Source organism: Marmota monax, unplaced genomic scaffold (genome assembly GCF_021218885.2).
Source record: "Marmota monax isolate L192 unplaced genomic scaffold, Marmota_monax_Labrador192_F-V1.1 WCK01_AAM20220418_F8-fsc00042, whole genome shotgun sequence".
Lineage (NCBI taxonomy): Eukaryota > Metazoa > Chordata > Mammalia > Rodentia > Sciuridae > Marmota > Marmota monax.
Window position 1 is genome coordinate 11,475,199 of NW_026693008.1, and position 1,138,377 is coordinate 12,613,575.

Below are 1,138,377 nucleotides of genomic sequence, written 5' to 3' on the forward strand. Positions count from 1 at the left end.
TTGCAACCTAAAAATAGGTTTGATCTGTCCACTGGGGGCCACTTCAAGTCAATATGGAATTTAATTAGATCGCCTCAAGCTAGGCAGCTATTCTCCAAGGCTTTTGATACTGGCACTAACTCCAGGACAGAAGCCCAACCTACAAGTGCCTGCTATAGCGGAGGACACTATTTTCTATAAAATTCTGACTCCAGAAGAGTCTGGAAGAGAGGCATTTATAACTGACTTCATAATTATAATTAGTCTACCAGGGTCTTAAAAATTCAGTAATTGGTGATCATGAATACATTTAACCCATTCACTTAGAAAGTATCTGATAGGCTGGGTGAAGTGGTGGACATCTGTAATCACAGCAGCTCGAGAAGCTGAGACGGGAGGATCACAAGTTCAAAGCCAGCCTCAGCAACTTTGCCAGACCTGAAGCAACTCAGTGAGACCCTGTTTCTAAATAAAATATTTAAAAAGGCTGGGGATGTGGCTCAGTGGTTAAGCATCCCTGGCTTCGATCCCAGGTGAGAAAGAAAAAAAAAAGTGGGGAGAGGGAGGAAAAAAGAAAGAATTTGCTAGACTTGAACCCCAAGTCAACTCAGAAGCAACAGCTGTGTGCCCATCCATCTACCTGATGGAAGAGAAACTCTGCATCTGCCACGCCATGCCAAGCCACTCCCTCGGGCATCATTTAAATGAATTCATGTCAGTTTTGTCAAGCAACTGACCAGGCAATTCATTAAACTGCTGGTCTTTGGGCAGTCTTGACTCTTGATATTTACCAACATATCACTGATGAACGTGGAAAGTGTCGCAAATGTTTTGATGCTCAAAACACTGCCAGGTCCTTGGTTTATATCTCTCTATATTCATTTACCCATTTACCCATCCATCCTTCTATCCGACCAGCTCTTGTCAAGCACCTCTTAGGAGCATACAAATGGTGACTATGTCAGACCTAATAGTGATGACAACCAAGAAAACTCTCTAAATATTGCCTGAATCTAAGTTTCTAGAAGAAGAACTTGAGTTCAGGGCTTTGGGTGCACACGATTACCCTGCCTCGCTGATGGCTGACCACACACTATCAAAGTCTTTTTGATCTTTGTCAGCTTCACAGGTTAATTTGTGGGGGGTTTTATTACTAGAAAGACTGAATAATTTTCCAAATATTCACTGACTAGTTGTATTTATTTTGTAAATCATCCTTTATGAATATTTCCATTAACACACAAACTCACATACACACCACCACTACATATTCTATATATTCTCTACACCTTTTTCCATTGGTTTTTCCCCGCTCAGTGATTAGAGGGTTTCCTACATTAAAGAATTAACCCTTTGTTAATGAGGAAAATTATTTTTGATCTTTAAAAAGGAGAATCAACCTTTCAATTTCACCTGGCATTTGTATCAGTTGTAATCCTTTTGATCCTCATCTCTCTTGACTGCTGAGAATCTCAGCCAGAGATTCTCACTGGCTGCTCTTCAGATATTCTATCTCTAAAATTTGTTTTCTTTTGTTTCTTGTTCCCTTGCTCCTGGTTTATAAATAATTCTGTGAGTCTGTGGTTTCTCTTCTGTTCCTTAGCTTTTTTTTTTAATTTTGTACAATCAACTTGCTTTCTGTTTCCATTTTAGTAATCTGTTCAGTTATATTCATATCCCCCAAATTATGTCTTTTCAATGTCCATCAATGTTTTCTTCTGACTTAAATCTAATTCATCCAAGCTTTTGAGATGAGGTGAGAGGTAAGGGTTAGTTATATTTGTCCCAAAATTCGACCTGTGGCCTGAATTTTTTTTTAACTTTCCAAATGTTTCTCCTGCTGTCCAAAGACACAGCCCAAAAGGGGCCTCACTGAGTGGCCCACAGCATCCAATGACCAGCAGTACAGTGACCACAAGGCAATAAACAGTTTCCATCATAAATTATGGAGAAGAGCGCCAAATATTTTCCCTCTGAGAGTATTATTAAGGAAAGTATTTTATGTCAATGTGATTTCAGGGGGACAAACACTATTAGAGAAATCACAGAAATAGTGACCAAGCCAGCAGTCAAGAGAGATGAGTAACAAAAGGACCCTATACAAATGCCAGGTGAAATTGAGAGGTTGATTCTCCTTTTTAAAGATCAAGAATAATTTTCCTTATTAAAGTACTGAAACGTTAATGTACTCAGATGTCAACAAAGCACCCATGACCTCTCCCTGCAATGGGGTTCTGAGAGTCTGGCTGACTGTCAGATTGGAGGACTGCTCACAGGGAGCTGGGGCTTCCAGCTTGACCTAGAATCATCTCTGGGCCCTAGAAAATAGAGATTGTGCATGGCTGGTGGTTGTTCTAGCTAGAGGAGAATGGTGGACTCGGGTCTGGAGATTCTCATTGGCTGCTCTTCAGATGTCCTATCTCTAAAATGTGTTTTCTTTTGATTCTTGTTCCCTTACTCCTAGTTTACAAAAACATGATTGTCCCATGTTTGAGTGATTTTCTAATAAGCTCCACATATAGCCTTCTCTCCTTTCATTTATTTAAGCATCTAGAGAGCATTTGCTATCTGCCAAGAATTCCAGCACAGTTGGAATACTGTAATGGAAAAGATAGACTTGACCCTAGACCTCAGGGAGCTTACATTTAAACACAGGTTGGCCAATTACAGCCTGAAGACCAAATCCAATCCACTGTGTATTTCTGCAAGGCCCCTGAGCAGCAAATGGCTTCTATATAAAGATGTTTTCTTAAAAAAATCAAAAGAATAATAATATTTCATGATATATGCAAATTACATGAATCTCAAATTTCTGTGTCCCCAAATGAAGTTTTATTGGAACATGGTCAGACACACACATTTACACATTGTCTAACTGGAGTCCTTCATACTGAATTGGAGAGTTGAGCAGTCATGGCAGAGGCTGTACAGATACAAGATCTAGAATGCCTTCTGTCTGGCTCTTTACTGGAATATTCAATATTATGGAAGGCAGCAGACAAAATGGGAACATTAACAAGAATGCAAGAGACCACAGAACACACTAGGAAGGACATTATCGAAATGAAAAGACAAGGAGACACTGATGGTGGAGGTCAGAGAAAGCATCACTAGAGAGATGTTACTTGAACTGAGATCCACAGAGGACAAAAAATTCACACAGTAGAATTGCAAGGACTGAGACCCTGAAGGAGGAAGAGCCAGAAAGCCAGAACCTGCAGGGCCATGTGAGAACAGGAGGGAGGGTGAGTTCAGAGGACATGAGCAGTCCTCTAATCTGACAACTCAGCCAGACTCTCAGGTCCCCCTTGCCCAGGGACAGTGGGGTTTCTATGACCAGCAGCAACTAGATGCTCCAGCAATACCCCATCCCTCTCAGCCTGATACACCTCTGTTATGGTTTGGATGTGAGGTGTCCCCCAAATATTCATGTGTGAGACAACGCAAGAAAGTTCAGAGGAGAAATGATTGGGCTGTAAGCCTTCACCCAATCAGTGCATTAATTCCCTGATGGAATGGAGTGAGTGGTCAGTGGAGGAGGCAGGGCATTGGGGGCAGGGCTTTGGGGTATACATTTTTATCTGGACAGTGGACTCTCTCTCTCTGCTTTCTAATCATCATATGAGCTGTTTCCCTCTGCCACATTCTTCTGCCATGATGATCTGCCTCACCTCAAGCCCTGAGGAATGGAGCCTGCTGTCTATGGATTGAGACCTCTGAAACTGTGAGCTCCTAAATAAACCTTTCCTCCTCCTCTACAGTTGTTCTGGGTCAGATCTTTTCATCACAGCAGTGAAAAAGCTGACTAAAACACACGTCCATCTGGCCATCTGAAAACATTTATAAGAATAATTTTCATTATATTATCTTAAGTAACACATGTCAGTCACTGCCTACTGTCCCCAGGCAGGAAGCCAGTGCATAAGGCAGGGTTCCTGGAGGGAGGATGAGTTTTCATTACAAGAGGTCACCACACCTCATTATGTAAGGCTCATGAAAAATGTCTCCTGCCCAAGTTGAAACCACCCTGGGCCTTGGAAAACCAGTTCCCTGGTTTAAACAGGAGGGCTCTGTTTGAAAAGGCCAAGGTGGCTAGGGACATAAGAGGGCTTCAGAGATTTCTGTGAGCATTTTGAGTCATTTGGGTCACCTCTTAGGTTCTCATCTTCCTGGCAAGGATACAAACACAGAATTAACCAAATCATACCACAGATACCCCCTCTACATTCTTTCGAGCTCAGAGACCTCCCAGATCAGTTTTACAGGAATGGCTAACTCACCCCGAGGTACAGAACAGTTCAAAGGGCCTGAATCCCCCGCCTCTGCTCCATGGCATGGAGGACAGCCTAAGTATCAGGATACCATCAACTGGCAGTCTTGACAAAATTTTAAGGTTTTATGCACTGCTATGGAGCCACCACTGGCCCAAACCTGCAAGTTGGGTTTTGTGGGCTGGTTCTTCTGCCCTGTGGCTGTCCCCCTTCACCCTGGTCAGGCTCATCTATGACATGCAGCAAGCTCATGCCCTATTTCAGAAGGTATTTTATGAGCATGGGTGGGTGCTATGTGAGGCCTCGGGGCACAGATATTTTAGACAGCTCTCTCCTGTTAACAAGCCTCGAGTAGAAGCTGGATGCCAGTTCAGGGTGGCACAGGCACAAAGGCGCTGTGCTGGGTGTGCTCAGTCTGGCACAGCATCCGAATCATCTCGTTTCACTCAGCAATCCTATGAAAGAGGCACCATTACTGCTCCATTTTAACAGATGGGGAAACTGAGGTTGAGGAGAGCAAGGGACATGCCCAGTGAAGTCACAACAGCAAGCACAAACTTCATCCCAGAAAGGTCACATTCTAATGTCCTTGCTGTGTCACGCTCCACAGGGACTCTTGGCCAGACCCAGCTCACCAGGTATAGGTACATCCTGCAATTGCAGTGCCAACATTCAGCAAGCCCATAACTGGACAGCTTTCAGCAGCTCTGTCTGACGCTTCTGTGCCCAGCCATTTTCTCAGCCTCTCTGGACTGCAGTAGCTCTGGATGCTTAACCTAGGAAGATCCTCAGAAGCCTCAAGGCAAATCCTCTCATGCTTACAGATGGGAGAAACTGAGGCAAGCAGTGGGATGGCTTAGTCCAAGTCTCTCCAAAACTTGGCAGGAGAAGGACTGGGAGTGGAGCTCAGTGGTACAGATCCTGCCTAGCATAAGCCACCCCTGGCTTAGATCACCAGCACCAGGGGGAAAAAAATAGAAAGCCATACTAGAATCTCAGGGAAGTCCAACCTCTCCTGATCTCTTCTCCATCATACTTCTTGGAAAAAAATATTTTTAGTTATAGATGGACATAATATCTTTATTTTACTTACTTATTTTTATGTGATGCTGAGGATCAAATCCAGTGCCTCACATGTGCTAAGCAAGCGCTGTACCACTGAGCCCCAACCCCAGCTGGGTTCTTATGCTTTGTTTCTTTTTTCAATAGGTGAGAAAAAGGGGGCTCACATAAAGGAGTTGGCTTAACCAAGGACCTCCAGCCAGAACGTAGCATAAATATAAACCATTTACTGCCATAGGCAACAGGGAGACCAGTTGAAACCATGGACTTTGCAATCAGTTGGAGACGAGTTTGAATTTTTCTGGCTATGTGACCTTGAGCAACCGACCTCACACCTGCAACTCAAGAACAGGCATTGAGGCGCCCTTGTTGGACCATCATGAGGATAAGGGAGACCAACACACTCATAGGGTTGAACATGCTGCCTGGAAAACAGCAAGTGCTTCAGAAATGATAAACCCCAGGGAACATTTATTGGGCAACTACTGTGTGCCAGACACAATCCCAGATGCATTTATTCTTCTTTTATTTGTTCTTTTTAGATATATATGATACTAGAGTACATTTTGACATAATATACGTACATAGAGTATAACTTATTCTAATTAGGATCCCATTCTTGTGGTTATATGTGTATTCATCTAAGAACATAGGAAAGTTATGTCCAATTCATTCTACTGTCTTTCCTATTCTCATCCCCCCACCCTTCCCTTCAATCCCCTTTGTCTAATCCAATGAACTTCTATCCTTCCCTCTCCCACTCATTATGTGTTGGCATCTGCATATCAGAGAGAACATTTGGCCTTTGGTATTTGGGGATTGGCTAATTTCACTTAGCATGATAATCTCCAGTCCCACCCATTTACTGTCAGCATTAATTCTTCTACAACCTATTGGGTGGATCTTATTATCCTACTTTTGGGGAGGGCAAATTATACTATGTAGCTCACCCCCTCCCCTGGCTGTTGGCAGGTGGAACCAGGATGCAGACCTGCAGTCTGGCTCCTGAACTCCTCCCTGCCAACCTCTACTCCTGTCTCCTTCAGTGTTGGGGTCAAACCAATCTTGGGAGGGCATGTCATTGGCATTCTTTCCCCCACACAGCAAGGCTGACCTTCAAACCAAAACTGAGGGCATGAGCAGAAGGAAGAACCAGTGGGCTGGTGGATGACCCTGGGTTGACAGGCAGGGAGCTGCCATCTTGGGGCTGCCAGAGCACTGAACACATCCCTGCCCAGGTGAGGATGCAATAGCCCAGAAGGCCTGAGACCAGGCCTGGATCCCCATCCCCTCAATCCATCTGCAGATGACCCTACTCAGGAAAAAGCACACCTGTGTTTGAGTGGGCTCAGTGGTGTGGCTGAGGCGTGCGGCGGAGCCTGACTTTCGCAGATCCCAGGAAAAAGTCTTCCAGGATTGAGAGAACCCAGACAGGTCCTTCTCTGCCCAGCAGTGGCAGTGTTAGAAGGATCTGCCTCTTCACCTTAAATGAGAGCTCCTCTCCTCTGAAGCTACAGGAGCAGCCTAGCCTCACTCAGAGCCTCACCCACTCCCTTGCCAGAGCATTTATCACAGCAGCGCCAAACAGGAAGAGGATATGCTATGCCCCTTCGAAACTGCCAAGAGGGAAGAGATGCACTGTGTTTGGTGTGTGAAAGCATCTCAATGATTTTTCTAGGGGCAGGAATTTAAGAATGATGTGGACGGGATCACAGTAGCCCCAGTGTACCCCAGACAGAGGACTCATGAGGTCTTCTTTCAGCTCCTCCAAGATGCCATGTCCACCCTCACCACTGGACTTTTACACATGCTTTGCCTGTGTCCAAAATGCTTTAATGCCCTCCTTTTTCATCTGTCTTCCTATCTCCAAGCCTGGATCAGGTTACCACGTTTTAAGCTCTCATAGCCCCTTGTACATTTTCTTTGAAACGGAAGTTCCTCAAGTGTGGTCCCCGAACCAAGATCTTTTCAGAGAATCCACTACTTTTGTAAGCTATTAATCATTAAGAAAAAACAGCTTAAATCATAATAGGTGCTCTATAAACATCGAGAAAATGAGTGAGTCAAAGCCCCACTGATGGAACTGAGGGCAAATGTGTATGTGTCAAACAAATCCTGTCACTCTAAATGCTCTTCCCTGGGGAAGAGCATAAAGGGAAGGAAAGGAAAGGAGGTAACCCCTCCCTTGGAACAAGGCAAAACCATCTGGCCCAACATGGAACTAAAATGTGTAACTTCCTGCTCGGCCCTGCATTGTTTCTCATGAATGCATCTGGAACACATTAGAAAGGGGTCAGGCTGGTTTGGAAAATATCTGGGTACCTCTGGACAGGGAGGTGGAGCTGGAAACCAATAGAGAAGGGGATGACTCTTCAGTGAAGTTCATGATGACAGCCCCATGGCAGCCCAGGACAAGAGCCCTGGGCTGTGCCCCCACATTTGTCCTACCCATCTGGAGGCCTCTGGCTGTGCTCTCCTCCCTCAGAGACCCCCTTTTAGTCTTGCTTTGGTAAGGAGACCTCCCCACTTCACCTTCCTCATTAGACCCAAACCACAAATCAAGCCAGGCCCTGCTCCATGAATAATAACTGTAATAACAGTAATTGCAACCCATAAATGATTTCCCAAGAACTGGGACCTCATGTTCCAGGTAAAGACCTTCATGCACATTCTCTCATTGTATCCTATGAATAAACCCTGAAATCTTCAAGTATTCATGTTCCCATTTCATAGACAAGGACACTGAGGGGGCGATTCCTCCCTCCCAAAGACATAAAGGTGAAACTCAAACCCAGAATTACCTAATTCCAATTGCGTTTCCCAACATCCACACCACACCAGTCTGCCAGGAACCAAATATAATCCAAACCAAGGAGACGCAGAAGATTGGCATCAGAGGTCAATTCCTACCCACAGCACCTGGTTACCTGTGACAACCAGCTGCTGATGTTTTAAATCAAGTCTCCTCAGAACTTCAGCTGTAGCTCCCAAATCAAATCTGGCTTTTCAAATTAAATCTCCCACCCTACCTCCCACCTCAAGTGAACATGGCATAGAATTCTACAATAGACTAAAAAATCTACTTCCTCTACCCTGTCCAACTCCAGAATCAGGAGTCTTTCAGAATAGAAATTAATTTTTTGTTTTAACAACTCTTTCCTCTGGAATATCCCTGAGAAATCCGAGGTGAATCTTCAACTCTGGGAGTGTAATGGAGACCACCCCAGGCCACAAGTTAGTAGAGCAGTGAGGAAAGATAATGGCCAGGGCCCCTCCTGCCCTGTCTCAGAATCAGAGAACACGTCCAACTCCAACCGCAGTCAAAAAGGGACTGAACTGGAACTGTGAGGAAAGGGCATACCCGTGGTCAACATCACATAGACTTCTCTAGGTCTAAACCTGCCCTGTCCAGTACAGCAGCCATGAGCCACCTGGATGTGGCTTGCCTGAACTGAGATGTGCTACATGAAATGCACCCAATCTCAAAGACTTACTACAGGACAAATATCTCAATAATTTTCACACTGATTCAATATTGGAATATCTTTGATGTAGTATGGTAAATAAAATATATCATTCAAATTTTGTTGTTAGTGGCTGGGCATGGTGGTACATGCCTGTAATCCCAGCAGCTCAGGAGGCTAAGGCAGGAGGATCTCGGATTCAAAGCCAGCCTCAGCAAAAGCAACTCAGACTCTTTCTCTAAATAAAATACAAAATAGGGCTGGGGATGTGGCTCAGGTGCCCTTGAGTTCAATCCCTGCACACACACCCCCGCCCCCCAAAAAACTGTAGTTGGTAATAGGCTATTGGAGAATTTTCAGATTGCTTATGTGGTTAGCATTGTATCTGTATTTGACAGCACCATTCTGGATAAAGGACAGGTAAACCCTAGAGCCAGGACCCAGTCACAGCCACACCTTGGGATTTCTTCCTCCATCCTCTCAAGCCTGGGCAGCACAGTCACCAGCCCCACCAGCCCCACCTCCCTCCTTTCTTTAAAGCTGGCCCCTCCCTTGCTCCGGAGCTCCCCAATGCTCCCCAATACAGGTCACGTCAAGCCCAAGCTCAGGTCACCCTCCTAGCCTTCTAGACCACCATGGTTGATGAACCAGCCCCATTCTGACCGGAGTAAGTAACCCTGGGAGCCATCTCCTTCCTCCTTTCATCCCTTCTGCCTTCCTGGCACGCCAGGGCCCCAGGTAGAGAACAGTCCCCTTCAGCTCCCACTCTTCCAGGTCTTTACCTTCAGAAGTTGGCAGTAATTGTTCCTTCCCCTCCTCTTTAATGAGCTCCTGGCTCCCGGGTGCAGGGAACATGGGCCCAGACTTGCCCCTCCGTCTGGAGTTGGTAGCTGCCTGGCCACTCCCACCTCGACTTAGTGCTAATGCCCAACAGGTGTGGGCCCACCGAGCCCAGCCTCTCACTCCCGAGCCGCACACCTGTCAGGCGTTGGCATCCGGCAGAGCCCTGGGGACTGGATGTTCCCTGCTCCCGCAAGTTCTCCCCCGAGCTCTTTTGGCAGTGCCCACTCCCTGCTCTGCCTCTCAGGATGCGGGCTCCACCTCCAAGGATGCAGGCTCCGCCCCGTCGCCCCCCATACAACTCAGTCTTCCCTTCCATTCATCAGTTGAGTCCAACGCTTTTGGGACTCCAAGAGCACTTGAGGCCCAGCAAGGAGCCCCTATTGTCTGAGGTCACTTGCTGTCCACATAGCACTTGCACCTGCAGTGTTGAATTCATGCAGCAACTGCATGTGGAAAGAATCATCCCCATTTTACAGAGAAGAAACCAAGAAGGCTGAGAGACAGAAGAACTTTCTCAGCATCAGAGCCAGTCTCTGAACCCAAGCAGCTGGTCTCTAGACTTCAGTGATAGTATCATGAGAGCACAGATGAGCAACGTTTTGAATCCCACTTTCTAGCTCTGTGACTTCATGCAAGCTTCCTTTTTTTCTTTTTTTTTTTTTTTTTTTTTGATTGACACATAATATTTGTGCTTATTCATAATATGAAGTACGATGTGATGTCTTGATTCATGTATTTGTTGAATAATTATCAACTTGGTCATGAGCATATCCATCACCTTAAACTTTTATCATTTCTCTACAGCGAGTTTATTCAGAATTCCCTTCTCTATTTTGAGATATATATAGTGCATTATTGTTAACTATATTAACCCTGCTGCGCCACAGAACACCAAAACTTATTCCTGACCCCTAAGCACTGCATGACCAACCTCTACCTATCCTCATACCCTCTGTTCCCTCAAGCCTCTTAGAACTACCATTCCACTCTCCATTTCTGTGAGAGCATTTTTTTTTAGGTTCCACAAATGAGTGAGATCATGGAGAGTTTGTTATTCTAGGACTGACTTATTTCATTTAACAGGGTGGCCACAGGTCCCTCCCTGTTGTTGCAAATGACAAGGTTTTACACTTCAAGGCTGGGTAGTATTATATAGATAGACATATGATAGATATGGATATATATATACAATCACATTTTCTTTATCCACTTTCCATTGATGGATATTTAAGTTGGTTCCATATCCTGGTGATTATGCGGAGAGCTACAATAAACAGGGGAGCACAAATTTCTCTTTGACATTTGGATCTTATTTCAAACTTTTTTACCCCTCTATGCCTCAGTTTCCTTATTTGTAAAAGGAAGTGATTATGTTGGAGTTGTGAGGATTCAGTGATCAGTGTGAGTGAATATATATATACCATAATACATCAAAGGTATTAAGAGAGTGTCCACAGGTATTGTGGAATATGTGTTCTGTCAGTGGTAACTATTGACATAAATAATTACCCAGCCATGTCCTCCACTCGGCTGTGAGAACTTGTAGTATGAGTAGTGGGCCCTGAGCCATTCTCAGTCCCCCTGATTAAGTACCCGGCAAGGTCCATGAGGTTGCAGGCTACAGGATAGAAGGGTTTAGATGACAGTGTTAGGACTGACTGTGTCCCTCCCAATGTTCAAATGTTGAATCCCTAACTACCTTCAACTGATGTTTCTTTTTATTTTTTAATTTGTTTCAATTAGTTATACATGAATGTAGAATTCATTTATGCACTTTGATATATCATATATAGATGGGATATAATTTCTCATTTTTCTGAGTGTACATGTTGCAGAATCATATTGGTCATGTAAATACAGCACACCTTCATGTTTGAAACACTAGAAAAACTAGGGATAGTAGAAACATACCTCAACATTGTAAAAGCTATCTATGCTAAACCCAAGGCCAGCATCATTCTAAATACAGAAAAATTGAAAGCATTCCCACTAAAAACTGGAACAACAAGGATGACCTCTTTCACCACTTCTATTCAACATCATCCTTGAAACTCTAGCCAGAGCAATTAGACAGAAGAAAGAAATTAAAGGGATATAAATAGGTAAAGAAGAACTCAAACTATCAGTATTTGCTGATGACATGATTCTATATTTAGAAGTTCCAAAAAATTACACCACAAAACTCCTAGAATAAATGAATTCAGCAAAGTAGCAGGATATAAAATCAACACCCATAAATCAAACACATTCCTATACATCAGCAATGAATCCACTGAAAGAGAAATTAAGAAGACTACTCCATTCACAATAGCCTCAAAAAATAAAAAATAAAAATAAAATACCTGGGAATCAATCTAACAAACTACTCCATTCACAATAGCCTCAAAGAAAATAAAAAATAAAAATAAAATACCTAGGAATCAATCTAACAAAAGAGGTGAAAGGCCTCTACAATGAAAACTACAGAACACTAAAGAAAGAAATTGAAGAAAATCTCAGAAGATGGAAAGCTCTCCCATGCTCCTGTATAGGCAGAATTAATATTGTCAAAATGGCCATACATCCAAAAACATTATACAGATTTAATGCAATTCCTATTAAAATCCTAATAACATTCTTCATAGAAATAGAAAAGGCAATCATGAAATTTATTTGGAAAAATAAGAGACCCAGAATATGTAAAACAATCCTTAGCAAGAAAAGTGAAGCAGGAAGCATCCCAATACCAGAACTTAAACTATACTACAGAGCTATAGTAACAAAAATAGCATGGTATTGGCAACAAAATAGACTTGTAGACCAATGGTACAGAATAGAGGACACAGAGACAAACCCACATAAATATGGTTACATCATACTAGACAAAGATGCCAAAAATATTCACTGAAGAAAAGATAGCCTATTCAACAAATGGTGCTGGTAAAACTGGAAATCCATATTAGTAAAATGAAATGAAACCTTGATTTCTCACCCTGCACAAAAATCAACTAAAAAAAAAAAAACTGGATCAAAGACTTAGGCACTAGAACAAAGACCTTGTAGAAGAAAAAATAGGCCCAAATCTGCACCACATTGGCCTAGGATCGGACTACCTTAACAAGACTCCTAAAGCCCAGGCAAGAATCAATAATTGGGATGGATTCAAACTAAAAAGCTTCTTCTCAGCAAAGGAAACAATTAATAACGTGAGGAGAGAGCCTACAGATTGGGAGTCAATCTTTACCGCATGTACCTCCAATAAAGCATTAATCTCTAGGATATATAAAGAACTCAAAAAACTTAACACCAAAAAAACAAATAACCCACTGATGGTATTTTAAGATGAGACCTTTGAGAAGAAGTTAGGGTTGCATGATGCATGAGAGTGGGCCCCCCGTGGTAGGATTAGTACCCTTATAAGAAGAAACAGCAGAGAGCTTGCTGGCCCACACTGTCACCCTCCATCCCCCCATGTGAGAACACGGTAAGAAGGCAGCATATGTGTTTTAGTCACCTTTTTCACTGCTGTGACTAAAAGACCTGACCAGAACAATTGTAGAGGAGGAAAGTTTATTTAGGGGCTCATAGTTTTAGAGGTTTCAGTCCTTAAAGAACAGGCTCCATTCCTCAGGGCTGGAGGTGAGGCAGAATATCACGGCAGAAGAGTGTGGTGGAGGGAAGCAGCTCACATGATGATCAGGAAGCAGAGAGAGTCTCCACAAGCCAAATACAAAATATATACCCCAAAGTCATGCCCCAATGACCTACTTCCTCCAGCCATACCCTACCTGCCTTCAGTTACCATTCAGTTAATACTGTAAGGGAAATTAATTCACTGATTGGATTAAGACTCTCAGAACTCGGTCATTTCTCCTCTGAACTTTCTTGCATTGCCATTCATGAGCTTTGTGGGAGACACCCTAATATCTAAACCATAGTAATATGCAAGCCAGGAAGAGAGCCCAGTTACAAGAAATAAAACCCACACTGGCACCCTCGTTTCAGACTCCTGACCTTCCCAACTGTGAGAAAGCAAATTTGTGTTGTTTAAGCCACCCCGTCTACGGCATTTCATTATAGCAGCTCAAATATACAAGTCAGTAGACTCATCTGCTTCCATTCATGGCTGAAGAAAACTTTAGGGAGGGAGGAATGGTGGAGACCAGCCTCACGGGAATCTCCAATCCTCAAGGTTCCTCAGGTTAAGGCAGGAAATCAATCTCCCCACCACCTCTCTTGGATGCCTTAGCCAAGAAAGGGTTGTAGGGGGTTGTGCATGAGCGAGAAGTCTGGGGGCCTGCTGGACACTGACCAAGCAGGAAGCTCTACTGAAGGCTTTCACCCCATGGAGTCTGAAATGCGCTTTATGGGAGGGAGGAAGGGAGGAAGGGAGGGAGGGAGGGAGGGAGGAAGACCACCACAGCCTACCTGCTCTTCCCCAAAACAAAAGGAATAGTGCACACTGTATAAAAAAAGAAAATACATGCTAATCCTCCCCTTCAGGAATGACACAGCATCCGTGTCTTGTGCATTGCCCCCATGTGAAGACAGAAACCTGCTTCAAGATCCTACCAGAGCCGAGCTCATGCTGCGCATGCTCTTTCGTGGCCTGTCTTTCCCTTCGATATTATATCAGAACCATTTGCCTTGTCATTAAAATTCTTTAAAAACCACATTTTAAGAACAGAGTAATATTTTATCATCTGGTTGTGTCATAGTGTATTTAGCCATTTCCCTATCGTTAGACATTCAGGGAGTTTCTAATAACACACAACCATAAATAATGTTGCAATGAACTTGCTGCTACATAAATTTTTATTCACCCACCTATCCCTGATGACTTCCTTATGGTGGCCTCCTAGCAGCGGGAATACTGGAAATGACTGCATGAGCCATTTTATGAGCGATGTATATGTAAGAATACCCATCTCGCCATATGCTCACCAGCATTGTGTATTATCTCTTTTTAATCTTTTGGTAAGGAGTTATGATACTTTTTTGTGTATTCCCTTGAATTCATGAGAACTAATCAGCACCCAGGTTCTGATAATCTGGCTTTGGGAAATTTTTTAAAAAGTGGGAGGAATGTTCTAATGGATTTAACCCCAGCCAAAATTAGACATTGGTTTTCAAGAAATGTAGTGTGAAGTTTTACTGTAGTTTGTGATACTGACTTGCAACTAGCAAAATAAAACAGAGATTTGAACAGCTTTACAGAAGAGATAAAGCAAAGGGGAAGCCAATGCCAACATTTGTTGTTTCCAAACAACTTGCTCTTTACATGCATGATCTTATTTCTTATTTAATCTTATGAAATAAGTTTACTCCTAATTCTGTATTCAGAAAAACCAGGACTGAAGGAAGGATTGTAATTGACGCAGATCACTCTAGCAATAGCTGTGTGGACAGAATTGGAAATTAAGCTCCTCCCCGTCAAACTGCTAAACAGCTTCAGTAAAACTAATGGGTAGAAATACAGGTGACTCATTATAGGACAAAATAGTCCCATGCAAAATGCTTATTTGACTACATTCTTCATGGAATAGGGGAGGAAACTTCATCTAGCAGTTGACTAAATGACTACCTACTGAAGCAAATCACAAACCACCTTGTATATTAGTTACCATTGAAGTTTTTTATTTTATTTTCTTTAAAACTAATCTTTTTCTTTTTAAATACCTTTATTTTATTTATTTTTTTTATGTGGTGCTGAGGATCAAACCCAGGGCCTCATACATATGAGGCCAGCACTCTACCGTTGAGCCACAACCCCAGGCCCCTCTATTGAAGTTTTTTAAATGTTTACAAAAATTAAATGTTGGCCGGCAAAGTAGAGGGAACTGTGACCACGCACACAGCAGGCCCAGCGGCCTGCTGAGGGGCAGAGCTGCCCCCCACCCCCCGCGCCTGCCAGGTAGGTGGAACTGTGACCACGGACAGAAAAGGCCCAGGGGCCCGCGGCGGGACAGAGCTTCCAATCACTCCTGCAAGGTAGGCGGGCCTGCGACCCACCTGCAGAAGAGGAGCAGCGACCTGCTGAGAGGCAGAGCCGCCCCCTCCCCCTGCACTGGCAAGGTAGAGGGAACTGTGACCACGCACAGAGCAGGCCCAGCGGCCTGCTGAGGGGCAGAGCCACCCCCCACCCCCCGCGCCTGCCTGGTGACCACCGACAGAAAAGGCCCAGTGGCCCGCGGTGGGACAGAGCTTCCAATCACTCCTGCAAGGTAGGCGGGCCTGCGACCCACCGGCAGAAGAGGAGCAGCGACCTGCTGAGAGGCAGAGCCGCCCCCTCCCCCCAGCGCCTGCAAGGTAGACGGAACTGTGACCACCATCAGAACAGGCCAGACCTGCAACCGAGAGACAGAACAGGCCCAGTGGCCTGAGGAAGGGTAGAGCCGCCCCCCCCCACGCCTGCAAGGTAGGCACACCTGCGACCCACTGGCAGTACAGCCCCAGAGGCCTGCAGAGGGGCAGTGCCGCTGCCTGCGCCTGCAAAGTAGACAGAACTGTGACCACCGACAGAACAAGCCTAGCGGCCCACAGAGGGACAGAGCCGCCACCCACGCCTGCGAGGGAGACTTTGCAACTATACAAGACCAATATAAATATATAGGGGGAAAATTCAATAGCACAACAGTTTCACCAAGTAGAAAGGAACGCGAACAGTATGAAGAGACAAGGAAAGAAAGGACCACAAGCATTGCAGGTCAACTCAACGTTAGAAGAGGTAATAGCTGCAGCAGATGGAATGTCAGATAAAGAATTCAGGATATACATGCTTCAGATGATCTGGAGTCTCAAGGAAGACATCAGACAGCAAAATCAGACAATGAAAGATCACTTCAACAATGAATTACATAAACAAATCCAAGAAGCAAAAGATCAACTATACAGAGAAATAGAGGTTATAAAAAACAAACAAACAGAAATCCTAGAAATGCAGGAAGCAATAAGCCAACTTAAAAACTCAATTGAGAATACTACCAGCAGAGTAGAACACTTAGAAGACAGAACATCAGACAATGAAGATAAAGTATTTCAACTTGAAAAGAACATAGACAGCTCAGCAAGACTGTTAAGAAACCATGAGCAGAACATCCAAGAAATATGGGATAACATCAAGAGACCAAATTTAAGAGTCATTGGGATACAGGAAGGGACAGAGTTTCAAACCAAAGGAATGAGCAATCTATTCAATGAAATAATACGAGAAAACTTCCCAGACTTGAAGAATGAGACAGAATCCCAAATCCTAGAAGCCTACAGGACGCCGAATGTGCAAAATCATAAGAGACGCACACCTAGACACATTATAATGAAGATGCCCAACGTACAGAATAAGGAGAGAATTTTAAAAGCTACAAGAGAAAGGAAGCAGATCACATTTAGGGATAAGCCAATCAGGATAACAGCTGATCTTTCAACACAGACTCTGAAAGCTAGAAGATCCTGGAATAACATATTTCAAACACTGAAAGAAAATGGGTTCCAACCAAGAATTGTGTTTCCAGCGAAATTAAGCTTCAGGATGGAAGATGAAATTAAAACCTTCCACGATAAACAAAAGTTAAAAGAATTTGCAGCTAGAAAACCATCTCTTCAAAACATCCTTGGCAAAACATTACAGGAAGAGGAAATGGAAAATAACAATGAAAACCAACAGTGGGAGGTAGGACACTAAAGGGGGGAAAATAATCAAAGAGGAAAACAAACCATGTTTAGTAACATAAATAAACAAATATGGCTGGAAGAACAACCCATATCTCAATAATAACCCTAAATGTTAATGGCTTAAACTCACCAATCAAGAGACACAGGCTAGTAGAATGGATCACAAAACAAGACCCAACAATATGCTGCCTACAGGAGACGCATTTGATAGGAAAAGACATACATAGGCTGAAGGTGAAAGGTTGGGAAAAATCATATCACTCATATGGACTTCGGAAACAAGCAGGAGTATCCATACTCATATCAAATAAAATAGATTTCAAGCCAAAGTTAATCAAAAGGGATAAAAAGGGACACTACATACTGCTCAAGGGAACCATACACCAACAAGACATAACAATCATAAATATATATGCCCCAAACAATGGTGCAGCTATGTTCATCAAACAAACTCTTCTCAAGTTCAAGAGTCTAATAGACCACCATACAATAATCATGGGAGACTTCAACACACCTCTATCACCACTGGACAGATCTTCCAAACAAAAGTTGAATAAGGAAACTATAGAACTTAATAACACAATTAATAACCTAGACTTAATTGACATATATAGAATATACCACCCAACATCAAGCAGTTACACTTTTTTCTCAGCAGCACATGGATCCTTCTCAAAAATAGATCATATATTATGTCACAGGGAAACTCTTAGACAATATAAAGGAGTAGAGATAATACCATGCATCCTATCTGATCATAATGGAATGGAACTGAAAATCAATGATAAAAGAAGGAAGGGAAAAGAATACATCACTTGGAGAATGAACAATAGGTTACTGAACGATCAATGGGTTATAGAAGACATCAAGGAAGAAATTAAAAAATTCTTAGAGATTAATGAAAACACAGACACAACATATCGGAATCTATGGGACACATTGAAAGCAGTTCTAAGAGGAAAATTCATTGCTTGGAGTTCATTCCTTAAAAAAAGAAAAAACCAACAAATAAATGATCTCATACTTCATCTCAAAATCCTAGAAAAAGAAGAGCAAAACAACAGCAAAAGAAGTAGAAGGCAAGAAATAATTAAAATCAGAGCTGAAATTAATGAAATAGAAACAAAAGAAACAATTGAAAAAATTGACAAAACTAAAAGTTGGTTCTTTGAAAAAATAAACAAAATCGACAGACCCTTAGCCATGCTAGCGAAGAGAAGAAGAGAGAGAACTCAAATTACTAACATACGGGATGGAAGAGGCAATATCACAACAGACACTTCAGAAATACAGAAGATAATCAAAAATTATTTTGAATCCTTATACTCCAATAAATTAGAAGATAGTGAAGGCATCGATAAATTTCTTAAGTCATATGATCTGCCCAGATTGAGTCAGGAGGATATAGACAACCTAAACAGACCAATATCAATTGAGGAAATAGAAGAAACCATCAAAAGACTACCAACTAAGAAAAGCCCAGGACCGGATGGGTATACAGCAGAGTTTTACAAAACCTTTAAAGAGGAACTAATACCAATACTTTTCAAGCTACTTCGGGAAATAGAAAAAGAGGGAGAACTTCCAAATTCATTCTACGAGGCCAACATCACCCTGATACCTAAACCAGACAAAGACACTTCAAAGAAAGAAAACTACAGACCAATATCTCTAATGAACCTAGATGCAAAAATCCTCAATAAAATTCTGGCCACTCGGATACAAAAACTTATCAAAAAAATTGTGCACCATGATCAAGTAGGATTCATCCCTGGGATGCAAGGATGGTTCAATATACAGAAATCAATAAATGTTATTCACCACATCAATAGACTTAAAAATAAGAATCATATGATCATCTCGATAGATGCGGAAAAAGCATTCGACAAAGTACAGCATCCCTTTATGTTCAAAACTCTAGAAAAACTAGGGATAACAGGAACATACCTCAATATTGTAAAAGCAATCTATGCTAAGCCTCAGGCCAGCATCATTCTGAATGGAGAAAAATTGAAGGCATTCCCTCTAAAATCTGGAACAAGACAGGGATGCCCTCTCTCACCACTTCTGTTCAACATAGTTCTCGAAACACTGGCCAGAGCAATTAGACAGACGAAAGAAATTAAAGGCATCAAAATAGGAAAAGAAGAACTGAAATTATCACTATTTGCAGATGACATGATTCTATACCTAGCAGACCCAAAAGGGTCTACAAAGAAACTATTAGAGCTAATAAATGAATTCAGCAAAGTGGCAGGATATAAAATCAACACACATAAATCAAAGGCATTCCTGTATATCAGCGACAAAGCCTCTGAAATGGAAATGAGGACAACCACTCCATTCACAATATCTTCAAAAAAAATAAAATACTTGGGAATCAACCTAACAAAAGAGGTGAAAGACTTATACAATGAAAACTACAGAACCCTAAAGAGAGAAATAGAAGAAGATCTTAGAAGATGGAAAAATATACCCTGTTCATGGATAGGCAGAACTAACATCATCAAAATGGCGATATTACCAAAAGTTCTCTATAGGTTTAATGCAATGCCAATCAAAATCCCAACGGCGTTTCTTGTAGAAATAGAGAAAGCAATCATGAAATTCATATGGAAAAACAAAAGACCCAGAATAGCAAAAACAATGCTAAGCAGGAATTGTGAATCAGGCGGTATAGCGATACCAGACTTCAAACTATACTACAGAGCAATAGTAACAAAAACAGCATGGTACTGGTACCAAAACAGGCGGGTGGACCAATGGTACAGAATAGAGGACACAGAAACCAATCCACAAAACTACAACTATCTTATATTTGATAAAGGGGCTAAAAGCATGCAATGGAGGAAGGATAGCATCTTCAACAAATGGTGCTGGGAAAACTGGAAATCCATATGCAGCAAAATGAAACTGAATCCCTTTCTCTCGCCATGCACAAAAGTTAATTCAAAATGGATCAAGGAGCTTGATATCAAATCAGAGACACGCCGTCTGATAGAAGAAAAAGTTGGCTATGATCTACATACTGTGGGGTCGGGCTCCAAATTCCTCAATAGGACACCCATAGCACAAAAGTTGATTACTAGAATCAACAAATGGGACTTACTCAAACTAAAAAGTTTTTTCTCAGCAAAAGATACAATAAGAGAGGTAAATAGAGAGCCTACATCCTGGGAACAAATCTTTACTCCTCACACTTCAGATAGAGCCCTAATATCCAGAGTATACAAAGAACTCAAAAAATTAGACAATAAGAGAACAAACAACCCAATCAACAAATGGGCCAAGGACCTGAACAGACACTTCTCAGAGGAGGACATACAATCAATCAACAAGTACATGAAAAAATGCTCACCATCTCTAGCAGTCAGAGAAATGCAAATCAAAACCACCCTAAGATACCATCTCACTCCAGTTAGATTGGCAGCCATTATGAAGTCAAACAACAACAAGTGCTGGCGAGGATGTGGGGAAAAGGGTACTCTTGTACATTGCTGGTGGGACTGCAAATTGGTGCAGCCAATTTGGAAAGCAGTATGGAGATTTCTTGGAAAGCTGGGAATGGAGCCACCATTTGACCCAGCTATTCCCCTTCTCGGTCTATTCCCTAAAGACCTAAAAAGAGCATGCTACAGGGACACTGCTACATCGATGTTCATAGCAGCACAATTCACAATAGCTAGACTGTGGAACCAACCTAGATGCCCTTCAATGGATGAATGGATAAAAAAAATGTGGCATTTATACACAATGGAGTATTACTCTGCATTAAAAAATGACAAAATCATAGAATTTACAGGGAAATGGATGGCATTAGAGCAGATTATGCTAAGTGAAGCTAGCCAATCCCTAAAAAACAAATGCCAAATGTCTTCTTTGATATAAGGAGAGTAACTAAGAACAGAGTAGGGTCGAAGAACATGAGAAGAAGATTAACATTAAACAGGGATGAGAGGTGGGAGGGAAAGGGAGAGAGAAGGGAAAATGCATGGAAATGGAAGGAGACCCTCAGAGTTATACAAAAGTACATACAAGAGGAAGTGAGGGGAAGGGGAAAAATAATATAAGGGGGACAAACGAATGTCAGTAGAGGGGGTAGAGAGAGAAGAGGGGAGGGGAGGGGAGGGGAGGGGGGATAGTAGAGGATAGGAAAGGCAGCAGAATACAACAGACACTAGTATGGCAATATGTAAATCAATGGATGTGCAACTGATGTGATTCTGCAATCTGTATATGGGGTAAAAATGGGAGCTCATAACCCACTTGAATCAAATTGTGAAATATGATATATCAAGAACTATGTAATGTTTTGAACAGCCAACAATAAAAAATTAAAAAAAAAAAAATTAAATGTTAAAAAAAAAATGTCCAGCAAGGACATTTATATGTATATGTTAGAGGGAAAGGGAATTCTATTCATAGAGAGCTGAAGCCCTCTCCTCCCCCCAAAAAAGAATCCCTATTGTAGGGTAGTCAGTGGTTTATGAAATCCCCAGTTGCTATAGTACATGGATATGATTATTTACAATATGCCAAAGCATGTAAAACTCTGTCTTGAAAAAAAAATTAAATTAAAATAAAGAAAATAAAATTAATTATCTGAAATAATTTGGAACTGCCAATCTGGTACTGTGCTCATGAAAAGTTACATTCACAAGATGGAAATGATAGATTCTAAGGTTGAGATGAGGGGCTTTCTGGGGATGATTTAGGCAGGAATGGAGCAGGGAACTGAGGGAAGAACACAACAGGAGATGGCTGATACTGACTTACCTGCTCTTCTCCAACCAAATGGTTAGAGAGTTCAAAATATGGCAATGATGAGAATCAACAGAATGAACTAAAGTCCTCAGTTAACAGAGTGTCAGATCAGACTCTGGATGTTTAAAAGAAATGCCAAAAACCTACAGAGACACAACAATTGAATAAAAGGATTGAAAAAGTCAAATACCAACCAAAAGACCATTTTTATAGCAATATTAATACCAAATCCAATAAATTTTGAGGTATAAACATTAGGTGTAAAGAGAGACACTATATAATTAAAGTTTCCCTTCACCAGAAAGATACCAAGTGCCCATGTAGGCTGGAGGAAGTAGGTAACTGGGCTTGTGCTCTTGGAGATTAGATTTTGCCCCTGGCTCCTCTTTTTTCTGCTCCCTGGCTGACATGAGCTGAGCAGCATTCCTATACCAAGCCCTTCCACCATGTTGTTCTGCCTCACTTCAGGGTCCAGAGCAAAGGAGTCGGCCAACCATGGACTGAAACCATGAGCTGAAATAAACTTTTCTTTCTCTAAATCGTTCTTGTTGGGTATCTTGGTCACTAGGACAAAAAGTGGACCAATAGTCTCTTTCTGACCCAAGTTTCACCATGTGAAATCATGAGTCCAATTTAAATTCTTGAGAATCTTAGGTTCATCACTCATGGATTTATTCAGTCAATAACTGCACATTTACTAGGTGCTAGGTACCATTCTAGGTACACAGGAAAAATTCCTTGTGAGTACCCAGTTGGATTCTCAGGAGCCAGCCCAGAAGATTGTTCTTTTTATTACATCTTAGGGAGTGAGGTGTGAGATTCCAAATTGCCAAACTGCTAAGCAATCCTGGACCCTTAGAAGCTTACCCTTTTCTGGGCTTCAAGCACAAAGATATTGTTTCCCAAAGTGTTCGGGTGGGGTAATTACAAATATGTCAATCATTAATTAATGTATCCTTTTTTTATACCTTTATTTTATTTGTTGATTTTTATGTGGTACCGGGGATCGAACCCAGTGCCTCACACATGCTAGGCAAGCGCTCTACCACTGAGCCACAACCCTGGCCCTTTATCATAAAAATAACTTATGATTATTATTAAAAACTAGGAAAGACGATTCATAATTAAAAACAAATTCTACCACTTACAAGGATTACTGGGAACACTTTGGTGCACTCTTTGTTCATTTCTATACAGATATATGACCGATTTTGCCTGATCCTTTCAGCTATGAAAGAGGACATTACATCTGGGTGCAAAAAGAGAATGAGGACCCTTGCAGTCCATCAAGTTAGATGGTTGAAGCAGCCTTTAAAGGTCACATGTTCACAGGATTAACTGTGTTTTATTAAAATGTTGCAAAACCAACAGCACACCCAACAGTAAGAGAGATGCTTTCACACGATTCCCCCGAAAAGGAAGCAAACTCTAGCTATCAATTGTGTACTCTATGTAACGAATTTCTTCACTGCTCCCCTAGAGGTCACAATATAAATGCAATGAAAATGGCATTACCCCCAAAGGAAATGTGTTCGCATGTCTGAACACTTCATTAAAATTCAATCTCTTTACTCTTCCCCTGCCCCTCCTCTCAGAACACAACATGAGATCTACCTTATTACACTTTTAAGAGCACAATACAGCACTGTTAACTATAGGCCCAATATGGTCCAGCTGTTCTCTGGACCTTGGGGCGTTTCACAAGACTCTAACCGTATACCTGCATACTCCTGGCCCCCTGGGAACCACCTTCCTACTGTTTCTATGAGTCTGTTTTAGATACCTTATTGTTTTAGTCAGCCTTTGTACTGCTGTGACTGACTAAAGGACCCAACCAGCACAATTCTGGAGGAGGAAAAGTTTATTTGAGGGCTTACATGGTCTTAATCCATAGAAGGCCGGCTCTGTTCCTCCGGGGACTCCAGGTGAGGAGCATCATGACAGAAGAGTGTGGCAGAGGGAAGCAGCTCATGTGGTGATCAGAAAGGAGAGGGAGAGAGAGGGAGAGAGAGAGGAAGGGAGGGGGAAGAGGGGGAGAGAGGGAGAGAGAGAGAGAGAGAGAGAGAGAGAGAAACCAAGAGGGGAGGGGGGAGGAAAAGAAAGACGGAGAGGGAGAGAGAGGGAGAAAGGGAGAGAGGCACAGAGAGAGAGAGAGATCTCCACTTGCCAGATACGAATATATTCCCCAAAGCCACACCCCCAATGGCCACCACCTCCAGCCACACCTCACCTGTCTCCAGTTACCACTCAGTTAATCCCATCAGGTGTTGAATTCACTCATTGGGTTAAGGCTCCCTTAACCCACTCATTTCCCCATCTGAACCCTCTCACATTGTCTCACACAGGTGCTTTTTGGGGGATACCTCACATCCAAACCATAACACTGATATAAGTGGGATCCAGCAGTATTTTCCTGTGCGTGGCTTACTTCACTTAGCATGACCTCCTCCAAGACCATCCATTTTGTCTCATATGGCAGCATTTCCTTCTTTTATAAGACTGAATAATATTCCATTGTATGTGCAACCCACTTTCTTATATTATCTGCTTGTCCATTGGACACTTAGGTGGCTGTCACTAACCTGAGAGTGTAGCTACCTCTTCATGATGTCCTGCTTTTAATTCTTTGGAGAATATGCCCAGTGGAGGGATTGCTGGATCATAGGGTACTTTCTAGGAGCTCAGCAACCAGCAATCTGACTTCAGCAGGGGAGCTCCCTGCCTCTCCAAGCCAAACTGTGCTGACTAGACAACAGACAGACAACTGGACCACTCAGATCCTCGTGCTGGGAAGGCCAGTTCCATCTGAGAGCCAATGAGCAGGTTGACCGGGAGCACTGGCAGGAGCCCAGAGCTCCAAGTGGCTGCTTCAGGCCTACCTGGGGAACCCGGGAAAAAGACTCCCAGGACTTACTCCAAGCATAATGCATCGGCACATCCAACCGGAGGCCCTAGAATTGATATTCCACGAGTATCTTAGTCAATTCTGAAGAGTTGTCAAATTTGGAAACCACAGCCAAAGCGAATTCATGAATTCTCGCCCCAAAACCCCCAGAGTCACCTTGATTCCTTTTTGGATTTCAAAAGACCTTGAAAGGTTCTTTCAACAACTTTGTTTCTGTCATGTCCTTCACTCTTGCCTCCTGGGCCTCTGGCTCTCCGCATACCTGTGGCATTCGGCCGCTGTTTGCACTCTGTGCTGTTCTTGCAGTTCCTCTATCTGGGAAGAGTTCTCTAGGGTGTGGACAAGAGAGTTTAGTTACATACAAGATGGGGAGGGGGGTCCCCAAGAATAAGACAGCTCTGCTGGCTCATCTGAGAATTCCAAATTTGAAATTCTAAGAGAATGTCCCTCGGTGATGTCTATTTCTGACAATTTGTACACTAGTGAACGATAGTGAAGGCGACACTTTCTTTGGGGGGTGTTTATTGAGTACATAGTGGGTTCTGATGTGGTTCCATGGCAGTGCTGTCCAGAACCTTCCAATGATGGGGGGGAATCCTATAGCTACACTGTTCTTTTCATGATTATAAAATGTGGGTAGCTCAATTGAGGAATAGAATCTTTTTATTAATTTAAATTGAAATCGCTCTAGGGGGTTCACGGTTCCATTATTGGACAGTGCCGTTTCCGAGGCTTTACCTAATTAATTCTGCAAGGCAGGAAGCACCCGCTTAGTTTTATAGATGAGGAAATCGATACTTAGAGAGGAAAAGTGACAGGCCTGTGAGGACTCAAACAAACGCCAATTCAATCCAAGTTACAATAACTGCTACACACACACACACTGAGTAAAACTTTGATAGGGGATCAAATAAAAGGGAATGTCCCATCTCTTAGGCATCAGTTCTGTTTTAGTTACTAAGCCAAAACAAAAAGGCAAGCCACGAAGCCGGACACACACTATCAATTCCGCCTAACCATGCAGACGATCCGGCCAACCGGCTTGGCGTTCAACTCTAGCTGTGCTGGCTCAACATAGGCCTTGTGGTCGAGGATGTTTTATTGCATGCCGAAAACTCCAAGATAGCTCAGCCTCCAGGAACAAAAGTGATTGCAGGGTGAAGAGGGAAGGAGGCCAAGAGGCCAGTCTCTCCCATTTCCCAGGGTGGACACCCCGTCCATCAAGCTGTCTTTAAAATACAGCACCCCTGTTGTGGGGAGGGCCTACTGCCTGAGAAGCATCTCCTGTTGCCTCCCTATTCACCACGCCCAGGGGACCCTTCTTTTCTAACAGTTACTGTCAGCCATTCAAATCACATTACATCGTAAGTGGATATACAAATTGTCAGCCCTAATGAAATTTAAGGGAGGTGAAAGCACTTAGAACTGGTTTCTTGGTTCTCAAGCCCCCTATCCAAGTGGTTTAAACTACTCATTGAAAATGTACATGGAGGATGGGTTTTCTGCCAGCCTAGAGAGGCCAGTTCAGCATAAGGATTCTTTTCTGGTTCCCCCTGGAATTGCACTTATTAGTAGATCAGCTCCTCCAAGAAGTGGCAGGTCATTCTAATTTCTGCACCCAGCAAAAGACCTGGTATACAGAGGCACTGGGGACATGTGAATGGAAGAATAAACCCAGAGACCCATGCATAGGAAGAGGCCATAGCAAAGGAAATCCAGCTCCATGCCAGAAATTCCTCCATCAAAGACTTCCGTGGCTGGGACCAAGGGGTGAGAAATGCCCTCTTCACATCTATTCTCTAAACGAACACAGGCTCATGGAGACAATGAGCCAAGCAGCATATTAGTCTAGCCACTGAGTTATCTGCCTCTAAGTAATGTATCAGGTGGCTTTCTCCAGGGCAGAAAGGGGTCCCAGCTGAAGAAAGGGCTAGCAGATTAAGATGATAATACAATACTATTGTCAAATGATGACAGGGGCTGCTCTCTGCAGAAATCACTTCCTGTGTAATTCTCCCCAAGCCCCTGCATGGTAAATAGGTTTGCTCCTTTTACAAATGAGAAAATGAAAGTTCAGAAAGGGCTGGGCATGGTAGCGCATGCCTATAATCCCAGCAGCTCAGGAGGCTGAGGCAGGAGGATCACAAGTTCAAAGCCATTCTCAGCAATTTAGCGAGGCCCTAAGCAAATCAGCAAGATCCTGTCTCTAAATAAAATATGAAAAAGGGCTGGGGATGTGGTTCCATGTTTAAGTACCCCAGGATTCCTTCCATAGTTTAAAAAAAAAGTTTCAGAGAGGTCAAGAAACTTGGAAGGTGTTTCTGATTCCACAGCTCCTTGTTTTCTGGTGCCCCACCCCATGCTGGAAAGGACAACTGGGAGGGATAGTGCACACACATGGGTCTGGGAAGGAAGAGGACCTGCCAAAGAAGTGCCTTCTCAACATCCCGCCAGAGCCAGGCTGAAGCAATGTAGGCCAGGTTACATTTACTCTCGTTTTATTCACAAAGACAAGAGTTTTAAGGTCCTACTTTTCATCTCAACCTACGATCCGCTTCCTGAGGTTTGATTTCACTGATGTGACCCTTTCCAAACCATTGTGCACATGTCCAGGAATGGCCCAGAAAGGACAAAGGATTCCCCCAAAGCTACGCAGCAAAATGGTAGACAGAACCCAGACAGTGAAATTGTTTGGGGGCCAGACTCCAAATCTGGGTCTAGGATTCTCTCCACCTTGGCTCAAATACAGAGATAGACTCTCTTGCCTGATAGCCATTACAGCCCTCCAGTGACTTAAGAGTGAGAAACTCTGATATGACCTCAAATGGAAAAAAGAGGCCAGGTAACTTTGGGTTAGGAGTAGAACCTTAGGTTGTCAGCATGTCTGGGCCTCCGTTTTTCTCTCCCCTGCAAATCACTAGATCCTAGTGAGCAAACACAGGCTATATAATCAGACAGACCTGGCTTTGCTTCCTGCTAGCTCTACAGTTTGAGGAAAGAATCTTCTGGAGCTTCTCTTTCTTCATCGGCAACAAAGGAAGAGTTACATATCCTTTTTCAGGTGCCACAGGTTCAAACAAAGCAATGTGACACCTATACCTAACACGGAGCTCCGTAGGTGGATGGGTTTAGTACGTGGGACCCAATAAGCCTGCATTATGGTTGACAGGTGTTATTTTCCTTTTATGGAGGAAACTGAGGCCCAGAGGAAGCTTGGTGGCTTGCTCAAGGCACAGATTTCTACTCCAGGAAACACTCTGGGGTCTAGGGCTGTGCTGAGGCCGCTGGTGCAGGACCACGGAGCTGGTCTCACCTCCTGAGCTTCATCCTTTCTCTCTGCCCAGCCTCACAGGCTTGCTCTGTAGACAGGAGGGAAGTCCCCACGCTGCCAGTGTTCTAGATCTCTCCTGAGACATAGAAAAACATTCTGCAGCCTTTCCCATGGATGGGGAGGAATTGGCAAGTCAGAGCTGGGGCCAAATCCCTCCTTAGCTTCCCTACCTTGTGCTTCTCAGCCTGAGCCTCATCAAGACCCCTCCCCATGCCTTGAAGGGAGTACCCTGCAATTTACTCAGTCAGAGAACTTCATGAGGCATTGGAAGCCTGTGATGAGAAGGTGGCTTGTTCCTCCCTGGATACCAATGATGGCCACCTCCATCCTTCTCCCTATTCCACGCCAGGCCCTTTATTTATGGGATTAGCAACCTCACCATCACCCTGTCACATTGTTACGGCTTCATATTATAGATGAGAACACTAAAGTACAGAGAGGTGAAGGAACTGGCCAAAAGACACACAGCTAAGTAGAGCCAAGCATAGAGACAGATTGTTTTTGACTGCAAATCTTCATCATGCTTTTGGAGATTTTGGGGGGGGGAGGGGTGAAGAAGAGTATCCTGTGGGTGCTATCCAAGGTAGGTAGAGCACCACTTGTAAACTGTAGAATCTTTTAGCCCAGAGGTAGATTACACAAGGATGGTTGGGTATCCCATCCTGTCCTCCTGCAGGGTGACTTTATCATTCCTCCCACTGAAAGGTGGCATTATTTTTCGACCTCTTTGAATCAGAGCTGTCCTTAGACTTGCTTTGGACAACAGAATGCAGTGGAGGTGACATAGTGTAACTTGCAAGTCTCAGCCTCAAGTGGCCTTGAAACTTAGTCTCACCTTCCTGGAATCTGTTACCACAGTGTGAAAGGATCCAAGCTAGGCTCCCTGGCAATCACAGTCCACATTGCAAGAAAGGCCCAGTCAATAGCCAGAACTAACCATTGACCTGTGAGTGAGGCCTCCTGGGTTGAGAGCCCCCAACCCATGTGGGGCCCCAAATTGAGAGCAGCAGACTTTTCCCACTATAGCATCCCAAATCATTGACTCACAGAATTGTAAGCAAATACAATGGTAATAGTTTCCAGCCACTAAAGTTAGACATGGGTCCGATGGTGTGGTTTTGTCCATAGGTACCTGATAAAGTGATTGACATTATTTCCCCCAGCCTCCGTTTTCTCATCTGCAAACTGGGGACAATGTTGGATCCATACTGACAAACTTGTTATGCTGAGTATATAAGATGAAGCATGCAGCATCTGGCATAGTGTTGGTGCCAGAAGCTCCAAGTAGGTCCTGTAAGGCAGTTATAGCAGTTGACACTGGTATAGAAGTGGAAGCAAGCATCTGGCTAGGATCGTCTAGGTCACAGGAACATGAGGACCCCAAGTTTGGCTGGAAGCCTTGAACTTGGGGTGGGGTTAAGTCAATGCAAAAAACAAAATGTCCCCAAGATCATAGAGGGTTTGAAGTTATATGGCCAAACTGAGGGTGCAGGAAGGAAGGCACTGAGGAGGCAAGCCCTTCACTGGGTTTTTAAAGATTATCCTGGACATGCCCAGCCCTGCTGAGAACCATTGTCAGCGTCTGATCTCCAGTAGGAAGGCCAGCCTCCTCATCTCAGGTGAGGCCTGCCTGCCTCAGAGCTACCATGTGCTTGGCCTCGTCTCTACCCACCCCCTGCACCTGTACTCCCCAGCTACCCTCAGATTCACCTCCTGGGATGACCATGTCCTCTCCCACCCTCCTATGCTCAAATGTTCTGGCCCAACTTTTCCCTGATAACCTATGTGTGTCTTTCAAAGCTCAGCCAAACACCTCTTTCTCTGTGGAGCATCCTTGATTCCCCAGGTCTGGGCTGGTCTTTCCTCCTTGGGCCCTCCATGCTACCCGGTCCTTCTCTGAGCCCTTGAAGTCATGGCAACTGCTGTTTATTGAAATGTGTGCTCTGGGAGGGCAGGTGTGGGGTTTTTTTTGCTCACCTCTGTAACTCCATCCCCTAAATCAGTGCGCAGCACACAGTAGGTATTAATTAAATATGCCCTCCTACTATGTAAAGGATGAATTGAGAATAATTGGAGAAGTCTTTAGAAGGAAAAAAAATGACAACCAAAAGGAAATCAGAAGCTCAAAGAGGGGAAGAGATGTGCCCAAATCACACGTGAATTGTGTCATAGTCTAGGCGAAGAAGGATCCATCCACCTTGACAGAATGAGCCCCATTTTCCCAGGTTGATGGAGGAGGAGAATTCTGGCTGATTATTTTGCACCAGTTGGAACATGTCCAGCTTCCCCAGGGGATGAGATTGAATGCAATGGCATGCTTCTCAGGGGCTGGCATCCCACAGGAGTGAATACATGGGTAGGAGACCCCCATGGAGTTTGGGGACTCCTTGACAGCCTCAGGAAGTACCAGGAGAAGCAATGTGTTGGAATTACTAATGATTATCTCAGATTCCAAAATCTTACTGACTCACAGTAGAAGTTATAATACAGCCACACCCTGGGATAAGGAGAGAGTTCCTGGTGGGTCCTTGGCTCTTCTCCCTGTAGTGAGTTAAGAATTCGGGTCTCTCCAGGATTGTGGCTCCATCAACCCCTAGAACTTCAAACTGGTGGAAGCAAAAGACATAGTAGAGAATTTATAGTGGCTTCTCAAAAACCTGGGCTCCAAAGCTGACATGCATCTTCCACTGGTGACCCATGTCCAGCCACATTGGATTGCCAGGAGCCAGGAAATGCAGTCTCTGGTCAGGCTACCATTTTCCTGTGACAAACCCACATCTATAGAGGGAGAACATGAATATATGGTGGACAAGGGTCAGACCAAAGCTCTCCAAACTCCCATTCCTTCAGCTATCAATTAAGGGTCAGAGATTCTTGGGAATTTAACTTCAGGGAGATGAAAGATAAAACCCTTAACACTTGCCAGACAGGAGGAAATGCTTGTCAGATATGACGTTCTTCCAGTGCTTTTATTTTTTAAGTTATTAGAAATGAGATTTGTTTGAAGACAATGGTCAAGGACAGCTGGATCGCTCTTCCCTTCATCTGCCTCCTCCATATTTGACATCTTTCCCCTTTCCCCTCTTTCTATCCTCATTCTGTTTTTGTGGTCTGTCTTTCCCTCCCCAACCTCTTGGTGCAAGTTTTAGGACTCTCCTTTCTGCCTCCCAGAGAACTAGCTTCTCCATCTCTTTATGGTTTGGATATGAGGCATCCCCCCAAAACTCATATGTGATACAATGAAAGAAATTTTAGGGGTGAAATGATTGGGTTATGAGAGCCTTAATCTAATCAGTGCATTAATCCACCTGAATGGATGAACTGGGCAGTACCCAGACAGGTAGGGTGTGGCTGGAGGAGGCAGGTCACTGGGGGGTGTGACTTTGGGGTTTATATTTTGTCCCTGGTGAGCAGAGCTCTCTCTGCTTCCTGGTGCCATGTCCTGAGCTGCTTTCCTCCACCACACCCTTCCACCACGATGTCCTGCCTCACCTCAGGCTCTGAGCAATAGAGCCAGCTGTCTATGGACTGAGACCTCTAAAATCGAAAGTCCCCAGTAAGATTTTTCCTCCTCTAAAATGGTTCTCGTCGAATCTTTTGCTCACCATCGTGAAAAAGCTGACTAAAACACTATCTCCTCACCCAGGCTGTGAAGTGGATTAGCCACCCCCAAGGTAGCCATGTGTCCATAAGGAGGACAGACAGATCCCAGCTCTCCAGACAGCGTTCCCAGGTAGCACCCCCCTCCCTCTGTGGTCACAAGCATCAAGCAAGTCAGACAGCTCTTGACATCAAGGAAACACATGCCCACAGAACCTGCCAAGGAAAGGGGTGCTCTGCACCAGCACCTCCCAGCCGCCAGCCTGGGGGACGGTAGCAAGTGCTCAGAGAGGGGAAGTGAGGAGCGTCCTACCAAGTGGGAGTTCAATGGCACATTTCCTTCCTGCCGTTCTTTGATTATAGTGCTGCCAATATGCTAATGAACATCATACATCTCTCAGCAGGGCAATGATCCATCATTCACCATTTCCCCAACTTGTCTGGCCATGAAACACTTCCTGCTGAGCATCTCCCAGGGTCTGAGAGCAATGGAATGCTTTCTAGAAACTGCAGCTCGGTGTCAAGTACTGGAGAACAGAGCTCATGTTCAGCTGCGCAGGGGCAGGCCGGCTAGGAAATTTAGCTGATGATGGATCGTTTTAAAAAACTAATTCCACCTTTTATGAAGTCGATACTACTGTGAGCCTTCTGTAGATTATGTCATGTTATTTAAATGTCAACCCAGGTGGGGTGGTTGCTTTGGTCCCCATGCTTCAGTGGAGGATGCTCAGATCAGAAAGATTCAAGAACCTGGTGGAGGGGACACTGCAGGTGAGGGGTGGAGGGAAACCAGGGGAGGGACGTGGCTTTCATACACTTGTTGAGTACTCACTGAGCCGTGATGGGTATTTCTCTGCACTGAAAGATGAATTTGTTTTTGTTCATTTCTGTTTTAAACTCCTTGGCTAGCATATAAATGCACACCTTTTTGGTTGAGACCAGTGGTCTTCACCCCCAGGGTGATTTTGCGCTCCAGAGGACATTCAGCCATGGCTGGAGACATTCTAGGTTGTCGCAAATAAGAGGATGCTATTGTCATCTAGTGTGTAGAGGCCAGGGATGTAGCAAAACAGCTTACAATGCACAAGAAAGCCCCCTGTCCAGAGACTTGTCCAGCCCCGAATGTCAACAGTACTGTGGTTAAGAAACCCCGACTGAAAGGAAAGACACTGTCAGAGACCATCACAACCACAAAAGCCTGCCGAGGCCAGTTAGTGACATGATGACTGGCTAGTTGGGCCTGCCTGGCCCTGTCTAAAAAGGACCAGTTGCTGTTTGGATGCAGCTGGCTGTCGCTCCTTGGGACCCACAACAGATGTATCCAGGTAGCCAGCTCTTTTCATTTTCCAAGCCCGAAACCCACATTTGAATGTGGAAATACCCATTGTGGAAATGTTGGCAAGTAATTTAAGTCTTTTTTTTTTTTTAATACTATGCCTGTCAAACAAAACCCTTCTGGAAGCATTGGACATGTGATGTAGACAGCAGGACACAAGTTTGCAGCCTCCCCAAACATGAAGGGTGCCTCCCCAGCACGGAGCCTGGGTTAGGGGGTGTTAAAACCAGCAGCCCCAGGAACCACAGGGTTTTTCTTGTGTCTTTCCTTCCTTCTCCTCTTCACTAAAATTTTATTGAGCTCTTACTTCATAGTAGAACCTACTGGAAACACCCATTTTATCTTCAAGACAATCTGAACAGGTAAATAGTCATACCCTCTCCCATTTTAAAGACAAAGGATTCAGAGGCATAGAGAGATTGTGCAACTTTCCAAGCAAGTAGCAGCACTAGAATCTGAGCCTAAGCTATCTAGCTCCAAAACCTGTGTCCCTAACTACTAAACCAGTCCTGGACACCATGCTGGATCTGCAAACTCTTTACAGTGAAATTCAAAAGGGCCTTCCCCCACTCGTAAGTCAACCTAGACAAGCATAAGTCACCACTGTAGTCAGCCTGGATACCTCAAGTGGTCTGAACCTCAGTTTCTCCATCTAAAACTGTGTTGTTGTTGTTGTTGTTTTCAAGTGGGGTGATTTTGCTACCCAGGGCACATTTGGCAATGTCTGGAGACATTTTTGGTTGTCTCAGATGGAACGTTGTCATTAGCATCTAGTGGGTAGAGGTCAAGCACACTGCTAAACACTGCATGGGACAAGTGCCCGCAACAAAGAATGATCTGGCCTAATATGTTAATAGTGCCAAGCCTAAGGAACTCTGCTCTAAGACCCTCACTGGCAACCATTGCAACATGAAAGAGACAACAAGCAAAATATCTCACACAGTTTTCTTTCTTTCCTCAAATCCTTCTGTCTTTCTTTTCTTGCCTTAGCATTGCATGGCAAAACCCATCTCTCTGTGCTAAAAGACTACATTGAAGAATAACCTCCCACTACAACGTGTACATATTAGCAGCAGCCACAGAGCAAACAAGAAATAGAAAAATTAGCAACAGGAAAAGAAAATAAGAGTATTAAAGTACAAAATGAAACCTTGAGATTCAAACATAATATTGTGTACATGCCTGAAATGGTAGTGTTTTGTTCTAGACGCCCTAAGCCATAACCCGGGGCCCCCATCAAACTTCAATGGGCACCTCTGTCAGCTAAACACACACACGTGACTACGCTGGATTTCATAAAATGATTTTAATAGAAAAGTACAAGATATGAACAAAAATAAATAATCTTTATCTCATTTCTAACCCAGCAAATGGTACACTGTATATAAAAATGGTCTCAGATGCAATTTTTCTTCATTCCTTTTGCTTTGGAAATCCTAAGACAGCATTTTAATTCAATCTTCTAGATTCAAATTGATACATTAAAAAAAAAAACTCAACCCAACCTTTAATTTCTCAACATCCATTTTTTGCTGATGTTTTTCTAAAATAAAACATTATCCAGTCATCTGATTGAAGTGTAAAAATTTGTGTCAACAGGTAAGTTTGAAGACGTCTAAGTTTTCATTCCTATGTCTCTGTTTCCTAAATAAACAATTTATTTCATTATCGTTCAAAACACAGCATCTTGTGTTTACCATTCCATAGAGAGGAGACTAGAAAACACTTATTTTAAAAAAATAAATATTTTAAAGTATACTTTTTACAGCAATAATGCACTATTTAGTTCTGTGCCTTGGTGCTTATTTCTATTAAATATATGTTTCAAGTTATAAGCAACTTTTCTATCTATCTCTCTATATATTTATATTATGGGCCACTCCATCTTTGGGGACTGGTTTTGCTAATGATCTACAGGAGTCAGCTACTACCAGTCTTTTCTGGAGAACTCAGTGTCCTTCTATCACGTCATATCTGGGGACACCAGTGGTTTGAATAATGTTTTGTAAACACAAATTGAAAACTGGTATTGGCAAAATCATCTGAGAAAGATTTTGGAGAGGCTACTGACCTCAGGAGGCCAGCACCTCAAAAAAACTGAACAGAGACGCTGGACTAAGACACAAAAATCTTGCTTTTACTTAAGGCCATAATGATCATTTTGAACACGGCCCTGTTTGCTGCTGCCTGTATATAAATTTTTTGTTAATTTTCCTGTATTGGGAAGATCTTGAATGCTCTCCAGGATGAGAAGGAAAAAAAATATGCTGACGCTGCTACATCCAGTATATGTTTTTGCAATAAAGAACACTGGTCAATATACAACTGAGGAAAAACTGAAACAGATGTGAGTCCTAGAACCACAAGCGTTTGAATTTGCCCAGAAATGCTATTTTAAACACTCTATATGTTGGCCTACTGTTTTTTTGTGGAGTAATGTATTCTTGGCGTCCATAAAAGGTTTCAATATGTTACAAGGTTATCCAGAAAGAAAGGAAAAAAGAACAAAAAGATGCAAAGGGCTAAGTATCAATCTGTGCGGGACTGGCCAGAATTAGGTGTAATTTCCATAAAGCACAAAAACGTGTTCTAATTGCAGACTGAGGCTTTCTTTTCATAAAAACTGTTTTCAAAGGGGCATAGAGATATCACACCTGCTCCACCTCACGCTCTAACATAAAGGTGCAATAGTTGCAGTGGTAAACATAAAGCTATCTTTTTTTTTTTTTTTTACTAAAAATCTGGTCATGGATAAAAGCATGTGCCTTTTTGGTTCTTCTCTGGGATGTTACAACAGCAACACGCTCTAAAACAATTAAGTTATATGCATCATGCTAAAAGAATGTGAGCAATCCTATAACCAGCTTTAAGCCATCTGCTTGCTTTTTTTTTTTTTTTTTTTTTTTTTTTTTGAGGAACACATATAGGAAAAGAGAATTCCCCTTTTGTTCTGTTACATATAGAAATCTTTTGAAGCTTCCAAATAGTTTGGTTTTGGTAAAAAAAAAACCCTCTCTCCTCTTCCGTTATTTTAACATGTAGTCATCCTAAGCTATCCCTCATGCCCTTCTCCAAAAACCTCCTCATGAATTAGCTGAAGGACAACTGAAACCACTTACCAATATACAAGTAATATTTTATTTATTCTATCTTCCATTGGCATAAGCCTTTCAATGTTTGTTTGTTTGTTTTTTTAAACCAGTGAAATATACAAATCACACAAGACGGAAATATGTACATTAAAAGTACAAAATAAAGGCCATAGAAGATATACATAATATCTGAGTGACACTGTAGAATATCTTACATTAAATAGTTTCTTTTAAAAGCTAGGATCATTAAACTCAACTCTGTTCATAAACATGAATCACTAAAAAGGAACACAATCTGATTTAGCAAATAAAAAAAAAGTACTTCATGGTTTTTGAAGAATAAAAACCAAAAAAGTGACATTTTAAACTCATTAGTGCTTTTTTTTAATTTCAAGATCTTTTCTTTCAATTCACTGCAACTAAGGGGAAGTGAATATCCTTGTGCAATAAATTAAGAGCCATAGCTGGCTGAGGTGATGTGCAGGCCACCAAGCCTACAAAGGGTATGGGCGATGTGCATCGTCCCAAACCTTGAAAACCATGTGAGTCTGAGATAGGGACACACTTGATGGCACTTTGGGAAAAGAGGTGTCCTGGTTTAAAAAAAAAAAAAAACTAGCTATCTATATAGTGGACTGGGTTTTCCTTAGGGATTCAAATAAGTGCCATCAAGTCTGACAGGTACCAGTTTCCACTCTGCAGAATGAGCTAAACACAGTGAGAAAGGATGACAATGTTTCTGGGCTGTACCTCTTACCATCCATACCTGCACTGAACAAATAATGCCCTCTCCACACAGTCTACAAAGAAAAGGAGGCAGGAGAAAAGAAGTTGGACAGGAAAGAGGAAAACAATCTCCAATCAACATGCACTTCAGCCAGTCAGACTGTCAAGCTTCCTCAGAAACCAGCTTGCTTCCTGGTGCTCGGCAAGGGCCACAGGCCAAGCTCAAGACTCAAAAAAAAAAAAAAAAAAAAAAAAACTTTTGGAAAAATCCCAACTGGATAAATTGCAGTGAAGGACGACAATGCTCCAGACAGAAAAATAAGCCCCGAGTAAACAGTAAATCTAGATCACTGGCTGCACCAAGATATAATTATATTTATATTTATATATGTATATATATATGTTATGTACAAAAGACTTGAGATATCAGGCACCATTAAACCACATCCCCCCCCTTATAAATGCAACTGTTCAAGTATATTAGGAACAGTTTTGGGGTACACCTGCAGAACAATAGGAAAAGCACGGGTGGATAGTCTCAACACAGGATTATAACAGCAAATCACTGGGACATCTCTGTGGACTCTGTTAGCCGAGTAATGTCATTGAAACATACGAAGTTACTGCACTTCAAAATAAAAGTTTTAGAAAAAAAAAAATCCCTAAGTAGCGCACTGTTTTCCAAGTGGAACTCCTCATATTTCATTTCCTGTCCTATAATCAAAGGGGACCCAGCGGAGCTGCCGTTTGGAAGCGTGGCCAGCATCACATCACGGCACAGAGAGAGACCAGAGAGGGCTTGGGGTCAAGTGGAAGGTGGATTTCACTTTTTTTTTCCCCCTCAAATGGGTTTTCTGTTCTGGTGCAGTGTGGAACTCTATGCAATCAGCTTGCTGTTTGGCCTGAGGATCTGTGGATGGAATTCATGCATTATTTTCATTACTAGCCTTTATGAACCAAGTATCCCTAAGAAAATCACAAGATATTTTTTTCCTTATAGTCAAGCTAATGCTCCTTCCCCAAACAAAATATTATGCAAAATCATTTGGATCAAAATAATAGCCAGAATCATTTGGGGAGAACACCTTCCAATCATGGCCTCCATTGCAATTTTTTTTAAATTTCTGGGGACTTTCCTCTCTGCTACCCAAGTTGCACCAGCTATTAGAATAAGACCATCTGTACATGGAATATATGAGAAGAATGAGATATATGATATACCTTTTTTTCTTTGAAGATCAAGAGTCTTGCTCTTATATTTAACATGATCATTTTGGAAATATAAAAGCAGGCTGGCAGCCCCTGGGAAGTGGCAGGAGGGGGCAGTATCTCATTTTCTCTCTTTTTTTGTTACAAGACCTTTTATTTTGCACCAGAGCATTTACAACTCATTTTGGTCACAGAGGCAGAATCTCAAGCAGACCTGCACCATCCTCTTCCAACTGATCCTAACCCACCCCATATGACTCCGGAGTTGAGAAGAAAAAAATGTATTTACTTTCTGGATGCACACTACCTAAGCAGCTAAGTTGGGTGTGTGTTGTAATCCCCTCATTCTATATTAGCAAAGTCTTGTATTACCTTTTCAAAGATCCACAAAATAAATATTTTTTTTCTTGGTTCCCACCCCCCACTATTGCCAAATAATAATTATAATATTAATAATAAACCACAGAGTTCTTAGATGGTAACAGAAAAAAAATATGGTTCTGCTTGCAATTCTTGGGGAAAAAAATAAAAAATATTTTTTAAAAAAGAAAAAAAAAAAAAAGAACCAGAATCACTGTACTTTCTATAAATAAGTGGGTCCTGGGAGTGGGGCTGGGTGACGGGCAGGCGCCCACTATTTGCACACAAACTGGTCCACGATCTCCGTGCACTTCTTGCACTTGACGTAGCAGCACCAGTGGAACTTGCAGTGGCAGCGCTCGGTCTGCACGGTCTTGAACTGGTCGTAGCCACGACCACAGCACATGAGCTCGCAGCCGTCCATGCCCTCCGATGTCTTGTTGCAGAGACGGCCCTGCGTGCCCAGGGAGCCAGTGCTCTCGTTGCGCACGCAGTAGTCCGGGCTGGGGTCGATGTAGACCAGGTCCTGCGTGGTGGGTGAATTGAAGCGGCTGTTGACCTGAACCAACTTGCCTCTGCTGTTGAGCCGCATGGCTGCGGCGCTGTCATACTTCTCCTTCAGGGCGTCACCCACCTTGCGGAAGTCCGCCAATTGCAGCCAGCACGTCTTGAGGCTACATGAGCCAGACACTCCGTGGCATTTACAGGCCACATCGGCCAAGTTGTACACCGTCTAGGAGCAACAGGGATGGGAGTTAGTGTGCGAATTCATGGAGGACCCCAAGACGTGGGTGTGGGTTGTATTAACAAAGCTCTTCACCTTCTACTGGAGCTGGTTTCAATTAGGGGCTGTGTTACTTCTTCTTTCTCCACTACCAGAAGGCTTGTGTTGCCTTCTTTAAAAACAAAGTTTTTAATGAAGTTTTTAATGATGGCAAAGTTTTTGAATGGGAACGGGGGTGGATAATTCCATTTGCTTCTTTTTTAGGGAAACCCAGTACATGTGAACATGCATCTCAGTGACTTCACAATCCCTTGTCTGCATTCCCTGAATGAATCCCGACTGCCATCCCACAGGGCACATGCTCTTATCACCCCCATTTTAGAGAAGGAAAGTGAGAACCAGAGAGATGAGTTCCTCCAGCCACTTGGAAGTGGAGGAGTAGGATTTGAACCCAGGAATTTGGACGCTGAGCTCATGTTAAGGGACTTGCCCATGGTCACCCAGTTGGTAAGTCTTAAATTTAGGAGTCCATCCCCACTGGGATTGGGGTTTGAACCTTTATACAATCCTACTATCACTACTGTGTGCCAGGCACTGCCACAGGAGCCCTTGTACTCTTGATCTCATTCGATCTGGGTTAGATGACAACAGAGTGACACAGAGACAGTACGTGACCTGCACAGGCCATATAGACAGAATGTGGGGAGACTGGGCCTAGATTTCAGGTGTCTCCATTCTTGCTTTCAGCATAGTCTCTAACCTGCCCACTACCCCACAGGCCAAAAGCACCCACCCTGGAGCCAGGTAGACACAGATTCTGTTCCTGACTCTGCCCTTGAACTTAGGCAACTGGCTGCACCTTGCTAAGCATCATTTTCCATCCATCTAGGAGACTGTGAGGTACCAATCTCTCAACACTGTTAAAAGGATAAAATGAGGGAAGGCACAGAAAGTGTTCGGCACGCCAGACAGAGTACATCTGGTCTTGCTCCAGGGTGATGGGGGCATGGCGTCTGGGCCCTTGCCCAGTCATCTCTGGCCTCCCAGTAGCAGTGCCCATGGGTCTGGCCCCACAGCACTGTGCCCAGCAGTCTGGGAGGTGGTGGTTGCCTATTTATAGTCCCTACTGCCCACAGTTCCTTGTGCCAGCGACCTTGCAAAATCTACATGGCGTGGGTTTGCTGGTGAGGGCCAGTCAGGAACCTGGAGGCCGCTTCTACCCGACAGCTACCTTCCTCCCCCAGGGATTCATAAGGGGCTTTCTTTTAAAAGGGGCCAAAGTGTACTCTCGGCATAAAGACTTTCAGGCACTCAGCTAGTCAGAGGAAGGTTTTGCAAACATATTTAACCTTTGCTCCCCTTTGAGGAAAATAAAAAGCTAATGCCCTGAGGAAATTCTAATATGACTTCCTGGCATAGTGCCCAACTTCCCACCCTTACCCCCACCATCCTGGAGAAAAGCTGTCTTCTATGTAACCTCACCCACCAGGATCTAAACTCAGCTTACTGCCCCAATGATAGAATATGCCCCCAATAAAACCCACTATTAAAAATGTGGATATTGAGTGAAATTAAAATATGAAAGGTACCTTTCAAAATCTCCTAAAGTCCCCTCTTGTCATCTATAAATCCCCCAACCCTCTCTCCTTGGTTGTCAAGCCCCTGATGATTTCTCCAGGGCAGGGGGTGGGGTGGGGGAATTTTAAGAATGTTCTAAAGATGGCTGAGAGCATGGAATATGGGTGCACAGTCAGCCACACCTCTCTCCTGGAGGTGCTTCTGGTCAGAGACACAGAGTAGAGTGAGGTGTCCCTGATAAGGATAGGTGCCAGGTCATGGGCTTTCAGAAAGAACAGGGCTGAACCCAACCATGTCAATGAATAGTTCAGGCTCTATGGCAAAGGAGGCCGGGGAGGAGACTACATTTCAACTGGAGTGATTATTTGAGTCCTGAAGGCAACCACAGGCAAAAATTGGCAGAATTTTATCTTTTCCTGACACCCCCAAATGTTTAATATTTGAGAAGAAGATAAGTTAGCTGGATTTATCTACGCAATCTTTGACTTCTCCACATCCTTTACTCCATAACATTTAATAATTAAGTGATCATTTATCAAGCACTTACTACTGGCTGACACTAAAACTAAAACCTTAGATTGAATCAAATGAAATTATCATTTTGTCAGTCAAAAATGGCCACGGATTGCCAATGTCATATGGTTCAACCTACCACATGATCTTGTTTAGTCCTTACAACAACCCCAAGTGAGAGTCACTGTCATGGCCATTGACAGATGTGGAGGTAAGGGAACGGAGGCTCAGAAACCAAAAGGAACAGACTGAACTGGAATGAAACCTACAGTTCTCTAATTCCAAAAGCTCTGGCCCTTCACCCCTAACCTGTGATGCAAGAGTTTAATACAAATGAACCTAGACTTAGATTTCGATCCGTTAATTTTCTTCCACAGTCCTGAAGTGGTTCTCTTGGCCTCAGTTTCCCGATCTTTGAAATGAGGGTGTGGGCCAGAGGGTTCTAAGGCTCCTTCCAGTCCTGTATGATCTACTCTGTGATTATCTCTCTTTTTCCTCACCCCAAAATACAGAAGAGTGAAATCTCTGACCAGAAAGTTCCTGGCACCTACCTTGGGTTCTGTGAAAAAAAAAAATAATGGCCCTGGTTTTCACTGCTGCCAAAGTTAAGAAAAGTTTTCACCCCTTCATTTTAAAGTAGCCATAAAGTGCCATGTGTTTAACCGCAGGAAAAAAAGGGTCTTTTTAACTATTGTGGAGTAGCTTTTCATATCCCCACCAGGAGAAGGAGAGAGTGGGGTCCAGGGGATTCAAGAGGGCTGCAAGACCAGTCTCACTGGGCACTGCTGCTGCTCCCCTCCTCTCCACAGCCACCCTGTGATTGGCCCGATGGTCAGCCCTATAAAATTCCATGCTGCTAAAAATGCTGTCGTTTTCCCTAGAAAAGCCCTTTTTAAAAACCCTCAACCCATCGGGCTTGCTATCTAATGACATAAGGAGGGCAGGGAGAAGGAAAGGAAAAGAAAGAGAAGGCCTCAGAGCTGGGGTGAGGCCTTTCTCAGTGGGGCATCTACTGAGGATAAACACAAATTCTCTCTCCAAATTGCAACCCAACCATAAACATGATCCAAGGAGGAGGGAGAAAATTATTAACATTTTTATTTTTAAAATTGCTCCGGGGACTGGCTAACAAGGAAGGGGAGATCTAGCTCCTCCAGCAGCTGGCTGGGATGGGCAGGTGGGATGATTCACCCCTAGGATCCCTCTCAGGGGTGTGCACCCCTCTCCAGAGACGGACGACGTGAAGGGAAGAGATGGGTGGTGACAGGAGGACAGGAGAGAGGCGGAGAGACACAAGGAAAGATGAATGAGACCAGGAAAGAGAAAGAGATGCGGAGCCAGAAACAGCCAGGAGGCGGTAGAGGCACCGGAAGCCACTGTGGCTGGGGACAGCAGGCCTGGTGGCGGGGCAGGACGCGCGGGCAGACTCACCCTTCGGCCCGCCTCGTTGTTGTGCAGGTTCATGAGGATGCGCGCGCTCTCGTAGGAGCCCTTGGCGTGGATGCGCTCCCGCTCGCGCGCGTCCACGAACTCCTTGGCGAAGCGGTAGCCATAGTCGATGTTGTCACCGCAGCCGCCCCACAGCCAGTCTCGCGGCAGGTCCTTGGGGCGCGCTGCGCGACTGCAGCCGCAGGTGGACAGCTCGCCCTCGCGACACGCCCGGCTCATGGCGTTCACCACCCCCGCGGCGCTCACCGCGTACGTGAAGGCCGTCTCGCGGCTGCCTGCGGGCGAGGACGTGGAGTCACCAGGTTGCCTGCCCACCCAGTAGGCCTGTGACCCGCTGGGGGTGCGGAGAAAACCCCCGCTGGGTCTCCTGGAGAGGGCAGAGGGAGGCCCAACACATGCTAGCTGGGGTGGGGAGCAGGGTGAGCCCCAGCACATCAGCTGGGAGGCTGGGGTCAGGGGAACAAGGAGAATCCACCCCCCCACACCCCACACCCAGGTGTGTAGTCCCTGCTGAGGGGCAGGGTGAGCCCCTAACAGACCAGCCCTGGTCCACTGAGCAGGGCAGAAGAAACCCCAGCACATGCCCACCCTGGACTACCCTAGGGGCCAGGGCCAGGCAAAGCCCCCAACACACTGCAAGTCCTGCGGAGATAAACCTCAGCCTGGCTGCTTACACAGGCCCTATCCCTAACTGACACTCAGGCTCTGGGCCCACCTCAAGGGGGAGCTAAGAAAGAGCCTCAACACAGAGAGAAGCAACAAGTAACAAAGGAGAGGAGATCTTTGGTATCTTCTCTCTGACATTTCAGAACCTAAGGCAGCAGTGCTGGATTGATTTTCTCTACTGCTGTTTTGAAGATATTCAAACTTCTTATTTCCCAAAGTGTCCATGAAAGAAGTCATTGAAGGAAAGCTTGGAATTGGGGTAGACTTGTTACCCTTATTCTAATGTTTGGTATTATTTTCATTTCGCACAGGAGCACAGAATTTGCTAGACTTGGAGCCTCTACATGTCTTAGACGCCCCCAACCCCATCCAAGACAGATTATTCCTGTGGCCACACAAGTTGTGGCCATACTGGTTTTTGCCTGGCACGTCCTCCTTTGCCACTTGTAACCTCTCCTTCCGTCCCATCATGCAGCACAAAGTCTGACTCTGGACAAGGCTCTTTAATTGCCCAGGGGACAGTTCTAAACCTGTTCATAAAGAGTGATAAATGAAAACTTGCATTTTAAATCCCAAACTGATTGGCCTGGTACTTCTCACTCAAGAGTACAAGTGTCTACTCATATTCTTTTAAAACACTGCTGTTCCCTACTGCCACTACGACAGCCATCTTCCTGCCTCTGCCTCAGAGTGTCACATGCACACACAGCCTAGGGGGAAGGGGGGGGGGAGTTATTCTCCTTCCAGTTTAAAAAATATATATATATTTCCTCATAAAAGTTATAGGAACTCTATTTGTAATAAAAAAATGGAGGCTATAGTAAGCCACCTCAAATTCCATTTGCATATGGAGACACTTCTATGTGTAACAAGAAGCCACTTGATAAAAAAGGTGTCCGATTAGAGAGAAAGCCTTCAACTCAGTCAGCTGAAGCTGGGACCGGGGCTTAGGATGAAGGGCCTCACTTTCCTCAACTGTAAAATAAGGGTATTGAACGAGATGCTCAGGGGGAAAAGGCCCCTTCTGGCATGGAAATCCCTGTATCAGAATCAGTTTCTCCTGCACTTACTTTGAGAGCTTGCTAACCACCTTTTTTGAAGGAATGAGAAGTCAGCAGCAGGACAGGTGACAACAGGACCTAGCCCCATGCAGGAGGATGGCTATGCCAACTATGTATCCAGCAGACCATTCTGTAGGAGGATGGCCATGCCAACTCAAGCATCCGGCAGACGGCCCTCTCCTGGGACATCCCTGCTCCACACTTGAGTTGTGGCCATTTGTGATATCCCCTTCCAGGAATGGTGGTGGCTCTGATTCACCACAGAACTTTCCCCTCCCACGTTTTAAAAATGAATAACTCGAGGAGTGCTAGTGGTTGGCAGGAGGATCCAGAAAGTTCCTGCATGTAATCTATCTAGCTCAGATTAGAGAGGCAGAGAACATGGAGGGAGTGGAAACAAATGAGGAGAGCAGACAGATACCAGGGAGTTATTTGAGGATTAACGCTGATAATACAGAAAATGTCATGGCCATGGACAGGAGACTTGTAGAATAAAGAAACTGTGGCTAAAGGAAGAGGAGATAAAGTGATCCTCTGAGGACGGAGAGAAATAAGACACTGCCCTTTGAGTACACAGAGTATAAAGGGGCTTTTACACAAAACACAAATGTTGCTTTTTTCATTAAGTCTATCTTGAAAATACAAATAGTGCTTTTTTTTTTCTTTTTTTGTCTGTCTTCCTTTTTTTGCCCTAGAATGCAAACCTGGTAGACATCTCTAAGCTGATTGGTCACTGCAGCAAAAAATGTCAGTTTGAAAAGTGCTCTTTGGCTAATGGCCTGTGGATACAGTCGTCCCCCAGTTGGAATACTGCTAATTCAGTGAGGTTTCCCTCTGTGTGAAATCTACATCTGCTTGGATCCTCACACCTCTTAAAAATGGCGCCCTCCTGACATATCTTTTCACAGTGTGGAAACAAAGACAAGACGGGGACAAAAGCTGGATGGGAAGGGTTAGCATGATGAAAAATGAGAGTTTCCAAAACGAAGAGCGGGCCCTTCATGAGGCAATTGTGCACGGTGCCTCCAAGCCAACTGGCACCTTAGAAAAATGAGTTGAGGAGCGGGTCAGAGGTGGCAGCTGAGCCTCTCAGACACTGGCCCTTCACACAGTCAGATTGGCTGAGACAAGAATTAACTCTCACTGTCCCTGGGTTACTAAGTGCTTTGGGGACGGGTGCACCCACACCCGTTGGGCATCAAAGGTCTTTTAAATTTTCTCTGAGCTGATTCCCTTCAAACTTCTCCTGAAGTGGAGAAGTAAAAGCAAAGAAACTTCCCCCTCCTGGATTTGGGTCCATGTTCCTATTTCATAAAAACTGACTCTATTTTTTTACTTTTCTCTATCTCTTCATTCTAATAAGCATGAAAGAGAAGGCCCCATCCATGTCCCACCACAAGCCACCCAGCAGCAGCCTTCTGTTCTGAGATACCAGGCACTGTGGGACTTTGGCCAGGAAGGATGCGGCATGTGCTCTCATCTTCCAGGGACATCAGCTGACTTGCCCACAACATCTAGGAGGGCCCCTTCAAGGCTGTCTGGAGGTTCCCCACCCACTCACATCCCAGCGACACAGCTGAGGGAGGACCAGAGAGTGTTCTTTCGAGGGACAATTAAATGTAGGCCTTTGTCCCAAGTGTTCTGCTTATTCCCTGAGGAAATAGCCTCTTTGAATCTTGGATCACATTTAAAATAAATCTCCAGCAGAACTTAAATTCACTTAGCAAATGATAGCTTATTCTGAGCATTTTGGCCCCAAACAGGCCATGTACGAAGATGAGAAGAGGACATTAAATCAAAGCTGTGTTCAAGTGACTACACAGAAAAACAGTTCCAACTGCGATTTTTCTTCTAGTTCCCATCAGAGGTGTATGATTTTTTTGCTAACTCATATCCATGTGGGAAAAAAAAAATGGTCCCATCATTTAAGAGGCCAGCAGCTGAGGAGAAACATAAAAGAAGGTGGGGGGGACTGAAAACTTATTTGAAAAGAGTCTGTTGCTCTCACACAGTATCAGAATGTGGAATTAAGTCTCCAGCACATCCTAAGTTAACTCCATCAGATGAATCTATATGCAAGGACCACTCCTATGTTCCTGAAGCTCAGTCCCTCCATCCAACCCCGGTGTATACATTAGCACATTTCAATCATTAACTGAAAGAACAAAGGCCTATGAAGCTTGCAAGCTGGGGCTCCAAGCCATTTTCCCATTCAGTAAGAGGAATGGCTTCCAATTTCGTATTATTTTAGTTTATGAAGCCCCTTGGCTCAAACATCTACTGACAACTCTTTTTTGTTCTCAATGAATGCACTTTTCAGCGTTTGGTTTTTTGTTTTTTGGGTTTTTTTTAAGCATTTTATCCATCCGTGATGGATATTAAGCTAACTTTTATCTTCAGTCTGTATAAACAGTTAATTGCTTTGATAAATAGCTTCTTATTTTCAGTCACTGCAGTCATATTAATTATAAGGTCTTGTTTGCATAAAAGTAAAGAGACCTAAAATATTCACGCTAGGAAACACACATAGGACCACATCTGTCAAGTAGGATCCTAGACTATTAAACCAAACCACAGGCAAACTGATTTTTCAATTTTTTTTGCCTTGAGTTCATTTTAAATGCTATCTCCTCCCTGAATGGAATAACAAGTTCAACAACGTATTTAAAATAAAAACCCAAACTGTAAGCAATATACCTAAAACTTATTTTTTTACGTTCCTAGGTTGAGAGCCCAAAGATGTGCTTTTCTGTCAATTGTCAAAATCATCCATGCAAATTGCATCATTTCTAATTAAAATTCTTTCTAGAACCAAAAAAAAAAAAGTTTTTAACATATATATCATCGTGGTCTCAGGACATATCTATTTTAAGAAAATTAAAACCTTGTTCACTTGCAACTTATCCAGCATTCTGAAAGATGACAGTTTTTAGTTTGATGTCTAGTCCTTTGAATTGTGGCTTAAGAAACTTCTAACAAAAGAGTTTTTACATTTAGAAGGTTCTAAATGACTTGACTCCCCCCTCCCCACCACCATTTACTTCTGAGAAACTAGAAGAAGTTTTCTGCTTCTACTTTCAACAAAATGCATTTTATAAAAAGTAGGTGTTCAGGAAAATGGAGGTGTCCCTTATGCTCCCCTTGTGATCTGGTTAAAGAAGTTAGAAACTTAGGATCAGATGTGGGACCACTGTAATGACAAAAATCCCCAGGCCATCATCCAAGCTGGAAGATGCCCTCCTCATCCAGCCCAGGAGCAAACATGGAAGACTTTTTCTATGAAAAAAAAAAAACAGTTCACATATATTTTAAGTGGTTTCCTACCTATCTGCATAACCCTGCCAAAGACAGAGGTGTTATCCACAGTGCTGCAGTTCCATCTTCGATGTCTGAACTGATACTGGCATTCTTTGATGCCTGTCTTCGCGCCTTCTCCAATGTATTGCATGTGGTCCTGATACAAGTGGCAGAGTTTCTTCTGTCCTTGAGAAAGTCCTGCCAGCTGGCTGCAGAGAGGCTGTGCTCCTATGATATATACTTCTGACATCTGAACAGGGTTATTCATACCTAGCGACCTGCAAAGGGGGGGGGGGGAGATGTGCATTCAAGATTTACGTGAACTCTGGAGGTGGGCCCCCTGAAAGCATGTCAGCAATACATAGTTTTAAGCACACAGATGCTTTTTCTCTCCTGCTTGTCCTCATGACAAAGTATGAGGAGGGCTTCATAAAACTCTTCTGTTTAAACTCCGCTCAGAAAACGGAGGTATTGTGCAGTCCCCATCCTGCCAGCTGGCTCTGTAGTTAGCGCTTTCACTCCCTTTCTTGCCCTCATTTGCCATATACCTGAACCCATATTTCCAAAATCTACCCAGAAAAGGGAGAAATGACAGTTTCGGGGGGACTGCCTTTGACATTAGAGAAAAGTGACTCACTTTGCCCCACAAATTGGATTTGCCTGCCTTGAAAACATATGAATGCTGAAAGTAGACACAATTAGACATGGCTAGGAGATAGCAGTTCTTTTCGACTGATGGAAGAACAGAGGGACAAGTATACGCACTGAAGAAAATTCACCACGTTTCTGGATACTTTAAAAGAGTTCCTTATGTGATTGTGAAGGACTCAGCACAGGGTATCCAGTGAACAGAAGTTATGTTTGACAGACAGAAAAATGCTATTCATTTACAGGGGAAAAAATATCCAGAGTCCCGTCAAAAATAATCCTCTGGATATATTGCAGTCTACAAGGCCCTTCCAGAAAGAAGAAAGAAACCCCCACTACGGACATTTGACTACTTCAAGTTCACCTCCTTTTGATCAAATTTCAAGCCCAAACACTTCTCCACTTGGTGTAGAACTGTCTCCCTACCACTCTGCTACTCTGTAGGTTAATAACCTCAAGTGACAAAAAAATAAAAGTTGAGACTCATTTGTACTACCAAGAGATGGCAAAAAAATAAATTTTATAGATAGGCTTACAATTATTAGAGAAGTGAATTTCTGTTCCCTTTTATTACATGATGTTCTACAAGCGCAGGTCTGAACAAGGGCCTTACAGACAAAAAGGCCTAGATTTACAGGTTCTGATTTCCTAAAGAACTGAAGATAAAGCTTTACAATATATTAACAAGTTAAAAGAAAATACTAATTTTAAAATATGTATAAGTAAAATAGATTATACATACATGGATTGGATAAATGAACCTACATTCACTACCTAGCTTTAAATGTTGCAGCATCTTACAAAAGAATTTCCAATTTAAAAAAAAAAAGAGGAATATACACATAGAAATGAACTTACCACCAAGAATTGGCTTCTATTACAACCTGGGCGAAGGAGAAAAATATGGCCAGAGCCATTAGGAAGAACTTGGAAGACATTGCACTTCCAGCCGTCCTCAAAGCCACTCCTGGGCTTAATATTCCACTCTGGAGAGGAAAGAAAGGAGCAGATGTTTATTGCCTCTCAGATAATTTTCAAGCATACAAGTTTAAACAACGGAAGCATCCGGGGTCTCTTAAGTTTACTGTTGATTGACTGCGCTTCTTCTCCTCCGTGAGTTTTTTTTTTTTTTTTTTTTTTTTTTGATGGCAAGATATAGGCAGTTTCTTTTTCCAAATTAATCCACCCACGCAACCTCACCAGGAAATCTGATTTCGCTAGGATCCTGCACGCGGGGCACGCCAGCGATTACAAACATGTCTCAATGCTGTTGAGTCAAAGCCCCGGTGCCAGGCGCTGCCTCCTTCCTGCTTGCTCGAGTCCCGCACCCCCTCGCTCCCCTCTAGTTCGCGCTGAGTTTGGTCCCTCCTCGGGAATTCACTCGGGAACCCGCCGCCACCCTCGTCCTCTCCCCGACCTGGGCCGAGCAACAAGTGGAGCCAGAATTAATTCCATGGGCGGGCGAGAGGAGCGCGAAGGCTAGTGGAGCGCGCCGCAGGCGGCTGCGGAGGAGGCGGGGTGGCCAGCGTGGGGGTGGGGGGTGGGGGCAGGACGCGGGAGGGAAGGGCAGGGGGTGGGGGGCGAGGCCCCGGGGACCAACGCGCTCGAGAGTGCCCAGCTGGGAAATGCAGCTCAGAATTAACTTCGTATGTTTCATAATCAGTTTACGGGCCGATTTGGGGAAAGCCACTTCCAGATGGGGAAGAGCAGCCCCGGGTTTCCTTTAGGACGCTCTTCAGCCTGATTGGGGCGGGGAGAAGGAGATGAGGGGGCCTAGGGAGAACAGGGAGAGAGGTCTGCTCTCCCAACCAAAGAAACCGGAAAATGGTGCCCCACCACCACCACCCCTGCCTGCGGCCTCCTCCTCAGATTCAGAGAAGGAATGGAACTCCTGAGGAAAGAAGAGGTTCTGGGTCCCATCCTTCTGGGAGAGAACACTTTCCCTGCCCTTCTCACAACCTCCCCCCAAATTGATTTTTTTTTTCATTGTCTCCTCCTGCCCCCATGCCCGGCAGCTGCTGTGGAGAGAGGGGACAGGAAGCCCAGAGGGACTCCAGTTTCTCTTGGTCCTTCCCGGTCTGGGGTTGTCGGCCACTTCGCGATCGCGACACCAAGAGCCTGGCCTTGGAACGCTGCCACCCCGCCTCCAGTCTAGCCTCTCCAGCCCCACTTAGATACAGTTAAGTCAATTCCGAAAGGCAGGGAAGTGGGGAGAGGACAGGACGAGTTGAGTTCCTGGCAGGGCCAGAGATGCCCAGGCTCCCAAGCCGCAGCTGTGCCCCAGAGTCCAGGTCTCAGGGCCTCGGGCGGCGAAGGTTCCTTTCGTGAAGAATTTCAATGGCAGGAGTTGGCCTTGCAAGCTTCCCCTGACATTCCTGCCCACTGGTGACTTCCCCACCTGTAGGCGGCGGCGGAGCTAGGCGAGTGCGGGTGGGAGGAGCGGGTTTCCAAAATCCCATTTTACATTTCTGATAAGCGTAATTCTGTCGCGCTGTGCCGCCCGCAGCCCCAGAGGGAGCCCCTTCTTCGGGAAAGGAAAGAAAGGTGAGCCTCCTTCAAGCGGCGGAAGGGCCCTGCCTGGAAACCATGGTAAAAGGGATGGAGGGGACCCAGGCAGCGCTGAAAATGCTAAGGGGCTCTGGAGCGTGCCGCGACTTTTCCCGGAGAGCCAGTCCTTTGGGTCCAGACACCTCCGGGCTTCTCGGAGAGGAAATGCTTATGCATTCTCCAGCGCCAGCTAACCAGGGCTCCGCGCCGGTGGCCCAGTCCTCCCCCAAAGCACCGCAAAGCTGGGGGCGCATCCTGGAGAATGGAAATCTGGGGTTTCCCCAGCCTGGGAGATAGAATGCTCAGGCTCCCTCCCCACCCCCGACTTAAGTGTCAAGTTTCCTCCAGGGGAGGGGGTGAGCTACAAGGTCTGCTTTCCCGCGCGGCCCACGCTGCAAAGTCTACTTTGCTCCACCGCGGCCAAAGCCGCGCGCGCGCGCACACACGCGTAACACGTTCACCCTCACGCACATTTACACACTCACACTCGTGCACAGACACACAGGTTCCGACTTGCTTTTGAGTCGGTGACCCAGATCTCTGCTGGCTCCGCGCACTTTTGGAGCTTCGCTACGGGCGGGGCGCGTGGGGCGGGGCACCGGCAGAGGAGAAATTGATAACAGATTCGGCGGATTACAGCGGATCTCTTTGTTAGAGCCGAAACCCCACAAACCGAACCTACTTGTGGCCCGACGCCCCGGGACGAGTCCACCAGTTCCCAGAACCGGGGCCAGCTAGGAGTGGAGCCATCCGGTCTCCAGACTCGGGTCTCTCTAGCTCCAGGGTAGGGTAGGCTGGGGTGTCCCAACCGGGATCCAACAGGAGAGCCCCAGCGAGTAGCGCCTCCACTTAACCCCGCGCTCTTGCCCGGAAACACCTTGGCCTTCTTCCCGCTCCAATTGCATCGCAACCCAGAAAAGGCCCCACAAGTTTGAAAGACTCGAGGAACCCACAGCGAACTCACTAATAAATACATCCACTCTGTAGGGTAAAACATCCCCATCTGTTTACCAAAAGATCTGATCCGAAAAGACAGTACGAAATGAGACTTCTCAGGAGACTGTCACACCAGGGATAAACAAAAGTTCTGGTCAGAAGAATGAGCTAAATGTTTTCCAACAGAGGCCCAGGGAAGCCGACACTGTAAGGACCCTGGGAAGCTGTTCCTCCTGTGCACCGAGAGGACGGTTGGGGGCATTTGCCAGGTTCAGCGCAAGGGTGGGGTAAGGTGAAGGGAGGGCGTTCCTTTCCAATCCAGAGTAGCTCTATCTATGTCGTGGCTCCCGCGTTGAGTCTCTCCCCCAAAGTCTCCGCGTTAGATCAAAGGTGTCAACTGTGGGGGATGTTGAAGGGTAAGGGAAAGGAAGATTTGATGAGGAAAACTGATCAGAGGATGTTCCAGGACTCCAGCCAGGGAGCTTCAGAACGCGCGCGCAAAGGCGCCCAGCACCCTAGAGCAGCCACAGGCGGTGGCTGCTCAAAAGAAATGACGAAAAGACTGGGCACGGTGTCCGAACCTCCTCCACTGGGCCCATCTCAGTCGGTCTGGGCATCCCCTTCTATTAGATTGTACATCTAGGGCCCAAGTCTGGGAGTGGAAGTGATGAGGGACGCCAACTAGGCGGAAGAAGTGAGTTTGATTCGGGCTCCCGGTGACGAAAAGGAAGATGGGAAACTCCAAGAAGAAACTCGGCTCTTGGTGGGGGAGGAAAAAAAAAAAAAAAGCAACTGTTTTCTTCCAAAAGCAAGAAGAGAAATGAAAAAACTTGCAGAGAAAAAACTTTGTTGCAACCTCAAACCTGGGACTTCCTGCCTAGGGAGAATGCGAAGAAGAGAGAGAAGAGATGTGATGCGAAAGAATGGGCCGACCAAGGCCAGTAGGGGTCCTCTTTGGGGGCATCAGACGAAGGAGCCCTTGCTCCCCATACCCTGTGACTAGGAGCAGGGGAACTACAGCCATCCCACGCAGCCTGGGGTAACTATTCTCACAGGGCTGTGTTGTGTGCAGGAGCGCAGCGGGGGGGTAGGGAATAGCCAGGGAAAGAAGGCAGAGGTAGCTCCTGGAGCAGGAATCAGTGCAAAGAAGGTGAACATCCTTTGACCACCCTGGTTTTAGAACCGATGGCAGGTTAGGGGACTGGAGGCTCCAAGAGAAGAAATGTCTGTCACAGCTCTCCTATTTTCTGCCATACATGCATCCCCTCCACAGGGCTCTTCAGACCCCAACATACATACATTCCTCCACCACCACCACCACCACCACCATTTACCCTTTCTCATGCAGTTTGTCTTAGTCTCTCTGCAAACAGGCTCAACTCTGCCCAGAGGTGAGCAGAGTCCGTGGAGAGAGAAAGAAAATTAAAAATCAGTCCAACCTCCAATTTTTAGAGACAGTTTTACCCCCACTTTTGAATAGACGAAGAAACTGAGGCCGAGGGAGGGAAAACAATACTTGTGAATGATCATAGAGAAACCTGGTGAGACAGCTGAGACCTCACTGGAGTCCTCCTAGGGCCACATTCTCTCCTACACCCAGAAAAGGTACCAACACTTCAACCTGAAGCCCCTTTTGCTTGGGTTAGACCACAGCCCCTTCTTATTGCAGCGGCTGCGCAATGCATTAATCTTCTGGGGACTTTAGAGGTGCCATGCTGGGAGAGTGGGGCCCAGTGGTCGGAAAGGATGGAGGGGTGCAGAGGTGGGGGGGAGAGAGGAGTTGCAGCAGGCGGGCTCCAGGAACGGAGTTCGGCGGCGTCCTACCTCAAGATAACCAACAGGGGGCAGTCGGTACCGTCCAGCGGGGGAAGAAAAAGCTCAGGGTACCGCTCCGAGTTCTGCGCGCACAGGGCTAACCCCTTGTGCACCGCAGCGTTCCCGGGGAAGGGAGGGGAGGGGAAGGGTGGGTTGGAAAGAGAAGACAAGGGAATCAGGCTGGGCCTCCCTGGGAGGGTCATCCCTTGGGTGGGAGGGAGACTAGGGTTGGTATGTCAAGTCTTGAGAACAACTGATCCTTTACCACCACCACCCCCCCCCCCACACACACACACATGCAGGGCAAGAATCCACACACTCCGACACACGCCCCACTTTCGGTCGCTTCGCGCTCTCAGCTTTGCCCCCTCGGGAACTCCCCTGGTAGAGGCTGTCTAGAAAACAAATCTCTTGGTGATTCCGCAGTGAATGCGAATGTTGGTGAGCCAGCAAAGGGCTGTGGAGGTGTGATCGCACAGCAGGGCCCAAGTTACTTCCAAACAACGAACTGTCCATTTAAAGAAAGACGAAAGAGAAGTGGCCCCGATGTTAGACTGGGATTGGAAAGTAAAACAGGGCCGTGTGGATTCGAGTTTTATTTTATTTTACCTTTTTTGTGGTGTTGGGGCGGGGTGGGGGGGGGAGAGGGATGTTGTTTGCTTTTAGGAAACATCTTAATTTCAATTCTAACTTTATGCTCCAGAAAACTTAAAATGGGAAAGACGAAGAAGAATAGAAATAAGGATCTAAACTTGGAAGGCAGAAAGAGGAAAAGTTGTTTGGGGGAAAAGCAAAGTTATATTGTAAGAAGAAACGTTTAACTTTTCTTAAAAGTGAACTCTCGTTGACCCTCGGAGTGTGTGACTCGGCTTTAACAGACAACTGACAATTAAAACAAACACGAGTTCACAAACTGGCCCCCGCCCGCTCTCCCAACGCGGAGGCCCAAGGGTTTCTAAAGAACCAGGCAGATTGCGCTCGGGGATCGGGGCGCGCTCTCTCAACCCACGGGATTAGAGCCACCAAGACCACTACTCCCCGCCCCCACCACCACTGCAAAGTGCCTGAGCTCACCCAGTGGCGGCTAATAATGCTAATAACGCGACCCTACTCCCCGCGCCGGGGTGCGCGCTGGCCCCCAGCCAGGCACTCTTAAAGGCACAGGGGCCTGTAACCTCCCTGTTAGTCGGCGGAGACTAGCCTGCAACCTGGCCTAGGTCGGGAGGGTGGGGGTAGAGAATGCGCTTCTCTGAGTAGCTGGCCTCTAGTCCCATTGCCAGATCTCCCAGCCAAAGAGTTCCCTTCCCCTTTCGAGCCCCTGCCACACATCCCCCTGGTGCCCGCGCAGTGGACGCTTAATAAATATCTGTTGAATTGAATCATTATCCTGTTCCTGAAATATATACACAGTAAACTACACTCGAGAGTCTCAGGGTAAAAAGAAAGTCGTCCGTGAACTACACTCAGTCTTTCTACCATCGATCGTCCCCACTTTTTCTCCAAAGTTGAAAAGATTTGCAGAATACTTGATGCAACGAGGTCTCTGGAGTACGCAGAGGCAGTAGCGGGAGCGTTGGGGTAGGGGGTGAAGAGGTAGGAGACCCTGCCAGCGACACAGGAGTTCAGAGGGTTGATGAAAGGGAGAAATAGGAAGAAGTGGAAGGGACTCAGTTAACTTCCAAAACAAAAAGAAAAAAAAGGAAAGAAAGAAGAGAAGAGAAGAAAAGAAAAGAATGAGTGGCGAACGTCCGCGGCGCATAGAACACCTACCTTCATGGCGAGGGGGAGGGGGTGCGGGGAGGAAGTCGCCACCCGAGCGAGGGCAGCCAAGGAATCCAAGCGGAGCGGCCGGGTTAAGCCTAGGGGGACGATCTGGAGCAGGGCTGAGAAGTCCTACCGGGCGCGTCGGGTGGGCGCAATGAACCGGAGCCGAAGCGGGCACTGGCGCCCGGGCCTGGGCTTCCGAGCTGGGGTAGCGCTGAGATGCGCCCAGGAATCGAGGAGGCGCAGAGGAGCTCGAGCCAGCAGCCGAAGCAGGGCCGCGCCGGGGCGCAAAGAGGGAGCCGCGGGTCCGGCGAGGGCGCGCAGACTACTGCTCCGCGGCGAGGCGCTCCCTCTCCAACGTCCATCAGCGACGGCGGTAATTAGGGCTTTCCAACCCCAAATGTGGGCGTGATTGTGCAAAAGACTTTACAACAAATAATAATAATAAAAAAATTCTTCACAAGAGAGTGAAAAAAAAAAAAAAACCCACTACTCAACTCTGGCCCGAGGCGGGGGAAGGGGGGCCGATCCCTGCGCCCAGGTGCCCCCAGTTCATTCACACCACGGATTCTGCAAACTTCTGGCTGCTCACGCCTCCTGATCTCCAGCTCCTCCTCTCTCGGTTTGTGGCCGAAACGTCTGCTTCCAGGGGCTGATCCTGCAGCCGAGCTAGTGTGCGGACGTCTGTGTACACACAGAGACACACACCCAAACACACACACCCACTGCAGCCTTGGGGCCACAGAACAATCAGGCGCGCATGGCTTTTTCTCCAGGAGATGCCGCTGAAAACGCACAAGTCGCCATCAGAGCTGCAAGAGTCGGAGCCAAATTTTGTCCTTTCATTTTAGGGTCTGGCAAAAACTGGGCGCAAAATGAGTGAAAGTCGGCCCCTAAACTTTCTGCCGCGCCGTTTGTTGAGAGGGCAATGGGAAATTGCCTCTGGAGAGACGCTGGCTTTTCCCTTTTCACCCCCTTCTTTCTCTCTTCGGGTTAATGTCCCTCTTTTCCCCGCCTTTCCAGGGCGAAGGCGAAAAGGAGCTAGGGCACCGCGGGCTCGGGGCTTGGGAGGAGAAAGAGCTCAGGGCTCCACAGGCGACTCAGCTCCGGCGGTCCATGGCCGGCAAGGCTGCCCACCTCCTGGTTCGGTGCCGGTTGTCCGAGGGGCGGGGGGGGGGGCAGGCGACCGGTCCAGGGCACGGTGGCGGCGGCGGAAGGAGCTCGCTGGGCAGCAGCGGCAGGGAACCGGACTCTGGGCGGCGGAGGCGGCGCCTCGAAGCCTGCAGCAGCTTTCCACGCGATCGTGTGCCCCAAAGACAGACTGACCGACCGCGGGGACCGTTCCCCCCACCCACCCACCCACCCCCCGGCCCTGCTGGCCAACTGCCTTTCTCTTTCCCTCCCTTTCTTCGGACTCCTCTTTTCCCTGGTGTTCTCAGGGGAAAAAAATTATATATATATTATATATTATATTATATATATATATAATTTTTTTTTTTAAGTTGCAGAACCAAAGGCGGCTGGAAAGAGAGAGGGAAGGCGGGGGTGGATGGGGGGGGGAGAAAAACTCTAGTTTGCCTATGCGCATGCGTGGTGATACCGGCCTATGACAAACTCGGCAGGATTTTAAAGCCGTATTACGGGCTGGGGTGCTGGGAGGCGGGGTACACCACCCTTTGGGCCCCCTTCTCTAGGCTCCCCATCCCCCAGGCATCTGCTGAAAGAGAGATCCACTCCGCAGCCTCTGCCTGCCCACCGCCTGCCTGTCTATGCTTCTTCCAAAGCCTCTGGCCCACGGGAGACTGAACCCCAACTTTCCAAACTGGACCCCTTGGCTTGTCCCAGACCGCTCCCACTGGGGCTCCGCAGAAACTGCTGCCCTGACGCAGAACATCGTGGAGGACCTCCTCCTCATTCTTACCCCTGGGGGAGGGTACCTAAGCTCTTCGGCTAGAGGCTAGGGTGGAAGCAAACATCCTACAAAGCTCCCAGTGTAGGAGGGGGTTCGGGGAGGGGGCACGATTGCTCGTCTGGATGAGACCCAGTTCAGCTAGGCGCGACGAGTGGTCCTGCCGCGCGGATCTAGGTGATGGTTATCAAGTGAGAAGACTGTGAAGTTTGGCGGAACAGGGCTCCCGGAACTTCTAGACACTTTCAGATGCCCGCAGTTGTTGGGACTCTGGAGGGGCGGGTTTGTAGGATGTGTCCCCCTCCCTTCAGCACTCTTAAGAGCGCCACCCCCAAAACAGTGCCTCACACTGCAGCGCGATTCTTGTTCTTTGTGGTTCCCATCCTCTAGCGGTCAAGGGTGAAAGACATACACACACACAAACACACACACACACACACACACACACACAGGAAACGATTTTCATCATCTGTGGGCATGCACTTGATCTTAAGGGGCAATGTCTGTGGCAGTTTTGGTTTGTTCCTCCAGTCCCCCATTTCCACCCTCAGCTAATTATCCTTGGGCGTGCAAGCTGGGGCTCCAGACCTTATCCTACCTCCTACAGCCTCTTCCTGGCCCTAAATTCCCCACCCTAAAGGCCCTAAATGCCCACCTGGCCCTAAGGGCCTCCCCACCCCCATTCTCCTTTTCCTGGAACCAAAAATGGTGGTGGAAGCTCTCACAAAACGCAAAGAAATAGATGCCCCTGCTCAGTTTGCCTTGCTTTCTTTCATCTAGTGCACGTTAAGGGAAAAGAGCCTTAAGGAAAAAGAGCCCAAGGTTCTTAAAGCTCCTCTTCACATCCTGTGTTTCCTTTCCTCTAACCCTCTCTAGGTTTTGATCACTTGGTGACCTGAAAGCTTTTTATGCTTTCCCCATCTAGTTTGAAATCTACCCATGGAACACAGGGATACTAAAAAGAGGAGTCTCTGAGTCTCTAGAACTGCCTCTAAACAGTGTCCTTCTGCCCTTCCCTATCTTCCTAGATATTCTGTCCAGTGGCTGCAGCCTGAAATTGCCCCTGGCCAGTGGAGTCCACATACCCCCTCAGTAGGCACCCCAGCTCTGCCCTGGGACAGTGGATGTGGAGCACCCAGCTTTCTGTGGCATAACCGAGAGGTTGAACAAAGTTAGTGGCTATGAAAGGAGAGGTAAGAAGGCATGGAGTCACCTGGCACCTAAGTGCCCTAGAGTCCAAAGGCAGTTCTCCTGAAAGAACCCATTCTGTAAAGATACAAACAGTAAAGAGACACTGGTTACCCAGCCACAAACTTTTTTTAAAAGTTGCTGTTTTCTGAATTATCTGGATAATTCCATGCTTCTCTTCAATTGCCTTTGCATGACAGACACAGCCTCAACAATTCTGGGTTCTTTGTTTTGCAGTTTTCCCTCTAGAGGAAGATGGTGTTGGCTAGTGGTTAAGAGTGCCAACACTTGAGTTGGGAGTTCCAGTTCCCTGACCTGCTGTTCTCTAGTAAATCCCTAGATGAGTCATAAAGCCCCCTTCTGAATCTCCTTAAACACAAGCACACAATAACAAACAGAAACAGCATGATACACCTTGTAGGATGCACTGAGAATGAAATGGAATGACCTTGCAAAATCAGGGATTGGAGCCGGGCTTGGTGGCGCATGCCTGTAATCCCAGTGGCTCAGGAGGCTGAGGCAGGAGGATCTTGAGTTCAAAACCAGTCTCTGCAACTTAGTGAGAACCTAAGCAACTCAGCAAGACTCTGTCTGTAAATAAAATATTAAAAATGGCTGGGGATATGGCTCAGTGGTTAAGTACCCTTGGGTTCAATCCCTGGTAGAAAGGAAGGAAGGAAGGAAGGAAGGAAGAAGGGAGGGAGGGAGGGAGGAGACCTGGTTCAAGGGAGGGAGGGAAAAAGAAAATCAGGGATTGGTGAGAAGAACACACCATGATAATCTCAGTGGCACTGAGTTTGGGTTGGGCACTCACTTGGCATTGGATACCTGCTCTTCTAAAAAGCAGCTCTGAAAACAGAGCTTTTCAAACTTCTTTGGCGTCAAAACTGGACCTCACCTGACAAGACCTTTGTAGTCTTGAGTTATTCCACTTGTGGTAGAATATGAAGAAATACACACGCAATTGCAGGGTACTTTCCAGACTTCACTGGTTTTGAAAACCAAGAATCATATTTCAAAATCTTCAACAAATCTATCTGTTCCAAGGTCTTCAGATAAAAAGGTGTGGATTTTATATACTGATATTAATAATGGTGTTCTGAGGTTATAGCTCACGAGTAATCAGCTCCTTATCATTAGGACTTCCTCTGTGTTTTCCATGGTTGTGGCCCCAGTAGTCTGAGCTATTCCTGGCACTTATGAAATACTCACTAACAACCAAGTGAATGAATGGGTGCAGGGATGTAAGAAGCATTTCAGTGAGTGATATCAAAGAGGACCAACTGAAAATTTCCTTGAGCCTTCAGTGGGCATGGGTGGTAGGGGCTGCCCTGAAGAGCCAGGCTCATTTATAAGAACACATCAGTCCCATCGGAGATGTTGCCTGGTTTGGCTGGGAAATGAGCAGACAGTTGGAAGGAGAGAAATTGATGCCTCTCTGTTGAGGGTTTGTGACCAACAGCCCTCCAATATGTGGCATGTCTCCCCTTGCGAACCCTGTGTGCAGTTGGGTGTGTGCTCTTGGATTGAGTCATCTGAAAACACACTGGCAAGGAAGGCATCGCCGTTCTTCTCTCATTAAAAATGATTTTGAGCCTGTGGAACTAATAAATCAATATTTTTTGGCTGCTGTCCCAACGGGGTTATTTTACAAAGAGAGGCGCAAGATAAGGAATTTATGAACGATTGCATCCCTGTGTCGCCTTTCCCAGCGGGAGAAAGCCCGGCCTGGGTTGTCATTCTGGGAAAATCTACCCCCTTTTTATGCCCAGCAAATAATGTTTTATGACCCTGGTTTATGGTGGTGTTTTAATGATCTGCTGTAGAAAGCGGTTTTCTCTCCAGTCACTAGAATTTGTCAAGAAAGGCTCGAGGCCATAAAAGAGGGACGGGCCCCAGGGACAAACAGGCTCCATCTTCTGAAATAAACTAATAAAGAGCCCCAAGATGTTTACTCCTTCACCTCAGAGTCAAGACCAGCAGGGCTGTGTGAGAGGGGCCCCACAGATGGAGCATTAAACAGGACAAAGGGGCCGGAAAGGGTCGGGGGGCTTCCTCACCACCACATGGCCACAGTCAAAGTAATCCCATCACATTACACTGCCACCGGCCACTGGTCTATGGGGGACAAAGGCTCCCTTGAAGTTGCAGGACAGTTTTGGACTCTGGACAGACTCAAGGAGGCTCCTTCAGAATCTTGAGCTCTCCTTGGGCTGGGCTTGATCTAACTCTGAAGCCCTCTTTGTTTTGAGATTTCAGTGATGCTTTTTTGGTGGGGCCTGAGTGGATGCTTTGATTTCGTTTTGGTTTGTTTGGATTTTGCTTGTTTTGTAAAGGACATGGGGGTTAGGTGGACGTGAGTTTGAATCACGGCTCTGCTTCTTGTGGATCGAGCTGACTTAGCCTGTCGAGCTTCCGTTTCCTTCCCTGGAAAATGGAGAGAAGAAGCAAACATTAGCTGGTTCTAGCAATTGGGAATGTACAGAAGACCTTGGTGCAGCCTCTGCCTTGGGTGATAGCTCTGAGAATGGGTGGTCACTGTGATTATTTCAGCACTGGACATGTCTGTGTACGAGTCTCTGGGTGAAACCCAGAGATAATTGAGGAGTCTGAGGAAGATGGGGGGTACCTGAAGAGGAAAGAGATGTGACAAGCAGTTATGTGATTACCCATCCTGGCTGCAGGATGGCATACAATAAGAGCAAGGCTGGTATGTGTTGCAATAAGAGGGCTGAATAATAATAATTGCAGGCGATGTTTATAGAGCTCTTTGTATGTGCCAGACACTAGCCCTGCCTAATGCTTTACATTCGTTGCCTGGTTTCTCACTCATTCATGAGGTAGATTTTTTTTTTTTTTTTTGTATTTTATTTAGAGACAGAGTCTCACTGAGTTGCTTAGAGCCTGGCTAAGTTACTGAGGCTGGCTTTGAACTAGCAATCCTCCTGCCTCAGCCTCCTGAGCTGCTTGGATTTCAGGTATTCATCGCCACCCCCAAGGTAAATCTTATTATTGTCTGCATTATATGGAGAAAAGTGAAGTTTCAAAGGTCATAATCCCGATAACTCCAAGCTGTTTTAGTGGGGCAGGAGCTAGAATCTTGGCAGCTTCTGATTCACTCAGCACTAACCATACAAACCCTGGGAACACCTGGCTCAAGTCCAATTTGACAGAGTTGTCAAAAGATTTGGTCTTTTTTCATTAATTGGCTTACTTTGAAACCAGGACTCCCCTGCCCTAGACCTACCTCTACCATCAAGATGGCGACATCCTTCTGGGGTGGGTGGCTCACTGGTAGAGCACTTGCCTAGCATGTGTGAGGCACTGGTTTTGATTCTCAGCACCACATAAAAATAAATAAATAAACAAATAAAATAAAGATATTGTGTCCATCTGCAGGGGTGGGGGCAGCATCCATATTTGGTAGTTCACCCTGAATTCTTACCTTATAATGGGCAGTGTCCTTGGAATTCCCTGTCCCCTGAAAGGAACTTGGACTGGGGCTTCTCCAAATGAAGATATGAGGGCTCTCTCTCCTGGGTGCAGCTCAGGCCAAGCCATTTCCCTGCTTAATGTCCTTCAGGGACACCCCCAGAGCTTATCCAAACACGTCTAAACATGTTTACCCAGCCTGCGGGTTTCATCAGGTTACATCCATTATATCTGCTCTTCCCTGTGCCTGAAACACTGTTCCCACCCCGGGTACCCTCAGTCCCTTTGGGTCACCTCCTGCCTGTACACATCAATCTAAAGCCACCCCTGCTCCTCTCCCCATGATCCGCTACCTGCTGACTATTAAAATGTCCAACTTTCATCATGACCTAAAGTGATCTTATTTCATTTACGTGCATGTAATTTTGTTCCCCCTCATTAGAAGGGTGGGCATCTCTTCTGTCTTGTTCAAAGTTGTGACTACCAGTGACTGGCACCAAGAATGTTCTCAAAAAAAAAAAAAAAAAGAATGAAGCAGTGATCTTATCCATGGCTACATTACTGCTAAGCCAAAGTTTGAAATCTGACTCTAAATACCAGGGACTTAACCACTAGACTTTACCTATAAAGAAAGACAAAGCAGATTTCTTAGAAGGTGTCTCCGTGGTTCCCCCAAAGTGCCCTTGCTTTTCCCCTTGGCCCCTCCCACACAGGGTTGGCCTTAAGTGGAGAGAGTCTGATAAAAGAAATCATTTTCCTCTGAAGAAAGGCAGTATTCCATGTGTTCTGCCTTTTCATGAAGTGGAATTCTTCAAACTGGCATTTTCTTATGAAAGGCAGCTGGAATGGTCGGTCCCATGAGGCAGCTCAAGACTGTGAGCTCCACATCTTCTGTGTGTAGCTGGCAGTCCACAGGCTGGATTCAGGAGAACAGAGACTGGCCCTTCCTAGGGAACACAAGTCCTTTTACCCAGGGAGAAGCTGATTTTCTTAGAGAAGCAGGAAAAATGACCGGGAGTTTGATTTTATTTTATGTTTTTGTTGTTATTATTGCAATCATCCATATTCTGTGTCTAAATCTATGTACTCGGGCTTTGGATGTCCAGCTGAGTTCTTCTAAATAATTGTTTTTATTCTCAAACAACCAACCCAGTACACAGTCATTTTCCTGGGTATGTAATATCAAGTTGTTAGACCGTTTAACTGAGTTCCACGCTCTGGAAGGGAAATCTAGAGAGGTGTTTTTTTCATGATTTGGACTGAAGTCAGCTGGGAAATTAACTGGCAGAAGCCTAAGAGCTCACCGGAGAGCCGAGCTAATGCTCAGATTTGGTTCTCGATAGATTCTAATAGGGATCAAATCTATGCCTTCCAGAGAAGAAGCAGTCCTTTCATGACCACTTAGGAAGCTACCTGAGGACACATTTAGACAAGGGTCAAACCAGGATTTGCCTGGGAAAGGAAAGCTTATGGCATGTCATGACTGCTTAGGAACATGAGCATCTCTCCTTGTAAATTTCAGACATGTAACATAGCTTTTTAAAAAAAAATTACAAATGAATTATTTATTTTTAATTGACAGAAATTGCACATATCCACGGTGTATGATATAATGTTTTCATATACATATACATTATGGAAAGGCTAAATCAAACTAGTTAACATATCCATTACCTCACATACTTTGTGTGTGTGTGAGTGTGTGTGTGTGTGTGTGTGTGTGATGAGAACTTTGTTTCTTTTTCTGTGCTTTGCTGGGTATTAGACCCAGGGCCCTGAACATGGTAGACAAGCACTCTACCACTGAGCTACACCTCCAACCCCCACCAGAACTTTTAAAATCTGTTTTCTTGGAAATTCTCAAGTATATGATACCTTGTTATTAAGTACAATCGCCATATTGAATGGTGGATCTTTGGAACTTTTTTGGAACATTGAACTCAGGGGCATTGACCACTGAGCTATATTCCCAGACCTTTTTAAAATTTCAAGTCAGGCACAATGGTGCACACCTCTAATCCCATGGCTCATGAGTTCAAAGCCAGCCTCAGCAAAAGCAAGGTGCTAAGCAACTCAGTGAGACCCTGTCTCTAAATAAATACAAAGAATAGGGCAGAGAATGTGGCTCAGTTGTTTAGTGCCCCCAAGTTCTATCTGATACCCTCCCCCCAAAAATTCAAGACAGGACCTCACTAGGTTGCTGAGGCTAGCCTTGAACTTGTGATCCTTGTACCTCAGCCTCCAGATTTGCTGGGATTCCAAGAATGCACACTGTGCTAGATACTTGAACTCATTTCTTTTGTATAACTGAAATCTTCTATCCTTTGATCAATATCTCCCCAGAACCATCTCCCTTCAAACCTGATAAATATCATGTGTACTCTGCCTCTATAAATCCAACTTCTATAAAATTCCACATATAAATGTGATCATCTTTCTGCTCCTGGCTTATTTCATAATGCCGTCTAGTTTCATCCATGTTTTCACAAATGACAAGATTTTCTTCTTTTTAAAAGTCAACTGGTACTCCATTGTGTACACACTCTACACTTTCTTTATTAATTCATCCATTGATGAGAACCGACATCTTGTCTATTTTTGCTCCAATAAAGATGGGGGTTCAGATATCTCTTCAATATACTGATTTCATTGCCTCGGGTTACTAATTTCCATTCTATCTAGAAGAGGAATTATTGGATTGTAATTATCTTTAGCTTTTTGATGAACCTTCCAACTGTTTTCCATATTGTCCATGCTAATTTACAATCCCACCAACAAATATTTAAATCCCCACCAATAAAATGACATTTACTTTCTTATTTTTAGCAATGATGGAGAAACATTTTAAGTAAGAGTGTCACATGGCAGCAATGTTTCTAAATGAAAAGGACAAAGTTTAGCCCTTTGGTCAGTCACTTGGTTTTCCTGAAACTAAGCTGTACACAAATTAACCAGGAAGCCGACTGCATTTGTTTTTAAAATTTTCTAGGATGTTCTGACATCAGAGTAGTTTCCCCTTATTGAATTTTAACTTAAGTTAGCCTAGTATAATTTTTTCTCCTATGCAAATATCCCCAACCTTCTTAAAAGGAAACTCAATTCTAAATAACAGAATTTAATCCCAACTCCTTTTTATTTTGTATACTTTGCAATTATAAATATCAATGCCAAATGATGTGACTCTGTTATGACTTCCCAAATACATCTCCATAAACCGGTGATTTTTGGATAAAAGCTTCGTTTCTCTGCTCAGTTTAATCCCCCATGCATTGATCTCTAAATGTTCCTTAAGGTCAAGTGACAATTCATTGAGTTTTAAAAACATGAGAAGCACTCCGAGGGCAAAAAGATCCCCGATGTCACTAAATGTATTTAAAGTAAGTGGTTTTGACTTAAGCAAAGATTTCTACTTAACCCAGAAGAAAAGCAGTCACTCTTTGGAAATACCACAGAATTCAGGAAAGTGAAATGAATAATGGCCAAGGATTAGATTTACCTATTCCGGCGGGTACATATATCTACCAAGTATATACAGGAACACGATGGCCACACTCATGCTTCATCTGTGGACAACCCTCTTCTGCTCCTCCAAGGGGCATGGTCCTCCCCCTCCGTAGCCCTTGCTCCTCAGTCATGCGGATCTGTCATAACAGAGATTAGCTGGTACGCAAGCGCCATCCCTCCCTTGTTCTGCACACGCTCAATTCAGGAAAGTTTGAAAATATCTCTTGGCTGTTTGAAAATGAAATTCAATCCATAGGACATCATATCTATTTCAAAATGCACCAACAGAATGTAAGAGCAAAGCATAAATTTAGTTTGTTGGGACCAAATTATAGGTACAAAAGAAAGAAAAAGAAAAAGAAATCAACTGGCAGTTTAAAACATATAGAAAGTAATGGTAACAGGGATGACCCATATGCCATTCAATCATTCACTGAGTGTTTGCTCAGTTGACATGTACTTATGGACCACCATGCAGTGTGCATTCAACTATTCATTTAACAAGCATCATGGCAAACCTACCTGTTCATTTTTTCGTATTGTATATGGCAGACCATGTTGGTTTGCCCGTTTTAGTCAACAGATAATTATTGAGCACTTACTAAATGCCAGACCTCAACAGACTCAAGAAAGTCTCAAATGCGTGGATGAGAAAGAGAGTCCCCAAGATGTATGTGAAGGTATTCTGGGTGTTAGTGTTGCTTGGGTAAGGTCGCTAGGCTTCAGGTCTTCGCTCCCTAGTTCTGGAACAGGTTTTAAAGGGTTTACAGCCCAAGTTCAACATTAGGAACACCCCCCACCCACCCACCTTGGACTGGCTGGTTAACCCCAGAAATTTGTCCAAAGAGTTCCCAGCAAGAGAGTGGGTCTGTCACCCATCGAAGATAAACACTCTATGGGGCTGTTTTATTGCTATGCATCCAACAGAAGGGGCAGAGAACAGAGGCGCTTTGGACTCTGTTAGAGAAGCCTGGGTTCAAAGAGAGAGAACTCCTAATCCAAATGGTCTCTTTTTTACAATCTTGACTACTTCACAGAAAATGGAATTGTCCCTCACCTCCTTTGAAAAGTACTTACTCTGGTCTGTGCTGAGCATTTGACATACAAAGTATCACTGAACCTGACCTGAATGTTAGTAAGGAGGTTGTCATTGCAGTGTTACAGATGAAGAAAGCAAGCTGGGAGAACAAGGAAGCAACTTGCCCCAAGGTCACAGAGGCAGAATTTAAATGAGACCTTCCATTCAGGAATCAGAATGCCTGGGGGCAAAAGCAGAAGAAGAGGAGGAGAAAGATATGGAGAAAGCAGAGGGAAGGAGGGCAAGAAGCAAGTGGAGTGAGCAGGGTGGAGGAAAAGGATTGAGAAAGGAATTAGAGACAGACAGCAGAAAACACCAAGACAATTCTCCCTCAAGATGAGTGGAAGCTGGTGCAGCGGCACTCATCTGTAATCCCAGCAGCTTGGGAGGCTGAGGCAGGAGGATCCCGAGTTCAAAGCCAGCCTCAGTAATTTAGCAGGGCCCAAAACAACTCAGAGAGACCCTGTCTCTAAATAAAATATAAAAAAGGGGCTGGGGATGTGGTTCAGTGGTTAAGCACCTTGGTTCAGATGATGAGCCGACAGGCCATTAAATGTTTGTGAATTGTAATCATTCACAGGTTGCACACACCTGGTAAACCATTCCTGAGGCCCAAATCAGATCGTTTCTTTGTTCTTTTCTGTTTTGAACCCAGTCTTGGAGTCACAAACATTCTTCAGTTTGGTTCTGGTTGTCATCCTTTCATGGCATCTGTCTCTGTTCATGATGAAGGGTTTTCATCTGGGCCATAAAACCATATCCAACTGGGTGACATGGAGCATTCCTGTAATCTCAGTGGCTGGGGAGGCTGAGGCAGGAGGATCTCAAGTTCCAGGCCAGCCTTGGCAACTTAGCAAGGCCCTAAGCAGTATAACAAGGCCCTGTCTCAAAATAAAAAATAAAAGAGCTGAGGATGTGGCTCAGAGATTAAGCACCCCTGGATTTAATCCTCAGTATACCACATCCCCCTGCCCCCCCAAAAAAGGAGAAAAAAAATATCCATACCTTTGAACAGTGTCACCCAAGATAAGGACTTGATTCTCAAGTTGCTCCTCTTTCCTTCCCTCCTTCCTTCCCTCCCTTACTTCCTCCCTTTCTTTTTTACTTTGTTTTTTCATGATCTCAGTTTGTGCTGGATGTTGTCACCTGAAATTGAAAGAGTTCTGAGAATACCACAACGGTTGTTTGTTTTATAGAAATTAATATTTAGTTCAAAAAGGCAGAGTAAGATTTAGGGTTAAATGGCAAATACCTGTTCCCTGTTGGGGTTTGGACCAGCACCACAGAGACTAAAGGAGATTTGACCTCAGACCATCTGTAGATTCCTTGGGGCAGAACATCTTGCCAGGCCAGAAAGAGACTGGAGGCAGTGCACGCCAAGGTAGGAACTCTGCCGAGTGCGGGGTGACTCCGTATGTGAGGCATGCAGGGTCCTGGGAGCCTGTGAGGATGTGCTGCTTAGATCTGAGTCAGGAATACAATGGGAGGGGCTTGTCCTGGGAGCCTCTGAAGCTGAGTGACAGATGATGCAGCTGTGTGACCTGCAACCACATCTACAGGACATCTGGCTTTGACATATTGAGACTATCGGTGGTAATGTCAGCAACCATCTTTTCCGTGGAGATGCTTGGTCTCTGTAGTTTTTCTGATGCTATTTCATTTGGAATCATAAATTAAATGGCTTAAGTAAACGAAATCCATTAAGGGGTTGTCTTTGGGCCTTATGATCCAAATTCTCAGACAGGAGAAAGAAGTTGCCTTATGCCAATGAGAAATAAAATTTAAAATATTCATGTTTAGCTTATCCACATGGCTCTAAAAATCTATTACACACACACACACACACAACACACACACACACAAATGCTTTTTGTAAGAGCTGAGGATTTGACTCAGTGATAGAGCACTTGCGTGGCATTTGTGAAGCCCTGGGTTCAATCCTCAGTCTCACAAATATACACACACACAAAAAAAAACCCCACAATTTACCACAAGCCCCCTACGTGCCAAGTGGGGCTACAGAAGCAGGCAAGAATTAGATTAAATATATGTATCTTCCCTGCCTCAGAGATCTTCCTCCCTCACAGTAGTGAATCTATTTGTTTATTAATTTGTTATTTGCACAAACTTATAGAATATATGACAAAGTAAAAACTCAGGCAGCAGAATGTTCCAGAAAAAGAGCTCTTCTTTGAGGGCAAATTGTTTCGCAAATCAAAAAATGTAAAAGTTAACATGTTAAACACTTAGACACCTCCAACATCTCCTCTCATCACTTTTGCTGACCATGGAAAATCTGTGAGTTTCTTTCTCAGTAAATATACCCTGGTAAACCCAGTTGGTGCGGATTTCAAAGACAGCCTAGCAGTCATGGCCACATGCCACATGAGGAGCTGAGGCCTTGAACTCCATGACAAGCTCCAGGTAAGATGAGCCTGAAGTGTAAAATATTAAAACTGGGTTCCAAAGATAGCACAAAAAATTGTAAAATACCTCATTCACAATATCCATATTGACTACAATAACATTTTGGATGCATTAAAGGAGATATAGTGTTGAAATTAATTTCTCCTGCTTCTTTTCACTTTTCAAAGAATATGTCTCCTAACAAATTTAAAACTACATGCAGGGCTGGAGTTGGGGTGAGTCTGTACTGAATGGTGGAGTGACACTGGTCAGCTTACTACCTCAGGAAAGCTTTCCCTGTTGTAAAAGGGGTTTAACAGCACCCACCTCCTGGGCTGTGGAGAGAGGACATGAGAAGGTCTATTAGCAGTGGTTAGCATCATGTTTGGTGTTCTCAGTAAATGTCACCTACTCCAAAGCTTCCCAGCAATGTTGCGCCTGAGCTCAGGAGACTGGACTAAATCAGTTATGACAGAAAAATGTACTATGGGAATTTGCATAAATCCCTGACACAAAGTTGTTTCCTTTTGATCTGTCATTTTCCTAAATCTACAGTGCTCACAAAAACGAGGCTATGCTATCGTCAATGTCTGGCTGTGGATGGCCATGTTCTGGTTAAACACAAGCTCTGATGAGTTGGCCTTTGGTTGACTAAGAACCCAGTATGCATTATAATTCTTCATGAACTGAGCTGAGTAGATGCCAGAGCTATTATGTTACCATGGGCAATACTTCCTGGCAGCCTGCCATGTCTAGACATGGTGTAGGAAAGTCAAGTGATGTGCTCAGGGTCACCCAGAAAGGAAGTGACAGAGACAGGGTTCCAACCAAACCTGTTTGACTCAGAAAAGCAGCTGATGTGTTGCTAAAGCTGAAATGCTCTGAGTAATCCCCAGTGGCCATGAAACTGTAGTTCTTTCCTCAGAGCTCCAGGTATTGCTTAGAAGAGAATATTTGGTTCACCTTGGGAGTTCCAGATTGTTCTACCAACAACCAGATGGGAGATTTCATAGAAATGAAAATAAAGTGTCCTTAGCTGTAAGGAAGGGGAGAACATCCCTCTGAGATAATGACTCCATTTAATGCAGACCTACCCATCTATGGCCCTAAAATATTACTGGAATTGCCAAAGTGGTAGAATGCTTTCTCTCTTGAGAATTTTCCAGGGCTTTACAAACATGACCCCATTAATCCACTCAATACCCAGACGAGATAGGTAGTTGGAAGTTATTATTATTTTCACTTTCAAAATAGAAAATCTGAAGCCAAGAGAGATTAAGCAATTAGTCCAAGGTCAAATAGTGAGCCAGAGACAGACCTGGGAATGAAACAATTATCTTCTGAAATTCTAATCAAATGCACAAACCAATTGGCTGCCTCCACCAGGTGCTCAAATCCAGTTATATTCTTCAGCATAAAATAACCAGCTTTTAAAGGAGATGTCTATGGCTGCAGCTGGCTGGATTTGTGTGGACTGATTTAATACCTATGTCCAAATTGACATCAGATTTTTCCAAAGTATTAGCTAGAACAAAAAAAAAAAAGTTCTTGCTCCTTGCTGCAAACATGGTATCCATTTTACCTAGATCTGCTACATTTTATCATACCTACCAGGGCAGTTTGGGAGGATGAGGGGAGACTGGTTTACAAAGAAGCCCTGCTTGTGTGTTCTTTTCTTTAGAGATAATCTGTAGCACATAAAAAGGTTTAGGGGTCATTTTGCAATTTCTTTGATGTTGAGACAGAGGAAAGATGAACATAAACTATTCTTCGGATTGTACAAAATCTGGAATCCAATTACTCACCTTTGAGCTCAAGGTCACTCTTCAATACCCTTTACTCTTTCAGCTCTACCCTTTTGACAGGAGGTGAAGTTGTATGATCTAAAGTCATAGACTGGGAAGAGAGAAAACTTCTAGGTGAGCCAGGAAGAATCTGCGCTTCAAGCTAACAATTCCAAGGGCATGCACATAGAAAATAGGCAGAGGGGAGAAAATGCTCTGCTAATGATCTCTCTTGTCTCATTTTGCAGAGGCTCACTCCTTCAAATACCTGGAGCACATTTTTATTCCTTTCTGCCTGCATGAGTCTTTGATGATTCCAAATCGACTACTCTTATCAGTTTTGACTGGTATGGAATAAGGTGAGATTTCAGTGAAACTTTTGTTATTGGAAGGAAAATATGGCTCAATTCATTAACTTGATGGGGATAACCCACTTTACAAATGATGATACACATGCTCTGGGCTTATTCTGTAAGTATTTCCAGTGGCCACCTTTGGATTTATTGAATTTTAGTTTCATTGACTGGCCCAATCAGACCCTAGAAGAAATTCTTTTCCTGTGACTTTGTGATTTCAGGAAGTATAAGAGATTTGGGCTTGATCACCCTAAGTAATAATAATTCTGTCCCTGTACTGTTCAACCTCTTCTCAACCCTTGAGTCCTGTGCTGCATGGTTGGCTCCTTTCAGAAATAAAATGTGATCAACAGCTACAACAGAAATGCTATCTTGCTAATATACAGACACTACAAGGGGAAAAATTTTAAAGCATATTCATTGTCTTCTTTCCAAAAAATTAAATGCTTTGGAGGAATCCTAAATCAAGACAATTCCTTCTCTGTAACCCACCTCCACCTAATTTTCTATAAGCTAAAAAAAAAAAAAAAATGCTCAGAAGCCAGAAAGATTGGGGCCCAAGTCCAACAATATGCAAAGGACTATCTTGAACATCTCCACATGGAATTATGCTGTTAAGATGCCAAAAGTTTGAGCTGCTGTCTTGGGGTGTTTCTGTAGAACCCATGAAGCTAGCTTGTTTGACAGTTGTTGAAGAGCATGGCCCTGTTTGAAAATAACCATGCTGTAAAAATCAACCAGGAAAGTCACACCTTGGTCTCTGGCCACAAGCAAAGATACTGGTTCCCAATTAACCCCTGGCTCATCCTAATGCCTGAATTCTTCTCATAGGCATAGGAATATGCAGCATTCAGAAAAGGTCCAATCCAAACCAAAGACTGGTGCTTGTGCCACACCAGTGTCAGTCCTATTTCTGTTTTTTTTTTTTTCTTTTTTAACTGTGCACAAATCTCTTATCAGATATGTTGGGCATATTTTTCCTGCTTCTTAAAAAGCTTATGTTTTATTGTCCAAAATCCTTGCTCTTGACTCAAGTTCCTGTGTCTGGTGGAAGTACAAGGCAGTAATTACACAAGTCTTTCCTTAACTTGTCATTGGCCACAGTCACCAGGGAAATTTATAGCCCTCAATATCCAGAACTGGAAACTGGCTATTAAGTATGGTCATGGAAGACCCTGATGCAGCAAATGGGACCCGAACAAGGACCAGCTCAGCAGCAGCTCCTCTGAGAGAATGGCCAGGAGTCAGTCAGGGACCATCCATTTTATTTCATTAAACACTATTCTGACTTGTGATATTAGTGCTGCAAATGCTAGCTTTGTCATCTCCACCTTATTTTCAGAATTTGTTATGTGAGTGGCATTGTGTTAAGTGCCCATTTGGTCCATGTTAAAACAAAAACGTCAGCTGGTTATAGTGTGCACACCTGTAATCCCAGTGGCTTGGGAGGCTGAGGCAGGAGGATCATGAGTTCAAAGCCAGCCTCAGCAATGACGAGGCGCTAAGCAACTCAGTGAGACCCTGTCTTTAAATAAAATACAAAATAGGGCTGGGGAGGTGGTTCAATGATCGAGTGCCTCTAAATTTAATCCCCAGTATCTGCCTCCGCAAAAAAAAAAAAAAAAGCCTTCTAGGATTGAGTGATAATTTGAGGATGAGAAAAAAAACAGAGAGCCTGAGTAACCAGCCTAGAATGACTGCTTGGCGTGTGATGGAATCAGGATTCAAACAGAGGCTGTGAACTCAAATACATTCAAGGTCAGGCAGGTAACACATCATGTGGTATTAAAGAGAGAAATTGCAACTCTACCCCGCACTTCCCCAAGCTCCTAGACTCTAAGCTGACTACTACTGCCCTGTCAAATTATTTTATTTTCATTTTTTTACTTTGAAATCCTTTCAAACTTGCAGAAAAGTTGGAAGATCAACGAAAACAACCTCCCTGCCTCCCTTACTCTAGCCCCTCTCTGTCGTTTCACATGGATTTCTCCTCTTTCTCATCTTATATATGTCCCTGTGTGCGAGTGCATGGGTGTGTCATCCCATTATCAGTTTTCCTTCATCAGTTTTTCTGAACCATCTGAGAATAAGCTGCAGATGTTGCCTCAAAATTCTCCAGTGTACATTTCTCCTAAATAAGAACACCCTCCTATACAGAACCGCCACCCCACCCTTTAATTAAGGAGACCAAACCTGATGCAATGCTGCCATCAAATCTAAAGACCCTGATTGAATTTCACTATCCTTTTTCAACAGGTGGTCCATGACCTCATCCAGGAGGACATACTGCCTTTTTGTTTTTTTTTTTTGTACCAAGGATTGAACTCAGGGGCACTTAACCACTGAGCCACATCCCCCACCCCTTTTTATATTTTATTTAAAGACAGGGTCTCACTAAATTGCTGAGGCTGGATTTGAACTCTTGATCCTTCTGCCTCAGCCTCCCGAGCTGCTGGGATTATAGGCGTGTGCCACCATGGCTGGCAGGACACAGGGTATTTTGTAGTCGTATTTCTCGAGTTTCCTTCAATCTGGAACAGTTCCTCAGTTTCCAAGTCATGGTGATGACCAAAGGAGAAAGATGTGAAGCCTTGGTTCATTCCACCAGCCCTAGCTTGCCAACCTCTGTGATTTGGAACCAGATTAATGCCTCATGGCATCAACATTTTAAACACTTTAAATGAGATACAACAGACTGGCAAAACAGTGTATAAAGTCATGAGTACTTCACTGATGGATTTTGACAAGCTAAATGTAACTATGCAACTCACTTCCAGGTCAAGAATCTCAACTCCTAAACCCTTACATGAATTTTGTCTTCTCCTGAGCTTTATATGAATGAGGTCACACAGTAGGTTCTTTTCTTGTCCGTCTGCTCTTGCCTGGCATTATGTAGGATTCATGATGGCTTGGCACATGCTCCTCATCATCCCACAGCGCTTCTGTTCTCAAATCTACCACTGGATACCTTCACTTGATGCCTTATACCTGAGCATCTAAGGAAGGAGATGCATGGAAACAGGCACACCAGGACTTAGAGTTATACGGAGAGTTACTTGTTAAAAAGCTTTTCCTGAATGTGCCCTCATTCTTACCTCTTTTTATAGGCTGGCATCCCGTGTCTGATGGTGAAGAGCCATACACCACACCCAAGGGTGATCCGAAACAGAGGCCATGTGCGCATCCCCAAGAGCAGGGGTGGAAACATAAAGCTGAAATTTTAGTTGAGATGTCTCGATTGCCAGTCTGATGCTGTGTCTACCTGAACACACATCCTGCTGCCCCTCTCTGGCCCAAAACCTTATTCAAAAGAAAAACAAACTATGCCCAAATGCTGCTTTGCTTTGAGCATTTTGTATAGTTGTGTGCGGTCAGCGTCTGCCTTCCCAGTACCCATTTTCCTTTCTTTCTTTGGGAGCTGACTCTTTTCCCCCAGGCCCAGTGGGGAGGAGTCATGTCCCCTTGGAGAGGGATACAGAATCTCAGGTCTCACCTGAGACATTGAGAGTACCCAAGAATGTGTATGTGTGTGTATACATTTTTGTGCTTGTGTTTGTTTTTCTATTCTTTTCTTATGTGGGTGGACTCAGTCCTTGCAAAGGAAAAGACATCCTAGCAGATTCACTATTCAAATAAAAAGGCCTAATGCTGCTTCCAAATTCAGAGCTGTAACATCCTCAGCCAATGAGTGGCACCTGTGCAGATGTGGAAACTTTATGTGGGTTTCATGCAGGGACTCTCTCCTGAGTCTTCCCTAAGTCATATCACAGTGTCCTCATAGACAACAGCCATTTTTAAACTAGTATAGAAATACTAGCTTTCCTCTGCACTCAGGAAGGGACCTTCTTCGCTCCCATCCATCATTCCTGATACAAATGCTCATGTCATCCATCAGGGAAGGGCGAGGCTAGAGGGAAAAATCTATTCAAACCATGAAGCTGTTGATGAGGTCATTTTTTAAATACTATTTTTTAGTTGTAGTTGGACACAATACCTTCATTTTACTTATTTATTTTTATGTGGTGGTGAGGATCGAACCCAGGGCCTTACACATGCTAGGGGAGCGCACTACCGCTGAGCTACAACCCCAGCCCAATTGGGACATTTTTGACCTGAAAGATTTTTGAAACTTTTTCTTCTTTAGCTAGTGCATAATTTGTACTTCCACCAGAACATTCTAAGACAGATGCAATGACTTATCTCATCACAAGTGAGGGGAAATTATAACCATGGTGGAGAAAATTGACAAACACCGCCTCAGCCAGGCCACGGAGGTCAGTGTCAACAGCAATGGACGAGTCCTGTCGATGGTACACCCCGCCTTGCCGTGAGGTCAGGACGAAGCACTCCACCCGTGGGGTCTTCTCCCAGTAACCTGTAACACCAGCCTAATCATGAGAACAACTTCTGCCCAATGTCAGGAAAATGCATCCCAAAATCTATCTGGTAAGTGCTCTCCAAACTCTCAAGGTCATTAAAAATAAGAATAGTCCAAGCAACTCGTAGTCAAAAGAAGCCCAAGGAGATGTGATGACTAAATGTTATGTAGTACCTTTGCTGGGATCCTAGGACAGAAAAAGGACATTAGGTTAAAACCAAAGAAATCTGAATAAGATGTTGTCTTTGGTTAGCAATGTATTGACATCAATTCAACTAATGACAAATGTATCATGCTAATTCAAGATCTTAACAGGAAACACTATATACCTGTGGGAAGGGAGGGTATATATAAACTCTGTGTCAGATGCTCACTTTTTTCTCTAAATCTAAAACTATTCTGAAAAAATGCCTGTGAAAATGTGTATTTTAGAATTAATAGATTCCTGTAGCTGCAAAAGGGTTTTCTATATATCAAAGACCAGAACAGATCCTAGAAATGATTTTAGGTGGTGCATAGACATAGCCTTCAGTGACTCTGAATCTCAGAATTAGACATTCCTTGGTTGGTAACTTTTCAGCCCTTCTGACTCAGTATCAGAGAGGAACTCTGGTTTTTAGTTCTAGGAATCCTTCTCTAACCTTTGCCAGTCTCCTTAACAAGGAAAGAAGAATCTTAGCCTCAGAACTTTGCTTTCATTATTTTACTATCTCTGTTGTTCTTATTTTTATTTTTAAAATTTGTAATACTTGGGCTGGGGATGTGGCTCAAGCGGTAACGCGCTCACCTGGCATGCATGGGGCACTGGGTTTGATCCTAGGCACCACATAAAAATAAAATAAAGATGGAGAGAATTAAATTACAGCAGATGGGATAGAGAGAGAAGATGGGAGGGGAGGGGAGGGGAGATAGTAGAGGATAGGAAAGGTAGCAGAATACAACAGTTACTAATATGGCATTATGTAAAAATGTGGATGTGTAACTGATGTGATTCTGCAATGTGTATACGGGGTAAAAATGGGAGTTCATAACCCACTTGAATCTAAAGTATGAAATATGATATGTCAAGAGCTTTGTAATGTTTTGAACAACCAATAAAAAAATAAAAGTAATGCTAGTCTGAATTAAATATGCTCCTTTAAATAAAATAAACAATAAAAAATAAACAGTAAAAAAACAATAAAAAAAGATGTTGTGTCCACCGAAAACTGAAAAATTAATATTACAAAATTCTCTCTCTCTCTCTCTCTCTCTCTCTCTCTCTCTCTCCTCTCTCCTCTCTATCTTTAAAAAAAATTTTTGTAATACTTGAGGAATGTCTGTTTATGTGCTGCATTTGATCCTAGTTTCTTATTAATTATAGTGGCATTTTTGTTTGATATAAATTTATCTTAAGTTAAAATAAATAAATAAAACTTAATTTAAAATCCTTAAAAATTAAGACTACTTATGGTTTTCAGATATAGCAAACATCAGGACAGTGGTATTCAAATGACAGATGCTAAGAACCAATGACCAATACCATTATGTCTATAGCCCTTCACATGGCACCCAAGATCTTCCCCACCTGAGGGTCCCTCTTCAGTCCCCTGCCATCAGATGCTCCACCTGAATGCTCCCACCCCCAGGGTGACCAAGATGCCAGGAAGTCAGTAGTGTTATGCCCAGGCACTGTGGGCTAGGAGAAATGCAAGAGACCCATGAATAGCCAGGTTAAATCCAATGTATAGGTACTGCATTCTTACTTCGAGAATCCCAAATCAGTTTTGCTCCCAAATCTGAAACATTAAAGAGCAGGAAATAAAAATGAAAGTGGAAAATTTCATATGTGGCCTCATGTGTATAAGGCGTAAACGAAATATATTGAGTTTTGTGTTTAGATTTGGGTTCCCATCTCCAAGATATCTTATTATGTGTATACAAATATTCTGAAATCTGAATATCCAAAATCCAAAACACTTCTGGTCCCAAACTTTTCAGATAAAGGATATTCCACCTCTCGTGACCTTTATCCAGTTTTCCTTTCCTCGTGTGGCTTGATTTCCCCTAGGATCCACAGCCTTACTGTGCTGCAGACGGTTCTCATATGGGTCAAGTATGGCAGTGAGTGTCGAAACAACCAGTTCCCTTGGGCTCCATGGGCCTGGCCAGGTCAGGAGTCAAATGCAACATGAAAGTACTGCCAGGTAGGTACAAGTGTGATCCCAATCCCAGGCCCTGACATGTCACCCATCTGACCTGGAGCTCCATGTAACCCCTAAGCAGAGGATCTTGCTAGCACTGGGTTCAAAGCCTGGGGGATCCTGGGGGAGGCATGTCAGCTCTTATTTTACTTGTCTGCCAAGTGAGGGTAACAACAGCCCCTGCTTTATGGGATTATTGTCTACATAAATGGGTTTGTATCAGTACAGCATTTAACACAATGCTAGTTCCAAATAAGTGCTCAATAATCACAAACTGTTTTCTGGTCATCTTCTGTGTACTTCTACTTCCTTCATTGCAAAATGTAAATGTGAAAGTACTCACCTCCTGAGACTGTGTCAGGCATCAGGAGTCAATGCACATAAATCCTTTGTATTCTGACCTGGCTGCTAGCAAACACTCAGCAACATACAAATATTTATTACCTATGTTTACTTATTATCAGTATGATGATTTTGATGGACCAGCAGTTCCAAGACTTAGGAGGTCTCTCCAGTTCTAGTATCTGTTTCACAGATACTAGAAGTGGTCAGGATAGGCTTGAAGGCCAGAAGCTCAAGTGTACCTAAATCATGTCTGTGTGCTCAATGGGACTGAAGGTACACGTCGGCCTGCGGGTGTCCAGCAGCATGTGAGCTGCTCCTTCTCCTAACAAGGTGTCTGCTTGTGAGTAAAGAAGCACAGGTTCTACCTGGCCACTAGATTTGCACAACCAGGCCTGCGTGCAAGTCAGCTATTTCAGGAAGCCTAGGAGGAAAGGAATTCTTTCTCTTTCTACAAATAAGCAACAATGAAAAGGGCAAAGGACTTTGCAGGTCCCCCAAAGTGCACCTGACTGCAAGGGAATGTAAACCCATAAACTTAAAAAGTACAGAAACCAAATGATATTTTCTCTGTGTTTCAAGAGCTAACTGGACAAATTTTTTTTTTTTTGTCCCTTTCTCTCCTTCTTAGAGAGCCTTCAGGGATGCATAGTCCTGTTTATGGAGCTCTGGAAGCAGTCCTGAATTGTCATTGAACTTACCTGGCTGTCTGGATCAGTCACTTCTGACTGGACCTCAGTTTGTCCATTTGATAAATGAGGATGTTGGATTATATGACATCCAACATAGTGTCTAGCAATCACTTATTGATTTTAATCCTGGTAAGAACTGGAAATTCATTCTCTGGAGTCTAATTCAACTTTTTTTTTAATATTTATTTTTTAGTTGTAGTTGGATGCAATATTTATTTATTTATTTTTATGTGGTGCTGAGGATCAAACCCAGGGCCTCACACGTGCTAGAAGAGCACTCTACCACTGAGACACAACCCCAGCCCTTTGATTCAACTTTTGGAAGGAACCAAGAGTTGGTTCTGTAGGCTCCAAAAGGACTTTCAGACCAAAGGCCATTCTCTGTGATCCACGGTAGGTTGTCAAGGCCAGCAAATCCTTGCATGGACAACTGTGTGCATCCAAGTGCTGGCAGAGCTAGCAATTGGTTTCCCTGCCTAGTTTTCTTGTCCCTCTCTTCTAGAAGAGAATCTATTGTTGTCCCTATTGGGAACTACCTCTCCTGCAAGCTGTGAGTCTGTCAATCCCACAGCCTCCTGCTCCAGCTCCCTGAAATAAGGTCATTGGGTGTATGATCTAAAAAGGATCAACTACCCCTTGAGGAGACAGATGTGGATTCTGGAAGGTCAAGAGGGTCTCTCTAAAAATCCCCCAATACTCAAAACTATTGGGAGACAAGCCGTCAATGCCATTCATTGAGGGAGCTTAGAAGAGACCAGAGCCAACCGAATGGAAAGTTCAGGGGAAGAAGACAGGGAGAGAAGGAGGAGAAAGAGGGAGGGTTAGAGGAAGAGGAAGAAAAGACGGAAAGGAGAAAGAGAGGGAGGGATAAGGAGAGATGGGGAAAGAGGGAGAGGGAAGGACCAAAGGAAGAGAAAGAGAGGGAGGGAAGAAGATTCTGCCAATGACTTAATATTTTGATTTGAACCTCTATAGAGCTAGCCAGACATGATGGAATATTTATAGTTTGTTTTTCCAGTTTATATGAATCCATGACTTTTTTTGTTTTTTTTCCTTCCAAGTCCATAGGATTCTTCCAGTGGGTATTCATTCCCCCCAAATATTAAAGCCGCTACAATTGGAATATTAGAGATGGAGTGAACTCATTTCAGAAAGAAAACAAGGTTTATTTGATGAATATAAATAAGGCGATCAGCACAAAGTACTTCTCATACACATGATAACAAATTTATGGAACTGTACATACCTTGTACATTGTACTTCTACTAGACACAAGGTTACAATGACTGGCTAATACATGCCCACTGGTAGTTTCCAGGGTTCCTTATTTTTATTTTTTTTCATATCGATGTCCATAATCACATGGTCAATATCACAACCCACATGCCACTCACTTGAAGAAATATTACAAGAAGCACTATCAAACGAGGGTCTCAGGGAAGTAGATACACTGACCCCTGGCAGCATTCAAACGCCACTCTACACACAAAAAAAAAACAAAACAAACAAAAAAAAAAAACGTCGCAGAGAGAGCTGATGTCAACACGTTTGAGGTCTCATCAGAAACACTGTTTAAAAAGTAAAACCCACTCTCAAATGGAAGTTGACACGCTGTTAAACGTGCACACTGGATACACAAAAATCATTAAATACAAAATTGAGACTGTACATAGAAATCAAATGGGGTAGAAATCACAAGCCTGCGTCTGCCCACAGAAAGACTTAGACCAACTTTTCCTAAATGTTAGCCCAAACTTTTTTTTTTCCAACTGCATTATGATTAGAAGGGAACTTGCTAAAGTTTGTGCAAAGGAAATAGCTTCCCAACTTCACAGTGTTTGTTGTAAACCCAGAGGCTATTTTCAATGTGTGAAAGGTATTTTTGTGTGTGTGTGCAACCCCCAAACATTAGAGAATATGACATGAAATGAGAAAAAGATACTGTAGATAGAATTTAATTTTAAGAGACTAAATTAGATGCTTGCATATAGGTAAGGTCAATCATACTTTCAACCAACAAAAGTAGGGTCAAAATGATCCCCCAAACAATATCTGTGACAAAATTGGCACGGACATAGAAATAGCTAACTATTATGGTCAGGTGTATTTATTTGTATTTAAAAAAATTTTTTTTTCCTATTTTAAGGACCCTACTTTCCCTACTGGATTTCGTACTTCCTACTTCAAGTATTCAGTTGCAGAGTTCAGGCCAGGACCTGGTTACAGGAGGCAGTGAGGACAAACTGTTCATGGGGATGTGTCTGTGGCCTGTGGTTTCAGTGTGACATTGTGTCAAAATGTACTAAAGAAGCTTGCAAAGAACTCTGCTCACTCCTCCAACTGAGACCTAGATCCCTTGAATAGTTAAAGGACAAACTTTTTAAACATGAATGTATTTGGATTGTTTATGCAACACGAAAGCTTTTACATAGTTTGCTATCCTGACGACAAGAACAAAGCCAGAAGCAAGAAACCAGCTTGAATATATGACTCCTAATGCACCGAGAGGGAAGGGTGCAGCTTAGAGACGGTTTTATCTTCCCCAACAAATAAGAAGTTTGTCTTTTAATATCTCTATGGCTCACGAGAGAGGTCCAGAGTTAATTGCACCAACATTTTAAAAAGTAATAATGACTAAATTCAATGCAGGACTTCAGGAACATCTGTTTAGAATCCTTTCCACAGCAGCAAAAAAAGACAACTATATTTATTAAGGCCACTCATGCTTAAATTCACTGTTTGTCCTTTAAAAATGCAGGTTTTCATCTCCCACTTGCATCCACGTGGAAGGGTTTCTTCCATCGACAAGAAAATGGATCAATACAAGAGTTGCAGGTGTTTTGCCAGACTCAGTCGTGAGTTTTACGAAGTTACTACAACTTTAATTTTTTTTTTCATCTTCAGAGGAAGCAATAGGAGTTGAATTCTCCTTAGTACCATGTCACTATATGTAAAAGACCTTGAAATTGGGTCTCTTTCCCTGGCATGTGCTTTAAATAATGACTCTGTATCCACATACGTGTTGTGTCAGGCTATATACAGATACACAGCTTTGGGGATTATTCCTCATTCATCAATGTTTTCGTGTTTGATGCTGAAAATGCTTTGGAATCCATGTTGCAGACATTTAAAAAAAAATGAGAAATGACCCTTCCTGTCTAGAAGATCTAAGCTTACACTGTTTGCACAGCTTTGGGATCTTGAAGTGTGAAGGCGTCCCAGCTTCTTCATGGAGACCTGGGAGTATGGGAATGGTAACAGCCTGAGGCTGGATCAATCCCAGCCCTGGGGTGCAGGGAACACAAGGAGTTGATATGCAGGCGCCTCAGGCTGTTGCCACTTCCAATACCTAAGCAGGGAAAGAAAATTATGAATGAACAATTTAGATGTGCCATGCATTGTCAGAGACACACACCATATTCTCATAAGGCGATTTCTTGGCAAGTATTAGTGGTTTAAAAAATTGATATCATTTCCAACCTGGCCCAGAGGTAACTACTAGTTTGTACCATCAAAAACACGGTTCTTCGAACAGCGGATTAAAGAAACAGAGGAGGGTAAAGGCTCGCCCTTTTTGGTGTTTTGGTTTCTTTGTCAAATGCTCCATGCACCGTGGTTGACAAACACCGCCAACACCACTCACTCGCGCGTGACAAATGTACACTGTTTGGTAATCTAATGCATCAGGAATGACCACTGAGACGGAACCAGCAGGATAACTGGAGATGAAGCTAGAGGTCCAACAGAGGCTGAATCCATACTTAAAATCCCATGGAGTTCCAACATATCCAATGAAGGTAAGTAACAGAAATAAAACGCTATCAAATAAAGCATTCAGAAGAGATGGTCCCATGTTCAATGCCCAAATCCCAACATAAAATAGAGGATGTGTCTTTTTTCTCCACCTGTGTTTTCTTCCTTTCCAATCCAAATCCATGAGAAACGACATGAGAGGATGAAGGAAATACCAAGTCGAACAAAATTTCACTGGAGAATGAAAGTGAAAACTCCCCTTTGGTTCTGCTGAGCCGCTCCCGGTGGTGGTGGAGGACAGTGACATGAGCCCACTGCAAAGGAGTGTCAGAATATTGCCGCAGAGCTGCACTTCCCCTGGGTTCAGCCCTTCTGATAGCTGCAACAAGAAAGGGCATGATTTAGCGGGGAGAGAAACAGGCTGCAATATCTGAACTAAGCCTGGCAGAATTTCTCCCATCCCCCACCCCAGCATTGCCTCTTTGCCACTCTCTTGGGGAAGGGACAATGGGGAGGGAACACAGAGAAGGGACAAAGTGAACAGAAAGTTAAACCATGTCCTGCAAACGCAGCTGAGAAGACACCTCATTCAAGCTGTGTCACATTATAGGTTCACAGAGAAGAGAGATAGGCCAAAAGGTTTCAGTGATTATTTCTGTTTTCTTTTTTTGGTACCAGGAATTGAACCCAGGAGCACTTAACCACTGAGCCACATCCCCAGCCCTTTTTATATTTTATTTAGAGACAGCGTCCTGCTGAGTTGCATAAGGGCCTTGCTAAGTTGCTGAGGCTGCCTTTGAACTTGCATTCCTCCTGCCTCAGCCTCCCAAACTACTGGGATTACAGGTGTGCGCCACCAGGCCCAGCTCCATGATTATTTCTATATGACAAAAATTTGTGTCTCCCCCCCCACCACGGCCTTAAATTTTTTTTTTTACAATGACTCTGGTTTTAATTTTTTTTAAAACTTGTCTCTTAGAGATTAGAGAGTTAAATACAGTTAAGATACCAAAAATACTCTTTCACATACACCATCAACAGCAACCGTTTGAAAGAACGTTGGAGCAGTGATTCCACTCATAGGTAGATAGCCAACAGGTCTGAAAATAGGAACTCAGATACTTGAATATAATTATTCAAAGTATAATTATTCACAATAGCCATTCATCCCCAGATGAATGGAGAAATGAAATGTGGCATGGGGGTATAAAAAGAAATGAAGTTCTGGGGCAATCCACAAATGGACAGATCTTGAAGACATCATGCTAAGCGAAATAAAATACACCCTCTGCCCCCAAAAGACAAGTACTGTATGATTCCTTTACATGAAATATACAAAATCGACCAAATCATAGATGCAGAAAATAGATTATAAAATTACCAGAGGCTGGAGAGAGTGGTAGGGGAAATGGGGAGTTATTTGTCAATGGGTACAGAATGATTTGGGGTGATGAAAAAGTTCTGGAAGTAAATAGACTAGTACAATCTGATAAAGTTACTCAGTGCCACTGAAACATACTCTTAAAATGGTTAAACTGGTAAACTTCATGTTATACAAGAGAAATTTTAAAAGAATATTGACATCTCCTTAAATAGAGATTGCAACAGAGTTGGCTTCCATTGCCACATCCCGTGGCGCGTGCATATCCTTCTCGCCAAACATAGATGCAACAGTCATCTACGTGCCTTCTTCATTCCCTGGGGATAGGTGTCCAGAGTGCTCCAAACTGTTATCACCATCCAGGGTGAAGAAGAGGGCACCGCACAATTGTCCTGAGCTGAGTGAGCAGAGGGGACCATCCACACTGCTTTCTTCCCTGGCTGATGCTCAGTGTGTGTGTTTCTGCCATTGTTATTCACATGGGGTCTCTGAGTGCTTGGGGAGTTTCCAGACACAGGGCAATGGCACAGTGATCCATCTGGGGACCACTGCAGGGAGGAGAAAGATAGAACACACACACACACATCACACTCATGCCACGCGCACACACACAGACGCACGCAGACACCACATTTTTCAGATAGCCTGAGCCATCTGATTTGGTGGTTGCTACACCACATTTCTCAGGTCATACCGACTAATGAGAATGCCAAAGACCCTGGTGTCTGCACAGGTAGGCAGCTATTTCAAGCCATCATTAAGCAATGCAAATGAAATATGTGGCTTGGATGAACTCTGCTAATTCATACTCTGAGGAATTTGGTGTAACTCTTCTGGTTAAGAAACTTGAATCGGGGCAAAAAAAAAAAAATGACTTTTGCAGAGCCAGAAAGTTAGGGAGTTCCTAGAGCAGATCATATTACTCATTCTGGCACATAAAATCTCTGCAAACTTTGTATGAAAATTGTAAGTCAGAGCACGCCTTCTGTTTCATGAGCTGTGCATAGCTCTAATTCTTTTGTGCATTAAGCATTTCTTAATCATCCTCTTAAAGGGCTGACCAATATAATAAGAGGCCACATGATTAAAAGGTAAAGAGAAACCCAAAGCAGTATTAAAATGCACAGGTCATTTTTTTTTTTTTTACATATGGGGAATCGAGTGAAAAATAATTACAATGAATGTCCAATGTCCTTGATGTTATTCCAAGATAAAGTAGCAAAGAACAATCATTTATTCAGTCGTGAGAAAGGTTTCCAGCTGAGCAACAGGTCATGGGGCAGAATACGGGGGCCTCCTGAGTGCAGCTTCGCTGTTTGGGGTAAGGTTTACTCTGTGGAGATTTCTTGAAAAGTATTGCCACTCCTCCATCAAAAACTCCATTCACTGAGCGGCTGAAATGGGCTGGTGGGGGGGTCCTCAGATGATCCCTTGTTGAGGGCCACATGAGATTATGTTTTTAAAAAAGGAATCTTGGCTTTGGTCAATGAAGCAATGGGGCTGCTTCACCCATTTGGTGGTTGCTAGACAGCATTTCTCAGGTCATACCTACTAATGAGAATGCCAAAGACCCTGGTGTCTGCACAGGTAGGCAGCTATTTCAAGCCATCATTAAGCAATGCAAATGAAATATGTGGCTTGGATGAACTCTGGCCAGTCCTCCCTCACCTGGATGGTCAGGCCAGCAGCCCTAACTACCCCCAGCATCCTCTTTGACAGCACCCAACTCTGCAGTCTCTTGGAGCAGCCAAAAATGCTATTTCCAGGGGACAATAACTCCATCCTACAGTCCCTATTTATACTTTATAACCCTGTTTACAGCCCGTTTACAGTCCTGTGGCCCCAGAATGGCAGACCCATGCCTCAGGCCACGCTGGAGAGGCCTCCTTTGGCCTCTCTTTCGAGCTCAACTCTCAGCCCTAACATTCGTCTCTTCAGTTCCACCTATGCTGAACTTGCTGTTCCTTTATTCTCACTGCTTGTCTCTCTAACATGCACCCACAGCAGCTGTCAATCTGATTAATACCCATTTCTTCTTCAGTCTCCGCCTAGAAGTTGTGCCTTCTAGGAATCCTTCATTGCAGGATCTCAAAACTGCTGTACATGGGTGGCCACTGAGAACTTGAAATGTGGCTGGTCCACACTGAGATGTGTTGTGAGACTGAAACACACATCAGATTTTGGAAAAAAAAAATTAAATCAGCCTTTATTGTTATTTATTTATATGTGGTGCTGAGAGTTGAACCCAGTGCCTCACACATGATAGGCAAGGGCTCTATTACTGAGCCATGACCCCAGCCCCGATTTTGAAAATTTAATATTAAAAAAAGGTAAATAATCTGTGTGACATTTAAAATTTTTTTTGTTGTTGTAGTTTGACACAATACCTTTATTTTGTTTATTTTTATGTGTTGCTGAGGATCAAACCCAGTGCCTTGAAATGAGCTAGGCGAGCACTCCATCACTGAACCACAATCCCAGCCCCGTGTGACTTTTTTTTATACTGACTTCATGTCAAAATGATATTTGAGATATACTGAATCCAATAAAATATATTACCATCCAGTAATACTTCTGCTAAACCGTCACAGTCTAGACTGTAAGCTCCATGAGGGCAGGGCACAAAGGCCAGTCTTGCTCACTTAGGATCTCTCGTTCCTTATACAGTTTCTAGAACAGGTCAGTTTACTCATTCCTTCCACAGATATTAGTCATTAGAGGCAGAATCCTAATGACTACCTTCCTCCGTAAGATTTCCCACCATAAATCCCTAACGCTGGAACTAAAATGATATCAGATGACCATTGTACAACTCTACAAAGGTATTTAATGGCACTAACAGTTGACTTTTAAGTTCACCAAAAGGGAGACTACTGTCTGAATGGATCAAATGTAATGACAGGAGCCCTCATTAGCAGAGACTTTCCTCCCACTGTTGCAAAAAAGAAAGTCACTGAAGTCTGGAACACTGCAGAGGTTCAAGTGCTGACTCAGAGGGAGCCATAGGGTAAGAACCTGAGAGCTTTGTTCAGGTTGTGAGGTAGCTCCCAGCTTTCCCAAGCAAGAAAACAGGAACCCCGGTCCTATAACGATGAGACTCTTCAATCTTCCAATAACCTGAATGAGTGTGCAGGAGGATGCTTCCAGAGCCTTCACTCAGCCAATGAGCCCCATCCCCAGCCCTATTTCATATTTTATTTAGCGAGAGGGTGTCACTGAGTTGCTTAGCACCTTGCTGTTGCTGAGCTGGCTTTAAACTCCTGATCCTCCTGACTCAGCCTCCAGAGCAGCTGGGATTACAGGCATGCACACCTCACCTAGCCATCTCTGTTTTTTGATAGGAAAAGATGTCCCCAACTTTTCAGTGAAAAAAAAAGGCAGATTACCATTTTATAGGAATAATTCAACCTTATTTTTACATCTACATACGCATAAATGTAAACATTTGCAAGTGTACATACCAGAATATTAATATTTTCCTCTGGGGGGTGTTTAGAAGTTTTCTACTTAGGATTATTTTTTGGCATCATTTTGGATATTTTAAACTGAAGAATGTGTGAATAGTATCTTACTAAAATAAAAAGCTATTTCCTTTGTGGGAAAAAAGAATCAGTACTGGGTGGATGGTGTTGCTTGGCTCAGGGGCGGGAGCAGGAGGGTCGGTGGGCCAGGCCAGAACAGCAGTGAGATTCCACCCCAGGACAAGCGCCCCCAGGAGAGCAGGCTATAAACCTGTGGTGTCTCACAAATATTCCTTCAGACTGTTTTTCTTTGGAATAAAGACACCTGCCCGATTATGGCTTTCTTCTCCTGCCCTTTCAGTAGTGATTTGCAGGAACAGGCTGGGAGAAAGGGGTCTTTGGTAAACACGGAGGGGTTAAAGGGGAAACTGTTTAATAACAGTAGTAAAACGCAGGCTATTTTTGACATCTGGGCTAATGTCCATTATACTCCATGTGCTTTCCAAATGTGTGCAGTACGCCCCCAGGTACAAAAACAGACACCCATTCACAGCAGCTTTGGATGCCCCTAACGTATTACACATGGTGCCCACATAAAAGGCGAGCTCCTGATAGACTAATTAACAACGGTCGTGGAAGGAAAGCTGCTCCTGCTGGAGGCTGCGGGCATCCTGCAGAACAGCTCCACCAAGCAACTCTGCTCACAGCAAAACCCAATAGAGTCGTTTCTGCTTAAGAAAAAAAAAAAAAAAACCTATAACTACATCTGTGTTATTACTTAACATCTTTTTAAAAACGGGGCAGAATGGGTTTCCCGTTTTCCCCATGAAGATTTATTTATTATTGTTGTGATCAAAGTGGCAACAAATTATGTTAAATCATTTAATTTTCTTGATAGGAGCAACCACCTTGAAGCCATAATTCAAAAATATGAGTGGAAAGCAACATTTTTACCTTGAGAGTGGCCTCCTACAGCGGCTCCATGGGGCAATAAAATGTAACACTTCAGAGCCCAAAGGGCTGGGGGCGGGGCGGGGGTTTGGTGAGCCCAGCCAGCCCCGGGCTCAGGACTGCAACCCCTGTTAGGATGACAGGGCTTGCCAGAGGAGGCGACCTCAGGACTCAATTTTGCCCTGGGTTTTTGTGCACTGGGCGGAACTCCTCTGTAATATTTTCGATGAAGGGATTCTGATTGATAGGCGATGTTTACATGGAAATGGCAGCACATACTGCTATGTCTCCTTAGGATTTATTTTTGTCATTATTTTTGTGGTCAGAATTATTAATAGCTCACATTTGGGACGAGCTATCTGCTACCGCACTCTGCTTTTACATGAATTATCTCAAACAAGTTTGACGGCACCATGGCACTGACCTGGTTGGTTAATAGCCCTTGAGGCAGATGAGGGAACTGAACTTGGGGGGAATTGACTGGGTCTCCTTTGAACCACATTTTTTTGGCTCCAGAGCCCCACTCCCTTTACAGTGGGACCAGGATTTCCTAACCCTTGGTCTCTGTGTCTTACTTTTCCAATAACTTTTCCATAACACTTGAAGCATCTAATATTTTTCTTTTTCTCTGAAAACATAAATTTCTTTTTAAGGAAAGATTTATTTTAAAACTATAATGGAACCAATACCTGTCTACTACACATTATAATAATTGTGTAGCTATTGAAATATAAGGGCTTATCCACAAAATGACTGCAACGATCTCGTGGTCATGCAGCACCCCATCTACCACTAGCCTTGCCTAAGAGACCATTCCCGGTGCCCTGTAACAACCTTCACCCCGAGGACAGGGCTTGGCACTCTATGGCAGGTCTTGTGCCTTCTCCCTCCACCAGTCAGCCCCAGCAGCACCTTCATCTACATTTTGGGCCAAAGTATTATGAACTGAACTCTTTTCTATGCAAGGCATCAGAAGCAAAAATTGACATCTGTCACTCAAACAATGTTAGCTACTCTATGTAATCTTTAAAACACTGGTTGATGAGAAATGTGTTTGGTTGCCATTTTTTCTTCAGAGAATATATTCTTTATCCCTGTAGTCAAATGTCTTTGCCACCCTACTCCAGTGTTTCTCAATCTCAGTGCTGTGGACAATTTGAGGCTGAACAATTCTTGGTTGGGGGAGGGGCTGTCCTGTGCATTGAAGGATGTTTGGCAATTTCCCTGGCTACTCCCCATGAGATGCCAGTAGCACTGCCCCTCTCCCAGTCTTGACAATCAAAATGTCTCCAGCTATTACCAAATATCCTTGGGGCGGTGTGTGTGTGTGTGTGTGTGGGGGGGGGGTGCACACACACAAAACCTTACCCAGCTGAGAACCATTGGTCTAATTGATTGTTTTTGTACATAATTGGCTGTTTTGTTTTAAACAGTGCTATTTTGGTAAGCATGTCTATGCATCTACCTGCCTGTGTAAAATATGAACAATTCTGCAGATAAAGGTCTATTTCTAAATTGCTTCATATTATATCAGACATGGTTTCATAGGTTTAAGAGTCCTGTGGAAATAGGTACAACCTAAGTAATAAAAATAATGAAAATGTACAACCCATCTGACATAAAATAGAAATGCTGAAATCCTGAGATAGCAAGACACCTAAGACACTTGCTGAGCTAAGTGAAAAGGTAAAATCTAGTTTAAATTTATAGCATTCCTTCAGTGTCCCTCTAGGAGTTTGGCATTTTGCCAGGGTTCCTTGTTAAAAATTTGTTAAACGTGTTTGGCATTAATGCAAACACAAAGTGGTCATTTGTTACAAATTCTATTGGAATGCATTCATTTAAGGCAATGAAGTAGTTACTAGAAAAGAAAAAAAATGTTCATTAAGTACATTTTAAAAATACAATGATGTATGCAGTGTGTAACTGTGGCGCCCTGGTGGCTATATAAATCGCTGACAGAATAACCACACATTGTGTTTAGTTTGAAATTGGAATCTTTTAAACATAACTGATAGAACAAAAACTGGTTTTGTTTGTTGTCAAAACCGATGTTAGTCTTTCTTTCCTCGACTAGTTAAAATAACTGAAAGTTTGTCATACAATTTCTAACATCTTGAATCAGTGAAATGTATAGGTGAAAATAATGCTTTGGGAATCTTCGGGGGTGCTGCTAATGACATTGGGGATGGAGGCTGATTCAACAAACAAAACACCCTTGCTCTGGAGACAGGGAAAATTGTCCAAGTCATCATGGAGAACTCCACTTAGGTAAAGCTGGTGCTTCTGTGTGTTCCTAGTCAAAGGAGGTCACTAGATTACCTGCACAGAGAAACCATCCCTTTCATCACAGAGATAATGGAATTCTACAAGCAAATATCCTACACTTGCACTAAAAACTCCCACCTTCCTGTCCCACCCCAAACTGTTCACAGGAAGGAATTATTGCTGAGTAATAGCAACTCCTTGACTGAGTCAAGAAACAGTTGGGAAGCTGAGCTTCAGTAGAAAGCAGCTCTTTGCCATTATGTGACATTTGGCCCTGCAACAGAGTCTGCTGCAGATATTAACATGGAATCCGTCACCTCAGAGATTGTTGATGCTTGCAAAGAAGTCAATCTATTTTTTTTTTCTTTTTTATTTGCAGGTGGACACAATACCTTTATTTTATTTTTATGTGGTACTGAGGATCAAACCTAGCCTCACACGTGCTAGGCCAACGCTCTACCACTGAGCCACAACCCCAGCCAAAAAAAAGTCGATCTTAAAGTTGAATAGAGCCACGTGCAATGGCACACACCTGTCACCTCAGTGAGTCAGAAGGCTGAGGCAGGAGGATCGCAACTTAGAGACCAGTTTCAACAACTCAGCATAAAAAAATTAAAAGGGCTGGTGATACAGCTCAGTGGTACTGTTGTACCCTGGGTTCAATCCCCAGTACCAAGAAGAAAAAAAATGAATAGAAAACTTGTTTTTCCAAGGACTATTAAGATATTATTAACTACCTTCTTCCTTTTCCTTCTCTATCTCCTTTAACATACTGGCTGCCATGAAAGGGTCTGGATAATAGTATCTCTGCTCCTGTAGCTCTGGGACAATCCCCAATTTTTTATTTTAAAAAATTTAAAAAATATATATGGACCTCTCTTAAGGTTGGCCTCTTTGACTCTCTAAGTTTGGTATTATCTAGGCTGCCTTGGAAGGGGATGGACCCAGAGTCTCTTGTTCTCAAACCCTTGAAACATTTTCCAAGTTCAAGAGTAAATTCAGATGAAACCTAGTACCATGCACATGGCCTGAAGATGTTTTCGCTTCCCTTCCCAAATGCTAAACAGGACCAAGAAGCAAGAAGTTCAAGAATAAGGAGGAAATATTATCTCCACAAATGGTAAGCATACATGATCAAAAGATAAGAAACACAGCTCAGGAGAGTGGAGAACTCATCTTGGTTTTGTGTGGCCCCATGTTTCTACCCTTGGGGAGGCCATCTTTAGGAAAAAGAATATACAAACTTTTTTGTATCTTGAGTGCTTCAAATTTAACAAAAATATATGGCCTTGGGCTGGGGTTGTGGCTCAGTGGTAGAACGCTTGTCTGGCATGTGAGAGGCACTGGGTTCAATCCTCAGCACATAAAAATAAATAAGTGATATAAATAAAATAAATAAAAATAAATATATAAAATAAAAATAAATAAATGATATAAAGGTATTGTGTCCATCTACAACTTTATATATATATATATATATATATATATATATATATATATATATATATATATATCCTTGTGAACAGAACATTAGGGATCCTCTCAGGGTCTTGCCCAAGATCTGTGTACTTGTGGGGCTCCAAAACGGAAGCCCGATTATCTTCAGGATAAGCCCCTTCTATCTGCAGTGAAAGTTTATTTTGGAGATGCATATTCCTATTCAAAAGAGAATAAAGCAAAATATATTTTTAAATCCCTTACTGACAAGAAGTCCCTTTCAGGGTGAGTTTGGCAAAGCACACACGAACCACACAAGAGACACCTTCCTATACTGGGTGCTAAGAAGGTGGTCATGTTCAGGAAATAGACGTCCCTTCTGAGAAAAGGGGCCAGAGGGGCATTTGGGAGAATTTGAAACATGAAGGAACAATTTGATATCTCAAGTTTACCAACCAGAAGTGGCTCGGATGACAAGTGTTTACAACAGGATCTTCATCGAGCCAATAATGGCAATTAGTCTCCAGGATTTGAAGGCGCCCTTCCCGCCTCACAGAGGTGGAATGCCATTTACTCTTGGGCTGGCGACTAATTAGGGGTCTCGTTTGAAGATCAAGGTTTTGTGATCCCTGCTTCTTAATAACATGGTTTGCCTGTCGGCCACCTGGGTCTAGGCGAGACCTCCTTTCCCCCTCCCCAAACAGCAAACCCTGCCTTAGGCCAGAGCAAGTGTGGGCAGGAAACCACAGATCCAGCCTTTTGAGCAATTTAACCTCTTCACCGCCAAGGTCCTGCAACCCCAGTGATGCATGTTCCCATTCAATGCGTAATGTGGCTGCCCAGAGATGGAGGTGTTAGCCCTTGTTTCCCAGGCAGGGCTGAAGGCTTGGCTGTGATGCTGAGAAACACCCTTCAAGGTGCAAATGCTATGCTTCATGCTTTCTTAAAGTGGGAGGGACAGAGAGAGAGGCAGGAAGGTTCCACTTTTCCCCTTGAGTGGCAAACCAAGAGGCTCTTCACATTTGCTTCAGGTTAGACCATCTCCGGAATGCATGTGAGAAGTTACTGGCTCAAGAAAGCAGGAGGCAGAACCCCAATCTCACCAGGTCATGAGACCTCAGAGGCTAAGGTGCTGCATCTACATCCAGACCTCTCTCCAGGGCCTGGTGGCCTTGCTCTATGAGCCTGGGCTGGCTGCAACCCTCTTTAAACAGGGGAGAGGAGAGGCCAAAACAGCAGGAAAAATAAACTGCAAAAAATTAAGCTTGTAACAATTTGGGCAAAGCACAAACAGTGACTGAGGTTGGTCCTTTGGCTGTTGACACACTCTGGCCTGGGTAGGTTGTGGTCACTAAACCCATTAGCGTGCCAATGTGGCAACAGCCAGTGCAGCAAGTTCAATCTGTTTTTGTTTAATTTCTAAATGCTGGGTGCACGCCGCCAACCATGGCCGGCTGCAGGCAGGCGAACCCGCTGCCATAAGTGCAGTCATCGTTGTCAGCGATCTGAAATTCATTTTTAAAATAATTTCCTTTTGGCAGATAGAAACCGATGGAGTCTTGCATTTGATTAGCTGTAGTTTAATTTCCACTGGCTGCACACGTGGTGTTTTCTAAGCAACCACCAAATCATTTTCCTGCAACCAAAGGAAATGGCCCTCCCCAGGAGGGGAGCATCTCTGAAAAGGAAGTGGACAAACACAAGCCAGCCTGAGGAAGTCCAGCCTTCAAAGATATGCAGGGTCTCTGAGGCCTGATCCTCACCAAAGAAGACAGGGGAAATGATGCCTACTCTTGGTCTTTAGAACTGAAAGTGAAATGAGTTCTTAATCAAGCTATAGAGAAAAGGTCAGTGTGCATTTTATGTTGCCTTCAAGTTATATTTGTGGAAAGCGCAAGAATCTTCCTTCCCTCCCTCCCTCCCTCCCTCTCTCCCTCCCTCCCTCCCTCTCTCCCTCCCTTTCCTGCTTCCGTCTCTCACTACCTCCCACATTTTTCAAAGCATCTACCAGGAGCTAGACTAAGTGCTAGGGATACTGGAATTGAATAAGACAGCCAACAGCTCTGACTTATACGATGCTCATCAAATGAGTATGTCAGACATTACATTAAAAAAATCATTAAAGGATTCAACTGAGCATGTGATTTATTAACATCATGCTGTGTATCAAGGATGAGGATGACCTGCCGACATCTATTGAGCATGGACACTTTTGCTTTGCTACACCAGTCCTTACACCTTGAAGACATTGCTGTTATTAACCCATCATCCTGCCTGGGGAAATGCAGCTCGTGGGTGGTGGGATAGCAGTGCGACCCTTGCACACAGAGACAGCAAATCCCCAACTTACAGGGTATCACTGGGACTCTGGCCTGACCTAACAGGAGGGTAGGCAAGACTTTTCCAAGGAAGTAACATCTTTAGGAGTGTACATATACATACTGGAAGAGAACGACCTCTTTATTTACACTGCACTGACTGAAAAAAAAAATACTCAATTTCTGCACATTTTTGTCTTGACTTTCTGCACTTTCTAAGGCATTCTTAGTAGCTTGGGTCTCCCATCGTAAGGTCATCTACAGCCTCCTTCCAAAACCTCCACTTTAGAGGGTCAAAGTACATGCCTCCTCTCTCCCCTCCAAGAGTTTATACACTATGGCCTCTGGCTTTGTGGCATTTAGGATGATTAATCACTTTTAAATATGAAAAAAGTGAACATGTCTAAAGCATTCTGCACCACTGTCAAATGTTTTTTTGCCTTAATATAGATTCAGAGTGTTTCCCATTCCCAGGGATTCCAACGCAATACATTTTCCATTGGAAATTCAAATGCAGAAATCCCATCCAGAAGCCCCTAGCTATATATCTGAACATCTTAATTTCATTTAGAAGGAATGCAATGATTGATCATTTATCATTCTGAGATTCAGTGAACTATCTGGAGGATTCCAATCTATTGCTTCCACACAACTGATGGGATATTCACATGTCTCCTGGCTGTAAGAGGGCTTTGGGGTCCAAGTTGCTTTTGAAGAAGTGGGATGCTAAAAAGATTACTGAGGGAAGGTCTGCCTCTGCAGGCAAAGTATAACTCTAAAGCTAGACTTGCTCCAGATTAGAGCCTCCCCCAGTGATGACCGGGATGTCTGCTGCTGGGATACTCCCACTCTTCCTTTCCACCTACTCTTGCCTGCCTGCTCTTGACCTTCCAAAGGTAAGCTTGGAATGCCTGGGGGAAACTTGACATGAAGCTCACCAGCATTGGCAGAGGAGCTTCTCATTCCTGAGTTGTCAATTAAACCCAAAGCCTCTTTGTCCAAATGGAATTTTAACGTAGTACATCAAAAGGGCACTTTCCCAGGACATTGGGTCCAGACCGTTGGCATGGTAGCTGCCACTCTGTTTCCCACCCAGGATATCATGATAGTATCTTCATGTTGGATACAGATGCTTGGTCAGCAGGAGGATTGGCCATGTTGCTATAGAATGAAGCTTTAGACATATCCATAGTATCACTGACCTAGATGTGCGGATGGCAGCAAGGTTGACAAAGCAACAGATAAGTTCATGATGGAAGATCTGAACTGAGGACCTATTCTGTGTGGGATGTTCTGGTGTATGTATTCAACACACAAAGAACAGGGTGGCAGCTGGGTGTGGTGGCTCATGCTTGTATTTCCAGTGACTCGGGAGGCTGAGGCAGGAGGATCACAAGTTCAAGGCCAGCCTGGGCAATTTACAGAAAACTTGTTTCAAAAGAAAATATTAAGAGGGCTGGGTGTGTGGCTCAGTGGTGGAGCACCCCTGGTGCTCCAATCCCCAGTACTGAGAAGGAGAGAGAGAGAGAGAGAGAGAGAGAGAGAGAGAGAGAGAGAGAGAGAGAGAGAAGGGAGCAGCTTGCTTTCAGCCATCCCTGTGCACACATGCATGCACTGTGTGCTCAGGAAGCCCATTGCCCAATGGACCATCTTAAAGGGAAACAATGACATCTCCCTCCAAAGAATGAGGACTTTGATAAAAGCAGAGGTTATTTCAGGGGGAACCTAAGGCCAGCCACATTTGCATAGTGCCAGAAAGCAGACCTGCTCTCTGGTTTGAATTTACATTTGAGTCCCATGACGAAGTCTGCCCTTGTAGGTCTGCACAGGAAGCACAGAGATCCAAGGCTGCAGCGCCTGGTCTCCCTTCTCCACTCCAGGTCAGGATCTAAAGGAGCTCTGGGACCATCACCCAGGCCTAGCCTCGAGGCTGCCCCAAGTATAATCAAGCATGTTAAAAATGGGCTCTGTCCTGGGCCCAGGGCTTCCACAAACGTTCATGACTTGGACACGGAGGTGCCCTGAGAGGGAATTCTTACATTGCTTTTGTCGCTGGTCACTTTGAAGATTGAAGAGGGGAAATGCATTCTCATAATACATGAGCTGGCTGGCAACTTCCCTATGAACTCCCCAGATCCTGGCAGGCAGGGGCTGGGCTTCACTCCTCTCAGACGGAAGTAGCATCTAGGACTTTGGGCTGGAAAACACCGGGGACTAAAACTGGACCAGAGGCCAAGGGGCTGGGGCATGACATTGCGGGCACCCGAGGCATGGCACCAGTGCTTCTGGGAGCACCCTCGAAGCCACTGCCAAGGCCCAATGCAGCAGGACCTCTGACAGCCTCTGCATGCTCGTGGCCAGCACCCTTGGCTTTGCTGCAGAGAACTTCCTTGGAATCTAGTCCCATGAGCAGAAGTGGAAGCGCCCACACAGGTGTCCTGAACCCCTGCGTGGTGATGCCAGCCCCTGGACAGGGATTCCTGCTGCAGGAGGCGGCACGACGCTGGGTCCCCTTCACGGCGTTGGCACCTTCAGTTCCCTTACCTTGAGCACTGCCCCTTCACCCTTGCCTTGCTGTCTGCTGCTAATCTTTAGATGTCAGCTTCAATGTCCCTTCTTCAAGGAGCTCCTCGTCAAATCCCCTTGCTAAACACTTCCTTGGCTCTTCCTTTCACCTGTCCCCCATGCGCTCCTGGTCTGCACAATCCAGCGTTATCCATTTGTGTTAGTATTTGGTACCTGTGTGATGATGTCCTAGGCCACCTTCATGATGACAGACTGTACAACTGTCTTGCTCACTGCCCCACATCTTAATTGCCTGCCACATAGTGGGGCTCAAAATATATTAGAAAAGACTAAGGAGAGAACTGAGTCCATTGATGATACAAACATTTGCCGAATGCATCCCGTATTTTGGGAATAGTTCTAAATATTGCACAGCAGTGACTTTAGACTTCAGCACTGTTGACATTTTGAATTGGATAATTAGTTGTTGCCATGGCAGTAAATATGCAAGCATCAGAGAGGACCCAGATGGAGCTCCACACCTGTGGACCAACTATTATTTCTTCCCCTTTCTAATTGGGTGAACTTGGATAAATCATTTGACCTCTCTGAGCCTCAGTTCAGTATTTTATTTTCAAAAGTGAAGATAATAACCCTAACCTCTCTTATCTCCTTTTATTTAAGTAGATAAATAAAAGGAGTCCTGCCCATAAAGCCCTAGATGAGTGTCTGACATATAATAGGAGTCCAATAAGCAGTACTTTTTATTGTCTCCCCTTCTACATAAGTCCATATAGAGCAGAGAGCTGGACATCAGGACCAGCTTGATCCAGGGTGCAGAAAGGTTATTTATGAATGGGACCAGGGACCAGTCATCTTCATGAGAAGAAGTGTGCAGAGTAGAGAGGAAGCACATCATAGGGGCCAGGAAGGAACAGTGGCAGAAGGAACCCCAAGCTTCCTTCAAACAGCAAATTCCATTCCTCCAACCTGAGGCACCTCCAGCAGCCAGTCTGCAGCCTCCCACTCGCCCTTGACTCTTCCTGTTGGCACAGCCGAACCCGCTGCATGAAGCTTCAGTGGGTTTTTTATTTCACGGCTCCAGCTGGTAGATAAACTTTCAAGGATATTTCTGTGGCAGGTACAAACCTGGACAGGAAGCCTCAGGAAGAAATCCTAAATTAATTATATGTCAACATTTAAGCCACAAGAAGGAGCAGTTGTCATAAATTTTGGGGAGGCTGGAATCTACTTTTCGTTGTAAATGCGAGCGGGCTCACTGACTCACTCGTGAATGGGTGCCAACAAAATGATATATTTTACATTCTTTCACAGCTTGTTTTGGCTAAACACAATGAAAAGAGAGAGAGAAAGAGAGAGAGAGGAATTGCAGTTCTTATTCTTTAGTGGGCTGAGGCGTTTAATCATGCAAAAGAGCTACCCCACACAGGTGCCAAGGGAGAAAATAACAAGCTGAGTTTATCTAATTTTTCACTTGCCGTCCACCTTTACTGAGCAAGGAAATGGGACTGAAAACTCAAAAGGAGGCCACACATGCCACAGTGTGGTCCTTAGCATGGCCCAAGGCAGGACATTCCTGATGACAAATGAAGTCTCTTCCAGAAACTGCCTTCCTGGTTTATATTCAGTCCTGACCAAGCCCTGGTGAATGAACTGGTCTCTACAAAATAATTCTGCTGAGCATGTGCCTCTGACTGAATTGGGTGGAACAGATTCGTTAATAGAAAGGCAGAAAAGTCCCTAAATTTCACAACATTAAGGAGGCAGCTGGGCTGCTGTTGCTATGTTTTTTTTCTGTTTACTGTCTCATTCATTCATTCAATTGGTTATTCAATCCAACCAGCGTTTCTTTTTTCTAGCCAGGAGATCGGGTTTGGGATTTGGTGGGACATAGACCCTGATCAAGGCAGGATCATAGAGAAGACGGATAACTGCATAGGCTGCCATGTGTGGGTAACAGGGGTGGGTGGGGAGGGAGAGCAGGGTGCTGAAGAAGCAGCCCTGGAGGCACCAGATAGTGTCAGGAGGGTCAGCAGAGGTTCCCCACAGGAGAAGACTTCCAGGCTGAGATAAAGAGGGGGTCAAGGGGCTCTCTGAGTAGAGGAGTGGGGCCTCGAAGGCCTGTGGTAGAATCATGCCCGGGACTTAGGCCAAGCAATGCAAGTACTGAGGACAGATGAACAGGGAATATGAAGGAATAAGTGGTGGAAAAGGCACACAGGCCAGCAATGTCGGGTCACACAGGACTTGGTGGCTACGTTAAGGAGTCCAGTCACTTCTCACCAGGCAGAGGGACACTGTAGAAGCAGAATCTGGCACAGGGGCTGGAGGAATGAACCTGGAGGCTACACAACCCTTTTCTAAGGAACAAACAGGCATGGGCAGCATGGATTGTATGTGTACCCTAAAAAGATACACTCCAATCCTTCAAGCACACTGGAGTCTATGAACATGGGAACCTGGTGGAATTGGATGGTATGGCAGTGAATTCGTGGAAAGGCAGAAAAGACTACAATTTTCAGAATATTAGGAAGCAGCTGGGCTACTGTTCCTGTTTCTGCTTCTTGTCATTCATTCATTCAGTTCTACAAGCAGTCCTTTTTTGCCCATCCCGAGTCTGTGAAGGTGACTTCATTGGGAAATAGGATCTTCATAGATGTAATCAAATGAAATACAAGACAATTAGGGCAGACTTCAATTCAGTGACTGATGTCCTCAAAAGAAGGGGAAAATGTGACCACAGAGAGGCAGATAACTCATACAGAAAGCCTTGCTATGGTTTGGATGGGAGGTGACCCCAAAAGCTCACATGTGAGACAATGCAAGAAGGTTTGGAGGAGAAATAATTGGATTACAAGAGCATTAATTCAATGGGCGACTTAATCCCTGATGGGATTAATTGGGTGGTGACTGGAGGCAGGTGGGGTGTGGCTGGAGGAGGAGTGTCCCTGGAGGTGTGGCCATGGGGTATAAATTTTATATCTGGTGAGTGGAGTCTCTCTCTCTGCTCCTGATCACCATGTGAGCTGCTTTCCTCTATCACACTCTTCCGCCATGATGTCCTGCCTCACCTCAAGCCCCAAGGAATGGAGCCAGCTGCCTAAGGACTAAGGCCTCTGAAATTGTGAGCCCTCAAATAAACTTTTCCTTTTCCACAATTGTTCTGGTCAGTCTTTAAGTCACAGCAGCAAAAAAGCTGACTAAAATAACCACATATGCAGAAATTGGAATGATCCACTTACAAGCTAAAAAACACCAAAGATAGTCAGAAACCACCCCAAATTAGAAAGAGGCAAGGGAGGATTCTTCCCCAGAGCCTTCAAAGGGATCATGGCCATGCCAGCACCTTGATTTTGGACTTACATCCTCTAGAACCACGAGCCTATAAATTTCTGTTGTTTTCAGTCACTGGTTTGTAGTTCTTTATTGTAGCAGCTTTTGAAAATGAATACAGGAGTCATGGTGGAGTCTTGCTGTTTTGCTACTAACAGTACCAAAACTCCAATTTGCCTGGGTGCTGAGACCACCAGGCCCAATGGGGGAAGAGCCATCTGAGACCCAAGAGGACTCCTTGCTTCTGCCTTCCTTTACCTGGCTGAGCATCCTGTCAGGGCTCTCCCAAAGTGGCCACACACAAGAGAGCTAGTACCAGACGTCAGTATCTGTCCAGCAATAGTGTGTTTGCATTATGAAAGCCCCAACAGGTTTTTTCAGAGATTTCAATTTGTGTGGTCTTTAGGCCACAGAGTAACCTTGTCCCAAGAAAATCCCTGAAGATGAGCCGGGAAGGATAAAAGACCCACATGGTAGGCTCTGGCAGGCAGCACTCAGGAAGCTCCAGGGGATGGGTCCTGGGCCAGGGTCTTCAGGGTGCAGCACACAATTGCTGTGCTGTGCTGCTGCGGAACTCAGCTGTAGCTTCCCCGCCTCCCTTGGTGCCGATCAGCTGTTCCCAGCTGGAAGCGGTAATGTCATCTTCTTCCCCAGGACACTAGCTGACACAGCTGATAGGACTGTGGGCCAACAGGAGCACACAGGTCCTCACATCTCCTTCAGGAAGAAGGGACATCCCAGTCATCCAATTCTGGGACTGGGGGTCAGGAAGTATGGGCCTGGATCTTTGGTGTCTAGCACAGTGCCTGGTACCAGGAGGTTCTTTTTTTTTTAATTTATTTTTATTTTTTATTTTTAGGTAGACACAATATCTTTATTTTTATTTTTATGTGGTGCTGAGGATTGAACCCAGTACCTCCCGCCTGCTAGGTGAGCACTCTACCTCTGAGCCACAACCCCAGCCTATCAGGGGGTCCTTGATAAATGAATATATGAATGGACAGGATCTTGGGATCTTTAATCCAACTGAACTTGAGTTCAATCCTGGCCTAGCCCTGGTTAGCTGTGCAACCTTTGACAAGGACCTGCACTTTTGGGGACTTCAACTGCCTCATCCATGAGCTGGAGAGGGTAAAAATGCAGATACTTCACAAAGGTGTTAGAGGATTAAAAGAGACTATGTACTCGGTGGCCTTAGTGGAGTGTCACATAGTAAAAAGGGCTCAGTCAATACCGGTCAGTATGAGTTCCATTTTTTTATCACGGAGTCATAGGCCAGCATACCAGAAGGGTTCATATTTGCTGGCTCCAGATTTGGTGGTGGGGGACAAAAAGAGAAGAAAAGATGGAGAAAACCTCCTAAGAATCCAGATCACAAATCCCTTCTAATGCCTTGGTCTCAGCTGGCTGTCCTGACAACTCTGTGACATTGGGCAAGGCTTGTTATCTCCACTTCTGATAAGAGAATCTTCAGTTCAGAGTGATTAAGGAAACTCTGGCAAATGCTTTCCAGTGATAAGCAGTAGAACAAGACCCTGGCCCAGAATCTTCCCCTGACACCAGGCCATGTGCTTGTGGACTCCTTTCTGAACCAAAGAATGAGAGATCAATCACGAAAGGAATCTCAGATACAGGTGGGGGTAAGAAGGCTGAAAAAGGATGAGAGTGTAAGATGACAAGTGACCTCCCTTTCTCTGATTTCTGTCCCTAAATATCTTCCAGTTCTTGCTGGGCCTGGTGGTGCATGCCTGTAATCTCAGCTACTCAGGAGGTTGAGGCAGGAGGATCAAGAGTTCAAAGGCAGCCTCAGCAACTTAGCGAGACCCTGTCTCTAAATAAAACACAAAAAAAGACTGGGGATGTGGCTCAGTGGTTTAGCACCCCTGGGTTCAATCCCTGGAGGGGGAATAAACTGAACCCAGAAGCTACTGACTCACAGTCATTTTATTTCCTGAGCCTTAGTTTCCTTATCTGTCTAATGTAGAAGGTAACACACCCACAGACTCACTCTGGGGCTCAGGCGTAATGTGTACATGAAAGGGCCGCATAAGCAGCAGTGGTATTAGAAAGGATAAAGCAAAATATGATGGCAGATTGGAAAAGAGAGCCGGAAGGAAATGGTCCAAGATAAAAATGCATTAATATTAACCAACAGGTTCCTCCAGAACAACAAAGCAATGAAACAATAATTTTAGAGAAACAAAACTCTGCCAGAAGGAGTGGAAATGAAGGCACAACCAAGTGGCCCTTGGCTTACCTATCTGAAAAACACAAGATGAAACAGATTCTCCATAAACCAATATTTGTAAAAGCCCCACTGGGCTTTCTGCCTGCACAGGCTGCCTATTATCTTGGCAAAGGATGAAAACCAGTGAATTCCTATTTAAAATGAGCATGAAGCAAATTCAGGTAAATGTTATCAGCATCACCGGGAGCTGCCATTTACTGAGTACCTACTATGCGCTGGACACTGTGCTAGGAACTGTGCACAGATGCTTTATTTTGTGCAAAAAAAAAAAAGTACTTTTATAAGACAGGTCTAAGAGTCAATCATTCACATATTCAGATATATTTCTAGAGTGTCCATTATGTGAAGGCTTGATGGTGTGTGGTATGGACACAACAACAAACAAGGCCTAGTTCCTTTCCGTAAGACAAGGTTTCCCAATCTCAATAAATCTGACTTTGGGAGCTGAGAACTTTGTTTGATGATTTCTGTTGTGGGGACCATTCTGTGAGTTATAGGATCCATACCCACACAGATGCCAGGAACACCCTACAGTTGACAATGAACAATGTCACCAGACCTTGCCAATGTCCCCTGAGGGTAGAATAGGGATGGGACTGCTCCTGATTGAGAACAGCTACCTTAAAATAAGAGATGAGCAAGGTGAGTGACTGAGAGGCTAAGGCCAAGGCTGCAGTCTAACAAGGTCACATCTGAAGCAGAAGCCAGAGCTGATCCCTGAAGTCTAAATGCCTTTGTGTCTGCAGTGAGACCCATGGGGAGGTAGGGGTCCCTGAGCCAGAACCAGTGGGGTCCTACCTTATTTAGCATCAATGCACATCCACCCTTCAATTATACCTTTGGAGTCTTTGGTTTTCTCCTCTCTCTCTGTGTCATATCACATCAGTCACAAACATTTAATTCTCGAGAGTTGGAGGAAACTTGATTAACCCACATTCTGAACCCCAGATGTCCTTGCTTATTGCCATGAATGTGAGTCGATTCTCCAGTGAGCTGCTGGATTGCCTTTGGAGCACAGTTTCATGTTTTGACTCTTTAAATGTTAAGTCAGTGGGGGTGCACAGAAAGACTCAGAGGAAAGAGGCTTGGGATTATTCTATTCCCCAGATATCTTGGAATTCTTCAACTTCAAAGTTGTGTTTCAATTCCAAGAGTAGCCTAACCTTTGCAAAGGTTACTTGGCAAATATATGCAAGATAAAGAATTCCCTGGGAGAATGACTGCCAGGCTCCTAAGCCTACATTCATATCTAATTTATAATCACCCTGGAAAAAAAAAAAAAGGTTCCTTTTTCAAGGAGCTCACATTACCCTTGGTCTGGTATTGTGCAGAGGAGTGACAGGTGCAATTTATGTGAATAATCACCATAATCTGCTGCACTTAAGAAGGAACCAGGGACGTGCACTTCAGGGGAAGGAACTGCTGAGTCACACAGTCACCCTGAATGATGCCAAGGCCACCGATTGCTACTGATAGAATACAGAAGAAGGAATATGGTCATCTACTGGTTCTGGAGTGTGCCAGACTAGGGGACGTAAGTTCTGGTCCTAACATTGCCATTAACTCCTGTGAGACCTGGAACAAGACCTTGCCCTCCACTGGGCCTCAGTTTCTTTATCTGTAAAGTTGGATTATTGCACTAGGTGAAAACAAAGGATTCCGCTTGCTTTAAAAGCCAATGATTTTCTAAGCAGTGTCACCTTCTTTGAGTCAGTTGTGCCCTTGAAGTCTGTGAGTTCCTTTGGTGAAGAGACTATGAAATTAACATTGTGTCACACCAGGAACCCCATGAAAGAATAAATCAACAAATGAGTATGGTTTTCCTGAAACTAAATCACTGAGCTGCCTCTGCCATCTTTTTTTTTTAAATTATTTTTTAGTTGTAGTTGGACAGAAATACCTTTATTTTATTTATTTTTACGTGGTACTGAGGATCGAACCCAGGGTCTTGCACATGCTAAATGAGTGCTCTACTACTGAGCCATAACCCCAGCCCCTGCCTCTGCCATCTTATTTGACCCAAAGCTAGGTATAACTACCAAGTGAGGTGGTGCACGCCTGTAATCCCAGCAGCTTGGGAGGCTGAGGCAGGAGGATCACAAGTTCAAAGGCAGCCTCAGCAACTTAGCAAGGCATTAAGCAACTCAGCAAGACCTTGTCTCTCAATAAAATATACAACAGGGCTGGGAATGTGGATCTGTGGTAAAGCACTCTGGGTTCAATCCCTGGTACCAAAAAAAAAAAAAAAAAAAAGCTAGGTATACTTTGCTCTGGGACATACACCATTTATAGGGTTATGAAAACCACATTGTGGACCAGGGCTCAGCAAGACACTAGAGGGGCTAGAATGTAAATTCTCTGGACTTTTGAGTCTTGTCTCTGGCACAGTCACTCCATTCTGCAATTATGGCATGAAAGCAGCCACAGAAAATATGTCAATGAATAGGTATGGCTGTGGACCAGTAAAACAAAACTGAATGACAGGTCAGATCTGGTTGTGGCCCCCAGTGTGGCTTGAAGCATCTGACCTGTGCCTGCTCCATTGTGACCAGCGCCTGGTACTCTGGACCTGGAGAGTGGTAGGTATGATGCCTAAAAGATCTGCAGTAAGAACAGCCCTTCACACACTTGGGTCATCTTCCTGTAGTCGTAGTCTACAAAAATCTCCCTGCAAGAACCTAGTTTGCAGCTGAGAAACAAAGGGTTCCAAGATCATTGGCATCAAAAGCCACACTGTCTCTCTGCATTAGGCTGGGGCCTCAAGAACAGGGAAATCAGAAGGAAGGGATGGCTGGAAATACAGCACCCATCACAGGAACTTGGCTCGTCTTCCCTGGAAAATCAAATCCAAGTGTTAAAAGAGTTACGAAGCCCAATTATTGCAGGCAGCCGTTGGAGGTGGGGGGTGGGCTTTTCTCCCACCAGAACACCTTTCCGGCTCACACATGAGCACAATTTGGATTCGAACAGAACTATGAAGGAATAACTTGATCGTGAGGTCATCACACGGGGCTCCAGAGCCCAACTGACCTTTTGAAGTCTGCTCAGGGAACCTCATTATGTTGCATTTCTGAGTCAATCCCTTCTCTGATTTTTTTCCAAGTCTCCTTGCCCCTGCATTCCTTTGATGGTTAGATTTTTGCCTCGATAGAGAGGCACAGGCTGAGGGGAGGGAGCACCATGGAGAGAACCAGGAGGAAAGACCTGATTATTAAGTGAATAATCCACTCTGGGGGCCTTGGCCTGCTGCTCCTTGGGCTGGACTTGCTGGCTCGGATGTCTTTAAGGAGTAGTAATTCTCTAAAAGGCAAGACTCCCATCGGTTACCAACACGATTTGGAATGAATTGATGCAACCCTCAAGTCACAAGTGGGAACCCTTGCCAAAGCAAGCACAAAGTTTCCCATCTTGTAAAGCAGTCACTGGGATCCCTTCTAGAGAAGGAAAGCTGATCCCTCCCCATGACAAGCCACCCCTCCCCTGCCCCCTGAACACTAATGTGTTTGCTCAGCCCACTGTCCGCCCCTGATGTACATTTGTGTCCTTGCTGCCATTTTTCATACTAATGAATCTCCACTTCCTGCTAGCAGAATGTCAGAGCACAGACAGGTCCCCAGAGATTCTCAGTTCCCTTTAAAAAGATGATAAAGGGTGGCCTGGCGGATAACCGCATGCACAAATCACAGATGCTCATGATCCCATCAGGACAGGAGGTAATTCTCCCGATTTCAACCTGCTGACGGGAACACTCAGCCAGGCCCAGGAGCCCAGCTCAGTGCTTGCTGCGCGGATTCTCCCGCCCACTCCTTTTCCTGGAAAGATCAGTTTCCCGAGGGCCACCCCTGGCAATAACAGGACACAATTTTCCTCTTCTCTCTTTCCAGCTTCAACATATTTGAGGAGTTTTAAGGCACAGAACAAACTTGGGGAGGGGAGATCTCACTTGTTTGTAAGAAACACTTGGAAACGTCACAGTCATTAATCATGATAGTAAAGAGACTTGGGCAAGTACAATGCAAAGAAGTGTCCTCGGATTGAGCCTTAACACACCGAGTCCAGATCCAAGGCAGCTTCACACCAAGACTCCAGGAATACAGGAGGTCTTTTTGCTCCAGCCACATCATCCCCTCCATAGGACTTTCTGATCTCTTTTGAGGCTTAAAGATAACAAGGGCCATTTCAAAGTAACTGATAAAGAGAATCCCTCAGGTGACTGGAAAGAACCCAGGGCTGCCTTCTAGACAAGTCTGGACATTGTGTCCTTGTCCCAGCGTTCACCTTAGCACACAGAGGGGCCTGGGTTAACTTGCTCAGCTTTGCGACACCTTGATCCAGGGCCCCTCCAGCTCAACAGTCCCTCCCTCTGACCCCAGTGACCAACACAATGTAATTGCGATCCTTTTACCACAACTGACAGCATCAGCAACAGAGGCCACTGCCCTCTGCTAGGCAGGGGTAGTCCTGGGGTATGAAACCCAGCACCATCCTTCATGGCCCTCAAACCAACAAGCCAACAAACCTCTCTAATGGTGTCTTAAGTATGTAATCACTGTGACCATGTTAACTGAGCACAAGCCAGGTGTCAAGAGTAGTTGCTAAGGCTTTTTCCATATATCACCTCCTTCTGTTTTCCCCAAGTCCCTTTAAAGAACATACTGTACTCTTTTCATTCTCATTCAAGAGATGAGAACACTGAGAACCTAGCGGGTTGTGACAATTGTTCAAGGACACACAGGTATAAAGTGACAGAGCCAGGATCAGACCCAGCCTGTTTACAGGGCCCTTGTGAGCTGCCTCCCATATGAAGGATTTAGGGCTGGTATGGGGCCCGGCCTCCATTGTGTTGGATTCTCGGTTGAACAGCTCATTTCCTCCTATATTCTTGTGAACACTGGTAGGAGATGGACCCAAGGCTGCAGGCGAAATACAGCAATGACTGAGAAAGACAAGAGAACCTGCTCTGTCTTCGAACCCCAGTACATTTCTCACCTAACGGGATTTTTCTAGACCTGCCAACTGTGTGTTCCAGAGGGGACACAGTGAAGTCTGGCAGAGGCGTTACAGACAGGAGTGGTCAGGCTGTGGTGGAGGACTCCTGGCAACTGACACAGGATCCAAGAAGGGCAGATGGGTTTGGGCAGTTTGGGAGCTTGGGGTAGAGGGAGAAGAACGTGACCAAGGATTCTACCCAGGGCTCAGGATTCTTCAAGGCTCTGTGTCCTAAGTGATGACAATATTCACATTAATCTTGGGAGCCACCATTTGTGGCTCAGGAGCTCGGTCTCTTGATGTGTACTTAGCATTTAATGCTACTATCGCCGTGTGCCACAGGTGACCATGCTCCCATCCCAATCCCAAACCTACTCCTGACTCAGGCAAGAGGAGCAAAGGAGCCAAAGATTAGAAGTTTACAAAGAAAAGGAGAGAGAGGGCTGGGGATGTGGCTCAAGCGGTAGCGCGCTCGCCTGGCATGCATGCGGCCGGGGTCCAATCCTCAGCACCACATACAAACAAAGATGTTGTGTCCGCCGAAAACTAAAAATAAATATTTTTAAAAAATTAAAAAAAAAAAAAAGAAAAGGAGAGAGAGAGTGGGAGGAGGTGAGAAGAGAAGATGTGGAGTGAGAGGAGTAGACAGGAGAGGCAGATGCAGTTTCCACCCCTGTGGTGGGTCGGGGGCAGGCAGGACTCAGATAACAACGCAAGACAGTGCATGTGGGCTTCTCTCCTGGAGGAGGAGGCTTGGTTGAGAATCTTGGGACCCTCTCCCTTCTTGCCCCCCAACTCTCTTGTCCCCTCACATTATCTAGGACAGTTCTGCATTTTCTCTCCTCTGTATTTGAGATTCCTTATAAGATTTCTTTTGAATTGTGGGCTCCACGTCATTTTGACGATAGAGAAAGTGAAGCCGACTGGGTGTGGTGACATGCGTCTATAATCCCAGCGGCTCAACAGGGGAGGTTGAGGCAGGAGGATCTCAAGTTTGCAAGGCCCTACACAACTCAGCAAAGGCCTGTATCTAAATAAAATATATAAAAGGGCTGGAGATGTGCCTTAGTGGTTAAGTGCCCCTGAGTTCAGTCCTGGTACCAAAAAAAAAAAAAAAAGTGAAGCTCAAGAGCAGGTCACTCTAATAGCCATAATGGCACTATACACTGGCTAAGAATATGGCTGCTACAATCATATGGGTCCAGTTTGAATTCTAGCTTTGCCACTTACTGACCAACTGCCTTGGGCAAGTTCATCATCTCATGGTGCCCAGGTTCCTCCTCAGTGAAAGAATGACAGGAACTCCATGCTATAGATGCAGATTTGATGAGATCATGTACTAAGGAACCCAGTGCAGAGACTGTCACAGAGTAATAGCTCAATGAACAATAGAGAGTAGGATTTCTCAGTCTTACTCAAATCCTTAGTCTTTTTTTTTTTAAAGTAAGACTGTGATCTGTGAAACCACCAGGTAATGACATGACATGCTCCAGTTATTTTAAAACCAGCACCCAAACAGAAGAGTGCTGGTCTCCAGGACTTGGGAGAGGAAAGACTTGAGTGAATGGTCAATGGAAGATGTAATGGTAGAGAGGCAGGTCTCCCCAAAGACCCCAGTGCATGGAGTCTAGCCTCTGAAACAGCTGGGGCTTGTGTCACTGACTCTCTGCTGGTCATCCCCACCAGGGTTCCTCTGTGCCCATAACTCATTCTCCTGTATCCAGGGAATGGCACTTCCTCGTGTGAATGAGCTCAGCATGTTATTTCAGTGGCTGGAGCTTCATTTCCTAACCTGGTTTCCTAGTAGGGCTGACACCTTCCTCCTTGTCTTGCTGATTTGTTATTTGGCCAGGCTCCTGTTCTAAGTGACAGGAGAAATATCCCCAGCAACATTAGAAAGCAGGAAACTTGCAAGAATAAGTGGGTACTGTCAGCCAACTTTGTGAAATTCTACTGCATGACCCTCTTCCAAATTCAGCTATGGCCAAGAGTGTGTGGCAGCGTGTGCGGGCTTGGGAGTATTATTTTTGGAGAGAAAGGCTGGGAGCAGGGTGGGGGAGATAAAGTGAAAGTCTATCCTAAGCCACAATTGAGGGGTCCTGCCAGAACAAAAAACATACACCCAGGAGACAAGCGTTTGGGGAAACTGAGGTTCTGGTGTCCTGTGTGAGTCACAGCAGGTAAGGGTGGACATAAGGCTGACACACTGACTGAAGTTGTCCTATCCTCCTCCCCCTGATGACATGGTGGGGGGGAACTATCTCCCCAACCCTACCCTACATGAGCCCTTTTTAGCAAAACAAACAAATAAAAAAATAATACTTTAAAGTCCTGAATTCCAATTCCTTGCCCCCAGTATATCCAGAGTGAGCCTCCTAAAACATAAACACTATTAATCCCCTTCTGCAAGGCCTGCTTTTGTCTGGAGAAAGCCACAGACCAGTCACCTCTTCAGCCGTGCCCATCCTCCCATCTGCCCGTGCTCTGTATAGCTTTCTTCAAGCTAAAACTCACCTAAGACTCCTCTGGGAAGCCCTCCTATTTTTTCTGGTCCAGTTTAAAGACCTGTGCCCTCAACTCCACAGTGCCCATTAACTCCCCCATCCTGGTGCTTTCCTGATGTAGCTGCCCAGTGTTCCCACTGGACCATGAGCTGTATGAAGACAGGGATCCTGTCCACTCAGTCTATGACTGTGTCCCCATGCATGGTAAGAGCCCAGTAAATTCATGTTGATCCTTTGAGCTGACTTGATCAGGGCCTAAAATAAGGTTATGGAATCTAAGTTTGTCAGCCTCTGTCAAAGGAGTTGAAGTCATAAAGTGAGAAATGGTGAAATATAAAAACTGAAAGTTATTGAAAGAGTTTGGGACCGATGAATCTGAACTTCTTGCCACTGACAGGCCACGCTGAACACAGGGCTGTGGAAGTAGCTGAGGGTGGGAGTCCCCTTCCAGATATCCAGAGACCCTGCCGGAAGTTGGAGGCCAGCCCTGGATGGCTCTCAGTGTGCTGACAGCCTCCCAGCCCCCTCTGCCTGCCTAGTGCCTCCACCCTGCCCCACAGGAAGGGGCTCTGAAACCTCCAGCTTTCTCCTTGAAATTAGAGGCATCTAAACCTGTAGCTTAAGAACATTTTGCCACATATAATTACTGACCCGAGACATCAGTCACCTTCAAAAATTCTACACTGACAGAGGGCAAAAGAAAAGCGTCTAGAATATCAAAAGGGAGAGGGTCCAGATTAAAAAGGGAGATGTAAGGAGGGCTTTTCCCAAGTTGCAGCCTTTAATTGACTCCAGTCTCTGCACAGCACCTCGGCCGCCTTTGTCAGCACACTGGGGGACGGGCTGGGCCCCACCGACACCGTAACTCACCGCAGACCTGCGGCCAGCCAGCCACGTTTCCCTGAGAAGTCACCCTTCACTGCCACTCGGGGTGCCATAAGCAGTCAGTGTCTGGAAATGATAAAGCTGCTGAAATAACAGTCTTAGAGGCTGGACAGGTTCAAAGCAGAGAGGTGGAGAAAGACAGGTCCCCTGCCAAAGTGACAGATAATAGGAAGCATCTAGACTGTCCCAGGGGGAGATGCCAGGCCTGAGAGTGGACAAAGTATGGGCCGACTGGCCTTTTTCATTCAAACTTTGTCAGCTGAGTAAATTTCATATTCAGTTCATTTCTTGGGGTCCCAGTGTACCCATCTGTTCTAGAAACCCATCGACGTCTCTGCCCCCCACTCCCATGTTAGAGCAGAGGCATACGCTGAAATCAAGAAAGCCTCTCCTCTTCTTGTAAAGGCTGCAGAGCTTGCCCCCACCCCCACCCCCCCCCCCAGTTTGGTACCAATGCAGCTTGGCTCTATTTTAGATAGAAAGAAATTACCAGCTGCCTTGGAAGGAAATGAGAAAGACAAACCAGAGTAATTCCTGCAGAAAGCTTTAGAAACCAAAGTCCTGCTTATTTTGCGTGGAGAACACAGGCCAGGGGATACGTGTTTCAACACCTTTTTCTTTTTTTCTAAACTTCCTTCGAATTTTACTTTTCTGCAAAGAAGTCCAAACATGGACCAAAGAGCTTTTGAACCACAAATGAAGGCCGTGTCTATGGCTCCGCCAGCACAGTCAGCCCTCCCCACCAGAGAGGAGCCCACCACCCTTGAGTTGTCTCTGGTAGGCATGTGGGAGGCAGTGGGGAGGACATGCTCTGTATGATCCGCATGTCAAATCCTTTAAGGTCATTTAGGATAAAAAAACTTGAGTATCAAAAGGAATGTCAAGCAGAGAAATCTAAATAATTAAAATCTGTTTAGCGGCTACAGACCATCATCTCTTCCTCTTTGGGTTTTTGTCCTTAGCTTTTTCTTTTTCTCTGAATTCCCCACCAACCCGTGAGATTTTGCTGGGCAAAACCCCCCACTTCTCCTCCGGTTGCTGGGCTGTGCTTATTAAATGTGGATGAATGTCAATGTCACCCAGCTCATTAATAATTGATTTGCAGCCCTGTCTCTATTTGCAGAGCAGAAGCCACTTACAGAGTCTATTATTCCAACTCTGTGTGTGGGTCACAGGGCCAAAGAGGTTCCACCAGGGGTAACCTTTGTTGACAGCAATCACCATGACAACTCCACACATCTCCAGCCTGGACTCTGAGATGCCCGGGAAGGTGCGGAGCAGAGTCGCCCCACACTGGGGACGGGGTTGGAGTTTGCCGAGCTCAGTAGCTACATGAACAAGGCTGCTGGCAATACGGGATTTTTCCGTTTTAAATTTTGGTCTTTGTCGAAAGCATTGGGTTCTTTAGCGAACTCTTTTGGAAACCATCTTGGAAAAGGGCATTTTTGAATTCAAAAAGCAAAACCCTGTTTTTCTTTCTGTCTCCTCGGGCAATAAAATAAAGAGGAGGTAAATCCGCCTCTGGCTGCTGTTAGGTCATTTTAAGTCAATGAGACCTATATAATCCCGGAAAACTGATTGTTTCTTTTCCACCCGACCAAAGGCTGCAAGCTTAGACGAGAAGAATTATTGTTTTACTTTTCACCTTCTATTAATATTCTGTCCTACCAGCCACGCTTCCTCTATCCTTCTACCTATTCTTTGAAGATTTCCCCCCAACTAAATTAATGTTTAACAATTAAATGAAGCCAACAGAGGGTTTTGAAAGATCCACACAATTACGGATTGGGTGGGCGTGCAGAGCCTTTAATTTAAGTGGGAAATGTTTCCCAAATTATGGCCCCAGACCTCACAGCTAATTACATAATTTTCTGCACCTGAAAAAAACATAAGCTGAGAAAATGCAAACAGAATCACACTGATAATGAGAGTGAAAAACCTGTGAGTCTATCCATTATTTTAGAAAATAGAGCTACTACACATAAAAAAAAAAAAAAACCACAATGCTATCGCAAAAGGAAAAAAAAGTTCCAAACCACGTGGTTTGAGAGATTATCTGTCTTGTGTTTGTCAAGTTGAGACCGGGCGCTTGATTAAACAAGACCATCGTAGCAGATACGAGTGAGAAATGGTGTCTATTTCATCCATGCTAAGAGATTTTCTAAGGCAGCTTCATCCTGAAGCCTCTGCTGAGTCCCACAGTCGAGCAACACATTTAATTTGGTTTGGTCCAGAATTGGCCAAATGAATGAAGTTACAGTTTTTAAAAAGAATTTTTTTTTTTTTTCGAGGAAAGTTTACAAGAAGAATAAAGATCACTTACTGTGAATCATACAGATTTAATATATATCCCTGAGGGGCATCTTTCTTTCTTTTTTTTTTTCTTTTACTTTTTTTTGGTAAACTTTTTATGGTCCCTTGGAACCCATGTTCCTCAGAATGTACTTCGGGAAGTGTCAATCAAATCCAAATTCCATGCCTTATGGGAAAAGATACTAAGACGAAAAAGTATTGCTCAGGGTTCCAAAGGCATTTTCAGATATTGGATCACTGCAGTTCCAGGGCAGTGCCCTGTGGGTTGGACCTCATTTATGCCCTACCTGAGGTTATATCCTCCCTGAGAGGTGAGAAAAACAAGTGAGGCAGATTCAGCGCTCTTTTCCAAGCCCTGATCAGGATATGTCAATGCACATTTCTTTCTGGCCTTCATAAGAGCTGCTTCATCAGAATGCACTTGGGGAATTGAGGTGCTAGTTCATCAGAGCAGGTGCCACTATGCACACATGCCAATCATTTCATACCTCAACCTTTTGTTCCAGCTTATAGCTTGGTGTGGTAGGAATGTTCTAGACTTGCAGCCACAGGACTAGGTTGGTGAGACTTAATAAACTATGGAGCCCAAGGTGGCTAGAGGTGAGCAGCTAGAGGTGGAGATAAGAGCCTGTATTCCTTTGTGGAGAAGAAAATCCAAGAGTTAGCAAAGGCTCAGCCACTGACTTCTTGTGGGAGCTCAGGACGTGCCTTTTTCCAGGGGCCTCGCCTTCCCCAATCTGTAAAATTAGGGAGCTGACCTGGAGTTATCTTGAAAGCCCCTCCCAGCCTTAACATTCTTTATCTTCCTCTCTCCTGGGAGTGACACTCAAAGCTGCTTTCACACAATGACTATGAATAGCTGCTTTTAAAGTCAAAATCCTCTTCTCTGGGAAAGAAAGTTCTTTGTTCCTTAAAAGAGCAAGGTCAGATGGGACTGGCACCCCACAGACCAAATGCTTATGCAAAGCTGATGCCATTTCTGGTAGACACCTAGGGCAGGCTGGAAGGGCTGGCTGTTCTTTACTCCCCAGGGAATGCAGACCTCAGATAACAGCTTCCCTTGTTACGTTTCTCCCTATGCAGAAAGCAAAGGGTCAGATGTGCAGGAGCCAATAAATCCACACAAAAATACACGTGGACACACTCATTCACATGCACACACAGACACACGCACACACAGGCACATGCAAATAAAAGTTTTCTTTGGAAGGGAACTTCAGAAACTCAGATAAGTTAGGTCCAAAGTTTGGGTTCAGTTCAGGTCTTCCTCCTTAACAAAAGTCCCCATTCCTGAAACGCTATCTGAAAGAAAACAATTTTATTTGGGACATCAAGCCATGAAGTCATCAAGTTTTCTAAAACATCAACCTCCCAGACCACCATCTGTTATGCAAGCTACATGCAGTAGACAAGGTTGCTGATTTTTTTGGCCAGGACTTCAAATTCCATGCTTGAAAAAATTAATATGGCAACAAGTTACTTTTACAAAGACCTTGAGCCGGCTAGAAACAGTCCGGCTTCCTCTTAGGTCCCCGCAAAAACTACAGCTTTGAGAAGAGGCCTTATAATATCAAGTCACATCACCGGTGCCTGCTGAGGTTTGGATCCTGCATTCTGCAGGACAAGGGCCCTAGTGGTGGGGATCCTAGAGGAAAACTCACTGATTTTTTCCATTGTAAATAAAAGCCAGGAATGGTCATTCCCTTTCTTAGCTCTTATCTGGCTTGTGTATCTGATTATCTCTGGCAAAGAAAGTTCATGAGACAGTTTAACGATTTCATCAAGAGCAGTTTTCACGATCTTTATGTTGCCTTCTCTAACATAAAAACTTGTCATTCCTCTGTAGATTCCGTCCACAGAATCCCAACATTGTGAGGCCAAGTGTCTTCACATTTGTCTAAAAAGTCAGACAAGGCCTGTCATTAGATTCCAGATAATAATCTAAGCAGGAATACTTTTGCCTCGTTTTGGTTTCACAAATGATGAAAATAGATAAGTCAATGTGTTATTGTGACAACTCAATGTTGTTTGAACCAATTCAACCCCAAACATACTAGTTAAGTGATTAAAATTGAGTCTGAAGGATTTTTGAAAAGTTTGCCAACCTACCCTTTATTGAGCAGCTACTATGTTCTAGGCACTGTGAAAATCTAAGGCACTTTACTCTCTTTAATCCTTATAGTAATCCTGTCTCGTTGATATTTTAAAATCCATTTTAGAGTTGAGATTTGGAAAAGCTAAGAAATTAATTCAAGGTCACAGGGCTTGTTTATGGTGAAGCCAACTTTTGAGATTTGGAAAACCTAAGAAATTAATTCAAGGTCACAGGACTTGTTTATGGTGAAGCCAACTTTGAATCCAAGTCTGCAAAGCTTGGCTCCTTCCCCTGTATCCTGCAGAAGATGTCAGTTCTCACTGTTTTTAATGTAGCTGTAGCAGAAGCCACTACTCCTTGTGCCACTTGAACCCCAAATTCTGAGACCATAGAAGATTGTATCAAAAAAAAGAACATGGCCCCAGATGACACGTGCATCCTATGGAGACGGCTAATTGAGCCCTGTCTATCTGGAAAGCAGCGCTTCCCAAGGATCCCTGCAGAGAGCTGGAAAGCAGTGTGAGGCCAGCCCCAGGGCTGGAGAGTGGTAGCATCTGGATCATATAGTTCTTATCTCTAACTATAGCATCTGAATACTACCAAGACCCAAACTCCCTTCATTTCACATCTTGAAATAACACTGAGCCAGGTGTGGTGGTGCCCGCCTGTAATCCCATCTGGAGGCTGAGACAGGAGGATCGCCAATTCAAAGCCAGCCTTAGCAACTTATTTGAGGTCTTGAGCAACTCACTAAGTCTCTGTCTCTAAATAAAATAAACAAAAGGACTGGGGATGTGGTTCAGTGGTTAAGCGCCCCTGGATTCAATCCCTGCTACTACAAAAAAAAAAAAAGAACAAAAGAAAGAAAACACAACACTGTGATTCGATAACACATGGCGCTGATCTTCCCCAAGGACTTTCTCTAGGGGTGAAATATCTGAGAACAGAAAATAGAACATGGTACAAGATCTCCTTTGGCAGAAAATGGAAGAGACCCCAATACCTCCAAATTTAATTCTCCCACCTTGCTCCTTTCTCATTCACAGCTGCTCTAGGTCCCCCCTTTTTCACCCAAATTCTTCTCTTACTTCAAAGTGATGCACAAAGCAGCCCAAGGGTTGACCAGATGTCTCTGCATGACACTGAAAGAGATGCCCAAGGCCTCCTTCTCTAAGCCTCCTAATAAATTCCACTTAGCCAACGTCACCTCCCCTGTGCTTCTTACTTTCAACCAGAATGGGTTCTAGCTCCCTGTAGTTGTGTGCTCATTCTCCAAAGTCCCCCCCACACTCTGGGAAGGGAATCCTCGACAGGGAGAACTCCAACTTTTGCACACTAGGTTGGATCTCTAGGCTCCATGTCTGCTCAAAGCATCTAGACTTCTCGTTCCTCTGAAAATCAGGGAGTCCCCTTCCCCTGGCCTGCCCTCGTGCCCTCCTGCACCCGCTGTGTTTAATCTGCCCTTCTATCTGTCCCTGAACTCCACCAGACCTTGTCTCTGGGGGGAGTGGAGGCGCAAGGCTGAGACAACAACAGGGGCTGTGGAGGAGTCTTTCGGGAGGGGAGCGGTGGCGAAAGGCTGTCCACGCGTAAGCAGTCAAGTATCTGAACTTGGAGGGAGAGCTGGAGGGAGACAGGGTTTATATCAGCCAGTGATATCGAGGGCCAGAGCTTAGACTAATAGGAAGAAATAAAAAATGGGAATGTTTCGGCCGGACATCAAGAAAAACATCCTGATGAAAAGAAAAGGCTCCCACGTGGGGGATGTTCTCATCAAGATGAGCGAGTGGCCAGGTCACTGCTGCAGGCTCCCCCAGCTCGGCTCCAGCGCAGTCACAAACAAAACCTGGCTGCCTTGGGCGGATGGGCTGGAGCTGGCCTCCCTCCAGGTTCCCTTCCCGTGGAGAAGACCTCAGAGGTGGCTCACGTAGATGACACAGAGAACAGTTGATGTTACCCATGAGTCTTCCTTAGTTGGGAACCACATTAAGAACACAGAGTTTGGGGCCAGATTTAGCCAGTCTACAGGAACTGGAGAAGTGTCAGGAACTGGAACAGCACAAACCTCTTCACCCCTGCTTCTGCAGGCTCTGTGAGCCCCTGGCTTCTCTTCCTCACACACTCTGCTTGGTCCTGCCCTCTTCTGGCATCTCCTGGCTCCCTGGCCAATGTCTCCTTTTCTCTGCAGTCCTGTCTCTCACAGCTCAGAAATTCTACCTCTCTGTGTTCCTCAGTTCAGGTTCCCAAGAACAAGAACCTGACTGGCCCACTTCATCCCTTCCCACGGGCCGCGATGCAGGCGACGAGGTTGTCTGCCATTGGTCCAGGTGCTCAGCCTCTACCCAGTAGTGATGGCTGGGGCAGGGTGGCCTGGGGCGAGCATGGCTCCCAAGGTGGCAGCAGTTATGGATGGGAGGCATTTCTTTAGAAAGTGACACGAACCCTCAGCTATCACCAGGCCTCTCTGGGCTCTCCCTCTTCCCTCTCTGATGCACATAAATCTCAGTCCTCCAAGCTCCAGGTCACAGCCTCCCCATTACAGCTGGATACCCTCCTGAGCTCCCAGGCCTTCCTGTTTGGGTTGGGTGAGTGCTCAGCAGACAGAAATAAGGCCACCTTCTCACTGGAGCATGTGGCCTGGTGACCGGCTACTGTGTTTATTAGCTCTTAACAACAGCCTTGTATTAGTGACTGATGTGCCATTTGTCCCCCACGTCCCAACTCCATCCCCAATTCTATCATTCCACTCTTTGCTTCTGGCTGTGAAGAGGACAATCCTTCCCAACTTATCATGTACCTTCACATCCATGGTGGGGGGTGGGGAAGGGACAGTCCTTCTACAAACTATCCCCTGGTTCATTATTATTTTTCACTCACTTACCAGAGTCATTTGAAACATTTGTTTTATTTATTTGGTAACAGGGACAGAACCCAGGGGTGCTTAACCACTGAGCCACATCCCCAGCCCCTTTTTATATTTTATTTAGAGACAGGGTCTCACTGAGTTGCTTAGGGCCTTGCTGAGTTCCTAAGACTGGCTTTGAATTTGCAATCCTCTTGCCTCAGCCTCCCAAGCCGCTGGGATTACAGGTGTGTACCATTGCGCCTGGCTGAAATAATAGTTGTTTGCCAAATCCTGACTCTATACTTGGTTCTCCTTAGATTTCTTAAAGAGTTCAGCTTGATATGGGAAAGCTTAAGGCAAGGAACCACTTCTGAGAGATTCACCAAGGAAAGGGACGATGCTGCAGTCACCATCACTCAACACAACTATATACAAATCATCACGCTGCCTCTGGAGGGTCAGACACGGGGCTAAGGCTCATCACCTCCTCAAGCAATCCCACGGGCTGAACTTCATTAAACAGATGAAGAAGTATTTCTCGAAAGTTGAAATTCCCTGCCCAAGGACTCGCGACTAGTGTCAGACATGAGATTGGACATCCCTTTGAATCTTTATTAAAGGTATAGAGTCCAAGACTCTATACCATCCTCTTACTGTCACATAATCTGTCACAGCTCCTGCTTTTCTCATCTACTGAACAGCACCTTCACCTGTGATGGCGGCTACCAATTTTCTGGTCCTGTGAGTGCTTCTCCAGGGGACCTCAAGTCCTCTCCACGGACTCAGTCACCAGGTCTACTGATTTCGCCTTTAGAACAACTCTGCAAACTGGCGCCTGCTCTCCATCCTCACCGCCACAATGGCTGCATCTCTCTCCTGGACTCCTGCCCTGGTTTCCCAACTGGATTCCCTGCCTGGCTGCTCACTCTGGCCACACTCCATGTTCCCAAGGGCAACCAGAGGGCTCCTTCTAACAGGCAGATCCATTTAAGTGACTCCTCTAGGGAGGGATGAGGACAGAGTGGTGAGAAGCAGGAGCAAAGCTGATGTCCTGCTGTGTTTCTGGAGAAATGCAGAGGGCATGGGCTGCCATGGGTGGGATCGGGTGGGATTGTGTGGGATCTCATGCCAAGATCACGGGAACTAAGTGTTGGGCCTCCTAAGTGGGAAGACTGATCATTGGAGCTTGTGAGAAGCAGTCATCCTCTGGTTGGGATTTCAAGGTAACTGTTTCCACTGAACCACTCCAAGAAGCTCATCTCTGCCCTCTGGGAAAGAATCTCATGTACGTGTCCCATGGAGCAAAAGCAAGACACAAATACTGCCAAGGACAGGAAGGGGCGAGGGAGCCCAAAGAAGGATGGCAAGTTGTGCTCACATCTGCCGCACCAGGTGAGACCCACTGGGCTGGGTCGGGTTGTAAAAGGAGCCCAGAGTTCCACTCTGGTTCAGAGTATGGCTGGGTGGACAACTGGGAGCCCCATTGCTATTACAGGAACCCAAGGGACAGGGAAGTGAGAGAGTCCCACTTAGAGGCTCCAATTTATATCAACTTATTAGGGACCTGCCTTGGGGTCCAGAGTGTATGCAGTGGTACTCAGACGGATGGGAAGCAGAGCAGGAAGGAGCCATCGGCTAGGAGCCAGAGAGCCCCTAGGCAGGCAAGGATAGGTTGGGAAGGGCTTCGGTTTGGAGGGGGGGTTTCTGGGCGCCTGCTCCACTGTTAATATAATGGAAAGAAGAATCGGAGCCTCAGCAGCTACCCAGGAGCCAGCTACTGCCATGCACTTTATGGGCTCCTCCAGGCATCCTGGCCTCTCTGTTGTTCTTTTCCAGCCAGGCCTGCTCCTGCCTCAGGGCCTTTGCTTCTCCTGTGCCCTCCTCCAGGTGTGATCTTCCCTCGCCCCTGTTTACTCTTTGCTCCAAACTATTTCCCAAGAAAACCCTCCTTGATCACCCTACAACCCTATCCCTCGCCCCACCCCACCCCTTCTCAGTTTCATGTTTCTCCAAGGCACACAGATCATTTTCTGACACACGGCACCATTTCCTCGTTTATCATGTTGATTATCTGTCTCCTCCACTGGGATCCACGTCCTGTGAGGGCAGAGATGTGGGTCTGTTTTGTTCACTGCTATGAATCCAAGGCCAAGCACAGAACCTGGCACATAGAAGCTGTTCAATAAACACTTGTTCCATGACTCTTTCTTATCCATCACAATGACACTCATTAAAACTGTGTGTTGTGGTTCTTTCCATTCCACAGATAAGGAAGCTGAGGCTCTGTGAGGGCTGGAAATGGCCTGAGCACAAACAGCCGGTAAGGAGAGAGAGAGGAGGACATGCACACTCTCCCTACTTCCCACTTGGCCATTTCCAACTTCTGCGAAAACGGGGGAGTTTCGGCTCAATGGTTTACTTGATTTATTTCCAAGGCGCTCTCTCCTGAGATCTGGAACTCAGTTCAAGTCCATAACCCTTTCCCCATAGGAGGGGAGTCGCAGGTGGTTTGGGACACTTTCTTTGGAACAGAGTTTGAGTCCTGGTTTTCCCACTCAGCTCTGGGACCTTGGGATACTTCTCAACGTCTCTGAGCCTCCATTTCCTTGTTGGCTGCAAACTAAGAATGGTCACGATGCGTCTCTACGGGGTGTCAGCGAGGCCACGGGGGCTGCCTGTAAAGGGCTCCTTCCGTGCTTGGCACATGTGGCCGTGGGCTCCTGGGCGGGGACCGCCCTGTCTCCTTCATCCTCAACATCAGCCAGGTCTGATGGTTCAGCCTCCAAGAGGCGGGGTAGGGCGCAGCGGCCCATGTTTGCAGCCCGGCAAATGTTCCCGGAGCCTTGTTTTTTGTTCTGTTGCTGGGCCATTTGTTTTTATAGCTTATCGTTCCTGCAGGGGGGCTTTGAAAGGCTGCCATTGCTCCAATGGATGTTTCCGGTTCGCCTCCATCAAGCCACATTTAATGAAAACCAGTTTAAGGTCTTCTTTCTCATAAAATGTCTCACTGTTGCTCCGGCTGCTCCTCTATGGGAGTAATGAAGATGAACGCTCCCTCTGTGGGGTAGCACACAAAACCCCAGCCACAGGAGAGCTCCCCTCAGTCCCTGGGAAGCAGGAGAGAGGAAAAAAGCAAGTGCAGCCTCTACCAGGAAGGAGGGGGAGTGGAGGCTCCCTGAATGCTCTCCTCTGGGGAATGGAGCGGGAGTCCCTCAAGACCTCTCAAGAAGGAAGGAAACAAACAAAAAAACCTGTTGAAGGAGGTCCTTCTAAGTCCCTTAACAAACATTTGAAGTCCAGAGAAGTGAAGCACCAGACCTAAAATCACACAGCAGAGCTGGATTTGGTGGGGCAAACTAGGAAGAGAAGCAGTTTACTTGGGTTCTCACCCAGAGCTCCCTCCGCTCTAGAGGACTACATGAGACAGGGTCAGAGACCTTCTTCCGACTGCCAGGCCTGGGAGGGAGATGCCTGATAAGCATCTGACTGGTTTGCAGTGGGCACTGGGGAAGCAGTTGGTGGTCACTTCCACAGAGAGCAAGAGGCCTCCTTTAAATACAAAACACCTTTGCAGCATGTGCCTGAATGCCAGCACACCCTGTGACTACCAAGCCAGGCCAGCCAGGCCAGGGGCCCTGCACTTGCACTGAGAGGGAGAGAGGTCCTCCCCAAACAGGCCACATGGAAACCATCCACACAGTGTAGCTGTCTGGAAGGGACATAGTGATTTTCTCCTTTCAGATTCTATTTGTGATAATAAATCGTTTCAGCATTACTCTACTAATTGATTGCCACTTCCTGCAGAAGATTAAAAGGGTTAAATGCAATGGATCAATCTGGGTTCTTTGCAGTTAGACATGGATTTTTCTAAAAGCACCTACACCGTTACCTCAATTCATCTGTCGCTCCAGGCACCATATTTGCTCTCACTAAAGCCCTTCTCTTTGGGGCTGGAAAACGAGAGCAGAGGAGAAATGGCTGTGCAGATTTCCTTCATTGTGAGCCTGACATTTATGCATCAGCAAGGAAGAGATGAGGGCCCTGCTGGGGAGGGGCAAGGGCTGAGCGGGGCATTAGGGGGTGCAAAGTCTCTTCCCACTCCAATTCTGACATTTAAAAGATGCGTGTCCTTTGATAGGTCACTTGACTTCTCTGAATCTCCGTTTTCCTTTCCAAGCAAGGTGCTCTGTTTACTTGGGCACCAGGTAGGCAACAGTATCATCATAGGAGAGGCAAATTGGGAGAATTCTTGCACTAACTAAAGGAACAGTGGCAAATTGGGAGAATTCTTACACTAACTAAAGGAATAGTCATCTCTCTTTCTAGTCAATGTTGTTCTTAAGAAATGGAGCTCTTCAGTAGTAAGAGTCCCCCCACTTCCCAAGAGAAATGGAAAGACTGGATTTTTATGTGAACTACCAAACTCTTCAATCTTGGCCACAAAATCAGATGTATGGGATACTGTGCATGCAGCTTGACCAAGATGATTTGTGGATCTCTGGTCATATCAGTTTTAAAACTCCATGATCCTTCCTTAATTTTAAAGGCAGAGCATTATTAAACAGAGAACTGAATTTGACAGTGAAGGGAAGATCTTGAGTTCTAATGGACCACTCACTCAAAGAACCTGTCACCTCCAGTGTTCGATGTCCTCATTATGGGATGGGGACTCTATGCCTGCCCTAAGGGTCTACCAATGTGTGTAGGGGGTTAAAATGAGGTTCCCTTTGCAATAGGACTCCATAAAGGGCAGAGTATCCATACCCTGCTTATTCTCACTATCTAAAAATTCTTGTCTTCACCACCAGGGACCCTGAAGCCTAAACCTGGAGCTAAGCAGCCCTCCCAAAGCAAAATGCCGGAGACAATATGGAAACCAGATGCGGAGCACACACCGCCTTACCTTTTTTTTTTCTCCCCCTCCCCTGTGCTTTTGTAACATTTCAAAGTCTTTCCACATTCATGAACTCTGATATCACTAAACTCACAGCTGCCCTGAAAGACGGACTGTCAAATCAGGTATTATTAAGTTCCAGAGAACGAAACTGAGGCTCAGAGATAAGAATGATGAGGCCGAGGTGGCAGAGAGAGTGAGTGGCGTGAGAAGGACAGCCGGAGCCTCCACGGCTGCCCTCTGACGATCCTTTCTGGGTAGCTGGCTGCTTGCAGAAACACAGGTTTAATGCATGGGGCCCTTTCTCAGCACGCTTTGAGACCACTGCAGCATCTTTAGTAAATGTTATTTTGGGTAGCAGTAATGATAATGGCAAAAGCAGCATCCGTTTCTAGGCACCGTGAGCTCTCTAACATATACACAAACATATACACATACACACACACTCAGACACGTTGGTACACAGAGCCCTGTTCTTGGTCAGATTCATGTGGCATAGGACTTGCTTTCCTCTGAAGCCCTTATCTCCACGGGTAGATCTGTGATGATCTCATTTAGCTCCATCTCTTTCACTGAAATCTAAGTTGATCTAGGTCAGAGGCGTCATCTCTCTGGACTCAAGGTCACAACTCCAGCATCAGAGATGATGTATGGTAAATATTTGTTGAGCCAATGCATAAATAAATAGGCTAACTAGGTTACACCCACTTATGTGATTTCTCCAAATCTGATGAGGTAGACATTACAAATTGTCTCTTGCTCCTAGTGCAGACACTGAGTCTGAGAGGGTCAGTTGACTTGCCCAAGGTCACACAGCTCATGGGAGATGGAGACAGATTCCTCCAAGGTCTGCCTGATTTCCAAATTTTCAAAGGTACAATTTACAAAATGACAGAATGGGTCACTGTATTAGTCTGTGTTCTTCAGGGAAACAGAATTAAAGGGACATATTTACAAAGAGAGAGGTTTATTGTAAACCTCTCAGGAGAGTTGGAGGCAAGTCCCATATCTGATGGGGGTAAGCCACAGGGATGGAGACCCAGGAAAGCATTTGATGCCAAAGTGATTGGCGGGCGGAATTCATTTCTTGCTCAGAGAAGTCAGTCTTGGTTCTGTGAAGGCCTCAATTTGGAGGCCCACGGATATTTCAGGGCAAATTTGCTTTATTTAAAGTCCACTGATTATAATGTCAATCTCATTCAAAACACACCTTCACAGAAACATCCAGAATAATGTTTAACCAAATATCTGAGCACCGTGGCCCAGCAAAGTTGACACATAAAATTAACCGCCACAACCTCTATCTACCCATCTCTCAGATTCAACCACTATCAAAATGCTCTATCTACTAGCCTGCTCCTGTTTTTTCTTTTCTCCTTTTCTTTCATGTTGGCGAAATGTTTTGAAACATAAACCAGGCCCCCTATCTTCAAGCCCCAATCTACCTTCTAAATCAAGCTGCTGACTTCAATGCATACAAGAGTCCTGCACCTGCCAGAGCTCTGCTCCCCAAAACCCTGTTCCTCCAAACCCCACTTCTCCATGCAAAGAGCAGGCCTCTTGGCACTCACGCCCCCTTCTGCACCACTACAAGGGAGCTCTGGTTTGCAGGACAGTCTCCATGATCTCAGTGAGAACCTCCCTCTCTGCTCAGGCAAGACTGTACATTAACCTGACCTTGGCCGGGGTGGGGGTGGGGCAGGTAGCAAATCAGTCTCCATTTGTCAGAGGCCACGTGTTGTTTTCATTTTCATGTTGCGCCTGCCTGTTTTCCATCCGTTTATTGCTTTCTCCTCTCTCTTTCTTCCCTTCTCCCTCCCCCTCATTCTTTTCTGTCTTTGAGGGGTCTGGACTTTTGCACACCAGAAAAAGGGACCTATTTAATCTACTGTATTTACAAGCTTCATAAACAAGCTACAGTGAGTGAATCATGGAAAAAATCCACTTTATGTGAAAAAGTTCATTAGAGGACTTTGTTCTATTAAAATGCCTGGTGTAACTAAGCGACCCAGCAAATTAGGAAAGAGAGAGAGAGAGAAAGAGAGAGAGAGAGAAGAAAGGGACTCCTGAGCAGCATGCCCCTCTTGGCATATATATCCCATAATCCCACAGTATTCCTATTGTTTCTCGTAGTTTAAACTCACTACAATGGAGTTTTCCTTTAGGGAAGAGATGCAGGAGTTATTTCATGTATTTTTTTTTTATAATATTCTCTTTCTTAAAAAAATAAGCTTACATTTTAAAAAAATTGTGTAAATGCATTTAGAAACTGAGGTTAAAAAATGGAACGAATGGATTCTTCTCTTAAGGGGTTGAATAATTGGTAATTATTCTTCTAGTTGGGCATAATTTTGTCTGGCTTTTGTAACTTCCTGATTTTGTGTTGTTATTATGGTGGGTTTCCCCCACCTTTTTTATCTTCTTGATAACAATGACAAATCACTCTGAATGCACCAGCACTGTCCTGAATGCCCTCATAATTATTAATTACAATGATAATTATGTTTGATCCTCACAAAAGCCCCAGAGGACACAGAGGCTTTGCAGGGTTAAATCTCTGGCCCCCAGGTCACGGCTAGGAAATGGCAGCAATGAGACTCTGACCTCACAGTCAAAGCTCTGCTCTGAAGCCTAATATTTTTCGCTTAAAAAAAAAAAAGAGGATTGGAGACCATGATCATAATAATAATCTTGTCTTTAGGAGGTAGAAATATGAGAGCCTTGGAGGTTCTCTTTAACCTTTATTAAAATGTACAAATCTTCTATAGTGCATTATGGAACTTTGCTTTTAAAACTGTTTTGTGGGGAAATCATGTAATCCTGCCTGGGCTCATCTAAGGAAGACTAAGGGTTGTGTAGTGAGAGGGCCTCATATAGATCTTTGCATGATTCCCTGCATGCACCGAGGTAAAATGCAGTGTTCCAGAGTGCGGGGGACTGGGCCAGTCTCCTTATCATCCAGAAGATGAGGAGCCCTCCCTGGACCTCAATTGACCTCTCTGTAGAACAAGACTGACAGACTGAAGCAGCTTCCAAGAGCCCTTCTGGCTATAAACTTTTATGACCCCTAGAATTGTTTATGAAAAAACTTTTTTGAAGTCAAAGATGGCCTATTCGTCACCAAATACTCAAAGATTCTGCTCTGTTATGGGGACTCAAGATGTCCTTAAGGGTAGGAAGGACTCCCAGCCATCTCCTGAACTTTTATGATATCTCCTGCCTTCAAGACAGGTGGGGGAGGATGGGAAGAGCCAGCAGCCAGGCAGAGGCTGGCCTCTTTGGAATCCTGGGGAGAGACATGGGCCCATGTTCAGGAGACACCAAATGGATGACACCCTTTCCTGGGGTATGGTAGGTCTCAGGCTGCTGAGACGGGCCCTCTCCTCTCATGTCCTGTATGGCAAAACAAAGCCATTTGCAAACACCATGGCTGTGACTCCTCCCTGCTGCTTCCCAGGGACTGGGACTCCATGAGCATGCCCCCTGCTATAGGCTGTCCTTGTTTTAAACTGAGAGTTAGGGCTGGGCTGGGGGCACGGCTGGCCTCAGCTTGGAGAGCCTGGGTTTACAGGGCTGGCAAGCATCCCTCTGCGAGGCCCCAAGAGAGGGTACAGCTGCTGGGCCTCCTCAGCCTTCAGCTCTGCAAAGGAAGGAAAGGGGTCTTGGGCTACAGCCCAAAGCTCTGGCTCCTATACAGACACTCTGCCAGTGACCCCGAGGATCCCACTTCCCATCACCACGCCCGGCCACCTCGGGGAAGTCAGCACCAGGCGCTGCAGACAAAAAAATCAAAATGCTTGCACAAATAACAGGAATAATCCTAATAATCTTAGACCCGCCGCCCTTGCTAACAGGACCATAAAGGGCATTTGTTTCTAATTAAACACCAAAACCCTAAACCTTTCAACTCTGCATCCACAACTACTGTAAATGTTTATGAAAAACGGGAAATTCTCATTTAATTCAAACCATGCCAAAAATGCGTTTTCGTTGTCTCAACCCAAGGCGCAGCCCGGGGAGCCCCGCTTGTGCACATCCGAGCTTTAAACTGGGAAAGGCCACAGGCCTGGAGCCAGGCCTTCCGGGAAGAGACCTGGTGAGACAAGGTCTCCTCACCTCAGCTGATCTCAAAGGGGATAGAGCAAGCTCCAGGCAGCTTCCAGAAAGAGAAAGATCACCAGGGCATTCATGTTTTAGAGAGAGGGTCGCAGAAATCTTAGAAATAGATGAGGCTGCCCAGCAAAAATGGGTCAGAGGGGAAAGTTCTAGAATCAGACAACAGGGTCAATGTCTTTCTTTGTAAAATCGTTGCACTTTCCTAGTTTGGGGTTCTTCTGGGGTCATGGTGACAATTAAGTGAAATGAACCCTTAGCAGGGTGATGAGTGAATCTGGCAGTGTCCCCGTTCTCAAGAGAAGTAGATTAATCAGACCCTCAGACCCAGCTCTGGGGGGTCTTCTGGGAGCCCTTCTGTACCCTTGTCAGTAAGTACCCTTAGGACTGCACTGCTCTCTCAGAAGCTTTCGCAGAAGAGAACAGTCCCTTCAATAATTCCAATGTGACTGTACCCAAGGACCGAGGCACCTGGAATGCCTGTCCTTCAAATCCCAGCCTCCAGTCTGTAGCACCCAGAGCCCGTCACACTGATAACCACGAGCGGCTGTGGAAATGCCCAGAGAAAGAGGCAGCTCTACCTTTTCATTAAGTCCCAGGTTTTCAACTCTACAAACATAATAAATATCAATTATTATTTCCAGTTACGCTAGTGGTATATTTGTTGCTTGATTAGTTTTTATCAATGTTTCCTACCTATCAGAGGATGGCAGCTGCCTGACTAGAGACATTTCATTTTGGGTGAGAAAGAGAATAGGAAGGAAGCCCCAAGGGTTTGTTTGATTGCCTTGCCTCACTCTTCACCCAGCCTTAAACATGTGAGGATTTACTTTGCAGGTCTTTGGGGAGGATGGTTAGCACCAAAAATCTGGCCCTGAATAATTCTTTCTCCCATTTCCTGGACATTCCCACTAACAGTGTTATCAGTGCCCTTTTTTTAAAAAAACAGGGAGGTCCAGCCTCCCAGTGCCCAAAATGGAGCCACACTGCTTCCTGCTAAAGGGGCACAGGGGGTTTACTACATATCATCCATTTGTCCTCCAGGAAGGAGGGCCAAACTCCTCCACTTTCTGTCCATCCCCAGCTCCAAACACAGAGCACATGAGTTAGCTTGTCCAGTCACAGGAGCACACTCCTTGGCCCACAGTGACCTAGTCAGACCCACTGATCTGAGTTGAATTTGGCTACACAATTGGAAGAAAGGTGTCTTGTCTTTGAAAATAAACCTGAACCTGGAAGAAAGATGGCTGCAGCCATCTTGCTACCAGGTAAAGTCCAAGGAGGTGATCAACACACAGTTGAAAGTACAGATGCAGGGTGAAGGGAAATCTGGTCCTGACTGCATCATCTGAACACCTGGACTCCACCAGACCTGAAGGTGGAACTCAATCTTCTAATTCTACATGAAAAAAAATCCTCTCATTTGTTGAAATGATTTTGATATTTTTCTTTCACTTGTAACCAAAGGATTGCAAAATATATCAGCAACATCCAACACATATCTAGCCAAAACTGCTCTGTGTCAGGCACTGTGATAGTTATACTGGGAGATACCAGGACTTTCATGCATACACACATAGACCTAGAGATGAGATGTGCATCCTGATAAGTGCTGAGAGGGAGATACCAAGATCTCACAACGTGAAGATGAACAGCCTGCTTCTGGCTAGAGACCAGGAGCCAGGGTCATAGAGATGGCAGAGAAGCACCACTTGGAAGAGAGTTGGAATTTGACCAGTAGAATTTGGGGTGGCAAGTGGCAGATGGCATGCTGGTGGAGAGGCAGCATGAGCAAAGGTGCAGGGGACGTGCTCTGGAACACCAGACATCGCGTTGACATATGAGAACCGGGGAAGCAAGGGCGGACAGTGAGAAGGGCCCACCATTTCGCCCCTCAGAACACCTCGAATGTCTTCATCTCTACCCTGCAGCCATTCTGCCTGAAATTCTGCCATGTCTGGCTGCTGAGGGCAAAGGTCTATATAATAGATCTGTCTGCAAAGGATTCGCTTCTCCTCATTACCCTTGGGGGAATCCTTTATGGGAGAAGCAGTTGCCTCATAAGCTCTGCCATCACTAAAAGCTCAACAGCTCAGTTGGCATCGACCTCTATTTCTTGTCCCTTGGCTTTTGCATTCCCTATGGCCTCCAGCCACAGGGCCTTTGCCCCTGCTGTTTCCTCTGTCAGTAATGTTATCTCTTTATCTAATTAACTTCAATTTGTCCTTAAGATCATGACTGAAGGGACGCTTCATAAAGGGAGCCCTCTGGGGTCTCTAGGGCTCAACTCCTCTTTGTGTAGAGGTGAAGGCTAAGGGTTCCAGGGACAGAATGGCTAGGTTTGAATTTTGGCTCCAGAGCTTACCTTCCTGTGCCTGTTTTCTCATGTGTAATGTTGACACAATGGAAAGACCTGACAGTGACAATAGTGTTGGCATATAACAAACACTAAATGAACAGATGCCATCACCATTCGCCTTCAGAGCAACCCATCTCATCTGCCTCTTTACAGTTGCAATTTAATGCCTTCATGTGAACCTTGATTCTCACCTGTCTTTGCCAATTGACTGAAAGTCCCACGAGGCTTTGTCCCCCACAGTATCTCTAGCACTTATTACACTGCCTAGCACATAATAGGCACTTGATAAATATCTTGAGAATACAGGTATGAATAAAAGAAACCAGAGTGGGGGAAACGAGGCCCTGAATATTCTTATAACTTGTGAAAACCCTGACCTAAGAAGGTTTCTCCAAGCAATCCAGGAGCAAGATCTTGAAAGTTTCAAATGTCTATGGTTTCAAAGAAAACAGGATCCAGAAGATGCTCTGGTCACCCATTTACCCTTCAGTAATCCATTTCCTCCTTAAAAATGGATAGAAGGCTCAGAGCAAATGTGGCTGGCCAACCAGATGTAACACTCCAGTTAGCAGAAGTCAATCTGATGTGTACCAAATGACTCTCATTCCTCTTCCAGCAGAAATTTCTTTGAAAAGAAATTTCTGAGTTTGTGACCTTTGGTCTAGATTTTAAATAATATTATGTTTTGCTCTGAAATGCTATTGTCTAAGAGTTTACATGTTTGGGGTCTGTTTAAATGTGTTCCTTATACCATATAATGGGCCAGATTTTCTTCTGAGATCTAGACTGGATCTCCAAAGTATGGAATACATTACAGATTTAGGGATAATCTAGGGATAAACAGGATTCCAGGCCAAACATATTTATTTATTTATTTATTTTTGGTACCAGGGATTGAACTCAGGGGCACTTAACTACTGAGCCACATCGTCAACCTGCTTTTTATATTTTATTTAGAGTCAGGGTCTTGCTGAGTTGCTTAGGGCTTCACTAAGTTGATGAGTCTGGCTTTGAATTTGCAATTCTCCTGCCTCAACTTCCAGACCCACTGGAATTACAGGCATGAACCACTGTGCCCAGCTCTAAGCCAAACTTTTGATCCATTTTTTTTCCTTTGGTCTTCTAGAAAGCAGGGCTGGGGCACAAATGAGCAAAAGTGGGCATGCTTTGCCAGGAGACATCATTAGCATGGCCCCTGCAAAACCCATCAAATTAGTCCCACAGCGAGGTCTGCTAGGAAGCCTCCCTGGAGTTTGTTTGCCTTTGGATCTACTGAGGCATACAGCTCCTACTGGGTGTCAATTTTCCCTGGAGCAGGGTGCAGCTCCTTAGCCAGCTTCTCTCGTTCCACTCACCTGAGGCATCCTGGGATCTCAACCACAGAGATGCCCTCCTCCCTGATGCACAGGCTTCTGAAGGTTGCTTTTGCATCTTTCCTCTTTACCATAAAGAAATGGTTCTCCAACTCTGGGGTTCTGATTCCATGAAGCATCCATTTGGAGTGTAATTCTGAACCCTTATGATGGCTTCTAAAGAGGATGAAAGTGTGGAAGGCATCCAGTGCCCACAGGCCTCAAGTGCTCCTGCCTCCAGGTGCCAAAGAATCTGGCCCCACCCCTAATTACTAACCTGAACTCCCACCTCCCTGGGTCCTACCTCATTGCCTCTTCTAGGTCTCCATCGGTATCTGTTTGCCAGCTAGGTTGTTGGTTTCTAGCATGCTAGAACTCCAATTATCTACATCAGACAAGGCATGTGTCCCTATGGGGCCTAGCCTGTGAAATGAAGATGGAAGTCCAGGGTGGCTGGGGCCTCAGTACTGAGGTGTGCCTGGTTCTCAGGGGTGTAGCCTTGATCTCTGCAAAACTCCACCCAGAGAGGCCTCAGAGGACAACACTGTTGGTCTATCCATCAATGTCCTCCTTGCCTCTGGCCTCTCTTCACTGGTGATGGCAAACAAAGAGAACAAGAGAGATTAATTTCTTTTTAATCCTTCCTTTCTAGCAGGGGGCTGACCCGCTGCTTTGGCCTGTTTCAGCTTCTCCCTGGGCAAGGCCATATTTCATGTTGAATCATCAGTTTCTAGGGGAACAGAGCACCACCCCATGTATGGACAGCCATCCTATCTCAAAGGAGTCCACGGGGGCCGCTCAGACATGATCTCACCCATCCCCGCCCTGAGAGCATGGTGGGGGCAAGGGACGCTATCTTGATTGTGTTGCCAAAGGAACTTGGGCCCAGGAGCAATGCAGTACCAGGAGCAGTAAGCCATCGGCTGTCCAGCTCTTCACCTGGGGCGGGAGGAGAGTATGGTGGCAAGAGACTCTGGATGTTGACTCCCCAGCTCTACCACTGACGCTCAAGCACAGCCATGGGTAAATGAATGGGTGTGGCTGTGTTCCAATAAAACTTTATTAAAAGCAGGTCAGGGGCTGGATTTGGATCATAAGCCACAGTTTGCTGACCTCTGTCTTGGTATAAGGCCTGGCAGAGACAGAGTTCCTGGAGTAGAGACCATCTCAGAAGGTCAGTTTGGAGCAGGGTTTCTCACCCTCAGCATGGCTGACATTTGGGCCGGGTAACTGTTGTGTGGGGCTGTCCTGTGTACAATTCAGCACTTTCTTGGTGTCTGCCCATTAGATACCTGCAGCACTGTCATACCCAAGTCAAAAATGTCCCCAAACATAGCCAAATATCCCCTAGGGAACAAAATCACATGCAATTAAGACCTACTGAGCTGGAGAAAACTTAAAGAGACCCTGACATTTGACAGCTCTTGATGGTGTCCCCACCTGAGGACGCTTGACATTCTCATTTGGAACAATCACTCTACCTGGGACCACCACCTGCTTAAAAGGGGGCTATGGCTGCCACTTCCTGAATATGTGCTTCATGCAAGCCACCACAACAACCCTATGAAGTGGGCACTGCCGCCCACCCCACCCATCAGAGCAAATCTGGGGGTGGGCAAGAACACGCAGCCAGGTGGAGAGGCTAAGAACCTGAATCCAGGGACTGGAGGCCGACTCCCTAAAGTGACCCAGCCATTCAGCTGCCACATCAGCCTTCCTCACCCAGTATTAACACTGGCAGAGGCTAGGGCATCTCGAAGCCACCTGTCCTTCTAGAATATTCTACTTTCTGCCCTGCAGCAAGGGCAGTGTAGACATAGAGATAGACCCCTCCAGGTTCATGCTCAGCTCTCTCACTCTGAGCAAGCAGCTTCTTCTGCTTTAGCCTCAGAACCCTTGTCAGCAAAGCACGAACAGCAGGAGCACTACCCTTGAAAAGCTATTCTAAGACCAAAAAGGTGATGGGAGTTCAAGGTTTCACCAGCCTTAAAGTCCTCTAGGAACATTGGTGCCATTATCGATACTAGCTAGAACTGATGCTCTCTTTCTTACCTTCTTTATGCCTGGATTTATTATTTAGGGTTCTGAGACCCCTCAACCCTTCCCTGAGGTTCTTTTGGGACTTTTTTCGGGGGCAGCAATGAGCCAAATCCTATGTCCCCTTCCTTTGCCCACCGCAGCACCTACGGGGTTCGTTTTTGTACCTAGAGAGCCTTAACTTGGGATTCCTTCCATAGAATTGGCTCAGCTACTAAAACAGAGCTAAAAGCCATCGCTGTAAGGTCTTGGTCCCTAAGTGTGATCCTTAGGGACCTGTGAGATTCATCAGGCTTATAGAATACATGGCCTCATCTCAGAATCTGCCTTTTCACAAGAGCCCCCAGAGAAGCAAATGCCAGGGAAGCTTGAGTAGCCCTGCTTTAGGGTCCTCTCATGTAGAAAGCACATACCTGTACCTGCCTGGGAGGCCATGGCCAGATAGCTTCTGCACTGGAAATGGAACACTGCTGCCTCTAAGTCCATCCTAAGCTGCAGCTGGCTACGTGGATATAACCATAAACTGCAACAGCACTTGTGGTGACAGAATGGATTGGATCTACAGTACATTACTGCATGAATTCAAGATGACCATGAGGAGGGGGCCCGTTTTTCAGCCCCTTGAAGCTTCTCTGACCTATGACTCCTTGGATCAAAGCAATCTGGTGGAAGTTGTGCTGTGGTCTAGCTCTGTGAAGCTCGTAGCTTCTGCCTTGGACTTCTGGAGTCCTAAGCCATCCCCTAAGGAATCAGGCTGCCCAGGGAGACCATGGAGGCAGCACGCAGCCTGTGGTCATCCTCAGCAGAGCACCAGGCTGGACTGACACCATCTTAGGCTCTCCAGGCCAGCACTGAGAATCACCGAGTGACCCCACCACATGCACCATGCATTCAAGCTTCCAGCTCAGCACTGATGGAAGAATTTCTGACCCACAAAATTGTGTATCTATGCCACCAAGTTTCGGGTAGTTTGTTATAAAACAAAAGATAACTGGAAAAAGTACAGAGATGAGGAATATCTGTCCTTGGGCCCAGAAATGTACCAAGCCAATTTAGAAACATGATCAAAGAGGTACCAAATATCTTTAATAAAAGCACCCCCAATTTCCTCTGGAACCCCCCCCACACACACTGTACTCTCAGTTCCTGTCCCACGGAGCATGTGACTAGACTCGGTCAACTGAAATGTTGTAACCCCTTGGGCCGTGACAAGAGTGCTTAGGAATAGAAGGGAACAGACCCAAGCCATCCCTGGACTTTCACTGGAACTGTCACCAAGGTGCCCATCTGTTCATAGAGTTGTAGAATGCCAGGCTGACCTTGACAGCAGCCTCTGTCACCTCAGTGTGAAAACCAAGTCAACAAAGGAGCCACCCAGAGAAGAGGTGAGCCAGGAGATGGAGAAAGATGGCAGCCTGATGGCAGCTTTTGAGCTGCTGGGCCTTTGGACCTTATGGTTTTTTTTAAAGCTAAGACATTCTCTTTCCTCCCCTTCTTTTTAAATTAAGCCAATTTAAGTTGGGTATTTGTCACTTGAAACCAAGAGTCTCCACTAACAGAATAAGTTAGTACAGCTTAATTGAGTTTGGGGATGTCATATGAGAAAAGTCCAAGAGCTCGACATTCCCTGCCTGCAGAGAAACAACCTCCCAGGTCGATGGCCTGCGGGTTCGTGTGACACCACAGAACACATCAGGCACACCAGCCTCCCCCCCCCCCCCACTTTTTTTCATTTTTCTCCAGCTGCACCTATTTTTATGGGGCTCATCTTTCTCCAGCTCAGACATCCCAAATGACAGGCTATTGGAAGACATTTCTGTCCATCCTTAATACCTGTGATTAAATTTTTTTGTTGTTGTTTAAAAAAAAAATGATCATGATGTGATAGCAAATGAATGTTGGCAAATTACCAACTGACAGGCGTAAAATTTTATGAACATGCACATTCCAAAGGAATGTGGAAATAAGCCATCCACTGTAGTCCAGTTTGGCAGAAATATTACAAAAATATAAGTTTGGCATATATTGTAATTCATTTAAAGATGCTTAAAAACCCATCCATCAACCTTGCACAGGAGGTCAAAGAAACATGAATCCCCAGTAAACAGTAACTGATGTACAAGGGAAGGCTGAATATGGGCTCCAGATATTGGAGAGGACACACAGGTGAGTGTGTGGCACAGTATGTTTGAAGGCTTGGTCTCCAAAACCTTGACAATTGTCCCTTAACAAGAAGCAAAGTGAGTGGTTCCCCTGGGAATGGCCACATCAATTTTTCTCAGAGGGGCTTTGCACTAATGAGTCTGTGTCCTGAGAATCTTTGTATGTCTTTACTTAAGGACCACATCTATAAAAGGAACAAAAGAAAATTACAACCATTTGTCCTTTTGGATCAGGCATTGGAGATGAGCTCTCTGTCATGATGAGCTTGGGAGTTGTGACACTCCTTCCCTGCCACAAGTTGGATTCCTGACTGGGACCTAGCCAACCAGATTACTGAACTCCTGGTTATAGCAATTGGTTCAAGGATGGGCAAATGTCCCATCTGGGTCTTCTGTAAGATCTGATAAGTGAATGCTGAGAGACAGCGAAGTGGTGACAGAGACCATGACAGAGAAATGGACCCTTTCCCTCCAGGACCCTGAGCAGAAAAAGCAATGGAATGTGGAGAAATCGCTGCCTTCCCCCCTGGCCACGCAAAGGAAGCTCTATGTAGAAGGAGGCGATGAAGCTAATACTGCAAGAGAGGAGAGAGGAGAGAGGAGAGAGGAGAGAGGAGAGAGGAGAGAGAGAGAGAAGAGAGAGGAGAGAGAGGAGAGAGAGGAGAGAGAGGAGAGAGAGAGAGAGAGAGAGAGAGAGAGAGAGAGAGAGAGATAAATGCAATAGGGGTGAGAGAGAGAGAGAGATACAGAGTCAGAGAGATCTGAGAACCAGCTGTACCTACAAACAGAACCACCCCTGGACTTCTCAGTAACCTTAGCCAATACATTTTCTTTTCAGCTTCAGCCAGTTTGAGCTGGGCTTCTGCCACTTGGAACTGAACTAATTTTCACTGATACAGTTACCCACAATATTTGCAGCATGATCAAGACCATAAAAGAAGTTGGACAGTGGGGAAGAGGGACACGGTTCTTACTTCAAAGGAACTCACAACCTAATTGTGTTCCATTTAGTAATGGTTTACAAAGCATCTATTCTGTTTCTGGCCCTGGTAAGGTGCTGAGCAAGTGATTCATGATGGATATGACACGCACCTCACCCTACAGGGTCTTCCTTCTTGATATTTTGAAGATGGGGAGGTCTGTGGTATTGGGGACCAGGAAAGCGTCATTTTGCTCTTGAAGAAACTATGCAAAGCTTCAGAGAAAAGGAAAAGGCTCCGGTGATATGCACTTGGAAGCCCAGTTATGGTGTTTTAGTACAGCAGGGAATCATCAACCAGAGATTGCAAAATGTCCCTTCTTCCTTGATGTCTTCTAGTGCCCCAATTTTAAGTGCCCCCCCATCTTTTAATTGCTTGTGAAACTGGGGTGTGATTTTAAATAACTTACCCAAGTGCTTGAGATTCACATTCCCTAAATGCAACACAGGGATGATAATACTAGCGTTCAAGACACTTGTGACAGAAACAGGGATAGCCAGCTGGTCATCCCACTTTTCATTCACTGTCCTTCTCAGTTAGGGGCTCTTGGCTTTTCAGCTGGACTCACAGCTCTAGAGTAACTAGGACTTTTCCCAGTCTCCCTTGCAGCTGTGTGTGCCCATTTGTCTCCATCCTGATGAATGACATGTAAGCCAAGGAGTTGTATACACTAAGAAGGGTCTATAAAAGCCCCTCCACCTTTTATCTTCCTTCATTACAATGGCCTAGAATATAGCCAGAAGGCAGGCACCTGGGCAGCCATTTGTAATCAGAGGCAGAGATTCGGTCTTAGGGCAGGGATCAACCAGTGTTTTCCATAAGGGGTTAATAGCAAGTATTTTGGGCTTTCTGTAGCAGCTACTCAACTCTGTTTCTGTAGATGGAAAGCAGTCATATACAACACATAAATCATTGAGCAGGTCATGTTCCACTGACTATGCTTTACTCACAAAAACATGTGCTGGGCTGAAGGCCATAGTTTGCTGACCCCTTTCCTAGGACAGAAGAGCAGCAAGTTAAAGAACCTGGATGTGATGACATCATGCCACACATCACCCTGACATGGGTAGACTCTCACCGGGCTTAATTTTTTTTTATAAGAAAAAAGATTTCACAATTATTTTCGAATTTCTATGATTCTTAAAAGAGTTAAGAAATGAATGAATAATGTGTGTAAAATAGCCAGCATAAAATTTCAGAGATAGGTAGATATGAAATAAAATAGGTATTTCCTCATAATAACCAGAGAGCTAAAAAAAGCTTTAACCCAGGTCCAAGTGGAGAACTTAGTGGCTGACAGGTGTGTGAAGCCTGCGGGGCACACAGGGAAGATTCCGAGCCACAGGCAGGGCACAGAGTTAACCCTTCCCCACTGTGCAGTGCCCCTGGGGTGTAGACGGGTCAGTGAATCCACTCTCTACCTCCATGTTGCCCTCTCTTAGATGGGGCTGGTATCCCTTCACAGCTTGCTGAGATGTCGCTGTCAGGACTATAATAAACCTCTCAGAAAAGAAAGAGTGCTAAGCTTTATTAAACATCATAAAGAAAATGTGACTGCCGAGATCCTCACAGGCTCACTTGGGCTACAGCTCCCAGGCTTGGCCGTAAGTCACCCTCTGGCAACTGAAGCCGCATGAAGCACCGTGTTGAAAACTTGCTAAATCATTTGTCACTCAAAGGCTTTTAAAATAAAATACTTTCAGAAATAATCATTGGAGTTCAGACTCTGCAGTGCGGCCTGTGCTGAGCTGGATGTAAATGCTCTATGTACACAGGCGTGTCCAGCAGCCAGAGCCATCAGGGCCAGTCAAAAGCTTCCCATAGTCAAGTTCCAAATCCAAAAGTACACTTCCCTTGAATTCCAAGTTTATTCTTCCTATGTCTTGAGTGAAATTATTACATCTTGCAGGGAGGCAGAGGTCTCTCAGCCTTAGGGAAAATGTCCTGGCTACTGAGTTTTCTGGCTCTGAATTAGGTAAACTTGACTTTCAATCCATGATATCCACTCATTGAACTTCTGTCATATGCCAACGGCATCTGCTCTATTTTGACTGTATGGGTTCAAATCTCAGCCTCATCACTTACCAATTGTGAAACTGTGGGAAAACACATGATCTCTTATCTTAAAATGGGTTACGTGAAGGATTAAATCCATCTATTCATCATAAAAAATGTCTTTGAGCACCTACTACATGCAGGCTCTGTTGATGTGCATGTGTAAAGAACAAAGGAGACAAATATCCCAAATATCTGGCATGCACTAGACTTGGTGCAGAGCAATTATTCAATTAATGCTTTGCTGTTATTATGCTGATAATTCATTTACACATACACACAAGGTTGGAACATATTCCAAATATTAGAAATCCAAAGAGAAATATGAAAAAATTCCTATTTCCTTTAATAAAGGAAATTATTTCCCTTTAAATCCAAAGGGAAATAAGATAAATTCCTATCCCCATGTGTATAGCACTTAACACGTGGTGGGAAAGGCAGGTGATATATAAGACAAAAACAAGACCCTTTCCTAGGATTTCAACGACCACAGCTGGAATGGCAGTTCCAACTATGGAATGGTCGGGGTGTTATGAATCAGGAGAACGTTGCTTGAACCCCCATGTGCAGGTCTAGGGGAGAGTGACCCAAGCAATGAGCTATAGGCCTATGCAAAGGCCCTAGGGCCAGAATAGGCCTGGTGTTTTGAGGGACAGACAGAGGCCATCAAAGCAAGGGAAGATTGACACATGGTGGGAGGGGTAGGTATGTCCCTCATTATCCAGAAGTTGGAAACCCTAATGAGACATTTAGACTGAAATGAAATGAGACTCCACTGGAAAGTTTTAATGGAGAGCTTGACCTGATGTTCATTTTAAAACCTGATCTTTCTGGATGTATGAAGACCAGAGTGGTAGCAGGACACTGCTGGGGGACTGTGGTTCCTCACACTGCTGGGGGGTAAGAAATGGTGAAAGAGCAAGAAATGGACAGGGTTGGGATTGGCAGGAGGTGAAAGAGAAGGAGAAGGTGTGGTGATTCCAAGGTCTCGACATCTGGAAGGAGGAGACATTGAGGAGGTGTCTCAGCAACGGAAGGCAGCAGGGTCTGCAGCCCTGATCTGGGCTTTAGAGTCCTCAGAGAAGGTGAAGCCACAGGGAGAGATGAGGTCACTCTGGTGATTAGTGGAGCAACAGACAACAGCCTGGAAAGTTTCCTTCCGGCCTTCCCCTCCCAGCTGTTTTATCGCTACCTGGTGAGTTCCACCCCTGGTGATGGCCTCCCTCCTCCGGCCCTTCTGATCTGTTTCTTTTTAGAAGGTGGCTGTTTTCAGAGGTTTTTCATTTCTTTCTCTGGACTAATTTTATTGCTCATAGCCTTCTCTTCGGCTGCCTTGGCAGAGAGATGCTGTATATTAAAATAGTTATTATTTTATTTTATAGCTCAGTCGAATCTATGTTCAGCTCATTACAAGTGCAGAGGCCTCACTGGCCAAGCACATTTCATAATGGTGAGCTCTTACTAGAGGGAACTCTCCTCTCCTCTTTGTATCTCCCGGAAGTCTGCACCCCCCACGCCAATGATGATGAATCCCACATGGGTGCAAGAGCCCATGGCACACGTGGGTCAGTGCCAATGAAACCATCCCCTATTCCGACCTGGTGACAAAACTGGGACCCATGTAGTGGTGAGGCCCAGAGTAGGGAGGAGGTAGAAGAATCGCTCAGCAAACAAGGATCGCCTGCATCTCAAAATGAAAATGTCCACCCAAGCTGAGCTCCTCCCACCCTCTTCCCCATTCCACAAAGCGGCAACTCTGCTCTTTTGACTGGTCAAGCCAAAACTTTGGAATCAGCTTTGACTTCTCTTTCTCTCACACTCTGCATCCAATATTTCAACAACTATGACCATCTTGCCATTTAAACAGAACCCCCCCCCCAAAAAAAAAAATCCATCAATCAACCTCCCTCCACCTCTCCTCTCCTACTGTCATCTTGTCCACACCTTCTAATGTCTACCTTCTGGATTTATTTTTAAGCCTTCATGCCTTTGTCCCCTCACCCTCCTGTCTATTCTCAAATCAGCCAGGGAAATCCCACTAAAATGAAGTCAGGGCATCAAGTCACAACAAACATCTGCCCGTCTTTACAAATGACTTCCCTTTTCTCTCTTACAGCAAAATCAAAGTGTTTGCTGTGGCCTCAGAGGCCCTCCTCTGTCTGAGCCTACTCCCTCTCTTACTCATCCCTTACTTGTCTACCTATGCTCACTATATTCACATCCATTGCATGAATGCACACCAGACACAGCTCTATCTCAGGGCCTTTGCATGTGCTGTTTCCACAGCCAGGAATGCTTTTCTTCAGAGCTTAGGTTTTCACACAAATGGCATTTTCACTAGCATTTCTAATCTAAAACTGTAAAAGCTTCCACACCCTTTATAGCTTCCTCTTTTCTGGCTCTGTTTTTAACCCTAAGCAGAAGCACTTATCAGTAATACATACTACATAGGTTTATCTTTTACAAATTTATCTGTCTCCCAAAACTAGAACATAAGCTTGCTGAAATCAACATTTACTGAATGAATGGATGAATTAAAAGACTCTTTAAAAACTAAAGTTTTCTATGTAATTGTCTTTAACACTATAAAGGGCACTGGTCATATATTTGTCAGGATATGCCAAGGTATGCTGCAGTAACAAACTGAACTCTCAGTCTTTTTTAAAAAAATTATTATTATTATTATTTTAGTTGTAAATAGACACAATATCTTTATTTTGTTTATTTATTTTTGTGTGGCGCTGAAGATTGAACCAAATGCCTCACACATGTGTGAGAGACAAGCACTCTACTACTGAGCCACAACCCCAACCCCAAATCTCAAGTGCTTTTACACAGCACAGTTCAGTCCTTGTTCATGTGTTTGTAAGGGTTTCTGCTTGTCTTGGTTACTTGAGCTCCAGCTCATCACGAGTTCCCAGTCAGAAAGGCAGGGAGGAGAGAGCAATAGGAGCCATCTGTGACTCTTAAAGCTTCTGTCTGGAAATGACACACCTTATCTCTATTCAAAATTCATTAGTCAGAGCAAGACCCAAGCTCATGTCTGACTTTAGGAGCAGAGGTGAAATCCTGCCCTGTGCCCCAGAGCAACAATAGTAAAGGGCCCAAATGACATCCAGTTCCTCCCACCTCCTTGTCCTCTAAAGCTCCTCCGACTCTTTCCTTCAAGAGAATGTCCCTCTCCCAGCTCGGCTCTTTCCCACAATGTACATGCATACAGAAGCCAAAGACCTGGTTCAGCAGGACCAGCCCCACAGTGGTTGAGGAAGAAGATGGCAGATGGGGGTGGAACTCAGCTGGCAAAGGCAGGATGCCCCACACAGGCCAAGGGACAGGGCTGGAGGAGTTCACAAGTCCTGCTGTGCCAGTAGCACCAGCACATGGCATCCCGCCCGCTGGCCAGAGTATAGCGCTGGCTGATTTCCACATTAGTAACACCAGGATCTTGAAATGACCAGATGAAGACCTGGCCCTTTGACATTCTGTGCCTTAAGGAAAATTCCATTTAGATTATTATTATTTTTTAATGCATGGAATTTAGGAGGGCTGATCAGACGATCTAACACAAACACCCAATTCCTTGATGATTCCTTTTGATAGAGATGCTATTTGATCAGTGATTTTATGAATACTAGAATCTCCATTCACTGTTTCAACAAATTTTTACTAAGTATCTACTGGGTGCCAGGTACCTAGAAAATGAAACAAAGATGCCCTGGAGGAGACCAAGTCCTATCAGGGTGACAGATATAATAAGAAGTCTCTATGATGGTGGCAAGTGCTAAATGACATGGGAGAAGTAGAGGTGGAGCCGAGGAAGGGGCTTTCGAATGTGTCCAGAGATGGGTCTTTATGTAGAATGTGGCTAATACAGTCGCTCTGTAGGATGCTGAGGTGATGGATCTAGTTGGGGCACCTGTAGCCCAGGAAGCAGATGGAGAACTATTGGTGTTTACCAATGTCTAGATTCTTCCTCCTCTTCTTCCTGGGGATTGAACCCAGGGACACTTTATCACTGAATGACATCAATCTTTAAAAATTTTTTTTTTAATTAAAAAAATTTTATCATGTCATGTGTGATGTCCTGTCTCACCAGGTTGCCCAGTCTAGCCCCAAACTTGCAATCCTCCTGCCTCAGCCTCCGGAGTTGCTGGGATCACAGGTGTGCACCACTGTAACTGGTTCCACTGATCCTCTTCTTTTTAGAGTTGCAAACACAGGCCTGTTTTCCTCACTTTTCATTTGTCTCTGGGACTCTTCCAAGGAATGTGATAGAAGGGAGGGGCTCATACTTGCCTCCAGGACCCACTTCCAGGAAATACCAACCAAACTTAAAACTCACTACACTTCGGGGAACGGGCATGCTGGTCTTTTACCCTTTGGGGAGCAGGCACTCTGGTCTCTAATAGTCCTGTGAGCAACAACCTCGACCATCAGATTAAACAGATACACACAAAGACCACATTTGGCAGCGACAGTGGATTAGAAATCGTTCCATGGATACCTTGGGCTAACTAGGAAAAGGCATCTGCACTCGTTTTGATAACATGTTGACGTTCAGTGGCTGAAGAATATGCAGAACAAGCTGGGTCCCTGCGCAGAGGGGTGGGGAAGGAGCAGGCACCACTCTGCCAACAGGAGGGGGAAAAAAACTTTTAACGAGGGCAAGATAAGAGCCAGACGTGTGGAAATATTTCTCTTTGAGGATATTCTTTGTACCAATAACTCTTCAAAGATATCACGTTAGCGTTTTTGGCACAACTTGACAATTAAATTAGATGAATGGTTTTCAATGTTTTTGCATCTGCTTGTGCCCGAACCGCTTCTTAAGCTAACATTTTCAGCCCGTCACACACATTTTTAAACTTTGGCAAGTCGTATAAACACTGATTTCAATTAGGTCAAGAATTTTAAAACATTTCACTATTCATCTTTTGAAAAAATGACATGACAAGCCATTAATTGGGCTTGATTATCATTTTTGTTGGTGCCCAAAGTTTGGGGATGGAAAGAAACCGTCCATAAACTTCCACTTTGAGATGATGACTTTCAAGACGGCTTCATTTCTTGGATTTATTGATTTTTCCTTTCCTCCCAAGAATGAGTGGGACACTGAATCACCCTCCATTTCAATTTCCTTGCTCCAAAATAGTTCTTGTCCTGATACTTCCAGTGCCAGCTGGATCGCGGGCAGGGTAGGGCAGGAGAGGAAGTCTGGGATGGACATCTGAAAGGAACCCAGTCCCTCCAGTGTGGCTGGGGTAAGAAAGGAGACCAGAGGAGAAGCCAAGGCCCTGGTTTATCTCTATGGTTAGAATTTCTCATGTGGCATGTGGTGAAGTGACAATGGTACTTAAGGAGACAAGCACTTCCAGGTTGGTTCCAAATGGCCTGGGATTGGAAGGTAAGTGTGGATGAAAGGCCCTGAGGAGCTATGACCACCAGAGGAAGCCTGGATGGGAAGAGGTGGCTACATTGGAGGGCATCTCTCCTGGGGGTCCAAAGCCTTCTGCTAATGTTCTCTAACCCACCCACCATGGACAGGCCCAAAACAATGGCCTATGTTGAGATAAGCCTCCGGGCCTGGGATGGGATTAGGAAGCCCAAGGAAAATACCAAATCCCTTTCTCTTCTGTCCTTCTCCTACTTCCGGCCTCTCCCCTTGAATACATCTCACTTTCGACAGGCTCCAATCCTTAACCAGTTTAGCTGACCTCAATAATGATGTCCCCAATCTTGGAGCAGAGAGGAGGGCTCTTTTCAGGCCATCAAAAATAATTACTTATGAAAAATGCCACAAGTTCCTTCTCTTTCCCCATCTGATCTCTCATATGTTTAAAAATAATTCATGATTTGATGTCTTCTTCCTTGCTAGAGGGAAAACTCTATGAGGACAGGGATCGGGTCTCCTTTGTGTGCCAGCATATTCTCTGGAGTTCTGCTGGTGTGACCCAAGTCTTTATTAGGATGCTTGGACATCTAGAGGGACCACCATAAAAGTTCTTGCCCATGTTTTTCCTTGCTCCCTCTGCCTTCTGACCAGCACTCCCCACATGGTCCTGCATGTCACATGGTGCCTCCTGCTCTGAGAGACTTTGAGTCACAAACTACCTTTATAATGGCAGTTGTCTTCTGATATGTTGGCCTCACCCCCACCCGAATAATAACAAAACCTATATTCTAAAACACTAACAGAGTGCTGGCACATAGGAGGTGTTCAATTAAAACCCACAGTGCCATTGTTTCCTCCCACCTCTTCCTTCCTCACAAGATCATGTCAACATCGGGCCACCCGCTAGGAGGGAATTCAGGTAGGCTTTCCCTCCAGTCTCAGGGAGTGCTGTTCCTCTGGCCACCCACAGGGTGTGTGTGGCTCAGGAAGGCGAGACTGATGGGGCTGTTGAAGGGAGATGGCATTGGCATCGAGGGGGCTTTTCCTGGTTGCCTGTCACTATGAAACATTCCAGCTCACAAAGAGAACAAAGACCACAAGCCAGGGAGCCTTGCCTTTTATGGTTCCATCCGGGCAGCGCTTCAGGAACAGCCTAGAAAGTGAACTGGGGGCCAGGCAGGCCTGTCACCCATTTATTTGTACCTCGGCCGTGGGGCCAGCAGCTGGAGAAATGCCCTGGTGAATTGCTGGGCCAGCAAGTAGTGCAGGGGTTTGAAGTGAGAATTCCATTGTTGAGGGGACATCATTTCTGGCAATGAGCTTTCTTGGTGACCATCCCCAATCACCTCCTATGTATATTCATGAGGTATCAAAAAGAAAATAAATAACACCAGCAGCCATTATTTTTGACCCTAATGGGATATTTGGAATTTTCTAGAAAATAGCAGGTATTGTTAATTGAGCAGTCACTTCTTGCCAGGTGCTACACTGAGCACTTTGTATGCAAAGTGTGATAGCCACAGTCACAACAACCTTGTCCCCATTTTCAAATAGGTAGGCAGCCACTGGGGTGAAGGGACTGGCCCAAGGTCACACAGTGAAGGGTGGAGCCATATTTAAAGTCCTGCTCTCTAGTTTCCCTTACCCCATATAGCCTTCGTCAAATAGTCACATTCTATTAAGTGTTCAATAGTTTTACTCTGTTTCCCTCTCTGTACTGTGAGGAATTTGCCTCACATGATTTCACTAAGAGGTGTTTTTCTGCCCTCTTATTTTTGATTCAACAAGCAACATTATATACTGCAGATTTTCCTCCAGGAGCTAAGAAAACCACAGGGCCTTTGAAATTCCTTGAACTTACAGACTATGCAATCTTTTTTATTTTTATTTTTATTTATTTTATTCATTTTAGTTGTTGATGGACCTTTATTTTTTATTTATATGTGGTGCTGAGAAACAAACCCAGCGCCTCACACATTCAAGACAAGCCCTCCACCACTATGCCACAACCCCAGCCCCCAGGCTGTGCTATCTTAAACATGGCGCTTTACTTCTCTAAGCCTCAGTAGTCCCTAAGCAGTTTTGACTCCCAAATTCCAGACTCTTTCCAAGTATTCTACACCTGAACCATATCTTTCCCTACCAGTATTCTTGTCCCAAAATAAATATTTCAGTTATGTTATGGAATTACAGGACATAACACACATGGACTTGGCAAAGGAATGGGCTTTGATATCAGACAGCCCGACCCTCATTTCCATTACTTACTAGCAAAATATTTAGTTTTCTCTGTGCCTCGGTTCTCTCATCTGTAATATGGGCACAGATAAAAGCAATCTCTCATAGGGTTCTCGGATAATTGTCTGTGAGATGTATTTTGCAGGGAGCCAGGCAAGAGCAGGCATTCAATCAATGTCAGCAGTTACGATGATCATTGAACTTTATGATTCATTCTGTTCCTCGCATGCCTCTGCATCTGGAATGACGTTGTGAGGAGCAGCAGATGCTAGAGGAGTCAAAACCGGGGGTCCACAGCGCAGTGCCAAGCTGGCTGGAGGCAGGCCATAAACGGGAAGGCTGGGGTAGCTGCCTGACCCACTGGGCCAGCCTTCTTGGGGGATTCACACTTTTCATTACTTTTTCCTCCATTTGCACTGTCAAGGCCTGTCCTCCCCACTGGTCCTCTGTTTGCTGTAGTCAGCTTCCAGGATCTTCCTGAGCCCATGTGCCTTTGTCTCAGCTTCAATTTAAGTGTCGCTGTTCATGGAACAGTGAGACCTGCCACACACTATCATCCTGAATAACAAGTGTGCCCAGAAACTTCTTTGGAGTGAGGAAGAGCCAGGAATTTCCAGAGTCCAAGATTGTATGATTTTCCTACCTTTGACCTTTTCTAAAATTAGAAGATAGCTTATTTTTGGTGATTACAATTGATATAAAGCATTTCTCCTCCTCACCGAAGGGCTGTTCATTAATGGAAGGGCATTTTTGACTTGAGGGAATATGCTCGTCTATCTGTGCATTTGTGCAGGGATTAAATACTGTCTCATTGGGGTTGGTGGTTGCAATTATAGCAATGACTGCTTTGATTGGCAGCTACTTTGTGTCGAGTTCTTCCAATGGCCAAAGACTTTCCATGTGCTCTTTTTAATCCTTACAAGATCCCTCAAAAGTAGGCTCAGTTTTTTCCATTTGGCTGATGAGGAAACTGGTCCACAAAACAAACATGACCCACTTATCCGGCTTAAATAAGGGACTGCACAGAATGGACTTTCCCAGGAGAAATATGCTCCCTGCCACTAGATACATCTGAGAGGAGGAGGATGCCTCAGGAAGATTCCTATGCCCTTGAGAAGAACGGCTGGCTGTGATTCAGATCTGTCACCTATGAAGTATATGCCCTTGAATGTGTCACTGGCCCTCTCTAAGCTTCTGTTCCCTCAGTATTCTGCATTTATGCCATGAGGAAGGGTCTCGTAGAACATCTGGGGATTTGAGATGTTCTCAGGGTGACATAGGAATGCTAAAGGGATGGTGACTCTGTGAGTGTGGCTGCTTAGCCCTGAGTTGATCAACAAGCCTGTCTCTTCAAGTTCCAAAGTCCATCCAGGTCTCATCAATGAGCCAGAGCCTAGATTAACTTAAGTCTCCCGCAGACCCAGGCCTGAAGGGACCCTCTGTCTCCAAGAGCTGGCTCTACGGCTCGCTCCATCACCATATGAGTGCACACCCAGCCAAGGTGGAGAAACCACACACCAGAGTGTCAGCTTCCAGGTCTTTCCTCTGAGCTACTGGCTCACAGGAGGCATACTGCCCCATGCCTGTGGTGTAGCCAACCCAGGGTTCTTCTGATCAAGAGTACAATGGTTAAATCAGGATCCTATTACCAGGCTGCTAGAGTTCAAGACTCTGCTGCCTCTCCAGAGAGATAGAGACACGTAACCTCTTGAAAATCAGGTAACCTCTCAGTTACTTATCTGCAAAATGGGGGTGACAAAAAGCAAGCTCCCAGAAGGGCAGTTACAGAATCCTTTGGAGAAGATGGACATGTGCTAAGTAGGACATGGAAGTCAATTGCTGTTGTTCTGATGCTCATCAACCAGGATGCCTAGCCTGGTTCCTGGCTTTGGAGGTCCTCCACACCAGCCCCCCACTATGACCTTCTAGGTTGCTTGGACTCAAGGGCTTCCCTATCCCCACTCGGGGCTCAGCACAAGGGGTGGGAAGGACATAAGCATGGGTGTCAACTTGACTCCCTGAATGATAAAAATCAGAATAGCAAGAGCAACCTGACCCTGGCAGGAACCGTGCTAAGCCCTGGGCTAAGCATTAGACATACCTAATTGCATCAGTCCTCACTGTGAACAAACACTTTGACCATCCTTATTTGTCAGACGAGTAAACTTAGACTCAGAGAGGCTGCTGGGTGATTTGCTTAATGACCACACAGTTAGTTATAAGTAACCTAGAATTCAAACACAGGTATTGGGAATCCAGATGCTCATGACATTGACCTCTACAAAATCTTCTCCAAAAGAGAAGCTTTCCTGGAGGCCCTACTATGCACCAGGAACTACTGCAAGTTTATACAGATCAGCACACTTGGTGCCCCAAATTAACACTTTGGGGGAGGTATTAGAATGTCATTTTATAGACTAGGAGACTGATGCACAGAGAGGTGAAGGGTCAGCCCCTCTCTGAATGAAGAAGAAGGACTCGAACCCATGTCTTTGGAGTACGTGGGGCCCTTGGCATCTGGGCACTGCTACTTCATGGCTTCACCTCTTGTCTCTAGAGCAGAAGCAAAGAGCCTGGATTTTCCTCTTCTCTGTGCCCGGACAAGAGATAGAGAACCAGCCGCAGAGTTGAGTCTCCTGGCTTGCAGGAGGCCTTCCTGCTGGCTGCCTTATGTCCCCCTCCTCCCTTCTCTTTATAGCCTCTGGCTGATGGCTTCTTCCTGGTTTCAGCCTTTAGCTTCCCACTGTACCACACCACTTCAGAAAACTGCAGCTATGAAGTGATAACAAGAGTTCGACCCACAGAGTCACGTGAGGCTCAAGGGAGACTCTTCTGAGGGCGAGGACAGGTTCTAGGGCCCTGTGTCCTTTCCTGAACCCTGTTTAGAGCCCTGAGACCTTGGCTCTGGCCTCTGTGTCCAAAGGAGGGACTTGCCATGCTTTGTTCTAGAAAAGTTGGGGTGATAAAAGATCAAAAGACAAGTGAGAGTTTCTGGCTTGCCAATGGGCTATTGTCTACCCTGTCCCCAGAGCTGCCTTCCGGGCCCCAGAGGCCTCCAAGCAGCCCCTCTCCAGCCGACCACCTTCTCTTTCACAACTGATTTAAAAAAAAAAAATCCCCTCCTGCTCTTAATTGCTTGCTGTGTGTTCAGATTTCCTGAAGTTCATGAACTGCTGTGAAATTTAAGACAGGTCTGCATTCCCACTGCATTGCTACTTTTTAATTCTAAATTCCACCCACCCTCCCTAGGAAAAAAAAGAAAAAGAAAAAAAAAAATCCAAGCTGAGTCAAAGAAAATTTATGCCAATTGAAAGGAGAAGGCCAGTCCTGAATAATTCTACTAATAAAAGGGCAGTGAGAGATGAGGTAAAAATAATAAGGTTATATCCTCATAAAGCCCCTTCACTGTGATTCCCCAGGCACTTGGCGAATGTTAGCTCACCAGGGCAGGTTCCCAAATAGAGCCTCTGCTCCCCATGGAGGCCTCCATTGCTCTGGATGCTCCATAAACACTGAACTGCAGTAGGCACGAGCCTTCAAGGAGGGCTGGTGGGAAGTGCAAATCAGAGGAATTTGATAGTAGGAAAAAGAAGAGCCAAGAAACCTTGAGACTTCCCCAGAGCCACCAGATGAACCAGGCTGAGCCCCAAACAGAGCCCAGGCACGCACAGCACTCTGGGCCTTGGAGAGGAACCCACTGGGCGGTGGCCACAGGCCATTAAGAGATGCTCAGTAATAACAAAGACCATTTCCTGGAGTGCTTCCTGCAGGCTCTACAGTTCTGGGAAAGAGGAAGAGCACCTCTCGCATCCACTGGAGTGAAAGGAGAGGGGAAAGACTGGATAGGCCATCATGGCGTGAGCTGGAGTCAGAAATTCAGAGAGGAGCTTTACTGAGGTAAGTGTGGCCTAAGCCCCTGGAGATAAAGTCCTAAAGGAGATGCAGCCCCTGAGGCAGAAAGCTCACCTTCAGGCAGGTGAACAGCCAGAGCTAATGAGGAAGGACAAGGGCTGTGGCAGCAAGGCAGGAAAGGGGTCTCCCAACTCAGGAGCAGCCCCGTCTGAGTCCCAGCCTCTCTCTTCTGACCTCTGAGGTGACCTACCTGCTGGGTTTCCTGTGTCCACTCTTGCCACCTCACAACAGCCAGAGAATGTTAACAATACAATGTCACTCTCCCATATCAGTGTCCTCCATGGTTCACCCTGCTCCTGGACCCAAATCCCAACTCCTCACTGTAGCTTACAGAGCTCTCCAGGGTTTGGCCCCTGCTCCTCTCCCAGACCTCTCTTCCTACTGTTGCCTTCCTGCTTCCTCATTTCCAAGCCCTGTTCTGGGGCCTTCAACATGTTCTTCTCTGCTCCAGGAAAGTTCTTGCCTGGCTCTTCCTACCGTCAGCATCCTTTGCTGGTTCAGGTCTTGGCTTACCTGTATCCTCCTCAGAGAGGCTTCTTATTTAAAATAGCCTATCCAAGTGATGCTATCTGAATTCTGTCAGTCCCTATCAGAACTTCTCCTCCTTATGAATTTATTTGCTTTCATATTTCCAGTTGTCTTGTATGAGGTAGCTATTGCTGTGTAACAAATCACTCTAAACCTCGGTGGCTTAAAAGCAACCACTTATTATTGCTCAGGAGTCTACAGGTCAGTCAGTAGGGTGATTTGTCTGGTCTTGGCTGGGCTCACTCAACATTCTATAAATGTTGACCAGGTGGCTCTGCTCATCTTCACTGGGCTCCCTTACAGGTTTGGGGGTTGGTTGGCTATGACCTGATCTAGGATGGTCTTAGTGGGGACAACTGGGCTCTCTTAGACATGGCTAGTACATGGGCTTGTATGCACATGGCTAGGCAGAATTCTGGGCAATGGGAGAGTGGTGGAGTGAGTATGAGCACATGCTCACACAGGAGTTCATAAGGTCCCTTGAGGCTGAGGCTCAGAACTAGCATACTGTCATTTCCACTGCATTCTATTGGCCCAAGCATCAAAACCAGTCTCCATTCAAGCAGAGGGGAAACCAAATTTCACCTCTATGGAAATAGCTTTAAAATCACATTGCAAAGAGCATAGATACAGGCATCCTGAAGAAGTGGGGACAATTTTTATAATCAATCTACATTCTCCTCTTGTAATGTATGCTCCACAAGAGGGAGGATCCCAGTGAATATTTCCTACACACCATTCTCTTACGTAGTCTGTATAATTCATCATATTTTTTTGGTATGGTTCTCAATTTGAAGGAAAAAATGGCACAACCCCTTTTATAACACTGGATTCTGGAACAGGAGTGTGTTCTGAGTTAGACAAGTTACAACAGGCATCTGCTGCATGGAGCTGTTCTATGCTGGGAGACATATTTGCCCCACGGGATATCAAAATCCACGTAATAACAGGTCACATTATAATGAGGTTTCGCTGCACATGCTCGCTCTCAATTTAGACAGCAGGCCCTGCCAGGTCTTCCTCCAGCTGCTGGCTTCAGACCTCTCTTTCCAGAAGGATAAGAACTACCTGTCAAAATGCAAAGCTCTAACAATGAAATATACAGCGCATGCTGTGGGAAAGCCCTCGGTTTACTTCCACAGGCTGCAGCTGGTGTGCATGGCTGAAATGATTCATCCCTCTACCCAGCAAAACAAGTTGGTTTACAGGGTCTCCCAAACAGAGCACATCCTCAACCTTTCACATGCTTGGCCTTCGGCTCATGGTTCAACCTCCTTGGGTTGAAAAGCAACAGGCTCGGTGCTGGAAGAAGATGCTCCTTCTGCTCCAAGGCAATATACTGTTACATTTCTAGGAAATCAGAACGTCGTCTAAATCCTGTTTCAAGTATCTACACATTCCAGGCTAAGCTGCAATGCTTACTTTATATCTCCATGGCAGTCGTAAGGGTTTCCAACAAGACAGTCCACAGCCAGCCACAGAGGCATAAGAAGAGAACTTAAAAGGTGATAAAATAGTTTAGGGATGACTGTACATTTGAGATGAGGCAAAAACACCAAAAAGCAAGAAGAGTGAATGTAGAGTGAATGTAAATGTGACTTGACAGTAATAGGAAGGATTTTTTTCCCCCTCTTTGGGAAGCCTGCTTCCATTTGGGGAGGGGGCAGTGCTACACCAAAGAATAAATGCTGAAAATATGAGAGGAAGAAACCTATCAGTCTCTCTCTCTCTCTCTCTCTCTCTCTCTCTCACTCACTCACTCACTCACACACACACACACACACACTCACACACACACACACTAGCAATGACTCTTCAATACCAGGGAACTCTGGAAGAATAGACAGAGGCTGGAGATTAGGAGAGATCAAATTAATTACCTTTGAAACCACTGATCTGGACCATGGGTCCTCAGGGTGTTACCACCTCCCACAAGAGCCTTGAAATCATTTCTTCAAATCAAGGGTGCTATTTGCTTTCCTAAGGGTACAGGTTAGAGCAGGACCCAAGAGCTTAGCTAGTGCTATGCTCTTTCTCAGGGCTTATGCAAGCCTTGTGGTTTTGGAAGGTGAGCCTCTTGACTGACCACATACCACATACATATGATCCCAGAGGTGCCTGTCTTCTTTAAACCCACACAGGAACATTATCAGTCCACTAAATTGTTAAATACGGGATGAATACCTTGGATAGAGACCAAATACTATTCTAGGCTCAGTAAATGAAACAGCCTATGTGCTTGCTTGTGTGGGGTTTATAAACAAAATCAATGATGAGGCACAGTATGCCTGAAGATAGGTGCCAATTAAGCCAGGACAGGGGTCAGGGCTACTAAAAAGACAGTCATTGAAAGAAGACTCATCAAGGAGGTGACATTAGAAAAGGGGCTTGGATGAGGTGAGAGATCAAGCTATATGGTTATCTAGAAGAAGAGTTGTCTAGGCAGAAAGAAAGAGCACCACTGCAAAGGCCCTGGGCAGCAGGTATCTGGCCTGCTTGGGGAGCCTCTAGGAGGCCAGTAGTAGTGGAGAGGAGGGTGGGAGGGAATGAGAACACACTGCATAGGGATCTTGGGTGGCACCAGTTTTCAGGATGTGCTCCTTTGACCAGGAGGCAGCACTGGGTAACTCCCCCCGGAGGGATTACATTTTAGGATGAGCAGCTCAGAGGGGGAAACAAAGGTCTTTCAGAACTATCCATCTTTCCCTTGACTGACAATTAAGCTCTAGCTGTCCCATTGCCACTTCCTTTAAAGAAGAAAGTAAGTGGGAAAGAAAGCCAGGTGTATAATAATAAGCAATAATATCAGTTAATCCTCCCAGGGGGAGAAAAGGTAAGACATCTTGGGTCATCCATCAGGGTGAGTTATAGACCTCACTTCTTTAAAATATTAATTTTGCCCATAGCAAATTAACTCAGGGGCGTCATCCAGGGATAAGAGCTTTGGCTGTGTAAGGCAAGGTCTGTCCATGTGGGAAAGAGTGAAAGGGTTTATACAGCAGTTGATTACTATTTGTGGCTAATACCATTAGCAGTTGTCAAGCAGGTGCCCACTCCTCCTTGTATCCCATGTTCATGGATAGGCTTCAGGAGATGCCTGTGAACTTCCTGAAAGGACATGCAGAATTTCATGTGTGCTTTTGCTTGGAAAAGCATCCAGAACTTCTCAGAAATTTTCATGGCCTCCTCCAATATGAAGAACTACTGTCTTCACTCTCACTTCTTTTCCAAGGAGGTAAATCAGTAGATCCCCGTTCTACCCCCAGAGAATTCTGCCATTAGGGAGAGTGCACCCAAATTATGTTATGTGAGTCACAAGGCAGATCATTTTTTAACCCAATACCAACAGCTTTGAAATACACATGCATGCTGTCCCCTCCCCATCCTCCAAAGGGCCTCAAGCATTGTTCAGTCCTGCAACTGCACACAGGTTCTCATTGACCTCCTGGCCTCCATACAGGCTGTCCCCTCTGGAATAGTGTTCCCTGGTTTTCACATAGCTAACTCACACATTGCTCAGATCTCCGCAAAACTACATGTCCTGTAGGAGGCAATTCCTGGGAACTAGATTAGATTGATGGGCCCCTGTAGTACCCCCATGTTCTCTGTCAGACCCCATAAGAGTTTACTGTGAGCTTTGAGTTCACAAAAACTTTTCCTATTAGAAGTATTGGAAGAGCAGGAAGTGAGACTTCCTCCATTAACACAGAACCCTTCACTTAGGAGGCACTCAATAGATATCTCTAGATGGTTGAATGGATGGATGTGCTGATCAATTCTCTTCACATACAGGCAAGTTTGTCTGGACACCAACCAGTGGCCAGACCAGAAAATGGCTTACCATGACCAATCCTGCAGTGTTACTCCTACTGCCCATTCTCATGGACCTCTTAATTATACTCAGAAGTTGATTATCAATCTCTTGAAGTAAAATCTTAAAATTAAGGGCTGGGGATATAGTTCAGTTGGTAGAGTGCTTGTCTTGCATGCACAAAGCCCTGAGTTTGATCCCCAGCACCACAAAAAAACAAACAAACAAAAAAAGAAATTGTGGATCCATCTCAATGACCAGATTTTGCATGACCAATTGAGTTCCATTTCAATTAGTTTTTAAACCAGCCCAAAATACTGATTGCCTCTGTATCCATCCATCTCTACAACATCACCCAGCCCTTCTTCTATAGGGTTCCATGCAGTGCCTGCCCTGGCTGGAAGGAGAAAGCACTGTCAATCTTCTGACTTTGAGAGGGATTCTCAAAATAGGATGACATAGACAGCCTGAGTCCTAATTCTGACTTAATTACAAACAGCTGAAGGACTTGATAAAGCCATCCAGTATCTCTGAGACTCAGTTTTCTGGCACATGATTAACTCCATGTTGGTTAAGAGTGGGGATCTGGAGGGGAAGTTTGTTTTGCAGTGCTGGGTGAGGGCGGAGGCGCGGGGGTTGAACCAGGGCCTCACATATGCTAGACAAGTGCTCTATCCCTAAGCTATGTGCTCGGCCCCAGAAGTCCTAGTTTGAATGATAACTTCACACTTGCCAGCCAAGTGGCCTTCTACAGGCAACTTAATCTTTGTTAGTTTTAGTTTTCTCATGTGACTAATAAAGGTTTGCTTTAAAAATATTGACTGCTTTGCACAGAGACTAAACATAGTAAGTACTAACTAGCTATTGTACTAGTATTGTTATTGTATTAGCTTATAGTTGTTATCTTATGTGAACCAGAACATGATACAGATATTCCTACAACTAAGCTAAAGAGATGTCTTACTTTAAGAGTTTACTCAGAGGTACCCAGATTTTTCATCAAATTCTTACCCACCAAAGGTGGCCTTCACTCTGTTTGCACTAGTGAAAATGAATCTAGAAAAATCACAAAGTGAAGTCAGGCATCTTAGCTCCTGGCTAGTTTCCAAACCATTCACTCCATCATTTGCTCTGGAAAAAAAGGGCAAGGATGTACTGGGTGACATTAGCTTCCTCAACAACTTTTTCAGTACAATTCCTCGCCAGCAATTCTGCTTGGTGGTAAGCTGGTATCAGACAATATGAGCTGGTGGAACCCAGGGGATCTACTCAGCTCAGCTGTGCAGTGGTGGATGATAGGAAAATCCCCACTCTCCCTTGTATTCAAGGGCTCACTGAGCTGCCTCTCCTGCTATGGACTTCAAAGGACCTAGAAGGAACCCTTGCTGGCCAGTCCAACCATAGCTATCTAAACCTCCTCCCAACATGGGCACAGGAGTTAGGGGTCTAGGCTCCCAAGACCTCCTGGGCTAGAACCTTGACTCCTCCACTTACTAGCTATGTGGCTCTAGGTAAGCCAGCCAAGCCTGTTTTCTCACATGTAAAACAGTAATAGGTACTGCCCCAGCCTTGGAAAGTTAACTTCAGGCATTAAAGTGACTCCAGGTAACACTTCCCTAATAGCATCTGGTACAGGAAAGGTACTCAGTAGACGGCTGTTGGTATTATTATGAGTAGTAATGGTGGCCTCAGAGATATCACAGAAGCACAGTGGGTAAGAGCAGAGGCTCTGAAGCCAGATGACCTGGGCTTAAAGCCTATGCCTGCCACATCCTAGTTCTGTGACCCCTTGGGCACGGTATTCATCCTGTCTCAGATACATCTTCCCCATCTGCAAAATGGAATCAGTAAGAGCACCTGCCTCCTGGAACTTTGATAAGGACGCCATGAGCCAATAACAATGAAGTCCTAAGAGCCACACCTACTTTATATTTAATCAGTGTTAATTAATGTTCAGTCAATGTTCACTAAATGACAGCTGCTGCTACTCCCAGCTATTTGTGCTAAGTAGCCAGGATGTTCTGGGGTCACTAGCCTGTGTCCTTGCCTCGCTGAAATTGAGCAGAAAGGCAGTTCCCCTTGCAGAGTCATCATTGGAATGAGATTCTATAACCACACCTCTCCTACCTTCCCACTCATTCCGATGAATGAGAGACCCAGAGGTACTGGGACAGATTTGCTTTGTTGCCTAAGTCTGGTAGGCAGAAGCAGACATTGCTCCTCACATCTTCCTGCTAAGACTGTTTTTCTTTCTTTTCTTTTTTTTTACCAGGAGACCCCCAAAATAGGGTGGGGATAGAAAAAGAGGACATGTGCAGGAAGTATAAATTAACACAGAGAGCAGCAAGTCCTTACCCACTAGGAAGATTGACAGGGGCGCCCACCAGCAAATTGGAATCACCCACATAGCACTCTGGCATTCCTGTCCTAAGAGGGAGGGTACCCAAATGAATGGCTTGTCTCATGCTAAGCAGAGGCCCTGATTTTATCACAGAGTCAGTGGACAACGAGAAACAGACCTGCCTGCAAAATACCCGGGGAGTTACAAATCCAAATATGGTCTGGTCTTGGCTGTTTCAGGAAGCTGATGTATGTCAGTCCATTTGGTGGGGAGGAGCTTGCGTGGAAATGGGGCCCTTTCAGGCTGGCAGCTCCTTCCTGTGGTCCCTGAGATTCAGTTCCTTGGTTTACCATAGGAACCCTGATAGTACCATCATTCAGTCTGAATTTTCTTGCCTGTTTTCCCCAGTATGATCTCCAGAGCTGTTTGTCCTGTCAACTGGGCAGCACTTTGCAAGATGGGTTAACAGCTTTAGAACTAAATGTCTAAAAGGGGCCTCCATCAGAGGGCTTGAGGTTTAAGTAATAGTAATTGCCCTTGGATATCAAGTGACCTGTTGAATGGCCAGACATGTCACCACTGAACAGGGGCTTCATTCAGGTCAATGCCCCCAACAAGAAACCTGATAATTGTGACCACAAGTTGTTACTGGGTCCTAATAATTCAACTAAGAGTCCAGTTATTAAGCTATGAAAAAAAAAAAATCCCAATACCCCTTTCCAACCCATCTCTATAACCGCTGGGGTTCTAGACTCATAAACACAAGATCTTTGGTATAAAGTGTTACTAAAAAAATGACAAGATTTTCATTTGACTTTTGCTGTGAGAGAGAGGTCTTTGGGGGAACTTCACCTTGGAAGATAACAAACCCATGTAATGGTTGTTCCCTGTCACCCAGGCTAAGGGTAAGGTTACTGAGGGCACTCTGCGGGTTTGAGGTCTTCATGACCCCAGTCCTTCCTTTGTGGCTATGTGAGTGACCACCTTCTTGATTATTAAGAACACAGAATGACCTAGAAAAATCTGCAGGTTTCATGGAAATGAAAGATCCACAAACAAACACAGCTGGTTTCATCTTTGATGCTGATAAACAAAGCGAAGCAGAGCAGAACCACAGAATGAAAATCAGAAAACCAGATTGAGAAAAAGAAAAGGAAATTCTTTTTTTTCCTCAGCCTGTAGCCACAGGGGGAGAAGGCTCCAGGAAGCTTTGGAAAGGGCAGTGTTTGGGAGCAGGGCTTCCTGGAGAGGAGTCTGGGAGCCTGTGGGCTCTGTCCTGGTTCATGCAGAGGTCCCCTTGGGAGGCCTCACTTGGAGACATACTGGTGCACCCGAGCTGACCTGGGCCAGAAAAGGAGCAATGATTATAGAGGAAAGAACCAAGAAGAAATCAAATGGCAGTTGATATTTCTGCAAAGAGAAAGGATTGGGTGGGCGGGACCAAAAGAGGAGAATAACTTGTTCCTATAAGGGGAAAAAGAGAGGCCCAAAAGCCATTCTGAAATGCAAGAGGAGGACCCTGGCAATTAAATGTCCCACAGAAGACCAAGGGAGACATGTGTGGAGTGGCCCTCGGAAAAAGAACCTGTCTCTTCATTTTCCTCAGAATTCTAGCCATGGTGCTTAGAGAGATTCTCTTCATAACTCCCATGATACCCTGGGGTAAAAATTTTATAATGAAAGTGTAATTTTATATTGCTGTATTTGACTATAACAGCAAAAATACAATTATTACTAGAAAGCTTTTTACAGAGAAACATTTCCATTCTGAATTTACAATCACAGAAACACAATCTGAGCTTGTGATCAAATTGGTGATCTCTTTGGCCATTATTAATTTATTTAGATAAGTATTCTCAAAACAAATATAATTCTATAATTCTAACCTTTTTATTTTTTAAAAGACTGTATACTTTTGAACTAAATACCTTTATTTATTTATCTATTTATTTATAGTACCGGGGATTGAACCCAAAGGGGCCCTTCAACTAAGCTACAGTCCCAGTGCTTTATAACTAGACAAGGTCTTTCTAAGTCACCCAGGCTGGGCTCAACCTTGCAATCTTCCTGCCTCAGCCTCCTGAGTCACTGGGATTACAGGTGCAAGCCACCATGCCTGGCCCTAAATATCCTTTTAATTCTCTTTTTTAAATCTTCTAATAAAATATTTTTTCCACATTTGTGAGACACCACAAAGCTCCTTAGCTCCATCTCTTTCTGTAAGATAAGATACAACTTCTTGAAAGAAGTATTTTTATTATTTCATCATTCCTTCTCTGCACAAGACAATTTTATTTACTAATTTTTTCTTATGTTTCAAGTATTCAAAGTATAATTGAAAATAATAGCAAAAATACTTAAGTATACCACTATCCAGTGAAATAAATCTAAACATTTGCCATAGTCTCTTCAATTTCTTTTTTCTAAGAACAAAAATTAGAGATCTAATTGAAGTCTTCTTCCCACTCTTACCTATGTTTATTTTACTCCTATCTTTAATCCCTAAGAAAATGCTAAACTAAAGTGAGGGTTATCATTTCCATTCATATTATTACTGTCATATTTTATAAATCATTTAAAAACATACTATAAATCTGCAAGTTTTAAAATTATAAACAAATGCTATCATCCTTTATGTCTCACCATATAACTTTTCACTCATTGAAGATTATGTGTTTGCAATTTATCTATGCTAATGCAGTTGCCTTCATAAAGAGTGTGCTTTAATGCTGAGAAGTATATTATTGCTTGAATACAGCAAAACTTTTGTTGGCAAACATTTGTATGGTATCCCAGTTTTTGCTATTATGAAGTTTCAATGATCCTAACTGCACATACTTTCCTGTATATAGGTACAAGTATGTCTCTGGAGTACACACTTTGAGGTTGCATTGCTAACGTCATAATGAATGTCTAACTTAAACTGGACTAGTTACTGATGAATTACTCCCCAAAGTGGTCATAAAACCTGCACCAGCAGAGTCAGGGCACTGGGCTCTCTGTGGGGTAGGGTATTTTTTACTTTGACTGCTGAGCTGGTGGTCACATTATTCAAAGGTTTCCGCGTGCCAGGCCTGGGGCTAAACTATTCATATGTCCTATCCCATTTAATCCTAGCATTGACTTTATAAAGCAGGTTTTATCAATCCTATTTCACAGATAGAAAGAGGCCGGGTCATGGGCAGCCACTCACGTGGGGTCACCCTGACAGCCAGTGGAGGGTTGGGCACAGTTCTTAAAAAGGAAATATCAAACTACAAAAACATCCTTTTTCGATGACCAGACACGAGTTCTAATTATAGGTAAAATTAAGTTATCTGAGAAACAGAAAAGTAGGTACATGTTCCTTATCCTGGAGCTCCTGCCTCCTCACCCCCAACTCAAGCCTGATGCAAATGTCAAAGTTGTTTCCTTGTTGGTTTTCCCCAAGGGACAGGCAGAAGGCTCCAGGCTGGGCGGCATCCACAGCAGGCACCCTGGTATCCAGAAGCTGTTGGGAGTGGTGTTCACAGACCCTCCTTCCCCTCCTAGCTAGGGCCTCCTCACCCTCAATCAGGATATGGCAGAGGCAGCCTTTGTGTGAGCCACTTGGAGCATTTTTTCAAGGAGGGGGGCAACCTCCTAAAGCCTTGGCCACTGAATCAGAACAAATGGATCTTAAAATTGACTTTCAACTTAGGCCCCCATAAGCCAGTGGAATGTTAAAAAGACAGAAAGACAGAGGAACCTCAGATGTGAAAACAGAGAGAGAAGGAAATCCACCCCCTGCCCTGGCTTGATGAATTGGTTCCAGAAAAAACCTCTCACCCATTCCCATCCATCAGCACCAGACTCAGAGGATGGGAACTATCGGCTCTGACTCTTACACCTCTGTGTTATAGTTATCTACAGTCTGAGTGAGGTCGGGGAAAACTGATCCTGGACAGAGACCAGAAAACCCTGATCAAAATGAGAGAACATCAAAAGTGTGGGGCTTCCCCTTCCCACCAGGTGATCCAGAGATGCAGACCTCCTGATGAAGGGCTGTTGGGCAGGAGCTCTGCTTCAGTGCTGCTTTAGTTTTAGTTCAAATTCATCCTGCCTCTACCAGCCCTTCTATAATGTGGTGGGAGGAAGGTGGTGGACAGGCCAATTGGACTCAGAGCTTGAACCATAACCATGGTTTGTGCTGTTTTAGAGGACCCCTGGTAGGGGGGGCGTGGAAATCAGATCCCAATGCAGACAAAAAGAAGGCTTTGAGTCTTCTGGATGTGAATTTGAATTCACTTATTAATCTGTGTCTTTTGGGTGAGTGACTTAACTTGTCTCTGACTCAGTTTCCTTGGATACATAGAGGGAAGTCATATTACCAACCTCAGCTGGCTACTGTTAGGGATTAAAAAAAATAACGTGTTTAGAGCACTTAGCACAGTGCCTGGCACACAGTTAATCCCGCCCCTTGCTCCTATGGTGATTCTGTGAGAATTAGAAACAAGTCACCCTTCTCTAAGACACTTAACTCTGATTTGGCAGAAGTAATTGCCTGTCATTTGTCAGAAGTAATCCACAACATGTAGGTAACAGTTAATATTGCCCCTGGAGTTGTGCGATGGGCAACCTGCAAAACCCTACCCACCGGGCTTGCAAGTGAGTTTTGCATAATAAGCCATAACTAGTTTTCATTAGTAAGAATAAAAACCAGTACCAGATGAGGCTTCCATGAGCAGTCTTCAGGATGGCACTGAATTCCTGAGGGGTTTGTCAATGAGTTGTCAGGCCTCCAAAACATGTGCAGAGCTCACAGATGGGGGCCTTGGGAGGGACAGTGTGGGGAGGTAGGCAAAGCTGTCAGGCAATAGTCTCAGCAGGAGACAGGCCAGTGGAGGGGTCAGGAGTCTCAGGTCAAGCCCAAGAGGCAAGCCTCATCAGTCAGGGCAAGTTGAAGGTCTGACAGCCAGGAGGTCATTGGGAGCTCAGCTGGCCTCCTAGGACTGCACCAGAGAGCACACGGGGCCATAACACACAAGGAAGAAAATGCCCACCAATTATAAGGCATGCTGAAGGGTCACTTCAACTTTGGTTGTTTCATTTTGACTCCCTGAAACCCTGGTGCTCCCCACATCTTTGAGAAGGTTTGCATTCTAAAAGATCCCTATAATCTCATTTTTTTAAAAAAAAGTTATTACAAAAACAAGAGATTAAAAAAAAGGTCAAAGACATAAATGGGTAATTCTCAGGAAAGAAATGATGAATGGATAAAGAAAATAAGCTAAATCTAAGGAAGGAAAACAAACGTTCCAACAGAACAAGACAATTTCCCACTCATCAGATTGGGGCAAAGTTAAGATGGATGATATCCAAAGCTGGTTAATTATGGGAGGCATGAGCTCTCTTACCCTCATCGTGGGTGCAGAGGGTAGCTTTAGAACATTGTAGAAACCAATCTGGAAGTTCTTATCCAAATATAAAGAGAACACATTCTCTGACTCAGAAATCCTACCTCTGGAACTTGATTGCACAGAGAAAAAAGCATCAGAATGTACAGGAAACTCAAATGAGGTTCTCTGCTGCCTGCTTTGTAAAGACAGAAAAAGTGGAAATGACCTAAAACTTAGTGTGTTTTTTCCATAGCATAAAGAAATAAGTGGCATTAAATACTGGGGGTGGCTCCTATGTACTGACCGGAAAGGATGAACTTGATGCAGTACCAGGTGAACCGCAATGACCTCAGAATGCAAATTCCAGTCCACAATTCTATAAAAATTATACTTAATGTGTATGTTTATGTGAAAATGCGGAGCCATGCCCAACTGTCAACAGTCATAGCATAGTCATAACAAACTCCCCAAAACAGCAGGGTGCAGGACATTAATTTTCTACTTTGTAACTGTACACAACTTTAAGGAGAAGAAATGTGATTGATTTTCATTTGCGTTGTTTAGCATTTTTTTCCACACAATTTTTTTTTTAAAGCAAATGCTCATTATGCAGAAGCTTGGAAATACTGAGAAATGTTTTTTTTTTCTTCTCATTTTTTTTCACTTGTCTTTTGTTTCTTCTCTTACTTGGGATTGCTCTGTCTCATGTATCACTTTATGTCTCTACCTCTATGGGACCCTGGGTTGTGATCAGGAAGAAAGGTCTGGGGTACAGAAAGCATAAGGGAATCATTAGCTATTAGGACTCGAATGGAACCCTGAAGTTGGCTCAAATGAATGAAAGTGGAGTCACACATTTTATCTCCTAGCTGTGAATACCAAGACCCAGGGAGTAGGCAGAGCCTAGAAGATGTTTCTCATGCAAACCAGGAGCAAATTACAAGGAGCATGACTACTTAAAATGTAAGTGTGTATGCATGTGGTTCTGACTGAAGAAGCAGCTGACTGAGGCCCAAACCAAACATCTGCAGTGAGGATAAACAAACACAAATCTTGAGTGGGTCCCAGGGATCTCTCCAGCCAGGTTCACTGCCAATCACTGATCCTCATTCTCTTCATTCTTGTTATTCTCATCCTCAGTACATCCTAGGAGACAGTTTATCTTTATCCTGTTTTGCCAATGAGAAAACTGAGGCATAGAGCTCGCAACCCAGCTGGGGAAGGTCACATAGCAGGCTGAGGCAGATTCTGAATCCAGTCATATCTGGCTAATGCTCTGACATACAGCTTCCAAAGAAAAACTACTTCTCTGTCTCAAAGACATTTTTCATAAAGATGCCTATAGGAAAGAATAGTACCCCCCAAAGATGCCAGCTCCAAGCACTCTTTGTGACAGAAGGTTCTCCAACAGTCCCAGGCTGTGTACCCAGGAGTGACAGTTGAGGCTCTTCCCTTGGGAGCTGATGCTAGGTTACCCATCAAAATGGGAAGAGTGATTGGGCCCACCTTCCTCAAGCTTCAGGGAGCTCACCAGTGCATCCTGCTAATGCAGAGCATGCCACCAGAGCACAGGGAACAAAGGCCGTGTTTGCTGACTCGACAGCTCAGGCCACAGTGGGCATGTCCTCATGTCTGCTCATTCCATTCTTCTCATCTGTGAAAAAGTACCTGATCAGTAAGCTGTTTTGAGAATAAACACCCTGCTGGATTCCACATTTTCCAGGCAGGTCTCTTTAGTCTTTATGGATGCTTCTGGCTTTCCCCGCTGCCCTCTCCTTCTCAGATGTTTTTCTTTTACTCTTTTGGGATTTGGCTGGCAATTGATTTCTCTGTGCTAGTAGAGTCATGGAGAAAAGCCAGAGAAAGAAGGGGAGGGAGGAGGGGGCTGCAGCAAGTGACTGAGAAGCGGGCTCTGCTTCTTTATCTGGAACCTGTTCTCATCTCTCTTGGCCTGACGAGGACTTCAGCTTCTTGTCTACAATGACGAAGTATGTTTTTTTTTTTTTTTTCAACAGTTTCAATGAAAAACGACTAAATCACCTTGGATCAGATTACTGTAGGGATAGGAGCTCATTCATCTAAAAACCAAACCAATAGGTGTAGACACCTGGATGGTTCAATCAGAACAGCTTGGGCATCCCTGCTGCCCCCCCATTCCAGCTCTGCCGAAAGTATGTTCCTTCTCCCACCGTTGGCAGCTGACATTCTAGCATTAGAGTATCATTCAGTGCACTGACATTGTGCCTGTTAAAATGCATATTTTAACATTTGCATAGAATGACAGGGTGTTTGAAAATTTTTCGTATTTCGCACCAGTCACTCATTCAAATAAATTCTATGATCACCTAGCTTGTGCCAGCTTGTGGACAACATGCTGGTGATATAATGACAAGTGAGAAAGACATGATATCCTGTGGCACAGAGGGACAATGACAGGTTAGTCAACTAAAACTGGAATTACACTCATGCCCTTGATTCTTGCTGTGCTCCTTCCACATGGCTCCCTGAAACACTCATGTCTAGGTGGGATGAGCCGTGACACCTTAGCAATTGTCAGTTTATCATTTCAGTCTTACAGATGATAAAATCAAAACTCAGAAAGGTGCATTAGTTCATGAGTGACTGCAAAAGGCAGTAGGTTCTAGAACCAGAATGCAAATGCTGACCTGCTAGACTCTGAGACTTTGCTCCCTTATGCCAGGCTGCCTTTCTTGAAAGGTGAAAGTAGACAAACCTGCCAATGACATTCAACAAGGGGAGGGTCCTTTTTAAAAGAAGCCAGAAATCTTGCCATAAATTGCGAACATGTGGATGCCAGGAAAGTTCACATCCCCAACCCCAGCTGTATTGAGACAGGATTGTCCTTCAGCACACATGTTTTCCAGATCATTAAATTGAGATGACTCCATGTTGGTTCATGAAAAATTTGTCGTCTTTTAAAAAATCTTCTAAAAACTTGTTGAAAATATATCTGAAGATAAAAGTCCTCTCTCTTCTTATTTGCTTAAAGACCTGGTAGTTTAAAATGTTTTCTCTTATAACATACACAAGAAAACTTGTATCTGTTTAAACGTCAACCAAAAGATTGAGGTCATCAATACTAGATATGACTTGCTTATCTTTGAAAGGACATACTGAAACCAAATAGTGATTTAATAGCATTTCTCCAGCATTTTGTCTCCTAATGGACTTTACAGGATGATTTTAGCTTCAAATTCTTCGTCCAATACCAAAGATCTTCAGACTCCATTCCCATCCCTTACCCCTTTGGGAGACAGTGGGGGAGAAGAAGGGAGGTAGAAAAGTCCTCTTGTAAATCCTTTTCCAAAAATCGTTGGCTGAACAAAGACTTTCCCATTTAAGAGCAGGTGACAGAAAGATTTCTCCCATAGGCAGCACATTAAGGCTCTCTGCAGAAGTAAACAAATCTGTTATGATGAAAGCCGGGCATTCCTCAGGGCTGGGACCTAATGAAAACGTCAGTGTTTTAAGCAGTTTAAAAACTGACAATTCAACAGTTTTACAGGAGCTATTTAACATTTATCATCACTTACAAGAGCTCAAATGCACTCAAAGGAAAGGGCAACAGAAGAAATCAAGTGACTCTTTGCTCAGAAGCCACCAGGTTAACCACCACCAGTGAGAGCTGTGCAGTTGTCAATCACCGGGCAGCCTCTGGCAACAGGTCCTGGCAAAGGCGAGTTGGAAATCAACACTCTCAGGTACAATGATGGTGGTGTCCACCCTTTGCATTGTTATTTACATCTCACCCCATTGAAGACCCAGGCACTGGGGAACCAGAATGCTAGAGAAAGCCCCTAAGCCAACCTAAGGTGACACATTAAGAGCTTCTGAGTGTTTGCCAAACTCTGCTTTAGATACTATCTAGACCACTAAAAGGACAGAATCTGTAACTCCCAAACCAATACAAGGGAAAATAGAAATAGGAAAGTATAGTGAATTCAAACAGGCCAATAAAAAAGAGAAAAGGAAGAAATAACCCCAAGATACTAAAATATGCACAATAACACAGAGTTAGGTCCATATAGATAAGTTACCATAAATACAAATAACATCAATTCACCCATTAAAAGAAGAACACACAAAAAAAGTCCAGTTTTATGTTGCTCATAAAAAATAGACTGGAGGCACACGAAGGCTAAAATAAAAGGAAAGAGAAAATATGCACTAATACATATAAACAGAAGGGATGTTGCTCTGGCAAAATTATCAGATAAAATAAAATAAAGGTAAACTCGTTAATAGGGCAAAAGGGAATATTAATTAAAGATAAGAACAAGTTGTGAGGAGCTGTAAAATTAGATGAAGAGACTTCATACAGTTATTGAAAGCATATCCCAGGACTAGAGAAAACAAAAATGGATAGAATTTCTAAGAAATGGCATGAGGATTTTAAATTGCAGCTGTCAGAAACGGAACAGTTAACCGTTAAAACTTATAGAGATCTGGAAGATTTTAGTTGCATAATTTATAAGCTAAGGAACACCCAAAGAACATGAAGACAGAATACACATCAACTCCAAGTACACATTAAATGTTCACAAAAAGTTAAACATGTGTTTAGCCCTTAGGAAACATCAATGAACTAAAAGATGTAGCAAGATGTACTGGACATCTGAATTTCTCTGTTAAAAGAATAGTGCAATTTTAGAACCCCAGACATCAAGGCCAATTCATCCAGCTGTCTGCTTAGAAAAAAAAAACGGTTCTCATTTCCCAAGACTTGTCTTGGCATTTCACCTGCTCAGAAAAAAAACCTTCTCTGACCACCTCAGATCTGGGAGTTCCTCTTATTCCCAGTCATTCCTTAATTCCTCTACTGTATTTTCTTCATGCAATTTACTAGTCCCTGAAATCAGACTATCTGTTTGTTCACTGGTTTACTGTCTCTCACCCCCATTTAAATGTGATAGATTTGCAATATTCTAGTTCCTGGACTGAAGCCTGGCACATAGTAGGCACTCAGTGTTTACTGCTAATGTCAGCCTGACTTGGCAGCCTGAAGTGGCCATTGTTCCTCATAGAGATACAGACCTCTCTTCTAGAACAGATCCTGTTACATTAGGATTATCTGTGCTGTGGTCTCAACAAGAGATAGCGAGTTCGTCACCATATCTTGCAATGTACACTAGATGTCAAACAAATGGCTGTTGAATAGTGATTAAACTATGACCTCCTCTGTGTGCCAGAGGAAGCTTGAGAAACCACAGTCACCTGTTTAAAACTACATCTTGTTGATATAAGTGCCTGACTCCTGACAGCCAGTGTCATTCTGCTTCCTTCCATGTGGCCTCCACGTCTCCCACATCATAGTGTGGAGGCTGCAAATGAGGATGGGGAAGACTACTTGTAAATGTCTTTTTCAACAAACTCTGTTTCTGTTACTCTTATAATAGATATTGGCCTTTGCCAAATCTATTAAAATTGACCAGAATAATCTTTTCTTATAATAGCTGCATTGTCTAATTAAAGAGACTAAAGATAGAGCTTAAAATAATAGCTTATTAACTCAAAATCAGCAGTGTGGGCTTATCATCAGCTCAATGGTTAAAGGAGGAGGAATTACTGTGTGATTCTGGACAAGTTGCTTCTTGGCCTCAGCCTAGTTTCCATATCTATGAAATGGTCAAAATTTCACAGATGCTCGCTTCATAGTAAGTTATGAAGAGTAATTAGATGACTGTTTAAATATTGAAAACAGTAATGTGCCCCAATTGTCTCGATAAATGTCACTAACATTTCAGGCTTTTGCTTTGACAGTTCAGTTATTCTGCATTGATTTGCCAGTTTTTCTCAAGAAAACTGGGTAATCCATTTCCAGAGCCCTTCCAGAGATGTACCTCTATTGTGGAGAGAGTCTTAATGGCCCTTTGAATCTGATTAAATCCATTCCTTGTTGTGAAAGCACAACTAGAAAAATCTTGGCCAATGCCAGATGTACTTGTGAAATGGTCTTTTTACTGAAGATTTCAGGAAGATGGGGCTGCTAGAAGGGCAGCCAACATGACACCATTGATTAACAAAGGGACAGATTGTCTGGGGACATTCTTCTCTGACCTAACCCTCCTCCTTCCTCGGAAGGAACTATTCCAGAATGAAAAGTTCCTCTCACAGGCATCTGCTTGCCAAATCTGCCCCAACACTGTAGCCATCAGGCAATGAATTTTTTCCTTGGATTGGAAACTACCTGAAGAAGAGTACAATTAAACTTCAAATTCATCAGGGAAGACAGGGAAATGCAATTTTCGTAGCAATTTACTTTAAACATCAGAAAATTCTGGAGATGCCTCCACCAAAGTTTAATTTTATTTCTCTTTTCCTTTGATTCAGAAAAGTACCTGATAATCAAATATATTAGAACTAAGCAGTATTCTTAAATGCCTAAATGTTTTAAATCAAGTAATATTTTTAATTTCTAGAAGTCACAGTAATGTCTACACATATCAGAGAAATGGCCACATGTGTTATTTATAGGGCATTCTGTCCTGGTCCAGGCTTGGTTGTACATGTGTGAGATCACCCAAGAGTCTTTGAAGCTACTGATGTAGAATGTAGATTTGGTTCCCTCTAAGCCAGGTCTCTAAACATCAGCATTACTGACATGTTGGAATGGATAATTCTTGGGCATTGTTCTAGGCTTTGCAGAATGCTTAGCAATGTTCCTGACCATTGCCCACTGGACACCAATGGCATACCTCCAAACACATTTGAGTTATGATACCAAAAAAAAAAAAAGTCTCCAGAGATTGCTAAATGTGTCCTGGGGGAAAAACTGTCCTGGACTGAAAACCATTGTTTTAAACTTTCTCCTTATTAAGATAATTGAGCTGCTTATTGAGATAAGCAAGGTATTCTACAGAAAAAGAAGAGCAAATATGGGTAGAAATTCTCAGTTGGAATACTCATACTCTCTGGATCTCAGTTTCCCCATGAGTGAAGACGTTTCTACAGGGCACTGAGGCTGAATAGCTTAGCCATGATGAAAACTGGAAGGGAATTTCTACCATCCAACACGCATTAAAAATGCACTCATGGAATCAGAGCCAGCGTTAAAAGCAGCCAAGGGCATTATTAACAAAAACATCATCAGTGAAATAAGTTGCTAGTTTATCCCAGAATATAGAGATATAATCTGTGAGGGATGAGATGAGAGATATAGGAACCTGAAGATAACAGATAACTCCGGAAGAAAAGGCCCAAACTAAGGAAAGCAGCAATAAATTTATGTAGATGAAAAACATATGCAGCAGGTTAAAAGGGCTTAGTGAATACCAGGAAAATGTAAAAGAGGCAAACACTAGGAAGAATCTGGCAAAATGACTGACTTACCTACGTAAAGAAAAAACAGCCCACAAAGTTCCTATAAGGAAACAACAAGTGCCTACAAGGAGCACAGATCAGGCGGGCTGCAGGCACCAGCAAGCATGGACGCGCCTCTCCATCATCATGCAGAAGATGACGCAGGGGTCTGTTCCCTCCCCCATCCCCAGTTTCCCAGTTTCAGTTGACATATCTGTGATTTCAAACCAAGATGCTATTTTTATTTCTTGTATTACATCTCTTTTGAGAGTCTCTTTTGACACCTGCGTTTTGGTCCAGATTTATGACAGTGGTTTGCAATGCTCAAGACTGATTAGGAAGAGGAACAGAAGCCTAGGAGGATGAGCTCGGTACACTGGCCCCAGATAGCAGGTGAGCCGTGCACATATCACAATGAGGTCCTTCCAAAGCTGGGCCCAACCTGGGATCTGCGTCCAGAGTAAGTCAGAACCACCAAGTCAGGGCCTGGGCAACTGGCCACTTCATTCTCATGAAAAGCCTTGGTGGTGAGCCACTGCCATCACCCCTTAGCTGGGCCACATGGCATCTGGACAGCAAGCTGGAGTGGCAAACCTGAGCATCATTTGGCTTTCCTGCAGATCACGGCAAGCCAACTACAAGGCCCTCTCCTGCAGGTCTGGTCAGGGTCACACACTCTGCTGATGGGGACCAGGGAGGGAACCCCAAAGAGGGAGTGAGCCAGGTTTGTAGAGAGAGGGTTTGCTTGCTCAGTATATCTAGATCATCTGATTTCCCCTCAAAATACAGAAAGCCAGAATTGTATATTTTAGGTTTTAGGAACCCTGTGTAGGGTTACTAATGCCATCAAGGCAGAATTGACCTGTAGGCTCTGCCTGGGACCCCAGCCTCAAACTCTTCCTGTCTGTGGAAATTATCCTTTTGTTTCAATCACAAAAGTCTCCCTTCTCAGAAACAGCTTAGGTCTTCTTCAGCAAGTAGAAACCTAGGTGCCTCAATGCCCATCTTCATTAATTTGTGACTTTTTTAAAAGCCACTCAGACTGCCCTGAAGTTTACCACTCCCTGTCATTTTGTGTTCATCTTGGCCATGTGTAGACAACCAGGGACCTTGGGCACTCTAAAATATCAGGGCTCATGTCACCAGTTAAGGAAGCACTTGCTTCCTGTGGGATAGCTCTGCTTCCCTGAAGAGAAGCAGACACCCAGCCCAGCATCCTGAACTATCAGTCCTGGGTCAAGAAGGCAGAGGGGGAAGGCAGTCCCCCAGCTGCTAGAGCTGTTGGCCACACCTGGGAAGCTTCCCTGAAGATGCTCACAACATTTCCTTGAAAACCATGGGGATGTGAACAGCCCCAGCAGGCAGCTTTGTGTTCAAAGACCAGGCCAGCAGAAGTTGCTCCCAAATGGAGGTAACTCAGAGAGAAGTGAGAGAAGAGTTGGAAGTACCAAAAAAATGGATCAGAAATAGGCACCAAGACACTGATGTCATGTCAGGACAGTTCATCTGCTATCAGCAGACTGAGAAGTAGTCTCTGCAGGCAAAGGGACCCAACCCTAGAGTTCACTCCCCAGTAGAGTTTCTGACCATTTGGTTGGTACCAAGAAGCTTCCCTGCTGTGGTAGCCTGTGTGAGCAGAATCCTAGCTAGTGTGGGAAGTGGTGCCAGATCCCTGGAAACACTGTCCCTTGCCCCCTCCACACCACCAACCTAGACACACACCTAAACCAACACCTTATCATCTTAAGGTTCAGTCTCAATCTCATATCCCCTGCTGCCAGCCCCAGAGGGAGCCTGTTTCCCCTGTTCTCTGCTCTCCTAATTATCTGTATTTATGCTTTAGAGGGTGTTTCAAAGTATAAAAGTGCGGCTCCTCACTAAAGCCTCTGTGCTTGGGTTCCCAGAGGGTGGGGACATGGCACGTCTGTCTTAGACAGGGCCCCTCCAGAATAGAGAGGCTTCAGGTAGCAAGGAATCTTTTCTTTTCCATTCCCTGGGAGAGCTTTACAGTGTGAAGGGACGCTAGGGGCTGGAAGGGAAACATCCCCCAAGGCCATGACCAACTCTCCATGGCATCTCCAAGCCGACCTTTTGCTCTTCTGCAGAAGATCTCAAATGAGAGGCTTCCTAATGAGAAGATGATGTCCCAAACCAGAGTCGCTACATTTATAAAAACAATAGACTGGTACTATGAAAATGAGAGCTTGGGATAGTCAAAACAAAAACAAACCAAAAAAAAAAAAAAAAAGGGCCTATTCTCTGCCTCAGAAGTCCTAAATTTTCAAGAACCCCTTTGCTTCAAATAAAAAAAAAAATCACATTTTTAAAGTATCCCCTTTTCTCATTATGAAGAGAATTCTGAGATATGATATTTTCACATTCCATAAAAATCCAAACAGCTGCTTTATTTCCAAATCACATGGTGCCTTTTATATCCTAAGGATCTATATTGGCATTCACAGTTTTAAAAAGGCAAATCCCAACAGATGTGGTCACCATCTTTCCTAAAACTAAATAAAGACAGTAAGAATCATTTGTCAGCTCCATCACATTCTGGTGTAATGCAATTTCACACTCAAATCTCTAGCCACGTTTAGTCAGTTCCCACTGTGTGACTGAGCACCTGTGCCTGACTGGCCACCTCTCAAAGGCAGAAGTCAATAAAAATACCTGACATGAGAGAAATCAAATCCGTGCTTAAGCCCGGAGTGGTGGGGCACAGCTGAAACCCAGCAATTTGGGAGGTTGAAGCAGGAGGATAGCTAGTTTGAGGCCATCCCAGGCAACCTAGTGAGCCCCTGTCTCAAAATAAAGTCTAAAAAAGGGCTGGGGATGAAGCTCAGAGATAGAGTGTTCCTGGATTCAGTCCCCAGTACCAAAAACCCACCACCAACAACCACCAAAAAACTCTGCTTAATATTTCCTCAACAATTTGGCAAGTCCTTGTAGGAGTTGGCTGTGTTACAATGTGAGGCCAATAATACTGACTATGATATCAATATATTGTCACATCTATCTGTATATTAACCAATGTGGGCGGGAGTTTAGAGATATGGTATTGCATGAAAAAACACTTTAGTGACCAGGCCGACTAGTGTCCCTTCACCATTCTCTTGTCCCTCCTTCCCTTTCTTCTTCCACTAACACCATACTCATGGTTCGGGATCAGAAAGAACCCTGTTGCAGTGTGACAGAGCACTGGGGGGAGGGAGGGAAGGGTACCAGATGCAGCTGGAGAGGTAGGAAGGGGAAGAGCATGCCAGGCCTTGCAGGCCTTAGCCAAGCATTTATATTCATTACAAGAACAAAGGGAACTGCCTGCAGGGGTTTAGGAAGTGAGTGTATGATGTAATTTACATTTTATAAAGATCACTCTGCTTAACTGTCTGATGAATTTATGCCTTTTGCCCTTGATCAGATCACAAGCTCCTGGATGGCAGGACTATAGTCACACCCATTTAATACCCCACTTCATACACAGGCAGAATTTTAAACCAATGGCTCTCAGACTTTCGAGTGCATCAGAATCACCGGCGGCTCATTCAGACACAGCTTTCTGGACCCCACCCACAGTTTCTAATTCATAGGCCTGGGTGAGGCCTGAGAGTTTATATTTCTAAGAAGTTCCCAGGTGATTCTGAGATATAGGTTGCTGGACCAGGAACTGCACTTAGAGAACCTGTGTTTAAATCTCTCTGTTGAATAAAGCAATCAAAGAAGAAACATGGGAATATTTTTTAAAACAAAACAATAGAAGCCATCTGTGGTTTGGGTGTGACCTAAAATAGCAATCATTTATCCTAATTTTTCTTTTTAACAATTATTCTCTTTGCTATATTAGATGATAACAAAAGGATTAACCCATCCCATGCAGAGATATTCAGAAAGGAAATAGATCATTGTGATTAGACAAGATGAGACACTTTAGAGACTGCAGTGCCAAGTTCAATTATAAATTAAATGTCATTTGAAGATTTTTTTTTCCCAAACGGATGTGATTTGTGTAGGCAGTTATTACCTTCCTCAATCCAGGAAGGCTATGCGGTGGTAAGGTATCCCTTGGTGCTATTCCAAAACTGCAAAAAATTTTCTTAGAACTCAGAAATAAAGCTCACCATGACCCACAGCTGTTTGATTGAAAGTACACAATGTTTGTGAACACACCAACCATAAAACAAAGTAAATCCAAACTCTTCCTAGAAGTAAGCCCTAAACATCCCAATTTAGGTGCTTATTATGCCAAAATAGAAATGCAACTCAACAATGCCAAGTGCATCGAGACTCATAATCAACACAAGGAGAACACACTGCAGACCTAGGACAGTGGGGTGCAGATGACAGATAAGAATTATGTGGCAATTGTCCTCTGTCTCTGTGGGTTTACTCTGTCCCACCGCAGGTGAGACTATAGTTTCCAAGTGCAAATGTCCATTCACCCAGAAATTTTTATTTCAGGCTAATCAAAAACAGGCAGTTCAAACTCAGGGACAGCTTGAGTATTGGGGGGTTCAGTAGGAAGCCCTCTTGCCTGAGGCCAATAAGGTCATAGGTTCATGATCTGATGAGGGAGGAAGTTAGTTAGAAATACCACAGGATTGTGCAGGACTCTTCTTAAATACCCAGAGGTGAACCTAAGTGAAACTCATCTATTCTGTAGTTATTCAGGATCTCAGGATTTAAGATGTGAACTGGAGATGGAAGAAACTCAGAATATCAAAAAAGCCTCCTAATCAAAACAAGAAAGGCTATTGAAAATAAGAGACATTCACAAGCAAATAATAGTCATTAAACAGCAACCAATGAGTCCTTCTCTGTTTCCCTGTAGCAAGGCACAAACAATACTACGTGAAGCCATTGTGAGGCAGATGCAGCTCAGGTCATGTGGAAGATGAACCTGGATCCTTGTCTATGCTGGTGGGAATCATGGGACAGTCTGTCTCTGAACTGAATACAGAAATAGCAACCCCTACACTTTAACAAAAAGATGAAATACACATGAGCCCCCAAATCCAAGGTCATTATGCAGAGTCTCTCTGAAACCCAGCACCCCAAGGCATTTGCAATTACCCACCTCCAAAAGGGTAAAAGTAAACATTGGACCTGCTCTGCTGTTAAACTGCCACCGGATCCTCCCCGCTGTCTCCCTCCTCCTCTTCTTCTTTACAGACAGGTAAAGTTGGATCTCTTGAAGGAACTGGGGGCTCCCACTCTAGGCAAAGGTTGGACAGGTGATCAATGTACAGCATGAGATTTGGCTGTGCCTACGTGCCTCTGACAGAGCTGGATCATCTAGGGCAATGAAAATTGTAAGCAACAAGAAAGCAGTATTAACAGCAAGAGTAGGGCAACCCAGGCAGCACACACAGTTCCCCAGGACAGCCAGCAGCCATTCCTTCCCTTTTTCATTCACTCCACATGCTCCAGGCTTGGCTTAGAGTGAGAGTCGTGACAAACAGAAACACAGGCCCTGCTCTTGTGGAGCTTACAGGCTATTCAGGAGACAATGAGACAATTACAGGACAGCAGGTATGGGAACCTACAGGGTGCTATGGGGTACAAAGCCAAGGCAGCCAGCCCAGACTGAGGGTGGGGGGTGGGGTGAGTGGATCAGGGAAGTTACCAGAAGAAGTGACATTTAACACTGAGCCTGAGGACCCCCCGGAGTTAGCCAGACAGGCGAGGAGTGAGTCAGTATGTGCAAGACTCCTGAAGCCAGAAAGCAGGGCTGGTCCAAAGTTCTTTGTTCTTAGCCATTTTCCAGCCCAGGATCCTATGCCCATCCGGAGCACCCAGACTTGGAGTCAGCATCCCTCATCACAATTCCCAGAAAGCTGCTGTGCTTCTACTGCTCTGTTGGGATCTCAGGAAAGAAAAGGACTTAAAAATTGCTGGTTTCATAAGAAGTGAGAAGAAAACAACATGAGGTTGAACAGCCCTAAAATAGACCCGATTGTAGTGATTGGTTTTATGGACACCAGCATCGGGGGTGAGATGCCATCTCACTCTGGGTTGTCAAAACAGACAACCCTGAGATGTGGGATTGCAGCGGGTCATCACTCGCTCAGGATCCCCAAGGCCTCTTTGCTTTGACTCTCCCACCTTACCCCTTTTTTTCCCCTCCAAGTCCCTGGGAAATTGCTGAGGGAGCATTTTGGGCCTCTTCCCCTGGCTGTTTTCATGTCTATAAGGCTATCGCAGACATAATACCTCCCACTTGCCTTATGCAATTAAGGGAAATCAGATAGCTGATGAAGCCAGTATTGTCAGGGCCTCCACGTGGGGAACAAAGCAAAACCAAACAAACAGCCTGCGAAAGTCCCAGAAGTCTAAATGTTGCCCAGGGTTCTAGCTGCCTGTGCATCATGAAAGAAACCATTGTAAGGGATGGTTACAGAAAGAGAAATACGCACATGGTCATTTTACCAAAAATGCACAATCCAAAGAAGCTTTCCTTCATGTTTCAATATTATCATATAACTCAAGTTCTGCAAACAACCTCTGATTGAATATAGAAAGAAACAAAACCCCGACTTCTAAGAAGCAGAGCAGGCAGTTATTTTAGAGACAAAGAAAGGATGTCTTTTTAACCTATGACAACACAAATTTGTTTAGGTTTTCCCTCCACTAAGTAAGTAAGCAATTAGGTTTTTTCCAATAAAAATATCCCCATGCATGTGCAAACACCAGGGGCAATCATATAATTACCCTGCCCAATCAGATTCAATTGCTGACAGTTGAGTTCCCACTGCTCATTAACTTCAGATCGCAGTGAGGTCTTTACAGAAGCCCTTTCCGTCTCCTTACAAAGGTTCCTATGACATCGGGAGCAGCCTCGGCACTACCTCATACAGGCTAATCATCCCCAAATCACCAGGGCCAAGGCCGGCCTACTCTGGCTTCCCTCTGAAAAAATAAAGAGAGAAATGCGAAGACACGTTGGCTTAAAGGCCCTCGGTTCATTTGGGGATCTCACTTCTAAATATAATAGTAACCTTTCACCCCCACACTTTAAGTGCCATAATTACGTAATTAAAACCAATTATGTCATTTAACAGAGACTTTTTCAAGCCAATTACCTCAATCATTGACCTCAGAAGATTTCCCACACTGACCTGCAACAATGAGGATTGGGATAAATTTAGACACTGGCTTCCGAAGGCTGGCACGGACTAGTTGGTCTAGATTCTTCTAGACCCCAGAAGCTGAAATGAATTCATTTGGTTCTAATAACAATACAATCCTTCCAATATGCTAAGGCCATTGATTTTTTCATACCCACCCGGATAGTAATCTCCATGTTGTAGATGAAAAAGAGGAGGCAGGGAGAATTATAAACTTCTCTCAAGATATGCAGCTAGTTAGCTGCAATGCTAGAGCTTGAGAACCAAAGTATTCTACTGTAAAATCCAAAGTTTCTCAGAGGCAAGTTGTGTGTGCATACGTGAGTTTGCCTGTGTACACGTGTATATTGGGTTTATTTTCCTCCCATTTTAATTTTCTTACTCCAATTCCCCTGTGTCTCATTTGTATCACATGAAGTTCCATTCCAGCTCAAGGGTGTGCTGTAACAAAAGCCACAGCCAATCATTTCCTGGAATTGGTACTGGGATGAGCACATAATCCCATCCAATCCAATGATACACACTGAGCCTTTGCTGAGAATTATGGGAAAGGGTCTCACTCTTCTGTGTTTGCCGGTGACAAGGGGTAAGCTCTGGCAGTTAAGCTGCCATCTTGCCACCAGCAAAGGAATGAGAGAGAACGAACCGAGAGATGTGGAGAGAGAGATTGGTTCCAGGAAACAATCCCTTCCTAACTCCTGGTTGCTTCATATTGAAAGTATGGGTTAGTTCAAAAGTATGCTAGAGAAAATATAAAGATTTGTTACCACCTAAGTTTTGGCAGACTTGATCACAGGGAACAGAACTGATTGAGCATGGCTGTGAGCAGCAATCTTGCCTCCTGCTCACAACATAGTTAAATGCCTCCAATTTTTGAGTTATTTAAAGAACATAGCATTTTATGGGCAGGAGGAAGCACTTTAATCTGCAAAATGATTTTTATCACAAACTAAACATCCTTGTAACTTTTTGGTCCTCCACTTTAGTCAAAGTTGTCTTTCCTTGGAGCTGAGACAGCTGTTGGAGCTGAGAAGATCTCCCTCGACCTTGCACTTTGCCCTGCTCAATGGTACTCTTGTACTCTCCAATTCCTGGATCCATGTGGGATGTAAAAGCTCAGGATACTTGCATTCATCGAAATAGAGCATTTCTTTCTTTCTTTCTCTCTCTCTCTCTTTTCCTCACTGGCTTTTAGGGAAGGAAAAACAAACAAACAAATAAATAAAAGCAAGAATCCCTTTAAGGGCAGGTTTCAACCTTGGCATTATTGACGTTTGGGACCAGATCATTCTTTGCTGTGGGGACAGCCTTGTGCACTGTAGGATGTATGGCATCATTTCTGGCCTCTACCTACTAGATGCCAGAAGCACTCATTTCCTCAGTTTGGGACAAAGAAAAAATGTTTGTAGACATTGCCAGATGTCGCCAGGTGGGGGTCAGGATCACTTCTAGTTGAGAACCACTGCTTTAATAGAATATTTGAGCTATTCATTAGGTCTTCCTTACGGCACCTGTGAAAATGTGATCCCTGTAGTATATCCATGTCTTGTACTTGAAGTGTGAAAGTGAGGGAACCATCACTTTCTTTAGAACAAAAACTATGTAAAGTATCCCCTAACAAGAGCTGACAAGAAAACAAACAAAAACCAAAAAACTCAAGATGGCAACACTGTTGACTATCACAGCTATGAAGCCACTAAAACTGGCTCACCCATTAAGAACCGGGGTGGAGGAAAAATGTATCAGACACAAATAATTTTACCTAAAAAACCAGCAAGAGAAAAAGGATGTAGAGAAGAAAAATTAGAAACAAAGAGTAGGGGAACAAAGAAAAATTAAATACAAAGAACTCACTGCATTGAGTTTCAAAGTGGGTATTTGGTTCCTTGCTTCTACAGGAAAAGAAAATGAAACCTTAAGGCTATTGTTATCGTTTCTAGATTCAAGTGTAGCCCAAAACATGAAAGAAGCCCAGCTCAACAGAAACCACCCCTCCAGCAAAAACCAAAACTCCGCCACTTGGTAGAAAAAAGTAAAAAATGGTAACGCTTCACTGATTTGGACAAATGTGGGTGCAGACATTTAAGATAAGCAAAATTGATGGGTCTGTAGCATATTTTTTAAGGAAAGGCATTTACTTTCCCTGCAATGCCAGCGCATAACCAAGAGTAGAGTAGCAAAAGTCCTTCCTTCAAAGAATCTGAATGAGAATATGCGATAATTCACTGAATTAGCATCTGCCTTGTTTGGCTGGGGAGAAGGGCTTTGAATTAGTTCTTCCTAAGGAGGGCGATTAGTTGTACCTTCACACTGCAGCCAGCCCAGGGATTCCAGAATAGTGGGTTTCCAGAAGACTTTGCTTTAAGGCACTTCTGCCTCAAAGGTCCTGAGTTCTGACCTGATCTTCTGACTAGAAGATCCATGTTGGTGTGTGTGAAAACTGGGCTTCGTTGGGGCTTCCTGGTATGAAAATATTTGGGTTCTATGGTTGTCTAGCTACAAGTTCTAATGCCTTGGGGGTGAAGAGGTGTAAGGGAAGGTCAGGTTCCCAGAGATGAGACATCCTGCTTCCTCCATTCCCAGGTGCCTCCCCTCTGGCTATCAGCTTACTCCTGCTGTCCCATTCTTCTGGCCCCACATTCTCCACCTGCCTGTGCATCTCTCTAGTGAAATCAGACTGCTTAGGGAGTGGCATGTCTCAACTGGAGAAAGAATGGGAATAAAGGGATCTCTGAGGGGCCTTGGCTTTCCTTTCATTGTTCTTGTAGGCATGTTGGCTTTTCTTTTGGTAAAGAGCTAACATGTAGAACAAATAGAAAAAGAGAAGTGCTTGTCCTGAGGTTCTAGCCACAGTGACTCTTGTGAGTTGCATAAACAACTCTTCTTTATTAAACCTGGAGCTAGACCTCAAACTTTGATAAATGAAGAGTTTCTCAGGGCATGCTCTTCCTATGAGTTGGCATCCCCAATCCACACACTCTCTACCAAAATCCTTCATCCTGGCCAGTGGGTGTTTCTCAGAATATCTGGGTATGTCAACAGAGAAGAACAGCCCATGTCCCTGTTCCAACTGGCACTGGAACCACAGAAGGAGTTGTGTATGTTTTGATGGAGGTGCCTCCTGACTGAGTCTACCATGCTGGCATGCCAACACCTTGTTTGACCAAAAAGTTAGTCGAGGTAGGAAAATGGCTCTGCTTGAGCAGGCCTGTGCCTGTATTTCTATAAACAAACCAAACCAAACCAAACCAAACCAAGGTTCTACATACATGACAAAACAAGTACTGCCTTCCCCATGTCCTTTTAGCAAGAAGTGGAGGAGATCTCACTGGGGTGGCAGGAGTCCCAAGAGGTTGCCCTCACAGTCAAAAACGAAAGATTTTCAAAAACAGCAACTCTGTGCTTTGGCCTGGGATAAGCCTTATTTCCAACACAAGGAAAAATATTTTAACAGTGTTTAGAATCTCAGTTAAGGTAGGACTTGGCATCCAGAGACGAGCTTTGCTAGGCTCAGAAATTTTATGCAAAATTTGATGCAGGTGCTTACATGCTTTCTTCTGAGGAGAAGATGAATGGTTTCCATCATATTTTGAAATTGGTCTGACTCAGAATCAAAAATTAAGCCAGCTATCCCTTAATTTTTTAAAACAGTTTTTTCCCCAAGGAATCATTTATTAAGTTCACCTATTTTAAATATAAAGTTCAACAATTTTGAGTAAATTTATAGAAATGCAAAACTATCACCACAAGCCAGTTTTCGAACATCTCCACCATCCTCCAAAAGGTCCTGTGACTATTTACAAAAGGCTTCTGTTAATTTTTACAATGAAAGTTCTAGGGTTAAGAGAAGATTCCATCTGCTTTTTTTCCCTTCGCAGGCATTCTCCCAAGAATTATTTGTTGAGTATCTGAAATTCAAATATAACGAGGTATCCTATGTTTGTTTTTTGGTTGTTAGTGGTGGCACTAGAAATTGGAGGGCCTTGCGTGTGCTAGACAAGCACTCTGCCACTGTGCTATACCCCAGCCGTTCCTATATTTGTTGAATCTAGCAACCCTAATCTAACACCAAGGCAGAATTAAGAAGTAAATAAACACTCCACACCTAGAAAGAAATGTACTGGTTTGGAGCATTATAAATAAACGTGTATTATTTTACTAAATCTGAACCATCTCAGTTCTAAGATGGATAGAACCTGGTTTGAGTTAGAATTCAGGCTGAAAACTAAAGCTGCAGAAACTTCCTAAACAATTCACAACCCAATTGCTGTTTTACAAGCAAGCCTGGAACCTCAGGCGTTCATAGGATTATATGCTACATTTGCCTTGAAAGGTTAAAGTGGATGTAATTGTTAACCTTGCAACTCACAATCATAACTGGAAATGTGACTTTTAGGGGCACAGATTATAGGGCAAAATCATTCTTAACCCTTTTGTGGGGGGTGTTACAAACTCCTTTGAGAGGATTTGATAAAATTATGGATCTTCTCTGTAGAAAAATGTGCACATACACATTATACCCTTTTGCAGAGAATTGTTTTTTGAGGAGGGGAAAGATTTCATTGATTCTGTGACAGTGTTCATGAACCACTCAAGGAACTGAGAGACTAGGCAAATTGACTAAAGCCATTGTGAAGTCTTTTTAGTTTTTTTTTTTATTTTTTATTTTTTTAAGAGAGAAAGAGAGAGAGAGAGAGAGAGAGAGAGAGAGAGAGAGAGAGAATATTTTTAATCTTTTATTTTTTAGTTTTTGGCGGACACAACATCTTTGTTTGTATGTGATTCTGAGGATTGAACCCGGGCCGCACGCATGCTAGGCGAGCGCGCTACCGCTTGAGTCACATCCCCAGCCCCATTGTGAAGTCTTATACCTAGTTTTCCTTTCCTCTTGGAGGAGTGGTGAAGAAACTTGGTAAAGCAAGATGGCAGGGGAGGGGTGCTCTCAATCCTCCATGGTGGGGTGGGGGTAACCTCCCTTGATTCCTTGGATTCATGTTTCAATGTCTATGAAATGAACACATCAGTCTGTTTTCACAAGTTAAGTCTCATGGATCTAGCAGAAAAGTATCTGGGAAGGGCTCTTTTAACTTCTAGAGAATTGCACATGATTTTGTATTTATCAACAACAACAACAAAAAAGTGTTAAAAACACTGGATTCACGGTGACTGAAGTCAACAAAGCACTCTAAGTTCCAAGTCATTTGATGATCTGATCTCAGATTCTTCAGATCAGAGGTTGGGAGACAGCTGAGAAGGACTTGGACACTTCTCTTTGAGTCCAAGAAAAAAAAAAACACTTAGCAGGGACATGAGAGAAAGTGACCCCAGCCTTAACCACTCTCCCATTCTTCAGCATTTTTTTTTCCTTTGAGCTGTTTTCTCTCCCTTCCTATAGAAAACTGTGTACAAATATGGCCACAACCTTGCCCAAAATGCCACCCACTTTTCCTCTTTCTCTGGACCCATTAAAAAAAAAAATCCCTCAATTTTGTGACTTTAATTTTCCTTTGGGTAACAAAATTTCCCAATAATCTATTATATCATTATATCCAATTACACCAACCATAATTTTCCAAGTGGAAAAAGGACAGGTATATACAGCACTGAGCTTTATAGGTGAGGTGTCTTTTGTGCCTTAAAGCCACCTATAAATTAGGTCCTGGTATTATCATCTCCATTTTTTTTTCAGAAGAAAAAAACCAAGGGAAGAAAAGTTAAGCGATTTAAACAAATTTACCCACCTAGCCAATGACAAAGAGGGATTTCAGATCACGAATCCTACATTCATACTATGTAGAGAGATTAATCAAACAATCCACAACTAAGAGAGCAAATAATATATGACTTAGCCATTCATTTTCTCTCAAAAACCATCTACCACTTTAAGAAAGTTTATTATCATGCCCAATGACATGAACCATGAAACTATTTTGAATGTTTATTTGATACTTACTGATCTATGTTCACAGTTATCATGTCAAAGGAAAATAAATAATTTAGTTTTAGGTTTTATCTTATCCATCCTTGGTCCTTGAAACAGCATGAGAAAAGCCAACACTCTGTTCTTACTGGATGTCCTAGGACATTAGGAACCTGCTGAGAAGAGCATGCTGGGAAGTAATGTTCTGCACTTTTGTGTTAAGACTTAAAAAAAAATACAGAGCTGTGTAAATCACAGACAAAGTTGACAAATTTCACGGCTTAGTCATGGTTAACATATCAGATTTCATGGTTTGACAGAGATTAACAAGAAAATCATATTAGAGTTACAACTATTAGTAGATTCTTAGATATTTGGTAAAGAAACTCCAAGCTCTCCAAACTCCTCTACTCTTGGCTCACCACTCTCACCCTCTGTGAGAGGTTGCAGAGCCTCCACAAATCCCCGCAGAGCAAATGGGCTCTCCCAGGGTCCTCAGAATCACCTCCTAGTTACAGCAGGCCTAGGGGCCCCAGGGAAAGGTCTTAGCCTCCTTGGACTAAAGCTAAACTCTTTAGCTTTTATAATCCAATTCATAAAACAGTAGAGAGAAAAAAACCACACCCCAATTCTACATAACCTAGAATTTTGCCCTAACACAGAATACACTAAAGAGAAGAATTAGTTATCATTTTGAGAACTATGATATTTTAGGTAATAATAAGTTTTCCTGTCTTTATCAGGAGGTAATTCAGCAGAGGCCTTGTTGTTAGAAGTGGCATGCAAGCAGGGACTTCAAAAAGCCTGCTGCCTGCCTGCCCAGCCATTTGGCCCCAGGGCTATGCATATCCTCTTTCTGGTAAGAGGCCGGCTTGCCTGTCAACTTTGCATAAAAGACAGCCAATTTGTCAGCCATTTGCTTTAATTCCTTTCCCCAGTCTTCCCAATGATAAACTCTGTATACCTTCTGGTCTTCAATATCATATATCTGACTGGAGGATGGAAATTCACTCTGGTCCCAGGAGGGTTTCCTTCCCTGCCGTCCTCCTGGGTCTTATAGGATGTCCTTAATCAGAACCACATTACTCAGCTAGAGGAAGTCCCTGTGCAGATGCTGGCAAGACACTAGGGCAAATTAGTTTCAGAACGTGGAAGGTCAGATTGGGAATAAAAGCAGCAGTTATCTATTGTGTTTTCTTTAGTTGAAAGAATTAAGGCAGGGTGCCGAGCTCTTAAGAAACCAAGATTTGGATAAGTAGCAGCCACTTAGGAAAGGAGTTCAATGGTCGGTTGTGGAAACACAAAGTTCTTACATTCCAGGTATTTAGTCAGGACGTGAGCAAGGATTTTTTGCATTTTATACACATTGGTTTTTATATTTCAGTAGCACCCTCGATGGACAAAATAAAAATAGCTACGCTTTGTAAAAAAAAAAAATAGAATTGTCCCTTAACTGTGTATGTTTATACATAAATTTATATACATATGTTAGACAAAGAAGGCATATTTTAATAATAACAACAGGTACCATTTTCTCTCCCGTTCTTACATGCCATGGTAAATATTTTCCAAAACGGTTTCATTTATCTTTAAACAAGCTAGCATGGTAGAAACTATCTTTGTCCCTATTTTATAGCTAGGAAAAAAAAAAAAAAAGCCAAGGTTGACCTGAGCCACCAAGTTGGACATAGAGACTACAAGTTGAACTTAGGAGAGCCTGACTCCTCAGGCTGTGTTTAAACCACTGAAGTATATCAGGGATGGAAATGTGTACTGTTTCCCTCAACAGGAGAGCCCATGATGACCCCGAAAAAAAGGGCAAAATTCCCTGGAAGGAATGGGGATGAGGAGCCCTGTCACTTCCCTAAGGTGTGAATGGGAAGGAGTGGGCATGGATCTAACCCTGTGCCTCCCTCCCAGGAGAGCATCCTTCAAGGTATTGGGCAGAGGGAGAAAAGGGTTAAAAAAGAAAGAGTTGTTGTAGAAAGCTAAGACCTGTTTCCTTCATAAATTTTTCCCAGGACCAGCCTGGCTTGGGAGACTGAGAATCAGAGCAACCCGGGTACTTAGTGGAAATCTAGCCCTACCTGTTTCAAACTGACAGACTTCCCTGCTCACTCGTGGGCTCGCCCTAGAGACGGGGGCAACGAACATTCGCAGGGCGCCCCTACATTCACTAACACCATGGGGCAGCTAACAATTACAGAAGGAATGAACTTTTTCATCAAACGCCCTTCCATAAAACCATTTCCCAGGAAATGGAACACAGCATGGAGCTGGCCAACTGCAATTTTCCACCAACAATGAGCATCGTGGGGCACAGGTACTATATTTAAACGATTTTCCTCCAGCTTTTTGGCAAGGCTGTTTCTCAAGGAGACTTACTCAGAGTTGGGCTGAGGTCTCATTCCCCTCCTCCGGCCAGCAGGATCGGAATGTTTAATATGGCCCTGTCTCTTCAACACCCATGTGTAAAACGCCAATAAACAAGCGAGCAAAGACCTACAGGCCTAATTGCCTTTTAACTCCGCCAAGATGATAAACTCCCAGAGCAAGGAAGGAAAGACTCCCAGGGATTTAACAAGTTTATCTGCCTGCCACTTGAACATTTTCTGTCTGCCTACACTTCAGTGAATTCACCAATAAAAGGATAAAAGGGTCCCGAACCTCAGACCCTTCAAATGGCCAAGAAGGACCAGATTCAAAATACATGACCTGCAAAAATTAACCCATTAACCAAGCTTTGTTTTAGGTGTTTGTAAGGACTGGAGCTAGGAAAGCAGGGCCTTCCGCTGGTTTCTAGAACTGGTCATTTCCCTTTCATTGATTAAAGTCATAGAGCTTCACCTACATGGAAGAAAACTATTCTCACCCTGACACTGACAGGAGGGAAGCCATGCCCACCCTGGTGATAGGGAATGGTGGGTGTGACCGTGGATGCAAGTTGTGAACATCATGTTCACTTCTTGTTTTACATGTTGATTGCTTTTGTGGGTTTGCACCCCGCCACTCAGAAGAAATTAGACTCTGTGCCTATTTAATTGGCAAAGCAAAGCAAAGCAAAGCAAAGCAAAACACAACCAAAGGACGTGGGGCCAGTGCAGAGAGGAGGTGCCATTCAAGACGGAAGTGGGGAGGGATGAGCAAAACCTCTCTGGGAGGGGGTTTCACAACACTTATCAATATCAATGTCCAACTTCTTTTTAGGAATATATTCTAAAGAAAGTTTTGGATACATGAATAAAGGTTAATAAACATAGGAACTTCAACATTCTAATAGGGCACACTTAAAAATAATGAAATGTTCACTGCTAAGGAAAGGCTAAAAAGTAAAGATGATGTGGTAGGTATATAGTAATATGGAAAGGTGTCCAACATACAATGTTAAAAAGGTGTTCTAATGTTGAAAGGTGTCCAACATATAACATTGGGTTCAAAAAGCAGGTTATAAAAACATTTATTGTATGATGCCATTCTTTTTAAAAAATACTTTGTTCACTGAAATGTCAACATTTCTGGATAGTGGATTAGAGGGGATATTTATTTTTATTTTTTATTTTTTGCCTGTAGTCTTTTTTTCTGGTGCTGAACTTTGAACCCAGGGCCTCAGGTACATTGGGCAAATGTTTTACCATGGAGTTAGTTACAACCCCAGTCCCAAGACTTTTGAATTATTTGAAAAATTTAATAGTAATTTTTAATAATAATCAGACCTTTAGAAAGCAACTGAAACACTAAAGCAAAATAAACAAACAAACAAACATCCCACTACCATCACCACTCCTCTGATTGACAGGAAGAAAGTCACATCTGAAATAACATTAGAGAAAGACCCAGCTTCCCTCTCTCAGACATGAGTAAGGGACACTAAAGGACTGATGTTGGATAACAGGCAACTTTGGTTCAATGTACTCTACAGTGAGATAAGAACTGAAGGACAAGGCCAAGAGTGGGCTCAAACCCCAGTAAGTATACTTCCCAGGTTTTTCCTGTTTCTCTCTTCCCTTAAATCAGGGTGCAGATGCCACAGGCTTCTCCACCAAGCTGACCTGTTCCACTTAATCAAGCAAGAGCAGCTCTAGAGCCAGGCGTCTGCCAACTGAAAAGCCTGGAGCACTATTTTTCTATTAAAAGCGTGTCCATGTTTTTCCTATTGGAACCTGGAAACTGGACAAATTCTGAAGGAATCGAAAGGAATTTCTTTAGAAAAGAATTCTGTTAACACCAAAAGCTTCCCCAAGTACTACTCAGAACAAATGCTAGGTTGCATTAGGCTGAAATGTAAAAGCAGGGTTCCAACCCCCAAAACAATGTGTCCTTCACACCGGTCTTTGTGTACATCAGAGATCATGCATTTGTACACTGATCCCTGCACATTTCTGCTTCTCCCTGCTTTGTAATTTCATAATCAGTTCCAGATTTCCCATTTCTTCCACATTGTAAGGCACACAGTTCCAGATTAGCTAAGGGGCTACATTTTAAGTGTGGAGTACGGTGGAAAGGACGATAAAAATAAAAACCAAAGTGAAGTTTTGTTTCATTTCTACTGTTCTACTGATAAGCAACAAATGGACAACCCATCTTGAAAACCATCTGGACCTTGAAACTGGTAGAACATGGACACATGTAAAAGTTTCATGTGTAAAATAGACATTTGGTTGGAAGACCCCTTTACCAACAAATGGAGCTAGGGGAAGTGAAAAGTAATCCTAAGAGCAATAATACATCTGTGTTTTAGGTATGCCTGCCAAAGCAGTATAATGCTTCTCTCAAAATGCAGAACTCTGTCCCTAAATTACAAAACAGAGCAAACTGAAAGATGGGGTTAATCTAGGATAAACTTCATCTCTCGAGTTCAAAGACAAGTGGCCTTTCTCTATGGGTTTCAATCGGAGCTTTCTTTGAAGAATTGCTCTCAAATTCATTAAAGAAATTTCAGACTTCACAGTCGTTGGCATTAAATAGATAACCTGAGCTCTTCATTGCTCTGCAAAATGACCGTTCACCTTTGAAGCTCTGCAAATTGGGATTAGGCTGGCTGCCTGCCTTTTACCTTGAAGATGACTTGAGTCCATTGATCGGCGAATCGATGTACAATCAGCTGGTTGATCAATGATATTAAATTCATCTGTGTAATGTGTGTCTTTTAAAACACGCCTCCCTTTGTGGATTGGATTGTTTACTCTCAGTGCAGTCATACTGCTCAATATTAACACTTCTCCTCCCATAAAAGAATTCAGGAAATGAACCAAGTTATAAAGTCCAAGTTTAATTGTTGGATTTTTAATTAAAAGATAAGTGGAGTTCTTAGTACATAAGCTCATTTTAAAACTCTGCCTTGAATTTTACCTAATTCCAGCACAGGCTAGTACCAGAGTCCCATCAGAGCCTGCAGCGCTCTCTGGAGCCCTATCTACTCTCTTTCACAATGACTCTGCACATTCCAAAGAAGACTGGGCATAAACACACGCTTTTACCTTCTCCCCCCACTGTCTGCTTCCTCTGTACCCCATAATCTAAACCATCTCTTTTTCGCAGGTATATGGTCTTGGATTTGTCACGGTGGACGTGAGACTTTACAAGGCCAATAAAATGACAGCTGCAGAGAGGGGACTGGGTGGCTCTTACAGACTCTGCAATACCACTGCCTTTAACTCCCAGGGATCAGGAACTTGAAAGCACTCTGATTCACTTAGCTCTGTGTCTGTCATAAAGTTAAGACTAATCAGATTTTCCCCAACTTATAGCCTTATCTCAAATCCTCCAGCTTCGCCTATGCAGACTTAACTGATGGGCGATGTGATTATGCTTTCTCAGGTCATAAATTCAGATATTTATAACATAACTGTTGTCATTTAGGTCAATTAAGATGCTGTTACTGGCTCGGTTCAACCACCTATGGGGCTCGTCAAATACCCTGATGGTGGTTTATGACCCTTGATGGTGATTTTATCTTATAGGGATATGAAAGATAGCTGCAATGTGAGAATGGCCAGGAGGCCTTGGAAGCATTGCCCCCTTCATGATCATCCATACCCTGTTTCCACTCTGTCCCCTTCCTTAGCCACAAAAATCACGATTTGACTCTAAAAAGAGATACCTAGAGTTGGTGTCTTTGATCACCTTTTCTGCTCCAAGGACCTAAGATATCTCTTGTGATGCTCTATGATTTGAATATAGATATATACTTAATATGTATACCATGTCCCTGAAGATGAGTGGGTTTACTTTTTTATTTTTCACGTAGGGAAAACATTCCCTCATGAATACAAAACAGAGGGACAAAAAAGAATGGAATCTATTGGGGGATTCCATCCACTAAGTTTATAGCTTTTCCTTTGAAAAACATCACTTTCTGTGGTACATTCTTCCAATAGGACCCCCACTATATACCAGGCACTGTGCTAGGCCAAGGAAATAGCTGAAGGAAGCCTCAGCTGGCCAGACACACAGACATGTTAATAATCAAATGCAAAGTGTTAACAGGTTCCAGGAAAGTCATGGACACAAATTCTGAAAGCACTAAAAAGTAGCTTTCCCACTTTTTTTCAGGGAGGAGAGGTGATCAGGAAAGATTCCTTAGGGGGAAAAAATACCTAGTTTGATCCTTAGAAAGTACAAGGAGACAGCTAGGCTAATTGGGGGAGAACAGTATTTCTAGCAGAAAAAGCAAGCGTAAAGACACGAACTTGAGGAGGTCGAAGGATGTGCAGAAATTGCCAAGCAGGTCACTGCTCCATGTCCCTGATGAACGGAGAGTTGAGACCACCATAGAAAGCCAGGGCAAGATCCTGTAGGGCTTTGTGTTCATGTGACATAAACTACTACCTTTCTTGTTTAAAGCAGACCTGGTACAATGGCACACTCTTCACAAAACCAACTGGACATAATTGGGTAAAATCTATTTTTCCCACACCCAAATCTGTTTTTGTCATGCTTCATCCACAACTGGCCCTGCCAAATCGGCCACCCTCCACTCTTCTGTCATCTAACTTGACAAACATAACTCTTTGAAACTCTGGTCACACTTCCCTTGGTACAGAACGCTTTGCTTTTGGTTATCAAAACAATACTATTTGTAGAAGCAGGTAAGGCATCCACAACTCTACCTGGTAAACAGGTGCCAAGTGCTGACTCCACAGGAGACACTGTCCAGGGGAGGAGTCAGGGTGTGGTGGAGAGGCGTGGCTCCAGCAGGCACTGTGATTTTGAGGTACACAGCGACACACTCCGGGTCTTCAAATTTAATGGTCTTTAATCAGTTCGTGTTCCTGTCCCTGCCCTACCACCCCATTTCCGATAATGAAAATACAGTTTCCTGTGATACCACCCCCTCAAAAAAAAAAAAAAAAAAAAAAAAAGAAAGAAAAATCTTCCAGGCAAAAGAAAGAAGGTAGCATAGGAACTGTACCATATCACTTGAAAATCTGCAGTATGGGAAAATGCATGCCACAAGCTACCAGTAATTTCTCCAGATTTGCTGCTTAAATGTGATACGGAGACCCAGGGTCAGAAAATGATAGTGTTTGGCCAGGTGTGGTGATACACACCTGTAATCCCAGCCACCTGGGAGGCTGAAGCAGGAAGATCACAAGTTCAAGGCCAGCCTGGGCAACTTAGTGAGACCCTGTCTCAAAATAAGGGATGGGGATGAAGCTCATGGTAGAGTACCCCTAGGTTCAATCCCTGGTCTCTCTCTCTCTCTCTCTCTCTCTCTCTCTCTCTCTCTCTCTCACACACACACACACACACACACACACACACATACACACACATATACACACACATGCACATGCAAAAAAGGTGACAGTGTTAACCCAGGCACTCAGAAGTTCCCCCAGTGGATCAAACTGTACCTTATGAAAGTGTTTGAGGCTGTTAAAAATTTTAAATATTCAGCTTTGTTTGTTTATACTCTACCTTGTTCCAAACAGGATTAAGCCTTTAATACCAAACAGAAGAGTATTGGGATACTGAGGAGGGGGGCGTGGGCTGGAGTTACATCCACCAGGCAGTTGTCAGGCTGGTTCTGAATGGGACATGGACTGTGACTGCTCGTGCATATGCTAAAAGGGAATATTCTGATTTAACACACAGCTCCCCTGCTGCTGGGCATCAACAAAGGAGCTGAGAACCCATCACTGGGAGGAAGTCTGGGATCCGTGAGCTTTTTACCAGCTGAACAAAATTCAAATAAAGTGTTTGTGTTCTCTCATTTGTCCTCCATGCCAAGGCACATATTTCATTCTCTGTGACCCTGGGATGGTGGGAACTGGCTGAGCGCGGCATGGAGGCACAGGTCCCGCTGACTCTCCACTTGGGCCGGTCAGCAAAGTTTTCCGTTCTCCTCATCTGAAAAAGTACCTAATAGGGGTCTTTATGTTAGAGGCGTGTTGTGAAAATGACAAGAATTAATGCATGTAAGTAGTACCTGGCGTATCCCAACTACTCAATAAATACTAACTGTAATATTATTTTCTAGTTCTCTGCACAGAACAGACTGTACGACAGGCACAAAGAGCATTGCTTTCCAGACTATCTGGAAAGAGGATCACCCTAGGGGACATTGTGGAGACCAAGAGAAGGAGAGTCTGAGGACAACTGGGCTAGGACTGCAACAGCTTCGAGAGATCAGGAGAGAGGGAGATAGTGACATTTCTGAAAAATATAGAGGAGGCTTCCTAAGGAAGCATTTCTGGGAGGAATCCAATAGGTAGGATTTCAGCAGATAATAGGGCATTTCAGATAATGGCAAGCCGTAATTACAAAGACATGGAAAAAGCAATGAACAGCTATTTTTAGAAGAGGAAAAAAATACCCTATTATCAGGGAGTGGTGGAAAACTCATAAAAAATGTGCAGGGGGACCCATTTGGGCAGAATGTGAGGACGAGGCAGAAGTAGTTGAATCCGACGTGGTTTGGAAATATGGAGGAACTGGCAAGCTGTCGCTGGGGAAGGGACGTGGAGGAAGCAGTGTTTCAGGAAGGTGGACCTGGCTGAGGCATGGGATCTGATGGCCAGGAGAGTTCTGAGTCACAAAAACCACCCAGGGGACCCTGGTGGGGAGGTGCTGTGGCTCACCTCAGACCAGTGGTGAGAGAACAGGGAGGAAGTGGTGGAGGGGGAGGCGCTCTGTGGGGAGGACCCCTGGCCTCAGCCAGTGACTAACCATTAGTCTAGCTGCGCCAGGCCTGCAGTCTGACAGAACGGGTGTTATGCTCAGTCCTGTCTCTTGATAGCCTTGGCCCAGGGCATGGGCTCAGCACAGTCTAGGCTGCTTCCTATGCAAGATGGGAATAAGAGTGCCTACTGCACAGGGGCATCCAGCACCATGCCTGCCTCACCTCAGATTGGTCAAAAGATGGTACCCATTTCTGTGGTGTTGGTAGAATAAAGAAAGAGGGAGGGGGAAAAAAAAATGAGAGGCAAGAATCAGAGGTTGTGCACATGGTCCCAAAGTCACTGACTGAGATGCAGTGCCTGGCCTGGCCTGGCTCCTGGTCTTGGAGACCTCATTAACATTTACTCTCAGCCCTTTAAGGCCTCCTCAATGAATTCAAGTGTCAGAGTAAGTGGAGACTTGTTAATTGTATCCCTTGCATTACCTGTCTAACTCACTTCCATCTCTCCATGGAAACCAAGTCTTTCCAAAAATATAGGACCAAAGGAAAATGGTAATAACTTTGTCTCATTTAAAAGAAATATCTTAAGGTGTTTTTATTTTTATTTTTTTTTTCATTTTAAGGCGAGTACTTTGCACTTTATTTCATAAGAGGGAAGAAAAAAAGATGACACATCCTGCCAGTGATTACCTGCCCATTTTAAGCCCTGTCAGCCACACAAAGACTTAAACTGAAGCTAAATCCAGGACGCCTTATCCCTCTAAGCCCCTGTGTTAACTTAAGGGAACTGAAAGGCATGTCTGCATTTCTGCAGGTTTTGTGGTAGGTTCGGAAAACTTTTAAAGAAGTACCTGATTATTTCAGGTAGGTGTGTTCCAAAGCTTTAGTTGCTGAAAAATGTCTCTCAGCCACCTAAGTTTCCCAAAGTCCACCTTGCACAATACAAATTGCACAGATAGTTGCATTTGACCTAGAAAGTCTGGAATGGATGGCTAAGGAAGTGAGTAACACAGGGGAATATTCTTTCTGAGCATGCTTTTGTGATCTTTGTAGAACTGTCCTTGATGGCCCCAAGCATGCAAACCTTTGCCTCTCCACTAAGCCCCAGGCACTTGGAAATGGTTTGCAGAAAAGTCACAAAATCAAGCCTATCAGGCAAATGACCACTGCGATGAATACCAACGATTGGCCCTGGTGGTTACAAATGTAAGAATTTCAGATTCTTCAAGAAACCAGCAGCTGAGAAATGCTGAAGTAACTTCCCTAAGTTGGCTGAAGCGTATTCCTGGAGGACATGCCAGTGCACTTAGACCCGGCAATGCTGAGCAATTACCACTTTTTCCCCCCATTCTTTACTTATTACAACACATTAGCTTTTACTAGCCAGCTCTGCTTCCTTACTGAAAAAATCCAACACCAGCACTTGCTTTGATTATGGAAGGAGATAAATGTCTTCCCAGGTCCTTGGATAAGATGGTATTGAAAAAGTAACCTCCTACAGATGTGTGGCACAAAAGAATTGCTACAGCTCATCAGAGAAATAAAACCCAAAAGATAAATGCCTTCACCCACTGCAGAAGCTCCACAAGCCCTCATAATTCATCATCCATGCATAAGAAGACAGGTTTAGGGAGTTCTTGGACATGGTGTTCTGTGCAACATGTAAGAGCCATGTGACCTTGGCCAAGTAAAGACATCTCTGATCTGTTTCTAGCTTTTAAAATGGAGCCAATATCTACCCAGTTCACAGGACATCATTCAGGTCCAAAGAATGAGTGAAAATAAGGAAAACATTCTGTAAATTTTTGTTATTGTTATTAATGTGAATTTTCTTTGACAAAGCATAATCTCCATTCCTCTGGATAGTGCTGTTTCTCAGGGTTATGAGTAAATTCTTTTCCGTGGAGAAATCCTCCCCAAATGAGACAGGAACAAATTAAAACTCAGCTTTAGTTCTGTGGTACTCTTGGGCCAACTGTTTTAATAGAAAATTTGCTTCCCTCTGGGTCTACTTCACAATCATCTTCAGCACAGTAGATCCAATTGTCCATATGGGTGACAATGTTGTCACTTTAATACTTACAACCTGCAAATTGTCTGGATAAGATTAGTGAGAAGACCAGAGTCTTATAGTCAAAGAAACACTGGACAAAAGAGCTTCCTAGGCTCTGAAAGCCTTTTGGTTTAACTGCTTCATGGTGGAGGGAAAGTGTCCTGGCATGGGCCATAGGTCATGGAGGGACACAGGGACTTTCTGGCCACTTCCTCTTTTAACTAAAGAGATTAGATGTTCTGTGGACTTTTAAGAAGAACTTGACTATAAAATCATCTATTCTTGGTACCATTTTTTGGTGGGAGAAACGGGGTAGCTAAATCAATTCAGTTCTTCTAGTGATTACTGATATAGTCAGGCTTACATTTTATATTTGGAATTTATTTTTAACCAATTGTTCATTTTATCTAATTTTAAAATACATTGATTAGAACAACACTATTCAAAATACTTTAATGATAAAAGATCCCTATGATATCTTCTTCTAAGGAAGAAGTTTGTATTTCCTCTACTTTCTTTCTCTATAACCTGAAAAGAGAAGGGCCATGTTGCACAAACACAACTTTCTATAACAACAGAAATCTATTTTCTGCATTGTACAATAGATAACTGTCCCATATGGTATCATTAGCAACTAGCTCACCATGGCTAGTGAGCGTCTCAAAATTCAACTAGTGTGCCTGAAGAACTAAAGTTAAAATTTTATTGAATTTTACTTAATTTAGATTTACATGGTCCTCTGTGGCCTGTGATCACCGTGTTGGATGGTGCAGATCTAGTACAGTCTTTCAAAAATTCAGCTTTTATTTTTATAGATCATTTCTTGTTATTATTACTGTTGATAACTTTCTATTTCATTCACCTTTTGCCTTTAAAAAAAATCCTTCTACTTCTTTATGTTTAGTCTGACTATTTTTATGAAGTCCAGTCATAAGCCAAGAGACAGACTAGGGCGGGATTCTATTGAGCCTGACTCCCCTCTTCCTTGGATTCGAGTCCCACAGGCTCGGTAGGAAAAGGCCTGTGAAAAGATGATTGAAAAAGAGAAGATGAAAAGCCAAAGGTTCCCAGATGAAAGTCAAGCCAGGAGCCTGGCTGTTAAGAAAATTTTCTCCCCTCCCCAGAATGAATAAGTTGAATCCAATGTGACACTGAAAGGAAAATCAAAATGCCTGAAGAGCAGGTTGTGGACTTGAACTCCCATGTAACTGGATTCCTCCTTGGGACTTACTGCTCGGACACATGATACTTTGTAGAGAGTGTCCTGCTAGCCCTGCTGAAATCTGGACACCATGGGCCTTTTTTATATGGGGAATTTTTAATATGAATGGAGTAGAGAGCCAGAAGCTTAGTTATCCGGGGATTTTTGCCATTTGGGACTATGAAGTAGGAATGAAGGCAGCAGGAAAAAGCAGCAGGCAGACTACTATAACAGAACCAAAAGGAAAACTCCCTCCACCTGGAGGGAGTCTGTCTTCAGGCTTGAAGATGAGAACCACCCTCCATAAAACAAGAATTCATGACACTCCCAGGCCTTGCTGCGCACTCTGAGCCAATGAGCAATATATATTGGGAAGCTCCATATCAGAAGGGGTGTCAGACCAGTGGGGCGACCGGGAGGCCATGGCTCCCACAGACAATCAGAAGCTCTAAGTGACAAACTCTGGAAGTCTCAGGATGTTTCTGCTTTGATGTCTGGACTTGGGATGAAGGTGATAGTCTTACCCCAAAAAGGACTCTAAAAAACATCTGAAGTGCAGGGATTGAAACTAAAACACACTGAAACTTATAGTGACATGGAGAACATGTTAAATTGGACTTAAGATTGTGAGCTTTCCTGGTAATTTGACTAGAGAAATTTAAAGTTCCTCATCTCTTACTACTTTTCATTTGTATTCTAAATGACCAGAGAATCCTAAACACCTGTATTGTGTAATGATACCCAGAAAGCCACTAGCTATTCCCTTATCATTTATTTCTTGAAACAATTATTTGCAGCTCTGCACTCCACCAGGGGCTGGGCTCAAAGTGGTAAACCACAGAGGTAAGGCAAAAGGCTTTTCATGGATGGATATGCTACTGAAGACAGGCAGACATGTTAATAAATAAGTGGCATGATTCCTATGGTGAAAAATGGTATCAAGAGTACAAAACAGGGAACAGGGACAGGTGACAGAGGGCCTTGGAGGGTAGGAGACAGCCTTGGGATGGCATGGTCCCAGAGGGCCTATAGGGGGTAGCAACTAAGCTAAAACTGAATGATGGTAAGTAGCCAGGTCTCCAAGATGGTAGAGGTTTGTTCCAAGCACAGGTGCAGCAGGCTTAGAGATCCTCATGTGGCAATACACTAGGCATGCAGTGGGGAGAGGAAAGAGGAAGATGGGATTCGAGGAATTGTGTGACCCAGTGCATGGTGGCCTAACAAGACAGGGAGAGGGACACAGGGGCCAGACAGGAAGGGCACCTGCAAGCAACAATAAGGACTCTCAATTAATTAAGTTTTCATAAAATACACAAGGCCACTTTCCTAACGTATATTATCAGAGATGATTTCTATACTTCCTGACTGACTCTCCAAGAACAGGAGACCCTGATCAGGGTGAGTTTTCCTCAAAGAAAAGGGAGATTACATTGGTACTTTCTCTTCAATGAGTCGGGCAAGAAACCAAGTTCTTCCAAGAACTCCCCATGTGTCCCTAACCATCAAAGACACTACTGTAGGGGCTTCACAGAGTACAGGGCCTTCCTGGTGGGCACACAGTCAACTTGGGTAGGCCCAAACCCCTTGGCAACTATCCCTGCTTCCGCTCTGGGTTTTACACAGATGGTGGTTTTTTTTTTTCCCCTGCCACTGGGAAAAGTACATAAAAGTAGGTGTGCCACTTGAAAATTAAACAGAGAGTAAATATCCACGGCAGCTGGACTGTGATCTAGATAGCACCGGAGAATCTAAGAGTGGGAAGTCACGTAATACAGAAATAAGAAAAAAAGAATCATGGCAGTAATGATTGGTTTGGAAAAAAAATAGATGGAAAGAATCTGGAAGGTAACAACTTCCAGATGGTCCTGGTGGTGAAGATAGCTATATATAGAGAAAGAGGGGCTAATTAGTTCCTGGGCCGAGGCCCCAGTTTCTGTTAAGTGAGTGATTGTCTTGTGGTGGTTTAGTTCAATACTAGGGGACACACCACATCATGAGTAAATTAAGTATCTGGGTTTTTTTTTTTTTTTTTTTTTCCTCCTCAAGCAATGGGAATTGCCCAACTTTAATACAATTAATTAAGATTCAATGAATGTTTAATCTAGTTCTGGTGCCTATACCAGGGACACAATGGGCTCTTTGTCTTGGCCAAGGCTCCTCAATATTGGGAAAAGAGAAAGGCTGAAAAAGAGCAAGGGTTAGTCAATACCTTCCCCTAAAATGTTCAGATGTACAAGTTGGTTTCCAAATGTAACAGCCAATTCAGGGAAACCCAAGAGATTGCCATTGAAGGAGACCGTGGACCTTCCAAAAGGAAAGGAAAAATATTGCCTCATGCCTCCAGGTTGGCACTGAAAGTTACAAGGTCGTTTTCCAAACTCCCCCTTCAAAATTCTAGCTCTGCTAACTAAATGGACCATCTTTACAGTGCACGTTCAACTAAACTCTCCCTTGGTTTCTTTCTATATTCAAGTCAGAAGCTCTCCACAGAGAGAAGGTTGAGAAAATTTAGGAGATAGGAAGAATCACTGGAATGCTCTTTCCAGAATGGTGTGGCCCAATGGACAGCTCTTGGACAGCCACCAACCATCACCTGACAGGTGAATGGACAAAGATGTGGAGATTTTATCTACACAGAATCTGCACTACTGGCTCCTGAGAGAATTCCACAAAAACAGCAATAAAAACTGCTTCTGCTTACTGTGTATCTATTTTGCATGAGCCCTGTGTGTGGTGTTCCATTTACATCATCTCGTTCAACTTTCACGACAACGCTGAGCCGTCAGTGCTCCCATTATCCTCCATGGAATACAGGCGGAAGCTGAAGCTTTTGAGATATTAAGTCCTTTGCCCAAGGTCTCACAGCTAGTAAATGGAGGAGCTGGGATTGCAACTAAAGATGCTTGATCCTGGAGTCTGCACTAACTCTAGCTCACACCTGATACTGTGCTGAGTTACTCTCTAAATGAACTCCCATTGGGTGGATGAAGGATTGCCAAACAGCTGGCTCTCTCCATGAACACCAATAGATGAAGTCTTGCTCCTTTAGTCAAAAAAAAAAAAAAGTGTGCTGTGTGCCCATTTATATACCAAACTGCCAGGCTGGTAAGGATGAGAAGACCAGTGGATCCATAGAACGTCTGCTTCATATCCCAGTCAAGTTAGACCTGAGAACTCACTGGTTGGAGAAGAAAAGCAAGGAGGCGCAGGGTATGGATAACCACAAGTTCAAGCCAAAAAAATTTTTTTAAAATCTGTTCTTAATCCACTCCTGGAAAGCTGTCAGGCTCTGGGAGACCAGGTGAGATGGAGATAAGGAGGCAAGGCCCATTGGCCCAATCCCCCATCTCTCTATTCTCTTAAATTTGGTTTAAGTGGAAGCCCAAGGGGTAGCCTCAGGACATCTGGCTTGGCCATGGTTTAATTATCCTTTATCCAGATCCCATCCTATAGGATTTTTAGCAGCCTGAGGTGATTACAGTGTCCACCTAGGCCTTTAAAACCACACAGTAGATGCAACTCATCTAAACAACCATTACATCATAGAATTTAGAGCTGGCAGGACTCTTGGGGATCATTCAGACCAATACCATCTCCCTCCCAATTACCACCCACTTGCAGCCAAGATCCTCAATAAAATTCTGTGGAAAAAAGAAGAGAAGGAAGAAGGAAAAAAGGATGTTGGTTAGTTAGCTAGCTAAATTTCCAAGAAGCTAAATGGCTTATGAAGGGTCCCAGGTTAGTCATAAAATCAGGACTAGAACACTAGTATTCAAATTCCTAGACTATGTTCTTCCTTCCCATTTATTGTCCTGCCACTATTTTTTTCTGCTTATGCACTAATTGTCTATCTCTCCACATCTTTGTCCAATCAAGAGAGACTTCTTATTGCCCACCATCTTCTAAACATTGGAAAAAAAAAAAAGCAAAAATAGTAACTTCCTTCCTTTGTGAGCTCTAGGACAAACAACCAATGTCTAGGTCTGTGCCTAACCTACAGAAGCACTCAATAAATGTTTATTAAAGAAATGCATGAAAGCATCCAGGTATCATAGTCTAGGGAAGACCGTGGGGAGCTAAGAACACTCAAAAACTAGAGGAGTGCTCGGTGCACAGAAGCACTACATTGTATTTTTTAAATGAATGAATGAACAAATAGAAATCAGTCCATCAAAATCTGCACTGCTGGGCTTTAGGAACAGTAGGCAATAGGATCTCTAGAGGAATAACTCCTTCATGCAATCTTTTCTAGGTGGTCTTGTTTTAGTTCAGGAGCTAAGATCTTAGGACTCTGGAATCAGAAGGACCTACATTGGAGTCTTGCTGTGCCACCTAATCAGCATATGTCCTGAGGCAAGCCCGGTCTTGATCCTCTCAAAGAGGACAAAATAGAACATCCCTGATTGGGTTGCTTGGAAGGTTAGAGAATTTGGAATGGTCAAGAAATCCCACAGGAATTTCTATCAGTATTAACTAAGAGCTTTTATTTTTCATCCATCCATCTCTCCTTCCTTCCCTTTCCCTCCTTTTTCCCTCCCCCCCTCTCTTCTTTCCCCTCCCTCCCTCCCTTCCTTCCTTCCTTCCTTCCTCTCTTGCTCCCTCCCTTCCTCCCATCCTTCCTAACTATTTACTGACTTTACCTTAGCACTACAGAAATAATATTAACATTCAATTCTCATAACAACACAAGCAATCAGGTATTACTATCTCCCGTTTTGCGGATAAGGCAAGTAAAGAGTAAATAGGTTGAACAGCTTGCCAAAGTCACACAGCCAGGAAGTGCCTCGGCTGGGCTCTGTGCAGACAGCCTGGCCCCAGAGTCCTTGCTCACTCTCTTTCCCCTGAAAACATGAACAGTGGTTTTAACACTATTCCAACATGGTTCAAAATTCAGGGACAGTAATTATATATTTTACAAAACGTTATAATTAAAAAACCAAAAATGTGATGATCAAAATGGTCATGTCAATATGATCACGTCATGTTGGCATGTCATAACTGAACCAGAGTAGCAGAGGAGGAAACTCAGGACTAGAGAAGGCGCACGGCTCACTCAAGCAAATGGGATACCAGTGAATGCACAGTTCCTGCCCATGCCACCAGGCTGTGACAATGTGGTTTCTCCACGTCCCCAGCCCTTTTTTATATCTTATTTAGAGACAGGGTCTCTCTGAGTTGCTTAGGGCCTTGCTAAGTTGCTGAAGCTGGCTTTGAACTCTGGCTCCTCCTGCCTCAGCCTCTGGAACCACTGGGATTACTACAGGTGTGTACCACCATGTCCAACTAAATTATTTTATATTTTACAAATACACCAAATCTCTACATATTTGAAAAGTAATCAACTGATATATATATACACACACTTTTTTTTTTAACTCATCAATCCAAGGGACAGACAAGGGACAGACAAGACTATTTGGGAACTTCATAAAATAACTCCATGTCCTAAAAGATGGGAGCAATTGGTTGGTATATCTATCTCCCTCTACTGGCCTGTGAACTCCTTGGGGGCTGCTCCTTTCAGTGTCTGGCACAGAACAGGTATTTAATACATCCTGTAATGATAGAGCAGAAACATACGTGAACCCTCAGTGGCCTTTCATGCATTCCATGAATATTTATTGGGTGCCGACTCAGTGCCAGGCACTGGTCTAGACCCTGGTTCTGTAACAGTGAAGGAAATGGGTGAAGTGTCTGTCCTTATGGAGCTTATGATCTACTGGGTTGAGGAAGAATTAATGTACTTCTCCTCTTATATTTCACTCAAAAGCAAAATAAAAACCTTAAGGAATTCTTTCCTTGATTCTTTTTAGTCAATATGAAGATGACTCCCATGTACCTCTTCCCAGTGGCCTTGACTTTCTTATTTGGAAATATACCATGCCTGGAAGTCAAGAGTCCTGGATGAGAGAGCCTTGTGGTCTGCCCACCTCCCATATGGCCTCCAGGAGGTCCATTTGGGCTCTGAGACCTGGGGACTTGCTACTCTAAAGGGGCCCCCTTCAGATGCAGTTTATCAGCATTTATCAAATGCAGCCAAGACCTCTGCATGAGGCCAGCTTAGCATGAAAAGGTCTGGTTACCTTCTCTTCTCAAGTTTGTGGCTTTACAGTGGATCTGAAGAAGCAGCTAGGAATTTAGGTCATGGATCGTCCAGACATGAGTTTATAAGAATCTATTCATGCCATAAAGTAACACACAAAAATCAAAGTCATTTATTTTCTCTGAATATTACATTTTATGTATCCATGCCTTCTCCCAGGATATCCAACACACAGACTGCCCTGAAACTCTTTGGGATATATGTGTGCCATACATCCATGTTCCTACTATTTATTGGGACCAGCGTGCTTCATTTCTATGATCCTGCCTGCATTCTACCTATTAAATATTGTCAGTCCTTACCGTAACATAATCCTGGCTGAGATTCACATGCGAGATGTAATCTTGACAAGCCATTTGGAATCTCTTCTGAAAAAATGTCAAAGCCAGCATTCTTCCAGAGGAATGAATCAGTCTGATAAAAATGTCTACAGGGGAAGCCTAATCAGTTCATATGAGAACTTGTCAGTAAACCTCTAGTGAGACGGTAAGATTAAACCATCTTCATAAATTGTCATTAGAAGGAAGTGCGCTCCATTCAGCTAAGATGATCCTCTTCTATTTCTAGTTAGACACTCTGATTCGCATTTATCATGTAGAAATCCTGGTGAAAACCATGTCCAGAATGAGCATTAAAAGGATAATGACATCTCACTTCTCACTAATAGTGGTTCATTTTTAAATGCTAAAGCAGGAGGGCAGATCCTTTCTCCCTCACTGCAGTTGAGGGCATTCTCAAAGGGAAAACCTGATTTGCTTTACTATTTCTTTTTTTTTTCTAAACATCCTTCTTTTGACCTCTTATCCAGATAATCACCCGCTGACTATTTTAAAGGTATGCTAATATTTAGACAAATCCTCTAAGATCTCTGTCAAGTTGAAACAGGAAATGCTGTATGTCATTTTAATGTTTATCAACATTAGTGGTGAAATCATATCATTATGAGGGAAAACATTTTCAGATGATTTTTTGATATGGTTTAAAACAATTAGAGAGTGAGGTCAGGACTGTGCACAAGGAAGAACCATCTCTCAGACTCAGCACAGCTCTGCCAAAGAAGTAGCAACTTCTCTCACCCATTATTTTAAAGAGCATGGTTATCAACAGAGATTTTTTAAAAATTCTTTTCAGTATTTTTATCTTTTTTTCCTTCTCACAGTAACCCCTACTGATGGGGGAGAATAAGATAAAGGCGGCCACACTGTCAAGAGAGCAGTGTTGACACCATAGGATTTGGAGACTTGACAGGCCTGGTCCCAGTCCCAGTTTGGGCCCTTGCTGGCTGATGACATGTGCAAATTATTCAGCCTTTGTTTCACCATCTGCAAAATGGGATAACAATATCATCACCTCACGTGGCTCTTGAAAGGATTGAGCACAGCACTTGGAACACCAAGAGCCTAGACATCTGCTGGTCTTAAATGATCAATAGTTATTTGTTCCATAAATGAATGAATCAATGTATCTATGAATAGTCTATTCCTACCCAAACTGAAACTTTCTAAATCAGGGGCTGGGGCAAGTTCTTCCTGGAAGGGGCAGCTAGTAAATACTTTAAGCTTTGCTGTCCATATGGTTTTCATCACAACTACTTAACCTTGTGTTGTAGCAGGAATCCAGCCACAGAAAATAAACAAGTGGGTGTGGCTGTGCTCCAATAAAACTTTATTTACAAAAACAGGCTGAGGACTAGATTTGCCCTGCAGGCTAGAATTTGCAGACCCCTGTTATGAAGGCCTCACTTGCAAATGACAAATCAGAACTGTGTTGGTCAGCTTTTCATCAAGGTGGCCAAAATACCCAACCAGTACAACTTAAGAGGAAGAAAAGTTTATTCTGGCTCATAGTTTCTAAAGGTTTAGTCCATGGTTGATTGAGTCTATTGCTCTGGGTCCATGGTGAGGCAGAACATCAGAGTGGAAGGGCTGCTCCCCTCGTGGTGGCCAGGAAGCAGAGAGAAGGGAAATGAACACTTCAAGGGCATGCTCCCAGTGACCCACCTCCTTCAGTCGCACCCCCACCTACTTACAGTTACTACCTAGTCAGTCCATTCTAGCTGCTTGGACTGATTAGGTAACAGTTCTCCAAGTTTAATCATTTACATCTGAATGTCCCTGAATTAACACAGGAGCTCTTGAGGACACCTCATGGCCAAACAAGATCTGATTCTCAATGTAAGTGTTCAGTCAGGATGTACAAGCCCAGTGTAAGACCAGATCAATCAAAGGGAAACTAGGAGGCAAGAAGAAGTCACATTCTCCCATCTTCATGCCAACCATTTACTGTGCCCTGGCACACCTGTGTCCTCACAGGTGTGCCAGGTCACTCCTGCCTCCAAGTTCCTTTCGTGGAGAGTCTCTCATCCTGTAAGCCAGCCTATTAGACGTGGTAGGCCCTCTTGGAATGCTCCTCTTCTTTTCCTTCTCAAATCAATGATAGCTCTCCTGTGCCCAAATCCTCAGAGATGGGGAGAGGAACTTTCTTGCTTATGTCTAGGCAGAGTAATGGAAAGGCAATTCCTTCCCCAATACTCTTCATCTGAGGAATTCATCATCACACTGTGGGAGATGGAAGGACATGAACGACAGCTGCTAAAAGGCTGGGTTGGGACTTTGTGGAGGTGACACTCCGAAATGCTGAGAGCCTCCCATGTTCCAGACACTGCCAAAGTCACCTCAGAGGGTGAAGCAGAGCTCAGGAAGTTTGGGGGACTTGTCTGTGAACAAATAATGGGAACAAGGACTGGAGCCCAAACTGGTCTGACCCATGTCTGACCAACTTTATTAAAGGCAAAATTACTAAAATTGATACTTTGCTTCTAGGTGCAAATGGTACTCTCTCTGGGGCTAGACCTTCAAATTTAGTATAGTTTGCCAGCATTTTATTTATTCATGCATTTATTGTTTGGTTTTTTTTTTCCATCTCTCCTAGTAGATTATAAACTCAAAGGAAACTGATCTCTATATGCAACATGGTCTCTGGCACATCACAAGTGTTTATTATGTATCCACAGAATGAATTAGTGAAGAAAAATGACAAGGATGTTAGATAGTAGGAAGTATCTAGGAGCCCGACTAAGAACTTGTCATACATTATCTCACCAACCCCTCCAACCCTACAACTTAGTTGCTGTCATTTCCTACATTTTATTGATGATAAAACCAAGGTTCTGAAAAGTTAACCCTTCTAGCCCAAGGTCAGATAGCTAACAAATGGCAAAAGCAGTAACTGAACCCAATTCCGTTAGGCTCTTAACCTAGATTCCCCTTATTCCATTCAGTTTCCCCCATACAATGATCCCCCTTGTCCCAAACCAGACAGTGAACCCACTCGCCCAGGGCCCCATTCTTTCCACAACAAAAAGTCGTGTTTTCTCTTTCTCTCTATGTTTGTTCCTAGTGTCTGGAAATTGCCCTCACCTATAAAACCAGGATAATTTTCCATTGTCAACTTACATCCCAACGTCCTCCATGGGGGTTTTGTGAGAATTAACTCTACTTGCAGCCATTAATTAAGTTGTTAAAAGTACAAGTAGCTTTTTCTCCATTTTTACATGGCTTCCCAAATGCTTAACGCCGAGTTCTTTCTTGGTGCTCGCATGAGGAGCTCATAACTTTTCCATGGATTATGAAAGTTATTCCCCCAGGGGCTCAGCAAAGCAGTCATCGCTAGGCATAGCTGTAGCATTACGTCAGTAAATTCAGTCCTTCCCAAGCTAATGGTGGTTCTTAATAATATTATTGGAATTATTATTACCTTCAATTAAAAGGTTGGCCATGAACGACTTACTACTTCAGAGAGTTTCCCCAAAGAGTCACGTTAGAGTTTGCGGTCTTTTTGCCAAAGGGCACCATATGAACAGGAATCAGAGTCCTCTCCCATCCCCCAAGTAAATACATTAATTAATAAATACACAGCATTCAAATACTTTTATGTTGTTGGCTGGTTACCAGGTTTTAAATTGACTTCCTTAAGGGTGGATAGGGCTGGCTAATCACTACCACTTTGTTCTGAAAACTAAAAGGAAATCGGGAAAACGTTAAACATTTTTCTTCACTTCTACTCATCAAAGTAGATTAGAATAATGTTAACAGTATAGTTGAAACCTTCACATGATGACCCCTCTTATCTTGCTGGAGATGGTGGGCAGCATGGGATTTGGTTTCAAAGACAATATGATGAATGGTTCCTGGTAAAAGAACTACCTATCACATCTCCCTTGACTACACCAGGGTGTTGAGAGCAGGCCGGGGGGAATACCTTGGAAGTCAGGTGAACTGCTCATTAGATTTAGGGTCAGTGAGCTCTCTGGAGGAGAAACAAAAACAGGCACATGTAGTGTTATGGTTTAGATATGAGGTGTCCCCCAAAAGCTCATGTGTGAGACAATGAAAAAAAGTTTAGAGGTGAAATGATTGGGTTTAAGAGCCTTAACCTAATCAGTGCATTAATTTGCTGATGGAGATGAACTGGGTGGTAATTGTAGGCAGGTAAGGTATGGCTGGAGGAAGTGGGTCCCTGGGGGCGTGCCTCTGGGGTATATACTTTGTACCTGGTGAGCAGGGCTTTCTCTGCTTCCTGATTGACATGTCCTGAGCTGCTTTCCTCTGCCACATCCTTCTGCCACCATGTCTTCCCTATCAGGCCCAGAGCAATGGAGTTGGCTGTCCAGGGACTGAGACCTCTGAAACCATGAATGCCAAATAAAATTTTCCTTCTCTAAAATTGTTCTTCTCAGGTCTTTGGGTAGCAGTAATGAAAAAGCTGACTAAAACATGTAGGTAGGTTGAAAACTTTTTCTGTGCCCAGAATCTGATGCTCAGAAGCCACGGAAATAGGTCGCCCACCTCTAGGAAGACCAGGTTAAGGAGCTAGGAGAGTAGTTGTACCTTCATCCGCTGGGAGAAGTAGTTTTAGCAAGTCCCCAGACAGAATGGACTAAGAAAAAAATGATCTCAAGGGTGAGACAATGAATCTTAGGGATTCAGGTACAGAACTGTAGGGGAAGAATCTCTGAGGTGGGAAAAGAGAGTGTATTTATTCATAGCCAGGAGGCCAGGAACCAGGATATCAACCACAGAGAAGCCTGGGTAGCTTACAGATAGGAGAGAAAGCACAGACTAAAGCTAAACATGCAAGAAGAGGCCGGTATACAACATATGATTCATAATAGACATGTAAATATTCACTGAACCAACCAACAAATGAATAGTGATTGAGAGAGACCTAACATCCTGCCTGGGCTGAAAAGTTCTGTCAATTTAAATCTACATCAGCCAAGAAAAATTAATGGTGTGCAGCACCTAGGTTAATTTTGACACTTATATTTAGTAAAACTCCCTATTGTTTTTAACCCAGCCAACCCCCATTCAATCAACTTGCGTGGCTTTATGGTACTTTTATTCCTGCAGGGTGTATACATGCTAATAAAATTATCTACCTAGGCCCCTAGGCTGCTTATGAGTTATCAAGGGCAGGAAGTGGTATTTTCACACCTGGACTAAGGTGGAGGGAGCAAAGATGGTGTATCATGCTCATCACTGCTACCCTTCCTAAGGAGGAAGCAGATCCACAGAGGGCTGGAGCCACAAGCAGCAGCTTTACCAGGGCTGCCTGGGAAACCTGTCACTGCCTGATATTCCAAGATGCCCCAGTTGACAGGTCCTGTGGCTGCATTTTCCCTCTCTGAGAGGAGGAATCTGTGGCTGTGCTGAAGCAGCTAAGCCTCTGCCTCACTTGTCTGTCTCCTGCTAACGAACCCCACTTTCCTGCTTCCTTTACAGCCTACTCCTGTCTTTCTCAGGAATGAAGAGTCTGCATTTTCCAACCAGGCTCACATACCAGGAATGGCCTTGCAGCCTGATTCTGCCCGAGTCTCTGCCTGTTCTTGACATATATTATTGCTTTCTTTCTAAATGTTCTACCTTAGCCACAGTCTAGGAAGGAGAAACCCACAAACAGCTCAATCTGCCCTAACTTGTAGAGTTGATTGCACCAAGCCCTGCTCGGGGCAAATACACTGGTGAGGTTAACCAGTGACCCATAGCTTGTGACCTGGTTCTGAGATAAATCAATGTGCTTCTCTCTCGCTAGGGATTGAGAAAGAGAGCTTTCAAGAGATTGGACCAGTCTATGATAAGGTTGTGGGGACATACAGGCTGTAGCCAGAGCATGATCAAGGTGGAGGAGGTTGGATAAGAAGGGACAGAAGAACAGATGAAAAAAACAAGCATCCTGACTCCCACTCCCCAGATCCAGCCCTGTGTGGCTCAGCTACACATCTGGCCCTCCAGCTCTGGGACAGTCCCTTGCATGTTTTCACCAAATCCTCTGCAGGAGGTGCTTTCTGCCTGCTCATCATGGACAATGGTATCTTGTTTTTTCCCTTTGGGGAAACAGACTTCCCCATTCTGGGATTCTGGAGAAGAAGCACGACACAGGCCTAGTCAATTAAAATATTCTACTTCTTATTCACACAGTAATTGGTTCCTGGATGGGAACATTAGAACAGTGAACATCTACCCTGGGGGGATTTTATCAGAACTCCTTGGGGAGAGAGGCTTCCATATTTGTGTGGTATCCACACTGTTACATAAACATCTAGGAAGGCGAACAGTTGCTTTTCTTGCTGTGAATCTCACAGGAAAAGTCTACTAGAAAATGGGATCCCTTTAAGGAAGAACAAGGCCAAAAGAGGCTGGGAAACAGAGTCCTAATAACATTTTTTAAAAGCGCCTGGATCCTGCCATTACTGAAGCCATTCCACCTTGACTTTCAGATATAGGGACAAATATATTTCCTTTCCTCCCTTTAAAAATTAGTTTGAATCGATACAGAAGTCCTGATAGTCATGAATATCATGTCAGAAGTCATGACATGTCACTTTTGGATTTAGATAGTCTACAGAGGTTCCTATTCCTTGTTGTTCAGGAACCTTGCCCCTTGATCCCTGCCCCTTTTTCCTTCCACTGCTTTCCTTGTCAGGAAAAAAGCAGAAATGTCCAATTTCAGCGACCGTGGTGCCTCTGTAAGCCATGCACTCACCACCTAGCCATCTTTTAATCCACCTTGCTAGCCCGCCATGTTCTTCAGGTTGATTCAAGTGGTCTCAAGTGTCTTCTAAGGGCATAAGCAGGACCATGAGGGGTATTTCATGGTGAAGAACAGAAGTGGTGCTCATGGCTTTCACTCAGAATGTGGCTGTATGGTGGGGAAACGTCCTTTTTCTTAACCAGGAGGAAGAGCCAGCCATGGTGAGTAGACACTTTCCACTGGCCTCACACACCCTGATGCACCCTGTGCATCACCCCCAGCACAGTAGTGCCCACAGCAGGCCCTTGGTGCCTGCTAGATATTGAGTAAACAATGGGAATGTGGACAGTTGGGTTTTGTGGGCATTTCATTGAGATTCTGCCTTAAACTTTCAGGTAAAGGAGAGAATGCAGGGATTCAGAAAAGCCTTATTCCACTCACTGTTAACACTTGGCTGAGGCTTTTCCTTGTTCAGTCTCTCTCCACAGTTACACATTTTTGCATGCCAGCCACAGAGCACAGGTTTAATCTCAGTATACTCTCTCCACAAAATTAGACTGTGCCATTCCTATGCCACCTCGAAGTGTGCCAAATGTCCCATTGGGTGGGATGAAGAAGGGAGAACATGGGCGTTGACTTCTTCAATTTGTGTTTATAATGTGTTTTATTCTCAAGTTCAAGCAGCTCAGAAACAGATAAGGGGCAATGCTTGCTTTGACTGGAAAGAAGTGATATTTTTACACTGAAAAGTCACACAATATTAGGTATACGGGTGCCTCTACCCACAAAAAGAGAAAATTATTATGAAATCTTATTACCATTTTACTGAAATGGTAAACTGGGTTTATATTTTCATGAGCAAATATTATGACAGGTCCTGAGAAAAGTGATATATGTCTCAAATATTTTTGCAAAAGTCACACTTTTATTAACTGCACTGATAGGAGTGAAATTTAGTCTTGAAAATTTGACAGGGAGTGGCTACTTAGTTTCCAGAAACTTCTTCCACTGGTCTATCTGTGCTCACAGGTGGACTCGGTGACAGGTCTTTGTTACACCATGACTGATAACCAAGTGGATGTTAAGCAAGAAGTCACTTTTGTCACAGAGTATAAGGCAGGTCTGACAATGCTTGGTTTTATTCTTCACATCTACAAGTGTCTTTTAGTCATGAATTCAGTCTTTATATTTAATGTATAAATATTAAATATTTTTTTTTTGTCTAAGTGAACTTTATCTTTAAAAAGATTGTCTTGTGAAAGACAATGTCAGTTTCTCCTTAGATTCTTATTAGGTAAACACGGAGATTAAAATTAGATATAAATTTATACAATAAACTCTTTTTCAGTAGGGGCAACCTGTTTTGTTTAAAGAAGTATCTTGAGAAAGTTAGAAAACAAGTTGAAAAAACTGGAATAGCAATCACCAGAGACTTAGAATGCAACTTGTAAAAGATAAATAAATAAAAGGCTTGGCGAACTTTCCCCTGAATACTTCTTTGATATTGATATTTCATCGATTGTCGAGATTTTTCAAAATCTTAGTCTGCCTTGAGGTAATCGCTGTGAGCATCAATCATCATGTGGACACAGAATTCTGGCAAATACAATGTTGGATAAAAGACTCTCTAATCCTCCTCTAGGGTGTGGTTCTGTTTTCAAAGGACTTGCTGTTGTATCACTGTGTTGGGTTTTACTGGACTTGAAAGAATTACACGCAAATTCCTTATTAGTGCTCCAATGTTGGGCGAGTGACCCCGTACCCTGTGCTTTGGTTTTTGCATCTGTGAAACCGAGACAATATCACATTCTCCATCAGGTCACCATCAGGAACAAAAAGGGATTTAAATATAAAATGTGCCCTTGCAGTTTATAATAATGTTTAAATGGTTGTGTGTGTGCGCGTGTATGTTCTATATGCATACACATCTATACATACAAATACATATATGTGAGATATATGTGATAAAGAATATATGTTGGGAGCCAGGGTTATAGATCAGGGTTATTTATATTAATGACCTGGTACCTATGATCCATGGACCAATACCAAGAGGATGTGTGAACCCCTTAATATTTATTTTGTGCTTGTACAATTTCTAGGGTAAGAACCTTCAGTTATCATCATGTTTTTCATTTTAGGAGAAAGTCCATAACCTTGAAAAGATTAAGCATCATCAGCACACACAAAGAGATGGTTAGACCCCTGCCATATTGCACACTGCCCTAATCTAGAACATCCAAACCGTGGCTGTCCAGAGAACCTTTCAATTCACATACATAAGGTTCTCCTTCTTGGAGGCAAACTGAGACCAGAGCACCTGCCACTTTGATGGGGATTAAAATTTCATAGTAAATAATGCAAAAGATATTTGAGTTTTTAATCATTAAAAATCAAACTAAAATTTTGGGAAATGAGCAGACAGACATTATTTTAAGTAAGGTATAGGTTATAATTGCAATAACTCCCTAGTTATAAAAAAAGAACAAAGAATAAAATAAGTGTTGATTTATTTGGGGCTGTGTTTTTCCTCAGTCAGGTTGTATGAGGTCATGATGTGACATTTTTCACTCCTATCAGTGAGGTTGATAAAAGTGTGACTTTTGCAAAAATATTAGAGACCTATATCATTTTTCTAAGGACTTGTCATAAGCCTCTACCATCCAATTAGTCACTCTGAAGCCCTCAGTTCCCATCCTACCTATTAACTTTCTCTTTTTAATTTATAACAAATTATCTCCATTTGTTAATTTGCACATGACATAAATATAGTTTCCAATTTCCTTTCCATCAACTTAAAGAAAACCTTGAATCTTTTGAAATTTTTGCTACTACATTCTGCAAGGGTTACGCACTCTATTTTCCTGTGCTTTTGGTTGCTGGAAGCATCTAGATAATCCAGAAAAAGATGCATTAAGTGTTGACTCTCAACATGGTGGGAGACCCAGTGTTAAATGGGGAAGGAAATCCGGGAGGGGTTAATTTGATAAGTGGTCAACTTGTGACTGCTTTAACAGTATAATGACTCTGGTTTTCCTGCCACTTTTTAACATCAGCCCTGGACCATGAATTAGGGGATAAGGAGAAACCCTCTATAGTTAGTACATACTGGTTCCACTTGGGTGCCGGAAGGAGGACCCCCTTAAATGTCTTCTCCCACAAAAGCCCTGTTGCGCGTATTGGCTGGTGAGGGGGAAATAATACATTTCAAGCAAATGTAGGTTAAATAAGCCCTTGAGGATCAGCCCATGAACTCCACTCTAGTGGAAAATGAGGCCCACATTCCAAACCAATTTCACAATGTCCTCTCCCCTCCGCCCCCGCCCCCGGCAGCATTTTAATAACAACCCATTTTTATGTAGGGGATTGCCTATTCCACAATTCTGTAATAGTGAATTTTTGCTTATTGTGTTTCTGGATAACAAGGTGTGCCTGTTTCTTTCTTGCATATCAGTTTGCACAAAGTAATCACCCTGCAATTCTTAATCCGAAAGTTCACGCATTCCTTTCTGCATTGTTCCAGTTTGTCATGTCTGCGCTGTCACCTGAGAGCTGATCTTTCCCTGTTAACTTCCATTCAAGAAGCATCTTTGCCTTTCGAGATGTCTGGAGCAAAGATACACTGTTTTGACTGAACTAGCAAAACATTTATGGAGCATTTCTTCCCAACATATTCTTGTGTTACTTCCCAAGAAAAAAATCTGTTTGTGAAAAAAAGTGGCAGGATAAGAGTCATTACTATTTGGGGCAGGGGAGGGGTTGTCACTTTGTAAATATAATCTAAAGAATAATAATGTTCATATTTGTTCCTTTTATGCATCACATACCGTGTGAGGCATTTTATTTGCACAATCTATCTTAATCCTTATGAAATCCTTCTCTGTAAGGTCCCCGAGCTGACCCCACCCTACCTCCGCCTTCCGGTGGAAAGTGAGTTCCATGAGGACCCGGAATTTTGTCTTTTTGCTTATTGCTGCATCCCTAGTATCTAGAACAGTGCTGGGAATAGAGTAGATATCTGACAAATGTTTTCTTAATAGTGAATTAACCCCATTTTACAGATAGAGAAACAGAGGCACAGAGAGGTACGTTATAAACAATTTGCCTAAGGTCACAGAGGTAAAAAGTGAAAAATGAGATTTCAAACAAAGCACAATACTATAACCTATAGCCTTAGAACAGACTCCCTCTTCTACACAATACCCACACACAAAACCACACTGATATGCACTGACACCCTCCCCCCCACACACACACACAGAGGACTGCCCCAGTCCATCCGTGCTTGTGCTTAGCTCACAAGGGGCCAATGGCTAAAGGACACGTTTTTGTTCCCCATCTGCCTCCTGGACCTGTCCTCCTCCAACAAAAACCCCCTGTGGGCCCTGGTATTGGCAGTCCTCACTGGTATTTGATGACTTCCCTGCTGGGGTCCCCTTCTGTGCACTACACCCCCACCCCCAGTGAACTGTTAATTATAACCACCCCAGGTCTACACCAGGCTGCGAGGGAGGCTGTTTGGCAGCAGCTGCGAAAGCTGAACGAAGTTATTTGGGAATTAATCCGCTGTTGAATGTAGTCTTACCAGTAAGGCTTTGGGGGGGAAAAGATAAAAGGAGCTAATGCTGCTGGTATAAATGTGAACTCACATGTAACACACAGAGGCGCACCCACAAGCCCACTGACTAACAGTTAAAATACGATCATCAAAGGATAAGAAGGACTTACGACTGTAATGTAAAACATTAAGAAATATGTCCCGGCTTTCTGTGTTCTCCAGGGCTACAAGTGTGCTCTGAGCCAAAGAGAGTTGAAAAAGAGAGCGAGAGAGCAAATTGAAATATCTTTAGGTAGACTTAAATATAGCTTCAGAGATTATAATTCACATCAAGGCTAGAGCTCCATTTCAACATTCCTTAACTGCTGGTAATGTAACAAAGACCTGCAAATTGGGAGGTACGTCTGCCTGGGAAGGGATGCTTATCTCATCTCAGCCCATCTTTCTTCATGTTTCAATCCCAGAACAGCTGCTCTCCTCTTGCTGAGAAAGGCAGTGGCGGCAACACAAGACCCAGCGGGCTGAAGTATGGCCGCCTGCGATCAATGGCAGAGGTGTGTACACTGGGAAGGTGTAGGAGATGGTCGGATGCACTGGACTGCTGGTCGGCAGCAACCCTCTCCCACAGTGGGGCACTAAGTGTCCACTCAGACTCTGATGGGAGGTGATGGTGGGACACAGAGAGAGCCCATGGGACCACAAGATGGGGAAGGCTCAAAGGAGGCATCTTTCCCTAGGACCAGGCAAGCTTCATTCATTCATTAGTTTATACATTTGTTCATTTCCTCCCCTTCCTTTCCTTTAAATAGTAGCAGAGCAAAACAGTGCAATAGTCTAATGTACTGGCTTGGGAGACAGATTGGGTGGGACATCTGGGGAGTGACCAAGCCTGATCAAGGAATAGTATATATAGGAATAGTATATATACTAGGAATAATAACAAGGCCTGCATCTTACAGGGCTGCTGCCAGGATCACAGGAGTTAGTGCCTGTAAAGTTCTGTATACGCTGCTGGTGCAGTGTGTAGTAAGCACCTCCTAAAATCAGCCACCAGGATGAGCAGGACGGCTCTGCGAGGGCCATGGGGATGCCTCTTGAGATTCCCAGCCTGCATGGGGGTCTTGAAGCAGAAGAGTCTTAGTCATGAACAACAAGGTTGAATGTAAAAAGTGAAAATGTTTCTAAAGAAAGGTCCAGAGAAAGCCTCGTGGACAGAGAGAGACCAAGTGGCCTAGAATCTCTACTAGAGGAGTCTCCCTTCCTCTTGGCCACGGTGGCTAGAGTGTGGGGCGGGAGAAGCAATTTTCCAAGGAGAGGGAGCATAGGAAGCGCTCTGAGGGGGTTCTGGGGGATAGAGGCTATTTCTGTTGATCATGCTTCTTCCAAAGACAGCCTCTGTGGGTCACTGGGGTGGGGGGGCAGGAGAGCGGGGGTGAAAGTGGGATGGGGAGGAGACATTGGGCAACCTGTTGCTCTGTGCCATTATTGAACAAGGCCGGGTAAGGATATGAATGAAGGTTCTCTTTTAGAACCTCAGGTGTATCTCATAGACTAGCTTCCTAAGAGTGTCCTGAGGAGCACAAGCCATAAGCATTCCAAGGCCACATGCATAAACACATCTGTGATGTGCATCAGACTGCTCAATTGGTCCTTCCTAGAGTCTGATGGTGCTCATTAGCATATGAAAGGCTCGGAGAAGTCCTGCAACAAACTGTTTAACTTGTTTGGTTCAAAACTCTCTCCCACCCTGGAATAATGCTTAGGTTCCCGTCCTCTCATTTTAAACACAAAGAAGTGCAGGTCCAGGGTGAAGAAGACAGGAGTTTCTCAAGGCCACACAGACAGTCAGGAACAAAGCTGAACCTACACTGGAGCTCTGGTAAACAGCTCTTGGCCTTTCTCCTCTTTTCCCCATGGAGCCAGGGCACTCCTGTCATGTGCCACTGCTCCTTGGAATAGGTGGTGACAATGCTGACACTTCTGTCAAGCAGAAGTCATTCAAGGTGACTGCCTTTTAACACACTACTAAAAACAAACCGTAAAAGCCCTCTCTGAAATGTCTGATGGGGAACAGATTTTAAATGCGAGCCACTGGCAGACGCGCAGGTGGGTAAAGAGGCAGAGAGGCAGGCGTGAGTGGGGAGCTGGGGACACCGAATCCCAGACCCGAGTGTCGGACCCACCCTCCCACTGCACTAGCTGGTCTCTGTGCTGACTCTCCAAGCCTCAGTTTCCACATTGAGAAACAAAAAGATTGTGTTGTCTTTTACTTCGGCCTATTTATGATCCTAAAGAAGGAAGGCTTGGTGGAATTCAGTTTAACTGCCTGGCATTCTAGGAAACCCCCAATCCGCCAGGCCTGCTCCCATGTTGATGATTTTGATGCTTTTCTGACTCCTCAAACATTCCTCTGCTCAAACACCTCTCATGGCTCCCTAGTTCTCCTACAACATCCATTCTGCTTGTTATAGGCCTGCTGGCCCTGTGCCATTCGGCCATGGCTCACCTCTCCAGTTTCCTCTGCCCCAATCTTTCCCTTTATTTCCTGGGATTACCACCACTTTGGTCCACTTGTGCTGGCTCCTTCTCAGACCAGGGATCACCTTCTCATATCAGCCTTTCAGACCACTTTATCTGAGGCAGTATCCTCACCCTTGATTTTTTTCCACTTCATTTTCTTCTCCACTTAGCATTATCTAAAATCATCTTATTTGTCAATTTACCTGCTTAGTTTCTCTTTTCAAAACAACACATTTGGGCAGAATGTTGCTTATTTCTACATATTGACTGCTTATTTGTCTGACACAAAGACTGGCGAGAAGAGGTGCTCAGTAAATTTCAGGCAATGAATGAATAAATGATTCTGCGCAGGGAAAAAGCTGGCTGGCCCCTTTGAGACCCAGGTGAAAGAAAGCCTTCCTGAGTCATCTTAGCAGAACTGAAAAGCCACCCCCATTGCCACAGACCTTTGTGCCTGCCTCTCAGGGGACACTATGCAACCCTTTCCTCAATGTTTTAAGGGAAGGGTCCATTCTGTAAGTTCTAGGTCTTTGCTGGAGGCAAAGGTCCTCCATGGTGCTTAGAGAATGAATTGCTTTTCTAAAACTAAATCACCTCTGTACTCACACAATTGGGGATTTGCTTCTTTTCCAGGAAAGATCAGCCATAAGAGTCTTAAAGCTTCTATTTAAGTTGTTTACATGTTCCTGTCCATGCGCATCCCTCAAGAGGAAGATCATCTGGAAGGGACCTGATCTTGTGGAAATTTAGTGAGAGCCTTGCATCCTGGGTTCTGTTCAAAGGTCTTGGGCTGGGGAGTTTGGAGCTAATCTTTTCTCCTTTCTGAATCGTTATCTCTTTAGTACATGGAAGGGGTTGAAAATCTGGCATCAGAATATCTTCCCAGCCCTTACTTGTTTTGATTTTGTGATTCAGTCCTTCATAGTCTCCCTCCAAGAGCCCATACATGTGGATTCATAAAGAGTCTGATAATTATAGGCAAACAAGTAGTTTGCCAAGGAAACCTTATGCTCAGAAAATGAGGAGAGCATCCATTACTCTCTAATTGGTGTTTCATTCAGACTCAATCTGCCATGCACAAGCTTGTACTAAATGAGGGGACTTTCATATCTGTTAAGGACGCAGGCTTTTCACAGATTGCAAACAAGTCGAAATCACAGCAGTCGAAATCTAAACTGTATTGCATTCCATTTTACCTAGGCTTGCAAATTAGCTTCAGAGCCTGTCTGGTCAGCAGGCATTTCTGCTGGCCTGGAAAAGCTTCTCAGCTCTTCCCAGTCCTTCCCAGGACCACAATGCCCCAGTGATGAGGAGGAGAGAAGCCATTTTTCTTCCTGTGAACATTTCGGGACTAGAGGCCTGCCTTCTTTCAGATTCTGTAGGCTTTTGCTAATTTGTATGACAGCTTCAATGTAAATAGGACACATCTGCATGGGTTAAAAAAATAGCCACTCATTGTAAAGGGCAATGCACTGTGTTTATTTATCATCTACAACTGGAAATCAGGTTCTGTTTCTGGTTTAGGGCAGCTGATGGTTTGTGACAAGCTTGGAGGCATTTTGGAATAGTTTACTTGGTTGACTATTGGGCTTTAAAAATTATTCTACATTCATTTCATTTTGTATTACTTTTTTTCCAAGTACCTGGCTGGGAGAAGACAGTGAGCACCTGAAAAGGTAGATATTCCCAGAGTAGGACCCTGCGGTACACGCACCTGGTGAGACATCTGCCATCCGCTGATGCTGGAAACCCCTTATCCCACTTCTATTAATCACCCCTTGCCAGGCAGAGACGTACTGCTTACTAAAATGCTGGGTAATGCAAGGCTTTCCTAGGCTTTCTCTCTGATCTGCTTAACCCCTCAAGGAAGCATGTGTCATTGTTCTGCTTTGAGATGTAAGGACACTGAGGCAGAGAGACAATTAAGCACTGTGACTAAGAGAAGTATCAGTAGTACTTCCTGAGAAGTATCAGTAGTAGTATCTGATGCCACGGCCGGCATTCTTAACCATCTAGGAGCTTGAAGAAGCCTCATGCTTAGCTCCCCAGCTGGCCTTCCAGACACAGAAAACATGCAAGCCCACAGTTAAGATTGGCAGTGGGTGAAGGGATTCATTTAAGAAAAATTAACTCAGGTATAGAAACGATGTCTTTAGTTTTACTCAGCCCATTACCTCTCTTGAATTTCATCTCACTAGACGTGTGTGTATGTGTATATATATCTCTATTTATATTTCATGTGCATGTACATGCATTTAAAAATCACTATTTCTGAAATAATTTTTCTTCATGAATTTCTCTGTAGTTAATTTTAATACCACTAAATTCAACTGGTAAGAGAGTAAAAGATTACTCTTACTAGCAGTCATTATAGTAGTATCAACTGCTAACATTTTGGAAAGCTATTTGAGAAGCCACTTTGATTTTTTTTTTTTTTTTGGCAGCGGGGGGCGCAGTACCAGGGATTGAACCCAGGGGCACTTAACCACTGAGCCATATACCAAGCCCTTTTTATTTTTTATTTTGAGACAGGCTCTTGATAAGTTGCTTAGGGCCTGGCTAATTTGCTGAGGCTAGCTTTGAACTTACAATCTTCCTGTGCCACTGGAATTATGGGCATGCACGACCACACCCACCTTGAAAATTTTAACAAATCACTGTAACCTATCAAAACAGCATGGCAAATAATAACAAAGATTGTATTGATGTGGAAAGATATCTAGATTACATGAAGTACAAAAGAGGGAGTTAGAGAATAATTTGTATAATATATGCATAAACCTTGTAAAAGTGTGTGTGTCTGTGTGTGTTCTCTGTAAAGACACAGATGGGGTGATTTGGGATGTTGTAGGGGAACTTTCACTTTTACATTCATGTATTCTAGTCTGCTTAACTTTTATAAGCATATATTTTTAATTTAAAAAGTAATAAAGATGATATCTGAGAGTGTTCCCAGCCAACCAACATATGCAGCCTAAGTCACCATTAACAAACATTATGTGGTAATTAATGCCACCAAAGCCATGTCTGCTCTCCTGGATCTCCTGTGTGGCTGGGGCAACACTGTCTCACAATGCCCATGCCATCTCAGGGCTGACTCAACTAGCTAAAACATGCCCAGCATCTTTCTTCCTGGTTTTGAGTCTTCCAGATCTCCCTCCTGTTCCTCTCTTTCCTGGTTACACAGCCCCCTGGCCTTGACCTCTGCATCCAGCAAGGCCAAAATAGCTGGGAATGGTTTGTACCACAGAAAAAACTGCCAAACTCAGCCCTGTTGATGAGGAAGGCTCACCATAGCTCATCCCATCAGAAAGTGGTCAAGAGAACACAGGTCTTAGCTTCTGGGCCAGGCAATGCCCCAAGCTTGCTTTTCCCTCCACCTTGCCTCTGTGGCTGGGCCATGCATGCTAAACAGGCATACTGAATGCCTGGGCACCACCTCGCATACTCAGCATTTCACAAAATACACCACCTGGCATATCAGTAGGACACAGATCAGGTGTTGGGTGGCGACACCTGCCAATCAAGACTTTTCCCTGTGAGTCCACTTCCCCCAGGCTTTGAGAGTGCGGTTTCCAATCTGACTTTCATGTTTCAGGGCTGAGGTTTCAAGGACACATCTGGACAAAATATGCTTTCCATATAGGCCAGCAATTTATTTATTTATTGCTTATGACATTGTACTTGGCAGCTTAGGAGATAGAAAACAATTTGAACCTCTCCACAGAAAACAGTTGCAGGTTGCCACTGGAGACCCGGGTGGAAGATAATGGAGGCCAAGGAATCACACAGATCTTTCTATAATTGACAAGCAGAACTTGGAGAGGCAAGTGCGGTGAGTGGGCATTCCTGCCAGGAGTTCACATCTCTCTCTGCCTCAGCTCCCACTTTGGCACAAGAAGAAAGTCAGAGGCCTGGGTTAGAGGCCTCATCTGACAGGACAGAAGAGGCCAGTGCCAGGCCTTTGTATCACCCCACCCCATCACCAGAGTGAATGGATGTTTAAATACTCATCAGCGCAATGCTAATTCTACTTCCTTCTGTCCCTTTCCCATTGACACAGGGATGTCTCCCACAGCTGGTCCAGCCTGACCATTTTAGGGTACACAGCCCAATCTTCCACTGCCCAGCCTCACCTGTCTTTGCCTAAGGACACCTCTGACCTCCAAAGCTGGCACTGCACAGGCTTGTTTCAGGTGAGGAGTGTGAGGGTACTGATACCTGAGAGTAGCCCTCAGCCAGTAACTGACAGGAGTATGTACGTATCTACATATCCTAGCTCCCTCAGCTTCAGGTGAATGACCCGAGGCTCTCAGAGTATCCTAACAGGACTAAGCTGCACCTCATCTAGTCACCTGCAGTGGTGACTTGACAGCACCCCTGTATTCGTTGCCTTCTCATTTCTTTCTTACTCCCTGGCCACCCCCAAGCCCCAGGATCACATCCCTGCCAATGCTGCGTGTGCTGAATCTTTGTCATAGGATCTGCTTCTGCGGGAACCCAAACTTAAGATAGAGATCATAAACTAAAGCCCCAAGATTGCTTCTTGCACATAGGCACGTGGGCCTGCACAGTGTTTAAAAGAATCCAAATCACTTAATATCATGTCAAAAAAAACAAAAAAAAGTGGGGAGGGCCGAGGGGGGCAGAGTTCACGAAGAAATCCAGATTTTTGGCTGTTATTGAAAAAACAGAGATATGGGTAAACTAGGCCTGCATCCCATATGGTCTTAGGAGTGGGGCCACAGAACAGCAGTCACTTCTCCAGGCCTGACTATAGCATCCAATCCATCTCACCTGGGCCATCTCTTTTAGTGACATTTCAGTTTAGACCCTGAGGCCACCTGGGTTGACTTGCCTCCCTGTAAGACTGTATGGTGTCTTTCTCCAAGACACTCAGCTTTTCTGAGGGCCAATGTCACTTATGGAACAGTCAGGCCTGGACCATACATTGAAAAGTACTGGGCAGTAGGCCATGTTCGGCCAGGGAGGCATGATGTCAGCAATAGGAAACTCTCACAGCCACTGAGTGCGACTATGTGAAACACCCTGCATTCTCCTTTCCCTTTTTTCCTTTTAGACCTCATAGATCCCGTTACACGAGCAAACTGGGCCTTAGAGAACTTGTCCTTAGAGAACTTGTAGCTAGTAGTGGTGGTGAAGCTGGGACTCAAGTTCAAGCTCATTTTACTCCAAAGCACCTGCTATTCTTTGTGTCTCTAAAGCTACTCAGTCCCTCTCATTCAGGGCAAAAGTATACGTACATGGGAGAAAGCATTTTAAACTGTTACTAAGCTGTCATCCTCCAGGCCTGGCCTTGAGTCTGGGAGGTTCTGAAACTGACCTTGTCAGTGCAAAGAGGAAACCTATCTCCAGATGGAAGCCTCCAAAACAGCCAGACCCTGTCACCAGAAGGCCCTGGGACTATTTTATCCGGAAAACTCTAACAGATGTGTGGACCGAAAGACTTTCCAGCTTCTAACCAATGCAGTCTCTCCATGTAGGAACTCACAAGGGAGTGCTGGTTAGACTCTAAATGCCAGTTTAATTTGCAATGACTAAATCATCACTAGAGAACCTGGAATGTCTAGGTGTGGCAAGTAGAGTCCTCTCCCTTCAGATGCATCCTCTGAAGAAGTAGAGGCTTAAAGTGGCTTAAAATGAGTGTAGGGTAGAAGGGGTCATGATGAAGAGGAGACTATCACCACCAAACTAGCAGTGCTGTGTGAAGCAAGTATTTGAGAACACGAGGTTAAGAACCCAGTGTACTAATCCACAGAGGGATGGTGATTTTCATGGGAAGAGTCACTTCTGGGTTCTGTGGCCCCTGCCTTTTCACTCACCTCCCAATAGTAACAGTCTGGCCATTGGGAGGTCCCATGGCTATGGTTCCCATCTCCTCAATAGTGCTGGGATGCACATCCCCTAAATTATCTTCTCTGATCTTTCTGCTCTTTGCTTCCATGGTAGATTGACACTTCTTCTGACACAACTGTTTCTTTTTTATTCCCAACATTTTATACAACTTAGCTTGGATGGCTGGAAACCACTTTTCTTTAGGAAAACTTGGAAGGTTTCTATTCTAATCCATTCTTGTTTGCTTTCACAGGTGTCTTATTTCCCTTATTTCCAAATCCTTGAGGTGGGAGGGAGTAACTTCACCTGCCCACTGTACCTAGTGTTTCCTTTATGTCTTCTCTGACCACAGTATAAGCCACCCAAGGGAAGGAGGCAAGACAGTAAGATGGTGAGAATCCAGATGATGGGGCCACAGTAGACCATAACAACTGTCCTACCTCACTCAATAGCTACTATTTATTATTAACATTACACTGATCATATTTCTTAATCTGAGATTCAGAAAATGTAGATAGTTACTACTGATTCAGAGATTTGCTCAAAGGAGCAAATGAAATAATGCATATTGAGAGCTAAGGAGCATCTAAAGATAGAGGAGATGTCCAACAAATAGAATGGCTCCGATGATACCATATCTCACATCAGCAAATACTTGTTCAATTGACTTGAACTAGGACTCAATAGTGGATGCAATATCTATTTATCTAGGATCAAACTGGCTTATGGAAAAAAGTATTTAACTGGCTCTTGTAACTAAATCTTTCAGAACTAGGCTGGCTTTGGGCATAAGTGAATTCAGGATTTTAAATGATGCCCCTAGGAATCAATTTCTGCCTGCCTTCTGCCCCCCTACCCCCCCATCACTCATGTCTACTATGCTCTTTTTTTACATCATTCTCTGACAGACTTCCCTGTATGCTGTGGACCTGTGGCCCCAAGTACTCCAAATTTCATGCTCCCTCCTTCCTAGTCCACAAAATGTCACTCCCCCCATCCTCCCAAGAAAGTCTTATCACAAAGTCTCAGAACTGAGACTCATTGGTCAAGCTCAGTCATCTGCTCACCATGAACCAATCATTATGGGCCAAGGGTAACTTCCTCTGAATGATGGGGTATGGGGAAAGAAGATCTGATTGGCTGGTTTGAGTCACATGCCCATACCTCACACAATGTTAGCCAAAAAGTAACTTCTCCAGAACTGCAGAAGTTGAACAGAATTCCTTCAAGAAAACCTGGCTGCTGGTATCACAGAGGGAGAGACAGATAAGAGGTAGGACAAAGTACTAATAACTGTATACCACTGTTAGCTATTTTTTTTTAAAGAGAGAGGAGAGAGAAGAGAGAGAGAATTTTAATATTTATTTTTTAGTTTTCAGCGGACACAACACCTTTGTTTGTATGTGGTGCTGAGGATTGAACCCGGGCAGCATGCATGCCAGGCGAGCGTGCTACTGCTTGAGCCACATCCCCAGCCCCACTGTTAGCTATTAAATGCAGTTTCCACACTTGTTCATGAAAATCTCCCTCTCCTTTCTGATTGAAGGACCATCACCTTGTAAGTGGATCTGAGTAGTTCTGAGCTGTCAGCCTGTGACAGGGCTCAGCCATGGGGTCAAAGAAGCCACAGGTGTTTAACCAAGCAAGTACTGTGAAGTCCCTGACCCTCTGGCTCCAGCTGACTGGCAGCTGTGATATGTCAAAGCCAAGATTCAGGACACCTGTCAAGACATCACTGAGCCTCAGGGCACACAGGGTAGACAGGTTGCAGCTACAACGACCCTTCTGCAGACCCACGGAGCAAACTGCACCTGCCACCTTCAATAGCAAGGCATCCCTCTGCACAGAAAACAGGGGCACGGGAAAGAGGACAAGCATTTCCTGTTTTGGAAAGGGGTTGTTTCCTTGAAAGCTTTTGTTCTGTCAGAGTATTCAAAACAACCAAGAGGAGTTACCTGCTCTAACATCCCCATGACACCTGTCCACAGAGCTGCTCTCTGCTACCTCGTGCCGTGCCACAGAAGGAAAACTTGCTTCCTGGCTGATGCCCTCCTCCTCAGACTTTTCACAATCGCAAATGATAATCCTCAAGCTTCAGCTGACCATAGCTGTTGACCCAGAAGGCTGTGTGGATGATCATTTGGTCAAGTTAGGCCTGGCAGGCACCTTGGACTCTTTTTTCTTCCTCTGCTTCGTGACAAAACCCCATTCAACCACCTTCCCAGATCTCTCTGGAGTCCAGCTGTCCTTCTCCACCCATTCTTCATACATTGCCAATTCCAGTGTCCCAATAGTCTCCTTGCCTTTATTCTCTCTCCTCTTCCAGTCCTTGACCTCCACCAGAGGATGTCTTCTAAAGCCCTCGTGTCTACTCATGTCACTCCTCAGCTTTTCTTCCAGTGGTTTCCAAGTTCCCTTATAAGAAAGTTCAACCTCCTAAAAATAGCAGAAAGCCTCGCTGACCTAGTCCTACTGTTGTCTCCAGACTCAGCCTTGGACATTCTGTCTCTTTGACTTCTCTAATGCAGATGTGGACATATGTGTGTTTCCAGATCAGATCTGCACCATGACATTCTCTTGATCTAGGACATTATCCACTACTTCATAGGTGCCTAGCCAACTCCTACTTTTCCTTACACTCCAACTTAGGGGCTATTATTTTTAGCATCTGAAATCTCTCCTGTATGCTCTTCTGGCATCAATAAGATACGGCTCCTCCATTACAGCACTATTCTGCCATCACTGGCTTCTCCATGTTTCCTCCACTAGTTTGAAACATCCATGAACAGGAAGCTCATCTGATTCATCACTGTATCCTCAGCATCCAATGCAAACTCTGGCACATGATAGATGCTCAGTTCATATTTGTTAATGGTTGATTATGTGAATGAATAAATAAAAGAAGGCAGTACGTGTTGAAAGCTCAGACTTTCCATTGGCTAAATGTGAGGTCACACTTTCTCTACAGACAACTGAGACTAAATAAGCACATCCAACTCCGCCCCCCGGATGAAATGTCAATTATGCAATGTGTTTGTTCCACTTAATATTCCTTTTGGCTCCTGATGTTTGTGTCCAAGGTATAAAAATGTCTCCATTACAACTTTCACCTCTGGAATTGAGTGACTGTGTGGGGAAAAGGGCACAATCTTTGACACAATCTAGAGCCAGCAAGACCTCCAAGGATTTAAAGAGAAATATAAGAGTGTGCACTGTGCTTTGGCTTGGAGAACCTGGAGAAAGGGGGTGGGAAATCTCCTGTTTCCTGAACCACTCAACTTTGATTTTTTTTTCTTCCTTGCTCAGTGTCTGATGGTATAGTATTCCAAGGGCATTAAAATAAGGTCAAGGGGCTTTATGTGGTGAAAGGCATTTTTAGCATGACTGTTTAGCTAGAGTTTAAATACCAGCAATTTTGTGTACAGAAGGATATTAGCTTCATATTTAATTGGGGTAGTAGTGTTGGTGCACTATGAAGTACAGTTTCCATGTGCCTGGACTTGGACATGGGTGTGATGTCCCATGGGTGAGTTCAAGTTTTGGTTCTGCCATTAATAATCCATGTGACTCCTGCTTAGGTACCTGATTTCTCTGAACAGGTCCTTCATTTATAAATGGGGATAATAAAGTTTCAATGCTTGTGAGGCTGTTGTGAGGAACAAGATAGGAAATGCACTTTAACACCTTGTACAGTACCTGATATACTATATGTGCTTAGAAATGCTAGCAGCTCCTTCTTCATTGTATAACATTGGCCCTCCCTGCTTCAGATGCTAGGGAGAGAGAAATACACCTCCCCTATGGTCCATCTCTGTTGTGTCCACACACTGATGTTGGTTCGTCCCCTGTGCATTAATTAGTTTGCTGTTGCTGTGATAGCAAATTACCACCTATTTAATGACTTAAAAAAAAAAAAACATTCATCATTTCACAGTCTAGTTAGCATTGCTCAGTTAGTCCTCTACTCTGGATCCTAAAAGGCCAAAATCAAGGTCTTAGCCAAAGTACAATCTTTTCTGGAACTCTGAGGATGGATCTGCTTCCCAGCTCATTCAGGTCATTGGCAGAATTCTGTTCCATGTGTTTGCAGGACTGTCACTGCTGGTGGTTGGCAGGGAGTCCTTCTCAGCTTCTAGAGGCCACCCACATTCCCTGGCATGTGGCCCCTTCCCCTATTTCCTCCTCCTTCCCTTGGAAATTCTCTGACCTTTTTTTCTGCCTCATCTCTCTTATTCCTTCCTCCTGGGGTGCACCTCTCTGACTCTTCTGCTTTCCTCCTTCACATCTTTATTTCTTGCATGCTGGGAACTCAGGGCTTCACACATGCTGAACACATGCTCTACTACTAAGCTATACTCCCGACCCCCAACTGCTTCCTTGACTTTTAAGGGCCAATGTTATTATATGGGGTCCATGAGGACACTCTCCTTGTTATAATAAGCTGATTAGTAACCATAATTTCATTTGCAAAGTCATTATACCCAGTTTCTGAACGGGTGACTTGGGGTGACATCTTCAAAACTTTTGCATTTAAAAATCTGAAACAAACTCTATCTTGACACAGCATACACATTAGGTGTTTAATTTTAGTTATTTATGGAGTTGGCTTAGCTGGAAACCATTTTTTTTTTAAGTTTTCTAAACCTTTTTTTCTAAACCTCATTCTAAAAAAATGAGCCCGTATCCTTTCCTGGAAGACTAATGCACTATTGAATATGAAGTTTTTAATCTACTTCTCAGGGAAATTCTCCTTCTTTTTTCTATTTTCTGCTCAATAACATTTATAACATTTTAAGGTATTTCAGTATTGTAAATACAAAGCTTTTATCTATGAAGCTTGACTCCCAATCTCAAAATGTCAGCCAGCAAAGGGCCGAATATGGAGGACTCTTGGGGAAATCCCAAATTAATTCAAATGGGACAGCGTAGGCTGAAAAACTCAAGACTCAAGTCTGAACATATTTGCCAATTGGCAACTGATCCTGTTCTCATCAGCTTATCGGATCCATTTCGTGTAGAAAATTAAAATTCTGGGCCTCTCTTGTATAGAAATACTTACACACACTTTCAAAGGCAAATACACAAATTGCTCACTGCAGTCTTGTTTGTCATAGAAAAAAAAAATGACAAACAATCTGAATATCCATCAACTGTGAGTTGTTAAGTAAACCTTGGCAGGGGAATTCGATGGAATACTTCTGCAGTTATTAGATAATAATGAGTTAGATTCAAAGGTACTTGGAAAGTTTAACAAGACATAAAGTGAAAAATGTAAAACTACAGAAGAATCTGTATGATAGGATCCAATTCTTATCTAATGTGTAAATAAATGTACGTATATTTGTATATTCATACAAATGGCACACTTACAGATTAATTGAGGTATATTGTTTCTGGGAAGAAGTGTAGAATTGGGGAAAAGGAAAAAGACATTCAGATTTAAGCCACTGACTTCAATATAGCTTAAATCTTTTACAATGAGAATTAAATCATAAATTGACGGCAAACTGAAAAAATACTGGGTGAAAAATGTCACATTGGACACACCACCAAGGGTGGCGGGAGACATTTAGGACTCCTACAAATGGGATTTGTAAATGATGCTATTTGAAAGTGTTTCAGAAACAAAAGCCTGCCAAAAAAACTGAGATTAATTAAGGGAAAAAAATCTCTGAGCATTTCAGTTGAAAATTCCATACTTATTCATTGCTCCAGCAGAGCCAAGTCCTGAGGAGACACACTGGGCAAGAGAGTTATTTGTCCTTAAAACCTGTCTCATAATAGATGTTCAATATATTAACTAGATCCTAAAACAAATGGCACTACTAATTTGGAAAAGCATTTTTCCCCACTGGTTCTGCCACTGGTTAATGAAATAAAGCCTCCTAAAATCATGGTAGACACATATACAAGACTCCACCCAATCTGGAGAATGGATGGTCAGAAAGGCAGTGTTCGCCTCTAGCAAATACAAGCAATCTTGGTGTATTTTAAAACAGAACAAAACCAAGAAGCCCCTGAAAAACCAGATCTAACCACTTGTGATTCCCTGGGTTAAACCTCTTATACTGCACATGCCACAGTGGCCAGTAAAGAAGAAAGGGGCTCAGAGTAGGAGGAACCTGCTCTCTGCAACTAACCCTTCATCAGTGGAATTCAGGGGCTAGAATAAACCATGGCTAAGCTCCCTTCCAGCCACCAACCTTCAGGCAATCTGTAAGTGGCTGCTCTGGTGGCCCCTATCCTCAAAGGAACTGAAATAGGTTCTTTCAGCTTCAAAGGAAAAGAGTCTTGGGTTTGCATTTCAAATGTCAGTGTAAACCTGAGCCCCAGCCCCCACCTCTCTGCAGGTCACCTGTCAGGGGATTGAGCTGCAGGAAGCCTCATGGTAGCCTCTTCATGTTGGAGGGGGGATTGGAAAAGGAGGCAGAATATGCCAAAATACCATTCCAAGGCCCTCAACATTTAACTTAGTATTGTTTTTAACTTTTTTAAAAAATATTTTTAAGTTGTTGATAGACCTTTATTTTTTTTTAGTTTATTCATATGTGGTGCTGAGAATCGAACCCAGTGCCTCACACATGCCAGGCAAGTACACTACTGCTGAGCCACAGCCCAGCCCCTTGTTTTTAACTTTTTAAAGATTAAACTCTTTTGCTTTTATAGTCATAACTTCACTTTGGATTTACTAATATCAAATAGTGGCCAAGTAAATAAATAAAGCAAACCTGAGTGCCACATTGATCCCCAGGACCCTAAGCCTAGGAACGCACAAACCAGGTTCCTGAGAACACTGGTTGCTGCTATTGGTTTGTGTCTGCAGAGTTACATTTTGCAGTGTGACTATCCTGTAAACCACAAGCTTGTTTCTAAATTGTACCAGATGCTCATCCACTAACTCAGCCTGGTGTTTTCATCAGATTTTTATGTTTTTCTGATGTGTACCCTTGCCACTCAAAGTGTGGTCCACACGCCAGCAACATTAACATTGCCTGGGAATAGAGCTGCCAGAAAAAATATAGAACATTCAAATTAACTGGGTGTACATTCTCTCTCTCTCCCTGTCCCTCCCTCTCTTTCCCTCCTTTTCAGTCTGGCAATACTACCTGGGAGCCTGTTAGAAATGCAGAATATCAGGCTTCAGGGAGACCTGGAGGAATCAGAATCTGCATTAAACAAAAGATTATGGTTGATTGTAAAAATCTACCTGGGCTTACTTGATTCCTATGATTTTAACATTTTAAGTTCTGCTAGCAAATTCTGATCTCACCCCACACCAAATGCAGAAGAAAACAGTAATCTGTCTGCAAGGGTGATGTGTGTGTTTCCCCCAACAAGAGTTTCCTAATGTTTTCTATTTGTGAGTATGAGCATTTCTCCACCTGGGCACACAGGGTGCCCCACCTTCAACCAATGGTGAAGCAGAACTGGTCTTGAGCAGGAGTTCCCCATCAGTGCAGAGGAGACGCCAGGCTGTGTTAATTGCTTGCTGGGTGGTGGGGTGGAGGGGCGGGGCTTCCATCTTGCCTTTGATCAGGAGAGAGAAGTAATGGTTTTACTTACATCCTGCTTTGTCTCTGCACCGGCCTAGAGCTGAGGATCCATTTCAGGCTCTCTCTTTCTTCCCAGTATTCTGTTACTTGCCTACATACCACGGCACAGGGATTGGGGGGAGGCAGGGGGGCAACCGAATGCTCTTTGTGGTACACCCACATGACAGGCTTCAAAATGGAAACAATATTTAAGTTAAACCTGGAAGATCAAGTTTGCTCAAATCTCGCAACACAGGGAGCTTTTGAAAACTTCAGCAGCAGGTCTGCATTTGATGGAGAGAGACAAACAGTGATAGAGCAATGAGGCCCTGTTAACAGACGCCAGCTCCCCACGTGGCAATCACCATTTCACTTTATTCCTTATAAATAATGTGGATAGTAACAACGCACCCACACAGAGCCTGGAGAATTTCAAGGTGACTTCATAGCCAGATTCTTCTTCCATACACAGGATAATTCCTTTGTGGAGAGATGAAGGTGTCGAAGGCAGTCATTGTTGACCCCATAGGACACAGAAGGCATGTGAACAAGAAAGCAGATTTTTTTAAAGTCAAAAAATAAAGACACTTCTCTCAAGGAGCACATTTCCCAGCTCCTAAAACAATGGAACAACACTGCTCGCACGGGTGCGTTTATGTGATTGACCTAAACTATTCAGACCTCAATGATCTCTTGTGGAATTTCAGAGCTTGGAGAAACCTTTAAAAGATTCATAAACTTTTGTTGAGTTCCCTCCAAAATTTGTACACTGAAATCCTAATCCCTAGTATTTCCGAATGTGACCATATTTGAAAACAGGGTTGCTGCAGATGTCATTAGTTAAGAATGAGGACATATCAGAACCCTAGACTGATAGAGCTGGCATCCTTATAAAAGGGAGAATTTTTTACACAGACACGCACACAGGACGGACTCTTTATAAAGATGAAGGCAGAGACCAGGGTGTTGTGTCTATAAACTGAAGGATAATAAAGATTGCTGACACATCCCCAGAAGCCAGGGAGACAGTCCCAGGAAGAAGCCCTTTTGCCCACACTTGGAGCAATGGTTGTGGTACTTTGCTACAGCAACCCTAGGAAAAGAATTTGGATCATAAGGAGGGAAGCACTGCCTTGGTGCTAATGCTGACAGGGTTTCTTGGGTGCCAGGCACTGGGTAGAGGGCTCTGCAACCTCTCAGAGGACCCACACATCAATTCTCCGAGGCACAATCCAGAGATAAAGATGCTGAGGCTCACAGAGACTGAACTACTTAGTCAAGTCTAGTATGTGGCCGAGCTGGGGCTGTTCAGATCCTGTTCCTACAGCCACTGTACATCACAGCCATGGGTAGAGTGGCCAGGACAACTGAAAAGTGTCCACGCAGCCCATTCTCTAAGTATGCCCGCAGTGCTTTTAGGAACTCACGATATCACCATGGCACAGACTAACATAGCCTGCATTTTATGAGAGAGAAAACAGAGGCACTTACATTAACAACTGGCCCAAGGTCACAGAGCTCCTTCCTAAGTGGTGGAGCTGGGATTTCAAACAGGCCTGTGGACTGTGCCAAGAGCTCTCTGTCACTGTGTGGGAGACCAGGGGGCTCATATGTGTTGGACTCTCAGGTGTGTGTCCCTCTCCAGCTCAGCGTCCTCAAACCTCTGGACCTCTACCTACCATGCACATCCTCACTATGGTTCTCCCTTTTATGTCCTCATATGCACACAGGCATTTAAAAAATGCTCACGAGCCTTCCTTCCCTTGACAAGGAAGCTCTGCTTCTTCTAAGCAGTGTGGAAGGTGGCTTCATGGCTGCAGTCTGTGAGGTTGCTTCAGTCTGTGGGGCAGAGTTTGATGATGTTCTAAGTCGATTCCAGGCATTCTTCCAGGCCACACATGTAGATCACATCTGCATGTGGAGCAGTGCTGCTCAACCAGGGGTGATTTTGCCCCCCCTAGGGGACATTCATTCAGCAATCTCTGGAATCATTTTTGGTTGTCACACTGGGGGGCAGGAATGTTAATGGCATCCAGTAGGTAGAGGCCAGGGATGCAGCTAAATACACTACAATACACAGGATGCAAGACCAAGAAGTATCTGGTCTTGTTGATAGTGCTTGCTGAGTTTGAGAAATCCTGGCACAGAGTGGGCAAGCTGCCCACTTAATCCAGCTCCGTCACTCACTAGTGCCATGATTTCTTTGGTTCATAAACTCTTCAGGGTTCAGTTCTCCTAGCTTCAAAATGGGACTGAAAAACAGTACCCACCTCATGAGTCTGAGGATGAAATGAGTTTCTCCACAGCAAGGCGCTAAGTAAAGTGAGTGGCACAGTGTGGTTATAATGTGTAGCTCGTGAGAGTCGCTTTCATTATTTCCAAAGCTGGGAAGTTAAGCCTAAGACCATGGGGCTTCAGTAAGTGCTGCCCGGTTGTACTATTTGGCAATTTTAGCTGTGACAGGGAGTCTCAGAACTATGAATGGCAAGGTACTTACTGTGTATACACATAGCAAGGTGTGATGTAGAAGGAAATTCTGGTTTTAGACTAAAATCAAACAGAATAAACATTTTATGGAAACCTCTTTGAAATCCTTAAATGTTCAGAAATTTCCTTTGGAATCTTTTTAAAGTTCTCCAACTTAGCTATGCAACTAACATTTACATTGCTTTTATAACACACTAGACAATTCACATGTTTTAACGGATTTAATTCTCAAAATAATCTGGTTAGATGGGTACCACCTTCTCTTGTTATTTCTAAACAAGACTACTTCTCATAAAGTATCTGGGGCCAAGATCAACCAAAGCTTAAGTTTCATTCAATGTTATTTATTTATTTTTACTGACACTGTAACTATTATCTTTCATTATCCCCACCCTCACAATAGATCATATATATATATATATATATATATATATAGAGAGAGAGAGAGAGAGAGAGAGAGAGAATGTGTGTATGTGTGTGTGTGTGTGTGTGTGTGTGCTTGTCCTAACCATGAGTCAGCTGAGCCACAAACCTGTGGAAATTAACCTGTTCCGGGACAGACTTTGGCATGTGGCTTGCTATCTAATGGCTGCTGGTTGCCACATAATAATGAAGATGAGACACAGGATGTGGTTGGTAGTGAATGACAGAACTGGGTTTCAGGTTGGGTTCCCCCACTTCCTACTTGTGTGACCTTGGCAGCAGGAGTCAACCTCTCTTCTGTAAAATAGGTAACTTAAGACCTACGTGCTGGGACAGAAGAAGAGGGGTGTGTGGACAAAGGATGCCCTCAATGACTGCTGTTCTCTGCCCCTGGACAAATAATATTCATCATTAAAACTTGGATTCCTTGGCTATGAGGCTCACAAGACTCCACTGGGGTCTGTTAGCTGACTGCAATTCCATATTCCAATATAGAATATGGTTGTGTCACTTTTCCAACTTCCCTTTAGTTCCTTTGTGTCTTACTCCTCTCTCCACTGCTGGCCCTTGTGTTCAGGCCACATGGAACAGCTCTCAATGCCGGCCACTCAAATTGCCCATGCTAATCTACACCTACACAGAATTAATGAAAGTTGCCCTTTGCTAACTGCTGAGTCCTTGAATTCTTCTTAGGACCAGTACCTTATTCTGACAGATAATGAAAACTATACTTGGGTAAAATGCTCAAAAAGAACAGAAAATTATCTGTCAGTTGCTGTTGAATTGCATATAGTAGGCACTCAATAAATATTTGTTGAACTAATTACTATAATGAGGAACGTTAGTTAAGCGCCACATAGTGTGATAGGTGACACTTTCCCTCCCAAGGTCTTCTTTCACTTCTTTTCAAATAATCTGAATAATTTGTAGGCAGGAGCACAAGAGCTTAGTTTTTAATCTCATCAACAAAGAGACTTCCAAAGAGGAGACATTCCTTTGGCCTTGGCTGTCAGCATTTCAGATATAATTACATTTTTTTTTACCTTAAAATTTCCCAATGAGATTAAGAGTCACATACAAAGTCTTGTTAACCCTCTGCTAAGAAGTTTGCACAAGGAGTTCTGCCCACTTTTCATGTGATTTCTGAAAGATGCCAGCTGCTGGCAGCCATGAAATGCGGAACACAAAGGATTTGTAATCTCCTGGAGCATACCCTGCTTGCACAATGCCCTGCAGTCTCTCTAAGAATACGCACAGGCTGCAAGCATGCACATGCTTTTCTTCAGGCAAAGGAGGTGTGATGTGGCCTTTCTCAATAAGTTGTTCCCAATATTTCCTTTATCTACTCTGGACTAGCCAAGATAAGAAGTCAAACATCTAGGAAAAGTGTAGCTTTCAGATTTTCTTTGTGATTTCACTTGTTATACTGTTTCTGTCTTTGTCTTTCCCAGTTTCAAAACATGGTGATGTTTTCTTGCAATGACTGAAAAGCTTTAAGCTTCTTTCTGTACCTAATACCAACTGGGGCTATTTGTTGTGCTTTTTTATTGGAACTGTGTATTACAGGCTTTTGAATTTGTAGGTATGCATTTTTTGTTGTCTAGACTGTTTACTTGCTGCTAGGAGAGTTATATCTGACTATTCCAGATAGGGTGGGGGTGTGGGGGGTTGAAAAACATGAAGATCCCCAGGGGGAGAATGTTCCACTTGCCCCTTTGGCGATGTGTGATCATGCAAGATGGTCTCAGAGCTCAAGCTGATTCAGGAGACTTGGAGTGAGTAAATATTTAGATCTTTAAAACACTTGATTCTTGATAAATAATTGCTGAGATTCTGACACTGTAAGACTCCGAGAGGTGACAGCTGGACTGGGATCAGAGGAGGTGACAGTGGAAGCAAATATAAAAACAGCAAGGGGAGTGTTTATTGAGGTCTAAGAACCAGCTCTGCATTAGCATTGGACATGATTAATTCATTTTATCTTTACAAGAACTCCACAAGGGGGGAAAATAAAACACAATTTCCCCCATATTGCAAATTAGGACATTGAGGATGGATATGTAATTCATAAAAGAACAAGAAGAGGAAGAGGTGATGAAAAGAATGAGGAGAAGGAAATGAAGACAGGATCAATGGGGTAAAAAAATCCCAAGATGGAGAAAGATGGACAGAGCCCTTGTGGGCTTTCTTCATGATCTCAGAAGAACAAGCCTATCTTCCCTTTCCCATCAGGGGGACCAAGTGGGGAACTTGAAGACTAAAGCAGAGACCTGGGAGGCTGGCCTTGGGGAATGCAATGTGAGCCCATGCACACAAACAAGAGCCAGACCCACCTGGGTTGGAATCCCAGCTCTGAGGTTCAAGAGCTACATGACTTTGGACGAGGAATTTTCCCTCTCTGTGAGACAGTTTTCCCATCTGAAAAACAGTACCTGCCACATAGGGAGATGGCAGAACAGAACAGGATGGCCCTGTGAAAGCACTTAGGATGGGGTGGTGGCTGACCGCTTAATAGGTCAAATCCAGCCCACCATTGGCTTTTGTATGGTCTGTAAGCAAAATATGGGTTTACCTTTTTCGACAGTTGCAGGGGGTTGGGGGGGGGGTCCAAAAAAGAATACGTGTGACACATGAAAATTATATGACATTTAAACTTCATTCTTTAAATGGCATTTATGTTGGAATGCTGCTACACCCATTCATTCCCTTACATCTCTGGCCCTTTTGCACTACAGGGGCAGAGCTGAACAGTGGCACCCAAGACCACAAGTGACATTCTCATGGTTTTGTGTGTACAAATGGCAACAAGGCTGTGACTGACATACAACTTTTGGGGTGCCAAGTGTATTACCTGTCTGTGTGGACAGATATTTTTAAAGATAAGTCACAAAGTTTTCCCCAAATATATGCTGTGCCTTCAAATTCTACACGAGGGTATGGGGAGAAAAAGGCCCATGAGAAACAGGCACAGCACCACCTCTCTTTTTCTTGGAATGTGACAACTGATCTGATGGCACTGGCCTATCAAAGGCTCTGAGAAGGACTGCGATTCTGAAATTCAGAATCCTACTGAATTCTGTTGAATCTAGCTTTGCTCAAATTTATTGAACACAGAATGCCTTTAATATTATTTTTTAAAACCCCCAAACAATGTCCTTTAATATCCAACACCATCAGTGCTCTAAGAAACACCCATAGGGAAAAACTGTGACAGCAGAAGGAGCAGTGGACCAAGAGTCCTGGGTTGGAAGTTCATGTCCTCATTCTCCCAGGTCCCACCTCTACAGCCTTGGCTAAATCTCAACGGTTTCAAACTCACTTTTTTGACTCTGCAAAAGAGGCATGGTGTCACCTGCTCGCCACCTTCATACAGCTGATGGGAGATCAAAGGAAAATTGGGATGTGAGGCACTTTTTGTACCCGAGCAAGGGAGCTATGTGAGGGAGACAGACATAGGAGAGGCAGCCAGGTCAACCCTCAGCTTTATGGCTTTCTTTGAAAAGGAGAGGACCAGGCAGAGAGTCACTGGACCGCAGGCCTCCTGCTTCCTACTGATGGGACAGCAGTGACCCGCAGATGGGGTAATAAGACAGCCCAGGCTCCACCTCAGGTAAGAGGCTCAGGCTTGTCACAAAAAGCCACGCCAGTCACCTCAAACTCTGCCAGGTGCTTGAGTCCCAAGTCCTGAGGTTCCGCCAGGCGCTCACACCCAGGAAGCAAGAGGGGAGATGGTTTCACAGTCTGGCCTCCAAGAACAAGTTAGTGTGTTCATAATTTTCAAAATATAATAACAAGGAGAAAATTTATCTGGCACATCTCTGTGCACCCTGGCACAGGGTCCCCTCCTGATCATACATATAAGATTTCACCAAGTCCCAGGCCTGTTGTATAAGGAGAGACAAAGATTACTCTATGGCTACGGAGCACTTCCTTGTTCTCCTTTTCTTCTTTCCACATTCCATGAGAGGGAAAGATAATTCTTTTCTGTGACCAATTATACTGAACAGCCTGTGAGCCTGAATCCTGTTTCCGATTGGCTGGTGGAAATGCTGTTAGTTTCACAAGCCATTCCCTCCTCAGAAGACAACAAGCTTGTTTCTAGATCCCTAGGGTATCACCTGCCTTCAGACAAAGAGGAGTGAAAACGCTTTCCTATAATGTGATCTTTTTTTTTCATCATACTCCCAAGCCAATGTCCTGGTATCAGGGGATGAAATTACAACAAATTATTAAAATCAGAAAACCAACTCAGAGCAACAGCAACCAAAGGCAAACCAAATGCAGAATCTATTCACAACCCAATGTCGTGGGGAGACAGACCCCTTTCTTAATCACAAAGGACTTTTTGGTTTTGTTTTTTATGGGAAAGGGATTAGTACAGCACTACTTTCAAATAATGCAGTGGCACTGGAGGTCAAGGTGTGGGAAAGGAAGGATGAATGTTAGAGAACCAGCAGGGCTGTAAATTCTACCACATGCTGACTCGAGGTAGCCACAGGCATCCTGACATCACTACCAGGGGAAAAAAAAAAAAAAACCTAGGTGGCATTTCCCTTCTTACTCACATACCCCAGGGGATCCAGTGTGCCCACCCTGGTGGCTTCCCAATGCAGGGCAGATATCAAAATCATAAACAGATGCTAGTCTACCAACATGGAAACAGTCATGTGACACTGAGTTAATAACGAAAATAATGGTCTTCACTACTTTTAAAGGCTTGAGGAAACAAGTAAGGATGGTGAATCCAGAATTTGAACTTGGTCTGTGAGACTCCAGAAGCTGGGCGCTTCCCAATCATTCTGGACTCAAAACTACGTGAAGCCCAACTCCTGGCCCCATCAAGTATGTGCTTATAAGACCACATCTGTATAGGAAAAATATGGCAAGCTGTGTACTGAAAAGTTAAAAATGGTACTTTTTTCTAAATGAGGATTTTAAGAAAATTTTTTTCTTGATTCCTCATTAAATCTTTTAAGTTTTCTACACTGAACATAAAATTAATAAGTGGCAAAATGAGGTGGTGGCTCTAGGGAGCTCAGGTTTCCCAGTGAAAGCAATCTTGGCAATTTGTATTTCAGAGCCTCATCCTATGTTTTCTTCTAGGATGAAGATAAAATGTAGAGGGAGGGGTCTTTGGCCACATATGGAAATTTCTCCTTTTTATTTTGGGTATAACAGGTTTAATGGGTTCATTGAAAGAAATGATCTTCTCTCAAAGAGATTTTACCGACCTTTCTTCTACAAGAGCTTTGTTTCTACCACTTTGACAGAGGCGCAAAGGAAATGATTGGGTTCAGGCAGGATCCAAAACTGCCTATGTCAGTGACTACCAATACAAATACAATACGAGAGGCCTGGCTTACTAGGGCACATAGTAACAGGGCACATAGTGCAGCTGAAAACAAGCCAGGTTGACCCTCTGGTTGCAGGCAAACTCACATAAGGCTGGAAGGAATGACAGGGAACCTCCTTATATAAACTCAGCACTTCAGTGACTTTTGTCATCATGGGCACAGGCCTGTGAGCTCCAAGGCAAGTATGGCCCAGTGTTTACAAGTGGAAGACCTACTTTGGAGATACAGGTGCTTGACACCCGTATCTTTCTTTCTTTTTTTGGGGGGGGGGGCAGCAGGAACCAGCTGCTGGGATTACAGGCTTGTGCCACTGCGCCTGCTGATACCCAGATCTTTCTGCACTCCATTCTGAACACATGAGCCAGTCAGATTAGGCCCTGGGGCAGGAGAAGTTCTCAGTTACTGAATGCTCTTGTTTTTAGCATTTGCACCGTATATTCTCGAGAACAAAACTAGAGGGAATGTACGTTCCCATTCCAAAGTCTCTGACAGATGTTCATAGGGAAGGCTAAATGGGGTCTGCAGTACCTGCTTCATGAGAACATCTGGTAGGTGCCTGGTGGAACAACAATTTTCCTTCATATGTTTTGGTAAGGCACATATGGAGGGACCTGAGGATAGAGTGAGGTACACCTGGGTATGGCTAATGGCCTTCAGCCAATTGATGCCACAGTGGCAGAAAGGAATATAGCCATTCTAGCTGATACACCTAGGGGTGGCCATAAATTTGGATTGCTTAGATGTTCTCTGGTTTTTCCGTTTTCTGTAGAGATGTTTGAAAAGAGATGGGACTGGGGTTTCTCTCCCTGAAGCGTCAAGACAATTCTGGCTCAACGTGTTACATTGCCTACCAACTGTCTAACTCCTAAAAAGGACCTCTGAGAAGGATCTACTTGCAGTGTAGATGTCTAAGAATGAGAAAATGAGACTTCTCAAGTCCACATTTACCCTTATTGCAAATTCCAAGAGGAATCTCTTATGCTCTCCCTTAAAAATGCCATTCTGACTCCATGTTCCAATGCTGATGCTTTTGAGGAGTTTTGAATCTATGTCCAGCATTAAATGGTGCCCTGCCCTCAGCTAGTGGTTGCCTTCTTTAAAAGCCCTTCCCAGCCAGGCATGGTGGCATACACTGGAATCCCAGCAGCTCGGGAGGCTGGGGCAGGAGGCCATCCTCAGCAACTTAGCCAGGCCCTAAGCAACTCAGTGAGACCCTGTCCCAAACAAACAAACAAACAAAACCAAAAAAATTACAAAATAGGGCTGAGGGTGTGGTTCAGTGGTTAAAAACTCTTGGGTTCACTCTCCAATACCAAAAAAAAAAAAAAAAAAATTAAAAAAAAAGGCCCTTTGTATCTTTCTGATAACTTGGGATCCTCTGACCAAGAGTACACATCACATGACTGATGGGCAATACTGTTACAAATGTTCATGCCTATCTTTCTCTGGTACCTACTAACATCCAGACAGTGCTACCTGCCATTGGCAACTAGCAGGGATGCTCTGAGCCATGGCTGGCCTTTGGGATGGATTTCTTAATGTCCACTCGGCTTTTTTCTTTTCTTTTTCTTTTAGCGTTCAGTTTTTCATATCCTTCCCATCCATTGATATCTGTTTCCCAGATTAATTTTCACCAGATGTTAGCGTCTGGACTTCTCTAAGATTTGTTACCCCTCCCTCCCCATGTTCTTAACCTTCTCAGGGCCACTTGTGTGATTTCTCTGAACTCACTAGTGTTTCCAACACCTCCCAAATTAGTGTCATCTGTGATTTTCCTTCACATGTTCTTTCTTCCCCTTTTACAGATCATTAGTAAAGAGGTTAAACAAGACCAGATCAGCATCACACTCTGGAGCAAATGACAAGGGATTGGGAGGGCTGGAGTGCTCCCTGTGCACCAGCTCTGGCAAGGGGAGCCTGTAATGTAATGCAACAACACTCCGCAGACGCCTCCTGCCTCTGGCCCATGGTCATTTATCACCACTGTTTGTTTGTGATTTCTTAGCCAGATTCCAAGTCCTGAGAGTGTGGTCATATCTAAGCCAACATGCACTGCTTTGCCAGGCAACCCTTAGAGGCTCCAGAAAAGCCCACAATAACAAATTCAGTGCTCTCTATTCTGCTTCAAAGCTTCTAATCAGCTCCCAAGCCCACCACTCTTGAGAGCAGAAAGAGGTGGACTAAGATATTATTGCCCCTTTCTCTTTTCCAATTCATCACCTCACAGTTGTTCATTAAATATTCATTGCTTTTGGGGTGGGGTTGTAGCTTGTGGTAGAGCGCTCACCTAGCACGTGTGAGGCACTGGGTTCGATCCTCAGCACCACATAAAATAAATAAAAAAGTAAAGGTATTGTGTCCATCTACAACTAAAAAAAAAAAAATCAAAAAAATATTAATTGGTTTTTCACATTACTCATTAGATGTCTATTTTGGCTAAAGGAAACCCTCCTCTGCACACATGGGCTAATCCATGGTCTCCTGCAGTCAAATCTTCCTTTGCCACACTCAAGGGTCAAAAATAAATCAAACTGGAGAGGGTGTGTTTTAAGGGAAAACATGCTTTAAGACCTGCTAGAGAATAGGAATAGATTTCCTCTTTTGATTTTCTTTCCTTCAGCCCTTTTTCTCTTACTTCCCAAATGCACCAACCCCACAGCATCAACCATTTTCCTCAGCTGGCAGTTAGAGTTGGCTTTATCCAGCTTACAGGTCATAGTGATGATGATATTGTACCCTGCGCCACCATCCAGCCATGCCAGCCATGTATGCTCAACTCATCTCACCTGGCCCCCTCTATAGCCCTGAAAGGCATACATAACCTTCTCCAAAAGAGAAATAGAGGGGCAGAGAGGAAAGGATGTTTATTCAAGGTCACTCAGCCAAGTAGTGCTGAAATTAGGATCCAAATTCAGCCTGTCTGAGTCCAGAGACCACACTATCAGCTACCCACCCAGTCTCCCCCAGATGAGTGGTTCTTTACCTTTTATACATCACTGATACCTCTGAGTGTGTGCTGAGAATCACAGATGCTCTCTATGGGGAGATGAGCACATAGAGTACTTGCAGACCCTCTGGGGTTCATGGACACCAGCTTAAGCATCTACTTGAAAATCCTTTGATAGAATTATACTTTGACCACTGCCTTGACTCCAGTAATAAAGAAATGTTTTTTGAATGAACTAACCAATTGAAAGGACTATTGGTAGGATGTTTAATTTGTAGCTCTGAACAACAGTTTAAGAAACTTGGGATAGAAGATGTAAATATTTAGGTACTTTCCAGAAGGAGGGGGAGGAGAAGGCAGTGGCGGTGGCAAAGGCTATAGAGATAAAACTATTGCTGAGATATTTTCATTTTTATATGATATTTATTTTATTTTTACATTTTATATATTTTTATATCTCACTTTGCCCCAAAACTGATTCTGCAACTAGAAGTCGACTGTCATGGTGGTTCTGAAATATCTCATAGCTACTTCTGATGACTTCTCATCTTAACTCTTTGCCTCAACAGAAAATAAAACCAGAAGTTCAAGATGGGAAGCCAATCATCATGAGTAGCCAAAACCTTGAGGCGTCTTAACTGACAGAATCTTTCATGTTTGGTGATCTCAGGGGAGCTAATGGAGTCTTCCTCCTCTCTCTAGGACCTTTTCAACCTCCTACAGCTTCAGAGCCTTGTTTCTCCCTGCACACATCTCCCTAGTCTATGATTACTGTTTTTTCTTTACAGACTTTGATATTCAAGTCCTGTACTTTTCTTTGAGAGTTGGAGGAGCCACATGATCTTGGAATTGGACTTTGGCCATGCTTTAAACTTGTTAGTCTGCCCATCATCTCAAGAAGAGGCCAAAGATTTCCCTGATGACATATGGGCAACTGGGAAAGGGCATAAGTCAAAAGTCTGTCACCTGGCCAGCCCAATTGGACCACTGGGGAAAACAGAACCTTGGATTCCTATTCAGCTCTCCACCCTCAAACAATGCCTGCCTTGGCTTGGACACCACAGTGGAAATCTGGAGGCATCCTCAGCTTCATCCTTCATCTCACCTTCCCATCCAAGTCCTACTAGCTTAGCCTTCTAGTCTTATCTCCGATTTATCTGCTTGTCTGTAGCTCTACTGTTGCCACCCTGGGTCAGCACCCTCAATTAATTCCCTCATAAACGATGGAACGGCTTCTACATTTGCTTTTTCTGCCATAGAACTTCACCTTCTACAGGCAACAAGGGTTGTTCTACAGCAAACACTGAATCATGTCACATCTTTGTGTATGATCATCCAAAGTTTGCTCATTTTCTTAGGCTAACATCTAAACTCCCTATTAGGGTCTTCAAGGCCCAATGTGATCTGCCTCCCCACTCACCCTCCTCATCTGTTTTGTGCTCTACCTAAAGTTATGATTTTCAAGCTTTTTTATCCCATAAAGCTCTTCCCACCTCTAGTCCTTAATGATCGTGCTCATAACCACTTTCCAAGCACATAATTTGACGTGGTACCTCCTGACTCTCCCCCTTCAAGACTTTGCTTTCAGAACTCACATACTTGAAAATCTGCCCAAAGAACATGTTTTCTTAAGTAGGTTCCTCTCACTGATATCAATATCTCCTGTTTTCCATCAAAGCAATGATCAAAATATATAAGGTTACTATTCATAGGTTTAATTATTTATATCCTATTTCCCTCAACCACACAGGAAGATTCATACCCATGAGGGCAACAACTTGCTGGAAATGTAATCCCTGGGAATCTCTAGAAGAAAATCAGAACAATAAGGCAAGACACAGGTAAATCCTAGGGTAGCAGCCACTTGTCTTAGTTATTGTTCTCCCAGCATCTAATCAAGGACTTAATCACCTAATGAAAGAATGGGTAAACGAGTTAAGGATGAATGAATAAATGAAAGTCTTAGTGGCCAATGGCATAAGGCGGAGGCATATTAGATTCTTAGACACATGAAATCTAGGTTGAATCTAAACACCAGCAGGCATCTTTATACAGAAGGTGTAAAAGAAGACCTCCACACAGCATTAGAGTCCAGGGCTCTTTCTTTGAATTCTTTCTTGGTCAGTGGATATTTCCTTCCCCAGGACAAACACAGGCATAGTGTCTAACACCCTGTCTTTTGAGGGAAGGCAAGGACCATAACAATCCCCCAGTTTCCAGGTGTGGTGGTGCACCTCTGTAATCCCACTGGACTGGGAGGCTGAGGTAGGAGGACTGCAAGTTCAAGGCCAGGCTCAATAACTTAGTGAGGCTCTAAAGCAACTTAAGTGAGACCCTATCTCAAAATAAAAAATAAAAGGGGCTCTAGATGTCACTCAGTGGTTAAGCACCTTTGGGTTCAATCCCTAGTACCAAAATAATAATAATAATAATAGCTATTATTATTATTATTATTATTATTATTATTAAACTAACTCCCCAGTCACAATGAAACATCCCTTCCCCATTCTTCCTGAGGGTTCTACTGGCAATTCCAGAACTGCTCCTATGTGTGAAAAAGCTCTTCCTGTGTCTACATGTCTTGATGTTCTGGGATTTAGACTTGCACTCACCAAAGCACTGTCCGTGTGCTGCTGGCATCCAGCTATAATTCCTCATTCTGAACAGGATGCATCTACTAGCATCCTGGCTCCATGCCAAAACTTGTTAATGCCACATCTCTGTTTTTAAGAATCAGGTCCTAAAAATTTGCATATGTTTCATTAGAAAAAGATGTATATCTTGCTAGCAATTTAAGAAATAAAAATGCTCTTACGTTCTATGTCTGCTCAAATACAAGACTGCACAGTAGGCACGCAAACATTCCAAATGTCAGGGCAGATGTGGCACTAGGTCTCACATGATGCCTTGGTTTGGTTCCTTGCTGCCCCATCTCACTGAAGTTCAAGGACCAAAGCACCGCTTGGGTAGTAGGGGTCCAAGGAAAGCACCTTTGTTGGATGGAAATGAAGTTATTTATTGACACAAATGACTGCCACATCAAATGGATTTTCCAGGAAGAAAGTTATGGAGAATTGAACAGCTGCTTTTCTTGTATATTTTCAAGTGAGAAAATACAGTTAGGGCTCCAGGAACACATTTTCACAGTCAAAAGTTGTAGGTTGGGCTGGGGATGTGGCTCAAGCGGTAGCGCGCTCGCCTGGCGTGCGTGCGGCCCGGGTTCGATCCTCAGCACCACATACAAACAAAGATGTTATGTCTGCTGAAAACTAAAAAATAAATATTAAAAATTCTCTCTCTTCTAAAAAATAAAATAAACTAAAATAGTGCTTTAGAATGGCCTTTGGCTCTGACAGCCTAAGTTCTTCTTTAAAAAAAAAAAAAAAAAAAAAGTTGTAGGTTGAGGGGCCACGGTGAGAAGGCAGTGATTGGATACACATTGTTAGTATTCGCATGAAGGCAACTACCTGATGGAAATGTGACTCCATGCATGGAGTCTTCAGAAGTAAACTAGAGCAATAAGGAAGCCACATGTATATCATTGGCCTAGAAAACAGAGATGTGCATGAGCTGAGGAGGAGGGCAGTAGAAAGCAATAAAAAGCAAAATCTAGGAATATGTGCTGGGTTTAAGTAACACAGACTACATAATTTGTGGGGCTCAGAGCACAATGAAAATGGGGGGCCTCTTATCTGAAAAGTATTGAGAATTTCAAGATGGTGGCCAGAGACTTAAACTAAGAGCAGAGCCCTTCAAACCATAGTGTCCTACGAATTACAGAGGCCACATACTGGGATGAGAGTCACAGTAGGGAAAAGCTAGTTCTAAATTCTGTACAAAAGCAAAATTCTGTAAAAAAAAAAAAAAAAAAAAAGCAAACGTCCCCCAGTTCACTTTGCTCTCAGAAAATACTATCCTTGAATGATCATAGTGAGACGGATAAATCATGCCAGCTTGGCATCCAGAAGTGGCAAAAAAGGGAGGAGTCGTCAGGGTTGTTATGCTAATTCCAAATTGTTGTAAATTTTAGAGGAACTTTTTCTAAATTATGATTCATTTTAGCACCAAAATTCCAGATTCAAGTCAAGCCTTCTGATGCTATTATGAGCACATTACTAATGCCTAGTAAAATAACATCTTGTAATGTTTCTTTTATAAGGGCCATAAATCAAAACATTCAAAACAGTTAATTTTTAATGTACCACTATTATCCATCTTTAGTTATAAATTTAATGTCTCCTTAGGCCTCACAGATTGTAATGCAACTTAAAACATGCAGTGGCTGTTTAAAAATAGAAGGTTTCCCCAGTTATCTCGTTATTCAAATCCTTAAAGATACAGTTTTAAAAGCCTGAGGATATCTGAGCAAACTTGTTTAAAGGAGTCATAAAGAAAGATAAGTAGTTTTCCTCAGAAGCCAATAAAATTTATTACAACATATTAAAGTAGGATTATCTATTGACTAATTTTCTGTAGACACTTGTTTTCTGGGGTGCACAGTGTCTGGGGAAGTTCATGTAGAAATAAAGAGGACAGGGATCAACGCCATCATCTACCTTTGCCTTGAGCTAGGCAAGATTTTCTATGTCTCTTAGAGCCAATTCCTTCCTAAGGATGATGACAACAATGGGGATCATATCTCAGGGAATGGCACAGTGAATGTCATGAATCTTGAGAAAGAGCAATAAAAATCTTTATTTTTCAGCAGGAGACACAAATGCAGCTTTGCACCCTGATGCTTGCTTACAGCAAAGAAGTGACTTCCTAGAAGGGCTCTACTTCTTAAGGCAATTCTCAAACTTAGAACCTTTCTTTGTCTACCTAGTCCCTACATGTTAGGGGCAGGTTTTATATGTTTGCTTTTTAACGTTTTAAAATTTTCTCATTTAACATTGATTGTCTTAGGTCAATTTACACTTTCATTAGCAATGCAATGCTTCTCTGAAAGTTATCCCTAGACCGTGAGAACCTCAAGGATTTCTCTGGTTTCCCCACTTCCACACATTGACAAACTTCCCTTTGGAACCACTCTGTATCTGAAATTGTTGATTCCTGTGCTATTCCCTCTTTATCAGGAAAGGGAAAAGTGGTGAGTACCCAAAGGGAACACGAAGCAGCAAACGGATCCAAGAGGCATTACATCTTTGCTATGCTCTATCCAAAAACCAACCCTTGAGTGTTCCCTGTGGTCCCAAACACAGCAATCTGACACACTCAGGGGACCTACAGCATGTTCAACTAAGAAGTGAAACACAATAATGGTGCTGTCACCCATAGGCCAAACATTAGTTCTTGGTGAAAATTCTCCTGATCTCTCTAGCAGGTTTGAGAAAAGCAAGACTTGGGGAAGGGCATACATTTTTCAGTTATCCCAAAGAATTGTCCCAAACCTGTTGATTCTCCAGCAATGTGACATTTTATGTTTGTCTCAGAAAAAAAAAAGAGAGAGAGAGAGAGACAGAGAAGAAGAAGAAGAAGAAGAAGAAGAAGAAGAAGAAGAAGAAGAACTGCATGTGGAATACTTTCTGAACAACAACAACAACAAAAAAGATCCTCATATACAATCTCCACAATTCCTTGTTCTGAACCAAATGTCATGGGCAATGTCAAGTTTAAAAGTATTTTGTGTAACGATATGAACATTGAACTCCAGGGCATTTGTAACTTTGTGTTAAACACCCAGCAATATATACAGGATAGGAACAATTCCCAGCAGCAAAAGCTGCTGGAGCCCAATGTCCCATTTATGACCATGTGGTAATTTAGACGTGTCACTATTCAACTACGCAGAAAGGATGGGAATAAAGGGTGGCTTCTTACTAGCTCAAAATCAGCTTTTAAAAGAATGCAACTCTGTTCAAAATGCAACATGTGTAATTTAAAATGCAAAGTTCCATAGAATTGTGAATTTTAAAGAAAGCAACAGATAAAATGTCAACAACGAGGCCTGCTAAAGTTAACATATCTGATCTAATCCATTTAAGAGTTACAGTTACCCATTCACCATTACTATGCCTTGATCCTTGTGTTTTCTTCAGCACTGCATAGAAGAGATAGCATAATCCATTAAATGGGCTTCTTAGAGGTGACAGTTTCAGCTCCATGAAGAGATAAAGTTTTATTTTCCTTATTCCTTGCCAAACATTTGACACAACCAGAAGGACGTGAGAGTCACACCACACTGGCATATCTGGTAAAAGCAAGCAGTTGGCTGAAAACCACAACTGGAGAATTCCGACAATTTCTGAGTCCACAATCATGCCTTAAAAAGTGGTATGCATCCTACTAAGGGCATAGTTTGCATCTCAAATAACACAGAAACACTGGAATCGTGCTAAACCCAGCCCAAACAAGGCAGAGCAATAATGTGGTTGGGGAGGTGGGGAGGTGAGGAAGGATGGATGGGGCTCTTGGGAATGGTGAGGGTGCGCGGACATTCTGCGCTCACAGAACACAGTAGCAAACACAGGGCACAATCACAAACATCAGCAAGCACAACTGAGCACGCGCACAACACAACACTAGAAATGCAATTTTTCTTTTGCTTTTTTTTTTCTTAGAAAAATGATATAAAAGATGGTTTCTCACCCCTCAAAACAAAACTGGAACTTTGGTTTACAGGCCCGGCTATGCCCATATGCCCTCCTCGTCATCCTGCCGCCGGCCCGAGGTAGGGAGGTGCACAGAGAGGAGGGGAGCACCAGAATGAAAGAAGAGAAGGTTAGTTACACAGAGATGCACTGGAAAGGCACATGAATCTTCACTTTTTTTTTTTTTTTAAATCTTAAAGAGCGAGGACCAAAATAAATAAATAAATAAATAAAATCCGTAGTAACTTAAGTTCCACATGACTGACTTGTCAAATGCATAAGCAAGTTTTGTATCTACAGCAACCCCCACACAAAAACATTCACCCACCCAGTTCTGACTCTGTGTCAAGATTGGATTAGAAGATTAAAATTAGTCTACATTAGCAGATGATTATTTTTTGGAAAGCATACAATCTGAATTGCATATGCCTAAGGAGTAGATTAAACCTTTAAAGTAAGCAGAGAAGTAATTATAGTAATCAAATACCCTTAATTTCTCTTAAGCTTAAAGTATCAATAAAGACTGAATATGAACTTAAAAAAAAAAAAAGAAAGAAAGAAAATCTCCATCTACCCGGGTAGAACAAGCTTTTTTTGCATGCAATAATTCATATTGGTTATTTCACAAAGACTAAAGAATACTTCAATCTTATTTTTCAAGTTCTATTTTGCTGTCAGCATTAAGGAGGATGTGCATGCCATGGAATGATTATACATTTGCATGAAATGATTATACATTTGCAATCAAATAAGTTTAAAAGAGAGTAAACGTTCAATTCAGTAGAATGCTTATAGAAAGGAAGTTTTGTTTAACTTAACATTTTGTTCAACTGTGGATAAACTGAAACTAATTTGGTCTGAATCCTTGCTTAAAATGTTTCCAAAATGGCCTGGCCACTTTCTTCTCTTAGTCCAGAGACCAATATGCAGGAAAATGGAATCTTTGAAGACAGAAGTATATTCACCATCGTAACATCCCCATTTTGAACAATTTTTCCTGTTTACCGGGAGAACTGACACAAAGTATATAAGACTGTGTGGTCCATATCCCAGTCTCACACACACAGTTTGGAAGCAGTGTTTGTTATTTAATAAATCCCAATGAAACCAGAATTTACTATGATTTTCTTCTTTGTTTTGAAAACCAGGGACAGGAAAAAAAGAATATTTTTTCACATAAATCCTTATTACTCAAGCTGTTATAATATTAGATTGAATCATATGAAAATGCCAATATTTAACCATTTTTGACCTGGAAAAACAGTAATTTCATATAGTTCAACCCAATCTTGCTAGTAAGCCAAGGTAATTTTTATCTACCTAAGGATTTAGATGTGTGGTATTTGAACTGACTCAATATAATTTCTTTCCTTTGTCACTCTATGTATTTTACTTTATGCTTTTAAAAATGTTATTCTAAGAAGAGATTCAGAAAGTTCACCAGACTGCCAAAGGGCTCAATGGCCCACAAAGGGACTTGAGTTAATCAAAGAATTTATACAGAATCTGAATTGGGCAATTTGGGAAGATTTTTCTCTTAAGAGTTTGGGTAGAGATATTCTGGGGGAAAAAAAAGACACATTCATGATTTTGGCTAGGTCATCTTACATAAAAATTACTGTTTGTTTGTTACTTGTCTAGTAATTGCTCTTAGCAATAAACTTTCCTTCTCCTATATGACTTGAGAAAAATGTAATTTTACATGCATTGAACTTCCTCCCTATCTCTGGAGAAAAGCAAAGTTGATGTTCTTTTTATAGTCATAAAGAAGGAAAGCATAGGACTGGGGATGTGGCTCAAGTGGTAACACGCTCGCCTGGCATGCGCGAGGCGCTGGGTTCGATACTCAGCACCACATAAAAATAAAATAAAGATGTCGAGTCCACCGAAAACTAAAAAAATAAATATTAAAAAAATTTATCTCTCTCTCTAAAAATAAATAAATAAATAAATAAAAAGAAGGAAAGCATACATAGCATGAGACCCAAGAGCATCCACAAGTGGGTTTCAGGGGGTCTAGAAACCCCCTGAAATTCAATGTAAAAAGCTATTGAGTGTGAATGTAAAGATACTTCTCTGATTAAAGGCCTGAGCTTTCATCAAAGGTTACTGAGCCCCAAAGGGCTGCTGTAGGAAAACTCCAAGCACAGAAAGATGCTATGATTTGCCAAAATCACAAAACAGGAGGCTTTCTCTAAAATGCAGCCTATGGCCCCTGCTGACCCCATTCTAAATGGCTGTAAAACAACTTTCCTTTCAGATCTGTTTATTTCATTGTGTATTTATAACTCAATAGCATATATACATGCAGTTTCTTCCAAATTCACTCATATACGTTTTTAATTGAATAATTAAAAAGTAGGAAAAAGAAAAGCTACTGCCACCAAAATCTACTGCTACTTTCTTAACAGTGAAATGTAGTCTAATGCAAGTCACTTTTAGCAAATTAAATATATTAAAAAGTGGTAATTAATTATGATTGAATCAGACAGGAGTTGTAGCTTGAAAATATACACTGCCAATATCACTACTGTTCCTAGTCCAACATAGGAATAAAAAGGAGCTCCCACATGTCGAGGGTTATTAAAAACCAGATGTTGAGATCGACGTCTTGTACGCTGGTGAATAAAGTAAAGAAATATGACAGTCCAACATAAACTGTGCTAACATTTAACATGGCAGAAATGTGGGTGAATTCCTTTTGTGAACTCAGAATATTATGCATTTTTAAGAGTTTTTCATTTTTAAAGTTGAAAGAGTTCTTAAAAGAACTAGAAAGGGAGGTAGAGATCATTTCTGGTCTCTCTAGTCTTCAAAGTGTAAACATGAATTGACCCTCATCACCAAGTGATTTGGGTCAGAGTGAGTGTCCATTTGGGGAATAAAAACCAAAAGTGCAGGAGCTGATCAGAGAGGCAGCTCCAAGTCTTCCAAACATTTGCAGCTGTCTCACTGCCCTGCTGCCTGCATCTCTGTGTGCAAATATTAATTTCTTTAGCAACCTTACCACACAGAAATGTAAATCTGGGAACCCCCAAATAAGAAACAGATAAGTATCACTTGCTCTCTCACTATATGCCAAGTTATTTAGAAATACTTGGATTTTTAAAAGGCATCTATCAAACATGGGAGAGTCTGTTTCCTTTCCTTGTTTTTCTGTTTCCAAATCGACTCTGTAGCAGTTCTTCTGGATGCTGCCTAGTGCTTGATCCCTTGTGTGTCCTTTGAGAGTCACTGCTCTGCCAGAAGTTGCCAAAATATGTGGATGGGAAGAAAGGCTCTGGCTCAACAGTCATCTGTGTGCTTTTGTCCACAGCATCTGAGGCTGAAAACATCCAAGGTGGACTAAAGCCCAGAGCACAGCGTCCACAAAACAACCAGATTAAAGAGGAAGGCAGGCTTCACCATCAAGTAACCTCAGGACATATCGATAGCTCAAGGGATGATGGGATGGACAAGAGGCTGCATGGAAAGCCCAGATGCTGGGCTCTAATGAGATCCTCTAAACGCCAAGATAAAACAAAACTCCTCACTGATCAACTGCTCTCAGTGGCTGTGTTGATGACAAGATTGAAAAGCAAAGGAACTGAGTCATTGCTAAAGAGAGTACTGCTGTTGTGGGCGGCATTTATTAGCCCCAGCAAGAAAGTTCTGAGCAGGAACTCTATAATAGGACATTATAAACAGTATAAATTGATATACACCTTTCATTGATCTGTATTTTGATATATTAGATACAGCCAGCAGGCAGACCCAAGTCTTTCACTGGATTTGCTTTTCAAAACACCTGCATTTCCCTTTGAGTTAATAGCCTGACTTTTTCCTTGACATTAGGAGGGCCATATGTCTAATGAGAAACTTAGAGTCACACCTCTCCTAGGTAGAAAGGAGGGTAGAATCAGCGAAGTGTCATTTTCAAATAGCCCACTGCCTTTGTGGCAACTCAGTGGCTGTCTCTGTCAGGAGGTTCAACCTGACTTCCTTGCAGGACAATTAGGAAAATCATAACTAGGTCTGAGTGGACAGAATCCAGAGCAACTCTCAGTTCTCGTGGCTTCTCTGAAATTTCAAGCTCTGAAAAGCCTTCCTCTGCAAATCACGAAGCAGGACCACAGTATGGGATTCATGATGTGCCCTGAGGCTGGATTCAAGCAAAGCAGATCCTCTTGGCATTTCTAACTATAGGCTTGGCCAGCACAGAGAATGGACAGACATGTATGAAGGAAAATGACAGGCTTAGGTGTGAGCCTGGAAAAGAAAGGCAGTGACCTCATCAGGACACTATATTTTCTTCCAAGTTCAAGTCCATACTTTCCCTCTAGAGATTACTTATTGGTGTCTTCCATCTCTCCTACCCCCTGCATAGCTTAGCCCATGGATAAATGTTTTTGTTCAGGTGATGGGTCAGGTATTACCTGACTTATATTTGCTATATCCTGCAGGACCCAAAAAATAGGAAAGTCCTATCCAGGTTCAGATACCTGCTCATTGAACTTTTTAAATACCCAGGCCAGAAAGAGCTAACTTGTATTAGTGCCTCCTCTCAGAGAGAGTTCTGGCAGCTGTACCTGTTTCTTCACAAGTCTCACCTTGGCTCAGAGACACAGGTGAGGGTTCTTGTGCAGCTGTGGGAAGAAAGGTTCAGGGACAGACACCTGGCCAGGAGCTGTGGAGTGAGGGTCAGATTCCAACCTAATGGCAAAAGTACACACACCCTTTTGACTCTGCCATATGAGCTGCAAAGTCACAGAAAAAAAGAGCTCTGTTTGCCCCCAAATGGTGTTTGTTGGTCTGCTGAGCTCAGCTCTGAAGGACTCTGAACTGTGAACTGCCCTTTTTTCAGATCTCTTTTGAACCTTGGTAGGAGGGAAACACTACAACTTCAGCTGGGTCCCTCTGTGCTTTCTTGAAAGAAAGGGGTCCTCATGTGCTACTGCAAGCGTACATGTATGGATTATCAGTGGCACCTCACCAAATTTTAAGGACCTTGGGGGAAAAGGCAGCACCTTTACTTGCTTCATTCCACCCCATAAGATCTCAGTCATGGAAGCCTAACAAACATTTCTTGATGAATAACTAAATAAGGCTTGGTTCTTGCTCTTTTGAGTGACTGGGCTCCTCTGAAAGAGGGTGCTGCTTGGATTTCAGAGTTCCTCAGAGTTGTCAAGATTGTGCTGACCCTGTGTCCTCAGAATGACTACTTACCCTTTCTAATGTACCAGCCACATGCCTGGTTTGTTCTTCTATTACCATTTGGGGAACACGGAAACTTCACTAAGCTGAGCAGGGAGATGATGGATGTTGTCTGTATTTTAAGACACTCAGGGGTGTCTCTCAGATAAAAGGCAAAGACTGGATAAGTTGGTTCTATTCTGCAAGTTCGCTTCACAAGGACACCCTGAGGCCAGGCAGTCACCCAAGACCTCTTTGGGGAGCAGGTGAGAACATTACAGAAGTTTTAGGGGTAGTCATCTTTTCATTTATATTGAAACATGTGTATGTGCTCTTCTCAATTTTTAAGCACTATCATTGTGGGGCATCTTTAAAAAATTAACTTTCCATTTCCTTAAAGCAAAAGAAATTCTGACAAACTAGTCTCTGGTGCATGGCGCCAATTCTCTCAGCTAAAGAACACAAGATACCCAGCTGAAGATGAAACTGCTGGAAAGCTCTATGTTGGACAACAATATTGTTTGGGAGCTCAAAGTCAACATCTGCTAAAATCTGAGCCATCGCCAGATAACCATAAAAAAGGGGTGGGAGTGAAGACAGGCTTTATTTTAGCTCCCTCATCCATCAGTCATTAACACTTGGCTTTGTTAAACACAGTGAAAATTGGGTTTTTAAACATGACTCTGGTTCTACTCCTGGCTGGTAAGCAACCAAATCTCCTAGCCTTTTGACTCTTTATTTCATCAGTTGCTTAAAAAAGAAAATGGGACCACATATTGATCCTGACACTTCATAGGATTGTTATGAGAATTAAATTGGAGAATGTAAATTAAACTACATTGTAGTTGCTGAGGACTTATGTAAATATAAATGGGCACATCATTCATAATGGCAGCATTCAAGAGTTTGTTACTATGTATTATTGCAACAAATTATTTGATAGCACACTAATGCAAAGGCAAAATGATATGAGTCAAAATAATCTGATATTGTGTAAAACCATTCTTAAATATTTTAGCTTCTCTGGGATGTTCTAAGTTAGAGTTTATCCAGATCAATAATAGATGCCAAAAAAATGTTAGAGTTCCAGTGATTCATAAGTACAGTGATTTTTTTTTTTTTTTAGCAAAACTAACAGAATTTGTAAACAGTATATGGAGTGCATATTGAAAAGATATTTCCGAGTCCTTTTCCTCTGAGTGTTTCCTTATCTTTAGAGTGTTGCAAGTGCTTGGAGGGTGTAACTCAGACACTACCCTTATTAAATCAGTTCAAGAAAGTAGGGGGGGGGGGAGTGGCGATAGTATTTAGCAATATAAAATGGATTTCCCTGTTTCCCAGCATTTCAAGGTTGGCCACCCCCTTTCAATGGGGGAGCTGAAATACTGCCTCTTAGACAAATGTGACTGGATTAAGGCAGCAAGTTGAAAAGAAATCAAGCCTCCTATGTTGCCAAGAGGAGTTCCATCTATAAGCTGGGGAGTACAGGCTGTCTGGAAACCCCTGTGGACTCCAAAGACACTGCAACAAATCTCTTAATGAAACCTTAATACTGCAAACAATGTGTAAAACTTAGACAAATCAGTTGAAGGGGGGAAAATCTACTTTACCCAAAATAGAGTAAGGCTGAAATCTTTAATAGGCTCAAGCCTTCTTGATGGAAAAATCCTTTTCTAACCAAAGAATCTTGATTCATTAAGAAGCTCTGCCTTTCTCTCATACATGAAGACCCTACCCGGCAGGGTTTATCAAGTCATGCCCTCATGTGCTTACATGTAAAGAATAAACATCACACCCAGATTAAAGAGCTTTGGCAATAACGTGCTCATCTGCAAGGCAGCTTCCCTCGCTGCTATGCGGCCTGGCCCCTCCTCTCCTGCAGCTGGTGATGGTTGGGTGAGCCTGTAACTGCTAGTAAGGAAGGAGGCAGTTAAATACCTCCCACAACAGCAGTTTAGACATTTGTCCCCATTTCCTTCTTACCTGTGGCCTCACAGAGGGTTATTCCAGAGCTTCTGCTCTTAAAAGCAAGCAAACAAATAAATTGCCACCTTATTTTCCCAGTGGTGAGAAATCACATAGGCCCTCTGGTTTACATTTCAGTGGCTTTGGCAATGTTTAGTAATCTTTGGGGAATAATGAAAAAAAAAAAAAAAAAACGGGGGGGGCATCTGTCCTATATATTTTTTTTTTGTTTCTTCTACTTTGTAAAAATAATGAAACTACTGAGTTTAAACACAGTATCTTCCAATCTACTTGTGACAAAAGTACTGGAAAAGAAGCATGTGGCTCACAAGATTTATTTCCAAATGCATGCCAACATATTATTGGCTTCTGTTCTGAGAGGACTGGCCCAGGAGGGGCAATGGTAGAAATCTCTGAACCCTTCTCCCATTCAATAAATATCAGTACCAACAAGAAGTTTCTTCATGGGTTATTGAATTCAAAAGTTTCATCCCTACATGAAGCTAAAATGCAAGGCTTCTTCCAACAAGTGGGCCATGAAATTAAATTTGCAATGCAAAAGAAGAAAGAAAAAAATCTATTCTCTCTTATTGAGGCAAGCTTTGGACATACTAGAGTTGATAGAAACTGATATTAAAAGCCTAAGATACATAACTTTTCTTATCAGGTTACTGTCATGGGGAACTAGAAATTTCTGGGTTTTGCTGTTCTTTATCTACACTTTGATAAGCTCTGACACACATGGCTAATTTTTTGCCTGTGTAAGAAATGTGAAAATATATTTACATGCATATATACACAAACACATATATATAGGTATACATAATGTATATTCAGACACACTCTTGGGAAGCTAGGGAGAGAAATTTCCAGTTAAACATGATCTTGAGAAATTCTTCCATATGTGGAAAAGTCCTCAGTTCATCTGACATATAGCAATACATACATATATACACACAGGACACTATGTATACATTTATCCCACATTCATTTAACCTCAAAACATAAAATAAATTCTTTTTTTCCCCTCCCTAAGCAAAAGCTAGAAATAACAACTCTACATATAGAATCCATCTTCTGGGGGCAATGGAGCAAGTTAAACCCCTCGTCTGTTTGTTACAATTCAAAGGGCTTCATTTTGGCTAATCTGCTGGTGAAAGTGCAAGGAAAGCAGGACATCAATCACAAACCCCTCCAGCACTGCAGAAAGAGGGCTGAGGGTGAGAGGGGAACTAAGGGTCTTGCACTGGCTTTCTGAGAAGCCCCAGGACCCAGGGAAGCGCAAGCTGGGGACTGCTTCATTCTTGGGACTCTACCAACTTCTTATTGACTAATCACAAAATGCAGGACCCAAGGACGAAGAAGAGCAAGAGGAGGGAAAATGTTGACAGGGTTTAGCAGACAGATCTGGAACCAGGAAACACGGGGCCTAGGGGCTTTTACCTGCCTCTAGCCATGATGTCAATGAGGACCTACTTGTAGGGATAGCTGGAAATTTCCCTACCACATGAATGCTCTTTAAGACAATGTCTAATTCTACCTGAGAGCAGGTACCCAAGACTCAGGTATGTGCAGAATGGATGGACAGAGGTGAGAGGGTAAGAGGACAGGAAACCTGTTTTTACTTTCTGAGCTTACTGGACCTTACAGATCCAGTAGGAACAGTGGGGAGAGGATGTGTTTGGGGACCATTAATTTCATAACCAAGACAGTGAGCACTACATCCTCTGAAGCAGTTCATAGGATCTCTCCTCAGCCCTGGCCTGCATGTTAGAACCCAGGGTCCCTACACAGAAATAAAAAACAGATTTCTGTAATAATTGAGACTTGGGTCACTGAGATCATTTTATTGTATCTTGAAATACAATCTGTATATGTGTCCCATGACCCCAGTTTGAAAACAAGGCTGAATCGGTTCTGAGTTCTTTAGTGACCAAGTCATTTGATGGCTTACGACAAGAGTTCCAGACAGAATTCTATGGGAATTTTTAGCAGAAAGTGGAAGTGGATGTTCAGTGCTCCCAGATATATCCAGTGATACAAACTCACACCTCAATTGAGAGCCAGTGCATGCTGGGACCAAGAAGTAACCAGGAAGAACAGAGAAAAGAATCAATGATCACTATTTATCTTCAGACAGATTCTGGAAACTGCCAAGTAGAGTAGGTAATATTTAGATGTGTACAATCAATTTTCTAGGACTAGATCAATAGAGCAGACCCCCTAAAATTAAGAATGCAAAATGGAAAACTCAGCTTCTGCCAGAGGACAGTGACTATCCAAAAATATTCCTGACACCCTGGGTGCCCTGACCAAATGAAATACCTTCTGTTTCGCTCTGGGATCTGGTTTGTTCCAGGTCCTTGTGTGTGCAGAGGCCCACGGGTAAGTAAGCAAATAGATGTGGGTACTAGCAATTCACTGCCACTAGCCTCCTGTGACCCAGAGAGAGCAATTTCCTTCCCTTTCTGGGCCAGAATCCCTATTCACTGAAGACCTTGCTCTGCTGATTCCATGGTGGTTGGGAGAGTTTTCAAGTAAGCCTCATTTTTATTGGCCAAGGGAGAGAAAGAATTGAGAGGAATAAATGGGGACATGTGAAATGGAGGGGGTAGGAAGAAAGGAATAAAGGCACAAAACAGAAGAATGGAAATAAAGACAACAACGGTTGGACCAACTGGAAAGAGAACTCATGAGATAACATTTTACTTCAACACTGGAAAGTCACAATAAGATAAAATTTAATATAATTCAGTGTGGAAAGGAAGAGCACATTTGCATTTTAGGAAAGGTGAATGGGATTTGGTCATGCAACCTAAATATACATAGTTGCCCAGATATATCCATACCAATATCCAGAGAGGTTTGCCACCAACATCCCCACTCAAAGGCTTATTAAGCCCATGGAACCACTGATTTTTAGTTTTGTGTCTTAAGATCATTAATAATATTAAAGGTGGCAAAATCCTGTGAGCTCCCCAATCCAGTGAGTGAGCATTTTCATTCAATGAAGGAGGGGGAGAAAAGACAGAGGAGATTTCTCCTGATCACCATTAGTGGCCAGATATACTCTAGTGGCATAGAATGCCACTTGGCACCAGCCTGTGGCAGATATTTTAACAAATACAAATGCATTTTGCATAAGAAAGCATGCAGGCCCTTAAAGACCCAACTCCCAATCCAATACCCATCACAGAAATGCGAATCTTAGATGTGAAAAGGACAGCTCGGCATTTTACTTTGGCTGCAGTGTGGCACTCACTTTCATGCTATGCCTTCTTATTAATGAGGCTGGTTCATATATGGGAGCCACTAGGAGAAGCTTACTAAAATATGACTTTTCCTGGGACAATAAAAATCATAAGATGCCTACAAAAAGGAATGTAGAAAGACTTGATATTATAGATATGACTAAAGGCAAGGAAGGATAATATTTAAAAGAAATAATATATGATACTGATGATGAGAGGCATAGAGGGCATTTAGGAGAAGCTGAGTTTCCACTTGGTTTTGTACAATCAATCTTGGTTACCTCAACAAAAATCAGATCACTACTGTGTCTCCAGCAGGTTTCGTTCACGTTTTGACCTTTATTGTGTCATGGGAAATACTTGTTGTCTGCCCATGTGACTACTACTTTGTTTGAAGGAGTTCTTAAGTCTCTACAGGGATTTTGTCTACAGGTATAACCTGGACATATTTAATGGCTGTCGCTCTCCTGGGGGTCACAGGCCTTTGGCTATAAACTGTTCCTTTCTCAGGTAGGGAGTTAGACTGTGTGACTGCCACATTGTAGCACTAACTACTTTTATACTTTCTCCAAAATCCTCCTCTTGAAATTCCTTTGCAATCCCTACGTGTTGCAGATTTATGACTATTGTTGATTTCCTGGGTCCTCATTCTTGAGGCCTCTTTTAGTTCAGGGTTCTTAGTGGGATATCTCATTGTTAGGTATTATAGGCTTTGAGAAAAGATCTCAGGAAGTGAATGGAAGAGGGACTTTCATCTTCTCCTATACAAAGTGTAGGGCAAACTACCTAAAAACTCTACCTTCTGGTGAAGAATGCTGCTGGATACTAGATGTAGGTCGGTCTTATTTTAAACTAGGTAGTCTCTTTTCTTCTGATACTCTGAGAACACTATTTCTCCAAGCACAGATGTTATTAGAAAAGGGGGGGGGAATCAATGATCAAATAAGTCTGGGAAATGCTGGATTAAATAAAATTGGAGAGTTTTCCTTCTTATATGACTTTTTAGATCCTTTGATCTGCTAAATGCTTGAGGATGCTGAAAGACAGAGTTAAAATATGCAGCACTTTCCCAAAATTCTTTGCCCACCTAATCTTTGTCTCAAGACTTTCCTCCGGGGACTAATGTTCTGAAAGTTACTTTGGGAAATGCTAGTCTAGACTTATAATACTTGGATTCAGTTCCTCTCAAGGAGAAATCAAAATCATAGTAAAGGAGAAAGGGACGGGGAAGAAATGGAAAAAGAATATAATTTTGCAAGGGCCTGGCAATACTTGAATTTCCTAAGGAAAAATGAGTTTCTCTGGGCACATAGCAAAGTTTCGGACTGTTCATATTTCCTCATTTTCATGTATTCTGATCTCTTAATAAAACTCAAGAGGCAACGTCAATATTTCATAACCCCTCTAGCAGAAGACACTGTGGCTCAAACTCTGGAGTTGCAGGAAGGTCAGGGCTGGAAGATTCATGGGAAGTGGGCCAGGAATCCCTGAAAAGATCTTTCCCTTTTAAGTGATCTCAGCTAACTTGGGTACATTAATTGAAACCCACCCAAATCAACCCATGATTAAGATTCTCACACTGTCACAGGCTGACATAAGGTTGTTATTTTCTCTTAACAAGAAGTTACTACTCATACATATTAGTATATGTGACTTAACAATTACCTATAGGGCTTATAATCAATTGAGAAGAATTTCCTAGTCTTTAATAACTGTTACCCTCTGGGACAGAACTTTATAATAACTGTTATTAAAGTTATTATAACAACTGTTACTAGGTCCCAAGTCTCAAGTATAGAGGAGGACATCATTTTCTAACTCTGGAACAATGTAATCTAAAAGGGCATCTAGCCCAAAAGATCTAGCCATTTCCATTACTGGAGTCAACCAAATAACCTACCAGTGTTCCTTGTTTAACTCTCCTTCACTAATTGAAAGGGTATGGCAATAGAGCCTATAGCCTTCATGACTACAACTGAAAACAACAAAATTATCTTCCTGGTCAAGGGAGTTTCACCTTTACCATGAAAGCCACTGCAGAGTCAGTTCCTAAACCATAGGAGCTCTAAGTAAGTTATAGTTACCTTCAATCCATCTTGCTCTTATTGACATGACCCAGAAAAGATCTGAACTAGATATGAGAAGACCTAGATTCTTGTCCCAAGACTGGATAGCAAACTCCCTGAAGGCAGTATCCTGTCCTGCTCATCATGCTTCTCCCCAGTCTCTGCATATTGGCTGGCACAGAATTTGTGCCCCAAATATACTTGAAAAAGCAAATAGCTAGCAGCAGGATTCTAGTATCTCACCCCCTCCCCAGGGCAAGGATTTCTCACCTGGAGAAGGGATGAGCCTGCCTCTCTATCCATGGGTTGCTGAGTGCATTCACTGAGGTGGTGAATGGGAAAGTGGAAGACCATCACCGTGTCCTCACAGCAGTAGTGAGAAAGGTGTGTCCTTCCAAGGACACACCGTATCCAGACACTCTTCCAGGAATGCTAACACTTCAGAAGGGCTCTACCCTGAGCAATCATTTCTGCCCTATGGCAACCTCTACTATCTATGGACAAACATAAGACCCCCATCCCAGTAGATAAGATATTCTAGCCTGTGATTACAGGTTTCTGGAATAGCAGCAGAAGGCCATTTTCATAGGAAGTATCATTCGTGATGCAGGTAAATTTGACCTGGCATCCAATTTCCAACATGACATATTAGGACATGTATCTCTATGATGAGACAAACCATCTGTTATCCTGTGTGACCACTCCTCTAATTTAGCTCCTAATGCTTTCTGCCTTTATTGTGCTCTCTGCTCCTGTCTCTCTGGTGGAGAGGGGAAGCCTAGAGTGGCCTCCTGGCATGTGTGCTTAAAGGAATGGCTACCATAAGGTCTACAGGCTTCCCGCCGATAAAACCTCACACTGACATTTGATGGGAAAAGGTAAAGAGCAAAGAGCATGAGCCAAAGAGCTGGGACCAAGAACAAGAGTGAAGAGATCAAGTTATCAGATGCCAGGTACACCCAGTAGGTGAATGTGGGAGGAGGTAATGGTGGTGAGAACCGAATAAATAAACCCAAAACCAAATAACAGTTCAGATACAAGATAATGACATACAGTTAATATGTCTCTACTTTCCAGATGTCCAAATCAAGATTCATTTTTGAGAGCAAAAAAAGATAAACTGGTGCCTAAATGTAGACGTCTTCTGCAAACACTTTCTGCAGCGTTGGGGGCTCTGAGGACAAATGCTTCAGCATGCAAGGGTCTGGCCAAGCCCAGGGGATAGGGAGCCTCTTGGTCTGGCTGCCTCCCTGTGCAGCACTGAGGAGGGCTTCTAATGTTCTGCTCTATATAAATAGTGCCCCCTGGAGTTGTACTCCTGGCAAAACGACCTGGAAACTGAATCTTAACTTCTCTGGGATACCAGTGACAACAAGATGAAAACAGAATCATCTGAAAAAAGTTTTAGGAGCATAACAAGCCCCTCCTTCCCCCAACAATGAAGCCCCCTCTTCACACAGGTAACTGTACCAAGCCCTGTCCAAAGACATCCACACTTACTCAGAGGCTTCCATTCCTTTGCCCATCGCCCCGCCCCTACTGAAAGGTAGTGTAGAAAGTATACTGGGATCACCAAGCACAGTAAAGGAAGAAGAACTGCCTATACTGACTACATTATCCTGATAGTTTCATTAATTTTCTAATGTGCCTAAGATTCACCTTCAAGAGTTTTAATACCATACATTATAAATAGTTTTTATATTTGGTGAATGAGTGTGAATATAGTGGAAAATTAGATGATTTTTATTTTTGTCAATTGAGCTTTTCAGTGGCTTCCCTGAGTGAAGGGAGAAGATAGGGTTCAAATTAAATAAACCAGACTCTTTGACTTCTCCAGCAAAATGGATTTCTCTTCTTGTTGTTTTACCCCATCCTTAATTTGCATCACTAAAGAATTTACTAGGAAAGTGCTCAGCAAACTGGAGGCTTCTCTGGTGGCCAAGCTCCAGGAAACAAAGTGCTTTCTTTTAAAACTCCGAAAAAGAGAGACATTCCAAAGTAACCTGCCATGAGATACCAGCAATAGACTCTTAACTCTATAAAAGAAGAAAGGAGGAGAGGAAAGAAAACGCCTAGCACAAATGAGAAAAGACAAAACCTTAAAGAGGAAGGAGAAAGGAAAACATTTAGATTCCTTGAGTGATGGAAATAAATACCAAAGCTATTAGTTTCAGTTCAAAGAACGTATCACTTTATGCTGTTTATTATTTCTTGGGGATTATTTATTTTATCTTAAAATATCCAAAGGGTAAAAGGGGTCCTGGAGGTAAGCAGCAATGAAACTGACCTGGTCCGGAGAGGGCCTGTGATTGGAATGTTGCGACCTCCCAGGAGATCGATGGTGGTGGTGGTGGTGGTGGTGGTGGTAATGGTGATGGTCTTCATCATAGTTGTCTGCCATCAGCTTCATTCTGTTCTGGGTCTGTGCAGAACAAAAACCAGGAAAGATTCCATCAGGAGCTAGAGGACCAGTCAAAGAGACTCAGGGCATAAGGACAGCACCTCTAGGACTCCCTTTGCTCTTAACCCAGAAGTTATCATTTCTAGTTATATTAAAACTCAATAAAGAGAACCATGCCATTAAATTGGTGAAGGAGGCTTTTGTCACACCCTTGAAGTTACTATGGTACATCTGTAGATATCAAGGTACTTCCCCCTTGTGACTTAAAAGAGAAAAAAATGGACATATGCTAAGGCACTTGTTTCACATTATCAAGCAATGACAGAGAACCAGAGTAAGCTTGCAATTACAAAGTGCCAACACTCACATCCTACACTCCAGAGCAAGCCAGAGAAGGAAGCCTTGATGGAAGAATGGAAAAGGATGGATGGAGACACAGAGCTACAAACAATGGAGTCACAAGACAAGGCAGGGAAATCCACTCGAAAGCTGCCAAATGTGAAAATACAGATGGAGATGGTTTATTGCTATGATGACTTCTTGGGAAGGGCTCTCTTTGGACATTTTAACTGATATTATCCCTTGAGGGAATTGAGCAAAAGGTTCAAAGTCCATGCAAAAAGGGCTGAGCACTTCAATTTACACCTCATGAAGTTCGTCACATGAGGCAAGTAGGTATCATAGTTAAACAACCTCCTGTCCCCCGACACTCATAGAATTATATTGCTCTGTTATGCAGGGCAAGAGATGGACCAGAGGGAAGTGACTTCACAGGGCCACAAAAATCTAGAAAAATTCTCAAGGACTATGGGGAAAAAAAAAAGTGTTAAAATTACCCAGCCCAGAAAGTCAAGAAATCTGGGGACAGGTCTGCCTGACTCTTTGCTGATTGTGTTGCATCAAGAAAGTTATCTCAATGCATAAATCTCAATTTCCTTAAGTCTAAAATGGGAGTAATCAGTCGTCTCTCCTTCAGGTTGCTGTGAGGAGCAAGTGAGATGAAGGGCTTCGAGTGTCAGTCCAGTACCTGATATGTAATGAGCTGACAGTAAAAGCCAAATACCATTACTACCATTATTGCTGGTATTCTTGATTGCTGTATGAAATTTCTCCTTTCTGCATGCTCCTTTGCTTTGCCTCTCCTCCCAATACCTCCCCTGGACCCTTTCTTTCACCCTGTGTGTTACTAACTCCTATCATTTTCTCTAGGAATCTTTTTCTTTTTTGGTGCTGGTGATGGAACTAACGTAGGGCTTCACACATGCTAAGCACATGCTCTACCACTGAGTCACACCCCAGCTCCTGGAGGAAGCTTTTCTTTCCCCCACCCTTTACGCTGGGTGGCACGTGCTTCCTGCTTACCATAGCTCTCTGACCATGGATTTATCTGTCCATCTGCTGTTAGACCTCAAGGCTGTTTCTTTCATCTGCATCTCCCCACAATCTAGCACAGGGCCACGCAGAAGCAGATATTCAATGCATGCTGCTATAATGAGTGACTGAAGAATGGCTTTGAAGGATGCTGCCATCCTAGAGAAAAACTGCACGTGTTGTGCAGGGGAGGTCATTGAGAGTTGAGGACACGGCATGAGTTTCCATAACCGTCCTGCTGGAGGCCCCAGATGAAAAGAAGCCATCAGCACCTTGAAAGAGCCAGAAGTCAGGGGTTGGCAGGATCACCAACTGGTTGGAGTTTTATTATGTAATATGAATAATTCTCTGATAAATAAAGAGAACTCTGGCCCTAACATGGAGCATTTTTACAGTATTTCCCCCTACAAGCTAACTTACTCTCAAAACTTTTCTGGGAGGAATTATTAATTATTATCCTCCTTTAGCAGCTAGAAAAGTAAGGCATAGATTTTAGAGTAATTTTCTCACCATGGGACATGGAGATTTTCTGGGTCTTCCAATCTTCAGACTATAGGTTTTTTCCCATGCCTTGCTGCTAGCAGAACAGGCAAACAGCTCGACAGGTAGAAATAGCTTTCCCATAGATGATTTGGTTCTGTTAAGTTTTGGAAACACCTCACAACCCAATTCCACCTGCCAAAGGATGTCTCATGATTTATTTGTTCCATCTTTTAAAATGTGTACAATATTTGGAAGGTCCCAGAGTGAATATAAAAAAAATGCATGTATATGATAAAAACAATAAAAACATAGGAAAAGATCCACTTAAAAATTAAAAAAAAAAAAATCCCAGGCAACCTTTGGCAGCTGATAGCATTTCCATCTTTTCCTTGTCCACTTAATGTGTCAGAAGACCCAATGGACAAGTTAGGCCTTGTGAGAAAGAGCAGGGCCATGGAGCTCTTGGGGACCAAGTGCCGAAGATTCCTCTCAGTCCTGCCGCCCTTGAACATGGGATTCTGAAGTTCAATGTTCACACCTAAAATTCCAGTTTTGTCACGGGAGAATGTACTTTTGAACTCACAAACTAATAAATCTGGAATTGTTTCTTCTAAATAAAATTGTGAGAGCCTGAAGGGAGCTGTGAGATCTTCGATGGTCAAGGAGGAAGGGACTAGCCCAGGCATGAATGATGGAGCCCAAATGAACAAATAATAACTCTGCTATTGTAAACATTGTAATGTCCTTATCCTTTGGGGAAGCTCCTGTGATTTCATGAGATTATTTTCTTACCAGCAACAAGCCTAAAGTTCCCTACCTTTGAACTGTATCCCATAAAAGAATGCACAAGCTAAACAAGATGCTATATGCAGTCCTAAATGTGTCCGCTGAAACGAGGTGTTGGAGAGCAGGCATGTCATGGGATAAAGACTGTAAATGAATGATGTCATCTTTCCAATTTGGTGCTGAAATATAAATAAACCATGTTGTTCATGTGAATACCAGATCTGGGGGAAATGTACACAGAGCAATTGTGAACGGAAGAGGCTCCTTTTGATTAGTCTGGGCTGGGAGAGAAGAGTGTGAAACAGAGATGAAAAATGAGGGTTTGGTCTGATACTCTGGACCATTTTTTATTTATCTTGCTTGTAACACATCCCCTAAACTGTGACTGATTTCTTACAGGCTGGTTGCTAGTGTTCTCTCTCTCAAAACAATCTGACCAATCTGGCTCCATTAATTCAAATTGCAATTGGACCTCCTTTTGATTTTTTTAAATTTTTTTCCAATCTGTACTACCTATCCTCACCTCCACCCAATGATATTGGTTTCCTAGCATATAGAGAATGATCCGGAAGGATAGGAAGTCACAAATAACACTCCCTAGTAGTCAATGGAAGAAAAACTGTAGAAAGTTTTAACAGGGATTAGAATAAAGATATTATCTGTAGTTTGACCAGGTGACCCCAGATATAATGGGTCACATCTCTGAAGCCATCAGACTTACATGAGACCGGACAAAGCCTTAAGCAGCAGATCTTCAGGACTGTCCTCACTGAAAACCTAAGAAAACTAGTTGCAAGCTGTAGAGAGACAGTTTCCCACAGCGTAGCCCCTGGACGGTAGGGACTCATTTAGTGATTCAAGAAAGTCCACTTTTGCCGGGTGTGGTGGCTACATGCCTGTAATCTCAGTAGCTCAAGAGGCTGAGACAGGAGGATCATGAGATCAAAGCCAGCCTCAGCAATGGTGAGGCACTAAGCAACTCAGTAAGACCCTGTCTCTAAATAAAATATAAAATAGCGCTGCAGATGTGGCTCAGTGGTCAAGTGCCCCTGAGTTCAATCCCCTGCACAAAAAAAAAAAAAAAAGAAAAGAAAAGAAAAAAAGAAAGCCTACTTTTTCCTTCTTCAGTATCCACCAACCTGCTAACTTGATGTTTTTGCCTTTGGTTATCTCATTTAATCCGGTTTCATTCTCTGTTTCCTCATTTTTCCAGGCAAAGGTTTGTGTCTCCAGGGCCTTGACCTCCTAAGGATGCTCCTGCTGCACTGTTGCCTCCCTTCAGATGTGAATGTTCTGCAGCCAGAGTAACATCACATGCTGTGCATTTGGCTCTGCAGAGGCTCCCTGCTGTCCTCAGGAAAAGAGCCCTGTTCCCCAAGTGCTTACAAGTCTCTGGCAGGTGACTGCTATTTCCCTCTCCAGCCCCACCTCTCTCTCTCCTTCCTCCTTCCAGCCTTGGGACAAGTCTGTTCTCTGTTTCCGCTGTGCCCTTCATCCTCTAGCCCTTAAACCTAAGTTAGACTCATTAGTTCTTCAGGTCTTAGTGTCAACATCATGACCTCTACACACACCTTCCCTGAGCCCACCTCGTGAGGGCTTATGTGATCTTCCATTGCTTCCTAGGGAATCCTTTACCACACACCTCCCCGCCCCACCACCACCCTTTGCCTTACAGTGCTTACCTCTGAGAATGGTAAACAATTGCATGTTTGCTTGGATTTCTCTACCACCAGGCTGAAAGTCTCTCAAGGGGAGCACTATGCCTGGATTTCCCTTGTACTTGCCACCTGGGGCAGAGCCTGGTGTAAAAGCAGTAAGGAAATGTGTCTCAGCAGTGCATGCAGGTAGGAAAGAAGGAATGCAGAGGGCACCGGTGACTTTGGAACAGAGAGGGAAAACCATACAATGAGAGTCTGTGATGAACCAGTTCAGTATTTAACTCTTGATGTGATAGTTTAACTTTTCCTGTTGTGTATGGTTTTGGTGGCTGTTCTTGGGAGTGGGGAGAGCAGGGTGAAATGTGTAGGGCAAGCCAAACTGGGCTTCTTCAAGAAATATTCTATTCCTCAGTAAACTGGATCCGGCGACTTAGTCTTATACTTGCCCACTTGCTCATCTCATTAGGAATAAGGGGAACTGGTGTGCTCTTGGTGCATTTTCTTACTATCCCCAGCCTTTGGAAGAGCAGGGGACTTTGGAAGGCTTTTGTTAAGTGCCAAAAGTCAACCATGGAAAACAGAAACTTTATCCATTAACTAAAATTCCTGATAGACAACATCTGTGAAAAGATGCCAGAGACTGCATCTCTTTTGACATTTCTGAAGAGTTTATCCAAGGAGCTCTTGAAACTAAATTAAAATCCTTGATTGACTAGTAATTGGCTCAATAGATTAAGGGCAATATGTAGCTATAAAAGTGTGATATTAAAATGGCCTTTAAAATATTTTAGCAAGGTGGCAATAAGAATCTATGCTTTGATAAGTCATCTGGATCAAGTTAACAATAAAATCTTCATGAATATGGTTTAAATAAGAAAAAGAGATGTATAATAAGATTTGCTGCCATGGGATATGAAGATATACTATACAATAGCAATTACACTACTATCAAAGTTTTATTCTCCTTCTTTTCCACCAGGGACATACAAACATTCCAGGACTCCTCTACTTGTCTTGCTTCTGCCTAATCAGAGCAAGGTAAGCAGTTCTCATCTGCAAGTAAAAGATGGAACGCCTGACAGGAAAGAGGAGAGGTATTTTCTGAGCATCCAGTAAGTTCCCATGGCAATGAATCATAATCAGGTAGACTGTGGGTTCCAACGCTCAAGTCATGATTGGAAGACAAAATGAAGCAAGAGGATGAAACACATTAGCATGATAGTCTCCAGCTTCATCCTTTTACTGGCAAATGCCATAAGTTCATGCTTCTTATGGATGAGTAATATTCCACAGTGTATATATACCACATTTTCTTTATCCACTCATCTATTGAAGGGCACCTAGGTTGGTTCCATAGCTTGTCTATTGTGAACTGAGCTGCTATAAACATTGATGTGGCTGCATCACTGTAAGATGCTGATTTTAAGTCCTTTTGGTATATATTGAAGAATGGGATAACTAGGTCAAATGGTGTTTCATTCCAGATTTTCTGAGAAATTTCCATACTGTTTTCCAGAGTGGTTGTACCAATTTTCCACCTAAAGCCCCTGCTTCTCTCTCTCTGCCTGAGGTCTTCTTTGGCCACAGGTACAGACTTGGAACAGGGTCCATCACAAGTGCTGGGGAGCTCAGGCCCCTGGATTAACTCTTAATCTGTGAGGGAGGGAGGGATGGAGAAATAGCATCCTGGCTCCTGAGTGAAACAAGACTGTGCTGTGCTGCAAACTCTCTGATGATCACGGCAGGAAATCGCCCCTAAGGCTCCCTTCCCTGGCCTTTTCTCCTTCCCTGTCTCATTTCGCCATTTTCTCACTGTGCTTTGTGTAGTCACCTCCCAAATACACTTCCTGCATCGAATCCTTGTCTTGGGAACTTATTTGCAGGAATCCCATCTAAATCCCTTGTTGGGTGATTTTCAAACCTGTACCTAACTTTTGCATAGGACAAACATGCCTGTAACTTTCAGGTTCCTTTCCATAGAAACTCATTGAGATGCCTCATCGTCCAGGATGATAGAACTACCACATTCTCAGGAGAAGTAACATCTTCCTGGCACGAGTTCTGTCTTGACAAACATTTCCTCTGAGACTCAAGACTGAACTACTTTTCCATGAGCCTCAGTTTCTGTGTCTATCAAATGGGCAACTGAGGGAAGAAAGTCTTCAGCTTGGATCAAATACCATATGGGGAGATGCTATTCTATTCTTCTTATTCCTGACTGAACATTTTGGGCAGTTTAATTGTTTTTTTCTTTTCTTTCTTTCTTTTTCTGCTAAGATTAGATTATTCTGTTAAATTGCTTCCTGCTGCCACCTTGGGAACCCAAGGAGTTCCTTCGAGGTTCATGGACAATGATTACAGCTGGAAGCCTCACCTTCCCTATTCCGCCACCAGCCAGTGCAGCTCGAGGGGGCGGGGAATTATTTATATAGAGAGAGTTCTATAAACTCTGTTCTAATATGGAGGTTAGGTTCCTTGACAGTGGGCAGAAAGAAGACTGGCACTATGAGATAGAGCCACCTGTTAACATGGACTGTATCAACCAATGCTTACCCAGCCCCTGATGGGTGCCCACAGAGCTCTGCTGTGCGTTTAGTCAGTCACACCAACTCTACAACATAGACTGGGGTGGGGGACTGTACCCAAAATCTTTAATAGCTGCTGTGACAGGTGCAGAAACCTGTGAGAACAAAAAGCTACATGAAACATAGGTCCTGAATATCAGCCTGGTGGAGGCTGTTATCCCCGCTATAGAGGCGAAGAAACTGGGGCTTTGAGGGACTAAGAAACCTGTCTGAACTCAATAACTGGTAGATTTGGGATTCTAACTCTAGCCTCCTATACAGTACTGCACCCTGCTGCTCAGATCCATGAGGACTGGCCCCTCCACAAGAAAAGCAAGATTGATTTGGAAATGGGCACTCTGAGCACTAATTCAACCAGAGCTTAAAAAAGAAGCAGCTCACCTTTGATTTCAAAGTTCTCTGTGAAAAAGTTGAAATTCACATTACAAAATCTCAATGGAGCCCCAGAGGAGTCCATGTTGCTGACCAACCCTAATATAAATTCAAAAGTCATCATCTGCAATGCACACTAACTCTTCATGCTTCAACCAACACTACGGTTTGGGCTCTGGGCTAACACACTAGCAGCTGCAGACAACCCAGGAATTTCTAACATCCTGAGCACCTCTGCAGGTGGTGGAGTCCAGGGGAGGGGGAAGGCCCTAGAAGTTTCCCCCAGAAAGTTACTTAGTTAAGCACAGGTCTGTTTAATTAAGTAGTGGGCAGCACATGCTATACTTAGCTTTTAAACACTTGTAAAGTCCTCTTCATTCATTTATCTTACTTGTCACTGACAAGCTCCTCAAGGACTGTAACAGTATGCAGAGCATGAAGAGCCTGGGTAAACAACACATATTTTATGTGGAGTCTAAACTGTTTCAGCTCAGAGAGTCAATAGAGGGTCTCAGAAAACCCCAGAATCTTCACTAACCCTTGCATGGTTTGTTAGGAGTTCTTTTTAATAAAGCAGACTTGAAATTATAATTCTATTTTTTTAAACCAAAGTGTGTGTGTGTGGGGGGGGACACAGAAAAAGTAAAACAGGGAAGAAAGGGGAACAGAAAGGAAGTAGAGAATGAAGGAGAACAGAAAGACGGAAGGAAGGAAAGAGGGAGGGAGGAAAAAAGAAGAGAGGGAAAGAAGTGAGAGAGCAAGAAAGGACACATCAAGAGGAAAGGGGAATGGAGAAAATAGAGAAAGGCATAAAAGGAGGGAGGAAAGAAAAAGAGAATGGTACCACAGATGCTGGATTCAGACTCTAAACCTGTGCTGGAAAAGGAGGTCAATATCTTCATTCAACACATAATTCAGCAAATATTAACTCATTATTCCTGGCTTGGGAAGAACTGGCATCACCAAATCACCTTCCTAACTAACGAATGGAAAAAGAAAACACCGCAGGGCCTGGCCTAACAGAACTAGCGAGCAGAGGGTACACTGACAGTGTACATCACTCTTCTAGGAGCGCTTGAAGTTGAACAACCCAGGAAGGCACCAAGAGAGCCTTAGACAAGTCAGGGATTCATGCAAACGTATCTATGGATCCTTGGAGGTCAGATGATTCACAGGAAAGAGATGGACTTTCCAACAGTTTTGTATTTATTTTAAAATGTATTACAATACATCAAAGAGAAGGTTCATGGCTATTATGTCTTGGGACATGGACAAGGAGAAGGTGGTGTCCTCAAAATGACTGACACTTGAGAAGCAACAGAGAATGGATGGCAGACAGTAGAGACCAGACACGCAAAGCAGCCCAAACACATCCTAGGGACCATTACAGGACAGAGGAACATTCTCCTACAGGGGCTTTGGTCTCTGCAGAAGTGGAAGCCAATGCTATCTGGGTTTGCTTCCAGTTCTGAAGCTCAGGTGAAGGGCATGAACCTAAGACCTCTCCTGCACCTCACAAGCTACAAAACAAAACCAATGACAGCAAGAGAAGGAAAGAAGAGATGGTGTGAGCATTGCAAAACACGTGGTGGGGCTGCTGGTCATGCTGAGCACCACTCAAGCCCCAATCCCTGGGAGAGGGCTAAGGAGACAAGGAGGAGAGGTCTGGCAGGGCTGAGGGGGCCTGGCAGCCAAGAGAGGGGCAGGCATTCAGGAGAAACCGCTAGCGCCTGGGACAGGGAACAAATCCTTCTCCCCAGCTGTTCTTCTGCGTGGGTAAGACAACTGGAGAAAATGTAAACACACTCATTAGTCGTTTTCCAATCAGTTGAAAAACAAATGGGGAGAGAGAAATGGCAGTGAGCGTCCCAAATTCCAAATCTCTGAAGCATTCCCTGGGGCATTTATCTTCTCTTTGGTTGCTGGCGCTGGCTTGCTGTGCTGTCCTCCCTCTCTGTTTGGATCGCAGCACCCTGACTGGCTTTATATGGCATACGCTGAACCTACCCTAAGTGGACTGATTTAGCTCTACATGGAAGGAGAGTCTGAGTCACATATTCCACTCAAGACAGGTCTCCACCCCCCACCCTGCAAGACACCCAGACAGCTCATCATCTGCAGGTCTCCTCACAGGCTCCTCCCAGCTGACATCCCTCCAGCACGCGAAAATGGAAGCTCATCTGTAACCACCACCTCTTCTCTTGCCAGAACTTGTCCCTGAAGAAAGGCAAAGAGGAGCTTCTAAGTTTGGGAATCTCACAGAAATTCAATTGTCAGAAAGGATGGATTTCTAACTTCAGCTAGAAACATCTAATGTGTTGAGTCGTGTTGTTGTCCATGTTGCTCCCACCAACACATCAGACTGAATTCACAGAATGGGTACATTTTTAAAGGAATTTCAGTGATCTTTTTAAGACAGGATCAAAAAAGTCTGACTTTTTATGACATTGCCATTGACATAGCACAAGTAAAAAAAAAAAAAAGCCCAAATCTATTTAAACTTGAATCTAAATAAAAACAGGTATTAAAGTACATATTGGTGTTTCTTCATAGCACTAGGAAAAGGTTACTGGAAAGCTGGACGGATCTCCTTGAAGATTCTTGAGAATTTTAGCAACTTTGTCAACCCCTACAAATGAGGAATTGGCAGAAGAATACAGATTCATAAAATGTTAGTGTTAGGCAACATCTTCAATCAATGACCCCAATTCACTGTTTTACAGAGGGGAGACTGAGGCCACTAGAGGGTGAAGGATAGTCTTGACAGACCCAGCACTAAGCTCCAGAATCCTCCACTGCGGAAACTAGTCTCTATTCCTGTCTCTGGCCACCTTCCCACTAATTTCAATGTGTGGATGAGTCTACTGTACCTACCCATGACCTGGGTACCACAGATCCCCTCAGGCCACTGGTTTTGTGTGCCAAAGAACAGTGGTATTCACTTCCATTCTTGCAGTCTGAATAGCATCCAACACTTTACCATTTTGGTCTTCAGGGCTATAGATAGTTAAGGAATTTTCCATTTTCTTTGAGATAGAAGCCTTAGTTCTGGAACAGAGCTACTGATTTAGCTTTATAATTTTCTTCTTTATTTATAACATCTGTAAGTTTTTTTATTATAGAAATCATATATGCTAGTTGTAAAAAATTAAACAGTACAGAAGACATTATTAAAAAGAAAACCGTGCTGGGGGTGGTGGCACACCTGTAATCCCAGCAGCTCAGGAGGCTGTGGCAGTAGAATCACAAATTCAAAGACAGTCTCAGCAACTTAGCCAGAGCAACTTAGCCTGAGCAACTTAGTGAGAACCTGTCTCAAAAATAAAAATAAAAAGGGCTGGGGATATGGCTCAATGGTGAAGCACCACTAGGTACCAAAGAAAAACAAAAACAAAAACATATTCTGTTTTCCCCTACCCTAATAGCCACTCCTGATATTAAGGTTTTTTGGTCAATATTTCTAGAAAAATTTTATGCATAATGCAAGCACATACACACATTCACATTCTTCAAAAATAGAAAGTCCAATGTGTCTTCTCAGTCCTCTGTTGATGTGTTAGAAGAGAAGCTCCATGAGGACAGGTATCTTTGTTTATTTTTTCCAAAAATGTATTCTAAGTACCTTAAGCTTTGCCTACCACAGAGTGGGCACAAATGACTATTTGTTGAATAAGTGAGTCAATTATGGATATTTGGGTCATTTCCAGTTTTTTCCTTTTTCAACAATGCTTCAAAGACTGCTTTTGCAAGGGGACAGCTTTGCTTGTCCTCATATGTTTGTTCTCAGCAAGAACAAATGCTTAAACATGTAATAGCTGTTTCTATAATGTGCTAAGAAAAAAGAGATTCAAGAGATATTCCTGGCATAGAACATAAACATTTTAAACTTTGAAAGATATCGCCAAATCCCTTCAAAGCTGTTGACCAATATCCAGTCTACACTTCTCTCCTTATGCTGTACTTACATGAAATTTCTTCAAACCTTTGAATCTTCAAAAAGCCCAGAGATGAAAAATCGTATCCCATGCATATTTCCCTAATTATAATTTGAAACTGAGCATATTTTCATTCATTCAATGGCCATTACTACTTCATTATTTGTAAGCCTCATTTTAATGTCCTTTGCTCCACATTTCTTTTGGGTCATTTGGGAACTTGTTATTTATTTATTGTGATAATACTTATTTATATTAAGGAAAATAGCTGGACAGGGAGGCAAATGCCTGTAATCCCAGCAATTCAGGAGGCTAAGGCAGGAGGATCACAAGTTCAAGGCCAGCCTCAGCAACTTAGCAAGACCCTCAACAACTTAGTAAGACCCTGGCTAAAAATAAAAATTAGGAAAAAAAAAAAGGGAAATTAGTGGGGACTCATTTCAGGAAGAGATGAGCAGAAATAAATGTGGGAAGAAGAAATATCAGAGGATATTATTGGGGTGGGTGTGTGCACAGACAGGTGTGATTTGAGAATGCTAGGGAAGCCCGATCATTGGAACACATTGGTATCTGCTATGTTCACTTAAGCGGGAAAGGGGGAGGTCTTTGCTAATTGACATGAAGAGAGGCACACAGAGTCAGCCCCCTTTCTTCTATGCCACAGGATTGGCAGGTAGTGGTTGGTTACTGGTAGACCATTAGCAGGGGTCGGAGTGCTAGCCCTTAATGTGGTGCTTCACTTCTCTGCAAAATACTTTTTGGTTTTATCAAAGTCTAGGTCATCCATAGTAGAGAGTTGGGCATGTAAATGCCAAGCATTATGCATACACTGGAAAAACAGTCGAATTCAACTTACTTTCCTTGATAATAGTCCTGGTGGATGGATCCAGTCCTTGCCTCATACACTCCATCATAGAGATGGAGACTCAACACTTCATGAGACAATGGATTAAATAGCTTAAAGGGGATGCCTCCTGCCACACACTCATACTCTGAGCTTTGTAGCTATAGTCACCTATAGCTACAAAGGTGTTCTTTTGCAGGGGCGGGGTGGTGGTGGTGCATACATCTTCAGATATTTGAATACAGCTATGTCTCATCTCCAGCTGTGCTTAACCTCATCATTCTTAGTCCTCTTGACTAGTCATACCCACTTCTCTTGTCCCTTCTCTGTGCTCCATCATGCATGAGGTCCCTACAAGATGTGATTGCTCCTCTTAGAGAATAATTCCTGAACAGAATCTGAACCCAAGTCTTCATAGGTGCCCTTTACATGTGCTCAACACTATTTTAAAACTTCGATTCCACTGATTTTTAAGCATCTGCTGTGTGATGCTAAATATTCATATTTGCAATCGATTCCACTTCTATCCTGGTTGCTGGGTTCCCTGACAAATATTCATTCGTATATACATAAGCACATCAGAATTTTAATTCTACGCATAGACTCCATTTATTTCTTTACTGGATATTTTCTTTAGATTTATCCTAATTAAATTTGGGTCTCTAGTTCCGTTCTGCTGAGATGTTTCCCAATTTTTCTTATGTCTGCCACTGTTCCAGCTCCTTTCCCACTGTGAGACATCCCACTTTCAAAAAGTCTGTTCTCAAAGGCTGTATGTAATTAGTTCCGTGCATGTACTGGGAAGACACAGCCCAGCCCTTCCAGCAATCTCTCTCTAAAGATGACAGGATTTCCTTAATTAATTTGCATAGGGTAGAGTGTTCAGTCAACTATAAGTACATTCATTCAGTCCTTATGAGTTGGTCATGTCAAATATTAAATACCTATATGATATCTTGGTACCCCGTGACTATGCCTTCCTTTGACCTACCTTTCCATTCACCTTATCAAAAAACAAAGTGAGTTTAACATCACTTAGACAAATAAAATCTTCATAATAAAATCACTTGAAATAAAATCTTAAATTTTATTTAAGATTTAAATTTTAAATGAAATTTTTACTTAAAATTGTTTTAAACAAAATCTTAAAGATATCTTCACGATTACCAATTTTATTCAAAGTTTTATAAATACTGATTTAATAACTTGCTTTGGAATATGGGTGAAAATATTCATATCCTAAAGGCCAATGATCTTTTCATGAGAAAAAAAGTTGGGCAGGTATACAAAATGAATATGAAAAGATGTCAATATAAAAAGATATCACTGGGACATTAATCACAGCATCAATTAATGAGAAGAGAAATGTCCACAGATCAGGATTTGATTTAACAAATTATTGAATATCCATTATTCCTTACTGAAATACTCATAAGCCTTCTAAAGAATAATGTATATTTATATTTATCAGAAGGAAAGGACATCACACCATACAGGTGAATGGAAAGAAAAGCGGACTATAACATATTCATAAAAAACAATATATAAATGTCTACATATAAACATATTTTTGGGTTTATCAGGCATTTATGAGAAAGGTCCAGAAAGAAAAAACTCATAAAATGTTCATGCTTATTGTTGGGTGCTTAGATTTCAGGAAGTTTATGTTCTTTCCTTTATTTTCTTCTATAGTATTTGAATATTCAATCAATGTAAGGAAATAGAAATGAAACAATAAAAGAGATTTCTCTGTGCCATATATAAAAATGCTGATGTAGAAATTATTAGTAAACTTAGGAAGAAATGCAGTTTAAATCATTTAGTTCTGGAAAAGAGACTCCTAGGACTGAGGAGTTTGACTTCAGGTGACTGAGACTACTGTTGTCTTCTATTTCAGTGAAGTAGACAGTCCAGGATTAAATGGAGCCCCATGACTTACAGCTTTTCCCCTTTCAGCCAGATCTTTTCGAATTCCGATTTCTCTTAGCAACCAGCATTATCCATCTCCCTCTAGTTTAGCAAAAAGTAACAGGGCTCAGTTAACAAACCTGGCCCCTTTCAAACACTGAAGAATGCTTTACTTCACAGCTACAATCAGAGGCTGTGGCTGTGCACAAACAGCTGGATAGAGAGGAAGAGCTCCCAAGTCCCTGTCCGGCTCTGAACCAAGGCACTAGTGCCAAATTCAAATCCTCCCCCAAGCACCCAGGGGATCTCAGCTGGAACAAGTCACTTTCCATCTGAATTTAGCATCATAGGCCAAAGACTGGGAGTATCTCACTGCTGGGTCTTTTCAAGCTGAGAGAGTTAATAGTTTGCTCCAAGTTCAGGAAATATCTTGCGATAATACAGCAATGCAGTAATGTATAGGCTAAAGTCATGCAAAAAACATTCCTCTCATTCCCATTCACTGAACTGGGCAATTATTTAGGAGTTTGGATATTAAGGACCCAGACATAAAAGAGTTGGTTAAAAAAACTAATTATAGCTCAGAAGCAGCATGTGTTTGGGGACACTTCCCCTACAAAACAAACAAAAGAGGAGCATCCTAAAATCAAAATCAAATGATACACTGTTCCCCCCACTGCCACCATTTTGGGAAATAACCCACTAAAAGAATAATGCACCATCACGATCATTCAGAAAGAGGCATGAATTGGAATCTGGTATCAAATTAGATCTTTAGTTCTGGAATTTTAAGGTTAATAACCCAAGGATCTCGACTCTTAAGCTTTATAAGACACTTTACTTGAAATTAGTTACATAGAAAAGACTTCAAATTTCCGGGTCTCATAAGTTGGATAATTAAAGGAGGCTGTTATTTTATTCTTGGATTTGATGGTGAGGGGTGGGGTGCATTAATGAAAGACCCAAACCATAACCAACTTAACTTCTGTTAAGTATGCAGAAAACAAGAACATGCTCCAGGAGGTACCCAAGATTTATCAAACACAAGGCAAGCACTCATGAACAGAAATGACCCAGCCATCTAGCCTCGGGAGACATTTTAACATTAATTGAAAATTCTGGTTCCAAGCTTGCTTCGTGTTGACAGTTTTCAAATCACACTTGCTTAGGAAAACATAGTGACTCCCTATTGTCTTGAGTATCAGATAGAAACGGTTTAGTCACTGGGCAAGGCCAACCTCTCTCCCCCTTTCCCCCTGAACAATCCACCTCCTCCCAACTTCCTTCAAGAAACCCTCCCAAAGATGGTCTGTTTCTAATCTGAACACACACAGATTCATCTCTACCCTGGGGCTTCCCCGGGCCAGGAATGACACCTCCCTAGAAAACCAGACTCTCTACCCTCTACCACAATTGAGCTAAAAATGGACTCTTGTTAAGAAAATGTCCATAACTAGAAGTGTCCTGGGGAGTAAAGAAAACCAAAAGCGGGGTCAGGAGGCTTGGACCAAATGGTCAAAGTTAAGTCATTTAACAGCTGTGTAACTACCAGCAAGTTATCCCACCTCTCTGATTCTGTGCAAATGATTCTTTGCAAAGGGCATCAGCAGGCTGCCAGACAGGAGGGTACTCTAGGTACTTGTGCTCAGTTTGTCGCTTCTGTTCCCCTTTTGTAGCCTTAGAACATCTGGAACAAGGCTCAGACTCTCTGTTCACTAAATTCTGTTGACCAATTGTCTCCTTTTATGCATCATAACCGTACCCTAAACTGACAGGCTTACTCCACCCACACCACCACACCCTAGTATACCTCTTCTGGTCACAATTACAGCAAACAGCCACCCCAAATCTTGCCATTTATTTTGGCAGTACCTAAATCTGCAAGACTATATGTATAGAGACCAAGTATTTGGAGGACAGGAGTCTCCCTTTTGGGGGTTGCTGACCTGTTTCATTAGATCAATGCCTCCCAAATGCTGCTCTGTCAACCAAATCCATTGGCTTTTTGGTGTCCCTCCTCTTGAGATTCTGAATGAGTAGATCTGCAGAGTGGTCCTGGAGCTGGTACTTAGTGAAGAAGGGGAAAACAACCTACAGAGCGACTTTAGATTTTTAGGAACTGCTGCTGCAGGCAATGGAACTATTTTAAATACTAAGACTCATATACCTTGTTTTTGAGGATTTTGCCTTGAAATAGTCAGATATTGAAAGTTAATTGTGCCATTTTTATAATTCTTTCTTTTATTTCCTACTCTTATGTGGCTGTCCTTTATCTAATGGTGTGGGAATGATATGAAGCATTTTAGAATTTCCAGCCTGGGAGTCACTGTGTGCTTAAAAAAGGCCCAACATTTCCATCTCTTCTCAGTATGCCTCTGCAGAGGAATAATGAGGAAAAGGTTCTTCCTTCCTCCCCTACCAGTTTTTTACCCTTCTTCCTCAGGTTTGCCTCTATGAGGTCCAGGGAAGTTTTCATGCCTATACAAACACTGTGGTGAGCCAGGCACAGTGGCCTGTAATCCCAGTGACTGGGGAGGCTGAGGCAGGAGGATTACAAGTTTGAGGGCAGCCTCAGCAACTTAGGGAGTCCCTGATTCAAAATTTAAAAAAATAAAAAGGACTGGAGATATAGCTCAGTGGCAAAGTGTCCCTGGGTTCAATCCTCAGGACCCCAAACAAACAAACAAACCCCCCCCCCCCAAAATCCCTGTACTTTTTGTCAGTTCTTTTCTCTTATCCCCTCTTTCCCTCCCCTCCCCTCCCCTCCTCTTCTCTTCTCTTCTCTTTTTCTCTTTTTTTTTTCCTTTTTTTTAATTTGAATTTCGCCAGTGTAAAGATCTGAAAAATATCCTAACATTCTGGCAAATAGTCAGGAAAATCTTGTGTGCAACTGAGAATGAGGCTTCTGATCTCCCAGAACTTTGCTTCCTCTGAGTTTGAGAATAAAATATAATAGTTAACAAACCATAGAAGTTAGATCCAAGATTTTACTTCAGATGGCTCAAGGTAAGGGGCATAATCTACAAATCAATCAACGGATTGCACAGAGAATGGGGGAAAGATGCTGTGCTGTTTCCTTGATCCCTATCTGGATTCCAGAGTTCCAAGGAACATTCCAAAAGTAATTTGGCTTTGTGCACAGTGCATGGGGACCAACATTTTTCAACAGGATTTCATATGGAAACGTGGGGATAATTTTGGGTCCTGCTCTCAGCAGAAGCTGAAGATTAGGTGTGGCTAAGAGGACAAAAATCAGACTTTCCAATGTGACCCCTCTTCTGACAAAGCACACAGGAGATGAAAAGTCACCTGCCCTCTCCCCATGAAAAATTTATGATGGATTTGCCCAAGAGGATTCCTGCTCATAAAAGACTGCAAAACAGATCTGTTAAAAGAAACCTGTAATTATGAACAGAAAGAGAATCCCACTTAGATAATTTTGTACCCATAATGCCAATTGATTCAATACCCTTCAAGTCCAGTCAGAAACTTCAAATTTAACAGATCTGAGTCCACTAAAGGTGGTTATTGAGCATGCATCACTACCGCTAAGCTATGTGAGATGCTGATAAAAGAAAATGAACAGGATGAGTTTCCAATGCAAGTAACTTAAAATACTCAACAATGGTTTTTGACCTAAAACTGCATGGTGGCAAAACAGGAAGACCTACCTTTAAGTGTGTTTTCTGGATCCAACACCAGAAATGGAAATACGATGACAGGATGTGCCTGAGGTCATGCATATGTGGGTGACCTGCTGCAGGAACCGAGAATACCTGACTTGTAGCCAACATCTAGCTCCTTCCACTTTGGAGGAAGTATGGACTAAGGTCAGAAGGATGCTCTGTCTGTACTTCATAGGATTTCTCCATGCTCAGTGGGGTTATTATTAAACTGAAACATCACACATCACTCTAAAATTTTCCTCTGAGAGACATCTCAGTTTTCTACTTCCTCCATTCTCTTGGTCTTGGTCAGAACATTACTATTTGTTGAACAGCATGTTTATAAGTGGAGAGATTTTTCAAAAATCGAATATTCTGTTTTGTCTCAAAAAAATATGTTCTCAGCTAAAGGCTTGATACTTTCTTCCTGTGGGGGTGAACCACAGTTGGCCACGATTCACCAAAGTTTCCACCGGCTAACAATAAAAAATTATGTCCCATTCTGAAGAAACAGAAGAAAAATTATAGTGAAGTTGTGTATTTCCTTTCCTGTCCCCAAAGACAATCTGAAGAACTGATTCAATATGCCAAATTAAGCCATGAGAATTTATCCATATCTAATAAGGATTAGTAAATGATATAACACTGAACATGACTTCGACATAATTTATATTCCAATTTCTCAGGCACTGGGTTTAGTGTGGTCTCATTCTAGCCCTGACATGGGAGATATGTAGAGCACTCATGCTGTGTCCTCTGAGAATCCTTATCACGTGTAGGACAAGCAGGAACACATGACAGAGGGAAGTTTCTTTACACAACAACAGGACCCGTAGAACCAGAACCTGGTAACTGATTTTAAAGAACTAACCACCAGAGAAAGATGCAGGAATTTGTCCCCTCAAGCCCAAGTAAATTGTTCTGGAAACAGAAACCCTAGTGATGGAACCAACATTGCCTCTGGCGAAAGCTAGGTGTCCACCTGCACCTTGGAAAACATTGGAAACAATCCTGAATTACATATTTGCAGTGAGTAAGATTAAGACTCCTAAACTTTTGGGCTAGCCAGCTCTGGTTGAGTCTGCTCATTCCATTTCTCATCCATACTTGCCAAAAGCACAAAGAGGCAACTGGGACGTTTGCTCATAGTATCTGCTATTAAGATAAATCAGCAACACTTAAGTGTCTTTGGTTCATAAAAATTAATCCCCTGGAGATGGTTCTTCCCTCTCCAAAATATCAGCTTTTTGTTCCCTTGCCTCACTAAGGATTTCATCACTAAAAAGCTCAGGAGCACACAGGCTTGGAAGCCAAATCTCATCTCAAGAAGGCTCAGAAAACACTGGCCCCAGCAGACCCCCATCCCCAGGAGCCTGGAGATGCAAGACCAGGGCTGGGAGGTGTGAACGCCCCTTTCCTGGAAGGAATATGTCTGAGCTCGCACTGAACTGGGTTCTTTCAAATCAGTGTTATCTCAATTCGCATTATTTCTTTTTTCCTCAAGAATAAATTAGGATCTGGTTCCCAGAAAATGGGGATCTCCCTATGAGCACCCCACTCAGGCTCATTATTCCTTGGTCAGGAAACAAAATGAGTGGATGAGGGTTCATGTTGAGGGATTATCACCAGAGATGGTTGAGGGCCATCATTCTTCAAAGTACAGTGCAACCCTATGGGGAAGAATAAGACAGCCCCACTTTTGCACCTGAGAGACCAACATCCTGTACATGTGTATAACCCTCGGGGGTTTCAAGACCTTGTTCCAGAGAAGATGCTTTCTCCATTTGCAAAGTGAGCATCATGATGGTAGTACCTCTTCAGGGTTTTGTGAGGACTGAAATAAATGAACAAAAGCATACAACTGTGCCTGTCATATCATTCCTTCAATATTATAGTGAATCATGTTTATGTTCTAATGAATGATGCATCTTCCCTATTCCACTGGCTATTGCCTGTGCAGCTTCAAAGTCTTTGTCATGAATTGGGTACTCAGCGAGCTGTGTGTGCCTATGTGTGCCTGGATTAGGCTCAGACTACCAAAACACCTCTGGGCTTAGCAGGCTGTTAGTTTTCTCTCTTTATTTTACAGATGGGGCTGCTGAGCCTGTGAGAGAGAAGCAGAATGAGCTGTCCAAGGTTTCTCAGGGTGTTATGGCCAGAGCTGGGCTAGAAGTCTGATTCTTAGGCCCACTCTCAGATCCTGAACCTTCTCTTGACTACCAGGACTTCTGGGGCAAGGTGGGCTGCCTTGTTTTGTTTGAACATTTTGACAGAGGGTTTTCAAAATGGCTTTTGCAACAGATATCTTAGAGGGCACTGTGCCTCCAGACCCAACAAGAGGGACAACAGAAGCGCTGCTTGGCTTTGGGAACCACATCCCTTCCTCCTTCTCTAGTATCCAATGGCTTTGGAACACCCCAGGTAGCCCAGAGCAGCAGAGATCCTGGTGGGTTTCTGAGCTGTGCCTGTAATTCTAGGGGTACAGGCTCATGAAAAAGAGGAAATAAAACCAGCTACAAGATGATCAGTTAATAGGAGGTTTCTAGGGCATAAGAACAACCCTATATTTTTGGCTGAGTTGCCATTCTTGTGGATTTTCTTTGTTTCTGGGATGATAGTTTCTCTGTCTGGTCTGAACTTATAACCTCTTTGCACAGTTCTCTTCCCAGAATTTGTCAAAGATCATCTGGATAAAGATTTTCTGGCTGTGTCCAATGGGCATTTCCCAATGGCAGCCATATCAGGGCAAAGATAAGACCATGGGGGTGGTGGTGGTAGTGTGCATATATTTTTTTAAAAATAATCTCATCTAAATACTGGTGTTGTAGGGTTCTGGCTCCCCCACCTTGTCAACTTAGCAACTGCACTTGGGGAGTCGCCCTGAGAAGAAAAAGTTCCAACCCTTCAGGCTGAGATGTGTCCCCACTAGCACTCCTTCCCTGTAGGATAATGCTCCCACATGACTCACCCCCTCACCTCCTGAAAGTCTTTGCTCTTCTTAGGAAGGCATTCATGAACCACCTTGTTCAAATGGACCCCTAAATCCCTCCCAGAACATCATCTTTTTTCTCCCATTGCCTTTATTGTCATTTAACATGTCATATATTTGATATCTTAATTTTATTTCTTTGTCCCCTCTACTAGAATGTAAGTTTCTTCAAGGCAGGGATTTTTGTGTTTTGTTCACTGTAGTACCCCCCATCCCATGTCTAGAACAGCATCTGGAACATAGTATATGCTCAATAAATACTTATTGACTAGATGGTCTACTTGTCTACATGCCTATCCACTCAAGGACTTTAAAAATCTCCCTTTGCCTCTTTCTTTTTTCAGCTTACTGACCACTTGCATTACCTATAGCAGTATTCTGTCCCAATCTGTAAGTAGAATGTTTTTAGAGGGTAGCCTGACAAAGGTAACACAAGCAGTTGACATTCATTTAAAATTGGCAGATATAAAATACCTTTGTAGGAGAGCACTATTTCCTGATTCTCTAAAATCCTTAAAAACAGCCATAACTCCAATGATTCAACTTTTAGACATTAAGAAAAATAACAGAAAAAAAGACATTTTAAAATGTTCATCACAGTGTAATTATAAAAGTGAAAAACTAGAAAATCCCAAGAACGGGGGCATGATAAAATTAATTACAGCATAATAACAATCATAAACCAAGAAATGTGTTTGTTTTTGAAGACTTTGAAGGACATGAGAAAATGCATGCAAATATTAACTGTTAAGAAGGCTAAAAAATCTTCATTGTGTACTATGTCATGTATTTGTTCAAATAATGCCTGCAGACAATGGAATGTAGGACACTATAAATCATAATGACAGTTAATTCTGAGTGGTGGGATTATGCGTGATTTTAGTTTTTATTGACATTTTCCTAAGTTTCTATAATGAGCATGTATTTCTTTTATGATAAAATATTTATTAATGTGCTTTCTATTATGGAAAAGTTCATTTGCATAACAAACCATTTGTTTTTAGTACAGTACGTTATGGTGCAGTAAATTTAAAAAAAATAACAAACATGAGAGATTCTGGAAATTTTAATACTGACTTTAGCGTGTTGTAGAGAATGTATAAAAAGAAAGTGGCATGTACTCAAAACGAATGTTGAGTCCAGTAGGAGCAAAGACAGATTGCTGGACATTTTCCGTCTGTGTCTAACTGACTGTGATCAGGAGAGAGGAGGTGTAAAGTCCTTTCCCTCTGAAATTATTATTTGCAAAAGCCAGGAAAGGAAAACTTGGTTTACACAACATTGCTGATCAATGAAAAAATCTGCACAACTTGAATACAGTTATTCAAGGGGTGGATGAAGTCGAGTGAAAAGGGGCTTTTCTTTCCTTCTGAAGTTCAGCATCAGGAGGACACAAGGGCAGGAAGTCGGGTCTTTTTTCAACTCATTTGAAATGATAAGGTGAAGACAGCCTGAAAAGACTTTTAATTATATGATGAGAGGAAGGGAGGGAGGGAGGGAGAGCGGGATAGAGAGAGAGAGAGAAAGGGACCAGGAGAAACCTGTTTTTATACATTAGATGATAGAAAAGAAAATGGAAAATGAGAGAAAAAAAAACACTTTCAAGCAAATATCTTGAGAATGAAACTCTCAAGCCACAGACAACAAATGGCCACTTTTCTTAGAAGAGGTTGACACTTTGATAGAGTCTCAGTCCCTTCTCTCCAGTGGCAGTGATACCGCAAGAAATAAGGGGCCTCCCCAGCCTGCATGCTGTGGCCTCAGGACAGGGCAGGAGTCAACTAGGGCCTAGACCAGGTGGGTGCTCAGGGTCACAGAATAAAGCCTTCTTTATTTTGTCATCATTTGCTGGGGACAGCTCTGAAGAGCTTTGATGTGAGATCTCCTTGGGCTCTGGTTCCACTCCTCACTGGCTGTGGCCTTGATGGGACCTAAGATTCCTCATCTCTGAAACAGGATTATTAACACCTAGTTTTCAGGATTGTTGTCAGAGTTAAATGAGATAATGTATTTTAAAGCCCTTGCCCAATACTAGGTATACAATAAGAGCTAAAATAATTGTTAGTTCATCTGTCTAAAATGTGAGTAGAAAAACTGCTCAGAAGAGCAAGAGCTCTCTACACAGTGCACCCACACGGAAGCCTTCTTGAAGTAATGTCACTCCAAGATCCCCCCAAGTCCACATAGTGCAAAAGGTAGATTTCTCCTTCCCAAAGCACAGGGGCTTCCTGGTGGCCAACATCTCAAGAACTTTCCCCAAAGTATGAAAATACACTCTCTTCTTTGGTGATGGATGCGAGTGTTCTTGGCTGTGGTAAGGAACAGGTTAAAGTCAAGGGGATTTCAAACATGTCTAATCCAATAAGAGGCTTGGTAAAACATGCGTTATCACTTAAAGAATAAATGTTTAAAAATAGAGCACAGATGTGAAATTTGAATAAAAAAAAAGAGAGAGTCAGCACGTGAGAGATCTTCTTGGCATTGGCATGCTAGTCTCTGTTTTGGTCACCTTGGGCTAAGCCTATTATTCTGATGTGCTCTGCCAACTGCTGGATGCTGTTGGGGTACTTAAAATTACTGAAGCAAAGTTGGTGATTTGCTTTGAAAAATCCAGACCCATCTCCTCTATTATTTATTTCCAAAAGCAGGGGAACACAATGGTAAAGTTTGTCTTTTTAAGTTTTTTTCTACCTAAAAAAGTTATACTTTAAAAAGCTACACTTTAAAATCAAAGAGTGAGGGTTTTGTGGGGTGTTCCCCCCATAACTAGACATGCTTATTCTAAGATCCTTGACAACTTACGGTTGGAGAGGCATTTGTCACAAAAGACAGGTGATCAATTTGCCAATCATAAATTCATAGGAATTTCTATTTCTTCAAGACATGCTCTTTGACTCCTGGGGCAAAGAAAAGAATTTTTTGAACTTTGGAAATACTACATCAAAAAAAAAAATGGCAATTTGTCCTGTTGTCCTTTTCATGAACTAATATCTATCTCACTGTTGGTATAGACCATAAGACCCTGAGGCTCGAGGACAAAGTCAACATCTCCTACAGCTAAAGAGTATCCATCATACCAGGTGTTCCATGCATGTTGAGGGAAAGGAGCTAAAGTAGTATTTAAAACATGGCTTCCAACAAAGCAAGACCTTTAAATGAAACCCAGAAAGTGGTCCATCAGAGTCAGCTTGATGCTCTGGGAAGAGAGGAATTTGAGAAACATATGGAATCACAGAGAAAATACTTTGCCCTCCAAGATCTTCGTGCAACTGGCAAACAAATGGACTCCCTGAGTATTGGGGTTGAGGCAACAGAGGACCCGGGGCAGGAATGTTTCCAGGCTAAAAGAGCAGGCCAGCATCCCGTCCAATTACTTGGACATTAAGAGGAAACTGTTTTCAGTAACATCACGGAGCTCAGATTTTACCTCCATCAGAACAACCTGCCCTCAGACTGCTGAGAAAGGATCTAAGCATTTCTTTTTAAAAAGGGGGTTCTCCAGAGCACACTGCAAAGACACTTTGCAGTACAGTCAAAGATAAATAGAGATGTGGTTAGACTCTACCAGGGGCACAGGAACAGCTTAACCCATAGTGAGTCTGCTGTAAAGACCAATGCATTTGCATCTCAGCAATTTGATCTGAAGCAAGTCTGCGATGCATTACAATGCTGGGATCAAATCAAGCTTTTCTGGAATGCATCCAAACACAACACAGGGCTATGGGAACCCTACTGCATGGGGCTCCTCCACTGCTGGTTAATTGTGCTCACCTCCTGAACCACAAAGGGTAATTAAGAGTTATCAGCATACAATGCAAGGGAAGTGTGAGTGGGAAGTGCAGCCATCTGGCCTCACAGAGAGGGACAAGAACTGCATGGCTAACTACCACACTCAGTGCTTCTTGTGTTCCCAAAAGGATGGGATATCTGATTTTGACTAGGATCCCATCCTTACAAGTGTCTCTTCTGAGCACATTCCAGGGCAGCCTCTGCTTTCTCCCATCCTTAGCCACATCTGTTTGGCTAGTCCTTTAAGACAGTTAGGACTTCGACAACAGAGGCCAAGGAGGCTCTACCCAAGCAGATTATGCCATGTTAACCTGGCACAGTCATCACGATGTTTGCCTAGAGATAGGACTCCCCCCGCCCCTTGCAAACTCTTGGGAGAAACACAGGGAACCAGTGAACTTATCTCTTGGTCTTAAAATCTAACTGACTTTCATGTTTCCTGGTGGCCCAAAGCAATGCCTGTAACTGGTAGAAAAGAGGAAAGGAAATCAAGTACCATGTATCTCCGATCTCAGAAGTATTCTAACCGGTTCTAAGAAATAAGCTGCTTCTAATTTTAACTAAACAATAGTGTCTGGCCCTCATTTTAAAAAGGCATTTTTATCAAGATGTGTATATCACTACTTCAGCAACAGGGAAGCATTTGGGAATAAGGCTTAAGGGGTAAGATTTAGTTTTAAGCTTTCTTCAAAAACCCTTTAACAGCAGGCAAATCCAATGACTTCAGAATTAATTATTTTGATGTCAGTCCTTTCTTTAAGCATAGAGGGACCGTTGGGGGGTGGTATCCAAAACACCAAAAAAAGAAGGAAAATAATTTTTAACAATAATTTCTAGAACTAGTCCCCCTAGAGAAAAACAAAATAAAACTGAACTCATTTCCAACTGAGACACTCTCCCAAAACTGCACAAATCTGGAAGCCAGATTTTTTTTTAAGAGGTGGAGTACAATGTCAAAGGTGTGTGCTTATAAAGAAATGAAAATGGGAAGAAAACAAAAGTTAGATTGACTTAGATGCCTACTATACCAAACTATGTTCAATCTTTTATCTTTCAGTGAAACAAGAAGGTTAATCTGTTTTACTCTCTTACCTTTATATCATGCTCAGCCTAGAAACCACCCAAATGTCAACATGTGAAAAGCGTCACAAAGATTCTTGCATCGTTAGGCATAGTTGGAATTTCTGAACTCATCTCATATCACCTCTGGCTTCCTCAACAGATGTTTAACAGGAGTTAAGGTATTTCCAGGCAAACTGATTTATGAGATGCTCAGAAGTTTCCAGGGATGGATTGGAGGGGTTCCCTTCATAATGAGAATTCTCTGCCATACCTGAGAATTGAGTGACATTTTATTCAAGAAGAATCCAAGAAATTGGAGAGTATTTGAAGTAGAATAAGATAAAAAGACTTAGAGAAAAGGTTCAAGTTAGCTACCATCTTAACAAGTCCAGACTGAGAAAATACCCCAGTCAAGTGACCTCCAATGTGATGAGAGAGAGAGGGCAGGGTGTCAGTGTAGGGTCATTAATTGGCAAACAGACTTCACTCTTCTACCAGCTCCTATGGATTGGGGTTGGGTGCCTAGAATATTAGGGTGAGAATTATGAGGCTAAGTCTTGTCTTAAAGGGAACAAGGTCATGACTGAACTGCTATCTCTTACAAAGATGCCCTGATGATTCCCTCTCACTCATATATTCAACTAATATTTGCTAAGTGCTAGGCCTGGAAATTAGGTGAACAAAAAGAAGCCATGTTCTCATTTCTCATGCAGTTCATATACAAGCATGGCCGATAGTTATTATTCAAATCATCACAAAAACAAAAACAGCATTTCATTGATTATAAGTGCTATAAAATAGACATACATATGCTATGAAGGGCCAAGTTGGAGGATTTGATCCAATTTTTCTGGGTCTTTTTCTAGTCCCAGAAATCCTCCCTGAAGAAATGATGTTGGAGCAAAGTTGAATTGAAGAGTAGGCATTAACTATGTGAAGAAAAGAGGGGAAAGTGTTCCAGGCAGAAGGAATGGTATGTGTAAGGTGGAGAGTACACTGGCTTGAGTTTCCTTCTCCTAACACCCAGAAGAGCCAAGGAAGTCTTTTTAACAGAGAGAGCTGGAGTGCGATGAGTGTAACCTGAGACTCCTCTTTGGAGAAGATCATGTTTCTGTTCACTGAAGTCTGGAAGGTGGGCCTGGCCTGGAGGACAGTTATGCTTCGCCTAGGCAGAGCCAGCAGGGTACATGGGCCAATGGGATGAGATAGCCACAGCAATCAGCCTCCATACCGCCTTACACCAAGGAGGGTGCACATGAGGACTCCTGTGGCATGTGGCTGAGACTGTCAGGAAGTTAGGGAGAATGTCTTATCAAAGAGCTTTGCTTTTACACTGCCTGAAAATCTCATTAGGTATGACAGCAGATTCTGGCAGAAGTGGTCTGTGGCACCAAAGAAGTGGCAATGCTTCTTCAAACTGCAAATCAAGTATCAAGCTTGGGGATACAGGGAGTGGGCTGAGCAGGGTGGCCTTACGCAGGCAGTCCAGAACTGCCCAGAGGGAGTCCTCTCTGTACGGAGGCTATGAGGCTCATGTATTATGCTTTCTAACTGCAGAAAATTTGTGCCTTAGAACATACCACTCTTGGCAGATCCAATATTAGAGAGGCCTACACAGCCCAGTCCATCTATTACTGCTCTGACAACTCATCCTCTTGTCACCCACCCAGCCATATTGACCTCTGCGCCGTTCCACAAATACACTAAGATGCTACTGCCTTAGATCCTTTACAAAGGCTGTTCTCTTTGTTAGAACATCCTTCCCCCAGATGTCTACATGACTCATTCCCTCACCTCCTTCAAGGTTTTGCCCCAATGATTCCTTCCACATGAAGCTCTTCCTGTCCACCATATTTTAAATGATCAGCAGTCCCTCAATCATATCATTATTCCTGTTCTCTCTTACATTGATCTACATTTTTCTTTTTCCCTATCCCATAATTTAGTTATTTATCACACTCATTGTTCATTGTCTTTCTTCACCCACTAAAAAGCAAGCTCATGGAAAGGGTTTTTCCTTTTTTTGGTCACTGATGTATTCCAAAAATGCCTGGCACTATAACACAGAGTAGTCACTCCATAAATAATTGTAGAGTTGAATTCAAATGCTGCATTTGGTCTTACCAAGCTACCAATCCCTCTCTCCCCACACCCCTGAGCAGGCTGGCAGTCATGAGCTGCAGCATCAGAACTAGGCTTTTCTGATGACATTTGTGAAGTATAGGGATGAATACATGACTCACAGACTGCATTAGGGATGCAGTCTTCAGTTTAGTCAAGGGCAAGACCTTAGTATTCCCACATCCCTGGGACCCAACTCTGTACTGCAGGAATGAGTGAGATGATGGTAGTTAATCATATGGTCTCTTAGAGCCTTGGTTTGATTAAATAAAAAATGAGGATGATTTTTTTTTCTCATTGTGGCAAATAAAACTGTCAAAGATGAATCCCTAGCAGCTGGCAGACAGCCTGGCACATGGAAGGTTGGTGGATTATCAGCAAAAAGTGAGATAATGTTTATAAACTTACATATACATAAAGTACTTGGCATAGTACCTGTCATGTTGTAATCATATATTCACATAATGAATGTTTTTTGAGTACCCACTATGTGCCTATAAAAGTGCAACAACTGGTGGTTGTTGAATGAACTACTCATTTTCAGTCATCAGGGATGGTATGGACAGTGATGAGACTTTCTACATAAGATAAGCCGAGCTCAAAATGTATATATGTGACTGTATGACCAATATGATTCGCAAACATGTACATTCAGAAAAAAAAAGGCAGCCTAACAAATGTGGACATCCCTCAGGAACCAGTCAACCTCACCATTTGTGCAAAATCAGGCAGGGCAGATCCATTGTCTGCCTTTTCCATTGATCTGGCCCCCAACAGGGTTCTGCTAGTCCAAGTTGGCCATGCAGGTGAAGATGACTGATGTCCAACCATGGGGCTACATATGCAAACCAAGCAGGTTTAAGCCCTATGCACCTCCTCAATGCAAGCTGGGAGCTGGGATCTAGGATTCCTGATGTATCTGCTCACCATTTCCCAACTACTTTAGCTTTAGGGGAGGAGGACTAGGAAGGCTTAGGTGCTGACATCTGTCTGCTCTGTCATAGTCCATAGTATGTTTTCAATGAGTTGTAACTCCCAGCTGTGTATAATGAAATAAAAATTAAACTACCTCCGAAGCACCACATATAAATAAATAAAATAAAGGTCCATTGACAGCTAAAAAAATATTTTTGAAAAAAAAAAAATAAATAGCATTTCACACATACAAAGCACCTACTACGATGTGCCCATTAATGTGCAAAGTACTCTTGTCAGCATTGCACTTCAAAACAACGCTTTAAATCAGGTTATTAGCCCATGTATAGATGAATAAATTGAGGTTCGAGGAGGTCCCCAAGATTACCCAGCTAACAAGTGTTAGAAACAAAATTTCACCCAAGCAGTTTGATTTTAGATGGCATTTGTGAAACCCATTTAAGATTGTTTGGCAAAGGGTTCCCTTAAGCATCATGGTATGTCCAACCATGAGGCCTAAACAGGGAGCTCAACCTCTTTGATCTCTGGCTTCTTCTCTATGACAGCACCAATCCCTCAGTTCTGTTGGCAGCTGATGAGTTGATATATTCAAAGCCCTTAGACCCATGGCTGGTGTATGGTGAGAGCTGACAGATAGGAGGAATTACTCTTGATGTGGTCAAATAACCTGAGCTTAAGCACTCCAGGTAGAATCCACTCGTGAATGTTTGGAGTCTTTGGCACCTTAACTAGGATTTGGGGCATCTATGTCAAACTTAAGGGGATAAAAGAACCTCATAATTTTGGGGAATATCTTTGGGCCTGTCGCTCTGAATTCCTTCCTAAGCCTTCTGGGTGTGTGTGGAGTCAGACTATGACTGACTGGAGCCCTATCACAAACTGTGTCTTTGGGCTGGTAAATTCCACACTCTGAGCCTCAGGGATGCCCCCCTCAGAAGAGGCTGCAGTGATGGCTAGGGGACAACATCCTGAGGGGCCCTGGGCCCAGGGTCAAGCACACAGTAAAAACGCTCAAAGGGAGCTGCTTTTATAAGAAAATCAGCTGTTATTCTTAGAATCATTATCATTTGTAACAAAGATACTTAAATTTATGGGATTTATCTTGCTCTTTGCTGGACAGGACGTCGGGAAGGATTTCAAACCTAAACCACAACACCAAGGGGCCCACCCTCCTCCTCTGCTGCCCTTTCTCCACAACAACCTTTCAGACCCTGCCTCTGACCAGGCAGGAGCCTCACTCTGCACGGCTGGGATTTCCCAAATGTGCCCCTTGATACCCAAAACCCAGGCTGACACAAAGAATGAAGGCTTTGTGCAGTTTCCCAGGAGCAAACCGAAGGGCTACACTCAAAACTTACTGGAATCTAGGAGTGAATTTTCAGGATGCTGAGAAAGAAAATGAAGCAGCTTCAGGAAAAAAAAAAATCTTTATTGAGAAAAGTAGATGGGGATATGGGGAGAAAAGTATCTAAAAGGTAAAAGCAAAAAATAATTCACTTTGACTGGTAGCAATGCCTCTAGCTGTTTTGGCTTTGTAGTACTCTCAGGTTATTTCAGAATTCACCCTATAGGTGGTCACCAAGTTTGGAACCTTTGGTAAGTACAAATAAAATGAAATAAATAATAACTACATTGCAAATCCTGATCTGATGCAATCACCTATGGTCTCAGACTTTAGGACCAAGAAGTACTAGAAATCATCAGAAGAGGCGAAGGTCAAGATAGGGTGTAGCTTTTATGCACCCCAACCCCCATGGTGGGGCAATTATCTCCTAAGCAGCTGACTGACCTGAGACCTTTGGCTCACGTATGCATCGTAGCTGGACCCGTGGTACTTGGCCGTAATATCTGGGCTGTAGCCAGCATCACAAGGGCATGGTATATTCGAGCTCAGGGGATGTTTCTTAGGTCTATAAACCTGTGGGAGAAAGCTACAATGGTTAGGTGCAGGAGGGGAGGACACAGGGTGCACAGGGAAGGACTTAACGGAAAGCAAAGAAAGAGGCTCATCTTGACTTTCTATGGCCAAGTGGGTGGAAAATCCAGTATAAAAGATGCACAGCTCCAAACAAAGAGGTCAGATGGAAGCAGTCCCCTTCCCCAGGGGCCAGCGATAGCGAGGCATGCCGCTCTGTGGAATGACCCCAATGTCTGGCAGCAACTGAGACCCTCCCTCTACAAGGAAAGGGTGCTCAGGCATGGCGGCAGTCTCTGTCTTTTCGCAAGGCAGTCCCATGAGAAATGGACTCTGGTTCAGGGCCAAAGGATGCCTTTTCCTTCCCGAGGAGGAAAAGGTTTGCCCCGTTATAAGGAAAGGGGGCTTATTCCTTCAGGCTTCCCTTCCACTTACCCTACACACTATGCTTAGCATATTAGCAAAGATTACCCTAGCAGGCAGGGAGCCAGTCCCAGGGGTGGAAATTGATGTGGACATACTACATGGTAACCACTTGCCATTGAGAAAGCACCAGAGTCACATGTGGCCCTAGCTAAGATGTGGCAGCCACATTATGAGGCCATAGACAATTGAGCTGAGTGGATTTCATGATGAAGTTGTAATCTGAGTGAACATCTTTAAGTATTGCTTTACAAAAGTTCCCAAGTTCTATATGGTGGAGGAATAACATCTGTAAATTGTTTTAGGGATGATTTTCCAACATGCTTCAGGTATAACTGTTCCCATTTAAGTCACTTCCAGAAAAACCCTCAGAAAAGCAAAGGACTTTCTGCACAAATTAGGTCTATGCCTCTCCTTCCCCACCTCTCAAAACAAGTACAGTGGTCTAGAGATGAGGAAACAGGATTACTGGGCAAAAAATAGGTGAGTAAAAAACATTAGACCAATAATATCTCAGAGGTCTCTAAGCCTAGTCTAGCAGTATTATGGGTTGAAAGATGTTCCTTGACTGAAAAGTCCTGGGGAACTAGTTGAAGAACCAAAGTTGGAAATATAGAGAGAAAGGAACCCAAAGAACTGGATGAGGGGAGTTATTTATAAGGACCAGGAAGTGAGCAAGACAGAAGGTAACAGGTCTACCAGGGAAAAGGTACCCAGAATTTAATTAGGAGTTTTTAGAATTTTACTAGAAGTTGAAGTCCACTGGAAGGAAGAGAGCAGAGAGCTATTCCTGGGGAGATGATGCTAATATAAAAGAAAGAAAAACAGCACTGGTTGCAAACCACACAAGCCCAGCCACATGCACATAAAACAGAAAAGCCATAAAATGATGTTCCAGCAACAATTCGGGCCATTTTGTTCCTACCTGGTTTTAGCTGCTTGAGGCTGAAGGATGGACATGAGAAATGAAGAGTGGCTAAACACAGAAGAAGCACCCAAGACCCCAAACCCAGAAAAACACACCTTTGGTGCAGGACGCCCCACCTGCTGCTTTAACTGATGCACTAATCGGTCTTTCTCCCTCTTGAGAGCCATGACTTCCTCTTGCGTCTTTTTCTTTTTGGAGGCAGACAATTCCAGCAAGGCAATATTTGCATCTTTTTCACTGATTGCTGCAAGTAGTGCTTCCTGTCTGGTAAAATAAAGATTATTGTGATCATTTTTTATATAGTAGATAAAAAACCCCTAAACAATTGTCATTTCTACTTGAAATGAGTCACCAACTATGATCTCCATGGGAAGGAATTACAAATACTGCTTAAAATAAGCTGTGCCTTTAACGCTCACGATGGACCAAGTAGTTTGGGTCAGAATCCCTGAGACCTGTGCACTGTGTCTTTTTAAAAATTTTTCTTTTTTAGACATGGATGGACCGTTACGTTATTCATTTATTTATATGCGGTGCTGAGAAACCAACACAGTGCCTTACACATGCGAGGCAAGCGCTCTACCACTGAGCCCACAACCCCAGCCCCTGCACTGTGTCTTTTGATAGAGACATTTTTCCATGGCTTCACAGGAACAGAAACAAATTAGAAATAAAAAAGGGGATCAATCTGAGCATTCATTTCTAAGATACCTCCATCCATCTATCCATCCATCTATTTGCCAAGTAAGACTCTGTGTATTACTATTACTTTTTTCATGCAAGAGTTTCTTTTGAAGGTAGATGGAGATATTTACTCCAGTCCCCTTTGGGTTTTCAATTCATTTAGTGAATGTACCCCTGTTCTCATCTCATAGGCTTTTCCTTTGTCACCCAACTCCTCATCTTCCAGGTGTCGGCCCAGATTTATATCCCCAGAAAAATCTCTCTTTGGCTGCTCATTCCAACACTGCCTCCCCCACTTCCACCTTGTGTTCAAGTTAGGGGTTTGTCACATAACTCCGTTTATTTTTTTTATGTCTTTATTTATTTATTTATTTATATGTGGTGCTGAGGATCGAACCCAGTACCTCACGCATGCTAGGCAAGGGCTCTACCAATGAGCCACAACCCTAGACCCCAGGATCTTCGATATGTGTTATTTATTTGCTTTCTAGACTTGTTGTTCTATGAAATTGGGACCTCATCTATCTTGTGTGTCACCAATTTTCCAGCATCTAGAAGATGCCTGAGAATATAGGAGGGGCTTAAAGATGTTGCTTTGAGGAATAAAGTTCACGTTTTACTTCCCCCCCACAAAACTTTTTAACGCATCACTGTCCTCCCTCTTAATTTTAAAGAATTTGAATGCTTTTCCTCCTGTTTTATCTATGATCATTGCCTACTCAGAAGTCTAAAGTTACCTAAGTTTTGTGCTCAAATTTGTCACAAATTTCAACCTTGGGTCATCACGGATAATTTTTGACTAGGAAATGACTCCCTAGGGTGTGTTTCATTTAGTCCTCCTTTGGTCTCACCACTTGTCTCGGATGAAGTATTCTAGATTCTACAGAGGATCCCACAGCTCCAGGGAAGCTCCACATTGGGTACTTCCTATGCATACAAGTCTCAGGACTAAAACCTGGTCATTATCCTGTTTTGCCTTTCTTTAATCCCCATCACCAGACCAGGCTCCCTCCAGATGTTTGGACAAGATGGTCATTAATTGGATCTTAGATTTTTCCCTTTCACACTGAAGGGATTTACATGGACTTTTCTGGGCCCCACTAATGCCAGGCAGTATGAGCTTCTGTCTCAGGCTCAGGCAGATGGGTGAGCAGCAGAACATGTCAGGAAATATCTCTACTTTCCAGAAGAAAACCAGGGCAGCCTGGACTACCAGCAGCAGCATTAATATCCAGCTTTACAGGGCCTGTCTCCTTCTGGATAACATCTTGAGACAATAGACATGCTTTCCGCTCATAGCCATGCATATTTATATAGAAGGCCAAGCTCAAGAGGCTGTACGGACTTTAAATCAGGGGCAGCCCATTTGCTATCTGCTCCACACTTAGCTACAACACACAAGGTAACTGTAATATTTTACCTCCTTTGCCCCAGTGACATGTGTAAGTGAAGCTTTTTAAATGGAAACCACCTAAAAGACCAATATTAGGAAAATTGGGAAATAGTGGTAAATTGTGTCACATGCCAATGATTGATTCTTTACAGCTATATGCAGCCATCTTAAGTGGTGATTTTAAAAATCTTAATGGCATTTGAAAACATTTAAGTTTGCTGAGAAGCTGTTATCCATGAATCTTTCATTTCTGCACATTCTACAAGCAAAGACATTATCTTCTTTTCTGACAGTCTTCCTAGGATATTTGTATAGAGACAGGCCTTGAAAGGCAGAGATATCTTCCTTTGGATCTAGGAGTAGACATGTTTACTGCCCTGCATAATAGTGTCTTCTTCTGGAACAAAGGGCAAGCATGTTACTGCCAATTATAATGTATTCAAATTCCTGAAGCTCAGGGTTGCTCTCCTGTAGTGCAACCAACTGGGTGTGTATGTTCATCTGAGGCATCCCTTTTGCTTCTGTGAGTCTCTGGAGCAAGAGGAACCGATACAAATATGCTAAACTATTCCTTGTGCTATAAACAATAAACTCTTCTATCTATGCCCCAGAAGTCTCTTGCCATTTGCTGGCATCTGTGAAACGAAGGCAGACTCAACTGTTAGGATGCTAATAGGAAGGTTTCGGGCCCTTCACAGTTCTTAACATGCAAGAATATATTCAGCAAGATCACTTTAATATAGAGCTATATTCATAGGGAGAAGTAAAACTGGAAGAAAATACACTGAGAAGATAATAGTCATCATTTCAGGAAGGTAGAATGGATGAAGTTATCTTTACTTCTCTTCTGTTTATACTTTTATGCATTATTGCTGCCACAAAATATCCTAAGAGTAAACATTTAAAAATTAGAAGTGAAGGTTTTTCAGTTGCCAAATAAACTGCAGGTATATGCTTTAAAAGCTTAGCAAATGTAAAATTTGCTCAATTTTTCACCAGGTTATTTATGTTCTGTCTCTCCTTCCCATTTGTTAAGCTAAAATAGGTACCAACACACTTATATGCACAAGCACACAATTTCTGGTATAATGTACTTAAACTTCCACTTGGAAAACTGCAGTAATCTCCTAACTAGGTTCCTCATGTCTTCTTTTAGCCCCTTTAACTTACTTTCCTCTTCTAAGTCAAAATTATGCAGCTTTAATAACTACTAAATGTTATCATAAACCCAAAGAATGATCATTCCAAACTACCTGCTCCCTATGATCCTATAATCTAGGCTCTTAAACTTATTTTTCCTCTTAAAATACCATCAAAAATCCTAATAAATTAATTTTTAATTCCCACTTTACTATTAGTAAAAACACAAATCAATTTCTAATTCTTTATAAATATATCACCAAATATAGCTCTGAATCAAATTATTCTTAATTACTAAACCTCAAAATACACTTAAAATAATTTTTATGGAGTACATTTATCTAGGCACAGTGGCACATGCCTATAATCCCAGAGACTTGGCAGGCAGAGGCAGAAGGATGGCAAGTTCAAGGCCAACCTAGACAACCAAGAAGACTCTGTCTCAAAAAAATAAAAAGGACTGGGATGTAACTCAGTGGAAAAGCAACCTTGGGTTCAATCTCAAGTACCAAAAATAATAATAATGATAATACATATACAGCCTCTTATTAACATTAACATTCATATAAAATAATCTATTTTATTTTTTATAAACTTTTTCTATACAACATTTTTTTTAACTTTTAGTTAACAAATCTATTTTATAAATATTGGAATTATACAACAATATAACTCTAAATAAAATTATTGTAATGGGGAATCATATGTATTTTGAATCCCTCATTTTCCTTTTAGCCATGACTAATGATTCCTCCTTAATAAGGCCTTGACTAAGATCAACATTCAATAACTTGATTCTATTTGAAACAAACAATAATTTGCAGAAGATAACGGATAGAACTAGAGAAAAGTGAATATTTCACACTTTTGGATAAAACAGAAAGGTGGCTGACTATATTAAGTTAACCTGGCTGTCATCTATTTGTACAGGGGTGACAGGTTAAGTTAGCCCTTAGCCGTAGGCTGACAGAGCCATTGGATTTGTTTTTATGCAACAAACCTTTAAAAATGAGTCAAAAACTCTCTACAAAGCTGATGCACTATAGCTAATAATTTAAATCACTGTGAGCTAATTCTGTGAAATGAAAAATTTTTATCATCCCTGATTTAAAGGCCAATATTTTTTGAGAGTGGGCAATACTGAACATAATTTTATAATGATTAACTCCATTTTATGGACCATACATCAGATTCTACACTTTGACAATTCCCATGAGCCAATTTACTGATACATTGACACAGAGCATCTAGTGATATATACTTTAATAAGAACACATAAAGGCCTGTTTTTCAGAAAATGACAAACACTAGAATAGATTAGAAAACTTAGGTGAAATATCCCTCTTTTTTTCTTCCATTGTGGGGAATTTGGGTCAGCCATTTAAAATTGGGAAAAGTGAAATATTTGCAGTTCATATACCATTTTTAAAAAGGTTAAAGTATATAGATTATACCAGTAACAAGACACTTGGATATGAATTGGAAAAACAAAGAAAAATTCTTATTATTTTCTCCAATAAATTACCTTTTAGATTCAAGGTCAAATTTACCTTGTTTCAAAAATTGTTACTGTTCCATCAAGCTGAAAAAATTTCTACTAAGTCTGAAATCACATTCAACACTTAATTTATCTATTTGCTTATTCTTAGACAACATGAGAAATACATGTAAATGCATCCTTTGACAGTTAGTGAGGCTAAGTATATATTGAAGGCTTGAAAAATTATCCTTAGAACATTGCTGTACTTCAGTGTACAATTACTAAGGTGATCTGTCTATGCCCAAAAATATAGCTTAAAATATGAAAAGGAAGCCCAAATATGCTAGGAAGGAAGATAAGAAAATGCAAAGAGAAATAAATCTATAGTAGTCTGCTGAATGCCAAGCTAAGAAAGTGGATCATAGACAGCATTTTATCAAAGTGCAGCCTAAACAAACGTCAAGGGGAATAATTTCTTTAACAAATATGGGCAACAATGGAGGAAAAGAGGGGGGAATTCTGTGCCCTCTCATACATTTAGTCAGGGTTAACAATGGATAAAAATATGTGTAAGAACACATTTAATAACCCTAAGCTGTCATTCAGTTTGTAGGAGGTAGTCAAGACACAGCTAATAAGATACCAAAAAAATGGTTTAAGTCACCCTGAAAAAAAATTCCTCTAGGGACTACAACAAAAGAGGACTGAAGGGCATCTTCTGCCAAGATGAATGCCTCCTTTTGTGTGTCGTCTGTGGCTAACCCCCACAAAGAAAGCTCCAGGATCCACTGATGGTTATACATTGCCGTGGCACTTATCACCGTCAATTTAAAAGGGAGCTTTGTAAACATTTCTGTTTCACTCCCTGTTGCAGTCTTACTATTAATGGTGATTCGAGCTCAGAGAGGGGATCTAAAATTAATTTTAGGAGTTGGGAATGAAATGAGCCAATTAAGGTCTGTTAGATATTGGATTAGGGCAGAAGCATGAAAAATATATATATATATACACACACACACACACACACACACACTTTTCTTGTTTGGTTCTTGTTTTAGTTAGTTGACCCATCTTTAGAAACACATTCAATTACAAAAGCAGATGCTTGAAAAAAAAAATGCCTTCCGTTAAGAAATGTTTGGATAATGACATATGAGGGTGAACCTACATTATGTATGGTGCTCAGCCCCAGGCAGTCATGTTCCAATCAGACTGTGGGGAAAAAAAATTCCGCTCAATCAACTTTTTCCAGTTAATTACTGTTTTCTTTCCCTCATGACCCTGAATCTTCAACCTTAAGTTCAGTAGGAGGTGACTTAAGACAGACGGTGACGAAAGATCTTGTTCAAAACAGCCTCTCTCTCCCCTGAGATCAGGGCTGGGGGGGAGCTTAGCTGTGACTACCCTGGAGATAGATGTTTATTTGCCTTGATTTTAAAGGTGTATTTTCAAATAGCATCTTGAGAAAGTAAAAGTCTTTGATATCCATTAATATCAACCCTATCGGCACAAGGATATATGGTATAAGTAGAAGGGCCCACGCAGAAAGCAAAGCAGCTAGTGTGAGGTGTGGCTCACAGGGTGAGAGATGTTTGAACAATCACAAGTTTCAGCAAGGACGAAGAACAGACTAGATTCATAAAGGCCAGGCTTTGGCAGTCCAGACTCCTGAATGCGGTTTGCTCTCTGTCGCCCATCTAAAACTGACCTCAAAAAATAGTTTACTTCAATTACCAAGAATTCTGCCTTTGAAACCTAATGGCATATGCTTGGAATTTCCTAAAATGGGGGCCACAGAGACTTGGGGAAGTTCTTTGCTCTACACATCAGCTTCTATCCAAATCTTAGCTTTGTGTATGACCCAGGGAGGTAGCTAATCCATTTGTGGGCTTCCCTAAGTGCTACTAGACCAGAAATATGGCTCTCAAGGGCCAGCTCCATGTGCTCTGGGACACTGAGAGATGGCAACTGCCAGTACCACCTAGTAGCCAGCTACAAAGGGTAAGTGTGCAGCCAACTAATTTCCCCACATATGGAAAAGGTCCACAGCCAGAGGAGGAGGTACGCCAGGAAGAGCTACTGGCCCCATCCTAGGCCACCCTCTCAACTCATATCCCTTTGAAGAATTGATGAAAAGGTAATGGAGGATGGACATGTGTGAGCGATGACTGATTGTTGTGCACTGCATCTAAAAGAAAGGAGGAAAGAAAGCAGGGAGGGAAGGAGACTTCTTTTCAGTAATAGCTTATGATTTTTTTTTTAACTTTCTCATACAAGTAAAATACCACTCATGTCTTTCAGAGAAGGTACTGATGCTTAGCTCTTGGGTTTGAATCTCAGTAATACTTTTTGCTTCTGTGATTCTGAGGCAAGTTACCATCTCTGAAACTTAGGTTTTCTAATAAATGAACTAATAATAATTATAATAACTCTCTCTCAGACCCTGTCAGAATTAAATGTGACAAGGCATGTAAAGAATTTGTTCAGTGTCTGACATGATCACACAATATATGTTAGCAATTACCTATTATTACATAACATGGATGCCACCAAATGTAAAGACTTGAAAGTTTTGCATTATTTCATACTGGGCTCCTCTTTGTGTTAAATATATCTAAACATGCTAATGAGTCTCTTACTTTCAAGACAAACTTTCAAAGAAACCTCTAAAATTGGTTTCTGTTAAGCTGCACATTTGACTTTCATGAGCTGACATCTGTTTCACAAACAAACTGAAAGGAGAAAACCAATTTTAAGTGTGGAAAAGGGTCTGTTGACCATAGAAGAGTTGCATCCCAGACAGCCAGGCCTGGTTTAGTCAATAACTATTCAATACCAGTTCAGCCAAAAGGCCACACAGAATGTGACAGGATGTGATTTTGTACTGTGTGTGCAATTGAGAAATGGAAACATTCTGAAAGGTAACCCTTTAGAAGTCAAGGTCAAGTGCACAATCCAACCAATGTCAAACAACTTCAAAAAAATTCTTTCATTAAAAAATCCTTTACAAAATAAAATTGGAAGCAGAGAGGGTAAGTAAAACTGGCTTTCAGGACCCACTATGAGACCCTGTGTTAGGGTGCACTGTTAGATGATGATGCTTGGTCTTGCTGATCCCATTCAGTGATGAGGTTGTTTCTCTGTTGGCCATTTGACTTTGTCAAGGTGGCTGTCTATGTGAAATGCACCCAACCAGAGTCCCTGGGGGGCTATCAGTGACTGATAATGAGAAAACCAAATACATCTAGCCTTCACTGTGGGGTAGAACTTTGCCCAGTGTCCACCTAAACTAAACTTATTGTCCATGGGTGATCAGTTACTGTCAGGAGGCTTGTTCTATGGCATGAACTTTTTGGTTGGAAATGAGCAGTTGTCAGAGAATAGGTTACTAATTTCAAGTTATAGTACCCAGGGCATCAGATCAATTTTTTTTTCTTATTGGTAAGTATAGCATATTTGTGTGTATACATATGTGTATGTATGTTTCCCTAATGATAATATATTTTAATTTTTTTCTACTACATATTTAAAATTACTAGGGTTGATTTGTCAATTTTTACACCAAGCAGCAAATTGCTCTCCTGTATCCTGAACTAGATATTTCCTTTCTTAATCAAAATATTTTGTATTAAATAAGTCATCCCCTTGTTTATATTTACATGGAACAGACTATTTCCATATGCTAAATTGTAATGAAGAACAAAGCAGATTGTCATGATGTGAGAGGGATATGTGCAAAAATGGACATATTTTAGAATGTTGTTAGTGCAATACTTAAAGAAAATCAAATTAAGGTTCTATGGAATAGATTTTTGCAGATTGAAATAGACAAAATTGAGTTTTCCAGAGGCAGTTCCGTTGAGGGAGTTTCTATTTATAAGGAGGAAAAAGGGCAGTTGAGCTTCTGCATAGAGGAAGGAAACAGCAGTGGTTGTGTCTGTTGTGTGTGTGATGTGGGCGACGGTAGTGGCCAGGCAAAGAGCAGGTTTTTGGGAGGAGCAGGAAGGCGAGATGGCCGCAAGGGAGGAGGATGGAACAGATGCCCATCCACTCAAGGGTGTTTTCTCTTGCGGAGCCTGCCAAAGAATTTAGACATTAATTTAGGATAACCTGAAAAAGTTTTCCTCTGGGAAGCTAACGCCTTTAAAGCATTCTCAAAGATGTAATTCCTCATGCTAAGTGTCTCAGCTACTTTGAGAAGTCTGGATTTTAGGTCTGCCACCTCGTGGCCACTGCAATAAATACTGCCATTTTTCTTCCCCCATCCCCCAAGTAGATAATCTGTATTTTTAAAAGGTACCAAAAGTGAGTTTTTATATATGGAAAAAAAAAATTAAACACAGTTGAGATTCACCATGCAAAGGGACCTAGGCCATTTTACATTCTACTCCTTCTGCTGATAGTTTTTACTCTTTGATGAAAAGTATAGATTCAAATGATCATGCATCAAATCATCGATTTATTAATTTAGGATTGGGCCTGCTGACCAGTCAGTAAAGAGGTGACAGGCATGCTTTAGGAACTGATTACTGTATCCTTTTATTTTTTTTAAAAAAGGAGGTCATTTAATGGATATGCAGTTTGTTTCAAATGAATAAAAGTCTCAGCCTTTCTGTCCTTGCAATGAATTGGCTAAGAGAACACCCAGAAGAAAGCAGGCTATAAATCCAACAAGGATTGTATACCTGAAAACTGCAGGGAAATACTTTTTTGGAAATGACTTAAAAGACCAAATGACCAAGATTAGAAATACACACTTCAACATTGTAAGAAGAAGTAGTGAGACCAAATTCATCACAGTTCTGATAGAACTAAAGAAACTGCAAAACCACTCCCACAAAAACACCAAACCCAAGTAATGCACACTCACTACCCATCTTTGCTTTATGGAAGAAAAGGCAAATGCACATGGCCATTTTCCTGGTGAGTTTCTACCAGTGTATCATAGCCTTTACCTAAAAGGAGGTGTAAGAACATATTTAATGACCATAAATTAACTTCAGAACCCAACTTAAAGTACAAAACCATGTATCCACACACATACCACTGTAGCTGAGCAATGATTCAAAAAGATCTCCATGACAAAGAGCTGCAGAACCCAGCTAGTGAACCCAGAAGCAATGAGAAATCCTATCTATTAGTTATCTGAAATTTCTGGATTCATGAATACAATATGTAGGACACAACCATCCTTCCTTCTCAGAGGGTGAGGGAATGTGAAACCAGACAGCGGATGCAGAATGAGAGAGTCTGGTAAACTACCTGAAAGCACTCCACATCTGGAAAGAATCGTGAGGGAACCAGCCCAAGACACAATGGTATAGAAAGCAGTCTCAGATTTACAGTATGGGTGGCCTTGTGGCTCATGGAAGTGAAATTTCCACTCTGGGAGGAGCAATCACTGGAAGCAGGAACAATTTTGACATGAAATTATGAAGTCCAACCTGAAGCAACTGAACTGAACATGCTCCTCTGGAGTGGGTGTTTACTGGCCATATAAGCAAGACTAAAACAGGCAGATAATCAGAGCCCAGTTCTTCTATTCTTTCAACTCATTCCCCATGTTTACTGATTTCCCACTGTGTACCAGGTACTGGGGATGAATGTATAAACAAGATGGACACTGTCCATGCTTCTGTAGAACTTATTACACAGCAGATCCCAGACAATCCATATAGTAATGAGACAAACTGATGGTGTGGTAATACGACAGAACGTGAAGAAATACCTTTCTATCACTATCAGAAGCAAATGCCAGATCATATGGAAAATCACGTAGAGCAGGTGTCCATGAATCTTGTTTACAATATAAAAGCTGGGCATAAGCAACCACAGGGTTCCATCTATGTGTGCCAAGTGCTGGGATAATCAACCACAAAGCATCCTATTACCTATCTTTTCATCATGAATGTGCAGCACAATTCAGAGTCTCAAAAACAAATAGGTGATGTGGCACATGTATGTAATCCCAGCAACTTGGGAGGCTGAGGCAGGAGGATTACAAATTCAAGGCCAGCCTTGGCAATATAGGAAGACCTTCAGCAATTTAGGGAGACCCTGTCTCAAAATAAGAAGTATAAATAAAGGACTGGGGAAGGAGTTCAGTCATAAAACACCCCTGGGTTCAATCCCCAGTACTGCAAATAAATAAATAAACAAACAAGAAAATAGAAAACTGAAGCCTCATATTCATAGATGGTGGGGTGAGTCATATGATACTCACTTGTTTTGTGGGTCAGAAGTAATTGAACAGTGACAATTTTATAAGCTTCAATCTAAGAGGGGTTTTTCCCCAAATCAAAGCAGCTTTATGGCTTTCTTTGTTGGTTTACCTATTTATAACATATGCCTACAGATAATTTTAATTCTTTATCCCTTTATGCCCTTAAAGACTTAAAAAGACTGAGGCAATTCCCTTCCCACAATGTCCAACTATTATTCCACTTGCACCCAAGATTGACCACTAGTGGCAATTAACTCAGTGTGCAGGGTGACTATTATAGGAATTGGAGGGAGGAGGAGGGAACTAGAAGCCAAGAAAGGTGATAGAACCCATCATAGAGGCCCCTAGACCTAGAAAACCACTTAATGAGAAAACATCCTGGTGACCAGACTCCAATCTGACACTGATTACCACTCTCTGAGATACTGATCTGTTGACTGATTGCTTTAAAACCAGACCATCTATCTTCCTAGCAGCCTTGAGGCTGCCTAGCTCCACTGAACAGAAACCAAGGACCCCCATTTAGATTTGAACTTCAAGTGTCACAGGACAAAAGGCAGAAGGCAAAGAAGAAAGAGGCTGCAGAACATTAAGGGGTCTCTTCAAAGTCCAGTGGAAGAGAGGTTCAATAAAAAAAGCACCCTGAAGGATAACTGCAAACATATAGGTATTATCTTAAAAAAGTAGGGGCTCAATATTGTCAACGAGGGACTTAATGTCTCCTCTTATCCAGACACAACTGACTATGAACAGAGTACTGTGCTAGACACTATGATGAATCAGCAATGGACAAGACTTGCAAACTATTCTGGTAAAGAAGCAAAAGCACATGAAAATAAATCATAAAACAAAAAATAAATAATGACTGATTAGTGACTCCATTATTAAGGTAGAGGATAAACAACTGCTAATAATTATTATTGTGAGCTTTATAAATATGCCAGGGAAAAATAAAACACATTGTTTTATTCAGTCCTCTGAAAATGGCCTTTGAAGAGAAAATTAAGGTCATCACTGTAAAACTGAGTAAGCTGAAAAATTGTAGTAGCTTGCCCAGGGTCCCATGCTTTTAAGGATAGCAATGCAATTTGAATCCAAAGCCTAAATTCTTGGCCATTTCTTAAAATTCTTGGTTGCAATAAGGAAGAAGAGTCTCTTTGGTCTGGGAGGATAAGGGCAGGGTTCATGGAGGGCAAGGGTGACAGCTGGGTGTGAAGAAAGGCAGGATTGTAGGGACTCAGGAAGAAAAAGAGGGGCTTCCACATGGGTAAGTGTATGAGCAAAAGCTGAGAGGACTGGATTATTTAAAATTGTTTCTCTCTTGATTATTTACACCGACTTCCAGTGCAATACTTTAAGGGATGTTGGAGTACAGCTGAAGAAAAAGTGTGATCAAAATAGGTGATTTCTAAGTGTCAGCTCAAAGACTGAGATTAGCTTACACAGATGTTTTTCACACACACAGGCATACATACATAGGATACAGTCACATATGGTGGGAGTGAGATGGCTAATTATCTTTTTTGGGAAAGGACAATCTTCTATTTTGAAATTTAGTAATGTCCTTTCTATTTTTTCATATTAAAATGTTCTTTTCTTAAGTTATGTTAAAAGTAGTTAACATTTTAACAGTCGGATTTAATTTAATATCACACGTTGTTTTCAAAAATATTTTTTCATATTATTGGTCCATGATATCCAATATCTAGAAAGCACTCATTTGATTGCTGAATACTGTTATAATTCAGGTGTGTTTGAAAAACATATTTGGTCCTCCTCTATGCTGACTAGATAGGGGCTTGTCTTTCCTTCTGAAACGTGCTTGGCATTTTCCTAATTGCTAAGGCTTCTATTGTTCCTTTCAGTTGGATTTTTAACGCAATGGGTACAATGATGAACTTAGGAACGTGCAAATAATCAGGGTCAGAGAAAAAAAATTGGAGCTATGGGTGGTTATTCCTTTGCCTACCTGCTAGAATGAATCCCAGGGAGGCTTGCTCCCTTAGATGTGAACTAGGACTCAAGGATGGCAGTCATAGGTAGGTAAGGCTGACAACACTCAATTAAAGGAGGAAGTGCAGCTGAGTCAGAGCCATCCAACAATGGGTTGGGCTTCCTCATGACCATCTCTGAAGGAAAGCACTGGTGTGAGGAACAGAAGGCCATGTTGAAGAATTCCCAGACAGCTCTAGCAGTGTGGTGCCACTCAACACATATTTTGGTTAGGGTTCTTTGGACTAAAGAAAAAAAAACCAACCTGATTCTGGCTAATTAAAAAAAATTAGAAAGTATTATAGGGATACTTGGATAGATCAAGGAAAAGAAAAAAGCTAAGAAGTGAGCTTTAGGAAAGCCAGTGAGAAAGTCACTCCAGAATCTCCAATAACAGGAAATCCCAAATCTTTCCTGGCAAGACTTCCCTATCAAACTCTGCTACACTCTCCAAGCTTCATGGAAAAAGAACAATGTTTGACCTTTCTGGAATAAAAGTCAACTGACCCAATGTAGGTGAGTTGGCTATGGTCTGGGGTCCTCATCACCAGATATCTACTTGAAATAACAGGGTTACACTAAAACCAAAGGTGACAGCTCTGAGTTATGGGCCATCCAAATTAGCAACTACTCTAGGATTCTTACAGCCCACAGGGTTGATCTTTTTCTGCAGTATGCTGGAGCTGGTTGCTCTGAGGTAGTAAGAGTCAATTATGGGCATCTCCTTTGATTCCTTCCAATAGCATATACTTTGGCCATGGTAAGAGTATTTACACCATGGAAATTGGTGATCACTACCAATCAGAACTCCCCACATTCCATTGACCTGGTTTACCTGGTTTACCAGCTCTTTATTAAAAACATTTCTAAATAATTGATCAGTCTTGCCAAGACTGCAAAACACTCAGAGGACATGTCATAGATCCCACGTTAGAAAATACATTGTGAACACACACCATCATGTTTTCGGTGTAAACAGAAAACAGTATCTTGAGTTCTTTCCATGTAACTCATTCAATTTGCAAAACAGTCTAGTGAAGTGGGCATTATAATGTCTCCATGTGACAGACAAAGAAGCAAAGGCAGTGAATTAATTTGCCAAAGTTAACATGTCTACTAAGGCACAAAGTGCAAATCTGAACCCAGGTAGTCCATAAATTTATAGGTGCCCCCAGTCAAGATAGATAATGTCTACTGTTTTGAGTTGTTATATCCTTTGCTTGACACAGAAAAAAAAAAAACACAACACATTTACTTTGAACCCAGCAAGGACTTGGCTGAGGTCCAATAAGAGGATCATACCTCAGTTACAATACTACCATCAGTGAGAATAGCCCAAAGCAACTCTACAATTGCAGCTTGGATGTTTATTGCTCCAATACTTGGGATGCCGAAGGACTGAAACCAAATCTAAATGTTGCTAACTAAATCCACAGAAAAGAGAGACTCACAACATACAGTACCAGAACTCCCCAAGTGACCAACAACAGCATTTCAGGACTTGGTGGACACAGCATATCGCATGGTGTTCCTGAATGCGCTGTCTCAGTACCAATGAGAAAGGGAGAAAAATCTGAACCTTCACCCTCCTTTTCCTACTAGTACTAATAAGCTATCGGCATGGAAAACAGAAAGCAGGAACATAAGAGATGCTCGTCTTGGAAAAGTCATTTAACTTTATGTATCTTAGCTGAGGGGTCTGTGAAATAAAACTGATATTATATACCACTACGGTCACATGAGATAACTCACAGGAAGGCATGTAAGTAAACTACAAAATCCCATGATTGGCTGATGTTACTGTTGGTATTCCTACCCAAACAGCTGTGGCCTTGAAAATCCAAACAGGGATTCATCTCAAACAAAGGTGGTCTGGACATACTACACGGTAGGCCTGCTTCCCTTGATTAAGCCAAAGTAAAAACATCAGTGCAAATGACTTAAAAGACATTTCGATTGGGAAAACACAAATCTATGAAGGGAAAAATGACCATCTGAAGGAAACACAAGACAACTTTCCTTTTCCAGTGGTTCTGGGTCATCAGAATATGACCACAATCTATTGGTGGAAAGACAATAACTATTTCTAAATGAATAGTCTTGAAAAATGATCGATTTTAAAACTTTACCAAACATGCAATCATTGAATGGGATTCTATAGATCTGGGTTCAAATCCTGGATGTGTGCTACTACCATCTATATGATTTGGGGAAAGTTAATTAACTCTATGTATCTCAGTTGCTTCATCTGTAAAAGCTGAGCAAATTTAATCAGAAAACCTAAAATCCAAAATGCTCTAAAATATGAAACCATTTTGAGCACTAGCATGACACCAGGAGGTGGAAAATTCCATGCCACAAAACTTTGCTTCATGCACAAAATTTTAAAAAATATTACATAAAATTACTCCTTGGCTATGTGGATAATGTACAGTTTATGAAACAAATGAACCTCATTTTTTGACAGGTCCCATCATCAAGATATCTCATTATGTATATGTAAGTATTTCAAAATCTGAAATCTAAATTCTAAAACACTTCTGGTCCCAAGCATTTTGGATAAGGGTCAATCAACCTATGCGCACTCTTATGGAGTACTATATGGGATAAAATATGTAAACCATCTAGCACATTTAATTGGGTTTGTTACAAGCAGATATGCCTATTATAAAAACAAACTTTAGTTATCATTACCATTATTATTCATGTGCTTTATAAATTTACTGTTATTAGCTAAAAGATAAATGCATTAAAATCATCAGTCTCTAGAGACCCCAAAGCAATGCCATTATTAAAATGAGGATTTTGAGTAACAATATTTTCAGTATTTTTATCTACAAGTTTAGTGCATTCCTAGTGCTTACAAACAGTATCACAGTTATACTCAAACAAATAAAAGGTAGAGTAATTAATTTTTCTGATAAAATTATAAAGAATTTGCATTATAAAATGTATAGTGTATCCAAGATATTATCTCCACTATGGACTCTGGCTTTGTTTTTTAGCAGGACTTTTTTTTGAATGACTAAACTCAATATTTCAATGATCTTCACAGCCAAAAAACTTTCTACAAAGGATTAGAGTAGTAAAATGTCATTAAGACTATGAATTTAATTGGCTGGGGAAACAAAGAAAAGTACATGGCTGTGATAGTTACCCATGTTTACATAAAGAATTTTAAAATCTCCTAAAAATTAAAACAGAAAAAAATATCAACAGTGTTGTAGTTAAATAAGCAAAGGTCCCATCAATTTATTTATAGTTTCTTTTAGAACTGCAAAGAGACATAGGCACTAAATGTCTTTCTTTGTTCTATTAGAAAAGTCTGAAATTCTAACGATTTTATATCCTGAACAACTCAACAAAAGCCATGACAATTCTGTGCTCATTCTGAATTTAGATTCTATCTTAAAAAAAATAATAAAATATCTCTAACTCTTGAGCTTAATTATATAACAAAATAACTATTACATTTTTAAGTGAGAGCTTCATTCCTTACTTAACCAAAAGTGGGAAGCAAGAGGAGACAAAGTAATTGTCCCAACAGGAAGACAAAAATTAATCTCCATTTTGATGCATTTTAGAAAATAACTACAAGCAAAATACATATAGTTTTAGTGATTGGTCGGTTATCATTTTTTTTCATTTGTCATTTCTTCAAAGATCCATCTGCACTTCATTCATTTATTTCCCCATAAAGATGCCTTATAATTCGCTTCTCCAAAATTTGAAATGCCACTCTGTCTGTTAAGACAGAAGCCTAGAAGCAGCCCTGGTAAATGGGCTTTTAGCTGCCCACTTAATCTTGCTTAAATTACCAGCGTTCATGATGTGGAATGATGGAGAGGCACAGGTTGAGAAACCACCAGAATGGCAATTGCTGTGGATGAGGTTAATAAAGATTATCGTCAGGAATCCTGATGATATTCCAAATCGTGAAAACCAATAAGTCACAAATTAAGAGCACTTGCTAACTAGAAGCAAGGTGACAGCCAACTACGGTAGTTAAGACGTTATTGCTTCTGTAAACGCTAAACTTGAGTATAAAATAGACATGTAATCTTCAACTCCCCAAACACCCCAATTTGGCCACTAAAGATGCTGTTTTACATTTCCAAACATTTTCCCCTGTCACTACTTTTTATACTTCAGTTCTCAGGTTGTAAGTATTTGTTGCTTGCAAAGCAGCCCCCTTTGAACACTGAATCATGGGAGGCATTTGTAACTAACTGCCAACGCCGCCTGCCAAACAAAAACTCCCTGCTGGTGACATGACCACCTAGTGACCTCTAAAAATGTTGTAACAATGTGAAAAATAGCTCCCTCTTGTAGGAAACAGCAATTTTTTAAATTAAACGTACATCGAACGTTCGCTTATATACAGATAAATGGTGTTCAGAGTCACCTTCTCTGTTTCCAATTTCAATCTTTTGAAACCTAGCCCAAACCTAAATAAATAAACGTTGATACTAAGAAGAAACTAAGAGCTCAAGAGCCTTGTGATTTCGCAAACAGCTTTTTTCCATTTTCGAAAATCTAAACTCTGGGCCAGGTAATGAGAAGGAACAGGCTTGGCAGTCCCTCTGTGGTTCTAAGCTGAAAAATACGTCAGGCAGCAATAAGTGGCTATAATTTGGCAGACTTAATGTCTTTAAAAGTTTGCAGCTTGCTAGAGAAAAAAAAAATTTAAACAGTTATAACATTTACAAATTGAAATACAATCACTAAGCTAAAAAGCCACCCTGGCATAATTTCATTATCCTCAGACTTTTAAACATACTTTTATCATCTTTAAGTGTTTCTGTACTTAGAAGGCACTGATAATTACTAACACTGAGGGCACCAGGAGGCTCTTTGATGCTAAACATGATCTTAGTGACTGAAATATTGGTACGGTTCCGTTTATACGGCTGACATCAACATATTCAAGGCTAGATTCATATTAAAAGGTGCAATGGCTTCCCACATGTGCCCTATGAGACACAAGAAAAAGGAAATTGGACATGACAGTAAGTATTTTTGAGGCTATGGATTGCTGTTTTTCCGGTTAGTTTATCTTTCTAAAATTTCAAAATTAAAAATCTCTGAGCAACAGAGGGAGGACATGTCAAAGGCTGTTGGACTCTAATGTATCTCTTGTTCATCCTGACATCTTCTGATGAATTATTTCCAAACACTGGCCCAAGTTACAAAAAATCAAATCCACTCAGAAACAAAGTGGCAACAGCAATTGTTTGTTTCCAAGTCATGAAAGCACCTGGAATATCACTCCTGATGGAAAGGGTGTCAGTCCTTTATACCTCTGCATCTTTCTCACTTTCCACCCTATTCCATTCATGCCCCTATTGAGCAAATAAAACACCTAGAGATTCCTCCCTCAAAAAGAGAGAAAGGGAATATATATTCTCTGAACTGATTTTTAAAAATAATGAGATTCAAAGAAAAAAGAGTACCCTCAAATCCAAATTAAAATGTGCTCCTACCTTTTCAAATTTAGCTTAAACCTATTTTATTAATATACTGACACACCAAATTTAGTACACTGTTTCTGAGACTGCTCCACAGGGAACAAATGGCATCTCTTGTACCCTAATTGCATTTTTATAATCAGAAAAGAAACATCATGCTCATCTGTAGGCATACTGAATTATTGCCATTTCAGCCGAGGAGTTTCTTCTTATTTTGTGATACATCCCTAAGCTTAAATTAAAAATTCTATAATATGTAAATTGGTCTGGAGACCTAACAACTACATCTACAGATGAGCACTGAGTATAATGCAAACTTGGATTTTTAAGGAAACCCAAGAGGTAGTAGAGAATCTGCTGCCTAGACTAATATCTCTATCTCAGAATTTGAGGTGAGGAGGTTCATAAAAATGATAAAATTTGATCAGTGTTAAATCCAAATTCATGTAGTAAAGATATCATTATAATAAAATCAAACAAGGGAGATTCATGTAATTGTCCGTTCCAGATATGCTCATCCAACAAAGATGGAAGCATTGAAAGATTCAACTTAATAACAAAGTATCTTGCTTTCTTAGGAATTTAGTTCAATAATTTATCTTATAGAATTGCTATGGAAAATCAATGAGATAGGGCACACAACAGACTTCACATAGTCCCTAGTACATGGAAAGCACTCATTAATTGAATGGAGAAGGAAGTGGAGGAGCTATAAACCTATAAATACTGCTCATTTTTAATATTCTGATATTCTAGGCTCTTTCCCATTACATAAGCAGAAGTAATTTATCAGATAGTTTGCAGTTTAAGTAATCACAACTCTTAGCATTAACAGTAATATCTTTAATATCTCACTATAATACCTTTAAAAATCAATTTTATTTGAGGCTCAAGTAGCATTTTTCTTTTAAAAAAGATTATTCTATCAAATCAATTATATATGTATATATATATATATAAATATACACATATGTTTATATAAACACACACACACACATACATACATATTCATGCCTTGAGTTCTAATTTTTGTATTCAAATAACTATAGATCCCATTTTCTCATCAGGAGAAAATTACATTTGATGACTACTATTAGAATGACTATAATATTAATAACTTTTTCAATTTCATTGCTACCCACTATTTCTTAGCAAGTCTCTGAACTGTGCCAAGTGATTCTTAATAATCTGCTATTCTCCCCAAAAGTAATATGAATTGTTCTAAAATCATGAAAAAGAGTCAGAGCTCAAGTTTTATCTAAAACTCTTCTGTGCAAAAGCTGTATCATACTAAATTATCCACTTTTGAGAGATAATTAAGGGCCTGGTATCTGTGGCTGAGATAGTTGAGGAGTTGAGGACTCTGACATGAGCTGAGCTGAATCATGTGACTTTGGTTCCCTGACTCCAAACAATGAGCACCAAAGCTATTCCATTCACACCCAGGAAGAAAAGAGAAACCTCTGCCTCTTTTCATTTTGGGCTCTTCCTGGAAATTTGTCATCCTCAGAACCACTTTTCCTCCACTATGCCCTTCCACCATGATATTTTTGCCTCAGAATATGCCAACTATGGATTTAAACATATGAAATCTGAGACAAAATATAATTTACTTTCTCTAAGTTGTTCTTGTTAGGTATTTTTGTCAGTGACAAAAAGCTGACTAACACAGAAATGGGTACTGTGAAGTAGGATCATTGCTGAAATGATACATGACCATGTGAGTTGGAAGCCTTTGAAACTGGTTTGTGGGAGGAGTTTGGAAAAAAATTTGGAGATGCAGGAGGAAGAAGCCTTAGAATGTTGTATCTATTACTTAATGGAAACTTCTGATAGGAATGTGGAAAGTATAGACCATCCTTATAAGGTTACACATGGGAACAAGGATTCTATTGGAATTGGATTAGAAGTCATACATATTACATTCTGACCAAGACCTTCTCTACATTTTGTTCATGTCCTGAAACTTTCTGTGAGACTGAATTAAAAGATGACAGACTAATTAATCTACTAGAGGAAACTTCAAGGCAGAATAGAATTCAGGTAGTGGCATGAGGACTACTAGTTGCTTTTAGCCAGATTTACTGTGAGAATCAGGAGAAAAAAAAAACAGAAAAGATAAATTTGAAAATCTCACGATTTGTCCAGAAAAGAAGTGCTTATGAAATTGGGGTCTTTGAAGATGTAGAGGCTGAAGAGATTAGTACCATTAAAGAGAAACCAAGTACTTTGTATAGAGACCATAGGAAAGATGCCTTGGAGGCATCTCAGGGGTGGTATGCTGTACCTATCACAGGCTCAGTGGTACAAAAGTGAAAACTTATTTGAATAACTGCTTTAAGAAGAGACTAAGAAAGTGACCTGCCTGCACAGGGTGCCTAAGAGGTCCTTCCCACCCTCCAGGAGTAGTTTTACTCTGCTCACCTGCCCAGACACTCAGAGGCTACTGCAGACATGGTCCAAGGTCCACTACTGCCAGAGTTGGTGGCAGACCCTGGCATTATCCACATGGTGCTATTCTGCAAGAATGTAGCATGCTGAAGTTAGTGGGTTATGGAGGCTTCTACCAAGGTTTCAAAGGAAGACCCAGGAGGCCAGGCAATGAGTGGCAGGGTTGGGATCTCTGTAGAAAGTCCCTGAGAGAACAATTTGTCAATATCTGAAAATGAAGCTGGAACTGTAATGGAGACCTCAGGAATGAAGAGAGGTCAGGAATGTGCACCATCTGCAGAGGAAAGCTGCAGGCAAGGAGTGAAGCCAGCCTGAGAGACAGACCAAGTGTGTTGCAATTGGTAAAGTGATAGGGGAAGGGCTTTCCAAGCTCTTTGGGGCCCACATCTCACTACTACATACCCCAGGTGCTGGATATGCCCAGCTGAGTTTTGGTTTTGCTTTGGTCCTGTTCCTTCTTTCTTTTTATTTTTTAATATTTTTAATTGTTGGTAGACCTTTATTTTATTCATTTATTTGTATATAGTGCTGAGAATTGAGCCACAACCCCAGCCCTGTTCCTTCTTTCTATGCCTCTGTTCTTCTCTTTGGAAATGAGAATGCTTACTCTGTGCCATTGTAGATTTAAAGCAAGCATGTAAATTGCTTTTTTTTTTTAAATTTTTATAGGGGCTCATAGCCAAGAATTTGCCTTGAGCCTCAGGAGATTTTGGATTTGCACATTTGAGCAATGCTAGTACTGTTAAGGCAATGGGGACTCCTGAAGATGGGCAAGCACTTTTGGGGGTCAGGGGTGGAGTATCATGGTTTGGATCTGCAGTGTCTCACAGAAGCTCATGTGTTGAAATAATAGTCTCCACTGTAACAAGGTTCAGAGGCAGGATTTTTTAGGCAATGATTGGATCATAAGGGCTCTGGCCTCATTAACCCATTTAATGGATTAATCCATTAATAGCTGAATGAACTATTGGGAGATCAGACCTAATTGGAGGAAGTAGGTCACTGGGGGCATGTCCTAGAAAGGTTTATCGTGTCTTTGGACCTTCTTCTCCAACCCCTGCTCTCTGCTTCCAGCTACCATGAGCTGAGTAGCTTTCTTCCACCAGGCCATTCTGCCATAATGTTTCTGCCTTAGAGCTAATTGACCATGGACTAGACTTCTGAAACTGTGAACCAAAATAATCTTTCCTAAGTTGTTCTTGTTAGGTATTTTGGTCACAGCAACGAAAAACTGACTAACACAAAGAGTCTGACTAATTCTTGATATTTTTAGTTCTTTGCAGTGGAATTTCAATTTGGAATAAAATTTTACTCCCTAACAATTAAGCCCAACCTCAAAAGCAAGTCTGTTTTACAACATGTAAGCCTCCCCCAGTTTATGTATCTGGACAATGCCTCCTTTTGTACCACTGCAACAGAGTGTAAGTTAGGCACATTGTATATAGTGCTCTAAAGGACACAAGACAACCCTGAGTTGGTGCACTGCTGTGCATAGCTGCTTGTCACTGTGAAAACTACAATGATGTTATAGTTTTAAGAAATAGTTTTCTAAATTGTTCACAAACACAAAAAGATGAGAGTTTCCACAGTTCACTTCAACCATGCAGGTCTCACCCTTGCATTTGCACAGGAAGGAGATTTGCCATTGTCTTCTCCCTCTCATGAGGAGTCAGACCAGCTGGGACATTTTAAGTCCCTTTCATTAAAAAAAGAAAAAAAAAGGTTAAGGTCAAAATAAGTATCATAAACACAGTAGTTTCTATTCTCTATACTCAAGGATGAAAGACTAAACAACAACAACAAAAAATGTGACATTAAAATTCACTAAAGTATGATGAAGATTTTTCTTCTCTTGCAACATAATTAAGGAGGAAAAGAGGGGGTTTTGGAAAACAATAGATTTTACCTTTAGTAAATTTGGTGTTTTAAATGAATCCAGTAGTTAATTTTACAGCTGCACATTCCTTAGATTTATATGTTTCTAATTATCTGAATGACTGACACTTTCAAGTTTTACGGTTGATTCTGAAGAGCAGTGCACTTAAACTCATAAGAAGTATATTTTTACTCACAAGAAAAATAGTAATTAAGTTGCATTTTACTTTAATGAGCTCATCTTTGTACTTTTGAAGTTTTAGCCTTTTGGTTGAAGCTTCTTTAAAAGTTTCTAAATTCCAACACTGTGACTTTCCATAAGACAAACTTTGTGATTGGACTTAACCTTTTTACCTACAGAGTGTCAGTACCCCTCTCTGATATAAACTCCTTACCAAACAGTAGTTCAGGGTCAAGGTTATCACATGAAAACAGACTGCAGGTTTCAGTCTCTTCCTTTTCCTATGGGTGAACACGGCAAAGTCATAGCACACTGACATCTGAGAGCTGCAATGCCACAGGTAAATTAATGTGCTTCCCACTGCTCCCAGTCAAGGAGCAGACTGGATTCTTCAGCAACACATTGTGAAGCCATCTTATCTTCCAATCGCCTTCTCCCTTAAAGGTAATAGTCTACTGTCTGTAGTGTAAGCAAATAACTCAGTGAAGTTGTGAAAAATTGATTAGGAGCACTTGGAGACCCCAATCCTCTGTTTTTAATAACATATATATTTTTTAAAAAACTTTTTTAGTTGTTGATAGACCTTTATTTTATTTATTTATATGTGGTGTTGAGAATAGAACCCAGCGCCTCACACATGCTAGGCACTGAGCTACCGCTGAGCCACAGCCCCTCATAACAGAGTTTATTGATCAGTTTTTTGATATCTGCTACATTTAGGGACACAAATATTATTTTACTTCTGTTTAGAAGTAGACTTGAAATAGACTAAAGAGCAAAACTTCATTACACAATCCAGTTGCTACTCAGTACATTATGAAAGTATTTTCACATATACTTTGGGGGAAGAAAGGTAGGTGAACTCTGCGGCATAATTAATACATTGCTTCACCATAGGTGACAGGATCACAACAATAGATAGTTGGAAGACTGCCCTGAGGGAGCATGTCCCTGTGAAACACTCATTCATTACAAAATATAGCTTCCCAAAGGGTGTCTCTTGTCTACACACATGTGGTTTCGCACACTCAGATATGCTATGTAAAAATAACTCTCAGATAAAATAATCCAGAAATAATGCTACAATTATTTGACATGTATAATCAGCATATGGAGTAAGTTAACCAAATGATGGAATGAGCACACACTAGTGGTTCAGGCATGACCTGTTTTGATTCTGGAAAAAGGAGAGCCTTAAGGGAGTGGGATATAAACCTGTGGGAAAAGAGCCATGATCACACACAAAGCTCTCTCCAAAAAGGTAGGCAGGCTGGGCTAGTAGAGGAGGACTGCCCATTGAGGAAGCAGGGATACAGTCTGAATCATCCCCCTTGCTCAGTGTGTGATGCAGAGCTGTACCAAATTTAGGATAGATGCTTTGGGATCAACTGAGTGGTTGTTATTGTTATTATTCTTAACTTTTGCTCTTCCTATCTATATCAATGTTGTTACTACTGTAGCTCAAGTGACAGCTAGTGTTTTCTATAAGGGGCTTGACAACATATATTTTAAGTTTTGAAAGAAGAGTTGTCTGACTCAGCAAATTGGAGTCTAGCTATATTTGAATTTTTTTTGTTTACAAACAATGAATTTTTTTAAAAAAAATATTTTTAGTTGTACATAACTTTATTTGTTTTTATGTGGTGTTAAGGATTGAACCTAGTGCCTCACATGTACTAGGCAAGCATTCTGCCACTGAGCCACAACCCCAGCCCTGAACAGTGAATTTTTAAAGTAGTTATAAGTGTGCCCTACATGTATCCACACTCATAAAAAAAAATAAGTGTGGTTGTGCTCTAATAAAACTTTATTTGGAAACAAAGATGACAGCTGATGGTAACAGCTGGCCCATGGGTCACAGCTTGCCAACCCAGGTCAAAGCTCAAAGCTGAGTCTACGCTGAGAGAAATACTCAGATTTAATGAAAGCATGGACTATTTTAAACATGGTGAATGTCACATTTTCTTTCATTTGTATAAACAGAATAAGCCTTCACCACCGCCTGGACAATTGTGGGCCTTCTCGTGTACTACCTTGCTTAGGAAAACATCCCTTACATTGTAATGTACCTGATCCCACAGGCACTGAAAATCAGTGTTTGACCATATGTAAGTTTCAGGGTCATACAAAATATAATAGGTACAAAATGAATGAGACCCTGTCCCTGCCTTCAAAGGTCTCCCATCCAGATCATGAGGTTCTATTTTTAAAAAGTATTATCAGTGTTAGATAATATTGTAAGCTAGCTGGGTCAAGCAAACCCTTGACTGAGGTTGGTAGAAAAATGACCATCTCAAAAGATCATGGACAGAATTCCTGCTCTGGAGAGATTAAATTTGTGAGTTAAGGTGCATGGGGTGTGTTGTCTGGCATTAAACAAACCCAGTTTTGGAGAGGGATTCTCTCTCCTACCAACTGGGTGACCTTGGACTTCAATTCTGCCATCTATTCCATCAGCAGGGATAGTTTTACTGTATTTGCAGTTTTTGTGAGATGGAAAATTGATGGATACTGAATACCAAGGGTAATTTTTTATCACATAGAAAGTACTTAATATATAGATATAGTCTGACTTTAAATTATGAACATTTTCAAGTAATTTCAATTTTTACCTTTGCATTTAAAGCATGGGGATGTGCCATCTGTCATTGAGAGCCCTGCAATGTTCTCCAAATTTAGAAAAACTGTTTACTTCTCTGAAGACAGACAGTTTTAACTTAAATTATGTCTCTTCAATAGCCATAACAGACAAGAAGCACATTTGTAATTACTGGTTCTACTTGAAAGCTATTTCTTTTCCTTCTTAAGCAATTTTTATTTCCAGGTGAGCACAGACACTCCCTCTTTCTTTTAAGAACTGCTTTCTGTCACAGCTTCTGTGACTCTTGCAATGTGTTTGCCTTTTATTTTTAATAATTTTTTTAAGAAAGAGAGAGAGAGAATTTTTCAATATTTATTTTTTAGTTTTTGTCGGACACAACATCTTTGTATGTGGTGCTGAGGATCGAACCCAGGCGGCACACAGGCCAGGCAAGCGTGCTACAGCTTGAGCCACATCCCCAGCCCCATGCTTGCCTTTTATCAGATTCTTTTCTCCTGGATGGGGCACACACCATCTGTGTTCATCGCATCTCCGGTATCCACCCTGGCATGTGGGACATGAGAGGTAGCTCAGTAACTACATGGATGTAGTGGGTGCCTTACAGCTCTGCTCATGCTGTCATTTTGCTCATCAAACATTCCTATGCTAGAGCAAAAGCTAAGTTCTGTTTACATTATATCAATTTTAAGTCTAAATTAACAGATTCCAAACTAATAAGGTTTTCTGATAGTTCCTGATATAATTGCATATGCAATTTTTGATAACTGTTGGAAAGAATCCTCACTTGTATTTTCTCACATGTCTCCCTTGAATTTGTCTGATCACCTGACACCCAACAAAATCGAGAGGCTACAAATAGAGATATGAGGGGCTGGGTGGTAGAGCACTTGCCTAGGTGAGGCACTAGATTCAATCCTCAGCACCACATAAAAACAAATAAATTTTTAAAAGGTTATGCTCTTTAAACAAAACAAACTAAACTAAACTAAACTAAACAAAAAATAGAGATGTCAGCTTTCTCTTCACTTTCTCTTAAATGAGAGGAATACATCTCTACTGTATGTTGCTCAATGTGACTACAGACCACATAGCACATGCCAACAAGGGCCATTTTTCTTGGAGTTTTTCTTCTTTGTGGCAATACCCAAGGTTAGAATATGGCTGCCAAACTAGAGCCCTTCAACTCTGTGCCAAGACTTTGTCAATTTTAAGAATGACCTCTTAGAACAACTTTGGGGGGATCAATTTAAATCCAACTCGAGAGAGTGTCTTAGCAGTTGTCAGTGTATTCCTGGTTCTTCCAATGGTCAGGAAAGTAAATCATAATCAAATCTCCCTGTAAGTTCACATTCATATTCATATTCATATTCTCTCACAGCTTTTCTTTTACTGAATGAAACTGAAACTCCTGAGTTAGAGAACACAGAATTCAGACGAAGGCACATATGTGACTGCTGTAACCTCCATAAATCAAATTATGCAAAACACATACAATTACCCCCATTCCCTGCTTGAATAAAAGGAGACTTTTCCCCCTCCCAAGACACAAGAATGATCTGAAATCTACTTTTCTTGGCATATTAAGTTGCCCATCCATCTCTAGCTATTGGTACTTGTTCAAACTGGTGTAATGGTTCTGCATGGGCTGATCCTAAAGGGTCCCTGAATTTATATTTAATCTAGAGAAAAGTGCAGTAATCAATCTTTCCCAGGGTCTGAGAGAGCTATTGTATTCCACCTGATGACGTAGCTTTTGCAACTATTGTTATGGCTTTCTGCCCTCATGACTCAAAAATGAACACTGTTAGACAATCTGAACTGGCAGAGGCATCCTCTGACAGAGGGAGCTCGTGTCAGGGAGTGGGTCATTACTGGAGAGTTTTTCCCCAAGGTTGAGGCAGCAGTTATCACTGGAGCCATTGCATTCTGCAGAGAAAGTATCAATATAAAGCCCTGCAAAGTGCTACCGACTGAACCAGGAGCCCAAGGAAATCTTGCCCTCTGCTGTAAGACCTCTATTCCCTGTCTGCTCCCAGGAGTTTGACTCCAGTCATTTGGCTGGGAAAAAAAAAAAGATTAAGCAACCTCCCTGCCTGTTTTATTCTTCATAAATCTCAAGAAAAAGAATAATAACCAAAGCCTTCCAATAGAGTAAAGGTGACGGGGTGGAAGAGCAGGATGCAGTCTTTTAGAAGAGCTGGTTCAAGGCCACGTTCCTGGTGGGAAGGAATCTGCTAAGGGGCTCTGAACCCTCATAAAGTAGGTCAAGGTTCCATGTCCTAGAACACAAAAGGAACCATGTGAATCTACCACCTAGGAGCCAGAAGAGCAGCTGGCTTCCTAGGCCAGACCATGAGCAGATCCACTCAGTCCTAGCATATCACAAGACTTCTGCTGGGGCAGGACTAGCAATAGAAGGAAAACTGCCAGTTTGCAGAAGGACACCTGCCCCATTCAAAGTCTCTAATGCCTGTCTCCATTACAAGGAAAGGGAACAAGGACTCAAAGAGAACAAAAGGAGAATTGACATACAAATTTCAGGTGGATGATTTTAACTGAATCCAACCACAATATGAGAGCTGTTTAGACTTGGAAATAACCCAATGAGGCTGGGCAGGTTGGCATTTCAGATGAATATGGAAGAACCAACCTGCAGCTCATCCCAGGGACAATGATAGGAGAGAGGGATAAGAAAAGCTTAGGGGACAGACTGAAAACTGTTGCAGGTGGGTTATCTTGGAAGGGAGCATGCACCTTCTATGTCATGCACAGGTGGGGAAGGGTTGGCCATCCTCTTGGATACCCCAAGCATACTGGGATGTGGTCATGGACAAAATTCTGGGGAAACCCCCCAGAGCTCACCTTATCTGAGAACCCAGCATTGGGGGAGAAAGAGCTGCCCAAAAGCATGTTGTAGCCCTTCCATGTCTTGGCATCTTCACTTCCTAGATCAGTAATCCTCAGAGTGGGTCCACCACACATAGCCTGGTTTATCATGTTCTTCTTGCCACCTGTGTTTCCCAAGTCATATTAACTTGGGCTTTAGAAATCCTTCCATACAAAACTGCCCATAAAAAAATCCCTCATTCACTCAATCAGCAAATATTTATGGGACTCCTGCTGTGTTCCAGGCCCTGTGCTGAGCTATTGGGATAAAATGGTGAACAAACACAAGCAAGTGTCCTGCTGCATTGATGGATCTATAACTTCACGTGGATGGGGGTGGCTAGAGAGTAGAGGTGCTCATTAAATAGTTATGCAGAAAAAAAATGTAAAATGTGCCACAGAGGGAAAACAGAACACCTTGCATGTGACAGATGTCCCACACTACTCAAAGTAGCTCTTCCCTCTCAAATTTTCTTAACTTAAGACACTTTAATTTCAGGAAACAAAGTTGTTCTGCATTTCTACAGACCTCTAAGAAGCTTGTCTAGCTAGAGGATGCCAGTTACACCAAGACTCAGCTTAAGCCAGGGATGGCAGAGGTTCTCCTGTCAGCTCTGATCCATGGGTGATGGCCTCCAAGATTACTAGGTTGAAAAGAGTTTGAAGATGAGCAACAAATGCTGTGAGTGATAAATGTGTGGAAAATGAATTATCTTTCCTGTATCCAACTAAAGTTATGAATACTCTCAATGCTCACTCACTCAGCAGAGTATCTTCTATGTACTAAACGCAGAAGTGGGAGAAAGAGGTTGGTTTGCAAAGAATACCAGCTCTAAAACAAAGCATCATCTAGGTGTCTGTAAGTCAGCACTTCATCTTATTCATTCATTCATCCAACAAATACTTAATGATCACCAACTCTAACAGTCACTGGGCTTGGTGCTGAGGACACAGTGGTAAGCATGATGGACTGGGTTCTGCCTTCCTGAAATACAAAGTCTCATGGGCGAGAAAAACAATATACTGGTAAACATATGTGATTTAAGATAAAGATAATCTAAAGGAATGAAGTGATAAAGAATTACAAAGGAGAGTGTATAGTTTATAGCAACAGAAGGAAAGCATCACCCCTCTGTGATGAAGACATTTGAACTTAGCTCCAAGGAATGGAGGAAATCAGAATACCTATGGGCAGACCATGGGGAATGGCATACTAGATAGGGGGAGAAATAAGTATAAAAGCTGTGAGCTTGGAAGAAGAAGAAAACTGGTCCCACCTCAGGGGCTTTGCATTTGCTGTTCATTCTGCCTAGAATGTTCTTTTTTTCCCAGATGTGCCCATATCTGGTCCCTTCAATCTTTCTTCAAATCTCACTTTCTTTGTGAGTTGTTTCCTTAAATTCTAACCTCATTATTTCCTGTTTCCCTTTCTTTCTCCTCAGTACTTGTCATTATAAAAATATTATATGCTAAAGTGAACCACATAAAATTGCCCATTCAAAAAAAAAATCAACCTATATGAAGGACAATTTCATAAGGGTCAACCTAACATTTCCCTTTGTAGATTATTCCCCCAAACCCATCTAGAACATCAGTTCTCTGAGAACAGGGATGTTGATTTTGTTCACTATATTTCCAGCACCCAGAACAGTACTTGACACAAAGCAACCTCAAGGTCAATAGCTCTTCAATGAATAAAAAAAATGGGACTCAGAGTTTCAGTTTCAATTAAAATTAGAAAAAAAAAAAACCCAAAAACCTAACTGCTAACAGGTGCTCCTGGGAAAGGCAATTTTGTTTAAAAATATCCTGGGCCTCTTTGAGAATGCACAGGAAAAAACTTTCAGTATATGTTTTGGTTCACTGAGCACCAGGGATATACTGTAAGGAACAAAGATCACAGAGGGAAAGGAGGAGGCCTTTGTGTATATACTTATCCAATTTGAGATTCTTGTCATTTTATTCTCCTCCCCCCAATTTGGGCTGCTACCCCTGCCTGATGCCCAAACTATTCTAACCAGAAGCCCCATAATCATAATCTTTTCAAAAAACATCCTCTGGTTGCCCTGCTTAAGTTCAGAGCAGTAATTAACCCCCACAACCCTCTGCCTTTTGAGACCCTCATTTAACATACACTTCTAATCTGATACATTCAGCCTCCTACAGGGCTGGATGAAACACGGAAAGAGGAGACAATGGGACACAACCCCAGAGTGGAAGACCCACCTCTGCTGGGCTGGGAAGAAAGCCCATGGGAACTCACGCAGAGAGGCATTGTGTCAACATGGGTTCTAAGAGCATGTTAACTGAATTCCACAGCTGAGCTCAGGGCCAGCATGCACTCAGACACCAGGGAAATGAACTTCCCAGAGTTGTGGCCTGGAGCAGGATACAAAGCACTCTGGGACTCGCTGGCTCTGTGGTCTTTCGTCAACTTCATGATGCTGTGGTATTCCCCTTTCTCTTGGTTGGCTCTCAGGGTACTGAGGTCTGGGTCCTGCTCCCTGGGCGCATTAGCAGTTGCCCACAGCCTTGGCTTACAGGTGATGACATTTATGCTCACTCAGCAGGTTTGGCTGTGCAAGGCCAGGCCTTCCTGTAGAGGTTCTCATCTCCCCTGGACCCTTGGCCTTCAGCCTGGGTGGCTGCCACCAGGTAAACAGCACAGTCTGGCTCAGTGAGGTGACCCATATGGGCTTTCCTTAGCCTTGGCCAGTCATGGGGAACATAATATGCCTTTCCAGTCAATTAGCTTTATTTTTTTATTTATAAAAGAAAGCCCTTTGTCAAAATAATAAGCCATTAATATTAACTAATTACTAATATTAATTTTAACATAGTTAAGAGAATGGCACATTTTACAAGTTTAAGAGACATAAAATACAAGCCTAGTTTAGTTCTAGTTCTTGCCTCATTAAATTTTAAACTGTTACAGGTTACTGCTTATATCAACACTCATTCTCATTTCAAGGTGAGAACAAACTAGAGAACAAATCTTAATCCATTGGACATTTTAGAAGAGTCAATAGCCCTACTTTCTTCGGAAGGGCCCCAGTATGTCCTCCCACATTTAATCTCCTTACTCAGTGTTCAAAAGACCCAACTGCAGGGGAAAACCCTCCTCTGTCTTTAATGTACTGTTTCCTCCTACTTTCCTTGCTTATTGATATAGGAGAGAGAGGGCGGGAGAGAAAGAGAGAAAGGACAAGGGAAGGGATGAGAGAGAGAGAGAGAGAGAGAGAGAGAGAGAGAGAGAGAGAGAGAGAGAGAGAGGGAGGGGAAGGGAGGCAGGCAGAAAGAAAAAAGAAAAGATAGATAATATGAACAAATGAGAGAAAATGAGATAGAAAAAAGATCCAGAGAATGCTCCCCTCCAGGCCTGGCTAATAAAATCCAATGGGGGAAAATCCTTTCTCTTCCTGATCCTCTGATAATTATGGTAGCAGTTAGTCATGACCCCCAAATCAATGTTTCCCTGACAGTTTGGGGGTGAAGAGCTTTGTTGTGCATGAGGCCAGCCAGCCCTATTGGCTTCCTCAGGGAAAGTCTGTGTGCTTGTGTAATGTACAACTGCTTTCCTCTAAGTAGAGGATAGCACATGTGAACCTGTGCACCAGGTGAGGAGAGGGACTGAGAAGGTAGCTAGGAGGTGGCCTCAGCCTAGCCTCCCTGGGCTGGGACAGAGCACCCAGAGATATGGCTAGAAAGGGCCCTGCTCTAAAGGCCTGCACATCAAAACATCATGTAATATTCTTTTTCCCAGTTATTCAGAAAGTTTGTTGTTGTTCTAAGTCTGGTAACTGACCAGATAAATAGGAATTACAAAAGACAGGCAAGCTATTGTTCTAGGCCCTAGACATGTAGAAGTAGGTCTGTCTACCGGGAGAGGAGACAACGGCTAAAAGTGAGGGAGAGTATTATGGTTTGGATATGAGGTATCCCACAAAATCTCACAGTAGACAGCACAAGAATGTTTAGAGGTGAAATGATTAGACTGTGAGAACAGTAACCTCAACAGTGAATTAATTCATTTGATGAATTCACAATTTGAAAGGACTTCTATACTGGGTAACTATAGGCAGGTAGGGTGTGGCTGGACAAAGTAGGTCAGTGGACGTATACGCTTGGGGACTATATTTTGTCCCTTTTAACTCATTCATACTCCCACCCCCACTTCCTCACTACAAAGAGCTGAGCAGCTTTCCCCCACCACGTCCTCCTGCCTCTCACCTCAGCCCAGAGTGATAGATTCGGCCGACCATGGACTGAACTTCTGAAACCATGATCCCGGAATAAACTTTCCTCCTCTAAGTTGTTCTTGTCAGGCATTTTGGTTGTAGTGAGTACAGTTGACTAACCCAGGGAGAATATCATGAAGAGGAGTGTGGGACAGACTGTGATTTACCTCCTTTGGTACAACATGTGATGGAAAAGGTAGACACTCTCTCAGGGTTGGAGTCAGTAAGTTGCTGAGTCAATATTACAGGACGAATGTGGAGCAGGGCCAGGGATTCACTGGGAAAATCCACTGGGGATTCTTGAAACCAGGGGAGGCAAGGAACACAGAGAAAAATCCTTAAAAGAAGTGGGCTTGAGTCACTTAAAAGAGTCTTGGAGGGACAGAAGGGGTCTGTTAAGGGACAAACTGTGAGTCAGCAAGACCTGTATTTTAATACTGGCTCTAGAATACTCTGAAGGTTATTATCTGTAACCCTGACCCTTTAACCTAGGTCTCTCTCACTGTCGGGTTCCTTTTTGTAAATGATACTCATCCCATAAGGTTACTAGAAGAGGAAAATGAAAAACCACATACAGAGTAATAGCACTATACCTGACACGACAAATATTAAGCATTAGTACTATAGTTAAAATTAGCATTAGCTTTAGTATTGGTGTAAATGATAGTCTTTCTGTGAATTTGAGTCCATTGGGCTGAAAGAATCTAGACTAAACAGTGGGAATATCTACAACTTCCTGACTTTTCTGACCCTCTTTTTACAAAGATCTACCTTTTGATTATAGGACCAAGTGCCCTCCTCCTCTCTTTCCCTTTCTCATCACATGAATAGTTAAAATCACATTAAAACAACAATAATAATATGAGCATCTCATGAAAGAACGTGTGATTCTTCCTCAGGGACACATGGCTTCTCCAGGCAGAAGCACTAGGTGCTATGTGGTTCATACCTGGAGTCAATGTTCCTTGAAATCCAAGCCCTTGGGGCTTCAGTGCAGCATCTGAAGGTCCATGCAGCACTAGGTTTGGGGGCATCCAGCTACAACAGGAAATAACCTCAAACTGTGCTATAGTGAAAATGAAATTCAGGAGATGCTCTCTAGACACATATCTATATCTAGCTATAGATAGATGCCCTTAACTCACACCCATTGACATACCTTTTAGGCCATCTCTACATGGGAAGCCCAGTAACAAAAGTGGGCACACAGTCCCCCACCCAGCCTGGAGGAAGGAAGGGAAAACAATACTTTGTGTCTAATCTGAGCTTATTTATGGTAGGCTTAAGCTTTAATAGAAATCTTGCTCATTAGCCAGCAAGCCAAATTTGTGCGAGTTAATTTACAACTTGAAGACGTAATGTTATGGAGTAATCTAGACTTTGATTTATAGTAAATTTCCTACTGGCATGAATTTTTATACACCAGGCTTTAGCTGATCCCCCTAACCGACAAATAATGCTCCGCAATTAAATACTATTAGACAAACATGTTGTAACATACACTTTTACCCTTAATCCTGTATATAAATTTTATTCTTTACACTTGTGTGGTTCTCTTCCACATGTGAATTTCAGAATACTGTGCCCATTTGGTGTACTGTTTATCAGGTCAAAATCTGACATAATTGACTATTTCCCCGATGAGGCAATTTTTGAAACATCCATTTTGCAAAGTTTCATTATTTTTTAAAAGAAATACTAAACTTTCAGGGTACAGGAAATTTCCCGATGATATTTGTATCAAACTGCATAAGATTACTAAGGTTTATTGATGGTTGATAATGATTCCGTTTTAATAAAATAAATCCAAATAGCTATGAAAAATTATATTTTAAAATTTTCACAACAGGCATTTCAAAACTAGTGCTTATGCATATGCCTAAGCACAACTAAATGGACATACGTGTATGTATATGTGTATGCATGTAGATTAGAAGCAGGTGTTCTTCAAATCCTCAAGGGCTACTGATAGTGGCAACTATGGAGAAACCAGGACCTACATTTGGGTAAGTCTGGCTGGTCCCAAAGACTCTATTTTTGGCACTTTTATTCCCAACTAATGGTGGTGTGATGCACAGGAAGAAGACCAAAAAGAGGGTGAGAGGAGGTTGAGCAGGAGCATTGGTAAGTGTGCATTATGTGTCATGGACCTTGCTAGACATATTGTCCAGTTATTTATCATTTTTATTTTCAAAATCTTGATGTTGAAAAGATTTTTCAAAAGATATGAAAGCCAGAACCGGTAAAGAAGAAGACTGAGACTCATACAATTACAAATGTTAAGTAAGCAAAAAACAACCACCCAAAATAAAGAGCTTGCTAGACCCCCTACAAAAGAAGAGGTGTAAAATAAATGACAATTAAGTAAATACATTTTAGATAAATATTTTGATACATAAAAGAAGAAACCACAGGCCAATTCCATTCAAGACTGTGACACACAAGCTGTAAGCCATTACTCTTATAAAGAAAACTCTAGCAGCACAGTAGAGGAATGATATAAACATGGACAAAGTAGGGTTTATTCAAGCAAAGTAAGAATTGTTTAATAATAGGAATTCCACAATATAACTCATCATTTAAAAAAGTCAAAAAAGGGAAAGATATATGTGATCATTTAAATCAATACCTCTTAATTATTAGTACATATCAAAATCATAGGTCTGAGTACTATCATGGCTAATCGTGCTTTGCTTTAACTGGAGCAAGTATTGGTCTTTGGGAATTTTTACATACATATTTGTTTAAGTGCTACTAATTTTAAATCCAACAATTCCTGACATAAAATCATGAGAAACCAAGAATAAGAACATTTATCTTTAATATAACTTATCGCCTCTGAACAGTAAATATGGTAGTAGTGAAGCAAGGGCAGCATCCCTATGAAAACTAGGTATAAGACAAAAATACATACTGTCAACATTAGAATTTAGTATTGTTCCAGATATTCTAACTAAAGTAATAAGACAAGAAAAATATTAAAATATAGCTATAGCAAAACAGAAGCCCAGTTTATAGATCATATGATTATTTATTCACAAAGTATAAAATTTCAACTAAAAAACTACTTAAACTAAAAAATAATAATAATTCAGGAAGTTGACAGGTTAAAAAAATGCCACAGCTCTCCATTAACCTGCAAGGGCAACTCAAAAAGACAAGGGAAAAGCTTCAATTTATCATGGACAACAGGAATGTTTAAAAAATCAATAGAAGACATAAAAAATCAATTATGAGTTCTGATTTTATAAATATCAAAATGGGGAAAAATGCATCTTAGATTTAAAACTTCAACAAATGACTACAATTACCATAACAAAATGTAAAAGGATAGCTGCAACATCTTCCAGTCTGTGTGTGATGATCATTTTACGTGCGTATTTAATTTCCTACTCTGAAAAATCTTGTGCGGTATGTGTCAAAATTATACCCATTTTACAGATGCACATTTTGCCCAAAGTTGGTAGGAGGCAAATCTTGGATTCCAATCTAGCCAGATGTGCCATTCTCCTAACCATGGCTCATGGCAAGTATCTGCCTCCACTGGGGCATCATATTCTGCAGTACTGTGTTGTGCATTATTAAGTGACATGTCCGAAGAACTCAGCTGCATGAGGGTCAAGACCTTTCCACGTCAACATTGACTAAAACCTCCTTGCTGGGGAATAGTAACAAAGGCCTTTGGAGGAGCTGTGGCTGATGTCTGGGGCCTCAGCTTGTGGTATGTCACCCAAATACATTTGGACATTCTGTTATGGCTGTTGATTTGGGCTCTTGCCCAAGACTTTGCATGAGACCTTGGACAAAGAAATCTGTCTCTGCCATACTGAATACTCTGTCAACATTCAAAATAGTGCTGAGGCAGTCACAGAGGTTCAGAAAGGAATATTCACAGGGCTGTGACATTTTGCAGAGGACATCCCATATTGCTCACTGTGTTTCACGTTCAGACCTGCCCTTGAGACCTCTTCCATTGCCCTGCATGTGAAACTGAAAGCAACACTAGAATTGTTGGCGGAGAAGCACTGGGAAGGGAATGAGACCCCATAGCCCTGAAACCACAGCCCCCTCCCCACCACTAGCCCTGCTCTCTAGGGTAGGTGCTCAGAAAACATTCCTAGACTTCTCCATATGATCCTAATGGAGGCCTGCAGGGAGGAGCCATTTGTCATCTGTGAATTTTCAAGTTTATGTAACGCCTTCATTTTTTTAAACACTTTTTTTTTGTCATGCCTTGATTCTTTGCTTCCTTTACTTCTCCCAGAAAGTATAAAGAAATAAAATTTCCCTACATAAAAAAAAGACAAAGGCACACAGGGTGGAAGAACAGAATGAAAGAGAGGCCTGTAAGATCCTTAGCTTGAAGTTACTAACCTTTCTAACAAGAAGGATAAAGTTGTAAAGAGAGAAGGGCAGAGGGGACCCCTCTCTGCTCTGCTCCTCTCAGGGGCATCCCATATAAATTCCCACTGTGAAGTCTGAGACAGTCTTTTGTAATCTTAAAGTTTCCTCACAGCTTGGCTGGAATTCCTCTCCTTTCCACTTTTCCAGGAGAGACAGCCCACTGAGGAGGTTCTGCTGGAGCCAGGCCTACATTCTTGGTGATGGGTGACCTGGAGTCTCATCTACAGGGGGTGCCAGCATTTCCCTGGCTGCTGTAGTCAGTGTCATTGATGTTTCTGCCTATTCCCAACTCCCTAAACCCTCACCACCACTTCCTCCTGCATCCTTTGATTTCAGGCACCATCATCCGGCTGTTTAATCTGACCAGAAAGGCTAGATTTCTCTTATGAGGTTCACTCCATTTATTCACCCCAAATCACTATCCCACATGGCAATAACCCCAATAAGCTCCTTACTGACTGTTCTACTTTCATCCATTTATTCAACAAACACTGAATCCCTACTATGTTCCAGGAACTATTCTAGGTGTTGGAATCAAAGCAGGAAGAAAAGAAACACACAATTAAAATATGAAGGGGAAGTGAGGTGGGGGACAAAAAGCACTGTGATCCTAAGAATAGGGTTCTAGGGGGTGGCTGGCAAGAAGGAGACTCTCCTGTTCCCATCCTCTGCTAGCTCCTCCCTTTCTCCCATGTTGTAGTCAGAACCATCTTTTCAAGGTACAAATCAGATCAAGTCACCTACTTGGAAACATCCACTCCTCAAATGATCCTCAACAAATAGTACCCAGAGGGTTGCAGCAATTACTCATGAAAGCTTGAAGTGAAGGATTTTTATTTTTACAAATACCTGGACTTTGCATGGAGAAAGAGTGCTCAGAACAAAGAGTCACAGGCTCTGCAGATGCCTGCATGGGATCCAGTGCTAGCTTGGCCATTCCTTGGCCCAGGGACCAGGCTGTCTCAATTTCCACATGGATAAAAAAGAACAAATATTTATAGTACCAAGATGATAGCACTAAGGACTAAACGAGACAAGCCAAGGTAAACATTCATCATGGTGCCTAAAGTACTTATTTTTTAAATATGATCAAATAAATAAATACCATTTTTTTTGGCACTTGGGAGTAAACCCAGGGACACTACATCCCCAGCCCTTTCTATTTTTTTATTTTGAGACAGAGTCTTACTAAGTTATTTAGGTTCTCATTAAGTTGCTGAGGCTGGCTTTGAACTTGTGATCCTCCTGCCTAGCTTTCTGAGTTGCTGGGATTACAGAGTGCCATGTGCCTGGCAAATACCTTTCTTGATCCGACAGCCCACCTGTGATTGTTAAATTTACCTGTGCTATATTAATCCAAAGTGAAATCTACTTTTTAAAACTATTTTTCTTTCTCTTTCTCTTAAAACTGATGATCCTAAAGAAAAACTTTTCTGATGGAACCATTTTATAATATTGTTATTATTTACAAACTAAATTCAGAGACAGGTTGATGGTATCTTCTGGATACTCCTATCACCTGGGCTGACTGAGGAGGAGAATACCCAAACTTGACCAAATAGGAAAGGTTTCTTGGGTGACAAAATGTTATGATTATGATGGCTTGCTCCTCCAGGTGATCATGTGAAGATCACCAAATACACATTTGTAAGGCAAGGTTCGAACACTGAAGGCCACATGGATATTAAAAAGATAAAACAATGACTAAGAAAATTTGGTTAACTGTCAGATACCCAAAATGGTATTGTGTTCCACATGTTCATGTCATTCATCCCAACCACTTAGGTTACCACATTCATTTCCTTCAAAGATTTTAAAAATTAATTTCACATGATTAAGACAACTATTTTAAACTAGAACACTTTCTTTCCAGAAGAGAAAGAAGTACTTTTTTATAATAGATAAAATGCATTGAAAAACAGACTATGACCTTTTAGGAAAACAATTCTCATGAGACGTATAAAAGGAGGCAAAATTATTTGTCTTTGTGTGCATATGTGGTTTTCATTAAAAAAACAACAACAAAAAACTCTGATGTCATTGTGATTTTCCCCTACATTTCTACAGAGGGATAGAATGAAGCCCGAGAAGGAACTCAACTTGTTTTACAGGAGATTTAAAATATACAGATATGGCACAGAAGTTCATCATTTTCCATCTTTTCTGGAAAGTAAAGAGTTTCAAAGAGTTTCTACAGAGCTTGTCAGGTTTCTTCATTTTGGTTACCAATTTATGGGACTGTGTGAAAAAGGCTGCCTGGTGAGGTCACAGGACTCAAACCGGTCATATCAACAAAAGGACTCTGTGAGACTTTGAAATACTTCATATAAACTCATAAATTACTCCTGTAGTTAAAAAGCCTCAAGATGGTCTGTTCAGTGTTTTTGAGTCCCCTCCTAACATGGATGGCATGGAAAGCTTTCTTCACCCTTCACATTTTGCTACCGACCATACCCTTCCTTTTCCTCTTACATTTTTCTTTCTTTTTTTTTTTTTTTTGATACGGGGACTGAACCACTGAGCCACATCCCCAGCCCTTTTTATATATTTTATTTTGAGACAGGATCTCCCTAAGTTGCTAAGGCTGGCTTGTGATCCTCTTGACTCAGCCTCTTAAGCTGCTGGGATTATATGTGTGCACCACCAAGCACATCTCCTCTTGCATTTTTCTAGTTTTTTCTAGGTTCTACTAAAAAATAATAGAAATCCACAGAGTTACAATAACTTAGTTGAAATCTTCCTTGATGTTCAAGTTATGCTTTAATCACCATCCACATGAAGCCTGCAGGGGAAATGTCCCTGAGCCTCTTAGTATTTGTTGGGAATTAGTTCTTTGCTCATGGCTGGGAATTGCTGCTAAAGCCAGAGTTTCCTGAAGTGCCAACAAAGGAAAGGCATTTAGGCTTTCATTGTGTATTACTCAGCCATTAACATATGTGGAGACTCTGGCTCTGAGAAGAATAGGGCAGATGGACATTTAAGCAAAGATTCAGAAGAGAAGCTTGATAAGGGCAGGAACCAAGGGCTCAAAGGGATAAAAGTTCCTTTCACCTTCCTGCACATCTTCTTGGAAAAGGTGTCTGCAGGGTTAGTCCTTGAAGGGACAGTACAAAGGGCATTTGCCTCACAGGGAATGCAAAAAGAACTACCTGGAGGGGAGATCATTCAGGGCACAGCTGGCAAACCTCAAAATAAGTCCTGAGCTGAAGGTTCCAGCTCACCCTTTGATGGTTTAGATGAGGGTGGGCTTCATAAATTAACCAGCATTATTATCCTTTGATTTCTCAGTAAATTTCACTTTATTTATTTTAGAAAACAGATGCTATGAAACTTGTAAAGTTTAAAAATTTCTGTCCCCACTTTCTCACTTCCTTCTTTTAGGTATCCTCCATCCTTTTGATATAAATGGAAGTTCTACCTTCTTGCTAACTCCATAGGCAATAGCTGCTTACTGTGGTTCTTACAATGAGTGTCCTTCCACCTTGCCCAACCCCTCAATGCCCTGCATTCCCCAACCTCAACCCTCCCCCACACTGTGGGCTTCACAAGGTAGTGAAAGGTGCTCCACCTGGTGTCAATGAAAAGTCAGTGCAGGCCGCATCTTAGGATTGCTGTCTAGATGAGCCCTAGACTATTACTTGGGGTTGGTTCTCTACTGACCTATACAAAGCCAGTTCTACACCACCTTCTGCTCACAAAGTTTGTTTTTGCTCTGCCCTTCTGAGTTCATGCTGATTGTTTCTGATCACTTCTTTAACATTTCAAGGTCACAAGGAATTCTAATCCTTTCCTGCAAGGTGCCAGCTACTTCTGAGTGGGTTGAGTTCCAACTCAGTGGTTACAGAGACTTTGAAATTAGCCATATGTTTAAAATATTGAACAAAGACTTAGATCTTGAAATGTGCATTTATCCTTTCGTCTATTTTCTTAATTCGTGAATTGACTCCCACTTATGGATCCAGTCTGTACATCTGTTTTAGATGTGAATTTTTTTTAAAATTCATTCGTCATTTAAGTTAAACTCTCCATAGTATGTCACACATAACTTGCAATATGCCAACTTACTACAGAACAATTATCTTTTCCTTAGCAAATCTAATAAAAAATGAGTGAATTCCTATCCTGTGGAATGTGTGTGCATGAAGATGGGGCAGAGGGGTAGGGGGTTTCCAGAGAAAAGCAAAAGCCTGGCTTATTCCCATATTTTGGAAGGGATTTTAAGGCCCTCTACACATTGAATCTAATGCTATGAAAGTTATTCAATTGCCCACTTGGTGACAAGGTCCATACCTATTGAACTTATTCCAAAAGGATGAAGATTTTGGTCTCAGTTTTCCATGCTAAAGTCAGATCTCACAATCAATTCTACGTGTAACACTGAATGTGTGTGGATGTGGATGTGTGTGTGCACGTGCATATGAATGCAAGAGGCTTTCTTGTTGTCATTGATAATACAGACACATGATTGTAACTATAACTTTGCAATGCTTACTATGAACCAGGCACAAGGCCAAGTGTGTTACATAAATGTCTCGTTAGTTTTCTCGGTAAACTAATAATGAGTAAATACTGTTGAGTAAGGTACTGAATAAGTACTATTATTATTCCATTTTACAGATAAATAAAATGAGATTTGAAAAGATACAAGTCATGGAAACCAAAATCTGTCAACTTCAATTTGGTGTTCTTGACCAATACCTACATACATTCAGAATGTCAATGTAGGTAAGTCAGAGTCCTCTGTCAAGTTGGTCCTGGTTTGGGCTGTGTCTGGAATGGAAAATGAGTTAAATGAGCACCATCCAAAGTTATCACCATCATCTTCCTTAAGGTGATGAATAATGAAAAACACCCCTGGCCTGTGTCCAAGAGGAAACATCTCCTTAGCTAGTGTATCAGCCCTTACGAAGGTCATTTCTAGAACTTCACAGGAAAATACAATACTGTGAGTCCCTCCCCTGGGATACAGAGGGATTCAACATTAATTATGGACAGACAGCTTGGTTTTAATACCAATTACTATCTGTATGACCTTAGGCAAGCTATGTTGTTCTTGAGCCTCAATTTCCTCATTATAAAGAGAATAAGAATAGCATGTATCTATTAATATCTAGTAGAATTATTATGAGTAATATGGTAGATAATGCCCAATATATGCTTGCTAAAAATAACTACTATTTTCATTGTTGTTAGCTGCATTCAGTCATCTCCATTCAGATATAGGACTTGACTTGGAATCTCAATTATTTCTTACATGGCAAAATATTTCACTATTAACTTTTCATGCATTTTACCTCTTATGGGATCTTTTAATTACTAATATTTTCTTATAAATGCAAAATGGGAACAAAGGAAAAAAGAAGCATTCTTGCATACCATACCATAAATCTACCAAGACTCAAAACAGATCTCTATTGATACCAGAATTCACTGGAGAAATATTAGTACTCCACATCTTAGACCACTATTCCTATAGGCTCAAAAGGGTTTCAAGGTCAAATACTGTAGAAAAGATCACAGCCCAGCCCCAAAGAATTCTCATGGCAACTTCAGAAACACAGGGACTTTCCAATTCCCAGGACCTTTTAGTCCTTACAAGAAGTCCATGTCCTGGTAACCACCTCTGCAACCCTGGGAGATTTCTGCTGTGGATCCAGCCCCATGTCACCAGTATTACAGACTAAGTAGTCAACATATCTGTACTCACTGGCCTTTCATTATGAGAAAATGACACAAAATAACCCAGTGCTCCCACATTAGATTTACTAGAATAAGCATTCTTAATTACTAGATAGGGTTCTTCACTAATCCCTAAGATATTCAGTTATTCGCCTCTGTTATTGTTTAGACCAAGTCTTTGGCCCTCCCTTCTAGCATCTGAAAACCAATGAGAATTCGGCAGGAGTTGGTCCAATTCCAATTAGGATGAAGAGTTTTGTTATGTATCTGCCTTAAAAGATAGGCCTGAATCTCTGCTGATGATCCCAGTGTTCCTTTAACACTGGACAGCTGGGCCATGACTTGTCCATAGCAGGAGTCAGTCCCAAAGAGAATCTTGAGTTCAGACTAATTAGGAAGATAATAGAGTCAGGATCAATAGCCTAGAAAAGGATCCCTTTGGGCACATATTGCTTCTGTGGTTGGTTGTTTGACTGGGGTCTTGAACACACTACCTCTTTCTTCTCCAGGGCCTTGGTTTTCCGATGCAAACATAAACACGCAGGACCAGATGGTCATCAGAGTCAGCTATTTTAGTACTGATGGCCTAAAGTTTCCATTTTCATTTTGTTTTTAAATAAACTTATTTATTGACAAACAACATGTATACAGAAACTTTCACCCATCATAAATTTGCACAAAGTGATCATACATGTATAATCATTAGTGCCAATCTCAAGAAACAGAAAATAACCAGTACCTGAAGGAGATCTTGTGCCTCTTCCCAGTTATCTATCCAATATGGGTAATCACTGTCCCAAGTTCTATCACCTTAGTTTTGTCCATTTGAACTTCACGGGATTCTATACACTTTGTCCTTTGTCCTTTCTTCTTTTACTCAATATATTAGAGAGATTCACCTTTGTTGCACCATGTTACAATAGTCCATTCTAGAGTGTTCCACTGCATGAATACACCATTAGTCTAAGTTTTAATATTTGAAGTTATTACCAGGTGTCCCCAACTTTATTCTGTAATTTATGACTCTCTACCATTGTTCTTCAAAAAGGCAGAAAAATGAAAGAATCTGCCTGGAATAGCCCAAGAAAGACTTCATCTACTACTTCTGGAGCCATGGATGTCATGTTCTTTTCAAGTCCTCAGGGAAGCCAAGTGCCTTCTAAAACACCCAGAGATGTTGAAAGAAAAGTATAATACCATCAGACTTCCTTAAACAGCACCTTTCTGTACTTGCTACTACACCACAAGATTTCTATAGCTAAGATCCTAAGTCTAAGAGGCTGTTCTCATGGCCAGATGGAAGGCAATGACTTATCTTCCCTGGCCTTGGTTAATGCACAGTCCTAACTGGGCTTCCTGTCTCCAAATGTGAGTCCTCCCTCCTTTCTCTGAAGTCCCAAGGATCTTCTCCAAACACAAACCTGGTCACTCTATGCCTCCATTTTAAATCTTTCCATGAATCTCTATTGCTTGTAGGATAAAGCCCAGATTCTCCACTGGAGCTTTCAGGGCTCTGGAGATCTGACATCTGCTTACCTAGCCTTGCTTATCTCTCATCCCGCTCCAGCCACATAGAAATTCTTAAGAGTTCTCTCTGCCCAGAATGTTTTCCCCTCCATCTACATCAGGCTACTTCTGCTTGTCTTGCAGACCTCAGAGTTGGGCCAGGTTCATTGAAAAAGCTTCTCTGGTGATCCCTTTGTGTTCTGGTAGCTGGCTGCAATGTATTAATCACTAATCCTGCTGTGGCAGCCTGGTCAGGGCCTCATTCTCAATCCCTTAGCACTCAGGAGCCTAGAACTTATCAACAGAGTGGACACCTACAGCTCCATCTGAGAACTTCTTTTTGAGTGGCTTCACACATACAGGCTAGGAGCACTGGAGGTGAATCTTCTTGGGAGCACCTCTCAGGTAATGGTGAAAGGAAGACACAGGGTGAATACCTCTGCTTTCTCACCTTCCAGATAAGGTATTTACACTCAAATCCTTGTCTGAAGTCCTGCTGCTGGGAAAAAATCTAACCCAGACACTGGCCCAACTCCCAGCAAGACTGTGAACTCAGTGAAGCTAGGACTTGAGGTCTCTTGTTTATCATCAGACATCACCAGGGCCTGGCACACAGTAGATAAATATTTATTGAATGAATGGGGTAGGACACTCAATGAACACTTGTTTCATTGGTGGGTTTCTATTTAAAGGCAATAAAGTAGCACAGGCTCTAGAGTCAAAAGACCTGCCTTAATTTAAAAAGTGGGATTCCTCACTTGTGATGGGTGTGGCCATAGGCAGGGGGCTGGGTGAGACGCCTGAGCCTCAGCATCCTCTTACTCATGCAGTCTCATAAGACTCAGCTGATAAAAACTGTGGCAAGTTACACAAGTATAAATAGTGCCTGTTTTAGGCACTCATGTAATTCTATGTGACTGAATTGGGCAAGTGATTTCATTCTGGACACGATGGTACTTACAGTGGGAATAAGAAGGGGGTGAAAATCCGAGTGGGTAAACTGGTAATTCTATTTGGGGAGCCTTTAGAGTTGACATCTTTGTTTGATAAAGATCATTTAAATTCCCAAAACTCAGAATGGAAATTAGGGAGTAAGTCAATTTCTTAAAAGTCCATAAGTAAGACATTTGCGGGAAAATAAGAATGTTATGTTAAGCAAAATAAGTCAAACTCAGAAGGTCAAGGGTTATGTGTTTTATCTCCCATGTGGAAGCTAGACAGGAAAAAGGAAAAGAAAGTTGGGGGCGGCTCTCATGAAAATCAAAGGGAGATCTGCAGAGTAAAGTGAAAGAGAAGGCAAGGAAAAGAGGAAATACTGGGGAGTGATATTGTCCAAATTATACTGTTAGATTGTGTGCATGTATGAATCTGTAACAATGAATCCCATCATTATGTACAACTATAATGCACCAATAAAAAGCATGGGGAAAAAGTCCATAAATAATTGCTAAACACAAATAGGCATAGAAGATATAAATGTCATCCATCTCTCCCACATATGACAGCAGACATTAATGAATCCTATTAAATATGAATAATCTCAGCATGTTTTTCTCCTTTAACTGCTCCAGAATTCCAAAGCACAAAACACAGACATGCTGAGAAACATCTGGGATGTTCGCAGATCAAGTAACAGTCGTATTTCTACAATATCTTCTATTTTCAAGACACGCAAAAACCTACATGAACCCACCAGATAAAAATTTTGAATATAGGACTTGTGTAATAAAAGAAATAATAAAAATTAGAATATGGTATAACACAGTTGAATTTTCACTTGTGGTTGATACTGAATTAACTAAACATCGTTTGACACCTTTTTAATTTAAGGATCAGCATCAGTAATCAAAATTCAGAAATGGAGCTGGGGTTGTGGCTCAAGTGGTGGAGTGCTTGCCTAGCACACATGAGGCACTGGGTTTGATCCTCAGCACCACATGAAAATAAATAAAATAAAGGTATATGTCCAAGTACAACTAAAATAAATAAATAAATAAATAAATAAATATGAAAATGAATAAATAAAATAAAGATATTGTGTTTACCTACAACTAAAAAATTTTTTAAAAATTTACAAATAACAGGAGCACAGGTAAATTTTCCTTCTCCTCATTTAACTGTCTTGTGATTCGGGGTGGAAAAACGGAGAAAACAGATCCATTCTCATATTGCTTAGTGCTCTGTAAGAGTGAAAAGTATGTGAAAATTTTTACCCCAGAGTTCTCAAAGTTAGTGCTTCCAGGGCTGGGCTTTCTCTCCAGACCCTCACCCACGACTGTGTATCTTATGTATCCATGCACATGGAGGACATAAAATACATGTCAAACAAAATAAAGCAAGTTATTAAGTACAACAAAACCCTAAATCTTGGTGGAAGTCAACAGATAAACAGACTATAACAGTAGAATAGTCTAAATACACAATGCATAATTCATGGCTAAACCAAGGCTGGGCTTGTGCAATATTTCACCAGCTCTTCTTTGCAGTCTTTGAGGTTAAGACTGGGCAAATGGAACTGCCTTTGCTAACTCAGCAGAACTCTGGACAATGGAAAAAAAAAAAAAAAAACAACCCCATTCTTTCCAATAATGGGAGCAGGCAAGAAGACAGAGGACTGAGAGATTGTCATTTAGCTCTTGAAGCTAGACATTAAAAAAAATCTCTGCATATTTACTAGGCTACCCATTAGCTTATTAATAAATCACTTAGTGTTGACAAATGTTCATGCCATCTTTAGACTTTTGTGCTGCTAAAATTAAGAGAGCTGACCAACTTCCTTTCTCATACCCCAGCACAACCCCTGTGCTCAGTTCATAGTAGGCCTCCAATAAACATTTGTTGAAGGAAACTACCTTATTTATTTATTTTGGTTGTCCATGGACCTTTATTTTTATTTACATGCAATACTGAAAATCGAACCCAGGGCCTCACACTTGCTAGGCAAGTGCTCTACAAGTGAGTCACAACACCAGCCTCAGGAACCCCCTTTTGATTTCCATTTGTTGTCTACTAGACACAGCAAAGAGATGTGCAGGTGAATACACAATGTCCAGTAACAACAGTAATGGGTAGGTAAATCAAATTCAACACCTTCATGCAGACTGGACCTAGACAACTTCTCCCATTTACTATTTCACAAAATGAAGGGTGGGCTAACAGATGAATTTCCCAAAGCTAAGAAGGCAATGCGTAGTCCTTGGTAGTTCTCTAATGTCTACAAATGAGGTTCTTGGCTGTCAAGGACCACATGTCTTCCAGAGACTAGAAAGCTGAATGAGTTTGGGGATACAGTACAGAATACAGTGGGTTTTTGTTTGTTTGTTTGTTTGTTTTGTTTTGTTTAGCAAATAAGAAATGAGAGGAAATCTAAATGTCAAGTTCTCACTCCAGAAGTTTACAGGATTTCTCACAGTGTGGGTACTATGCCTGGTGATGCTTCAAGCCTGAGAATTGGGGAATAGATGAACCTGTCCAAATAGCAATCCTGGGGTTAAGATAACTGGGGATATAATACAATTCCTTGCAGGCACTCTACAAATACTTGTAATACCTGAATTTAAAAGACAGCTATAAACACAAAAAAAGTGAGAACTCCCAGTTTAACCTTTCTAAGCTGATGGATTCAGCCATCGTTAACATCATATTCAAATGTGGTAAGGTTATGTTTGCTGATCAAAAAAGCCAAGTGTACATTCTAATTGCAGAATGTTTGTGGCCTATGGTCACTGCCAACTGCTTTTGCTTGAGAGCGAGCAGAAAAGATACTGGGCCTGCTAAGTTCTCCCCCAGTTCTCTGTGACGGTGTCTTCCAGGATTTAAAGTTTAAAAAGGGAGTAGGGGCATAGTAGTCAGAGCTTTACCTAGCATGTCTGAGGCCAGAACATGCAAATGCACACAAACAATAGTTTAAAGGGACGGTGGAAGCCCCCAAATAGTTGTATTTTGACTATTACGTAAGTCTTATTAGTTTGACATACTAATAATGATATAAATACAATAACAATGATATTATTAATAAGAAAATTGAATTTGATAAGAAAATCAAAATTAAAAAAAAACCTTTCTGCCTAGTTAAGGAGAAATAGCTTACACTAAATCTGTTAAAAGGGATATAACACTGCTATTTCCTATGAATAACCATATTATTTAGGTCTTCTGTCTACAATTAACCTAGTTATTGAAGACTTTGGTATATTATTAATCTATTAGGTCAAACTTTCATGAAATTTAGAAGATGACAGTAAAATAAAAAATTTTAAGTGGGACACATCCAAGTAAAATTCCCAGGGAATTGCATGTGTGTGTTCATGTATATGTATAAATACACTTACACTTACACTTACACACACACACACAGGCTGCCAGGTTTCTGCAAATTAGAATTTCTTTTTGAACCTGTAACTATGTATTGAGAGCAAAGAGAAAAACTATACACCTTTCACAATATGGATATAGAAAACAGTACTCTTACAATATCTATCTGCTTTGAGTTGCATTTCAAAGTTATGGTACCAGCTTTTATTAGGAATTGTTGTAGAAGATAGCTTTATGAAAAACCACATCTGCATTTGCTGGAAAGTGCTGTTGAGGACATTATCCATTATGTGGTTAAATATTCTCACAGAGAAATCACACATAAGAAACTCCTTTCACTATCTGGTACCAGTAAAATCTCTATCTCAAGAAACTATTTTGTTTCCTCCTTTCTAATACTAAGACTGGTACAAATTTATCCTGTTTCCCTTTTTGCCCTGGCTGCCAGGAAGTTCAGGGCCAAACTTGGTGGTCAATCACAGTAATTAAGATGGACTCTGTGGTTACAAGAGTTATTTCCTCCAAGTTTTGGTGGCTTTTATTTTTAATTTTTTGCTCTATTAATCATATTTTCATGTTTGTGCACACACAAAGATGAAGATGAGCACTTATAATTTAAAGTACTTTTTAAAATGATGAATTGCATTTACTTCACAAAGGTTAAAAATCCAGGAAGATGACAAAATATGCTTTTCTGGGAACAAATAACTTTCAAACACATCATTGAGCATACGTATCTTGCCTTTTTCTTTGGGGATAACTACTCCCACACAAGTTAAGTGTTAGTTAGCTAGACATATTTTATTTTTCTTGCAGATTATTTCTTTGATAAAATAATACCTCCTTATACATACTTGATGCCTTCCAGAAAATTAACAGGATAATTCTGCAAAACTTTGTTAAGCTCACAGTTATCATGACATTCTTAAAGTAGGCTCTGATGGTTTGGCTGAAGTCTCAGAATTACTAAAGAGAATTCATTCACATTACATTCACCAAATGTTTGAAATGGACCATCATGTCATTTTCACTTTGCTTCAATGTTTTCTTTTTTCTTAAGTAATACATATGAAATTAATGGTTGATTTGCTTCAAATGGTCTATTTTTCTGCCCTGAGCCTGTTCTATTAGCCAGCTTACATTTAAACATATTTTAGTCATATAGACTTTCCACTGACTAATAAGCAAAACACAGCTTTCCAAAATCCTAAGAAAAGTACATTAACTTTCTTTCAAATTGTTGTTTAAAAAATGTTCCACATTATATTCCCAAGCTTGGGACAAACCGGAAAGATCCCATGAGTTTTTAAACCATATTCATTTCCCTGAGCATGGGGGCTCTACATCCTGGATGGTACAATGCATTCAGTCCCCCTGTCAGTTAGAATTTAGGAAGTCATTTCTCTTTAATGGTTGCCAGACCTCCTGGATAAGCTGGGGCACTGTGCTTGCCCCAGATCTCCACTGAGAATGGAACCTTCCCACTTACTTTCCCTTCACCACCCTAAGAACACTGGGATCCCACTGGCATAAAACTGTTTTGACCCTGAATCATAATGCTGTACCTTAACAGTGGGATTGTTTGCAATTAGGTAACTGATCCTTTTCCCCTTTAACTTGAGTCAGCTCATTTGATACTAACACCATGCTTCTGTAACTCCACCTCTCCACCCCCTACCTCTTGCTCACTTGACAGGTATCCAAGAATAGCTGGGTGGCTTTGTTCTTCAACTCTACACACAGCCAAGAAATCAAGGGGCCCACAGAGGGCATGGGCATTAGCTCAAGACCTAGAATCAGACAGACCCTCCTCAGATTCAATCTTACCAGTTGTAATTCAACTTACCAGTTGTAAGACCTCAGGTTAGTTACTTAATTCTGTGGAAACTAACAGCATGTGCAAAGGCCCTAAGAAGGAAAATCCAGGATATTTTGAGAAAAAAAGTTGATACTCTGTCTTCAGGGGACTATGTGAGAAGCAGAAAGCCCCAAAATGAAGATCAGTAGAGAATCAGCTCACAAAAAGAATTGATCCAAGGTTTAGAATAGATCACTGGTCAACAAACTATAGCTTGTGGGCCTACTGCCAATTCCTATAATAAAAGTTTAATTGGAACCCAGCCATATCCATTTGTTTATGTGCTGTCTCTGGTTGCTTTCATACCACTAGAGCAGAGTTGAGTAGCTACAATAGACCCACAAGTCTAAAATATTTACTATTAGGCCCTTTAATAAAATGTTTGCCAACTGTGAAACAGATAAATCCTCATTAAATGTTTAAATAAAAGAACAACAAAACAAGATTAAACAAAAAATTATCTACCCATAGGAGTCAGTAAGTAATCGAACTTTAAAAATCTTTGAGAAATGACAAAGAAACATGGAAAACCCTGGAAAGACTGAGAATGCATGTATTATAAACTTAAGATGGACAGACTGAAAATATTTTAAGACTTTTCAGAAGTTGTTTCTATTAATAGCATGTGGACATTCTGTGTATGAAATGCTACTTCTACTGCCAGCGTGATGATTGACTAGATGCTCTGAAGGGCCCTCTTAAGAGAGAATTGCTATTCCATTCCTGAGCTCACAGGAAGCAAGAAAACCCTCTAACAGAGTAAAATAAACCAGCAAACACACAAATGAAACTTTAAAATTCAGCTGAAGTCAGAAAAGTATGCTGAACGCCCACATAAATAGTAGGGGTTTCTCTGAGAGCAAACTAAGCCAGTGGTAAGTTGGAGGAGCTTACTCTGGAAATCCTGATAAATAAGTATTTTCAAGGAGCTAGGTGATCCCAGGTTGATAGCAGCTTCCTATTCTCAAAGGAAGCCAAACTACATCCTCTCTGGAGAAAAGCATCTCTATTTCAGTCATTCAGGGGACCCACTAAGATTTGTCAAATATAAATCCTTAAAGATCACCAATAAGGGAAAGACAGTGGAACAAACAAGAATAAGTGCAAATTTAGATAAACATACTGCAATGGTTGCAGGCCCTGAAATTATTAATTATAGAATATAAAATGGCTATTTTAAGAAATGATTAAAGAAATAATGTGTATTGCATACCAAAACCTTGCTAAGAGGGTAGATTTTAGGTGCTATTTCACGCATGCAAAAAAAAAAAAAAAAAAGAAAAGAAAAGAAAAAAGAAAGAAAGAAAGAGAATTAAATAAAAATGAGCATACAACAAAGATTACCGAAAAGACTATAAAGAGCTGAAAAATCCAAATTGAAATTTGAAAAAAATATGAGAAACATAACATTAACTTTAAAAACTCCATGAAGGTGTTTAGACACAGCTGCAAAGAAAACAAGTGAACTGGAAAATAAAACTAGAGAAATTACCAAGAGTGCAGCCCAGGGAGTCAGGAGAAGAAAAACAGAAATGGAATGTGAAGTGACAGGGAGGAGACAAAGGGAAAGTCTACCACACAGGCAATTAGAGTCCCCTTAGGAGAGACTAGAGGCACTCAGAAGACATAATAGCTGAGAATTAAACAGAACTGGTGCGAAATATGAATTCATATGTACAGGAAACAGAATAAATAAACTTAACACTGATAACACTGTAGTTAAGACTACATAGCATTACAAAGAAATGAAATCTTAAAAATAATCACAGTGGAAGGCTAGTCACTTACAATGAGCCTGACAGTAGACCTTTCCACAGCAACAGTAGAAATCAGAAGTTAGTGCAATAAATATGTTCTAAAGGAAATAATCATCAACCTAAAATTGGGTGGCTCAAGACTGATCATGCAATAAAGATATTTCGAGAGAAACAAAAGTTGAAAGAATTGATTACCAATAGTATACATTAAAAGAACTTATAAAAGCATAAAGAACTGTAAGTTCAGAGAGAAAACTAGAAATAAAAAAGGTTAAAATATAGCATTATTTTTTAAAAATATTTATTTTTTAGTTTTAGGTGGACACAATATCTTTATTTTATTTTTATGTGGTACTGAGAATCAAACCCAGTGCCTCACGCATGCTAGGCGAGCACGCTACCATTTGAGCCACATACCCATCCCCTAGCATTATTTTTTAAAAAAGAATTTTTATGTATGGCATAGATTTTTTTAAAAAATATTGTCTAATTTATTGATAAAAAAAGAATCAAGACTGACCAAAAAAAAAAAAAAAAAGGATAAAGTCAATAAGAACAACAACATATCAGTAGGAGGGTGGTGAATAGAGTTAAAATGTTCTATTATCTTTATGTTGACTGAAAGAGAAAATTCATTGGCCTTAGCAGCAAGGATAGTAGGGGCCATACACAGTTCAGTCACAGTGTTTTATTCACCAAAGTCCCTGCCTAGCTACCTAGTGACAGGCTGATGACACCAGACTTCTCTAACTTTGGAGAGAGCCAGGCATTGGCTTCAATAGAACAGAAACATTCTGTTTGTGGAATTCCCTTCTCTTCTCTCAGCACTTTTGTCAGGATCACAATTCTTAGGCATATAAAGTGACTTATCTAACACCTGGTGTCCTGCACATCATCACCACCAATTATGGGATAAGTTTTGTACAAAGGCAGTGCATTCTGGATCTGTTGCCTAGAAGTGCTGATTTAGTACCAGCTGGGTGAAGACACAAAGAGGTTAGGATATTATCCTAAAGTAATTTGGAATATGTCTTAAGTCAGAGGACAATATTCAGTGCCACAGTAAAAGATGCATGGGTCAGTAAACTAAGAGGAGGTAGTGGGAGTGGCCCTTCTCACTAAAACATCTAATAACTCCATGGAATAATGTTTGCTTCCACCAGAGAATATAATCATGATGTGATGAATTAGAAACAGAGACTCTCCAGCCATTCTGGGATCCTCATTCCACTGACTAAGTGGGAGTAAGAAAGGGAAGTCACTGTTATTGCTATACAACAGGGATAAGGAAGTTGAGATGTATAATCAAGGGATTCATTGGGATGCCCTTATGCAAACTCCTTGCTCAGTGGTAACCTAATAAAGTCAAAGCCATCAAGGACTAAGGGGAATTTCATCACTGAAAGGTGATGGAAGAAGGAAATGATGATTACCAGTGGGACCTTGTAGCCAGCTATGGAGAGAGAGAGAGATGGAAGTTGTGCTTCAAGTCACCAAATTGCTTCTTTCTTCCCCTCACCCCCTTCTACCTTACACCAAAAATAAAAATAAAAAAAGATAACACTTGTAGTAGCTCATGTTTTAGATGTAGGAAATGGCATTATCTCACAATGACACAGGACCTGAGGTGACTTTGTACCTTCCCTGAGAGGGGGACAATACTTTTCATCTGGACAATGGACAAGAAGAAAATGGAGCAAAATGCACCAGATACTGTCCATTTGTTCTTATAGATCCATCGCGACACTACTTTATTTGGTTTCCTCCTCGCGAGTGGACATGCACAAGTACCATCAGGGTGCTGTGCACACTTGGGCTTCCAGTTGAGTCTAGCTAAGGGCAGTGGTTGTAGGGAGAAAGCTGAGGTCAGCACAGATATTCCCCTGGTTCTCTCCTGGTAAATTCACTACAGACTAGCTGTATCTCTCCAGAGAAAGTTACTGTCCCTCCCAGGCAGCTGTATGTGACTCTCTTCTCCCACATTCTGGAAACTGCTCCTTTTCTTTTTCTGTTGGAGCTTGAAGTAGTGACTTCTCTGCTATTGCAGTCCTGGGTTCTTGCACAAACCTTAATGGTTCCCCTACACTATATCCACATTTTTGGAATGAATCCCTTTATAAGTGAATGCTTCTTGAATTATCTTAATTTGAAAATAATCTTCTTCTATAGAGGTCCTGATTGATCCACAAACTGTGATTACATATTACTTGGCATAATGTCTGTGAACCAATGCCTACAGACAGAGATTTTCTTAAGATGCCTATAAACCTGGAGACCTGGTAATACAAAAGTGGTTAACTATTTGGCAGCATGTAGAGGGCTCAAAAAAAGTTGTTATGATAATATTTTATGATAACCAGAAAGAAAAAAGTCCAAGACTGATATTAAAAGTCAGGTGGACTCTACCTCTGGCTATAACTCTTGGGCAATTTCTATGGAAAGACAAAAGAGGGCCAAAAGTTCATCTAAAAACCAAGTTACTGAGTAAAGGGAAATATTAGCACAACTTAGTATTGCTTTCTCTTTGAAAACTTCCTGAGAAAAATTAAAATAGATATCAATTTATAATCAGATGACCAATTGGTTAGATACCCAAAGAAGAAAGATTGACTATAATCTGGCAGAGTCCTGGGAAAAATTAAAACATGAGTTTGTTGTTAAAAATTATTTAAAACTTCTATAGCAAACATGGGGCTTCCTAACTCCATGGTCCTGTGTGACTGCACAGGTTGCCCACTCATGAAACTCACCATGCCTGGAAGGCTCATTACAACACGGACTGCTATGCCCTATTCGCAGAGTTTCTGATTCAGTAGGTCTGACTGAAGCTAGGCCCAAGAATCTGCATTCCTAACAAGTTCCTGGGTGATGCTGATGTTGCAGGTCCAGGAGCCATAGTCAGCAGATCATTACCTTAGAGAATATAAATGGTAAGGGGGAATCTCAGAAGAAAATTAATACTAACCTAGCTATTTAGAGCTTAAACTAACCATTGGAATGGATGATGTATGGAGTCTCATAGTATATATCCACAATTTATAAAAAATTAAACTTACACTTCTAAATTTATAGATACAAATTTAATACCCTGAATAACATTAATTATATAAGATTGGAGTATTCCATTTCTTAATAAATACTGTCTACTGTGTGCCAGGGTACTATGCTTACTCATGCATTATGAAGGTCACAAATAAATGAAGGTATTATTTAGAGTAGTGATCTCAAATGTGGAGAAGGGGTAGATATAGCACTGGGTGAGAACCCATTGGTAGGAAAATTAAAAATGTGGGAAAGCTATGTCATTTTTTAAAAAATGAGAACAAGCTTATAGACCCACTGAAATAACATGCCTTAACAAAACCATTTGCCAATGGTATAATTGCTACATAAAATATAAGAGACAACATAACTGGGTGATTTTTAAGTGGTACTGAAGTTCTCCTTTCAAGTAAGGATGAGATACTAGTTCTCATGGTGACCTACAAAAGTTTATTGAGAGTTATAAGCTTCTGTCCTATGTTGAAACATCCAGTCCATGAGCACACAAACAAAACCTTCAGAAGCTTTCAAATTCTCCACTTGAAATATGCAAGTTATTGGTTAGGAATATCAGCAAATTTAAGGTAAATTTTTTCTTTAGGATTAATAAAAAGTTAGACATCCTTCTAGGAAGAAGATTTAAACCACCCTATCATCACTTACAAAGTCTCACAAAACCATTGACAATTGATTTTCACGAACAGCTCCCGCATCACAGCCTGCAAGAGTTCGGGGAGCTTCAGTGCTCTGTTTTCTCTTCCTGAATATACAGTGTGGCTGGTGCTGACCATTCATCATTATGATTTCAAAGGATGGAAATTTCACTCTTGTGGAATGTAGGTATTCTTGACCCCTGAACTCCATTGTTCTGAAGCCAGGGGAAAATAGGAGAACTGTGGTGATACTAAACAAATCTGATAAGGTCATGTCTGGCTTCAAAGAAAGACTGGTAACCAACTGCAATGACTGCAATTTCTAGCATATTCTTCTCTCTACACCTTGAGTGTTGATAATTAACTTCCTACTATTCTGAGCTGAATTTATTGCTTTTCCAATAGCAATTTTAGTAAATTCCAATAACTGAAGTTGTAAAAATTTTTAAATGACATTGAAAAAATAAGTGGCATTTGCCTTCATGAACTCCTACATCTCATTTAAACATGAGGAAGATGAAAATATATATGCACCCCAGCACAGAAATTTACTGGAAAGAATATTGGTGAAGAATGCTAAAGAAATTTAATACTAGACTTTGAAGACATAGAAGTATGTTATTTAAGGGGACAGTAGTTTTCAGTGAAAATCCTCAAATCAAAGGCATTTTAACAGATAAATATTTTCTATGAAATTCTGGTAATTTTTTTTCTTTGCAAAGGTGTCTTTCTTTTTTCAAGCAAAGATCAAAGAATGTTTTGCATCTGGCCTCCTGTTGATTTATATCAGTTAAACTGCCAATATTTCTTAATTCACAATGAAATTACACAGAGCTCAATTTATAAATATTTATGTATAAAGTTAACAACTGTGAACTGTAGTAGTGTGTCAAACTGTAAACATAGTCATGGAATATTGGTTCATTTTGAGAACAGATGTTAGTCCATCTCCATGATGGGATTGACTGCAGGGGACATTAATGACTTAGTCTCCCCGCTTTCAGCAACTTTTCAGCCACACAGGTAAATCTAGGGAGAGAAAAACCCTATATTTAAATCTCTAGTCTCTATTCCTGCCATAGTGACAGACATCGCTAATCAATCCTAGAACTTTTCAGACCTCAGACTAGCCTTGGTATAGTTCTCAAAATGCACTCTGGAAGGCACTACCTACTGACTAGGAGTAGTACAAGACTGAAACTAGTTTCTCTGTGTTTAAATCTTGCATCCTGTAGTGGTTCTTAAAACATTTTATGTATAGTACATTTTCAAATATCATATAGTTTGTAGGATGCTCAAATGGATTAAAAGAATAAAAATGAGTATAATTAAGTTTTAACTCCAATAATAACCTAATCCCAATCTGGGGGTGAAGCTCAGTGGTAGAGCACATGCTTAGCATGAGTGAAGCACTGAGTTTAATCACCAGTAGTTAAAAAAAAAAAGAAAAAAAATGAAAGATAATAACACCATCATCTAATCCTTCTAATACCCTCTTCTTTATGTCTAGTACATCAGTTATAATCAGTCCAGGTCATTTTGTGTCCAGGTTACCCTTTGAGGGCAACTCTTGACAGTTTTGGTTCCACTCCTGCATATACTTGCAGAATAAAGCTTTCTTGGTCACATTCCTTTGGGTACTCCTGGTGGTCTCCTAAGCAGAGTGGGCTCTGTTGTCAAGACAACATAGGGAGATGGTGTCAGTTGGCCTTTAGAAAGAACACCTTAGCTGAAAAATGTTTGTCTAATCCCAGGGCAGAGAGAATAATTAGGAGTCAACTGCCAGGTGAATATAATTAGTTATGCTTGTTTTATCCTTTGATGCACCAGCATTCCTACGAGAATTGAGGCTTAGAGACATTAGTGCCCTGCTCCATGACCCACTATGAAGAAGTTACAGAAACAGGGACTCTAGGGAGGAGATATGGCTGACAGCATGTTAGCCTCTCTGTAACTCTGCCCTTGGTGACTAACAGAATCCAGTCACCTTCCACAGCAGAAATGGATCTTAAAAACCATAGAAACAGCTGGACATGGTGACACATGCCTGTAATCTCAGTGACTTAGGAGGCTGAGGTAGGAAGATCAGAAGTTCAAGGTCAGTCTTGGCTACTTAGCAAGACCCTGTTTCAAAAATGAAAACTAAAAGACAGGGCTAGGAATGAAGCTCAATGGTAGAGTGCCCCAAGATCAATCTCCAGTACTACAAATGCACAAAACAAAACAAACAAACAAAAAGTAAATAAAAATCCACTTTGTTTATAAAAATAAGCAGAAGGCTAGATTTGGCCTATAGGCTACAGGTTGCCAACATTTGTAAGAGATGGAGGAATAATAAAATGAAAGGAAACTGAGTTCATATCAGATAGCAAGGAACAAAACTTCCCTATCAATCTAGACTCCCTGTCGCCCCCACTCCCAGGACTGTTAGGAAAGAGAAATAAATATCTATTCCTTAAGCCTTATAGCTTAGCCAACATATCAGTTTCCCTGGTGTCATGAGGTTTTATTTAGACTGTCTGGGAGCCTCATAACTATGAACACATCATAGGGTCTCCTGGTGAACTGACCTCTGCTCACTAGACCTTTGGGAGCAAGGCTGCCTGCAGGCTGGATGGAACTATTATTTTAGCACAAGGGTGTGAGTTAAACTCTCAGCCCTCACTCCCCATCTAGCTGAGGGATACAAATTAAAGACATTATTTAGAAATTGAAGGTTTATAGAAAACCTAAGAAATCATCTAACACTATTGATATCATCCAAAAGACTCCAAAGTTAACAACTGGTGTCTTCAATCACAGAACACACACCAATGAGAGGATGAGACAATGAACAAACTCAGGTGCTTGCAGGCTGGCCATACTGCATAAGTGACTTTACATAGGGGGTAAGTGTAATTTCTTATGGGCCTCAAGACCCATCTTCTTGGTATTCATTATTTCTATAGCTGCGTTTTCTGGGGGAAGTGGGAAAATGTTATGATTTGGATGTAAGGTGTCCCCCAAAAGTTCTGTGTGAGACAATGCAAGAAGGTTTAGAGGTGAAATGATTGGGTTATGAGAGCCTTAATCCAGTCAGTGAATTGATCCCTTAGTGGGATTAACTGGGTGGGAACTGAAGGCAAGGTAGTGTGTGGCTGGAGGAGGTGGGTCATTGGGGGTGTGCCTTTGGGGTATATATTTTGTATCTGGTAAGTAGAGCCTCTTTCTCTGTGCTTCTTGATCATCATGTGAGCTGCTTCCCTCTACCACACACTTCCAACATGTTGTTCTGCCTCACCTGGAGACCCCAGGAATGGAGCTGGCTCTCAATGGACTGAGACCTCTGAAAACAAAAGTCTCCAAATAAACTTTTCCTCCTCTAAAATTGTTCTTCTCAGGTCTTTTAGTCACAGCAGAAAAAAAGAAGAAGAAGAAGAAGCTGAAGCTGACTAAAACAGAAGGCAAAAGGGTTCCAGGCAGAACATTTTCCAAAAGACTTTGAAGCAAAATAATCATAATCCTTTTTACATTCATAATTGATTTGCATCAACTATATTTTCGGCAACCCAACTTCCATCATAAATTAATCAAGGCCAATTCTAAATGATCTCTATACTATGATAAACAGTTACATGGGCCTGAGCACTGGGAGGGAACAATAGGATGGTACTGCCAAGATGACTGAGCCAGAAGAAATTTAAAAAGTATCCATTAAAGTCTGATTCACAGGTGAGAAAACTGAGGACCAGGGAGGTTAACTATTTGAGATTACTAAATTTAAATTAGAAATAATGCACATGTATGGTCCGGAGATAAAAACTATGAATTGTGATATTTATAGGGTTTTTTCCCTTTAATTGGGGAAAAACACAACTCTACCAGTCCATTTGTTTTTATCTTTATATTGAAAAGATTCAGAGGAATATGTTTGTGGACCTCAATTCTTCAATCAATTTTATGACCACATCACAAACTCTTATGAAGAGTTAATTTTGACTGCAGAATTTTGACTGATTTTTTAAAAAATATTTATTTTTTAGTTATAATTGGATACAATACCTTTATTTATTTATTTTTATATGGTGCTGAGGATTGAACCCAGGGCCTCATACACGCCAGGCGAGCTCTACTGCTGAGCCACAACCCCAGCCTTGATTTTTAAAAAATTTCCACCCAGTTTTCTAAGGGAAATGACATGAGGAAGTAGGATATTTAAATTTGCTCTTGTCAAGTAATGGCATCTATCCCTTTCAACGTAGCACCCCCTTTTTTTCTAAAGAATTCTGTGGGTTTCAGAAATAAGAAAGAAGAGGAAGGAGCCAGTCACATGTTGAGTCAGGTGCTAAAGAGCATCACAAGCAAAATTCACTTTTCTGTTTTTAATTTCCCTGTTTTTTGCATAGATTCTCTCCTGACTTCTGAAGTCTCTTATGGCATACTGCATCTAAGCCTAGAGGAAACATAAAAGATTACAATGCAGCTAGCTACACCCGGCAGGGCCTTGGACCAGGCTGCCACTCATCATTGGATTGTGTCTTGAAGCAGTTACTTTCTGTCTCCCTCAGAATGGTAGAAACATATAACACACAAGAAATCAGAAAGACCCCAGCTACCACCTTTAATAGGCTATTGTGTCTAAAAAGTCAGAGCTGGGCATGAAACCATTTGGAACATGAGTTTGGTGCTGCTGATTTTCTCTTAAGCCATGCATTTTATAGTAGTTAAGTGGTGAAAATACAGATGCTCCTCAAATTATGGGGTTACAACCCAATAAACCTGTCTTAAGTCAAAAATATCATTAAATGGAAAATGCATTTAATACACCTATGAAACAAATAGCTCAGTCTAGCCCACCTTAAACATGCTCAGAACATACACATTAGCCTATGGCTCAGCAAAATCATCTGGCATGGAGCTTGTTTACAATGAAGTGTTGAAGGGATCATGCCATTTATTTAATATTGTACTGAAAGTGAAGAACAGAGTGGTTTGCACGATTGTGAAGTAGAAAAACTGTAAGTCAAAAACCATCATAAATTGGAGACCATTTGTATATAAATTCTCCCATCTGGTGGTCAAAAAAGTCAGATTGGCTAGGAGGTTCTGGGGTCACAGTGAAATCTCTGGGAGATCTCTCCCAGACCATCTATATATCGACAAAGCCAAAGCATGAAAGTCCTTGTGAACTTTCCTGCAAGCTAGTTGGCATTCATGCCTCAAATCATAGAGATTCTGTGGTAAAGGAGTAGCTAGAACAACTGCGGGCTACTTTTTGATCCCCCAAACTACAGGGAAAATGCACGTATCAAAACTTTTCAACACATTTTCAAATACACCTAATATGTTACTACAAGAAGATCAGTGCAGGTAGAGGAAAGTGGTTCTGCCAGTTCTTAAGCCTGGTGTCAGGAGGCTGTGAAGGTTGCCACATAAAGAGCTAAGATGTACTTCACACAGAATAATCCACGATGACAAGATTTTAAGGAGATAAATCTTTTTCTTCATAAAATAAGGGTAACTTGCATGTCTGCAAGTCATCAGGCGACTACTGTACATTTTTAAAACTCTCAACTTGCTGTTTATGTAAGTATTTTCATATTCTGACATGTGCAAACATTTTTGCTCTTTTTTTCTTTTTGGGTTATGTGAATAATTCATATCATTGAAGAAGATTCAGAAGATAAGGAAAATTAAAAAATTCTGATTACATCATCCAAAAAGCAATATTGAGATGCTGGAAAATATTCCTCCAAATATCTCTGTGCTTCTCTCTCATGCAACCTTGCTGCTACCCCCTATTGTCTATATACACAATATACAGACATACACGTCCTAAAGCAAGGTCACACTATACACGCTAACCTGAGGTTTTCACTCATTGATCTATTTACAATATCTTTTTAAGGAAAATAAATGCATATTGGTATTATCTCTCTTAATAGCCATATTGTATTCCACTATTAAACATACATATGTATGTTTATTTATTCCATCAACCCCCCAACTATTGAACAAATAAAAATGTTCCTTTTCCCCTCCCTACTGCCACATGTGATTCTATAACAGATTCCATTCATCTGTGATTTTAAGTATCTATCTACTTGTTTCCAATTATCATGATTTAAACATTTTATAACCTAAGGTAAGTACCTTATACTTAATTGTCACAAAAGTCCAATGAGGTAAGTACAGTCATTATTCTCATTTTATATACTAAGAATCTGAGCATAAAGTAAGTAAGTACCTTGTCAAGGTACTATGGAGAACAGGTATCAGGAATTGTACAAAAGTAATTTAAATTCAGATTCACCGCCTTCTCTACCACTGTTCCATAAAAGCTTCTCCGGCTACAGGGCTTACCTGAGCTGTCCAATATGGCTCCAACTAATCATGTTGGGCTATTTAAACTGACTTTAATTAAACTTTATATGTGAAGTTGGACCAACCACATTTCAAGCCGTCAGTAGCCACATGGAAAGAGTGGCTACCATCCTGGAGAGTGCAGATGGAGAACTCATCACCACAGAAAGTTCTGCTGCACAGCCAAGGACCAGGAACAGAGCTCAAGTGGACTCAGTCCTGGTTGTGTGCTGTTTCCACTACTCCACACTGCTTCCCAAATACAGGTTTCTGTTGTTGATAGTCCTTGCAGAACCTCTGCTGGAAAAGGCTCTTGGGATATCTGCCTGGCACTGAGCTGAGAGGACGGAGGGCAACCTAGGACTGCCTCTGCCCAGGTGGCCAGCTTTCCATGCTAGTCTTTCTCTGTGTGCTGCTCATTTTTCCTAACTAATGAGAAACCAAAAATTATGAGACACAGAAATGTTCAGCATGTGTAAATAGTTACATAAAAGAAAATAAAAGGCTTGCCACAGCACCTTCAAAGAGCTAGCCTTAATAGAACAACCAAATTTTTATCATTCCTTCAAAATTATTTCTCCTATTAAACGCAAGTCCCTCCATCAAAGCCACATTGGCTCGTTTAGTCAACCACTCTCCTAGCCTTGGGCAGCACACGCTTTTCCACTTCTTCTCATGTGACCCTCTTGGCTACTGTGAAGGCAACAGAACCCACTTCAAAGCATGTGGGAGGCGGGAACAGGATCTATGAGACCAGGAAGAAAAGATTCCAGGGATGGGAAAAGATATAAAATTTGGAGAGGAAGATGAAAGCATTTATGAACATCTTTGCAAATGCATCAGCACGAGCAAATTGCAGATGAAACAAAATGGAAAACAACAACAACAAAAAATAGTACGCCTCTAATATCCTAATCAAATGCCCTTTCATGGAACCAGAAGAGTCAACTGTCCTAAAATTCAGAAAAATGCTCTTTGGTTGTTAGACATGTATAATCCAACCTTCAGGATCATCTCGTATATGTTTTTCTCCTTCTGATTCTCAGGACAATACTGGAATGTACACTAAGATAATATAAGTATACTCATTTTGGAAGTATAAAAACAAGATAACTGAATCTTGATACTGCTGGAGAATTCATAGATGATCTAGGATCAAACCAAGGTTTTCTACTGCCCACACTGAAGATTTTTTTGCTATTATGTTGTACTTCACTTTATTTTTACATTTTAAAGCATGAATCACATTTTATCCTCTTCCCTTTCAATTCAGACCTGCACTGGTAGGACTTATGTAAAGAAAACCTTTGACATTCATAGCTAGTGCCTGAAATAACTAAGAGAATAGAAAACTGGGCTGACGTAGTCAATCTTTCTATAAAATTAGTTACGTGGCAGATGACAAGTCAGAAGATATGTGTGGGCTGGCAAATGAGGGTTATTCTTGGTAGGGTGTGGTGGGCAGAACCTTGGCTGCTGTGATTTTGTTCCCTAGTGTTACATCCGTGAACACATTGCTTTACCTGGTGAAAGAGACTCTGTTGATGTAATTCAGGTCACTGATGAGCAGACCTTAAAATAGGCAAAAGCTGGACAAATATATGGTTCTGATCATTCTTTTTCATGTCCCATATGAGAACATTTTCCTGGTCTTCTCCTCCCACAACAGACTCACACACACATAACAGCAGATGCTAGAACTCGGTGAACCCAGTGCCACAACAGCAAAGTTATCTAAAGTAGGAGCCATGTTTGCCAAGAAGACTCTTCTGCCTCACCCCCAAGGTGATCAAATCTTTCTCATCTTTTAGCTCTTTGTTCTGCTGCGATACGATACCCCAGCCAGAGGCCTTGACTCTTTAGCATTCCTGATCCATATTGTAGTAGCAGACCAGCCCATCTCATGGGACAGTCTGCCTACTGTAACCCTGTCTAGTCTGTCTCTACCAGGAGGCTCTGAGCTTCCAGAAGGCAGATTCTTGAAATACAGGAACTGGGTGGAACGTAGAGATGTTACCAGTTATGTTTGTTAAAAATTATTTGTTTAGCAAATGGATGCATAAACAAACAAGAACATAACAAATAGTACCAAGCACCAAGTAGGGTTCAAATACAGCAAGATGGCCACTTAGAAATCTGCATAGACATCTGCTCTTAGTCCAGTGTGGTGGGCAGAATCTTGGCCATGATTTTGGTGTCACATTCATGAATACATTATATTACCTGGCAAAAGGGACTTTGCAGATGTAATCAAGGCCACTAATGAGCTGGTCTTAAAATAGGAAAATTATCCTGTATTATTCTGGTGGACCCTTAAAAGTAGAAGAGGAAGTCAGACAGATGCAGAAGGGAGGGAAGTCAGAGAAATTTTAAGTATAAGAACTTGACCTGTGGTGTCATTGTTGAAGATGGAGGGGGCTATGTGACAAGCATGGGAATTAACTCTGCCAACAACCAATGAGTTGGGAGAAGTAATGTCCTAGATGTGAAACACAGCCCCAGCTGGTAATTTTAGCCTGGTAAGACCCCAATCAGAAAACTCAGCTAGAATCTAACTTAGAGAAATGGCGACGGCAAACGTGTGATGCATTAAGCTGGTGGTAGTATGTCACAGCAGCACCAGATCACAATACAGCGAGTTTCCTCAACATGGCAGATCCTAGCACATTTTGACTATAAGTCTCAATGGGAGAAGTGATTCCCCCCCAAAATTGGTAAGGGAGTAAAGATGTGAAGTGAGAAAGAGAAAGAAGTCTGTACAAAATGCACCAAGGAGCCGCTACCCACTGGGGGAACAAAGCTAAAACCCATGAGGGGCCTCCAGGGAATGTATAGAGCCTGTCTCAGTTTCCTCTTTTGAGGACAGAAAACTATGACTATGGTCCATCACTTCTCCTCTGCACAGGGACAGTAACTCTTCAGTACTTCTGGCGTTGCTCCATTTCATCTTCAGTGAAGTCTTTCCTCTAGGAGAATAATGCAAATATAAAATAATTCCTTGGAAAACATCAGAAACTAAAATATGACCCCTTGGGCTTGGCTGTACATTCAGATGGTTACTTATGGGCACTGTTCAACTTTCTCAACAGAATATGCCCAATGGAGAAATTGTTTTTTTTTAGAACATGTTTTTACGGTCCTTCCCATTCCCATAGCCCCACCTCTCTCCTCACTCCACTTTACACCAATGGAGGAATTTTTAACATGTATTAGATGGGAGAGGTTTTCTTAGTCTCCTTACACATCTTCCACCCACCAAATCCCCATCTGTACTCATTGCAACATCCATAAAGCTTATTATGTACACAGGTATGAGACCTACCAAAAATATGCTCTGTGGGCTGGGATTGTGGCTCAGTGGCAGGGCACTTGCCCTGCACATGTAAGGCACTGGGTTCGATCTTCAGCACCACATAAAGATAAACAAACAAAATAAAGCTATTGTGTCCACGTATAACTCAAAAAAATATTTTTAAAAATGTGCTTTGTGTGGTTTCTCTCCATTGTACCATCTTGAACCACTCTAGGCTTCTCAAGTGAAAGTCATATTATAGATACAAAGAACTATTCTTATATACTAGCAATGATGGTAATAAATCTAAAGAACAAGAATGAAACCCAGTGCATGGGGACAGTCTGAGGATGTAGGCGACTCCACCAGAGGAACTGTGTTCTCAGCAGGGGTCCAATTATACCTATGTCAGATGCAATCTCATTCCCCACACAATTCCCATTGTTTCAAGACAATTCAAGTCCTACTTTAGCTCAGATGAAAAGCTGTGATTACAAATCAAGGCGTTTTATACAATAAGAATTAATTGAATTGTTCTATGAAACTATTATATCTGAAAACAGTACCTCAAACAAACAGAACAAACTGAAAGGAGATGCCTGTAGGTTGCCATGGGTAGGCAGAGCTGGCCAGGTGGAACTTTCTTATACATACCATGAAAAGGATTTAACGTTTGCTAGTGTCTGGTATGAGTGGCAGTGCTAAGTCATGGATGAGATACTTCTTTCTTGAATCTGGCAGATTTATTAGAACACTCATGTCAGGCTAGTATCATGTGCCACTGAGCATGGCATGCTTCAAGTCACGTTTGGGTTTCCACTCGGGCTCAATAACATGTTGAATATATTCTAGGCTCTGCATCATTCTTGAAGTATTCACAATCACCTTCTGCTATTATCATTCTTACTTTACTCTCAAGTGAGGCTATGAGAAGTCATGTGCCTTGTAGTCAGGTTACTTGCCCAAGGTCAAAAAGAGCAAAGATTTGAACACAGGTGTGACCTGCCGCTCTTAAACCTTGTATAAACATTTACTAGCTTTTCATGTTTCATATTCTAAATGCACAGTGTCAAGAACCAAATGACAGCCTTTCCAGCAGCGAGGTGAGCTGTCCTCTGCCTTCTCTGAACTCTGACTTGTGCCATGGTGGTCCATGAATGGACACTTCTGGGCATTTACCCAAGGGATGGGCAGCTTTCTGCGTATCAGGTCCAATTTCACCTAGTTCATTCTAGAAAGTACTTAAGAGTCTGTAATAAGTGAGACTTGTTATAAAAATAGCTTTGCATTCACTCTCAAATATTAAGAAAAAAGCCAAGCATTCCCCATACCTCCATGGAGGCATTATTGTACAGCCAAAAGAACTTCTGAGTTCATCTACTTTCTTCACAAGAGGTGGGAATGTGTCCCCAAAAGGTATGTGTTGGAAACTTCATCCCCAATACAGCAATATTAGGAGGTGGGGGTCTAATGTGTCTAGTAGGTCATGAGGGTTGCATCTAATGAATGAATGGATGGATGCCATTATTCAGGGAGTAGGTTCCTGATAAAGGATGTGTGCAAGCCCCTCCTCTGCTCTCATATGATCTCCCTTCCCCTATGGGATAATGCCACATGAAGCCCCTTACCAGATATTGGCACCTCAATCTTAGACTTCCCAGCCTCTAGAACTGTAAGAAATAAGTCTCTGCTCTTTAGATATTGCCCAGTCTATGGAATTTTGTTATAGCAGCATAAATAGACTAAGACAAGAGGCTTATGAAGCTTCAGTTTTCCTCATCTATCCAATGGACTGTTTTAGAGTGTCTGCCCATGAGGTGGCTACGAGGATCATGTGAAATAATGTGCCTCAAAAGCTTTGAACTACACCTGGATTGTAGCAGGCCCCTCAGTCAATGTTAGACCCATCATGGTCATGACATCTATTATTCTCCAGTTCTTTGTTGTTAGTGGCAGATCTCCAGCTGCTAAGGACACAGGAGCTCCAGCTAAGTTGAAGGAGCAGACTTGCAGTTCTCCAACTGGATAAAGTTTTACTCAGCCTCCCCTATTGACCTTTTGAGACAGCCATCTGATTGCTTGTCACCGCCTCTTTCACAGGGCACCAAACTTCTAGGTGATCCTGAGTAAGATTTAAGGTCTGCATGATGGTACTGTCGAGTGGAATTCCTCTTTTCTTTGGCAAAACTGCCAAGACCTTCCAGAGCTGCCCTGGAAGGAGACCGTACTCTGAATGTTTCAATTCATTAAAGTGATATTCATGAAACACACATTCTGTGCGCCAAGCTCCACACTCAGAGCTGAGGCCTCACGGCTGAATCAGCCTAGTCCCTGCCCCGGGGAAAAGCATGGTGATGTGACTTTCACCTTCCAAGAGTAGAAGAGAACTTGGAAAGAATCAATAAGTTCTAAAATTCATAATTTAAAAACATTAGTATCAACTTTTATGCCTAGATGGATGGTGCCAACCTAAGCCTTGCTCTAGATGAAATACTGACCAAGTGTCAAGAGTTATTACACGAAGATTTCTATAAAACACTTTCTTCTTCCTTTCAAAGGAAAAACAGGACCATAGAAGTTGATCTCTGGCTCCAACGGATCTAGGTTTAAACTCTGGCTGGCTACTTGCTAGCAGGGCTATTTAGCAAGTGACTTAACCATCCCCTGCTTTATTCTCCTTATCTGTGAAACAGATATTAAGACCACCCACCTCAGGGGCTAAGTGTAACGATGCAGCTAAGACACTTAGCATAGCACCTGGTGTTCAAAAGTGGTTAGAAATTCTTTTTATTATTAAATTACCTCAAAATTCATTGTGTAGATTCTCTGGCAACAATTCAGCACAAAAAGCCTCTAATGGATTCAGAGAAGGAATATTACAAGCATTTCAACGTTAACAAACATAATTTGTGTCCGCATATCCATAAGTGTCTCTGTGTCCACTCAGGCCTATAGGAAGGAACCAACTTTTACTGAGACCAGAAAACACTTCAAGGTTGGTGCTGGTGGGTCACCTGATGGAAATTTTTTTTTTTTTTTTTTTGCATTAGCTTTTAATGGTCCTCCTCTGCTGGGCATTCGGGGCTTTGGTTTGAAGTAAATGCATTCAAATAAACATCTTTTGGTGCCAGAACTGCCATGGGCACATACTTTTCTTTCAATAGTCCTGGGAAGTGGTTTGTTAAACTATTGTTCTCGATTAAAAACTCATGTGTTTGTTCAGTCCAATATGGGTCGCTGCTTTGAGTGAAAGATCCCCTTGACATGGCAAAACCTCGACTTGTGACAAACCTGTGCCAAGTATGTCTTAACCAGATGCAGGCCAGGGTTTGATTAGCAGCCACTGAATTCCATATAAAATCAGATAATGATGGTTTTTCTCCTCTCTGCTGAGCAAATATCCTCCGCTTTTAATCAAGTCTATATATGAAAAACCTCTATATAAATAACTCCATGCAGTACAATGGTTTTAAAACTCCGGTTCATCTCAACTTTTCTGACCTCTGACTGTTTAATCTGAGAAGGACCTGTGCAATACCAACTGAAAATAAAGGGACTACAAAATTTATTTTGGCAGATTCCATATAGATATAATAGAGGGACATGTGGTGAGTGGAAATTCTCTACCACACACAGACAGAAGAGAAAGGAAAGGCTCTAGAGCCCATTTTTGTTTTCCCACTGTGGGACAGCATCTATTGGATAATTATGATATTAGGACTGTAAAGGCACGTGCCACTTTGGAACATTGCACTAGACTCCATGGCTGTGCACAGAGACTTCCTTCTCAGTCCCTTTGGATGTTCAAAGGATCCAACTGCAAACCTGAGAAACATGAACCCTTTCAGAGGGGCTGGAGTCTCAGCTTGGCCTTCCTCTTCTTTCTTGTGGGCACAATTTGGGCGTCTGAAGTTAATTATTTGCAGGTGCATTTTGGCTGCATGCAATGGAGTGAGTTCCCAATTAGCCTCTTACAGGTGTAATTAGCAATTTCCACCTCACTTTGAGGGGGCAAGTGGATAATTGTGCCCACAAGGTGCTAATGATTCCTGACCCAGTCTAACAGAATGTCCACTGCAGACAGCTGTGTTGGCTATCAAACTTCCCAAAAGAGAATTCTGGGCATTCAGAGGAAATGTCAGGTGTACATCTGGGCTCTAGAAGTTGAGTCCCACATGAAGCAGAGGAGTTGGGGAGTTTCTCTGGTTCTTTGCATCCATATGACAGTGTAACTGTAAAACAGCACCAAGGAACAAGGACTACAGAGTTCTCTGAGACATAGGGGAATAAAAATTCTGGGATAATTACATAGAATAATTCAAGAAAAAAATAGCTTTGAGGTGGGAGGGGCCCAAACTATAGAATTAAACTTTTCTAAAACAAGAAAAGCAACTAAATGCAAAAAAAAAAATTATTCTCAAGTAACTTTGCAACATGTTTTACATTTACAGCATTTTCACATAAATTATTCATACGAACTCCCATACAAAAATTTAATAACAACACTGAGTGCTTACTGTGTCTGACATTATTTTAAAAATGTGTGGGTGTATTCAATTAATGTTCTTAACTACCATTTTAAAGAATTATTATACCTGTTTTACAAAAGATAAATTGAGGCCCGGGAGATGAAGGAAGCTGGCCAAGGTCACATGGCTCGTAAGTAGTGAAAATGAATCTCAAAGTCAGAAGGGCTGGCTCCAGTCACTGGCTATCTTGCTGCTCAAGATGAGAAACTTTTTAATGGAGAGAATGGAATCAGGTACTTAAAAATGCACTCTGAGGTGCATCTGGAGAGGAGACTCATTTGTTGCTCCGTTTGTGGAAGTGCTGTGGTCCAGCCACTGTGCTGGCCACCAACATAAGGGAGAGGGAGACAGATTGGCACCAGTGTCAGGTAAATGTTTTACAATCTAGAAGTTTCCTTGGCAGCCTGCTTAATGTGGGGAAGAGAAGGGGAAAGAGCTGGAGAAGGAGGGGAGTGAGACAAAAGCTACAGAGTGAAGGGAAGGGGAAAAGGCAACCCGGGGAATCAGGTTGTCTTCTGAGGATAATCCCATTAGGAGGGAGAGGAGAGAGGTCTCGGCAACCAACCAGCGGGGTTTGAAGGAGAACTCTGCAGCACCTTCAGATGCTCACCATATTGCTTTAACAGCAGGGACAGATGTTCCCTATGATAGTCAAAACTTAGTCTCCAAATTCAAATCTGAAAACCCAAATGGACCCTGGCTCCCTTGGCACCATACAAAACTTGAGAGAGTTTCAGGACCAAAAGGAACAGAACCAATGTTCCCTGAAAGGGTTGAGGCTTATCGTGACAAGAGCTGACCCGGCACACATGCTAAATTTGTCACAGGGACCATCATTTAGGCCTCATGTTGAACTTACATGAGTATCTGAAAAGCTAATGCATATTGAGAGATTCTGTGCATCCCGCACTGTTCAAAGCCCTTTATGGTGACTCTCTGATGATGGAGAATATCTCAGAATAACCAGTAGATACCATATACTGGAGTTTAGAGAAGTCCCACATCTTTCCCAAGGTGTCACGGCTGGCAAATGGCAGCGCAGAGAGAACATGTGCACTCAGATGTGTTCACACCATGCCGCCGGCATGCACGTGGAGTTCGTTTGAAAATGATCTTTCCTTTGATGTTTCTCAGGACCTCACTTAAAACTTCAAATATATTTTCTTTTTCTGAGAGAGTGTTGAGGATATTTCCACTGTAAAAGTCCCCTTTGCTTTAAGGATTTCATTAAATAGCTGGACATTTATTCTATTGGTTTACAAAAGCATTGCAAGAGTACATTTTAAAGTGCCCTGAGATTTGAACTTGGCATGGTACAGTCATCCAAGAGATTTTGAATTTGGCACAGTGTTAGTCATCTAAGAAGTTTTGACCTTGGCATGTTGATAGTCATCCAAAATAATTTCCTTTTAAGATCCTCACATATTCCACAAAGAATTTAAGATCAATCAACACTTGAGGCCTATTCCTGAAATTTATGCTGTTACAATATAATCTTTTGAGTCAGTTCTTTACAGCCAAGACCTGTTAGACCACTTATTTAAATTATCCTGTCTTGCTGTGGATGGCAATGAAAACAGGGGTTCAGTGCCCCTCTTAGAGAGCAAGCTTAATTTTTTCCCACCTCTATTACTTGTTTATCAGCAGCTATACTGTTTTTTATTTGCAGGAATTTTTAATATGCATTATGCTGCCCAGGATCACCATGGCAAATCCCTTCTTCCTTTCTTTCATTGACCAATCAGACATGGCTTTACCAGTATCATCTTGGCTAAACCGATGAGGTTAGACACTGTGCTGAGTCTTTCATTTCCATTTTAAAAGATGTGAAGGAGTCATTTGGTTGGTCTCTTTGTGCTGAGTTACTGGACCCAAACTAGGTCCATTTTAATGAGACATTTTATGTCCATTGTAATTGAGCTGGTTTCATGAGAAAGCCGGTCATGGGCAGTCACCCATCTGAGTGATTTGAAGTGACCTCGGAGGGTTCACCTGCCCCTGGGCCTTAAATTCCCATCTTTCAAGCTGGACCACATGCAATGTTTTTTTGAAAATCCCAACTTTCTCCCATAGGGAGTATATTGTCTGCCTTCGTAGTAGACACCTCCTGTCTTTATTGGACTAGTAGCCTTCACACTTTGACAACAGCTACCATGCCCTGCTGTCCCAGTAAACATCTCGAGTCCCACTCCTCCCTGCCTCAGGGTGGGCATTTGCCAAGCCTGAGTCATTCACAGTGCATGACCTCCCTTCTCCTCAGCCCCACAACAAATGATTGGTTCAGAGGTTATCTGTAACCCAAGTGGGGTCAGTTAGAAGCAAAGGGAATTTGGAGCTGTTCCACAAATGCAGAGAGAAAACATAGCGGAAACTGCTATGAAGAAGGAAGTAAGCTGGGGGATAATAGGAGGGACAGGATCCTGGTGATTGAGCACTGTATCTTCCAAGTTCCTCGGAGTTATGAGGACTAATTCCTTAAATTACTTTATGTTTTATTTTCTATCAACTGCAATGTACTGACTGGTAGAATCCTTCAAAATTACTTTGGAATTGATTTTATCTAAAGTTAAAAGAGATCTAAGTAAATGAGACAAATAACAGGCAAATTTTGGTGGGGTGGTGGGGGTCATATGGCAAGTCTAAAGAAAGTCCCCTATAGAGGAGTTGGGGCACCTTCATCTATCAAAGATCTGCACTATAGCTGGAGGAATGTAGCAGGAAGAATATTTTGGAACTGGGGCACAAAGGGAAGAAGCAATGGAATAAAAACAAACTCTTGGTGCAACTACTTTTGAAAACTGTGTTGCAATATCTACTAAAGCCAAAAACACACATTTCTTTTGGCATATCAAGTACCATTATTGTTTGTGTTAGCCTCAAACTACTAACAACCTAAATGACCATCGAGAGGAGAAAGGATACATGAATTATGATATAATTATACAATGAAATACAATAAGACTAAATATGGATAAGCACAACATGGATAAATTTCATAACATACTATTGAGTCAAAGAAACCAGACACCAATTAGTACACACTGTAGGATCCCATTTGCACAAATTTCAACAAGCAAATGTAATCTACAGGGTTAAAAGTCTGGACAGAGATTACCCAAGGGGGTGTAGAGACTGAAGATGTAAGACCGAGCTGCTGCAGGGCTCATCTTCTATTTCATGATCCAGACTTTGGTTTTATGGGTCAATTGATTGTGAAGAAATTCCTCCAGATATACGTTTCTTTTGTCTACTTTTTTTTAATGGATGTTAGCCTTAAATTAAAAATTAAAAATAAACCCTCTATACCTCACAGGGTTGTAGCTAACAGACCTGCTTTTGAAATAATCTTTTCCCATTGGTTATGGACAACAATGATGGTTCTTCCTCTTGGCCTTCCCATTCCTACCTGTCAGTCTTTCTTCTTTCCATATTTTTTTTCCTTCCAACTTCCAACTTATTGGTTTAGGGCATATGGGCATATGGGACCAGGAACTGACTCTCATTCTGCAGATCCATCTTTCTTCTGCCTTTGATGGGGCCTCTCTCCCACCCCCACTTTAGAAGAGCACCAAAAAGCTGGAGAAGATATAGTGACTGGCCTACTGAAATCAACTGGCTTCCTCTAGACCCGTAAATGGGTAGTCAAATACAAAACAAGGGTAAAAGGGTATGGCAGACACTATATTGTACCATTCACTAAACTCATTTTATCTTCTTAATGGTGTGTAGCTAGGTTGCACTTTATAGTCTACATTGCGGTTAGTGAAACGTGACTGATTTCTACTTAATGAAGTACGAAAGAAAATAATGTGTACTACTTCCATGACAGTCCTTAAATCCCCATTTGTATCAATCTGCTCAGGCTGCCATAACCCAATATCACAGCCTGGGTGGTTCAAATAACAGAAATGTATTTTCTCACAGTCTGGAAGACTGTGAGATCAAGGTGGCAGTAGATTCAATTTCTCCTGGAGCCTATCTTTGGCTTGTGAATGGCCACCTTCTGACTATGATCTTTGTTCACATGTACCCCTGATGTCTCCATGTGCCCCAATTTCTTCTTCTTACTAAGACCCCGTCACATTGGCCCATCCTAGAGGACTCATGTTAACTTACTTGCCTCCTTAAGGCCTTGTCTCCAAACACACTCACATTCTAAAGTACGGGGAGTTAGAGTGTCAATAATATGAATGGGAGAGCCCAAATTCAGCCTATTCATAGTTTTCCAGGCACAAGTTGAAGATGGACAACCCTCCATCATCCTGGACCCAGAATAATCATGTAGGAGCAGGGACTACTGTTAGCTTGGACTTTCTTTGGGTTTTTATGTGAGTGACAAATAAACTTGGTATGATCAAGAAACAAAGTCCAGTATGTTTCTGTATTTATACTTTTAGGGTCTATGTGTTAAAGCAGTTAGTTGACTCCAACTAATATAAAAGGCAATGGATTTTTTGACATTTTGCCAAAAATCAGCCCAGGTAGAATGGTTATTTATGTTGAGGGTTCTGAGGGCTCCTACACATTTTATCACTTCTAGTATGATCACATAGTTTAAATCAGTGTTTCTCAAAATTGTAAAAGCACAGATTCCTGAGCTTCAACCCACACCTGCTAATTAAGATCTCAGTGCATTTGGGGGCCCTGAATTTTTTTAGAAAACCTATGTGTCACTCAGATGTACACTAAAATTTAAGAAGTATTGGCTTACCCTCTTGGCTTCTAATTGTACACTAACATGAAATGGGTACAGCAAAGCTGTTCTTTCCTAATTGTGGTTAGCTACTGAGATAAATGTTTACATTTTCCTCATGAAATGGAGAATTATATGGAATTACAGCACACGTGTTCTTTCATTTTTATTCTCTGTTCTAGATAAGCCCAATAGTTCTTTTTTTCCCTTTTAATCATCACTATTTTATGATTACTCATCATTAGCCTGGGGTTTGGGCTGAGTAATCTTTTTTTTATCATGACCTATTTTAGTAACTTTCACTTTTTAAAAACTAGATTTATGGTTCACAAAGAATTTCTACCAGGGAGTACCAAGGGGCGAGAGCTTGGAGTTCTTTCCCATTTCAAGCTGTGTGCAGGGCTGCTTCATCTTCAGCATCACAATTTCAGGACTATGCTGAGGCAGAGAAGATGTACGCTATCCCTAAAACACTCTTACACTGTTTTATACAGATGGGTCTTGGAGTGACATTCCCCAAAGTGTGCCCCTGGTATCCTAGGATTTTTAATCATTTAACAAAGAAAAGTTCCATGGTCAGAGTGACTGGGAAATACAATATGAAATTTAACAAATTTATTTATCTAAATAATTATGTTCTGAACCCCCCAGAGCAGGATATAATACACATATTTTCTGGAATTGTCACAAGGTGTTTTTATGTGTGCTGGTATTTATATATCTTTTTGTCTGTGTAGCTCTATTTAACATCACTTTTCTCTATTTTTTAAATATATATTTATTTTTTAGTTATAGACAGACACAATATTTTATTTTTGTGTGGTGCTGAGGATCAAACCCAGGGCCTCTCCCATGCTGGGCGAATGCTCTTCCTCTGGGCTACAACCCTACAACTTTTCTCTAGAATGTGAAAATCCACCTAAAATCAGTAATAATTCTTTCTCTTTTTTTGTGGCAGTGCTGGAGTTTAAACTGAGAGTCCTACACGTTCTAGGCAAATGCCCTGCCATTGAGCTATATCCTTGGTTTCTGCTAATAATTCTTATTTGAGGTCATATTGTGTTGGTTTTTCTGACTGGCACAGTTAACCTGAAAAAATTTATATCTAGACCATTATCCATGTATCATCATTCTTTGAGTCCTGTGATAATTTCAGTTGTATCTTAAAAGATATTTTACTCTTCTCTGGAAAACTAATGTTTCATCTGTGGCAATATCACAAAGTTCTCAAGTTAATGTACAAGAGAAACTATTTGCTAGTGTTAGTATCTTTATTGTGTTTGGCAGTTTTGTTTTGATTATTTCTAAGTATAACATTCCTATTCTTATCTCCACTCCTGTTTTACAGAGTTGAGATATGAGCAGTTTCCTTTCTGGAGTAATTGAAGTAAAAAATAATAAAAACAAAACAAATAGAAAGGAAGAAAGGAAGGAAGGAAAGAAGGAAGGGAGAGAGGGAGGAAGGGAGAAACTGCTATAAGAATCAAAGCTTCACATAGTCCTCAGCATCTAACGAGCATTCAGGTGATTGTCAACAGCACCACAAATTGCTTTAACCAAAGCAATACTGGCCAATAAGAAGTCAGAGGTGCCCCCAGGAACTCTCACATGTGCCTTCATTTTGCTCTTCCATGACATGATAGGCAACAAGAATCAATCTAGGATTGCCTGAATGCAAGGCACTAACCAACACAGGCCTTGAAATGAATGTGGACACAGTGATCCAGGAAGCACCACCAATGAGAATGAGGGCTCCAATTGACCTTTGTGACTGGATAGCCATAATGTTCAAGAGTCTACCAGAATCTAGAGTCAGAATACACTAGTTTTAAGCATAACTACTTGACTTTGGCAAAACAGGTATCTTGTATAAGCTCCAATGCCTCACACAGCTAAAAGGAATACTAATTGTGTATAGTCTAGGATGCTGGGAGATTAAATGAGATAGTCCATGTAGCACACACAAAAGAAAGTCTGACAGTCATCACTGCTTAATAATTTTATTTCATGGTTTACTTTATCAGATATATTGCCCTCCCCATTTTATAAAAGGCTGAAACTGGGATCCAAACAGTATCTTAAACCATGGCAAGGAAATGAGGCTACAATTTCTATACTTCACTTTTTGTTCTCCTTTGCTCACTCTATAGAAAGTCTTTATTAAACGTATTTATTTAGCAAGGTATTTATTTCCCACATTATCTATAACTACATGAATAGCTCCAAAAAGATTTAAAATAGTTTTCAAACACAAGGGCTAGTGAGACTTATTCTGGTCTGGGAAGGGTTCCAACTCTCTGGCCAACTCTCATTGGGGCCAATGGCTATCACTGGAGAGCTGGCAGGAGTGAGAGGTCACAGAGCAAAGCACAGTCTGTTTCATTTTAACAACAGCATCACTTTACTTGTAACTGACAATGCCCTTCTTTACATTAGCTATGACCCCAGATTTCTACCTTAACAAAAGGAAGTAACACCATCTAATTGTTCTGGATTCCTCTGCAACAATTCCTTCTTGAGTAAGGAACATTTTTTCTATGTTACTTTTTGTATATGATTCCTGGCCTTATTCCAGTATATTTATTCATTCCCTCAGAGAGAGAGAGAGAGAGAGAGAGAAAATGAGACAGAGTAAGTGGTTATATAGTCATAATCAACCCTTACCTTACTTCAACAAATGATACATCTAATTACTCAGAAATGCCACTGTACATGTGGATAAAGGCAGTGATAGGGTTTTACAAACCTGTTCCACTCAGAAACAACACTGAAAAGCCATATAGCATTGCCCAATTTCAGGACAACCATCTCTGTGGCCAAACCAACTGAAGCTAGCTAGAAAGTTATCAGCCACCTTAAACGCTTAGCTAGAGTCACAGTTGTCCTACCAATATGACTGCTGGAAAAACTGCTTAAGCCAAAAGAAGTATGAGAAAACAAACTTCAAAGGGAACTTCTAAAGAATATAGAGAAACCTGAATAATGGCAAGTGACATCAATTCTTTATATGAGACTCTGGGACTTCACTGCTGGCCAACAGAGAATAGCCCACTATAGCCTCAGTAATCCCTCTTACTGTTTACAGAGCATCCCAGAAAAAATTACAAAGCAACTTCCTGAGGACTCCCGAGGTTCCAGCAGCAACCTACACAATTAAAAGTCCTAGAGAAATTTTGTCTTTCTGGCCTGCTAAGATAAAAATATTCAATATTCTCTAAAGGATTTTATCAAAACCAAGAGTCTAAACTACAAAGGATTCAAATTACAATTAAAAAAATGAAAAGTTTATTACTTGATAAGATCACTCAAATTGATAAACCTTCAGTTATACTGACCAAAAATAGAAGAAAGAACACAGAAATTATATCAGGGGGAAAAAAGAATACTATCATTATTATAAAGTCTAAAATATGAATAAGGAAATACTACCTATAATTATCTGTCCATATAGCTGAAAACACTAACAAGAGACCAATTTCTTAAAAGAAACAAACTACAAAAAGAAATGAATAATTTAAATAATCTATTAAATGACACCTTTGATTAATTAGGATAGCTTAAAGTTACAGTAACAAAAACTATAAACCCAGACATCCAAGACATATAATAAATATCAAGAACAAGAGACATGAAAACACTAAAGCAAGGCCCATCATAATCAAATTATGTAAAATCAATGACAGAAAAATCTTAACAACAGTCAGGTGAAAACTGATCCATTATTACAAAGAAAGAAAGTAAGGATGACAGCAGATTTCTCATCAGAAACAATGTAAGTTAGAAGACAGTGGAGCAACATTTTAAAGTATCAAGGGCAGGGGGAGGAAGGAAAGAAAGAAATAGAAAAAAAATAGTAGACCTAGAATTCTTTATCTAGAAAAAGTATCTTCAAAATGAGAATAAAGAATCCTCACACCAATAAATTTTATGAAATTCATTACCAATAGACCTAAACTATAAAACATGCTAATGTCTTTAGCATTAGAAGTATGATAGCAGATGGCATTTTTTATGTACAAAAAGGAATAATGAACAGCAAAAATGTTAACTGCATAGGTAAATAGGTTTTTTCTTATTGTTTATTTTTCTTTAAAAGATAACTACTTACAGTAAACATAAAAACATTTTGTGGCTCTTATTTAATACAAATAGGAATAAAATGTATATAGCAAAAGCACAAAAGTCAGGAGAGAAAAACAGAAATACAATATTGTAAGGTTCTTGAATTATACATGGAACAGTATAATATCATTTGAAGGAAGGTTAAGGATTAAGGATATATGCCATCTACCTTAAAGCAACCACTAAAATAATAAAACAGAGCTATAGTGAAAGAGATGAAAAAGAAAACAAAAGTAATTCCATTCAAGTTTTTCAATTAAGACACAAGAAGTCAACAGAAAAAAAAGGATTATTGAAAATATGGGGTAGTTAAAAAAATAAAGCAAGCTGATACATTCAAACCTGACCATAACAAAGAATAAAAATAACTGTACTTGGCCTAATTACCTCAATTAAAGGGCAGAAATTTTCATATTGGCTAAGAAAAGGAAGACTCAAATATATGCTGCCTACAAATAAGACACTGTAAGTATAAAGACTTATTTTTATCTTTTTATAAAAATAAAAATTAAAAAGTTAGAAGATAGGCTTATACTAATCAGAAGAAAATTAAAGTTGTTTTCAGAAAATGGTATTAGCAGGGATGAAGAGGGTCATTCCATAATGAAAAATGAGTCATTTAACCATAAGAATCCTAAATATTTATGCTCCCATTAAAAAAGCTTTAAAATAAAAGATGCAATCCCCACACCAGAAGAAAATACTTACAAATCATATATGTAATAAAGAAGTTAAATACAGAATAAAGTATTCTTTAAACTCAAAAATAAAACAAAACAACCTAATATAAAATAGACAAAATACCTAAAACATTTACTAAAGAATATATACAGGTGGCAAATAAGCACATGAGGAGATGTGCTTATTGTCATTAGGGAAAGACAACTGAAATCACAATAATATACTACTGCACATTTATCCAAATGGTTGAATTTAAAAGATTGACCATACAAAGTATTGGCTAGGATTTGGAGAAACTAGAATTCTTATATACTGAGGTTGAGAAGGCAAAATAATGCAAACACTTTGGAAAACAAAAAACAATTTATCAAAAGACATACCATATCACACAGTCATTCCGCTATTAGGTATTTACCCAAGAGAAAAGGAAAAATGTGTGCATAGAAAATCTTGTACATGAACGAACGTAATATTTTAGTTATAGAAGCTCCAAACTAGAAACAATTTTAATGTCTAAAAATTCAATGGATAGTATACCAATACTGATGACATACATACTTGTAAGCAATAAAAATCAAAACCTGGTGATTCATGTAATATGTTGAGTGGTAATAAGCAAGTCATAAAAGAGTACATGAGTTCATTTATATAAAATTCTAGAAATTGTGAACTCATATATAGCACAGGGACATAAAGCGTACAGATCAGTACTTGCTAGGAATAACAATGGAGAAGTCATGGAAAGGCAGGATAGATTTCAAAGGAACTGGGAAATTTGAGGGAATAATGGGTATGTTCATTATCTTGATTGTCTAACATATATGTCCATATGTCAGAACATTTCAAAATGTATATATTAAATTAGTGCAGCTTATTGTAGGCCAATCATTCTTAAAATTGTTAAAACTTCAAGTAGGTATCCAAAAAAACAGGTGTGTGGTGAAACATGGGAATGCAAAAGAAAGCAAGGAAGTATGTGACCATGAAACGAATGCTTAGGTCTTAGAGAAGAGAGGCTGAAAGAAAAGGATAAATCAAACCCTTAAAGAAACAAAAGAACCATCCTAGTGCATCGAAGGAAAGAGAAGTTCCCTCTTCCTGCTTATTCTTCCATTACAATACTCAACTGGGCCTACCTTATCATATCCTGGTTGATATCAACATGATCAATTTTTCCATAAAGCCAAACTGGACCTAGTGCAATCAATGATGGACTGTCTGTATGCCAAGTTTATCCCTTGTATAACTGATTGTGTAATGGCTGAAACTGAAAAATTGGGGTAGAAGTATTGAGTACTTTAAGGATTGCAAAGGATCCATGGTTTGAACCATTACCATGCAAGCACAAATGAATCTATGAAGATGACTGCTTAGTACAAAAAGTAACTCAGATCAAGTGTTACATCATGGCCACAATTGACTGTGACCTTAAATGAAGACTCCAGAATATACCTGGAGTTCCTATCATGTACATTTCTAACCATAGATACAATATCGAGAGTATGCTAGATAATTATGGAACCCCTTGTTTCTGATTCTTACCAGATAAAGTTCCTCTACCTTCCTTCAACCAAATCTTTCTCAGTTGCCAGTTCAGTAAACATGCTATAGAATATAGAATAATTGATATAGCATGAATTATTTGCTCTATTATGAGCTGACTATGGTTAAATATAATCATTTCTTAATGTTTTTTGCAAATGATTTTTGTCCCATTTAAAAATTTGTTGATTTTTTTTACATGTCTAGCAATTAGAGAAATGCAAATCAAAACTACTCTAAGATTTCATTTCACTCCAGTCAGAATGGCACTTATTAAGACTACAAGCACCTTTGTCTAGTATGACAAACATCAACTCAAAGCGGATCAAAGATTTAAGCATTAGAACAGAGACCCTGTGCCTAATAGAAGAAAAAATAGGCCCAAATCTGCACCATGTCAGCCTAGGATCTGACTTCCTTAACAAGACTCCTGAAGCACAAGAATTAAAATCAAGAATCAATAAATGGGATGGATTCAAATTTAAAAGCTTCTTCTCAACAAAGGAAACAATTGATAATGTGAGGAGAGAGCCTACAGATTGGGAGAAAATCTTCATCACATGCACCTCCAATAAAGCATTAATCTCTAGGATATATAAAGAACTCAAAAAACTTAATACCAAAAAAAAAAAACCCAATCAATAAGTGAGCTAAGGAACTGAACAGACACTTCACAGAAGAAGAAATACAATCTATCTATATATATATATAGATATATATCTATATATCTATATATATATCTATATATATATCTATCTATCTATATATATATATATCTATATATATCTATCTATCTATCTATCTATCTATCTATATATATATATATATATAGTAGTGTTCAATATCTCTGGCAATTATAGAAATGCAAATCAAAACTATTCTTAAGATTTCATCTCATTCCCATCAGAATGGCAGTCATCAAGAATACAGGCAACAATAAATGTTGGTGAGGATGTGGTGAAAAAGATACACTCATACATTGCTGGTGGGACTGCAAATTGGTGCAACCACTATGGAAAGCAGTATGGAGATTCCTCAGAAAGTTGGGAATGGAACCACCATTTGACCCAGCTATCCAACTCCTTGGTTTATAACCAAAGGACTTGAAATCAGCATACTACAGTGATGCATCCACATCAATGTTTATAGCAGCTCAACTCACAATAGCTAGACTATGCAACCAACCTAGGTGTCCCTCAGTAGATGAATGGATGAAGAAAATGTTGTATATATATACTCATATTACTCATCTTTAAAGAGGAGGAAAATTATGGCATTTGCCAGTAAATGGTTGGAGTTAGAGAATATCATGCTAAGCGAAATAAGTCAATCCCACAAAACCAAAGGCTGAATGTTTTCTCTAATATGCAGATGCTGATTCACAATAAGGTGGGGGGCACTAGGGAAGAATAGTGTTACTTTAGATTAGGTAGAGGGAAGTGATAGGAGGGAAGGGGAGGGGTTGTGGAGACAGGAAAGATAGTAGAATGAAACAGACATTATTACTGTATGTATATATGTGACTACACGACCAATATGATTCTGAAACATGTAAATTCAGAAAAATGAGAAAATGAGAAATTATATCCCATCTATGTATGATATATCCAAGTGCATAAATGCATAAATGCATTCTACTGTCATGTATAACTAACTAATTAAAACAAATAAAAAAATAAAATAAAAAGAATACAAGCAACAATGAGTGTTGGCAAGGATGTGGGGAAAAAGGCACACTCTTATATTGCTAGTGGGACTGCAAATTGGTGCAACCAATCTGTAAAGCAGTATGGAGATTCCTTAGAAAACTTTAAATGGAACCATCATTTGACCTAGCTATCCTACTCCTCAGATTATACCTGAAGGATTTAAAATCAGCATACTACAGTGGTGTAGCCATGTCAATGTTTACAGCAGCTCAATTCACGATAGCTCAACTATGGAATCAACCTAGGTGTCCTTCAATCCATTCTCAATGGATAAAGAAACTGTGGTATATATACACAATGGAATATTGGAATATTACTCAGCATTAAAAGATAATAAAACCATGGCATTGCAGATAAATGGATGTAGTTGGAGAATATCATGCTACAACCAGAGAAATAAAAAATTGTGCTACATTTGTGTACTATGAATCAAAATGCATTCTTCTGTCATGTATAACAAATTAGAACAAATAAATAAATGTGTTGCATTTTTAAAATAAATCAGATGCTCCAATCAGGGGGAAAAAAACCTTCAACTAATAAACAATTAAAACAAAACCTGGCAATGACCAAAATATGACAGCAGCTACCTTTTGCTGGGCATTTGCTATGATCCAGGTGCTATATACTAAATGCTTTCCATGTGTTACATCATTTAAATTTTTTAAAAATATATGGCAGGTTCTGTTATGGTTCCATTTAAAGAAAGAGACTTAAATAGAGATAGATTAAATAATTTGCTTAAAGCCACGTAATTAGAAAGGGATGGAGCTGGGATTTGATTCTACAAAGAATTTGGCAATACACCACAAGGGAGCTAAAACTCGGAGGCAGCCACATGGAGTTGGGGGTCCGTCCTAGATCTAACTTCAGAATCCAAACTCCTAATTGCTTTATTGTATTGCATTCTTGTTGGAAACATCCTCCCAGGCATATAGTCAACCCAGACTGACCACATCTGTGCAAATGAAATGTGTATTTTCTGGCCTCCATATTCATCCTAGATGAGACCCACACTTATCCCTCCTCTGTTTACCTGCAACCACCACATGTTGCATGAATGAGTAAAGTAAAGTAATTCAAGGTCACTACAAAATCTCTTCATGCTAAAAAAATGCAGGGAGAGGTTGGGGATGTAGCTCAGTGGTAGAATGCATGCCTAGCATGCACAAAGCCCCTGGTTGGATCTGTGGCACAAAAGGAAAGAAAGGAGGAAGGGAGGGAGGGAAAAGGAAAGGAGTGGGGGAGATTCAAGCTCAGAAGAACATTAAGAAACTTGCCGAAAGCCCCAACAGTGAGTAATGGTGAGATTGAAGTCAAACTCAGGTTGTCTAATTCCAGAGCTAAATAAGTTCAATTTCTCTCCTAAAATGATGTTCGAAATCTGACTGCCAAAAAATTGCACCCTTTAAGACAACCACAAGAGGCTCAGAAGTGTTGAAGGGTTGCAGATGAGCTGAGAAAAGCTTACAAAGGAATGTGGGTGTCCTGTTCCAGGGACACACAATGAATGCTGGGTTGGCCTTGTCTCTGAAGACAATGCATTCCAAGCTCCCAGTCCTATTGAAGAGTAGAGGGGCTCTGCTATTCAGCTGTCCAGCACCCCTGCTATCTCAAGGTTAACGAATTATTTTCCTTTATAATTCACCAGAGACTGATAACTATTATTTCTCTAACACATACTGACAAGTACTCTGGTTAAATATAGGTTGCTAGGAATTAGGGTGAATTTTTTTTTTTTAGCTTGACTTTATCAAGGGAAAATAGACTCTTTTTGGGATTCTAGAAGTGATTTCCATTACCTTAGGCAAATTATATCTAGACTGAGGGGAAAAAAAAGAGGGAGGGAGAAGGGAAGGAAAGAAAGAAAGGAAGAAAGGAAAGAAAGGTTTCTGTTTTCCCAGATAAAGACCTCAATGCTGGTTGTCCTTGTCTCCTGGTTAGGAAGAGTGAGTGAGTGGAGGGTTCAGAGATGAGTTCTATGCAAGGAAGAAAACAAATAAAGATAAGGAGTGAGAGAGAGATGAAGGAGAGATCAGCATACACAAATAAAAATGTGATAAAAACAGTCATAAAGTTTCAGAAACCACATAGGTAGAAATGTTCTCCCATCTCCATTATTCCCTTCTATAGCTACAGAAGCTTAGCTGGCCTGTGGCACTCAGCTAAGGACCACACTTATCTGTCTACCTGTAGCTAGATGTGGTCATGTAGACTAAGTTCTGGGCACGCCATGAACACACTAGCAATATACACAGCATTCACTACTCCCTTCTAGGAAGGGAATATGGCCTCCCTATCCCTTTCTTCTCTTCTGGTAGCTAAAGCACAGACTGGACAGAGGAAGAACTGCCTTGTGCTAAGGGTAGGAGAGCAGTAAGAGAGAGCCTGCATCCCATCACTGTCAAACCAGCAAGTCAGTCCTACATGGCCTATTCAGACTTTGATGTTAGGAAGAAATAAACTATCTTGTGGGAGCCACTGCATTTCAATGTCTGTTGGTTACAGCAGCATAATTAAATTCCCAACTGATAGATCAGATTCTATAAGATTGATAATTAGGTTAACAATATTGAATTAGATGGATGGAACATGGAATTTTATTTCATTGCATCAAATTCTTTTGACACACCTTTCCCCATCCAACTTACGGTATAAGTTTAAGAAGAAATCATGATTTATTGTCATAGATTTCATATTTAGAAAAAGGTCTTCACATTGTGGAGCCAGTTTCATTTTCCCTTGCAGTTTCTTTTTGAAAGTTTGAAATATTTCACTTTAAATATAGATTGTTTGTGGGGATGACTTTCTGATGAAAAGCACAAAGTTCTTCCATTCCCTTAATCCCACTGCAAAACCATGTGGCCCCAGTGCTTCATGTCAGACCTGTTGGCTCCTTCCTTTGCAAATGCCCCAGTTGTTATACTAAAATCACACTGGATCATATTAGTTCTCCCCTCCCAATTTCCTTTTCTTAAAGCGTGGAGCCTCCTCATATCACAATGAAGTATTGTAAAAATATAGGGTAACAAATGTTTTCTGCTGGGCTTTGTAAACTGGAATGAGAGAAGGATTGTGCATTTACACCCAATTTACTTCAGACCCTATTACCTATAGAGTAACTTGTGAGTTCTCAGATTAATGCAAATAATGGAAACCATGCCAAAGTAAATGAACAGTTTTTGATTCTTTTCAAATATTAAATACTGATATTTTTCTCAACAAAATATAAAAGATGTATAGCAGTCAGGTTCACTTTCATGCAAAATGTGGGTATGCACTCCCTGCTACCACTTTGGAAAGGCTGAATATATGTGTTTGATATATGCCTTTCTACTCCTGGGTATACACACAAGAGAAGTGTGTAAATGTTCATTAAAACACAACTAATAGAACATCAGAGCCACACTACTAAAAATATTCTCCAAAGAGAAATAGTCCAAATTATCTATTGACCAAAAGAATAAAAATCAACATGGCATACTTGGAGCAACCAGATACTCCAGAATAATGAGAATAAATTGACTACAAGTACACACAAACATATGGATAAATTTAATGAACATGTTGTGCAAAATAATCAGAAAAAAGACTGTATAACATATGATTCCACTAACAAAGTTCAAACAAGGCAAAATTAATTTACAGTGTTAGAAATCTTAATAGTGATACCTTTGAGGGAAATGAAGATTGGAAGGGGCAGACTTCTGAAGTGCTCAAGACATTCTAGTTATTGATCTGGGTGCTGGATTTTTTAGTTATATGTGTTCTCTTTTTGAAATTTGGCCATCTGAAATAATAATAACTTCTATACATGCTACAGGTCAATTTAAAAAAACTTTAAAGGAATACATATAATTGTTAAAATACTAAAATCAAAGAAAAATATAAAAAAGATTATTGCTACTATCATCTAAAACATAGACACTGAAAAATACTATAGGCACTACTTTAAAATGGATGTCAGAATTAAAAAAAACACTATGAAGAATAGGCAAAAATGGAAAAGCAAAAGTGTTTATGAAAATTTGCTAACAACATTTGGGTTGCATGCTAACAATAAAAAACTTCACCATTTGTTGAAGAGGCTATCTTTTCTCTGATGTATGTTTTTGGTACCTTTGTCTAGTATGAGATAACTATATTTATGTGGGTTTGATTCTGTGTCTTCTATTCTGTACCATTGGTCTACTTATCTGTTTTGGTGCCAACACCATGCTGTTTCTGTTACTATAGCTTCGTAGTATAGTTTAAGGTCTGATATTGTCTATTCCTCTTCACTTTTCTTGCTAGCAGAATTGCTTTGGCTATTCTGGATCTTTAATTTTTCTAAATGAATATCATGATTGCTTTTTTTTATTTCTATAAGGAATGATGTTGGGATTTTAATTGAAATCACATTGAATCTGTATAGCGCTTTGGGTAGTATGGCCATTTTGACAATATTTATGTTGAGTACCCAAGAGCATGGGAGATCTTTCCATTTTCTAAGGTCTTCTTCAATTTCTTTCTTTAGTGGTCTGGTTTTCCCAAAGGACTTAAAAATCTGCATACTATAGTAATGCAGCCATATCAATGTTCATAGCAACTCAATTTATAATAGCTAAACTGTGGAAGCAACCTAGATGCCCTTTAATAAAAGAATGGATAAAGAAACTGTGGTCTATATACACAGTGGAATATTACTCAGCATTAAAAGAAAATAAAATCATGGCATTTGCAGATAAATGGATGGAGTTGGAGAATATCATGCTAAGTGAAGTAAGCCAATCCCCCCAAACCAAAGGCTGAATGTTTTCTCTGATAAGTAGATGCTGATACAAAACGGGGAAGGGGGAGGCATGAGAAAAATGGAGGAACTTTGATTGGGCAAAGGGGCGGGAGGGTGGGGAGAGTGCAGTTGTCAGCAAAGATGGTGGAATGAGATGGACATCATTGTCCTATGTACATATAAGACTGCACATAGGGTGCAATGCTACATCATGTACAACCAGAGAAATGAAAAGTTGTGCTGAAATTGTGTATAATAAATCAAAATGCATTTTACTGTCATATATACCAAATTAAGATGGATAGATAGATAGATAGATAAATAAATAAATAAATAAATAAATAAAATCTTAAAATACTTTAAAACCACCAACTGGTTTGCTTACAGGTAGCATTTTCTCTAAAACCTCACCATTTAAATTATTTAGAATCCCTTTTTTCTTTTTTTTTTTTATTTTAAACTTTGTAATGGCACTCATAGAAAGAGTATGTCAATACTTTTTTCCCCTCTAGATCACATATCACAGACTAGAACACTGGTTTATAAAGGCCTAGAACACTAAATTCAAGAAGCTCCTTTTGTAAAGGGATGGAGGTAGCTAAGTTCACAGAAGCCCAGGTTAATTTTTCAATTTGATAGCTACCTGCACCAGAGGTTGTACAAATAGGACAAAAAAGCTGATATTGTTGTTGCCGCTTCAGTCAGAAACAAATATCAGCTGACACCACGACTGTGGACAGAAAGGAGTGAGGAAAGTCTCAGGGAAAAGGCCATGCTCTGAATTAGAAATGACTTCTCCCCAGGATTGCAGTGAATACCATTCACAGTCATTCTCATCCCCCATGCCACCCCAACATTGGTTCTGATTTCAGGTTAGTTTGAGGAATTTGTCAGGAGGTGAGATTTCAGAGAGATGGCAAACTCCTATTTCAAGACAGTCAAAACTCTTAATAATATCCTCTTTTATTCTGCCACTAGGAAGCTCAGCAGGATTGTGCAGTCCATTCAGTAAATGACAGAGGGCAACGGGGCAGCTTCCAGACCCACTGCTTCAAACATTTATCTGCCATTTGTGGAAATAGTAGTAGGTCCTTTGTTAGGCATAACTTAAAAACCAAAAACTAGGAAGAAAGGATTGGTAGATATGAAAACATGAATAAACAAATGGCCAATACACACAGAAACTTACATGTTTTCATGTTTACAATGAAAGATATATTCTTTAATATATAAACTGATTGATCAAATGTCTCACGAGACAAAAGGGGCAAAAGGAAGGAATAGGCATTTCATACACAAACAAGTATAAACGGACTATACACCTGTAAATCTTTCTTCATTTACAAAATACATACACACACACAAGAATGAGGGGATCGTCCCTCCTTTGCACGTCATGTGTAGGAGCTTCCAAATCAAAGACTTAAAAAAATTACCTAAAGTCAATGTTGGCAAAAGTGTTTAGAAATATATACAAAGGCTATAAAATGTGTGATCTCTAGCAGAAAGACTGGAGACAAACTCAGCATATAACAGAGAATAGTTAAATAAATCATCATACCACAGATAAAGTGAAATGCTCCATGGCTATTAAAAATGATGAGGTAAATCTGTGCTCACTAACAAAGCACTGTTTCACCACTTTCGCACAAAATTATATATACCTAGAAATAAAGGGAGGAAGGATGAAGAAAAGAAGGGAGAAAGGGAAGAGGGAAGAAGAAAATAAATTTCAGCTATTAAAATGTTAACAACAACTGTCTCCATGAGGTGGTGGGGGTGTCTTCATTGCCTATATACTTCTGAATGATTGATGTTATGATAATAGAAATACTTTATTTTTACAACTACTAAAAAGGATATATTCACTTTGAAAAAACAAAAGCATAACCAAAAATAACAAAGCTAAGTAATTGAAAAAATTTGAGACGTACTTGGAGTTCATCTTTATGATATCATATTTAACTCTGGTTAAAAACCTGAAACCATCTTCTTTTCCTTCCTCTGCCTTTTCCCCCAAGACAATCTGTGTCCATCTTCTATTAATTTGACTTTCACTCAATACGTATTTTGTATGTTTCCTTTTTTTTTTTTTTTTTTGGTATTTCTCTGTCCTTCCCCTCTTTCTCAATCATTTTTCTCCACTAGATTCTGGGCCAAAATTCCTTAATGTGGCTTTCCAATTTGCTAGTGCAAATTTGCAGTTGCAGCCTTACCTCCCTATTCTGAACTCCCGATAATTGCTTGCTCCACTCTGTACGTTCATGGCATGTGTTTATATTTCTACACCATCCATCGAATTGTCTTCTAAGAAGCTCATGCCTGATCTACCCAATTATGGAAATGCTACTTATTTTTGAAGATTCACATTCAATTGAGTATCCCCTGTGAAGCCCTTGCATAATCTCTAATCTGGAAAACCAAAACAGAACCAAAATGATTGGCTTTCTTGGTTAATATTGCATTCTTCTACGCATGCCTTTGTCTTCTATACAATATAGAGCTTTTCTACATGTAGACAACTTTTTTAAACATCTTTTTAATCCCCCAAGATGCCTAGTTCATGGATTTTCTCAATTTAGGTGCTTATAAAAGCTAAACACACACACACACACACACACACACACAAACACACATACATAGACACCCCTCCCCTGCTACCTGCCAGGCTCTGTGCAAGGTAAGTCTATTTTTGTCTGTTCTCAGAATATGATGCTAGACACACTCACTTCCCTTTTCTATGTGTTTAAAACTGAGACTGGGAGATCATGCACTAATGGCAGATCTGAGATTACAGTGAGATTACAGGCCTGGAGTGCTGTCTTGAGTCCAGGGCCATCCTTCCCTTGGCTGACCTATGCTTCTACAAAAACATATATGGAGCTAGACTGATCTGAACATGCAGAAAGTGCTGGCTCAAAAAAAAAAAATCCAGTTTCTTGACTGAGAAGGTGGTTATTGTATTCTCAGGTCATAAATGTTTCAGCTTGCTTTAAGTCAGCTAAATTATCATCTATCCTTTGGGTCTCTTTTCTGTCCCTCTCAGTCCCCACTGCCCCTTGCCAAGAATGTTTGGGGATCAGTCTGGAGATAACATTCTCTTCACAGATTTAAAAATCTTTGTCTGAGAGCTCACTTTTCCTAAAATAAAACTCCCTTTATCCTCTAAAGTTCTGATGAAATTGTTGGTATTCATACCAGAAAGATGCCTTGTCCATTCTACTGCCAATCATTCCACTTCCATCTCATCAACTTTCTATGCCTTTCTTCTTCATTCTGTATCTTCATAATTTCACATTTAGATCTTCTGCAGCATGATGAGAGGGAAAAGGACTCCACTAAACAAGTCATTCACCATCAGCGGTGCTTTTAGCTATCTAAGATTCTAGCTACCTTCATCAAAGTCAAAAACTTTTGGAACTGCCCAAATCACGAAATAGCCAAGTCCCTGATCCTTATCTTAAAGACAACATCAACAATACTACCAATACTCAAGGGTATTAGTTTCCTACAGCTGCCAAAACAACTTACCATTTGGTGGTTTAAAATAACAGAAATCTATCCTCTCACAGTTCTGGAGGCCAGAAGTCCAAAAGCAAGGTCTCAGCAGATTTGGTTCCTTCTAGAGTCTCTGAAGGAGAAACCATGGCCATCTCCTAGTTTCCAATGATGGTCAGCAATACTTGACATTCTTTGATTGTAGGTACATCACTCCAATCTCTGTCTCCATCTTCACATGAAATTCTCCCTTATGTCTCTATTTGTCTTCTCTTTTTCTGCCCCATAAGTACACCCATTAATGTGTTTAGGGTTCACCTTAATCCAGGATGATCTCACCTTAATATATCTTAATTATATCTGTAAAGACCCTTATTTCAAATAAGGTCACATGCTGAGATTTCAAGTGGACATATCTTTTTGGGCCACTGTTCAACTCATCTGCCAACACTGATTAAAGGTTTATTTTGTGCTAGGCATTATTACAAATAATGTCTACTAAGTCATTTTATGCTTACAACAACTGAAAAGAGTCATCACTCTTTAGACAGAGAAAGGTCTAGCAATTTTTCTAAGAGTTCATGGGTAGGAAAAGACAGCTTATATTCCAATCCAGATAATCTGATTTAGGAGCTCACTTTTTCCATCAGGGTCAACTATCTCACATACATTTATAGGAATCTAAGCGTCCCAATTAAAAGCTAGTGCCATTCCTAAAGTCACATTGTTAATCTATACTGGACAATGGTGGAAAATATAAAACCCATCTGCCATCACAGCTTCCAACCACCTATGTCAGGCATCACTAATTGATCACAGAGTTCTTTCCTGTGGAGCCTAAGAAAATAATTATAATTGTTCCAAATATGCATTAGCAGTCAGTTCGAAGGTGACACTCAGGATAAAACCTTCTTGTCATCCTGGCTTTAGAATTTTCTTTATAAAACAAAATGGAGGGAGCAGAAGGATGAGGCTTGGCTTTTTTCATCTCCTGTGAGAAGGTCAGCCCCTGCCCCATCTTTTGGCCTGCCTTTCTCTAGGACATGTATCTGCCTTCCAAGTCAGACAGACAGAGCAAGACTGGATCACATCAAACAGCATGGGGAGGCAGACAGAAGTCCAGGCTCAAAATCCAGACCCCAACAGACTTTGTTTGAAATTCAGAGACCGCCAAGGCTGCTGGCACATTCTTGGAAAAGCATGGGCCTTAGGAAGAAACCTTGCTTTGATGGTTGACAAAAAGACTAGGTAAATTTTTTTTTTTTTTAAGCCAGTGACAAGGACTGGTGGTGGGACTGGAACACACCTAATAACAGGGCAGTGGGAGGTACTGGCCTCTAGCAGCCACCTCTGTGGCTTCCCAGAGTCCAGGCTTCATTCTCAGCATTCTCCGTGATCCACTGCTCCTCCATAAACTTGCCTATAGATAATAGTATTTTCTACCTCTTTTGTTGTTATTGTTGTAGATGTGGTGCTAAGGATCGAACCCTGTGCCTCACATGTTCTAGGCAAGCACTCTACCACTGAGCCACAACTCCAGCCCTTACCTCTCTTTATAAGCAACTTTTAAATTTAAATACACACACACACACACACACACAAATTAGATAGAACAAACTGGAAAAAGACACACAATGCATTCCAAGCAGATAACAAAATCTTTCTGGGTTGTGTTCACAGCGTCCAAACGTGAGGATCACCAGGGCTGTATTTAGATTGGGTCATGCTTTTACTATTTGAGGCATGTCAATAACTGGACTCCAGAGCTTTGGTTTTAGATACTTGTTCCTCATCTTTCCCATCTAGAGGTATAAAAATAAGTTTCCCTGTGTATATATATTTTTCATTTTCCTACCCACCTAATTCTAAAATAATCCAGATAAACCATCTGCTTTCACTAAAGTAGACCACAACAAAACTGAATAATAAAATAATAAGAGCCCACTAGATCACACCACTGCATTGTCACATCAATGTTGACTGTGGGAATCTGTCCTTAAGAGAAGACATGACAGAAGAAAGAGCCCAGGGTCTCGGGCTCTTTGCAGAGAACATTCCCTTTAATGGCAGCCCACTTCAGGATTAACATTGTTATTACTAGAGGAATGTTTAGTCTTCACATAAGAATAAGTGATGGTAATTACACCATGTGAGAAGATCACTTACTGAGAATTGCTTTTTCTATTTTACTCATACCAAAGACATAGATTCTCATATGTAATACAACTCCCTTAATTTATGGGTGAGAAAAGTATGATGCAGAAAGATCATCTGAGCTTCTAAATGTCACACTAGCACTCAGTAACAGAACACAGTCTCCCAGGTCTTTCACACTTCACAACTTCGGTGGAGCCCCCAACCTGATCACCAGGTTGTTCACAGAGAAACAAAAAATCCTAACAACGACAAAAACATTGATTCCTTCCTGTTTTTGACTGAAGTCACCCAAGAAGACAAGGAATCACTCTGCATGGACACATGACTGAAATCTCAATATTTAATACATTTCATTCAATTAGTAATAAATTGGTGATAGTAAGAAATATATATCAAAACCACTCAGTAAGAATATGTCCTGAATTTTTCTCCAAAGTCCAGCCCCTCTCCCCAAATGACTGGCATATTCATTAACCCTTGATAGGATTTCAAACCTAGCACAGTGATATTTGGACCAGATTATTCTTTGTTGTGGGGGACTGTTCAGTGTACTGTACGATATTTAGGAGCATCCACAGCTTCTTCCCACTAAATACTAGTAGCATCTCTCCTACTCCTCCTCATCCTTCTGTCTAAGTATAATAGTCAATAATGTTTCTAGTTTGTTCTCCAGGTACACAACTAACCCTGCTTGTGAACCACTAATCTATGGTGACATATCCACCTCCAGGTCATTCCTGGGACACAAAAGCTTGATGAATCAACCAGTTGCTGCTTCTAAGATGCAAAGAGAAAATAATCAGAAAATATAAATGTGAATTGAATTAGATATGCTCTAATCTTATATCTGCTTATATCAACATCATGACCCTTAAAAACATTATGCTAAGTGAAATAAGCCAGTCACTAAAGGTCAAATATTACATAATCCCACATCTATGAGGTACTTAGAGTAGTCAGATTCATGGAAAGAAAATAGAACAGTGGTTGCCAGAAGCCCAGGAGGAGGAATAGGGAGATATTGTGTAATGGATACAGAGTTTCAGTTTGGGAAGATGAAAAGAGTTTAAGATATGGGTGGTTGGTGATGGTAACACAGCAATGTGGATACGCTTATGTGTTAGTCACTTTCTGTCACTACTATGAAAAAACTGAGAAAATCAACTTAAAAAAAGATTTTTTTTTTTGGCTCATGGCTTTTGAGGTCCCAGTCCAAGGCCCATTGCTTGGGACTTATGGTGAGGCAGCATAGCATGGTAGGAGCATGTGGTAGGGCAAAATTGCTCACTTCATGGCAGAAGGCAAAAGAAAGAGGGGGGAGGGGGCCAATGTTCCCCAATTGTCTTCAGAGGCATGGATTCGTCCAATGACTTAGCAGATCCTACCTCTTAAAGGTCCCATGATTTCCCAATAATGCCACGATGGGGACAAAGCCTTCAAACACACAAGTCTTTGGGAAACATTCCACCACAGCAACTTCATGTCACTGAAGTAAATACTTAAAAATTCTTAAATTGGTGAATTTTATGCTCTGTGAATTTAACCACATTTTTAAACAAACCATTATGAGGCTTAGTCCACAAAAAGCACCAAGCACCTTTAAGAGTTATGCTTTAAAACTCCCCTATTCTTGCACCTTGGGTACTGTTGTCGTTTCGGCTGTTGCTTTTGGTTTTTTCGATTGTTTCATTTTGATAATAAAGTCCTCAGCTAAGGACTGCAAAGATAAGCAACTCCTCTTCTCCTCTTTTGGCTGAGAATGCCAGAAGCAGCGGCAGCAGCCCCAGGGCTCTAGAGCCTGCTGCAGAGCCATGCATGCCTACTCCTGAGGCCCCTGATTTAAGAGCCTTCTTGTGTGAAACACGTCGAGACCAGATCCCCCAAGGACCTGGCCTGTGGGCCACGTCAGCCCAGAGACCTTCCGATTGCCAGGATGCTCTTGACAAAAGACGGTCTGGCACTGAGCAGTGAGGCCATTATTTTCATTTAAACCATACATGTCATGTCCTGTTTGTGAGAAACACGTTAAACAACTCAGAAACACATTCACAATGGGCTCTGAAGTGGGATTCGCATTCCTATGGGCTGGCGTACTGTAAACTGTCAGGGGAGGCTGATGGGGAGGGTGGGATGGCTCATCCTCCCCACATCTCCTCCGACAATGGGGGCCTTCTTGTCCCTGCTTAAGTCTTACAGTTTTCATGTACCTAAAAGCATGATTCCCAAAAAATGATTAGCCCACATGAACCATGGAAGCCCAGTGGTTTGAATTCCTTTAAGATTCTCTCTTTTCAATTTTTATCTTTATTAAAAAAAGAAGCTAAGGACATCCTCAAGAGGAAGACAAATGCCACCCTATTTCCACCTACACTGCAACATATAGTCCACCCATAGTCACTAAAGGCATCTTTGAGACATAAACCTTCCTAATAAAATCTGTAATCATGAGCCATCTCATCATAAGAGCATTTTGAATAGAAAATGTACTTGTCTATAACATACTAGGTGAGAGACTCCTCATTCCTTGATGAAAGAAATGACAAATAAACATGGAGAAAATCATCCAACTGTAATTTGAACTTACCATTCTGCTCACTTGCCGTAAATACAGTATTTATATGCAAACTTCCAAAAATGTACATTCTAATATATTAAAATTAGAACCCAAATCTAGGCTGTTGGCCAAGTGAAATAATAAACAGCATGATAACTATGTCTGCCTCTGCGCCATGACATTTCTTCTGGATGGAAATATTTATCATTTAAACTATACATATCACTTCCCATGGATATTTTTTTAAAAACTATTTCCTCCAAACACTTTAAGGCAGATTAACTATAAGGAAAACCAGAATTGAATAGAATAACAATATTATAGAACTCATGAAAATATTTATAAACATATGGTTTATGAAGACAAAGGTGGACCTAGGATATTTCCTAAAAGTCAAAATAATACTTGCTAGGATTTGTTGGAAATGCAAAAGCAAATGCTAGAATGCCTTATTTCCCTTTCTCTGGAACTAATGGTTTTCTTCTCAAAGTATATGAAAGTTCTGTAGTAATTTAAATTTACTTTGGCTATATAAAAAGGTATTCCTGGCCTTTTAATACAACTGGTGAATGATAACACACTGGGGTATCACCCCTCAGTCTATAACATCCTCTTATTTCCTCTCTGGCCTCTCTTCCAAAGGAGAGATGGACATCACACCTCTGAGGAAGGTGAAGGCCAGGCTCTTCTTGGCTCTACTAAAAAGAATATTATCTCTGTTCTTATTAAAAACACAAGGCAATGTCTGCCACAGGCATATCTAAAACTGAGCTTGGGCCTATGGTTGGTTTAGATAGCCTCATTTTATGTCTTTGGACATGGGCTTGGCAGCAGGCTCTGTGGCAACTTTGTTTTGTTTTCCATATTAATAGCCTAACTGTAGCACTAGAAGAGGAAGAGCAGTTTTCTGTTTGGGGGGATAAAGTCATTTTAGAAAGAATGATGGTGGTTTATGATACTGCAAATGTAATAAATGCCAATGAACTGCATACTTAAAAATGGTTAATATGACTATTTTTGTGTTATAGATATTTTGCCACAATTACAAAAATGATACAGGATGAGGTGGGGGAGAGCAGAGAACAAAGAGGCCTGTAACTTCATTAAGTTCAGGACTTCTGCTTCAGTGTCATTTATCCAAGAGGTCTTTTCTGGCCTCATTAACTAACATAGCACCTTCTCTGATGCTCTACCAACAAAGAAGAAAAATAAAACTAACAAATAACTTATAAGAGAACAGGTGAGCTAGGGGCGTACCTACTTTGCTATTTCACTTCCGTCACATTTGAGAAAGGGTTGAAGAGGATGGCTAGGATTGTGTTGTCCCTCTCACTGGGAGAGAAAGCAGGCAGGATAGAGAAAGTGTATGTGGCAAGATGAGCCTTTTGGAGAAAGGTGCTTCCCTGACCAGGAAACATTGTGCTATGAAAGATCACCAAGGGTGGACTCTCCTCTCTGAAGTGGTCAGGCAATCTCCCCCTATCCATGTGTTCCACAGAATGAAGAGACAACCGACCAATGCAGCTCCAAAAATTCTCAACCTCTCCTTCCCCTGCTCCCCAAATAGTTCATAACTTCAAAAAACAGAACTATGTTCCCATATTTTGGCATCTACCTTAATAATTTACAGAAGAAGCAGCCCCCCCTTTTTTTTTGCTGAAACTAACTTATATGCAGTGCATACAGACACACATAAGATAACTAAACTTCTGCTTTAAAAAGGAAACATACACTACTTAGAGCCAAAGAAATGTAAAGATGGTAAAGTTTTATTCATATGAACTAATAAGAGTTGGTTTCTATTAAACACAGAGTTCTCAGCTTTATTTTCTCATAATGTCATTCTTACTCTGGGCTATAACCCAGTTTATATATTACACGACTTTTGTACATGTAAAAAAGAATTTAAACTTACAATGCTGGCAGGAGAAATGGATTTGTAAACGCTAAAATATAAGCTCTTATTCAACATACTTAAATGTAACATACTTAAAACACTACTGATAATAAGCTGCCATAAGGCAAATGTGTGATCTGATCAACTCTTTGAGCAAAAATATTAAAAGGAGGCTCCAATACCGTAACAAAAGCACACTGCTGCTCCTAGTGACCCAGGAGATGGGTGCTGCAACCCTGCAGACAGCATTCAAGCACAAGCGGTGAGTCCCATCTTAATGTACTGATTTTCAAAGAACGAACGAACTCTTTGATTTAAAACATAAGTCTCCCGATTGTGGCACAAACAAAAATACTCTGGTACAACTAGGCTGATTGGACTGAAACTTCAATTCCTGGGTAAACCTCTCTCACTACTCCCCTGCTGAGGTCTCAAAACTGCCAGACTTTCCAGAAGGACTCTTTCTTCTGTCCCTGCCCAGCCCAAGCTCCTCTCCTCACTGCAACCCTGGAGCTGCAAAGAACTGGCCTGCTGTCTGGCAGCCCCGTGGCATCCTCAGTGTCTCCCCAGTTGGACGGGCCATTCTATCAGCTGGGCATGGCCAGGCACTTCCAGCAAGCCCTCAAGTGCTAGCTACTCTTCCACAGCCGAGGCTTTCATGCTCCCTTCTTGTAGCTGCCCCTAGCCCAGATGGTGAGGCTTATAGCTCTTTGGAGACATGCTTCCTGGGTGGCTGAAGGGAGGCCGTGGGGCTTTTCAGCTGTGGTGCATGGTGCTTCGCTCCATGGAGAAAGTCTGCCTACAAAATCATCTCTTGTGTTTTTATTTTTTCCTCCTTTTCTTCCCTTTCATCCCACCTGCTCTGTTGCCCCCTCGAAATAAACTCTTATAGAACACCTCCATTCCTTCCGGGCTTCAAACAGCAGCGTGGCAAAGTCTAGAAGGGCAGGGGCTGCTAAAGCTCTCTTTATGGTTGTCCATGCCACTTGGAGCAATGGTGTAGAATGACCGTAAGTCTCCAGATTCTCTACCACACCAGCGGGGCAGGCTGCTCCTAATAAATAACAAATGGGCCTTCATGATCCATCTCTCTGGAAGGGCTACCATTACACACTGTTTTGTTTTTCTTAGCATTGTGATAATGTATCATCTTGCTTGGGTACATGTCATCTTTGAGAAGAAGGTCACCAAAGGTATGTGTGCCCTTCCCCAGACTCCCCTCTCTCCACCTAATACCACCCCTCCTTTAAAGGAAGATATGGCAACTGAGGGCAAAGTGCTCACCACCCTCATTTGGACCTAAGGCAACAGAAAATCCAGGCCTCTGGCATGGTCCTTCTTATCGGTTATGCACATTCTCCACTTTGAAGACGGAAGATCTTCAGCACAGCTGGACAACAAGTCATAGGAGATATAGGGGATGGTACTAGGATTGTGAAATTCATTTGCTAGGAGTGGGTGAGGTGGGCCAGGGAATGCCTTTTGTCCCAAAGTGAAAAATCACTTCTCAATTCACAGGGTAGAACGGTCTTTTTTTTTCCCCAAGCCTCCCACTATTCATCTTCATTTCACAGATATTTAAAACATGTATTATGTTGCTATGGACAATTAGCCTTTTATCCAATTTTACTTGAGAGTTTAACTCTCCTACCCGAAGGTTTTAATTATACCCTCAGCCCCATACGTAGGCCTGGGTTCCTGCAGCTGGAAATCTGCCTCAGTGATGTTATAACCTTGTTAATGTAACAAAAGAGGAGTTTACTTAAAACTGGACTGACTATGGACTTAAGCCAAATTTACTTGAAAGAGGAAAGAGTCTGTCAAAAATCCTATAGTAAACACGGCAAAGCAGTTCTTTCATAGCCTTCCCTTAATTCATAGCGACAAGCAATTTACATGTAAGTGGATTCATATGCTTCACCAAGAGGCCGACTCTCCAAGCTGGGGCTGCGCTCCCCCACACCCGCCTCCCCTTTTTCTTTTCTTTCCTCCCTTTTTGTGTTTTTTTTTTTTCTTTTTGGGTATGTGGCGTAGGCCATTCTCCTTAGTGGAACAGCATAAATCCACAATGTTTTAATCGCCCCAAAGAGTAATTAGGGCCCTCTAAACATTTACCAAGCCAGTCGTTCTGAATAAAGGCAGCCAGAATTTCGACAAGCAACTCTCAGACCTGACTGTTGTCCTGTCAGAGATGTGCTTTACGCTCTGGGGAAGGCTGCTTATAAAGTTCCAGAAACTCCCAGCTCTCTGGAGGTAACAGCCCTGAGCTGTAAGGGGGAGGTGCTAATCAAATACCAGAGCCTAGAGTTTTTTTCTCTGTTGCCAAAATCCTGCAGGGCTTCTTACCTTCACTCTTAATTAGATTACCTTTTTTAGTCCACACACTAACAAAAAACACACATTAGACTAAACAGCATTGACAACAAGGAAAGGGCTGAGGGACAGACTTCTGAGAAAACATTAAAGAAAAATATCACTCTTAATATCACTGGATAAGGGGGAAGGTGGGGGTAGCTTCAGCTTGCAAAGGGGGGAGGTGGAAATCCCTAGCATTTTACACACACACACACACACACACACAATTAACTTCCCCCAAGTAGAAGGCCAGGCACAGATTTGCCTTAGTTTCATTATTTTCAACTGTGCTCGTTGACAAAATCCATCCATAGCAAACAACTGGCTAGCACTCAAGTTTCTTTCATGCACATTGAAAGTTTAATTGGTTCTAACTAGATCAAAAGTTGTTTTTCCCCCTTTTGGCATGTATCTGTATCATTTCTGTGCTATTTGGAAGCTGCTTGACATCAAAGGCAGATCCATGGTTCTCGGGGAATCTCCATTCCTGAGAGGCGATTCCCCTCTACCTCTCTTCCTACACTGCTGGGTCTCATGGCCACCAGAGGAGCTGGTTGCACCCCTGGAAATGCACATGGCTCATTCTCACCCCTGGCAGGCACCCTGCGCCTACAGGCCTAACTGCTCCCGAGGATGCCCCTGGATGACCCGAAACCAACTGTTACATGTGGCGACACAGCAAATCCTTCAAAACAGAGAATCCGTGAAAAATATTCTAGGATGGAGAGAGTCCAGAACCGCATCATTCAGGTCCTCAATAGCCCATGACAATGGGACCTGTTTTAATTACCTCAATTATACTAAGAGCTTTTTCAGTTCTTCTTTGATCCCACATTTGGTTCTTTTTGCTAATCATTCTAAGGTCTTAGGTCCAAGCTTTGACCTGGGTTCAGGAATTACTAGCTGTGTTCCTTAGACAAGTTTACTTAGACTCTCTGAGCCTCAGTTTCCTTCGATGAAACCCGGGGAGATTTGGTTGTTTCCAAAGGGAGAGGGTAAAACACCAAACCCTGTCCTGGGCTCTAGGGGCTGAACATGGCCATGAGACATGCTTAGTCAGTGTTAGATACTATTTTCGTCAAATTACTTTCTACTTTAGAGAATAGTCATAGTGTTTCCTGATTTTGTCTGACTGCAAAGCTGAGGTTGTTTTAAGCTTCGTTGTTTTATTGCATACTATGTGCCAAGAACTGAGCAAGGAGTTGGTTATATAGACTATAATTTCCTTTGTGAGACTGGTGAGTGTGATGGGCTCCACATTCTAGCTGGTTTTTCATGTACTCAGTCTCTGGCCTCTATGAAAAGTCATATGACCCATTTCATATCAACGATATAAGCAACAGTTCTTGGAAAGGCTGTTCTCTCCCCACTGGTGAAATCATTTGGCATTTACCCTTCCTTCTGCTGAAATACAGATGTGATGGCTGAGCTATGGCAGCAGTTTTGCAAGTTGAAGAAAAAAGCTAGCTATGGTCAGATAAAAAAATAAAATAGTAATAGGACCTCCAGACATTTTTTTTTTTTTCCTTACAGGGCCTCCAGCATGCTAGTTAGTGCTCTACCACTGCTCTGTAGCCCCTACAGTGATTTCTCTTACACCCACAGAAGATGTGGCTACAGGGAAAAGAGGGTTGCAGGATATCCTGCAGATTTACATGGACCTGGTTAAGAAAAGATTAGATCACAACCTGAGGGGTCGAGTATCTGCTGCCCACGCTCATTACTCTTCCCCTTCCAGCAGCCCCACCATACGCTACATAATCACGCAACACAATTACTAAATTGTGGTTTTATCACTGTCTGCAATATTCTACCTTCCCTTGGGTTCCAAAATATTATGTTTAGAAATCTCCATGCTTGCCTTTGGTTGTGTTCCAATAAGAAAAGACATGGCTGGGGAGTGCGGGCCTTCCTAAGGAGCACTGACTGGAGCACATCTTGAAGTGAGCATGCTAATGGGTGTCCTTGAGCCCCCCCAGCCTCCATTTCTCATTTTCCCATTAGAGCCTCCTTAATTTGGCACCCCAGGATTCTGCTTAAATACCTCCTTAGTCAGGATTAGGGGAGCAAAAGGAGACCACAACGCCCTGACCCTGACAGTTCAAATTGTCGGCTCCAGGAGAGTGACATACTTTTCTCCCCACTGCTCTAGCACCGCATGGCATGGTCTCAATTTCAGAGACATCCGAATGCTTACGCACTGCACCAACCCCCGGGTGATTTGGCCAGACGTGGGTCTGAGCAAGCGAGGCATTTCGTATCTTGAATCTCTCTACTTGCTCGATGCCAGCGCCTCAATACTTTGATAAAGTGATGACAGGATGAACACAGGGAACAAAAAGGAAAAGCAAAGAAAATACTGTAAGTACACGGAGAAACTATGAGCCGCTGGAATGGATCTCACATAGTAGACGGGGTGGCATTTCCATAATGCAGTTTTCAAAATAGAGACTTTAGAGGCTAGATTGCTTTCCTTCCCTTTTCAAAGAAACTGAAGTAAAGTTGAGCTCAGAACATCCAAGGGCCAGTTTCTAAAAGTCATTCTGAACTGTTTTCCTTCTGAATCTGCCAAAAGAGTTGCACCAAGGAGGACTTTTTGTCTGTAGCAGCACCGCCAGATAGAAATGTAAAGCAACATAAATTTTCTAGTAACTGCATTTAAAAATGTAAAAGAGGTGAAATGAACATTTGTATTTAAGCTAATATTTCCAAAGTATTATTTGAGCATGTGATTAATATAAAAATCATTGCTGAGATAATTTATGGATTTTTTCATAACAAAGGGAATCATGTGTTTTACACTCACCACAGAACTCAGACTAGTGTGTATTTTTTGACCCTTTGCAATCCATTCACTTAGCAAAGGGGGCGTAGTGTGGAAGAGTTTACTAAGCTAAAATATGCCTGCCTTACCATCGGGTTTATTATAACTTAATCTAGATAAAGTCACGAATATTCACCCACTTGTGACCTATAAAAACGGCAATTTCATATGGTTCAATTTAATGTTTTAATTCAAAGAGAGGGGTCCCTGTGAGATTCCGAACCATGCACACAGGGGACTTCCAAAGAAATCACTGATGTGAGTGGTTTCTGACTGCAAAGGTAAGGGCCACTGCACATCAGGTCCGAGTACAGTGAGTTATTAGCTGCTAATGTGCTTGGCTCCTCCACAAGCAAACATAAAATTTGTACAAGTCTGACATTTTTAAGTGGTCAAAAAGCAAGGCACTGACCAGTGACAAAAGGTGTTTCTGGCAACCATGGGCAGCTCAAGGCCTATGGCTATAGATGCCTGGAAGTTTATCACTTAGATGCCTCAGAAGCCCTTACAACTGGTGTCTTTGCAAAAGTATCACCAGCAACAGCAGCAGCAGCAGCCCAACCACCAGGGATCATCGTCCCCATCATCATCATCATCACGGCCACTATCACCATCAGCACTGTTGTCATCACTATCAGCACCACCCTCATCATCACTGTTAATCACCAGCATGACCAGGCCTGCTGTTTAATAAGCTCTTATGGAGTCATTCTGCCCACTTCCCTAAGACACTTTTACTTCTTTTCCTGTTGAACTCTTATTCAATCTTTTAGACCCAGTTTAAATAGCACCCATCAAAGCCTTCTCCACCTTACAGACCAAATAAATGTCTGTCATTTCTGTGGGGCCGCTGAAAAAAGCCCTTTGTGCATATTTATTTAGGTTAAAACTTAATGACCCATGGCTGGGGTTGTGATTCAGTGGTAGAGCCCTTGCCTGGAAGGTGTGAGGCACTGAGTTCAATCCTCAGCATCACATAAACATAAATAAAATAAAGGTATTGTGTCCATCTATAAGTAAAAAGAAAATTTTTTAATCATGAACCAATTATCCAATATCACCTGCCTAACTCCTAGCAATGTGACTGGTATCTACTATGGGACTCAAAATAAATGGAAGTTTGCATTCAAATGAGTAGATTGGCATCTCTATTTGCTCAATGTCAATGCCTTCAAATGCCAGTGCCTATTATTTGCTAATGCATTCCTTGGATGCTAAGCTTAAAAGTGATTGGAGGCTGTGATCTGGCATTTACAATCATTTTATATGTTCTACTTCAGACAGGCTGTAAATAAACATGAACATGGACCCTGACTCACAAGTCTCTGTTGATTTCACAGCACTATGCAGACACTTGTCCTCAATCGTTTACTGATCTACTTACATACCTTACAGTTCACCATTTAAAATGAATTCATTTATGTTTCCCCAAACAATGATGGTAAGACATCTTTTCCATTTATCTTCTTTAGAGAACTGTCAATTCAAATGCCTTGCCAACTAGGTTTTTGCATTTTTATTATTGACTTGTAAGAGTATATATTCTAGATACAAGTCCCTTGTAAGATATATGATTTGAAATGGATTCCCTATTTTGAGGGTGCTCTCTTCTAGATGATAACCTTTGAAGGACATAACCGATTTATCTTTTTTTTTCTTTAGTTACTTTTGGTTTTGATGACATGTGTAAAAAGGTTTTGTCTAGCCCAAGATATCAAAGAACATACACTGGTGTTTACTGTAAAGAATGTTATAGTTTTACCTCTCCTATTTGGGTCCATGATCCATTTTGCATTAATTTTTGTAAATGATGTGAAAGATCTCTGGATGTAGTTTGGAGTTTTAAGAAACAAATAAACAAACCTGTGTGTGTGTGTGTGTGTGTGTGTGTGTATCTCAAGGTCAGATTACCAACAGTTTCTGGCAATAATATCCAAGTATGCTTTCTCTTGAACATTTTAGAAAGAGATGTGGTATTCAAGATATCCAGAGAATTTTATACAGGAAGGATCTAGGAAAGTCAAAAAGCTTGATCATCAAGTCACGGTTAATAATGGTAAAATTCCTCAGAAACGGATTTTACAGTATCTTGTAAAATCTTTCCTTTGGTTGTCTTCAACCATTTCTATATTCTGGAAATTGAAAATTCAGTAGGTGCTAATGCTTTCTTGTTTCTTGGTGTTTTTTCTTCTTGCTTACTTATTTCCTTCCTCCCCCTCTTCTTTCCTTCCTCTCCTCTGCTCCTTCCCTCTTTTCCTCCTACTGCAATCTCTCCTCCTTTCCTTCTTATATCGCCTCCATTCCTTTCTCCATAAACTGCCACCTCCCCTTATTTACAGCCCAATTTCCTTCCCTTATTTTCCTCCCCATTTAAAATGACGCTCCCTGGAAGCATCCTCTAGGTCTTGGCCATCTCCACAGCACCTCACCATCTAGCATCAGGCACAGGGCCAGGTATTAGGTCCATGCTCAGCAAGTGTTTTAGGATTTGATTTTAATAGTCCATGAGTTCCAAATACAACTACAAGGGTTCCCTTCTCCTCTGGTAATGGAACATGCACTATTCCATTTATATTCCAATTTGGAGAAAAAGCAATTATTTTATAATAACAAAAGAAGCATCACTCTATGTAGATTCAAAAATAGAAAAAAAATTGTCACAAAGCACAACTACTTACATGCAAAATGTAGGCATGGGAATAAGGAAAAAAAAACTCAAAAAGTCAAGACTTTTTCTTAGTTAAATGCTTTCTATATTTTGCTGGTCAATGTCTCTCATAATATGCATATATAATTTCTATTTTTTAAAAAAAGAGTTAAATGTATTTCAAAATAAATATCACTTATTCTTAATTCTTTAGATATGCAAAGTGATGTAATATTACTGCTTCTGGTTACTTAAAATGCATTGCAAGAGAAAGCCATTTTATAATTATATGTTCTTATACTCTCATCTTGGATAATAAGAGCAGCGTGAATTAATTTTATCCAACCCACTCTACTGTTAAAATGTCTGGCACTCAGAATGTCTGATGATCTTCCATAGTCTGCTCCTTGAGGCCTGCTATGATGATCACAGTTCCTTCACCCTTCCTGCATTATAGACCCCGTGTACATATCCATGGATTAAAATGCCCTTGGGTTCAATTCCCAGTACCAAAAAAAAAAAAAAAAAATGAACCTACTATCCGGTGGGATGGTACATACTTGTAATCCCAGCAACTCGGGAGGCTGAGGATGGCAAGTTTAAAGTCAGCTTCAGCAACTCAGCAAGGCCTTGAACAACTTATCAAGACCTTATCTCCTAATAAAATATAAAAGAAGGCTGGGGATGTGGCTCAGTGGTTAAGGGACCCTGGGTTCAATCCCTGGTATCCCTCCACCGCCTCCCCCCCAAAAAATGAACCTACTGGTCTCTTCACCTGTAAATAATGCAACCTCTACACCTGTAGGGCTCATGAGCAAGCACCTGAGTGGCAGTGTGGGGGCTGAGCACGCACACGCAGGTGCACACACACACTCAAGTCTACATCTCCAACAGGCAGGCTGTACTGCAGTCAAAATACTACCTATGTCTATCTGACCAGTTCTACTCAGGGTGTCCCTGAGGCTAAAGAGAAAGTTCCTAAGAGGGTTCTGGGAAACAAGGGTGTAATTCACTCAACTTACAAAAATGGGAAAAAGAAATCTCTGGCAATTGATGCTGGCTCTCCTTCCCTCCCTTCCAATGATGGAGAGTCCTTACTCTGTGGACCTGGACATCAGAGACAGAAGCCCTCCTGGTCCTTCACTGGATTCTGCTCAATAAAAATGCACCCCATTCCACAATTTTGATCATTATTTTTTCCTGGGTTAACAAAACTTCAAGAAAGCATGTTTTCAGAGATGAGGGGCTAAGATGCTATTCGGTTGAGGTCAGCTGTGGAAGGAGTCAACTCTTTGTCTCCTCAGGCTTTAAAGTGTTTACAATTGTATTATTTCAGATATTAAGACAACAAAACTTTACATTATAGAAAGTCATCCATGTCCACTCGCAACAGATTTTTGTATGTAGACTTCTAGTTGTGTTAAAACAGCTTGACTCCAAGCTGGAGTTTTAAATAATATTGTCTAAGTTTAGTTTCATCCTGAAAAATTCCAGACCAGTTCGGGGAGCCTCTTTTATTGTGTATCACTTTTTTTTTAATAAAAAGTTTTCTTGTTATAAACATATAAATTATTTCTAATATCGCCATGAGGGAAAGGTAATGCCAACAATTTCATATCCAGTCCAAGCTGACCAGTGCAAATGTAAACAATGTTGCTGTGCATTAGGAAGACGCCAGCTGTTATGGCAGCTTGAAAAAAAAAGGACGTAGGGTCGAAGCCAACTTCCAATGGCCACATGTAAATAAGAATGTGTGAATAGAAGAAAAGGGGAGCTCCAACCTTGCTTGGAAGGAAATCTCGTTGTTTTAAGGCAAAGATTAGGAGTCAGGGATATTGTAGTAGATCATCTACTACTGCATAGTTATGGGAATGACATTTTGGACCCCCTGCCCCCACCTTCATATAAATAGCCATTTTCAGGAGAATCTTCCAGAACTGTTTGGGCAAGTAGCAAGATCACTTCAGCTTTATCACTGAATTCTTTGTATCTGCCATTTGAATATTGTATTTGACTGTGGGTCCTGTAAGAAATACTTCTATTCCCCTCCTTGATCTCAGCTAGTTATTTTGCCCCTCAGGTCTCAGTTGACATGTCTGTCCTTCCCAGAAGCTACCAACAAACTCCATGCTTCCTTTCAACCTGATCATAGATACCCCACTCAGAACTTTCCTTATCTGCACATTTACCACCTTGCATAGACATTACCAGCTTATACTGCCAACTTCCTCATCGTAGCATGAACTCCACAAGGCAAGCACCACATTACAAAGGCTGGACCTAGTGCCCCTCCTATAGAAAATACTCAGAATTTATTTGTGGAATGTGTACAGAAATAATGCACAGATGGTTAAAGAAGGTGGGTCCTTAAAACTCACCACAAGATGAGGAGGAGAAGCCAGGGACTTTTCACACAGAGGTAAAATTCTGCATCATGGAGGGTACTGGGGAAAAGAGCACAGGAGAACTAACTGTCTTAGATCTTCAAGGGCTGGGAAGGAATAAACACTCCAGTGGCAAAATGCAAAAGTATCAAAGAACAAGGAGGTGGAATGATAAAGGAAGTTGTTATAGTATAAGAAAAGGCAGAGTCGGTTCTCTGAAGAGAAAATGAGTTCCCTCCGAATGCTGATGAGTAGATTTATTAAGGCTTACTAAGTAGCAGATTTGGGCTGTGTTATACATATTAACTCACTTAATTCTCAGAAGAACTCCACAGGGGACATAATATCATTTACACACTTGGCCAAGGTCACAGAGCAAGTAGAATAAATGGAGGGCCAAGATTCAAGCTCAAATCATCTATCTCCCTGCCCCATATCCCAGGCATTTCACTCCTGTGTTAATGAATCCTTTACCACTTCAGGGCAAAGGCAGACCAAAAGCTTCAGAGATGCTGCTGAGAATTAAGCAGCACCATTAGATGAAATTATGGGCTAGATACCATAAAACAGTAAATTTTGGTGAAACCTAATTTTCAATGCTTAGTCTTGTTTGGTGTAGAGCAAACTAAAAACTAAAATGTGAAGTACACAAAGTCTGTCTTGATGGAAGGCTCCAGCCTTCACATATCCCACCCTTCTTGGGACGCTGTCTCTCCCAGCTTCTATTAAAGCCAGGACTAGAATGATCCCCAAGTCCCTGACCCAGCTGACACATGTTCTGAAATCATTCCTCTCTAGAGTAAGTAGATTTGAGAGTCAAGCCCAAGACAAAAACCTGGCTCAGCCCAAAGATACCCCATGGTTACCTAAGTGAGAGATAACTGGACGCAGAAGCCATCTCAATGCCATCAAAGTGTTCCAAGGGCATATGGAAAATGGACATTCAAACAATCAATTCTGCAGTAAACTGCCAGAAAGCATAGCATGAGCCATGAGTGGATAAGCATGTAGCACAGAGAGAAGTCCTTAGATATTGACAGTTGAATGAATAAATGATCAAGAGCAACCCAGATAGTTATTTTTTCCCAATAAAATGGACAGTCCTGAGGTCAAGATGATGTGATGCCTATGTGATCATTAATAAAAGAAGGTAAATGGGTACTTTCAGAGATTTCTAGAGATTTAGGGACTTAATCTCCTAACAAAGTGAGCTTAATCTCAGTTTTCTTCTCTGCAGAAAAGTTATCATTAACCAAATCCTAAGAACCCTTGAGTGTAGGACATGTGACCAATTAGCAGTTCAGGTTCACACACTTTGAAACTTATTTGTTTATTCCCTCAAAATCCTGAAGTTACCATTCAGTCAAAAAGTTAAAAAGAGACAGGATCAAGAAAAGACCTTCTCAAATGGGTACAGTGGCACATGCCTGTAATCCCAACAGCTCAGGAGGCTGAGGCAGGAGGTTCATAATTTCAAAGCCAGACTCAGCAATTTTGCAAAGCCCTAAACAACTTAGCGAGACAGTGTCTAAAAACAAAAAGGGCTGGGATGTGGCTAGGTGGCAAAGTGCCCCTAGGTTTAATCCCTGGTACCAAAAAACAAAAACAAAAGAAAAAAAAAAACCCACAAAAAATGAATTTCTATAATTTAAAAAAGGGCCTTCTCTTCTAGTAGAAATATCATTATTTAGGTAGAAATATCAATAATGACTAGGAGATGAGTAAGAGATAGAAATAGTCAATCCTGGGAACACTGAGGTTTAGGCATAAGGCAGGGAGAATAGACGAAAATCAATAAAGGAAAGTGTCCAGCATTGTAAATCTTTCTGACTTTCCCATATAATATCACCAAATGGTCTGTTTTGCTTTTATAACATTTTGAAAATATTAAAATCTGAGCCTTTCACATTAAAATTCTCTTCCACCTTAGAGTGTTTGTAATTTGGTGTCAAAATGTTTATCTGAAAAAATAATGTTTATGCTGAAGTATTTATGGATGAAATGATATAATGTCTGGGATCGGCTTCAAAATAATCCTGGGATAGGGGTGGGGATTGGCAATGGGTTGAATAATTGCTGAAGTTGGATGAAGGGACATGGGGTTCATTTTACTTTTATATACAATTGACTTTTTTAAAAAAGATATAACAGTAATTTATCCAAGCTTAATGGGGCTCCAGTTAGGAAAGAGGGTTCTCATAGGAATATAGCACTCAGTTCCACAGAGGAATCCTCACCACTCATCAACACCAGACTTATAGTTACACCCCATTCAGGTATTTGGGAACTTCTCCCCAGAAATATTCAGGGATGCCTGGTTGAAGGGCAGGCTTCTCATAGCACTTGAGAAACACATGAATTAGCAGGGAATTGTCCCTTCCCCTCTAAATATAAGCATTTGATAAATCCATCTTTCCAAATGAGCAGTTCACTTAACTTCAATAAAATGGCCTTCTAAACAAATGTAAGTCTACAGAGGAGAATTTTGGAGTTGTTTAGGAAATATTTGCCCAGAAACATAGGACTCAGGCGGTGCCCAATCATGAGAATAGAGTGCTCCTGTTACAATGGGTTGCATGTAACATTCCTATTCTAAGGATAAATATCAATAATCTGACCATGGCGCCAAAGTCCTGTATATATGGACTTTGCCAACCTCTCTGCCTAACTACCTTATTTTCCCATTTTGTCTCTGTGGTCCAGCCTCTTAGACCTCCTACAAGCTTATGGAAGACAAGTGAGTCCTATCTTCCATAGGGCCTTTGTACAGGCAAGTATCCTCCTCTGACAATGTACCCCCAACCACCTTTTACCTGATGTTCTTCCACTCATGCAACCTATCAGGGCTCACAGCCACATCCTGCAGGATGCTCTGATAGCTTCATGTACTTCCCCTTTTCTGGATATTTATTCAGGCTGTAACTTTGATTTCTAATCCTTTGGACATTAGTTTATTGACTAGGTACTCAGTAAATATTTGCTCATTCTCTCAAGAAACAACTGACTGCCTCGCATGATTTCTCTAATGAATGAGTCAATGATTAAACAAAAGATGGAATCAGTGAGAAGAGCCTTAGTCCAACGTGCTACAAAACAGTAGCTGCTACAGAAAACCACAGATGCCTTCAGTTGCCCAAAACCAAAAATGCTCTGAGCTTGACTGAAAGAATGATATGCTCCTGGAAAACTTTCCTCCAGTGCATCTCAAGAACCTCTTCCTTTCAGCCAAAGCAACTCCCCGACATCTGTAGAACAAAGGAGCAGTTCTTCCCATTGGATGTGGCAAGAGGAGGGAACTGTTTTTGCTAGTCCAAGACTCAGCCTGACTCTGGGAACCTCAGCCACACATCTTTCTAAGGTGGGGGCAGCAGCAGTCACTCATGTTGAAGGGTCATTTGAAAGCCATTCATTTTTAGAAAACCACAGAATGAAGGGTTTGTTTTAGTGTTTTGACTTTAGCATCAAACAACCTACTTCTTTTCCCAAAATTATTTAATATGGGAAATGTAAACATTTTCTAACAACACTTTCTTAAATCATTCTCACAATCTTATGTATCTGACCAAGGCACCATAGCCTTCCCCACTGTGCTAGTCTGGATCCTGAAGGAAATGGAATCTACCACAGATGGTTCCAATGAGGAGACTTCAATGAAGGGGCTTCAGAAGAAGGGGCGAGCAGGGTTAATGAAACAAACAAGAGATGCTGAGCCATCCAGAAACTGGCAACAGCAGGCAACCATTGCCACATTAGGCTGAAGGGACGAATGCAAAAATGAGCTAACTGTGGTGACAGGGAGCCATGGATGGGCTCTGTTCAGGGGGGGCTGTAGTCATGGAGAGAAGCCCCTGCTATGAGATGTGGCAAGAAACTGGGGCTGGGGGAACATTCTCTAGCCTTTTTCTCCCCCCACCCTCCCATCTCCTGCAGTGCCTCATATTGACTTCAGACCCAACCAGAACCCAGCCAGCAAGGGAATCCTGGTGATGCAGCCCATAGGGTCAGTTTCCCCAGAGAATGATGGGGGTAGGGAGCAGAGAATAGCCTTGGGCTTACCCAATCCCACAGGACCTTATAAAGCACTAGCTAACAAGAACCTTAGAAATGCATTGAAGGAAGCATTTTCCAAGAAAATTTTCAGAGGCAGAGTCAGGAGGATTTAGAAGCTCTAAGCTCAGGGCTTGGGGAGGTGAACACACAAACATCAACTTTAAAATACAATAGAAAGTCAGAAATTTACCTGTTATCACAAGTGCATGCTGGCACCGGGGCTGCAATGCACTCAGAGTGAAGCATGGAGCGTGAGATGATAGCAGATTTCCAAAGTTGGCCTCAAGCTCCTGCAGATTCGATTTAAGACCCCCAGAGAGAGCAGCTTAATCCAAAGCTCAAGCATTTTAATTTTCCCAATCTGTTGGTTCCTAAATTCTATGACTAGGAAGTGGCAGAAAAGGAGGAGCTGATCAGGGAGTGGAAATTTAGGAAAGGCAGCCAGCTGGATGAAAAAGGTAGGCAGTAGCATCAGGAAACAATGAAGAGTCATTTCATTCATTTCTCCCACAAATGGTCATTTAAAACTTACCAGGGACCAAGACAACCCAAATTCTTCCCCACCTCCATGCTGTGCTCCTCGACTCACTCATACATCTTCACTGACTCGACACCTTTTGTGATGTCTCCAATGAGGATACAGATCTTGATGTCTATCCTCTACATTAGAGTCGTAGCTTCCCCAGTAACATCTGAATTAGACTTTTCCTATTCAAGGAGGATATTACAGGGAGCCAGAGAAACCCTACAAATTAAGATTTGCCCCAAATCCTGTTCTTCACAATCAAAACATGAACCTGGCATCTATCTGAGGAACAATCTTTCCTTCTGAAAGGCTCTGCTCTTGCATAAAGTCTTCACATGTTTAGTGTTCTACTTCTAAATTTTCTCCCATAAACAACCATCGGCAGAAATGTTTCCCTAGATGAAGGCCTGGCTACCCAGAGGGATGTCATGAAGGAAGGAACAAATGCAAGTGAGAGGCAAAGGTGGAGAGGGGGTCGGGGACCACTACAATCACGTACCAATTTCTAGGACTGGCCTAACCCTTGCGAACTGTCCAGTTTCACACTCTTAATCTGTATTTGGGGAAACTGAGGAACAGAAAGTTACACATTAAAGAATGATGGATTCCAGAGACAGGCAGGCTTAGATGCTCTTTTAAACAGTGGGCATTAACATTCAGATCCCAGTCAGGGTTTATATCTCATAGGGAGATTAGGCATTTGAGGATTTGGATCTGAAACCCATGATAATTCCATTAGGGAGCTACTTGGTAAGTCGGTCTGAAATTCTAACAAAGCAAGCCAGAGCCAAGAGGTCAAACTCAATCAGTCCTACACAAAATACCCAAGCTACTACATCCTTGGGGCCTGATCATCACCCTGAGAAAACACATCCTCTTTGAGTCACCTTTGAAAATAAGGTGGCTGCAGTTGTAGTTCAGTGGTACAGCACTTGCTTTGCATGTGTGAGGCACTGGGTTGGATCCTCAGCACCACATATAAATTAATTAAATAAAGATATTATGACCATCTACAACTAAATATTAAAAAAATAAAATAAAATAGGACAGGCTAAATCAAAGATGAGACCCTACAAAGCTTTTCTTCTCTTCCACAGTTAAAGTACACCAATCTAAAAAGGGAGGTTAATTATGAGTTTCTCAACGAAAACATCATTGGCATTTGGGGCCAGGTAATTCTTTGTTGTTGGGGGGCTGCTTTGTGCACTGCTGGATGTTTGACAGCATCTATGGTCTCTATCCACTAGGTTTCAGGAGTACCTTCTACTCCAGTCATGACAACCAAAACTACATCCTGACTTTGCCAAGTGTTCTGAAGAACAAAATCAGGTTGAGAGCCATGGCTTTGGAGAATTTAACGCGTTCATCTGAGTCCAGAGACCTCATCACACATGGAGAAATGGTCTCAGGTTTCCAGGGCTCACACTGCTACTGTGAGTAGATTTAAGCTGTGAATGCTAATCCTGAGAGCCCTGATCACTGCTCCAGAAAATCCTTCTTTTAGGACTGGATATGTGGCTCTACTGTCCCTTGGTCTCTCTTTGTGTGATGTGGCTGTCCTATCCTTGCCTCATAGGGTTAAAACTGGTAGTGCCTCCTACAGTGTTAGATCAGGTCCTTCTTGGATTTCTTCCAATGTGATGTTGCTCTTGGATGGGAAGAGAGGGCCACAACACCCCCTTTGACTTGCCATGTTTCAGGAGGTTGGGAGGTCCATACATTTCTCTTTCTCCTTTTAATGGGTGACCTTTCCTGGTCCCCCTGGGGCTGCTGTGAAGATGGAGATAACATAAAGTATGGTGCTTGGAATTACTTAAGCTGTACAATTCACAAGCCTTTAGATTATTTAACTGCTGATTATGATTATTTAAGGTGAAAGCCTATACTTCTCTAGCTCAGAAAATGTTTGTATTTCCATTAAAAACCACCAAGCCCAGGGCCCATTTGACTGACATTTTTCACTACTAAAACTATACACAGTGAATGTTTGGGGCCAAAAGACAGGGTTTCCCTTATTTTGTTTTAAGATAAGGAAGCAAACTTCAAACGCCTTCCTCATCTAGTCCTCTTCCTGCCTCCTCCCTCTCCCAATGCACCAGCCTGCTGTCCTGCTCCCCTGGGGCAAAGTGGAAGAAGCATCTCTCTGCTTGATGCTTCTACTAGTTAATCAAAACTGGTCCCAGACTTGAGAATCTTAAAATGATATCCCAAGTTCTTCACTAAAAAACTGTGTTCTGTGTGTAGGCTATATCAAGCAGATTTGGTTCCAGGTATCGGATCTTCAGTGTCTGCATCTGCAGAATGGGAGCAATCACTCTGCCCAGCTTGCAGAAAATGGCAGCAATATGCAAATGAAGTACTTAGCTCATGCCTGATATGTAGGAAGTACTTAATCTATGTTCACTGTTCAGATTAATCCCATGGTCCAAAGTGTGCATGCACTGAACAGTACATATAGGTGGGCTAGTGTAATGCTCTGAAGGCATTTTAAGCAGAATACAATCCTTATCACAGGACTAGTGAAGGGTCTTCATTCTATATGATGTGCAACTTAATCCATTCAATTCTTTTCCTATAATCATTTGTGAAACTCATATCTTCTTGCTTATATATTTCATATTCAAACAGTATTATGAAAAGTAAAAGCTGTGCACAAAATACAGGGGAATTCTATTGCAACCTTATAAGAGAGAGCAGGGTCTAGAATCAAGATGTAATTTTTGATCTTTGATAGAAATTTCTGCATTCCAATAGAATTCCTCAAGGGACAAAACAAAGAAGATCCCAGCAGGACCTAAGTATCATCTACTTCCCAAGTCATTTATTTAGTGGAACATAAATAGAATTATGGAGATCTCCATGGCCCCTCTAGTTGGGATGGAAATTCACCTGGAACAGGTAAGAGAGTTCCTGCTGCTACAGAGTTCTTTAGCATTGAAGCTCTAGCACAGTCTTCCAAGGCAGCATAAAATCTTTTCTTATATGTCACCCCTTTAACAATTTAAAGAACCCTCGGTCTTCTTGGCTTCTGTAGACCTAACAACCTTCACCCATCAGCAATCCCAAGTATAATGAGATATCCAAATATCCCTCAGCTTGTTCACCCACTGTATGATTCTTCATGTTTTTATCAACCATGATCTCCAGAAGTGACTCAGATATTCACTAGACACACACACTTAGGAGCAAATGTCTATTAGGAATATTCTCTCTAAAGGTGTAGTTGCAAAGTTATTATTATTTTTTTATGCTCAGTGAGATAAGGAATCAGTTGGTATTCTTCTTCTCCTTTTCCTTTTTTTCATTATGGTAGAGAGACTATTAATTGCTCCCTATCCATTCTTTCATTTACTTCCATAGTAATAGATTCTCAGGATGTTAGCTGGGCATATAGCTAACAAGCTAAAGACTAAATTTTCCTACTTGAACTAAAGACTAAATTTTCCTACTGGAAGCTAGTGTGACCATGTGACCTAAAATTCTGGTCAGTGTATCCCCCCCCCACACACACACACTAGATCTGGCATTTTATAGAATGTAATCTCCACGAACAGAAGGATTTTTGTTCAGTCCTTTCTGTTCGCTTAGACCAACACTTAGATAAGTGCCTAGGGCTTAGAACAGTCTTTGCACATAGCAGATGCTCAACAACTATTTACTGAATGAACTGTTAGATGACTCAGATGTCAATGAGTGGTATGTGCAACTTAAAGGTCAGAAAGGGTGCTTTCTTTTTTTCCTTCTTTCTGCTGGTTGGAATATGGATTGGATAGATGAAGCTGAGGTAAGTTTTGCGTCATGAGGTAGAAGCCAAATGCTAACAATGCCAAAGTACTGAGCCTGAAGAAGCATAGGTCCTTGGTGACAAGAAACATACAAGTTTGAGCCTCCAGAATGTGGGGCTCTTTGTTCCCTGCATACAAAGTTAACTGGAACATTCTACCATTCTAAAGTTATTTTCTTTATAGTTAACTTTGACTTACCCACTCTATGTTTTGTGTACAGCAAGCTCTAAGCCACCTACTTTAGGGTTTAGAAAGGGAAACAGAAATCACGAGTGGTAAGCAAATGTGCACTTAGGCCACTGCCTGAAGCTCAAACCAAATTCAACTTCGAATGAGCCATTCTTCGTGACCTTTATTCCCTCCCTGCCACTGCAGTCTAATCACTGCAGGTCATTCAAGAGGCCTCAAGAGGCTTCACTGGTGTTCCAGCTAACTCAAAGATCTTTTAGAACTGAGCATGTGGCTAACTGAAATAGACAAGGGTATCTAGGACACACTATCATAGTACTTAATATTTTTAATTGGACTTAACTAAGTTTTTACAAATAAACCACTGATTAGAGAAAGAATTGTGCTGTAGCAAAAAATAAAACTGTTGAATTCACAAAGTGAAGTTGTAATTTGAAACAGGATCAGGTATGTTAACTGTAAGAACATACCTAGCATATTAATAGTAACATAAGACATGATTATAGCCTTGTATGGCTTAAAAATCACTTTCTCATAAATGGATAATCTCATTCAATCCCCATAAGGTCTCTGTAAAATAGTACAGCCCCCTTGCTACTGAGTTTATCAATTTTAAGTAACAGTTGCCTTCAAAACTCCTCTTCCAGGCTCCATTTATCCTGTGCAAATTGCCAGGCACTTAGGATTCCTCCCTAAAGAAATGTCATTTGTCTTTTCTCATGTTGGCATGAAGTAGAGAATAAATTGATTTTATCATTTTCTGCATGCTGCCTCTCCTTTGAAGGGTACTTACCTAATGAGTGGCTCTCCAGAAAGGATCCCAGATCAAAGGGGCCAACAGGATAATGCCCTAGAATGAGCTGCTGCCTTACCTCACTGTAAATGTCCTAAAATAACCCAGTGTATACAAAGGCTTGTGAGGCTATCTGAAGAAGATGTCTAAAATCCAACAATACCCAGTAAATTAAGATGGATTGAACACCATTGGAAGAGTTAAAAATGTAGGGGTCTGCTTACATTTTTTACATAACATAAGCACAGGAAATCACTATGAAAAGTTTAAAAGGCACACTTCAAATTATCAACTAGTCATTAAAACCCTTATTCAACAGAACATTTTATACTAAATGAAAAATATCAGTTAGCTGCTTGTCTACCTATTAAATTTCTGTGGTAGTTAAAATCATCTGAGAAAACGCACACAGATTTTAAGCACTTTATCTGAAGGCCCTCCATTCCTTTTAGCCACAGATATCAAATTCACCTGACACAAATTAAATAATTGAGCTTTGGTTACTAGAATGTAAGCTTATTAACTAGTATTAATGAAACCAAACATATAGAATAATGTTCTTAATATTCTTTTAATAAAATTTCCTTTAAATAGGGACATATGTAACAGATGAACTATTATGAAATGTTTTAGCAAGGGGTTTGGGATATTTTTAAATAAAAATCTTATACATAGGGAAAGAAGAATGTTATGTTCTTCTATGAAAATATATAGTGGAGAACTGTTAGTTCCTTCCAGGGTGGAAATAATGACCAATAGTTAGAACACCAACCAATAAAAATCAAACTGAAGAAGGGGTGTTAGGTTGAAGAATCCAGTATCTAACATATTTATAGCCTAAAATTGGAATAAATTTGGTTTCAGTTCCTAAGAACGTTCTCACATTGTTATGGTTTGGATGTGAAGTATACCCTGAAAGCTCATGTGTGATACAATTCAAAAAGATTCAGAGGAGAAATGATTGGGTTATGAGGGCCTTGACCCAATCAGTGAATTAATCCCCCTCACGGGGGATTGAGTATAATTGAAGGCTGGTAGGATGTGGCTGGAGGAGGTGGGCATTGGGGTGTGCCTCTGGGGTGTGTGTATGTATATATATATGGCAAGTGGAGTCCCTCTCTCTCTCTGCTTTCTGATCGCCTTGTGAGCTTCTTTCCTCTGTCACACTCTGCCACCCTGATGTTCTGCCTCACCTCAAGCCCAGAGGAATGGAGCCAGATACCTATGAAACCATGAGCCCCCAAATGAACTTTCTCTCCTCTAAAATTGTTCTTGCCAGATCTTTTAGTCACAGCAGCATAAAAGCCGACTAAAACATATACGATGGTGAGGTTCTCAACATTATCCATGTCTCCCCACATCCCAAATAACTTACCTTTAGAAATGACATCTAAGTGGGATTCCAAACCTCTTTGGTCATGCAAGAAACCACTTTATTCATCTATCTAGTCACTTATTGGCTTATTTATTTCTTCACTCATCTCCTTCACTCATTTGATTAAAATTAAGATCTCAACAAGGCCAAGGGTTTTTCGTGGGTTGTTCACTAGAACAGTGCCTGTGAAAAGCTATGAATCTTTGAACTCATTCACTCTTTCATTCCACTTATGTTTACTGGATCCCTAACATGTTACAGGTTCTCAAGGTCCAATCAGAAAATTTCACTGTAAATAAAGTCACATCATGAGAAATCTTTAAGTTAGAAAAACCAGATCATATTTTTCTCACTCTAATTCAATCAAAATTTAAAAATAAGAGGACAGTTCTCTGCCCACCCAAAAAGAATGGCAGAAGAAAATGTAGGCCAGAATGGTATATATTTCCAACTTTTTGGCACATGTCCCAAAATGATGTAACACACACACATGCATCAGTGGGGAGTGGATGAACTACCAAAAGATAGGACCCATGATCCCTACAAGAATGAATGGAAGAGATCTATGATTTTTTGACTGTGGTAGATTTGACATAAATCTATACCTGTGATAAAACTGCAACCCCCCCACACACCCCAATGCATGTAAAACTGGAGCAATCTGCATAAAGTTGGCAGGTTGTACCATTATCAATTTCCATAATTACTATTGTAAGATGTTACCAATGTTGTAAGGGATGAAGATCATAAAAAAACATCTCTTATTTTGCAATTTTATGTCAAACTATAATTACTTCAAAGTAAATCAATAAAATTAAATAGCAGTTTGCTATGAAAGCGATGCAAAATATTAGACCAAAACAGATACTCAATAATGGGGTAAACCTATACGACAGTATATTGCATGATTTAAAAAAAACACATTTCTATGATTGTGACATGAAAGGTGTTTGCATTCAGAAAGCAAAAGAAGTAGGACTTATAAAACATGCAAATACAATCTAATCTTCTTTTTTTTAAAGTATGTGGGGAACAACATTTATACAAGTATATGCCAAATGCCATTGGTGTCTACTTCTATGTTAGCATCATGGGTGATTTTTTATTATTTCAGGGTGATTTTTTATTATTTCAGTTTTGCTTCTCCATTTTTTCTACCCTTATTTCTCAAACGAACAATATTATCTAACAAGTATGTAAAAGGCCATCTATCCTATGTGTGTGATTCTGATAAATTCTGCATAATTCTGAAAAAGAATCAGGACAAATGGAAAGATTACATGGAAAGACATTTCAGTTCTGTGTAACAACGCATTGAGCTCTCTCCATGAGCCACTGAACATTAACCACCACCTGTGAGTCCACTGCTTCTAATGGGAATGGTATCTACCAGGGCCTGGCAAATTCCTTATCAGTAATTATGTGGAAGGGAGTATGGCTTATGCAGGCTGATAAGTTGGATCTGATTCTAAAACTGCCTTCCAATTCTAAAACTCTATGCCTTTTGATTTTGCAATGAATTTAACAGACAACACCTCTCATTTTAAAAGCCCTTTTTATGTTTCAAAGCACTTTCACATATGCTGTTTTATATTAGCCTTAGTCCAGTACTTTTTAAAAATCCTGTCCCTATCACACATATGTAGAATAGGAAGAACAGATATTATCACCTCCATTTTACTGAAGGAAAAACTGAGGCAAGAGCAGAGTAATCTCTTTTCATACTTTGAGGCAGGTGAGATGAAAAATGAGTTATGAGAGCATACATTTCTCTTGCCTTATGGCTCCACCCCTTTCCTTTAAACACTGTGTAGCTTCTCCTTTTCTACTGGGGTTTGCAAACTGGATAGAACTGGTAACAATATTGCATGATGAATGTCAGTTAAATGAAAAACTAAGTTTTGATAGTAAGTATCAATGATGATAATACACATCTGGTTGATTCCACTAACTTACATCAACTCAGTCAAGGTCGAATAACCAATATGTCAATTTGACTCAAAAATCATGATCAATAAAACCAATTAGTTGACACGAACACCCAAGAGGCTGCTGAGCCTAGGGATCTCAGTCAATATATTTGCCTTATACCTGTGTCTTTCATAGTTGCAGGTAAGGAGTTCGAAAGTTGGGCTGCGGGGCCAATTGAATAATGAATGGGATCCATACGGGACTTAATGAAGCAGGGCTTTGTTCCTTTTACCAAAGGAAAATTAAAAGAGGAATTTTGTATTTATTTTACAGTGGCAGCAGATTAAGCACTTCAGTAATAATGTGGCAATTCATCAAAAGAGGTCTTAGTTAGGTGCTATCTGAAATCATGAAATTAAGTGGGAAAACATACACATGGAAAGGTTTATATGTTCTAAAAAAATAATCCAAACGTTAGATAAATGATAGTCTTCATAGAGCATAGTAAACAAATGACATATTTTCATTGGCTGATTGAGCCCTTTATACACATATATCATTTCCTGTGTGCCAAACCCTCTACCTAATACCTCTCCTCATAACCACGCCCATGCAAATCATTACAGAGGAAACCCGAGGGTCACTGAGGTTGAGGGCACTTCCTCCAAGTCATGTAGACACAAGGGGAAGTGATAGGATCACAACCCAGGTCTGATGACTCCCAAACAAGCACATTACCCTTATTACTTATTCTCCTAAAACCTTGAGATTATGTATATGCTCTTTTTAAAGCAGGAAGTCACTAAGGTGGCATGATACACTACTTCAGGAAATACAGAGTTAACCTGGGAACAACTGGAGAATGATGGGAAACAGAACACAATAACTGCTGATAGAATCTATTATCCATATTGTCAGTACATTAGTATGGGAACTGACTATTGATAATAAATTATTGAAAAAGGTATGATAATGTCACAGAAGCTTTAAATACTTTTCTGTTCAATGACATAAAATTCAGTCTACAGAATTTTAACTATTCACTCATTTGACAAACAGTTGAGTGCCTACCATATTCCCAGCTCTGCTAAAAGCAGAGAAATTTCTCCAGTGATTGAGACAGACAAAAGTCCCAGACTTGATGAAGTTCACAAAAGCTCCACAAGAAAATGAGGTAGTAGAAAGAAAGGGTGAGGCAGAAGACTTTGTTGTATGTATATATGTATGTATGTATATATGTGTGTGTGTATATGTGTGTGTGTGTGTGTGTTTACTTATTTATTTATTAGTTTTAGGTGGACACAATATGTGGTGTGAAGGATAAAACCCAGTTCCTCACGTGTGCTAAGCAAGCATTCCACCACTTGAGCCACAACTCCAGCCCAAGACTTTGGTTTTAATCCTGGCCAGATGGCCTTAAGCAAATTATTTGAATCTCTCTGAGTCTCAGCTCCCTTACCTCTAAACTGAGTATAATAGTATCTGTTTTTATTATATCATTTTTATTAGGAAAAATACTAGTTTATATGTGAAAAAAAAATCCTACTTAGTCTTTGGTCTTGGAGAAACTGAGGTAGTTGATGAGGCATAAAAGTTTTGTCCTCATTATTAAATCCTTCAAAATATTTTATTCCATATTTTCCATGATCTAAGCTTTCTGGGTTTAATGTTAACCATGTGTAAGACTTGCTGGGTCACCATAAGGTCACTCTTCTATACCTAGCCACCAATTTCAAAGTCTGTGTTATAGGCTTACGATGCCACAATTATGTATGTTTCCCCTTGTTGTGGAAGGAAGCAGGATTTAAATTATATCTTAGTGATTATTTCATTTGCACACTTCTAGAGATGCTGTTTCCTAACTAGTTTTTGAGAAACAAATCCATTACAATTGATTATTATAAAAATCTTCCAGTAAGATTTTCTTTCTTTCATATATTCTTGCATGCTACTGTTTCACTGAGAGTGTAGAATAAGCACTAGAGCAGATTATGCTTAGTGAAGCTAGCCAATCCCTAAAAAACAAATACCAAATGTCTTCTTTGATATAATGAGAGCAACTAAGAACAGAGCAGGGAGGAAGAGCAGGAAGAAAAGATTAACATTAAACAGATACATGAGGTGGGATGGAAAGGGAGAGAAAAGGGAAATTGCATGGTAATGGAGGAAGACCCTCATTGTTATACAAAATTACATATAAGAGGTTGTGAGGGGAATGGGAAAATAAACAAGGAGAGATATGAATTACAGTGGACGGGGTAGAGAGAGGAGATGGGAGGGGAGGGAGGGGGGATGGTAGAGGATAGGAAAGGTAGCAGAATACAACAGTTACTAATAGGGCATTATGTAAAAATGTGGATGTGTAACCGATGTGATTCTGCAATCTGTATTTGGGGTAAAATTGGGAGTTCATAACCAACTTGAATCTAATGTATGAAATATGATATGTCAAGAGCTTTATAATGTTTTGAACAACCAATAAAAAAAATTAAAAAAAAAAAAAAGAGCTAGGTGTATGTGGGTGTGTCATAAGAAGGACCATTTCTCAGCATTCAGGCTCCACTTTGTTGATTAAATCAGAAAAATCAATCAGTTCTAACCCTAAATCTCTTCTTTCCTTACTTTCTCCCTTCACCTTGGTGCGTGGGTGGGGGATTCCTAAACTATTTTTATCAGCTCAGCAAATCAGAGTTCTGCTTTCTAAACAAAGAGGTGCCAACCTTGAGACTCTGAAAGCAAACACAAGCCAGGCATTGTGCACAAGTGAAAAGAATATAATTAGCAAAGTTATAGTCACAATTAGGAAATACCTCCTCAGAAAAGTTTCCACTTAACTCTGAGCAGCGCTCAAATTACCATTGTGCTTGAGGCCTCTGTCTCTTGGCTGACTCAGACCTCTGTGACAGATCTATGAATACCAGCACCTTCCACAAAACACAGGCACAAATTCTAATGCTGGATGTGTGTGTGTGTGTGTGTTTTTTAATAACAGATGTGGATAATGTGCAAATTGAGACACCAAAATTAAAACTTAAAAAATAAGAAACATAGTCTCACAAATGTCAGGTATTAGCCAAATTATTCTTTCACCATGCTCTTTCTTCACCTTCTCCAGCCCTTTCCCCTTTGCCACCCTCAGAGAGAGGTTAGGAAAGATGAAGAAAGCAAAAATGTATACTCACTTCATCTCCAGGATCTCCTCCAGCTGTTTCCTCCTCTCTATCCGCAGGTTGGCCAAGTGTGCTTCTTTCTCAGCCAGGGACTGCTGTGTAGAGGCAAGGCGAGCTTTGGTGGCATCCAGTTCTTGCCTGGTTTTCTCCAAGGCATTCATCAGTTCCTCTATCTGAAAGGCACATGGAGCTGTGAATGTGATTGCTCCTTCATTCAAGTATAAGGCATTCCTGACTACCCTGTGTTCCAATGGTAAATATAAAGAAATTGTGGGTGCTCTTGAAGTAGAGACACTGTTTCCAGGAGCTCTCTCTTTATCACTGATTAAAAATAAATGTTTCTAACACTGTAAATGTCCATTTTGGGATGGGATAGAGTTCAGTAGCAGAGGACTTGCCCAGTACACACAAGGCCCTGCATTCCAAGCCCAGGACAGCAAAAACAAAAATAAAAGTCCATATTTCTCCAAGGCTCACCTTTGAGTCCACTGTTTAATATCTATTCTAGAAGTAGGGGTGAGTGATTTGACCCAATTTCAACCCACGTTTGGCAAAATTCTCAGCTACTTCCTTGCAGTTAGAGGGAGGCAACACTCAACACAGTTCTCCTGGCACAATCTACTCCTGTGTGTAGACTCCAGGGTACTTTGACAGGAAGTTAATCGATGTGTTTCAGATTCACTTATGTTTTAACCTATCAAAGCCTTGTTTGGTCACAGCTATTTGATGTCCATGGGCCTCAGGAGCCCCTCTCACCTCACCTCCCAGACTTATATTCAGGAAGCAAGATTTGGCCAAAGGTAAACAGAATTCCAGCCACAAAGGGTTCAAGTTTGGTTTGCCCCTGAAGTTTGAGAGGGTTCTAAACTTGAAATAAATGACATGTAACTTTTATAGGGTGCTAATACACCATAGAAATAAGCCAGACTATCAAATATCCAGGGTTTTTCAGCCAGGTCCCAAAAATTGGACTAGGGAGCCCCGTGGCAAGGCCTTACTCTCCCCAAACCATTAGGGACTTTTAAAAGCCAACATACAACAAAAAGGGTTGGTGTTTATGGTTCTGTTCCAGAGACTTCCGTGGAGAAAGCTGGTGAAATGCCATGCCTTGCACAGGCTGCTTCTACTCTACAGATTCAAAATCATGGTTCCAGGAAGTTTCTAGATTCCAGAGCTGATGTTTGAGTTTCTAAGTCACCCCTCCCCGCTGCTGCACTTGGCAGAATGGGCTCATCCATCACTAAAGTCAACAGAACACCCTTCAAAATGTGTCAATGACATGTTAAGTTTCAATTCATAAAGACTTTTTACACAATTTCTGCAGTTTTACATGGAATTTATTCACAATAAGCATTATAGTTCACGTCCAAGGTAAATCACAAGCTTTTAAGATTCAGAAAACTCTCCATTTTGCCCTGATAGAAAGAGGAAACTTAATGACCATGCAATTTAAATCAAAGCCAAAACTAAAAACAGCTTAAAATAAAGCAAGACATATAAAGAATAATCTATGAAAGTCACAGGACCACATCTATTTAACTGTAGAATAAATAGCATTATTCTTTAACTTTATAAATACATACAATTTTAAAAAACAATTGTTTTTCTTAGGTTCTCATATAAGTCATATAATATTTTAATATGACCAGGCACGGTGGGGCACGTGTGTAATCAAAGTGATTAGAGAGGCTGAATCAGAAGAATCCAAAGTTTTTACTAAGCATTTAATGAGATCTCATCTCAAATTGAAAAGATTAAAAAAGACTAGAGAAGCAGTTCAGTGATAAAGCATGCCTGGGTTCAGTCCTCAGTACCAAAAACAACAACAACAACAACAAAACCCATATATTACAAATATATCTAGAAACTCTTCTGCAAAACAATACTTAAGGCTGAAATAAGAGTTTTATTACTTTTTGTCCCTATTTTTTATGTACTCAATAGTGTAAAAAAATACCTATCAGAATAATGGCCATTCCACAGACTAATTCATATAGTCTGCCTGACCCTCCACAGGAGATGGTCTTTGCCTCTTGACCCTGTCACAAATTATTATTTATTTCAAACATGATACTGATTCCAGAATAGACAGGAAAGGTCTCAAGAATTCACATCTGCTGAATTCTCTCTCATTCCTTGAAACTGAACTATCTGCAATCTATAGACTCTAATCTACTCACCTGGACTTCCAAGTTACTAATTCACTTGCCATCAGACTTCTTGGGCAAACACCAGGAGTTCTATGGTAATCCATTTTTAAATAATTACATTTTAGAGTAACACCTTATAGTTGTTTCAGCTATAACCACACAAAGAAACCTGGACACTTAGGATATGTAATCCAGTGTTTTAACTGATGGAAATGCCATTGGCTCCCAACATCAATAAGGCTTAGTCCCATGTAAGAATGTTGTTCCCAACACCTTGGAAGTAGAGTCATTAAAAGAGTTGCAGGCCAAGGCTTCCAACTCATTCCAATTGATATGGAAGTATTGCACATTAAGGACCATAAGGTACACTGTAACTTTTTGTAAGCAACCATTCAAATCTCAGAATCTCAGTTTCCTAGACAATGCCCATGGTTCTTTCTATGTTTAATGTTTTATTAGAGTTCTGCAAAATGTTTCCTTTATTGCCAAAGCAGAAGCATTTAAAGTAAGAAATGTTTTCTTGCTGTGGTGATCATTAGGATAGCCTACAGTATTTCAGTTGTCCTCCTTATGGACACATGGTAAAACTACACCTTCCCTTTCCCTGTGAGTATGGCTTCAGCCAATAAAATACCATCATTTTCAGGAAGAAGCATGTAGTGCTAGCATTCAATTCTAACCTTCCTTCCTCTGCGCCAAGGCAAACATAGAAGCATGTCTCAGATGACACTTCCTTTAGCCTGAATCCATAGTGGCCATAATGAAGCCCTAGGCCAACCCACATCACATAAGCAAGATATACACCTTTGTCGTGCTACACCATTACTGTAAACCGTCAAGGCTGGTGTGGGAAGTTGGAATTGGGTGCTCTGTACTCTCCACAACAGCCTTCTCTCTTCAAGAGGAAATCACTTGTTACTCTTGCTATCCCATGGAAAAGAGACTTTTGCAGGCCACTGGTAATTTCCTTTTTGCCAAATGTCTTTTCTTAATGTGCAGCTTGCACATAGCTACATTCCTCCAAATGTATCTGTCCCTTCATTAAAATAACATCTTAACCAACAATACACATGTAGTTTGTGTCTCAAAACCACCAGATTAGAATTATGGTGTCACTTACTAAACTATGTGACTAAGACAAGTTTCTTCATCTCTCTCAGTTTCAGTTTCCTCATCAGTAATATGGGCACCATGTGGCATGCCTATTAGTTGTCTGTGGGCACTGAAGTGCCCACATGGCTCATAATCATTTCCTCTTCTCACTGATATCAAGAAAATAAATTTTTCTGATAATACAAATAAGGTACACTTATTACACAGAATAAGAAAGCTGCTGATATGAAAACTTCAAAATTTTTTAAGCCAAATAACATTCTTTTCAGTTAAGATCTACCTACATCTCACCACCTAGAAATAAACACTATAAACAATTTTTTCCAGCTTCTCCATCCCTCTCTATGTATGTACATATTTAATTGAGATGCTATATATGAATATATCCATATAAAATAAAATATTATGAACAACTAATGTATTGTGAGCATTCTCCATTTGTCATTAAAGATTCTTTTGGAAATCCCATTTTAATCTGTCAGTGTTCTACCCAATCCCCATTTTCCTAAACCTGATGCTGTGGTCTGAATGCTGTATCCCCCCAAATTCATATGTGCAAATTCTAGCCCCCAAGGTGATGGCATAAGGAGGTGAAGCTCTTGTGAGGAGTTAAGTCATGAGGACAGAGCCCTCAGGAATGGGATTAGTGCCCTTACAAAGGACATCCAAGGAAGTTTGTTTCTTCTCTCACTATGTGAGAGCACAGAAGTCAGTATCCACAACCTGGAAGAGGACTTGACCATGCAGGAACCTTGATGTAGGACTTCCCAGCCTCCATAACAGTGAGGAAGAAATTTCTGTTATTTATAAATCATTTTGTTTATAGTATTTTGCTACAGGAATCAAAATGGACTAAGATGCATAGGAACCTATTTTTCCTATTTGCTTTGCAAACACTTCAACTCCTTGCAGTCCATCACTGGGTCCTTCCCCAGGTGACACTGTCCTAGAGACACTTTATCATCTATACAGATACTCAGGAGATGAAGTCTATCTTCACAGTTCTCACCTTCATGCAAATACCTGTTCAAACTTTCACTTTCTCCTTTCACTCATTCAAACTCTTTCACATGTACCTGTCAATCCCTGGCTCATCTTGACTGGTAAACCATCCAACCTCTTATCAAGTGCTCTGTAGCTGCTTCCATCTTCCTACTGCCTCTGGATCACTTCAATCTGCTTATCTTAATATAACATTAAATTGGAGATGACCAAAGGCTAACTTCTGATCCATGCACATCTGCCTAAAAAAAAAAAAAAATCCCTATAGCCTTGCCCTCTCAATGTCACTCCCTAACATATGCACCATTTTGGTCTCATGCCCTGAGTTTTTCCCCAATCACTCATGTTTGAGTTAAATTTATCTCTTCCTTTTCCTTCCTATTTTCCATCTGTTACCACATCCAATACCTCTGTTTTGGAAATGCTGATTGGATCCATCACTCCCTTTGATCATTAGTATAATATTCCCCATATATGATAGGATTTAAAGTACACACACACACACACACACACAGTCTTAGCCTCTGTCCCTACCTCTACCCTAAGTGGTCTGCTCAGCTTCTCCCATGTAAGAGTAGCCACATCTGGTTCTGGATTTTATGAAATAGAATTAGCAAATGGGTAGCAGAGTGTACATATAGGAATAGGCTCTGAAGAGCAGACAAAAAAGATTTCTATAACAGAAAATAGAAGGAAGTAAGGGAAGAAAGAGAAAGAAAATCATTGAGGCTGGGGAATATGGTGAAGTTATTTTTTTGCCTTAGTACAAAATAAGAGAATTGGGGAAGAGAGAAGGAGGAAAAAGCAAAGTTGGTAAGGGTACTCGTGGGGCTCTTACAAGGCTTTCTAAATTTGTAAATTGAAGGTTAGACTTCTTCCCCCCCCCCAGCATTTTTGGTTGTGTCTTTGAATGTGTCTTTGAACTTGGACCCACAGGTCTGTGACTCACAGAAGCACCGTGAGAATCACTATCACCGTTTGTCTTCCCACTGCCAAGAAAACATGCCTGAACCATCAGTATCTGTCAGATTTCACTGGCCTGGTTCTAACATCTTGAAGATTTGGATTATCCACAACAGTATTTTTCAGACTGTGTTCCCTAGTTGCCATGGATTCCACAAGTGTGTCTGGGGGCTGCAAAACAGGTTAGTGGAACAGAAGGAGCATGAAGAAACAGAGGCCTGAGTTGAGCATCCCAAACTCAAAGGAAGCTGTTCCAGTCCTTTTTGTCTGTCTGTCTGTTTTATATGTGGCATTACTCTAAGGATTTAACTTGAACATTTAAATAACTTCAATGTTTTAAAACACCAGAAATGGCTAAAATCATGAATTATGAGGCAAGGCTATACTAATACCACCAGTATCACCATTTGCCAGTTATGGGACCGTGAGAAAATGTCTGCATTTCTCACCTATAGTAGTAGTAGTTTTTGAGAGAGTTATTGCAAGTACAACATGAAGCAATGAATATAAAGTCCTTAGCACAAGGACTGGCAAATATGAGAACATTTAGTACATTCTTCACACAAGAGGTAGCATAGCATAGTAGTTAGAAACTTAAATTCAGGAGGTGGTGTGCTACTTATGAGATTTATAAGTCAGTGAGTTAAGAAAGTTTTGAGCCTCAAGATCCTCACGTGTGAAACAGGACTAGTAACTGAACAGGGCTTTTGTGAGGATTAAGTGGGTTAGCGTGTGTGATACTCGGAGAACAATGCTGAATATTTGGTGTCATAGAAGTGTGAGCTCCTACTAATACAGTGCCTGGTCAATATTCAACATATTTTATGATTGCTTATTACTGAATTCAAAATCTGTACTTGGTGTCACCTACTCCAAATCCCGCGCCCCCGCCCCATACACTCCTAGACCTATTCTCTTTTATAGCTTACCAAAACTGCCCATCTTCCAAAGCCCTGTCTACCAATGGCATCCATCTCATTCAGTGATCAAAGTCCCGAGCTCTGGAAGCAGTCAGACATGGGTCAAGTTTTGACTGCACCTGAAGGATCTCTGTGACCTCAGTTCAATCTTAACTCAATGCTTCAACTTTGTTGCACATTAAAATCACTTAGGAAGCCTTTAAAAATTCCAATTCTGTAGTCACATTCTTCCCAATTAAATAAAAATAGCTGAGGGCAGAAATCTGACATCCTTATTTTATTAAAGAGCCAGATGATTCCAAAGTGCAGACAAGCCTCAGAACCCTGGACATAACTGACCTCTAAGCCTGAAGATCATCCCCTAACAATTGGGGTGGAAAGAAAACTGCCACAAGACTGTTATGAGCACAAAATGAGATAACACATGTAAATTACCCCGCCAAATGCCAAAAGCTCTCTGTCAAATGCCTTGCAAATATCCTTGAAAGCAGTTCTTAGCCATGCCACCTCCACCCAACTTGAGGACCTTTTGTTTTAACATCTGCATCTGTTCTGCAAACTCTTATTTGTAAAACCCTAGAGGGCAGGGATCACATCTTCATCTTCTTTGGAAGCCCTTTCAGTATCTGACCTGGCACCGGTGTCCACACCAGAGCCCCACACAACTAAGGAAGGCAACACATAGATGCAATTCCTAAACACCATCTTTGGCCCACTTACTGCAATGATGGATGAAGTGTAAGTCCAAATGGGACACTTTCCTACCCTGTTAACTACTAGTCCCCTCCCTGTCCTCACCTAATACCCTTTGAGGTCCTGCTCTCTGTTTGCCTCAAGCACCTTTTCCTTGCAATGGAGACCAGAGGGCTCCATTATAGCTCTTGAAAGGATGGAGGCCCAAAGCTCTTTGCTGCCCAGCAGTTGCCAGTAGCACTCAAGAATCCCTGAATATCACAGTAGCATAATAAAAAATCCCAGGTTCTGCCCAGGGAAGTTCAGAATCAAATGCAATTACTGAGTCATAATTATGATTTTTAAAAGCTTTTAAAGAAAAGTACTGAATGATATCAAAGCTTAACAACAGCCAATTCTGCCATAGGCCTATGACTGGCCTCACAGGCAAAGAAGAATGACCTATAAAGAGGAGATAATGGCCCAGGCTCAGGGAGGCCCTGTGGCCCTGCTTTTTAGTGAAATGCTACTTATAGAATCACAATGATGACAAGCAAACATACACTTTGGGGAAGTCAAACAGGATATCAAACTGTTTGCCAACATTTAACTCCCCCATGTGTCTCTTTTAGAAATACATCTATTAGCAATTCAATGGACAATAATATTTCCTGGAAAAAAAAAGCTTCAGAAAAGGTGCTTAATTCCTAGAATGTCATTATAGTGAAAATTGAGGTTCACAGCCACCTCAAAAGTGTTCTGAAGTACTCTAAATGTTTCACTTAAAAGAATTTCCTACAAGGCTCCCAAATATGGCAAGACTAGAATTCTCACCTATAACCTAGAAAGGTGAGACTATATTTTAAAATATATTGGCTTGGGTGTGGTGGAACATTCCTGAAATCCCAGTGGCTTGGGAGGCTGAGGCAGGAGGATTGCAAGTTCAAAGCTAGTCTCACAATTTAACAAGGCCCTAAGCAACCTAGTGAGACCCTGTTTCAAAATGAAAAAATTCGAAGGGCTAAGAATGAAGCTCAGTGGTTAAACGCCCTTGGGTTCAATCCCTGGCTAAATAAACATATAAACAAACAATAAATAAAATATATTCACTTGATGTTGCATATCTAGAACATTAAGTTTTCTTTAAATAGATGTCAATTTGACCTGCCCGATTTAAAAAAATAAAAACAAAATACCCTGATTAATTACGTGCCATTTCTGATTTCGAGGCTACTATGTTGCAGATCATAAAAACTCTTATAAATTGGTTGAGGTATCAAGACTACTCAATTGTATTTGAATAATTCACAAATCTGCACACGTTAAGAATAATGAAGACATCAAATGGATTACTAAAGAGTCTATTGCTTACAAACGGCTCCAAAGAAACTGTCAGATCTTTTAGAATGAACAACGGAGCCTTAAAACAATAAAATAAAAAACCTGTTTAAGACCTTAAATCATTAACATGTGTCAGCTTAAACTTGCACCTGCACATGTGTTGTTTAACAAAATATTTAAAAACCAGCTTCCCTCTCAGTTATCTGCCAAGACCACCGCTCCAGGTTCCTCGGGTCTCTTCTAAGCGCATGGCAGCTCCCCATGCTTTTCAGGAGGTTGCTTAGCATGGGTTGAGCTTCAAATATTTTGATAAAATATCTTCCTCTTTAATTTGTGTCAGTTTTGAGTTGGTATGTATTTTGTGTTAATGATTTGGAATTCTTAAAGCCATATTTTAAAAACAGACTGGCTCTTCCCCATTGGGCTCCATTACCCATCCTTGTTTCCTGTCTTCATTTCATCCTTAGTGGAAGAGGATGGGAGCTTTCAGTTAGCACGAGAACACTGAGCCAATAAAATCCCCATGCCCCATGTTACAGTGCATCCGGAATGTGAATTGGTCCCATGGGACCAGCTGGATTTGGCCCAACACTACTCTAGGCTCAGAAGGTCACCCTGAGATCAGAAGGTGAAGATAAATGCTTAAACCCTCCTTCCTCAGTTCAGTAACTATACAGACAGTGATGGCATAAGCTGAAGGATCTGTTAAAAATGAGGACTGCTAATCTTATTTTTCCAATTAGTCTTATCTGACACTTCTATCTCTTCTCCAACCCACTGCCCACTGCTGCCTTAGAGTGACACCTTTTGGAAATGGTTGAAACTGAAAATCCCCAGACTGCTCTTTGCCTGTACCCGACCATCTCAAGACTGTGATTTGTTTTCTCTTAGTTGAAGTCGAAGTATCAAGAAGTTCTGCTTGAATATGTAACCTCCGGTCATTCCACTGCAAACAGACATCCACTTCAAGCAAATGTAGGCTCAAGCTCTTTTATTTTTAGTACATTTAAAAATTTCCCTATCCCCCTTCTCTTCCCTGGCTAATTAACAAACTCTCACATGATAATGAAAGAAAGATAGAGAAGAAATGTGCAAAAAATACAACTGACTTGACAGAGTCCAATGAATCACACAGTCTTAGAGTACGAATGAGTAACAGTCTCTCCAATATGCCTGTGAGCCCTCTCCATTCCACTCCAGATGGCATTCAGCTCAGCAGAGCCTGGAGGAAGCAAGGCAGTGTGGATGTGCATCCGGGTATGTATGCTGTAGGCACATCTTGGGCAGTTGGGAGGCTTTCTATGTTCTATGTGTGTTACAGTTTCAGAGCACACCAAAACAGCTGGCCTGGACCCTCCCTATCCAGCTTTCAGAGGAGTAGTGAAGAACTTGGGCTCTAAAGCCAGTTGGCTCAGCCCTCCCCAGATCGCAGCCACACACATGCAGTGTAATTTAGGGAAAGGTACTTGACAACAATGTGCATCTGTTTCTCCCTTTGTGACATGTGGGTAATAACTGCACCTGCTGGGGTCTCTGTGAGGGCTACCTGAGCTACAGAGCTACCTGCTTGGCACACAGTGAGCACACAGTGATGGTATAAGGGATGGTATAAATTTCCAATTGTTATCAACAGTGATCTCAGTTTAAATATTGGCATTAAGTTTTCAGTCTAGGAGAGGATGAATAAGAAAGACAAAGAATCAGATTTCCATTAAAAAAATATTTTCAGAAAGACACCTCATATTTTTCATCTTCATTGGAAAAATTTTAAATCATGAAACCAAACTAATCATACACAAAATATGCATTGTTCATTTTTTTATCTTAGGATAAATTCTAAACATAAAAATGAAGGAACAGAACAAGATGATAGAGTAGGACTGTCAACAGAACTTCCTGCAGTGGTGGCCATGTTCTAACGTGTGCTATCTAGTGTGTGTGCCCCACCTAATGTGACTACAAAGTACTGGAAATGTGGCTGGCTCACCCTTGGAAGGGAATTTTTAAATTAAATTTAATTTATTTAAGTAGCCACATGTCTAGCGGCTACTGAACTGGAAAGAGCAGTATCAGAGCAGCCAAGCTTCACAGCCCTGTTATCCAACAGTGGTGTTCAGAAAATATATCAATCTCTGTGGAAAGTTTGCCTTTTAGGATCATTTGAGAAAACCTTTTTAAATTTCCTTAAATTAAATATGACTCATGAATTACCATTTGATCCAGCCATTCTACTTTAGGGATTCATCTAAGGATATAATAATGGATCTTTCTAGAAGAATTTATTCTAAGGATATAATTAATATATTTATCACAATGTTGTTTATAAACACTAGAATGAAATTGCATATATGTATGTATACATATATACATGATACATACATATATGATCATACATGTATGTTTATACTTTCCAAAGAAATGAGTTAAATAAAATATGGCATGTGTACATGTGTGAAAGTGTTACAAAGAAACTGGATAATATATTACAAGTACAAATTGTTAAGATGTTTGTCAGATATTAAATAATAAGTGGAAAGACTAAATATAAAGAAAAGATGCTCATGAAATCTTAAGTGAGTAAAGCAGATTAGCAAATAAAATAAATCCCAACTATATGTGTAGGGTCTTAATGTATTTTCATAGGAAAAAAAATAGAAGGAAAGGCATGAACATGTTCCTCTGGGTTTGTTTCTAGGCTTAGAGATTTCAGGTAACCTACTACATTATTCTTGTACTTATTGCTATGTTTATGCATAATTAATGTTTAAAAGGGGCAATTTTTAAAATTTCAATCAAGGAAGCTCTGTATAGAACGTACTTCCATTCCCATGGTAAGTAGACCATAGCTCCAAAGGAGGAATCACAGGACTGCAGAACAGGACAGGGCCCTCTGGTGGCTATTGGGGTGGCAGCTACTCCCAGCCAAAACCACTTTAAGGCAGCTACATTTCTAGGCATAGGCACTTGGCCCTGACAGTCCCTTAAATTTACACTGATTATAATCCATCTTCACCAGGGAATGCCCACATGGTAGTGACCCCAGAGCTGTCAATGGAGATTCCTGCCATTTCCACCCTGTACTTCAATGCACCCGAGTATTGCTCATTCCACCTTCTTCCCTAATAAAGTTCTGAAGGGATTGAAAAGTGAGTATGATTGTTCTCTTATTTGTTTTGTTTTGTGCCTACTTAGCATTGGTGGATTTTGTTATCGGTTTCTAAAGCACTTAAAATAAGTGGTCAGGCTGTAGAAAACCAGATGTCACTTGGCCACCTTTACTGACAACTTCTCTCCATTCCTGTTCAACACATCAGGGTGGTGTTCTCTAATAGACCTACTTTCTTGTGATGCAAGGATCAGTGCAGGGGACATTCCAAAAAGGATTTGAAACGAGTCTCTTTTACTCTGATTCTTCTGGTTTGGCCCTTGAAGATACCTGTTGATACAAATAAAGCCTGACTCCAAGCCTGCTCCCTCAGGATCCTTCTAACACCATCCTATGTACCTTCAACTATAGATAATGGTCTCCCAGTATATCACTTTGCTTCTTTCTGAAGCACATGGGATGTAATGCATGTTTGCGTCCTCCCTCTTGGCACAGGATCTCCTCAAACACACAGAGATGGTCAATAGATAATTATGGGACAGATACTGGGAGGGTAAAGAAGAGAAGCAGCTATACCATAAAAAGGTAACCATTGCCTCTGATTTAAATAACAGTCTCCCACATCTTACTGGATCCTCACATATTCCCAAAGAAGCAGGCCCTTTAACTGATGGATAGCTCAAGTTTGGAAAAGGTAAGAAATTTATCCACAAATCACAAATGGTTATTCCTAATTAGGATGTGAATGTGATTTCTGGGCACAAATATAATGAGAGAATCATTAGATGGGACTAGACTATTCTGAGAGGGTCTGGTCTAGGAGCCCCTTAAGAGCAAGGAAAGACCTTGGTTCACTTTCCTCCATGTCTCTAGACCTAAATAGAATATCTTGTATATAGTCAGCACCAAAAAATGTATTTATGAACACAAATTAGGAAATGGAGCTTGGGGTCCTTTTGCTTCATTGGAGTACAATATTCACTTTGATCCCAGCATTGTTCTACATGGCCTAGTTGACTAGTGTTAGTTTTCTGTTACTGCACAATGTATTTTCACAAGTTTGACAGCTCATAGTTGTGTAGGTCAGAAGTTTAGGCTTAGTGTGATTGGGCTGTCCACTCAGGTTCTTAGAAGGCTGAAATCAGATATTAGCAGGCTGCAGTGTCATCTGGAGCTCAGGGTCCTCTTCCAAACTCGTAGATGAGACAGAATACGATTCCTTACAGAAGCAAGTCTGAGGTCACTATTTTCTTGCCACTCCCTGCTCATAGAGGTCACCTGCATTTCTTGCTACATGTCCTCTTCAGATCTTTAAGTCTAGCAATGGAGAAACTCCCTTGCATCAAATGCATCTTATGCTTTGACTTTCTTACTTTAGGAAGAGTCCAGTTCCTTTATAAGACTTAAATGATTAGGTCAGGCCAACCAAGAACAATGTCCCTTTCTTAAAGACAAGTGTGACATATAACACACAGAACAATTCAAGTGATATTTAATTATAGCCATAGTCCCAGGGATTATCAGCCACATACCAGGGAAAGAGAATCTTGAAGGTCCTTTTAGAATTCTGCCAACCACTGTTTTCTTTACAATATTGATGATATCAAATAAAATTAACCTACTGAAATACTTCCACTGTTTACCTCCCTTTTCCTTAAATGATATAAAATCATGTTTAGGAATGTATAACAAATAGAGGAAAAAATTCTTTAACTTGATAAAGATCATTTATGAAACAAACAAACCAAAAAAGGTACTGTTATCAACATACATTAAGTATGTTTTTCCTCTATAGTCAGGAGCAAGGTAAGGATATACTTTCACCTCTCTTATTTAGTGTAATATTGGAAGTTTTAACCACTGCAATAAGGCAAGAAAAATAAGTAAAAAACATAAAAACTGGAAAGGAAAAAAAAAACTGTTCCTACTTGCAAGTGACATATTTATGTAGAAAATCCCAAGTAATCTCCAAATATGTCCAACAACTAATAAACAAGTTCATCAAGGTTGCATAATTCAAGATTAATGTACAAAAATAAATTGCATTTCTAAGTGTTAACAATAAGCATACAGAAACCAAAATATAAAACTAAATATCATTTATAATCACTCCAAAAAATGAAACATGTAAGTATAAACTTAATAAAACATGTTCAGGATTATCTGCCAAAAATCATAAAAATCTTATGAAAGAAATCAAGACAATTTAAATAAATGGAATGATATAGAGTGTTTATGAATTAGAAGACTAAACATGCTAAGGAGGTCAGTTTTTCCTAGACTGATCTATAGGTTTAAGGCAATTCCTATCAAAATTTTGGCAAGTTATATTATAGACATAGACAAGCTTATTCTAAACTTTGTATAAAAAGGCTCAGGCCTCAGAGTAGCTAAAATAATCCAGACAAGGAAGAAGAAATCATTCTGTCTAATACTAAGACCTACTGTGTATCTTCAGAGACTAAGACAGTGTGATATTATTAGTGTGATGGAGACATAGATTAATATGTGCCCATATTTTAGGGGGTCCATTTTGTTTTATATTATCTATGTTGTAAAGAAAGTGGTGGCTGGTAGATTTCTAAGAGGACCATACAAACATGCCTAAACAATATTGACACAAGAGCAAACGCAATTCACTGGAGGAACAATAGTCTTTTCAACAAAGTTGTAGAAAAAACCAGGCAACTATACAGGCAAAGAACAACAAACGAAACCATCAACCTAAACCTCATATATTGCACAAAAGTTATCTCAAAATAGACTGTGAAATTAAGTGAATATCATAAAACCAAACCTTTTATTTAAAAAAAAAAAAAGAAATTTTTCAGGATCGAAGGCTAGGCAATTAGGTGGTAGAATTGATACCAAAATCACAATCCATACAAGTAAAGACTGGTAAACTGGACATTAAAAATTGTTTTCTCAATTATATTCCATGATTTTATAATCATGTCAAAATTAATCCTAATGTTATGTATGACTACTATGCACTGATAAAAAATGAGAAAATTTTTAAAATAAAAACATGAAAAAAATATTTTCTCTATGAAAGACCTTGTTACAAGGATAAAAAAGACAAGCTAGAGTCTAGGAGAAAATATTTTCAAACCACACATTTGACAAAGAACTAGTATGAGAATACATTTTTTAAAAACTCTCAAAATTCAACAATAAAATGTCTAATAAAATTTAAAAAGAAGCAAAAGACATGAACAAACATTTCCCTGAAACATAAACACAGAGATTAATAAGCATTCAAAAAGATGTTTCACATCACCACAAGTTACAAAAATATGAATGTAAATCACAATAAAGTATCTGTGCATTAGAATGACTAAAACTTACACTTATAAGGATGAGGACAAGCTGTATCACTCATACATACAGTGCTGATGGGAATATACAATAGTAACACTACTGTGATAAACAATTTGGAAGTTTCTCATAAAAATTATCAGGCAAGTACCATATGACCCAACAATTACACTTTTATTATGTATCTTCAAGAATTAGAAATGCACATTCATATAAAAACTAGTAAATGAGCATTTATAGGAGAATTCCTGATAATAGGCCCAAACTGGAAAGAATCCTGATGTTCTTCAATTGTGATACCTCCATACCTTGGAACACTACTCAATAAGAAAATAAATGCAGTATTAATACACAACAACCTGGAAAAAAATCTCCAGCAAATCATGTGAATTGAAAAAGAGTGAATTCCCAAAGTCACTTACTACATAATTCCATTTCTATAATGTTCTTGAAATGACAAAATTATAGAAATAGAGAACAGATTAGTGTTTGCCATGGGTAAGGAATAGTGGTGGATGAAGCTGCAAAGCTATTCTTGAGCGGGTGGCACTGTTCTGTATCTTGACCATACCAATGTCAATACTATGGTTGTGATTTTGCAAGATGATACTAAAACTGCCTTTAAACCCATAATTATCTAAAAATAAAAGGGTTTAATTTAAAACGTACATGCCACATATTAGGGACCTACTTTACAGGGAAGCAAACAGTCAGAGAAAAGCTGAGGCATAAGAAGAAAGATGTTCATGTAAAGTAAATGAGGCCATGCTCTTAAAGAGAGAAACCGTCCCCCAAACAGCAGAGCTGTGAGAATTTCAGCAGAGAATTTTCATGTTGTAAATGCCTTCCATTCCAGAGGATGACTACATACCCAGGTTAAGCAGTCAGCTTTCAAATCAAGGACTTGACACCTACTCAATCAGTAAGTGAAATCAACTTCCTTGATAGGCCTGTGATTAAAATGTCATAATTGTATCCTCTTTTTATAAAACAAACTGTCATACACACACACACACACACACATTTATAAGTGCCATGTTCAACAACAACTTCTACTGTATCATATGTGAACCCATACATGCCACCAGTAGTTACTAGATTCCTTATAATTATAATCCAGGTAAGAAAAACATCATGGTAAAGCTTCATTATCGGCAAACTAAATATATCCTATAGAGTGCAGGCTCAGCTAGTTCCTCAGTGGGAGGAAAGCAAAAACTAGGCACGAAGGGCCAGAATGAAATCTTCCACTTCAATTTCTCCTTTATTTAAAACATTTTATAGGGGCTTTATGCTGACCCTGTTGATTCAGGAGAAGGAAATCCTTCCAAATGTGTCCCTAGGGCATCACATCCCCCATAGTGACTTGGCTCCCTCTTCCCAGAGCTATTACTACTACATGGAAAAAAAAACAATTCTTAATTGGTTAACTTTGGGAAAATCACTCCATAAAGACAAGACTCAGAACAAAGACGCCCACCCAGTTATTCCCACATATGAGGCAACCTGAAAGAGCATGAGAGATGCCACATAAAAAGGTAGACAGGCCGAACCTCACTACATTCTAATGCTGAAGAGAGAGTTTGCAGCTTCCCTCCTGCCTTTGAATGGAGCATCCACAGGATTGCAACAGCAGATCTGCTGCGCCCTGCCTTCCTTCCAGTCTTGACAGTTGTCAGTGTGCTGATCACTCCAGCGTGTGAGACTTTTCTTTCTAGCTGTCCAGCTGAACTAAAGAGAGTGGGGTTTTGACAGTGGGCTCCCAGGACCAGTTACTCCACTTTTTACCTGGCTCCTCACCAAAGCCTGGTCCCCAGCCCCTGCTGGGGACTATGGTTGGTCCCAGGGGAGCCCAGTGGAGAGTGGGTAGATGGCAAGGGTCAAATTCAGCCCATTCCTATATAAACAACCAAAGTACACATCCTGCCACATATAATTTTCATGCTTAAAAGCAGAACCTTTTGTTTTCTTTGATAACCTTGATGCACAGGAAGAATCAATGTTTCACTGGTCAGAAATAAAAGCTACTTAAATCTTAACACGAGACACTTTGTTCTTCAAAAATCCACAACTGTGTTGAAAAGTTGTCTGTCAGAATGTACACGTTGTATTCACGTATGATACACCAGGCTTTACCAACAATACATGCATCATGCTTTGGAAGCATGTATCTGTGTTTTTTCCAAGGGACATGTTCTAGAATTTATGGCTTTGAATTATATTTTCAAAACAAGTGATTTTTACCCTTGTAGCTCTTTTCAGATTAAAAAATAATTCACTATTTTTGTTACCAATATGAGATTATATAGCCTAGTTCCATTTAAACAGATTCAGTACAACCCTGAATCAAATATAACCCTAGTATTAAAAAATCTCAAGACAGATACAAGTGAAAATGCCGGATTCCTTGCTTGATTGCCAAATATTCACTCACAGATCTGATTACTTCAGCTGGGACTTCTTCCCACTTTTACAGCTTCTCCAATAAATTGCTTTCTTAAAAAATATTTCTCATTATGTTTTCTCTTTCTTCTTCAAAAATGTACACAGTTATAACTAGCTATCACAAAACTGGGATGCTCAGAATTTAAGAGGAGAAACAGCCTCAATATCTAAAATAAATAACAACTATACATATATTGAAATAAATACCCCATTTTAATGGGTCATACTCAGTAATCTTAAAGCCGCCTCTATCTGGGCAATAGTTCCTTTCGGACTAACAACAATTAGGCTGTGTAATTCATGCTCAATCCCTTCAGATAAACCATGCATGCGCCGCCAGGCCACTCTCTCGCTGGCGTTGGGGCCAGGCTGTCAGGCCCACTTCTCTGGTTAATGTCAGTAGCACTATGTATAAAAGGTGACTCCAGTGTGTACAAATGTTGATCTTTAGAGAAGTCATGCCTAGCCTCACACACACATCCACTCTTTCGTCCACTAGGTCAATGGCAGGAACAGAGGGGCAGACCAGGAAGGGACTTGCCAGGAGCGCAGTCTGACTTGTTAGGTCACACCACCCTCAGGGACTTCCCTGCCTGAGATTAATCCATAATCCCGTTTTGTGTTTTTTTAAAAAAATGCAGGTTTTAAAAGCCTTGCCTATGAGGTAGTTTCAGAGGCGATGGGGACATGTTCTAATGTACAGTAACAAATTAAGTGGCAACGCAAGAACGCCTGGAAAGAAAGGAACTGGTGTGGAGTAGGCGGCACAAAATCTTTGCCTTTATCCATAGTCGTTGCTTCAAGGTCCCCCAAATAGATACTGAAATCATAAGTTAATGGCTGGAGTAACCGTGCAGGTAAAATATAAAATAAATACACACCCCCACACACATACACATACACAGTTGAAACCATTTTCTGATAGCTACCCAAGCTAAGTGAAATCAAGATGCCCCCTGATGGAAAACACAGCCGAGGTTCTGAAGAAACATAATATTCACTGATGTGACTTCCAAACTAAATTTCATCTGAATACCAAATAGTAAGAAAGCTCTCATCTCAGCTCTGAACAACCCTATTTTTATTACATCAAAATTGTTTCTTCCCTTGCCAACCTCATTCTAACCCTTTTTGCTACAAAGTTAATGTCCAGAAAGCTTCCTTTTACAACTGGAGCAGACCTAAAGAAGGAGGTATTCCTAATGCTGTAAAAACCATCAAGAACATGTTCTCATCTGGATGATTCTAATAAAAGTAAAACTTACTCACTGTACAGTGAGGGAAGGAAAAAAAAAAACATCTGGGGAAGCACACTGCTAAACAGGGTGGTCATGTGAACCCCTCACACCCCATGACCGCCAAGGTGAGGATGGAGCCAGTTGGCCCAGTGGCATCTTTTGCTACAATTTACAGAAAAAGAAAAAAATATGAGACTAATAATCCATATTTATTTTAATTTGTGATTTAGCCTGTATTTACAGTCGTATCTGCTAAGATTTAACTTACAATGTTTGGCAACACAGCTGACCTTCTAAAAGGCAAAGGTGAGTACAGAAACAGAATTTCCTATCCAGATGCAACTCCTTCAAGCTAGCAAAAGCAGCTCCAGTCTCCAAATATGCAGAGAGAGAAAGAGGGGGTGGGGAGGGGCAGAGAGAGAGAGAATGAATATGAAACAAGCTTGTTGCCTACTTGTTGACGTGTTGTACATTCTACTTTTCACTTTTCCAGTCTGGAGAGGTATGTAAGTGTGTGTTTGTACACACACATATAGCTTCCCTACTTCCCCCTTCCACCACTGGTCCTTGCACACACTCTCACCCTCAGCAATGGTGAAGTGGTGAAGGTACGTTTTTGTGTTTGTTTGTTTGTTTAAGTTGTAGATGGACACAGCATCTTTATTTATTTGTTTTTATGTGGTGCTGAGGATCAAACCCAGTGCCTCGCATATGCAAGGCAAGTGCTCTACCACTGAGCTATAGCTACAGCCTTGTTATTGGGGTTTTTTTGTTTGTTTGTTTGTTTTTTGGCACCTATAAGCATTGATTTCCAAAGCCAAAACATAAAAGATTCAGTATAGTTTCTACTGCCTTGCAAATAGTACAACAATCACTTCCTGTGGCTGACAAGGGTCCTGCATTGTGAAGCCCTGGCCTACCTACTAAACTGCATTCCATGCCACTCTGGCCTTGGCTTCAGGATCTTCCCTGGGGCTTCTAGGATCTGCTATTTCTTATTGTGCCTTATTTCCAACCCACTCTTTCCAAACTCTGTAAGCAGGCATCTTCTCAGCTGTCAGGTCTTGGTGTAAATGTCACCAACTCCAAAAGGCCCTTCTAAGTCCCTTTAATAAAGTAGTGGCCTGCCTCCTACCTGTCCCTGGTATTCTTCATCTCACCCCCAAGACTGTATCCTTCATAGTATGTGTCACAATTTAAAATTGCTTTACTTAAGAACTTCTTTATAAATATCTTCCTATTTCTCTTATTAGGCTCTTAGATCCATATCTATCTAACTACGGCATTTAAATGCCCATGCTAAGGCTTGGCATATAACTGACAAGAAATATTCACCTAAACTCAGAATAAGCCAAAACACCACTACCTAATGTTTATACCAATAGTTCTCAAAGGGGAGGTTTCCCCATCCAGTGGCAACATCCCTTGGGATTTTGTCAGAACATACTTTCTCAAAAATCCCCTTTATTCCCCATGCCTGTAGCTCCTGAGTTGGAAACTCAGATATGGACCAATAATTCACATTTTAACAACCCTTCAGAGTGATACTGATGCATGTTTAAGTTTGAACATTACTGGTTCACATCCTAATGCCCACTTCCCAAAGGGTATCTAACACTGGGCATGGATCTGCCTCTATTTGGAGAAGGAAGAATGAGCTTGCTTTCATAAGGGATTTATCTTTACAAACAAAGGACTATGACCATTCAGCCCAGAAAAGACTCCAAGTTCACAAGTACTTCTGTGTTTAGGGGAAGGTTGTGAAAGGAAAGTGATTTATGTGAAGGGCCCCCAGGTTCACTTCTGTTCCAGCAGGTGGGTGATGAGACCAACTATGATGTTACAGGCAAATCACTAACATGGGGGCTATATCCACAGACATGAATCAAATTTTAGGGGCTCTGACCTTCTTGTATCCCTCTTGATGGCAAGGTTTCTTGAGGACACAGACATTGCTTGTCATTGCTGCATCTTGACCTTGACATATCTAGTACAGATTTCAGAAAGCATCTATGGAAGAACCAATGGCAGAAGAAGCTGTTGTATCATCTACGTAGCTAGGGAAAAACATACCAGGGGTTTTTGCTTCCTGGATTTATTAATGAACTAATAGCTATTATTAAAACTGATTTAAAAGCATGAGGGAGAGGGGCTGGGGTTATGGCTCAGCAAGAGTGCACTTGCCTGGCATGTATGGGGTACTGGGTTTGATTTTCAGCACCATATATAAATAAATAAAAGAAAGGTCCATCAAGAACTTAAAAAGAAAAGCACAAAAGAGAGAAAAAGCACAGGACTGAGTTAAGAAAGACCTCAGTTCCCAGCAGCTCTGGAAGTTGAGGCAGGAGAATCAAGAGTTCAAAGCCAGCCTCAGCAATAGCAAGGCACTAAGCTGTTCTGTGAGACCCTGTCTCTAAATAAAATACAAAATAGGGCTGGGGATGGGGCTCAGTGGTCGAATGCCCCTAGTTCAATCTCCAGTACATCACTGCCCCCCCACACACACAAAAAAAAAAATGAAAGACCTCAGTTTAAATCCTGATCACTTGCCCCTGGTGTCTCTGGTCAAGGTGCTTGGCCTTGCTAACTGGAAATAGTTCATCCTGCCAGAGGGGGCTCTTGTGGAAATGACATGAGATTATAGGGTGTGTGCAGCACATAAGGCATGCAATGAGGACTCGAGTCACTGTAATGGCCCATAATAACATTCTTGCTTAATTGTTTGACTTGGGAAAATAGATTAGAGGTATGTGCGTCTATGTAGTATGTGTTCTATAAGTGTGCCCAACCTCGAGCTATCAATCTGATGGGGAGATCCATCAGGATAAAACACAAGGAAACCCAGGTGCTGAAGTTGGAGTGTTGAGCTTCAAATCCCTTTTCAGCCCCTTACCAGCTGTGTGACCTTGAGAAATCCACTTGTACTCTCTGGGCTTCTGCATTTGTGGACTGGAGATAATAAACTTCACTCAGGGTCATAGTAAGGACTGGAGATTAAAATATCTATGAAACACTCAGCCCTGTGCCCTATCCTTAGTAAGCACTTGATAAATGATAAGTGTTATTTACTAAAACAAACAACAAGCAGCACAGAATTCCATCTCTACTACAGAAGTAGCATAAGGAGAATGTCAAAAGTATAAATGGGAGGGATGACATATTTGGAACAGAAAGACAAGCAGCAGAGGCATCCTGGAAGTGAGAGCATTTAAACAATGTCTTAAAGCAGGGGTTGCAAACTCAAATGCTGGTTGGCAATTTAGTTATCATCAGGAGAAATGTTGGCCAAGCAGGGAAATGCTCCTTAACTGCTAATTTCTGCATGCAAGAATGTAGGCTCCATGTGACAGCATACTTTGATTTATCAAGAGAAGAAAAAAATCTCCAGATTTTTAAAATGTCTTATGTTTTAAATAGCACTTCGATTAAAGGGAAAAAAATCCTAAATTTTTAGGAGAACACAGCTGTGGGCAACATCTGGATCAGTTCTGACCCCCTATTTTATTTTATTGTATTATACTTTCTGGTACTGGGGAATGAGCCCAGGGGTACTTTACCACTAAGCTGTATCCCCTATCAAGCTGTATCCCCTATCTTTTTAATTTTTTTTTATTTTGAGACAGGATTTCTCTAAGTTGCTCAGGTTGGCCTAGAACTTGCCATCTCCTGCCACAGTCTCCTAAGTAGCTGGGATTATGACCTATGCCACCACACCTACTCAAATGCCCTATTTTAAAGACTGGGTAGAGGATGGGTTGTGGCTCAGCAGTAGAGTGCTTGCCTAGAGTGTGCAAGGCCCTGGGTTCGATCCTCAGCACCACATAAAAATAAATAAATAGGGGAAAAAAAGGTATTGTGTCCAACTACAACTAAAAAATAAATATTAAAAAAAAAGACTGGGTAGACTTTAGTCAAATAGGAATGGTGGGAAGAACATTCTAATAGAACACAGTATAGGATCGGAAGGAGGGGAAAGGGGAGGGAGAGATGGAGGCAGGAAAGGCCAGGAAGTGTTCAAGAAGCAGATACACTCCAGGACGCCACAATGGAGCAGATAAGGAAAGGAAGGTCTAGGAAGAACAAGCAGTTGGAGAAGCTTCCAAGAAGAGGCATGGGCTGGTTGGTAGGGTAGGTCTGGGAATGCTGATGTGGAGAAGGAAGAAGTTCCAAGTGCTGGGAGACAGTGAGCTGGCCAGGTCACACTCTTCTTCTCTTCCCCCCTTGGGACCTCAGTTTTCCCTTCTTTAAAATTAGTTCATCAGTTAGATAATCTCTAAGCTCTTCTTTGGCCCATCCACACCATTCAGGATGCTTCTGTCACTTTCCCACCTAGGGTTTGCTATACATGGCTTCTGTGCTCTGGAATTTACGGGTGGTGACTTTTACCAACAGGAGAAAAAGGCTCCTTTGCCTGTTGCCAGGAGCATCTCCACAGTCACAGAGCACAAGCGACTTGAGCAATGCAGAGGAAACCGACAGCCTTGAACATAGTTAATTCCCAGATGGAGCAGTAGCTCAAATAGTAACACATTCACCTTCACTGAATAACCATGTTAGACTCAATTCTGTTCCATTTATGGGACAGAGTTCATTCATGCAATGAAGCAGGTCCTACTATTATTTCCATGTTACAGCTCAAGCACAGGATTATTAAACAGCCAGAAAACAGGAGGACCTACAGTGAGTAGAGCAGGTGTCCATTTGATTCAACCACCTGTCCAACTGTCTCCCTTTTTCAGGTAGGAAGAACTGGGGATTCAACCCATGGGCACACCACCCCTAACCTACATCTCCAGTCCTTTTATATTTTGTGACAGGGCCTTTAAGTTGCTGAGGATTACAGGCACATGCCACCATGCTGAACATGAATGCCTCCTTTGTCAAATCTGTGTTTTTCCTTCTATGTTCCTTTCAAAATGGTGACTAAAAGTATGTGGCTGGGAATGTTACTTGGCCATGGGTACAAGAATGACGAAGAACTAGGCTCCCTTCTCCCAATCCAGAGGGTGATCAAGAGTTTGTGACATGGGGAATTGTGTACTTCTCTTGATGTAGAAGAAAGGCAAAAGGACTTTATTTCCAAAAACCTGGTTTCTTGGTCCAAGGAGTCAAATTGTCTGAATGAGTTGGTCTAACAGGGGAGTAGGTAAACCCACAGAAATCCAGATTCCACCTGTGGTGACAGGTGCTGTGGATCTTACAAATGGCAGGGGTTCTGTGTTCCACTCTAAGTGGAACCCAGACTTGAGGACAAGGAGCCTGGGATTGAATGATATGGGCAAAGACTTAGGTAGTCACAGGAGGGAGGTGTCAGCAAGTACCGTTAGCATGAACACTCAGCATCTTGAACCACCTTGGCAGCAACTTGAATGTGCCCCCTGAAGGCACTCTGTGTAAGTGAGCCTTGGGTCCTACATGGACCCTGGAGGACAGAGCAGGACCTTTATAATGTCGATTTGGTTTTCTGTCAAGGCTGCTATGAGCTAACATTTAACTTGAGTTGGAAAAAAACAAAATACGTCTTTGCATCTAAACATTATAAGATAAATTTGGCCAGCTATAGTTGTTCCCATGGAAAAATATTTGTATGAGAAGGTTTCATAGTTGGAGGAATTTTATCCATTTGGATAAGGAAAAACCTTCCCTCCCTTACATATATATACACCATGTTTTCTTTTCACATAGTCTATATTTATGTTGATTCAAAGGCTAGTCTATAAGATAAAGGAAAAATCCATAAATATTTGTTTCTAACCCATTTGGAATGAGGGGCAAACTAGATATTCTAGCATTTTTCCTGAACTCTAACAGTAATACCCAAAACATATTAACTGTTAATACTAACTCATAATTGTATGACATTTACTCTGTGCCAGGCATTGATCTAAACCTCATGAGTGTAATAATTGTTGATAATACCATTTATTCTTCACACATACTCTTATTCCTCACAATTCCCACTTTACAGATGTGAAACCAAGACAGAAATGTTAAGCAATGTGCCCGCAGTAACACTGCTAATAAATGGCAGAGCAGGGATGTGAACTCAGGCTATCAGGCTCCAGTGTCTCACAACCACCAGAGAACTTTATTTTCCAACATATGTTGTGAGAATTAAAGGTAGGGCATTAAAGGTACCACTTTTCAAATTCTCTAAACCTTAAAAATAAAATTCTTTCATTACTTTAACAAAACTTCTTGTGACACTATGCCTGACATGAAGGATTTGGTCTCTGCACTATGAAGCTCAGAGTCTAGCAAGGAACTCAGTCTTTATTCCCTTCCTCCTGTGCCCCCTCCTTTCCTATCCCCCTGCCTCCCTCTGTTCCTTTCTCTAACCCAAGGAAATTATCCACCACATGAACAGATTTCATTTCACAACTTCACCCCAAAACTCATGAACATACCATGATGATGTAATTTAATGTGTCTAAAAGAAAACTAAATTTACAAATTTTTAAAAAAGGAAATCACCAAAGATAGCAGAGTATGGCCCAACTGGAAATAAACCCATATTACTGACAATATATATAGCCTGGAAATCTAGAAGGCTTGAAAGATAATGTTTGTCACTATTGAGAAATCTCTTTTACTTTAAAGTCCATGAACAGTGTGGTTCATAAACATCCTGGGGTTGGAGGCCTGTCTAAATGTAATATTCTCGTCAGGGAAAGAGCACTGACTTCATCGCAAGCCAGGCCCTGCTGAGGGCAGACCAAGATTGGAATGTGCAGATAATTATCTTTAAGACCAGTCAACAGCTATATGTCTCCTATAATATCACCTTTAAGATCAAGCCAAGACATTCCAGTCTAAATCAAGGTTTATTTATGAAAGGATTTAACACTTTTAGATCCCATATTGCTTGGAGGACCACCAATTTCCATTCCCAAATATCCAATTTCTTCAATTTCACAGAGCATGAATGAGATTTCAGGTTCCCGTATGCAAGGGAAAAATTTAAGACACTAAAATTCTTTTTCTTCAATGGGGTGAATTTCTTTGCTAATGCCCCCACAAAATAAAATCACCACTAGGTACTGTGTGTAGAAAATACCATAAGTCATAATGCCATATTCATGTAGATACAACCAAATTTTTAGATAATTCCAGCTGAATGGTCTCCCTTGTTCCCCTCAAACTTGAAAGGTCAAAGGAGCAATTTGACTGTGGGTGCTCTATATAGGCCACAGACAGGAGAAATAATGGTCCTTCTACCGGCAAGGACACAGGGCTCAAAGGGACACATAGATCTCCAAAGCCAGAGTCCAAATGGATCCCACACACACTGGAGTGATCTACTGGAGGGAAGCAGTTAATATGGATGGTTATACAAAGTTCTTCATTGGTAATATTAGGTAAGGATTGGATATCTTTCTTAAAGAACTGGCATAAATAGGCTTGCTTAAACTAGACCACAGCTCGCATAATATATGGTGTGTAGTGAAAAGTGACAGTACCCACTGGTGAGGAAAGAAATAAGAAATCTTTAAGAAGGTATCCCAGAGCACATTTCAGCTCTGCAATGTTATTTGTTGTGTGCTGGCACTAATAATAGAAATGATGATGACCATGATGATTACCAGCAGATATTAAACAAAATATTATTTTACATGGAATATGCTATCAAAATATTCAATTATATCTTGCTAATCAGACCCACTCTTATAAAACATAGACAGTTATTCCATATTCTATATATGCTTTCAATTTAACCCACCTCATAGTTGAAATTCTCATGTCCATACTGCTTCTGATAGTCTCAAGATGGACATCTGTCAGGACATTGGTAATCTCCACAGTTACCTCAACTGCCATAATATAAAAACCCCATGGTTTTTACCATTATTTTTAGCACATTTTAAAATAAAAATAAAATGAGGTTAAAAAGCTCATGATACTACGCAATCACGGCTGTATCAACAAAAAATTAAGGTGTCGCTGTTGACTTACAGTATACATTCCCAAAGAATAGACAGTAAGTCTGATTCAAAAAGAAAGTCTAGATGATATACCCAAAAGGCTGCTGTGCCAGCATGGAAGACATAAAACCAAACTCACAAAAACCAAGAAACTTTTATTAATTTATAACATTGTTTGGCTTTGGGAAATAGTTGGCTGTATTTTTAACATTTTAAGACTTTTGACTGTGTCACCTGACCATTGTAATTTTTGATTGTGAGAGGAATAAGTCGAATTGTTCTGGATTAATGTGAGAGGTAAAATAGCTAGTATGCCATAAGTGCTAATGTAACCTTATTGCTGTCAATACAACTACTGATGGCACCTTTCCTGTCTTCTGATGGTCTGAGGGATTGGAAACTAGATGTCCATGCTCGCTAGCAATATATGTATACAGAAAGACATCAGGTTCCAGTGAATTTATCCAGGGAACCTGATTTTTTTTAAAATATTTTATTAATTTTTTAGTTTTCGGCGGACACAACATCTTTGTTTGTATGTGGTGCTAAGGATCGAACCCGGGCCGCACGCATGCCAGGCGAGCGCGCTACCGCTTGAGCCACATCCCCAGCCTGGGAACCTGATTTTTAATTTAGGGGGCCTCTCCAGAGGCTTGGTATTTACTTTCTAATTCATCGCTGTATTGTAGATGGTGAGAATACTGGATAAGTAAATTTCTAAAAAGTTAGGCATTAAAGATGGGTCTAAAAATTAAGTGCATACTTAAAATATCAAGACATTTTGACTGTAGGACAAAAATAAAACCTCACTAAAATCTTTCCTAATAATAAACATCTTCTAAATAGGACACCAACATCCACAGTATTTGTATAAGGCCATCCCAACCCATACACAGCTGCTGACCCAAAGCCCCAGAGCATGAACTCTGAGGTGGGGTAAAGCCAGGTGACTGAGATGAGTGCAAAATCCTTCAACCACTGCAGACCCTCTCAGATCACTGTGGCAACAGCGTGGTAAGAGGTATTTCAGTCCCAGTGGCCTGGAAGAATGAGTGTACTTCACAAAGCACCCAATTTATTCCCATAAAATACTTGGCATGCCAATTGACTTTAGGCTCATTTTACTCAAAAATCCAGGTTTTTGGAAAGATTTACTCCAGGGTTTCTAAATGTTTATTACCTCGCTGACAGATTTTTAGACTGTGCTTATAGCAGGTGATTTTTCAACACTACCAGGAATCCAGAATGTGATTCCAGAACATTGGGCAAAAAATGTTTCTAAAACTCTTACCTAATGTCAAATCAAACAACACAGAGCCAAGAATCTATGCAAGAAGTAAAAATACTTCTTCATTACTATTCCTATGTAAGTGAGTATTACATCATCAAAAGTTGTACCCCTCAACCTCCCTCCCTACTCTGTGAGGTCCATGCCTGCTAATATCTCCTCTTAGCAGAAGTAGCCTTCTGTAACTAGGTATCAGACAGAGACAACAGGGCAAGTCACACCAAATACTGAACTTGGTCCTGCCTCAGGGAGCTTGCACTTGCTGTTCCTGCCACGTGGAACTCTCTTATCCCATGCTGTGCTGGCTGGTTCCTGCTCATCATTCAGCATCAAAAGCAGCCCTCTGCCTCTCTAAACCACACTCTAGGTAATGATCAGGTTGATTTCCTTGACAGTACACATTACAATCTCCAATGGTTTTTTGTTCATAAAAAAAAAAAGTATTTCTCGTTGATCAGGGCAGTACCTTATCTTTCGGGTTTGCAATCACATTCGTAGTATTGGAGCAATATCTAGAATAGGTGAGGCCCTCAATAAATGTATGCCAAATGAATGAATGAAATGTTTAATTTCCAAACAACCAGGATTTTTTTTTGCACTAGCCTATCATGTAAAGCCATATGATTGTATTGTACGTATTCTGTTATTATGAAAACAAGGTATATTAAAGATGAAACATTAAGATCAAGTCATAATCTGCAGATTGAAGGGGATTCGATTAACTCACTAGTTCCCAAATTTTCTTTCTTTTTCTTTTCTTTTTTTAACCTATAAACATCCTAGTTTTCATTTTATTCTATCCTGGAGACGTTAGCCAAATGATGGAACAACAAAGACTCTAATATAGAGGCAACACAGAATTCTGAATACTAACTGAATTGCGGTGCTCAGAGGAATATCCCAATCACATCACCTTCCTTTCTTTCTTAGCTTTCAGCACTTCAAGTAACAATTTACCCCATCACTTGGCAACTCCATGCAATTTGCTCCTTGGAATTTCAGGGCAGTGTAGTACCCAAGAATTTAATCATAAATATACCCTGCTACACTTTGCCTTGCAGGAGGCCAGTGTTTTGAAATAGTTCAATCTGCAAATCAACCTGTTTCTATTAAATTGGTTCACAATAAACTTATATATTTTCTATCATGATATTTGAAAGATTAAAAAAAAATGGTGTGCAGAAAAAAAAATCAGGTACCTGAATATTCGTAGCAACATTATTTATAATAGCCAAAATATAGCAAAAATCCAAATGCCATCAACCTAATGAATAGAAAAAAAAATGTGATATATCCATATATCTATATGATAGAATGTTATTAATTCATGAAAACAAATGAAGTTTGACACATACTATGACATGGATGAGCCTTGAAAATATTATCCTAAGTAGAAGATGACAGAAACAAAAGGCCCTACACTGCATAATTCCATTTATGTGAAATGTCCAGAATAAGTAAATCCACAGAGACAGAAAGCAGATTCGTAGTTAAGGGAAGCTGGAGATGGGGGAGGGCAGGGAGAATGTAGAGTCACTGCCTATTCAATACGGGGTTTCCTTCTGAGGTAATGAAAATACTTTAAAATTGTATGATTGTTACATAACTCTGTGACTAAATTAAAAATCAGTGAATGAAAATCCAGGTGTGGTAGTACAGGACTATAATTCCAGTGACTCAGGAGGCTAAGGCAGGAGGGTCCCAAGTTTTAGGCTAGCCTCAGCAACTTTATTGAGGCCCTATGCAACTTAGCAAGACCTGTCTCAAAATAAAAAATAAAAAGGCCTGGGGATGTGGCTCAATCATAAAGAGCCCCTAGGTTAAATTCCCAGGAACAAAACAAAAACAAAAAATCATTGAATGATATATTTTAAGTGAGTGCACTGGATAGTATGTGAATTATATCTCAATAAAGCTGCTATAAATTTTTAAATGGTCTATGGATACCAGCATATCTTTGGACATTAAGCTGGATAACTAATTCTCACCTAGACCTAAAGTCTACAAATAAAGGCAATATCTGATCATTGAGGGTTGCATTAAGAAAATGCTAACTGCTTTAACAGATAAATTCTGAAACCTCAGTGATTATTTCAAGCACAAATTCTAATCAACAGCAGGAGTTGGGGGAGGTGATGTTCACTCTGAGCAATTATTTAGGTTAGTTCTGTCTAATGGCTATGTCCCCCTTTACTTTGGGCCTCAGAGTCCCAGTAGATCTTCTGTATATAGACATCAGACAGACATACGAGGGGAAGTCACACTAAGGCTATTTATATACAATGTCTGAAAATGAAAAAACTCACTTTCACTGACCAAAATTTGGTCATAATGCTATCCCTTGCTAGGATGGAATCTGGTAAATGTAATCCACCTATATGCCCCAGAGGACAAGGAATTGGGTTTTACTGAATTCATAGTAGCGACTTCCTTAGTGTTTACTACCTAAAGAAAAGATAAATTGGGAAGGTGACAGGGGAGGTACGAGCATCTATTTCAAATCACTGTTGCTCCAGATTCTCCTTTGCAACAAGCAGTTGGGGCAAGTTAAAAAATAAATTTGTAAAACTATTTTAGGAAGAAATTTGGTAACATCTAGTAAAGTTGCAGACACACAAGACCTATGACCCAGTGTTGTAAACTGGAAAAACATGGCCACCATATTTTTTAGCTTCCCTCATTCCTTGAATCTGGGCTGGCCTAGGGTTTTGCTTTGGACCAATAGATTGTAGTAGAAGCGATGCTGGGTGCATTCCAGCAGTTTCTTTGAGACACTGTCTCAAGAATGCTATGCTGTGAGGAAGCTGGTCTCTCCAGCTGAAGGAAGAGAAGCCATGTGGAGAAGATCCAAGGCACCCCAGCCTACAGACAGCCCCAGCAGCCAGATACATAACTGAGGCCATGTTGGACAATTCACTCATTCTAGCACCATCTAATGGCAACCAGATGAGAAGAAATAGCAGAAGAACCACTGTGCCAGGAAATGGAATTATGTAAATCATTATTTTAAGTCCATAAGTTTGGGGTATTTAGTTATACAGCTATGGATAAGTGATAAAAACAGGAATTTCACCTCTAAGCATATATTAGAGATAAATTCTCAAATTTGTACTCAAAGAGAAATACTCAAGATTGTGTACTATAGTACTGTTTGTGAAAGGAAGAATATAGAAATGACAGATATGTCAACCACTACAAAAAATAATGGATATATACAGAGCTAGGAGTATCAACTTGGATAAACTTCAAAAATGTACCTACAAAAACTATGAATGCAACAACCATTTGAAAATTATCCCACTCCTTGGTTTACATCCAAAGAACTTAAAATCTACATACTACAGTGACACAGTCACATCAATGTTTACAGCAGTACAATTCACTATAGCTAAGATATGAACCAACTTAGATTCCCATCAACAGATGAATGGATAATGAAAATATGATTTTATACACAACTGAGTATTACTCAGCCATAAAGAAGAAAGACTCTATGACATTTGCCAGTAAATGGATGGGTCTAGAGAGTATCATGCTAAGTAAAATAAGCCAATCCCCCCAAAACAGAGGTCAAATGTACTCTCTGATATGTGGATGCCAACCCACAATAAGGAAGAGAAGAATAGAAGTTCAGTGGATAAGACAAAGGGAAATGAAGGGAAGGGAGGTGGAATGGGAATAGGAAAGACAGTGGCAAGAATGACAAAATTTTCCTAAGTACATATATGAATATGCCACAGTGAATCTCACAATCATGTACCTCCACAAGATTGGGATCTTAATTAGAATAAGATACATTCCATTTTTGTATATAAATATATCAAAATAGATTCTACTGTCATGTATAACTAAAAAGAACAAATAAAATTTAAATACACACACACTCTTAAGTAAGCAAGGTAAATTATTCACTGGTAAGCATTCATTCATTCAGCAAAGATTTACTAAATACCATGTAGGTGTTCAGAATAAAGCAGTTATTAAAACAGACCCCCCCAAAAACCCAAAAGTTTGCCTGCAACAATCTTGCAGTCTGGTGGTAAGAGACAGCCAAAAAATAAAGAAATAAAATGTTTAGTAACTTGGTGGGTGAAATGTGCTAAAGAGAAAAATGAAGCAGGAGAAGAAAATGAAAGATTAGAGGGATCTGCAATTTTAGATGGGTAACCAAGGAAGACCCAAAGACAAAGTCATCTAAATAAACATAGGGCAAGGGATAGGGAGCCAGCAATGAAGCTATCAGCAAAGGGTGTCTCAGGCAAAGAGCACTGGGAATGCAGGCCTGGAGACAGGGGCTCCTCAGGTGTTTTTTAGGAATGGAGAGGAGGCTGATGAGTAATAGGACGTATGAATAAAGTATAAAACCATTTATGCTGTATGTAAGAATTCACAAAGTAGGAGTATAGATTCTTTATGCATTCATAAGTACTTAGTAAAATTATAAAAATATTCAATATTGGTTAGGAATGCATACAGCTGTCAAATACATGTAAACGTAAGCACGGAAGGACATATATGATTCCCTTGGGGGATAATGAAAGTAAATGTCATGCAAATATGGAAAATTTTATATACTTTTATGCATTTAATAAGTAGAATCCATTTGTTTTCAATGACTAAATAAAGAAAATGTAATCTACATATACATAGATATAATTTCTTTAGTATGAGGGTTGAGTAAATGGATTTTCATTACATTATTCTCTGGATTTTCCAGTATGTTTGAAATATTTCATAATCAATTTTAAAAAGAAATGAATAAGTATTCCAGCAATAATTAGCAGCTGTTGTTTAAATAAGGAGGTAAAGTACAACACAAACAAAGTGAGAAGGACATTTGTTAATTTTCTGAAACTCAAAAGATATCTGGAGATGGGTTTCACTGGGAAGAATACTATTTGTCCCTAGAGGTAGCAGCCACTACATTTCACACATAATACTATTATGTAGGATTTAATCCACATCAGTTAGCATAATTCTATATTGATAATGGCAAATACCAACTTACTTTAACTTTTTACTGCCTGTTTATCTGCTTCTAATATCATTTCAAAGTAACTCTTTGAATGTGGAATTATATTCAAAATAAAAGAACATGTATTGATGCAAAACTGTACACTAAGAGTTGAGGTAGATGGTAACAACACCACCAGCATTTGCTCCTTTTCCAAAGTCCCATTTCATATTAGGACACTTAATCTTCCATTCTATGAGGTTATCTCCATTTGCCCACTAAAAAAGAGAGGGGCAGAGAGGTGAGTAATGTGACCAAGGTCACACAAGAGGAATCTGAGCTTCAAACCTAGCAGGCTACCTGAAGGCAGAGGCTGAACGTCAACCACTAAGCTCTGTTGGAAGTGCAAAAACCTCTGAGCACACCCTAAAATTATTCACACAACTTGCTGCTTGTATGCTAAAGTTGAATCCAACTGTGAATGTGTCTGTGTGACTGGGCAATAAATTATTAACTGTATAATTTAAATTTGCTTTCATGAAATTAGAGGCTTCAGTTGAATCTATGTAAACCTTAATTGCCCACCAACATGAATTTGAAATCTTGTTGACTCTTTTAAATAAAAATAAATTAATGAATCACCAGGCTGAGATCAGCCCTCACAGACCCAGTCACTATCCCACCATTGACCCAGGTATCTCATTCCTCAGTTTATACCCAAAGGACTTAAAATCATCATACTATAATGACACGGCCACATCAATGTTTATAGCAGCTCAATTCACAATAGCTAAACTATGGAACCAACCTAGGTATCCTTCAATAGATGAATGGATCAATAAAATGTGGTATATATACACAATGGAATACTACTCAGCCTTAAGGAATAATGAAATTATGGCACTTTCCAGTAAATGGATGGTGTTGGAGACTATCATGCTTAACAAAATAAGCCAATCCCCAAAAACCAAAGGCCAAATGTCTTCTCTAATATATGGATGATAATTCACAATGAGGGGGGCTCTAGGGAAGAATAGAGTTACCTTGGATTAGATAAAGGGGAGTGAAGGGAGGGGAGGGGAAGAGAGGAGATACGGGGATAGGAAGGATAGTAGAATGAAACAGATATTATTACTTTATGTTTATATATGACTGCATGACCAATGTGATTCTGTAATATGTACAATCAGAAAAATGAGAAATTATGTCCCATCTATGTATGATATACCAAAGTGTATAAATGCATTCTACTGTAATTAAAACAAAATTTAAAAATTTTAAGAATAATTAATAAAACTGCAACAGAAATAGTTATGATCCTTTAAATTCTCATAAACACCATCATTCCTATGACGGGATTTGGGCAGGAGGTGGGGGCAGGGTCCTATTGAGCTTTGGGAAATGCCTCCTGATTCTCACTGAAATTCAAATTCATTTCCTTGAAGGCTATATTCCCAGATGTATCAGAGTCCTACAAGGCAAGGTTTAGAGACCACTTAGCTTAGAATTCTCAGCATGTCTGTCCAAAATTCTGTCACTACAAATAATTAAAGTCAAATGTGGTTGAAAGAGAGGGAGAGATGCTGAATCCAAATGAATACAATGCAAAGGTACATAACATCACCTAAAACAAAGCTGATAAATGTAAATCATTTTATTTTACATCTACCCACAAAAATGAAAAAAATAGCATACCACTGTTGTACTAGTTTTTTAAGTCATAGATTAAATATGTGTACAGTCCATATTTGAAAAGGAATAACCCATATTACTAGAAAATCTTGTTTGTCAGAAATTATAGCAACAGGGAATTTCCAAAAGATATTCTATGGGACATCTAAAACACAAATTCACTGGTGGTTAATTACTTTTTCCATATAATTTTTATCATTAATATTTTTTTCCCATTTGAGCAAAACTTTGAGATCAAACACACATCTCTATCTCCTTGCTCTTGCTAAATTCTAACAATTGCATAGATCAGTTTGGATGAACTACCCCACAAAGAAATTATTCAGGAGTCTTCCTAAACATAGCTTATCTAGTCAATTAGTCTTCAAATTAAATATGTGAATGAGAAATTTCTGTCAACTATTCCAGAATGTTTCGAACCCTGATAGTTTGAAATCAGTTGCTTTAAGTACATTAAAACTTAAATTATTTTTATTACTGTAAGCAAAATACATTCAATGCTCCCAGAGGGATGTTTCTAACAGAATCAACTCAAACTCTGCTTCACTTAAATATAGCCAACAGGGGAAAACACCATAAACATAGTAATTATGGTGAGATAATCAAAGACCTCCACACAGAAAAAAAAAATTGCCCTAAAAATGTCACTTGTGGGATTTGAGGCTTTGGAGCCTTGAGAGAGACCTATTCTAAATACAAATCAAACGGAAGCAGCACACTGAGGAGCTCTGTCTGCCCTCCCCTTTCTCTCACTCATGGAAAGGAGAGAAGACACAAATCGAAAAAAATCTGGCAGCTCTTCACCTTTCTCTGTCTTCATTTCTACAGTTGCTGTAAAATGTTCCCATTTTACTCAGTATTTCTGTCCTTCCAGATGACCCTGGATTGTAATTACAATCCTAAGGAGCTCCCACATGGCAGTCTACAAGTCCTTTCAAGGTCCTGCACAGGGAAATTCCTGGCAAAACTCCTTCTCCTGCTCTTTAAAGAGACCAGCAGAGTTAACTAAATATAAAAGCTGACTCAATTTAAATAGACATTTCTCCAAAGACGATATATGATAGGCACATGGAAAGGTGTTCAACATCATAAGACATCAGAGAGATACAAACGAAACTGCAATGAGATCACACACAGAGACATGCACGTACACACTGGAACAGCTATTGTCAAAAAGTGTCAGCAAGGACCTGGAGAAATTAGAGTCCTTATGCATTGCTGGTGGGAATGTGGAATGGTGCATACACTATGGAAGACATTACAGCAATTTCTCAAAAAGTAGAACACAGAATTTCCCTGTGTTCCAGAAATTTCACTTCTGGACATATTTGCCAAAATAATGGAAAGCAGTGTCTTGTGTAGATGTTTGTACACTAGTGTTCATCACAGCATTGTTCACAATAGCCAGGCAGTAGGAACAACCCAAGCATCCATTGAAGAATGGATGAATAAACACAAGGAGGTGTATGTATGCACTGGAATACTGTTCATCCTTCAAAAGGAAGCAAATTCTGACAAACGAATAAACCCTGAAGATACTGTGCTAAGTGAAATAAATCATAAGAGACAAATACTGGCTCAGTTGAGGTACTCAGAGTAGCCAAATTCATAGAGTGGGTCTGTAGAGAAGAGGGGCCACTACCCAGTTTCTGTCCACCCACAAAAGTAGGTGCTTTGGAATAGGAAATTCAAATACCTCCAAAGTGAAACTTCAGGAGATAGACCCCTGGATTCCATGTGTGAGCTTGATGTGTCTAAAGGCCCATTTGGTTATGGGACATACTTCCTTGCTAGTGGTAGTACCAGAGAGTCATATCCTTAGATTGCTCTGGAAATGGCTGTAAAAGAGATTAAAAACTAAGACAATTTTATTTTTTCTATTGCCACTTCCAGAAAATTCAGTTTCAATCACAATTCATTATAGTCAGGTGAGTACAGAACATGTTAGAGCCAGGTGAAGGAGAAGGAGGGACATGGGGGGTGCGCACATGAGCAAGAGTGAGTGAGCTCAGGATGTGTGTATGAGGGCAACAGATCTGTTCAGTGTTACCAGATTTTAAGCTGGAGACAGGCTGAATTAAGCCCAGATGAGGCAACGGAGGGCCTTGACTGTCCCAATAGAGAGCACAGAGTTTCTCCAAGCAATGGTAGAGCTGTTGACAATCTCAGGAAGGGCAGTGATGAGGAAAGAGAATACAGCAGAACAGAATCCAAGCAAGTGACCATGAGGATCAGACCAAAGGCAAGGGTAGAAGCAAGGGGTGTCCATTCAAAAAGTATTTAGTAAGTTAAAATAAATAGGACCTTGTGAGCAACTAGATAGAAAAGGAAGGAGATGCCAGAGTCAATGAGGAACTAAGGATGACTCTTGGATTTCCAGCTTGGACAAGTGAACAGATACCCAGGCCATGTCTCTGTGAGACCAGGTCAGACCATACCCCAATACGAACTTTCTAACTACATTGAGAGAGCCGCTCTCCCAACAAACAGGCAATCTGGAAGAAGTTCCAGAAGGGAAAGATAAAACCAAGTTTGGAAATACCTGGTAACAAGTACTGGAAATCATAATTATACACATATAAATAAAAAGACACCAGACAGGAACGGCTGTATGATGTTACTATTAAACCCGGTTTCACTGTACACGGTAGTATTTCTACCATGTTTCAATGTTTTGCTTGTAAAATATACAAAGCTATAAAATGTATATCACATGTGTGTCTGTGTGTTTTACAACCATGCCATGTCTCAGATGAACACTTTCTGTCCGGTAGTATTTCATCAGACACAGCATTTTTAAACAATGGAAGAAAATTCAGTAAGTATGTATTTCAAACTACCTACCCAGAAAAGAGTTTGGAGTGTGTGGGCACTCATTTCTATTTAGTTTTCTAAGTTACTATTATTCCTATAATTTTAAAAATATTTTCAGCTTATAAATAATATATGCATAATTAAATAGACAAAAAAATTATTAGGGAACATAAATAGAGTTGCTGGACATATAAAGTACTACAAGTCCTGAGTAACTAAATTAAAAAATGGAGGATAAGAGATAGGAAAAAGAGATCCTAAGAGGCAGATACATATGAAACCACAATTTTTGCCCAAGGACTTGGCAAACTCTGTTCCCTGAAGGTAATTCAAGAATTACAAACTGGGCTTAAGTGCAAAGCAAGAACCGGGATACTCATGTCTACATTCCAACTGCTGCCCTAACAGAACACTGTCAAAAACTAGAGGAGCAAAAGCATTACAACCTGGAAGACACATAGGACTTTTATATCCTCTATCTGGAACTGCAATAGATCATATTCACAAAACACTCTTGAGCTTCCAGCTTCACACTGTGGAGCACATTCATGGTCCATGGACTACAAGATGGTTAACCTGTGTAAGATTCAGGCTGTCTTGGCTCTATCACTGGATAACTCATCCTCTGGAATGTGTGTTCCTCCTTTAGTCCATCACATTCTGTCTCAACATCTGAAACATGGGGAGGCTGGACTAGAACATGAAGGTCCCTTCCAGCTAGGCGGCCTGTGGGGAGTCCTTCAGTATACTTCTCTGAAGCACTTAAAAAGGTTATCATTATTTACCTGCCTCATGTCAAGCTCCATGGCTTGGCTGGAAGGATGGGGTCATGTAATCTTGTAGACGTCTGTATGTCCAATGCCACGTACAGGGTTTCTACTCAGTAGAATCTCAATAAACATTTTTCAAGTATCTGCCTCTAAGGAATTCCCAATACTTTTATATTTAAAACTTTATGTAGTTAGTTACTAGCAATGTCAAAATTAAGATTCATATCCTCTAAGACCTCCTTGGAAATGGAGGATACTTAGTTCTAAGTTGGATCCCTGTCCATCATTTCTTTGCTATCAGATCATTTGGGAACTTGACTTGTTTTAAGTTTTCCCACTTACTAGTAATTCTCCCACCAGGCCCTGAAGGGCCATATTCCTAAACTATTCCCCAGAGCATCCTGGTTCCTGGAGAATCAAAAACCCCATTTAGATTTGTCTCTAATTTTATGTTAATAGCAATAAAGAGGCAGAGCATGGTTTTTATAAATAGCACATAGTAGAGAGGTTTTAAAATTAGATTCTCAAAGTAACTTCTTAGAACTAGGCTTTGTCCCATCCACTTCCTTTTCTTTCTTCATGAACCCTAGGGAATAATCCTCCCCACCCCACCATCCATTGCTTTCTGTCATGGAAAGTTAACTTCTCCCCTCCCCAGTGGGGATCCCTCTTCCTTAGCTAGCCAAGGGAGGCTCCATTCAATTCTCTCTCATTATTTCTATCTGCTAATTGCTGAGCTCCCTTGCCTGAGCCAAAGGCCCTGGGGGACTGGCTGTGGTTCCTCCAAAGGAGAAGCTCCAGACTAGCTTATACAGGCAATTTACCATACCCCAAAACTCCCTGCTCTGAGATGTTCTAGAGGAAGAGACTCTGAGCTGCCATGCCCTTCTCAGGTACCTCCCTCCCCTCAATTTCTTTGAGAAGCTCCCTCTTGCCACTAACATTGGTTGAGTTCAAGTTCTACACAATTTTTTTCCCACTGACTTTTGATCTTCTCTACACTTTCATTTCATTTGTGTCCCTCTAATATGAAAATTTCAAACAGAATAACAAAAGAGTGTACAAAGCTAAGCTATAATATTTAGGGGTCCACAACTGAATAATAACAACTACAAATAAAGTAAGGTAATGATTATCATAAATACCAGGATAGTGGTCATTCTTGGGGTAAGAAGTGGGTTGGTGTGTATAAGACCTTGTGGAAGTTTTGTGGGCCAACTAGGAAGTTCCAGGCCCTTCCTGAGTGGTGCCCCAAAAGTGTTCTCCTCATAAAATCATTATCTGTACTTTTGGGTGTCATTTTCTAAATTTGTCATAATTATAAAAATGTTGCTCTTATTAAAATTTCTCATTCACTTGGACTCTACCATAAGACTAGGGAATAATAATCAACTGGATTTCTATAAAATTAGTTCTGAAAATAAACTAACAAGTCTCTGATGTTTCTGCAAGTTCTAATCACTTCATTAAATATTTCCTATCCAACTTCCATTTGCTTGCCCCTAGGCATGAATCACAGCAGATCTGCTTGAGGACAGAGAGTATATCTTAGGATAGCTAAGCCAGAGAAAACTGTGAGTAATGGGCAACTTAAGGACAAAAAGGCCTGAGTCATCTCCTAAAACATAATGCCCTTCTTTTCAGTCTGTTAAAGTATTTTTAAGAGTTACAATGTTCAGAGAACTGTAAAGCAGATAAAGACAATAATGATGCTGTTATTGTGACATCTGATATTCTGTATGCCAGTGGCTAAATATTTAATGCAATTCATCAGACTTAATCTGTACACCAACCCCAAGAAACAGACATTATTTATCTTAGTAATTTTCCATGGTGGATACTGCTATCACTTCCTTATGCCAAACTTATCCTCACCTCTGAACCTTTGTATGTACTATTTCCTCAACCTGGAATGCTTTCCCCGCTACCTGTAGGGCTGACTCCTGCTGCTTCTTCAGCTCTTGTTTCACAATTAGCCTTCTTTTCCCTTCTGTTACTCCCCAAATTACATTCCCCAACACACTCAGCATTCAGAAAAGCAACTGTTTGATAGATTTCTTCATTCCTGCTTTAAATGTGGTAAAATCTTTCAAAAGTAACAAATAATCCTGATGATTGAGCTATCCTGGATTTTTTTTCAATAAATACCCAACAGGATCAAGGCAATCTATTATATACATACGTGCACATAAAAATACACATAACTTATAAACACACACACCTTGCTTATTTATTTATTTTTCTACCTCCACGTCCATGGTGGGGATCAGACCCAGGACCTACACAGGCTATCACTGAGCTATACTCCCAGCCCTATCTGCAAATATCTTTCAACAAGGGACCATAAAAAAAGCAAGCAATTAATACTTGGGTTTGGCCAGGAAAAAATTTCATGTTAATTACTAAGAGAATAAAAAAAGTAATGGTGCCTGATCTCAAACGCTAACCTGCAAGCTGGGAAGGAGAAAAGCCTGCCCTCCATGCAGAAATGAGGCCAAGGAAAACTATTTCCATATCTCAGCAACACAGCTTTATGTGGATTTTGGTTAGGTCAAGTTTTCATTGTAAACCATAAACAACAATGGAGATAACAAACAAAATCCTTCTGCCTTGAGAAGAAAGAAAGACAATAGTTGTATGCACTTAGGCCAACAGGGAAATATACACAGCATTTTTAAAATTTATTTCATAGTTGACATTTGTGTTTAGCTTGGTTTTGTGGTTGTCTCTGCAGCTTGTGTGAACAGGGCGTTATAAATACTCTTCAGGGATCACTACCAGACCCCCTATGACCCATAACATCAATCAAATTAGTCAAGTAGCAAAGTCATTTGGAGGGTCCTCTGTGGCCCAAGTGAACTGCAAGCAAACCGCGTGGCCACAGGAGCCATGCCATTTCCTCCTCAGTCTCTCCACTCCCACAGCCTCCAGCCTGGAGACTGTGTCCAGTCTCTCAATTTACGGGAATCCCTTGCTTGCCCTAGCACATGGGCATGCAAAGCCATATTTAGCTCAACCTACCCACAGTTCACTTCACCCAACCAGGTGAAGCCAGACACCAAGTGAGCACAAAGAAGAAAGGGTTTTCTGTCTCAAGTATCTGTCTGTGTGAAGTCAATGGCTGTTTAAAGGCTACCACTTTAGTGCCTAAGTGTCAAATTCTTTGGGTGTTTAATTTAGAGGTGGAAAACATAGCCATCTCATGTCAGCAAGTGAAATTAAAGAGGCTATGATGTTTCAAGGCAAGAAAACAAAACCACTTGAGAAAAGATACTCATATATGTGTATATATCTATGTGCATACATATATACCATATGTGCATGTGTGCGCAAACAATGTAGGTATGGCTTCCTGCCAAACCTTAAGAAAAGTTTTAAAAATTTATGATGCTGGGAAAAAGTATATGAAGACACAAATCTTAGATTTTTCTCTCAATCAATGCTAAACCACCAGAATAGGAAGGCAGATAGATCTTTTAACACTGTATAACCCTAAGAATTAAGAGTTTAACTGAAGGTCTAAAATTAGCAATGGCTCCAACAAAATGTATCAAAACATAACTGATTATTTGGATACCTCTAATGATATTTATAATGAGTCTGAGCACATCCCCATTTCCAAACTGTGGTAATGACTTTACATTGAGATGCTATTGATTCATGTGAACCAAACAGGCAGCTAGTCTTCTTATCCCTGTTTTAAAGATGAGAAAACTGAGGCAAAGAAAGAAGAAGCAATCTCAGAATCACACAGCTGTGAAGTGGTAGAAGCCGCAATGGACTCCTGGTCTGTTTAACTCTAGATTACAGAATGAAAAGGGATGACCTCCCCCTCTGAAATGGGAAATGGGAAAGGAACAAAAACCAGATCTAGACAAAGAAAGAAAATTGGAAAGAACTCAGGGAATTTCTGGATAAGTTAAGCCTCCATGGAGTCAACATCACCTATGATGTTGACATAATTTTGGCAACATAAGACTCTTGTGTGGTTATAAATGACTGGATTTTTCACAGTATAGAAGCAGGCATCTGAAAACTTGGAAACCCAATCAGTATATTATTTATATGATGCTTAAAAACTAGTTCTCTTCATTTCAAAATAAAATCATGTGGTCTGGAGCAGGGGAGGGAGGGAAGGTTACAAAATATGCCAGAATATCCTCATCTCCACAGTCATCATTTAGTCACCTTGAAGGCTGCTACCTACTCCAAAGATGCAATACTAACTCCCTGATATTTTGGAAACCCTGTCTTTGGAACCATCTCCAAAGCCTTGCACATTTTTGTGACAAAGTACCATGCCAGCAGTATAACCTTGTTGCTACGTGTTTTATAGAACTAAGTCTGGGGAATATGGCTGCTGATCAAAATAGGAAGTGCTTCTTTTAGGGAAGAAAAATTTGTGATTACCAAATAGAAAGCCTTTTCTGTGGCTTTCAAGGTGGCCAGAGGAGGTACAGAAAACCTGTGAGTAACAGCTGCCATAGTAGGAAATGAATACTTGTTCCACCAATTGGCAGCTGAAGAAAAACATTCATTTGGAAATGTGAGTGTCCAAAAAGATAGGGGCACCAGGCGAGGTAGCGCATCCCTATAATCCGGGCAGCTTGGGAGAGTAAGGCAAGAGGACTATGAGTTCAAAGTCAGCCTCAACAACTTAGAGAGACCCTAAGCAACTCAGTGAGACCCTGTCTCTAGATAAAATATGAAAAAGGGCTGGGGATGTGGCTCAGTGGTTAAGCACCCCTGGGTTCACAAAAAGGAAAAAGCTGGGGGCATGATGCTATCACAGTGCTTGGACAGGCTCAGCATTCCCTTCACCGTGAGGGAACATTTTCTAAATGACTCTGTGCTGAGTCCATCAATCAATTATACAATGGACAAACTCTTAGCTACTAAGAAATTCTTTCCTCACCTTATAGCTACCTGTCAAAGACCTAAATGCTCAAAAGAAGTTCAGCTTCACTGGAGAACTAAAATCGAAAAGGCTGTTCTAAGAACCTGTCTTCTCATTTTGCCACCTTTCTTTAGGTGTTTCTATCTGCAGACTGACTGTGTCTTAAATGTTGACATAGGTGTCTGACATAAAAGGAAGCTGCTCAGAGGGCAGGGTGAGAATTTGGTTTCTTCTGATCTCCTGTTACATTGCCTTTCCCTTTCTCTCCACAGCCACTCTGAGCAACTTCCAATGAGGATGGTGCCCTCTGCAGCTTAAATGTGAAAAGAGATAAAACCAGGCCTGAGCTCCACAGACAGACTTCTTCAAGTGCCAATAAGAATGTCTCTTAAAGCAAATTCCTATTCAAACAAGGTTTGTGTTTAAAGTCTAGACGGTACATCCTTCACTTCTGGCTAGCCTGTCTGATCATTTGCCATTAATGTGTTCAACTTGTAATAATTAATCTATTATGTTAGTCAAAAATATACCTTCTGAATGCTAATCCTGGTCTGAATACATAAGTCAGAGTCCTGACTTCTAGGAGGAAGGATGATTGGCAGTGGTGCCCCCCATGCATGTGCTCATGGGAAAGATGGCTAATAAACAAGTGCAAAAATAACTATATCTTATTATAATTTTAGGACGTGATATTCATCATGAAAAAAGATAAAGACAAGAACATAAGAATTATAAGAATAACTGATTAGAAAGAGCATTCAAAGAAAGCTTCTCTGAACAGATGGCATGTGAGCAGAGACCTGCATTAGGGAAGGAGGAAGTCACAAGCATATGTAAACAAAGAACCTTCTACTCAAAGGCACAACATGTTCCAAGACCCAGGGACAGGGAAGGATGGAGACTGGTGTGCTGGAGGAGTTATAATGAGAGAACAGAAGGAAAGTGGTCCCAAAGATACCTGGAACCAACTGGTCAGGGCGTAACAAGGTTTCTGTATGGAGCCCTCACAAGTGTGAATGTGAAGACACAGAACATCATTGACACCCACACCAGCATCCTTACAGCACCAGCCACCACTTACACTATGCTGGGCACTGCTTCCTAAAAGATCACATAAGTATCTACCTATACTAGGAGGTAGATACTATCGTGATCTAGAACCTTAACAACCTCATGGCATAACACACAGCTTGTAACAGGCAACAAGAAAAGTCCATGTGGGAGCTTATGATCTAAACCAGTGGAATGAAAGCAAACCTTACATCTTTCCCTGGCAAAGAGATAAAAATACTCACACCTACTAGGAAACTATAAAATGAGCCCTGCTAATATGTGAATGGCTGACTGTGGCTTTGTAGCACTCCAGCAAGTGGGTTCATGAAGCACCTCCACAGGGGTCATGGACCCTTAGGTAGAAGAGGCTTGTGGAGACCCTGATCAAATGACACTGTTCCATGACATACAGGGGTTCTGAAAGGCACATTTTGTGTAACAAGTGATTTCAAAGTTTACACAAATATCTGAAGTATAGAGTTGACTATTTTATCTATATCTTTTTAAGTTTAATATTCACATTTTTTTAAAATTAATTTTCTATTTGAGAAAAGGTAGATGGCTTTATCTTCAGGTGGTATATGTTGGGGTATCAATATTTATTGACTCATAAATGATGGAAAGGAGCAGCCATCAGAACCAGGGGAAGAGGCCCACCCCTTGGCAAAGAAACATTTGAAGGGAGCCCCAAAAAAGCTACAGGAGCTGACCTGGTGGACAAATTCAAGGCCTCTTTTGTTTACAATGTTCACTTGCACTGCTACTTAGTCTGATAGATAAAATAGAATCCCTTTGGCCTTTACTCCCCCATCTCCTGGCATGTCTTTATCATGAGTGTGACTTAATGGTCTGTCTCTCCATTACACAGGGTGAGAGAGACACAAGAACCTGGTCTCAGGGTTAGTGCAGAGACTGAAACAAAAGCTGTGGAATGAAACTTTCATTTCATTAAATCTAAAATGTAAAGATACAGACTTAAGATTGTACAGGAAAAAAATAAGCTTTGAAAATGAAAAACAACATGGATTCTGTTAAAACTAAAGAGATGATCCTCCTCCTACTGAGTATATATCTCCCCTAAAGACACAATTCTGACTCCTACTCTGGTCTCCAACATTGGACTGTAATGCACATGAGATTCTGGTGAAGTGAAACTTCATTCAGGCAAATCAAACCCACAGTTGAGTGTGACCTTAATCCCCCATTCAGAGTATGGAGAAAAATAACCTTGAAAGATGAGTAAAAGGGTAAAATCATCATTAAGCCAGGATAAGAGAGGTGCAGTTCATTCAGAAATGACAGGCCCATTTATGAGCAAGTTCAGGCATCTAGGAGACATGCATTCAAGGTTATATTGTTTAACTATCACCATTTTCAAATTTGTGGCTTTCTAATTTATCATAAGGATCTTTTCACACCCAAGAAAGTACAACCAAAATAAAAACAACTTTGCTGGTAATGACACAGCGAAACTCTGTGCTTCATTTTCGACCCGTATAATTGACTTTGACAGCCCAACTGGAACCTAAGCACTATATTCCACACTGCCAATGAACTGCCTTAGCAGAAAGCAAGTAAAACTGCATCCAAATGAGAATTAACAATGGAAACCTTAAAAAAATGTAATTTTATATTTTAAAGCTGGGATAATTTCCACATCTTCTTCCAAAACAATCTTCATCAAATTCGGATTTGGGGCATAGCCTAATGTAAGATTATATCTAAAAATCAATGTGGAGTTTGAAGAAATCACAGAAGAAAATATTCCTAAGCCTGTTATAGACATTTTTCAGTAGCTTTATTAATGAGATGCAAATTTTAAAAATTATATCAAAAGTAAAATTTTCTTGGTCAATCATTCTACCAGAACTATTTTTGAATCACCTAGCAAGAATAATCTGGGTGAATTCTGATTCAGCAAAGACAATATTCTGCTTAATATAGTTTCCCTGCAGGGTCTGTCCAGCCTAAAACTATAATCAAAGAACTAGTTATATATCACAGTCTCAAGCACTGTGGTTGCTTAGATCAGCATTTATCAACATTCCATACAATACTAAATTCTTTGCAATGTTAATAGATGTTCGGGAGAGGAAACAAAAGACTTCTTTTGTCAAGTGATTTAAGGAAAGTTTGGATTAAAGAACATTAAACACTTCTCATAGCTGTGGGACTTCTCAGAGCCTTCAATATGTTAATATACAACTGCTTTCCAAGTGAAGGCAAGAGTGTGTATTGTTTTCCAAAAGCATTTGATAAATGAAATGTTTCTTTCTTAAAGTATTATATCTCATAAACTATCACTTTGACAAACATGTTTTGGGAAATGCAAACCTAGATAATATCAAACTTGTATTTGTCTAAGTAGTCTATTTTCTATTTTCCCACAGCTCACTATGATCACACCATTTGGGGAAAAATAGTCATATTGATATGGTGGGTTATCAAAATAATAGTGCCCTTCACAAATAATTACATTTAAAAGCCACACAGCTCCTGTCCTTGAAAAATAAGTCAGTAACCTTGGTGGCTCAATTCTGAGAAGTCCCTGCATTGTGTATCTTGTGTCCAGACTGTCATAGTTCTAATCTATCTTATCCCAAAACAGTAACAATTAGTGGATGTATTATGTTAACAGATTGCTCTAAAGAAAGAAAACAGTACATTAATGGCCTCTACCAAAGCCTCCTCAAAGTTACAGACTCTGTACTTCAATTCACTAGGAAAACAAAAGCATTCTTAAGAGTAATTTATACTTAAGGCCAGATATTATATTACCAGGATGATTCAACAACACCAATTTCCTCACTTCCCCAGATTCCCAACTGGAGGACATTCCTGATCCTTGCGTAAAGACACTATTTTGACTGGAGCATCTCCATTTGGTTCATGAGCCACACTCTTTGAAGATGTTTTTAAATCACCATATATATACATGTTTCATTAATCCCCAAACCCCAGGATTTCAGAGTTGGAAGGGGCCTTCCCCCACTATAAGCCTTTCCTTTTATGGACAAGAAACTGTGGTTCAAAAAAAAAAAATCACTTGCTTAAAATCACACAGCTCATTAGTGGTTGAGCCTAGACTAGAACCCAGACCCTGACTACCTACTTGCTGCTCTCATCCCTCGGCACTCAAAGGTTTGCAGCTCTCTGCAGAACTACAGGTCAAGTTCAAGCTCCTGCTGCAAACATGACCCTTGCTATCTCTTTGAAATGATCTCCTGTCCTAAGGCAGGTCACAGCCCAGTGAACTATTTGCAGTTCACATTCAGAAGCCACTACAAATAAACATCTCAGAGGCTCAGGGAAAGAACCCTTAAGTTAGAAGAAAAGACTTTGAGACTTTTCAGTGTAAAGAATCTTGTTTTACCTGTTGTTAAATCTCAGCAAGTAACACAGTGTCTGGGCACAAAAGGTCCTGAAAAAACCTCAGTGGGACAGTTTGCTGAACTGCAGGCAGAACCTTACATACATCTAGGAAACATTAAAGTCTATATCATTAGTTAAAGGAAAGCTTATCCCTTCCCCAGGAAGTACAGGCAAAGCCTTCTTACCCAAGTTTATGAGTTTACGCCACCTAACATATCTGTTTTTGGTGCAGCCTAATGGTCATTTTTACTTCTGCTATGGTTACTATGGCCAGAAACAGTTCCATGTAGGAGAGGGAGAAGGATAGGGAGAGAAGGGGCTAGTTTGCAAACAAACTTGAGAAAGAACACCAGCTCTTTCAGCTAGTATTACCAAGTCTTGATTTTCTCATCTATAAAATGAGATAGAGGCACCTTCATTAGTTTGGAAATAAGATTTTAAAAGTTAATATGTGTACACAGTCACTTGGCCAACCAGAATTGATATTTAATGGCTGCTGATATTGAAAAGAATTCTGAAGCTGCGTAGGCAAGATTAGCTGTATGTCCTCATCATGGGTGTCAAACAGGAGAGAGCAACATGCATGTTAGTGACTGCTGTAGACTCAGTGGTATGCTGCCCAGATTCTCATTTGAGAACTAAGGAACTCATTTCCCAGTGGCCATGGATGTGCCTTTCCTGAGGGCTGCCTTGTCCAAAGATTACACCCCTCCCCAGGGGCTGCTCACATCCACTGGCTTATTGATGAAGGAAAACCAAGGCCACCCTCTGGCCTCAATTAGAGTCAATTCCCTCCTAATGGCTATCCCAGCTCTAGAGCAACTGAGGAACTGCTGAGGCCTTTGCTACAACATCACAGTTTGACTTCTCACTATTCCCGGTCAGGTTTTCCTCCCTTCCTTAGAGTATCCCAATAAACTTCCTTACATGTTAATCTCAGTCTCAATTTCCCAGAGAACTCAACCAAAGATATTATCCTTGGCCTAATTCATTGCTCAATAAAAAGTAGGAGGTATCATTCTTTTTATTGAATTTTCCAAGTAATCCACACTTGTTTTCCATAACAAGAAACTTCCTGAATTTCTTTATGGCTAACATCCCTTTATGGATGAGGAAAAGTGTCAAAGATAAAAATAACCAAAACCAATTTTATTTGTCATTTAAAGAGCTCTAAATTCTGTAAATCTGGTCTCACGGTAATTTTCTCCTCCACCAAGTTACTACTTCTTTAGGTACTCTAGTTTTAAAGATATAAGGAAATGACAGATATCTATTTATAAAATACAAAGTTTAATTTATTGTGAAGGGTAATTCCATGTGATCTCAGATAGTCACAGTGATATCCAATGCTGGGGGGTCATAGGCCTGACCTATGAGCTCAAGCATTTAAACTGTTCAAATTCTACTGAGAGAAGACAAAACCTATGGAAAAAGTGAACCACAGAAATGGCACTGGACAAGGATGCAGAAGGCTTAGGATCTGATCTCCCCCTCTGCCAGTAGCTTCCTCTAGGATCTTAGTAAGGTCATTTGCTTTTGCTGGGTCCTATTTCCCTCATCAGCAAAACAAGGAGCTTGTATTTTATAAAGTCTAAGGTCCTTTCTATAGTAAGAAAAACTTATGATTGCTTAACCTTGCAGAGATTTTTCCAGGCAACATAAATAATAAAAATGTGGAGGGAAAGTGTAACAGCAGAGAAGAAATTAAAAGTGTCATAAATTCAAGTTACCAACTTCCCAAACGTGTGTTACAGGAGAGACTATTAAGTGAATAGAAACAGATTTTATAGTTGTATTTTCCTTTTGCAAGGTTTCCATTTAAATCATTGCCCATGGCATTGATTGTCATTTCCTTAATCTGGAGTGTTTGAATATACAACTTAGCAATGCCGTGGACAAGCCATAAGTCAAAGTTAACATTTTTAAAAATTAACCATGCCCAGGTCTCTTCCTTAGGTAGTGATGTGCTGAAATATCAGCAATTATTAGAAAGAGGCTAGTGATATCAGAGTGACATGCACTGTGATTTGCAAGTCCCCCTCTGACTAACCTCTGGTAGGGATATCCCAGGGTAGGTCTATAGTTATGACCCTGGTAGCGGATAGTAAGTTTAACTGGACTGACTCTTGCGATGCAGTAGAACAAGATCGCCCCCTGGGGATTACATGAGTCCTCCATGTGTGAGTTATTACAAGTTCTACCTTGAAAAAAATAATGTGTGCTGTCAGATTTTTTTTTTCTCCTTTCAGTTAGTTACCCTGAGTTTAAATTGTGGATTCTTCAGTAATGCCATCATCATACTTACTCGGCAAATCATTCTGCACATTCTGTGGATGCAAATAGAATAGAGAAACATTGAGACACTCTAAAGTACACACTAGAAAGTTCTCATTTCTCAGTGGCTTTTGGTTCAGAATCCTTTGACTGAGGAAGAATTTCTCCAGCCTCTGATCAGAGACTTGCTTTGACCTTCAGAGGGGGAACTTATAGGCTCTGCTGTCTTCTCAAAGCTTTGCTTCTAATGAGATCCATGATTTCAGATGAGTCACTGAGCAACTGAGTCTCAGTTTCTTCTTCTAGAAAGTGAAGAAAGATAATTCTGCAATCCTTATGGCTAATGGTAGGACCAAATATAAAGATCAACCTGTGAAAGCACTTTGAAAAGTACACTTGGCTGACTGAAATGGGCTATTGCTTTATTAACTAAAATCAGCTGCCGCAGTGATTTTCATAAACATAAAAATGGTTATAGCCCAAACCTCAGAGACCAGATTTTGGGATAAACCCCAGATGTCAGAATTTGGAGTAAACAGAAGCCAGCAAGACTCTATCAGTGGGCCCTCCTCTTACCCCAGAGCTGATCACTCACCCTCTCTAGGAAAGGATCTCCATCTGCTTCTAGTCTTTATTGGTGATTACAGGAGAATGAACAATGTCTTTCCTGATTTATCTTTCAGGGACTTTTAAAAAGCACCAAATTGGATAATATCTAAAAGATGATCTGATCTTCCTCAGTGCCCACCCTCAAATGAGGAAAAGATCACCATATCATTCTAGCAGGATTCCTTTTTCTAAACATCTCCTCAGAGCTCATCTTTCCAGACTCTACACCCATAATCAAAATGATTTCATTTGACAGATATGTTGCATTTCATTCTGCAGGATCTTCAGACTTTGACAAACGAACATTCATTTTGCCAGGGAATGCTAAACAGCCACTAATGGAGTGAAACCTAAAAACCCTTCGGAAAAGAATAATGAACCTTCCTCCATCTCCAGGGGGTAATTTAGTAGGTAGATTAGGCAACACTCGATTAAGGGTAAACCTCTTTTTTCTATAGAAATATATTGTGTTTGTACAGAGGGACTATATGAAGTGGAGGATTAGGTCACAAATCCACAGGAAAAAGCAGAAGACATTTCTCAGAAGAAATATGCAATTTACTGCACATTTGGAAAAACAAGTCATACTTTATTGGGAGCAAAGAAGAAAAACTAAAAAACTCCATGTACAACAGTTTTATTTACACAATTTCACTTGACTTCTTGGAACGTTTCTAAAAATCAGTTAGTTCCCAAATACACCACATAGGATATCTTGTCACTCCTGACAGTCCATGAGTTACTACAGAGAATAATGATTTCAACTCAAGGCTACCAGAAACTGATTGTCAAATAAGATTTTCCAAGACTGCCCAGAGGGACCTGCCATAACAAAAGTCATTTTTGGCTCGTGGGGGATTATAGTGTGAAAGAAAAACAAATGTCAAAATAAATCCCTAAGGAAAGAAAACACTTCTGGACTAAACCTCAGTCCTACTCATCAACATTCCATGTCCTCTGCAGATTCACAAATAGTTGGGTATTTCTTTATATCTGAAAACAGGAACATAGGCAGGAAATGTGGGATGAGGCTTAGTTCACATTTCAACTATGTGATGAGTTTATCCACAACGTAAATGGAACTTCCCAATTTCTATATGGCAGGGTAGAAAATTGCAAAATAAACAAATAAAAATCTTGCAGTATTAAATATCATGATGTTAAGTTCTTGGGAAAATTGGAACAAACGTGGATTTTCTTTTCAACCTGTGTTAAGATGACCTTTCTCATCTTTACATACATTGAAAACGATGACTGAAATGGAACTCCCCTAAATCACCTCACACCATGCCTACCTACAGCCATGGAAAACTAGGAACTCAATAAACACATTTTGACAATGATAAATCCCCGAACTCTGCTGGTCAGGTTTCTCCTAATAGCAGTACTTAGGTAAGTGTACCATAACACATGAACATAGATCATGGTTATAGTAACAATTTTAAGTTTGGGGAATTGAAAGAGAAATGAACTTAACTCAATGTCTTGGAGAAATGAACATATAGATATGAGGCTTTAAATGTGCTGTTTAAGATGTACAAGTTACTCTGCAAAGAAACAACTTAGCGAACCTTGGGAACCTTGTAATAAGCTATATGTTTTGCTGAAAGCTATGCATTTTTGAGGTTTATGATGTTTGTTACACTTCCTCTGTTTGCAATTTCAACTCTAATTGGAGAAATAAAGTAAGTCCCAGCAAAAAGATAGGGACATTCAGGGTTACACACTTTGAAAAAATAAAATTGTTTCTAGCTTTTTAAATATAGTTATTTATTTATTTAGGATTATACTAAAAGAACAAGAATAAATGAGAACATTCATTTGCTTTTTAAACTGATCACACTCGGGTTTAACCACTGGCAGAGAAGAAACTTTACAGTTCCCTGGGAACCTATAATTTGGAAACGGAAGCACACAAGAACAGACTTTAGTTTTCAGGCAATAAATTGAAGAGAATTCTGCAGACATACAACAGAAAAGGAGCATAAAACATTGGCTTGTGCATTTCTTAGAATGTTAGTTCATTAACTCGATAAGCTGCATTGGGAAAAATGCAGCCAAAATCTACAAGGATGTCCACTGGGATTTCAAATTGGCATCTTTGCTCAGCAAGAAATAGCTAGAGGTGGAAAAAAAAATGCATCCCATCCTGGTAATGACAATTTAGTGTGAATCTCCAGAAAGATAGCTTGTTGAAAAATCTCCATATGGGCTCTGACGGGATACACAGAAGCCCAAAGCCCCAAGGCCAGACGTAAATATCACGCGCTATAATATGTGTCCTGGGGAAAAGTTCTACAGAATTATACAAGAAAATCACGATCTTTCACATTCACCTTTCAGACACAACTCAACAGTAACTTGAAGAATGTTTTAATTTTTCCTCCTTATTGCCCCAAATGTTTCTAATGCTTCATTGGAAACTTTCATTGACTGAAGTGTACTCTGTATCTGTATTGCTCATCAGTATAAAATAGTTGCAAAGGGTTTGCTGGGCGATACTCCCAGTGGTCACTGTCTTCTGTAGTTAAAAGCTCATTACCAGTCTCTCTGGGAAAAAGCTCTAGTAACTGAACTCCACACAGGTCAGGGACTGTACTCAGCTTTTTCCTCAAACCTCATTTTATTAAACTCATCCAGGGAGGTAGAAATTATAATCCCATGTACAGATGAAGAAAGTAAGGGTCAGAGAGGTTCTCTGCCTTACTCAGGGCCCTCAAATAATAGTAACAAGGGCCAGTACTTGAACTCTGAACATTTCAACTCCATAGCTCTTTATCCTTCCCTTTCCATTTTCTTTGCAATGCTCAGGGGGTCAAAAAAACAAACAAACAAAAACACACACACACACACAAAATCAAGAACACTCTCTATCCCTACAGATTGTGGGTAATTGCCTCTGATAAGCAATAACACAAAGTATTTTTTGACAAAAACAGGACTCAGGACAAATACTAACCTGTCACTATTCTTTAATTAGTCAAGTTGAACTAGCTAAAGAGCATTCTTAATTTCCTTATTTATACCTTCTGAATTCAGAGGGATCAGACTGCTGTGCAACAGGCCACAAAACAAAGCAATTTATATGCATATGTGGCTGACTGTAATCATGCAATGTTTAAAAAAAAATTTGAACCAACTTTCTCAAATATCAGATTCCACATAAATGTTCACATTATATGACTTATCTTGGACAATCAGAAGGTCCCACAACCCTAGGTCCACTTTTACAGCAAAGTGCAGCCAGAGCTTAGTGGTTCCTACTACCCTGGATGAAGCATGGACTCTTTGAGTTCCCTAATTCCCCATTTGCCCTCAATTATGCCTACCTGCTAGGGCCAACCACAACTGAGATTTTTCATTATGATTATTCTGTTGCCTTTCCTGGAATAGAGAAACATTTCCCCAAACTGTCTTTTTTGATAGATTGAATGATTGGTCTCAATTTTTTTACCCATCCTTGTATCTATCCCTTTACAGTGTTCTCTGCCTGTAGAGCGAACTTTCCAAACTTGGCTCAGCCAATGAAATGGGGTAGAAATCACAGTGTCAATTCAAGACTAGGCCTTCTGATACTCTGCATGTTTTACTCTGCTACTATCATTAGAACTTTCCTGGGTCACTGATGCTTCCTCAGCTTGAGTTATAGAATGAACGAACATATGTGAAACAGAGCTGCCCTAACTTCCCATGGATGTGCATTGAGTAGCAGAAGTGCCCAACAAGGCCACCCTCCAGAAACTGAGCTGCTTGGTCAACCTGCAAATCTGGTGAAATAAGTTACTACCACTGCGTTGGTTGTAAAGTAGTTTTGGAGTGATGGTTACATAGCATTGTGATGGAATTACTAACTGATATGTTTCTACCAAAAGTAAAAAAAAAATGGCTGAAGGAATCAGATATTATTTTTTTCACATGTTTCTTATGTTAACAGTGTAGACGTTTAAGGTATTTGAGTTTGCAACTCCTGCCATAAAACTATAAACTTAAGAAAGAAATAAAGTAGGATTTGCAAAATGTTTCATATCATGACTATCTATCTAGGGCTGACAGAGCTGGCCCAGTTTCTTCCTACTGCCATCATGTTCTACTTGAAACAATAAATAGCATGGTCACTCTATCATTCAACTTGTTCCCAATTTCCATGCCAACTAGTTGAATCTCTTTTAGCTCTCCTTTGAAGCCTAATCCAATAGCTATTATTTTTGTAGGCAATACTTTTCCTGATATTTTTATAGTTATAATACCATTTGGTTGGTTGAAATCATAAATTTAGGGTATCTGATCATTACAAATCACCAGTGATGAATAAATCAAATTTAGCAGGTGCCAAACATGTAACCACCAGCCAAACAACTAACCAGACTAAATCCTAGTAGACTGAAACTTAAAGGGATTAACAGGCAAACTTATAAACAGGAAGTACTTAAAACAACAGTAATATTAAAAGCCAAGGGCCTCCAGAAAGTTCTGTTCTCAGAAGGTAATAATTACTGCATCTGAGCACATCTGCTTAAGAATCCATTCAAGTGGGAGATTCAGTCTCTATTAACCTTAACCAGAGACATTTTCATCAAAATTAATCGTGATTACTTTTTTATTGCATTTCAAATGTTATCCTTTGTTTGGGGTGGTCAGGAATGCAACTAAGCAATTCCAGACCATGCTATCTTTTATGAATAGGTCTACGAGGTAGTTATCAAGGCTCCTTATGAAAATATTGCTATGTGAAAGTTCACGGGCCAAAACAAGACATTAATTTCCATAACTAGATGGTCCTTAGAAGAGAAAAAATTACTATATATAGAAAAGACAAAGAGTTTGATGCTTAATGCCCACCCAAGTATAACTATGTAAATATCCTGCATGTACTAGACAACTCTGTTTAAATGTTTCTTTCACCTTTCCCTGTGATTATAAGAATGATCATCAATACTTATTCTGAGCATAGCCTATGCCAAGTATAATTCTAAATTCCTCATATACATTTAATTTGTAGCCCTCAGAACAACTCTGCAATAGATGTAATTATTATTCCTGTTCTACAAATGGGGAAACTGAGATGTTGGGAGGTTTAGTGACATTCCTAAGGACACTCAGTGAATTCTAAAGCTTGGAGTGAAACTCAGGCATTTTAGTTCCAGAGTTAGTTAAACAAAGATAAGGACAATGCTTACCTAACTGAAAACTGCACCCCAATCACTTGATTCATGATATTTTGTGCCCAGATTATACCATGCTCTATCAACTTCTGTACCTTTTCCGATGGTTCTCTTTCCTGGAGGGCCTTCCCTACCACTTGTCTCTCCCATCTCAAACTCATATGGCTCAAATTCCACCTGATCCATGAAGACTCAGTTTTCCTGCCTTCCTAATTCTTCAGAAAACTCATCATCTAATGATAGTCACAAACAGGTTTAAGTCCTGGGCCTGCCACTTATTAGATAAATAATTTTGAAAGTTATTTTATCTCTCATGGTCTCCTTCTTCTAATATACCAAATGGGATAATAATTGTTCATCTACCATATAATGGCTGCAGTGGACCTCTGTAGTTTTATCTGCACAGAACCCTTTCAGATACCAGGACTTATTTTTCTCTGTGGGAGGTCATCTGTCTCCACTCTTAGCACATAGGATTTAGATGAAGCTGACCCCTTCCCCTTAGGCTCCTCATGATCACATGGCCTGAACCTGAGCTGTCAATTTATATGTCCTAATCTCAAAAGCTTGTTAGAACTACTAGAGCTACTTTCCTTTGTCCTGGAATGATTACATTCTTCAGTGGTAGGCTGGCTGGTGTTGGGCATTATTTGTGGAAAGATTTCCTGAGGATCCCAGGCAATAAAGATCAAATCATCCTCCAAGTAGGAAGGAAACATATTATTGATGTCACTGTTTGGAAATCTGAATTCAGTCAAGATGAAAATATTTCCCTGGATTTTGCAGTGAATTAATGGATTTTTTTTTCCTCTTTCTTAATACAGATTGTGTTTTGTTCCTGTCGTTTGCACTCAGGAGTCCTGACTGACATAAAACTCAAATGGGATAACAGCTACTATACAGTACCTAGCATAGTGTCCAGCATATTTCAAAAATGGTACCTACCACTGTCACTTTTTTCTCTGCATTTGTTTTTGGAAAGCAGGAAAGCCTGGAGTCAGGTCTACCTTCACCCTTTACTAGGATGTCACTTCAAAACTTTTCTGGGACACTAGTTTTACCACATGCAAAATCACCAACATTGTTATAAATGAAAACATGCTTGAAAAAAGCAGGAAAATATTCTACAAATTTTAGTTATTATTATCTCAATTTTTAAGCTCCAATTTAATATCTCTTATCAGAGATTGAGAAACTAAGACCCAAAACCCAACTCTTGATTTGTCAAGAGCATTGAAGAAGCTGTGACCTCAAGTGAACATGATCCATGCTAGGGTGACCCGAGCACTCAATAGAGGATCTGATCCTAGTATTGTGCTATTGTGTAAAAACTCCAATTCAAACACACATGCAAAGGGAGCTTATATGACACCATTATGCCATGACCAGGACACAGAGAAAAAATAAATTAATGTTGACTAAATAACCTCCATCTGCCACTTGCTTCCTTGTATTTCCTACTCTGGAATAATTATTTATTTCTCTTTTGGTCAATTAAAAAGATGAACTATGAGTACATATTGAAATTATATAACTTCTTCTATCTCCAAGGAGGAAACCTAATATATAACCGAAGAAAGACACTAATTAATAAGCAAAATTTAACATGAACAGCAGCCAAGTCGAACTCGAACTGCTCTGTTTAAAGGCACACTGGAATAAATAAAGGAACTTCAAAGCAAATGCCCTGTGTTAGCTTGAATGTTTTATTGAGCATATGGGAAGAACTCCTTTGCCAAAAGTAGGGATGGTTAATGAGGAAAAATTGTTGTTTTCAGTCAGTCGGTTGGTTTCTGAGACAGGGATGTCACTGAGAGATAACTATATTCATGGAGAAAACAGACTAATGATCTATCTCAGAGCCTCAGCGTTTTGAGCAAAATAAAACCAGTTTTGTAAACTGTCTGAGATCAGAGGAATGCATCCTTTCTCAAACACCTCCATGATAATGCACATACGTTTCCCTTCTACTAACCCCAAACAACTTAAACATAAATTTAAAAAAAGGAAGCCATTTCTATGTTTTAAGATTCTTGCCAAATATAAAAAAGTAGCTCTTACCTTTTAAGGCGAGGTACAGGAACCATCAGACTCTGCATAGCATTTCTAAACTCCATCATAAGCTGCTTTCTTGGGCACCATTTTGAAAATGATGCTTCATACATGGAAAGACCTCTCAGGTCCCTGGGAGTATACTGATAACTCTGATCTCAGAGCAAAGGCAAGTTTACCATTTCTCTGCATATTTTCCTGTAGCAATGGCTACATTCCAGAGTCTGTTAGTCTCCAATTATTTAGGGATTAAGAACATAAACCCAAGCTTACCTGCAAATGCTGTGAGTTGTCAGCCATGCTATCTTCTCGCCTGCGAACTTCTTCCAATAACTGGGCATTCTTCTTCTTTTCCAGCTGTTGATTGTGTTTGAGATTGGCTACCTTCTTATTCTGATCCTTCATATGCCTGAGAAAAACCAGCACAACTTGGTTATATTCAACTACTGAAAAGCAAATGTTGTCAGAACAGATTTATTACTAAGAACAAAATATCTTGTGTGGACTCAGAAAAAAGCCAGGACCTCAGAATATTCTGTTCATTCAACTACAAATATGAATTGAGTTTTAGGTGTCAGGATGATAGTGGGGCTTCAATGCTGAATGGGACAGGTCTGCAGCTTAACGGAGTTTAGAGTCCAGAGGGCAAGAAAGACAAGTGCCAAGGGGACACAAATTATGGTTCCTAATGTTTAAGGAAACAAATAGCATGCTGTGAGAGATGATGATGTGAACAGGTGTTGGGGGTGGAAGGAGATGAATTTAGACATTGTTGAGTCCATGGAAGGTTACCCTAAGGAAAAGAGACTGTGATTGAGACTCAAAGGAGCTAACCAAGAGATACATGAGTAAAGGAGCTCCCCAGGTAAAGAGAACAAATGCATATGCAATTCCCAAGATAGGAAAGAAGTGGATGCTTCAAGTAATGGGAGGTCCGCAGGGAGGGCAAGACTGCAAAGGTAGGTGGGCCTGGCACATGGGGCCCTGTGGTTATGTGATGGGACATTTATTTTCTTCTAAGTGGTTTCTGTTCTAATTATTATTATTCTTTTGGATCATGTTCTTATTCTGAGATCATAATCCATTACTCTGATTTTAAAATAACAATTACAGGGCTCCAATCAAATACACTGTCAACACTTGGCTCAAACAGAATAACAGCTTGGCTAATCATAATGTTAAACAGAGCCCTGGTGCTTGGACTAAAAGATCTTAATGAATCTATAGGATGTCAAGTGTAAAATCATAAAGTGATCAAGTGAGTTAAAGACTAATAAAGGACTGGTTAAAAATAAGAAAACAGGAGTTACAGGCTTAATGTGGACTATTTCACCAGCAGCATTTAGCAAAACATTCCACAGATTTAGGCAACCATGTCCACAGCAGCTGTTATAAATCTAATCCAACACATGAGGAGGCAGGAGGGCAGCAGAGAAAGCTTGGGAGCAATGATTCCAAAGAGCCCAGTCATTTGAGGTCCTTCTTAATCCCTTCACCCCCATCTCCCCAGCACTGCTACATCAGTCACTGTGACTGAGCCCTGACTCTGGAGACAAGTGTATGGAGACCACTGCTCTTTTGGAAATATAAACAAGATGAGAACTAGATGATAAACAGGAAACGTGTCAAACTGAAACAATTAAAAAGAAAATAAAAAGCATTCTCCATAAGAAACTCTTTATTTCCAGTCCTCATAAAATTATGCAGTCCCTACTCCCTCCCACCCCAAGAAAATGAAGTTCAAGATAACTGTTTACCAAGTGGAACAATCCTCTATCAGGACTCCTGCTAATAAGTAAAGTCTGAACACTTCGGCTCATTAAGAAATATTTCCAGTATCAACTGAAGCAGTGATATAAGTGTTTTCAGTGGACTTAGGAGAATATGGGCAAAATCAAATAATCCTCTCCTTGGTTCCTATTTGTACTGCATAATTTTTTTTTATCTTCTCTACTGTTGCTCAACACAGTGGTGCACATGGATGAAATCACCAACTCAATACACAGGTCTGCTTTCAGAAAATTATTTTTTGATTACTCTATAAAGATGTTAGGAATGACCTCTTGCTTCCTAATTGAATGAGGATAGTATTTTTAAAGCTTGCCTTGAACAGGGAAAGCACATTTTCCACTTACTTAGGAAAATATGGCCACATCCCAGAAATAGGATATGATAAAGAGATCATATGGTTAGTGAGATTGCTTAGAGGAAATTTTATAAAGAAATATATTTTATTTGTTTAGATCATACCATCAAATAGAACCAACTGCTAAATATCTCTCCTTTCACCAAGTGCCAGTGACAAAATAAAATGGATCATCATTAGAAACATCATTTGCATAAAGAATCCCAGGAAGTTCTCAAAGCAGTGTGAACACTCAACCTTATTCTCAAGGATACTCCAGTGTTTTTCCAATCCAAAATGAAAACAAACAAACAAACAAACTCCAAGTCCATGTGTTCCTTAAAACTTTCCTGAATTAAGAATGAGAGGCTAAAAAAAACTGTCAGTTCTGACACTTTTTCAGCATTTCCCAACCATTTCTTTCTTTATTTATTTATTTGTTTTTGTTGTTGTTATTGTTGTTTTGTTTTGTTTTTTTAGTTGTAGATGGACACAATACCTTTATTTTATTTATTTATTTTTATGTGGTGCTGAGGATTGAACCTAGTGCCTCACACATGCAAGGCAAGTGCTCTACCGCTGAGCTACAACCCCAGTCCTCCCAACTGTTTCTTGAGACACCAGGAATTGATAAAGAAAAGTTGTGTTTTGAGTAGTACTGCTTAGGATGTGGCAAATTAGGATCAATAGAACAAGGTGATCAGAATCATCATTTTGTACATGTGACTACCAATAGCTACCTATCAAGTACACACACTCCTTTGTGCTTCCAACATATTTCTGAGACTTTTAAATATCCCTAGCAGTCAAACCCTTTTTATTATTGCTGTATATACATAGGTGACTGTATGACCAATGTGATTCTGCAACTTGTACAATCAGAAAAATGAGAAATTATACCCCATTTGATTCAAATGTATGAACTGTCAAGATCATTATACTGTCATGTGTAGCTAATAAAAAAAAAAAAAAAAGCATCCTTGAAAACCAAAAAGGGAATGAATTGATTTGCAGAGGTAGACACGAGGCAAGGGATGGCATGGCTAGGGTAGGGAATAGTGAGCAAATACTGAGCAGAGCCTTAGCTACTAAATAGCCCTTCTCTTGGTTATCCCTCAGGGAAACCCTAATGTTGTCTGAAGCAGAGGTTGAAATGGCAATTTAGCGGGGAGGCAGATGAGGACTCAGGAAATTTTAAAATATTAGATTTCTTTGCCTTTCCCCAAAAGCCCAGTGATACTCAGTGAAAAAAAATGACCACAGGGACTTCCTAGTAACAACCTCAGCATTTCCAATAATGAAATTTGCAAGTGACCTATTAGGCTCTATATCTTTCCCCACCTGCAGAAGTAAACCCACACTGAATAAAATCAACATGCCAAACTTAATACAGTCCCTAGCTATCTCCAAAATCCAGTAGGGCTCTAGCAGTGTAGACCACAGCACTCTCTTGCTGTATTGCCCTAGAGGAAACTATCATTTGTACCTCTTTCCAAACTCTCACTCAGTTAGCAAGTTGGGCAGTTCCAAGCTTCCACCCAAAACTGATCTGCTTCCTGTTTGGGGGGGGGGGCAGGCATTCTTTGGAAGGAATTTTTCTCCAAGGAAACATCATTAAAAGCATATCCAAAATGCAAATTAAAATAATAATAAAAGCAATGATTGGGGAGGGGATAGTTGAAAAATATGATGGTAAAATCAGTGTTCAATGTTTGACTTAAACTGACTAAGCTTTATGAAGCAGTTTCATAAAACAGGTTATGTCACTTTTCAAAATTTAGCCACCATTAAGGAATTTGAACAAAATTTTAAAAAATTCCAACATAAAGTCAACAATGGATCAGAAAGAATGCCAGAGAGAACAGACTTTAGCTATTTTCACTAGAGTGATCTGTCAAATTAAAGTTAGAAAATGGTCTCTAACTTGCTGGTGACACTTCCAGAATTACACTGCTGGGAGTACTGGACAGTCCTCCAAGGATTTGTGTATATTTTTACATAAAGTAGAAAATAAAAATTTCTTTTTAAATCTCAGCAGAAATAAGATGCTATTACCCATCTGTACTCAAAAACTTTAAAAGATTGATAATATTCATTGTTGGAGAGGATTCAGGAATTCACTTCTCATACATGGGAAGGAGGAGTAGAATTCACAAAAGCATTTTTGGAAACCAATTTGGCAGTATCCACTAAAGTACGCATACCTTTTTCCCAACAAATCCTTCTTCTAGGAAAGAAGCCTGAAAAAATGCTTGCACACATGCACAAATATTTATATAAATACATTTTCATTAGAACTGTTAAAAGTGAAAATTTGAAAAATACCTAACTTTCCATCAGAAGGAAATTGACTGAAAAAAAAATGTGTTCATAATATGGTGTCAGGCTAGCTTTGAAAATTAAGAACAAATGAAAAACCTTCAAGACATGTTATTAACTGAAAAAAAAAAAAGCAGGTAGCAGAACAATATACATCATCGGATCTTATTAACATTAAAATATAAAAGTTTATTTTTATGTGTATATACTCATATGCATGGAAATCGAAATTTCTGGAAATGCCATACCAGTCTATAAACAATGGTTGACACCGGGAAAGGGAATGGGATTAGAGAAGAAGGGAGCTTTAAGTTTTACTGTATGTGTTTGTGTGTATAAGTGAGGTACAAATACACACAAGAAAATGCATCAATGTTTAATACACAAGGCAATGATTTTTGACCAATCAAAATATAGAGCATTACCATCACCCAGACTCAAGTCCCTTCCCCCTGCTCAGAAGTGATCATTGTTCTAACATTTATCCATTTGCCTCTTCTTCAGCTTCATATACATGGAATCATTGTGTCTGGCTTCTTTCACTCAGCATAACATTTTTTCAGATATTTTATTGTATATCATTCCATTCCTTTTTTTTTTTCTGTGTAACAGTCCATTGTATGAATATGCTAGATTTGATTATTTATTTCTTACTTGATATTGGGCTTTTTTCTATTTTTATGTTTATAAATAAAGTAGCAACACACATTTTTATACCAGACATTTTGTGGACATATGCTTTCATTTCTTCTGGATAAATAACTTGATGTATGGTTAACCAGAGGTGTAAATGGTACAACCTTTACAGAAGACCACTTCTGGGCTATATGATCCTGCCAGGTGTGGCTGCAGTGCAATGGCTAATAACATAAATTTTTGAACCAAACTGTCTGGAGAAGTTTGTCACTTTCTAGCTGTGTGACCACAGACAAGTTCCTTAACTTCTCTATACCTCTGCTTCTTTGCATATAAAATGAGACTAATAATCAACTGTAACTCATAGGGTTATTGTGAAGGCTTGATGAATTAGTATAAGTAGAATGCTTAAAACAGATCCCAGCATGTTCACTTTCTGTTTCACTCTTAGCTTACAACAGGAATGCAATCATGTCTTGTGCAATACTGCGCACATATATTTAGTGTCTCATTTCCCACACCCAAACAGCAAGTATTGCAAATACTTGAAACAATGAACTTTGGAATGCATTATTAAATGCTTTTTGTGACACATTTAGCTTCCAATTGTGCTTTCCTTAATGATGAGTTACATTCCCGGCAGGTTATGCTGATGGCAGTATGGCGGGAAGGTCAGGACCAGCAAGGGGAAGTGAGACTCTGAAGGGACTGCACAAGTCGATGGGCCACACACACACAATGGAAGCTGACAATGAATATTACATGCAGAATTTCCGTTAATAAAAACTCTTACTTTTAACCACTGAGAGGATCCCATTTTTTTAAAGCTTGTAAATACCAGTGAGTACTTCAGCATAGCTATAAATTTTAGAAAGCTATCATAAATATTCTAAAGATATTTTACGGCAATTACAAATGTGCTAAATGTCATGAGCATGATTGCTCTTACCAGAAGGATCATCTGCTGTGACAGCTTGAGGAGACACAAGTCGGGCAACAGTCTGAGGACTCAGTTTGAGAATAAGCCAGATTTCTTAGACTTTGCATCTTGAGGCAGTCTCTCAAGAGCAAATGTTTGGCCACTAATTTCATGACAGTTCACTGCTGAGTCCTTGTCAAAACCCCTCAGCAGGCCATCTAAGCCCACCTCTCCATGCCTTCTAACTTAGTTTCCCTCCCTGTTGTATTCCTCCTCCCTCCCTCCCCATAGTACTTGCTCCCTAGAAATGAGTGTTACCTCATTTTCCATTCTACCCTTTGGGTGCCTGGGTTTACACAAGAACCCAGAAACAGGTCACCCTCAGATAAAACACAAGATGCCAACACATCTTAAAAAGATATCATTCTTCACTTAGCAGGACAGCAGAAGGTACCTAGAACCTAATGTCATTATCTATAGAATGAAGGTGTTAAGGAAAGGGAGGGTTCAGATTTGAAAACCTGAGAAGTGGAGTTTTCTGGAGGCAAAAGTATTTTCATGTTCCCTCTTCTAGTGCCAAGTCCTATTTAGTAGACCTTCTTTGGAGGAGATACCCTATCAGGCTGGTCTTTGTTCAGTTTGATGAAATGATTGAATCACTTGAAACCAAGGGAATCTAGTGGCGATGCAGTAAGAAACCCAAGTCTAAGGCCTTTGTTGCCAGGTTGGATGCATTGTCATGGCAGTAGTTGTCCTTAGGAAGTCTGTGACTTTGGCAGTTATCTCACTTGGGGTAAGTGATGCTATAAACATAAGGCTCTTAAACCAGCACCTGTTCCCCTGCCTCAAACCTTCTTCTGTGTTGCATATATCCATCCCCTGACCCTTGACCTTCTCACCCAAGTCAAGAAGACCTTGGGAGCAATCTTAGGAGGTTACATAAGAAGATGGTCATCACTAGCAAGAGGAGAATTTGTTTACTCTGAAGACATTTCATTTTGGAGAGGTTCTAGAAGGAAGACTCCTTTCAAATAGTCTTCCTCACTTTGATCCTGGAGGACCTTCTCCCCCAAATAATGAAGGAATGTCACCCTAGACATGTATGGAACCCAGAGACTAAAATAAAAAATAGAAAAAGATGGTGGGAATCTGGGGAAACAGAAAGCAGAAAGAAGCAGGATGATTACTGATGCCCCTAGCACCCTTCTTTAAGAACAAATGTCTTCAAGACACAAAAGTCCTAACCTCATAGGATGCCCTGGGCAGCAACTGGGACAACTATTAGAGAACTAGAAAGAAACCAGGTAACACTGGAGAGGTGAGTTTTTCAACACAGGAGCTCCAGAATGCCAGGTGAGAACTTCCAGCTTGGAAGTCATGTCACTATGGAAATAGCAGTATTGATATGAGGACAGAGCTCTAAAGCAGAACATAAAACCAACAACTTCTGTTCCCTGAACCCATTAACCTCAATGTGAGGATTTTAAACAAATTTCTAGTTTTTATGAATGAATCTACTCTCACAAGCAAAAATGTTTATTGTTTTTCACATCCTGGAGTGTCACTGTATCATAATGAGTTTGGTTCTTCTTTCTGCACAACAGACTAAATTAGAGATGAACAGTTTTCAGGTGACAAAATAAGTGAAGATAAAAGTAGGAGCTTAACATAAATGGAAATTTAGAGAAGGACAAAGGGGCAAGAACAACACAGTTCTTGCTTAAGAGATCTGAGGACAGAACTTTCAGAACCACAGGGCAAGCTCAAGACACAGCAAGACCTCGGTTTTAAAATCCTGCCCTGTTTCCACTTCATATCTTCTTTTTGCATATCATTTACTTCTTTTGAAATCAAAAAATAGAATCTGAGCACTTTTTAAAATATAACATTTGTATAAGTGCCACAATTCCATGGAGTACTGTATCCTTCTAAAAGCCTACGACTCCACTGTTAGATGCAGGCACATTAGGGCCAATTTGGTAGAGTGTCAGCTGTATTTACAGTTTGGGGTAATATAAAAACATATGGAAACTGTGAACATTGACCCCCGGGAGGCTAATGTTGGAGGAAACCAACATTCCACAGTCTGGCCAGAGGTTGGGGGCGATTTGCCCAGACAATATACAGCCAGAGCAACCTATGAGCACAAGGGGCACTTCGTGTATGCAAGACCTATTTTTATTGCATCCAATCTGGAGCTGGGCTGCAGCAGCTCAGACATAAAATAAAGTGGAGGTGTAAGAAGATAAAAATCTTATGTGATGATTTTCCAAATTAGAGTACAGAAATAATGTGTTGGAGTTTCTCTTATTTGCTATCAAAAGTCAATTTAAAATATTTTTAAGTAATAAAAACTCCCTGTTTTCAGATGTCAGATTACGTATCAGGTGCTGTGCTAAGCACTGTAAAAGTATAATCTAAATGAAAGAATATCCTTACATGGAGACAATCTTTCCCCCCATAGAAGTAGAAGCTTAGAAAAGATAAGTTACCTGCCCCACATCATACAGACTTCATGCATCAACATCAAGCAGAACTTGAACCATTGTTTTTGTGATGCCAAAAATCATGGCCTCATATTTTATGTTATATAAAACAGTAAACCATTATTATACATTAGTAGATTTGTTTTGCCACAAAAGTAAATGACATATACCAACCAGGCCTAGACATTCACTTTTGAAAGTTAATCCTTTTTTCTTTATGAAGTAGGCCAAGGGCTAGCCTCAATAAAGCAAATTATACTCTTTGGGATTGGGTTCATCTGAGACATGTCTTATCAGATCATCCCCAAAATAATTTGGACCAGCACTGAGTTCAATTTCTATTGCTGCATAACAAATGACCATAAACTTCATAGCCTAAAATAATACTTATATTTATTATCTCACAGCTTCTAGGGGGCAGAAATACAGGAACAGCTTAGCTGGTCTCTCTTCTTAGTCTTAAGGGGCTGAAATCAAGGTGTCAGCCCAACTGCATTTCTCATCTGTAGGCTTAACAAGGGAAGAATGTACTTCCAACCTCATTTGGGGTTTTGGCAGAATTCCTTTCCTTGCAGCTGTGTGACTGAGGTCCCTAGCTTTTTGTTGGCTGTTGGGAGAATGGAAGCTGCTTTCAGGTCCTGGAGGACACCTCAAGCTTCTTGTCATAGTCCTCTACCCAGACAGTTCACAGAATGGCTACTTGGTCTTTTGGAAGCTAGCAGGAGAATCCAGTCTGCTAACAGGGAATTTGATATAACATAATCATAGGAGTGACATCCTAGAACCTTGCCACATAACATACCTATGCAAGACAGTGGAATCCCATCACCTTTGCCATATTCGATCAGTTGGATTTGTGTTACAGGTCCCGTTCTCATTCAAGTGGAGAAGATTATATGAGGGTGTGAAAACCAAGGGGTAAGGATCCTGGGGACCCATGTCAGAATTCTATCTCATACTCTGCATGATAGAATTTTCTGTATTCATGGGACTGTTCTATTTCTATGCTGCCCAGTTCTGTAGCGACAAACCCTGAAATGCAGCTAGAGTAACTATGGAAATGATTTTATATATTATTTAATTTTAATTAATTTAATAGTTACATGGGGCTCATGATTACCTTTATGGACAGCATAGATATGGGCATTAAGCAATGTGCAAATTACATGCTAATTATTTTAAAATATTTTAAACCTTTATATGTACTATTCTAAAGATTTCACAATCCTTTTACTGTCAAATTCAAACAGTTCTTAGGAATTGTCCGCCATAGAAACTACCTAACAGACTTAATTTTTCCATTGTCCCAAACTTCTTTCCAAGCCATTTTCACCAATGCAACTCAAGGAATCTGGAAGGCTTAACTTATGGCCAACAAGGGGTTGTGGTAATTTATGCATCCTTATGCTTTCCCAAGTACTTATCCCCATGACAACACAGTGCAAAAACAAATGTCTGTTCTTTCCACTCTTCTCTGCAGAACTCCAACCACTTCTCTTCGTCTGATGTGAATGAGTAAAACAGTATCAGTGGTGGGTGGTGGATAAAACGAAAATCAATGAAGGATAATAAAGTGGCAGAATTATAGGCAAGGAGGGCAAAAACCACTTCCCCCCAATTATAAGAGAAGTCAGAATAAACCACTTCCCCACACAATTGCCTAAACACAATTAACTATTTCCAAATCCACTGCTGCAATGTCACCTGTTTCAGTTTCACTCAATGACATGTTTTTCCTAAATCAGTGGTTTCCAAACAGTGTCCTAGCAGCACTGGCTTAAGGTCTGTTAATTACTATCAATAAAAAGGAATAAAAGGGGAGGGACTAGGATCAAGTAAGTCTTGAGAGCAGAGACAAAAAAAAAAAATGTAAACAGGTTTCTTATACTGCAGGACTTTTCAGAATTTGTAACCGATTAAGTCCCATGATCCCAGATGTGGGATACCTATAAAAACTTAAATATAACATCTATAATAAGTTTTAGAAATAAACATGTCTTTAGGGTTCTATTATTCTAAAAAAATTTAGAAGATTAGGAGATTATAGCATGTGAAAATATATACACATTTCATAGATAAACAAAAAGTATATAAAGGATACATAAGCTCTAGATTATGATTCCACCCAATTTTAATGTACCTATGTGGATTTCTTTGAAATATTCACAGAATTAAAATTTGGGACTTGATGAGTTAATATAAAGTATACCATGAATCTCCAAAAAGGGGCATAGTAGGTATGTTTATTAGACTTATTTGACTAAGTCCCTTTTTTTATCATCAGGATAATTCCAGTGAACTATTGCTATGAAGTATTAAATCTGAGAAATAACATTCTTTTTTTTTTGAGAGAGAGAGAGAGAATTTTTTTAATATTTATTTTTTAGTTTTCGGCGGACACAACATCTTTATTTATATGTGGTGCTGAGGATCAAACCCAGGCCGCACGCATGCCAGGCGAGCGCGCTACTGCTTGAGTCACATCCCCAGCCCAGAAATAATATTCTTAATCAGTGTCTCAAAATTGTTGCTGTTGTATCCACTCAATTAATTTTGCTCTACCATCAATCCCCTGTGCTATTTAATATTTTTCTTTAAGTATTTTACCCTGTATACTTTTTAATCTTAGATTCTTCCTGAGCAAGAATCAGTAAAATTATATGTATATTATATAGTAAAAAAGAAAGGAAAAGCTAATAAAATACATAAATGTTCACCTAAATGTCTCATTTATAAGCATGAATTTTTAATGACAAAACCTTATTAAAAGCATAGCTAAAAATGACAGAAATAGTACTTAGGAACAAAAGCCAAGTCCATATCCTCCAGAGGCATTCACTGGCTAGCACACACTCACATAGCTCCTGGGACCTGCCAGGCTACCAATGAGATACAAGAAATTATCAATAATCTCCACTGAGCTAATTCCCAGGTTTTATCAACTGGAGCTACTTATATGTTCTGCTTTTGCTCATAACCCAGTAAGCCACCCTTTCTGCTGTAGTTCAGCAACTTTATTATTCCCAGGAAGATAGAGACAGTGAAATCTCACTTCCTCCTTAAGCAATGACAGCCCTGGGATGTGGGTATATTTTATATTTTAGTGCTTTAACTAAATGCCCAACACCACAGAATTTAATTAATTAATTAAGTAAAAAATAAAAAGAAAGAAATCTAGCCCTGACCAACCTGGATTCTGCTTAGAAACAGGGCACAGTCTTTCCTTTGCCCACAAGGGCAGGTAACCCAATTCTTAGGAATGTCGTCCCATCTAAAACCCTAGAGCAGTCATGGGAACCTCCAACCCAGATTCATAAGCATGAATGCTATAGAATGTTATGGCACTTAATCCACATCTCTTTGGACTAAGCAACGTTAATTTCACTTACTTGATTTAATCATCAACAATCTTATGACACAGATATGGTACAGTTATACATCACTTAAGGGTTTGGATACATTCTAAATTGTCATCGGTTTTGTTATTATGTGAACATGACAGTGTACTTACACAAACCTAGATGAAATTGCCTACTACCCATTTAGGTTACATGCTATAGACCATATGTGGGGTCCATCATGAACCAAAATGCCATTATGTGGGACAGGACTGTAAACACTGAAAAATGAGACTGAACAGGTAAGCTTGCTTAGCTGCCTCTTCCAAACAAAAGGAGACAATTTGGGTTCCATCCCAAATTGTTACACTCCACAACTAATGTCATTTTCCTTACCTTAAATTGCTATTCTTAGATTTATCTAAAAGGTTAATTTCCTTTCATCATAGCAGTCTAGGATAATTCCTCCACTAAAAAAGAAACTCATTACCTACCTATAAAATTGTTTCTCCAAAACTATGTCACTGTTACCCCCCCCCCCCCAGAAAGGTGCTCTTGTCCCCCAGAGAACTCATCACACACACATTCCTCACATCTGAGGACACACCCCCCCCTAAGCATTGCTTGTGAAGGCCTTTGGGCAAAGGCCCTATGTATTATAGCAAACAGATACCATATGGACCAAAAGCCACCAGAGACTCTCTGAAGACAATGAAGTAAGCTTCTTCTAAAATTCCTCACACAACCAGCAAAAACTACCCTGCCAGCAACTGGCAGGAGAAATAGATATAAAGTTTTAGAAAGTCCCTATAGGATAACACATGAATGACTCTTTTTTTAAATGTAGCTATAGCATAATTTAGAAATGAGAAATAATTTCAAGTCATATTGTATAGACAGATTTTTCTAAACCAGTAGGTAATAAGTTATATTTAAATTTTTACTCTTATAAGAAAAACACTATTGGGCTGGGGATGTGGCTCAAGCGGCAGCGCACTCGCCTGGCATGCGTGCGGCCTGGGGTTCGATCCTCAGCACCTCATACAAACAAAGATGTTGTGTCCGCCGAAAAATAAGAAATAAATATTAAAAAATTCTGTCTCTCTCTCTCTTTTTAAAAAAAATCTAAAAAAAAAAAAAGAAAAAAGAAAAAACACTATTAATACTAATTACAAAATGAATATAAAATATTTAAGATTCAAGATAAAACAAAGAAAAGAAATTCATCAAAATACCCCAAAAGTGGGTATTTTGCTCTACTGAGGTAGAGCTCAACCTTGTATTTCTTAGCCTATGCAGTAATTTTGATTACCATGAGGCCCATTTGTGAATATCAATCTTAAATTCTTTCTTTGTTTTGTTTTTCTTTTGTACCAGGGTTTGAACTCAGGGCCACTTGACCACTGAGCCACATTCCCAGCCCTATTTTGTATCTTATTAGAGACAGGGTCTCACTGAGTTGCTTAGCACCATACTGTTGCTGAGGCTCGCTTTGAACTCGCAATCCTCCTGCCTTGGCTTTCCAAAAATTCTTTCTTACTGTACCTTACAAAAGCAGAATTCTTCCCTCAAGCAAATCAGAAGATTTTCCCCTTTATCAACTGAAAAAAAAAAGGAAAACCCCTAAAATCAATATAACCACAGTCCAAACCATAAGAAAAGCAACATTCTATATACTATGGATTGAATGTGTCCCCTAAAGTTCATATGCTGAAAACTTGATCCCCAAAGTGGCAGTGTTGGGAGCTTGGGACTAATGGAAGGAACTGGGTCCTGGGGACAGCACAGTCATAAGTGGATTAATTCCATTATCTCAGGAGTCGGTTCATTAAAAAAGGCCGAGTTTGGCCTCTTCTTACTCCCTCTTGCCCTTCTATCCTCTGCCTTCTGCCATGGAAGTCCCTTACCAGTTGGCCCCATGATCTTGGACCTCGGTATTCTATTATAGCAGCAAAGTCATTATTTGAAAATAATGTGTCCAATTCTTCTTCATACTTTTTTTTTAATATTGTGAACTCAAATCCCATGCTGCTTACATTTTTAATTAACTGAATTTCTTTCTATCTGAAATTTTACTTTTTATATATTTGATTTTAATATGCAATCTTCTAGAAAACCAATATTTCTTTTACGGTCTCAATTTAGAAGTGCAATGATATGAAATTGTAACTTCCCTGGCCAGGGTGCTTATTTTGTTTGGAGAAAACTGATTAAAGGAAAAGTCATTTAGGCAACACCTAAAACAATGATCCTCAGGGGGAAAGAAAAAACTAGGTTTCTCCCTAACTGAACTGTTGGGAGTGGAATATTTTATGCTACAGAGTTACAAATCTCTATGAACTAGAAGCATTTCCTGGTCAATTAATCAAGGGGAGGTTTTATGTAAAAACACATCTCAATTGAGCTATTCGAATATGAGCCACGAGCTGCAATGACTAATTGTAAGTTTCAGACCTGTGTAGTTTGCTGAAATGCTTTTCTGCAGGCCATTAAAAATACCTTGACAGCATTCAAATTCAGCAAGAAGAATAAACTAACTACGGAAAGTTACAATTACAGAAAGGAATTATTCAAAGTATGTGACCTTTGCACAAAAAACGATGCACGTTTATTTGATACTACAGAACCTCCTCTATTTTCCCCCTTTGATAGGTCCATATAATTCCCACTAACTATAATGAGAGATATGTCCTAAAAATGAATAGCTGCTAACTCCAGCCATCTGTGCATTCCTGGTACAAATAAAATTGAATGTCATCACTACCCTATTGGATTTCTCGGTAATGCTCTTTGCTGATAAGAACTTTGAAAAAATACCAATGGCATTTTTTTTTCTTTTACTTACTCATACAAAGCATGCCCATTGCCCTTGCTACATAAAGAAGTCTATTCTACTCTGAATCCAGGCAGCCACTGAGAAGTGGGGGTGAGATAAATCCCTCCTTATCAAGATAACTGTTTCCCCACTCAGTATAAATGGAGACAAAGTATACTCAGACTCAAATGATTAAAATGGCCAAATTCTTAGCAGGTTAACTCATTACTTTTCATCCTTCTTTTGCCAGCCCTGAAAGCTAAGTAGCTGTCTTTAATAGGCTGCAGCAATCACTTTCAAACAACTCTCTTACTCTATGACTATGCTAAAATGGAGTTAATTCATTTCTCCTTTATGAATTACTGGCTGTCAAAAATTTGAAAAGGGTCCCAAGCTTTAATGGAGACCCTTAAAAAGAGAGATCATGTGCTAGAGAACCCAAGATGGTATGCTAGAGAGGCAGAAAAGCTGGAAGACTAGAAGGCCCTCGGTCAGAAATTGGAGGTAGAGACAGGTAGATAAAGATATAGATATAAATATCTATCTTTATTACCAGTATTTATATATGAAGAGAGAGGTTGATGTGAGTCTCTCTAAGCACAGTCTGGAATCTCTTGAGAACTGGGAACACACAGCACCATGGAACCATGTGGTCACATCTTCACTTTCCTAGCCAGCTGATCTGCAGTAAGCCAACTTTTCCAAGAGCCCCTTCATACATCCCTCTCAGGGGTGTGTGTTAAATCCTCCTTCGGAAAACCCAAGGGTCTATTTATCAGGTGGATCACTTCTTACTCTGGAGCCAAACAGAAGGCTACAGTGCTTAGGATCTTCTTTTAGGTTTGATCATTAGGTCTAGTTTTATTTGACATTTGACGACAGAACTGCTAAAAATATTTATTAGCTTGGCTAAAAACTAAAGAAAAAAAATGGTAATCACAGCTCTCTGGAGAGGCTTTTTAAATTTCATTTTATGGCACTATAAAATGAGGCCATACCCTAAGCATTTAAATGGGCAAATTATTTGGTTGGACATGGCTCAGACTGTGAAGTTCAATCACATCAGTAGACATAAAATCTAAGTGACTATTCAAGGTGAGGGTGCATTTCAAAGATAGCTAAGACATTAACAAAAGAAAGCAAGCATCTATTTCATAGAAGTGACCAGATGCATGTTTGTAAAAGAATGTTTATTTAGGCTCAAGATTACATTGAGAAAGTTCTTAATATTTGGTAAACTATTCCTAATGCTACCTCATGACACCCTTAGAAAGCAGTGTCAACATAAAAGCTTTCATGATATTTTAAGCACCATATTTGATCATAATAGTACAAATTCACTTACTTTCTCCAACATCATACTTTTTTCCAGTTTTCAACTTATTAAACATATTGCATGTTAGACGGGATTTTTAAATACAATTCACCAAACAAGTGTAAAATTATACAAGCATACAAGAAAAACAATCATATACTTAAAAATGATCTAGTATCTAGAATACATAAGGAGCACAGCTCAATAATGAAAAGACAAATAATCCAATTAAATATGAGCCAAGAATCTGAATACACATTTTTCCAAATAAGATATACAAATGGTCAATAAGACCATGACAAGCTGTTCAATATCACCAGTCACTAGAGAAATACAAATCAAAACCACTTCATACCCAATAGGATGGCTATGATAAAAAAAAAAAGATAATGATAAATTTTGGTGAGAATGTGGAGAACTTGAAAAAATTACATGTTGACAGTGGGAATGCAAAATGGTATAACCACTTGAGAAAACCATTTGGCAGTTCCTCCTAAAGTTTAACACAGAGTTACCGTAAGACACAGCAGTTCTAATCCTCCTACATAGTAGCAGCATTTTTCATAATAGCAAAAAATTAGAAACCCCAAAGTTGATCAGACGATGAATAGATTTTTTTTTTAAATGTGGTATAATCAGACAATGGAATATTATTCATCAATAAAAAGGAAAATATAACATAAATTTTAAAAATTAAAAATGTATTATTGGAAGGCAATGAGAACAGTACTGTGTTATAGAAAGATGTCTACCTTATACATCCAGTACAATCAGATTGGGACTCAGCAGCCTTCTTCATCCATCCTCCATCACTCCATATATTTGTAACTGATATATGTTACAACAAGGATGAAATTCAAATACATTATGTTAAATGAAAAAAGCCAGTAAAAAAAAAAAAGACCACACATATGATCCCAATCACATGAAATGTCCCATATACTCAAATCCTCAGAGACAAAAAGTAGATTACTAGTTGCCAGGGTCTGGGGAAAGGACAGAATGAGAGGGGAAGACGGGAGTGACTGCTAATGGGCATGGGAGATCTTTCTGTGGTGATGAAACTTTAATGCTAAAACTAAAATAGTGGTGATTGTTATATGGATATACCAATAACTACTGAGTTATATGCTTGAAAAGGGTACATTTTATGCCATTTTAAGGGTGGACTTTTATATAAATAAAAAAAATCACATATGATAGAAACAAAAAAATATTAAATAGTACAAAGAGTTTATAAAAAGAAAAGCTATATTCCTTCTTTGAGTCCTCCATTGACCACTCATACTTTTAAGGGTTTTTGTCAAATTTTCCACAAATTCTTTTAGGCATGATTCAAGCATAGACATAGACACACACACACACACACACACACCCTTTAAAAGTACAAGGACAATGCTACACCGTTTTCAATATGTCAATATGTCTTGGCCATCTTTCCACATCAGGATCATAGAGCCAAGATGTGGAGGAGGGGGCTGGAGAGGGAGTGTGGAGTTGGAAAAAGGGATGCCATGCAAGACACTGAAATCACCTTTTGAAGGAGGAAGGATCTGTAAGGTTTTCAATTTTTCAAATGTCTGTTGAAAAACTCTCCCTGGATATCACACATATATCTCAATATATTCAAAATTTAAATCTCAACTGTTCATCACCAGGGCCTGACTCATCCTCCCTCTTTTGTACTCTATCTATCAAAACAGTTACCTCCTGCCTCTTTTTAATGCTGTCATCTTAATTCATGCCTTTGTTTTCATTGAGGTTATTGTTAACTTGCTCAAGGTCACTTTGAACTTGAACCAAAGTTATCTCAAGATCAAGAGGCATGTGGTTTGTTTCTAGCATATGTGGTATTACGTGGATACCTTCTTATATGCCATATAAAAATAACATTTTTTTATTTTGAAGGTAATGTGAATAGTATTGTTACAGAAATATGTCTACCTTATATTCCCAATACAATCAGAATTGGACTCAGCAGCCTTCCTTTCCCCATCCTCCATATATTTGATACTTTGCTTTAGAACTGGCACAACCTCCATCTTTTTTTCTAAGATAGAAACTGACAAGGAGTCCGTGGCTCATGCCTCACAGTATCTAATCCAGCAGATTTCATTTCCCTCATTTCCCTTCTCTGTTCTCAGTGCTGCTGTTCCTGCTGGTCATTCAGACTACTGCAATAGCCTCCAGAGAGCCACAGTCCCAATCCAAATAAAGTCAGTGAGGCAAAACCTTGTGCCTAGAAGCCCCTGTTGGTTCTTCTCCTTATGTTGGGCAGAATATAAAACTCCACAGCATGGCTTACAAAGCCCTGAATACTCTGCACATCTTAACCCCATTATAAACACAGTCTTCTACTTCTTCATTTTCCATACGGTATTGGCTTACATTAAATTTCCCTCATTTCTGAAAGTTGTTAGGTTTTTCCCATTTCTACATTGCAGCATAATTTTCCCACTTTCTAAATGCCCCTTTCCTTCTCTCCACCTACCAAAATCCTACTCAGTTTAATGATGTGTCCATTGCAAATTAATAGCTCTTACAGGGTTATTGTGGGGATGAGAAAAAATTACACGTCACTGTTTTGTACAGAGCCTGGCCCATGGAAAGGGCTCAGGGAAGAGCAGAAAATCTTTCTAAAAAGGCACTTAGAATTATCTTTCCCCAAAATTACAGGAAAAAAAAATATAGGGTCTCTGGAAAGATCGCATGTGCTTTTAAACTTTACAAAACTGAGTTGATCGTCTGATAAAAACAGCCTGCAAATAACATTTAAATTGTAGAGAAGTTGAAGAAAGAAATATTACTCATTCTGCCCAACACATCTTAGTTCTGGAGAACTGGATGGAAGGAAAATGTCTTTGAGAGATGAGAAGGTAAGCCAAACAAACTGACAAACGGCAGACAAAAAAGACATCCTACTCTCCCCAGCAGCTCCGGGAACTGAGAAACCAACACAGATCTTTTCCATCAGGCATACAGACAAAGTCATTAAAGCTTCAAAGTTTAAAGTTTAAAAGTTTAAAAACAAAACAAAACAAAAAAACCCCAAGCTCTGTAGGAGAAAGCCCATACATGTTGATGGCATGATACCTACCCTCTGACCTAACGTTACGATGAGGAAGGAATGATTCCACAGCATGATTACTGCCTGAACAAGGGCACTAGCGTGGGGTTTGAATTCTCAGCCTCTGATACATGCTGCCAACCCTCCCACTTGTCTCGGTCAAAATCAAGGCAGATGCTGATATTGTGCTGCAGAGAAGTTCAGCTCTCCTTCAGAGAGTTGTTTTGTTTTGGTTTTCCAAAGGAAAATCATCATATATCACAACAAACGCCTTCATTTCTTTTCAGCTCTCATGCTGCTGGGATGCTCTGATCACACTGTGTGGGGCCGTGAAGAACTGTCCCAAAAATGATTCCTGGAAGAAGCAAAAAACCCCTCCTAGAAATACATCTTTTCTCTTGGCTGCTTCCCCAGAACCCCCGCCAGCAACCATCGTAAGCTGGCAGGAGGATGGATGACCCCAGGTCTTCCCCCATCTCTGCTGTTCATGATTCTTGAAGTGCGTCCAGAGCTGATGACTGTCTGCAGTCTACAAAGCTGCTGCCTCCATGGAGGCCACTCGCTGGGCTCATTCAAACTCACTTCAGAAAGAGGAATTTCACATTCCTGCTCAAGAGAGGGTGAGGACTCAGACCAGCAGCTCAAAAAAGGCTGCTGCAACTGCCAAGACAAACAGCTTCTCAACTTCCATTATAAGAGGCTTTCATCAATGTTTGGAATCCTTTCTATTATAGAAATAGATTTCCACCCCAAAAGAAGCACATTAAAGAGTAGTCCCTATGGTCTTAGGAGTAGTTGGGCCAAACCAATTTATATGAGCACAAAAAGTTGCTGTGGACTAGGACACAGTGGTTTAGGATTCTGGCTGAGGAGTTGAAATAACTGAGTTTGAACCCTGTCTCCTTACATGGTAGCTGCATGGGAGTGAACAGGTTACTTACAACCTGTGAACCTTGGTTTCCTTATCTCAAACATGGGACTAATAACAGGACCTACTGTCTTGGAGTTGCTAGAAAAAAACAAGAGATAAGCTTTGCAGAATGCACAGTACTGAGGCCGACACCAAGTAAGTACTCCACAAAGTCTGTTTTCATTTCTGCTACCACAGAGCATCAGCAATGGCTACAGGCTACCTAAGCACAATCTGCCACCACACCTTCATTTACCCAGAGTAGCTCTGTTTCTGTTTATTTTTTCTTTCTTGCTAAAACATGGTCTTGTTCTTCGGGAAACAAAAGAGGGATAAAGCTAAAAATCTGCTGATTTGTTACTTTCATCTTGTGATGAAAATTTTTCATATTTTTTTCATTATCCCCACATATCTTGAACTTGTTTTCTCTCATGCCACACCACCTTATTTCAGTATCAATGAAGTATCACTCCTGGCTTGGGCTGTGTTCCTCCAGCAGAGATACTACAGGGTAAATCTCCCCAGGAGATACTCTTGATTATGCTCTTCAAAAAGTGTAAAACCTCTTAGGTAAACATTAGAAGCTTCACTCATCCTGGGAAATCCTTCTTGTCCATTCTTCCTCCTATTCTAGGGACCAAGCTACAGAATCCCACTCCTTTTTCTGAGTATAACGTGTACCTTCCCACCTCTATAGTCTTTCCTCAGGTTCCTCACCTACTTTTCCATCTGGTAAAATCATTTCCATGTTTCGAATCCAGTGCAAATACCATCACATTCATAGAAACTTCTCCAACCTTTCCCCCCTCTGAATGTCCATGACATTCATATAGAATATGTCACCTTCTGTCAAGGTGGATGCCTCTTTGCCAAGTTCCAGATTTTTATTCCAACCTTCTTACTGAGCAGAGCTACTTAGCTATTCCTAAGCATCTAAAACACAGGCTGGCCAAAGCCTGTTTTTAGCCTCTGCCCATCATATTTTCCACACCTATTCCTACATCTTGCAATAGGCAGGGATCTCAACCATGCAAGTATATCTCACCAAACACAGGAATAGCTGAGAAACTTAAGTTTCCTGAGAAAAAAGAAGAAATCCATAATATTTCTGCTGGGTCTCACAGAGAAAAGCAGGAAAAAGCTATCCAGGGTCCAAGGATACAGAGTTGTTATACAGCAAGAGTTGGCTAATCTTCACCACTCTGTTGACTTGGGTCTCTCTATCACTGCCTCAGGGACTCACATTCTGCTCTACAGACCTTTTTCCATAGCCTCTAATTAGTCAGAATGTCTTCCTCCTTATTACTCTATTTCTTTGCAGCTCACATTAGTTATTCATTCTACAAGTATTTATTAAGTGTCCATTATTTTGCAGACACTGGTTAGGTAAGACACGTCTTTTCCAGATAGAAGTTGTATTCTAGACTGAAAGGCAGATTTTGAACCAGCAATTAAGAGTACGCTCCATGTTCAAGGGGGAAGCTCCATGAACTTGTAACACACAAACCTACCCTGTACTGGCTTGCCTCCAGTGAATGGCAAAAGAAGGAAGTGACATTTAAACTTCGCTTGACCTAGGAAAAAAATAAAGCTACATCCATACTTCATACCTTAGACTAAGATAAATTCCAGATGGTTCAAAGACTTAAATGCAGAAAAGCAGACCATAAACATACTAAAGGAATGTTTTGTGTCCTCCCAAATATGCATATCCTGAAATCCTAACCCCTAAGGTGATGGCTTGAGGTGTGGGGTTTTTAGGGAAGTGATTAGGAATGGGATTAGTGCCCCTACAAAAGAAGCCTACAGGAGAAAGTTTGCTTGTTTCTTGTCCCTTGTAAGGACAGAGTAATAAGTCTCTGTCTACCCAGAAAGCAGGTCCTCACCATAGACAAACTCTGCCAGCACTTTAAGCTTGGATTTTTCACTTTCCAGAACTATGAAAAATAAACTTCTATTATTTTTAAGCTACCCAGCAAAATACTTATGGAATTTTGTTATAGCAGCCAGAACAGACAAAAACCATAAAAATACTAAAAGAAACCACAGGACCATTATTCTCACAATATTACAGTGTAGGAAGAGTTTGTGACTATGATGAAAAGTTCAGAAAATATATTTTTTAAAGACTGAATATGTTTGACTACATAAAAATAATTTTCAAAAAGAACTATATAATGAAACCACCATTAGCAAAATAAAATAAAAATAACAAAGTGGTAAAGAGCATTTAAAACCTCATATCATAAACAAATGGATAATTTTCGGAATGCATAAAGAGCTCCTACAAATACAGAAGACCAACAAAAAGAATATGACAAAGTATAAACACATTTAAATATGTCCATCTTAACTTGTAAAGAGATTTTTTAAAAATCAGAACTATGTTAAAAAAAAAGAACTCCACTTAAATACCATTTTTCACATTTCATGTTAATAATGACAAAAAAAGTTTGAAAAATACACTGTCTTTGCAGAGTTAATGCAAGAGGCATCTTACAAAACCACTGATGGAACTAGAAATGGTCAGATTCTGTAGAGGGCAAGTGGCAAAATCTAGCAAAATTAGAAGCATACTATCCTACTCATTCCACATCTAGGAATTTATCCTAAACATACATTCATACACATATGAAATTAAGTCTATTCATAAGTATTAATTATAGCACTCTATACGACTCAAACAACTTAAAATATCATCAGGAGGAGACTGATACAATGGAGTATTGTGCAGAGGTAAAAAGGAATGGAAAATTTTTGTGTACAAATATGGAAAGATCTCAAAGATAGTTTGTTAAAGGTGAAAAAAAAAATCCAAGGTGCACAGCACTGTATATTACATGATATCATTTGTATGAACATAATATTAAAAACTATCAATCTTTTCTGATCTCATGATACTGCTTCTGGGGATGATCTTAGTCACACCACAGGCCTGGCACAGAGAAAGCATTCAATTACTACTTGGTGAAATTGAATAAGGCAAAGAAGAAAAGAAATAAATGGATGAAGGAACACAGTTGGATATGTAGCCTCTAATTATGTAGCCTCTAATTCAATGTAGCCTCTAAATAGGCTCCAAATATGTAGCCTCTAATTCAAATCAATCTTTTTTTAAAAAATATTTATTTTTTAGGTGTAGATGGACACAACACAATGCCTTTATTTTTATGTGGTGCTGAGGATCGAACCCGGATCCCGCTCGTTCGAGGCGAGTACTCTACCGCTGAGCCACAATCCCAGCCCCTCAAATCAATCTTTTTATATATGAATATAGACAGCTGAATCCTGGCTACATATTTCCAGAAAAATCTAAAATGTGTCCTTATATCAGACAAACAAGTATGAGTTTACATATTTATATATAAAAATTATTTTTCAATATGCAGGAGTTTTCTATGTTTACTTATTCACATTCTTGAGAGAAAAAAACAGCATTCAGCAAAATGATATTGTTTCCAATCTTTCTGTTAGAAAAAAGAAATCTTTCTATGGCTTGGGGGTGGGTGGGTCTAAAGGTTTTATTCTAGCCCCTCAGATTTTTGCAACTAAGTAAACAATGAAGGCTGCCTTAACAGGTTCATCTCCCGCTTCTCTTGTGTATCATTCTCCACTCTCCCCTGTTACTCTTTCATGAAAAGCTTTAGCACAGCCATAATCATGACAACTACAACCAGTTCCACTTAGTGAACATCTACTAAGCACTAGGGCTGTGCTCCAATCTGAGTGTGTATCCTGGCCACAAGCCCATATGGAATGAGCTATAAAATAGCTGTCTCCATCTTACAGACACAGAAAATGGCTTAAAGACATGTCTCAAGTGCTATAGCAATGATGATGTTGTTTTTCAGAATGCAGTTTATTTACTTTTCTACATTTAACAGTCTTAACAACAGGTAACAGCTCAAATAGCCTGAATTAGGAGTGAAATATTATCATAAAGTAATAACAGGTCTGGGAGAAACAACATGCATGAAATTCAAGAGCAGAGCTTCTTTATCTGCTCAGGAATCCCTAAAGAGCCCCTACTTTGTGTACTTGGGTGGTGCAAAAGCACCCACACTCAACAGAGTGATAGGACACCTATCTGCCAATTACTCAGTGAGTGTTTCTCACCAAGGTCCATTCACCACAGGTTATCAGAAGATCCTCTGGTTATTCATTATTATAACCAACTCATTCCCTCCACAGTAATTATCTTTGAGCAACGTATCATGCTGTCCTTGGAACCATCAAACTGACATATGATTAAACAGCAGAGAGGTCTGAAGTTAAATTTAAAACCACTCTCTTACACTTCAACTCACACATCACATCAAGATCTATTCAGCCACAGGAAGATTCCAGTTGCCCAACACCAAAGGCCAATGGACAAATCTGCTGTTACTAAATGTTCCCATTTGAAAAAGGTGGTGGCTGTTTTCATAAAAGAGGAATTTTCCCAGGGCCTGAAGTAAAAGTTTGCAAATCAATTCTCTGTATAAAATTCTACTTGCACCCAACATTAAAATATTCATGATTGTGTCTTCATAATTATAGATGGGGTATTACAAGAAACAGCGCATGTCTTGAAAATACTGTGAGAATCAGACTTTGTACTATTTATTGGAGAAAATGTTATAAAGTGCAAATTTTGTACATACAGTTCTGTAGATACTCTAAAGAGCAATGCTTATATTAACAATATTAACAATCTAAAAAATGCTGGAAGCTAAAATAAAAATATAACTCTCACCACTCTTGTACTGAAAAAAAGAAAGTCACAGACTTTTCAAGGGGAAATTTATTTCTATTTCCAAGCTTCGTTTATAGTTCCCACAATTCAAATTTTGATACAAGAATAATTCTATAGAATTTACTTTATGTTTGCAGGAGCTATAAAGTTTTTTTTAAAAAAGATAACTTTTTCCTTATTCTTTAATAAAAACAAGTGAACCCTTGCAAAAATTTGCCAATTTCAGCCAATTTTTATTTTTGACATTTACTCAGTTTAATATTGTGGCTCAGAGGTCAGGGTGGAAGCTCAGTGGTAGAGTGCTTGCCTAGCATGCATGAGGCACTGGATTAGATCCCCAGCACCACATAAAAATAAAAACAAATAAAATAAAGATATTGTGTCCATCTGTAACTAAAAAATTATATATAGATAGATATAAATAAATTGTGGTTCATTTTCAAACATATAGTACTCATTTGAGTTGAAGTAAAATGAAAGAGTGGCAGATATTAAAATCATCAGAATCCCCATAATGAAAATTTCCAAAATCTTTGTTAGATATAAGAATAGTATATTTACTTCAGAGACAGTTGCACTTTATCCACTCACTTTTCAATTGGTTCACCCTAAAACATTGTTTTCACAAAAATATGACATTATGCAGTGTGGAAATTCCAAGCACCTTCACCCAATATGGAAGAAAGTCTCGGTCACTGATTTCCCTACAATTTGAGCTAGTCTTATGGGTAATGAAGTGATAGAATTCACATTTCATAAGAAAAGCCATATAAAGGAAATAAGATATTATTTTTCTAAAAAGTGATTTATAATAATACTGAGAAACTATTTTTTTAGAATTCCTTTTCCCTTCTAAACATTTACAGAAAAGGTTAACATATCTTGAGAGATTTACTATTTGCTGATATTCATCCATATGGTAGTACCAACTGAAAGCCAAGAGGAGTGGAAGAACACAGAAAGGTTTTTTGGGGGTGGGGGGTGGAAACCAGATGGATGAATAACTCTACCAATTTTGGTATCTCTTATTGGTGGTCCAGGACTTATCAGGCCTACCTGGGATGACCTCTTGATTTTGCTGATGTTGTTGCAATGGATTTGCAAGTTGAGAATGGCTTTACTCATCTCCAGGAAACCTCAGAAACACTGTGCAGAAAAACATTTCAAGTGCAATGCCTTTGTGTTCCTTCGGTCTTCCCCATTTCTGAGGGTACAGAAAGATCAGCAGAGCAGCAGCTCAAGCAAAATCAAAGGGAAAAACAATACGAAGTATAAAGCCCTCGTTCTATAAATCAGAGCTGTCTCAGCAAAACATTAGCCATGGCAAGTTCCACCCAGGCCAGGATTGGAAAGGTGCAAGCACCCACCCCTGGCTCCGCCTCAAAGGTTCAAAACCAATTCTAAATATAGACCCGACTTCATGTTTGCAGGGGCTGTAAATCAGGGAAAACAACTTTTTTTCCATCCCCAATAAAATATCTGCACCCAAAGCAAAATCAGCCAATTTCTGGCTTTCTACCAGTTTTGCTTGGGCATAAAATTTTCTGACACTTCACCAGAAATGTCAGCATTAGTATAAGGCAGCTTTAAAGAGGGAAATGGTTTTTTGACCTGTGGATAACCCCTTTCACCCTAACAGGAAAGCGGGGGGAAAACCACACCTGAAACCCAGTTTTTCCAGTTATTAGTATAAACAGGACAAATTATTTTTTTTTTAGTGGTCAAATCCTTCCTTATAGGAAATGTTGGTCTTTGAATTGGCAAGGGGAAGGGTCATATCTGTTTTCCTGCCATATCCCCAACACTGAGTACAGACCCTTCCACAAAGAAGGATTTCAATGAATAATATAGGAAGAAGGGGAAGAGGAAGAAGGAAACAGGAGGGTAGGGGGGTGATGAGAATAGTTCAGACAGAGATCTGTTCCCCTCTTTTGTGGTGGTGGTGGTGGGTTATTTCGCCTGAACTTTCAGGCTGCAGCCTGACAGAAAAGCAATCATCTTTTCTTTGGGCTTCCTGTCTGAAGCTAGGTTTTCTAGCCATTGCTGTCAATTCAAGCCTCCAGAAAGAGCCCACCAGCAACTCTCTCTGGGAACTGAGAATAAGGAAGAAATAAAAGGTAGAAAGTGAGATAAAAAGCTAGAAAAAGTTGTTTCGTTTATCAGTCATCTATTCATCAACATTCAAGAGCAAAACTGGCATCTTTAGAATAGGGCATGACATGCTGCACAGACACAGAGATCAGGCCAGCAGACTGAGGGATGGCTGAGAAGGAGAGATAACACCTGGCCCTTGAGAGGCAGGATCTGTACAAGAAAAACCAGGGTAATAGAAAATCTCAGAATGAAGAGAAAGGTTGGTTGCACAGCAGGCAGGATGGTTTTTCCCCAAATGCTTCATGGAATATAGTCTATGAACCATATTTGCAAAACTGCAGGTTGAACAAAACAGCACAGATTCTTTATTGCAGGTCTTCTCAGAGCTTTTATTGTGTAATCACACCAGGAGTGGCATAAGAACTAATATGTAAAGCAGAAAGACTGACTTTGGGGGAGCCCCCCCCACACACACACACACACATTTGTTTACTTACTAGCTGTATTAACCTGAGCAAAATATCCAACTTTCATGAACTCCAGTTTCCTCTTGTCTAATAAAAACTCAGTTGTTATGAGAAGTGAATACTGTGTAAAATGTGATCAGTCTAGTGCTGGCACTTAAGTTAATATACTATTTCCTCTTACGCTAAAAACATAACCAGAGATTATTCACAATGATTGCACATTATCATGTTCATTTGAGGCAACAGGTTAAATTATGTTGGAATGATCTGAACCTTGACTTAATCGCTATAGATCATCCAACTGGATCTGGTAAGTACATTTTACCACACTATATAAAATATATTATTGCTATTGCTGCTGCTCCTGTTATTATTATTATTATCATCATCATGCATCATGAATATAAAATGGAAAACATCATATGTAGCATTTCTTACATGATTATGGTTTGGTCAGTTTTTCATCAGCTATTCTTTGGAAATGCCAAGTCAGTGTGTAGTACCCAGCCTCTCACACAGTAGGTACTCACTATGTATGTGTGGAGGAAATGGGGCAAACAATTGACCCTACCAAATTGCAGGACAGTAAGAGGATGCTCTGGACAAGGTGTTTTTCATTATTTCCTTGGGAAACGGGCCTCTGAGGTCTGGGAGGAGTGACTTCATCTTTTGCTCAAAGAATGAGGGATTGAGAGCACAGTGTTCAACTTTGGGGAAACATCACAAAGAGTTTATTTTCGTAGAAGTGTTTGAAGTGACTCTGTAACAATGAGCTCACGCCTGCTGCCAGGCGCCAGCCATCAGTGTGAGCCTGCTTGCAGGGAAATGCATGAGGCCCATCACCAACCACCCCCTGGGCCCCCACCCGTCAGACATGTGATGCACATGTGCAGGGTGGATCCCAGAGGATTTGCCCCAAACAGGGCTCCTTCCTCTCCAAGAAGGGACACTGAGGCCCAAACAAGGAAATGGCTGACCCAAGATCCAGAGTAAACTGGGGGATGGGAGAGCCTGGGAGAGGCCCAAGCCTTCTGGTTTTGTTTGGTTGATTCTCTGGCAGGATTTTGAACTGAATCCCAGAGGATATTTGTTCTTTAAAAAAAAAAAAAAAACTCAATTCCTGCATTCTTTTATAGAGATAACCTCATCTGTCATAAGTCACATGCTAATCTCACAAAGAGTTCCTAGAAGTGAGCAAGCTTCACATCAACCCTCTCCCTGATTGCAATGCAGGGATCCTGTTAAACCTCTCCAGCTTGTATATAAAGCTTGAATAAAAGAGATTCTTGACAGAAATGGAATTTACTGAAGTGCAGACTTGAGCAGGTTTAGAATATGACATTTGCATTTTACCAAACCCAATACTTAATACCTGTCCACCTGAATTTAAGAAAGAGTACACACAGAGTTTGAAAAGGAAATGAGATTACCTAAGAAAGCTCTTGGAGTGAAGAACTTCCCATGGAGCCCACAGCACATTAAAAAAAGCCCCAGAGTTTTCAAAGTTTAAAACCTCAGATTAGGAGGTAGGAACATGCAGGGCAGGTCACAAACTTCTATTGATGAGAAAGATCACACAAGATTTTTCTATAATCCCTGATATTTGTATATACATACACACACATATATATGTATGCATGCACATACACATATGTGTCTCAACTGTAAGGCATACAAAGAAAGCATATGGGCCAGAGATCCTGGATGCACTCAATTCAATTGTTACATTTCATTTTATTTTAACTGATAAAACTGGAAGTGCTTGGGGGGAAAAATGTATAGTTAACTGTGGAAACTTGTCAAAGTTCAAGAAAGCTTCCAAGATTCTACAGACTTTTTGTTTCCAGCAGGACAGGGGTGCCCAATTCCTCTTACAATAAAAATATAACTAGAGATTATTCACAAGGATTGCATATTTTCTCTATTATGTTCATTTGAGGCAACAGGTTAAATTACGTTGGAATGATCTGAACCTTGACTTAACCCCTATAGATTATCCAGCTGGATCTGGCAAGTATATTTTACCAAACCCATTCTGCACACCCAGCCCTTTTACCCAGAGAACCACTGGTTACACAGAACCCCTACCAGCCTACCCCTGAACTGTACCTTCTGAAAGTCAGAACTTATGTTCATTCACCATAAAATAGGAGAAAACTAAGTACCACCAGCCAAGTTCCTGGTGCATAAGAAACACAGCAGAACATCAATAAAAAACTGAAGGACCAGGTAGGGGGCCTGAGGTATGAGATCAAAAGAGGACCCGGTCTAAAGGATTTCAATATTGTGAGGTACAGGTTAGCAGCAGCAAAAAGAAGGCAAAGGAGAAAGAAAAATAAATAAATAAAAAGCAAGGAGAAAGCTTAAAGCTTCACTAAATGAGTGGATCCAGAACTTGAAGCAAAGGTTTGGATATCATGTGCCCAAGCCTCCTAACTACCTTCCATTATGATGGCTGGATTTCTGCACCAGATTCGGTCTGTTCCAGAAGACATTAGGTTTTCGGTGAGAGTAATTCTGTAGAGCTATGCTTCTAATATCTAATTAAACCTCTGCTGGTGAAACATTTGAAAGTAGATCTTCCTTCTGCACGGTGGAGTTCAGGCAGTTCCTGTGGAGTGTGCAACACAGTATGTAGGAACAGTGGAGAAAAAGTCAAGAACTGTGAGCCACCATGATCGGGAGCTTGTGATGGGACAAAACTGGTCTTTGAGCAGGAGTCCTTGTTTTGAGATTATTTGCTGCCGAAGTAAATGCACTGATTGGTAGCTTAGGGGATAAGACAGAATAAAACATACAGACCTTGCATCAAGATGAGGAAAAAATTATACTGTACCTCTCAAAAAGAGCAACTTTTTTAGAGTAGTCAATAGACTACAAATTTAAGCTTTCTTTTTCCTTTTTTTTTTTTTTCTGTATGTTTTGTTTCCGTTTCTCTGGATTGCAGGAGACTGATTTCAAGGCCTATGATTCCTACACTCTTCCACTGAGCTACACTCCAAACCTAAGACTTTCTTTTTTTGAAGCCTATAAATAGCTCTAAATCATACAATGAACATCTATTAGTAAACTCATTAATTGAATGATGAAGAAATCATTAACTATTATTGTGTGCTATCAGAAAGTGAAGTCTTCCTGGAATTAAGGAAAAGGAAATTATTGCGTTGAGCCTTTTATATTAGAGAAATCAAATCTGGGATGCATTTTCAAGCAAAACATCCATTTCGCTTCTTAATATCGGGGTACACACATAGTCAACAATGAATCTAGTTTGACATTTGGTTCCATATGCTATGTCCTAGGTAATTAAAGTATATCTTCTGGCTAATAAAAATGAAGTTAAAAAGTTAAAACCAAAACAATGACAGGAAATAACATGTGTGTACAATATGTTACTAACACACTGATAATTTTTTAAAGTGACTTTTAAAAAGTATTATAAATCTTTCAAATCACAGTGATTTATTTATCGAAAAGTCTGAATGGTTTGCACTATTAAATTTAGCTTTTAAGTTGCTGCGGTCATGGAGGGATCTTTTGTTCTCCCAGGTTAAATTTAGCATCTTGCATTTTGTTTTTCCACAGATTCACACTGTGTCGTCATGCAGATTTTCAAACTGTTCAGGAGGCATGCATTAGGGAATTATCACGATGGTTTTATTTTATAATCCAGGAATCAAATTTATCAAATAATCCAACAGTGATTTATTTTCTCCTTCTTCTTTGCTTTTCCCACCTATACGGCCTTCTCATAAAATAAACCTTCACGAGGCATGGGATGGAAATGGGAAAAAAATGTGGTGGCCAGAGGAAAACCATTTCAGAAATGTGTTGTTAAACAAGTGCAAGCAATAAATTGAGCTTAGGAGGGAAAGGCGGTTAGGAGAAAAACTGAAAGTACTGACCTGAAACTCAAGCTGATTGGAGCAAGGGTGAAAGCAGCAATTTTGAGGATAAGCAGAAAGGAAAAGGGATAGCAAAAGAGAATAAAAGGAAGGAAACACATTAGTTTTAAACATACAGCCAACAGATGTCATATTAGCAGGTTTTATAACCAAACAAAGGATAATAAAGCAACTTTTATCGGATATCACCCCCCAGAAGCCCTGGGCACAAACTGTAAGCTCTTCTATTAACTATCATACTTAAGAAACTGGTACCTGCTCTTCTAAGTACAATAATAGCAAGCACTGATACCAACCAGAGATGGTATCAGCATACTTTCTGAAGGGCTAGAGAAAGTTCCTATCTGTGTGAATATAAACTTTTATTGTTTAATAAACAGAAATGGTTAATTACTAAGGTGTTAGAACTGGTGGTAAGTAAGCACTAAACTGAGAGGAATTTTTATATGAACCAGTACACTGAATGGTTATATACTATGAGATATTTTTCCTTTATCTCTGAAAAACAAAAGGAGCTGAGCAGTTTGGCTTTTAGTTCAAAGATTTCCTTCCTAGATGTTCACAGAGTGCTCTACCTAAGCAATGATCAAAGGCTTTGTGAGGAGGGCTGCTGGTGGGGTACCACCTGCCCGTCAGCCTTCTGAGAGACAGCAGAGTAAGTTCCAAACTAAGAGTAATATTTCTCAGTTGTGAAATGGGATTCCGACTTCATCACTGAGAATATCCAGATGCTTAATTTATAAGCACAAAAAATGTCTAATATGTCCTTCTAATCAATCAAAACAGTAGTCTCTAATGATAAACAAAAATTAAAAGAAAAATGTCATGTTCATCTTCCAGGCTCCCACAGGAACATAGTGAATATTTCTCGTTAATCTATAATATACCCTTTGCCAAAACACAGTGGATAAACACTTTACCAGCTATCTGCTCAGTGGAACCTCACCATTCCACACTGTTTATAAGTAATTTTAAGTATTTCACATAGGAAGGAAAAACAATAAATCTTTAGGATAAAGCCTATGCTAGAACATTTCAAGTGAAAACAGTATTTGACTAGAATGATTAAAAATCAAAGCTAAAATTCAATATTAAACACATGTGAAAGTGATGATTTGATAATCCCTCATATCTGAGATCTCTCTACAAAGTGTTTTGTGATCATAAATGTACAGTTGATCAAAAATGAGTTAGGTCATGGTGGAGACTTCAGCAATACTGGGCCCAGCTGTCATTTCAAATCCTTCAGATCAGAGGTAATTAGGCTAAGGTCCATGGCCAATTTAGGGAATCCTAAACTAAAATAGCAAGCACACATTTAAGAGTTAGCTGCCTTTTCCAAAAATTCCTAGTTTTCATCAAATTCTCAAAAGCATCCATGACATTCATGGTCCTCCCCAAAAGGTCGTCAGAGATAGTATACAGCCATCTGCCACTTGATTTAAAGAAATTCCTTCAAATACATTAATGAGCATAAGTGGAAATTACTCAGCAAGAAGAGTGTATATCAAAACAAAAAGAACTCTATCAAGTTTCTTCCATGTGCTATGGAACTTTCAGAACACATTATCATACTTTAGAAATAATAACAAAGTTTAAGTTTATGTTTTGAAAAGAGTTCTAAAAGGCATCAAGGAAATTATGTCAGCACATTATTGAGCAAATCAGAAGGAAAAATAATAGTTTCTCTTTCAACCTTAGATAAGGTTCTGTTAGGCACCTAAAATCATTTCTCAATGTCCAAATGTCTGGCGGCATTAGTACTCCATCCAGATAATTAAGTGGTACCCTGTTTTCCAGTCTGATGGTATGTCTTACGAGAAGAAGCCCTTGGGACCCCGCCACTGCAGGGAGGAATTGTGATAGAGGACTCAATTTGGGCATTCCCCATCTTCTAGTCAAATACAGACAAAATCCCCCAACAGATTTAAGATAATTACATGAAAAGTAACCTGACTGATCCTTTCCCATGGGTGGGATGCAAGAAATCCAGTGGCAGTAGGTCTTGTTTGACAGACTCTATTAACTTCTCTCTTTCCCCTAAGGCACCACAGGATTAATTCTGAAACTTTAAATAGAACTCAGAGACCTTGAAGGGCACTGATACAGAAGCGCCACATATTTCAGTGTCTCTAAGGTTTAATTAGCTACATGGTTATGATTCTGGCATTGGTGATGAAACAAAACATCAGACCGCTTTTGACCAACTCTCAGGGATATACTCAAGGTCCTCCACCTTTGCAGCCTCTAGTCAAAGGCAGAAGCTTCCAACTGGGCTGTCAGAATCAAGTACAAGAGTTTACAGGCAGAAGTGCATATGGGACCACACTAGAGCAGTGTGCACCTTAAAAAGATCTTTAATGGTTGATGAAAAATACCATTTGAACAGAATTTAAGAGGTAAATGCCAGCCATCTGCTTTTAGGAACATGTCCATTGTGAGATGATTAGCAGAATAAAAACAAACAAACTGCCCTCAGAGAGAAGCAGGCCAGTATCATTTGAGTTACTCCTAATCCTGTACCTCTTGTTGTATGTGACTGAAGTTTTGTCATATTTTAGAATACAAGTTGCTTTTTAAAAGGCCCTTTCACTCTGGTAGGTCACATTATAAGCCAGAGACCAAAAATTTATTTCAAGATAAATATTTTGGTTTTCAAAATAATAAACTTAATTGTAAGCCCTTCTCTCAATGACTCCAAAATGGAGATCTATATCATATTGCTAAGAAATCTTTAGTTCCCACATTATGAGGTATGAATTTTGTACTTTAAGCCAGCAAATGTAGAAGCAACTGCCTGACAACTCAAGGAAGATGTTTTAGTCGGAATACACATGTAGCCCAGCAGATCATGCTTCAGAAAGGCAGGCCAAAGCTTAGTCCTCCTTTTACCAAGATGCTTCCCCTCTAGATCTCCACCCCCGCCTCCCTAGGGGCTATGCTGGAGCTGGGGCTCAGACATTTCCCAGACTACGTTCTGCTGCTGGACCCAAGACACAGGCAGGCAGAGACCTGGGACAGAGTCAAGTCCCACCACACGTTTTATGAATTACAGAGCCTGGGAGGCATCAGCTTTAAGGAGAGGCAAAGGCAAAGATAAAGAAAATGTGCAGAAAGTACATAAAGATAAATGCCTGTAAAAATCACTGCTGCTTTAATGCATTCCATATTGAAGAAATAAAACTGTGAATATTCTTGATGATTTAATGGCAATAGTGTCTAGCTAAGACCTGTTTGCCCAACTAGACAATTAAGGTATTTATATGTAAATGTTTATAGTAGTTAAATCCTTATTTTCAATTACAGTTCTGGGGAGCTGGTTTAATAAAGAAAAGGCAGATCTCTTGTGGTTGCCCTGCAATGCCTGCTCAGGAAGGGCTCTCAGTAGGTTGCTTGGCACTGCTGGACTCGTTTCTCCATTTTGGCCCATTGGTGGAAGGGATTGTTCTCAGTATCTCCTCTGTTGTTCCTGGGTTCAAATCCCGACTTTGAACCTTACAAGTTCTGCAATCTTTAAGAAAGTTACTTAATCTGTATATGTCATAATTTCTCATCTATAAAATGGAGATCGTGATAGTTTCTGTGTTATGGGTAAGATTAAATGTATACCCTATTGCAGCTTAAGTGTTTAGCAGACTATCTAGCTCACTAAGCATAAAATATACTGACTCTATCATTATGATTATAATTGCTATTTTTAATACTATTGGTATTATTATCTAGGATATCTGCCATAGGGCTCACTGCTTCTCAGAGCAGTGGATGAGAAGTCAGTCCAGAAACATAATGTTATAACTATAATGTTATAGTTTTTCATCTTTCTGACCATGGGACCAATCTCCAGAAGGTCACTCAACTTTTTGAGGTCTTTGTTTTCTCACCAATAAAAAAGACACAGATAACTTCCCTGTGATCTCATGGTAGCTGTTTTAGAAAAACTGTGGCCCTGAAATATAATTTCAAAATAGTCATGTAGATAGATATATCTAAAATCAACAGTGTCCCCAGCTTTTTAAGAATCAGTAGACTGGCAGAACATTCCCACATTTTTAAATGAAAACAGAATCCTTAAGAACTTTATTTGTTTGGTGGCCTCAAGATGAAAGAGGTTCTTGCCTTCCTTACTAAGATTGGTCACACTGAACCAAAATTACCTGATCATCATTAAACTTAGGCTAAGGGTATTGAAAGAAATTATTAATTAATTTAATATTTGAAAAAGTTGTTGAAATTTTATTGCAAATAACCTATACATTACGTACAGAGCCACTTAATACTAAATATTTTTTTAGCATTCAACTGTTAATAATAATGATATAAACATCATTTCATCTTCTTGCATGGGGACTAGGTGCTTGCAAAGCATAACACATCTTAAAAGGCTATTAGAGATTCATTTCCAAAAAGATTCAAGGCCACACAGCTAGCATAAAGCCAACACAAAATATGAACCCTGGTCTTTCTTTTGCTAAAGTCCATCATCTTTCTGCAAGGCCACAAAGAGCTACTTTGCATATATCTTGAAGTCCTTTAGGGCCTCACAAGTGTCTTGATCAGACCTGGCAAACATTCACTGATTTATTCAAACTTTGTTGATCTCTTCCATATGGACTGAATCTAAGAAAGACAAATTCTGCCTTATTGCTGAACCAATGAGAAATCCTTAGAGGTTATGGAATTACGTAAGATTATTCAGAAAGTTCTTCCCATATATGAAATATAGGAAAAAGCATTGATAGGAAGCTTATTTTTAGAGATCCCACTACACATGAATATAATATGGATATGATTTATCTGAAAATCTAAATACTTTGGAACCCTGATACAACCCTCCTTGTGTTCAGACAGAATTTGCTATCATGTAGGCCCTATTCAAGCATATTTATTTTCCAAGTGCTATAAGATCCTCTCAAAAGATAAATCCCAAGGATGAAATTGCTGTAATGTGCCAAAAGACATCCAAAAGATATCAGCTCCCTTCCCTTCCTCCTATCTTGAGTGAAGAATTCCCAATTGTATTCTTCCATATTCTTTTGCTCAAGACAAACCATACACCACAACTGTTCATCTTTAATGGGAAAGAACAGAGGTTTCAGGTAGTCAAATTTTTATGTACACTGCTGGCACAAATGCTAGAACAGACAAACATCACTCAAGAAAGGCAACCACTATTTCTTTAAACACTGAAGAAGTACATAATCCTTCAAAAGATAAGCCAATTACTTTCTTGGTATCCCATAGAAACAACATCATCTCTTATCATGCCATATTCCTCGTATATAACATGTTTCCAACTTGTAATCCGAGCGTGCAAATGTGCATTCTAAATCTAACCACAACCTGAAATGGACAACCAAGTCATCAGTGCTCACTCAGCACTGACAGTTCACATGTCTGTAAAACTTACCTCTCAAGTTCTGCGATCTTCTTGTCCTTGTCATTCTTTTCATTTTCCACCTCTTTGAGGATCTCCAGCAACCGGTCCACTTCGGCTTGGGCCTTGCCACATTCATCACGGTAGTAAGATGCCTCTTTATCAAGCTGTTTTAGTCGGTCTGCAAACTCAGGGTTCATCCTGGAGTCATCTTCAATATTATGTGCCTTCAACATTACATTTTTAAAGAATGTAGTTAAGACAACAATTTATAACAGTAGATATTGTAGCCACCAATGGCCCAGAAATTAACTTTAGAGACAAAATAACCAACAAGAGTTATGGGTATTCTGTCAGTGAGAAGGCAAAATGAGAATATCACACAATTCCAGTTACCTTAGAAAATGTTGATTTAAAATTATGTTAGTTTCATATAGGGAATTCCTTTCTTTATTGATATTTTGGTCCATTAAAAGGTGCTACTTTGGGCTTTTCTTTCCACTAAAAAGTGGGGCATAGGTGGGTTTAGAGACTCTGGTGTCTTCATTACTGCTCATTTGGCAAGCAGAACCAAGACAATTCAATTTCTCACATTTCCAATGCAGAGAACTTAAGCAGCACATATTAAACATATTAAGTTGTTTTCCAAGATCCATCAAGGGCCTATGTAGAGCCAGGTAACATAGAAGAGACTGGTTGACTGATCTTTGAGCATGTCGCCCTACTGAGAAATCTCAGCAGAAGATGTAGTTTGGAAGAAAGACTCAGATGTGAGGGAAGGGCTTTCCAGCCAACAGTCATACCCATAAATTCTTGTTCCTTGAATAAACTTAACCTAAATATGAGGAAGATGAGAGCTAATTCATGAACAAGCACACAGACAAGAATCTGCAAACACATGCATGGGTGGGTGGTAGCTTTACACATAAAAATACACACGGGCAACAACAGAGCAACAACACTGCAGAATAATTTGCAGCCAAAGTATTTGTGGTCTTCTGTGTGTGAATGCATTGCGGCTTTTTTTTTTCCCAAAATAAACTTTTGGCTGAAATATTCCCAGACAGATGGAAATAACACTGCACTGCAATGTTTTGCCTACCCCTTGTTTCCCATTATTCCTAATTGACTTCTTCAAAGAGCAGGCAGGGAAAAAACAAGTAGTTTAACAACAGTGCACATTCAACATAGAAAGTTCAGAGGAGTCATATCTGTATGGATCTCCAAAATCCACATATGAAGCAATAAAATATTAATTTATTAAGATTTCAGTTGTTCTGCTGTTTTGCTACGTAGAGCAGATGTTCATTGGACTTTACTGCACGTTTTCTTTTGTTTAATTTCAGGGAAAAAACAAGGCAAGCAAGCTACAGCTATTGTGGGGTCCAATGAATCATGCATGTTAGAAAAATTAATACTAATACTACTGTTAGAGGGTTGACAGTCTTTGCAATGATTTAGTAGAAAAAATTCAAAAATTAGTATAAATAAAATAAATTTCATACTTATGACAAAATAATCATTTTTAAAATAATAATTTTGCATGTAACATATTATTTAAGCATGAGGATAAAAGGGGAATAATTTGCTTTCATGTTCTTTCATCTAAGATTTACTTATTTAAGAAATAAACTCAACTTCAAAGAACTTGGGAAAAAATATCAATTCAACATACTATCAGGTACCAATTAACTCCTTTTTACCAACATATCTCCGAAGACATTTATTTTTATTTAGTAATCACTCAGGATTTCATTATAGTAGATTATTAAACTTTTTCATTATAATTAAAATAGTCTGAAAGAGAAATCTGAGCTAATATACCTTCAGGATTTTATTCATCAAATAATTTTATTTTAAATTGAAGTAATAGATATTTAAATTCCCTAATCTCCATTTTTAAAATGTAGATATTCTGTTTTTAAAATAAAGTATTCCACACACCTATTTCTATTTGTGAAAAATAAAAATCAACTCATTAATTCTGTGACAGAAAAACATTAAAAATATGCAGTTTTTAAAAAACTAAGAAGTAAAATCTTCACATTAGCCTCTTTCATTTTTATCCTGTTACCATTATTCTACAGAAGCTAAAAACCTTCTCCTGAGATTTCTTAAACTATCCAAACCAAGGACATTGAGATCTTTAAAAAGCATTAATTAATTAATGAGCAAGTAGAAGCATTCAAAACAAATGAATAACCATATTTTGATTGCCTGTTTCTGTCCAGAGTCAAAATTTCTTTCCCAATTCTGATTTTTAAAGATTCACAATGAGCTAGCAGTTAACAACTGTGGTTTATCTAGGTTGTCTTTATTCTTTGATTATCATCATTAATTGGAATAAGTGGGTACAGGATTACTAGTTGAGACCTAGATTCTAAATCTAACACTGTGTCTAATATCTATGGCAAATAAATTAACCTTTCTAAAGACACTAAAAACTACAAAATAAGGAACATGGGGAAGGTATTATTCATTTGCATTTTTATCATATTATAATATGCATCCCAGAAAAAGCTAAGTGAATAGGTTTATTGAATTTTCATCACCAAAATACTATGGGCTTCTTTTAAAAGCTTCCCTGGTAGGTTTTCAGAGAAAGCACAGCCTGCCAGCTGCTAGTGTAGGTATGTAAGCACAAGTCTTTTTTCTTAAATCCTTGAGGAGGATACCCCCATGCCAGTTTTCAACCCTGAGTGGAATTAGATGGGTTCACAGTCTTTTCAACTCAGTAACTAGGTATGGTTAAAGGACTCATGGGATGTTGAGAGATACAGAAAGCTGGGGTGGGGTGGGGGTATACTAGACTATAGCTCTCCTGACCTCATGTGATGTTGAATTAAGTCATATTATTAAAATAAAGCCCATAGCGAAGTTTATAGCTGGCTTGGTATCTGTTAGATAATACTTGCATGTGCTAATGATTCTTCCTTTTAAAAAGAATAGACAAGCCTCAATAATATCTGTGAGTTAAATATCTCTTTTTGTTTCTACTGTCAGGTTAATTTCTACTGACTCAAGGAAAAAAAAATTAAGTCAAATTACCTTCAATCTTGATGCTAGAATTCTTAGAAGGACTTTTAAATAAATGTGTAAATAGATAACTTTAAAACATGATTATGTTAAAAGAAAGGTTTTAAAAGAGCTATATAAAGATGTGAGAATAAGAGCTGCTTCTTGAGTCACATGAAAACAATGACAGAGCTTCCCTTGATTGGGAAGGCTGGTGGAGTCCCTGTTCATCCTAAATATTGGACACAGATGTCTCCAAAGAATTTATAACTGTTAGTAAAGATTATCAGCTCTATTCAATGTAAATCACAAATTTTCAAAGGATAGGCTGAAAGCTTTAACATGGGTGTGTTATACTCAGATCCACAGACACAGGGGTGACACTATACTGAAAAATAAATAAAGGAAGAAACTGAGGTTATAAAACCAATGCTACCTTCAAAATTCTAAGGCCAGAACAAGCTCTAAAAATGGAAGGAAGCACTTTATTTATATTTAGGAAATATTCTTTTCAAATGATGAGCTCTTTAATCTGGACTGGCTGACCCTGATACAGATCAAAGTAGGTAACAGATTTACCCTAATATACCCTAGATACTGTGTCAAATGTTGGGGAGGAGACTTATGACTTATTTCAATAAATCATTTCCACAAGAAATTCCTACCATGGCATGATTCTGACCTATGCAAGATTTAAATTGAAAATGTCCAGTAATTATTTCCTCTTAGGGATCTGTTGGTTTGAATTTAGCTCCCCCACATGGGAAGTGCTTGCCTGTTCCATTATTCTAAGGCACATCAACTTTGTTCCCTCTTGATAATCCATATTGATGTGTATTTTCTTGTTTCAAAATTTATTTATCATTAACATGTTCAAGAACACGGTCACTTACAAGAAAATTCCCTTGGTCATGAAAACCAAAGAATAAGCATTCTTTTCTTAATGTAGTGATTTAACTTTGCTGACTAAACAAATCAGTTTAAAGGCAAATTAAGGTGTCTGGTTCTGCCTCAAAATATTTCTTAAAACTTATATAGAATAACACTTAAAAGTTTTTTTTTTTTTAGAAACACACAAAAAATTGGGAACTGGCATTACAGAAATTTCTGTATTGTATATTAGATCAGTATGATTTTGGGGACTCCAGATTATGTCTCTTGTATTTCCATATGTAGGAAAATTTCCCCACAAATGGGAATAATCAAAACAAAGTTTTTGTCTCAGCATTTTGATGTGAATGACTTTGAAAGCCTGTATCAAGAATAAAGAGGAATCTACTCATGACTTGGGATGAACAGCATTACAATACCTAACAGTTATTTTAATTAAAGAAATTAGAACTGTTTCGGGAAAAAAAAGAAGAAAAAAAAATTCAGATTAATACTCTATCTAAATCAAACTAAAGCAAAAAGCCGCTAAAGCCAAAGCTGGAGGCTGACAGGTATCCAAATCACACATCCCAACTTTATTTGAACTTAATTTTATAAAGGTTGATCACTGATTATTTTTAGTAAAATACTAGTTCATCATTCCAGATGCCTAGGAAGGAAAGCATTAACTTTGGTCCAAAAAACCTGCTGTGAAACAAGGCAGGGAATATTCAATTATAATATTATATAACACTCTCCCTTTGAAATGAGTCTTAACAATTTTAATAAAAAATCATTTCCCTCAAAATAAGCAAATGATTAGTCATGAACATAAAATACAAGCAGAATGTTAACTAATTAATCTGTTGATTTTTCATCCCTGCTGCTTCTGGGTTTTAGCAATAACTTGATAAATTCATGTACTATAAAAATATGATTCTCTACTCCGGCGCTTTGCTGGTTTAGAGTCCGTTGACAGCGCTTTAACATTCCTTTCATATCTTAACAGCAGAACAGGGCATATAAACTATTTCAAACATTATACTCAATTTCAATCTTCTAAAAGAGTACCGATCTTCACTCAATCCTAAGTTATGAACAAAATATTAACTTATTAAAATAAAGTTTCTAAGGGGGAGAAAGAACTAAAACATGTTATAAAATTTAAATTTCATTTAAATACAATAAATCAATACTAGGCATAATAAATGAGCCTAAGTAATACATTTTGAAACTAATGATGAAATACATCGAAATCTTGTACTTCCTAGTTTTATGGGAAATTACTCTTTCACAATTCAAGCTAACTACATCCAGTATATTTACAATTTTTATGTTAAAACAACCATACCAAATAGAGATTTTTTTTCATAGATGAAACAAATTATATATATATATATATATATATATAAAACAAATACTCCAAATACTTTTTCTCATGTCAAACCCCCAAAATAAAAAGAACCAACTATATGCTTTACATACAATAAGACTCCCCAACCAAAATATAATTATTAACGTGGTTCCTGTTAACTTTGGAATTTCCTAAAATTAGCAATGTAAAAGAACCAAAGTTCTTTTTTGAAATCCTATGTTTTAGAACATCCAGTGAGTGTTCTTGTGTGTGCCTGTGTTCGCACATGCAATATGTATTCACTGAGCTATCTCTTAAACAGCTATAATCTTCCATTATGTCAGGGGATATTAGTCTAAGAATAAATCAAATAGTTTTCAGAAATAAGCTAAAAATATCATAAAAAGAAAGCGCTAAGCCTAAACAATCACTGTGATAGCATTTGTAATTCAGCCCACTACGCTCCTGGGATCACATAGTCCTATGATGACACATAATTCAGGAAGACCTCACTGAACATTGACAAGACTTTTTTTCTTTCTCTGGAATGGAAAAAATGCTTGATTTTTTGTCTTGTAAAACATGATCCCTGCAAAAGATATGTTCAGTAGAGATGGGATTTCAAATAGCTAGTAATTAGGTGAGGGTCAAAGGGGAGGCTCCTGTATTGGGATCATCAGACCAGTCTCAAGGGTATCCCCGGCAGTACCAAGCCCAGTATCATACAGTAACGAGGATATTATACAAGCACTAAGTTGAGGGGTCCAGAAACTCTAAATATTTACTTAAAATTTTAGGAACAAATCCTGGATACCATCATTGAGCACAATACTAGGAGGGCTACAGCAAAGAAGGTATTTGAGCCTGATGAAAAAACCATATTATTTGTCTAGAATTAAGAACCAAGGGAAGAAAAAGGACTCAACTGAAGATACCCTGCACAGTGTTTCACAATGACAAGACAAAACTCCTCCAGGAGCAAAGATTAGTAGTTAAGCTACAGAAAGATTATCATTATAAGAAAGAGTCAGGATACAAAGGCAAAATTTTAGAAATGGCATCAGAGTATCACTCAGTACAATGGACTGACTGGAATAAAGAAGAAAAAAAGTAAATGGTTTATTTCTATTCTATGGGGAAAAATACATGTGGGAGGACTTCAAAGCTTAATCCTTGTTTACTCTGATTGAGTATATTCTGATATACCTAGAGATGACTGTTTACCTTATGTAGCAAAAATAATGAGTATAATTCACCAAAAATGTGAAGGATGGCCATGGTCAAAATAAACATACAAAAGAAATAAAAGACATTTCCTTGATACCAATAACTGGTTAGAAAATATAAGAAAGACAGCATTCAAATAGCAACTTAAAAATTATAAATGTAGAACTGCTTCAGACTATCTATAAAAAAACCCCACAGTCCTATAATAGAAATATGTCAAAACTTTACTATGAAAAACCACTGAAATGAATAAAAAATTGTATCAAGTTTATAAATGGAAAAAAATAAAACTGGAAATATATTGATCATTCTAAAATCACTGTTTAGAATGAATGTAATTTAGATTAAAGTAATCACCAGTTGTGCTATTAAATTGATAAAGTGACCCTGAAATCCACCTGGAAAGATAGAAAATTATAAGATAAGAACCTTAAAACAAACAAATGAAACTTAAAAAAAAAAAAGACAAAATGAAAAGCAAAAAGAATTAAGGTGGAATCTCAAAACCACAATAGTTAAAATTTTGAAGAACAGCCCAGAAACTAAGCCATTTATCCATGAGAGCTCAGTATACAATACAGTATATCAAGATTAGTGGATAAAGAATGAATTATTTGATAAACAGTGGTAGGATATTGGTCGATAATTTAGAAAAATACAGTTAGAACCTCACTTCTCATAATGAATCAAAATAAATTAATAAGGGGTAAAGGAGTTAAATTTATGTAAAACATAACAATGCAAAAAATTTAAATTCAGCCCACAAATAAAACTGGAAAATGACTTCAAAGAATAAAGGCAATGAGAATATCCTAAAGAGAAACACAGGTTGAGAACCTAAAAATAATTCTATATGTTTTTAAAAAAGAAATTTTTTAATTAAATAAAATTTCCACAAATCTGACAAAATTTCTATATAAGCCACAGCATACTCCATATAAACTGATGCATAAACCAGGATACTCAAAGGGAAATGCTTAAATGACTTAAACAATTTGCAGAAAGGAGAATATTAAGAAAATATACTTAAAATCCTAACTTTCATTAATAATTAAAGACAGAGAGTTAAAAAGAAAAAATTTCTACCTGAGCATTTTTCAAAGTTATGGAAAATGACAATTCTCAGTAGGGGCCAGGGTGTGACCAAAAGGCCACATTTAACCAGTGCTTAAAGAAGTATGCCTTGGCAGAATTTCTCTGAGTTCCTGCAATACAGCAGGAACTATGGCGAGTTTTTAAAAATATTTGCCCAGAAATTTATTCTATGAGGAAAAAAAAGTGTGGAGAAATTAATAAAGTTTTCTTCAGAGCATTATTTATACTACTAGCAAAGAAATGACCAACATTAATATAAATAACATAGAACAGTAAACACCATTGAAAGGACATTTTGGAAGAATAGTTAACGATATGAAAAATTTTTAATGATATGCAGTTTTTTAAAAATAGGATATAAAATGGAATAATCACTTTAACACAACTTCATAAAAAGAAATAGAATATTAGGTAAGAAAAAGAAAGATAAAGGAGAAAGGAGAAGAAAGGCAAAAAGAGAAGTAAGAAGAAAGAAGAAAGCAAGAAAAGAGGAAGATAAAGAACAGAAGAGAACAGTAACAGCAAAAAAAATGCCTGGGCAGGGAGCAACCCAAATGTTCCTAGTGATTATCTCTATGCACTGAGACATCCTGTTATTTTTTTTTTCTATATCCTTCTATACTTTACAAATTCTGTACTGTGGACATATATTATTTTTATTACTAGGGAAAACATAGTCATTTTTTAAAGACTATTAAGGAGAGAAAATCCATCATGGTCTGTTCCTATCAGTCCAAAAAAGAATTGGACCCTGAGAATATCTGTAGGCAAGGGGAGTTAAAATAATGAGGGTTGGCTATATTCCCAGGATGCCAAACCAATGGGCTAGCTTAATTAACTTGGGGAGGAAAGTCAGTCAATGATTTTTGAGTTAGTCACTGAAAAGACTAAAAAGTTTGCTTATGTATACTGAAGAAGATCACTGTGGCTGAAGTGAAGGAGAAGCTGATGATGTTTGTGATCAATATTTCTAAAAATAGCCTAAAAGTTAACTGAGTTGTGTCTTTGATCCTACCTATCCAGACAGGGATATGAACTCCTGATATGGTTGTGGTAAATTTTCACTGCTGTAGAAACAAAGCCATCCCCATCTGTCCTTTATACCTCCCACAATTATGAAATGCTTAGGTTTTTTTTCCTGTCCCTAACAAGTAGGTATGAAATAATTTCAGCAGGATTACTTCATACCCTTTTAAAATAATCTTTAAAAAAAAGAAAAAAGAACATGCATTTTTCCCAGGGTGTGTTTTCAAGCTTAAAGATATTCCAATCTTATTTGTCTTTCTTCACCTCTCTACTGTTTTCAGCCTGCTTATTAACACTTCCATTCAAGTGCTAAGGGAAAGGAAACCTGGATTGCTTTTGCTTACTCTGCTAAAATCCATGCTTGGGAAATAGTTAATAAAGATGCTCCTACAGGGCTTTAGGAATTCTGTTTGCAAAAATAAAATTGGTTGTAAAGAATAAAGGGTGGAGGATGAATCTAATTAAGTACACCCGAATATCTTGCACATCAAACTAAATGTATCCTGGAGCATGCTTAACAAAAAGTAGTTAGCTAACTTTGTTTCCTTTATCCATCCTATTACTTTTTTCACATGATGGAAATTTATAAATAGGAGATAATTAGAAATGCATGATAGTTCAGATCATATTTGCCAAATGATAAATTCTAGCCACCTTTAGAAACATTTCTCCCAGTAAGCCAACTTGAGACAAAAAAGAAAAAAAAACAAAACTTCTTTTTAAAAAAATAAAGAAACAAACTGCTTCACATAAATATACCCATCATTAGGATAAAAGAAAATAGTGGTGGCATCTGGACCATGTTATAAATTTTTTTTACTTTTTACCTGATTTTTGTACTCTGAGAAGCTATAAGGAGAACTGCTATTATCTGTTATTAGGATACTATATTATGGTTTGCCCCAATCAAATGACATGTTTTTAAAACATGTCTTAAAAACCCCACAATAATGTTATGTATTTACTAATCTCAAAGAGATTTTTATTGTTAAATCTAAATTTAATGTCTATCTCATCAACACAACATACATTGAATTTTTGCTATTTTACAAATGCTATTCCTTTTGACATAGATTAGTCTGTGTCCAAAGGATCTGAGGATGAATTTCATGAGTGTAAATCTTTAACTGACTTCTGTTTTTCTACAGAAAAATAGATTTGAAATTAAAAAGAAGCTAAGAATATTTCCTTGAGTTCTTAATTTTTTTTTTAATTTAAAAAGAAATGACAATGGCCTCCGCACAAGTCATTTCTTTTGATAGAAAGGAAATGAGAAGGGACTAATAAATATATTTGAAGCCTCCCCAGTATGGCACTTTGTGACATGTGATCAGTGGATCCTCATGCTTTGATATGTTACAGCGGGAACTTTCAGAAATGACTTACTGGGTTGTACATCTGATTGAACAACTGCTCAGCTTGCTACATTGCAAAGTTGGGGAGGCATTGAAGCACAGACAAGGAAAGAAGGAAAGATCCAGAAAAACAACATTAGCTCAACAAATCCAGTGCATTCGCACAGACGAACTGGTCATTAAAAAAGAAGAAATTTCAGTTTCTAAACATTCCACAGTGAAAGTGAGAGGCTCTAGGGAAATACAAATGTTGATTTTGGCTCCGATAAAAGAATAGCTGGAATAAGAAATTTAAGGTTTGTATTACTTTCCCTTTCTCAAGTTAAATAACCCATGAAATAAAGAAAGCTGTCCACTTTTGATGATACATGAAGTGCGGGCCTCCAGCAATGAATCAGAAGAAGTACTTTTGGCCAAGCCCACAATTTATTACCTGAACTTCAAAGATAGTAATAATAAAAGATTAATTAAATCTTATCATTGAATTTATAGCTCTTCTTTTATACCAACACAAGCTTGAATATTCTATTCAGTCTAACTCCAGAAAAATAACAGATTAGCAAATGGCAGGTTAGCAATAGCACAATATCAGTAAACAAAACATTATCAGATTAACTTAAATGGAGAAAGAAAAAAAATTAAGTCAGTAAGATAACAAAAGAGACCTACAATACAGTATTATCCATTGCCCATTACCAGTTTCTACTGTTAGTTTAGAATTAAGAAATAAATACTTTTCAAAGATATCCTGTTATGTTCCAAGTACTTTAGAATCTGTAATTGTCTCCTGTCAATTTTGTGCAGATTTAGGTTTCTGGATTTAAATGTACTGAATATTATTTTAAATCGCACCCTCCAGCGATATTTCTTAAATACCTGCACCAATAATTTTGGGCTAGACATCAAGGTGTAGAGGGTGAAATATTATGGAAACTGTTACTTTGCTTTAAACTGAGATATGCCTTTTTATGAGCCAGATTCCTGTTCCTTCAACTTGAATAAATAAATAATGATTTTATCATGGTTTTAAAAATCCCTCTCCTCAAGCATGACATTAATTAGAAAGTTACTGAGGAGCATAAATCATAACACTTTGAATTACTGTTGCTTCTGAACTGATCTAGTCATACAAATCAATTACCTTCTACAACTTGAACCTCAAATACTCTTAAAAAAAACCAATATGATCCATGCATTAATAATCAGGTTCTTTTCTATATGTCGATGTCTATAATTGATGAATGCACTGAATTATAAAGCACACTCATAACTACTGGTTACTCATAATTTGGTTAGCATTGTTTAATCAGTCTTACCAATATCAGTAAAGATTTCCTCACACATGAACATCTGACTGTGCCATGTTTAAGAGGAGGAATGGAATGTCTAAAGGGTAATTCCTTTTCTGCTATAACCATTTTTCATCACTAAGGATTTGAAGATGTCTTAAATCTACACAGTATAATGAAGGGTTAAAAGTAATAATGTGTATGAATGTTCTGCCCAAACTGTTATGTAAAAATTCAGCTTATCAAAGTTAAGCATTATTCGTAAGATAAAAATCAATTAAAATCTCTCTTTGGATTTCACTGTGTTTGGCCAACTAGGTGCCTGTTCAAATAAACACATCTATGATCTTGTATAGATTTTAAGGCAAAAAATACTGGATTCTCACAAATCTTGAGCAAAGTTCCACTGAGAATACATGGTGTATTTATGACATAATAAAACTACTATATTTTCAGCTTTCATTTAGTCAACCTTTATATTTTATTCACAAGTCACAAACCCTTTTACTAAAAAGGAGGCCCAGACACTCCTTAAGCTTTTATAGCTGCTTATTTTTCCATGAGTAAATGATGTGTTTATATGCATATTCACATACTGTTGGCTTATAATTTCAAATATTTCATGTAGATCTCAATTCTTTTTAAGGTGATGGGTACTTGAGGTTTTTATGGAACTATTTATTAGCAGAATTAAAGACTACTGAAAAAAACTATTTTAAACTTTTGAATGTAGTTAATGCTAAAGAGCCAAAAGCAACAAAACAACATCTACAGGTTAGGAATAAAAATATTTAAATTATCATTACCTTATTTAAACTCACTGTACTATGCACTTAGGAGACAGTATAAGCAAAGATTATGTAAATACTTAGAAATAAGTTATCCTTTCATAAATTAAATAGTTTCTTTATAGAAAGACACCATATTTGTCATTTCACTTCTGGTGATATTACAAAATGTTAAAATCTGTTAGGAATAATGATATAATATTTACAGGATTTGGTCTGTGAATTCCAGTAAATTTGTCTACCTGAGAGTACAAGGAAAACACTATGAGTGATCTCTCGGGCAAACCACAGCTATGCTGAAGAAACTATACTGAATTGCATAGATGTTGATTTATTAAACTAAGTCATGTACATGAAAACTATAAGCATCAATATGTGAACCTTCTTTTTAATTGCCAGGGAATTTCAAATTCCAGAGATGACTTACACTAAAAAGGAGGGTGCAGTGCATGAGGTCTACAGAAATCATAAACAGGGTGGCCTGACCTCCATAACAGCTCATCAGAGTTGATGGAGGGTGTCTTTCAGGATCATATATATTTGAGGTCCTATTTCATTCCACACTCACACACACTACAAGTGAGGTAAGATCATGAAGACCATACCAAGAATCTGGTGAATTTCTGTCTCATAAAGTTATCTTGGCGCCTACCTTATGGTCACAAAATTGTTTTATTAAGTAAAAATGATGTTTCATAGATATATATCCTAATATGCATATGCATGTATGCCATATTGAAGGGCACTTTTATAATGTGTCAATAATGTATATGATACTCCCAATGCATAAATAGCCAAATCAAACTGCACTTAAATGCCCTTGAATGGATAATTTAATTCTCTTATTTACTGCTCAGGATTCCTACTTAATATTGCTTGAAATCAGGTAAATGGTGAGTGCACTATGAAACATATTTTGTAATACAGAGATTTTTCTTGCCATTTTGTTATAAAGAGATTCAATTTGTACATTTATCTCTTTCTGTACTAGTAAGTAGACTCAGTGTAAAATTTCTAATGACAATTTCCTAAAATGTTCTGTAAAGTGAGCATAACTTTAGTCACATTTCAGTTACACAGCACCATAAGAAATAGGATATTAAATTTTAAAATATTTGGAATGATTCTTCCATCAGTATGTGATTCCATCACATCCCTGTCCATCCATGTCATTTGTCTTCATAACTGTAGATTCTAGTGTGCTATGAATTACACCGTCAAACTTTTATTATATGCTTTATATGTTAATGTTTAAATTCTTATCTGTTTTGAATAAGTTTATAAGTTGTCAAAGGGAAACGAAATGCTTAAACTCATAACATTATGAGTTTGTATGTGAACGATGAGTGCAGACGTACCAAACAACACAGGGAAAAAGTCAAAGGAACCATGCATGACTGGAAATGCACTCCACAAGAATGTCCAGGTCAGAGAAAGCATGTGAATGTGACAATGGAAAGCCCCTGCTTTCCTTTCCACAGCCTTCTATACACAACAAGCTTTCTTAGACAGTACGGTCATCTGGGGTCAAGGATAAACAGTCATTCTACAGATATGCTGGGACTTGACTATAGTGGTGAATTTCTAGAATTTAATGTTGTTAGGAAAAATTTGCAAAGTTCTCATACAAAAATTAACCTACTTCTAAAAGTAGTACTAGTTCATCGAAGTATAATGGGGCCCCTGGATTCCTTGGTTTGCTGAAAACATTTCCATTTATTTTTTATGATAGTTGAGATTTGCCCAGAGAATAATGGCTGGTTTTTATATTTTTCATTTCTTCTACTAATTTCATCTATTTTTCAAGTTTTCTTTAGGCAGGAAACTTAAGATAATTTTTTAGGTTCACAGACAGATTTAATGTAGACTTCTTAGGAATAAAGAGTAATACTTTTATCAGTAGACAGCAAAGATAAGGAGTTTCTTTCTTTTGAAAAATGCCTTTTCCTTTCCCATTCTATGAATTCTTTTGAAAATGAGCGTGTTTTTTTTTTTTTCTTAGACCTCACTTACCTTTTTTAACTGGGCTTCCAGTTTGCTACATTCTTCTTTCTTTTGTTCAATGGCTATTTCTAGAGATTTTAATTTGGAGTCCCTTTTCAGTCCTGCAGAAGCTAATGAAGATGCATGTTCTTTGAGGTCAATTAAACTAGACTGAAAGAAAAAGAATGCTGGTAAGTGAAACACCACAATTTCTCCTAGCTATGTCTTCAATTTGAATATACTGATTCTATACTTAACAATAAAGTATGCATTAGACAGAAAGGGTAAATATAGTCTTACCAAGGTAACAATAGTCAGCTCTGGCCAGGAAATTAAAGTTGGCCAGCTTACAGAACCAAGCAGGATCTAATTGCAGCAGAATCAAATGTGACCAAACGGTGTGGTAAATGCACTTTTCACATCTCAAAGTCATGCTAATGATAGAAGTAAGGTCTTAACCTATCATGGCAAAACAGACACCCTGAACCTCATTTACATTTACCGCTATCAGACCATAAAGACTCTAAGACCAAAACGAAAGAAGATTCTGACTTTAATGCTTCCCCTTAAGGGTAAATCTAAAACTTTTTAAAATCCCATTTTTAAAAATTAGGGGGGTACCAGGAATTGAACCCAGGGGTACTTAACCACTGAGCCACATCTCCAGCCCTTTTAATTAATTAATTTATTTTTATTTTGAGACAGGGTCTTGTTAAGTTGCTTAGGGCCTTGCTAGGTTGCTGATGCTGGCTTTCAACTAGCAATCTCCCAGTCTCAGCCTCCTAAATCGCTGGGATTAGAGGCATGTGCCACCACACTGGTCCCTATTAAATTTTTATCAAATTCCATTACTTAAACAGATCACTGTTTTTCAAACATCTTCTGGAGAATCAAAAATAAAAATATTTTGAATTTTAGAGTAAAGTAGACTGCATGTTCCAGTCCTTTGTAATTCAGATTTAACAGATAGAATGAATCTCCCCAAACTCAGACACGGGGTTACCTATATACTTCCAGCCATCAACCATGTCCAGAAACCAAGAACTTCACTGTTCAATCTAAATTTCAAAAACTAAAGATATAAATATTTGCATGTATCTATGAACATAACTTTACTACATATAAGGGCAATGTTCACTATTCAAATATGAAATGGGTAGCAACATTTAACTATGGGACTAAAAAATCCAATTTCATCCCAAATCAGGCAGTGTGAATTACTTTCTTATCTTTCTGCAGCACCTTGGAGTTACTAAGCACACAGAATCTTTCTGAAAATAATAACAATTTATGCTAGGCTGCTTCATGTGCACTGGAATGACCTTGAGGATGAAGGGCATCATCACCCAGCAACACACTCCTAACCACTCTGTGAGGGACAGCTTAGCCATTCTCATGTTTCAAGTCAGGAAACTAGGGCTCACATTAGCTATGCATCTTGTTGAAGGTCACCCAGCTATTAAAGGAAGATAACAGTCTCAACACAGGTCTACAACTCTGATTTCATATACTTATCATATCACTTCCACCGAAACAACAAAGGACCTTATAATCTAGTTATTTTGTCATAGTAAAGACATACAATCACCCCATCTAAATTATAAGATCCTTGCTAACTGCAAATCTATGCTATTCTTCTTTATAAGTTTTAAAACATGAATTTTGATGGCCATTTTAGTCAACTTAGTGAGGCTGTGCTCCTCAGATATTAATCTGGAATTTGTTGTACAAGGTATTTTGTAGATGTATAAAAAAACAACACTTCTAATCAGTGAGGAATGTGACACATGAGGACAAAGCTTCTGTGCCTTCCTCCTTCCACACAAACTATAGTAAGTATAGGACCCCAAGCCGGATTAGCAGTAAAACAGTAGGCAGAAGACTTAAATTCTTAATTTTCATTTCAAAGAAATAATCTCTTCTCCAAAACACTGCAGGCATAAATTTTAGGGATTTTGCTTCTGGGTTTCCTCAAAACTCCTCTAACTCATCAAATCTTTTTCTTCTTTACTTGCATTCCCAATTCATACAGGACTTTAGTTTGTATAACATTACCAACACCCAAGGGTGAGGTACTCCTGTGAAGGAGGAAAATATACAACTGTGCAATGGGGACAGTCCAGCAGGGTGAAAGAGCCCAAGCAGTTGGACAGCAGATGCACACTTCTTACAGGCAAAAATAGGTATGTATGGGTCAATTGTAGACACATATCTCAGAGTTGTGGAGGTTAGACAAAATAATATGTATGACTACTTCTCATTCATCTCCACTAAATCATCCTCAAGAAAACTGAAGGGGTTATAGGTATCTGCTGGAGTATGGGGTGAGAACCCAAAGCATCCTCTCCAGAATCCCCAAGCAAGAAATTTCTTTAAAGTAAAACACAGGTGGCATTGACCTTCTATACTCATATTTGCTACAGCATGAAAATACTGTTTGAAATTGTTTACTAAAATATAAAAATAAGATTCCAGAAGAGCAACCATCTTTGTGTCCATCATGGTGCTACAACTCCTAAACTACGATACTGGGTTGTCCATTTGAGAAGCACAAATGAATACAAAGCATCTAACACAAGCATTAGCATATAGCAGACCCTCAATAGAGTGGAGTTATCCTCATCATCCTCATCCATGCTCAATCAAAAGGATCAAGGAACTTTGAAAAACTTGCAGAATATACTAAACCACACAAAGCTGGTACAACACAAGGAAAAGTCTCAAGGAGCTACACTGCAAACAGCAGAACAGAGAAGCTATCCAGAGGGCATTGCTGATGAAGGAAGTTACAAGAAATAGTTTCCTTCCGATTCATACAGCTTTAACAAGAGAAAGGTTACGATGTTCCCTAAGCCTTCCCACAGCCCTTCCACCAAGTTTCTTACAGCTTCAATGAATACAGGTTTATGAGGACATCAATGTGGTTCATGGTTCCTCCAGGCTCACCTCTTTTTCTGTGAGTTCAGCTTGTAAAGCATTGACCTTTTCTTTCAGGTCCTTGTTCTCTTTGCGGAAAGATTCTATCTCTTCTAGTCTTTCCCGATCATCTCTCTCCCGCTGTTCTTTCAAACGCTCAATTATTCTCTCCTGTGAAAGCGTCATGAAAAAAGAAGAGGTGAAAATCCATTTAGTGTGTGCCAAAGCAAATCACTAAGGAAAGTAAAGGGTTGTTATCTTAAAAATACAGGAATCAACACACACAAGAAACACAAAATTGGGTTTGTGGAAAGAGGCTGTGCATGCTGGCATCTGCAAAACACCATCAATATTGCTTTTGACTTGTGATTACAACTTAGCATTATAGGGTTGTGTGGGGTCTTAACATTCAAACTCTGATGCTATACTTGGTTCATGGTGGTATCTGGATAAAGCCTAAAGCAGTTCTAAAAGAGACATATTCTAGCATCAAGATTTGAAACTTACCAAAACCTCCTACAGGCAAAGGGAAGAGGCAGACCAACCTCTTGGTTTGGGCCTCTTTGATTGGCCTCCCAGTTTGGCATCAATGAACAATGAATGTTCCTTGACTGGGAGATACTGCATATTGTGATGTGCTCTTCTCTTCAGTTCTCATCACAACTTTGGAGGCAGAGTCAGTACTACTGGAGATGGTATGAAGGTAAGGAAACCCAGAGTCCAGAGGAACTAGACTCACCCCAGGGTGACCTGCTAACAGAAGATCTCTGATACTTAACCAGGTTCATGAGACCACACCACCACAAATACATGCCCAGAAACATTCAAGGAGCATGAAGGTCTGTCTGATTTTCCATTTCATACTGAAATGAAAATACTACTCTGGTAGATATTTTCTAAAAATGTGGAATCTGACTGATACCAAAGAAAGACTCTTTGGGAAGGGGGATCAGAAACATTCCACCTGGATAAAGATTGAGTGAAATTTCTAAAATAAGTTTCAAAGTACTCAACACTTCTCTAAATTTCCTTTTAGATGGCCATGTTAAAAAAATATTGGTGTAAAAAACACCCTAAAGATCATGATATTATCTTTTATATTCTTATAAGTATATAGCACAAGGTGAGGCGAGATACACAAGGTAACTGTAAAACAAGGTTTAGTGCAGAAGGAGGTTAGTTTGAACACAGCTTGTGATTTATGATCCCCTGAGGAAGCAGTTGTGCTATCCTAATGATAATTTATACATTTACTGCTTTTGAAGGGGAAAAAAGTACCATTACTGTTTCACAATTATTTAAAAAATGTAACTGAAATATATTATTATAAAAATAGGGGTGGAAATAGAAATAAAAATGAGACTGGTTTGCCTGTATTTATTGTTTCATGATTCCAATTACAGTCCCATATTACTCTGCCTGTGACAATGCAGAGAGGATAATTATGGGATCTACAACAGAAGGAAATGACCACAGTGCACAGTATATTTCCCAAGAAATTTTTAACAGAGCCCTTTCTACCTTTTGCTTCTACTACAACCAGTTACCTGGACACCAGGCCCTTTCTCATAACTTCCACCACACAGCTGCTGGAGTGATATTTCTAAAGGTCCAAACTGACCGTGTCACTTCATTGTTTTGGAAATCTTCCAGGAATCCTTCCAGCCAGATCACATGGCATTTATTCCCACTTGGCACCCTTTGCATAGTTTCACTGCATGCCCACCCTCCCCACCCAGCCTTCCAGAGGGCAGTCTATGATCTTTACAGGGCCAAACTGTCTGGTATAAAAAACACACCTAAAAAGGCAGGTGGAAAGAAAGAGACACAAAGTAGGATCATCTTGGCTTCAAAGAAAGGTTCATAAAATCATGTATTTGTGTTAATACCAAGAAAGTGTCAAAGTAAAAAAAAAAAAAAAAATCGGCCAGCACTATAATTGATGATTCAATAGTACAAAATATTTCTCTGTCAATCACAAAATAATTTAAATGTCAGCCGCGTGGGGCCAGATGTCAAAAACATGTGTTAAAAGGCCCTAATATGCCAGGATCTAGTTGATTAACAACTGACTTGCAGAAATTCCAATGTGTTCTTGCTTTAGCCTTATTTGCACTGGCAAGTGTTCCTTGAGCACTCATCTGGCACAGCACAGGTCTAATCTATTTGTGCTTTATCACTGAGTGGGAACTGCATTGCAGGGGCCTCTAGCTCTGCTTTCTGGCTTTCTCAACTGCTTATCTTCTAGGTGGTTACAGCAAAGCTTGGCGAGACCAGCCTTATAAATATGGTGAGTTCTGTCTCCGGAGCTTCTGTGTGTCAATCACAGAATTCAGTCATATTCAGTCTTCTTTTTGTGAGGCTGGGGGTTGAAGTAGGCCTTTGCATGCTAGACAAGAGCTCTGCCACCGTGGTACATTCCCAGCCTGAGTCACACTCAGCCTTAACTCAACAGTTGAACAAGTTCCTGGAGAGTAAAACAAGGAACACAATCCCAGGATGCCATAATCCAACGGAAATGGTGAAGAGTTTCTGATGGATTCTGTCTACCAGCCAAAAGACAGCAAATAATTACATGTACTTATGAATCCATAAGGTTTTACTCGCCATTTTATTTTTTAACCCCATGCCTTGTTCCAGAGGATCTATTCAATTAAGTGGGGATAAAAGTGGAATTCGTAAGGAGAAAATAATTTAAATATACATTGTGAAGTTCTTATAAGCACACCACCACTTGTGAGCTGGGAAGCCTTAGATGGGTGTGCCAAGAGAGGAAACAGTCTCAAACAAGAGCTAATTTAGTATGAAAGTTGCTTGGGGAGTACTGGGTTGAGAAATCAGCATGTGTCACAATTGATTAACGATAATTTCCCACACCCAGGAATAGGGCATGATGCTCACATGTCTAGAATATTTCTTTCTGGGCAAATCATTTCACTTCACTGAACCTATTTCCCAACTTTAATATGGAAAAGCTTGAATTTAGCATTTTGCTAGAAGTTGTGGTATTTCAACCACTTGTATCAGAATTTCTGGGTATGCTTAAAAATCACAGGTTCCTAGGCTTCAAGGCAGAGTAACTGAATCAAAACCTCTAGGAAATGGGAATAAGGAAACTATAATTAAGAAACTCCTAACATTAAATGTTAGGGTATGTAAACAAGTCAAGATGGCACCTGGCATTTTGCCAGAGGGAGTGTTTTGTGAAGTAATACCAGGGAGCCATTAAGTGTGGAGATTCCTTATTGGTTGACTGCTGTATCTAGTTTATGTTAATTAAGATAAGCTGTGTGTAATGTATATATACCCCTCCTGTCCTACAATAAACGGCTCCCACTCCTGCTGTATCAATGTACACAAGTTGTTCGTCGCCCCCCCCCCCCCGTTATTTTGCTGCACCCGGACTGCGGCACACTATTATCATTGATTTTTGTATGAAAAACTAAACATCAGATGCAAATAATATTTGGAACTAAACAGCTCATAGACCAAAGCTGGCCCACAAAATAATTTGGTTAACTTGATCATCATAATATTTTTTAAATCTAAATTCAAATGTTTTGAAACAGGTCAGGGATGCTCTAGCTTGCCATAGTCACCAATAGTCTCTTCTGCATCCCATTTCTCCCATTTTTGCTCCCTGCCTGATCCTTTTAGTCATCCACATTTTCAACTTTTCATCCAATTTGGATGTCATGTGCCTGAGATTGCAGATTAGCAAACTGTCAAGCAAGTTCCAGAAGAGTATGACATTTAGGAGTTTAAGTAATTCAAGGGTGCAGTTTGAAAATGAAATTCCAAGAGGCTCCAAGAGAAAAAGACTTGCCCCAGGTAATATACTAGCAAGCAGTAAGGACAGTCTGGTGCAGGCAGCCTCCCACAGACCTCACTCAGATTTCCTTCCAGAACACCCCCCTGCCTCAAAGGAAATATTTAAATAAAAAGACGAGTTTCAGATTTGGGAATTGCTTTAGGACTTAAACTAGAATAAATCAAACCTTAATAGGTTCTGTGCAGGAGGCGGGGGGAGATAAAATCATGCCAAGAATCCACAACATGAAAAATTATATGGTATATGTTTACTTCTATGAATTTTAAGAAAGAAACCAAGATTTAAGAATGAGCTGACATCATATCACCCCAACATGCATACATAATCTTAATAGTTTTTGAAGCAACATCTCCCCTCACCTGCCACATTCCAATTTTACAAGCAAAATTAGTTCAAAGATCTCTGGAAATAAATTCTTGAATATTGAAAGAATATTTTTTCCTGAAAAGTTATCATATTCAATATTTTCATGTCTTCAAATAAAATATTGTAATTATTATGTTTTAATCCTAAAGTTATAATTTTTAATAGAACCATGAACAATATCTGGCCACAGTGTTATGGCTCTTTCTTGGCTTAGCAGTGATTCTCACACTACAGTGCACATCACAAAGACCAGGAGAGTTTGCTAAAATACAGATTTCCAGGCACCACTCAAGGTTAGATTTGGTAGATATTGATCGGGCCCAACAATTTAGGTTTTCCCAACAACTACCTTCTGTTAATTCAGCTGCAGAAAAATCCTCTTTAAGATACATTGGCTCAGGAAAGCAGGGGGCCACTTAATCCAATTTTCCCATTCAACAAATGGGAAGTTTGAGGTTCTGTAAAGAAGAATTACTTGCCAGGGTCTACTAGTTACTTAGTGGCAAATGTGACATTGGCTCCTAGGTTTCCTTCTATCTGACCTCATTACCCCAGAGTTTATATCCTCTCATAACAGGGAACATAGTAGGCAATGCTATAACCGTGGTAAGACACCCAAAAGAAAGCCTGTGGGCAAGTACTGCAAAGTACTGCAGAATCAAAAATGATGAGAGCATCAAGGGGAAAAAAAACACAAATGGATCTACTTGCACATTTTAAAAGTTAAGATTTCTACAACTACACAGCCATATCAATGTTTATAGCAGCTTAATTCATAATAGCAAAGCTATGGAAACAACCCAGATGCCCATCAACAGATGAACGGATAAAGAAAATATGGTTTATATACATAATGGAATATTACTTAGCCATAAAGAAGAATGACTTTATGACATTTGCCAATAAATGGATGGATCTAGAAACTATAGTTCTAAATGAAATAAGCCTATCCCAAAAAACCAAAGGTTGAATGTTCTCTCTGACATGTAGATGCCAACCCACAACAAAGGGAAGAGAGAAGAATAGAAGTTCAGTGGATTAGACAAAGGGAAATGAAGGGAAGGGATGGGAAGACAGGATTAGGAAAGATAGTAGTATGAATCAGACATAATTTTCCTATGTTCACATATGAACACATGACCACTGAAACTCCACATCATGTACAACCACAAGAATGGGATCTGAATTTACAATGTTATACTCCACGTATATGTAATATGCTGAAATACACTCTACTGTCATTTATACCTAAAAAGAACAAAAGAAAAGAATATTAACAAAGAAAAAAAAGAGATCTCTTTTGTTTCAAGCTGAATTTGAAAATAATGTGAATAAACATTGGCCTAAAGACTTCCTCAACACGTTGCATGTCTGAGTGCCCCAATATAAAGCTGAGGCTCAGAATTCCTAAAGAACTTTACCTGAACTATTTTTGGCCACTGGCTCTTGGACACATTGGGAGTGTTGGGGGTGAAGATATAAAACAGAAATTCAACTATAATTGGTGCTCAGAGAATAAATGAACTAATTCAGCCAAACTAAAATGGGCTAAAAATCATTTTAAAAGTCAGTAAACATCAGAATAACCTATTTACTTAATGGATTTCATTTATTTGTTGTTTGTTTCATTCTTCATTAATTCATTCATTTTATTCTTTCATTTATTTATTTTTACTTATTCAAAATAATCCTTATAAATGTATTCAGAGGAACGCCTCAGAGTGGCCTCCCAGCTCCAAAGAGTAAAAGGCAATTTTCAAAATCTTTTCTCACGAGATCCTGGGAGATGAGCTTCTCCCCACCCTTTGTATTGCTCCTCCCTTCACCTAGTACACCTGCCTCAGAAGGGCTTGTGACTCACCAGTCACTTCCTTCAGCCCTTTCCTTTTTAAATGTCACATTCCTGGCCCCAGCTGGCCACTCCACCACAACAGTCCCTGTACACATTCCCACTTTATTTTTGTTGATAGACATTATGACCTTCTGAAATCCTACATACATCTCTTACTTGTTTATCGTTTATTTTCCCCTCAACCCCAGTAGAATCTAAAGTCTGTAAGAGTCAAGATTTTGCCCATTCTCATCTCTGTGACATCCCAGTGACCACAATAGCCAATATCCACAGAGCAGCTCCATAAAAATACTGTGCAAGGCCATGGGGATGGCACTTTCTCTCTCTCTCTCTCTCTCACTCTCTCTCTCTCTCTCACTCTCTCTCTCTCTCTCTCACTCTCTCTCTCTCTCTCTCACACACACACACACACACACACACACACACAATGTTGCCTAGGTTTGGACTCCAGCAGAGAAGATGGATTAATCAAATAAAAACAGATGCATGAGGGCCAGAGCTGTAGCTCAGTGGCACAGCGCTTGCTTAGCACATGTGAGGCACTGGGTTCAATCCTCAGCACCACATAAAAATAAACAAATAAAATAAAGGCATGCTGTCCATCTATAACTACAAAAATTTTTTTAAAAAAAACCACACACAAAAAAAAAACACAGATGCATGAACAACTGAGATTGTGACAAGAGCTCTGAGAAGCTCATGGTATTCAGGAGAACATAATAGAGGTCCTCAGGAGGTATCCCTAAGAAACTAATTAATAAAACAATATTTCCCCTGAGGAAATGAGAAGTTAATTAATTTTTCCAAAGGACTAAGTGTGAGAATGAGGATTTGAACTCAGACAGTCTGATTCCAAACTCTTGACTACTATACAACACAACTTCTCAAGAAGCTGACCTCTCCAGTGAAGAACTACATCTGCAGACACTAAACCACATTCTAGGCTGGGTGAGAATAAGTCCCAAGAGCCTAAGGGAGAAGGGAACATGATATACTTCAAAATCTAGAAACCCAGCAGAGCTAGAGCACAGAAAACCAGGGAAGAGAGATAGGGGATGGGGATGAGGCTGGAAATGAAGGAAGAAAGGTCAGAGGGAGGAAGGGAGGGATAAAGGAAGAAGGAAGGGAACAGCCAGGAGAGGTGTTGGTCAGAAAAGAGCTTAGATGGAGGGGTGCACTGTGCCAGCATAAGGAGTCTAGTCTTTATCATTCTAATAGCAATGACAAGCTAGTGAAGGATTTCAGGGGACAAGGGTGATGTGATCAGATTTGCATTTCAAAAAGACTTCCCTGGCTGCAGGTGAGTCTTGAGCACAAAGCCTACTGAAGAGGTCTGGTAAGGCAGTGTGAGGCCCAGATGAGACCAAAGATATTATTAGCAAATGAGGAAAAGCAGGCAAATTTTAATACACTTGGCTCATCTCCGAACCCTGCTTCTCTCAATCCCGATGTCCCCATTTTTGAGTCCAAACTCACCTTCTCTGACAGAGCTTCCTCTAGTGTCGCCAGCGCAGTATCTGTGTTACTGGAATCTGTCTGCAAGGACTTCACTCTGTCTTTCAGATTGGTCAGTTGCTTGTCTTTATCCCTAAGTTGTTCTTGCAAGTTTTCAATCTAAAAATAAAGATCATCATATTTAATGTATATTTTATTACATATCAAGGGCCAACATTCCTGAAGTGAATCTATTTTTTAAAAATAGACCTGAGATTATGGACATTTTTAATATCACAAAGTTACATTTTGACTCAGACTCAAGGACATTCCGAGGAGAACTTCAATTATTTCATTTAATTCAACTTTGTATTCAATGACAATACAGATGAGCAGAAAGTCTTCTTCCCATACAAATGCAAGCCTACAGGACATGTAAGCACTATATTTCTTTCCCTTTTCTGGACATTTATATTTTCAGTCCATAGACCTAACTTTGGTTCAGTAAACTAGAAAAATGTTTACACAGGATTATTTCATTCATTGAACAGACATTGACTGGGTGCCAATTCTGCACCAAGTACCATATCAGTATATGGCTGAGCCCATGTAGTCATTGACTAACTCCTTTATTCAGTATTAAACTTTGTGATACACCAAATGTTGTCAAGTGGCTGTTTCAAAGTAACCACATGAAAAGCCAAGTAGGTTATCACCAGCAGACTGTTAATGGGAAGAACTTGTGATATAAGTCATATGTAACAAGTGCTAAACACTCCATTTGGCAACTAAGTCCTATGCTGGCAACCAACCAGCCATTTTTATCTAGTATCTGCAGCCTGAAATAAACACACCGAATAGCCGATTATAACGCCTGACCGGCAGCAGCAGCAAAGACCTTCTCCTGGGCATTGCGTCCATTATCATTCATGTTTTTATTCTCTGCTTTCAAACCATGTATTTCTTATCTAAGGATTTTTAAAAAAGCCTCACTATACAAACAATTTATTCGTATTAAGGGTTTTAAAATGACAAGGAAAAAAAGCAGTACAACTCTAAGATAAGTCCATTCAAAATATTTGTATTCTGCACCCAGCTTTCTCAGGGAATCATTCCAAATGCATGTTTCACAATGTATGACTCAAGCAAAGGTTTTTTTTTTTTTTTTTTTTTTTTTTTTTGATTACTTGATTCTTTAAGCATGAATCCAGAATGGCAACACAAATAATGCAGTTAGTAGCATTAATAATGAGTACCCACAGGTCTGAGCATCAAAATAACTCTAAAAGCAAGATAATTACTTTGCTGACCATTGATCTACAGATAACGGGCTTGATTAAGTTTTTCAATGGACATAGGCTAACAAAGAAGGGATGCTATTCTTTACTTCCCCTCTTCCAACATCCTTCACTTCCTCCCTTCCACTTTTCCTTCCTTCCTTTTCCTTCTTATTTTTAAATTTATTTTTCATTTTAGATGGACAGAATACCTTTATTTTATTTATTTTTTAATGCAGTGCTGAGGTTTGAATCCATTGCCTCACACATGCTAGGCAAGTGCTCTACCATTGAGCTACAACCCCAGCGCTCCTTCTGTCTTGAGACAGACCTCTTGGAAACCCAGCTTATAGGTTCATATGAATAACTCTGTCCTTCATGGAAACACAAAGTGTTCCCTCCCATCCAGTCACCACTCTGAGAATTCACTGCCTTTCCACCAAAGACACAAGAACTCAAAAGCAGTAGCATCTTCAGGCAAAGGCTTCTTCCTCCTTTCCAGACAAGTGTTCATGTGCTTTTTACACAACACAGTAAGCAAATATATGTGTGAGAATGTGAATATTCATGTGTTTGAATGATAGTAGTTACATGGAAAAAGTCACGAGCTGAGAGGGACTGACTTGTAGAAAGAGTATACATTATTACCTTGAGGATACCCACACCTGTGGGTACATTTTTGCATGCATATGTGTGCAAAGACATGGGGCTTGTGAGCAAGCCAACCAGGCCTGCCATTCCCATTCTGAGACACAGTGCCCTGAGCAGGGGAAGGGAGATTTACCCTCTGTTCATTAACCCTGGAGCAGTGGCAGGCACTGATTTAAAGGGGACTGTGGGTACTGAAAATAAAGGCCAAAGGAGACTATAAGCTTATGGTACTGCTGTGGGTCTTCCATATAACCAGAAAGACTACAGATGCTGGGATCCCACTGGCATTGCAGTGGGGTCTGAGAGACATGTGGGATGGGGGGGGGGCATTTATCAATTTATCTCAAATCTAAAATGCCAGTAAAATAGCCAATAATACTTCAGGCAAGACTAAGAGTCTTCAAGAAATGCTACACAAAGATCAAGAATGATTCTTAAGATAAAATCTAAACAAGGTGTAGAACAGTACAGAGTTAATTGCATAAATATATATAAATCTGTAAATAGATACCTATGTAGGAGGGATCTCAAGAAATTTTAACCTTTGAGGGAAGGCTCTAAGAGGTAGGAGGTAGGGGGGAGATTCTGGGTTTCATTTTTTCACATTTCTGTAGTTTTCTGCTTGATTTTTATAACCTTATGGGGTTTTAAGTGCCAACCAGGGTTATTTGGCAGGTATGACTATGAATTATTTTTAGTTTATATTCGTACATAAAAATAAATATTAAACAGATGAGTAAATAATAAATAATAAAACAACATACTGGGTGCCTGTAATCCCAGTAACCTGGGAGGCTGAGGCAGGAGGATCACAAGGTGAAAGCCAGACCCAGCAACTTAACTAGGCCCTAAGCAACTTAGTGAGATCCCGTTTTAAAATAAAAAATTAAAAGGGCTGAAGATGTGCCTCAGTGATAAAGCACCCCAGGTTCAATCTCTAGTACCTCACCCCACCCCCTGAAATAAACACAAATTAACACAAATCCCTACTTCCCTAATCAAAACCAAACTGTCCAAGTGCTGTGGTTTGGGAATGGTTCATTCCTCAGAGGTTATTATTGTGTCTGAAACTTGGTCCTCTGCATGGTGGTGTCCAGAGCTGGTGAAGCCTTTAAGAGTTAGCCTAGAAGAAGGTGATTAAGTGTTTGGGGCACTACCCTCTCCTCCCCACTTTTTAGGAAATAGTGATCCTCCAGTTTTGTGTAACTAAATTCTTAAAATTTAAATTTTAGGAGATGGCAGAACGAAAAATTTTGTATCTTTTACAAAATTATTGTACAAGTTCTCAAATTTTCTTTCTCGCCCTCTTTCTCTTTCTCTCAAGTTTGGATAAGCCATAAGGCTAAGGTTTGAGTCAGTCACTTCCCCAGTTTGGTCCATTCAACTCTTTGTTACCAATCTGTGAAAACTTCAGAAATCAGGAGTGTTTATTCATCACCCAAAGATTCAAGAAATACTTGTCAGCTTGTCACCATGAGCAGCACACAGCAAGTTTTGGTGTGTCAAACTCATGTATTGTATGTGGACAGAGGCACAGACTGAACATATATACACAGTAGGATCACATGTTGCTCCAAGACAGCTTAGAAATTTAAAAAAGGAAACATTGCTGAGGAAACATGAATTCATAGGTCTCCTAATCTTACAGGCCTTCAGAAATACTGTTTGCAGAAGGCCAAGGATATTCACTGAGTGAAAAAAAACCCACCCTTGTGTGGGTGAAGGGGACATAGACCCCAGCAACAGACCCACCCCTGGCACCAGGTTGGACCCTGGGGAGTTAAGCTCCAGGCTCCAGGTCTACTCCTGTAGACACAGGATCTACAAATTCCCTGGCAAAGAATTCCAAGTCAGTTGTTGCTAGTAGAGGGTCCACTAAACCACAGATTTAAAGACAAAGATTAAAATCAATCCACTGCATTTATTTTCTATTGTTGCCTAGCAAACCAACACAATCACAGAAGCTTAAAATAGTATAGACTTATTATCTCACAGTCTGTACATCAGAAGTCTGAATATGGCATACTTGGTTTTTCTGCTTAGGGTTTCACAAAGGTATTATCAAAGAATCAGAGGGGCTGAGTTCTAATCTAGAATTTGGAGTCCTCTTTCAAACTCAGGTTTGTCTCTACTCAGGAGCTGTCTCTAGCCAGAGGTTGCTCTCAGCTTCTAGAGGCTGCTCTCAGGTCCTTATCAAATAGCCCTCTCTATCTTTAAAATCAGCAACAAAGCACTTCTTGGATGTCAAATCTCCCTCCTTTTATGACTTCCTCTGACTTCCCTGTCTCTGACCTCTAGACCTAGATTTATAGTGATCATGGGCTTAGGCTAGGCCTACCCAGATAAAGTCCCTTTTGATTAGCTCAAGGTCAAGTGAGTAATCACCTTAGTTATATCTACAAATTCTGTTTTGCATAAAATGTAACCTAAACAAAGGCACCAGAGGCACCCCAGAGGTCATCCCAGATTTTTGCTTTCTATACCCATGCTGGAAGTTCTTTTAGATACCTTAAGAAGATTCTATAAGAGAAATGTTTCCAAAACTGAGGAAATAATTCTAATGTGATGTGTGACATTTTAACATGGCATTTCTGATGCAGCCATTCTAACAATAAAAATTAAAAAAAAAAAAAAAAAAAAAAAACTTGCAGTCTTTCCAGAAACTCAGGTAGTGAAGTATGGGGAGAAAGATACCCCTTGTGTGGTGAAGGGGACATAGACCCCATCAACAGACCCACCCCTGGCACCAGGCTGGACCCTGGGGAGTTTCCAAGCCCATTCCTGTAGACACAGAATCTACAAATTCCCTGGCAAAGAATTCAAAATAATAATCTTGAAAAACCTCAGCAAGATGCAAGAAAACACAGAGAGAAAACTAGAAGAAACCAGGAAAATCATATATGTGAAAAAAAAAATGGAAGTTCAACAATTAGATAGAAATTATGAAAAATAAAATAAACACATTCAGGAGCTGTAGAACACAATGACTAAATTGTAAAATCCCAGAGAGATTTAACAGCAAACTTAATACAGTCTAAGATAAATCAGTGACTCAAAGAAATTATTCTCACAGAAGTACCAAGAGAAAAATGAAGGAAAAAGTTGGGAGAAAAATGCCTCTTAGACTTTCAGGACACAATCAAGGAAAGTTCCAGAAGAAGCAGAAAGAGAAAAAGAGGCAGAAGATTATTCAAAGAAATGACAGGAAACTTTCCAAATCTGGAGAGGAAAGTAAACCTCTAGGATCCATGAATCCCAAAGAATTCCCAATAGAGTAAATATAAAGAAATCTTCACTGAAGCATAATAAAATCAAATCCTCAGAATTAAAAGACAAAGGGAAAATGTTGGGAGTAGCAAGAGAAAAGCAACTCATCATATATAAGAATATTTCATTAATACTATCAGTGGACTTGTTAGCAGAAACCTTGCAGGCCAAGAGAAAAATGAAACAATTATATTAAAAGTGCTGAAAGAAAACAAAAAGTCTAACCAAGAATACTGTATCTGGAAAAGCTATCCTTCAAATATGAGAAAGAAATAAAGTGATATTAGAGATCATCACCACTAGATTTGCCTTAATGAGAGATGCTAAAGGGAGGTCTGCAAGTTGAAATGATTTTTTGTTAACTAAAATTATGAAAATATATAAAATGTAAAACTCACTGTAAAGAAAAAAAATATTGTCAAATTCAGAATACTACATTCTTTAATGGTGGTACATAAATTGTTTTTCACTTTAATATAAAAATTAAAAGAAAAAAATTTAAAAAACTATGTCTACAAAAAAATTATTAATAACACACAATATATAAAAGACATAAATTGTGACATTAATGTAAAATATAGGAGGAAGAGAAGTAAAAGTATAGAGTTTCTGTGTGTAGTCAAAGTTAGGTTGTTATTGGCTGTTATACCTATAACGCTTTTTAGTCAAGTCCCATGGTGATCACAAGAAGAAACATCTAGAGTTGATACTACAAAAAATGGAAGAATTAAAACATATCATTTGGGCTGCAGGCATAGTTCAGTAGTAGAGGGCTTGCCTAACATCTGAAAGGATCTGTGTTTGATCACTTGCACTTTTAAAAGGGTATACACACACACACACACACACACACACATACACCACAAAGGAACAAAGGAAGATACCTGGACAAAAAGAAATATAGGTTCTAGAAAACAATTAATTAAATGTCAGTATTAAGTCCTAAACTATAAGTAATTACTTTAAATGTAAATGGATAAAATACTCCAATCAAACCCAAGATTGGCTGAATGGACCAAAAACCAAAATTCAACTATGTACTGACCACAAAAGATTTATTTTATATGACATACATAGGATGAAAATGAAGGTATGGAAAAAATATTCCATGAAAATGATAACCACACAAAAGAGGGGTGGCTAAACTGACATCAGGTAAAAGTAGACAGTAAGTCAAAAGCTGACATTAGAGACAAAGAAAATCACTAAATAATGATAAAGGGCTCAACAAATCAAGAGAGATCCTCTCTCTCAGCATTGGAACACCTAAATATATTAGGCAAATAACACAAACAAAACTGAAGGGAGAAATTGACTGAAATAAAATAACACTAAGGGAATTCATCATTCTATTTTCAACAACAGATAAGTCATTCAGGCAGAAAAACAATGAAATAATGGAATTGTATAACAATACAAACCAAATGGACTTCACAGACGTTTAAAAAATGTTCCATTCCAAAGGAGCAGAATATACATGCTTTATAAGTGTACACAAAATATTTTTCAGTATAGATCATATGTAGATCCACAAAACAAGTCTCAAAATTTTTAAGGTGGAAACTGTATCAAGTGTCTTTTACAAGCAGTGATATAAAATTAGAAAATAACAATAGTAGGAAATTGGGGAAATTTACAAATATGTGGAAATAAATAACACACTCCTAAATAATCAATAGATCAAGGAAGATATGAAAAAATTTTTAAAAATTGAGACAAAATGGAAGTATAACATGAAAACTTATGGGCTGAAGAAAAGGTAGTTCTTAGAGGGAATTTTAAAGTGATAAACACCAATATATTTTTTTTAAAAAAAAAATAAACAATGTGACTTTAAACTACAAGTAGACAGAAAAAGAAAAAAACTAAGCCATACATTAGCAGAAAGAAGGTAATAATAACAAGCAGAGCAGAAACAAACAAAATTTTAAAAATAAAAACTATATCAATGAAATTGACAGTTGACTTTTTGAAAAGATAAACAAAATTGACAGACCTTTAGCTGGACTAATAAAATATGTGAAAAGACTCAAATAAACAAAATTATGAAAGATGAGATGTGACAACTGACATAACAAAATCTATAGGTTAATAAGAGATTACTAGGAATATTTATGTCAAAAAATGTGAGAATCAAAAAAATGGATAAATTCCTAGAAACATACAATTTACCAATAATGAAACATAAAGAACTAAGAATTCACAGTGAACAAATAAAAAGTAAACAGTTGAAACAAGTACTGAAAAATATCCCAATGATTGAAAAATCTAGAAACTGTTTGCTTCACAATGAAACCTATCAAACATTTAAAGAACTAATGTCAGTCCTCTCATACTCTTCCAGAAAATGGAAGACATGGGAACATGGTATAGTCTTAACAAGCCTTTCAAAATTCATATGTTGGAAGCTTAGTCCCCAGTGCATTAATGTCAGGAGATGTTAGGTCATAAGGGTTTTGCCCTCATGAATGAATTAATACCTTATAAAAGAGTTTGATGGAGGAAGTGTGGTTCTATACCCTTCCATCTTTTGCCATGTAAAGATACAGTGCTCTCTTCTCTCCAAAGGATGAGCATTTAGAGCACCATCTTGAAAGCAGAGAGCAGTCTTCATCAAATACCAGTAACTTGATCTCAGATTTCCAACCTTCAAAAATTTGAGAAATAAATTCTATTCAAACTATGATGTCTCAGATATTTTGTTATAGCAACACAAACATATTAAGATAGAACACTTCCACTCTCATTTTACAAAGCCAGCATTACTAAAACCAGACAAGGATAGAAAATTACAGGTCAATATCCCTGATGAACATAGATGCAAAAACCTCCAATGAAATACAAGCAAGCAGAATTCAACAACATATATATGAAAAACCCAAAGCCAACCTTATAGTAAATGGGGAAAATCTGAAAGCATTTCTTTTAAAATCTGTGAAAAGACAAAGATGTTCACTCTCACCACTACTTTTTAATAGAGTCCTAGAAATTCTAGCCAAAGCAATTAGGCAAGAGAAGGAAACAAAAGGGATAAAAATAGGAAAAGAAGAAGTCAAATTATCACTGTTTTCAGATGATATGATCCTATATGTAGACAAAAATAATAAAATGCTAAGGAAACAAAAATAATAAAATGCTAAGGAATAAATTAAAACAAGAAGGTGAAAGATTTATACACAAAAAACTATAAAACAGTGGTGAAATAAATTGAAGAAGATGAAAATAAATGGAAAGATATCTTATGTTCATAGACTGGAAAAATATTTCTATTAAAATGTATATGCTTCCCAAAGCTTCTCCAGATCCAATGGAACCCTATGAAAATTCCAGTAGCATTTTTCACAGAGATAGAAAAAGAAAGGATTCTAAAAACAAATGGGACCACAAAAAATTCTGAGTAGCCAAAATAATCTTGAGCAAAAAAAAGTTGGAGGCATCCACATTACCTGGTTTCAAAATATACTACAAAGCTATAATAATCAACATAGTATGATACTAGTATAAAACAGACATACAGGTCAATGGAACAGAAAGAGAAAAAAAATCATGTATTTATAGTCAACTAATTTTTGAAAAATTGCCAAGAGCACACAATGGAGGAAGAACAGTCTCTTCAATAAGTAATATCGAGTGGGGCATGGTGGTGCATATCTGTAACCCCTGCGACCCAGAAGCCAAGGCAGCAGGATTGCAAGTTTGAGACCAGCCTCAGCAATTCAGTGAGGCCCTAAGCAACTTAGTGAGACCCTGTCTCAAAATCAAAAATACAAAGGGATGGAGCTGTGCCTCAGTAATAAAACACTCCTGGGGGTTCAATCCCAATTACCAAAAAAAGTGAGAAAACTGAATATCCACATGAAGAATGAAATTGGACCCTTACCTCACACCACATAAAAAAATCAACTCAAAGGAGGATCCAAGATGGAGGGCCAAAGGAAGGCAGCTTTCTGTGTCACCTTGTGACCTGGGACTCAAATAGTGAGAATACTGCTTCTCTAGGAGTGCTATTCTCACTCTCACACAGGAATCACAGCCACCGTGCTGTCCAGGGCTCCAGGTCTCAGCATCAGAGTAGGTCTCCCAACTATTCACCCACACAGGACTACTGGGTACCCAAGCAGAACAATCGGCATTGGCACCTGAGCAGAATTTTCGGTCACACACCCAAGCAGAAATCACAGATGCTGCTCCCTGCAGAACACCCAGCAGCTTCCTACAAATAAGAACCCCAGCCACCAATCCCGTGTGGGCCCCCATCTACCAATGTGGGGCTCCCCTGGAGGCTGCTATCTTGGGACTCTGCAGCAGCAGAGATAGTCCCCTATGTGCAGTTAGCCTGCCTGCATCTGAGAACTTAACAAAGGCTCTGAAGTCAGTCAACAGCCACACACTGAAAGCCACAAAGCTCGTCTCTGAACTCATCATCCAACGCCATCACTTGGCTCCCCCCCACTCGACCTAACACCCCATCACTGAAAGCAGGCGCCACCATCTTGGGTCACCTTCATCACCATCTTCAGTGGGGGGGAACTCTCAATTTGCAACTCCGGCTGGCCAGGTATCCAGTTTCTAACTACCCACTCTCCCCAGTAGCTGCTAGCCCAGCACAGTGACACCCTGATTACCTTCACCATCCTGAGGGCGGAGATACCAGCTACCAACAGACTATGAGATGAGATGATGAGAAGGGAAACAGGAAAGATACTGATCTCCAACCAAAACAATCCCTGTTTCTTCCTTCAAGATTTTTTTTTCCCTCTCCCTCTCTATTCTTCCACCCTCACATCCCCAACATATGTGAAACCAAGTACTTTGCATGAATTAGGATTTTGAGGACTGGGACTTCTGAATAGTAATATTACAGTTGTGTCGTATATTCCTTTTTTTCTCTTTTTCCCCACCAATTTCTTAATATTTATGTGTGTTTGTTTTATGTACTCTACTGTCTTCCCACTTACTTGACTACTCCAAAATTACTCCCTCTCTTTTCTCCTACTACTAATCTTCCACTTTAGATTTCTCTTTCACACTTCCTAAGATAATAATAACTCTATATCTTCACCTCCCAACTCCTTAGTCTATATCATCCTACTCCTCACCCCCAGTTCTTTATCTACCATTAGAAACTGTAAACCCTTTTACAAACCTACTGAGTATATTGTAGCTAATAATTAATTCACCATTTCTCTACATGGTGACCAAACTGTAAACATCTTACTAGCAAACATTTGTTTTGGGGATGTATATTGGTTATATCAGGATTCATTAACATTGTCCTTCACCTCAAGGGAGAGGTATATTGGAACCCTACAGGGGCATTATAAGCCTATAGGGTAAAAACAATCAGAAGTAATACCTCTGATCCACAGTGCTAGAAGGGAAGACACACAAACAATATGAAAAGACAAGGGAAGAAAGTACCCCCAAACAATTCAAGATACCACATTAATAGAATCCATGGCCAGCACAGCAGAAGAAATGACAGAGAAGGAGTTTAGGATATACATAATTAAAATGTTCCGTGAGTTAAAGGATGATATAAGAGAACAAATACAGGCAGCAAAATATCATTTTGACAAAGAGCTACGTAAACAAATATAGAAAGCAAAAGATTACCTTCAATAGGGAGATAGAGGTTCTTTAAAAATAAAAAAAGACATCCTTAAAATGGAGGAAACCATAAACCAAATTAAAAGTTCAATTGAAAGCATCACCAAAAGATTAGACCATTTGGAAGAGAAGACCTCAGAAAATGAAGACAAAATATATAATCTTGAAAAGAATGTAGACCACATAGTGAAAATGGTAAGAAACCATGAGTAGAACATTCAAGAAATATGAGATAGCATAAAAAGACCAAATTTAAGACTTATTGGGATAGACGAAGGCATAGAAAACCAAACCAAAGAAATGAGCAATCTATTTAATGAAATAATATTAGAAAATTTTCCAAACATGAAGAATGAATTGGAAATCCAAATTCAAGAAGCCTCCAGGATGCCAAATGTACAAAATCACAACAGATCCACACCAAGGCACATAATAATGGAAATGCCTAACATAAAGAATAAGGAGAGAATATTAAAAGTCACAAGAGAAAGAAACCAGATTACATATAGGGGAAAATCAATTAGATTATGTGTAGATTTTTCAACGCAGATGCTGAAAGTTAGAAGATCCTGGGATAACATATATCAAGCTCTGAAAGAAAATGGATACAACACCAAGAATCTTATATCCAGCAAAATTAAGCTTTAGATTTGATGAACTAAAAAACGTCCACAATAAGCAAAAGTTCAAAGAATTTATAACTCAAAAGCCTGCAAAATATTCCATGAAGAGGAATTAAGAAAACAATAAAAATCAGCAAAAGGAGGTATTACACTAAAGGAAAAACTAATCAAAGAAGAAACCAAGTCAAGTTAAATACCAAAAATAGACTAAAATGGCTGGGAATACAAAACATGAATCAATAATAACCCTGAATGTTAATAGCCTAAACTCACCAATGAAAAGACACAGACTGGCAGATTGGATTTAAAAATAGACCCAACAATATGCTGCCTCATCTCATAGGAAAAGACATCCACATACTGAAGGTGAAAGGTTGGTAAAAATCATACCACTTTCAATGGTCTGCGGAAGCAAGTAGATTTCAAGCCAAAGTTAATCAAAAGGGATAAAGAAGGATATTTCATACCACTTAAGGGAACCATTAACAACAATAATAAGTTTATATGCCCCAAACAATGGAGCATCCATGTTCATCAAATAAACTCTTTTCAAGTTCAAGAGTCAAAGAGACCACAACACAATAATTCTGGGTGACTTTAACACATGTCTTTCACTACTGGATAGTCCATCCAAACAAAAGCTGAACAAATAATTCAACAATACAATCAATAACCTAGACTTAACTGATGTATATAGACTATTTCATTCATCAATGAATGAATACACTTTCTTCTCAGCAGCACATGGATCCTAGTTTAAATCACAGTATATATTATACCACAAAGCAACTCTTAGCAAATGTAAAAAAGTAGTGATACTACCCTGAATTCTTTCAGATCATAATGGAGTGAAATTATAAATCAATGATAAAATAAAAAATAAAAGCTACTCAAAAACCTGGAGACTAAATAGTATGCTATTGAATGACATCAAGAATGAAATTTTAAAAAATTCATAGAGGTGAATGAGAACACAGAAACAACATATTGAAATCTCTGGGACAGTATGAAGGCAGTACTAAGAGGAAAGTTCATTGCATGGAGTTCATTCCTTAAAAGAAGTAGTTAACAAATAACTAACTTAACATTAGAAAGAGAAGAACAAATCAAAACCAAAAGGAGTAGAAGACAGGAAATAATTAAAATCAGAGCTAAAATCAATGAAATTGAAACAAAAGAAACAATTGAAAAAATTGACAAAAAGTTGTTTCTTTGAAAAAAATAAATAACATTTACAAACTCACAGCCATGCTAATAAATAGAAGGAGAGAGAAAACTCAAATTACGAATATATGTGATGAAAAAGGAAATATCACAACAGACACTACAGAAATACAGAAGATAGTTAGAAATTACTTTGAAAACTTGTATTCCAATAAAATAGAAAATATCGAAGGCATTGACAAATTTCTAGAGTCAAATGATTTGCCTAAATTGAATCAGGATGATATACACAATTTAAACAGATCAATCTCAAGTGATGAAATAGAAGAGGCCATCAGAAGGCTGCCAACCAAAAAAAGCCCAGGACCAGATGGATACACAGCCAAGTTCTACAAGACCTTTAAAGAAGAAATAATACTAATATTCTGCAATTTACTTCAGGAAATAGGAAAAAAAGCATCACTTCCAAACTCATTCTGTGAGGCCAATATCACCCAGATTCCAAAACCAGGCTAAGAGAGATCAAAGAAAGAAAACTTCAGATGACTATTTCTAATGAACATAGATGCAAAAATTCTCAATAACATTCAGGAAAATCAAATCAAAAACATATCAAAAAGATAGTGCACCACGATCAAGTGGGGTTCATCCCAGGGATGCAAGGCTAGTTCAACATACAGAAATCAATAAATGTAATTCATCACATCAATATAATTAAAGAACTATATGATCATCTCAATAGATGCCAAAAAGGCATTCAACAAAATACAGCATCCCTTCATGTTTAAAATACTAGAAAAACTAGGGATAAAAGGAACATATCTCAACATTGTAAAAGCTATCTATTCTAAGCCCCAGGCCAACATCATTGTGAATGGAGAAAAATTGAAAGCATTCCCTCTAAAAACTGGAACATGACAGGGATGCCCTCTTTCACCACTTCTACTTAACATAGTTCTTGAAACTCTAACCAGAGCAATTAGACAGATGAAAGAAATTAAAGGGATACAGATAGGAAAATAAGCACTCAAATGAGCATTATTTGCTGATGATATGATTCTATACCTAGAAGACCAAAAAATTCCACAAGAAAACTTCTAGAACTATTAAATGAATTCAGCAAAGTAGCAGGATACATCAACACTCATAAATCAAAGCCATTTCTGTATATCAGTGACAAATCTTCTGAAAAGGAAACAAGGTAAACTACCCCGTTTACAATAGCCTCAAAAAGAATAAAATAATTGGGAATCAACCTAACAAAAGAGGTGAAAGACCTCTGACAGAAACTATAGAACAGTAAAGAAAGAAGTTAAAGAAGGCCTTAGAAGATGGAATGATCTACCTTGCTCTTGGATAGGCAGAATTAATATTGTCAAAATGACCAAACTACCAAAGGCATTATACAGATTTAATGTAATTCCAATCAAAATCTCAATGATATTCCTCATAGAAATATAAAAAGAAGTCATGAAATTCATCTGGAAAAATAAGAGATCCAGAATTGCTAAAGTAATCCTTAGCAGGAAGAGTGAACTAGGTGGCATCACTATATCACACCTTAAACTATACTACAGAGCAATAGTAACAAAAATAGCATGGTATTGGCACCAAAACAGACTGACTGATGGTACAGAATAGAAGACACAGAGACTAACCCACATAATTATAGTTATCTTATATTAGACAAAGGCACCAAAAACATACACTGGAGAAAAGATTGCCTCTTCAACAAGTGGTGCTGGGAAAACTGGAAATCCATATGCAACAAAATGAAATTAAACCCCTATCTCTCACCATGCACAAAACTCAACTCAAAGTGGATCAAGAACCTAGGAATTAAATCAGAAACCCTTCACCTAATAGAAGAAAAAGTAGGCCCAAATCTCCATCATGTTGGATTAGACCCTGACTTCCTTAATAAGATTCTTATAGCGTAAGAATTAAAATCAAGACTTAATAAATGGAATGGATTCAGACTAAAAAGCTTCTTTTCAGCAAAATAAACAATCAGTATGGTGAATAGAGAACCTACAGCTTAGGAGCAAATTTTTACCACTTGCACATCAGATATAGCACTAATCTCTAAGGTATATAAAGAACTCAAAAAGCTAAAACCAAAAAAAATTAATAACCCAATCAATAAATGAGCCCCGGAACTGAACAGACACTTCTTGGAAGGTGAAAAACAATCAATCAACAAATATGTGAAAAATGTTCAATATCTCCAGCCACTAGAGAAATGCAAATCAAAACCATTCTAAGATCTCATCTCACTCCAGTCAGAATGGCAGCTACTAAGAACACAAACAACAATATTTGTTGGAGAGGATGTGGGGGAAAAGGCACACTCCTACATTGCTGGTGGGACTGCAAAATGGTGCAGACAATGTGGAAACCAGTATGAAGATTCCTTGGTAAACTTGGAATAGAACTACCATTTGACTCAGTTAGCCTACTCTTCAATCTATACCCAAAGGACTTAAAAACATCATACCAGAGGGACACAGCCACATCAATGTTTATTGCAGCATAATTTACAATAGCTAAACTCTGGAACCAACCTAGATGCCCTTCAGTAGATGAATGCATAAAGAAAATGTGGAATATATACAAATATATACAAATAGAACATTACTCAGCAATAAAAGAGAATAAAATCATAGCATTTTCAGATAAATGGATGGAGTTGGAGCATATAATGCTAAGTGACGTTAGCCAATACCAAAAAACTAAATGCCAAATGTTTTCTCTGATATAAGGATGCTGATTCATGGTGGGGTTGTGAGGGGAGATTAGACAAACTCCAGATAGGGCAAAGGAGGGGAAGGGAGGGGGCATGTGGGTAGAAAAGAGGGTGGAGTGAGATGGACCTCATTACCCTAAGTACATGTATGAAGACATGAATTGGTGTGAATATACTTTGTATATGACCAGAGATATGAAAAATTGTGCTCTATATGTGTAATATTAACTGGAATGCATTCTGTTGTCATATGTAACAAATTAGAATAAAAAATTTATATATTTTTTTAAATCAACTCAAAATCGATCACAGACTTAAAGGTAAAACTGGCAACTGTGAAAATACTAGAAGAAATTATAGGAAAAAACTTTGTGTACTTGCTCTGGGATGATTCTTTTTTTTTGGGGGGGGGTGTACAAACCCAAAATGCATTGATGGCAAAAACAAACAAAAATACACAAATGGGACTGCACTAACTAAAAAGCTCTTTCACAGAAAAGGACACAGATGTGGTTATAGCTTTTACTTCAACCACCAAATACAATCTAAGAAACTCATAAAAAGGATAGTTCCTTTTCTATGTAGTTTACATACAATTGCTATAATTTGGATCTTAAACATCCCCCAAAGAGCCCCATATTAAAGGCTTGTTCCCCAGCCCATAGTGCTACTGGGAGGTGACGAAGCCTTTAGGAGCTGGGACCTAGTAGGAAGCTTTAAGTCACTGGGGGTATGTCCTCAAAAGGGATTGTGGGACCCTGTTCTCTTCTCTTCCAATTTCCCACGGTAAAGTGAATGGCTTGTCTAGGCCACATGTTTCTGCCCTGATATGCTACCAAAGGCCCAAAGCAACAGGACCAATAGGTCATGGGCTAAAACTTCCAAAATTGTGAACCAAAGTAAAACTTTACTTTCTGTGAATGGATTTATGTCACATATTTGTTGCAGCAGTGAGAAGCTGATTAATACAACAGTATATTACATTTACTCTCATTTGTTTCCATCCCACTGTTTTTTTCCTTTGTGAATTCCAATCCTTCTATTATCATTATCATTTCCATTCTGCTTAGAAAGCTTCCGTGTGTGTGTGTGTGTGTGTGTGTATGTATGTATATATAAAATAGTGACAAATACCTGTAGTTTTCCCTTATCTGAGATTTCTTTCTTTATTTCCCCTTTATTCCTGAAGTACAGTTTCACCAGATACAGAATTTGTGGCTGACATTTTTGTTGTTATGCTCTTGAAAATTATTGGCTTAAATCCTTCTGATCTTTTTAGTTTCAGATGAGAAATCTGCTGTTGTTTGAAATGGTGTTCCCCTGTAAGCAGTGAGTCATTTCTCTCTAGCTGCTTGAAGACTAATCTTAGTTTTCAGAGGTTTAATTATAATATGACTTGGTATGGATTCCTTTGGGTTTAGCCTATATAAGTTTCACTTATTTCTTTGAATCTGTAGGCTTATATCTTTTGCCAAACTCGACAAGTTCTCATCCATTACTTCAATACTTTTTCTGCTATACATTCTTCTTCTCTCCTTGGATTCTAATGACATGAATATTAAATCTCTTGCTATTGTTCCACAAGTCCATGAGCTGTATTCATCTAATTTTCCATATATTTTCTCTGTTGTTTGGATTAAGCAAGTTTGACTACTAATTCTACCTTCTGTCATTTCTACTCTATTAGAAAGTCCTTCCAGTGAGGTTTTCTATTTTTTCAATTTTATGACAATTACTTTAAGTTTTTTTGTCAGTCAATTCCAGTAACTGATTTAATTTCAGTGCTGGCATTGATTGTCTTCTCAAATCATGATTTTTCTTCTATGATGGATTTCCTAGTATGCTTTTCTTGGGATGACAGGAGATTTTTTATTGCATCTTGGGCCATTGGGATATACATGAAAAGCTTATGGGGTCTTTTTCCTTCTTATATCTTCTATTTTATAAGGTAGTCCTCTGTTTTGGTGAAGCATATGGGATCTGTCTGATCTTCCTGAGTCACTAACATCATTGTTAGACAAAGAAGCTCTCTGCTACCAGGTGTTTGGGTAGTAGGGGTGATTGGTCTGCCACGGCTTTGCTGGTAAAGCTACCATGGGCAGCTTGATCATACCATTTACAGTAGATATGAGATGGGTATGGGTTAGCTTGCTAGGGTTTTTGCAGGCAATACTTTTGTGGACAGACTGGCATAACTAAGTCCCAAATGGGCTTCCCCTTTCCCACTTGTTGGGCCATCCATCCTCTTGGAAATTCAGGGTTTCAGAGAACTTATACAGTCAGAGGATATATGCAGGATTGGAAAAAAAATCTAGGGACCTTATCATGGAGCTTCAAGTTCTGAGGCACCTAGACAATCCACCTTCTTTCCTACCTTTCCAAGTCATTTTATGATTGTTGAGCTATTTCCAAGTATTTAATTCTATTTAGAGGGAAGAAGTAAGCATAAATAAATTTGTGCCATCTTATCCCACAACTGAAAATCATTAAATACATTTTTTAGAGGAAAAAAAAAAGATTATCCCATTTTCTCTTAGAAAGCCCACCATAGATTTAAAAATGAGAAACAAAAAATGAAGTAACTTAGGTTGCAAAGCAAGGATTCATACTCAGACTGACTCAAAAGGCCCAAGCTTCTACTTCAGTCTCCCCATGGCTACCCCAGTTACCTATAGAAGACACAATCTCAGCTCCTTCCTGCACCAGCACATATAGGGATATGCCTAACAGATGATGGAGGAAAGGGAGTCAGAGTCTAGCTGGGGAACTGAATAGTTCAGAAAACTTGATCCTCCATTTGAGATTCACTCCCAAATGGCATGAAGCTATGTAGCAAATAAATTCAAAGAACCTCAAGCAAACTCACTGTGTTGGTAAATGTTCTAAGAGCAAAAATGTCAAATACAAAGTAATAAAGATGCCCTGCATGATACAACTAAAATCTATATTTCCTATCATGGGGCTAGCACAGAGTAGGCCCTCAATAAATATTCTGACTGAAGGCAAAAAATGAGCCAGTCTTTTTAAAAACACTAGATGAACCTTGGCTCAAATTACCTCCTACCAGATAGCTTTCTTGAGAAGAACCAACCACATCATGACACCCTGTGGAATATCTGAGATACTGCACTATATGAGCTCTACCAAAGCCCAAATTTCAATTCCGAGGGAAAGCAAGAAAGAAAACAGTTCCCCAAAGTACATAATCAATATTTAAAGGTCTGTGATGCTCTTTTATCATCAGCAGCCTGACCTCAATAAGGTACTCTAAAGTAAAAGCAACTGCTTCCCATGTTTGGTGCTTATCTGAATTCCAGAGCATTTATATGATTTCCTTTCTCTTAAAACTAATTTTAAAACGTGATCCAAATCCTTAACCAAGACAGCATGTTCCCAAATAGTATGGAATTTTGTGTAATTTTTCCTTTAGACATAAAATGAATAGGCAGCAAATGTAAAACATCCCCAAATTTTCTAAAGCAAAACATCCTTAAAAAGTCCAATGATAAAATGGCAAAGCCCAAGGCAGCTTTAGAAACATTCATAATGTAAAAATATTAATAAATGATTGGTATAAACAAGATCTGCATGGTTGCCCAACCATGGCTAACATTACTGAGAGGAAGGCAGGATGGCAGGATGGCTAAGAGGTCTAGAGCTTCCTAAAAAGGAAAAACTTCTAATATATCAGGTAAACGTATTTTGCAAGAAATTGTGATAGAAAAAAAGACTCACTTTTGTTGTTTTTCACATAAAAACCTGAATTTAATTTACCATGCAAATTAAATTTAATATGTAAAATCTTGATTGTTATATTCTGTGTCCCCCACCCCAATAAAAGAAAAAGAAAAGTACACACAAAGGAATCAGTGTATACAGCAAAAATGCATTTTCACACACATTGAACAGGAAATGATTAAGAATTTTTATGACTAATTTTACCTGAAAGTCATAGGTATATATGTTACATAGATTTGGGCTCAAGTTTCAACCTTGTATATACTTCATATGTTCATAGCCTTCTATTTAAATAGTATCTAAAATCAGGAAAAAAAATTATTTTGCTCATTAGAATACAAAAGACACCCAAAACATGGGTTAAGAAGAATAAAATAAATTTAAATTTTTTTCACAAAATTGTTAAACTCTGATGAAAACCATACATAGGTGATTCTGATTCTGAAAAGATACAACTGGTCTTCTGAAGATTTTCACTGATGTACTTTCTTTTAATATTTAGGCATTCATTTCTATTCCATAATTCTATTCTAAACTCGAAATTTATTTGACAAGATACTACCTGCCTTCCATGCTTGCTTTTTGCTATTTAATTCCCACACTAAAATTTAATTTCAGCTCACTTTAAAACTAAGTATAGCATCAAATCTTTGACTCTTTAAATAATATATTGCTTAGTAATTAAAAAATGCCATTAAAGTCACTTGGACAATAAAATCATTAAACACCTCAGAATAACAGTCTTTTCTTGTCTACACTTTGTCAATAAACAAAGTGCTAATCTTGTCACTTTTTTGGCCACTGTCTCAAGAATGCTTCTTAAGTACTCAAAGGATTAAATTAAATCTCACCTGCAGACAGGCTTTACAATTGGGCAGAAAACCTATTTCCCAAAGGAAAATTACTTTCATTATCTTAAGTTAAAACCAAGTATCTGTCCTCTGGAATTTGTAGAAAAAATGGCAGCATCAAAGAAAACAATTCACTTCAAGAGAGTTTGCTCTTCAAGACCCTGTCTAAAAGAGTTATTTAATGGAGAATTCCTTTTGGGAAATATTTTCTTAAGGTCATGCTAAGACAGCTATAAAACTGTGTCATTTAAATTACTTCAATTTGATGTCTTTTCCCAATTTTGATTGTATTCTTGGGGGCTTAAGAGTTTTGGGGGTTTTGTTGTTGTTGTTTTAAGAATTATTTTATTTACAGTCCTTGTTGTGAATTCTAAATTTGGCTATGGTCTTTTGCTTTTTTAAGAGATTATATAATTTTATGATCTAAACATTTAAAACCCATAAGACGGAATAAAAATAGGAGATTTACTTCCTTTGAGTTCAAAAACAAAATAACAGAAGAAATTAGATGTGATATTTAAAATATGTATGCATTTGGGGAAAAAATGACAAAAGTTTAGTACTCAGGAAACTATTTTCCAACTTAAAATACTCTATGCACTTTAATTTAATTTAAGAAATACTTAATAGGATAAAATACCCACATGGCAGAAAATTTCCTCCTAAGAACAGATAGCATTTCAAAATGTTCCCCCACCATGTTGTTATAAGAGTCACTGGGGGCAGGATTAGGACGTGGTTCATTTTTAGACTCTTGCATCTGCTTCCTAAATAAACAAACCCTGACTCTCTCTCCCCGAATCAAATACAAACTGGAGAAAGGACAGGGAGATGAACTACTATACTGAAAAATAGAAACATTATGTCAAAGCACCCTACATCGTTATTTGCAGACAATTTATTTTGTTATTGGTTACTATCCTTCATGCTAAATGTTCTGTCCCCTGCAGCAAATGTTCCATTTCAAAAACATAGTAACATATGCTGGAAATAGAAACCACCAAAACAACAGTTCTGGTGGCTATAGAATGTATTTTGTGGTAGATTAGAAAAATGTACATTGTTACTGAAGTTCAGTATATATGACTTTCACTATCAATACACTATGCAGTATATATGACTTTCACTATCAATCTGTAAAGTAACCAAATAACATATTAAAATTCTTTTCTAGTTGGAACACAAGCTTTATGAAATATATATTAAAGTACATGTCACCATCATCAGACTATCTCCAAAAGAGGGCTCTGTTAACATGCAAGCATTAAAGGCAATATTTACAAACTCACTTTTTATTCTCTTCTTGGGGGAAGGGGACTTTTAAAGAATAATAATATTTCTTCATTTAGTTAGATGAGCACAAGATGTGAGAAAACAATTCTCTAATGTAGTGTTGTTTTTTTTTCTTTGATTTGTACAATCGATTCTTTAAACATTGAATCTTACCTTATACTTGGCAAGACTGGCCCAAGCCTTAACCTTCCAGAACCTGGTTGTGAGTAGCTTTGATAGCATCTCAAAGATGAATCCTACCTGGGCCCCAGTTTCCCTTTACTTCAGATGGATTTCTTTAGGAATGTATAAGCTTACCTGTCATTCTAATTTAAGCCACAGTGTTGTGTCTGTGTTTCACAAATGTTTGTTATACAGTAACTTTGAGCATCTTTAACATTTATCTCAAATATTTTGGAAACTAAGCATAAAAGGATTCCTTGAAAGGAAGATTTTTGCATGAGCTTAAGGTCAAATCCCTTCTTAAGATTTTTTTCCCCCTGACACAATGGGTTATGTTACTCATTGAAACAAAGGAGGTGGTGGGGGGGGGGGGAAGCCCTATAGGAAAGCAATTCAGCAATCTCAGGCATTCAAAAGATTTACACATCTGAAAACAGCTGGAGACCCCACAGGGGTCATCTGTTCCTATCATTCACTGCTTGTGATAAATCACACATCTGCAAAAAAATATACTCACTTATTAAAACATAAAAATTACCTAAAATAGTGTGGCTTCCTACTCAATGGTACACCAGAATCATATGGTAATGCAGATTCCTAGGCCTCAGGGCCAGAGATGCTGATTCAGCACATTCCCAAAAAGATCTGATAATCTGCATGTTTAACTAGTGCTACATATGATTTTGATCTAGAAGTACATGAGATAGGGATTTAGGATAAAGAGAGAGAGACTGAATCCTAAAGGAAATACACACAGCCATTGGGACCTAGAAAACATAGCTGTAAATCTTAAACAACACACCACTGGCCTATGCCCTTGACACACACCCTTGTAAAATTAGGGAAATACACAAGCAGGGAAAACTGGTGCAAAATCACTCAGATCAACCCTGGATCCACCCCTAGTCTGGCCCATGATATAGCCCTTCTATAAATATTGGACCCCAACACAAGACAGGGCTTACTCACACTTGAGCCGGCCCACATTCTCCCTTGAATGTGTATCCACTTCCTAAATAAACCTGTCTATGCTTTTGTCTGGCTGGTGCTGAAATTATTTTCTGTCATAATCCAAGATCCCCACTGGTCCGGTGTTATGTTCCCCCTCTCCTCTGGGAAATCCCTGGACCCATCTCTGGAGACACCTCTTCATCTGTGACACATGAACTAGAGTGTTAAAAACACTGAAACTAAAACATTTTTATAACAAACTGAGTGGAAAATAATGTGAATCCCCATTTCTCCCTCAACCATCATCTTCAAAATATTGGAAAAGCAATATTCTCAGTCTCTAGTAACTAAACTTATTTTTCAAAGGTCTAATTCAAAAAACATTAGTCACTGGCAATTAAGAGACACCCCCCAAGACAGGGATCCAGGTAGAGGCTAGAGGAGGAGGTCCTGGTAAGGGAATGGATTTCTTGTCCTTTGTACCTTCCTTCAAAAGGATAGAATATACACCAGTGGCATTTGCATTTGATAGGGTATCTTCTATAAGAAGCAAAGGACCTGAAAATATCTAATCTTTATCAAAGGCTTTTTCAATGGTAAATAGGTAGTAACTTATGACAATCCTATTCATAACCCATCTTTGCTTAGAACCCATTGGAGTCCAGAAGATAAACAGTGGAGATACAGCAAACACCTAAAAAAAAAAATAATAACACACCTTGTAGACAGAGCTTGAGCATAAATAAAACAGCTTCTTAATATTTTCACCTCTTAAGTTCCAGGTAAAAGAATTTCACGGATCTTAAATGTAGCAATGTATCAGATAGAAGAAACAAAAAGATCATGAAAAGTAATCCTACAGGCTTATGATTTAAACCCTGGGGCTGGGCAGAAGAAATGAAATGGTTAAGAAAGCCTTTCATTTTCTTCCTTTCAAAGTTTAATGTTGTTCTTTCCTTCCAGCAGTAACCATCTGCATTTGAGAGGTCTGATTACAGCCCAAGTAGTATTTACAAAGTGAAATAATGACGCAGGCCCTAGCTTCATTTGGCTAATGGAAAGGAGTCTGTCTTCTGCAAAGTGTCAAAAATTCAATCTCATCTGCTAGCCTGACATTGAAAAAAACATAAACCGGCTTCTTTTCCCAATTAAATTCTGGGTTCCTTAAACTTTCCTGGGAGACTAGTCTTGTTCTGAAATTGGATATTTAAAGCAGCAGTCTGCTTTTGTTTATGCACTTTTGTTTCCTATTAAGATCCAGAGTGTGTTTTGTTCTTTCGTTGTCCAAGGCAGCTTCCCCACGTGTAATTTCTGAATCTCATGGAGAGATTTTGAGGATGGCCATCGACGACTTATGGTTTGTTACCAAACTCCTCTGCCCCTCTAATACAATTGGATGTCCTTAATCAAAGGACACACTGGGGTTAGTGACCCAAATCCAGATGTATGCAAAGGTGCCACACTGTAGGTTACTGCAAAATTCTCTGCAAAAGTATATTAAAATGCAAGGGGGTGCTATAAGGCAGAAAGGTACCCTTCCAGAGGAAACTGAATCAGGGTTCATATGCCAGATGCTTTACCAATAGTTAATGTGTACAATGAGCCAACTATGAAACAAAATGCAGCATTTAAAACACATAGCATATCTAAGTCCTTAGAATATAATTAAGGGGCAAATGGGGAGTATTTGAAGTGTTACATCCTGGAAAAGGTATATAGAGCTGCTGGTAGGTCAGTTCTAGGGCAGTTTACAGACTTTCAGTACAGTACTTTTTAAAAAAGACAAAGATCGTCACAACTTCTTTAAAAAAAATGAATAACTTTCTCTTGTGCTTAAATTTCCATGGACTCTCCTATAGGTTTCTTCTTTTCCATGATTCAGTAATTGCTGGCAAGAGGGGCCACTTGTACCCTCAAAATAAGGGGCAAGTGGTTAATTATTTCTGTACAAGCCCCATCTGCAGGCTCAATCAGTTGCAGATGTAGAATTGTACCCACAAAAGAAGTAACAGCTTCTATACCATAGGGCCCGAGATGCAGTGAAATTCTAAGAGGGCAACACAATAACCTTGCAATTCATAGGGTACATCCCTATTTAGTCCCCCTAAATGGGATGCCTTGGTAATTTTCTTTGAAAAAGATTAATAAGAATGGCAAGAAACAAAGAGGGGAGGGAGAAAAGAAGGGGGAGAGAAAAAGAAAACGAAAGAAGAAGAGAGGTAGAAAGGGAAGAAAAAGGAAGGAGAGAGAGAGAAAGAGAGGGGGGGCTAATTTAAGGATATTCAGATGAGCAAGTCAAATCTGTTCTTCATGCTTATTTTGGTCTAAATATTAAAGCTTAAGTTTCTTCAATGTTTAGCCTAACTCTACCTCAGTCGTCTTTTAATATAGGAAAACAGGGGATAGAAGGAAACTGTATTGCTCCCAGAGGAAAGATTCCCAATGCTAGGCATGGTGTTTTTCAAACTGAATCCATATGGAGATCCTCTGATTCGGTGACAGTGGTCCCTGTGTTACTGATCAGAGTCCCATCCTACCAGATGAAAAAGTAGGACTTCAACCGACATCTGTCAGAGGCTAAAAACATAGTACTCGCTTTTTTTTTTTTAAGAGATAGTCAATTAGCCACTACTTTAATATTTATTTTCTAATATGTAATGTGAATTGGCCACAGCATGCTCATGAATGGAGATCACAGCTATAATCATTTATTCTAAACTGTTCTGACTATACCCCATTAACAGTTTCTCCTGGTCACCTTCTGCAGATATAGTCTCAGTAAAGATCAGTTACACAACACCACAGGGAAAATTCTTCATTAATAAGAAAACTGAAGCATTTTTGTTTTCAATGACTGGTTACATATTTTTAAAATTTACTCAGTATTCAGCTAATATATAAGTTCTGCTGTATGCCAGATACCTTTGGAGACCTGGTAAAGAAGTCAGACATGGTCCCCACCCCTATAGAATCTATGCACAACCTGGGAGAATAGTCAATAATTAAGTCAACAAATGCCATAAAACATAGGAGCTTTAGACAGTGGTAAGTATAAAGCAGTTTTGAAAAATAAATAAACTAGATCAGTGAACAGTAATGGAGTTTGGAGCTGAGTTACATAAGATGGCTGTTTAGGAAGACTTCTTGGAGGAGATGACATCTGAGCAGAGATGTGGATGATAAGAAAAACCAGCTGGAAAACTTCAAAGCAGCATTCTTGCTTCACAAGCATGGCTAGCCAGGTAGACACAGAGGCACATTCTGTAATCCAAGTGACTTAGAGGACAGAGACAGGAAGACTAAAAGTTTGAAGCCAGCCTCATCAACTTCGCAAGACCCTAATCAACTCAGGGAGATTCTGTCTCAAAATGAAAAAAAAAAAAAAAGGTGGGAGGCGAAGCATGGTGGTTAAGAGCCCCTGGGTTTAATCCATGGTACCAACCAATCAACCAACCAACAAACACAAACAATAACAACAACAAAGGCATGGGCCAATGAAGAAACAAAACTTTAATCTCCAAAAGTATAACTAAAATATCTGCAAAACCTGAGATATCCAACCATCCATTCATTTTTTATTTGTTTACTTGTTCATTTAACAGATAATTATTGAGTGTCTACTGGAGGAGGGTCATCTAGTTCAATGATTTACAGAAATACATTCCCTACCACAGGACTTCTAACCTAGGGGCCAATTCAGAAGAGTCACCACAAAGACAGAAGAGGAGTAGAACATAATGCCTAGAGACCTAGACAGAACCTTTCCCCCAAATCTAGTGAGTGCCCAAATGAATTTGATACTGAACAGTTGGGGCTCTACTTCTAGAACCCCAGCTGTTCAATATCTATAAGATTTCAAACAAGTCTGAAGTGGGGAAAGGGGAAATACCTGTAGCAAGAAGACATTCTATGATGCAGAAAACTGGAAGGCTCCCTGCATCCTGCAGCCATGTCTTATATTGCAGTGGAAGCTGGCACAGGAGAAGCTGGAATTCCTCCAAATAACCAAGCAACATAAAGCAACTCATTTAAACTTTCTGAGCCTCAGTGTCCTAACCTGTACCAGTGGAATGGTAAAAAAGCTTCCCTGGCCATCTTCCTTTATATGACAGGGATTAGCTGAACAGTGGACATCTACTGTGAAATGGCAGTGAATAGCACAGCCTCCGATTTTGAGAAAACTTCATGTCTAATGGGAGAAGATTCCAAATAACAAGAGAATTATGATATGGTGTGATGTTATAAACCTAGAGCTATTGTGGCAGGCACCTGGGAAGGAATGACCACTTGATTCTTCAGAAAAGATGTCCTTTAGAAAGTGACAACTACGCTGAGACCGGAAGAACAGGTAGAAGTTAGCCAGGTGGTGGGTGAGATGGTAGAAGGGGAGGATGTTCCATTTTGAGGGAAAAAAAAATATGTGACAAGCAAGAGAGCAGAGACTGGTTCTGAGACCTGGAAGTAGTTCCAAATGGCTAGAGGAGATAGTGAGAGTAGGTGGTAGCACAAATGAGACCAGGAAACTAGGCATGGCTCAGATTCTACAGGGCATTATGAGAATGCAAAGCATCTTTATCCCAAGGGCAGTGGGAGGCTTCAATGCTGTGAGCCTCAGGCTTTGACTGGGCTTTAATAATGAACAATCTGGTTGCTGCGGGTGAAGGTATGGGAGGGTCATGGTGAAAGCACTGCAGTGAGTAGGATGTGCACATAGCCGTGCTCAATGTGACAGTGACAGGACAACTTTAACAGGAGAATAGACAAACAACTTCCATTCATCCACACAATGGAATACTGTTTATACTGTTCAGAAATTAAAAAAAAAAAAAGACTACTGAGACCCACCATGACACAGATGAACAATCTCAAATGCATTATGCCAAGCAAAAGAAGCCACACCCCTAAGGCTAAATGTATATAGTTACATTTATATAACATTCTATAAAAGGCAAAACAATGGAGACAAAATAACAGGTCAGTGGTTTCTGAGAAGGCGCTGGTGACTGCAAAGGGGTGTGAAGGAATTTTGAAGGAGGACAAAATTGTGCATTTTGTTGCAATGGTGGTCACAGGACTACATGCATTATTAAAGTGCATAGATTACACACCAAAAAAACTGAATTTTACTGTATGTAAACCATATCTTTAAAAAAGTACCTTGACTAATAAAAAGGCCCAAAGGTCATATCACTAAGGCAGAGGCAGAACTGTGGCCTCCTGGAGTCATTACTGCATGACTTTCTCAATCTGAAACACTCTCCAGTTGAATCTGGGATCTGCAGGGGACTAGGGGAGAAGCCAGCTGATGGATGGCTGTGGCTACCTTGTCTCAGCTTCACAATGCAAAAAAAAAAAAAAAAAAAAAAAAAGTGGGCAACTGTCAGTGTCAAGTGTGAAGTCTGTGCTTCTCCTACAATCACTTCTCCCAGGACCCTGCCCAGCTCCCCAGTCTCCTTCCAACACTGCTTCTTTACTTCAGTCACACTGAAGTGCTGAAACTTAGCGCTAAGTTCCGTCAATTCTACCCTCTTTGGCTTGGTAAAAAGACCTTTCCTTCTTTTCCCCTTCTCTTGAAATATCACATTCTTAGGGAGACTTTCCTGTCCCTGAAAAGAAAAGTGTGTTCTCTGCACCTGCACCCCTTCATGACACTCTATTTAACTGCAGTCAGGTCATTAACTCGTAATCTTAGCTCTACTTTTGTTTACTGTCATTTCCACTGAGCCAAAGCTTGATGCGGGTAGGAATTCCAACTTTCTCATTCCCAGTTGTATTTCTAGCACATAGAACATAGTTGGCCAAATAAATTTGGTATAAGGATGTATCAAATAAATTTCAATAAATTGCTCAACAGGAATATTACATCTGCAGAAGATGTCTGGAACATCTTTATTCCTCTCATGTAGTAGTTATTCAGGAAAGCAGGTGAGCAACTCTTAGAAGGCTTCTGCAAACAGATGACCTCTCTCCAATCATTCCTTGACACACCCAGCTAAAGTACTTCAGATCGCTTCCTAGCCCAAGACAAGACCAGGGCCAGTGGGACCTATTTACGGCTCAGAATAAGGCACATTCCTGGGCTGTAAGTTTAATGGAACTTTGCTTGTTCCACAAAAAGTGCAACTCATGATTCATAGAATCAATAAGAGTCTCAACAATGATTTTCCAAAGTCCTCTTGGAGCTCACATAAGTGCTAGAATAAAACATTTACCAACAGATTAAGATGGCACCAATATTTTCATTATAAACCTCTATCTTCAGGGGCCAACATGAAAAGCCAGTAAGAAAACTTGGCAAATAATGATGGACAGTCTTCACGGGTATTTTTGAGAGAAAATGATAGGGAGATATGACCTTTGACTGCTTGTCAGTTACTAACTTACCAAAAAAGAACCACTGAAAAGCAGTTTTTAGTGTTTCTTTAAATCATACCTGCAGAGAGAAAATATCTTTGTTTTCAACATTAATCTAGAGAACTACAGATCAGAGATGAGACCACTGCAAAAACAAGAGTATATCATGGGAAAGTGACTCAGGCAAAATAGGACATTGACATCCATCAACATGGTACACTGGGAAGCCATTAAAAAATACACAAATTTAACCTGGTCACATTTAATTGTCAGAGATAGTGTCCCAAGATGTAGGAAATAGCAACTCCTGCTGTTCTTTAGGCATAATAAATCGAGCATAAATTATGCTCTCTAAAGTCTCCTATGGCCCCAGAGAGAAATCAGACTTTGAGGAATGTGGGCAGTGTATGCATCGTCCCTTTTGCTTAAAACAAAGTACAAATAACAGTCACACGATTTCACCAATGTGACCTTGGCACGGACTGTATATTCTCAGCATGTCTTCCACCAAGTTCAGAGGGAGCACCCTCGTGGATGCCCTATGGATAGCTTAACAATCATCACAGACTTGTTTTCTCTGTGAAAAGCTACAGGTTGCTTTCAACCAGAAAAAGAAGCTTGAAATGATGTGGCCACATGGTTTCTGTTCTCAATCCACTTCAGGTTTTAAATTAGGGACATTAAATAAAGAACCAGTTATGGAAAAAAGGCAGCAGGATGGTCAAGTCAGCAAACTCTGGAGCACCAGCCTGTTTCCAGCCCACCACTTGTTTTTGTAAACAAAATGTGTTGAAACTCAATCATGTCCATTCATGAATGTAATGTCTAGACCTGTTTCAGCTCTACAAATGACTGACTCTTTAAGAAAACATTCAATGACCCTAGTGTGGTGGATATGCAGAGATAAGATATCTGGATGACCTTAGAAGGATCAGCTAATTTCTTTGAGCCTCAGGATCATCAACTGTAAAATGGGATAATAAGAATACCTCTCCCATAGGGTAGTTATGGCAGCTTAAATGTCTAACAAATCTACACATAAATAGAAAGTTGGGGGGATGGCAATGAAATTTTAAGAGCTGGTACCTGAGTTTTATTTGGTAAGAAATGTTTCCCTTGTTTAGGGACATGTGAACTATTAATTACACAGTCCTTTTTACATGGGAAAGATAAGAGGCTAGAGGTGTGGTCTATAGGATGCAGAGAAGTACAAAGAGACCTGAACGTCACTATGCTCAGGTAGGATCGGGCTAAAGGTGAGAAGGGAGGTAGTAAGATGCACGAGGGAGAAAGATGGGGAAGAGAGGAGCCTGAGCAACTTAGCAAGCTCCTGAAAGAAGCAGGCAAAAGTGACCAATGGGAAATCATGCACCATGGGGCAATTCAAAGAATCATGGAAGCCCGATGTTCCATTTTCTCATCTCTGCCCTACTAGGATATAACCTGATATAATCCCTGCCTTCCCACCCCAAAGTCTCAGGGAAGGCTCAGTCCTAATACTTTGTGTGAATGTAATAATGAAAATGTAAAAAAGAAAAGAAAAGGTTTGTTTCATGACCAGGTAAACAGAAAAACCAGACCTGCTGGGGGAAGGAGGTGTGAGGACAGTAGAGTAACAGGGATTAAAATCCATAGCTAAAGGTCATTCTGAGGAGACTGTGAGGGGTGGAGAGAGCTGGGAGGATGGGCTTCTTACTGGATGTGGGGTGGGACATGAAAGCTGTGTTTACATCTCAAAATAATGGCTAACCTCAGCTGGCAACCAAGTTACACACATTAAGAACTTCACACAGAGCTGACATATAAAACGGTTGCCTGATTATTCGTGTCTCCTTGCCATTATGATCACTGTTGTTATTGTTTGCTGGAAGCCAGAAAACTTGATTCCCTTTGCTTTTCTACCTCATGATCTTAAGCCATTTAACTACTTCTAGACCTTATTTTCTCATCTACAAAAATGGCCATGATAATAGCTGCCTTGACGACCCCACAGGGGTAGGGAGGGGATCAAATGTCACAACATGTGTTCTATGAAAATCATAAAGCGCCATACCTATATAAAGTGGCTCATTAAGATAAATCTGACATATTTTTACTAAACTCTAACCAGCTTTAAACCCTTTAAAACCAACACTTCAAAGCCAACAGGCCACTGCAACTTGTGTTCCCCTGATAGGCTGAGATCACTTGAAACATCTGTGAATCTTTCCTCTAAGTTCCAGCCAAGTTAGATATTACTAACAGCTATCAATTACATAGCCATCATTACATTCACTTGGCTTTTAGGGTTAATTTTAAATTGTTTGGGAAAACAGATGAAAATTATATAATGTCATTCTTTTAATAAAATTGTGTAGATTATCTGCATCCTGGGCTATTTCTTTAGGGGATATCTCTTAAAGAGAAATAGCAGGTTTGTGCCCATGTATGGCCCAGAAGGACAGATCTGCCCCGAGTTGGAATAAGGAAAACAAATTTTGTTGAATGGGGAAACTCAAGTTCAAGGAAGTACAAATAAAAATTACAGGGATTCTACAGTTCAAACCACTGCACCCAATTTGGGGATAACTGAGTGAGGTCCATGTGTAAAACATGGTGGAGATGCAATTATATTACTGAGTAAATGAGTGAACAAATGTCCTTCACAGATATGACAGTATATCTTAGTATGAATGTCTCTTATGTATTTAATGGTTATTATGGTCCATGTTTTCTGGTAGGTATTTTCTATACCCTGTTGGACACTTTCAACATCCATGATATCATTTCAATCTCACAATAACTCTGTGGAAGAGATACTCCGTTCTTATTTTATTGATGAGGAAACTAAGGCTTGAAGGAGTAAAATAATTTGATTCAGTCCACATAGCTAGCAAGTTCCTGGTGCAACACATTGCCTGTTGATCAACCATGGGCCATCTCTTTTAGAAAAACAGTTAAAATTAAGTGGTTCTGCCAACATCCAAGCAAGCAAGTTGGAAAAACTGTTGATAGCAACAATCCAAAGTCTGTTTTCAAGACACTTTATTTTTATTAAGTCATTCAGAATTGCCCTCGTGTTCTGCATATATACTTTTATATCAAAAAGTAATTAAGATCTGACATAGTCCAAATGTTGGTCTTCAGAGGCTCACAGCCCTCATGGCAGTCTGATGTAATTCAATATTGCAACACAGAGGCTCTGAAAGACAATGCTAGTGTTGGGTTGCAGCATTCGTTACCTTTGGGGAGACACAAGCCTTGTGTGTAGAAACTATTAGAGCCCCACTAAACTTAAACTGACATGCCAAACACAGCGACCGGGGCCCCATTAATCAACATCTGCTCAACAGTTTGCCTCTTTCCACCAGCCAGCAAAGGGAATGCGATACAGCCTTCAAGCTATAAAACCTGGGTAGGCAAAAGGAACAACCTGAGCTGGTGCCTCCTACAGGGGATGGCAGGGTCCCCTACAGGGAGGGCAGACAGAGAGGAGAGACAGTCATTGGTTGCCTAGAGTTTCAGAGATTTTTCTCTCCCAACAGAATAGCAAGTAAAGCAAGTCATTTTCCTCCTTTCGAAGGAGTGATATCACTTTATTCAAACCATAAAATGCACGGAAAATGAAATGGTTTGATTATCTTTAGCACCAGTAAATTTCATTGTAATCCATGGCCAAATATATTGATGTCTGGTTCTGATATACAACCTTAGCTTCCATTGTTCAGAGGAAATTTGACTTAAAAGATATTAGTCATCGAGTGTACTCCAAAGAGCTCAAGCAGTACTTTTCCTCCTAGAATGTCCTGTATAACAGGCGAGACAGAAAAACTGCAGAGGTAATGGAGACTGGCTTCCAAACCTGCTCCTCTCCAGAGACCCATCAACCCCATCATTAGCACACCCCAGCTGCAGAGAAAGACTCTTCTTACTTTCAGTGATATACTCCATCTCCACTTCTTGACCCACTCCACTTGAGCCTCTCCTCTATCTGTACTTGCTTCCCCTCATGTTGTGAGTTGCTCTGTTGTGGTTGGTTCTGTATGACCACATTTCAAAATCAGTAATAGCAGGGGAAGATCCAGACTTTAGTGAGCCAAACTGGGTGGGAGTTGAAGGAGGTAGTCTTTAACAAAATACAGAAATATCTTACTTTTACAAAATCTACAAAAACAGATGAACATGAGATCACACTGCCAGGATTCTGGAAGACACTTGGAGGGAAGGAGGACTTGAGCATCATTAGCTTCCCAGAAAATTCATCCCTGATATAAATAAGACCCTTGGACAATCTTGCCTTGCCAAACCAAGATCTTGACCTTTGCCCTGTGACAATTCTTTCCTCATCTACAGATAAATGCATTTGGATACCTGTCCCTAGAGGACTCAAGGTTTAATCTATTGAATTCCTAAGAGATAATTTATGTAGGTTCCCATAAAGGGAGGGAAGGAAGACATGAAATGCCATTTGGTCTTTATAGTTTCCTCAATGTCATAAGGATGCCTGAATAAAGTTTCCTATGACTTTGTGATGCTTCTCTTGGGAAACAGCAGAAATCTACTTCTCAATATCCCAAATAAGAAAGAAAGAGTTACAACTCCGTGACCCCACTGTCAACTATCTCAGATAGAAAAAGGACACAAATCAACAACACTGACCAGGTCACATGACTGAAGCTTGCCTGGAATAAATCTGTTTCTCGTCTGAGCCATTATGAGAGCTGGAGAGTCTCCTAGCACTACCCAGACATAGGAAGAAACTCACACAAAAGGGTGCCAGACTTCAAGAGCTGAGAACAAAGTGCTAGTAATTTCTGGACATTGCTTTACATCCTCTGAGTAGAGGACAGCAGGTACTAGGTGGTACTGGTGCTCTCTGCTGTTGGTCCCCTAGAGCTCTCGATACTATACTCGCTGTTTTATACAATGAGACAAACAATTTATTAAGAGTCTGGAAACAATAAAGGCATCTTTCCTGATTGCTTGATTAGGAATGTCCCTAAAAGAAAAGGATTCAGGGGCTGAGGTTATGGGTCAGTGGTAGAGTGCTTGCCTAGCACGGATGAGGTACTGGATTCAATGCTCAGGATCACATAAAGATAAATAAATAAAGGTATTGTGTCCATCAACAACTAAAAATAATTTTTTTAAAAAAAGGATTCATTTAGGAGCCATCACCTTTACATTGATTCTCCATGCATCCTCACAACTTCTCTAGGAATGGGGTACAGGGGCCATGTTTACTGGGGGAACAGAGGCTGACGGGGCTAAGGAACACAGAGGTAGACAGAGAAAAGCCAAAATTTTACCCCAGTAGTTTTCTTCCTTTCATTTCCCTAATAAAATTATTTTATTTCTTGCCCTATCCTCCCTCCTCCCACACACTTCTTAAAGAATAATTATTAAATCTTAACACATTTTAATCTTTTATTATTCTATATTTTAGTTTTTATTGTGGCAAAATACACATGATATAAAATTTATCACCCTGACCATTTAAAGTGTTCAGTCCAGGGGCATTAAGCACATTCATATTGTATGCAATCATCACCCCACAAAACTCTTTTCATCTTGTGCAACCAAAACTCTGTGCCTACTAAATAATAACTCATCTTAACACATTTTCATGCTCTTTAAAAAATTTTTCAGCATCATGGACCACATTGATTAAGTACTGCTTGATCTTGCTTTGGGTATTAGAAATCTTGGAAATTTCTGGATTCTTCTCAACTGCAAAGCTCCTGTCTTAGCTGAGTGGTCAGCTAAGGATATACAAAAAAATATAACACAAAGCATCTTCCTGGAACCTTTCTTCTTCTGCTACATTGAAATAAAAACAGTACCTACCTCACAGACTATAAGGTACTGTGGAGGTTAAATGAAATATTCATACAATATATTCTTCATAGATGGATAGAGATGGATATTACATGGCAGATGCTGATCTGAACATCTGGGATACATTAGTACCCCAAAGAGACAAAGATCCCTACCCTTGTGTAACCAAATGACAGAGTATAGTGGAAGGTAAAATATTATGGGGGAAAAAAGAACCGTTAGAGCAAGGTAAGAAGGAAAAGGACTGCTGGGGATAAGGACTACAAGCAGTGTGCCATATTTCTAAGGTCAGGGTGGGCTTCCTTGAGAGGGTGACAATGGAGGAGAGACCTGCAGGAGGTAAGGGACCTATCCATGTGGCCAGTAAAGTGCCTAACATAGTATCTTGCACGAATACTTGTATTGAATAATTGCTTTCAATAAACACTAGGTGCTGTTAGGAAATAAAATAATAATTATACTGATGATCACAATCATAACTATCTTTCTGATCTTGCTCCAGGAAATCTTCTACATGTGTTGACTCATTCAACAAATATTTATTAACCTTCCCACCTTGGGCAAGTATTCCCTTGCGCCCGGCCAGACAGGGATGGAAAGCACCAGCATGGTCTGTGTTGCCAACAGATTCTGCAAGCTAGGACTGAAGTGGAAACCCAAGAGCCAGCTTTGGAGCTTTGTTGGATTTTGAGAGGCTTTGGCACATGCATTGAAACACTGACACATGCCACTGAGCGACCATTCTCAAGAAGACATACTGGGGAAACCAAGAATCAGGTCTAGGGCAGATGCAGGGAACATGAAAGTACGTATGTATATATATGGGGTGGGCATAGTAGTGTGTTGCATAAAATAGAAATTGAAAGAATCACAAATCTGCTCCCCCAAGATAATGACCTACCTCTTTAGTTCAGTAAATATATCAAATTACGAAGTTTTTTTTAAGTATTATTTTGCATTATGAACACACCAAATTCTTCTCCGAATAATTGATTTCTAGTTATCAAGAATCCTCACAGTGATGCCATCAGTATGATTTTCCATAAAGCATTTGTGAAAAAAATCATAAATTCAGATTACAAATTGCTGTTTCAAGATATCCTGGACCTGATACTCAATTGTCCTCTAATTCCCCTCCTGAAACCATGCCTACCCTTTATGTTTAGGAAGAATCATACCCTGACGAGGCAGATGTACAGACCGTTTTGGTCTCTGAAATTGTTGTTACTATGAACTTTGTCTGGTGATAGCTGGCCCTTGGCAAAGTTGTGAAGTTGGAAAAGTTTTACTTTCAGTTTCATGACCTTCCACATGTTCAACACACCCCTTCTCTGGGTGTTATCTAGTGTTTGCCCCACCAACTGTGCCACCACCCCTAATCACTCTCCAGGACAAAGTCCCTCAGTCTTCTGATAAGCTATAATGGTTAATTCTATGTGTCAACTTTGCTGGACCATGATACCCACATATTTAATCAAATATTATTCAGAATGCTTTTATGGGGGTGTTTTGGGATGAGAGATGTATGAAGTTAGTAGACTTTGAGTAAAGTAGATGACGTGCCACAATGCTGGTGGGCCTCGGCCAATCAGTTGAAGGTCTAACTAGAACAAATGGCTGACCTCCCCCAGACAAGAAGTAATTCTATGGCAGACTGCCTCTGACTTCATTTGTAACATCAGCTCTCCCTGGTTCTCTAGCAAACGGCCTTGGACTCAAACTGCAACTTTTTTCCTAAGTCTCTCAACTACCAGCTCCTGCATCAGATTTTGGACTTACCATGTATCAAAAATCACATGAACCAATTCCTTAAAAAACACCTCTGACTGTACATATGCACATCTTATTGGTTCTGTTTTTATGGAGAATGCTGAATAGTATACTTGGCCTTTCCTTCTCCACCACAGATACTTTGGTTCAGAGCCTTCCTACTCTCCTCATAGCCAAGGGTTATTTAAGGGACCATGAAAGCTAAGAAGTTACAAGGCTTCTTGGAGCTACTATTTTTAGATATCTGGGCCTTAATTTCCCTAACTGAAGAGCAAGGTAACTTCAGGCTCAAATATTCTTAGATTTGTACATGACCTTCCCTCTTTGCCCAGTAATCCTCTTTGAACAACTTAGGAGAATAAGACATCATCTCTATTTTTAAGTCTTTTATCCTAAATCATACCCTATTTTGCTGGACCACAATTCTTCTTCTTCTTCTTCTTCTTTTTTTTTAAATTGTAGCTAGACACAAATAATATATTTATTTATTTATTTATTTATTTATTTATTTAATGTGTGCTGAGGATCTAACCTAGTGCCTCACATATGCGAGGCAAGTGTTTTACCACTAAGCTACAGCCCCAGCCCTGCATCCCAATTCTTTATTTAGAATTGTGAAGAAAAATAAAACTTTTGCTCAACAGAAAAACTATTGCTCAGGTCATCTCCTTTCTGATTCTAGGCTTTGATTATCGGGTACAACTTAGTAAATTATAAATAATTTATAGCAATGGAAATAATTCTTATCTACAAACATGAAGATTCTGACATGTCCAGTAGAGGTTATATTGATCTCCCCTCTACACTAGGGGAAAACAAGTTATGTCTCTATTTGTTCATTCATTTCTGTATTCCTGATCTATATATCATCTCCAGAGTCTCTGTCCAATTCTAACATCGGTGGTTTCCTAATTAATAAGTAAAATCTTTTAACATGTTCATTTGTAACTGTATCACAGTCACAGTTTTGCCATTTTTTAAAAATTATCTTTAAATTAGTTGTCTAATATATGGGGATCACTTTATTTAATATGTTTACTGAATGAAAAAAATGAATCATCTTTTTCCATGAGCACAAAGGAGATATCTATATACTGATAGAGGCTAAGAGTAAAATCCAGACCACCTTGGCTCATAATCTATCACTGATATGCATCTACGGTCATTCTCTACATACCATTTTTTTCATATGCAAAATGGGAAGAAAAGGCACTACTGCACATAAATAACAACAGGATTGAGCAGCTTCTACAAGCAAGTTTGCAATTAGTATTAAAAGATATTATCCATAAAAACAGCTTAGCACTGTGCATGGCAACTTTGTACATATTCAATAAGTTGTACTTTTTATCATCATTTTAAGCAGGTTGGTCATTTGTGCAACTGTACACATTCTCTCTGTGATCTAGAGACCCTCAGCATGCTCCATACCCAACAGGTGCCTCATGAAGGCTAATGACAGTTGTGGTGACCACAATAGTGCCAAAATCTCCTGGCCTGCCAAGCTTAATAAAGTGTATTATCCAGTCTTCCAGACCACTGCTGGAGATGTTACAGCCTGACCTTCTATTGATCCCAACGTCGTCCCAATGGATCTTGTTCCATTGTAATTTATTACAACAGCCAAATTGAATCCACATGACAGTGCTCAGAGCCAATTCTCATTGAGTTTCTTTACCCCCACCCCCGCCCCTGCATCCACTGCCCCCAAAGATTTGTGGAGACACTGAATTAGATGATTTACTCAATTCCAGATATTACCACTATTGAATTCCTTTCTTTAATCTTGCACGTCCACCTAGAAAACGATAAAGATGGCCTGGCATGATTTGTTCTGCACTCTCGGAAATTTATTATTAATGCAGAGTCAGTAACCTTCCCTTGCCTGCTCAATTCTTCCCAGCCATGGTCTTTATCTTGAAAAATTTGAGTTGCTTGTTGCTACTGACATCTCCTATATTCCTCAAGCCTTTATTCTCAGTTAGAAAGAAGCAAGTCCAGAAAGATAGCTCTCTGGCTGCAGGCACTACTACACATAAATAACAACAGGATTGAGCAGCTTCTACAAGCAAGTTTGCCAAAAGATGTCTGAGCAAATTAGCACCTCCCATGTACTATAAGGCCATTTCAATAGCTACAATTGACATTTTTTATTTTCCTTCATTTCAACACAAGGATGGTGTCTCAGGTTCTTTCGCTATCACAATCACTGATTTTGTAAGCACTGTGGATGTTATTTTCTACCTCCTCCTTCTCTCTGTGGGCTGGATTAATCTGTACTGACACTCCAACCAGGTATTTTATCTAACCAGACTAGCTGGTCAACTACCATAAAATTTGGCCCAGTTTCTGCCTAGTACCAACCAATAACTCTGAATGTAGAGACTCTATAAAGAGGGAAAGGATGAACAATTCAAAGAAAAAATGTTTAACTTAAAATTCTAAATAAAGGTCTTGTGGCATGAAGTTTTAAAAAATATATAAACCACACAGAAATATACAACAAATGTCTGAACTATGAATGGAAATGAAATACCAAAGCAAAGACACAATTACAGTTCTTTAAGAACAGTTTCTGAAAGTTTAGATTTGAACATGGCAAATAACATATATTTTCTTATGACAACTGCCATGTTTACCAGAAACTTAAGTTAAAGTTACAGTAAACAGAACAAATATATAAATTACCATGGGTGCTTAACTAAGTTCTATATCTGTGACATTCAGTCAACTTCTATAAAAATATTTTAAAAGGGAGGTTTAAAATAAAGCAGAAGAAAATTAGTTGATATATACATGGGTATAAGTATGCATCACTGCAGCCAACTTAAATCAGGAAATAAATATTTCAGGCTAAACAATTTTTCTGCATTTCATATTATAAACCATAAATCTGAATTTTCCTTGTTAAAATTAAATGTTTATTTTCTTCATTGCCCTATGCAATAAAAATAAATATTTCATTTAAATTTAAGAGATTCCATTTTAAAAATCTATTTTGATTTTTAAGAATAAAAGAACTATACTGCTACTTCTCTTTTTAAAAGAGATATAATATGTACTTCTAGGTAAACTATTTTAAAATAAGGGGGTACTATTCCTTTAGAATAAAAAGGTAAACAGGATAAATAATAAGTGGTAAACAGACACTTAAGTTCAGGCTTCAGGGCAAAACTGGGCACCTTTATACACTTCTCCTGGATCTGGTTGGTGGAAATGGCGTGTTTTCTATGGGGATCTGGTGCTCATCAGACCAAACTTACACATTTAAAGACTTGGCCATTTACCATATATCTGCACCAGGGATGAAAGCAACATCTATGATACCCCTGGCCTCTCTCCAAACTATTTACTACTTACTATGAAAGCTAGAAAATGGAGAATGGATTGACATAAACTCACCCCTATTATAAAAATTATAATAATGATAGAGGATCCTTTCTTCTCATTCTAGACACAAAAAAGGGCTGGTTCTTTTTCTTTTCTAAAAACAGTTTCACACCGTTATTTCAACACAACACATCACATACAGAGACACACAGAGACACACACGTTCACGCATGCCCCTCTTTTCCTTCAGGGACTTTCTCATTAATCAGCATCATTGTTTATCCTCTTAAACCTCCAATATAACTTTTCAAGTTTATCAACAAGAGCTCTGGGTTGTGGTGTCAGCTCTGACTTGAGCTCATTTGAGCCAATGCATTTGATCTCTGGCTCTAAGACTCCTTACCTTATCCTTGAGCTGAGTGACACAAGGCTGTTTCTCAAGTCCTCTTTAGAGGACAACAGTAGCTTCAGGACAATTTCAGGGATAAAAGACCTATGTGATTATGACATGAACAGTCACATTAAAAAACAGGGCTATTTTTACATGTATTATTTTTAAATGAACTACCGATAAAGGCTACCACGTGGATCAAGTGTAAATACACTATGCTAATTGAAAGATGCCAGGCATCCCAGGCTGTATACTATATACATTTCTATGACATTTTGGAAATTGCAAAACTATAGGAATGTGGAATGAACCTAGGTCACCAGAGATTGGAGGTTGGGTAGAGAGGCTGACCAAGATAGCAGCACAAGGGAGGTTTCTGAGGTAAACAAGCTGTCTTATATCACATTGGTGAAGGGAATCGCCCAACTCTATGCTTTTGTTAAAATTCATAGAACTATACACAAAGAGTGGTTTTACTACATATAAATTTAGAAATCAATTTAAAATGATCTCCATAAAGTAATTCCATTTTCCCCAAGATCTATGAAAGTGTTGACAAGTTTTAGCATTTAAATTCTGATATTTAGAATAAAATAATAATTTGTTGTACATGAATGCTAATGAACTCTTTGTTCATTCAACAAATCTCTCTTGAACATCTATTACACTGAGAAAAAATGAGACTGAAATGAGATATAAGCTTATCCCCATTTTAAAGATAGGTAAACTGAAGCAGGGGAGACAAAATTAAGAGCCTAAGATTAAAAGCCTGTAAGTGATAGCCCTGAGATTCAAACCAGGCCTGTCACAGCCAGTACATTTTCTTTTTCTAATACGGGGGATCAAAGCTAGAGTGTGTGCTTCTAGATAAAAGTTGTACCACGGTGCTACATCACCAGGCCCAGTCCATGCTCTTAATAATAATACTGATGCATGTATGTGTGTATAAACTTTTTAAGCAAAAATAAAGTTATACAATTAAATGGTGGTAAAGGTATGCAAAAACAACATATTTATAAATATTACAAATATATATTAAAACAATATGGTATTTGTCTATTTCAATTAACAAACTAATATGAATATTTTCCTGTTATTCAGTATTCTTCTGTAACATAATTTCTATTGACTGAATTTCCATGTATAAATTATATTATTACTATTTAGCTATTCCTCCATTTTGGAATACTTTCACCAATCAGCCAAATAATATTTTTTAAAAAAACATGCTAAGGTTAAATCAATGTCTACAACCTTAATTCATTCTATACTATTAATTCCTAGTTGAGGCACCAGATTAAGCAGCTTTGGTCCATTACCCCACATTTGCTTTTCCCCAACTACCTGATATTTTATATAACTGTCATCCATATTTCACACCGATGGTTCCCCTGTAGGCTCTAAGAAAATGCCAGTTACATGGAAAGGTGGGAAAGTATCCTTACATTTATTCCTATCTTTCCACCTGGCTGACCTTGTTTATCTGTGCCTACAGAAGTTCACAAGTTCATAAACATTCATAATTTGGAGAGAGCCACAGTATGTGTATGCCACCTTTCATGGGCTTTTTTGAAATCACAGTATCATATGTGACTTAAAGAATTTAACTTCATATTTTAACACTGAAGAGAGAACTATCTCCACCCCATGTCAATGGGTGTTATTCATTTGAGCACATCCTGTCTGCTTAGCTTTGCTTCATTCAGTCTTTACTCACAAAAAAGCTATAGAATGCAACAGAAACTAGGGAAGACCTCACCCTTGGGAATGAATGACTTACTTTCTATTGCACCAGAAGGAATGTCTGAGGCAAATAGTAAATACAGTCTGGAAAACAAGGACACCTTGTTCCCTTCTATTAAATATTTAGAATACATAAAAAGCTTCAAACATTCCATGAAGGTTGCTATTTGATAGAATTGCCTACAGGCTATAATAACTTGTGATCTATACCAGAATTCAGCAAACTACAGCCCATGGTCCAATCTGTCTCCCTGCCTGTTTTTGTAAATAAAGTTTTATTGGAAAAAAGCCATCCCTATTTGTTTACTCACTCTGAATATAACTAGAACTTTGGACAGATTTACTGATTCATTCCACTAAATTCCAAATTTCTAGTACCTATGACGTGTATAACATCCTAAGCACTATGCTGGTTATCAGGAATAAGAAGATGAATAAGACCTTGTCATTTCTTTTAATGAACTCAGGATTTCATGGAAAGCAGAAAAACACATAAAATTGCATTTTAGGTAATTTAATTATTTGATCTGAAATAGTATAACCTGAAAGATGCGATAATAGCTCACTTCTGTGCATACATTTTTAAATAATACCAATCCCTCTAAAATTATAAAACTTCATCAAAATTTCCAGGATTTCTCAATGAGGTGAAGACAGAGCCTACAGAATGGAAACAAATTTTTACCACATACACATCAGATAGAGCACTAATCTCCAGGAAATATAATAACTCAAAAAACCTAACACCCAAAAACCAAACAACCCAACCAATAAATGGGCTAAAAGGAGCTGAAAAGACACTTCTCAGAAGAAGATATATAATTGATCAACAAATATATGAAAAAAAATGTTCAGCATCACTAATAATTATAGAAATGCAAATCAAAACTACTCTAAGATTTCATCTCACTCCAGTCAGAATGGCAGTGATCAAGAATACAAGCAACAATAAGTGTTGGCAAGGATGTGAGGAAAAAGACACACTCAAACGTTGCTGGTGGGCCTGCAAATAGGTGCAAACCACCTGGAAAGTAGTATGTGGACTCCTTAAAAAACTTGGAAAGGAACCACCATTTGACCCAGCTATCCCACTCCTCGGTCTATACCCAAAAGGCTTAAAAACAGCATACTACACTGATGCAGCCATATCAATGTTTATGGAAGCACAATTCACAGGGGGACATGGTACAAGAAGAGGAACTTTGGATTGGGCAAAAGAGTGGGGGAGCATGGGGGTAAGAAAGATGGTGGAATGAGACAGACATTATTACCCTAGGTACATTTATGATTGCTCAAATAGTGTGACCCTACTTCATGTACAACCAGAGAAGTAAAAAAATGTGCTCCATTTGTGTACAATGAATCAAAGAATATTCTGTTATCATGTTTAAAAAAATCTCAGGAAGTAAATAAATAAAATTAAGTATTTCTTCTTCATGAAAGACACCAAAAACCAGAATGAAAAGATAAGCCACAGACTGAAAATATTTGAAAGACACATCTAAGAAATGGATATTATCCCAAATATATAAAAAGCACTTAAAACTCAACACTAAGGAAACAAAATCTGAAAAAAAAATGCCAAAGGCCTTAACAGACTTCTAAGCAAAAAGAGATAGAGGGCAAATAAGCATGTGGCAAGATGCTACACATCATATGTAAACTGGGAAATGTAGGTTAAGACAATGACTACATACTGATTAAAATAGCCAAAATTGAGAATACTGACAACACCAAATGCTGGTGAGGATGTGTAAGAGCAAGAGTTTCCATTTGCTGCTGGCAGGAATGCGAAATTATACAAGCACTTTGGAAGAAGGTTTGACAATTTTTACAAAACTACTCATCCTCATACCATATGATCCAGCATTACAGTCATATTCACACAAGGGAGTTGAAAAGCAAAGTCCATATAAAACTCTACATATGCATGTTTCTAATGGCTTAACTTGAAATTATCTAACTTGGAAGTAATCAAAATAAACTGTGACACATCCAGATAATGGAATATTATTCAGTGTAAAAACAAGGAATGAGCCATCCAAAAAGGAGACTTAGACAAAATTTAAAAGTACATTGATATATGAAAGGAGCTAATCTGAAAATAATACACTTGTAATAATTTGACCTACTTGATATTATGGAAAAGGCCAAACCATGGAAAGAGCAAAGATATTAATTGGGGTTAGGAAGAGGATAGGATGAACAGGCAGAGTTTAGAGGATTTTCAGGACAGAACAACTTTGCATGATAGTGTTGCAATGGCTATGTGTCAACTGAAATTTGCCCAAATCCATAGAATATACAACACCCAAAGTGAACTTAATGTAAACTAGGGCCATGGTAATAATGATGTGTGTATGTAGGTTCATCAATTGTAACAAACGTACTGCTCTAATGAGGGATGTTGACAGTGGAGAAGGTTGTACGTGTGTGGTGGCTGAGGTATATGGAAAATTTCTGTACCTTCCCTTCAATTTTTCTGTGAACCTACAAACTTTATACAGGTTTGTCTTAAATAATAAAAAAAAAATCCAGGATCTCTAAATGGAATAGTCAAGGCATTGGAAACTGTGTTTATCAATAACTTGTTAGTATCCTGTGTACTCCACACCTGTTTACTTGCCTCAGAATTTCTGAGACAGGTTTGGTTGCCGCAATCTGGCTGGGCACAATTCAGGAGCCACTTGTCAAAAGAAACGAACTTTATTTTTAGAACCACACATGCCAAACAAAACAGCTCCTCAGGAAAAACCCTCAGAGCCCAACTGCCACCACCGGCTTCCCACAAGCCTCTCCACCTCCCCCACTCCTCCTGCTCTTGAGGCCGATTGGCTGGGTCACGTGGGCGGAGCCAAAAAAGTCCCCCAATGAGCAGCTCCGTGGTCTGAAAGGGCAGGAAAACAGCCCAATGAGCATCACGGGCAGAGGAGCCAATCAGCTAGAAGTTGCTGGGCCAGCTGTGAGCCACTCATCAGCTGGCAGTCTGAAAGTTTGCTGGGGCCCCTTCGGCTGTGGCTCTCAACATTTGGTAACTATTAAACAGTTAATAAACCCTTATATCAGTTTTCTACTGATGTTAACAAAATGCCACCAATTTAGTGGCTTAAAACAACACTTTTTTATCAAATCACAGTTGTGTAGATCAGAGGTCCAAGATGCTACACCTGGGGTTTTGGTTCAAGACAGTAGAAGGGGAGATCAATGTTCAGGCATTATGAGTATTTGTCTGGAGGCTCTAGGGAAAAAAAATCACTTTCAAGCTTGTTCTTACTGTTGGCAAAGTGTGGTTTCTTGTGGTTTTAGGATTATGGGGCTTGCTTCTATGCTAGTGATCATCTAGAAAGCATCTTCAGCCCTAGGGTTGCCTGCACTCCTTGCCATGAGCCTCTCAATCTTCATTTTGACAGCAGAGAACTTTTCATGCATTGACTTTCTTCATATTTCAAGTCTCTGCCTTCCCCATCTCTGACCATTGGAACTAGACTTAAAGGGCTCATGTGATTAGTTCAAATCCACACAGATAATCCCCCTTTCTTAAAGTCAATTCTGCCACATGTTATAATATAATATAACATAATCACTGGCACAAAATTCATTATATCCACAGTCCTGGATATTATTCAAGGCATGCATACCAGGCAGGTAAGAAATCTTAAGGTTCAACTTAGACTTCTAACTACCACAGCGCCTTTGTTAGAAGTTTAATAAACTGTAATAATATTATAAACTATAATAATATTAGCCAAAGACTGATTATACATGGCTATTGCTGCCATATATTCTGTAACATTGATTTAGAATTCAGCTTCTGTGAAGATAGTCTTTTTAAAGTAATTACATCTTTCTGTTTGCAAAAGTTGCAAAATCACTAAGTCTGAAGTAAGAAAACACTGGCAATGACAGTGTACTATCAGAACAATAGGAAGATGCCAGTTATCTACAATAATTGTGGAATTATAGTTATCAAGAACATATTACCCTTGCATTACTTTTGTTTTCAAGGGAAACATAGATATGCATTTTATTTATTTATTTGTTTATTTACATATAGTGCTGAGGATCGAACCCATTTCCTCATACATGCTAGACAAGCTCTCCTCCACTTACAACTCCAGCCCTAAGGCATGTATCTTAAAAGCTTTGAATTAAGGACTTCCCTTATGCCATAAGATGATAAATACTAATATCTATATGTATACACTTTTCAGAGTGGATCCACTGCCAAATACAGGGTAAGTAAAAAAGAGACAGAAAATTATCCTCCACACATAAATAAGGTTGATTAAATCTTTTATTCTTCAAATGACCTGAGAAGTATGTGAGAGGAGTAACAGAATCATCTCCAGACAGAAACATATAAAGGCTCAGCTGCCTCTTATTTCATATCACAAAACTGTAGGCAATAGCTGGCAGCTAAAATGGAAAAATGTGTCAATAAGCCTGTGCCCAATAGAATAGCAACCATAGTCAGGGTATTTTAGGCATTTTATTTTAAATCTTCAAGGGATTTTGCAGGTGATTATAAACAAACCTTTAAAAAATCCATTACGGTGAAACTGAGTACAGAAAATAAAGTCTTAACCTAGAAGCAAATATTTATTTAAAAGAAAATTTGCTTCCCTACCTGGGATCAGCTCTCTCATTGAATGAGAATCAGTTCTCAGCATGATTTGGCCCTAAATTGCATTTTGAAATAAAACACATAATCGCTATTGCCACTTGTAAGTCACAAGGGACTAGAAGAGAACATTTTACAGTATGGAAGTCAAAATGTCTCTCAAACTTTAATTAATATAATATATTTGATGGCTGGAAGACATAAAGAATAGAAAATGCTTCATTGTGAAATTTGCTCACTAAATGTGGCAAGAAGTGTGGTCCAGCTATATTAAATTACTTCTAATTCCACCAAATGCACTGTGCTGCCTCTTTCTGCCAAAGCTTTGGAAATACTGATTTTGCTGCTTTGACTGGACAATGACTCCTAGTCCCTCAGCTCTCAATTTAGTCATCAACTTTTCCAGGAAGTCCTTGTTCATCCCATTTCCCTTGTGAGGTGAGGAGTCCCTCCTATTTGTACTCTGTACCTGGCCAGCACAGCATATATCATATCCTGTACTATAATGTCCTATTTGGTTGCTTTCTCCATCCACGTGAATTTCCAGTAGGCAGAAATTATACCTTCCTCAATAGTGTATGGATCCCCAGCGCCTGCATAGTATCCAGCTCATTATAGACACTGGATATGTATAATGTGTATTGTTGAATGGTTGGGTGATGCATGGAAGGATGGCAAGATGGCCAGCATAGGTCGATAGTGACCAAAGTCTCAAATGTCATAGGGATGTGGATAGAAAAAAGAAAAGTAAAGCCCAGGATCTATCACTACTCAGCTCTGTGACCCTATACAAGTTATTTTAACTCTAAAACCCCTGCATCATTAAATGGGAAAATGAAGAGGCTGAACTATGATAGTCCATCGAATCTGTTCCAGGTTTACTGTCTTCAGGGTTGTCCAATCATTATTAGCATACTCAAAGTTGCATGCCTTTTAAAGTAAAAAAATATTGGGTTGTGTTCAATAGAGCCCAAGAGGAGAAAGACACACCTAATTGAAGACAGTGCCTGGAGATGATCAATCACTCTATCAGAAGGTAAATTTTTCTGGCTTTGATTCCTTAGACAACAAAATGGCATTTTACCATGTCATCTCTAGGAGAAAGGTAACTTTAAAGTTCTTAGAAGAAAAGCAAAATATAACACACAAAGGAGGAGGCTTGTGTATACATTATTTCACAAAGAAGTGTGGGTCACCAAGGAAGCCACAGACTCTACTCAAGAGACACAAAATACACCCAAACATCCTCCTGAAATATCTTCACATTATTTGGGCATGGATTTCTGACCAGCAGGACCAATCAGTTAAAGTCACCCAGTTGTTTTTGCCCTAAACCATCACCAGCAGTGGGGAAAACCATTCAGCCATGAGTAGTAGCCATGCATCTTAGTGATCATTCTTTCTGTGGTGTTTACTTAACACTAGACCGCTTGACAACACTTGCATGCTATGTTGAAGACATGACATATTAAATGATGTAAAAGTAAGGACGTTTATTCTTAGGTCTAGTGACATACTCTATCCTACAAATACAGAATTCATGAGAGAACTTATTATGTAATATGTTGTTCATTTTTTTATCCCTTATATTTGGAAAATCAGATATTAACTAAGATTCTTTTAAGTTGCAAGAATTTAAGCAGCATATTAATTAAATCTACATACAGTCTACATTGAAAAAAATTATACTTTATTCCAAAAATATATGAAAAATACTTCATTCAAACATAAATGAGATTTTCAGCCCAGAGGCTGATAAAATAAAGTTCATTTTTTTTTATCAGAAAGAACAAATTGGTCTTAAAGGTCACTGTTTTCCAAATGACTGGAATACCAACTGAGCTACTCTACTTAGCTTTGCATTGCTATAACCAAAGTACTCAACAAAAACAACTTAGAAGAGGAAAAGTTTATCTGTGGTTCAGAGCTTCAGAGGTCTCAGTCCATGTATGGTGAACTACATCACCAGAGATGAGGCAGAATATTATAGTGAATGGGCAGAGGAAAACTACTCAGCTCATGGTAGCTGGGAAGTAGAGAGAGAATGGGAGGAGACAAGAACAAAATATATAATCTCTAAGAGCACACACCAAGTAACCTACCTCCTTCAGCCACACCCTGTCTGCCTATAGTTAAACCACCCAGTTAATCTATTCAAACTATTAAGCTGCTCATTAGGTTACATGTTTCATGATCTAATCATTTTGCCCTTGAATATTCCTGCATTAACACAAGAACATTTGGAGGGTACCTCATATCCAAACCATAACACCAGTATTTAGCCACAGAAATTTAAAGTAGGTGATCCATCTCTCTTCTGTCTAAATCAGAAGCTTTCTTCATATTATATATTTCCTATACAATACCCTCCAAATTAGCTGATATCATGAGCAATATGACCCTATTGGTTTTAATAATTATAATAATTTTAATAGTTCATGTATGTATGTATGTACCATTATATGTGAAAATTATAAAGCAGAAGGTAACAATAATGATCCACTCATCATCTATACTCACATGGATGTGCACACACATACACATTAGCCATCTCTGAAGCTGTATAAGATGATGCCACAGAAAAAGTGTAGAAAAAATTCTCAAGTTTATCAACAGAGGTAATACTCAGAAGAGAGACAAATGTCTGTTATTCTAAGTAAAAACCATTTAAGAAACATTATCACCAGATAGGGGGCCTAGAGCATCAAGATAAGTAATCCAAACCCAAAAAGGAATAGTTTCCTATGGACCAGGGCTTTTATTCATAATTGTTGCAAGGAGGGGAACTATCATTGGCACAGTAGGATGTTTAGCAGCATTTCTGAATTGGACTCTATCCACCAGAAGCTTGTAGCAATCCCAAGCTATGGCAAGTAAACATGTAAATCTTCCCATAGGGTAGGGAAGAGGGCTGTAAAACAGCCAGGTTGAGACTCACTGCCTTAGACCCACAAGCACTCTGGTTGCAGATCCATCCCCAGAGAGGCCACCCTAGTTCCTGGTTTCAAGTGCAGAGTGAGTTTGCCTGCACCAAGGTGGTAAGACCTTATGTGAACAACTCACTGCAAACTGGAGTGCCTTCTCTGGCTGCCTCCTCTCAGGACTCAGCCAAGAGTCTCTAAACTTATGAGTTCATCTGCAACTGGTCCAGGAAAGCTGCTTCGATGTCTCTCTCAAATCATTTTTTGGAGTTTTAGTCTTCTAAAAACCAACAATTAAAGGAAAGTGAAACTACCATCAGAGGCAAAAGAAAGGCATGATGCTTTTAAAATGAAACAACAAAGCAACCCACTGGCTTAGAATGGTATGTGAAAAATCATGGGAGAAGAAAAGAACAAACAGAATTGAAGGCCACCACAATTTTTCTTCTTTCTACATATAGTTATTGTATACATTTTTATGTCCAGATATGGTGTTATATTTTATTAATTTAGTTGGTTTCCTATTTTAAACCTATTATTAACTGGTTTTCCTATTATTTGATGGTTGCATCTCTGCTGGTTTGGTATTAAAACTAGGTATCTTCATATATCAATCTCTGATAAATTGCTTAAATTGTATCTTGGTTAATCCCTAAAAGTAAATGATTCCACTTCTCCCATTTTGGAAGGCAGGATCATATACTATGACATTGGTTTAGTGCTTCAGAGTAGCTCCATTGCTTTCCTGCCATGCAACTCTAGAAAATACTACCTTTTTGTACTGTAATCTCTCATTTTTTAAAATGGGGGTTATGATAGTATCTAATGATCATTACTTTAAGAATTCATAATCTGAACTCATAACATAAGGATGCAAAACCTCTAGTGCAGTGTCTAGAAGGGCAGTACAAAGTAAAGTTTCAATCAATAATAGATAATCTTTTTATTATAAAAATTATCATTTCCACTGTAATAATTGACCACGCATAATCAATAATTTTATTCCCATTTCTAACAATACAGTAAGTTAGAAGTGAGAACTAGAAAAAAAAAAAAAGGAGTTCTCTTTGTAGAATAAGAATATTCTCTGTAAATGTAAAATAAAGGAAGAGTGGTTGAGCTCTCTGCCCCAAGTCTTTATCTCTTTTTACCTTCCACACTAATAGAACCAAGGCTGGAGGTGTTAGGTGTGGGCAGAACAACAGTCATTTCCTCCTCTGAATTTTATTATTCATGGGATGGTTCCATCTGTCAGCCTACACAGAACATACCATACTGGGAACAGTGAGTGGGTCTGATATTTCTCTGGGGCAAATGACTCTCCTCAGAGTTAACAATATTCGTGGGCCAGAAGTAGATCTCAAAGCATTTTCTCCCAAGTTCTCATTGTGATTTGGCTAGTTTTTTTTTTGTTGTTGTTGTTGTTGTTTTGTTTTGTTTATTGAGGACCAGCTTATTCCAAGAATTTAGCAAGGAGCTGGAGGTATCTTGATTATCAAGGTTCAGGAACTCATGGGAACCTAAGCCCTGTTAGGGAAGCCAACATTCACCAAAGGAAGCATACTTCCAAACATAACCAGTAAGTACTTCTTTAAGAGTGTAAGACCTCTCCCAGACTGCAAAACAACAAAGACTACACAAAGTAAGTGATTCACAACTCTGAGCAGAACAAGAATAAAGCTTAGAGTCACATTTCCCAGATTCCTTTGGATGAAGGGTCTGGTTAAATTCTGCCAATGAGAGGCACTTGTGTAAAACGTGAAGCTCTGTCCCAGGACTTTGAGTACTGACTGAATGATGTCAGGGCAGCCATCAGCAGAGGCAGCACCTGACCAGACACTCTGGGATATGAGATCACGGTGGTATTTGTTCCCTAGAGCTGTCCTTGTTCTTGATCATCCTCAGTCTGGTTCTATAGACCAGATATTGGGGCTCTGGATATTCTTAAAAATTCCCATTTACTTAAAAGTAGCCAGAAGTGGCTTCTGCTGTATGCATCTGTCAAGTGATTTGCTTCTGGTAACCTGCCATATGTTGCTCTCCATTGCACTTATATTTAGGATTATGCATGTCTGTCTCCCCAACCAGATTGTCAGCTTCTTGAGGACTGGAAAATGTCTTATTTCTCTTTGAACCTACAAAACCTGGAGTAGTAATTGACTGACACTTAGGAAGCACTCAGTAAATGCAGAAGGAATATGATTTTGCATATGTTCAAAAACTTAGGAGATTTGCCAATAACAAGTATAAAGTTCAACTAGATATTTAAACACTGAGAAAGAGCTCAAAGGAGTTAAAAAGTCTTCTACGCCTTACTTCAGTTTTACATTTAATGTGAAAAATCTCTTATGTTCTTGGCCACCTTCTCAAGTATTACTTTTTTGAAAAATAAGCCCAGAAGAAAATCAGTATCCTAATAACCCATAGCATCCTTACCTCTGAGCTTACTGTCATTCAGAAATTTCACCACCACAGTTCCAAATAGGTATAAAAACGCTGCTGAAGCGAGGAAGTCCATATACACCACTTGGAGGAGCCAACTTCACTCAACCTCCCTCCCTTTTTCAACTTAGAGGGCAATCCACAAGTTCAGTAGGCAGCCAGTGAATTTGGCTTCCAGAGAGATCAACATCTGTTTTCCTACCCCCAATAAATAAAGTAACTCTACTCTATAAATTCACACTGTCCGTGGGTCTGAGACCTAGAATGGAAATGGAGATAGAATTTTTGTCCAATTTTAATGGCTTTTTTAAATTCCTGGGTAGCAAGTTTATGCTGTAAGAATCTAGGAGCTGCATAACAGTCTGAATTTGATCTGGTTCAAAAAAAATACTACCATGTCCTAAAATGCTAGGCATTATACACTTTCCAAATGTACAATGTCATCAAGGTTTTATGACATTTCCTACAAAAACTCAATAGTCAGGTAGCACTTCATCAGTTACAGTTTGAATTCAGGTGTGGGAACAGAATTCTGTGGCTCTAGCATGAAAATTACGCTCTTCAGACTGGTATCACAGCCGCAGGGGACAGTTCACTAAACATTTTTCATACATGTATATTTTTATCCCTACTAAAATAACTACATATTTTGCATTATGGAGTTAAGAATATGAAATTAGGGCCAAAAGCCCATTTTGGATAATTTTTGTCTCCTTACTAAAGATTGATCAGAGTTGTCCTGCCACCTGGGGTTCTCTCTTCAGTTTCAGTCCCTTCCTTAAGTGACAAAAATGTTTAAATCTTCATACCCATATGTGTCTACAGAACTTACAGAACACACAAGACATTGGAGACCCAAGGCTCTGAAAGCAAAACTTACATATATGAGGTGCAAGCCTAGCTCTGCCACTTTAAATATGGATAGGAAAGGAGCTTACCCAGTTCTACTGGCATCAAAACAGTGCAGGATGCCCACGAAGTAATGTTGCACCTCTGACATTGACATGGGTTTATTATTCTTCCATGCCAAAATAGTAATCCAAAGATTGTACTGTTCAGATCCAGGCCTTCTCTAAAACAGACAATTGTGCTAAATGTGATCCAAAGGGCCTCCAGCCCCAATGTTTCAGTGGCCCACTGGCTTCTCTATTATTTCCACAGTTTAAACCAGCTTCTGAATTATGGGCATCATTTATTGGGAGATAATTTCCCTTTCACACTGCGGGTCTAACAGCAATCTTGTCCATTTACCATGTTGTCAGTGGTTTAATACCCTCCTGTCAGTAAACACTTAGTTCAAAAACTGGAAGCAAACCCTCCAAGTATACATGAAACATTTTTTACATGATTCAAACAAACAAGATCATAATTATGTTGCCAAAAGAAGCTATAAGAGACACCAATTTTATTACAGAGCATCCAAATTGGTTCCCAAACCTTTGAGTCTAGGAATGGAAAAAAGTTTAATTTTTCTTTTCAAAATATTCATATTAGCAAAAGTGATCATTTGTCACTTATGCACTGAAGGTGCCACCTCACAATTTTACTGAAAAATCTTTTGTCAGTTATTCCTCAAGGGAAAGAACATTTAGTTTCAACTCTTTGCAAATGAGCAATTGGGACATTCTTCTTCAACTCAGTCTCATACCTGGTGTCATCAACATAATAATTGAGATCAAAAGAAAATGAGGTTCATTCACTTAATTTGCATTAACCAATTTATTCTATTTACTCAAAGATAAAACTAATTCTTATATCTAGACTATGTGACCTTGAGCAAGCTTATCATAAGCCTAAATATTTCTCAGTTCCTTGGATTTATAATTGCACCTGTCTCATCAGGTTGTAGTTAAGAGTAAGTAAATAGTGCTTGGCATGCAACATAAGAACTCCAGCAGGTCTTCAGCTCTTGTCGTCACTCATTGCTAGAGATTTTAAATGAAAAGTCTTCTCCTCAATCATTAGAACATGCTCTAATGTATGCCAATGTAACATTTCTCTATTAACCCCACCCAACAAAAACCCTTTGATTCAAGGGTCTTTACTTATCTCTGCCCAGGTCTCTTTCAGTTATCTATTATCAACCAAATGGGTACTGTGAAATGGAAATCCAATAATGAGGTCCTTGTCCATGAAGATTTCAACAGAAATGAACTCATAATACAACCCACCGAATCACCAACATCTTGAGAGTTCCAAACAAATGCAGGATCTCAACTTTTAACTCCTTGGTGAAATCTCAATGATTTGATTTTTATCTAACTTTAATTATTCTATAAAATAAAAGCCACATTATTCTGTACATAATTACACCATTTAAAGGTTCTGGTTCACCATAATAGAACAGGAATGCACTGAGAGGAGATCTGATGTCTCTCTTTATTTGAAAAGCCCAGAGAACTCACTTATGGAAAAGCAGAAATGTGGACAAGTAGGGGTCTGGATATTAAGAATTCATTGATAATCTCATCCCAACCTCTCCACAGAAACAAATAAGTACCAACTGTCATGGTAATCATTGCATGGCTCAGTCCTTGAGTCAAATTGGCAGGAAAAATAAAATTTCACAAGGGAACAACATGTAGAATGTGATAATGCTACTATATGTCTTTAACAAAGGGCAAAGGTCTATAACAAAGTACCATTTGAACAGAGGTCCAAAAGGAGAAAAGGCATGAGTCATGTGAATGCTTAGAGCAGTTCTGTCCAATAGAAACATAATGGGAGCCACATAGGTAATATAAAATTTTCTTGTAGACCATTAAAAAACAAAAAAAAGAAAAGTGATATAAATTTTAAAATTATATTTTAGCTCACCTACTATGTCCAAAATATTTGTATTTAAACATATAATATAAAGATTATTAATGAGAGGTCTCACAATATACTTTTCACAATAAGTCTTCAAAATCTGGTAGGTTTTTCACAATTACAGCACATCCCAACTCAGGAGCTTTAGGCTTATAGCTACCATACAAGGCAGGGCAAGTCCAGGGTTAGTGTCCCCATGGGGAAATACAGTAAAGCGTCTCCCTCAGAAGAGTGCAAAGGCAGTGGAGGCCAACATGACATGAGTAAAGGGGAGACCAGCAAAACAGGAAGTCAGAAGCTCAATCATATAAGACATCATGGGCCCTTATAAAGACTTCCACTATTACCTCTGAGTGAAAATGGAAGCCCCTGGGAGTGGTACAGCTTCATGGACCTGTGACTTGTACAGCAGTCCTGGGTCCCACACATGGTTTTATGTTCTGCTATTGCTATCTTGAAATTCTAAATTTTTGAACAAAACCCTCCACATTTGTACTGGGTCATGAGCTGAGAGGATAGAACAGTGACAGAGTGCTTGCCTAGCATGTGTGAGGCCCTGGGTTTGATCCCAGCATCACAAAACAACAACAAAATGTTCATTTGTACTGGACCCCACAAATTTTGTAGCTGGTTGTGAATGGAGAGTTTTGACCAGAGAGTAAGTTTCTATGTTGAGAATAGACTATAAGAAATACAAGGATAAATGAAGGAAAAACAGCTAGGATACTTTTAATATGATCTGAGTGAGAGATGATGATGGCAAGTGACACCAAGAGGATGGTGGCAAGTGTAGCTACAGCATGGTGTCCAGCAACATGCCTGACTAGGGTGGTATCCTTGGCCCACCATTGATTTCCACTCAGTTTGCATAATGATTGCATGCTAATCTGAGTGCTTTATATCTTTCTAACCCCTTTTGTCTTTCATAAAAGAGCAGAAATTGGTTTCTTTTCTTGCTGACCCCTTTTCTAGAGGAAGGCAAGGCACTCTATGGTTCTCCCTAAACTGTACACATCATTAAATGGGAATTATCTAAAAGAAATTCACAATGCTGGTCTCGGGTTGTAGCTCAGTGGCGGAGTGCTTGCCTAGCACACAGGAGGCTCCGGGTCCAATCCTCAGCACCACATAAAAATTAATTAATTAATTAAAGGTACTGTGTCCATCTACAACTAAAAATGTTTTAAAACAAAGAAAATCACAGTGCTATCACAAAATCAAGGGCTCCTATAATGGAGAAAAGGAACCATTGAAAGAAGAAAGAAAACAAGGGCCCTAATGAGGCTGAGCATCTTCTTGTTGGATTACTGTGGTTGGGACTTCTTATACATTCTCTCTGTTGATTCAAATAAGTATAGCGTATAAACATTACTCTTCTCTCCAAATAATCTACATGGATTTGGCAATTGCCATGGTCTGAATGTTACTTAATCACCAATGTGAAAATATTAAGAGGTGGAATCTACAGAAAGTACTTAAGTTATGAGACCAGAGACCACATAAATGGGATTAGCAACCTTCTAAATGGGCTAGAGGGAACCATCCCATCACACGAGGGAATGGCATATATGTCCTTTAGAGGATGCAGCAACAAGGCAATATGATGGAAGCAAAGAGAACACTCTCATTGGACACTGAACCTACTTCTACCTTGATCTTGGATTTTTCTTCAGAACTGTGAGAAAATATATTTCTGTTTTTTATAAATTGCCTAGTCTCAGCTATTTTGTTATAGCAGCAGGAATGCACTAAGACATCAGGATATAACCAACCAAAGATTATGTAACTATAAAATGAATCTAAAATGCATTAAAGACCCATAAACTACACTGATCAACTCTCAAGAAGGAAAAATGAAAAATAAGCTCACTTTTTGACTTATTTTTTTTATTCACTGGTGAGTGTGGAATACATGGCCTCACACATGCTAAGCAGAAGTTTTATCACTTACCTAGCAGCACCCTGGTTCTACTATTTTATGTTTATACCAAAATTTATAAAATTACCTCCATGTTTAAGCTGACAAATGAAAAAAAACCTCTATTCAGTTTTTAAGTGATAAAGTAAAAAATTAATTAGGCCAAGCTAAAAATGATATGATACAACCACAAGTAAAATGTCAATAACTAAAAAGTTTATACTTCCTAATCTAAAATTTTAAAGAAAATTTATTTTCCATCTGCTCAAAATCTCTCTACATGACAAAACATGCATGATACCAACTCTCAACATGAAAGCTACTCACCTTTTTCTGAAGAACATTAATTTTTCTTTCCTTCACTTCTAACATATCTTTCATGTCACGAATCTCTCCAGCCAGTGTTCCCTTCTCTTCTGTGAGGTCCTGCAATTGTTTTGTTTTTTTATTGAGAAAAGATTCTTTTTCTTCCAGTCGTAATCTCAGTGCATCTACCTAAAATCAGGAAAAAGAAGGTTTTGTTTTTACCAAGAGGGTATTGATCACCATCAGGAATGCCCTTGCAGGGGTGGGTTGTAGCATGAGCTTCTTGAATACAGGGTGATCAACCCATTGCTCACAGCCACCTTGATGCCATATATTTTAACAGCCAGTAATCTACCTTAAAGTCCTATTATGTGCATATCTAAATGGAATTTTTTTTAAATATAAGGTTTCTATGAAATAAGACTTTATAAAATAGTAGTATGCTCCCAAGTTTGCTTCCCTGTTTTCAGGAAACAATGTATTCACTTAGGCTGGGAAATAAAGCACATTAATACTCCATGTCTGAGAGCCCAGTGAGGGCAATACACTCCTCACAATTTGCAGCATCCCCCAGATACATGGAGAGAACATCATGAGCATCTGGAAGAACAAGATTGACACATAGAGAAACATTCCTAAATTAGAGAAATACATATTGCCAAGAGGAAATTAGTGTTGCCAGAGGAAGAAATGGTCTAGAAATTAAACACCCATCCTTTAGTTATATGAAAAACTGTTTTCCAAATACTTAAAAAAATCCTATTCCTACCTGAGCTCAAAAATTAGAAAATTACAATTCCTGTTTTTCACTAATATAAAGATAAAACATAAATTTTATTTTTATATTTAAGATCTTCTGAACCCTATGTGCAAAGAAAGTTTTGTTTATATACTCAAATTCTAGATTATAGAAAAAAAAATCACTGGGGTGATAGAAAAAAATGAGACAATAAAAAGAATATGAAGGCCATTAAAAGACCATTTGAAAGTTAATCCCCTATAGTCTTTCTAAATTCTACTATATTAGTCTACAAGATTGTATTTGTCTCTATGTTTACAAATACCCATTGTTCTAGTTTTAAAAACCAACTATGACACTTTATGTGAAGATTATTCTCATTAATTATTGTCAATAACAGATTGAGACTTCAGAGGACACTATTGTCAACTGAATAATCATATCTAATATGCTACTCCCAAGACATGTGCTTTTTAATTGTATTTTTTAGGGGGGTACCAAGGATTGAACCCAGAGAAACCAAAATAATAACAACAAAACAAGCCTGCAACCAAATTATCATATAACCCTTATGAGAGAAAGAAGGGAATAACAGGGTTTATATGGGCAATGGGGTATTGGGGTGATGAAAGGTTTGATTCTCACCTTCCATACAAAAAAATCAATAATGGTAGCAACATAAATAACCATGAAGTTGAGGTGTCAAAATAACCAGGCAAAAATAATTAATGGGGATTGTTTGGAGGAAGAAGAAATAGGAAGATGGGAAGTCGAGGGTTGCTGCATCTCATAACAATTTTTGTTGAATATTTTGCTTCTTTATGTTACAGTCAAGTAAAATTTAGATGGAAAGGAAAAATCTTTAAAGATTGCAAGAATACTATAATAAGCCAAAATAAATAGATATGTAAAAACACTAAGAGGACACAGAGTCAAACAACAACTTGAACAATGGGAAAAGAACACCCAAGGCTTTGGGTCCCCAGTTTGCTTCTATGTAGCTGTGAGAATCAGGATGAACAACTCTCCTCAATTTAGCCTCCAGCCACAGCTTTTAGCCTTCAGCCACAGCTTTTAGCCTTCAGCCACAGCTTGTTCATCTGTAACACAAAAAGGTTAGAAGAGACGGGTCTTGATGCCTAAAATTTTGTGATGTTGAAGGCAGGAATCAGTCTTTGGTAGACTATACCAGCAAAGAAGGATGATATTAAAGATAAAAATTACTGGAATAGAAACTCCTTTGTTTACCCTTTCCAAGCAAGGGGTTCCAATGCTTTATTTCTAAAGGTCAAAATTGACATGGAGGTAAATGAGTAGTTTTTCCAGTTCTGGCCCAGAAAAGAGGATGAATCTAGAAGGCCTCATGAGGAAGGAGTGACAAAAGGTGTTTGAAGCCCATAAGGCATAATACTACTGACCACACAATGAGAGAGGGTGGACACTCTGTGATCAGAGAGCCTGAGAACTATAGTTTCTTCAAATATCAGATAGCTACATCTCTTCTCACATAACGATCATACAGATACAGGGGCTGGCAAAGTGGAAGAGATAATCTTGTCCTGAGATTCTTCCCTTTTTTGAAAGCAAACCTATGCCAGGTACACCAAAGCTTAAGCATCTTAGTTCTAAAGTGGCTTATCTTTGTTAAAAGTTATCTTCATCTTCAGGCTTAGTGGTACAAGCCTGTACGGGGTGTGGGGGGTGAGAAGTTATTTTCATCTACCAACCTGGAATAACACCACTATTTCTCTTTGGGTTTTCATCCTATCTGATGACAAAATGTGTATTTAGCTTATGCATAAAGCATGGGCATTTGGTGAGGTCCTTGGAAATTGCCAGAACATGCTGAACACTTTAGATTACAGCAGTAGTTAGAAGTGGTTACAATCAATTATAGATATTTGCAATAGGCCTACTCAATGAGATTCAGAGAAAAAAAATATGACTGTGGAACTCTCAGCTCAACATTCTGGTTATCAAAGTTGGATGGCCCATATGTGGACCTAAAATACATGCCCACCATTTTAACTGTGGTGCAAATAAATTACAATATGGAAGGTGGTGAGTGGTGCTGGAGAGAGTTTAGAAAAAAAAACACTCTTTAATGATGAATAATACACTTAATATTTGTAGCACCTTCTTTCCATGTGTGATCTATCAGGGTCCTGCTGCATCTTCCTGGGCAAGGAGATGAAAAGCAACCCTAGCTGTGAGAACATATCTCCTGGAATAAAACAGAGAGCAAGGATGGTTGTGATCAACAGACTATGCGCAACACCCAAATTCAACATGGCAGGAGGGAGTCTGTGCCAGCTGAGGTCTTCTGTGTGGGAGATGATTTTTCCATGTGCTGGAAAGCATGTACTTAACTTCAAAGGAATTTGGACCATGCCCTTCAATCACCTTCACTCTATCTTTAGAGCTTTACACAGTCTCCTAGAATCAAGATACAAAACTTGAGGGTCCTTTTTTATTTTATTTTATTTTTTTAACCTGAACTGCATCCAATTCTCAAACAACATCAGCCCAGTTTGCAGTAAGCAACTATGACATCATTTCTAAAGTCAAATTTGAACTTCCAGATGGTGCAAAACCACAAACAGGCACATAGGCCTTCTGATGCGCAGAAGTCTAAAGATGAAAATATTAGGCAAGAAAGAATACATTCTATTAAAAATTAGAAAGAGATGTTCCAAACTGGGTATCAATGAGTGAGATTTAAGTCAGATTGAAGTTCTGAATTCATTCAACAATGTACATCATTTTAAAAAGAATCAGAAAAGCCTTCAAGTCTAGATTATATTCCAACATTGGGTAGAGACATAAAAGTTAAAATGTTTGGGAATAGGGAATACCTTTCTCTACTCTTCACTCAACACTAAATAATTTTAAAGGCCCTTGACACTCTCTCAAACCTTGGCAGTTGACTCAATAATAATACTTGGCAAAGAGTACTATCATTTCCCTGAAAAAAGAAAGAAAATTAGAACTGTATGATACAGTCAGTGCACAAAGATCCATAAGGTTGAATTCCCAATTTTTATATGTGATGTAACCACAAGGGAATGAATCACCGATGTTAAAACTAGGACCATCTTTCCATTATAGAAGAGTTATTTCCTTTTGATCCAATTGTATATTTGTGGGTGCATGCACATGTGTGTGTGCACACATGCATGTGTGCTTAAGAGCATGTAACATACAAACTTTTAACCTTTTATCTGGCAGAATAAAACAAAACATTTGTTATCACTTCAGTTCCAGGTAATAACTTGAAAGAAAAGGACCACAGCAATGAAATTGGCAAATATCACTAAAATCAGAGTTAAGTATTATCAATCTTCATGTCAGCACCCAGGAATTATAACCAGTTCCAATGGTGAGTTATGTTTCTAAACGTTCACTACAAAAGGCTCCCGACCTTGCTGCCATATTTTACGTGGGCCTTCAGAAACAGTTTCAACGTTGTGACAAAAACACTGAGTGCTACTTGATGTGTCATAAATAATTTTTAAAAATCAAATGGTTCATTTCAGTCTTAAAATGACAACAACACTTGAGGGAGAAAAAGGAGCCACTTGAAAATTTTCACAGATTAAATGCTACCTACTTGACAACACTTCAGGAATTGAATAAACACGCTATCACAAAGAACAACTCTAAAAGAAAATGAAACTGGAACACTTAAAAAAGCTCCCAATGTAGTTTCATTTCACATTCAAAGTTTCATTTGTTTGTTTTTCCTAATAGCAGATTTGGGTGAAGGATATATTTGAATTTGATTCAACTTGCAATCATTCAAGTAGGGAAACAGTTTCAAAGTTGAAAGTATGAATAACACACACAGACTCCAAAGACACAAATGCTAAAAATAACCTATATCCCCAAACTTGCTGTGGTAGTAGTCACTAGATCTCACATTCAGCTCTTCTCTTTCCTGAAAAGAGAGAAAATATGGATTCCCAGTCCCTTGTAGTGTTTTATATTCATAAAATGTATGCAGAAGTGAGGCACATCACTTTCTGTCAGTGCCATCTTGACACTCTTCCCTTCCTCTAGAGATCTTGGAACTACAATTTCCAGAGGATGTTATAAGATGCCAGAATCTATATATTTGGATTCTTCAGTGACTTCTAGAGGCAGAACCTCCACCTCACCAATCTCCAGTATGGGTTGGATTTACAGTATAATATATGAAACTATTTCTCCCTGACTTTGCTAAGAGGTGGGCACCTTAAAATTAGAAAGGTTTAGTTGTCCTAGAAATCACCATGAACTTAGAAGAAATAGGACTGTTGTACTCCCTCCTCTCTGTCTACATGTAGGTCCTCAAAATCTACTTCCCCTCTCCTTTCATCCCAAAGTTAAAGAAGAGGCAAAAATGAAAGAGCCAAGGATGGAGCTAAAAGGGAGAAGGAGAGGAGTTCTAGGGAGTTGGCACAGGGGTTGAAGATTAAGACGTTGAGGAGGAGAGAGAAACTAAAGAGGAAGGACCTATTAAGACTATTGGATTAGAGTTCATTGGATAGACAATGGCTCAAGAGGACAGCTCTTATCTAAACAACATCTATACTGCAACTACATGTTCAACCAACTCATGGTAAGGGAAATGGGGTCATCTAGAGATCTTACAAACGTTGGGAACATAACTATGATACTTATACACAAAATGAGGAATAATACAGTACTTCCTTCATCTAGTTATTTTGGTTATTAAATAACATGAAATTCTCTTAGCACAGTGTCTGGCACTTAGAAACACTCAATAATTCTTTGCAATTGTTTCTGATAATTCTGCTATCCACAGCCTCTAATCCAGTGATTTATACACTGTAGGAAATGCAATAAAGGTTGCTGATCAACAGCCCTCAGGAAGAGTAGAGAACCAGAAAAGAAAGTTTTGTGCTCGAACATGTACCAGAGAGTTATACTGTCCAACATTTATTTTAAAATATTTCAGCACCTGCTGTATGATATATGGGTTAATGTGGAGGCGTATCTGAATAGGTGGGGTGTGGGGCAGGGGAATGGATATATTTCCCAACTGGGAATAAATTCTCTAGAGTAGTCAATTAGTTTATGAAAGAATTTAATAGAAAGTTAACATTCCAGAGTCAGCTACCAAAAACACCTCCATATTCTTTGTATTTAATGAAAACTGGTCAGTTAATATAACTGATATGAGGAGTGAATTTTCCTTGGTGAAGTGAGTGGTGTTTGAGGTGTGTGGATTGGCTAGAACTACTGCACAGTCATGCCTACTCTCTCAGGAACAAGATTTAAGACCATGTGTCTAAAGTAAATATGATGCAAGTCACATAGGTAACTTTAAATTTCCTAATAGCCCCATTAGTAAAGTAAAAAGAAAGAGGGGAGGTTAATTTTAATAATATATTTAATTAACCTACTGTATCTAGAATATTATCATAATATAATCGATATGGAAAACATTAATGTGATATCTTAATTCTTTTTTTCCAGACTATCTTGAAATTTTAATTTTTATACTTTTAGTATACCTCTGTTGAGATCTCAGGACCAGGCACATTTCAGGAGCTCAAAACCACATGTGACTTCTGGCTACCATATCATCAATGTAGGCCTATGACTCTAGGAAAAAATTCAGCCCCTGGAACAAAGGTCTAGGCTTAAGCTTTCTATCTTCCTTGCATCTAGATGTTTCAGGCAGGATTTCTGACCACCAGCAAACACAAGGTTGTCTGATCCTTGCCACAGGAAATGTCATCACACTGAATTAAGATAAAGCTTTCATGGCCTCAAGACAAAGGGCTGGAACTTTAAGGGGTTCTCAGAGAGGGAATGTGCCTGAGATGGACTCCCTGGAGTACATCACATATGCTTCTCTTTTATAACTACCAGGGGCTACTACTTTACTGATCTCTACCAAAGAGAATGTATAACTATTAATGACCTGTGGTTTGATAATTCAGTTAGCACAAATATTTCTGCAGTTTTGAAAGAACAACTCATTGCTTTAATAAAAATAATAATCATTGCTTTAATAAAAAACGTTTAAACCAATCCCTAATTACATAAAAGGTTGTCCTTCAGCAGCTACAGCATCAAAAACTGTTTCTACCAGACCAGACCACGTCCATCTCTTACCCTGTGCTCTTTTATGCCCATCTATTCTTTAGCTTCTTCAGGTACTTTGATTTCAGATGTCTTTTCTCTGTAGGTGCTATTTTTATATACACTAACAAAAATGACTTATTCATTCATTAAACAAATATGAAGAAATCATTTTGTGCCAGGCGTTATTAGGTGATAGGGATATAGCCTTTTAACAAGACATTGAGGTCTATAACTTATTGAAACATATATTTGTGAGTTGGTGGTAGAGAGTAAGCAAATAAGGATTAGATCCATACCATTAATTAAAATGAGTTTTAAGTTGAGAGGAGAGTAATACAGATATAGAATCTAAGAACGTAAGTAAAAGCCCTATAGTGTTAAATTCAATTTGGAAATATCAGCACGAATACATGATGGATATTCTCTTTCAAAAATTATTTTTTAGCTTTGTCCACTAAAAGGCTTAGGAAAAACTGGCTACCTCAATAGCAGAGAGCACCCACCCAAATATCCGATTATAGTCTATAAAACATAAAAGAAATTCATTTTCATTACAGAAATGATTGATTTTAGGTCTGAGGCAGAGAATGTTCAACGTAAGTACAGAATACCTTGTTGAATCAGAAAGCAAGCAAGTTACTAAAGACCAATAGAGTCTTGTTGGCCAAGAATGGGAAATTTGATGCACTCTTAAAAATTTCCTCAGCTGCTCTATGCGAAACTAGAGGCAATGGAATGGAGGCTGAGGAAATGTAAAGGGATTACTGCAGTGACCAGAAGTGAGGTATTGGCTGCCACAACTTGAACAGAAGTGGTAGGAAGGAAAAAGCAACTGTGTAAGATACAATAAGAGATGTAAGCAGGAGACAGCAGGCAGGACTGAAAGTTTGTGCTTGTGAGGTAAAAGTAAAGAAGAAATTAAAGATGAGTCCCAAATTACTGGCTGCAACAACTCAGGAGATAGTGAAATTATTTCCTATGCTAGGCAAGACTGGGGAGAACCAGAATTTGAGGATAGGAAATCAAATGTTCAGGATTAGACAACTGTAGTTTGAGATGGCTGGGAAACACCCAAAAGGTAAAGTACCTTATGATTCCCGAGCTCCCTACTACAGAACCTAGACTAGAGTCTAACTATGTGGGGATGCAATCCTGGATTAACATCAATGTTTCTCAGAGACAGAATAGGACACCTTCTGCATATTTACAGATTCACTCCTACCTAGATGCAGTTTTCTAAGATGAAATTCATAAAAATGGGTAAGGATAAGACATCTCTACAGATAAAAACTTAAGAGAGGTCCCTTTCCTCACAGGGTTCCTGGATTTCAGTTACAAGGTGTCACTCCTTCTCACAGTCATGAGTAATAAGGGACTTGGTCACTTCAGTTAAGTTCTTCAGCCTTTCAAGACAGCCAGCTAAGCTCAGTGAGGTATTTATCCTCCTGTTGATTACCACTGTTAGTAGAATGATGCTGCATGGAAGGAAAAAGACTATCTGATCCCACCTGTGGGTGCCAACTTCCAGCTAGCCATCAAAGGCTTACATACTAGAGGAGGGGAAGATAACCTGTATTATATTTTTAAATATTTAGCTAGCACAAAGAGAAACAGTGACGGCTATATTCTAGATAGAGTGCTCCATAATTTACAATGACCCTTCCTCTTCACGGTACGTCTGGTCTCTTATATGATTTCAACTCAAAAAATCAATTTGGGGGATATTTGGTGTTGTATAACCACACACCATGCTTATAAAAGTTAAGTTACATCATCAACTTGTTAATAATGCAGTTGAGATTTTCAGATTGTAAAGATGCATTTGTCTTACTAACTTGTCAAAAAAATTATACTCAAGTCCCCCATACCACCTACCTGAAAACAACAATGCTGGGTGAAGAGTGTGTCATCTATGTGAAAGAATTCATATCATCTGTGGGTTAATAATCGAGCCAACTTTATAAAGCCTGTTTTCATACTTAAGTTTTTGGCTACTTCTTACACTAAAATTAGGTGGTTTTAAGTGATTAGTCCAAAGTTCAAAATTTAATGTTCAGTTTGGTTCCAGCAAATTTCTGAAAACACATGGGAATTGTAACTCATGTGTTAATACTTAAAGTTTTTGTTAATAAAATTTCCAACACTAACCTTACCTCATTGAACTTACCTCACCGGTTTTTATGCTCACTATAAAACTATAGCTGTCATAATATTTTTGAATTACTACTAAAGGAAGCAAGCCATTCCAAAGTCAATGTTATTTTGCAACATGATGATAGTTATAAATTCAAAATACTTAAAACCAATTTGCAAAATTATCAATCTTTGGTACCTTCTACCATTTGCAAAGCCTATCTTCAAAATATTTATTATTACCAAAAGTAGAAAGCAAGAAAACAGCATATATCGTTCACATCACACTTTCCCTTCAAAAAGCACATTAAATGCAAATTGTGCTTTTACAATAAAATTTTAAAATATTGATTCTACTTAGATATGCCATGAAATTCCTAAACAATCATTGAATCCCAAAGAAGTTAAATCACTAATACTTTAGTACTATAATCAATAACTGATCTCCAGGTCAATGATTTTCAATAAATCCACATAAGTAGCTTTTATCTAGATATGCTTAAAATATTTGTAAATGACTAACAAATTAGTGACTAATGTTATTTGATTTAAACCCATATTTTAGAGTTGGGTGTTTCAAATACTCCTGGAAGATGGGAACCTGTGGTTCAAGGGTCTATGAGTTTGATATAAGAATTTTCTTATAATTTCTCTACTTTTTATATTGTCTTATCATATGATTATCTCAAAAGTTAGAATGAAATTATTCCAGATCATATGAATAACTCCTTCTAAACAAGGATTGCTGAGAGATTTTAATACAGACTGTCCTCCACTTTTATGATGATTCAACTTCTTTTTTTACTTTATTACAGGGTGAAAGTGATACATGTACAGTACAATACATGGAAAAAATCCCATGGATTTTGAATTTTGATCTTTTCCCAAGTTATCAATATGTGTACACTACTCTGTTGTGCTACGCTGTTGCATCAAGCCACAGCTGCCAGTTAGTCATGCAACCACCAAGGAAAGCAACTGACACTCTGCCTTGCACTGTTTGCTATGCTCTGATGCTAGGCAGGTAAGGTATATTAAATACTTTTCCACTTGTGATATTTTCAACTTTCAATAGGGTAAAGAATGTTAATCCATCATAAATCAAAGAAGATCTATACATACCTTTGTGTTTGAAGTTTGCTTTGGGGTGAAATAGGAAAATTATAGAAGGATTTCTTATTTATTTGATATACTCTCTCCAAGTCTTATCCACCGGACAATCATGGTGACCTTGCAAACTAGAGGTTCATCACCAATACACTATTTGAGGAAACTGAGTCAACATAGCACACTACTCTGCAGACCTTTAGAACCATCATGTGAATTATAGCTGTTGGTATCATGTTCATATCAAGTATAAATTCATGCCTAGCAAACACTACCGTTCTCCACACTCAATATCATTCATTTAAATTTTATTAATTGTAATACTGTGTTTTCATTTAATATGCAATTTTATTCGGCTTCATATATCTATAAGAGCTTTAAGTATACTTAGTCTTATCTGTGTCTAAGTGGATGTAAGTAATTATTATTCACAATACAATACTGCATGTCTACAGGTTCTTTTTTATTTCCCTTTTAAAAGAAACTTCTTCCAAACTGTGAGAAATCCTGCTCTAAAGTATATAGTATTTGTTCTCTGAAATTTTTCTGGGTACTGTGAAAAAGTTAGGTAGGGGTGTTGGAGTGGGTTTGTGTTCCAAGATCAAGCATACTTGGCAAATGTGGTTTATGATAGGTATTAGCATATTAAAGGTTCTGAATAGTCCAACAGCAAAGATCCTTAACTTGATTTAACTCACCTTTTCCCACATCTCTTTTCCCACAGAACCTGTTGTTTGTTTTTCTAAAAACATATGATAACATCTTTTCAGATATTTTTAGGAAAGACTAACCTAAAATGTCTTCTAGCCTTCAATATAAATATATATAATTTTTTTTTTTTGGGTACCTGGGATTGAACCCAGGGGCACTCAGCCAGTGAGCTCCAATCCCAGCCCTATTTTGTCTTTCATTTAGAGACAGGGTCTCACTGAGCTGCTTAGCACCTCCCCATTGCTGAGGCTAGCTTTGAACTCCCAATCTTCCTCAGACTCCTGAGCACATGGGATTACAGACGTGCGCTACCGCGCCTGGCTAGCCTTCAAATTTTTAAGGTACAGCACAGATAGAAAACCTTTAAGTTTTCAGTGTGGTGAAATGGGAACACATTCCTGGATTGGCTTCAGAGGGCTTCAAGATGTCCTCTGTGGTCAACACTGTGTGAGGTTATGTGTCAGGATATCTCATGTATTTTCAGGGCCACCTGTGAGGTTAAGCTTTGTTTACAGGTGAAAACAGGCTCTGAGGGCTAATGTGGAAGAGCTGTATCTTTTAAAGCCCCATCTTCTGATTCAGTCTAGTAGCACACACCCAGGTTCATTTCTTGCTCAGCTGGCATCTGAGGATGGAACCTTGAGCAAGTTGCTTGTTACACAATGACTCAACCATCTTTATAAACCAACAAAAGTTTGCTCAATGGCCTCAAAGGTCATTACCTAACCCAACCCTTTATGATGTCAGAAGGTGAATGATCCAGATACTAAAACATGTATTAAAGTTTTGGCAATTAAAAGGGTTTGGTAGTAATACACAAAGAAAAAGATCAGTCCAGGAATAAAAATGAGGAAGTCCAAAATAGGTTCATATACATATGAAAATATAGTGTATGATAATGGTAGCATTTAGGTTTAATAGGGAAAGTGTGGATTATTCTATTAACAGTGGATGAAAACTATTCATTCAGAAAAATAACAAAGGTAAATGTCTTACATGACTTTATGATGAAAATAAATTCCTAGTAAAAAGTTAGATGTAAAATTTGAATTATAAAAGTGCTAGAAGGAAATATGAGAGCTGGGGTTGTGACTCAGTGGCAGAGTACTTGCCTAGCATGTGTGAGGCACTGGGTTCAATGATCAGCATTAAATAAATAAATAGATAAATAAATAAATAAATGTTGTTTGCAAAATAGAAAATATGAGAGCCCATTTTTTAATTCTTGGGGCACAAGAGAACTTTCTAAGCAATTTTTAAAAGGCTACATATTATAAAGAAAATGACAAATAAGATTAAATATGAATTTTCAATATCATAATGGAGAAAGACAAATGACAAATTGCAAATTTTTTGTGAAAAAAATGTAAAATGAAATGTCCACTCTGTTACATATAACATGTTTCCAATTGGGAACAACAGAAGAAATATTTGTATGTATATAGACTATTTCTGGAAAGGCATAAGCAAATAAATAAGAATTTATTAAAGGCCTACTTTGTGCCCAGTTATACAGTGACAAAAACAAAGATTAAATTAACACATTAGTCGATTGTAAACTAAGGAATTTCATCCATGAACTGCTATGGGGATCTCAGAGTCAGATAGGTAGGCTCGGAGCTCCCAGAAAATCAACTGGGCATCTGCATTTCCTATTTAACACTTCTTTGGGCAAAAATGGCATGATGGAAGAAAAGGTAAGGACACAGTCTGACCAACAATAATTATTTATGGTGCGACATATATCTGCTACGACTATCTAGTATATTAATACATTGTCAGAGGCAAGAAAGAATAATAGCTACAAGTAAATGCTGTTGACCTAGAGTTCTCAAGTTCAAATCTTAACCATCCACTTATCATAACTTAGAGAAAGACACAATCTTTCAAAACTCCAGTTTCCTCACCCATAAAATGAGGATAATAATAGCAATAATAACTCAAGGAGTAATTGAAACATGACTTTCAGGGTGTTTTATTATAGTGCACTAAAAAAAGTAGAAACAGTCAATGAACAGCAACTGCTGTTTAATAGTGAATAGCAACACAATTTATGATCACCATGGTATATTACATGCTCCATCATCCACATATAGTTAGTAAAATTAACCATAGAGTATTATATGCTAATACTCTTTCAGCTATCATTAAAAGTTAATTACTCTGATAATGATAACATTAGCAGACACCTATGAAGAGGTTTCATGAGGCCCGTTTTTATTCTGAGACAGGTAGTGTTATTGTTCCCCATTTATTTGCAGAGCTTATAAATGACAAAACTGAGTCCTGAAAAATATCTCTCTCCATCTCCAAAGGGCCCACTCTGAACATCATACTGAGAAGGAAGAAAATAGAAAAGACTTGAACAACATAAATGATAACCACAGGAGTGGAGAGGAAATGTAGCAGAAAAACAGTAAAGGAGCTATAATTATGATGTGCATCTTAATCTTTCTGATAGATAGATATAGCTATTCATATACCAGCTAGGATAATGTACAGGTGAAAACATCAAAGCTCAGAGGAATCTCCAGGCTATAATGGAGCTGTGATTCTATGTAATTATGTTTAGTATTTATACTTACATATTTTATGTATTTAATAGATGTGTATGCTAGCATTTGCTCTAGATAAATATAGATAGACAGACAGATAGATGCATAGATATATACACAGACAAGGCGGAAAAAAGTAGCTTTACTTTTCACCCAATCTAAAATGCTCCAAACTAATGTCTTCAACTAGAAAATCCTGCAAAAGACCCCTTGTATGTATACACTTTCCCTCTACATATGCTTATATGCTGCAATGTTTCAACTTTAGCCAAATATTTAGCACTGAAATCGTTTTCACAAATTTACTTTTCAAGTAATAAAAACACTTCTCCTATCCTCAGATATTCAGAAATATTTTTTTTGTACATGGAAATAGCTGAAGGAAAGGAAAGCTCATGACTGACTTCCATTGTAATATTCCCCACTAAAGTACATGTTGAATTTAGGAACACATTTTCACATCCAAGGCAAGTTGGGGCTTCAGATCATTGACTTTCAGGAAGAACATAAATGATTCTGAAATGGGCAGTAACACCAAACCTTGTGCAAATTTACCTTGGCCAAATCAAGCAATTGTTTCTGTTGGGACTTCTAACAGCCTCTTCCAAATTGGAAGCGTTTTCTTACTAAGGAACAGGGAGCTTGGAAAAAACTGAGCTCCATGAGTTAAAAAAAAAAAAAAGACAATAACTATAAAAATTAATTACATCAAAAGCAAGAACTGCCATGATTTAAAAAATAATTAAAATCAAGCTACTTGATTTTAATCAAATTTTTGGTCAGTTTGATTTTCTTTCTTCCCCCTCCCTTCAAGGGAAAACAACAGTTACCCCTTTCTGTGTTTATCATCATTGCTCCTGAAATTATTAAGCATGATCATAGCTCTATTATGGTAGTGAACATTTTGGTATGGATAATCTGCTTCATCCTGCAATTTTTATCTCTCTCTGTGTGTATAAATCAATTTATTATGTGAACACTGACTTGATAATATTCTATTGTATTACTCTTTTTTTTAAAGAGACAGAGAGACAGAGAGAGAGAGAGAGAGAGAGAGAGAGAGAGAATTTTAATATTTATTTTTTAATTTTCAGCGGACACAACATCTTTGTTTGTATGTGGTGCTGAGGATCAAACCCGGGCCGCACGCATGCCAGGCGAGCGAGCTACCGCTTGAGCCACATCCCCAGCCCTATTGTATTACTCTTGTAGCACTAATTTCTTTGTTTATAATCCTACAATTTTATGAAAAATCATAACTGAGCTGTTCAGAGAGTAGCAGTTGTGATGGGGTGTTCCCACTACTTTTACATCTATAAAATGAGGAGATGAAACTCACCCATCCAGTTCCTACTCTGACACTGTTATTTATTTGTGTTTTTTTTAATTGGTACAGTGCAATTCACAATAGCCAAGTCATGGACCCAGCCTAGTTCAACATTCTGTGGTTTTATGATTACATTTTGTTAGCTCATATTCCACAATACCAGAACCCATTAAACCACCCACAAACTAAAGAACTGTTGTTTCTGAGCAGCCTGATATCCTATCAGAAAACTGGCCATTAGGCATTTACCCATTTAAACAGTAACCATTTTCAGTGCAATCTAAGGATGGACACAGGCAGCACTTTGCATCATGCTTAGATACTAAACAGAGTGTCCTGGATAGAAAAACCACTAAAATCCATGGCCCTACCTTTAACAATTACCAGTGTTACCGGGGTGGGGGCAGGGGGAAAATGTACTGACAGCTTCCTATCTAGCTGAAACACAAGAAATACCCAGAAATGAGAGCAGTAATCTAAAGGAAGTACTGTCTGAGCCAGAGGGGGAAATATGTCTAGAAACTACAATCTTCTGATGATGGATAAACCAAATGCACCAATTGAGCTTGCCATTCTAGTGCATATCAATAGCAGCAAGTTTACACAAAGACAAGATGAGTTAGGATGTTGTCAGGGAAAACACTGCCAGACTCCTTTATCTCCAACTTGGAAACAGAAATTGAATCATTTAAGAAGTGGTTACGTTAACCAGAGAGGTTCCAAAGTCTATTGTAGATTTTGAAGTAGATTGTGAAGGAGGGAAGACTTTGCTTTCCTCTGAGAATCTTATGTTTTTTGGACCCTGTTGGGAAGTACATAAAGCACCAGAAATATGGGCAACCACTTTCACTTCATCCTCAAAACACTGCCAAAGAGGAACACATTTTGCTGGATAAAATATGTTTGTGTACTGTTTTCTATAAACTTAAATTCTTCAGCCTCTTATGGAAATCTTTCAAGGAGACTATTCATGCCTCTCAGAAAGTCTGCCTTGTTTAACATCTCAGGGATTCTGTTTGCCTCACGAGTCCATTCCAGTCAATTAGAAACAGCTTCATAGATCCTGAGGTAACTTCCCCACTTGATGAAAATTTCAGCAAGATAAATCAGTGATACTTTCTAGACATCCAAGTTTGGGAAGCATCTATTGGACCACTAGATTATCTAGAACATCCAACTCTGAAAAACAGCTGGCTCTCTATTCTTTTCTAAAAGATTGTTCAGCCTTGAAAAATCCACTTGATATCTGTAGTGAGTTTTATGGTGCCCCAAAAAAAGACATCCAAGTTCAAGAATCTCTGAACATGACCTTATTTGGAAAAAGTTTTTCGATATAATTAAGTTAAAGATCCTAATTACAGATTATCTGGGTGTACCCTAAATCCAAAGATCAATACCTTTTTAAAGGACACACAGAGCAGAGAATCAGAGAAGGCTGTGTGAAGATCAACAAAAAGACTGGATTTTTGCAGCCCAAGTCAAGGAGTGCCAAAAGCCACTGGAAGGTAAAAGAGATGGGGAAGATTCTCCCTTAGAATCTCTGGAGGGAGTGCAGCCTTGCCAACACCTTGATTTCTGATTTCTGGCCTCAGAACTGGCAGACACAATTCTGTTGTTTTAAGCTACCAAGTTTGTGGTAATCTGTTATGACAGCCCTAGAACACTAAAACATTAACATTAACCCCTTTATGCAACCATGCACCACCAACAACTAATGTTTATTACTGGGGGCTGGAGTCCAAAGATAAATTAAATACCATTCTTGCCCTCCAGAGGCCTTTGTTTTAGAGGGAGTAATATACAAATCAACAACTATGAGAATGAAGTACAGAATGCTCCTGAAAAAATACTGAAAGCATTCTTTAAATATGTAAAATTTGAGAGGCTAAATGCATAGGGTAGGAGGAAGAGGTGCACAGAATATCCACGAGCAAGCAGGGGAAAGAGGAAGCCACCAAGAATGGGACTGCAACGTGAGATCTTAAAACTATGTATACCACATAAGTGAACTTGGTCAACACTTTTGCTTTTCCTATACGGAAAAACATGGAATTTGTGCAAAATGGCAATCCTAATGAAGCCAAAGATATGTGAAGGTTTCTTTTCCTACTCAGTGGCAAGAAGACCTGACAAGAACAACATAAATGAGGAAAAGCTTATCTTGGCTCACATTTTCAGAGGTTCAGTCCACTATTCAGCTGACACTATACATAGCTCTGAGCCTAAGGTGAAGCAGAACATCATGGCGTAAGAGTGTGGCAGAGAGAAGCAGCTCAGGACGTGACAGCCAAGAAGCAACAAGAGATCTCTGTTCACCAAGGACAAAATATAAACTCCAAAGGCACACCCCCAAGTGACCTACTTCCTCCAGCCACATCCTACTTGCCTATAGTTACTGCCTAGTTAATCCATAGCAGTGGATTAACCCACTAATTAGGTCACACCTCTCATAATCTAGTTATTTCACCTCTGAAAAGTCTTCCATGGTCTCACACATGAGCTTTGGGGACACCTCATACCCAAACCAAAACATCTCAGTCATACTCAAGAACTCAAAGGTCTAAACTTTCTCCCATGTAACACAAACTTTGTTCCTGATCCTGGATCTTGCTATTTCCCCTACTACCAATATTTTCAGAAGTGATCTCCCTCCAAAAACTCTTTGCTATGTGTAATACCAACATTCCCAAAAAGTTTTCCAGAGAAAACAAGTTCCATAAGCACTCTTGTTGGGGAAGATGTACTAGGCATAGGGAATGAAAATAGCCCACAGTGAAATAAATCTGGGAAATTCTTTTTCAGGAATTTTCAAAATGCTCTGAGAGTACAGTTTAGGTTTAATTCACATTTTCTGAAATTAATTTCTTTGCCTTTTTTTTTTTGGTAGCATCCTATTAATATCCTGGCAAACATACTATAGAAGATGCTATGCTAGAATAATGCTGTTTTTCAAATGTAAGATTAATATATCAGATTCTGGTTTTTTTTAATTTTTATTGTTGGTTGTTCAAAACATTACATAGTTCTTGATATATCATATTTCACACTTTGATTCTGCATTCAGTAGGACCTCAATGTATGTTGCTGGCTAAGCTCATAGTCTGAACACTGCCTCCTTTTCCTGCCCAGATCCCAACATCTTTATCAGAAAGCATGACTTTCACAATGCCCTCTGATGACAAATGAGCAATGGACTGGACCTCAGGCCACATGACAGTGGTAGACCTTAGGAACATAACAATTGGAAGAGGTCATCCTCATCTCCAAAAGCTGACACAACGTGCTATTATAGTAAAAGCTGTAAAACTAATCTCTTGGTTATTCATAACTACACATGCTATAAAAATTATTCAGAAGATGGAATTACCAGGAAAGGGACCTAAAAACCCCTCCTCATACCTCTGATAACTGTCCTCAACACAGAATTTTGAGGGACAAACACATTAAGGAGAAAAAGAAAAGGATTCCTCCTCTGTTTTTCTCTTCTTGGTATAGCTCTGAATGCAAAGTTATTTTCCAGGTAAAGATGAATGAAATTCTGCTCTTTCAAATCTCTGCAAGGGTTGTGAAAATAAAAGTCTATTTTATGGAACAGGATGATACCTCCTCTGAAAAGCAGTCATATGACCAGAGCTGAGTGGGCCAGACCCACACTCTGAGTCTCTGCTGTGGCCCTCCAGTCTGCACCTCAGGTTTCTCATCTCAGGAAAACAGTCACCACAAGAACTCTGCCATGCTGAAGGTAAGGGCATTTACAAGATGTACAGTCATAACATGTTTTTCTCAAAGGATTCATATTAGTCACATATTATTCCTTTGCTTCTCCTATAACAGTTTTTGAGGAGCTTCATTCTAGTCCTTCTTTAAAACCACCTCAATATGATAATAATAAAATCCTTCTGCTATTTATTGATTGCCTTAAGTGCTACATGCCAGGCTGAGGGCATCACTGATGGTAAGATAGCATCATCCCTCCTGTTTTCATAGAAGGAAAGTGAGCCTTGGGGAAGTGAAAGGACTTACCCCAGAATTTCACCCCCACTAAAAGTCAGAGGTGAGCCTCAAATGCCCAACAGAACCTAGAAACTGGAGACCTGGAGAACATTAGTGAGAGACAAATATGTACCCTTTACCAACTCAGCTTCTCTGCCTCTTAAATCAAGGTCCGGTGAAGCCATTAGAGTTTTAGTATCCCAGGAATATGGGAAGGAAGTCATTCATTAGAGAAGAAAATGTACTAGGTTGGAAATCCTCCACCCAGCAAGAGGAAATTGGATTGCTCTGAGACTCAGCAGAGAGCACCAAGGGGTTTGTGCTCAGACTGTGGAGCAGACAAAAGCAAGCTACATATGCCTTGGCCAAGAAGCAACAAAGTATTCCCTCATCCTTTGCAACAGGTATTGGCTTTGGAAGCACAAAATGGATTTTGATTGGGCTTCCTTTCAGAATTCAACTCTGCACCCAGGAAAATGGGTCACTTTCAATAGCAGTTGTTACCAAATCCTTGTCACCTGGATGTTCTTACACTCATATTTTATTCATGCATTAACTGGCTAAACTTTCCCTACCTTTACCTCATGACATAGACTAAACACTGCAGTTGCAAATTAAATGACAACGGAGGCGAAGCTGGTGATGCTGATGAGTAATCCAGGCTAGGTGGGGCCTGGGTGGGCTGCATCTACCTTCCAACCCACAGGCAGCCAGTTGCCCTCAGCTCCCACCCACGGGAGAAAACTGAGATACTCTGCAGAGCTTCTTGTTGCTCAAGAGAAACTAGAAATCTGTATTATTATGTGAAATGTCATGACAAAATCCAAAACAAAGAACACAAGGTGAATATAGAAAACTAACTCTGTGGATTAGATTCACACTATGGGTTTTCAATTGAGAACATTGAGATCATTCCATTTAAAAGAGTACCAGAGAGAGTTTAACAGTCTTAACATACTTTTAAGAAAAGGTTTACTTTAAATTTATAAGACAAAAAGAAATAAGATACTCAGTGTCCTTATTGATATTTTGATATTCAAAAATTCTTCAGGATGGACAAAAAGGGTTAAGTTGAATTTCTCCTTAAAGAAAGTGACTTAGCCCATAATTTCTCTTCTTAAACCCTATGACACTAAAGTAATTGTTGTTGGTGAGGGTTTTTTGTTGTTGTTTTTATTTTTTTGAACTTCAACTAAAACTTCATCAAAAAGAATATGCATTATTCACCAAAATGACACATTAACACTACTTACAAAATTTATTTGACAAGTTTTTAATTAACACTGAGCAAGTGCCAGGCTATATGCTAAGCTCTAAGGAAATAAACAATGGTAATTAAGATAGTCCTATCTTTGTCACTGGGCTGATAACCTAGCAGGAAATACAGACAAATAAGCAAGCCCAATAAAGCTTGATTACCTCTTACAACAGAGGAGGTGGAAGGTGCTATGAGGTCATCTAAATTCATCAAGGATGAATTAGAGAGAGATGCCTGGAGGAGATATTAAAGATGAGACCTCAGGGACAGAAACCAAGGCAGGGGAGAGGATAAGCTGAGATAGAGAAGATCTCAAATCTGGATGCAGAGGAGATAGTCTGACTAGTTGGAGAAACTGAAGAGTTTTTTACACCTGCAGAGTTCCATTGACAAGGTGGGGAGGCAGGGAATTGACAAAAGAGACAGATCAACTGAGCCATGATATAGATTCTGAGTTTGATTCTAATGAGAATAGGAAATGGTGTGATCAGATGTGTCCTTGAGAACAGCTCTCAGCAAAGATGTACTGGGCTTAAAAGTATTATTGTTTGCAGGGACACAATTCCCCTCCCCTTTCCAAAAGGGATGAACTCGAATTTTCTGAGTCAGCTCCCCAACTTCCCTTGGTTGTAAGACTCAAGAAATGGACTAAGCTAGTACTTCTCAACCAAGGTAATCTTGCCTCCGAAGGACATTTAACAGTGTATGGAGATAAATATATTTTATTTATTTATATATTTCCATCAACTTTATCTATATTTTGCTTAAGAACGTATGGAAGAACAGTTTAAGACTACTCTATGGTTCTGAACCCTACCCATTTGATGGCCTAAGCAGTGGGTGCTGCAAATCAGTCTTTAGTAGGGTACTGCTAAAGAAGTATAAAATGCATCTGCCCATCTGCAGACCAGTCTGCAACCTCAGGTAGAATAGCAGCCGCGGGGGCAGTCCATTCACCTGTGGATCCAGGTGGGACACAGATTTTTCAGCAGTGGCTTGCTATATCATTTTAGTTTCTTTGGGATCTCTAAAGAAGTAGAGATTAGGCATGACCTCTCATGGTTGTTCACAGGAGATATCATGTATGCACAAAACTTCCTGGGCCAGTATCTACATCAAATCCCAAATGAACCTCCTATTGTTGCATGGGTTGGCAATGCCCACTAGCCCAGAGAAGAATCTGTGTTACGCGTAGCAGTGGCAGGCAGGTTCACATCAGACACCTCCCTGAGAGGTTGGCCATCAGCCCTGGGACCAAATACCACCATAAGACTGCCTATATCCGAACAGTGAAGGCTCCAGGAGCAACAGTTGTGGCTCCAGTACAACAGCAAACTTCAGTTAAGCCTAAGGCCAGGATTCTTGGTGGAGAGGACACAGATATCAGCAGGGTTTCCAATGGCTTTGAAGCAGGAGATGCCAGCAGAAGCTTCTTCCAGGTCATCTTCAGACTTATTATGTGTTACCATCACTTTTCCCTGGGTCTAAGTAGGTTCCTAGTGCAAGGAATTTGAGGCCATATTCCTTCTTCATTGCAGGACATCAAGAGCTTCAGATATTCTGAACTTTTCTATGTGAAGTTATGATGAGAAACCAGAAGCATGCCTTAGGGATCCCACTATGGGAAGCATGGAAAGATGGAAATTTTGATGGTTATAATTTCAGGGTGGAAGAATGAGAATGACATCCAGTGGATAAAATCCAGAAAAGCCCCACAACAAATTATCCAGATATTCCAAATAACCTGAAAAACCTTGGCAAAAAGAGGAGTCTGCAATGATTTAGAAGATGTAACAAGAGACATAACAGCCAAGTGTTAAAGAAGGAACTTGTGATGAAATAAAGAAATGGTTGATGAGAAGCTCAACTATATTATTAGATCAGTATCAACTCATTATTGTAAATCAGTAAGTAATTGTCAGATGAATTAATTAGTGAATGGAAAAACAGATGAATCCATGAATTGGATCCCTTTTAGTGAGTCAAAGAAAAGACTTGAGAATTGGAAACCATCTTTGTCACTATAACTTTGATATGACTGTTCATGTTATATCAACATCTTAATTGTTTATTTCAACAAATCTTTGCCTAAAAAAGAAAAGGCTGTATACCAGTAGGTAAAAATCACTCTTTGCTTCAGGCATTTCCCACTGGGCAATTTTCTGGAGACAATGTGCTTACCTGGGCAAGCCATTCTCTCATCAACCATGGTTTATATATCACGTTTTTATTCCAAGGCTTTCACTTGTCTACATTCATCAATCCTAAATTACTATAGCATTAAGTTTGGCCAATCCCAATTGGTTCTGCCTGAAAGGCCCATCTTAAGCCACTGAAGGTGAAACCCAAAGTCCTACAAATATTCCATCTGATTTTCCTTTCTGAGATATTGCTAAGGTTTTGTGAAGGTGACATGCTCCCTTACTGGGATAAGCTGTAATAAAATTAGCTGGTGATATTTTGGGGAGTTTAACAGATTGAAATTACTTTTTAATTACTTTAGTTATTGGACTGTGTGTCTTTGAATGTGACAGGACTGGATTACATGGGATCCTAGAAATTTTTTAGCAATACATTTTAAGAACTGCCTAGGATTTTAAACCAAAGCTGAAGTACCCAGCTGGGTCATGTCTTAAAACATTCCCACAGAACTTCATCAGTTTATTTAAAAATATTCATAAGGTTCTCACTGTGTCTCAGGAACTGCTTTAAATGTTTCAATAACAATGAACAAAAGAGCTTTCCAGTCTAGTGGGGGAAGCAGGAGGAGGAGGAGAAACACAACAAATGGTAAATGCAGGAAATAATTATATAAAACACTAAAAACAGTCATAGAATAGAGAAAGGAAAATTCTGCAGTTGAAGGGGACTACAATTTTAAACAGGGTGACCAGAGTAGGCTGCAATGAGAAACTGACATTTGAGCAAGTGCTCAAAGGAAGCAAGAGAATTAATAATGTGGCATGCTGGACGAAGAATGTTCTAGACAGAGAGAAGAGCCAGGACAAGGAACCATGCTGGAACAACAGCCAGGAGGCCAGTGGATTGATATGGAGTGAGCAAGTGGACAAGGTCATAAGGTAATGAGGTGAAGGACAGGATGAAGAGAGATCACACAGTCCTGAATGTCACTGTGAAGACTGACTGAAATGGTGGGCCACCAGAGGGTTTCTGAGCAAAGGAAAGATAGGACTAGACTTAAACAAAAAAGTTCACCATGGGAAGCACAGGAGAAGCAGGAAGACCTTAGGAGACAACTGTAATAATGCAAACAAGCACTGACAACCCTTTGAAGGAATGAGAAGCACATCAACTTCAGGAAGAGCCAAGAAGATGTCCTCACAGGTGGGCTGGGAGGTGTGCTAGCAAAGGAGACCTCAGCTAAGCAGGTAATTGGAATAACTGCTAGACTCATGAAGGGATCAAGGTCAATGAGATATGAGCTGCCTTGTTCCTAAAATACAAACTCAAAGTAAAAAAAAAAAAACTGAGAAATGATCTCAGGTTGGCAGGTAATTTTAGAAAGAATGCTACAATTCTAGGACTTGTGTTACTTACACAGAGAGAAACTTACAAGGCATGTTGTGAGTTCACTGAAGACTTTTCAAAATTCCTTTTTGAAGGCAGGTTGTACATTAAGTTTTAATCTACGGGCTGCCAATGCCTTCTGCATTGAGGGTGAGAGGGGACCCTTGAGAAAGGCCTGTTCTCTAGGTATAAGGTTCATGAGGAAGAACCACAGAGAACACACCCAAGCTCAGCCAGGTGACACCTTCCAAGATACAGTATCCTATTGGCTCCAGAGAAAGAGAAGATAGGTGTTCACCTGTACCCAGAATGATCTTCCTCCCTTGGTGGAGGTCTACAACTCAGTAGAAGGGACCAAAAACATTCATGTTTAACATGGACAAAATAAAAAATGTATTTTTATTTCCTTTCTCTCTCCTGTCCATGCAATGAAGGGAGAGGAAACTTACTTGGGATGTTTCTGGGTCCCTCCTGGACTCCACAGGCAAGGCACAATGGAAAAACAGTTTAAAAACTCCAGAGATTAGGTCCATGTTTTAAAAAATATTGAAAAGGCAAAGAAAAATGGAAATAAAAAAAAAAGCCAAGGAGGTCAACATAACAATAGCCATGGGGAATTGCATAGAAATGAGAGAAGTGTCTGTTAATTATGAACTAGTTCATAATAGTGTGAGCATTCATCTACCAGCAAGTACCTGGGATCATAACAAATTAGTTTTAACCAAGCACAGATTCTAGTGATTTGTTCAATTCTTTAGGATACATATGATTACTTGTTGATAAGTTTGGTTGCTGGAGGTGTTTCTCTGACTGTGACCCAATCACCACAGCAACTCAATCAGAGATGAACAGGTGATAAAGCCCAGCCAACCACAATGCTTCTTAGGACATTCCAATGCACCCACCAGGGAAACACACACACACACACACATATATAGATAGATAGATAGATAGATAGATAGATATAGATATATATATATATCTTTTTTACATAAATATATGCATTTCAAAAGAACATCATAAAGTTTAAAGCACATAGGAATAAACTTAAAAAGGGCCAGAAAAAAAATAGGGAAATACCTGACAGTATGGAAATTATGTAAATTATCAATCCTCCCTAAAATCATTTGTAGATTAAATGTGCACCAAAGATGATTTATTTTAGAAATAAAAAAAATTCTAGAAACCAACTAGGGAAAAAACAAGCATACCAAAATTCTGAAAAACCAATGCTGTATTGAGAAGAGCAATCTTGCTATTCAGAACATAAAGCAGAATCACACTGCAAAATAAAGCACTAATAATCAGGCTGACCAGAAAGAAAGCCCCCAGAGACAATTAAGGAAGGAAATAAGCTGAAGTTGAACTCAAAAGCAACAAAACAAAAAAAAAAGAAAATATAGTAGTAAATGAAGGAGTAAAATGGAAAGAAATTAACTTAGATTTATACTTTGCAATACAGCTAAAATAGGATAGATCTTAAAGAATATTTTTTTCCAAATAAAGTTAAGATGGTAATGTAAATTATAGTCCATGCATATAATGGTATATAGTGCAGTAGTAAAAAGCATTAAAGTCCCCTATGTCCATGCGATGGAATGAGCTCTTAGGCAAATTACTAAGTGAAGAGTGGTCAGCTGTGGGCATGGGATACTTCTAACTGCAAAGTTAAAGTTGTTTTGACCCGGTGCATGTATTGTACTTTCAAAAAGAACTTAAAAATAACAAACAAATATTTGAAACTAACAACAGCAAATCAAAGCATAGAGAACTAGCTGAACAGAGTACTTTTCTATCTTTGGAAGACCTAAGAAATGAATGAGAGATTCAACCATACATCTAGACAAAAACTTATGAGAACATAAAAGCAAATAATACAAGGGGGTAAATATCTGCATCATCTAAGACACATAGAATCCACCATATATGCAAATCATTAAGAAAATATACACAGTAAACAAAATATGGAAATATATCCATTCCTGCATAATAACTATATTTGTAGTAAAGCACAATAATGTTATGTTGAACATTTTAACTTTAAAAAACTTAGAGCTACGGGTGGGGTTGTGGATCAGTGGTAGAGTACTCGCCTAGCATGTGCAAGGTCCTGGGTTTGATCCTCAGCACCACATAAAAATAAAAAAATAAAACAAAGGTATTCTGCCCAAAAAAAATTTTTTTAAAAAAGTGCAGAGTTAGCCAGGCATGGTGGCACATGCCTGCAATCCCAGCAGCTTGGGAGGCTGAGGCAGGAGGATTGCAAGTTCAAAGCCATCCTGAGCAAAAGTGAGGTGCTAAGCGAGTCAGTGAGACCTTGTTTCTAATAAAATACAAAAGAGGGCTGGGGATGTGCTCAGTTGAGTGGCCCTGAGTTCAATCCCCAGTACCAAACAAAAACACAAACAATCAAACAAAAAACCCACAGAGCTAGAAAGATTGTAGGAAATTTGGTATGAGTCTTTTGCTAAGGCATTAATCATGTACATGAGAGTACCTCCAAAGTTCACATGCATAGAAGATCACATTGTACCTCACTGTAACAACGTACAAATATTGTGTCAATCGAAAAATAATATTAGCCAGGTGCTGTGGCCCATGCCTGTAATCCCAGTGGCTCTGGAGGCTGAGGCAGAAGGATCCAGTTCAAAACCAGCCTCAGCAACTCAGTGAGACCCTGTCTCTAAATAAAATGCAAAATAGGGCTGAGGATGTGGCTTAGTGGTCAGGTGTACCCGAGTTCAATCCCTGATTCAAATAATAATAATAATAATAATGATATTAAAGAAAGCAATTTAGGGGTGCACATAAGATGCCAGAAAAGTTGGTTATACCCTTTGATCAAGCAGTTCAAATGTTCAAAGACATTCACACTACAATATCATCTTATCAGTGAAAATTTTAGAAACAACAGCTATGACCAAAAACAGAAGTATGGCCAGGAAAATTGTGACACATAATGTGATCAAGACTAAGACTCAGGAGACTTATAACTACAGGAACACATTAATTACAGAACTAAGTCAAATGTAATGTATGTACAACAGAACACAGATGGAAGGGAACATGGAAACAATTTTCCAAATTCTGTCACAATGTTAAAAATGTGATTGATTTAAGCATTAATAACATTAGAACATATTAATAATACATTAAAAGTGGGAGGAAGAATTATTTTTAGAAAGTGGCCTGTAGGCAGTATTGAAACAGGTATTTTTCAAAAATTTCCCCCAGAATGAGATGATACATCAATTAATGGCTTGATTGACTTATTTTACAAATCTAAAAGGATAAGCACAGACTTTTCTAGAATGAAAAACTAGTAGTTAAAAAAAAAAAGCCTTTGAACTTGTCAATCTCATACCTCTGGAGTGCAGGATACACACCTGAACTTATTAGGGTGCCCATCTGTTCCTGTATAATACCCTTGCCTCTTTTGTTTACTGACCTCACCACTAACACCCCCCCCCACCCCACCGAGATGTGCTCACAGGGGTGGGGGGCTCAAGGACTCCAACTCTCTGAGGGCACATGGCCTCTGCATTCTCATCACAGACTCAAGGGGATAACCCTTCACACCTTCTAAAGTAAGAGAAATCAGCTGAGTAAAGGTAGACATGAACTATTCTCACATGAAACTCAAAAAAATGCCCAATGATGCCCTATCAGTTCTCCATTTGGAGAATATGTTTACATGTTCAATTTGTTTTTCAGGCAGGCACTGCATCCTGGGGCCGGTGTTGAAGGGACACACCCTCAATAAGAGACTCCATTCTTTGAACTCTAATCCTGAGCCTGCAGGAGATTGACTTTCTATCACACAAGTCCAAGGAGTAGTTCAGCAAAAAATAAAAAAGTTTAAAAAGACAAGCAGTCAGTAATCTCTCTCTCCCTCTTTTTTTCCACTCCTCTGCCATCAACCCAACTTTTTCTCACATCGGTGTTGATAATGTCCAAAAGTGTCAAAGGGCAAAATCTGCCAAGTAAGGGGAAGTGGAAAAAAGCAACTGGTTCAGAAAGAGAACCCAGCTTGCAGAATAGACCACTCTCTGCAGCACACCCACAAGAAGACATTATTTGGCCATACTCATCATTAAACTATCAAAGATAGAGAGAAAACGAAGCTGACAGTCTGAACTTCATTCATAGGATTTCAAGACAAAGCTGGTTTTACCTAACTTTAAAACAGCCAGTTTCCACTGAACCATGTCACAGCTCCACAAGAAAGGCCAAATGGCTCATTATGTGAAAAGTTCCAATGACTGTTTTTTAATGTTTAGCAGCAGTTGCTTGGCTCAGCTGCTGCAACAAATATTGCTGAACTGTTTAACTTACGAGAGACATTTAAAAGCTAAAAAGCCCAAATTCTAAATATGTAATTCATAAAACAGCATATTTTCTTTAATTCATTTTCTCAAAGTTTACAATATCTGTACTAATTCTGTGTAACTGGATATGTTCTGGATACATTCTCAGAGAATCTGTGCAGAATAAAAATTTGAAACATCTTAAAACTAACTAAAAACATCTTTCTAGTATGCTACAAGGCAAATGCTTTTTAGATGTTTTGCATTTTTATGCTAAACAGTGCAGCTGCAATTGATAAAAAGCAATCAAGCTAATTTAAGTCAATCAACTCCAGGAGGTTCTCATCACTTGGATAAAAATGCTCTCTCACTCCTTAGAAAATAAATAAAGATTTAACAGAGTAACTGTATTTTCTTGAGTCTGCTTTCTTGCCATTCCAAAGGCAGTACATAACTAAGAAATCATGTTAAGCAATTTCTGTCACTAGTTTTAAGCATAATGCAAACTTTTAAGTCATGTTTAATTAAGTAATCCCAGGCAATAGTGCATTAAGCAGAGAGTAACAAACCTTGAGAGAGAGTATAGCACACTACACACACACACACACACACACACACACACACACACACACAGTACAGAACTGCTGCTAGAGAGGCTATTGATTCCTTTTCAGTCTCTAAGGAGAGTATCACGTTAAACAATTTAGTTTTGGCTGGTTGTCATTATTAAAAGATGATCCTGGACTTTTAAAATCACTATTTAAAATATGTAAGTACAGGAATAAACTGGAAAACAGAATTTGTGCATTTAGCTAGCTTCATACATTATGAGAAAACCAGGAGGGATGGTTATAAAGTACTTTACCATGATAAAGATAATATGTGTTTAAGATTTGGAAAGGAGGAGAGGAGAATCTAAATTTCCCATTTCTAACAACAGGTCAACACTGCACTCCTCTGATACCTGCAAACATGACCTAAGAAACAAATAAACCTTAGCAGTATCTGAAAAGACTTTTCATCAGAGAGATTAGCTACTTGGCCAGAAACAATAGATCAAAACCATTTGGTTTTTCAGGTAAACAGTCTCCAAAAGGCAATACAAAAAACTCAGGAAAAACTTCTCTGCCTCTCAGAGTATAAAACCCTGGACAAGTTACTAAGAAACTCAAAATATATATGTCTCTATCTAATGGATAAGGATATTAATACCAATTGTGGGAATTAAACAACTTAACAGGGCTCAACACACCAGCACTAGGTTACAGGAGACATCAGATGCTATGCTAGAGCCTTGTAGGAATATGAGTTTTCTTTTTCAATTTCTTAAACATAGGAAGAAGGGGTGCATTAGGAATAGGCAATAATAAACAAAGAGGCTGGAAACCTCACTCTGGAATGTCTCTTTGAAATTAGTCATGTGAGTACTACTGAGAAAATGAATCAGGCGTTTTTATGCTGTTTCAGAACAAAAACAAAAAATCAGTCCCTTCTGATAGAAAAGATGCTTCATGCCAACCGGCTCTTGAACAAAATTGTAAGAAAACGCCCTTGTGCTACAACTTGCTACAATATAATTATCACATAACTGAAACTCTACACACTTTGCAGTGATACATATGTGTGTGTTCTCCAGAAATGTCAAATGTCACATTAAAAGAAGAACTTTATACTCACAAAACTTTTGGTAGCAAATTTGAAGGTTTTTCCACGCCAAGCAATTCTCCAATTCTCTGTGAACACTGACTGAATGTCAATTTATTTTTTTAATTGATTTTATTTTTTAAATACATGACAGCAGAATGCATTACAATACTTATTACACATAGAGCACAATTTTTCATATCTCTGTTTGTATATAAAGTATGTTCACACCAATCCGTGTCTTCATACATGTACTTTGGATAGTGATGTCCATCACATTCCACCATCATTGCTAACTCCCTGCCCTCTCCCTTCCCCTCTCACCCCTCTGCCCTATCTAGAGTTCCTCTATTCCTCCCATGCTCCTCTCAATGTTTATACCAGCACAATTCACAATAGCTAAACTGGGTATAGATCTGAAACTATCTATAGATAAAGACTCAGTCTCTCAAGATTGCCCCTTACTTCAACAATTCAAGCAGTGAATTCCCAGGTTATTCACACTCCCATTCATCCACTGTGACTGCAGATCACAACCCTTCCTCAGGTTCAATAATTGGCTACACTGCTCATAGATCTCTGGGAAACAATGTTATGACATAAAAGATACAACTCATGAATAGAAGAAAGAGATGCATATAGCAAGGTATGAGGGAAGTGGCAGGGAGCACCCATCATCTGTATTTGTTCACCAATCTGGAAGTTCTGAACCTTATCATTTAGGTTTATAGAGAAGTTCAATTAGGTAGACATGATTGATTCAATCATTGGCTATTGGACGTTAAGCTTAATCTCCGGCTCCTTTCTCCTTCCTTCAAGTGAGAAGACAGGGTCAAAATTCCAACATTCTGTTCCCCCCAGCACCAGCCCCCATGTTCCAAGAGTTAACTCATTAATAAACTCAGGTGTAGCTGAAATGGGTTTATTTTTAGTAACAAAAAAAGCTCCTGTTTCCTCTATACCTCAGGAATTCCAAGGGTTTTAGAAGCTCTGTAGTAAGGGTCACGAGGACAACCAATTTTTTTACTTTCTTTTTTAAAATTTTTTGTTTTAATTAGTTATACATGCAGTAGGATACATTTATGCACTTTGATATACATAAATAAGATATAATTTCTCATTTTTCTGAGTGTATGGGTAGAATCACATTGGTCATGCAGTCACATATATAAAGTAATAACATCATTTCATTCTACTATCCTTCCTATCCCCATATCTTCTCCCTGCCCCTCCCTTTACTTCTCTCTACCTAATATAAGGTAACACTAGTCTTCTCTAGCGTCCCCTGCCTTATTGTGAATCAGCATCTGCATATTAGAGAAAACATTCAGTCTTTGGTTTTGGGGGATTGGCTTATTTCACTTAGCATGATATTCTCCAGCTCCATTATTTTTTTAAATACTAGGAATTCAATCCCGGAATTTTCTATCCTAGTACACTCCCCCCAATGTTTTTTTGTGTTATTGTTGCTGTTGTTTAGAGAGAAGGTCTCTCTAAATTGCTGAGACTGACCTCAAACTTGTGATCTTCCTGCCTCAGCCTCCCAAATAGCTGGGATTACAGGTGTGCACCTCCATGCATGGCCTATATTTTTATTATATCACAATATCACAAACATACATCAAAATTTCTTTAAATTCCTGAAAGATACAAGTTCCTTGCATTATCAAGCTCATAAGTGTATATCAATCACACCTTTTTATTTTCATTGCCATCTGGGGTCTTGTTGAACTTGGAGAAACTCCCTCACAGGACTAGCAAATTCCAAGAGATAGTAAAGGACTTACTTTTCATGCACATTTCCTATGCAACCCAGCCAGTCCAGACCCTAATCCCAAGATCTCCTCTAACAGGTACCCACACTAGGGAACAATATTCCCATTCCCCAGAGCCAGGTACCAACTGGGGACAGCCCCTCTTCCTCACTAAGACAAATCCCCTTGGAATTATTCAAATTAGCCAATCCTAAACCTTCTTACCCTGCTTCATTTGTCCCTTTCCTGGGAAACCACAATAAAGGTTCTCCCCATGTTTTCCTCTTGCCTCCTGACTGACCCCAGTGCTTCCCTGTGTGGTTCCCATACAGCATGCCATTCATTCTCCTTTCAGGAATGATAACAAAGCATCTTTTCAATGGCAGTGGTCTTCAGATCTGTTGGCCTCACCAAACCTGAACAAAAATGAAATATATATCTGAAAGCATTAAAGAAATCCAGGCTGAATCTCTTTTACCCTAGCCTAAGCAAACACAGCCCAGAAGTCTGGCTTCAGGAATGTCTACATTCAGGGACCGATTTTGTGCTATGGTATACTCTAAGTTGTAAGTGCAGATGAATCTCTGGTGTTGAACTTAAGAGGGTCAACTGTCCCTAAGGTGATGGGGACTCAAGGCACCAAAGCCTTGAAAGCAGAATAGCAGGCCTTTATACCTTCCTGCAGGATAAGGAGATCACTTTGCAGCCTCCAGGAGAGCAGGCATCCACAGAAGGAACAGTTGCACATTCATTGAGATGACACCACATCCTTCGAGTTATGTGTTCCAGAAATGTTATTCAATATTTATAAAGTCAGATTCTCACATCTTGCCCTCCCCTTTCCAACCACAAACACCATGAGGGATTGCCTACACATACCCTTCACTCCATTCCAGCTCTTTGCTCACACTGTTCCCAGACTGGAACACAATTCCCTTTCCTAGCCAGTTTTGCCCCTCAAGACTCCTTTAAACCCCAGTTTGCCTCTTTAGTGGAACCTCCTTATATGCCACTCAGCCTGAAGGAATCACTCTTCCCTGTCTCTCTGACACCTTTCATGTTTTCTTCTTTAGTCCTTCTTGCGGGATTATGTTTATCTGTACTCTAACATTCACAAGTGCTGAAGACTGCACTGAGCGTTCAGTATGAGACAAGCACTGTGCTAAATGTTTTACCTGCATCCTATCACCAAATGCTTATGCTAACACTGTGAGTTCCTGTTTTACAGGTGACAAAACAGATGTCTTGAACAGTTCGGTAGATTAACCAAGATCACCCAAGTCACTTGATAGCAACTAGATTTGAACTTGGGTTCCTCTGACACAAAGCCTGTGCCCTTAATAGATGGTGCTCCTAACCCTACACTGCACATTTCTTAGAGGCTAAGAATGCCCCAACCATTTGCAACTTTCCTTGCCATGCTTGACTCAATGCTCATGAAAGGTTGATAGTGGGTGCTTAATGTCCATAATACTGAACAATTTGAGTTATGATTAAAAATTATAAATTGCAATTTTAATCCATTGTGCTTTGTCACATATCTGGTAATGAGCCATTGCCTGAATTTCCCAGTCAATATAAATTTGACATAATCCTCAAAGAAATTATGTGGTCTTCTTTTCACATAAGTAGCTGCTAAGACAACAAAAACAGATCTGATGGGCATTTCAGTGGATGTCTTCCACATCCATGAGATGCATGAGCTGGGCTCTAGAGTCTTCACCTATTCCAGCTCTCCCCTGTACCTATGAATCAGGCATAATATGATTCCTTCTTAGGGGTGTTGTGAAAATGGTCGGTAATATAGGGCAGAATGTGTAGCATGAAGCCAGAGTGTTCAGTAAGCTATTCAAAAGGAGTAAGTTGGAAAAGAAATGGTAGTTATATTTCACTAAATACCCAGGAAAACCTCATGCAGTGGATGCCTCTCTGTGCAAGGGGCCATCCTCATCTACACTGTACTGTCAATTTGGTATCCAGGGAAACTCCAATGTCTGTCTATACAGGTAGGAGGAAGGAAAGGGCACCATAGCAATAAAAACTAGCTTCTCTAAGACATAGAAGTTGAAAGATAAGGTGAACATATTTTAGAGAGTGGAAAGCCTACTGTGAGTAGAGGAAATACAATCAAGAAGTCATCCCAGGGACAACAGGCAAGCCTGTCCACAGGGGTTGGCCAAAGCAACCTTTTTAACCTTTCTATCCCAATTACCCATAGGACATGGGCCAAATAATCAAGGTTGTTTCAGTTCCAGTTAGTAAAAATGTTGGTAAATCCAAAATGGAAAACAAACATAAAAGGAACCCGGAATCATGCAGAGGAAAAAGCAGTTAACTCAAACCCGCCCTTGCTTGAAATCCTATACTACTGCTGTTTGCTTCTCTAAGCCTGAGCTCCTTCACCTGTAGAATGGGGATGGAACCATCTACTCTGCAGGCCTGATATGAAATTTTACTAAGACAAGGTTTATAAAATAAAATACATAGCATCCACAGTTTCTCTTTCCAAGCCTCCCATCTGCCTGAAACAAGCATAGGAAGGTTAACAACTTCCATTAAGTCGTATTGGGGGAAATATGGTAATGACATCACTTCTAAAAACACAATTAGAAAACCCCCTAATTTTCAGCAAGGACATTGTCTTTCTCTAAACCAAGGTATATTACTTGAGAGATATACATGACTTGCCTGAACCTATACACAGAAAATGTACAAAGTATAAGTACTCTTATTAAATTTTTATATAAATTTTTAAAAATACAAATGCTCCAACATTTAAAGATCCAAAAGTCCAGGTGTTCAATGCAGTTAAATATTTTTTTTCCTCAAGCAAGCCATTATACCTCAAGGCTAATCTTCTGTATCCTTTATGTGTTTATGCTTATGTTTAATTAAACTGTTACAAATTTAGTTCATATGTTATATATACACATATGTATATATAGCATATGTGTATATGCTATATATACACATATGACCATACACACACACACACACACAACTACACTAGGTCTCCTTGTGCCCCCATGAGCCCTCTTTATTTGGTGAACTTACATTTCTCTACTCACTACAACCTAAATCAATCAGAATAAGACAACCAAACTTTTTCTTTATATTAAAGAACACATCTTTCAGGGCACTAATAGATTTTGCTTCTAATTTATAAAGTAATGGAAAAATAAATTTGCATTGTAAAAAATATTTTAGATAGGAAAAAACATTTTATTTTATTTTATTTTATTTTTTTATTGGTTGTTCAAAACATTACAAAGCTCATGACATATCATCTTTCATACATTTGATTCAAGTGAGTTATGAACTCCCATTTTTACCCCAAATTCAAATTGCAGAATCACATCAGTTACACATTCACAATTTTTACATAATGCCATATTAGTGACTGTTGTATTCTGCTTCCTTTCCTATCCCCTACTATCCCCCCTCCCTTCCCCTCCCACCTTCCCTCTCTACCTCATCTGTTGTTGTTCAGTTCTCTCCCTTGTTTCCCCCCCCCTTTCCCCTCACAACCTCTTATATGTGATTTCGTATAACGTTGAGGGTTTCCTTCCGTTTCCATGCAATTTCCCTTCTCTCTCCCTTTCCCTCCCACCACTCATCTCTGTATAATGTTAATCTTTTCCTCATGCTCTTCCTCCCTGCTCAGTTCTTAGTTGCTCTCCTTAAATCAAAGAAGACATTTGACATTTGTTTTTTAAGGATTGGCTAGCTTCACTTAGCATAATCTACTCTAATGCCATCCATTTCCCTGCAAATTCCATGATTTTGTCATTTTTTAGTGCTGCATAATACTCCATTGTGTATAAATGCCACATTTTTTTTTATCCATTCATCTATTGAAGGGCATCTAGGCTGGTTCCACAGTCTAGCTATTGTGAATTGTGCCGTTATGATCATTGATGTGGCAGTATCCCTATAGAATGCTCTTTTAAGGTCCTCAGGGAATAGTCCGAGAAGGGCGATAGCTGGGTCAAATGGTGGTTCCATTCCCAGCTTTCCCAGGAATCTCCATACTGCTTTCCATATTGTCTGCACCAATTTGCAGTCCCACCAGCAATGTACAAGTGTACCCTTTTCCCCACATCCTCGCCAGCACTTGTTGTTTGACTTCATAATGGCTGCCAATCTTACTGGAGTGAGATGGTATCTTAGGGTGGTTTTGATTTGCATTTCTCTGACTGCTAGAGATGGTGAGCATTTTTTCATGTACTTGTTGATTGATTGTATGTCCTCCTCTGAGAAGTGTCTGTTCAGGTCCTTGGCCCATTTGTTGATTGGGTTATTTGTTATCCTATTGTTTAATTTTTTGAGTTCTTTCTATATTCTGGAAATTAGGGCTCTATCTGAAGTGTGAGGAGTAAAGATTTGTTCCCAGGATGTAGGCTCCCTATTTACTTCTCTTATTGTTTCTCTTGCTGAGAAAAAAACTTTTTAGTTTAAGTAAGTCCCATTTGTTTATTCTTGTTATTAACTCTTGGGCTATGGGCGTCCTATTGAGGAATTTGGAGCCTGACCCCACAATATGTAGAACGGAGCCAACTTTTTCTTCTATCAGGCGCAGGGTCTCTGATTTGATATCAAGCTCCTTGATCCATTTTGAGTTAACTTTTGTGCATGGCAAGAGAAAGGGGTTCAGCTTCATTTTGTTGCATATGGATTTCCAGTTTTCCTAGCACCATTTGTTGAAGATGCTATCCTTCCTCCATTTCATGCTTTTAACCCCTTTATCAAATATAAGAAAGCTGTAATTTTGTGGATTGGTCTCTGTGTCCTCTATTCTGTACCACTGGTCCACCTGCCTGTTTTGGTACCAGTACCATGCTGTTTTTGTTACTATTGCTCTGTAGTACAGTTTGAAATCTGGTATCGCTATACCTCCAGATTCACACTTCCTGCTTAGAATTGCTTTTGCTATTCTGGGTCTTTTGTTTTTCCATATGAATTTCATGATTGCTTTATCAATTTCTACAAGAAATGCCGTTGGGATTTTGATTGGCATTGCATTAAACCTGTAGGGAACTTTTGGTAATATCGCCATTTTGATGATGTTAGTTCTGCCTATCCATGAACAGGGTACATTTTTCCATGTTCTAAGATCTTCTTCTATCTCTCTCTTTAGGGTTCTGTAGTTTTCATTGTATAAATCTTTCACCTCTTTTGTTAGGTTGATTCCCAAATATTTTTTTTTTTTGAGGATATTGTGAATGGAGTGGTTTTCCTCATTTCCATTTCAGAAGTTTTGTCGCTGATATACAGGAATGCCTTTGATTTATGCGTGTTGATTTTATATCCTGCCACTTTGCTGAATTCATTTATTAACTCTAGCAGTTTCTTTGTAGATCCTTTTGGGGTCTGTTAGATAAATTATCACTATTTGCGGATGACATGATAATATAAGTTCTTCTTTTCCTATTTTGATGCCTTTAATTTCTTTTGTCTGTCTAATTGCTCTGGCTAGTATTTCAAGAACTAAATTGAATAGAAGTGGTGAGAGAGGGCATCCCTGTCTTGTTCCAGATTTTAGAGGGAATGCCTTCAGTTTTTCTCCATTTAGAATGATGCTAGCCTGAGGCTTAGCATAGATTGCTTTTACAATGTTGAGGTAAGTTCCTGTTATCCCTAGTTTTTCTAGTGTTTTGAACATAAAGGGATGCTGTACTTTGTCGAATGCTTTTTCTGCATCTATCGAGATGATCATATGGTTCTTATCTTTAAGTCTATTGATGTGGTGAATAACATTTATTGATTTCCGTATATTGAACCAGCCTTGCATCCCAGGGATGAATCCTACTTGATCATGGTGCACAATTTTTTTGATATGCTTTTGTATTCGATTCACCAGGATTTTATTGAGAATTTTTACATCTAAATTCATTAGAGATATTGGTCTGTAGTTTTCTTTCTTTGAAGTGTCTTTGTCTGGTTTCGGGATCAAGGTGATGTTGGCCTCATAGAAAGAAAAAGAAGGAGCTCTTCCAAATTCAATTTCTTGAAATAGCTTGAAAAGTATTGGTATTAATTCTTCTTTGAAGGTTTTGTAAAACTCTGCTGTATACCCATCCCGTCCAGGGCTTTTCTTGGTTGGTAGTCTTTTGATGGCCTCTTCAATTTCTTCCTTTGTTATTGGTCTGTTTAAGTTGTGTGTGTCTTCCTGACTCAATCTGGGCAGATCATATGACTTAAGAAATTTATCGATATCTTCACTATGTAGATAAATGTAGAGTAAATTCCTCTGTTAAACAAACCAAACCAAACTCAGAAAGTCAAGGGTCATGTGTTCTCTCTTATATGTGGAAACTAGAGAGGAAAAAGAAAAAGAAAGGTGGTGGTGGGAATCTCATGAAAATTGAAGATACATATTTTTATTTAACTGCATTAAATGCCTGGATCTCTGGCATTCTGAAAGTTGGAGTATTTTTAAAATTAATATATAAATTTAATAATAATACTTATAATTTGTATGCTTTCTGTATATAGGTTCAGGTAAGCCATGTACATGTGCATAAATATATATACATATATATGCTCTATATATATATACACATGACCATACACACACACACACACACACACACACAACTAGGTATTAATATAAATGGGTTTGAGGGTTTTTTTCCCCCAAGAAAACTTCAATGTTCAAGACTCCCAACCCTTCCTGGGAGTTCTAATTCCTTCCTGCATTAACAGAAAACATGAAAAATTGCTGCCACATGTGCCTGACTGCAATCCACACCAGCTCCATAGAGTCCACCTGCATCTTAGCCTCATCCACAGATGCCACCAAGTGACAAAGAACTTCAGAAGATTATGTTGGTTTTGCTAGAGTGGGTGAAAGGTCACACAGTACAGAGCTCAGTTTTTAGAAATGAATCTATAATAGAAACAATGGGAAACAAGCTGTTCATCTACTGGGGAATGACCCACTAATGGATGTGGAGTACTGAACAGCCATTGATAGCAAGGCAGGTCAGTGTGCACTGACATGAAAGGACCTCCAAGACCTAGTACAGGAGAAAGGCAAGTTATTTTATTTCTCATCACATATGATCTCATTAGGTTAGGAGATTCTCCACAATATAAATATAGATCCCCACCCATACATACAGTCTGTCACTAATTTGAAAGGATATGCTTCCAAATAGTGAGTGTGGGGAAGTGAAACAACTTCAGTGTGTTTAGAAGAGTCAAGGGGAATTTACATTTACTTTTTCCAGAACATCATTTGGATCTTTATTTTTTTCTTTTAAATTTTATTGGTACATTATAATCATACATAATGGTGGAATTCACTGTTACATGTTCATACATGCACATAATTTGACAATATAATCTGGCCACTATCATTCCTCATTATTTCCCCATTTCTTCCTCCTCTTTCCTCCCCTGGTCCCTTTCTTCACTGTATGGATCTCCCTTCAATTTTCGTGAGATCTCCACCACCACCTTTCTTTTTCTTTTTTCTCTCTAGCTTCCACGTACAAAAGAGAACATATGAACGTTGACTTTCTGAGTTTGTTTTGTCTAACAGAGGAATTTACTCTACATTTAAAGTATTTTGGTATATCTAAAATATTTTTGACAATGTAATTTTGTTTTTCCATTACTTTATCATTTAAAAACACACACAATCTATTAGTATCCTGAAAGATGTGTTCTGGGGCTGGGGTTGTGGCTCAGTGGTAGAGTGCTCACCTAGCATATGTGAGGCCCTGAGTTCAATCCTCAGCACCACATAAAAATAAATAAATGTATTTTTTAAAAAAGATATGTTCTGTAACATACACAAAGAAGTCTGGTGTCTTATTCTGGTTCATTCAGGCTGTAGTAAGTAGAGACAAACACAGGTTTGCCAGGAAAAGAGGGCTTATGGAAGAGGCAAAAGAAGACCCAGAAAACTGTAGGCAACTGTATGCCCAGGTCCTGAAGAAAATAGAAACTCCATTTATGATTTGCCAGAGGATCAAGAGGCTCATGGGTAGCACAAAAAGGCCCCTTAGTCATACCTCACTCTCTCTATTGCCACTGCTTCTGTGGCTACTACCAATACCTTCTTTTCTCTCCACTTCACAGCTTTGGCTTGGTTCTTGGATTCTGCTGTTTCATGGCTTCTGCTAGGTGCTTCCTCTTTGATTTTTCTCTCAATTTCTCTGCCACTCTATGGGCTTTGTGTCTTCATTATCAAAGCATATTTGATAAATTCATCTCCTCTTATCTCATTTAATCCTTGGAAAAACTCTCCAGAATTTAAGGAGACAAGTGACTTGTCCTTCCAGTTATTCCAACCCAAAACCTAAAAATCTGTTCTTGAATAATCTCTCTTCTCAAACCTGCCCATCTCCATTTCCTTCACACATTCCAGCAACTAACTGCTATGGTCTGTGTGTCTTGTCCTACCAAAATTCATGTGATAAAATACAGAGTGAGGATAGAAGGAAGTGGAGCCTTTGGGAGGTGACTGTGCCTCTTTCATGACTGGGATTAGTGCCCTCATTTAAGAGACATAAAGAACCTAAAGCTTCTTAGGGTTTCTTTTTCTCTTCTTTTGCCACATAAGAATACAGGGAGAAGGTCCTTTCTTTGGACCAGAAAGCTGAACTCACCAGACATGGAATCTACTAGCACCTTCATCCTGAATTTCCCAGCCTCCAGAATTGTGAAAAATGTTTTTGTTATTTGTAAATCATCTAGTTTATGTGATTTTTGTTCTAACAATGTGGATGAACTAATAAGACACTATCCCTCCACAATTCATGACAAAACTATCCTCCTCTCTTCACTTCCACATTATCACTGGGTCCAGACCACTGTCACTCCTCACCAGGATGTGAGCAGCAGCTCACAGCCTCCACTCAAGCCCCATATGGGCCACTGTCCACACAGCAGTCAGAATTCTCTTAAGAATACAAATCAGACCATCCATTGCCTTTCTTAAACTCCTCCAATGGCTTCCCACTGAACTAACAACACAATTCTATTTTCTTGCTGTGACAGACAAGACCCTCTTTGTCCTCATCTTTCCAACTTCTCCACCTTCACCTTGCTCCTCCACGTTCCCAAGCTTCACCCACTCTACTTGGGCCTCACTGATTTTCTTTGTCCTGTGGCACACTAAGCTCCCTCCTGACACTCTGGGTACTTGCACCTCCTTCCATATATATGTTCTCTTTCATATTTAAAAGCTATAGAGGAAAAGGAAAAAGAAAGGAGTAGAGGGATATCATAAAAATCGAAGGGATATCAGTAGAGGAGAGGAAAGGGACTACAAGAAGGGAGGAAGGAAGGGAAAGGGGAAATAAGGGGGAATGATATTGACCAAATCATACTGTTATTTTGTGTGATATATCAGATCTCTCACATTTGCCAATAAATGGACCTTTCACATGTGTTTGTTTTCTTCTCCCTCTCATGACCCCTCCATATACACCTGTGAAACACTAGAATATAAGCTCCATGAAAACAGGAATTTTTTTGCCTGATTTCTTCATTTCTTTATCTCCTACCCATTTTTACGGAACACATCAAATAATACCTGTTGAATGAACAAATGAATAAAAAAATTTTCAGCCAATACACAGCCAGGAAGACATAGACTTAGAGCTCTAAACCAGGCATGTTTCTGACCTAAAACTCATGAACCCAGCCACTATGCTATGCAGTCCTATATCCTCATTCCCTCATCTCTCTTACAGGGACATACTTCAAACAGGACACTTCAGACACAGGAATTACTCAGTGTTTCCTGAACCAGCCACATTTTTTCACCCTATGTGTTATTTCTTCTGTTGCAAACCTTTTCCCTTCATCTTTTCCCCACTTGTACACAATTTTCATTCTTCACCTTTCAGGGTTCAACTAAAGTGTCTCCACTTCTATGATGCTTATCTTGATGTCCTTCCCCACAGGCACAGGAATCCCCAGTGTTTGTATAGTTCTTTTGGTTTTGCCTGTATTATTCTAGAGTGCTATTTTGGTTCTGTATCTACAAATGGGAAGGACCTAGGAACAACCATATGTTGCCTAACTTACCCTGGGAATTCTCCATCAATATGTATTATAGACAATTATTAAATCCATTCTAACTACAGCCACTTTGTACATTAAAACTTTATAAAATAAGAAAGTCCATCAGAATTGAGTACTACCAACTTTAAAGGATTAAAGACTATTTGACATTACAAACAGGCTTGGTATCTGTCAAGTGTTTAATAAATGTGATATGCTATAATTATTTTAGTCTTGATGATATATACGACTCCCTATAGGCAAAATGCATTAAGCATTAATGCCATTAGTAACTTCATTCTGAGTTTTCCAAGAATGAAGCACTTTAATTAGGTTAGTCACCAGTATAGAGCATTAGCTCACTAGTAAAAACAAGAAGTATTATTTTAGAAATGTTTCTAATTGAAATTATAAATTTCAGCTTATAGGTAGCACGGTGTCCAGAATAAAAAAAAATTCTGTAATAATTTATTACTAAAGGACTGGTATTATAGCAAAGTGTTATAAAGATGAAAATAAATGCAAAGATTTATTTACTTTTCCATAGTCAGTCAATGCAGCATCTTCCCTGGCTTTGAAAGATTCCAAACCTTGTAAAGAGTCCTTGATATAAACCAACAGCCACAATAGCCACAGAGGAAATTAAGCACAACTACACATTGCAGAATTGGGGAAGATATATAATACAAGATGGTTCCATCATTAAGAAAATTAGAGTAAAGTTAAAGAACAATTTTAGAAACTCAGTGTTAACTATCATGAAAAGGAGAGCAGAGAAAGTGACACAGTCCATGACATTCCAGAATTGCAGGCACCAACAGCTGCTATCAGCAAAGATCCAAAAGTATGTGCAGTGTGTTAGTCTGCATTCTGTTTCTGTGACAAAGTAGCTGAGAAAAATCAACTTAAAAGAAGAAATATTTATTTTGGATCATGATTTCAGAAGTTTCAATCCACAGTTAGTGGAGTCTGTTGCATTTAGGTAAATGGTAAGGCAGAAAGTCGCGGCAGAGAGGGTATAGTGAAGCAAAGCTGCTTGCCTCATGGCAGCCAGGAAGCAGGGGGTTGGGGGAGGCTGGGGTCATGTTGCTCCAACTAGGTACCACCTCCTAAAGCCTCCACCACCTCCCACTAATATCATCAGCTATGAAGACATCAATGGATTAGTCCATTGATGAAGTCAGAGCCTTCATGATCCAATCACTTTCCAAAAGCCTTACTTCTGAACATTGCTGCACTGGGGACCAAGTCTTCAACACATGACCATTTGGGGGACACTTCAGATCTAAACCATAACATGCAGAAATGAATATAAGAAATACATCCAAAAAACAAAGGAATGAATGAGAAATTAGCTTGCCAGAAACCTATCTACACAAGTTCTATAACTGACCAAAAGAAATATTTTCAAGTTGCTTAGGTCTTAATTCTCTCTCAAATCTTATATAAATTAATAAGCACCCTTTTCTTTTTTATGTTTCCAAAACTACTCTATGAAACAGTAAGATATCATGGTCATGAACTTAGCTATACTATATTTCATTCAACATATGGTATTACTTTGAAATTCACTTTCTAGAAAAAGAAAAAACTGGCTTACTTCTTCTAGACTGGGATTTAGATAAACTCAATTTACAAAACATGCATTGGCACACTTTGACAAGTCCATATTGAATGGCTTCAGCATGGAAAAAGATTAAAAAAATAAAATTAACAAGGTCTTACTACTGTTTCATTTTTAATATACTTTCTCTCTAAAATATGTCAGAAAAATATTTAGGATTCCTTGAGTCAGAGTTATGTTTTACTAATCAGAAAACACCTAGTTGTAAGACTGATGGAAGAATCCAAGCAAAAATAAAGTTTTCTAAACTTCTGAAGTGAGAGCAAGATAGAAATTAGATCTCCTGATGAATGATACCCACAAATGTGGGTAAAAGAAATGATATCAAGCCAAATAGGTGCAGCCATCATCAATGCCTAGCTGCCCAAGCCATTTCCAGGGAAGTTATGGAGAACTGACCCTGACTAAATGGAGTGAGTCATCAGCAGGCCCCTGACATCAGCCAGCTGCAAAGTCTTACAGGGACTGGGCTAGATTGAAAAAAGATTTCCAAAAGCTCCAACATAAAAAGCTTCCCTATCAGATTTCCCAATGCTTTCTTCTAGGTCTTTTACATCCAAATTACCCCCTCATAAAACAAAGTCAGGAAAACTACAAAAAAATTAAAAATAAGACTTTTTTCCTTCTGCATGTATATTTTGGTTGATTTGATAAAAGGTCTGAAATCATCTTTATAGTCAATGTCATCTTAAAAATAATTCAGCAGCAGCAACATCTGTATAAATGAAGACATGAAGTCCCAAGGTAAGTGGGAGACTTCTTGTGGTTTATCCCTGGTCATTGGAAATGAATCAAAGAACCTATGCAGGCAACTCACTCATTTATTTTTATTTCATCTTTGATGTTTTATTACATAAATATCAAAATCTGCGAAAGTAGAGAAAATAATATAATGCATTCCACATACTCATTTCCCAACTTAAACAAGAATCTACTTATGACTACTTTTGTTTCATCTACCACCCTACTCCCCTTTTCTATTCCCCTAATGATTTTAAATTAAATGCCAGATCTTATGTCATTTCATCCATAACTAATTGAGCTTATATGTTTAAGAGACAAGGATTTCTCACCTTAAAATTTTTTCATTATCACACCTTAGAAAAGTTTACCAAGGATTGTTCAATATCATCAGTTTAACCTTTAAATTTCCCGAGTGAGCTCACAATTTTACCATTTTTATTTGAATCAGAATCATAATAAGGTCTGTACACTATGGTTGAGTTTTATGTGTCCTATATATTTTTAACCTATAGTTTTGCTCTCTACCTCTCTAGTTCCTTTAATATTTTGGGGTTTTTTGTTAACAACAACTCATTCTCATTTCCTATGATGGAAATAAACACACTGCACTCTATGGGGTTGTTTGTCAAGTTACTTTCTCTCCTTTGTATTTCCATGCAAGACAACTTCATTGGCAATGGAGCACATGGAGGCACAGGGCATTTGACAGAGATCCATTAAAGTTCAATCTCCAGACCAATTAAGTTATTGGCAGTTACAAAATACTCATGGTCTATCATTGATTCTTCATTCGTCAGCTGGAATTCTTTTATAATCTACCCTTTGATTACCCTGAGGTAAAATTTATATTAAAAAATTATGATGAGTGTTCAATTCTCTCCCTTTACTTACCAGTTTCAAAAATAACAAGTTGGTTCCACAGATTCTACAAAAGAATATTTTTAAATAGTTATTACCCATAAGTCATGCTTTACACATACTTTATCTGCCACTGTTGCTCAAATTCTTTGATTAGGGGTACATGGTTAGCCAGTGAGAGTCTCTCAGTCCTTTTGATGTGCTTCTCTCAGCCTGTGTAAGCTTTCCTGTTTTACAGCATGACAAGATGTTACAGGCATTGTTTCCTGTCCCAGACATAGATTTAACCAGCTCTATAAAGGCTGTTAGTAGGAAAAGAGTACAATTTGACAGTAGGAATGCTCATTGCTACTAGATTGATCCTTGTTTCTAGGACTTTTCAGGGGCATAGCTAGGATATATATTAGTATATGGATTACAATTAGCATATGTGTTGACAGCCACAGCCGAAGGGGCCCCAGCAAACTTCCAGCTGCCAGCAAACTTCCAGCTGCCGGCTGACGATTGGCTCACAGCAGCCCCAGCAACATCTAGCTGATTGGCTCCTCTGCGGTGATGCTCATTGGACTGTTTCCCTGCCCTTTCAGACCACGGAGCTGCTCATTGGGGGACTTTTTTGGCTCCGCCCACGTGACCCAGCCAATCGGCCTCAAGAGCAGGAGGATTGTGGGAGGTGGGGAGAAGCTTGTGTGGGAGAGAGAGGCGTGTGGAAAGCCGGTGGTGGCAGTTGAGGCTCTGAGGGTTTTTCCTGAGAGACTATTTTGTTTGTCGTGTGTGGTTCTAAAAATAAAGTTAGTTTCTTTTGACAAGTGGCTCCTGATTGTGCCCAGCCAGACTGCGGCACATATGTATCCTATATATTACATATAAAACATACATACGCTTTAAAGTATGAAATAAAACATGAGTTCATACTGATATTCCAAATGAAACACAGGGCCACAGTACATTCACTTAACTTCATTAATATTGCATATGTATTTCCTTTTTCTCACAGGCTGGAAATTTAAACTCTTTTTAAAGACACCTGCAGAAACTTTCATTTGCTTTATTTCATTCTTCACATACATCTGCTTAGAATAGCAATACCCACACTGCAACCAATAATACAATTACTGAAAAAGGTTTAAGATGTTTTACATGTCTATATCCTGGATTAGATCCCACTGGAGATGTGCACTTATAAAACTCTGCTTTAAAGTCACTTGGAATAGATCTTCTCTGTGTGGTTATGCCAGTCATCTGAATGATGATTCAGACAACACAGACAGGTTTGGTTCATTTTCCTTTTAACTTTTTAAGGATTGCCTTTCAGAATTTAATTTTGCTTTGTAATTATGTAAAATATTTTCATGGTCCCAAAGTCAAATCTATAAGACAAGGTATATGCTCAAAAAGTCTAGGCTCTCTCCCTATTCATTATATCCTATGATCTCCAGTATTTGTTAATTTTATGATTTTTCCATCATTTTTATAAAAATAAGCAATTTCACACATTCATAAATTTTTACAGTCCCCCAACTCCTTTGATAAACAGAAGCATATCATATACTCTTTTCATCACCTTCTTTTTTTTTTCTTGATTTGACAAAATATACTATGGATCCCTCCATGTCAGTATACTGATGTAGTAGAGTTCATCTTTTGCACAACTGCATAACACTCCATCTTCTGGATCATAATGATTTATTCAATCAGTCCCATCCTACAGACATCTTGATTGTTTCCAGTCTTTTGCTAGTACAAACATGTTGCAATGAAGTCTTGGATGTTTTATATTTTTACCAGTATACCTTTGAGATCTATTTCTACAACTGAGATTGCCAGTCAAAAGCAAACACATGTGGAATTTGCTAAACTTTGTCAAATTCTCCTCTGAGATGGAATTTACCACTCTGCATTATTACTACCAGCATTATTGAAAGGCTAATTTACCCCCCACCAGTCTTGCCAATAGATAATGTTTCAAACTTTTGGACTTTTACCAATGTAGTAAGTGAAAAATGATTTTTCAATGTAGTTTTAATATGCAATTTTCTTATCATATTGAATATCATAATTTAGGGAGTATTTACATTTATTTTTCTATGTAGTGTCACTGTGTGTATGTGTATGTGTGTGTGTGTGTGTGTGTGTGTGTATAGATTGATAGCATAATTATTCTATAGGGTTGTTGGCCTTTTGGGTTTCTATTTTTAAAATCATTACTTACTAGAAATCTGAAGCCATTATCTGCAGCAAAACTTGAGTATCTACTTCCCAAGTTGTTACTTGTCTTTTAATATAATAATTATTGCCATATAAATTACTTTATTTTACACATTATCGCTACCAAAGATTTGCTTGGTAGTTAGAAGTTTTCCCCACACCTTATTTATAGAAGAGTTAATCAATCTTTTCTCCTAGTACCAACATTAAAGCATTGCCAAAGTCTAAATATCTACATTGATAACAATGATAAAAGAGAATAATAGTTCATTAATAGATCCAACAAATATTTTTGAAGTTCCTATGTTGTGCCATGTATTGCTTTCAAAGCTCATATATCCCAGTGAATAAACCAAAGGTCATTTTCTTCATGAGACTTATGTTGTATGAAGTTTTATATAAATACAGGCCAATAAAAAGTCAAAATACATATTCAAGTGTAGCTTAGTAATGAAATCTCCAGCTAGATACAATGTCCCTGAGGAATAAGATTATATTTTTGTCTTCTACACAATCTTCATTGGAGATTTTTCCAAGAAAATACACTTGAGAATTCAAAGATTTGTAAGTGACGAGGTCTGAAAGTATCATAACAGTTCTTTTAGTCATCAATGATTTTCATGAACTTACTGGGATGCTTTGTCGGATGCCTAAGGTCTTCCTGGGGTTGCTCTGGAAGGCAACCAAGAGAGGCAATCTTGTGTGAATCAACTCCCAATCATTATATTTTGAGTGGTAGTGTTGGTATTGTTTATTTCTTGCTTACTTCTCTGTATTCCCAGCACCTAGCACCATGCCTAACACATAGTAGATACCTTATAAATAACTTACTGGAGATCTAACAAGAAGGTTACCAAAATCATGCTATATACCTAATTTCCATATTAAATGCTCTGTCTCTGTGTAATTTAAGCTTTTCCTAATTAAATCTTTACAATTAATGTACTTAATTGATGTACCAAATGTACTTTGTAACTTGGGATGGGAGCAAGGTTAAAGAGTTAGCAAATCCTCAAGCTGCTCTCCCAGACACAGACAGGTCTCCGGCTACATTTTCAAGTAGCTCCACATGCCCAGCTTGCCATTGCTTTCTTCCTGTCCTACTCTCAGAAGAGCTGTCAAAGGTAGTCATCAGTGTGGAGACAAGTTACCCTTCTCAAAGTTGATACTGCCAGCACTGGACTAAGGATACACTGAGAAAATGAGGAGGTGGAGCCTCTTTTTTTCCTTTACACTGGCCAGATCTCAAGGCCACAAGTCACAGTCTCTTCAGTTTCAAATTAACCACAGCCAAATAACATTGTAGGGATCAAACATTGTTCTTTTGTATTCATAAGAATTTAAGAAATTGCCTTTCATTTGAAAATTTTAAGAAATGAATGCAATAAAATAAACTTCATAGACTTGAAGATAGAAATTCTTGCAACAAAATCAAACTCCTATGGTTTAAAATGGTCCTCATCTACACAACTTATTATCTCAAGTTGTATTCCTTTTATTTAGTAAGAAGAGTTTTATTAAAACTACACTATTGTGTATAGAATAAATATCTGTATTTAATTTAAAGAAGAAAAAAAAGTGAAGTTCATATTTAAAAAGGTGAAATATTCTTGCAGAAGTCCTGCTATCTTACTTCACTCTTCACATTTTGGTTTGCTGTGTAAATATACATAAAGAAACTTCACTGCAGCAAATGTTAGCCCTTCTCCAGAGGGATGCAGGCAACTGTTACAAATGTGGATCCAGAGAACATAATCACAATGTACACTGGTTATTTCTAAAGAGTGCCCCCCAAAAGAAAAAAAAAACTGGATGGAAGTACATAATAAACTCTGTTTTCCATAAACTTCATTTTTAAAAAGGAAAGAATGTAAGCTTGGGGGTCAGTGAGAGTTTTGTTGGATTTCCCTCCTCCTAAATTCTGTCATCTCCTTTTTTAAAGTGGCAAGTCAGTTTCCCACAGACATGACAGAAATACATACTTTTATTTTCCCCCTGCAAACCATTTACCAGTAAGTAACACTTACCAGTGGCTGTGTATTTTCTCATAGATGATTGGCTAATTGGATATTGTCACTTCCAGTCACTGCTTATTATAGACAAGTCGTTTTTTCAAACAGAAGTATAAGCAAACAAAAGTACTAATGATCCATTTCTTTTCTTTCAAAGAAATAAAGAGTTCTGATTCCATATCTTTACACCACAAAATAATGTACATAGATTATGCAGGGATATAATATAGAAATTAAAAACGATTCAGTTATCTTAATTACATGTTTGGCTGTATGGGTCAAATAACATCCTGATGAGCTCAAAAAGAAGGGCCAAATTCTTTTGTTCCAGTAGGAAAATAAGTTACTCAAAATACGTTGACAATAGCTAAGGCTTGGAAAGTTTTTGATTAAAAAAGGATTTTTGTTGGAATACTTATAATAAGATTTGAGTTGCAGTAACAATATAAAATTGAAAGCAGAATTCCATACAAAAAGAGCACTGTAAAATATCATTATTTTGGTACAATGGAAAATAAGGTGTTTGTGGTTTTACTCTATAAATTCTGTGTTGTCTGCTCATATGTATTCCTTCTTGGCCTTCCTCTGAATAGCCATTCTGATTTCCAAGCCCTTCTGCACCAGATTCATTTGTGGTGGGGGAAACCCCATCATCAACATCTTCTAGATTCTACTTTCTTCCTCCATTTTATTGGCTTTTCAGGACTAATTCATGAACACGCATCACATTGGTGTTCAGTTACAGGGCAGACAATGAATTTTCCTAATCCATTTAGCGTGCTGACAGAGCCATGTTCACAATTTATAGAATTTCCTTTTAGACATCTACCTATTTCACAGTTCATTAAGATTCAAACTGAACACCTGTGTTTACGAAGTCAAAAGCAATTTTATCCTAACAAGGTGTTAAATAAGGCATTCTCTGAAAGCCTGAACAATGAAAATAACAACAAAGTACAATACTCTTGACCTATGAAACAAGATGATGTCAGTAGCTACATGTGCCATTCTCTAATAGTCCAGAAATGACCACAGAACCACCATAAAAGCTTTTATAACAAACTTGGGATGCTCCCTTGCATATATTTTAATTCATTTTGTGCTTTTGTCTTAAGAAAATAAAAGCACCAATATAGTCACCAGGATAACTGAAAATCTGAAAAACAGCTAAAAATCTTTGAAAATCAAATGTGCCCCTTTATACAATCCCTTCACTGGCTAGATACAGGGGCATTTTCTGCATTCTGAGGCTCACAAACCTTGACCCTGGCTCATTTTTATGTGAACCCAAATTTTCACATCATTAATAAAAAGAGAATCAAAACAAAGCCCACAGACATTAGGGGAGGGGAAAGTGTGTAGTTCCACACTGCGATCATCCATACTCTCAAAATGGAAAGAGAAAAAAATAAAATTCACGTAGCAGAGGTGGTGACCCTTGTAATGACTGTGGTTCCCAATCTTTTTTTTCTTCTACTGGTAATAAACCATTCTGCAGACCTCCCAATTGTGGCCACCATGATAGTTACTGCTTTGCAGGTTTATGTCTTTTTCTTGCAGTTAAGAGTGTTATCAATAAAAATTTCAAATGATGACTTTCCCCGTCAAATAAAAACATCTTAAAATGTGAAGCCAACAAGAGGCTTAGAGTAAAAAAATGCAAATGACACAGGGCTTTCTTTTGTATATTTTTCCACCAAATCTCTTAAGTTATTAATTTTAAAGACATTCCTTGCAAGCAAGACAATATACCCTAAATGACACTGGGGTAGTGTGACAGTCTTAAAAGTTGGTTTTGACATATGCTACTAACTTTTTTAAAAAGCACCTCAATTTTAAATGCAGTGATTATGAAGGGCTCCAAACAAAAGTTTACCTAAAAAAGGACACTTAAATATTATACTTTGAAGGCTGACATGAAGTGATTAAAAAGACAGCTTGCCAGTTAACTACAGCAGAAAATGAAAAGAAAAACTGAAATAATTGTGTAACAGTAAAGGATGACTCCTTGTAAATCACACCTTATATACTGTGGCAAATATTATTTCCATGCATTTAAAAAAAACTCCTTCCAAACCTGTGAGTCCTGAAAAATGAGTAGTTTCTTAAATATGTGGAATTGTTTGCAAGGTCCCACAGGGAATGTGTCTACTCCCACAGTCTTTGGAAGCCACATGGCATTCCCAACTCCCTGTTATGGTGTCCTCTTTGCCCACAAGTTGCAGCTTTGCCATAAAGTGAGGCAGAGACGCCATCCCAATGTTAATAAACTGAGAAGCAAGGACACAGAAAACTTGTTCTTTTCTCTGTGTAACAACATTTTCATTGTTAAAAGCTTGGATTTTATGATTCATCTTGCAAATTGGCAGGCCAAGTTTGCACCCTGGTCTTGCTATCACACTGAGTCATCTGTGACTCAGTGACTGAGAAACACTGCCACAGGCTCAGAAAATGCTGCCTCTACCACCAGCACCTTACACAAGCTCCTTGCAGAAATGATCATGCAACTTCTGTTAAAAATCCATTTAATTTTAATATTACGAATGTCTAACACACATATCATGAAAAATCTAAAGAACACCTTGGTCTCCACCACTCAAAACAAAGGAATATACTGTTGCCCATTCTTTCCCTTTTTTATACATAGTATGCAAGCATACATGTGTGTATGTATATATGTGTGTATGTATATATGTATGTATGTATATATATATATGTATGTATGTATGTATGTTCATGGAACATCTTTAAGGAAATAAAAACTATACAATAAACTCTACTTGATATACTAGGATTCTAAACTTTCTGAAAAATGGAAATTTCCCCTAAAGGTTGAGCAACAGCCTTCATCACTATGGCCACAACATTCTATTATAGGCATAATGTTACCATGAGGATGTAAGTCCCAGTTATTCATTCTTAGCTCCTTTCTTAGACAATACAAGATTATAAACATGCTTGAAAGTACAGTGAATTCATTGGTTAGGACAGAAATACAAAACTTGCCACAAACTTTGCCATTAAGTTTAAATAAGAACTAGGGTTGTGGCTTGGTGGTAGAGTGCTTTCCTAGCACATGTGAGGCACTAGGTTCGACTCCCAGCACCACATAAAAATAAACAAAATAAAGGCATTGGGTGCATCTACAACTTTAAAAAAAAATAAAAAGATTAAATGAAGCCAGGCACAGTAGTGCGCACCTGTAATCCTAGCAGCTCGGGAGGCTGAGGTAGAAGAATTGCGAGTTCAAAGCCAGACTCCTCAAAGGCAAGGTGCTAGCAACTCAGGGAGACCCAGGCTCTAAATAAAACACAAACTAAGCCTGTGGATGTGGCTCAGTTGTTGAGTGACCCTGAGTTCAATTCCCAGTACTCACCCTCACCAAAAAAAAGATTCAATGAAGTAATGCAACTAACACAAAGGAAGCCCTCAATCCAGTGGAACTCTTTTTTTAAGCAATAAAAGGAAGATGAAGTCCAATTAAGACTCTGGAATTATTAGTAGCCAATGATAATGAAAGCACTGGGAGTTTATGGTATTATAAATCAATTCTGTATCATATATCCATATGCCCAAGACAGTGTCTACTTGATGAGGGCAGGAACTATATCTATCATTTAAAAGGCATTCAAAGAGTATGTATTAAGTGAAGAAAATGCACAAAATCCATAGGACAAAGATCATTAAAGTGAAGGTCTAAGATCATTACTGTGAAGGTCTTGGAACTGCTTCAGAGCATATGTAAACCCCCTGAAATTATATACATTATTACATGTGATTTTGAGTGTGTATCTGCCAAGGTGAATTTTCTGGAGAAATGACCTAGAGATAGTATAAGATTCTCATATGTACTGATTTTTTTAAATTAGGGACCCTTGCTTCAGAGCTGCACTACCTTCCCCTGAATATTTTGCTCCTTGCCTGCATAAATATGAAATCCCTACATATTTTCATTGATTAACAAGTTCTCAGATATTTACTCTTAGAAGAGTAGTGACCTATCTTGAACAAAAATTAGTACAAACTAGCATTATGATGTGTTATATTGTCATATAACACATCTTCCAAAAGCTACATGTAGAAGTCATGAAGCCTGACGGTCTAGAAATCATGCTGGGTTGGGGAAAAGTGTACTTGCCAGGAAACAAATTTCTTAATCAGGGGACAGAATTAAATATATGGTCACATTCATAGTACCTTTATTTATCTTCAATGCTTTAAGATATTAAGAAAAGTGACTCAATTGAAATATGAATGTATGGAGTTCATAAATACACTTGTCAAAAATTCAAAGGAGAGTCACAAAGGTAAAACAAAATGGATAAGATGAGAAGTGACTATTTAGAATTGACTTGCCAAAACATCCCCTATCAACAGTGGTACTGCTAATAATAACAGCAGTGACAGAGGCACTATTTGTAGCTATAGCCCTTTACTATAAGCAAAGCACTTTTCACACAGATGTGTCATGCTGACAAAATGACTGCCATTTTATAGACTGACATATAAAGGCTCATAGAAGCTCAAGTCTGACCCACATCATACCATTTCTGAATAGGAGGCTGGGGAATGTCCATACATCTTCCACTTCTAAATGCTATCTTTTTAATCTAACATTTTGCTTCACATGGCAGAATCATTGTTAGGCCTTCCGAATTTCTGGATATGTTGCCAATTATTCATTAAGGTTCAGAAAAAGCAAGGCACTTAAGAAAGCCAATTCATTATTATCCATATTGCTGTGGAATTTGTGTTAGTGAATGAGGAAGTTAGTACATAGAAAACATCAAGGGAAATAGCAAAATAAGAAACTTGGCTTTGGGGCCCTTTGAAGCTATTTTAAAAAAATAAAATGTTATGTTAAGAGCAATGTGGTGTATCTCTGTGTGTGTGTGTAATTATTATTCCACTGATTTATTGCACGCATGTCAAAGAGTGTCTGGGCATTTGTACAAGTTAAAACAAACCAACCAAGGAGCCAAGCCACACAGCCACAAACCCAGACAACTTGCCTCCTACCCCTCACTCCACCCTTCATCCTACCACCTCCCAAACACAAATTCCCTATTAGCAAAACCCTTCTGTACAAAAATGAACTATTAAGCCAGAGACATCTATCATTTAAGAATGAGTTAGGAACCAAACTGCAAAGAGTTATCATTTGTAACTTCTTCTGAGTATGAGCACCATATTCTTCTAATGAATGTTTTTTCACAGAACTGGCGATTGACCCTAAGAGTACTCTACCACTGAATTACATTGCCAGCCCTTTTTATTTTTTACTTGAGACAGGTTCTCACTAAGTTGCCCAGGCTGGCCTAGAACTTATGATCCTCCTGCCTCAGCCTCATGAATAGCTGGCATCAGAGGCATGATCCACCATGCCTGGCTTTGCATGTTCATTTAAATCCAGACTTTTTGTTGCAGGACAAAAGAAAACAATCTCTCCTCTACTCGCCCACTAAACCACCACATGTTAAATAGGAAGACTCTTTTCCCTTTGCTATTCCAAGGAGTAGAGAAACCAATTTAAAGTATTTTACTCCACCACCAAAAATCCTCTGCTTATGATCCAACAATTAGAGCTAATTTCAACCTAAATTGCTTTCTTTAAGAGATGGATAGCATTAGGTAACTTTCTCCTCTGCATCTATATACAAAGATATCTTACTAGGAGAAAAAAAGGCAAAACAAATTCCTTGGATGTTTCCTGCTAATAAAATCATCAATTTCACACTCAACTTCAAAGCAGTGGACTTAGAAAATCATCTCACTATCTCTGCCTCAGATGGAGAACAATTTTTTTTCTACTTCAAAGCACCATCTCCTCATTGGGTCATTTTAGTTATTGAATGTGGTGCAGAAGCTAGCCACATCGCCACTTTTTAAATGATATGTGTAGGTCTAATTTGGACTACGTTAATTTGAAAGAGATAAAATACAAGTAAAAGAATAAGAACAGGGTGAGAGGCCAGGGACTACAGCATACATACATCAGTGTAAGGTAGTGGGAGGAAAAGCCTTTATGAGGTGACTTTTCTCATTTTTGCCTTCTGGAAAGGAATTATCAAGAAACCTGACTGCCTGTTTGGGCAAGCAGACTGCCTTGCTCGTCAAATATCTTCCTACCCAACACACAGCAACACAATCACATTAACTTTATCAGAAATCCTAGTATTATTGATAATTTAAGACAAAATATGGATCCAATCAGTTGTTTCATGAAGAAAAATTCAAACAGGGGTCAGCAGACTATCTGGTCCAATTTAGGGTAAGAGACTAGCTGGGTATCCCAATGCCCACTCAACCCTCTTCTGACAAAAACACATTCTTTGCTAAATTTCTCACTTCTGACAATTGTTTGATTTAATTAGTTTGTACTTTTGTATTTCTTAGCAGATCCAAAGATGTAATACAACTAGGGGAAACAGGGTGATAGAAGAATGAACAAAAAATATATCTTACTAGCCTAAGTATGAATAAGAAATAACCAACACCACCTTTAAGAAACTTAAATGATACTTTCTTCAATGAGTAAAAGAATTTTGGAAATTGAGGATACTCCTTATTAAGAAACCCCTGGAACTACAGGTGCCAAGAGGCAGACCTATACAAATGATGTACAGCAAAGTAAGGAACTTTTATGATTTTTGATAAAATGAAAGACCTCCAGATCAATCCCTTATCTATCATTTCCAAATCCAAAAAAAGCCCTGACAAATGAAAAAAAAAAAAATCCAAGTGTGAATCAAACTCCTTTGGTGGCACCACACAATGCAACCTGACAGGAGAAAATTTATATAGTCATTATCCTTCTTCAGAGTAAGAAAATTTTTCTGCAGAAATATTCATGGTTTTGCTTATAAGGTATTGATGCAGCCTCACTGGGAATGTTATACAAAGTATGATACATGCAATAGATCTCACCTTTCCAAAATTCCAAAAACCTGAATTCCAAACACACCTGGTCACAAGGGTTCTTCCAAAGAAAGCTGCTCAGATATGACATCTCTGACATCCAGAATCCCGAGACCATAACTTACCTCAGTCTGAAGAATGGCAGCCCTTTGTTCTTTGGCAGTAAGCGACTCTTTAAGCACTTCAATGTGTTGCTTGCAATCTGAATTTTGATTGCTAAGGGTTTCAAGCTTTGTTTGTAAGGCAAGAAGTTCTGACTCCTTCTTTGAAAGTTCCTGCTTCAGTTGATCAATCTGTGAAATAACAAAATTGCAAGAAATTAGAAATTATACTTTACATTTGACAGCTATGGGTTTCTCTCAATTTTCAATAGCCAATCCAATAGGACAGGCCATGAATTTGCTTAAAGAAATGGTCTTGATTGCAGGGGGCTCTGGTCATTGGATTAGTTGGTTTGACAAGGTAGAGAATACAGGAGGAACAGCAAGGTTGGGATACAATTAAATTTTGGACACGTTTGATGAAAGTGAGAGTTTAGGCATAATATTGTATATATGGAGGTCAGGTGCTCATGGAAAGATCCGAGTTCTGTATAGTTGATTTAGCAAATATTAGTTTATATGTGAATATTTAAATCACAAGAGAAGAAAAGATAATCTGAGAAGAGTATGAAAGACAAGAAGTCCAAGAACAGCTATGTTTAAAGATCAAATCTTTACTGGGAAGAAATAATTAAAAAAAAAAAAAAAAAAAAAAACTAAAGGAGGTAGTGTCCTAAAAACCAAGGAAGTATTGCCAAGATGAGCAGGAATTCCTGACTTGTGAAATATGATAAATGGCCTGCTTTATACATTGTTCTAATGATAAAATGAAATCACATCCGCAAAAACCCTATGTATATTGTAAATGTTATATAAATGAGATATATCCATAGCTCCAAGGGGAGGGTGGGAGAAGGAGGAAGAGAGACATATAGCTTGAGAAGCAGTCTTGGGGGCCTAGGATACATACTATAGAAACAACATCAGTAGAGTACCTTCTATCCCACTGGGGCCCTAGGTTCACAATGAAATGAAGGCTTCTTGAACAACTCTACTCATCCATGAAACCCCCAAGCCTATTGCCATTGTCTTCAGGAGGGTCAACAGGGAACTAACAAATACAATTAACCCAAGATAAAACTCCACTGTGGAGAACTAGAACTCAGTGGCAGAGCACTTGCCTAGCACATGTGAGGCACTGGGTTCAATTCTTAGCACCACATAAAAATAAATAGAAAAATAAAGACATTGTGTCCATCTACAACTAAAAATTATTTTTTTTTAAATTCATCATGGAGATGATCATTCAACAGAGTCATTTAACCAAAGATAACACAATAACAATGTGTGTGTGTGTGTGTGTGTATGTGTAAGTAACAGAACACACACATACACACACACATATATGGGTTTTGTTTTTATGTGGTGAGCCGCTTCTGCCGTTTCTGCAGACTATGGTCACCATTACAAGATGGCGCTGGCTCCGCTGTGGTCTGTGACAAACAACTCCTTATTTGGGAGAGTTGGTGCATGGTTTTTCACCACCCTATGAGAAAGCTCCACGTGGCAGCTTCACATTGGGGCTTGAGATGCTTTATTAAGGCTGGGAGGGGCATCCGGGGAGAAAAAAAGAAGAAATATCAAGGGCCTGAATAAACTGCTGAAAGAAGATTCCTGAGTTGCGTCTTCCTTGCGGGCAAGGGGTCGCAACAAGTGGTGCCGAAACCCGGGAACCAGAACTTTCAGCAGTCAGGGGTGGTGCACCGGTTAGTCCCAGGTAAGTGGGATCCGCGACCAAAGCGGGGTTAGTCCCAATAAGTGGGATCCGCGATCAAAGCGGGGTTAGTCCCAGGTAAGTGGGATCCGCGACCAAAGCGGGGCAGCTCCTCTGTAAAGAAAGAGAGAGCATTACATTTTATTGCAGCTGCACTGTGTACTTTCGCTTCTACTTTTCGCTTCTACTTTTGTTTTCTGTGTTTCTTTTGTTGTGTTATTTCGGCTTCAAGTCTGATTCTCCTGGCCCTAGATGGCCTGTTACGTTCCAAGGGCCTGGAAGTGAAACATAGTACTTTACAGAGATTTTTACAGAAGATAGATATCGCTGCACCGTGGTTTGCATTTTCGGGCAGCCTTGCTGTACCTAGTTGGGATAAATTAGGCAAAGATCTTGACTTTGCTTCTGAGCAGGGCATATTAGAGGGTGGGGTGATACCCCTTTGGAAAATGGTCCGTAGTTGCCTTACAGATGGCAGATGTCAGGAAGCACTTACTAAAGGACAGGAAGTTCTAGAGCAATTACATGAGGAAAAATTGGAGACGGCAGGAAGTGAGGTATCTCAGAAGGATGGGAGTGTGCGGAGCGTGAAACAGGGGAGGAGACGATTGTATCCAGATCTCAGTACGCTGCGCACACCCCCATGTGAAAGTGGGTCAGAGGAAGAGGAGGATGAGGAGGAAGAGCTCGGGAGGCTGTCTCGTCAGCTAGAGAGTTTAGCTATAGGAGAAGGGAACAGAAATAAACAGGGGCTCAAGAAAAGCGATCCCCCGGATCCACCGCCGTATGGTGGGGGTGTTTCGGGGAGAGCTTTCCATGCCCAAACATGGAGGGCTGTTAAAGCTGAGATGGGTCTTGCTTATCCAGTTTTTCAGGATGACAATAGGGGAAGATTCCATGAACCCTTAGATTTTAAAATTGTGAAGACCCTGGCGGAGTCTGTCCGCACTTATGGCATAGATGCCACTTTCACTCTCACTCAGGTGGAGGGACTTACTAGATTTTGCATGACTCCCTCAGATTGGGCTAGTCTAGTCCGTGCTTGTGTTTCCCCAGGGAAATATTAGGAGTCCAAAGTTGGCTATTTAATGTTTCTGGCAGTACCCAAGACTCGGAGCGAGGTAGGAGACTTAAAATTACTTCACACAATTCACAATTGTTTAATGCTACATTACCCTCCGAAGCAGTCTGTCTCCAATCTCCGTTCCTGTTTCTTTTGGCTAATGTTACATTACAGGGGATGCTTAATTGTTCTAATATTACCTGTTATTTGTCTGAGTGTTGGAATGGTTCTTGGACTGTAGCAGTGGTTATGAAAATTCCAACTTTTGTCCCAATCCCAGTCACTGCGGACCCAGATAAATTCCCCATTGTTGAGCTACTTAGAGTCCGCAGAGATTTTGGAATTACGGCAGCTATAGTGACAGCTGTGGCAGTGTCTGCTGCTGTAGCGGTTACGGCCGGAGTGGCCATGGCCAGTCAAGTACAAACTGCTGCCACCATTAATCAAGTTGTTCAACAAACTTCCACCATACTTGAATCCCAAAATACAATTAATCAACATATTTTGTCAGGGATTTTAGCTGCCAACCAAAGAATAGATTTACTCCAAGCTCAGGTAGAAGAATTGGCTGACTTGGTGCTTTTGGGTTGTGTTGACCAACGTGCACATTTATGCATAACCTCTGTCAGATTTAATGATTCCAGGAATGCCTCCCACATCATTGGCGAATATTTGGCCGGAAATTGGTCCATGGCAGCGGAAGACATGATCCAGTCTCAACTAACCCAGATAGCTGTCTTGAACAGTACCCGTGTCAATCCCGTGACTTTGGGTCAATTCACCGATTGGATATCTTCTGCTTTTTCCTTCTTCAAAGAGTGGGTGGGGGTAGGCATTTTTGGTGCAATGTGTTGCTTCGGTATGTTCCTCTGTTTGTGGTTTCTCTGTCGCCTTAAGGCCCGCAGTGCTCACGATAAGGCTATGATCATACAAGCTCTTGCAGTTTTAGAAAATGGCAACTCACCTCAAGTCTGGCTTGCGCATCTTAAACAGTAAACCTTTGACATGGTCGTTACACCCCAAGTTATTATAACATTGCACTGGGATCGACATGACTTTCCTTGTTATTCTCTTAGTGTTGGAAAGCCCTTGCACTCTGCCGGTCTTACTGCCATTGCACGCAGATGGGTTTCCACACTAGTGCTTTTCTATCGCCTTAAAGTCCGTGCCTTTCTTTCAGGGTGCTGTCAACTTGTTTGTCGTTATAAACAGCCACAGTTCAGCCTCAGCTATCCCCCTTCGCCCACCATCGTCACGATACAGGATGCGAGGCAAGTCACTGCATTTGAGTGATCCTTGACGTGGACCTCAAGGAGAGCATGTCCTATTGCATGCGGGTTAGACGCGTCCACGCCCCGCCCCACGAAAAAAGGCGTCGGCTGATATGGCCTCAGATCTGGGGAAGGGCCCTCCTTAGGACTGAGCCATACTATGCAGCCACTTCTGCACAGTGGGATAGGACCTCTACTCTCGCCTGTATTGTTTTAAGAAAACAGAAAGGGGGAACTGTGGTGAGCCGCTTCTGCCGTTTCTGCAGACTATGGTCGCCATTACAAGATGGTGCTGGCTCCGCTGTGGTCTGTGACAAACAACTCCTTATTTGGGAGAGTTGGTGCATGGTTTTTCACCACCCTATGAGAAAGCTCCACGTGGCAGCTTCGCATTGGGGCTTGAGATGCTTTATTAAGGCTGGGAGGGGCATCCGGGGAGAAAAAAAGAAGAAATATCAAGGGCCTGAATAAACTGCTGAAAGAAGATTCCTGAGTTGCGTCTTCCTTGCGGGCAAGGGGTCGCGACATTTTTATTTATATTAAATGTTGAGTAGACATAGAACATAAAGTGTACAAGGAAAAGCATGTACATGAAATACAAGTAAAAGCAGTATCCATCATTCAATTCACCAAAGCAGGAAAAAAAAAATCATTAGAATTACCTATGCCCCATCCTATATCCATCCTAAATTTGGAGTTTGTCATTTCCTCTCTTATCTTTTAGGCTTACCATATATTTCTGCATCCATAAGTAACATGCTATTTGGTTCTGCATATTTTTCAATGTTGTGTCATGCATACTTTTTAAAGCACTTCTGTCCTGAAAGTTAAATCATGTCCATGTAAACCTATGTACATAGAATTAATTCATTTTCAACAAAGTACAGTATTCCATCGTAAGACTTTGCCACAATTTTTTGTTCATTCTGCTGATAGGTATCTGGGTTTATTCCTAGGTGCTTCACTATTACAAATAGTGCCATTCCAAATATTCACTTTATATGATATATATATATATATATATATATATATATATATATATGAAGAGAGAGAGAGAGAGAGAGAGAGAGAGATCAATCTCACTTGGTACAAACAGCAATCATTTTCTTGCACATCCATCAGGAGTTAAACTGCTGGACCACATAGCAAGCACATCTTCATTCAATTTCACTAGATAAAACCAAAATGTTTTCCAAAGTAGTTATATTAATTTGCATAACCATGAGCATGCCAGTCACTTACAAGTATGCCAGTTACTCCACATCTTTACCAACATCTTATGACACCAGTTTTTTAGATTTTTGCCAATCTGATGAGAGTTGTGGTAGATGGTCTTCAGAAACAGCTTCCACCAATCCCTTCCTAGCTGTGTACAAATGACACTCCTCACAATAAGAAATAGAGTCTGTTTATCCCCCCTTGCATCTGAGTTAGACTGTGACTTCCTTTAAACAACCAGAAGAAACAAAAGTATCAGTATGATTGTCCCAGCCCCAACCTAGAGAAGACTAGCAACTTCAGCTTCCTCATACTTGAAACCATTTTACAAGTCCAATTACATTGCTGCCACCACCATGATGAGGAAGCCAATACTAGGCACATAGAGACGCCATACAGAAACAGAGAGACCTAGTGATAATGGTGGCCCTGTCCTGTTTCTGGTGTCCAAGGGAGGTATTTCAATGATTCATCATTTATCTTTACCACATTTTCCCCCTTTAACATATTTTGGAATGAATGACATTAATGGAATTTTTAACATTAATCTCCCTTTGAATTATCACTTTTAAAAACCTTGCTTAGTCTCGATGTATTATATTTTGATGTTACTGAATTCAGCTTGCTAATATTTTGTTAGGAATTTTCATCTGTTTGTGAGTAAGACTAGTTTGTAATTTTCCTATCCTGTGCTGTCTTTGTCAAGTTTAAGCATTAGTCCTACAAAGGAAGTAGGGGCTATTTCTTTTAGTGAAATGGTTTGTGCAAACTTAGGATTTTTTTCCCATTAATGTGCATTAAAAGTCACCAGCAAAACCATCTAGAGCTGGTATTTTCTAAATACTACTACTTACTACATTTCATCTAAACTTTTACATTGTTTGCAGTAAAATTTCATAAAACTCATTTATTTTTTATATATCTTCTTTTTCATTCCTAATATTCTTTAACTTTTCTTTCTTGATGACTCTCAACAGAGGTAACAGCAAGTTAAATAATCTAATCAAGGAGCCAACTGTGGCCATGTTGATCATACAATTACATTTTCACTTTCTATTTCATTAATTTCTGCTCCTATCTTTTATTATTTCCTTTCTTCTACTTTCTTTGAGTTTATTCTATTTTTGTTCCCTAACTTTTCAAGTTAGAAGCTTATCTCACCAATTTTCATTCTTTGTTTTTTTTTTTTAACCTGAGATTCAACACCCAGGGGAGCTTAAACACCAAGCCACATTCCCAGCAGCCGCCCCCCCACCCCGCCCCCGCCGTCTTTTTTATATTTTATTTTAGAGATAGGGTCTTGCTGAGTTGCTTAGGACCTCTCTAAGTTGTTGAGGCTGGCTTTGAAGTTATCTTCCTGTCTCAGCCTCCCAAAATGCTGGGATTACAGGCTTGCATCATTGCACCTGGCTCCCTTTCTCATTTTACATGAGACTTAAGACTATAAAGTACTCTGTCAGTATCATTTGAGCTTGATCCCAGTAATTCAATTTGTAGTATTGACATTATTATTCAATCCTAAATATTTTCTAATCTCACTATTTCCTCTTTAATCCATGAATAATTTACAAGTACTTTTCTTAATTTCTAAATGCAAGGGTGTTTGCAGGGCGGGGGGGTCACTTCTTGCTTCTTGTTTTTTTGTGGGGTTTTTTGGCATTTTATTCATTTTATTTTTTTAAATATACTACAGCAAAATGCATTACAATTCTTATTACACATACAGAGTACAATTTTTCATATCTTTGTATATAGAGTATGTTTCATTTCTTGCTTTTCGGACAAAGAATGTGATGTATTTACTACTAAGCATTTGAAATGTGTTATGTTTTGCTTTATCAAATAATATATACTTAGACTTTTCTTAAATGAACTTTTTTATATTGTGTGCTTGAAAAGAATTTGTATCCAACAAACGTTGGGTGTAATATTCTATAATGTACATCGCATTACATAATACTTTAAATTGGGTAGGTTAAATCCCCCACCTCTTGATGTTTAAAATCTGCTTTCATCTGTTGATTAAGTTATAGGATTCCTTAGAAGACTGAGATCTACTATGTGGATGAACTTGTAGTACTGTTGATTCTTATATCTCTAAGAATGGTTTCTTTGCCTGAGAACCTACTACAGTTTTTCTATGGCTAGTTTTCAAGTAGTGTGTCTTTTTTCATTTTCAATGTTATCTTTGATCCTCTGTTGAAGGTGTCTCCTGTAAACAGCAATACCCACATTCTTGTATTCGGCCTGGCAAAATTAGGTGGAGGATTATCAATATATGTGATGTTAATTCAATCCAGCTTACCTTGTGCTTTCTATACGTACTATCATTTCTTTTTTTTCTCATTTGTTTCTTGGTGTCAATGACTTTTTTCCTCATTCCATTTTTTTTTTTTTTTTGCAGATAATTTAAAATTTCTGGCTTTATTTATATTTTTTACATTTATTTTACTTTATTTACTTCTTTAAGTATTTTTTTAGTTCTTGATGGGCCTTTATTTATTTATATGCGGTGCTGAAAATCAGACTCAGTACCTCACACATGCTAGGCAAGCACTCTTCCATTGAGCCACAACCCCAGCCCTTACTTTATTTACTTCTAATCTTTAGCTCATTACTCTGGAAATTATAACATTTGCATTTAAAACACTCTATCTTCTGAAGTCGATCTATTATGTTTATTTCTCAATAATATTAGGCCCGAGGCATAAGTCCACCTACCACCCTCTTCCCACACAAATCATTATTGTCATGTATTTTTAGTTCTTTCCTATTTTTTCATTCATTATTACTTTTTGACATCCACGCTAGTTTAGATTTACCCACATGTTATTACTGTCTTTGCTTGTTATTCAATCTTATACCTCACATATTCCATTAACAATCTCATTCTGCCTGAAATGCATCAACTATACAACTTATAAGGGATTAATATCCAGAAAATATAAGAAATTTTACAAACTTGATAGTAAAAAAAATCCCTTAAAAAATGGGCAATAGATCTAAAGACATTTCTCAAAAGATGACAAACAAATGTCCAAAAAGGTATATGAGAAAAATGCTCAAAATCACTAATCACCAGAGAAATGGAAATAAAAACCAAAATGAGATATTACCTCACTTCAGTTAGAATAATTATCATCAAAATGCCAAATGATAACAATTGCTGGCAAGTATGTGAAGAAAACAGAACCCTGTATACTGCAGACAGAAATTTAAATTAGTACCAAGAGCCATTATGGAAAATAGCATGAAAGTTCCTCAAAAAATTAAAAATAGAACTACTATATGATCCAGCAGTCCTACTCCTGGGTATACATCCTAAGGAAATGAACTCAATATGCTGAAGAGACATCTGCACTCCCATGTTTATTAAAGCACTATTCACATTATCCAAGAACTGGAAACAACCTGAGCATACATCAACTGATAATTAAGAAAATGTGGCAAATATACACAAAGGAATATTACTCAGCCACTAAGTGGACAAAACCCTGCAGTTTCCTACAACGTAGATTGAACTGGAGGTGATTATGTTAAGTAAACCATGCACAGAAAGACAACTTTCACATGATCTCACTCATATGTGGAATCTCAAACAGTCAATCCCACAGAAATTGAGAGTAAAATAGTGGTTACCAGAGGATGGGAAGAATGAGAGAGGGAGGGATGGGGAAAGGTTAGCCAATGAGTAATAAGTTCCAGTTGTATAGAAAAATTAAGCTATGATGTTCCATCTTTTAAAATTTGCTTTTGTAGGGTTTTGTCAAACTCCATTTTTATCTGAAAATATATCAATTTTATTCTTTGTTCTTTAATATTATTACTGAGTATTAAAAATAACTTTAGAGGTTAAAAATATTCTCTTTCAACATATTGAGGATATTATTACACTAACTTCCAACTCCCAGAAGCTACTGACGTCTGAAGCTATCACTCCAAATTCATCCCTGTAAAGGCAATTGGACTTACCAATAATTGCTTTTTAATAGACTTTACATACTTTATAACTCACCTGTTCAAAGCATACAGTTGATAGTTTTTATTATGTTCAAAGAATTTGCAGCCATCCTTGCAATCTAGTTTTGGAACTCTTTCATCATCTCAAAAAGAAGCTTGGATCCATTAGAAATCATTCCCCATTCTCCACATCCCATACCTAGCCCGAGGTAAGTAAGAATTTACTTTCTACCTGTATGAATTGCCCTATTCTGCATATTTAACATAACTGCAATGATACAGTATGTACACTTTGTGAGTGACTTCTTTCATATGAGGCTGTTTTTAACATTCATCCATGTTGCATGATGTATTGGTACTCATACACTTTTACTGCTGAATAATATTCTACTACATGAATATGCTACATTTTGTTTATCTATGTGCTAGGTGATGAACATCTGTGTTGTTTTCAGGTTTGGGCTGAAACCCGACTAATGCTGCTAAGAACATTTGTGCAGAAGTCTGTGGGGACACATGTTTTCAATTCTCTTGAGTATACACCTCAGAGAGAAATTGCTGGGCCACAAGGTAAACTGTTTAGCATTCTGAGGAACTTCTAAACTTTTTCAAAAGTTTTAAATTCCCACCAGCAATATATAAGAGTTCCAATTTCTTCATTCACCCACTAACACTTGTTATTATCTTTTCAATTATAGCCATTTTGGTGGGTATGAAGTAGCATCTCATTGTAGTTCTGATTTATATTTTATAATGACTAAATATATTAAGCACCTTCTCATGTATTCCTTTGCCACTCATACATCGTTTTTGGATAAGTGTTCTGTCGGCTTTTTAAGACTGTTCCTTTGCCACTGAGATTTTGTTTTACTTTGATGCAAATGGATAACTTTCTTTTTATTAATTCTATTCAAGGATACTTTGGGCTTCCTAAATATTCAGATTTGTACCTGTCAAATTTGGGGAAATTCTCAGCCTTCATTTCTTCAAATAATGGCTTAATATGGACTCTGTCTTCATCTCTCTTTCACTATGGAACTCCAATTATAATTACACTAGATCTTATTCTTTTATGTTTTTTTCCTACCTTCACTTAATCTCCTCTGCTCTGTTTCCTAGCTTATTACATCTCTCTTCTACTATAACCACTCTACTATTAAAACTACTCATTGGGCTTTTGCAATTTTTTTTATATTTTCCCATTTCTAGACTTCTTATTTAGTTATTTCTAAATTTGCTTGGAATTTTTATAGTCTCTTGATAGATTCATATTTTCCCTTCTTTTATTTAAACATAACAAACCTATTTATAGTATTTGTCCTATAATTCTAACTTCTGAAGTTTTTTGCCTTCTATTTCTGCTGTGATTTCTTTCTGCTAGCTTCACTTATGGTGGCTGATTTTCTTGCAGATTATGTGAGTTTTATTTTTCACTGTATTCATGTTTTGAAGAACTTTAAGTGGAGTTGAGGCCTGTGTTGCACATGTGATTCTTCAAAGCATTTGTCTATGCCAGTATCTGAGGGCACTACCAACCAAGGATTCCTTTAAACTATATTCCCATCTTAAAGTTTTTATTTGGATTATCTCACATAGCACATCTGTGCAAGAGCCAGCTGGATTCTCAAAACAAGTTTTTTCACCTTGCACTTTGCTCAGGGTTTTAAAAGAGATAATTTTGTTCTGGAGGCCCCAAGTCTAAATGGAAAATGGGTAAAGTAGAGAGGTTATATATAGTTCTTCAGTCTGTGCACTAAGAATATAATTGTTTGGGATCCTAGTTTTATGTGGTGGTAATAATGGAGTTCCTATTAGATGCTTCCTCTAAACCAGATCAGTCTTCTGTCTCTTTTCTCCACTGACCTTGTAACTATGAAAACAGACACTTAAGTCTGTCTGACAAATGCCAATGTGAAGAAATAACCTGAGCGTGACTTGTAACACAAACTCCCTACTCTGGCTTAGTTTTGACCCTTGAGATTCTTTCTGATTTGACAGTTCCTAACTACATTTTAAAATATGTGTTTTCAAAAAAATCAGCATTTTTGTTGTTTTTTGCAACAAAAACTGACATAAAAATATCTAGCTACTGAAGTTACAGCTGAACATGAACTGAATGATTAGCCTAACAAAGAGTGAAACCAACATCTTCAGGCTGCACAACTTATTAGGTGACTATGGAAGGAAATCCTATTTCCCAGGAGAAGTCAAACTACATTGGGGAACAAACAGGTTTCATCCAGCTTACCAAATCTAAAGGACCAGTAGTGGCTGAATAGAAAATGGTCCTATAAAAGATTCTGGTTCTGCTTAAAGGTTCACTGGGAAAGCGGCATGCTTGCTTACTGATGTTCATGTGAGCAGGTGAGAGTACTATTCAGATACAGACAATTCATGAAAGATATTACTCCCCTATTTGAACAGATCATAAGCCCATGGTCATTTCTCTTTGGGACAAAAGTAATAGGTTCTCTCTTGCTCATATATAACAAGAATAAAGTATAAATAAATAGAGGGGAAATGAGAATTAAGACTACTTCAAATGAAAAAGGAAGTTAAACTCTGTTGTGATCAGCATGATCAGCACTCTCCTTAGGGGAAATTGCCCCCAAATCATATCCAGTTGTAGTTGACAGCACAGTGTATAGTTGATTTCACATATGAAACTGATTCATCTGAAATTAAAGCCCAAAAAACTTTCAACTCTGCATGCCTAAGCAAAGATGATGTTTATAGTGAAGAAAAAAAAAACTGATGTGTGCTAACTTTCACAAATACTGAAGTAGAAAGGTGGTATGGGGATTGAGGTATGGAAATAAATTTGAATGAAATCAACTTGGTCCACAGAATGGTGTTCACAGGAAGGAAGGGCAGGGCAGGATAGGTTGATAATAATAAAGTTCTTTCAGTCTATAAATATTAAGCAGGCAGTGGCTCTAAATAGCTTTCAGACTATCATTGCCATGAGGTAGATTTTAAATAAATATTTATGCTGACAATAACAGAAAAAGGCTTTCCTAGGGGAATACAGTTACAGGGTAAAAACTCATACTATTCCATAAAAATATGCCTTTTGCTTCTTTTACAGCCATAGACTCAATAAAAATGAGAAGTGATGCAATTGAACCTACATAAGAACTAAGGCTGGGGAAGGTCTGTCTCTGTGATGGCCAACAGAAAAGCCCGTTGGAATTACATCACATGCTTCATATGAAGTCCATGTGGACATCAGGCACACTTCATCCCGTCTGAAAATTCTTCCCCCACTTATGTCTGTGACACAACCAACACCCTGAAAAAACTACTCTGCCAAGGAACACAGCTTCTTTTTCACTGCAGATATGGCCTTCATGTCTAGAAAGTGATATGCTTATTATCATGCAGTTTGGGTTATGAGGTTTGTAATCTGTCAGAGGTTTATAAGAAAATGTGTTACAAATTCAGAATAAAGGGGGAGATCTAAGACAGCAGATCTAAGACAATGTCAGCTTCTCTGGAAAACACTGAAAACAGAGGGAGCAGTTAATATAGAAATGCTGGAATCAGTAGATAAAAAATGTGCTAGAATAGGAACAAAGTATTATACAGAAAGGGGGTGCCATTACTTTTTGGAGAAACAATTATTTATATGGTACATTCCATTCTCAAAGGCTTAATAATGTTCCTGCTTTCTCTGGCCTGTTCAGCTTTCACAATCAGATTCCTGTAAGCATTTAGAGTTGGATAGGAATCAGAGTTTCCCTCAGGAAACACTTGCAGAATTCAGAAGGTCTCCCAGAATCTCAATACTTAAGGACAATGTCCATGTGACAAAGGACTTGCTAGTTGTTGGGATTTCTGCCCTGGTCAACTATGTCTGGTATCCCTACCTTCATACCAGTTGAAATTCTAAAACTCTGCTTTTTTAAAATTTTTGTAACTAATCTTCCACCTTTCCAAAAAAATGTGATATCCCGATTTTGCTATGATATCATAATTATAAAAGCAATTTAGGTCTTCATTGCTACATAATTTAATCATAGACCTTTCAAAAGGCTCTACTAATTCCAGCCATCCACTCAGATAAAAATAGGGGTATATGTTTATTTAAAATATTCCCTTTCCCTTCAATCTACATTCTTTATTCATTGTAATAATTAGTGCAAACAACATTACTATGCTTAAATAAGAAATCCTGCTTACCTCTCAAAGTAGAATTAAGAGAAACCAGTAATGAGCAATAAATATTCTAGTTCAATCCAGTAAGAATATTCTTTCAATGAAGAAAATGTAAAAACTGACTCTTACTAGCACCATTTGGCTAATGTTTACCAGTCTCTAAGGTATATCTGCACGAATGAAGAATTCATTCTTATTTGTATTTCTCAGAAATAATTTTTTCTACATAATTCAGCTTAAACATAAAATTGCTATTATATTACTATTATTATTATCATTATTATTATTATTTAGTTATACACCTTCAAGAGTAATGTTTATAATTATTAGCTTTTTTTTTTTTTTTTTGAGCCAGGTGCTTTCACTGCATTATCTCTTTCAATCTCCTTGAGTCATATTTTAGACTTGGCAGTGTTGACCCCATTTTATAGAGGAAGAGAGTATGACTGAGTGACTTAAGTCACTTCCCCCAAGTCCATAAGCTAGCAAGGGCAAGCTAGAGACTTTCCAGAGTCTGTTTTTGTCTTTAGCCTGTACTCTTTACTTCTCACCCCACTACGAGATCTCTTCAAACATTCCTCAGACTTGACCATTTTGGAACTCAAATGCAACTAGCCACTAAAAGTTAATCTAACTAAAAAACTGATGGTCTCTTAGACAAAGGTGGGCTAATAAAGGTCATGACTTGCTTGCTAAAGACCACAGAAATGTTTTATTCACCTAAACAGATTCCATGATGAAGGACAGTTTGCCAATTTCAGGGCATTTCCAGCTGTAGAAATGACTTGAACAACTAATCTATTGTTGAATGATGGAATGGGAATGAAAAGCTAAAGTCAAAACAATAATTTCCCCCAAACTTCTTTTTTTTTTTCTTCTTCTCTCAGTACTGGGATTGAACCCTGGGCCTCTCGTGTGATCATAGACAAGTGCTCTACCACTGAGTTAGAGCCTCAGCCCAAACTTTGAGTTCATTCATATATATTCCTGTGGTCTTCATTCCTACAGTAATTTAGGGACTGTGTGTGCTGCACCTTGGCTGTCGTGGTTTATGATATTTTGTTAAGACCTAAACCTCACAATGAATAGAAATCCCACCCAAAGTTTTCTCTGATCCCTTTATGGAATCTACATTTCTGAACTAACAATCCTCTGCATTATTCTTCATTGTTCATTTAGTTCATGATATTACATAAAGCAGATTATGTAAGTATTTGGAAAAAGTATGCATGCAAACCATAACTTTCTAGTCACACCAAGAATATAAAAGTCTGTAACTCTGGTTTGTACCTTGGTCTTCATAAACTTGGAGTGACTTTTGTAAACCTCTATTTGTTTGATCTCTTCTTCACGGTCCTCAGTGTTCAGCACACCATTGGCTTTTAACATCTGGATCTCATCCTCAAGATCCCTTATGTTTCGCTCTAATGAAGCGATTTTTGTGTCCTGTTGGTGGAAAAAAGAAAGAAAGAACATTGTTGTTGTTTTTTTTTTTTCCAGCATTGTCAGAAACAGAGTTTTAAAAAGCAATTTGGTAGTAATACATTAATTATGTAGATATAATCCTAAATTCTGGAAAATGTATTTTTTTCACTTCCAAGGATCATTTATAAGATAACTAGGTTTATAATCCAGTCACATGTCACATGTCAACACAATACAGAGAGTTATTTCAATTTGTTTCACTAATATCTAGGAACCAAATTACCAAAACAATGGTGACAACAGGGATTTAAAGTGTTAAAGAAAAACATGATTTAAGTGGAAAATTGATAATTTGGAATATAGTCTAGCAAGGACTATATTTTTAAGTCCACTTGAAAACATAAAAAAAGCATTGGTTCAAGCATATATTCCGTGGCTGGTTTTATAAGGCATGCTTGGAATTTGACTCAGAAGGAAATTCAAACCTACTAATGGAGAAAAGGATTCTCATCCAAAATGCAGATATAAGCGAAATTAAATAACTGAATCTTGACTTAGTATGACTGATACACTAAATATTGAAAATTTATAGCAACTGGAAATAATATATCACAACATCATGATTTATTTGGCCAGCAGTCAGGTCCCTACGTGACAAAAAACATGACTACCTTGCAGGGCATTTCTAACCTATTGATTTACAGACCCCAAAAAACTAGAAATATTACATTCAGATGTGGGATTAATTGAGAAAAAAAACAACCAAAGACAGACTCTATACACAAGAGAGTACATAATAAGAGACAATGCATTCGACATAGAAAAGAAAGAGCTTTTGCAGCAGAACCAAGCAAGCAAGCAAACAACAACAAAAAAATTTCCCCAACCTCAGGAATTAGACTCAAATTAGTCTTCAGAATGAAGCACATCAAAAGTTTGACCTTAAATTTTCTTACTGTCACCCATTTACCTGTTGTTTTACTGCAAAGATTTAAGGAGCTTATATTAAATTTGTCATTGAACATTAATGAAAACAAGTCACCAATTCTTTTTTTTTTTAAGAATCTAAAAGACTAAGAATTTCAAAAGTAAACACTATAAAGGGCTATTTTATTTATAACTAATTCATTTTTTAAAAGTCTTCTAACAAACATGTCTGTCCTGTCTTTGTGGCTATTATTTATTTTATTTTCCTATATTATTTGCTCAATAGCATACCTCCTGTAGCAATATAATAATAATTACAATCATCAAGTCATCATATTAAAAGGAGGAAAAGGAAGAAAAATGACAACTATTTACTGAGCTTCATTAAGTACCCATAACCAAGGGCTCAGAGTACAGTAGACACTTTTATTAACCCTCAGAAAAATCCCAAGGTGAAATAAAAGGATTCTAAAATTTTCAAGATTATTATGACAAGTTACGTACTGCAGCTTCATTTTCCTTTAAAAAGAACACCTATTATAGTTTTCCAGTTATAAAAGCAACATACTTTAAATGCAGGAGAAATGGAGAAAATCTCTTTCTTCTATCTAGAGAAAACTACCATTCATGTTGTTTATGGATAGTCTATCAGTATTTTTCAATTTTAGATGCCACCACTGGAAATCTTGAATACTACCAGTTTGATAAAGGGAAGTATTATGGATTGAATGTTTGTGTTCCACCTCAAATTTATATATGAATTAATCTCAAGGTGATAATATTTGGAGACGGGCCTTTGGAAGATAATTAGGGTTAGATGAGGTCGTGATGATGGGAACTTAATGACGACATTAATGCCTTTATAGGAAGAGACACCAGACATTAATGCCTTTATAGGATGAGACACCAGAGAGTACATGTGTGTGTTCTCCCTCTCTTTTCCTCCTCCCCTCATATAATGTCATAGCAAGAAAGTGGCCAACTACAAGTCAGGGAAAGTGCCCCCCTCAGAACCCAACCATGCTTGACCTCCTGATCTGAGACTCCCAGCCTCCAGTACTTTGAAAAACAAATTCCCATTGTTTACCCCACCCAGTCTATGGTATTTTATTAAGGCAGCCCAAGCTGATGGACACGGGAATCATACTTAGTGACTCACTTGAGTTCTAAGCTATGAGAACTTCACAGATTAAAAAAGGAACAATTTAAAGGCTATGGGAGGGGACTGGTGTTGTGGCTCAGTGGCAGAGTGTTTGCCTCACACATGTGAGGCTCTGTGTTGGATCCTCAGCACCACATAAAAATAAACAAACAACAAAAAAAAAGATGTTAAAAATATATATATTTTAAAAAAAAGAGAGTTTACAAGAGGGCTGAGGTTGTAGCTCAGTGGTAGAGCACTTGCCTCACACACAAGGCCCTGGGTTCAATCCTCAACACCACATACAATAAATGAATAAAAATAAAGATACTGTGTCCATCTACAACTAAAACAATTTTTTAAAGAGAATATAATTTTTATAAAAGTTTAACTGGAAGTGTGAACCTACTTTCTACATATAAAATCTTCTGGAATTTTAGACCCAAGTCTGAAGAGACCACATTTATATTTGTGTGTATACACATATATACATATTTAAGAGTGTGTGTGTGTGTGTGTGTGTGTGTGTGTGTCTGTCTGTCTGTCTGTCTATCGGGACAGCAATACACTGGATAGCCCTCACATCATGGATTTTTTTTTTTTCCAGTACCATGGTTTGAACACACAGCTTCATACATGGTAGGCAAGCAATCTACCACAGAGCTACATGCCTCGCCCTTTTCTTAGTGTCTTGCTAAGTTGCCCAGGCTGGTCTGGAACTTAGACCCTTCCTGCCTCAGCCTCCTAAGTAACTACAATTATAGACAAATGCCACTGTGCCCAGTTTAGACCTTAATTTTGTTTTAATTTTTAATTTTTTATAACACTGGGTAGAATTCCAGGCTTCAATCATGTAGGCAAGTGGAGAAGAAATTGCATTCTCATAAACCCTCAGTGTCATGCTCAGTCAACTCCTGAGGCTTTAAAAATGACCACAGCTACCCACCTTCTATGGTTGGAAGGCATTTTCCATTGGATGGTAAAAAATTACATACTACTAAGGAAAGATCAGAACTGGATAAGATACAAAGTTTCTTAATAGACCAAATCTTCTTGATTTAAAAGTGACAAAAGATTTTGAAAATATTTTTCACTTTTACTAAGTTTTTAAATTAATTAATATCTTTCTTTTATCTCAAACTATTCCCACCCTTTACCTGCAGCTATCCTGATATATAAAAAGAAATAATGTTGTAGGAGGCACTTTCATAAGGATATATTTATTCTGTCCTTATCTTTATTTCTGATCTAATGTAACAAGTCAAGTTTATGAGCAATAGAAATCATTCTTGAAATCATGAGCGTAGAGAGAAATAAATAAGAAAACACAATTATGATCCGCAAGGAGAACAGATATAAAATACAGATGGTTTTTGGTTGTGACCAAGAAGATAAGCAAAACATTGAGACAGAAAAAGACCAAGGAAACATAGACCTGAAAATCAAAGGCAAATAAAATGGCTGCCACACTCACGGTTTCACAAATGCCTCAGCTCCAAGAACTCGGGCAGAAGGAGTTTTATCAGTAAAACAAAACAAAAACTCTAGAACTAGACAAATGGCCAAAAGCTTGCATATTCAAGAGGAATATGGAAGTCCATATATAGCTGAAAGTGGTATATGGATGTTTTCTTTCAGAAAAGACGTGCTCAATAGCTCTAAGCATTGATCTAGAGTACAGAGGTGAAAAAAATGAAGATATATGCTGTACTATCCTGAAAAGTTTCAGAAGGTCGAGCGACATGTCACTCCTAATCACCAGATTTTACTTCATCTGAACATCTTTATGTGTTATTAACAACTGGTATTTTAAATCAATTTATGTTGTGATTTTCCAAACATATCTTGATCGTTTCACTAATAAACAAGCTCTAGAAGCAGATAAGTGTGGGCCTTCCTTAAAGATACAAGGAAGGGAAGATACAAAATACAGTGACTTTCCCCAAAGTCTATAATAACCAAATGTTCCATGTTAATCTCAAAGTTATATTAGTAAGTTGAAGAATCAAAATAACAATTGGAGTTATTCAAGGAAAAACTTGCCACAATTATCCCAGTTTAATATTAGTGGGGCTTAACTATCCAGATCACTTTGTTAGTTTCTGTCACTCAAAAGTGGTTTAAACTTGATCTGACTTTAACAGCAAAACAAGAGGCATGGACTCCCATACTGAATTCATCACCTAATGTCTCAGGAGACATTTTCCCAATAGTCTTGAGATAAGAAGACAATTTGTCTTTTTAAATTTTATATTTTGCTTATAGACTGGTAAGAATATGGAAAAAAATTTTCAGGGGGGAAACAAAATTGTTGTTTCTTTCCCGTTAATTAGAAAAATTAACCTGGACTGAGTAACTCTTTCAAGCCCTTTCTTTCTACACATTTGTAAAATACTTGTAAAAATTTTATACATATATTGGGATCACAACTCCTACTTAAAATGCATATGTAAGACCATTTTACTATATTATTCAAAAGATGCAAAATAGGTGTCCCTCAGCTAATAAATAAGCCACCAGAACTAAACCCTATCAGCCATTTAGGTCCACCCTACTAGTTTTAAACTAACCATGAATATTAGAACTAGTTCTTTTTTTTAATATTTATTTTGTAGTTGTAGTTGGACACAATACCTTTATTTATTTATTTTTATGTGGTGCTGAGGATGGAACCCAGGGCCTCACACATGCAAAGCGAGCACTCTACTGCTGAGCCACAATCCCAGCCCTAGAACTAGCTCTTGGGCACAGGAATTGTAGCAATGAAAATACAAATTGAGCGGGAAAACCAAAATACATTTATTTCTGTCTTTTCTCTCTTTACAAAATAATCGTTGCATTTTTTTTTCCCTAGGACATGTATGCCTGGGATTGGTAGTGAACTTAAAAACAGGGATTTACTCTCATTCATTCCTTTAACTACTTGGTTCCAGTTACTTTGCCAGGTGTGAGATACCAATTCGATCTCAACAAGATACATGAATATCATTCTTTAACAAGAGAGTATCTAGATCTTTACTAATCAAAATGTAGTCTACAGATTAGCAGAATGGATATCATCTGGGGGCTTTATAGACATGCAAAATCTCAGGCTAACAATGCAGAACTTCTAAATCTGAATCTAAATTTCCTCAAGGTCTTTAGATGATTCAGATATTTTAAATACTGCAGGTATTCAGAAGGCACAAGATTGAACAATGCATAAGAGACCAAGGGAACTTTACTAAGTACATTTAGAGAAATATAAACCTACTTTCAAGAGCTATCCATCTTGGCACAAGTGTACAGCAACCCCGGGAGCAAACTTTCTAGAACATCTTTTCCAGTCGAGATGCTATTATTACTCATTTTGTGTTTGTCAAATATTATATGCCCCTTAAACAGCAAGAAATAGATTTCAGTTCATCTCTAGGAATTGTGAACACTTAAATGGTGAGTGGGTAGCACATAAAAAAAAGCAACATTTAGTCACAAAAAGAAACGATTCTGTTATTTCTGAGTGTCACAGTGTGCTTTCTTTTAAATACTAAGAATTACTAAGAATTTCATTTTAATATCAGGCCAAGAAGAAAAAATTACAAGCAGTTTTTACAGAGCAAGGAACTCACCGTGATCACGTATCAAGTCTATAGACGTTGATCAACAAACTTAGTGCCAACTTGGTTTAAAGAAGATGTGATCTAATGTTCAGGAAATGTCCCTACATAATTATATTACACTTTATTTAGAATAAAATTCTAAACTATTATTACTGGATACCACAGAGGCTGTTGAAGGCGTAACTTTTAAAAAATCATAGTTATAGCTGCAAACTACTAACTGAATAGCTCTTGGTCTTGGGCTGTCTTTTCTCTTTACAAAATAATGCCTTGACTTTGGAAGGATTTATTGAGTGTCCTAACCATGGTCATAGGAACTCCAGTTAAGCATTCCAGAAAGAAGGTGACATAGTCCTAAGACATATTTGGGAGAAAAATGCATAATAAGAAATTAAAAAAAAAAAAACTCCTCTTAGGACTTATCAAACTATAAAAAGATGAAAATGACGAGGACATGCTGCTGTTTTGTTTTATCTGGTTTTACAGATGACTGTCTAATTCTTCACGGCAAAACATACAAGCACAGAACCAGGCTGGACTAGGTCAAATTAAAAGCAATTAGATCTTCAGGGAATAGTCTGAGAAGGGCAATAGCTGGGTCAAATGGTGGTTCCATTCCCAGCTTTCCCAGGAATCTCCATACTACTTTCCAAATTGGCCGCACCAATTTGCAGTCCCACCAGCAATGTACAAGAGTACCCTTTTCCCCACAACCTCTCCAGCACTTGTTGTTGTTTGCCTTCATAATGGCTGCTAATCGTACTGGAGTGAGATGGTAACGATGTTCATAGCAGCACAATTCACAATAGCTAGACTGTGGAACCAACCCAGATGCCCTACAATAGATGAATGGATAAAAAAAAAAGTGGCATTTATACACAATGGAGTATTACGCAGCACTAAAAAATGACAAAATCATGGAATCTGCAGGGAAATGGATGGCATTAGAGCAGATCATGCTAAGTGAAGCTAGCCAATCCCTAAAAAACAAATGCCAAATGTCTTCTTTGATATAATGAAAACAACTAAGAACAGAGCAGGGAGGAAGAGCAGGAGAAAAAGATCAACTTTAAACAGAGACATGAGGTGGGAGGGAAAGGGAGAGAAAAGGGAAATTGCATGGAAATGGAAGGAGACCCTCATTGATATACAAAATTACATATAAGAGAATTTGAGGGGGAAGGGGAAAAACAAAAAAACAAGAGAAAGAATTAAATTATAGTAGATGGGGTAGAGAGTGAAGATGGGAGGGGAGGGGAGGGGGATAGTAGAGGATAGGAAAGGTAGCAGAATACAACAGTTACTAATATGGCATTATGTAAAAATGTGGATGTGTAATTGATGTGATTCTGCAATCTGTATTTGGGGTAAAAATGGGAGTTCATAACCCACTTGAATCGAATGTATGAAAAATGATATGTCAAGAGTTTTGTAATGTTTTGAATAACCAATAAAAAAGAAAAAAAAGCAATTAGAATTCTTATCATGGTTTCATTTGCCTACTTCTGACTTGTTCTTCATGAAGCTCAGGCCTCTGGAAGGCATCCTTCCTATTGTGTACACACTACTGATAACCTGCCAAAAGATAAAATCTCTCTAGTGGTTCTTGTTCTATGTGATTTTTTGAAGTTCTGATTTCCATTTTTGAGTCTGTTTTATTGTTCACAGAGTTAAGTCTATCAGAAAGTCTAACAAAATTTCAGACAGACTACACAAAAAAGGTGAAAAATCTAACCCTTAGAGTGTCATAAACCTGGATGCCAATCTAAGTTCATGCTTTACATTTTGGGGCAGGATGCTCAGCCTCTCTGAAATAAGATTGCTCACAAGCATGTTAAAAAAAATTACAAATGATGTATGATGCATGCAAAGTACCTATCATGGAACCCCTGCCTGTAGAGTAAGGTTTGCCATTATTATCAGAAATCAACTATAACGCAGTCCACATCAACTCCCCAGTTCTATTAGATACACAAGACCGTTACTTCCATTTTTTATTCAACCCTGTTTAACTTTGTGAGCATATTTCCAACCTTGCTAATCCTGTAACCTAAGATTGTTATGAGAATTAAATGAGTCACAGCACGTAAATCTTCCAGTATAATAGGTAATACACATCCACAATAGGTACTGAATGAACTTACTGTTTTCTTCTCTCCCATTTCTTATATAGCATATCTATGACTTTTTCTTTCTTTCTTTTGTTCTTTTTTGTTTTTGTTTTTTTCTGTTTGTATTTTTTTTCCATCTGCTCAACCTCTTTTCCTATTGGGAAGTGTATCTCCCCTACTCCCTGTACTTTGTTTATTTTTGTTTTGTTTCAAACTGAGGATGATACTGAGGGCTTCATACATGCTAGGCAAACACTCTACAAATACTACCACTCAGCCACATCTCCAGCCTCCCAACTCCCTTTAGTTTAGGGGTTTTTCAACTGTGTATCCCTGCCAAGAGGCAAGTACCATGGATCTTCTAAGTATAGTGATTGGTTTAGCTAGAGTTATGAATTCACCCCTAGCCAATCAGAGTTCTTCTAGGAAGATTACTAAATACAGGGCTAGAACAGATCTGACTATATATCTGCTGTCTGTCTCTTCTGAGAGTAAGGAAAATGTGGGCTTATAGTTGGCTGTGGCCTGCATATCATTTGAATACCTAGATATAGCTGTGTCTGAACCATCCACTATCCAGAATGCCAAATTACAAGAGTAAAGCCTCTGTCACTTGTAACAGAGGAGTATAATGCACAAGTAATAGTATGAAAGGAAACACCAAAACAGAGTAAGATGCAATATTCGCAGAAAATGAGAAATTAGTAAAACTACTATATTACTGTCAAAAGCTCTCCAGAAAGCACAGGAAGATTTGCACAATTTGGGATTTGCACAACAATAAAGTTACCATAAAGAAGATAAAATTATTTCTGGTCAGTACTAATAATGCACACAAAAACATAAGCATTAAGTATGGTATGCAGCATATAATATTTAAAAGAACAAGAGAATGAATACAGACTATGTATCAAGGAGTTAAAAGACAGATTAAAGAGCATAGATCATGTTTAGTTGCAGAGGAGTTGGAAATGAAAGTTAACCAGTCTTTAGAACCAAGCCAGGAATATGTTCTTGGGTATGACCAAGAGTCATTTAAAATCTTGTAAACAAGATGGCAATAAGATGGTATTTGTGAAGTTAATGATAAAAGCAAAAGCTAAAACTGAAGTTGAGACGACAGAGGTGGTGAAAGAATTCTCAGACATAGCTGAAAATCAAGATTAGAAAAACCAGGATTCGGGAAGATGGCGGCGAGGGGAGTGCATTGCCCCCGTGTGCTGCGTCACTGTGTGGGAGTATGACAAGTCAGGACGGCTAAAGGCTATCTTGTTAGGAATTTCCAGCAATAGTGGGGTGCTCCGGAACCTGGAGGAAGGATTTCCATCGCACGAGGATCGGCTACGGGGACTCAAACGCGAGAGATTTGTCTCACGGAGGGTAACACTGCTTATTCAGCAAATCGCCCCGCGGCTAGAGTCTGCAGCGCGCGCTGGGAAACAAGGAGGAGATAGTGGCGCAGGGATACAGCGCTGCAGTTTCTGCCAGCCGTGCAAGCTCCGTACTCAGGGCTGAATTCTGGGTTCGAGACGGGGGAAGGAAGCGGTCCATTTCGGTTCTCCACACCGGTCAGACCACAGAGGAGGCCAGCGGCCACCATCTTGAAGAGCTGATGTCACCATCCCTGTTTTCGACTGACCGCAGCTCATTCAGCCATAGAACAGGTAATTTCAGGCTGCCATTCGCCTGCGGCTTGTGGACAGATTGCTCGGGCTCAGTGCCTGGGTGCTTCTTGGAGCCTGCTCTTATCAGAGCGTGCACCGAGCGCGGGGCGGCCGAGTTCCGGATCCCGGAACTGCCCTGGCCCAGGGCTGGGGAGCCCGCGGAATCTGCTTCTTGGAGCCTGCTCTTATCAGAGCATACACCGAGCACGGAACAGCCGAGTTCCGGCTCCCGGAATTGCTCTGGCCCAGGGCTAAGGAGCCCGCGGAAACTGCTTCTCGGTCCGGGTCCTGCTGAGGGCCAGTCAGGACTCACCCGTTGCTTTGGTTGCCCGGCAAGGGGAACGAAATGCTGCCATTCGCATAGGATACTAACATGGCAGAGATCTGATGTCATCAGAAAGCGGAGGAGGAGAGAACTTCATCAATACCAGCAGCGACAGAAACAGTTGGTCTCCTGGTAGGGGGGGTGAGGCACAGACACCCGAGTCTCTCTCGATTTGTCGTCGAGCCAGAGGGGAGGAGCCGGGCCGCCGCCCGTGCCCGGAGCAGGCCCAGCGGCTCGCCGGCGTGGTGATCGCGTGACCCCAATTGGAGAGGGGGCAGAGCAGAGCCGCCACCTGCGCCCCCAAGGTGGGCAGACCCGCGACCCAGTGGTACACGGGCGTGGTAGGAGGGGCAGGGCAGAGCTGCCGCCCGCGCCTGCAAGGTAAGCAGACCTGCGACAGACTGGCGGGTCAGGCCCAGCGGCCTGCCAGCGTGGTACACATGTCACCCCAACTGGAGCAGGGGCAGAGCAGAGCCTTCGCCGCGCCCGGATCAGGCCCCGCCGGTGTGGTGGTCACGTGACCCCAATTGGAGTGGGGGCGGAGCGGAACCACCACCCGTGCCGGCAGGGTGAGCAGACCTGTGACCAACCTGCAGATCAGGCCCAGCGGCCCGCAGGCATGGTAGGAGGGGCAGGGCAGAGCCGCCGCCCGCGCCTGCAAGGTAGGTAGACCTGCGACAGACCGGCGGATCATGCCCAGGAGCCTGCCGGTGTGGTATACACGTCACCCCAATTGGAGTAGGGGCAGAGCAGAGTCGTCACCCGTGCCAGGAACAGGCCCAGCGACCTGCCGGCGTGGTAGTCACGACACCCCAATTGGAGTAGGGGCAGAGCAGAACCGCCACCCGTGCCCGAAAGGTGGGCAGACCTGCGACCGACCAGCGGGACAGGCCCAGTGGCCTGCCGGTGCGACAGACACGTCACCCCATTTGGAGTAGGGGCAGAGCAGAGCCGCCGCCCACACCTGCAGGGTAGGCAGACCTGCAACCGACCGGCGGATCAGGCCCGGTGGCCTGCCGGCGTGGTACACTCGTCACCCCAATTGGAGTAGGGGCAGTACAGAGCCACCGCCCGCGCCCAAAACAGGCCCAGTGACCTGCCGGCGTGGTAGTCACGACACCCCAATTGGAGTAAGGAGAGAGCAGAGCCGCCGCCCATGCCTGCAAGGTAGGCAGACCGCAGCCCGACCCTGCAAGGGAGACTTTTCAACTATACAAGAGCAATATAAATATATAGGAGAAAAAAACATTTCAAAAACATAACAGTTTCACCAAGCAGAAAGAAATGCAAGCAGTAAGAAAAGACAAGGAAAGAAAGGACCACAAGCAATGCAGGTCAACTCAACTTTAGAAGAGGTAACAGCTGCAGCAGATGGAATGTCAGATAAAGAATTCAGGATATACATGCTTCAGATGATCTGGAGTATCAAGGAAGACATTAGACAGCAAAATCAGACAATGAAAGATCACTTCGACAATGAATTACACAAACAAATCCAGGAAGCAAAAGATCAACTATACAGGGAGATAGAGGTTATAAAAAACAAACAAACAAACAGAAATCCTGGAAATGCAGGAAGCAATAAACCAACTTAAAAACTCAATGGAGAATACTACCAGCAGAGTAGAACACTTAGAAGATAGAACATCAGACAATGAAGACAAAGTATTTCAACTTGAAAAGAACACAGACAGCTCAGCAAGACTGTTAAGAAACCATGAGCAGAACATCCAAGAAATATGGGATAACATAAAGAGACCAAACTTAAGAGTCATTGGGATACAGGAAGGTATAGAGCTCCAAACCAAAGGAATGAGCAATCTATTCAATGAAATAATACGAGGAAACTTCCCAGACTTGAAGAATGAGACAGAATCCCAAACCCTAGAAGCCTACAGGACGCCGAATGTGCAAAATCATAAGAGATCCACACCTAGACACATTATAATGAAGATGCCCAACATACAGAATAAGGAGAGAATTTTAAAAGCTACAAGAGAAAGGAAGCAGATTACATTGAGGGGTAAGCCAATCAGGATAACAGCTGATCTTTCAACACAGACTCCGAAAGCTAGAAGATCCTGGAATAACATATTTCAAACACTGAAAGAAAATGGGTTCCAACCGAGAATTGTGTATCCAGCGAAATTAAGCTTCAGGATGGAAGATGAAATTAAAACCTTCCACGATAAACAAAAGTTAAAACAATTTGCAGCTAGAAAACCATCTCTTCAAAATATCCTTGGCAAAACATTACAGGAAGAGGAAATAGAAAATAACAATAAAAACCAACAGTGGGAGGTAGGACAGTAAAGGGGGGGAAAATAATCAAAGAGGAAAACAAACCATGTTTAGTAACATAAATAAACAAATATGGCTGGAAGAACAACCCATATCTCAATAGTAACCCTAAATGTTAATGGCTTAAACTCACCAATTAAGAGACACAGGCTAGTAGAATGGATCACAAAACAAGACCCAACAATATTGTGCCTACAGGAGACGCATTTGATAGGAAAAGACATACATAGGCTGAAGGTGAAAGGTTGGGAAAAATCATATCACTCATATGGACTTCGGAAACAAGCAGGAGTGTCCATACTCATATCAAATAAAATAGATTTCAAGCCAAAGTTAATCAAAAGGGATAAAGAGGGACACTACATACTGCTTAAGGGAACCATACACCAACAAGACATAACAATCATAAATATATATGCCCCAAACAATGGTGCAGCTATGTTCATCAAACAAACTCTTCTCAAGTTCAAGAGTCTAATAGACCACCATACAATAATCATGGGAGACTTCAACACACCTCTCTCGTCACTGGACAGATCTTCCAAACAAAAGTTGAATAAGGAAACTATAGAACTCAATAACACAATTAATAACCTAGACTTAATTGACGTATATAGAATATACCACCCAACATCAAGCAGTTACAATTTTTTCTCAGCAGCACATGGATCCTTCTCAAAAATAGATCATATATTATGTCACAGGGCAACTCTTAGACAATATAAAGGAGTAGAGATAATACCATGCATCTTATCTGATCATAATGGAATGAAACTGAAAATCAACGATAAAAGAAGGAAGGAAAAAGCATACATCACTTGGAGAATGAACAATAGGTTACTGAATGATCAATGGGTTATAGAAGACATCAAGGAGGAAATTAAAAAATTCTTAGAAATAAATGAAAACACAGACACAACATATCGGAATCTATGGGACACATTGAAAGCAGTTCTAAGAGGAAAATTCATTGCTTGAAGTTCATTCCTTAAAAAAAGAAAAAACCAACATATAAATGATCTCACACTTCATCTCAAAATTCTAGAAAAAGAAGAGCAAAACAACAGCAAAAGAAGTAGAAGGCAAGAAATAATGAAAATCAGAGCTGAAATTAATGAAATCGAAACAAAAGAAACAATTGAAAAAATTGACAAAACTAAAAGTTGGTTCTTTGAAAAAATAAACAAAATCGACAGACCCTTAGCCATGCTAGCGAAGAGAAGAAGAGAGAGAACTCAAATTACTAGCATACGGGATGAAAAAGGCAATATCACAACACACACTTCAGAAATACAGAAGATAATCAAAATTATTTTGAATCCTTATACTCCAATAAATTAGAAGATAGTGAAGGCATAGATAAATTTCTTAAGTCATATGATCTGCCCAGATTGAGTCAGGAGGATATAGACAACCTAAACAGATCAATATCAATTGAGGAAATAGAAGAAACCATCAAAAGACTACCAACTAAGAAAAGCCCAGGACCAGATGGGTATACAGCAGAGTTTTACAAAACCTTTAAAGAGGAACTAATACCAATACTTTTCAAGCTACTTCGGGAAATAGAAAAAGAGGGAGAACTTCCAAATTCATTCTACGAGGCCAACATCACCCTGATACCTAAACCAGACAAAGACACCTCAAAGAAAGAAAACTACAGACCAATATCTCTAATGAATTTAGATGCAAAAATCCTCAATAAAATTCTGGCGAATCGGATACAAAAACATATCAAAAAAATTGTGCACCATGATCAAGTAGGATTCATCCCTGGGATGCAAGGCTGGTTCAATATACGGAAATCAATAAATGTTATTCACCACATCAATAGACTTAAAAATAAGAACCATATGATCATCTCGATAGATGCGGAAAAAGCATTCGACAAAGTACAGCATCCCTTTATGTTCAAAACTCTAGAAAAACTAGGGATAACAGGAACATACCTCAATATTGTAAAAGCAATCTATGCTAAGCCTCAGGCTAGCATCATTCTGAATGGAGAAAAATTGAAGGCATTCCCTCTAAAATCTGGAACAAGACAGGGATGCCCTCTCTCTCCACTTCTCTTCAACATAGTTCTCGAAACACTGGCCAGAGCAATTAGACAGACGAAAGAAATTAAAGGCATAAAAATAGGAAAAGAAGAACTTAAATTATCACTATTTGCAGATGATATGATTCTATACCTAGCAGACCCAAAAGGCTCTACAAAGAAACTATTAGAGCTAATAAATGAATTCAGCAAAGTGGCAGGATATAAAATCAACACGCATAAATCAAAGGCATTCCTGTATATCCGCGACAAATCCTCTGAAATGGAAATGAGGACAACCACTCCATTCACAATATCTTCAAAAAAAATAAAATACTTGGGAATTAACCTAACAAAAGAGGTGAAAGACTTATACAATGAAAACTACAGAACCCGTTTGAGAGAAATAGAAGAAGATCTTAGAATACGGAAAAATATACCCTGCTCATGGATAGGCAGAACTAACATCATCAAAATGGCGATATTACCAAAAGTTCTCTATAGGATTAATGCAATGCCAATCAAAATCCCAACGGCATTTCTTGTAGAAATAGAGAAAGCAATCATGAAATTCATATGGAAAAATAAAAGACCCAGAATAGCAAAAACAATACTAAGCAGGAAGTGTGAATCAGGCGGTATAGCAATACCAGACTTCAAACTATACTACAGAGCAATAGTAACAAAAACAGCATGGTACTGGTACCAAAACAGGCAGGTGGACCAATGGTACAGAATAGAGGACACAGAAACCAATCCACAAAACTACAACTATCTTATATTTGATAAAGGGGCTAAAAGCATGCAATGGAGGAAGGATAGCATCTTCAACAAATGGTGCTGGGAAAACTGGAAATCCATATGCAACAAAATGAAACTGAATCCCTTTCTCTCGCCATGCACAAAAGTTAACTCAAAATGGATCAAGGAGCTTGATATCAAATCAGAGACACGCCGTCTGATAGAAGAAAAAGTTGGCTACGATCTACATACGGTGGGGTCGGGCTCCAAATTCCTCAATAGGACACCCATAGCACAAAAGTTAATAACTAGAATCAACAAATGGGACTTACTCAAACTAAAAAGTTTTTTCTCAGCAAAAGAAACAATAAGAGAGGTAAATAGGGAGCCTACACCCTGGGAACAAATCTTTACTCCTCACACTTCAGATAGAGCCCTAATATCCAGAGTATACAAAGAACTCAAAAAATTAGACAATAAGAAAACAAACAACCCAATCAACAAATGGGCCAAGGACCTGAACAGATACTTCTCAGAGGAGGACATACAGTCAATCAACAAGTACATGAAAAAATGCTCACCATCTCTAGCTGTCAGAGAAATGAAATCAAAACCACCCTATGATACCATCTCACTCCAGTAAGATTGGCAGCCATTATGAAGTCAAACAACAACAAGTGCTGGCGAGGATGTGGGGAAAAGGGTACACTTGTACATTGCTGGTGGGATTGCAAATTGGTGCAGCCAATTTGGAAAGCAGTATGGAGATTTCTTGGAAAGCTGGGAATGGAGCCACCATTTGACCCAGCTATTCCCCTTCTCGGTCTATTCCCTAAAGACCTAAAAAGAGCATGCTACAGGGACACTGCTACATCGATGTTCATAGCAGCACAATTCACAATAGCAAGACTGTGGAACCAACCTAGATGCCCTTCAGTAGACGAATGGATAAAAAAAAATGTGGCATTTATACACAATGGAGTATTACTCTGCATTAAAAAATGACAAAATCATAGAATTTGCAGGGAAATGGATGGCATTAGAGCAGATTATGCTAAATGAAGCTAGCCAATCCCTAAAAAACAAATGCCAAATGTCTTCTTTGATATAAGGAGAGTAACTAAGAACAGAGTAGGGACGAAGAGCAGGAGAAGAAGATTAACATTAAACAGGGATGAGAGGTGGGAGGGAAAGGGAGAGAGAAGGGAAATTGCATGAAAATGGAAGGAGACTCTCAGGGTTATACAAAAGTACATACAAGAGGAAGTGAGGGGAAAGGGAAAAATAATACAAGGGGGACAAATGAATGACAGTAGAGGGGGTAGAGAGAGAAGAGGGGAGGCGAGGGGTGGGGAGGGGAGGGGGGATAGTAGAGGATAGGAAAGACAGCAGAACACAACAGACACTAGTATGGCAATATGTAAATCAATGGATGTGTAACTGATGTGATTCTGCAATGTGTATACGGGGTAAAAATGGGAGTTCATAACCCACTTGAATCAAAGTGTGAAATATGATATATCAAGAAATTTGTAATGTTTTGAACAACCAACAATAAAAAATTTAAAAAAAAAAAAAAGAAAAGAAAAACCAATGGAATCATTACCAGGATAAAACAGGGGCAAAAATTAATGGAAATTATGGAAAGTCTCAAAAAAATAAGAGGCTGAATAGTTTTGAGATGGAAGGGAAATCAAAGAGAAGTTGAGAATGTCATTGGTGATATGAGGGCAGTTTCAATGAAGCTGTGTTACCAAAACTGGAAATGAAACCATGTTATCAAAACTAGAAAAGAAACCCCAGTATATTAAATCCCATGGGGTCAAGGGTGACTGCTAAGTCATTCAACAACCACTATGGAACAGAAAAAGAACAATCAAACGATACCATTTGGTTACACTGGAACTAGATTTGGGGGGTCCCTGCAGTAAGCTCTTTAATTGCTGAATTTCAGGATCCCAGGGTAAGGGCTGGATTGGGGGCACTCTGAGAGTCTGAGGTATCTGTGAAAGTATTTCAATATTTTAATAACCAATATAGCACTCTGTACATGTGCCTCTAAGCTGGGTATCTATCTGTCTGGCATAAAAAGTTGCTTGAAAATGAAGAACTTTCTACATTGCCAACACACAGAAGGGAGCACTGGCTAATTGAAAATCATTTCAATTGGCCTGAGACACACACTAAAGAGAAGTCTCCACAGTACCAATCTGTGGACTAAATGCATCAGAATCATCTATGGAGTAAAAACTTTGTCATCAGTAATTTTTACTCATTCCCTAGATAATCACTTCTTTCAGGAGAGGGAGACACAAAAAAATCTGTATTATTTGCAAATTCATCAGACTGGGGGAAATATAACATCAAAAGATTTATCTTTTATGTCTTTTTTTCTTCCTGTTTTATTTCTCATTTAGAAAAATGTTTAAAATATCAAGAAATTTGCATTATCTGAATATGCAGAAAGGAATAGCACTGGACAGAAACAAACAGTATTTTCCATTCTGGTATTAAAAATATGTTAAAAACAACAACAACCAGGCTGGGGTTGTGGGCTCAGTGGTAGAGCCCTTGCTTAGCACATGTGAAGCACTGGGTTCCATCCTCAGCACCGCATAAAAAATAAATAATAAATGTATTGTGTCCATCTACAAGCAAAAAAATAAAACACAAAACAAAACCAACAGCAGCTGATGTGTATTGATTACTTAAAGAAAAATCTCACTTCCCCCAAACCCATGAGTTAAGGACATATTTTACCCACGTAACAGATCAAGAGACATATTGATGGTAAATAACCTGTCCAAGGATTCCTCTTTAGTAAACTGAAATAGTTTCCTCAACAGCCTTCCTTGGAACAGTTCAGAGTAGGACACATATGGGACCTTGCTGTACCCAGGCCAACCTCAGGAAAGACTGGTTTCAGAGAAGGTGTGCCACCTAAAAGCTGAGCTATTCTGGTTCTTTCTCCCACATAGTACTTTTCCTCTAAAGATCACAGAGCAAGGTCAAGAGAAATAGTGAAGAGGTTGGGGAGAAAGGAAAAGGAGGAAAAAAAGTTTCAGAAACTGCTTCCAGATGAGTAGGTAGTCCCTCCATGTGTGTAGCACCACCCTCCCTAAGGATGGATTGGATGTTATCTTACACATATGTCTGAATACAAACAGGATTTGAATTACAGCTGCCCATTCTCTGAGAAAGCAGTAATTCCGTGAAATACTCATTTACAACACAGCTAATACATTTTGGGGAGCCTAAAAAGATGGATACCTGACCCCTCTATTTCTCTTCCAATGCTCTTGATGAAAAGATTTAGTAAAGAATCTCACTGGACTTCCAGCAACCTGAACTTGCTCTTCTTATTCCTTTGAACCAATCTCCTCATTGGGCTTGGGGCCTCTTTCTTAGGATCTCCAAAACATACCACAAATCCTTCTATGTTCAACCATTCTGTCTCATGGAAAAAGCAACAGGCGTCTATGGAATTCAGGCCACCCCAAGTCACCAGTGTGGCCTGATGGATGTGGAAACTGGACCATGCCTTAGGGATGAGGCTTGTGTTGGTTGGTACACTGTCATTACTGCAACTTGAAAGGGGAAGTTCACATGAGGCCTGTGGTTGACTTTTCAACCCTGCTGGCGGGGGCGCACGCCAGTAAGGAAATTGCAGTCCCTAAATAAACACCATGCTGGGAACTGAGCACCAGCAAGAGAGTGAGCAGGGGGGCTGCTGGCCTGGCCACAGTAGGCCAAGACAGAACAAACAAAGCTCAGATTTAAACATTGCAAGAATGTCACATCAACTTAGACTCCCCAGGAGGGCCTGTTGAGAATCAAAATCCCAGTCACAGAGCCTCCAAACTGTAGAATTTTTAAAGGAGGACACTTAATCCAATTCCTTAATTTGCCAAATGAGAATAATAGGAGCCAGAGGGGACAGTGACTTGCCAAATGCCCAAAAGGAAGAAAGATAAGTCTCTAGGTCATTTATTATGCCACAGATCTTCTGGGTCTGGGTTTTCTTCCCCACTCTGCTATTTTCTCCTTTCAAAGATACTTTTAAAGTCTTTTCAACATGGAGGGACTGGGGTTGTGGCTCAGTGGTACAGCGCTTGCCTGGCATGTGTGAGGCACTGGGTTCAATCCTCAGCACCACATAAAAATAAATAAATAAAATAAAGGTCTATAAACAATTTAAAAAAAAATTTAAAGTCTTTTCAGCATGGAACTATGTGTATTCAGAGCTGTCCCTGAAATAAGCTTATTTAGTTCCTTCTCCAATGGTCCTCGCTCAAATATAACCTCTTTTTTTTTTTTTTTAAACAGATACAATTAAATTTCAAGACTAAAAGAGAAGGGATGGGGCTGGGGTTGTGGCTCAGCAGTAGAGCGCTCACCTCACATGTGAGGCCCTGGGTTCGATCCTCAGCACCCCATAAAAATAAATAAATTTTAAAAAGGCATTGTGTCCAACTACACCTAAAAAAATAAATATTAAAACAAAATAAAATTTAAAAAAAGAGAAGGGATGAAGAGGAAAGGGATTCCTTGAATATCTGTTATGTGCCAGGATTCTCCCATACCTTAGTCCTTTTTAATCCCCATCATAAACCTCTACAGACTGGTAGCATGGACCCCATTTTACAAATGAAAAATCTGGAGTATAGGGTCTCAATTTTCATAAATAATCTAACCTTCTTCCTATGGAGCCTTCTCAGTTCAGAAAAACAACAACAACAAAAAAAAAAAAAACAAGAATTAAAGAAGAAAAGTGTGCACTTTTAAGATTTTTATGATGGTTTTTCCTTTAACAGTTTTGTTTTTTTCTAAATAATAACTCCTGATCATTCCTATATAGTTAATACATATTTCTAAAAACATGAAGATCAAAGGGAAAAGAAAAAAAAAACCTTAACTTCCCAACCAGATTGAATGCCAACATTGATATATTTTGCCCCAAGTTTTAATTGCACATTGATAAATATTGCCTTTTTATACCAAGAATTATATCTCAACTGTAAGTCTGAGGAATATATCTCCTAGTCGCTTATTGTATCCTTCTGTTTTTTACTTAAAGTAATCAAAATTATTGGTCTTTTCCTGTGTAATATTTTAATTTTAAATAACAGTTTATTGGGATATAACACATCGTAAAATTCACCTCTTCAAAGTGGGCAATTCAGTGGTTGGTGTAACCATCCACACTATCTAAATCCAGAATATTTTCACCACGAAAAAGTCTTGTGTCCCTTAGCAATAGCTCCTCTTCTCCACTTCCCCATCTCCTAGAAATCACTCATCAACTTTCTGTCTCCAATATGGCTATTTTGGACATTTAATATAATCAGATGATATGTGGTCATCTATGACTGGCTTCTTTCAAGGTTTTCAGGGTTCATCCATGTTATAACATACAGCAGTATTTCATTACTTTTTATTGCAAAACAATATTCCACTGTATGGATTTACATATTTTAGTTCTTCATATAATGGATGTTATACATTAGGTTGTTTTAGATTTTTAGCTATTATAAATAATAGGGATGTGAGCATTTGTGCACAGGTTTTTATGTGGACATATGAATTTTATTCTTTTGAGTATGTACCTAGGAATGGCATTTCTGGGTCCTGTGCTATCTTTATGGTTTTATTTATTTGTTTTGGTACTAGAGATTGAACTCAGGGGCACTCAACCACTGAACCAAATCCCAGCCCTATTTTTTTTATGTTATTTAGAGAAAGGGTTTCACTGAATTGCTTAGCACCCTGCTTTTGCTGAGGCTGGCTTTGAACTAGCTACTCCTCCTGCCTTGGTCTCCCAACCTCCTGGATTACAGGCATGCTTCACTGTGCCCGGCTCTATGTTTAACATCTTGAAGAATTGACAGTTTTCCAAGTGGTACTGTGCCATTTTACATTTCCACATTAATATTTGGGGGTTCCAAATTTTCCCGCATCTTTCCCTAACACTCATTCTTGTCTGTTGTTGTTTAATTTTAGTTGTAATAGTGGGGGATAAGTTATATCTAATTATGATTTTAATTTGCATTATTTTAATGATAATAATTTCACACATCCTTTTTTTTTCTTATTTGTATATTTTCCTTGAAGAAAAGTCAACTAAAATTCTAGATAAGGCAGAGGGGTGGGAGGGAAAGGGAGGGACAGGGGATTAGCAAGGATGGTGGAATGTGATAGACATCATTATCCAAAGTACCTGTATGAAGACATGAATTGGGTGTCAATATATTTTATATACAAGCAGATATGAAAAATTGTGGCATGTATGTGTAATAAGAATTGTAATGCATTCTGCTGTCATTTTTTAAATCAATAAAAAAAAGAAGAAAAAGAAAAGTCAACTCAAATCCTTTGCCCAATTTTTAATTATGTTACTAGTTTTTTCTTGAATTGTACCTTTATTTTTAAGTAAATATTTCAATTAAAGTTATTGTACATAAGAAAGTACCCAAATCATAGGTTTGGGGCATGATGAATTAGGACAAAGTGAACACAGCTGGTTTCGTGCCAACCAGATCATGAAACAGAATATAATCTGTACTCTTTCCTGGCTCTCCTGAGTTCCACAATCTCCCTCTTCCTCCAAATTAACTACTATCTAGACATCAAACATCACTAATTAGTTTTGATTGTTTCAGGAACACATACAAACTGAATCATATTATATATGTTCTTTTGTATTTAGCTTCTTTCAAGATTATTTTGGAACTGGTATTTAATCATGGTGTCACAGAAACAGGTTGATCCTTCTCATTGCCCTAGATGATGGCTGATGGCTACTTCATTTGTTTCAAGATTTTGGTTATTGTACATTTAGTTATGTTCGTACCTTTCCACTTAAATTAGGTCTTATAATAACTGCTGTGTGATTTGCTCCTAGATGTATTGGGTTTGTTAATACTGTGATATTGTTTTCTAAATTTCATTTTATAATTATAACTAATATTCATTTTTAAACACTGACTAATCATTTGGCTAAATTCATTGGTTAATCTAATAGTTATATGTAAATTGAAATTTTCTTCATATATAATTATGAGGCCTTTTTATGTGATAAAGGCTTTTTTATGTGATAAAAAAGGTTTTATTTCTTCCTTTATAATTTTCATACCTAGGGTGTCCAAAACATTGTTGAACAGAAGTAATGGCAACAGATATTCTTGTCTTGTTTCTTATAGCGTGGGGAAAACTCTCAGCATTTTACTATTAAATATGTTATTTTCGATAGCTTTCTTGTAGCTACCCCTTATTAGATTAAAAAAAATCCACCACTTCTAATCTGATTTTCTTAAAAGTTTTTTGGGGTGGATGGGGCAGGGGATAGATCTTATATTAAATGCTTTGTCTGCATCTACTTAAATTATACTGATTCATTTTCTTTATCCCACTAATTGTGGTGAATAACATTGATTGATATCCAAACACTAGTCTGTTTTTACAGTCCTACAATAAACACAATTTGTTATGTCATTTTTCACTAATGTCTTAGTTCATTAAGATATTTTGTATCCATGTTTATTCAGGTTATTACTTGTAATTTCCTTTCTTATGATGTCTTTATTGGGCATTAAGATCAAGTTTATGCTGGTCTCAAAAGCAGATGGTAAGAGTTCTCTTTCTATTCCAGAAGTCTCTTTATGAGTTATTTAATTTCTTCCTCAAGCATTTGGTACAATTCACTGAAGAAGCAATCAGGACATGTAGTCTTTTTGTTTGGATTTTAAGGTTTTTTATTTCTTTTGATGGCAAAATTTCTAATTATAAAATCATTTTGTAGTATATAGGACTACATGGATATTCTATTTCTTTTGCAGTTTTGACAAATTGTATTCTCTAAAGAACTTAGCATTCACCTAACATTTCATTTCTATTAACATAAGATTGCTAATAAAATCTTCTTTTCTTAGTGTTACTATGTATATAGTTATGCCTCCCTTATCATTTCTGAGGTTGGTTATGTGTGCTGTTTCTAGTTTTCTCAATAATTGTAGTTAGGAGTTGTCATTGTCCTTAATCTCTTTAGAGACCACATTTGGCCATGGTGTTCCTATCTACTATATGTTTGCTTTCAAGCTCACAATTTCAACTTTTATCTTTATTGTCGCTTTCCTTCTAAATTCTCATGGTTTCTTCCTTCTCTCAGCCAAACTGAATAATGTGCTCTTCCCCAGACTCTCTTTAAACTTTCTAGCCTTCTTGTCTTTGCTACAATGGTTCCCACCATTTATAAACCATACTTCTTTACCAAAATCAAGACAACTTTTCAGTGGGCTGGGGTTGTGGCTCAGTGGTAGAGCACTTGCCTAGCATGCGTGAGGCACTGAGTTCGATTCCCAGCACCACATAAAAATAAACAAATAAAGTAAAGGTATTGTGTCCATCTACAACTAAAAAAAAATATTTTAAAATAGACAACTTTTCAAGATCCTCCTCAAATGTTACCTCCTCCAAGAAGCATTCCCAGCTCTCTTCTACTTGATATTCTTTGAATCCCCATAGCTCATCTTGCCCTTCTTAGGTTACTTTTATAACCTGGTGTACACACTTCTTTCCATTAGTACATTAAAGACTGAAGGTTCAGTTTTTCTGAAAGGCCCACCATGGATCTAGACACAAAATAGTTGCTCAGTAAACACTAGTGTTTGTGATTTAACTTCAGGAGTTATATTCACACAAACTAACCAAATTAATAGCAGGCATTATAAACTGGCAACTCAGCCAAACATTTAGATTCATTCATATCATAAGAAGACTTTGAGCAAAAATGGAAAGAAATGTCATTTTTTATTCTTACTTGTTTCTAAAGGACAACCATATATCATCCAGAGCTAACATTTAACTTGACATTTTACTTTTTTTGGCCATCACTAAAAACCCACATTTTTCCCCTTATTTAAGTAAAATAGTTTAAAAAATTGTCCCATTTAACTTTTAAGTTGAAAGATGAGAAGATGAGGACATCTCCCAAAGGAAAAAAAAATAAGCTAAGGGATAATTCTGGTATTATAAATAGATAGTGCCCATCAAAAACACAAGGTTTTATAAATTGGAACAATTTATCACTCCACACTGTTTTAAAAATGGGTTGGGGGCCTTCAGACCAAGAATTAAAATTCAGAGGGGGAAACAGGGCATATGCTGGCTATAGGATACATATTTGGAGGCTTGATAACAGATTCATGTAAAATGCATCAGTATTGCCCTATAGCACGAAGTATAGTTCTGTGCCTATCAAAATACATCAAATAGGCATCTCTGGCCCTCTACCTTTTCTATGATGCAAAACTCAGTGCATAATTTCCAAAATAAATGTTGAAAGAACAACTAGTTGAACCGACAGACTATCTTCAGTAAAATCAGACAGGAGATGAAGAGAAAACAAGAGCTTTGGGAAGAAACTTGTGCTCCAATTTTGCCAACTCCCTAGCAGTAGGATTTTGAGCAGGTTGGTTATTCTAAGTCACAGCTTTTTCATCTGTGGAATGAGTACGGTTATGAATATTCACAGATTTACTGCAAGCGCCTCACCCCCATGTGTGATAGTGCCATTGAGGTGTCAAGGGTGGTTCAGGTGGCATTGTTGCCATTACAGATACTGTCTTATTGCTATTATTTAATATCCACAAAAGGGACAGGACCATATTCTTTTATATGTGTTCAGTGCTAGGGATTGAACCCAGGACCTCTCATACTAGGCGGCTCCTCTATATCTGAACCACGAGAAGAGGGGCCATATTTTTTTTGTGTGTGTGTACCAGGAATTTGAACCTAGGGGCATTTAGCCACTGAGTCACAGCCCCAGGCTGTTTTCAGGGTTTTTGTTTTTGTTTTTTTTAATATTTTATTTAGACACAGGGTCTTGCTGTGTTGCTTAGGGCCTCAATAAATTGCTGAGGCCCACTTTGAACTCAGGATCCTCCTGCCTCAGCTTCCTAAGCTGCTGGGATTATAGGCTTGTGCCACCACACATGGTAAGGGCCATATTCTTAAGGCCTAAAAGCTATCTTGATTGGTTTCACTAGAAAAACTGGATTTGGATACACTTCCTAGAAATACAGCATCCTGAAAGAAGAAATAATTTTAATTATGACCCCAAACAGACTCTTAGATGAGCGAAATAAACCAAAGTAGAGCCCAGAGCAAAAAGAAATATGGCAGCCACTTCATAGCATCTCTGACTAAAACCCAGGATCCAGTAAGTTCATGAAGGTTATTGGGTTGTGATGCACAGTCTAGGTTTGGGTTCAAACTCTTTCTCTTCCTAGCTGTGTGACCTCAGGCACGTTGTCAAGCTCTGGGCTTCATGTTGTTCTGGTGCATCCCTTCTATCCCTCATAGAACTGAATGGTTGAATTTAACCAAAAGATCAATAAACCTCCTATGGAAAACTTAACCCAATGCAGATCAGCCCCACAGAAAAGAGCTGTCATCTGTGTGAGCACAAAAACAAGGTGCAGTCCTTAGTTTTTATCACAAAAGTCAACTTCCCCACCTGAATGCAAAGTCACATTCTTTCACAAATAGCACAGTTATACTTCAGCAGCTTAGTCAAGGTCAATCTTGTGCTGCTTATTTGCTTATTACCCAGTTCCAGGAAAAGAAAAGAAAAGAAAAGAAAAGGTTGATGGGGACAAATGTCATTCAGGGAATACTAATGCCTAAACTAGTCACATGACTAAAAAGCTAAATACCCTCAATCCTTACTTTAGTTACCAACAGAAATATTGTTTCTTAGTGGCTTTAGGCTTGGCTTCTTTTGTTGTTGTTGTTGTTGTTGTTGTTGTTACATTTATTGGTCTTCTATTTAATGTCGTATGTTTTTATTAAATATTTGCTTGATACCCATTGCTTTTAAACCTTTACTGTAAAAGAAAATACATTACAGGAAAACACCCTAAAGAGAGGTAGATATTAATGAATTACAAGGCAGTCCCTCCAGTGACCCCCACCAGGATCACTCCCTCTCTCCAATCCCCTCATTTTTTTTCTTTTCTTTTTTATTGGGGGGGCGGGGGAGTGCTGGGGATCAATCCCAGGGCCTTGTGCACGCAAGGCAAGCACTCTACCAACCGAGCTATGTCCCTAGCCCTCATTTTTTCTTAATGGGACACAGTAACTTTTAACTTTGCACTTCCCAACTGTCTTGTATCAGTGTCCCTCTAGGGATTTTGATCACTAATTCCATTTGTTTCTCTGGGAGGGAACATGGGAACAATATCACCCCAGGTCTTCCATGACACCTAGGATGTCAGAGGCCCTGGCTTCTTAATCCACTTTAGTTAACAAGTTCACCAGATCAAATATATTTTCTGCAACTTTCACCAAAATCTTTATGCCACTCATATATGTTCCATTTGATAAATTCTGCTGAAACTTTGATAATTTCTATTATGCTACTGGAAAGTTGTTTTCCTTGATGAATAAGCATCATTTTAATGGATTAAACAAATGAGAACGAAGGACCACCATGCATTCTCTTTTCAATCTGGACTGTTAAGTTGGGAGTGAAGATTTATGCTTTAACTTAACAAGAACCCTTGTTCTAGAATGGGTTGAATTTTTGCTTTTTTAAAAAAACGTAACATTCTCCCTTCTCTTCCTTCTGTGGTTTTTGGAGCTGCTATAGCCATCTTTCTCAGATAGGCAGGGAGAAGCTGAAAGCTAAGATCAGAAATGGGATGAAAGAAAACAGGAGCTACTACTACCTTTTGAGCCTGAATCAGGCTATGCCTGAAGCAATAACTGACTTTTTCCAGGTAAGTGAGAGCCAATAAATTTCCTTTTGGATTTGGCCACTTTGAATTAGTTAGAACTTCTAAGAGACTGAAAATCTAACAAAGAAAAAAAGCTTTGAGGTTATCTGACAAATACTGCCATTACTGTAATTCATGTTCTTTTTTTAATAAATGGGTAAAATTTTACAAATGAACCCAAGAAAGTGAAACTTTTGGACATCATGTTCATGTCATGTCAAATTTGTAGCAAAAACAGGTTAGAAACACATTCTTTCAGAGTAATTAGCATTTAAGAAACATGACAAAAGCCTTTTAACTGCCTTTCTTACTGACAGTTGTCCCTAAGAGCAGAAAAGGGGAACTTGGTACAGAATCTTTAGACAGAATATCAAGAAAAGGTGGAGCATCACAACATCTACAAGAAATTAAATTTTTTCAAGAAACACACAGTGTTCTAAGCGCAAATTTGGAACATAACTGCCAGATCAAATCAGGATCAAAATTAAAACTTGGAGATTCCTGCAGGAAGACAGATTACAAATAACTTTACTCACTTTGCTTCCTTTCATTTTCATTCAGGTGATTTTAGCCCCCTGGCTCAACTGGCTGGCAGCAGATGTCACTGACATCTGCAAGAGAACTACCTCTGCTTTGATGCAGGAAGGTGGCCTCTCAAGCATTCACTCCATGGAGACATACTCTCTCTCAACAATCCAAGTCCAGAGGGGTACACAGAGATCTACTAGAGCTACAAGGCTGTGGTTTTAAATAGTGCATGGATTTAGGCAAGATTTTGTAGACTTTCATAACAAATACCTTGCTTGAGTTGGTGCAAAGTGTGTAGGTGGGGATGATGGAGGTTCAGAAATTCACTCTTAGTTTCTCTCTAAGTAGTAAGAGACAAGTAGAAATATCTTATCTCTTATCTCCCTGAAACCAAGGAGCTTTATTTACTCTAAGAAAACTCTTTTTAATTTTAGATTTTGCCACCACACTAGATGACACTAATGTCAAGGCACAAGATGACACTCAAGTTTACCTAAAGTTAAGATACAAGAGGGTCCCAAGTTTTATCTTCCAGGTTTAAAGGCCAGTTTGGTACTCAACTCTGAGGCCCACAATATTGGTTTCGAACATTTCCTCCAATTTCTAATGCATGAAATCGGATGAGATCACAGCCTGTCACAAGCTACACACATGGCCAAGAAGATGACCCTCCACCAGCTGCCTCCATAATTCAATTTAGGTGTGTTGAATATAGATGCTAATGGGACCCAGATTTCTCCACTGATAAAACATAAGGTATTCAATTTGTAAATTAATAAGCACCAAAAAAGACAACAGAAAAACTCAAGCTCAGTTTCCTGACATATGCATAAATATATATATTTGTGCAAAAATTGAGTTGTGTGTGTATTTATGTATATGTGTGTGTGTGTGTAAATATATATGTATGTATACACATACATATATACAAAAACAATTCAATTTTTTGCATTTTATGTATGTTTATATACATATATATGTATATATGTAGACACAGAAACATGATCTTAAGTCAAATGAAGATCTATATATATATATACATGTATAAATCTGCATATATATGTATACATATATATAGTGATATATATGTATATATATCGATCTTTGTCTTAAAAACATGTTCCTATGTCTATAAATCAGCATCATTAGAATACAGTAAAAAGAAAAATTCTAGACTCAATTTACTGATAACGTGTATATATGAATTTACCCTAATAATCATGTTTTCATTTTTCATTCCTTCCCATGTAGATGGTTTAAATGAGTGTTCATATTTATTATTTTTTGTTTATTTTCCAATAAGACATGATGCTAGAAATAGTAAACTATAATCCAACAAATATAGTTGTTTTCGGATAGAGATATTGAATAAGAAAATACCCACCACATTAGGGGAGATGCCTCTTCCTGATTTCTCCAAAGATTTTTTTAACTTACTTTTACTTTTTTAAAAAAATAATAATTTGGAAATATATTGTATATACCTCCAATTCTCTAATGCTGTTTGTGTTGGGGACCGGGGAGGTGAATGTGGAGGTAGATGACAAGTAGGACTGAGCTACCCTTTGCAAAATAAGTCAAGTTTTTTGTCCTTCTGTCTTTTTTTGCTTTTTCTTCTTTTTCTTTCTTTTATTTTATCTTTCTTTATGTCTTTCCTCCTTTTTCAATTTTTTTAAGCCTTAACCAAATTTCAAGCTTGGTTGCAATGTGAAATAAGGATGAAATCTCAATTATAAACAAACCACCGTCCCCCAAATGTAGAATAAGTATCTTTTCAAAATAAGTTACAAAATCATATAAATTTAAAACAATTTGTAAGCTACATCAATAGTTATTTTTAATCTTATTAGTATTTGTTATCTTTAATGATTCTTTTCAAGCCAATTTGCTGAAAATACATTATGAGTGCTTTGACTCATGTAACCTTACTTGAGAGACACACAGTTTAAAGCCAATGTTCTATACTATTTACACACACACACACACACACACACACACACACACTTCACCTGGATAAAGACAAAACACTATAAAGACTATGAAAAAAAAATCCCAAGTCAGAACTGTACATACTAAGAATTTAATAGTTCATGTTTGTTTCTTTTTCCCTAGGACTTGGGAAATTTGGGGCAGACAACTCAAAATCATGTGTTGCAAGAAAGACAGAAAACTCATTATCCTATCAGCAAGTTTCAGAATGTTCTTGTAGGCCAATAGTGTCCAGGAAACTCTGAGTATTAAACACAAGTATGGAATTTGCAGGCTGCAAACAGCTCCATTACAAAAGCATTTTTCTTAGTAGAACAATTTAAATCAAGAATTAGTTATACTTAAGACAAATATTTTAAAATGTTTGCTTCCTTCTGGCAAAAAATGGATGTAAAAAAACTTCCAATAGATACTGGACAAGCAACTGTGTTCTATTTAGATTTGCTTCTTAATCACAGATTATAGCTTGGCCTTCATTTACTTCATTGTTTTATACATGCCCTAAATTCACTCAGAAAAAAAATTTTTAATTCCTTTAGTTTATGTCTTTGCCTCCATTGCCAAATAGAATACTTTGTATTTAATAAATTATTGTTACCTCCAGACTTTTTTAAGGAGAAAATACTGGAGTCATAAGAAAGTATTTTTCTTTGAAAAGTAAATTTTGCTGATAGTATAATTCTGATTATTTTCTATTATGATACATTTAAAATAGCTTCTCTTTTGTCAAATTCTAGTTTCTCAAAGGTATCTTTTCATTGTAATATCAACAGGGGTGGGGGATTATTCTAGCTTTAGAAATTTACTTTTAAAGCACATTAAAAAAAAAAAAAACCCAAAACCAAAAACCTCCCTTAAGGCTAAAGGCATTTGCCATACTTTGGAAATGAACCCAGCTCCTTTCAGCCAAGGGATACTTGATACCTTTATTCTTTTGCCTAGGAAAGGCATCCTAATTAAAAGACTAATAAATTAAATGCACTCAGAAAGGCAAAAAGATGCAGAAGCAAAACACACACCAGGGTGCCTAGTGAAAAACACAAGGCTCATTTCACATGTTTGTTAGGTACCATCAAGTTAGAAAAAATTCACAAGGCACAGCTGTTTTTGAACAAATGTGCTCAGCTCCTACCTTCATTTCAATGACAGTCTGGAGAGCCTTCGTCTTGGCTGGCTCCGGCTGAAGTTGGCTTCTTCGGTGTAATTCCTGGGGAGGAACACGATAGAAATAAGCCTGACGGTTCATCCTTCCGTTACACCATATCCTTTACACAGTTACCACATAGCCCACTGGGTCCAGGTTCCCTGTTCACAGACATAAACAAGCCACAGGTGCCTCTTCCCCCACACTCTTCAGCATCCCTCCTGCCGGCAGCCTGCGTTCTGGTGAAACGCTCCTGGCACATGCGCTATTTCTAAAACTTCCATCAATAATTAATGTCAACTGTGACAAAGCCAGCAAGTAATCATAGTCCAAATACTGTTCAACACTGGGGCTGATGCCCAGCCATCAAATCATAATTTACTAAATTACATTACTCTGCGCTCCCAACACAAACACGGCAAGGAAACAGAGGAAAGAAAATGACTAACGTGGCTGCAAATCCACTGCAAGCATGGCATTTTGCTAATGAGCTAGGTTTGAAATGAGCAATTGAAAACCATTTCAGTGCAACTGTGACACTTTTCAGAGTGATCTGATGAAACCCTGTGAATCTCTTGCTTCCAAATTTACAGTTTCCATCCTTGCTCAAAAACAAAAACAAAAAAAAAAACAAAAACGCAACTGTGGGTGATGCTTATGTGTCATGATGCCAAGAAATTAAAACTGGCATTAATATCAACAATGTTAGAAGAGAGACACAATGGTTAAAGCCACATGTGAACCCAAGAACTCCTGGAATAATGAATGTTTTGGGGGGGAAAGAGCAAACAACATATTTGCGATTTTAAGCTTGAAGGCTCAGTTTTGCATGCTCTCCTCAAAAGAACAGTTTTGTCAAGATTTTGAAAAGTTGTCTTGGCAGAAGGGAGAGATAAAGATAAGGCTTGTTCAGGCCATGCTTTGGTTGTCTTAATCACTTATGAGAGTGGGGAATGACAGGAATAAAAAAAGGGCTCTTGCCTGCCCAGGCTGCTGGGAATGACAGGAACAAAAAAATGACATGGAGGAATTCCATTAAGACTTGTTTCTGCTTCCAAAAAAATCAATTTAGAGTCAATATGGAGTAGTTCTATGCTTTTAGAACTACTGGTTTATAACTATTGAAATGTTAAAAAAAATGGGGAGGTGGGAAAGAGGACTAATATAATTTCTAGCTTTTTCAAAGTAAGGGTATTTAAAGTTAACTGCCTCTACTACTACCATTTACTGTCACCACCATTTCATAAAGATAGGGCATATGAATGTAAAAATTACTGTAACAACCAAATCCCACATGAAAAGAGAGTCCAAATAACCTTTTGACCACATCTTATTGTGCTGTCTTTTATGCCAGTGGCCTTAGAAATCTTGACCATGGACCAAGATGCACTTGTCCAGGGATCAGCACTAGGGAAATCATTCAGTCTGAAAAGATATTTTCTCCTCAAAGCCATTAGTAGTACAAACCAGCAATCTTACGGAAAACCTCCAATTTGAAAACTGTGCTTCCTAATTACATAAAAATGCTCTCACATCAGTTAGGACGTTTTTCCCCCTAACATATTCCTGGAAGGGATGGGGTCAGTACTGTTGAACCTATTTTTTTTTTTTTTTTTTTGAATAGAGAAAGAGATCCTGTGTGTTTGGGAGGCCCTGGGCTGCAATGAGGTGGGGATATAAGCATGTTTAGGTTTCCTGAAGATGGCAGAGGTTTTCCTGAAGGAGTGGTCTTCTAGGCAGTTGTCCTTTTTTAAGCATCTACAGTGTCCCTTGCACTACTTCTCTCTTGCAAGTCTTAGCACTACCAAATGAAGAAGATGTTCTATATGGTGAGTCCAGTGGGTTTCTGGTACCCATTTAAAAAACAGTACCCACCATGGCCAACTTCAAGTCACCTGAGTAGCATAACTGAATACAGAGTTGGGAAGTGCAATGATTTGGATATGGTTTACTTGTGTCCCCCAAAGTTTAATTTTTTAAGTATGGTTATGTGGGAAGGGGCAGAGCCCTTAAGAAATGCAGCCTAGTGGGAACTTATTAGGTCATTGGAGATACTGTCCTCAGAAGGGATTAAGGTGTTTTTCATGGGACTCTGGTTAGTTTTCATAAGAGGGTTTTTATAAAAGAGCAAAACTGGCCCCTCCCTACTCACTCTGTCTTCCTGTCTCACCATGTGATCGTTCCTGCTCCTATGCACACCTACCATGATGTCCTATAGCCATAGGGGCTCTCCTCAGAGCCAACACCAGGCTGTTTGTACTTTTAACCTCCAGAACTATGAGCTAAATAAACAAGTACCTAGTGTCAGGCATATTGTTATAGCAATGGAAAACTGATTGATAATGGGCATAATAACACACCATTGTGTAGTGTTTTCTGCAGACACAACATATGTAATAACCTCAATATCCTAGATAACAGTAATGTAATTAAAAATTAATGAGTTTTGAGTTTTCATGCAATTTAATTATGAGTTTCTAAATTTAATTTGTAACATTAGTTGGTAGAACAAGTTTCAATCAGCTTTCATGAATCAGAACAACCCAGTTTTAGTACACTAGGGTGTAAATCCTAGGAGGACTTCAATGAACTTCATAAAAAGCTGCTCAGCCCTCAACATTACCTGCAACATTGTTGGAGTTCTCTGAACCAATACCATCTCATAGAAGAGAGCATAGAAAATAAATCACTCAGAGTTTTTCTATAGTAAGTGGTAGAAGAGAAATAACTTTCACAGGTCATGAGGTCTAATATCAAGTGGCATCAAAATTATACTCAAAAAGAAAGACTGAGAAATAAAATCCATGATAAATTTATACCATGAATACTGTTCCAGAATAAAAATTATGAGATAATTTGAGGAGAGAGGTTAAGCTTGCACAAAACAAGTAAAAATAATCAAGAACCAACTAGGCAACAGAGTGAAAATAAAAAACATAGGGTAAAGGCATGTGCTATTATAATTTCTGCCAAAAACAAAAATATTGTTAAGGAAGATTGTGCAATAAAAAAGCCAAACTTATGGCAATGGTTTAGCAAAAATGGAAACAGAGTTCTCTTTTCTAAAATTATACAAATTCTATTGTAATATAAACCAGCTCAAAATCCAAACAGGGCCCTTGTCCTCTGTGTCACTTCTTTAAAAAAAAAAGAGAGAGAGAGAGAGAGAGAGAGAGAGAAAAGAATAATTCTAATTTTCTTAACTATCCTATTTTTCAATCCTGACTTCAAATTCCTAAATTGTCAGGTAAAGAGGATTATAACCTAGTATCCACACTACATGGAATGAGTAAAAGTCCAATCTAAGACTTTTGTCCACCTCTAAGCACTAAACATAATTAAACAACAATGAAGAGGGGAAAATGCTCTGCCTATGACAGAGGATCAACTGCCCAAAAAAGATTGATGCTTCTCTTTCAAAGAGTAGAGTTCTTGCCAGGAAGCCCATCACTACCATCAGCACACCTTTGTATCTAGATGGGTTTTATTCCTGGCCAGAGGAATGTGGAGAGAAATGAAAAACTTGCCTTCCATAGAAACTTCCCAATTAGTCCTCCACCCTCCCTCTTTTCCTGTCTGCTGTCTCGAGGTAAAGGACTCCAAGATCCAAGAAGACAGCAAAGCCCTAAGATAAATAGAGCCTGGGTTCCTGAAACACTATTTGAAAAGGCTGTTTGACACTTACACCAGATGGGGGTATGAGTGAAAATTAAACTTCTAATAAGTCTCTGAGCTTCCAGCCTCTTTCTGTGAAAATCCCATATCATTGCTTTAAAACCCTATCAGTTCTGTATTGTTCATTGCTTTTGAATCATAGAAGAGATTTAGAGAAAGAGAAAGAGATTGTAGCATATGATCGCTTGCCAAATTTTTCTAAATAGAGAGAGCATATAGCAGCCAACTTATCTTACTAACTATCCCTAACTACCTCAGAGAATCACCCATTGTGCACCAATCTTAACTCATGGATTTCCCTAGGAGCACCTGGTGTTCTCTCACACAGGAAGAACAAGATTTAACTTATTCTGATAGATTTCAAACGATAGTATTAAGCCATCAAATACAGTGGCACTTAAAAGAGATCTGTGACCCAGAAAACCCTTAAGAATCAATTGGAATGTGCAGATTTTCTCCAGAAATGGGTACATAAGCATGCACATAAACAAAATGGTATGTACCATTTTTGTACAGGGATTGGCTCAACATGCCAGAAATACTTTGATCTAAGAATCATTTATTGATAGGAAAGAGCACTGTATTAGGAGTCAGGAGCCTGTAGTTCCAGCCTGAGACCTCAGGCATTCCTTTTCCAATCTGTAGAAAAATAAGTTTTATGGCTGGCGGGCAGGGGGCTGCGGGGGGTAGTCTAATGCCCTTCAGATTTTAAATAGGTAGCTGACCCTGAAATACTAATCTCTGGTTGATATTTCTAATTATATCCAATTCTCAGTTTTAAAAGCAGAGGGAAACATTAAAGAAGAAAACTGGCAGCATCACAAAATAATATGCCACTCTGACACTGATCTCCAGATCATATATATTTTCCTATAATTTCATGTCTAGGTTGGCCATATAGCTGGTCTAAAACTGCCAGTCAATTTTGGGTGATCAACAAGGAACTGTATCAATAACCTAGAATTTTGAGTATGATATATAGGGTAGCTTATCAGAATGACATTTCTTGGCACTTAATGAGAGTCTAGAGTTTAGTGAGTTAATTCAGATGGATACCAGCTTTCATGACAAGTCTGGCAAAATGTTCATCCATAATATACAGTTTCTTCAGTAGACCAAAACAAACAAAACAAACACAAACAAACAAAAAAAAAAATGCTTAACTTTCTTTCTAAAGATAAATACTATTTTTACCTGTCTTTCCCCATTATTGTTCTGGAAATCTGCTGTGTAACAAACCACCACATACTTAGTATCAGGGTATCATACCACCACCATTTTATTTATGCATTCTAAGTTAGGAATTTATAAAGCATAGAGTAGGGATTGCTCATCTCTGTGGCATAATGTCTGGAGCTTGTGATAGGGAGCACTGATGAATCCATTATTAGGGATTAAATAGTTCTTTGACTGGAAAATCATTTGGAGGCTGGACTTAACTGGAATTCCCAATATGAATACCAACATACAACCTTTCTGTGTAGCTTGGGCTTCCTCACAGTATGTCAGGCTCAGGTCAATACAACTTCTTACATTTAGGTGTTGAAACTCCAAGAGAAAGAGTTCCAGAAAACAAGCAAGAGAAAGCATGGTCTTTTATTACCTAACTTTGTAAGTCCCATTGGATCATTTCTGCCCTATGCTCCATATGTTGAAGCAGTCAAAAGCATGTTCAGATTTCAGGGAAAATTGTCAAGGAATTTGAAATCATGTTTTTAAATTGACAATCTTGGGGACGGGGGAGTAGCTCAGTGGTACAGCACTTTCCTAGCATGTACAAGGCTCTAGGTCAATCCTTCATATGTGCGCACATAGGTGCACACACACACACAACTTGTGAAGTCAATAGGAAAGTTAACACTATAATCTCAAACTCACTTCAGTCTTAGGATATGGCAGATTCATATATTCAAATTATAAATTGATATAGAGGATAAGGGAACACAGTTGTAAACCAAACACACCAATGCCTCAGCCCTCATGGGATTTTTATTCATGATTAGAATGCGGAAAAAGGTACAATTTTAAAAGGAGACTAAGCTACTTTGTTACAATTCTTATGAGGGATAATAAGTCAGGAATGTGGGATGGGATAGACCAGGGAGGGGCAGATCAATTGCAAGTTTAAATAGTCAAGGAACGCTTCACAGAAAGGTGACATGTGAGCAAAGATCTAGAGAGAATGAGAACTACACTGTATGCTTATTTCACACAGAGGGAACAGAAAATGCTGGATGTGTGGCTAGACCTGCATGAGGGATAGGGAAAATTTTTTTATTAAATAAGTGCAAGTTGGGAAATGATGAGAAGTTGGGCCACAATTTAGAATGCACCGGGGACAGTGGTTTTCCCTGAGAAAAACAGGAAGCCATTGGATGGTCTGAGCAAAGGCAAAACATAATACTAGACACATTCTCAAAGAACTGCTCCAGCCATTGAATTGCAGTAAGGTTTTAGAAGGGTGATGATAAGAACAGAACCAAAGGAACTAGCTGGAATAATCCCAGCAAGGAATGCAAGAGCTTTGGAACAGGGCAAGAGAGTGGAGGCAATGGGGAGTTGAATTTGCATATGTTTTGAAAGTGAGGCTGACTTGACTTCCTCCTGATGGTTTGCCTGGGGACCACAGACAGACTGAAGTAAAGGATGGCTCCAGGGTTGTTAGCCTTAACAGCAGGAAGAACAGAGGTGGAAGGCCAAGATAGGAAAAACTCATGGAGAAGAGGCAGGAGTTATAGGAACCTATAATCTGGCTTAGCATGCTATTAGCCATCCAGGTGAACATGTTGAGCAAGCAATTGCATAAATAAGGGGAGAAGTAAGAGAGATAATTACAAATTGTGGAATCAGTGAATAAATGTCATTAAAAGCTGTGAGCCTAGATGAGATCAACTAGGTACTGAGCACAGAGAGGAGAGGACTGATCTCCAGGGCACTCCAACTCTAAAGGGTCTGAGAAGTGAGGAGGAGATTGCAAAGGAATAGCCAGTGACGTACAAAGAGAATGAGGAATGGGGCAAGTGAAGGCACTGTGTCCATTATGAGGGAGTGACTGCCATATTAAATGGTGCTGAAAGGACAATCAGATGAGGTCAAGGAACTGATCACACTGGACTTAGCTGAAGTCATGAGTAATCTCAACTAGAACAGTTTTGGTGGACAGTCTGAGTGAAGTCTGCTTGCAATGTGTTGTGGGAGGAAAGGGAAGAGAAAAGAACCTCTGGCTACTGTATTTGAACAGTCTACTGTTTAACTACTCATTTATCAATAGTTTAGATATGTATACTCAAGTTCATAACAATATTATAACAGTAGTCAAAAAATAGAAGCAATTCAAGGGTCAAGTCATTTGAATTAATGAACAAAATGTCATATATACATACAACGAAATGTTATTCAATCTTAAAAAGTAAGAAGTCTTTAACATCTGCTACAACATGAATGAACCTTAAAGGCAATATTAAGTGAAAAAAGCCAGTCAATAAAAGACAAATACTATTTAATTCCACTCATATGCAGTACTTAAAACTTATAAAAAGGATGATTCCAAAGAGTAGTTGGGAGGAAATGGGAGATTTGTTTAATGAATATGGAGTTTCAGTTTTGGAAAATGAAAAAGTTCTTAAGATTGATTGTACAACATGACTACTTAACTATATATGTTAAAATGGTAAATCTTATATCATATGTATTTTACAATTAAAATAGAACAGAAACTGTTGAAGTCCCCCAGCCTTCTTCATCTCTACTCTTCCAAACATCTTAAGGGTAGTGTCTTTCTCATGAATCTTTCTATGCCTTCATTACACATGTGTTTCTTTATACATAGTATAATGTTAATAACACAGTGCACGGTTTTGTAATTTTCCAAAATACCAGCTGTCCGTATTGCATTTTGGTTTTTGCCTTAACAATTTTCTGTTATTACAATTTATCTGTATAAATAATCATTTCCTACTATTTCCCCCCATTTTACAGTGTTCTACTAAGCCTCCCAGTACATGGGGGAACCCAACTCTATTTTAGGCCTCTTAAATATACAATACTTTTTTTTCCTTCTGAAACATGTTTATTCCTTCAGTTTGGGATAATCCTCCATGCTTTTATGCTGTTTTGTATACAGGAGTCATCAAATTGTAGCTGACAAGCCAAGTCCAGCCCACCGCTTTTTTGTTGTTGTTGTTGTTGTTTTTAAATAGTTTTATTGGAACATTGCTATGCCTACTCATTTACATACTGCATATCAATACTTTCATGCTATAGTGGTAGAGTTGAGTAGTTGTGATAAAGACCAGATGGCCTGATAAAGCTGAAAATATTTACTTATATGGCCCTTTACATAAGTTTGTCAACCCCTAGTGTAGGATGTCTTTAATACTCTTTCTAGCAATGTAAAGAAAGACAACTATTCCTCATGTGGTAGTTCAAAATTCACATTTTTTATATTCCCTTTATAAGGTAAAGCCTAAATATCTTCCCCTTCACTGTAGAATGGACTCAATAATTCACTTGTAACAAACAGAGTGACATGGGTGACTTCTGTGGCTTGGGCATTAAAGATATTATAACTTCCTTCTTGTTCACATCCTTGGATCACCTGTTCTGGCCAAAGCCAGCTGTCACACTATGAAGCTATCAAGCTGTCCTATGGAGGGGCTCATGTGACATGTAACTGAGGTTTCTTGCCAACAGCTATGCAAAAGAGCCATCATGAAAGTAGATCATACAGTCTAAGTCAAGCATTCACAGAACTAGAATCCCTGTTCAAGAGTAACCATAATGATTATTACCATAAGCCACTGACTGCAGTAATTTGTTATACAGTCATAGATTACAAATATGTTCCAAAAAGGTCATTAGCTGACCCTTTGGACTAGTCTATATCCCATGCCTTCATATATATTCTCATAGCATTGTTTACATGTTCTTCATATCATCGAATACAACTACAGCTTTATACTAATTTATAAAATTGCATATAAGTGATTCACGTCTGTTTCCACTATTGGGGGTAAATTCCATGAGCACCAGGACTCTCTCTGTGCATTATATTCCCAGCAAGTAATATAGTGCCTGCTGAGGATAGATACTCAATAAACATTGAATGACTATTTAAATAGCATAGTATAAACGAGATTGTACTTATAAGCCTCTAAGTCCTACAGTACTCTTGAGCAAAAAAAGTCTGCTGTGAAAGATGATAATAGCTAATAGTTACTTGTACATTGCTATGCACTAAGCACTCTAAGCACTTTATGAATATTAATGTGTTTAATTCTCAAAATAACCTCCTTAGGAAGGTACTATTATTACCATGATTTTTCACATGAAACAAAAACAGAAAAGTTAGTGACTTTCCGAAGAAAACTTACCAAATTGCACTGCAGTGATTTATCCCAGGCAGTCTGACTCCAGAGCCTATGTTACTGATCACCATGCTATTCAAATCATGTCTTTACATGTTTAGGCACACAGAACTGGGGAAAAAAATTTTTCCCAAGTATATTCATCTTTCTATATCTGTGGGTTCTGCATCCCTGAATCTAACCAATCACAGATCAAAAATATTTAGGGAAAAAAAGTGTACTAAACATAAAGACTTTTCTTCCCTGTTATTATTCCCTAAATAATACATTATCGCAATTACTTACACAGAACTCACACTGTATTAGGTATTGTAAGTAATCTGGAGGTTAAACTATATAGGAGGATAAGCCAGTACCATTCTTATATAAGAAAGTACTTGAGCATTTGTGGATTTTGGTATTAATGGGGTCCTGGAATCAAAATTGTGCAAATACTGAGAGATAACTATATTAGCATCCTTTTCAGTCTTTGACATACAAAGCATTTTAAAATAATCTAAGATATTTCAATAGGGCCAAATCAATAGCTATACTGAACTTTGGATCCTATAGGCCTCCATTTCAAGACCCCATGAAGTATTTAAAGATTGATCACATACCAGGCCACCAAGAAAAACTTCAAATGGATTCTAAAAGGCAGACGTGTTACAGGTCACATTCTTTTCTATATAAGAAAGCAAGAAATTAATAATGCTATCCCCTCCATCTATTAGGAATGGGAACTTGGCCAAGTTGCTGAATTTTCTCTTCAACTTGCTTTCCAGTATCATAGATACCTAATGGGGTGGTAAAGTTGAGATAAGCATGTGAAATATCCAACTGGGCGGGCATACCATACATACTCAATAAATGAAACGCCTTTATTACTGTTGTTGCTCTTGAGTGGTATTATGGTTCAGTTATGACATACCCCAAAAGCTCATGTGAGACACAATTCGAGAATTTCAGAGGTGAAATGATTCATTGTGAGAGCTGTGACCTATTCAGTGGATTAATTCACTTGAATGGATTAACTGTAGGCAGGCAGAGGGTGGCTAGAGGAAGTAGGTCACTGGGGCATGTCTTTGGGGTTTATATTTTGTCTTGGATGAATGGAATTCTCTCTCTTTTTCTTTGTTTCCTGGCTGTCATGTCTTGAGCTGCTTTCTTCTGCCAACCTCTTCCACCATGATGTTCTGCCTCATCTTGGGCCCACAGCTATGGAGTTGACTGACCATGGACTGAACCTCTGAAATCATAAGCTCAAATAAAATGTTTCCTCCTCTAAGTTGTTCTTGTCAGGTCTTTTGGTCACAGCAACAAAAGCCAACTAAAACAAATGGTTGTTAGTAGTCCTAAAAGCGTAGTAGAAATGTATCCTGGCAAAATGCCTTCTCTGCCCACTTCTTCTGGGCTGTGATACTGGTGATCACTAATGCACTGCCACTAGATATAACTGAGTAATATAATTCAAGATGTATCTAACGAAGACCCACTCTGTGCCAAGTAAAACACAATCCTTGCCTTCTGGAGCTTTTGTTGTAAAGTGAGCATTCTCAATAGAGTTGGTATCATACCCACAAGATTTAGGAAACAGCAAGTTGTCCACTGTTGTTGGAAAAGAAAGAGTGATGCAGAGAATGCTTTATAATGCTTTGCCCACCTTTATATTCCTCTATTAGACTCCTCTCTTGTATCCCTGTGTGAGCTGAAATAACCTCTCTAAATCTTATTTAGAAATGAAGCTAATAAATGCAGAAGGGGTAGATAAAAGATCTTGGTCTTACACAGGAACCTTCAAATTCTAAAGACAGGGAAATAGTTTCCATAGAAATACAGAAATGTGATATAAACTTACCAGTAAATTATTTTTTTAGTTGCATACACACATAAAAATGGAAATTTGGGAGCTTAAGACTATATGATTTGAATCTACACACATACATTTCCACCTCAATTTGTTTTAATGCATAACTTGGTCTTTATACTACAGTTGCATTAAAAATTTTTCTCACAAATGTGTCTTGGTCCTTTACATGCTATGATACAGACAAATTAATAGAATGAGATACCAGCTTCATATAATTGGTGAATTGTGTTGGTAGTTTCCTAAGAGAGACAATGTAATTATTCAATTCAATAATTACTGGGCACCTCATATGTGCTAGACAATACAAAGATAAGAAGAAGAAAAAACACCACCCCAGGTCCTAAGGAGCTTGATTATCTAATAGAAAAGTGAACATATAACTAGAATACAAGATTGCAAATGTTAATCTCAACATGAACAGCAGCAGCCACCACTTACTACATACAGTCCTGTGCTTCCCTTCCCTTTTGGTTTGATAGCACAGCATCCCTAGAGGGAGGAGTTACCACCCCCATGGGAAAGGCGCAGACAATCAGACTCAGAGAGTTAAATAACACACCCAAGATCACAGAGCTAGTAACACTTGAAGGTGTGACCAAGGCCTGTCTGACACCTAAGCTCACACCTTTAATTACTAACATAACACTTGGTTTATATTGCTATTTGTAGTCCCTTCATGCTCTGCAAACATCTAAGATTTTAACAGGTAACTAAATCTGACTTCTGGTTTGTTTCTTGGTTCGCTTATAGGACTCTGTCATAGGAACAACATACCATGGAATAGAATGAGAAGTTAAAACCCAGACCTGATGACAGAAGGAAAGTTATGGAATAGTACAGGAGGTGCTTAATCTTAGCCCACCTTTACATTCCTCTTGTACTCCTGTGTGAGCTGAAATAACGTCTCCAAATCTTATATATTACTAGTGTTTTTCTATTCATTTGAGAACAAAGCAACATATCACTCTTCCTATGCTGATAGCTCTCCAATTACTAAGCAGTCACTACCCACTCTTTCTCTCATGACAGTGTCAGGTACTCTTACCAGCATCCTGAGCATAAACCCCAGCCTGTGTACCTGATCTCATCAGATCTCAGAAGCTAAGCAAGACTGGGCCTAGTTGGTACTTGGGTGGGAAAACCTGGGGATGCTGGGTGCCATAGGCTTTGAGCATGACACTAAGAACCACAGAGGATTTTTTTCCCAGGTTGTGAAAACTAATAGATTTCCCAGCTGGCTTTTACCACTGCATTGGAGTTGTGACTCTATTTTACCTGTTTGAACTAGAATGTCTGTTACTGTAATTCTATTCTTGCCTCAGCGCTATCCTGTTGGGAACAGATATCTATTTCTTCAGTTTCATAGGCCCACTGATAGAGACTTGTACCCCAGGAGGTGTACTTAATGGATTATATCCAGGGTGTCTTTCATACAAGAGATCATTTAGAAGATAGGACTTCTGAACTGATCAGAGTTAGATGAGATTTTTAGAATTTATGTTAATGCTGTAATAGGATACCCATTGGGAACTGGGGAATGGGATGAACATATTTATCATGGGGGGATGTAAATCTTTGAGAGTCAAAAAATATATTGTAATAGACACAAATAATTCCCTTATCAAATATGTTCACCTATTTCCAAAACCTGTGAATGTTACATTACATGACAAAAGTTTTAAGTTTAAAGACATTAAAATAAAGAGATTATCCTCAATAATCTAGGTGGGCCCAATCTCATCATATGTGCCTTTTAAAAGCCAAGAACTTTCTCTGATTAGAAGTGAGGGTGATGCAGCAGATGGATGAGAGAGATTTTTTAGCATGAAAAGGATTTGATGTTGCCATTTCTGAATCTCAGGTGTAAATACATGGCAAGAACCATAGGAGTCCCCTAAGAGGGTAGCCAATAAGAAAATGGGGCCCCTAAACCTATGAATACAAGCAACTGGCTTCACCTAATAATCTAAATGAGTTTGGAAGCATAACTGATCTCAAAAGCTTTGATTTGGGACCTGTGAGACTCAAGAGTGGAGGATTCAGTTGGGCTGTGCTATACCAGGACTTCTGAGCTAACAAGCTTGTGTGAATTTAAACTGCTAAACTTGTAATAAGTTGTTAAGGCGGCAACACAAAATTAATATAATGTGGCTAATTTTTCAATAGCCTTGGGGCATCCTTGTTAGGTAGTTTTTTCTACATTGAGCTGAAATATATTCCCATAAAATGTCCACACACTGGACTCATTCAAGGACATAAAGAACAAACCAGGTTCACCTTCCATAATGACAGCTTCCTGATCCAAAAAAGTCTTTCTTACTAAAAAGTATTATTCTGTCTGTCTTCTATCCATCGTTTCTTACACAGTGTGGTATCAGACACTCTCCGCAATCCCCTTAGTCCACTTCTATGTCTCAGGTCAGATTTCTAAGAGGCAGTGTCCAAGATTGGATCTTTTATGCAAGTGATTTATTAGGGGAAAACCCAAAGGGGAATCTATAAGGGAGGGAGAGAAGCCATATAGAGAAGCAAGTTAAGCAAGGGTGTTGTTGTATTTCAAATCCAGTCAGAGCCTGAGTCTGTGAGGAGCTACATAGAATGAACCATGCTGCAGTCTGTCCCATCTTGAGTCAAGGGGGATAGGATTCCATGCCCCTACTCTAGGTAGCCACTGCCTATGCGCTGTCAGGCACTTCAAGGCAGGAAGAAATTTTTCAATCCCTTTACTGGCACACCTCCAGTAAAGGTGCTAGGTGTGAGTCACTGACAATAGCACCACAGCCACCAGAAAATGAATACATCTGCCCAGTAAAGGGGGTGCTATCATCTGTTATAGTCTAAGATTCAGAGAATATGCACAGAACTCTAGGTACAGTCTAAACCCACATGAAGTAAGTACAATAGGAGTCCATTTCTCTTATTTTAGATCAGTGGCATTAAAACTTTCATTTTAGCCATATAATTTTTCAGATGTGTTTTCTTCCCAAATCCAATGTAAGATATGCATATATATTCATTCTCTCTGTCTTGTCTATCTGTATGCCTGTATGTATCTGTGTCTGTCTCTAATTAATTAAGCATCTACTATTTAGCAGACACTGTGATGGGTCCTAGAGATAGGGAGGAATTAAGACAAGCATGTTTGCTGCCATCAAGAGGCTTCCTGCCTGGTATAAAGGCAGTCAGAAAAAGGTAGAGAAAGAAGCTTAAAAGTACAAATGCACACAAGTAGTAAGTGTTATAATGACAACAATAATGAGAACATACCAAGATAGAAAAGGAGAGGGAAACACAGGTCCACATAAGGTCTGCTCCCCAAACATGTGATAAAATGCCATCTTGCTAGTTTTGCACTGAACTATCAGTTAAGGGACTTTATTTTCCTGTGCCATTACCTCCCTCTAAAATTTAATGTGGTAGTTAGGGACGGTCCACCAGAGAGGGTAACATTCAAATAAAAACCTGAGGATGAGCAGGAGCCAGAATGTGAACACCCATAAGAAGCATGATCCAGGTAAAGGGAACAAAGAAGTTTAAAAAAAAATGTGGATCTTCTATAATTACTAGGGTGGCAAGGGGAGGAAAGGGCTGGAGCCCACCCACTCAGTCCATTGCAGGGACCCCTGAGCTATCTTCTTAGAACTCCATGGTTCCTCAAATATCACATGAAAACTTCCTTCTGGGTATCATACTTTGAGTCACAGATTCTGAAACAAGATTAAGAAAGTGTAACTTTCTGTCTGTGGGCCATTAGGGACCACCCAACCATCATTCTGTTTTCCTGGATCTTTCTCTTCCCACAGGGCCTCTTCCTTCTCCAGTACTTGAAGGCAGCATGAGAGGGAAGGCCTAGCTGCTTCACAGCTCCAGCCAGAGGGCCCATTTTAGAGACGCCAGCAGGGGATGGCATATGAATCAATAGCATGTTCCCCGTACACCCCCACGGTCCAGATGGCTGCAGATCACAGGAGCAGAGGGTGGTTCCTACACAGATGACTTCCCTGGCTGGAGACATGTGCCACACTTCAGACCATGAGGAAGCACAGTGGTAGTGGTGATGGTGGCGACACAGATGACTTCCCTGGCTGGAGACATGTGCCACACTTCAGACCATGAGGAAGCACAGTGGTAGTGGTGATGGTGGCGACATTTATACAGAAAAGGGCAGTCTCTCGTTTGCTGCAGACTGTCATTTCAAATACTCATCTGTAACAGAATCGTACAGTATGAAACACTGAGGGTTTACAGAATTGGAAAGTACCAATAAAAATTGCTGGTCTAACTTCTCACTTTCATTCAGCTCCTGCACATTCCTGAGTAGGTCACTAAGATGAAGCTCAAAAGAGTTCACATGTGGGCAGTCACATTTCTATGAAGCAGCTCTGATAGTTAAAAGTCCTCTCCTTAAATACATTAAATCAAAATCTGCTCCCTCCAACTCTTTTCCCTTTGGACTAGATCTTCATTATATAGGATTTAATAATACTTACACTGGCCATTCATGGCTTTCCATGTCCTGAACATTGTGCTAAGTACTTAACATAAATTTTCTCTAACCTATACCCCAAACTTAGGAGGTAAGGATTCATCCTATCCCTGGTTTTCAGAAAGAAACCTGAGCCTCAGGAGTAATGGAGCAGCCCAAGACCAGAGCATTAAAAATCAAAGCTAATATTTGGACCCATAATCTGTCATTCTCCAAAACACAACCAAGTTCTTGACATGTACACTGTACAGCCCCCAGAGAACAAATCTTTTTCATAAGATAATTCTCCTAGTATAGAAATCTAGCCCGCCTTCCTAAGTATTTTTCTTGTGAAACACCTCTAGGTTCTTTAGTCATTCTAAATTTTTTTTTAGTTGTTGATGGACCTTTCTTTCTTTCTTTATGTGATGATGTGAATCTAATTGAACCCAGTGCCTCACACATGCTAGGCAAGTACTCTATCACTGAGCCACCACCCCAGTCCTTCAGTCACTCTTAGTGGAATGTAAGAGCTCAAATAAGAACCACACTGGTGACCCATCTCTGGAAAATCTCCAGTATCTAATCTTCCTAAAACACAGTGCCAAAAACTGCTCATTCCATGCACAGTCTGACAATGGCAGAATCCATGGAATCTGTCCTTCCATGTTTACTCAAGCAGTGGAAAACTGAGTCAGTTCTTTAGAAAGCTTTGAACTGATGTTCTGCACCAATCAAGAATGCTCCTTTATCAGAAATGGTACATCCCTAAATGTATGGAACAAGGTAAGCAGTGCAGTATCAGGCAGTGCATGAAGAAGCAGGGAACAATTGCCCCAGAGAACTGCCTGACACATGAGCGGTCCTTGGTATCCCCCGTGGAACTTCCAAATATTTGGTTTGCAGACCCAACAGATGAAGGCTTTTGGGCCTTCATTCATGTACTGAACTGGAGCTTTAGGGTTGCGGATGGTGAATAAAGCCAGTTGATGTTGCCTACAAGCCAACCCTACACCTGCTCTAAACCTTACTGGCTAGCCTTCAAAGCAGATTCTATGCAAGTCTGGATTATTGTCTTTGTTTACCCTTATTATTTGATAAAAAGTAGTGGAAAACTAGTACAAAAGGACTGATGTAAGTGAGAACAAGCACAAGCCAGAGGATTAAGGCAGGTAGCATTAGTGAATTCTGCAGTTAAAAATGATTCTTCTTTAGCATGATCTGACACTTCAGCCAGGTAACTAACTCCTTTTCAGGTATGAGGCTCAGTAACAAAATTATCAATGCTATCAGAAAGTGATCTCTAAAGATCATGTCAATAATATAAAATATAATGTTTCATTTTAGAACTCTTCCACATCTCCAGGAACAGTGGTCTCTTTCTCCTAAAAATCATGTAGATGTAATTACTATTTTTTGAATTCCAAACCCCTTCTGGCTCTGCCACCTGCCTAATATGAAATCTAGGACAGGGTGCTAGACTTCTCTATAGCTCATGGCCTCATCTGTAAATGGGGATAATAACTGCACCCATCCCATTGGGTTGTGGAGATGAAATGGTTACCAGGTGTAAAGCCAGCTGGTAGCAAACAGTGCTTAGAAGTCAGGCACCTAGATATCAGGCATTTAATGTTTAATATTCAATTGTATGATTCAAGTAAAAAGCTAACACCTCCTCACAGTCTGGAATCCAGATAAGCATTGAGAAATATCAACACAGGAATGACAGGGAACTGGAAACAGAGCACACAGAGTCTGCAATGAGGCAGAAAGAGTCACAGGGAGAGGATGCCCAATAAGGCAGATGGTCCCTTTTTGCAAAGTGCTAAGAGGTGAGAGGCAGCCTAGGTAGAAGGGCAGTGGGTCGACAGGTAGACTTCTGGCACAAGCAGAGACCTTGCTGGGCAAGCTGGCAGCCAAAGGCAAGTAGGAAGGCAGCAGAGGGGAAGCCCAGGGAGAGCTCTGGGATCCTAGGTCCTAATCTAGAAACAAGAGAAATAAGGTCCTAAGCCAGGACCTGTACCTAAAGGAGCTACCCTGCAAACTGTAAGTGGGCAGTCTCACTAACCTAACCTCTACCATGTGGCATACCCTTTGGCAAATGGCCGAAATAATAGTACCTAACATCCATTGGCAAGTGCCCTGTCTAAGCCTGAGCCAGTTCAGGTCTTCTTCATACTCTCTCTCATACAACCCTTACCCCATAACTCCATGAGGTCCTATGATTATCCTCATTTATAAATTAGGGGAATGAGGCCCAGCAAGGCGAAGTAACTTGGCTGAGAGCTCAGATAGCCCAGAGCTGGTTGGATGGATAGATGGAATAAGGTAGCAATGATGTCCCAGACCTGAGGTGGAAACCATTTCCTAGGAAGGAATTGAACATCACTCCCATGATAACTGGTCCAGTGTTCTACCAGTGTAGTCACTCTTCACATATCCCCAACACAGTAACCAGGTCCCACTCCCCCAGGATGTCCTTTCAACAGAAAGCACATTCCCTTCATTCATTGTCATTTTTCAAAGGCCCAGTTCAAACCCCATCTTCTGCACAACACTATATGTGCACACACAGGCACATAGTGTTCTCTCTTCCCACCTTGGACTTTACTTTTATTTCCATTAGAACACTGACAATGATAGTCAATATTTCAGGATGATTCTCATGTACCAAGTACTGTGGTAAGAGTGTTCTATGTCCTTTCATCTTCATAATTCCCCCCATTTAAAGGCAAGAAAACTAGATGACTAACCTAAGACAACACAATTCAGATTCTTCAGCCTGTCTTCTTTATCATTATAACCCAGATCTTTCCAACATTCTTTATTTATGTCTTCCACAAGCTCTGGGACAGCTAGGCAGAATGTGGCACCCAGATCCCTATAACTCCCCCATGCCCTGAATATGGTTGACATCCTCCACTATTTGCAAAATTTAGTTGACTTCCTTAAATTCCATCCACATTTAAAGTGAAGCTAATGGTCCTAACACAGCTTGTTGTGCAGTAAATGCTAATTATGAAATGTAGAAGATAAAACAACTACCTGAGAAATATTGTATATAATCCCATTTGTATTCCATCCATCTATTTCTAGTCTGTTGTTCCAGAAGTTTAAAGCAATGTTTAAACCATATGCCAGTACCCCATGGGGAATGTTATTATTCCCACTTAACATCTGAGAAAATTGAGGATCAGAGAATTCATGAGCCTTAAGTCAGGGAGGCTCTTTGTACCCTGGTCTCCCTGAACACTGAGACCATACTTTTCAGTTACATGGGAGGTAGAGGCAGGAGTGGAATTCTCCACAATTTGAACTCAATGCTGCGTTACATGAGCCAGGTGAATTGTCTTCAATGAGAGATGTGATGGGACCTTAGCTTGAGATACAGATGAATCTGAAGAAGGTGATCTATTGGCCTCAGTAATCGCCCAAGGGATGTTGGAGAGCTTTGGAGACTGGATACTGGCAGGCCTTCACTCAGTTCTTTAAGTAACTCACCTATTTGATACCGAGTACCAAATAGTTTTCCATAAGGTCTCCTAGTAAGTAGTACTGCCAAGGCTAGCCATCCTTCCAAAGGAAGAGAAATCCTTTGAGCAGCCTCTGCTTATAAAACTACTGTACCATGTTTGATTTTCCTTAATATAAAATGATACATGATGGATTGGCAGCCTATATTTGTTTAAAAAGAAAATTCACTAATGCAGGAAATGTCCATGATAGTTTAAATGAAAAGAATAATTTACAAAGAGCATAGTTTATGTATTAATAAAAAATTATAAACTATATTAAAAAGTAACTGAAAAATATAAATCAAAATGCTATAAGAAATCACTTGTAGGCAGGATCATAAGTAATTTTTGTGTTTTTCCTATGAATCTGCACTTGCTGAACTAGCCAAACTGAACAAACATTAATTTTATAAGAAGAGAGTTGTTTGTCTTTTTTAACTTTCAAACTCATTTTCATTGTGACGAGAACTCAAGGAGGCAGATACAATTATTTTCTCCATTTTTCAGGAGGGAAAATGGAAACTCAGAAATGTTAAGTCACTTGGCCAAGGTCTCAGAATCTTGATTTGAATCCAGGGGCCAAAACCCCGTTCAAACTCTGGTGATCACAAAGACATCAGGAGCAGAAGCATGACTATAGAGAGAGGTTCAGAACATTCAAACACCTATGATCCTACCAGGTATTCACTGCATTTTTGTATGTGAATTAGGAAGGGCTACTACCTCTACCCACGCCCACCACCATCACCCTTCTGCAGGGCAGTCACTCTGCAGACCAATAAACTGAGACTCAGGGAGGTAAATTAGTTTGGGACGATGATCCAATAAAGGCAACTATCAGTTCTGCTCAAATTTTCACTGCTTTAATGTCTACATTTTCCACTAACCCACAAGGTCCCTAAAGACAAGTAAAGCATCTGTCTTGGCCATTATGGTATCTGGAGCACTTAACAGGTGCCCAACATACATTAGGCACTCATATAAAGTTTTCCTGAGGAGTAAAAGGATAAAATTCAGGGGAAAAAATGTGTATTGGACAGAACAGTATTCTCCACCTTCCCCAATAGATACCTCTACTCAAAACCTGTGAATGTGATGGTTTTTAGAGAGAGAAAAAAAAAGGGTCTTTGTAGATATAATTAAGGATTTCAAAATGAGGTAATATTGGACTATTAAACTAGGTACAAATCCACTGACAGCCAGAATCCTTGTAAGAGAAAGGCTGAGGGAGAGTTGACATGAAGAGAACAAAAACCCAAGCAGACACACACAGAAGATGAAGCAATTTGAAGATGGAGGCAGAGACTGGAGTGATATAGCCACAAGCCAGAAAAATATAGACGGCTCTGTGTGGACAGAGGCAAAGAGAGGAGTGAGTGTGGCCTCTAGCCAAGGAACACCAAGGAATGCCAATAGCTACCAGAAGCTGGAAGTGACAAGGAATTGATTCTTCCTACAGCCTCTGGAGGGAATGTGGCACTGCTGACATCTTTATTTCAGACTTCCACCCTCCAGAACTTTGGATTCGTTTTTTTGGTTTTGTTGTTGTTGTTTTATTGTTTCTTTTTAGTTATACAGTAGTATCCATTTTGATACAATTACACAAGCATGGAATATATCTTATTCTCATTAGGGCCCCAATCTTGAGGATATACACAGTGGTGACATTCATTGTGGCATATTCATACATGTACATAGGTAAGTTATGTTTGATTCATTACACCATCTTTTCATTTCCCATCCCCCTTCACTTCCCTTCATTCCCCTTTGTCTAATTCACTGAACTTCTAATTTTACCTTCCCCAGCTTATTGTGGGTTAATTTCCACATATCAGAGAAAAAGTCTACCCTTGGTTTTTTGGGGATTGGCTTATTTCAATTAGCATGATAGTCTCCAGATCCACCCATTTACCAGCAAATGTCTTAAAGTCATTCTTTTTTATGGCCAAGTTGAAAGGTACCCAGGTTGGCTCCATAGCTTATCTATTGTAAACTGTGCTGTTATAAATGTTGATGTGGCTGCAACACTGTAGTATGCCAATTTTAAATCCTTTGGATATATACAGAGGAGTGGGATAACTGGGTCAAAATGGTGGTTCCATTCCTAGTTTTTTGAGGCATCTCCATACTGCTTTCCAGAGTGGTTGCACCAATTTGCAGTCCTACTAAGAATGTATGAGCATACTCTTTTCCCCACATCCTCATAAACATTTATTGTTACTTTTATTTGATAATTGCCATTCTGGTTGGAGTGAGGTAAAATCTGTGTAGTTTTAATTTGCATTTGTCTAATTACTAGAGATGTTGAACTATTTTTCATATATTTATTGACTATTCATATTTTTTCTTTTGAGAAGTGTCTGCTTAGTTCCTTTACCCATTCATCAAATGGATTGTTTTTTGGTTTTTGTTTGTTTGTTTGTTTGGGAGGTATTTTTTTTTAACATCTTTGTATATCCTGGAAATTAACACCCTATCTGAGGAGCAGATAACAAAGATTTTCTCCCATTCTGTAGACTCTTCCTTCACTTCAACATATCAGCTCAGGAACTGACTTCCTTAACAAGATTCCTAAAGCATAATAAGTAAAATCAAAAATCAATAAATGGGATGGCATTAAACCAGTTACAAGTGGCAAAGATTTTCTTCTATTCTGTATGCTCTCTCTTCATGCTCTTGATTATTTTCTTTGCTGTGAAGAAGCTTTTTAGTTTGATGCCATCCCATTTATTGATTTTTTTTTCTTCTTGAGCTTTAGGAGTCTTGTTGAGGATATCAGTTCCTGAGCTGACATGCTGGCCTACATTTTCTTCTAGTAGGGGCAACCCCCTCTAGAATTCTGGCTGAATAATTTCTGTGGTTTTAAGCCACCAGGTTTGTGGTCATTTGTTATCACACTCCTAAGAAGTACAAACATAGCACTACCAGAACCATCACATACATCACTGTTCACAACACATGCAAACTTTATACCTCACTCAACCTTCACACAGGCCTGGAAAAATATAAGGGTTTTAGGTCCAATTTTCAGATCAGCACAATGAATAAATAGTTGAACTTGACTGGCACAGGGGAAAATGTAGGAGTAAAGAGACAGCCTCTTCATATCAGCCTTAAATGCCTAAGGAGGTCACTCAGGCTTAATGTATGAGTTTCAGAATCACAAGATCAGAAATATGCTCCTGGGGCTGAGAAACTGGAGGAAGGAGGATCAGGGGGCTATTTAGTAAGTGGGGAAATGGAAGGCTATGAGCACGGAGAGCAGAGAGACATCAGAGGGGAAGCAGCTAACTCTATGGTGCCTAGAAGAGTAACAACAGCAGCTGTTTACAGAACCCCTACTACAGGCCAGGTCCCACCAAATACTGACAGACATCACAGCACTTCCAGTTCTCACAAGAACTGAGGAAGGGACTTGCCAGTGTTCTCATGTTCTAATTATTCTCATGTTCTAATGCGAATCTGGAGAGGCCTGAGCAGAGGAGGCCAGCTTTTACTTGGCACTGACCTGGGTGCTTGCTTACCCCACAAGGTGTGACTACAGAGAAATAGTTTGCAAGCAGCTGCTGGTGGAGAGGCAAATGGCTAACGACATGCAGATGAAAAGAGTCACAATTTTGCTACCACAAAAATGTTGAGATTCTCTTTTTTTCTTTTTTCCAAACAACACTTGGAGAAAAGGTGAAATGTAGCTGTACTCCCACTATCAGAGATAGCTCTGTCAACACTCTGGCATAGACAGAGTCTTTTTATCATGAATGTGTATATGTAATGGAGTGTGTGTGTGTGTGTGTGTGTGTGTAACACGTGTCTGTTCTCTTTAATGAAAATGAGACAATAGTCTCCATGCCATGGACAAACCTAGTGTATGCACTTGTCATTAAGTCCTAATAGGCCGGTAACACCTTGATATAAACCTGACCAATGGGACAGTGGTGGGGACTAAGGGCACTAGGTAAGCAAGAGGAGTGATTCTCTCTGGGGAGGAGGAGTATTTTATCACTGGCATGGTGTAGAAACATAAAAACACTATGGTTATATCATTATACCAACTTTTAGTCAGCTAATTATTGTTCCTAAATCCTCCCTGGACAACCCACACTGTTACTGCCTATGCCTGGGGAAGGCTACACCCACACCACCACCACCCCCAGCAAACTGCTGCAGGAGAAAAGATGGTGATGTGGGTGGGCGCCAACATGGGGGGTTGTTCTCAGAGAAGGTGGCTCACCAGCTAGGCAACAAGGCAGAAGGGACACCCCACACTCTCCTCAGACAAAGGAAGAAAACCATCCCCCATTCTTGCCTCACAGAAATCTTGAGGAAACACACAATACTACGTTCTTAGCGATCATGAGAGAAAAGTACCAGAGCATGCAGATTTAAAGTAGATGAAAAAGAGCCCTTCTTCCATGGAGTCCAATGGCATCCACCATCAGACTGTTCCCCTCTTAACTTACTCCTGAGTAACAGAACTTTCTTCTTCTTTCTTTTTATTTTGTTGTTGTTGTGTTTGTTTTTAACATATCAAAGACCAAAACTTGATGGGTAGAGTAGGCACACACCTATATCCCCAGTAACTTGGGAGGCTGAGGCAGGAGGATGTTAAGTTCAAGGACAGCCCTGGCAATTTAGCGAAATCCTATCTCACAATAAAAAGGACCAGGGATATAGCTCAGTGTTAAAGAGCCCCTGGGTTCAATTCTTAGTACCTTCACACACACACACACACACACACACACACACACACACACACACCCTTCTTGAGATGAGTTATTAGGAAGATATAAGGGAAATTGAATAAACTGCTTTAAAACAATCAATCTGTCCACAAAGACACTATTGGAATTTAGCTTCTAACAACTATAATGGCATAATTTTCCTGTTGGCCATTCCCTTGAAATAATAATTGAACTGGCAAGTCCCTTCCTCATAAACACTTTCATCATCTCTGGCTTGATGAAGTCTAGCTACTGAGCCACAGATAAATGTTTCTTCAAGATAGTAAATCACGAGCCATCTGTTAGAAATTACCCTTATGCCCCTATAATTGGGACTATACCCCCCTTTGTCCTTTCCTAAACAGGGAAAGGGATTTTTGGCAGCCAGACTCATTTTGAAACCCTGGGAATAACACTACTAATCCCCAACATGACACTTTGAAGCCTGTAGAGTCATATTTCATAATAGTATTTTCATTGTCTATAGAGACCTTGTTTATAAAAACAGATTCACAATAATGTAAAAACACAGTTGTGACTGAGTTCTAGTCACCTCAGGTGTGAAAAAAGCTAGTGGTGTTGACTGTGAAAATGCCTAAGACCCAGCAATCATCATGAGAGAGCAAAATATCTTCACGGAAAAACCCAAGCTTTGGGTTGGGGATGTGGCTCAAGTGGTAGCATGCTCGCCTAGCATGCGTGAAGCCCTGGGTTCAATTCTCAGCACCACATACAAATAGAATAAAGATATTGTGTCCACCTAAAGGTAAAAAAATAAATATTAAAAAAAAGAAAAGAAAAAAGAAAAACAAGCTTTGAGCCAGGTGTGGTAGTGCACACCTGTAATCCCAGCGGCTTGGGAAGCTGAGACAGGAGGGTTAGAGTTCAAAGCCAGTCTCAAAAAAAAGTGAGGTGAGACCCTGTCTCTAATAAAATATAAAACAGGGCTGGGGATGTGGCTCAGTGGTTGAGTGCCCCAGAGTTCAATCCCTGGTACCAACAATCAATCAATCAATCAGTCGACCAATAAGTAAAACCCAAACTTTATAGACCCCATGGTCTGGATTCAAATTCTATGTCCCTAAGTTCTAGGTGTGTGGCCATGAGCAAGTAACTTAACATTTCTGCATCTCAGCTTCAGAATCTATAAAACATGAATAAGTAATAGTAGTTGCTTCACAGGTCATGAAAATTAAATGTGATAATACAAAGGCTTTTGAATTTTTGGATCACAGTTTTCTAACATATAGAATAGGCCTACTACCATAGCAAATAACTTGAGTCACAAGTTATTTGAGTCAAAGTTTTTATAGGACAGACCTAGAAGTAGACTATTCACTTTTGCACACATTTCATTAGCAGCATGGCCACCCATCTTCTATGTGGAAGATGCAGCACATTTGTGTTCCGATAAAAAGGGGCACAAAATACTGGTTGTGCAACAGCAATTTATACATGTATTTAACAAAAACAAAATTCACAGGAAATTATTCCTCCACAGAGTACACATGAGAAATACTGACATTTTTGATCTACTCTACTCCATTCTAATCCGTCTAATTTAAAACAGGCTGGTAATGACCCAGATAGTTGATTATCACAGTCCACTAGTATTTTTCAATTCTCCATTTCTCAGCAAGTATTTGTTATTATTGGCAATGGTGGAGACAGTGGCAGTGAGCAAAAGGACAAACTAGAGACTATCAAAATGCAAAAACTTCTTTGCATTTAGTTACAAGACTTAACAATGACGACACAAATCAGTCTTTACTGCAGGTGTTAGGAGTCAGAAACACACATCTAGAAACAATGATCAACTTCTGTCATCCAGGCTGCATTTGGAACCCAAACAACTAGAATCACACATTGTAGGACCTTATAGGAATAAATATGCACACGTACACATAGACAAGGACTGTTTAAGGGGTCTATAGAAGATGTAAAGAAGGGGCCAAGATAAGGGGAAAAAAAAAAAAGAAGAGGAAGATATTTGTCCATTCTGGATATTCCAGAACAAGCACAGAGCCCAGAAGTAAAGAAGCATCAGGCACTGCTTTCTCATTGAGTGAACAAGTGACACACCAGGTTTTGTTCTTCATATTCTTGTCCCAGAAATCCCTCACAGTCCATGCATAAGTAAGTGCAGTGTTCTTCCCTGGCTGTCTCAATCTCTCAAAGGATTTGAACTTCCTCAGAATAGTCATGGGGAGGCTTGAGTTAGACAGGATCTTATGTACATTTTAATGGATACCTGGGGTTGTCCTGGAGCTGGCCTGACCAGAAGCAGGAAGACCAATGAGGAGGCTGCTGCAGTAACAAGTAGAAGACTGTGGCCTAAGCTAAGGCAGAGATGGTAGGAAAAGAAAGCAGGGCTCTGAGTCACAGAATACACAGAGGATCAAACTGGTAGGTTTTAGTGACTGATTTGGAGATAAGAAAAAGTCTTAGTGGAAGATACTCAGGTTTCTTAGATCAATGATTACATGAAAGTGCTATTGGTTGAAATGAGAAACATAGAAAGAAAGAATCTGATTAATTCAATTTTGTACAAGTTGTGTTTGAGGCACCTGAAGCTCAGTCAAAAGATGTCCAACTGCTGTTAAAAATAAGGACTGGAAATAAGATTCAGAATGTGGTGGAGACCCAGATTTGGGAATTATTAGCAAATTAATGATAGATCCAGACTATAAAGACATCAATGACTACCACCACACTTTCACTTTCTTTGCTACCAGCCTCATGTACAACAGATGGAGCAAGTAGGAGAGTTAGTAGAAATAAGCTTACATGTTCACTAGACACAAGAGGAAACAGCATAATGTCCAGGTGATCTTGGACTATGGTTCAGTCCAAGCTTATTCATTCATCTTCTGTTTATTGAGTATCTACTATATGATAAGCATATGCCAGGAACTGAACAAATCAAGATAAACAAGAAAGAAATGAGACTATTGGGCAAGGCATCTGAAAATGAGGAAATCAAATTTTCAAAACTAAATAGTCAAGAAATGCTATGAATGAAATAAATGAAATGTTGAGTCAAAGAATACCAAGAAAAGGGAAGAAGCTACCTGGATTACAAGATGAGAAATGTCTTCTCTTAACAGGTGGTATTTAAATGGAAACCTTGATGATGAGAAACAACCCAGCAGAGCAGAAGTCACAGAGGGAACTAGATTTTAGATAAAGGCAAAGGGGAAAAAAATGGATGATTATAAGGCTGACAAGTAAATGTTCTGGATCTTAGAAAGCAAGTGGGTGTGATAAGGTCAGATATTGAGAAGGAGTTTGGATCCACTCTAAAGGCAATAGAGAGATATTAGAGGTGTTTAAGAAGATGAACACGATATGACATATTTTTTTGTTCTTTTTGGATATACATGACATTAGAATGTCTTTTTACATATTCTATATACATGCAGTGTAACTTATTCTAATTAGGATCCCATTCCTATGGTTGAACATTACTCAAAACATGTTATACGCCCTTATCAGTAGTAGCTATCACATTAAATTAAAATTCCAAAATATGATTAGGATTTTTTTTGCATTTATAAAGTCTGCAGAAGTGTCCTAATTGAGAAACTCACAGGCAAGCACCCTGAAATCTAGAACAAAGAACAGAGAATAACCATTAGAGAAAATCCTGAGCATTTCTAAATTCAAGCTTTTTTTTCTTATTTACTCTCAGCTTTTTATAAGGTATAACTGACAAATAAAAGTCACACATATCACATTATACAATGTGATGTTTTGATATACACATCCATAGTGAAATTGTTATCATAATCAAGGAAATCATATCATTACAGCAACATACATGAACCTAAAGGACAATAGATTAAGTGAAAAAAGCCAGATCAAAAAAAAAAAGACAAATATTGTGTGGTTTCACTTCTTTGAAGAATCTAAAAGAACTGAAACTCACAGGAACAGACAGTATAGCAGTGATTGTCATAGGCTGGGGCAGGGGAAACTGGTGATTTCAGTCAAAGGGCACAAACTTTCAATTATAAGTTCTAGAAATTTTATGTAAAGCATATTAAGTACAGTTAATAATAATATTTTGTACAGTTGAAATTTGCTAAGAGTATATTTTAAGTATCCTGACCACACACAAAAAAATGGTAACTATGTAAGGTGATGGATGTTAGGCTCAATTTGTTAAGATAAAAACAAGCATATGCTATTAATTGTTTCAGAAAAACTAAAATGTATTCCACAACTATTGACATTGAAATCATATGCCATATGTCCAAAAATTCTAGGGCCTTCAAACTAAGAAAGCTTTGGGCAAAGACAAGTTAGTATTGCATCTGAGCTCAAATTTTCTGAAAGAGAGTTGTAAAAATTTCTTTGTGCAGCTGAAACCTAAACCTTTTAAGGAAACATTTCTGCCTATTAGTAGTTTATCAAAGACCATCAAGATCATCTAGTAGCTCCTTCTTGATTAAACTATCATTAAGTGCCTGAGAGGTAGACCTACTTTCAGGTCAGACCTCTGTCTAAGAACCATTTGTGGAAGCTGAAGGAAGCTGGATTTTTCTTAGTTTTGTTGCTCTAGCTTAAAAGGGATAAGATTAAATCTTATTCATCCTAATTAAGATAAAAGAAAGAAGTATTTCTTACTCAAGAACCCAATTATCAAGTTATGTTGCACTATCAAATTTATACATAATTTTACAGCAATTTTGTTAAGTCATTAAAATGTTTGATATAGACTTTAGCTGATAAAATATCAACTGAAGAAATGTTCCAAATATGTTGAAAAAGTACATTGCCTTATTCACCTTATGTATATGATAAATCAGGAATTGTATGCCTCCAGAATCATCCCAATTATTTTTTTTAATCTTCTCCAGAAAAGCATGTTAAAAGCTGAAAAGACAATGGAAAAATTAAAACCTTGAAAATAGGAGTTAGGCTACTTATGGACTCAGGAGAACCAGTGAAGAAACCAAGGATTTGGTTAGTTCTAACTGAATTTTATCTTAAAATATGCTCATAGACTCTTATGGTTTGGATATAAGGTGTCCTCCAAGAGCTCCTGTGTTAATGCAGGAATGCTTGGAGGTGAAATGACTGGATTATGAGAACTATAACCTAATCAGTCCATCCTGATTTGAATTAACTGAATGATAACTGTAGGCAGGTAAAGCTCAGCAGGACGACTTGGATGACTTGGGGGTGTGCCCTGGAAGTGTTCCTCTTGGCTGTGGGCCCCCACCCAATTTTCTGACCAGCCATGAAGGGAGCAGTGCTCCTCAGCCATCACTTTCTGCCAAAATATCCTGCCTTCCTTGGGCCCAGAGCCATGGATTCAGCTGACCATGGACTAAACCTCCAGAACCATAAACCAAAATAAGCTTACCCTCTTCTAAATTGTTCATGTTGGGTATTTTGGTCACAGCAACAAAAATCTCACTAACACAAAGACCAGCCCCCAAACAACCTTATATGGAGGACCTGAGAGGAGTAAAATTTTATTGCCTTGAGGAAACAATACAACTTTGAGTATATTAATCAGGTTGCTCTAAGTTCCAAGAGAGCAAGGGTTACGTGTCTTGTTCACTTCAGAATTCCCCCATTGCCATGATGCCCAGCAGAGAGCAGGCATTCAAAAATTATTTGCAGATGAAATGTATGATTTAATTTTACTTTTTCTTTGTTAACTCTATGTAAAGTCTCATTTTTATTAAGACATGCAAACATTTGTAATTAATTCCTCTGAAGTTTTTAATATGGCATATACATTTAATTAGATGCATTTTTAGAAAACATTGAAAATCTTCACAATTACATCAATAAGAAAATATTGCCCCCTAACAGAGCCAATTTATACTCAGCAGGAAGCGACTTTTTGAAGAATGGTTGGGGTAGGGGGGGATTGATTATGAGGCCACAAAGCTGGATTCAAGTTGTCTGAATTTTATTTCTTCCAAAGTATTTGCACATAAACTCTTTACAGTCCATAAAATTCTGCCCTCATCTAACATAATTGTTTGCCTCATATAGAATTCTCACTTCTTTGAACAAACAGCAGAACTAATCCTTACTATCTACCACCTATGCATCAACATCTCCTTCATCAAAGATATTAGCAAAAAAACATGATAACAGTCTCATTTCTCTTTGGATTTCGTTTTCAGGCATTTTTACAGACAGCTAAATGCCTGATTAGAATAAACAGGAGCCCGTGTTCTACAACTGTGTATGACAATACTTAACAATTTCTATGGAAATTTTGCTCATTAAGTCTGTCTGCAAATTTTTGTCCTCAAGTCCAGGGTGCTCTCTTAGAAAGGGGAGTATCCTTTTACAATTTGGGTCAATGGAGTACATCGCATTCTGAGCAGGATCCCAATTATTCCAGCATGTAATTAATGTCTGTCCAAACTCTTGCCTGGTAATAAGACCCTCTGTAATTCAGCTAACCACCTAACAACCCACATCATTAGGACCCATTATCTTGTATAATGTTGATTTTTCGTATCCAAGGGTTGCGGTTCAAACAGACTATTTAAAGGCATTAAAATAACAACAGCCTTGCTAGCTGTGGCATGGCCACCAAAACTACCATCAGGTCACAAGGCCAAATGCAACAGAAGCCAGGAATAAGACCAAAAGACAGACAAGGGCTGGGGTTGTGGCTCAGGGGAAGCACACATGCCTAGCATGTGTGAGGCACAGGGTTTGATTCTCAACACCACACATAAATAAATGAATAAAATAAAGGTCCATCAACAACTAAAAATACATATTTTTTTAAAAGGCAGACAGAACACTCACTTAAGAAAACAAATCTATTTGTGTTACTAAGGAAAGGACTAGGCAGCAAACCCCCTTAGTATGGGGAATCCATGACTGGTAGATGGGGGATTTATAACATCTTGGAACCACAAGAAATGGTGGTACTCCAAGTTGTGGATCTAACTCTATTTAGTTGATCTCCTATATTTTATATCCTTTCTTATCAAATTTCATCTGGGACAAGGTTTAAGATTTTTAAATCTCATTTGAAAAAACAATACTGTATATATATAAAATATACAATTTGCCTAGTACAAAAAAAATTAAAAATTCTTGTAGCTGTATATATATGTGTATACACACACACACACACATATGTATATATATATACACATGCAGAGCTTGTAAAACATACATGCCCCAGACTGGGCACTCACTCTTGAGGCCCCAACTCTTTCAAAGAGTGGAATTCCAGGAGATTCCCCAGCAGTAATCTTCCTCTCATTTGTGAATAGAATATCTGGCACCTCTGAAGATACCCCAGCGAGGTTTTTTACATTATGCATATCTCTTCTTAATTTTATTAAAATATCTAATTGTTTAAGTCCTTGCCTTGCTAGAATTTAAGTAGATAACAATACAACTATGTAAATCCTTGAAATATAATAATTTCTCCCATTTGTCAATAATTCAACCAAAGCATTAGAAGAGCTGGGTGGGGATAAGCAAAATGAAGGGCAACTTCAAGAAGGTTAGTAAAGTATATTCTTTGGAATATAAGAAATAGGGAATAGGAACAATATAATTAGTTGCTGTTCTCCCTGTTATAAAACTCCAATATGTTGGGTGCATATCTTTATGCTAATATATCTATTTCAATTCAAATTTTAACATTTTCCCAAACCAAAAAAAAAAATCCATTTTTTAAATAGGAAAAATATAGGAATAGTTTAGGAAAAAAGTAATCATCCAGATGTGTGTCTGTACCCACACATCTTAACTATTAATATTTCATGTACTTCCACTAAATCTTTTACCTATGTATTTATTCATTTTCCTAAATATTCAGAGATTTATATTTCTATGGTTATTAATAAACTAAAATTGGGATTATATGATACATAGTTTATATTATGCCTTTTTCATTTAGAATCACATACTGAGGGATTCCCACTCACTATTCTTTAAAACTATATATACAATAGCATGAGAGTATTCCATCTTGTGTGCTTAAAAACCTTTTATTGTCATTTGTTATCAATTATTGCCAGAAACATACACATAGAATTGGGAAAAAGTAACTTTTCTCAAGGAGGAAAAAACAGCTTTATAAAAATAATTTTTCTGATGGTAAATTACTTCTTAAACAGCAAACATAAAGATACATTCTGACCTCTGCACCATGTGTTAGGGACCATATTTGCCTCATCCACAGTGATATCATCAGGGCCTAGGAGAATCCAAGGCACAATGAGGATTCATTTAAAGTCCGAGGGGTGGGGTGGGGGGGAGTAGCTTGGCATTAGAGTTTGGAGGTTTGGAGAATTGTATTAAAGAGTTATATACGTCGGGAATCTAGAAAACTCAATTCCCCCATTATTGTAAGCTGCTGCAGGATTAAACGGAGATCAAGAAGGAATAGATTCACACACATTATTATGTTTTACTGTTTCATAGATGGCATTTTTACTAAGTGTAAACTGCTTCCATTTTGCAGCAAGCAAACTAGCTGGCAACACAGCAAAGTCAATTATGGTAATTTGATCCCCAAAATGCATGAAGGGTTTATCAGATCCAGACAAAGTGGGAATAAACTGACGCATCTTCAAGCAGATTTTCCACTCAATCTCTTCTGGGACGTAAGCATGGAGCAGGGTAGGATTTCCATGATTCATTCTATTGAATCATAAAGATATCATAGGGACTGCCACTAATGGACCATTAATTGTTGCCAGGATATTAAGTTCATTTTTTTCTGACTAAAAAGATGGCAATTCCAAAATCCACAGAGATATGCTAAACAAATATTTTTAAATGAGCTTAATTTAGACAAATTCTAGCTTTGTTTCAACTTTGTTTTCAGTTCAGTTCTGCTTTAGTCAACAGGTTGGGAATTTGGGACACCTGCTTTGCTTTACTTATATTTGTCTCAAATTATTGTTTTTCAAGGCCTATTTTACTATTTTATCATTTTGTAGATATAACAGCAAACACAGTGCCAAGATGTCATAAATCCCCAATGATCAGAGTAGTTAACAATAAAGAACAACTCCAAGCAAGGGGGACATTGTGCTGTTCTTCACATGTAAGAGCTTTCTTATTCTTGGGCCATGTTCAGGAGGCAATGACCAGAAGTTAACTCTGTGGCAAAGGACACCCTAATGCCTACTTCGAAACAGGTAATGGTATATTCTAAGCTATAGAGCAGGAAGGAAGGTTCTTGGCTAGAGGCAGGGGGGCTGGGAACTGCTTGGCGTCAAGGGTCCATCTATTGCATGAAACAAAGAGCTGAGATCCTGAAAAGAGCATTGGGGCACCTCTGTGAAAACTGTCATTACCAGGCCAGAGGTCATAGGGTAGAGTAGGCAGGTTAGGGAAATGTGGAATGACTGACTACTCATCCACAGTGACATCATCTGGGCCTTGGAAACTCAGTCTCAGAAAATGAGGTGCCTAGAGTTGAGACTGAGTCCCAGAGTCAACTTTTATTCTCTGTCCAGTTTTCACAGGGTGGCCACAGAATCAAATACCAAATCACTCTGCTAAAATCCTTCAAGGGTGGTTCTCTGTTGCCCAATGGACCAAGTCTAAGTATCTCCAGGCAGCATTAGGTCCTTGGTCAAACTGCCCAGCTTCCTTTTCATACCACTCCCTTTCTTCTCTCACTAGCTTCAAAACCCACTAATTTCAGCTCCTGGAGAGTCTTATTCACACTCTTCTGGGTTTCAGATCTTTACCCCTGCCCTGTCTCCCACCTATTTACTTCACCTGACCCACTTCCAGTCTCTATTCAGGTCTTCAAGATGCTTTGCTGGATCTCTCAGCCTCCCAGATTAGGTTGCAGTCTTCTAGCATACACTGCACTTATCCTTGAACACACTTCCTATTCTGGAAATTTCCTTTGAAATGTCCTCTTTGTTTTTATATCATTTCTGACGATTCACTGCTCTGTTTCTAATGCCTAGCACTGAGTATGCAGTGCTCAGTATATGCTCACTAAATAGACAAACTGCCCCACTCCTCTTTCGAAGAGAATACCATTGACTATAATCCCAAAGTCCTCTTGCTGGAAAGAAAGGCAAGGGTCTTCCTAGAGACCCAGATCGCCTTGGCTGCTAACTCTTAGTGAATGGTGTCAATAAGCCCAGGTCCTGCTCAAGTTCCAGTTCCATGCATTAGAGAATTCTCAGGAACTTGAATATGAAAAACACAATTGAAATTTTCATAGAACTATGGCATTCAATCCCTAGGCAGAGGAGTGCTGATCTGTGGAGTTGGAGGGTGGCATAATTTTCCTCTTACTTCACCCTTGACAACATATTATAGTATAAAAATATATACTTTAGGATTCCACCTCTTGGGGCCCCTTCTTCCTGCGGGAGAAGTCTTTTCTGCTGTCCTTTAATAAACTTCTAATTTCTACTCTGAAAAAAATATATATATATACTTTAAACACAAACAAACCCCAAGCACAAACCTTAAGAGCACTTTTATGATCAACAGGCTTTTCCCAATAGCATCAGTAGGACATATGTAAACACATATTGTAGTAAATTAAACTGCAAGTAAAGTTCCTGGTCTTTTTCCTCTCTCCCAATTTACTGACAATAGTTCTCTTTTGTGCAAGAGTAAACTACCTGGGGGCTGATAAATCAGACATATAAGAAGAGAACTTGGCAAGGGAGTTTAGTCATTGCTATGGAGATGTGCATTTGTGGTGTTTCCTTTAATAAAATTTTTATCCCAGGAAAAACAATTTGTTGAGCCTAATTGAAAAGAAAAGAACATGCCAAAAATGGCACATTTTAATAATTATGACTTAATGTCTGATTTTAAACCTGGATAAAGCAAATAAAATAGGGATAACTGACTTTACATAATTTTAATTATCATATATTCTTGAGGGAATCCATAAAGGTGTGCTTTGTACTACATATTATGTTTTATGCTCTAAAGTAAATGATGTATCTACACTGTAGGTGTGGGCTTTTACCTTGTGCTTAAGTTACACTATCAAGCATTCTTTAGGAAGTTCCACAAATGAAGACTCCAAATTGAATTAAGTAAGCTGTCAAAGCCAAAACTCTCCATTAAATTTAGAAATTATGGATAAACCTCTGACTTTTCAGTAAATGTTATTTTATTTATGACTCATCTTTCAGATTTGAATTATAAAAACTATAACATCAACATGAAAATTATTTGACCAACTGTAGTCATATCTATATTTAACATTTAATAGAGGATGTACTAAACTCATTTTTCAGCATCAATAATATGACAAGAACTTGCATATACTGACACTTTAATCTTTATAGAAATCCTTTAAATTAGATGTCCCTAACTTTATTTTATAAAACTTGAAAATGAAAATCTAAAACTTTAATCAATGCATTCTCAACAGGGGCAATATTACTGCCAAGGGGATAAAAACTGGTTAGACAAGGGGTAAGAAACTCATAAATTACAATAGTAACTGGCCCTCCAAAGTGAAACCATACCCCATAAAATCTACTCTTATTAGGGAGTATTTGAATATAACTCTTCTTCTCATTTAGGGCAATAATAAAAATAATTCATTCATTTATTTATTAAATGGACACTTAGGGAATATCTATGGGCAAGGCACTGTATAGGGACAATTGTAAGATAAGAACAACACTGTTCACACATGGCTGCTATGAGGATTAAAATGAAAATTATGGAAAGTGCCTGGTCTATAGAAAGAACATAAAAAAATTGTTTTCTATAATGATTGTTTATTGTTACTATAGATAGATTAATATGACAAACAAAATAGACTCCTCTGGATGGTACTAGAAACAAAACCGGTCTGCTTCCATCTGCAGAGTAAGTGATTGCCTGTTTATTCCCTACAATATCTTATACTGTGATTATGGAACTTTATGCAAATAAGAAGTTAAGACAAGAATCATACACAGGAACTTAATTCTTCTTTCTTTCTTTTTCTTTTTTTATTTTTTTAATAACCAAGGATTGAACCCAGGGGTGCTTAACCACTGAGCACCATCCCTAGTCCTTTTTATGTTTTATTTTGAGACAGGGTCACATTTAGTTGCTTAGGGACTTGATAAATTGCTGAGGCTGGCTTTGAACTTGTGATTCTCCTGCCTCAGCCTCCTGAGCCACTGGGATTACAGATGTGTACCACCATGCCCAGTTACAGGAACTTTCTAATCATGATTATTGCCACACATTATAATTCAACACTCTTTCCCGGTTTTACCATGCTATTCTGCTATTCCCAACTTGGTTTCCAACATAATAATTCCATGAAATGCTCTATGAAAAATAAGTTACATGGAAAAATGACTTTGGAAACACTTTCTATAAATGGGTCACTACATCACTTGGGATGTTGTTTACAAATCCAAAATTGGCTTAAATGGAAATGTATTGTAAGATTATGGGGAAGCACACAGGATCACTAGGAGGAATTCTGAACCAGGCTGAGATGCCTTGCAGCAAGGATCACCACTTAGAACACACTATAAAACAATTTCATCACTCTGCACCAGTGTAGTTGGAAGGTCTGTCTCAACCATCACCAGTCAATGACCACTCTGCAGTGGCCATGGGCTCTACTGAAATTGCCTCTAGGTCCTGTGGGCTTCAGATTTCACCTCTGACACAGAGAGTATCACTAGCTGCTGATCAAATTCCAGTACTAATGCATCTGGTTGGCCAAGTCAAGGTCATCCGCTCAGGGGATGAATGCATGAGAACTCAGAAAGTAAGCATCTGGCATTTTCCACTTATTTGGTGGGGATTATATTCTGCTTGCTGCCAAGACTCCTAAAGTAGAGAATTCTCTCCACCAACTATAGAAAGAAGATTCTGATACTAAAAGAAAAATACATGATGAATGTCTATTATATCAATGGTTCCAAAAATTTTAATTAAGTATCCTTATCAATAAAAACAGTTGAAAATATACCCACTTAATGTAGGTATATTTATTTATAAATTAATATTCATAATTCTCTAATACTGTGTTAGACAAAGCAACCAGTTAGAAGTCACACACATAAACAAATATCTGTTAAAGATGCACAGGGAGAAAAAGAAGGTTAAAATTCCTAATATGACAATTTGGCAGCTGTTACTAAGATTCTCTCTTTTCCCTCTGCTTTTTGTCAAACTAACATTAGGCACTGACTAGGCATTAGCAAGTGTCAATAATGCAGAAGCCACCCACTTCTGCAAACTAGAAACTGAATTCAAACAATGTTACTCTGCTGGATTTGGTTATAGAAGTCAAGGGACATGCTTCAGCTTTAAGAAATTGGAGACCCAATGCAAACAGAAGGAAGGAAATAAAGAAAAATATCATTGAAATAGAAAACAGAGAGATAATAAAGCAAATTCATATACCCCAGAGCTGAATTTTATTTTCTATGAAAAATAAAATTTCATAAACTTCTTTTAAAAACCTCCCAGGATGTTATTTCAGAGCCTACAAATATTAGTAGCTCACTGAAAAACACAATGGTGATTTTTGCTTATTGAACTTACATGGCATGCTCTGATTTACAGAGTCCTGCACAGTTGCTTGGCCATCTCCTATAGAAGAGGAAACCAAGGGCCATTCTGCTCACAGGTATGCTCAAAGCCACACTCAATTCCAAGGCATGCCATCTACCTACATGGAAATACCCTGTCATTTCTGCACAAAATCTGAAATAATCTGCATAATAGTACAATGAGAAGCTTTGTCATCTTCTGATAAAAAAAGAAAGAAAGAAAGAAAGAAAAATTGAGGACACCAAGAGCTGACAAATCCAATGATTCATTTACTGATATAAGGAAAGATACCATTTTACTATCATTTACTGTCAAGTGTATATTAAAATATTTTTAGTAATCAAGGCAATACTGCTAAAAATCTATCAGATTCAAAAATGCTAAAAATTACTGAGTGCTGAACTGGAACAAAAATTCTCAGTGCTGAGAATGACCAATAATATATCTTTATTAGGAGTAAAGAGCAGGTTTCAGAGATTATATCCTTTGCATATATTTGGAAGAAATGTCCACAATGCATGGTTTGAACCCTGATACCTTACCTTCGGCCATAATATATTTCTCTTAGTTTCCCACACAAATAATTTCTTTCCCTACCTTGTGGGGATGCCTTTCTGCATGAAAATCATGGACACACATATGCACACACATATACACATACACCATACAATTTCATGCCTCTCATAATTCTTTGGCCAGCTGCTACCCCTCCCTCAGTTCTCAACTGAAACATCACTGGCCTGGGGAGGCCTTGCTTGATTATTTAAAATAAGCTTAGGTGACTGTACAGCTCAGCTTTGTGTCACTCTAACAAAATACCTGACACAAAGTGCTTCTGAAGAAAAGAGAGGATTATTTTGTCTCACAATTCTGGAAGTTCAAGTTCAAGATTACACAGCCCTTTTAGAGTAGGGACTCTTAATATAGGTGGCCCAACATGTTAGGAGCCCTTGTCAGAGTGAGTGATCACATCTCAAGTCAGAAAGCAGAAAAAGAGAAACCAGAAGAGATTAGAGTCCCAGTCCCACAATCCCTTTGGAGGACACACACCCAATGACCTAAGGACCTCCCATTAGGCACCTCCCAGTTTTGCCCACACCTTTAACTACTCTGTGTTTTGGCTCCCCCTAAACTGGAAGTTCAGGAAAGTCATACTGGTCTTCATCACCAAGAATTCAACACATCATCCTTAGTAAAGCCCTACAAATATCAAATAGATGAATGAATTAAAGATAAATAAATGAACACAGCTGCTACAGCTAGAACGTAAAATATGCCAGTCATATTGTTTTTATGGTTCACATAACCATACACAGACCCTTAGCCATAACATGTCAAATGAGAGAAAGGAGATGTCTAGACAAACTTCCTCAAGTCTGTCGTAACTGCAGGAAATGCCCAAATCTTTCTTGCATCCTGAGAACAACAAGTTCCCAGAACAAGTTGGTTTCTGATTAAGACCATCATACTTCTTCTCTCCCACATAACTTCCCAATGAGCAGCCATCTCCCAGCTGTATGCCTTGTGCCACCCCACAAATGAACACAGACACTGTGCCACCACAGACCAAGCTCAGAGAGAGGAATTTAACTAGTTCCCTCCCAAACACAAGGCAGCAGACCCTGACTGTTGACAAAAGGGGCTTTGTGGGATCTGGATCATCCTTACCTCTTCACATTCCTTTTTTCAAAGAAAGCTTTATACCTAAAATGAACATTTTGAAACCCAGAAATAGAGCATTCAAGTAGGTCAGTATGAATGATCCCACTTGAGAGGAGATTCCTTTGCAGGGAACGCAAGGCTGGTTGGCCCTGTGGCAGGACCCCTATTAACCACTGTCTACATTTCACACCATACCAATTGAATTATACCTCTTAGATGGAAAAAACATGTTCCCTCAAACCAAGATGGCGTGTAAATTGAAAGCAACACATGCTAAGAGTGAAAGCCATGTTTGGCAAATGGAAAGGGGACAAATTAATAAATTAACAAAAAAACCTGCCAAAACCAAAGGAAAGTAGCCCCCAAAATGACAATCAGTAGGACAACTATACTATTTCTGCTGACACTTCTGCCCCGTAATTTATGTAAGACTCCACTTTTGTTCATTCTGATCCTTCTTAACACTAACACCTTAGCTACTAAAGCTTTTTGCACCTTTCTTTAGTAACAAATGATGTCCCAACTCTGGTGGTCAACCAGAGGACCAACACCTTCCCTAAGGGGTCCTTATTCCTTGAGTGGCTATTGCTGTGCTGAAAATCACTCGCAGTTTTTTTCTTCTCCAAATGCCTTTTTCAATATTCTATAAAACATCATCTCTGCAGATTAAAAGCTGCCAAGTGCATCCATGGTAATTTATCCAAATCTTTCTGCAATACATTATTATATAACTTTAAGTCAATAATATGTAAAAAGATACCATCGGCAACTTAGAAAGAATGGAAAGTGATATATAGATTTGAAGTTTTTATGATCACCATGTCAATTAGATTTACTAAATAATGTATACATACACACAAAAAATACTTACAATTATCATATATTTAGATTCAGATCAGTAGAAGTACTCAAATTTAACATAGCTAAGGTTGCTAGAGTGTGGAAAAACAAGTCCTCTCCAACTCTGTGGTGGATGTCTATTTAAACTGGCACGACTCATTTATAAGTGAATGTGGTAAAATTTTAATTGACTAGCCTACCAATCCCACTCTTATGATTTTACCCTTATGAATTTATTTACACAAAGACCTTAGTGTTTATGTAAAAGGATACCTATAGCAGCATTTTCATAACAAAAAAAGATCATATATTCAAATCCCATTTGACATTTTTGAATAAAGAGAAAATAGTAAAAATAGAAAGTTCTTAGAACTATAGTTTGGGTGGGGATGAGTATTTTTTTCATGGTGATAGGAATAGGGGTGGCAGGGTAAGAGAACAGAGCAGGTGAGGAGTATATGTTCATTATTATAAGGCAGTGCCACCATAACCTATTTGTCCTTGTTCATAATTCTAAAATTAAACTACAGAACTTTCAGCTACTTTGAACATATTGCTATGGTTAGACAGAGATACCACACAAAGTTAAGACTATTTGGGTCATGGCTTTATACCATACACACACACACACACTTTAATATCAAGTATACTTGAGGTTATAGATCTTTTCTTACTCCACAAACACACAGGTATTCTACACATTAACAATCATGGAAAGCCCTGTTGAACATCACGCTCTTCTACCTTCTTCCCCCAGGAGATCCAGAAATACTAATAAAAATTACAGCCTTTGGCTGAACACCTGCTAAGGCTCGGTTACTGCTAAGGGATTCACATGGCCAACAACTCAGTGTCTGGCAGGCCACCCAAAGAACTCTTTCAGCATGCCCCTTCTATCATCACTTCTTTCCTTTCAAGGAAAAGAAATGGGAAGGGATCTGCTCCCTCTCTTTTCACTTTCCCCTGTCTGTCCTTGTTCATCCCAGCTGTGTCCCCTCAGCAAGTCCTCTCTCTTGAACATCCAGCTTTCTTCACATTCTCCTGCCTTCTCTTCAGTCTTCCACCCTCCATTGAGGATCTTCAGTAAACTCTCTATTTTAATATTTGGTTCCCTCTTTCCCCATACCCCTCTGCATTTTCCATTTGTGAACCTCTCCACAGGAACTCTGAAGTTGTCAGCATACTACTGAGGACAAAAGGAGAAAAGAAAAATGAGCATGGTATGACATCTAGAAGCTGCTCTGGCACTCATGCTAGGCCATGCTAATCTCCTGTCGGACATAAATGATCTCACAGAACACTAACCAGACAAGGTTACTCTGAGACCATGATAAAATGAGACGAGTCAAGGCCATGTCATAATTTTCTGTAAGCACAATCATAAGGTTACTCTGTCACTGACAAAATACAAATCACCCCTTCACTTAGCTAAATGAGCAACTGCTGCTTGTTTATCAATGATAATTTTATCTTTGTTCTAGTCTGTTCTCTCTACACATAAAAATCTATTGAGACACTCAGCTGGATAACTGTATCCACTTTCTGACAAAAAAAAAAAAAATGCTTCCCTAGACCATTGCCTCAACCCAAGCCCAAATACAAAATAGACTTTTTCTTAATACCTCTTTCTGAGGCACCTCGAGATTCCCCACAGGGCATGTTCTCCCCCTACACACACACAATAACAAGTAACTAGTTCAAAGTGCTCAACAAGCATATCCCTGGTGGTCATTGGTGCTGGCAATGACATCAAGGGAAAGTAAGCCTTATGCTCTGAGCAGGATGTCATCCCTACTGGCACATCAAGTCCATCAATGAACAGGCAGACCAGTGCTCATCCCCAGCTCACAGGGCTCTAGCTGAACCTTCACTTCTTCAGATGCAGTAGTCTGCTTTCCCAACACTACCATTTATGGAAACTAGAACTGTGCTTTGCATCATCTTTTTTGTATCATCTTTCCATTTATTGAACTAAGTACTAAGATGCTTTCTCTTGTTCCAATGAAAATATGAAATATTTCAACTACATTAATAGCAGTTAAAGGGCATAGAGTTCTAATCAAAAGAGAATATTTGTAATTTGCCCTAAAAATACAAAATTACCTACCCATAAAAAATTTTGTGATCTGCATCTCACTTATGATTGTTCCTATGAGCAATTAGGTTTCACCTGCTATGTTAGAGAAAATACTTCCAGCCCATATGCAAGAAGATTATTTGTTTTAAATTAATCCTCTGCAAGCTTCCTGGGTCAAGATTCATGTTCTGTTTACCATTATCTCCCCAGCACTTAGCACCATGCCTACTGGTGTGAGAATATAATAAAAGTTAAAATATTTTCTAAAATTTCTAGTTGTATAAAATTAAAAGTCTGTGGAAAGTAGTTATCAAAAGACAGGAGAAGCTGGGCGCTGTGGTAGATGCCTATAATCCCAGCAGCTTGGGAGGCTGAGACAGGAGGAGTTCAAAGCCAGCCTCAGCAAAAAACAAGGTGTTAATCAACTCAGTGAGACCCTGTCTCTAAATAAAATACAAAACAAGGCTGGGGATGTGGCTTAGTGGTTGAGCGCCCCAGAGTTCAATCCCCAGTACCCACATACACACACACACACACACAAAAAAAAAAAAAAACCAGGAGAGATAATGTGAAAAGGTGAAAGTTACAGGGATGGTGAGATAGCCTGTGGCACTAAGTGAATAAGTAATGGGTCTCCACCCTACTCCCAGTCTACTTCCCCAGCAGGTGGTCAAAGAGAAAGAGCATATCAACAGTCTAGCCTGAAAGTCCTAGGCTCACCACCTCGCTTCTGCACCACAACTTCTAACAAACATTCTTTTTGGCAACCTCCACCTTCTTATAGCAGACTAATCCAAATGTCCTGATCTCTTATTTTGCACCTCCTCAGCTTCACTAATTCTTTCATTTGCTCTACAAGATGCCCACCCATCATTACTGCCAAGGCCTTGCCTGAGCCAAAATAAAAATCTTTATGCAAAATCCTGCTCTTCAACCTCACCTTGTACTCTACCTTCCTTGCCCCTTGTTGTAATCTCCAACCCAAGAAGACCTCCACTTCCTCATCAGCCCTCCCAGGTTATCCCCGCACTGGTCCTGGCTGGATTCAAGGTCACTCATCATAACCATTCTTTTGCAAACATCTTCACAAATCAATTTGAATGTGATTGGTGAACATTATAATATGGAAGCTGTATTGGCTCATAAGCAAGTTTTCTAAGGCAGTGGGGAGTAAGAATATAGCAGATCTAAAACCTTCTACTGAAAAAACAGGAAACCATTTTCAGGATGACTGAAGCCAGATCACCTTTTTAAAACTCTCCCTTACTGAGTTACACCCCAGTCTTACCCAACTCTCAGGTCATAGCAAGTTGTACTCCTTCCCACACCTGCCTTAGAAGTCCCACTAAATAAGCTCCACTTCTATCTACACTGCTTTAGCACCTAAACATTAGCATTTCCATCTTTACCTTTTGTGTTTGTGCATTTTTATTATCTCATGAAATACTGACAATACTGTGAACTGGTAAGGATGTGGCCAAACTGGAGAGTTTATACATCAATGTTAATTAGTACAACCACTATGAAGAACCATTTTGTATCTATTAAACTACCTTGTGATTCACCAATTCCACCCAAGTGAAAGGTACAAAGATGTCCACCAAAAGGCATGTGCAAGAATGATCACAAAGGCATTATATATAATGAACAAAAGCCAAGAACTGAAAAACCAGCCTCTACCTCAGAGCAAAGCCTGTCCAAGGAAGGGACATGACCTTTGTCCTTGGAAAAACCCACAGAGCACTCCTAGGCACATTCCCACCCTGCTAAGTTGTTTATCTACAGGAGAGATCTGCTGGGCCAGGTGTCCCTGACTCAGTCAGGCTAGGTGGGGATCCATAGCAGCCCCCTAGCAGCCACCAATCAGCATGAGACAGGGAAATACCTGGGATGCCAGATAACCCTCCCAGCAGTTTAGGTGGTTGATAACAAGTTGGAAAACCATGTAGTTCAGCACGTACACCCCTCTTGGCTTAAACCAATCAGTTCAAACGAATACCCCTTTTGTACTGACCAATCACCCCTACCTAACTTGTTCCCGCCAGTGAATGTGCTAATCATGTTTTAGAGTTGTTGTTTGATTTTCCCGCGGTGTGAGGTGATTTATTATGCTGTATGTGAAATCCCTGCCCTTTTCAAAGAATGTATATAAGCTCTGCTCAAGCTGTTCTCAGGGCTCTTTGCTCTTTACCTCTTCGAGGTAGGCTTGGAGCCCCAGCATGCTGGACCCCCAATAAACCCTTTGCTGTTGCATGAGACAGTCTCTTGGTGGTCTTTTCCTCTGATGTTCGCCTGACCTTTACAGAACAACCTAAACATCACCAATAGAAGGCAAAATAAACAAGCTGTGGCATATTCATAAAATGGACAACTACACAATAATGAATTATAACAAAATACCAATATGTGCAACATGGAAAAATCTCATAGGCATGATAGTGACAGAAGCAGCCAAATGCAAGATCATGTATCATATTAATCCATTTATGTTAACATCAAGAACTGAAAAATACAATGGTTACCTCAAGGGGACAAACTGACAAAAAATGGCAAACAGGATCTTCTGGGGTCAAGATATGACCTATGTCTTGATCTAAGTGGTGATTTTATGACTTTAAACATTTTTCATTATTTTTTAAAATTGTAGTAAAAGACACATAATATTTACTATCTTAACCATTTTTAAGTGTACAGTTCAATGGCAGTAAGTACATTTCCATTATGGTACAACCATTACCACCGTCCATCTCCAGAACTCTTTGCATCTTCTCTAAGTTGCATACCCATAAACAATGCCTCCCTATATTACACTCCCACCAGCCCCTGGAAATCACCATTCTACTTTCTTATAAATTTGACTACCTTAGGTACTTCATATAAACAAAGTTACATATGCCTTTCTGACTCGATTATTTCACTTGACATAATGTCTTCACAATTTATCCATGCTATAGCTCATGTCACAATTTCCTTTTTAAGGCTGAATAATACCCCATTGTATGTATGTACATTTTGTTTATCCATTCATTCAGAGGTAGAAACTGGGGCTTTGATGTTTTTAAGTTAGTTGGAATTCAAATCAGGACACTCTGATTCCAGGACTCAAGACTTTTAACTACTGTACAATAAACATACCAGCTTCTGTTCTGGCACCAAACTAAGCTCTCTCCTATATTAAGAAAAAAAATTACTTTATCAAACACTCTAAGCCCTCACTGCCCTGATTCCAAACCTATCTTACAAAACCAATCTCTCACATTTGAATCCGTGAATTCAGCATTTTTCTTCTCAATAAATAAGACTTTCCATGCCTGTGTTCACTCTCATCTCTTACGAATACTCTACCAATTCATCTCTTCCAGTCAAATCTCAGCTCATTATTCAAGACCTAGCTCAAAAGCCACCACCTTGGTGGTATTTTCTCAACCAACTATGCACGTAGTATAGCACTGTGGGCCACTTGCAATTTGAACATTCCAATCTGAGTTCCATGAAAGTCCATACCTTAAGGATACAAAATGCTTTATAAATTACAGAGTTTGAATTGAGACAATAATACAAAACTCATAATTACGACACATTCATCTGCATCCTCTCTCTTTTTTGAGCCACAGAGAACCAGGTTATGCTTGGCCAGGCTGCATTTTAGCAGCCAACCCACACCGTTAGCTGTTCTCTTCAAGAACGATATTGTTCAAGTAGTTAATGGTGACTTCGGTAACAGATACACAGCCTAGTTATTGAGCATCGGACCATTTTTCTCATAGCCTTTTAGATAAGAAAATAATTCTAAATAAAAGACCTATACAGTTGTTTCTAAAAACACTGGCCACACAAAACATGATAAGGATTACATAATTCCTATTAGAAAAAATATATTCTTTATACAATATAAGACCTGGGTATATTTCTTAATTATAAGCCAAAACAACCCATAATAAGAAATAAAAATCCTCTCGGAACTTGATACATGAGATTAATTTAAGGAGACTCCCAAATCAAGCAGGGTGTCTCTCACAGAACTTTCTGTTAACAGTCTAGAATCTCTTTCCTTTTGTCTTTCATAAAACATCCTCCTGTGCTCCAGTGGCCACCATTCTAGAGGAGGCATGGGCAATTATCTGGCTCTATCAAAGCCTGGAACTTCACCCTTGTGCACAATCTTAATAGAATACATTCAGAGATAATATGCTCAACCAGCAACCCAATGAAAAATCTGAAAATGAGATAACCAAGGTCATGATGTGTTTCTGCTATCTTTTATCACATGTCACAAGAAGGACCCTTACCTATCAACAGTAAGCAGAGACTACAACCAGCATTTACATTTGCACTGGGGGATTCAAAAGCACTGGGGACAGAATAAAAAGGTGAGATAATATTTAGGAATAAAGTTTATCCTGCAGGATAACTCTGGAGTTCACTGATAAGATTGAAAAGAAGGGGAAAACACAAACATATCCTAGGAATGTAGCTGTCTGACATGAAGAGATACTTACCTAAAGATACACTGAAATAGGGTAATCACGCCTGGCTGTGAATCTTGTTTGCCTCTCTGAAATGTACTGTTTAAAGATCTGACATTAACTGCAGTTTCAAACTTATAACCTGGCTTACCAGCTGTGTGGCCTTGGGAAACTTTTCTCCTTGACCTTCAATTTCCTCATCTGAAAAAATAAAAAATAGTTTCTCTCCTCGGGATCTGGGAATCCAGAACTGTACCTGTTACAAAGTGTAATAGATTATAGCTGTTGCTATTGTCATTTGATTTTATGATGTGGAAAAGACAAAGTTATCTAAAACTGTGCCATCATTTTGCAAAATTGGGTATATTTCTATATCTGTGCAGTCCAAGTTAGCAGTCACTTAGCCATATGTAGTTATTGAGCACTTGAAGGGTGACTGACAAAATCGAGAAACTGGATTTTTTATTTTGTTTAACTTTAATTTAAAAGTTTAGATGGCTATATGTGGCTATTGGTTACCATATTGGCAGCATAAGTTTAGAATAAACAAAATAGCACTTTCTTTTGACCTAGCCCAAGGCTCTAAAATCTCAGCTGGTAGGCCAGTGCCAATCTGTTATCAAGTGTTCACTAGTCTACAAAAGAACCAAAAAATTCAATTTTATGAGTTTTTCATAAAGCTGAATGCATTTCAGTGCCAGCCACCATCTGACTTCATCTCTATGAGAGACCCCAAGTAAAGATAGACCAAATGCACTCAGTCAACCTATGGAAATGAAATATGAAAACATAAATCATTACTTTTTAAAAAATGAATTCAATTTAAAGGACCATTGATCTTTCTGAAATTTGATGTTTATTATAGAATTTTATGAAATCTAATTTCATTCAACAAACATCTACTGTAAGTCCACACTATCTATAAGGCATTGCTCTGGAGATACAGAATAAATAAAACAAATCCCTGCTTCATAGAGTTTAGATTCTATTGGAAGGAGAAATAAGCAGACACCCACACACACAGATACATATACACAATATCACACAACACCCTACAAAGAAAAATAAGGCAGGATAATGTAATCATGGAGTGGAGAAAAATGGAAGGTCAAGGAAGGCCCTTCCTATAATGTGTCATGTGAGCAACTACCTGAAAGAGGATAAGGAACCAACCACACATTGAAGGAAGAACATTCCAAGTTTCAGACACCACAAGCACAAAGGCTTAAAATAAAAAGCAAACCTGGCATATGCGAGAGAACATGTAGTGTGGGTGACACGGGTTGGTTGTAAAACACCAACTTAGAACACCCAGATCATGTAAGACCTTAAAGACCACTGTAAGAACCCTGGTATTTTTTTTTAATATTTTTTATTAGCTATTGATAGTCCTTTGTTTATTTATTTATTTATACATGGTGCTTAGAATCAAACCCTGTGCCTCACACATACTATGCAAGTGTTCTACCACTAAGCCATAACCCAGCCCAAAGAACCCTGGTATTTTTAAAAAATAAATTTTAATTTGGAATAGTTTTAGATATGTAGAATAACTACAAAGATAATGCAGAAACTATCTCTCTCAGCCAGTTTTCCCTAATGTTAATTATACTACACTACCAAGGTACAATCATCAAAACCAAGAAAATAACATCAGTAAAATACTGTTGAATTCTGGACTTTATTCAGATTTTGCCAGTTTTTACACCAATGTCTTTCTGTTCCAGGACCCAATGTTCCAGAATACCTCACTGCATTCAGTCAAATCCTTTGTGTCTACTCTATGACAGTTTCTCAGTCCCTCTTTGTCATGCTTTGCAGTTTAGAAGAACATGGAGCAAGTATTTTGTAGACTGTCCCTAGTCTGGGACAGTAATGTTTTAGAATCTCATCCTATCAGAGGGTACATGATATCCACATGACATTACTGGTGAAAGAATCTGGTTTTTATTCTGGGTGAGATAGAAACCATGGGCGAGTTTTAAACAGATGGATGTGGCCTGACTTTTTAAAGGATTGTTCTGGATGCCGTGTAGAAAATAGACTGTAGGAGGCAAGAAACAGGGAGGACAGTGAAAAGGTTACCAAATGATTCAGGTAAGAGATGTAGTGGTGATTAAGGCTGGGACATGATAAGTGGCAGCAAGAAGGTTTTAAAAAAGGCAGGGTGAATTCCAGATATGTATTACCAGTAGAACCAGTGGGATTTGCTCATGAATTGAATGAGAAAAAGAGAAGCAAATGGTAATGGTAGGGCTTTAGTCCTGAGCATCAGATGGAGAACACTGAAAGGAGACCAGTGGTATGGGGGAAATGGAGAATGCGGGTTGGACTCATTGCATTTGCAGTACCTACTACACATACAAGCAGACAGCCTGTACAGGAGTAGCAGTTGAACAGATGATTCTAAAATTCAAAGGTAAGGTTGAGGTCAAAGATATAAATTTGTGAGTCATCAGTAAACAGATGGTATTTAGATCCATATGCTAGATGAGATCATCCAGGGACTCAGTATTGAGAAAAGAGAAAAAGTCTCAGATTGAAAATGATGAAGGTATTTGATGCTAATTAATTTTTAGCTGGAAAAATTAAAAGTTGACAAAACTACATCCATCCTCAAAAGTTTGGTGACAAACATCTCTCTTTTTTTTAATCCCAAATGCCTGAAAACTCTAAGCCTAAATGATATTTCCAATTTCCTTTGATATCTTAAGTAATTTTTCGAAGATTTTCCTGGACTGGAAGTTTATTCTTTGGTGGGAAGAAAGGGAGATGAAGTTCCAAGGACTTGGAGACTGTGGCTCCTCTGATGTTAAAGTGGTCCACTGAACAGCCATTGCTTGTGATTGTCTCACAGCCAATGACACTGGTGAGATAGTAGGTGTGATGATCAAGAACAAAGACTTTGGAATAGAACATGAGTGTGCCCACAGCTCAACTGCTCATTAGCTACAGGACTTAAAATGAGTGACTTTCACTCCCTGCATCTCTGCTTCTCAGCAAAAGGAGCTCCTCTTCTAATATGCTAAAGCCCTAAGTACAGTGCCATGTCCAACATTTTTGGTCAGCTGGCAATTTTGATGAAATATAGTCCAAGCTGGAATAATAAATCTGATGAGCAAACTTCTTTTAATTAGGGGAAAAGGTACAAGATAACTAATTAGTGTCATAAGCAAGCAACAATTTATTCAAATGACTATCTCTCTACCAGCTGCCTTTCTTAAAAAGAATAAAAATCTTTCCTGAAAAATATAGAATTGAGGTTGCAATTCTCAGATTAAAAAAAAAAAATCCCAGGATGGTGACCTTTTTAGAAAAAGATCAGAAAAAGAACTAAAGAGAAAAGCAAGACTTATTCCAAGTCTCAGAGTGAACGCCTGCAGGAGGCAGGTCAGTTGCCATCCAGATTTTTCCCTTTATCTTCTTAAACTGTAATTATCAAACTTCTGAGTAAGAGAAGAACATGAGAACTTGTTAAAACATAAGAGTGTTGGGCCCAGTCCCAGAATTTCTGATCCTGTAAGTCCTGGGTAGACTCTGAGACTTTGGGATTCTAAAATTCACAAGTGATGCTTTGATAACCATTGCTCTAAAGAACGCCTATTATGTCAAAGCCAAGATGAGAATATTGCATGAAACTAATCTCTTTTTTTTCTTTTTAACTTCCAACAGAGCAATGATTGATGGTCAATGATGTCTGAAAGATTGTACCATAAGATTTGTAAAACCAGCCCTAGATGTTTACCATGTGAATCATTTTGCAACTACACAGAACTTCCAGGAATTCATAGACACCAAACCACACACTTCTGCCAGAGGATATGAAGTAAAGACAATCAAAAATAAATCCAACAATTTTTTTATAACAACATCAAACTTTGACATAACCAAAGATTATGTGAAATATACTTGAAATAGACTACACAGCAAGATCTAAGTAACTCAGAGAAAAGTAAGATGGCCCAACCAAACTGTAGAACTTTAGTTATTTAGTATTTCTTTTAAAAACTACATCATGATTGAGAATAGAAAAAATGAGGAAAGTTCATTAAAACCACTCTGTTAAAACTTACAAATAAGAATCCAATATTATGCCAACTACTCAACAAGATTTGCATTCATAATTCAATAAAGTAAATATTTATTGAAAACATAACCTAGGGCTGGGGTTGTGGCTCAGTGGTAGACCGCTTGCCTAGCACGTGCAAGGCCCTGGGTTTGATCCTCAGCACCACATTAAAATAAATAAAAAAAGGTATTGTGTCCAACTACAACTAAAAAATAAACATTTTTTTTTTTAAAAAGAAAACATAACCTACAAGGCTTTGCTGGGATGAAATATACTTTCTCCCTTCTCCCCCACCTCCTGGATGTCCATGTATATTCAACTATGGGGCCAATAACTCCTTGTAGGCATGAGTTGATGAGAGTCACAGCAAAAACACTGTACTAGACAGAGAGGGAAAACAGACCACTAGCCTGTGGAAATCAGTACTGAGATGTGCTATAAGAATGAAAGGACACCTCAGGTACAAGCACAGCAAACAGCAGGTTGTAGAATAAGAAACATCTCAGGACATGCTGGGGACAGTTGTTTGTGCCAAAAGTAGAAGATGCTCTTGGGAATATAGTGACGGATGGAGCTGTAAGTGGGAAAAAGCATGATCACTGGAGACACACCTCCTACCCCACACAGCTCATGAAAGAGTTTGGCCTCTTGCATCACAATTTAACAGGCATGAAATGAAGCTTCAAATGTACAGACATCAATAATGGTTACCAAGGATACAGGGGCAGGAAGATATAGGTCAAAAGATACAGAATAGATATGTGGGATGAAAAAGTTTAGAGATCTAATATGCAACATGAAGATTAAAGTTAAGAAGGTTGTACTGTATTAGGGATGTCTGTTAAATAAGATGTTAGCTGCTCTTAACACAAACAATGTAACCATGATATGTTTATCTCCTTCACCATAGAATCCATTTTATTATCTATGAGTCACCTATAACATGTTGTCAACCTTAAGTAAACCTCAAAAAAAAATAAAAATAAAAATAAATGCCTAAAGCTCTACCCTTTACAGAATCCACAGCTTCCCAGGCATAATGCAAAGTTTGGGCATAAATACAGTAATAATAATACCAGATGTCAAATATGAAAACTCTCTTGAGGTTCATACAAAATGGTAGAAAAAGTACAGATGACCACACATTTGATTGCAAATATCCTTATTCTTCCCCATAATCAGGCACTAGGCAGGAGTGGGGAGGCTCTGTGGCTACCTTCCAGGTGATTCAGATACAATGGCCTCAGTTGGAAATCACCACCAGAAAACCAAAAAAAAAACAAAAAAACTGTGCTTTTGATTTCCAATGAGAACCATTGTTTTCTATCAATAGGAATAGCAATGAAAACTTAAGCAAGTCTGAAGAAATGACAGCTCGAGCCCCAGAAAACTGCAGTGTTGAGTCCCATGGCAGATACCTTGCTGCCATGTGGGTAGCCTGCTTGTACATGTACCTCCATAGAGGGAAGCCTCATAAACTCACAAGGACAAAGGAGACGAATGTGATGAATGCCTGCTCCGAAGAGAACAACGTACAAAGCAATTAGACTCTTTTTGAAATTCTTTGTCTACAAATTTTATTCTTAAATAAACCTTAAAAATACAGAGGGCCCAGGGGGAAGAAAGAATATTGTAATGAGGTTCCCAGAGGCCCATCTTCACAGCCACCACACAGTCCAGGCTACTAATGCCCTTGCTCACCCAAGGACTACAATAGCTTGCTATTATCAGTTTGCTTGGGACAGTCCTACTTAGCACTGTCCCCACTATAAGTATTAATAGCCCCTCCCCTCACTCTCGGAAATGTCCCAATGTGCATAATGTCAACCTACATCTCATTTATTCTCACTTCACTTCAATCTTTTCTACACGTCATAGTTGAAATGATGCTTTAATCCCACAGTGTTTGACTCCTTCCAAGTTTAAAACTTTTTGTGGCTTCTATTGTGCTGGTTCCCAAGCCTATCCTGCCAGACCCAGACAGCTTCCTGAATCTTTCCTCCCACCGCCCCCCATTAGTACTGGTGGTGAATACAGGTGTGTTCTACCATTAGCTTTATCCCCAGTCCTTTTTTTTATTCTAAGATAAGTTTAACTGCAGCAGCTTAGTAAGAACCTATGTAATCTTCCTGCTTCAGCTAGAATTACCAGTGTGCACCACCATGTCCAGCTACCCCTTTTCTGTTATCCACACTAGAATTCTTTAGTTCTGCAAGAGTTCTGGGGCCTTCTGCCTCACCTCTTCACATATGCTGTTCCTGCTACCAGAAATGCTCTTCCTAATTATCTCCATTTTCCTGCTCAACACTCAGTTCAATCCCAAAAATCACTTCCTCTAGAAAGCCCTCCCTGACTACCCCTTCTAATGGACCATATGCACTTCGATTTTTAACAACACGTGTGTGACTAAACACTAGTTTAGCTCTTTGATGTCTCCAAGGAACACAGCTTTCTGAGAGCATGAACATAAACACAAGGTTTGCTTACCACTGAACTCCCACTGCCTAGAAAACTACCCTGCAATGGAAAATGTTCAAATAATATTATTGAATGACTGAATTTTATTATTAAGCCACATTTCACAGTTTTTTGGTGTGGAAAATGAGCCATCATTTGTAAACGGATTTCATTTTGTTCATCAGTATATTAATTTTCTAGGGCTGCTATTACAAATTAGCGAAAAATAATGGTTTAGAAAACAGATTAGATGCCTAACCTGGAAGCATGAAGTCCAAAATGAGTCTCAAGCAGGGACTCGTTCCTTGTGGAGTCTCTAGGGATGAATCTGTTCCCCTCTTCTGCATCTTCTAGAAGTAGACAGCATTCCTCGGCTCATGGGCATCTTTAAAGTCATCAGCAACCACATCACTCTGACCTCTGCTTCCATGATCACCTTTTTCTCTGACTTTTTTGCCTCCCTCTTTCACTTCTGAGAATCCTTGTAATTGCACTGAGCTCAACTGGGCAGTTCAGAATAGTCTCCCATCTGGAGACCCTAACTAATCTCAGCTGGCAAGATCCTTTTGCAACATAATGACAGGTTTTAGAGATCAGGATGTCCACATTTTCAGGGGCCATTACTATGCCTACAATTGCTTTCTACTGTGCCTTTCATTATAGGAACACTAATAATAATAGGAGTTGGAATCTATTACATAAGAAAACTCAACCATAGGTAAGTCAGAGTAGCAAAATGAAAAAACACATAATTCACTCTTTCCTTGAAATGATTCCTCATGTACTGTGCATAGCAAATGGTTTGCTCAATTCAAAGCAACTGCCTTAATAGCCAAAAATAAAATGGTGTATATGACTGAAGAGGATGATTTTTCCTTTCCTTTCGAGTGGGGTTTTATAGAAGCTCAAATGAATAAATGGAGAGCAAAAAATTTAATTCCATCAAATTTCATAAGTTTTACACCAACATCCCCAAAATGCAATTCTATGGGATACACTAATACTGAAATCAAAGGTATTCATTCACAGTCCTTAACCTTTTTTTTTTTTTTTCTGTGCTGTGAACCCTGGAATTTCTACGACATATAGGTCCTACCCACATACTAGGAGAGATATACTCCTTAAACCCACCACCATGTGCCTGGTTATATTCAGAAAGGTTTTCCCGTCTAGGCAACTGCTTATTCACACAGAAAAGCCAGATGGGTTTCATTCAAGAATCAACTTCCTGGCCAGGCTCAGTGGCACACAGCTGTAATCCCAGTGACTCAGGAGGCCGAGGCAGGTGGATTGATTGTTAAAAGCCAGCCTCAGCAATTTAGCAAGACCCTGTCTCAAAATGAAAAATAAAAAAGGGTTGGTTATGTGACTCAGTGGTTGAGTGTCCCTGGATTCAATCCCTGGTACCAAAACAGAAAGAAAAAAATAATCAAATTTCTTATCTTTTATTTCTTAGGTTTGCTTCCCCTCCTTTTAATTTACTTTTATCTTATGCATATAACAACCATTCAACAAATATCATTTAGTGCTTCATGTCTCAATCCCAAGACAAGTACTGAGATAAAATAGTGAATGAGACAGACATGATCCTTTAGGTTTTACTGGGGATACAAAAAAAAAATAATTACATAAACAATTATAATATGGTACTTGCCACATTTTCTAAGAACTACTTAGAAAATGGCTACACATGAGCAAACTACAGCTTGGGATTTTAGACGGTTGTCATTTTTTTAAAATAAGGAAACTTCACAATAAAATGAGGATTTCATACTACTCTTTTCAAAAATTGGCTAGAGCTGAATAGTAGTCCACCCTTGTATATAGAGCACTTAAGTTTTCAGATTTTAATAATCTTCTGTCTTCTGCACTGAATCCAAATTCTACTCACCATTGCCATTACATTTATGCTGCTGTCCTATAGGCCTGCAAGTCCAGAATAATAGTCATTTCCTACATGTAACTATTTAATTTTAATCAATTCAAAGTTAAATTAAAAGGTCAAGTCCTTAGATGCACTGACCACATTAACTGCCCAATAGCCATATGTGGCTAGTGGCTACCATAAGCCACCAGGCAAAGATAAAACACTTCCATTATCACAGAAGGTTCTGCTGTCAACAGTGCATCTCTGTCACTCTTTTGGCTCATACAGGCAGGCATAAAAGTCTGCAAGCCCTGGTATAGGATAATATGAATTTGTTTAATCAGGAGGACCAAATTGCAGCTGGGAATTCAAGCTCCCCTATGAATATGACTACAAAGCTCAGTTCTACAAGATGTGCCAACATTAGTTGACTGAAGGAAGTTGGAGAAAAAGTGATCCAGGCAAAGAGAACAATGTGTAAGGGAAGCTAGGATAATAATTTTGCTCATAGAAATCTTTCCTGATAAGATTTGAATGAAGTCAATCTTTCATTTCAATCTCTCTCTCTCTCTCTCTCTCTCTCTCTCTCTCTCTCTCTCTCTCTCTCACACACACACACACACACACACACACACACACCTTTGTTAGCATCTATGCACATGTAGCAGGAGAGGGCTACATATAAATTTGTTCATCAAATAATATTGTCATATTTTTCTTTTTTCAAGTATAGCTTGAGAAACTATCTTCATTTAAAGAGCATACATCCAGAAAAATCAACATTTCTTCCCTGCATTTAAGGATGTTAGTTTCTAAGAGAATCAAGACCCTAAATGTGATGGTCACATGCTGAGTAGACCACTTCCCTGCAGACAGAAATGCTCTTCTTGAGTAGATTTCACGGTAATCTTTTTCATTTTTAAGGGATAATGACTTCTCTCTGGAGGAGAGCATCTTTGGGTTTTTCGAGAATTTGCACCTTTAGTGAAAATGGCATGCCTTGGCAGTTGCTTCAGATCCTAGCCAAGATTTGCCAACAGTTTCTCAAATATGGGGATCCATATTTGAGGTATTTGTGGCCCCTTGATAAGGATATGATCTTCCTGCTAAGGGACAACTTGCTTTTCTGGTTCCATGTAACCAACCTCTACTAAATGACAACTCTTTACAGAGCTTCAGTGGGGGAAAAACAGATGATTAAATATTGTCAAAAAAAAAAAAATTCACAGCCCAAAGGTAAAGCCAACATAAGTAAGCATAGTCCCTCCAACTAATGCAAACAATACTCATAGAAATCTTTAATAAGCCTTAAATGAACAATCAATAAATACTGGTAAGACATCATATCCAGTCAACATATGAAACCTACACAAGACCATCTCTTAATCATTTCTTCGAGAGACAGGACATCCAGATATAGTATGAGATAAAAACAAATCCAATTTGTCACTTCCCAGCTTGATCTCGTCTACTTTTCCCTCTCAGATCCTTGAACCCCATAAGATTTAAGATTATATTCCCATCAAGAAGACGTCCCAATCCACAAAATATCTGCTTGTACCTAAGGCCACATTTTATACTTCATTAACCTGGTATTTTCCCAGCATCAGTGGGGATCTCCATCACACCACCACATGATGGCATCAACCATCCCTAAACTCCACATATGCTTATTGCAAGAAAAAACATCAAAATCTTTCACACTCAAGCCCTTCCAGTTGGCCTAATACTTGCTTGCACTTTCATCTTTACTGTGAAGCAACTCTGTTAAAAAATTTATTTTTCAGGTGCCACGATGGATAAATCCACCTTTTGATCAAGTAGAAAGCATACGTGAAATTGAGAAAGGACACGTTTTCCTTCTTCTGGGAAGGTTTTGGGGATGTCAGTCACTGTAAAAATCTTTTCTTGGGAATGCATCCACATCTGCAAACTGTTCCTGTAAGGTCTATGCAGAAGTCCATTTAATAACATAGTTTTTATCCATGATAAGCAATCTTCCCTTGAGAATGCCAACCAGGCCTCAGCTGAATGGTAAAAGTCATGTTGCTTTCTTTTTTTTTCTATGACAGGACAGAAGGAAGTGATTCACACACCTGAATTCCCTAAGAAATGGAAAATTTCACACAGGAAGGTGTTTTGATAGCTGTTCTTTCTTTGGAAGTCACGACGTACTTGTGAGTTTTAAGGGTTCCTTATTCAGCAGGAAAAGAAAACCTAAGACGGGATGATGACAGTGTGAATAATACATTGTTTAAATGGTTTCTGTCTTTCTGTTTTTCCTTTTTTTTTTTTTGCACTTTATTAGAAGCAGGAATATTTGTAAATTATAATGTAGGTGGAATAAATTTGTATTTTCTGAAGAAGATACATTGCCTGTCCTACTATTGGGTGGGATAATGTTGTCCAAGCCACTCAACCTATATTAGACCTTGGCCAGGACAAGGAAGGGTCCGTGGCCATGTACTTTAATTGTCTGGTGCACATGACAAACCCCCAGATGTCATTCTTTTTCTTCTCCATTTGATAAGGAAGCTTTGTTTGTGTTTTTAAATTAGGAACAAACTAAACCAATGGGAGGGACTCATTAACTAAACTTGGACGCAATACTGAGCTGAGAATCTATGAGAATATGAACCACAACCTCTGTCCTTGGAAACAAAAGACAAAATAGGTGTCTTTGGTTAGACAGGATTCCCCAGGTAACTCTGCTGCCTCCCTTTCCCTTGGTCAGAGTACAGAGTTGAAGGTACTTAGAACTCCCTCAAAGGCCTAAGTCAGACAAGGAAAACCTAGATGTGAGGAATCTAACCATCCTCCCTTGGGAGCTTGAGTAGGTCATCCCTGTTTTGGGCACAGTAAACCCAGGAGTCTTGGACCTAGGTCCAGTACCCACCCTGCCCTGCTCTAATAGCTCCATGCTACCACACAGGCTCACAGGCCACAGAGCGGGTCCTAAAGAGACTGAGCCTCCAGACAGAGTGCTACAGGGCCCAGAAGAAAAGGCAGGTTCAGCTTGATTGGACCAGGAGCATGTTCAGATATTAGGTCTGTGGGTCTCCTTAGAACTTGCCTGGGCTCCACACTAAGGTTAGGGGCAGCCTGTCTCTGGGTTCTTGTCTAAAAATAAGATGACTCAATTACATTGCTCTACAATTTTGACTTGTTCTATAAAGTCATTATATTTTTACTTAAGTACCTTAAGATAAAGCAATATAGAAATTGCAATTCAGGGCTGGGGATGTGGCTCAAGTGGTAGCATGCTTGCCTGGCATGCGTGCGGCCCGGGTTCGATCCTCAGCACCACATACAAACAAAGATGTTGTGTCTGCCGAAAACTAAAAAATAAATATTAAAAAATTCTCTCTCTCTCTCTCTCTCTCTCTCTCTCTCTCTCTTTAAAAAAAAAAAGAAATAAATTGCAATTCAAGATGTTAGGTTAAAAAAGAATTCCCAGAAAATAAAAGAAACCTTTGAATGAATTGTAGCTCTGGCTTGCCCTTTTCCTACCTCTCAGGTTGCATGCCCTATAAAAAGAATGTCATTAACTAAAACTAAAGTTTGAAATGCTTAAGGATTCATATACAAAAAATACCACAAATACTATACTGTAAAATTCTCCATGTGGTATAAGAATCACCATTTATTTCTCTCTAATGATCAATTGGCAATTAACACTTAACCACCTTCTTGTACTGAAGACCTTTTCTAAAAATATACAAAGAGAAAAAAATACAAAAAGATTATTTCAAAACTCAGCATCCAAACAATAACTTTAAAGAGAACAAATGAATGAAAGCATGTCAAAAGCAGCCAAAGACAACAAACACTAGTGAGTATTACTGCTAATATTTAGGAGCACTAACTTAATATTAAGAGATGTCAGTTGTGAAATACTAATCTGAGTTTTAATTTTTGCGATGTGTTTTTTATACTAATTGCAAGGACAGATGTGCTCACTCTGCACACTGCTTGAACCATAAGTACAGTATAAGAAACAGCTTTCCCCTTCTGATTGGAGGCATAAATAATGTTTCTATATTATGTCCCATTCCTGTATATCACAGAACTGGTTGAAATGTATCTCTAGCTACTGTAAATCATAAATACAGTTAAGCAGAACCTTCTCCTCAAATGTAGAAAACAAACATATGGCAATGAGATCTAGGGTTACATACTATTTGAGTGTGAATTCCTTCATAGTCCATTTTAATTGATTTACACAGACAGGAAAGAGGGTGAACATTAAACCTTTTACAAACCTTCCCAAGCTCGCCTAATTAGGCCAGACCTGCATAAAGAACTTCATAGTTTTAGAAAATCTGAGAGCAATGAAATGAAAATGAGATAAATTGGGGGGAAGCATACTAATTCCAACACCTGCTCTCAAATCCTGTGCTTTAACAAAGGAAAGTTATAGGAAATGGACATAGGGACCTAGGTTCTTCCCTGGGCCACATATCTGTATCTCTGAAATTTCATTTTATCTTTAGAAAGACATTTTATCTTTCCAAAGGAAATCTGTGAAACAAGTCAAAAACATCCAAAAAGTACATGAAAATCCATGCTTGACATGAGAATTTTATTTAACAGGACATTAACTGAAACATATAAAGAAACTAATCTCTCTCAGAAGATATTACTTTTTAAAAAAAGTTTTGCCAGTATTTATTTAAATTTTTCTTAGAATCTTTTAGTCTAGTAAGTTCCTGAATACATGTAAATGTAATGTCTAAAATAAATGATCCTATTATAGAAAGTACTCAAGGCAGTGGTAAGATGTCTGCCACATTTCTGATGAATTTAAGCCATCAAATATTAGACGTACCTTATTAATAGCCATAGAAAGGGGGAAATCTTGTAACAGAATCATCAACTATGAGAGGAATTCCAATTTCAGAGATGCTAAATGTGTAAAATGAGTCACTAAAATATAGAAAACACTTCAAGCTACTCAACTTGAAGAAGACAGAATGCACATTTGTATATAATAACCACTTAGAAATACTTGTAGAACAAATTTAAAATTGAGTGACTTTACAAACAGCTTTCCTGATAAGAAATTGGAATAAGGAAGGTTTTCAGACTTAAGATCATAGAGACAATACAGCCCCCCTTGATTAAGCTTCTCCCTTGCTACTCTGGCCCAGCTTTCTCTCTTAACTGAGCATTCCTGCAAATATTGACAAAAAAAAGAGTACACACTCCAACATTAGATTTATATGCATACACATATCCACATGCGTACATGCTCACCCAAACTCTAGACCAGCAGTCAGCAAACCATGCCATGCTGGCTAAATCCTGACTACCAGTTTTCTAAATAAAGCTTTATTTGAACATAATCACATTCATTCATCCATGGACTGTATATAGCTGCTGCCTCCACACTTCAAGGGCAGAGTTCAATAATTAAAAGAGACTAAATGGTCCACAAAGGCAGAAATATTTATCACTGGCCCTTTAAGAAAAAGTTTGCCAAGATATGCATGATAACATAAGACCCTAGAGGGCAGAGGCCATGCTCTACTAGTTTTACTCTCCAAGTAGCACCTGGCACCAAATAAAAAGCAGCTAATGTTTTCTTATTGATAGATTTTAATAGTCTAAGTGTAGCAAATCTCTTAATCCAGCTGAAATGTTTTCAGACACACATACCTGTTCACACTTGTCCTTCCTTCAGGCTAATTTCCATTTCTAGAAGGGATTTTTTACTCTCTATTTTGCCCTTCTTTTTACAAGTTAAGATTTGGGACATAAATCAATTCCACACTAGTTGTATTACTAACACATAGAGTAAATCCACCCACCTCCTTGATTCTGTTCATTGGACAGATATTTTAAGGACCATCAATTGCCTTTCACAACACAAACAACACATAACACAAAAGCATTAACCAACTAACAGCAATTTCAAGGCATTAATCATTTCCCAGATAGCTACTGGGCATGCTTTCTATGCCACTCTAGATAAGGGTTACCAAATATATTGAGACATAACCCCTATCCTCAAAGAGTTAAGAGTCCACTTAGACTTAATCTCCTTAGACTTCATTTCAAATTGAACAAACAGCATGTAGCATAATATCAAACAGAACCTCTAGCTGATCAAAATGAAAACCCCACTGAATTATTCAATCAGGGCTTGCAGATCTTCTGTCTGTAAATATCCTGGGGCAGTAGAAGGATGTACAGTTGATGGCCTTGAGCTATATGCAATATAGGAACAAAAGTACTGCTGTGACAAACTAACAAAAGGCAAACAGAGGAACAACACAGTTCTCTGAATCTTTGAAGAGTAGGGGATTCATTTTTATAGGATAGGGAATTAAAGAGGAAATTAGAAGGCCTTATGAAGGAAGATTTCAGGTAGTTTTTAAAAACAGATGAGTTTCCATAAGAAAATCTTCTGCGTGAGGGAGGAATAAAGATATAAATTTAGGTAGGCCCAATACCTGGTGCATCTGCACATGCTTTGGTAATGGTGTTGTTATTATGCATTCACTGAATGCTTATTGTCTATTTTATGCCAAGTGATATATCTGAGAACAAGAAGTTTCCTTTAGAGGCAGAAAAACTACCTCTCCAGTTGACTTCATGTTGCCATCACTCTGCTGTAAGAAGAGCACAGTGTAGATGAGGAATACGATAGAAGACAAGGCTCAACAGTTAGATAGGAAATCCAACTGTAAAATGCCTGGGATAAATACAGGGCCAAAGAGGTTGGAGTCTAGTCTACAAATATGTACACTATTTTAAATATTATATTTACCTTGAAACATTTATTTAATATATATCTTTAATATATTCCAATACAAGTTCTGGTTTTATTTCCAAGGTATTAGTGTTTTTTCTAATACTGATCTTCAAAACCAGAGACATATATGGCAAAGTATAAATTCAACTTATTATGAAAAGTGCCACTACTCTTTCTCAAGTGTTTAAAATTGATAATTTTGAGAAACACAGAAGGAACTCAGCGTATGCCAGCACAGCAGCCAATACACTGCTTGTACTGGTGACTTATGGACTAAAGGTTATTTCCAAATGACACAAACTTAATAATCTATACAACTTGCTAAACTTGTGCATGTTTCCATGAACATTGTATTTTTAAAAAGCAACAAAAGTTCCTTCATTACCTGAATGCTTTCATATTGGGTATCTCTAAGAGCAGTAGAAAGAATATGCCCTTTAGATGCTTAACGCCAAACAACAGCCCCCAAGACTTTTTCAAGTCTACTCCATCAACTCTTATGTCCTAAGGTGGGCTGTTTCCTAAAACCAAACTTCTTCTATCTTTCCTATGTCCTACTTTTTCCCTATTCATCACAATCTTTTTCCCTTAGATGCTTAACTATAATATCTGCACTTTGTGATTTAAAATTTCAATTTTTCTTGGTTAATTTATCTTCACTTATCATGCTTATTAAAATCTAAATAAGGGTTTCTCAAAAAAGGTTTCCAAAAAAGGCATGTTCTATCTGCCACTACATTGGATCCCTTCTGTGCTCCTCAAAATGATCAAATGACACTGGATATCTTCTAATTCTTTGTCTTAAGAGGCTATCCTGGGCATTGTTGGAATGTTTAATAATGTCTGTGGCTTGTACCCACTAGAAACTAGTACTACACTCCTCCTTTACACTGGCATGGGTACTAAAAATGTAAGAGATAAGACCCCTGATTTTAAGAAATTGAAATCCTATGCCTGAGACAAAGCACACAGCTAAAAAATTACATGAAGACTTGCAGTGCATCACACAGCAAACACCAATGTCAACTAGCAGTAGGGAGAACCCAAGTTTACTGCACCAAAAGCTAGAATTTTAGAATATTTTTTAGAAGCAATAAGTAATCAACTAGGTTAATAATATACTATAGACTAACAGTACTTAAGTTTATTTAATGAATGTAAACATAGCATGAATATTCACCTATTTGTTTATAATGAACAGTTTTCTATTATGCTTGAAAGCTGTTTGTGCTCTTTAATAGGAAAAACATTTCACTTATACTCCAGTGTAATCTATTAATTTGTTTAATAAACCCTTTGCAAAGATAATTTTTTCCAGTCCATACAAACTGGTGTGAATTTTAAATAGATAGGTTATGAATTAATTGTCCCTTTCACTAAAGAGATAATCACCCTCACAACTATTGAAGCTGATCGGGAATAAAGTTAGAAGGGGAATGGGAAATAAGCTTCTTGGATGATCTTATGAGCTTCAGAGCTGAGAACAGCTGGGTTAAAGGAATGTCTGTGCAAAAGTGAAATGAAGAATGGCTAGACACACCACAGTACAGAGTGCAGGCTCGGGTATCATGCACGACAGCTCTTTTATCAGCTTCTACTCTGTGAGATTCAGCAGGTTATTTCCTGCCTATGATCTTTGGATTCTTCATCTGTAAAATGGAAGTGTTTAGTGGAACAAATGAGAAAAATCATGTAAAGAGCTTAGCACCCTACCTCAAACATAGCACATGAGCAATTATTGAAAGCTTTCCAGATGAGGTGACTTTTGGGTTGAATCTTTGTTTTGACTGTAAAAATATTCCTCTGTATAATAATTCTAATAATTTTTCCATTTCTGCCAGTTAACTTCTTAAAAAAATAAAAAACAATGGAATTCACCCAGAGTTTAGTGATGTATTGTATGTTCTTCCTATTTACAAGTGACATTAAAGATCAAATTCTTCATCTGCCTCGGGCATCCTAAATCCAACTAATGTGTTACTCTTTGCCATCTGAATTTTTGAGGTCCCTAATCTATTTCCTTCAATTCACCAATCCTTGCCAACAATTATGCAAACATTTGCACCACTTTCAATGGCTAACGCAATGATAGGTTTAAATCTATATACTTTCTTGCAATGCTGCTGCAACTAATTCTGTAAATACAGTAAAGTAAGATTCAGGCATTGCTGAATGTTTTACAGTATTAGTTATAAACCCCTAAAATAATTTATAATGGAAATTATGAGATGTCTTTCACTACAGAGGATATTGGTAGTAGGCCCAGTGACAGAACATGTGTTCATAGGAGCCCACAACTGTATGTATGCAATACACGTACACAGAAAAGGGTTCTATTCATTTAACTCAAATTTATTCAGAAAAGTTTTATGTTATTTATTTTCATGAGTTTTAGACAAGATCTTTTTTAGCACATTACAGAGGCCTGGAGGGGCTTTCTGCATAAAAGACAAAGCCAAGCACTGTTATTGCAAAGTATAGTAACTCAGTGTTTTGAGAAACATGGCCAAACATATTTGAATATGAAGCCATCAGGCCAAGAAATCTTGGTGTCTACAGCTGAGGGCAAAATTGGCAGTTGGATTCTTATTATCATGAGATTTTGTGCTACATTGTGGCTACAAGGTCTAGCCTGCCTTAACCTAACCAGGATTCATATGCACGCAGCAAAAACATTTAAGATGCAAATATGTCATATCACTTATGTACTGGTAGAACATAAGGCATTAGAAACCTGGTATGAAGTTCTTTGGTGGGCCCATTACAAACTGTGTGACATTAGTTAAAGTACTTAAACTTTCTAATGCCGTTTCTTCATCTGAAAATGCCATAGAAGTAGCATCTACCTCCTACAAGTTGTCATGAGGCCTAAATGAGCTAAGACAGGTAAAATCTTGGCACAGTACCTGAAACAATAAATACTAAATACATATTAACCAAGATTATTACCCATTTTGTCTGACATTTCCATTATAAATCATACTCACAAAATCTACATCAAATTCCTCAAATAGATACTCTTACAAAATAAAAGTGTGATGCACAAATGGTTTTGCCCCACACCACCTAAATATCTAAAGCTCAAAGGTAAACTAAAACCCAGAGACCATACCATAATGAACAATATGGAGGAAAAAGCTAAAATGTAAAACATATAGCAAGAGATAGCTATAGCACTGATATTCACGCTAAGAAAATGACAGTTTGGACAACTTACCTTTAGGAAATATGAGGAACTTGTCATCCTTTGGGGTGCTATTTGGTGTTTGGAAAGAATTTTTTTACTGGAATAAGATCTAAGATCTAAGAAGATTTCACCTTCAAAAGGAAGCTTTGAAAGAGCGTGAGGAGGCTTCTGTCACAGTTTGACTTCTCACCCCACCCCCACCTACAACACACACATATTTCAGGTAATTCAGGGAGCAGCTCAGGAAGCCTTCTCATTATATTTTTTAAAGCTCCCTTTCCATCATTAAAAAGGCACACATTGCTAATAGGTAAACATCCTTCAGTTGAATAAACTTGAAGCATGACTATTCCTAAGTAAAGTTGCCTTCATTTCCCAAAACTCCTGGGCACACTTAAACTGACATGTGAAATTCCATGAACTCCTGGCAGTGGGTAGAGGATTGCTAAAGTGCTTAAGCCTACAACAGGAGACTCAGTAAGAGACAGACTAACTGACTAACCCACAGACGAGCAAAATCTTAATGCCTAATGGCAAATTATTTTTAATAAAGAGCCAATCAAAAATTTACTAGAACATGAAGGAGACTTTAAGAGACCACTTAACACAGGCTGCCTGAGTGGGACTGGCTGAAAGTGCATTACCATCGAAACACAATACTTTGGTGATCTAAAACAGGGTTGTACCCATGGATTGGCTGAGAACCCTTCTTATCCACCACAGTGACTAAAGCATGTTCCCAACTGCCACCAGATTCCCTGACAGTATCATGATTCTAAGTCTCAAGTTGATCAGTAGAATGACTCAAATGTCCAATTAAATTTTGTTTGGCTAAACTATGATTTTAAATCATACTGGTATTGTTTAAACAGTGTTTAAGAAAAAGTTAACTCAAGTGAGAAAAATTCATGTACTACTTCAATCTTGGCTAGTATCTATCCCTACAGTTGACACAACTGTTTTATTTTAAATGGATTGTAAAATGTTACCAGAATGACCTTAAGATCAATTTTATAACTGCACTCTCCTGGTACACAGGAAAAGTAATGTCCAAAGAGAAGCCAGTCAAAAAGAAAAATAAATCTCATTCAAGGGTGCCATCTAGCGGGCAAATGAAGTGGCTCTAATGTTGCTAAGCAACATTTGGATGGCTTGTTTAAAACCCCAAAGTCTTGGAAGAAACTTAGTTCAGTGTTTCCCAAAATACGTTCCTTGATAACAAGATCTGTCATCAAATACATTAGAGATGTGCTGGGTGAAACACTGTGGAACAGACATCTTTATTATAGGCTATCTTGCAGACTTATATATGTCAACACACCCTGGGAATCTCCAAAAGGAGAAATGGCATTTCTCACTTATATTCGTTCAGGGACACTCTTTACTTGAGTATGCCTCTAAGCTCCCCATAGAACAGTGAAGTTTTTTAAAATAATGGGAGAAATGCTGATCTAATCCAACTCCTGCCTCTAAGTTTTACACATGAGGGCTCCAGCAATTTAAGCAATGTATTCTGGTTCCAAGACAGTCTTATAAACTGTCAAGGCCCACAGAAAGTCTTTCTCTGTAACCTGAGGGGTAGATGTAAGTGGGAGACAGACTATGAAGTACTCCCCCTTGTTCCTCTTCTCTAGCATTAAAATTCTACTGTGAAAGGTCAGGACACTTCAAGTTATGTGCCTGTTAGAAGGACATCCTTTTGCAGTCAGATGAAATATTGATTTTAAAACTTAGAATCACAATTTTATTCCAAGTTTTAACAATTTTAATCTGGCTACAGAGTTATATGAATATTATATGGTCAAAAGTGGTAGCTCATCTCTGTATGTTTTTGTTATATTTCACTGAAACACAATTTTAAGAGTGTATACAACATTTCTGATGCCTCTCAGACAGGTCCCATTTGAATGTAAACCTGAAGAACAACCACAATGCCTAATAGTGATTGTAAAAAAAAAAAAAAAAATCAAAGAATTATAACCTAAAGCTTTAAGAAGAACATGCCTTACACTTGTCCAACTTAGGTAGATATTATGTGGGATGATAATATTAAAATTACAAAGGCAGCTTCCCAGGCAATTGTTACAAAATGTTCTGAAAAGTATGTTTTCCTTTGGAAGTAAATGCAACATCTAAAACATACATACACACACAATTGTGGATGTTGTATTTATGAGCATGCCAAGGAACCTATGAAGCTGTTGGCCATACAGTAACTTTCAGAGTATTTTGTTCAGGTTAAGACTGAGTGGCCTCAGGTTACACATCTTCTAGGGTCAGCATGAACCACAGCCAAGTCTCCAAGTCTGACACGTCTCAGTGTTTTTCACCACTGCACCTTACATGCTGGCTATTCTGAAACAGAATTATGTGTTCACAAACTCTGGTTCCATAGCCTACTCCCTACTCTCAAAATTTAAAAATGGGTTGATAATAACTTGAAGATTTAAAAACAAACACAAGGCATGTTTGATATTTTTTAAAATCATTTTGATGACTACACGATATACTTTTAGTGCTAGATTAATAATTGAAAAATGTTTATCTCCTCTTAAGAAAATTCTTATTTAAAAAATTATTTAAGAAAACTTAAGGTTTTTTATTTAAAAACAAGAGCAGGAGAAAAGAAATCGCTCTCAATATCTTTGGGCATAAATTTTTTTTCTGTACCAAGAATTGATTTTCAAAGGATATAGTCCAAAAGCAGAATTATAGGATCCAAGGGTAAGATTCACTTATATTGACAAGCTTTTTTGCCCAAACTTATACCAATTTATACCAAATTTGGAACTTCTTAGCCCTAAGTTATGAATAGGAGACTTGAAAGATAACTGTAGGTGTGATCACTCCTCATTCAGTCTATGTCCAACAATCTTAAGGCTTTGGAAATACTCAATTTGTTTGCATACAAACATGGTCTTTAAGGTAAGAGTTTATATGTGCAATACAAATTCTAAAGATGTCCTGAGCTCTAAAATCCTAAGTTTTCAACAGGATTTGTACATCTGGTATGTGAAGAAAAGCTCTTAATTAGGAATTCAACCTCAAAGTCTTAACATAAACCAATTGCTACATACGGACTGGTGTTTTAATTGGATTAACAGATGCCCAAGTGCAAAGTGGAAACCAGACAAAAGCATTGTCAGTTAGGCTGGACAGGTTGGGAAAGGGCCAGTGCCCAAGTATGAAACTGTCACAGCTCGGCACCAGTGTTCTGGCTATAATTTCTTTAGGTCTGCCCTGGAAGGCTATCCCCTTTTATCCTGCACATGGATTAGGCAATATGATGGGGTAGCTCTCAAGAGGCATGAACTAACCTGAAATACTTTCTATATCCCTATTTCAAAGCCCCAGACTATACTCAGTCCAAGAGTAAATGACATTCCTCATGAGTCCCAAACCACAAAACTTTCTCATTTTTTCACTTCCAACATATCACTTTATAGCCAGTGCTCCTTCCTTTTATGAACTTTCTTAAGGACCCATGAGTATTTCCAAAGTTTTAACTCTATGCATAGCAAATTCATTGAAAGGAGGATCCACTTTTCCTTCCAGTATTCCCAAAGACTACTGGTCAACTGATATGCCATATATTTGCATAATCATTCATTCATTTATTTAAATATTTTTATACTCTTATTATGTGTCAAATCCAATGTCAGTGTCCAAGAAGCTGAGTCAGTAACTCTAACCTCATTTACTTATCAATTGTATGATCTGGGGAAAGATAGCTAATTTCTCTGAGCCTTTGTTCTATGAGATAATGGTTCCTGTCTCACAATATTAAATAATAGTATATACATCCTAAACAATGTGAAATAATATAAAGGATATTGTGTCCAATACCTGTCAAATATTTTAAAGTAATTTAAAGTTTAAAAAAAAGGAATTTAGTTGATTCTGGTTGTAAAATATTGTAGCAATTATTAAAATACAATGTGTAAAATATAGCTTTATATTTAATATACAAAATAGATCTATTCATCTGAATTTCAGTATAAGCAACAAATTCTAATCCCACCCCCTACTGAAAGATAAAGGTACAATTAATCTTAGCAACTGGAAGTAACCATCACTGTTTTTTGAACCTTAATCTTAAGAGTCTCTCCTTTCTCCATCTTCTCATCTATCTTTACCTTTCTGACACGGCGAAGGTGGCTTCTGAGACATACCTGCTCAACACAGTTAGAACCAGAGTTTCTGATGCCACAGGAGTTGGCCACTATCCTCTGGCATCGTTTATTAATGACTAGAGTACCCAGCATGGACTCCAACAATGTCACTGCACTCAGTCCTTCTTGTTCCCATCCCAAGCCTTCCTAGTCTTCCAATGTTCTCAGCATTGTTACAGCTTCCCTTGAAGGCTCAGGACCTCTTGGCTGCTTTCCTATCACTGAAGCTTCACTCCTATCAGGCTGCCTGCAACCACTACCAAATTCTCCACTCAGAGAACTAGTGAATGTGCATGAGCTAGTCTCCTCAAGCTGTCCTGGAATATACATATTCCTCCTGAGAAACTTCTCCACACTTTCATATGAGATTTCTGGATCTGAGGAGACATATCTATTTTCTGCCTCCATCACAAGAAATGGGACAGAATACAGGGAATCTTTTCTTAGAAACCTGCCTGCTTTCCAACTCCAACCTCTTTTGGACCTCATTTTTCTTCCCTGTAGGTTGAATTCTTTCTCTTCTTTGGGTGGGAAAACCCTTTTCTGCCATTAGGCATTCTCTACTGTGGCTTAAATACTTGTTACTCAAAGTGTGGTTTGTGGACCAGCAGCATGGACCACCTTGGAGCTTATTAGAAATGCAGAATCTCGGGCTCTACTCCAAACAGACCTGATGAACGAGAAGTCGTATTCGAACAAGATCCCCGAGTAAGTAGAAACCTCATTACAGTTTGAGACACAGTGGCCAAAAGATAAACTCCAAGACAATTCTTCCAATTGGACCTTCATGAAGAAAGACAAGAAAAAACCTCTTTTCCGACAAAGCTGGTCATGGAAAATCAAACCCAGCCTGTTGTCTAGATTGCTACAATTTTAAAACTCCATCTGGAATCCCAAAAGTAAGCCTTACCCCTTCCATAGAGAGAATAAACGGACACTTTTGAATTGTCAAAAGGAGACTTGTAGAGCATCTAGACACAACAATTCACTTACCACAAAGGAAAATCACACTGGTTGATATTACAAAAACAACCTACTATATGTTTGTCCCCAACAGGTGATTAAAAATCAACTTGAAATGAAGTTAGTACTCAATAAGAGTTGGACACAAAATTGAGTTGACTATGGCTTTGAGATTAATAACTCACAATGAATATTATATTAATACGAACATAATGGAGGCATAACTTTTCTTTCATTAATATATAGAGTATTTGCTCTTGATAGCCAGAAAATTTCACAATTTATCTTTTATTGTTATAGTCAGTGACTTAGTATCTAAGAAGTTATTTTTCTTTTTTTCTTTTTTTAAATTTGTTTAGTTATACGTGGAAACAATATCTTTATTTTGTTTATTTATTTTTTATGTGGTGCTGAGGATCAAACCCAGTGCCTCACACATGCTAGGCAAGCGCTCTACCACTGAGCCACAACCCCAGCCCCAAGGAGTTATTTTTCAATGGAGGGAGTCTTATGCAGAAGAAAGTTTGGCCATATGCTTAAATGCTTACATGTGACCTTAAGAAATAATCATTTAACATGTTGGTGCCACGCTTTTGTGCTTCTCAGTTTCCAGGAACCATGAGCCAAATAAACTCCTATTTTTTATAAGTTACCTGGTCACAGGCATTTTGTTACAACAACAGTTAATAGATTAACATACCTTATATAAACCTCACCACATACATCAATGGTAGTCATTTTCGTTTTTAATCTGATTGTAGTACAGGGGGTAATTTCTCATCTTCCTCTACAAAAAGGGAAAATGGACTGCCAGAGATTTTTCTTTTTTCCATTCTTCTTTGTTATACATGACAGTAGAATGCATTTTGACATATCAAACATACATGAAGTATAACTTCCCATGCTTGTGGTTGTACATGATATGGAGTTACACTGGTCGGGTATTCATATGTGAACATAGGAAAGTTATGTCTGATTTATTCTATTGTCCTTCCCATTCTCCCCCCTCCCATCCCCCCATCCAATCCGGTGAACCTCCACTACCCTCCCTGCATCACCCCCCATTCCCCCACCTATTGTAAGTCAGCATCCGCATATCAGAGAGAACATTCAGCCTTTGGTTTTTTGGGTTGATTTATTTCACTTAGCATGATAGCCTTCAATTCCACCCATTTAACCACAAATGCCATAATTTCATTCTTCTTTATGGCTGAGTAATACTCCATTGCATATTTATAGCACATTTTCTCTATCCATTTTTCTGTTGAAGGGCACCTAGGTTGATTCCGTAGTCCAGCTACTGTGAATTGAGGTGCTATAAACATTGATGTGGCTGTGTCACTATAATATGCTGATTTTAAGTCCTTTGCGTATATGCTGAAGAGTGGGATAACTGTGTCAACTGGTGGTTCCATTCCTAATTTTCTGAGGAATCTTCATACTACTTTCCAGAGTGGTTGCACCAATTTGTAGTCCCACCAGCAATAAATGAGTGCACCTTTTTCCCCATATCCTCACCAACATTTATTGTCATTTGTGTTCTTGATAATTGCCATTCTGACTAGAGTGAGATGAAATCTCAGTGTAGTTTTTTTTTTTTTAATTTTTATTGTTGGTTGTTCAAAACATTACATAGGTCTTGATATATCATATTTCACACTTTGATTCAAGTGGGTTATGAACTCCCATTTTTACCCCATACACAGATTGCAGAATCACATCAGTTACACATCCATTGATTTACATATTGCCATACTAGTGTCTGTTATATTCTGCTGCCTTTCCTATCCTCTACTATCCCCCCTCCCCTCCCCTCCCCTCTTCTCTCTCTACCCCCTCTACTGTCATTCATTTCTCCCCCTTGTATTATTTTTCCCTTTCACCTCACTTCCTCTTGTATGTAATTTTGTATAACCCTGAGGGTCTCCTTCCATTTCCATGCAATTTCCCTTCTCTCTCCCTTTCCCTTCCACCTCTCATCCCTGTTTAATGTTAATCTTCTTCTCATGCTCTTCGTCCCTACTCTGTTCTTAGTTACTCTCCTTATATCAAAGAAGACATTTGGCATTTGTTTTTTAGGGATTGGCTAGCTTCACTTAGCATAATCTGCTCTAATGCCGTCCATTTCCCTGCAAATTCTATGATTTTGTCATTGTTTAATGCAGAGTAATACTCCATTGTGTATAAATGCCACATTTTTTTTTATCCATTCGTCTATTGAAGGGCATCTAGGTTGGTTCCACAGTCTTGCTATTGTGAATTGTGCTGCTATGAACATCGATGTAGCAGTGTCCCTGTAGCATGCTCTTTTTAGGTCTTTAGGGAATAGACCGAGAAGGGGAATAGCTGGGTCGAATGGTGGTTCCATTCCCAGCTTTCCAAGAAATCTCCATACTGCTTTCCAAATTGGCTGCACCAATTTGCAGTCCCACCAGCAATGTACAAGTGTACCCTTTTCCCCACATCCTCTCGAAATCTCAGTGTAGTTTAATTTGCATTTCTCTAATTGCTAGAGATGTTGGACACTTTTTCATATATTTGTTGATCAACTGTAATTCTTCTTCTGTGAAGTGCCCGTTTGGCTCCTTTGCCCATTTGCTGATTGGGCTATTTGGTTGGTGTTAATTTTTTTTGAGTTCTTTATATATCCTGGAGATTAATGCTCCATCTGAGGTGCTGGTGACAAAGATTTGTCTCCCATTCTGTAGGCTCTTCCTTTTGTTTCCTTTGCTGTGAAGAAGCATTTTAATTTGATACCATTCCATTTATTGATTCTTGATTTTACTTCTTACACTTTAGGAGTCTTGTTAAAGAATTCGATTCCTAAGCCAACATGATGGAGGTTTGGGCCTACTTTTTCTTTTAATAGGCACAGGGTCTCTGGTCTAATGCCTTGGTCCTTGATCCACTTAGAGTTGAGTTTTGTGGCTGCCAAGGATTTTAAAGCAATTTCTTTCATGTCAGTAATTACAAGAGTCAATTTCACCTTCTAAATTCTCATCAAGGACTTTGTTCCTTAGTTGGAGATTTCAATGCAAGGTACCAACCACCTCAGTTTACAACGAAGATAATAAGTTATACTCAGAGACGTCCCTTTTTTCCAAATGTCCTCTTGTACTTTCAGATAAGTACACTCTAGCACTATATTTTATGCAAGAAAATCCTTTCTTTCTTCATATCAAGTCATATGCAGAAGCCTAACAGAGCAAACAGGGCATCCACATTACTCTGGATCAAACAGAATAAGGTGACCAAATGCCCTAGCCTGTCAGGTCTTATTCAGTGGCAGATCCTAACTCACCCCAAGAACTCTAAAATTCCCTCAGGACACCTTTAAAATATACTGTCTCTGATGCAGACCAAGGGTTGGCAAACTTTTTCTGTAAAGGGCCAGATAACAAACATTTTCAGTTTTGTAGGTCAAATCATGTACTGCAAATACTACACTTGGCTGTTATAGCTCAAAAGCAGTCAGATAGTTTGTAAACAAATGGGGATGCTAGTCCTTCAATGAAATTTATCTACTAAAACAAGTACCAGATGGATTTGACCCAAGGGCTAGAGTTTGCCAACCCAAATCTAGAGACGTAGTTTTTATCATTTCTTGGTTTATGTAATGTTTAAGATGTAGAAACAGAACATATTGCAGAAAATACCTAAAACTGCATTTGTTTCAACTTGAATTTTTATTTATTTTCACTTTACCCACAATATTTACCAAAGTGGTTCAAATATGAAAATCATATCTTACTCATTCACCAGGGGGCTGTTTAGGAACTTAAAACTATGTTTTTCTCCATAAATCATGATCATCTCAAATGTAATCTTTCACACATGGTGAATTTTAATTCTGAGAAGATGTATTGCAATCCTACATATCAATCCCACCCCCCCTCAAAAAGTTGTGTCTCATACATATCTCATGAAAGTAGGTTTCGCCCCTATTTACTCAAGTGTAAGTAGCTGATACTGAAAAATGGGGCAGAATCAAGAGTGTTTCCTTAGAATAAACATTATACCAGCATGACTGGTGATACAGTAGGTATGGGAGAAAAAAATTCGGGTTTTGTAGTAATTTTTTATAGAACATCCTAGATGCTTCCTAGGATATTAATATATATTTATAGTTTATAATTATGTTTCACATCAAATCATATTATATCATATTATACACCATACTGATAACAATCAGGGTCTCTACCCTAAGGGTTCATGGAAAGGGGTGCCCAGAAACCATGCTGTATTCATATGGCCATTCCCCAAAATCTAGGCCTGACTGGAGCGAAGATGAAAACTGACCCACACTGGACTCCTCCCACATTCTAGCAGGGTCCATAAGAAGTAAATTCAAGATTATGGCTTGGCAAATTTTATCACATAGGCAGATGCAGAAAGAGCGGTACTCAGAGCAGCAGTGGAACATCTTGATGGTTCTCAGGTTCCCACCTCCAGTACTTCCTCAGGACCAGGAACATCCAGCACTTGGATTCTACAAGTTGCCTTGTCAGGAAAAATTCTTTTCTGATTAAGCTAGCTGGGGTTTCTAAAAAACAAACAGAGTCCAAACCTCCACATATATTTATTTCCCTGTCTCTATTCTCATTCCACATTCCTAACCACACTGCTCAGTCTTCTCCAGAGAGAAAGCAAACATGCTTCATTAGTTTGATCTGCAAGTGAGGAAAGCAAGTTCTTCTAAAACTTGTGTGGAACCCTCAAGAAACTACCCCTGTATTCATATACCCTTAGACTCTTGCAACTGGCAAGCACCTTTTTATAGATAGCTGATGAGAATAACAGATTTTACATAAAAATGGAAAAAGTTACCAAAACAAGTAAAAGACTGAATGAAATGTAACCAACAAGATGTCACCTTAATTTCTGTGCCAAAAGAAACAATTAAAAAACAGAAGAACATCACAAGTGTGCCCCACTCCTGGACTGTCAAAACACAACAGCTCCTGAAGACTTGCTATAAACTCAGGTGGTCTCTTTGTCATCTACCCTGCAGCTGTTGAGCCAGGCCAGCTCTGGAGTCAAGCACTGCTTACAAAGTTGAAACATCCTTTCCCCAGGCAAACTGAAGATGGCAAAGCCAGAATGTGTCTCCAGTAACCAAGCTCCTGAACTTGTTATTGACCACTGTGCTCTAACACATGCCCATCTGATCTCTCTCCATCTCCCCTATTCCCTGTCCACTGCACCCCACACCCTACTCAGAATCAATCTTCTTTTCTCTAATCCAGCATCCTGTTCCCAGACCAGAATGCCAATTTGGTTATGTCCCACCATTATACAAAACCTTTAGTGGTTTCCTAAAGCTCTGGGATAAAGTCTTGACTAATCACCATGGTCCACAATATCTTACAAAATCTTTCCTTTCTGCTCCTCTTCATCCTCACAAAAGCTTCTCTCCATCTTGTCTATTCTGTTCTAGGTATTGTAGACCTAATTAATTCAGTTCCTTGTTTGCATTATCACATTTCAAGTGCTTAAGAGTCACCTGTGACTATGGCTTCCATACTATGTCCCCTCCTACTCCTTGTTATGTGACTGGAAGGGCAGGAGCCACATCGACCCAACATCCAGCACCATGTCTGATACAGAGCAGACACTCAATAAAGGTGAGATCTTGGGAACCCTTAAATCTCAGGCAGAGCCATCACAAGTGAAGTTCTAGTGAGCTTCAACAGTTAACAGGACGATGGCAGGAACTTCCAAAGAGAGTTATTTGACTAACAATAGGTTAAAGAGGCTGCTGAGGAAACTGTATATTTCATCAGTATATTTTTGGCAAAATGACTCTTTTTAAAAGCAGGTAGTATAAAGGTCAAACACAGTGTAACAGATATTACATCATGCTAGCCTCTAGTTTTATTGGGGGAAAAGATGCCCAAATGGGGCTGGGGTTGTGACTCAGCAGTAGAGCATTTGTCTCGTGCGTGTGAGGCACTGGGTTCGATCCTCAGTACCACATAAAAATAAGTAAACAGAATAAAGGTATTGTGTCCATCTACAACTAAAAAACAAAAGTTAAAAAAAAAAGATGCCCAAATGCAAAACTGATACTTTAATTTCATTCTTTGTTTCTTCTAGAAATTAGTGTATAGTCACCCTTGTCACCTACATTTTGTTAAACATAAGATTTAAACTCATATCATACCATTTAATCTCATTTCCAAAATGAAAATCCAATCTGATCATCCTTTTGACTTATACAAATTTTAGTAGCCAATTTTAGTCCCATCTTAGTCCTAATATGAATATCCTCAGGTAAGCAGGAATGTTTAGTAAGAAAATATTCCAAAGACTATCACTTCTTCCTTGATCTCACATATAGGAGTTGCAACATAGAAATTACAACTTTAGATGTTTTCACAGTCACAAGCTGATTACCCTAAAGCAAAATTATCTTTTTAATACCTACATAGAGACTGGCCACAGAGGAAGCACTTTCAGAACAAAAAGTAGCAACAAGAGGCCAGTTTGGCATAGGACTCCAGGAAACAAATTTCCATTCATTTTATGGCCTTTCAGGTAGAGAAACCCTTCTCACTCTCAGGCTTATGAAAACTTACAAGATAGTAAATTAAGTTCAAAACTACTTTTATTTTTAGTCTACTTATTCAGCTTTTGATTTTCTCATTTACAAGCAAGTAAATGAAATCAGCAAGATGGTGAAAGAGGTCCCAGTCTTCTCTTTCCCCACCAAGAGCAACAATTAAGCAGTTATCAATGAACAAAGGTGACTCTGTAAGTGTTTAAGGATTCAATTTAAGTAGCCACAGCAAAATAGTGAAAGAAAAAAACATGAGGATAACCACACAAAAAGAATAGGAAGAACAATTTCACTTTGCCTGCATTGCCCAATCCCCAAACCCAGCACAGCTCGACAGGTGGAGGGAACTCCTTGTTTGAGCACACCCCTGCAGAGAAAAGAAGGGCAAAGTACACAGCCAGCCTCCCTAGGCTTTCAGGAACCTGCCCAAACAACCAGCTTCAGTTCCACCCCACCCAGCTCTCTAGGAGGACGGCACAGCTGAGCTGTCTGGAGACAGTGGGAAACAAAGAAGATGGATAGGCTCTGTCAATATCAGTCATGCAGAGAAAGTCACCATGACCCCAAGTGCCCTGCTTGGCATAGGACTCCAGCAGACTTCTTCACTGAAGACTTCAACAGCCCCCACACACTCCCTGCAGCTTTCACCACAAATTGGTGAAGGCAGTGTCTATAATTTAGGACCTTCGCAACTTGTTCTGCAAGGCCCCAGAGCAGCTTTCACTTCTGAGGAAACCAACTTCCAGCAGAGCAGCAGCAGACTCCCTGTAGCCTTCACCTCTCAGGGCCACAAAGTTGTTGTTGTTTTTTCCCCCCACCTTCACAGTTTCTAGATATCTGCACTGTGCTCCCAGGAGCCACCCAGAGCTGCTGGAAAACCACTGCTGCAGTTTTCCCAGGCTAGGAATGCAACACTATAGTCTCCCCCAGGTGCCTGACCAACCACCACTCTCCCCGCTTCAGAGAACTAAGTGAACTGCTTTTATCACAAGTACCCAAGCCCAAGGTTCCAGCTAAACAGCTCCAAGTACCTGACCCACCATCATTCTTCCTGGGCCACCCCTCCATGAGTGTTCTGATCCAGGGGCGGAAGGCACTTTCAAAATATGTGCCTGCAAACAATCCCAGGAGGAAAAAAAAATGCTTATAATCAATGTCTAGAACCCTCAAGCTGTCTATGTATATCTATATGACTTGATCCCTACCACCAGCTCACAGTCGGCTTCTGCAGTCATGTGTATCCAGGCTTTCAGTCCCCACTGCCATCTGTTCATTCACAGTCAGCCCAGACCCCCTGCCTCAGATCTTAGCCCTTGTCACTGTGCAAGAAACTGTAGCTGGTCTCTCCTGCTACACATGTATCTGCAACAAGTTCCAAAGTGAAACATATACATATGCCTTAGGCCTCTACTACTGGTGGACCCAGCCTCTGGCTCCTAGACCCACAGGTAAAGATGAGAATCCCAACAGCTTCTACCTGAGCCAGTGAGACACAGTGCCTCCCTGAATTTGGAGCCACCATATGTCCTCATACTTGTTGCTCTGAGACAATGAACCCAAAACCATAGTGCACCCTAAGGTGCCTCTCCACCACCTCTCTCCCTATAAGGGACAGTCTTTCCTTATTAACCCATTCCATAAAGTCTGGAACAGACGACTGACTGTTTCTTCAAATGACACTTCACAAATACAGAGGTCATAAAGAATCAGGGAAACCTGAAACCACCAAAGCAATACAATAAGCTTCCAGTAACTAATCCCAAATAACTGAGGACCCATGACAAAGAATTCAAAATAATGGTTCTAAAGTAATTCAACAAATTACAAGGGAACATAGATGCACAATTTATCAAAATCAGGAAAATAGTAAAAGAACAAAATGAGAAGTTAAACAAAAAGATATAAAATATGAGTAAGAACATAAGAGAAGTTTTAGAGCTGAAAAATGCAATGATTGAACTAAAAAATGCAAAGAGTTTCAACAGCACATAAATTAAGCAAAAAAAATGAAAAGCAAACTCAAAACCTACTATACAATGATGCTTAGGTATGTGTGACAGATCACTTGGAATCATATCTTCAGAGGAGAAAAAAAAATGAAAACAAATGAAGAAAGCCCTGGGATATATGGGACAACACAGAAAGCAAGCATTTATGTAATTTAGGTTCCAGAAAATAAAGCTTAATGAAATAATGGCTGAAAACAAAGTTTCATATATGTACACACAGGTACAGGAAATCTCCAGTAAAACTCAACCCAAAGAAAAGTTCCCCTAGACATATTATAATCTAACTATCAAAAAATCAATGATAGGCGTGACCTAGATATGTTGACACAAGATGACAGGACTCTTACTGTACATTCAGATCAGGTCTGGACTTGGCCTTCTAGGATATCACATTTGCTACACTACAGTGATGCTAAGGTATGTGTGACAGGTATTTGGTTCACTTAAAAACACAAACTGAAGTCTTACCATTTCTCACTGGGTTTACACTTTTTCTAAGGCCTGGATGTTGGTGCACCAACTTCCTTATTCCTGATCTTCCCTGCACCAAGAGCTGAAGTAGATTGTGGCCCACTCACTTGGTTACTGATACAGGGTGGCATCAGACAACTGGTGACAGGTCCCTGGGCAAATAGTATGAGATGGGATGAACATCAAAGGACAAGTGCGATGTCTGCTACTGTATGGAGAATGGCTGGCAGGCCTGCATTGCCTTAAAGGTGCTACAACTCAATGAAGAATTCCAGCTTTCCTATTCCAATTTGCTTGATATGGGTGTTTGACCTATGCACAGCCCCAGGCAGCTGGCAGCTGGAGCCAGTACTAAGCCAGAAGATCAGGAGCCAGGGGTCTGGCCAAGTGGTAGCTGTGGACTTTCAGGCTATGATTCTGCTACCAGGTGTGATACAGATCCAGGGGATATCACCCAATTTTCTACTGCCAAGGAAATCATCCAGTACTTTGAGAACTGTCCTGCAGACATAGTGGTATGTGATAGGGCCCTGATGTCGCTGGCCTCTATAATGTGCATGAGTACATGCAGGTCACCTGGCATTTGGTTCCTCCTAGCCACTCTGAACATTGCTAAACATGTCTTGAAGCCATTTCTTTGTAGCCAAGATATTGTGAGGCCAAGATGTGAGACTGCTCTACAGCCAGCTAAAAGTCTTCTTCTCCAGCATGCTCTGAGCCAAGCCCAGGGGCACCTATAACTCCAGCATCGAGACCTTTGCTGTCTGTCAGGGTTATGACCTTCCTAAGGGCTTATGCCAAACCTGACCAAAGACCTGATAGACCATTAGAATTATTTTAACCAACTGAATGGTCCCACTCACATCACTGTGCCTTTCATGATCTGTCAGGATGTAGGCACCTGTGATCTGGATCGCAGTTACCCACTGGATGTGGAAGATGGCTCTGCATACAAAGTGCACTCCACCCACACACTACCCATGTCACTCCCATACCAGAAGGCCTGCACTTAGAAAAGGAGTAGCTGGGGCTGGGTTGTGGCTCAGAGATAGAGCCCGCGCCCAGCATGAGTGGGTTTGATCCTCAGCACCACATAAAGTAAAATGAAGACATTGTGTCCACCTATAACTAAAAAATAAATTTTAAAAAAATTTTTTAAAAAGGAGTAGCCGGCCAAGGAGATCTGCCCCCAGGACTGCTCCATCACTAGAATGAACATACTACCCAGTCCCTGGTCAGCCCTTACTGCCACACCCTTCTGGTCCCCAAGATGGAAGACAATGAAATGAACTGTTCAACTTAACACGACAAACTAGCAAGCTGATAAAAAATTAGAAGCTGCCGCCTGTCAGGAGAGGCAGAACTTCAGTTGATGAACTTTTTTTCAAATCTCAACAAGGTCTGAACAAATAAGCCCAGTGTGGAAATCTACAACAAACCCCACAAGGACAACAAGGAAAGAAACAGTGCAGAAGTCTTCTGCAATGGAATGACACTTTCTTGAACTTGTGTGAGGACTTGCCTCTTACCTAAACCTCTCTTGGGGTATGTGGGGAAAAAAAATTATATTTACCTTTAATGAGGTAAATTTTTACATTCAACTAATTCTGAAGGTCACATTTTCTAGGCAAAGGATTCTTAGTTGGTAATTTTTTCTTTCAGACCTTAAAAGAGTTCATTATACAATAATAAAAAGGTCAATTTGTCAATAGGATATAACAATTGTCAATATATGCATCCACAAAAAAGCACCTAAATAAAGTAAATATGAACAGATCAAATGGGAGAAATAGCAATACAATAAAAGTAAGAAACTTCAATATTCTACCTTCAAAAATGTTCATTTTTTTTCTTTCTGTTCATTCATTTTCTTTCTGTTCATTCAGGCAGAAAGGTCAATAAAGCAACATTGGACTTGAATTGTACTTACCAACAAATGAATATTGCATCCAACAGGAGCAGAAAATTCATTCTTCTCAAGCACATGTGGAGTGTTTTCCAAGATGGATCATATGAAAAACCACAAAATAAGTCTTACAAGGCATCCAAATTGAAAAAAGAAGAAGAAAAACTCTTCCTTTTTGTATATGACATAGTTCTATATGTAGAAATCTCTAAAGATTACATTTGAAACTGTTAAAACTAATAAATGAATTTGTTTAAGCCTCAGAATACAAAATCAATATGAAAAAATCAGTTGTATTTCTTTAATCAAGAATGAAGGATGGGAATAGAAAAGACATTAGAATGAATCTGATATAATTTTCCTATGTGCCTATATGAACAAAACCTAAGTGAATCCCTCCACTGTGCACATCCACAAGAATGGGATGCTAATTAGAGTAAGATATAAATATGCATGCAGAATTTTATCAAAGTGGATTCTACCATCATGTATAACTAAAAAGAATCAATAAAGAATACCAAAAAATGTTCTACCCAAAAATGAAATGAAAAAAAAAATCCCATTTATGATAGTATCAAAAAGAATAAAATACATAGGAATAAATTTACACAAGGAAGTGAAAGATCTGCATACTGAAAACTATAAAATTGATGATGGGAAAAATAAAGAAAACACACACAAAAAAGAAAGATATTCCATTCCTTATTTATGGATTGGAAGAATTAACATTGTAAAAATGTAAAAACGCAAAGCAATCTACATATTTAATAAAATCCCTACGAAAATTCTGAAGTCATTTTCACAAAAATAGATAAAAATTCTAAAATTCATATAGAGCCACAAAAGATTCCAAACAGCCAAAGCAATCCTGGGGGGGGGGGGCAAAGTTAGAAATGTCACACTTTCTGATTTCAAATTATACCACAAAATTATAGTAATCAAAACAGTATGATATTGACATAAAAACATACACAAAGACCAATGGAACAGAATAAAAAGCTCGGAAATAAACCAAATGATACATGATAAACTCATTTTTAATATGGGCATCATATAAACGGGGAAAGGAAATTCCCCTCAATAAACAGTACTGGTAAAACTGGATATCCACATGCAGAAGAATGAAATTGCACCTCATCTTACACCATATACAAAAATCAACTCAAAATGGATTAAAGACTTAAAAGACAGACCAAAAACTGTAAAATACCTAGAAGAAAACAGGCGGAAATCTCTTTGACATCAGTCTTGGCAATGATTTCTTCTATGGGACACCAAAAACAATGGCAACAAAAAACAAAATAAGTGGGACTACATCAAACTAAAACTTCTGCACAAAAGGGCTGTGGATGTAGCTCAATAGTAGAGCGTTTGCCTTGCATGCATGAGGCCTTGGGTTCGATCCTCAGCACTACATAAAAATAAATAAATAAAAACGAAAATATTGCGTTCATCTACCAAAAAAAAAACACAAAAAACTTCTAAACAATTAACAAAATGAAAGGGGAGCCTACGTAATGGGAGAAAATATTTGTGAACCATATATCTAATCAGAGGTAATTATCCAAAATAAATGAGGAATTCATACAACTCAATAATAAAACAATTAATTCAATTTAAAATGGCATTTCTCCAACAAAGATATAACAATTGCCTATAAGTATATAAAAAGGTACTCACCACCACTAATCATCAGGGAAATACAAATCAACACCAGAATGAAATTTCTTCTGTTGTGATTTAAATGTGAGGTAACTCCCAAAATGTGTGAGACAACACAAGAAGGCTTAGAAGTGAAATGATGGGGTTGTGAGAGCCTTAACCCAATCAGTGAATTAACCCCCTGATGGGATTTACTGAGTGGTAATTGAAGGCAGGTAGGGTATTACCAGAGGAGGTTGGTCACTGGGGGGCATGTCTTTGCGATACATATTTTGTATCTGGCAAACGAAGTCTCCATCTCTGCTTCCTGACTGCAATGCCCTGATCCACTTTCCTCCACCACATTCTTCTACCATGATATTCTGCCTCACCTCAAGCTCCCAGGAATGGAGCCTGCTGTCTGTGGACTGAGATCTCTGAAACTGTGAGCCCCCAAATAAACCGCTCCCTCTCTAAAATTATTCTTGTCAGTCTTTTAGTCAGAGAAAAAAAAACTGACTAAAACATCTTCCTTTTCCTGTTAGGATGGTTATTATCAAAAAAGACAATAGATAACAAATATTGGTGAGGATACAGAGAAAAATCATGCATTGTACACTGCTGGTGGGAATGTAGATTCCAATCTACATTCCGTAATTAGAGGCTACTAAAGAAATTAAAAATAGAACTAACATTTGAACCAGTGATCCTTTGTCTGAATATATGCCCACAGGAAATAAAATTCCCAACTGATAAAGGTATGTGCACTCTCTTGTTCCTGCAGTTTTATTCATAATAGCCAACACATGGAAATAGCCAGTGTCTGACAACAAATGAATGGCCGGGCACAGTGACATACACCTAATCCCAGGGGCTCCAGAGGCTGAGGCAGGAGGATTACAAGTTCAAAACCAACCTCAGCAACTTAGTGAGGTGCTAAGCAACTCAGTGAGACTCTGAATCAAAAACTAAAAAGGGCTGGGGATGTGGTTTACTGGTTAAGCACCCCTGGGTTCAATCCCCAGTGCCAAAAACAAAAAATGAATGAAAATAGACATTGTGAGATACACACAAGTGTATGCACACATAAATACACAATGAACTATCAGCCTTGAAAAAGGAGATTCTGCTAATTAGGACAACATGGATGAACCTAGAAGCCATTAGACAAAGTGAGATAAAGCAAATATGGGGGAAAAAACATTCTTGTGTGGAATTTAAATAAAAAAATCAAATAGTAACAGAATGGAATGATAGTTACAGTGGGAAAGGGAGATGGCATGTGAAGTGGGGAGACAAAGATCAAAAGATACAAAGCTGAAATTATGTAAGATGAATACACTGAGAGATCTACATGAAGTATATGGTTCCTAACATTATATGCTGGTAATTTTCTGAGAGTAGGCTTAAGGAACTCTTACCACAGGAAGGAAAGAAGTTATGTGAGATGATATGTTAATTGTTTAATTGTAGTAATCACTTTAGATGTATATGCATATTAAAACACTATAACTGAAATTTATACAATAAAAATAAATAGTACATGTATAAAAAACAAAACATGAAATTTGTATTTTATTTATTCTAACCCCCATATGCCCTCAGAAATTATAAACTTAAGTAATTTTCAGTATACCATACTAATATAAAATTTCTAGTTAATAATTCACAAAACTAAAATAGCTTTTAATTTGTTACAACTGTTTTATTTATTATATTCTATTAATCCTGATTGGTATAAGTGACTTAACTTCCCTACTTAATCTTACTCACTAATAACTTTTAAATTTCAATAAAATGTTGAAAAACAAAAATTAGAAGTTCTGACAATTAGATAAAGTTTACCCTCCCTCAGTCTAATAAAATAGGCTGAAGGAAATATCTTGCTGTAAAAGTTTTAATTTTCACCTGCCTTCCTATAGGCTATGAAGTAAATGTTAAAGTAATATTTTCAGATTCAACACTGAAATGAAAACAAAGGAAATATAAGTACCAGTATCTTGACTAACATTTTAAATACACAAGATCCCAACAGCTTAAATAAAATTCTGTTACACAACTAGATGTAATAAAAGGTATCTGAAAAGAATTCAGAATTCCAAGCACCATCTCCATTAAAAAGAAGTGAAGTCTGGTTAGCATTCTGAAGAATTAGATCCTTCCTGTTTCTCATCTCAAACTCAATTTGTGACAAACTGTATTTCACCAGGGTCAAAACCCACAAGGAGCTATCTAAACACACTGGCATCACAATTATCTACAAATCCTATTTTCGATAATCTAATCTAACATGCCAAGACACACTCAGTTTACCCATGGGCACATCTATTTAGATCCTAGTTACTCTATACAATTCTAATAAGCTTGGCAATAACTCCCAACCCACAGCAAATTAACAGTCAAAAGTTGAAATGTGAGAGAAGTGCTTAAGACACAAATATTGTTAAGCCTGAGAGGTTAGCAGCATAGGAGGAATCAGGAAAAAATAAAGACATTGAAAGTAGACAGTAAAAGGTGATCATGTGGGACCACTTAGGAGGGAAGCAAATAGTCTATTCCCAAGACTATTTAAAAGCACCCACTCCTTCATGGGAAAGAATAATAACAAACACTGCTAATCTTGACCCTGAGCTATGAAGTAAAGGTTCCTATCTGCTCAGGCCATTCTCTGTTGCAAGAAAGCCTGAAAAAATTCAAATAGTTGTAATTTTTAAAGGTTTTCCTCAGAGTGGTTAATCATTTTTGAAAGTGTTAACACTTAAAGGGCGAGGCGCTGGTCACTTGGGGAGTTGTCCTAGGAGGAAAGCTACTTTCTCTCACTCCATCAGTTAATGAAGCACTGCATATGGACACTCCACATTGGAAGCCGTCCCAAGAAGAGCATTCCAAAGTCAGCTATAACAACAAACAGCAGATGTCCTAAGGAGACACAGATATCTCCTCCCCACCCCAAACCATTTTAGGGTTTTAGGGGGATAAAAAAAAAAATGAGTTACCAAATAAGCAGCACAGTCAATTAGTTAAAATCTATATTTCTCAATTTCCAATGAGAGCACAAAGACCCCTTAAAAAAAAAAGATAAATCATTCTAATTTTTACAAGGGGAAAAAAAGGAACCAAATAAGTTTCTCCTTGAATAACTGCCAGGCCCACAGGCAGATCTTCCATAATAAGATGATCAAACCTGAAGAATTTCCCCAAAGGAACAGATACTTCCAAATTTCCATTTTAAAACAAGCATATTATTACTGTTTTTTTCCAGTTTTAGAATGTGGATATTTGTTAAACATTAAATTCTATAATGTAGGAAGAACAGCTCATATTCAGGGTGGGGTCATATGACAGATGGATACCCCCAAATTACTAAAATCCATCAAGTTAGCAAAAACCAAGTCTGAGACATCTGGCTGAAATGCAACCACCATGGCCAAGTCATTGTGTTTCCACCGACACGGCAGGCTATTTGTCTGTGTTTAAAAGTTCCTCTTCCCCCCTTCTAGAAAGACTTTGAGAAAGACCCAAAGCTAAAGACAGGATCTAAAAGGGCCTGGCACTTTCTTCTCACATTTTCTTTACCTCCTGAAAAAGATTAATAGGAAAGCCACATTCTCATCCAAACTGGGCAGAAAACAAATAACAATACCAAAGAAAATGAAGCAATCCAGTGAGTGGTTCACACCTTATCCTTTTCTAGTCTCTACCAGCACATGCAAAAATAAGGTGACTAACTCTTCCCAGTTTGTCTAGGATTTTCCTAGTTTTAATTTAAGTCCTGCATCCTGGGAAACTCCTCATTCACAGACAACTGGGGTGACTGGTGATCTTTGGAGGAGCAATGACATTCACATATCCCATGAGCAACACCCAGAGACGTGGTTATTATACATAACCCCTTGGGAAACACAAATTGGTCAGAGCTAGGATCAAATCCCATCCCTTCTGCTTCCCACTAATGTGAATGTATTCCCTCTAAAACTCAGTTTTTCCATTCACCCATAAGACAGCAATAACAAAAGAAACTTCCTCAGGGAATTATGAGAATTAAATATGATCACAGGCTCAAACTAAACTCTCAATTATATAATATATCTAACAGAGTTCCTATTATTTCCATTATCATTATTACATTGTAATCATATAATTTGGTTTTAACACGTTTTTTTTCAAATCTTATGACCTTAACTATTATTAAAAACAAACTGTCCCCCGACCACTCACAACTTTATCCATATCAGTTAGAAACCCTGCTATAGTCACAGCTATAAAATTATACCACCACCAAAATCATAATCATCATCATCATCATCATCATCATCCAGGAAAGACCCACTTTTTTTTTTAAACATATCTTTTTTTGTATACCTCTATTTCATTGATTTATTTTTATGTGGTGCTGAGGATCGAACCCAGTGCCTCACACATGCAAGACAAGCACTCTATCGCTGAGCCACAATCCCAGCCCCAAGACCCACTTTTTTGCAATCTAGTCAAAATGACCAATTTTGGCACATCTATTCCAAAGTAAGCAATTCTAAGTGTTTAGTGCTTGAACAAAGAAGTATATTTCCTCCATCTCATTTCCTATTGGTAACCATGTTCTCTCTACTGTCCTACCTATTAAGAACCCCAGTACCTAATCTACCAATACTATTGCATCTCATAGGCCAAGCTGAAACTACCATTTTCCCCTACTTGGTTACTATTCAGAAGCAATTTCATGTGGAACTGTAGATTCTCTAGAAAGACAGGGAATAAAAATGAAAAACTGCAAAACATAGGTAAAACGTCAACCTAAGACCTAATACTAGGCAAACAAAAATGCTCACTTGATCAGTACTAAGTTATATAAACTGTCCTTGTGTCCAACAAGCAAAGTCCTGAAGAACATCATATGCATTTCACGTACAAGACTGGTAATGCTCTCCCTATCTCTCTGGCACAATGCCATGTCACTCACCTTCCTTCACAGTACCAATATTCAACCAGTCTGAGCCAATGAAATTCTTCATTATATCTTGACTGCTGTATGCTGCTCCTATGATAGTTAAGCTCTCCCATCTCTTAAATGATTTCTCCTTTACTTGGGAGGCACTGTCAGTAGCTTCAAGATGAAAATGATATTCAAGGATACCCCTTTCATGGAAGATTCTTTTTTCATATTTGTGAAATGTGAAGGTTAAACAAATTTTATTTTTTTTCATTGCTCTTGGCTATATTCATTCTTCTGGGACATTTATTTGTATGTAGGCACCATAGTAAAGCTCCAAAAGAAAGGTTAGTTGGCGGGGCTGCCACTAATGCATATGGCCCCTTTGTGCAAATTACAGAAGAAAGCCCCTTCCCTCAAGACATTTTATTTCCATCTGCCAGAACACTGCTACAATATACTGATTTTGCTAGAATAAAAGTTGGTGTTGCCATATTCTAGCACACTGTCATAATATATGTACACAAATTTATGATGTTCATGATATAAATGGCACCCTCTAGAGTTTGCAGTATTCAATCTACACAAGTATGTATTCTGACTCTACATGACATCCCTTTATATTAGTAGAATCGGAGAACTTCAGATAAACTAACTAGACTCATATGTTACTTAATGAAAGGATATGTCCTCAGAAACATATTGCGAGTCAATTTCATTGTTAGGTAAACATCATGGAGTGAACTCACGCACAAAATAGGTGGTATAGCCTACTACATACCAAGGTAATATGGGTATAGTCTTTTGCCTGAAGGCTACAAAACTGTACAACATGTTACTATACTGAATGTTGTAGGCAACTGAAACACAATAGTAAGTGTTTGTGTATCTAAACATCTGATAACTATGATATCACTAAGCAATAGGAATTGCTCAGTGTCATTATGATCTTATGGGACCACTGTCATATATGTGGTCTGTGATAAATCAAAACATTATTATAATGCCCATGACTATAGTCAAGATTTACACAAAAATTGCCCTGATAATATTCTGCATGTATGTACCCATTTTCTATGTTATTCTTCTAATTAATTTTGCCAAAAAAGGAAGCTTGTCTTTGTCAGATCAGATTATTAGCCCAAAGTCATAAAAGTTATTCTTGATAAATCGGAAAGAGAAATACATGCTACACTAAAGCAATGACATGGTGGGAAAAAGAGGAAAGGGGGAAAATATGGAGTTCTGGAGCAATCAATTTATTCCCAAGACAAAACTATTTATCCTTATCTTAACCAGAAAATTTTACTAATGGTCATAAAAATAATCACCCCATTTCAAAATCCAGTTGCATAGGAATAAAGTTTATCCTACAAGCTGCTTCTTCCCTAAATGGCTTTTGCTTTTAGCTGCCATCAGCTTTACTTTTCCCACCTTTAGATTCTGGCCTTTAAACGAGATCATTGAGAGTTCACAAAGCTCAGGATAATGAGTTTTCCAGAAAGGGGATCCCAGTGTTCCAAGCAAGGCGGGGGGGACCAGACCATGAGAGCCACAGCTTGAAGAAGTAGAAGATTCAAAAATATATCTGTAAACAAGCAGATTTTTTATTGCCTTCTCTACTTGCAGAGCACTAACTCAGACATATTGCTTTTCCTCAGCCTCTTATATCATCATTACAAATAAGAGTAAGTCCAATATGGCCAAGAAAAACAGCTTTAAAAAAAAGACAGAAACAAGCCCAACTGAGATTCTAATGAGGGAAGATTTCCCCTCTCTTTGCTTCAACTCCATTCCCTCCTTTTACTCTCATAACACAGGTTTCCTTAGTCCCATTTTACAGAGGAGGAAACTGAGTCCCCAAGAGGTGAAATGACTTGCCCAAGGTCATATCCCTATTAATGGTAAGCCATGCCTGGCTTCAAAGCTCTTGCCACACTGCTCTAGGCAGAGCTTTAGGTCAAAGTTTCTCAAACTTTCACAAGTCCACAGGACTGCTGCAGAACTTTTTATAATGCAGACCGAGATTCCAGTGACCTGGGGCCTAAGCTGCTGCAGTTCTGGCTCTGGGGAGATTCCAATGATCTGCTGGGTTCCAGACCACACTTTAGATCAGTGTTTCTCAAGAGGGAATGATTTTGTCATCCAGCGAACATCTGGCAATAACTGGAGACATTTTTAATTGGCAAACTTGGGGCATGGAGTTAACAGTACTAGCATCTCTGGACAGAGATCAAGGATTTTTTTTTTTTTTTTTTTTTTTTTTTTGCTAAACATCCTCTAATGCACAGAACAGCCCTCAACACCAATAAAGAACCATCAAGCCCAGAATGGCAACAGTGCTACAATTAAGAAATCCTGTTCTAGAGGATCCAAGTTCATTTAAACTTTTTCCAAAGCTGCTGAAGTTTTGTAAAACTGCACTGGGGTCAAAGGTAACTCCCATGTTCAAAAATTCTCCTTGAACTCTGATAGAAATGCTGATATCATGCAACCAATGGCTAGCCTATAATGAAGTTAATTTCTTCACAAATAGTCTCCCACTGTACTAAAGAAAATCAAATCAGCTGGTTACAAACTGGGGTTTCAGAAACTTCCCACAATTTCTGCAAGGTCTTTGTTTCTTAGCACTGGAGGTCACAATGAAAAGAAAAAAGATAAGATTATTTTTAGATACAAATTTTCTAATTTCCTGTTTAGACAGCTCAAACTCTACTGTGTTGACCAGTAATAAAAGATGAAACCATCTTTTATTATGCAGCTTTAGCTATTGCTACCCACCATCAATATCATGCTGGGATATTGCCATACTCTGCTCCCAGCATCCACTCAATCCCCAGACTCAATAAAGAAACCCGTCATTCATCTGGATCTTTACTATTCATAGAACCAAAACGTTAGTTCATGTTTAATATTTTTTATTAACCCCACATTTTATTGTGGGATTCACAGAATCTTTAAATGACATATTGTATGATAAAGTATATGCTTTAGGAAAACTATAAGTCTTAATATAATTTGAGTAACTCAAGGTTTGGTTAAAATCATATAGCTTCTTATCTGGGGAGGTCAAAGAATAGATATCACATCTGCTAGTGTATCAACCTTCCAGGCCATATACCCCTGATCCCATATTTCCTACTTATTTGTCAACAAACTTCCCAATTCTACAGACTCAGCCCAAAAATCCCACCTTAACACAATCCCCATAACAGGGTCTCCGTCATTTCATTGCCCCTCTGCAGACATAGTTTAGATTTAAAAGCTCTTCATAAAACAACTGAATAAATGAACGTGTCCTTGAAAACTCAACTTTTGGGGTTCTCTTTTCTCTCTATAAAAGTTTCCTTCTTGGTTTTTCTCACTGTGTGCCTTCTTCCTTCTTTGTCCCAAGTACAACTTATCACAGACACTTCTGCTCCCTACATTCTTTACATTCTTAGCTATGGTTCCTACTTCAAGGCATCCTCTTGAATTCCTTTTCCTGTCTGTACCCACTGTCATCACCTTAATTCAACCTCATGAACAGTCTCCTAGACTTTCAAAACTAACTCCTAATTGATAATTACAGAATTATAAAGACCAACATGGGGGCCAGTTATGGAGAGAGTATGAGTTATAACTGTTCCCTGAGAAACTCTGGACTTGGAATGGTGTTATCAGCCCCACCCCCAGCTGTCCCTTCTTGGTGTGCACAAAGAAGGTAGTGTCACCTGATGGTTAGGAACACAGGCCTTTGACCACCTTGATTGTGACTCCCTTTGAGGTACTAGTCAGAGTAGTCCACTTCCCTCTCAGTTTCTTCATGTGTTACCAGGGAAGATTAATTGGTTCAACAGCTGCTGTGAGGATTAAATAAATGAGTTACCACATATCAAGAGTTTAAAACAGTGCCTGGCACACCATAAAAGATCAATAAGTTAGCCATGTTGACAACAATAACAACCCACTTAAGCCAATATCCTAAAGAATAATTCAAACTGGTATGATCACCAGTCATTAATGAAAAGATAAAATACCACCATGAACTCCATGTATCAATGTTCTAAGAAGGACATGGCATTGTCTCTATCACATTCAGAAAAAGGCAGGACCTGAGTACCATTATGAGAAGATATCAGAAGGTCTAAAGTATGAGAAATTCAGCAAAATAATTCACTGATAATCTTCAAGGTACCAAGAATGATAAGAAATAACTAAGGAACCCATGGAGAAAATATGGAGACCATGGGGAAATGACAACCAAATGTAACACAGGATCCTAGAATGACAATCAAATGACACTGATAGAAAAATCAGTAAAGTTTAAATGGGGCCCTTAATTTGGTTATGGTATTCTACCAGAGCAAGCAAAACTGGTATCTTCTTGGTTCTAATAATTATACTTAGGTCGTGCACAATATTAAGATGGAAACAACAGGAGAGAGACATATGGAAGCTCTGCATTATTTTTGCATATTTTCTATAAGTATAAAAATAGTTAAAAATAAAAAATTGATCCTTCACAAAAGGTAACCTGTCCCTGAGATTATCCCTCCCTAGAGGGAGTTGTAAAAGTTGTTAATTAATGCACCCAGGGCCCCCTTCCTGCCTGGATTACTCTACCTTGGCCCCTCCAGCCCATCTGCTTCTCCCCTTTTGGCCATCCACCAGAGTATCTCTTGGGCCTAGTCACTTACACAGGAATGAGAGAGATAAGGGTGAAGAGAGCAGGAGAACAAAGGCAGCTTAAGACATATAAAAAGGCAAAATGGGCTGGGGCTGGGGCTCAGCAGTAGCACACTTGCCTTGCATGTGTGAGGCACTGGGTTTGATTCTCAGCACCACATATAAGTAAATGAAATAAATGTCTATCAAGAACTGAAAAAAACAAATTTTTAAAAAAAGGCAAAACACCCTCACTTCTTGGGATACCAGCTATGGCCCCCTTCTTCCTCCCAAAAGAAGTCTATATTACCCCTTTTTAAATAAACCTTGCTTTCTATGCTTGCCTAGGTGCGCTTCTCCAATGTTATATTTCAACATGTGAGGCAGCAGGACTCACGAGTAACCAGCAGTATCCCTACTGAAGATATGACACTGAAGACTGAAAACAATCTCTGCTGTGGGCTGAGGTTGTAGCTCAGTGGTAGAGTATTTGTCTTGTACATGTGAGGCACTGGGTTCAATCCTCAACACCACATAAAAATAAAATAAATAAAGGCATTGTGTCCATCTACAACTTAAAAAAAAAAATCTCTGCTCAAAAGCTATGCAGTCTAGGTAGGAGGCATATCAATAGTAATAAAAACAATGTGCAAGGTGCTGGCAATATTAAAGATGAGAAAGGTGTGATTTCTGCTCTCATAGAATATATAGTTTTGAAAGAATTATATATATAAATTGGAAGACTAAAACATTGAGCATTTACAACATGCCAGGCTCTATATGTATATAACACGCATTACACGTAGGTTTAATTTTCAAGCCCTGTGAATCAGATATCTATCACACAATATAATCATAACATACTGAAGAAGGTTCACTTTTATGAAATGTAACTGGGATGGTAGAGCGGTCACCCTTGATTTCTCTCAGCTCAGAACAAACACTGCACCCCCAACAAGTGACCTATAAAATACCAACAGGCCAAGTTTGATCCTGAAGACAGAAATCTGTAGTTTGAAAAGGGACCGTAGACTTGCTTTATGAGATCAACTGACAGTGAAGCCAAATCTTGCTTATCCCCTCCTCATCTTTCTTCAAGGAAACATAAATGACATTTGTTGAGCCAAGCCCTGTGCAAAGTGCTTTACATAGGTCATCTCATTTGAGACCAAAGAGTAAACTTGCACAGGTGGATGCAAAGGTTGTTCTGGAGGCAAAGAAAACTGCTGATTGAAATTCTCCTAGGCCAGAAGTCTCCTGTAAATTTCCTTAGCATTCTTAGGTCTCTTGCAAAAGTACAGCACAGCTATTATGAATAAAACAAAGATAATTAACCCCATAAATCAATGCAGATTGAAAACACAAAGGAGGGGCTGTGGATCAGCAGTAGTGCACTTGCCTGGCGTGTGTGAGGCACTAGGATCAGTTTTCAGCACTGCATATAAATAAATAAAAATAAATATCTATCAACAATTTAAAAAAAAATTAAATTTAAAAGGATCTAGCATCTTGAGAGGCTGAGGCAGGAGGATCATGAGTTCAAAGCCAGCCTTAGCAAAAATGAGGCGTTAAGCAACTCAGTGAAACCCTGTCTCTAAATAAAATTCAAAATCGGGCTGGGGATGTGGCTCAGTGGTTGAGTTACCCTGAGTTCAATCCCTGGTACCACCACCCCCCAAAAAAAATGCACAAAGGAAAGAAAATAAATGAGGTTAAAATAAGGAGGAGAAATCAACATGTTAGGAGAAACAGTAAGATTTTAAATGAAGTCATAATAGGAACCAGATGAGAAACTTAAATTTTAAAAAAAAATTTCAAAGAAAACAAACCAAAAAGAGGAGGAACCAGTAGGAAAAAAATGATTAGAATTATTTTATATTTCTATGGAATAATAAAGAGTATACTGGGCTAGGGTTGTGGCTCAGAGGTAGAGCGCTCGCCTAGCATGCGTGGGGCACTGGGTTCGATCCTCAGCATCACATAAAAATAAAGATATGGTGTCCACCTATAACTAAAAAATAAATATGTATATATATATTTAAAAAAGAGTATACTGGTTCTCACTTCGAAGTTAATTTCCCTGTGAGGTCTCAGGCAAGTTACTTCACTTCCCTGATTACGTAATATGACAATGTCAACACCAACACCTCAAAGAGCTGTTCTGAGTAACAAAGCCCAGCACTGAGCTCCACCCCAGGAAGCCTTCTATTTAATGATGGTGGTGATGATGATGATTTATGATATTAACAGCATCCACCAGGACCTCCCAAGATGTGATTCCATGAAACTTCCTCCATCAGTATGATAAGCCCAGCAATTCTCAGACGTAAAGTGCCACACATATTCCCAGCGAGGCAGCTGTGGTTTCAGAAAATGCAGTTGTTTTGGCCAGTCTCCTTCGATCTTCTACACAAGCATATTTGTGTCTAAAGGGCAGCAAAATAAAGAGCCAACAAACAAAGATAATCACAGCCAAGAAAAAAGGGGAAAGAGAGTGAGTTTTTCAAAAAATATTTCATGTCCTCTGGAGAGGCTGTGTCATTACATGCCCAACATCACCACGCTCAACACAAGCATCCTCAATTCTCCACTACCCTCCAATTATCCCTTTACTTCTAAGGGTTGTTTAGGAGGCGTCCAAATACTACACATTGAAAACTTAACAGGCACAAACCTCAATGTGTCTCCAGTTTCCAGTGTGCAATTGGCAAGGACTCGATCATTGTGTAGTATTCTGTCTTTTAAAGCAACCAAAACTTGACTCCTTAAAAAAATCAACTAAACCTTGACAGGCATCAGAAAAGTATTGCAACAGACACCACTGGCAGTAAAACTGGAAGGGACCATGAAGGCAGAGTGGAATATCTACATTAAGAGTCATTTCTGCTGTCTAAGGCACACTCAGACCTTGCAATTTCCTTGCTGTGTTGATTCTACCAGAATGGCACAGGCCTATGCCACGTTCTATAAGAACGTCACCTGGCAATGCATTCCTATTTGGATGTGAATGGGAAAAGCAACATTTTATGGAAGATCATTTGTCTAAACAAGGATTAATTTCTAGTATACTAGGTGATGAGGGTGTTCTTGACACCAGGAATTAAATTAAATCAAATCAAGGAATTAAATTAAATCGGGATGGGGAGGATTGCAACTTTTTAGAGAATTTTTTTTTTCTTTTTAACCTGGGGTGCTTTAACCACCGAATCACATCCCCAATCCTCTTTAATTTTTTTTTTCCTGGAGACAGGGTCCCCTAAGTTGCCCAGGCTGGCCTCAAACTTGCGATCCTCTGGTCTAAGCCTCCACAGTCTTTGGGATTACAGGCATGTGCCACTGCATCTGGCTTACAATTGATTAATTTTTATTTTTATTTTTGTGGTAGTAGGTATTTAACCTAGGGCTTTGCACATGCTAGGCAAGTACTCTACCTCTGAGATACGCCCCAGCTCTGCAACCAATTTTTTTTTTTTTTGTCTTTGATACCAGGGATTGAACCCAGGGGTGCTTAACCACTGAGATACATCCCCAACACTTTTTATCTTTTATTTTGAGACAGGGCCTAGTGAGAGGTCTAAGTTGCTTAGGGCCTGGCTAAATTGCTGAGGCTTGCCTGGATTTTCTATCCTCATGCCTCAATCTCCCAAGTAACTGGGATTACAGGTGTGCACCACCAGACCCAGCTTTTAGATATATTAAGGCTGAGGAGATATTAAAAACAAGAAAAGAAAAGCAATACTTAATAGACTTAAAAGAAGCTAATCTTAAGAGTGGCAGCTAATCTCCCTAAACAGACTTCTGAGAAGGAGATGTGTCAAGTGTTGATAAACTATTTCCTTGGTAAATGACCACTGGCCCTGGTGTGCAGCACTCAAAGAACAGAGAACCCCTGCCATGAATCTGAGATTCTCTGCAAAGAAAGAACTCTGCTCCATTAATAACTTTTAAAATCATGCACTAACTAATTCATGGTGGCAGTCCAAATCCTCCCATCAAACTTCATTATGCGATCAGGCAGAGTTCAAAGATATATGCAGAGGAAAGAGAAAAACTCAAGTCTACAGAAAATTGGTGGGGAGGGGTAGGGAACAAAATCCTGCAAGTTTTAAAGTGAGGAAAGGAAGCTGAAACTAGAGGACATGGTCAAGTGGGTCAAAAAAAATAAAGATTTTGATTGCATAAAAAGCCACACATGAGTTCAGATTTTAATGTGATACACATTAATACTTGCTATTTTAATATTTGCCTTTACTTAAGATGTAGTAGGATTCTGCCTGAGGCAAGATTTTTTAATAGCAATAATAAAAATACTTAATGGTACTTAGAGCAAAGCACGTGTGGTCATGTTTTAAAGAAGGAAAGGAAAAGGTAATTCTGAACATCTGTACTACATTTCCACATGATAAAACCACTATACTCCAAAATTATCTTGAAGTTTGATGGTCTGGGGGGGAGGGTGGCAGTTCACATAGAGAAATGTTTATTCAAAAAACAAAGTGAGACTCAAAAGCCATTTTGAGGAGAATGGGGACAGCAACCTTTATTGTAAAATAAAATTGCCAATTAATAGCATGTCTGGTAGTCAGAAAGTAAGGTTTATGTATCTTCTCAGGTCCATAATTATTGCCTCCATAAATACTCCTGAGAATCAATATCTTTTATTTTCATAAAGTCCCAACCTTCCCACACAGTAGCTCAAATCAAAAATACTACCCTATCACCTCCCTTAGATTTCTTTTCCTGAATTTACCTACATTTTCTGAGAGGCTAGGAGTGAAGCAGGGGGCAGTTCCCGCCCCCTCTGTGTGTGTCTGTGTAAGTCTCTGTGTACTCTTTGTGTGTGTTCATGTCTCTGTGTGTATCTATGCCTCTCTCTGTGCCTCTGTGTGTGTGTGTCTGTCTCTCCATATTTCTATTTCTGTGTGTCTCTGTCTCTTCTATGTGTCTCTGTGTGTGTCCCTTTCTCTATCCTCTGTCTCCTCTCTCTCTCTCTCTCGCTCTCTCGCTCTCTCGCTCTCGCTCTCTCTCATACACACACACACACACACACACTCACACACCATTTCTGGTTTTCAAGCTCAAACCTCCACCCCACCTCACCTCAGGACATCCGCTTCCTAAATTCAATCCCCTGCAGTTAGTCTTTGGGTCAAGAAGTACAGCAATCTTCTTGACTTTCTTCAGTAAAACAGTTTCAAGCAGGTGTGGCTAGGAATTTCTGTACTTGCCCATGGCCATAGACCAGTCACCAAAGGATGTGTCACGCACTCTTCACCAGCAGTTCACAATTGATTTCACCCCCCAGGAGATATCTTGCAATGGCTGAAGATATTTTTATTGTTGTTGAAACGGTTTAGGGAAGGGTGGGGTTGCTACCTGAATCTTGTAGGTAGAAGCCCTAGATGCTTTTAAACAGGATACAAAGCAATAAAATAAGGGGGGGGGGAGCCCTTAAAACAATGAATTATCTTTTCCAAAATATCAATAGTACAGAGACTAAAAAATGCTAGGCTACATCATGGAAGCAAAATTCAAAGCATTTAGGAACCCCTACAACCTCTGTGCCAAACTAGAAACAAAAAGTAATCCTCTTCACATTCAAGCCAGGGTGTTTAGGAAAGTAGATTTTGCTTTACCAAATTTCAGAAGAGTTATGAAATAGGTGCCTATTGGGAGTTATAAATACAATTTTAATGTCACACTACTGACATAGAAATCTGAAATATGTAATGAAAACTAGATAAAAAGTAAGGCTGGCTTGGGGAGGCAAAGCATTTCTTTCTGGAAGTGTGCTAATTATAAAGTAAAGAAAATTGAAAAGAAGACCAACTTTGAACAAATGAAGTGGGAAAGGTCCAACTCTATATGCCTCCCACTTTCTTGTCCTTATTCTCTGCTCACAAAAACTGGTCTATTCCCTAAGAATTCATGGAGGGCCAAGTATTTTCACTTTCCTAAGCCTACAATGTGCCCTGGAGACCTCACCCTGCTGCTGCCTTCTACACAGCACTGTTTAACCGTTCCATGGCTCGGTGACCTCACAGATTTACAGTCAAAATTCCCTGATAAGATGTGGCAAGAAAGGAAAAAAAAAAAAAAAAAAAAAAAAACCCTTTGCATTTTTCCTTGTTTGCATGTAAAAAGAAAATAACCCTGTGTGAGAAGTCAGAAGACCAAAATCCTAGTCTACTCTCTATCAGTCTGAATCCTTGACAGTCTCAAGGAGTGTTTAGCAACAAGGAACCTAGCACCAACAGGCCCACATTTGAATCCCAGATCATTTACTACTTGCTCTGAGAACCTGGACCAAGCACATCACCCTCAGGACCTCAGCCTCCTCATCTGAGAAGCAGGAAAACCATCATCCTTTTCAGCACATCATTAGGAACATAAAAAAGGCACTCCTTGGGAAGTGATTAGCACAGGCGGATCTCACAGCATTCTCAGTAAATGTTACATGTCATCAAAACTTCTCTGAGCCCCGGTGTCCTCCCAGGGTTGCTGGGAGCATCAGAAGAAATCATTATAATGGAGCATGTTCTATAAACTACTAAGCCTCCTCCACATGTAAGGTATTAATTAATGTTCCCACATAAGATAGGATGAGCCTAGATATAGCCAACCCTGTCTCAACTTCCCATTACCATGGCTTATGAAACACACTAACATAACCACAGTACAAGGGCTTGTAGTCCTTTCTCACTACTGAGGTTTTATTTGTGGTGTATTGTTTTACCAGACAATGATGACAACTTATGTCAACTAACGAAAAAATATTTTTCAGGGAGCCATCACTCCACTCTTAGGGCAAAAAGGACAGTAATCTGTCTCTCCCAGTATGACTTCCTGACATTCTCTGGATCCCCCTGGAGCCTTTATCCACCTCCCCAACCACTTCCTTTTCCCAGCAGGTTCTGAAATGCCTTGTGTCTAATGGCCCCCTGGGACTCCAACCATCTCTGTTACTGTAAAAAGCAGCCAATTACACTCATTAAAATCAATATGGGGTAAAACCTGAACCATTTCAAATTAGCATGTAGCATTCAAATTTTAAAGAATGCATTAGAATTAAAAGATAAAGCAAAATATGCTAAAAAGAAATGAATATATTTCCTGTCATCTAAAATGGAAGAGTAGAAGTTATGAAATTGTACTTTGAGATGCATTGTCAAATTAGGGAGCGGAAATAGCATTTTTCTACAAAGATGCTTTGTTGGCATCTATCCTGAATGAAGTGCTAGGAGAAAATGGAACTTATAGAAAACAAGGAGAATGAGAATTACTTTGACATCAGTCAATGAAAATTCTATGTAATCTCATGAGAGAGAGAATATTCAGTTGGTCATGTGACTCATTTGAGAATGAATGCCTTTAAAGGCTCCAGGGAGTAAAAGCCAATCCTCTGCGCCTGATACTCAGAGCCCCCAGTGAAGTGATCCCCCACCATCTATTCAGCTTTATTTCCTCCCTCTCCTGAAAGGTGGAGTTTCATGAGTCCCAAATTTGATGCACTCCAAACCCACCACAGTTCCCACATCCACGGCTCCACTCAGCCATCCCTTCTTCAGTCAGACCTCTTCACAAGCCGAGTGTTGAAATTCTTCCTGCCTTTAAGGACCAGTTCTGCCATGGTTTAAGCTGGTCATCCATTTTCCTGCTTTTAGCTGTTCAGCATTTAGGTACCCTTTGAGATCCTCTTGGTGAAACCAATCCAAGGATTAATAGCAAGCAGTGGTGACAAGTACAAATTCTACAGCCAGAATGCCTGGGGTCCGATCTTGGCCCCAGCACTTGTGAATGAGGAAAATACCACTTTGTGCCTCAGTTTCCTTATCTGTGTAAAGATGGTGATGACAGCATTACTTAGTACAGCATCGGGCTATACCTGGAATAAGCATCATTGAGTACGAGTTGTTTTATTGCCCACCTGAATCTATAAACAAGATCACAAAACTGCCACCATGCTTCCACAGCATGCTACATATGGACATTCCAGATAGGCCTAACAACATCCAACACATTTTGCAAAAACTGAAAGGAGATTTCCAGGTACTCCAAAACTCCCTCTTCACTCCAAACATACAGCAATGATAAAGAAAACATAAAAGAACATGGAACTTATGAAGTCAGTATGCACCTTCCCAATACTCACAAACCACAGAACAATTCTCTAGTTATTTTTCAATCATTAAAATATATTATCAAACACAAGCAATATCTGAGGCCTGGGAATATTGATGGAACGAACTGATCAGGTTAAAACAAAAGCTTTCTATATTAAAATAGTAAATAATCATTCAGTTTTATAATATACATGTGAAATAGCATTTATAAAAGATCTTCTATATAAAATGGTATGTTTGTTTGGGAATATTTTCTATCATAAGCTTTGTTGGTAGAAATAGAATGTATTGAATCTATTAGATTTAGAAATGCCTGCATCAGCAAAATCATGGCTCAGCAGAACCAAAGACAAATGTGTGTTAAAGAGAAAGAGATTATATGGTTTGGAGAAAGGGGCACCAAAGTGGCATCTATAAGTTTGGGACAGGGATTACACAGGGGAGGTTTGAGCCATCAATAAAAGACCTAAAAACTCAAGAACTTCTAGATCACAACCTTTGCCCTGGTGAATCTCCCACTGGCCTCAGAAATCAGACCAAGAATTCATGTTACCTGCTTCTCCTTTCTGCCCACCCACAGTGCAGAGGGAAGCTCAGGTCCCACCTCCTGCAGGTTTTGCTTGTCTTGGATTATTAGCAAATGTGGCCCCCATGACTTGAGTCTTCATCTGCCCCTGCAACTAAAGAAAGGCAAACTGCCAGAAGGTATTAGAATAGGAGATCAATGGGCTTGGCAGTTAAAGAGTGAGACATGTCCCAAGTCCACTGACTTTCTTCTGAGGACCAGTCAAGAAAAATAGTATGCAGGGTAAGCATAAGAGGATCCTGATATAAAAACCATTTTTTTCTTTAATCAGATCAGCAATATTTAGGGTACTTTACAGGGAACAGTATGTTCTTTGCAGGAAAACCTAAAGAACAAGGTAAACCATTACCACATTAAACACTGTCTTATCAAATCAACCTGTATCAAAATGCATCACAATACACTAGTGAGTAATGCTGGGGCTCAGCCAAGCCTGGGGCTTACATCAGGCATAGTTCCTGGGCAATGATTTCCAACTTCCAAATAAGTTGAGATCACAACCTTTTCACCATTGTTTCCTACCAGACAAAGGAGTGGGTGTCACCCTCAGCCTTTTCCAGACCATTGAAAGACAACAAGATAGTAAAGCAACCCACCCACCCCATGTGCAATTCCTGCCAACTCCAAACATCCTGAAACAATAGGCTGAACAAGACCAGAAGACAGGGTTTATGTGAGGTCCAACACCTCTGCCTGAGAATGAATCATAAAACCACTAGCACTCCATTCCCCAGCATTACACCATCTAGCCTCAACCTGGTCCAACCATGCATAATGAAAAAGAAATCAGGAACATGCTGAACTTTTTTAAAACCTCAAGTACATTTTAAACCCTGTTTTAGATTCATTTAAATTAACCTAGGTCAGGCAACCTCTTTATTCAAGCCGAGTTATTCTTACTGGTTTAATAGCAAAAGTGGTCAGACACATTTTTCTATTAAAAAATTTTAAAATAACCTGATAGAAGTACATTGTAAAACTCAGTGGAGACTATGGAAACAGTTTACGATAAACTTGGCCTTACAAAATAATAAAGGAAATTTCTCAGTTACTTGGCACAGGGAAACAACTATTTGTATATTATTAAGTATTTCGTTGGTCACAAACTAATAGCACAATTTTCAATTTCTAAAATAGCATTTTTCAAAAATGTCTTAAAAGGACACCAATGCAGCAAGAGAACAGTGAGCCAAATACTCTTGAGAAGCTCTGCCTTCCCCAGTCTGCTGCCTGGAAATGAGCCCTACACACTGGCATATTGGAGAATAGGAAGTTGTGGTAAACTCCGTGGAACCCAGCATGTCCCCAAGTTCACTTGGCCCTCAAGCCCCTTTTCTCTCATAACACATCAACTTACCACAAAATGGCTATTCTGCCCAGCACACTTTGGGCAAGATTCTTTGAGAAAAGGAATATAAATAAGTAGTTTAAGAGCTGAGACTCTAGAGTCAGCCTGATTCAAATAACAGCTATACATTTGTTAGCTGTGTGACACTGAGCAAACTTCTTGATGTCACTTGTCCCAGGTAAAATGGCCAAATAATGGCAGCTACCTCCTAGGACATGGGCCTTTTCTCCTGACTGGAACAGTCTTCTGAGATCCTCACATAGCTGACTCCTTTTTGTCATTAGGTCTTAGTTTATATTGTCACCCCCTCCAAGTCACTCCCAGCTCACTAGTGCTTTATCTTCTTCAGGACATTTTCCTAACTATAAAATTGTCATCTATTTCTTCCCAATAGAATGCAAGCACCCATGAAGCCAAATTATTGGTTTTCTTTGCTATATCCCCAAACAGATCTTCAATAAGAATTCACCCAATTAATGAATAAATGAATTAGTGAATAAACAAATGAGGTAGTTTTGTGAGTTCAGCATGAATCAGTGTAGAGCACTTCATAGTGCCTGACACACAAACAACTATACAGACCCTTTTGAAAACTTTTGATAAACTATGAGTGGTTAATGCACTCATAATCTCAATTCTTCCAATTTCTAACTTTCAGATGATGCAGTGCGTCTTCTTAATACATTGAGGACATTTCATTTATTCAGAGGCATGCCAATAAATAAGCATTCAGGAATGAAATAGGGGTGAGCCATGAGAGTAGTATTTACCAATTTCCATGGTGATAATATTCCAACTAGGACCAATTTCAGGATATCGATGATTTAATGGACAACTCACACACAACTCCTGAAATTTTAATAAATGACTCTCAGAAGCTACTACAACCCTTCTCTTGGAAAGGATTCTTTCATGTCTCCAAGTCTTGTTCATTGAGTTCAAATTGAAAATGACTTTTATATAGAGACACATATTCCACATTCTTTCTTCTTGATGACCCAAGACATGGCCTATCCACGGACATTAGTTTGATGCTCAAGGAGATGAGTTGGATGTACTGGGCTTTATTTTCTGTACCACCCTTTGTATGCATTCAAACTGATGGTCAATGCTCTAAACATGATCTGTATCCACACTAGACCATTGTGAGAGGACCAACCAGTTTCAGAAACCACAAGTGGAATTGTTTTTAGCCACACAACAGGATGAATGCAGCATCTATTAAGTATTACCAAATAACAGAATCTAATAATAGAAGAAGAGTGAGTCCATCCTGACCACTAGATGCCGTAGAGTAATGAACAATGCTGCAGATGAAGGTTTCTCTGGCATCATAACCTTGCTGTACATACAACATTGTCCCTTTGTACTCAAAATAAAAGCTGTTTGTTCAACTATAGTGATTCTCTATCAACCATAACTTTGAGAAAACACAAGCAAAATTTTAAAATCCAAAGTCAATCTACATGCAAGTAATAAATACCAGTTATTATTTCTCTTCTGTAAACTACATGGGAAGTTTATGGAGTGAAACAGGGAAAGGACTAATATCTGATCTACTGTATTAGCTATCTATTACTATAACAAATCACTCCAGAATTCATCAGCATAAAACAACACACGTTTATTATCTCACAGATTCCATTAGTCAGTAATCCAGGCATAGCTTACCTGGTTTCTCTGCTTCATGGTCTCTCACAAGCTGTAAAGTGTCAGCCCAGAGGCTGTCATTCCATCTGAGGGCTTGACTGTGCAAGGTTCCACCTCTAAGCACACTAAGCGACTGTAGGCAGTTTTCAGTGATTCAAAGCTGTCAGACTGAGTACCTCCATTCTCCACTGTATATTGGCTGGAGACTACCCTCACCTCTTACCACATGAGCCTTTCCATATAGCAGCTTGCTTCATCAAAGCATGAAAGCGAAGGAGGCAACACAGTCTGCTAGCAAGATTGAAATAATAGTCCTAAGAAATCTAATCATGGATGTGACATTGACATCTCATTACCTTTGCCATATTCTATTGTTTATATGCAAGTCATACATTAGCCAACACTCAAGGAAGGGAAATTACAGAAGGATGTGAATCCAAGAGGCAGGGATCACTGGGGATCATCTTACAAGTCTTCCCACCATATTCATTCTCTTGGAATATGGATGGGAAGATTCTGCTTAACAAAACATCGCTTCAAGTATCTCAGTATGAAACAAAGCCATGTGGCTTCCCAAGCATGCGGCTAAGATCTCATGAAAAAATAAAATAAAAAAGAAAACCATAAGGGAGAATCAGAGTAGAGATCATTAGGGTTGAAGACAAAGTTTGTTCAAATGTTCTAACCAAATACAATCTCCATCAGAGAAAACTCCTGGAAGCATTTGCATTTTAGCAAATCCCAACATGGAAGTCAGGTTTTCTGAACAAATGACTCACAAGAAGGAATGCCCATCTGAACAGGTAGTCAATGCCAAGAAATCTAGTCTGCTCTGGAATTATTTATTGCTGTAGAATATTTTGAGATATATTTAATGCCACTTTATTGCTTATGATTTGCTGTGTGATGCATGTCCCCTTCAGCATATTTGCCTACATGACACTTTCAAGGTCTGTATCCACCACAGTGGCAAGTAACTGCTGGAACAATTTCAAACCCTGGCTGTCACCCACATTTTTTTCTAACCTTTACCCAACTACATATTCTCAGATATCTGAGCATCACAACATTTCAATGGTGATAGAAAACCAGACAGACTGTCTGTAAAGGACTTCAATGATTTAATCCACTAAGGGCAAAACACATACTCAGAAAACCCAAAACACTGTGTCCTAGACAAATGTAAATGCAGACAAAGATTATCTTAAATGTAAACGTTCAAAATTGGTCTGCACAGTTTACCATTCTTTCCAGAAACACCCATTTGTTTTACTTCCTGTACATTCTACCCTCAATTCAGTTATAAAAATATTTAAGTTCACTCTGTTGCTAATAACCTATTTGTTTTGTTCCTTTAAAGAGATGATGTTTGATAAACAACTAAGCTTACGTAGTGCTATACTTAAAAGACCCCAAAACTATCGCCACCTGTGGGAAACAACTATAAACCACTTTAGGATTATCATGTGTTGCACATGCTTGGATCCCGAGTACCTGAATATGAATGGAATGCATGTGTGGTGAAAAGGGGAAGAAACTAAGGTAAAATTCCAGTTTAATGGTCATAAGCAGACAGAATGATTATAAAGCAGATGATGAAGGAAATTTTATTAAAGCTGAAGATATCTTCCCACCTATGAAAATAACTTGATAACAACTTAATTTATAAAATAAGAGAAAGTGAGTCAATGTCTTACCTCTCTCAGATGAATGTTTTCCTTCTCTTTCTGGTCTAAAATTACTTCCAAGTGGCTGACCTGAGATTCAGCCTCTGCCATCCGGCGCGTCCGCTCATTGTCATCCTCAAGGCTTTTGGATGGTAAACCTTTACTTTGCAACATCTCCAGGAGCTTTTTGATTGATTCATCTCGGGCATTGAGGGTCTGTTTCTGTGTCTCGATTCTTAGCTCCATTTCCTCCAGGGTCTTCCTCAACAGGAAGAGCTCCTTGGCCTGTCTGTCATGCTCAGCCTGGAGCCTCCTGAAGTTCTCCTCCGTCAGCTCAATGGTGAAGTGCTCCGCTCCACGGTTGCCACTCTCCTGCTGCAGGAGGTGGTTGAGGTCTCTCTGGGTTCGCAGCTCATCCTGAAGGGCCTGGATTGTCAACTGCAGGTGCTACGATGAGAAAGACAGAGCAGGATAGGAAAAGGAAAAAAGTCAATGAAAGTATCAGGCACTGTTTGCTGCTTCCACACCATGAAAATGGAATGTTAATCATGAGTTCCAGGGGGCCAGCCATGAAGTCCTCCATGGTGACTTCAGAAGCATGGGACAGCACATGGAAAGGGGATATTAATTCAGTGATGCTTTCTGAATGTCTTAGGAGAAAAGAAATGTACACATACACAGAAACAGTATATTAGTGTCAATCACAAGGGAAAGTATACATCTATAGAGCTTTAATTTAGGAAGTGAAAGGGTTAGAGGGAAACTTTCACAAACACATCCTATTTATGCCCACAACACTCCAGACTCAGTATTCCTTGTTTCCTAAGATGTTCTTTATTCTACTATCCATTATTTTTCCTGATAAATGTATGTCCATTTAAAAATGAAAATAATAGCATCCACTACAAGTAGACACAAACAGGGACTTTTTTAAAATTTTATTTATTTATTTTACAAATAAAGCTGCGAACAGGTTTAGTAAACAGGATTACTGCCTCTGCAAGCAAAAGGGAACAAATGCAGACACAGACAAACACACCCAAACACACAAGGAAGTGAGGCTGTACAGAGCAAAACAAACAAGCTGCAAAGAGTGGACAAACCTTGGTTCTTCTGGCATCCAGTAACTGAACAGCATGAGAAATGGAAAAAAAAAATGAAGCAAAAAATCAACACAAAGAGAAGTCCAGTGCAAGCAAAGGATATTTAACAAAAAGCACTTAATCAACATAGAGTACCTTTACAGAAGGAAAAAAGAAAAAAAAAATCTTATTAGAGCAAAGACCCATAAGCTACACAGCATCTATAGCACTGAAGTTTGATACATGTTGGGGGGGAAAAAAAAGAAGTAAAAACGAAAAAGAAAAAAATAATAATTGTGAGGTTTATTCCATCTTTCATTTTCCTAAATCTCACAAGACCCAAAGTCTTAGATGTCTTACCAGGGAGGAAATCACAACACTCCAAAAATACCCATATGTTGTTTCAGGTCGCCACTACAACCAAAATCAGAGTGGAAGCACCACAGAAACAAAATTGTTACCAGTTGTGAAAAAAGAAACCCTTGCATGAAGTCATTTGGTCAATTCAGCAACACCTTCCCCGTAGAGCCAATTGGAGGAGGCAGCCATAAGCCTGAAGGTATTTTTGTCCTAGGGACAAAACCAGGAGACTTCAAAAACAGCAATTACTCATTCATTCACAGACACATAATCCTATTTGTGGACAAAATACAATGCTAAACACAGGACTCAAGATGGACATAAAGCAAGACTCCTGCCCACAGGGCATTCACAATGTTATACTTGATGGAAAACACTATGTCTACGTTATATAAACATTGGGATAGTCACCATTTTGAAATCCTATGGCTGATACTTAGAAATGTTGAGATCTTTCTGAGAGAAGCCTATTACCAGAAACTAACACTGTGTGATACACCATTGGATCATACGAGTATCTACTTCTCTTTACTATTTAGGAATGTCCACTGAGAACTTCTTAGATCATAGGAGACAAGTACCATTTTCATCTACATGCCACAGCACCTCTCAGAGTACTGCAGGGAGAGTAGCAACTGGTATGCATTAAACAATAGAGGTTATGAATTATTTTTGTAATACAATGCACCTATGTAAAATGTAAAATTCAGTAGGTTGTAGAATATTCACAAAGTGCAATCATCAACACAACTTTTTTTTTTCCTTTGGTGTTGCTGGGGATTGAATTTTGTGCCTGCAAGGCAAATACTCTACCAGCTGAGCTAGATCCACAGCCCAACACAACACATTTTTGAACATTTTTATCACCTCAGAAAGAAACGCTTTACAAGTTACTCCCCATCCCCTTCGCCCTTCCACAGCCCTGGTAACCACTAATTTACTTTTGGTCTCTATGGATTTGTCCATGTTAGACATTTCGTAACAACAGAATCATATAGTAAGTGGTTTCTTTCACTTAGCATGTTTTCAAGGTTTATCCATGATATAATAAAGTCTCAGTATTTCATTCCTTTCTATAAGGATTATTCCAAAATTGGGATAAACCACATTTATCTATTTTTCAATTGATTCATACATGGATATTCATAGCAACGTTATTCATATTAGACAGAAAGTGGAAATATTCCATGTCAACAACTGACAAATAGGTAAATAAAGTATGATATTTTCATTCAATGGGATATTATTCAGCCATAAAAAGTATTAAAGTAGGAGTATATACTACAAGGATAAATGTTGAAAACATTTTGTTTGTCATTGTGAAAGAATTTAATCACAAAAGATTACAAATTTTATGATTCCACTAATGAATGTCCAGAATAAGCAAATTTGTAGAAAATAAATTAATAATTGCCAGGAGGGTGAGAAAGAAGAAATGAACAGTAACTACTAAATAGTATGGGATTTCTTTGGGGGATGATAAAAATGTTCTAAGATGTTAGTTATACAGCTTTGTAAATATACTGAAACTGATGAATTTTATACTTTACATGGGATAAATATATATCTCAATAAAGATGTCATTAAAAAATGAGGTGGAAACAAATGCTAATACAATCTTTTTCCATATTGCACTAAACCAATCAAAACAAAGCCCACAAGAGAATATATAGCATTTAGTGGTGTAGCTGCTGCCAAGTCTCTTGGGAGCATGCTTTAACAACTGTCTTCTGATTAAATATTCATCCTTTCTTCCTTCCTTTGACTGGAGACTAAACCCAGGGGTACTCTACCACTGAGCTACATCCCTGGCCCCTTTTTATTTTTTATTTTGAGTTAGGAGCCAAGTTGTTCAGGTGGGCCTCAAATTGGTGATCCTCCTGCCTTAGCCTCCTAAGCCACTGGGATTATAGGTGTGTGTCACCACACCCAGCTCAATTAAATATTATTGATGGCAAATCTTCATCCTTTGAAGATGGCTTGGATTTCTGAGATGATCCAAATTTATTTGGAGACAAACATGATGAATCAGGATGATCAGAATAGAAAGTATCTTTTCTGAGAGTAACCAAAATAAGATTTATTTTCTCGTATGGTTTATAAACTGGCCAGAGGGAATTCCAAAGAAAAATTGCTGAAATGATTTGAGCAGAGACAGAAACACTGGAAGGACAATTTTGTAAAGGAAATGGCATTTTGGTTGAATGAGTTACCTATTGTTTCCACCTCTACAAAGTGGAAATCATTGTAATACCTACCTGCTCCTATGAGGAACAACTAAGAATATGCATTCAGTGCCAAGTCTGAGGGTAAAAGAAATGAGGTAATTAAGAAGTTAGGGAAGGCGGTAAGTAGGAAGGGAGGTAAATAGGAAGGTTGATAGGAAGAAAGATGGAAAGAAAATAGGAAAGAAGAAAGGGCAAGAGAGAATAGAAGAAATGGTCCATTTATCCATTCAATATACAACGTATGATTTGTTTATTTGTTATAGTGTAGGGGGAGGGACCAGTATCTCCTCCATGCTCCAAAAACATAAAAAAAAATAAATAATCTACTCTCACAATTCCCATGGACAGGTAATTCAACAGAATCAATACTGTGTCATGAGGGTTATGTTGTCATAGCCAGGTAGCTGGAAATGTACAGAAGATGTAGCCCAGGCTAGGGAAACATAGATAAATATTCCCAAGCCAAGGCACCACCACTGGACTACATCTTGAGGAATAAATGAGAATCTGTCCCCTGAAAAAAGATGGAAAGAGAAGAGACCATGTAAAGGTCCAGAGGCAAAAAGAGACCACCTATTAAGGAAGAATAACAACAAAAATCTGTCTAGCATTTACCACTTGTCACACGTGGTCCTAAGTTCTTCTAACTCTCACAAATGCCCTAAGAGGCACCACTGTTATGATCTCCACTTAATGGATGAGAAAATGAGAGCACAAAGAAATTAATTAACTTGCTCCATGTCACCAGATAGGTAAGATAGGTAAGTTGTCTAGTCAGGTGCTCATCTAGGTAGTCTGACCCCAATGTCCCTGCTCAAACCACTCTGGCACCTGTCCTCGGAAGTGGCACAAATATTTCAGGATGGCTGCAAAAGAATGAGGGTCAGGTGTTAAAAGCAGATAGACAGGCATCTATAGTAGTTATAGCAATTCTACAAGTTAAGAATTAGCCATCCTAACCAGGCTGTTTCTCATGAGAGGTGATTTTGATGGCTATTTCTAGGTCGTACATTTACTAAGGAATAACATTTATTTCCCAGATAGCCTACTTGATTAGTCACTAGATGACTTCGGCATGAGCAAATACAGCCTGATAATCACCCTAAAATTTAGTGTTCAAAAGCTTCTCAAATCTATGTTTACATTCATTTGTCATTCTCTTTTTAAAGATATTCATCGTTTCTCAACCTTCTGGCTAAGATCAAACATAATTTCAAAATATTCAAAATTAAACAGGTCTCTCCTATGTTCCTACAAAAAAAGATGCTTGTGCAAAATGTGAGTACCTTGTAGAGCTTTGATCTTCTTTCTGCTTAACTTCCCTGAGGATGGGGAAGGGATCTGAAGCAATCTCATTCTCATTTTCTCTCTCTCTCTCTCTCTCTCTCTCTCTCTCTCTCTCTCTCTCTCTCCCCCCACCCACCACTATTCTACTCTTAAGAGATTCAACTCAAGTTTCAAGAATAACTCACTAGATTTTCCTTCTCTGGTTAGATATTTAACATAGATGATGTCAATTCCAAAATATAATAGCACCTTTGGTGATAAATAACCCAGGAAAATCATAGCCTTTCTGCCTCAGTTTCCATGTTTGTAAGACAGAGTAATAATTCCTACTACCTAGGAATTGCTAAACTTAATGAAGATAAATCATTTAATGAAGAATAAATGGGTACCAGGAACAGAGTAAACACCTACATCAGTCAAGATGGGCTGGGACTGCTGCCAGAGGACAACAACAATGACCCACATTCTGAAAGGCATAAGCCACCTGCAGACACAGAATCAGAACTTTAAGAGCTGGAAGAGAACTTAAAAAATAGCTTGCCGATCCTTTTTTTAAAAAAACAAATGAGAAAATGAGATTCACACAGGTTATATGAGAGATCTAAGAGCAAATGTACACACTATCAAAACCAAAATGTTGGTTTCTGGAATCCTGGACTTCTCCTGGTGAGACTAAACCAAAATTGGACTCTTCACTTTGACAACCTAGCCATGGTGTCTCCTACAGGGGGGCTAAGAGATTCCCTAAATCATTGCACTTCTGCATCACGGGGTCCGTTCTGGTAATTAATGACATGGAACACCTCAAGAACAACTTAAGATTTCCTTTCTGAGTTCCTGGAATTGGACTGTATAACAGTAGAAGACTCAAGAAAAACTAGTTCTAAAAGACTAGTATACAATTCAAGTTAAATCTCTAGCAAAGCCACACTACCTTCCCCAACAGTCAAAATAGGAAAAACAATGCACAGTTGTCAATTCCCTGCTCCTGAGACTACTCAGTTCCTTCAGATCAAACCACCCACCCCTCTTCAACCAGGTAAACATACTTCAAGGTAGTCACTCAAGCCCCACTGATAAATAATTAATGAGCATTCATTTCCGTTTGACCTATCACATACCTTCAAATCTGCATTCTGCAAGGCAGTAATCTACAGCCATCTCTGTGGAATCTCCAGGCACCACTGTGGTCTCGCTTTCTCAAAACCGCAACCACTTTTGCTGAGGTGTCCATTGTACTGCACACCAGGAGAGAAAAGTCCTTCTAATGCCCACCTATATAAGGATATCACCAGGTAGTCCAGCCTCATCCCTGGGTCCCATTCAAACTGCTGTCATCTCCTCATTCATGGGACAGGTAATACAGATGATCCAACAACTAACAAATACAATAGTGAATATGTGGTTGAACAAAACTTTTTACTCCCCATCCAAATTCTGGGATCATTTCCTAGCTGACCATAATGAATCCAACTCATAATCAAACTCCCTTCTCCAAAACCCACCCCTCCACTGGAAAGACATCAGGGGGAGGAAACAAAGCAGCTGTGAAAATGGAAATCCAGGCTACAGTTTGCTCTCTGCAAGTCACTGCTAAGAACACAAACAGAATGCATCATATTGATCCTGATACTTATCCTTTAACTAGTCGTTTTTACACTTTCTCTCTACTTAGTTGTATAATTTAAATTCTGCCCTGCATAGTAAAGATTAGTCCCCTCTTCAGTCCACAAAAAGGAAACCGTTTTAAATAACTCATCTGTACATTAAACATGGATAAATGGAATGGGAGCTACATAGCTTGTGTCCAGTTTATTCCCAGTTTCAAATACAGTTCAGTGACACTAAGGAAGACATAATATAATGACTTCCATGTCTGACATTATGACAGACTACATCTTCTGATAGGCCCTTCTACCATGCTTCAGTAAATAAAAACAAATCTACTTTTCAAAGCATAACAACTAGGCTTTCAAGGAAGTAAGAGAAATCTCCAAGGAAAAGAAAGATGGGAGTAGGATGGGAGGAATGAGAAAGAGATGCAGAAAAGAGCCCATTAGCAAGCTCACATGTACTATCTCTTCCTCTAATAAGTAGCAAAAGCCAGTATAAGTACTGAAACGGAGAGGGTGAACTGGGACTCTATGAAGCAAAGCAAGCAGATTAGATTCTCCCATGGAACCCAGATTTGCAAAGGGAACTTATATAGATTAGTGTCCCTAGTTCCTCCCTTTGTGAGAGTGCAGGAAGGCAGAGGACATTATCATGGACACCAGGAAAGTTCCATGAAAGACACATACAAAAAATAAAATGTTTTTAAAATGTTTAAGGAAACAAATACTTAATGAGATATAAGATAGATATAAGATAGAGATATAAGTGATTCTCCAAAAGGAACAAGCATATTTGAAAAAGGAAATCTACACTAATGAAAAATATATTGTTAGGGCCTCGGGTTGTGGCTCAGTGGTAGAGCACTTGCCTAGCATGCATGAACACTGGGTTTGATTCCCAGCACCCATAAAAGACTAAATAAATAAAGGTAGAGTGTCCATCTACAACTAAAAATATTTAGAAAAAAAAAAAAGAAAAGAAAAATATACTATTAGAAATGAAAACCTATAGGGCTGGGGATGTGGCTCAAGTGGTAGCGCGCTAGCCTGGCATGCGCGAGGCGTTGGGTTTGATCCTCAGCACCACATAAAAATAAAATAAAGATGTTGTGTCCACCGAAAACTAAAAAATAAATGTTAAAAAATTCTCTCTCTCTCTCTTTTAAAAAAAAAGAAAGAAATGAAAACCTATAGATGGGCTAAGAGAAAAGAAAGAAGTAATGAACAAAATACAATAAAGATGACCATAGAACAGAACTCTGGTTCATTGAAATGTCTAATAAGATAAACCTCTCAGAAATCACAATACACAGGAGATATTTAAAAGTGAAATGCAAATAATTTTAACTTTATGCAAATAAATTTGAAATTATCAATGAAATAGATGAACTACTAAAAAGGTATCTTATACAAACTAACCGTAGAAAAAGAAAGAAGCCTGAAGTGTTCTGAGTCAGCAGTTTAAAATTCTTCCCACAAAGAAAACCAAGGTGATTCCAATTTGTATAAACTCCTTACGAAAAAGAAGAAACTCTCCCACAATTTATCTGTTGAGACTTGACAATTTGACACAATACCTAGACATGAACTACATAAGAAAGGTAGTGCAGAGGCCAAACTTCACACCTAGACAATGAGTATTATTAGCAAAAGGCCTTCAAAGTATATAAGAAAGACAATACATCATGGCCAAGTTGGGTTTCTTCTAGGATTTACAGGGTTGTTCAACAAACTCTTCATGTAAATTGCCACATTAATAAAAAGGGAAAATTAGGGGCTGGAGTTGTAGCTCAGCAGTACAGTGCTTGCCTCTTACATGTGAGGCACTGCATTTGATTCCCAGCACCACATATAAATAAGCAAATAAAAATAAAAGGTCCATTAACAACTAAAAAAGTATTTTTTTAAAAAGGAAAATTATATGAATTAATAGTTCAAGATATGAAGTCATGCATATTTTTTTAAAAAAAATCTTTGCAAACTAGAAATAAAGAGGAAGTTCTTTAACTTACAGAGTATATCTATAGCAGAGTTGATATATATCTGTCTCAATGGTAAATGTTAAAAAAATTCCTTCTAAAATGAGGCATAAAAGCATACACACTATCACCATCACTGCTAATCAATATTTTCCTGGAGGCCTGAGTTTAGAATACCAAGACCAGAAAATAAGTAAAAAAGAAGTGTAATATTATTGATTATATTATGTGGTATTCTACTTAGAATTTATAAATTATTAAAAATAAGAAAGCTTTTCTTATTAATAGGGCAAAATAAAATGGAGCCATAAAAAAGATAGATAAATCTGACTATGTTAATATTAGGAATTTCTATTCAACAAAAGACACCATGGAATGAAAAAATTAGCCATAAATGAAAGGTAATATTTGCAATACATTAAAATAACAAGAAACTTTTATCCAGAATATACACAGAATCCCCCCAAAAATAAGAAGAAATCAACAATAGAAAAATGCACCAAAAAAAATGGACATTTCATAGAAGATGAATATGAACAGCCAGTAATCATATGGAAAGAAGTTTAACCTTGTTAGTAATCAGAAAAATGCACATGAAAACCATAATGAGAAAGCATATTACACCACACTCTCTTGGCTAAAACACACACATACACACACATACACATACACACACACACACGAATACACACTTTATATTAATTATTATGATAACAGCAACAGTAACAATAAGTCTTACAACAGAAAATGATGACAAGGATGCGGACCAAGAAGAACTAGAACAGCTGCTGTAAGGATAAACTAAGGCAACCACTTAGGAAAAATAAATTGGCAAGAACTAACCATACAGGGGTGCTGAGGTTGTGGCTCAGCAGTAGAGCATGTGCCTAGCATGTGCAAGGCCCTGGGTTCAATCCTCAGCACCACATAAAATAAATAAAATAAAGGTATTGTGTCGAAGTACAACTAAAAAATAAATAAATAAAAATAACTAACCATACATATACTCACCCAAAAAACTTTATCTTGGGCTTGGGCTGTAGCTCAGTGGCAGAGCACTTGCCTACCATGTGTGAGGCACTGGGTTCAATCTTTAGCACCACATAAAAATAAGCAAATAAAATAAAGGTATTCTGTCCATCTACAACTACAAAATTTGTTTTTTAAAAAAACTATCTTCAGGTGTACACCTAAAGTAAGCATTGTCAAACTATGGTCTATGGGCCAAATCTGGCTTAAAGTCTATTTTTATAAATGAAGTTTTACTGGAACGTAGCCATATCCATTAATTTATGTAAGCAACTACTGAATGAAGCAGAGTAGCAGAAATCACGTAATCCACAAAGTCTAAAATATTTACTATTGAGCATCTCACAGAAAAAATTTGATGAACCCCCTAAAGAAATTATTAGTATAAGACTCATACAAGAACATTAAAAATGGCATTATTTCTATAGGTAAAATAAAAACTAGAAATAATCCATCAAAAATAAAAGGCATATGCATATAATGGAATATTATGCCATTTTGCAAAAGAACAAATGACAACTACATGCAATAAATTATTAAGACAGTATTGAATGGAAGAAGTAAAAATAAATAATATATGCAACATCATTATACTTAGGTAAGACTCAAGGGAATAATGACCATAGGTTGGGGGAAGAAATAAGAACATCAACAGGATTGGCCTTAAATTCAAATACTGGTGATGTTAGTGCCAAAATGAAAAGACCAGTAACCTAGTGTGTTTCTTTAACCAAACAGGACGCTACAACATTAAACATCCTTATGACTTTTATCAGATTGCTTTTCAATCATGCTTCCCAAAGTAGGTTCCCTGGAATGGCATTCTACAAGGTATTAATATGTGTTGTGTTGGGGGAACAGTGGGAAGGAAGTTCTCATGTAATCGTCTATTCATTTTACACACAGACACACAGAATGACCTTCTTAAAGATGTTCCTAATTTTCATTATGCTGAAAACAGCACATAGTAGATACTCAGCAAATAGTGAATGAAATACAGAAAGAGGAGAGGACTAGAAGGGAAATTGTCTCACCCTATGACAGACACAAGGGAACAATATGAGAGAGAAGAAGTTTCCAGTCCTCTTTGCTAAAGTTGTAGGTAGGATGGGGGTGTACTTGACATTGGATTGCTCTGTCCTATTTTCTCCACCAAAACTCAAATGTCTCACATTCACCAGCTAATTCATCTGACAATACTGATTTGAAGCTGCCAACATTATGTCCACTTCACAAGAGGATAAACTGTGGTGGCTTAAGGGATTTGACTGCAATCTCATCATTAGCAGATACAGGCCAGTGTCTAAAATTGAAGTTCCCTCCAGCCAATTCTAAACTCTTTGAGCTCTAAAAATATTAGAGAACTTCATTTTGTACAACTCCTATAAGCTCCAAAATCCACTTCATTTTTTAAAAAAGAAGAATGAAAATACAAGAAACTAAGCCATACTTGAGTTTATATGGAAAAAGAGGGAAAACACACTTTGCTTTAGCCAACATTTAGAAGACCAACTTCCAATAGCTACTGGAGTCAGAATCTAATCCAGATTTCAAAATGTCTAAAATACAAAAAGGTAAATAGAATGAAAATATAATTATATATGTATGATGTTCATGGAACACACAATTATTTAAATAGGGACTAGCCAGATGTTTAGAATCTACTGTGTCTTATCCCCAAACATGGAAAATATGAGTTCCTGGCAGATTTTTAAAAATTTGTGACCTTAAGCTCTTTTCCACACTATGGGGAAAAAACAAAAATGATAAAGTTTTGCACTGTAAAGCAGTTTAGGGTTTCATTGCTATGAAAACTGTCTCCAAGCTATATAAAAATATGAATTGGCTTATACCCAAAAGTCTTGAAGATTTTTTTAAATAAATCTGTGCTCCTTCTCAAGCAAGGGCTTAACATAACTCTTTCAAAGAAAACAGAATCTCTTTGCAGACAACTTGGCCTGCTCTACTTCTCCTGTGACTTTATTTTCTTATTAATCACTTTCCAGTTTGTCTAATCAAATTTTAAGGGCAGGTTCTCTGATCCCTTTCTCTATAACCCCATGTACAGGATGTACAACACTCTGCATGGCTCCAAATCTTCTTTAGGCTAACTCATGTGTGTGAAAAGACAAACAGCAGACCAGCTAGAAACATGTGGCCCCTGTGTGTGGGTAGAGCAGTTGGTTTGCTGAGAAAAGTACAAATAAAAGAAATATTCAGACGTACAGTCATAGGCTTTCTTCCTTAAGATAGAGTATCCCAAGTTGAAATGCATATAGCTGAATAGAGAATTTCCATAGGTGATTTTTAAAAGCACTGGAACCCTGGATTCCTCACTCAGACAAAGCATCATTGATAACAGCAGAGCCCACTTCAGTTGATAATATGTGACATTTTGCCAAGATTCATAACACTAAGAACAGTACATATGGGAAAGCCCTCTTGGCAGTTGCTTTAGTAAGTAAGGAGTCTGGTTTTCATTACAGACCAATACTCTAAGGTGGCACATACTAGAATGTTACACTGAGCTTAGATTTAAGGACTTACATTCTAATTCTAGCTTTGCAACTAATCAGTTATATGATCTGGGGGGAAAAATATCACTAAACTTATCTGGGATTCTAAGAACAATGGTGAAGAGTTGGGTTTTGAATTCTGGATCTACCCATGACAACCTATGTTGTCTTGAACAAACTACATAAGCACTCTGAACATCAAATTATTCATCCATAAAGTAAGAATTGTACCCAACTTGCAGCACTCATACAAAGACTATATAAGGTGCTCTAAAGTAAATGAGCATAGTAGTCTCTGTAAATCATGAAACATAGGGCCTGGAACATAATACATATTATTATTGTAATAATGGTAGTGGTAGTAAACATCTGGAATTTAAAATTCTTTTTCCATTTCTCCCATTTGAGTAAGAAATAGAGATGGGCAAAATAAACATCACGTTTTATCAAATAAATGCAACAAGATGGGAAACAAAATGCTAAGCACTGCCATTTTTTTAAATGAGGGAAAACAGGAAACAGTTGTTTTAATACCAACTCAAAGATGGATGTAATTGATTTCCCATTAACTGAACTGAATATAAGAGCCCCTACACGGGGCTCTCAGGAATACCAACCATTTCCGTTTTGAAGTTCAGTGTTACCACCCCCTAATTATTAGCCAGTAATACATAAGCAACTAAAGGACAATGGCATCCCCTACTGTCAACATTTAGCCTGACACATTTATCCTGACTCTCAGCACCCACGTCAAAAAAATTGTTTAAGAAATATTGGTATTTTTTAAATGCATTTGAAGAAGTAACACAAAACATGCAATGTAGAAACTATAGTTAAAATGGAAACTTACCCAGTATTAACAATCATAGTCACACAGTTACTAGAAGATAGTCCTTTAATTTAATTGCTCAGCAAATCTTTAGTGTAGATGACATTTTAATTTTTTTTTACTGTAATTTCCTCTGTCATCTCCTCTTCACCTCCATCATGTTCATTCAATAAAGTCAATAATTACCTAAGTATTCTTAGGACAATAAGAGGTTATACCTCAATTGATATAATTTCAAATAGCCAGGCAGCAGGCACTGTACTACTCTTTATCCCCTACCTGAGTTTCCTTAGCAAAACTCTAGCCCTCGCTACCTAAAGTTTTACAGAGGAGAGATTTTCCCCAAGTAGCTCCTGCTTCTCTCTTCTTCTTGAGTCACACCAACCCTGGGAAGAGAAGACACTAATCCTCTATGCTACGATATCCTTGGACCAACAATATCAACATCACCTGGGATTTGGTTAGAAAGGAAGTTCAGTCTAATACAAAGGAGTATGAAGGAAAGGGAAAGGGGATGGGAATAGGAAAGACAGTAGAATGAATCAAACATAACTTTCCTCTGTTCATATATGAATACGCTACCAGTGAAACTCCACATCATGTACAACCACAAGAATGGGATCCTAATTAGAAAAAGTTACACTCCGTGTATGTATAATATATCAATATATACTATACTGTTGTGTACATCTAAAAAGAATTTTTTTTTAAAAGTGGGCTCTCAGCACCCACGTCAAACCTGCTGAATCAGAATACACATTTTAACATGATCTCCAGGGTCATCTGTAGATACATGAAGGTTTGAGAAATGTTTCTGTAAACTTCAAAAACAAAATTTTTGGCTTTACTAATGCTTTAATAAAAGATCATTTGGTAATAAAAAGATGGGTAAAGAAAGCACTATGAACACAGTACTGTAGTAAAGTCCTAAAAATCAAACTGAAAGCTTGTATGATTAATCAAGTCTGAGTAAACTTTGACTAGTGTTCCCAATACAGGGCTACTAGATAAAGTGGACCATTTGTTCATTCATTCAACCATTATTGAGCTATTTGATAGATATATGTACCAAGACTCCTTTCCGTGTCAAAAAAAGAAATTCTGATAGACGAACTCTAGATAGGGCAGAGGGGTTGGAGGGAAAGGGAGGGAGCATGGGGTTAGCAATGATGGTGGAATGTGATGGCATTATTCAAAGTACATGTATGAAGACACAAATTGGCGTAAATATACTTTGTATACATACAACCAGAGATATGAAAAAATTGTGCTCTATATGTGTAATAAAAATTATAGTGTATTCCACTGTCATATATAAATTTAAAAATTAATTTAAAAAAGAAATTCTGCCAAGTTAAATTAAATATAAAAAGAATAAAAATTATAATGGTATAATTATTATATAAGACATAAGATATATATATGTTGTTCATTTACTTTTAAGGGATATATAAATATCTGAATTGTCATTCTGTACTGTTTTTTATTGTTATTTAAAATACAATCTGAGGGGACCTTTAAAAACTCATCTGAAATGTCAGTACAAGGCTTAATATTCAACTGTTTTATTCATTTCTGCTTTTAAATAGCATTTCCGTATGCACGTCTGTGCTCTCAGTGGAATTTTAAGTGACTGGGAAAACCATGAAGTTTCTATGATGAAACTTCTTTTTCAAATTATAACTTGAACAATGTACAGAAAAAACACACTAGTTCCTAAGCAACGTAATCACTGAAATTCTCTTAAGTTTTTTCATTTTATTAATAAACTAGAATTGAAGGCCTAAGCCTTTTTATTTCATTCTCTAGTGTGAAGAGAAAACACCTACCACTGTATCCATGAAAGTTCTGTGGTCTTAAACATTTAATGAATATACATGTGTGTGTACAGAGAGAACACAAATGAATGTGCCACACCCCATAAACAAAAATGTGGCCAGCATGTCATAGGAAAGTAATATGAATACACAAGAAAAAAAACTAGAGGAACATACATCAAAATTATCAAGGGGAATAGGGAATGACTGCTAATGAGCATGCAGGTTTTTCAGAAAGAGATAAAATGTTTTAAAATTAGATGATTACTGATGGTTTCACAACTCTGTGAATATACTTTAAAAAAATCCCTGAATTGTACGATTTAGAAGGGTGAACTGTATGCTACATGAACTACATATATCACCAAAAAAAAGCTATTTAAAAACTCATGGGAGGTGAGCCAGGAGCAGTGGCACATGCCTGTAATCCCAGCAGCTCTGGAGACTGAGACAAGAGGATTGCAAGATCAAGGACAGCCTCAGCAACTTAATGAGGCTCTAACCAACTTAGAGAGATTCAGTATCAAAAAGTGCTGGGGATGTAGCCCAGTTGCCCTGGGGTTCAAAAAAACATTTTAACTCAAATATTTTTTCCAAAAATAATTTACATACTTATTGATGCTACATCATTTAATTTTTTTTGAGTGCAAGCAACAGAAACTGACTTGGCCTGTCTTAAGCCAGAGAAGTGACTGCAGGGGAATGATATCAGGGTATCCCCTGAATCAAAGCAGCAATTATGAAAACAAGACATAAGAAAAGAAGGAAACTGGACACAGCAGGAATTTCTGGAAGAAGCATGTGACTTGGTTTCAACAACTCTCTGCTCCAAATTGAAAACACTCAGGGCAAAGAATAGAATTGGGCTGGCTTGGGCCAGGTGTCCACCATGGCTCAATCAGTTGTGGTAGCTGACCCCAACAACCAGAAGCTGCTCCAAGAGAAAGGAGCTGTGTTTTAAAGGCAAGTAGAGACCCCAAGAAGAATCTACTATGATGGCTGTTTTAAAGATTTTTTAAAAAGCAAAATGAAAAATATAGTGTTATGATTCTGTTAGTGGGAGTATTCCTTAAAGAGAACCAAATACAAGACTCAGGTGAATTGCATGGTAAAGATGTAACCTTGACAGTTCAATATGTCATGAACATGAAAGTTTTATGTTAGGAAGCCAAACTAGGAATCTTGATTTTGAGTCAACCTTGGGTCAAGCTGCAGCCAGGGTCACTCACTAGCTGTGAAGTCAGACACTTTGAGGTGAGCTGTGGGATGCTGGCAGTTTTCTTCTTTTCTGTAGACAGTCAGTTCACACACACACACACACACACACACACACACACACACACCTCTCTTTTGTTGTTGTTGTTGTTGTTTTGGCAATACTGGGGAATCAAGCCCAAAGGCACTGTACCACTAAGTTATACCCCTAGCAACCTTTCTTATTTTTTATTTTGACACAGGGTCTCACTAAGTTGCTAAGGCTCACCTTGAACTTGGAACCTTCTGCCTCAGTCTGAGTCACTGAGATTGTTTCCAGCTCTCTTAAAAACTGCTACTAACACAAACATCTTGCAGAACCATACTAAGGTTAAAAGATAACCCACATGTCCAATACTTAGTAAGTACCCCAGCCAAGAGAAAACCATCATTTTTAAAGCCACTATTATTATTAATATACAAACCGGATTGCAAACTTTCCTACAATGTGGTAGAAAAAGATGAAATAGGAGTAGGAAAAAATGTGAGGTTCTGTCTGTGTCATATAGAAATAAAATCTTTCGACCACAGAAACTTTTTAGCTTGGCCATTTTGCATGCTAACCTGAAACAAATAAAGCAATAAAATAACCCTAGATTTTGCTTCAAGCAGGCGTATGCATTTTAAAGAGACAGCAAATACCTAACAATCAATCACTGAATGTTAGTAATGGCAGGGATCAGAAGGATAATCTTCTTTACTTACTTTTACAGAAGGATAAACTGAGGCCCAAAGAGGCCAACCACTGCTTGTCCAATATAATAGCAGAAAAGGTTGCATTGCTGGTTCTAAATCCCTAGCACCAAACTCGCAAGCTACAGTTCTTTCCCACCTTTCCCTTCTAGTCCCTAGCACCAGTCTTATTTGGTCACTGTAGGGCAGGAGGAACCTATTACCACATAATTAGCATCAGGGCACGTGCAACAGCTGTCACAGCCTGATTTTCACATGAAATTAGATCATCTTTGACCCAGAAGCATCCCTTCCACACCTGCCACCAATAGTATAGCTGCCTTAACCATACTCCATACTCTGGTGGCTTCAAAGCTTCAAGAATTGGAATAGATGATTCATTCCAACCAGAATGAAGTAACTCTTCTCTCTGAAATGACTTCTCAAAGAACACCTTTAGGGAAGTGTTTCAGATTTAACATTCTTCCACCTGGGAGCTTAAAGACTTTAAAAAGGGTTTAGAGAAATCTTCCCCCACCAAAACATGTGGGATAAATGTCAAGAATGAAGGGGCCACTTTGGAACCTGGAAAAGATAATAATAAGCCACAGGAGATCCACATTATCACTGGATAGGGCAAAGCAAAAAAATAAAAGGGAATGGTTCTTTGCAGATACCATCACAAAAGAAATAAGTTATATCACGGAGAAATAAGATCCCTTGGTACCAATCTTGAATAATATCGGTTTGAGGTTATTTTATTTTATCTGGAAATTCTGTATCTATTAATAACAACAAAAATTTTCCTTAGCAAAGACTCAGAAACCCATGTATACATTCATAGGCATATAGATAGATTTCATATGCTTTCAGATTATTTTTCAAATCTTTAAACCAGTGAAACAGAATTTTCTCCAAAGTACAGTAAAAAGTATTTTTAAACAAGGACTTGCAAAGTGCTTCTTTCATCTCTGGATATTTATTTTGTTTTACAATTCATTTGAGACTCTTAAAGTAAAGAAGAGGAAAAAAATGGCCTTCAAATTTGAATCTGGAACACAGTTCACCTATCAAGTCCAAGAGGAATATAAAGAAAGTATCTAACAGTGCAGACACTGCTGGTGCCGGAACAAAAGTATTATTGAATGGAAGACAGATTTAAATGGAGGCAAACCCTTACTAACTCCAGGTCTTATTGGCATTTTTCCTAATAAGATGAACTATTAGTTCTGGGTTCCATAAATTTCAACATACTAGAGCCCTCCCCAAGTTACAGGGAGGCCAAAGGCACTCTTGAATCCACACATCTGTACTCTATTTAAAATGTATGATGGTCCCTCTCATCATTGTTTGGGTCCTCAGCTGTGGACTAAGAAAAGATTGAGATACAAAATCAATGAAGACAAGGTCCCGTGGTATTCTTTGCTGTATCTTAGAACATTTTATTTATTCGGTTCAAAAATCTGAAGGGAAATCAGAGTGAAAAAAATTGCAGGCTTCATGGATTTAGAAAGGAGGAAGAAATAAACAGAGGGTGAGTTTACAGTTTGCAGTGTCAGTGAATATACTCCTCATTCCTTTAAATAAGCTTTTAAATCATTTTTATTGGAACTTTATAGTCACACACAGTAGTTAGGTTCATTCTGACAAAATAATACATGCATGGAATTCAATTTCAGTTCCACCCACCCTCCCTCCCAGCCTCTGTTCTTCCTCTACTCTATTAGATTTCCTTTCACTCATCCATTTATTTATTTATATTTGATAGGTTCTTTTTACTTTATACAAAGGTGAAATTCCCTGTGGTATATTTATATATGCACATAAGCATGATTTGTTTTTAAGAATTCATTCTGCCTTGCCTCCCCTTTCTGATCACTCCACTCTGCCTCTCAATCTCCTTCTTATACACAACTGATCTTCCTTGTCTTTATTATATCCTACCCTTCCCTCCTCCTTTCCTTTATTTTACTCTAGCTTCCACATCTGAGAGAAAATATTCACCTTTTGAGTTTATGACTCTGGCTTATTTCATTTGGTATGATGTTCTCTATTTCCATCCATTAACCAGCAAATGCCATAATATCATTCTTCTTTATGGCTGAGTAGAACTCCATTGTGTATATATACTATGATTTCTGAATCCATTCATCTACTGACAGGCACCCAGGTTGATTTCACAGTCTAGCTCTTGTGAATTATGCTGCTATGGCTATATATCACCGTAATATGCTGATTTTAGATCTTTGGGGAAAATACCAAGAAGTGAAATAGCCAGGTCACATGGTGGTTCCCGTCCCTAGTTTTTTGAGGAATCTCCATGCTGCCTTCCAAAGTGGTTGTACTAGTCTGACTTACCACCAAAACTAGTGTGCCTTCTTACCTACATCCTTGCCAGTATTTGGTGTTTATATTCTTGATCAATTACATTCTGACTGGAGTAAGATGAAATCTTAGTGTAGTTTTGTTTTGCATTAAATCACTCTTTAAAGGGGCAGAAAAAAGAGTAACTACAGGAGTTTCTGAAGTCCAGTACGGGAGATTAAAAACATGAGTCCCAGACTCAATACATAATTATATTTATATTATTTAAATCAGATTATTTGCCCTCACTGTCTCCCAATATAAAATGGGAATGGTGCAGTTGTAGTAAATAGATTCATATACAGCTTAGTACAGGGTATGAACTCAATAAATTACCTCTTTGGGTACTATAATTAGTATAAATAGTAAAAGCAATAGTTATTCTGGGAAATATCTTTAAAGATTATTTGGCAACTTAATTAATGAATTTCAGGCAATACAACATTTCACTTACTTCTTCAGACTTTTAAAAGAAAAGAAACATTTTTAAGGATGTAATACCCCCTATTTGACAATCATTTGCTACAAAGACTTCTTCCTTGGTGTGTTTTTAGTACATTAAGAGTTACAGTATACAAGCTGGTCACTCATGTCTGCTACACCACACACAGGTGTGACAGCAACTTAACTTACTTTTACTATTTATTCAGTGTGTAGGCCCTCCACTAGTGTACTGGGGGCACAACCAAGAAAGCATGAGACATTTTCTATGGCCTTGAGACACTCTTAGTCAAGAGGAAATAACAGATCAGGAGAGTAATGATCACAACAGAAAAGCCTATGAGCCAAAGGAAGCATGTGCAAATTTCTGGGGCAGCACAGAAGAGGGAGGCTCCAATCTGGTCTGAGCACAGAATACTCCACAGAGGATGTGAACTTTGGGGGCCTAGAACAAAGAAGAATTCTTTCCAGAAGCAAAGAGATATTTCAGGCCAAAGTGAAAGACCTGAGCAAAGCTTACATATTAAAAAAAAAAAGAAAAAGAGGAAGAAAAGGAGAAGGTTGAGGAGGAAGAAGGGAAAAAAATAGTATTCTGGGTAGAAAAAGAACTTATTGACCAAACAGAAACCCCAGGAGTGGTAGGAAGTACCTACATATTAGCAATGCTAGTGGATAAAGGACCTAACATGCCAGAGAAGGAACCCAAGGTTCATAAAGCAGGGCAAATGTAAATCAGGTGTTTAGCACCATATGTTATAAACTAGGCTCATGAGTTCATTTTTAGAGATCTATGAGTTTTATAAAAGTTTGAAATTTCTTTGTTTAATTTTAATAATAACCTCAAAATTTATCTAGAAATATGACATTGTACTGGTTATTTATATTTCAATAATTGATTCCAAAATTATTTCTTAAACATCATGTGCCAGTCACTACACTACGAATTGGGGGCAGGGGACAAAACAATGAATAAAAGAGACATTGTATCTGAACTCATAGAACTTAGTATCTATTAAGGGAAAGTAATCAATAAACAAATAAAAGTACAGCATATCAAGAAACAGTAAACGCAGATAAATAAAACATGAAATGGTAAGGAAATACAAAGTCAAGTGGGTTAGGGGAGTATTAATTTTAAAAGGGTCATCAGGGAGTCAATCATACTTCCCTGTTAATATGACATTTGAGTAAATAGCTGAAGGAAGGAACATATATTTGAAAGATATTCTCTGAAAATAGGACTTTATTTTTCTACATTTTCCACTAAGATTCTTAAGGGTTTTTAAGAACTCTTTTTATTTTTATTTTAAATAGTATTTTAGGTATTTCTACACTATTCATTTGAAAAAATCTGGGAGGGGATGTTTTAATACTTCATATAATATTCAAATTTAAAAGTCAGGGGGATTGGGAGACTATTCCAGAATAGTAACACAACCTGAAAGGATCAGAGAATAGAGAGAGAAACAATCCAAGGGGAAAGGGATATTCAGGGCCTAGAGTGCAGCCCACACTTCAGTTTCTGGCAATATGGCAGAACAGATAACCACCAAGAACTGGAAAGGTAAAGAAAAATCCAAAAATAACACTGTAGTATGCATGGATAAGCTTATATGAAAGTAAGAGAAATCCTCAGGGACAAAAACCTAAGAGGAAAACTAAAAACCAAAATGGCTAGTAGAGCTGAGGGCTTGGCTGCCAAGGAAACAGGCAGGGACTGAGGGGAGGTGGCCTAGGTTAATAGTTGAGGAAGTGAGCAGGAGAAAAAGCCAGGAAGAAATTAGAGCTGAGACCCTGCATTAAACTGGATCAGGAAATGGTGAACACCAGGCACAGAGAGGTCAAAGCCTGAACTCTTAGTCTGGGGAAGGAAAAAATAGTTTCCCCAAAGAAATGGTCACCATGGGCCTGCCTTCCTGTGAGTTTAGAGTTCATTTTGCAGTATCTAAAGGTCTGGGACTACCTAAATGGAGAAATAAAAATGATTCCAAGGCACTCTTGAACAACAAATAAGTAAAGGAAGAACTCCAAAGGGGAATATCTTGAGGTGGAAAAAAAAAAGAAAACACAACATATGAAACCCAATGGGATTCAGCAAGAACAATATTATGAGGAAAATACTTCAAGAAGTAAATAAAATAAAGAATAGAAAAACTTTTTAAAAACACTGAGTTTTTTTTTTCTTTTTAATTTTTATTTATTTTTTTTGTTTTAATTAGTTACACATGATAGTACAATGATCTTGACATATCATACATTTGAATCAGATGGGGTATAATTTCTCATTTTTCTGAATGTACAGGTTGCAAAATCACATTGGTCACACAGTCATGTATATACATACAGCAATAATAATGAGTTGGTATTTTTTAAACAATAAAAAAATTGAAAACCTTTAGTTAGACTAAGTAAGTAAAATCAGAAATAAAAAAGGAGATATTACACCTAATGCTACAGAAATAGAAAGGATATTATGAACAATTATCCATCCACAAATTGGATAACCTGAAAAAACTAATAAATTCCTAGAAACAGAACTTACCAAGACTGAACCATGCAGAAATAGAAAATCTGAACAGATCTGTGCCTACTAAGAAGACTGAATAAGTAATTTTAAAAACTCCCAACAAAGAAAGCTCACAATCTGATCTCCACTGACAAATTCTACAGCACATTTAAAGAATTAATGCCAATGTTTCTCAATCTCTTCCAAAAATTTAGAAGGATATACTTTCAAACTCATTCTATGAGAACAGCACTGCCCTGATATCAAAGCCAGAGAAAAACACTACAAGAAATACATAGGCCAATATCCATAATTAATATAGATAGAAAACTCCTAGAAAAGAAAATGTTGACAAAGTAAACTCAACAATACATGAAAACAATTATATACCATGACCAAACAAGATTTATCCCTGGGAAGGAAGGATAGTACAACATTCAAGAATCAATGTGATGTATGTTGTGTCCATGAGTTTATATTGTGTTCATGTATGAATATGTAACAACAAATTTCACACTATGTACAACTATAATGTACCAATACAATTTTTATGTGGAAAATATATGGTTCTACCTCATTGGCATAATTTTTGTTGCTTGTCACCAAAACTTCACCTGAATTTAAAGACTGAAAAATAAAAAACATGGCTACTTGAATAGATGCAAAATTTATGAAGAACTCCTACAACTTACTAGCAAAAGAAAAAGAAACAAATAACAATGTTTTTACAAATGGGCAAAGGACTTGAATAGATATTTCTCCAAAAAGTTAAAAATAGAACTACCATATGATCCAGCCATCCTACTTTGAGTATTTATCCAAAAGACTTGAAACAAGGATCTTTTTATAAGATTCATATATTTTATATATATATATATATATATATATATATATATATATATATATATATACACACACACATACATAAATACACACACACACACACTCACACACACATTTGTCCATCCAAGCCTCCCTTGCACTTCTTTGGGAATATTCAGTGGACTCCCCCTCTTTTGGATAACTCTTAATCCCTTCAGTTTCCATCAAGTGGTTTCAACGGGTATAAGCAATTTTAAGACCTGGATCCATGTAGACATTGGGTGTGCTAAGAGATTAGCTAAATTATGCTGACTAAATGATGAAGACAAAGATAAGTGAGACTTGGTAGAATGACAAGGGTGAGATTTGGTAGGGTGACAAATTATTCTGCTTTGCCAATGGCTGAGTGGTTTCTAAGGGAATGGGATTTTCAGTGATAGAATCAAGTCAATGGGGGGGCACAGAAATAGGACTATTAGTCAGTCTCTAAATTCAGGTGAAGTTTTGGTGACTAGCACAAAACTTATGCTGACTAATGAGGTAGAAAACTATATGGTCAAAGTGGTCAGGGTTTTTTCCCACATTATTTTATTGGTACATTATAGTTGTACGTAGTGTGAAATTTGTTGTTACGTATTCATACATGAACACAATATAATTTGATCAATATCCTTCCCCAGCGCTTTTCCCTCCCTCCACACCTCCCACCCTTTGGGTTTTTTTCCTCTACTGATCTCCCTTTCATTTTCATGAGATCCACCCCTATCTTTCTTTTTTTTTTCTCTCTAGCTTTCATATATGAGAGAAAATGTATGACCCTTGACCTTCTTATATCACATTTTCTTTATCCATTCATCCATTGATGGATACCTAGGCTCGTTCCACACTTAAGCTATTGTGAATTGTGCTACTATAAACATGGATATACATGTATCACTATAGTAAGATGACTTAAATTCTTCAGAATAAAATACCAAGGAGTGGTATTGCTGAGTCATATGGTGGATCAATGCCTAGTTTTTTGAGGAAACTCCATACTGATTCTCACACTAGTTGTACAATCCCACTAACAGTGTAAAGCATGAAACCAGGATTTTTATAACTTATTTTCACTCCCATGTTCACTGCAGCATTATTCACCCTAATAACCTAACATATAACAAACTAAACATCTATTAGTGGGTAAATGGATAAAGAAAAGGTGGCATATTCTTATAATGTGATATTATTCATCCCTAAAAGAAAATCCTGCCATATGCCACAACATAGATAAAACTTGAGGAAATTATTAGAAATGAAATAAGCCAGTTACAGAAAGACAAATACTGCTACATGACTCCACTTATATGAGGTATATAAAATTGTCAAACTCATCATATAGTGGTAACCAGAGTGTCAACAGAAGGAAAATGGGAATTACTATGCAAAGAGTATAAATTTTGATTATGGTGTACAACATTTTGCTAATATTTAACAATATTTTATTGTATACTCAATTGGTTAAGAGTATAGATTTCATATTGAATGTTCTTTTCACAATTTAAAAAAAATGATCCCAAAGTGGTAGTTGGCAAAAAAAAAAAAAATCCTCTGGAGGGACAGTCCTTCAAACTACCTAGAACCCAAGATATCAAACCTTAATCAAAGAGATAATGACTGAAATTTTTCTAAAAGTCCTCTCCCCAGTGAACAAACTGTGTTCCCACAGCATAAGCAAAAGTAAACTCCCACTCAAGCATATATAAGTAAAACTACAGAACACCAAACACAAAGAGATTTTAAAAACAGAAAAGGAAAAGATTAATGAGAAAAGAACAAGGACTAAGAAGACAGCAGATCTCCCAAGAGAGCAACAATATTATTTCAACAACAGCTTGAAAGGGCTAAGAGAAAACAACTTTCAACTTCAAGTTTTACTCCCAATCTGCCATTTAAGAATGAGGATGAAGTAAACATATCTTCCTGCAAAACATATTTCTCCTAGAATACCAGTGTGCTTCTACTAGCTTATAAGAACCAAGAGTTAAGTTTTCAGGAATTTCACAAGTCAGTTGACAACATGTTGGCTACCTGAAATCAGCCATGGTAGAGTATTTACACCATATAAATTGACAAACCCTCAAAATCAGGTTTTGTAGCTCCCAGGGAACCAGGTACTAAACATTTACCTTTACACTATTGACTTGAAGGAACTCGTCCAGAATACATACTTTGAGAAAAAGAAAAATGAATCTAAAAGAAAGAATTGATATGAAGGAATAGGCAAGTAAATAATTTTGGTAAATGTAATTATAATTATAAATAATCAGACTATATAAAACAATACTAGTGATGATAATTCATTTGGGGGTTGACAAAACAAACTCAACAATATATCACCAGGCAACAACTTATGGTACAATAACAAAAAATCCCAAAATTTCTCTCTTTAATCATCATTTATGCTAAATATTCTTCAGGGGTTAGCTAGAAGATTTCTCCCATTGATAGTAATACTCAAGAAGCCAGGCTAATCAGAGCATCATTTCACAGCCTTCTTCAACAATTGCCACAGGTCACACTTTACTGGCCAAAGCAAGTCAGATCACTATGTGTAAATTAAACAAGGATGGGAAAGTGTAATCCTACCGTGTCTCTAGGAAAAGTAAAACTGTGTCTCCAAAGTTTGAAAGTAAAAGCACATAGAACAAAAGTAAAATGGATTAAAATGTACCAAGTTCTCATTGTTCCTGAGAAAAGAGAATATTAGTAGGTTAAATTTAGACTTTAAGTGTGATTATTAAAATTTTAAGAGTAACAGCTCAGGGGCTGGGGTTGTGGCTCAATGGTAGAGCACTCATCTAGCATGTGTGAGGCCCCGGGTTAGATCCTTGGCACCCCCAATAAATAAAATAAAGGTATCATGTCCAACTACAACTAAAAAATAAATATTTTTTTAAAAAAGAATAACAGCTAAAAATTAGGGAATAATATTATTCTTTAAAATAGGTAAAGAAGAACAAAAAGATAAACAATCAAAAAAGTAAATACAGACATAAAGAAGAATGAAATTATGGCATTTGCTGCTTAATGGATGGAAATGGAGAACATCATTCCAAGTGAAATAAGTCAAACCCAAAACTCAAAGGTCAAATGTTTTCTCTCAAATGTGTAAGCTAGAATAAAATAAAGGAAAGGAGGAGGGGAAGATAAAATATCTTAAAGATAAATGGCAGTACCTCTTTTAAAGCCCCCTATATTCCTTCAGATGGGCAGAAACAGCATTTGGGACAGAAGTCCCCTGTGTTTCTCCTTTGCTAGCAAAGCAATAAACCTTCTTTTTCCTTTTTCTCAAAACCATGTCCTAGTTATTTCATTGGCATCAGTGACAAGGACCGAGCTTTCAGCAACAAATTTGGTACCCAAGTGGGACCTGAGAGCAGCCCCCACTCCAGCTTTCTTGGACAAGCCTGGCTCCCCAAGGAACACCACTTCCATGCTAAGGACTCAAGGGGCTGGCAAACTTCTCAAGAGCCACCTGGAGGACAGTTGGAAGACAAGTGAGTTTGCCGTAGGTCAAAACAGAGAAGCTATTCCTGTGAGTAAAGGGAGGGGACTGAGGGAACATCCCAGCAGCTGCTGAAGCAAAGGGGCTTCAAGGGAACTCCCTCCTTTTGTCCCTGAATGGTACAGGTTGCTCCATCATAGTCCACTTTGAGAAAAAGAAACCTGAATTCAGTAAAGTCGCAACAAACTTGGCCTTTTGGTAAGTCCCCCAGTTTGCATGTCCGAGACCCTGGTTTCTCTTTGTGGGAACATCTGGTCCCTCTTTCTGGAGACATCTGTGTAGGAGTCACAGTTAAGCTGGACTCGAGAACCTAGGGATGGAAAAGTATAATCCTTGGCCTTTTGGCAAGTCCCCCAGTTTGCATGTCCGAGACCCTGGTTTCTCTTTGTGGGAACATCTGGTCCCTCTTTCTGTAGGAGTCACAGTTAAGTTAGACTCGAGAACCTAGGGATGTTTACTCCCTTCTGAGCTGTTCTGGGTATACTCATCTGTTTGTTAGCCTTGGACTTGAGAATTCCCTCTAGTTGTCTATTTTGTTTGTATCCGTTACTGCCCCCTAAGACATGGCCAGTACCGCATTGATCCTATAAGTAGTCTCTTGGGAAAGACCTTGACTGCTCAATTTAAAGGTCCCATCTGTTGGCCATGGTTTTGGGGCTCCTCTGTGGTTGTCTCTCTGTTTCTTGCTTGTTCAATCTTGCAGTTGGAGTTGCTCTTTCAAAGGTAAAGTAAGTGGAAGAAATTTGTATGTGCAGGTCTATCTGTTTTAAAGGTTCCTGGCTGTTGATCTTGTCTATTTTTTTTTAATCTGTTACTGTCCCTTTAAGACATGGGCCATGCTGCACTGATCTTAGTAGTCTGCATAGTAGTCTCTTGAGCAGAGAGGTCTTGGCTAAATGGGCCACCTACAGCCTATCTAAGAGAGAAATAGTTTACTATAACACTATCTGGCCTTTGAATGGTTTTTCTGGATTATTTCACTATCTTGACGTTGAAGTTGGTCTGTCATGGGTAAAGTACATGAAAAAGGTTCTGTACATACAAGAATCCATGCAGTTGCATAAGGGGTCTGAACCATGGGAAACTAAGTTGAAGGTGCCAAAAGGCACTGCCTCTGCTGTGCAAGGATAGCAGGACACCAGAAGAAAGGGTTAAAAAGATTTAAATCTTTTAAACCCAGTGTGGGCACTCCCAGCACTGTTTCTCAGTTTCTCAGGCAGCCACAGATCATCTCAAGGACACCAGCCCTCAACTGGGGGGGTGAGGGTGAGAGCGATCCCAGAAAAGCATGTAGAAAAATGGCCAAAGAGAACTTGGCTTCTGCCTTGCCTTCCAGCCCCTTTTGCCCATGAGGGAGTAGAGACTGCTAGCCACAAAGGATGTGGCAATAGTTTCAGCATTGTTAGTTTATAATCTGGGGACAGGAACAGTCTCTCCTTTAAAGATCTTACCATACACCCCATTTGACCAGGGAATATTCAGCACTGGGGCAGAGCAATTCTTACTATAAGAGTATCCTACCAAACTAAATGTCTAGGGAGAGTGGCAGAATAAATAACTGTATCCAGAAAGAAAGAAGGCATACTGCATATCAATATGCCTAGTACAAGAAAACAGCCTCTGGGTACAATTACCAGTGGGGAACTCACTTAAAGTTGATGGCTTCATAATAATAAGAAGGCAGACAGATCAGGCTCAAAATGTCCTATGCTCCAACCTCTTGGAAGCCACATGGAAGAGAAAAGATAAAGTCACAGTTTTTATATGCACCAGATTATCTGATCTCTCTCCTGGGATGAAATTTGTTGTGTAAATTACATACACAGATAACATTCATTAGGATTGTTTCAGAATATAAATTTAAGAAAGGGTCTAAAGCTAAAAATAAAAGAGTTATAGTATGGAAACAGTTTAGTATGGAAAATTATAAAGTAAATGAAATGTTTCTGAATGAGAAAGTATTTTGTCTGGTAAAGTAATATTCTTGTGCTAAAGTCTAAGATGAAAAAGAGGACAAAACTAAGGATGTAAAGAAGTTGTGAATATTTAAGTAAGTTGCAGAAGGTAAATCTCAAAAAGTTTGTGTTTGTGATTAAATTGGCTGTAATTTACACAGTAATTAAATTTATTTGAACTTGAATATACTGATATGAAGCAAAGTCTGAAACATGGATCTGCTCCTATCTATCAAGATAATTTTCTTGTGTTAGGTTTTAGTTCTTGGGGAAACTAATTCTTAAATGAATTAGGGTTTGTACCTGTTTCAAAGTCTTATATGATTACTTTGTAACTGGTTAAACAAACAACTGTTGTTTAGGTTTTAACAATATAGCTAACACCCTAAATATAAGTGAATATGTATAAGCATGCATCTAAGAACTGTATCTGCCTAGGCCTTCTCTGTTATGTAAAAGTTTATAAAATGAAAGTTTATGTGAAGTTCACTGTCAAGATAACCAATAAGGGTTCTCTTTTGTACATTGTATCTGACATTGAAGGGCCACACTCTCATTTGAAGACCTTATATCTGTCTGCTCTGAATCTATTTCTGATCATTAACACTGTTTCCTAAATATGTAAAAGATTTAAGGCTGTCCTTTCATTTTGTTAAACCATGAGTTCATGCCCCAAAACCAGATGAGGGGAGCATTATCACTGCCTTAGCCTACTGCCTGGTGACAATGTCCAGGCTGCATCTTCTGATTCCAGAAGATGAAGCTGGGAGTCTGGAAAGATGAAGTGGGCTAGGGTTCACAGGGAAAAGAGGTCCCCTTGAGTATTCAGCAATTAATCATCACTGTGTATAAAGAAACTGCCTGAGGTCAGGAAAAGAACCATCCAAAAGAACATAGGAAATCATACTGGGAGCTCAATGCAATACTATAGTATGAGACACCCACGGTGCCCTCTTTGAGTATGAGAGACCATGAGGACAGAGGCCTTGCCAAAAGCCAGCACCAATAACCAAACATGTGGCTGTAACCATCTTAAACCTAACAGCCCCTGTCAAATCACCAGATGACTGCAGCCCCATGAAGGACCTAGAAAGAAGCAGAAGAATTGCCAGCCAAGCCCAGCCAAGCTCAGTCAAAACTAATGACCCTCAGAAGCATAACAAATAATATAGTTGTTGTTTTAAACTGCCAGGTTTTGGACTAACTTACATATAAGTAGATAACTTACATATAAGATGGCTAAAAGAATATTTTCAACATAGAAACAAGCAATAAACATCCTGTAATCCCAGCAACTCAAGAGGTTAAGGCAGGAGGATCACAAGTTCAAGGCCAGGCTTAGCAATTTAGCAAGGTGCTAAGCAACTTAGCGAGACCCTGTCTGAAAATAATTAATAAATAAATAAATAAATAAATAGGGCTGAGGAAGTTGCTCAGTGGTTAAGTACCCCTGGGTTCAATCCACAGTCCAAAAAATCAAATAAACTGTTCATCTCTGCCATTCACCAACCTAAACCAATAGCTACAGGCAGCCAGCCACAACTGCAACAAGAGTCATAGCCTGCTTCACTGAAGAAAGTTAAATATTGTGGAAAAACATGTTTTGAGTCATAGACTCCTGCAATATCAGGGTTTAGATGTCATCTCCAACTGTGAAGCACTCCCAAGATTCTGCTGATGGAAATAACCATTTCTTCCTCTTGTTTCCATGAAACACTAAGGATAGCCCTTCTCTGTCTCCTATGACTGTAATCTGTGGGCTTACTATCCTCAGGAGCAACCCATCCCAGGCACAGCCAGGCAGTTTGCTCCTTATGTGTGGTGAGTCACCCAGCACAGTTTTTGTCCCTAAACAATAACTACATGGAAGCAGCATGCTGGGCTATTTTAATACTGGAGAAAAAGGTCAGAAAACAGAGACTGGATGAAAGGATGACTAAGGAAACATCTCTGTGGTAGTGGTGGCAGAGGAAACTGGCTTTAAATTTATCAGGACCCCCCTCGTCCCCATGACTCACTTTACTCCAGTGGGGAGAAATACCAAGTGCTGTCTCACTCTAATGAGCTTTCATTCTTTTCCTGAAATTAGGCTGTTTGAAAATGGGCATCTGTCTGCTGCCCTTGATCACAGTGGAAACTGACAAACCATGAGTTCATGACAAATTGAAAAGCCCAGGTGAGCTACTGAACCTGTAGGAAGGTTAAAATCAAAATCCTCCCGCCCCCCGCCCCCCAGCCCTGGCCACCTCTGAGACCTCATGTCCCACAGCTTTCACCTTCACTTGCCTCAGCAGCCTTGCTGTTCCTCCAGCTGCCAAGCATGCTCCTATCTAGGGGCTGTTGCCTTCGTCCTTCCCTCTGCCGGGAATGCTCTTCCCCTAGGTGTTAACTGGGCCCCTCTTTACTGAGTTCTTTGCTCACATGTTATCTCTCCGAGGAGGTCTTCCTAAACCATTCCATCCAAATTGGGCCCCTCAAATACACCCTGTCATTCTCTAGTCCCTTTCCCTGCTTCTGTTCCTCATAGAACACAGTGTCACCAGACATTATGATCTACTTATTTATCTTTATTCTAACATGCCTTCCCATGAGGGCAGAGATTTGACTGTTAAAAACTGTACATACAGGGCTGATAATGGTGCAACACAACTAGATAGATGGTCAACAAATATTTGTCCAATTAATAAATTCATTAACTCTAAGATGTTTTCTATACTTTGCACATGTCACTAGTACTGTTCTGTATGAGTGGTTCTTAAAAAGAATTTCTCCTGGGTGTGCTGGTACATGTAAAGGAAGAGGACTGTAAGTTCAAGGCCAACCTCAGCAACTTGGTGAGACTCTATCTTGTTGGAGTCTGTAAACAAGTCAAAATAACACCTGGCATTTTGCCAGGGGAATGTTAGAGTTCCTAAACAAGTCTGGATGGTGCCTGGCAAAATGCCAGAGGGAGTGGTTTGAGAAGTAACAAAAGTGAGCCATTAAGTGTGGAGATTCCTGGTTGGTTGACTGCTGTATCTAGTTTATGTTAATTAGATAAGCTGTGTGGAATGTATAAATACCTCGGTTGTCCTACAATAAACGGCTTCCACTCCTGCTGTATCAATGTACACAAGTTGTTCGTCACCCCCAGGTTATTTTGCTGCAGCCGGACTGCGGCACTATCTCAAAATAAAAAACCAAAAGGGTTGGGGGTGTGACTTGGTAGTAAAGCACCCCTGGGTTCAATTTCTACTGAACCATTATTCCAAAAAAATAAAATAAAATATTTCCTTGTTAGACTATAAATTCTACAAAGACAGGTGATATATCCATCTTTTATGAATGAACTATATGTAAAAAAAAAAAAACCTAACATTTGTAAAGGGCTTGCCCTGCACTAAGCCTTTCACTCTTTTATGCATTCTTTTCATATCTTCTTCCCAAAAACTTTATGAAATAGGTACACTGACCAACCCCTTTCTGTAGATGAGAATTATGAGGCTCAGAGAGGGAAGTTATTTGCTCAAAGTCACAGCCAAAATTTGAGTTTGACTCACTCAGGCTCTTTAACTCAATGCTACTCTGCCAGGTAAAAAATGAAAGATGTCCATGACAACTTTCTCTGCTCATAGGTTGTTCTTAAGGACCCTGTGCATCCACAGCCATGCTCCAAGTCAAATGGCCCTGTTATGCACCATTGTGGTGGCTAAATAAATGAAAGGATGAGACCCTCACCATGGCCTGATGGGTATGGCATGCCTCACTCAGAAAATTAGAACTGAAATCTGAGAACCTGACAGGCAATGGGAGAGGCAAAGCAGCAAAGAACCTAACTACACCATCAACTAACAATTACCAAACCCCATACAGGCAAGAAAAATTTCCAAGAAAGCCCAAGTTCTGAGGAAGCACTGTGAACATGAAAGACTGTGGAAAGTAGATGTGAAGAAAGGAAAACAGAGCAGGAAAGCCACAGAAATGGGCTGCATGAGCCACAGATTCAAACTGCACTCCAGTTTCAGCTCCAGTGAACCATCTCAATACACCCAACCAACCATTTTGCAATGAATTGGTCAGACTAGAACAAATAAAACATAAGAAGAAAAATTACATTCTTGTCCAAAAGGATTCTTTCTGGAGTTGTTCTCCAGAATGACCTGGACATGCATGAGTAAAAAATAGCTGGGATAGGTCCTGATTCCAGATTTTTCTCTACCACTGCTAATGATCTTCTCAAGGTCACCACCTTCTGCTGTTCTTGGCCATTTCTGGCTCCACACAGCCAGATCTTTCAGAATGAGTTTCCCTCAGTGGAGCTGGTGGGCTGCTACCCATCTCTTTTTACATCACAGCTCTCTTGTTCTCAACAAGCAGCAGATTAGAGGCCATGTCAGGCCATCCTTAGGCACCTGCTCCATCACTCTTCTATTCATTTGCTCTCTGTGAAATCTCCTTGTGATTATTTCTCTTAAGGATCCTGTGATCTCTTTCTCTTAAATCTAGCTTTCATTTGGGATCCCTGGTTCATAAAGGTAAGGCTACATATGTCTGGATGCCATTCACATTATAAGCTTAAGTTCTTTTCCACAGATGTTCCATGATACCTGTCTATGTGACCAAGGAGCATACAAAGAGTCTGCTGTTGCCTAACTCTACCAGTTTCATCTGAGTCCCAGCCAAAATTTTACCTTAGAATATCACTGAAAGATGCTGAACCAATATTTCCATATTGCTACTATAAGCAACCACTCATGCTCCTATCCATGCAACACATACTCCCCTCCAGATTGAAGTGAATCACAGAAAATCTAACCAGAAGGATCCTGATTCAAACATTCATGTTTGCATATGATGAAACCAAGTTATCACAAGGTAAAAGGAACCTAATGAGTCAAGCATGAGTAAGGAGGATTCCTTTGTGATTTACTTTCCTGAAAGCATATGAAGTTTAGTTCAGAAGGTACTAACTCAAGGCCTACTTGAATAGTACCATGAAGGAAGCTATCATTACATAAAGCTATCATTATATAAAGACTTCCAGTCTTTATCTTCAAGGCTGCTATACCTAAGGTAGAAGTAAAGTGCTATAATGACCCAAGTGTGGGGTGGAAAAACATAAATGTAATCAGAGAGGGTTCCATGGGTAAGATGGGATTTGGTTAATTTTTTAAGGTCTTACTCATGCTTCTAATCTCAGCTTAAAAGTGCCCTCCTTGAGTGGGGCTTCTATAATCTCACAGGCTTGAGTTATACCCTGGCTGTACAACTCCACCGCATCCTGATCTTTCTTGCACTTTGATAACATCAGAAATCTCATTTTCAGTATCTGTATAACTACAGATAGTGAAGAACCATGTGAGTGTGTATTAAGTGAAATCAAGATGAAAATGAGTGGATATCTCATACCCATACTAGAGAATGATAGGATGCAAATAGGAATTTTTAGAATAGTCTTTGTAGAGAAAATGAGAAAGGGGCAGGAGACAGAAGCCATAAACCTAACTACACCATCAACTAACAATTACCAAAACCCATACATTGGTTCTTCCATTTAATCCTCCCAGGAACCCTAAGAGGAAGGTATTTTTACTGTATTACTAGTATTCCTATTTAACACACAAGGAAACTGGGGTAGAGAGAGGTCAGGTAAACATTCGTAGTCACACACTGAGGAGTGAAAGCCAGACAAGATCCCAGCAAGTCCACTGACACTAAACTGGAAAAGAGCAAGTAGGCTATGTGAGAAAGGGAAAGAAACCTAAATTTGTGCCTGGAAAAGTACAGGAGGATCTCCTCTGAGGGCTGACTTCTTGAAAGATGCAGCCCAGCTCCAGACATCTGGAAGATAATTCAAGTACAAGAGACAGACCAGCAGAACAAGGAACAAATCCAGAAATACTGACACTTAAATATTTCTGTGTTTTCCCACTATGGCCTACCTTCACCCTTCATCACCTCCTTTATTTTTCCAATAAAAAGTAATTTAGAGATCCTGAAATTAAAAACAAAATATTTTTGCAAAGTATTACATGGGATACAGATTCTAATGTTTAAAGATTTTGTTATAAACAGTCTAAAGTATAAATTCTATTTTGGGGGTGGGTTGAAAAACTACCTTTATTATTACTCTTTTGATCTAACTTCAGAGAATATAAATCAGAAACAAATCCAGTTATAAAAAATGTCCAGCAATTAAAATCATTAGTACAGTGGTTTTTTTAACAAAATAGTTTAAAGCATTTTTCTAAAACAATGCCTACATAAATAATTATCTAATGTTTAAAGTAACTCAATAACTTCTGTGTCTTTATAGCTTTAAGTAGATTTTGAAAATCCACCATCTTCTTAAGTGGATATAATTCCCAGTTTTCTGTTTTGTCAAATATTATTTATCTTACTACTTTGTTTCCTCCAGAGGAGCCAAGGAAAAGTAGTATGTTCTTCTCATCCAGTCCTTTTCCTTTGGAACCATATGCTTTTGTTAGGAGTATCTGGTTGTAGCCAAAAAACAGTTATAATATTGCTGCAAGTTACAATCATTATTGTAAACAAATTTCTTAAATTGTTGCTAACCCTCTTCCTGTGTTCAATCTATAGGATAAGAATAGAGCAAAAAAGACAGCATTATTTTCTTTCTTAATTTTTTAAGAAATAACATTATAAAAACTCCAGAAGGGCCCAGTCTTTGCGGGCCCCCACACACGTAAATAGCAGGTTCCATCCATGAAGATCAGAGGAAAATCCCCTGGTTCTTCCTTCAGGGTGGTGGAAGAAAGTAGCCATTTTAAAATCTGTCCAATGTGTTATTCTTCTTATCAAGACCTTACCTCAAAGGGAACTTTTTCAACAGAGTTTAACTGCCTAGGGGAAGAGAAATACCCAACTCCAGCCCCCTCTATCATCAGGTCTCTCCTAAGGGAAAAAACAAAACCGAGAATCACTTGTGAAGGTCACAGACCAGAAACACAAGCTCCCTTAACAGATTGAGGCCCAATCATAGGGCTATTAAGATACATTTTGATTAGATGCTAATTATGGTCCTCTGTAGTTTTCCAAGTACTTTCACATATATTTTCTCACTTCATGCCACCAGTGGGCATGATTTGTCTGATTTTGCAGACAGAAAACTAAGGTTCTGGAAGTATGCTAAACATTGGTAGAGCCAGATTTTTAATCCAGCTATTCAGACTCAGTCCAGAGCAGTTTTCACTAAACCACCTCTTCTCCTACATTATTCATAGATTAGAAAGGATTCACTGAATTACTGGATCACCACTTAATTATATAGTCCCATCTTAAAATGCAAGTACCATTCAGTGAGTTTTTATCTCAGGACAGGCCCTATGACAAACCCTTCCAGTACGTTACCTCATTTGATGCTTGCTGTATTACTTACAGGAAAGTACTATATGATCCATTTTCCAATAAGATTCTCCAAATCATAGCAGCCAAGTAACTTACCCAAGTGCTCACATCAAACAAGTATGATTCCAAATATCAGCCATTAACACCTGCCATTTGTGCTCCATTCTGTTTGGGCAGGCAACAGACTTCCTTGACCAGACTTTAGTTAGGCTCCTCTTAACTCTCTTCTCAACTTTGGCCTTCTGTACTCATTCTGACCTCGTCAGCCTATATAGTCCTGGCTTAGCAAGAATCCTGCAAAATGAGTTTAGAGAGAATCCCAACCCTTTATGTCTGATCAAGATCTTTCTTCATCCCTGACCTGGATGTCTAAGACTTGGCCTGCCTTTAACAGGAATTCTGTTAGGACAATTTAACAATAATTCCCCCTACCTTTGATGTTCCCTCTTCTATCCACTGACACCCTCACTTTCCTCATTGGTTATAAATCCTCAGTTGTCTTACCTGTGTTCAGAGTCAAATCCAATCTCTATCCCCATGTGAAATATTCCTACTGCAACCATCTTGAATAACATCTTAGCATTTTAACAAGTGTCAGATGATTTTTTTCCTTCAACACAGTAACGATTCAACAACTTAACAATTCCTGGACTCAGGAGCTTCTGGACCAAGTTTCTATCAACCAGAAGACTCTGAGGTTGATATATAGTAGGATGTTCAAATGTATTTTAACTTATATTTGATCTTATGGGAGAAGTAGAAGAGAGTGAATAGCACTGAGCACCTAAAAATGAAAGGTGGCAACTGGTGGATGCATGTGGACTCAGTCACTCCCCAGTAACCACCTTACTGCCTTCCCCAGCCCAGGTTTTGTGCACATGTGGCTTTGTAGTTTGAAGTTCAGCCCATCATCTCCTCACTCTCTCACATCACCAAAGCTTCCCTTCTGGATCCCCAAAACCATGAAGTTGTATAGGAAGACGTCTCATTTCCACATTTTGGGGCAAAATGACCCACTTACACCTGACCTCAGTCAGGTATGCAAGACCTGATGCATGATAAAGATTACTGGGAAGCTCGCTCCCATGTGCTTCCACCATGAGCTTCCAGGGTTCAGAAGGCAGAAAAGCGGAGGGTTGGGGTGGCCCGAGCAGGGAATCTAACAACCACCTGTAAGAATCCTAGTGATAGCTAGTGATAGAGGGTCTGGGACCAATTCAAGGGGAAGGCCTTATTATGTCACACACACACACACACACACATAGACATGCATGCATGTGCCTATCAGATTTCAAACACATATGCATGCATGCACATAAATGCACAGAGTTGATTCTGCTTTATAAGGTAAGATGTGTAGGAGAGGCATTAGGAACTACTATCAAGGCATCACAAAATCCCTGAATCACTACCATAATAATAATAATCATAACAAAAATAATAAGTGCTACAATTATTGAGCACCTACTGGTGCCATCACTATAGTAGCCAATTAGATCATTGTGTTTACTCCTAACAGTCCTATGAGTTGGCTAGATTTACTAACGAAGAAACTGAGACTCAGGAGGGTAAAATAATATATTCAAGAGCACCCAGCAGAGACAGGGTTTCTACCCAAATCTGCCCAGTTCCAAGGGCACTGTTCTTCTTACCCCAACCCTGATTTCACATCAGAAATCATTTCCTTCAAATGTGTGAGTGGGACATAATACTGTGTCTCAGAGCCAAATCCTTTCCCAAGGCAATTATTCTTACATGACATACTACAGCTACACAGTAAGTGTTCAATAAATATTTGCTGAATACTTGAATCTATTTGTTCTAAAAATCATATTTCCAGTTTACTGAAGGCTATAACTTTCACTTCAGGGTAATTCTACTCATATTTTCCTGCTTTTGTTGGTGACAGCAATGGAAATTTGTGTGTTCTTTTGATCCTTTATTTACACTCCTAGGAATCAGATCCCAGGAGATAACTAGGGGGTGATTTTATTTTAGGGAAGGGAACAGAAGGAGGGGGAGGGAGAAAGCAGGAGAGAGAGGGAGAAAGAGAAATAGAAATTGAAAAAAAGGAGGAAAAGAAAACAAAAATAACATGGATGCTGTGTTTTGCATTTACTTGGGTTTAAAAAAGAGAATAGGACATTTTTGAATCAAGAAAGCCATCACTTGGAGAAATTCATGTGTTCAATTCACTTTTTTTTTTTTGATTTTTTATTGTTGGCTGTTCAAAACATTACATAGTTCTTGATATATCATATTTCACAATTTGATTCAAGTGGGTTATGAGCTCCCATTTTTACCCCATATACAGATTGCAGAATCACATCAGTTACACATCCATTGATTTACATATTGCCATACTAGTGTCTGTTGTATTCTGCTGCCTTTCCTATCCTCTACTATCCCCCTCCCCTCCCCTCCCCTCCCATCTTCTCTCTCTACCCCCTCTACTGTCATTCATTTCTCCCCCTTGTATTATTTTTCCCCTTCCCCTCATTTCCTCTTGTATGTACTTTTGTATAACCCTGAGGGTCTCCTTCCATTTCCATGCACTTTCCCTTCTCTCTCCCTTTCCCTCCCACCTCTCATCCCTGTTTAATGTTAATCTTCTTCTCCTGCTCTTCGACCCTACTCTGTTCTTAGTTACTCTCCTTATATCAAAGAAGACATTTGGCATTTGTTTTTTAGGGATTGGCTAGCTTCACTTAGCATAATCTGCTCTAATGCCATCCATTTCCCTGTAAATTCTATGATTTTGTCATTTTTTAATGCAGAGTAATACTCCATTGTGTATAAATGCCACATTTTTTTTATCCATTCATCCATTGAAGGGCATCTAGGTTGGTTCCACAGTCTAGCTATTGTGAATTGTGCTGCTATGAACATCGATGTAGCAGTGTCCCTGTAGCATGCTTTTTTTAGGTCTTCAGGGAATAGAACGAGAAGGGGAATAGCTGGGTCAAATGGTGGCTCCATTCCCAGCTTTCCAAGAAATCTCCATACTGCTTTCCAAATTGGCTGCACCAATTTGCAGTCCCACCAGCAATGTACAAGTGTACCCTTTTCCCCACATCCTCGCCAGCACTTGTTGTTGTTTGACTTCATAATGGCTGCCAATCTAACTGGAGTGAGATGGTATCTTAGGGTGGTTTTGATTTGCATTTCTCTGACTGCTAGAGATGGTGAGCATTTTTTCATGTACTTGTTGATTGATTGTATGTCCTCCTCTGAGAAGTGTCTGTTCAGGTCCTTGGCCCATTTGTTGATTGGGTTGTTTGTTCTCTTATTGTCTAATTTTTTGAGTTCTTTGTATACTCTGGATATTAGGGCTCTATCTGAAGTGTGAGGAGTAAAGATTTGTTCCCAGGATGTAGGCTCTCTATTTACCTCTCTTATTGTTTCTTTTGCTGAGAAAAAACTTTTTAGTTTGAGTAAGTCCCATTTGTTGATTCTAGTTATTAACTTTTGTGCTATGGGTGTCCTATTGAGGAATTTGGAGCCCGACCCCACAGTATGTAGATCGTAGCCAACTTTTTCTTCTATCAGACGGCGTGTCTCTGATTTGATATCAAGCTCCTTGATCCATTTTGAATTCACTTTTGTGCATGGCGAGAGAAAGGGATTCAGTTTCATTTTGTTGCATATGGATTTCCAGTTTTCCCAGCACCATTTGTTGAAGATGCTATCCTTCCTCCATTGCATGCTTTTAGCCCCTTTATCAAATATAAGGTAGTTGTAGTTTTGTGGATTGGTTTCTGTGTCCTCTATTCTGTACCATTGGTCCACCCGCCTGTTTTGGTACCAGTACCATGCTGTTTTTGTTACTATTTTAAAAGTTCAATTTTTGAGTTCACACTGCTAGAGCCTTTTATAGGCTCTAATATAGGGTTAAACTTGGTCCCATAGAGCTGCCCCACAACATTAGATAAAGTCAGTTAACTGGACACTTGGGCTAATTGTCAGAGATGGTCCAATACATTTTTATTTTATGCTCTCTCTCCTCTACAGCTGGTGAGAATACCAATAAAACAACCTCTCAAACAGCTATAAGCTTTGCACTTCTAGGAATGGAAATCAAGGAAGTCACCTGAAAGGCAGAGGAGAATGGAAGCACTAGAACATTCTTTGCATTTTGTGTTTGGGCAAAATTTTTCAAACAATCTCAATGTGCTATACCAGAAGAGTGGCTAATTGAGTTGTAGTTAGGCAATTTCATGGACTCTGAAGTAGGGAATAATAACAATCCTATCTCTAACTTACATTGCACAGCAAGGAAAAAGGCTTAGGATAAAACATTAAATTAAAAGACAGGATTCAAAATACTTTGTAAACAGTATTAAACCCAACTTGTCTAAAAAAGTACAAATTAAGTGTGTTATTTCATTTTTAAATGTATGCATATAAAAGACTATAAAGATATGATACCAAACGCTAAATAACAAACCAAAGCACTATCTCTGGCTACTAGAATTATTTTTCATTTTCTCTTATATGTTCTTATGTTTTCCAATTAAATATATATTCTTTTCATTTTCAGAACAATGATAATTTTTCAATGAATGAACTTTAAAATCTATGTTCACCTTTCAGGAAACTGATTTACAATATCTGTAATAGTCAACTTATCCCAGAGAAGTGACAATTCATTAAAATACATGAAATAGAAAATTCTAAAGACGAAGATTAAATGTATCCAAGAATAAAACTCCAGTCACTCTCAAAAGGCTCTTCCTCACATTTAACCCATTCTCTCCCACTTAATTTATGCCCATTTAATTTGGATTGTATTCTCATTATTGGTCTTTGAATCCCTAGGATTTAGCATAGTATTTGACACAGAAGAATCTCTCCCTCCATTTCTGTTTAATTTCAAAAGTAACTATCTAGTGGGCTGTGAGAACCATGGTGTCATCATCCCCTCAAATGTTCTTGTGCCACTTCTTTTAGTAATACTCCCCTTCATTTTTGGGTCAGGGAAACAATTCCCTGAGCCCCTCAGATGCCAAGGTACAAGAAGGTGATGGGAGCATCTGGGGGTCATCTTGTCCATGCACATGGAGGAGGCCAAGTCCAAAGGAGGACAAAAAGAGGCCAACTGGCAAAGAGTAGGAGAGTGGCAAGATAGAGAAAGACAAAGCAAGATCTAGACACAATCCCTCAGGACAAAAGGAGAGGGCACTGAGAAGGAGAGTAAGGATTCTAGAGTCTTGAGCCTGCAGTTCCACTCCTGATGACCTGATTCCTGCAACTTAATCTCAGTTCTCTCCTTCCCATCTGTGGCAAGAAAATAAATACCAACTTTGCTTAGGTTGATTTGATTTAGGTATCTATTTTGCAACTTAAAACTGTCCTGACAAACACTCCCTTTATGTCTTTACTAGTTACAAATATATAATATTGTTAGAATCATTAAGAAATACTGCATAGGGAGAAAAAAATGCCACTGTTTCCAAGAGACTAGGGCAAGGCTTTGTTTAATAAACTTATTTATTAAAAGAGCAGAAAACATTTGAAAAGTTGTGAAGGTGATTGATACTGACAATGAAGTGGATGATAAAATATCTCATCAAAATATAAATGTGATGCAAAGCATATGGCACTGGGTAGCATTATACTTATCAACGGGTAGCATTTATACTAGCAGGTTAAGATGGTTAAGAAGTGAGTTCTGAAAGTCTGATAGAATATTCAATTATGTAAGAATTATTTAATAGCCTCATAACTAAAGAATCAACTGGCCCACACAGACATATACATGAGCAGCAATTTTTCTATAATTTCTTAAAAAGATGTCATGATTTTTCAGAGATACATGACTAACAGAATTATTTTGAATCAGCATAGAAAGTCTAAGATTGGAAAAAAAAAACACAAATAAGGGTGGGAGATATTCTGACAAGCAGCAATTCTAATGTGTACTACTACTTTTTAGATTGGCACATTGTGCATATGCACTATTAATAACCTATAACCCATGAGATGAAATTCAATACCATGAGCAGGACACCTCAAGTTAATGGAGGCTTGTAAATTATAAGGAAAGTAGACTGAGAACTAAAAATACATATTAAATATCCAAATCAATGGGGCACCAGACCAAAAAAGCAATTTAAGCAATAATTAGAAAGTATGAGTTCCTTCAAACTAGGGCTTACTTGAAACCTTTATCTGCAGACAGAAAAACAACACTTTTTATTTACTATGCTGTAAGCATTCCTTCCACTCACTCATTCACTGAATGAACAAAGTATTCAGTCTGCCAAGCATGAAAGACTTGAGGATAAGCAGGGTGGGTAAGCTCTAGCCCTCAGTGAGCTTACAGTTTACAAGGAAAGATAAAACAGTCTCCAAGTAATAACAATATCGGACTATTAAAAAAGGAATAAGTTCAGCTAGAGGGGTAGCTCAGAGGTATAGCATGTACCTAGCACGGTTATGCAAGGCCCTGGATCAAATCCCCAGCAATGAAAAAAGGAGGGAAGGAAGGAAGGAAGGGAGGGAGGGAGGGAGGGAAGGAAGGACGGAGGGAGGGAGGAAGGAAGGAAGAAGGGCCTGGGGAAGTGCATTCTAGACAAAAGGAATACTATGTACAAAACCACTGACACAAGGAATCAAGTGTATGAAAGGAACTTAGAGAGTTGTAGAGGGACAAACAGCTCAGTACAGAAGGTGACAGCACAGCTTCAGAGCCAGGTGACCTGAGTTTGGATCCCAGTTCTGCCTGAAGTTTACTAGCTATGTGACCCTGAGCATGTTATTAAACCTCATGGTGCTTCCTAAATAAAATAGAAATAATAATTTCTATGCAACAGGGTTAAGAATAATGCCTAGCCCATGGAAAAGTGCCAAGTATTGCTGCGGGAGCATAAGGGTGGCAGAAGCAAGGTTACATAGGACCTTGATGAGAAGACATAAGAGACAGGTCTTTTTAAAAGACTCCATTGGCTATTACAAGGACAACTGGTGGGGGTGTGGTGATAAATGTAATTATATCAGCTGGCCACTAAGAAAGTTTCTGCTATATATGGCTGTAAAGGGGGTCAGAGGGAAAGGTCCATACAGATGATGTTGAGGACTTAGAAAAGGCTTATTACTCTATGTGTTTAAGATTTCAATTTTATTAATAATTAAATGATTTGTGATAGAAAAAACAAATACAAACTCATCAATTAATTATTACCCTAACTCCTATTACAAAAATACATGGATATCTTATAACCTCAGAATTTCAATAGGGGCATGAGCAGTATGGGCAAGTGTTTCATATTTTGTGGGGGGGTGGCGTCTTCAATTTTGGGTGAACAAATATTTGAGGCAAAATCTTAGCACAGGAGCAGCTGAGCCTGAGCCCAAAGGTGTGTATACCAAAGGAGATGTAAGAAACAATTCAAGCCCCCAGATACTTCACCTTCTTCCATGTTGTTTCCTTTCCTGAAAATAGGATCTTGCTCCAAAGGAACCACTGCCAGCTTCCAAAGGCAGAAAGGCACATACTAGTCAAACTAGTTTGAGCTAAACTAGTTTCCCACACTTGAGATACCTAGTAAAGCTATAACATTTCAGCATAGAGGGTCTGAAGTCGTAGATCAGATGTAGGTTTAGGTCCTGGTCCGGCACATACTGGCTATGTGGCCCTGAATAAGTTAACTTAATTTTTCTCTAATCTTCAGGGTTCTCATCTGCAAAATAAGGAGAGCAATTTACCTGTCTCCAACCATTGCTGACAGGATGATCTGATATACTATTTATAAAGCACTTAGCACAGTATCTCATACAAAGCAAGCACTTAATAAATAGAAGTTATGCTTATTATTCCTCTGTGCTTCCTGTGATGCACCAAAACTGGGGATGAGAAGAAGCAGAGAGAAACACATTCGCACACACACACACACACCTGGTAAATTAGTCACATGTTTTGAAAAATGTTTGACACATTGACTAATGAAGTGAAGATATACCCACCCCATGTCCAAGTACTTCCACTCTGCAGCGTACACCTGACTGAAGTGCATCCCACATGCTCCAAGAGACAAGACCTAGAAAGCTCGAGGAGCATCATGCATGCAATAATATCCCAAAACTGGAAACAACCAAAATGTCTATCAACAACAGAATGGAAAAGTAAATGATGTAATGATGGTATATGTACATAATAGAATACCAACTACATAGTGCCAAAAATGAACAAATCATGGTTCTGCTCAAGAAAAGGAACGAATTTCTTGGGCTCAATGCAGAATGAAATATGCCAGACACAAAAGGATAAGACTAGATGATTCCACTTGATTCCACTTGTTCAAAAACAAGTAAACTAACTGTAGTGCTTATGCAACTTATATTTAGGAAGCAAAAGCATAAAGAAAAGCAAGGAAGATAATCATGAAGTCAGGGTAATGGTTTGCTTTGTTGGAGGAAAGGGAGTTGTGATTGGGACGGAGAACACGGGGGACTTCTAGGGTTATTCTTGGACCTGTACAATGGTTGAGTGTGTTTATTGATTAGCTAAACTGTATGTTTCTCTTTTCTGCACTTCCTGTATTGTGTGATGCTCCACAATGAAAGAGTTTTAAGAACAAATCCTTCTTTCCTGTCCCATCTAATTCCAGCTCTTTTTTCAGGAGTGTCAGTCAGAGTACTGTAGTATATGCAGCTGCCTCTGCCTTTCTGCACCCCGCCATCTGCTTTAGTCAAGATCCTGGTTGAGGGTGGGAGGTGGGAAGGATGGAGGAGGTGGAGAAACGAACCTGCCACCTACAAGTGTCACAACAGAACTGTCTAACCTTTCCTTCCCAGACTCTGGATACACTCAGGGTCAGTCTCTGTCTCATGTCATGTCATTTTTGAGACACAAAAACAAAAAGAGTAAGAAAAGGCCTATAATTAGCACACTCAAAAAGTGAGAGACAAAGGAGAAATGCTTTACATTGACCATTCATTTAACATTTATGAAGGGCCAAAACATACTGATTGTACTGAGAATAGGCATATTACCCAAACAGGGCCACATTTTTTCCCTAAAATCTATCCTGAAATGAGAGAAGTCCTTTTCCCCTGTGACTGTGAAGCTATGAAAATGAGGCAGGAATTTCAGGAAGCCACTTTCACCAGCCATGTGGAAGGAACATGTCTGCACATGGACAGAATAAGGCTGACACAAGAGGGCCAGCAGGCTGAGAACTGGCAAGAGATAAGGCAAAGGGCTGAGAATGCTGTCTTATATCAAGAGGAGGAGAGGCCGTGAAGGCAAAGAGAAGATGTGAGTCCCCAGTTCCACCCTGAATGCCCCATTTTCTACAATTTAGCCTCAACTGTGTCCTTCCCCAGCTATGATAAGGCATTATGGATCAGATCTTGTGTTGAATTCTAGTAACAGAAAGGTAAATAACATGCAGGACTTCCCCTTAAGGATGTCACAGACTGGTCAGAAACCCAGATCCATCAAAAGATCATTTGCACAGCATCATGGAAGTATATGAAAGTGACACTCTTCAGAATGGCCATCATCAAGAATACAAGTGACAACAAATGTTGGCGAGGATGTGGGGGGAAAGGCACATGCATACATTACTAGTGGGACTGCAAATTAGTGCAACCACTATGGAAAGCAGTATGAAGAATCTTAAGAAAACTTGGAATGGAACCACCATTTGACCCAGTTATCCCACTCCTACGTTCATATCCAAAGGACTTAAAATCAGTATACTACAGTGATGCAGCCATATCAATGTTTAATTCATTTCACAATAGTTAAACTATGGAACTTCAACAGACAAATGGATAAAGAAACTGCAGTATATATACACAATGGAATATTACTCAGCCTTAAAGAAGAATGAAATTATGGCATTTTCCAGTAAATGGACAGAACTAGAGAATATTATGCTAAGTGAAATAAGCCAATCCCAAAGAACCAAAGGCCAAATGCCTTCTCTAATATGCTAATTCACAATAAGGGTGTGGGGGGCAGAGGTATTTTGGACAAAACAGAGGGGAGTAAAGGGAGGGAAGAGGGTATGGGGGTAGGAATGGTAGTAGAATGAATCAGACATTATTATCCTATTCATATATGATTACATGACCTGTGTAATTCTACATCATGTACAATCAGAAAAATGAGAAGTTATACTCCATTTATGTAGGATATGTCAAAATGCATTCTACTGTCATGTATAACCAGAACAAATTTTTAAAAAGTGACACTCTTAACCAGACTAGAGAATGAGAGGGAAGTGTAAGGGAAAGGCTTGTGGAGAGGTGATCTGAGCTGAGCCCTCCAAAATGCTTTGGATTCATTAGGGAAAAGAGGAGAAAGGGTAGTCCAGGCAACAGGGACAGCATGAACTAAGGTGAGGGTTTAAGAAAGAAAGTGGGAGGGGAAACTCAGCACAGCGGTATTACTAGAGTGATGTGTGGGAAAACATGCAGATGTGTCATAAAGGAGCTGAGAGTCACTTAAATGCGTTGAACTGTTTTGTAGGTAAAGGGGGCCTTTAATGGAGGGTGGGGATTATTTAATCAGGAGACTAATTTCCCTTCTAGAAAAATCAAGGAGATATTTCCTAAGTCCACTCTCTGACATTAGAACAAGATCTCTCTTTTCCTCTGCTCCTTCCCCTCCCTGAATTCTACACTCTCTCCAGCACCCTGAATTTCTAAAGCTCTCTTCAACTAAGCAATGTTCATTTCTTGCACTTGTCATCCTATGACATAAAAAAGAGATACCAGGGACAGCACCAGGCAATGACAGAAGCAGCAGAATTACTGTCCTGAATGCTGGGCTCCAATACTGCTCTGCGCCCCCTAGCCATGGACCCAGGGTAAGCCTCCAATCCCATCATCTCTACAGGCAAACTGAGGATAATGAAATCAGTCTACTATTTACCCCAGAGGGCTATTATGAGAAGTATGATAAAGTGAGCAAAAAAAGCACACCTCTAGAACCTTTGGATCTGCCAAAGGACTTTGATGAAAGTAGCATCCAGATGCAAAAACAGCATCATAAAGCAGACTTCACTCTTATCAGTTAAAAGTGCATAAATCCTATGAATTGGTAACTACATACAAACATGGTGTCTAAAGCTTAAATTAAAATAAATTAACAAGGATTCCTTATACCTGAATATGCCTGAAATTATTTTGGTGGCAATTTGTTTTCTCTTTTTTTTTATTTTTTTTTATTTATTGGTTGTTCAAAACCTTACAAAGCTCTTGACATATCATATTTCATACATTTGATTCAAGTGGGTTATGAACTCCCATTTTTACCCCATATACAGATTGCAGAATCACATCGGTTACACATCCACGTTTTTACATATTGCCATACTAGTGACTGTTGTATTCTGCTATCTTTCCTATCCTCTACTATCCCCCCTCCCCTCCCATCCCCTCCCATCTTCTCTCTCTACCCCTTCTACTGTAATTCATTTCTCTCCCTTGATATTTTTTCCCCTTTCCCCTCACATCCTCTTATATGTAATTTTGTATAACAATGAGGGTCACCTTCCATTTCCATGCAATTTCCCTTCTCTCTCCTTTTCCCTCCCACCTCTCGTCCCTGTTTAATGTTAATCTTTTTCTCATGCTCTTCCTCCCTGCTCTGTTTTTAGTTGCTCTCCTTATATCAAAGAAGACATTTGGCATTTGTTTTTTAGGGATTGGCTAGCTTCACTTAGCATAATCTGCTCTAATGCCATCCATTTCCCTGCAAATTCCATGATTTTGTCATTTTTTAGTGCTGAGTAATACTCCATTGTGTATAAATGCCACATTTTTTAATCCATTCATCTATTGAAGGGCATCTGGGTTGGTTCCACAGTCTAGCTATTGTGAATTGTGCTGCTATGAACATCGATGTAGCAGTATCCCTATAGTATGCTCTTTTAAGGACTTCAGGGAATAGTCCGAGAAGGGCAGTAGCTGGGTCAAATGGTGGTTCCATTCCCAGCTTTCCAAGGAATCTCCATACTGCTTTCCAAATTGGCCGCACGGACACCCATAGCACAAGAGTTAAAAACAAGAATCAACAAATGGGACTTACTCAAACTAAAAAGTTTTTTCTCAGCAAGAGAAACAATAAGAGAGGTAAATAGGGAGCCTACATCCTGGGAACAAATCTTTACTCCTCACACTTCAGATAGAGCCCTAATATCCAGAGTATACAAAGAACTCAAAAAACTAGACAATAAGATAACAAACAACCCAATCAACAAATGGGCCAAGGACCTGAACAGACACTTCTCAGAGGAGGACATACAATCAATCAACAAGTACATGAAAAAATGCTCACCATCTCTAGCAGTCAGAGAAATGCAAATCAAAACCACCCTAAGATACCATCTCACTCCAGTAAGATTGGCAGCCATTATGAAGTCAAACAACAACAAGTGCTGGCGAGGATGTGGGGAAAAGGGTACACTTGTACATTGCTGGTGGGACTGTTTTCTCTTTATAACATTATTTCATAAGACAGGATTAAAAACCAACATTAAAAGAACATATCTGGATAGATTCCTAATATTTAGCTCCAACTGAAATAAAGAAAACAATGTTAAATTGTGTTAGATAGATTCCTAATACTTAGCTCCAACTGAAATAAATAAAACAATGTTAAATTATGTTGAAGACACAGTCTTTAAAAAAGAACACAGACACCCAGACAAAGTTTCCCACAGGTAATAAAGCACAAGTACCTCAGCAAGTACAAAAATCCCTTAAGACAAAGTCAATTGCTTCCTGAAATTATTGTAGCAATATTCCTTCTAAGATGAAACTTGGCAAATCTAGTGGGGTCTTTTTTTTTTTTTTAATCTAACTAATTTACAGAGCATATTTTTAGCATTATTCATTACCTTGGGGCAAGTTTTCTTTTAATTGCATACATAATAATCTGACAATTGCCCACAAGGTGGCACCAAACTCATACCTAGAAAGCAACCAGGGAGCTTTCAAATTCAAAGCAGACATGCTGAATAATATTCAACAGAAGGCTTCCTTTATAACTCATTACCAACGAGCCAGATGTATAGATATGAGCATCTCCTTGTGTCTACATGGTATAAAAATTAAAACTTTTTGCCAATCACAAGACAATTTTAAAAGTAGACTTTCTCTCAAGATAGATCTAAGCCACTTCTAAACAGTCTTCAACAGGGGGAAAAAAAGTATATAAGTCCTAAAAATAAATGTCCTACTTCTTCAGGGGGAAAAAGTCCTAAAATTAATATAGCACACTGAATGGTACCCAGAAGTTGATCATTTGTCCTTTGTTTTAAATTGTATGTGATTGAGCTTTGATGAGCTGGTTTAAATCTTTAAAGACTGAATGTTACTTAAAAAATTGAAACAGATTTGCAATTAATACTTAATGTAGTAGCTCATGGTTATTTTAAAAGAGTGAGATCTATTATTGGAGATCTTCTCCTTCCTATCCCCTCCATCCTCTTCATCTTACAAAGGCTGTTCTAAGATCAACCAGGCCAGGCTGGCTAAGAGCTCTGGGAATCCATAATGAAAGTCATTCTGGGAAGAGACACAATATATCACTGTCGGCTAAGGGAACATATACCTGCCAATTAAAAAGAGAGCCACTGTGCCCTGCCTCTGGGAGCCAAGACTTCCATTTTGAAAAAAGCAGAGGTTGTACAGAGGAATAAAGTATCTTCAAAAGGTCCAGCTTCCTGTTAGCATGAGAATAGAGAACTACCTGTTAGGATAAGATGTTTTTTTGTGTTCCCATTTGTCCATCTATGAAAGATTTGTATCAAGGGCTCACCAGACTCGGGGGGGCGGGGGAGTCAAAAGAACAAGATAGATCAGTAGATCAGTTCTATTTTAAGATATCCAAGCATCATCCCCACTAGAGCCCAAGAAGCTTCCTCAATCCTGTCAGCAATCTTGAGTCATTCCTTCAGCCTCTAGAACATTGTTCCACAAAGAACACACCCTTAATTGTGGCCTCTTGGCTTCTAATTATTTGTGATCCTGTAAAGCACAGGGTAAACTTCCTGTTATTTATTTGTTTCCAAAGCATCCAGTACCCCTACCCAAGACCTCATGAGATAATTTGAGATTGCAGGGCAAGGCACTCTGGGAGGCTTGTGAAGGTGCTTTCCCAGCCTACCCACTGAGGCCAACATTCCCACAGCTGGCTGGAGAGGTAAGGAGGCAAAGGGAAGTAAGGATGGGGTCTCATAAACAACAGTCTTAGAACCTGTTCATTTGTTATTCTGTATCCTATAAGACTACAGTGCCAACCCTGCCTGTCTTTACGTGGGGAACACAGAACCAAGCTTCCCAAAGTCACAACTCTCTTCCAAGCAATCTCAGAACTCAGAGTCATATGGCTGATATTTTAGCTCAAATGTCCTAGTTATAAAATCAACAATACTACTTAGTGCCATCACAAAACTTAGAATGAATGCACATAATGACATATGGCGATGACAAAAACATTCAATACTTCATTCAGTAAGCAATGCAAGCACTGCAAGACTTTAACATGATTAAGTTTTAGTGTTAGAATCCATAATCAATATCCCCAGTGATGTCATTTTTGATTAAAACAGGTGTGAAACTACCATTTACTAGATACTTGCCCTATGCCAGCTACTATGCTAAACCCTTATTGATTCCCATTTAAAATTTGATTTTACGGGCTGGGGTTGTGGCTCAACAGTAGAGCACTCGCCTAGCATGTACGAAGTACTAGGTTCGATCCTCAGCACCACATAAAAACAAATAAATAAAATAAAGGTATTGCGTTCAATTACAACTAAAAATATATATACTAAAAAAAATTTTAAGTTGATTTCATTAGCTGTGGATGTAGAGAGCTTGCCTCGCATATGTAAGGCCCTAGGTTCAATCCCCAGTGTCACATACAGATAAAAGAACAAAAACAAAGCAAAAAAAAAATGCTTTACTAAATATTGATTTCCTAATGGCAGACTTCCAAAGAACCTTGGTAAATCCTTGAGAGTACCCCTATGAAGTACTCACACACATTTATCTACATCTAGCACCAGGATGGACAGAGAGATGGAGCAGCCTGGTCCCTGCTTCAGGAGGACTTACACTTCCTTAAGGGAAAAGACCTCTGTGAGGTAATGTGGCATGTACTGCTGAGGAGGGAGTAGTGATTCATTCCTCATCCACATACTCTAGACCTCACTCTTTTTAGAACTAAATTGCAGAAAGGGGAATACAATGGAATATAAAATTAAATACAGTGGAGTAGAGAAACGTCATTAAAAATCAGAAACAATGATCTGTGGGATGAGGAAATGATGTCTCATGCAGAGGAAATTTAAGTTCCCCAGGAAAGTGGCATTTACTCTGAAGAAGATCAAGCCCCTCAGTCAATCTCTGCCCACATCTTCCCTCCTTCAAGCCAGGACTGAACTTTTGAACTTGACCACATGTAAGCCTTGCCAGACAATACCAAGTTTCTCTTCTTTGTGCTAAGCAAATTTGCATTCAGATTCCTTAGGATTTTTCCTTAAGTAACTACCTCCTTTGAGCAATACTACAGTTTAGGTATGGTTTGAGTATATTCCCAAAAGTTAATGAACTAGAAGCTCAGTTCCCAGTGTGTGTGAGAGGTGGTAGAACCTTTAAAAAGTGGTGCCTAGCCTGGCATGGTAGCACATAGCTATAATCCCAATGGCTGGAGAGGCTGAAGCAAGATTGCAAGTTCAAGACCAGACTCAGCAACTTAGCAAGGACTTAAGCAATTCAGGGAGACCCTATCTCAAAATCAAAAATTAAAAGGCCTGGAGATGTTGCTCAATGGTTAAGTGCCCCTGGGTTTAACCCCATTCCAAAAATAAATAAATAGGTAGAGCCTAGTTGGAAGTGATTAGGTCATTGGGAACCCTCAGAAAGAATTACTTATGGGACCTGTTAGATCCTACAAAAGTGAGTTGTTATAAAAAGAGCAGGCCTCGCCTCTGAATCCCTATTGCTTTCTGTCTCACCATGTAACTAACTGCTCTCTCCCACAGCTGTGTGATCTACCATGATGCCATCCACTATCTTGTAGTGCATTCAGGGTGCCCTCACCAAGCCATCAGCATGATGCTGTTTGAACTTTCCAGCCATCAGAATCATGAACTAAACAAATCTCTTTAATAAGCCCCCCACCCCCATCTCAGGGATTTTGCTATAGCAACAGAAAACAGACTAATACTAGGAACCTTCTGCTCTCTCTCTCTCTCTCTCTCTCTCTCTCTCTCTCTCTCTCTCTCTCTCTATATATATATATATATATATATATATATATATATATATATATATATCTCACACACACACACACACACACACACACACCAGTCTGTTAGAAGCTCCACAGTAAAACTTTCTCCATTAGAATACAAGTTCACAAGGACAGGGTCTATGTCATGCTAATAACTGTGTCCTCAACACCTGCAACATAACAAGCACTTAACCAATAATTACCAAATTATAGAAATTTAATGGTTAGATAACTTGACTTCCTCCCCACAAAGACTACAAGTTCATGAAGGATTGAGTATCTAGTTTCTAGTAAGTACACTAGAAATGTAGACTGAATGAATAAATAGCAAACATAAGGCCACAAAACAGAGTTGTTTAAGTTAAATTTTTGTTCCTTATTGTAAAGTTTGGGTTCTTTAATCCTAAATTTCCTTCCTTCACAAAGTCTTATCCTCCTTAGCTTTGTAAATTCTGCTATTTGCATTCAGAAGCCATGATATAATGCCAGACCAAAGAATTCAATAACAACAAAAAAAGGATTACTTATTTCAATAATCCTTTCTGTTGAAATTTAACATTCTTTTTTCCCCAGAGAAAACACAGCATGATCTCTGGTTCCTTACCCAGCTCTTCCTGTGTTACTAGGTCTTATCAGAGTAAACAAGTAGAAAGAGGCAGAAGGATATTTCAAATACCACATTAAACAAAATAACCTTTTATATTTGTAAAATAAACAGGATTACTCATACCTCCTGAATAAAGTGGCAAGAGAGAAGAGCAAAGAAAACAAACGTGAAAAAAGGGCCTAAGGTTTCTCGGAATGTCTAATGACCTAGGTTAAACTGGCTACTTGTTTTGTTTTTTTTTTTAAAAGGGACTTTGTACTTTATTTTTTTTTTATTTATTTTTTTTATTGGTTGTTCAAAACATTATAAAGCTATTGACATATCATATTTCATACAATAGATTCAAGTTGGTTATGAACTCCCAATTTTACCCCAAATACAGATTGCAGAATCACATCCGTTACATCCACATTTTTACATAATGCCCTATTAGTAACTGTTGTATTCTGCTACCTTTACTATCCTCTACTATCCCCCCTCCCTCCCCTCCCATCTTCTCTCACTACCCCATCCACTGTAATTCATTTCTCTCCTTGTTTATTTTCCCATTCCCCTCACAACCTCTTATATGTAATTTTGTATAACAATGAGGGTCTCCCTCCATTACCATGCAATTTCCCTTTCTCTCCCTTTCCATCCCACCTCATGTATCTGTTTAATGTTAATCTTTTCTTCCTGCTCTTCCTCCCTGCTCTGTTCTTAGTTGCTCTCATTATATCAAAGAAGACATTTGGTATTTGTTTTTTAGGGATTGGCTAGCTTCACTAAGCATGATCTGCTCTAGTGCCATCCATTTCCCTGCAGATTCTATGATTTTGTCATTTTTTAGTGCTGCGTAGTACTCCATGGTGTATAAATGCCACATTTTTTTTATCCATTCATCTATTGAAGGGCATCTGGGTTGGTTCCACAGTCTAGCAATTGTGAATTGTGCTGCTATGAACATCGATGTAGCAGTATCCCTGTAGTACGCTCTTTTAAGGTCTTCAGGGAATAGTCCAAGAAGGGCAATAGCTGGGTCAAATGGTGGTTCCATTCCCAGCTTTCCCAGGAATCTCCATACTGCTTTCCAGATTGGCCGCACCAGTTTGCAGTCCCACCAGCAATGTACAAGAATACCCTTTTCCCCACATCCTCTCCAGCACTTGTTGTTGTTTGACTTCATAATGGCTGCCAATCTTACTGGAGTGAGATGGTATCTTAGGGTGGTTTTGATTTGCATTTCTCTGACTGCTAGAGATGGTGAGCATTTTTTCATGTACATGTTGATTGATTGTATGTCCTCCTCTGAGAAGTGTCTGTTCAGGTCTTTGGCCCATTTGTTGATTGGGTTATTTGTTTTCTTATTGTTTAATTTTTTGAGTTCTTTGTATACTCTGGATATTAGGGCTCTATCTGAAGTGTGAGGAGTAAAAATTTGTTCCCATGATGTAGGCTCCCTATTTACCTCTTTTATTGTTTCTCTTGCTGAGAGAAAACTTTTCAGTTTAAGTAAGTCCCATTTGTTGATTCTTGTTATCAACTTTTGTGCTATGGGTGTCCTATTAAGGAATTTGGAGCCCGACCCTACAATATGTAGATAGGCGCCAACTTTTTCTTCTATCAGACGCAGAGTCTCTGATTTGATATCTAGGTCCTTGATCCATTTTGAGTTAACTTTTGTGCATGGCGAGAGGAGGGGATTCAGTTTCATTTTGTTGCATATGGATTTCCAGTTTTCCCAGCACCATTTGTTGAAGATGCTATCCTCCCTCCATTGCATGCTTTTAGCTCCTTTATCAAATATAAGATAGTTGTAGCTTTGTGGATTAGTCTCTGTGTCCTCTATTCTGTACCATTGGTCCACCTGCCTGTTTTGGTACCAGTACCAAGCTGTTTTTGTTACTATTGCTCTGTAATATAGTTTTAAGTCTGGTATCGCTATACCGCCTGATTCGCACTTCCTGCTTAGAATTGCTTTTGCTATTCTGGGTCTTTTATTTTTCCATATGAATTTCATGATTGCTTTATCCATTTCTACAAGAAATGCCGTTGGGATTTTGATTGGCATTGCATTAAACCTATAGAGAACTTTTGGTAATATCGCCATTTTGATGATGTTAGTTCTGCCTATCCATGAACAGGGTACATTTTTCCACCTTCTAAGATCTTCTTCTATCTCTCTCTTTAGGGTTTTGTAGTTTTTATTGTATAAATCTTTCACCTCTTTTGTTAGGTTGATTCCCAAGTATTTTATTTTTTTTGAGGATATTGTGAATGGAGTGTTTTTCCTCATTTCCGTTTCAGAGGTTTTGTCGCTGATATACAGAAATGCCTTTGATTTATGCGTGTTGATTTTATATCCTGCCACTTTGCTGAATTCATTTATTAGTTCTAGTAGTTTTTTTGTAGACCCTTTTGGGTCTTCTAGGTATAGAATCATGTCATCTGCAAATAGTGATAATTTAAGTTCTTCCTTTCCTATTTTTATGCCTTTAATTTCTTTCGTCTGTCTAATTGCTCTGGCCAGTGTTTCGAGAACTATATTGAATAGAAGTGGTGATGGAGGGCATCCCTGTCTTGTTCCAGATTTTAGGGGGAATGCCTTCAATTTTTCTCCATTGAGAATGATGCTAGCCTGAGGCTTAGCATAGATAGCTTTTACAATGTCGAGGTAAGTTCCTGTTATCCCTAGTTTTTCTAATGTTTTGAACATAAAGGGATGCTGTACTTTGTCGAATGCTTTTTCTGCGTCTATTGAGATGATCATATGGTTCTTATTTTTAAGTCTACTGATGTGGTGAATAACATTTATTGATTTCCGTATATTGAACCATCCTTGCATCCCAGGGATGAATCCTACTTGATCATGGTGCACAATTTTTTTGATGTGCCTTTGTATCCGATTCGCCAGAATTTTATTGAGGATTTTTGCATCTAGGTTCATCAGAGATATTGGTCTGTAGTTTTCTTTCTTTGAGGTGTCTTTGTCTGGTTTCGGAATCAGGGTGATGTTGGCCTCATAGAATGAATTTGGCAGAGCTCCTTCTTTTTCTATTTCCTGAAATAACTTGAAAAGTATTGGTATTAATTCTTCCTTAAAGGTTTTGTAAAACTCCGCTGTATACCCATCCTGTCCTGGGCTTTTCTTGGTTGGAAGTCTTTTGATTGCTTCTTCTATTTCATCTATTGTTATTGGTCTGTTTAAGTTGTGAGTATCCTCCTGACTCAGTCTGGGCAAATCATATGACTTAAGGAATTTATCGATGTCTTCACTATCTTCTATTTTATTGGAATATAGGTTTTCAAAATAATTTCTAATTGTCTTCTGTATTTCTGTAGCGTCTGTTGTGATATTGCCTTTTTCATCCCGTATGTTAGTAATTTGAGTTCTCTCTCTTCTTCTCTTCGTTAGCATGGCTAAGGGTCTGTCGATCTTATTTATTTTTTCAAAGAACCAACTTTTAGTTTTGTTAATTTTTTCAATAGTTTCTTTTGTTTCAATTTCGTTGATTTCCGCTCTGATTTTAATTATTTCTTGCCTTCTGCTACATTTGCTGTTGTTTTGCTCTTCCTTTTCTAGGGCTTTGAGATGAAGTGTGAGCTCATTTATTTGTTGGTTTTTCCTTTTTTTGAGGAATGACCTCCAAGCGATGAATTTCCCTCTTAAAACTGCTTTCATTGTGTCCCATAGATTCCATAAACTGGCTACTTGTGATTTTAAGCTCTGGACCACATTCAGGCCTCCACTGCCCTGGCACACCCCCTTCCCTCCTCCTCCAGCTCCTCCTTCTCCGCCCTCCCAGATTAGTACACTGAGGAAGCCTGACAGCAACATGACTTCATGTGGTCTGCTGAGCACAAAGCTCACAATTACTGTAGCTAAGTTCTTAATGTTTGTCTCCAATAAATGGCTGCACCATCACTCAAGAAGAAGAGTCAGGAGCAGCTTTCCACCCCCACCCAATACCCAAACCTCAGAGTGACAAAGAAAACACGCCATACCTTAATAAAAGGTGGACCCTGACACCAAATACCAAGAATTTGCTACGAAAATAAATTTTTAAGTTATTCCCTCTACTGAGCTACTTTTTTTTCCCTCTCTGTTAGCAAGCCACTCCATCAAATCATTAACCCCAAGCAAAGACACTGGAATTGGTGCATTTCCACTAATGGAACATCAGTTGATTCCATTGTGCCCTGGTGATGACAGGTCAATCATTCAACAATGACAAGGTGCCTACTATGTGCCAAAGGTCATTACATTTTATCTCCTACTTATTCCTTAGGTGCCTCAAGAACAAGGGCAGGTTTTCCTGAATGTAAGCACAACAATTCTTATATAAGAAGTGAAGAAATATTCAACAAATCCTTGGTAGATGGATATGGTGATGAAAAGCAAATGTACCAGTTGCCAATTTGTATATTCATTCTCTTCAAGACCATTACAACACTAACTCACATTGTAAAAACCAGTTTGCATTCTCCCAGAAACAAAGAGGTCTGAAAAGAAGTTTGACTTTATAACATGACTTGTTCAATCATTATTCTACAGCTTTTACTGAACATCTACTCTATCTTAAGTCCTGGAGACACAATGCTAAAAAAGAGAGTACCAGACTTATAGTCTAGTTGAAAGGACAAGCATTTGTTTATTAAAAATTAATATATTCCAAATATACATTGTTTTTAATTAACCAATAATAGATGTAATACAATTAAGGAGAATGATGGAATATTTCTATATATACATATAAAGTGATTAAATCAAACTAACATCTATCACCTCACTTACTTGACATTTTTGAGGTGACATATTTGAAATTTTGTAAATTTGAAGTATACATTTTTCGGGGGGGAGGTACTGGGGATTGAACTCAAGGGCACTCAACCACTGAGCCACATGCCCAGCCCTATTTTGTATTTTATTTAGAGACAGGGTCTCACTGAGTTGGCTTAACGTAGAGCAGCTGGGATTATATGCATGTACCACCATGCTGGGCTTGAAGTATACATTTTTATTGCAAATAGTCACCCTGCTGTATAACAGATCTCGAAATTTGTTCTTCCTGTCTAACTGAAACCCTTTGACCAGTAACTTCCCATTCTATCCTTCACCTTTCCTCTAATCCGCAGCTTCTGGTAACCTTCCTTCTACTCTCTACTCCCTTGAGATCAATGTTTTCTGGATTCTAAATATAAGTGAGATCATACAATACTTATCTTTCTGTGCCTAGCTTATTTCACTTAGCATAATGTTCCCTATATTTATCTATGTTATCCCAAATGATAGACATTTACTTTTTAAGGCTGAATAGTATTCCATTGTGTGTGCAAGTATTTCTGTTTTACAGTTTCTTTATCCATTCATCTGCTGATACACACATAAATTGATTCCATACCTTGGCTATTGTAAATAATGCTGTGATGAACATAGGAGTGTAGATATTCCTATAAAAGCAAGCATTTGGCCAAGTATTACCCATAGAAGTTACAGGAGCTATGGAAGTAAAACACAGGAATGATCATTTTGTTTGTTCCCTGGAACAACAGGGAGGAAAATAGTTGGCTTTTGAAGACAAGAATTGTATGGTGAAAGAGAAAACACCAGAGGTGGGCAAGGATGTCAAGCTCAAAACAATGAGATAATTATACATAGTCTTATACTATAGGTTAGGAAGTGAATGATAACAATGATCATCTTTTTAAAAATTGTCCAGAACTAGAAGCAATCCTTACCTGGAAGGTTCTGTAGTGAGCTTATGAGTGAGTGTTGATGAAAGGACATCAGAATAGTACTGTCTTGGATAATCTGCTCTACTCACGCAAGACCATTATTGGGAATATCATGAGATAGTTGAGCAAATACAGACATACAATCCATAGCATATATTATGCAATGTGGTGGGTAAGTACAAGACCCTGAGTCGCCTATGTCACTGCACACAGACCTCCTCTCCCCCACTGGCTGTGGCAGGCCAAGAGAGAAGAAAGTAACCTTGCATAGCTTTCAAAGTCTCATTGTCTTTATTTTGGAGAGTCACCCCTTACCAGACCCAGGGAGGCCAAAACCACCCAAAGGAATGTTATCCTAGAAGATAAACTACTGGGTCATAGGATATGAATATTTTTGTGGCTTTTGATATGCTTTGTTCATTTCATTTCAGCTTCTTATATGACTGAAAATCTCCAAGGAACAGAATTTAATGCAACACTTTTAATAAAAAAGATACACAATGTATGTTAAAAGAGCTGTCTTTTCTGAAATTGCTAACATATTTTTGGAGACTAAAATGTGGTCTCCACGACTATACCATTCTTTTTTTTTTTTTTTTTTAACTTCTATTCGCCAACTAGAACATTTTTTAGAAGAATGCTGGCCAATTTAGTGTGATCATTAAAAGCACAGCCCTCACATTTTTATAAGACCAAATTAATAAAAAAAAATGATTTAACCATTGATTAAAAAGTATTCTAGAGATGGGGCTGTAGCTCATTATGTCAATGCATGCTATCGATAAGTGTTAAAGTTAAGGTTATAAAAAGAGCAAAAAGTTAGAAAATAATATTCCTGGTAGGAGGTGAGACACCCTGAAACAAGACAATAGTGGTGGGACTCAATATTAAAAATGGAGAAATGAAGGAATCTGACAACCGACTAGATATTGGGAGCAGGAAAAAAGAAAGATTTTTAAAAGTTTATCCCCAAGTTTCTGGGAAGTAAATTTATAGCATCACCATTCTATAGCTGAAGGAACCGAGTGGGTAGCAAACACAGAGATGAAGTCAGAATTAGACAGGCAGTCAGTAAAGATAGGTAAATCAGGTCAGATCTTGGAGGCCAATTTTGAGTGAGTCAGAGAAGTTGGAGACTGTCCCCTGAGGGATTGAAATGTTAATTCCTTCAGAGCCCTTCTCCCACCCTTGTCTAGAACCTGCCCCAGCATCAACCTGTTGCTAAGGTAACCTGTTGCAGGAATTGCCCCTTCTTACAGGAAGCTATAAGGTTGTCAATGTGTCCTTGGCTGCTCCATACAGCCCTTCCCCCTTCAGTCCACCAGTTACTCACCTTCTGGCCATCCCATGGAGCATTCCTGGACCTAGTCACTCAGAAAGGAGAGAGATAAGGGGAAGAGTGCAGGAGAACAAAGGAATCCTAGGACATATAAAAATCCTAGAGCATATAAAAAATCCTAGGACACCTCGCTTCTTGGGATACCAAGATACCAGCTATGGCTCCTTTCTCCTTCCCAGGAGAAGTCTATGTTACCCCTTTTTAAATAAACCCTGCTTTATATGCTTGCCTCAGCATGCTTCTCTAATGTTCAAACTCCTACATTTAAGGGAGCAGAACTTGAAACCAGAGGTATAAAAGCCAGATTTAAAGATAGGTAGTTAGTGTGGCTAGGTAAATCGGGTCTGATATGGAGTCTAATAATGGAGTCCAATCTGAGCCTGGGAAATCAAAACTACACCTGGGAGGTTGAAATGTTAATATCCCCAAGGCCCAGGCCCATTCTAAAGAACTGTTAATGAAGCAGCTCCCAGCAAATAGGAAGGTGCTAACCAAATCACCCCAGGCCCTACCTGCCTGGATCATTCCTCCCCTGTCCCATAGCCCAGCTGTTTTCCACCTTTGGGCCTTCCCACCTGTATCCCCCAGCACATGCAGGTCAGAGGGAAATAAGCAAGATAAAGGACAGGAATGTAGGAGGACAAAAGAAGACCTTAGATACAAAAGGAATAAGACCTCCCTATCCTACAGATTCTGCTTTTGGACCCCCTTTTTCCTCAGGGGGGAGTCTTCTCTGGTATCCTTTAATACAGCCTTCCACCTTCTACTCTACACCTGCCTTGCGTGCTTCTCTGGAGTTATACTTCAGCATTCAGGGAAGCAAGGACTCCTCAAGGTAACCAGCACTACCAGAAGTAGAATAGAAATTAGTGATGAGCAGTAACGTCCATCAAAGACCTTTTCTGTCTAAAGTACCTACCTGTAGGAACACCAAAGCATAGCCTCTGGAAGACCAGTGTATATATCAGGGAGAGCTCAGGGAATATATCAAAATGGGAGATACAGACTGCAAAGCTTTAGGACAAATGTGGAAAGACTGGTCCTCAGTGCATTTGTAAAAAGTACATCTCAGAGGGTGGCTGATTTGCCCACCAGTCACAGACCAAAATGTGTGGGGTGGTACAAGGCCTCCAAGGCTTGACTCTTTTGCTCCATGGCAGATGCCCCTGATATAATGCCTCTGTTCCAAGAGCTATCTCTGCTCAAGAAAAATGGCATTATCTTAGTTTTATCAGCAAGTCTAGAAAATGCCTCATATTTTCCCATTCTCTCAGAAAATCAAGGTCAATTTTGGTGGTGCACTTGGAAGAAAGTCAAGGACAATGCCTTTCCTTTTTCAAATAAAGACCTACTCTATGTATTCGATTTTTATAGTTAAAAGAGTTACTTTTGAAAAATTGTGTCACAATCCTAAATAAGAACTAAAAAAAAACTAAAATTTACACTAGAGAAAGGATCTACAAACCTTTCCTGGTAATTTAATAGGTTTCACTGTACTCCAATAAGACTATTTACAAAAACAGGCAGCCAGTCATTGCTGGCCTATGGTCTGTAGTTTGCCAACTTGTGCAGTTAAGACAAAGTCAATTCCTAGAGCTCAGTAATTAAATCCCAAGTTGGAAACTGGTGGTGAATAATACGGGAACCTGGCAACTACAAGAACAACCAAGCTCTCCTGAATTACATCTATAAAATTGGAACCACAGATTTTTGTGACATGCTTGTAAAACGTGCTAGAGTTCAGTCTCAAAGTGGTTAAAAGGACACTGAACCTGTAAGTAAGCTACTATCTCTCAACCCCAAACCCACTGTTCCACATGATCTTTGCTTTGCTAGACTGGGCTCTGAACCTTCCTGTTTTGTCAGCAGTACCCAGTTAGTCACCAGGGCAAGGGGTGGGGGTGCTGGAGGGAAGGTGTGAAACTGGAAAAGGGAGGCATGGCCCAGTCAGGCCAGCTTCCTTCCGGTGGTAGCTGCTGAATCCAAATAGTTCTCTGTTAAATAATTATGCAGTCTCCTAACTCAACCCTAACTGTACAATCCAGCAATCTCAAAATAAGTCAGAATCTCATCTGTTTTCTTAAGCACTAAGGAATGGACACATAATCCTCAACTTTACTTAGAATTCCATCTGCTGACCTCAAACACTGCAGCTATTCCCAAGCCTAACTCCTCCAGACCCATATCCCAATTACTTCTCCCCTTAGCTTCTTTTCCAATCACTTTGCCTTCCTCAGCTCTTCCATTCTTCCTAGTTCTCCATTATGAGAGACTAAGAACCAGTCTTTCAAAAAAGATAAACCTCATTAGAGCTTGAGCTGCTTTCCACAAGTTATAAGGTACTAACTGAAATGCCCACCAAGCATAAGAGCACTGGAATTGCAATACTATGATATTTAGATCAGAGTATTGCAACTACATTCAGTCTTAGAGTCAGAGGAAAATAGTGAATGGTGGGGCCAAAGTATTGCAGAGCATGTGTCCTATCTAATGCCCAGGTCCAGTTTTTTTTTAAATTTTTTTTAATTGTAGACAGACACAATATCTTTATTTTTATTTATTTATTTTTGCTGAGGATTGCAGTGCCTCAAACAATGCTAGGCATGCACTCTACCACTGAGCTACAACCCCAGCCCAGAGTTCCACTTTTTTAAGGGAGGGAAAAAATGATTTTTATGTGAAATCTCCATAATTTCAAACATTGGCTCAATTTTCTTAAACATGCTTGCAGTTTACATCAAACTTACCCCTTCCTTCCTGTGTGTTCTTTTCACTACCAGCACCCCATACCAGCCTCAAATGCATTCAACATAATGCCATTTCTTTGCAAAGATATTACCTATAGGGACTGGGGTAGTGGCTCAGCGGTAGAGTGCTTGCCTAGCATGTGTGAGGCACTGGGTTCAATTCTCAGCACGACATATAAATAACTAAATAAAGGTCCATTGACTACTAAAAAAAAAAAAACTTTTTTTAAAGTTACCTATAGAACTCTCAGCAATAACAGAAAACCAAAAATAAATATAATTCTTTGCCACTTTTCCAAGTCACCACCAAAATGAAAGAAAGAAGGAAGGAAAGAAATAGTTGAGAAACAGAAGACATTACCTGATTTAAACCCTTAGAAAATCTGGAATTCAACTTGAACAGAAGAAAATAGCTCTCTAAAGCAGAGCTTTTAAAGTTTATTTTAGAAGAAGGTGGTATGCTACATTATTTTTTAAGTAATATTTACAGAACAGTTTGTTCTGGAGTTACAAATGACACAAATAGAGTAGGCCTGGTGTACACACACCAAAATGGTGACAATGAAATTAGGGTTTGATCCAGTGGTAAATTACCCTCTGCTCATCTCACCAACACCTAAGGCTCCCAAATGAAGAAGGCATCATGTGAATAAGCAGACCATTTGGGTATGTATAAGGGCACACGCCCACTTACCCCACCCCATCCCCCTGTACAATCACCCAATCTGCAAGAGAAAGACACACTGACTCTATAATTAGCAGATGTGAACTAAAAAAAAAATGTGCCCTTTTAAAAGCTTAGCTGCATTTCCCAACTACACTTCATCAGCTTCAGAACAAACTTCAGAGGAGTATGATGCCTGCTGCCTAGAATGTCTAACAGCCCCGAATAAATGCACCTGCTGTGGAGAAAAGCCATGTCAGCAATGCTAGAATTGGGGAGAGGGATGATTTCTTATGTCTTATTCTCTATTCCAACATGTTCCTGTGCAATATTTCTACAAAGGAAAAAAAGTAAAAATTTTTATTTATGGTCAATTTTTTTGCTTTATTTCAGCAGCAGCTTATTATCAACTACAATAAGAACAACCCTATCTGAAATCCATAACCTCACTCTCAAAGAGCCAGAAAAGAATTCATAAGGCCTCAGCAGAGTTCATATGGTTAGCACAAAAGCCAAATCCTAAAAGCTCATTGGCGACCTACTGCATCTTCAATGTGTGGACTCTTGCTTGACAAAAAAATTCTAACCAGCCTAGTTGCTTGTAAAATTCACAGACCAGACTCAGAAAATTCCAGTCTGAAGGCAAATCAAGGGCACTCAGAAAAGTATATAGATGTAGATATAGGTGTAGATAACAGATACAGGTATAGATATAGATGTATAGATAATGCAAGAGTACATGGTAGAGACACCAAATGCTAAAGAGAAGAGCAGATTTATGTAAAAGAAATAAAGAGGCAATGAGCCCACTCAAGATAGGCCTTAAAGGTACAAAGCTATTTGTTGAAAGGCCAGAAAAGACTAGAGACAAGTAAAAAGGGGAGGTCAGAAATAGTCTATTCACTCTAATCAATAGGAAAAAAAAATTGGAATAGCCCAGTGTGGCAAAAATATCACGGTTTTCATAACTGTTAGAGGAGTAGCTGATGTCTACCATGGACTCATGCATGCTGAGCGCAAAATGCTTTATCTGCCACCTCTTATTCAACCCTCTCAGCAAACCTGTGAGATGGGTATTATGTCAGTTTTACAGGTAAGACTACAAAAGCTTACAGAGTTGAAGCCCACGGTCACCTAACATGGACTGGATATTGCCAGCATTAAATTCCAGGACTACCTTGCTCCAAAGCCCATGGGCGGGGGTGGGGGGGGCAGGGGCAGATAGGAAAAGGAGAAGGAAAAAAGGATAACACTATATAAAGATTCAGACTATTCAACAGTTCCTGCCTTTCTGCACTCTGAATCCATCACTGCCTTATGAGAGTAGTGACCGTGTCCCTCTAGCACAGCATCTAGAACATGGTCTAGGTTCTCTGTGTATCTGAGTACATAATTTTTTTTCCTTCAAACCAACATTTAATGTCAGTAATATTATTCCTATGTTATGAACTGAATATTTGCGTCCCCTCAAAATTCATGTGTTGAAGTTTATTTAATTGGTAATGTGACGATATTTGAAGGTAGTGCCTTTGGGGGTTAATTAGGATTAGATGAGACCATTAGGGCGGAGCTGCCATCATAGGCTTATAATCCTTATAGGAAGAAGAATGAACACAACTCTATAATTACCAACTGTGAATTAAAAGCCAAATATCTATCGTTCTTCCTTCCTCCTTCTGTATGTATGTGTGTGTGTGTGTGTGTGTGTGTGCGGTGTATCTGTCTGTCTATCTCTATCTCTGTCTCTCTGTACCATGTGAGAACACAAGCAAGAAGGTGGCCCTGTATAAGCCAAGAACGGGGCTCTCATGAAAAAATGAATCTGCTAGCACCTTGATCTTGAACTTTCTAGTCTCCAGAACTGTGAGAAACCAGTGTCTATTGTTTAAGTCACCAAATTCATGGTATTTTGTTACAACAGCTTGAGCAAACAGACAGATCCCATTTAATAGACAAACAGATCAATTCTTTAAACTATTCATTCTGAATTTTTAAAAGGGGGTGGGGGAGGGGTGGATATAAGATGTAAAATAATGACTGCACTATGCCTTCTTTTTTCCTTTAATAGTTGAGATAACATAGCTTGCAGTAAAGTCAACAAAAGGAAAAGCTCTTTCTATAACAAAATTTCATTTATAAGCCATAACCTTGAAAAGTTCACCCTTGTCAATGATACAGAGCAGGGCATCACCATTTGAAAGAAGATGGGTGGGATGGGTGGATGGACAAGAGAGAGAAAAAGAGAGGGGGGGGGAAGAAGAATAACACAGAAAACTAGGCAGTTCTTTATGTGATTTCTTCTAAATTCTGTAGAATCATACTTGAAGTGACAGCTGTAAAGAGGAAGGAAGTTCATTCATACCCAGAAAAACAGTAGAACTATTCTGGGGAGATTTGTTAGAGGAGGAAGCAGTGTACCTGGAGAACTGTGCTCAAATGTAGTTCTAGCAGGTGCATTTAGTCATTCATGCATGCATGCATGCAACACACAGTTACCAAGCACCTACTGTGGCTTGTCAACAAAAGCTGGACAAACTGTGGGGAACCAGACATAGTCTCTGTCCTTAAGAAACTCACAATCTGCTGGGAAATTTCAGAGATGAAATAAGTCTATTAATACTATTCATTCTAGGATATATCTCAGAGACTCTAGGAACTCAGGCAGGGAGAGCAGGAATTGAGAAAGGCTTCTTGGAGGTGACATGTGAGTCTTGAAATGGGGGATTACCAAGAAAAGAAAAGGATGCAGGGTCAGAGAGGTTATCAGGGAAAGAGCTTTGTATACCATGAAGAAATCTTTGTGTTTTATCCTGACAGGAATGGAAAGCCATTCAAGGTTCTAGGAGGATTATATGCTCAGGTTGACATTAAAAAAATAATATCTGTGGTTTGGGATGTAGCTTAGTAGTAGAGTGATTGCCCAGCATACATGAAGCCCTGCATTTGACCCCTAGCACTGCAAAAAATAAGAATAAATTAAAATTTAAAAATATCTTCAGACAATATGGATAACAGATTAGAAAGAGGTTTGCACTGGAAGCAAGGGGGTAGGTCGGGAGTTTATTATTCTTGCCCAGACTACAAATAGTGAAACCTACATTAATGTAGGAATGAAAAGAATGAAAAAGAGGGAAACAAGCCAAGAGATACCTGGGGGAGAGAATCAATGGGAATTTGGGACTAATTTGAAAAAAGGGTCATGAAGGGAAAGAGAGAAATCAAGGATGGCCTCAAAATGTGTGCTTGGTTGTGATAGGGCTGAGATGCTGAAAATATTCCCTGAGAAATGGACATGGGAAAAGACGGGGGGAAGATGGCAATTTCAGACATGGACATGATGAGTTTAAAGTTATCTTTGTCTGGAGACATCTCCTAGACATCAGTGTCTTTATATCACATTCACTATATTAGTTATCTATTGTTACATAAGGACATTAACACAAATTTAGAAGTTTAAACCAGTACACGTTTACTATCTCATGGTTTCTGTGCGTTGGGAGTGCAGGTATGTCTCAGTTGGCTCCCCGGCAAGGCTGCAATCAAGATGTCAGCAGGACCAGGTGCTCGTCTGAAGCTCAAATGGGGAAAGTTTTGTTTCCTAGCTCACATGATTGTTAGCAGCGTTCAGCTCCTTGCAGATTGCCAAACTGAAGGCCTACTTCTTGCTTGATTTTGATTGGATGCCACCCTAGGCTCCTGGCCATGACACCCTCTTCCAAAGACAGTTAACAACATGGAGCTTTCTTCTTTGAAATAAGCAAGAAAGTAAGTCTCCCAGGAACCTCTCTCAGGAACCTTCTAAAGGTGGCTGTCCCTTCTCTTCTCATCTTACAGCACTTAAAATTTAAAGTAATTATTTCCAGAATTTGAGGGTCAAAAAATTACATACCCCCAAAAGAAAGAATAAAGGCTACCATTTATTAAATAAATACTTACTAGGTATACTATGAAAACTATGTAATTTCTCAATTCTTACAATGATATTAAGTTAAATGTAAATACTATTTCTATTTTGCAGATGAGAACACTATAGCACAGAGAAGCTAAAACTTATCCAAAGTCAGATAGGTAATAATTGTTGAGTATCAGCCAATCTGAGCCCACACTTAGACATCACCAGTTGCATTTTATAGATGTTCTATGTAAGAAAATACAAAATAGCCAAAACTATTTTGAATCCAGAAAAAGTTTCAAACATATTTCTAGCTTCTTCATCATGTTAGTATCTACAAACATTTGCAAAAAGCACTGCATACATGTGCAAACCTTTATTCTCTCCAGAGACTTTGAGGATTGGCAACCATTTGCAGAGTCTCATGGTTCTCTTCATATGGTTCCTTGGCTGTGCACCAGAAGTGTCTGCTGCATTCTTTTGGTTTGTGGGTTATAATCTATATAAACAGTTCTCATCCAGGGATGATTCTGTCCCTTTAGGGACATATGACAATATCGGAAGACATTTTTCTTTGTGACATGCTAGGGGTAGTATGCTACTGGCATCTAGTAGGCAGAGGCCAGTAAGGGGCTTCTAAACCTCTAACACAGAAAAGCCCATCACAACAAAGGAGTATCTGCCCCAAATTGTCAATAGTGTTGAACTTAAAAAACCCTGGCATATATCATTGTGCATTCTCTTTTTGTTTCATGCATACTAGTTCTAACTCTTCAATATAAACCTACAGTCCACCAAAGTAAGGAATGCATAGGATCCTTGTCACCTCACTTTTACCAACCTATACCTAAACACTGGGAGCAGCTGAGAGATACTTCTTGAATTGAAATTTATTTCAAAGATAGATTAGGCTTTACTTCTACAAAAGCTATTTATTCAATGATTAACATTTTCCCTACAAATTAAGAGTTTCTACTTTGAAATTATCAAAGGCTATTTTACTTCTAGAATTAATACATCAGCCTCTGACAAGCATATATTTTTAATTAGGAAATAAATCTCTGGTTTAGAAAAATCAGAGAAATGAAACAATAAGCAAAATTAAGACAGAGAAATGTAAAAGCATCATCAGAATGCCAAGGCCAAGAAGATGTTTATTTCCTTGTGTTAACTACTCACCCTTAAACATAGGAAAGACAAGGACATGCAAACAATGGTCCAAAAATGATCCTTCTTTTTTAAATCATGAATCATTGTGAGGGAAGAGAACCTTGTTCTAGAGCACCTCAGATGTATTTGCTGAATAATGAAGGAGCCCCTGTTGTTTGTTAGCACAAGTAGAAATTGTATGTATAGTAAAATGAGAATATGTTACAATTCTAAAAAGGAGAAGGAGCTATTATTTCATTTTTCAATATACAGAAATCTAAACCCATACTCCAGATAATCAAATGAGTCCACCATCCCAATGAACTATACACCAAATAGGAAAATGTTGGGTTATGTTTTTCCATCCCTCTGTCGCATAATCTAAGGGTACAGTCTGGTTCCTCCTTCCTTCTCAGCAAATAAAAAAACAAGCCCATTGAATCCCAAAATAACTTAAGACCTTTGGTCCCCCGCCCATACCGCTGAGAAGATTCTGAAATTATTCTGTCTGCTCCAGCCCTGTATTTTCCACAGGGAGTTGATGAATCAGACTGGACAGGACCACATGGTCCCTGAAATTCCTCAGGAGTATCTTGATTACACTCAATTAGTGAGGTCCACAGTAGCCCAGTGAATCAGACAGCCTCACAATCCAGCCAAGGCCATTAGCTCCTGCTGTTTCCAACCTCTCAAAAAATCAAATCCAAGCTGGTTGTGAAAGACAATGGCTGCTTTTGAACAATCAGCTACAGCTTATTTTTAACGAGGGTAGGAGAGATTCACAGCAGTGGGGAACCCCAAAATCACTAATAGTCACATTTAGAATTCACTGAAAATTGCTTTTTCGAAACAATGGATTTAACATCTCAAATATAATTTTCTGGGCTAATGTGAACATTTTCCCTGAGCTTCTGAGCCTATTCAAAACAGCAACATAGGTTCATACCAGGGTCTAGGATAAAGTGACCTGGCTTAAATTTCACCTAAGCACTAAACTGGCTCTATAAGGGTTGTTGAGCTCATGTGGGTGAATTGAGCCACTGGCCAAGATTTGGTTCAGAGTTTGAATTGGCATGAAGCTGGCATCTGTCTATGCTTTCATTCTTTCACTCATAACTGACTACTGAGCCTAGACCTCAATACCTATCAGTGGTCCAAATCAAGCTCCACCTCCTCTAAGAAGCCAACCTCTGACCAACTTCAGCCAACATGATCTCACATTATTCTCAGAAACTGGGTCTTAGAGCAGCTATTTATTGAGCTCTTATGATATTACAGGCACTATGACCAACATTTTATATAACTGACCTGATTTAATTTTCCTGTGATGAGTAAATATCATTACCCCCATTTTATTGATGAGAAAACTGATACTCCCAAAGGAAAAGCAATTGGCCCAGCTCACAGAGCTAGTAAAGAGTAGAGCTGGAATTCAAACCCATCCTGATAGTAATTTGGGCACTAAATCAAGGATCAGCAATCTCTTCTGTAAATGAACAGATAGAGAATATATTTTTTGCATGCCTCACATTCTCTGTTGCAACCTATCAACATCGCCTGCCATCATAGTGAAAAAGCAGCCATGACTCTGCATTTTAAAATGAAAGATCCATATTTCTATACAAAACATTCCCCTATATAAAGTCGATGGGCTCTAAGGCCATTAGCAATGCTCTCCCCACCCCAGTGCACACAGTTCTAGACTCATCCACAGTAACAGCCACCTTTCATGGAGTCTTCTTAGAAGATAGACTCCGTTTTTCCAAATACTTCATCACAAACCTCTACTTCACATCCTACTTATGCACCAGGTGACAGAGCTAAAACCGATACTTCTTCAGTATGAACACCCAGAAAGGAGTCATGGGCTCCTGGCTACTCTTCTAATGATATTTGTTCACAGGAGATATTCACAGGGCCACTGTAGCCTCTGACCTGCCAATGCAGGTCTCACATGCTGACCAGCAAACCCACAGAGTGCTGCCCCCCACCACTTTAAACAGGCAAAAAACATATTTCAGCTAAGTAAAGATCAAGGATCATTTCAGAAGACCTGATTTCATATTCCATTGTTAAACTGTGATAAACCATTGCATTCACTGGAATGAACAATCTGAGGGCTCAATCATATCACACCCCATAATGTAATTTTTATAAAATCTAAATAAATATTGCAAGCATCAAGGAAATCACTTCCCAGAGCCCCTTCCACTTATGATCTCCACTCTAGGTATGCCTAATTCTGTTATACTCTACACATAACGTTTCCTCCACCATAAGACTTCTACCCTAATTTTGCACAGAAATGACTGCAGATAAGCTCCATGATGATTGAGGAAAGGGGAAAATGGGTTCTAACAACAAAGGCATAAATTACTCTTCTCCTTGTGAGTTGTTATGTTGTCAGAGTTATGTACATGAGCTTTTTGGAGCCAGAAATTAGTTTACTGTTGGAGTTAAAATTGAACTTCATTAAACAAGTTCCTCATCTAAAACATGAGAAAAAAATGACTATGGCACAGGTTCCTAATTAAATCAAACAATATCTCTAAGATGACTGATTCAAACAGTAGTCCTCATTTTCCTCTCTTTCCTCTGACACATTTTACTTTTAAACCACATGAAATGGAATAACTGTGATAGTGTCTGTTGTTTCACTTTTCATACACATCTTTTATACTTTCAAGTAGTTATTAGCATAAGGTAACAGAGGCACTATCACACTAGTATACTGGAATTTTCTGAAGTAGATATGTATTTTTAAATCTACAGCCAAGCGAATCAAATTGTTAATAAAAGCATATTTTAATGTAGCTTATGTCCTCATTGTGATTAACATATTACAACTATTACCTAATTGACCACACCTAGCTTGGTTTCCAAAGGGCAACTAAATTCCAAACTGTGTAGTAGATGCCCTCTCAGGCTGGTGGTTTAGGCTGTGGGGCCCTAAGTCAGACTCCTTGATTCATATCTCAACTCTGCCACTTAGTCAATGTGTATGCAGGCAAGTTCCTAGTCCCTCCCATCCCTGGTATCCTCATCTATAATATGAGATGATGAGTACTTGCCTATTAGCAACATGAGAACAAAAGGAGACAATCATGTAAAACATTTAATATGCTACATGACTCCTTAGAAAGATTAAATACCTGTTAAGTTATTGTACATGTTGTTGTCAATAATATCAGCTTGTTATCACTGAGGAGATCCTAAAGAATACACAGTTCTGAAAAAAAAATAATTATATACATTCCTAGAAGGAACGCTAAGCAATAAAATTACTGGGAACAGTGAAAGGTCTAAGATGACACTTTGACAAAGGGCTAACTCAGTTGGTAGAAATTTAGTTCAACATGTGGGCATGAATTTGCAAAGGTGTGCTCATGTGCAAAATCTGGCACATTTTCTAAAAGCTCCACCACATCATCATTCTGCCTCATGCATCTAAGCCAGACAGGGGAGTCTATCACTGAAAAACTGTCAAGTTAAAATTGGATCATCGCTGTCCAAATGAAGGCAGTCTCAATTTCCTTTCTCCTTTCTTCACTTCTTGTCACCCTCCCACAATGAACCTGATTACCCATGCCAAAAACATACAGTTCAGAAATGAGAGCAGCAAAAAATAAAATAAAATAAAAACACAAAAGAAAGACCTAGAATAAGATTTCAGGGAAAGCAATCAAAGAGTAGCACATGTGATCATTGACACAATAAGCACTGTGAGCTGCTTGCTACTCCCATAGATACTCTTAACTGCTTAATGTTGTTTTCTTTAATCTTAATAACCAACATGAAAAGTATATGTTCTTATTACCATTTCACAAATCAGAAAGCCAAGACTTTTTGCTTGTTTGTTTTTGGAGACAGGGTTTTGCTAAGTTGTCCAGGTTGGCTTCCAACTCAATACCCCTACCTCAGCCCAAGTAACTGGGATTATAGGCAAAAGCCATCAAGTCCAGTGGAAACCACAACTTCTTGAAAAAGTGACTTGTCCAAGTTCACACAGCTGGTATATGATGAGAGAGGACAGGAATCCTACTATCCTACCCTCATAGGTAAGAAGTCTTCCTAATACCCCCTGCTATTTCCTTAGTCTGTGGCAAGTATGAGGCTCTGTATATAGAAACTAAGGGTTGTTCTTTCTTTCAAGGAGTTTAATTGTAAGGAAAGACAGAAGCATAAAACAATGATTCAATGTAAGAACAAGTTCTCCACGCTAAAAGCAAAGTGTTATGGGAGCACCAATGATAAAGGATAATCATGTAAATGGAAGCACAAACATTGGAAAGATCCTCCCATATTGGAGGTAGTACTAAGTTGTGAGAGAAATGGCATAGGACTAGAAAGAAACAGCAGGACTTGATTGTGAAAAATCTTGTCAATCATACTGTGGAGTATGGGATGGATTCATTCTATAGACAACTTTCAGACAGAAAGAGACGGCTGAGGCAGCTGCTACACCAGGACGCACTAGAGAGGATGAAGAAAAAGGACAATGTAGTGAACCAAAGGTATATTCATTGTGTGGGGACATCTGGGGAGACAAGGATGTCAAAGGCTGACATGAAATGTGGAAGAAAAGATGATGCTTGCTCCAAAGACATCCAATGAGGCAAAAATAGCTCACAACAAAACTTAGGATGGTGAACACTTAGGACATTGAACTGAAAACAGATATGTTATCTAGACCAGTTAAAAAAAGGGAGAGAAATTTTCAAAACTGAAAGTCATGGAGATTAGTACAAGATCTCCAACAGAAATCCACAGAATTCAAAATGTCAAAAGTCAAGGCTCAAGTTTATTTCAGGGGAAACTTAAAATGAATAAGATAGTGAACGCAACAAAATAAAATAAAATAAAAACAGTTAAGTCTGATTTAAAGGTGAGGTCACTGAATCATGGGACACAGGCAAGGACACTGAGAGGAAAACAGCAGTATCAGTAAGAGCAGACAAGAGCAACCAGAAGGCCAGAGCAGTAGAGATGCTACCTGTTACTGCAGAGTCTAGGATCATGTCCATGGGGTAGGTTTTTTGCATTTCCTCCTAAGAAATGTATCATAAATCATATGGGAAGAGATGGGAGAAGAAGGAAGAAAGGAAAGGAGAGAAAGAGGATAGGAGAGAGCAAAGGAGGATTAGTCCACAGACCAAGCTACTAGGAAATCAGGAGAATTTTAAGTGTTAGAGTTTCAAGGTTTCTCAGAGACTATCTTGTCTCTGTTTTATAGATTAGAAAAACAATCCAAAATAGTGAAGATTTCCCCATCTACACACAGCACATTTTGGCAGGGTGGAACCAGGTTTCTCAAACCTTCCACTCTAACTCCCCAGGTAAACCAGCTCCTCCCCTCACCAGTGCATTCAACCCCCCTCTTGGAGAACAAATGAAAGGAGGGAGATAAACCAGTCATGCCCTGGTTCTGGAATCATCTGAATTACTTATTTTTATGGTAGCTGGATGGCTTCTTTCTAGTTCATTCTCAGAGCCTTCTCCTGTTTTGTGGGTAACTGTGGTGTACCTCAAATTATTTTTTCTTTTATGAAAATACAAGAAAAACAATATATAAGCCCATTCAGAAATCTGAAAGGAGGAGACAGTGGGCCCTTCCTAACATAAGCTATCCTTCTCCCATAATGATTCTGGTCTCCTTGGGGCAGAGAGGGACCTTGCTATGGGAGTTCTGTCTGTCCAACAGCTGGGAGGAGACTCCTTTCCTGAAGTGCCAGCTTTCTTGAACTTTCTAGACATCTCAAAACTCTGTCCAGCAATTGGGAGATCTACCTAATGAAGGATTCCTGGTCTCCTTTGGAAGAGATGAATAGCCACATACAGAAACAAGCAGTAGACAAACAATTTGGCAATATAATGAGCATCATTATTTCATGATGACTTTTATGAAAGGTAAAAGAGAAATAAAGGCCTGGATCTATGAATGCTGATATATGAAAGAACAGAGGAAAAAAAATGGAACAAAATAGGAAGGAATATGAGAACTAGATTAAATGTACAATCGAGCCCTAGGAATGAGCTCCTGATAAATCAAGATGACCAGAATTTAAAAACAAAAATAGATTTGCTGAATTCCAATTTGAACAAGCCATCTAACACATAAAAAAATTAAACATACACGATTTCTTAGAATTTAAGTTCTTGTTTTCAAATTAATTAATCAAGTATTCATAACCACCGACTGGCAACAAACTGTAAGATGTAGGAGGTAAATTTTAAAACAAAGGAGCCTTCTTACCGGCAAAGCCTGAACTCCAACTTGGTACAAGCAAGGTGCCCGTGACTCAACTAGTAAAAAGGAGAATTTACACAGTGAGAGCAGAAGTCATTAGGCAGTGACACAGCAACACCATGTGTTTTTCCTGTGACCAAAATAAGTCCCCAAGTGTCAGTTTTCTTTGTGTGGAACAAAGGTGTGACTACAGAATGACTTTTGTTTCACTTTAATAAGAAAGTATTTTACCTATCAATGCTATTTAAGAAATCAAACTGGGCAAAATTTACAAGTTAAGTTTTCCAATCTTTAGTCCAGTATTCCTCAAAATGAAGTCTGGAAACCATCTGCACAAAAGTCAGCCAGGATATAAGTTTGAACTAAAGATTTCCTAGCCCAGTCTAAGATCCACTGGTGGGAGGGACTACCAAGTCTCTGCCTAACGAGGAACATTGTCACAATATGCTGTTAAATGAAAAAGGCTCCAAAACAGTATGTGCATCATATTATATTAAGTGAATATGCCAAAGAAGTCAAATATTATATGATTCTATTTATCTGAAATACCTGGAACATGCAAATCAAGAGACAGAAAGCAAATTGGTGGTTTCTAGGGGCTGAGGGAGAGAGGAATGGAGGTTACTGGTAAATGGTTATGGAGTTTCTATTTGGGGTGATGAAGAAGTTTGGAAAATAGTTTCAAGGGTTGTACAACATGGTAAATATAATTAACATCATCAAATAGTATACTTTAAAATTATTAAAATGTAAATTTTTGATGTGTTATATATCCACAACATTTAAAAATTAATAATGTAATACACCAAAAACTATTAAATTGTATATGTTAAATGGCTAAATTATATTGTATATAAATTATCTCAGTAAAGCTGTTAAAAATATGTACAATATGTACATAAAACACTAGTGTGGGAGAAAGACAAGAAGCATATGCTCTTAACTGCTAACAGAGATTAATTCTGCATGGCAAGACACAGGGGTTCCCATTTTCTTTTCTGAGCTTTTCTACATTTTCCCAATTTTTCATAATGAGCTTGTGTCATATTGCCTTTGTATCCAGAAGAAGTATAACTATCATTTTAAAGATGCTAAAACTTTAAACAAGATAAAAATAAGATGCAAGTCTTGATCTTCTACTATTGGGAATCAGAATATATGCAGAGAAGCAAAAGATGCATCCAGGGTCTTCCCAGGAGGAAGACTGCTAGGATTCTACTTCTCAGAGCCTACTTCTTCATCTAAGCAATGGGAACAATAATGGCCCTTTCAGAAGGTTATCAAGAAAATAAAGGAGATAATTTACATGAAGTGCTTAAAAACAATATCTGATATCTAATACTTTGACCTGAGTGTTTAGTCACCTTTCTGCTGCAATTATTTTGATTATTGCCTTTGCTATATTAAAATCCTGTGAGAATGTTTTAACTATCCCCTACTAAATCAGGAATTGGCAAACTATGGCCCAAGGGCAAATGTGAAGTACTGACCAATTTTGTATGGCCCACAAGCTAAGAATGGTTTTTACATTTTTAAATGGTTGAAAAAAACAAAAGAATTACATTTTGTGACACATGGAAATAATAACAAACTCATATTCCAATATTAATAATAAAGTTTTATTAGAACACAACCACTCTTGTTTGATTATGTGTTGCTTGTGATTGCTTTCATGCAATTGCAACAAAGACTGCCTGGTTTGCAAAGCCAAATATATTTACTATCAGGCCCTTTATAAACAATGTTGCTGACCACTTGCTAGGAGATACACTCTGAAAGCAAAGACTAGCATTTGTTCATTTAGGGTTAATCTATGGTAAGCAGAAACTCCCAAGGAATTAGACTGTAGTTCATATCTCTTGAGGGACTGAACGGGTCATCTCTGACCCACAACATCTGTGGCAACCAGCCTGGGAAACTAAACCATGGCCACGGCAGCAATCTGCCCAGAGCAATCAGCACTTGGTAAATTTTTTGTCCCTACTTAACTAAATATTCTCCCTAAACCAATCATAAGATGCCTCACTTCCTAGTTAGCCCACCTTCGGCTTCCTCATATAAGTGACCTCCAATCAAAGCATTTGCACCTGAAGGCTTATCTTTTTTTTTTTTCTTCTATAAAGCTTTCAAACTCTACTTCCTGACCCTGAGTCTCTATCCAACACTAGGGATGGTGGCGCCTCCCTTGCTACAGGAACCTCTGAATAAATAGCATCTACTTTTTCTCTTTGGGGTGGTTGGTCTTTATTTTCAGTTAAACTGGAGGTCCCCAAAGATATGGTCTGCATGGCTTGTTGCCAGAGACTCTAGTCTTAAACCATTCATAAAGGATGCTCTTGCCACTCAAAGGTTGCCAAGTCTGCAGTGATGTGGTAAGTCAGCACTGAACCTGAATTCCACTCTTAGCACTGAATTCCTTGGCTGTTCATTCTCTATTTGGTAGTCCCCAGGCTTTGTTGTTGGTTTCCATTTATTCAGAGGAACTGAGCCATTCTTTTTCATCCTTTTTCCCTCTGTTTTGTCCTTCTATTTTGTGTTATGTGATCTCAAAGTGTTATTTCTCATAAAGAGAATCACTGGGTTAATAGGCATCAGACACCTGTTATTTGAACCAGCCTCACAGACTGGTGATTCCTTGGTTCTCAACCAGAATAGTGAACAAACTTTTCTGTGGGTCATTAAAAAAAAAATGGATAAGGTTCTCCTTACATCTCTATTTTATTTTATTTTATTGTCCTGAGATATTGGCTTCAACTCAGAGAACAATTCTCTCCAATTTTCCTCCTGGGAGCCCAAGATTGTCCTATCTGAATTTGAAGGCAGTCAACCAGAGGTTTGGAGGTCTGAGACACTACATGAATAAGCATCACTTTCTGTTGCCAACACTTGTGGGTTCATCTAAGTCTAATTCTCCTTCTCCAGGAAAAAAAACAAAAACAAAAAACTCCTCCTTCTTATGTATGCACTCATTATAATCCTAATTCTTCTGCTTATCTTGGCTGACTTCACTAAAGTCATCTTCAGTGGCTACTCTAGAGAACAACTGACTTAAACAAAATTATCTATTTCAGGGGTGCCTAAGAGGGGGAAAAAGGAATAAAATTTCTCAGGTCTATCCAATGGTCAGCAATTTTATTGCATGCAGAGACCTCCAAACAAAATTATGATTTAAAGAAAAATTGTTTCACTTAAAGACTATTTGGCCAAAGCTAATGAACAACTTGACAATCTTAAGCAACACACACTAGACTCTTTTCCCTAATAAATCCTCCTCCCCCTTGTCCCTCAGTTGCTTCCCCATATCTGGCTATTCTTACTCCTTACCCTTCTGATCTCTGCCAATCCCTTTTCTCCCGAGCTCCCTACCATTTCCCAACAACTCTCCTAAGACCCCAAGATGCCATTTGGCACATGAAGATTCATTCTGTCCATAAACCAGGTATTCAAACAACTAGAATTTAAATCTTGGATCTAAGCTGAATGTAAAACTATAATTAAGGATTCCTGAATCCAGACATGGGTAGCAACTATTTATAGAAGAAATTAGAATTCTTTTGAGTATATCTGACCTATGGTTACCAGACTTTATCAGCTTACACACATGATAGACAGAATGTGTTATGGTTGGATCTGGAATGTGCCCCTAAAAGTTCATGTGTTAGGCAATGCAGCAATATTCAGAGGTAAAAAGATTAAATTATTACGGCACTGACCTCCTCATTAATCCATTTGATGGTTAATAATCTGAATGGACTTACTGGGTGAAAACTATAGGCAGATGGGGCATGGCTGGAGGAAGTAGGACATTGGAGGCATGGCTTTACAGACTATATCTATCCCTGGCCCCTCCCTCCCCTCCTTACCCCACCTCCCTCTGCTTCCCAGGTGCCACAAAATAAGCAGCTTCCCTCTGCCACACTCTTTGGTAATGATGTTCTGCCTCACCTCAGGCCCAAAGGAATAGAACAAGCTGACCATGGACTCAAATCTCTGAAACTATAATCCAAAATAAATCTTTTCTCCTCTAAGTTGTTCTTGTCAGATATTTTGGTGACAATGACAAAAAGCTGACTAACACAAAATGTAAACCTCTAATAGCAAAAGTGAATTGACAATTCCAGAAAAGAACCTACAAGCCTATGAGATCTTTCATGCCACAATAAATAAGAGGTTAAAAGAAAGGATTAAGGGCTGGGGATGTGGCTCAAGAGGGAACGCGCTTGCTTGGCATGCGCCGGGCGCTGGGTTTGATCCTCAGCACCACATAAAAATAAAATACAGATATTGTGTCCACCGAAAACTGAAAAATAAATATTAAAAATTTTCTCTCTCTCTCTTCTCTCTCTCTCTTTATAAAAAAAAAAAAAAGAAAGGATTAAAAGCTAGATGAAGGCTTCTAAAATTCACACCCAATACATTCCCCAAGACATTCCCCAATAATAATGCAACAAGGAAAAATTGTAAGAGATTTTCAGGATAGACAAAAAAAAAAAATTTCACCAACATTTAGTAATTAAAGATGCTGATTTAACAGAGGCTCTTTCATCTTGGACAAAGGTACTCCTACTAGCCCTTACAGTCATGTGGTCTACTCCCTTAGGGATACACTGGCAAGCCTCCTATGAAGGATAATTGGAAGGCCCATATGTTCAGGGGTTTTATCTCAAATGCTAGATTCTGACTGCTATATGCAGATGTGGTAAAATATTTCAAGGGACCATACCCAGCCCTGTCACTAATAGATTAAGATCCCCCTTTTCACAATATCTTCCTAAACAGCCCCTTCATGATTTCGACCAAGATATTTATAAACTGCGAATGGGGGAGAATCAGAAAAAATATTGTTCTTGAACTTGTTGGAAGAGACTTTATCAGGTACTGTTAACAACAAATATAGCAGTGAACCTCCAAGGAGTCAATTACTGGGTTCACAGCTAAAAAAGCAATGCAGAAATAAAAGAATTACACAATTTTAACCTATGCACCACTGTGATGCAGGTTTTCAGTGATGGGGGCTCCACATATGTGGGGGTAGAGGGCATATGAGATGTCTCTGCACTTGCCACTCAATTTTGCTATGAATCTATTATTTTTTTAAATTTTGCTTTAAATATAAAATGCATTCAAAACTAGAAGAAGAACAAGAACAACAACAACAAAAACAACAACAACAACTAGAAGGCAACTCTAAAATGAGACCTCAAGTTGAAGATTCTTAGACACCCTCTGTAAATAGCCAGTTCTCAGAAGTAGACAGCTGATGACCTGAAATAGGGGACAGTTTCCACCTAAGGCATTAGACCCTAATTCCTGTTTTGTTTGTCATCTTTCTCCTTATAATCATCCTTCTTCTCATTTCCTATGAACTCCCAACTGCTATCTATCCATAATTGCCTTTTTTCTCTCTTTTTTTCCCCTCTTTATTATCATTGTTAGATCAGAAAATACACATTTTTACATATCCAAGATAGTAACCACTTCCCCAATCTTACTGATTACCAGACATGCCATCTATCACCAGATCAACATGATAAAATCCTCTAGGCAATTATAGTCTCATGAAATGAGATCACATAGAATTTCAGACAATGGCATTTCCACTTAGACCTACGTGAACAATTGACCTGAAACAAATCAACCAATAATTTTGCTAGCATCCCTCTCTCCCTCTCTGCTAGGAAAAAAAAAAAAGACATATATATATATATATATATATATATATATATTTTTTTTTTTTTTTTTCTATTATTCAGACCCTAGTTCCACATCTGAATTCAGCAAATTTCCTACAATGATGGTCCAAATACTTGCCACCTGGAGACTTTCAATATGTAGCCCACTTAATGTGATGCTTTGCTTCTTATCTTGTGTCATGAACAACTCTTTAAACCTTTATCTCCATGAGTACCTATTAGATACTACTTTTGTAACCAAGAAGCCTGATCCTATTTGCCTCAGACTAAATAATTCATTCACTTTAGGAAAACTATTCAGAGACCTGTCCATGAACAGAGACTCTAGTTCTATAAATTTTCAAGGCTGGATGTGAGCTTCAAAATGAGGGCACCCTTGATTATTTAGGTGCTCTCCCTGGGGAAATTACTGACTCCTGCTTTATGCAAACAATCAGAGCAATTCCCAATGATAAAAATTTTACAAAGAGAAACATGGTTTTTTTGTTGGTTTTTTTTTTTAATATTTATTTTTTTTAGTTCTCGGCGGACACAACATCTTTGTTTGTATGTGGTGCTGAGAATCGAACCTGGGACTCACGCATGCCAGGCGAGCACGCTACCGCTTGAGCCACATCCCCAGCCCATAGAAACAAGTTTAAGGAGACTATCAGTACCTCTGGCAGAAGTGTGGAAATAAATGAATATTTGCTAAATGAGAACAATCATTTAACTGGCCAATCATGGCGGCATCTATGCCATTGCTAAGACTGCCTACTGTATTTGGATGAAGGAAGTAAGAAGGTAACACAGAATAAATTGCCTTATGGAAACATTAGCTTTCTAAGATTTATCTTCATGGCCTGTGAAATTTGTTCCATTGGCCTCAGTTAAACAACTGGTGTTGGGGCTAGGGTTATAGCTCAGGGGGCTGGGGTTTTAGCTCAGTACTAGAGCATTTGCTTAGCACATGTGAGGCACTGGGTTTGATCCTTAGCACTGCATATAAATAAATAAAATAAATGTCCATCGACAACTAAAAATAATTTTTTAAATATTAAAATATTACTGGTTACTTATGAGGACTATTAATTGTTTTGATTTTTGTCACTGAATTCATGATGCCAGTTGTATTCTACTCAAGAGTCTTACAGGCTTCTGCAGAGCCAGTCTCTTATCAAATGACTGCTATAGTAATAAAGTAATAGGAAGGTCAAGAAGATCTTGCAATACAGTTGACTATGGAGACAACTGGATAATGTCTGAGAGATGAAGGCCTTTCCTGAATTGGTCAACCACTCACAAGTCATAGAATGACACAAAGAGAGGGCTGAGAGACCTATATACAAAAGAAAATGGCTAGTCCGTATATGACGATAGAACTCTGATCCAAAATCTGTGCAGCAACCAGCTGCAATAGTCAGGATTTGATCAATGACTTCCAGCTTCCCTATTTTGGGCCCACACTCCAACTCGTGACCAACTAAAGGAAGCCAGATATTCTCCCCAAACCAATTACATGAGATAAATTCATTTTTACTTATCCCTACAGCTTTCCCATGGAATCAAAGCATATAGACCTAAAGGTTCCCCTTTTCCACTGTAAAGCTTTCTCACCCTACCATCTGCTTCTGAGAATCTCTGTAACACACAAGTGATGGTGGCTATCTCTCTGGTTATATATAGCAAGCTCTGAATAAATAACCTCTGTTCTCATTTAGAAACTATTCATTTATTTCCATGCTATGCACAACCACACACAGGTTCACATGGACAAACACATGCAGAAATAGCCGGTCTATGTGCAAGACATCCCAGTAGCCATATAAAGAGAGACACTTTTCAGTGAGGTAGCACATTCTCACTTTTCTGCCCCACCTCCCAAGGACTCAGGTTCAGTTGCTTGCACCTATAAATATCCCCTTCCCAAGTAGGCAAATCTGTTGTCCTTGGATAACCTATCATCCCACTGTTGCTCCAAGACTCCATTCAGACTTCAAATTTCCTAACCACATGGCAGGGCAGAACCACAAACAGGTCACCAGTGCACAGAGAAGTCACTGAGTTCCATACCACCACCAGCCAGGGGAGCCTTATCTGCTCACCCCAAACTGACAAACAAACATCATTTTCCATGTTTGCCATGACTTGAGAAAGCTTGGAAGGCACTAAGGAACTCTGTGCCCCCAGACCCTTGAACTCTCATGCTATATGCCAGCCTCTGTCCTGGGAAGGAATTTGTACAGGACTGTGGGGCTTCAACAAGTCCCAAGCAAGAGGTATATGAATATGATGTTTCAATGGATACAAGTTGTCTCCTAGGGAAATGAGCAGAAAAGTTCTATGGTAGGATGTTTTCCATATTTTCACATTCTGAGAACTGTGCAAGCTATAGAATATACCCAGTTTCCAATCAGGAGAGACCCACAATACTCTCACATTCCCACTGAAGAAAGAACATCTACATTTACTGATAAACAGTAGCAACATAAAATAATAATGCTAAAGCTAACTATCATCATAACAATACATCATTTAACACTCAATGGGCTTCACCACATTCCAATCATTGGGGTCAAGTATCTTGCATGTTTCTTCTCACTTAATCCTGACAATGCAGGTTCTCCTAAAGAATCCATTGTACAGATAAGAAAACTGAACCCCCCAAAATTAGAGCAAAAGTCACACAACAGAACAGAAACTAGAACCCTGTACTAATTTGTTAGACTTCATATTCTAAGCTGTTAATCTCTAATTCACAATGCTACACATAACCAATATTTGACTGATCACACATGTTAGCAACTCAAGCATGATAGCTTAATATGAAGAATAACAATTACATACAAGAGAGAAAAGTCATCATTATTTAGCAACCAAAAAAATTAAATTCTAATTTATATCATTAGTTATTAAATTATTATCAATTCTGCTTAGATACTTGTTCTGATAAATACACAATATAAATCCCTTTTAGCAGTTCAATTTACTGTGGTCTTAAACTTAACTTTTCACCTGCAATTGTCTTCCAAATTATTTGAAATGACCAGTAATTTCACATATTATAACAGTCTATTTTCACATCAAGCTAACATTGCATCTGGATTTTGTATGCTAATATTAATGAGAACTTAACTATTACATTTTAATAATGATGATCCCATTAAATCGAATGAAAGCCAAGCTGAAAATTCCAAAATATCTAAAAATCATACTAATATTTGTGTAATTTCAGAGAAAGCAGTTTCAATAACTTGCTCCTTTTATACATAGTCAATTTCAATAGACTAAAAAGAGGAAGAAATTTGAAAGTCATTTAGTCTATTCAACTTTATGATGTGTAACTTATTAAATTTGAATATAGGATTTAAATAATCTGAGACATAATCATATCATGAAAGCACACTTAAGGCTCAACGGGGGATTAGCTGGAAAGCTTCTTGGCTTCCCCATCTCTTCATCTCCACCGCTCCCAACCTTATACTTAAAACAGCAGCACAGTGGTCTAAAGCAAGAATTGTCTTTCTTTCAAATAGTAAATATTTAAGTCTTTTCCAGCCAGATAGTCTTCAACTACTCAACTCTGCCAATTAGCACAAAAGCACCCAAAGACAATGAAATGAATGAGTGAGGCTACAATATAAACTATCCTTTTTTAATTTTTAAATTTATTTATTCACTTCTTCATTTATTTTATAAACTTTAGGAACATGAACATGTATTTTTCATAATTTTAATTTGCTCTGAAATACTATTCTTTGGATATTTTCAACCATTTAAAATGTAAAATCAATTCTCACTTTTGACTTATACAAAAGAACAGTAGGTGGAACTAAGTTGGTCCTTGGGTTCTAATATGCTGATCCACAGTACCCCCAGTTTTCTTTTGTGATCATATCCTCAAATTCACATCTTATACACCTACCCCTCCATGCAGAGAGGCCACCCAGTATTTTTTTTCAGATAACAAATATAGCTAACAATCATTAAAAGTTTACTTTATGCCAGGCCATATGTGAAGTATTTTAAATATATCATTGCATTTATTCTTTCCTCAGCCTTAAAAGTGGTTCCATTGTTACCTCCATTTTACACATGAGGAAACTGAAGCTTAGAGAAGTTAAGTAATTTGCATGAGATCATGAGACCAGTAAGTAAGCAGACTGACTCTATGGACCCTACTGTTTAAGTACTCCCTAATATATGTATTCCTTAAAAGGTATCTGTGGGGCAGGAGGCAGGATAGAAGATTAAAAATCAATAGGAAGCTTTATCAGAAAAGTAACAAATAAGAGACATTAGCAGAGCAAAGGTGACAACCATCAACACAATAAGGAAAGATCTACTTTCACATTTCTTTTGAAAGTGACTAGCTCTAGCTTTTATTTAATGGTGAGCACTATTAGTTTCACTGCATCAATGTTTACCATAGAGTGCAAGGGACTGAAGCCTTTCAAGATCTAACTGAACATTTATGCAGTGTCCAGGAAAGTCACCTTCCTCGTTTACATTTTTTTAGAATGGATGAGAGCAGCCATCCCTGTGTATTTTTTCTTGGTACATATATGCAATGGGAAGTGGGGAGACCCAGGATGCTCCCAAGGTTATCAAGTCACATCTGTCAATACATAGTAATCTCTCCCCAAAATTATTCCCTCTGGAAAAGAGACTGTACCCTTCTCTTCCTGGAATGAGGGGGCCAGAACCCTGGAGCCAGGATGGGGGTCAAGAAAGGGAGGATGGAGCCAAGGGAAATTATAGGTATAGGGAAGGAGCTGTGGGGACAAAGAGGCTCCCAAAGTATCAGGTCAAAGGAGTGGGTGGGAGGAGAGCCAAGAATCAGGTCATCAAATCCCTTCACATGCTGAACTGTAAATGAACTATTTACAGTATAGTTTCTCCCACTAGAGTACTGGGGCAATGTCAACTTCAGTTACCACTATATGACTGTCTAGTATAATGCCTGACACACAGTAAAAATTCAGTATAAATTTGGAAAATTATTAACATATCTCAGTGTTGTGATAAGAAATATGCATAGGAGGAGGCTGGGGTTGTAGCTCAGTGGTAGAGCATTTGTCTGGCACGTATGAGGTCCTGAGTTTGATCCTCAGCACCACATAAAAAGATAAATAAATAAAATAAAGGTATTGCAACCATCTACAACTAAAAACTATATTATAAAAAAAGAAAATGCATAGAAAAGAAAAGAATGTATCAAAACATAAAAAATGTGACCACTAGATGAAATAGTATGATTCTTTTGTATATTCTTTGATATAAAACAAATATTCTTTGATATAGCTGTCTGCATTTTGTCTACAAATACTCCTGTCTGCACATGTCTATGATGTAGAGAAATACCAGAGACCATCACAACACAAGTATTTGGGCCCTATGCAGTTTACTTTTGTAATTTCATAATCTTGAGATTATTGGCATAATTTACAAGTTTAAAGTCTTATTTATAATAGATTACCATCTCACTATCAATTGGCAAACCTGATAATTGTATTCTTAAGTGCCATGTAGAAACTTTGAAATATAAATTAGGAGAGCAACACCTGCAGAGCAATATTATGCTGACAGTTCCAATTGATTTTTACCTTTAAATAGAATTAATCACTTCTCACATTAGTCCCCCAAAAGGCATCAAATGAGAGAACATATTGTATTAAAAATAACCATATGAAGTTATTTAGATTGTGTACTAACATTAGCTTCAACCAGTCCTTAAAATACATTGGAGCATCCAATCAACAAAACAGTATTGCCCCAAAATGCAATCAATTAAGTGGAAGGAGATTTTGCATGAGTGTTAGTTTTCTGTTGCTGTGACACAATACCTGAGAAAATCAATTTACAGGAGGACATATTTATATTGGCTCATAATTTCTGAGGATTCATTCCACGGTCACTTTACTCTGTTGATTCTGGGCCTCTGGTGAGGGAGACTATCATGGTGGGAAGCACATGGTAGATCAAAACTGCCTACCTCATAGTGACCAGGAAGCAGGAACAGAGATAGAAATAAAGAGAGAAGAAGGGGATGAAAACAAGATATACCCTTCAAGGCACATTCCCCAGTTCCTCCAACAGAGGCCCCATCACCTAATAGCCAATTGATGAAGTTAATACTTTATGATCCATTAAATCCAAATGCCCAACCTCTAAATATTGTTGCATTGTGAAGCAAGCCTTTAACTCATGACTTGAGGGACACTTCATAACCAAACCATACAGTACATGTGTGTGAGAACTTCACATTTTTATTGTGTCACTAGAGTATATCACAGAAATGGCAAAGAAGAATAAACATGCCAGAAGTTCAGTACCATAGCATTTAGTACACAAAAGCAGCCACCTGAAAACCATCAAGTTTTCCAGATACACTCGAGATGTATACAGACAGACAGGATTTCTTCCATAATTCCAAGTTCCAAAGAGAGCTCAAAACCATCCACATATCCCCAGTTTAGAATGTCATCAAATAAGCCAGATAAATTGGGCTCAAAGAGGCTCCCATTCCTGCATTGTCATGATTATAACCACAGTGTGCCAAAAACAGTTAAGGGACACTCTGATGCTTGCAGATGTGCCTCTACTCAAGAAGCCTTGCCTTTTAGCTTAGCCCTGCACAGTCTAATAGAAATGTAAAGTAAGCCACATGCATAACTTTACATATTCTAGCAGCTGCATTTAAAAAAATAGGTGAAATTAATTTCAATAATATATTTTAATCCAATGTATCAAAAATAATATCATCTCAATATTAAAAATTACTGAGACAATCATTTTTTGTTATAGCAAGTCTTTTAAACCTAATATGCATGTCATACCTAAAGTACATCTCAGTTCAGACAACCCACAATTCAAATGCTCAAAAGTCACATGGGGCTTGTGGCTACAGCATTGGATGGTGCAGGGTCAGAATACTTCTGCTCAAGAAAGAACCTTTAAGTTGTTTATTATTTACCAAGATAACTTATCTCTCATGGATTTAAAGCAAAACACAACTATACAGAGATAAAAAGGGAAAATAATCCCATGCAACTTCTATTTGCTCTTGAAATAATATGTACTCCATGCCATCTTTATGGCAGGCACTAAGCCAAGAACTTTAAGGGGCTCATTTCATTTAATGTGCAAAACAACTTTATGGATAGGTACCAGTGTAATTTCCATCTCACACATGAGAAAACTGAGGCATGAGAAATTAATTAAGTTGCTTAAGATCACACTTTAAGAACACTGTAGTGCTGGGCATGGTGATACATGCCTGTAATCCCAGTGGGCTCAGAAGGCTGAGATAGGAGGATCATGAGTTCAAAGCCAGCCTCAGCCAAAGCGAGGAACTAAGCAACTCAGTGAGAGCCTGTCTCTAAATAAAATACAAAATAGGATTGTGGATGTGGCTCAGTAGTTGAGTGCCCCTGAGTTCAATCCCTAGTACCAAAAAATAATAATAATAATAATAATAGTGCTTGGATTTCAGCACAAGCATTCTTACTCTAGAATATATACACTTATTTAACAATAGAAGGAGAACTGGAAATAGATGGTTAAGAAGTCTTGGTCTGACATGAGTGTGCATATCAGAAAGAAATGCAGAAAAAATATTTCAAATCCTGGGGCAGAAATCTAGTCTTAAGATACAGAGATAAACTCACATACAAGAAAGAAAAAAGTGAGGAACATTTCACTGACAGCAATTAAAAGTCACAAATGCGATTTATAAGGAGAGTAAGATATCAGTATATCTGCCATTGATATAAAATGAGATGTGACTAAAAATGTAAACCTCACAAATGAAGCTTAAGTTCAAACTGCTACAAGTTGTAAATTTGTTCTTCAAATATCAAACACATGGGAAACAGAAGCTAATTATTATGTCCTATTTTAGTAGGTGAAAATTACTTATAATCTGCCTGTTAAACAATTCAAAATTATCCTAAATGATAATTGACTATCAAACTAGGCCAATTTACACCTACAATCCATCTGAAACCAACTAGGAACTGGGACAACCACAGAAGAAAAACACTTTCTTGTGTGTCAGTTTCTTTGTTTCTTAACTATCAGTCCCCAAGGCCAAAACCAGGGGAAATAAGTTTAACTAACACAATGATTAATAAAGAAACACTTTTCAATCAGGGGAAGTTTTGCATTGTTTGATTTGACTACCTCAAAGAAAATCCCACACAACTTTTACACTTGAGCCATTATTCTAATATTGTTCATGAGGAATTTTAAATTTTTTACCTGGGTTTCTTAGTGCATTATACATAACAGTGGATTCATTTTAATGTATTCACATAAGCATGGAATATAATTCGCTCCATTTCAATCACCAGTATTTTCAGTTTCCCTCCCTTCCTCCCTCACTCTACTTCCCTTCCTCTACTCTACTGGTATTCCTTCTATTGATTTTTTTTAATTGGCACTTTATAGATATGTATAAGCATGGAATTCAATGTGGTATATCCATATATGTACATAGCAGAATTTTTTCAATTTTATTCCATAGTTCCTCCCTTTTCCCATCCCTCCTACCCGTAGGCCTTAGTCCCCTTTCTCTATTACTCTCCCTTCTATTTTCATGGAATCCCCCTTTGTTTGTTCCTTTATTTCTCTTTAGCTTCTACATATGAGAGAAAACATTTGATCCCTGGCTTTCTGAGTCTGGCTTATTTCACATGTTCTCCAGTTCCATTCATTTGTCAGGAAATGTCATTTTATTCTTTATGTCTGAGTAAAACTCCGTTTTGTGTGAATATATGTATGTGTGTATGTGTATATGCATCACATATCCTTTACCCATTCATCCGTTAATGGGCCCAAGCTATGCTGGGATATCTATATGCAGAAGAATGAAACTAGATCCCTATCTCTTACTCCATGCAAATGTCAACTCACAGTGGATTTAGACCTAGGCATTAGACCAGAAACTCTGCAACTGCTTAAAGAAAACATAGAGTCAACACCCCAACATATTGGTACAGGCACTAACTTCCTAAAGCACAAGAAATAAAGACAAGAATCAATAAGTAGAACAGCATCAAATTAAAAGGTTTCTGCACAGCAAAGGAAACATAAGCATGAAAAAAGAGTCTATCAAATCTTTACCACCTACTTCTTCAACAGGGGATTAATATACAGAATATATAAAGAACTCAAAAAAATTAATACAAAAAAAATCAATAAATGGGCAAAAGAACTAAACAGATATTTCTCAAAAGAAGAAATACAAACGGCCAAGAAATACATGAAAAAAATATTTAACATCACTAACAATCAGGGAAATGCAAATCAAAACTATATTGAGATTTTACCTTATTCCAGTTAGTATGGCAATCCTCAAGAATACAAATAATAATAAATGCTGCTGGTGAGAATGTAGGGTAAAAGTACACTCATACTTTGTTGGTGGATAACAAATTAGTAAAATTTCTTTGGAAAGCAGTATGAGTATTCCTTAAAAGATTAAGAATTGAACCACCATATGAACTAGCTACCCTATTCACTGGTATTTACACAAAAGAACTAAAATTAGCATACTGTAATGATACAAGCATATCAATATTTATAACACATAATTCACAATAACTATTATAAAATTTTATATTTTAAAAGGAAAAAAATGAGGAACAACTTCTACCCATCTCATTGTCAATATTTTTAAAGTACTGCATGATTTGCTTAATGTCTTACCCCCATCCCAATGAATGAAAGAACATTTGTTTTCATACTAATTCATTTAAAAAATATGTTGGTCAATTGCAGAGAATGGATTGAATACCAGGTTGGTCAATTTCAGAGAATAGGTTGAATAACGGGTTCTTCTTTGTGGCTCAAAATAAACTTAAGGGGGAAAAAAGAAGGAAGGAAGGAGAGAAAAAGGGAGGAAAGAGAGAGAAAGGAAAAGAAGAAATGGACAAAGGGAAAGAGAGAGATAAAAGGAGATAGAAAAAGCTATGCAGGTAACAAGGATCTTAGGTGTTCTCTAGTCAAGAAGCAAGATGTCAACTTGAGTATATCTCAGATAAAATTAAGTATTAACCATAACAAGCCAAACTGAAACACCCCAAACATCCAAGATTTCTCTGACTCTTGTTTCTAATATGATGGTTATAGAGATAAGTTCTGATTACATTTTTCTCTTAGTTTATTTTGACAGAACTGGATTATGGAATTATCCCCAGAGCTTCCCAACACTATGATCCTACAAAATCTCTGGAGAAATTCTGAAAATATGAGTTCCACCTTAGATCCTTTAAATCAGTGTCTCTATAGTTGGATTTTGTTGTCTATTGGGGTTTTTGGTGTTCTGTTTTATGTTCCTCCAGACAATTCTGATGATAAGCAGAGTTTGGGACTAGCTGGTCCAGATCCCACACCTCCATTGGTTGTCCATGCTAAAAAGATAGTGTTAATGTTTGGCTCTGCAAATGAATAGGGCTCCACAGACCCTGAGAGACAGCTACTGATCCTTAAAAAGATGAACTGCCAGACCACACAAACATGGAGAAATGTCAATTATAAAGCAAATGCCAAATACAATACCATATGTAAGAATTTGGCCAGGTAAAAATATAGGTAAAATAGAAGTTCTTTCATTCAACATGAACAGTGTATAAAAGTAGTTACAACAGAGCTGGATGTTTTTTGCTGGTAGCAAGTGGTTGCCTAGAACTACCTGTGAGAGAGACTACCTGTGAGGGTTTTCAGATGTTCTCCTATCACAGATGTTCCTTAGATGATGATCTGCTGTAGACATTCTCCCCTTACTGCACCATCTCTACTTTGATTCAACAGCAGCAGAAATCCAACTGCAGTGGTCATAACCAATGGGTTTTGTTTTTCTTCACAAAATAAGAAGTCTGGAGGTAGGTAGTTGCTGGCATTAGTGGTGCCCCCTAATGATGCCATCCACGACCAAATCCATCTTCTTTCATTCTTATCTTCATACTTGTATCATCATAGCAAAATAATCACTGCAGCTCCAGATATCATGCTCATGTCAAAAGCAAAAGGAAGGAAGAAAGGAAGAGATGCCAGCTTTCCCAGATGCCCCACTCCATCCAATTTCCTCTTATGTCTCAGTAATCAACGGGCTATATAACCACCACTAACAAGGGATGCTGGGAAATAAAAAGTCTATCAAAGGAAAAAGGATTATCTTCATTAGTTAATATTGATTGTGATTAATATTGTTGGGCCTGGATATACTGTTGATTGAAATAAAATCAGGTTCTGTTTGTTATCAAGAAAGAAGTTGGGTTAACAATTGTTGGGTAGAAAATAGTGTTTTCCACAACTTCTTGCCTTGACTAATAAATAACCGTAATAGCAACAAAAGAAGTGACATTCTTTGCTTTAACTTATTTTCATAGTTTTTAAAGAAATATAATTGGACAAGCATACACTAGTCACTCATGGAAGAGTAGAATCAAACAGTAGTTCTAACCAATTAGAACTTAACTATCAAGACAAGGACCTAAGACTTGACCACAGACAATAAGATTGAGAAATATTAACATATATGAACACATACTACTAAAAAGTTACCAAAATATTCTATACTGAAATAACAATCATAGAAAAATTAAACTATAAAAATAATATATTAAAATTAAAGTTATGTTCAAATTTTAGCTGTATTATCAATATAGACATTAGAAATATTGGATCATCTTTGAAGATACAAAAATGATACAAACATGTTCATAGTAATTATCAATGATTTCAGTGCATTGCATTTTTCTATGATTATAATTATAGAGCCCCATATATGCACATAAAACCTCTGTTACAAAATTCAGCAATTTGGCCTCTAATTCTGCCAAATCCCTAAGAAGTCTCATCACATCATGGGTTCTTGATTCCTCTTTAACTTGTGTAGTGCAAAGTGATTTTTTAAATGAACATGCCAATGAAATAGGCAGTGGACTATACTAACGATTACCTCCCTGCTATTTATTCCTTGTTTATTTGACTATTCAGAGTCTCTGATGGTTTGTGTCTGTGAAACCCAGGATTAGGAGAGGCAGGTGCAGGATAAAATTCTTTCACCATGACAACGCCATTGCCTTTGCTAATCCATCCAAGCCATTGGACTATCTTCAAAAATGACAAGGAGATTTTATAACCTCTCCAAGTTGAGCTCTCCTCACCCCTTGAACAGAGGTTAGGGTAATCAAATTCCATTTCAAAAAAAGAATATCATCACCATTCTGACCTCTCTTTCTTTTCCAAGACTGTCCTAGCCATCAAATGCTTAAGAGACATTGATTGGATAAGGGGACAGAGCAAATCCAATGTTACCACCTTTAACTCTCATTTTTAACAAAGGCTTGTTGCCAGTGACTATAATAAATTGATGTGTAGGAAAAGCTGGAAATAACAGATGAATATTTTCTCATCATACATTTGTAGAGAGAGAAAATTCTCAAGGATGATTAGTTTTCATCTTCTATTACCTCCACCAGATCATTCCATTCCCTTGAAGTAAGATCTTTCTTTTTTTTAATATTTACTTTTTGGTTGTAAATATTTTACTTATTTATTTATTTTTATGTGCTGATGAGGATCGAACCCAGGGTCTCGCACATGCTAGGCGAGCGCTCTACCACTAAGCCACAATCCCAGCCCAGGATCTTTCTAATGTCATTTTTACATACCCAAATCTTAGCCCATAATTCTCACAACAAGTATTCATGGAGCACCAGTGTGGGCTAGGAACTATGCTTGGCTCTGGGCATACAATGGTACACAATGGAGTCCATAGACTGTTCTCATAAAGCTTAAATTCTAGGCTTCCATAGCTATTACAAATGCCACTCTTCCAGAAAGCTTTCTGTAATACTTCAAAGTATTAGGAGACAAAGAGTACAAAATGATATAATGCATATATTATAGAACTCTTCTAGTAAGAAATCATTCTTGTTAGAATGAGCAAAGACTAGTTCACTTTCTATTCTGACCACGCTATAATCAAATGACACAACACAAAAAATATAAGCTAGTTAAGTGATAGTTACTAGGTGGAAAGTATTGAAAAGTAATATATTACATGGGGGGAGGTAAATTTATCAAGGAGTTCAGTTAGCAAATGTAGGAGAAATTCTTCCCATCAGCCAGACCCTGAGGCTGATAGTCAATAGTCAGACTTCACAGGGAGAGAAAATGCAGAGAAAACCAAAGTCTTAGTATGGAATGATCTACAGTTTTTTAAACATGAATGTCAGGGCACAGAAGGAACGTGACTGAACAGTACCCATGATATCCAAAGCTATATGCATAATACTCAGTTACTCTGCTGGGTCATAGCAATGACACAGAATGAGAAAAAACACCTACAAATGAAATTGTAACAGTAGGTAAGGTCCACACATGGTCCCATTAGTCCCAACTCAGGGGTTATACCACAAAAAGAACAAGGTCCCAGGAAGGAGAATAGACATTAGGTCAACCCTGAGTTTGCAAGGGAGCTGACCTGTTCCTTCTCCAGCTGACTTCAGCTGGAGTTGAAGGAGGTAATAAATCATGTTATTGTCTGACCCCATTATCTCACCCACATCTACCCTTTGATTCTGGTGCTTGGAAGAAAATCCCAAGAAATCCAGCCAGAAAACCTGTAGATATCATTCTCTGGGCAAAGAAAGTCTCAGAAACCTTGAGTCTTCATTTAAGAAACTTATAGAAATCTGCCCTGCCTTGACATAGGAAAACAAGGTCCATCTTAACTGGGGTCAAGAACAGGAAGTTAATAAGTAGCAACAACTGTATAAATCCAACTTCACAAAGGTTGCTTAATTTGGTGCTTAAATCTACAGCTGACTCTGAAAGGGAGCCTTAAAATAGGGCTGAAATTTTAACTATGAACAATCATTTCGATTAATCATTCTTTTTCCATTCCAAACCAGTGGCAGCCAAAATAAATGACCATGTTGACCTCAGGAATGGAATAATGTCTTCTTACAGTGAAAAAATAATCCTTTTCTCACAACCTCTCTCAATAGGATAAAATGCCTTGATGAGTAACCATTTGTTAATTAGCTTTTCCATCAAGTATATTTTACCCAGCACAAAAGACCTATCAGTCAACTTCTTGGAAATCCACCCACTGAGTTTTTTGGGGAAAAATTATAACCAACTCAACGTTGGGTTTCTAATAATGTTCTTACTTCAATAGCATTCAATGCCAAAAATAGAATTTCATGACTTTCTTCTCATTATTTGCTTTTTAAACTAAACTCCTTTATCACCCCCCACCAACTAAGAGAGTGAGTGATGAGAATGTTAAAAGCTACATTAACAGTGAAAAGTAACACATGATAGTAAGTGGTAGGGGCTGGCTGCCTGATGCACAGGGTTTGGAAGGACTCTAAAGTGAAAACTAGATTTAGTGGGAAAAACTCATAATTAGTGATATCATCTGGCAGAACGAAAACAGAGAGTGATGGTACACTATTGATCATTGAGGCAATCTAGAAACACACCAGTTGAAAGAAAGAGAAAAGAATAAGATACATTTTTCAGTAGCATGAATATTTTTAAATCCTTTATATTTTCATTAAGCATCAGTCAGTTCACGTGCAACATAACCAAGAGTTTGCTGACCTGACCTAATGAAAGGATTGGGCTCTTATTCCATGAAATATTATCTGATGCTTAGGGCCCAGGTCACATCCAGGATTAGTAAGAGGTACTACTCATAAGCCACATATTTAAGGTCAGAAGAGACCACCTATTTAAAGTTGGATTCTGACAGCCTACTAGAGCTGCAGGCAATGTGCCATGGAGAAAATATACTGAACTTAGAGTACCTGCTGCAGTTTCCAAATGTGACTCATCCTGTCAGACTGACCCCTGAGCTTTAGTTTCTTCATCAGTTAAACTGGGACAATGGCTCTTGCTCTCATCTCAAAGGATATTTTAGGTATTAAAATGAGAACCCAGGTGAGATATTCAGACGACAACATATATTGAACAACTTCAATCTCACACATGAAAGATGTACCAAAATTAAATGCTGAATTAGATTCCTTACACCAACATAGCAAATTATTCTTCATTGAAAGAATGCCATAAGGAGCAGGAGGCTGTTTCCTGCTGTGCCCTGGATTGAGGCCACAGTGTCACTCCAAGTTTGCCTGATCACAGTTTTTAGTACGCACCATTGACTACAACCCCTGCATCAGTGAAAAGATAACAAAAACAATGGTAGTGATTAATTTCTGTCCAGAATTTTATAGTTTATCAACCATTCACTTAGAGAAGACCCTCACATCAACTATGCGGTATTACCACCATTCCCATTTGGGGAACCAAAGAGAATGAGAAAATGAATAGTCAAGGGAATAGGAAGCAGGGAACAAAGAGAAGGCTGCAACTTGACTCTAAATACCATATCACGTGTACTACTTAGTGAGCATTATTGACTCAAATAAGCAAGTAAACTGGGACAACTGAATGATGACCCTGTGTTCTCTTTCTTCACCTAGGAAGGAATCAAAGAAAACGAGTGTCAATTATAGAGGTAGAATTAAGGTTTCATATAAGATAGAGTGAACTCATAAGGCAACTATACACAGGAATGAATTACTAATGAGATTATGGAGGACATCTCTCAAGAGGGGAGAAATATGTGCCTATCATCAGATAATTTTTTATTTGCCAAATTAATTAAAATCTACCTGGGGGCCTTAGGGAAATTATTAAAAATAACCTTGTTTGTCCCCTGGGTATCATAATATCCCAGATCATATCTGATGGGAGATTTATTTTCCATTGTATGGATGCTATTCAATTTTAAGTCAAATAAAAAACCATGTGCCTACTAGGTGCAAAGCATGGTATAGCAGATAACATACTGTGCAATGAATTCAAGTAAATATGTCGAAATCCTGTAGTGCAAATAATAGCAAATTGCTACCCTCTGCTAGATAAAAGTAAAGAGGCACTTCAAAGAGGCAAGCTATTTTAAGGAAATTATTTTAATGAAATGTTTCAAATACCAACATTACTAAGAAGCAAGTGGATTTATCCAGGGAATTGTGTATATGTGTTCATACATGAATGCTCATTCATTCATGTGAATGTTCATACATTTAATGCCACAAGTTTTATTTCCTTTACAATGTTTTCTAGCCCTTAGCCATGGATATATCTCACTTATGTCTTTAGTTCTCCTTCCTGAACCAGAGTCAACTTCGTGGATATAACATTTACTTTCCACAAAAGCATCCTCTATCTACCTTCTTGGAGCTCTTCACAGGACATTTTAGAAAGGAAGTGGTGGGCATCTACACAGTAATTTGAACATTCCTGCTTATACAAGGAGATGAAAAGAATTCACATCAATTCCCAGAAATGCATTTTGCCCAAAATTACTGGGATTTATCAACTTTTCTCTACTCCCTCCTTTGACCATTATACTAGAATTCACCACAATATCAGGTCCTCTTTACGGCAAATTCTCAGAACAGGGAAGAGTTTACCATGGGGGTAAATAAATAAATCCTTTATTTAAAATATCACTTGGAGATAGGACTTTTATACAAAGCTCACCAGAAAATGGCTTCCAGTAAAAACAATGTTGGTTGTATAAAAGAATCTCATGAACAAAGGCCTCATAATCCTAATTCTTTTCTTCAAGTCTCCTCACTGGTCACTTAAAAGGATATGACAGGCAAGTAAAATCTAAACTCATTGCCAAACGCCAGGAAGAACTACTTGATTTGGCCACCACCAGCCTTCGTATTCTCACCTAACCCTAACTCCTGCTAGCACTTTCCTGTCCTTAATTTTCTTTCAGTGCCTCCCACTCATTACTTCCTCCCTGAGGGTCTTCACGCTTGCTATTTCCTGAGCCTGGAATGTCCAATACTTCCACCCCTTCACAATCTAGCTGACCTTAGTCACCCTCCATATCACAACCAAGTCATCTTCTCAGGGAAGCCTTCCCTGAGTCTTACACAGGCAAAGCTCTCAGTTACATACTCTAATGGATTCCCAGACATCTCTTTCTACACCATGAACATATTTTGTAATTCTTTATAAAATAAGCAATTTAACTATAAATTGTCCAGAATAAAACTTTTAAAAAGGTTCTTAAATTACAGAGATTAATTTTCTTACTGAAAATTCAACATGACTTCCAAACATGATACATATTTCAAATAAAATTTTTGGTTAAACTATTTCATAAGTAATTCCAGACATATAAAAACTACTTTACAACTATAGTACAGTGAAATCACTACACAATATACTCTAATTCTGACCTGACTTTTTAACTATTTCTAAGATATAAAAACCAATATAATCTAGAATATGTAAACTCTTACAGCTGAATAATTAAAAGACAATCTAGTTTAAAAACGAACAAATGATCTAAACAGATATTTATACATACACCTGTACATATACAATGGAGATTAGAGTGAGGTGTCTCCAAGTCAAGCAATGCCAAGAATTGCCACAGCACAGGAAGCATTCTCCCTCAGAGCCCTGAGAAGGAGACAACTTGGCCAACATTTTGATTTCAAATTTCCGTCCTTTACAATTGAGTTACATTCCCATCCTCAGCACCACATACAAACAAAGATGTTGTGTCTGCCGAAAAACTAAAAAATAAATATTAAAAAATTTTCTCTCTCTTTAAAAAAAAAGAAAGAAAGAAAGAAATGGAGAGTGTTTACTAATGGGTATGAGTTTCTTTTTCTAATGATGAAATGTTCTAAATTTGATGGTGATGAGGATTGAGCCTCTCTTTGAATATATTAAAAAGTATTAAATCATACTCTGTAAATGAGTGAATTATTTGGTATGTGAATTATATTTCATAAAGCTATTATTTAAAAAAATCAGACTCTAAGTTATAAACCAAAGTATTTAAGCACTTATTTAAAACCATAAATGCTTGAACACTGTCTTCAGATAAGGTCTTCAATTGTTAAGAAGGAAACTGGAGTTTCTTATGGCTCAAGAAATTATCCAGTTGGAAACTGCTGTACCTTGAATGAGATGCTCAGGAAAACACCTCTCTCCAGTGGCTTAGGATCTCTCCTTTCACATGAACATACAGTTCACCAAGGAAGAAATCCAAGGAGTTGATAAACTAAGAGGCTTACAAAGAATTAAAGAAATGCAAATTAAAATGATTGTTTGGCTTATAATACTGATTAAAAGTCCAGGATTGAAAATTTTGTGATTTTCCCCCACTGTTTATGGCTTTTAAAATTTTATAACCATTTCAAGGTAATTTGCCAATAGCTATTAAAATTTTAAATATTCATACCTAATCACCTAGAAATTTTCTCCTAGGAGCTTATTCTTCAGAAATACATGCTCAATGGGTAATTATTTATAATACTGAAAAACTGGAAACAAACCATGTTTATGACAAGGGACTGGTTAAATAAAGTCTGTCCACTCAATGGAATATTTGTTAAAATATATGAGGTGGTTTGATATGTGCTCACAAACAAAGATGCCCAAAACACAGTGTTAAACAAAAGAGGCAAGTTAGGATACTACAGAGCAATAGTAACAAAAACAGCATGGTACTGGTACCAAAACAGGCGGGTGGACCAATGGTACAGAATAGAGGACACAGAGACTAATCCACAAAGTTAGAACTATCTTATATTTGATAAAGAGGCTAAAAGCATGCAATGGAGGAAGGATAGCATCTTCAACAAATGGTGCTGGGGAAACTGGAAATCCATATGCAACAAAATGAAACTGAATCCCCTTCTCTAGCCATGCACAAAAGTTAACTCAAAATGGATCAAGGAGCTTGATATCAAATCAGAGACTCTGCGTCTGATAGAAGAAAAAGTTGGCTCCGATCTACATATTGTGGAGTTGGGCTCCAAATTCCTTAATAGGACACCCATAGCACAAGAGTTAATAACAAGAATCAACAAATGGGACTTACTTAAACTAAAAAGTTTTTTTCTCAGCAAGAGAAACAATAAGAGAGGTAAATAGGGAGCCGACATCCTGGGAACAAATCTTTACTCCTCACACTTCAGATAGAGCCCTAATATCCAGAGTATACAAAGAACTCAAAAAATTAAACAATAAGATAACAAACAACCCAATCAACAAATGGGCCAAGGACCTGAACAGACACTTCTCAGAGGAGGACATACAATCAATCAACAAGTACATGAAAAAATGCTCACCATCTCTAGCAGTCAGAGAAATGCAAATCAAAAACACCCTAAGATACCATCTCACTCGAGTAAGACTGGCAGCCATTATGAAGTCAAACAACAACAAGTGCTGGCGAGGATGTGGGGAAAAGGGTACACTTGTACATTGCTGGTGGGACTGCAAATTGGTGCAGCCAATTTGGAAAGCAGTATGGAGATTCCTGGGAAAGCTGGGAATGGAACCACATTTGACCCAGCTATTCCCCTTCTTGGACTATTCCCTAAAGACCTTAAAAGAGCGTACTATAGGGATACTGCTACAACGATGTTCATAGCAGCACAATTCACAATAGCTACACTGTGGAACCAACCTAGATGCCCTTCAATAGATGAATGGATAAAAAAAAAAATGTGGCATTTGTACACAATGGAGTATTACTCTGCACTAAAAAATGACAAAATCATGGAATTTGCAGGGAAATGGATGGCATTAGAGCAGATTATGCTAAGTGAAGCTAGCCAATCCCAAAAAAACAAATGCCAAATGTCATCTTTGATATAAGGAGAGCAACTAAGAACAGAATGGGGAGGAAGAGCATGAGAAGAAGATCACCATTAAACAGGGACGAGAGAGGGGAGGGAAAGAGAGATAGAAGGGAAATTGCATGGTAAAGGAAGGAGACCTTCATTGTTATACAAAATTACATATTAGAGGAAGTGAGGGGAAAGGGGAAAAAAACAAGAGAGAGAAATGAAGTACAGTAGATGGGGTAGAGAGAGAAGATGGGAGGGGAGGGGAGGGAGGGGGGATAGTAGAGGATAGGAAAGGCAGCAGAATACAACAGACACTAGTATGGCAGTATGTAAAAAAGTGGATGTGTAACCGATGTGAATCTGCAATATGTATACCGGGTAAAAATGGGAGTTCATAATCTGCTTGAATCAAATGTATGAAATATGATATGTCAAGAGCTTTGTAATGTTTTGAACAACTAATAATAAAATTTTAAAAAAAGAGGCAAGTTAGGACACAATATGCATTAATGGTATTAATACTTTTATAAGAAACAAGGAATACAGTCCAAATTTAATGGTACTTACCTTAGACTGATGGGATTTCCATTTTCTATATTAAATATTTTTTTCAATATTGAATTTTATTTTACAGACACTATGCATTACTCTTTCTAGCAGGGAAAAAAAAAAGAGATTTTAAGAAAGAATTGACCCTTTCCTTTTTTGTCTTACTGGAAAATGGAGGTGGGGGAGGGAAGAGACGAGGAGGACAAAGAGGAATGCAGAAAATTGCACCTTCCAACCCTTCTACACTCTACTCTCTAACTTAACCCTAACTTAACCACCTTTACTTGAAACTACTGAGTGGCAACCAGTTCTCCTGTCTTTATTCTCTCAGGACATGAGCTCCTAGAAGACAAAGGACTCAGTCTCTCTTACTTCTACAGCACAAAGACAATGCCTATATACAGTATTCTAGAGTGTTTCAGTAACGTGTCAAGGATTTTTTTAAAAAGCAATTTTTTTATTTTAAAAGTTACAAAGATAGTTTGGGTTTCAAAATTCAAACAGTACTGGACATGGTGGCTCATAACTATAGTCTCGGCTACTTAGGAGGCTAAGGTAGGAGATCATTTGAGCCTAGGAGTTTGAGACAGCCCAGGCAACAGAGAGACCCTATTTCAAAAAACAAAAATAGAAAAAAAAATTTAAATGGAATTTTGACTCCCCTAGTGCCCAGAAATGAATATTTCCAATGTCAGCAATTCTTTCAGAGAGAAGTCTACACACATACAAGCATTCCTATAGTTCTTTTCATTCCTCAAAGGATAGCACTCATCCTGTTCTATAGTTTTCTTTCCCCATCTATATAATTATGCAGGTGTTTGCTAGCACATATAGACATATCCAACAGCATCGTAACAATCTTGTTAAAAGCTCCCCAACACTGAATTTTATAGGTGTACCATGCTTATGTTGCCAGTATCTCCAACACAGATAACTAGTTTCTGTATTATTTAGGATAGGGTCCAGCTGTATTTCAGATAACAGTGGCATAAGCAAGATAAAATCGCATTTCTCAATCTTAAAAAAGTGTGGAAGTAGATAGTATGCTGCTGCTCTGTTACTCTATGATGTCAGATGCCAGTGTCCTTGACTTCTTGTTACTCCACTACACCTGGTCTCCTTTCCAAATTCACCTTATGGTCCAAGGATAGCTATTCCAATTCCAGCCACAATGTCTACATTCCAGCAGGAAGGAGAAAGGGAGAGAAACATACCCCTTCTTTTAAGTGTACTTCCCAGAAGTTGTACCTATTACTTGCACTCATGTCCTATTGGTCATATCTTCATAAGATGGTCATACTCTATCACAAGGAAAGCTGGGAATTGTGTCCATGTGCCCACCATAAATTAAGATTATGCATGTATTACTATAATATGGGAAAAAGAGAGAATTGTAAATAATACAGAATACAGACTCTATCCCTGGTTGCTTACAACCTTTTGCAAGTCAAGCAAAATAAAAAGGAACAGCCTTATGTATCTACCTTTGAACACTTGTGTGAGAGAATCTTTGGATAAGTAACTACAAGAGGAACATGAGAAACTTTGGGAATTCTATCCCAATTCCCTCATTTTACAAATGAGGATTGAGATCCAATGTGGTGAAGTAGCCTCCTGAAGAGTAGGAATGCCAGACAAAATCCAAGAAAACCCAATAAAATTTGAATTTCAGAGTCAAAAACTAATTTTCATTTTAAAGTGTCATATGTGGTATTTGAGACATATAGCTCTCACCAAGACCCACGGAGACAAGATGAACTGGGTTTTAAAAAGCTGGCTGCAACACTAAGCTAAGAAATCGGCGAAAAATTACGGGACACAGACAAGTTTTTCAGACCAAGGGAGGGATGGCTCTGTGACCTTAAGGGTCAGCTTCCATGCTTAAAAGGAGAAAGCATGGGCATCTAGAATCCCTTTATTTATAGCTGGGGCATCAAAGGGGGATAAGGTTTCAAGGGTGGAGCAAATTCTTTCATTATATTCTCTATATACAGCTCACTGTCTCCTGGTGAGCAGATTGATTGACATTTTGGCGAGTCACACCCATCTCAGGTGCTATGTGGGATCTTAGGCAGAGATAGAAGGGGAGGCGCACCTGCATCATGTGTTCAGTCGCTGATAGGGAGTTCAGAGCCAGGTTTATCCCCTCAAGAGGCAACTATGCAAAACACAATCCACACACAGCCCACAGACGGCTTATGACATATAGTAGTCTTCCCATTATGCCCAGTGGATACCCGAAACTGTGAATAGTACTGAAGTTTTATACTATAACCAAGACTCCTACTAAGTGACTAATAGGTATGTAGTATATACAGGATGGTTACACTGAACAAAGGGATGATTCACATCCTAGACAGCACAGGACAGAGATTTTATGCTATTCAGAAGTACGTGCAATGTAAAATTGTGAATTATTCATTTCTGGAATTTTCCATTTAATATTTGTGGACTATGATGGAGCAAGGGTAACTGAAATATCAGAATATGAAGCCACAGATAAGGAATTTACTTATACTAAAAATGTATCCCTTATTTATCTGAAATTCAAATGTAACTGGGTGCCCTATATTTTTATTTGCTAATTGGGCAATTTTATAACAAACCAGGTTTAGAATTTAAATCTGTTAAATTTCATTCCCAGTTTTTCCTATCTACACCATGGTCACTCGATAAACAAGGTAGAATCAACAATGCATACCAATAATCCACAGGCAAACAAAATGCCTTCCCAGCATAGATTAGTTTCTACTTGGGCTCAAACATCATACTATTTATTGTCATAGGCTTAAATTAACTGTGTTTTTCTATGTCATAGATAAATGGGTGACAAACCAATGGTTCCACAGAGGTTCCAGTAAACGTTTCAATCCAAAATCATTAGAGCCTGTGTACTCCTATTCAGAATGACATTACCTTTAAATCAATGCAGACTCTCAAGAGATTGAAAGGAAGGCAACTCCTCCCGGAGTTCTGGTTTATTGCACATGCAGAAAAGAACACAAGCATGGAATATAATATATATGCTAAAGCTTTCAGAATACCTTTGAAATTCATAGTCTCTTCACAGGAATAACAATGTCTGGGGATAGGGAACCAAGCTGAAAATCTCAATTATGCTAGCAAATTCTTTCATTATATTCTCTATATACAGCTTTAAAAAATCTAAAGCTCACTAACAAATTAGAACCTTCTCATAACCCCTTTTCCTGATTATAAATACACCCACAATTGGATAAGGAGCTCTACATAACTTTTTTTTAATATTTATTTTTTTAGTTTTTGTCGGACACAACATCTTTATTTGTATGTGGTGCTGAGGATCAAACCCAGGCCATACGCATGCCAGGTGAGCACGTTACCACTTGAGCCACATCCCCAGCCCTCTACATAACTTTTTACATAAAAAGATTTTATAGGTCCACACACATTTTATAACAAGGAAACTTAGCTTTAGGCATATTTTTCAACCTAGCTAATACACATTATTCCCCTAAAAGAGAATTACCTAAAGAATGAACTTTCTAAAATTTAATACACTAGCCACTCTCTATTCCTTCACACAAAGAACCTGATTCCTATATACCTCTAGATTCACCTACCACTTTCCAGAAACACAAAGAACAGAAAAACATTTGAACTCTCCACAGGGAAGCAATCATCAAAATCCAGACTGCAAGAAACTCTAGGATAAACAACCTGGTCTTTTTAATAAATTAATAACAAATGGAAAAAAGAATGGAAATGAAACTTAAAATATCAACCAACCACGTGGTCCTTATTTGAATTCTGATATTCACAAGCAGTTTTTTTAAAACTATAGCACTTAGGAGACAATGGAAATTTGAAAGAATCATCTGACTGTTGTGTGAAAGAAGAACTACTAATTTTTCAGTGCATGTGATAATAGTATATTTAGAACTTTTTAAAAGGGTCCTCATCTCTGAAAGATAAGAGAATAAAATATTTAATGATGAACTGATAGAATATCTGGTATTTGCTTCAAAATAACAGAGTAGGAGGAAGAAGTGTATGGGATATGAATGGGGTAGAAGTGACCACAGAGTTGATGGCCTAGGCATGCAGGGAGTGCTCATCACATTATTCTGGTTACATTTCTGCATGCTCAAAATTCTCCATGAAATTTTTTCTAGTATGTGCCAAAATTTTAAACTAAAATTTGAGTAATATGGTTATAAATACTTGAAATATATTCTATTAGAAAAAAGACATTTAAATAGTTTTACTATTTTAGATCCTATTATGAGTAATTATTAATTCAGATAAAACCCTTTATCTTGAATATTGTTTCAGAAAGAAGGAGCTGCCTTGCCTGTAATGAATTAAAGTAAGAAGAAATACTATATGATAAATTTATTTCAAACACACTTAATTTTCCTACAAACCAGCAACATCAAGACCCTTTGTAAAAACTAATCATTATTTTCCACCAATAAATTATAAACAGAATCCTAATGAATGACTTTGTTAATGTTTGTTTTCACTGTGTTCATTTCTGTGTGGCCCAACTCAGTCTGATACATAATTGGAACATCAATCAACTATCAAAAGAAAAGAATAATTTAGTCACACTTTAATTGAAGCTAGGAAACATATGCTCCAAACCTTTTTTTAAAGGTTGCTAGTAAGAAACCTCAACAACCATACTGTGAAGCAGTTTTTATCGAGATTATCAGCCATAATCTTGTTAAAAAAAAAAAAACTGCTCCATATCTTCCTATCCTCCTTTGGTTTTTTTCTCTGTAGGAACTACATGAAAAGGGAGAAGCAAATAAGCTCCAAATTTGTAGAAGTTAAACAAGCCTGGGGGAACAGCCTAAGAACTAGAACTAAGTTCTAGCTCTGCTAGAACCTGTATATTACAGAAACCTAAATAATTTTCAATGAGGCCAGTGCCAATCTGGAGATATAAAACACGTAGTGCCTTCTTGCCAACATTTGGTCTAAGTATCTTGTAAGGTGAGTTACTGTCAGGATTTACCCTTACTTTACAAATGAAGAAACTCAAACAGATATGCCAGATGAGATAATCAAGGAGGAGGTGACGTGAATCCAAATGCTCTAAGTAGTTGTCCTAATATCCTCCTATTCCCCCCATCAAATGTAAATACATGGTCATGTACAAATTTTTTCCAACATAAATTACTGTTCTTTAACCTCATCAATACTTATTTCTATCATCAACATCCTTCCACAAAGAATATTCCCATCATCATAGCGTGTTTCAATGGACAGAGCTGCTCTCAAGCCTTGCCACTTAGTGTGATGCATGGGCCAGGAACATCAGCATCACCTAAAAGCTGGATTGAAATACAGAATCACAGGCCCTGCCCCAGACCTGAATCAATCTAATCAGACTTAATCAGGTTCTTCTTATTAACAAGATGCAGAGTGATTCGTGTGCACTATAAAACTAGAGAAGCAGTGTACGGGAAGAGTCAAATATCTGAGGTCAGTTATTTGAGGTCACTGATTCCACAAATTATACTTCTCCAGACTAATGTCCTCAGCTCTTCATCATATGATCTAGTTTCCAAATCTCCACTGACCCAGTTCTTCACTGTCCTCCATCATCTTCCAGTCTGTTAAGGACAGAAACATGACGCTTCAGAAAACACTTGAAGAGAGACCATCACCTTCTTTGAGCTGAATACCATAACTCTTTCAGTTTAGCCTCAGCCTGCATTAGTTTTGTCATTGTTTAATAATTTCTCATCAGCTACATTATACTGGAGGCATGTAACAAACTTTTGTGATCAGCAGGTTACTTACAACTTCCTCATGGAGGGTTGGGATTGTGGCTCAGTGGTAGAGCACTTGCCTAGCATGTGTGATGTACTGGGTTCAATTCTCAACACCACAAATAAATAAATAAAATAAAGTCCATTGGCAACTAAAAATATTTTTAAAAATTTCCTCATGGAATTGCAGTTAAGTCGCATGTACCATAAAATTTTGTAGATCATTATTTATTTGAATCTGTCCAGAAATAGATAATTACAAGTTAAGCATTCTTGTTTCCTCCAATTCAAAATGCTCCCAAATCTAAAACATTTTCAAAAGTTTCAGATTTGGGAGCATTTTGGATTTGGAGTTGTTTATATTAAGGATGTTTTAAGGGGCTGGGGTTGTGGCTCCATGGTAACTCATCTAACATGTATGAGGCATGGGGTTCAATCCTCAGCACAACATAAAAAAAATACATAAATAAAATAAAGGTATTGTATCCATCTACAACTAAAAAAAAATCTTTAAAAAAGGATGTTTTAACTGGTAAAATGTACACAAATAAATTCAAAAAATTCTGAAATCCGAAACACTTCTTTCTGGTCCCAAGCATTTCATATAAATGATACTTAACCTGTATCTATATTAAATTTAACTTTGCTCATTTCTGTCCTTTGATTTCATCTACCAACTTCTCAAAGCATCCTAATTCTTTCCTCCAACTTTAACAATTTGATGACCATGCCTATGTGCTCCTTCAAACAACTGAAAATGATAAGCACAAGGAAGCCCAGGATAGAGACCTAGAGTCCCAAAGAGTCCTCTTCCTCTTGTCTGACATGAACCCACTCAGATTCTTGGATGTGATTCTAATTTGGCTATTAATTCACCCAATAGTACTCATATGTAAAAACCACCTCTTAACACCAAAATGTTTTATTGCAGAAATAAAAAAAATGTTTTAAACAAAAATCTATGACATTAGGTCTATACCATCTCAAAGACCCTAGTTTTCCCCACATCCTCTCTCAAAACCAATACTTAGTGACAAAGGTGAGACACTCTCTCATTTATCTCGTCTCTTGGATCAATCAAAATGGTTGCCTTTGTATTAAGATATATGCATTTATCTATATTGAGACAAATAAAAGGATATTAAATGGTCTGTATTAACACTTAACTTCTGTCTGTAATGAGATCAAATGTCCCACGAACAAAAGAAGCCCACTCATACAAACTTTTGTTACTTACATCTAATGCCCTGGTGCCTTATAATGGACTCATCTTTTTCAAATGTATTCCACATAAATGAATGAATGATATGCCCTAATGATAACACCTGTGAAATGGCCTTGCATTTTTTAAAACAGTTAAAATTATTTTATTCTTCCGCTAATTAGTTGTAGAAATTTAAATATTTTTAAAAATTTTTTTAGTGGTAGTTAGACACAATGTCTTTATTTTATTTATTTATTTTTATGTGGTGCTGAGGACCAAACCCAGCACCTCGCATGTGCTAGGTAAGCGCTCTACTGCTAAGCCACAACCCCAGTCCTAGAAATACAAACTTTTTTACATTCTCTCTTATCCCTTTCTCAATTTGCTTTATCTTTCTGTCTCATCTCTAGAAATTCCCTGTTTTTATCACCATCATCATGCATATTAATTGAACATATGAACTAAGAAAACACATTTTCAAAAGATTATTAAAGCAACTTGGATAATTTGAAGATCTGCAAGGTAAGATCCCCTATTCAAGGGGTTAATAATTCAAGAAAAAGAGAACACATGGATACAAATAAAAGATTTGGATACATATTGTTTGGATAGAAGAAATACCCAAAGCACATTATATAACTAATACCATCTAGGTGTTACAAAAAATTCAGAGAAGACACTCAACTTCTGGCTGGGATAATTAGAATGGGAGAAAAAAAATCTCAGAGGAAGTAGCATTTGAACTGGTTTAATGGATGGATGATTTCAACATGTGGGTGGGAAATTTGGAAAATAGTCCCAGCAAACCTAGTACAGGTGCAGAACAAGAGAGGTGCAAACACACATAAGTCTACTTTAGCCAAAATAAAGAACGTGTGGTGGGAAGCTAGGCAGAAAATAAGGAGTGGACATGTCTGATGATGAAAAAAAAAAAAATGGACAGACCCAGACTGTGCAGTGGCCCTGAACAAAGTCAATGTCCAATGTAGATATTATGAGTGTTAACTAAAGAAAAAGAATTGTTGATGTGGTGGCTCATAATACATAATGATACATAGATATTATGAGAGTTAACTAAAGAAAAAGAATTGTTGATATGGTGGGTCATAATATGTAATGATACATAATAAGATAATCCAATGGATAATCTCAAAAGCAATTTCCATGTCATTAAATATTCTTCCAATCTTTTATTTTATTTTATTTTATTTATTTTTTAATGTGGTGCTGAGGATTGAACCCAGTGCCTCACACATGCTTGGCAAATGATGTACCACTGAGCCACACCCACAGTCTACCATCTTGAAATTATTAATAATTTTTAAACATGGGCCTTGCATTGTCATTTTTCACTGAGTCCTGCAAATTATATAGCCAATTCTGCTCATACCCCAAAGTGCCTAAAGAGACACTCAAAACTTGCACTTGCTTTAGGTGCATTATTGTTTTCAAGGGAAGGGAAAGGAAAAAAGGAAAGGGAAGGGAAAAAAAAATCAAACTAAATGCTCAAAAAATTCATTATCAAATTACCTCTAAATTTGGTTACACAGATCAAGGAGACAATTAAATTAAATGGAAGTCACAAAGATGCAGAAGAGTCATGAAAAGAAAAAAGTAAACAAAGTTTAAAAACCTAGAGAGACAAATGATTCAGAAAGGCACTAAGTTCAAAGTTAATGAGAATTTGGCTTTTCCTATGACTATATCATCTTCCCAGTGGGTTCTTGAACTGAATAATGTGATTTCTGCTTGGAAATTTTCCTGGAGGCCATCTGGAAAATTAAGACAGATGGGATAAGTGTCTTTTTATTATTCTGAGCCACATAAAACAATTGGTCTCAGGAGCCGATAAAGACTATTCCAGAGAAACCCATGCCGCTAATCTTGCTAGTCCCAACAACTTCCATCCTCCCTAAAACTTAATAGACTATTAGTATTCCTAGAGTGAACACTGCCTTTTTCCCAAGTTTTATTTAAAGCTTAAAAGATCAAAAAGTATTAGAATGGCCACAGATGGATTCACAGGATGGAGGCCCCAAACTTCATCTGGCCAGAAGCATTTCAGAGGTTTAAGTCCAAGTCCACATCCTTCTCACACCCTCTAATTACCATCCCTACATTCTTGAGAGCATCCTCTCAAATCTAGTCTCAGACCAGCAGCTTCAGAACCAGGTAGGGTATTTCTTAAGAATACCAATTTCAGGGCTGGGGTGGTGGCTCAATGGTAGAGCACTTGCCTAGCATATGTGAGGCACTGGGTTCAATTCTCAGCACTGCATATAAATAAATAAAGGCCCACTGACAACTAAAAAAACATTTTTAAAAAATACTGACTTCTAGGCCCAATGCTGAACCTTCTGAAACAGTATTTTTGGGGAGAGAACTCAAAAATCTATTCTTTTGACTCACTTTAGGTGAGTCCATAAACAAAAAAGAGCTTCTCACATCACCTGGGATCTTGTTAAAATGCAAGTTCTTATTCACTAAGTCTGGGTGGGGTCTGTCTGCATTTCCAACAGGCCAATGCAGTAGTAGTTTCTACCCTGGCTGTATGTTACAGTCACATGGGGAGCTTTTAAAAATCCCCATGCCCGGGACTATCACAACAACTGAATCAGATAGCTGGTGATAGGGACAGATATCACCCTGGAAAGTGACTGTGAGTAGATGTACCCTTTGTTCCCCTGTGCTTCACCTCAAATGCACACATTGTTCCTCCAACACCAGCTAACCCCTCACCCTTGGCCTTGTTAAATCCTACTTTCTGTCTTCCCACTGCAACTCAACAATCAACTCTGCAGGGAAACCTTCTTGACCAGGGCCCCCAAAGCAAATCCAAATGAGGTCCCTGCATTTATACTGCTCATAGCACCCTGAATGCTCCTCAGATCATCACATATTTTATAGTTTGATGAATTTTTGTGTGAGTAAAAAAGAATGCCCACCTGACCCTACTAGCCTATTGAGCCACAAAAAACTTCAGAGGTCCATCTTCAGCTTACCACCACAACTTCTGTAGCTCGCATGTGTTGGATTGCCTTAATAAAAAATAAAAATAGGGCTGGGGTTGTGGCTCAGCGGTAGAGTGCTTGCTTAGCATGCATGAGGCACTGGGTTTGATCCTCAGCACCACATAAAAAAATAAATAAATAAGAGAGTTATTTTAAAAACACATATTTTTAAAATTTTAAAAAATAAAAATAAATACTTCCTTCTCTCAGTATTTTATCAGATTTATTAATTTAATTCTCATAAAATCCTATGAGGTAGGCACAAGTATTATTCCTATTTTAGAGTTAAGAAACTGAAGCTCAAAAAGGTTAAGCTGCTTGCTAAAGGGCACATGTCTGAAGATGACTAGTAAAGGAAACAGGATTTGAACCCAAGCAACCTGGATGAAAAAAGAAAAATTAGCATAATGCAGGACTGCAGAGGTTCTCTAGGGACTTAAATATTCTCCCAAACACCTAGGAACCACACCACATTTCCCTTCATAATGCGTATATGCTTGGTAGTGGTAACAACAGGGAGCCTCAGCTTGTTCATTTAAATTAAAATTTTCTGAACCATCCCTGGTACTGTCTGATAATAAGTAAGTATATTTTTCGTCTTTAACTTTATAAGTAAATAGATATAGTAACTTCCACTCGGTGGACAGATATAATGTATACATTACTATTACATACTAAGTTAAAAAATTAAAGATAATATCTACCGAAACTTGAAAGGCCAGAAAGCCCACTATGCCCCGGGGGAGTAGCAACCGGGCAGGAGACAAATCCAGCTGCATACCCAGGAACTTTTCTGTCCTTTATCACTTATTCGGACACCAAAATACCTACCACAAACTCTCCACAACGCGGGACTGGACGTCGGCCACGGTGGGGGGGCGGGGCTCTGGTATGTCTGGGATCTTGGTCTCAGGAGAAGCCCCACCCGCTTTTGCTCATTGGACCAGAGGTGGCACGTGATCCCTGGAGCCCGCCATTCTCCCTCTGCCCTATGGCCTATGAGCTTTGCCTTCCGTGAAAATTGTACGCAAATGTATCCGTGAGTCTAAACCCTTCAAATTGTATCCATTAACTGTATACAGGTTTTTGCATACTAAAGCTGGAAGAGAGAAAAAAGTTTTTAACTCTGCTCACAAGAGTCTGGCATCGTGTAGTTGAGTTAATCAAATTCTCCCAGGAATTCAACCCAGAATATAAAAATAAGAAGCCAGGTGGAGAGAGGAAGAAAAGCAGGAGAGAGAGGGGGCGGGGGGGGGGGGGGGAGAAAATTGTAGCTAAGAGATGTTAATACCAGAACCCTCAACCAAAAATGTAAAATTCCCACCACCTCAGTCCCTAGTGATCCCATGTATCCCTAATTCCCTGAGCCCCTGCTATAACTGGGTTCCTGTTATGGGATTATTGGGAGATCCCAAAACTCTTAGTACTGTTTGAGTAATAATGACATCTTTTGAAAGCCAACTGTGTTCTCTGTGCTAAGGGCTTTCATGTTATCCCATGTAGTCTTCACCAGGAATTGTTGAGGCAGGAATCAGTATTCTCCCCACTCTTTTTTTTTTTTTTTTAACAACTGAAGAAACATCTCCAAGAAATTGGCTTACCCAAAATCATAATGGGCACACGTGTAATGGGCACACGTGGAACCCCCAAAGATGGCTGTTAATCATCGCAGATATCTGCTTCTTATTTTCTTAAATGGAATCTCATTACTGGAATTGGCTTGAATAGTTTTGTTCCTTAAAGCCTATCATTTTCAGTGTCTAAGTATTAGCACCTGCAATTATATAGAATGATGGCTTTTTTTTTTTAAAGATTATATGCAAAGCTGTATCTAAAATATCAAATTCTGAGATATATATGTATATATAGATAAACTGATCTTAATTTATGTCCCTGTGATATGGAATATAAATTTAGTAAATGAATTTCAGTTAAAGATTTAAAGACAAGGAATAAAGCATTCACTCATTAAACATACCATGCAATGTGATACATAAATATAAAATCATATGAATAACTTAACAGTATTACAGTGTAGAGAACTCATCCCACAGCACTTTATTCCTGTAATAATGACTAATACTTACTGAGCACTTACTATACGCCAGGCATCATGCTTAGCACTCTAGAATATTATATTATTTAAACCTCACTGTGGGGGAAATAGTAAAATCATTCCAGTGTAAAAATGTGGAACCAAAAACTTGGAAAGACCAAAGAGCTGGTTACTGATGTAGAAACTTGTTTGTATGGAGTTTTTTTTTTTGTTTGTTTTTGTTTTTAGAGGCAAGTTTTAAATGCATGTATGTCTGCCTCCAGGCTTACTCTTATACTCCAAGCATCTTGATTAGGGCAGTTCTCATACTTCCTTGTGATCATTTATTGGGGTCTGTGAACTCTATTCTCATTTTTTTAATTCTTTTTTTTTAGTTGTAGATGGACACAATATCTTTATTTATTTTTATGTGGTGCTGAGGATCAAACCCAGTGCCTCATACATGCAAGGCAAGCGCTCTACCACTGAGCTACAACTCCAGCCCCTATTATCATTTTTTTTTATTAGCACTTAATAGTTATACACAGTAGCTGGGTTCATCCCGACAAACTCGTATGGGCATGGAAATAAATTTCAGTTCATGATCACCCCTTTTCCCTCCTCTCCTCCCCACTTTTCCTTCCTCTATACTAGACTTCCTTTCACTCATCAATTAATTTGCATGTAGTTGGTTCTTTATGCAATCTTATCCTTCCCCTTCCCCTTTCCTTTATTTTACTCTAGCTTCCACAATATGAGAGAAAACATTCAATCTTTTAGTTTCTGAGTCTGGCTTATTTCACTTAGCATGATATTCTCCATTTCCATCCATCGACCAGCAAAGGCCATAATTTCATTCTTTTTAAATGGCTAAGTAGAATCCATGTGTATATACATGCCACAATTTCTTAATTCATTCTTCTACTGAGGGCCATCTGGGTTGATTCCATAATTTAGCTATTGTGAATTATGCTGCTGTAAACACTGATGTGGCTGTTCTATTCTCATTTTTGAAGAATTATGGCCCCTCCTGTTCACCTGTCCCTTCCCTGTCCCAGAATAGAATAGAAATATAGTATCAATGGATCAATTTGTTGATCTATCTCTAACAACACAAGACCTAGGCCAGTAAGCATTCCTGCTGAGTCTAGGCAACTTGGTAAATTTTGCGAGGTAATGAATTATCTCAGAGAAAAAAAAAATCAGAATCCACAAAGCTAAGCCTTACTTTTGTAATAAAACTTGAACTCAGTTTCTTATTTTTGGTAATTGTGTGCTACTCTGAGAAAAGGGGAAAAAAACTGAGCATCTCTGAAAAATCTCTCATAAAAATTATCTGTAAATAACAAGAAAGATGTTGAAATATTAACGCCTCCTCCACGAGCACATCAAAATGCTCCCTCTGCCACCTTCCATCTGTTTCCCAGCCTCTTCCAACGTGAGCACAGACACACTCTGCTTTCAGCTTATCTTCACGTCTAAAAAGATCCAGCCAAAAATTGTTTCAGCATGCCGGAAGGTATAATCCTCACATTTCAGACACATTTGGACATCCTAGTTTAAAATATAGTACAAAAAATAGTATGCTTGTGGGCTGTTTCTTGTCATATTTTAAATGCATCCCTCTCAACGTTCATTTCTCCATTAAAATCATAGGCATGAACTTCACTTCTAAATGGATGCAAAAGCAATAATAGGAGCTAACATTTAATATTGTTCTAAACACCTTACATACAGTGATTCATTTAATAACCCTGTGATGTTATTATTATTAATCCCATTTTACAGAGTAGGAAACTGAGGCCCAGAATCGTTTGTTGGCGTTTTGAAAGTTGCAGGGCTGGTAAGTAGCAAAGCCAGGACTTGCAATTCCAAATTCTAACTTCTTAACTATTGTGTCAAACTATCCAGAAGATTTCAACCACTACCTGGCTACAATTCTTTCTCCTCCAAGATCCATGGTCATATATCACCTCAGAGAGAAAAAAAAAAAAAAAACTGGAGAGTGATTACAGTTTGGTTAAATACCATCCCCAAAAAATGATATGTCCAAGTCCTAATTCCCTAACTTTGAATGTGATCTTATTTGGAAAAAGAATTTTTGTCATGTAACTGAAGCTAAAGATCTGAAGCTCCAACTAGATTTAGGGATTCAGGGCAAGTCCTAAGCCCAATGACAAGGGTCCTTATACGTGAAAGGAAGAGGGAGGTTTGACACAGTGTGACACATAAAGGAAAAGATGATGTGAAGACAGAAATGGAGATTAGAGTGAGGTGTCTCCAAGTCAAGCAATGCCAAAAATTACCACAGCACAGGAAGCATTCTCCCTCAGAGCCCTGAGAAGGAGACAACCTGGCCAATATTTTGATTTCAAATTTCCGTCCTTTACAATTGAGTCACATTCCCATCCCTTTTTATATCTTAGTTAGAAACAGGGTCTCACTAAGATGCTGAGTCTGGCTTTGAACTTGTGATCCTCCTGCCTCAGCCTCCCAAATTGCTGGGATTTACGGGCGTGCCCCACAGCACCTGGCATGAGGCAATTCCTAAGACTTTCAATTTGCACCTCTTAGACAGTCCTTGACTGGTTCTGTCCAAAAAGGAAAGCCCAATACAATTGACTAGTGATAAGGATATTGACTGGAATGTGTTGTGCTAATGGACAAGGTCACTGTAGTGCAAAAGGTCACAAGCTGAGCTCCCTGGTGTGGAGCCCCAGCAGGGCAAGACAGCCCCACAAGTCCCCATCTTCTTCCTGCTCTCATATGGTGACACTGCTTCAACCACCCAGCACTGCCAACCACTCAGATTTCCAGTCTCGCAGGACATGGCCCTGCCAACCTTCCTTTATCCTTTCACTGCTGGGGATCCACATGGCAAGACACAGAGTCTTCCCCTCTTGCTAACCCTGATTTCTCCCTGAGACTGGTAGCTATATGGGTCAAGCATGCAACAGATTGACTATTTTGGGGTGTGGAGACAGAAATAGCAAACTCTCTCACCTAACTGAAAAATCCCTGCATGGAATGGGTACCATCCTCAGAGATTAATAAAGCCATACCTGTCTCCCTTTTGACTCCTGGTTTTTAAAAATAGAACTTTGTGTTAGACTCTGGGGAGGCAGGGAAAGAGCAGTCACCCTCCAACTAAAACCCTATATAAACTCCTAACAAACTCATATTACTCTCTGATGGAAAATGTGTCCAATAAGCTATTTTTCTTCAAAGGGTAATGTTTATTATAAAAGGTCCTCTGATGTATTAACTTTCCTAACAGACTTCTGAATGAAATTGCAGACTTGAAGAATACCAAGAAAATGAAATGCCCAGGGAAATTTCTCCTCCAAATCAAATGACCATCAATCTGTTATAGTGGTTATCCTGCTATAATCATAGCACTGGGTTTACACAAACACACACACACAAACACACACACACACACACACACACACACGTGCGCGCGTGAATACAAAGTATACCCGCTATTTGATCACATCTACCCCAATATAATATCCAAAGCAACCGCAGGAATGAAGTGAAATCCTTTTGAAACTAACAGAGTCCTTAGGAAAGGCAGGGCTGGGATGCTGATGTCATCACAATCTTATCTGCCTGTACTTTTCCCAGGAAGTTCAAGAACCTCGAACAGCTGTAGAAATCCAAGTCATCAGAAAAGCAAACACAGGCCGCTCCTTCCCTGCAAAGCAAATTCCCCAGCAGGGCTTCTGAATCTGCCTTCTTAGCATAAGGGGGTGGCACCTAAATCTAAGGTGAACTTTTAACAGTTGCCCCTTTTCATGGGTTCCTTTCATTTGGGAAACTTGATCCCTTTCATTCTAGGCCAGGCACCAGACAGCCATCATCCTCCACAGTGCTTCACACACCTTACTCATTTCTCCTCCCCCAAATATCCAAAAGATCATTTTCCATTTTACAGTCCAGTAAGGGGTGGCTCTAAAATTCTTTCAGGCCCCAAGAATTAAGATGCTGCTTCCACCTACCCCATGAGAGATGGAGTCAGGGTTTTCACTCAGGACTCTGTGAGACCAAACAATGCTCAAGTTTTACTAACATCTTGAATTTGAAAATGTTCTTCATTTGTCCTTTAAACTAAGAAGATGCAAATGTCAATCACAGGGTGGACTAGAGAAACCTGCAGAGACCTAAGGCAAGTAGCAACGCCTTAACTCCAGCTCCACTTCCAGATCCTCACCATGTTCAAGAATATCCAGAAATGAGGGTTTTTACATGAAGTTTCTCATGTAAGATTTTCCAGTCTTAGTAACTGATTCCCAAGGTTTCACAGCCAGCTTGTATCAAAGCTACAAGTAGATCCAAGCCTTCTAGTCTCATGAAGTTCAAGGAGCCTTGGTTCTGCATATACTTATGCATTTAATTCAACAACTCTTTATTTCCTAAACAACTGCTGTATTCAGGGATATTATTAAATAAGTGGATGGATGGAACTGAGGAGGAAATCAAAACATAATTCCCAAATTCAGAAAATATTTTTTAAACTGAGACATAACATTCAATCCATAAATATCACTTTCCTTCCTAAAATAATTTTATTTGCCATTGACACTGCATAGAGAAGAGATCACATACTCTGAGAGTTGAAAATAAGACAAACACAAAAATTCCACTTAAACCAATGTATCTGCCACTGAAGACTGCCATGACCAAGGATGTGCTGCAGCACTGGAATCCACAGGTGAAACATTTTCTTGGATTATTTAAAAACAACCTCTTTTCCCCTCTGTACTCTTGGGAACATTGAGTATATTTCTGTAGCATTTCCATCAGAATGGTAATTAGTATGGCTGAGAAATGCCATCAACAGCAAAAGTAAAATTAGACTTTACTTGTAAAAATTTCTCCTGGGGAAATGCGGGTGGATCCTATCTCCGGCAAGCGTGGTAATGGGCTTGCTATGTCATCCCCTAGCAAGCAGATTGCCCCAACAGCAGCACCTGCATGCAACCACCAGAACATCAGACAGGCCTCCTTTGACCACACCTGCCTCACTATGGCCCCATGGCCCCTGCCCTAATCATCTCCATGATAATGTTTCAATCATTTGGTCATCATCTTGTCTGACCTTTTGGAGGGACACTAGGGAGCTCTCCTGTGGAAAGTTGGAAGACATATCTAAAGACCAGTGGAGAGATTTAGGTTAGAGAATTTGATTTGGGGAATCATTCCTTTGGTACAAACTGCTAAAGGATCGTTACAAAAGCTTTTCCTGGCCAGATAGGCATCAGATGGATTCAGGAGGCAAGATGAGCGAAATCAGGACTAAGTTCTCAAAATTTCATCAAACATCTCCTCTGATTCCTCATGATTTAGCTGGTTGGATTAGTGTGTGAGGGTAGCTAGATCCATAAGCCATGTCATCTTTCTTCAGGCAACTTGAGAGAATGCCTTTCCCAGGGATTCAAACAACAGTATTTTCTAGGAAGTCACCCTCATCTTTTTTCTCTATTTCTCTTGTAATGATATAGAAATGTATAACTTCCAGCTTATGCCATGGGAGATAATCACCTGAGAGGTGTAATGTGAGTCTTGTTTTTTAGCATGACAAAAGTCTGGGCTTGCTATGTCATCCCCTAGCAAACAAATTGCCCCATCAGTAGGCCTGTTGTGGCCCAGAATTTTCCAAGGTGCACATCTGTAGATCAACATGGATCTGTTTATTTAGAGATTTACACAATCTGTAAATCAACTGGCTTTAGTTCAGGGATGAGAGTTAATAGCTTAGTCAAGAAAACTCTCCTATCCATTCTTTAAAAGTTCAACTGAACTCGATTGCAGAGCACAGGATATTCTAATTCCATTGACTCTGTAAAGGAGAAATAACAGAACAAAGAAAAACTGACCCCAAGATTGTGGCATGGCATCTCCTCAGCATGCAGCAGTACTTGTGCATCCAATGATGACATTTAGAGATATTCCCTCTCCGTCTCCCCCTCCCTTTCTCTTTTTCTCCCTCTCTCCCTCTCTCTCTCCCTCCTCCCACACCCCTCATACACAAACACACACAATAACAGAAAAGGTACCTCAGACTCAAAGTTTCTGTTGGGTCTGCAAATACCTTTCCCTTTCAACTATCAACATAGTGACAGTGAACTCTTCGATCCATCCTTCTGTTGTCCCATGGCAGTCCCAGAGAATTCACAGAGAAATGGCATGGAAGCAAAATACAGTTTTATAATGTTAAGTACCACACTAAGTTCTAATTCAGGAAACAAAATCCTCTAAGAAAATGTGACCTTTATGAGCCAATTTGTTTTTCTCCTCTTTAAATATTAAGGTGCAATATCTGAAGCACTAATTCTGCCTTGTGTTCATCCCTATGCTTTGTGAAATAATTCTCCAGTTATCTAGTTTCTCTGGGCCATTATTTCCATTGAGAACTTGGAACACCCCACCACTCAGCTCTGGGTCCATCCTCAGGATAATCGTCAATGCCCCCTTCCCATATGAAGAAGCCTTCCCTCTCTCTTGGGTCTCTGGGCCTCTTTTAAAGCATTTTAATTATATCTTTTAATTGGAAGTAATCCCCCGGTACTGGGGATTGAACAACTCAGGGGCACTTTCCCAGAGTTACATCCCTGACACTTTTATTTTTTGTTTTGAGATAAGGACTCAATAAGTTGCCGAGGCTAGCCTCAAACATTCCTGCCTCCACCTCCCAAGTTGCTGGGATTACAGGCACATAACACCACCCCTGGCTACTCTGCTTTTTTTTTAATAGATCTATGTACATAGCATTTTCCCTGGTTCTTATGGCAAGGACTGGGATCTACTCATTTTTGTAACCACAAAGATTCTAACAAGTCAGCTGAGTATTTAAGGTTCTATTGATCAAGATTCATTATACTATTGGTAACAAAATCTCTACCTGAATTGGTTTCTACAAGTTTTAGGAAATACAGAGGTAGTCAGGCTTCAGGTCTGGTGTAATCAAGACTGGTTCCATGGACTTGCCATTCACATTGGCTTCCTTTACAGTTATTATTGTATTATTTGGATATTTAGTCATGCCAGTATGGTGCTAAACATTTTTACGTGAACTCTCTCACTTAATCCAATTAAATGTAAATCCTATTAAATTTATACCTAAAACATGTACTTTTATCACAACTTCTTTACAAGTAAAGTAACAAGTTCAGAGAGTAAGGTGACCAAAGTCCAATGCTGGAAATGGAACCCAGGCAATCCATCTAAAACCTGGTTCTCTCAAGGACCATTAATGATAGATAACTGAGGACACCCATAATCCCAGAGACCTGGGAGGCTGAGGGAAGAGGATCACACGTTTAAGGCCAGCCTCAGCAACTTAGCCAAGACCCTGTTCCAAATTTAAAAATAAAAAGGGCAGGGGATACAGTTCAGTGGTAGAGCAACCCTCAACTGGTTCAATCCCCAGTACCAGATGGGGGCTGGGCAGACAATCAAGCAGGAACTAAGTAAACAAGCTCTGCCTACACCACATTGCCAGTTCTCATAGAAACCCTTTGAACAGGTGGCACATCAGATGGAAAGGGAAAAACTGGGACTGACAGAATTACAAAGTAAGTGTCATGTAGGAATGTCACAAATATCCTACAGTGAGGGTGAGAAATGCCTAATAAGTATTGAGAAGGTATTCAAGGTTGTCATCAAGTTGAGACTTTCTCATTGAAGTTCATCAGAAGCACTGAATGAGACTTGAAAAGGGAATGACTTTCTCATATATATAGGTTTCAAAGTTGTTCAATAAAGAATCCATAACTGTCCTCAGATCCCCATTTGTTCACAGAGTTAGGCACTAGACACTAGAGTTGACTTTATTTTTTTTTTTAAGAGAGAGAGAGAGAGAGGATTTTATTATTTATTTTTTAGTTTTCGGCGGACACAACATCTTTATTTGTATGTGGTGCTGAGGATCGAACCCAGGCCGCACGCATGCCAGGCGAGCACGCTACCGCTTGAGCCACATCCCCAGCCTCCTACAGTTGACTTTAAAAAAAAAGAGAGAGAGAGAGAAAATTTTTTTTAATATTTATTTTTTAGTTTTCAGTGGACACAACATCTTTATTTTTATGTGATGCTGAGGATCGAACCCAGCACCCCACACATTGAACCACATCCCCAGCCCCAACAGTTGACTTTTATTATGACTTTGGAGTTAGTCTGCCTTAGTTCAACCACAGTTATGCCACTTTCTAACTGTAATTTTGGATAAATGCCCTCCTCTCTGAGCCTTAAAAAAATAAATAATAATGGGGCTGTGGGGCATGGTGGTATATGCCTATAATCCCAGTAGCTCAGGGGGCTGAGGCAGGAGGACCACAAGTTCAAGGCCAGTCTTAGCAACATAGCAAAGCCATTAGCAACTTAGCAATGCCCTTTCTCAAAACAAAAAGGACTGAGAATGTGGTTCAGTGGTTAAGCACCCTGGGTTCAATCCTACAGTACCAAAAAAAAAAAAAAAAAAATGGGGCAAATACTAACAGTATCTACTTGACAGGATTATCATGTGAATTAAATGAAGTATCATATGAAAGACCTTCGGTACAGTGTTTGGCACCCAATAAACACTCTTACTTACAATTATTCCATTTAGGGTATATATGGGAAGTGCTTTGAAAGAATCATTTTTATTTTTATCAAGAGAACATAATGGGGTCTGGGGTTGTGGCTCAGTGGTACAGCGCTCATCTAGCATGTGCGAAGTGCTGGGTTCGATCCTCAGCACCACATAAAAATAAATAAAATAAAGACATTGTGTCCAATTACTGTCCAAATACAACTAAAAAAAGTATTTAAAAAAATATAGAACATAATGTAGTTGGGCGGATATGCTAAATGGAAAAATGATTCACAGAACTTACATGCTTCCCTGAGAGAGGAAAGAACCCAGAAAGTATCCCAACCCCACTCCTCACCCCAACCCCTCCACTGGCTGGATATTAATTGTATGCTGCACCTACTCTCCTGGACTTTGGCTAGGCTTCTACAGAATAGAGAGAAAGGTCATATTAGCATCTGTGGCTCTTCCAGAAAGGTAAATAAATTGGGCAGGAAGTTTCCCTCCTAGACCAAAGTTCATGCTCAGGAATTCTAAGATACTTGTCAATTGCTCATGGAAAAGGAGGTCTGTCCTGGTGTTTTCCTTATTTACTGTCTACATAGAGAAAGGAAATGGGTCCAGTAATTTTCATGAGATGGCAAGGGATAGAAGGACTTCTTATACTCCTTTAGAGCCTTCTCCAATCCTTAACACATAACTGGGAGCACAGTAGATGGTCGATTAATCCTTACTTGAAAACTCACCAAAATCCTCTGTTCCTTCTTCTATCACAAATGGCTAGAGCACAAATGAACTTGGGGTATTAGATTTCACTCACAATTACAAAGTGAAATAGACTTTTCTGAGGTGAACTGGGAATGTTGGCACCCATGGATGAACATAGTGAAATAAAAGTCCTGTGTGAAGATATTTAAATATGAACTTTATTATGACACTCAAACTATGAAAACTCTTTCAAGGTATCTTATTCCTGAAGGTGGGCTAAAATCTACCTATAGTAGCTTGTACCTGAATGCATTTAGTAAATCCAGTATACACACCATCAAAAGTTTCCACCTTACCAACTATCATCAAAATCCTGGCACATGTTCCCTGCTCCTCAGCATAAACTGAATAGCAGTGAGCTGAAAATATGTCTCACCTTACCAAATGCTCTTTCATTTCAGTAACTACAAGGAACTACCTCCTCCTGATTCATGTGCTATATTAATATTAAATGGCAGATTCTTGATCCAAATACCCTTAGATGCCTTTGGAGTTAAGCATATGGATGAGGTAGTGAAGTGTTGTGCACAATTTAGGTTATGCACAGTTTTCTGGGGAAAATTATGACATTTTCAAATGGTTTCTCAAAACACCCATGGCTTCCCAAAGTTAAAAATCACAGGCACAAGTTTAAACTTTTTGAGAAGGCAAATTTTATTTATTATTTGCTACATTTCTAAATCTGGCCATCAAGTGCATCACTCCAACTTATTTCCACTGGTCTCTGGATTCATAGGGAACTTTTATGTTATTTCACATAAATATTTCGTAAAGCTTTTTCCTAAGGAACAAATCAGTGAATTTTAATTTCTCTCTATTCCTTTTCAGATAATATATACTAAAGAGCCAATAGTTTTTAGAACTCAAGCTGTTATACTTTAAAATAGAAGACATCAAATTTTAACATACCTACTTCTAAAAGTTTGCTGATCCTACCTCACACCAAAATCCCATGCACTTGGAGACCCAAATTCTTATTGAAACTAAGGGAGCTTACAGGAAGTGGAGAAATTTTTTAAATTCCACAAAGGATGCAATCCACCATTATAAAAATGTTATGGGGGGTGCTGAGGTTGTGGCTCAGTAGTAGAGCATTTGCCTAGCATGTGGTTCGATCCTCAGCACCATATAAAAATAAATAAGTAAAGGTATTTTTTAAAAGATACTGTTAAAAAAAAGTTATGTGGGTCTATTGGAATACGATAGCAGGAACTGATTATAGTTTCAACTGATACAACTTTGGGAATTTCTCTAGTGAGCAAAATAGAGATTGGCAAGATGGATATAAAGGTCAAGAGATTCCAGGAGTCAACTGAAGTTGACTCCTGACAGAAATGGCTATAGACAGAAGTAACAAATTAAATTTCCAAGCTCTGAAAGTCTTACTTGTTTGGTCTTGGTTTTCTAATAACTGAAATAGGCTAGCTTCCAATTATGTGTTTCACAAACAGTTTCCCAAGAACGGCTGTCATTTCCTCCTAGCACCTTACCCACAGACTCCCTGGTAGAGAATCTACTCACCATGTGCCTTTCCCAGACAGACCCATGTATAGTTCTGCGGAGGGTGTGCAGGACTCATGACTCACTCCCTTGCCCACAACTGACTGTACCTAGAATAGACTCTGGATTCAAGCTGGGCCAGCCAGATTTTCTGTTCTTTACATTTGAAATCGCAACAGAGCAACTTTAAAAGGCAGTCCCTGAAGGACACTTGTATGGAGAACACAAATATGCTTCCCTTGAGTGGTTACTTTCTCATAAGAGTTATATAAAAACGGATATAAGGAGAAAGAGAGATAACAGAGAGGAGAGAAAGAGAGTGGGAAAGAGAAAGAAAAAAAACTGACTTTGACTGTTTTCCTGATTATCTTTCAACTAACCCCTGATTCTAGCCCCTCATGATACCTCTAAGGGTCTGGGAAGATTCCTTCTGTGTCCCCAGTAAATCCCCGCTTGAATGGGTTTCTGCTACTTGCAACTACATTCTCCCTTAAACAAATGATGCCTGAATGAATTAAATGAATGGTCTGGATTCTCAAAGAGAAGAAAGAATTTCATAGGGGATAACTGCTGTGAGAGGCAGAAATCAGGAAGGCTGAGACCCAAGAAAAGAATATCTGATTTTCAGACACAAGATGTGAAATTATTCAAAAGGCAAAGCCTAAAATAGATGTGTGATCACTGTAGTAAGGTCAGAAACCAACTAAAGAGGAAGCTGAGAGGTGTCAGCTGAGGGAGTCCTGCACCAGATGCAGGCAAGGCACCCACAAGTTCCTGAAGATGGAAGCAAGATCAGGGAGAGTTCTATTTGGATCAGTGAGCCCATCCTCATTAAAGTCCATTACCCCCAAATAGACAGCTGCCCCACCCCTCAAGCTTTGCTCTTGTTAATCCAGGGAATCTGTCAGACATAACCAACTTGAAAGAATCTTCCAGGCCCTGAATTATATATAGGTCCTGAGAGATAATTGCTTTCATTCCTCTGTCATCTATGGTTTAAAATTTTAAAAGGCTTGAAGTTTATCAAGATGGGTTTCCAAGGTAGGAGTGTTCCTTAGGTGTTCTTCCCTGCTCATTCACTTGACAAGGATTAATTTGCTACCTCTTGCTGCCCTGCCTCTCTGCTGCTCCCTACCACTAGTTCCCTTCCTCGTTCTTGATTTCCATCCTTTCTGTATGCCTCTTCAACAGTGTCCTAACAGGCAGCACACTGCTACTACCGTGTATATGCGAACTTCCATTTCAGCACCAAGCTCTTTGGTTTTCAAGTAAATCTGCTCTCTTCCTCTTCATGACAGAGGGAACAGTATTAGAGCTATACCCACCTGAAATCAAATCCCAATTCTATCTCACAGTGAGGCCTCAGGCAGCCCACTTCATCTCTCTTCCTTGTTTCTTGTCTATAAAATGAGACACCACATGTCTTGCAAGACTGGTGAGCTCACACATGACGAGAAACTAGCAAATTCCTGGAAGAAAAAGAGTGCTCAAAATGCTTATTCCTCCTTCCTTTCAAGATCAATGCCAGAGGTGGACAAAAAAACACCATTTAAAAGAAGAGTGGAAGCACACAGGAATTATAATTTAAAAAGTCATTTCATTTCCTTAATGAGTTGTTCATTTCCTTATAAGAAAGACAACTATTTTATCAAGTGTCTATTTTAAAAGAAGTCAAGAATCATAATTACTAGTCCAGCCCAAGATTGGAAAAAGAGAAAAAGAAGACATCATTGACGATTCTTTCCCACACAATAATGAATTGGGTATTAGTTTTTATATTATCACTTAAAAAAAAAAACAACTTGATCATCTCTGCACAAAGTGAAAGAAAGGCATTGAGCAAAGGCAATATATATAATGTATAATTTATTTATTTTTATATATATATATATATATATATATATATATATATATAAAAGATGAATTAGAGTGATCATCTGGTTAACTCAGTATTTCAACCTTGTAGGCATGGACATTCTGGGCCAGATAATGCCCGGGGCTACCCTGTGCATTGTAGCATTTCTACCAGCACCCCTGCCTCTACCCACTAGATGCCACTAGCAGACTTTCCTCCCTCCCCCAAGTTGTGACAGTCAAAAAAAAAAAAATCCCCAGAGATTTCCAGATGTTCCCTGAGGGAGAAGGACAGGACTAAATTACCCCAGGTAAGAACCACCAAGTTAACTTGATCAATGTATGTAGCCAAATCAGACAGTTCAAGCTCATCCATGGGTTATAAGATAGGAAGTAGCTGCCTCGGTCTTTACATCTCTCTCTAGACCTTTCCTATTGGAAAACAAAATGGCTGCACGGCGCTTCCAAGATACAATCAAATGTTGGCTTCACAGAGAAACAGAGAAGAAATTGCACATGCCAGAATTGCTTGTCAGGCTGCCCCAGCTCCTGGCTGCATGCCCACACTCTGCTGAAAAACCCACTTCCCAAACTTTTGAAAATGCTTTCCACAGCTTTCAGAACCTGACCTTTAAAGCAGCTTTATCTGTGGGGTGTGTGTGTGTGAAATAGATTTATAATTTTCTATACTCCTGCAAAGCCAAATGACTTATTGAGTCCAAATGCCAACTGGGGGTGGTGGGAATTTGCACACAGATGTCAATGGGCTCCAACACAACAACACGAGGACTCCACCTGCAACTAATTATAGAAACTCAACTTGCACTCTGGCCAGAAGAGAACCCTCCCCATCTGTGTTAGCTGATAAAAATCACCCTGTTAACTTTTCTCCTGTCAACATAGACTTGCTTCTTAAAATTCTGAGAATGTTGTCTATAGGGAATTTTATTAGGCAGTGAATGTTTTGAGCGTGACCACTCCCCCTGCCTTCCCCTCCCTAAGCTTGGTTTCAATAAGTACTTTTGGCACAGTGAGACTAAAATTATCTATTCATTCAAATAGTCCGAAATGTTTTCTTTGGTTGCTTGTGTGCTATTGTGATCCCATTACCCAAATCAAGTGATCCAGAAAGAAAATGAGAGGTGGAAATCATTTAGATCTCCAACGCCCAGCATACAAGAACATTTCCTTTCCTCTCATTAGCCAAGTCTTCCAGAAGAAAACTTGGGAATGAAAATCTGTAAAGCTAGCTACTAATGTGGTGCATATGGCTGATTCTAGGGCTAGCTGCAAGAGATTATTGAGGCAAAAGCCAGCTGACATCTGTGACAAAGATATATAGCTTACTTCAAATCATTCTCCTCATTCTAGCAAAAAGAAACCAACTGTTGGCTCTGGGCCACCTCATTCATCTTCAGAACCAAAGAAGTTCTCACCTATCTACAAAAGACATTTATAATTTTAGTCCTGTCTAAGCAGGCCTTTGCCTTAGTCTGGACCAAAGTTCTTCCCAATTTCTAGAAAGGGAGACAAAAGTTATACCTGAAGAGCTAGGAAAGACTGTCTTGAGATGGAAGATGAATTTTTGTTGTTCTTTTACAAAATGGCATGCTGAGTTATATTGTGCTGCTAAACTGCTTTATAGTATGCACTTCTAAACCATGTGCCTATATAACATCAGGGAAACATACACATGCACACATACTTCAACTCAGAGTTAAAATGAAAACAACTTGCATTTAGCTGCGACATATGATTGAAGAGAACGCCCAACCGACAGTGACTTAAACAGCTAGAAATTTATTTCCTCACATGACTAGAAGTCTGGAGGCAGGCCATTTCTGGTGCTGGTGCAACTGCTCAGAGATGGCAGGGCATATGTCTCTGTGCTTATCTTGGCCTTTATTTCATGCTTACAATATGGCTGACACAGCTCCAGGCATCACAACAACACTTGAGATGGCAAAGAATGGGGAGGAGCATTGCTGGTGATATGTATTCCTTTTATCAGGAAAAAAAAAAACTTTTCCAGATTCTCTCAGATTTTTACTTGGATTTCCTTGGCCAGATACTTAAGAAAGAGAAGAAAAGAACCTGAAACTGAGCTATTAATCAGGCCACTGTGGAAGGCCCAGCCGCTGAAGGACATTAAAAGTGCTCATCCCCCTCACAGGTCTCCTTGAATGTCTCACTTCCAGGGATGCTCCCGAAGCCAAGCAACCTTTCCAAAGTAGGACCTTAAGCCCTTAGATCTAAGAATACTTATAGTGTTCTAACAGATGGAATTGTTAATGCATAAATCCCTCTCTGCCTTGGCAAGAAGTAGATTTCCTCTATACCACTGACTTTAGATTTGGCCACGTGACATGTTTTAGTCAACAGCAGGTTAGTGTACATAGTGTAAGCAGAGGCTTTAAACATGTTTGTGGGGTTGGCTGGACACTTGGCATCCATGATCTACCATGAGAGGATGAATCCCTGAATAGCTACTGTTCTAAGGAGAACATGGAGACACATGGGACATACCTAAACCCAACTTGCAGTTCTGAGCCTGGTGTCCAGAGTCCAGAGATCAACCAAGTCACAGCCATCCTGAAAAAATATGTAAGGGAGAGATAAACACTTGTCTTTTTAAGACAATAGGTTTGGGGATGGCTTGATATGCAGCATTATTGCACAATAGCCCTCTGATAGACACTTAGTTTAAGATAAACTTCCATGGTTAAGTAAGATTGGGAAATTGCTGGATGAAGCAAATTTAATAAACATTATTTAACTTCAGAGTATGAGCATTTCACATACGGACACATTGCATTAATTTGTGAGGACTACCAGAACAAAGTACCACAAGTAGGGAGGTTTAAACAACAGACTTTTATTATCTCACAGTTCAGGAGACTAGAAGTCCAAGAACAAGGTGTCAGCAGGGTTGGTTGCTTCTGAGAGCTGTGAGGAAAGGATCTGTTCAGCCTGCTCTCCTTGGTTTACACTACAAAGTCATCTTCTTCCAGTGTGTCTCCATATCACCTTCTATCTGTGCATGTCTTTCTTTGTGTCCAAATTTCTCCTCATCACAAGGACACCAATAAAATTGGATTAAAGCCCATGCTTAAAACTTCATTTTTAACTTGACTATCTCTGTAAAGACCCTATCCCCAAATAAGGCCACATCCTAAAATACTAGACATTAGGAATCCAACATATCTTTTTTTTTTTTTTTTTTTTGAGGAGGGGATACAATTCAACCCAGAATATATGCATTATGAATATGCAGAAGAAACATTTCCAATATGTGTGTCTTAAGTTTATTTGACAAGAAAATCTGCTTCGGAAAAAGTCTCTTCCTGGACACACTTTGAAAATATTGGCTTTGAGGGATTCATGGTTTCTCAGACTAATAGTACAAAGATAGGATCCTGGAAGAAGGTTTAGGGATAAATCAGGTGTATCTAAGGAGTGAGTATATTTGTCTTAGCCCATTTTCTGTTGCTATAAGAAAATCCTGGAGACTATTCATGTTATAAAGAAAATAGGTTTTAATTACCTTATAACTCTGAAGATCCAAGAGTTTAATGCCAGTAACTTCTCAGCTTCTGGTAAGGGCCCCATTACAGACGGTATCACATGAAAGAAACATGTGCATGAATGATGATTGGATGCATGTGGAAGAGACCAAAACCCCAGGGGTAAACTTGGTTTGTAACAACCTGATCTCATGGTAATTAATCCGGTCCCTCAGGATCCAATTCTCTTCTATGAGAATCCATTTCCAAAAGCCCTAACCCAGTTATTGAGAAAGACATTAATCCATTTATGAGGGTAGAAGCCACATGACCTAATTATCCCTTAAGAAGCCCTCCACTTCTCAACAGTTATGTTAGGGACCAAGCTTCCAGCCCATAGACCTTTGGGGAACAAACCACATCCAAACCATAGCGACATCTACATCTCACCCACAAACCTGATGGGACCCAACACATCTAGGCTCCGTCCTCAATTCCACATAGTGACTGTGGCTATGCTTATCTGCCAATAGACAACTTACTGTAATGCAATTAAAATCTCACCACCTTCTCAAAGAGATAAGATAAATTCTATCACTTGCTTCCAATTGATACAACTCCTCATATCTGGGCACTCACAATAGAATGAGTATTTTAGAAGAAAGTTGGATGACTCCTATCGAAATGACCCTGCTATTGTAAAAATTAAAGAAACAATAATAATGAAGGAAACACCAAAATGTGATCCCTCTTGACCTTTTCAAGTTTCAAAATACAAATGAATACATCATATGTTGAAACTAAGTTAAAGCTCATATTAATATTGATTTAGAGTACATTCTTTCCTATTGTGTGAAGCCAGAAATAGAAATTATCACATAACTAGTGCTTAAAGGCTGTAACATTCCCCAGACAGGTTTACTTACATTTCTTGGGTTACATTTCCCAATGACCTTGTCCCACTTCTGCACAAGATGAGTAAATATTAGAACTAGCACAATCTCCTAGTGTGTGATGCTATTTATAATCATGCAGAGCCTTGGCTAGCCACGTACAACCTAGGAAAATGTCTAAAAATTGCTTTATTGTATACCTAATTTAGGGAAACAATCCATTAAAAAATACAAAGTTAATAGTTGCACAAAATATCCAAGAATATGAAAAGTCAATAATCTACATGCAATACAAATCCTATGAACTTTCTGTTTGTTTAGTTTTTGAGATGGCATATCACTACATGGGTAGGTTCCACATAGGCCTATAACACAGGGACAGATTCAACATCCTCCCTGAGATCTGGAGTTGGGTTCCACTCCCTTGGACAGAACCATAAGGACTTCAAAAATCTACTACATAGAAACAGTTGAGTGAAAGTCCTCTAAATACTGCACCTAGGGGAAAGTGTCTGTGCTAGTCAGTATTAAATTGACAGAACTAAAAATTTCATATATAAGAGCACCTGAGTTTCCTCACTTCCACCCTGTAACGGGCCTGCCTCCCATTTCTCTTCACATAATACAGTTCAAAACATTTTTGGTCATCTGAATTTGGGTCAGTGAAATTCTGATTATCTAAATACCCCCAGAAGACTTCATGTAGATGCAGTCTCCAGTTGTTGTGCATAAGAAACCATAATCAGATGTTCCTCAACTCTTTTGTGTTGTTTCTTCCATTCTTCCCTATAGAAAAAGTTTCTGTGTGGGGTTCCCCCCCCAAAAGGAAAGTATCGTAAGTTATGGTAAATGAAAGTCCTATGGTCTGAATAAGTGTCCCCCAAATGGTCAAGTGTTAAAGGCTTGGTCCCCAAGGTGGTGCTGCTGAGAGGGGGTGAAACCTTAAGAAGTGGGGCCTTATGGGGGTCTTTAGGTCATTGGGGACAGCAGCTTCTTCCTTTTTCTCTTTTGCATTCCATCCAAGGAGCAAGTAATTTGCTCCTTCCTATACTCCCCATCATTGCCATTGACAGTATCCACCAGAAACCCAAAGCAATAAATGCACCTAATCTTTGAACTAGAATCTCCAAAGCTGTGAGCCAAAATAAAACTTTTCTCTTCATAAATTAATTATCTCAGGTATTTCATTATAGTGACAGAATGTTAACACGGGTAGAAATCCTAAACAGCGTAAAAACCATTTCTAGGAAAAATAAGTAAGTTCCTAATCTAGAATAAAAATTCTAATTAAAATCCCTTCCTTTGTTGGGGACAGGGGACAAGTTCTCACTATGTAACCCAGGCTGGGCTCCAATTTATAATCCTCCAGCCTTGGCTTTCCAAGTAACTGGGATTAAAGGCATGCACTGCCATACCCAACTCTAAATCATATTCTTAATCATCCTATCAAATCTAACCATGCTTTTCACCTAACATCTATGAAGTATGATCTCCCTCACTTCTGTCTTAAGAAACATGAGACAGTTCAAGGGGAATTGTGGATATGACCTTATTTTAAACTGTACTAACCCTCATGAAATGAATCAGTGGTTTAAAAAAATGTTTATTAAAAAAGGCAAAAATAAAATATTTTTGTGTCACTAAAATTTACTTTTATTTTCTTTATGTCATCCATATTTATTATTTGTGAATGCCATAGAAGACATACATTGGCGCTATGGCACATCATGAAATTTATAAATATATATATATATATATATATATATATATATATATATATATATATGTATAATTGGCAGTCTGTGCTCAAGAATAAATTTAAAGGTGAAAGCATGAGAAAAAAATGTTATTAGGGAGCAGATGGTTTAAGAGACTAGCTTTCAAACTTTTTGTCACTATGTGCATCAATCCTAAACCACTTTCAAAAAAAACAACTAAAGAATAATAACCAATTCAGAACAGAGAGGAAATGTACATGACAGTAACAGGTCCAAAAGGAGTGCGGCAAAGTCAGAAACAGCAGAAGTGGTAGTGAAGAGCATTCATTTAATTTAGAAGTGAAGAACAAAGATTTAGGTTTCAACTAAAAAAATAAAATCACATCTGAGATGTGATGTTCTGTCAGATAATCAAAGGGATAAGGTCACTGCTTTCTACACACACAAGGAGAACACAGGGTAGATTTTCAAATAGGTTACAAGGACTTCCACGCACCTCAAAGGAATGGTAGCCAGGGAAACAGAAAGGAGAGTCCACAGATGACCCCAAAAAAGGCAAAGTGCCTCATTAGGCGAACATAGAAACCAACCTGTCAGAGAATCACTAGGTCAGCCAAATCAGAGTTCTCCCAAATTTCTACAGGAAGTTAAATGATATCTGGGCATGGTTGAACCAAGTGGCATAGCACTCACTACTCCCCACATCTTAGTCGTTCTCTCACTATCCGTAAGAGGTGATGCTGGGGCTTAAATACAATTACATCTGACCCCAAAGCTCTTATGAAAGAGTAGCATATAAAATTGACCTCAAATAATAGGTAGAATTTGAAAACGGAGATTCTCTGGGACTGAAAGAGAAAAGGCAATAAGCAGTGCCAAGGAGGCCACCAGAGGAAGGAAATGGCAAGAGCCAAAGCACAGAGGTGGGAAACCCTGGGCACATGCAGGAATTAAAGGAGGTGATACAAGATAAGGCTTCCAGAAGGTCCTGCAGACTGAGTCAAGGAAGGAGGCATCATTCTAGAGACCATGAGGAATCACTAAAGGCTTTAAAGAGGGGAATGGCATAACTACAGGTAGACTCTGGGAAACTAATCCAACGAATCTTTCTAAGACATGGACAATGGATCAAAGAGTAGGGAGATATCTTGCACATAGTAGATAATTAATATTGAATGGATAAAGGCAGAAAGACAGGTTAAAATGTATTGCATTTCTCCAATATAGTATCAAACCCATTCAACCCAATCCCATTTCATATTGTTTATTTTGCTAATCAGAGATCAAATTCCACTCCTTCTAGAAGGAAATGATGCTGCTGGTGCTTTAACAACGACAACAAAAAATCATCAGTCAAATACAGCCCTGGAAATGTTGCTGTTAAAGTATTTATTCTGGCAGAGATTAATATTTTCCTCTTCTATTCACAAGGAGGTACATCTGAACTGCGGTTGTAACTGCTGAAAAAGAAAACAAAATTAACCAAGTATAAAAGTTAGGCAATGAGGAGGGATCCTCCCCCAGAAAAGGTTACTGGAAAATAAGGAAATCATGAGCTTGACCTCATTTTTCCTTTGCTTTCCTGTAGCATCCAAGTCAAACACAAATTAAGCTATAGCCTTCTTGATGATGCCAGACTTTCTTCTGCACAGGTCCTGGAACCATCTGCAAAGCACCAACTGCTCAGTGAGAAACTGAGGCTGAAAAACACTGAGGTAGTCAAAACCTACCTGATTTTCTTCATGGGAAACCCTCATCTGCTCCTTAAGGACAGACATCCGGGCTGCCTCTTCTTTCCTCAGGACTCTTTCCTTCTTAAGCTCAGGACTCCAGAAGGTCTTGATGCTGTTCATGGAAGATCCCAGCTTGCTGTCCTTGATGTCCAGCTCTTTCCGAAGGAGATCGTTCTCTCTCTGGAGCTCCTTGAGCTGGGCTTGAAGGTCTAACATTGTGCTATCTCTTACCTGCCTCAACATGGAGGGGACCTGGTGGTGGTGGTGATGGGATGAGCCACTCAGGCCACCATGTTGATCGGTGTATGAAAGAACATCTGTGTGGGAAAGTCCTGCGGAAGCAATATTGGGACTACTCCCCATAGCTGTGACTCGGCCTCCATATACAGCTCGATTAGTGGCCCTGCCTAGAGTCATGGTGCCCTTTGGGTATGTTGTGGAAGCCACCCCCTCATGATCACTCAGGTACATGGGTCCAGACGTAGCATAGGCTGCATTAAGGGACTGGATATTCTCCATAGACAGGGTCTTGCCTGTTCCTCCCCCTCCCCCACTACTGGTTCTTCTGTGGCCCAAACGAGGAGACCTTGGCAGACGAGGTGATCTGGAAGGGCTGCCTTCCAGATTGGTGATTGTTCTTGCACTTCCATACATTTTTCTTCTATTATGAGGCGCTACTGAAGAGAAGAAATGCTACACCAAGTTGGGGTTTAAGTCAGTATTTCCACTGTTGACCAGGACTTTCACTGCGTTCTTTTCACGGTCTATACCAGAAAATGACTCCAATCAGAGATCTGCAAAGTGAGAAAAGGAATAGTTAAAAACAAACCTCTTAAGAACTCAGACTATAATGGCATTATATTTTTAAATATACTGGTAGAAAAGAGATGATGAGGAAAGGTGGTAGCTCAACAGTCTCATCTGTAACATTTATTGAAAAAAGAAAAATGACCCCAAAACTTTCTTGCTACATGGAAACATTTTTGTAAATTGCCCTCACTCTGCCACCAAACAAGAAAAAGTTCTCAAAACAAAAATGAAATTCTTTTTTTCCTTAGGAAAATGAAGCTCTCCATTTTGATTTCTGCTGTTAGAATTGGGACCTCCCAAAAATTTCACCAAGGGATTCCGCCATCATGGATACCTTGGCAACAAAATAATCCATCCTTAGGGGCATGACCCCAATGACTAAGAAGCTGCTGCTTCCTAAGATGTCAAAATTTGACAAGTATGTTGATCCTTTCTCCTTCTATACCCATTATAGACAGCACTACTCATCACATTCCTCTTTTCCACTAGGTTGAGAAATCTCTACACAACCTTCTAGATGGTTTACCACTAATCAACTGGCATCAACACATGAATTGGAATCTACTGACCACCTTAGAACTAGGTATCTCTAAAAAGTGGCTCAACCAATGAGACATCTAATGTAAGTTCAGATTCTCAATGCTATCACCAGGGAAAACAGTCTTTTCTTTTCCCTTTCATATATACCTTCCAGGTGTATATGAGAATTCTTTTCCATGTGAGCTAACCTAGTTAATCTTCACAGTAACCACTTGCCACCTGTACAAAAATAGAATAGGGTAATAGAGTATATACCATGTTTGAGTTTCTGGTCACATAACCCCTACAGAAAAGCAATAGAAGCTCCCTGACATGATGAGTCAATTATGTTAGCACAGACTTTATTTAGCTGGGACTTTAGGGTTCTGATTATTCCTTCAATAGGACTCAAGTGACCTTAATGGGGTACATTGTAGCCTCCTGCTCTTCCTCTTAAGGAATTTTTTTAGTATGATTTCTTTTTCCTCAGGTTTATTTTTTTTCCAATACCCTTTTTACCACATTTTTTATTGGTGCATTATAGTTGTACATAATGGTGGGATTTATTGTTACATATTTATACATGCATACAATATAACAATATAATTTGACCAATGTCACTCCCTAGCACTTGCCCCTCCCTCCCGGCCTCTCACCCTTTGCCCCTTTCCTCTACTGAACTCCCTTTGATTTTCATAAGATCCCCAATCCCCCATCTTTCTTTTCCTTTTTCCTCTCTAGCTTCCACATATAAGAGAAAACATACAACCCTTGACCTTCTATTCCTCAGCTTTATGACAATTAAAAGAACCTATTCCAGACAGGAACAAACTGAGGTTGAAATCACTCTAAAAAGGACTAGTTGAGTTACTTAGGCAAATTATTTATCTGTTATAAGCTTCTACTCTCCGATCAATAAAATGCAGATAATACTACCTAACTAATGGTATTGTAGGAAATGAGTCATTTTAATTGATAGTGTTTCAATGAGATAAATACATTAAAAGCAATAAAAGGGGTATCTTTTATTTTGACTTGCCTATCATTCATCTTTTCTCCCTTCTCTACATATACTTTCTAGTAATTCTATCTCTATTTTCCTTAGAGAAGTTGTTTCCATCTCTTTACTAATAGTTCATAGGATTAGGTATGGCTTACTCGCCCTATTCCATCCTAGACAGTGCCAGGGGTGAGAACATGACTTGGGCAATCAACATATTCCATACTCCAGACAAGGGAGCTAGTTTAGGGGTGGAAATGTGATGCCCCTTGGTCCAAAAAGACCCCATACTATGGCTTCAGCTAGAACAACTGGGGAAGGTAAGTTCTTTTGCAGCTGGAATGACTTGCTTTCAAGATGGAGCTCTAAGTGCTTCCATATGGACATGGTCTCCCTGAGAGTGAAACTAGTGCAAAATAAAACAGCACTAGACTCTGAAGATGTAAAACCAAGCCAGGTGACATCATTTGATCCTCCAGATCCAGCAGTCATTAAAGCTTCATCTCTCTTCAAGCCATTTTAGTTATACATGTCAGGTAGACTGACAGATTAATGACTCCACTTTACCTTTCCTCCATGTTCTTAGCAGTACCCTCCTAATTTGACTCTAATTCGAATCATGTGACCTGTTTGGGCCAGTACGTATGATAACATACGTGAACCAAGCAGGGGCCTGAAGTAGCACTTATGTGTTTTTTCTTGTTCATTTCCTCTACCATAACAATAAGGACATGCCCTAATAAAAGATGGGAAACATAAAATACAGCTGTTATGGTTTAGATGAGGTGTTCCCCAAAAGCTCATATGTGAGACAATGCAAGAAGGTTCAGAGGTGAAATGACTGGGTTAGAAGAGCTTAACCTAATCAGTGGCTGCATCTACTGATCAGATTAACTGGGTGGTAACCATAGGCAGGTAGGGTGTGGTTGGAGGAGGTGGGTCACTGGAGGTGTGCCTTTGGGGCTTTATATTTTGTCCCTGCTTCCTGGCTGCCATGTCCTGAGCTGCTTTCCCCCACCACATCCTTCGGCCATGATGTTCTGTCTTCCTTGAGCCCAGAGCTGTGGAATACAGCTTTCCATGGACTGAGACCTCTGAAACCATGAGCCCCAAATAAACTTTTTCTCTTCTCTGTTGTTCTTGTCAAGTCTCTTGGTCACAGTGATGAGAAAGCTGACTAAAACAGCAGCCAAGCTGTCCTAACCAACAGCCAACCAAACCCAAGATGTGCGAGCAAGCCCTGCCAAGATCAGCAAAGCTGCCTAGACAACCAGCAGCTGCTCACGGATGCACAAGCAAGCCCCAATGAGATCAGCTGAGTAGCGCACATTCACAGACTAAATCAATGCTCCTTACTATGACACTGAAGTTTTGTAGTCAGTTTTTTCACAGCATTATGGAGTTAATGGGAAACTGATACATTTGCCCATAAATTTCTTTTTTACTACATTCATTTTAGTTGGAGTTTCTATCACTTACACCCTACAGTCCTCACAGAGAGGATGAAGAAATATTTTCCACAAAGCTTTCCCCTTTCCCTAAAAGGACCTTTAAAAGAATGATATACCTGTTTGTAAGGAAATTCATTTCAAATGTTTGCATTGCTCTGACTTTAATTTTGTTTTCCTTGAAAATACACAAAAATCATTTTGTATCTCATATTTTTGCATGAATAATCTGTTCTATATTTGAAAAAGGGAGAATCAACAGTTTCAACAATAAAAATTTAGTTACATTAAGTAATGAGACAGAGAGACAAGGGGGATAGTATGATCGCTATCACGAATATTCAATGAGATGGGAAGAGCAGGCTACAAAACACTATCTATGATTCACTCACACTTTCGTAAAGCACACGCATATATATATATATATAATCAATAGCAAAGGAGACTAGAGTATCACATATCAAAATGTCACAAGTGGTAGGATTCCAAGGTTTCCATCTTCTTCTTCTTGACATCCGAATGCTCTAAATTTTCTATAATAAGGATATACACTTTTATAATAAATCTTTTTTTCTCTATAATTCCCACAGTTACATGTATGTGTTACCTTTCCAACACTTAGAATCTAGTGATTTAGGTCCCGGCTGGGCCACCACTTACAGAATTGTATCTTCCCAGAAAGTGACTAAATGTCACTTGTCCTCACCTGTCTTCTCCCCTTGTATCTAAAGACAGACATTTCTGATTTCTCTGTTTGAGGTCCCTCTCACAAAAGCCATGAAATTTATATCCACACAGATTTAATCCTCAGTGATTTCACTAGGTCAGCTGGCCAAGATTTTGGAGAACTACAAGAACCAACAAGCAAAAAGTGAATGTGTTCCTTTTGGAAACAAGCGCGCGCGCGCACACACACACACACACACACACACAACATACAACATGCATAGAAACATTATCTTGTTTGAAATAATATTTCCTTATTTAAAAAGCAATGTATGTTGAGACTAGCTCACAGTTTCCTCTGGCTTTCCTTATCTAGGTTTAGTATCAGATTTATTCTAGTATGACAATGGATGAAGAAGCTTCCATTTCTCATATGGCCTGGAACAGCTAACATAGTACAGCCCTTTCTATTTCAGAAATGTTTGGTAGAACAGATTCATAAAACTGAATGGGCTTGGTTGTTGGTTAACTTCATTTTTTTGCTATGTTTACTGATCTTCTTTGGTTTGCTGCCTATTTTGTATCAATCATTGTAAAAATTCTTTTTCTTCAGAAACTCCATTCCACCTAGATTTTTCCGTCTAATTGGTACTGCTTTGTATAACTTTTCCTTAAAATTTTAAAAATCATCTGCTCTTCTGTCCCCATCTCACTCCAAATGTCCTTAGTAATTTTCTTTTTCTCTTGATAACAATATGATAAATGTTTGTCTCCTAGAGTGTCAAAGGTGTAACATTTTATTTTATTGATGTATTTTACTACATTCTCTTTTCTATTTCATCTGTATCTCTTTCCCCTTAATAATTTCTGCTTCCTTTGTGTTTGATTTTAGTTTTAGTTTTGTCTTTATTTTACTTTCCCCTTTCTGCATTAAATACTCATTTGCCTTCAATCACATTTTCAATTAAATGTGTGATATGACACAAGAATATTCATATGGCTGAAATCAGAAATGTCTGTCTTTAGATACAAGGGGAGAAGACAGGTGAGGACAAGGGCTGTATGCATAAAACCTTTACTGTCATTTGTAACTAGCTTGCTATTTTTCATTTGAAATATTTTCTATCCCAGTAATTAACCATAAGGATATATTTAAATGTCAAAGTGGATAGAAATGTGGGGGTAAAAATTTGCAGTTCAAATTTTTATGGCATTGGGGTCTGAGAATATAGTACATTTTTTTTAATTTGTTAAGAAGTTGTAATTGGTCTAATGGTGTTCTTAATTGTTGAGCAACTAATGAATTATTTTAGAAAATGCAGATAAGATTAAGGGAGAAAATAAAAACAATCCTGTCACTCATAGACAACCTCTGTTAACAAACTAATGTTGTTGCTTCCAAATCCTTTACAGAGTTCACACTTTTTTTATAATTTTAGACAATATCGGTATTATATTCTATATAAAGTCTTGTACTCTCCTTTTTCCTCAATGTTTCATTCTTAACATCATCTCCTTTGTCTACCTAACATGAATGCAATACAACATTTTTATAAGACATGACTTTTAAACAAATTTTTTTAGTTGTTGATGGACCTTTTTATTTGCTTATTTATATGTGGTGCTGGGAATCGAATGTAGTGCCTCACACATACGAGGCAAGCACTCTACCACTGAGCTACAACTCCAGCCCCTTTAAGACATGATTTTTAATGACTACAATGAGACTCCAAAAGATGGCAACCAAAAATCCTTCCCTTCCTATAAAATTTGTGACCCCTTCCTTCAAAAAAGGATTCTATTCCCTTCTACTTGAATCTGGACTGGTTGCGACCTGCTTACATAAACCAGTGTGGCAGATGTGACACTACTCCACTCTACTCTTTAAGGCTAAGCCCTTAAAGAAACCTGGCAGTTTCTCATTTCATCTCTTAAAATCCAACTGCCATGAAGAAAGGAAGTCCAACCTACCCTGCTGAAAAAAAGCCACACAGGAGGGACTTGGGAGATGAGACACCACATGGAGAGACAGGCCACATGAAGGAGAACCAAAAAGCCTCATCCAACACTAAGACACTAGACTAGTGAGACAAGCCATCTTGAACTTTCCAGCCCACTCCAACTGCCACCTGAAATCAGATCCATGAGTGATACTCTTGCACTGTAAGTAACATCAGAACCATCAGTTGGCCTGCAGAGTGCTGGGAAATAAGTTTAAACCTCCTGAAGTTCAGGGCATTTTTGTTAGAGAGCAAAAGGCATGAAACATTCAATTAATGTTTCATTGAAAGATTATCTAATGGGGCTGGGATTATGGCTTAGCGGTAGAGTGCTCGCTTAGCATGTGTGGGGCCCTGGGTTCGATCCTCAGCACCACATAAAAATAAAATAAAGATATTGTGTCCAACTATAACTAAAAAATAAATATTCAAAAAAAAGGTTGTCTATAATCATTTATTTAACCAATCACCTATTATGAGACACTTAGGTCACTTTTAAGTGGAACTACAATTAATATTGTGATAGAAAAAGATTTGATTAATATTCTGATTGATAAAGCTATTATTACTTCCCTAGGATAAATTTATATGAATAGAATTATAAGATCAAAGAGGTGGTACAAGAGGCCCTAAGCAACTTAGGAAGACCCTGTCTCTAAATAAAAAAGGCGGGGATATGGCTTAGTGGTTAAGTGCCCTAGAGAAAGAAGGGGGGGGCAGTTCGAGAGGAAAGAAGGAAAGAAGGAAGGAAGGAAGGAAGGAAGGGAGGGAGGAAGGACAGAGAGGGAAAATAAGTTAGGATGGAAGGAACAATATATACTCACATACTTACCCTAAACTATTTTTCCTCCATAAACTCCACTCTTTACAGTCAATGTTCCTAAAAGGAACCATTTCTTGAGGCTACTCAAAATCCCTGAATTACCAAACCCCAATTTCAGCATAGTACATTTAGTGATTATATCTTAAGAATTATTTATTAAATACCAGTCCATCTGTTTTCAGCCAGTACTTTCTGAATAGTTTGGTAAATGCTTAAACAAGGCTGATGAGATCTTGATTTTACACCCAGATATTTCAGAAACATTTAGGATACTAATGTGTACTATAAATGTCCCCAAACTGATCCATTCATGATGTAACTTTTCTCAATTTTATTTGACAAATGAACATTTTTGTTTTGTTTTGTATCCAAGTGTTGAGACAAGACAGCTTCTGGTCTATGGGAAATTACTGCTGAGAATGAACTTTCTCATACAGAGCTTTCTTCATCTCAGATACAAAGGGTTTGAGGGGAAGATGGTCAAAGAAACCAGACACTCTTTCAAGGACAGGGACATGAAATTGACTCCCCAATAATCAGAATCTGTCTTTAACAATGAAGTAATAGAAAAGTAATAACCGATTGGAGTTCTGAACCCACTAAGTCAAGAAACAAATATAATTACTTATTTATTTTTCAAACCTCAGTAAAGAAGTCAGAATGTCAGGAATTAGCAGTCTGTGTTAAGCAGTTGAGGGGACAAGTTGATACTTCTACCATCACCTGTCACTCTGGACAAGATAGATTATATCCAATTCTACAGAACTTATCAAATAAAATATGAAATTTAGAGACTACCAAAATTATAAAGGGAAATTTTCTTGATCACTGTACATCTGCTTCTTGACAATGAAGTTTAATTAGCAACCTAGGCCAAAGACATTTAGAAATGAGTTTCTTACTCCAATTTATAAGGAGCAGGGAGATTTCCTGAGACCATTTCACCCTTAAGCTGCTGCACGTAGCATGATTGATTTCATAGAAGAAGTAAAGGCTTAGCTGACAATGTCAGCCAAAGGTAGGTCCCTATGGCCACCTGATTCCTACCTGTTCCACTGAGCTGCTCACACCCTCCACCCTCTGCCCAGCTGTGTTTAAGTTCCTTGGTATATTTTAAGGTACTTGTTTTGACACTTAGGCTTTTTTTAGTTGTTGTCTCCTAATTTCTCGTCTACCCTGTTTTTGGTTTTTTTTTTTTTTTATTCTCTAAAATGAATCTCTGAGAAAGAGCAAAAAAGATTAACTTTATTTATCAATAATATATCTTCTACTTCCCATTACTGACTTCAGAGAAAAATATTTAACCTTGTCCACTATAAATGCATTTCAGGAAATAAGGTAGCAGTTAAGATCTTTCTGTTTGAAACACTATTATGGAGCCAAGAAAGGCTCCATCATTGGACTTCCTTATAAACTCTTTAAAGTACCTGTTGTGCTGGGCACGGTGGCACACACCCATAATCCCAGCTGCTCAGGAGGCTGAGGCAGGAGGATCAGGAGTTCAAAGCCAGCCTCAGCAACTTAGCAAGGCCCTAAGCAACTCAGCAAGATCCTGTCTCTAAATAAAATATTTTTAAAAGGCTGGGGATGTGGCTCAGTGGTTATGCACGCCAGGGTTCAATCCCCAGCACCACCTCCCTCAAAAAAAAACAAACAAACAAAAAAAAACCCTGTCATGTATATATTTATGATATGCAACACTAAAAGCATAAATTATTAATTAGATCAAACTGTGCACAGAAATGAACGTTGCCAACATCAAAGAAATAACAGCAAAGAAATTAGTTGCACACACCTTTTCATGTTAGAAGTGCCTCATGAATAAAATTTGACATCCAACGGTAAGTTCCACTTAAGACTCAAACAAAGTAAAAGATGGTTTTATGAACCTATGTGAATGCTTTCTCTAATTGCATATGGATTCATAAATAAAATATATGTCATCCACTCACTCTCTTAAAAGGTTTAAAGACTCTTCAACTGGTAGCTCAGGGGAAAGAAAAGCTGGAGAGAGCCTGATTCCCATCTACCTCAAGTAGCTCAGACTATCATGGTCTGGAATGGTCTATTTTAAGACAAAAGCACTTCCTGCTATCTGCTGTAAATTAGGTTAAGTTTGTTTCCACAGATTTCAGCTTCAGCCCATCACCTGAGCCCTGCTGACAGACCATGTGAGCTGAGATCACCATTATCTCCCAAGATTTAGCCAACTTAAAATATCTCTTATTGTTTCTGATAGGCCTCCCCAACTTTTTATAAGTTCTAAATTCTAAAATTCTAAATACTTTTAGAATTTAATTCTAAAAACCTTTCCATGGAAGACATGGTACGGATCAGATCTCAAGCAAGAAGCAGCTGCCCAAGAGCAAGACACTGTCTGCAGATGTGCAATATATGGCTAGCATGGTGTTATTTAGAATTTTGATCCAGTTGCCAACATAGAAAGATACAGACATTTTACATTAACATCTCAGATTCTGGCTTCTTCTGAAAAACCTGTAAGCCTGAAAATGTCAGGCCCACTTTCTTCCAAAGTAACTACAGATTAGAGCCAACCAGAACTGTCCCTTTAAGACAAAGCAAGAACCCTCCTATTTGCCACAGTCCCCTCCACTTCCTATTACCTTATATTCAGTCCAATGCCTTCTGTCCATGCTTGCCCCTATAGGCACTTAAATTTATTATCACTTCTACCCACATAAAAGATCTTAAATAAGAATTCATTCTCCTTCACCACCCATTTCAAGTTGATTAACAAATTATACCAATCGTTATCTCCAAAATCACCCTTGAATCTGTTCTCTTTGTGTTTTAGTCATTTTTTTTTCTGTCACTGTGACCAAAAGACCTAACAAGAACAATGTAGAGGAGGAAAAGTTAATCTGGGGCTCATGGTTTCAAAGGTCTCAGTCCATAAAAGGCCAACTCCATTGCTCTGGGTCCAAGGTGAGGCAGAACATCACAGCAGAAGAAAGAAGCTCAGGACAGCCACCAAGAAGCAGAGAGAGAGTGCCACTCATTAGGGACAAAATATAAACCTCCAGTCACCCCTAGTGACCTATCTCCTCCAGCTACACCCTACCTGCCTACAGTCACCACCCAGTTGATACATATTGTTGGATTAATCCACTGGTTGGGTTAAAATCTCACACATAAGCTTTTGTGGAATAACACACATCGAAACCATAACACCTTGTTCCCACATTGACTATCACCTCTCTATTACACCAACATGACTTTTGCTTAAGATGTCCTATACTTCAGCATTCAGGGAAGGATCTCCCTACTCTGAATATCCTCTATTCTGTCACGACTTCTGAAACATCAACCAAACTATTTTAAGATGCAAATGTGATCAAAACGTATTTCTCCTCCTCACTAAAAACCCTTCAAAGCTTCCCGTGCTCTGTAGACAAAACCAAAATCCTTCTCACGGTCAGAGGCCTGTAGGATACTACCAACAGTTTCAGCCTCCTCTTGCCGCTTTCTCTTTCACCAGCTGTGACTTGGTCATCTTTCTGTTGCGCAAACACATCAATTCCCTTCCTGTTTCTGTGCCATCACACATGCTGTTCTCTTTGTAGGGCTAATTCCTATGCATCATTTATCAGAGCATCTGATAACTGACCTTCTACAAGGTCTAGCCCACAATTTAAGCCCCTCAATTACATTCTGTCAAAGCATAATGCTGTTTAAACAAAAATCATGGTATGAAAAACACTGTATTTTTTTTAATAAATGAAGCTGACTTTATTTGCCCTGTTGAGGGTCATCTGATTGGCCCTTTAGTTTAGGTTAGAGTAGGGTGACCAGGTAACATGGATACTCTGGTGAAGGTGTAAGAAAACCTTTTATAACCCACTCAAGGTTGCCCCTCTTCATATTCCTAGTTTGCAAAATGTAAACCTTGGAGGAATCTATATCACACGTGTCCTAGAGTGTTCCAGGAGAGAAGCCACTGATGCCCCAGTCTCTCATGCCAAGATTCAAAGTGAGATCTAGGTGAAGGTATGAATGTGATTACAAAAAAGGTCTAGAGCTCCTGGAAATAAATAATTACTCAAGACAAGAAGGAGTCCAGGCTGGCAATCTGAACTCAAAACAAGTGACCAGGTAGCCTTGGAGAAACCCATAGGAACAAAGCATGTGAGTAAGGCTGGAAGCTTCCAGAGACACAGCATGCTATGTGGAACCTATACGCTGAAACAACATTGGGCACAGGGCTGCAACTCATGAGGACATCCATGCATCCTAGGTAGGGTTTCCCACAAGCAGACACTGGAGCAAGGATTAAGTGCAGGTAGCTCATTTAGAGGGCAGTCAGTCTCAGGAAGTACTAAAGAGGATCATTTGGCACTAAGAGAAGAGAAGGAAATCAATATGGGGTGCATTTTTCAGAGAGGTAATACTATGTGTAACTTGGTTCAGTCCTGTTGAAGGAGCTCTGAAAAACACTGTAAGACCTGCCTCATGGATACTTGGCCAAAAAGCAAAGAAAACACTCATCATTGGCTGAGGGCTGCTCCCCTGCACTACAAGGAAGCCAAGAGAAAGCCCTCCTGTTTCCACATAGGCCATGAGTGCCAAGGAGATATGGGGGCATTGAGAGCATGTGCTATACTACACATGGCACACTGTGTCTGAGCTTGGCTGCGCGGAGACTGGGTTGGGCCTTGCAGGACTATACCATAGGGACCAGAGGGGACCTGCAGCATCTTTCCACGTGAGGAAGATCAGCCTCAACAACGACACCTTGTGGCATCAAGAAGCAATCAGGCTGTGTGGGATTTTCTTCCCTTTGGGCAGGGTGGCCCAGGGGAATGAGGAGACAAGGAGAAGTAGGGAAGGCAGGGGGTCCCTAGTAGAGAGACCTGGGACTTCTCGCTAAGCTGACGGGTGGGTTTCAGCATTTGGGGTTTAATTTGGATAAATGAAACTGGGAGCAAGAGTTTTAGTTGAATTTTTTCTTACTATTCTCCATTTATTTTATAAACTTGTAGTTAAAGCACAACATATCTACAACAAAGGTAAATCTTGATTATACAGATCAATTAATTTTTATAAAGTGAACACACCTGATCAGTCTGCTGTTAGGGGATGTTGACAGTGTTCTAAATCCTGATCAGGTGTGTTCACTTATGATTTCATATGAATCTGTGTGATTACTTGTTGGAATCTCTCCTCCCTCCTACTGTAAGCCCCTATACTGTGCCCCATGGTTTAACATTTGGTCTAACATTGTGTGGTGGCCCAGGGCAAGAGGACAAACACAGGCCCATGTGCCATCCGGCTTTATCTTCTAAAGTTATATAGTGAGCTAACAAACTGTTAAATAAAATGCATTCAATACTCCTACCTTGACAAACGTAAGGATGAGAAAGGTAAGGTATGAGTTTTGAATTAAAATTCTTAAGCTCTTCAGAGTTCTAGCCAAAACCTGGGGGCTAGAGAAAGGCCTCTCCTTAGTTAACACCTTTTTCTCCCAACCCCTAAACCCCTGTGGCATCACACACATGAACTCTGCAGCTTTCATGCTAGGCTACCTCCATCCAGTCCAGAGAATGGGAAATACTTTCTGTAAAAGAACAAATGATAATATATGTCGGATTTTGTGAGCCACTCATTCTCTGTCATGTGTACCCAACTCTGTAATTTCAGCACAAAAGCAGCCATGGATGATTTAATGGGCATAGATGTGTTCCAACAAAACTTTATAAACACAGGCGGTAGCTGACCTTGACCCACAGGCAGTAGTTCTCTTTCACCTGGCCTATAACTTCACAAATAGGTATCCCTTAGCCTGGGAATGTGCACACTGGTAGCGGGGTTTGCCCTCAGGAAGAGAGACCCAGCCACGATTTCCAAGCAGACCTTGGAAGACAACTTGGGATCATTTAGGCAGTGAAGTCACAGGCTGTGGGTACCCAGAGAGGACTCTAGAATTCCAGGCACAGGCTCCAAGTGAGTATCTGCACTTAACCCAGAGGACTTCTCCCATGGGGAAGATACAGTCATAAGGGGGCCAGAGTGGACCCTCTAGGGAATAAGGCCCAGTGCAGGGGAAAGTTTCTCTGGCCCAGGTCGAACATAGGAGCTACACAAAACAATCCCTGAATACTGAAAAGAATAAAGCGGGTGCTTTAGTATTGTGATCTTTTCATGTCATTGAAATGACTTGCATGGAAGGTATGTGACAATTTTGTAATTACAGCCAGAGAAGAGAAAAGGAAAGGGGAGCCTCAGAATCAGATCTGGTTAGTTATCTCTCTCTAACTTCTTGATGTGCAACCTCAAGCAAATTACTTCACTTCCCTCACCCTCACTTTTTTCATCTGTATAATAGGGATAACAGCAGTACCTTTCATAGGAATTTGGGAAATATTAAATGAGATGATACAAGAAAATTGCTTAGCACAATGCCCATCTCACAGCTGGTTCTCTATAAGAGCTGACTTTGATCAGCCCAAGGCTACCAGAACATGACACAGTGGTTTTAAACCTCCAAGTTATCTCAGGAATTCTCTTGGTTCACTAAGCTTAGCCTTGTCAGACTATCTTGGATCAAACTCAATTTACTATTTTAAAATGCTTAAGTCATCGGTCATTTTTTAAAAACTGGAAAGATCTTCAGGCGACTCTATTGTACATCAACAGATACTGAAAGTCCCAATAGTAAACAATTTAATCCTTAAATGCCACAAAGACATGGATTAAGAAAAAAATCCAATTCAACAGAGATTTTCAAAAACACTTTCCCATCACTCTCTAAAAAGCTCTATGTAAGTTAAACACACCTATGCACATATCACCACTCTCTCCTTTAGTTCCTCCAAACTCATTTTATAATTACTGTTTTCCATGTGCAGATTTAGCATGATTACATGCTCAGCTACCTTGGCTCATATTTTGTAGCAAAGTGTTTGAGTGAGGAGGAAGACTATACTCCATGCTATAAGGGAAGGGCTCAGTATACCCAAGTATTGGTTAACTGCTCTGTTCATTAGCCAACTGTTAAATTTCAAATCTTATCAATTAATTTCAAAAAATTAAATTGAAAACACCTAAAAACTTTTGCTAAAGAAACACACTATTATCTAGCACACAGCTAAACCTCCAAGTTAAAAATACATCAAAACCCAAACAATAGGCAGTAAAAATAAAAACTAACTTGAGATGCTAAACTGAATTAAAATAACAGTTATGGTTAATATAATATGCTGATTATAACAACATTATTCGTTGCCTCATAAAGTCTCATAAATGGAACAAATTAAACTGGTTGCACTGAAGAGAAAAATAACTAAGGTTTTCAGATTCATTTTTAAAACATCTGTGCATTTCTTTTAATCTGCAAACATGAAATGTCAACTGGCAGAGCTTTAGCTGTAGCATACTTACAAAATAAAGAATATTCAGGATTTATTGGGTTTTACACTAAAAAATCTTCAATCTGTCAACTAACAGATGTTCCAGAGAAAATGACAGAAAGGAGGAAGAATAACCATTGTATCCTCTTGCCCCTAAAAATCCAATCACACAGAATTTTCCTACATTTACAATAATATATGGGGATTATGTCTAAATAGCTTTTTTACTAAAAGAGAATATACACATAATCACATACACAAGGAAAAATTTTAGCCATGATTTCTAAGCAAAAAAAAAAAAAATCCACAATCAACAGCAGGAGATAGAGAATGGCTTAAACGTAGAAATTTCAGAAACAAGCACTCATCTACGTATTCTGGAAAGAAGAAAAAAATAAATGTTATTACTTAACTGAGGTCTCTCAAGAATACGATTGATAACCATGGAAGAGTCACATTTGAGCCTTTAGCAAGAATTAAGTGGACAGAGCTGAATGATACTCAGAAAATCCTTTGAAAACTGAAAATACAGCTAAGCACAGTGGTGCACACCTATAATCCCAGTGACTCAGAAGCCTCTGGCAGGGGAATTGCAAGTTCAAGGCCAGCCTCAGCGACTTAGCAAAAACTTGTCTCAAAATAAAAAATAAAAAAGGCTGGGGATGTTGCTCAGTGGTACAGCACCCTGGGTTCAATCCCTAGTAAGGCAGGGAGGGGAAGACATAGAGTACAGTGAAGGAGAATCAATTAGTACATGAAGTCATCAACTGAGGCAAATGTCTTGTCTAAGAATGCAGAATGTAACTGTATCTAAGAGAAAAATAAATAAAAAGAAAATGAGGTTACGTGGTTTGAATCTATTCAATAAATATTTCTCAAGAACAAATCTGTATTATGGTTTCTAACATTCAAAACACTCAAATTCTTCCATTTGGAAAGGGGTCAGAGCCTCTTTATTCTATTGTGCAAGGCTGTACAAGGCTGCCAGCCACTCTGGACATTGGAAACAGCAAGGTCCTCTCTGAAAATAAAAGATGAGGACACGTGTTGTATCATATAAGAAGGAGAATATCCAGCTTCAAACTGGGTGAGAAATGGGGCTGGGTGGCAGATCCACAGTCATGTTTTTTAAAAAGCTGCAAATCTCATGAGAACTTAACAATTGTTTTTAGTTCAGTAACATGGAAACAAACAATGTAAGTATATTCTTGATGATCACAGCAGACAGGCCGCACAAGTATGAGCTCCAAGCCATACCCTTGAGGAATCACTCTGATCAATGAGATAAGAAAAACAGATGAACTTGGGACTCTAAATGAGGTGTTCCCACTGGGTGAAAGGTAAGGGAGGGCAAGTTCCTCAGCAGGAATGGAAGTTACACAGAAGCTGAAAACTGGGGAGATGGTGGGAGAATTGAGTCATTGCACAGCAGGGTAGACCAGCTGACTGCCAAAGAACCCGCCCAGAATGATCAGCCTCATATTCTGGTTACAAGCAGCAATTTAGTTAATGCAGTTAAATTAATGCTGTTAATTCGAATTAGTAATATGAAGTGTACTCAATTTCAAAATTGATTTAAGCTTTATGAAGGCATAAGAGCTTTTTTTTAAAAAAAAAATGCCTTACCAGCTTTATGTTTATATAATTAAAGCATCATTAAAATAACAATAATTTATATTCAACCCTGGGGTTCTATGAGAAATTTTCTTTAAAAGGGATCTCATCCAAGTTTGATAAACCAAGGTGAAATGATTGAGCATACCATACACTTGAGTCCTGACTCTCACACTTACTGTTTAACCTTGAGCAAGTTAATGAATTTCTCTGAGTCTCAGTAAGTGTCTCAGTAAATAACAATGTCCTCAGGTGTAGCAATGGCTACTTTACAAAAATGAAGTGAGTGATGATTAAATCAGAGACTGGAAAAAGTGCTTAGTGCAATGCCTAAGGCTGTAAGTACTCAGTACAACCACCACCATCGTCATCAATATTGAATACAGATTCATTGGGTTGCTTTCTTAAATTAAAACCTTAGTGCAGTTTGTTTCTTTCTTATGAGTAAAATAGAAATAATATTCATAATCATCATAATCATCATCATCTTGCAATGGGTCTGAAAAGACTGGCTAGTTAAAAAGTTTGCCAAAAAATTCGCACACAAAAGTAAAATGTTGGACAATGCAGTAAATTGCATCATTTGTTCAAAATATTCGCCATCCCTCTCTATCTGGCCCATCCCTCCTACAGGAGGAGAACCCTTGCTCTGCTGATATTTGACTTGGCCCTGTGACTTGTTTAGACCAAGAAAATGCGAGCTGACGTAACTGATGCCATATTCGCACAACAGTTATGAGAGCCAACTTGTGAGTAAACCATAATGTTCTTCCCCAATATGAGGATGGTCTGTCCAAGAAAGATTCCTTCAGCCTGGGTCCCAGAACAGAACCACAGACAATCTGAGAGAGGGAAACCACTGAGATGAGATGTAGAGATCATTTGTCATTTTATTATACCTAGCAATATCTGACTAATACATTCAGCTACCATGAATATAGTGCTAATATTTAACATTAAGGTTAAGATATAGGATAGCATTTCTCACTGATTTATCTCTCATTTCTTTCTTCCTCCTTTTACTGCATTATTAATCTAGGTAATAGAGACAGAATATTTTGTGTTGGGTCTCTAGATAGGCACAAATCACTTATAAATGTCTTTTCAAACATCGATGCATACAACCAACCATTTTAACTCCTTTCATATGTATTCTGTTTATCATTCCTAGGCTCTCTTTCCTGATAAATAGCTACTCTTGATGCTTGGCCATAAAGATCAAGGCTCAAAGGACAATAAATCCTGTCTGAGATGATACAGTAGTACAAAACTGTGCAAATAGTAAATGCCAGCTAGCATCAGTGGGTATGGCCTGGAGCCCATGACTCTAATGGTTTTCACATGAATGAATACACATCCTGGAAGACAGCCCCTGGACCAAGTATGCTTCACCACAGGAAGCCAAGAGAAAGGGAACCATGCATCTGCTCTCTGTGATCCCAACTCATAGGGCTCTGTGAGTTTCTGATTGCACCAATAATGCCAGTGTCTTTTCTTGAGCCTTGTGCAAGACAGATAATTTGACATAATAGCTCCTTGAAGGCAAGAAATATGTCTTGTTCATCTTCATATCTCAGCACTATTACATTTGTAACTAAAGGCAGCTCAGTGTGGAAAAGTTAAAAGCATGGGTTATGAGGCCACAGGTACAAGATTCAAATTCTAGTTTCTCCACTTACTTGTGTCAGGACCTTGTGAGCAGGTACTATACATACCCAGCCAATGGCCTTCTGACTTAAACAGTTAAGAGTTCCCCAAGGAACTTCCCACAGTCAATACAGCCTGAGGCATTCTTTTGAAACTTGGGAAGCTAATCTTCCCTTGTAAAGGGTTGAACACTGGTACTAGAAAATTAACCACCTTTGAAAACAGCTGACAGATTATTATACACCAATGTTTACAGCAATGTCATTCAAAATAGCCAAAAGATGGCGGGGAAGAAAGCAAGTAGTATCCATCGACATCGACCTTAAAAAGAATTAAACTCTGATGCACGCGACAACACGAATGACTTTTGGAAACATTATTCTAAGTGAAATAAACCAGACACAATAGAATAAATACTATATAATACCATTTATGTGAAGTACCCAGGCTAGTCAAGTTCATAGAGACATAAAAGCAGAATAGATATCTCCAGGGTTTGGAGGAAGGCGATTGAGGAGTTGTGGTTTAACGGGTACAGAGTTTCAGTCTGGGACAAAGAAAAAGTTCTAGAGGTAGATGATGGTGAAATTTAAAACAGTTGAAATGGCAATTTGTGTCATGCATATTTTACCACAATAAAACAAAAGATAATAATAAAAATAAGCTTTAAAAAACAAAAGAAAAAAACGACGACGTAAATTAGTGTTTACATACTCCTCCTCCCTTCCCCCTCATGTGGCACATGTTTTCCACTCTCTCCATCATTTCCTAGTGGGATTAAACTCCAGTTGCCACTGCAGCAAATTACTTAATAATGCCTCATCTAATGGCTGACCTCTCTTTCTTATCTTGTATCCTCATGCATTTATTAGTGTTCCCTATATGTCCCAAATAATTACTTGCACTAGAATACTTCTTAGGGATAGCTTCTGTGGGAAACACAACTAAGACACCTAGGCAAGTTTCCTAATTTCTCTGAACATTAATTTCCTCACCAAGAAAAATAAAACTTAGATCAAGGAGTTATGGTAGAGATTAAATGAGATAATTCTTAAAACTGCTTAGCACAGTACCTGACTCAGAATGAGCACATAATATGAACTTCTGGTCCAACAGTGATCTGTCATTCTGAGAGATGATAGATTATGTCTCTCAGTTTCGGGAAGAGATTAGAAATCCAAGAGCCAACTCATTCCCATCTTCTACCTGATTAACATCTCCCAGGACTTAGCATTCACCATTTAACCACAAGAGGCATTAAAAGGAATTGGAATTTTCACATCCAACTCAATCCTTTGCCTAGAAGTTGGCTGAGCCCCACAAAGGAAGTTAGATAAGCTCCCCAGATATTAACCAAACCCTTCAGAGCAGATATAATAATATCATCATACCCTCTTGACCTAGGAGGTAATTAGAGAACTGTGAGGTTAACTGTTCACCAACTGTAATTCGCATCCCTTCCTCTCTTTGGTTCCAAATGTACCATGTTAGCATCACTAAGGGTGTTAGTCAGCTTTTCATCACTGTGATCAAAATAACTGACAAGAACAACTTATAGGAGGAAAGATTTATTTTGGCTCCCAGTTTCAGAGGGTTCATGGCAGAGAGGCACCGTAGAGGAAAACTGTTCAGCTGATAGCAGCTGGGAAGCAGAGAGAGGGTCAGGGGGAAGGGCCTAGGGACAAGATAAATCCTTCCAGAACATGCCCTCACTGACCTACTTTCTCCAACTAGGTCCCACCTCCCAGTAGTTCATTCCGTTGTCAGTGGATTAATCCACTTGATGAGATCCAAGTATTCATGATCCAATGATTGCCTAAAAGCCTCACCTGTGAAACTTGCTGCGGCGGGGACCATGCTTTCAACACATGAGTTTTGAGGGGACATTACAGATCTAAACCATAGCACTAAGGTTTATGGCAAAGACCGGGAAACATTTAGTCTTTTCTAGTTCCACAGTACATCATTCTAACAAATGAAAGCATGGAATCATGAAATTCCATTGAGGTGTATCCTTTGCCAAGTACCATTTTATTTGCTTTGGTTTCTGTTGTTTGCCAGAATACATAGAGAATGTTGTTACCACAATGATCACCTATGCTGACTGGAAAACCAGAGGAACAGGTTATTGGTTCTGGTGGACTCTCAAAAAAGACTGATGAGGTCCAGGGATGTAGCTCTGTGGCAAAGCACACACTTAGCATGCACAAGGCCCTGGGTTTTAATATTATTTTTTTAATAAAAAATAAGACTTGGGCTGGGGTTGTGGCTCAGTGGTAGAGTGTTCGCCTAGCACGTGTGAGGCCCTGGGTTCTATCCTCAGCACCACATAAAAATAAATAAGTAAAATAAAGGTATTGGGTCTAACTACAAGTACAAGATAAGTATTTTTTAAAAGAAGACTGAAGATAAATTCAATGTCTATCTCCTACTGCTATAGAAAATGCCTTTCTGAATATGTTTTTTTTTTCAAAAACTAGACAAAGAAATGTTGACTAGACTTCCATATTAAAAAAGCTCCGTTCCAAAAAACAAATAAATGCTAAAATCCCAAATTACATCTTGCTGTTTAACATAATCCCCAAAGCTTTTTGTCCAATATTTCATACATACATAGTCTTTCTACTTTGTTCATATTTCACAATCTATATAGAACTGGCCAAATTAAGCTCAAAGCTTCTGACTAAACCCCACCCAAACTGGGCATGTCTAATAGTTTCCATCTTTGCCTCAGTTACATTACGAGGTTCATACTTCTCCATGTATTATGGCCCACATTTTCCATTTCCCACTTACAAAATAATGACAAAATTCAAGAAGTATGCTAGTGATTGCACAAAACTCCTATACAAATATGGTGATGCTGCTGAAATAAAACTACTCTGGCTGTGATACAATTGATCAAAATATTGTTTCATAAACTGAGGCACAGAAATTAAAAGCAATGTATGAAAGGCAGCTCAGCTGTGTTGCCATGTAATGTACAAAAATGTAGTCAGAGGCAGCCAGTATGGGTGGGGCAGTTGAATGCTGCTACATCCCCTGACTTTCAATCTTGTACGCAGGCATCAGGGAATAATTAAACCATTCCCATTCATGAACTATCTCATGCCACTTTCAAAGTCTGTACACTATAAATTATTCTAAGTACTTCCCTCTATTAGTCTAACAAAGTCAGTTTGATTCTGTCCATTAACTGTAAACATTTGCAAAGATTTTTTAGCAAGATCCATACTCTCTGTGCCCTACTTAAAACTCACTGAAGAGAGCATGGTACTGGATGGTCTTTGGAGAGACTCTCCAAACCTACAAGTATTACAGAGTTCCACAGCAGATCTTTGATCACCTAGAAAATGGTCTTTGAAAGTTAGTAAGGTTGTATAAATTGTGTTTGGGCAATGAAATTACAAAGGGCACTGTAGGATATCCAAAGCCATATTCAATCTATGGTTCTCCAGGCTATCCAGTTACCCACTCTCCCCAATTTCAAGCTCATCACCCCCAACTTAAGCCTCATACTCCACAAGAAAATTATTATTGCAAGAAAAGTAGACTGAAAGGAGAACAGAGAATTCAGTGTTTCTGATTATGCCAATCCCCTACTTGAAATCTCTTGAAGTTTCAGCTCAAGCTCCATGTTCTAAATAGCTCTTGGGATCCTTATGCCCTGTCATTCTCTCCAACTTTTCTCACCATTCACTTGCAGCCAAGCTAAACTCTGGCTCTACAGGTTTACCTATGTTCCCCTCGACAAACCCCAGATCTTCCATTCTCTCACTTAACTTTGGACTTGGGCACACCCTGTTCCCTCAGCTGTTTCCAGCTAACTCCACTTCCCTTTCAGTGACAGCTTAAGTGTTCCCCTCCTCAGGAATCCTTCCTTCATCTTTCATCCATAAATGTCCTAGGTCCTCCATGACGGCCTTGATGCACCCCTATGAGAGCACCTATTGCTACAGCCTGCTTGCTTCTCTGGTACTCCAATAGCTGCTACTATCCCAGAGCACCCTCAAATCACCTGCTTTGCTTATAATCCCCACTTAAACCTAGAAGAGGACTGGAATAAAACAAGTACACACACATATATGATAAATACATATACAAATATATATATGCACATATATGTATATGTACCAACACCCACACACACATATATATATGCACACACATATATATGGGCTTAGTTATTTGTTAATAAAGTCCATCATGAAAACACCTAGGCCATTTTTGTTTTCTAGGTTAAAATAGCCAATAAGTGATAGTTGAAACTCTGCATGAAGAAACTGTTGTTAAAAAAAAAAAAAACTGTAGGTAAAGGGCCTTTGAAGAAACTTGGCCTAGATGTTAGAAAAACAGAGATACCAAATAAGGAGAAAGCTAGTGACAAACTCAGAAAGAGAACTTAGGTCTCTTGACCCCAGGTCAATGCTAACTCCCTGTATTCAAAAAATCTGCTCTGAAGTTATTCTAAGCAACGATTCATGTTGTGAAGTCAAGGTGGCCATCAGTGTATTTGAAGCCTGCATATAAAAATATATGCCTTAACAAAAAAAGGTAAAGAATTCCCCTTGAGTGTCCAAACCTCCTAACTGCTCCATGTTCACAAACCTGATATACAGCAGCCATTGGAACTTGGCTGCCTTTGTATCCACTCTGCATCAAACAGGACCCCTTTTCATGGTGTCCATAAGAAAGCCAACCTCTGGAACTATCACGGAAGGGGAAGCGGGAAGTGGGGGAGAAGGAAGAAAGGAGAAGAGAGAGTGGACATGATCAGAGCACAATATATGCATGTATAGAAATGTCAGAGTGAAACCCATTAAAACGTACAATTAAGGGCCGGGGTTGTAACTCAGTGGCAGAGCACTTGCCTAGCATGTGTGAGGTACTGGGTTCAATACTCAGCACCACATATAAATAAGCGAAATAAAGGTCCATTGATAACTAAAAAAATATATTTTTAAAAAGATGTACCATTAATATGCATTCAGAGGTACATTCATTTTTTTAAAGAATGCCAAGCTCTCACCCCACTTATTACCCAAACTACTGCTTCCCCAAAGACAGAGGCTTTGAGAAAAAGCCTATAAAGAGCCAAAATGGGAAACAAAGAAGGTCTAGGAAGGAACTTTACAGTCTAGAAGGGAAGAAAACATACACATAACCAGACGATGGAAAGAAACCAAAAACCCTCTCCTGAGAGGCAAATGTGAAAAAGAGTCAACAACTCTGCTGTACTTGGATGCTGTTCCTTGAACCACGCTCTTGCTCCTCAAGGTGATGACAGAGAGCGAGAGCCAGCTGGCAGGAAGGCGACACAGCCAATCTGTCTTAAGCCAGACTCAGGAAAGGCCATCCTGAGTCTGATACCCACCAGTCAGACTGAGAAAATCACCAGGGATCACAGGTCCAGCCCAACCTTATATCTTGCAGAGCTGCCCACTTCTCCACTTTCTGAGAGAAGGTCACCACCCCCAGAGCAGCTCCCAGACCCCAAAGACCTTCAATCACTTCAGGCCCACAGAGGCTGAACTCCCACCCTGACCACATCCATCTTGTTAGAGAGAAATTCACTACAAGAGAACTAATAGCTGCAGTGCACAACAAGACTTGGTTTCTTATAAAACCCTGCTCTTTCTTGCTATAATTAGTCATACCATTTTAGCAGAAATATCTCTCACGGTTTGCATGAGGATCTGAGAGCATTCTTAAAGAACAGTCACATTGCTCAATTCTCATTCAAGCCCTTGTCTTCTGAGCCACTAAGAAGTTGCCTTGAATTAATAGTTTGCTCCTCATGCATTTAGGAGGAATGCAGTTTGCTGCCTACAATTCATTCATACCCTGAATTCAGAATGATGACTATACCTTTAGGGGTGGAAAGCAGAAGTCATGAAAAAAAGAGGCAATGCTACCAGAATGTGCATGTGTGTGCACAGGCACATGCACACACACACACACCACAAAGAGTACAAGAGTTAAGTGAGCAAAATGTAGACTCAAAGTAAAGCTGCAGGTATGAGGTGTCTATGAACATTGCCATTGGCCTTTAATCTACACAGGTATCCCAAAGATGTCCTTTCAACACATTCTGTGGGACTGTAATCTCATTATTGATTTCCAGGAAAAAAGTAATCACTTATTCCTTCCTAAAAGTGCTGGCAGCTAGCTAGCTAGATAGCGTGCATGTGCTCGCCCCCCCACCCCTCTCTAATTTTGCTGAGTGCCCACTAGGTGCCAGCAACTACAGATTTCCTGGGCTCTGAACAACATGAACTTGAACTCATATTGGCAAACTCAACATGAGTTCAAGAACACAGGGAGTAGAATTTGAAAGCAACAACTTGGAAAGATGTAAGTGGAGAAGGACTTCCCAAGAGGTTAAGAGCACAGCCCTGGGATTCAGTCAGCCAAGTGAGGAGGAAATTCACCAGGGGTAGAAACTGAACTAGCCTAGGAAAGGGGTGACCAGTTATATCCAATTAAGTCCATGAGGAAGTGGCTTAGGGCTTCGCCAGCTAAGGCCAGGTGAATAGAACATCACACAGAAGACAAGCCCTGGTTGTGAGATAACCTAGCTTGCCCTGGTGATTTTGGCTTCGACACTGTGGGGCTTGGTGGTCGCTTTTGTTGCAGTTGTTAGGCCATACACTGCTCCTGTCTAGGTATATCAGCCTTGAAAATCAGGCAGATATGGGTTCAAGTCTGGTTTTTTGTTTTGTTGTTTTGTCTTGTTTATGGTACTGGGAATTGAATCCAGGGGTCCTATATCACTGATCTACACCTCCAGCTCTTTTTATTTTTTTTATTTTGACATACAGTCTTGCTAAATTGCCCAGGCTGCCCTTGAACTTGTGATCCTCAGCCTCGGAGTTGTTAGGATTACAGGCACACACAACCACACCTGGCCAAATCTGACTCTTTAAGCAAGTTTTTCTATTCCTTCATTTATTTAGTGAACACTTATTGAACATGTGCTATGTGTCAAACATTCTTGTAGGCACTGGGGATATGACAAAAGGCAAAAGTTCCTGCTTTCATGGAACTTATCAAATTCTTTGAGCCTTGGTTTTCTTATCTATAAAATAGGAATAACACATTATAGTTAGTACAAAATGAGCCACATAAAGTACCTACCACAGTCACATTGCCTAACACAAAGAAAATACTAAAAACTGGTGCCCTTCATAGTCCAGAGCAAACATACCCATGACATAACTAGAGTGTAAGCTCCAAGTAAGGAACTGTCGCTCATCTCTGTACCCCCCATAACGATCACAAAGTAGATGTTAAATAAATACTTCATAAATCAAGAAATACGTACTTATTTAAAAATTAGTAGTCATTGTTATGGTAACTGATAATCATTATTCCTCTCCAAGCAACAAAGATTGTGAAAAAACAACAGGACAGCTAAACAGGCATGGCGGCACACATCTATAATCTCAGCAACTCAGGAGGCTGAGGCAGGAGGATCACAAGTCCAAGCCCACCTGGGCAACTTAGCAAGACTTTGTCTCTAAATTTTAAAAAATTTTAAAAGCTGGAGATGTAGCTCAGTAGAAGAGCATCACTGGGTTCAATCCCTCTAGTACTGGGGGGGGGGGGGGGGGGGAAGAAATGAAAAGCAACAGAGCATTAAAGACTTCTTTTTTCTTTTTAAGAAAAACAGTAAAGTACACTATAACTATATATCTTTAGTGTTTTTTTAACATGAAAGCAAATATTATTGAGCCTAACCATTCAATTCAAAAAAATCTGTAAGTACAAGAACTGCGCAGACAGCTGATATAGATGCTTGCCTGCTGCTTTCCCAAGCACAAAGCAAGGTCAAGTTGCCCAGATGTCAGGTTAATCTAGAATACAACCAAAGAGTAAGATAAATAAAGTTTAGCAGGTGTTTTTAACAGATGATGTATCAGTAAGGATAAGCTTAAAAGTGCTGCAAAAACAAATACTCACAAAACCTTTATGGGTAAAACAATAAAGATTTTTTTTTCTTGGTCACATTGTATATACAATTCCAGCTGACTGAAAACTTTGCTTATTTAGTGATGTGGGGACCCAGGCAGATGGGGACTCTGTGTTTCTATGATCATCCCAGCAGTAGAATAGAGCACTGGATGACCTCATACTGGAAATTAAATGTTCTAGCATAGAAACAAAGCAAGTCACTTCCAACATATGCCTGGAAGGAAAGAAAAAGTAGTTATGGGGAACATTAACAGATATTAAGACACAACAAGCTGTGGAATAATAAAGGTGCTCATTGAAGAGGATGCTCAAGTAAAACATCTGGACTGCTATAAAGTTCACAGAATGCTTGACCTAAGAGAGTATGTAAGAGTCATTTGAGAGAGATGGCCTCAATATAAAGACATCTCAGACAACACAAACTTGAACTCTGAATTTTTATTTAAGAAACAAATTTTCTACAGATGAAAAACATCTGAAAACCACTAATATAAACCAAATCCTCTCTTGTACAGATTTTCAAAAGTAGATGAGAGGGTAAGAGAGAGTACCCTTTCTTCCATGAAAACTCTGGAACATTTAAGGGATGACAGCGGAAGTAAGTCCATTGATAGAATCTACTGCAGCATCCTCTGACTTGACCCTTCATCTCTGCTACCTTTAACTGGCACATTGGAGCCAGACCCAGACCAAAATCATGTCAGACGAGGTCATCAAGGGCTCAATAAAAGGTACTAACAATGAGCAGAAATCCCCACCCTAAAAGGCACTAAATAATGATTCACGTTCCATTAGCAATTCTCTGCATTACTCATTCTCTACCTCCTGGCGAATGTGAAGCCATTAGTAGAAGTTAATACTAACCTTCAATAAACTTTCATTTTATTCTCAGATTATAAATTAACAGGCAACTTTGATTTGAGTTCACCCAATTCCACTCTCTCTTCATGTTCCCAGGTTTGCTCTGTGCCCAGTTTTCCTCTACTGTCATTCACATGAGAGCATATCATGTACATAAGCCTTGTTGGTCTCCCAGCCTCCAGTCTGACTTATACTCTCCAGCCCCTGAAATCAAGCTCCAACATTTCAACCCAGACACCAGTTGCCTCCTTAATCTTACTTTAACCTACTTTGCCAACTTTGTTTCCACTATGGTACTTATCCTGCCCAGCCAAAGGCAGGATGAGGAACTTAAAAGTCAAAATGACATTGCCTGAAATCCCAGTGTGATTCACACAACATGCCTGATCTTGGGCAATGTCCTTAACCTCTTTCGGTTTTAATCTTCTCACCTATAAAATAGCATGAGAGCATCCACTTTGAGAGGCCCTTGAGAAAGTTTGTTATCAGTAAGGAGTGTGATTAGCTGCATGTAAAAACTAGTGGCTTGGAGCTAAGTAAGTCTTTTTGTTTCATGAACTAATAAATACAAGCAAGGCAGTGTAGGCTGGAACTATGAATGAAAAATGTCATCAAGACCAAAATCTGTCTAGGCTCCACTTTGTCCCTCCCCTCCACTACACCCAGATCATGCTGGGGACTGAACTGAGGACCTTGCACATGTGCACTCTACAAATGAGCTACATCTCTAGCACTTTTTCTTTAGGGACAGGGTCTTACTACAGAGCTTGGTCTCAAACTTGGGATTCTCCTGCTTCAGCTTCCCAAATAGCTGGGATGACAGGCACAACTGGCTTTGCCATTTTTAACACATGGTTTTATTATCTTCATGGAGGTAGTTAGCTGTGCCAATCCAGGCATTGTGCTGATGTCCCCAAAAGCGAACAGGGGACAAAAGTAGAGTTACCATCCAGTGTCTCTTCCTCATAAAGTTTTCAGGAAAGCCCTCACCCAATAGTTTCCACTTATATCATCATGAGAACTCAGTCTCAAGTCCATTCTAAACTGCTAAGGAGTCTGGGAAGGGGAAGTAGTCATATTCCCATTTCAAATAAAACTGAGGTACTTTTAGTAAAAAGGAGGAGAATTAATATTAGGTAGGCAATCAACAATGTCTACCCCCCAAATTAAATTAGATATTTTACGGAAAGTGCTAAGCACAGTGCCTTTACCACTCAATAAAAGTTAAACTATAAATACTACTACTATTATTATAATGGTTATTATTATTGTTTTTCACCTTTCTTGCCTCTGGTCAAATGGAATAACTCATTATATATGCATGGGCTCCTCACATTACTACTGTATCTACTGCTGTATCTGCATCTCCAAACTAGAATCCAAGAAAATGCCATTTTACCCAAGTAAACTCTCTATGAGTTCCTTAAAAGGACCCACATCTGTTTAAAACTGTGTTCACCCTGCATTGAACATTATTTCTTGCAACACAGTAAATTTTAACAAATAGTGCCTTAATAATTTAAGTAATTCGTGTGTATACACATACCTGCTTTTATAGTCAGTCCTCTAAAATCAAATATGGTATGTTCCTGAAATGAAAAGTTAAATACTATGTTTATATATCATAAAGCTAGATGTAGGAGTAAGAAGATGAGGACTGCATTCTCCAAGAAGGAGAGAAATTACAAAATTCCCCAATGACACCACATTTTGTACCCACTATGGGAGTCTGGATTGTAGTTTATCAAATATTCTCTCCCCTACAATGGGCAGTCTACTTTTATCTATAGATATTAAGCTTCCCCAGGTGACTTGCTTTATGGGGGGAAAGTGGGAGAAGATGTCAGTGAAAGGGACATTTGTTTGTGTGGTTTGCCTTTGCTCTTGACTCCATGCTCTGCCGTAAGAAGGGCATGCCCCATAGAGCTGCTATTCCTTTAGCCTGGGTCCCAAAGCACATATGGAATAGACTGGAACCTAAACTACAGCCACCCTAAGAAGTCCACTCTAGATCAACCTGAAGACTCCTTGTTGCTAAAAATTGGAGATTTTTGTTATGCTGCCAAAGTTTATTAATATATTGTTACCATTTGATATATTTTAACATGTGTCATTCATTTCTTTTTCTTTTCTTCACCTAAGAAAGAACAAGCTGAAGAATCTCCACTTTTGTTTTTTTTTTTAACTTTTTTTTAAAGAGGGGGGGGGTAGAATTTTAATATTTATTTGTTAGTTTTCGGCGGACACAACATCTTTGCTTGTATGTGGTGCTGAGGACTAAACCCGGGCCACATGCATGCCAGGCGAGCGCACTACAGCTTGAGCCACATCCCCAGCCCAGAATCTCCACTTTTGATACATCCAACAATTCCTATCTTTGGATCAACTGTTTTAAATTTACAAGACCTACGCTATCATTAATGGAAGTGCCTTTCTGCTTACCACTTGTTCCACTAGCTGCTAAAATAAGGAACACTGCAATAAAATATGAAGGAAGAGCTGGGTGTAGTGGCACACACTTCTTAAGAAGCTAAGGCAGGAGATCCACAAGTTGGAGGGTATCCTTGGCAACTTAGCGAGACCCTATCTCAATATAAAATAATAAAAAGGTTGGGGATATAGCTCAATAGTAGGGCATCCCTGGGTTTAATCCCCAATACCAAAAAAAAATCAAGAAATAATATAAACATTGATGAAACTCTATTGGCTCTGGGCTGGCAAGTAGGTCTCCCATGGAACAACCAAATTTGTTAGCTGTTTTTTTTTTTTTTTTAAAGGCTAAATGCAAAAATGAAAATTGTACACAAATCAACCTAACCAAAGTCAAAGACTATTTGAGGACTCCAGCACTATTCACCTATTCATTTTTAGGAGACTTCTTCTGGCAAACCTTCACCTTTCAGTTTCACCAATGAGATGGAACTAATGAGACTTAAGTCTATGGTTTTCCAACACAACACAAAAGAGAGCCATACTATTTTAACAGAATAATTTTAAATATAAGAATATCTAATCACTAATGAAAAAGGATCTCTTTGTAAGTGAAAGAAAAAAAATGAAACTCTAATGCTTTGGAGAAAGAAGCCAAGTGACTAATGTTAAGCGCACTTATTCAACCAAGATCTATTCAGACTCCCAGCTGGAAATTTAAGGTATTAAGAAAAATAAAAGAGTGTGGATTTTATTTTGTTTTACCTTTTTTTAAGTCATCATCAACTTTGGAACTAAATTTCTATTGGACCAAAACTGCTCTAATAGAGATATATAATACACAAAGTTCCTAAATTTGCCTACTGGCAAAAGCAACACTTAGGAATGGAAAGGTGAACAGGCAGGTACAAGGACCATCAACATTGCAGTGGCTCCACACAGGTTGACTTCATGCATGTTGGGAGAGCCCACACTTCAGACTGGACACATTCAGACCACACAATCAAAATTTGAATTCAAGGCCATAGCAAGGTCATGGTCTCTGGGTCAGACAAATCTGAGCCAAGTTCTATTCTCACACTGAATTGTGGCAAGGTATTTACTTTTAATTTCCACATCTATAGTTTAGAGATAATAATAGTAACTATCTCCTAGGGACTCCTCAAAGTTAGAAAAAGGTAATACACATAAAGTTCTCAGTGAAGCAATAGCATAAATAATAATAATAATAGTAGTAGTAATAGTAATAATATTACCTTGACAAACCTGACTTCTACATGAAGACCATCCTAACCAGAGCATTCTGGTTCACAATCTGTTCATGAAATGCTGAATTCACAGCTTTACGTTCACACCCAGGTATAGCTTCTATAAGGTGACGGTTCTCTGGATCAACTAGTAATTTTTCTAACACATCCAGGGAGAAGGGGGTTGAAAAGCCAATCTTTCACTATTAGAGAGTTGAGAAGGATCTGGTCCTTCACCCATGGTTCAACTAACCCTGAAAGTCTTGCTGATGAAAGCCATGATTCCATCACTATCCATACCCCCCTCCCCCTCCAAAATGTGAAAGGCTTTTATTAGAGCACAGAAGCAAACGGACAAAATGGCTCACATTAGAAAAAGGCAAACTCTTCTACTCTCCAGAAAGAATATATCCTGACCCCACAGTCACCTCCAAACTGACACACCAGAAAAGAGAACAAGGCAACCCTCACTCCCCTAAGTTGTGTTATACTGTCAAAACTAGAAAGAAAAAAAAAATCCCTTCTGTTCATGTTGGTACTGATACAGTACGTTTGCCTGCTTCAAAAACACTTTAAAATCCATCCAATAGAGCTAAGGGCTAGGTACTGTACACTCAGAAACAATGTGACTTTACAAGGACAAGAGTGACCATAGGAGACAAAGTGCCACACCCTTTTCCCAGATAGCTCAACAGTAAATGGTGTCTCTTATAAAGAAGACTGCAATTCTGGGGGAAAGGGTGGGCAATTCTAACCCCCATTACCCTTCCTCATTTCATTCTTTACACAGATTCATTTCCTTTTCAAGGCAGTGGCCTCAGCATCCCCAACTACTACAACTAATAAACGGGGGAGGGTTGGACAAGAGAACAGAGATCAAACGTACTTGCTGCTATACCATTTTCGAAGAGTTTCTTCCCGCTTGTCTGCCTCTCACAGCTGGAGCCCCATACCTGGTGGAAACCAATGGTTAAGTAAAACCACTGATTTTAAAGAGCCAACCAGGAAACTAACCAAGACAAGTGGGAGCAGCCCTCCTCTCCCAAGCATTGATTGGCTCTTGGGGTGCCACTGGTCCCCATTCCACCCACATAAGTGGCAGGTGTGGCTGTCAATCACAGAGGGAACTGACAATTCACCGCTCGGGGAGTAAATTGCCTTTCATCCAGCAAAGGCAGGTAGCCGCCTAAAATCGATCCTCTCCTAACAGAGAAGACCCTCCCTCTCTGACATGGAGAACAGAGACCCTTAAGTACAAAATAAATAAGGCAGGGATGAACAGAGAGTTCACAAGCGCTATTTTATTATCCCGCCCCAAAGCAGCCCTTAATCTTCACTGTCCTAAAATGATCTTTCAAAGGATCGGACAGTAATTAAAAAATAAATAAATAAATAGGTACACCCTCGTAAGTACCCATTTTCTTGTATAATTAGGAGATGGGGAGAGGGAGAGAAGGAGTGCTGTCCAGTTTAATTTCACATCGTATTCCTTTTCATACACCACCACCTCCTAACCCTCCCCAATAAACCCGGGCTTCATTTTTTCTGACACGGATTTTTTTTTTTAACCTGTTCCCCTCAGAGCCCACCCAGACAGCCAGGGACCCCACCCCCTGGGCTGAGGATCCTCCTTCCACCACTTTGTTCTGCTTGGGGTTCCGCGAGCCCCCTGCCCCTGCAAACACCCCACCCCTCGTGGCAAGAGGGCAAGCCGGGAAGAGAGAGGGATCTGGAGAAAAGAAAGGAGATGGCAGTGAGGGTGGCTGCCAGAGAGGGACTGCAGGAGGTGGCCGGGGCCGCCCGCGCGCCAGAAGAAACCGTGCACTTGTTCCAATCCGGGGGTTTATACATCAAGACAAATCCGCCCTTAGGCCGCCCAACCCTTCCCCCGCCCAAGAAAGCCCTGGTGGAGGCGGATGGTTCACCCCTCGGCTCCCCCTGATAACGCATTGCAGCTCCCCACGAGCGAGGGGAACCCGGCACGAGGGATGCCCGGCAGGGCGCCTCGAGGGAGCCAGGCACCGGGCAGCCCCGGCGCCGGCGTCTCACCTTTGCGATGCTCGCCCCGGGGCCGTCCCACATGGATTTTTACAACCTCACGTCGCCTCGGCCCCGGGCGGCCGGGAGGTGCCGAAGCCGGCGCCGGAGCCGGAGCGATCAAGAGCGGGAGGAGGAGGAGCTGGCCGGGGAGCTGGAGGGCGGGAGGGAAGGAGGAGGACACGGCTCCGAGGGCTGGGGCAGGGGCGGGCGGGGCCGGCTGCCGAGGGGGCGGCACCCGCCGCAGTCCCGAGACGCGCGCTCGCACGGCGCTGCCAGGCGCTGCGCTCCACCGGGCCCCCGCCCCGGCCGGCCGGCGCGCTCTCTTGCTCGCCGAGGCCCTGACTCACATTCCCAGCATTCCCGAGGAGCCGCTGGGGGGGCCCGGGCTGGGGCCTGGGCGCCTCCGCGGGGGGCAGCAGAGAGCGCCCAGCCGGGGCGGAGGAGGAGCGGCGGGGTCTTTGCAGCGCCTCCTCCTTACATGCCACCGTCGCGAAACACCTGACCCTCATCTTCTGTCCTAGACGCCCCACCCCCGGTACCCCCCTTCCAAAAACAACCAAGCACTTCTGGAACTTGTCAGGTGGCTTTGGCAACGGGGAGCAGGGGTTTAGCACTTATCTTTTAAGGTAAGCTTAGAGCGAGGGTCGGGGTTCCAGTCCCCTGGGACCTTACGTCCCCTCCATTTAATGGTCCTCAGGGCAATGAAAGGATCCTCTAAGATTTTGACTTTCTTATTCGCCCAAGGAAAGGAGAGAGAATGGAAGATGGAGAAGAGAATAGCAAAGACCATATTCATCATTTACTTTGGGTGCAGTGTGCGCGGGTTGTCCCATTAAAGGTAGAAAGACGCGCAACTCTCACACGCCCTTCGAGGTAAACGTGCAGGAGGATTTGAACAGGGTTTTCATTGGAAAAAGCTTCCACTCTACAAGTCTGGAGCCCCAGTTGCTGCCGTTTTATATTAGGGGAAAACTGGGAAACCTCATAGGCATCTCCAAACTTGGCCTCCCAACTGAGTAGTCAATTTGCAGGACACGGCAGTGATGAGTCTGTCCTGATGAGTCTGCTTGGAGCAATTTCAGTGGCCAGATCTAAATGCCTCCTGCTGGGAAGCTCAGACAAATAAAACAAAACCAGCCATGGGATGTTTGGGTGAGTGGAGAAATTAGTATGAAATTAGTTCAGTCACGAAGGGATGACTCCTTCTCTTCCCCGGTGTGAATTCAAACATTAAATGATTCCTGCACCGGAGATGGATTCTGAAAGACAGGGATGCCTTCCTGTTCCTGCCCAAATCCCTGTTCCTTATGCCTTCTTTTTATATTCAGTGGCCCCAACTCTCTTTGCCTTCATCCTCTTCTTTCTTCCCATCACCCACAAATCAGCACTCATTCTTCAGACCTGTGATGCTTCAGAAGCAAAACCTAACTACTCTATTGTGGTTAATTCCCATGTACATCCTTTGCAGCCTAGGCTCAAAAGGCTTTTTACATGTAAGAACTTTGTTGAGAGTCTTTTGGAAATTCCTAAAGTGCCTTTTTTTGTTTGTTTTCTTTTATTTTTTATTTATTTTTTTTAATTTTTATTGTTGGTTGTTCAAAACATTACATAGTTCTTGATATATCATATTTCACACTTTGATTCAAGTGGGTTTTACCCCACATACAGATTGCAGAATCACATCAGTTACACATCCATTGATTTACATATTGCCATACTAGTGTCTGTTGTATTCTGCTGCCTTTCCTATCCTCTACTATCCCCCCTCCCCTCCCCTTTTCTCTCTCTACCCCCTCTACTGTCATTCATTTCTCCCCCTTGTATTATTTTCCCTTTCCCCTCACTTCCTCTTGTATGTAATTTTGTATAACCCTGAGGGTCTCCTTCCATTTCCATGCAATTTCCCTTCTCTCTCCCTTTCCCTCCCACCTCTCATCCCTGTTTAATGTTAATCTTCTTCTCATGCTCTTGGTCGCTACTCTGTTCTTAGTTACTCTCCTTATATCAAAGAAGACATTTGGCATTTGTTTTTTTAGGGATTGGCTAGCTTCACTTAGCATAATCTGCTCTAATGCCGTCCATTTCCCTGCAAATTCTATGATTTTGTCATTTTTTAATGCAGAGTAATACTCCATTGTGTATAAATGCCACATTTTTTTATCCATTCGTCTATTGAAGGGCATCTAGGTTGGTTCCACAGTCTTGCTATTGTCAATTGTGCTGCTATGAACATCGATGTAGCAGTGTCCCTGTAGCATGCTCTTTTTAGGTCATTAGGGAATAGACCGAGAAGGGGAATAGCTGGGTCAAATGGTGGTTCCATTCCCAGCTTTCCAAGAAATCTCCATACTGCTTTCCAAATTGGCTGCACCAATTTGCAGTCCCACCAGCAATGTACAAGTGTACACTTTTCCCCACATCCTCGCCAGCACTTGTTGTTTGACTTCATAATGGCTGCCAATCTTACTGGAGTGAGATGGTATCTTAGGGTGGTTTTGATTTGCATTTCTCTGACTGCTAGAGATGGTGAGCATTTTTTCATGTACTTGTTGATTGATTGTATGTCCTCCTCTGAGAAGTGTCTATTCAGGTCCTTGGCCCATTTGTTGATTGGGTTGTTTGTTATCTTATTGTTTAATTTTTTGAGTTCTTTGTATACTCTGGATATTAGGGCTCTATCTGAAGTGTGAGGAGTAAAGATTTGTTCCCAGGATGTAGGCTCCCTATTTATCTCTCTTATTGTTTCTTTTGCTGAGAAAAAACTTTTTAGTTTGAGTAAGTCCCATTTGTTGATTCTAGTTATTAACTCTTGTGCTGTGGGTGTCCTATTGAGGAATTTGGAGCCCGACCCCACAGTATGTAGATCATAGCCAACTTTTTCTTCTATCAGACGCAGAGTCTCTGATTTGATATCAAGCTCCTTGATCCATTTTGAATTCACTTTTGTGCATGGCGAGAGAAAGGGATTCAGTTTCATTTTGTTGCATATGGATTTCCAGTTTTCCCAGCACCATTTGTTGAAGATGCTATCCTTCCTCCATTGCATGCTTTTAGCCCCTTTATCAAATATAAGATAGTTGTAGTTTTGTGGATTGGTTTCTGTGTCCTCTATTCTGTACCATTGGTCCACCCGCCTGTTTTGGTACCAGTACCATGCTGTTTTTGTTACTATTGCTCTGTAGTATAGTTTGAAGTCTGGTATCGCTATACCACCTGATTCACACTTCCTGCTTAGCATTGTTTTTGCTATTCTGGGTCTTTTATTTTTCCATATGAATTTCATGATTGCTTTCTCTATTTCTACAAGAAATGCCATTGGGATTTTGATTGGCATTGCATTAAACCTATAGAGAACTTTTGGTAATATCGCCATTTTGATGATGTTAGTTCTGCCTATCCATGAACAGGGTATATTTTTCCATCTTCTAAGATCTTCTTCTATTTCTCTCTTTAGGGTTCTGTAGTTTTCATTGTATAAATCTTTCACCTCTTTTGTTAGGTTGATTCCCAAGTTTTTTTTTTTTTTTTTTGAGGATATTGTGAATGGAGTGGTTGTCCTTATTTCCATTTCAGAGGATTTGTCGCTGATATACAGGAATGCCTTTGATTTATGCGTGTTGATTTTATAGCCTGCCACTTTGCTGAATTCATTTATTAGCTCTAATAGTTTCTTTGTAGACCCTTTTGGGTCTGCTAGGTATAGAATCATGTCATCTGAAAATAGTGATAATTTAATTTCTTCTTTTCCTATTTTGATGCCTTTAATTTCTTTCGTCTGTCTAATTGCTCTGGCCAGTGTTTCGAGAACTATGTTGAACAGAAGTGGTGAGAGAGGGCATCCCTGTCTTGTTCCAGATTTCAGAGGGAATGCCTTCAATTTTTCTCCATTCAGAATGATGCTAGCCTGAGGCTTAGCATAGATTGCTTTTACAATATTGAGGTATGTTCCTGTTATCCTAGTTTTTCTAGAGTTTTGAACATAAAGGGATGCTGTACTTTGTCGAATGCTTTTTCCGCATCTATCGAGATGATCATATGGTTCTTGTTTTTAAGTCTATTGATGTGGTGAATAACATTTATTGATTTCCGTATATTGAACCAGCCTTGCATCCCAGGGATGAATTCTACTTGATCATGGTGCACAATTTTTTTGATATGTTTTTGTATCCGATTCGCCAGAATTTTATTGAGGATTTTTGCATCTAGGTTCATTAGAGATATTGGTCTGTAGTTTTCTTTCTTTGAAGTGTCTTTGTCTGGTTTAGGAATCAGGGTGATGTTGGCCTCGTAGAATGAATTTGGAAGTTCTCCCTCTTTTTCTATTTCCTGAAATAGCTTGAAAAGTATTGGTATTAGTTCCTCTTTAAAGGTTTTGTAAAACTCTGCTGTGTACCCATCTGGTCCTGGGCTTTTCTTAGTTGGTAGTCTTTTGATGGTTTCTTCTATTTCCTCAATTGATATTGGTCTGTTTAGGTTGTCTATATCCTCCTGACTCAATCTGGGCAGATCATATGACTTAAGAAATTTATCGATGCCTTCACTATCTTCTATTCTGTTGGAATATAAGGATTCAAAATAATTTCTGATTATCTTCTGTATTTCTGAAGTGTGTGTTGTGATATTGCCTTTTTCATCCCGTATGCTAGTAATTTGAGTTCTCTCTCTTCTTCTCTTCGCTAGCATGGCTAAGGGTCTGTCGATTTTGTTTATTTTTTCAAAGAATCAACTTTTAGTTTTGTCAATTTTTTCAATTGTTTCTTTTGTTTTGATTTCATTAATTTCAGCTCTGATTTTAATTATTTCTTGCCTTCTACTTCTTTTGCTGTTGTTTTGCTCTTCTTTTTCTAGGATTTTGAGATGAAGTATGAGATCATTTATTTGTTGGTTTTTTCTTTTTTTAAGGAATGAACTCCAAGCAATGAATTTTCCTCTTAGAACTGCTTTCAATGTGTCCCATAGATTCTGATATGTTGTGTCTGTGTTTTCATTTATTTCTAAGAATTTTTTAATTTCCTCCTTGATGTCTTCTATAACCCATTGATCATTCAGTAACCGATTGTTCATTCTCCAAGTGATGCATGATTTTTCCTTCCTTCTTTTATTGTTGATTTTCAGTTTCATTCCATTATGATCAGATAAGATGCATGGTATTATCTCTACTCCTTTATATTGTCTAAGAGTTGCCCTGTGACATAATATATGATCTATTTTTGAGAAGGATCCATGTGCTGCTGAGAAAAAAGTGTAACTGCTTGATGTTGGGTGGTATATTCTATATATGTCAATTAAGTCTAGGTTATTAATTGGTTATTGAGTTCTATAGTTTCCTTATTCAACTTTTGTTTGGAAGATCTGTCCAGTGGTGAGAGAGGTGTGTTGAAGTCTCCCATGATTATTGTATGGTGGCTAAAGTGCCTTTTGATCAACATTTTTTTGAATACTTCCTATGCATGGGCACTTGCATCCTCTGAACTTCTCTCACAAAAACTTTTAAGATGTTTACTGTCTTTCAGAAAATTTCAGATAACATATTCAAAGTGACCCTGTTACAAATTTATTTACATGCAGTGCCTAAGGTTCACTCTTGTTGGCCACTGTTTCTCTTTTCCTTTGATCCATGTGTTCTGAATTTTTAGATTTCAGAAGGACAATGTTTTATACACACACACACACACACACACACACACACGTAGGAGTATAGCTCGGTGGTAGAGTGCTTGCCTAGCATGTGTGAGGCAGAATTTAATCCCCAGTACTGAAAAAAAAGGAGTATCTATTTTATAAATATATATGGAAAATGACTGATGGTTCCCAAGAGATTTATTTCAAATTAGACCCTTGAAGCAGAAAATATTAAGAATACTCACTTTGAATACAAAGCAACTTTATGTAGTAGGATGAGGACAAGGAGTTTTCGAGATCTTAAGGAAGTCATCTTTATCCCCTCTGGGACTTAGCTTTCCATCTGAAAAACTGAAGAGTTGAAGGATCTTAAGATCTCTTCCAGGTAACATTACCTAACTATATGTTAAAATACACACACACACACACACACCCCTCTCAAAAAGCTAACAAGTAGCCATGTAAGATTTCACGCCCAGACTATGTCAACCAAGACCGTGATGGCAAAGTTACTTGGAGATAACATCCAAAACCCTTGCCCAAGAAGCTGGTGGGCAGAGAGTAGATAGCCATGTAGACAGAAACAAGATTCCTAAAGAACTGAAAGATTTGACTATAACAGCTTACTTGAAATCCCAATGTGGGTCTCTAACCAGCCTCTCAAATTGATTTGTCAGAAACACAACTCTGTTTTTATGCACCAAGCCTCTTCTCTCCCAAGGTCACACATCAAGTTATTGACATCACCCTTCATCCATTTGCACAAGCCCACGATGATTCCTCGTTTTGCTTATCCCATACATCCATACCATCAGCCAGTTCTGTCAGCTCTGCCTTATCCTGAGCCAAGCCACTTCAGGGCCTGAAGCAAAAAGAAAACTATGTACCCCTACATGTTTTTTCTTAAACCAAACAGAAAAGTTAATAAGTTCTACAATGAAAAAACACGATTATATATAAAGTGACTTGTTCAATAAGTTATCCCATCATTGTCAACCTTTATAAACTTGGGAGGGGATATGATGGCTAGGTGGCCCTGGAACCTAGCACTGATTGAAAACAAGTGATCTTATTACACAGTGATACAGGGTCATAAAACAAACAACCATCTGTCTTTTTCTTTCTTTCTTTCTTTTTCTTTTTCTTCTTTTTTTTTTTTTTTTTTTTTTTGTCTCTGTCTGTTGTGGGTTTTCTGCATTCATTTTGAATCCAGTAAAAGCAAAAAAAAAAAAAGGACAAATACTTGCATGACATGTATTATGTGCCAGGCCCTACTCTAAATAGGCTATGTGTATTAATTTACTTATTTCTCACAATCACTCTGTAAGTTACCAGTATTGTGTGCACTTGACAGATGAAGACAGATGAAGCACAAGGTGGAAAGGTAACTTACCAAGGCCACTCAACTATGAAGGTAAAACACTGAAATTTGAAGCCAGGAAGTTTGGCTCTATAACCAAGAAGGTAAAATCAACTGAACTTCATTCTGGCCATAGGACAAGAGATGGAAGTACAGAATGCTCCCAGAAGTCTGATCAGGACAGCTGGATGGATTTCGTACTTTTCACTAAGACGGGATATAAAGGTAGGGGGGGTAAGAAGTATAGTTTTATAGAAAATGGACAGATATTATGGTAAATCTATGAACAGTTTGGGGGTTCAGTTTGGGACTTTTAGGAGTGGAGATTTCAGAGACCATGTAGTAGAGATATCCAAAAGAAGGCTGTCTCAGTGTGCTTTGAGGTCAGACAACATACATGATAAAGACAGTCTATGGCAGTCATCACATTTGATAAATAGTCCTGAGCATTCCAGAGCAGTCCTTAGTGTCCACAGGAAGAATCTAGTGAATGTGAAACAAATTTCCTAAACAACTTACATTTACCTGTCCTGAGCCCTGAGGTCGTTAACCACTGAGCCACATCCCCAGACCCCTTTCATATTTTATTTTATCCTTAGTGCCTCACTAAATTGCTTAGTGCCTCCATAAGTTGCTGAGGCTGGCTTTGAACTCGTGATCCTCCTGCTTCAGGGTCCTGAGCTTCTGAGATTACAGGCATGCACCACCACACCCAGCAGTGAAAGTTTTGAAAATGTTTTTAACTTTGCATTTAAAATTGTTTTACCAAGAATAATTCATTTAATTCACTTGTGGCAATGATTTTCCCATAATCCTCAAGCATACTCAGGAATTATTATGAGGTAAGAAGAAACTTTCACCTACGGTTGTTTCAAATGGAAGGAAATGTTTATAAATATGAAAAATCATAAAGCTATATTTGTAGACATTTATGATTAAACATTATTCATTGCCAATTTATAGTCTTGTATAAATCAGAATCTTTCAGGGGCCTATAAAAATGTTGATTAATGTCACTATTGAGCTGGAGCTGGGGCTAAGTGTTGTAAAGCACTTGTCTAGCATATTGAGGCACTGAGTTCAATTCTCAGCACCACATATAAATTAAATAAATAAATAAATAAAGGTTCACCAACAACTAAAAAAAAAAAAAAAGAATTTAAGAAAAAGTCACTGGTGCGGCCAATATGGAAAGCAGTATGAAGATTTCTTGGAAAATTGGGAATGGAACCACCATTTTACCCAGTTATCTCATTTCTTGGTATGTAACCAAATGACTTAAAAACAGCATACTACAGGGACACCGCCACATCAATGTTTATAGCAGCACAATTCACAATAGCTAAACCATGGAACCAACCTAGATGCCCTTCAATAGATGAATGGATTAAAAAAAATGTGGTATATATACATAATGGAATATTACTCAGGAATAAAAGAGAATAAAATCATGGCATTTGCAGGTAAATGGTTGGAGTTAGAGAAGATAATGCTAAGTGAAGTTAGCCAATCCCAAATAACCAAATTCTGAATGTTTTCTTTGATATAAGGAGGCTCATTCATAGTGGGATAGGGAGAAGGAGCATGGGAGGAATAGACAAACTCTAGGTAGGGCAGAGGGGTTAGAGGGGAAGGGAGGGGGCATGGGGTTATAAATGATGGTGGAATGTGATGATCATTATTATCCAAAGTACATGTATGAAGACACAAATTGGTGTGAATATACTTTGTATACAACCAGAGATATGAAAAACTGTGCTCTATATGTGTAATAAGAATTGTAATGCATTCTGTTGTCATATATAAATAAAAACAATTTTTAAAGTCAATATTATTTAAAGTTATGGCACTTTATTTAGTTTCTTAATTTCAAATAACCTTTTTTTTTTTTTTTTTTAATTCCAGCTACTCATGAAGTCTGCTCACCCTTATCCCTGGTTTCTATGAGAGGTTACTGGGTCTTTTCAGTAGACACATGTTGTTGTTGTTGTTTTCTTTTTGGGGAGAGGGGTATTTCTTTTTTTGTTTTTGTTTTGCCTTTGCAGATAGCTTGAGTGTATTTCTCTTTCTTGCAACCACAAACCTGTCTGAACGAATAAGCCAGCTTCCTGACACATGGACAAGCCTTGCACTTCAGTCTGCTAGAATTTCATGGCCAAATATGGCCCACAAACCTAGGAGAAACCTCATAAGTAGATGTTGTTACAGCCCTTGGGATTCTTCATTCTGCTTCTAGAAAGATGCCACAGATGTCTGTGTGACCCCTGAGCCCGGCTGTGTCTGTCTCTGTAGGGTATTTTTCATGGACTGCTGCACTTAGGCCCCTCTTCCTTCCTCCTTCCGGCATAGCTACTTTGAGGTAGTTCATTAGCACATTTTAAATTATGATAAGAATTAAGAAGGGTTTATAAGATGGCTGTTTTTTTCCAGAACATCTGGACTTTTGGAAGCCCCCAAGAAGAGAATCTACAGACACAGGCTTTAAAAACTCCAAAATGCTGCAGGCTCACATATTTTTATTGGCCTCATTCAAACCCTGTCTCCTTTAATATTGTTCCTTTTTTCTACAAAAACAGTTATATTCAAATACCACAATTGTTTTCTTTCTAAAAAAAAAACAAAACAAAAAAACCTAAGGGCATTATGGAAGAAACTAAGTGATTCTAGAAACCCATGAAGAGTTCTGACCTTGAATCATATCTGAATTTCCATCCATGCAGATGTTAAAAGAACCTGACAAAATTTTTAAATGAGCTAATAAAAGGATTCATTACAAGAGAAGAAAAATAACAAAATTGGGAGGAGGGTGTTAAAATATGACAAGTGTTTGGAATATCAATTACACAGCAAAGCCAATCCTTTTTCTGTTCTATTCCATAGCGGCCAAAGTTCAGCATTTAATATTATGTGTCTTCAGAAAAGTTACTTATTTTAGATTCAGTTTTCTCATCCATGAAATGGGAATAGTTCACAATTTCTTTTTAACCTGGTTTTGATAGAGACAAATATAACTTTTCAGGTAAAGTCCTTAGATCACTCAAAATATGGTGGTTTCTGTGCCCATAATAATGATCCCATTAAGGAAAAGTATAAAATTTACATGTAACATTCTCAGAAGTTTGTGCAACTCCATGCTAAATGACCAGGACTAGGTTGAAGCAAGTAAGCCTTGGGTACAAAATTTAAGCGGTCACCAAAATCTCAGTAATTGAGATATATTTTAATATTTATTTTTGCAAAACAAATCACCAAACTATAGCCATGGATGGGTGCTTGTTTTGTAAATATAGTTTTATTGGGATTTTGAAAAACAAAGGAAATGAGAAAAAGAAGGTTGGTGCCTGAATTATAGGAATTTTATACCCTGGAGTTCCAAAGAATAATTTCTACTAGAACTTTTAATTAACAGCTGAACCGGTGCTGGGTTCCTGTGCTGCCAGGAATGTCTGTATTCATCTATTACCTTCACAGCCTGGAGTGTCTCTGTGTAGGAAAAAAATATATATATATATATTTGCCCAAAGGCTGGATTTTTCTTGTAAGAGAAAAGGGAGAAGCCACCTAGAAATGTTTCTTGGAACCAAAATGAACTGATTTACCCCATTTAACCAAGGATCCAAGGTCTACAAAATACTGACTTTATGTATTTGAAAAGTCAACGAGATTAATGTCTGAATAAACACTGAGTACTCAATAAATATGAGCCATTTTTTAGTAATAGGAGAATTGTTAATGTAATTTGAAGAATAGAATCCGCAGTTGTACTGCAAAGATACAAGTGATGGGCCCATTAATCAGCCTGCCTCAGGACAAGGGCCAAAGCTAGATAAAGGCAGAACAGGGCACAAACCCAGAGAATAGGATAGGGTGCTGGTTTTTCCTCCCAAGGAGTAGGTAGATATCTACCACCTACAAGAATGGCTCAGATTACTGAATGTTCTAGCACTAAGCAATTGTTAGAGACAGTACAAAGCTTCAATAACTTATATTGCCAAAAATTCATCCATTTCTTGAAACAGGTTTTGGATCAGCTCTGAGAAATCGTTCTTTTCTAAACAAAAGCCATAACTACACAATTAAATGAAAGGGAACTCATTTGCTTGGAGGAGAATAATGAAAGAAAACAAGTTTATTTTAAGTGATAAAAAAAAAATGTGTACCCAATTGGCAACAGCTTTAGAATGACTGCTCCAGGGTTTGATTAATGAGATACATGATCAGGTGAACAAACAAAGAGTTTATCAGTTTAGGACATTTCTTACTTAACCTTTTCATGAAAATCTTAAAATATGTTTCAGCTTACAAAAGCAGTTAGAATGGATTGTAAAATAAAGTCAGATGTTCCAGAAAAAAAGTAAAAATCTATCCTCTGAGAACTGACCATTTTGTTTTTTAAATATCTTTTTAGTTGTAGATGGACACAATATCTTTACTTATTTATTTTTATGTGGTGCTGAGGATCGAACCCAGTGCCTCACTCCACTGAGCCACAACCCCAGCCCCATGAACTGACCACTTTTAACAACCTGGTGTATATCCCCTTGTAGTGATTTTTTTTTTTTTTTTTTTTTTTTGGCAAGGTAGAGATGGAACCCAGGCCTTGTGCATGTAGGCAAGTGCTCTGCCACTGGGCTGCATCCCCAGGCCTCTGGAGGTTTTTGTATATATCATGGACAATTTCCTTGTCAATGGACAATTTTTCCGTTTTCAATGACTGCACAACAGTCTAGTGTTTGAATGTTCATGATCTTTTCCTAGAGCCAGGAACAGTGTGTGTGTGTGTGTGTGTGTGGTCAGTTTAATTGGATCCAATTATGTTTTTTGTCTTTAAGTATCCCTCTGCCCTCCTTCTAGCTTTAAATCTTACCACCCTTCTGGCTTCAAAAGTTGTCACATCTGGGCTGGGGGTGTAGCTCAGTGGTAGAGTGCTTGCCTAGGACAGGTGAGGTCCTCAGCACCACATAAAAACAAATAAACAACAACAAGCAAATTAATTAAAAGTTAAATTCTTTAAAAAATAAAATTTAAAAAAAAAGTTGTCATATCACCTTTCTTCTTTGGTTGCAGTGACTGAGCCAAGGGCTAGGCCCATGATGATAGTCAGGCAGATCAAAATTGTTTCCTGGGATTTTTTCAACTACTGGAACTCTTATCCAATAAAGGAGCTATAAGAGTGTAATAACAGAGACTGGAGTTGTGGCTCAGTGGTAGAGCACTTGCCTAGCATGTGGGTTCCATCCTCAGCACCACATAAAAATAAAATAAAGATATTGTGTCCAACTACAACTAAAAAATAAATATTAAAAAAAAAGAATGTAATAACAGAGTTAGGACATACATGCTCCACTTTCAAGGAAAAGCTGCAAATAGTGAGAAGCAGAGAAGAGACAGAGTTTGAGTTTTGATCTTGAGAACATTCAGGTTCTTGCTTGCATTGTTGAGGACTCTGAAGTTCCTAAACCAGGAACACAGAAGATTTCAAAACTGGTAAACAAAAAAAATCAGCTTGGAGAGTTTTCCTCACTAAACATAGTAAAGTTCACTAAACATAGTAACCTTGAACTCATTCAAAGGGTCTTTGCTTGTTAATGGAATGTTTTGAAAGAAATTGAGAGATGCTGTGTTTAAATTAATTGTTGAAGTCTAGAACCATAGGTACAACTAATACCAAGTTTGAATCTATGGAAAGATCTGATACCCAATATTTCCATCATATAGTTTCCAAGACATGGAGCAACTATAATAAAAGGTTAGACTTGGGCTTTCTGGTCACACAATAAAAGGTCAACTATCCTTTCTTTATAAGATGGGTAGCCTTGGGTAACTTACTTAGCCCCTAAAAGCCTCTTTCCTAGGGATGATTAAGGCAACTAAATAAGAAGTTGCATAGAAAGATCCTATGGCTGTGCTGGTCCCATAGTAAATGCTCAGTAAATGGAGGGCAACAGCTTCTTGGTACACAGTAAATTCAGTTGTCAGGACTATTCACTGGTTCTACTTTCCAAGTTTCTCAACTGCCAATGTGACTTTCAGAAACTGTTCTTTCTAAAGTTTCAGGAACACACATAAAAAGCTGGGTGCTATCCAGGAAACATTTGGAAGCAAAACAGTCCTAAAAATAAGAAAAGGATGCATGACTTTTTAAATGTTGAATTTCTCTTTAAGAGCAAAATTATACTGTGAGTAAAGATCAGAATTCATTCTTTCTGTGACCTTGTTCCAAAGTGAAGTTTATTGGAGCATGATACATGTCAGATGTTGTTTAGAGTGGCATATGCCCTTCACAGAACGCAGAACATACGCTACACGTCTAGGGGTTCATCTAGCAGGTAGGTGTTTCAGGAAGAAAGAGGAAGGAAGGGCCCTATCTTTGACTACAACATCCGCAGCCCGTGGGCTTGCCCTGGACTGTGTTCTCCAAAGTACATACAGGCAGGAATAGAACAACTTTCTAGATTCTTCCTTTCCCCTAATGGTTTTGACTACATTATTCATAGAAAATCCACAAGAGGAAATGTTGCAGCCTGGGTGAGGATCCAGTTTAATATCCAAGAATTGAGCTCCTTCTTGCCATTTCCACAGCGAAACACCCTGTTTTCCTACTGCTATTAACCTAATTGTCCTCCAGAAGTTCTCTGAGCCCTTTGGTTAGGTGCCCACGCTATACATCATTGCCCACTGCACTTCTCTTTCCTAGCTATGATGGAAGAGCTGACTCATGGACCCTGTGCTGTCTCACCAGGAGTAGGACCACTTCCATTACACTCACACCAAAACCACAGAGTAAGTCATAGAGTCAGTGGTCATAGAGTATTTGGTAACTTAAAGAAAAAAATCTGTTTTATTCAATAAATTTTGACTGTAAGCTTTGCAAACTCCACAAATAGCTAATTTGATAAGGAGTTTTCTTTATGAAGGTCAAAAGAATAATTTTATTTATTTCATGTAACCAAAGGGGAAAAACATCTCTAGCTATTTGATGACATATCATCTACCTTCTACAAAATTGCTAGGGTATCAGTTTCAGGGGGAAAAAGTGATAATTATAAAAAAAATAGTGCTAATGGGATGTGTAACTGGCTGAATCCAAACAGAAATTGAAAGAGACCAACATAAGCTATCCCTTATCTTGAAACCAAGAAAACTAAACTTTACCTACTTGCATGGTTATACCTGAAAGCAAGACTCCCAACAAAAGCCAGAGTGTGCCAGAAGATCACTGGTGGTGTTGCTCACCTTCTCGAAGATCCTGCAACATTGGGTTTCAGGACTATATGGACAGGAAGGAGACTCCCCTTCCCAAAGCCAGCTAACCTCTGCTTGGATCTTTTCTGTGACAGAGGGCTCCCTTACAACACTAATGAATGACGCAAAGGATTAGGTAGTTTCTTCCTTCATTAAAACCAAAACATATCTGGCTCTATTCCACCTATCAAAACTATTTTGTTCCCTGACAGATGCCCTAAGACTAGCAGTGCCAATTAAGGGGTAAGACAAATTCATGGTTGAGTCTCACTAGCCACAGGCAAATTGCTTCACCCCTCTGAGCCACAATTTTCTAACCTGGACACTTGATCATAACCTGTGATCAGGATTAAAAGAAACATGTGTGTCAAGCACTTAGCCCAGCCTGATTCATGAAAAGATAGATGTGAGCTCTTCTACAGAATTCTTCTTTCACGTGGCAATCATTCAAATATAAAAAGACAATGACTCTTTTAGCCTTTTCCAGGCTATCCCCAGCCTTTTCAGCCACTTCCTCTATGAGGAAGAAGTAACATTTCTGTGACATCTAGCTACTTAGGATCATGGTCAACTCCCAGAATTGAATCGAGTTTGCAGAAGATAATTCTAACTCACAGAGCTACTGTAGGGGTGAAACAAGATAACACAGGAAAAAGCACCTCATTCTGTACAGGCACCCAGGAAGCATGCCTTTGCCTTATCTGCACCTGAAAGTTCTATGCATGCAAGTGAAGAATTTCAACCATGTGCTGGGCCCTGTGGTGCATGCCTGTAATCCCAGCAACTTGGAAGGTTGAGGCAGGAGGATTGCAAGTTGGAGGCCAGCCTCCACAATTTAGTTAGGCCCTAAGTAACTTAGTGAGGCCTTGCCTCAAAAATAAAAATAAAAAGAGCTGGAGATGTGGTTCCATGTTAAAATGCCCCTAGGTTCAATCCCCAGTACCAAAAAAGAATTTCAATCATTTAGCAGTCCCATTGTACTAGTGATTTAATTTCAACTGAAACTCCTTTGAAGGTAAATTTTATTGTTGTGTAACAGGCATAAGAGCAGCATATGTTCAAAACAGGAAATTTGCAAAAGCTGGCTAAAAAAGAAAAGAAAAGAAAAAGAAAAAAATCTCCCATGGCCTTTTATTCATAGATAAATCCCCATAGCAGTTAACATGTCTCCTTCCATTTTTAATACATAGCTAATTTGACTTCCAAGAACTTATATTTACATCTTATTGATTTAATAATGTCACTTCTAGCTGCAAGGAAAGCTGGGAAATATAGTTTCTTTTATCTAGGTTCTTTACTGTCTTGAACAAAATTCAGGTTTTATTAAAAAGGATTGTAGGAGCCAGGCACAGTGGCGCATGCCTGTAATCCCAGCAGCTCGGGAGGCTGAGACAGGAGGATCGAAAGTTCAAAGACAGCCTCAGCAATGGCAAGGTGCTAAGCAACTCAGTGAGACCCTGTCTCTAAATAAAATATAAAATAGGGCTGGGAATGTGGCTCAGTGGTTGAATGTCCCTGAGTTCAATCCCCAGTACAAAAAAAAAAAAAAAAAAAAAAAAAAAGATTATGGGAGAATGGATATTGGGTGGGCTGTACCCCTCTTGGACATTTGGTTTGTTCCCAGTTTTTCTCTACTATAAGCAATGTTTGCACCTCTCCATGGTTATTTCTTTAGGGTAGGCTTCTGAACATGAAATTGCATGGCTTAAGTATTTATATTTTCCAAAGCTATTGTTATATATTATACAACAGATTTTTAAAGTAAATCCAGGAGCTATATTCATTGTTCTTAAATATTTTCCATTAGATTTCAGTAGCCTAATGATCTGGCATCTCAAGGTGAATTCTGATCTCCCTCCTAGAACTACTTCCAGTCTAATACTAAGCCATCAACCATTCTGGCACAGTTGTTTAAAGAGCCATGACTTCATTCTGTATTCACTTGACAAGTATTTTTGAAGTACTTGCCACTAAACCCTGATGTAGACACATCTACAGAATGGACAGGATCCCATTCCTGCTCTCAAATGGCCCAAAACTACTTCCATTGAGATTTTGTTTGCTACTTTATCCCTTGTGGATGCCAATGAGACTATAAAATGCTTTCTCCACATCAAGATATATCTCGTTTACTGAAATTCTGGTCTAATAATCCAAATCAAAAAAGGAAATAAGGGGCTGGGATGTGGCTCAAGCGGTAGCGCGCTCGCCTGGCATGCGTGCGGCCCGGGTTCGATCCTCAGCACCACATACAAACAAAGATGTTGTGTCCGCCAAATACTAAAAAATAAATATTAAAAAAATTCTCTCTCTCTCTACCTCTATCTCTCTCACTCTCTCTTTAAAAAAAAAAAAAAAAAAAGGAAATAAGGTCAAGTTGCTTTCATTTGACCACACCATCATACAAAAAAATTCAATGCTTTGTCCCTCAGATCTTAAAGAATCATATATTACATTTATTGTGTACTCTGCTTGGAGCTAAATATCTACTGAATGAAATAATGAATGGATAGATATGTGAATAAATTTATATTTACTCATTCTGAAACCAAATTCAGCCTATTGTTCCATTTGAAAATACAATAAACCTCACAGTGCCTTCATTCTGTGAATTGTGAACAAATCTGTGTGAGTGTATTGGTGTTTGCATGTATATGTGCAGGTTTATGGGCAGAAATATAATTGTGCTGTGCCAGTGGGTTAATAAGATTCTAGAGGGTTACTCCACTACAGTTATTTATATAATCATCTGTGTTAAATCCTACTCGTTAAAAAGCAAAACGTTTAAAGGAAGTAAATTTAATTATAAACTAAACCCATAGGTCCACCTCATTTTTAATCTGAGACCAAAATGGGAAATGAGTCAAATGTTTTGTCTATATTGCCAAAACCTCAAACCTTTCTTCTTTGAGCAAGGAAATACTCACACCATAAAGAGCAATTCTCTAATTGCTTCAAATTAGAATAAATGCGCAATGTGTCCTGGGTCTCCGGGAACATGACTAACACTTGCCTCACCTTGCAATGACTGCAGATAAAGCATGGGTGAGGGCGTGAGAATGGTGGATAACACCTCCACACCACCTCCTCTTCTAACCTTTCAGCTGAAACCAGGCACCCACCATTATCAGTGAGCCAGAGGCTCTTTGCAGAGCCTGTGAAGCTCATACATTGAGTCATTCTTGAAACAGATTTTTGGGAGGCAGGAGTTTAGTAATCAGGACACCATAATTTTGGAGACTGAGATCCCCCATCTTCACACAGGCCCCATCTCTAACTCAGCTAGGTGATCCTGAGCAGCATTTTTAGCTACTAGGTGGAATGGGAATAAAAACATCACATATGATTGTTGTTAAGATCCCATGAGCTAATTCATAGAAAGTTCTTGACACAATGCCTAACAAAGTTAATATTCAAAAGTGTTACCTGCACAAGTTATCTAGGACCACTCTCACAGACAGATTTTATTTTTCAACCATTGGGAACCATATGTTCTAGAAGCCCCCTGCCAGACAAAGCTAATGTATGGCTAGGAATGAGAACCCCTAGTTCAGTTTCAATATAAATACAAACTAAGTCTGAGAGAGGGAAGCCTGCTATTCTTGATTTAGTCCCAGTGGCAAATCAGTAAATATTTTAGAAGGAGGAAAAATGGGGAAGGTGGTTAAGAAGGAGAGAAAGGGGGTTGGGCAAAGACTGAGATGGGGGAAGACAACTGGGAGTCTTTTCAGATACTGATCAGTCTTCCCCTACTGCCCCAAGAGTCACATCTGAGTCTTGTGCTGAGGGGGCCTCTCAGCAGGAAGTGATGTGTATGACCAGGGAGCCGACGTAAAACTGACTCAAGGTCCACATAACAAGGGACAATACCAACAATATTAATAGCAGCAACAGCCTTTAATATACATGTTTGCACCTGTACTTTACATACATCAATAATAACAATCACACCAGGTGTGGTGGCGCATGCCTGTAATCCCAGTGGCTCAGGGGGCTGAGGCAGGAGGATTGTGAGTTCAAAGCCAGCCTCAGCAAAAATGAGGCACTAAGCAACTCAGTGAGACCCTGTCTCTAAATGAAATACAAAACAGAACTGTGGTCGAGTGCCCCTGAGTTCAATCCCTGGTACCCTTATAAAAATAATAACAGTAACAATCACTGATATTGAGTTCTTACTACCTATCAGTGAGCACTATGTAAGTGATTTATAGGCTTAACTTGGACTTCACAGGAACCTTCTAAAGCAACTATTATTTGAGCCATACTGTAGGAAAAAATGGGACACTTAGAGAGGTGAAGTGACTTGCCCAAGCACACATAGTTAGTAAGGTCAGGCTCTCCTTGGGTCATCTGCCTCCCAATTCCACGCTCTTGACCAACCCCTAGATGACTGAGCCTCCCACTATCAGACACATTCACGACAGCTCCAGAATGCCCATCCCAGCCTTCACACCAGCAGCTGTCTCTTCAGAACGTGCTACCCACACAGCCACAGGATATAAATGTGTACCAACCTACTCAGAGTGGGCTGTGGTTGGGTGTTCCAATTTTAATCAGCAGCAGCAGTGCCCAAGTAGTTCTAGCCATTCAATCCACTTTGTCAGAGAAAAGGCAACTGGCAGTCTGTCAAAGCAAACTCTGCAAAACACATAAAGGCAGGGGGTTGGGAGCAGATGTGGTCTCTGCTGGTAACAAAAGTTAAAGAACACTCTTCTTGGGATGAGACCGGTTTCTAAAACACCAAATGACAAATGAACTTCAGCTTGAGTAGTAGAAACTTTTCCCAGGTTATACACAATAATTGCAATATATTAGTATGGTTTTTTAATATCTACATGTTTCTTCCTTACCCCGATTCATTAATTTGAGAAAGTGCATAGTTACAAGTAGCCCTGTTCACAGGACTCTATTCCATGGAGCTAAAGCACTTCAATGTCATAAGTAAACCAGAGGAGATGATGAGATTTCTGGTTGCTCTCTGCCTTTAACACTTGCCTTTTGACCTTAGGTAAGTAATTGTACCACAGGGAGTCCATTAGAGGAAGTACAAAATAGGATGTCTGACCTGATCATGTTGGTCATCCTGCATGGGAAGAAGCAAAGATAAACAGAGAAGGCTTTATTCTGTCTCTGGGTTTCATTATAGTCTGAAGCTGTTCCCTTTTGCTGAATGTGTCCTTTGCAGCATTCACAAGCCTACAAGAAGCTGAAATTAACAACTGCTGATAGCATGCTTTTGCTTTCCATTTGTTTGATTTATTTCATCCTCCTAACGAACCCTTTGAGGAGGTGGGTGCTGATATTATCCCCCCTTGACAAATAAGGAAACTGAGGGATAAAACTTGCCTCATTTACACAGTGGGGACTAGGAATGTGGTCTAGGAATGTGGTCTCTGCACTCTCCAACAAATTCATAGCCAACCCTGCTTGTGCAGACATGGGCTTCAGGCTCTGTGCTGAACTCCTTTGGGGAAGTAGGTGTAAGATGAGTCTTAAATAACTGAAAGTGCATATGTAAGCTCTGGAAAACAGGGATGGGGAAGATTGAATACTGGAGGACTCTTAAGCTGAACTTGAAGGAGTCCCATAGTAATATTAGAACCAGCCACCCCACATTGAACACTTGCTGTGTGCCAGGCACTGGGACAAAAGCTTTACATATATGCATTTCTGCATTTAGCACTCTCTGTATTTCTGGAAGGTGGAATGAGGTAGTCCCCATTTTTAAGACAAGGGACCAATTCCCACAGAGTAGCTCTCCCCAAATCTGGGCTTACCTGACATCAAAGCCATTCCTGCTCACCCAAACACCATGCTGCCACCTGTAATGAGAGGACTGGGTGATTTGGGAGGAGTCATTTCTTAAAAATAATTTAGTGGTCTGAACTTTTAAAAGTTCATGATCTCAAGATTTTATATGCCAAAAAGAAAAAACCAGGTAAGTATTTTTAAGGGATATTCAACTTATTTCTATATTTCCCATTGTTAGGCATAGCATGGTGAAGTGGTTAAGCAGCCTGGCTGGCTCTGAAGCATGAGAGCCTTTCTAAGCCTTAGTTTTCTCATCAGTCAAATGGGAATAATATTATAGGTAAAGCACTTAGCCTAGCTCTTGCATAACTGGCACTCAGTGAAAGATGGCATTATACTAATATAATGATGTTGCTAATGATAAGTAGGAGAGATGCAATGGTAAATAGAGATGCTGGAATATGCAAAATGTTTCTGAATTCAGAGATTACACAGTCTCTTCTGTGCTAACAACCATTTCCCCTTGATGGGCATTTTGCTGATTTTTTTTCCCCCTAGAAGCTTATATTTGTGACTTTGGTGGAGGCCATTCTGGAGTCCTTATATAGTGATGGTTGCTTCTGCTTGATAACAGAAAGCCAGAACAGTACCAGCAGCAGGGTGGAAAGATGTGATTTATCAGCTTTTTTTTTTCCAATTGCTAAACCAGCCCAGAGAATTCAGATGCAACAGACGAGGACCGTGCAGGAGATGCCAGTTTTGCTTTACTTCAGAAAATTATATTGGAGCATCCGTCAAATAGCATCCAAATGTTTATGGGGGATGGCCTTTCTTGTCTAAGGTGAAGACTGGCAGTAATGGGCAGTCCCAAGAGCATCCTAATTTCTTTATTTTTTAATATTTATTTTTTAGTTATAGGTGGACACAATATCTTTATTTTATTTTTATGTGGTTCTGAGGATCGAACCCAGTGCCTCACGCATGCTAGGCGAGCGCTCTACCTCTGAGTCACAACTGCAGCCCTGCATCTCAATTTCTTAATACCCACCGTGTAGGAAGAAAAAGCAGCCTCTGTATCCGTTTGGCTCCCTATCAGGGTTTGAGACCATTGAAAATGCCTAATGCCCAGGACCTACTGATAGCCATCAAGAATCCAAACAGAAAAGCCCCACATGCCTACATCAATGTTATGTCAGTGGTCACTAGTTTTTAACCATGTATCTTGTTTAGGTTTCAGATCCCATCTGTATACCCATTATCTCCATGACCTTGGAGAAATTCTTGCCCCCTCTGAGACTTGTTTTTCCTCATCTGTAAATTGGAGATAACAACAGAAACCCAAGATTTTTCTTAGAAATAGCACAGCTTCTAAAATATCATTGAGAGGAGGTTCTATCAACAAACTAATTACACAAAGTCACACAATATGGTAACATCAGACTAAAAGCTCTTTGAAGCCTGGATTAGCTGTATAACTCTTTTTTTCAATCAATAATTCTTGCGTGGGTATGTGTTTGTGTGTGTGTGTATGTGTGTGTGTTGCCAGTGTATATACTCTTCTTCCCAGTTCAGAAATATGTTTCCCCATGAGTTAAAGTGCATTCCATGAAATGTTATTCCCATGAGATGCTCCTAGAAGAGAAACTGGACACCATAAACTTCTCTCAGAGATTCCCTAGGCACATTAGCAAATTAAAGCTTCTGAGAAAATGAAGCCCCACAGTAGAGAAACCTATCTGTGTTTAACTCAAAGTTTTCCAGTTATCGGTCCCTTGAGCCCTTTTGTCCTTTAACATTCATTTAAATCCATGAAGCTAGTGTTTCAAGGAACACACTTGTGTTCCAAGAGTAATGGTCCTGCAACTTCCATGTTCACCAGAATCACCTAGAGATCTTGATGAAACAGATTTCCTGGTCCTGCTCCCTGGGTTTCTGATCCAGCAGGTCTGAGATGGCACGCCACTGATCTGGGAACCATACTTTGAGAATCTATACTTTGAGACATGCAAAACGAGACCATCTCATTTTGTTACTAATTTCTAGACTATTTTGGTAATAACTCTGGACTATCAATATCCATAGCAGTCCTAGAATGTCAGATGAGAAGAAACTTGTGTTCATTTATCTATTCATTTATTCAGCGAACTATTTGTGAGGCCCTGGGATGGGCTGTCGGGTAAGTAGAAAAGAAAACTGGCCAGACATCCAACTTCTCAGAGCTCCCAAAAGAGTGGAGAACAAATTAAACTCGAGTAAACGTAATTGCAAAGAACCAGGAAGGAAATGTTGAGGTTGGTTAGAGAGACTTTAGCCTAAGTACTGGTCTGAGAGATTAAATATAGCCACAAGGTCATTGTAGCTTCTCCCACAGAGAAGCTTGAATCTGGGCTCCCCTTGTGCCCTTCTTGACTAATAGAATTTGTCAGAAGTGAGGCTATGCAGGTTGCAAAGTCTAGGCATCAAGAGGCCTTCGACTCCCAATTCCACCTAATTGAAGCCCTGAAACCACCATTCCACCAATGAGTTGAAAGGAAAGATCTTACCGAGAGGGAGAGGGAGAGACCTGCATCCCAGCTCAACCCAGCCCCAAGTCAACCCAGCAGCAGCCACAGTGGTGCACCCAGACATGAATGGCAGAACAATCCAGGCAACCCAAAGAATCATGAGAAGTGATAAATACTTTGTTTTAAGTCACTGCATTTCGGAATGTGTTGAAATGAAGCAGACAAAACAGTTGGGGATCATGAACTAGCCCTGTGAGAAAGGATAGTTAAGCTGAAAGATATGCAGCCGTGAGGAAAGCAGGGTAGGAAAGGCCCAAAACAATAATGTCCAGGTTCAGAGATGGGCAGCCCTCAGCTTTCCAACAACTGATGAAAAATTCCTCTCCCCAGGAGGGGAGAGATGGGAAGGCCATGATGTGACATCAATGACAGGCCATGATATGACATCCAGATACCTACTGTCATCACTCCTTTCTACATTAAGGTACTCACAGGGTATGGTGAGGACACCTGTAATCCCAGCAACTTGGGAGGTTGAAGCAGGATGATCACAAGTTTGAGGCCAGCCTCAGCAATTTAATGAGACTCTCAGCAACTTAGTGAGACCCTGTCTCAAAATAAAAAGGACTGGATAGAATAGCAAATATCAAGAGTACAAGTAACAATAAATGTTGATGAGGATGTGGGGGAAAAGGTACACTCACACATTGCTGGTGGGACTGCAAATTGGTGCGACCACTATGGAAAGCAGTATGGAGATTCCTCAGAAAACTTGGAATGGAACCACCATTTGACCCAATTATCCAATTTCTTGGTGTATACCCAAATAACTTAAAATCAGCATTCTACAGTGATACAGACACATTAATGTTTGTAGCAGCTCAATTTATAATAGCAAAACTATGGAACCAACCTGGATACTCCTCAACAGATTGATGGCTAAAGAAAATGTGGTATACATACATAATGGAATAATACTCAGCCTTAAAGAAGAATGAAATTATGGCATTTGTGGGTAAATGGACAGAACAGGAGATTATCATGCTAAGTGAAATAAACCAATCCCATAAAACCAAAGGTCAAATGTTCTCTCTGATACATGGATGCATATCAATAAGGTGGGGGGAGGGAAGAATAGAAGTTCAGTGAATTAGTCAAAAGGAAAATGAAGAGAAGGGAGAGGGGAGGGGTCTAGGAAAGACAGAGGAATGAATTGGACATAACTTTCCTATGTTCATAAATGAATACACGACCAGTGAATCTCCATATGGTATACAACCACAAGAATGGGATCCTAATTAGAATAAGTCATACTCCATCTATGTATTATGTGTCAAAGACACTCTACTGTCATGTATATCTAAAAATAACAAAGGGGCTGGGGTTGTGGCTCAGCGGTAGAGGGCTCACCTAGCACGTGCAGGGCGGTGGGTTCAATACTCAGCACCACATAAAAATAAAATAAAGCGGGACTGAGGTTGAGGCTTAGTGTTAGAGTGCTTGCCTAACATGCACGAGGCACTGGGTTAGATCCTCAGCACCACATCAGTGTAAAATAAAGATATTGTATCCACCTAAAACTAAAAAATATATATTTTTTAAAAATAAAATAAAGATTGTGTCCAACTACAACTATATATATATATATATATATATATATATATATATATATATATATAAAGAACAAATTAAAAAATAGAAAGGACTGGAGATTTAGCTTGGTGATAGAGTACTCCCAGTTTCAATCCCGGTAACAGACACACACATAAAAAAAATTAAGGCACTCAATTCCATGGCTCCTGGTAGCAGAGAGGACTGGGAGCCCTCAGTTGACTTCTTTGGGAGTTCATTTGGCTTAAAAGAGCTATTAGTCCAGGGAATGGCCCTTCCTGGGGAGAGCTTGCCTCCTGTGACAAGTCTATGGATGTACACGAAGGAGTGGGGAAGACGTTGGTATAAAGGCCTGACTCTTTGCCACAGCAATTTGAGACAATTCCAGAGCTTCCTGTGGGATCAGCTGAGGTTTTTATTGAGGCTGCATCATAATTCAACTTCTGCAGCTGCCCAATCCTGCCTCCTCACTCTCCTGTGTTAATCCCCAACACTTCCTGCTAATCTTCCCGCAGGCAGCCTGGTGTGATGGTGCAAGCCTGCAGCCCCAGTTACTTGGGACACTGAGGCAGGAGGATCAGGAGTTGGAGGCCAGCCTGGTCAACTTAGTGACATCCTATCTCAAAAAAAAAAAAAAAAAAGAAAAAGTTTACATTTTCTACATATGAATCTCCATCCCTAAGTAGAGGTGGGAAGGATATATGGGGGGATCATTCCAATAGCCCAAGTGAAGGGAGATGATAACTTGGGCTAGAATAGTCCCTTTAGGGATGGAGATAGGCAGATAAATTTCAGATGAGGAGATATAGCTTGGGAGAATATGTGGTTATTTGAAACATGGGGAGATTGAAAGCCAGCCAAGATCATTAATAATGCTGTGCTCAGCCATACTGGAGCCTGAGGCAAAAAGAAAAATCAGTAAGACTGATCCTATCCTTATTTAAAATTTGGATGTTTTGTTCACCCTGGGTTTTTGGTTTGTGGCAGTTGAATTAATTTTGATCTTTTAAAGATTTATCCTTGTTGCTGGTCTTTTTTTTTTTTTTTTTTTTTTTATCCCCTGAAGTTTTATGTTCAAGGTTTATACCTTACTCCCCTTACCTTAGTCCTGGCCTGGAAACTTTTTATTTATTTTATTTTATTTTTTTCAATACATTAAGTTTTGGAACAGTTTGTTACACAGCAATCAATAACAAATGTGACAGCAACTGGTCTTTTGGAAATTTTAATCTTTCAAAGTTTCAGTTTCTTAATCTGTGAATAGGACTAATATCATATTTCACCTGATTATTTTAAAGATTAAATGATACATTTCAGGGCAAGCTCTTAGCATGATGACTGTTGTCACAGAGAATTTCAATTCACTGTGTCCACAGTTATCATTAATAGGCTCAAAAGAGTGAAATTGTGATTGTAAGATCCTAGAGTTTCTTCCTATAGAATAAACCAGAGAACAAAATAATATTGTAAGAATAAATCTAGAAAAAGAGTTAAAATAATAAACATTTACCATGTATCATGTTGAAAAAAATTATCTATTTCATCTTTTGTCCCATATTCAATAATAAACTTGATCAAGTCAAAGAAGAAAAAAAAAAGATCCTAGAGTAATACTGATCAATTTTTCAGAATGCAGGGGCAGAACTTCCTGTTGTTTCTTTAAGTTTGCCAAATTTTCTCTTTCTAGCCCTTTGTATGTTTCTACTTTTTAACAATCATCTTTATGGACATCAGTTACATAGGCGGGGTAATGCCTACTTGTTTAAGAGAGGCTGGTAATGCTCATTGTTCTGAATGGATTCAAGGCACTTTGGTTCATTATTTTAATTACTATTAAGAGTTATTGAGTGGCTCAAGTCTGTAATCCCAATGGCTCAGGGGGCTGAGACAGGAGGATGGCAAGTTCAAAGCCAGCCTCAGCAATTTAGGGAGCCCCAGTCTCAAAAAAAGGGGAGGGGCTGAGCTGCCAGCTGCTAGGGACATGGGGATGTAGTTCAGTGATAAAACACCCCTGGGTTTAAAATTTACAGTACCAAAACCAAACCAAACCAAACAAGAACAAAAACAAAGGAATTATGAGTACTCATGAAGGGTTAGGCACTGGGACAAGCACATCACAGACTTAGTAGGCTTAATCCTCCAGACCACCTACAAAGCACACAATTCTCATTCCCCTAAATTATTCCCAATTTTACAAAAAACTGAGGGAGGAATAGGGCTAGTAAGAGCTTTGCCCAAGGGCATGGCTGGAACTCTCAAGGGCTACACAGTTTGAGTATAGTCTGCAAGTGAAACTATTTCTCTCAATTCCAGCTGTGCCCTTGATTGGGCAAATCCCCTCCTATTGCCCAAGGCAAAACAAAAAAATCACATCTGGTGTGCTTACCCATATATAATATTGGTGTCTCATCCCTTAGCAGTTAGCCTCTTCAAGAATTTCTCTATTAATAATATGAATGGCAGACTGACACTGAGTCAGCATGTTGAGTCTTCCTGGTATCCAGCTTCTGCATGAATAACAGCATGTGCTGAGTAAGAGATTTGGAGTTGCTTTAATTCCCTCCCTGTGGCTTTCACCTCAAGAATTGGCGTACTCCACTGCTGTGGCCTGATATGCCAGCACAACACGGCAGCCTTCTTGGGTTGCAGGACTCTCTTTTTTTTTTTTTTTTTTTCAGTACCTTATGGTCTCTTTTGCCCTTGAACTACAGATATTGACTTTTCACTTTAATGCACATTATGTTGAGAAATTCAAGGCCAAAGGATAACATTCCACAAGGCCTGTCTCTGTGGGAGTTGGACTAGAGTAGGAAATGGAAGAGGTTTGTGTGAGAGCTATATTTGTCTGCACAAATCCAGACTCCCTTGAACAGCTGGAGGGCTTATCTTGGGGAGATTCAACATGATCTAAAACATTTGGATGTTTTACTTTTAAAAAAAATATATGATATTTGCCACTCAGAAGGCAAAATATCCATGTTTGTTCTCTATATCTAATGGAATACGAAACCCATGGGAGAAGGGGTAATTGGCTTAATACTGGTTGTTAAATATTTGTTAAGTACATATTAGCTTGTTAAACACCGATCATTTGTCTTGTGTCCCAAAGTTTCAAGAAATTGAAAATCAGATCCAATTGAAAATAGATGTCCTTCTAAAGAAGGCATAGATATTCCAATCCATGAAAACAAACCCCTTGACCTTCCATGTGATAGAAATCCTAGAAAGTGATAGAAGCTTGTATACTAGGCAATAAAAGAGGGGGAAAGGATTATTTATGCATATCAAGGATCAATTTAGCATCATCAGTTTAATCCACATTGTCAAGATTGTTCATCGGTCACTCTTTCTAAAAGGTCTCGGCCAGCTAGAGAATTCTCTGACCTGTAATTCACAGAATCATAAACTTGGACTGGCTTTTCCAGGTCATCTTGTCAAATACTTTTCCTGAGCAAGCCTTTCTCCCTGACACTCTGACAGATGGTTTGCAGATTCACCCATTATTCTAGCCTCATCTCCCCAACCAAACTGCCCCATCCCTGCTACCCCACTGAATTAGAATGAACTATGGCATCCCCTGTTCATATGTTGAAGACCTAGCCCCCAATGTGACTGAGACCAAGCCTTTGAAAGAGGTACTCAAGGTTAAATGAGGTCATAAGGGCAAGGCCCTAATCCAGTCTGATTGGCATAAGAAGAGGAAGAGACACCAGGGATGTGCACAGAGGAAAGGCCATGTGAGGGCACAGCCAGAAGGCAGCTGTCTGCAAGCCAAGAAGACTCAGGCCACCACCTTGGTCTTAGAATTCCAGCCTCCAAAATTATGAGAAAATGAATTTCTGTTGTTTAAGCCACCTGATCTTTGGCATTTTATTATGACAGCCTGAGCCGACTAAGATACCTTCCCTCTAGAATTTTCAGGACTTCTACCCAGTCTGTCTCATTGTCCTATTTTTAACCTTTGTATCGGATTTAATTCAAGTTTCTTATTTAATGCTCCCATGTTCACACATTGTTTCATTGATGTATCTGGTTTCTCAAAGCACATCACTAACTCATATGCTACTGTTTGGATCTTGAATGGCTCCCAAAGGCTCATTCCCCATGGTGGCTCTCTTGGGATGAGGTAGAATCTTTAAGAGATGGAGCCCTAGTGAAATGTCTCTATGTCATTGGGGGTGTGCCCTTGCAGGAATCCTAGTCCTTTCCTTTCTCTCTCTCTCTCTCTCTCTCTCTCTCTCTCTCTCTCTCTCTCTCTTTGGTGCTGGGGATTGAACCCAGGGCCTTGTGCATGCGAGGCAAGCACTCTACCAACTGAGCTATATCCCCAGCCCTTTCCTCTTTTTTTTTTTTTTTTGCTTCCTATTCATAAAAGCAGTTTTGCTCAATCAGTCACTCCCACCTTGCCGTAGGCCCAAAGCAATAGGACCAACTATTAATAGACTAGAACCTCCAAAATTATGATCCAAAATAAACATTTTTCTCTTTAAAAGTTTATTATCTCAGGTATTTTGTTATAGTGATGGAAAGTTCACTAACACAGTCATAGGGAAAGATAATCATGTTATATAAGCCTGTTAGATTCTAAAATGTCTAGAAGGAAGTTGTATAGACTGCAGGTATTCAATAAATCTGAGTCACTTAAATAAGTGGAAATTAAACTAGTCCTGCTAGTAACCAGTTTTATAATGTTGGCTAAATTCATCCTCATTTTTCACATCTGTAAATGGGAATTAAATTCTATCTCCTAAATAGAATTTATCTGATGAGATTGGAATCAGGATTAAATGAGATAAAACTGTCTGGCACATACCAAGAGTTCCCTTGAAAGAGAATTCTTACTCAGAAGGCACAAAATCACTGTAGATTCAGTTCTGCAGTATATAAAGAAGTATATGTTTTTTGTCTTTCCCTTTTTCTTATTTTGAGATGGATCAGACAGAACCACACTGGTTTCAAGAGATGAATAATGGAGCCCATGTTCTCTCCTCTGCTAGCACTCCAGAATGACATGATTTTTTTTGCCTCAAGAATATTTTCTAATGTCCCCTTAGTTCTTATGTTTCCATTTAAATGGCAATTTGATACATATAAAGCATCAGCTACAATACGCTGTCTTCACTGAATGGATTATATGTAAGGATGAAGAAATATTAAAAGATGAACTAGCCAGTTCCTGGATGTAACTGTTTTGTTCTAACTTTTTAAAAATTTCCACATCGCAAACATAATTCTGAACAAATTGTACAGAAAGACAAGCTAACCATGTCAACATCTTATTAGAAAACTTCTAACTACCCACATGCAGATGGGGTTGTAATCTGTTACAGGATTTCAGACTCCTTGGTCATTTATTCCCTTACCCTTTTGACACAAATCAGGGGGGTTATCCTGTGATTGTACAGTTTGTGAACAATGATAAATCTGGTGACTTAGATCTGATTATGAAGAAACTATTACAATACTCACCATTTAATATAGAATCTTTACTAAGGATTCCTTCTGTGGCTGGACCAGGAACCTTTCCAACACTAAACAGACTTCTTGCTTCCCCCAAACCTCACTACCTCTTCCAAAATCAAGAATTTAATCAATATTAATTGAATTTTGCATCAAGTAATTTAAAGTTGACTCACACAGACCCAAGCTATGTTTTCTCAAGTCCTTAGATGCAGTAGACCAGTATCCCAAACCTCACAGCCCAGAAGGCTTGATGAGTGGCTTATACAACCTTAGCTGTCTGTTACCATAACTCTTGGAGAATGGACATATGAAGTGATCTACTAAGCTGCAAAAGAATTTTAGTAATTTAATTCTGTGAGAGGAATTTCTGGGGTAATATACCTCTCAAAAAAAAAAGTCTGATAAAGTCCTTTTCCAAAGACCAAAAAAAAAAAGGAAAAAAAAAACTGAAAAGAATCAAATTACCTAGTGTCATTAAAAATAGCAATAAAACAATAACAATTTTAAAGGTTATAGAAATTGGGAATAGTAATATATCTATCTTAATATTTTGGTTTATACATTTTTTTTCATCTTTTTAAAAGGATAAAATGGCACAACTCATAGTAGGTGTGAATAATAATAAATGTGTATCATAGAGTAAAGCACTACTCTCTTTTCCCTTGGCATCTCAGTTTCTAAATAAAATGTACTGTTATTACTTTATTGCATGGCCTTCTAGATCCTTCTATGTATACATATGCAAGTGTGTTTACCTAAATAGATTATTATGCATACTGTCTATTTTTTAATCCAGAAATTATTATCAATATCTTTCCTTGTCTCTTTATATAAACCAACACTTTTAGTCTGTTCAACTTACTCCTACTAATAATATTTAGATTGTTTCCAATATTTAACCATAATATCAATGGTATAATGTCTACCCAATTGCAATACAAAGTTACTGCATACTCCTTGATATTTCTCCAGGTGAAATTCCTCATGTGGAATTGCTGGACCCAAAAAGGATATCCATTAATATTTTGATAGATTCTGCTAAATTTTCATCTAAAAGTTTGCAGCCATTTTGTGTGTGTGCAGTACTGGGAATCAAACTCAGGGCCTCATTCATGCTAGGCAAGCACTCTACCACTGGGCCACATCCCCAGCCTCTAAGAACACAACAATTTAAACTCTCAAAGACAATACAGAACAATGCTAATTTGCTCAATCCTTCACCCACTTTGAGCACATAAACAGATTTCATTTTTACAAATTTTTATTTTCACACTGGCATTTACAATTTCTTATAAGCCACTAAAGTGAAGGACTTGTCCATTGTTTGTTTGTTTAATATTTATTTTTTAGTTTTTGGCCGACACAACATCTTTGTATGTGGTTTGAACAATCTGAGGATTGAACCCGGGCCGCACGCATGCCAGGCGAGCGCGCTACCGCTTGAGCCACATCCCCAGCCCCGACTTGTCTATTGTTTACAAACTATGTGACAGTGAATTTTAAAACTGGATGATGATGATGATGATGATGATGATGATGATGATGATGATTATAATACCAGGAATTGAACTCAGGGGCCCTCAACCACTGTGCCACATCCTCAGACCTATTTTGTATTTTATTTATAGACAGGGTCTCACTGAGTTGCCTAGCACCTCTCCATTGCTGAGATTGGATTCGAACGTAGGATTCTCCAGCCTCAGTCTTCTGAACTGCTGGAATCACAGTTGTGCGCACCCCCGCGGGCTAAAATTCGGATTCTTATGCTAATTCAGGCAGTAGAATCTTTAGAACAAACAAAACCCTTATCTTCTTTTCGTAGACCATATCCTCTCCCAATAGTTGAGGACTAGGTCAGAATTCCTCGTTTCTAAAGCTTTCACCTTGAGTTTCTGGGCTTCCAATATCACCAGGATTTTTGATGGCAATATATACTTGGGGTTCTCAGTGTATCAAATTAGTATGTATCACTTCCTCTTTCCTGACATTCTAGCGCTGATTCAGGATGGAATGACAGAGAGAACTAGAGAATACAGTTCAGTCCTATACTCCAAATAACACCGACTGATTCCCAGGCACAGAGCTCGCAGTGGAAGGTTCAGGTTCTCAGTCTGTTTCCCAGTCACTGTCGGGAACTACCCATTTCAGCACCTGGACAGCTCCCCCCCCCCCCCCGCCTCTAGAGGGAGAGCGTAGCGAGCGCTCATTGAGCCCTCTAGTGGTGGGTTTGGTTGTTGCACAACCGTTTTAAACTAACATGAAAACATTGTTAGAAAACACAAACATCTCAAGAACGCAGAAAATAAATATGCCAGTTTCCATTACCTTCTCCACTCCTACTTCCCCTTTCAGAGGGAATCACTTTGGTAACATCTTTTACCAACATTTTTCGTTTTGTGAATGGATTCATTCTAGACCCATTCACTTTTCTTTTAAATATTTTTTAGTTGTTGATTAACCTTTATTTTTTATTTATTTATATGTGGTGCTGAGAATGTTTGTTCTAAAGATTCTCAGTGCCTCACACATGCCAGGCAAGTACTCTACCACTGATCCACAACCACAGCCCCACTTTTATTTTCAGTCAATAAAATTCCTAGATTTTTTTTAAAAAAACTCAGTACACATATCTCCTACAAAACCATGTAAGACTGTATGGAGGAGTGGGTGACAGTGTGTGTGCTAGGGTGGGACTGGTCATGGCCACTTCCTTTACACGTTAGATGGCACATAAAATTCTGTAAAGTTGTGGACTCAATTGGATATTTGTGCTCCCCTACAACCACATGTTGAAATCCTAATCCCCAATATGGTAGGATTTGGAGGAGAGGTCTTTTGGAGGTGATTATATATAAGGGTGGACCCCTCAAGAATGATTTCAATGCTCTTAAAAAAGAAAACTTTCTTGACCCTTTTCTCCACTGCAAGAAGATGGTGCCCTATGATCCAGGAAAGAGACCTCCACCTATAATCAATTCTTCTGGCACCTTGATCTTGGACTTTTCAGCCTCTATAGCTGAGAGAAATAAATGTTTGCAGTTTAAGTTACCCAGTCTATAGTATTTTTTCTATAGTAGCCCAAAGAGACTAAGACCAATAATACGAATGTATTATAAATTTGAATCTGTTTCAATTCTATTTTTAACAGATGCTGAATATTATGCCATATTTATTTACTATTTTTTTAATAAACATGCTAAGTGCTTAGGAAATTTTCACTTTTTATTATAAACAACACTGCAATGAATATCTTCATAACCAAATTATGTCACATCTCTATAATATTTCTTCTTTTTCTTTTTTTTTTTTTTTTTGTGGTGCTGAGGATTGAACCCAGGGTCTCACACATGCTAGGCAAGCACTCTAGCATGAGCTACATCCCCAATCCCTCTTATTTATTTTGAGACAGAGTCTCACTGAGCTGCCCAGGCATGCCTCAAACTTGATATCCTCCTGCCTCAGCCTTCCCCATAGCTGGGATTACAGGTGTGTACCCCTGTGCCTAGGTCTATAGTATTCTTTAAGGTAAATTCCTAGAACTGGATTTCTCAATTAAACTTTCCTTAAGTTGAATTGGGAAGCCCTAGACCTTACAGTTGTCACCTTGAAATAGAGAGACTGTTGGTAAAGATGGTGCCCAGAGTGCTTCTCTTCCGGGAGCTCAGGAAAGATGGCGCCCGGAGCTCAGGTACATGACACACTGAATGGCACGCAAACTGTCACCTCCAATCCCTGTGAATGGCACGAACTTTGAATGGCACACCTCCAATCCCTGAAGTGGCACGAACTCTCAGCCAATGAAGAAGTAACAGCCCACTTGCCTTGCTCCTCCTCATCCTGTGTTAAGCCCATAAATATCAATACCCTGTTCGTGTTCGCTCTCTTACTCTTGCTCTCTCTTACTCTTGCTCTCTCTCCTCTCTCTCCCCATTCCTGTCTCTCTCCCACCCCTCTTCTCTCTCTCTTCCCCCTCTCCTCTCTCTCTCCCCCTCTCTCTTCTCTCTCTCTCTCCCCCTTCTCTTCTTCAACTGGCCGCTATGGTCTTGCTAATAAAATCTTGGACAGGTAAACGGTTGGTTTGGCTTGTTGAGTTTACCGAGCTTTTCCATCGTCATTTACATAGACAGTCTAGAGAAGGCAGAGAAGACCCCATAGAGCCAACTCTCTGCTCTGTGGCATTCTTTTAGTCCCCAGAGAATGAGTGGCCTGTCACCCATCTCTTTCTCCCAGAATTCTAACTTCTTTTCCCTCCATGGAAAACATGTTTTCAGTATCTTGTGCCATAACTTCCATCTGTATTTCCAAAAGCACTATGAAATGAATAATCCTCACTGATTATTGGGCCAATTCATCATTTCAGCCATTTCAACAGAGCAGTGACCAGTTGACATTGTACACCATTTTGAATATAATCAACATGCAAGGCCTAATCCTGCTGAAATTTATTTGGAAGGGCTGGAAGAATGAGGACCACAAGGCTATAAATACAGTAGCAATAGAATAGTTAGCAAGTGTGTACAGAAGCATTTTTTCCCCTTATAGTCAATGATACCTATTAGGTATCTACAAAGGATCTGTCATTGGAAAAGAGAGGAGATGTTTAACACACAATCCCCTTCTTTAGTAACTTCATTCTGTTTGAACAATTCAATGTACATGAAACAACTTGAAAGGCCTAAAATAGCAATATATACTCAGGTGCTAAGTGAAGTCTACCAAATGTAATTTAATTCTCCCTACCACTCTGCAAAACAGGGATTATCCCCATTATCTTATCAAATAAAAGCACACAGAAGCCAAACTACTTGCTTGTGTCTCACAGATCGTGTAGAGGATTGTCAGGGCTATGCCACAAGTGTTTGACTCATTTATTGAACCACCAAATTTCACTTCTCCCAGTAAGGAATACACAGCTAAGGGGAAATAAATCAGGACACATTATATGAAGAAATAGGATGTGAGCCTGACCCTGAATGGCTAAAGGAAGTTGGATAAGCAGAAAGTAGCAGATAACACACCCTAAGACAGAGAATAAATGCACAAGAACTGAAAGGTAAGAAGCCTAATGCAAAAGGATTGAGGGAGGGAAGTCTGATTGACTGATAGGAAGAAGTAAAAAATGAGTAGGAAGAGGGAGCAGATGAGATGACCTCAAAATCAGATAAAGGAGGGTAGGGAACGTCTGAACATGGTGTGATGAGCAACAGGAACTACGGAAGGCCTGTGAGCATAGCAGTGGTATCAACAGTCTCAGTTTAGACCTGGGGGTGTAGCTCAGTGGTAGAGTGCATGCTTAGCATACCCTGGGCTGAATCCCCAACAACAACTGTACCCACCAAAAGTCTGTTAGGACAATGATTCTCAACCAGGGGCAACTCTGCCCCCCAGAGAACATGTGGCCACATCTAGAAACAGATTATCACAACCTGGGAGGATGACATTGGTATTTGGCAACTAGAGGCCAGGAATGCTGCAAAACACCATAAAATGAACGGGACTGCTCCTCGAGACAAAGAATCCTCCCCCACCCCCAAATGAGAGTCGTGATGAAGTTCAGAAACCCTGGTCTGGGAAGATAGTCTGGTTGTCAAATGGACAGAAGATGGAAGCAAGGAGCCCAGGGAAGATGCTTCTTCATGGAGACAGGAATGAGGTGAAGGTATAAAGGGGAGGAAATAAATGGGAAATGGCAAATCCTTCAAGTAGTTCAGAAAATAGGAAGAGGCAATTCTAATCCCTATTCTAAAGAGTTTTCTTCAAAATGTTGGAAAACTGAGCCTGAGATTTTTTTCTTTCAAATCATCTAAGGACACCTTATTTTTTATGATCTAAAAAAAATTGTAAATGATACACAACTTCAATAAAATTGTCACCTTGCAGGTGTAGGGTATAAAGTTTTAACTTTATCAGCAACATTTTCTTCCTTTTTTAAGAGAAGACTCTGAAGCAAATTTGGCAAAATGTTAACATCTGTTAAATTTGGATGGTGGGTACACGGGTGTCTGTTACATTATTTCCCACACTTTATATATACTTGGAAATTCTTATGATTAACAAAAAACAGGATGGGGGAAGAAAGGAAAAAGCCTTGGCAAGAATCAACTATCATAGCTTTCTTTAGAAATTTTATTGCTACTTACAAATGTCACTTTTTAAATTAAAGAATTTAAATGTGAATATATGCTCATTGTCAAAAGTAACCATGAATAAAAAGTATAATAAGAAATAGAAATCTCACTTTTATTTTTCTTCAGCCCTTTTTCTTCTCTCCTTAGGTAACTACCACTGCTAAATGTTAGCAGGTATGCATCCAGACCTTTTTCTAAAGGAAGGAAATAAAGAAGAGAGAAGCAAAGCTGTGTGATATTTAGGAGCTGGGGTTCTGGCTCAGTGGTAGAGTGCTCGCAGAGGCTCTGGCTTTGATCCTTAGCACCACATATAGATAAATAAATAGATAGATAGATAAATAAATAAAAGGTATTGTGTCCAACTACAACTATATTTTAAAAAACTATATTTTTAAAAAACTATGCAATATTTAAATATCTCTCTATCTAACCATCTTATACCACATTTGTAACATGTTTTTCTTAATAACACATTTCAGGAGCTGGGGTTGTGGCTCAGCGTTAGAACGCTTGCCTTGCACGTGTTTGATCCTTAACACCACATAAAAATAAATAAATAAACAAAATAAAGTTATTGTGTCCATCTACAACTATATATATATTTATTACATACCATTACATATATATATATATATATATATGTGTGTGTGTGTGTATGTGTGTGTGTGTATATATATATATACACACACACACACTTCAAAGGGTTGCCGTCCTATATCAATTCACAAAGATCCACCACCTTCTTTTTACTTCTTTGAAATACTTGATAGTATGGGTATATCATAGTTTGTGTACTAAGATTGCTGTTTATTTAGGTTGCCTTCAGTGTTTTACTATTTCAAACAATGCTAGAATATAGAACTTTGTGTTCATATATAACTATTTCTTGTGGGGAAGAGTCCTAGAAGTAAAATTTCTATATCAGAGGGCATATACATTTCTAATTTGATACACAGCAAAGATTGTACCTCCTGAAACAGCACATGTGACATCCGTTTCTCTAGACATTTACTGATGCACTGAACAAACTTTTTAAACATTTTGCCACAATTGTCAAAATTACATTCAGAAACCTACTCCACAGATATACACGTATGAAATCATGAGTGTACTCTATAGTGCTAATAGAACAATACTTAAAAATAGTTCTACCAATAGGGAAACATTTTAAAAGATTATGGTACATCTGTGCAGTTAAATGCTATACTGCCTTTAAAAAATAATGAGCCAGCTCTCCATTGAACCCACAGGGGAAGCTCTTGAAAGTAGAGGAATAAAGATGTAGGCAAGGTAGTTTATACAGTGCCAGACCATTTGTGCATAAAATGGAGATGGAAAATATACACATTTTCCTCTATGTTCATTAAGTGTCTCTGGAAAATTACATAAGATATGGATAACATTGGTTGTATTGTGGGGGAAAATAAAGAGAGATCTGGGACAAAGGTGAAAAGGAAACTTTTCATGTTTCAATTTTACACATGTCTTCCTCTTTATCTTTGAACACTTTAATGTACTACCGATTCAAATGATTTATACAACTTGAATAAAAACGTTACCAAACGATAGATAAAAAGTGCATTCCATTGCTGTTTTAAGAATGCAGCTTCCTGCCAGGCACAGTGGCAAATGCCTGTAATCCCAGTGGGTAGGAGGCTGAGGCAGGATTGCAAGTTCAAGGCCAGCTTCAGCAACTTATGGAGGGCCTAAGCAACTTAATGAGGCTCTGTCTCAAAAAAAAAAAAAAAGGGTCTGAGGATGTTGCTCAGTGACTAAGCGTCCCTGGATTCAATCCCTAGTACCAAAAAAAAAAAAAAAATCAGTTTCCTAACTACTGGTGAAGCTGAACTTTTTGTACGTGTACTAGATACCCATGCTTATTTTCCCATGAACTTTCTACTCAACATCTCTTTCCCATTTTGCTATTAAGTTGCTTTTCCCCCCTAGTCATTTAGTAGGAGTTCTTTATATATTAAAGATTTCTTGCACAGTTTTATTAAAATAAGCATTACATACCATAAATTCAACACTACAAGTATACAATTCAGTAATTTTTTTTTTTTTTTTTTTTTTTTTTTTTTTTTTTTTTTTTTTTTTTTTTTTAATTTTTTTTTATTGGTTGTTCAAAACATTATAAAGCTCTTCACATATCATATTTCATACATTAGATTCAAGTTGGTTATGAACTCCCAATTTTACCCCAAATACAGATTGCAGAATCACATCGGTTACACATCCACATTTTTACATAATGCCCTATTAGTAACTGTTGTATTCTGCTACCTTTCCTATCCTCTACCATCCCCCCTCCCTCCCCTCCCATCTTCTCTCTCTACCCCATCCACTGTAATTCATATCTCTCCTTGTTTATTTTCCCATTCCCCTCACAACCTCTTATATGTAATTTTGTATAACAATGAGGGTCTCCCTCCATTACCATGCAATTTCCCTTTTCTCTCCCTTTCCATCCCACCTCGTGTATCTGTTTAATGTTAATCTTTTCTTCCTGCTCTTCCTCCCTGCTCTGTTCTTAGTTGCTCTCCTTATATCAAAGAAGACATTTGGTATTTGTTTTTTAGGGATTGGCTAGCTTCACTAAGCATAATCTGCTCTAGTGCCATCCATTTCCCTGCAAATTCTATGATTTTGTCATTTTTTAGTGCTGCGTAATACTCCATGGTGTATAAATGCCACATTTTTTTTATCCATTCATCTATTGAAGGGCATCTGGGTTGGTTCCACAGTCTAGCAATTGTGAAACAATTCAGTAATTTTTTAGCAAATTTTTAGAGTTGAGCAATCATCAGCATATGTCAAGAATATGAATCCAGCATTCCAGTTTCTTTTTTTAAATATATTTTTTTAGGTGTAGATGAACACAATACCTTTATTTTATTTGTTTATCTTCGTGAGGTGCTGAGGATCAAATCTAGGGCCTCAGACATGCTATACAAGCACCTGACCACTGAACTACAACTTCAGCTCTCATTCTAGTTTCCTAATGTCTCTTGATTACATAATCCTTTGCAACACATGTAGAAGAAATGCTCCCCCCCCCCCCGCAACTCTCACATTTATCTTTTCTTTTGAATTGTGATATGGACATTTTTAAATTAATCTATCTAACTAAATTGAAAAAATTGTTTTCAATTCTGGGGATAAACTCCCAGCCTTGCATATGTGAAACAAGCACTCTACCATTGAGCTACAAACAAAAAGATAGAAATCATCAAAAAACATTCTTGTACCATTTCAACGAGGTACCAGAGAGGGGGAAAGGGGGCTTTATTGTGTAAACAGAACAGATGAAATATTATTAACTTAAACATTAATTTCATTTGTAAAAGAATCAACATGAATCATGAATGCTAAAGAATATGTACCACTACCAAAGCACTTTGTGTATTAAAGTGTGGTTCATGAAGGGAAGAACTACTTGTAAAAAGTTATGCAATGTACTACACATATAAGAGGAGTAAAGGTGAATTTACATAGTTTAAAAATAATAGAGTTGGGGTTGTGGCTCAGTGGTAGAGCACTTGCCTTGCATGCTTGGGGCACTGGGTTTGATCCTCAGAACCACATAAATAAATAAAATAAAGATATTAAAATTAAAAATAATAATAAAATAAAATCCATATTCTTAGGTTTCTAGAAATATTCCTAGATTGCTTTGGCTTGCACACAAGTCTGTTTTACCTTCAATTTTCTTTTTAAAGAGAGAGAGAGAGAGAGAATTTTTTAATATTTATTTTTCAATTTTCAGTGGATACACATCTTTATTTTATTTTTTGTGGTGCTAAGGATCGAACCCAGCGCCCCACTCATTGCCAGGCGAGCGCGTTACCTCTTGAGCCACATCCCCAGCCCAACCTTCAATTTTATAACCACAGAACTCCACGGTCTCCTAAGCCTGAAAATGCTAGAAACAATTCTTAAATTTTTTAAGTGCCACTTTTCAACTTTCTTTTTCTCGGGTGTGTGAACACCACAGCTGCTTTTAGCAATCAGCAGTCTGTGTGTGTGTGTGTGTGTGTGTGTGTATGTTTCTTTTCACTGTCTCCAAAACAAATCCTTTTAGGTTTTCTGAATAATTCAAAAACATGACTGTCCCATTCTTTTAGCTCTCCCTGTATCCAAATTTTTTTTTTTAAATAAAGCAGTTCTTATCCCTTTTGTCCCAGCTGGAAATTTTTTATATTTAAAAAACATGGGCACATGGCACAAATTTCACCTGCCACCCATGTGGAGTCAGAGACAGATATTTAGACTCCTACCTCCAAGTAAATGAAGATAAACTCTCTTTAGAGACATGCCATTTTGATAATGATCTTTGCCTACATGAATTTTCATCTTTGAAATTTCTAAAGGGATCTTAAGAACAGTTCCATTCAATAAACAATGTTTGCCTGGTTCTCCTTGCTAGGACTCCTCTGGAGGTAAGTCTAAGCATAAATTGGATTTAGAAAGCAATTCCCACTTAGAGAGATCTGTCTTTAAGAGCAGCCAAAATTACAAGAGTCGGGGGCTGGGGATGTGGCTCAAGCTGTAGCGCCCTCATCTGGCATGCGTGAGGCCCGGGTTAGATCCTCAGCACCACATACAGACAAAGATGTTGTGTCCGCCGAAAACTAAAAAAATAAATATTAAAAAAAAAAAATTACAAGAGTCATGTGTAAGAGTGCTAAAAACACCATCTTTCCCTGAACCCAGAGATTGCCTATTTTCCATATTTTACATCTGTTCTAAAATTTCTTCCAATCAGTATGCTGTACTACAATGGCAGCTAAAGAGGTGGTGAAGTTGATTTGAAGTGGGCAGTGCAAGTATCAATAGCATGTACCTACTGAGTCTGAAAGATAAAAATACTACAAATTAGTAGAGTCAGAACTCACTTGTAATTGATCTTAATTCCAGATTACCTCTTACATGGAATTGCCAGATAAAAAAGCATGCCAAATATTGCATAGGAATTCTGTCATTTCATTTAACTATATGTCAAGTCAGCAATAGCTGACATTCGTTGATCTTCAAACATGTTCACAATATAAACTGTTTGAAAGGATAATGTTCAAAGAAATCTCGAAATTTATACTTCTGTGGGGAAAATGGCTATCATTTTTAGTTACTCTCTGCATCAGACCCTGTTTATGTATACTTGTTATCAACCAGAGAGCAGGTTTTGGTATCCATTATTTTAGACATGAGGAAACAGTCCCAGAGAGAAGAGCTGAATTATCCAAAGGCCCTCAGCTGATGACTAACTGCTGAACTGTGCTCATTTGACACCAATTTCCAGGCTACTTTACTTCCCAGTTTTATTAACCTTATTTCCAGGTTCAGCAAACTCATCAGTGACTTGAACTTCAAACCTTTGTGTTGATTTAGGTCTTCTTCTTTCTAACAAGGAACCAGACTCCCTCAACAATTTCATTTCAGGCCATTCTCTGTCAAGTTAACAAATGACTCTTATTTAAGATGGAACTATGTTGATGTGTCTGCTAATTCCTTCCTTGATTTTCAGGTCTTGGCTGCATTTAGTCTCTGCTCACAGAAGAGGTACTTCCAATCTTACATTATAGTTTGTGGGAAAAAGATGAAAAATTTGAAGGATATGTATCAATCACTCATGAGCTGTCATGAATGGTAACCTTCCCTATGGAGTCCAGCTTTGACCTCAGGCTACTTCTTAATCTGGTACTCCAAGAAAACCAATCAAATAAAATTGACAAGTGAGATAAAATCCATTTGCCATCACGGACATAGGAAAACCACCCGAGCTAACTTGATGTAGAAAACTTTCTTAATTAGTAAAATGCCTGAAATACTAAAAATTTTGTCCAAAAATAATAACTTCCAAGCATGCACAGCTGGAATTCAAAGAGTCTTTTGTAAGTCAAAATTTAGCTCATAATCAAGAAGAATTTGTAATTAAATCAGAACATTGGCTAAATAGGCACTGATGTTTATTTCAAATGTAACCATGGAAGCAATTTAGGATTACTTCCCAGAATTGAAATTCTCTGAGAACTCTAATTCTTTGTCTGCTTTTGTTGAACCTTGAGATTTATGTATATCAAATGCTATTCAGGATCAACCAATTCAACAAAGGAGTTGTAAAAAAAAAAATCATCTGACTATAAATCCAGAGAGATTACATTTTCTCTTCTCTTATTCAAAGGATGATTTAAATATTTATTCATTTATGGCATGCCAACTTACTGAGCACTCTCCAACTCTATTTCTGCCACATTGCTTGGTGCTGGGGACAGTTACAGTGATCATGGCAGAGAGAATCTCTGTTCTTGGTGCTTAATAAAGAAGTCTTTACTCATTTGTGCTCCTCTAGCCACCAGTCACCTGCTGGGCAAGTCAGCCAGGGGCCAAGAGAGGAGGTCCACAAATTTCCCATTTTACTTGCTACGAAAGCTGCTTCACATAGCTCCAAAAGCTTCCTGACACCTCTTTTTGAACCACGTGGAGCACTTAAGAGATAACTTGATATAATTAAAGAAGAAAAAATCCTAAGCACAAATATGACTTTCAAGAATTGGCAAAAAGCCATTTGATGGAGAATCTCACTGTAATTTCCTTGAAATCATTATTTATTATAAATTGAGGGTAGGAGACCTATATCCAGTGTTTGGAAGGTTTTCTCCCACTTAGCTTAAAAGAGAAAGAAACAAAATTAGAGGAAATGTGAATATGAGTTAAAAAGTGGGAGAAAGAGAAGCCAAAACTGTATCTCTCTCCAGGTATCTATCCCCAGCAGCTAGCATAGTGTATGGTGCAAAGTAGGCACTTGATAAATATTTAAGGAATGAATAAATGAATAAGCAAGCAACTGATTGGGAGACTATGGAATTATAATTACTAGATTCTACTTTCTATATTTATAATTTCCATTTTGCTTTTGCATCTGATTTAAAATTGCATTGCTTCAGTGCTTTCTCTAACAATTTCAATGCACATAACAATTTCTTGGGCATTACTAAGTTTAGGTGATTTTCTCCTTGACATTTTAGTGCTTTGCTCTGGGGGAAAAAAAAAAAAAACTTGCCTGCAACTTTGAAGGATGTTACAACCCGGAAATACATTTTGACATTTTGGTTATACATTTCAGGCCTGTAATCAATAAAAGACCAAGTTTATAAAGTCCAAATCCAGAAGAATATAATGGAACAGGTATTGTGAACAAGCCTTGGTCATCAGCTTTGGAGGCAGATGGATTCTGACCAACCCTCTCCTGACATATTGGCCTCCAGAACAAAGAAGAAATTATCCCAAACTCCTCAGCCTGATCATCTATTTGTACTTGCATCTTCCTGGGTAGAAAGGAACTGTTGTAGACTGAATGTTTATGTCTTCTCAAAATTTATACATTGAAATCCTAACCTCCAAGGTGATAGTATTTGGGGGGAACGCCTTGGGAAATTAATTAGGTCATAAGGATGAAGCCCTCATGAATATGATTAGTGCCATTTTAAGAAAAGTTCAGAGAATTAGCTAGCTCTTTAGCAACCATGTGAGAGCCTTCAACCCAGAAGAGGACCCTCTACAGAACTCAACCATCTTGGCACCCTGATCTTAGACTTCCAGCTTTCAGATGTGTGCAAAATAAATTCCTATTGCTTATCAGCTATCCAGTCTACAATACTTTGTTATAGCAGTCCAAACTGACTAAGGGAACAAACAGACATCTGCTGTTGTTGCCTGGTGAGCATTCTTGCTGTTAGGTGAAGGCACCCTGATTGTCCTTTGAATACACAGAACCCAATGAAAGCATCTGAGTAGACTGTGAATCACAGCTATGTCTAGCCCAGAAATGCTTATGTGCAGTAAGCAAGACCAGTCAGATGTTCTCTCCTTAGAATCTGAACCACCTACTATAAAACACAAGTACAACAGCCACAACAAATGTTCAAATGTAATCATTCCAATAGTACTCCCGGATGTTCTTAGTTCCTGATGCCTAGATTCCAGGGCCTATCTAGATTCTTAGCCTTTGAACTACCTCATATCTTTCCATTAAATCCTAGTTTTGTTTTGGGGTGTGTGTGTGTGTGTGTGTGTGTGTGTTTTACTTAGATTGGACACAATAAGTTTGATTTTATCGCTTACAACCAGAAAACCCTCCTCAGACTGAAACTAAGGTCCCCGCTACTTTCAAGTTTAAAATCATTGAAATTTTTGTGGCAGCCTGAGGTTAAGTTAGAAGGTGGTTAGACTTACTTGGGCCCAATGGCACAATAAGAAACAGAATGGGGGGATACCTACTTTCATCACTTTTTTTCAACATAGTACTGGAAGTCATAGCATTTTTTCCCCAAGTGTAACTCAGTGGGAAGCAAAGTCCCTACTTGAGGAGTCACTGAGACCTGGGTTGGGGTTTTCAGTAGCAATGAAAGCCTCCTGATCAGGCAGCTCAGCCCAAGCCACCTCTCTGCTAACTACAGATAGGCATACCAGGCATTGTCTTTGGCGTGTGTTGTATGAGGAAGAATATAATAAAGAGCAGGTATGTGGGGCCATTCAGTGTATCTTTTCAACTCTCACAGGAGCAAAAAAAAACCTATGGAGTAACTAGCATGCTAGAGGCATACCCAAATTCCACACATGAAGTCAGAGCCCTCAGAACCATCTCTGGAGATCTTGGAGCTACTAGGGAAAGAAATCCAAGATAAAGAAAAAGGGATAACAGAAAATGTTTATTTGGCGTCATGCTGATCTTGCTTTAATGCAGGATTATAGAGGCAGAAATATCTACTTGGTACTTATTTAATAGGTTGGAGTTCAAGAGATTGGGGGTGTAGTTTAATGGTAAAGCACTTACTAACATGTGAGGCCCTGGATTCAATACCTAGTTATACACACACACACACACCCCTGAAGACATGGATATAGGATAACAGTTGAAGCCATGGAAATGGATGGTGTGCTCCAGAAAAATGCATCAGAAGAGGAAAGCAAAAGGTTAAGGTGGGAAACCTAGGCAACTGCAAAATGAAGTTTTGCTCTATCTTTGCTTGCCCTAGTCATGTCACATGAAATAAAAATCCAGGGAACTACAAATGGCTATGCATGTCGGATCCGATGCATGATGAAAATTAAAATATGGTTTGCTTTATGTTATCATATAACCAACATTTAAACAATAAAATTTATTAGAATTTAAAGGCAGTTTTGGCTTAGAGAGAGTTTGAGTTTGAAGGTGTCAGGTTTAAGAACGATTTGAGAAGAAAGGGATTGGGTTGAAGTCACCCAGGGCCTGCTTGAAGTCTGTGTGCACCTTCCAAGGACTCTAGATTTTATTCCTAGGGTGTGCCCTGGATGAGAGTCATGTCCACAGATCAACAAGCAAAGAGTGCCACAGGAAGCTTGTATGGAAATTAGCCGACACAAGCACTGGTGATCTCCTCTGGTTTTTGAATAATCTAACTAACTTCTGTGTGAGTAAAAAAGGAATTGAAAGCAAGGATCGGTTTTCCCAACTATGTCAGAAAGAAAGCACAGCAGAGACTTTTTTAAATGTTGCTTTGAAAAAATGAGAAACAAGAGTTGTAGCCCTTGGTTTAGTTACTGATGAAGAGTGAGTCATCTCCCTTCTTTGCACCTGGTTTCCACACCTGAAAAGTAGGGGGGTTGATCTAGATGTAACCAAGATGCCTTCTTCTTCCACATTACAATAGGAGGTTCATCATATGTGTTTCCACTACAGAGGATCATGCTACACTACGTAGAATGGCTTGTTCAGTTGGCTGCCCTATTAGACAGTCACCTCTGCCCAACAGGCACCAAAGTTTTCTTGTCTGCCCCTGAATCCCTAGTACCTTGCAGCATTCATTCCTGGTGAAGGAATGAATGCTTCCATTTCTAAGAGACAGCTCTAGAGAAAATGTAACTTGGTATAAATTTAAATACAGTGATTCTCCCAACTCCACTCAGTTTCTTTAAGTATTTATAAAAGCCCAGCTGTGGGATGTACAGTAAGCTGCAATGTTCTAAAATACTTCTCACACCTCTGACATGAATACCACTGCCATCCTGTCTTATGACTTCCAGCTAAACCCAAATTGGAAACTGCATCCCAAGTCAGCTATTTTGAAAGACAAGAAAATACAACACTAGCAATCCTGTTATGTTTCTCACCTGCCCTGGGGAGGTTAAACTTGCCCGGGACAACAGAAAATGAGGCACTGAGGTGAGAGGATAAATGAGGCGGCTGTGTGTGGTGAGAACTAGAATAAAAAAGATATTGAGTTAAAATGTTTTATTTATAATTTTCCAAAGTAGAAGTTGCTAGACTGGAATTCCTAGACACTGAGAACCTCATGTTTCCAGAGTTATACCTGAAGATTGCTACTCGGTCCCCCTTTAAAAAAAAAAAAAGTTGTCCTAATTTGAACAGTTGGAAGAATAATCTTCCAGAATGTGGAGAAAAGAAAAGAGAAGAAGGAAGCAGAGAAAAATATCAATCAAACATTACGTTTTATTGACAAGTCAAAGGGATGAAGGTACTTCGTTCTGTCTTAAGTCTACTCCTACCCATGACCCAGAAACCAGAGGGGTGGAAATGGAGCTGGCAAATACTTCAATAAAAGAAATATTACATAAGGAGAATTAACAAGATGTAAAGATGGATGAGTGACAGTTGCCCAAGGAACAAGTCTAACCTTAAGTAAAGGTACAGGTTTATTATCAGACAGGTTTCAATTTAAATCTTGTATTTGCCCCTGGCTGGCTCTAGGCAACCTCTCAAGCTCCCTGAGCCTCAGTTGATATCCTGACAGAACAGGATCTACAACAGCACCCTTGTGGTGGGATTGTTAAAAAGACTGAATGAGGTAAGGTATGCAAAGCACTCAGTCCCATAAAGGCTATCAATTATTGCAATATCATTGTTATTAATTCCAATATAAAATCAGGTGACTGAAAGATTCCACAACAGACTCAGAAAAGAAGGAAGGAACAATGATAGTGAATAAGACAATGGCCCAAACATTGGGGAAATTTAGTCTTAGATGCCAATTACTTGACTTTGCTTTCAGGTTAAAAATATTTTTTGTGGAGCAATGCCAGCAAAGAGGCAGAGTAGGCAGCTCCAAATGCCAGCCCACAGAAACATCATAAATAAATAAATACATAAATAAGTAAACATGCAAACAGAATCTTTCAGAATCAACTTTGTCAGAACTCTGGGAAACAAAGGTTTACATCAATGAGGCAAATACTGGATTGCGAAAAACGCAACTAAACAATGGTAGTTTAGTAGACTAAGTACATATTATACACTAACTACATATATAGTCTATGCAGCCTTGCTGTGTTTTTATTTGCCCGTGGCTCACTCTCTCCCTGGGTCATTGTGCATCTTGAAGATGAAGTCCAAATTCCCACGATGGTACCCTGGTACTTGGTTCTGGAGGGATCAGAGAGGATCTTTGCAGGGTTTCATTCACAACTAAAGCACTCAGGGGTCACTCCAGGTAAACTGGGCTGACTGGGTTGAACAAAATAACCACACAAGAGACACTTTCTTTGGAGTCAGTATGACGGCTCCTCTGACCCAGGAAGAGAGAGAGAGAGCATGCGCTGACCCCTTTTATTGAGGAGAAGCTATTCAAATGAGGCAAGGGGTCAGGTTTCAAGGGGCTGAGTCTATCTTCATGATGTCCATGTCAGCAGGTTGACTGACATCTAGGTAGGCCACACTCAAGGGCACAGTAAGAGAAGGAGACACACACACAAGGCACTTCCATGGAACATTCTATCCTAAACAGGGCAAGGGGTTATATTACAAAGGCACAGGTGAGCGTCTGACGCCACTTTGCCCAGCAGGGGCAATGTTGATCTCCTACAGATCTTATTTGCAAAGTACTGTGTTTGTCTGTTCTAATGTGTCTGGATATGTGAAAGACAGATGCAAGGTGCTCATCTTTGTTTTGTCTAACTCAATCAAGCAGAAAAGTGGTGGGCATTGAGCCAGGTAAAACATCACAAGAAAAATGAAAAAATTCATGGGAGCCAGGGCAAAAGATGACAGTTGAGACATGTAATAAACTAAAGCCTAGAGTAAAAAGTGGCAAGAGAGTTTGTTTGGGAAATCAGAGCATTCAAAAGTACCTGTGTGGGCTGGGGTTGTAGCTCAGTGGCAGAGCACTTGCCTAGCATGCATGAGGCACTGGGTTTGACCCACAGCACCACATAAAAATAAACAAATAAAATAAAGGCACTTTGTCTATCTACAACTACAAAAAAAAAAAAAAAAAAAAAAAAGTACCTGTGTGCCCTGGGAATTCAGAAAGCCAGGGCAAGATACTTGTTCAGAAAACATCCAAGGAGACACCAAGTTTAAAACTTTAATTGTTCTTATAAAGCTAAATGAGAATGGGAAATAGAGACTAAGACAGAGATCTAAACAGCCTAAGTTTAAAGGAGTTCCTTATGGGATCGATCTTCAAAGACTGGGTGAGAATTTTTGTCGTTGTTGTTTTGATTTTTTCTTTCTTTCTTTATTTGTTTACATTTCTATTGTTTTAGGAAATTTTTTTCAAAACACTAGATGAATACAAGCCAAAGGAACAAAGATTCCAGTGGGTGTACAACAAGGATACAGTCTTTGTAAAAGAAGTTCAGAAAAATCACTAAACAAACAAATAACTATACTTCTTGAAATCAAGAGCAACAAATCACAAGGATGGCAGAGAGTCAGTCTGCAACAACAACAACAACAACAAATCACAAAGCATACATAAAAACAGAAAGAAATGGCCCATTAAAAGGAAAAAAAATAACTGACAGAAACTATTCTTGGAGACGCCTAGACAATGGGCCTACTAAACAACAACTTTTAATCAGTTCAACCAGGTAAACCTACACAGAATACTTCACCCAACAACACCAGAATACATATACTTCTCAAGTGCATATGGCACATTCTCCAGACTGAATCATATGTCAGACCACAAAATAAGTCTCAATAAATCTAAAAACATTAAAATAACAAAAAGTATCTTCTCTGACCACAATGGGATAAACCTAGAAATCAATAACAGAAAGAAAAACCAAAAATTCACAAATATATAGAAATAAACCAATATACCCTTAAACAAGTAATAGGAAAGAAGAATAAAAGTGAAAATTAGAAAATACTTTGGACAAGTGAAAATGAAAACACAAAATATCAAAAATTATGGGATGCAGCCAAGACAGCACCCAGAGGGAAATTTATAGCAGTACATCTACATTAAGAAAACAAAAAAGACTTCAAATCAATTACATAACTTTACACCTTTAAAAGCTTAAAAAATAAGATAAAACTAAATTTAAAGTAAGTAGAAGGAAGGAAATAATAAAGATCAAAGCAGATGTAAATAAAACAGAGTTTTGGGGGTTTTTTTAATGGAGAGAACAAACTAAAGGTTAATTCTTTGAAAAGATTAACAAAATTGATAAGTCTTTAGCCAAACTGAGGAAATAGAGAATATGCAAAAATACCTAAAGCTGAAATGCAAGTGGGAGCTTTGCTACTGGCCTTTCAAAAATAATGACTTTAAAATAATAATACAAATAATTATTAACCAACAAATTAGATAATCTAGATGAAATGAATAAATTTCTAAAAACACACATGTTACCAAAACCGACTTAGGAAGAAATGGAAAATATCAACAGTAAAGAGTTTGAATCAGACAGGTGCAGTGCCACATGCCTATGATCCCAGCAGCTCGGAAGGCTGAGGCAGGAGGATGGTTGAGTTAAAACCAGCTTTGGAACTTAGCAAGGCTCTAAACAACTTAGTGAGACTGTCTCAAAACAACAACAAAAAATTTTTAAATGGACTGGGGATGTGGCTCAGTGGTTAAGCATCACTGGGTTCAATTCCTGGTACCAAAAATAAATAAATAAATAAATAGTTTGAATCAGTAATCAAAACCCCTTTAAAAAAATCCAGAACAAAAGAGCTTTCACTGGTGAATTCTATCAAACATTTAAAGAAAAACTAATACCAATCATTTTCAAACTCTTTCAAAAAACAGAAGAGTAAGGGATACTTCCAAACTCATTCCATAAAGCCAGAATTATTCTGATATCCAAGCCAGATAAAACAACACAAGGATAGAAAAGTATAGACCAACATTCCTTGTTAATATAGATGCAAGATGAATTCAACACACATTAAAAGGATTGTACACTATATCTAAATGGATTTATCCCAGGAATGCAAGGGTAGTCGAACATAAAAAAAAAAAAAAAATCAATCATTATACCATGTAAAAGGAACAAAGAGAGGAAAATAAACATTATCATTTCAATTAACACAAAAGAGAAAAAGTATTCGACAAAATCCAACATTTTTTCAAAACGAAAAGAAAATTAAGAACACACTCAGAAAACTAAGTATGGAAAGAAAATCTACTGCTTCATAAAAGGAATATATGAAAAACCCACAGCCAGCATTATACTTCACGGTGAAAGTCACAAAACTTTTCTCCTTAAATTAAATACAAGTCAAGGAAGCCACTGCTATTTAACTTCAAACATGAAGTTCTACCTAGAAAAAGTAGATAAGAAAAGGAAATAAGACACATCCAAATTGGAAAGGAAGAAGTAAAAGCTATCTCTATTCATAGATGACATTATCTCATTTACAGGAAATCCAAAAGCATATGCTAGAGCTAATAAACCAATTGAGCAAAGCTGTATGGTACAAGGTTAACATGGAAAAGTTGGTCGTGTTTTTTATACTTTATCAGTGAACAATTTGGAAAAAAAATTAGAAAATGATTATATTACAATCATGTATTCTGAAAGAATAAAATACCAAGGAAAAATTTTCACCAGGTGGTAAAGACTTATTCACTGAAACTACAAAACATTATTAAAAGAAATTAAAGAATACCTAAATAAACGGGAATATATCTTATGTATATGGATCCAAAGATGTAGGCACTATAGTAAGCAATCTATAGATTCAAGATTCAATACAATCTCTCTCTCTCTGGGTTTGTTTTTTTTTTTTCTTTTTTTTTTTTTTGGTACCAGGGATTGACCCCTGGGGTGCTTAATCCTGAGCCACATTCCCAGCCTGTTTGGGAGGGGGTTGTTTGTTTATTTAGTGGTGGTTGTTATTGTTGATGTTTTAAGACTGGGACTCCCTAAGTTGCTCAGGATGGCTTTGAACTCCTGATCCTCCTGCCTCAGCCTCCCAAGACACTTGGATTACAGGTGGGGCTCAATGCAATCTCTATGAAAATCTTGATAATGTTTTGTGAAGAAATAGAAAAATCCATCCAAAATTTCAAAGGAATTTCAAGGGATCCCGAATATCCAAAACAATTTTAAAATCAAGAACAAAAGTTGTAGTGCTCACACTTGCCAATTTCAAAACTTACTACAAAACACAGTAATCAACACAATGTGATACCAACATGAAGGTAGACAAAACAAAGGAACAAAAACAAGAGTCCAGAAATAAACCCATATACGTATGGCCAAATGATTTTGTATTGATGATGATGAGGAGGAGGAGGAGGAGGAGGAGAAAGTAACAAGTGTTGGTGGCAGAGGATGTAGAGAAATGGGAATCACCATGCAATGTTGATAGTAATGTAAAGTGTTGAAACCCGTTTGGTGGAAAAGTTAAACATAGGATTTCCATATGACTCAGCAATTCCACTCCTAAATTTATGCCCACCCCAAAGAACTGAAAACAAGGATTGCAACAGGTACATGAATGCACAGGTTCAAAGAAAGCAACACTATTCATAATAGCCAAGAGGTGAAAACAGCCCAAATATCCATTAACAAATAAAGGAATAAGCAAAATACATTATACACGTACAATGGAATAGTAGCTGTCTATAAAAATAAATGAAGCACTGATATATGTTATAATCCGAATGAATATGGAAAACCTTGTTAAAGAAAGAATGCAGACACTAAAGGACTAAATGTATGATTCCACTTATATGAAATATTCAGAATAGATATGAAAGGCAAGTGACTCACCCAAGATGGAAATTCAACCAAGAGGTTTTATAGGGGGGCTGCCTGAAGGAGGGGAAGAGAGCAGCGGCCTGAGCCTATAAGCTTCAGCTTATGAAGGGTTGCTTAGGAGACTTGGCGAGTGCTGATTGGTAGGATGACTCTGGAATGAGCCAGCCATTGGTTGAGAAAACTTTTGACTTTGGCGCCCTTCAGAGGGGAGGGGGAGGGGTAAGGGATTACTTGATGTTCTTCTCCAGAGAGATGGAAATGTAACTTCAGCGGGGAGAAACCTGATGGGGGAAATAAAGCCAAAGGCAAGGTCTCCCACACACCCAACAAGGTAAATCCTTAGAGACAAAAAACAATTGTTCCAGAGGCTGGGGGAAGGCAGTAATGGTGGTATGGTTTGGATATGAGGTGTCCCTCGGAAGCTCACGTGTGAGACAATGCAAGGTTTGGAGGAGAAATGATTCGGTTATAGCCTAATCAGTGAAGCTATAACTAATAGCTAATCACTGAAACCTTAGGGTGTGGCTGGAGGTGGGAATTGGGGCGTGGCTTGGGGTATATATTTGTATCTGGAGATTGGGGTTTCTCTCTCTGTGCTTCTTGGTCACCATGAGGTGAGCTGCTTCCTTCCACCACACTCTCCTGCTGTGGTGTTCAGTCTCACCAGAGCCCTGAAGAATGGAGCCAGCCTTCTATGGACTAAGACCTAAGTTTCGCTTTCCTGTACTTCCTCTTACCCGAATTCCCCCCTCCCCCATTAGTGACCTAAGCTAATAACCCTAAACCAATCCCAGAAGGACACAACCCCTTGACTCTGGAAAGTCCCTCGGTGCCATCGACCTAAGCCAATCCCATGCTATTCCCACCCGCCTGGCTCTGTCGCAAGCACCCCAAGCCCATCCCACAGCGCCACGGCTACACCTCCAAACCCCCACCCACAAAAGCTGAACACCCGAACATCTGGTGCCTCTCTCCTCTATAGAGAGATGGCCTTTATTTGTCAGCTTTGACAAATAAACTTTTGTGTGGATCTCTGCCTGGTGTCCGTCCTTCATTTCTCACTCGCCCTTCTCTTGCTCTCTCACTTTCCTTTCAGGGAGAAACTACTTAATGGTCAGGGGATTTTACTTGGGAGTGATAGGAATGTTTTTCAACCAGACAGAGATAGTGGTTATACAGCAATGTGAGTGTAATTACAGCCCTTGAATTGTTCACTTTAAACTGGTTAATTTTATGTTATGTGAATTTCACCTCAAAAAAATATTAAAAATGAAAAAGCACCTAAAATATCTTTTTTCCGTAAATTTGCTGTTTCAAAAAAAAAAGACATTTTATTAAACATTTATTTGAACACAAAGATAAACTCCAAATTAAATAATTCCTTCTGGAAAAAGACCCAGAAAGAGAATACAGGCTGTTTATGACTCATTGTTAACTTACAAATGGTGCTGAATCCTTGCCATGCTTCTGCATAATGTGGATCCATCAAGTGTTTGATAATGAGCAGTTCCTCGGAAGTAATTTTTCCAAAACAGGGAGTGCCTTCCATGAAGTGATTCTTTGAGCATTTATAATTAGATGCCAATCTTTTTTTTTTTTTCTAGTTTATGGGAAGACTCCTTTGTGAAAGCCCCAATTGTGACTTAGGAAACTGAAGGAGCTTAAGGATACTTCTCATTGATGACTGTTCATTCCTCTTCCTCAAATCTAATGTTTGCAGGGCAGGGTAATCATTTGCAAGGGCAGTCAGAACAAAATACCAAAGACTGGATGGCTTAAACAACAAAAATGTATTTTCTCACAGTTCTGGAAGCTGGAAATCCAAGATCAAGGTGCTGACAGATTTGGTTCCCCCAAGGCCTCTCTCCTTGTCTTGCACATGGTCATCTTCTTGCTATGTTCTCACACTTGCCCTTCCTGCTCAATGTTCATCCCTGGTGTCTTTTCTTGAGTTTAAATGTCCTCTTCTTATAAAGACAGCAGTCAAATTGGATTAGGGTGCACTTCGTGACCTCATTTTAACTTCGTGACCTCATCACCTTGAGTGAGATGTAGAAAGGTCTGGTGCAGCCAGGGCAAGATGGCTCCTGAGGAGGTCGGGGTCAGGACCAGAACAAAGGAGCATGGAGAGGGTCTTCCACTGAGGTCAACTTCTTGCTTGATGAAAGGACACAAGTGGGGACCCAGTGAGACAGACACATCTGTACTTATTCTCCTAAGCAGGGGATCCAATAGAAAAACTAAAACAGACTTGTGGATGAGGGGAACTGTCCATCCGGCTAACAGAGCCGAGTCCGGCGAGGGACGGCGGGGTTAAAAATACACAGGACACCAAGGTTCTTCATCCAGGAGGGAGCGTGTGGGCGCTTTATTGCCAAATTTGTTCCCCTTATATATCTTTTTAACAGCTGCGGGAAATCACTCAAAAGTGAGGAGGGAAGAGTAATAACTGCGTCCTTGGGTTACCATCACGTCACCGTCCCCTATCAGGAGGCTCAAGATGTTCCCGAGAGACACAAATGCTCCAGGCAGATAAACAGGGAACCGCAAGCCCGAGTCATGGCCTTGTGAGCTGGCCACATTGACATGCATAACAAAGAACTGGGGGTTGAGTCCCCAGGGGCCAGGGCGGGCCTGCTACCAGCAGGGAACCAATCAATAATAGTGAGGAGAGCATGGACCAGGAGGAGATAAGGAAAGAAGGAAATTCCAGGTACCATAAAAAAAACTCCCCCACTGAATTCCCAGCTCCATGTCCCCTTCTCTTTAGAGAAATCCATCTCTGTGCCTTTTGCAATAAACCTGCTGCTTAATTGTGTCCATTGTGTCCTATTCTTCAATTCTTTGCTGAATGGAGACAATGAACCCAGCACCCCTAGGCAGTGACAATCTCTGAAGAGGTCTGTCTCTAAATAAGGTCACTTTCCAGTGTACTCAATGTTAGGACTTAAACATATGAATTTTGAAGGAACAAAATTGCCTATAACAAGTAGTTTCTAAACTGACCAACTTACTGGAAAAGTTTCAAGTAATAGTGCAATATTAAAGTAGATTCAAGGGTTGGGGCTGTGGCTCAGAGGTAGAGTGCTCGCCTACCAGGCATGAGGCACTGGGTTCCATCCCCAGCACCACATACAAATATGTGTCCACCTATAACTAAAAAATAAATATTTTTTAAATAAATAAATAAAGTAGATTCAAGAGCTGAGGTGGTGATGCATCCCTATAATCCCAGTGACCTGAGAAGCTGAAGCAGGAGGATGGTGAGAGACCCCAGCCCAATAACTTTAGGCCCAGTTACAAAATCATCAGGGCTTGCTTTTGCACCTGCACAGGCATCAGATGTGTTTTTCAGATAATCAGTTAAGTGTAACCGATTAGAAAAGAACAGGATGGTTGGGAAAGAACCGGCACGGTTGAGCAAACGGAAACATACAGTGAAAAACAAGTGGTTTTCATGTGGTTTCCAGGAACATACAGTGAAAAACAACCTTGCCTTTTAGGTAACCTATATGCTAGGTTCAAAGAGACCAGTAAGAAACCTGTTGCTTACCGCGCGCGCGAAACCTGCTCCTTTACCCTATAAAAGATCTGTGCCCCAAAGCCCTGTGTGCCAGTTCGCCGAAGCCCCGGCTGAGGTCTTGCTGAGCACCCGCAGGCGCCTGTGTATCAATAAATCGCCTCTTGCTTTTGCAGCCAGTGTCTCGTGTGCTTTTCCTTGGACAGGGAGTCGGAGGGTCTTTCATTTGGAGGTCCCACCGAGATTCCCCCTGCGCCCCCATCCGAATCCCTGCCCGAGGAACACCCGGCAACCACTGGGAGGTAAGCTGGCCAGCTCGTGTCATTTTGTGTTTCTTTTGTTCTATGTTTGCAGTCTTCGATCGTTATCTGTCTGTGCGCAGCGTCCGTACGATTACGCGTAGTCGCTCTGTTTTCTGGGAAGCTTGAGAAGGAGTTGACGAACTCGGACTTCTCCCCTGCCACCCTGGGAGACGTCCCAGGGATTCGGAGGGCCCAATTTTTGGGGCCTCAAGTGTTTTCAAAGAGTACACTGTTCTTGTGGGTGACGGAGTTCCTCCTCCCCCTAATCCAACAGATACTTTCGGTTTGTGCGTTCTTTGTGTCCTGTCTGATTTTTGTATCTGTCCCTTGCCTTTGTACTTTCTCATTCCACCTGAGACTAACATGGGACAATCTATAACAACTTCCTTGAGTCTTACTCTTGATCATTGGCAGGACGTCCGGAACCGGGCTAACAACCTGTCAGTGGAAATCAAAAAGAAAAGATGGATAACACTCTGCACCACGGAATGGCCAACGTTCGATGTTGGCTGGCCAAAAGAAGGGACATTTAACCTTGATCTTATTTTACAGGTGAAGTCTCGGGTTTTCACCCAAGGTCCTCAAGGACACCCCAATCAAGTGCCCTACATTGTTACTTGGGAAGATCTAGCCTCCGACCCACCTCCTTGGGTCGCCCCTTTCTCTCCACCTAAGCTTCCTCCCCGTTCTCCCCTTGAAGCCCCACCCCCACCTTCCGCTCCACTTATCCCGATACCCGCACCCCCTCCTCAAACCTCTAGGCTTTACCCTATTCTAGATAAACCCAAAAACGTGACTCCAGCAGGGACAAAACCCAAGAAGGTCTTACCACCAGAGGATTCAACTCTTATAGACCTGATGACTGAAGAACCCCCACCTTACCATCCCCAACCTCTACCAGCTCCAGATCCCATCCAGGTTTCCTCAGAAGAAGAAGAACAAGAGGGTCCAACTACCAATGCCCCTCCGGGCCCATCCCCCATGGTGGGGAGACTTCGCGGGCGCCGAGAACCTACCGCCCCAGGGGATGCTTCAAGGGCCTTCCCCTTGCGGCAGACGGGAGGTCCTAATGGCCAATATCAGTACTGGCCTTTCTCTGCCTCTGATCTTTATAACTGGAAAACCCACAATCCCTCCTTTACCAATGACCCTGTAGCCCTAACTTCCCTGATTGAATCTATTCTAGTGACTCATCAACCAACATGGGACGACTGTCAGCAGCTTTTGCAGACTCTTCTCACTTCAGAGGAGAGACGGGCTCTTAGAGGCCCGTAAAAATGTGCCGGGAGATGATGGGCGCCATACCCAACTCCCAAATTTGATCAATGAAGCTTTTCCCTTAATTCGACCGGATTGGGATTATAATACTGATGCAGGTAGGAACCACCTACGTCTCTATCACCAGTTACTCATAGCGGGTCTCCATGGAGCAGGGCGACGGCCCACCAATTTGGCCCAGGTAAGACAAACCACCCAGGGTTCGGAGGAAACTCCGACCACATTCCTAGAGAGACTAAAAGAAGCCTATCGGAGATACACTCCTTTCGACCCCGATAGTGAGGATCAGAAGGGAAACATATCTATGGCTTTCATTTGGCAATCCGCTCCAGATATTAGGACCAAGTTGCAAAGGTTAGACAACCTACAAGACTTTACTCTAGCGGACTTATTAAAGGAAGCAGAAAAGATTTTTAATAAGAGAGAAACCCCAGAGGAAAAGGAAGAAAGGATCAGAAAAATGCAGGAAGAAAGAGATCTTAAATTTAGAGAAGAGTTAGATAAGAGAGAAAGAGAAAAAGATTGAAAGCGTAATAAAGAATTAAGTAAGATATTGGCCACTGTAACTCAGGCAGGGCAACGAGGAGATAGAACAGGTAGGGAAAGGGAACGAGGCAGACCCCGTATAGACCGAGACCAATGTGCCTACTGCAAGGAGAAAGGACATTGGGTTAAGGACTGTCCAAAGAAACCCCCCAATACCCGAAGAGGTACTAACCGGACCCCTCAATTACTAGCCCTGGATGAAGATTAGGGGAGTCAGGGCCAGGAGCTCCCCCCTGAGCCCCGGGTAACTTTGCAAGTAGGGGGGCAACCTGTAACCTTCCTAGTAGATACTGGAGCCCAACATTCGGTGTTAACACGAACGCCAGGACCAATGAGCCACAAAACAACGTGGGTCCAAGGCGCCACTGGAAGCAAGCCGTACCGATGGACCCTCACCAATGTAGAGACAAATGCCCAATTAACTTTAGCTTCAGAACACCATCCTCTGAATACTTGGTGGCCAAACATGACCTTTGATCTATGTCAACTAGCAACAGGGTCTTGGCCGAATACAGATAGGACTCCAGGAGATTCTTACCCCCCCTTGTAGGTTCCGCTCATGGTACGTCTGTCCAGGATGGAAGCCATATTCTTGGACATGTGGCAGAATAAACCACTACTACTGCGGGTCATGGGGATGTGAAACCAGTTCAAATGGATACTGGCTAAAAGGGCACCCTAAGGAAGATTATGTATGGTTCTCTGAAACAACCCCAGGAGAGTCCAATATCACCCTTACATTTACCCTAAAAGGGCGCCAACAGATAAATTGGCTCATATGAAATACTTGGGGATTACGCCTTTATCATCCTAGCGGGGAAGATCCAGGGATTGTGTTCCGACTCAAGCTGGTTGCACAGGAGCCCCCTTCCCACTCGATACGACCAAATCAGGTACTCGGAGACCAAAAGGTCCCCTCCCTGCCTAAACAGCCCAAAGACTTAGAAGAAGTTCCCTCCAGTAAACCACCCGAGCATCAAACCTCTAGTTATACCCCTGAGCCCACTCACCCTAGGACTGGAGATCGATTGTTAAATTTGATTCAAGGAGCATTCTATGCCCTCAATGCCACCGACCCAAATCGCACCCAAGATTGTTGGTTGTGTCTCACCTCCAGCCCACCCTATTATGAAGGGATAGCAATTATGTCCAACTGGAACAGTAGTACAAACCCTGACCCTAAGTGTGTATCTCTACCAAGCTATAAGCTTACCATCACCGAAGTGACAGGACAAGGGGTCTGTATGGGGAACGTACCCCCATCACACCAACATCTCTGTAATATTACCCCCCAGTGACAGGCTCACAAAATAACAATTTGTGGGGTCCCCACAGAACTTACTGGGCCTGCAATACCGGACTGACCCCTTGTATTTCTACGGCAGTCCTCAATGCAACCACTGATTTTTGCGTGTTAATACAATTATGGCCTAAAATATCATATCTAGGGTCAGACTATGTCCTAGGACGCCTTGAGGGGCGGAAACGATACCCTAGAGAGCCCATCAGCATGACCATAGCTCTACTACTAGGAATTGGAGGAATAGCAGCCGGAATAGGAACAGGAACTGCCGCGATAATGCAAGGTAACCAATTATTGCAACTACAGGCAGCTATGAATGAGGATTTAACTGCAATGGCCAAGTCTATCACAGCCCTAGAGAAATCTCTCTCCTCCCTCTCAGAAGTTGTGTTACAGAATAGGAGAGGATTAGATCTGTTGTTCCTCAGAGAAGGTGGTCTTTGTGTAGCTCTACAAGAACAATGTTGCTTTTACGCTGACCATACAGGGGTAGTCTGGGAAACTATGGAAAAGGTCACTGAAAGGCTGGCCAAGAGACAGAAGGAATTTGAGGCTCAACAAGGATGGTTTGAACACTGGTTTAATAAATCCCATGGTTAACTACTTTGCTATCTACCATAGCAGGACCTTTAGTTATTTTGCTGTTACTCCTGACATTCGGACCTTGTATACTTAATAGACTAGTGCAGTTCATGAAAGAAAGACTTTCTATAATCCAGACTATGGTTCTAACTCAACAATACCAGTTGCTTAAACAACAAACAGGGTCACAAACAAGCTTAATCCAAGAACCTGAGCAAGCAGGACAATGGATATAAGATTCTATCCATGATAAAGAAAAAGGGGGGAATGAGAGACCCCAGCCCAATAACTTTAGGCCCAGTTACAAAATCATCAGGGCTTGCTTTTGCACCTGCACAGGCATCAGATGTGTTTTTCAGATAATCAGTTAAGTGTAACCGATTAGAAAAGAACAGGATGGTTGGGAAAGAACCGGCACGGTTGAGCAAACGGAAACATACAGTGAAAAACAAGTGGTTTTCATGTGGTTTCCAGGAACATACAGTGAAAAACAACCTTGCCTTTTAGGTAACCTATATGCTAGGTTCAAAGAGACCAGTAAGAAACCTGTTGCTTACCGCGCGCGCGAAACCTGCTCCTTTACCCTATAAAAGATCTGTGCCCCAAAGCCCTGTGTGCCAGTTCGCCGAAGCCCCGGCTGAGGTCTTGCTGAGCACCCGCAGGCGCCTGTGTATCAATAAATCGCCTCTTGCTTTTGCAGCCAGTGTCTCGTGTGCTTTTCCTTGGACAGGGAGTCGGAGGGTCTTTCAATGGCAAATTCAAATCCAATCTCAATCTCAGCAATTTAGTAAAACCCTTTCTCAAAATTAAAAAAAAAAAATATATATATATATATATATACATGTATATATATATATATATATATATATATATATATATATATAGAAAGCTGGTAGCACCCCTGGGTTCAATCCTCATTTACCAAAAGGAAAAAAAAAAAAAAGATTCAACCTCATCAATGACAAAGATGGGCAATTTCACTCTGGTTTTCTCATTTAGCTTTTGTGGTCAAGAGGGAAAAATAATATTAAGTAGCATAAATATGCATTTGCTTTCCAAGTTTCTAACTGGTTTTTCTCCTAGGCAAGGCCTAGGAATCAACAAAATAGTCCTAATCAAGTTCTACAATTATTTTGTTGTATTTATTGGAGTTGTATTTATTGAACCATGGAACTAAACCCCAAACCTGCTAGAATAATTTTCATATCCTTTTACATACACAATATATTGCAAATTTAACTAGATTACTATTAGAAAACTTAGATCTTGGTCTCATTGGGGAAATACATGACTGTTTGATATTATTCACATTTAGAAAATAGGAATGATACTTATCTTGTCTGTATCACTAGAAAGATATAAAAATAATGTATAAGGACACTAGTTCTAATCAATGAAAGACAACACTAAGGCAAGGTGAAATAATTAATAATTCAACCCCCCAAATTGGTGCAATTATATAAGAAATAAATTCATGACAGAAAATGTCACAATTTTTATGTAGTCTTCACCAGTTGAGTTTTATTTCAAGAATTATTGAATGAGTTTAGAAACAGTAGTGAGATGTATATGTACACCATTAAGCAAATGGCCCTTTCCATTAACTAAGAAAAGAAGAGGTAGGGGTTTAGGAAGGGAAGAAACTCAGGCATATTCTAATTTTGTTTTTCCTTTATGTATACATTTTTTTTGCATGAATTTCTTTGAATCCCAATCAACATTCCTTTTGTGACAAAAATGTATGAAACCAAGGGAATTTGAGAACTGGGCAAGTGTCTATGGCAACACAACATCCTATGGAATGACAGGGTGCATTAATCTGTGTTATCTGATGGCAAAGGAGGAGCTGGTGATGCCTAGAGAAAGGAGGCAATCAGCTCCAATTTGTCTTCTCTAAATAAGGATTCTCTTTCTCTCAATGGAAGTTCAGAGCTTTTCATTTTTGTCTTTCCTATCTGCATAAATGCTCACTGAGGAAGCATTTGACTTCGAGAAGATTCTCACAATTCATAATTGCTTTCTCTTTCTCTCTTGTTAGTTGCATGTTGTGAATCCTGTAGGAAGGCTGAGTTAACACTAATTATTTTAATCCTGATTTATTATTCAGCTTTGGAAATGTCAGTCTCCATATGCCTCTTTCTCTATACCTAAGTTTGAAGATTAGAGGTAAGATAAAGATAATATATTAAAATTTTCAATGAACAACGAATTCCGATATTATACAAACTCTTCCAGAGAATTAAAAAAAAAAAAAAAAAGGAAGACTAAGTCCCAAGTCCTTTTTATAAGTTAATAGAACCACAATATCAAAACAAGATTAAAGAACATACAGGAAGCTGGGCACTGTGGTGCAGGCCTCTGATGCCAGCTACTCAGGAGGCTAAAGCAGGAGAACAAGTTTGAAGCCAGCCTGGGTGGCTTTGTGAGACCCTGTTTCAAAATAAAGATAACAAAGGGGGTTAGCAGTGAGTTCAATGGCAGAGTGCTTGCCTAGCATGCATGAGGCCCTGGGTTTGATCCCAAGTACAGCAAAAAAAGAAAAAAATTGCAAGCCAATTACCTTTATGCCCATCAAAACAAGAATCAGAAACAATGTGTGTATTAGTTTCAAAATTTTGTTTATAAACAAAATATTAATGAACTAAATTATACACCATGACCAAAGTAAGATATAAAAATTATCTTTAAAAATATGATTGGTTTAACATCAGAAAAATATGGTTTGAGCACAAAATTTGCCTCATTTCCCTGAAGAAATTTCATTGTTAAATTATCATTCCCTTTTTAAATTATTAGGATTGCTTTAAGTAGAGTGTTGGATAAATACATCCTACCAACACTTTTAAATCTATGGAGAATATTTCAGGTTCAATTTATAGTCTTCCTATTTATATGGTTAATTCATGTCAGATAACATTCACTGAAAAGAAAGTGGGGAATGATAGTAGAACTCTCAATTTCATAGTCTTACAGTTTTGAAATTTCCATATGTAGCCAAATCCATAAAATATGCAGAAAGCAAAATTCCTGAACGTGTGTTGTGAAAGTTCCTTATTAGCTCATCTTCTAGAAATTAGTGCTTTATCATAATCACACAATAATTTTAAAATTTACATTTGTTTCTCTTTTGAAAAACGTATAACATGAAAAATGACTTATGAGTGACTAGATGATAAAAATGTTTACTCTTGAGTTGGCAGTCTAATCAATCTCAAGAATACAATTTCCGGATTAAAAAAATGTAGCTTATATACACAATGGAATTTTACTCAGCAATTAAAGAGAATAAAATCATGGCATTTGCAGGTAAATGGACAGTGTTGGAGGAGATATTGCTAAGTGAAGTTAGCCCATCCCCCAAAAACAAATGCCGAATGTTTTCTCTGATATAAGGAGGCTGACTCATAGTGGGGTAGGTAGGGGGAGCATGGGAAGAATAGATGAATTCTAGATAGGGAAGGGGGTGAGAGGGAAAGGGAGGGGGCAGGGGTTTAGCAAGGATGGTGGAATGTGATGGACATCATTATCCAAAGTACATGTATGAAGATGTGAATTGGGTGTCAACGTACTTTATATACAAACAGATATGAAAAATTATGATATATATATGTGTGTAATAAGAATTGTAATGCAAAAAACAAAGTACATGTATAAAGACATGAATTGGCATGAACATACTTTATATATACATACAAAGATATGAAAAATTGCGCTCTATGTGTGTAATAAGAATCGTAATGCATTCTGCTGTTGTGTATTTAAAAAAATAAAATAAATTATTAAAAAAATAAATTTCCTCTGGGTTCAATACCCAGAACCCACCCCCAAAAGAAAATAGCATCACCTGGCATGGTGGTACACACACCTGTAATTTAAGCTATTTGCGAGGCAAGGGTAAGAGGATCACAAATTCAGTGCAAGCCTCATAGTGAGATCATAAGGAACTTAGCAAGACCCTGTCTCAAAATAAAAATGAATAAATAAATCAAAAATTTAAAAGGGCTGGGAATGTAGCTAGTGGTAAGCACCCCTGAGAACAATCTCTTAATTAATTAACTAATTAATTAATTAATTTTTAAAAATGAGAGGCTGGGCTGGGGTTGTGGCTCAGTGGTAGAGCGCTCACCTCGCACATGCAAGGTCCTGGGTTCGATCCTCAGCACCACATAAAATAAATAAATAAATAAAAGTTATTGTGTACAACTACAAAAACATAAATATTTTAAGTAAATAAATGAAGGTATTGTATTCATCTATAACTAAAAAAAAGTACTTAGAAAAAGAACTATTTAACGTTGTGAGGAGGTAAACAATTAAAAAAAGAATGGCACCAAATTCTCACATTCAGATTTAGAAAATTTATCAAGAAATAAAAAATGAGGACCTGCAAGGAGGAAATGAAATTACGTTGATCATTGTTAAAACACTATTAAACCTAAATGGGCTTATACAAATGTGATATCAGCTTTCCTATTTTAAAAGCTGATTGTATTCCAACCTATAGAAAGAGAGAGTAGACTAGGTGATAATTATAAAAGATTTTTATTTATAATGGAAACACTAAGAATTGAACAAAGCATCCAGAAGGATAGAATTGGATTTTTTTCTCCCCTTGGCAACTCTTCAGGGTGCAGTATTTTGCATACTGGCACAAGAAGGAAGGAAATATTAAAAAGCAATTACAATACATTCAACGGACATTTATATATAGAATATACTAGGGAATCCATTTACTGATCACCTACTATGTACGGGACTAATGTAAAGTCACAGCCATATGAAATTTCTCCCATACTTTGTTCCTGTCTAATTGAATTTAACAAAGTCAAACTCTTCTCTATGAAGACCAAAAGCAAATCATTTGTTTTCTGGGCCTGAGACTGGGAGTAGATGTCATTTATTTTTGAGATTGGATTTTTGAGATTGATTGACCAGATTATTCAGCAATAAACTTGCTATATTATAGTCATTTATACATAAATACATTTCTTCAGGTTATTTGTTGCTCCAAAAGCAAATCACATAAATTCTGGAAGGAACTTTTCAGAATAATGGTAGTGTTCTAAAACTGAATGACAGTGATGAATGGCTTTTCAAAGGAATTTTCCCCAAATTCTATGATTAACTAATAAGTCCAACATAATATGTAACCTTTGTACAAATATTACAAATGCATACATCTCACTTTTATGTAAAATAGATGTTTGTGTAAGAGAAATTCTTCTAAAAAACAACTATAAATTTTGAACTTTATTTTTATGACTGTTTTATCTTTGTTAATAATATGTTGTTAAAATTTTTAAAGCTGAAATGAAATTATTATGTGTATGATAAACATCTAATTATATTTAGTAGACAAGTTTTTAGGTGTCATATTTAATTAATGAGTACACACATAGATATGAAAACATCTATCTTGGATTTTACAGTGTATGCAAATTCTATGTAATTATTCTCCACAGAGAATTGCCCATTTCAAATAAAATTTTTAAACTCTCTTTTAATTATTTTTTCTGTGAGTCATAACATGATTCTTATTACTATCCCATAGAAAGCTACAGTTTAGCGACATTTTACTTAATTTTGACTACAGAATTTATATTCAACCTCTAGGTGTGTATGTGCTGAACTACAAAAAAAAAAACACAAAAAACAATAAATTTGTGTTCTTAGAAAAGTAGGTGATCTCACTAACCCACATTAAATTTTCTCCCATTCATTGAAGTTATATTGATATCACAGAGACAAGGGAAGTCATCCACAAACCTATGCTTTTGTTAATTTGGATACTGATAGTGAGAAGCCCTATTTTCAGGATGAGTTGCTTTTCAGGGTATAACCAAGACTCTTTCCAGTCACAGGCCCTTTGCACATGATATTTACCTGGTTTGCCATGACCTCAGTTGACCCATCTCTTTTGCAGGAAGTATTTCCCCAAAACCCTAAGTCAGACCAGAGTCCTTTGTTATACACTTGTTTGGAAGCATTCATTTCCATCAGAGCATTTCTGTAATTTTCAACTGTGTGGTTATTAAGCGCAGAATCAGTGTCGATCTAAGTCTCTGTTGATCCTACCCTCCAGGGGAGCAGAGTTTGTATCTGGTTTTGCTTATTATTGATTGTATCCCTTTCTTCTAACAGAGTACCTGTCACATAGCATGTGCATAAAGTAACTCACTGCAGAAAGAAAGGTAAAGGAAAAATAGCACACTGGATTATTTTCCTGGAACAATTCCTCTCGTGGTCCAGCCAGCTTTACTGAAGAATGAGTGGGGGTGACTGAAGTCACATAACCAGAAAGCAATCTGATTGTGACCATGTATCTCACATGCTGTGGTTTGAACGCATCAGTGACCAACTAATTCTTAGGAGAGAAAGCAGGCAGAAGCAAAGAGAAATGTCTTGAGAATTGAGTCTCAATCCTGAGGGTTTAGGTGCACTTTCAGGCACCTAACACCTTTAACAGATGATTAAGACATGAGGAATCGGGTTAAGGCTCTTATAAAAGAAGCTTCACACAGCACTTGGCTATTTTCCCTTCTTCTGCCACGTGAAGACACAGTATGCCTCCCCTTCAGAAGGTGGGACAATAGGGCTCCATCTTGGAAGCATAGAGCAGCCTTCACCAGACAACTGAAACCCGCTTGCACCTTGATCTTGGACTTTCCAGTCTCTGGAACGGTGAGGCATTAATTTCTTTTCTTTAAAAAATTATTCAGTCTGAGGTATTTTATTATAGTGGCACAAATGGACTAAGACACAGATCAGTCAGCCCTATTCTTTCCCAGGAACTTGAATCTTGAGGAGATTGTACAGGCTTAGAGATGGAGGTGAGTGGATATTTTTGTATTCCTATAAATCTTCTTGAGCTGTATTCTGGGATAAAGTCAAGTAACTTGGAAATAGCTTGATCCTTTTAGATCTACTTTTTATGATTTTTAAAGACAAATCTGGAACAGCATTTAGGGGTAATTATTATTCAACACTGAGGGGGAAAGTTCCTGATTAATCTGCACAATGCCATGAATTCTGGGTTTTTCCAATCTGGATGGGAAGAAGTACTGTTCCTGGCCCTGTATGAGTACTGGCTACTATTCTCTGTTCTATGCACTTGACTGTCTTGATCTCCCAGGACTCTCAGCTCTGTCTTCTCATTCAGGGAGATCACTGGATTCCACCTGTTTCCTTTTTTTTTTTTTTTTAAAGAGTGAAAGAGGGGAGAGAGAGAGAGAGAGAGAATTTTTCAATATTTATTTTCTAGTTTTCTGCGGACACAACATCTGCGTTTGTATGTAGTGCTGAGGATCGAACCCGGGTCACACGCATGCCAGGCGAGCACGCTACCGCTTGAGCCACATCCCTAGCCCTCCACCTGTTTCCTCTGCTGTGATAGTTTGAATCTTAAATGATCCCCCAAAGGCCCCCTAGCCCATGGTACTAGTGGGAAATGGCAGAACATTATGGTTTGGGTATGTAACATTCCTCAAATGGCTCATGTATTAGGCCATGCAGCAATGTTCACGGGTAAGATGATTAGATTATGATAGCTGTAACCTCATCAGTAGATTAATAATTTTAATAGACTACTGGGTGGTAACTGTAGGCAGGTGGGGTGCGGCTGAAGGAAGTCAGTTACTGGGGGTGTGCCCTTAGGGACTATATCTTGCCTTTGAATCCTCTCTGTCTCTCCTCCTCCTCTTTCTCTCACTCTCACTCTCTCTTCCTGCCCCCCACTTCTGGTTGCCATGAGCTGGGAAGTTTTCCTCCATAGTTCCCTTCCACCATGACGTTCTGCCTTACCTCAGGCCCAGAGCAATGGAGTCAGCCAACTATGGATTGGACTTCTGAAGCCGTATGCCAAAATAAACTTTTCCTCTTCTAAGTTGTTTTTGTCAGGTATTTTGATTATGGCAAGGAAAAGCTGAACAACTTTTTAAAAAAATTTTTTAAATTTTATTTTTGAATTGTAGTTGGACACAATACCCTTATTTTATTTTTATGTGGTGCTGAGGATCGAACCCAGGGCCTCGCACATGCTATAGGCGAGTGCTCTCCCACTGAGCCACAACCCCAGCCCCTGACCAACTTTTTAAAAGGTGGGACCTAGTGGGAGGTCTTCCATGTGATGCACACCTGCCATCATGTGCTGCCTCCATTCAGAAGCCTAAAAACCGATCGATCGTGGACTGGAACCTGCAAAACTGTGAGTCAAAATAAACCTTTTCTATTACGTTGGTTGTCTCAGGTATTTGTTAGAGTGATGGAAAGCTGACCAACACCCCCCACGCACACACCTGCACTTCAGTCTTGAAATTCTCTCCATCGGCCGTCAGGCTCAGCTGTTCCTGTGTTTTCCGTTTCACAGCATCTCTTTGTCCTTTGTTGCCTGATGTCCAGTGTTTTAAAAATCTGTGTTTTATGTATCTCTTTATTGTTTCAGGGGGAGGGTAAATCCATTCCTGTTACTCCATCTTAAGCAGAAAAGGAAGTCCTGTGATGGAATCTTAACCAATCACCTTGCTCAGACTTTGACAATCCATCCTTCCCATTTCACCAGTCTTATTTTTTTTTCCCTAAAATACGAATCTTGTGCTAGTATATTAAAAGTAACTTTAAAAACTTAACTCAAAAACTACTGCGAGTGTTTTTATGGCAATTCCATTATTGGTAGAATAATTTGTGCTGCTTCACAAGGCATGCTTCATGACCTCCTGAAAAGGCTCCTTCCATCTCTGTGTCTCCATCCACTACCATCCACTTGGTGCACCATCGCTCTTACCATCTCAAGATACTTACACTTCCCCTCTACAATCTGCTATCCAGCACCTCTTTTACCTGAAACACTCTTTCTGCCTGTCCACCGGGTGAATTCTTCTTTAACCTAAAAGATGTTTTTGGATCATATACTCATCTGTATATTCTCTGACTTTCCCATCGCAACAAAGTAGAATTGTTCCTCCTGCCTTCTGCACTACCACGTATGTGCCTCTCGTATAGTATCTCTCTCTCTCTCTCTTTCTCTCTCTCTCTCTCTCTCACACACACACAAACACACACACACACACACACACACACACGTATGTATATATTTTCACTAATACATAATATATTCCATGAAGGTAAAGATGTGCTCCCTTCATCTTTATATATCCTGTGCTAAATTCATTTGACCAGTAAATATTTGCTTCACCATATGCCGGGTGCTGTTCTGTCCTGAATATATGTCTTTGCCCTCATGGAATTACTAAGGGGATGAAAAGGACAGATAATAACCTTAGAAAACTGGGGCTAGGGTTGTGACTCAGTGGTAGAGCACTTGCCTAGCACATGTGAGGCACTGGGTTCGATCCTCAGCACCACATAAAAGTAAATAAAGTCATTGTATCTATCTACAAAAAAAAATTTAAAAATAACCTTAGAAAAGTATAGCATATTTAGAGAACAGTTTTAGTCATGCAGGGAGCAAAGATGATAACTTAGAATAGGGTGGTAGGGAGAGAGAAAACGGAAAGAATAGGATCCACTTGAAACCCATTCAAGAGGTAAAGGCCAATAGGATTTGCACATGGATTTCTTGGTGATAGAAAAGGTAAAGGAGAAATTAAGGATGGTTTTCGTATGTTAGGTTCCTAATAAATTCTTGTGTGAATAAGCCCTTTGACAACTAAAAACTAGCTTTCAAAAGATGAGCCTGGGGCTGGGGCTGGGGCTCAGTGGTAGAGCACTTGCCTAGCATGTGTGAGGCATTGGGTTCAATTCTCAGAACCACATATAAATAAATAAACAAATAAAGGTCCATCAATAACTAATAAAAATATTTTTTAAAAAAGATGAGCCTGTGGATTTGATTGAGCATCTAACTGGCTAGTTTTGCCAGAAACATTTTCCTGGTACTGACTAGATACTATAGAGTAGTAACACTGGCAATTGACTTGAGAGGTTGACTAATTTGACTCTACCCTGACTTTCTGTCTTACCTAAACCTGGTTACTTAACTTCTCTAAGCCTTAGTTTTATTATCCGTAAGGTAGAGATGATATTAACATCTATAGTTAGAGGCTTTTTTTTTTTAGTTGTAGATGGACACAATACTTTTACTTTATTTATTTATTTTTATGTGGTGCTGAGGATAAAACCCAGTGCCTCACATGTGTTAGGCAAGCGCCCTACCACTGAGCTACATGCCCAGCCCTACAGTTAGGTTTTTATATTTTTAATATTAAATTGAGGGTTTGGAGTGTAGCTCAATGGTAGAGCATTTGCCTAGCATGTGTCAAGTCCTGGGTTTGATCTCTAGCACTGCAATTAAAAAAAAAGAATAAATTGAGATAATGATTTTAAAGTGGTTAGCACTATGTCTAATAAATACAAAATAATAAATGGGAGCTTATTTTAATATATTACTAGTAATATAGTCAACCAATTGGTTGTTTTGTTCTGTGTTCAAGAATATCGTGATTGACATTTTTTTCATATTCATCCAATGATTGTCTGCAGAAATAAAATTATGTAATTCTTGCTGTGATATATTTTGTGGCTGAGAAAAATTAGTGAAGTTTTAAAATCTATATAGTTTCCTTCAAAGAATACAAAATTAAATTGCCATAAGTCTCCCCAACAGATTGGAAATCCTATGATTTAATACCTTCAAGTATTTTTCTAAAAGTGGCCCATTTTCAGATATCTCCTACTTTGAAATAAAAAGCCATCTGTGAACTTTCTCACTGAAACAAGTAGTTCTCCGCTCCCCACAGCCTTTCCCAGAGGGAAGGTCAGAAAGGGATCGAGGTGGACCCAAAGAGAAAATGGCTGTGTCCCTGGAAGGCAGGGAAGAATAATTAGATCTATCATTAATTTTTTTTTTTTGGGGGGGGGAAATTAGGAGTTGGTGAAGATGAACACTAGAGAGAAAAATGAGAGAGAAGTGGAATTTTTCAATGCAAGAGAGGAATGAGAAAAGGGAAAGGAAAAAAATCAGAGCCTAATGAGGGGCAGCATATTGCAGAAACATTGTTCTAAAAGTTGGGAAAGAAAGCTGCCAGGTGATGAGTATTTTAACACACTGTGCAGAAGGGCAGAAGAGAATACATTTGAGAGAATAGCAATTAGATTGGAGCCTGGCAATCCTCAAAAATAAGCGTCAGTAGGAATACTGTGAATACCTTTTCAAATTTAGCCCTTCAGAAATCCTAAATGCCATGTTCTGTTATTGCCTCCCATTTTTAGGGGAAGAAACTGAGACTCATAGAGGCCAATGAGCTTCCTCCAGATCACACAGCAAATAATGTTAGCAGCCAAGCAGGAATTCGAATCCAGTTCTCTTTAGTCAGAGCCTACACTGTTATCCACCTTGCTGTACCTCTCTTCTAGCTCTTGGTGGTACAAGGAAAGCAGCAGGTTGAAACTAATTTGGGAAGCGTGGACAGGGGGATGCAAAAAGGTGTACTAGCAGCATGTCATACTGCAATTCTTAAATAGAAATCTATTTAAATTTAACTGATTTTTTTTAAAAGTCTTGTCAAAATATGATCTTACCTCATGGTAACAAAACCTGAGGATACTTAAAGAATTCCATATAAGGGGATTTATTTGCAAAAGTAAAACTTCAAGTATCAGTTTTTACAACTCACTCAAATCTTGTTACTCATTCTTTCTTTGGAGGTGGTGAGTTCCATTTCCGCTTAAGAATTAGTTTTTGCTTTCTTAGCGAAGCATTTTCTAAATGGGCTTAACATAATTAGGAAATGTGTCTCTAAATTCCCAGGAAAAGGGTCATGATTTCCTATAATTTTATATTTTCTGTGTTAATCATTTAAAACCCAAAATTTTCAACTAAAATAAATTTCATCTGTGAGCATGCCCATATGGTATTACCGTATAGGAAACTAGGCCTACACTGCCATCTGCTGTGTCAAGATTAGGTTCAAAATCACCCACATCAACTGGCCTTGGGGAATGCCAAATATACACAGGAAAAGCCTTTATCACTTTGCTTTGAGGAAAATGAGTGCAGGAGAAAAATACATGCTTGCAGCTGTATATTTCAAATTGTATTAGCAGTGGAGGGAAGGGTTATGTGTGTGTTTTAAAATAAGGCCTATTTCAGGAACACAAAAAATAGAGAATAATATAACAAAACTTCTGTCCCCACCCCTTTATGAAAAAACAGCTCTCCCTAATACCACTCACAACTCCTTGAGTTTCTGTCTCCCTAGTCTCATTGTCACCATTTCCACTCCCACCCCCAAGGAAATTAACCTCCTGAAGGTCATGTTTATCACTAGGAAAGGTTTTAATAGACGAATATGGACATCTAGTAGGCAAATGTGTTTGCTTTTATTTTTTTTGTTCCTTATTAAGATTGAGCAGTTAGGGGCTGGGGTTGTAGCTCAGTGATACGGCGCTTTCCTCAGACATGTGACGCGCTGGGTTCGATCCTCATCACCACATAAAAGTAAATAAAGGTGTTGTGTCCATTTACAACTAAAAAAAATATTTAAAAAAGAAAGAAAGAATGGTTGAGCAGTTAGCTGGGCATGGCCATACACACCTGTAATCCCAATAACTCTAGAGGCTGAGGCAGGAGGATCACAAGTTCAAAAGTCAAAAGTCAGGGCTGGTGTTATGGCTCATTGGTAGAGCACTTGCCTAAAATATGTGAGGCACTGGGTTCGATCCTCAGCACCACATAAAAAAATAAATAAACAAAATAAAGATATTGTGTCCATCTACAACTAAAAAAGAAATCTTAAAAAAAAAAAGTCAAAAGTCAGCCTCAGCAATTTAGCAAGGCCCTAAGCAACTTAATGAGACCTTGTCTCAAAAATAAAAAAGAGCTGGAGATGTGGCTCAATGCTTAAGTGCCTCCTGGGTTCATTCCCCTGCTCCAGTTCCAACAACAACAACAAAAAAATACTGACCAGTGAAAAAATCTCCATCTGAGAAACTTCATCCTGGGAAGTTAGTGGAAAGAATTCTATTTTTGTACTTTTATTCCCAAAAGGCTTTTCTCCAAATTTAAGAGTCAGACCTCAGTTAATCTCCCCTTGACTGCTGCTAAGTCTTGTTTCAATTATGGTGCTCTCTTTCTGTGGCATGTCTAAGATAACATACAAATTATGAGCCTCTTTTGCCCCATATAGGTTCATGTGGAGAGAAGGCATTCTAGGTAGAGAGGGAGGGAGAGATACAGAAATCAGACAGTAGAAGAGTATATTTGGGGAAGAGTAAGTAGACTGTCATAGCTGGAGCATAAGAGGAAATACAGGTGGGCACATCCTACCACAGGGACACTGACTACCAGTGGCTGTGGAAACCACTGTGCCATTAACAAAAGGAAGGGAAACCCAGATAACAGGAGTTATGTTGGGGAAAAGATGGTATTTTTGACATTATGTCTGCTACTTTTGAGGTGATTTCACATAGCAATAAGAGAACTGGCCACCTACAACTGGAGATCTAGTGTGCTATAGTTTGGATGTTGAATGTTGCTCAGTGACCCATGTGCTAAAATCTTGGCCCCTAGCCTATGGTGCTATTGGTAGGTGGTTATATCTTTAGAAAGTGGCTTCATTGAAGGACGTTAGGTCATTGGGGGTGAGCCCCTGAAGATGATATTGGGACCCATTTGCCTTCTTCCTAGCTGCTATCATGGGAGCAACTTCCTTCACTATGACTTTCTGCTGTGATGTACTGTGCCACCACAAAACCAAACAACCATGAACTAAAACCTCTGAATGAGCTAAAGTAAACCTTTCCTCCTTATAAGTTTTTTTACCTCAGCTACTTTGTCATAATGACAGAAAGTTGTACTAATACAACATAGTAGTTAAGGAGAAAAGTAGAGGTTAGAGATTTCAGAGCTACCTGTACAACCCTTACAGAGATGAGAGTTCAGAGGAACTAGGAAAGAGCTTGAGCTATTGGAAATAGGATCTATGGATACATCTGTGGCTACAGGTGCTAGAAAACCACATTGGAAGGTCAACAATGAGGTGTGCAACACACTGTTCTAGCAACAAGAAAGATATCCTCACTATAATCCTCCTCAGTACCTGATGACTCTTGCTGACCACAAGTTAAGCCTCTTTCTTTAGGTTTTACCTTTTAAGTGTCCTTCTAGTAATGAACCTGAATAGAAACAATCCCAGGAAGAAAGATGTTAAACCTGACACATCATACTGTCTGCAATTCCATTCCCTATCTCCCCTAACATTCTTATGTGATGATAAACCAATTCGAATGCAAATCAGGTGGGCTAGAAGGAAAAACAGCGCAACACCAGGGAGGAGAACACCATCTCTGGAACCAAAAAAAAGAAAAGAAAGAACATTTGTGTTGTTTTGTAAGAGAGAAAGAGTGAAAGAGACAGAGACGCGGGGTGGGGGTGGGATACACCCCAAAGGGAGATGTCTATCCCTGCAGAAACAGAGAAGGTACAATAAGAGGAGTCTCCCAAAGAATGTGACATCTCCCAGGGCACCAGTTACTCAGGTGAAGGGGTACCATGAGGAAGAATGTTGTTGGGACAGACAAGGCAAGGCACTGAAACAGGAAACAGTTTTATTTGGCTGCAGCCAGGCTCAGAGGGCACAGCTTTTGCTGTAATCAATCAATCCCTTGAACCCAGAGTTTAGGTAGTTTCAGAATTTTATACCCAGCATGGAAGGCGAGGGGCTCAGAAGTTCACAGTCTGCAGAAGTTTACGTAAAGCAGTTTTTTCTTTCACTATTCTGGGCAAGTTAACCCTTCAAGAACAACACCTGAGAAGGGGAGAGCTGCTTCTCCTCTTTCTATTCTCCCCCTGCCAGCTGTTACCATGGAGCCCAATTGGTAACTGCTCTTATCTTAGGAATGTAGATATCTCTGTGAAGCCCCAGCTCAAGGACAGAGGCCTTGTTTGCACATTTCTACAAAGTACTATACTGGATACATGTTTGTGAGAAACTAGTAAGGGAGTGTCCAGCACCTGGAGTGCTGATTTCTTCCAGGCCAGTGGCCAAATAAAACAGGGCAACACGAAAATTGGAAGCTTATCTACATTGAATTCTTTTGTAGAGACTCTTTTGCTGACAGTCTTAAAATCAGCCATCAGTTAAGACTTTTCTGTGGAGAAAGGGGATGCCACTACAAGAGCATTACCCCCAGGTGCTAAGAGCCAAGTATATGATGCATGGCGTTTTTTGGTCGAAAGGTGACGCCAGCTAGCCATTGAGATGATATGATTATGTTAAGATTTGCATTCATATGGATATTGGACTCCTGCTGTTCACCTAGGCCGGCTACGGGACTCCTGGAGAGTTCCCATTGGTTGGGGAAGTACAGTAGGAGGGAGTTCCGGGGGAGGAGCGCTCTCTGCGGTTCCGGGAGGAGGCCGCATGGGTGGATCGAAAATCTTCCCGGGCGCGTACCGGACATTGGTGGCAGTTTCAAAAAATAAAGTTTGTTCCTGCTTGAGTGGCTCGTGATTTTGTGCCCAGCCAGACTGCGGCAACTGGCGGCCCATACGGGGAACGCCTGAAGCTTGGAGGTGAGTAAAATTGCTCACCCCTGAGGGAAGGCAACAAAATGGGTGACCATTTCAAAAAACAATGTGTTCTCGTTTTGATTTATCTTGTTTTTGTTTCAAGCTGCCTATCCCTAGAATTTTCTCAGGCAAACTGGGAAAAATGGTTGGCTCAAGGTTTGAAGTTGTTCGGCCCTGAGAAAGAGAAAATTGATACAACTATTCTTTGTTCGGTTTTTGTTTCATTCTGTTTCGGTTTTGTTTTATGCTATCTTATTGGGTTGCGTTACCTTTATAGTAGATTAGAAACTAGTAAAAAACAAACCGAAAGACTGTTAAGTAAATTGTTAGAGGTCCAGACTATGGTAGAAAACATGTTAGGTCAAGCGAAAGAGAAGGTCTCTCAAGCTAGTCAGACAGAGGAAGATTTGAAGAAAGAAAGCTTAGAGGAAAAACAACCATCAGGCGGGGAATTACAACAGGAGGCTGCTACTAACTCCGTTCTATCACCAGAGGGCGTAATTCAACCAACAGCTCCATCTACAGCTGAGCGGCCCTCAACTCCCATAGTTGATGGACGGAATCCTGAGGCAGGACCCCAAAGATTAGCATGCCCTGTACTTGAGCAGGCAGGAGGGCAACGAATTCACCGTGCTTTAGATTTCAAAACAGTGAAGCAATTAAAGGAGGCTGTAACAACCTACGGGCCACAAGCACCCTTCACTGTGAGCATGGTCGAATCCATTACCAACTTAGACATGACGCCAGCAGATTGGGCTAACATGTGTCGATCTGTGCTAAATGGAGGACAATATTTGTTATGGAAGGTTGCCAATGAGGAATTTTGCATGGAGACAGCTAGGCGAAATGCAGCAGCCAGTTACCCTCAAAGAAATCTAGATATGTTATTAGGAAAAGGACCTTATGAGGGTCAACGGCAACAAATTGAATATGATCCTGGCGTATACGCACAAATTGCTGTAGATGCAGTTAGGGCATGGAAAACTTTACAGGGGCATGGAGATTTACAAGGACAATTATCTAAGGTAATACAAGGAGCTAATGAACCTTACGCTGAATTTGTAGATAGGCTTATTCAGACAGCTTCTAGAGTATTTGGAGATACAGAACAGGCAATGCCATTTATAAAACAACTGGCTTATGACCAAGCAAATCGTTGCTGCAGAGAGGTCATCAGACCATGGAAACATGAAGATTTAAACACATATATTAAATTATGTAGAGACATTAATGAACAAGGGCAAGTCTTAGCAGCAGTACAACAGGCTTTAGATGCCAGGCCAAAAACATGCTATAATTGTGATCAAACAGGACATTTTAAAAGGAGTTGCCCCATAGGAGGAGGGTTTAACAAGGCTAGGTATCAAAGGAATAGAATACCGGGTATTTGCCCACGATGCCATAGAGGGAAACATTGGGCTAATGAATGCCGTTCTCAAACCACCATAGAGGGTATTCCGTTATCAAAAAACAGACAAGGACCAAGTGTTTACCCACGATATCGTGGAGAAAGACATCAGGCTCCATTGCCAAAAAACGGACTGGAGGGCCCAATGCTCCGGGGCCCAAAACCACAAATATACGGGGCAATGGAGGAACCCAGCAGCACCATCAAGGTAGTGCCCAGGACGCATTATCCATTAAATCCCTCATCAGACAAACTAGAGGGAGCGCAGGGTTGGACATCTGCGCCTCTGCCAGAGCAGTACTAACTCCAGAGATGGGAGTTCAAATCATTCCCACAGGAGTAAAAGGACCTCTTCCCCAAGGAACAGTAGGCTTATTATTGGGACGCAGTTCTTCAACACTAAAAGGACTTATGATAAGTCCTGGGGTAATTGATCCCGATTATGAGGGTGAAATAAAAATTATAGCTAGTTCTCCAAGAGGTATATCAGTAATTTCACCAGGAGATAGAATAGCACAGTTATTAATAATACCCAGCCTACATGATAAATTTTCCAGTCGTACTGTAGAAAGAGGTTCCAAGGGATTAGGCTCCACAGGTGTAGATTGGGCTATGCTGTCTTTAAATCTAGATTCTCGCCCCATGCTAAAACTAAATATTCAAGGACATGACTTTAATGGGCTACTTGATACAGGTGCAGACCTTAGCATCATATCTCATCAAGAATGGCCAAAACATTGGCCATTACAACAAGCCACTCAAATGCTTCGAGGCCTAGGAGTGGCAACTAATCCCCATAGAAGTGCAATGGTATTAGATTGGAAGGATCCTAAAGGATGTGAAGGAACTATACAGCCCTATGTATTGGATCATCTTCCTATAAATTTATGGGGACGAAATGTCATAGATCAATTAGGTTTAACATTAACAGATAACATCAATCCTAATGCGCCCACTACTAGGGCTAGACAAGGCTTTAGGAAAGAAGAAAGATTAAGAAAACAAGAACAAGGTATGACAGCACCAATTCAAATAGATCAAGAAACAAATAGACATGGATTGGGTTTTCAGAAAGGGCCACTGAGACAATCAAAATTACTTGGAAATCAGAAAGACCAGTGTGGGTTCCTCAGTGGCCCCTGACTAAAGAAAAGATACAAATAGCCCATGACCTGGTCAAACAACAATTAGCAGAGGGACATATACAACCTTCCGTATCTCCCCATAATACTCCCATTTTTGTCATAAAAAAAAATCTGGTAAATGGAGATTATTGCAAGATTTAAGAGCCATTAATAATGAGATGGTTATTATGGGACCTGCTCAATCAGGGATTCCCCAATTGTCTGCTTTACCAAAAACCTGGTATGTTTTAGCTATAGATATTAAAGATTGTTTTTTTTTCAATTCCAATTCATCCCGAGGATAGTCCACATTTTGCATTTACTATCCCTGCACTAAATCATGAAGGTCCTGATCAGAGATATGAATGGAAAGTACTCCCTCAAGGGATGGCTAATAGTCCAACTATGTGTCAAATTTATGTTTACAAAGCAATCCAGCCACTTAGAAATCAAAATCCTGAACTACAAATATTTCACTATATGGATGATGTGTTATTGGCACATAAAGATAAAAACACATTGCTAGAATGTTATGCCACACTTACAAATTTATTAAAAAATTATAATCTAGAGATAGCAATAGATAAAGTACAATTAAATCTTCCAATTAATTATTTAGGGGTTTTATTATCCTCAACCATGGTCCGTCCACCCAAAATTCAAATACGAGTAGATCAACTCAAATCACTTAACGACTTTCAAAAGTTATTAGGAGACATAAATTGGATAAGGCCTTATCTAGGCATACCAACAGGAGAGTTGGGACCTTTATTTGATATTCTAAAAGGTCCATCAGACCCAAATTCACCCCGCATGTTGACGCCTGAAGCAAGAAAGGCATTAAAAATCATTGAAACATATATGGAAAATATGCATTTGGATAGAATTGATATAAGTTTGCCTTTATTATTTATTGTACTGCCAACAAAAAATATTCCTACAGGAGTATTCTGGCAAGAAGGTCCATTATTGTGGATACATTTATCTTATTCTCCTAACACTATTCTTACTAGATATCCTGAGGCTGTAGGACAATTAATACTCAAAGGAATAAAAGCAGCCAAGGGAGTGTTTGGGATTTCTCCCAATAAAATTATTACTCCATATACTATGGATCAAATTGATGAGTTAGCTAATGAGTTAAATACTTGGGCAATAATCATGTGTAAATCTAATGTTTCATTTGATAATCACTTACCGTCTAATCCTTTGTTGTCTTTTTGGTCTAAACATCCTGTAGTTTTTCCGAAGATGACCAAAAAAACCCCTATCATAAATGCTCCAAATATATTCACTGATGGGTCAAATAATGGTACAGCACCAGTAGTTACCCCTGATCAAACTTTTACATTTTTAGTACCCAAACAATCAGCTCAAAAGGTAGAGCTTAATGCAGTATTACAAGCTTTTATGATGTTTAAAGATTCTGTATTTAATTTATTTTCTGATAGTCAGTATGTAGTTAATGCTATAGTATCCCTTGAAGATGCTGGTAGGATTTCCCCTTCTTCTACTGTTTTCTCTTTGTTTTCTACTATACAAAGTCTAATCTGGGACAGAAAAGATCCATTCTTTATAGGACATATCAGGGCACATACAGGATTGCCTGGAGCCCTTAGTTTGGGCAATGAGTTAGCAGATAAATCTACACATGACATACATATTTTCTCCACAATAGAAGAAGCTATAAATTTTCATAAAAGGTTCCATGTCAATGCTAATACTTTACAAAAGCGTTTTAAAATAACTAAAGAACAAGCCCGACATATAATAAAACAATGTCAAAATTGTGTGACATTTTTACCACAAGTTAATCTTGGAGTCAATCCTAGAGGACTGATACCTAACCATATTTGGCAGATGGACGTCACACACTTGCCAGAATTTGGAAAATTGAAATATTTACATGTTACAGTTGATACTTCTTACGGATTTCTGATGGGCTCCCTTCATGCCGGAGAAAAAACTAAAGATGTTATAGCTCATTGCTTACAAAATTTTGCCACTGTGGGCGTTCCAAAACAGTTAAAAACCGATAATGGTCCTGGTTATGCGTCCACCTCTTTTAAACAATTTTGCTCATCATTTGGCATTACTCACATAACAGGAATTCCATACAATCCACAAGGACAAGGCATAGTTGAAAGAGCTCATCAAACTATTAAAATGTACTTATTAAAACAAAAGGAGGGAATTGGAAAGAGGTATATATCCCCCAAAGATAAACTTAAAATAACCCTTTTTACTCTAAACTTTTTAAATTTGGATTCATCAGGGCTTAGTGCTGCGGAAAGACATTTGTATCCAAAAAATGTACATAAGCCTAAGGTACTTTGGAAAGATATTCTAACAGGACAATGGAAAGGTCCTGACCCAGTGATAGTCTGGAGTCGGGGCTCTGTTTGTGTTTTTCCACAGGAAGAACAGCAGCCGATTTGGATTCCAGAGAGACTAACTAAAACAATTTCTACAGACCAAAAGAAAGATGATTCGACTCAAATCCATAACAGCTGATATCCAGATCTCCAGCTTGGCTATTCTTACATCTGCGACAGTGATTAACCAGGATGCTTTTTTCAATATCTATTTTATTATTGCTTTTTCCCACATCATAAAGTTCTATTTTATTTTTGAGCTCATACAGACCTAGGTTAATGTTTTTTCTGATCAGTTTTATTTTTTGACTGTGGAGTTTTTGAACATTGCAATGGAGATTTCACCTAGGTAAAGCTACAAGGCCTTTACTATTGTCTTATGTGTTATATGTTACGTGTGCACACTTCTGTTTTGTGTTGTATGTCTGTATGTGCGTATGTCCATATATCACATATGAGGAGTGCTCATGCACATGGATCCAAAAATTTTTTTTTATTATTCACGTGATTTTAATAGTTTAATTTAATTTGGGTAAACAGCTGTTGAGGATTGTTTTAATATATGAACAAATAGAAGGTTAACAGATCTGTTTGTTTACTTTCACCTTTCCTTTTCATTATATTTAATAATTCTGTTCAGGATAATGTAAATTGTTCTAAATATTGTTTTCTTAGTACCTGTTGAAATGTACATTTTTTTTTTAGCATCATTGTCAAAATTCCTATTTTCATCCCAGTGCTGGTGAAGACAAAGATAAAACCAAACTACAACTTCTTCGAGAGTTATCACAACAAACCGTGTAAACTGATACATCAATGATTTATAACTCAACAAGTAATGCTCAATCAATGAGTCGATTTATTTTGGAAGGATATGGACATATTGATAGATTCCTCTGCTTTGAACTGCTTACAAAACTTGCCTGGACTATGTATCACTTGTATGCTTTATTTTGGGAGGATATGGACATATTGATAGATTCCTCTGCTTTGAACTGCTTACAGAACTTGCCTGGACTATGTATCACTTGTATGCTTTGTGATCTATTTGTTGATGCAGCGAATTATGGTAGTGCTAGCGTATCTTTGCTGATGTGTCACCAGTGATGCAATTTTTCCTAGGAGCCGTTAATTGACTTGGTGTCATGACATTTCTGTATCCTCCTCCCTTCTACTAGTGATGGTCTAATTTTGGGGGCCAACAGAGGTGAGGTAAAGAACCTCACCCCCCCACTGGTACATAGGCCTATCCACAAGTATGGCTATATGCTGGACCGGTAGTCAGTGACGGGTATGATCCAATTGCAGTGGTATCAACCTAAGACAGGAGGCTGACGCCTAAAAGTCCGTTTTCCGATGACGGGTAAGAACCATATGTTGAATTGGACAAACCTAACAGGCATGGTCCCTAGCCAGATTGCTTGTTACTTAAACAGAACGGGGGAGATGCTAAGAGCCAAGTATATGATGCATGGCATTTTTGGTCGAAAGGTGACGCCAGCTAGCCATTGAGATGATATGATTATGTTAAGATTTGCGTTCATATGGATATTGGACTCCTGCTGTTCATCTAGGCCGGCTACGGGACTCCTGGAGAGTTCCCATTGGTTGGGGAAGTACAGTAGGAGGGAGTTCCGGGGGAGGGGCGCTCTCTGCGGTTCCGGGAGGAGGCCGCATGGGTGGATCGAAAATCTTCCCGGGCGTGTACCGGACATTGGCGGCAGTTTCAAAAAATAAAGTTTGTTCCTGCTTGAGTGGCTCGTGATTTTGTGCCCAGCCAGACTGCGGCACCCAGGACCAAAAAAAAAAAAAAAAAAAAAATCAGTGTGTTTGGGGGAGCAATGGTGAGAGGTGAATTTAAAAGTTCAGGATAGGGCTCATCAGCATGTTAAGTTCTTCAAACTTTATCTCAAGGACAACAGGATCATTCAATTATTGAGTTTCTTCTTTAAATAGGCTGTTTTTAGGTCAGTTTGAGGTTCATAGCAAAGCTGAGTGGAAAATTCAGAGATTTCCCATATATCCCCTGCAACCCCCCAAGCCTCACATCTTACCAACATCTCCTACCAAAGTGGCACAGTTGTTGTTCTTGATGAAACTACATGGATACATCAGTATCCCCCAGAGTCTATAGTTTACATTCGTGTGCACTCTTAGTGTTATATAATGCATGGATCTGGGCAAATGTATGATGACATGTATTCACCATTATAGTGAAGTACAAAATAGTTGCACTGCTCTAGAAGTCCTCTGTGCTGTATCTATGCAAGTATCCCTCTTTTCTAACCCTATTGATCTTTTTTAAAATATATTTTATTTTTTAGTTTTAGTTGGATACAATACCTTTATTTTATTTTTTTTATGTGGTGCAGAGGATCTAACCCAGGGTCTCGCACATGCTAGACAAGCGCTCTACCACTGTGCTACAACCCCAGCCCCTCTATTGATCTTTTTATTGTCTCCACACTTGCCTTTTCAGGAGTGTCCTATTGTTGGAATCATGTAACATGTAGTCTTTACACATTGGCTTCTTTCACTTAGTAATATGCATGTGAGTTTTCTCCATGTCTTTTCATTGCTTGACAGCGCTCGCGTGCTCTCCCCCCCCCCACCCCCCCCACCCCCCACCAGTATTGTTGTGTTGTGGTCTGTTTGATTCTTGATTCTTGAAATTGAGAAGGTTTTGTTTGATATATATAGATGCTCCATTGTTTGGGGCCTAAATAATTACAATTGTTATGTTTTATTTATGTGTGTGTAATTCCCTTAAGCAGTATGAAATGTCCTTCATTATTCATTCTAACTTTGGTTTGAAGTCCAGTTTATCTGAAATGAGGATGGAAATCCCTGCTTGTTTATACAGTCCATGTGAGTGATATGTTTTTTCTCATCCTTTTACCTTCAGTCTGTGGACATCTTTTCCTATGAGATGAGTCTCTGGAAGGCAGCTTATTGTTGGGTATTTTTTAAAATTCCAATCTGCCAACCTGTATCTTTTTATTGATGAGTTTAGGCCATTAACATTCAGGGCTACTATTGGAAATATGGTTTGTATTCCTGATCATTTTGGTTTATTTTTTGATTTTTACTTTGACTTGGTTTCTCCTTTGATTGGTTTTACCTTTAGGGTAGTTCCTCCCTTTGCTGATGTTCATTTCCTCCTCATGGAATATTTTGCCAAGAATGTTCTATAGTGCAAGCTTTCTCATTGTAAATTCTTTTAACTTTTGTTTATCATGGAAGGTTTTTTTTAATATTTATTTTGGACACAATACCTTTATTTTATTTATTTATTTTTATGTGGTTCTGAGGATCGAACCCAGGGCTCTGCATGTGCGAAGTGAGCGCTCTACTACTAAGCCACAACCCCAGCCCCCCCACCTCCGAAGGTTTTTATTTTATCATCAAATCTGAAGCTTAAATTAGCTGGATATAAGATTCTTAATTGGCATCCACTTTCTTTTTTAAAATATTTTTTTAGTTGTAGATGGACACAATATCTTTATTTTTATTTATTTATTTTAATATTTTTATTAGTTATTGATGGACCTTATTTACTTATTTAATTGCTTACATGTGGTGCTGAGGATCGAACCCAGTGCCTCACACATGCCAGGCAAGCGCTCAACCACTGAGCTATAACCCCAGCCCAGCATCCATTTTCTTTTCAGAGTTTGGTATATGTTGTTCCAGGGTCTCCCAGTTTGAGGTCTGGGTTAAAAAATCTGCTGAGATCTGAATTGGTTTCCCCCTATATGTAATCTAGTTTACATACGTGTAAATATATGTATATATTTGTAATATAGTTTACATATATGTAAACTATTATATTTTCTGTAAATATATTATACAATTTTTAAGATTGTATTATAACATAAAAATGAGCCTGCTAAAATCCTTCTAGAAAGAAAACTGTAAACATCAACCAGAGGATCTTTAATGATTGTGAAGAGGAATTCTAGGTTATCGTGATAATAGCAGACTTCATAGCTAAGGGTTCTGAAAGCCACTGTTTTTACCATCTGTAGATGCTTGGGCAACTACAGATGCTTGGTATATCCAATATATACAATATACTGTTCTAATATAAATTCAGCCTGAATGGTGCACTGCCACCCACTGGCAAATTTGTTGGGTCTGCTAGATGTAAACTTTCCAGAGCCTCCTGCAAGGACCTGAAGGAAGAAAGAGCAGAATAATGGGCTCTTCACTTGCACACTCCATGAAAACTGAGCAGAGGTGCTCAAAATCCTTTGTCATTAGGGAAATGTAGATTAAAACTACAGAGAAATTCCATTTCACACCCAGAAGAATGGCTAAAATAAAAAACTTGATAATACCAAATGTTGATGAAGTTGGGAAGCCATTGTAACCCTCATCTTCATAGATTAGAAATGATACTGTCTCTTTTGAAAACAGTCTGGTAGTTCTTAATTGAAACAACAACAACAACAAAAAAAAACTTTAAACATCTGCCCTGGGACTCAGCAATTCTCCTACGTACTTACCCATGAGAAATGAAAATTCTTGTCCACAAAGTCTATGAAGAGTGTGCAGAGGATCTCTCTTTGTTCATAGAAAGCGTTCTCCTTCCCTCTGTGGTGATGGCTTACCACTACCACTGTGGCAACTGGCTTGGCTCTAACATACTCTTTCTTCTTTGTTCAATGCACCCAAATTTCTGAGTCTCTAAGACATTCTGACTGTCTGATATTGAATTTTAGTTAAATCTCTCTTTGACTCACCTAGCCATGGAACAATGAGGAATGCAGCCTTCCTCTACTCAGCCACCTTGATTCCCTGCATTGTGACCTCAAATTAGAAATGATTGAAACATCAAACAAATTTTTGCATATTCATGTGATGGAACAATACTCAGAATTAAAAAAAAGAAGAATGAATGTGAGTTTGCACAAATATTATGCTAAATGAAAGTGACTACACTCAAATGCCTACATTCTGCATGATCCTTTATGTGAAGTTATATAACAAGCCATATTAGTATATGATAATAGAAATAAAAACTGTTCTTGCCTATAGAAAGAGGTGGGACTGATAAAGGAGAGAGTTCAAGAGAACTTTCTAGAGTCACAGAAATGTTTTTAATCTTGATGTAAGTGGTTGTTAAATGGGTATATACATTTAACCAAATTTCTCAAATTGTGCAGTTAAGATCTGTACCTTTTGTTGTTGATAATTTTTACATTAATTTTTTAAATAGGAAAAAATTAAGCAATCTATAAGCCTATAACTCATTGAGCTCAAACATCACTTCTTTGGTAACAATATCGAATATACACATGATACTATGTGTTCAGCATTATTCTAAGCATATTTCATATATTAAACTCATTTAACTCTCACAATAACCCTATGAAGTAAAGTACTATTATTCATACCCAATGTATCAAAGAAGAAACTAAAACAGAAAGTTAACAATCTATCCAAGAATATATAGCTAGTAAGCAACAGAGCTGAGATCTGTCAAGCAGATCCAGGCATCCTGGCTCCAAAGCTCTGATAAATTATACTTTGCACTGAAGCAGAATAGAACACAAAGGCATGCATTTCTCTTTTCCCACAACTTGCAACGTGTGCACTCATGGGTTCTAGTGTACTACTGGAAGTGCTTTGGAGGTGCTTAGAACAGGCCAAGATCCCCCAAGAGCAGTATGGGGCAAGATTATGTTCAATATGATGCTTCTTATAGATAGACCCGAGGAAACTACATTGCATATAAAGGAAGGGTGTGCTTTTAGTGAAAAATAAATATTTACAATAGAGAAGTGGAGTATTCAACATTCTTAAATCTTCAAACTTGGACTCACAAACAGTAGGATAACCTAACATGATGATGAGCTGTGAACCACAAAATATCCCCTTAAAGTATTACCAAAATGTTTAACTTGAATATTCTTAGAAAGTTAGAGGAAAGAGGAACAGGATAAATAACATTATGAGAAAGCAAACAGACAAATTTGGATTGTGGGATATTCTATAAGCTTAGTATTTTTAACTTTTCAGAGTCAGTAACATGGAAAAAACAAGTGGGATGATTGTTTTACATTAAATTAGAGGAAAGACTCAAAATCAAAAAGAGAGAGGAAAGTGAGGTAGTGTCAGCAAAATTATGGAGTATGCAACTCTAAGCTTTAGTCCCCCACCTAAGAAACAGTAAACAACAACAACAACAAACACCAAACAACTAAACCCACCCAGCCTAAACTGTCAGAACCAGGGAACCATTAGGATGGCTATAATTTTTTTTAAAAAAGGAAAAAAACAACAACAAGCATTGGTTAGGATGTGGAGAAACATCATACTAAGGGAGACCTAATGTATTGCTGGTAGGAATGTAAAATGATGCAAGTGCTGTGGAAACAGGCAGTATCTCAAAAAATAATCACGATTCACAATAACCAAAAGATAGAAACAATCCAAAGTGTATCAACAGATGATGGATTCATTTTAGCATATACAATGAAATAATATTCATTCATAATAATAAAATGGGTGTAGTTCAGTGGTAAGGCACATGCTTTGCATGTACCAGGCCCTGTGTTCAATCTCCTGCACCACCACTGCTACCTCAAGGATGAGGGGGAAGCAGAGTTTTCATATATGCTATAACATGAGCGAAGGCTGTAAACGTCCTACCAAGTGAAAAAAGCCAGTCATAAAAGGACAAATATTATGATTCCACTTACATGAAATGTGTAGAGGGCTGGAGTTGTAGCTCAGAAGTAGAGTGCTCGCTTAGTATGCATGTGGTGCTGAGTTCTATCCTCAGCACCACATAAAATAAAATACTGTTTTCACCTATTACTGAAAAATAAATAAAAAAGAAATATCTAGAATAGGCAAAAATCATAAGATACATAAATGAGACTAAAAATTTCTAGGTATTAGGAAAATGAGAATGAAGTGTTATTGCTGAATGCATGGAGTTCTTGTTTGGTGTGGTGAAAAATTTTTCAAAATACATAGTGATGATGGTTGCACACACTGTGCCACTGAACTGACGAATTTTAAAATTTAAAGGCTAGTCAGACATTAGTAATAAATATGTTGTTTTTCCAAAGAGAGAGTGCACACAAAAAGATATATAATAGCCACATGCTTTCAAAATAAAAAGTCATAGAAGTTATTCTTAGGACAAGTGGCAGAAAGAAATAGGGATAGGGCATTATATATCATGAAGTTGTTCATTTCCTTAGGTGTAATAATGGTGGTGTGGTTATTTGTAGAACATCTCATTCTTAGTATATGCATGCTGTAATGTTTAGGAGTGAAGCATTAGAATGTCTATCAGCAAATGATGTCATGCAAAAAAAGGTGTGTGTTTGTGGAGAGAGGGAGGAGAGAGGGAAAACAAATGCAGCAAAATATTAGCATGTGTCAAATCTAGGTGGAGGCTATATAATTGTTTATTGTAGTACAGTCTTTTTTGTATCTTTAAACATTTTCATAATAATAAAGCTAGAAAGAAAAGTAACTCTTTAAAATGCACACTATGATACCTCCCAGAAATACATTTATTAACACATTGGTCCTTTTAGCCATTTTTTTTTCTTCCTATGGTTAAGAAAAAAGTATCCTTTTAAATAATAAAAACAACATATATAAAACATGTTTTGGTATTTGTTTATTCAGTCTATTAAGTTAACACTGTTTATTTAAATATATATTACACAGGCCAGGTACAAAGATGAATATTAAAAGATCTCTTTTGGAGTTTCCCTGAATATACCATAAGAATTTAATGTGCTCCATTTTAAGTCAACTATGGGGTTTAAAAAAACATAAAAGCAGGTACATAACCAAAATTGTGAACTTTTAGCAACTGTGTTAGAATCTAGGAACACCCTTATGAAATATCATGCAGTTGGTCAAATTTAATAAAGTTCTTGTTGACATTTTTAATTTTTGCTGTTCATTCAAATATTTATTGTCTACACTGTGCAGTATCAGGCACTGTGGCTACAAAAGTGTTCAAGACACCATCTGTCTACTCCTCTGACCCTCATTTTAATATAGGATCTTAAATGCATTACGTGTCCTGATAAAAAGGTTACTAATTTACCCACCCGTGGATTACAGGAGGGCTTCTTGAAGGAAGTGACATTTAAATTGAGACTTAAAGGATGGATAGGAGTTTGTTACACTCATAATACTGGATAGAGACATGGTCTGGTGTTAAATTGCTTCGTGATCAATGATGTTGGGCAAGTCGCTTAACCTCTCTGTGCTTCAGAGATCATGTTGTAATAACAGATGCAAGGGCTTAGATCCATGATGGCACATATCACCTAAATTTGTTGAGCACGTAGGACTGCTGCTGTAGTATTTAAAAAGAGCTACAACGTGCCAGGCTTGACGATGGAGTTAGAGCAAGAGACAAGACATACACACTCTCTGTCCTAGACATGCCCTCTCCAACTTTTTGTACTAAAATTAACCTCTTTTCCAAATATAAACTACAGCACAGAAAATGTAAATTGAAACACTTATACTTTTTGTTCTTCCCTGTTTTCTCCTGACTCCCCTTGAAAAGGCGTTTCTCCGAGGGTTCCCTGTGAAACTTTGGGGACTACAATAGCGAGAACCGCAGACCTCTGCCACAGACACCCTAACAGAGCGAAGGAGCCGCACCACTCCTGAAGCCCCGCCCCTTCTGAGCGCATCCGCTAGCATGCATCATCGTGATTGGCTTATCTTCCCAGATCGCCCCCCACCTCTGCATCCAATCAGCTTTGTGCTTGTTGAGCGGCAGCAGCAACCGTCACACACAAGGGGCTCCTGCGGCCCGCAGCGAGAGTTGGTCGTCAGGCCATGAACTTGGGGTAAGCGCGAGAAGTGGCCGTCCCCGAAGCAGGGGGAGTCTGGGTTGGCCCTAGGAGTCTTTCGCCGTTCCTCCAGGAATGTGGCCTCCTGTAGCGGCAGAGCCCAGCTCCTTTAGATAGAGAGGTGCAAAGGGGATCCGTCGGCCTTTACGACCCCGCGGGCCTCACTTCTTCCTTCATAACTCGATTTTGAAATGTGACCTTGTTTCCAGCCCTTTTATTATTGAGTTCAGGACTTGGAGGGAAGAAGGGGTCTGAGAGAGACAGCTTAGAGACATTCCAGGTAGAATTTCTGGCGCACGCCTCTGGTTCTTCGCGAACCTGTCTTGGAGTCTTGCAGAATATTGGCGTTTCCGGGTTAATGGAAGGCCCGCGGGGCGAGGAATCGAGAGGCTTTTCAAGGAATTGTCTTGCCATTTCCTGGCACGTAACCGGTGCTCATTGAGGAGTGAGTCGTTAGATAAATTTAAAAGTCTGTATTGTTTTTCATTGCTTGGAAGTTTAATGTTTCAGGAAGATAAAAAGCAAACAATTTCAGAGTTAACTGCATATCGTTAGCAAATGTTCTGTTCTAGAATCTTGGGATTTAGAAATAAGACTGCCTGTGAAGGAATTTAAGTACAGTGCAGAACAAATACTTTGCAATTTCATCCACGGTTTTTTTGTTTGTTTGTTTGTTGTGGTTTAGTTTCATCAACAAACATGAACTGTTCATAACTCTGTAACAGGGAAACGTTTACAACCTATTTTTTCCAGTATTTTGTCTTTAATAAGTAATTTAATTTGATTTTCCCCACATGAACCACACCGCAGATTTTTCATATTCCTAATCATATATCCCAACTTCTGTCTCCTTTGATTGCTGGATTTAATTTTCTCTCTTTAAGAATTCACTTTTGTCCTTGTTAATGTGTATTGGCGTTTTTGTTTTGTTCTCATAAGACAATAATGAATTGCTGTATGGACTGCATTTTAGATTTCAGTAGATTTTTAAATTTAGGAACTTAATAGATGTATGTGTTTTGTTTGCATTGTCTACTGTAAATGCTCATGATTTTAACATGCTACATATAAAGTATCATAGCAGCCAGAGTTCTTTGCAGATTTATTTTGATAGTACAAAAGAGTCACTGTGCATATGTATTGTTTGAAATATTCAAAATAAAGTGGAATTCCATGCTCAAGCAGTTACTAACCTATGTGGCGTTGTTATAGTCATTTTCAGGTGCTCCAGCACTCCATAGAATGTGTTAAGCATGAGCTTGCTATGAAACTAATAGATGGTAGATCCTTTATCTAGCTAAGGATTTCTGGTAACAGTATTATTTTTTCAGTGTAGTTACTAAATTAATTGTTTACCAATAACAAATTCTTGTATTATTGAGAAATCTCAAAAAATTTCTCTATTTAGTTTTCTTTTGGATTGAAAAATATTTTAAAAAACTACTGGGGGGGCTGGGGTTGTGGCTCAGTGGTAGAGCGTGTGCCTTACAGGTGTGCCTTACACGTGTGAGGCACTGGATTCCATCCTTACTACCACATAAAAATAAATGTGTTTTGTCCATCTACAATTTAAAAAGAAAAAGACTAATGGAATTGTACAAGATTTCTATGTAAATTTGTGTACATAGGTTTACTTTCAAGGTTCAAAGGAACATTTCTGGCTATTTAAAATATTTCCATTTCTGAAAAATGACAACGTTCTTTTATGTTGCAGAGATGGGTTAAAGCTCGAGACTGAATTACTGGATGGAAAAACCAAGCTAATATTATCTCCATATGGTATGCTGTGTTACTAGAAATCTAAAGTGTTAACTTTTAAATTCCTAACTTAAATTTATAGTAGTTTATTAGATTTTTTACTTGTAATAGAATGGTGTTTAAATGATACTTTGAAAGAAGCTGATTGCTTAACTGCTTCAAATTTACTTTTACCCAAGTATAGTCAGATTACATCAGTGCTTACTACTGTCATTATTCAGATTCATAAAAATTAATGATTAATGTATTTCACATGTAATATTTATGTATTCTTTGCATGTAGTAAATATTTTTATTGTCTAATGAATAATATAAGTGAAATTTAAGTAATTATATGTGTATTCTTTGCATATAGAAAAGTGTTGCTTGAGAAAATTAAATTTATAGTAAGACTATAGTTACTAAAACCATTTTTAGTACTAGTTTTTAAACTCTGTAATTTGGTCATGTCCTTCACCCCCAATCTGTTTATAGTTTTACCATGAAAAGGTAACTAATATAAACAAAAATGAGATAGAAATAATTATTTGAACCACATTGTAAGGGTTGGAACACTCAGATGGGCTTTAAAGTTAATGCTTTTGGGGGTAATATTTCTATCTTAACATCTTAAACACTACTAGTTAAAATTTTCTTTTATAAACTGCCTTTGCGTATTTTTGGTTGATAGTTTAGTAATTTTTTTTTTCTTTTGTAGAACATAAATCAAAATTTTCTGTGAAGGTAAGCTAAATGACTTTGACCTACTTTCAAGTGCAAAATAAAGTTTTCTTTTCAATAGTTTGAAAATAATTCCTGGGAAATGTAAAGTGTTCTTAGTGGTTTGGAATGATGACGTGAAGTTATGAAGTTATTGTCCTCCCCCCCAAGTTTAAAAAGTCCAATAGAACTCTCTTCTATAGATCACTGCTATCCAGTAAAGCTTTCTGCAAAGATGGAAATGTTATAAAATCAGTTCTATCCAATATGGTGGCCACTAACCATGTATAGATTGAGCATTTAAAATGTAACTTGTGTAACAGAGGGACTACATTTCTAATTTTATTCAACTTTTAATTAAATTTAGTAGCTACTGCACTAAACAGCATCATTCCAGAGATATTTAAAAACAGATATTCAGATTTTAAAACAAAATATTTTTCTTTTCATACTCAAATTCCATTTGCCCAGACCAGAAAGAAAACTTGATTCACAAATTCCTACATCTCTTTTATAAGATTACACATGAACTTAATAGTGATCTTTCAAATTACTTTCCTTTGCCATGAACCCACTGTTCCTTTTTCTGCAAAATATATACCATTAGAAATTTTCTTTTTTTTCTATTGCAACTTCTTCCTTGATTTTCATTTTTAGATACACATTGGCAGAAATTTCTCCTCTTCCATAACTTACTGTAGCCTGTTTTTCCTTTATCTTTGCAGTATCTTTTTAAAAAATATTTTTTAGTTATAGATGGACACACTACTATTTATTTTATTTATGTGATACTGAGGATCGAACCCAGTGCCTTACATGTGCGAGACAAGTGCTCTCCCACTGAACTACAACCTCAGCCTTCTTTGCAGTATCTTAAAGCTTTAGCTTGTTTGTGGATAAAACCCAGTTTGGACAATATAGGGCTTTTCCTTACAATTCTGAACCCTTTATGGCTTTGTTATTTCTTTTAAGTTTAATCAAGGTGGAGAAGTTTCTTGAGTACTCAGGAGATTAATTATTTGATAAATAGGTGATTCCACAAACTACATATAAAAAGTTTTTATATATAGGCATACATTAATCTGCCCCTTATCTATGGTTTCATTTTCTGATGTTTCAGTTATTTGTGGTCAACTGTGACTGAAAATATTAAATGGAAAATAAACAATCCATAAGTTTCAGAATGTGCACCATTTTGAATAGTGTGATGAAAATCTCACTCTGTCCTTCCTGGGGTATGAATCATCTCTTTGCCAGCATATCCATGCCCATTTAGTAATTATCATGTTAACTGTTGAGGTATCATGATGCTTATTTAGGGTATTTGGTCTTATCTGCAGTTTCAGGCAGTCTTTGAATGTTTCACCTACGGATAAAGGGGACTACTGTGTAGTGTATAGTTATATACTTTGTGTACTCCTTTAACCACTGAATACACGTTGTCTGTCTCCTGTCTGTTCTCTTATTAAATATTGCAAGTAACTGCTTTTATTTGAGTCACGTTAACAAATTGCCTTTTTCAAGCTTCTAGATATGAAAAATTACTTGTAATGATTGATTTCTATCTTCCCCAAGCCTATATTCCCTTTTACACATTCTTTCTTCTATTGATATCCTTAACAGGTTTGCTATAGTTGCCACAATTTTAAAGACATTTAGTTGTATTTTTAACCAACTCAGAATATCTGGAGCTCCCCTTTCAAGCCTATAATAAAGTTATTAGTCTTGGACTTTTAGTGGAATCATTATAAAATTCTGTCAGCTGTCTAGGGGTATTTTAGGATTTTTAAAAAAATTTTTTAATGAGTAACGTTCTCAGCTCATGTTAATTTATATACTGTCTTAAATTGGTTTCCTCCCTGTTGAATTTCGGACTTGAAAATAGACACAACCTTATTCTCCCTTGATTTGCTTTCAAGGAGATTCTCTTTCCCATGGTTAAAGAGGTTGTAGCTATCCTCTTCCTTCCTGTTTTTGCTCTTCACGGAGACAAACACCAGAATCAGTAGTACTTGTCTTTTGTTTTATTTTTTAAATTTCCCAAGTGTTACAGTTCTACAGATATATGTTGCATTTTCCTTTCTGTAAGTTATTCATGAGTGCTTTCTACATAGCGTTTTTCTTCTACTGAGGTAAACTGAGTGACTATGACACCTACAGTTTTCTGTTTTCCCTATTCCTCATAGGTTGAATTACTGTCATCTCCAGTGTGTTCTTTAAACACAGCTGAACTATATCATCATCATCAAGTTTAACACGTGTGGTCAGAGTGCTTTCCTAATTCTAGCAAATTCTCTCCTGCATTTTTCTTTAATCTTCAGTAATGAATATGAAGTAAAGATGGTTACCAGCCTAATTTCTTATGCTTATTGGAAGAGAAATAAAAGAACTAGAAATGATTCAGTGTTGTAAGTAATTTATAAAAATCATGGCCCCTAAAACTCTTACACTTAAAGTACTCTTAAAAATTAGTTGGAATAAGCATGAAAAAGTTTTTTGACCATGTGTGATCATGCACATCTATAGTTTCAGCTACTTGGGATGCTGAGTTAGGACGATTGCTAGAGCCAAGGAGTTCGAGACCAGTCTAGGCAACATAGACCTCTTCTAAAGAAAAAATTTTTGTTGATATTTCTATATGTGGGAAATATATATTGAAGGGTGTATAGTACAAGGTAGCACTTTCTAGGTTTTAAAATGCTACTTTTCTTTGTTTCCTTGTGCCAGATCCTGACCCCATTATAAATTGTGAAGTCAACCAGTAATAAATGAATGCATTTAATATTGTCTTTATAATATGAAAAATATTGGTGGAATTAAATTAGGCAAAAGCAATATGCTATATAAAAATGTTTTATGACATAAAACTTGTTTGATCAGTTAGAATGTATCTCATCCAGTAAACACTTCTTAAATGACTTTGGCTAGGTTGCTTTTTCTTATTTAGTAACCCACATGTAATTGAATCTTTATTTGGCAGTTCATAATTTTTTGCTACCTCCCTTCATTGTTCCTGTCTGGCTGTAGGCTACAAATAGTGTTCATAATTGAGTTTAATGTATGTTGATTACATGCCAGATCATTACTTTTTTTTATGCATAAGTATTTTTAGAGGACTTTTTCTGTATATTATTTCTGATGTGACCAGAATGTGGTAAAATAATTCTAGTTAAATTAGTAGATTTCTGTTTAACAAATATTTACTGTAAATTCAAGTATGGATGTAAGACTCCATTCTTAGCTTTATGTGTTCTCAGAAAAAAACAAGTTGGATTTGTAGCTTAATGGCAGAATGCATGTGTGAATAGTATTTACCTCTGGGAAATGTAGAACATAAAAGCTTAAGGGAGTTATAGTCATTGAAGGGCCTCATTGGATGCTTGAAGACTTCGATGATTTGCATGAAGGAAGCTATTAAAGGATTTTTGATGAGAGGAATAGATGTGATCTTATTTGTGGTTTTAGAACAGGACTTCAGGCATTTCCATGAAAAACAGATAGATTATCATTATCAATTAACAAGAAGACCAGTTAATTATCAATTACAGCAGTCCAGGGAGAATTGGATATGGCTCTGAACTTGTACGGTAGTTAAAATATGGAAATATAAGACAGAAATGAGAGGATTTTAAAGTATGTTAAGAAAATATGCTTTGTTTAGTGGTTTGAGATAAACTGAAATGCCCAGCTATTACCCAGAGAATGCGCACGTGTGTCAAAAGAAGGGCAAGATCAGTAGAAGCTGTGGTAGAGACTGAGGTGGTATGATTCAGCTGCCCAAGCAGACTGCTTGTAGACTGCTGATAATTTGATGCATGCAGTGATTTTTTTCCTCCAAAACTAGAATGACTTGCTGGTGCCTAAAAATTGGATAATTTAATGTAAGATCTAGCATTCTTGATTCTTTAGAAATATTGGGTGATCTCGCAACTAGACTCAGATTCATGTTTGCCTGTAATAGACAGGTTCTGAGTGTTGACTCTCTATTCTAGTGTTCTTCAGTTCTTCTCAGTTCCCATCTAGTCTAATTCATGATAGACATTTGAGTTAGTTATACTAAAATAGCTGCAGAGATAAAAGGGTAAAAATGCATTTTAGATTGATATATTGTTATCAAAAACCTGAAGCCAAGAATAAACATGGTGAGGTGAGGTGGGGTGAAGTGAAGTAGATAATTAAGAGATCTTGTGGCTGATTCAGAAGGTACATTTTGAAAAGTAGGGTGAAATGAGATTAGCTAATTGGTCAGCAAGGTGAGTTTCATGAAATATAAGGAAAAGTTGGATATGAAAACTCTTATGGCATCTCACTCTTTGACATCAAGGATCTGATCTTATTTTTTATATCACCAACACTTTCCACAATGGTGAGCACATAAAACACATTTAATTGACTGTCAAATTATTTCAGATTAGTTGGATTTACAGAAATGTACAGTGGATTAAGTGGAGGATAAACTTGAGATAGGTAGAATGTAATCTAGTAGAGATGATAGATGTAATCTAGTAGAGATGATAAGAATCTGAACACAGGTTTGTCATCATGTAAATGATAAGAAAAAGATACTTGGAAGGGAGACAGTGTTTACTGATAAGCTAAATAAGACCCTGAGTCAAAGGAGACTCCATGGTTCCTGGCCTGAGATTAGAAAAACAATGCCAAAGAAATGGAATATTTTGGGAAAGAGAACTAATTTATGGGCAAGAGATAAAAAATTCAGTGGGGTGAATGGTATAGTTGAAGTTATTCAAGCAAAATTTATTGAATACTTACTCTCTTTCACCTGTTCTAGTTACTGGGGTTATAAGAATGAATTAAACAGACAAGTCTCTGCCCTATGGAGTTTACATTAGAAGGGTGTGAGATGGACAGATAAGAAGCCAAATATTTCCAGACAAAACAGGTTATGGAGAAAAATAAGCATGATAACCTTACTGGTTTAGCCGCCTTGGGAATAAGTAATATTAGCTGAAAGGTGGACAGAACAGGCTAGTTTGGTGAGGTGTTACTGAGTGGGTGATATTTGAGCAAAGATCAGATAAAGGTGAGGAAATGAGCTGTGTAGAATCTGTAGGAAGAAGGAAAGGCCTTACTGAGTTCAAGGAACTCAAGATAGAAAATGAGATCAAATAGCATGGGGGCAAAGAGGCAGGGGAGTAGGGGGTACTCACTTATCATTAGGGCTTGTTTTAGGTCATTGTGAGAAGTTCAACTTTGTTTTTGAGTAAAATGAGAAATCATTGGGGTTTACCTGGGTATTGAACCCAGGGGTGCTTACCAGTGAGACACATTTCCAGCCCTTTTTTATTTTATTTTTTAAAATTTTGCTACATTGATGAAGGCTTCTCTAAAAGTTGCTGAGGCTGGCTTTGAACTTGTGATCCTCGTGCCTTAGCTTTCTACTGGTGTTACAGGCATGTATGTATCACCATATGTGGCTTTTGGAGGCTCTTGAAGATAGTAACATGATATGACTTACATATTAAGGTAGTCAGTGTGGCTCCTGTATTGAAAGTAGATGAAGCAGGGGTAAAAACAGGAATACCAGTTTGAAGGCTTTATAGTAATTCAGGTGAGATGTAATATGTTGGAGCAGAATAACAAGAAGTATGTTGAGATAGTCAGATTCAGGATATATTTTTGAAGATGCAGCAATATAGTGTTGATGACAATTTAAATGTGGTTTATGGTAGAGGAGTTGAGTATGCAAATATAAGTAACAGATGGGGAGAAAGTTAATTAGAGGCAAAAAGCAGATGAGTTCAGTTTTGGACATTCTGATTTTTAATGTCTATTAGAAACCCAGTGGAAGTGTTAGATAGGTTATCTAGAACCTGGAATTAAAGACACAAACTTGGAGTCATCAACATAGATAATATTTAGAATCAGAAAAGTAAATGAAATGACCAGTTAAATGAAGGAACAGGACTGACCAGTGGGCACTTCAACTTTAAGAGGTCTGTGAGAAAAGAAACCAGTAAAGACTAACAAGGAGCAGTGACGAAAGTCTGAAGAATCAAGATTATGAAGTCCTGGAAATGAAGAAAAAGTTTCAAAACGGAAAGAGTAATCCTCTGCATCAGATAGAGCTCATAGGTCAAGTAAGATGAGGATTTGAGAATAGGTTACTAGACTTAGCAATGTAAAGTTATTAGTGATCTTGAGGAGTTTTGGTGGTATGGTGTGATGTGGGTGAAAGACAGATTGAAATGGGGTTATAGGAGATGAAAGAGAAAATGGGATCAAGAATTTTTTAATTGCTTACTGTAGCTACAGCATGTTTTTATTTTAGTTTTGGAGACGGTCTTGCTAAGTTGCCCAGGCTGGCCTTGAACTTGGAATCCTCCAGTCTCAGCCTCCTGAGTAGCTAGAATTACAGATGGGTGCCACTACGCCTGGCAAGAGTTTTTAAAGATGGTAAAATAATAGCATGTTTGTATGCTATTGTTTGTTGTGATCCAGCAGAAAAGAAAAAGTCATGATTCCAAATTAAGAATTGCTAGAGAGAAATACATAAGAAAGAGAGAGGTTATGGAATTATGTACAAGTAACAAGAGAATAAGTATGGGTACAGATGCTGGGAAAGATTTGGTGATTGAAACTTGCAGTTTTCTTCTGAATACTTCTGTATATTTTCAGTGAAATATTAAACAGAGTCTTCACTTGAGAATGAGGATGGGAAAGAAAGTATTAAGGTTGAATAATTATGAAAAGAGTGAGGAAACTGGGCATAGTGGCGCACACCTGTAATCCCAGCAGCTCGGGAGGCTGAGGTAGGAGCATTGTGAGTTCAAAGCCAGCCTCAGCAAAGGTGAGGCACTAAGCAACTCAGTAAGACCATGTCTCTAAATTAAATATAAAATAGGGCTGGGGATGTGGCTCAGTGATCAAGTGCCCTTGAGTTCAATCCCTGATACCCCCCCCCCCACACCTCCCAAAAAAGAGTAGGGAAATATATGACTGCCAGGTACTATTAAGAACTCATTTGATATTCTTGGTTATGAGTTTAAGATGAACCCAGTAAGCATGGCTGTGTTGTTTTTCTCTGCTTATGCAGTCATAGAATAGGTAAAGGATTGGATTTTGTTGGAATTAGGATTTGCTAGATGTGCATGAGAGCAAAGAGTAAAGAGTGGAAGATGGATGATTTGACTTGTGGAATTTAAGATCATTAAAGGGGCTGAGGCTGTAGCTCAATGGTAGAACACTTGCCTAGCACATGTGAGGCATTGGGTTTGATCGTCAGCATCATATGTAAATAAATAAAGGTATTGTGTCCATCTACACCTAAAAATACTTTAAAATAAAAAGATTGTTAAAGAAGGAAAATAAGAGCAAGAGGGAGGTGGTAGATTATTGATCTTTGCACAGTTAAAGAATTTTTGGAATTGGGATATGGGAAGAAGAGAATTGGAAAAAAATAGGAGGTGGGAATCCTTATCCAGTACTTAAAATTGAGATATTAGAGGAGTTGCAGTTGTGGATAGTTCCCAGGTCAGTGTCAGAAGGTACTGTGGAAGTGAGTAATGATGATAGCTTGGGGAATAGCAGAATAGGAAGAGTTTGAGGAAATGAAAGGATATAAGAATAATATGAATATGAAAGTACCACTAATTGAGAAAGGATTTGTATTAGAAGGTTGACAGCAAGCTATATAAGGTCAAACAATAAGGGGCTAGTGACCTGTGAGTCTATAGATGGCATGTAAAGAAAAGTAGTATGGGTGGTATGATTTAATGACATGAAATCCAAAGCTGAAGTAGATTGGTGATGTCCTGTAACAAATAAAATAAAAGTTTATCTCTATTCTTCATTATCCAGAATTAATAATTTTTAGTTATCGATGAAGCTTTCAACTGAAGATTTGCAGTGTTAAAAATTAATTTCTATGGCTTTATTATTTAAATAGTGAAATGAAAAATTTAGAGGATAGGTTTATCACAGATCATATAAATAAAGGTAATTATTGATTTTCCAAAAACCATTAAAAAATAAGCTTCTGGTGTTTTAACAGATGGGAAATAAGACCAAGATTGCAAAATGTCCTTTAAGAACAAAACAAACTGGACACATTATAAAATCACAAAATACTTGTATTGGGAGTGGAAAACTTTTCCAAAAGAAGACAATTGATTCGGGAACCTCACAGGCAAGAGGTGAAAAAAATAGAATGATACTTTCACCCACTAAGGATTTATGTAAGAAGTATACAGACAAAGACTGTCTTTGTTCCCCCAAAGAGATTTCATCTACAACCCCCAATATACAGAAGAATAGAAACACCATAGATATATCTCTAGTAGACAAACAGAAGTCTCACAAGAAGCACATCACAGTTGAAAACATGAACAGTGGTTTGGTGTGTCTAACACAAGACCAACTACAACAGATTTTGATGATTGTAAACCAAGAAAATGGATCTGTTTCCCTGACTGAGAATGGAAAGGAGGAAGAAACAAGTAAGATTTTTTTTCTGATTTTGTGCTATTTTCTCAATATTTGCTTTAGAATTCCACATTCATTGGTTATTATGTAAGTACCTCTTAAATTCAAATGTAACATATACCATCTTAAAATAATTATTCTTTTAGAGGACTTTAATATGCAAAATTACTTTGATAATTATGATATGCCATGTTTTAAGGTTAATGCTCAAAATATTATTCATGTGCACTATAGCCTTAAGAAATCTAGTTTCTGTGAACTTCAGAAAAGCTGTTAAATTAAAAAAAAAAAAGACTTGTACTTAATTTAGAATTTCTGAAGCTTTACTTACATTTAAAATAACTATATAAAATAGTTTTAAACAAAACCATCTATGGTATTTCTAGTGAAAACCAAAGGAACTTTGTGAAGATATGACTTGAGTTGTTGCTGAAAAACATTGCTTTCCTTGGCCCCTTTATTTGTTCTTCATGTCCCTCATGCTATATAAGGTCAAACAATAAGGGGCTAGTGACCTGTGAGTCTATAGATGGCATATATGTTATGTTAGGGATTCCTGTACTGTTTTTTTTTTTTTTTTTTTTTTTCCTGTACTGTTTTTTAACCAGTATAAAACACAGACTTAAAAGGAGTACTAGAATGTTACATGCCCCATTTCACAAGTCATGGTATTGTGTTATGTTTTTAAAGCCTTCTAATTTCAGCTTTGGGCTAGGAATTATGACTCTGAAACTAATAGAAATACCACTAAAATTTTATTAGGCAATAATGAGATAAATAAAAGTAAAATTGGCTGTCTCCATGGCTAAGACCCCACAACTAGTTTGGAGGCCAGGCAACTCCTGTAGACTACTACGACATTCATGTTGGAGTCATTTACCTTCTCTTGATCTAGGTTATTTGTAAAATAGGGAACCTGATTGTGTCTTTAAGGCTAAAATTCTAGCTCAGAGAACAAAAAGTAGCAACTTAATGGGTATCATAAGACATAATAACAAAGTTAAAAGCACATTTTACTCAATTATGTATTGACTTGCCTGTTAGGTATGCTTTCTTTTTACTGGGAGAACTAGCTGGTTCAGGAGGTATTTTTAAGTCAACATATAAGCCCTCCGTAAAAATCTTTCGTTATTTGCTGTTGTAGCTGGGGTGTAGAGACACTTGTTCTTGAAAAAGTTTTCTGTTGATTTTATAGCTAAATGAGAAGAGTAAGTTCAGAGTAATGAATTTTAATTAATTGCATTTATTCCCTTTTAGGTTATGATTTTATGTTATTTATATTTGTGAAAGTATATTGGCAGGAGTAAGCAGAGATTTATTTTTCTTTTGTTGTTCACTTGGTTTCCTGTTTGATACAAAAAGTTGTATGTCATTGGCCACAAACAAGCCATTTAATCTCCGGGCTTCAATTTCCCTTTTTTTGACAGATACCCACCTCAAAGATTGTTTTGAGAGTTAAATTAGATAACGTATAAGATTGTTTTGTTTTTTAACCATGTAATACATTGCCAAGATAAGTTATTGCACTAGCTGTAATTTAGTGTTAATTTTAAAAACATGCATTTTGACTTCCTAGGTCAGGATAGTCTCCATTTGAACAATATTCCCAGTCAGCCAAAGGACAAGAACATTATGGGATTACTCCAAAAATATGAGGCTGTTTCATCTATTCCAGATGAAAATAAATCTGTCTTAAATAAAAATCAGGAGGCACCTAAACAATATGAACAGAAAATTGCCCTGTATGTAACTCATATCTACTACTATGGGATCATCTTGGGAATATGGTTTTGCTTTACTTCCATGTGAAGTATTTACTCTGAAGCTATTTAAAAGCTTATTGCTTTATTTTTATGGAGTCAGTCACGTAAAAACCTATAATGATCATGTCTCTGGGTTTTTTTTGTTTTTTATTACATTAGAGAGAATGAATGGAAACCAGGAGATATATTCAGTACTCTGGGGGAAAGAGAACGTGATAGAAGTTTGTTAGAAGCAAAAAAAGCCCAGTGGAAGAAAGAATTAGGTAATTTTTGTACCTTTTATTGTAGTTTTATTGGTCTATGAAATATAGAGTGAGGACCAATTATATCTTTTAGCATATTATCAAAAATCTTGTTTTATAACATTTCACATCTAGAGTATTCTTCTACAAATCCAAACGAAACTGTGATTTCACATGGAAAATCACAGTTGTCTCTTTTCGTTTAGTATACTGTGGTGTGCACCCCAAAAGCATTAATGTCACTGGTATCCTTTCACAGTCCTGGTAGCTCAAGAAAGGATTTCTAAATTTTTCATATTTTTTGAGTACAGAAGTCCTATGGATTTAAAATGGTTTTATTTAAAAAATTACTTAACACATGTGAGGCACTGGATTCAAACCTCAATACCATATAAAAAATAAATAAACCAAATAAAGGTATTGTGTCCATATAGAACTAAAAATATTTACAAAAGGAATAATCAGGGTTGGGGCTATAGCTCAGTGGTAGAGCGCTTGCCTGGCACGTGTGAGGCACTGGGTTTGATCCTTAGCACTACATTAAAAAATAAATAAAGGCATTTAAAAAAAAAAGGAATAATCAGTGATATCAAGCAGTATTCTAGTTAGAAACAAACTTACTGCTGTCAGCCCAAGAATCTAATAACAAAAATTTATAATTTCAATTATGAAATTTTGTTAATTACTAAGAAATACCCATTACTTCTTAGACTTAACTTAGGGTCCAGGTACTACAATTTAGAAAATATGGCTTAACATTTGTACTTCTTGGAAATAACTACAATAAAGATATGAGATGAACTACAACATCTACTTAACTGGGAAGTCTTGTGAAGCAATTACTGATGGTTAAGTAATTTAGCAAAAAAGAAGAAATAGGGAATGAATTGAAGGTTTGGAGGTCTGTGTATTTTATGTCAGGATTTCACCTTTAAATGTTTTCAAGCTGGGCATGGGGACACACACCTGTAATCCCAGCAGCCCAGGAGTTGTGAGGCAAGAGAATTGCAAGTTCCAGGCTAGCCTGGGTAACTTAGCCCTCTAAGATGTAGTTCAGTGGTAGAGCACCCCTGGATTTAACTCCAGACACCACAGAAATAAATATATAAATAATTTTCTTTCAGCACATTTAACTTATCAAATTACAATACCAAATTTGTGAAATAAGATGGAACTACTTTGAAATAAACTTAAGTATTTCATGCTTAATTATTTTCTTAAATAATTTACTTTTTTTAACCTGATACTGTTAGCAAGGAGAATTTCTCTTTTTTTAAAGTCATGAGAAATAATGACTAACATACTTACTTTGTGCCAGATCCTAAACCAAAATAAGAACTAAGGATTTAGAGATGTTAACAGCAGTTTGCCAACAGTCATGTGACTAGGAAGTGGTTGAGCTTGAAGTTGACTGTCAGGTTCCCTGCTTTCGGAGTTCTAGCTTTTAATTTTCAAAGTGATAACTGAATGAATGATATAGGAAAGTAGAACATCATAATAATTAACATCAAATAAGTTATTCTGAAAAAAAAGTTCCATATTGATAAATGTGATAATAAAAGCAATATTCTTATATCCATTCCTACCATAGTGATTAAAAGTTTTATTTCATATCCTTAAAAATTCCTCTCTGCCTTGTGAGTTAATTTCCTACCTAAAAAACAATTTCAATTAAATCTGTGTTAGAATCTGCTCTGCAGTATTTAAGGTCATGATTTGTTTACATGATTTTTTTTTTACAGTTTTTATACATTTTTTTTAAAAAAGGACATTATTTACAGATGAACAGGTTGCTTTAAAGAAGAAAGAAAAAGAAGCTTCTGAAAAGTGGAGTAATTCTTGGAAAAAATCTGAAAGTGATAAAATAATGTGGGAAAAACTTCAAATTTTAGACCAATCTAAGGTAAGAATATCAAAATCAAGTATTTAAAATGCTAAGCAGTGTTCATATTTTAAAATTTGTTTTAAAACTCATTAAGGGGGTCTGGGGATATAGCTCAGTTGGTGGAGTGCTTGCTTCAAATGCACAAGGCCCTTGGGTTCAATCCTCAGCACCAAAAAACATAAAACCAAAACCACACCACAAAACTCATTTAAGGGAAAAAAAACCTTACTTGTTATGTGGTGTTTTATGACAATAGTTTACAAGTTATGACATGAACTAGTTTCTGTTTGCATTCTGTAAATTATCTTGCTATGTGTGTGTTGGTGAGCATAGAGGCCTTAGGCACCTCCTTTAGGCTCCTATAAAGGAGCACTGCAGTTTTTTAAACGGCTCAAAAAAGGTATTTTCATATCAAAGATGAGTGTATGCCAGATATCCTTCCCATATTGCTTTTATGATTTTTAAATTTTATTTATATTTAATTTTAGATAAATAGTACCCGTGTTTTTCTTTTCTTATTTCTTTCCATCTGCTGGCTCTTCAAACATTCAGTTAGTTTCCTTGTCAGGTTATGGTGATCCAGGCTGATTGGGTCCTCACTACTTAGAGCTAGTCATATTTTAGAGGTGAAGTCCTAAGTGTCAGTACTTTGAATATCTAGATCCTTTAGTGCTTGATTTCAATATAACCAGTTTTCCTTAGAGGAGTAATTCTGAATTCTCCTTACTTTTAATTACAGATTAACTTTTATGAGTGTTTTATAAAGCTCCTTAATTTACCATTTCCTTTTTACATGTATAATCCCTTCTACCTTATGAACATTTATATATTTTTTTTCTTTTTTTTTTTATTGGTTGTTCAAAACATTACAAAGCTCATGACATATCATCTTCCATACATTTGATTCAAGTGGGTTATGAACTCCTATTTTTTACCCCAAATACAAGTTGCAGAATCACATCGGTTACACATCCACATTTTTACATAATACCTTATTAATGACTGTTGTATTCTGCTACCTTTCCTATCCCCTACTATCCCCCCTCCCTGAACATTTATATTTTAACAAATGTATTCTGAAAACAATGTAGGTAACCTAAAAAGGTTGTTTAGATGGTGGAAATTTTTAGCACTGTGGCCTAATTGGGTAAATGCCTTGTAGATCAGTACTGACTGGCCTATTTTGATAATTTAACATTAGCAAAAAGAAATCTGAATTGCATTTTTCTATTGTCCCAGAAGTTACTTTTGACTCACTGATAGAAATAATTTTGGAAAATCCTATAGTTCTGGGTGATAATTTTAAGTGTGTGAAGTTTTGAAGTTGATTTATCCAGATAAAGTACAGGTTGAGCATCCTTAATTTGAAAATTCAAAATTTGATGTTTCAACCTCTAAAACCTTTTGAGTACCATTAAGAAGTCACAAGGCACAATTCTACTCTGACTTCATGTGACAGTCACAAAATAAAGGTGCACTAAAAAATATCCTATAAAACTACCTTCAGACTATGTATATAAAGTATATATGAGACTTAATTTTGTGATTTGGCTTGGGTCCCAAAATCTGAAACATTTACGGTAGCATTTCAGATACTCAGTATGTGCCATTAAAAGCAGCAACTAAAACTTAACTGAAATTTTCCATAAAGTTGACTTATTCACTAATGAAAATATAACATATTTTCAGTTACCAAACTTCAGGTTGGAATGTTGGCATGTCATTTATTCCTTAATACATTGCTTTTCTTTCTTTCTCTTTCTCTCTTTCTCTCTCTCTCTCTCTCTTTCTTTCTTTCTTACTGGGTAATAAACCCAGGGGTGCTTAACCACTAAGCCACATCACCAGCCCTTTTTATTTTTTATTTTGGGACGGGATCTCACTAAGTTGCTTAGACTGGCCTCAAACTTGCCATCCCTCTGCCTCAGCCTCCCTAGGTTTACGGGTGAGCACCACCACACCTGGCAGTTTGCCCTACACCTGGTCATTTGTTGCCTGTGATTATGAGTCAAAAGTAAATAGGAATAGAAACACTTTTTTTTTCTAACAGTTATCAAGGAATTTAGACAATATAAAATGTTAGGAATTTTATTTTCTACAAATGGCACAGTTAAAATTTTCAGGCATCAGTGGGTATTTATAGAATTTGTTATAGAATATATAATATAGAATATACAATTGTAGAATTTATTATAGTTTATAGAATTTGTTGTAAAATAAACAAATCAGAAAATGTTGACAGTAAATAAGCTTTATCTAAATGCACATGTGCTGAAATCTCATGATCTCAGCATATGGAGTTCTGATGCAAACTGCTGATAGCATTCTCTAACATCAATCCCTAAGATATTGAAGAAACTGAAGGGAGCAGTATTTTTGGTGTGTCGGGTTGGTTGGTGGCATGGAGTGGAAGCAAACCAGGACTATCTATGGGAGAATAAAGTAAAATTGTTGGAGTTCTATCCCTGCTAACCTGCTTCCTCCCACCCCAGTGCCATTGTCTTAAACAACGACTCACCTTACATTTATTATAATTCAAATCATTGTTTTTAGCTGTCCTCTAGGAAAAAAATCTTGGACAGTGCTCACTTGAATCTCATTCCAGGAATTGGGAAAATCATTTGGGGACCACTATCACCACTAAATTTACAGGCCTGGTCATTTAAAGAGTACTACCAAAGAAGGAAGCCCTGACTTTAGGAGTTGTTCTGAAGGTTAGAATGTTAGAAAATTGTTGTGATTTAACTAATAATGCCTGGAACTTTCTACCTTCAGATCAGCCTGCTCTCCATCATAGTTAACTACTGAATTTACTGAATAATCATTTCCAGACAGTTGTAATACTAAGTTATTGACTTAACTGATTTAACTCAGTTAAGGTTCATCTATATCAACATTAGACTCAAATTACATTTGATATTATCCAGAAGGCTGAGAAGTGATAGACTCAGTTTAATGTTAAATAGTTCTTACATAGACAACTTTAACTTCTGCATAGGGAATTAACAGTCATACTACTAAATACTAAAATCATAATGGAAAACACAACTACAGTACTTGAAACAGGATGATAACAGACACGCATATCAAAATATGAGGTGTTAAAGGGTAGAATTCAGGAAGCTTCTTTTCAGAAAAGAAACCTTTAAATCAATAAGCGAGGTGCCCATCTAGAAAAAGAACAATAAATCTAAATTAGAAGATATAAATAATAAAAATAAGAGTACCTATGAATGAAATAAGTGGACAGAGTTCTGGAAAAATATAACAAAAGCAGCCTTAGAAGCAGAAAGCGAGTCCTTTAACAGCATAGGTAAATGTAGCTCTGGTTAAAAGCTTTTTCTCACAAGGGAAACAACATACTCACGTGGTTTTGCTGGCAGTTTCTACCAAATTTTAAAAGAATAAATTTCAAATTTATACAGACTCTCAGGCAATAATAGAAAAAAGGAATATCTGATTCATTGTACAAAACCAGTGTAACCTTGACAAGTCCAGGAAAACAAAACAACAAAAAAAAAACAATGGAAAATTAGTTTTATTTCATTCATAAATATACAAACAATTCTTAAAATATTAGTAGGTAAAATTCAGTAATGCATGAAAAAGTCATGGCTAAGATCAGTGCATGTTCTGTAGCTAGGGAAATTTTTTAAATCCATAGTTGTTCTGCTCTAAAACTTACCCTTTTATAATTTGTGATGCTGTCATAGTGGGGTGATTTTTAAAGCATTTCTCTGATTTTTTTTTTCCATCTGACTTCTCCACATGGAAATTGGGTCCTCCAGTTGTGGAATAAAAGTCACCCATGCTCTAGTAAGCTTAACTCTCAAAATCCAATAATTAATAAACAACCCAGTATTTAAAATTTGGTAAAAAATACTTGAGGAGGATATAGCAGATAAGAATGGGAAGGACTTGGCAATCATGAAATAACAATAAGGGCTTTCTGGACAAGGGCAGAGTCGTCACAGAGTGTTCTTTTCCCAAAGGTACATTCTTATATAGAAAGTTTTAAGTAGAGAATTAAAGGTTTCCTTGATTTATTTAGATGTCATATCCTTCTAGTATGATGTTTAAAATTTAGTTTTGAGAATTGGAAGATAACTACTTAATAATATAGTCAAAATCTTAGCGAGAAATGCCTGACTGGGTTCAACTATGTAAATAATTTTGGCAAAATTTGAGTTATAAAGTAGCCAGAAAAGATAATTGAACTTTATTAGTTGGTTTGATGATTGTTTAGGAAGCAATGCTGCTGGAGCATCCTTTTGGTGCTGTGAAACAAGAACAGAGAAAATGGATTGAAGAGTTGAATAAACAAGTAGAAGATGACCAGCAAAGGAAAACAGAGGAAAAAATTATATTTTCAAAGGTACCTTAAGTTTTTATAGCTATAAGGAAAAAATTAATTTTGAAGTCTTTAATCATATTAACTTACAAGTATCCTGAAATTACTTGATAAGACCAGAGTATTTAAATTGTACGTTTGCTCATGTGAACCTGGATTGATTGAATGTGTCTAATGTGATTTTGCATAGCTTCTTATAAATTTCCTGATTTTTTGAATTTCTCATTTGCTTTCCAAGCTATTTATGTAAATGTATAAGGCATCAAAACAATACAATTTTGTTAATTTTTATGTTTATTTTGGTTAGTGATTTTTGGAAATCTCATGTTTGGATGTCATTTAGGAATTTATGTTGAAACAATTGGGAAAATTCTCAGCAGTTCTTATTTGTCACAATTAGGGTGAGGAACATGACAGATGGGCAATGCATTTTGATTCACTAAAGAGTCATCCTGATTCTCGGTCTCAGCTCTCCTCTCGGTCAACACAGAAACAACCAGAGTACTTCTGTGTCTCTCCTGATACTCAGGAGCTGGCTGATGTCAGTAGTGTTTATACACCTACAACTGGAAGCCAGTTCGAAACTTCAGAAGAGGAGCACATAGCAAAACCTCTTAGGGATGTGGCTGAGGCAAATAATCAGAAAACGAAGTAAGTTTGTTCTTCAGAATTTATTGATTTTTATGAAAATGTGTTTTATTTGGAGTATTAATATGTCTTAATTCGTTTCAGGTTTGATATATATATTCTTTTCAAGCAAAAATGATGTAGGCTATGGAAACTACTTTTTTGGGGTTCTGAATAGCTAATGTATATATCTTGTCAGCTTCCTTCGTTCTATGACTGCTCTCTTGGACCCAGCACAGATTGAGGAACGGGACAGACGGCGACAAAAACAGTTAGAACATCAGGTATTGCATTGCAAAATATTTTTTGCCTTAATAAGTACTAATATAACCAACATACACCTAAGTAGCTGGAAGCTAAAATTCTGGTATAAGCATAGCATACAGATCCTATTCCAACCTGTGATGAATCCCTACCTCAACTGACATGAAGTTGTAGAATTAAGCTTATGCTGAGAACCAGTCACACTACAGTCAGGTACATGTCTTGCAGTAGAGAAGGCTCTTAGGATGTAAGTTAAGACTTTGTACTGTCTTGGGTTAGTCTTGGATATTTTTTCAACTTATTTCCCCAGAGTCCTGTTCAGGCTGAGAATTAGTTATTGGTTTCTTTGAAAGGGAACCATATGGGCAACTGAAGTAGAATTAGAAACCTGGCAGATAAAATGTTAAAACTCTTCCAGTTTTCTCTCATGTGCAAAAGGTAGACAGGAAAAAGGAAAAGAAAGGTGTGTGGGTTGGAGGCCATCTCATGAAAATCAAAGGGAGATCAGTAGAGGAAAAGGAACTAAGGGGAGGGAGGGAAAAAAGTGCTGAGGAGTGATTTTGGCCAAATTATATTGTTAGAATATGTGCATGTACAAAACTTTCAGTTTTAGTCTATAAAGTGTTTAAGTGTCTGAATAATTTTCCTTAAATCAGAACTTTTTTTCAATTCATTGTTTGTTGAGATGTGTCTTGCTGTGTTGCCCAGGTTGACATTTAACTCCTGGGCTTAAGTGATTCTCTTGCCTCAGGCTCCTGAATAGTTGAGACTATAGGTGCCATACCTTTGATATTTGAATGATTTGGTGTAGCTATTCTTATTTTTACTTGGTTCACTGAACAATTTATATAGCTTCTGACATTTACCAGGCAGTATCTGCAGTACTGAGTTTATGTCTTCAGTTTTTTCTATCTTCAAATAGCCCTCCTGGGAATGAAGAAAAAGTAGGTACATAGAGCTTGACTGGACAAGTGGAAGATGGGAGAAACACATTACAAATTTTAACATTTTAATTTGACTCATATATAATATTTTCTGTATCAGTATGGATAAAGTTTATTGAGTTACCAAAATATATGAAATATGGATTTTTATTCATGGCAGTAATTAATGTGATTTTATGACTAGAAAGCAATCACTGCTCAGGTAGAAGAGAAGCGCAGGAAGAAGCAGCTGGAAGAAGAGCAAAGAAAGAAGGAAGAACAAGAAGAAGAGCGTCGCTTAGCACGGGAACGAGAAGAGATGCAGAAACAGTATGAAGAAGACATACTTAAGCAAAAAAAAAAAGAAGTACATATATTTAAACTCTTTGACATTTTAGAATAAAAATGTTTTTTAGAGGAAAAATAACAGAATTCGAACATTAGTGTGTGGAAGTGTAAAGCTATGTGTGGAGACATCTTTAAAGAAAAAAGGGAGAACCTTAAGGTTTTATTTCATACAATATAGTTCTCAAACACTGTATTGCTTTGGCTTTTTTCTTTCTGCTGAGGTGGTCAAGATGAGTTAATATAGCACAAAGTTAATTCATATGCTTGATGTTGAAAGAAATGGTTGGCTTTTCTATCCATATCACTTATAAACAGATGCATATTTTGCAGAGTGATTGGGTAGGATTGATGATATTTTTGTGGCTATTAGAGGATCCTTCTGTGTTAGCTTGGGGAGAACCCCTTTGTTAAGTGACTAAGACAAAGTAGGTAGGGTAGTATGGAGTGCCACATGTTAGCTGACCTGACAAAGAGGAGATCAGAGACATTTGGTTGCCAGAGATTTTTAAAGAACAGAGTCTGCATTTTCTTGTTTTTTTCCACTTGGCATCTTTTGTGTCCAGCTTCCTGCACGTAGCTTAATATATTTGAGATTCAGCCATAATACTGCGTGCTCCCACAGTATTTTCTTTTTTATTGCCTATGTAGTGTTCTGTTTGTGAGCATATAGCAGTGCATTATCCATTCCTTTGTAGATTTTTCTTTTTCAGTGTTGGGAATTGAACTTGGGACCTTAAGCATGCTAGGTAAGGCAAGCACTCTGTCACTAAACTGTCTCCTCCCTTGCTTTTTTTTGGTGGGGGTGGTTTTATTTAGATGTTGATGAACCTTTGTTTTATTCATTTATTTATATGTATGTTTTCATCCTTCACTCCAAAGTTGGCTAGTATGGTTCTGATTTCATTAGCTTGAATAGCCAGAGGCAGCTAACCCTATAAGATATCTTGAGAAAAAGTATCATTTGCTTCACTGCAAGTGCCTTCAAATACTGTTTTACCTTTTAGTATTCATTTTCAATTTTAACAGAACCGTAAAATTGACAGTTTTTAAAACTTTGAAAACTTGAAATGGCTAAAAAGTTTTTATATTTTTATATAAGCTCAAAAAAGGCAGAACTTTGCCTTTCACTCTTCTACTTCCAGTGTCCAGACCAGTATCTGACATGTAAAAAGCTTAGGAAATATATTAACTGAGAGAATAATTTTTACAAGATTGATAATTTTATTTAAGAACTTTACGTCAATATCAATAGGAAATCATGACTCTCAAGACGAATGAGCTATTCCAAACAATGCAGAGAGCACAGGAATTGGCACACAGACTAAAACAAGAACAGAGAATCCGAGAATTGGCTCAAAAGGGACATGACACTTCTAGATTGATGAAAAATCTTGGTGGTAAGTGATTAATCAGAATTTTACCTTTTTTTTTTTTAAGATGATTTTTAAATACTTGCTAATCGTAACTTTATAAATAGGAATGCATATTTGAAAATTACAAGTAGAACTAAAGCTTTCACATACTTTTGTTGTTGTTGTTCCCTCTTTTGCAATATTGGGATCAAACCCACAGCTAGTGCATGTTAGGTACACATTCTACCACTGAGCTGGATCACTGGCCCTTCACAATTTCTTCTGTGTTGTTTACAGTGATGCTGTGACAGAGGTCAAATGTGTACTTTTGAACCCATGATTACAAAGAAAACAACTGTGATTTCCCTAAATTAATTTAAGGATTAGAATACAAGTAAAACTTTATAAAATTATATAAAATTTAGGCTAGCCTTTCTAAATCTTTATTGCAGCATTCATTCTGATTTAAGCTAAAAGTTGTGTGTGTACTGCTGTGCTATATACATAATTACTTTTTTGTTGTTGGTGCTGGAGATTTAAACCGGGGCCTCTAGTCTGCTATTCAAGCACTCTCTTACCACTGAGTTTTCTCCAGTACATAAATTTTTTTAATATCCCTTAAGTATCATTTTAAGATAATTTCTTTCTTTTTGCCAGTTGATACAATACAAATGGACTATAATGCATCCACTAACATTTCAAATTCAAGACATGACTCTGAGGAAGCCAGTGGTAAAATGAACTCATGTATCAATTCTACGACTTCTCCTAGGAAGGATACTGGTGTGCAGACAGGTATATAAAATTTTCATTTGTTAAATATTACCAGTAAGTTCTATTTAAAGTTTAAAAATTAGAGATTTTTATAATAGCTTTATTGAGAGATGTCCATGAGTGTTTTCTAGTGTATTTATAGTTATGTAGCCAGTACCCAATCAATTTTAGAACCTTTTCATGACTGAAACCTAGTAACCCATTAACTCTCAACCCATTTCCTCTCTCCTCCAGTTTGCATTCTGTCTTGGAATATTTGCCTCTTCTGGACATTTCATGTCTTTTAAGGTTCATCAATATTGTAGTACTTACAATATTCCTTTTTGTTGATGAATATTGTTCCATTGTGTGAAAATAAATACATTTTGCTTGTTCCTTCATGATTTGATGGACTCTGGGTTTATAAGTATGCTATTATGAACATTCACGTACAAGATTATTTTGTACTGGGGATTGACCCTGGGGGCACTTTACTATTGAGTTACATCCCTCGTTTTTTTTTTTTTTTTTGAGACAGGGTCTTTTAAGTTACTGAGTATGGTCTTGAACTTGTGATCCTCCTGCCTAAGCCTCCCAAGTTGCAGGGCTTACAGGTGTGTGCTACTGTCACCAGCCAAAGTTTTTGTGTGAATATGTTTCAGTTCTCTTGGGAAAGAGGAGAAATTAATGAGCATTTTGAAAAACTACCAAACTGTTCACTAAAATAACCACTGGTGAGAACCTAACATGGTACTGTTAGTTGCTTTGGAGAACAGTGTGGTAGTTTATTTTAGTGGTTGTAAAGTGGTTGATATTGAGCATATTTTCATATGCTGGTATTTGTTTCACTGTGTTACCCAGTCTGGTCTTGGGAATCTTGGACTCAAGTAATCTTCAGCCTTCTCAGTAAGTGGGATGAACAGGCACATGCTACTTTATTAAAAACTTGTAGGAAGCCATTACTATTTCACTTTTTGAACTCTAGGTACCAGAGGATCTTCCTATCATTACTTGTGATTCTTACAGATCCCAAGATCCAACCAACTTGGCTGGCCATTTAGCTGTTATTATTATCTGTTGGACCCTACTTCAATATACCAGACTAATTAACTACATCATGGGTATGATTGGCGCCACTGTAATCTATTAATGGTTAAAAAATAGGCTACGGTTGTGGCTCAGTGGTAGAGCACTAGCATGCTTGAGGCTCTGGGTTTGATCCTCAGCACCACATAAATAAAGATGTGTCCGCCTACAACTAAAAAGAATTGCCCTCCAGCAATTGCATTTCTGGTTATACACCCCGTTCCCAAAAAAGACCACTGTTATTTATAATAGCCAAAAAGGAAACATGTGCATGTATGCACAGATGAACAAAATGCAGTCACACCATAGAATATTTATTAATACAGCATCAGGAAAGAACATACCACACAACATGATGAACTTTGAGGACTTTAAGTGGCAAGTCACAAAATGACAAGTGAGTGTATTACATAAGTAAATTTATATAAACACAAGTAGAATGGTGGTTGCCAGTGGTTGTCTACTTTTTCCAAAAGTTTTAGGGGGTAGTAAATAAGAAAATTGTTCATAAAGTGATGAATTTTGGTATGTCATAATTTCAATTTTTTTTAATAGATGACTTAACTACAGGCATATTTGCCAATGCAGAGTCATACTGTGAATATGTAAAGGAAAGAGAAATCACAAATTGTTCATCTCCTGAGATTTCTGTAGAACTTAATGGACAATTTAAGACAGACAAGCAAGAATTAAGTAAGAAAAATGCCAACTTAGAAAAAGAAAACAGTTTATGCAATGAATTTATAAAACCAGAGAAACAAACAAAACACATGAAGAGGTGTCCTAGAAAGCCTGAATGGAATTTAAATAAGCCTCTCAAAAGGTATGTTCCAGCATCAGAAAAGTATCCCATACAGCTTCAAAGGCAGAGAGAAGAAAAAAAGGTAAGGAGGCAGATGGAACTGCTTCATTTGGTAGAGAGAAATAATCCTGAACACCTCTCTCAAAATAGAGGCACTTCATCAGAAGTTCATTCATCTCAACAAGAAACTGAATCACAGAGCAGGTGGCATCTAGTCAAAAAGGTAAAAACATTTTATATTTTTAAGCATGTATCAATGTTTCTAAAATTTAAAACAGTTCCCCAGCAGTATGTTTTGACAAAGAATAATATGTAAATTTGTAAATAAGTTTTATAGGAACAACAGCCATGCTTATTTTTTGTGAATTATCGTTGGCTTTATGCTGCACCAAAGACCACATGGCTCAAAAGCTGAAAATTGCTACCTACCTCTTTATAGAAGTTATTTACACTCGACTTCTGTAGATGGATGGTTCTTTATTCGTTTATATAAAAGTCCATGGACATTACCATTATGTGTTGTTCACAAAATGTGTCCATCTTTCAGGAAGAAGAATCTCTGAAAATTCATTCATTGAACAAGGAAAGGTATGTGGGTTATTTTCCATGCATTCATTGAACAAGGAAAGGTATGTGGGTTATTTTCCATGCCTACTTCTGTGTCAATCTATATATATAGGGAAAGGCAGAGGTTTAAGGAATAAGGATGGCATTTTAGCTGGAAAGGGATGGTTTTATAACTGTGCATGAACTAGCTAATTGTCTTTTTGAAAACAGGAGGCTTAAAGGAGCGATGATCCTTAATCTGTTGTGGTTTACCTCCCCCCCTTTAAACAGGTTTCAGTCATCACCAATTCCAGCAGTGAAAAACACAACTCAACAAACTCAGACTAATAATACATCACACTTACCACTAAAATATAGTAGCTGTGCAACAGAGAATCTGATCTCAAGAGGTGGTCAAACAGGATTGTCAGCTGGGATGTCTGAATCATCCCATTTTATTCCTTATGTTCGAACAAATGAGATCTATTACCTTGATCCTGATGCACCATTGTCTAGGCCTTCAACCCAGGAACCTCAATACCAAAATTCTCAGGGTATGTAATACTACCTAATTTATAAGTGAAGATCAGTGTTAGTTTACTTTACAAATCCATAGCATGAATTTGACTTTGTAAATTTTATCTTGCTTCAGATTGTGACCAAGTCTCTGACCACCACATTAGGGATCCACTCCTTAATCCTAACTTGTTGAAAAATAGGGATCGACAGCAAGCAATCCTTAAAGGACTTTCAGAACTGAGACAGGTATGAGCGTTTCACCAAGTCCAGATGTTACCTTTCAAGGGTGGGGAAGACTGTTTGGCTGAATCCCAATTTAAAGTTATATATGCAGGACCTAAAATTCTTAAAACAGTGTCACATTAATATAATTCGAAATGATTTTCCAGTGTGAAATCATTAGACAGTTCAATTTTATTGAACAAAAAAAAAACCCCATACATTTAACAGCAAGACAAAAAACAAATTATGCTTTGATTAATAATGCAGACTGAGTGTAATGAATGTATTGGCAGTTTTAAACATTGATGGCTGAGTAGAAATTACATGTATAATCTTATTAACTTTCTCCATCTGGGGCTTTGGTTTAGAAATTAGAGGTATAATTTTCCCTCTAGAAAATGTGAATGGGTTACTAAGAAAAGGGTCTAATTTGGGTCTCTCTCTATATATATAGCTTAAGATAACATGTGAAGGGTGATTGAGTGAAGAGGATTTATTTATAACTACTACGTGATATCCAGTTGTGAAGGACACAAGAATTACTCGGGGTGGGGATCAAGCTTAAGCTATGGCCATATTTATTACACACCTTACTAATGTATCAATGTGATTTCAGGGCCTTCTCCAGAAGCAAAAGGAGTTGGAAACTAATCTCATGCCTTTAGCTGCAAATCAAGAAGAGAATTTTAGTTCTTCATTTTAAACAAATGATAAAATGTGCTCACTGTATTTTTCAAGTACGCTATGCTTGTACATTATGTAGTAAATGCTGTATTTTTTTTTTTTTTTTTAAATAAAAGCAGACACTTTTGTAAAAGCTCAGTGCTATAAAACTTACCTTAGTAGTCTGGAGTTCCTGACCTGTTCTTCCATGGCTTTTATGTACCTGAGAGTACCAGAAGACTTAACACATTTTTAGACTTTTACTAAATAACCCAAATCCAGTTTAGGCTCCTGTGGAAGTTTCTCTAAATTTTGACATTTATTGTAGAAACTGCTGCAGTTTTCAAAAATGTAGAAGTTAGCATTAGACCACAGAAAAGTAAGTTGCTTGTTGTCCTGTGTAAACTAAACTGCACAAAATCCTATATACACAAAAGCTTAAGTCATCTAATTTTACATATAAAACTGACTTCAATATGAAGCCTAAGTACAGAAAACAAATGTAAAACTTAAAAAGTCCCAACATGAGAATTCAAATACAATATGTTAGAAATATATATTTATTTCAATTTTCAGATGCTTCAACTGATACAGGCCATCATGATTTAAATAAGAGGAAAAACATTTCAGAAAGGATAAGAAACCTTTTGCTTAGAGAAAGAAATATAAATTGTTAATAAATTGTTAATTCACTTAAACAGAAAAAGTTCACAACAACCTTTTTTTTAAGTTACCACATTTCTCTTTCATTTTTTTCCCCAATTTATTGGAGATGGAGGTTTCTCTCTATCCAAGCTTTGAGTATAAGCAGATAAAAAGTCATTTTCATTTTCTTGACACTGACTTGATGAAAGGGCATATGGTGTCCCCAAAAATGTCTGATGAGTGAGAACATTAAAATGACTAAACTGACGGGACATATTTAATTGACTCTGGTGAACCTCAAAGTTGCTATATGAATCTTGTTCTGCTGAACTGCTGTTCTCTCCTTCAGAGCATACTATATCATCAACAGAAGCGCTCTCTTCAGAATCAATTTGGTAAGTCTTATCTTCTAATAAACTTTTTTGCACGTCAAGAGATGACTGCAACTCAATTTGAATATTCTTTTTTTGATCTGTTCCACTGGATCCTTTGGTCTCTTTCGCCAATATTTCTGAATGAAAATTGCTGCATACTTCTATATGTGAGATTTCATCCCCTGAATCCAGAGACATATCCTCTTCATCCTTTTCATCGTTTTCTAAAAGAGCTACATTTAAAAAACAAAAAGTCCTCCTCTATTGAATTACACAATTTGTTTAAGTTTTAAAATTATACACTACTCACACAATATAATGCGTCAGGGTCTGCAAGTCCACAATCCCTTAAAGCTTGGTCTTCTGCCACAAGTTCACTTAGTCACAACACTCACACTAGGTGTGAATGTCCAGATAATCCGATGCTAAAAGCTTCTGCGAAATGTGTTCACGTTTAATGTTGGGAAATCCCAACTCCCAGCTCCAAAGGGGTTAATGTCAAAACAGCATCTAAAGTTATACGGTAATTCAGTATTTGACAAAACAAATATAAAATAAAATTTCTGACATCTAGCTTCACTGAATTACTAAACTAAGCTCTATTGAATGATCATCTCTGCTTTTCACCAAAAACAAAGTTAAATACATTGCTCATTTTACGTAAACTCTGGAACCAAAGCAGAGGCCATCTCACAAGACTGAAGCTATAATATTCCTACTATCTCCAATTACATTGCTTCATACACCTGAGGAGATTTAGTAACCCAATGCTAAATCCCCAGATCTGGTTTCCTACTTTTTTTCCTTAATAAAACCCCTTATTGGACAGCAGCAGTCAATAAAGTGTACATACCCTCAAAGAGAAAATGCATAGTCAGAAATGCAGTATATGGTAACAACTTGTACTGACTACTTGTGCATGCTGAGTACTAAAATGATAAATGCCTTTAAACACTAACCATAAGCCTATTTACACTGAAGTCAGTGGTTTCAAAATAGGCATTTCAGTATTTCATACCAGACAAAACCATTCCTTTTTCTGTCTGCCTTTAAAGAAAATAAAACTGCTGAAAAGTTACCTGACTGTGACTCAAGGTTCTCATTAGCACCAAACAACGGAAGGTTTTCTTCTGTGACGGAGTTGTGATAGCCCACAAGAGTTTTAAAGTTTTGCATAAAGTCTTCTGTAGTTGCAACTACTATTCCATTGTCTGTGTAACTGGAAAACACCTTGATGCTCTTCTCTTAAAAACAACAAAAAAAGCACCTGAAGATTCATAGACAAACAATGATACCTAACCACAACAAAATCCTTTATTTCACACATTCAGAATTCTAGCTTAACAACCCATCTCAGCCCCAGGAAATCCTTTTTTCATCCACATCCTTATATTAGAAAGCTTAAGAGTGTTTTCTTTACCTGTTAAAAAGACTATGTGTCGCTGTTGTATGTTCTGAGCCTGAAGTCTGATAAGGCAATCCAATTCTGGAGCATTTCGAGTTTGTGAATCACAATTGTGGTATGACAAGATTTCAACCAGATGTTTCTTCTGATAGACATTCAGAAGTGTCAACAAACTTAGAGCTTTAGCATTCAATCTGAAATTAAACAAAGTTCAAAATCTGGGTCTGTACTTCTAAAGTTTTTACTTCAGATTAAAACCTTAATTCCTTAGTTAGGTAACTAATGACAATTATACTCTTAGCAATAGGGATGTTCAGCAGAGAGAGTGGGAATTAGGCAGTCTACAAGCAAGCTGGCAGGGGTGGTCGCTATACTACCTTAGGCTAAAATTTCAATCATTCTACTCTAAGCTGTTGCTACAATGTAAGGCACAAGGCAACAAGCCATTAAAAAAACTATTAGCTGCAGTTAGGAAAGTGAGGGAACTGTTGATAAGTATACCGTTAGATCTCAGTATTGTTTATAAACTGTAATAGAAGAGATTTGCCCTAAACCCACTTCACAGACTTTGAGGGTAAATTTTAAAAGGTGAATAGCTGTAAGAATCAAATAACTGGAAATTAGTTAACCCTGAATTCCCTTTAAGAGTGTACCTCAGTCTGATTAGGAAATGCAGAGAAATACAAATATAAAAAATTCTTAATAATTACCTTTTAAACTCTACAGTAGGATAAGTATCTCAAACTCATCTGATACTGTACTTGTTTGTGGACTAGTCCTCCAAGGAACTGACCTTAGGCATATTAGAAGTAATATGTACAAATATAAATGAATATCCTAATCACCAGTCTCCTTATCAGGTTGAGATTAATCCTTGTCCAAATACTTGTTAGGAAGAGGGCCTGATCTAGTTGGCTTATACAATTCAAAGAAAAAAAAATTGTAGATCCATTTTGATTATTTTAGATTAATAAGCACATTAAGCCAGTTGTACTTTACACAAAACCAGAACTTAAACATCTATCTAAACAATAATACCACTTCTAACTTAGATTGGCTATGGATAGCTGTCAAAATCGCAGTGTCTACAAACATGGGGAAAAAAATTTGTGAGCACAGTATTAAAATCAACCATTATGCATTTATTTTTTTCCCAAATCTTACCTGCCTAGTTCTTTTAGCTTTTTCTGAAATTTACAGTGAACTTTCCACTGCCATTTTCCTTCTGGGGTACTAAGGTCTTCAAGGAATGCCAAAAAATTTTTAAGGCTCTCTGTTGAAATAATGAAGTTTCTTTTCAGTTAACAATCCACATCTGAATTATGGAAGAAGTGCTTGTTCATATCATGTAAGAGATCTACTTTCCTATGTACTCTTTTCCTAAGAGACTTACATTATCCCTAAAGCACTAAGACTATAATATCTGCACATGAAAAAAGAATACACTGATGACAGTACCAATATCAGAAGTAATCTAGGGGTTGGAGATATAGCTCAGTTGGTAGAGTGCCTGCCTAGCATGTACAAGGCCCTGGGTTAAATCCCTAGCACCACCCCCCAAAAGTAATCTATACCAGATTCACAGAAAAGAATTTAAAATACTAAAAATAGGAAAGAAATTTGAGGTGATAAGAGCCCAGGAAAAAGATTAAAATATACTGGTTACTGTGAGTGACAGAATAACAGACAATACCATTAAGAAGTCAAATCCCCCATTTTCTCTAGAAACCTAGGGGTGGGGATGGTGAACAAGTTACATGCTCATAAGACTGCATTAACCTTACCAATTGTAACCACTTCTGGATTTAAAATTGATTCATCAGACACAATAAAACCTCCTGATACAAATAAATCATTGTATGTATGATTTTTAACATCATCCAGGCTATCAACACCAGCAAAATTAACACAGGGGAGTTTCTTTAAAGTCACCAAGCCAGGTACCTGTTAAATATAAAAAAACAGAAAAGGATGGATAAGGAAATGAAATGATAAGTAACCTACACACAAAATCTTTATGGTTCATCTGTATTAATGCATTGCAGCTGAAAAAAAATCACAAAAATAATTACTTCAACATTATTTCCCAATATATAAACCACTATTTAAATATTTGACAATAGACCTGAAAACAAAATGGACAAATGGTAACCAGTCTGTAACACACGAATATAGTCAAAATTCAGAAGACAAGAGTCTCTTGACAGGATACCTCCAAATCGAAGGGAAAGGAGGACTAGTTTGGCAAAGAAGAGGTAGCACAAATAGGTGCCTGAGACATAAAAATAAAGGTAAGAATACATATTTAGCAGGCCCCCAGCATTCAAGGATTCAGTACTTTTATTAGTACTGACTACTTTGACTGTCAAGAAAATATGATGTACAGCAATTTAGGAATTTTGCAGTGGTACAAAACAACTGCCCCCAAGCTAATTCATGAAAGGATACATATGTTTTATCATCTTTAAAGCTTACAGACAAAACCTTTAGTTTCAGTTAAGATTTAAAAATAAGGGAGTTATAAAAAACCAAAATAAATATGAATGTGACTTAACAGACTACCTTGTGAATGAAACCTGCAATGTCTTCATTTTGAATAATAATCAATAGTTTATCTAATTTTGATCTTCTTTCCAAAAACTGTTCTGGGTGGCATTCTGTATTGCCTAATTTGATAAGATATTCCTGTTAAAGAAAAACAACTATATCAACATTAAAAAGCTTTTTGGTAAATGATGCAACAAACAGATAAATTTTACTACTAGGACCTTTAAGAAACTTTACTCTAGGAAAGTTCACAGGCCTCAAGTCCACTCCTCTTATGCAAGAGGAATTAAAGGGTCAAGCTTCACCAATCACACTTTTACAATGTTAGAATGCTATGCATTTAAAGTAAATGCCTGTGTGAAATGACAGAACTGTAATAATGGATTAGCCCAGATTCCCACATTCTAAACCCAGCTCTGTTCATTATTATGGGAAACGTAGAGTACATCATTAACCACTCCTTGCTTTCTTGCAGGCCCTTGGTTGTTCATGGCAATATTACTGTGGTATTCCTCTTCAGAGTTATAAGACTCATTTAATTCACAACAGGTCAGAAAGTATTCATACACCAGTATTCACATACTAATTGGCTATTTAACATCTTCAAGCAAAGCAGACTCTCCCATTTAAAACCTCCCTCCATGCTGGTGGCAAAGTATTACTACCTTTCACAGGACACAAGCTGTTAAGTCCATGCAGAGTTCTCTTTGCTTGCTGGTAGATTCCTGAACCCTGACACCAACTGCAGGATCCTGGAGGTAACACTCCTCACTTAATGTTCTCAACGTCAGCACAGCTGGTCAAATAGCCAGATCAAAACCCAGTGTGCTTGACAACTAGTTTACTGCTCTTCTGAAAGCTGCTTAAAATGTCACACCTAAAGAGGATATTTTTTATACACCTAGACTAAAGCAGCAGCTTCTACAGATTTTACTCTAATCTAAGCACCTGAGCAAATCTCAGATTAGCTTAGTGAAAAGGTAAATTACTGCCAGGACTCAGTGATTTTAGGTCTTTTTTTAATATTAGAGAGTTTTAAATTGAAGTTTATAAGACTATCTTATATAGTAATAAAACAACCTGAATATAGAAATTAGTAAGCTTATATTTTTATTCCTTATCTTTATTTTTGCTGGAAATTATCTGATGGATAGTGTAACAGTAAAAGTTCCATTTTCTATTAGATCTGTAAGAGCAGTTATTTATTCTACATAAAGTAAATAATGCCAGAAATACAATTTGTTCTACCCTAAAATGAATTTAATGTACCATTCATAAGGAAATGCATCTCCTATCCCCTCAATTTAAATGTCATGTTAAGAATGTTACATTAAAAAAAATTAAAAGAGCGAAGAGGGTAGAATGTGCAGTTTATTCTAAGCACACATTTCTACCACTGAGCTACATCCCCAGCCCTTAAACCCAGCCTATTCTCTCAATTAGCCCTACCCAATGTGCACCTATGCTCCAAAGAGTGCTCTGCTTGGAAACATGTTGCCGGGGGTAGGAAGCTAAGAACTTCTACATTGCAATATACAGGGCATAAATGCAACCAAGCTTGGTTTCATTTTCCCAAGGTATCACAAGGATTCAGTAAGAAAAGCACAACAAGTATTTTGATCCTCTTTCATTTCCATGTCATTTCCATGTCTTCACATCTTCACTGGGTACACCACAAGAAACTTGGTGACGTCAGAGAACCCTAGACAAAGGGTTAGGCCCTTGTCACTACTACTGAGTTTTTGGGCCATGCTGTGCTCTAAGTCACTAATTTGTTCCTCTGCTTCCTCTAATAAAACAGGTGGCAATTTCAGTCATAAGTAAATTGCATAAATGGAAACAAGCATTCATTTGAAAACCCATGACAATCCCTCAAGTTACAATTAAAATCTTATAGTACTAATCAAATACACTAAACCACTGATACAAATAACAAATTTTACCGAGGTCTATGCTTATATACATGAAGGTAAGTATTTAAAACAAATACCTAAAAAGTTATTCTATGGCAGAAAAGATACACCTTACAGTGAATAGTCCTTCATGACTGGGAAGTCTTTCAGGATCATTAAGGTTTCTAATCAATAAGGGGTACAGCGAATCATGACGTGGCCAGAGTATCAAGAAACACCACAAGAACATATCATTAGGTCCACCCTGGACAGTTCGTTTCTGACTCCTAAAACTCCGTTATGAATGGTGGCATGTATTTTTCTTCCCTTTCATTAAAAGCCCAAGTAGGCAGTATTTAAAACCTCTGAATCGACAGTTTAAAATATCTGTAGTATGTACAAACAGACTCTTCTTTGGTACCGTTGGGGACCAAAATGTTCTCTACCACTGAGCTATATCTTGCAGTTATTTACATAAATGCCCTCTAAAAATTACACAGAAAAAGATTCTAAATTCTAAGATACTTAGGTCACAGGTACTACATTTAGTTCAATTTATTAATCTTTTATTCTATTCTGAATTATTAGATTATGAAAATATAAGACCAACCTTTTTTTTAAACTCCATTTTATAGAGGTCAAGTCAATAAGAAGTTTATTCAGCATTATTATTTACCTTCCCATTTAATTACCTTTATTTCTTTACAGAGCACACTCTCTTCTTCTTCATGAATATAAAATTTCACAGTGTTTTTCTGGACATCTTTCATGATTTTAACCAAACTATTAAATACTTCAGGTTCCAACTGGCTTATAAAATCTGAAAGAGCTGGTTGGGCAGAGATGTTTATATCACTGGGTGATTTTGTTTCTTTTTCTACTGGTTCCCGGGCAGCATCACCAGGTACAGTATGATCAGAAGTCACCATTACCTCTGTAGCATGATGCGACTGGTTCATTGCTCCTTCAGTTAAACTCAATGATGAAGAGGAATGCTGTTCATTAGAGTTGTTGTCTTTCAAAGCATCACTACAAAGTGACTCAGGGAGGTGTTTATTGTTGATGTCACTTGAGGAAACTGATACAATATGCCTTCCCAGAGGATTCAATGCTATCTTAGTATCAGAATCATTAGGACTGACTGATGGCAAATTCCCACTTTTAGCAGATGCTTTAATAATAATAGTATTTAGTTTCTCATGCAAACCATCTACAAACTCCTGTACACCAGCTTTTGAAGTCTTAGAATATATGAACTCAGAAAGCCGTTTCATCTTCTCTTGTGTGGAAAAGATTGGTGTGGAAATTCTACTGACATATGAAACATTCTTTTGCTTCAGAATCTCTTCTATCTTCCTAGAAAAGAGATTGTATTCTCCTAACACTGTTCTCTCTGTAGTTTCACTCACTGCAGGCGTCTCTGCTGCTGGCACACACTGCTCCTCCACTGTCACCACCTGACCTGTCAACACGTCATCCTCAGTGGTGCCCTTTAGTGTGTCTGTAAATGGAGAGGATGGAAACTGGTAATCAGAACTTCTCTGTCTACTTATTACCCGGGGGTCGTTAGGAAAGGCTTCCTGTGGTGGCAGACACACCAGTTGTTCTTCTGGTGATTTCATACCTATATAGGAAGAGTTTATTATTATAAGAACAATCCACAAAGATAATATTTAAAAACACTTTTAAATCAGAAGAAAAATAGGTCAAGTAAATATTTAACTAATTACGCATCTGAAAGTAAAATAAAAACCTCAAATACCATTGTGAACCCTATTTCCTATGTGCCCTACTTACAGGCATGTTTTTGGGTTTTAGGAGGCAGAGTAATAACTTTCTAATTTTCTTTTGAAGTATTCAAACAAGTATTTCTAGCAACACAGGTCATCTGCTTCTTTTCTGCTTCTCTATCATTCCATAGACCTGACGTGCTTTAATCAGGATGGTCAACTACATTAGCTTGCTCAACTCTTACATTCCTTGCTAGGTAATATCTACTATAATACTCACTTAATATGAGAATCGGGTGTAAGGCAACTCAAAAGAATGTTAAATTAAGATGTTGTGATTCCACCAATCATTTAGGATCTACAATAACTCATCCACTTTCAGACTTGCTCTCATATGGAGATTTCCTGCAATGTTAGGGACTTTATTTTGTCACTGAAAAAAGCCTCAACAAGATAGGAAGAGAATAAAATTTCATAGTGATTTCCATTTTGTTTGCAAGTAATTTTAAGAGAAATCAGGATAGCTATCCCATTTGAGATAAAAAGGTGTTTCAGTTAGCTGATGCTAAAGGAACTACAATCTTTGATTCTTGACAATGAGCTTTATCTATAAGATCATACTCCCCTACACACAAAAATTCTAAATTCAAACATGTTTTTGAAACTACATTTCAAAACAAATACCCTCATACACTTTTAAGACACAAGGGGCAAATATATTTAACTTCAACAGTCATATTACATTTTAGGAAAAAAAATCATGATCTTTGTCTATAAGGCCATATCACACTATTTCACCCTTTAAAAATGACCAATATTCCTTAAAGTCAACATTCCCTAACTAATTGCTACTATAGCATAAAAAATGGTATCTCTAAATAAGAAAGTCTATCTATCATTTTCAAATCTACAATACTTTTTGAAAAAGGAATTCACAGTATCTTTTTAAAGTTTCAGGTGTGGGAGCATGTGCTTTTTTCTACATGTAAGTCCACCCGACTTAAACTTCTCTAAAAGGCTTAAACAATCTCAGCAGCAGCTTGTGACATTCTCTACTGACCTAGTGATTACTATGAATCACTGCACTCAGTAACTACTGCAAAGGCACTTGTCATCAGAGTAAAAAGACCACAGCAGGTCCACGGGTGAAAGCAAGAAGGGGACCAAAATATTCAACTTGTCAAGGAAAGAACTGCAACTGTACATAGTTGACAGGACAGAAAATTCAAGTTCTATAAGTTTAGGAATATTCAATGTCATACATATCCTTATATCTACAACATTAAAATGGAGTTCAGTATGTATACAAAATATCTGCAAGGTTATATCAAGAAATCATTAACAATAATTAATCCACTGAGAGGAAACTAAGTGTACTTACTTTAGTGTTTTTTTTCCTTTCTTGAATTATGTACCATGTGAAATATCAGATTTATTCAAATATAAAACACATGGGTTGAAGAAGACTAATTTTAAACTTAGAGCCACATATCAGACCAGTAAGCTTATTCCTAAAGGGCTATAAAGGGATTTTTTTTTTTTTCAAATTTAAATATAATGTAAATCTACATGGAGAATTTCCCATATTTAAAAAAACCTAACTAAATAAATCCCATTTAAAAATGTAAACTTTATTTGAAAGAAATTTCCCTGTAAGATTTTAAGGTGACTTCAGATTGTCTACACTTTGTTATAAAATATGAATACAGTATCCCAAATGAGAGCACTACAGATGCCTATGAAGCATTTCAAATACAAATAAGATTCCTGCTATTCCCAATGAGAAAGAATTACTGATAGATGCACAACATGGATGAAACCCTTATGCAAGATTGAGTTAAAGAGCCAAACACAAAAAACTGTGGGGGTTCCATTTACCTTAAGTTGAAGAGGAGGCAAAACTAATGTTAAAGAAGTCAGTTTAGTAGTTACTTTTTGGGAACAGGCAGAGTATAGACTGAGTAAGTAGATGCAGACGAATACCTGGAGTGATGGAAATGTACTACATCTCGCCTTAAGTGGTAGTTGCCTATGTGTATACACATGTAAAATGAGCTGAATACTTTCCTGTATGTTGTATATCAGCTGCTTAAAAAAAAAAAAAAAAAAAAAAATCACCTTTTCCTAGGAAGAAACATTTTCTTGAAGGAAACTTCTTAATATCAAAAGAATCACTATAAAGACCTACAAAGAAAATCATTTAGCTTTCCCTCTATAAATTAAAAAAAAAAAAAAATTCTGAAAGAGACTCTAACGAAATGGAAATAATGAAAAAAAAAAAAAAAAAAAGACTACCAAACTCTAAGCAAGAAATCAAGCTCATGATCATATGTAAAAGCTGAATTGACTTTGAGCTCAGACATTAGAGAAAGGAGAGACTCTCCACTGTAACTAGCTAATCAGTAATAATCTGGATGATGTTCTGGAGTCAGTTTCTTCATCTCTTAAACTAAGAACCAGGTTAAAAAATTCAAGATTAGGATTACTGTACCTAAAAGATAAATGGCTTTCCCTCCTGGTATTTTTCAAATTTAAAAGAAACTTCAAAGAAACTGCTTCCTAAGATATTCTGCAAAATGGATTAGGAAAACAAATTCTAAGTCTTCCCAAGTAATCCTATCAGAGAGAATCTACTATAGGTAAAGAAATCTATAAATATCCAGTGACTTTTCTGAACATATTATAGTAAGAATATTTGATACAATTCAATTAATGACTTAAATATAAATATGGTATCGGCCAAACTTTCAGTAAACAATGGAACTTAAATCAATGCCCTAGTGATAAAGAATCAGAAATGAAAGCCATTCTGAAGAACTGGGAGGAAAAGCAAAGCGAGCCTTCTCACCTGGTGTTTGTTTCTCACCATGTTTCCCCAGCTGGTCTTCTGGGCTTCTTGCGTTCCCTCCTGAGGGAAAGCATCCATTAGATTTGTAGACTGTCTTCAGATACCAGTGACACCTATTAAGTACCTTTCAAAAAAAACCCCAAAAGCTAACAAATCCACGTATTCCTTCTTTTGGTTCAAATATTCCTGAAGGGTCATTCAGAAATGGCAAACTCCTTCCTTTTCCTTTCAGGTGATGAAATAACACCCAGATGCTATGCCTTCAAATGGCTCAACATTAAGTATGAAGGTGTTTAAATGAGGAATGATTAGGACAATCAGGTCAATAAACTACTTCAAGCCAATGTCTCCAGCTCATAAGAGAGTAGCAGCTCCCTATGACTTTTGGGCTTCTAGCCCTCTAATAAGGTAGAAAATGGTGCTGAATGAAGTCCATGTAAACTCCTGAAATTTCAGAAATTCTTCTCAGAATCGTTGAAGGAGGTCCAAGGTCACAAGTCAGCCTACTTTTTAGCAAAGAGTAGTTTACTTTTTCTTTTAAAGTTAAATGAAGGTCTAGCTAGAAATAGAAAAGATGTGCCCTAGCAACATTTCTGAATATATTTAGCTAGTAACAAAGATGAATAAGAACTTGGAATATTAAGAGTATATCTGCATGGAGAAACAAGAATACTGCAACATGATAATCTTTCAACATTTACCACATTATTCTTGAGGCCCATGGATCAATAAGCTTTCTTAGGTTTTTGCATTTGATCATTTCAATTTATTCTCCAAGATGATTCAATTTCTTTAAGATACTCCAATATTAAGAAATAAAAATTTTTTTTCAAATAGATGAACCTTAACGTAACCACTTATTAGATGACAGTTTATTAAAGTTTAATCAGTTGAGAAGTATTGGTTGAACAAAGAGCATGATTTCATCTCTGTACCTACCTCTCCTTGTAAGAAACTCAGTTTCTGCCAACAATTTTTATTTGATAGTCTGCATGCTAAATCTAATAGGGAGAGTACATATGTCCTAAATCCCTCTATTATTAATAGGCCCTTCTGCAGATACTTGCTGATGATGACCAAGAACAGCATCACCAGTTGACGAATATGATACTGCTCAAAATAAGATGGTGAAGATGTCACTAAGATAAAGCACCTAGTAACCCAAGAGTGGAATTTTGAAAAGATGAAACCCTTCAAGAAACTGGTTCTGAATAAAGGCAATAAAACTATGACCTAGTTTATTTTTTCTTACCTGTAATTGGTATCAGTTTCCAATGTATTTCAGTCTCTTCAACATTATTTGACTTAGACTGCTGTCTATGTAATCCATGTTCAATGGGAACAGTGGGACACAAACTGCAATCTTCAAAATTATTCATGTTAATTAAATTTGGATCCTAAAAATTAAAGTACATATTCAATAGCATTCTTTTAAATTTTAATGTCAAGAATAACTATTTTCTTCACAGCAAATCCACACACTTCAATCTAAACATTACAAATAACTGATAAACATGGCAAAGTTATGATACATTAGTCTCAAAATTAAAACATAATTATTCTTCTCAAAACAATGTTAATTTAGAGCAGTGACTGGTAAACTTTTATAGTAAGGCACCAACATTTTAGGTTTTGTAGGCCATATACTGAACTCTGCCATTAACAATTCAAAAGTGGACATAAGGCAACACCTAACTGAATGGCACAAAGTTTTTAATTACAAAAAAAAAACAGGAAGTGAGCTGTGTTAGGCAACCAAATCCCTGTCAATCGGAGTATTAAATACAGTGGAAAATACAAACCATGCAGGTTAGTATCTCAATGCCTACCTTATATAAGTCCTTTACTAGAATTTTCTTCCTAATATAAATATCCCAAAACTACATGGACAAAGGCTGGGAACATCCACATTATGACTTTTCCTCCAGATAGAGAATAAATTAGAAGTCCATGGGAATATGGTACCATCCTGGGTCATTCTCAATGATACAGCCACTTCTTGAGGTTACTTCCCAGCTAGAAACCAGTACGCTAAGCACATACCATAATCTGGAAGCCCTCACAGAAGGGTGGAGAATCACTTCAGAGGTAATCCCAATAGACTCATCTCATTCCCATCTGCACAACAAATACTAAGTACCTAAACTTATTTATTACACTGAGACACTAATAAATTCAACCATTTCATTTGCCTCACCTTTGAGTTCTCTGCCTCTGCCAGCAGAAAGCAGCAAATGCTTTGAGGATTCAACATTATGAAACAACATGGAACCAACTCCCAATATGCCATTTCTGACAAACACAGTCCAGCCTTAGTTTTATCACAACAAGTAAACCTTAGACTATTTATAAAGCCTATAAGAGCAGGAAGGAAAACAACTACTTTGGTATTTATTTCATAACAAGGAAAACTAAGAAGCACTGTCCTAGATAAATATCTTTACTCAAGTGTATCTTATTTTTTCTTGAAAGAAGAAACCACTCCATGAAGCACAAACCCACATCCTCCTTGACACCCACACTCACAAAAGCAAAGAAAGACAACCAAAAGACATATGCTTACTTCTTTCAAATGCAACTTATGGTCAATGCCTACTTCACTGGTAGAAACAGCAACCGGATACTTTAAAGATGTTACATTAACTTCTAGCAATGGGCTTTGAGCACCCTTAAAATGTGTATTTTCAATTTTTGCACAAGTAGGCTGTTCATATTCTTTCTTATCTGAGGTAGAGTTCAAGTCATATTCATGCTTCTGCCTCAGCTCTTCATAGGCATCATCAGTGCTCAATCCTAAGGCTTTGTTGACTGTCTCTGTCAGGGATGCATCAGAATGGCGTGCATTAGCTAATGTTTCTGATAGCCAATTAAACAGCCTATGGATGTCAGCAACACCGGAGTTACAGGTATCCTGCTGCTGCTGTCTCAAGTCAGCATCATGCCCAAGTAAGCCAATGGGCTGTGGAGACTCTGGGCGGGGTGGGGGGAGAAAAAAAGTCATCTCTTGAAGTTAAGTTTGAAAGCCAGCTTACATATTTTAAAAATCAAATATACCTTAAAAATTACTTACAAAAAATAGGCAAGAACTCAAACAAGTGAGGTCTAGATTTTAAAAATGTAATCAGTTCTAAAATTTGGAATAAAGGCCAAAATTCCTTTTAAATGAAGGCTAGTATGTCATAATTTAAGTACTTTATTAAGAAAATGAGCTCATGCATTAAGTTGTAAATAATAAATTATGGATAATAAATATCAGTAACCATATTATAATTACCTTAAACTCTGCCACCAAAATCCCACTCAATTAGTTGCTTGATTGAAGATAAGCTTTCCACTATTTTGCCAATTTTTAGGAGATGCAAATTATACTTACATATACTTAAAAAAAAAAAAAAAAAACCAACCTATCACTTAATTTTATTTCCTCTGTACCTATTATTGCCTTTGTCCTTAATGCTCAGGTTAACATTCTTAAAATTGCTAACATTTATCCAAAATGACTACTTATATTCATAATGAAGCTAGGATATTTGAGATACTGGAAAAACCTCCAAACATGCAACATGAAAGAAAACATATAAATCTAGATAATCTGTACAACCAATATTTAAAAAGTTGCAAAGAGCACATATTCAGAAAGTCATGTACTTTAATACTCAGGTGGAGGTGAGCTTATGCCTGAGTGGATATTAGGATTTCCAATTTAGGAAGGGTACAACATACCACGGTAAAAAATAAAAGGGAGTATTTACTAACTCTAATTATAATCATGATTCTAATAAGAAATTATTGCATATGTAAAGTTTATATAGACAAAAAAAACAGATTACTGGCAGTTAGGTGGATCTCAAGGCAACTTTTGGGGGATAATGAAAATGTCTATATTGTAGAGTTAGTTACACAGCTGTCAAAACTTAAAATGCATGCTTAACAAAGGTGTGCCATATATAAAATTATACCTTGAGAAAGTTGGTGCTAAAGTTAAAAGTGACAAATGATTTTTGAGGTTCATTCTTATAAAATGAGCTCACCACCAAATCAAGAGCAGGGTGCTTTTGTTTGTGTATTTAGGACTGAACCCCAGGGTAACCTACCATGGAGCTACATCCCCAAACACAGCTTTTTCACAGATAACTTATTTTTTGGCAATTGACTTATCTTATTAAATGCCTATTATGTGCTCAATGCTAATACAAGAAAATTTAGACCCACTTGAATCAAAGTGTGAAATATGATATATCAAGAACTATGTAATGTTTTGAACAGCCAACAATAAAAAATTAAAAAAAAAAGTTTCAAAAAAAAAAAAAAAGAAAATTTAGAACAAAGCTTTTAAGTCAATCAGTTCTGAGTTCAAACACGGAGTCTGCCACATGCAGATGTAGTTAACATTATTTTACTTACCTGAGATGGTTTTCTCAACTGCAAAACTGATGAAAATAATGCCTAATACTCAAGAACCAAATGACATAAATACATGACATACCTAGCATATAGTAAACACTTGAACTCTCCTGACACAGGTGTAACACAGTACATATTAGTGTCAACAGGGTTCAGTATAGACCAAAAGTCCAGCATAAGTTAAACAAGGAGATGGAGATCATCAAGAAGTAGAATAGTGCCAGGCGTGGTGGCACACACCTGTAATCCCAAGGAATTAGGAGACTGAGGCAGGAGAATCCCAAGTTCAAAGTCAGCCTCAGCAAAAGCAAGGTGCTAAGCAACTCAACGAGATCCTGTCTCTAAATAAAATACAAAATAGGGCTTGGGATGTGGCTCAGTGGTTGAGTGCCCCTGAATTCAGTCCCAGGTACCTCCCTCCCCCCAAAAAAGAAGAGCCAGAAAGCTGAGGTGAGATCTGACCTGTGACAATATAAAACTTGATAGACGTGGAAGATGTTTCAGGGAGGAAAAATAAAATTCATATTCTAGGGAGACTGAACCCTAGTCAAAGACCACATGAAATAGTGGAAAGCATGGCAGGATATGGCCAATCTAACACATCTTTATATGCCAAGTATAGAAGATGAGATTGATCACAAGTTAACAAAGCAATATTAAGAACATGATGCTAAAGTCATTCAAATAAGCCAGGAAGGTCACCAAGGTGATATGAACACAGACAAAGAACAAACACTGAGAAGAAAAAGAAACACAAGAAAAAACCCTCAAAGTCACTGCAGAAATATCACTTGTCAAACAGAACTTTCTGCAATGATTAAAATGCTATCTGTCCTGGACAATACAGTATTATTAATTTTAACATATGAATAGTGAACCATGCTGGATAATGCAAGAAGAAGAAAAGGTCAGTAGCTAAGTGAAAAGTCAGGACTCAAGTATAGAGTGCCGAGTAAGTATAATAAGGACACCCATCTGTCCAACCTAGTCAGACATGTAATGAATGTGAAAAGAAGTAAAACCATTCAGTAGGAAATAAAGGAATACTCAGAACTGCCATAATCAATAAGAACATCAACAGCAGAACAAACTGTGTATGGTTTCAAAGGTCCCTGACTGCAAAAGAACACATATTATGCTTATGGACTAGTACTGTGAAGACTTAAAAACCTAGATGATAAAAAATATTTTAGCTTACTTCTAAATTAAACGTATTTAGTAAGGGTCTCATTCCTATCTTTTTTTTTTTTGTCGACTGAAAGAATAGAGGGCTAAGGATATAACTCATTGGCAGAGCCCTAACATATGCAAGGCCCTGGGTTCAATCCACAGTATTGTGAAGATTTTTTTTTTTTAATGTAAAAAAAAAAAAAAAAAAGCAAAACAAAAAATAGAAAAGCCCAAAGACATTCCTGGATCCCTAGGATAGAAAATTAATATGCAAGCATCTAAGAAATTTTAAAGCTTAGAAGATTCCTTTCATTAAGCAGTATCCTAAAAGAACCCAATATTATAATGTTGTCTTTCTCCAATTATGAAAATAGAAAAGAAAGAGCTTTGAAAATAGAAAATAATAAAATAAAAGAAAATAGAAAAGGAAAATAGCTGTATTCTCTCATACAGGCATAAACCAAACTCTTCAGAAATCTGATGTACCAGAATAAGAGTTGACAAATGTTTTCTATACAGAACCAGATAGTAGATACCATCAGGTTTCATGGGCCCTGTAGTTTGTCCCAACCCTGCCACTGAAATGTGAAAGCAGCTATAGACACATAAATCAAAAGGCATGGCTGTATTACAATACAATTTTCTTATTAAAAGAAGACAGGTTAGATGTGGCCTTCAAGCTTTAATTTGAAGACCCTCTACTAGGAAAAAACAGCTTTTTCCTATACTTTTGGTGGATGTCATAAGAGCAATCTGATATTTTACCTTCGTATAGATGACAATTTTCGGATATATTACTGGTTTTGGCGAGTTTTCTCGTATTTTCAGGTAGGTCCTCGAGCTTCCTCTTCAAGACAGTTTTGCTTCTCATGTTTTGTGTGTCTGGGTCCCCACCCACATTTTTTTTCCTACACTGAATTAAATCAATCAATTCTTTGACTCTATCTTTATCATAATCCAAAGAATGAGATGATTTTTGCTTTCCAGATGTAATAGTTTCACCCCTTAAGTTATTTCGTTTTCCAAATTTCATTTTTGTACCATTCATTTCTTCTTCTTGACCTTCATAATCTGAAAGTGGACTAAACTGTTGAAGCTTTCTATTTTCTTCAAATAGCTCTTTTAATTTACAAATAGGTAATTGATACATTTCAGGCCGAAAAATATAGGTATGCAAACAATTATCGATATGAGATTTATTTCTTGGTGCCGAATATAAGAATTTTCTATCATCTAATCGTGAATCATATGAAAACATGAAAAATTCTCGTTTACCTGAACCAAAACCTCGCTTAAAAAATTCACTTACATACTTTTCAACAACAGAATGAAAATTTATAGTGTTTATATTTTTGAATTCCTTTCGACACTGAATCAAAGCAAATTGTAAAAATTGAGCTATTTTTAATATATCTGGCATGCTCTCATGCCTCTCTTGTGGTGCTGCATTGGTTGAACGTTTTTGTGCTGTAAACAAACAAAAAAAAAAAGCAAAACATGTTAGCATCAAGAAGCTAATCAAATACAGAACTATACACTTCCAAAGAAGTGCAACAATATTTATAGATTAACACTGAACCAAAGGAATATGTACCCTAATACATATATGTAGTATATTTATGAAAGTACACTTCTAAGGCCAAAAACATGAAACAGGTCAATAAAAAAAAAAAAAAAAGAAAAGAAAGAGCAGAGTATATTTTTAAAAGGAAAAAACGCCCACTCATTGAAGATCTTCATTTCCTACTTCTGGTAGGCAATTCAAATGGTGGTAAGGAAAATGTTAAGGAGAAATAAAGAGGGCAAGATCCAACTCCAAGCATGATAGTAATGACACTCCTTTCTCTTGTAAGCTGATATGGATGCATTGAGTAGCTATGACTTAGAAATTTATCCTAATTCAACAGTTTCTTCTTAGAAAAAGACAACAAAGTATATAACATCAGTGCCAGAAATTCTAATTCTGAATGGCTTAATATTTAACTCAAATGCAAAAGTGAATTAAAAAAAAAAAAAAATCCCTCAAGAAGGCTGGAGATGTAGCTCAGTGATAGAGTACTTGGCTAGCATGTGCAAGGCCCTGGGTTCAATCTCCAGCACAGCAATTAAGCTACATAGGAATGTAACAATAACAATCATTTATCAGTTAAAGTACTGTGTAAAATTATTTTAAGAAAAAAAAAGTTAAACATTAATTGCTTTAAATTTCTAATACCTCTAAGTATTAGAGGTATTAGAATATTTCAGAATATTGGTGTAGGAAAAACATGATCTAGGAAAAAAACAAAATGCTGATTAAGTTACCTGAAATTTTTTCAATGAAATTTAGGTATCTATATGTTATTAGATTTAGGTATTCAAAGAACTTACTAGTAATTACGGCTCTAGGTTCTTGAAATAGAAACAAAGCATGCAGGATTCGAGACCTGACAGTCTGATGTTCTAAATAAACAGAAGCAAAAGTCACTAACATAAAAAAAACATAAAATAAACAATTTTTAAAAAGTGGTCAGTAATAAGAGAAGTCACCTACCATATGGAGAAACCATCTGATAAGGAGAGAGAAGAAAAAGGTATCCTCGGTCTCCTAAAGGTTTAACAAGAACCTGCATTTTTGGGAGAGGGAAAAAGTTATATGTGCTTTATTTATTATTATAGGACAGACACATAGCACTTTCTACTAATCATACAGGAGAAAAAAGTTTTTAATCTTTTTAGGAAAAATACTGCTACTGAATTAGTTAAAAACTCCTCAGCACCACAAATAAAGTCCCAATCAACTCTATGCTAATTAACACAATTCCAATAAACAAAAATTTATATTATGCTGAGAGAACATCACTGAAATAATTCCCCTAATTAACTGTGAAACCAACTTGTTTATTTTTTCCCCTAAGGCTAAAACAAATACTTTTAATATTTTCCTCATCAATTCAAAAGATACAATATTAAATGTCAAGGTACTGTGCTGCATTTGGAAAAAACATTCTTTGAAATACTTCTTTGGAAGAATTCAGATTAATCTTGAAAGAAATATATTGCCATAATCTAATTCCACATATATTTAATGAACATCTTTTACTTGTTATGAAATTTGCCCTCCCAGAAGAAACTTCAAGAAGCAACACAGCTCCTTGATCACAACAAGTTTATAATTGAGAGAAGAACACACAAAATAGCAATAAGTAAGACAAAAAAGTTCCTAAGAGATATACAAAGCAACAGGAAATGGAAAAATGCTTTAATTTTTTTTTAAAGATGTTGATGGATCTTTATTTTATTCATTTATTTATCTGGAGTGATAAGAATAGAACCCAGTGTGTCTCACACATGCTAGGCAAGTGCTCTACCACTGAGCTAAAACCCAGTCCCAAAAAATACATAAAAAAAGAAAAATGGCAGTAAAAGATGGTTACAAAAAGTTTACTGAAGAGTGTATCAAAGGTAGACTCTGAAGGATGAGAAGCACTGACAAGAGCCTGAGACTATGCAAAATACATTTTAGGAGACACAACATCATAAGCAAAGGCAAGTTATAAAATACTTGACAATTTATAGGCATACAGAACTTATGACTGGCAATAGGGTGAGGACAGAATAAGATAAAAGTGTAAGTCTAAAAAAAGGAATATCAGGGGTCAGATTGTAAAAAGACAAAAATGCCACTTTAGCTAGGAATGTCTTTGACAATATACCCTTTTATGCTAGTGTTTCCTTAATATGACAACAATAATAAAAGATCTGACAGCACTATGCAGGACTGGGAAAGAAACAACATAATCTTATTTTGGAGGCTATTGAAATAGTTCATCTTTTGAATCAAAGGATGAGTGTATAAATTAACTGAATGAGCATGGTAGTAGGGTATTTGAGTTCTGAAAGAAAACCGTGCTACCTAAATTCCACTAATAATGCTAGTAAAAAAAAAAAAAAAAAATCTATGTAAGAACTAATAATTTAAAGGACAAAAATTGACTATGAAACTTAATAAAAACACTGTCTGAACACTCAAAAGCAAAGTGAGTATGTTTAGAGGTTTCAGGTAATCCTAGCTGTCCAGCTACCCCAGGTGCATTTTCTGCCCTTCAGTTCAATCAATGCCAATGCTGATTCTTAGATACCATCTGATGCTCAAACAGTTCACATTCTGGCAGCACTTTTAAAGATTGAAATCATCAGCAGGCTGGTGGTATGAGCCATATACAGTTAAGGGGTCAGAAGACTGACTCACACAGGATCTCCATCTAAAGCTTGGGAAAATCCTTCCCCTCTTTTAATACCTGTATTTGGTCTAGGTCAGTTACCAGGTGACTTCTATCATAAAGGGAGTTTAAACAAGAAAAAGCTTTGTTTTAAGGTATAGCAAAGTTCCATCTGTGCTGAGGTGGCTTTGCCTCCTATAAATCCTCAGGCCAGGCTGTATGACATTGCTAAGTGACATGTAGTATCAGCCCTGTGATATACTAAAATGGGCTTTGTAACTACTATTAATCTTATGGCCAGGATATCTTTACTGGAAATACTACAAGTAGACTCAGTATCTGTAAAAATTTTTGTTTGACATAAATACTTTGACCTTAAGTGTTTTAAATTTTATATTCCTTTTAAGATTTTTGCCCAACTCATAAGTGTCAGAACAAGACAATGGAAAGCATACGATTTTTGCTTTCTAAGGAAAACCAGTTACATGCTTCTAACTTTTTACCCACTCCAAATACAGTTTTCATAAAATTCAAAGGCTTGGTGGCCTAGAGATACTTATTAAGGAATGCCAATATACCCAGAAATTCATAGAATAGTGTAAATACACACCCAGACATAAAACTCTGGGGCCTCTCTGCCTTTGTGTTATCTATGCCTTCAAACATGCAAGGAAGGAAAAATGCTAGAGTCCCCCATGTTCTTGTTGTCTCTATTTATTATACCTTTCTGTTTTCTTTCCCTTTGAGTAACAACATTAATCTAACCTAGCCTTTGAGTTTTTCCTACTTTATTCTTTTTTGTCTTATCACTACTACTGTGACTTGTCAGATAACATTACAGGCAATATGAAACCAATAAGTATAATACCAAAGAGCTCACAATCTTTTTGTTTGTATATTTATTTTTCAGTGTAGTTGGACACAATATTTTATTTATTTGTATGTGGTGCTGAGGATTGAACCCAGGGCCTCACATATGCTAGGCAAGCACTCTACCACTGAGCAGCAATCATCTGAGCCCCTCACCATCATTTTTTTTTTTTTTTTTTTTGGATACTGGGGATTGAGCCCAGGAGTGCTTTATTAATGAGCTACAACTCTAGGCCTTTTTACTTTTTGAGACAAGGTCTTGCTAAATTGCAGAGGCTGACCTCCAACTTGTGATCCTCCTGACTCAGTCTCCCAAGTCACTGAGATTATAGGTGAGTGCCACTGTGCCCAGCAAGCTCGCAACCTTAAAAACACTTAACTTAGAAGGAAGTAAAGTATACTAAGTGGCACTCAATAGAAAAACAAAACAACAACAACAAAAAATTTGAACCCAAAAGGCATAACTTAGAATCATTAGGTGCAAAATATAAAAAAAGTTCATTTTGAAATATTTATAAAGAGTTGGCAGAACTGAAAATATACAAACAGCTGTACACAAATGCTCATAGCAACCATTTTGTTAACCAGTCAAAAAATGGAAACAATAGACAAAGAAAATGTGACATTCACATAATGATGTATTATTTAGTCATAAAAAAGAAATGAAGTGCTGATATATACTAGAACATGATTAAACCTTGAAAGTATTAAGGTCTGTAAAAAGAAGTCAGGCTCATGATTTCATTTATATAAAATGTCCCGAACACATACATCCGTAGAGAAAATAAATCAAGGGTTGAAGAAAGGGAGTGAATACTTAATGATCAAGAGCTCTTTTTGGGGTGATGGATTTCCAGTTCAAGGCAATCCTGGGCAACTTCAACCCTGTCTCAAAATTAAAAAAGAAGTGCTGGATATGTTGCTCAGTGATATAGTACTTTCTGCCTAGAATGTGCCAGGTGGACTAAAATGATGAATCTTACATTGTGTGAATTCCTGGCACATACGAGGCACTCAATAAATAACGTCTGAAAGAATAAGAACCTATTAAAAAATGACCTGGCAGATCTGAAAAGAATCAAATATGACTTTTAGAAATGAAAAATATTCCATGTGGCATTAGAAATTCAATGAATGGACAAAACCACCAATTAGACATAGCTAGAGGTAGAATTTTAAACTAGAAGACAGCAATGAAATTTACTTATAATGCAGCTCAGAAAAACAAGTAAATATCAGACATGGAGTACAGTATAAAAAGGTCTGATGTACACCTCGTAAGAGTCCCCAAAAACGTTAAGACTATACAGAATAAAAGAAAGGTACAAAGATAATAGCTAACAATTTTTCCAGAAATGAAGATATATAACTACAGATACAGAAGAAAATGTGCCAAGGTGGATTAATAACAAATCCACACCTAGATAATGTAACTGCAAAACACCAAAGGGGAAAAAAAGAGGATCAAAAAAGCAGCCAGGAGGGGAAAAAAATAAAAACCTGACTTACAAAGAACAGTATGTGAACAAAGAGCTGACCTCAAGAATACAATGTAGTATACATTTAAGAAGGAAACAGCCATCAACCCAGAATAGTGTATTCAACAATTAAAGTTCCTGCCTAATGTGGTACATGCCTGTAATCCCTGTGGCTCAAGAGGCTAAAGCAGGAGGATCGTGAGTTTAATGCCAGCCTCAGCAATTTAGGGAGGCCCTAAGCAACTTAGCAAGATCCTGTCTTGAGTTCAATCCTCAGTGCTCCTCCCTGCACCCCCCCCCCCAAAATATACAAATATATAAAGGGCTGGGGGTGTGGCTCAATGTTTAAGCACCCCTGAGTTCAATCCCTGGTACCCTTAAAAACAAAACCTACAGTTCCCTCAAGAAAAGGGGACATGTATAAAAACTGACCACCTAGTATTTAAATCAGGTCCATAAATTCTAAATAATCCCTGTATGTTCTTACAGAAATGCAATTAAATTTAAAACAAAACATAAAAATAGTATCTCCATTTACTTGGAAGTTAAAACACCTCTAAATCATGCAAAGTAGAAAACACAATACTAAACATATTTAGCACTAAATGAAAATACTACACATTAAAACATGTGACATGCCAATAAAGCATTACTTAAAACTGAGTATTCACTGACTTTTTCCAACTTAATAAGTTAGAAATGAACACCAAATGTCAAAAAAAAAAAAAAAAAACACAACAACTAGAAGTTAATAGCAGAAATAAAATAGTAAAAGATACAAAAAAGGTCAAAACCAAAATGTGACTAAGACAAAGCAGACAATCCTCTGGGTAAATAACTAATAAAAAGTAGTAATGAAAATACTACATAAAATGTGCTCAGTAGCACATTTTAAAAAGACTATGAGTGGCTGGGGTGGTGGCTCAATGGGAGAGCACTTGTCTACCATGTGTGAGGCACTGGGTTCAATTCTCATATAAATAAAATAAAGGTCTTTCAACAACTAAAAGAAAATTTTATTTTATTTTTTTATAATATTTATTTTTTTAGTTTTTGGAGGACACAACATCTTTGTATGTGGTGCTGAGGATCGAACCCGGGCCGCACGCATGCCAGGCGAGCGCGCTACCACTTGAGCCACATCCCCAGCCCCTAAAAGAAAATTTTTTTATTTTATTTTTTAAAAAATATATATATATTTATTTATTTATTTTTAGTTTTCGGCTGACTGACACAACATCTTTGTTTGTATGTGGTGCTGAGGATCCAACCTGGGCCGCACACATGCCAGGCAAGCACGCTACCGCTTGAGCCACATCCCCAGCCCAGAAAATTTTAAAAGAAGACTATAGGAATGCTTTTATTCCAATAGATTGGAAAACTTAGAAGACATGAAAAAATTCGTAAAAAACAACCATAATATATGGAAACTGACCCAAGGAAAAAAATAGAAAACCTGAAAACAATTAAAAATGGAATCAAGTTGGGTGCATGGTACATGCCTATAATCCCAGTGGCTCAGGAGGCTAAGGCAGGAGGATGGCAAATTTAAAGCCAGCCTCAGCAAAGTGTGAGTCACTAAGCAACTCAGTGAGACCATGTCTGTAAATAAAAAATACAAAATAGGGCTAGGGATGTGGCTCAGTGGTTGAATGCCCTGAGTTCAATCCCCACAATGCCCCCACAAAAAAAAAATTACTCTCAGTTTCAAATACAAACTCCCAAACATTTGAAAACTTCCTGAATGATGTCGAATACAACACATCTCCCCAATCCCCCTAAAACGTTCCAGTTTTTTTTTTTTTTTTTTTTTAAATCTCTTCAACCTCACAGGGTTTCTCATTCTTTTATATCTTCAAATATACTCTACTGGAACAAACTGCATCTAAATAATAACTTTATTCATCACTGTATAATCCAGGAGAACAGTCTTTGTGTCACTCTTTACTAAACTATATACCCTGCTTAAGAAAATAAGAATAAATATTTGCTAATGATCATATTCATAATCATTAAATAAAAATACTTCATGGGAAGACTGGTCTGTAAAATGTCTAGTGTCACGCCCTAAAAGAGTACCAGTCAGTAAAACACTGCTAAGTGGTAACAACACAGAGACTTTATGGACTTTCAAAGTCAAAAATAAATCAAAATATTAGTATAATCACTTATTTATTTTCAAGGAAGAACAAGGAATGTTGTAGAACTTTCACTCACAAGTTTTTCTTTCTCTAGTTTCTGCAGTAAATTCTCCATGTTACTTCCAATTCTTGTCTTTTCTACAACTTCATAAAGGCTGCAATACATTCCATTCTTCAAAACTGACATTAAAAAAATACAATAAATATTCAAATTAAGTCTGCTTTTTTATATCTTTCATTTATCTATTTATTTATTTATTAGTTGTAGTTGAACACAATATCTTTATTTCATTTTTTATGGGGTGCTGAGGTGAGGTTCGAACCCAGTGCCTCACATGTGCTAGGTGAGCACTGCACCACTGAGCCACACCCCAGCCCTATCTCTTTTATAAAATTAAATACTCTACCTTCATTTGGACCTAAGTATGTTTCTTTGTAAAAGAGTGCTGGTGGAATTTTCTGCTTCAGATGATCAATACTCATAACTGTTTCAACATCTAACTTCTCAGGACTGAAAGAAAAATCAAAAAAGCATGTTCACATTACCTGTATTTTTAACTTTAACAAGGCTCTCTCTGTCACAGACACAACCACACATACAATGGAAAAAAAGAAAAGCATATTCATTATCTCAACTTATTCTAAAGGGGACTTTACAGGGGAAGTCCAATACCTAGACACAGGTAAACAGCCTGGCAATCTTACCAACCTTTCATCCTAAAGACAGAAGCTAATCCTATTAATTAATGCAAATTTTACTAACCACAAAGGATAAGAGATTGTCATTTTATTAAAGACAATTCAAGTACAAACTGTTACTCTTAACCTTCAAAAAGGCCCAAATGTTTACTCTGGTGGTACCAAAATATCACTTTAGATCACTCAATATTCTAACATGTTGCACAGGACTGAACTGAAAAGAGCCTCTTTAACTCACAACAACAAAGTTCTTTCCAACAAATATTATATAAACTAGTCTACTGTACTCAGCTGAATGAAAAAAATATATATAAAATTAGGATAAAACTTAAAATTTATCTTCTCAGATTTCAATATCACTTAAGAAAAAATGTTATACCATATATATATATATATATATATATATATATATATATATATATATACACACATACATACATATATGAATGAAGGACTATTTTATCCTCAAATCAAGACAAAGAAGCAGAGGACCTTTTGGGCCAAGTAACTTTCTAAAATTATTAAATCAACTTTCTTAAAAAACAAACTAATATTTGTATTTAAGTTCTTATGGAACAAAGCACAATTTAAATGTAATAAAAAGGAAAAAAGCTAAAAGAAGAAACAATCAACACTTAGCCTGCTATTTTTGTTTATTTTGCATATTTTTCTTTTTCTGGCAACTGCTATTTTCTTATACTTACAGTTTGATAGGCAAAAAAGCACGAGTGGCTGACCTCAGAGAAATATAACACAGAAGCTTTCCTTTATTTAAAAGTTGTCCTTTCCACAAGGTATAGTTAAATTTATCTTAAAAAAAAAAAAAAAAAAAAAAAAGGATATAGCTCAATCTCTTGATAACCCAGAGAAGTAAATGCAAATTCAGTAGAAGAGGGAAAATAGTTGGGCACAAGGGTTTAAGTAGAAAACAAACATAAAAGTGACATTTCCATTCATAAAAAAGCTCCAATTCTAGGATTTAAGTTTGATACTCCCCCCATACACACACACAAAAATCATCCCAGATTTAGCAAATAACAAATTTATCTAAATGTCCTCAGAGACAACCAATGCTCTTGTGTCTCCCAAATATCTAATACATATATAAATTCTATATAAACAATAGATATTAAATCTTGTTAATTATATGAATGACCACAATGTCTTCTATCTTTTATTCATTCACTTTTATTATGGAGAAATTAGATCTTAAACCTATGATGAAAACTTGTTTTATTACTTTTAATTTTTGCAGGGGGAGAAGGGTTGTTTAACTGGGGATTATATCTGGGGACATGTAAACCCAGGGATACTCTATTACTGAGTTACATCCCCAGCCCTTTTTATTTTTCATTTTGAGATAAGATCTTGCTAAGTTGCCCAGGATGAACTTGAGCTTGCAAACCTCCTGCCTCAGCCTCCCAAACCGCTGAGATTACAGACATGTGCCACCACACTCGGCTCTGATGAATATAATATTTAAAAAGGCTGAGTTGTAAAGTCTGTTTTATCAGTTACCTTTTACAATAAGTGTTATAACTCTTTAGTCTATCATTTAAGCAGAAGCTTCTTACAAAAGACTTTATGCTTGGATGACCAAGTATTGATGCTGCATCAAAACATTGCCTCATTTGCTTTTTCATACTTTGCATATTTTCATTCATTATGGAAATAAAACAAAAAATTATTAATCTTTTACTATATGTATTATTCTTTCGACTTACCTATGTTTCTATCTGTGTTAAAACTGTTAGACCTACAAATAATTAAAAAAAAATTACTGATTGATAACATAAAACTTAACATTTAGGACCTTGATAAGTCTTTTTTTTTTTTTTTTTTTAATGGTGCTGGGGATTGAACCCATGGCCTCACACAAGCTATAAGCAAGACACTACCACTGAGCTACATGCACAGCCCATAAATTTAATGGCATTCTGAAATATATAAATTTGAATGGTGTACTACATAAGAGAATGAAATCTTTTCCCCAAGAACAACAAATATCTCATAATATTTAATAAATCCAAATTTAGAGAACAAGAAGAACTTAGAAGCACTTAGTTTGATCACATACCCATATTTCCCAAATTTAAGGGAGCTATCCTCCCCCACAAAAAAAAATATCTATTAAAAGAGACAAGTCCAGTAAGTCAAATACTTCTTCATGATAAGATTAGAAAAATAGTTGCAACATATAAATATGTTCATTCATCATTCAATAAATATTACTACCAGGCACGATTCCAGGTAACAAGATTATAAGAATAAACCTAACAAAGTCTCTGCTTTCTAATGAGAAACACAGACAATAATCAAACAGAATAGAGTTTAACCAAAAATAGTGTCTACCAGGTGGTAGGGGTTTTAAGTGTTATGGAAGAAGGGAAAAAAAAGACATACTGGGGTTTATTTATTTTTGTGGTACTAGGAATTGAACCTAGGGCCTTATGCATTAGGTGAGTGCTCTATCACTGAAGTACACCCCTAACACGTTTTTCAAATTTAAGACACTGTCTCACCAAGTTGCCCAGGCTGGCTTCAAATATGAGAGCCTCTTGCCTCCACTTCCTAGTAGCTGGGATTACAGATGTGCACCACTACACCACAGTATAGGGGTTTAAATTTTTAAAAAAATTTAAAAAGGGAAGGACTCACTGAGAAGCTCACGTTTTAAAGAAACATAAGAACAAATTACAGAAATAATGGGGAAAAGGAATCACAAATGCACTATCCCAAGGCATTGATGGCACATTCAAGGTACAAGATAGATGTTCAAAAAAATGTATGTTTGAAATGATATGGAAGATAACAGATGGAAGCAAAGATGAAATAAAATTAAGTTACTATTTCTAGGGGAGGTAACCTTGTAATTATAAATGTGGGAAAGGGAGGGCAGCACTGGGGATTAAACTCTGGGCCTTTGTTATGCTAGGCAAATATTGTAGCACTGGGTATATTAACGTGGTTTTTTTTTTTGTTTTTGTTTTTGTTTTTGAGATGAGGTCTCACTAAGTTGCACAGCCTGGCTTATTCCTGCCTGAGTAACTGGGATGATAGATGTGTGCCACAGCATCTGGCTGTGCTAGGTATCTTAAAGATCACTCATGAAAAAAATGCTATAGCAAATGTGTGTTATCATGGGGATCATAAATATAGGATAATAGAATTAAAACTCAACTGTCTTTATATTATGTGAACAGGTACTTATGGCTGTGGATAGCCTCCAGGGCTTATTTATTAACATGAAAAAAGTGCTTCAGATCTGGGGTTGTGGCTCAGTGGTAGAGCACTTGCTTAGCACTGGGTTCAATTCTCAGCAACACATAAAAATAAATAAAATAAAGGCATTATGTCCATCTACAACTAGAAAGTAATTAAAGATTTTTTTTAAAGTGCTATATCTGAAGACAACTTAAAATGAAAGATAATTTTGATCTGGAAAACCGATTCAGGAGGCCAACTTTAAAATACATGTTTCATGATATGTGGCTTTTTTTAAAAAAGTCATTTGGGCTGGGGATGTGGCTCAAGCGGTAGAGCTCTCGCCTGGCATGCGTGCGGGCCAGGTTCGATCCTCAGCACCACATACAAAGATGTTGTGTCCGAAGAAAAGTAAAAAAAATAAATAAAAATTCTCTAAAAAAAAGTCATTTATTTCTAAATTGAAAGCACACATGATTTCAAGTACATATAGGAACTCAATATAAAAATGAGTAGACCTCTCTCTCTACAAACGTACTATTCCACTTGGTTAAAACCAAATGATTAAAATGAATGCCCAAAGTGGGCAGCAATGTATAAACATACCCAGGGCAACTCCCCATTGTGTGTCTGGGTGCTATAGAACACACTTGTAATCCCAGCATTTGGGAAGCTCAGGCAAGAGTATTACAAGTTTGAGGCCAGCCTCGGTTAACTTAAGCGAGACTATCTCAAAAAAATAAATAAATAAATAAAAGGGATAGCAATGCAGCACCAGTAGTACAGTACCCAAGTTCAATGACCAGTATTGCAGGGGATAAAAAACCCACAAATCTTGGGGAAAAGGGCCAACAATTTATATATGGTCACCTTCAATTACAGCATGCAAGATAATCATCAATAGTACTCAACAGTAACTGAACATCAGAATCACCAGGAAGCATTCAATCACCAATGACTAGGCTTCCCATGACTGAGATGTTTTGCAGAAGCTCCTCATTTCAGGAGAGCTAATGAACAAAATGTTACTTTTTAAAACTGCATTTACAACTACACAAACTTTGAACAACAAAAAAAGAGCTTAACCAAATAAAGTTTAAGTAAACTTTAGCTTAAACTTTTTTTCCACAGAGTCAATCTTATCCTTCACATTGACTTTTTTGAGTACTAGGGATTAAATTTAGAGATGCTTTACTACTGAGCTAGAACCCCAGCTTTTTTTATTTTCTTTTTTTTTTTCATTTTTAATTTTGAGACAGGGTCTTGCCAAGTTGCTTTAGGCCCTTACTAGTTTTCTGAAGTTGGCCTCAAATTTGCAATCCCCTGCCTTAGCTTCATGAGTTATTGGGATTACAGGTATGCACCACCACACACAACTTTCACACTGACCTATTAAAAGTTATCCTGAACACTTGAGAATCCAATTAAGTTTTTTAAAAATGGAGGGGAGGGGAGGAAAGAAAGTAGTCCATCTAAATCAGTAGCATAAGCTCTATATCACATCACTCTGGATAATGTCTAAAACTCATCTTACCTGGATGAAGATACAAATTTTACAGTTTGTATATCATCTTTGTAAGTAAAAGACACAACTGCATACGGACAAACGTGCCTTGGTCTTCGCCTTAGTTCATCAAAGCCATACTCATAAAAATAATACTAAATATAAAAAAAATGGAAAATTAACTTCTTTAAGTAGGCAAGTAATATGGAGTGGAAACGTTTATCTGATTTTTGAGAATCAAAAACCATTTACCACTTCTGATTTTAAAGTTATAGCTCCAGCATTAATTAATTTAACAAAATTTGCACTTGATATATTCATCTTATGATATAAAATATTGTGCTACAATGTATCAAATCCCATGTTATTAGTACTGGTTGTTCCAAAAGTTTACTTTTGAAGAGCTGACTACTGGGAAGATGCGATAAGTTTTCCAGTAAAATTATTACAAACAGAGCAGAAACTCCCAGGTCAGTACAGAAAAGCCAACTTGGTACGAAAAATAAAATATTAAGGCCATAATCTCAACCAAACCCAAGTATCATCCTATGACCCATCAGCTTCTCCCCTTCACCTATTCACCATATTCATTAGGCTAGGATTTTGTGACTTGTAGACTAGTCATTTTCATTTTTAAAAAGAATGCTTCAGCTTTTACTTTGTTGGTTTTTTTTTTTTTTTTTTTTTTGGTACCAGGGATTGAACCCAGAAGCACTTAACCAGTGGCCCACATCCCCAGCCCTTTTTATTTTTTTGAGACAGGGTCTCACTAAGTTGCTGAGGCTGGCTTTGAACTTGGAATCCTTCTGTCTCCACTTCCCAAACTGTGGGACTATAGGCATACACCATTGTGCCCAGCTGCTTCAGGTTTTATAAACAAAGCAGCACTCTTTTAAAAAGTTCTTACCTCTGGGAAATTACCAATAATGTTTCTGCTCTTAAAAAAAAAAAAAAGCCTCAAATGTATCTTGAAACATACAGCTAGATTACAAATCCTCCTAGAGAAACCATAATTACACTGAAGTTATATCAGTCAATATACTGTCCAGAAGGTAATCAAATGAGTCAGCTCGAGATGCCTGTGGAAAATATAATTTTCACTACTCCCAATCAAAGGTCTTCCCTAGAGATTCTTCACAAATGATTTTTTTTTTAATTTTACTATATTCATGTAAAATAAAATTTTTAAAAAAATTTTACTGTATTCATGTAAAATAAAATTTATTTAATTTTACATGAATACAGTAAAATTAAAAAAAAATATTTCTAGGTAGGTTAGCATCACTACTTTTCACAACCCATGTGGACATAAACTTTTATTTTTCGAGTTTTGGATACTGAACCCTGGGCCTTATGTATGTGAGGCAAGCCCTCTTGCACTGAGCTACATCCCCAGTCCTGTCACTTTTTTGTTTGTTTAAAAGATAATATTACTTTATAGTCAAACCTCACATAAAAACGTAACATACACCAAGTATTACACTTTTAAATATGTGTAATTCAGCAACTGACACAAAAAATATATACACAATTATTCAGTCATAAAAATGAATAAAATTTTGTCATTTACTATAACACAGATGAAACAAGAGGACCCTGTTAAATGAAGGAAATTGGGTTCAGAAATAAATACTACACAGTCTCACTTTTATGTAGAAGATAAAAAATTGCTCTAACAATTGAGATCATAAAAGTATATAGAGTAGAAAAGGGGATATGAGAGCTGGGATGGGTGTGTAAGAGGGGGAAATGTAGAGAGGTAGGTTAAGGGGCATGGTATGGGGTATGGTTGAATAGTTCTTTTGCTTTTTTTTAGTAGATGGGACAGAACCTAGGACCTCATATATGACTCAGCACATGCTCTACCCTGAGCTACATTCTCCAGCCAGGAGGAATAACTTTGAATGATCTACAGTATAATAGGGTAGCTATGGTTGACAACAACTAACTATATAGTTCAAAACAGCAGAGATTATAAATGCTTCCAACACAAAATGATAAATTACCTAGATCTGACAACATTGCATATATGTATTGAAATGTCACTCTGTACAACATTAATATGTACAATTATGTGTCAAATTAAAATGTTTTAAAGGAGAAAAAATGAATAGTTACTATACCAACTATACCTGAATAAAACTTTAAAAAATTGTTTGTATTTTAAGTTAATAAAAATAGAAAATATCAAGTCAACAGTATAAAATGTTATGAATTAAGGTATTTTAAGAGGCTTTAACTTTACCATGAACACAGGTAGTGTTTTATTAGTCAGATCCTTTTATCCCCAGAAAAAACAAGGTTTCAAATGAAATACAGTATGCTAAAACAGTGATCACACCAGGTTGAGGTCATAGCCTACAAGGGAAAACTAAATAATTTGAATATTACCCTGTAGGTCTGAGAAGCCACAGTACATGTCTGAGCCATCTTGGAAACACTAAACACACTGCAGTGAGGGACACTGAAATCTAGCAGTGATTTGTAGAAACCAGATACTGATGTGGTAGCAGAGGGAACTAAAAGAGATATTTTGAAGGATTTGGTAACAGATATGATGTCATAACATTAAAATGGTTCCAGGCACATACCTGAGTAAGCTCATAGGCTCTATAAGCCAAAAGTGATGTAATTCTACTGGCATTCTTCGACACGTGACATTCATGTTTTGGTGTGGGGTCCAAAGCACTTTTATTTAACATAGACTCCAAACTTTTTACACCCATGGGATCATATATACTCTTTATTTTACCCTAAAACAGAGAAAACTTTTAAGTGCCTACCTAAACATGATTTTTAACTATATGACATTAATATTTTAATAAGAAAAGAGAAATTCTATTCATAACACTCTTCATTAACCCAAATCACATTAGCAACACATTACCCTTTTCATTTTCTTTGGAAGAGAAAACAACCATTAAGTATGGTTAGCTTAAATCAAAGTTCACTCTCAAAAGTATCTTCATATATTAGCAAGAGTGGGCCTCAACATAAATGTAATTCTTAATTTAATCAAACTCTGAAAGTCAACTAAAATTAAAATCTAGATCACTGTAATCCCAGCAACTCAAGAGGCTAAGGCAAGAAGATTCAAGTTAGAGGCCAATCTGGGCATTTTATCCAGATTCTGCCTCAAAATAAAAAAGGGGAAGGGAATATAGCTCAGTGGTAGTGCACCCTGGATTCAATTCCCAGTACCCCTCACGAGCAAATCACATATTTTGATGCCATATTTTGATAGGTGAAATGTAAAAGTTCCAATTACCTTCATTATTTTAAAAATAACAACATCACCCACTGCCCCAGCTTCCAAAGGGTTAGCTTGCAATAAATCAGCATACCTAGAAAGATAGACACCTAATAGAGAAAAATTACAGAATTTGAATAAGTAGGGTATGAATAAAAATTAAAAATCCAAATACTTAACAAATAATGAAAGAGATAAATGGTATAACAACTTTTAAAGAGATGTAACAGAGGACTAAGGTTGTGACTTAGTGGTAGAGCAGTCGCCTAGCATGTATGAGGCACTGGGTTCAATCCTCAGCACCACATAAAAATAAATAAAGGTATTGTGTCCACCTACAACTTAAAAAATATATTTAAAAAAAATTTTTTTTAAGAAGAGATGTAACAGAAATCTAATATTTAACCAAAGTAAAATTTTTTTAAAAAATGAAGTTAATTACAATTAAAAGAAGACAAAAGTCACCTGGACTAGAATAATACATTTGAAAAAGTAAGCTTTAATCATTTAGAAGTATGCAAAACAAAATAAAAAATTTTATACATTTCAGACCCTGAAACTACTGTCTTGTTACAGACACATGATAAAGCATGCAGTAATAGAATTACAAAGACTGCAGCAAAATTGAGACTTTTCAAAGGCAGCTTAAAAGTAGGTAAATAAAAAAGAAAACAAATTACCCATGGAAGGTCTGCCAAGAATTGTTATTTTGGACTGGCCCACCTGTAATCCTTTTTCACATATACTTTGAACCTATATGAACAAAACATTTCATTTTGCAATCATAACATTAAAAACATGAAGTAATTGATAAACAGGTTTTAAATAAAATCTAAACTTCGACACCATGTACATTCTACATTTTAGAAATATCACATTTATGAGATAGTCTATGACTAAATATCAACATGAAACTGACTTACACTTCCAAAGTAATCATATTTGGAATCCATCTTTATTGGTGCTAGGGATGACAGATAACTCTGAATTCTGGTCTCTCACAAACATTACCTTTTAGAATATTAGAACTAGCAAAATATTTAAAGAGAAAATAACTCCACTAACCATCTTTAATTAAAAAGGTATTCCTTTATAATTAACAATATAGAAAATAATTTTTAAAAAAGAAAATGCATTATCAACACGTCTAGGGAAAGAAGACAAGAGTTGATCAGAGAAAATGTAGCATATTTGATAATTATGAAGCAACTATTTTGCCCTCTTAAATCATTTCTTCAACTCATGTATCCAGAAAAATGTTATTTATACTTATCAAATGTATCATTGAATAATTATGAAATTAACCTACAATAGAAACACCTTTCTATTGTTTTTCTGCAATTAGTTAACTCACCTGATATCTATCAACCATGAGAAATGCATAGGATTCTGAAAGTTCCTTATCTAAACGACCATCAGACTTCAGTTCTCTTCGCTTTTCTGCAAACTAAATGAAATTGAATCTGTAAAAATTCCTCAGCATGTGACTGTTTGGTTAAACAAAGAGTTAAGAATTATTTTCCATGGAATCCCAAACTCAACAAAGTAGAACTTTCTTCCCAATTTCTTTTCTTTTATATTAAATAATTTATTTTTTTTCTTCCCAATTTCTTTTCTCCCTATTTTAATTGGCTCTTACCTATAGAAAATAGTCAAATAACCCATCAATTTTAACTAAATTTCTACTAAAAATCTAGCATATTCCAGTTTTTTACATGTCAAATATTTCTAAACATCTCATTTTCCTAAATCAAAACTCAAATATCAAATCTGTACATGAAACTTAGGTTCACTGTCTAATATGCTCAAGTATTCCCCCTTTGTTCATACTTTTTCACTAAGAATTTCCACTAATGATGTTAACATAACCCAACCAAGCAACTGTGGAACAAAATGAGCATATCCTTAAAATACACACACATAAAATTCAATTATCTTCCAATTTAGACAGTTAAATTAGTATGTACTCAAAATAAACAGCAAAAAGTCATATTATAAGCAGGGCTTGGTGGCACATGCCTGTAATCCCTGTAATTAACTTGGGGGCTAATGCAGGAGAATCACAAGCTCAAGCCCAGCAATGGGCAACTTAGTGAGACTGTCTAAAAATAAATAATAAGGGTTAGGGATGTAGGCTCAGTATTAGAGCATGCCTGGGTTCAATCTTCAGTATAGCCAAAAAAAAAAAAAAAAAAAAGTAATATAAACAATACCTATACTAAAGACTTATAAGTTATTTCATATAATGCCACATTAATCAGAATTTAACATAGTAGATAAACATCATACTATAGCAACAATGTTTAGGAGGGAAAAATCATACCATTTAAAGCCTGTTTACCCTTCTGTAATTTAGCCTTCTTAAAAGCTAGTATTTCTAGAGAAAAGGTTTTCCTAGGCTGGTAATTGGTGCTGAAAAGACTATTTCAAAAAGTACAAATTAAAACATACCTCCTTTTCCAAAAGCTCATTATGTATCAAGCAAGCACGTTTGTAGTTAAAATTTGCTACTGAAGTTGGTTCGAGGTAAGATGAATGGAGAATATTTAAAACATCTTCAAATTCTCGAGAGCCTGGTGTTAGTGGCTGGAAAAGTGCTACAATAAAAAACATTTATTAATTTTAAAATTATTTCATCTCAAATGTAATTTCTACTTTTGAGGTTTTGTTACTCTAACTTAAAAGTGGAAAAAAAGCATCAAGTTTATTTTATTGACATACAAGAGATATTAACTCACTGAAGAAATATTGAAACCAGTTGGCTAGACTGACCAGTTATTCAACAATAAGGATCTGCTCTTAAACACAAACAAGGAGGTTGCAATTTTCAAACCCTAGGAATGCTACATTAGGCAATCTTAATTATTTAGACAGACTGTTATAAGAACCTATGCATGAACTTGACTTTTTCTAAACTATTTCACGTCATACTGAACTAGTATGTTTAGAACTGTTATTCAGTAAACTCAATGCTTATGCCATAAACAAACACATTAAAAATGATTAAAAGTGATGATATTGGTGCCAAAGTTGTAAGTAGCACAGCATATTGCATCTACATAGCTTTACTATCAATACCAAGTAGTATATTTATTTTGACAGCTTAGTAAAATTTTAAAACGTGGATCTTTGGATTCAAACCTCAACACAAATACCAGACCAACCATATGCTAGTTTTGTGTTGGATAGTGTATAAATGATTTAATTAAATAGCTCAGCTCCTTCATCATAAAATGGAGAACTCTTACCTGTTCTAATAGCGACTACATGGACCACATGGGATATGACAATGCACAAGTAAACAAAGGACAACGTCTGTTACAAAGTACTAATTTTTTACTCCCCATATTTTCAACCATTCTACATCCTATTTAATTTTTAAAACACTCAAGTAAAATATCTAATTTGTTCTTCAGGATTACCAACTTAATAACCTCAAATTTTCAATTTACACAACTTTACTAATAAATTTCAAACATCCACTCTATGTATATCCAATTTTCCTCAAACCAAAAAGGAACCACTTTTTACTGTAGAACAATTCATAGAAACTATTGTTATACTATCTTCTATCCAAAACACTTATTTAATAAGAGTCAATAATGTCTATCAAAAGAGACTACAAATCAAAGTGTTCTGGGCTGGGGATGTGGCTCAAGCGGTAGCGCGCTCGCCTGGCATGCTTGCGGCCTGGGTTCAATCCTCAGCACCACATACAAACAAAGACGTTGTGTCCGCCGAAAACTGAAAAATATTAAAAAAAAAAATTCTCTCTTAAAAAAAAAATGAAAGTATTCTACTTGTACACAAGCTCTAAAGTATGTCATCTGGCAGCTAACTTAACTGTTTTTACTGTATTTTCTACATATGGTTATTGAATTACAAAGGGCATAGTGTTAAGTGATATATTAACAAACCACGTATATATTATAGAAGTGTCTGTAAAAACTGTAGTTTTCAAACCAGGCATTGTGGTGCATGCCTGTAATCACAACCACTCAGGAGGCTCAGGCAGGAGGATCACAAGGTCATGGCCAGAGCTAGGGATACAGCTTGGTGGTAGAGATTCCCTGGGTTCAATCCTCAGTAACGCCGAGAAAAAAAAAAAAAAAAAAAAAGGTAGTTTCTAATGACAAAATGTCATTATAAAGCGAACAGTAACCTACTTTGAGATTGCAAGCATGCAAAGAATAAAGTCAACATGGTTACAGTAATGCAATTAATAAAAATACTAAAAGCAAGCTTGAAAGTAATACTAAATTGAATAAGACCACATGATTACTAAACACAAAGTATCCTATAATCAAATTTGCAGATGTACTGAATAACTTATTAACTGTAAACTCAATCCAGAGCAGAAATTATGGCTGCCTTGTTCATTACTCATCATATGCCAGTAGGTAGAACTGTGAGTGCTGCCCCAAGTAGGTTGAAAGAAGAGCTGAAATAAGTACATAAAGAAATGAGAATAAACTTTGTGGAGAGATTATTTTATACTGAATACAAATATAATCTACAACTACCAATATATGATTATCATTTAAAATTAAAACAATTCACTCAAATTCAATAATATAAAACAAAATGAAAGCTCAGAAAAGAGAGTAAGAGAACTACATTATCAAAATTCAAAATATTTTAGAAAATATAGTAGGATAAACCAACATCTTATTTCTGTAACAACTATCTCCTACTAAGTTGTGAAAAATTTGGCAAGGAAAACAGCATGTGGAAGTCTTTATAGGTTTTCACACCCAAAATGGGCCAAGTTTCATTTTCAAAGTCAAGTTTATGCATAATTTTTCTGTTTCTCAACAATGACTTCACATACCTGTATCAAAAAATCACATGGCTTCAAATTTCTATGACATAGTCTACATGAAACACATTTATACCCCAACACTATTTATACCAATCTAATTATTAGTAAAAATTAGTCCAATTTGCATAAGATTGACATTCTAATTTTCCTCAAAAAAAAAAAAAAAAAAAAAATCACATAACTTCCAATTCATTCCAAAGCAATGTCCAATAAAGTTATGTCAAATGTACTCAAGTAAACTCAGTAAGGAAAAAATTCTTGCAAATAGAAATACAGCAATAGTTGTATGTTTTTAGATCTAACAATAAATACTTGTGTAGGCATTTCATATTTCAAATGCCTCATTGACTTCAGTTAGGTGAGAGTTATATCCCCGATTTTGGTCCAATGATCATTTCAATCAAAAAAAAAAAAAATGTTCTAACTATTCTAAGGAATCCAAGTTTACAACTTGGTATTGGCAATATAGAAATTTAGTAATTTAGTTCACCTTCAGAACGTACATTTCCTGGTAGTCTATGTTATGTCCTTAATAAGAGATCGCTTAACACTGCAAATAACCTAATAAATGTATCTTGTCACGTTTAGTGTGTATGTATATTATAACCTCAATAATGGATCATTATTAAGACAATAACAACTATGTGATACTGATTTTGAAGAGAATATCTCCATCATCCATTTTCACTTAGAGAAGTAGGTATCCAATATACTATTCTCTGTATTCTGAAAGTAACTGAGTCTAATCATTACTAGGTCACTACCACTTTTCAGATACTAAGAGATTTACAAGCATTATCCCATTTATTCACCAAACACATGAAGTTCAATGTCTGTTCCTCAAACTCAAATAAAATTGACACAGGTAAAAGCTGACAGCCCAAGGTTAGAGTTAATGAACAGGACAGGCAGAATTCAAATTCAATGACTCCAAACCACTGTAAGCAAAACAAAAGATGCATGCGTAGGTAATCAAACTGTATTCTTCCATTGGGTCAAGAGCTGGAAAAATATGATTATTTCCTAATGTTATAGATCAGGAAATCATATAGGACATTTAGGCACAGGCAATCAGCTATAAAGAATAAAGAATCTGATTTCTACCTATTATGCTTTCTATCCTCTTATGTCTTCTTTCAAACCTCTTAACATTCTTTTCTAATATTAACTTTCCTAGTGATGACAGGGCCAAAAGTCATAATACTCTATGTGTCAATAGCAGTAACAAGAGAAATTCTTTAACACACAAAACCTTGTTTAATTTCATTATGAGCATGTCAGAAAGATGAGTTGGCTTTGATAATACAAGGTTTCCCTACTGACAAACTAATTATCAGATGTATTTTAAGAGACTGAAGAACACAGTTTTGGAATGGTACTTGAAGATTTATAATTCAAAACAGGAAACTAATAGAATCAGAACTAGAATTCATATCTCCTGACTCCCATACTACAAAAAAGATATTTTTAATTGTTGATAACATACATTCAAAAATTGAAGGCTATATTCAGTTTAAACAGTTGGCACAGACACAGAGCTTATTTTTTAAAAAACAAAACATTAGTCTAAAAAATTACTACAGACATAATGTTTTAGAAATGGGCCTTACATCTGTAAATCAAAATGGTTAGAGAGAGTACAGAATTAGGAATGAATACACTGAGGAAGTCAAGAGAAACCAGTAAGAATATGAAACTTTTTTGGGCTGAGGACTAGTTAAAGTAAATTTTACCTCTATTGTTTAGAATTTATAGGCAACTATCAAAAAAAGTTTTATGTGGGGCTGGAGCTTGGCTCAGTAGTCGAGTGATGACCTGGCACATGTAAGGCACTGAGTTTGATCCTCAGCACCACATAAAATAATATAAAGTTATCATGTCCACCTGCAACTAAAAAAAAAAAACACATATTAAAAAAATAAGAGACTTTGCCTGTTTAAAAAAAAAAAAAGTTCTATGTGAATGACTAGGTTCTGCCTAGACTTTCCAGTTCAGGCTTATTTCTATATAGGGAGAGCTGCAGTTCCCAGAATGCAGTCACCCTTAAACTTCCTTAAGACTTGGCTGACCCAGCTACTTGGGGAGGCTAAGGCAGGAAGATAATGATCACAAGTTCAAGGGTAGTCTGGGCAACTTAGCAAGACCCAGTTTCAATATTTTAACAAAGGGCTGGGAACCCCCTGGTAGAGCACTTATTTGCCTGACACATGGGAGGCCCTGGGTTCAACCCCTGATACCACACCAAAATAAATTTTTTTTAAAAAAATCACACACACAAAATACCATTACTCCCACCTGTCTACAGTGTTTTCAAAAAGATAATTGCAAGTTTCTTGAGGGAAAAGTTGGAGATTGGAAGGAAAATGAGCCATCACCTCTACTGGACTAAACTAGTATAAAAACTGGCACATGAGCTTCAGTTAATTTGAGATTCCCTTATCCCCTACAAAAAAAAAAAAAAAGTAACCAACATTTTCCAGAAAGTACTTCATCACTACTCCCCAAGAACTTTGTAGAAAAAACTATCAAATAAAAATACCAATTAAGGTGACTTTTAATAATTTACTAAATTTAGAAAGAAAGATGGTGATTGTAAACATCTAACAAAATGCAACTGTACACTTTGGTTAAACGTAAGGACAGTGTGTCTTTATACTACAGAAAGTAGCTCAACCAATAAATAACACACATCAAAAACAGTAAAGTAAGGCTGGAGTTGTAACTCAGTGATAAAGCACTTGCCCGCATGCATGAGGTCATGACTTCAATCACCAGCACCACACACACTAAAAAAATGTGTTTACACACACACACACACACACACACACACATGCCCTTCTAGTCAACAGTTAGGTCATTCAAATCAGTACTGATTAAATATGTTCATGGCAAACACAATTTTTCCAACTCAAAATTCTCCAAGGTTGAATACATGTTAGTATTCTACATTTTAATGGGGGAAAAATGTTTTCCCCAAACATGTTAGACCAAAAACCAGCTCAAATCTTTGTTACACCATTGAGTAGTGGTAAGTACTCTAAACCTAGGTTCAAATTCCAACTCCACCATTTATTGGCTGTATGACAAGTTACTTCTCAATACTTTTTTCCTCATCTGTACAAATAGAATCGTTGAGATTTAGTTAATATACATAAAGTGCTTAAAACAAGGCCCATAATTTATTAAACACTATGAATTGCCATATATATTATTAATTCAATTAGAATGGTGTTATTTTAGATTTTAGGCTATTGCCAAGATCAAGAAAAGACAAGTTATACTCACATAGTATTTCCTTTAAGGTTTTTTTTTTAATTAAAGTCCTAATCTTAATTTGACTGGAAAAGCATAGTTGCAAGCAAAGGTTTGTGATATTAAAATACAAATGCTTCTGATACAAAAAGCTCAAACAGGCATACCTACTGAAAATAACCTAATATTCAAAATAAACACTCAGATGTCAACTAATAATACCTAGGCAAATCCCATAGTGATACCTTTACAAGTCTTCCAGATAATACTAGAAATGTGAAACTAGCAGTACCTGCACTCTTTTCTTTATCAATATAAAGTTGAAACTAAAGGACTGACTTCTCTCAGCTTAAAATCCATGGTAGTAATAGCTACTTATTTAATTTTTTTAAAAGTTCTATTTAAACTGGTGTTACACTTTTTGAACAAATTCTGCTCTGTATAAATATTAAAACAAAAAAATTACCGTTTTCACTAAACGTGAAAAAAAGTATACTGTGAAGTATTTTCCTTACACACAATCCCCTTTACAGGTGAAAGGTTAACAATCTTTTATTTCTAAGTGAAGACTGAAAACAAACTTCCCTTAAAATGACTCCGGGGAGAAAGCATCCAGGGTCTGTATATCTGAATTCCTTAATTATTTTCAAGGGATGTATATTTTTCTCTGGATTTGGTTTATCCAGTTTAAAGACAACCACAGCGCCTCCCCACCTTTCAAACCAAAATGTAAAGGTTTCTAAGCCAGTATTTCAGTTCTAACAAAAGGTAAAAGGGTATGGTAGTTTGTTCATATTCTTAGACACTTAAAACCTAAAATGATCAAAAAATCAAAATGATTTTATCAAGTTGGGAAAAAATGTTAACCTTCTACCCTCATAACTTGAGCCCATTTGAATGTACTTCTAATCTATTTTCAATCAACTGGCAATTTCATAAGCATCTAACTTTTCTCATATTGAGTATAACCATACCTCTTATCTAAATACACCAAAAGAATAGACTATCTTAATCCACATTCTAAAATACTATTTTAACTCACTTTGAAAGATTTTTCTAGAAACATTCCTCATGTTAATGGAAAGATTAAATTTGTCCACATGGTTTCTCACAGCAAGGATTTTCTTGGCTTTGTCATCCAAATAGAAATGAACTTTATCTGTACTGATAAAGGGCTCTAACAATTCAAGTTGTGCAAATGGAGCTGGTTATAGGCATGCACAGTCAAGATTCTAAATTTTCACCGATTTAAATAACAAAAAAGCTTTCTTCAAATTTTTTTTAAAAATTCCAGTTAATTTCTAAAGCAAATCTACTCGATCGAGCAAAAATGAGCGACTTTAAAGCAAATCTAGAATATCCAAAATTATTGGAAAGTCAAAAATAATCCTCTAATAACAGGAAACTTCAACACTAATTTTATCTCCATTGTAAGTTTTATAATATGGCATTATGATTTTAAAAGGTAAACATAGTTAATGTAATTGTTCCCATACTGGTTTCAAAAACTAAGCCTGGACTTACTAAATCTGAAATTCAAAACCATGTTGGAGACTACTGGGCATAAGTGAACTTCTCATTTCTTTTTTCTCCATAGGGAAGTTACTGCACCAAGAACCTACCTTCCCCTTCTTTTCAAATAAATACTGTTTGTATTAAAAATTTTTTAAAAAACTATTAATCTGATGCTTCAAAGACAAGGAAAAAACCTATATGAAAATGAAGTGTGATGGAAAACAGCAGTGTGCATGGATCACATCTACTAATGCAAATTTCTAAACAAGGGAAGACGCTGACATCAAGCAAATTTCAAGTAGACACATAGCTGAAGAATTTTCTTAAGGAGAAACACTTGTGGTCCTCAGAACGCAATGGCCTTGGAGAAAGCCCCAGAATCCATGGCCATGGGCTATTTCCACAGTGAGACTTGTCAGAAGCATCTTTAGGAGGACACATCAGCTTCTCTGCCTTCAGGGGTTGGGAAGGAGGGGCGCCGAGCACCATCTTTCCTCTCTGGGAGCTGCAGCTTTACCGAGAAGCTTCAAACCTGAGCTACTTCCAACTTCCAGGAAGAGGGGGAGCAGCGGAGCGTGGTTCCACCGCTTTCCTCTCGCACCAAGCGCAGCAGCTGGGCGGCCGTGACAGTGAGGGGAGAGGCGGCTGGCGCTGCGTGCATGTTTACGTGTCTCAGATGGGTGTGGGAAGAGGCGACAGAGAGATTCTAATGAAAAGATGGAGGGGAGAGAGAAAGAGGGGTTGGGGAGAAAGGGAGGCACCACCTTTCTTTTCTCTGCTCTTCCTGGGGATCTGAAAACTCCTCCTAACAGGCCTTTCGGGCTCTTCGGGGCCTTTGGGCAGTGCGGCCGCGCCCGTCTCAGATGACTCCTGAGGCTGCTCGTGGCTGAGGCTCTGGGCGGCCTCGGACGCCGTGGTCTCCTCAGGCCCCGGGCCGCTGCTGGGCTCCGCGATGGTGAGGCCGCCGCCGCCGCCGCCATTTTGTGGGGAAGACTCAAGGTCCGGAAGCGCCTGCTTCATCTCTTCGTCTCCGCCGCCGCCGCCACTTTCCCAACTCGCGTCCGTCGGCGGAGAGGCCTCCGTCTCCGCCGCAGTCGCCATCCCGCCGGCGTGAGGAGCTCCGGGAAGCCTCTGCCCACAAGGTCGACGGACGTGGGGGGAAGGGGCGGCAGGCCGGCCTCGCCGCCGAGCTGCTCTCAGCCCACCCACCCCCTTCCCCCCGTGGCTGCGGACCGCGTTCCCGACCTAGCAGCTTCTAGGGAGCCTCAAAGCAGGCGCCCAAACGTGCCGCCCTGGCCCTGAAGCCGCTCCTCTTACGGGCAGTTCTTAAGCCGGCCCCCGCCACTCAACGTGCTCGCGTCGGGGCCGGGAGGGGGCGGGGCCTCGCGAGCTGCTCCGCCAATGGGAGCGCGGCGTCCGCCTCCGCGGGTGCGGATGTACCGCGCCGGGGGGCGGAGCTTTGCGGTGCCGGAGCCCGCCAAAAGGGGCGACCGCAACGCCCTGCGAGTGTCTCGACGCCTCAGTGGACCTCGGCGTGCCTAGGCCCCACGGCGCCTCACGATTTTCCGGGTCCCGCTTTACAGGCGCTGCAGGAGAAGGAGGCGGGCTTGGCCTGGACCCCGGAACTCAGGGCGTCGCCCATCCGGGGTAAGACCGCCTTCTCCACCCCCAATTTATTTGGGCTGAAACAGGCTTCGAATAAGTGAATGGTGGTTGATCCTGATTTTGTGAAATAGTGTGTCCGGAGAAAAGTCCTCCAGAGGCGATAAGAGACTAAGCTACACCAATAAAGCAGCCGAGTTTCTGCACCCGCCACATCTTGCATTTTAACAGACTACCCCCACTCACTCCTCTCCCCTCTTTAGTCCCTTAAAGACTTGACTCAGTGGCACGAACAAGCAAGCGCTGAATACCTGTGATCCTTTAATAAAATTTACACAAGTGTTAAGGGTGAGGGAGGCTGTAGGCTTTTTAACCCCCCTACCTCCACTTGGCTTTTTCAGTTATTTATAGTAAATATAGTTTTTTTTTTTAAACCGCACTTTTAAAAATACAGCAGGTTGTAGCTATCCCTTAATACAACTTGGTAATTTAAGTAGAAAGACTTTTAGTTTCAACTCAGCATTAACTTATAGGTTAATATGAGTACAACCATTATTTAATGGGTGCTTTCTAGATGCTAGACACTAATTTACCCACATTACCTCCATTTAATTTTTCCAACAACAAACAAAGAAGATAGTATTTTGCCCCATTTAAAATGTGTTGCAAAACTTGGACATAATTAAAGAAAAATCAAGTCTTGAAGCCACGTCTATTTAACTCTAGCAGAAAGTACTTAAGTATTGCACTGACTGCTTTTATGAGACCTAATCATTACAGCAGCTCTCCACTTTTATGCAATTTATGAATGACACAAGAGAGCAGACACTGTGCTTAGGATCTTCCAACAGCTGAATCAGGATTGGAGCCCAGATCTCTGAAAGGCTTTCTATCTCTTAAGGAGTTGATATACCAAAAGCAGTAATTATTATAAAACCCCTCTTACTCCTATTGGGTAATAGGTATTCATTCCCATTTTTCTGATGAAGCAGCTCATGAGGTGCTAAGTTAAAAAAGAACAAGATGAATAGTATGTTAATGTTTGTACCCAAAAAGGGGAAATATATTTAAGGATATACATATCTTTGCATAAAATTTTGTGGAAGCCTACATGAAATGGGAAGTTTTCATTGTGGAAATGGGTTGGAAGACAGATGGAGATATTTTTCACGCTATATCGTTTTATACATGAAAGAAAGAATGTATCAATCACTTTAAAAATCCCATTTTAGGCGGGCACAGTGGCGCAGGCCTGTAATCCCAGCGGCTCAGAAGGCTGAGACAGGAGGATCCTGAGTTCATAGCCAGCCTCAGCAAAGGCAAGGCACTAAGCAACTTAGTGAGACCTGTCTCTGAATAAAATACAAAATAGGCCTGGGGATGTGGCTCAGTTGTTGACTGCCCCTAAATTCAATCCCCAGTACCTCCCATCAAAAAAAAAAAAAAAAAAATCCCATTTTACAGAGGGAAAGAAAAGCATGCTGAGAAACTGTTGTCATTACTCATTACCTCATGCAAGAGTGAAACAGCAATCTTTAAAAAATTTTTTTAGTTGTAGATAGACACAATATTTTATTTATTTATTTGTATGTGGTACTGAGGCTCCAACCCAGTGCCTCACACATGCTAGGCAAACAGTCTACCACTGAGCCACAACCATAGCCCCAGTAATATCTTTTTTTTTTTTTTTTTTTTTGGTAATGGTGGGCATTGAACTCAGAGATGTTGTACCACTGAGCTACATCTCCAGCCTTTTTATTCTATATTTTGAGAGCAGGTCCCTAAATTGCCCAGGCTGTCCTCAAACTTGCCATCCTTCTGCCTCAGTCTCTCAAGAAGCTAGGATTATAAATGTGCACTGCCACTCCTGGCCTAGTAACATCTTAATAATCATCCAAAAAGCCAATGTAGAGGTTTTAGAAGGGTCCCTGTGTTTAAATATAAAGGAATTATAAGCTTTTACATGCCGATTAAAACAATCAGAGTTATGGAGTTCTCACATAGTAAAACCAAAAAGCATTAATGATAGTAACGTTTCAGTGAATGAAATCACTACTAAGATTTTATAGTAATAATAATCCTTGTCATTTGCAAAAGTAATTTCAGATGTCTTTTTCAGCTAAGGTTGTTGGTTTTGATCATTACATATTCCTTAAGCCTTGAAGGTCACACAGCTAAGAGACTTTTTAAGTTTTTTTAACATTGCCATTTAAAGGCAGTAATAAAGAAAGAAAATAAAGGCCAAGGAACTAAACAACCACTAAGAGGTCTAACTCATAGACTTTTAAGGATCTTAGAATTATGGATGAAGATAGTATTATAAGGTTACAACTCTATTGCCCACTTAGATACATTAAAAAATATAGAACTATCATTCCTTCCATTATGCTTGAGCTAAAACAATAATTTTTTTTTAATTTTTGTACTTGTAGATGGATACAATGCCTTTATTTTGTATGTTTGTTTATTTTTTTTAATGTGGTGCTGAGGATTGAACTCAGTGCCTCACGCATGCTAGGCAAGTGCTTTGCCACTGAGCTATAGTCCCAGCCCTAAAACAATAATTTTACTTCCATGAAGTCATCTTTTTTCCCCACAGTAACTTCTTTCTGGTTACTCACTGAGCAAGTATTTCTTGAGCGTGTCCTAGAGAAGCATAAGGAAGACCCTCTAATTCGGCAAGAAACTGGCTGAAGTTGATTTGTGTTTGATTTCTGGAAGAAATACTTCCATGCAATGGGGAAAAGCAAAAAAAAAGGGATCCTCATTTGAGCATAAAATAGAGTTAGGGGTGAGCATATTGGCAGGTATCCCTTCAAGTATGCACCTAACTTGAATAACCACAATCCTCAACTCAACCCAGGACTCAAGAGCTGCTAAGATTTTAAGTTTTGTTTCGTTTCTGAGTCAAATCCTTCTAAGATTTTTTATAACTTTATTTTATTTTTTTATATTTATTTTTATGGGGCACCGAAGATCAAACCCAACACCTCACCCGTGCTAGGTGAGTGCTGTACCACTAAGCCACAACCCCAGCCCCCTTTCTTTTTTTTTAACATACAGCCCCACAGATGAATCTCATAGACACTAAATGAAAAAAGTAAGATATAAAAAAAGTGTAAACTGTGATTCCACTAACAAAGTTTAGACAAAAACAATCTGGTGATAAAAGTCAGAAATAGTGGTTTCCTCAAGCAGTATGGAGATTCCTTGGAAAACTTGGAATGGAACCACCATTTGACCCAGCTATCCCACTCCTTGGCCTATATCCAAAGGACTTAAAAACAGCATACTACAATAACACAGCCACATCAATGTTCATAGCAGCACAATTGACAATAGCCAAACTGTGGAACCAACCTAGATGCCCTTCAATAGATGAATAGATAAAGAAACTGTGGTATATATACACAATGGAGTATTACTCAACAACAAAAGAAAATAAAATCATGACATTTGCAGGTAGAATGGAGTTAGAGAATATCATGCTAAGCGAAGTAAGCCAATCCCCCAAAACCAAAGGCTGAATGTTTTCTCTGATAAGTGGATGCTAATCCATAATGTGGGGGGACATGGGACAAGTGGAGGAACTTTGGATGGGGCAAAGGGGTGGGAGGAGGGAAATGGGAGTAGGAAACATGGTGAAATGAGATGAACATCGTTACCCTAGATACATGTATGATTGCACAAATGGTGTGACCCTACTTTGGGTACAACCAGAAAAGTAAAAAATTGTGCTCCATTTGTGTATAATGAATTGAAGAGCATTCTACTGTCATGTATAACTGATTAGAACAAATAAATTAAAAAAAAAAGAAGTTGTGGTTTCGTCATGTGGGAAAGAGCGATATGATTCAAAGGGGACATGAAGGAACTTTCTGTAATAATGGAAATATTCTGTATCTTGATCTGAGTGAAAGTCACACAGTGTGACACGTATATATGCATATATATATATATATATATATATAAATGTGTTGAATTGTATGCTGAAGAGTTGTACATTTTTTAAAAATATTTATTTTTTAGTTTTCGGCGGACACAACATCTTTGTTTGTATGTGGTGCTGAGGATGGAACCCGGGCCGCACGCATGCCAGGCGAGCGCGCTACCGCTTGAGCCACATCCCCAGCCCCAAGAGTTGTACATTTTATTTCATGATGTTATTCTTCAGTTAAGTTCGAAAACTCTTCCATGAATTCCCACTATTCAAGAGATAAAGAATTTTCCATGTGGTCCACAGAACCCTACTTGTTTTGACCTTGTCTACCTTTGTCTTCCATTTCCCTTATGCTCTTCACTGAGATTGCTCTGTCTGGCATACTTGCCAGGCTTTCCTGGCCACACAGCCTCAGGACGTGCTATTTCCCTAGTGTGGCGTGTGAACAGCCAACATCTTTCCATTGCATGTTCTTCACCAGTTCATTGAGCCCCTGCGTTTCTTTTAAGCTTCACATCCTTGTGTAAACTTCCTGATCATCCCCATTCCCAGTCTATATTGGGTTCCCCTGTTTTGCTTTCATAGAATTTTGATTCTTTCCATTTACCTAACTTTCCCTAGTCTGTAATTATTTCCTCACCTGTGGGATTATTTAATTAACTCTGTCTCTCACTAGACTGTGTTCTACTTTCTGAACTGAAATGCAGTGTCTGGGTTTGCTTACCTAGATTCTCCTCAGGGTCCACCTTCAACAATGTATTTACTGAATATGCTTTTTGGTTTTTTTGTGGGGGAGGAGTGCTAGGGACCAACCCAGTGCCGTGTGCATGCTAAGGAAGCAGCATGCAAACACTCTACCACTGAGTGACATCCTTAGCCCTACTAAATAAATTTTGACTCCTGAAAACAAGCAGTGGCTATCTGGTATTCTTTGGCAGAAAATCTTCTGATATTTCACCTAACATGATTTGGGTTTATTCCCTTTAACTGTTTACTGTGCTATATGTTACTTTAGAGCCAACTGGTTACATTATGTGAGAATCCGGATCTCCCCCAATATAAATTAGGATGTGTCTATTCAGATACCCTTTGCATGATTTATACAAATTCAAAGTTCCCTTTACTGCATTTGAGCAGACAGATGAACTTCATTTGCCAAATCCAAAGCTTGTTGAAATCAAAAGGATTTAACAATTGGGAGCAATTGTGTTCTATCAGCTGACTAACCAGGACAGACCTAGTTATAAGATCATTTACACCACTGCCCTTTCCCTGAAGGAAGACCTCAGTGGTTTTTTGTTTGTTGTTTTGTGTGTGTGTGTGTGTGTGTGTGTGTGTGTTGCTGGAGTTTGAACCCAGGGCTTCATGCATGTCAGGCAAGAATTCTAGTACTGAACCACATCCCCAGCCCCATTTATAATAACTTCATGTTGTAGTTGGTAGAGTCCTCTAAACAAGGAAGCTGGTGCCAAGGGCAAGAGTTATACAAAGAAAAGAAAATGCTCAAAAGGAAGTGGTATACTTAAAAGTGCAAACGCTGGTGAAATGTGTGAAAAAAAATCAAACTAAAAGCCTTTGATTTTTTTTATGAATTTATAACAAAGGAGAACAAAAGAAAGTTTTCTGAGACTTCATATTTTCAGGAGGATAACCCATTTTGATTTGGAAGACAGTTGGAGGAAGACGAGCAAACATACAGAAAGAATACTGAATAATGCCTTATAATTCAGCAAATGCTTCACTCATTCTCTCAACAAACATTTCCTGGGACCTATCTGCTGCCAGGCCCCAAGCTGGGTTTCTGAGGGTACAGTTGTAAATAAAGCAGATCTATCCTGACCCTGGGTTTACTGTCTTGTAGTTCCATACCTATTGCCTCATTTAATCTTTTTTTTAATTAGTTAATTTATTTTAATTAGGTATATATGACAGGAGAATGCATTTTGATTTATTGTACACAATTGCAGCACAACTTTTCATTTTTCTGATTATACACTATGTAGCACTGCATCATATGCTCAGTCATACATGTATGTAGGGTAATAATGTCCATCTCATTCTACCATCTTTCCTGCTTCCATAATCACTCCCCTCCTCTTCCTTCCCTTTGCCCAAAGTTCCCCCATTTTCCCATGCCCCCCATTATGGATCAGCATCCACTTATCAGAGAGAAACACCCTGCCTTTTGGCAGAGAAGGAAATAGTGACTTTAACTGCCTTGCTCAAGGAACTACCACCAATAAGAGATGGAACAAGACTCAAATTTTCGTCTCCTAATTCTAATTGGAGGCTTTTAATCCAAATTCTACTTGCTTGAAGGCTTTTGGGATACCCAAATTTCTTCTTCTTCCCTCCCCCCTTTGGTGCTGCAGAATAAACTCAGACCTCTCATATGCTAAGCACACCCTCAACCCCTGGAATACCTGGTTTAAGACTCTCAAGAGTAAAAAAAAAATCATGAAGTTACACCTGTAAGCATTTCAATCACTCCCTTATATATCATTTCGCTTCCTTATTTTGGCCTTTAATTTTCCTCAGTTAATAGGAAAATTCCCACAAAATTTCTTAAAAACACAAGCGTCTTCATTTTTACTTTTTACTAATTCCTATGGATTTGTGGATGATTTCTGGAAAGAGAAGTAATCAGTCAATCAATTTTCAATACCTGAATTGAGAGCTAGCTTCCCTATAAGATGATTCAGGTTATTACCTTATTATTTTGTGTTTCGTAGTAGCAGAAGGGTATTCAGGCTTACTTTAATTTTGGATAGTTTCTCAAAAACCTATTAATAAAAGATATTTGACATGACCCTTAAATGCTAGTTTTAAGAGAACATTGGCAAGTGTCAAATAATAAATGGATGAATAACATGTGGTGTAACCAGACAAGGGAATATTATTTGGCCATAAAAAGAATAAGCTAATATATGCTACGATGTAAATGAAGCAGTACCAAATAAATAAACAAACAAACAATCCACAAAATATAAGTTTCAGTTACTTAATAATATAAAATATTCCAGATTATTTTCCAAAAAAATTTAAATTTTAACTAAGTCATAAAAAATTATTGGGTGTCTTTGAGTACCTTATTTCAAGTATACTTCTCCATAATATTCCCAAGTGAAAAACATTTTCCCAATTATTTTTCCATGTAGTGAAAAAAAATCCCATTTAAAAGATATTTGCAAAAATAGAGCTTTACAAAAGATATGAACTCAAGTTTCAATACTCCCAAATGGCTCTGAAAATATAGGCAACTAATTATTATAAGTTTCCTTCTAAGAAGTCTTTGGGGAGCCAGACAAGTTTAAATAGGGTAATTGATAAGTGTATGGTTGCAATTTACATAAATTATAGAAACATAACACCAGACACTTATCTAATTGAAGAAAATGTGGTTTACAGTTACTTATCTAGGGGAATTCTACTTGTGGTTTGTGCCATTTGGTGATTAGCCTATTCTCTTGATAATCTGAGTTTCTCAGGAGACAAAATATATGATGATAATGCTCAAATATTCAGTTTTGCTTTATATATTAAATATAAAATACTATGCACATATATTTATTTGATAAAATAGCATTAAAATAACAAAAGCCCCAAATTCCTTTGGAAAATATTTACCCACATTCCTGCTAATGATGTTGATGAGTTACATTCACCCCAATGCTCAGATACAAACTTGAAGTGCTAAACAACTCTTCACTCTTCTAATCCATCAGTTATTGTAGATCCTATGGCCCTTAGCTGAATTTCTGTTTTCTATAAATACAATGAGCAATATAAGACGTTTGTTCCAAAATTTTTTACACTAAATAAGGTACTACTTTTACAAGTCTATCAGACAACCTTTAGGTTCTTGCAGAATTCTACACAAGATCATTTATTTCAAATATTATTTAAGCTTCAGAAATCATTCAAGCAAAATTCTACTTTCCTATTGGTATAAGCTAAATGTTTCCATCTCCCTAAATTCATGTGTTGAAACATAATCCCCAAGGTGATCATATTAGGAGGTAGGATATTTGGGAGGTGATATGGCCATGAAGGTGGAGCCCTCATGAATGAGATTAATGCCCTTATAATAGGGACCCAGATAATTGCTTTCCTTTCTATTATGTGAAGACACAGTGAGAAGGTACCATCTATGGACCAGGAGGAAACAGGTCCTCACCAGATATCAAATATGCCAGCACTCTGATCTTGGACTTCCCAGCCTCCAGAACTATGAGAAATAAACTTCCAATGTTTATAAGCCAAACAGTTTATGATATTCTGTTAAAGCAGCCTGAGAAAACTAAGACATCTATTTGCTTTCAACCTAAAGGAGTCTATAGCAGAGTCAATTGCAAGTTTTATGTTTTTTAAAAATATACAGTTATGTTTCAAGTACCTTTGATCACAGGAAACTGATAAGACAAGAGAGTACCTCATGCCCTCACATCAGAACACTGATTATTTGGAACTTACTACATTGATCTAACTGGTATGCACTTACCAAATTCATTCAATGATTTAGCAATCAGTTTTTTTAAACACTTTGTAAGTTTTTCAAGAACTGTATCTGATAAGATAAAACACAAGATGCAGATTCTGACCATCTTGTAGGGACTAGCTGAGTTATTAAATGCTAGAGATAAGGAAGAAGAAAAGTCAGGGGGTCCCAGTTAGGATAATAAAACTCATTGTAAGAAACAAAAAAGTTTTGCAGAGGGGAGCACCATTGACTATTGTGCTACTATACAAGGTGAGGCAGGAAGTGAAGAGACAGGTGCCTCTGAAGGCTTCAGCCTTCAGGGGACCTCAAGAGCCATGCTAAGGGGCTTGAACTTAATCCTGAGAGCAAATGGTAAGAATTTAAGAATTTTAGGTAAAGGCTGACAAAATCAGATGTGCATTTTATCATATCTTTTTTTTTTTTTTTTTTTGCAGTGTAGGGAATCCAATGCAGGACCTAGCAAATGCTAGACATGTGCTATCCCACTGAACTAATCTCCAACTCCAGATGTGCATATTACACAGATCATTCTGATTCTTTTCCTAGAAAGTGGATTCTGGGTGTATTAGTAGTAATAAAACTAGTTAGGACATTAGATAACTGGTATCTAGTGTAAGGACAGTCTAGGACTTCATGTCTTAGATAACTGTCAGCTGAGAAATAAATCAAAGCTGCATTGTAGTAAAAGAGAATTTCAAAGGATGTATAGAGATGGATAAAATTAATAGTATACTTGGGGTAGAGGTCCATGATAGAATGCTTGTCTACGCTGTGAAAAATCCTGGGTTTGCTTCCCAGCAAAACACACACACACACACACACACACACACCATTAATAGCTACTAAAGGAAGCTACTGTTGTTCTACTCTTCCCCACCAACCAACCAACCAACAAACAAAAACATTTCTTTTGTTAACTAGTCAGCAATTTAGTATTGTCTGTGAGGACCAAGTAGTAAACCATAAAATGAGACTCACAGTTGTTTAAAAAAAAACAACCAACCAAGGGATGAAAAAGTTTTCCAGGGCTAAGGGGTGTAGCTCACTGGTAGTGCACTTGCCTAGCATGCATTGAAGCCCCGAGTTCAGTTCTCAGCACCACAAAAAAAAAGGCCCAATATTTCAATTCATAGTACAAATAACAATTATATTTACAAAGATAAAAATTGAGACCTGTATAAAATCATGACAAATATTTTGTTTATTGGAATGTTTTAACAGAAGATCATAGTCTCAAAGTTGAGTGATGAAACAGACACATAAGAGCAGATAAGAAGACTAAGTAGAGGGCTTGGGATGAATAAGGCTTGGGTTCAATCCCCAGCACCATAAAAAATCCAGACCAAATGGCTTAAGAAGGTTTCCTCCCTCCCATTCCAAGTCTAGACTGGAGTACTAACTGGTGAATCAAAGTTATATATGTAATATTTATTTATTTGTTTATTTATTTTGTGGTGATGTGGCCTCATACATGCCAGGCAAACTTCTACCACTGAGCCACATCCATAGCTTCCATGTAACTTTTCCTTTTTGCGGGGGGGGGGGAGTACTGGAGATTGAACCCAGGAACACTTTACCACTGAGCTACCCCTCAAACACATCTTCTTCTTTTTGTTTTTTAATATTTTTGTGCAGTGTCTTCCTAAGTTGCCCAGGCTTGCCTAGAACTTGCAATCCTCCTCAGCCTCTTCAGTGGCTGGGGCCATTGCACCTGGCCCCCGTGCAATATTTTTTCTTTCTTTCTTGTTTTTTTTTGAAAATACAAAGGTTTTACTCTATTTATTCCTAATATTTATTTTTTAGTTGTAGTTGGACACAACACCTTTATTTTATTTATTTATTTTATGTGGTGTTGAGGATCAAACCCAGGGCCTCACACGTACTAGGTGAGTAATCTACCGCTGAGCCACAACCCTAACCCCTTAATGTAATTTTTAAACACACAATAATGGTTATATTGTAAAAATATTTTTTAAAATGTTTAGAAAATAAAATTTGAATCAGAATGACTGAGACACCTCTTTGAAATTCTAGATTATGAAAACAGAACCTAACACTGGGGTTGTTCATACTAAACTTTACACCTTATAAACCTATGATGATGAAAACCAACCATACCCAGGAGCATGTACACAAAATTTCCAGCAGAGGGCAGCAAAACTTCACTAAGCAATTATGTATGTGATATATAATGTTAGGCAAGCTAGAAAACTTCTAGGCTTTAAAACACACACACACACACACACACACACACACACACACTCATATATAACATTTATTTTGGTACTGGGGATTGAGCCCAGGGACACTTTATCCCTGAGCTTAATCCCCAGCCTTTTTAGTATTTGAGACAGATTCTTACTAAGTTGTTTAGGGCCTCATTAAATTGCCCAGGCTGGCCTCAAACTTGTGATTCTCCTGTCCCAGCCCCATGAATTGTCCAGCTCCACCTTAATGATTTGTAAGTGTGCAGCTTAGTTAAGGATATAGACATTGTTATACAATCAATCACCAATCCTCTTCACCTTACAAAACTCAAATTCTACATCCATTGAAGAACAATTCTCATTTCTCTCTCCTCCAGCACCTGGAAACCACCATCCTATTTTCTATCACTTGGATTTGACTATCATAAAAACAAAATAATATTCTATGTATCTTTTTATGACTGGTTTATTTTACTTATTATAATGTCCTTAAGGTTATCCATGTTGTAGCATGTGTCAGAGTTTCTTTCCTTTTAAGGCTGAATACTATTCCTTTTCACACACACACACATTATGTTATGAAATAAGAATTTTAAAAACGACTTCAAAACTTCTATTTCTAATCATATTGGATCAACAAAGATCAGACTTATCCTTCCCCTATGTTTTAGTCAGCTTGGCATTGACTTACCAAAAGACCTGACAAGAACAACTAAGGAAGTGGTTTTTTTTGACTCATGGCTTCAGAAGTTCAGTCCATGTTTGCCTGGATCCTTAGCTCTGGGCCTGAGGTGAGGCAGAACATCCTGGCAAAAGGGCATGATGAAAAAAAGATGATCAGTTTATGACTCTAGAAATTGGAGAGAGAGAAAAATGCCAGCGATAAAATATAAACCCCAAAGACATATCCCAGTGATCTACTTCCTCCAATCACACCTGACCTACCTACAGTTACCACCAGTTAATTCATTCAAGTGGATTAATCCACTGATTACAGCTGTCATAATCTAATAATTTCACTGCAACATTATTACATCATCTTACACATGAGCTTCTGGGGAACACCACATCTCCAAACCATAACATCCTATCAACAATTAGAAAACTGACCAAAATACATAAAAAAGCTGTATTCAGACATCAGATAATAGGCAATGTGGATTTTGATCCCTGAAAAAGGGAGGCAATTCCTAGGTTGTGGATGTAGCAAAGGGAGTGCAAGTGAAGCCTGATAATCTCTCTGAGTTGAGATTCAAGGAGGTCAAGGTTGTTGAAATTTGTTGGGCTGAATTCTAGAAAATTGGGACCTATGAAGAAAAAGAGATTGAAAAGTCAGTATAAGAGGGCACATTGATCATGCATATGTAGAGTGAAACTTTATGTGGCTGGGTAAATAGGGACCGAGAATTATAAACTAAATAATATTAAAGAGTTCACACTGGATGGATGGGAGTGAGAACTTCAATTAGCTGAAGTCCTCAGTAATCAATTGAGACAGGCAACAGATATTCAGAGGGGTCACAAATCTACAGTAAGACTGAATAATCCATGAAGTAAAACCTAATCTATATCTGTTCTAGCAAAAATTAAAATAGGCCTTGAAAGAGTCAAACTATAATTAATTTACCTGCCTACCAGAACAAAGCCTAATATTCTTTAAAGCAAAGGAAAACAACAAAATTCAGACACTCAGAATGCCCAGCATCCAATAAATCATTACCAGGCATACCAAGAAGTTGAAAATGTGGGCTTATAACAAGAGTAAGATCAATCAATGAAAACAAGTACAGAAATAACAGGAATGCTAGAACTAGCAAATATGAATATTAAAACAGTTACCATAACAATGTAAACATACTTAAGTGAAAATGTCAACATAATGAGGAAAGAAATTAATGTACTTTGAAAGAGGAGCAAATGGAATACCCAGAGATGTAATACAGTATCAGAATGAAAATGGAAATGAGTTGGACCACAGCATGGTGGTATCCCCAACCCCATCCCAGCAACTCAGGAGGCTGAGGCAGGAGGATTGCAAGTTCAAGGCCAGTCTCAGTGACTTAGTGATATTCTGGTTTTTTGTTTGTGTTTGAGATGCAATCCACATAAGTATCATAACAATTCACCATAAAGATAGATACAAACAATTATTACAATGTATGTACAAAGACATTGTCTCAGTAGTCTTTATAATAAGAGAAATAAAATAAGAAACACTTCAAATATACAAAAATAAAGGAATAGTCAAAGTACATTGATAGCATGGAATGTTATTCAATATCATGTCAAAATTTAAAACCATGTTATAAGAAATTGTAATGCCTTGGGAAATCCCTAATGGAACATCTTAATTAACAAAAGTAGCATACAGAAAATGAGATCCTGTCTTAAAATTAAAAATATAAAGGGCTGGGATGTAGCTCAGTGATAGAATATCTAGTACCCCCACCCCACTACACCCGACCCCTGAAAAAAAAGAAAGAAGAAGGTTCTTAGGAGGCTGAGGATCACAAGTTAGAGGGCCAGCTGGGCAACTTACTAAGACCCTGTCTCAAAATAAAAAGGCTGGGGGATGTAGCTCAGTGGTGGAGTACTCCTGGGTTTAAACTCCAGTATGGCAAAAAAGAAAATGAAAATGGAAGTTTTTCTCAAGGCATTAATATAATTATACTGCTAAAAAATAAATCAGTGAACTTTAAGACATAGCAATAAAATCTATTTTTAAAAGAGCAGAAATGTTAAAAAAAGATTTGGATGGAAGAAAAAAGAAGAGCCTTAGTGAACTGTGTGAAAATATGGAGTGATCTAATAGAAGTGAGTTTCAAAAAGGGTAGTGTGCAAGGCTATTTGCGGAAATAAATAATGGCCTGTAATCTTCCAAGTTTTAAGAAAATTACAAGTTTGGAAATTCAGGAAACTCAGTAAGATAAATACACTCACACATACACAAACTACAATAAAGCACAACATAATCATATCAGTGGAAACCAATGATTAAGTTACAATCTTTAAGGCGGCCCCTCCCTACTCAAAAGACACATTATGCACAAAAGAGCAAAGATAAGCATTTACATTTATCTTAGACAATAAGATAACAAACAACCCAATCAACAAATGGGCCAAGGACCTGAACAGACACTTCTCAGAGGAGGACATACAGTCAATCAACAAGTACATGAAAAAATGCTCACCATCTCTAGCAGTCAGAGAAATGCAAATCAAAACCACCCTAAGATACCATCTCACTCCAGTAAGATTGGCAGCCATTAGGAAGTCAAACAACAATAAGTGCTGGCGAGGATGTGGGGAAAAGGGTACACTTGTACATTGCTGGTGGGACTGCAAATTGGTGCAGCCAATTTGGAAGGCAGTATGGAGATTTCTTGGAAAGCTGGGAATGGAGCCACCATTCGACCCAGCTATTCCCCTTCTCGGTCTATTCCCTAAAGACCTAAAAAGAGCATGCTACAGGGACACTGCTACATCGATGTTCATAGCAGCACAATTCACAATAGCAAGACTGTGGAACCAACCTAGATGCCCTTCAGTAGACGAATGGATAAAAAAAATGTGGCATTTATACACAATGGAGTATTACTCTGCATTAAAAAATGACAAAATCATAGAATTTGCAGGGAAATGGATGGCATTAGAGCAGATTATGCTAAGTGAAGCTAGCCAATCCCTAAAAAACAAATGCCAAATGTCTTCTTTGATATAAGGAGAGTAACTAAGAACAGAGTAGGGACGAAGAGCAGGAGAAGATTAACATTAAACAGGGATGAGAGGTGGGAGGGAGAAGGGAAATTGCATGGAAATGGAAGGAGACCCTCAGGGTTATACAAAAGTACATACAAGAGGAAGTGAGGGGAAAGGGAAAAATAATACAAGGGGGAGAAATGAATGACAGTAGAGGGGGTAGAGAGAGAAGAGGGGAGGGGAGGGGGGATAGTAGAGGATAGGAAAGGCAGCAGAACACAACAGACACTAGTATGGCAATATGTAAATCAATGGATGTGTAACTGATGTGATTCTGCAATCTGTATATGGGGTAAAAATGGGAGTTCATAACCCACTTGAATCAAAGTGTGAAATATGATATATCAAGAACTATGTAATGTTTTGAACAACCAACAATAAAAAAATTTAAAAAAAAAGAGCAAAGATAAGCATTTACAGGTGTTTCTTGTTAGAGACTGCTAATCAAAAGACAATGCAATGACAGAGATAAGGTGCTGAAAGAACAAAAAACGAGAAGAGTTTATATTCTATGAAAATATCCTTCAAAAATTAAGGCACAATTCCTGGCATTAAAAAAATTTTTTTAAGTAGGGGAGAAAAAATTAAAATTAAAAAAAAAATGCTAAAGGTAGGAAAAGAAAGGATCCTAGAAGTGGGGCACATATAGTATAAGAAAGATGATAGCCTTAAAATGCATTATATTTTTAATTATATTGATTATAAAGGGGATGAAGCCTCTAATTGAAACAGATTGTTGATG

General features: G+C 39.2%; 5 protein-coding genes and 2 pseudogenes across 43 annotated transcripts; 4 read left to right on the plus strand and 3 right to left on the minus strand.

The window, feature by feature from the left end:
- Positions 1–36,320: 36,320 nt before the first annotated feature.
- Wnt5a (Wnt family member 5A) lies at positions 36,321–56,749 on the minus strand. Of its 3 annotated transcripts, none has more exons than XM_046452973.2 (5): positions 55,597–56,749; positions 49,387–49,514; positions 47,908–48,158; positions 42,839–43,131; positions 36,321–39,325 (listed from the first exon to the last, which is right to left on the minus strand). In XM_046452973.2, exons 1-5 carry the CDS (start codon positions 55,600–55,602, stop codon positions 38,867–38,869), a joined length of 1,137 nt encoding a protein of 378 aa, XP_046308929.1. In that variant the 5' UTR covers positions 55,603–56,749; the 3' UTR covers positions 36,321–38,866. The 3 variants fall into 3 exon arrangements, with proteins under 3 accessions (XP_046308929.1, XP_046308930.1, XP_046308932.1); XM_046452974.2 differs by lacking the exon at positions 55,597–56,749 and adding an exon at positions 49,946–50,007; XM_046452976.2 differs by lacking the exon at positions 55,597–56,749 and adding an exon at positions 49,729–49,908.
- Positions 56,750–79,987: 23,238 nt separating this feature from the next.
- Positions 79,988–962,100, minus strand: Erc2 (ELKS/RAB6-interacting/CAST family member 2). 16 transcript variants are annotated; one of them, XR_009227574.1, is made up of 21 exons: positions 961,943–962,100; positions 929,485–930,281; positions 797,848–797,871; positions 796,775–797,191; positions 691,576–691,650; positions 661,171–661,326; positions 646,521–646,688; positions 590,881–591,048; positions 534,145–534,282; positions 526,649–526,789; positions 523,733–523,873; positions 519,674–519,709; positions 509,734–509,927; positions 473,469–473,604; positions 416,081–416,241; positions 292,542–292,710; positions 290,970–291,098; positions 260,563–260,697; positions 245,820–245,885; positions 174,072–174,289; positions 82,840–82,974 (listed from the first exon to the last, which is right to left on the minus strand). XR_009227574.1 is itself a non-coding variant. In XM_058582156.1 (20 exons), exons 3-20 carry the CDS (start codon positions 930,139–930,141, stop codon positions 82,354–82,356), a joined length of 3,666 nt encoding a protein of 1,221 aa, XP_058438139.1. In that variant the 5' UTR covers positions 930,142–930,281; positions 960,780–960,846; positions 961,943–962,098; the 3' UTR covers positions 79,988–82,353. The 16 variants fall into 16 exon arrangements, 12 of the variants coding, with proteins under 12 accessions (XP_058438139.1, XP_058438140.1, XP_058438138.1 ...); XR_009227575.1 differs by having other exon boundaries at positions 82,843–82,974; positions 174,101–174,289; XM_058582156.1 differs by lacking the exons at positions 174,072–174,289; positions 245,820–245,885 and adding an exon at positions 960,780–960,846 and having other exon boundaries at positions 79,988–82,974; positions 961,943–962,098.
- Positions 372,878–373,466, plus strand: LOC124098198 (rRNA-processing protein FCF1 homolog; annotated as a pseudogene).
- Positions 770,420–771,552, plus strand: LOC124098138 (putative tRNA (cytidine(32)/guanosine(34)-2'-O)-methyltransferase; annotated as a pseudogene).
- Positions 962,101–1,017,801: 55,701 nt separating the features above from the next.
- On the plus strand, positions 1,017,802–1,019,242 carry LOC124098139 (uncharacterized). The gene is given in 2 exon segments (XM_046452751.1): positions 1,017,802–1,018,694; positions 1,018,696–1,019,242. Coding segments are annotated over 2 exon segments (1,440 nt in total).
- A 31,075-nt stretch (positions 1,019,243–1,050,317) lies between these two features.
- Positions 1,050,318–1,077,796, plus strand: Ccdc66 (coiled-coil domain containing 66). Of its 14 annotated transcripts, none has more exons than XM_046452852.2 (19): positions 1,050,318–1,050,423; positions 1,052,141–1,052,205; positions 1,052,882–1,052,907; positions 1,060,898–1,061,342; positions 1,062,905–1,063,070; positions 1,063,251–1,063,354; positions 1,065,115–1,065,236; positions 1,069,465–1,069,593; positions 1,069,970–1,070,220; positions 1,070,396–1,070,480; positions 1,071,589–1,071,750; positions 1,072,984–1,073,128; positions 1,073,741–1,073,878; positions 1,075,478–1,075,745; positions 1,075,875–1,075,947; positions 1,076,272–1,076,312; positions 1,076,562–1,076,824; positions 1,076,923–1,077,035; positions 1,077,628–1,077,796. In XM_046452852.2, the coding sequence occupies exons 1-19, from the start codon at positions 1,050,413–1,050,415 to the stop codon at positions 1,077,712–1,077,714; spliced, it is 2,694 nt and encodes an 897-aa protein (XP_046308808.1). In that variant the 5' UTR covers positions 1,050,318–1,050,412; the 3' UTR covers positions 1,077,715–1,077,796. The 14 variants fall into 14 exon arrangements, with proteins under 14 accessions (XP_046308808.1, XP_046308806.1, XP_046308805.1 ...); XM_046452850.2 differs by having other exon boundaries at positions 1,060,898–1,061,039; positions 1,061,124–1,061,342; positions 1,075,478–1,075,947; XM_046452851.2 differs by adding an exon at positions 1,055,070–1,055,291 and having other exon boundaries at positions 1,050,386–1,050,423; positions 1,075,478–1,075,947.
- An 11-nt stretch (positions 1,077,797–1,077,807) lies between these two features.
- On the minus strand, positions 1,077,808–1,122,967 carry Tasor (transcription activation suppressor). 9 transcript variants are annotated; one of them, XM_046452860.2, is made up of 24 exons: positions 1,122,391–1,122,967; positions 1,114,489–1,114,634; positions 1,113,392–1,113,484; positions 1,112,718–1,112,790; positions 1,112,056–1,112,147; positions 1,111,379–1,111,540; positions 1,108,818–1,108,942; positions 1,105,804–1,105,835; positions 1,104,784–1,104,889; positions 1,103,788–1,103,891; positions 1,103,457–1,103,560; positions 1,097,223–1,097,295; positions 1,097,060–1,097,131; positions 1,095,455–1,096,156; positions 1,091,679–1,091,929; positions 1,090,368–1,090,512; positions 1,089,116–1,089,175; positions 1,085,230–1,086,161; positions 1,082,661–1,082,783; positions 1,081,883–1,082,042; positions 1,081,263–1,081,371; positions 1,080,114–1,080,292; positions 1,079,773–1,079,937; positions 1,077,808–1,078,926 (listed from the first exon to the last, which is right to left on the minus strand). In XM_046452860.2, exons 1-24 carry the CDS (start codon positions 1,122,725–1,122,727, stop codon positions 1,078,421–1,078,423), a joined length of 4,851 nt encoding a protein of 1,616 aa, XP_046308816.1. In that variant the 5' UTR covers positions 1,122,728–1,122,967; the 3' UTR covers positions 1,077,808–1,078,420. The 9 variants fall into 9 exon arrangements, with proteins under 9 accessions (XP_046308816.1, XP_046308815.1, XP_046308814.1 ...); XM_046452859.2 differs by having other exon boundaries at positions 1,085,230–1,086,038; positions 1,091,679–1,092,085; XM_046452858.2 differs by having other exon boundaries at positions 1,091,679–1,092,085.
- Positions 1,122,968–1,138,377: the final 15,410 nt, after the last annotated feature.

Coding starts and splice junctions, on each gene's coding strand:
- Wnt5a (XM_046452973.2), bottom strand. Junction 48,159..49,386: donor ATAGAAGCCAATTCTTGGTG/GTAAGTTCATTT, acceptor CCCCCTTTGCAG/GTCGCTAGGTATGAATAACC. Junction 39,326..42,838: donor ACAACGAGGCGGGCCGAAGG/GTGAGTCTGCCC, acceptor TGTTGCTCCTAG/ACGGTGTACAACTTGGCCGA.
- Erc2 (XM_058582155.1), bottom strand. CDS start 930,141: ATGTATGGAAGTGCAAGAACAATCACCAATCTGGAAGGCAGCCCTTCC. Junction 519,710..523,732: donor TGGAAGCCCAGTTAAAAAAG/GTAAGTGAGGTC, acceptor TTTGCAATGTAG/CAAGCTGAGCAGTTGTTCAA. Junction 473,605..509,733: donor AAGATCGCAGAACTTGAGAG/GTAAGTTTTACA, acceptor GGTTTTTCTCAG/GCATATGAAGGATCAGAATA.
- Ccdc66 (XM_046452849.2), top strand. Junction 1,065,237..1,069,464: donor AAATTTTAGACCAATCTAAG/GTAAGAATATCA, acceptor ATGATTGTTTAG/GAAGCAATGCTGCTGGAGCA. Junction 1,071,751..1,072,983: donor TTAAGCAAAAAAAAAAAGAA/GTACATATATTT, acceptor CAATATCAATAG/GAAATCATGACTCTCAAGAC.
- Tasor (XM_046452858.2), bottom strand. CDS start 1,122,727: ATGGCGACTGCGGCGGAGACGGAGGCCTCTCCGCCGACGGACGCGAGT. Junction 1,103,892..1,104,783: donor GCTTTTTTGCCTATCAAACT/GTAAGTATAAGA, acceptor TTTTTCTTTCAG/TCCTGAGAAGTTAGATGTTG. Junction 1,103,561..1,103,787: donor ATACTTAGGTCCAAATGAAG/GTAGAGTATTTA, acceptor TTTTAATGTCAG/TTTTGAAGAATGGAATGTAT.